Source organism: Podarcis filfolensis (genome assembly GCF_964270895.1).
Source record: "Podarcis filfolensis genome assembly, chromosome: 5".
Lineage (NCBI taxonomy): Eukaryota > Metazoa > Chordata > Lepidosauria > Squamata > Lacertidae > Podarcis > Podarcis filfolensis.
The window spans coordinates 5,541,192-6,659,881 of NC_139608.1; the positions used below are offsets into that span (position 1 = coordinate 5,541,192).

The 1,118,690-nt window shown below is 44.0% G+C and overlaps 27 protein-coding genes and 7 long non-coding RNA genes across 70 annotated transcripts; 18 read left to right on the forward strand and 16 right to left on the reverse strand.

Annotated features, from left to right (window-relative positions):
- Positions 1-14,853: 14,853 nt before the first annotated feature.
- On the reverse strand, positions 14,854-16,290 carry LOC310762307. Its single transcript, XR_014547947.1, has 2 exons — positions 15,826-16,290; positions 14,854-15,366 (listed from the first exon to the last, which is right to left on the reverse strand). It is a non-coding gene; the product is annotated as an uncharacterized lncRNA (long non-coding RNA).
- A 19,628-nt stretch (positions 16,291-35,918) lies between these two features.
- Positions 35,919-63,912, forward strand: LOC310762192 (cytochrome P450 2J2-like). 2 transcript variants are annotated; one of them, XM_083612868.1, is made up of 9 exons: positions 35,919-36,140; positions 40,008-40,170; positions 41,488-41,637; positions 43,907-44,067; positions 45,160-45,336; positions 46,108-46,249; positions 48,044-48,231; positions 48,937-49,078; positions 63,450-63,912. In XM_083612868.1, exons 1-9 carry the CDS (start codon positions 35,973-35,975, stop codon positions 63,740-63,742), a joined length of 1,584 nt encoding a protein of 527 aa, XP_083468994.1. In that variant the 5' UTR covers positions 35,919-35,972; the 3' UTR covers positions 63,743-63,912. The 2 variants fall into 2 exon arrangements, with proteins under 2 accessions (XP_083468994.1, XP_083468995.1); XM_083612869.1 differs by lacking the exon at positions 63,450-63,912 and adding an exon at positions 49,667-50,124 and having other exon boundaries at positions 35,920-36,140.
- A 5,643-nt stretch (positions 63,913-69,555) lies between these two features.
- On the reverse strand, positions 69,556-80,766 carry LOC310762210 (cytochrome P450 2J4-like). The gene is made up of 9 exons (XM_083612904.1): positions 80,489-80,766; positions 78,522-78,684; positions 77,539-77,688; positions 74,974-75,134; positions 73,462-73,638; positions 73,100-73,241; positions 72,719-72,906; positions 72,018-72,159; positions 69,556-70,118 (listed from the first exon to the last, which is right to left on the reverse strand). The coding sequence occupies exons 1-9, from the start codon at positions 80,666-80,668 to the stop codon at positions 69,940-69,942; spliced, it is 1,482 nt and encodes a 493-aa protein (XP_083469030.1). The 5' UTR covers positions 80,669-80,766; the 3' UTR covers positions 69,556-69,939.
- A 4,600-nt stretch (positions 80,767-85,366) lies between these two features.
- Positions 85,367-107,057, forward strand: LOC310762229 (cytochrome P450 2J4-like). 2 transcript variants are annotated; one of them, XM_083612930.1, is made up of 10 exons: positions 85,367-86,680; positions 91,009-91,122; positions 94,651-94,813; positions 96,203-96,352; positions 97,422-97,582; positions 97,936-98,115; positions 99,804-99,945; positions 104,557-104,744; positions 105,374-105,515; positions 106,218-107,057. In XM_083612930.1, the coding sequence occupies exons 3-10, from the start codon at positions 94,696-94,698 to the stop codon at positions 106,394-106,396; spliced, it is 1,260 nt and encodes a 419-aa protein (XP_083469056.1). In that variant the 5' UTR covers positions 85,367-86,680; positions 91,009-91,122; positions 94,651-94,695; the 3' UTR covers positions 106,397-107,057. The 2 variants fall into 2 exon arrangements, with proteins under 2 accessions (XP_083469056.1, XP_083469057.1); XM_083612931.1 differs by lacking the exon at positions 85,367-86,680 and adding an exon at positions 89,842-89,978.
- A 765-nt stretch (positions 107,058-107,822) lies between these two features.
- CAPN10 (calpain 10) lies at positions 107,823-133,975 on the reverse strand. 8 transcript variants are annotated; one of them, XM_083612836.1, is made up of 14 exons: positions 133,940-133,975; positions 130,374-130,462; positions 128,998-129,201; positions 126,017-126,148; positions 124,206-124,402; positions 123,359-123,576; positions 122,539-122,680; positions 120,571-120,737; positions 119,994-120,277; positions 118,500-118,702; positions 116,707-116,962; positions 115,950-116,155; positions 114,615-114,660; positions 107,823-109,633 (listed from the first exon to the last, which is right to left on the reverse strand). In XM_083612836.1, the coding sequence occupies exons 3-14, from the start codon at positions 129,139-129,141 to the stop codon at positions 109,604-109,606; spliced, it is 2,025 nt and encodes a 674-aa protein (XP_083468962.1). In that variant the 5' UTR covers positions 129,142-129,201; positions 130,374-130,462; positions 133,940-133,975; the 3' UTR covers positions 107,823-109,603. The 8 variants fall into 8 exon arrangements, with proteins under 8 accessions (XP_083468962.1, XP_083468955.1, XP_083468959.1 ...); XM_083612829.1 differs by having other exon boundaries at positions 128,998-129,144; positions 133,799-133,968; XM_083612833.1 differs by having other exon boundaries at positions 128,998-129,144; positions 133,940-133,960.
- Positions 133,976-135,243: 1,268 nt separating this feature from the next.
- On the reverse strand, positions 135,244-165,906 carry RNPEPL1 (arginyl aminopeptidase like 1). 2 transcript variants are annotated; one of them, XM_083612772.1, is made up of 11 exons: positions 164,613-165,906; positions 158,066-158,206; positions 156,214-156,365; positions 155,207-155,323; positions 153,493-153,728; positions 151,271-151,384; positions 148,409-148,521; positions 146,509-146,617; positions 141,791-142,018; positions 139,819-139,961; positions 135,244-138,395 (listed from the first exon to the last, which is right to left on the reverse strand). In XM_083612772.1, exons 1-11 carry the CDS (start codon positions 165,654-165,656, stop codon positions 138,123-138,125), a joined length of 2,670 nt encoding a protein of 889 aa, XP_083468898.1. In that variant the 5' UTR covers positions 165,657-165,906; the 3' UTR covers positions 135,244-138,122. The 2 variants fall into 2 exon arrangements, with proteins under 2 accessions (XP_083468898.1, XP_083468897.1); XM_083612771.1 differs by having other exon boundaries at positions 153,481-153,728; positions 164,613-165,892.
- A 2,755-nt stretch (positions 165,907-168,661) lies between these two features.
- ABCC5 (ATP binding cassette subfamily C member 5) lies at positions 168,662-214,577 on the reverse strand. Of its 6 annotated transcripts, none has more exons than XM_083612688.1 (30): positions 214,419-214,577; positions 210,498-210,680; positions 197,930-198,090; positions 197,520-197,675; positions 197,041-197,188; positions 192,556-192,789; positions 191,584-191,757; positions 190,639-190,786; positions 190,065-190,213; positions 189,490-189,597; positions 187,661-188,011; positions 186,702-186,773; positions 186,208-186,332; positions 185,817-185,889; positions 185,229-185,432; positions 183,711-183,854; positions 183,412-183,514; positions 182,682-182,866; positions 181,394-181,540; positions 180,179-180,308; positions 178,982-179,135; positions 178,739-178,867; positions 178,385-178,571; positions 177,135-177,224; positions 175,849-176,038; positions 174,539-174,698; positions 173,309-173,387; positions 172,239-172,352; positions 170,748-170,912; positions 168,662-170,289 (listed from the first exon to the last, which is right to left on the reverse strand). In XM_083612688.1, exons 2-30 carry the CDS (start codon positions 210,624-210,626, stop codon positions 170,188-170,190), a joined length of 4,311 nt encoding a protein of 1,436 aa, XP_083468814.1. In that variant the 5' UTR covers positions 210,627-210,680; positions 214,419-214,577; the 3' UTR covers positions 168,662-170,187. The 6 variants fall into 6 exon arrangements, with proteins under 6 accessions (XP_083468814.1, XP_083468815.1, XP_083468816.1 ...); XM_083612689.1 differs by lacking the exon at positions 214,419-214,577 and adding an exon at positions 213,452-213,474; XM_083612690.1 differs by lacking the exons at positions 197,041-197,188; positions 197,520-197,675; positions 197,930-198,090; positions 210,498-210,680; positions 214,419-214,577 and adding an exon at positions 193,237-196,929.
- Positions 214,578-237,643: 23,066 nt separating this feature from the next.
- EIF2B5 (eukaryotic translation initiation factor 2B subunit epsilon) lies at positions 237,644-266,578 on the forward strand. Its single transcript, XM_083612819.1, has 16 exons — positions 237,644-237,935; positions 243,845-243,969; positions 246,199-246,384; positions 246,505-246,682; positions 248,338-248,418; positions 248,986-249,063; positions 250,123-250,435; positions 251,126-251,271; positions 251,811-251,949; positions 252,919-253,020; positions 254,203-254,310; positions 254,532-254,622; positions 256,692-256,815; positions 261,487-261,612; positions 262,763-262,873; positions 263,357-266,578. Exons 1-16 carry the CDS (start codon positions 237,771-237,773, stop codon positions 263,420-263,422), a joined length of 2,139 nt encoding a protein of 712 aa, XP_083468945.1. The 5' UTR covers positions 237,644-237,770; the 3' UTR covers positions 263,423-266,578.
- A 4,287-nt stretch (positions 266,579-270,865) lies between these two features.
- Positions 270,866-330,133, forward strand: DVL3 (dishevelled segment polarity protein 3). Of its 3 annotated transcripts, XM_083612802.1 has the most exons (17): positions 270,866-271,263; positions 302,706-302,775; positions 309,951-310,072; positions 312,568-312,674; positions 313,782-313,917; positions 315,218-315,311; positions 315,506-315,575; positions 316,364-316,503; positions 318,610-318,686; positions 319,374-319,441; positions 320,376-320,426; positions 320,543-320,692; positions 322,707-322,838; positions 323,547-323,714; positions 324,327-324,539; positions 325,905-326,297; positions 326,730-330,133. In XM_083612802.1, the coding sequence occupies exons 1-17, from the start codon at positions 271,097-271,099 to the stop codon at positions 326,759-326,761; spliced, it is 2,190 nt and encodes a 729-aa protein (XP_083468928.1). In that variant the 5' UTR covers positions 270,866-271,096; the 3' UTR covers positions 326,762-330,133. The 3 variants fall into 3 exon arrangements, with proteins under 3 accessions (XP_083468928.1, XP_083468929.1, XP_083468930.1); XM_083612803.1 differs by lacking the exon at positions 320,376-320,426 and having other exon boundaries at positions 270,875-271,263; XM_083612804.1 differs by lacking the exon at positions 320,376-320,426 and having other exon boundaries at positions 270,875-271,263; positions 325,905-330,133.
- LOC310762276 lies at positions 280,130-746,495 on the reverse strand. Of its 2 annotated transcripts, none has more exons than XR_014547911.1 (3): positions 745,840-746,495; positions 578,642-580,277; positions 280,130-280,500 (listed from the first exon to the last, which is right to left on the reverse strand). It is a non-coding gene; the product is annotated as an uncharacterized lncRNA (long non-coding RNA). The 2 variants fall into 2 exon arrangements; XR_014547912.1 differs by lacking the exon at positions 280,130-280,500 and adding an exon at positions 561,254-561,613.
- Positions 334,426-362,812, forward strand: AP2M1 (adaptor related protein complex 2 subunit mu 1). Its single transcript, XM_083612928.1, has 11 exons — positions 334,426-334,694; positions 344,168-344,284; positions 350,810-351,075; positions 352,883-352,965; positions 356,366-356,501; positions 356,614-356,755; positions 358,888-359,007; positions 359,935-360,070; positions 360,524-360,621; positions 360,764-360,875; positions 361,693-362,812. The coding sequence occupies exons 2-11, from the start codon at positions 344,211-344,213 to the stop codon at positions 361,825-361,827; spliced, it is 1,302 nt and encodes a 433-aa protein (XP_083469054.1). The 5' UTR covers positions 334,426-334,694; positions 344,168-344,210; the 3' UTR covers positions 361,828-362,812.
- LOC310762232 (matrix metalloproteinase-23-like) lies at positions 368,652-389,731 on the forward strand. Of its 4 annotated transcripts, none has more exons than XM_083612939.1 (9): positions 368,652-370,943; positions 371,592-371,719; positions 373,856-373,992; positions 381,794-381,961; positions 382,633-382,797; positions 384,117-384,230; positions 384,403-384,535; positions 387,694-387,931; positions 389,147-389,731. In XM_083612939.1, exons 1-8 carry the CDS (start codon positions 370,791-370,793, stop codon positions 387,908-387,910), a joined length of 1,215 nt encoding a protein of 404 aa, XP_083469065.1. In that variant the 5' UTR covers positions 368,652-370,790; the 3' UTR covers positions 387,911-387,931; positions 389,147-389,731. The 4 variants fall into 4 exon arrangements, with proteins under 4 accessions (XP_083469065.1, XP_083469063.1, XP_083469064.1 ...); XM_083612937.1 differs by lacking the exon at positions 389,147-389,731 and adding an exon at positions 388,592-388,865; XM_083612938.1 differs by lacking the exon at positions 389,147-389,731 and adding an exon at positions 388,676-388,865.
- Positions 406,622-415,555, forward strand: LOC310762249 (cytochrome P450 2J5-like). The gene is made up of 5 exons (XM_083612980.1): positions 406,622-407,398; positions 409,256-409,432; positions 411,351-411,492; positions 412,343-412,530; positions 414,283-415,555. The coding sequence occupies exons 1-5, from the start codon at positions 407,267-407,269 to the stop codon at positions 414,478-414,480; spliced, it is 837 nt and encodes a 278-aa protein (XP_083469106.1). The 5' UTR covers positions 406,622-407,266; the 3' UTR covers positions 414,481-415,555.
- LOC310762199 (cytochrome P450 2J2-like) lies at positions 429,666-440,728 on the forward strand. Its single transcript, XM_083612881.1, has 9 exons — positions 429,666-429,911; positions 432,109-432,271; positions 433,493-433,642; positions 434,387-434,547; positions 435,303-435,479; positions 437,520-437,661; positions 438,047-438,234; positions 439,214-439,355; positions 440,380-440,728. Exons 1-9 carry the CDS (start codon positions 429,681-429,683, stop codon positions 440,574-440,576), a joined length of 1,551 nt encoding a protein of 516 aa, XP_083469007.1. The 5' UTR covers positions 429,666-429,680; the 3' UTR covers positions 440,577-440,728.
- Positions 441,071-485,745, reverse strand: LOC310762279. The gene is made up of 3 exons (XR_014547917.1): positions 485,506-485,745; positions 478,943-479,163; positions 441,071-441,206 (listed from the first exon to the last, which is right to left on the reverse strand). It is a non-coding gene; the product is annotated as an uncharacterized lncRNA (long non-coding RNA).
- LOC310762200 (cytochrome P450 2J2-like) lies at positions 459,539-479,219 on the forward strand. The gene is made up of 9 exons (XM_083612882.1): positions 459,539-459,877; positions 467,220-467,382; positions 468,333-468,482; positions 470,241-470,401; positions 472,668-472,844; positions 476,056-476,197; positions 476,582-476,769; positions 477,593-477,734; positions 478,767-479,219. The coding sequence occupies exons 1-9, from the start codon at positions 459,647-459,649 to the stop codon at positions 478,961-478,963; spliced, it is 1,551 nt and encodes a 516-aa protein (XP_083469008.1). The 5' UTR covers positions 459,539-459,646; the 3' UTR covers positions 478,964-479,219.
- On the forward strand, positions 487,818-517,756 carry LOC310762209 (cytochrome P450 2J2-like). Its single transcript, XM_083612903.1, has 9 exons — positions 487,818-488,239; positions 501,201-501,363; positions 504,624-504,773; positions 504,953-505,113; positions 509,491-509,667; positions 510,931-511,078; positions 514,154-514,341; positions 516,798-516,939; positions 517,552-517,756. Exons 1-9 carry the CDS (start codon positions 488,072-488,074, stop codon positions 517,737-517,739), a joined length of 1,485 nt encoding a protein of 494 aa, XP_083469029.1. The 5' UTR covers positions 487,818-488,071; the 3' UTR covers positions 517,740-517,756.
- Positions 524,869-547,356, reverse strand: LOC310762217 (cytochrome P450 2J2-like). Of its 2 annotated transcripts, XM_083612912.1 has the most exons (9): positions 546,998-547,356; positions 544,552-544,714; positions 537,959-538,108; positions 537,326-537,486; positions 534,017-534,193; positions 530,317-530,458; positions 526,926-527,113; positions 526,293-526,434; positions 524,869-525,569 (listed from the first exon to the last, which is right to left on the reverse strand). In XM_083612912.1, the coding sequence occupies exons 1-9, from the start codon at positions 547,163-547,165 to the stop codon at positions 525,382-525,384; spliced, it is 1,479 nt and encodes a 492-aa protein (XP_083469038.1). In that variant the 5' UTR covers positions 547,166-547,356; the 3' UTR covers positions 524,869-525,381. The 2 variants fall into 2 exon arrangements, with proteins under 2 accessions (XP_083469038.1, XP_083469039.1); XM_083612913.1 differs by lacking the exons at positions 544,552-544,714; positions 546,998-547,356 and adding an exon at positions 543,218-543,332.
- On the forward strand, positions 551,248-583,424 carry LOC310762206 (cytochrome P450 2J2-like). 5 transcript variants are annotated; one of them, XM_083612895.1, is made up of 9 exons: positions 551,248-551,352; positions 572,198-572,360; positions 574,173-574,322; positions 575,038-575,198; positions 575,925-576,101; positions 578,294-578,435; positions 580,675-580,862; positions 581,890-582,031; positions 583,202-583,424. In XM_083612895.1, exons 1-9 carry the CDS (start codon positions 551,263-551,265, stop codon positions 583,393-583,395), a joined length of 1,407 nt encoding a protein of 468 aa, XP_083469021.1. In that variant the 5' UTR covers positions 551,248-551,262; the 3' UTR covers positions 583,396-583,424. The 5 variants fall into 5 exon arrangements, with proteins under 5 accessions (XP_083469021.1, XP_083469020.1, XP_083469023.1 ...); XM_083612894.1 differs by lacking the exon at positions 551,248-551,352 and adding an exon at positions 569,259-569,522; XM_083612897.1 differs by lacking the exons at positions 551,248-551,352; positions 572,198-572,360 and adding an exon at positions 569,383-569,522.
- On the forward strand, positions 593,156-617,370 carry LOC310762208 (cytochrome P450 2J2-like). Of its 3 annotated transcripts, none has more exons than XM_083612900.1 (9): positions 593,178-593,964; positions 597,588-597,750; positions 600,300-600,449; positions 601,013-601,173; positions 604,411-604,587; positions 606,028-606,169; positions 615,064-615,251; positions 615,700-615,841; positions 617,148-617,370. In XM_083612900.1, exons 1-9 carry the CDS (start codon positions 593,797-593,799, stop codon positions 617,339-617,341), a joined length of 1,485 nt encoding a protein of 494 aa, XP_083469026.1. In that variant the 5' UTR covers positions 593,178-593,796; the 3' UTR covers positions 617,342-617,370. The 3 variants fall into 3 exon arrangements, with proteins under 3 accessions (XP_083469028.1, XP_083469026.1, XP_083469027.1); XM_083612901.1 differs by lacking the exon at positions 593,178-593,964 and adding an exon at positions 596,729-596,951; XM_083612902.1 differs by lacking the exon at positions 615,700-615,841 and having other exon boundaries at positions 593,156-593,964.
- LOC310762207 (cytochrome P450 2J2-like) lies at positions 618,133-647,653 on the forward strand. The gene is made up of 9 exons (XM_083612899.1): positions 618,133-618,946; positions 621,886-622,048; positions 622,591-622,740; positions 622,942-623,102; positions 633,769-633,945; positions 635,146-635,287; positions 645,219-645,406; positions 645,840-645,981; positions 647,431-647,653. The coding sequence occupies exons 1-9, from the start codon at positions 618,779-618,781 to the stop codon at positions 647,622-647,624; spliced, it is 1,485 nt and encodes a 494-aa protein (XP_083469025.1). The 5' UTR covers positions 618,133-618,778; the 3' UTR covers positions 647,625-647,653.
- LOC310762214 (cytochrome P450 2J2-like) lies at positions 660,544-866,302 on the forward strand. Of its 3 annotated transcripts, none has more exons than XR_014547897.1 (9): positions 660,544-660,822; positions 664,626-664,788; positions 665,223-665,372; positions 665,733-665,893; positions 671,701-671,874; positions 679,972-680,113; positions 691,004-691,191; positions 691,776-691,917; positions 865,540-865,648. XR_014547897.1 is itself a non-coding variant. In XM_083612908.1 (9 exons), exons 1-9 carry the CDS (start codon positions 834,345-834,347, stop codon positions 865,725-865,727), a joined length of 1,479 nt encoding a protein of 492 aa, XP_083469034.1. In that variant the 5' UTR covers positions 834,236-834,344; the 3' UTR covers positions 865,728-866,302. The 3 variants fall into 3 exon arrangements, 2 of the variants coding, with proteins under 2 accessions (XP_083469035.1, XP_083469034.1); XM_083612908.1 differs by lacking the exons at positions 660,544-660,822; positions 664,626-664,788; positions 665,223-665,372; ... (3 more) ...; positions 691,004-691,191; positions 691,776-691,917 and adding exons at positions 834,236-834,512; positions 836,561-836,723; positions 857,525-857,674; ... (3 more) ...; positions 863,577-863,764; positions 864,229-864,370 and having other exon boundaries at positions 865,540-866,302; XM_083612909.1 differs by lacking the exons at positions 660,544-660,822; positions 664,626-664,788; positions 665,223-665,372; ... (3 more) ...; positions 691,004-691,191; positions 691,776-691,917 and adding exons at positions 834,235-834,512; positions 836,561-836,723; positions 857,877-858,037; ... (2 more) ...; positions 863,577-863,764; positions 864,229-864,370 and having other exon boundaries at positions 865,540-866,302.
- On the forward strand, positions 730,586-812,280 carry LOC310762194 (cytochrome P450 2J2-like). 4 transcript variants are annotated; one of them, XM_083612871.1, is made up of 9 exons: positions 730,589-730,860; positions 737,440-737,596; positions 741,242-741,391; positions 741,734-741,894; positions 743,202-743,378; positions 745,115-745,256; positions 747,224-747,411; positions 748,635-748,776; positions 751,107-752,492. In XM_083612871.1, the coding sequence occupies exons 1-9, from the start codon at positions 730,591-730,593 to the stop codon at positions 751,292-751,294; spliced, it is 1,575 nt and encodes a 524-aa protein (XP_083468997.1). In that variant the 5' UTR covers positions 730,589-730,590; the 3' UTR covers positions 751,295-752,492. The 4 variants fall into 4 exon arrangements, with proteins under 4 accessions (XP_083468999.1, XP_083468998.1, XP_083469000.1 ...); XM_083612873.1 differs by lacking the exons at positions 745,115-745,256; positions 747,224-747,411; positions 748,635-748,776; positions 751,107-752,492 and adding exons at positions 798,421-798,562; positions 806,310-806,497; positions 812,118-812,280 and having other exon boundaries at positions 730,586-730,860; XM_083612872.1 differs by lacking the exons at positions 747,224-747,411; positions 748,635-748,776; positions 751,107-752,492 and adding exons at positions 806,310-806,497; positions 812,118-812,260 and having other exon boundaries at positions 730,587-730,860.
- LOC310762260 (lipocalin-15-like) lies at positions 759,216-765,992 on the reverse strand. Its single transcript, XM_083613000.1, has 7 exons — positions 765,638-765,992; positions 764,917-765,056; positions 763,347-763,417; positions 761,934-762,047; positions 760,775-760,876; positions 760,291-760,312; positions 759,216-759,413 (listed from the first exon to the last, which is right to left on the reverse strand). The coding sequence occupies exons 1-7, from the start codon at positions 765,731-765,733 to the stop codon at positions 759,407-759,409; spliced, it is 552 nt and encodes a 183-aa protein (XP_083469126.1). The 5' UTR covers positions 765,734-765,992; the 3' UTR covers positions 759,216-759,406.
- LOC310762259 (lipocalin-like) lies at positions 774,257-782,954 on the reverse strand. 2 transcript variants are annotated; one of them, XM_083612999.1, is made up of 7 exons: positions 782,742-782,954; positions 781,200-781,339; positions 779,250-779,326; positions 778,728-778,838; positions 778,310-778,411; positions 775,577-775,602; positions 774,257-774,436 (listed from the first exon to the last, which is right to left on the reverse strand). In XM_083612999.1, exons 1-6 carry the CDS (start codon positions 782,838-782,840, stop codon positions 775,577-775,579), a joined length of 555 nt encoding a protein of 184 aa, XP_083469125.1. In that variant the 5' UTR covers positions 782,841-782,954; the 3' UTR covers positions 774,257-774,436. The 2 variants fall into 2 exon arrangements, with proteins under 2 accessions (XP_083469125.1, XP_083469124.1); XM_083612998.1 differs by having other exon boundaries at positions 774,257-774,443; positions 782,742-782,948.
- A 5,246-nt stretch (positions 866,303-871,548) lies between the features above and the next one.
- On the forward strand, positions 871,549-896,711 carry LOC310762216 (cytochrome P450 2J2-like). Its single transcript, XM_083612911.1, has 9 exons — positions 871,549-871,830; positions 872,817-872,979; positions 881,801-881,950; positions 882,153-882,313; positions 883,827-884,003; positions 890,944-891,085; positions 892,801-892,988; positions 893,465-893,606; positions 896,519-896,711. Exons 1-9 carry the CDS (start codon positions 871,663-871,665, stop codon positions 896,704-896,706), a joined length of 1,479 nt encoding a protein of 492 aa, XP_083469037.1. The 5' UTR covers positions 871,549-871,662; the 3' UTR covers positions 896,707-896,711.
- An 11,014-nt stretch (positions 896,712-907,725) lies between these two features.
- On the reverse strand, positions 907,726-932,318 carry LOC310762211 (cytochrome P450 2J2-like). Its single transcript, XM_083612905.1, has 9 exons — positions 932,053-932,318; positions 930,364-930,526; positions 926,543-926,692; positions 926,180-926,340; positions 921,267-921,443; positions 918,924-919,065; positions 917,686-917,873; positions 917,096-917,237; positions 907,726-908,501 (listed from the first exon to the last, which is right to left on the reverse strand). Exons 1-9 carry the CDS (start codon positions 932,218-932,220, stop codon positions 908,314-908,316), a joined length of 1,479 nt encoding a protein of 492 aa, XP_083469031.1. The 5' UTR covers positions 932,221-932,318; the 3' UTR covers positions 907,726-908,313.
- Positions 932,319-957,600: 25,282 nt separating this feature from the next.
- Positions 957,601-998,591, reverse strand: LOC310762213 (cytochrome P450 2J2-like). The gene is made up of 9 exons (XM_083612907.1): positions 998,325-998,591; positions 982,453-982,615; positions 979,095-979,244; positions 970,408-970,568; positions 969,238-969,414; positions 966,431-966,572; positions 965,197-965,384; positions 964,583-964,724; positions 957,601-958,362 (listed from the first exon to the last, which is right to left on the reverse strand). Exons 1-9 carry the CDS (start codon positions 998,490-998,492, stop codon positions 958,175-958,177), a joined length of 1,479 nt encoding a protein of 492 aa, XP_083469033.1. The 5' UTR covers positions 998,493-998,591; the 3' UTR covers positions 957,601-958,174.
- On the reverse strand, positions 980,066-982,446 carry LOC310762289. Its single transcript, XR_014547929.1, has 2 exons — positions 981,855-982,446; positions 980,066-981,544 (listed from the first exon to the last, which is right to left on the reverse strand). It is a non-coding gene; the product is annotated as an uncharacterized lncRNA (long non-coding RNA).
- On the forward strand, positions 982,622-993,754 carry LOC310762294. The gene is made up of 3 exons (XR_014547934.1): positions 982,622-982,943; positions 983,795-983,947; positions 991,760-993,754. It is a non-coding gene; the product is annotated as an uncharacterized lncRNA (long non-coding RNA).
- A 12,566-nt stretch (positions 998,592-1,011,157) lies between the features above and the next one.
- On the reverse strand, positions 1,011,158-1,034,975 carry LOC310762212 (cytochrome P450 2J2-like). Its single transcript, XM_083612906.1, has 9 exons — positions 1,034,615-1,034,975; positions 1,029,109-1,029,271; positions 1,025,752-1,025,901; positions 1,017,736-1,017,896; positions 1,016,559-1,016,735; positions 1,014,476-1,014,617; positions 1,013,242-1,013,429; positions 1,012,628-1,012,769; positions 1,011,158-1,011,925 (listed from the first exon to the last, which is right to left on the reverse strand). Exons 1-9 carry the CDS (start codon positions 1,034,780-1,034,782, stop codon positions 1,011,738-1,011,740), a joined length of 1,479 nt encoding a protein of 492 aa, XP_083469032.1. The 5' UTR covers positions 1,034,783-1,034,975; the 3' UTR covers positions 1,011,158-1,011,737.
- Positions 1,034,976-1,038,973: 3,998 nt separating this feature from the next.
- LOC310762275 lies at positions 1,038,974-1,042,390 on the forward strand. The gene is made up of 2 exons (XR_014547910.1): positions 1,038,974-1,039,782; positions 1,040,428-1,042,390. It is a non-coding gene; the product is annotated as an uncharacterized lncRNA (long non-coding RNA).
- A 44,441-nt stretch (positions 1,042,391-1,086,831) lies between these two features.
- LOC310762221 (cytochrome P450 2J5-like) lies at positions 1,086,832-1,101,165 on the reverse strand. Of its 3 annotated transcripts, none has more exons than XM_083612917.1 (9): positions 1,100,899-1,101,165; positions 1,096,928-1,096,997; positions 1,095,388-1,095,537; positions 1,094,862-1,095,022; positions 1,092,477-1,092,653; positions 1,090,926-1,091,067; positions 1,089,739-1,089,926; positions 1,089,141-1,089,282; positions 1,086,832-1,088,446 (listed from the first exon to the last, which is right to left on the reverse strand). In XM_083612917.1, the coding sequence occupies exons 1-9, from the start codon at positions 1,101,070-1,101,072 to the stop codon at positions 1,088,256-1,088,258; spliced, it is 1,395 nt and encodes a 464-aa protein (XP_083469043.1). In that variant the 5' UTR covers positions 1,101,073-1,101,165; the 3' UTR covers positions 1,086,832-1,088,255. The 3 variants fall into 3 exon arrangements, with proteins under 3 accessions (XP_083469043.1, XP_083469044.1, XP_083469045.1); XM_083612918.1 differs by lacking the exon at positions 1,100,899-1,101,165 and adding an exon at positions 1,097,610-1,097,654; XM_083612919.1 differs by lacking the exon at positions 1,100,899-1,101,165 and adding an exon at positions 1,097,079-1,097,603.
- A 2,148-nt stretch (positions 1,101,166-1,103,313) lies between these two features.
- LOC310762306 lies at positions 1,103,314-1,111,004 on the reverse strand. The gene is made up of 2 exons (XR_014547946.1): positions 1,109,712-1,111,004; positions 1,103,314-1,104,803 (listed from the first exon to the last, which is right to left on the reverse strand). It is a non-coding gene; the product is annotated as an uncharacterized lncRNA (long non-coding RNA).
- Between the last annotated feature and the right edge of the window lie 7,686 nt (positions 1,111,005-1,118,690).

A 1,118,690-nucleotide genomic window follows, 5' to 3' on the forward strand; every position in this document is an offset into this window, starting at 1 on the left:
TATTGGAAGTTAATATTAACACTAAGGCAGTTTTAATATTTGTGGACGCGGAGAAGGCCTTTGACAACATTTCTTGGAATTTTATGAGAAAGAATCTTCAAGGGATGGGGGTAGGCCAAGGTTTTGAAAATGGTATAAGTGCAATTTATTCTGAACAAAAAGCAAAATTGATTGTAAATAATGTGGTTACAGAAGAGTTTGCTATTGAGAAAGGGACACGACAGGGATGCCCAATATCCCCACTACTTTTTATATCGGTCCTGGAGGTCTTATTAAACATGATTAGAGAGGATCAGCTGGTTAAAGGGATTCAGGTCGGAGCTAAACAGTATAAACTGAGAGCATTTGCAGATGACCTAGTTTTAACCTTGCAAGAGCCAGACACTAGTACGAAAAGAGTCTTAGAATTAATACAAATATTTGGTCAAGTAGCAGGTTTTAAGCTGAACAAACAGAAAACGAAAGTACTGGATAAAAACCTAACAGCTGTTGAAAGGGAGAAGTTTCAGAGTGAAACTGGTCTGACAGTAGCAAAGAAGGTGAAATACCTAGGGATTAATTTGACATCTAAGAATGTGAACCTAGTTAAAGACAATTATGAGAAATGTTGGTCAGAAGTTAAGAAAGACCTAGAAACATGGTCAAATTTGAGACTTTCCTTGTTGGGCCGAATTGCTGTTATTAAGATGAATGTCTTGCCGAGAATGCTGTTTTTGTTTCAAACATTGCAGATTTTGGACAAAATGGATTGTTTCAAGAGGTGGCAAAAAGATATATCTAGATTTGTCTGGCAGGGCAAAAAGCCCAGAATAAAATTTAAGATATTAACTGATGCGAAAGAAAGAGGGGGGTTTGCCCTGCCGGACTTAAAGTTGTATTATGAATCAGCGGCCTTTTGCTGGCTGAAAAACTGGCTGCTTCTTGAAAACACAGACATTTTGGATTTGGAAGGGTTCAATAACAGATTTGGCTGGCATGCATATTTATGGTACGACAAGGTAAAAATCCATCAAGGTTTCAAAAACCATATTGTCAGGAAAGCATTATATAATGTGTGGACCCGGTATAAAGATTTGTTAGAAAACAAAACCCCTAGGTGGTTGTCACCAATGGAAGCTAAGGAAGTGAAAAAACTTAATATGGAATCAAAATGGCCAAAATATTGGGAAATTATAGAATATGAGGAGGGAAAAGTGAAATTGCAGAGTTATGAGAAGTTGAAATTTAAAGTAAGAGACTGGCTACATTATTACCAGATAAATGAAGTTTTTAAACAGGACAGGAAAATTGGCTTCCAGGTGGAGAGGTCAAAATTAGAAACAGAGCTTTTGGAACCCAGTACTAAAAATTTGTCAAGAATGTATAACTTGCTGTTGAAATGGAATACACAGGATGAGACGGTTAAATCAGCTATGATTAAATGGGCACAAGATATTGGTCATGACATTATGTTTGCTGACTGGGAACAGTTATGGACCACCGGTATAAAGTTTACGGCATGTAATGCCTTAAGAGAAAACATTATGAAAATGATCTATAGGTGGTACATGACTCCAGTCAAGCTTGCAAAAATTTACCACACGCCCAATAATAAATGTTGGAAATGTAAGGAAACTGAAGGTACCTTTTACCACCTTTGGTGGACGTGCCCAAGGATTAAGGTCTTCTGGGAAATGATTTATAATGAAATGAAGAAGGTGCTTAAATGCACATTTGTGAAGAAACCAGAAGCCTTTCTCCTGGGCATGGTGGGCCAATTGGTATCAAGGAAAGATAGGACGTTTTTTATGTATGCTACAACAGCAGCACGAGTACTTCTAGCAAAGTACTGGAAGACACAAGAACTACCCACACTGGAAGAATGGCAGACCAAGGTGATTGACTACATGGGACTGGCGGAGATGACTGGCAGAATCCGCGACCAAGGGAGAGAGACGGTGGAAGAAGATTGGAAGAAATTTAAAGTTTATCTCAAGAACTGTTGCAAAATTAATGAGTGCTAATATGTTTTGGGTCAGGTAAAACAGAATTGCGGGGACAAATAATTGGATATGAGAAAAAGGATTCAAAGGGGGAAAAAAAAGTGTTATAGGTTGACATTGGGGCTTGCTGGAAAACTTTAAAACAGGGATGCAGAAAGGGGAGGTATGAGGAAGTCGATGAAAGAAGGTTTAAGAAAAAATGTGAAGAAATTATACATGTTTATATGTTTGTTTTTGTATTGTTTTGTATTGTCTATTATTATGTGTCAAAAAACCAATAAAAATTTTATTAAAAAAAGAGGGTGGTGCTAGGGAGGGAGTTGTCACCACAGCGCTCCTTGGTGTGTGGAGTCCCGCTGGGTGCAATCCTTTCCTGATGCTTTTTAATATCTTTATGCGCCCCCTTGCCCAGATTGTCCGGAGCTTTGGACTGGATTCTCATCAATATTCTGATGACACCCAGCTTTATCTGTTGATGGACGGCCACCCTGACTCGGCCCTGGACACACTGACCAGATGCTTGGAAGCTGTGGTTGGATGGCTGTGTGGGACCCGGTTGAAGTTAAATCCTTCGAAGACAGAGGTCCTCTGGTTGGGTCGGGACGACATGGGCTTGGGGGGCCAACTCCCCTCTTGCGGGGGCTCAATTAGTGCCAGCGCCTTCTGTCAAGAGCTTGGGTGTAACCTTCGACACCTCCCTTTCCATGGAGGCGCAGGTTGCAGCCACAGCAAAGGTGGCATTTTCCCATCTCCGCCGTATTAAGCAGTTGGTCCCTTACCTTTCTCGCCCTGATCTGGCCACAGTGATCCATGCGATGGTCACCTCCAGGTTTGATTATTGTAACTCACTCTACGCGGGGCTGCCCTTGAAGCTGATCCAGAAACTCCAGTGGGTGCAGAACGCCGCAGCGAGGCTCCTTACGGGGTCCTTGCCACGGGATCACATTCATCCAGTGCTTTACCAACTGCACTGGCTGCCGGTGGAGTACAGGGTCGGGTTTAAGGTGCTGGTTTTGACCTTTAAAGCCCTATGCGGCTTAGGACCCATGTACCTACGGGACCGCCTCTCCTGGTATGCCCCATGGAGGACCTTAAGGTCCACAAATGACAACATTTTGGAGGTCCCAGGTCGCAAGGTGTTTAGATTGGTCTCAACTAGGGCCAGGGCCTTTTCAGTACTGGCCCCAACTTGGTGGAAGGCTCTGTCACAAGATACTTGGCCCCTGCGGGACTTGACATCTTTCCGCAGGGCCTGCTAGACAGAGCTGTTCCGCCTGGCCTTTGGTTTGGACTCAGTCTGACCCTTATGTTTCCCTCCCCTTATGGTCTTGATTTATCGGCTACTTTTAAAATGAGGCTGCATTTTAAATTGTATTTTAACTTGTATTTTAAATTGGTGTTTTGTTTTGTTTTCCCCCCTTTTATGTTTTTACTGTGATTTTATTGGTGTTAGCCGCCCTGAGCCTAATAATTTATTATTATTAACAGATCTCTGTCTCTAATCTGTCCCAACACAAGATAGAAGATAGGGCTGTCAATGGCTGCCCTGGTGCCACGGCGGCTGTGCAACACTTCTAGCACTGAAGGCAATATGCCCCTGAATATCAGCTGCTGGGAAACACAACTGGAGGGGAGAGTGCAGTTGCACCTGTGTCCTGCTTGTTGGCTTCTGATAGGCCTCTGGTGAGAACAGGATGCTGGACTAGGTGAGCCTTTGACCTGATTCAGCAGGAGTCCATCTAGATGTCAGGGACTGGACTGAATAGGAATGGTGGAGGCTGCCCCCTACTCCTCCTGAATCTTCCCGAGAAGAGAAGGGCAGTATAGAATTACAACAGTGGTTTGCAGAACGTCATGACTCTGAGACAGAAGAAAGACAGAGCTGGGAGATAATGGAAGGGTAGGAGGGGGATGCAACAGAGCCAGAACAGCTGGCTGACACATTATCATTAGAAGCATTGCAGACCTCGCCTTCCCCCAGAACTAGGACAGCTGATAGAGTGGAAGAGCAGAAAGCAAACCCACAAAGGGCTTTACGTAGCCACGGTAAGGGGAGTGAAGCTGCTGCTGACGACAGAGAGGGAAAGGAGGGAGATTACTCGGAGCAATAACAGTGATGGATAGGGACTGCATTCCTTTGTCCCTCTCTGTAAATCCTGAATAAATTACATAGTAAGGACTCTTCTTGTTAGCTGTTTCTTCTTGCCGCTCATAATGCAAGCTCATGGGAGAGTTGTGTACTGCTATTAACCAAATGAAAAACAACAAAGCCAGTGGACCTGATGGGATACCTGCCAAAATCTTCAAAGTGGGTGAAATTGAACTTACACAACAACTTCACAAGCTCGTCCAAAAAATCTGGGAAAGAGAAGAGATCCCCGCAGACTTTAGGGATGCCTCAGAGAGAAATGTGGGATCTTTCTAGAGCACAGGTAAAGCCCAGCTGCCATAGAAACATATGGTTAGGAGTTTGAAGGTGTTCCATACCCCTCTAATCCTTGGTTCCAGTAAGTGTTAGGATTTAATTAAGGCTTCTAATTCTTGGACTAGCCAGGCCAGCCCCTGATAAGGAGTTAGGCTGGGTGAAGAGTCATTAAATGGCTTGGTGTGTGAACGAGGCCTCCTCTCTAAACAGACAAAGCCAGAGTTTGGAGCAGAGCTGAGCTCCAGTTATGGGACTGAGAGGCAAGAGAGAGAAAGTCATGCCAGGACCTCTGCTTGAACCCAAGGCTTTGGCTCTGGGAGAAACAAGACCCTCTTGAGGTGTTAATGCTGTGAAGCCCTCTAATGTTTTTAATATTTAATGCTGTATTGTTTTTAATACTTGATTGGAAGCCGCCCAGAGTAGCTGGGGAAACTCAGCCAGATGGGCGGGGTATAAATAATAAATTATTATTATTATTAATGTAGGCTCAGGTTTCATATATGTTTAAATATGGCATAGCTGAGCAAGAATAACTTCTTCACCAAGTTAATTTTATATCACAATTTCAGTGATCAAAAGGCTGGCTGATTTGAAGTGAATGTGTTTATCTTTGCCCACAGATTTAACTACTGTTCCTGGCAGAAAGAGAAAGGGTGCACTGATTTATATATTTGCATAGTGATTCCAGGAAAGGTTTTCAGGATGAAGCAGGTGAACAGAAGCATTTCCTCCTGATGACTAAGGGCAAAGGCTTAAAATAAGAAGGCAGATAAAATCCAAACCATGCAGTATAACAACTTTACGGCATAAAACTTGAAGTAGTTAACTGGACTTCCGGACAGACTCTATTTTTTTTTAATATATAAATTTTTATTAATTTTCCAACACATATTAAAAGCCAATACAAAACAGTACATAAACAAACAAACATATAAACACGTATAATTTCTTAACCTCTTTTTCTTAAACCTTGTTTCAACGACTTCCCCATAACTCCCTTTTCTGCATCCCTATTTTAAAGTTTCCCAGCAACCCCTAATTTCAATTACTTATAATTCACTTTCTTTAATCCTTTTTCTCTTATCCAATTGTTTGTCACTGCAATTCTATTTTGCATTACCCATGACATTTTAACACTCATTAATTACAGCAGTTCTTAAGATAAACTTTAAATTTCTTCCAATCTTCTTCCACCGTCTCTTTCCCTTGGTCGCGGATTCTGCCAGTCATCTCAGCCAGTCCCATATAGTCTCAGACTCTAAAAGACTACTTTGAATTAAATTTGCCAACAAATGTGGAAAAAAGAGTAATCTGGGATGCTAGTAAAGCCGTGATGAGAGGGTTTTTGATACAACAGAATGCATTAAAAAAAGAGAAGGCAAAATGAGAAAAAAGATAAAATTTTGGAGAAAATTAAAGAAGGTGAGAAAAAATTGAGAGCCAAGCCGAAGTCACAAGAGATTTTGAGAGAAATAAAGATCTATCAAACACAATATATGGAATTGATGAATCAGGAAATAGAATGGAAAATTAAACAAATGAGACAGAAGACATTTGAATCGGTGGACAAATGTGGGAAGTTACTGGCTTGGCAACTGAAAAAAAAGACAAAAATTAAATACAATTACAAACCTGGAAGTAGAAGGTAAAGACATAAATAATCCAAATGAGATTAGAAACTGCTTTCAGAAGTATTTTAAGCAACTATACACACAAGGGCCACAGAACGAAAGGGACATTGATGGATTTTTGAAAACAAATGGATTACAAAAAATTTCACAGGAAAGTAAAATATTGCTGAACTGTAAAATAACAGATCAGGAGATAGAAGGTGCCATTTCAAATATGCAATTGGGCAAATCTCCGGGACCGGATGGGTTGACTTCCAGATACTATAGATCTTTGAAGAACTGGTTAATCCAACCTCTGAAGGCAGTCTGCAACGAGATTTTAGAAGGGAAAAGGGCACCAGAATCGTGGAAAGAGGCCTACATTACACTTATACCGAAAACAGAGACTGAAAAGACCCAACTTAAAAACTACCGTCCCATATCCTTATTAAATGTGGATTACAAAATTTTTGCTGATATTTTGGCTAAGAGATTGAAAAGAGTATTGATTGAAGAGATACATAAGGACCAAGCGGGCTTTCTGCCGGGAAGACACATATCTGATAACTTGAGGAATGTAATTGACATTTTGGAAAAGTTAGATGTGAACATAAATACTAAAGCTGTTTTGATATTTGTGGACGCGGAGAAAGCCTTTGACAACATTTCTTGGAGTTTTATGAAAAAGAACTTACAGGGTATGGGGGTAGGCCAAGGTTTTGAAAATGGTATAAGTGCAATATATTCTGAACAAAAGGCTAAATTAATTGTGAATAATGTAGTTACGGAACAATTTAAGATTGAAAAAGGGACACGACAAGGGTGCCCAATCTCCCCTTTACTTTTTATATCGGTCCTGGAGGTTCTGCTGAATATGATTAGAAGGGACCGGTTGGTTAAAGGCATACAGGTCGGAGCCAAACAGTATAAACTGAGAGCATTTGCAGATGACCTAGTTTTGACGTTACAGGAGCCAGAATCTAGTACAAAAAGAGTTTTAGAATTAATTCAAGAATTTGGTCAGGTGGCAGGATTTAAACTGAATAAGTCCAAAACAAAGGTTTTAGAGAAAAATTTGACATGGTTTGAAAAAGAGAAATTTCAGAATGAAACAGGTTTGACTGTGGTGAAGAAAGTGAAATATCTGGGGATAAATATGACATCTAAAAATGGGAACTTATTTAAAAATAGCTATGAGAAATGCTGGTTAGAAGTGAAAAAAGATCTCGAAATATGGTCAAATTTGAAGCTTTCCTTGATGGGTCGAATAGCAGCTATAAAGATGAATGTATTGCCTAAAATGTTATTTTTGTTTCAAACATTACAAATTGTGGACAAGATGGATTGTTTTAAGAAGTGGCAGAAAGGCATTTCTAAATTTGTCTGGCAGGGCAAGAAGCCCAGGATAAAATATAAGATTTTAACTGATGCAAAAGAAAGGGGTGGTTTTGCCCTGCCAGACTTCAAACTTTACTATGAATCAGCAGCATTCTGCTGGTTGAAATACTGGCTGCTTCTCGAAAACACAGACATTTTGGATTTAGAAGGTTTTAATAACGTTTTTGGATGGCATGCATATTTGTGGTATGATAAGGTTAAAGCTCATAAAGCATTTAAAAATCACATTGTTAGGAGATCTTTGTTTAATGTTTGGATCAGATACAAGGATTTACTGGAAAATAAGACCCCAAGGTGGTTGTCACCAATGGAAGCGAAAGCCCAGAAGAAGCTTAATATGGAGGCCAAATGGCCAAAATATTGGGAAATTTTGGAACAAGAAGGAGATAGACTGAAATTGCAGAGCTTTGAGAAACTAAAAAATAAAGTGCGAGACTGGCTCCACTATTTTCAGATAATGGAGGCTTACAATTTGGACAAGAAAATTGGCTTCCAGGTGGAAAAATCTAAACTAGAAACAGAAGTGCTAGAACCTAAAACTAAGATTATGTCAAAAATGTATAACTTGCTGCTGAAATGGAATACACAGGATGAAACGGTCAAGTCAGCTATGATTAAATGGGCACAAGATGTTGGACATAACATTATGTTTGCTGACTGGGAACAGTTATGGGCCACAGGTATGAAATTTACGGCATGTAATGCCTTAAGAGAGAATATTATGAAAATGATATACAGGTGGTACATGACCCCAGTCAAGCTTGCAAAAATATATCATTTGCCCGATAATAAATGTTGGAAATGTAAGGAGGTTGAAGGTACATTCTTTCACCTTTGGTGGACGTGCCCAAAGATTAAGGCTTTCTGGGAAATGATTTATAATGAAATGAAAAAGGTATTTAAGTATACCTTCTTGAAAAAACCAGAGGCTTTTCTCTTGGGCATAGTCGGCCATTTGGTGCCAAAGAAGGACAGAATTTTTTTTATGTATGCTACAACGGCAGCAAGAATACTTATAGCAAAGCACTGGAAGACTCAAGATCTACCCACTCTGGAAGAATGGCAGATGAAGTTGATTGACTGTATGGGACTGGCAGAAATGACCGGCAGAATCCGCGACCAGGGAGAAGAGTCGGCAGAAGAAGATTGGAAGAAATTCAAGGACTATTTACAGAAATACTATAAAATTAATGAACTTTGAAAAGATGCTGGATTGAACTTATGTGGTCTCTAGCTGTTATGATAAAGATAACTGGGATTAAAATTGTTTAAGTCATAAAATTTAAAAAAGTTGATTGGAAAATATTAACATTAGTTAAAAGGAAGGTTAAGAGATTAGGATTTGCTGGATTAACAATTTGAACTAGAAAACAAGAAGGGGAGGTATGAGGAAGTCAAAGAAACATGTTACTGAAAAATTGTTATTGAAACTGATTTGTTTTTAATATTTTTCTTTTTCTTTTTCTTTTTGTGTTTGTATAAAATTGGAAAACTTAATAAATATTTATATAAAAAAAAACTTGAAGTAGTTAACTGTTGTTTGAGTTTCGGTGACGGAAATCCAGCCGTCATGAGATGGTGATTAGCATAGAAAAATGACACAGAGAAAGCCAGCTATATTTTCATGATGGTAAGGGCAGCTTTCTCTGCCCTTTTCCGATTTATTCTCCTTTGTTCTCTCCAGCCGCATGGCCGTTTGCCAATGTCTCATGTTACCTCATCCGGTCAAAGCTTTTATTACACACATCACCATATAGGGTCATCACTGCCCAGAGGAAACACAACTCCATTTAAGGTCAATACATTCCAATACATTGTAAAGCTTGGAGTGCTGGTCAGCCGAGGTCAGGGGGCACCCTGCAGTATTACAAGCCTCTGCCATGGCTTTATGACTCCCACATTTCGGGTAGTGATAAAGCGGGATATCAAATCCAAACTCTCTTCTTCTTTCACGGAATTCTCCCTCTTTCTGGATCATGACATTTTTTATCATGAGGGAGACAATTCTTACTGTCAGAAAATTCTTCCTGATGTTTAGCTGGAATCTCCTTTCTTGTAACTTGAAGCCACTGGATCGAATCCTACCCTCCAGAAAGGGTAGAGCTTGCAAAGTGGGAGTGCGTTCAGTGTCCAGAAAGTAAAATCTTTGCACAGGTTAATGGAACATTTTGACATAGGTAATAGTCATGCTTATTTTTGTATTTTTAGGTTGCCAGCAAAAGTCATTATTGTTGTTGTGATTTATCTTTAAAAAACAACTGTTCACCCTAAGGTCCCAGTAAAAACAATTCAAAATACAACATTAAAAAGAGTTTGAGACAAATAACAAGTCAGAAGAACAGAGTGGGTCCTAAAAGTATATAAACGTGTCGAAGGGCGGGATAAAGAGCTGTGTCTTCAGCAAGCAATGCAAACTGATTAATGAAGGTGCTGGATGTACCTTTGTGGGGAGACAATTGCACTGCGACAGAGCATGGCCTCTCTTCCATTATCTGTTGGGACTACCACCATTTTAGCACCTGAGAGGGTCTGTACTGAAGGATGTAGCCTTTCTGATATTTCAGGGCATCCTCCCCCTGACCTTGGCAGCTCTCCCATTTGTGCTGAAGCAATGGCTTTCTTGGGAACACTTAATTGACACTTTATCAGTTGGCACAATGGGTGTGTGGCCTAGATGGACAGATAAACAGCTGGGTGGCAATTGTTGTCAAGGCTCTGTCAAGACTTCAGGGAATTACAATCCCTCCCCCGGTGGCAGTCAAAAAGGCAGATAACTGAAAGAGTTCTCACCACATAATTTATTCGGTATTCACAAAGAGATACAAAAGAACGCTATCTCTACAATAATGGTGTTGCTCCAACTGAGCTCCTCCGCCCTCCCTTCCTAGCAGCAGCACTTCCCCTTACCGTGGGCGCCAGGGGCTAATTGTCTCTGAGTCCTTTGCTCTTCCACTTGCAATGCACATCGAGTTCTGGGAGAAGGGGTGTCAGAAATGCTCTCCAGTGATAACGTTCAGCTGGCTGCTCTCGCTCTGTCCCCTCCTTCTCTTCTCCTAACACCTCCCAAATCTCCTGTTCACCTCTCTGAGCTGTGATCTTCCTCAAACCACAGCTGTAATTCAATACTGTCTTCCTCTTCTTTGGATGCTTCAGGAGGTGCGGCCAGCAGTCTCAGCCATTCCTCCTCAGTCTCGTCCCCATCAATTGTCAGCCTTGCACATCTGCTTGACTCTTATGAGTGCAAGGTTCCACTCTCTGAACTGAACCTTATGAAGTGTCTGCAGAACCTGGGGCTGAGCTGTTTAAATATTTGACAGTGGAGATCTTCCCTTGGGAGACCTGAGGTCCGAGAGGTAGACACAAGGAGTTTAGAACCCTTTGAGGTCTTGCAAAGGGGGCTTGTTTCATAGAATCATAGAACTGGAAGGGACCACGAGGATCATCTAGTCCAGTGTTTCCCATACTTGGATCTCCAGCTGTTTTCAGACTACAGTTCCCATAAACCCTGACCACTGGTCTTGCTATTTAGGGATAATGGGAACTGTAGTCCAAAAACAGCTGGAGATCTAGTACAACCCCACAAATGCAGGAATCTTTCATCTAATGTAGGGCTCGAACTCACAGCCTCAACTGAGCTATCCCTGTACATGCATTCATTTTCAATGAGCCTTCAATTCTTCCCACTTCCTTCACTGAAATCAGTTTGGGAGACAGATTTGGGGTGAGACCATGGCAGCTGTCAATGGGCAAAACTATGGTCTACTTGCCCCTTTGGTTCTGTCTCCACAAATATTCAGGAGAACTTTCTAAAAGGAATCTGCCAGTGATTTCTGATTCTAGTGTACTTCACTCATATGACTAAATCTTGATCTTCCTTATGTTGGAGGGATTGCAAAGAGAGAGGGATGTATGGGTGGTCCTGTGAGCATGTGCACAAGTTTTGGGAGTGGATATCAAAGGAAGTTGCTGAAACTATTGGGAAACCTGTTGTTGTGGAACCTAAACTATGCTTGATATCTGTATTTCACAAGGTAAATGCAAACCTATGATGCAAACCCTCTTGTGTTTCTGCTCAACGAACAATAATCCAAATGTGGAAAGAAGCCTTCAACTCGCCTTAACATCTGGTTTAAGAAGGTCATGTGCATAGCTGGAATTGTTTCCAGTTCTGGGAACCACAGTTCAAGAAGGATGTTGACAAGATGGAATCTGTGCAGAGGAGGGTGATCGAGATGATCCAGGATCTGGGAACCAAGACAGGTGAGGGAGTTGGTTACGTTTAGCCTGGATAAGAGGAAAATGAGAGGAGATATGATAGCCATCTTCAAATATGTTGATCGGAAGGTCGACGGTTCAAATCCATGCAATGGGTTAAGCTCCCATTGCTCTGTCCCAGCTTCTGCCAACCTAGCAGCCCAAAAGCACACCAGTGCAAGCAGATAAATAGGTACCACTGTGCTGGGAAGGTGAACGGCATTTCCGTGCGTTCTGGTTTCCATCACGGTGTCCCATTGCACCAGAAGCGGTTTAGTCATGCTGGCCACATGACCCAGAAAATTATCTGTGGACAAACGCCGGCTCCCTCAGCCTGAAAGCGAGATGAGCACCGCAACCCCATAGTAGCCTTTGACTGAACTTAACCATCCAGTGGTCCTTTACCTTTACCTTTTTACCTTACACAGAGGATGGAGCAAGCTTGTTTTCTCCTGCTCTGGAGGGTAGGATCTGTACCAATGGATTCAAGTTACAAGAAATGAGTTTCTGACTAAACATCAGGAAGAACTTTCTGACAGTAAGAGCTGTTCAGCAGTGGAACAGACTCCCTCAGAAGGTGGTGGGCTTCCAGTGACCTGCTATCCTCAAGTGTGCTGCTGCCAGGAGTAAAGACACCAGGTCACATTGGATTACCTGTGCGTCAGCATAAGATGGGATCATTCGAAGTCATAAGGCTGAGTCGGGTGGGGTGATTTAATTCATGGTGGCTGAGGGGGCCACTAGGTGGTGCATCGGAAGATGGCTGACAATAACATCTCTCCGACCCACACAAGGTAATTTGGAGGCTACGATGGGGGTAATTAGCCTCCTTAACCCCCCCTCCGGATTGTGGGGGGGGAGGCCCTTGCCTGCTGTGCCCTATACCACCCCCGAATTTGTGGTGGTGGGGGCACTAGGCACAAAGCCCTCCTGTGGGATTCCGGCACTCCTGGACGCCATCCCTGATTCGCGCTGCTAGTTGCAAGCATCTTCAAAAGAAACATTTTGGGAGGCATCGTTGGAGCTCTTGGGTCTGGGGGGAGAAAGAGAGAAATAGAGTTGTTTACATATCGTGGATCAACTTCTCGGTGGGACTTAAGAGCGACAAAAGCCAAATTTATGATGGAAAGAGCGATGTTATCTACGAAGGAGATATATGGAAACCATCTGGACTTAGTGGAGGAACGGGAAATCCACACAGGATTATTATTTTGCTTATCGGCTTAAGGACACTAACAGAAGAGATCGTAAAGGAAAAATAGAAATTATATGAACAAGATATGATGTGGAAACACCAAGATAAGACTGGATAGAATTATGAATTTTGTTTGGACTGATTGGGACTGATTTGGACATTAACGCAGTAATAAGAAGATGATCTGAATCCCCCTTTGGATCTTGAAGTATGGGTTCCCCCAACAAAATTTAAAAATTTGGCTTTGTAATTTGGAATTTATGTGATGTGATTTAATTTGATGTGATTGGCCCAGACCCAAGAGCTCCAACAATGCCTCCCAAAATGGCGACGGCATTTTTAACTGCGTCATTCCAAAACTCTTAGCTTTCCAGCTTCATCTTGAAACATTGCTTTGGTTCAAAAGTTTATCTCCACACAGCCTTAAATCCACAGCTTAAGTCCTTAGTTTCTGACTCATTAGGGGAGGGGATTCTTGTTAAATCACATAAGAAAAAGGAAGGCAGGTTTTTCCCCCCCTCCCCCCTCAGTCATACCGTATCTTGACGTATCTTCTCATATTTTATTCTTGTCTTGTTATCAGAGATCTCTTCTGTCAGCAGTCTTTACTCCCCTTTTTCCTTGAAGCATGTGCAATTTATCTCGTCCAAATTGTTTCTTTTGAAGATGCTTGCAACTAGCGGCGCGAATCAGGGACGGCGTCCAGGAGTGCCGGAATCCCACAGGAGGGCTTTGTGCCTAGTGCCCCCACCCCCACAAATTCGGGGGTGGTATAGGGCACAGCAGGCAAGGGCCGTCCCCCCCCCCACAATCCTGGGGGGGTTAAGGAGGCTAATTACCCCCATCATAGCCTCCAAATTACCTCATGTGGGTCGGAGAGATGTTATTGTCAGCCATCTTCCGATGCGCCACCTAGTGGCCCCCCTTGCCATTGTTCCTTTGATGGTATTTCTCCAGTCTTCCAGTTCTGTGCTATCAGAATTCTTGCCGCTGTTGTTGCATACATAAATAATGTCTGTTTTTCTTTTGGCAGTTGTCCTAAAATTCCTATCAAAAAAGCTTCTGGTTTTTTTTTAGTAAATGTCATTTCAAGCATTTTTTTCAATTCATTATATATCATTTCCCCCCAAAATTGAATATTCTTACATTCCCACCACATATGGTAAAAGGTACCTTCCCCTTCTTTACACCTCCAACAATTCCTTTGTTCTGGTTTATACATTCTTGCCAATTTTATTGGTGTGACATACCACCTGTATATCATCTTCATATAATCTCTTTTAACAATATACAATCTGTAAACTTCAAATCAACTTTCCAAAGTTTTTTAAGCAGATTTATGATGCAGCGTAAGGCTTTTTTAATGTTGTAAACTGCCCTGTGATTGTCAGTGCGGTACATACATTTCATTAATGATAATAATAATTTATCCTATGAACTGCTCTGAGTCCTGTGGTTATAGGGTGGTATACAAATTTAATAAACACACAAACAAGCAAGCAAACAGTTCTTCCTATTTCTTCTTTGACTGTAACACAGAACATGCTTTTCATTCTGAATGAGTGCCGGGTGAAAGTAGCTTCTTAACATAGGCACAAAGAGAGAGGTAGCACAAGTTTCTTCGCACTTGGCAACCTGCAGGGATTCCTCGCTGCTTGCTGATAAGCATTGCATCAAATGGATTGAGTTACCAATGAACTATATATAGAATCTGGAGAAATAAAACCCTCTGACTCAGCCTTAGAAGACTGGAGGACTGGGCTCAGCCAATAGGGGTGAGATGTGCATGTGCCCGCCGGGGATGATGGGAGTTGTAGTTCAAAGCCCCTGAAAGGCGGCAGCTTGACGAAGTATGGAACAGCCAATTGCCAGCAGCACACAACTCACATAGTTCCACTTGTAGACTGAAATGAGCCTTTTTCTCTTTACTGCTCTGCTGAGTAGTTTGAGACAATAAAGTGATAGTGGCAACCCTCCAGATCCCCATACTTAAAAAATAATAATAATAATTCATTTTTATTAAATTTTCCACTTTAACTATCCAATCCAATCACATTAAATATTCCAGATTATACATATACATATCAAATAATCCGAATATTCTGCCAGATTATAAATAGGACTTCCCATGCTTCAAGTTTGGAGGGTTCTGATCATATCATATCTCTACTGCTTTTCATGGCCACTTCCGATGGTTCCTCTAGTTCTTCCTGTTGTTAACCTTCGTTCTTTCACGGCCTGTGAGTTGTTCCCACAAGCGACTTGAAACAAGCAATGATGTGTTTCTGTGTGGATTTTATGTCTATGATTCCCCTCTATAAGTTTGCAGCATCTCCTCACACGCTGGTGTTTCTGCTGAATCAATCCAAAGGTCTTTACGCTGCTGGCAGCTGTCATCTTCACTCAGTTCCAATGAAATCAAGTCTAAGTGTCTGCTCATTAATTTCCCCAGACCGGTTGCATCAAACATTAGCCTTTCCAGGGGAGATTTACCAAATCAAACTGGAAATACAAATATAACGACATATTAAAGGCTCACCTCCTCCTATGACTATTTGTAGTTCTGCAACTCCGTCTTGACTTCCATAATGGCGGATTTCCAAATTAAAATTGTGACACAGCACCCACATAGATTCTAGGAAACCGCCCAAGGTTTTTTAACACCTCTCCAGTGGCTAATGAGATTCTGCTTCTGTCTGATGTCCACACCCTGGAGAATCTTTTATCCTCTTCCAGGCAAATCAAAGATCAAAAGCCTTAATTATATAGTATTATTATTTCCACACAGTTTATAACTTTAGAGCCATATTATATAAACAAATACAAAACTTTCCAATCTCGCTTGTTATAGTTAATGTAAACAGCTCTTCTGGGCTTTTTTTCTTTTGCCAAATAATATAATAAAGCAAAGTACATTAATAAGAGAGGCTCCCCCCCCCTTTTCGTTCCATTCCAACATACCAACTTAGATGTTAGTCCTTCTTCCACTCAGTCTTTTTTGGCACTTCAGTGGCTGGGTTAATTGGCAGAGTAATTTCCCCCTCCTCGCTCGAAGCATGTCCAAACCTTAAATCCAATTTTTCATCTTAAGAAATGGAACTTGATTCGTTCGCAGAGACAGAGTCCAGGAGAGCCAGACTCTCTTGGGGGCTTTCCATCCAGTGCCCCCAGCCCCTCCTTCCTTCCGAATTTGGGGCTGGTTTGTTGGGCATCCGCGGATGAGACTGTGTCTTCCTGTACCCCCATGAAGATTTTGGAAGGCTGATTACTCCCATCTCAGCCTCTAATTACCCCGTGGGAGCCGGAGCGATGGAATTTTCAGCCATCTTCCATGGCGCCTCAAGCGGGAGTCCCAGATCCCCATACTTTAGAGGCTCTCAAAGTGTGTCAGGCTGGGGCTGGTGGTGATCTGCTGGAGGATCTCACTCCCATTGGCTTCTCCTCTGGCTGGGGCTGGTGGGACTTTCTGTAAACACCTGGAGGGCACCAGGTTGGATAAGGCTGTTTTGCATGATACTGGGATGCAAGACAAGGTTTCACAAGCCATTCCTTTGATTCCCATTTCAACATTGATTTGATTATACTTATATGTGCTCTTTTCTTATATTTTCTAACTAAACAAAAATAAACCAGAGTAGAATCAAATAAACTAAACTATGTTAACATAGACTTCCTGTCATTTCCCAATGTACTTTACATTTACAATATCGAATCAACTTAGACTTATTACCTTACTCTTAATATATTTTCTAATACTTTCTTAAAACACATCATAGCATTTTTCCTTATTTATTAATATTCAATTCATACAAGGGTCATTCAAATGCTGCCATAGATGTTACATTGTTATTATATTTTTGTAGGTATTTCTTGAACATATCCCATTTTTGAGTAAATGGTTGTTTTGTATTTCCCCTTAACCTATTTGTCAATTGAGCCATTTCTGCATAGTCTAGTAACTTCTTCCGCCATTCCCTTACTGTTTTCCCCTTTCCAATTCGATGCAATTAGTAACTGGGCAGCAGCTATCGCATATAAAAAGATTTCTCTTATATATCTCTTCTGCAATTTTTCAGTAACCAGCTTTAAATTCTTGCAAGAATTTAATGCTGTTACATTACAGAGTGTGCAAGACATTTGTTTTTCAACTTTCCGAGATTTCTCAACGAACATAACCTGCATGATTATTGTGCATTATAGATCTAATGGTTGTGGCTGCAGTTGCGAAACCTTCCACATACTGTCTAAGGCTGCGGTCGGGAAGGTTTTCCTCGCTTGGGCCAGTTCACTCCCGCGGAGATCACTCCGTGGATTGGATCGCGTCTGTGCAGATGCGATTTTCGGCATCTATGGAGAAGCAATTTCTGGCGCCACCGAAGCAAGTCCCCGCTCCGTGCTGCACCGGTTTAGCGCAACACGCGGGGACTCACCGAGCAGGCCGCTTGGTTCGGGGGTGGCTCGTGGGCCATTTAAACGACCCCCGTGGGCTGCTTGTGGCCCATGGGCCACAAGTTGCCAACCCCTGCTCTAAGGTGAACCAGCAGTAAATCACATCATTATTAGGCTAATTGAATTCTTTACTGTTTTTTTACTATACAGCTGTAGCCAGCAATTTGGAATTTTTATTACTTTGTTCAAAACATTCTCTTTTCAAGGAAATCAAATCTCTCTGCACTTTTTCCTTATCTTTATTTTCTAACTCCTTCCTTTTGTAATTGTGCATAACTTCTTTTATATTTATCATTAATATATTGATTTTGCAATGTCCTAATTTCTTCCTCTACCTTTTTCACTGCTTCTTGTTGTTGTTTTTTCAATTTACTGGATTCCCTAATACCAATTTCCCTCATCACCACTTTCATTGTATCCCATATTATTGCATGAGTACTTTGCCCCTTCTCATCAATCTCCCATATGTCAAATAATTCCTTTCCTATCTTATTTACTGTTTGACTATTATTGAAGATCCTTGTATCTAACCTCCATCTTCTGGCTGCCTTATAATCTTTATTTTTAATATCGTATTAACCAATGTGTGGTTGGTTACCTTTACAATATTATTCCAATTTCCATATTCATTGTTTTATATATTAAGTTTTTTGAAACGAAGATATAATCTATCCTGGAATTGGTCTTATGCATTGGTGAGAAAAAAGAAAATTTCTCTTCATACATGTTTCATATCTTTCCCTTTCACAATTTTGGCTAATCCTCTAGTGTTACTACATCTTTCCTCTGGAGTAGGATTTGACTTACCGGTTTGTTTATCAAATACCATATTGAAATCTCCTGCCATAATCATATAGCCCTTTTGAATATACCTTAAACACTTAATAACAAAATTCCATCTGACTTTCATTAGGACCATAAAAAAAAAATCATAGTGGGACTTCCGGTCGGCGCCAGCGTTCAATGGCGGTCTCCCGCTGAGCTCTGCTCAGGGAGACTGCTCCACGAGTTTGGGTCTGACCGCTACGGCGAAGCGGGGACCCCTAAAATCACAGGCGCGGAAGCCTGTGAACACGGAGGCTCGGTGGGCACCTTAAGCGCCCTCCCTTACTGCAAAGGAGCCTTTTTAAAGGCTCCGGAGCGGCATCGGGTGTGAGAGTCGCTACCCAGCCCGTGGAGTGAAGCCGCGTCGCCATGGACGGAGAGCGCCGATTCCTTCCTGATATTTGGAACTCAATTTGATTACCCGTGAGTAGGACTGAACAACAACTTTAAAATAACCCTTGAAATTCGGCTGAAAACGGGGAAGGTAAAAAGTAAGGAAGTCTGCCTTCTCCGGACTGCATGACAGCTAAAGCAACGAAATACAAAGCTGCAATTTGACAGGAAACAATTTTAAAACTGATTAACTCGGACATTGAATTTGAACCTCCCCCTTAGCAAGCAGGAGCCGGGGGGGGGGAGATTTAATTTGTATTACCTGCTTGAAAGAAGTAAAGAAGTGGAATTTTCTGCCATTTTAAATCCTTGGGAAGGACTGCCTGGAAAGTAAGTCACCGGGACTGAGAACTGCCATTAGAGATTTGCTATAAAGTTGGTGCTTTGCCTATTTACTATAAAGTGAGGACTTTATTTGTTATAAGTTTGGGACTTTGCAGAAGTTACTAATTGACAGCTCTACTATTGGAAACATATTGGAAAATTTGTTGCTACTTTTGAAGGGAATCCTTGTTTCTTTGTATTTTGGACTTTGGACTGCTCCCTCTAGAGGGTTGTAGGGAAACAGTTACAAATTAGATTGTAAAGAGCAAGCCAGCGGAGTTTTCCATCTAAAAGCAATTCCCGTGGGAAAGACCTTGGGACATGAGTGGCCCAGCAGAAGAGATAACAAGAAGAGCTAAAAGTAAAGCTGCACAAAAGAAAAGGGGCTCTATATCAGGTTCAACTCCAGCAGGCGCAGTTGGACAGGAAAAAGTGACAACTATACCTATGGAGCCAGTGACACAGGCATTAGTCAAAATAAATGAGGCCTTGGAAGCTCTGACTAAGCAGAGCACAGAAAATTCCAAACAGCTGACAGAACTGTCAACAAAATTAGATTTAAATACCAAAAGTGTCACGTCCAATACAGAGACAATAAATAAATTAATTGAAGAAAATGCTACAATTCGAAAGATTGCTGAAGAGGCAAAAAATTCTGCAGAAACTACACAGGAAAAGTTAGTACCAGTCTGCAAAAAGCTGGATGAGCATGAGGCGGCCCTGTCTTTACTGGAATTGCAGAGAAAAGAGAGGAATCTGAGACTGAGACTGGTTCCAGAAAGTGAAAATGATAATTTGATAGACTTTCTCACAAAAGAGTTTTCGGAATTTTGGCAGGGAAATTTGAAGGAGGAGGAATTCAAGATAGTAACTGCTTTTAGATTGGGCAGGAGACAAAATAGAAAGAGTCCAAGGGACTGTCTGATAACTTTAAGATCTAAGGAGGAGAGGGATAATATATTAAATCTACACTTTCAAAGAACTCTGGAGATTAAAGATTCCTATGTGCAGATATATAAAGACATCCCTAAATATATTTTGGAGGTGAGAGCTCATTACAAGGACTTGGTCACTCTGTTGAGAAAGAATAATATGCTATTTAGATGGGAGTTTCCACAAGGCTTGTCTTTTAATTACAAAGGAAAGAAAATTAAAATAAAAACAGTGCAAGACAAAGAACAATTTTTGGGAAGGAACAAGGAGGACTTCTTGAAGGAAGTGGTGGAACCTACAAATGCAAAGGAAGTAACAGATATTTTAAATTTAACATTTGGGCTCAAAACACCGACAGAGGAAGAACAACTGCTTGGGGCAGTTGGGGGAACAATTAAGTAAATAACAAGATGGCTCTGCAATTCCTAAGTTGGAATTGTAATGGACTGAATCTTCCCAGAAAAAGGCGTGAGGTTTTTCATATTTTAAAAAGAGAACAATTGGATCTGATTTGTTTGCAAGAAACCCACGTGACCAGAGTACACCGAAAATTACTTATTAATAAAAGATTAGGACAGGAATTTATTTCATCAGATAAAGTGAAGAAAAGAGGAGTGGTGATCTATGCAAAGGAAAAGTTGGCCCCTAAGTTAATTTTTAAAGATGAACAAGGAAGATATTTGGCAATTGAAATACAAGTCCAAGGAGAAAAATTATTGATAATAGGAATTTATGCTCCAAATGAAGGGAAGTCAGAATTTTTCAAGAAATTGCATGAGACATTAATGGACTATCTGGATTACAATGTAATTATGATGGGAGATATGAATGGAGTAGTCTCTACAAACATGGATAAAGTACAAAGACAGGTGGTTTCCAAGGATGGGAGACTACCAAAGGCTTTTTTTGAAATGACAGACAATATGGATCTGATTGACATTTGGAGAACAAGGAACCCTCTTGAGAGGGAGGGAACTTTCTTCTCTGAAGCAAAAATGACCTGGACTAGAATTGACCAAATTTGGGTAGCTAGTGGGATGGCACCAAAGATAAAAAAAGTGGAAATCTGCCCAAAGACTTGCTCCGACCATAATGCTGTAAAGATGGAGATGAACTTAACAACAGCTGGCTCCTTCAGATGGAGGATGAATGACTCCCTATTTAGAGATGAAGAGGTGTACAAAAAGGCCCAGAAAGTGGTGAAGGATTACTTTGAGATAAATCTGAGAACAGAGGTGGAGAAAAGAGTAATTTGGGGCGCAAGTAAAGCTGTCATGCGAGGATTTTTAATACAGCAGAATGCTATAAAAAGGAAGAGACAGAATGAGAAGAAGGACAAGATTCTGGAAAGGATAAAAGAAGGAGAAAAAAACTGAGATCAAAGCCAAAGTCACATGAAATTTTGAGAGAAATTAAGTTTTATCAGAGGCAATATATGGAACTGATGAATCAGGAGATAGAATGGAAGATAAAACAAATGAAACAAAGGACATTTGAATCGGCAGATAAATGTGGGAAACTTCTGGCATGGCAATTGAAGAAGAGACAAAAACTGAATATGGTTACAAGCCTAGAAGTTGAAGGAAGGAATATTTATAAACCAAATGAGATTAGAAACTGTTTTCAGAGTTATTTCAGGAGACTTTACGCACAAGGGCCGGTGAATGAAAAAGAGATAGAAGAATTTCTTAAAAAATATGGATTACAAAAAATTTCTGAACGAAGTAAACTGATTTTGAACCAGAAGATAACTGAGCAAGAAATAGAGGGAGCCATTCAAAATATGCAATTGGGAAAATCTCCAGGACCAGATGGATTGACTTCCAGATACTACAAAGTTCTGAAAGAATGGCTGGTACAACCGTTGAAGGAAGTCTGTAATGAAATTCTAGAGGGGAAGAAGGCACCCGAATCGTGGAAAGAAGCGTATATTACACTTATACCAAAATCTGAGACTGAGAAGAACCAGATTAAGAACTACCGCCCTATATCATTACTTAATGTGGATTACAAAATTTTTGCAGACATTTTGGCAAAAAGACTGAAGAGAGTTTTGGTGGGAGAGATTCACAAAGACCAGGCTGGCTTTCTTCCAGGAAGGCATTTATCTGACAATGTGAGAAACATAATAGATATTATGGAATTATTAGAAGCCAATATTAATACTAAGGCAGTACTAATATTTGTGGACGCGGAGAAAGCCTTTGACAATATCTCTTGGAGCTTTATGAAAAAGAATCTTGAAGGGATGGGGGTAGGCCAAGGTTTTGAGAATGGTATAGGTGCAATTTATTCTGAACAAAAAGCAAAATTAATTGTAAATAATGTGGTTACTGAAGAATTTGCTATTGAAAAAGGGACACGACAGGGGTGCCCAATATCCCCATTACTTTTTATATCTGTCTTGGAGGTTTTATTAAACATGATCAGAGGGGACCAGCTGGTCAAAGGGATTCAGGTCGGAGCTAAACAATATAAACTGAGAGCGTTTGCAGATGACCTAGTATTAACTTTACAAGAACCAGACACTAGTACGAAAAGAGTTTTAGAGCTAATACAAGTATTTGGTCAAGTAGCAGGTTTTAAGCTGAATAAACAGAAAACGAAAGTACTGGAGAAAAATCTAACAGTTGCTGAAAGAGAGAGGTTTCATAGTGAAACCGGATTAATGGTAGCAAAGAAAGTGAAATACCTGGGGATTAATTTGACATCTAAGAATGTGAACTTATTTAAAGACAATTATGAGAAATGTTGGACAGAAGTTAAGAAAGATTTAGAAATATGGTCAAATTTGAGACTTTCCTTGTTAGGCCGAATTGCTGTTATTAAGATGAATGTTTTGCCGAGAATGTTGTTTTTGTTTCAAACATTGCAGATTGTGGATAAAATGGACTGTTTCAAGAGGTGGCAGAAAGACATATCTAGATTTGTCTGGCAGGGCAAAAAGCCCAGAATAAAATTTAAGATATTAACTGATGCAAAAGAAAGAGGGGGGTTTGCCCTGCCAGACTTAAAACTGTATTATGAATCAGCGGCTTTTTGCTGGCTGAAAAACTGGCTACTTCTTGAGAACACAGACATTTTGGATCTGGAAGGGTTTAATAACAGGTTTGGTTGGCATGCATATATATGGTATGACAAGGTAAAAATTCACAAAGGTTTCAAAAACCATATTGTTAGGAAAGCACTATATAATGTTTGGATTCGGTATAAAGATCTGTTGGAAAACAAAACCCCTAGGTGGCTGTCACCAATGGAAGCTAAGGAAGTGAAAAAACTTAACATGGAATCTAAATGGCCAAAATACTGGGAAATTATAGAACAAGAGGAGGGAAAAGTGAAACTACAGAGTTATGAGAAATTGAAGTCTAAAGTAAGAGACTGGCTTCATTATTACCAGATAAGTGAAGTATTCAAACAGGACAGGAAAATTGGCTTTCAGGTGGAGAGATCAAAATTAGAAACAGAATTGTTGGAACCCAATACTAAGAATTTGTCAAGAATGTACAACTTGCTGTTGAAATGGAATACACAGGATGAGACGGTTAAATCAGCTATGATTAAATGGGCACAAGACATTGGTCATGACATCATGTTTGCTGACTGGGAACAGTTATGGACCACCGGTATAAAGTTTACGGCATGTAATGCCTTAAGAGAGAATATTATGAAAATGATTTATAGGTGGTACATGACCCCAGTCAAGCTTGCAAAAATCTATCATTTGCCCAATAATAAATGTTGGAAATGTAATGAAACTGAAGGTACTTTCTACCACCTTTGGTGGACGTGCCCAAGGATCAAGGTCTTCTGGGAAATGATCTATAATGAAATTAAGAAGGTCCTTAAGTGTACCTTTCATAAGAAACCAGAGGCCTTTCTCCTGGGCATGGTAGGCCAATTGGTGTCAAGGAAAGATAGGACGTTCTTTATGTATGCTACAACAGCAGCAAGAGTTCTTTTAGCAAAGTATTGGAAGACACAAGAACTACCCACGCTGGAAGAGTGGCAGACGAAGGTGATAGACTATATGGGACTGGCTGAGATGACTGGCAGAATCCGCGACCAAGGAAAAGAGACGGTGGAAGAAGATTGGAAGAAATTTAAAGTTTATCTTAAGAACTGTTGTAAAATCAATGAGTGCTAAAATGTCATGGGTAACGTAAAACAGAATTGCAGCGATAAATGATTGGGTAAGAGAAAAAGGATTAAAGAAAGTGAATCATAAGTAATTGAAATTAGGGGTTGCTGAAAACGTTTAAAACAGGGAGGCAGAAAAGGGAGTGTCAGGGAACTGTCATCGGAAGAACCGGTGGTGCAAGGGCTCCCAGAGGTTGAGAGAGACTTATCAGCGGAGGAGGGAACCAGCAGGGGGAGAGAAAGAGCTCCAAGGGAAAGCGAGTCGGAAGAATGGCTCAGAGACAATTCCAGCGAGAACAGCGGGGAGGTTTCAGGACCTCCTATAGGGACATCCACTCCTCGCCGGAAACTGTCACGTAGAGAGTCCAGAAGACGTGTTTCCGTTAAGGAGCTGTTATGCTGGAAGAAATTCCGTAAACGCCCACTGTCGGATTCTGCCAGCGACTGACGGAGCCATGCTTATGGAGCTCCGTTACAGACAGTGGTTTGTGGACTTAGCCAAACACTGAGGGACTAGGAACTTTACGCACAAGCAGCTCAACATCCCATCACAGGGAGGTATGGGGAAGTCGTTGAAATAAGGCTTAAGAAAAAGAGGTTATGAAATTATACGTGTTTATATGTTTGTTTGTCTATGTATTGTTAGTTGTAATGTGTTTTAATTCATGTTGGAAAATCAATAAAAATTTATTAAAAAAAAATAATAAAAATAAATCATAGTGTATTTCCCGTCCTGTTATTGTTCTCTGGATTATTATCATCATCATCAAACCTTTATTGGCATCACTTACAAACATTCATAATAAATAAGCCAGTGTAATCTTGTCGTCATTTCAACAGTACAGTCATTTGCCCAAGGGAAGAAGAGGCGAGCAATCTGTTTCATCTCTGTGGGTTTCCAGCAAGGGCAGGATCCTGCAGCATACTTCGGTGACAAAAAAATCAAATAGAGGAACTGGAGGTGGTTGGAGGGTGGATGGAGGTTAACAGATTGAGGTTGAATCCTGACAAGACAGAAGTACTGTTTTTGGGGGACAGGGGGCGGGTGGGTGTGGGGGATTCCCTGGTCCTGAATGGGGTAACTGTGCCCCTGAAGGACCAGGTGCACAGCCTGGGAGTCATTTTGGACTCACAGCTGTCCATGGAGGTGCAGGTTAATTCTGTGTCCAGGGCAGCTGTCTACCAGCTCCACCTGGTATGCAGGCTAAGACCCTATCTGCCTGCGGACTGTCTCACCAGAGTGGTGCATGCTCTAGTTATCTCCCGCTTGGACTACTGCAACGCGCTCTACGTGGGGCTACCTTTGAAGGTGACCCGGAAACTGCAATTAATCCAGAATGTGGCAGCTAGACTGGTGATTGGGAGTGGCCGCCGGGACCACATAACACCGGTTCTGAGAGATCTGCATTGGCTCCCAGTACATTTCCGAGCACAATTCAAAGTGTTGGTGCTGACCTTTAAAGCCCTAAACGGCCTTGGTCCTGTATACCTGAAGGAGCGTCTCCACCCCCATCGTTCAGCCCAGACACTGAGATCCAGCGCCGAGGGCCTTCTGGCGGTTCCCTCATTGTGAGAAGTAAGGTTACAGGGAACCAGACAGAGGGCCTTCTCGGTAGTGGCGCCCACCCTGTGGAACACCCTCCCTTCAGATGTGAAGGAAATAAGTAGCTATCCTATCTTTAAAAGACATCTGAAGGCAGCCCTATTCAGGGAAGTTTTTAATATTTAATGCTGTATTGTTTTTAATACTTGATTGGGAGCCGCCCAGAGTGGTTGGGGAAACTCAGCCAGATGGGCGGGGTATTAATAAATTATTATTATTATTATTATTATTATTATTATTATTATTATTATTATTGAGTTACCACCAGCCTAGCAAATATTCATTGTTCCTCATTCATTGCTTGCGCACAAATATCCGGGACCGATTTCTTGCAGTTCTCCTGTGTGTTTCAGAGACGGCAAGGGATTAGCTGAATAAACTATTTGGTCAGATCTATGTTCTGAGCTGTGAGTGTATTATTTGATAAAGGATGAGCTGTTATATGCCACCCCAGTCTCTGTGAGCGCTACAAGATTCTAAGGGTTGCAGGCACACTATAAACAGGAAATGAACGCATAGCCACTGTGGTTTTAAACTCGTTCATTTCCTGTTGATGGAAAAGCTGTTGATGTTACGGATGACCTGACCTGGTCCTATGGATCTGTCAGGGAACTGCCATCGGAGCTAGAGGCGGAGGCAAGGCTCCAAAGCGATGCTGGAGAAGGGCCCAGCAGGGAGAGAGGCAGCTCATCGGCTGGAGAAGGAAATCAGCATGACACCAGGGAGAAAGGGGGGCAGATGAGGGAATCGGCGAGAGGGCTCCAGGACTCCTCGCCGGAGACCAGGAGGGAGAGCACGGGTCCTTCGCTGTCCACACCCACCCTGCGCAGAAGACTTCCGTGCAGGGAGAGTAGGCGGAGACTTGGCGTCAAAGAACTTCTATGCTGGAAGAGGTTCAAGAAATGCCCACTGACGGATTCTGCTAGCGACTGAAGCAGCCACGAAGTGAAGGGCTGTCCAGACAGAAAAGGTTTAAGCAGGCAACCTAGCCAGGAGTGGCAGCAGCTTATGCACGAGCAACCCCTATAACCATTACAGCAATCCGTCAGTCACTGACGTTGCTTGTGCGCAGCGACAGGGAGGCAGCATAATGAGCCAAACCGGAGACGCCGGCGCAACGGAGCAAGCAGCTGGAGTGCAAAATCTGGTGGAGAGGAACCGAGATTTGGAACAGCATGTGGCTCTCCTGACGGCGCGGCTGGACGAAAGGCGGGCTCAGGATGCACAGGTCAGACCCACCCCCCGTCGCAAGGAAGGTACCGGGACTGGTACACAAGTTTGGGGGGAAGCCCCAGGACTACAACGCGTTCCGAATGGAAATAGAGTACGCTTTGGAACTGCAGCATAATGACTTTGCTGATGATGGGGAAAGGGTGGCCTATATTGTCGGGCATCTACAGGATGGGGCCCGGGAATGGATCAGGCCCCTAATGGCGATGCAAAATGCTGCCTTGAAGGACCTTAGGAAATTTTTCCAGGCGATGAATGCAATGTATTCCAGTGAGGTGGAGCAAAATGTGACTCGACGAGAATTGATGGGGTGCAAGCAGGGGAGCCAATCAGTTAGAGACTACTGGTTGCGCTTTGCGATGTTGATCCACCGGCTAGGGTGGGATCTGGACTCTGAACCCATTCAAATGTTGTTTGAGGAGGGGTTGTCCCCAACTGTGAAGGACGAGCTTTCCCGCGCACCCCGCCCGCAGTCGATGGATCAGCTGACCAAGGCTGTGCTTGCGATTGGAGTAAGACAGGAAGCGCGGGCTCAGGAGAAGCGCAAAGGGAGAGGGGAACGTTGCCATGACTACCGCATTCCTGAAATACCGAGGCAGCCTTCCCAGCCGGCTGAGCCAATGGAAATAGATGGCGTGCGAGAGAGAGAGGTTTCAAACTCCAGTGAAGGTCGCAAGAGGGAGGGAAAGGATTGGAAAACCACCAAGAAGTGTTTCCTCTGCCAACAGCCAGGACATTTTGCCAGGGTCTGCCCTCAAAGAAAGGCCTGGCAAGGGATGGTGGGAGCTGTTGGCTGTGAGGAGGAGGGGGGAAAGGGGCAGGCCCAGGGAAATGACAACGCTTGGCTGCCAATCAGCGGGGGCAGCAGCCAAGCCAGCAACCAATAGAAGTGCCCCAGCCAGACCCTCCCAGGGCAGCTATAGCCATAGAAGTGGTGCTAGAACTCCCGAATGGGCACCCAGTCAAGGTGGAGGGGCTACTGGATTCAGGCAGCTCCTGCAATTTCTTCAGCAAGGACTTCGCTCTAGAGCACCAACTCCACCTGCTGCCCCTGGATTTTCCCTTGCAAGTGACCACCATCGATGGCAGGGAACTTCTGGGAGGGGAAGTGACGCACCAGACCCCACCAATGAGAATGAGGGTTTCCAGACACACGGAGACCATCGCCTTTCACGTAGCCACACTGGCAGGACCCCCAATAATACTGGGGATGAGCTGGCTGGCAATGCATGACCCAGTAGTGGCATGGCATCAGCGGACGGTCACCTTTGGGTCAGCTTACTGCTTGGAACACTGTCTGGGGGGGAACACCCAAGGATGACAGTGGCCAGGGTGGCTGGGATGGCTGTGGAGCCAAAGGAGGAGGTGCCGCCACAATATGCTGACCTGAAGGAGGTTTTCAGCGAGAAGGAGGCGGATAGACTACCCCCCCCCATAGGCCCTTTGACTGCCAAATCAACTTACTCCCAGGGGCTCAGCTGCCGGTGGGTAAGCTGTACGCCATGTCCGACCGGGAAATGCAGGAGTTGCGGCAATTTATTGACAAGAACCTGAAGAGAGGTTTCATAAGAGAATCAAAGGCGGTGGGGGGCAGTCCGGTGTTCTTTGTGGACAAAAAGAATACTAATCAGCCCAGATTAGTCGTAGATTACCGGGCCCTGAACCTTGTATCAGAACCCGTGACCTTCCCAATGCCCAGGATTGATGACATTTTAACGTGGGTGAGGCAGGGGAAAATCTTTACCAAGCTGGACCTCAGGGGAGCGTACAATTTGATTAGGATGAGGGAGGGGGACGAATGGAAAACCACCATGTTCACCCCCCTGGGGGCCTTTGAGTACTTAGTTATGCCATTTGGATTATAGTCGGGCTCCGCCTGCTTTCAAGCATTCATGTGTTGGGGTCCTTGCTGTACAAGAACTGCGTGGCCTTTTTGGACGACGTCTTAATCTATTCTGACAATGAGAAGCAACATGTCAGAGACGTCAGGGAAGTGCTAAAGAGACTGCAGAAGCACCAGTTGTGGGTCAAGCTGGAAAAATGCCAATTTCACGCAAGGGAGGTCGAGTTTCTGGGGTACAAGTTGTCAGACAAGGGCCTAGCTATGGACCCCAGCAAGGTGCAGGCAGTGCTGGAATGGAAGGCCCCCAAAACCCGGAAGGACGTGCAGAGGTTCCTAGGGTTCAGCAACTTCTACAGGAAGTTCATCAAGAACTTCACCCACTTGACAGCGCCCATCACAGATTGTCTCAGTAGCAAAAAGAAGTTCGTCTGGACAGAAAGGGCCCAGCAATCCTTCGAAAGACTGAAGAGGGCGTTCGCTTCGGAAGAGCAGCTCCTGCACGTGGATCTGGAGAAGCCCATGAGGCTGGAGACCGACGCGTCAGACCGAGCCATCGGAGCGGTACTTTTGCAGCCAGGGGCCCAGCAGGGCTGGAGGCCGTGCGCCTTTTTCTCGAGGAAGCTGAGCAAGTCGGAGCAAAACTACACGGTGTATGACCACGAACTGCTTGCAATTTATGCAGCGTTTTGCCGATGGAGACATCTGTTGATGGGGCGCAGCACAAGATCCAGGTTTGTACAGATCACAAGAACTTGGAATACTGGAGGACTGCGCGAGTACTCAACCAGAGACAGATTCGATGGGCACAGGAGTTCTCCAAGTTTTCCTTCGAGATCCGGTATGTGCCGGGAGAGGAAAACGTTAGAGCAGATGCTCTCTCCCGGAAGCCGGAGTACATGGAAGGAGAGGGACCGCCAGAAGTCCGACACGTGTTCCCCGAGAACCGATGGGTGTGTGGGGGAGTGTTGATTGGGAAACAAGAACTGGCCGGGCTCACTAGAAACGACGAGTTCGCTCAAACTAAAATCAGGGAACTCCGGGAAGGAAGGGAAAACCATGGAGAGTTTGAGGAAAAGGAAGGGCTACTGTACTATAAGGGGGCGCTGTACGTACCGGGGGAGACCTTGAGGGGAAGGGTACTTAAACAACTCCACGACAACCCAACAGCGGGGCACTTTGGTCAGCACAAGACCATGCTGCTTGTGACCAGGGAGTTCTGGTGGCCAAGGGTAAGGGAAGATATACAGGAATATGTGCGGGGGTGCGACCGCTGCCAGAGGGCAAAGGGGGAGAGGGCTGCCCCCGCAGGGTTACTGGAACCCTTACCCACGCCGGGAAGACCCTGGGAGGTGGTGTCCATAGATTTTATGACAGATTTGCCCAAGTCAAGAGGGAAGACAGCAGTCATGGTAGTAGTCGATCTACTGACAAAAATGTGCCATTTCATAGCTTGCTTACATGCGGTGACGGCAGAGGAAACAGCCAGGTTGTTTGTGGATCACATCTTCAGGCTGCATGGGGATCCCTCGAGGGTCATCTCAGATCGCGGGAAACAATTTACTTCCCGGTTCTGGAGGAAGCTCATGAGCTTGCTGCAGGTCGAGGTGGGCTTCTCGACGGCGAGACACCTGGAAACCAACGGGCAAGCAGAAAGAGCGAACAGTATACTCCAGCAATACCTACGCTGCTACGTCAGCGAGAGACAGAACAATTGGATAGAGAAACTAGCGCTGGCTGAATTTGCATACAATAACGCTGAACATGTGTCCACGGGAATAAGCCCGTTCATGGCCAATTATGGATGTCACCCCAGGGCCTTCCCAGGGAGGGGGGAGGAAGGATGGAGTGTACCTGTGGCAGAGCAGTTTGTGGAAGAAATGGAGGCCTTGCACCAACAACTCAAGATGAACTTGGAGCGGGCCAAGGAAATTTACAAGAGGCAGGCAGACAAGCACCGTCGGGAAGGGGAGACAATACGGGTGGGAGACCGGGTGTGGTTGTCTACCCAAGGGTTACCCTTTATTTTTTTTATAATAATTTTTTATTGGTTTTACAACATATATTAACAGACAAAAACTAACAATTCACAACATAACACATTAACAAACAAACATATAAACACGTATAATTTCATAACCTTTTTTCCTTAAACCTTATTTCAACGACTTCCCCATACCTCCCTTTTCTGCATCCCTATTTTAAACTTTTTCAGCAACCCCTAATTTCAATTACTTATAATTCAATTTCTTTAATCCTTTTTCTCTTACCCAATCATTTATCATTGCAATTCTGTTTTACATTACCCATGACATTTTAGCACTCATTAATTTTACAACAGTTCTTAAGGTAAACTTTAAATTTCTTCCAATCTTCTTCCACCGTCTCTTTCCCTTGGTCACGGATTCTGCCAGTCATCTCGGCCAGTCCCATATAGTCAATCACCTTCGTCTGCCACTCTTCCAGCGTGGGTAGTTCTTGTGTCTTCCAATACTTTGCTAAAAGGACTCTTGCTGCTGTTGTAGCATACATAAAAAACGTCCTATCTTTCCTTGACACCAATTGGCCTACCATGCCCAGGAGGAAGGCCTCTGGTTTCTTGTGAAAAGTACACTTAAGTACCTTCTTAATTTCATTATAGATCATTTCCCAGAAGGCCTTGATCTTTGGGCACGTCCACCAAAGGTGGTAGAAAGTACCTTCAGTTTCCTTACATTTCCAGCATTTATTATTGGGCGTATGATAGATTTTTGCAAGCTTGACTGGGGTCATGTACCACCTGTAAATCATTTTCATAATGTTCTCTCTTAAGGCATTGCATGCCGTAAACTTTATACCGGTAGTCCATAACTGTTCCCAGTCAGCAAACATAATGTCATGACCAATGTCTTGTGCCCATTTAATCATAGCTGATTTAACCGTCTCATCCTGTGTATTCCATTTCAACAGCAAGTTATACATTCTTGACAAATTCTTAGTATTGGGTTCCAAGAGTTCTGTTTCTAATTTTGACCTCTCCACCTGGAAGCCAATTTTCCTGTCCTGCCAAGGGTTACCCTTTAAGGGAGGGTGCAAGAAGTTGCAGCCGAGGCGGCTGGGACCTTTTGAGGTAACACAGCAGGTGAACCCTGTGGCATTCAAGCTCAAGTTGCCTGACAGCATGAAGATACACCCGGTGTTCCATACCTCCCTACTCTCACCGTACAGGGAGGGGCGGGAATTCCAGGGGCGGGAGGGAGAAATCACCACACACCTGCAGGTAGAGGAGAGGGAACACCACAACCGAGCCACGGAAATACTCGATTCAAGGTGGCGAGGGCGCAAGGTGGAGTACTTGGTAGCTTGGGAGGGAGAACCCAGGTCAGAAAACACGTGGGTTCCCACAGAGGCAATCAATGACGGGTATCTTGTGGAGGAGTTCCACAGCCTGTTCCCAGATAAACCAAAACCACCAGCGAGATTCTGGGAGGAGCAGTTTGGAACCACAGATGACGAGGAGGACTTTGTGGGTTTTCCTGCCTCCGAAGAGGAGGGAGGAGAAGCCTCAGAGGGAGAAGAATCAGACTGGGAGGCCCGCCCCGCGGGAAGAGATCGGAGCGGGTGGGAAGCGGGTTTTGAATCCTCAGAGGATGGCGACAGCTCCTTCCAGGGATTCCCCGCATCGTCGGCCGATGAAAAGGACGAAGTTGGATCAAAAGGTCGGGCCGGGGGTGGAGGGGGTCCTGGGGGGGAGGTGGATGTCAGGGAACTGCCATCGGAGCTAGAGGCGGAGGCAAGGCTCCAAAGCGATGCTGGAGAAGGGCCCAGCAGGGAGAGAGGCAGCTCATCGGCTGGGGAAGGAAATCAGCATGACACCAGGGAGAAAGAGGGGCAGATGGGGGAATCGGCGAGAGGGCTCCAGGACTCCTCGCCGGAGACCAGCAGGGAGAGCACGGGTCCTCCGCTGCCCACACCCACCCTGCGCAGAAGACTTCCGCGCAGGGAGAGTAGGCGGAGACTTGGCGTCAAAGAACTTCTATGCTGGAAGAGGTTCAAGAAACGCCCACTGACGGATTCTGCTAGCGACTGAAGCAGCCACGAAGTGAAGGGCTGTCCAGACAGAAAAGGTTTAACCAGGCAACCTAGCCAGGAGTGGCGGCAACTTACGCACGAGCAACCCCTATAACCATTACAGGATCAGATAAGAAACTAAATAACTGATCAAGCTGGCCGTAATGAGGTCACCACAGGTGTCCTGTACTAGCCTACACATAAAATCTTCTTCACAATTTTCTATTTCCTTCTGGAAATAGTCCTTTTGAAAATAGCAGGAGTAGCAAGAAGGAGCAAATAATTTACTCGATGAATATTGAAGAAGGCAAGCTGCCACCTGGTGTATACAAAGTACAAAACTGGGTTTACTAACCACAAAAATGGGTTGTTCCACCGCCCTCAGAAGCTTGGGGTGGTGGCAGCCCAGGAAAGGCATTATTTGTAGCGGCCCCTAAGTTGTAGAACTCCCTCCCACCTCTTTACCCTGGTTTTTGATACGTGAGATGCGTATATTTTTAGAACCCACCTTATTTTTATAATGTAAAGTTGTTTTTCTGGGGAAACCCAGCCAGATGGGTTGGGTATAAATCTTCATCATCATCATCATCATTATCATCATTGTATAATATTGAACCAGGCAGAGGGCCTTCTCGGTAGTGGCGCCCTCCCTGTGGAATCTCCTCCCACCAGATGTCAAAGAGAACAACAACTACCAGACTTTTAGAAGACATCTGAAGGCAGCCCTGTTTAGGGAAGCTTTTAATGTTTGATGTATTACAGTATTTTAATATTTTTTGGGAAGCCGCCCAGAGTGGCTGGGGAAGCCCAGCCAGAGGGGCGGGGTATAAATGTTGTTGTTGTTGTTGTTGTTGTTGTTGTTGTTATTATTATTATTATTATTATTATTATTATCTTTAATAATCTAAATCCACATCTCTTTGAAATTATACAGTCATACCTCATGTTGCGTCGACTTCAGGTAACGTCTTTTCAAGTTGTGTCCCACGTCAACCCAGAAGTACCAGAATGGTTACTTCTGGGTTTCACCGCTTGCGCAGAAGCGCTAAATTGCACCACGCGCATGCGCAGACACGGCACTTCTGGATGCGAACACTTCAAGTTACGGACCTGCCTCCGGGAGAGATTACACCCGCAACTCGAGGTTCCACTGTAGTTGCTATCCCTCTGGATTTTGACATACCATATGCGTTGCGTGGCAAATCCCTTCCCCCCATGTGAAATGAAGACACCGGACACATTATTTAAGGTTAATGGGCATAAAAGGCCACAACTTTATTGATTACAGGAATTGAAAGGTATTGGCCTTAGGCATTGGCTCCTATCGACTACCCGGCATGGAGACCAGGAAGGGTTATCCACAAGCCGTGGGAGTCCTGTTGAAGTACGCCAACTAGGATCCCACGGGTGTCACCGCTCGGGGGCGTGCTGGAGGCCCTTACCTCCCTAGGTTTCGGACAAGGCAACGCCCCCCGGAGTCCTCTACCGGACTACCCTTTTCCTTGGGGGAAGGTGATGGCGCTTCCTTCCCCCCTTCATTTGCATAACAATTACCCCTGCCAATGCCTGACCGCCAATCGAGCAAAGCTCGCCGCCAATACCTTCAAACCTGTAACCAACTCCTAATCCCTGCTATGATGTCCCCCAACCAGATATCATTTCCAGCATCTGACAGATGCACGCCATCCAATCTGTAGAGGGCTTCGTTGCTGTACTGGATGCCTGGGTGGCCTATGACGCACCCACTCTACGTGCCACAGCCCGCTCCAAGACCTTTCTTGCTTTATTGATTCCAACCGGGCTCAAACTATCCCTCCATGTCCTCCTCTCAAGCAACGAGGACCACAAGATGGTAATGTTTGGATAAGCCGCCATCAGATCAGCAAAATCGTCAAAAATGTTCCATCTCAAGTCTATAGCTTTGCAGTACGCTAGGTCGTTCTCCCCCAGCTGGATAACCAGGGCATCAGGTGGGCCCTCAGAGGCTGCTCTTGCCATCACGGCTGGCTTGAATTCGTTCCAGCGCATCCCCCTTCGCGCTATCCATGCCAGCTCAACATTTGCAGGTAAGTTCACTTCAAGAAAGACTCTCCTCCCTGCAAGAGAGGGGAGTGGTTGTGGCCGGGAGCCGGACTCCGCCTCAAGCAGGGGGCGTTTGCCCCCTGCCTCCCACTCACCTGGCTGGCGCCCACGCCCTCAGCCAGGCACCCAACCAGGTGCCTTCAAGGGGGCGTGTACAGCAGCCTAAATTGCTGCGGTGCCAGCCTCCAGCCCTCACTTTTCGTCGTCTCGTCGCGAGTCACCCACCCTCCACTCCCTTAGAGCAGGGTTTCCAGTTTTCTTTTGGCCTTGCTATGGACCTTAGGTTGGTCGCCCTGGTTGTCCAGGGGGCCTGGTAGTAATTTTTCCATTTGGCATCAGGCTTTTTGGTTTTTTCGCCTACCTCGTAGCAATCGTCACAATTTTCGTGGTATTGGTGGGTAGGTTAGGCATTGGAATAATGTTTTGTGGTGTCGAAGGGCTAGGTGTGGCCATCGCCTGTGCCTTCAATTTTTGGGTATTCCGTTAAAGGAATCCGGCGGTTGTGTATTCTGTCCGATGCCTGCTTGGCGGGAGGCCATGGCACGACCCTCGGTGACATCAGGGGAGAGCTTATAGTTGGATTAGCATCAACAGGCTCCACCTACTGGTGAATAAACCCCCTTTGTTTTTTAGACTCACCCCTCTCCGAGTGGGTGGAGTCAGCTGACGTAATCCAATGCCTAAGCCAATACCTTTTCACTTGCTGTAATCAATAAAGTTGTGGCCTTTTCTTGCCCATTAACCTTATATCACGTGTCCTTGTGTTTCATTCCATGTGTCCTCGAACCACAACACTTCAAGTTGCGGATGTGCCTCCGGGAGAGATTACATTCGCAACTCGAGGTTCCACTGTAGTTGCTACCCCTCTGGATTTTGACATACCATATGCGTTCTCATAATTATTTAAACCTCTCAGTTTGAGTTCATTAACCACCTCTTTCATCTGATGCGTTTGCTGTAAAAGTATTATATCTGCTTTGTCATTATTCAGTAATGTTTCTGTCCTCCTTCTTTTCATGATCAGCACTTGGACCTGTTCCTGGAATGTTCCTGCAATGTACTTGATGCACTGGCACATGAAGTCCTTGTCTGAAACACCTTTGAGGTTTGGTAATTATCACTATTGACAAATACACAAATGCTGGAGGCAAACGCCTTCTTTGTGGGAAGAATATGAAAAGCAACCCAACCTGCCTCAGACATCCCAGAGCAGAGCTGAGGCTTAAACCTAAGGTGGCAATGGAGATCAGCAGCTGCCTTGCAGTTCTGGCGGTGTCTCTCCTGAGTCTGCAGTTCTTGAAGCTACAGTGGGCAAGGCGCCACTTCCCACCTGGACCACTTCCGCTACCTCTCCTGGGGACCCTGTGGTGCTTTGGCTCTGGATGGCATCAAGACACCCTCTCCAAGGTATCCTTTTTTGCATATTAAGGGTTGTCTCCTAATACCAGGGTGTAGCAGCAGGACTTCCCAGCATCTGCTCTACTGGGGAATGCAGGATCCCTTGGGTCACAGAGGAAGGGCCTCTATTTGTTGCTCCAGACACCGACCCAGTTTCCTGAAGGCTACTGGTGGCATGTGAGGTGGGGTCCTTCACCACCCCTGAAGGCCACAGGCTGACTTATGGGGCACAAGGCAAACTGCTTATTGCTGTGCCTTCCAATACCTCCCCCTCCTCTCTCTCTCCCTCTCCACTCTGCCTGACACAGGGGTGCCAACTTGAGTAAAACATTGAGGGGGCCCAGGTAAGCCACGTCCCGCATAATCAATCACAAGACGCACATCATTTAAATGGCAGTGTCCGTCAACTTTGGGGGGGGACCTGGCCCCCTCAAATATTTTATTGGGGAGGCTGAAGGGACCTCTACCCTTAGGAGTTGGCTCCTGTGGCCTGGCATGTGCACTCCAACTCATGTTTCAATGCATGTTATAATTCCGCCCACCCTCCACCAAATAAATAGTAGGGAATGGGTCAATCTGTCTGTTTCAGTTTCTAATTTTTTAATTCATTACAATCCCACCACGTATGGTAAAATGTCCCTTCCTTTTCCTTACACTTCCAACACATATTTGAGCTAGTTTTATACATTTTTCCTAGCTGCACTGGTGTCATATACCATCTACACATCATATTCATATAATTTTCTGTAAATTTTAAATCAATTTTTCATAACCTTTCGCAATCTTCCATCATGATGTTATGACCTATATCTTGTGCCCATTTGATCATGTCTGATTTTACCTCTTCATCTTTCATCTCCCATTCTAACAGTATGCTGTGTGCAGCCTTCATTAGTTTCACTTTCCCTTCAATCACATTCATTTGAAACCTAGACCTTGTATAATTGAATCCTTTCTTGCTGTCTTCCTTATATGTTTCATATACTGTAATTGTTGATAATGCAGCCAACTCTGAAAATGATCTTTAATCTCATCATAATCTCTTATTTTCCATTTTCCATCATGGTCCTTTATAAATCAACATATGTGAGCCACTTTCCTTTCTTTCCAAGTGGTTTGAGCAGTAATGCTTCATGTGGTGAACTCTCAATAAAGATTTCCTAATTATATGGTTAAGGAGCCAAAGTGTTAAGCTATAAAACCCTATGAAGCAACTGTGTTAAGGAACTGAAGTGAAGTAACTGGAAATAAGCTGAGCATTTGCCATCTAGTTGAGAAACTTTTGACATCTGCCTGAAGCATAATAACGGAACATAAACAACTGAAGTTTAACAAAACAAAAAAATTTTTTTCTTCCAGTAGCACCTTAAAGACCAACTAAGTTAGTTCTTGGTATGAGCTTTCGTGTGCATGCACACTTCTTCAGATACACTTCTTCAGATACAGGTATCTGAAGAAGTGTGCATGCACACGAAAGCTCATACCAAGAACTAACTTAGTTGGTCTTTAAGGTGCTACTGGAAGAAAAAAAAATTTTTGTTTTGACTATGGCAGACCAACACGGCTACCTATCTGTAACTGAAGTTTAACAGAAGCTGTGCTTGATTAGAAGCCTGTAACATCCATTAGATTTAGTATAATTAATAATAGGTTAACTGTTTCCTGAAAAGGCATTATCTCCCGATACATCCTTTTTTTATTCACATCATTCTGTTAAATTAATCTTTATTGCTTGTTCAACTTCTGCCTGAGTCTCCCAGTTTTTTCCCTCACAGAAGAACCAAAACACAACCTGTGGTGGTTGAAAAATACATATTATGGAGTGTGTACATGGGAGGGATCCGCTACATATTGGTATACAGCAGTGAGATCCACTACATTTTGGTGATAGCGGTGGGATCTGCTGCACTAGTACATGCACTAAATAAGTTAGTAATGAAGTAGAGAAGATGTTTACCCAACAATTGGCAGTTCGACTGGGTGGTCACAGAGAATCATAGAGCAGTTGAGTTGGAAACCAACCCCCTACAAGTTCGGTGTAATCAAGCAGAGTTCAATTCAGAATAAGAGGTAGCCTTGCCATATTCTGGTTTCCCCCACTTACTCCCTGCCACCAGATACAAGTGGATGTGGACTCAGCCAAATTCAAATGAGGGGACATGGATTTACAGCTAAATAATGATCAAATGTGGACAACAAAGGAATCCTTGGGCTGCAGAATCCTCCACAATCTGTCCTTTGTCTTGTGCGTGGACCTCCATTTCTGTATTGCTCAGTATATGTCTCCTTTTGTGTGTGTGTAAAGCTCAACACTTTAAAATGGCTTTTAAAAATGTCTGACGGGATGATTCCGGACAACCCTGTTAATGGGTCATTTACTCTCAGGTGGGTTAGACAATACCCCCGCCCTTTGGATAATTAAACAACCTGGAGTGGGATAATTAAATAACCTTTAAAAGAGAGGAGGGGTATTGTTTTTGTTTGCTATGTTATGTGTTTTTATGTTTTCATATTGTAAAGTGCTCTGTGATCCTCAGATAAAGGGTGTTATAGAAAATAATAAAATAAAATAAAATAAAAACTATCAGCTTATCCCAGGAGTTTGGAAATGTTGGGAAAGAGGAAATGTTGGGAAAGAGGAAAGAACTGGATGACATTGCAACAAAGATATAATTACCCTTTGTTGCAATTTGGCTGTGGAATTCCATGGAGTTGGTCCTGAGCACATGTCATCAAGGTGAATCATGCAGAGCAATGTAAAGGTAAAGGTACGACGCTCATCTCGCTTTATTGGCTGAGAGAACCGGCGTACAGCTTCTGGGTCATGTGGCCAGCATGACTAAGCCACTTCTGGCAAACCAGAGCAGCAAATGGAAACGCCGTTTATCTTCCGACCAGAGAGGTACCTACTTATCTATTTGCACTTTGACGTGCTTTCGAACTGCTAGGTGGGCAGGAGCTGGGACCAAACAACAGGAGCTCACCCCGTCGCGGGGATTCGAACCGCCGACCTTCTGATCGGCAAGTCCTAGGCTCTGTGGTTTAGACCACAGAGCCTACCGCGTCCCGCAATGCAATGTAGCATGCTGCAAACCCAGTTTGTTGCTTTAACTGCTCCTGATTCACAAATCACACCAGTCATGGACTTTTCTAAAGCGTGGGGTTAGTTGGGTCATGTTGCAGAGAAGGTTTTCAGCTGTGCACAACTGGAAGGGACTCCTTGCAGGTGGTTGGCTATGTTTATTTGAACCCAATGGCCTGCACTAATTATGCTCATACAGTTATGCTTTTTAATTTTATTGTTTAAAATACTGAATTTTGCACATAGTGTAGAAAACAATACAACAGAATAGGGGAGAAATGATGAATCACTTTTTGGTGGACAGTACATATAAATAGATGGGACGCGGGTGGCGCTGTGGGTTAAACCATCGATCCTAGGACTTGCCGATCAGAAGGTTGACAGTTCGAATCCCCATGACTGGGTGAGCTCCCGTTGCTCGGTCCCTGTTCCTGCCAACCTAGCAGTTCGAAAGCACGTCAAAGTGCAAGTAGATAAATAGGTACCGCTACAGCAGGAAGGTAAACAGTGTTTCCGTGCGCTGCTCTGGTTCGCCAGAAGTGGTTTAGTCATGCTGGCCACATGACCCGGAAGCTGTACGCCGGCTCTCTCGACCGATAAAGCGAGATGAGTGTCGCAACCCCAGAGTCGGCCACGACTGGACCTAATGGTCAGGGGTCCCTTTACCTTTACATATAAATAATATAGACGACTAGTGTCCCCGGTGCTATTTCTCTACAAAAAGAAGTGCCGGAACTCACCACGAATGCCTCTCTTGTTCTCATATATGCCTTTTTATTTTTAAAACGACACAGTTGTCCAAGGTTTACGGGAAGGTCTTCACCATCTGGGTTGGGCACAAGCCGATGATTGTTGTGAATGGCTTTCGTTTGGTGAAGCAAGTGCTCAGCAACTACTCGGAAGAAACCTCATGTCGTGTAGTAACTCCCTTTGTCAGAGACACAATGAAAGCAAAGGGTAAGTGTAACCCATAAAATCATTCCCACCCCAATAAAAAAGCACTATTCAGAACAGTTCTTTCCGCAACCCAATAAGAACGATATGAACACAATAAAATTCAATGAAAACTAGTTTAATTGATTCAATGAAATTGATCCAGTGATGCCAACTTCTCAAAGCCTGGTAGTCATTTACACCTCCAGTGCACAGCTGCTACCTCCTAGCCTCTTAGTATTCCAACTTTGGGAACTACTGGTCTAAGAAATTATTCTTCTTCTATTATGTTCTGGGTCAAGCCCCCACCCAGGAATCCTGCGACTCCCATTTGGATATCTGGGTAGCAGCCTTCCCATGATACACAGCTCTCTGTGGAACGTCCACCCATCAGATGTCAAGGAGATAAAGAACTGCACAACTTTTAGAGGACACCTGAAGGCAGCCCTGAAGTTTTTTTAATGCTTGACATTTTATTACATTTTTATACATGCTGGAAGCTGTCCAGAGGGGCTAGGGAAACCCAGCCAGATGATGATGATGATGATGATGATGATAACAATTCCTAAAGAAAATATGTGCAAGTAATGGTGTTCATTCAATAGCAATAGTGGGTCCACTTACAATATACTACATGAGAATCAGAAACTTTATTGTTAGTTAACCTTTGTTTTGCTTTGTATGTATGTGCTTAAACCTTGATTATTTTTTTTTAAAAAAAATGAATTTATTTTGTGTTTGTTAAATTGTTGGCTTTTGTCATTTTTGAATTTACTGACATGCTCTGTATTTTGTATATTTGTATTTCGGTGTTTTGAATGTTTGCCGCAAGCCACTTTTGACACAGCTTGTTGCAGAAAAGCGGCATATTAGTAAACTTACGGGGAGCAGTGCTGGCATCTGTCTATCTCGAGAGAAAATGGAGGAGTGCGCCTTGTCAAGCTGTTGGAAGGCTGCATCGCCTGCTGTGGCTGTAGAGACCGATGTGGGAGAGACATGTTTTGTTGCAGCTGGAGCAGATGAAGGTGTCGGGTTGTGCTGCTCCAGATGCAATGTCCTACCTTCTCCCAATATCCACCTATTCCAAAGGAAGTTTGTGCCCTTAGGCCTTACTCACAGTCAGTTCAGGGGTGCAACCAATGAGCAGGGTTCTCGTAGACTTAGAATTTCAGAGCTGGGGGTGCGTTGCAAGAGGGAACTCCAGCAGGTGGTAGCAGAGAGGGTGCGGATGGTGCATTGGAATAAAGCACAGCAGTCGAGTGGCTGTCTCTTGGTCATGTTTTATACAGATGTTTGGCTTGGAAAATTCATTTCTGAACAATAATATCTTGCTGCCCTTAGGTATCCTGTTTTCAAGTGGCCACACCTGGAAGGAGCAGCGGCGTTTTGGGATATCTGTGCTCCGATCGCTGGGCCTTGGAAGAAGAAGCATGGAGTTCTGTGTGCAAGAGGAGGCTGACCACATGGTGGAGTTCTTCGCAAGCAAGAGAGGTCAGGAATATCCTTGATTCTAAGGCACTTTTCCTAACACCGGGAATGAACCAGATCAGCCACCACCAACCAGGTGCCCTCCAGATGTTTTAATAATAATAATAAATTTTATTTATACCCCGCCCTCCTCAGCCAAGAGGCTCCTCAGGGCGGCTAACAACCAATAATAAAAACAAGTTGATTGAAATACAACTTAAAAAACAGGATTAAAATACAACATTAAAACATTAAAATGCAGCCTCATCACAGGAGGAGAAAGGAAAAAAGAAAGAGGGGGAAGGAATCAAATTGATTCCAAGCCAAAGGCCAGGCAGAACAACTCTGTCTTACAGGCCCTGTGGAAAGAAATCAGATCCCGCAGGGCCCTGGTCTCATGAGACAGAGCGTTCCACCAGGCCGGAGCCAGTGTTGAAAAGGCCCTGGCTCTGATTGAAGCCAATCTAACTTCCTTAGGGCCCAGGACCTCTAGGGTGTTGCTATTTATGGACCTTAAGGTCCTCCATGGGGCATACCAGGAGAGGTGGTCCCGTAGGTACGAGGGTCCTAGGCTGTGAAGAGCTTTAAAGGTCAAAACCATCACCTTAAATCTGACCCTGTACTCCACCGGGAGCCAGTGCAGCTGGAAAAGCACTGGGTGAATATGCTTCCATGGCAGAGACCCCGTGAGGAGCCTCGCCGCAGCATTCTGCACCCGCTGGAGTTTCTGGGTCAGCTTCAAGGGCAGCCCCATGTAGAGCGAATTACAGTAGTCAAGCCTGGAGGTGACTGTTGCATGGATCACTGTGGCCAGGGCGGGGCGGGAAAGGTAAGGGATCAACTGCTTGATGCGGCGAAGGTGGAAAAATGTCGCCTTGGCTGTTATAGTAACCTGTGCCTCCATGGAAAGGGAGGCGTCAAGGATTACACCCAAACTCTTAACGGAAGGCAATGGCACTAATTGGGCTCCCACAAGAGAAGGGATTTGGTCCTTCATTCCCATATCATCCTGGCCCAGCTAGAGGACCTCTGTCTTCGAAGGATTTAGATTTTGGACTGCAATGCCCATCATTCATAGAATCATAGACTTGTAGGGGATCTCAAGGGTCATCTAGTCCAGCCCCCTGCAGTGCAGGAATCACAGCTAAAGAATCCTTAACGTATGGCCATTTGTCATGGACTGGTGGGATGCAGAGGACTGATGGGAGGCACCAGCTGTGGAACTCCCAAGGAAAGAAGGCTCAGAGCCCAGGGAGTGGTGGTGGGATGGTGATGAGTGGTCAGTGGGAGAAGATTTGGAAGAGGAGGTGTCGGAAGCTGAAGAGGCAACAGGGTTTAGTGATCAGGAAGAGGCTGAGGCAGAGAGCAATCCAGAACCAGAGGCAGAAGCAGAAGCAGAGGCTGGCGAAGAGAGAGGGCAAGAGGCAGAGATGAGGCTGGCTGCTGCAGAAGTCAGGAGGACTCTCCTTCCTGCTGTGACCAGCTCCCCTCCCCGCTGGTATCCCAGAACATGAAGAGGGATGAGTGAAGACAGGCAAGATGATGGAGCCTCAGATTGCTTGGGAAGGAACCAGAGAAGGAGGAGACTTAGGGAGCTGTGGGAAACAGGGGACTTTTAGTCCTTGAAACTACCTCATAGCGACAAATCCTACCAGGAAAAGTTGCTGTGCTAGGCCTGGCCTCCTGAGCTGTCTGTGTTTTTTTGAATAAAGAGTTAACTTTGCTGGAGCCGTGTGAGTTATTGCTGACTCCAGCTGCATCCAACCACTGCGTAAAAACTCTGGTGAAGGAGAGTCTACCAGATTCCCAGGGAGTCTGCTCCACTGCCAAACAGCTCTTGTCTACACTTACATGGGCTGATGGGTATTGTTGTACAAAACATCTGGAGGGAACCAGGTTGAAGGCTGCATCAGGCTATGCATCCATGAGGACTGGTGTTAACCGGGGAATGTGAACAGTTTTGCTGGATCAGAATAAAGGCCCAGGAGTGGCTGCATGGAGAAGCAATCAGGTCACAGGGGTGTGTGCAGCCTGTTTCTATCTGCTGTGCGTTCACCTGGTGCCACAATGATGTCAGGTGATTGGCAGGTAGGTTGCCCTGCCCACTTGTCAAAGTTGGCCCCTTGGGGTGGATTCCTTTCCCCCTGTGATCAGAAGGCCTAAAGGAGCAATATGGTTAAAAGAAGAGCAAAACAAACAAGTTGTTCTTAGAAGGGAGCAGGAGCTGAACGATTATGCAGATAAACACTGCTCAGAGTGTTCATTGTGACAGAGGACACCTGTATTTTTCTAGGCCAATCTGTAGACCCTAGAACCCCCCTCTTCCATGCCTTCTGTAGTGTGATCTCCAACGTAATTTTTGGACACCCTTTCGACATTGAAGACAAAGTGTATCAGAAGCTGATAGAATGCATTGAGTATGAAGCACATTTTTTCCTCTCCACATTTCATTTGGTGAGCGACTTTGCTATTTTGCTATATTATATTATTGCAAGACAAAATGTCATCATCCTGCAGTTTGCACAGCAGCTGATAAGCTGTGAGGGGATGGGGGTTAGGATGATGTTTAAAGGGAGAGGGTTTCAGGTAAGTGTGGTTGGTGAGCAATGCAAGTGGCGGGGAGCAGCCCCTAGTGTGAAGAAGCGTCTCCACCCCCATCACCCAGCCCGGACACTGAGGTCCAGTGCCGAGGGCCTTCTGGCGGTTCCCTCACTGTGAGAAGTGAGGTTACAGGAAACCAGGCAGAGGGCCTTCTTGGTGGTGGCACCTGCCCTGTGGAATGCCCTCCCATAAGATGTCAAGGAAATAAGCAACTATCTGACTTTTAGAAGACATCTGTAGGCAGCCCTGTTTAGGGAAGTTTTTAATGTTTGATGTTTTATTCTGTTTTTAATCTGTTGGGAGCCACCCAGAGTGGCTGGGGGAACCCAGACAGATGGGCAGGGTATAATTATTATTATTATTAGTAGTAGTAGTAGTAGTCTCTGAGTATTTGTATATGCATATGTGTGTGTGTGCGCGCACACCACACACACAATCTTACCAGTTTTGCAAGGCACTTTCATGCCACCTCTTGCCTGGCCTGATCCTTCTTCCGTTTGAGGGAGGTATCAGCCACCAGTGAGAATGTGCAGGCGAAAAGTTGATTCCATTTGTGAAAGCTTGATGGGACACCTCAGGCCTACTTGGAGTCAGCAATCCAATGAAGAGACATAAGCAGTGGGACACCTGAGCCAATGTGGAGCCGTGCTTAGAGTGTCAGACTAAGACCGGGGAGACCTAGGTTCAAATCCCCACTTGGCCATGGAGCTCCTTGGGTGACCAAGGGCCAGTCACTGCCTCTCAGCCTAACCTACCTCACAGGGCTCTTGTAGGGATTACCGTAAATGAGGAGGGAACCATGTCCACTGCCTTGAGCTCCTTGAAGAAAAAGATGCCCATTGAGGCATCTGATTGGCCGCTGTGAGAACAGGATGCTGGACTGGACGGGCCATTGGCCTGATCAAGATTCAGGACTCTCCTTACGTTCTCTCTCTCCCCCTCCAGTTGTACGAAGTGTTTCCGTGGCTGATGTGCCGCCTCCCAGGACCCCACCAGAAGGCCTTCTCATGCTTGGAGTACATCCATTCATTTGGAAGGAGTGAGATCAGAAGGCACAAGGAGAAGAGGGAAACAGATGAACCGCAGGATTTCATTGACTTCTATCTGGATGAAATAAATAAAGTAAGTGGCTGTTTGAATGGGGGGCTGTTGGAATGGAGACGCCTCCAGGGCCCCAAAGGAACACCATTCTCTGTAGGTTGATGGGCTCTGTCCAAAGCGTGGATGTATGAGTCTGCCAGTTCAGTTTTCTCCTCTTCTTTCTTAGCCTCAAGTCCAGTTTGCCACGTTTCTGCATCAGCTTATGGGTTTATTTACTGTATGTTTCGCTCTCTAAGACGCACCAGACCATAAGACGCACCTAGTTTTTGGAGGAGGAAAACAAGAAAAAAAATATTCTGAATCCCAGAAGCCAGAACAGCAAGAGCAATCGCTGCGCAGCGAAAGCAGTGATCCCTCTTGCTGTTCTGGCTTCTGGGATAGCTGCGCAGCCTGCATTCGCTCCATAAGACGCACACACATTTCCCCTTACTTTTTAGGAGGGAAACAGTGAATCTTATAGAGCAAAAAATACGGTATTTCATAAGATTTATATACTGCTTGATAGTTTAAAAAAAAAAGAACTCCCCCCAAAAAACTCAAAGCAGTTTACAAAAGGAATAAAACAATGAATTTGTCTAGTGTTGGACTACTACCTGGGAGACCAGGATTCGAATCCCCACTCAGCTCACCCAGTGACCATGGCCCCTCACAGCCTAGCCTACCTCACAGGGGTGTTGTGGGGATTAAATGAGGGTGGGGGAGATCCATGTACACCACACCCCTTGAGCTGCTTGGAGAACAAAGATGGGATATCCGTGCAATAAATCTATATTTATTCATTGTCGACAACAGAAGAAGGATGACCCCGAATCGACCTTTGACGAAGCCAACTTGGTTCATGTCATTTACGACCTCTTCACAGCCGGGACAGATACTGGTTCATCCACTTTGTGCTGGGCTCTGCTCTTCATGGTGGTTTATCCAGACATCCAAGGTGAGAGCCGGGATGTCACTGCTCTTGAAATGTTTCGGTCCAGAGGGAGTTTGTGCAGCAGCTGGGCACCAGAAAAGCGGTAGAGGGCCGTGGCCCAAATCAAGTACAGTTTTTTAATGTGGTGTGTGTGAGAGAGAAAACCCACATATTCATTGTTGGTTTGAAAAGTTCCTAAGCATTTCTGTACACCCACACCAACATGTAACAGCTAGGGCAACTCATTGTATCTTCAGGTATAAATTCCTGTCCTGATGGCACCATCGGTTTTCAGTATGTCTTTCTGTCCCCGTGATTTGGAACTCAATATGGTGTCCATGAGGGACGCGGGTGGCGCTGTGGGTAAAACCTCAGTGCCTAGGACTTGCCGATAGTATGGTCGGCGGTTCGAATCCCCGCGGTGGGGTGAGCTCCCGTCTTTCGGTCCCAGCTCCTGCCCACCTAGCAGTTCGAAAGCACCCCTAAGTGCAAGTAGATAAATAGGTACCGCTTTATAGCAGGAGGTAAACGGCGTTTCCGTGTGCTGCGCTGGTGCTGGCTCGCCAGAGCAGCTTCATCACGCTGGCCACGTGACCCGGAAGTGTCTTCGGACAGTGCTGGCCCCCAGCCTCTTAAGCGAGATGGGCGCGCAACCCTAGAGTCGGACACGACTGGCCCGTACGGGCAGGGGTACCTTTACCTTTATGGTGCCATGGTCACCATATTATATTACTGTCAAAATGTGTATATTCGGAGAAATATACACAGTTTCTCTCTTTTTTCCAGTCTTCAGGTCTCTGTATTTCTTCACCAGTTTGCAAATTCCACTCCCTGCCCCACGCTGCTAGACCTCATGAAAATCTGTCAGCATTTAAAGTGCGTATTTCTTCCCCCAAAACCACATTTTTGTATCCAGTGTTTGCCTAATATAGATACTTTTGCAATATCTAAATAATATGAAGTATTTTCCCCTGTTATTTTAACTACGCCAGGCACACCTTTCCCTAATACACATATTTCTGTACACATTTTCTATTGGGGAATTGCATGGGCTGGCGCTCAGTGCCCTTTTCTGATATTCTGAATCACTCTGAGCTTGTGTTGGAATGCATTAATTGTTTGATGAATTTGTGTGTGTGTGTTTGTTTGTTTGTTTGTTTGTTTGCCTTATTTATACACTGTTGTGTTTTTTATATGATTATAGAGATTGTAATGTTTGTTAATTTTTAATGCTGTTGTTAGTTGTGAGACACTTTGCACTCAATACTGTTGGTGCAAATGTGGGATACAAATCATAGAATGATAGAATTGTAGAGATGGGAGGGACCCAAAGGCAGTGGCGTAGCGTGGGGGGTGCAGGGGGGGCGGGCCGCACCAGGCGCAACATCTGGGGGTTAGGGTTAGGGGGCGCAAATCCACGGGTTAGGGGGCGCAAATCCATGGGTTAGGGGGCGCAAATTACTTGCCTTGCCCCGGGTGCTGACAACCCACGCTACGCCACTGCCCAAAGGGTCTCTCTTCCAACCCTCTGTGATGCAGGAATCACTTTTATTATTAAATTAGGTCAAATCAAATGATTTGGAGAAGTGCACATTTTGAAGAGTAGTTGTGTTTTGGTACTTGTATTGTTTTGAAAGGGGCGAAATGGGAATTTGTATGCAAGTAAAGCAAAATTTCATCCCCACCCATAGCCTTAGGGATTCATTTCCACCTCAATTACAAATGTCTTTATGGACTGAGGATGCCGTAGGGTTTCTAGAGCTGCGCGGTCATCATAGTAAGATTGCTTTGGTTCTAAATGTGAACATGATTCCACAGAGAAAGTTCAGGCCGAGATTGATGCTGCCGTGACACGTTCCCAACGCATCTCCTATGAGGATCGGATGAACCTGCCCTACACCAATGCTGTCATTCATGAAATCCAGCGCTACAAATACGTTCTCTTGGTTGGAAATTTCAGGCAGTGTGCAAAGGATGCAACTATTTTTGGTTTTCCCATGAAAAAGGTACAGAACTCCCCCCCCCCCAACAACAAAATTAAAATTGAGTTCACATCCTGCCAATAGCTAGACTGATGAGAGTCTTCTAGATAATGGGCAGCATGTGCCCAGCAGATCAAGTCTCCCTGGTTTATTTATACTCCACACTTCCTCACAAATGAATCCCAAGGCTGCTAACAAATACATCATAATACAAAGTACAATCAGGGCTCTTTTTTTCCAGCCAGAACTTGCTGGAAATCAGTTCTGGCACCTCTCAGGTGGGTGCCATTGCCATTGTAAGAGAACAAGCGAGGTATTCATGGTGAGTTCCTTCACCTCTTTTTCTAGAAGAATAGCACTGAGTACAATGATAACAAAGCCCACCTAAAATACCGATTAAAGGCATACAAAACAATCATAATGAAAGAAATGGTGCGGTAGTCTGACTTCCTGCACTTCTATAATGTTTTCCTGAGCTGGGCTCAGAGAAGAATTTCAGGAGTCACAGATGCCCATATTAAATGAGAGCTGGATTCTTCACTGGCTTGGATCAAAATCTGAGCCTTGGGAGAATTACAGGATTCCTTCCATGTATGTCTACCAGCTGTCCCAGCCTACCAGAGCTCTCCTCCCTTTCTATTTATCTGGCAACTCAAGGTATCAAAAGCAGCATTATACAGCGGTCCGAAGGCCAGGTTAAACTCAGGCAGTTTGTGTCTCTCTTTGCAGGATACTGTAATTATTCCTGATATAGCATCTGCGCTATATGACCCTGAAGAGTGGGAGACGCCTCACCAGTTCAACCCAAACCACTTCCTGGATAAAGAAGGGAACTTCTTCGTCAGAGACGCCTTCATTCCATTTTCAATAGGTAAATGTGACTTGCCATTCAGTGCAGAGCACATTGGAATGGCTGGTTCTAGAGCAGAGTTTCCCAACCTTGGGTCTCCAGCTATTTTTGGACTACAATTCCCATCATCCCTGACCACTGGTCCTGCTAGCTGGGGATGATGGGAGTTGTAGTCCAAAGACAGCTGGAGACCCAACGCTGGGAAACACTGGGCTAGAGCAAGGAAGGGTGAGGCTACATTTTTTCAAACCAAGGACCACATTTCCTTTTGGACAAGATACTAATGTGGGCAGGGCAGCGAATACAGATGTTGCCTTGTGACAGTTTTCTACGCACACTCCCACTGTATCCCCAAATCCAGGCAAACACACCCAAGAAGGGTATGAAGGAGGGTTGATGAATGGTGCGACTCAGGAGGGCATGGGATCTGGGGGGAGCTCCAAGGGCCAGGTAGAGAGGTCTTAAGGGCCACATACCTTAGGCCTGAGGTATCCCAATCCCTAGACTAGAGACGTCAACACAACATGGGCTAAATCTCTTGGAAAACCTTATGTTGTTGGTCACCCTAAGCTGTCCAGTTATTACAGTGGGTAGTATCTCCTTCCTTAGGGAAGCGTCTCTGTCTCGGGGAGAATCTGGCGAGGATGGAGATTTTCCTCTTCTTCACTAACCTGCTGCAAGCGTTCACGTTACGGCTGCCTGATGGCGTGCGGGAGATCAACACAAACGCTGTGAGAGGAGGGTTAGCTGTGCAACCGTATCCTTACATGATCTGTGCTGTTCCTCGCAAGGCTACAGCTTGGAAGAGGGAACAAGAGGCTAGCCCAGAAAGCCTAGAAGCAGACGTCACCAAACCAAGCTGTTGTAGTTTAGTCGTTTAGTCGTGTCCGGCTCTTCGTGACCCCATGGACCAGAGCACGCCAGGCACTCCTGTCTTCCACTGCCTCCCGCAGTTTGGTCAAACTTATGTTCGTAGCTTCAAGAACACTGTCCAACCATCTCGTCCTCTGTCGTCCCCTTCTCCTTGTGCCCTCCACCTTTCCCAGCACCAGGGTCTTTTCCAGGGAGTCTTCTCTCATGAGGTAGGCAAAGTCTTGGAGCCTCAGATTCACGATCTGTCCTTCCAGTGCGCACTCAGGGCTGATTTCCTTAAGAATGGATAGGTTTGATCTTCTTGCAGTCCAGGGGACTCTCAAGAGTCTCCTCCAGCACCATAATTCAAAAGCATCAATTCTTTGGCGATCAGCCTTCTTTATGGTCCAGCTCTCACTTCCATACATCACTACTGGGAAAACCATAGCTTTAACTATACGGACCTTTGTCAGCAAGGTGATGTCTTTGCTTTTTAAGATGCTGTCTAGGTTTGTCATTGCTTTACTCCCAAGAAGCAGGTGTCTTTTAATTTTGTGATTGCTGTCACCATCTGCAGTGATCATGGAACCCAAGAAAGTAAAATCTCTCACTGCCTCCATTTCTTCCCCTTCTGTTTGCCAGGAGGTGATGGGTCCAGTGGCCATGATCTTAGTTTTTTTGATGTTGAGCATCAGAAGATATTTTGCGCTCTCCTCTTTCACCCTCATTAAAAGGTTATTTAATTCCTCCTCACTTTCTGCTATTAAGGTTGTGTCATCTGCATATATGAGGTTGTTGATATTTCTTCCGGCGATCTTAAATCCAGTTTGGGATTCATCCAATCTAGCCTTTCACATGATGAATTCTGCATATAAGTTAAATAAGCAGGGAGACAATATACAGCCTTGTTGTACTCCTTTCCCAATTTTGAATCAATCAGTTATTCCATATCCAGTTCTAACTGTAGCTTCCTGTCCCACATAGAAATTTCTCAGGAGACAGATGAGGTGATCAGGCACTCCCATTTCTTTAAGAACTTGCCGTAGTTTGCCAATGAAGCAGAATAGATGTTTTTCTGGAACTCTCTAGCTTTTTCCATAATCCAGCACATGTATGCAATTTGGTCTCTGGTTCCTCTGCCCCTTGGAAATCCAGCTTGCACTTCTGGGAGTTCTCGGTCCACATACTGCTTAAGCCTGCCTTGTAGAATTTTAAGCATAACCTTGCTAGCGTGTGAAATGAGTGCAATTGTGCAGTAGTTGGAGCATTCTTTGGCACTGTCCTTCTTTGGGATTGGGATGTAGACTGATCTTCTCCAATCCTTTGGCCACTGCTGAATTTTCCAAACTTGCTGGCACCTTAACAGCATCATCTTTTAAAATTTTAAATAGTTCAGCTGGAATATCATCACTTCCACTGGCCTTGTTATTAGCAATGCTTTCTAAGGTCCTTTTGACTTCACTCTCCAGGATGTCTGGCTCAAGGTCAACAGCCACACTACCGGGGGTGTACGAGACATCCATATCTTTCTGGTATAATTCCTCTGTGTATTCTTGCCACCTTTTTTAAAAAATATATTTTTATTAATTTTTACAATACAAAATTATAAAAAAAAAATCCACTTTATCACCAATACAATCTTTTTGGACTTCCATCAACTCCTCTGAGAATCCTCCGTCTTAATCACTTCTTGCGCATTCCCTGTTTAATATTGCATTACATTAATAACATATCCTATCTCTTTTTCATTTTTACAACATTTCAACTATTAATTCTTCACAGAGCTTCCTGTAAACCTGCAAACGTTGTCTGATCGTCACATATACTTTTCATGTACTCCGTAAATTTTCTCCAGTCCTCAGTGAACTTCTGGTCCCGTCGGTCCCGGATCCTTCCTGTTAATTTATCAAGTTCTGCATAGTCCATTAGTTTCATTCTCCACTCTTCCATTGTAGGTAATTCTTCTTGTTTCCATTTCTGGGCCAATAATATTCTTGCTGCTGTTACTGCATATAAAAACAACCTATATTCTTTCTTATTAATTTCATTTCCCATTATTCCGAAAAGAAATGCCTCTGGCTTCTTTATAAATGTATATTTCAACATTTTTTTATCTCATTATATATCATCTCCCAGAAGCATTTTACCTTTTTACACTCCCACCACATATGATAAAATGTTCCCTCTTTTTCCTTACATTTCCAACACATTACTTACTTTATACATTTTTGCTAACTTTACTGATGTGATATACCATCTATATATCATTTTCTTCACATTTTCTTTTAATGCAGTACAAGCAGTAAATTTTAATTCTTCATTCCACAATTTTGTCCAATCATTTAATTGTATGTTGTACCCAAAATCTTTGGCCCAATGAATCATAACCAATTTAACCTCCTCATCCTTTGTATACCATTCAAGCAGCAATTTATACATTTTAGACAAAAAAATTAAATCATTCTTCAATATTTCTTGTTGAAACTTTGATTCTTTTTCAGCAAAACCTTTTTCTCTAACATCTTTGGAGGAGGAACCAAGATGGCGACGGAGACAGCAGCCTAGTCAGACTCTTCTGCTTTTAGTTAAGCTTTTAAGTAGTTTTTAGCCACTTTTTGGTTTTAAACTCTCAGTTTTAACGTCTTACCAGCTGTTTTATCACCTCCTCGCTTCTCTTTGCTTTTAGTTTATTGTTTTATTGTTTTACTGCTCAATCTGTCCTATTGCAACAACGGATGTCTGATGAAGCCTGCAGATGTGAATGACTTGCTGTTTTCTCTGCTGGCTAAAAACTTGGATTAATACATTGGTGCGGAATTACTTCCCTACCTTGGAAGTAGTCTTGCGGAGAACCCTGCTGCGACCCCTGACGGTCTAATCTAACCAAGGTGAGATTTTTAACAACTTGACTTTTACAAGATAAATAATGGTGACGACCAGGAGCGGCTGTGGAACACCGGGCTTTTATCGGAGTGATCTAAGACCTCTCTCTAAAAGAGCTACCCTAAAGGGAGCACAAACAAAAAGCACTCGGCCCTTTAAGAATAGGGGTAAAGTCAAGCCCAGTGAGAACCAGCAGGAAACTGAAACTCCTCCCTCCTGCACTGAAGGGCCAGCTGTGCAGAGAGAGGTCTGTGTAGAAGAATGTCACAACAAAGGGCCAATAAAGCCCAAAGTAAATCCAAACATAATTGGTACAGTCACCGAAAGTACTCCCAAAACAGAGACTTAAATCTCAAGCTTCTTCTGAACCATCCCTAGTTCGTGAAGTGGAAGAACTAATGTTAAAACAAATTGCAGAGATGTCTTCGGGAAACCCTAAAACATCAAGAGACTCCTGCTTCCAACTTGAGACAAATGAGGATGAGGATTTATCAGTTATCAAATGGCTTGTGCTTTTAACTGAGGATGTTGAAAATATAAAATCTCATCTGGCCACCTGTGCAAAAATCCTCACTATAATGATAGACACCTGCAAAACTCTCTGTAGGGAACCCAGCGGGATGACTGTAGAATTGGAAAGTAATAACAACTTCCTTCCTTCCAGGAAATCTTCTAAGCAAGAACGTTCTGTAAACCCTTGTCCTGACGCTGCGATGGATTGCTTAGAACCCTTAACACCTACCCCAACACCTAACTCCAAGCAAGACATTTTGATCCAAGATCCATGGTCTTACATTCTATCTGTAGATGAAACCAATCCCTCTAGGAAGAGAAATCTGACAAATCTAACAAATAAAAACTGGAATCTGGTGCTGTACCGAAACAAACTCGTTTTATCAAATTATCCTAAACCCCCAGGACTCCTGTCACAAGAAGAGCGTAAAGCCCATCTATTCAACCTTTTAAAGATCTATATGCCAGGCATCTTTAATAACCCTACTGATTTGGCCCAAGTGGAATATCTATACTTCAACGGATTCCTTGCCAGAGCGGTGGTCTCATTCTATGAGGGGAGACTGGCAAAACTAGTGCATAAATGTAGAGAAAATCTGGAGTCAAGTTGAGTGGGATCAATTCCAATCTGTTACCTCCGAGGATGTGGACAGGCTGCTTGGACGTGTGAAACCAACCACCTGTCTCCTGGATCCTTGCCCATCCTGGCTTATAAAAGCTAGCCGGGAAGGACTGGGCGATGGGCTTCGTGGGGTGGTGAATGCTTCCCTCCGTGAGGGAGCCTTCCCGGACCCGCTGAAAGAGGCGGTTATTAAACCGCTTCTTAAAAAACCATCTTTAGATGCGGCCACGATGGCCAACTATCGCCCAGTCTCAAATCTTCCATTCTTGGGCAAGGTGATTGAGCGAGCGGTTGCCGAACAACTCCAGGCACGCCTGGAAGAAGCGGACCATTTGGATCCCTTCCAGTCGGGATTCAGGCCTCATCATGGGACTGAAACTGCCTTGGTCGCACTGGTTGATGATCTCCGGCGGGCTAGGGACAAAGGTGAGAGCTGTTTCCTAGTTCTGCTGGATCTCTCAGCGGCGTTTGATACCATCGACCATAACATCCTTCTGGACCGTCTTCAGGGGCTGGGAGCTGGAGGCACTGTCATACAGTGGTTCCGCTCCTTCCTCCTGGGCCGTGTTCAGAAAGTGGTAGTGGGGGATGAGTGTTCAGACCCCTGGGCTCTCACTTGTGGGGTGCCTCAGGGTTCTTTCCTCTCCCCCATGCTTTTCAACATTTACATGCAGCCGCTGGGAGAGATCATCAGGAGGTTTGGGCTGGGTGTTCATCAGTATGCGGATGATACCCAGCTCTACCTTTCTTTTAAATCAGAACCAGTGAGGGCGGTGAAGGTCCTGTGTGAGTGTCTGGAAGCGGTTGGAGGATGGATGGCGGCTAACAGATTGAGGTTGAATCCTGACAAGACAGAAGTACTGTTTTTGGGGGACAGGAGGCGGGCAGGTGTGGAGGATTCCCTGGTCCTGAATGGGGTAACTGTGCCCCTGAAGGACCAGGTGCGCAGCCTGGGAGTCATTTTGGACTCACAGCTGTCCATGGAGGCACAGGTCAAATCTGTGTCCAGGGCAGCTGTTTACCAGCTCCATCTGATACGTAGGCTGAGACCCTATCTGCCTGCGGACTGTCTCGCCAGAGTGGTGCATGCTCTGGTTATCTCCCGCTTGGACTACTGCAATGCACTCTACGTGGGGCTACCTTTGAAGGTGACCCGGAAACTACAACTAATCCAGAATGCGGCAGCTAGACTGGTGACTGGGGGCGGCCGCCGAGACCATATAACACCGGTCTTGAAAGACCTACATTGGCTCCCAGTACGTTTCCGAGCACAATTCAAAGTGTTGGTGCTGACCTTTAAAGCCCTAAACGGCCTCGGTCCAGTATACCTGAAGGAGCGTCTCCACCCCCATCATTCTGCCCGGACGCTGAGGTCCAGCGCCGAGGGCCTTCTGGCGGTTCCCTCATTGCGAGAAGCAAAGCTACAGGGAACCAGGCAGAGGGCCTTCTCGGTAGTGGCGCCCACCCTGTGGAACACCCTTCCAGCAGATGTCAAAGCGATAAACAACTACCTGACATTTAGAAGACATCTTAAGGCAGCCCTGTTCAGGGAAGTTTTTAACGTGTGATATTTTACTGTATTTTTGGTTTTTATGGAAGCCGCCCAGAGTGGCTGGGGAGGCCCAGCCAGATGGGTGGGGTATAAATAATAAATTATTATTAGTAGTAGTAGTATAAAAATCTCAAGGTACTTTAAAAATGAAGCCCCTCCAATTCCACTTATCCCCCATATTGTAAATTTGCCAAAATCTCAACATGAGATTGACCAACACGTTCTAATTGATATAAACCCTGCTGAGGACATCTCCAAACATCCTACTGGTCTGGCTGCCAAGGACTCTCAAAAGTTGGACTCCCTTGGGCCCAGGTATGTGGAGAATCAGGGAATCGTCCTTGATAGCTTTGATAATAACTTACTTCACTCTTATAGCGTTCTCCCGAAAGAAGTTCAGAAAGAAATACTTCACAAAGTTGATACCCTTTACTTCTGCCTGACAAAAGTGTCGGAGGAACAGCTGAGATTACCTAAACAAAATATGCCTGATAGAGACTGTTTTTCAGATTCTGTTCCATGCTTATACCATAAAGAACTGGACCTGTGGGTTAGGAAGGCACCCACCCCTACCAGCCAACAGGTTGTTGCGGAGATGAACCCACTCTTCCATATTCTGGAGGCGGAAACCCCATCACCAGACCCACCTACCATGCATCCCATCTCTGAGGCAAATATGGCTACAACATCTGCCTGGGACAAAATGAGGGAACTTAACGAATCTGAATTAGGCTCTCCATGTAAAGTGCCAAATATGGGTCCACTTGTAACTTTATTAACCCACTTTCTTCTAACGTGTGCAAGTTGAATAAATCCATAGATACCATCGAACAGGTAACAGAACCAGCTGAACCAGACCAACAAATGAGAGATGACCCCATTTTACTTTCAGCCCCAAAGAGTGATCTGGTTGAAGACCCGACAAAACTATCCAAACAATTAATGATCACTCAACTAGTGGCACGATTCCTGTTGACTTAATTTCGCTCTCTTTAAGTAATACCCCCCTAATTCTACCATCTGGCTCTGAAAAGTCGACTATCATAGGCCTAACATCTGCCTTTAGCAAGACGAGTGGCACGACTTCACAGCCAAACCACCCCAATAAATCTAAACAGTTGGGATGTATAGCACAATTGCCACCTTCTCAAAGGAAAATTACTGATTTTTTTGAAGCTGAAACTCCCTCAAATTTAGAATCCAATTCCCACATGATCTGACTACCTAATGACCAACCCAGCCACTCCTTGATGTCATTTTTATGCTGGAATATTGCGGGATGGAGGGGGAAGAAATCTGATCCAGACTTCTTAAAATTTGTTAATTTATTCCAAGTAATTCTCCTACAAGAAACTTGGGAAGAGGAGGTGATCGATATAAATGGATATGATACCATTTTGCTTCCAGCTAGCCCCTCTCTTAAAGGTGGACGCCCTAGGGGAGGTTTGGTAATAGCAATTTCCCTTAAATTGCAAGCAAAACTTACACTTGTTAAATCTTCCTCTCCTTATGCGATTACAGGATTGATTTCAGGAGGGAAATTTGAATTACTGGTAACAAATGTTTATTCCCCCCTGGGGGGCAGGTAGCGGACCTCCATTCCAAATGGGAAACACTAGAAGAACACCTAGCTTTCTGTTACACTAAGTTCCCAAACATTTCATCAGTCATGGGAGGTGATTTTAATGCTCGTATAGCTGCAAACTGGGAAGCGCTAGGTAAGGCCAAATGGTGGGTCATACCTGATCACCAGAACTTGGATTTCTCCCCCCATATACAGAGAAAATCGAAAGATAATAGGGTTAACGAAGTGGGAACCCTTCTTTATCAGCTGATTTTACGTTTGAATTTGATAATTTTAAACGGAAATTGTCCCCCGGATATTCCGGGTGAGTTTACTCATTTGAGCACACTTACAAATAGTGTTCTCGATTATTTTATCGTTTCCAGAGATTTATTCCCAAATTTTTCTTATTTTAAAATAGAAAACGTCCAAATGAGCGACCATCTCCCCTTGAGTGCCAAGCTTTCCCTAGACTGGCAGTCCATTAAGTCTAGACACCCCATATATATGGCAATAAATACTGCAGAACAAGTGAGAGGAATAAAATGGTCAGTAACTCAAGCCCAAAAATATATGGAATTTTTCCAACAAGAGATAATTCAAACCCATGTTGTCTTAGATTTAGACTTAGATCTGTATGGGCATGAACAAATTATTAATTCATTCTCTCTGCTTACAGAAGATCTTATGTCCTTTTTTACAGTACCAGCCATCCAACTAAATCGGGCCCATTTTAAGACCGGTGCCCCTTGGTTTAACTTAAAATGCAAACAAGCTAGACGACATCTCTGTGCCATTTACAATGAATATAAATCTTCTGGCGCTTTAGTATTACCTAGGAATTATCAACAAGCAAAAATAGCATATAAGCAAGCCCAGAGAATGGCTAAGCAAGAGTGGCAACAAAATCGCTGGCAGGCGCTTATAGTCGCCTCTAGCTCATCTAGCTTACGGCAATTTTGGCAATTGGTTAATAGAAGATCAAGGAGATACCCCTTAACAATAATTCCTGCCCCAGTCTGGGAATCCTTTTTAAGGAAATATTTTGTGTCACCAGATTTCAATACCAACGCTCTTGATGATGTATTTGATCATCTCCCCATCTGGTCTCCTACTGACCCTGATGAAATCTTGAATTTAATCTCTAATCTTAAAACCGGCAAAGCCCCTGGGCCAGATTTGGTTCCGGCGGAAGCCATAAAACTACATTCCGACTGGTGGGCAAAAATCCTGGCTGTTACTTTCGATGCTATTAATGCAACTGGAAGGGTCCCAAAAATATGGAAGGACGCTATTATAATTCCAATATATAAAAAAGGCTCCCCAGACGATCCGGGGAATTATAGGAATATTAGTCTATTGTCAATAGTTGGAAAGATATATGCACATTTTCTGCTGAATAGACTTACCCAATGGGCTGAAGAAAAGAAACTGATAGGCCCCGAGCAAGCAGGATTCAGACCGAACCAGTCAACTATTGACCATGTTTTAGTCTTGCACCATCTAGCCCGAAAATATTCATCTTCAAACCGAGGCCAACTTTGTGCGGCTTTTATCGACCTTAAGGCTGCATTTGATAGCATCCCCAGAAGGTTACTCTGGGAAAAGTTGGCCCAATGGGGAATTGATAGAAGACTCTTATGGTTAATAATCCAGCTGCATGAGGGGTCGGCTGCTAGGGTGAGAATAACCCCAGCCGGCGATCTCACAAACTCTGTGCCCATCAACAGAGGAGTCCGGCAAGGATGTATTCTAGCTCCTTTTCTTTTCAATTTATTCATTAGTGACATGAGGATACCATTGGCTGAATTTCAGGAAACCATCCATGCCCCCCGTCTCGCAAATTATCGTTGCCCATTATTACTCTATGCTGATGATGCTGTGATTTTATCCTTCTCAAGAATTGGCCTCAGGAGAGCATTAAAAATCTTTGTTTCATATTGTAAAACAAATTCCCTCACTATAAATCAATCTAAATCAAAAGTACTAATTTTCTCTAAAAGTCGGAAATCCTATAAGTGGCAATTAGATGGAAAACCTATCGAACAGGTCTATAAATTTCAATACCTGGGAGTTATTCTCCAATATAATCTGGGTTGGAAGGCGCATATTGCACATATTTTAAACAAGGCCAAGGCCCTATCCTTTGCGCCTTTGCGCTTTTGCACTTTTTCTTTTCGGACGGGGCTCTTCATGTTCCATCTGCCTTGAAAGTATTCAAAGCTATGTAATGCCTTGAAAGAAAATATTGTAATGCCTTGAAAGAAAATATTATGAAAATGATTTATAGGTGGTACATGACTCCAGTCAAGCTCGCAAAAATTTACCACTTGTCTGATAATAAGTGTTGGAAATGTAAAGAGACTGAAGGTACATTCTTTCACCTTTGGTGGACATGCCCAAGGATCAAGGCTTTCTGGGAAATGATTTACAATGAAATGAAAAAGGTATTTAAATATACCTTCCTGAAGAAACCAGAGGCCTTTCTACTGGGTATGGTCGGCCAATTGGTGCCAAAGAAGGACAGAACTTTTTTTATGTATGCTACAACAGCAGCAAGAATACTCATCGCAAAGTATTGGAAGACACAAGATCTACCCACCTTGGAAGAATGGCAGATGAAAGTGATAGACTATATGGGACTGGCAGAAATGACCGGCAGAATCCGAGACCAGGGAAAAGAGATGGTGGAAGAAGATTGGAAGAAATTTAAGGACTATCTTAAGAAACATTGCAAAATTATTGAAGGCTAGAACGATGTTGATTCAGAAATTAAGGAGTTAAAAGCTGTAATGATTATGTGATTAAGAAAAGAAAGGTTAAAAAGTACATAGAAATTAGGGAAAGGATTTGTTGAATTGACTTAATTAGAGAATGGAATACAGAAAGGGGAGGTATGAGGAGGTCGGGAAAGTAAGTTTTATGAATATAAGGGATGGAAATTATACTTGTTTTGTATGTGTGTTTCTTTTTCATATTTGGAGTGTATGTATTGTTATTGTTGTTATTGTTCTGTTTACTTTGTTTTATATAAATTCCTAAATTTTTAATAAATATATTATAAAAAAAGAAAGTATTCAAAGCTAAAGTAATTGCAACATTGGCATATGCTGTTCCTTTATGGGGGACCGCAGTAAACTTGATGCCCTTGAAGGTAATTCAAAATCAATTTCTAAGACGATTGCTAAAACTTCCTCAGTGCGTTAGCAACGCAGCTATTCGCTTAGAATTAAAAACTACATCCTTAGAAAATACTCTTTGGAGGTGCAGTCTTTGTTACTGGTTGTCCTTAAGGCATGGGCTCCCGAATCTGTATCTGATCCAATGCCTCTGGAGAGATGATTTTCCCGTCCTAGGGGCAAAAGAGATCCATTTTAAAGTAGTGACCTATGGATTGTCTCCATCAGAATTATTGGAATTGGACCTAGCCACAGCAAAAAAAACCCTCACTCAAAAACTTGAGGAGATTGACCTACAACAAAACATCACCTTGGGTAGTGGCACTTGCTCACCATTAAATCTTGGCATAGTGCCCTCACAGCAGATACCATCTTATTTGACTTCTTTGTCTGTAGCGGCCCACAGATATGCCTTTATTAAGGCAAGATTTAACGCCTTTCCTTCCAATGTCTTGAATAATAGATTTTCCAATGGTCAGATCTCAGCGGTGTGTGTATGTGATAATAGATCTATAGAATCTTTACAACATATACTATTCTGTTGTTCACTACATTCAGTTTCTCGGATCAGATTCTTGTCCCCTTTATTATCGGAAATCCTAGGTGACTCCTTGGAAACACAGCTAATATATTTATTGCAAGATTCTGATCCGAGTAGGTCCCTTTCTGTTGCCAAATTTCTGATAACAGTATTAGCTTACAAGAGGGAAAATGGATTACTCTATGATTATTGATTTTGCTCAAATAATATTGATATATATTGATAATTTGATATTTTAAGTGCTATATTGTTCTTATTTTAATGGAATTTAGAAACTTACGGTTTGAGATGTACCTGATTTTAACGTATTTTAATTTATTAATTTTATCTTGTTATACCTTTTTTGCTGTATGATGTATTGAATATGGGCCTATGGCCGTAATAAACTAAACTAACTAACATCTTTTTTAAACATTTCATTAATCTGAAAATAATGCAGCCAGTCATTAACATACTCTTTCACTTCATCATATGATTTTAATTTCCATTTACCCCCTTCTTTAATTATTAAGTTCCCATATGTTATCCACCTCCCACTCATATTGATTTTCTTCACGCTCATCACCTCCAATGGAGACAACCAATGTGGTATTTTTTGTTCCAATCGGTTTTTATACCTATCCCAAACTTCTATAAGAGATCTTCGAAAGATGTGGTTTTCAAATCCTTTATGAACTTTTTTCTTATCATACCATAAATATGCATGCCAGCCGAATCTGTTATCAAATCCTTCCAAATCCAACAATTCTGTATTTTCTAATTTCATCCATTCTTTCAACCAACAGAGGCATGATGCTTCATAATATAATTTCAAGTCCGGCAAGGCGAAGCCTCCTCTTTCTTTAGCATCTGTTAATAACTTAAATTGTATTCTCGGCTTCTTACCCTGCCAGATATACCTTGAAATTATCCTTTGCCATTCTTTAAATATCACAGCCCCTTTAATTATCGGAATTGTCTGAAATAAAAATAACATCTTCGGTAACACACTCATCTTAATCGTTGAAATTCTTCCCCAAAATGATAACTTCAGCCTCCCCCACACCTCTAAGTCTCTCTTAATTTTATTCCACATTGGTGTGTAATTATTTTGAAATAAATCAATATTTTGGGGGGTTAACCAAATTCCTAAATATTTCACTTTCTTAACCACTTCTATACCTGTTTGTTGCTGCATTCTTTCAATCAATTCCTGTTCCATATTCTTAGCAATTATCTTAGTTTTTTTCTTATTCAATTTAAAACCTGCAACTTGACCAAACTGTTCTATTTCTTCTAATACCTCTTTAACACTTGTTAGGGGTTCTTCCACTGTTATAACCAAGTCATCGGCAAAAGCCTTTACCTTATATTCATTTCGACCGACTGTTACCCCCTTTATTGACTCACTCTTATTGATCTTAAGTGGTGAGAGAGGACATCTTGCCACCTCTTCTTCATGTCTTCTGCTTCTGTTAGGTCCTTTCCACTTTTGTCCTTTATTATGGTAATCTTTCTACGAAATGCTCCTTTCATATCTCCAATTTTCTTGAACAGATCTCTGGTTTTTCCCATTCTGCTGTTTTCCTCTATTTCTTTGCATTGCTCATTTAAGAAGGCCCTCTTGTCTCTCCTTGCTATTTTTGGAAATCTGCATTCAATTTCCTGTATCTTTCACTATCTCCCTCGCATTTTGCTTGCCTTCTCTCCCCCGCTATTTATAAAGCCTCATGGGGCAGCCACTTTCTTACATTTCCTTTTCATTGAGATGGTTTTCGTTGCTGCCTCCTGTATAATGTTACGAGCCTCCATCCATAGTTCTTCAGGCATTTTGTCCACCAAATCTAAATCCTTAAACCTGTTCCTCACTTCCACTGTGTATTCATAAGGGATTTAATTTAGATTATATCTTACTGGCCCCGTGGTTTTTCCTACTTTCTTCAGTTTAAGCTGGAATTTTGCTATAAGAAGCTGATGATCTGAGCCACAGTCAGCTCCAGATCTTGTTTTTGCTGACTGTATAGAGCTTCTCCATCTTTGGCTGCAGAGAATATAATCAATCTGATTTCGATGCTGCCCATCTGGTGATGTCCATGTGTAGAGTCGTCTCTTGTGTTGTTGGAAAAGAGTGTTTGTGATGACCAGCTTGTTCTCTTGGCAGAACTCTATTAGCCTTTGCCCTGCTTCGTTTTGAACTCCAAGGCCAAACTTGCCAGTTGTTCATTTTATCTCTTGATTCCCTACTTTAGCATTCCAATCCCCTATAATGAGAAGAACATCCTTCTTTGGTGTCATTTCTAGAAGGTGTTGTAAGTCTTCATAGAATTGGTCAATTTCAGTTTCTTCAGCACCAGTAGTTGGTGCATAAACTTGGATTACTGTGATGTTAAAAGTTCTGCCTTGGATTCGTATCGAGATCATTCTGTCATTTTTGAGATTGCATCCCAGTACAGCTTTCACCACTCTTTTGTTGACTATGAGGGCAACTCCATTTCTTTTACCAGATTCTTGCCCACAGTAGATATGATGGTCATCTGAACATTCACCCATTCCCGTCCATTTTAGTTCACTGATGCCCAGGATGTCAATATTTATTCTTGCCATCTCATTTTTGACCACATCCAGCTTACCAAGGTTCATGGTTCTTACATTCCAGGTTCCTGTGGAATATTTTTCTTTACAGCATTGGATTTTCCTTTCACTCCAGGTATATCTGCAACTGAGCAACCTTTCGGCTTTGGCCCAGGCGCTTCATCAGCTCTGAATCTATCTGTACTTGTCCTCCGCTCTTCCTCAGTAGCATGTTGGATGCCTTCCGACCTGAGGGGCTCATATTCCAGCATCATAACTTTTATATGCCTGTTGTCCTTGTCCATGGAGTTTTCTTGGCAGGGATACTGGAGTGGCTTGCCAGTTCCTGCTCCAGGTGGATCACGTTTAGTCAAAACTCTCCACTATGACCTGTCCGTCTTGGGTGGCCCTGCACGGCATAGCTCATAGCTTCTCTGAGTTATTCAAGCCCCTTTGCCACAACAAGGCAGTGATCCATGAACCAAGCTACTTTCCCATGAATCCTGATGGAGAACACTCAACTGCATTGGTTAAGAAATCTGATGTTGCTGAACAGGAACTCCTCTGTGGGTACATGGCTTTCTAACCAAACTCAACAGTGACCTGGAGGCAGCCCTGTTTAGGGAAGCTTTTGATGTTTGATGTATTACAGTATTTTAATTTTTTTTTGGAAGCCGCCCAGAGTGGCTGGGGAAGCCCAGCCAGATGGGCGGGGTATAAATAATATATTATTATTATTATTATCATCATCATCATCATCATCATCATCATCATCATCATCATCATCATCATCTTCTAGATGTGAATGTCTTCCAGCTGCTAATTTATTTGCAATACGATTCAGCACTTGTTTTCAACTCCTGCACAGAATGGTATTAGCTGGATCAGACCAAAGGTCCTCCTCTTCTGGCCCGTTTTTCTCAAACACAGCCTGGGACCTTCTGCATGCAGAGCAGTTGATCTACCATGGCTCTTTTCCCTAATTTCCATAAGGAATAAACCAAGCCATTTCAAGCATGTGTCGGCCATGTATTTATGAAGAACCTGGCATATAATGAAACTGGTCCTTGCAGGCTACAGACAGATACAGCTCGCTCACATGAAGGACAAGCATGAGTGCAGCTTTCCCAGAAAGCAGCTCAGGTTTCGCACAAATTGTAGCCCCACGCATATCAATTTTCTGGCTCAAACTTCATCGTTCATGGGCTGGTTCATTTGCAAACCACCCTCTCAGCCTGAGCCCCTGTCTGTATTGTAGTAATAATACTGACCTGCTATGCAGGATTGCTTCCTTGCCAGGGTAGGTGCCTTGCCAGGATCATGTTCACCTAACTGCCTGCTTTCCCCAGATTTTCACATTGGGGCCATGAGTTTCATTCAACATCCTAGAGCCAAAAAGGGTAGCAAAAACCAGTTACATCTTACCATTGTGAAACTACTGCTTTACTTCATCAGGGGAGTCCCTCTTCATGGTCCCTATGCAGGATGAAGGATGTGGTATGGGGACCAGGAAGGGAGGGGCCTTTTCGGTGGTGGCTCCTCCCATTTGGAATTCCCTTCCTATGGAGGTGGGTTTATGGGTTTGGGCAGCTGGTTAAGACTCGCCTTTTTTCAGTGGGCATTAGGAGGAGAAAAGACGTGGTTGGAGAAATCAGCTGGTTGCTGCTGCTGCTGCTGTTGCTGCTGCTTTTAATAAATCACTGTTTTGTAAGTTGTTATACCTCGTTGTGTACTTCAGGGACTGTGTTATTTTATGCATTCTTTTTTCCATGTTTGACTTTTATAAACCGCCCTTTGTACAAGCCACAGGGTGGTTTGGAACAATCACCCAACTTGATAAATGAATGAAATGAAAGAAGTGGACTCACTAGCAGGGTTTGAGTAAACACTTGCAATTAAGAAAACAAGCAAAAAAAGTTAAGATGTAATAATGGGGAAATAACAAAGGGTAAGAAGTAATGTGGAAAATATGGTACAAAATTGGTAAGATTATAACAATATTTAATTAAAAGATTATAAAATGAAAGTAGAAGAAAACAGGCAGGAGAAGTAAATATATAATGAACCAGAAGAGGAGGTTGGGGGAAGTGGGGGGGGGAGGTAGGGATTTATATATCATTTTTTTAAAAAACACTGATTGTGATGAATATAAAATCTGCAGAACTCAATAAAAACTATTTTAAAAAATGAATGAAATGAAAACAAGGTGAGAACATTGATGCATGTTACATATGCATTATATAAGGGTCTGGTGACTTCTGTTTCAGTGCATCTGAAGAAGTGTGCATGCACACGAAAGCTTATGCCCAGAACAAACTTAGTTGGTCTCTAAGGTGCTACTGGGCAATTTTTTAATTTATTTCAACTGCGTCAGACCAACACGGCTACCTACTTGAACATATGCATTCTGTTGATTATAATTTATTTTATACAGTGGTACCTTGGGCTAAGTACTTAATTCGTTCCGGAGGTCCGTTCTTAACCTGAAGCACCACTTTATCTAATGGGGCCTCCTGCTGCTGCCGCGCACCTGCCGCATGATTTCTGTTCTCATCCTGAAGCAAAGTTCTTAACATGAAGCACCATTTCTGGGTTAGCGGAGTATGTAACCTGAAGCGTATGTAACCCGAGGCAGCACTGTATTGCTATATGAGGTCTCAGGAGAGAAAATGATCTACTATTTTATATGTAAGTTAATAGAGGTGTGTGTGGGTGTGCGTAATTTCTGTTGGGAAACCGTGTAATATTATAATAACCTCAGTGGAGGTCTTGCTCTGGCATTGGAGGGGACACTTTGAGCAGTATTCTACTAAATAGTTGTGCAACTTCCACTTGCAAAATGGGACTCCCTCTCATCTCCCCTCCCCCCATGTGAGACCCTGCACCACTCTCAGGTCTGTTCTGAAAGGTTGGGGTGGGAAAACTTGAGTATATTTAGGGGGCAGTGTATTTGGGAGAAGAGCAGGGAATCCCCATTGCACAGGTGGAGGTTGTTCTGCTCATGCAAGCAGTTACATATTGTGACAGCTGAATGCTTTGGGAAGCATCTCCAGGACTTAATGATAAAACAAAATGATTCAATACCTTATTGGACACCCTGGAACAGAGGCCAGTTGTTCACAGAGCTGAGAAGCCATGACGTCACCAAGAACTTTCATTTGCCATCTGGACATACAAAAATCTCTGGAGTACTTTTGCATTTGTACAAAAACAAAAGGTCCTTCTTGTAATCAACAGGAGAACAAAAGAACAAATGAACACAGTAAAGGAAGGCAGTTTAAAAAAAATAAAAGCCCAAGAATTAACCAGATGTCTGGGGGAAGGGGCAAGACCGAAACCTGAGCTAGTGTTCAGTTTGCTGTTATCTTATATTTTGGTTGTGAAGTTGGAACAAAAGCAGTTTCTGTAAGCTTAGAGGGGGGTTTTGCGGGGGGGGGGGGTTAGGCTATCTTCTATCTCTCAGTTTCTCAATTTTCCGGTCATAATGTCAGTCTGCCCCATTTCCACAGCCGTTTGCAATTTTTGTAAGAGTATGCATAAAAAAATCATATGCATGTTTGTTCTCATGCCTCTGTATGTACCCCCAAAATATCCATTTTCATGACTTCCGCCATCCCAAAATTTGCTTAAAAGCTTTGGTGAAAACTCCAGAACAGACTTAGGAGACACACAGGGCTTGAAGAAGGGGGAATGTTCCATTATGCAAGGAGAAATCCTTGCCCTGATGGAACCAGTGACTTAGGACTATGCTCAGTATAATCCCATGTAATAAAATAAAATAAAATAAAATAAAATAAAATAAAATAAAATAAAATAAAATAAAATAAAATAAAATAAAATAAAATAAAATACAATGACCTCTTAGAAACCAGGGGCTGAAAATCCAGCATTGTGGTTTCCTCTCCCATCCATCTCCCATCCATCCTCTAGATCAAGAGCATGGAGCCTATGGCATCCCAGATGTTTTGGGGGCCCAGCTTCCATCAGCCCCAGCCAGCATGAAGTGCCCAAAGCCTTATGGGAACAAAAAGTGCACGCATGAATGCATCTCAAAATCTTCTGCAACCTTGGGCTTCTCAGGATACAATTTCACCTGGAAAGTGTTCCCAGAAAGTAAAACCACTGACCTAATAACTTATGTACTTCTATGTCCCATGGCTTTCATTCTCTGATTTATCCAGTAACCTGACCTTCTTTTAAAAAAATCACATTCCATTCAAACACACATCACATGCTGCAATCCTCCCAAAAGCACGCCAGTTTTAATGGCAGACAAATTATTGTAAGCTGTACGGTGAATTACTTCATCATAGAAAGTGTTTGTCTGTGTGCACGCATCTGCATTTAGGAGATAATTTGAGATGAGGGGTATGGTGGCCATCCCAATGTTGCTGGACTTCAACTCCCATCAGCCTCAGCAAGCAGGGTCAATAATTAGGGACGATGGGAACTTTAGTCCAGTAATTTCAGGTTCCACTGCCTTGTGCTGAGCAGCAAGAGTTCAGCACCCTGGAGAGCTCCAATGTTCAGCTTCAGATGGGGCAAGGAACTGGGTGGGCTGGGGGGAAGGGCCAGGAACTTGGAACCAGTGGCACCTCTGAAATTGCTGGACTCCCAGCTCCCATCAGCTCCAGCCAGCTGGGCCAATGGTCAGGGGTGACGGGAGCAGGAGCCCAGTGTCCTCTGGGAGGGGGGGCAGCACAGGTTCCCCCGCCCTGTGCTGACATACACAGGCCTAAAGGTTCTAACTCTGGAATTCTTATTCAAGACTATTCTTCAAAAAAAGGGTGGGCGTGGTCAAAAGCACTTCTCTCCTTGGTGGGGAGAACTTAGTTCTTCATGTTTCAAGATGAAGAAGGTTAGAGAAAAACAAGGGGTTGCAATAAAATGAAAGTAAGGTAAACGTAAAGGGACCCCTGACCATTAGGTCCAGTCATGACCGACTCTGGGGTTGCGGCACTCATCTCGCTCTATAGGCCAAGGGAGCTGGTGTTTGTCTGCAGACAGCTTCCGGGTCATGTGGCCAGCATGACTAAGCCACTTCTGATGAACCAGAGCAGCACACGGAAACGCCGTTTACCTTCCTGCCGGAGCAGTACCTATTTATCTACTTGCACTTTAACGTGCTTTCAAACTGCTAGGTGGGCAGGAGCTGGGACCAAACAACGGGAGTTCACCCCGTCACGGGATTCAAACCGCCGACCTTCTAATCGGCAAGTCCTAGGCTCTGTGGTTTAACCCACAGCGCCACCCGCGTCCCTCAAAAATGAAAGTAACATAGTATTAATTTTAAGGGTGTGTTCCCTCCCTTGTGATTCCTAGCAACTGGTATACAGAGGCAATGCTTTTAACACACCCACACTAATATCAGCAAAAAATCATCTTGTGCCTAACTATGTGGAAGAAGAGGAAAATGGTTGTGAGCCATGACTTGGTGTTAATGAACTGGTGTTGCCAAGAGACCTCATCAGAGCATGAACAGAAATAAGTCTATCCCAGATACGACTGCTCTGCAGCATCCAGAACAGAGTCGGAAAATAATTGTGCAAAAAAGAAAGCAAAGCAGAAAACTAAGCGACACAGGAGGAAATTTTTAAGTGATTAATTTAAGATCTTCCATCTTTGTGGGTGTTTTCTGCACCTTTTTGAATCGAAGGCTGGAGCAGTGTTCATTGAGGCTGGACATGATGTCAGGTAAGGTCAAAAGAGAGAGACAACGGCCAGTTAGGGTGCCTATGGCCAAAAGACAAGAATAAGAAGAGCTGCGTAATGTTGAAGTCATACCTTAGACCAATAATTCCCCAAATGTTTCTGGACAGTGACACCCACCTTCTTGGTTCCATAAACTCATCCCCAGTGCCCTGGCTTGCCCTACCCTGTAAAAAGGATTATTCATTATAGCGGTTTGCACAAACCCGCTAAGGAAGATAATAACACGAAACAACTCAGAGGCCATGAACGAAGGAAAGGTAACAACAAGAAGAATTAAAGGAACTATTGGAAACTCAAGGCAGTAGAGATATAAGATGATCAGAGCCCCACCAAACCTGAAGCATGGGAAGCCCCAATAAAAATTTATAATTTGGTGGAATATTTGGACTATATGATATGTATTTTTTTAATTTGGAATATTTAATGTGATTTGATTGAATTGTTAAAATGGAAAATTTAATTAAAAAAATTTTTTTAAAGGAAGATAATAACACAATAAAATTCAAAATAGTAACAATTAACTTCACATTTATTCAAAATCCAGTTTAAAATGTTTCATCTAATTAATTCTACAAAACGGATGAACTTGACCCAGTGACCCCAGCTTTTCAAAGTCTCTTAGCTGCCCCCTCCAGTAATGCCCCTGCCCCTGTGGGGTGATATTGCCCACTTTGGGATCCACTGCACTCAGACCTTATTCACAGGTATTGTTGTGTATTTTCAGGCTTTTCCTTTGCAGTCAGGAGGTCTAGAAACTTATTCCTTGTCTCACGACAAAAGTTTTGATTCTCAGGACTCTGAAGAAGCTACGCAACCCCACACCAGAAGTTGGCGGCCTTGGGTTAACAGCACAGCATGTTTCCACCTTGCAACTTTTCCTAAGCAGATTTCCAAAGAGACATGAGACGCCGGGTCTATCGAGGGATAGCGCAGATCTCAAAGTAGTGAGGCTGCAAAGTGCCCCCCAAAATAGGTTCTGTGTTGACATCTTTTGACCCTTCCGCCAAGTGGAAAGTGAACGCTTGCAGGAGGTTGGAGAAGAAAAGAAACATCTCCGTCTTAGCCAGGTGATCTCCCAAGCACACTCGCTGCCCTGTAGGAGAAGGAGAGAGATGAAGTCAGGCTGTGCAGCGTAAGGACATAAGGAGAGCTCCGCTGTTGGATCAGGAAAATGGGAAACCCATCTAGTCTGTTCTCACAGTGGCCAACTAGGTGCCAATAAATTTACATCCATTGCCATTTGGAGAACTCTTAAGTTGAAAAGCAGGGCATACCTTTCTCAGAAAAATAGTACAGTGGTACCTCGGGTTAAGTACTTAATTCGTTCCGGAAGTCCGTTCTTAACCTGAAACTGTTCTTAACCTGAAGCACCACTTTAGCTAATAGGGCCTGCCACTGCCGCCGCACCGCCGGAGCACGATTTCTGTTCTCATCCTGAAGCAAAGTTCTTGACCCGAGGTACTATTTCTGGGTTAGCGGGGTCTGTAACCTGAAGCGTATGTAACCTGAAGCGTATGTAACCCACGGTACCACTGTATCTAGATCTTTCACAACCCTTTTGCTCAGTATTGACACAAAACCCCACCACCCTCTGCTGCTGAGGGCCTGAGGTTAAGTGCTCATTAATGTGGAGATTTCAGGCTCATCCCAGGGCACGAAGATGCATTGGGAGCCTAGAGGGGCAAACTGGATTCCCATGGGGAAATCTGCTGACCTGAGCCAGTGGTGGAACATCTCCAGGAATGGCTTAGAACAGGCATAGGCAAACTCGGCCCTCCAGATGTTTTGGGACTACAACTCCCAGCATCCCTGACCACTGGTCCTGTTAGCTAGGGATGATGGGAGTTGTAGTCGCAAAACATCTAGAGGGCCAAGTTTGCCTATGCCTGGCTTAGAAGATCCTCCTTCCCTTCCCCACATCTGAAACCCTGGAAAGACACTGCCAGGGTAGACAAGGCAGCCCCCTGTGTTTCTATGAAAATGAGCCCCTCCTAAGAAAATATGTATTCCTACTGGCCATGATAGCTTGTCTCCACAGCTGGAGAGGCAGCAATGCTTCTGAATACCAGTTGCTGGAAACTATGGAAGAGGACAGGGCTCTTGTGTTTGAATCCTGCTTTGTAGTGATCAGGTGGGATTGCTATGAGGAATTATAACAAATATAGAGTAAGCCATCTGTGTCAGCAATGAAAGCATTGCGTTGACTGGGTTTGAACTATTTTGATATGATTCTTGATCAATCCACATCTCTGCATCCCTGTTCCATTTCTCTTTCTTGACAAGTCACATACACAGCCCAGTTGCTTCGCCAGGCAGGCATCCTGGGACATCAAAGACAGTGGGAAGTTTCTTTTCTGATATGTTAATCTTAGGATGTTAATCTTAGGGCCAGGAAACAGGTTTCACATAAAGGTGATAATGATCGCTGTCCTCCTGGCCGGCCTTCTTATCATGTATATTGCTTGTTTATCACCTCCCGGGGTTGCCAAATGCACTCCTTTGTAGTTCTGTTTTGTTTACCCCAGAAACACGTGTGCTTAATTAGTTTTGGTAGTTTAACTTTGTTCCCACGTGGGGTTTGTTGAAATGCTCAGAAGAAATCTGATTGGTTCTTACGAACACTCTGTAAAAAGTTCTTTTGTGTATAAAACGACCTGGGCCGGAGGGTGGAGGGAGAGATTATTATACGCACCCTTCCCAGAGTCTTGCTGGTTCAAGCCTCTGTGTGTATTCTTATTAATCAGAGTTCAATCCTTCCTTTACTTTGAGAACGCCTCACTGCTTGAAGGCATCTCACAGGCGTCTGGTTGGCTACTGTGAGAACAGAATGCTGGACTAGATGGGCCATTGGCCTGATCAAGCAAAGCTCTTATGTTCTTCATATACTCCTTGGGCAGCCTTAGGTGTGCTACTATGTCTTTCAACTCCCAACAATGCAAAGCAAAACCCTCAAGGAAACCACCAAGATTTTGTCTCCAGCCTTTTCATCTACCTAAAGAAAATGGAATGAAGGCTTCTGGACAAACAAAATTTCCGTCCTTGTCAAGGAAGTGGTTGGGGTTGAAGCTTTCAGGCGTCGCCCATTCGTTGGGATCATACAAGGCAGAAGCCATGTTTGGAAAGATCATGGTGCCCTGGAAAGAAAGAGTCAGAGATTCAGTCCTGCCTTGCTCCAGGGAAGCAGATCATACTCTCAGCTCTCAGTTCAGTAAAGCCCCTCTCTCAAATAATTGCATGATTCGCTACCAAACTGGAGAAGCAGAGGGCTCTGGCAAAGAGAGACTCAATTGGCTTCTTGTTGGCCAGAGATAATGCTCTGAGCATCTTCACCTCTCAGGGATGGTGCAACATCTTCTGCAATGGGGAAAGACACAAAGGCTGTGTGGACACCATACTTGTACAGCACATTTAGAGAAGATGGCTTCCCCCACAGAATTCTGCGCACTGCAGTTTATTGAGGGTGCAGGGGGGGGCTGTAGCTTCATTGTGGGTAAACTACAGTTCCCTTGATTCTCTGGGGGAAAACATGTGATTTAGATGTACAGTGGGCAGAATGTCATTTCCTGCCCAAGAAGAAAACATGGCCAGCTTTCTTTCGATGGTAGAACTAAAAGTGGTATCTGATACACCTCTGCAACGTGTTCTTAGACATTTGAAGGAAGCAGGGGATGTGGGCAGTGGAGGTTCACTTACCCTCTTAATGGTAAACTGTCGAATCATGGTGTCCTTCACACATAACCTGGGCAACCCAACCGCGATGATGTTGCTGAAGCGCTGGACCTCATGGACCACGGCGTTGGTGTAGGGCAGCTTCTTGCGATCCTCGCCGCTGATCATTTGATCGGGAGCCACAATCGCGTCGATCTCCTTCTGGATGTTCGCTGAGTGGAATCCAAACACATTTATTTACACACAAAAAAAAGCGCATGCAAAACTTTTTAGCAAATTCATCTCAACACAACAGTTGGTTGGCATGAAAGACAACATTTTGCTTTCTTCCACATCATTCAGAAGACGCAGCAGTTGAACATCATTTGCACAATTCGAAAGTGGTGCAGCGTTACATCATCTCACCTTGGATGTCTGGATAAAGCACCATATACAGAACTCCCCAGTAGAGAGTGGTGCTGGATGTCTCTGTTCCACCCAAGAAGAGGTCAAATATACACTGGATCATGTTACTTTCATCGTAGGCTGGTTTGGGCTGGTCTTTCGTCTGCAGAAGAGAAGAAATAGAAAAATGGACACACCTAATGTCACCCTTGCAGCTGTAAATTTTCAAGGGCTTGCAGCTAAACATTCATAATGGAGCATTTCCCAGCAGGAAGAAAAATACAAATTCTAATTGGGGATGGAGCAATTGCCCAAATTATGGAGAAGAGGATGAGGACAGCACATCCTGAGCAGTTCTGGTCATGAACAAAGCAGCTACTTACTTTCTCTATCTGAGCAAGGTAACTATAAATGAAATCTTGAGGGTCATCTGGGAGTCCTGCAATCTGGTGCTTGTTGATCTCCTTCCTTATGAACGAACACACAAAGTCTCGGGCGGTCAAGGCCTTCTTGTGAGGCCCTGGGATACACTTCATAAGCCAGGGCATGACATTATAAATCTGGGGAAAGAGACATGAACAGATGGAGGTGCGGAGAAAGTCGCTGCTCAGTATTAGAGCACCTGTCCTGTGCACAGAAGGAGACAGGTTCAATCCTTGTCATCTCCAGGTAGGTCTGGCAATGTCTCCACATCTGCAACCCTGGAGAGTCGGTGTGGACAATACTAGCTGGAACCGAGGTCTGACTCAGTGTGAGGCAGCTTCTTCATGTCCAAGGCAACCATGGGATCGCTTATCTCTATAAGAACCTTCCCAAGCAATGTTCAGGTCATCTGGGAAAGCCCTGAAGAGGCTTAGGTGACAGCTACGAGGAGCTGAGCCTTCAGTGGAAATCCCTCCCTAGAGAGGCCTGCCACACTCTTTCAACTATAGGGCTGGTTGAGGCCTAGCTGCTTCAGAAGGCCTTTTAGGTAAAGGTAAAGGTACCCCTGGCCGTTAGGTCCAGTCGCGGACGACTCTGGGGTTGCGGCATTCATCTTGCTCTAAAGGCCGAGGGAGCCGGCGTTTGTCCGCAGACAGCTTCCAGGTCATGTGGCCAGCATGACTAAGCTGCTTCTGGCGAACCAGAGCAGCGCACGGAAACACCGTTTACCTTCCCACTGGAGCGGTACCTATTTATCTACTTGTACTTTGACGTGCTTTCGGACTGCTAGGTGGGCAGGAGCAGGAACCGAGCAACGGGAGCTCAACCCATCGCGGGGATTCGAACTGCCGACCTTCCGATCAGCAAGCCCAAGGCTCAGTGGTTTAGACCACAGTGCCACCCACATCCGCCTTTTAGGTAGTAGGCTGAAATAGGATACCCTCCAACACATTGAGGCGAAAAACCGGGTGCAGGTCTTCCAGGGGAAGTCATGTGACCCATGCGAGAGTGTGGCCCTGAGATTGCGGTGCCCACAATGGGCAGCATGCTCTCATGAGAAAAAGTGGGATGTCCCGATTTTATCAGGACACTTGAAGGGTATGAAATAGTTCAATAATTTCTGAACTGCACCAGAAAATACTTCCCATAATTGACGTGTGAACAGAACAGGAATCAAGTTTGGTTTGGGGTAGAACTTTGAAAGATTTCTAGCTCATCTTCAAGTTCACTTACATGCATTTTTTAAAAAAAAAAAAAACTTTTTTGACTCCTTGGGCCTTCCTTCAAACTTAATTATCATAATTGTTGGGGGATACTGTAATTGTTAAATATCATAATAAATATGATTGCATTTATTTTCTAAGGAAATTCTTCCCTCACCACAAACTGTCTAGCGAAAGTGAAACCTTTTACTGCTGTTCCTTTCGGGAAAGGAAATATTGAAAAGCAAAGCAAAATAGCAACTTGCTTACGTTATGACCGAGACTGCCTGCAAATTTGAATATGGCCTCCATTGCTTCCAGGAGCTCGTGAAATTTTTTGTCCTCAGTAGAGAAGCGATGCCCAAACACCACGGCGCAAATCACGTTGGAAACGGCGAGGGTCAGAGCGAAGGACGGATTCATGGGTTTCCCTGCAAATGGAATCATCAAGTGCCCATTTGTGAACCAACCCTGTCAATGTAGCAGAAGAAACGACAACCAACATTTGCCCCCCTGGTGTCCTCCAGATGTTTGGGACTACAATTCCCATGAGTCCCAGCGAGCTTCTGGATCCAGCTTGGTCACGGGAGGCTCAGATAGTTGTCGTGGCTAGAAATGCCTTTTACCAACTGAAATGAGTATGTCAGTTATGACTGTTCCTGGACTGGGAAAGCTTGGCCAAAGGCAGTTCATGCACTGGTTATTTCAACGCATGAATGCTGCAACACAATTGCTACCAGGAGCGAGGCCTTGTCAGCATATGACATCTGTGCTCAGAGACCTGCAATGGCTGCTGATTTGCTACCCAGCCAAGATCAAGTTGTTTCCGTTAATATATAAAGCCCTTAACAACTTGGCACCTGAAAGATTGCCTTGCCAAATATATGCCTAATTTGTAAGAACTCCATCTTTTAGTTTCTTCCTATTTCCACCACACTTTGCTTCCTGTTGTTGGATAAGTTGTTTTTTGTTTGGTTTTTGTCCAGGGCAGGGGGGGGGCTGCTTTAGGAAAATTTATTTGTTGTTATCCATTATTATTGTTGTTGTTGATTAAATTTCTATACAGCCTTTCATCCAAGCATCACAGAGCAGTTTACAAGATAAAAACACAAAAATCCATGACATAATTAATTAATTGAATTTGTATACCGACCTATACTTGCAGGTCTCAGGGTAGCTACACCACAAAATCACAATATACACAAAATACATAATAAAAACAAAAACAACTCAATAAGCCAGCCCAAAAGTTACAAAACAGTCAACCAGGAATGCAGGATCTGACCCCAAGATAATTCCTACACAGCTGGCTATTTTGTAATTTTTTTGGCTGGTCTTAATAAATATACTATTTTTGGGTGAGATGTAACCATAAACAAAAATAGCCAAAGTGTGTGTTGGCAACAGGTGGTGTGGGAGATGCTTCAGAAGAAAAGCCCCAGTGTGGGCCGTGGTGTGATTTCAGAACTGTAGAAAACTTAAATTCAGAAGTAAAAGAGAAGCGTTTCTTTCATGCTACAAGTCTGAGATATCAAGAAGTTCTTATCTCACCCATGCTTATTATTTCAATGTGAAGCAGCATCGTTTGATTCCTGGGATACCTTAATTGCCTTGCAAGACCAAAATATTTTGATGCTGAAATTCTCTCATTGAGTAAAGTGGCAACAGAGACATGGGGACACTTTTCTGGTTTAATCTGAGGAATCAGCCATGGCCTCTGCACTCAGCCAACCCAGGGTGCAGATCTGAAGAGCCAGCAAGGGGCAGCAGTTAGAGTATGAAACTAAGATTTAAAAGATCCAGACTCACACACCTTCTCAGCCTTGAAGCTCACTGGTTGACTTTCATATATCACTCTCTCTCACCCTAACCTACCTCACAGGGTTGTTGTGAAGGTAAAAATGGTTGGTGGTAAGGAAGATCAGTGTATCCTGCCTTGAGGTCCTTGGAAGGAAGCTTGGCTATAATTGCAATAAATGCAAGTATCCAGTGCTTTTTTTTCTGGGGGAATGCAGGGGTACGCATATCCCTAAACCAGGAGTAGGCAACCTAAGGCCCATGGGTCACAAGCAGCCCACGGGGGTTGTTTAACTGACCCATGAGCCACCCCCAAACCGAGCCACCCACTCAGCAAGTCTCCACGTGCTGTGCTAAACCGGCGCAGCGCAGCACGGGGACTCGTTTCCACAGTGCCAGAAATTGCATCTGCACAGACACAGATCCCAGAAATCGTGGCCACATGCGCGATCCGGCTCATGGAGGGATTTCTGCTGGAGTGAACCGGCCCAGGCAAGGTAAACCTTGCCAACCCCTGCCCTAAACATTTTGTGAATCTAAATTTGGCCTCATTGAGGGGCAGTATTTCAATATGAAAAGGAAAATGAGAGTGCCCCTAAACATTTTTTTTTAAGCACTGCAAGTATCTATTGCAGTTCTTCATACAAGGTTTGGAGAGAAAAAAAATCTTGGCTGCACGATTCCAAAAACCTGCTGGTTTTCCCTTGGTCTCCAGCCAAAGGTATTTTGTTTGGTGTTTTCATCTCCTCTTTGAGAACAGGAGAAGAAAGCAGGCTAAAACTGGAATCCAGTGCAATCAGTATTTATGGCTTGCAACCATTGGTCAAATCAGATGCCTATTAGCACAGACATAAAACGTGAATAAATGCATGTTCCATCTAAGATGCAATCAAAACTAAGAGGAACCTTAAAACTTCCTGAGGTTGCTCTTAGATTTAGCTTGCTGAAATTAATGAGAGCATAAGAAGAAAACAGGGTTCTGGACTGGAAAATAAATTAAAGGGCACATTCTCCCTCCAACCCTGAGCTGTGCCGTACCTTTAGTGCTCCTAAGGTTCTCCACCAGGTGATAAGCTTCATCTTGGATCTGGTACTCCAACGTCCTCTTCCCCAGCCCCAATGTCTTCAGAGTCATCAGCGAGAACTTCCTCTGGTGCTTCCATGTACTGCCCGTTGACAGCAAGATACCTGGAGGCATTGAAAGTCAGCTGTGGACTGCTGCAGTGACCCATTATTTGCATTCAGAGCACAGAATCCAAACCCTTCGAAATTATGCTAGGAGGTTGCCACCAAAGCCCTGTTTCCAATGCCAGGACTTTGACTAGCATAGACCCTGACTCCAGCTACAAAAGCTGAGGCTGCTAAAGAGGCCAAAGAGCATATTGGCTGTGAGCCCTGGAAGACATTCTTCCATCTGTGCTGGGAGGGCAGAGCCCTGAAGGACTGACAGATGGATGGATGGATGGACTGACTCCAGCTACAAAAACTGAAGCTGGTAAACAGACACTTGAGCTGGGATATTGCTTGGGTGTGGGAGGGCGGGTCGTTGCTCTTATTGATTTCTTTTTGTATCTTTGTTTTATATCTTATGATTTATGCAAAATACATTTTATTTATTGTTTATGGCTAATTCTGTCATGATCATACATGATATTTCATGCCATAAACTGCCTTGAGCATCAATTTGTAGGAGGGGATCAGAATTAAGTGCTTGTGAAAATTCATCAGTATTTGGGTGGAAATCTTTGCAAAACAGTTTCCCAAATATAATGCAAAAGGGATCTGGGAGGAGCTGCAAGCCCCTCTCTCTGGAAGCTGAGGAGCTTGTGGGGTCTTGCTAAGTCAAGATTTGAACCGTGTGAAGCAGCCAGTTGATTTCATAAGCAATAGGTTTTTGAGCTCTTTATAACCAAAGTCTACTAAAGAGGAACGCCACTAAAACCACAGAGCCACTCCTTCAATTGTGTTATGGGAACAACATGACCCTGTGATTCCTACGCAAGCGAGACAAACAGCCTTACCTTTATTGTTTGCCAGAGCTCTAAAAAACGGGACTACTGGCCGGCCAACTACATCTTCTGGGTGGGTGGTGAGACCGTCTTTCACAGCTTGGAACCCATCCAGAACTACCACAGGGTGAGGACCAAACCATACAGTATAGATGTCCCCGTAGGATTTTGCCACCTGTAGGAAAACACCAGGGAAGCTCAGGCAAATAAAAACCACACCCAACCTTTGAGCAATTCTGTTCTTAGTTTTGGGTTGGGCTAAGTTCATTAAATTCATGCATCGCTTCCCAATTTTAAAAGCTCCAAAGTTTTTTTGGGGGGGGGGTTGCAGCGAAGTGCCTAGTAATGCCATAACAAAACCATCTGAACACATTAAAAACAGCAATACAGTATTATATCGCTGGCCAGGAAAACAAAGAGGTCTTTGCTTGGTGACTAAACAATGGCAAGGTTGGTGCCTGGCAGGGCTCCCTGGGGAGAGTGAGGCCACTTTGCCCTCCTTGCAACCTTCTAAAGCCGTCAGAGCCACGTACAGTGGCTCACAAGGGGCTCGATAAACCTTGCTGATTGCTTCACATTGCAATCGGCTCCAAAGAGGAGATGGGCTGAATCTCAGTGGCAGACAGTGATGGGTGAATCTGAGAGTTTGGGCATCTCTCAGTTTCTCACTTTCTCAGTCTTAAATGCAACCCTCCACATTTCTGCAGCAATTTGAAATTTTGCTTTTGAATCCTCATGAAAAATCACTCAGCTTTTTAGAGGGAATTTCTCCTAATAACCCTATTTTTGCATGCAGTAGAATCATAGAATCTTAGAGCTGGAAGGGACCCAAGGGGTCATCTAGTCCAACCCCCTACAATGCAGGACTCTCAGCTAAGCCATCTATGACAGATGGCCATCCAACCTCTGTTCAAAAACCTCCAAGGAAGGAGAGCCCACCACCTCTTGTGGGAGACTGTTCCACTGCTGAACAGCGCTCACTGTCTGAAAGTTTTTTTCCAAACGTTTAGTCAGAATCTCCTTTCTTGTAACTTGAAGCCATTGGTTCAAGTCCTGCCCTCCAGAGCAGGAGAAAACAAGCTTCCTCCCTCCTCCGTGTGACAGCCCTTAATATATTTGAAGATAGCTATCATATCTCCTCTCACTGTCCTCTTTTCCAGGCTAAACATACTTTATGGACTTTATGGATAGAAAGAAAAGTCAAGGTAGCCTATATGTAAAATATAAATCTATGGCATGCACAATATAACTTTAAGATTCTAACTTAATAAAATCAGTATCCTAGCCTAATGGCCAACAGATTCATCTTCATATGCTATGCCACTGACAAACTGGAAATAACATGCAGAATCTCATGAAAACAAACATTGTGCAAAGCCAGTATCAGACATGTTTTGATTGATCAGCCTTCTTCTGACAGATAAAGAATACAGAATTCCAACTTGAGCATGAATCCAGAAGGTATAATTGGTTTTACGATGCGCTGCAGCAAGAATTCGTTTCTAAATTTCCAAATTTTAAAACGCAGAGACTTCTAACAGAGCACACTGGCCAACCAACCCACCCAAAGTAATAATCCTAGAGACAGCCAATACCCTAATTTGAAAATGAGGGGGCTGTGGCCACAGAGACCCCAGTATTAAAAAAAATCATTTGACAAACAAGACTTTAGTATATCCAAAGTTCCAAAGCCTAGAGCATCAGAAGAAGCCCTAAGATGAGTCAGACTATTGGTGCATCCAGTGACTTGTCCATAGTGGCCTGCAGGTGATTTTTAGGGTTTTGGAGAGAGAAGACTACCATCAGATGCTGGGGATTGAACCAAGGACCATCTGCATGAACAACGGATGCTTGACCACTGAGCTTGACCACCCTTCTCCTATCAATCTCCTCTTATCAACCCACTGGCCATTAAGCTCCCTTTGCTATTGCCCGTTCCTCTATCCTGTCGGCCAATCAAACTGCTGGGAAATAGATACCTTGGTCAGGCTCTCACGAGTGACGTTGAAAAACCTCAGCTGCCATAGGCATCCGATAAAGGGGAGAGGCGTTGGTCCTGGAGGGAATTGTCGTTTTCTCCATTGCAGCTTCACAAACTGGACAATCAGGAGGCAGAAGAGGAAGAGGAGGAAGATAGAACTTAGTGCCCGCATTTCCATGACTCTGAGTTGCAGAGAGGCACAAGTCGGGCGCCTTGCGCTCTGTCCCGTGGGTGTGAGTGACTCTCGTTTGCTGTGCCTGAATTTCAGGGCCTCCCCCCCCCCCCAATTTCAGATCCTGTCTCTGAACAGCTCCAGGCAGGCACTTTTACTGCGTCGTAACATGTTCGGAAACTTGTTTTATGGAAAGTTTATAAAAATCCTCCCTCGCCTGAATACGTCAGATAAGTCTAGGAGCGATTAAAGTTACAAATTAATTTAAAGATGACAGCTGACACATTTGGTTGATCTTTACCTGGTGCATCAACTGCAGCTGTAAAAAGTATGGTTGGATGAGCACTTCTTGGGTAAAAAAATCTGTCTTTTGTCATACTTTCTTGGTGCATTTGCTTTTAACAGCTTTTACGTTTTGTGTACTTTATGGACTCATTGGTCACTTTTCGTTTGGAAAGCAATGGAATAATAATAATAATAATAATAATAATAATAATAATAATATCTGATTTATCTAACCTACTCTACTGGAGAAGATAGAAGTGCCTGGCGTGCTTTGGTCCATGGGGTCACGAAGAGTCGGACACAATTAAACGACTAAACAACAACACTTTACTGGAAGACAAAGAAATACAGTGGTACCTCGGGTTAAGAACTTTATTCGTTCTGGAGGTCTGTTATTAACCTGAAGCACCACTTTAGCTAATAGGGCCTCCTGCTGCCGCCGCTGCAGGATTTCTGTTCTCATCCTGAAGCAAAGTTCTTAACCCGAGATACTATTTCTGGGTTAGAGGAGTCTGTAACCTGAAGCGTATGTAACCCAAGGTACCACTGTACATTACAGTCTCAGGAAACTGCAAATAATCACAGTATCCACCAACATCAGATGCAATTATTAAAACTGAGAACAGAAACAATGAAACTTTCACACAATTCAAACAAAATGCCCCCCCTTTCCTTTTTACAATAATCACTGAAACATCTACTACTTAAACAGGCAACCTACTTGAGTGACTTTTCCCTCATTTTTGTTTTGGGAACCTATCATTTAAATAGTCAAAAGAGATGTGCAAGTAACAACCTTGTTTCCCACTGAGAGCAGTATTTTAGGGCCAGGTGAGGTCTTTCCCTGTGGCAACTGGTTTTCACTGGGCTGGGTATTCCTGCCAGGGCTATGTTGTCCAGCCAGCCATGATATGAGGATGTAACATAGCATTCCTACAATAGTGCGTATATAGCAGACATAAGTCCTTTGGCATAAATTTGATTCATGGCAGGCAGTATAAGTTTTTACCAAGCTTATGGCACTGTCCTGAGCCTCTTTAAAAAACATTTTAACAAAAAGCCAAAGCTCTTCATGCATCTCTCTGCAACCCAGATCTGAGGGGTATATTCCACTGAGTAACTGAGCACAGGTCACAAATGACATCTATTTTATTGGTATCAAATAACTGAACCAAATAACTGTTTTGAAGTGCAGCTTTGTAGGGGCCCAGGGAAATGACAGACAGCTAGTGCCAGAGAAATAATATTAATAATGATGAATAGCAATGAGGATGATGAGAAAGAAGTTGTCAAACCTTATGCAAACTAAGGCATATCGGTCTGGAATCAAAGAGATAGATAGGTCAGTTCAAGAGGTTAAAGATACAGAGATAATCCGGGAGGCCCTATTATAGGGTGGATCTAGACACAGAAAAACCCCCCACTATAAATAAGTCAGAAATTAGATTGTTATAACAAAATTAAAAAAATCTCTATGGAAAATTGCATTTTAAAATTTCCTGCTCTCTGGCACCATCTGGTATTGCATGTTTATAGCACATTCAAATAGCTGTTTCTTTACAGCTGAGTCCACTGTCTGTTTTATCCCACGCAGAACCCCTCTTCTGCAAGCTGAGTTGCATTCAAACATTCAACATGAACAATCACACAAAAAACATTCAAACACCTAAACATTTAAAACCAGTCAGTTCTATGAACACATCAATTAGTGAGATTCAACAGTAAATTAATAGAAGCAAATTGAGTCATAAAACCAGCCTGTAGCCAATGGCACCTGACTACATGCATGCTGATATTATCAGTTGCCAACAAATTGCTTCTGTGGCCTGGGATTTATGCCTGTAGCTCAGGGGTCAGCAAACTTTTTCAGCAGGGGGCTGGTCCACTGTCCCTCAGACCTTGTGGGGGGACGGACGGACTATATTTTGAAAAAATAATGAACGAATTCCTATGCCCCACAAATAACCCAGAAAGGACACATTCTACTTATGTAAAAACATGCTGATTCCTGGACCGTCTGCGGGCTGGATTTAGAAGGCGATTGGGCCAGATCCGGCCCCTGGGCCTTAGTTTGCCTACGCATGCTGTAGCTTTTCCAGGGATGCATTTCGTTCTTCACACCTTCTAAAGATAAAACAAATGGTGATGAAACTCTGCCTCCAGCTCTTCCTTTCTGTATACCCAGTTCCCTTCTGCCTTGACCAAGTTCCTTCCACACAGGCCTTTCCCATCTCATACGCCCTTCTACTCCCAGAGATTAGACTGAGAACCAAAGCATAAATTTAGAAAATTGTTTTGGAATTATAACCAAAGGAATTGCAAATACAAGAAAAAGGTGTCTTATTATGGCACTTGGAAGACCAGCGGATTTATTGTGGCACTTGAGGCCACATGTTTCTGATGAAAAACTTTGTGCAGCAATTAATCTTCCTGCTGCAAGACTCCTTGTGTGTGTGCATGCGTCTGTTTGTGTACAATTGCTAAAACAGCTGCCAAGGCAATAGTAAGAATGCTCATTCAGTTGTCTTCAGCTGCTTCCGCACTGGGCAGACTAGGGAGATGTGGGAGAAATCTGATTCTGTTCACGTTTAAAAGCAGTGCTATGTAATTTGCAATTTCCAAAACAGGATGTGAAGCGAAGTACAACCATCCCTGGAAATTCACACCTCTCCAAATTTTGCAAAAATGCATATACTAAGGTGTAGTGGTTAGAGTGTTGGAGTAGGAGCTGGAGGTCCAGGGCTCAAATTCCAACTCAGTCATGAAGTTCACTGGGTGATCTGGGGCCAGTCACTGCCAATCAGCCCAACCTATCTCTCAGGGTTATTGGGGGGACTGAATGAGGCAGGGAGAACCAGGCACACTGCCTTGAGTTCCTTGAAAAAAGCTGGATATAAACACAATGAATAAATAAAACAAAGTATGCATAAAATTCAACGTAAGTGAAAATAGCATACCAGAAAGATTAGGCAGAATTGCATAGAAACACGTGTTTAACTGAGGACATTTGCTGGTGAGTTTTTACAAGGACTGTTTTAAAAAATCAAACCAATCCAGAAATGTGGAGAACTGAAACTTACAACTGGAAAAATAAGAAACAGAGAAACCAAAATGAGCAGATTTCCCCGTTTCCCTCCTATACGGTAGCCAACGCTTCCTTCACACTTTTTAGAAGGCATCTACATATCGTGATCAACAAAGAAGCTGAACAGGTCAACGTAGGAGTTGGACTAAGAAAATCACCATCCTCAACCTTTGCTCTCCATGCTCTTTGCATGGTGGCAAGAATAATACCATTGCTCACTTGTTCTTCTTCTCCTGCAGACTGGGGAGGAACAGGTTGTGGCAACCCGTTTGTGGGAGGTTTTAATGTGCCTTTAATCGAAGCATAATCAGTGGCTTGAGGTGGTTCCCAGAATTCACACCTTCAAAGTAAAGCTGGCCGGGGAGAGATCACATCACAACACCTGAACAGCAACTTTAGCTTGAGACTCATGTTAAGGACAGCGATGATTCATGGCTGTTGTCAGACCGGTTTCTCCAAACAAATCCATGAGGAGAGGCATGCAATTAGAACCGAAACCTTGAGATATCAATAATTGCACAAGCTTCAGACCAGAGCTGGTTAGATTTCTGAGTTGTCATCAGATCCTGAGTCTGAGATGAGCCAGGAGCCAAGAAATAAGACCCGTGAGAGCAGCCAGCGGTCAGGATCTGACAGTCAATGAAGAAACCAGAAGCTGTGAGCAAAGGCTCCGTTTTCAAGTTCTTGGTTTTTAGAAAGAATCCTCTTGTATGTGCTGTTTTTAATTGATGAAGTAAGCTGGCCTGGGAAAGGCCAGAGCTCAGTGGGAGAGTATTTGATATGCAGGCATGTATCCCAGTGTCACGGTCCGGTTTACAGGCAGTTGAAGTCCTGGCAGAGGACGTCGGGACCGGGGGCAAGACGGAGGGGTGGGAGCAGGAATGAGAGTCTGGAAGCTAGGAGTCAGGAAGCCAAGGGTCCGAGGGTCAGGAAGCAAGGAGTCAAGAAGCCCAAGGCAGGGAACGTAAAGGGAAATGCTTACCTTATATCCCTTCCCAGCTCTTGCCACCAAGTGCTGTGAGTTACCAATCAGCCTCACCTGTGTGGCCACACATTGCCTCTAGAGAACAAACTTAGGAAAGCTCCAGTCCTGCGAAGCCCTACCGGTCACAGGGCCTGGCTCTTGCACGCACTCCTGACACCGAGGCTCAATTCCTGGAATCCCCAGGTAGGGCTAGGAGAGACCTTCTGTCTGAAACCCTGGAGAGATGCTGCCAGGCAGAGACCTAGATCTAAAGAGAGAAAGTTGTGTTTCAACATTATGTAATAAATGTCTCCCACTGATTTCAATCTGACTAAAGTCTGGCTAAAGTTCTCTGGACTGGGGTCTTGTCGATGCTTGGCCGGCTGGCCGGCTGTTGAAAGTGTTTGCCACCATTCCACTATGCACCCAGGACCATAGCTGTCAACATTTCCCTTTTTTAAAGGGAAATTTCCTTATTCCGAATAGGATTCCTCTCAAGAAAAGGAAAAAGTTGACAGCTATGCCCAGGACCCCCGGGGCCTCTCCCACAATAACAGTGACGTGACATGAAGCGTCGTAAAATATCCCTGAGCCATAAAAGAGCTAACAAATTTTAGTAGAACAGGCTCCTCAGAAAACCCCAGCGGCAACTGCCTATTGTGGTAAGAATTAACAACACAAAGCATTGTAACATTGAACGTTGTAAAAGGTTCAAAGGTGGCAACACCCTAAAGACAACAAAGTGAAATCTCATTTCAGTGGGTGTCCAACGCTTTTATTGAATCAATGTGATTATTCCTCACATGTTTCACTGACAAGTTGTTACTTAGGAAGGGGGCCAGAGAGGGAGAGATGGTATAAACCCGGCATTTTGAAAAGCTTTGGGGCTGGCTGGCAATTTTCTGGGCCCATTTCCCTCTGCTTTCAGGTCCATTTATGGCACTACAACAGCCTTGATCCCCCTGGCTGATGACATTTGCTGACAGGAGGAGTGTGACTCTGCTCAATCACCTTGATCTCTCTGAAGGTTTTAAAACTATTGACCAGGGTGCTCTTCTGTAGTGGCTCTGGGCAGTGGTGGGGTTGGAGACCCTTGTATTACAGTCGTTCTGCTTCTACCTTCAGGTAACAACAACAACAACAGTTATTATGGCTATCAAATTCGTATGTTGTTGAGAAGATGTACAAGGCACAGAGCTGGCCCAAGACATTTTGCTGCCTGAGGCAAAGGACAAGATGGTGCCTCCCCTTCCATGTTCAGAAGGTGGCTGGTCTGCAAAATGACTCAAACGTCAACACTGGCAACAGGATAGCAGCACTCCCAGCACACCTGAGGGTTGCTGGCTAGTTCAGTGGGGGCAGAGCAGCCACAGAGGCAGTACTGCTGCCACCCATCAGCAACTTCGCCCTGAGGTAGTTGCTTCCCTCTGCCCAACGGTTGTGCCAGCCCTGACAAAGCAAACTTTCAAATTGCTTTGCAATGTGCGGTCGCAATCCTGCACTGGACCAAATGCTCATTGGCATTACAAATGCCTCTTCCACATTAGGAAGGATCGGAAAGCATTAGGTAGAGCACATTCTATAAGCAGAAGGTCTCCTGTTCCATCCCTGGCATCTCTAATTAAAAGGACCAGATGATTGGAAACACTTCTTGAACGTCTCAAGAAGCCAGATCTGGTCTTGGGTGAGTGTTACAACACAACGTGCAAGAAAGAGATCCAAAAGCTCAGGAATTTGGCACATGCTATAGGTACATGCTACAGATCCAAGCTTGGGGCATGATACTGTTAAGTTTGAACATGCAAAATGTGGGCTGATATGGCTTTGTCACTCTAATTAAGAGGTCTGATTTAATGAGACAAATGCCTAGATAATTAATACCACAATTTAGAAGATGTCTCAATATGTTTACTATTAAAACTTTACCATAATCTTGCTCAGCAAAATGTACATGAATCTATGCAAACTTCATCGCAACTCTGTGGTTGGTTTAGCGTAGCCTTGGCAGCCCAAGTGCTAGGAAATGTGTGGCTAGTCTTTCCCCCGGCAAATATTCAGTTTACTGATGATGCAACTATTCTTTACTGTTGCTGTGTTGCAATGCAGTATTTCTCTTAATTAAAAGCTGACAGACAGACAGGGTTTTATACTTTGGAAATGATCCCAAATTCAGGGGGTGGGAAGCCTCATATTTCGCTTATTTACAAGGGCTCTTGGGTCTGTAATAGTGTACAACGAGTCTTGAGCTCAGCTCACATCTGCAGGCAATCTCTATGGATGCAGTTTAAAAGGTGGTTTTAAAAATGTGGGCTTGGGGCTTCCTCAGTAGGAGTCTGTCAATGGGAAGATCAGTAATGTGTTCCCCTCCGCTCCCAGCTTCGTGAATTGTCTGTCTTTCATTACCGTGAATGGGATCTACTGCCGATGGGAGTATGAGATATGATAGAAGTATGTTAATGGGTTTTTTATAGCTGCGGATGGTCCTACGAATGGGCAGGAGTCGGGGTCTGAGCTGAGTGCTTGGCAGATTTATTCATTCATTTGGGGGGTTATAGGCCTCCTTTCTCCTCTGAGAAATGAAGTACTCCAACTGCAGCAAAATATTAGAAACAGGAGAAAGCCAAAAGTCAACAGAAAAACAACCTCTTAAATTACATATACCGTATTTTTTGCTCTATAAAACTCACTTTTTCCCTCCTAAAAAGTAAGGAGAAATGTGTGTGCGTCTTATGGAGCGAATGCAGGCTATGCAGCTATCCCAGAAGCCAGAACAGCAAGATCCCTGTTGCTGTTCTGCTTTCTGAGATTCAGATTTTTTTTTTCTTGTTTTCCTCCTCCAAAAACTAGGTGCGTCTTGTGGTCTGGTGCGTCTTATAGAGTGAAAAATACAGTATATAGGCGGGAGCAGTAAAACATGGAAACCCCCCAAAAGCTAGGACTAAACAAAAGAAATCTGTGCAACATATAATTCAAGAGAGAGTGGGAAAGTACAATAAAACCAGTAGAGGATGTTGTGATGCTCACCTGACTTCCTGATAGTTGTGTTGCTTCTGCTTATCGGGAAGAAGACGTGGAGGTTCAGGGGAGGTCAGCACAGTGTATATGCACTGGCAGGAACACCAGATTAGCCCTGATGGTGTAGATGCAGCACATCCACCTCAGACCTGCTCTTCTCTTTCCTGGTAAGCAGCAGCAATACAGCTGTTGGGAGGTCAGGTGAGCACTGCCACCCCACCAGGCCATCTGCTGCTTAATGGAACATGAGAGAGAGAGAGAGAGAATTTGACTGCCAAGTGCACAAAAAACTGCACATCCTGCACACTCCAGGGAAAAGGCCCTTCCCAGGCGTCCTGCCCACCACCTCAGAAAGCAAAGGCATGTATGAAAGGGCCGCCCCAGATTATCTCTGAGGGCAAGCAGATGCATGGCAACCGAAAAAGGCATCAAATTAAAAACATGCCAACTTTTTGGCACAAAGAAAATATTGGGAGCACACTAATGAGTGGTCGTAGTTAAGCCCTTCTGGGTCCAGGGAGCTTCACTTCCTTGATTTCCAGTAGTGTTGCCAAAGGAGGGAGGGAAACAGCCTACCTTGTTTCTGTGCTTTTAAAAGCACCTTGATTTGTAAAAATGATAGTGCCACCGATTGCTAATATCTGCAGATCAAGCTGCCTCTAGGTTCATAATTTCGCTTTTTAAAAAGCTGTTTCCCACACCGCTGACTTTGTTAATCAAGTGCACAAGTTTGGGTTTGTTTTTCAGATTAGAAACTAAAAAAGGTCACCCCAGTCCTCCGCTTCAGTTACTACGATGTTTCCCAGGTGCAGATCTCTTTCATGCATAGCTGTCAACTTTCAGATTTGAAAATAAGGGATCAGCAGCTTCACCTGTCCCCGGGGCTAGTCTACAGGATATCTAACAATCCGGGATAGCAGCGGGAAACGGCGCTGGAATAAGGGAATTTCCCACCAAAAAAGGGAAGGTTGACAGCTATGGTTTCATCGCTTGCATTTATTTTGAATACCTAGATAATTGTTTTGCTAGAAGAGAGAGAGAAACAAACACGCTGATAAGATGTTGGTTTCCCAACAAGAGAGTTTCCCATAAGCGACATCTTCCTGTTCCCCTCAAACAGAAAGCATGGTGTGGAAACCCATTCTGTGAGTCACCTGGCAGATGCCTTGGCATCAGAGAATACTCATAAATCACACCTTAATTAATGACAGATTAAGGGACGATCTCAACAGGATGGCAGTTGAATGGGGAGAAAAAAATGAGCTCAGGTTATGGAAAAAAAGCTCTGGGGCTGAACGATGGGGGTGAAGATGCTCCTTCAGGTCAGCAGCAACACTTTGAATTGTGTTCAGAAATGTTCTGGGAGCCACGGTGGATCTTTTAGGTCAGGGGTTGGCAAACTATGGCCCCCGGGCCGGATCAGGTCCACCGGGGTTCTAAATCTGGCTCGCCCGGCCATTTAAGAACCGCCATGAAGCCAAGATTCCCGACAATGGCGACGAGAGGAAGAGGCCGAGTGGCGGCGGCTCTGCCAATCAAACGCCGCACCTGGTTTACCTCAGTGCGGGGATGTCTCTGCCGATCAAACACCGTGCCATGCTGAGGTAAACCAGGCGCAGTGTTTGATTGGCAAAGACATCCCCGCACCATGCTGAGGTAAACCAAGCGCGGCGTTTGATTGGTGGAGCCGCCGCCACTCAGCCTCTTCCTCCCACTGCCGCCGCTGCCCTGGTCCTCCTGTGTCTGCTGCTGCTCTGCATCCCCATGACGGGGGCAGCAGCGGCGTTCCTGGAGGACAGCTGGCCCAGGCTAGGGCTTGGTGGGGCCACCGACATGCTCCCATTGGTGGCCAATGTGACAGTGGAGGATGATGAGGCTGGCAGCAAAGTGGCCCAGGCAGTGGCCTTCACCTCCGGGGAGCAGGAGGATGAAGGGGCGGAAACGCCCGCACGGGGTGGCAGCTGCTGGTGAGGCACCAGCTTGTCCTTGTCTTCGTCTCCATGCTCCTTGGAGAGGTGCACTGGGCAGTGGGCGCCACCCTCGACCAGCTCCTGCAGGCTCCCGGCTTCTGAGGTGCCCAGCTCCCACGAGTGCGCCAGCCCACTCTCCCAAACTTCCCGTCTGGCCCCCGACAGTCTGAGGGACAGTGAACTGGCCCCCCGTTTAAAAAGTTTGAGGACCCCTGTTTTAGGCGTTATGATAAATGCATTCTATCCTTTCTATCCTTAGAACAAAGGAAGGAAGTCAATATGTGTATATGTATGTCATGACTAGATTAGAATGATGATATGGTTTTATTTGTAGATGTGTGTTTTTGTTTTTTTGTGTGTGTGTTTTCTCTTGTGTGTGTGTTTTTTTTTTCTTCCCTTGTTTGCACTGTTTTATTTCGGATTCAATGTTTGTAAATTTTGTTGTGATTTTGCATTGAAAATAAAAAAATTAAATAAATAAATGCATTCTAAAAGCGTTTACTAAATGCATGCATCAGGATGAAGTGCAGGTGAATTTTCATGAGGAGTTAAGGAAATAAATAAATCACGAACTGTGAAGAACTAAATTTAAGATGGGGAGAATGAGAAGCTGGGAGAAAGCAACACTGACACAGAGTCATTCATCCCTACCTGAGATACACGGGGAGTCATCCCTCCTTTCTCCAGACCTGCCCAGCTGACCTCACCACCGGCCGCTGAGCCAGTGAGAGCTCAGAGTGCACAGTAGGTGTGGCTTAGTCAAATAGTGGGGGCCCCTACACTCATTAATACCATTTTAAAAATAATAATAATAATAATAAACCAAAGAAAAAGGAAGGGAGAGAAAGAGAGGCAATGAATGTGTCTGCAGGAGAGATGACTGCAGACACATCTCTTAGCAATAATTAGAACCAGGAGGTTTTCTGAAGGAGAGACCGAGGACAAAGGATGAAAAGGGACGTTTAGGGGGATGATTGGGCTAAGTGGACTTTCCCTACTCGCAGTCCTCTCTCTCTTCGTTATACAGTTTCTGAAGCTGCTATGGGCACGGACCCACTTCCCCCCAGGACCGACGCCTCTTCCCGTTATTGGCAATCTGTGGCTCCTGGATTTTTCCCTTAAGAAAGAGATTCTTGCTAAGGTAATTATTGGCAGCGGCTGGTGGGCAGGCGGGTGGAGGGGGGGCAAAGGCATGGTGCCCGGAGGCAGGATAACGTGGGTCATTTGCCCAGAGCATCGTTTTGATCACTACTATGATATTGGCTGAGCCCCCAGAGGACATCTGGGGAGAGATTAGAGACAGTCAAACCTGTCCATTTTGGTTTCTCTGTTTTCTGATATTAAGTTCAGATTTCCACATTTCTGCATCAGCATGCTATTTTTTAAAAGTCCTTGTGAAAGACCTCTCCAGCATTTTTCTGCAAAATTTTCCCAATAGACACACGTTTGCAAGCAATTTCCCCTAAAGTAATGTATTCTTGTATGTTATATCCGCTAATGTATGTAATGCATCTCGATGCACACTTTCCCCAAATATGCACATTTCTGGGTCACAATATTTGGCTGGGGAACCACATTGCAAAACTGAGAGAGGTGCAAATTTCAAAGGATAACTGTTTCGGTTCACGTCATGGTTTCATGAAGTGTGTGTTCAGGAGTTTCATATTAACGAGTGAAAAGAAGCAAATTTCTTTCCCATCTCAAGGAGGGTTGGACTAGATCAGGTCAGCAAAGTGTGTTTAGAATGAAGTTAGTGACCTTCAAACTGGGGAAAACAAAGATAATTAAGAAGAGGAAACAGAAAGAGAAGATTGCAAAACTGAGTCCTCTTACCTATTTTATTGGTGCCTCGTGTTTCTATCCAAATTCACTATTTTCTTTTAACCCAGCAAAGTTGAATTAGAAATCCTTCATCTCCCAAAAGAAAAGAAAAGAAATATCTGGGGTCGCTTGATTTTTATTTTCTGTAAAAAAATAAAAATAAAAAGTTACAGGGCCCCTGGAGAGCCACTGGCAGTCAGTGTAGACAATGCTGAGATAGATGGACCATTGGTCTGACTCAGTAGAAGGCAGTTTCCTATGCTCCTGCCCTAGTAGCTTCCCAGCTGACTGCTGCATGGCAGGGGGAGAGATCTTGTGCCCTCCCCAGAAGGCACCATGAGTCAGAAAGTTATTTAAAAAGCAACTTGTTTACCGAGACGCTCCCAAGTCTCTCCAAAGGCAAAGAAGTCTTCTGTCTGGAAGAAAAGAACTCCCCAGGAAGGAGAGATGGTAATCTCCACACTCGTTTTCTGGCTGCTGCTTTAGTGCCAGTCAGGCATACATATCATGGTCCAGTTTGGGTGCGATGCTAAACCATAGTTTTAGCGCTATGTACATGGTCAGCATTGCGCCTCAGGCTGGAGTGCTCCCCCTAGTGGTGGGTGGGCTGGGCCTACGTCAATTTGCATGCATTTGCATCTGTTCATTCGTAAGTCTGTATATTTGTGCACACAAAGAATACAAACAGGAGAAACTTCTCAGAAGTGCCAACCAAAAAAAAGAGGTTGATTACAGCTCAATACATTCCAGAACACTGGTTCCTTCTTTGGGAGCAATTCTAAACGTTCAAATTGTGCCTTTACCAACCTGGTGTTTTGGACTACGACTCACATCAGCCACAGGCAGCACAGTCGCCAAAGTCGCACTGCAGTTCACCAGGAGACTTTGCGAGGCAAGACTTTTGGGAAGCCCTATGCAAGGTGTCTCCCCGTATTGCCGGGCAGCAGCCTGTGGGCAGCCAGCCTGATCTGGTCTTCTGATTGCCAGCAGTCATGGAGAACCTGGCAGGGCAGATGCCAGCACCCAAGGCTCTCTCTAAAAGTACTGCAGTTCTTGAGGGAGAAGGCCCACCATTGGTGCTCCATGACTCAGCAAGGAGCCAGCTGTGGCACACCCAACCAAGCAGGATACTGGCTTGATCCTGGAGTGCCCAACCATAGAATCATAGAATCATAGAATCATAGAGTTGGAAGAGACCACAAGGGCCATCGAGTCCAACCCCCTGCCAAGCAGGAAACACCATCAGAGCACTCCTGACATATGGTTGTCAAGCCTCTGCTTAAAGACCTCCAAAGAAGGAGACTCCACCACACTCCTTGGCAGCAAATTCCACTGTCGAACAGCTCTTACTGTCAGGAAGTTCTTCCTAATGTTTAGGTGGAATCTTCTTTCTTGTAGTTTGGATCCATTGCTCCGTGTCCGCTTCTCTGGAGCAGCAGAAAACAACCTTTCTCCCTCCTCTATGTGACATCCTTTTATATATTTGAACATGGCTATCATATCACCCCTGAACCTCCTCTTCTCCAGGCTAAACATGCCCAGCTCCCTTAGCCGTTCCTCATAAGGCATCGTTTCCAGGCCTTTGACCATTTTGGTTGCCCTCCTCTGGACACGTTCCAGTTTGTCAGTGTCCTTCTTGAACTGTGGTGCCCAGAACTGGACAGAACCAGATAGCTGCCAGCATCAGGGACCAGAGCAGAAGTAGCAGCCAGGAAGGGCAGGCCTGCTCCAGGGTTGTGGTCATGTGGCAGCAGGGATGGGATATGCCCATTTCACAGAAGGCCAATATGCCTCATGGTAGGGCTGGCACCCCTTCCTCTAGCTGCGACTTCTCCACTCCACATTGTACATACTAGCTGCTCCCAATCTTGTTTACCACATTGCACTGCAGACAAGTAGAAGTTGTTATCACATATGTATAAGAATTTGTGTGAAAGGTTGTACATTTCTTGATTTGTCCCACTGCTGCCAACTTCCTTTTTGCTGTATAGCCCAGTTGGTTAGAGCGTGGTGCTGATAATGCCAAGGTCGCAGAGTTGATCCCCCTACAGGACAGCTGCATATTCCTGCATTGCAGGGGATTGCAGATGATCTTCAGGGTCCCTTCCAACTCTATGGTTCCAAGGCTCAACTATAGCAACCAACTAGACGACTGTACAGCTCAAATATTTGTGCACAAGGTACATAGATTGTACCTTCATTGAACATTGCATGTAAACAACCCTGCAGAGATTTGGGGTTAAAGGACTTCATGTTCCTGACCTCAGTAATCTTCATAACAGTCCTCTAAGGCAGGTCAGTGTCCATAAGAAAGTAGTCTCCTCATATTTTCATGGTCAAGGCAAAATCTGAACTCAGAGCTTTGTGGTTCACAGAACTGCATAATTCCCAGACCCCAATCCTTTATTGACCCCATGCTAAAAGAAAAATGCCAGAAAATCTCCTTTCAGCTCACTTCTTCAGCTGTGGTTTTAACCACAGCTGTGCATAGCTAAACTATGGAACTCCTTGCCACAGGAGGCAGTGATGGCCATCAACTTGGGTGGCTTTAAAAGAGGACTGGGCAAATTCATGGAGGAGGAGAGGGCTATCAATGGCTGCTAGCCAGGATGGATATGCTCTGCCTCCACATCTGGAGACTGTACTGTTTCTGAACAGCAGCCGCTGGAAACGGCAGGAGGGGAGAGTTGCTCTTGTGTTCAGAGCCTGCTTCTGGGTTTCCTGTGGACATCTGGTTGGCCATTGTGAGAACAGGACGCCGGACTAGATGTGCCATTGGCCTGATCCAGTAGGGACCGTCTTATATTCTTGCTTTTTAAAAAAATAAAAATGATAATGAACTTTCTAGTTGGCAAACATCTATGGAGACATCTACACCGTCTGGGCGGGAACCATGCCTTTTGTCGTGCTGAATGGATACAAGGCAGTGAAAGAGTGCCTTGTCACTCACTCAGAAGAGACTGCGGGAAGAGCGCTCTCACCTTTCTATAAGGATCTGATGGGCGAAAAAGGTAAACACCAATATTATTCTTTTCTTGGAAATTAGACTACAGCAGATCTTTGGTGTCCTTCTGATGCCTTGAACAAACAGGTGACAAGAAGAAATCTGGTAAACTGCTGGCACAGAGATACTGCAGAGCTGAAGCTCTTAAATTCTTCCTGCCAACTGAGGTCCAATTTCAGTTTTTGACCTCACCCCATCTCTTTCTTAGTATGCAAGAGGTAGATAGATAGATAGATGATAGATGATAGATAGATAGATGATAGATAGATATAGATAGATAGATAGATCGATCGATCGATAGATAGATAGATAGATAGATAGATAGATAGATAGATGATAGATAGATGATAGATAGATGATAGATAGATGATAGATAGATGATAGATAGATAGATACAGTGGTACCTCAGGTTACATACGCTTCAGGTTACAGACTCCGCTAACCCAGAAATAGTGCTTCCGGTTAAGAACTTTGCTTCAGGATGAGAACAGAAATCGTGCTCCGGCGGCGCAGTGGCAGCATGAGGCCCCATTAGCTAAAGTGGTCCCTCAGGTTAAGAACAGTTTCAGGTTAAGTACGGACCTCCGGAACAAATTAAGTACTTAACCCGAAGTACCACTGTAGATAGATAGAGATAGATAGATAGATAGATAGATAGATAGATAGATAGATAGATAGATAGATATAAACAACATGAGTCAGGAATATGGAATCCTGTTTCAGGGATATTAAAATAAACTGTTTTCTTTAATGCTTTTATGAATAGAATAGATGTTAACCTTTACAGGTTTGAGCACTATCTGTGTGGAGTATTTATTATAAACACACATACAATGCTATTTTTCTAGAAAAAAAGAAGTGCCAGAAATCACCATGAACACTTCCCTTGTTCTCTTAGAATGGCAATGGAGAGGTGCCAGAACTGAGTTGTCATGTAGCATTACAAAGAATCTGTTATTCACATTTCTTTGTGACTGCCTAATAACTTAATTGTCACAGTCTGTACCTTCTGCAATGCATTTCCCTCTGACCTCACTGCTTCCCATCCTGCCAGTAGCTGAGGATATCACTTTGTGCATCTTACAAAGTGGACTGTGGACTAGAAAGCTCACACCGGCCTTTGTCAACCTGGTTCTCCCCAGATGTTTTGGATGACAACTCCCACCAGCCCATCCAAGCCACCTGGAGAGCCCCAGGTTAGCAAAGACAGGCTTGTGCCATAGTTAATTTGCCAACCTTCAAGGCGCATCTTTATCTCTTTAGCTGCAATGGATAGACACAGTTGAAAGAATCTGTCCTTGCCAACATTATTGTGGAGGGCAAAAGATATTATCGCCCATCATATTACAGCTGCACTGCTTGACACAGAAAAAGGATTTTCTTTTGTGTCACACAGGCATTTATCCTACGAACAACCATAACTGGAAGCAGCAGAAATACTTTGCCATGATGGCACTAAGAAGCCTTGGGGTGGGGAAGAAGCACCTGGAACACAGAATTCACAACGAAGCCCACCAACTCCTAATGGCAGTGACAAGCAAGGAAGGTAAGCTTTTAGTTTTTGATTATGATAGCCTTCTCCACACGACACATGATCTGGGGTTCCTTGTTGCAATGGACCGATCTGCAAGGCACTCGGAAGACAACTGTGCAGAAATGGAAGGGTCCAGCCCCATCCCTCTGGAATTCATCTGACGGCTGATGCACTTGCCAAAATAACTGGTTATCTTGCAAAGTGGGGGACACAGTTTCCTTGCAGTGCTTGCCCTGCACAGCAGCTGTTTCCAAGCAATTCAATTGTCTTTTAATTTGAGATAAGTCCCTGCCCAATACCTTGAGCAGGTTTGTTTTGTGGCTGTGAACATCTTCTGCCAGTTCTGCAGCATATGAATGCAAAGCGGAGTGTGGACAAAATGAAACAAATGAGGTTCACTACAAGAGAGAGGGCCTTTTCAGTGGTGGCACCCCAGAGGGGTCTGCCTAGTGCCAACATGATGATCTTTTTAGGTGCCCAATGAAGGCGTTTCCGGTTGTAAATGTTTTTTACTGCTTTTAAAAAAGAAACTTTATTATTTAAAAAAAAATAAATGCAAAATACAAACAACATTGAACATATTGATACAAAGGGGGGGGGACTAGAATATATAAGTGGGAGGGGAAGAAAAAGGAAAAGAATACCCTACATTAATTCATTGACGATGGTGTGTGAGTGTGTGTAAAGGTAAAGGTAAAGGGACCCCTGGCCATTAGGTCCAGTCGTGACCGACTCTGGGGTTGCTGCGCTCATCTCGCTTTATTGACCGAGGGAGCCGGCGTACAGCTTCCGGATCATGTGGCCAGCATGACTAATCCACTTCTGGCAAACCAGAACAGCACATGGAAACACCGTTTACCTTCCCGCCGGAGCGGTACCTATTTATCTACTTGCACTTGACGTGCTTTCAAACTGCTAGGCTGGCAGGAGCAGGGACTGAGCAACGGGAGCTCACCCCGTCGTGGGGATTCAAACCGCCGACCTTCTGATCGGCAAGTCCTAGGCTCTGTGGTTTAACCCACAGTGCCACCCGCGCCCCTGAGTGTGTGTACCATGGCACTAATACTTCCTGCATTCACAGGTTTAGCCTTTGACCCCCAGACCCCCATAAACCACGCTGTGGCCAACGTCATCTGCTCTTTGCTGTTTGGGCATCGCTTCGCCAGTGAGGACGACTCTTTCAACCGATTGATAAAAGCCACCTATTTGATCGTCTTCATTCCGGCTTCTTTCAGGGGTGGGGTGAGCTTCCTTCTCTTCCTGCTCTTGTCCTCTTGAAAGCTGTTTTCCGTTACGCTTCCTCAAATTAAGTGAAAACAGGGACCTTTCCGCTCAGGGTCCTTGTGTTCTCACCCCACACAGTGCATGCTGCAAAACGCCACCTATTTTTTGGGTTTGGCACGACCAGCTGCTGCCTTCCTTTTTATTCTTTTGCAAGATCAGTCTGCATCCTTTGCAGAAACATTGCATTCTTCAGAAAAATGCCCGGCCTCCCCTTTCCAGAACATTAAGGTTCTCTCAGAGCCGTTTTTTGGCTCACTAGAAATTAATTTCACAACACCCCTCCTCACCTGCATTTTTCTTTGTTGCCACAGGTATATAATGTTTTCCCACGGATTATGCGCCGCCTACAAGGGTCGCATCAACAAGCATTTGAATACAACAACTTCCTCCATGCCCTTGTGAAGGATGAGGTCCAAAGCCACCAGGAAAGCTGGAAGGAAGGTCAAGAACCAGAGGATCTCATTGACCTCTACCTGGACCAAATGGCAAAGGTAAGAACATGGCTTCTGTCCAGCTTCATCACCATGCCTGTCCTCCTGAGGCAAAGGGCTCAGCATGGCTACTAAGAACAAGCCGGGCTCTGATGTTGCTTCACCCACAGCCAGCCAGCTTTAGGGCACATTCAGACCAAACATTTAAAGCACTATCTGAAGAAATGTGCATGCACACAAAAGCTTATACCCAGAACAAACTTACCGTAGTTGGTCTCTAAGGTGCTATTGGACAATTTTTTAATTTTTATTTATTTATTTAAAGCAATATGATACTGCTTTAAGCAGCCGCAGATTCCCCTGGGAGCTGTGGTTTGTTAAGGATCCTGACAGTCGCTCAGAGGCCCCCATTCCCTTCACAGAACCACAATTCCCAGAATTCCCTGGAAATTAGGGATGGAATCCCTACTACAGTGGTACCTCGGGTTAAGAACTTAATTTGTTCTGGAGGTCCGTTCTTAACCTGAAACTGTTCTTAACCTGAGACACCACTTTAGCTAATGGGGCCTCCTGCTGCTGCCGCGCCGCCAGAGCACGGTTTCTGTTCTCATCCTGAAGCAAAGTTCTTAACCTGAAGCACTATTTCTGGGTTAGTGGAGTCTGTAACCTTAAGCTTCTGTAACCAGTGGTACCAGTGTACTCTGGAAATCATGCTAGCAAGGCCCACGAGGACCTGACTGAGGTTGAATGGGCCCTAAATGTACCACCTCCGTATTGATGAATTGCATTTATATGCCACTCACAGAACATCAGAAGTCCTCTGGGCGGTTTAAAACTCAGTGCCAAATGCAGTCCAGAGTCCAAAACTAGTTAGCAACAATAGAAAGCAGCCAAAGTCAAACTATCTACAAACAGGGCTGGTCCATATGAGGCAAGATAAAGCAATTGCCTCAGGTGGGACGACCCACAGTGGCAGCAGATCCAGCCTTCAAGGGATGCCTCACTTGTAGCAACGGCTACGGGACACCCCTTGGAGGCCAGATCTGCCTTCCCCACAGCACACACACACACCCCACAATACCACCTCAACAGCAGCCTCTTGGTGAATAGGAGGGTCTGCTGGTCTCCTTCCTCCCCTAGGAAGGAAATGGCAGGGGCTGCCCTCAGGGGTCTCCTGGGGTCTGCATCCACCTGGCACAGGTGGGCCCCTTTCCCCCAGATTCCCAATTCAACCATCGGGTCAGGTTGATTTGATTCTGCCCTCTGTTTCTGATGTGGATCTTCACTCCCTGTTCTTTCCTGGTGGGGAAGCCCCGCCATTTTGTGGTTCACCACAGGTGCCAAAATGTCTTTGAGTTGGCCCTGTCTACAAACCAGCCTAAGCACAGCAGCATAAAATCAATTTTGAAGCAGCCAAGAGAGAAAAAAGTTGGCGCAAGAATCTGAAAATATCCGATAAATATAGCTTTGTGCTTAGCCTTCTGAATGTTGCTGCTCATTATTTGGAAAGTTTCCCCACAGGTTTCTGGGGGGCAGGGATAGGCTGGGAGTGGGGTATAAGTAGCTGCAGAGAAAAAGGAGCGTTTCGGGAGCCCTGGCTGCTCAGCAACTGAATTGCTGGCAACTGAATCTTTGACTCATGACCTAGCTCTGCCTCCAAGCCTGGCTGGCCAAAAAGGCCAAGGAAAGTTCATGAGCAGCTCTTGATGGATAGGGATCCACTAAGCTTTTGTGCATTCTGCCCACAGAGCAAAGATGAGCCAACGTCCACTTTCAATGAAGACAACTTGGTTCAAACTGTAGTTGACCTCTTGATTGGAGGGACCGTGAGCACCGCGACTATCCTGTACTGGGGATTGCTTTACTTGTTAAAATATCCAGATGTTCAAGGTGAGTCACTCATCATCATCTGCATCTGCATCATTTTATTTGCAGTCCGCCTTCCCTTACTTAAAACCATGCTCAAGTCGGCTTACAACAGGAAGAGGTTTACATCTGATGTGAGGAAAAGGCACCAAGAAGTGCGCAGCCCAACTGAACAATTTCCACATTAATCGTAACATGATCTAAAATAAAGATGTACAAAAAATTAATATCAATAACAACAACAACCCCCACTGAACTCCCAGGCCCAGCTTTTGTAGCTGGAGTCAATCCGTCAGGGGTCCACCCTCCCTGGCCAGGTGTAAAAAGGCTTGCAAGGCAGGCAGCTGGTCTTCCAGGACTCACAGCCGAAGCTGAGGCCATTGCAAAGTGTGTTGCTAATATTGATTCAAGAACCGTGTTGCCCAGTCCAGATGTAAGCAGGTGCAAGACTGTGGATGCAAGCCAGGAACATCAGCTGGGGATGAGCATCCACAACTGTGTTGCAATGGGAATGGGAATACCCATGCCGCGTACTCTGAATGGTATCAGAGGTCATTGTTCTATGGTCCACCTGGTATTTGCCAAATGCAGGGCAAAACGGAATACGGTGCCTTCTTACCAGTGGTGTGGTGTAGCCAGTGTGGTGTAGTGGTTAAGAGTGGTAGACTCGTAATCTGGTGAACTGGGTTTGATTTCCCGCTCCTCCACATGCAGCTGCTGGGCTGGGTGACCTTGGGCTAGTCACACTTCTCTGAAGTCTCTCAGCCCCACTCACCTCACAGAGTGTTTGTTGTGGGGGAGGAAGGGAAAGGAGAATGTTAGCCGCTTTGAGACTCCTTCGGGTAGTGATAAAGCGGGATATCAAATCCAAACTCTTCTTCTTACATCCCTAGCCAAAGCTGCACATTGCATGAAATGTGTGATCCCATTGAACGTGTCTGGATTTGGGGTTAAAACAGCACATGTTGTAGAGCAGGAGTTCCATAAACTCTTTTTCTCTGCCCCCAACCTGACCCTGTAAAAAGCATGATTCAGAATAGCGGTTTGCACAACACAGCAACATCCAAGCAGTAACAGTTCACTGCACATTTAGTCCAAATCCAATGAAAATTGTTTAGTTTAGTTCATTTGACAAAATTGATTAACTTGGTCCAGCACCCTTCTGTTGCCCCCTGGCCTCTTAATGCCCCCCTAGGTAACCCTGCCCACTCCCAGTGGGTGGTACCACCCACACTGGGTCCCTCTGATGCAGAGCATGATTAAGAGCAAGACTAAGTTTTCTCCCCCTGCGTTGCTGCCATAAACCACCCCTTCCCAAGCCACTGTTTGCATTGGAATGGGACTCAGCTACTGGGGTCAGCAGCAACTTCAAGGAGGCAGGTTTTTTCCAGGACCATGGGGAGAGGAGGAGGAAAATCAGCTTCCCACTGGCCAGAGTTTCAATCCTGACTAGGCCCACCCGGCTGCTGTTTAAAACAAAACAAGAAACACACCCAGGGACATTCAATACAATGTAAGGCCCCCATAGAGAAAGCACCCATAAGTAGAGGGTCGGTAATACTTTTATGATGCTGTGGCATTACAGTTAATATAGTTTTAAATGCTGTATTTTGCCATGGAAAGATTTTGTTTTTAACAGCAATTTTTTAAAAAAAATATTGAATGCATTCAACAAATAGACTAGCTAGTAATGACTGTAGAATAACAAAATTGCACGTTCAGTCGACTACATGCGTGAAACTCCTAAAATTACAAAGCAAGCTGACAATGGTGCAATCCCAGATTAAAGAGCAGTGAGAATTGAGTCAGACTTGCAAAGCATTTTGCAAAATATCAAGAGAGCTGGAGGAAGGGTGTGAATCTTCTGTAACAGGAGCCAAATGAACAGGTCTAGGCAGAACCTTGAAGAGCTGGGTCTCACTTCCTGCTGAACCGCCTCAGGCAGAAAGTCGACCAGTGTAGCTTCCCTGTCGATGTGTCTCCTTACCCAGAAAACTGCACCAGGGGAAATTCTGCCTGCCATGCGGCTGTGAAAGAAATAGGAGAGCTTGAGGGTAAAAAAGCGAGGTGACCACAGCATATTGGTATGGGAAGAAACATGAATCGTGTAGGCTGTTTATGCTGGCCAGATTTAACATGTTTCCCTCGGTGGTAGTGAGAGGAAGATACTTAGCTATCCCAGAATCAGAGCGTCTCTGCAAGTGCGGAAGGCGGGAACCTGATACTCTGGAGCATATATTCTTTTCCTGTGATTTTGGCAGTTATGCCAGAGGAAAATTGTTTGAGGCCCTAGAATTTAATAGACAGATTTTTACACAACCAACTGTTCAGGACCTGCTGGCGGACAGCGATGATCAGGTTACTATTGTGGTGGCTGAATTTTTGAGTGCTGTCCATGGAGAAAGAGTGGGCCATGATGAGACTTAGTGGTTCTTAATGGTAGGTGATGTTGCTGTGTTGTATTATATTATCTATGTACATCAATTTATTTTTGGAGTTAAGAATAGGACTGGGATAAATTGTGTTCGCTGAGCCCGTATTTTATACAGTTTGTATATGATGTTTGTTTGATATTGTGTGGTGTGCTATGCCTAATAAAGGATTTTGAATTGAATTGAATATTGGTATGGCCTAGGGCAGTGAGGCATTCACAAAGTAAAGGAAGGATTGAACTCTGATTAATAAGAATACACACAGAGGCTTGAACCAGCAAGACTCTGGGAAGGGTGCGTATAATAATCTCTGCTCCTCCGCCCCCTGGCCCAGGTCGTTTTATTCACAAAAGAACTTTTTACAGTGTTCGTAAGAACCAATCAGATTTCTTCTAAGCATTTCAACAAACCCCACGTGGGGACAAAGTTAAACTAGCAAAACTAATTAAGCATGGGGTAAATAAAACAGAACTACAAAGGAGTGCATTTGGCAACCCCTGAGGTCATAAACAAGCAATACACATGATAAGAAGGATGGCCAGGAGGACAGCGATCATTATCACCTTTATGTGAAACCTGTTTCCTGGCTCTAAGATTAACATCCTAGGATTAACATATCAGAAAGGCTACTTCAAAGAAACTTACCCACTGTCTTTGATGACCCAGGATGCCTGCCTGGCTGTGTACGTGACTTGTGAAGAAAGAGAAATGGAACAGAGATGCAGAGGTGTGGGTTGATCAAGAATCATATCAAAATAGTTTAAACCCATTCAACGCAATGCTTTCATTGCTGACACAGATGGCTTACTCTATATTTGTTATAATTCCTCATAGCAATCCCACCTGATCACTACAGGGCAGTATGTTCTACAGCCTTGCATTAACTTACAAGGCACATTAACAATTTAGGGTCAGGATACCCCAAGGACCACAAACTCACTATATCGCTCCCTGATCACTGAGGTCTGTGGCAGAGTGAGTGGCCCTCCATGGCTCACAGCTATCAGGAGCTGTACATTCAGTATTGTGGGCCCAATCCTGTGGAGCTCTCCAAAGGCTGAGGACAGAGAGGCCCCTCTCTGTTGAACCCCTCAGGCGTTTTTTATTCCAACAGGCACTTCTGGTTTTAGGGTGAATTTGAACTGGCTTCGTATTTTGTAATTCAGTTTGTGGAATTGAGTTTAGTGCTAAGATGCTCACATTGAGCAATGGAATGTTCTCCTCCCGCCAGGCACATTCCAGGGGTGTGTGAATCAATATATAACTTGTTGAAATAAAGAAATCAACCTTATGACCTTATGACTGCCTATTTTCCATATGCCTGAAATCCAAAGAGTCCAGGGCAGAAATGGGGAACCTGCGACCCCTCCAGATGTTACTGAACTACAATTCCTTTCAGCACCAGCCAGCAAGGCCAGTGGGCAGGAATCATGGGAGTTGTAGTCCAGGACCATCACGAGGTCCACAGGTCCTCCACCCTTAAAAATAAAATAAAATAAAAAATGTAAAATGAAAGACATGTGATGGACATGTGAAAAAATGTAAAAAAATTGGAATATAATTTATAATGAATTGACAAAACTGTTTCAATATACCTTCCCAAAAAAAACAGAAGCCTTTTTGCTGGGATTGATAGGAGATGAATTAAGAAAAGCAGATCGGAGACTGTTTATGTGTGCTACGACTGACGCCAGAATCTTAGTAGCCCAAAAAAGGAAAACTCAGGAAATGCCAACACTAGTGGAGTGGCAGACAAAAATGGTTGAATATGTAGAATTAGCAAAACTGACCCACAGGATCCGTAACCAAGAGGAAACAAAGTTCAAAAATGAATGGAGTAAATTTGTCGAATATATAGGTAATAACTGTAGAAGTTTAAAGACTGTAGTAGGATTAAAATAAATTTTGTGACATGTATAGAATGCTATTAAGAATCTGCAAAAAAAGAGAAAATTTAATATGAAAACCTGTTGAGGGGAGGGAGGGAAGTCCATGTGCGATAGAGCGTTTAGAAAATAAGTAGACATATGATTGTGGAATGTTAGAGTATTTATTTTGTTTGTGTTAAAGAAAACTCAATAAAAAGCATTTTAAAAATAAAAAAAAAAAAATAAAATAAATCCACGAGATGGTATGAGGAAATGAAGACTAACAAGTAAGAAGAATTCTGCTGGCATCCATTAAGGGAATTATTTATCTGCAGAGAAAATCCATGAGGAAATAGACGCCGTTCTGAGACCTTCCCACGTCATCACTTACGAGGACCGGATTAAAGTGCCCTACACCAATGCTGTACTTCATGAGGTGATGCGCCATTGCAATGTGTCCATCACTGGGCCTTTCCGGAAATGCTTGGAGGACATCACTTTGCTGGGCTTCCCCCTTAAAAAGGTACACGATGCTCCTTCCCCCAAAGGCAGCACAGGCAGAAAGGCGGGGTATGAATAAACAGAAAATAAATATAATAATCATTGTGACCATTATTGGCTCCAGTCAGGAGCTGGGATGCTTTGGGTTCCTCCAGGCAGCCTGTTTATTTGATTACATGGAGGGCAGACAAGGCCCCGTCTTGCAAAAAGGTTTGCCCATCAGTCGTTTCACACAATTTTGAATCATGTTTCTCATTTGTTTTTATTTTGCTTATTTATTTATTTCATAGAATTCATATGCTGTTCGATTTTTCTTATTTTCTAAAGGCAGTACAGTCGTACCTTGGAAGTCAAATGGAAACCATTCTGGAAGTCTGTTCGACTTCCAGAACATTCAGAAACCAAAGTGTGGCTTCTGATTGGCTGCAGGAACCTCCTTGCAGCCAGTCAAAAGCCGTGGAGCTACCAAAAATCGTTCAAAAACCGGAACACTCACTTCCGGATTTCAATTGTTCGGGAGCCAATTTGTTCAAGATCCAAAGTACAAAAGGGATAAAACAGTACAATTATTTCTAGAAAGAACAAGGATGTTCTGATGGTAACAATTAATTTGCAAACTCATCCGAAGTAATTCTCCCTCCTTTTGCGCAGGGGACCCTGGTGCTGCCCAACCTCCACTCGGCGCTGTATGATCCAGAGTACTGGGAGACCCCCTGGACCTTCAACCCAGGGCATTTCCTCGACTCGTTTGGCCGGTTTGCAAGCAATAAAGCCTTCTTGCCTTTTTCGACAGGTAAAGAACCTACTCCTTCTCCTTCCCAGGATGGAGATTTAATGGTGAAATCCCATTACCGTGATGGTGGTGGTGGTGGTGATAATAACAATAATAATAATATTAATAATAATAATAATAATAATTTATTTATGTCCCGCCCATCTGGCTGGGTTTCCCCAGCCACTCTGGGTGGCTCCCAACATAAAATTAAAAGCACAATAAAACTTCAAACATTAAAAACTTCCCTAAACAGGGCTGCGTTCAGATGTCTTCTAAAAGTCGGATGGTTGTTTATTTCCTTGACATCTGATGGGAGGGTGTTCCACAGGGCGGGTGCCACTACCGAGAAGGCCCTCTGCCTGGTTTCCTGTAACCTCGCTTCTCACAGTGAGGGAACCACCAGAAGGCCCTTGGCGCTGGACCTCAGCGTCTGGGCAGAACGATGGGGGTGGAGATGCTCCTTCAGGTATACTGGGCCGAGGCCGTTTAGGGCTTTCAAGGTCAGCACCAACACTTTGAATTGTGCTCAGAAACATACTGGGAGCCAATGTACGCCTTTCAGGACCGGTGTTATATGGTCTCAGCGGCTTCTGAGTTACACAGACCACATTTGATGATAATTGGGTAACAGCAAATGAGCATGACCAACACAGTAGGCGAGGGCTTGGAATTGTTTCTTTATTTCATGGAAGCAATTCTGTTGCTTCGATTCTCCTGCAGGGCGCCGGTCCTGCGTGGGAGAACCTTTGGCAAGGATCGAGCTTTTCATCTTCTTCGCTAACCTGCTGCGTGCCTTCAAGTTCCATCTTCCAGATGCAGAAAAGGAAGTCAACATGGAAGCCATTAATGTAGGTACCTGTCAGCCGCACCCGTACAGGATCCTCGCAATTCCACGCTAACCCAATCTGGCTGCGATTTCCTTCCAGGAGCAGCTGGGTGGGCCAGAAGGGGAGCTGTTGGAAGAGCCCATGTCATCCATTCTCGTTGCCAGCAGTGGCTCGCAAGCTTCTTAAAGCTGCCACCCTCAACCTTAGTTACCTGTTGCTCAGGTGAACTTCAGCTTGCACCAGGAGAAGGCTCCCGGAAAGAATCAATGAATGGCCATCTTCTCCCTCTCTCCAGGTGAGAGATGGAGAAGTGGCTGAGAGCGAAAACCCAGGTGGGAGCTGGGAGGAAAGGCAGCCACAGGTGACAGGTGTGGCTTCCACCCAAGGCTTGCGGGTTAATTGCAGCAAACTTTTTTGGAATGACAATTCTCGGGCTCCCCCAATTCTTATGCTGCCATTTTATTTCTTTGTTAGGCATTCTTCTCTCTCCTGTTCCATTTTTAAGTGACTAAATTAGGCTAGTTTATTTGTAGTGTTTTATACAACTCAGTAGAGATTGGTTCCTTTGCATTTACTTCTTGACAGTATTAAATCTAATTGTTCCTAGTATGTCTCTTGAAATGTTATCCTGACTCTTTGGGAACCGTTTTGTGGAGATCACACTTCGTGAACCCGACAGAAGTGGGCTGAGGTTCATAAAAGCTTGTGCCATAATAAATGTGTTTATTAAATGCTGCAAGACTCTTTGTTGCTTTATCACAGATGCCATGATAGCCCAGGTTTTGAACACCTGCCATACTTAATTCCATGCTGCTTCCTGTGTCATTTTGTAGACAGCAACCTGGAATGTAAGTGTTTGCATTTCTCTGTAGCTAAAGGGTTATAACCAGATCACACCAATGACTGCAGGAGGCACCAAATAAACCATGCAGGGCTGGGTACTGTGCATTTTGACAACCCTTGTTATCCATTTAGGAGAGATACCATCTCTTACCTCCAGGATCTTCCCACCCACCCTTTCCCACTAACAGGGAAGGAAAAGGAGATTGCATATACACACATACATATATACAAATACATACAGGCACTCCCTGGTCTCCAAGCTTGCTCTGCTTTTCCTAATTTTCCGTGGTAGCATCTTGGAGCAAAGCAACAAAAGGGATATAGAGAGTGATTGCCACTACAAAGAAAATCACTGCCTTTGCTTTTAGAAAAGCTGCTCTACAATCCCAGACAGGTAATATTTTTTTCAGATGCCTCATTCTGTTTCCTGTACAGGCCTGTCAATTTCCTTTATCCAAATGGGACAGACAAATTTAAAAAGCAGACAGTTGCAAAGTCTAGTGGGCAACACAGATGCCTGGAAGAGTTGTCTATAGCAGAGAAAATTGAGGCCATTTTCCATTTTCCTTACCGTTTTCAACACACACACACAACCGGCAAAGTATCACCATGAAAAAGCACCACAGTATAAAAGAACACAACTCACCAAAAAATCTCGTGTGAACGGAATGCCATTTAACATTTTAATATATTATTTTCAAAAGACGTTTCACCGACGACCTCATTTGTTAAAAAAAAATACAATATTTTAAAATCTCACTTAAGAAATGCTTTCCAAGGAAATCTGGAAAAAGATCAGTTTGAACTATAGAGGCATAACTCTCCCCAACTAATAATTTTAAAATTATAGCTCTTCTTAAATCCGTCATGTGCGATTTCCTCCCCGCAAACAGTTTCAAACCAATGCCTTATTACAAAGGGGATTATTCTCGCTTCTCCAGCTCACATTCTCCTGAAAGAAGCTCCTTAGAATCTCCCCAAGCAGATAAACACAACTGTTTAAATAACTTAAATAAATAAATAAGACGTTCTGGGCAACTGCAGCTCAGCTGCTGCAAGATCAGGCCCACCAAAAGGCTCACCTATGCGGCTAACTAAGGCAGGAAACTCCAGCCAGGATTATTGGGAGGTTTTTCCTTCATGCCTCACCAGATCCTGGCCAAGGTGGAGATGATCAAGTGGAGGGAATCACCGAAATCAGGAGGCGGAGGGCCTGAAAAAATGAACGTTGGAGTGCGGTGGAAGAGCGCAGTGGGAAATTGAGAAAAAGGAATGGGAATCCAATGAGGCAGGAACAGAAGCACGGGGTTGGGCTAGATGACCCTCGGGGTCCCTTGCAACTCTATTCTATGGAGCTGGGAGAGGAATCCAGTTTAGACAGAGCTGTTATACCTCCTGAGTCCGGTCCTCTTATTGCCTTCCACGCGATACTCATTTTTTGAGGGGGAGTCTTGACCGTGAAGGACTAAGCCACTAAGGGATAAGATGAGAGGTTTGCTAAGGGATGGTTTTCCCAAGCAGTTTTGAGCAAGTCTGCCCAACAGCCAACCTGCCTTCGTGGGCTGAAGACAAATAGATTTAGAAACGTATTTTTTTCACCCTTCGGTTAACTGTTCACAGGTGGAGACAGGCAGGCTGCTCACTCACTGGACCCGTTCACGGTTATTGTCTCGAGGCGATACTGGTTCCATATATTATTAATTATTATTATATAAATCTGGTTTTATTTTTTGTCTTGAGTGTTTTAATGGCGAGCAAGTTAGAAATGCCTCAAATAAAATAATGTGAGCCATCTCCTGCACTTACACCTCGTTTGGGGCAGCCAATACAGTGGGGGGGTGGGATTGTCAAGCACCTAAGACGCTGCACCCAGCTGCGAGTGGCGTCTTGCATATGTGGAAAGCATCACTGGCTGCAATCGCCATCTTTTTAAAAACTTCCTTCCTGAAAGGATGGTAGCATTTCCTGTCTGCTTCCTCCTGGCCTTCCTTTCCCTGCTATCTGTTTCCAAAGCTTACTTGGTTAACGGTTTTGTCTCCGAGAAACCGACTTCCACTATGAACACACACACATACACACACGCACAGAGGGAAAAGTCTCACCACCACAGAATCAGAACAGATTTGAACACAGCACATGCACAGCGGTGCCTTTCCGCCGATATTTAGAGGGCACTGAACGAATACACCGAGCAAAGTCCATGGATCTCGACACAGTTCATACGGGGGTATTTGAAACAAACAAACAGAAGAGGAATTGGAGGTGAGATTTCGTTCCGTTTGATTTTAAAGAGAGGGTGACTAAGAGGATCAGATGCGACTCTGCCTGGGGGAAAAACCCAGTTGAGCCCAACATCCGTCAGGTTAAAGCAAAAACAGCGTTGCCCTTCCCAAGGCGCCCGCCACTTCCTCCCTTGCTGGGTATGCCAATTCCAAATTACATTTTCATCACAGCTTTGAAGGAGACCTGCAGAATGAAAGAAAAACAAACATGCACCCTGTTAGAAACAAAAACAGAAAATTGCTGTTTTGTGGACTCCCCACCCCCCCACCCAAAGCCTTCAAGAAAGAGTCCGAAGGAGAAATCCACACAGTCAAGATGTCTGAGACGAATGGCATGGAATTCAGAGAAGCTGCGCTCTTATAAACAAGCAGAGCGCCTAGTCCTCCTGATATGTTCGGAGAGGGCTTTCAGTACATGGATACTAGTTAGAGAGAGGCGTGCTTCTAGGGTGGGAGTCTGAATTGGCTGCTAAGGGCCTTTTAAAGCAGATTTTAGCTTGTCTTTGAAGCAACACACCTGAGCTCACCGCTACCAGGGCTGCATCATTCAATAACATCCCAAACCTCTCTGGGAGGGGTAAGATGTGTGCCCACTGAGTTGACTTGATCATCCAAGTCATGTTATATGTCTTGGGGAAGACTTACATTGTTTGCTGATGCTAGATTTATAATGTTAGGAGTTGGGGAGTGCTTAATATTTATATTCCGCCCATCTGGCTCGGTTGCTCCAGCTACTCTGGGTGGCTTCCAACACATATAAAAGCATAAGAAAACACTTTTCAACACAGGGTTGTCTTCAAATGTTTTCTACAAGTTGCGTAGTTATTTATCTCCCATCTGATGGGAGGGCGCCACCACCGAGAAGGCCCTCTGCCTGTTTTCCTGTAACCTCACTTCTCCCAGTAAGGGAACCACCAGAAGGCCCTTGGCACTGGACCTCAGTGTTTGGGCTGGATGATGGAGGTGGAGACACTCCTTCAGATATACTAGGCCAAGGCCATTTAGGGCTTTCAAGGTCAGCACCAACAATTTGAATTGTGCTCAGAAATGTACTGGAAGCCAATGTAGGTCTTTCAGGACTGGTGTTATATGGTCCTGGCGCCCACTCCCAGTCACCAGTCTGGCAACCGCATTCTGGATTAGTTGTGATTTCTGAGGCACCTTCAAAGGTAGCCCCACATGGAGTCACATCGCAGTAGTCCAAGCGGGAGACAACCGTAGCATGTACGACTCTGGAGAAACAGTGTGTGGCATTAAAGAACTACTTCTGAATAAGTGTTGTGTCTAACTTGCACTCAACTGAACCCCACAAGAATTCTGGCCTGCACAAGCATGTTTGGAAAATTACGAAGATTGCTCTGTAGAAATAAACTTTAAAAGGGATATTCTAGGTCTGTGTTTCTTGGCTCTGCTAAGGCTTCTCCATGGTGATTTAAAAACAAGCCAAGTAAGAACTATCCACAGAGGAGTCGAGATTTGGCTGTCTGGCTCTGAGTATAATAACACTGACCTACCTCACAGAGTTGTTGTAAGACCAGCAAGGCTTTAAAAAGCCTCTCCGCCACCCACCCCCTTCGGATGTTATACCTGGCTACTCTCTGCCTTGCTCATCCAACTCATAAATCACAACCGCTGGCAACTTATTTAAATGGCTATTTTCAGGAGTGATTCTAAAAGCCTTTTTATTGCTCTGAGAAATCTATGCACGTAGGCAACAAAAGCTATAAGAGCACAACTGGAAGGGATGTTAATGCTTTTAAAGCAGGGATGAGGGATTTGTGGTTCTCCAGATGTTGCTGAATTGAAACTCCTACCGTCCCCAGCCTCTTGGCTCTGCTGGTTGCAAGGGCTGCTGGGAGCTGGAGTCCCTCAACATCTGGAGGGTCACGGGTTCCCCATCCCTTCGTTTTACAAATTCAGCTTAACATGACCAAAGCAGCTTAAGGGTAAAGGGACCCCTCACCATTAGGTCCAGTCGTGGCCGACTCTGGGCTTGCGGCGCTCATCTCGCTTTAATGGCCAAGGGAGCCGGCGTACAGCTTCCGGGTCATGTGGCCAGCATGACTAAGCCGCTTCTGGCGAACCAGAGCAGCGCACGGAAACACCGTTTACCTTCCCGCTGGAGTGGTACCTATTTATCTACTTGCACTTTGACGTGCTTTCGAACTGTTAGGTTGGCAGGAGCAGGGACCGAGCAACGGGAGCTCACCCCGTTGCGGGGATTTGAACCGCCGACCTTCTGATCGGCAAGCCCTAGGCTCTGTGGTTTAGACCACAGCGCCACCTGCGCCCCAAAGCAGCTCACAGACCAGCAAATCAGTACCAGGGTGGCTTGTAAATTCAGGACTCTCAAGAAGACATGCAGCAGGATCCCATTTGGAGATTGCATTCCCTTTTTTCTTAGGGTGGGAAGGTTGGGGGGGCCAGAACAAATATGGGGGTGCCTGGAGTGTTTTGCTATTAGATTTTCTCTGGGATTTTCGGTCAAATTAGCAACGCCAACCCAAAGGGCTCTTTCGGGCTCCTTATAACTTCCTTGGGAAATAGAAAGGATAGCTCAGTTGGTTAGAGCATGGTGCTGGTAACGCCAAGGTCACAGGTTTGATCCCCGTATGGGACTAGGCAAACCTCAGGGTCCCTTCCAAATATGCAATCCTATGATAAGATGAAAAGAGGTGGCAGTTTGGCCTGATCCAACCCCTGGGCAGGCTTGTTCATCATAATAATAATTTATTATTTATACCCTGCCCATCTGGCTGGGTTTCCCCAGCCACTCTGGGCGGCTTCCAAAAGAATATTAAAATACTGTGATACATCAAACATTAAAAACTTCCCTAAACAGGGCTGCCTTCAGATGTCTTCTAAAAGTCTGGTAGTTGTTTTTCTCTTTGACATCTGGTGGGAGGGAGTTCCAAAGGGCGGGTGCCACTACCGAGAAGGCCCTCTGCCTGGTTCCCTGTAACTAGGCTTCTCGCAGCGAGGGAACCGCCAGAAGGCCCTCAGTGCTGGATCACAGTGTCCGGGCAGAACGATGAGGGTGGAGATGCTCCTTCAGGTATACTGGACCGAGTCAGGCAGAAGGCATCACCTGCCACTGCATTTCTCCTTTCCTCTTGTTCATGTCGTCTTCTGAGCCACTCCAGTGGTCATTTCTCAGAGCACTTGAAAGGTCCAGAAGAGTCCGCTTTCAAGGTCTCTTCCAGACAGTCTGTCTGTACAGTATTCACCCCGGTTTGTTTGCCGGGAGACTAGGCAACACTGGCTTTTGAATGACATTGGCTACTGTTTGTGGGAAGGTTAGATGGTGTTGCCTCAAAGCAAGCAAGTTGGCCTGCACTCTCCTTTGCATTTCCCCCTCACTTTCCTTATCGCACAATGTTTCTCTTGGGGAAACTTGGGGACTGCACAGTCAACTACAGTTTCCCTGTGTGTGCTGGAATCCCACCCAAAAAGAACGACAATCTGGACGTGCCCAGGAAGTGCAAGGGCAGGGGAGAAGGGCACCCCTGGGAGCCACGTCTGCAGTAATAGGGTGCCCAGAGTCAGCTGAGGCAGAAAGTCCCCCCGGGTCATTCAGGGGGGGCACACGGAGGGCCCCAGAGGATGATCTCAGGGTCTGGGGTGGTTTACATGGGGGAAAGTGGTCCTTGAGGTATTGCAGTCCTGAGCCATTTAAGGCTTTGCAGGTCAAAACCAGCACTTTGAACTGGGCCCGGAAACTAATTGGCAGCCAGTGCAGTGCATTAAAAGAGAAAGGGATTATTATTATTATGATTACAGTCATACCTTTTGTTATGTTTGCTTCAGGTTATGTGTTTTCAGGTTGCATCCCGCGGCGACCCGGAAGTACCGGAAAGGGTTACAGACGCGCAAAATGACATCACGCGCATGCGCAGAAGCAGCGAATCGCAACCCGCGCGTGAGCAGACGTGGGTTGCGTTCCTTTCATGTTGCGAACGGGCCTCCGGAATGGATCCCGTTCGCAACCAGAGGTACCATTGTAGCATTATTATTATTATTATTATTATTATTATTATTATTATTATTTGAATTTATATACCTCCCTATACCCAGAGGTCTCAGGGTGGTTCACAGAATAAAATCAAAATACAAAACCACAAAATGCACAATCAAAATTAAGAAAACAACCCACTCGTAAACCGCTTTGATGTTTTGTTTTTTGTACAAATCAATCAGTGTATAAATTTTATGAAATAAATACATTTCTGGATGGCACCAGATTGGGGAAGGCTGAACTCCATTCTGATGGGTAACAGCTCTCTTTCCAAGAATCTGGATAGGAATCTTCCAGCACCACTGAGGATCACTGAGTCAGACCCTTGGTCCATGGATACCTCAGTATTGTCTACACGGACTGGCAGCCGCTCTGCTCTCCAGCCCAGGCCTACCTGGCAATGCCACTGGGGTTGGAACCTGGGGCCCTCTGCACATGCACAGCAGATGCTCTACACTGCGCTATGGCCCTCCCCTCCGCACGAGGCAGAGCCTGAAACTGATGGGAGGAGCCTTGAGGAGAGCCCAGACAAGCCTACAAGTCACATGTCCGCTCTTGGAATCAAGAGGAGAACCTGAGCTTACAGGGTTAAACAGCTCAGAGTGTACGCCCTGCGTCATTTCCGAGAGTCTCCAGCCTTTGTTCTCTCTCTCTACTTTCGCTTTTGAGGAGAATGGACGTGTTTTCACGATGCTGTTTGACAATGGATAGTTTCTGCTTAAATAAAACTGCTTTTAGCTGCTAAGATCCTGAGTGGACTTTATTTAAGCACACTGAAGGGAAAGCATCTGAGTTTGCAGCTTTCTCTGGCCGCTGCTTATCTCTGCGTGTTGCTCAGAGCCTTTGGAATGTGGCCTTTGAAGTCCGGAGGCCTGGCTGGTAACTGCGCAGCCGAAGCGGGCTGGACGCCAAGGCTTATCTGAGCAATAAATATTCTTCAGGCGTGCCCTAAGTCAGCCTCAGCCAACCTGATGCCCCCCGGCTAGGGCCGATGGGAGTTGTAGTCAAAAACAGCTGGAAGGCACCAGGACAGCCTGATGCTGCTCTAAGCGACTGCCTCCTGTGCCACGTTGAGAATTTCAGCGCTTTAAAAATGCAATTAAAAACACAATTAATTTAATATGAACTGATTTTTAAAAGTGCCACTTGCCTCTTGCAGCCTTTGCCCCAAGGTCTCCTTGCTCCGAATGCTCTTCCTGTGTAAAAGAAGATATTACTATTGCAAAATACAATGTAGGGCCACTCCTACATCACTAACCAACAGCTTCAGAGATATCCTGAAGGAGCCAATTTTTGCTGCTGCTGCTTCTTTTGCTTCACACCTTGCCAACACTCACCACCCGACTTTGCCATTAGAGGGGCTAATGAAAACATGAGCTACAAATGGCAATTTCTGTTGAGAATGGGAAATATCTATCTATTTTTTACATTGCTTACGCTGGCACCATTGACATCAATAAAATATTATCTTACAGATTTCAAAATAGGTAAGGTAAAGGTAAAGGAGCTCCGGACGGTTAAGTCCAGTCAAAGGCAACTATGGGGTGTGGCGCTCATCTTGCTTTCAGGCCGAGGGAGCCAGCATTTGTCCACAGCTTTCCAGGTCATGTGGCCAGCAGGACTTCTGGCACAATAGAACACCATGACGGAAGCCAGAGCGCACAGATTTCAAAATAAAACAATACAAAGGAGGACAACTACAAAATGTGGCAAAGTTAAATAGAAATATAAATAAGAATGAGAGAACACATTTCAAAAGAAGACATTACTTAAAGGAAATCAAATATACCGTATTTTTCCATGTATAAGACTAGGTTTTTTAACCAAAAAATTAGGTTTAAAATTGGGGCTCATCTTATACAAGGGTAGTGCTGAGGGGTGTTCTCTTAATTTGGAGTTCCCCAAAATAGGGGGCGTCTTATACACAGAAAAATACGGTATTATGTTTTTATTATTTATTACTATGGATTGTTCATTGGTGTACGTGATATTTTGTGCACTTTTAAAAACCTAGTAGTGAAAAATTGTTTTTGTAGTGTGGATCAGTTCCTAGAACAGGACTCTCAAAGAACAGGACTCCCCAGCCAAAATGGGGGGAGACAAGGCAAGGCAGGTGCCCAGTCCTGTTTTGCAAAGACATCCGTGTACAGTGGTACCTTGGTTCTCAAACTTAATCCATTCTGGGAGTCCGTTCGACTCCTGAAACCGTTCAAAAACCAAGGCACGGCTTCCAGTTGGCTGCAGGAGCTTCCTGCACTCAATTGGAAGCCACAGGAAGCCACAGAAAGGCGTCTGGGAGCTGATTTGTTTGACAACTAAGCCGTTCGAGAACCAAGGTACCACTGTATTCTGAACCTGGTGCTCTCCAGATATTTTGACACTCCAACTCTCATTGTGCTGGAGCTGATGGGAGTTGATCGTTCCAAACATCTGGGAGGCAACCGGTTCGGGAACACTGATCTAGCAGAAGCAAGCATGGCTTTACCTGTCTATTTTGGTAGCTACGATCACCGTGAAGCTGCCTTCTGTATCTGGCAAATATGTAGAAGGAACAATGGCGTAATTCCCTGAAGAGAGGCGGCACAGCTGGCTTACTTCCTGCGAGTAGCAATGTGGCACACAACTAACCACCGGCTCCAAGTGCAGGAAGGAAGACGAAGGCATTTTCACGTTGTTGTTGTCGCTGGGGACCTAAAAAGGATTGCAGGCTGTTAAGAAGTATGTGACCTTCAGGTATCGACTCCCTTAAGTCAATGGCTGGGGTCAATTGTAACACAAAACTGAAGCCTGTCCACAAACCATGGTTTGTTTCAGACCGAGAAACCAGCATCTGAAACCGGGGTTTGCAAGTCACAGCTTGCACTAACCACAGTTTGCTTTTATGCCCAAATTCAAAGATGGTGGATAAACCACATTTGAGGCTACCGGTCTGCCTCAGGAAGGAATTGAACTGATAAGGGACAGTCCCAAGAAGACAGGAGAGAGAGAGAAAGACAAACAAAGACAGAGACACAGAAGCAGAGAGAGAAGCAGTTCCAAACCATGGTTTATCGGTTGTACTTATGGAAGCTCCAACCATGGTGTGGGTTCTTAATCACGGTTAGCCACGGCAGAAAAGGCCTGTTATTGTGTTGCCACCATCTGGACCTCAGGTGAAGGAGGCACACGAAGAAGGGCCTCAGAAGATGAATGCAGGACCCGGACAGTTCATATGGGGAGAGTAGATCCTTGAGGTTTCCTACCTGGAAGATGTGAAACCCTATTGGGCGGCACTTGTTATCTGGGCAGTGCTGGCGGAGGGCAATCTTGATGCTGCTCTGCCCCACGCCTGTGGGGACGGAGAAAGGGAAGCAGGGGTTGGTGTGGAAGGAAGGGAAGTTGCGGCTGCCCCCGGCGTTCTGCCCTTTCCTCCAGCAACCCTCCAGCCGGGCTGTGTCCCACTCGCCCCCCGGGAGCTCTTCGCGGATGGCGTTGTCGGGCGACGGGAGTTTTATCTCACTACAAAGGCAAGGCGAGGAGGGCAAAGAGAAGAGATGGGGGAGAGAAGGGAGAGAGGTGGGGTTAACAAAGGGCACTTCTAGACCACAGTACCCATCATGGTGGTTCTGCGTTAAAAGGTCAACCCCCATTGGTCAGAAAATGGAAAGCGTAATGCTGGTGGTCAACAAAAGAGGTTTAAAGACTCTCTCAAGGCAAATCTAAAAAAATGTAGTATAAACACCGACAACTGGGAAACACTGGCCTGCTAGTGCTCCAGTTGGAGAACAGCCTTTACCAAAGGTATCATGGGCTTTGAAGATGCTCAAACTCAGGAAGAAAGGGAGAAACATGCTAAGAGGAAGGCATGCTTGGCAAACCGTCCCCATGATCAACTCCTCCCCAGAAACCTATGTCCCCACTGTGGAAGGACGTGTGGATCCAGAATTGGCCTCCACAGTCACTTATGGACTCACTGTTAAAAACCGTGTTAATGGAAGACAATCTTACTCAGCTACAAGGGATCACCAAAAGAAGAAGAACCTGGGTCACCAAACCCATATGTGATCCCTTAAATTGAGATTCATCTGGACATGTTATGCTTCTCTAAAATAAATTTATATCCTGCTCCTGCCCACTCCAACCTGGCTTAAGACCTGATTTTGGAGGGGGAACCGCACTGCTTGATGACCTGCAGTGGAGCATGGACCACCTCCTGGTTCTCTTGGAACCTCTTAGTGGCTTTTCATAGAACTGTAGAGTTAGAAGGAACCTCAAGAGCCTTTAGTTTAACCTCCTGCCAATGCAGGAATCACATGATGGATGGCCATCTAACCTCTAGTTTGAAAACCTCCAGTGAAGGAGAATCCACAAACTGCTGAGGGAGTCGGTTCCACTGTCGAACAGCTCCTACCAGCAGAAAGTTTGTCCTCTTGTTGGGGGAGTTGGACATGTTCAACCTGGGAAAGAGGAAACTGAGAGGAGATGTGATCGCCCTCTTCAAGTATCTGTCACACAGAAGATGGGGCAAGCTTGTTTTCTCCCGTCTTGGAGGGTAGGACTCGAACCAATGGATTCAAGTTACAGCAAAGGAGATTCCGACTAAACATCAGGAAGGACTTTCTGACATTAAGAGCTGCTTGACAGTGAAACAGTCTACCTTAAGTCATGGACTCTTCATCCCTGGAGGATTTTAAGCAGAGGTTGGATGGCCGCCTGTCATGTACGAACTAGTTGAGATTCCTGCATTGCTGGGGTTTGACTAGATGTCCCCTGGGGTCCCTTCCAACTCTACAATTCTATGATATAGCACTTGCAGTAACAGTGCCCACCATTCTTTAAATCACGGGGTGGGAAATCTCAAGATGCAGCTAAGTTTCACACCAACTGCCAAGCTCGGTGGCACAGGACCTGCTTCCCAACGCTCAGCATCTCCAGGACAGAACTTGTGCCTGAAACTGCGGAGAGATGCTGCCAGCCAGAGTTGGCAAAACTGAGCTAGATGGACTCATATACCACCCTCCCTCCCCACGTTGCATTTCCTTTCTTCTGGATGCACCTGAGGGAGATTCTTCCGCTGGAGAAGACCCGAAGCAGGAAGTTGCCCTCAGCATCGTTCAGGAAGGTGCTGGGGATGACCAGGTAATAGCCAGGAGGGAGGTCACAATGCAGGTGCACCTCTCGGTTGTAGGAGTGGCAAACGGTGCTGGAAACTGGAGGAGCAGAGAGCGTCTTTGGGAGGCTGAACTGTTTCTTTTCGACCTGGAGGGTGGAAAATCAATGGCAGTGCTGCATATCTGAATGGCATAGGTCTTACAAAGTGGTCAAGGCAGGTCATTGCAGACATAAAGCATTCACGTCCCCTGGACAGAGCTGTTCATGCTTTCCCCCAGGAACCCACCCCAATGTATACAAAGAAAGCCCCCATAATCTGACCTTAGAACCTGCTTTAATCTCAATAGTATTGCTATTTATTAAATTTGTATACCGCCCACCATCCATACATTTCAGGGCAGTTCACAAGATAAAACTACAGTCGTACCTTGGATCTCGAACGGCTTAGTTGCCGAACGTTTCGGCTCCCGAAGATCGAAAACCGGAAGTGAGTGTTCCAGTTTCCGAACATTTTTTTGGAAGCTGAATGTCCAATGTGGCTTCGGATTGGCTGCAGGAGCTTCCTAGCCTGGGCCTAGCCTACCTCACAGGGTTGTTGTGGGGTTAAACGAGGAGGCGGGCAAACGTGTGGCACCACCTTGAGCTCCTTGGAGAAAAAGGTGGCATCAAAATGCAATAAATAAATATAAATAAATAAGCTTGGCCAGTTCGCAGTCTGTTCCAAGGGCCTACTCACAGTGCTGGTTTGAGTCTTCAAGGCACCTGAAGGATTTCATTTAGCTATATTTTATTTATCATGTATGGTGGACATGTAAGGTAGTAAAAGAATTTTGGGAAATGATATATAACGAATTGAAAAAAATGTTTAAAATAACCTTTTCTATAAAAAAAACCCTGAAGACTTTCTTTTAGGAATTCCAGGTGCCAAAATCCCAATGGAGCAGAAAAGACTATTTATGTAGGCGACCACAGCTGCTCGGATGTTATAGGCCCAGAGATGGAAAGAGGATGAAGTCCCTACCAGAGAAGAATGGCAGATCAAGTTGATGGCTTATACCAAAATGGCAAAAATGACCAGAAGAATCAGAAATCAGGAAGACCAAAATTTTAACAAGGAATGGGGAAAATTTATAATTTATCTTAAAAACCATTGTAAACAGCTAAAATCATTAGTAGGATTGGAATAACAATTGTAGTTTAATGTTGAATTTTGGATATAATGGAGATGTAAAAGCTTTGGATTATTATAAAAGATACAGGAGGAAATGGTTAACAAAAGGACCCACAAAGGGGAAGAGGGAAGTTCAGGAGAATCTTGTCTTTCTGTTGGTTGTTGGATAATTGACTGTAAAACTGAAAAACTAAATAATTGTATTTTAAAAAAAGAAACATTCTGTATAACGAGGCGGCCCAGATCCCCACCCACCCTGCTCGTTACCTTCCATATGTGGAGTCCCACTGCGTGGTAATTTTTGCCTCGGATGCCATCGTTTAAAGCGGGATCCGCTTCCACTAAGCGGGGCCAGTTGCGGATCCTGCCCGCCCAATCGGTGCTGTGCTTGCGGTGTTTCTGCAGGAGGGCAATGCACACCTCGCTCTGCTCAAAGACCCTCAGCCAGAACTTGGGGTTCGTGGGGAAGGTGCTGTTGTTGCGGCAACCGCCTGCGGACTGGCCCCTCACCCAGGACCCGTACAGCTTCTGCGTGTGGCTCAGCACTCTGTCTGTGGGGAGAGATGGAAAAAATACCGTATTTTTCGCTCTATAAGACGCACTCGACCATAAGATGCATCTAGTTTTAGAGGAGGAGAAAGCGATCCCTCTTGCTCTCCTGGCTTCAGCGATAGCTGCGCAGCCTGCACTCACTCCATAAGACGCACACACATTTCCCCTTACTTTTTAGGAGGAGAAAAGTGCGTTTTATAGAGCGAAAATTACGGTATGCACACATCGCATCACTGGGCCAGAGCAGCATTTGGGGTCAAGGGGACACCACATCGCTTTCCTTGTGTCCTACCAGTGTAAAGGCTCTGAAGCTGTCCTTCTTCAGTAATCGGGTACCCGGTTATGATCTCATCAAATTCCGCAAAGAACTCCTCCTCTTCGACCCAAAATTCTCCTTCCTGGATCTGGGATAACAGCTCTGCAGCAACCACAGGGTCCAGTTGGCTCCATCCTGGACCACTGAAGAACAGGAGGCAACAAGGGGAAAAATGAATGTCAGTGTGGGGGATAGAGTGCCAGACAAGGACCTGGGAGACCAGGGTTCAAATCCCTGCCCGGCTCACTGGGTGACTTTGGGCTAGTCACTCAGTCTCAGCCTTATCTACCTGATAGGGTTGTTGTGAAGATAAAATGGAGAGGGGGAGAGGTATGCATGCTACCTTGAGCTCCTTGGAGGAAAGTTGGGGTATAAATGTAATAATAGATACATTTATTATTAGTAGTAGTACTATTATCATGATTCACAATGTTGTTCAGTGTTTCCCAAACTTGGGTCCTCCAGCTGTTTTTGGACTACAGCTCCCATCATCCCCAGCTAGCAAGACCAGTGGTCAGGGATGATGGGAATTGTACTCCCAAAACAGCTGGAGACCCAAACCTGGGAAACACTGGACACGGTACTTTAACAAAATACAAAAGGTTAAGTCCCTACAGCAAAATAGAAATTTCCCCTCAACTAGCCCTGCAATGTTACTCTGAGGCACAGTGGGAAATTAATATGGAAGCTGCCATTTTAATTTCCCACAATGCCCCAGGACCAATGCTACATCTAGGGCACTGGGGAAGGGAAATTAAAATGGCTCCTCCATGACACCCCACAAGAGAGAGGCCAGGGCAAGCACAGTGTTGGCTCCTGCCAGACCACTGGTCCCCAGGCATCTGCCCAAGGATGCTGAATGCCAACCGGGCTGGCAAGTTGGGCTCCCGGGTGAAACAGAGAACTACGGCTCCTGTGGTTTTAAGAGGTGCATAGAAGACAAGGTATGCCGTCTGAAAGTTTGTCTTGTCCACAAGTCCTTAAGGTGGAGGAAGCGGCTCTGTCTTCTTCCTCACCTGGACACCTTCCTGAGATCCAGTTACAGATAGGTAGCCGTGTTGGTCTGCCATAGTCAAAACAAAAATTTTTTTTTCCTTCCAGTAGCACCTTAAAGACCAACTAAGTTAGTTCTTGGTATGAGCTTTCGTGTGCATGCACATGAAGAAGTGTGCATGCACACGAAAGCTCATACCAAGAACTAACTTAGTTGGTCTTTAAGGTGCTACTGGAAGGAAAAAAACCTTCCTGAGAGGCAGCCTATCTGGGCATCTCCCACTCTATGTCTGGTTTGGCCTGACAGAAAGAGCAAAAAGTTGTCATGCTTCATTGGCGCAGAAGCAGGAAGACGAGAATGGTTGTCGGCACACAGGCCAGTAACAAGCAGTAAAGGTAGGTCTACATTTACTGTCTTCTCCTTGGCGAGCATGTTAGCAAAAATATAACCCTCTTCCCATTGGGACGCACTGCCCCACCAACCTCAGCCAGCCCCCACCTGCCTGCCTCCTTACTTCCAAGCAGTCCAGAAGGTGGCCCTGGTTGTCAGCTTCCTCCTCCTTAGCCTCCATGTTGCCCTTGTAGGGCTCAGAAGGGATGGGAGCGGAACTAGAATGAGCTGGTTCTGCCTGTCAATGGGCTCTAGCGCCACCTAGGGTTGGGCTCCCTGCATGCTGCCCTACCAGCCTCAACCAGTCGTCAATGTCCCCCTTTACAGCCCTTCAAAGAAGGGAACTGGCCTGTGAATGGGGCAATTAAGAGTTCTGCCACCACTGCCAATGTATGCAGAATCCTCCCAAACCGATATAAGCAACTCGCTTCCTGGTTTGAGGACAGACCTGAAGAAGCATTTATGGCCTTTGCAAATGGCATCCGATGCGGGCCCCCGCAGGGACAAAAGCACGGCACAGGGGCATCCTTAAGAAACTGGCATGTGGAACGCCCACTCACCCCTCCCTCCAGGGCCCTTTCCAGCAACGCCTCCCCCAGGGGTTACGGATCCGCAGCAGGATGATCTCCTTCCGGGACACTTTGGAGAGGTCTTGCATGTCGACAACGATGAAGGCGTGGAACTCCCCCAGTTCGCTGGTACCTGGGCATGCGGAGAAGGCAAGCGGTGGTTTAAAAAATGAGCAGCGTTCGTTTCACCCCCGGGGAGAGGGGAAGAAATGCCCCACAGACATGCAAACATCATCTCTTTGCAGTGGCAGCTCCCAGTTTATGGAACCCCCTTCCTATTATCTTTCTCCAGGCATCAATTCAAGGTCTATTTATTTGCAGAAAACTTCAGTGCAGCCAGAGTAACTATACTGGGATAACTGTATCGCTAATGGTTTTGGTTACGCTTTTGGTTACTGTACAGTGGTACCTTCAGGTTACATACGCTTCAGGTTACAGACTCTGCTAACCCAGAAATAGTACCTTGGGTTAAGAACTTTGCTTCAGGATGGGAACAGAAATGGTGCTCCGGCGGCAGTGGGAGGCCCCATTAGCTAAAGTGGTGCTTCAGGTTAAGAACAGTTTCAGGTTAAGAACGGACCTCCAGAATGAATTAAGTTCTTAACCCAAGGTACCACTGTACTGTGTTTTAGATTATGATTTTGAATGCTAACTGCACCTCAGCAATGAAATACAAGGGTGTGATTGTCAAAACCTTGAAAATGAAGACCGCTTACAACAGACACATTTCAGAAAGCAGCCTGGCCATCCGCAGGCTTCTTGCCCAGCTAAATTCTGAGACTGAACAGGCTTTAAAGAGCTCCATGTTTACCTTGCCGTGAGCTGAAGACGGAGCAGCTCATCACGCATTTCTCTTTTAAGTTCATCAGTCTCCTAAATACCGCCTTCTCCAAAACTTTGCCTGCCCTCTCCCTTTCTGTGCTCCGGCCTGGGTCTTTTAGGGACCACCTCTCCGCTAGGCCTCCTGTCAGATCCACGAGAGCGTCAGCAACCTGGCCTGCCCAGAGCTGTTCATAAGATCCATGCACCCTAGAGAGAGAAAACACAAAAAATCCAGGACATCATACCAGTACTTCACAAGAAAGCTTAAGTTGGTGAAAACATGCAAAGTCCCTGCCAATCCTTGGGAAATCCGCTAGTGCATCAGTTAGTGGCGAATGTATCAGAACTATTGAGGCGAGTCAAGCCTACTAAATATTTTGGGTGGCTAGAAGCTTTTGGATGTGTTTTGCAAGACCAGGCAACTCTGATACATTGGGCACCAGCAGCCAAAATTATCCACACAAATGGAAAATGCTATGTCATCCACACGTATTTTTGTAAGGAAGAAAAATAAGTGCACCGGATTTGGAAAGCATCTAGAATCCTGCTGAAAAGATCTTTATTTAGAAAAATCTGAAGAGGTAACTAACTTTCCCACAAATTCACAGTCCTCACTATGCAGAAAGCACAGCTAAGGGCAATTCTGGAAAAGAAAACAGGCAAGCTTTCAAATGTTTACGCCCTTCAGGGTTCTTCGGACCACTTCCATGTGTGGAAGATCACACACAAAAGGAACACTCAGCGCAACCAAGACTTGTTTGAAAATTGCTGTGTGAATCTGTGCAGCCGGGCACACAGTTTGCAATTCCCTCCAGGGCAAGTCCCTCCACACGTACTTGGCATAGGCCTTTTCCAGCAGAGGGAGCCAAAACACATCTTCTGTCTGGCACTGCGAGAAGCAGAGTTTGCCCCCCAGGCAAGGCAGGCGGTCGTCTATGGTCACCTCCACCCAGTGCCCAAATTGCCAGACCCGGCAAGTGAAACAGCCTCTGTATTTCTCATCTCTCCAGCTGGGCTGACCCGGAGGTATCACCTGCAAGAACAAAACAAAAGCAAGTCAGAGGCAACAGGAGCAGGCAAAGGCTTTTGCATTCTGCGTCTGTGGGCTTGCCGCTTGAGGGTGCAGGCGCCCGAAGACTCCTTTCCTTCCTGCCTTCTTAAAACATAGCAAGATTCTAGTCCTTATGGCTACAGAAAAAAATCTTAAAAGCATATGTGCAACCTGGGGAAATTGCACAATGAGCAGGGCAGTGCTTTGGTAACTTATGGCCCCTTCTCTACTCTTCCAAACACACCTTGGCCAGACATCCGTATCCATTCTTCCTCTCATTTCCTAAATAGAAACTTCTGCTTAATATGTGAAGTTTAATCTGACTGGGAATCAGCGGTGAGATTTGGAGTGATTTAAAGGACCTGTTTTGGTTCCAAGACAACAATGCCCATTTACACCACAAAGAACTCATAACCCACCTACTTTCAGCAGCCAGAAACACCATAACCAGACACTGGAGAGACCCGTCAGGAGTAAGCATGGACCAATGGTACCAAATAGTATGGGAAACAGCCCTACTAGAAAAATTAACTAATAAACTGAAACTGACACGGGGACAAACAGAAGAAGACACCTTCACCCCGGTATGGCTCCCCTTTATCACATACACAGCCCAACAGGACAACGACAATAATCCACCAACAGCATACAAATCAATATGGCTAACCTGATCCAAAACACCCACCCACCTCACTCACACATGAAAACAAAGATCACCACAGCCAATCACAAACAAACAATCACACCCTAGGCCAACCCCAACCTCTCTCACCACCAAAGGAACACAAGTGAACAACACAAGCACGCTGACACCAAACTCTACATACATTAAGCATAACAGAAACACCGCTACCCGACCCCACCCCCATCCATCTCCCCTCCCTCCACCCCCTTTCTTTTTTTTTCTTTTTTTTTTTCTTCTCTCCCTAATGCCTCATCAAATGAAACAGATTTGTAAAATTGTTACATGGAAGGAAAAAAAAATACGAGGCATTACACTTACACTGTAAAACAAGAAAACCCTTAATAAAATATTTAAAATAAAAAAGGACCTGTTTTGAATCAAGCAGGTAATAATAATGCAGTAAAAGTAGAAGTACCATCAATGAAAGTTTGGCAACATGATTTTTTTGAAATGATTGAATTAGCAAAAATGATGGCAACAATTAGAATGCTGTCTAATCAAAATCTCAAACAGGAATGGAAATGCGTAGAAGACTACATGACCAACAAGAATTTATTGATATGTATAGACTGATTTCACAAAGTTAAGTTAAACAGATATATAAGAATGTATGTTTAATTATTAAGATACAAAAATACAATCACAATAACAAAGTTATAAAATAATAACAAGGAAGTCACGCAGGGGTGGAGGGAAGACACAGGGCAAGAAATAAGAAGCCAAAACAGATAGTAAGTCAAACATCCGCAACCTGTTGTCCTCCAAGTGTTTTGGACTGAAACTCCCATCATTCCTGACCATTCATCATGTTGGCTGGGGCTGGTGGGAGTTGTAGTTCAAAACATCTGCAGAGAACCAGACCGTAAGAACATGGATCCTCTCCCAACCAAAAGAACAGCACTCTCCTGTACCTTGGCCAACAAGTATTTACTCTTCTGCAAAGCGGCACAGGCACACAGGAACCAGCAGTCTCCCAGCATCCCTTGCTTGACTTGCCACTCATATTGATTGTCGGAAAATAATCGAGGTGTAGAACAAATCTCCTGGTGGGGAGAAAGAAACAGTGCAAGTTTATCGCTAACTTTTTATAGAGCCAATTGTATTTCAGGATTAAACAGCAAGGCTCTGGGATTCTGCTTTGAGTGGTTTTACAGAACAGGTTGGTTCTATTCCTTGGAGGTTTTTAAGCAGAAGCTGGATGGCCATCTGTCACGAATGCTGTAGTGGAGATTCCTGCAACTGCCAGGGGTTGGACTAGATGACCCCCAGGGTCCCTTCGAACTCTACGATTCTATAATTCTATTGCATGTTCTGTACTTCATCATTTGTGATTAAGCCAGATCTCCCCGCCCGATTCACTTGCTACCTATTTTGAAAAGTTGCAGAATTAGTTAAAGCATGTAAGTAATTTTATTATTTTATTATTAATTTGGGCTGGTTTTTTTGTAGTTAAGGAACATGTTTTCCTCCAATTAAGCATGAGGCAACTGTGTAACAAGTCACTGCTCTGGAAAAATCTGGAATGCTGTGATCATACAGGTGCTCATTATCTATAAATGGGCAGCTGCTGTCATGGGTCATAAATCAACCCTCAGATGCTGTGCACAGAGGTGGAAAATAAACCTAAGGTTTTAAGAATGGAGAAGCAAGTTCTGGGGAGAGAAACAAATGGTACTGTAAGTTTCCACCAGCTAAGACAGGAGCCGATTGTTTCGCACCAACATAACCTCCACTTGCCCCATCCAACACAGACCTTCATTTCCTAGTACAGCTTCCCCACTGTTTTTCAAATGTGCATGAATTTTTTTTATAGTAAGGTATGTCTGCATAAAGACAGGGGTGCCCTGTTAAAAATAAAAGGTGGTTTTGCAAACTTTTCACTTGAAGTATGGGAGCAGGAATGAGGTTGATCTGGGATTCTATTTGCACAATTAGAATGGCATGAAGGAGGGGTGAGTGTGTTAACAACCCCCCCCCCAAAAAAAAAACAATTGGAGGAAAACACCAGCTGTACCCATGGAGGCTCCTCACATGATTTCTAAATCACCTGGGAAGCATCCTCCCCCCCCAGTTGGAAAGGCTCCCTGTTTCAGAAGCTGACCCTCCACACTGGCAAGGACAAACAGACTTGCATCCTTGTTCCCACTCCGCCTGACCACATGGAGTACTAAAATGCCTAGATTGGGTTGATGTGGCTCAGGCCAGCTGGGAAACCCAGTTCATTGCAGATTCTATGATTTTATGAAGTCAATAATCCACCACGGCTGCTCTTAAGAGCCTCACTCTTGTCCTCATCCTGGGATGATTTTTTTAATAAAACAAACAAACCAACAACTTATCATACTTTTCGTTCTATAAGACACACCAGACCACAAGATGCATCTAGTTTTTGGAGGAGGAAAACAAGAAAAAAAATATATTCTGAATCCCAGAAGCCAGAACAGCAGCGATCCCTCTTGCTGTTCTGGCTTCAGCGATAGCTGCACAGCCTGCATTCGCTCCATAAGACGCACACACATTTCCCCTTACTTTTTAGGAGGGGAAAACTGTGTCTTATAGAGCGAAAAATACGGTAAATTTGTTATTTGCTCGGCTACTCACTAGTGACTAGGATTTTGCTTTAAAAAAAACCCACAACAGTCAAAGGGTCTCTGTAGGCTGGTGGGTTTTGCATGTATTTTATTTAGTCATTTAATTAAAAAAAATACACACCACTTGACAGTAAAAAAACCCCAAAAACCCCTCAAAAATATAAAACAATAAAATTTGGGGGGGGGGGGAATCACAGCCACGGTTCAAAACATACAAAAGTTAAAATACTAAAACAGATTAAAATTGTCTCAACTTACTAAGCAAATGGGTAGGCTTGTCTAAACAAGAATGTTATTTGCAGGCACCAAAAAGAGTACAGTGAATGTACCGATCAGGTGGGATTGCTATGAGGAATTATAACAAATATAGAGTAAGCCATCTGTGTCAGCAATGAAAGCATTGCGTTGACTGGGTTTGAACTATTTTGATATGATTCTTGATCAACCCACACCACTGCATCTCTGTTCCATTTCTCTTTCTTCACAAGTCACGTACACAGCCAGGCAGGCATCCTGGGTCATCAAAGACAGTGGGTAAGTTTCTTTGAAGTAGCCTTTCTGATATGTTAATCCTAGGATGTTAATCTTAGAGCCAGGAAACAGGTTTCACATAAAGGTGATAATGATCGCTGTCCTCCTGGCCATCCTTCTTATCATGTGTATTGCTTGTTTATGACCTCAGGGGTTGCCAAATATACTTCTTTGTAGTTCTGTTCTTTGTTTACCCCGTGCTTAGACTACCAATTAGTTTTGGTAGTCTAACTTTTCCCCACGTGGGGTTTGTTGAAATGCTCAGAAGAAATCTGATTGGTTCTTACGAACACTCTGTAAAAAAGTTCTTTTGTGAATAAAACGACCTGGGCCAAGGGGGGCTGGAGACACAGAGAGAGACTATCATACGCACCCTTCCCAGAGTCTTGCTGGTTCAAGCCTCTGTGTGTATTCTTATTAATCAGAGTTCAATCCTTCCTTTACTTTGGGAACGCCTCAGTGAAGGAGCCTGCTTGCTTGATCTCAAGAGGCAGGGAGTTCCAATGTGCAGGCGTTGCCACACTAAACAATCGAGTGCTTAGAGATGCGGAATGGGTCAAAGGATAAACCAGGACATTTGTGGTATGAAAAGTTACTTGATTTCAGTGGGAAGTTACAGCACATGCACTAGTTGGAAGTGAAGCAGTTTGACTACTCCAAAACCTTGGCAGATGCAAACAGTATTGAAAGTGGGACTGCGTTTAACTGCCCTGAGCACAAATCATCACGAAAGCACAATAAATAGGGTGTGTGGAGGAGCCAAAACAAACCTGAGGTCTCAGCCAACAAATCTCCCCCCTGAAATGAGCCAGAGGAGTCGAGTAGTTAAAAAAGAGAGAGTCGTCGTTAGCCGGAAATGCGAGGTCCTTGTAAAGATCTCTATTGAGATCCGACGGCTCCCGGTCTCCCAGCATCTTCTATGAAACAGCAAATATTTGCATCAACGTCAGAGGCTGCAGGACTCCAATTTAAACCTGCAACCGTATTAGAAAGGAGGGAAAGGAACCACAGTTATAAAGATACACACTGTCAGAAAAGAAAGGGTGTGGGAGAGAAAGCAAAGAAGAAATAATAATAATAATAATGATAAAATTATTTATACCCCGCCCGCCCTAGCCAAGACTGGGCTCAGGGCGGCTAACACCAAGTGTAAAAGCAATTGATTAAAATACAACTTAAAAGCAAGATTAAAATAGAACATTAAAATGCAGCCTCATTTCAGTAGGAACTCAAATCAAAAACTTTTGGGGGATGAAAACGTCAAGTCTTCACCAAGGCCAACTATCCAGACTGGTCCTACGTGGGCCAGAAAAAAGCCAGGGAAGTCCCCGAATAGGAGTTCCATCACAGAAGGAAAAAGGAAAGAGGGGGAGGGGATCAAGTTGATTTCAAGCCAAAGGCCAGGTAGAAGAACTCTGTCTTACAGGCCCTGTGGAAAGAAATCAGATCCCGCGGGGCCCTGGTCTCATGAGACAGAGCGTTCCACCAGGCCGGAGCCAGTGCTGAAAAGGCCCTGGCTCTGGTTGAGGCTAATCTGACTTCCTTAAGGCCCGGGACCTCTAGGGTGTTGCTGTTTATGGACCTTAAGGTCCTCCGTGGGGCATACCGGGAGAGGCGATCCTGTAGGCCCCCAGAAAGAGGCTCCTTTCTAATACAAGAGCTTGGGATCACAGAATGGACTGGGCAGGAGGTTTTGAGTTGGATAAAAGGAAAGACTTCTTCATGCAAGGCATAGTTAACTTACAGAACTCACTGGGGATGGCCACTAGCTTTGAAACAGGACTGATCAGATCCCTGGGCTGGTTAGGCATGACAGCCAAAAGGAGCCTCCAGCTTCAAAGGCAGTATACCTTTGCACAGCAGATTCAAGAGGCAGAGAGCAAGAGAGGGCTGTTGCCCTCACAACTTACTTGTGGGCTTCCCAGAAGCACCTGGCAGGGACCATGAAACTTTTGGGAGTCCATTAGAGGAGGGATGTTAGAGAAGAGAACTGCAACGTCATTTGGGGATGACTTTGCGCTGTCTGTGGACCAAGTCCAGAGATGCTCTAAAATAGCAGAAGCGAATGCTCTCCTTACCCTATAGGTAGCCAAGAAAAATCAGACTCCTGCTCCCCCTGGCGTGAAATGAACGTTAAGTCACTTACCATGCCTGCTCTCTGTTTCCGTCCCTTTTACCTGCAATAGTCTTCATTCAGAAACCCCGGATACGTCCTAAAGAACCCACAAGCTGGGTCTATACAAATTGGGGAGGGGGGGAGGTACAGAGAAAGGAATCAGTTTGCATGGGGAAAACCAGACTCGATACTAGTGATTCCCAACTTTTTTTTGGCTGTGTCCCACCTGAGCATCTCTAAAATCCTGATGCCCTCCCCCCCCCCCCGTGACATATAATTATTATTATTCAAAAAGGGAACTCCTATTCACGAGGAGGAAGCCTAAAAGGCCATTAACTTGGTCTAAATTCATTCTCAAATTGCCTCACTTAAAAATCAAATTGCCCCCCTGTGGGGCGTGTGGGAACCACAGCTCTACACGGTGAGGAGCCGAGTGAGAAACAATGAGGTTTTCCGGGCCTTTCATGCAAAGCAAACAGAATCAAAATTCTGCAACCGGAAACTCAAAATTTCTGCCCCCGATATAAATATGATTCGCTGTTCTTATGAGGTTGGCCCTGGCTGAGGCGGCGATGGTGATGCCAGCATTGCCAGAACAGGATAGGGAGATATGGCAAAATAAATGAACATTTTCCCATTTATTTACAATGAGCCCCATCGGCACTATATGGCAGTATTGTGCTTTAAACCATCATAGCTTCCCCAAAAGAACCCTGGGAACTGTAGTTTGTTAAAGGTCCTGAGAGCTGCAAGGAGACCCTCCTCTCCTTGGGGGCGCTACGATTCCCAGAGTTCCCTGGCAAGAGGGGCTGGTTGTTAAACCACTCTGGAAACGGTAGTTCCATGAGGGGGAATAGGGGACTCCTAGCAGCACCATTAACAAACTACAGCTCCCAGAATTCTGTTTTTGCTGTTGCATGACTCGGCACAAATGTATCAGGTGTTCAAAAAGGAACGCTACCTTTTCATTTATCTAGGATTATTTTTAAACGGCAATGTTTATTTATATTTTATAATTTTATATTTAGACCTTTTATTCTTATTAAACAACTATCTGCCTTTTAGAGGACATCTGAAGGCAGGCCTGTATAGGGAAGTTTCTAATATTTGACGTTTTACTGTGGTTTTATTATTTGTCGGAAGCTGCCTAGAGTAGCCGGAGCAACCCCCCGTCAGATAATAATAATAACGATAATAATTGTATTTTAAATGAATATTTTGGATTGCTCTTTGCAAATCGCTTAGGGGCTTTCTGTCAGGTAAAGCGGTATATAAATGTTGTACAATAAGCAAAAACAAACAGTGTGCTGCCCTTCTCGTGTGGAGGCAGTTGGAAAAGGCCGCTCTCTTCATCACCAAGACAACCCTGCTCACACTTCTTCCCCACACAATGCCAGGAACGATGAAATGCTCACAGAAAACCCATTCAGGTCTCTTCACACCCACACCACATTTAAAGCACATGACTTGCCCATGCCAAAGATTCCTGGGAACCGTAGTTTGGAGAAGGCGCTGGCACTTGTGAGGGGGCAAACTACAGTTCCCAGGGTTCTTTTTGGGGGGAGAGGTGTTGCGCTTTAAATGTACGGTGTGTGGATGCGACCGCAGGCATCCTCGGACACAACTGACCCCCCAAAAGCAACCTCAGAAGCGCAGAAGAGCATCTTTGCCCTCAGCAACCCGACTCACCGCGACCAACATGGATGTTGCATCGCCAACCCCACGTTCCTTCATGCCATCAAAAGCCAGCAACACCTCATGTCCCTTGTGCCCCGCAAACGCACGCAGGGCCACACCGGTGGACGTGTCAGCCTACCGCCCTCAGGGCCGGATTGAGACCTTTAGAGGCCCTAAGCGCTTTAAAAGATTTTGATGCCTCTGTCTATGTCTAATTCAGCCGACGCAACCAACAAAAATGTCAGCTTCAATGGACCGAGTGGCACTTTGCCAGTTGACAGATTCTAATTTTGTTGTATTTTCAAAATTAATGTATATCATTAATATCTATTATTCAACTCATTCCTATTATTATTATTATTATTATTGTGTGTGTGTGTGTGTGTATGGAAACCCAGCCAGATGGGCGGGGTATAAAAAATAAAATTATTATTATCATCATGCAATTTTTGCATTTATGTAAAGGTAAAGCGACCCCTGACCATTAGGTCCAGTCGTGGCCGACTCTGGGGTTGCGGCGCTCATCTCGCTTTATTGACCGAGGGAGCCAGAGTACAGCTTCCGGGTCATGTGGCCAGCATGACTAAGCTGCTTCTGGCGAACCAGAACAGCGCATGGAAACGCCGTTTACCTTCCCGCCGGAGTGGTACCTATTTATCTGCTTGCACTTTGATGTGCTTTTGAACTGCTAGGTTGGCAGGAGCAGGGACCGAGCAACGGGAGCTCACCCCGTCGCGGGGATTCGAACTGCTGACTTTCTGATCGGCAAGCCCTAGGCTCTGTGGTTTAACCCACAGCGCCACCCGTGTCCCTTTCATTTATGTAGTAGGCTTTAAATTGCTGTGGTGGCCCCCTTCTCTTAACGCTTATTTTGCTTCACGGTTGATCTAGCCCCGATCCCCATCTTTCTCACCGCAGATCCAAGCTATTTCTTCATTACGTTCCTATCCTACCTTTCCTCCAGGGATCCCATGGCGGTCTACTTGATTCTCCCCTTCCCCATTTCACCCTCACAACAACCCTGCGAGGCAGGTTAGGTTGGGAGCCGTGACAGGTCACCCGGTGTGCTCCATGGCTTCCCAGGGACTGGTGGTGCAACACCGCAAGCCAGCATAATGCATCTATATGAATGCCACCCCCCACCCCCAGCCCCATCTTCTAAATCTGTGCTTTCAGCTGCTGTGCAACAGGCTGAACTTTAATCAGGAAAAAAAGAGAGAGGAAGGCAGCAATCCACTTCAGGGCAGGATGATATTTTCCACAACAACCAAAAAGCCCAGGCGCCTTGTTCTGTGTTGCACTGCATTGCCATCTAAGCAGAAACCCAGCACCCTGGACCACACCGAAGGCCTGTCCATCCCAGTCTTTCAGGATCTGCCCAGCAAGCCGGGCCTCCCCTGTTTTGCGCGCCCGGCACCTGTGAGTCACAGGTACAGTGCCTCGGAACATGGAGGCTCGCTAGGTGCCATGCCCGATCGCTGCCGATTGCGCACCCCCTTTTAGCGCCCTTCAAGCAAATGGCCACCTCCATTTCTGGATGGCAGTGAATTCTAGCACGCCAGGAATCCATCTCACCCCAGGAAAAGCCATGCCTGGGGCAGCCCTACCTTGGCCACACACCAGCTTCCGCTTCCTCCCCTTGCCCTAGCAAACAAAGCCCCTCTTGTTCTCTTCCCATGGCAAAGCAACTCTGCATGCAGGCGTGCATGGTGGTGCAAGCAAGCAACCCCTTTCGCCCCTTGCACAGCGCGCTCTGCATCCATCATCCCCGGTCCCACCTTTCAGCCAGATCGCAGCGGAGATCTCCTCTCTCCAGCCAACCCAAAGGAAGGTCCGAAGCACACGATGCAACCACGACCAATGGCAAAACCCCGTTGTTCCCGGTGCAAAAAAAACACACACAAACCCCCGTGCACTACCTTTGTAGCCTAGAAAACTACTATTCCCATCATGCATCTGCGTCGACGAACTGCAAGGCTCCCAGCATGCATTGCTGGCCGGAGGAACTACACGTCCCAGCATGCCCTTGGGTTATTTTCTCCCTCTCGCCTATGCAAAACTGTCCCGGGTCCCCCCCCCCCCCCACTTTTCAGATCTTTGAGCGTAGGCAAGCTATGCATTTTCTAAAAACAGTAATTCAAGCTCTGGCACAGAGTGCCAAATAAGAGGAATGGTTAGTAGCGCACGGAAATGGAACCTCCCGGTTATTAACCCGCATCTGTTCCGGCGCGTAACAAAATCTGGGACTTGAGCTGCCTTGAATTCAAAATCTGGGCTCCCTCGTCTTCTGCAATGTTTGCTGCCCTTGCAGTGCAGACCACAGCTTGTTAGGGTTTTAAAAAAATCTGCTGGCAAGATAAATCTTAGGAGCATTCCAGTTCTTTTTGTTTGCAACCGCCTCCCCTCTCACTTAATTGCACATGGAATTTGCCTTTTTCGCAGTTGCCACACACCGACCCCAGGATCTCTTTTTCTAACCGTTCGCCACCAGTTCAGATTCTATTAGCATATACGTGAAGTTAATGCTGGCTGGGGCTGATAAGAGTTGCAGCCCAAAACTTGTTAGGTGAAAGCTACCTTAAAACACCAACCAATTTATTTATTGTCTCCCCAACAAATATCCTGGCTATACCCATGGTCCATGTGATGCATACATTCCACCAGTGATCCTGCTCTGCATTGTTATGGATCCGTTGCTAATCCAGCTTTAAAGAGCAAGCAGACTCCTAGCTACTGGGTTGGCCTGTGATTGCTCAGTACTTGAATCTCATTACTACTGTATATAGAAATATCACAAAGAAGCAAACAACATTCAGCAAACAAAGAAATTCTTTAGGTTTGCTGAAAAATACTTGCTGAAGCGGCCTTACATCCTTCCCTGGGGAGGGAGTTTTGAACCTGGAGTCACCGGGTTAAGAACTGTTAATTTGCCCAGGCATTTTAGGGATGACTGCTGTTAGGTTTTGTGCTGGTGATCTTAACAGTGCTCAAATTGATTTAGTGTGCATAGTGTTGTTGTTTTAAAATTTTGTAACCCACCCTGAGATCTGGATGGCAAGTAGTCTAGAAATGCCCATAAATGAGTGTTCCTCTGGCAAAGTCTGTGAATCTTGCATCAACACTTTCGTGCCCTGGTGCGATATTTGTCTGGGGTGGGTGGGGGGTGAGGTTGAGACAAGCACAGATGGTGCAGTGGGGGGTGGGAAAACAGGCAAAACTGAGATTCAGAAAGTCACAAAGTTTAGTTTAATTCAACATTTATCAGTGATGTTATCATAAGGCATCAATGTACGTTTAAAAGGAATTTCCACCAGGGTTACATACATTCTCTCTGGGTGGGGGGAGGATTGCAATAAAACAGAGGCCTAAGGCAGCCCAGGGTGCAAGGTGGGTGGGGGCAAGACTCTGCCAGGCTGGAACTGCTGTCAAAGGGGGGGGGTGCATGCCAAGAGTGGCCAATTGTTTGCAATGTATCAGGTGGGTGTGTGGAAAGGGAGGGAAATCCCCACCATATCCCCCACTGATTTTAACTAAATTTAATCTCTGTTGTGAGGGAGAGACGAGCTTGCTGTGACTTCAAGGTACCACAAATTAGGTGAAACATCTTTCCGATGCTTGTAGTTTGTTATTGCTTTATCAAGCTTTGAGGCAAAACACCGACGCTGCCTGAAAATCAATTTAAAATCAAAGAATGGGTGGGGAGAACGGAAATGTAAATAGCAAGCACCCACTATTTTTCTATGTTCAGACTGCTGCCCGAGATGCCTCGCTCCTGCCTGCAATATGTGTCGAACGTGGCCTCTCTTTTTCCAGAACAGGCGACATTAACCAATGTTCTTGTTGAAATGTGGTGGCCACGAGCACAGGCAAAACCCATGGCTGCTCCACACTACTTTGTGCAACAGACAGGGAAACGAGGAGGGGAATTGTGTGTGTCCAAAAACTGCAGAGGAATCACCGACTGCAGGTCCCAAGGAAGAGTCCGCCACGTGTTCCCCAAGTGCACGCGGGCAAGACATCTACGGCAGGGGGGAGGAAAACTCTTCGGGCTGAGAAAAGCAGTGACGTTTCAGCAAAGGGAGGGCCAGATACACGAAGTCACACACCCTGATCAGACAAAAACACACACGCTGAACATAGAGCAGCCTCCCTCCCCCCACCTGCAATTTGCATTGCCAAAAAAAACCCCAGCCCAGTTCATTTCAACAGATCCTTTTTTGGTGATGCAAACTGTAGGTGCTGGGAGCCTGATACAGACTGGAGCCATGGTGTGGGAGGTCAAGGGCTTTTATCCCCCTTGGGTATGCTCCCCATCTGGACCAAGTCCCAATGCCTGTAGTTTGCCGCTTTCTCCCTCTCTCCTGCAGCCAGCACAGAACTCAAGTAGGAGGGGGGCCAAAGAGGAGACGTTCAGGGTGCCTGATGGGAAGCCTCTGAGGTTTGCATCCATCCAGCCCATGAATCAAAGGGTTCCCCATCTGTTCTTTACAGGATCACAGCAGCAAGCACCAGCATATTCTCGTCTACCACGAAGCGTTAAGCAGCCCTTCGGGCACACTCAACTCTCAAAAAGGCAAACAGTTAATTTAAAAACACACACACATTCCTATACTGCCTCCACCCCTGGAAGATATGGCAATTACCAGCACCCTGTTTGATTTTCGTTGGAAGCCTCTTTGTAGACCTATTTGTTCAATCCTCAGCTCTCTGCTTCTTGCAGAAAAAGGCGCTCAGAGAGAGATATGAAAAACACAGCCGCTCCCACAGCAGGAAAACGTGACGCTGCACCGTTTTGTCCACTTCCAGCCATCTTCTGAAAGATGCACCAATGCCTCTACATACGGTTGCCCTTCCATTCACTTTTGACAAACGGCAGTTCGGCTGGCTGGTCAGAAGGGCATTGCATAGTCAGTCTCTGTTTCTCTCTGCCTAATGGCCAGGAAGGAAAGGCTTTGCTGGTGGACAGCATGGCTCTGATCTCAAGAGACGGCTTTGGGAGAACTTGGCTTTCATATTCAACGGTTGCTTTCTCATCCAGAGAGAGAGAGAGAGAGACTTAAAAATGTCCTTAGCCAAGACACAGGCTGAACAGGACACAAAGCATATCATTCTGCCTGTTTGTCCATTCCTATGACCACTGGGAAGCACCAACAGACCAGAGAGACAATCCGACAGAATCTTCACCTCTTCTGGCCTCCTTTAAAATGAGCAGAATTTGCACATTTATAACAAATGTGGAAAGTTACTGGAGGATTGTGCCTGAGTTTGCCATTGCATCCCATTTGTTAATTTGCAAGATGAGTAGGGGATGCGAGTCATCCTTACCTGCTGTTTTCAGAGCTGCGTTCCAGACACTAATGAAGGATTTGCAGCGTAGTTTTAGGAAAACAGGCCCCCGGCCCCATTGCAGTTAGTTGAGTGGGTTTGGGTGTCAAACATCCCGCAGAGGAGAAAATCAGAAGTGAAATGAGGGAGGATTTCAAATCCACCCCGTCTCCTAGCCTTTAACGCTTGACCAGCTTGATGAAACCAAGGCATTGCTTGAAGGCATTGTTCTAAACCCTCCACCTCCTGAGTAACACAGTAAAAGAGCACAAAAACCGAACAGACTCCCCCATCACTCCTTTTCTGTTCTTTGCAGAACATTGCCAAACCTTCAAATCTCCATGATCCTGATCGTGTTCCCCACTCCCTTTACTTCCTTGTCAGTGCACAGCCAGTGGCGACTTTGCCTCTCTGAAGGCCTGGAGGACACAGACCCTCCCAAGTGCCCGAGAGAGAACTCTTCCCGCTTGCAGTGGGAGAACAAAAGTCGCCCTGGAATCCACATTCATGATGCATCAAGTCAACAGATCCATCCCATAACAGTTCCCGCTTGCAGCTAGAAGGGGAGACATCCCTGATATCTGGCTGTGCCAACGAATCGGGCACCGGAAGGCACATTTGTGTGTGTAATGGGGGCGGGGGTGGGTGGGAGCGACGGCAAGAGATCCACTCTCCCCCCCAAGCTGTGGCACAGAGGGTCAGGAGGCAGCACTTGGTTCACGTTGCCCCTCGCCTGGCTGCTCCTCCACTTTCAAAGGCCCGGTATGAGCTGGGGAGCTAAGCAGACACGTTTACGTCCCTGAGAGAAATGGCACTGTGTGCAGCTTCTGGGGGCTTGTCCTCTACCACAGCAGCCAGAGGGTCTGCCATAACAGCTGCCGCATCCATGGCAAGGAGCGGGTTCAGGCCCTGCGTCAAGATCTGCTGAATGGTCTTCCGCAAGTTGGGGTGCAACTGGTTCTGGGTCTGGTAGAAAATGTCCAAGGCAAACGACTTCAGGCTGCCGGTGCAGAGGTCCTCATACAATGGAATCGTGTACATCCGCGACATCTGCAATACAAATGGGACTCAGTGACTGCACAAAAATAAATATGCATTCTGGTTTAGAGCTAACAAGGAAAACGGATAGATCGGTGGTACTGCATAAGCCAGCCAAAGGACTGCCCTATTATTATTATTATTATTATTAATTGTATACCACCCTTCATCCAAAGATCACAGGGCAGTTCACAACATAAAAATACAAAATGGAACACAAAATACATAACGAAACAAAAACAAACCAATAACCCTCTCCCACAAAAACATTTTTATTATTGTGCAAACACATTATTCTTATACCCTAGTAAAAGGAAAAGTACTAGAGAGCACAGCAGCAGATATGTTCTATGCAAATGAGACTATTTTATTATTTTGCTAGTTTTGCTGTTTCAAATGTGCCTTTTATATTTGACTTCACAGTTTTCTTTTGAAATGTTTAAGATAATTTTTTTGTTAACTTTGCTCTGCTAAAGATGCATTCTGCAGTCGACCTCCTCTGCAGTGTTTTTAAAAAAAATGTTTAGGATAATATTTTAGTTTCCTGTGAATTGTGTTTGAATGTTAATTGTATTTGACTGTATACTTTATAGTCAACTTTCTTCAGTAATGTTTTAATCTGAATTGTTTTATTTGCTGTTTTAATGTAGGTTGTAAACTGCTTTGAGATTTCCCCCCCTTAAAAATATAAAGCAGTATAGAAATGAAATTAATAATAATAATAGAGATTCAAAAGTGAAGATATAAATAGATTGGCTTCTTAAAATCTACTGAAACACCATGAGTTGCATCCACGATACACTCAGACGTACTGAACTCTAAACAAAATTTAAAAAATCCTTCCATGCATGCACACTTCTTCAGATCTTCAGACCAAACTTAGTTGGTATCTAAGGTGCTATTGGAAGGAATTTTTTTATTTTGTTCCGACTATGGCAGACCAACACGGCTACCTACCTGTAACTGAAATCTAAGTTAGCGATGTCCATTAATTTCATTGAGTCCTCCTTGTTACACCCTCATCTCTTCTCATCTCTTATCCCTCCTCTCTCCTCCTGGGCGATGCTTCTTCGCACCTTTCCCACCCACATCCAAGCTTTTCCTCCACCTCTTGATTCCCTCCTCCGTGTAAAGCACCTGCTACGGATCAGGAAGTCTTGGTTTGGCTCCCAACCTTAAACTCGGCAGGCGGCCTTTGGCGAGCCACCCTCTCTCAGCATCAGTCCTCTGTCTGCGCTACAGGAAACATAATACTGACCTGCCTAACCTCACCCAGCCCACCAGTGAGTTCAGCCACCAGTTTCCACGTGCCGACAAACTGCACCACACACCTGATCCACACACTCGGTCCATCAGCAGGCGTTCCAGGGTTGTTTCATGCCCAAATATCATGCCCCTGAGACACGCAGGGTGTTTTTAATCTGGAAGTTAGTACCTGGTTTTCCAAGAAGCGCCGGACTTTGTGAAGATCGGGATGGTAGTCGTTGCGGACAATGATCTGCAGCCAGCGGATGCGAATCTCTGCGTTCATGCCGTCCAACTGAGCTGAGTAGCACTCAGAGAGCTTTGATATCACCTCTGAAGAGCATATACGGAAACGTTCAGAAATGGAACAAGGAGGCCTGGCAATTCTCCAACCCAGAAGGGCTTCAGATCCTTGAGAAGGCTGAATTTGCAAACCTAACCCAACCACACCTTAATGCGAAAAATGCCCCTAGATTTTGGTCTGCCTCTGGCTTGCTCTGAAGTTTGTATGAGCGAAGGCAGCTAACATTCACTGCCATTCACAGCATGGCCGCTTCAGCTCATATAGTGAGAAGCTGTGAATAATACTAAGGAGGAAATGAAACTCATAGGGACATAGGAAGCTGTGGTGGATCGTGCAGGTCCACTGCTCCATCTAACTTGATACTGTCTGCACTGGCTGGCAGTGGTTCTCCAGGGTTTCACACAGAGACCTTTCTCAGCTCTACCTGGAGATGCCAAAACCAGACCTGGAATTTTTTGCATGCAAAACATGGGCTACCCTTCCAAATTGCAGTCCTACCCCCAAACTGGCTACAGGCATCACCCCGGGGTGAGTGTAACAGTTAGACCGGATCTTTGTAGTTTATAAAAAGAGATGCTTTTGACGTCTCTAGAGAATCCACAGCTGTGAAACACTGGCCAATTTGTTTCTCCAAATGGATGTGGCGAGATGCAGCGTCTTGCGACCATCTCTTTTGCTTAGGAGTTTGCAGTGTTTCCTTACTGGCTAATAAGCCACCTGGCTGTCAGAGTCTATTACTGATAACTCTGGAAGACCTGAATATTTATTATTTGGTTATTGAATTTCTATACCGCTTAATATATTAAAAGTATCTCTAAGCGGTGTACGAAGAGCTTAAACAACAGCAGACGACTTAAATATTACACAAATACACAGTTACATATTAGAATGTTACATTAATACAAAGTTACGTGTGTGTGTGCGCATACCACATTTTTTGCTCTCTAAGATGCACCAGACCATAAGATGCACCTAGTTTTTGGAGGAGGAAAACAAATAAAAAAAATATTCTGAATCCCAGAAGCCAGAACAGCAAGAGGGATCTGGCTTCTGGGATAGCCTCTGGCTGTCCTGGCTTATGGGACAGCCGCGTGCAGCCTCTCCCGGGAAGCGGGATGAAGGCTCCCCCTGCCTGGAAGAGGCTGCACGCGGCTAAGGCAGAAGCCAGGACAGCAAGCAGGATCCCTGGCTTATGGGATAGCCGCGCGAAGCCTCTTCCGGGCAGCGGGAGGAAGGCTCCCCCAAGAGCCGCACTCCCTTTAAAAAGCCCCCAAGAGCTGAACACACGCTCCATGCGGCTCTTTAAAGGGAGCGCTGAGCAGAGCCTCCTGCCTGCATTCGCTCCATAAGACGCACACACCTCTCCCCTTACTTTTTAGGAGGTGGGAAGTGCGTCTTATAGAGCAAAAAATACAGTGTATATATATAATGATCAATTCATTTTCCTTCTGACACATCCGCCTCTTCAGCCTCTGGGTTCTCACCCAGGGCCCAAGCAAACACTCAGCAAGCCCACAAAAGTCTCAAGAGTTCCTGGAAACAGCAGATATCACCCTAGTCTCCCACTCTTTATGGGAAGGCACAAGGCATGTGATACGTCCTCAAGCTGCCCACAGCTGTGTCCCATTCAGCTGCACTTGCCACACCCAGTTTCAGGTACAGCAGGTTTGCCGAGTTTCCCAGGGGATCCTGTCCTCTCCTCCAGCTCCATACTACTGGCTGGTCACTCATGCTCCCGTTTTACACTTAGGGCCGCCTCCCGTACAAACCTTTTACTCGCAACCTTCAAATTTTTCTGGCTGAGCTATGTAGCTATGTAGGGACTCAGATGCTCACCTGCCAGCTCAACAAAACTCACCTTCAGGCAGCGGAGACCCGTCCAGCAGCCTGTCAAGGAAGAGCACAGTCTGGAACGTCCGCCATTCTGCGATATCAACGCTGCCAGCAGCAGCCACAGCATCCAGAGGCTCTGTAGTCCAGAGGCTGAAGAGCGTCTCCACGGGGCAGGTCAGACTGCATCCCTGAGATAAGTCTGGCTCAATTAAAGGAGGACCCGTCGCATTGAGCCAGCGTTCAAACTCTAGTCCTGCAAGAGACACACAAACCAGAATCAGACAGGGAGCGGTCTGCACTTCTTTTCAGCTTGGGAGCAGTCAGGTTTCTGTGAGCACTTGCAGCCACGTTATACTGGGTCAGGCTGATGGCAGAACACTATCTGTACTGGTTGGCAGTGGTCCTTCAGCATCTCAGGCACAAATATTTCTTCAGTCCTGTCCCTGGGGATGTTTTTCGCTCGCGATACCAGTGTACTGTTCAGCAGTGGATGGTACTCACTAGAAAGGCTGTGGACTCTTCTTCATTGGAGGTTTTTAAGCCAAGGTTGGGTGGCCATCTGTCTTGGACCCCTTAGTTGAGATTCTTGCATCGCAGGGGGTTGGACTAGATGTTCCTTGGGGTACCTTCCAACTCTACTGAAGGAATGATCACCAGGCGTGGAGCACACTTCCACCCGCAGACAAGCCACAGGCTGTCTGACCACGTGACCTTCGGGTGTGGAGCACACTTCCACCTGCAGACAAAGCCACAGCTGTCTGAACATCATGCCCTCTATCTAACCTTTGATCTCTTAGTGGTCTGCCGTGCCCTGTCTGTGACCTTTGTCTCCTTCGTCATACATTGTGCAAGGGGAAAATGACGCGGTGGAAACAGGTGCCAAAATAACTTTGTACCACCCCACAATCTCGGGACTGGAAGATGTGTAAAGGTCACAGTCCAAAATGTATCTGACTGGTTTTGCATATTGTGCTAATAAAAGGAGCCTCCACAGAGCTGGCCGGCAGCTTGTCTTAGAGCATGCTTGCCAGCGTGCTTTTGCACAGCTCACCTGCAATACCAACTCCCACCTCATGCCTTCACTTCACTCTACGATTCTGTGATTCTATGAAACTGGGACCTTCAGAATGCAAGACGTGTGCTCCACAACAAAGTAAAGCAAAGCAAAGCATGGGTCCCAAGTCTACGGACCAAGGCAATCTTAATCTCCAATATCACAAGACAATCATGCCTCTCCCTATCCCTATCCCCACTCCAAGCCCTACTCAGATAATCCCATGAAATAACACTATTATTCTTTACACTGCAGTCCTTGGATATGACACAGCTTAAGGTCAGGAATCCTGGCAGATCATCTGCCCCAGTACAGATCACGCCAAGCTTTTAAGATCTTCCAAGGAGACCCTGCAGGTCAGTTCATGACCATTATTATTATTATTATTAACATTTCTATACCACCCTTCCATCTGTAGGTTTCAGGACAGTTCACAACATGAAATGCAAGATAAAAAAATACAGAAAATATATAATAAAAACAAGAACAGACCAATAACCTACTTCCCTTCCCACAAAAACATTTAAAAGGGTATCATATGTTAATCTGCCCAAGGCCTGGTTGAAGAGGAATGTTTTTGCCTGGTGCCTAAAGGTGTATAACGAAGGCACCAGGTAAGGCTCCCTGGGGAAAGCATTCCACAAACGGGCAGCCACTACAGAAAATGGTTTGTCACCACATGGCACTGCAGAAGTGGGTCTTCTTGATGAGAGCAATACCCTGCGATATCCCCTTCCTTGAGTAACCGGTGAGGTGGAGACTGCAATGAACTTTAAATGCTGCTTGAAAACTCTTGTGTTTACCCAAGCTTCCCTGGACTCTGACTCTTAACTTTTTAATTTTCTATTTGTACAATGCTCAGTTTGTGACATGTTTGGCTGTATCCAACAAAGAAGGTCCAGTGAAATTAATGAACCTCAGTCAGTCACATCCATTATTTTCAATGGGTTTATTCGGAATAGGACTGACATTGATACAACTCCTTTTTCTCCCCCTTTTAATATAGATTTTAGCAATGGATCAGAATGGTAGATGGAATATATCTGGTAAGGCTTGGGCTGGATATAGAAGGTTTTTTAATATGACCCAGGGCTACGGTGATTCAATGAGCAGGTGACCTACAGGGAATATCTGGGGAGATGCACATGAAAGGATTGGACTTGCATGGTCTTATGCTGGACCACTTTGAAGAATTGCAGGCATCCTTGCCAAAACAAGCTAACAGTGGAGGCTGACATTCCAGTTAACCACATGTGCTTTGACGGGAAAAGTAGATGCACACCAGAAAAGCCTGATTTTCCACGCAATCTGCATGTGGGGTTCATATTGTTGCTCTGAGCAGTTTCTATTTCTCTGAGACACGACCCCACGGCTTTGCACAAATCTGTGGGTTGTTTAAAACACAACCCTAACAAGTAGCAGGGTGTCAGAGGCTGTTGAGCAGGGAGTGGCAGGCAGTTCCACAGGCTCAGGAGGGCCTTCAAGGAATTTTGCAGCAGTTTAACCTGCCTGCTCAGATGGAGGAGCCAAGTGCACCCTCGCTTGCATCTGGGATCACCTCCACCTTAGGAAGAGTACATACCCTAGAAGACAGGCTAGAAATCCACCACATAAAATCCACAAAACGTGAAGACAGGTGCAGTCTCTACCAAAGACCTTCACCATTCAACAAGCCTTTTAAGTGGAGTTTTTATTATTATTATCCTAATCTGTATCTGTATTGGATCTGAACTTTTTTTACACATGAAACTGTCTTATGCATGTCTTCATCGCTGATGTTTTCACTTAAATCGCTTCAAGGTGTTTCATAGGAAGCAATTCATAAATGGAATTAAATAAACCAGCGACATAATTCTGTCGAGCCTGGTTTCCTTTCTTTCTTCTCCTCAGCACCTTTGAGAGATGATATTCATGATGGAGCTTTCTTTCTGCTGGCAGGCACAACACCAACCAGTCAGAGAGGGGAAGGAGGACAGGGGCAAACTCTTGAAACTGCAGATGGTAGCCCATGGAAAACAGATAGCTTAAAAACGAGCAGCAACTAAATTAAATACAAATACAAGCCAGCTCTCCACATGTCTCTGCTGCAGGCCGCACCCTGTTAAATACTTCCATTTTCTCCTCCCAGCTCTAAGTGGTGTGAACTTAGAACAGCAACAGCATGAACTATATTCAGATTCCAGTATCAGTGATGAGTCAGCCATCAAAAGCAATTCACAGTTGTGACTTCCTTGAACCCAGCCCCTGCCTTCTCCTCCTTTGCTACGAATTGCAACCTACAGATTTAGCTTAAGCTGCAACAGTGCAAGAAACAGTTGAATCACCGGAAGGCCAGAGGGGACAGCTCTTTGCTGCTTCTCATAGAATCAGATAATTGGAAGAGACCTTCCATCGACCCCCTGCAATGCAGGAATCACAACTAAAGCACCCAGGACAGGTGGCTAGCCAAGTTTCCAATGAAGGAGAGTCCACCACCTTCCAAGGAAGTCTGCTCCACTGCTGAACAGCTCTTACCTACGGGACCCTCGTACCCACGGGACCACCTCTCCTGGTATGTCCCACGGAGGACCTTACGGTCTTCAAACAAAAACATCTTGGAGGTCCCGGGCCACAGGGAGGTTAGGCTGGCCTCAACCAGAGCCAGGGCTTTTTCGGCTATGGCCCTGATCTGGTGGAACGCTCTGTCACAAGAGACTAGGGCCCTGCGGGACTTGACATCTTTCCGCAGGGCCTGCAAGACAGAGCTGTTCCACCAGGCCTTTGGCCAAGGCACAGTCTGACCCCCTCCTTTGGTAATCCTCATAGAACTCTAGCCCAATGGTTGCCATTAATTTGATTTTGAATTGATTTTAGAATGAATTGATTTTAGAATGCTGTGTTACTTTTATTGTTGTTAGCCGCTCTGAGCCCGTCTTCGGCTGGGGAGGGTGGGATATAAATTATTATTATTATTATTATTACTACAGTGGTGCCTCACAAGACGAAATTAATTCGTTCCGCGAGTCTTTTCGTCTTGCGATGTTTTTCGTCTTGCGAAGCACGGTCTGTCGCAACTGCGCCTCTTCAAGCGGCTTTAAGAAAAAAGCGAACAAACTCGCAAGACGTTTTCGTCTTGCGAAGCAAGCCCATAGGGAAAATCGTCTAGCGAAGCGACGCAAAAACCGAAAAACCCTTTCATCTTGCGCGTTTTTCGTTTTGCGAGGCATTCGTCTTGCGGGGCACCACTGTATTATTATTATTACAGACAACAAGTTCTTCCTGATGTTCTTGTAACTTGAAGCCATTGGTTCAAGTCCTACCCTCTGGAACAACATTAAGCAAGTTTGCTGCATCTTCCATATGGCAGCCCTTCAGATATTTGAAGATGGCTATCACATATCCTCTCAGTCTCCTCTTTTCCAGGCTAAACATCCCCAGCTCCTTCAACTGTTCTTCATCAGGCTTGGTTTCCAGACTCTTGGTTTCTCCCATCCCATTCCAGCCTCTTTACCACCTGACTGCCAAAGAGGTCCACACAAAGCACCACGACTGTGGAGCCGTCCCCTCTCTCTGTCCCTGTCTGAATGGCACAACAGCTGCTGCACTGCACACCCACGGAATGAAGGTGATGCTAGCGCAGAAGCTCCCAGGGTCATTTATTCTCACCGCGCTTCAACAAAAGCAAAAGCAGCCAATGTGTTCTTCTCTACCTGTTCTGCTCTCAATGCATTGTTCTTTCAGTTCTGGAAAGAAAGCCAGGAAGGAATCCAAGAGATCTTGGGCCACAACACTAGTGAACTTGTACTTCTCGATGTAGGCCTGGAAGAGAGCCGGAAGAATGGGTCAAGGAGTTGGCAAGTTTCAGGGGAAAGAGAAAGACAGTTACGTAGCAAAATCATATATATAATGGGCAAGGAAGGGCAATAACGGAGAAGGCGAAGGGGAATGGAACAAGCATGCAGAGGAAAAAGTGAAATGCAACAGGTAAGGAAAGTCTATTTCCCACAGGAGACTGCACGGGGGGGGAGAGAGAGAGAGAGGGAGGGAGAGAGAGAAAGAAAGAAAGAAAGAAAGAAAGAAAGAAAGAAAGAGGAAGGAAGGAAGGAAGGAAGGAAGGACTTATGTAAACCCACATTACCACTAACACCCCAAATCATGAAACTCCTTCCTCCTAAAGATTCACTAAAGGAAGTTCATCTGTCACAAGAACTTCCTTTAAATTATTTGGCACTTCAGTCCTTTAGGAAGGCCAGGGTGAATGCAGAAATAAAATATATAATGCTCCAGAAAGTTGTTGGTAATTGGAGAGCAGGGATGCAACTGGCATGCAAGACAGGCAGCATCTCTTGGCGTACACGAACACAAGGCTCAGGCTAACCGCAGAACGAGCCAGAAGCCACGGCTGAGAAAACCAGTGGAGATTTATCTAGCATACATTGCCATGTCAGCTGCTTAGATCAGATTAGAACAGTATGCCCCGCTTTTCTATTAAAATATCACTCAGAGCAGCTTACAGTGAAAAACAAAAATACAATATAAGGATACTAAAATGAAACAATCAACGTATTAATATTAAGAACAACAGTAATATATATCCCCGTTCCTGCTCCTCTTGCTGCATCCAGCCCAGAAGTTTCTGGAGCTCTGACTCAGGACCCCTTAAGCATTGCCTCACTTTCCAGGCATCAGCTCTTCACCTGAAGACCACCAGCACCAGCCTCTATGTTCTAACTGCTGCTTACTTAATCTCTTCCTTAACACTTGTGGGGATGGGGGGACAAGCAGTGAAAGCGAGGTCTCTGGCAACATGTAGGCCACATTCCCAAGATGGGTGTTTGCCATGAAACCCCTTCTATCTTGTCTTCCTTCTCCACTACCTCCCAACTCATTGCTTTGACCGGTCTTGAAAGACCTACATAGGCTCCCAGTACGTTTCCGGGCACAATTCAAAGTGTTGGTGCTGACCTTTAAAGCCCTAAATGCCCCTCGGTCCTGTATACCTGAAGAAGCGTCTCCACCCTCATCGTTCTGCCCGGACACTGAGGTCCAGCTAAGAGGGCCTTCTGGGGGTTCCCTCGCTGTGAGAAGCCAAGTTACAGGAACAAGGCAGAGGGCCTTCTCGGTGGTGGCCTGTGGAATGCCTTGCCATCAGATGTCAAAGAGAAAAACAACTACCAGACCTTTAGAAGACATCTGAAGGCAGCCCTGTTTAGGGAAGCTTTTAATGTTTAATAGACTATTGTATTTTAATATTTTGTTGGAAGCCGCCCAGAGTGGCTGGGAAAACCCAGCCAGATGGGCAGTGTATAAATAAATTATTATTATTATTATTATTATTATTATTATTATTATTATTATTGACTGAGTTGTTTTAACTGGGACCCTTTGCTGATCTATTTCACCGAGCGGTCTCCTGCAGAGGTATCCTCATCTAACAAACAGCTATTTTCAAGCCCTTGCTTAAAGCATGCCATACTGCCTCTCCTCCTCCTTTTCTAAAATTGACATCCCTCTCTTTCTCATGGGTGCCTCAAAGGGAAATGCATACAGGCAAGAGTCTCACATACATGCACACGGACACACCCCACCTCTGAAACCCAAGTTACTAACTCGAAGGAAGGCATCAAAGCGTGCTGGGTCTCCACAGAGCTGAGACAGGTAGTAAACAAAGCAGTAACCTTTCTCGTACGTGAAGAGGTTCATCAGATTGCTAGGATTCACACCTGTAAGACCGAGGGATGGGGGATAGGCAAGGGGAGGGGAGGAGAGAGAGAGAGAGAACACAGTAGTATCTTGGTAAAGCTGCAAGCAAAAATGCCAGAAGCTTCCTCGGTCCACAGCTTTTTCCCCTCCTCCTCCAATTACGGCTTTTAATGACTTATTTATACAGCATCATCAGTGTCTATGGTGCTCCATAAAGTTTCAGAAGCAAAACATGAAACAGGCCCCTGCAACCCCACATGCCAAGAGTTTGCAATCTAGAGCAGGAAATGGAGAAGGCAAGAGAGAGAGGCATGAATCTGTGGTCACAACCACACTTCTTCAACCAGGCATTCAGTTGATTAAGATTCTATGGCTTTTAAAATCTGTTTGTGGGAAGGGGGGTGTTGGTTTGTTTGTGTTTTATTATGTATTTTATATTCTCATTTTGTGTTTTTCTGCTGTGAACCACCCTGGGATCTTGGAAAGGAAAGGAAATCAGGAAGACCAACATTTCAATAAGGAATGGGGAAAATTTATAATTTATCTTAAAAACCATTGTAAACAGTTAAAATTGTTAGTAGGATTGGAATAACACTTGTAGTTTAATGGTGAACTTTGGACACAATGGAGAGGTAAAAGATTTGGATTATTCTAAAAGATGCAGGAGGAAATCAACAATAGGACCCACAAAGGGGAGGAGGGAAATCCAGGAGATTCTTTGGAATCTTGTTTCTATGTTGTATGATGGATATGTGACTGTAAAATTTTAATCTGAAAACCCCCCACAAATAAATAAATTTATAAAAAGGAAAGGGAAGGAAAATAAAAATAAAATAGCACCCTTGTACCACTTTCATAGTTTCCTCTAAAGGATCTTGGGTACTGCAGTTTGTTAAGATTCTCCTAAGAATTCTCAGCACTCTTTACAAACTACAGTTTCCAGGGTCACCTGAGAGAAGCCAGAGCTGTGAAAGTGGCGTAAGAGTGCTTCCTGGAGGAAGCACACGAAGAAGGGGCTCGGATGGCGATCACAGGGTCTGGGTTGGTTCATATGGGGAGAGGCAGTCCTTGAGGTATTACCATCAAGTAATATAGCAGTCAGGCCTTATGTAATCACCTGGTGTTCTTACAGTGCAATCCTACAGAGTTCAGTGGGGCTTAGGCTTACTGTCAGGCAGTAAGCACAATTCAAAGTGTTGGTGTTGACCTTTAAGGCCCTAAACTGCCTCGGCCCAGCATACCTGAAGGAGCGTCTCCACCCCCATCGTTCTGCCCAGATGCTGAGGTCCAGTGCCGAGGGCCTTCTGGCGGTTCCCTCACTGTGAGAAACAAAGCTAGAGGGAACCAGGCGGAGGGCCTTCTCGGTAGTGGCACCTGCCCTGTGGAACGCCCTCCCATCAGATGTCAAAGAGATAAACAACTACCGTATTTTTCGCTCTATAAGACACACTTTTTCCCTCCTAAAAAGTAAGAGAAAATGTGTGTGCATCTTATGGCGCGAATATAGGCTGCACAGCTATCCCAGAAGCCAGAACAGCAAGAGGGATCGCTGTGCAGCGATCCCACTTGTTGTTCTAGCTTCTGGCTTAACCGCACGAAGCCTCTTCAGGGCAGGGGGAGCCTTCATCCCGCTAACCTGAAGAGGCTTCATGCGGCTATCCCAGAAGCCAGAACAGTGAGAGGGATCGCTGCGCAGCGACCCCTCTTGCTATTCTGGCTTCTGGGATTCAGAATATTTTTTTTCTTGTTTTCCTCTTCCAAAAACCAGGTGCGTCTTATGGTCTGGTGTGTCTTATGGAGCGAAAAATACGGTACCTGACATTTAGTAAAGGTAAAGGTACCCCTGCCCGTACAAGCCAGTCGTGACCGACTCTAGGGTTGCGCGCTCATCTCGCTCAAGAGGCCGGGAGCCGGCGCCGTCCGAAGACACTTCCGGGTCATGTGGCCAGCGTGACGAAGCTGCACTGGTGAGCCAGCACCAGCGCCGCACACGGAAACGCCGTTTACCTTCCCGCTATAGAGTAGTACCTATTTATCTACTTGCACTTAGGGGTGCTTTCGAACTGCTAGGTGGGCAGGAGCTGGGACCGAACGACGGGAGCTCACCCTGCCGCGGGGATTCGAACCGCCGATCTTACGATCAGCAAGTCCTAGGCACTGAGGTTTTACCCACAGCGCCACCCGCGTCCTGACATTTAGAAGACATCTGAAGGCAGCCCTGTTCAGGGAAGTTTTTAACGTGTGACATTTTGATGTATTTTTAATCCTTGTTGGAAGCCGCCCAGAGTGGCTGGGGAAATCCAGCCAGATGGGCAGGGGTACACATAATAAATTATTACGATTAGTAGCAAGGATTGCAGCCTTACAGACCCTTCTGTAGTCAAAGAATGTAAAGAAGCAGGGAGATGAGGGAAAGAAGGGAAGCCGGCAATGCAAGGGCGTGTTGTGGGACTGAAATCCAAAATAACCACCTCCATACTTTATCGTGAAAGCTCGTTGCCTGCCCCTAATTTACAGCAGCATTTTGATAACTTCCACTGTGCTGTGATATTTCATGCTTGGCCTCTCTCTGCGACACTGAATTTGCTTTGTGGAACTGACCCAAGATGCAGCCACCTATTTCAGGCTTCAAGGGGTGGAGGGGTGGGATGAGATTACAGTCAAGACAGCAGAAGCTCATGCATAACAGGAAGCCAGAGGTGGGCAGGGTGAGCCGGCCTGTTTTATAAAAGCCGAGACCCAGCCGGCTAATCTCAAAGCAGGACATACCTGGCTCCAGCTTCACCTGAAGCTTGCTAACAGGGTTGTCCTCCCCAAGGAGCTTCATCTGCCTGTGGAGGGCATCAAGGCGGAAGGCAGTCTCCAGGCACGTAAAGGCAGCACCTGCACACGAAAACAAAATGTATTGGTGCCTGAATCCTGCAGCCAAAAATCTGGCTGTGATTTCAAATATACATATGGACTTCAGCTTCCCTTCCCATTGCAGCTCCTAGCCACCTCTTTTCTCTGATCATTCTCTCTCCCAGTCCCCCCAGCCCTCTCACACACCTCTCGTGGCCTTCTGCTTTTGCCTTCCCTCCTCTGGACCGTTCCCAGTTCCAAACCCCATTTCTTAACCTCCCCATGACCCACCCTATAAGGCCTGCTCTCTTCACAGGACCTCACCATTCTGACCCAGTCCTTGCTACCATCTGAACAGCTCACCCACTGGCAGGCTGTCCCCACCCTTCTGTGACATCATGGAAGGCCACCCAAACACTACAAGAAGCTACATTGCCAAATTTCAAAACCCTTCAATCTTGGCATTATAATTAAGATTGAGGGAAAGAAATTAGTTCATTCAGCCTTACAACAATTTTACAGAGAAGGGGTGGGCACACTTCAGGTTTGTGGCAACTGCTTCCTCTGTTTTTCACTAAAACCCCAAGGGGACCCAACTGGAGCCAACTGCAAAAGAGTGGGTAGGAGTAGGATATAGACTTGGAATTGGTGCAAGGTGCCTCTGAGCACATGCTTAGCCCAGGAATTTATATCCAGAACCTCAACTGAGCTCATAGTCCTTCCACACAAAAATCCACTCCTGGTTTCCCCCCAAAGCTTTCTTTAGTTCAGCAGCTTAATTTAGAGATTTCTGATCTACTGCAGTTTGTCCAGACATCTACCAGTTGATTGCAATCAATCTTCTGCCCACAACTGCTGTGAAGTAGGTCACTGCTTCAGGAACTGGTGAAATGAAGGCCAAGAGCAAGCAGCTAATCTGAGATAAATGACCAGGTTGAAATCCTGGGCTTCCCAAGAAACGCCCAGTGTTCAGCAGAGGAGATGGCACAGGATCTCAAGGAAGCAGGTGATGGAATGGTGTAAACTTTAGGGGTGTCACCCTAAAGGCAATTTTAAATCAAGTTATGTGACAGCTGCTACCACATGTTGAGCTGTTCAAGTGCATCACATAAACTGGGACATTTTCTGCATGGAACTGGAAACCTTTTCGTGTATCAGTTAACCAAGAATCAAGCTGCAACCCACAATTCATCGACTCCAGAGTAGTCTCATTAAAATTCAGTTGTTTCCATTTCAGTGGTCCAATCTCTCCTCTGATTTCCTATCTTATTTGTCTTCAGAGGTCAAGGTTGGGTATGATTAAAAGACTGTGAGAGCAGGATTCTTGGTTCGGTACATATAAATAGATGGAGGGGGGATTTTGCTTGATGCTACTGTTACATGTGTGCTGATTAAACAGGGGGGGGGGGGAAGGTTAACAGCAATTGTGAGATGATACAGGATTGCAAGACTCTGAAACCTGACTACCCTTCTAGAATTAACGTACCAAGACAAAATACTGAAGCAACTTTTTTTAAAGCTAGTTCTGGACTAGTTAAGCTTCTCTCTTCTTGCCCTTGGGATACTGCTTAAACAGCCCTCGCGTTAACTGTAAGGTTGTTATTGCACTTCACCAGATCTTAACCTATTATAGTATTTTTAAGAATGGATTCCAAATGTCACTGAATTTGTCCATGACAAGTCTGCGTTTATATGCAAGTTGTTCATACGTTGCGAGTTTGTGTAAGTCTTCAATCCAGTCGTAGAAGGGAATTAGGGCTACTCTTGAGGCGGGATCTAAAACCCACTTCAAATAATGGTTTCAAATCTTGATTAAATAATGATGGCTTTCGCCAAAGGACTGACAAACAGCTTTACGGATGTCGGGAGATGAAGGGGAAATTTGCTCCCGGGAGGGGAGGAGCCGTGGGGAGGTATCTTGAGCCTGGTTTCCAATTTGTTGAGAACAGTTATTTGGGAAGTATCAGGAGCTCCAAGAGATCTAGAGCGTCAGGACTGCAGCTCCCTGATGCTTGGTTAGGAACTGTAGCTGCTATAAGAATGGCAGCTCTTGAGGGCCCCTGCTAACGGCACCCATGTTGCTGAAACAAGCTCTTCTTTTCAAACGATGTAAACAAGGTCACAGAAGCGCCACCTACCCTGCCGCTTACCATAGGTCTCAGTGGTGATCCGGCGCTGAGCGTAAGTGGCCAGCCCCTCGCTCAGCCACATCTCTTCCCACGTGGCATTGGTGACGGCGTTGCCAAACCAGCTGTGGGCCACTTCGTGGATGACATCGATGATGAGGAATTCGTCGCTCTCCAGGATGGAAGAGATTATGAAGGTGAGGCAGGGGTTCTCCATGGCGACAATGGGGAAAGAGGGAGGAAGGAAAACGATGTCGTACCTGGAAGGGACAAGGAGGGGGTGGGGAGGACGCAGGTCACTCTCAGGACCTTGGAGCCATGATTCTCACAATTGTGTGGAAATGCATAGAGGAGTCCTCCTTCCCAGCAGTGGAGGACTTTGGGCTCTCAAATTTCAGCAGTGCCCTGTGAGATGCTAAACTTTGGCGCCCCTCACCTCTCGAGCTCTGTTCTAAAGCATTGTTTTGGCGCCCCAGTGCGACCCCATCAATCACGCCACCCTAAAACTGCCTATCTCTCCCAGCCCATCTGTGCACTCTGGGTGCGGTGGGAGGAGCACTGCCATTTAAGCGGTATTTAAGCTGTATGTTACACATCCACCACTTCTCAGAGAAGCTGAGAGTGGCAAACCTGAGATTTTCCCATGTTATGGGGGTAGATTAAGACAGGGACTGGCTTTGTGCAGGGACTCAAGCCCTGTAACACACTGCACAAAATCAGTTCTGGAGTTCCTTTATAACGGCACACAATCCAATGGACTAGCCCCTTATTTATCACAGTCTTTCTACTTGCAGTAGGAGAATGAAAGAATAATGCAGCTCTCCACAGCTACGGCAATGCCTCCCCTCCCACATTCACCTGCCACAATTTAAGAAGGATGTTGACAAGCTGGAATGTGTGCAAAGGAGGGCAACCCAGATGATCAAAGGTCTGGAAACCAAGCCTGATGAGCAACAGTTGAGGGAATTGGGTATGTTTAGCTTGGTAAACAGGGGAGACTGGGAGGAGATAGGATAGCCATCTTCAAATAGCTGAACGGCTGTAGCATGGAAGATGGAGAAAACTTGTTTTCTGCTGCGCTGGATGGTAGGACCCGAACCAATGGATTCAAGTTACAAGTAAGGAGATTCCGACTAAACATCAGGAAGAAATTTCTGGCAGTAAGAGATTTTCAACAGTGGAATGGACTCCTTCAGAAAATGGTGAACTCTCCTTCTTCAGAGATTTTTAAGCAGAGATTGGATGGCCGTCTGTCATGGCTGCTTTCATTGAGATTCCTGCATTGCAGGGGGTTGGACTAGATGACCCTCAGGGTCCCTTCCACCTCTATAATTCTATTCTATGATTCTATGACTCCATGAAGAGCCTTGAACAATTGTTGTATTCTTGACTGAGGGAGGCTCATTATAACCCTTTGAAAGACCACCATTTAAAAGTCTAACATTTCACCCATTAGCTCTGGATTCTGATCCTTTTGCACTCTGTGTTAGAATGAGCCAGACTTTATATTATTCCAAGTTTTCTGTGCAAGGAAACAGCGTGCTCACAATTTGCCAAAGCACCCTTAACTTCAGAATAAAACCCTTCCGGATGAGGCACCCATTGGATGCCTGATACCATTCTTGGTACCCAAGAGGTGCGGGTGGCAGGCTAGAAAAGAGGCCCTTGGAACTCCTGAATCACTGCCTCTACAGATACCTTCAATTTTATTCCAAAAGCGTGAATGCACCAAACCTACCTTCCCCATATATAGGGCCCATAGAGGCTCTCTGCAGCACTGAGCCAGCGCTCAACCCGACCCGAGAGTTTGCTGATAGCTGTTGACAGCAGGCATGGTTCCGCCCACACTTTGCTCCTGTTACAAAGACAGCAACAGTCAACTCACTGACTTCACGCTGGTTCCGCCATTCATATCATTCACTACTGATTTTGGATCCCTGTTACAAAACCTAAAATACACATTTGCAGACAATTTCAAGGTCTAAGTCAGGAGTTGTCAACCTGGTCCCTACCGCCCAGTAGTGAGCATTTCAGGATTCTAGGTGGGCGGGAGGGGGTTCTACAGCACAAGCTGAATCCTCCTTCCATCGAGCACTGGTGGGCGGTAAGGAAATTTTATCAGCAAGAAAGATGCATTAGTGGGCGGTAGGATAAAAAGGTTGACTACCCCTGGTCTAAGTAAAGTTCCTGGTTGTGGCAAAAGCCACAAATATTTTCCTGGATATGGAGATGCCACACTGTGTGGCAGGTGTCTTGCGGCACAACCAGTCAGCAGTGTTCAAGCTGCACAGGTCTGATCTACAAGTGTGCAGTGTCCCATGTCACCAGGAGCAGCTTTTCCTGATCCATCTGGCTCGATGACTTCCAAGCACAAGCCTTGCATTTACGTATTAGCCTGGTGCAGGCGAGCAAGCGGGCTGGTGGAGGAGGCATAGATTGCTCCATCCTTCCTCGATCAGTCCACTTGTTTTCTGTGACAGAAACCAGGAGAAGGAAAGTCTATTCCTCCACCGCCAGCATGGAAATGCAACAGGCCAGAGGAAGGCACCTGGATCACTCTATCCCTTCTCCACCGCTCTGCTTAGTGGGAAGCAGTTTTCTACTCTTCCACCACCAGCACAAAAATGCGGGCTAGTAGACGAACAATGAAAACATACAGGCTAATGAACTTTGTGGGCACATTTGAAAGTCTGCTAAAGCAGCTCCTCACAACGAGCACAGCTCAGGCAGACAAAAGTAGCTTACCTAGGACCAATGTCTGCAGGTACAAGGTCCCCTGCCACCAGTGCCACAAGGTAAGCAGGAATTGGGTATTCCATGTAGAACTGATAGGTGCCCTCTTCTTCCTCATAGGTGCTTTGGGTAGCACTCATCAACACTTGCATACCTGCAGGAGCCTGGGAAACAAGCAACGGGCTGTCAGGATGCTCTATGGGCCAAGGAGACTAAGAGCTGGTTTGCACAACACACAGTCGCCTAGTCTGCACATCCCAGCAAGCTAAACTGTGGCTTACCAGGACTGTGTGCAAACATGCAGAGTCCTGGAGAGGAGCAAGCAGCCACTTTGCTCTTCCCTGGTCCTTTTTGTTTTTCTTGTGCTGCGCTGAGCTAAGCCAAGGTTTGACTTGGCATGACATCCAAGCACAAGAAGGGTTCTAACTCAGGGGTAGAGCATCTGTTTTGCCTGCACAAGATCCCAGGTTCAATCCTTGATGGCTCCAGGTAAGGCTGAGAGCCTGTTTAAACCCTGGAGAGTCACTGCCAGCCTGTGTTGACAATACTGAGCTAGATAAACAAGGCAGCTTCCCTTGTTCCTATGGGGTGAAGCTCGCTCCTCTCTAACCACAAACTGTAGCAAAGGTTTTTTTTCTTGACTAGTGCTTGCAGTTGGTAAGGAGAGAGTTTAACTACAAGTCTGGGTTTGGTCAACAGGCTAAGCCAAACCTGGTCTTAATTCAGCCCAGTGCAGGAGCAAAACTGAAAAAGGAGTGGGGAGTGGCTAAGAGTTCTTCTCTGGGAACTCACATATTCACCGCTGTTTGGTGACATACAAACCAGGCAAATGTGCACTAAAAAAATAGAAATTGCCCATGCAATCCAAATTCCTAAGATAAACGGAACTCTATATAAACTGTGAAAAATGAGATTTCCATAATTTCTCCAAGTCTGCATAACTTTTTGTTGCTCTGCTAGTCACTGGTAGGTCAAAAGAGCAGTAAAGGGCACTAAAGCCCCGGCTCGTACCATTGGGAAATCCTTCCTGCCAACCCTCTGGCATCTGACATAACAACAACAAGAGATTAGACAGCCGAACAGCTTTTTCTAGGAAGGATATTCAAGAGGTGTGAGCAGTATCAGTTGAAGCAAGATGTCTCTGCCCTAGCCTGGGGTGAGAAGAAGGGGAGATTGTGATCCACTAATATACCAACTAGCCAGTTTCTCATGGACCAGTATTGTCAGCCTTTCAAAAAGGATGCTGAATCAGACTTCAATTTGAATGTCAGGCAGCTAGATTTGTGAGCCAGCGATAATACTCAAAAGCATTTAACGCAAATTAGTTATGCCTTAAGAGAGCCTCAGTGTGTACTCTTGCTTTTTAAAATTTAAAGCACACCCGTGGAATGCAGGGGTTCTAGTAATAAACAAAACAAAAAAGCAATCCCGCACAAGTCTGAAGTCAGCTCAGCCTAATCCTCCAACCACTTGAGTGAACAAGGAGACACAGATCAAAGTCTCTTGTGCTGATCGAAATGAATCAAGAGGTATAAAAGACAGTGGCTCATGGATGCCCAATGATGTTTATTTCAGAGTCCAACTCCTGAAGAAAAAGAACCAGAGTTCTTTGGGAAGGGGGGGATGCTTAGAACCCGACTGCCTACCTGCACATGGCCTTCTGGCAATAGACCCAGCAGATAAAGAAAAAGTTGTTAGCCAAACACCCATCCCAAAAGTATTAATATGGTATAAGGGAAAGCACCAAACTTTTTCCCCGACCAGGTCTGTTCAGACAGATCCCGACATTTCACAGAGCACAGCAACCTGAACGACTGTTTCTCCTCCCTAAGGAAACGGTGGTTTGTTACAGGCTTCCTCCTACCTTGACGATGGCGGAGTAAGTACATTTCACAGCTGGCGTGTCAAAACAGGGGAAGAAGGAGCGGTTGCACACGGAATGGCCTTGCGTGAAGACAAATGGCTTGGCGTTGCCGTAGGTCAGCTCAGGATCCAGCCACCAGATCTAATGGAAGCAACAAGAAGGAATGTGTGAGAAATGACAGTAATAAAAGCAACGGCCGTAAGGGAGCAGAGAGTATTTTTTTAAAGAGTGAGACGAGTTTCATTTTATTAAACTGCACACATCACTCATGAGGGAAGAGGAGAGGGAGGCAGACAAGCTGGCAAATACCCCACCCTGTGCCTGTCCATGAGTAAGCCAGACTGTGTCCTTTTCCACCACCAACATTGGCACAACCGTAGTGGAGGACCAACCAAATGCCCTGTATGAAAGTGAACCGGGAGAGGCAGGCAAAGAAACCATCGCAGTTTATCCATGTTGAAAGCTGTCTGATTGTTAATTACTTAGCCAGTCCGTACCACTACTACTTAACACACCTTAAGGAATAGCTCCTCCCAGATGTACCTCACCACCACTTCAGATCACCAATTCTTTGCTCTACCAAACTCAACTGCCTTGAGGAAACATACCAAATGCCATCTCTGCATGCTTTTCGCCAGCAAGCTCAAGCATCAATTTTTGTCCAAGAAAGGTGTTTAAAATAACACTGACAAATGCCCAAGCTGGTGTCATTTCCACATTGCTGCTGCTAGTTTTGAAGTATTGTTCTGTTTGTAACAGGTATTTTGTTTTAATTGTTTGATTCATGACTTTAGGCATTCTATCAAAAAGCAAGCTTTATAAATAAAAATGAATATTCAGAGGGCATCAACAAGTCAAAGGCTGGCTGGTTTATTCCGAATAGGCTTCTTTATCCCACACTTTCCCTTCATGCGTGCTTGAAGGTTTTCCGTTTTATCTGCTATGCATCTGCTCTGATTTCACAAACCAGAATAATAACACGTCTCTCTATGCTTGATTTATAGCAAAGAAATAACTTCTCTGTGTAACTGCAGGCAAGGTTTCCCCCCATGTGATTGTTCTTTTCAGCAACCCTGGCTCACCTGACCTTACCATAACTGGAATCCACCGCACTAGACTAACTGCACTGGCAGCATCACAATGTGTACAAGTGCCATTAGAAACAGAATTAAAATGCAATGCCAAGAACAGCAGCAGGACTTACATATATGCCTAATTTCTACATAAACAGCAAGCCTTGCTCACAGTGAATCCAGATGGTCCTTAGCCACGTGGTAACTTAACCTTTGCTTCTGCCATCCAGATGTTTGGACTATTATTTTTTTATTTTTTTATTAAATTTGTATACTGCCCCACACCCATAGATCTCAGAGTGGTTCAACTATAACTCCCACCAGCACAAGAACATAGGAAAAGCTCTCTCATACTAATAATGGAAGCCCTTTTTAGACTATGTCGGAAATAATATAGTTTGATGAACTCGCAAGCAGGATCTGAAATGTGAGCAACAGAAGGAATTAGAGAATATAGTATTGATATATTGGTATAAGAAGGTATTGTGCAGCAAGCGGGGGATTGAAACACAAGGGCAAATGGGGCAGGAAGTTGAGAAAAGTTAACATTATTATGTATTGAAGTATATATGTCCAACTTTTGAAAATTCAATAAAAATTACTACAAAGGAAGCTACCTCATACTGAACCAGGCCACTGGTCCACCTTGCTCAGTGCTGCCCGCACTGACTGGCAGCAGCTATAAAGGGTTTCAAGCAGAGGATGTTCCAGGCCATACCTGGAGATGCCAGCGACTGAACCTGAGACCTTCAGCATGCAAAGCAGATAGCTAGGCTGGCTGGAGGTGCTGAGAATTGTAGTTCCAAACTTCCGGAGAGGACCAGGTTGGTAACTTTCCACAGTGTGCATGCAGTCAGCTGGCAGCCTGGTCATCAGTCCTACCCTGCCAATACTATACTCCTGCCCTTAATCAGAAACCCAGAGGAACAGTAAGAGTTTCCTCACTTATCCGCACACCACAGATCAGCAGAGGGAAAGTACTGAAAAGGCTGTTGCTACCCCTCAGCTTCCAGCACCAAGCCTGTTGGCAGCCACATCATGGACATGACATCAAAGGAATTATGCATGGTCAAAAACACACTACAGTTTACATTCTTTTACTGATTCAATGATTAATCTTTCCGTTGGAAGAAATAATCCAGGAGTCGTCCCAAACTAGGTTGCCCAGGCTCCAGATACAGACATACCCATACTAGACCAACCCTCTCTCTCTCTTGGCCCTCAATCAGAGTGGTATGTTGGGCCAGCTGTGACATCAGCAGCCAGCTGACCAATCCCCTCTCTTCGCCCTCTCCTATTTTTTAAAATTCCAAGCTCTAAACAGGACGGAGAGATTCAAGCATGCCATTCATTTAGTGGGCATCTAGCTAGTACCAAAACGTTTTGATCTCAAGGCTACGAGCCGATTTTATACATATATTTGGACAGTAAAGGCAGTTCAAGCCTTCCTACAAATCTGTGCTTTACGCCAAACAGTACAAGAAGAAATGAAATGCTCATAAAATGTGTGCCTTGTTCACTTGGAAAGAACAGCAAGGGAGGAGTGCAGAGAAACAGAAGGAAATTAATCCAGAGCTGTGTCAACATTTCGAACGAAATGGCACAGAGGTCTCCAGCTGTCTTGACCACGGGCAGCCTTCCAAGAGGCAGCACAGAGAAAAGGCCTTTCCACTGCCCTCTTTTTAGAACCTGGTGGACAAGCATGGCTTGTTCCATTGTCATGAAAAGCACACAACAGTAAAGATAAGAAGTTCAATTGTCCGATTATCACAAAGAGAGAGAAAAAGATTTAAGAGAAAAATACCAACCATTTATGGATAGCTGCTCCTAAGTGGGTTAAAGCCCTATTTTCTCGACCTCACCTATCAAGCAGGGTGAAGAGGGAATGGAAAGGCCATGAGGATTTGAAATAAGGATGGGGAAATCTAAGTAAATACTCTATTGTCCAGCAGTTGATTTCAAACAGATGGGAAGGAGCAAATAAATTCCAGCACAAAAAAGGATGATGGCCAAAGGCAACAGACTTTGTCATCCCAGGGAGGGGAGGGAACTGCCTCAAGAGTTAGCCTCGGCATTGTATAAGACCCAGTGCTTTGTTGTGGTGCACGATGCTATGGAGAGTGCTGGCCCTGTGCAACTAATCACCAAAGTATGTAAAAATAAAAAAGGGAATTATAGCTCTGCAACCCTCAAAGAGCCTTAGGCCACCCTACATCCACACGATCAGGAGACTGTTCCGTTTGAGACACTCTAGAACTGTGTCCAGCCCAATGTTTTGTTTGCCACATTGCTCTCATGGCAGTATATGCAGAAATTAATAAGGAACTGGGAGTGCACACCCCAAATTAAGCTTTGGGGCATCATATACCACACACCCACCTCCAGAAGAGTGGTATCTATGAGACACCAGAACACTGTGTCCACCTGGTGTCATTTCTGAGCAACTCACCGAAAAGTATGCTAGACCTCGAGAACTGCCTGATATATGTGGAAATGAGTAAGAAACTGGGATTGTGCACCCCACAAAACCAAGAGACTATCACTTTCGGACTGCCCTAGCATTATTTCCAACTCAACTCTTTCTTTTTGCAAAAGACACTGTTGGCCATGCTGCCCCATGCAAATTTTTGCAAATAAATATACAAGTATGGAACTGGAGCTGCACAGTCCACAATAGGCTTGGGGCCACCACAAATCATACTTACCCAACCAGAGGACTGTCACCTTCAGGGTGCCCTAGCACTGCACCCAGCCCAGCAGTCAAGAGCATAATTGCCAATGCATGCAGAAATGATCCAGGAACTGGGGTTGCACATCTGGCACTAAGCTTTGGGGGTTGAATTAGAGGACACTTCGAACTCTATAATTCTATGATATCAATAAGACTATTTCATTTTGGTGGAAGGGACTGTCAAGTTCTTTCTTCTTCTTTTTATTGGCTATTATTTATTATTATTTGCCTGCCTGATCGTCTCTTGTAGCAGATACAACGTTAGGATGACTCAAAGGCAATAGTCTCTTGCTTGCCTAGCTCCATATTTTCATATACGTTGGCCATTATTGGTGTGAGCACAGCCCAGCATGTGTGACGGTATCTTGCACCAAAATGAAGCATTGCTGTGGCGATTCAAAAGCAACAGTCTCCTGGTTGTACCAGTGTGTGATTTTGTGTGGTCCACATCTGTTGGGTCCACACCCCCAGCTCTTTATCCATTTCCCCTTATATACTGATAATAAATGGAATGGAGGAAATACACTTCTCAGTATCCTGAGCCAAATCAAAGCACTGGGTGGCTTTGATGTGTGTCTCACAGAAGATACTCCCCTGGAGCTGCAGGTATAAGACTTATTATGGTAGCCCAAAGCTTTGTTTGGAGTGCACAGCTCCAACGCCTTATTTGCAAGTAGGATTACCATGTGTTAAAAAGCACTGCACAAAATCAATGGCTTGATAGAGAAGAATTCTTGAGGGTCTTGAGGATCTAAAAGGGGAAAGTCACAGAGATATACAGCATACCCCAAAGCTTATTTTGGGGTGCAGTGGAACGTGAGCCAATTGCTTACTGAAACTGCTCATCTCGCATCGTTGCAAATTGTCTTGAGGAACTGGCAACTAGTTACCAACACCAGTCCTGTTTGCCCCTGGCAAACTTTTTAAAACTTTTTTAAAGAATCCTTTAAATTCTGGTTTCATGAGTGTGCTGAAAAGTCTGTGCAGGGAGATCTCTAAACTCCCCTCACAGTGTTTCCAGGATTCTCTGGGGAGAGGGAATGGCTCTTATTCCAAATCTCAGTCTCCTTGACTTAACCGACACATAGCTGTTTTCTTGACAGAAGCCTTGTGATGGTACCATCCAAGAGTGTCCTTGACAGCTATTCCCCAATTCTGACCCTACCTTCAAGAAAGAATGTGGCAAGAATCAAACTCTGAACATCTTCTGGAAGTGATATAATAGCCTATATAATAAAGAGGATAGAGAAATAGGGAGCGGAGGCAACATTTTTAAAAAATGTTATTCCATGAAGATGTTTTGTTATGCATGCAAGTTATTATCAGACATCTGTTAAGTCTTTGGGGTGGGGGGAGTTGAGTTCATTACAAATGCCATGTTCATTGGAAAGGATAAGGCAGTGTTAGCAGCTGTCACAAGGTGACCTGTAACAGATCAAGAGCAAACCATCGCTGGTTGGAGGGGGGGGGAATTCAAGTGGATCCCTGCCCCCACCTGTCCCACGTGCCTATTTGCAGATACTTTCCAATATCTTAAACCAGTTGCATATGGTATCCAAACTGGGAAACTGTGCATTAAGGGCTCATTGGTCCTGGTTTGATATTCTGATTTGAAGCGAGCCTTCAGACCAGTTTCCAGCTCAGATGTCACAGGAAACTGTGGTTAAGAAACCAGAAATCTCCAAGAGGACGAGGGAAGCAGAGAGGGGAAAGGAGCAATTGAACTTTATTAATCATTTGTTGTTGGGTCAGCCCCATTACATTTGATGCAGACCAATGTGGCATGACTGCTAACGTGATGGATTTGGAGGTAAACCTCAGAGAAGTCTTTTCACATATTTTTGCCTGCCACAAAACCCTTGCCTGTTGCGTAGGATGCTAGAATGCATTATAGGAAACACTCACCGCTTCCACAAGGGTCCAGGCAGCAGTGCTGGATCTCTTCAGGAGGGTATCCTCCTGAATTAAGAGGAGGAACCTTTATGGCTCTCCAAACTGTGTTGGCCTCCAACTCCCATCAGCCCCAACCAGAAGGCCAATGGCCAAGAATGGCAGAAGTCATAATCTAATTATATATGCTAGACCAGTTTCCTGTCCCTGCTCTGGAACATACATCAATTGTTCTGGTTTTCTACATCTAACTGGTTTTCCCCATCTAATGGTCTAGCTACCACTGTGGCAAAGTTCCCCACTTGTAATGTATTTAAATGCATTTATTTTTTATTCCTTTTAGCAACTTGTCGCTCAAGTTATTTTTCTGCATCCCTTACTGTCAGTTTGCATTTCTTTTGCAATAATCTGCTTTCTTTTTCTTGTTCCTGTCACCTGGATAAGGCTTCAGTTTCCTTAAACAAAGCTGGCCTTTATAACTTCCTTGACTCTGTTGTTTAACCACGCTGGTATCCTCTTAGACCAGGGGTCTGTAACCTTTAAGACAAAAAGAGCCACTTGGACCCGTTTCCGAAGAAAAAAAAACTGGGAGCTGCAGCGGGCGGGAAGGTGACGTCGGGACGGTGCGTGACTAACCCTCCGGAGCCGTGGGTTGCCGACCCCTGTCTTAGACCTTGCAGCAGCTTCCGTACTCCAGCCGAGCTGCTGTCAAAGGGCAATCAGCTCCAGATCTGCACAGCCTCCATGACCATCACCCCCACTGCAAGTTATCCCCTAAAATGACACCACAAGCACCACCCACCCACCCCCCAAAACACAATCTTTGGGGTTGCGCAGAGAAAGGGGCACTTACAGCGGGTGCATCAATGGTGGTGTAGCGGATGATGACCTGGAAGGGCTGGTGAGGCTCCAGGGAAGATGGTAAGGAGATGGTGAGGGCCGAACCGTAGTCCGTGAAGGGGTCCACCCTGAAGAAAAGCGGGCAAGGGGCCACCAAGGCCGGCGTGGGGTCGTCGGGGAAGGTGGGAATGGGTGGAGGGGGCACCCCAGGCACGAGAGGGAAGTCGGAAAAGGAGCATGAAAAATGGTTGATGGGGCTGGCCGGGGCAGCGAGGGGAGAGTGGGAGGCAGCCGCTGCACCCCTCAGGACACCCTCGGGGTCCGGCGGAGGGGTCCCATCCTGAGAGCCAGGGGCAAGGGGGCAGTCTGGTGAAACCAGGAAGTCGGGGGGCCCTGCTACTGGGCAGCTGTGGTGGCAGCGGTGGGCGGCCAGGGGGTCTGCCGGGGGCCCGGGGCCCGCCAGCTCGGGGGCCAGGGGCGGCCCCAAGGCCGAAAGTGCGCTGGGGGTGCTGAGCGGGCAGTGCGGGTGGGGGTCCGAGAGGGGCGTGGGAGAGGGGCACCCCGTGGGCGGGGAAGGGCAGCGGGTCAAGAGACGCCCGGGGGCCGGCTCGCTCCTCTCCGGGCCGGACAGCTCCGAGGAAGAGGAGGAGGAGGAGGAAGAAGAGGAGGCGGGAGCGGGGTCCCAGGCGGGGCACCTCGGGGCGCCATCCCCGCCGCCGCCAGCCCGGCTCTCCGCGCTGCCCGGCGAGGCGGCGTCGGGGAAGACGAAGCCGCAGCGTCCCCCGCCGCCGCCGCCGGCCGGGGAAGGCCGGAAGGCGACCGAGGCGACCCGCAAGGCCGGGTGCGAGTCCAGCACCAGGGCCTGCCGGCGGCTCTGGCTGCCGCTGCTGCCGCTGCCGGCTCGGCGTCCCCGCCGGGCGCACAGCTCCAGCACCGAGCAGCCGGCCAAGGCGCGGGCGTCGGGCCGCAAGTGCAGCCCCAGGCGGAGGTGCCGGAGGCGGAAGAGCGAGGAGCTGGAGGCCGAGGCCACGTCCGGGGGGCTCTCCGAGGCCGCCATGGGCGGAGGGCGCCGGGCGGAGAGAGGCGCGCGCGGCGGCGGCGGCGGCGGGCGGCCCAGACGGCGGCTATGTGAAATCCATGGGCGGGAGGCGGCGGCGCGGCAGCGGCGGGAGGCTCGCGCAGGCCGCTCGGCAGCGCCAGGAAGAGGCTCGGCCCGGCCCGGCCTGGCCCTGCCCAGCGCCGGGGCCTGGCTGGCTGACGGACGGGCTGACTGGCTGCCGGGCTCGCGTGCGGCGCCTCGCCGAGGGTGCGGGGCCGTCGGCCGCCGGGAGGCGCCCGAGGGAAGCGGGAGGCGGCTCGGGGCCAGGAGGAGGCCGGCAGCGGCCAGCAGGGGGGAAGGGGGAGCGGCGGAGGGAGAGGAGGAGGAGGAGGAGCGGAGGCCGAGGCCTCGCCGTGTGGACGGCCACGGAGAGGATTCGGGTCGACCCTTAATATATTTTCCCCAGGCTAATTCTTTCGTTTTCTCTTCTTTGGGTACTCGACACGTTGCACTGAAAAAGAAAGCCAAGCAGAAGAGACTCTGCACATGCTCTGGGGCATGGTGTGTTGGCAGGGCGTTTCAAACACACACACACGGAGGTTAATTTTAAGTTTGAAATCCATAAAATAGGATTTCCATTAAACACACACTTTGGGCAGAGCAGCTTTTCCCTTAGTACAGGGGTTCTCAAACTTTTTTCTCTGGGCAAGTGATGCAGGTGTATTTTTGTTTTGTAAACATGGGAGGAAATTCACACAGCTCTCCTGCCTTTCAGCTGATGGTGGTACTTAGGTACTTAAGCCCTGAGCCGTTTAGGCAAATCATTTTGCCTACTCAATCAGCATGCCTGCTTGTTAATAAGTTTTGTCTCCTTTATCTAATCTCAGGATGCTACAAATCAGAGTGTGTTGCATCCAGATTATAAAGAGTAGGCCTGAAATTACTGGTCCTGAATAAGTCATGGCCATTCATTTCAATGGGTCCACACTGGGTAGGGCTAATATTGGATACAAGCCAGTATAAAGATTTGTACCTACTAAAATCAAGAGCAAAAATGACCAAACATTCACAGAGCTGGATTTTTTTTTTTAGCGTTCAATTACAATAATGAATCATCTAATAAAGGAAACCAGCTTGAATGACTTTTTCCTTGTTTTTGTTTCAGGAGCCTATTATTTCAGTTGTCAAGAGATATTTGCCAAGAAGCAAGCTGGTGTTCTGCTAAAAGCAGTATTTATAAGAGCCCTGTGGTAAAAATTTCCCTGCGACAATTGGTTTAACACAGAGTGGGGGCAGGGCTGCTTGTGTGCTGGATCCATCCCCTGGCCAAATTTCACCTAGCTCATGGCATCAAGTGCACATTCTTGTCTTGCCCTTTCCAGCCTTCCCCTTGGGAAAGTTGAGGTGGTGCAGGAGTGTTGGGTGCTGCTCAAAGGTGCCCAACAGCATATGCCCCCAACCACCTGGCAGGCTATCATACCTTTGCCTCTCCTCAGCTCTGGATTGGAGGAGCTGATTCCCTAAATGACTTGTGGGTGAGTAGACCCCACTTAACTCAGTGAACTCTGCTCCTGACTAGACATGCATACAGCTGTTCGACTTCCTTACTCCTGTGATAATTTGCTTTCTCAAACCATGCTGTTAACCAGTTAGCATAGAAATAAAGCTTGATCCTTAACTGCAAGGGCACCTTCCATCCTGGCATGGAACAGATTATTACTTTTGCAGAGCCAACAGAAGCAACTGTCCTTCTTACCATATACAGTGGTACCTCTGGTTACGAACTTAATTCATTCTGGAGGTCCGTTCTTAACCTCAAACTGTTCTTAACCTGAGGTACTACTTTAGCTAATGGGGCCTCCCGATTTCTTTTCTCATCCTGGGGCAAAGTTCTTAACCTGAGGTACTACTTCCAGGTTAGCGGAGTCAGAACCCAAGGTGTTTGTAACCGGAGGTACCACTGTACAGTGATGTTACTTACCCCTGTCCCAGCATTGCTTTCTTTAAAACTACAAATGTGTTTGATGACATTTGTGCCCCGCCTTTGCTTAAGGAGTTCTGGGGTTCTCCCCTCCCCTCCAGCCTCGCAACCACCTTGTGAAGCAGATTAGGCTGAGAGACAAGGGACTGGCCCACTCTCCCGATGAGCTGCATGGTGCAGTTTGGAGCACGGAGTCCTTAAATCTGGGTCTCCCACTCCTAGAGTCAAATACTTTAGCCGCAAAGAGACACTGGCTCTTCCTTACACCTCTGCAGAAGGGATGTAGCTTTGTGTCCCCTTTACTGCTTTGCACTGCAGTTGGGATGCAGTCAGTGCTTCTGAAGAAAGAGCTTCAGGTTGATGTACTAGGGATGTTGATTTGCTCATGTAGCTGACACCCAGTGCTCCCCCCTCCCCCGAAAAATAGGTGCCAGTACTTACCATGAGGTTTTTAAGAGTAAGTGTCACACTTTTTAACAACAACAAAAAGAGGTGCCCGTACTGCATACCCTTGAATAAAGGTAAAAGTACCCCTGCCCGTACGGGCCAGTCTTGCCAGACTCTAAGGTTGTGCGCTCAATCTCACTCTATAGGCCGGGAGCCAGCGCTGTCCGCAGACACTTCCGGGTCACGTGGCCAGCGTGACAAGCTGCATCTGGCGAGCCAGCGCAGCACACGGAACGCCGTTTACCTTCCCGCTGGTAAGCGATCCCTATTTATCTACTTGCACCCGGGGGTGCTTTCGAATTGCTAGGTTGGCAGGCGCTGGGACCGAACGACGGGAGCGCACCCCGCCGCAGGGATTCGAACCGCCGACCATGCGATCGGCAAGTCCTAGGCGCTGAGGTTTTAACCACAGCGCCACCCGCGTCCCTATACCCTTGAATACCCCCTTTTAAAATACCCTTTTAAAATACCCTTGAATACCCCCTTTTAAAAAAACACGCTGCTGGCACCAAGTAGCAGCAGCAGGGTAAACTCCATGTACTTTATTGCTGGGAAGATATCCACCATGGCCCAAATAACAGAACGCACACAAGAGTTTTACAAAGCCCAAAATAGTTTTTATTCACTTTTTCAGATTTCTGTCTCAACAAGACAATTTGCAAACATGCTAAGGCTATAAAATGTCCAACTGGACCAAAGGAAAAAAAAGAGGAGGAAAAAAAAGACATGCAACGCTGACCAATTTTAAAATCACAGCTATTACAAGACTGACCATGCCCACCTGGGCTACTGGCCCCAGACAACAGGGATGGCGTACAGTAACCATGGTAACGTACCACACAGGACTCAGCACCTGAGGTAGGTCTCTTTACAGTAAGAAAATAAAATTTCCTACACCAGTGTTAAACCCTGATCAGCAGGAGCCTGCTAAAAATTGCAGTGGTGGTGGTGGTGGGAGGGTTAATTATAGTAACAAATATGCAGAAAATAAAAAGCTTGCACGCAGACAGAGTAGGGCAAAGAATTAATTGTTACAAACACCCAAGTATCTGAAAAGCTTCCCAAGTGAAGTATTAGCGTATTTAGATCACTAGATCTATAATTCAGCAGAGGCCACTTTGAGAACTTTTGCAGACAGCACCAGGGTATCAGTCTGATGGTGGTTAATTGCTGTAGTTCATTAATGATGGATAGATGTGCTCAGCAAAGCAGAAGCAGTTTGCATTTCCTTTCTATAAAATATAAACCGAACTCTGCTGATAGAGAATGTGTATTCACATTCCCTTTATTGCACTAGAGGAAGTGGCAATGAGTTTTTCTTTAAAGGTATCTAATGCTAATGTGTGGTTCTTCCTCTCTTGCTACCGACAAAGCTCATTTATGAATCTCACAAGAGACACAAAGAAACCTGACCCCCACTGCAGGCGTGTTATGGGAAACAGCTGCCACTACTTCCATGTGCCCTAGCAATGTGCCAAAGAGCATGATGGGTCTGATGAAACCAAGCCACATCAAGAGAACCCATCTCTCCTCTGTGAAGGACAGTGACAACAGGACACAGGAGGAGATAAGGGCAAAAGCCCACTTCCATCCAGAGATCTGGGAAATTCCAGCGCTAAGAGAAAACAGACTGCAGAAGACTAAACAGGGTCTAACGCAGCCTGGAAAAAGCCAGGTTCCCAGTACCGTAAAACTGTACAAAAATGATAGAAAAGAATATGCACTGGTATTAACACAGCGCTCATTTTAATATAAAATAAACAGCTTACATTTCCACTGTAAATATAGGCTATGTACAGAATTCTGTATAGATATAGCTACATGTATAAAGCTTCAATATAGGCCTCTTGATAAATTTATAATCATGGCTCCCTGAGCCATTTTGTAGAGTGCATTTAATAGCAAAAAACTAGTAACAAGAATATGGAATAAATACCATAATAAAAACCATAAAGAACCCTCCTTACAGTACTTTTTAGAAAAGAACTGAATCGTGACCCACAATGCTAAAAATTAAAAGATGAAAAGGCAATAATCTGCTTGGAGTACATGAAGACAGAGGAGTTCCTGCCACAGGCAGAAACTGTTACCCTCCCGATTAAAGTGACATTGCCCTGAATTTTAGCCCTTGACAGCAATCTTATTTTCTGCAGCAGCAAACATGGCATAGAAGCGAGAGTTCTCATTGGACAGGAGAACCGATGGAGTATCAAATTCCATCACCTAAAACAAAAATTAAGGGGGAGACCATTAGAGATACATGGAATGTATACCATTAAACCTTTCATTTACCAAAAGGAGTAACACTGAATAACACGACAACATTAAAGCAGTCCAGCCTTCCTCAACCTAGTGCCCTCCATATGTTTTGACTATAGCACCCATCAGCCCCACACGGAAGCTTTCAAAAACAAGTTTTAAAGCACCCCAACAAAGAACCTGTTCAGATTTTCCTTAAAAGTCTCCAATGAAGAATATCAAACCACCTCTTTAAGGCAGTGTGTTTCATTGCTGAATAGCTCAGAGGTTTTAACATTTAAACCAGACCTGAGATCTATCCTAATTATGTAAGCATTGCATAATTCTGTCCCGGGTTGAAGAGGGGCTCATTGCAACGGCTTGAGAACACTAGTTCTGTGTGATCTTCTGCATAGGGGGGGAAAGGTTCATTTCTTGCTCACCTGCCCTTGCATCAGAACCATGATCCGATCAGAGCCCAGAACCGTATGCAGGCGGTGAGCAATTGTCAGCATTGTGCAGTCTGCAAATGCCTCCCTGATAGTCTCCTGGATCAGCAAATCAGTCTCTGTGTCCATGGCAGCTGTTGCTTCATCCAGGATCAAGATCTGAATAGAAAGCGTAACATGAACGTTGTTAAAAATAGAGACATACACCTCTCACAGTGCTCCCAAGAAGGACCAAAAATGTAACAAAACAAAACAAAGCCCTAACAGAAGCTGCCAAGAAAACCAAAGTGCAAGTAGGAAAGTAAGTACAAATAGACAAATAAGCCAAGAGAATAAATAAAGTACTTTTCCTAGGTGAGGGAGGGAGACTAAACAGAGAGAGTAGTCACAGGGAGCTGCCTCTCATGGTGGGAATCCATAGACCTTAGTTGTCTGGAGTCCTCCTGCTCTGCCCCAGGGAACAGCTCACTATGAAAGGACTCAAAGGATCCACCAGGTTCACCAGGTGTTCCTGGACTGCAACTCTCATCATCTCTGAACATTGAACATGTTGGCTGATGGGGAGTTGGAAGTCCAACAGCATAAAGAAGGCACCATCTTGGTCACCCAACAGGGTCTTAACCCTAGGAGGCTGAATTCTGCTTTGCGCTGGCTCTCTTAACACAAAAAATAGCGCAAACTTGAACCACCACCTTAGTTGGGGGGATTAGGAGGGAGAAGCATATTAGGCTCTTGGGATACATTGGACCCCTTCTATTATTTACTATGACTCTAGTATTTCACCTATGCATTTAAAGTTTCTGTTTGCTCCCTCTTCTGCTTTTCGTCCAGGTCCTTCTAATAGCCCATAAATGACTGCCTAATTGGTGGCTTGGATCTTTTCCCTAGGCACAAGGCACAGGCCTGTTTGCCCCCCCAAAAAAACATTACAGAATGTTCTCTCTGTACGTTCTTCTTCACTACAAAAAATTAAGTTGATATTGTGGGGCCCAGTGTACCACAATACATTTTGTGTCCAGCTAGGAGTCTGCTGGACCCCAACAGCAGATTGATACTGTCAGAATAAATGGTGCCAAAAACTTCAAACATATGCTGGCTTTTATTGTTTCCTTCTTTTTAAATCCAACATGTGCATGCAATGTGCATCACAGTAGAAAATTGCCCTAGTAGCGTAACAGGAAAGGAGCTGAAACTGTATGCACTCTTCTGCCTGTGCAGATGAGGATAGACCAAGCAAGGAGGCAGAGGATACAAGGAGGCAGAGAGTAAAATGCAGAAAGCTAAACAGGTTTCACTTTTGGGATCAGAGGATGAAGCTGACATGTGTACTCTGAACAAAGACAGCATTCTGGAAAATTATCTACAGTAAAAGATGTGGTAGCCAGTTGACTATTGCTTTAATCCTGACATTGGAACAAGCTTTTCTTAGGGAAGAAGATAATATGCCAAATACATATGGTCTTTGTCTTCTACACACCAGCTCACCTTACAACGGCGCAGTAATGCCCTGGCAATACAAAGCAACTGCCTCTCCCCGACAGAGAAGTTCTCGCCATTTTCCATCACTTCGGATTCAAGTTTCATGGGCATCTGAGAAATCTGAACCAGAACAAGGGAATAGAGATAGATCAATGCTGTGATCTGGCACTGTTGCATCACAACAGTGTTTTCCAGGGGCACCACAACCGGTTATGAGAAAAACGAAGTGTGTCACAAGAGTCCAAGCACCTCTCACGCAAGGAACACGACACACAGATCCAAGATTAAAAGTAAGCATTCTCCTCTGATTTTTAGAAACCTCCAGCATGGTCCACACCAGATTCACACAGCATCACCAAAGAAGAGCCCAACCTCAGTCAACAGTGTGCACAAGAATTCATCTGACAAGGTCCTTTATTAATTTATAACATCTGAATCACTTTTACTCAAAAGTGAGTAATGATCTCTGACCCTGTAAGCGTGCAGGTCAGCAGTGATCTTGGAAACCATATACAAATTGTATGCATGTGTGTGTCTTAGAAGCTGTTATCCAGATGGGTTATGCTGACCCCCATTATGTGCATCACTGCACATCTGTGCAAGTCTCCTTAATCCTTCTTCCAATTTTCCAATTGTTTATATGAGCCAGGCCTCACTCTAAAAAACAGAGCCAGTAAGGGTATGTGACTGTGAGGAGAACCTGAGCTTACAGGGTCAATAAAGCACATTCAGCTTACAGGGTTATGTTAACATTTCAGTGAACAAATGTGCTTAACTTCAAGCCAGATAATTTGCACCTTATTAGCTTTCCCTGCATTTTTTTTCCTTTTACAAAAGAAGATAGAGGACTCGTTTCGGTCAATCCTATCCACTTGCTCTATGCCTGAAGGAATGACCAAGGGTACCCAGATGGGCGGGGTATAAATAATAAATTTATGATGATGATTGCTTGCTAGAAAAACTTTTTTCTCATGCAAATAGGGCCATGGTGACACTGGCAACCATCTTACATGGCCAAGGTGCTGCACTTGGGCTGCTAAAGAACCCCCAACCCTGTCACCAATCCCCTTACTTACACAGTCCTTCATGTGAGTCCTCTCCAAAGCATCCCAGATTTGCTCTTCACTGTATTGCGTGAAAGGATCCAAGTTATATCTAGAGAAGGGAAAGAGTGTAACAGGATAGGATCACCAATTCTCTTCTCGAAAGGCATGTACGCACCCACCAACACACAAGCACCATGGAAATCAGGTCATCTTCAAAAGACAACCTCAAGGAAGCCAAAATCAAAGATGAATTGCTCCAAACCAGCCACTTTGCCCAACGCTCTAATGCCATACTAAGCGGACATGTTTTTGTGACTTTCTGCAGCCAGCACCACAGGCTTAGAAGTCCATAAGACTGAAGCATCTTTGTTCACGCAGGTTAGGTAAAACTAAGGCACGCTCCCAATAACAAGTGTCTAGAGCAGAGGTGGGGAACCTGTATTGGCCTGAAGGCCAACCCTCCAGGGGCTGTAGAGCTAGAGTTGGAAGGGGCCCTGGGGGGTCAATCAAGTCCAATCCCTGCAATGGGTGGGCTGAAACCACCAACCTTCTGGTTAACAGCCTGACACACTGACCCATTGCGCCACAGAGGACAATTGTGGGTGTGGCCACCATATACAGTTACACACAGAGAGAGCCACACAACCCTCCCTCCCTCGGTTGAAATCACAGATTAACTGTGGAGTGGGGCTTATCAACTGGGTGACAGGAGAGAGGGAAATCTGTATCCCTCATAAGAGTGCTGTGCTCTGCCCAACCCACTGCTGGGTCTACGGTATTATTATCATCAGCTCCCACTCCCCAAATCAGTGATACCTGGGGGTGGGATGGGGAAGAAGCCCTTGACCTGGGGCTTAGTCGCAATGGCAACCATTTATCACAGAATACTTAAACCAACTTTTCCCAACCTGGTGTCCTCTGGCTGCTGCCAGACTACAGCTCCCATCATCCCTGACCATGAGCTATGCTACATGGGGCTGGTGGGATTTTGGAGTCCAACAACAACTAGAGGGCAACACATTGACGACAATCGAGTCAATATTTAAGCAGCACTAAGACCCTTAATTCAATTACCTTTTGCCGTACAAAAGGAACAAAATGGAGACAGTGGAAGTAGACAGCAGCAGTGAATCACTACTCCATGTCCCAAGGCAATGGAACTCCTTCTATTGTGGCTAAGGCAATTTCATTTGAAGGGTGGCAAGTGAGGGAGAGGAAGATGCAAGCTCTTTTCTACCTCTGGCTATGGGTGAAACTAACCTCACGGTACCACTGAACAACACAGGCTCTTGAGGAATTATGGACAACTTGCTCCGGAGATCTGCTAAGCCAATGTCATTGATTTTCACTCCATCAATTTTAATGCAGCCTCCTGACAGTTCAACCAAGCGGAAGAGAGCCATTCCTAGAGAGGACTTCCCTGGGGTGGAAAAGCAAGGAGGAATTAAGGGTTAACTGGTGACTTCTGTAACACACAGTCATGGTCCAAGTCCAGACAACAGACAGAAGCAAATACATTAAAAACTCACTCCATGAATGGTTAAAATTAGAGGTGCCATGTCAGCCTTTTAGCAGCCAGGGTTACTTTTTTAATTTGCCTAATAAATTTAGATTCCACCTTTCAAGCAGTTCACAGCTTAACATGATGGCTTATAATTCAGTGGACATAATATAAAAGTGAAATGGGACAAGGAGAGGAGAATAATAAAATGCAGGTTCTATAGCCACCTCTGACTGCAATTCTGAGAGTGAAGGAGCCAAAAGACTATAATAAAAACAACTCTGACCAGAGAAAAAGCCATATTCCTGGGAGGAACCCAGAAGACACTCAATTTGTTTATACAGTGGTACCTTGAGTTACATACTTAATCCATTCCGGAGGTCCATTCGCAACAGGAAACCGCTCGTAACATGAGGCACGCTTTCTCTAATGGCGCCTCCTGCTGCTGCAGCGCCACTGGAGCGCAACTTCCGCTCGCATCCCGGGGCAAAGGTTGCAACAAGGGGCATCTACTTCTGGGTTAGCAGAGCACGTAATCAGCAGCATTCGTAAGGGGGACGGTACGTAACACAAGGTACCACTGTATTTATTTATAAAAAAATATTTCTATACTGCTATATCTTAATATATATCCAAGTCATTTAAAACAATACAAACATACAATAAAAGCATTAGAAAGACAAAAAGAAACATCAGCAAACCATTTTGGAAGGATGTGCTCTTTACTGCCTGCATAGGCCTGGCAGAAATGAAAGGTTTTCAAAAGGCGTTTAGAAGTTGGCACAGAAGGTGCCTGCTGAATCTCTCCTGGCAGAGCATTCCGCAGGATTGGGCCAACGGGACGAAATGAAGCCAAACCATCAAGCTTTATTGTAGTGGGTGTGTCAATTGTGCAGGTGCATATAGTTGCCCATGTGCAGGGTGTTCTTCTTCAGAAATAACAAGTGCCAGACACATAAGCCACTAGGTGGCTCCAGTCAGCTTTCAGTGGTACTGATGGCAGCATTTTCACAAAGATACATGGGGCTGGATTTCAGCTTCCTGGAGTGTTGCCTAGATATGTCCTTACCTGACCCTGTCCTCCCCACAATGCCAATCTTTTCCTTGGGTTTGATGGTGAAGGACACTTTCTTGAGGACAAGCGGCAAGTTCTCCCGATATCGCATTTCTGCATTTTGGAAGATGACTTCTCCTTCCTGGGGCCAGTCTGGAGGGGGAGCCTTGTTCTTAATCCGAGCTGGAGCCTCCAGAGAAAGAGTCTTAGAAAGTTGCAGAGGATAAAAAAAAAGAGGTCAGGTGTCAGCTGAGAACAGTGGCCCCAGGAATACATTCTCATAAGAGACTACAGCTGGTAACTGACTCTTCAACGCAAGCAAGATTCAACAGAAACTGACACATCATGCATGGGAGAGGTGGTGCGGCTCCTGACCTCGAAGCATTTTTACTGAGATCAAGGCACTCTTTCCCTCAAATCCTCAGTCATGGAAGCAAAATACCCCATGATGATGGGACAGCTCCTCTTACATCCAGTTTGGGAACAAAAGTGTCAGAAGCTTCTGGAGCAAAGAGCTGTCTCAGTTACAGCTATTGCCCAAGGTATTGGTTTCTCAGAGAATTCTCTCTCACCCTCCTCATTGCATAAGCTGGATGGATTAGGACTACATAAACTTTTGGGGATAAATATTGGCAATGCGGGAAATAAATCTAGGACACAGAGGTGACCTTCTGTCAAACTCTTTTCTCAGCTCTCTGTTGAGTATTGCTGCTGTATTACCAAATTTTATTTTTGAGAGCAGATGAACTGATATTCAGCTCTGACAGCCCCCAAAACTGAGGGGGTGCCTCCCCCCAGTGGAGATTTCAGACACTTCCTGAAATGGATGGAAAAATCACCATCACAAGATCTCATCCCCTTCACGAACAGAAGGAACCTCACAACTCAGAACATTCCTTCTTTCTTTATTTTGACAAGTGTTCTTCCTGGAGTTCAGTTGCCAATATTGTACGAGAGTTACACTGTGCCAACACAGTGCAAAGTAAAGTGATTTCATTTAAACAACAATCCACATTTTTATGATCATGTGATCATGCCACCCACAAAGTTAAGCTCATGTCACAACGTGTCAAATTAAGCCAATTTTAAAAATATATTTTTCATTAATGCTTCTTAATGAAATTTCCTAAAAGAAATGAAAATTAATGCAGTCAAATGATACAGAATAAATCAAGACAAAGTGTTATATGCATACATGTAAAAATTAAGCCAGTATAGAGCACAGTTAAATGGCTGGAGGGACTTTTCTATAGAGAGGTCATCTAAGACCAGTAAAAGCAATAGAAAAATATTTTGAGTACCTTGATATAGTGGTCAATCCTCTCCACTGAGGTGAAGCGGGCCTCTGTCTCTGAAGCTAGCCTGACTGTGAACTGGAACAACCCTGTGAGCTGATGACAAAACAGACAAGGATGTTATCTTTAATAAATAAATATATGCATTTTAAAAGAGAATGCTTCTAAGGACTGGTGATAAACATTTTAAATTAGTCTGAGTAGTGATACGCAAGGAACCAATATGGAATCTGAACTATTGCCAGAACAGTAGAAGAAGAACATGAGAATTATAAGAGGCTCTTAGATTTAACCTAAAGAAAGTGATTTGAAACCTCAAAGATAGCAATTTCATTCTAGATTCCTACTCTTTCCTCCTGTTGTCCTATTAATCTGTAGGTAATAAGAGTCTGTGCTGGCAGCCTATTGAATTAATTGACCACAAAGGTGTGTTTTCTATCCAAATCTAAATGGCATTTTAAAATGAAAAACACTATTTACTTTTAAAAATTAAAAATAACAGCTTCTGAACACAGACTAGAGTGGTTATGATTTCTCATCTTAATTTAAATCTTCTTCCCCTGGAATTATTTGTGAATTTAGCTTTCCAAGTAAACATCAAACATTAATGATTTCCTTATATTGGGCTGCCTTCAGATGTCTTCTAAAAGTTGCAGTGTTATTTATCTCCTTGACATCTGACAGGACAGTGTTCCACAGGGCTGGTGCCACCACCAAGAAGGCCCTCTGCCTGGTTCCCTGTAACTTCACTTCTTACAGTGAGGGAACCACCAGAAGCCCCTCAGAGCTGGACCTCAGTGTCCGGGCTGAACGATGGGGTGGAGACCCTCCTTCAGGCATACTGGGCCAAGGTCGTTTAGGGCTTTAAAGGTCAGCGCCAGCACTTTGAATTGTGCTTGGAAACATACTGGGAGCCAATGTAGGTCTTTTAGGACCGGTGTTATATGGTCCCAGTGGCCACTCCCAGTCACCAGTCTTGCAGCCGAATTCTGAATTAATTGTGGTTTCTGAGTCACCCTTAACATAAATACAAAAAAAGAAAAAAAGCTCCATGGCATTATGTAATATCACAGCAATCCAGCCAACATCTGTGGGCTCAGACAGAGAGGCAAAGCAGGGTGGCCAGTTTTTAGCTTTTATTATAGATATGGTCAAACAATATATTTTTGCTACTGCACAAGAATGGCGTTTCTACTTACACCTGGAGTTCAAAGATTGAAATGCAATTTTGAAAACTTCAGAAGGGAAGCCATTACCTGAACAGCATAGGAGATGGCCAGCCCAGCATAGGCAGGCGAGATCTGGCCGTGCATGAGAACAATCATCAGGCCAGTGGTCGTAATGAGGGCAATGCTGACAATGTCCAGTCTGACAGCGAGCCAGCGCATTGCACAGCTGAACAAGTAGAAGGGTGATTGATTGTCATCCAGCAGTTCTTGATATCTAAAAGGAAAATGGTGAGAAATATTAGTAGGATTCTAGGTAGCTTACCTTTGTTTTAAATGCAGAGAAATTTCACCAAAAATTGACTGCAGTCAAATGACAGCAGTCAGTATATATAGAGTCCAGTAACGTGCAAATACTGTGTTTCAGAGAAGTAGAGCAATAACCTGCGCAGAAACTCCTGCCCTTTATTGTAGGCGTGGATCGTAGAGAGGCCTTGAATGCTTGATGTGATGTGTGAGAGGAACGGGGACTGTGTAATGTTGTCCAGACGCTTCAGCTCCCGAATGAAGACTCTGCAAAAAGAAAAGAATCAATTAGAAGGGCGAGATATCTGGCCCTGCAAACTACTTGTGTCACCTGTCTGGGGGAACATGACTGCAGAATCCCTGAACAACGGTTGCGTTTACCTCGATACAACATGCAGCACTATAAAAAGGACGACAAGGGGCCCAACTGCCATCAGGAACCATGGAAAGACACCAGAGATCACTCCCACACAGAAGAACACCAGGATGACGTTCTGTATGAACATTTCCGCTTGAAATGGCAGGCGAACATCAACTGGAAAAAAATAGACGGAGATGGCAGTCTTCACATAGGAGACTGAACACAAAAAGAGTTCTGATCTGGTAAAAGCTCTCCTTCAGAAATTCAGGTCTCACTTCTACCCAGGAAACATAAACTTACCACCATATTCTTCCAACCCAGGCCATATCTATCCAGAACTCTAATTCTGGCTGTCACCATATCTACAATTGGCTATCACCATATCTACAACCTGGCTTGTTCAGCTACAGAAATACCAACCTGCCACTTTAGGAAAAACCCTGACCCACATCTTCATTTGGAGCCATGCTCTCCCCTTTAATCTATATGCATTTGGGAAAAAAAACTTTGCTATATGTATGGAATATATAGAAAATAACTGTTTACAGCAGAAAACACTGGCAGCATTAAGATAAAATCAATAGAGTAAAAAAAATTGATGGATGTAAAAGTGGAAAACTGATTTGAATGGTTATAGTAAAATTTGCAGGGATGTATATGCAAAATGAACCATGGAAAGAGAAGAAGGGAAGTCACTGGATATTTTAACGTTTGTAAAACGTTTATTCGGAATTGCAAAATTGAAAATTTAATAAAAAATAATTTTAAAAACCTCACTAGTTTTCATACTAGAAAAAGTCAGTACGGACTTTCCCTGGGCTGCTTTGGGAGGCAGAGAGTGGGGTATAAATTTGACAAATAAATAAAAGAAATTACTTTGTCCCACCAGTCTTATTTTACATGCATTTTTTAAAGTTTCCATAACATCTGGCGGGGGGGCGGGATGTTTCAACATGCTAAAAAAAGGCATGTGGTACAGTCTTATTGGAACCACACCACTTCAAATTGGCAGTTATTCTTGTATATTTATTTTCCACATGGGTATGGGTTACATGCTTGAATGTCAGCCCATTTTTTTAAAAAAAGAATCTACACATAGAAAGCTTGCCACCAGAAGAGGTAGCCCTGGCAGAAACACATCCTTTCCACAGTTACCAGTTAGTCCGAACAGGTCACTTACAGAGACCAAGTATAGGTCATTAACAGAGACCAATTACCTTCATCCATGTCTTTGGAGAACCTATTAAGAATTCGCCCTGCAGGAGTTGTATCAAAAAATTTCATAGGGCTGCGAAGAATCCGCCGGAAGAGCTCATCATGGAGCCTGGAGGAGGCTCGCAATGTCCCCTGCAATGAAAATAAAGGAGGTTTATGGAATTAGACAAAGATATCTGGTATATGCACTTAAAACTAGGCTTAAGAAACTACAGCTCTTCAGATGTAGATGAACTCCCAGCATCCCTGACCTGCCTGGGGCTCATGGGAGTTGGTCCAACATCATCTGGAAGGGCAGGTACCTATCCCTGGCTGACAGGCTTCAAAATGGAGATTCACAGAACATCTCTCAATATCTTTCCCACCAGCTCCTTTTAAAAGAAGCACCTAGGCTATTGCAACCACAAGGAAGCACCCCTCCTTTCCTTCCTCACAATGCAAGAAGTGAAGGTTCCAAAAGAAAAAGCAGACTGTGCAGAGAGCCCTGGGAATGCTTTCTAAGTGATATCTGGGATGACTCAAACTAGGGTGGTGGCAACTGGACAGAGGGGGAGAGGGAGAATCTTCAGTCCATGGGTAAGCCAAACAGGGTTCCCATTTGGCTTGCAAGTCTATTTTCCCCAAGTCACCTGCTCCACACCTGACACTGTATGCAAAATCAGGTGCAGACGCAGCTGAAAATGAACAACTGGGAACCTTAAAGGATGCATCCAATGTTTCCTTGGAAAGTGGGGCTTGTATTCAGTACTCTTTAAATCTTCCACCAAATGTCACCCTTGCTGGGACTGCTTGCTGCACTCAAGAGCAGCTCCCAAGCGCAGGCAATCCTGGACAAAGTCAGGTTAGCAGTTGGTGCAGATTAATGGTGGCTACAAACCCTGCTGGAATCCCCTGGGCTCAGGAACTCCAGAGTGGAATGAAACCCAGCCGAAAGCAGATTTGGCAGCCCAGCACCAATCAGCTGTGGCTGCAAATCCCATTTTCAGCAGGGATCTCCATTTGTAGCCCAGTATGAGTGTGCTTCCAATTCTTTCCCTTGAATCTGGGTCACCTGACACATCACGGGTTGACAGGCAGGTACCAAAAGGAAATGAAGGAATATTCCTCTGCGATACGACACAAAGCTGGGTCACCTCAGTAAACCTGGCCATTGGGCTCTGCTGCACAAAACGAAAAAAGAAGCCATTCTGTTCCTGCCTCTGGAGACATACACATACCTTGACAAAGACGACGCCACGCACAACCTTCAGAATCAGCATGATACCCATTGAGAGCGCATAGATGCCAGCGTAGTAATGCATATGTGGGTTGTCCTTCATACTGCTGCTCAGAACCGTTTCATTTCCCAACATGAGAGTAGTGTTCTATTAAAAATCAAGAACATACACAGTATATAGATCTGCCCTGTTTCACAGTCAGTTGACCAAACTTTGTAGTAGCCTTGAATTTCTATATTTCTATGAATGAAACTCTGCTGGTGGAATTTTTAGAGTCTTTCTGGAAGTCTAGGATAATACGGCTAAATATGCACTTTAACGTCAAAGCAATTATTTAATGAAACCATCAAATCAGGCTCACAAGTTTATTCTTGCAACAATATAAGGCCACGTTCCCTCTGAGATAAAGTTATTTTGGCTGACAATTATCTTGGAAAAAAACTTTCCCTTGTATACATTATTGCACTTACAGATCTGTCATTCTCCATTCTTTATCCTAGCTCTTTCTAGATACTGGACCAACAGACGCTGTCTCTCAGCCACCTGGTTCTGCTCCAGTATCAAAGCCTCCCTAGAAATAGTTATTAACAATTTTGATTACTAGCTCTCTAAGCTCATTTTGCATATGATTGCTATAAGCTTTAACTACCCCATCTCCCAAAGAGCTTACTTTCTTCTTGTTGTAAATTTCAACAACCTACAAGGTCATGTGGTTATAATAATATTGACCTACCCTACAAGAGTTAAGTACAATCAAACCTCGGCTCCCGAACACCTCCATTTTGGAACGTTTTGGCTCTCAAACGCCAAAAACCCAGAAGTAAATGCTCCAGTTTTAGAACATTTTTTGGAAGCCGATTGTCCGACGCAGCTTCCACTTGAGTGAAGGAAGCTCTTGCAACCAATTGGAAGCCGCACTTCAGTTGTGAAACATTTCGGAAGCCGAACGGGATTATGGAACGGATTACATTCAACAACCGAGGTATGACTGTACTGCAACAAGACAATGTATGTAAAGCACTCAGAATGTCTGGAAACACTTTATAAACGACAGGTATTTGTGATCCACTGACTGACAGGATGGTGTTTTAGCAAAGCTGCTGTCTGGCTGGTTCTCACCCTTGTTATGGGAGGATTTGCAGGTGGGCCTGTAGTTCTGTGGGAGAGCACATGCCTTGCAGGATCTAGTCTGGCATTTACAGCTAAAAGGACTGCAGAGACCATGTGATCCCATGAAGACAATCTCTTCTTAATCCACTAGCAAATCAAATATATTGTTGGCTCTTACCCCACTGCCTTGCTTGATCCAGTAACTCAGCCACCAATTGCTGAATGCAGTGCTGCCCACATTCAATATAAAGAGAGCCATGATGATGATAAAAGCAATGGGGCCTCCAGCTGCTTGGATATAGACGCCGTAAACTGACCAAGGGACAGAACCTTTGCCTTTCTCTTCCAGCTGCATGAGTTGACCTAAAACACACACATACACAGAAGGAGGGTGGAGGGAGGGAGAGAGAGAGAGAGAGAAGCAAGAAATGAGCAGACTAACAAGGCAAGACCCAGAGACTGCTATCTGTACTGTGAACGTTTCAGCATCCTCCTTATACAGATTTTCCTATACGTGGCATATAGTTTTAGAAATCAAGTAGATTGAAATGATTAGTGGGTCAGAATTAAGTTCTGCTCTACGTTCTCTCATATAAAGACAACCCCTATCAGTATTCAGGCCCTCACATCACTCAATGCAAGTTTACAAGTGTAACACAAACTTCTCTGTCCTGATGCTGTGTTTTAATGATTAACCAACATCTCTGTGGTACACAATAAATTAAAGCTTCAAATGCCAAAGGGCAAGATGGGTCATCCACACCTAAACCAGGTTGTCAGCTGTATTGAAAACCATCTGGAATGTACTAAATCCAAACAGAATACACTCATGGACTAGATCACTTTAAGCCAGAGTTCCATTTGAGCAGAAGTTAAGTTTGCATGCATTTCTGGGTGGAAAAAGGTACCTTCTTCCTTCTTGACTGCTTTCTCTTTCTTCACAGATCCTGTTTTAGTGCCTTTATCTGGGTGCCTTTTCAATGAATTGTTTGTGGTTTTCTTTAAATTAATCTGGGAGAAAAACAAATGGGGGGAATTGGACACAACCTATTTTAACTCCGAAACAACACATTCAACAAAGATAATTACAGAGACGGTTCTCAGTAGAAACTTCCCCTATCCACAAGAAAAAAACCAAAGACTAGTCACTTTCCATGAGAGCTGCAACAAATGGCTTGCAAGCATAAGAAAAGGTAGTAACAGATACCTCAATGTGTGGAGTCTCTCCCAGTTGCAGGTTATTAAAAATGGTTGCATAGTCACCATTCAAATTCATCAGATCCTCATGGCTTCCCCTCTCAGTGACACAACCCTCTTTCATGAAGATCACTTCATCACAATCTACAAGATACTACAAGGCCAAAGACAGGGAGAGAATAATTACTGTGTGAGGCTGCTATGCCCAAATTCCTTTTTCATTTCCCCCTCCCCAATGTTAATGGGTTATCACAATACCATGAAGCAACTAGCCCCATAATATAGGTTTAATTACAATTACACCAAACAGTACTTCCATCTGTTTATTCTGAAACTGTGTCTAGTCAGCTTTACTGAAGAACCTCGTTCTTGTTTTTTTGAAAGCAGTTTATTTTCGTCTAAAATGCCCATCCCTGTTTTATGATCCACTAGATTTTTCCAAACTTGAAAACCCAACTGCTGCAGCCTCATTTCCTTATTCTGCACATTAACCACCAGGTGTACTGTGCGTGTGGCTGCAGTTATTTAATTCTGGATGCATTTCCTTGGTTTCTCTCTGCAGACTCCCTTGGCTGCCTTCCCCTCTATGCTTACACTTAAGACAGTGAAGATGCTTCTTACCTTTCCCCTCTGTAGAGCGATCAGCAGTTTGGGCTGTACAGATTAACAGCTACTCTCAACAGCGGCATCTACCCTCATCCAAACTTACCGTATTTTTCGCTCTATAGGACGCACTTTTCCCCCTCCAAAAATGAAGGGGAAATGTGTGTGCGTCCTATAGGGCGAAAGCAGGCTTTTGCTGAAGCCTGCAGAGTGAGAGGGGAGAGCCCCAGCACCAGCCCCACAAGGTCGGGGGATAGAGGGAGGCGGAACGCCGCCATCCCGCTGTCTCCCGAAGTGGTTTGGAAGCTGACGGCGGGGAGACCCCGCCGCCAGCCCCGCAAGCTCCGGGGACAGTGGGGAGGCGCAGCGCGTCTCCCCACTGTCCCCGGACCTGATCTGAAGGCGGGCGGCGGGGAGAAGAGCGCTTCTCCCCGCTGCCTGCCCCGCAAGCTCCGGGGACAGTGGGGAGGCGCAGCGCGTCTCCCCACTGTCCCCGGACCTGATCTGAAGGCGGGCGGCGGGGAGAAGAGCGCTTCTCCCCGCTGCCTGCCCCGCAAGCTCCGGGGACAGCTGGGAGGCACAGCGCGTCTCCCCGCTGTCCCCGGACCTGGTCTGAAGGCGGACGGCGGGGAGAAGAGCGCTTCTCCCCGCTGCCTGCCCCGCAAGCTCTGGGGACAGCTGGGAGGCGCAGCGCGTCTCCCCGCTGTCCCCGGACCTGGTCTGAAGGCAGGCGGCAGGGAGAAGAGCGCTTCTCCCCGCTGCCGGCACCACAAGCGCCTGGGGGGGAAATAAATTTTTTTTCCTTTATTTCCCCCCAAAAAAACTTGATGCGTCCTATGGGCCGGTGCGTCCTATGGGGCGAAAAATGCGGTACTTTTCCCATGTCAAACTGATGGAGAGGCTGAGGGTAGAACCACAAGTGTACCTGCAGCTGGTGGGTGATAAAGAGAACCGTTTTTGACTTCATGTGCTTCCGTATTGCACTGTTGAATATGTGGTTTCCAACATGGGCATCCAAGGCGCTGAGAGGGTCATCAAGGATGTAAATGTCCTTGTCGCTGTACAGAGCTCGAGCGAGGCTGATTCTCTGGCGCTGCCCCCCACTCAGGTTTGCGCCTCGTTCACCAATCTAAGTTAAAGATGCTTTGTTAAAGGATCTCCTTTTTTATCACTTAAGATGAAACAGAAAGACTTTATTTTTCCATTACATTTATATCCTGTCCTTCTTCCAAAGACCTTAGAGAAGTTGCACAATAGCCCAGCAAGATGGGAATCAGTTTATTGGCCCAAAAAACCTGAAGGCCTGCACTACATTTCCTCTACATTTCAGCCAAACCACCTAACTGCTATAGCTCACTGGGCTTGTGAATCCTGGGAAGTAAGTGCAGTCAAAGGCAGAAAGAGAACATGACATGGCCAACAGACCAGTACACCAAAGTGAGGTGTGTGAGAGTGCCTGGCCTCATAGTGAGCTGTTTGCCCTGGGAGAGTGGCTGCCTAACAAGATTCCTACCTCTGTCAAGTCTCCATTAGGTAGGATAGCCAGATCAGGTCTGAGACAGCAGTCATTCAGCACAGTGTTATACCTGGAAAAAACACGTTTTTAAAAAGCAGTGAACAGCAACATTTCCAGGTATGGTGTTAGCTGCAACAGAGGAAGGAAGGACTGAAAAGGAGCTATGAAAAATTAGAAAAGGAGCAAATATACCAAAGAAACCAAAGGCCAGAAATTGCAAACTTTTAATCAGACTAAGGTAGGCAGTACATATTACAAAACTGCTTCAGAAGGCATGCAATGATAGTACGGAAATAAAGGGACATATGGAGTATCTTTTTTAACTCGCACCAAGCTGGACCAGGCTGAGCATTTGCAATTTGTCGGTATATCACTACAGATTACAAACCTTTCTTCTTCAAACTCCTTCCCGAAGAGGATATTGTCTCTAAGTGTTGCATTGAGAATCCAGGCCTGCTGGGCTGCATAAGCAAATGTTCCATCCACAGAAATGCTGCCTTCCAGCAGAGTCATCTGAAACAAGCAGAAGGAAGTCTAGAAATGATACCATTCCACATCAGTATGGGAAAGTTTCTCCCTCCTTCCTTTCCCCTTATACTCCCCCCTGCCCCGCTCAACCTCTCGAGCACAAAAAAAGCATAGCTTGTTTCAAGTTCAGCATGCATAGCTATTTAAGACTTTTAAAGATCTTAAGCATGCCTCACTTGTTTATGATCCAAATCTGAGGTCTGATAAATTATTTATCCTGTGGACTAAAGGCACACTGAGCAAAATGCAACTGCTGGCGGCACAGATATCGTGCTCCTCTCACAGGCAGAATGCAAACAGAGCCAGCAAAACAGACAGTGTGAAAAAATAAGAAAACATGAGCTTGTTTCTCACCTGTCCTAAAATGGCTGAAATGAACGAGGTTTTCCCACTCCCCACGCTGCCACAAATGCCAACAAGTTTCCCCTAGATTAGACCATAAAAAAGAAATGTTATTGTAACAGAAATAGTATTTCATGCTAGGAAGCAATCTTATCCACCACATAAGCATTTAATTGAACAAGTGCAAGGGGTGGGGAGAGGAATCACTGACAATATTCGATTATACAATTGGGAGGGAGGGAAGGAGGAAGGGAGGCAAGAAATCTGCAGTACCGGAGAAGACTGCCCTCAGCATTAGTATTTTTAGTCTCACATCAGTTCCCTTGCCAGGAAGTTGCCAATATCTTCTGGACTTACTTGCCACAAAACAACTTCCACAAAATTCAAACTATAGTAAACTCAAAGCGACGACCAGCACAATTCTATGCACATTGGAGATTTCTCCCATGTAAGCATGCACAGGACTGCAGCATCAGTTTTTGCCTTTTAAATTTTTATTTAGATACACTTATATTCCACCTTTCCTCCAATAAGTTCAAGGTGGCATATCTAGTTCCCCTCCTCCCCATTTTATCCTCACAACAACCCCTGTGAGGTAGTGAGTGGCTGGCGTAAGGTCACCCAGTCAGCTTCATGGCCAAGTGAGGATTTGAACCCTGGTCACCCGGGTCCTAGGTCTAACACCTTAACCACTATGCCACTGGCTCCACACTGTGTTGAAGGAAGTCACTTTAGCCTTTTGCTTAATATACACAGCACTGGTGTTTATGTGTGAAAACCTATAGGAGCACTCACATGGACCCTTCCTGTGGGGCTATATAGTAGGTCACAGCTCTGTAGCATGCCTGACCCTCTTTTCAGGACTTAATACGTGTATTATTGCACTGATGTACTGAAACTGTATTTGCCGCAAACGCAAAACACAGCCTTTCAAGTTCTGATGCAAAGGAGAGAGACTTTTGATTCCTCACCTTCTCGATTTCCAGGTCAACATTGTAAAGAACCCTCTGCAGCCGGACATTTGCTAGATGGACATTTTTGTTCTCCTCCTCCGGGCTTGGCGGGTCGTCGCTGTCCACTAAGAGTTGACCCTTCTGCTCAGCTAGCATCGCCTGCTGTCCCTCGCGTTGCTGCAACTTCATCTTCTCTTTCTTGCCCTTCTCTTTCTTGTCTTTTTTCATTTTAGGAGTCATCTTTGGGGAGCTCTGGACACTGGCATGGGAGGATTCCCATGCCAAGGTGGCATTTTTCACCTCTATGGCGGTGTGTGGGTTGGCTGGTTTTTTTCTTACCATATGAACCTCTTCCATTAGAAACAAACTCTGATAGGAGTTGTGAGAGAGGTGCAAAGATGAGACACCTGGTCAAGACTGGAAGGGGACAAGCCTACGGCACACTCACGCAGCAACACACATCAGGCTATACAGTGGAAGGAAGCTGAAGAGCAAAAGGTAGCTCATTAGTGAAAACTAACTCCAGGTCCACAAAAGGGCCTGGCTAGCCATGAATGTGGCGGTTCTCAGACAGAGAGTCTTCTGCAGAGTCACCATTCTCTGGACACAAATATGGTTAGGTTCAATATCGTCCGTCCGTCCCCCCCATTCATCTTGCATTTCAGGGTTTGGAGGATGACATAGAGTGACAACAGGAAGCAGAGGAAAGGTTTCCTCATTAGAAATCCCACAAGACTTAGGGATGCAAAATGTTTCTTAGCCAGTGTTCAGGGGGCGGGGGCTGAATTCCCTGCACAAAATTCAGTTGCCTAAGAATTTGACAAGTTACAAGAAACTCTGAGGATAGTACAGAGGCTCTTTATCATGTTTTCCACCACATCCATATACTCATATATGCTTAGGTTCCACAATATCTGTCAAACAGTTTAACACAGAAAAATCAAATTAAAACTAAGCAGTTTCCAGTTAGTTAAACCACTGTTTCCAACCAAGATGCACCTTTCCCCCAGATACCAATTCCCAACCCAGAAATATTTATGGGAATTGCACTGGACTACTAAATTAGGTCTACTCTACTCGAAGTAAAACTTAGCTGATTCCTCTTTGTAATGATTCTGCTGCTGCTCTCTCAAATAATTAAAAATGATTAAAATGGGCTAAATTGCTAGCTTGCTTGAGGAATTTCTGAATGTTCAAGTGGCAGTAGCTTAAAGATCTAAGAGCCATTTATGCATATAAAATGTATATATACATACGTATGTAAAATGGCTTTGGCATTGGGGAAAGAGCTGGGCTTTAGCCAAAAACTCCTAGAAGCCCAGAGAAAAAGGGGAGGGTGTGACATATCTAAGCTGCAATGTGCATCCTGGTTGTGTTCTGATATGCACTCTCAACACACACAGGACAATGATGAGGTCTAGCAGCTCGGACGGCTCTCTACTGCAAAGGACTGAACATCCTAAAATAAGCCGCAGAATCTCCTGCATCTCACAGGGATTCCACAGAAGAAACAGATATGGTTTTCTGAAGATTGAAAGTCACTGTTCTAAGCAACCAACTGATACTATAAACTATTATGGTTACCTATATTCCTTACAGTAGCCTGAAATGCTCACATTTGCAAATGCATGTATGACATGCTGTCCATGTTTCTCTACAGGCTTATGCTTAAAAAGGATGCAATCCTACACTCACTTTTACATGGAGGTAAGTGCATACTTTAAGGTTTGAGTCAGTATGTTACAGTAAAATGGCCAATCTTGCAATTTCAAGAGAAGTCAATAATGTCTACATCACACCCTACTTGGGCTGAAAGGAGCTAAAGTAGCAAGGTTGCGACTGCTCACCTTAAATCTGTCGGCTGCAACAGATGCTTCAGAAAGAGACTTCACAGAAAAAGGTGTGACTTTCAGAGCAAAGGTCATTGAGTTGAATACTGTAACCACAGTAAAAGCCTGAAACACAAATGGAAGAATTTTTAGCACAATATTTAAAAGGATGCTTCCTCCTGTATCAGCCTGCTTGAGCATTAACATCAGCAAAAGAAACCCTGCTTGTAGCCCCAGCCCCTAATGAAGGGGGGGAAGAGAGAGAGAAGTGCGTGTGAGGGCCTTTTCTGTGGTGGCCCCGTCCCTGTGAAATAACCTCCCCTTTGAAGTGCTTTGTGCACCCGCACTGCTGACATTCCACTGACAGGTGGAGACAATTTTGTCAAGGCCCTTGAGGATAGGAGAAGTTGGATCCTAAAGTTGGTAATTATTGCTTTTATTTGTTCACCCCCGATTTTTCAACTACCAAGGTGGAGGAAAGCTCTCTCCACCCAATGTAATGGCAATGGGAAGAAGCGTCACAGACCAGAAGCAGGTAAAGGATGATTTCAGCCACCCAGCCTACCCATTCCCATGTCTGAAGTTAACATTACCTGAGCTGCTGTTAGATCATAGCCAAGGATCATATGAACAGAGAAGGTCACCACACTGGCAATGACTACAACTATGGGAGCCACTCCTACAGTGATGCTCTGGACATATCCAACACGTTCCAAGATTTTGCGTTCTTCCTCTCTGATTTCTGAGAATAGAGAACACAACCGCAAAACACATGAGACAAGCAGAACACGCAGCACATGCATGAAGCTCTCCATGTTAGTTAGAGAACTTTCAGTCATGACATCACAGATATGTTCCAGAACTAAACTTATCGTGGAACAAAATGATGATATAGATAAGTACTAATACCAAAGACAAATAATATGCCTATGTTTTAGGTTTTAAAATGCCCAGCACTGGAGCGCATCATTTTTAAGACTAGCAATCCCAAGCATGAGTGCAGATTGGCTCTCGCATTACAAGCAGCCATACAAGTTCAACAACTGTGAGAAAGAAGTTTCCAGTGTCATGACCAGGTTTCAGCCGAAGCAGAGTGCTAAAGGATCTAGCAAGGTCTCTTTCTTGCCAAATTGTTGGGAGGTGGAGAGAAAGGAAACTGACACTCACTTTGAACATTCTGAGAGAAGGCTTTGACCCAGGCATACATTTTAATGAACTTAATGTAATTGAGAACTTCATTCATTTTCTGGACACGCTCATCGGTTACAGACACACACTGCCTTCTGAAATAAGCTGTGAGGCGGGATGCAAACATCTGCAATGAAAAGAGGCACCATAAAACCCAAGAGCAGACACAGTAGGATCACCTTTGGCAACAAACAACACAGATTAATCGAAGTTCACCAGGGCTGTGCAAGGTGACTTAATGGTGGTTTTCTCATCTCTAGGGGTCTTGCTGCCCAAGAAGAAAGGAAGGCTATCTGAAAGCATCCAGAAACAGGATAAGTGGCAGGAAGCATTAAAAGGAAATAACAAAGTATGCCACGAACAAACCACATTTCATTTCTCTTGCTTAAAGCTACAACTTTCTAAATGCAGTAATATTATTCAGAAGACTAGTTTTTTTTAGCAAAAACAATTTTGGGTTACGTTTTTGTATGTCAGTCATTGTAGTAGTTTTAAACACTGTTTAGATATTGTATGTGATGTACTGTGTGCAATATGATTAACATTCTTTAGTGTGTATTTACTAAATATATTACATGGGGTATTTTTTAAAAAATGTATGTTTTTAGACTTCATGGTTTTTACAGACATTTCCCTAAATAGTTTCATCAAAAAGCATTGGGAGCCATATCTATTTGTGTGGTTGACTTCTTTGCAGATTTACCACAACTGTAATTGATCCTTATTTCTGTGTATCATCTAGCAAAGAAGATCAGTGTTTGACCTTCATATGCGACCACCAACATGCAGCTGACACGCTTTTTCCTTTACACAAAGGAAGTGCTACTCATATAAAAAAACGCATCACATTTGATTGAAGCAGACTTTCTGACCTTTCCTTCCTAAATACACCTTCAGCTCATAGGCAGATAGGCACCTACTCACCATCGCTGGGTAGAAGAGAATGAAGACTGCCGATCCCAAAAAACCTGTTGGTCCCAGTATGATGACGTTATAAACCATGCCAAGAATAGCAACGATAGGACCTCCAGCCAACAAGCTACCCACTGCTGTCGCCTCATACATTCTCTGTCCATCATTAGAACACATGTTTATGAGCTGAAACACAATGTAAATGTAAGATGGCCAGGGAGAAGAGATGAACATTATCCTCAGAAGATTTAACTCCTATTATTTACAGGTAGCTTTTCTGCACGTGTGCATTCAAAGCAGTGTACAACAACCATTTAATTCATTTTGTTTTAAAAAACAACTACTGTACCAGTCAATAAAATTGAACACTAAAAGGCAGCTATGGAGCAATATGGCAAGAAAGAAACTCCAAATGACTTCAAATCCAAAGGTGGGGAAAGAAAACTCCCCGGCAAGGAAATTCCACGTTTGAGTACCACTGCAGAAGAAGCCCTGCACTTGATATCCATCAATTGTATGGCCAGGAAGGGCCAACCGAATAGCTTGGAGAGATTCATATGGGTGATGCTGGCCTTTCAGGTAAGTCTGCCCCTACCCCACGCCAAGCCAATTAAGATGAAATGCAAGAGCAAAGGCACTTGCAGATAAACACTCCTTGAAGCAAGCACAGCAGACCATTTTTTGCTTCCCACCTTCAGAAGTCTTGTTATCCTTCCTGGCTTTACTTTAACCAGGACTAGTTCAGATAACGACTAAACAGCATGTTATCAGAAGGCACTTGGTACAGGTTAAGGCTGTGGGAGGGAACACACAGAGCCCTCTGCATCACCTGCTTGCCTGAGTTACCTGTCTAGCTGGGGGCAGTATCTGCTTGACTCGAACTGCAGGTTACTCTGAGTATGTGGGGGCATCCCCACACCACCCACCCCCACCTCCCAGGAATTTTTGTTTTTTGCAATGGCAAAAGGATGCATTTCAGCGTACCTCTCCCAAAGACTTTTCCTTGATATTTTTCAGCTTGAGTATTTTCTTAAAAGCCATGGTAAGGATAGCTCCGCGCAGTCTGACCCCAGTGCGGTAATTTAAAGCCCAGGTTAAAGCCAAGGACCAGGAGCGCACTATCTCTGTCATTAAGAGGCCAAAAACTAACAAGAGGCTGTACTGCAGGTTGGGCTCCGTTTGCTGCGTGTATTCAAGGAGGTGTTTCACAACAAAGGCCTACAGGGAGAAATGCAAACAAGCATGAACACCTCAATGTGCCAGAGGAACCATTTAATTGTTTTATGTTAAGTTAGAAATAAGGAGCTACTTCATTTCCAGTAAGAAACATGTATTGTTGATTGGAAGTCTTTGGAACCACAGCTATTAAATAATCCATGCTGAAAACAAGCAGTAAAGTCAAAATTCAGCAAGTGAAATAATTTGGAATTTTTCAATGGTTTATAAGAAAATCCTGCTCCTTGGGGTAATCTAACTTAACATAAATCTGTCAGTTAGCTGAAAGCAATCCATCATCATATACTTTATAGTAATCTGTACTTATGCAAAAACTGAGCACATCTTTTTTAAAAATAAAAAATAAAAGATATACACATGACATTAAGACCTGTTTTATTTCTTTGTTTCAAACGTGCTTATTTGATAAAAAGGAACAAATGTACCTACAGTTGGACTGGGGAAGAGTGTGAGAAGGACATTTTGCAAAACATTCCTGAAAATAAACATCAGCAGTTTAATAGTAAAGAAAAGGACAAGCAAGAAAATAAAAAAGGCGATAGCAACAATTAAAAAAAAAATGCAACCCTTCTCCCACTCCACCCCGGCCTCCCCCCTCAAAAGACAAAAACAATTTTACCTCGGCAATCACATTTCAAACACCACCTGCAAAGAGAGAGGGAAACAGCACCAAAGCACGAGTCCCCCATCGCGTGTGCTGACCAAGGGGCACAGTGCAGTACACAACTCACGTTCATCGCAATATTAAGTACTAATAAATGGAAGCAGTAACTTTATTATTATTTTGTAAAGTGCCACCATATTAAAATGGATAAAAACATCTCACAAACACTGTACAAAAGAAAAGAAAAGAAAGGTGCTGTGGAAAACATACAAATCTGCACACACAAGGAAAAGTTATACAAGGCCTGAATCCAACATACAGTCTGGCTTCCGACACAAAACCAAGTTAAAACTTCACATACACACAGAATTTAAATGATACATGAAAAAGCAGAGCCAGTATTTGTTCACAAAGTCCGAGGAAGAGCGAAACTTGTGCGGCTAGTCAGGAAGACTTCCAAGGCCAGGTGGGCTTTCGTGATTGGTTTAACAGAGCTCTACTACAATAAGGCTTCCCAGTCGGACTTTTTCAACGATGCCTACAGATGCTGGCGTTTAGGGTTCTTTAATCAGAGCTGAAGTACCTTTGTTAACCACAAAAATCTGAAACCAAGGCAGCGGTTTGGGAAGGCTTTCAGAGTCCGCAGGAAGTCCTCTTGACTAAACTAAGGTTTGCAAATCAGAGTTCTGTGCAACACAAGAATGGATGGGAAACGAACGCACACTGCTTCAAGCAAAGGTAATAGCTGCTAAAGCCCAGCATCAAGTGACAGATTAAAAAATGGAGGCAGAACAAGAACGTGAGTCCTGAGGTAGTCAACTCTGAATGTCATAATCGAGAACCCAACTGTATAGCATTTCTCCCATGCACTTCCATGTGCACGTTAAGAGCCAGGTGTCCATCATGTTCCCAAAGTGACCATTAAAAGCACAAAAAGAGAGCCTTATACAAATTCCTGATCAAAGTGCAACAGCTCATGTTTCAAGGTTATGTAAGCCAGCTTTCTCCTCCATTGGCCTTGCTTTACATCCTTCATGTTCAAGACATAGCAGGCTATGCAGCTGGCTTGGTGTTACTTAAGCAAGAAGGTATTTGGTTCTTTCCTAGCATTCAATCCTACAAAGGCAGCTGAGTCAGTGGAAGAGCCAATAACTTCTGAGCCAAAACTTACAACACACTGACAGGTGTGGTACAGGGGGAAAAGTCTCTAGCAGAGCATGTGCAACATCAGAAGGAATTCTCTTCTTCTCTAATTTAGAGTGTTCCTTTTTATTGCACACGAAATCAGAAACTCCAGTGTAGAATAAGAAATGTTGCTTACACTTTTTTAAGATTTGAAGAAAGTTGTTATAGCAATATTAAGAGGGGAAATGACAACATTTTCAATCTTATAACATTGTTTTTGGTTAAAGCAATGAAGAGAATACCATCATATAAAACTGTACAAAAATTATAGCTACCAAAACTAGCAGAGGTATGGGAAATTACTTCTGAAAACTATCATGGAAATAGCTGCCCTTAGCTGCCTGACTATCTTAAGCATTCCCATGAATAAACGTCACCTTACCTTTCATCTTGGCGTTGGATTCTGCCCAGCTTGACTGTCTCATTCTGATCGCAGAATACAGCCATCCTGGAAATTCTAAAGAACAGCTTCTGTCATTGGTTCCACTACAGAGAAAAATCCCCCCCAGCTGCATCCAGCTTTTACAGCACAAAGGAAGCTGTGGCTGGATTTGAACTGGAAGAGTTGGAGGCTTACCTCAAATAGCTCCCCCTTCCAACCAACCCCCCTCCCCACACCCCACAATACACCTTCTTCAAAAACTAAATGAGGAATCAAACTGCACTTCACTGCAACAGGAACTTTTGCTGTTCTTCCAAAGAGAAATAGCTGCTTCTGAGCATCATCCAAACCCAAATTTAATACCTTTGGCAGGACTGAGCAAACCTGAACATGAAATGCTTAGCAGCCCCCACAATAGAATATATTTTTAAAAGTTACATCTCATTCTGAGCTCTACAGGCATTAGACAAACCCATGTTGTCTCAACTGGATGAAGGGTTAACATGAGTCTGAAAACAGTGCCAGGAAAGAATTTTTTACAAAATATACTTTAAAGGAGGAGGGGGGCAGACTATTGCACATTTGGATATACAAGGAACTTATGGACAGTAACACCTCTATGTTTAAGAATTTTAAGAACTGCTGCTTCCCATTAGCATACCATGTTTACTCCTGAGAATGGCAATTTGCAAAAATGGCTCACTTTACTTAGCAATACAAAAGGGTAATTTGGGTGCTCTGTTTTCAAGCACCACTTTCACACGAAAATATTTGAAAACAAAAAACACTGATATTTCAGCATGAACAGCAATTAGGTTTCAAAGTAGTGAGGTAGTAAGGATTCCTCTCTTGTTCCAGACAACAAAGTCAATTAATAGAGTTCTTCATTCAGAGAACACAGGTTACTGAGTAATGGAGGATGTGCACAGATTAGGTACATCCTAATCCAGCACGGAGTATATTCTATTCAGTTCCTTCCTGTCTTGCAGTTTGGGTTTGATGGATTGGAATCATGTAGTCCAAAGACATAAGGGGCAACTCTGCTACTGACTCTATGCTAGAGGTAAGAGCATCCACAGGGCCCTGTAGTGAAACAATGACAGAAGCTCTTCTTGGGGGAAGCTTGTTCTGATTAAACCTCATTCTTACTGGCAATTAAAAGCATTATCAAATAAAGCCACTTGCAAGTGATTCAAAGTTCCACCACCAGCTATTAACAAACAAAACAGAACAAAGAAAACCAAGAAAAACTACTTACTTCCTTCTTAACAAGGAACGCAAGAAAACTTTCGAGATTTAAGAAAATGAGTGGGGTTTGGAAATTTTTAAAAAGAGAGAGACAAAAGACAAGACTATTTTTAACATTAACCTCAGCTGTACTTACCCAAGCATTGAACCATCCCGCTTAACAGCACACTGAAATGTGTACTACAAGCAATAACACTGCTCCTACTCCTCAAGGGAAATTTGTAGAGAATAGATTTAGTCAAGATGTTAAAGAGTAAATCTTGCACAGCACGTGCAACAAACAGGCGACAAAAAAAATGCTGTGAATGTCAAGTCCTACATGCTGCATCTTCATTACCACCTACAAGTAGCAGCTACAGTCTTCCAATCATGCCACCAGAAGGATAACCTATCCGACTGCCTTTTCAAAGAAGTCGAACAACACTAGCTCTGCAGAATCCTCTGAGCCCTGTTTCCTACAGATCTTAAGAAGTGATTTAGTACCAGCACTCCATTCCATTTCTTGCAGAGAGCACTCAAAGCAAGTGACCTAACAAAGGACTGCTTTGCTGATTTCCCCCAAAATTCATCACCCTCCCATATCCAGCCACCTGGTACAAACAATAAAAACCGCCACATACACACAGAACAGTTTGAAAGCTTTAAGATTCCCGCAGCATTCTGAAAAGACTTATTCATTTTCTGCAAACTGCAAGGCATATTTCTAACTAATCAAAACATTTCGAAGATCCTCTGCAAGAACTTGGAATACATTAGCACTGGCCATGGGATGGAGCCCACTCTGGATGTTAGACAAATGATGGATAGTACTTACTGGTCCACTGAAGCCAGCAAGTTGTGTGACCATCAAGCACACTATGGAAATGATGAGCCTGGTGCGACAGAAGACCCATACGACCCTTCGGAGAGAGGCATCATCTGGCCCACGTTCATGCAGTTCTCGCTGCCACAATCTTTCCAGCCTGGAACAACACAAAATACAGATGTAAGGAATCTCACCTCCATTTTCTTCAACATCAAATAACATGAACTAAATGGGACAAGAGTGGGAAATTTTTAATAAAGAAAGAAGGAGAAAGAAGAAGATCCAAAGGGGAGCCACTGGCATAGCCCTTAATTAGATGGTCTTCAGTTCATTTCTGACGGCAAGGGAAAAGACAAAGAAAACAGATAGGAGAAATTTCCAGAAAGAAGTAGCCAGAACAGCCTTCAATCATCACCTGACACAACATCTTACAGTAGGCTATCCCAAGGAAGGCAAATCTTTTTAGAGACAACATAGCAAAAACATACCTTCTGCAGTTAACCTCTGACGACTCATGGGTTGATAAGGACCATACATCTTCTGTGAACAGTTCTCCTTTCTTATAGGCTGTTCGTGCCAGAGGAGTAAGCCAAGAGAATGTCAAATAGGAGAAAAGTCCGGCATTGTCTATTGGATGTCGATGTCTATAATTAGAGTAAAAGAGATATTATAACAAAACCAAAAGCATAAAACACACTACAGCTTTCAGAAGTAAAATAAGACCTTTAATTATTCAAGATGGTGGCTGCCACTTTTTCTTAGCAAGCTTAGCTGTATGAGTGGGAACTCACTTTTTAAAATCAAAGTTGCTATTTTTCCAATAAGCATGCTTCTATCACCTCTAAACACTTCTATTTTCAGATCAGTTGTGTCTGTAGTTTAATACACAAAGTCTTACTTTGAAGTAGTCCGGATAGGTTTCATCAAGTTCAAGCCATGGTGATATTTTCCTCTGTGATGGCCCTTATCCAACACGCCCAAGTGAGAATTTGTTGGGACATCTAATGGAAGACCTTCTGCCCGAGCAGCTGTTTCCAGTGCATCTTGGAATTCAAACGGCTTGACAGGAAAAAACAGAATGCAAATAAATTGGATTAAAAAGCATTATTTCTGCCTCAGTCCATTTCATATCTTAAGGATCCTAGCAGAATGGCAGAGCACATACTTTGCATATCCCACTTCAATCTCTGACACCTCCAGGTAAAAGTGGGAAAGATTTCCATCTAGAAACCATGGCTAGGCACTGCCAGTCAGTGCTGACAATGCTGAACTAGATGGGCCAGAGGTTTGAACCTGTATCAGTCAGCTTCCTGTATTCCAAGCAATTCCACGGCCCTGCTTGATGGGGGCTAGTGCGTTCCCATCTACAACAGGAAAACCACAGGATTGCTCTTTGCTGGAGGGAATGGCATCAGATCATCTTTTATCTTCTCCTCTGACTGAATATCTGGTGACTGGCAGACTGCATCATATCCCTCAGAGAAACGCTCTGAAGACCACCAGTAGTTTGCATTTAAATTATAATCCCTCAAGCAATATAATCCCTCAAGTGACATTTCTCCTATGGGTCTGAGTCATGGGGCACCATATTGCCTGGGGAATTGAAATCTACATAGCTACAACACAGCCCTCCACCACCTAATCCAGTGGCATATGTAGAATCTACAGAATTCCAGCTTTCCAGGGGGAGATACCATAACTACTACTACTACTACTACTACTACTACTACTACTACTACTACTACTATTATTATTAGAGAATTTATAGAGCATTAAGAAAAGGCAATGTCAGTTCTAGGATAAGAAACTAACAAGGTCTTTTGTGGTGCTTCCAGCAAGCTGGAGCCAGGACTTCTATATGTCCTGCCAGGATTTTTCCTTGACCTTACTCACTCCTGTTGCATGCGTCTGAAAATTGAAGTTCCATTTTGCTGTTATGGTTAATAGCCACTGATATACCCATCCTTCCTTGCCTGTCTTTCCTGACTGATGAAAATAGTTCTCATCTGGTACATTGCTATATCTGATTTGTTTCTTTCTGGCATACACCCAGAACAGTTTTCACAAGATCCTGTTAACAACCAAAGTTAATAATTTCAAAACACTGGATGAAACAGGTGCGACACCATTTAGTTAAAGCTGCAAATTAATGTGGTTTCTCCACCCACCCCAGAGCAGCTTTTCAAAAATGAATTTCTTACTTGCTTGCTTTGGATAATTTGAAAAGGATATTCTGTGTCATGCAAACCCATTTCATTGATCTGTGCCAACCCCAATTCATCAGGGAGTTCAAAATAACAAAAAGCTTTCACTTCATTTCTCAAACAATTCCAAATCCTCCAATCAGGAGAAATTCTGATTGCTCATTAGGAGAGAGACATTTGCTATGTACACACCAAAGTTGCTATAACTTTATCAATTTGTCCTACAAAAGTCATAGCGGACATGACTCTTAAAGAAACAACAATTCCTTCCTACCTGCATGCAACTTGGAAAAAAGTATTTATTCTTCAAAAGGAAGAAGTTATTGCACATACTACCAAGCTCTGGAGCCCAGAAACAGTATCCTCTCTACATAAACAATCACAAACCAAGAGCTGCATTACATAGTCTATACTGTATTAGGGTAGTCAAGTTAGGCCTAGCAACAAAGGATGCCCTTAATAAGGCAGTTAAGTCCAGCTGTTATTGTTCCTTGGCCTAGAACACCACTCCTGAAATTAACTAGCAAGCACCAATTGTCAGGTTATTTTAGTTTATCAGAACTCACCTTTTCAAGCAGGGGAATCTGTAGATATCAAACGTGTGACAGAGAGAGGAGTGTTCAGTTAGGATGTAGGAAACCCAGCCCACTGATTCTTGAAGTGGGATTGGGCAAGTCACTAATTAACTTACAAGAATGCCACAAAGCTAAAATACCACATGAAGCTGCTAGCAGCAAGAATACCCAATACTTTACAGATTCTTTTTTAGATAATGTACTTTAAACATGTGCTTCATAATTTTACTTTCTTACAAGACAGATGACTTAATGACTTTTTACAGACAGGAGAATCTACCAGAATAATAGTATAATCTAATCTCCAATATATAATTAAACAATTGGTGGTGTATGACACAAGCTTTGACTAGTGCCTATGAAAGCCCATGTGGTACAGAATACAAACTGAGCTGAAGAGAGTTAAAGTGTCAGAACATGCCATTCTTTTCTTCAGAAGAATAACTCTGCCTCTTCGCTCAGTAACATGGCAAGTATTTGAAATTTTCCTGGCCACTGCTCTGCTCAAAGCACATAACGAAGATGTTATTTTGCATCTTCATCTTGTAGCCCAGTCGAGACACAAATGTGACTTGCAATAGCATAGCCTCAAGTGAATTACTCAAGCCCTGATTAACTTTTCAAAAACCTTCTCCAGTTTGCCTCAGAGCTCCCACGAGACACAGTAATTGAAAATCCTATCATCCTCTATAATCCCACACACGAAGCTATTACATGTGATTTGAAAATCACAAGGCCTTTATAGCTGTTCATTTTCTGAAACCATACTAAGAAGGTGGGGGAAAGAGAGAGAGAGAGAGAGAGAGAGAGAGAGCGCTCATGAAATAAAACAGCCAGTAACATACTATACCGTATACATGTAGCTCAGCATAAGAGAGAAGTGGAGGTGCAGGTGGTTAACCTTAGCTAACCTAAACAGGTATTGCTTCCGGAAAGAAAAAATACATTACAGTACATATTTCATTTCAATGACTGAAGCAGATAAGAGAAAGCTGCAAGCACCTCTAACTGGTTTACAGGGTTTTTTAGGACGGTTTTTTTTATTAAAAAAAAAATCCCTATGAAGGAACCCTAAGATGGTTGGATAGTGCCTTATACAGTCATACTTCAGGTTTAATGTGCTTCAGGTTGAGCGCTTTCAGGTTGCACTCCGCAGCAACCCAGAAGTAACGGAGTGTGTTACTTCTGGGTTTTGCCACTCGCGCATGTGCAGATGCTCAAAATGACATTACGTGCATGCGCGGAAGTGACAAAACGTGACCTGCACACACGCAGACGCACCATCGCGTCTTACGTTCTGTTCAGGATGCGAACGGGGCTCCAGAATGGATCCCGTTCGCATCCCGAGGTACCACTGTATGCCTTAAATGCAACTCCTGCAACCCAGCTGGTGTCAAACGTATTGCTCTACTTTCCTTTGGACCACATCAGCAAAGCCAAGAGAGGGGTCTTTTGTCTGGGCAGCCCAAACACACACTGCCCATGCCGTCGCCCTGGGGAGGTCAATATGGTGTTGCCAATGCAGCAGTCTGACTTCACCCCCAGAGGCACACTCCATTTTCTTTCAAGACAGACTGATGCCAACAACAAAGTAGTTAAGTTAATCCATGTATTGCCTGGTCTGGGATAATGGCTCACCAAATATGGGTCCTTTAAGGGAACATAGGGAGTGGCTCCATGCCAGAGAGCAAGTGCGTGGGCTTCTCTCCCTCAACTGTTTGTGAGTTAGAAACACAAAAGGCCAGAGTTGACTGTTGAATTATGTGAGCTATAATCTGGAAGCAAAAACTATAATCTGGAAAGGCACAGAGAGAGAGAGCACGCCATGTCTGACTTCTCCTGGAATCTAGGGCTGTGGTGATGGGAGAAGCAATATCCTCTTAGGGTGTTAATGCTGTGAACCCCTCAGTCATAGGATCAGCTTGTATTGTTGACAATCACCTGTCTCAAGAGACAATGGAGTGCGCCTCTGGGGCTGAAGCCAAACCAATGAAGAATCATAACGCTTGCTGTGGCTGCAGAGACTGGTGGCAGTAACAGTAGTAGCAGTAATAATAATTCATTATTTATATGCCACCCAGCTGACTGCGTTGCCCCAACCTCTCTGGGCAGCTTCCAACAAATTAAAATGGATCTGTGTAGGGTTTACTCCTTAGTTTTTTTTCTCCCAAAGATGTTCCACAAGGCAGTGGGTATGGATTTTCCCTTGGGGTATGTGTGCATGTACGTATATGCATATACATATGTACATATACGTGTGTGTATGTGTTGTATATATGTGTAAATAAACCATACATCATAAAGACTCCACTGTGTCTCATTCTGAAGAAAACATGAACTCTGGGTAAGCACCTGGAACCCCCTGGAATCTTACAATGCTTGGAGATTGGGGTGGCGTGAAACAATATTTTTATTGTATGCCTGTTTATTTTACTGTATTTTAATGTTAGTATATTTTCTTATCTTGTTCTAAACTGCCCTGAGATTCCCCAATAGGTGGTATGTAAATACAGTCGTACCTTGGTTCTCGAACAGCATGCGTTCCGGGAGTGTGTTCGACTTCCGGAACCATTTGAAAACCAAGGCGTGGCTTCCAATTGGCTGCAGGAGCATCCTGCAGCCAATCAGAAGCTGCTCTGGCCTTTCAGCTTCTGAAAATCATTCAAAAACCAGAACACTCACTTCCAGGTTTCGACCGTTTGGGAGCCGATTTCTTCAGGAGCCAAGGTGTTTGAGATCCAAGGTACAACTGTACAGTACTTTAATAAATAAAATAAATTAATTCCCCCAGTCATGTCACAAAGTCAACTAACAAAGAGCCTAAAATAATGTAAAGGAGCCCTTCTACCTGGAAGTACTACATCAATCCTTAAACATTTCTGGGCCACGACAGCATAATGCACAATTACTACACAGCTACAAGCGCATTTCTCATCCTTACTTCAAGGCGTCACAGGCCATTAATGCAGGTATGAATAGTGTTCCTTTGGTCTTCAAGCCACGGTGGAGCGGATGGGGGATCATACAGAAAAAGAGCATCTACTCCTGCAATTCTTCCATTTTAAAGTGTATAAATGGCATGCACCTCCTTAGCATGTATTTGCACTGTAAAAATATTCAGAACCTGCAACCCTGGACTCATATGCTCCTAGCCCTGCCCCCATCACCCTTTAAGATTACCCACATCTTGCCACCTAGAACCACATAAACTGTCGTTAACTTATGGTTTGCTGAAAGAAGAACTCCAAACCATTTAGTAACAGTCTTAGCAAACTTTGATTAAGATTAACAACAACTTAGTGTTTGGACGCAATGTTAAACTGTAGTTAAACTAAAATGGAACTAGAAGATTCTGATCTCTTCCTCACAGCCAGGGAGGGGGGAGTACACAAGGCTGAGGATCAGTGCAGCTCACAATATACATATATATTGCAATGTATAATCTCTGGGTGGTGGTGGAAAGAAACCACAATCTATCTTAAAAAAATTATTTTACAAGGATTTTGCATTATGGAAGGGTACAGCTGCAGCTAGCGCTTTAGTGCCCTCATAGTTGCTGACAAGACTGAATTATGCATTGTTTGTTTAATTATTACATTATTTCTACAATTAACTTAATACACTCTAAGAACAGAGTTTTGGCTGCCCACAAGAGCAACTTGCATTTCCTCCCTGAATTACTTAGCTGTGTAATCCAAAAGCTCTACTGATATTTTTTAATGAAATGCAACTCAAAGAGAACATTACAATCTTTTCTGAATATTTAGTTTTCATCAGCCATAGTACAGAGAATCCAGTCCATTTTACTCCTTGTTTGCAGAGAATTAGCAGGAGCTTCACCAAACTGGATTAAGTACCAACTTATTTGCACTTCTACAGTCACACAATTAAGTTTCTGGCTCACTATTTGTCCCTGCAGTTAAGAATAATGAAAAGAACAGCAATGCGTCTGCCAGAAGCACAGTGAAATTTAACAATCAATAATGTTATGCAGGGCTGTTCTTCGCAGATCAGGGGTTGGGGTCATAGTACGCAACGTATCACAACTCTAGGAGTATTTGGGTCCTCTAATTAATGAGAAGTCAAGACAGCAGCGAGCAACACATTCATGCAGCCTCCCACAACATCCTGCCCTCCAGATGCTTCGAACTACAGCTCCCTTCATGCCTAACCGCTGGCCATGCTGGCTGGAGCTGATAAGAGTTGTAGCCCAAAACATCTGATGGGCACCAGGTTGAGGAAGACTGCAGTAAAGAGACTGTCACATCGTTATGCAAAGCTCCATCATTTTAACCTAGTTTAAATATTTGCCTAACATAACCAAAACTTCTAGGGTTCTTCAGCAACATGCTCCCCTAAAACCACTGACGTAAAATATGAATACAACTCTCACAAATAGTTACTCAATTCAGCACATTTACATAATGTGTTCCTTGCACAGTCTCTCCTCACACTGTGTGATTTGTGGACTTCCTTGCCAAGCAAGGTGTTAAAAAGGCTTAGTTGCAATAAATTTCAAAAAACATGTAGCCTGGAGGAAAGAATAGCAAGAGTTTGATCACTTCAGCAACTTCGTTTCTACATGTCTTTTATCCTTCTAGCAAGGCCCTTCATTATTTCAAGTGACAATTTAATACTTTTGTTTTTCAACGAGGGCCACAGCCAAGTTTCGGGTTTGGTTTTTTAAAAAATAAAAAGAAAGAATGTGCAAGGCCGCCCTATTGCAACATTTCCCATGTCTACTCCATGGGATGCAGAAATGCCTTCTGTCCACCAAGGGCATCTGAAGGCTAGGCTGCAAGGACACAGGAGGGGCCTGAATTGCAATGACAGAAAACAACAAGACCCGCCTAGTGTCTGCCTGGCACAGCTGGGAGGAGAAAAGAGAAGGCAAGTACAGATCAAACACCCTCAAAAAGAAGAGGGCATGAGCAATAGTTCTGCAAGAAAAGAGGAACTTAGATATATATTGTTAAGGAGTTAACAGGATAGCTTTGAAGGGGAGGCTAGGCAGATGACAGAAATTGCAACGGTAAGAGCAATCCAGGAGTGCTATGAAGCAGAGGCAAGCCAGTGATTATATGACATTGCCATGTGGGGGGCATGAAGCTGCCTCTCACACTACAGTTTTATTTATCGAGAGTCTAACACAATAGAAAACTGAAAACAGAAGGTCAAGTGTTCTGTGAGGGTAGGAATAAAAATAATTCTATAAGAATAGCTTTGTAAGTTTTATATACCTGTTACGGAAAGGGGGGGGGCATGTCTTACTCACCTTCTTCTTCGCTACAATATATCAATTTATTTCCAATTGTCAATGTCAAAAGGGACTAAAATTTATAAAATTCATAGAAAATCAACGTGCCAATTTGCTCAATTTCTCTAGGACTCCATCACACCTCCCCTGTCCTCCATAATCCCTCAAGCAAGGTGTCAAGACCCTAATCCTGTCAAATCACTCTGCCAAGCCTTTCCTCCGGGCAATGCCAGGTGGCAGACTATGCATACATGGACCATTGTCTTCTCATCACCGGCACTCAGGATGTGCTTATCTGCGCATATCTCCAGCTCTGCATATTCCCCCCTCCCTCCTCCATATGTTAATCCGGTGTAACCCAACCTCTCCTTAATGTATTCATGATGTAATCTGTGTAACCCAACCTTTCCTTAATGTATTCATGATGTAACTGGGATGTGTTTTGCACTGTATTCTGGGACATGGGGGGAGTTTCAAAAGTTCATGTCACCCCTTTCTCGCTGTTCAATCTTGCCTTGAACCTGTTGCGCAATAAACTTGGATCTTCTGCAATTTGCTCCTGTCCGGCTGAGCTCATTTTCTTCCGCAGGGACCCACGGACTTAGTCCGATGAGCTGGGTGGCAGAGTAGCCCCGCACCCAGATTTTAGCCGTAACAATACCGAACTGCAAACATCATGGGGAAAGAAGATGGTAATAAGGTACCCCAATGGAAAATGGACAGGTGTGGGAAATACAGTATTTAGAACCAACATAATTAATTAGGACCATCAGAAGTATACACAGTATTCGAGAGACAGCATTCCCCAGATTTATAAGACAGCATTATGATACTGTGTTTTCAATCTCTTTTCTAATATTTCATTATGTGGATTAGCCTCTTTTTTCCTGTCGCTGCACAGACTTGGAGAGCTCAAATGAAAACTCCAGGATAACAGCAGGTCATAGCAAGACTGATTTCCTGTCTTGTTTCAGGCAAGAAAATGCTACTTGTGAATCATTCTGAACACAAGGAACATTAAGTGTGGGAGAGCATACTGTCATGGCCCAACATTTTTCCAAGCATGAATGATGACAAAAGGCTGTGTAGCCTACACTGTGAAGTGAAAACGACACAAGCAGACCAGCTAAATTTATAAATTTCATTGCTGATACCAGCTGATACCAAGAGGATATTTCCTCCCACTCCACTGGATAATCCTTTCACTTTTTAAACTTTAACAGGGCCACAAAACTCTCTGTTCTGGGTTGAGTGGCAAGGCAGTTAGTTGAAGGGGAGTAAAAAATAGCCCCAGATCAGTTTAAATCCAAAGAAACTCAGTCTCCTCTGATGCCCTCACACACCCGCAAAATTGGCTCCAAAATGCTGGGAGATGCTCTGGAGCAAATAGGGAGGAGGACACAGAAGAAAGAAGGGGAAGCCCTGTTGGATACAACCCCCTAATTCTGATTTTGAAAAATGTTTGGCTCAGCCCATTTTTGCAACACAATTGCAGCTCTCTTGATGTGTGTATCCAGAAATGGATATTGTATTATCCATGCTTTCGACACCTTCTTTTTAAACTCTTTCCTCCACAATTTCACAAACATTGTTCGCAGATACTTAACAGACCCACGTTCAATTGGCCAGATTATGATAAAGGAAGCCTTCAAGGAGAGCAGAGAACATTAAAAATATGCTACATTAGCTGCACAGTCCACAGGCAACTACCCCTAGCTGCTTCAAGCTTCTCTGCTGAGAATGTTACACAATGCATAAACCCAAGCTAGGACATAAACCAATCTGAGGAGCTATCAGACTACAGTGGCTGCAATGCTCTCAAATCCTTGTAGTTTAAAGAGAATGATGCCTGCCTATAGAAACACTGTTGTCACCAGAAATGTGCCAGTTAAGTGCTACTATTGGATTCTGGATTTCACCCGTGGAACCAGCTTAGTGAAAGGTCACCACCAGCATTTGAACACAGGCATTCTAACTTCCCCTAACAATGAGAGCAATATTCTGCTGAGTCACAAACAACAGCAGGAAGCCTATAGCATTAAGGAGAAGCTAAGAGCTGACACTGCACTTGAAACTATGACCCACAGCACAGTCTTTGAGGTTCCAAGCTCTTATGGGGCACCTGCTTAAAAAAACAATGGCAGGGGGAGTTTTCCATTAACTCACTTGAACACATTCCTTCATTTGGGGGCAGGAGCAGCAGCACAAAAGCACCAAATATATTGCAGCATAAGCTTTTATGGGACAGAGTGTGCATCTTCATCAGATGCAACAAAAAAGATGCAGCCCTGGCTCAGTTCACATCACAGTAAGAGTGTTATAGGGCTGGGCAATATTCAACATTTCAAACATATTCAGGATTTCAACATGGTGTGATAGGAATTTTATGGTCTTAGATATATGGAAATGTTCATAAATGTACTAACCAAGCATGTACATAGATTAGCACAGGAAGACCAATCTGGAACCATTTTGATTCCTAAACTGAGCAAATGTTTTCTCTGCAAGGTCAAAGTGGGAAACCTCCCCATTGTCTCTTTCCTCACAAATCCTGTCTTAAGGGCACATTTAAGATATGAATAGGGTGTGAGCCTGTGACATGGCCCAGGAACTAAGTATTTATCATTACAAAAGATTGGCCAGGCTACCCAGGCAATCCAATCAAGTAACCTGCCAGACAGGAGATAAACAACGACAGGAGAAAAACAACATTCAAATTTCTGTTTTAAGACCGACTTTTTGGTGATGTAGGTGTGATGTATCTGAGGGGTGGTCTTAGGTTACACCCCTTCTGTGATGTATGTATGATGTTTCTGGGGGGTGTTCTTGATCTAAAGGGTGGCAATTTCAAAAGTCTTTATAAGGCCTTGTGCGCCATTTTCTTGGGTTCCTCCTCTCTCCTGCGGGTGAGGGGAGCACCCTGTTGCAACAGATCAATAAAGATCAAGCTTACTAGCTGCTTTGCTTCTCAATATGCCTCTGTTATCTTCTCCTACCAATAGGGAACCTATGTAAGGACTCTACATGGGCTCTTGAATACCCCATAAGGGAAAAGGGCAATTTTTGTTTACAACAATGGCAGTGTATCACCAGCCAAACACTGGTCTGGTGATATACTGCAATGTTGAAAAAACAAGCTGCATTGGCCTCAGCCTGCGAGGCCCTTGGTGAAATTGCCGCAAGAGCTGAGGCGGTTTCACCCCAGCACCTAGCAGGCTGGGACAACACAGCCTTTTTCTATGGCTCAGCTGGGGCGCAGGAGGGATCCCACTAACAAGACTCAATGTGTTTGGGTATAGTATTTTCTATCATATAAAAATAGGAATTCTCATGCACAGAGCAGCCATAACTAGGTAAGGTAAAAGGTAAAAATTAGGTAAGCAACATGCCAATCATGTTATGCAATCATAAGCTGCTTTCTGTTAACATTAACCTTTTCCAAAGTTTCCCAGAGTATTGGTTTGTTGCTGTTGTTTATGCATCTGGTTGCAAAGCAAAGTATCCATCTCTGTCAAAATTACTAGGCCTCCCACACTTCCAAGAATAATTGGATTTTCCCCCCAATCTAGGCTGCACACATTGCAAGAACAGCAGTAGAGCAGCAGAATGACAGCAGACAATTTCCGGGGCAATTTTAGTATTTATGTAAAACCCTAATTAAGATGCAGATTTTTTTTAAGGCAAGGGCTAGAATTTCATAAAATGTGTACAATGAAGAGTCAGCACTAATACGATCTCTGAAATGCATGGCTGTTTGCATGAAATCTGATTCTTCTCATTTAGCCAAGAGTGTTCACTGGTTAAATTTGGTTTTCTTATGATTGCATCATGAACTTTTTTCTAATAAGTATTAATAATTTTAATAATAATTTTATTATTTATACCCTGCCTATCTGGCTGGGTTTCCCCAGGAAGAAGGAATTTCCATTTTACCAGCACTTTTCACAAAAGATCTCAAAAAAATCACCCATCCCTCAGTAGGTAAAAGTATCCCCTGGCTACATACAGCCTCCAGAAACCAGAAGGCCTATTAGAACTTCAACACTTCATGGCACACAAATGGATTCCAAACCCTTGCTATTACCATTATAATTATGAATATGAAAGGACAATCACACTCACTGAAATCCTCATGGTACTAAATAATATGCTCATCTCAAAGCAGCCTAGGTAAAGGTAAAGGGACCCCTGACCATTAGGTCCAGTCGTGACCGATTCTGGGGTTGCGGTGCTCATCTCGCTTTATTGGCCGAGGGAGCCGGCATACAGCTTCCGGGTCATGTGGCCAGCATGACTAATCCGCTTCTGGTGAACCTGAGCAGCGCACGGAAACGCTGTTTACCTTCCCGCCAGAGCGGTACCTATTTATCTACTTGCATTTTGATGTGCTTTTGAACTGCTAGGTTGGCAGGAGCAGGGTCCTAGGCTCTGTGGTTTAACCCACAGCGCCACCCACGTCCCCAAAGCAGCCTAACTACCTGCAATAAGCAGGGTGTCTATGAATTAACCCATACTACTTTGACTGCCACACATCAAGAGCAAACTGGTTGACATTCCACAGGTGCATGCATGATTCGAAGGGTGCATTGCTTTAAAAAAAGCAGGTGATGAAGCATCAGCACCAAGACATACAAGGTTCGATCTACAGCACCTCCATTTAAGATCTTGGGTAACAAGAGTTGGGAAAACTAATGAAAGCAGCTGCGACACAAATCTGACTCTACTAGGCAAATCCATCAGCAAGGATACACCAGTACCGATAATAATAGCATATAAATAAGCCAGTGACAACCAACAATTTCATTCAAGCAGACAACAGGGAAAGTTTCTACTATCCAAGAACTCTCCTTCCTTGGAAGTTTTTAACAATTATATAATTCTATGATCTGTGAGAGTGTATCCTCATCACAGGTCTCTTTACTGCATGACACATAATCTACTGGAATCTGGCACACAGTATTTTCTGTGACAGCAACTGTGAAATTCTGTTTGCTTGTTTGTTTTTATTAAATCAGTGGTTTAATAAAATCAGTGGTTTTTATACCACCCTTCATCTGAGGATCACATGGCAATTTAAAATATAAAAACACAAAGATACATAACATAGTAACAAAAATTACCAATAAACACAGCAGTTTAAAAGGCCACAGATGGGTTTAATTAGCCAAAGGCCCGAGAGAAGAGGAATGTTTTCGCCTGGCGCCTAAACATATGTAACAAAAGTGCCAAGTGAGCCTACCTGGGGAGAACAATCCACAAGTGGGAACCCACCACAGAGAAAGCCTGTTCTCATATTGCCACCCTCCGGACCTCTACAGGCTCTTCATATGTTCTCATTATAAATATGAAGCTGACGTAATAAAATTAAAGCTGCTAAACTAGGCAGTTCCAAAAGCTGCCACTCAAAAGACAAAAATCACAGCTCCTGACCTTGTGTTTGTCTTGCTGGTAATTCAGCCCGTCTTGTTCTTCATGTTGGCCTGGGCTGCCTCTCTCCCTCACATTTCTATACCCAGGACTGGGTATAACATATTCTTTTCCTAGATCGATATCTTTCATCTTCTCCTTCTGTTAACGCCAGGGTTAACAAATGTATCTGCCACACAGAAAACTCTGGAGGAAAAAGAGACAAAGCAATCTTGCATTAGAATCATCACGCCCTGTATCTTCTTAAAGGATGTTTTAAACAAGCTTGGATTGCAGTTTTTGAATCCTATAGCAAAATATGACCATGCTACTATCCTTCCGTTACCACCTGCAGATCCATGTCAGAAATTAGGCAAGCGCCAGGCACATTTTGTGACTGGTGCGGGTCCAACTGCTGTCACACAGAGATCTCTTAATGCCAGGTTGGTGATTGGGGAAAGCAAAATGTCACTTTGAGAAGGATCTGAAATATTTTATTTCAAGCTTGAATTTGATTTATTCTGGATTGTTTTATTTGACGTTTTAATGTGTTGTAAACCACTTTGAGATTTGTTCTTTACAATATAAAGTGGTATAGAAATGGAATTAATCATCGCCATCATGAATTTGGAGGGGGGCGGTGCCAAGACATTCCATTGTGGCAACTGTAACCTAGGTCTAAGGTGCCATTGGGTGATTAGATTATATACCTGAGTGTCTAACATTGCTGCAGATTATATGCCACATCCCATGCACTATCCTAGCAGTGATCTCAAAGAGAAACACACACACTACTCCCTAAAAAGTTTGTCATGCAAGTTTCAGAAGCAGCATTTGGAGTCCATGTGCCTGAAGATAGCTTTATCATCTGTTCTAAAACACTTCACAATTCTTAACATGCAGCAGGATATCTGCAAATGCAGAACCCAGCCATGATCTTGACAAGCACAGAAAGGTCATGAGGGACTACTGTATTTGACTGAACAGACCTATCAACACACTCCTGAATTTCACTACATGTTTCCGAAAGAAAAAAACACAAGATGTAGCAATATGAATAAAACTAAGCTTTTGTCGGACGGAACTATGCATTAGGAAGAATGGAAACCCAGCTATTCTAAGCAGCACAAGGCACAAAGTTGGCTACAACAAAACACATACTTTAAGTTCCTACAGACAGAAAGTGGCAAAAAAGGGATTATGCCTCATGGTAACATAAAAAACAAATTGCAGTTCTGTCCACAGCTGTAACATACTAGTCTATAAGGAGTTATGGTACTTTAAGGGACAGTGTCTATGGGTGCCAATCTCCACAACAATTGTTGCTATTTCAGACTGAATATCCATATCAGCAAAGAAGGTATAATTGCCATTGCACAAACATAGCAATAGCCGCTCTAAGCCTCCCAGTGGGAAGAACATATTCCTTTTAGAAATCTGTTGTTTCATCTTTATTCTTATAGGACCCCACTCAAACTATTTTATGTTACTCATAACTAAGAATCTATTTTCCACATAAATCTGTCAAAGAAACAGGTTTATTTTTAAGGCAAGGATAAGAAGATGCAGTCACTTTTGAAGAAATGCACATGCAGAAACAAGCTGTTATTCTCTGCAAGTTCATTTGAATGTTATCTTGCACTATGCAATAGTTACAGCCAATGCACTGTATTAATGCACCTCACACTGTGTCTCAAATACAGCAACAATGCAAGTTCAGTGTATTAGTCACTAAGGCTGCAGTCCTAATCTTATGTAATGGAGTAAACACCATAGAATTCAATTGGTCTTAGTTTCAAGTAGAAAATAGTTGGGATCACACTGTAAGCAACTATACCTTCCATAGGAACTCCTTCATGTTACTATGTTTTCATCCTCCCAATGACGTCCATATTCCTTTCCTCACCCTTTTTTAAGGTTATGGCAACAAATCAACTGTCTATAAAGCCATCCCTTGGGGTGGGGGTGGGGAGTCACCTTGATCTGGTGTCATTGCCTTTGATACCCCAAGGGCATTTAAAGCAGTCTTTACAAAAAAAATTAATACATCATCATAGCAGATCTATGAAACAGCCTCAGAGTGCATGAGTCTGCAAATCTTGCTATGTTGCCATGAAATAATCATTTTTGTCATTGGTAAAAACTGCACAAGTCGTCACATGAATTTAAAGATCTTTAGAAAAGCTATTTTCCAACTGTCCTTTTCATTTGCAGCTCATCAGGGTAGCTGCATTTAACTTGTTCCAAGGGATCTATACTGAACCCCCTCCCCCAAGAAAAAAAACATCCACAGAACACCACTCCCTTATAAAATTTCTGGGTAGTCAGGAGGATGATTCTGCATCCTCTCTCTGTGCTGCCAGATCTGATGCTTGGTCATCCATTACTTTGTTTGCAGCACCATCTGTGGGGCCAATTTATAAACAGCAGCAAGCAGTTCTTGTTTTAAACAACACTTTTAATGCATAATTTTAGAACTGTGGGGCGGCAGCGGTTTCTCAACCCTTACGTCTCTTGAAAGGTACCCAGCACTAGACAGCCTCCCTTCTGCCACTGAAAACAGCAGCAGCAACGTAAACAAGGGAGGGGTCCTCAACCTGTAAACTGCTCTGCATAGGCCATTTCACAATCCCATTCACTTCCATGCAGATACCTGAAGAGGGTGAGGGACCGCCTTTTAAAAAGCACAGCAAAGTGAAAGAGGGAGGACTTGGATGACTGAAAAATCATTATTCTGCATGAAAAGGGAGAACAGGAAAGTCCTTTGTCACTAGATTTGTAGAAAGATGTGCTGTTCTGCAGGAGTGTGCAAGGGAGGGAGCATCCTAAACCTCTGGTAGGGCAGAGGTTTCTGTATTCATTCATAGGCTCTCCCCCCCCCCGCCTCCCTAAAGAAGTTACAAACAAAAATTCAAGGAGTGCAATCCGAATCACACTTACTAGAGAGTAAGGTTGCGATCCTAATGCCAGCCACTTACCTGAGAGCAAGCCTATGTCACTATTGAGCACGGTTGGCCTTCCTTCCCAAGTAAACAGGCACAGAAGTGGTCAGCCAGCCCTTCAGAAGGACTCCCAATGCCCTCTCCCCCCAGTTGCCCTCCCCACTTAAGGAAAGCGGTGTCTGTTTCACTGCCCCCTTCAAGGCTCTACCCCAAAGGTCCCGATGAGGAAGAGCGTGGGTGGCACAAGGAACTGCCCAAGTTTGCAAAACGAAGAGGAAGAAACGAATCTAGGCTCCTGAATAAACTGGGAATGATGGGGAGGTGGAGGTTTTTTATTGTTGTTTTTTTGCTTGGGGGAGAAGAAAGAAAGGAGGAAATGAGATTCCACTTCTTACTGGAACCGAGGCTGCATCAGCAATTAGGGAAGGCCGTCCTTTTGGTACTGTTAATCTTCTGACTGCATATGCAAATCTATAGATAGATATGTATGTCCCCTTTCCAATCCTGCCCGTTCCTGGCCCCACCCCGCACGAAATGTCTCATGCATTCATAGGCCGCCGCCCCCTCCCATAAATAAATTACAAACAAAAAACCCCAGCCCAAAGTCAAAGGTATTGTGGGGGGGGGAGAGAGAAGGGCGCCTCCCCGGCGGATCTTTTTCAAAATGTCCTCCTTCTCTCCCCCCGCACCTTCCAAAACACCCCCCCCCAAAAAAAATACCAAACAGCCTCCACCTTTTCCTTACAAGGAACTCCGTTCAGAGTCCAGGGTGGAGAGAAGTCTTCAGGAGCAGCTCCCCTCAAAATATATATATAACCCCCCCCCTCACAAAAACGACCCCTGAGGTCCCCTTAACAACCCCTGACCCCCCCAAAAAAGGGCTTCTGAGGAGAACAAACCTCCTTTAAGCCGCCCCCCCCTCCTCAAGTGTCTTGTGAGGGGAGGGGGGCATTTCCCCAATTTAAATAATCGCCCCCCTCCATTTGAATAACCGCCCTCCTACCTGGCTTGAGCGACAGCGCCTCTACAGCCCTCAGCGGCCCCGGAGCCACAACTGGGGTCAATAGGCAGCCCGAGAACCTCAGAACGGCTCCTCAGTCGCACTGCGCCTGCGCGGGCACCCGCGGGCAGCCCAGTCCGCTACCACTTACCACCACCACCAGCAGAGTCTTCTTTTCCCCTCCTTCACGGGGTGCTTCGGGAGATGTAGTCCGGGTTCCCTGCCTGTGCCCCTGCTCTGGCCGCGGAGAGGGACTACGCATCCCACAAGGCAGCGCGCGGGGCGGCAAGCCGGCTCCTTTCCCCGCAGGCTCCTCCCATCTTTATCCTCTCCTCTCGCCTGCCGGGTCCTGAACATTCTGAGCGCCTCTCGGGTTCTTCTGGGCGCTCCACACGTGCGCTTCCCCCTCCCGAGGGCGGCGCACGTGTCCGGGGGGGGTGGAGGCTTCCCAGCTCTGATTTTGAGGTATATTGCAGTGGGAGCTGCAAATTGCACGAGCCGGTTTTGAGCTGTGCGGACCCGTGCGCGCTTTCCCTGGTAATGGGGTCCCATTGAACTGAATGGGGTGCTGTGGGACTCGCTTCTGTAGGCCTGTTGTCGCTGTTAATCTGTAGTCTTTGCGCGCGCGGAGGTTTTGGGGAAAGGGGAGCTTCTCCCCCCCACCTGGAATGAGCTCCGTTGGATTTTTCTTTGTAAAAACGCCCATAGGATTTTGCGCTGCCCCGGGTGCTGACAACCCACGCTACGCCACTGGCGCTGATGCTGAGCCGGCTTCATCGGATGCGCGGAGTGGATAGGAGTGGTTTAGTTTTATTTGACAAGGTTCATGTACCGCTTTAATCAACGAAAACCTCATAAGTAGTTCAGATAATCAATGTGAAACATTCACTGCTAATACCAGTAACTTTAACAACAAACTAGTCTCAGGGTCGTTGCTTCTACCCCCACGTTAGGAGAAAGCTTTCCTGCGTTACATCGGGGTGGTCTAGATGACGCTCTTGATCCCTTCCAACAAGTCTATGATTCTATGCTATGCACATCAAGTTTATCATAAATCATAGATTTGGAAGTGACCCCAAAGGTCATCTACTCCAACCCCTTGCAATGCAGGAATCTCAGCTAAAGCGCCCATGGCAGATGGCCATCCGACCTCTATTTAAAAACCTCCAAGGAAGGAGAGTCCACCACCTCTGGTGGGAGTCTGTTCCACTGCTGAAAAGCTTTTACTGTCAGAAAGTTTTCCCAAATGTTTAGTCAGAATCTCCTTTCTTGCAACTGGAAGCCATTAGTTTGAGTCCTACCCTCCAGAGCAGGAGAAAACAAGCATGCTCCCTCCTCCATGGGACAGTCCTTAAGATACTTGAAGATGGCTATCATATCTCCTCTCAGTCTCCTCTTTTCCAGGCTAAACATACCCAATTCCTTCAACCGTTCCTCATAAACCAAACCGCACTTGGTTTCCTGACGCTTGATCATCTTGGTCACCCTCCTCTGCACATGTTTCAGCTTGTCAACCTCCTTAAATTGTGGTGCCCAGAATTGGACACAGTATTCCAAGTGTGGTCTGACTAAGGCAGAATAGAGATACTATTACTTCCCTTGATCTGGACACTAGACTTCTGTTGATGCAAAGTAGAAGTAAAATCAGCAGCCTGACCCCCTCCTCTGGCAACCTGCACAGAATTTTGCTTAACGGTTGCCATCAATTTGATTTAAATTAATTTTTATAATGAAATGTTTTTAAAATGTTGGATTATTTGATTGTTTGATTATTTGATTGTTGTTAGCCGCCCTGAGCCCGGCTTCAGCTGGGGAGGACGGGATATAAATAAAATTTATTATTATTATTATATCAATGGGCAGGGAGTTCCAACAAGTAGCTTTTCTTGTGGCTGCCACACTGAAAGACTGATTGCTAGCAAGTGTGGCACAAACGTTAGTTGGCACTTGTAAAGGTGCCAGTTCCTCACACCAAAGCAGTCAAGTGGGCATGTATTGAGAGTAACGTGGTCTGTACGTTGTGCAATTCATTGCATTGTCCTCTGATAACCATTTGCAGTTCCATCCTGCCCACACTACGCTGCTGGGAGCAATGATGCAGTTGATGAAGTGCACTCTAGTCTACGAAAGCATACGCTGTGATGTCATGGAACGTAAAGCTATTGATAGCAACTGGCCTTAATGGCTATATTTACCGTCAGTATCAGAAGCAGCAAGTCATTTCTGAGAGGAGAGCAATGCAGTTGGGTTCATGTCCTGCCTGCAGACTTCCCACAGGCATCTGGCTGGCCATTATAAGAACAGGATGCTGGACTAGATGGGCCATTGGCCTGACCCAGCCCTAAGGCTGGATATCTAGGATATGGGGCAGGGAGAGTTAAAACATTGGGGCTAAAAGGCCATGAATGCCTTGGTTATGGCTTTGCTTCAAAGCTGCTTCTGTGTTTTATTTCTGTAGCATTTTACGAAGTTACTGTCTTAGTCTGCAATCAACACACTTGCCCGAGAGGAAGCTCCGTTGGCTTTAGTGTGGCTTACTTCTGAAGACGACATGTCTAAGATGGCACTGTTAATTATTTTCCTGTATACTCCCCTGAGAGTTTTAACTGAAGGGCAGCACTGACATTTTCTAAATAAATATATGAAATGCAAGCACTCCATTAGATCCTACAGGCCCAGAACTCATGCAAGAGAAGAACAAGGTGACCTACTTACAAGGATACTATAATTAGCAATGGCTTCCTACCTTACTGACCACCTCATTTGGGGCTAAATATGTAGCATCTATTGTAGGAAGGAAATCCTTGGGCCTTGATTCAAAACCCAACTCCTGCTGACAGGCAAAGCTAAGGCCAGGGAAAATAGAATAATAGTCATCTAGTCCAACTCCTGCAATGCAGAAATCACAGAATCCCTAACAGGTGCTTCCTCCAATCTTTGCTTAAAAACCTCCAGTGAATGAGAGTCCATCACCTTCCAAAGCCCACTGCACCCATTTAACAGCTCTTACTGTTGGAAAATTCTTCCTAATGTTTTCTCGGAATCTCTTCTCATTTGAATCAGTTGGTTTGGGTTTTACCCTCTGGAGCAACAAAAGACAAACTTGCTTCATCTTCCATGGGACAGCGCTTCAGACATTTGAATAAACGGCCTCGGGGTAGCTTGCAATAAAAGGCCAATCAAAATGTAATTTGGATATTTCTCCTGGAGCCAAGTATGGGGGAAGTGCTATAGTTAATTTGCATATGTAAGCTATTGCTATGGATGATTTCCATACACTCATTTTTACAGTCCACTCTCCTCATATGTAGAGCAGGGATGGCAACCTGTGGCCTTTTGGAAACTGTTGGAGGGCTCCCAACAGCCCCAGCCAGCAGAGTCAAAGGTCAGCGATAACAAGACGGGGGGGGGGGCAGTGTCCAGCTCTCAGAGGATGACCTCCAAACCATCCTAAATATCTTCACAGAAACTTACAGAAAGCTTGGCCTATCACTCAACATCCAAAAAAACCAAAGTGTTGCACTAACAAACACAAAAATTTCAGAAATAGACTGGAAAAAGAAATTGCTGAATTGCAAACTTAAAAGCATGGAGAGACCTGGTCTGAATAGAGAAATTGGATTCTTATCTCATTATACATGATAAAGCTATTTTTAGCCATCTCACCCCTTGCTTTTTCCTGTAAGACCAACTGCAGTCGTTAACAGTCATCAACAGGTTTACCCCTCCCCACCCTCTCATTACATATAAGGGTCTCATTACATATAAGGGTCAGGTTTACCCCTCCCCACCCTCTCATTACATATAAGGGTCTGGTGACTTCGGTTTCAGTGTATCTGAAGAAGTGTGTATGCACATGAAAGCTCATACCAATAACAAACTTACTTGGTCTCTAAGGTGCTACTTTATTTTGTTCAAACACAAAACAACCTCTCTGCAGCACCACAAATCCAACTCAATGGTACAACATTGGAAAGTGATGATCACTTCTCTTACCTGGGTGGTTATCTTTCCACAAGGGCCAATATTGATGCCAAAATCCAGCATTGCCTGCGCTCTGAGTGCAGCTTTCTCCCAATTGAAGTGCAGAGTGTTTAAGGACCGGGACATTTGCTGGGAAAGCAAAATGCTTGTTTACAGAGCTATTGTACTACCAACATTACTGCATGCTTGCGAAACATGGACCACTCATAAATGCCATTTGCAACTCCTCAAAAGATTCCATCAACGGTGTCTCCGAAAATTTTGTACACTTCACTTGGGAAGACAGGCAAACTAATGCCAGTGTACTGGAAGAAGCAAAGATCAGTGTTGAAGCAATGAGTCATCAACTTCATTGGACTGGTCATGTTATTTGGATGTCTGATTATAGTCTTCCAAAGCAACTACTCTATTCCGAACTTAAAAATGGAAAGCGTAATGCTGGTGGTCAACAAAAGAGGTTTAAAGACTGTCTCAAGGCAAATCTAAAAAAATGTAGTATAAACACTGACAACTGGGAAACACTGGCCTGCGAGCGCTCCAGTTGGAGAACAGCCTTTACCAAAAGTGTCATGACCTTTGAAGACGCTCGAATGCAAGATGAAAGGGAGAAATGTGCTAAGAGAAAGGCACACTTGGCAAACCCTCACCGTGATCAACTCCTGCCAGGAAACCTGTGTCCCCACTGTGGAAGGATGTGTGCATCAGAATTGACCTTCACAGTCAGTTTCGGACTCACTGTTAAGACCATGTTCATGGAAGACAATCTTGCTTGGCTATGAGTGATCCATCCCCAAAGAAGTAGAAGACTCCTCTCCCATTCGCTAAGGACAGGGAGGGTATGCCCTTTTGTCAGCTATTTGCTAGTCATTGTACACCATTTACCCATAATTTCCCTAACAAAGGAGATACTTGTCAGGACCATTTAAATCATGGCTTCTTAGGTTCCTTAAGACAAGAGGGTTGGTGGAACCAGCAGTGCAGCTGATTGTTATCAGCAGGGAGGCATTTGTTAAGTAAATGGCTCACAAGGCCCAATAAATATTTGGCAGAAATTCTCTCCCCTCCCCTCCCCTTTCACTCCTTAGGCATGAACCTGGTGACTCCAACATGCAAATGTTCCAAGTCTAATGTGAGCATAGTTGAAATCACCCATTGCTACAGCATTTCCTCTTTCAGATGCCTTTTGATTCCATTCTCCATCTCATGATCACCCTCAGCATTTTGGTCAGGAGACCAAGTGTTCAATTACTAAACCATCTTAATTTCAACTTCCCCTTTCCTCAATAAAACAGTGGACACTCAAATGGAGCAAAGGCTTATTTAATTCTTTTGCAGGTGTGGTTGCTCTCCAACTCCCATCAGCCCTAGCAAGCAAGGGATAAGAAACAGTTGTAGAGCAACATGGAGAGCGGCAGGTTCTGCACTCCTGTTTTAAATATACCTACCAGCCCAGGGGCCTGGGCCTTCAACAAAACCAAGTGGGTGGGACATAGTGTCTGTCAATCACCTGACATCATGATATCAGATGGCTGACAAGGATGTGGGACAACACAGCTGTCAAAGTTTTCATTGAAGCTGCTGCTAACACAAAGCTTTGTGCTATTGGACCAAGGTGGGCTCCCTACTTGGGTGTTGGGGAACATACCTTTCTCTCACAATTGGGAGCTCACATTAAGCTCCCAGTTGCTCCTTTTGTAACCAGGTGACATAGATTGTCAGGTATGGAGCAGGTGGGCGTGGCTTGCAAGGAACAGCCTAGCAGGCAGTATTGGGACCACTGCCTGGCCAAATTTGGTCCATCATCCAAAATTCCCCACCCACAACCAAAACATGGCAGTTGTGGAGCACTCCTGCCTTTTTTCAGGATACTCCATTCCTGTCCCACCCTTCATTGCAGGGGGTAGGGCTAGATGATCCTTGGGATCCCTTCCAATGTGATAATTCTGTGATTGTATGATTCACAGAGCGTTCTTTGGCCACTGAGCACATTCTGTCCTCATTGGGTTGTCTGTAGCCATTTTTGCCCTGTTAGGTTTGTTCCCTCCTAAATAAATATGTTTCTACTTCTCCAAACATTAGGGTTCACCAAACACAGGGGTACCTCTCTCGTACTGATACCTCACTCTTATTTCTCTTTGGCCCCATGTCACCAAGTTTGCTATTTGTTAGTATATGATGATGATGTCAAGGCTGAGCCTACAAAACATAGATATTTTTAATATTTAAAAAAGCATACCGCTCCAGGGTAAGAACCTAAAAAAGGGTGAGGGTGATTTAACACTTGGGAAAGTTGTTTCTTTGTGACTTGGGAGTTGGCCACAACCGTCTCCTGGCACCCGATGAGAAACAAGACACCAGGAAGGACAACATGAAGCCATAATTTCTGACAAACAATTGCAGGTTTTGTTCTGACATTGTGTTCCAGAGCTCCTTTTTAAATGTCCTAACCCAGCAAGGAAGAACAGTGCCTGTAAGAAGCCATCTGGGGCTGCCAGTTGTTAAATGCACATAGTTGCCCGTCAACAAGAGCCAGATAGACTCCAATAAAACTCTCTTCTTTTGCCTTCAAAAAAAGAGGAAAAGAGCCAGATAGGAACCGTTAACTGCAATATGCTTTATGGTCCTCATGTCATCTGTCTTCACCATAATTTGAATGGGACCAATCTATATCACCTATATTTAATGGATAGAATCAACCAGTGTTGCACAGGCTGTGTGTCACACCCACATATATTTAAGGCTCATGATGCTTCTCTGCAAACAGTCCTGGGAACTGTTTTTTGCCTCTTACAGGGCTGCATCTCCTAGCACCCTTGACAAACTACAATTCCCAGGATTCTTTGGGGGAAGTCATGGGCTTTAAATGTGTGGCGTGTTGTTGTCGTTTAGTCGTTTAGTCGTGTCCGGCTCTTTGTGACCCCATGGACCAGAGCACACCAGGCACTCGTGTCTTCCACTGCCTCCCGCAGTTTGGACAAACTCATGCTGGTAGCTTCTATGACACTGTCCAACCATCTCGTCCTCTGTTGTCCCCTTCTCCTTGTGCCCTCCATCTTTCCCAACATCAGGGTCTTTTCCAGGGAGTCTTCTCTTCTCATGAGGTGGCCAAAGTATTGGAGACTCAGCTTCAGGATCTGTCCTTCCAGTGAGCACTCAGGGCTGATTTCTGTCAGAATGGATAGGTTTGATCTTCTTGTAGTCCAATGGACTCTCAAGAGTCTCCTCCAGCACCATAATTCAAAAGCATCAATTCTTTGGCGATCAGCCTTTGCCTGGGATAATTCATATGTATAGATGTCTCTGGGAAAATTTTTGCAGTCTGCCAGGCTACTGTAATGGTCCAAACTTTAGCTTCATGGCTGAATGAGGGAACGTTTGACAATTGAAAAAGAAAGTAAAAAAAATGCCTAAGGGCCACACTCCCATCTAAGCAATTTTCTGGGGAGCACATGCCAATGGTGGATGGGGACAGAGGCAAATCAACAAATGTAAATATTAACTTGGTACAGTAGGCTAGTTTGAAGTAAGGTGTGAAGTAGGGCTGGTGGGGTGTGGGGCCAGGAGAGAGTTGTGAGGGCCAGATAGAGGGGTCTGGGGGCTGCATCTGGCATTCATGTCTGAGGTCTCCCAGACTCACTCTAAGTGCTACACCATCAAGAGTAGGTAATATGAGATGGGAGCCTTGGGGACAGTAAATGAGGTGAAGGGACAACAGCAACTGTTCTCTGAGTTACTCTCCTTCTCCTCCACAATTTCTCTTCCCTGGGGCGCGAGCCTGGGCAGTGTGTATGGGGCCCTGGGCTGCCCAGATGACAAGAACATCTCCTCTTAGCCTTGCTAATGTGATCCAAAGGAAGGGAAAGCAATATGTTTGGCACCAGCTTGGCTGCAGGAGTTGCTGGAAGGAGACAGTGTACAAGGCACCATCTAACCGCACTGAGGGCTCCACTCCAGATTTGCATCGGGTTTACTTTGCTTCTCCCAAAGATATCCCACAAGGCAGCAGGTATGGATTTTTCCTCTGGGATTTACTCTCAAAGCATTTATGACAAACGAGGTTTAGGACCAGAGTTTTTGTCCTCCTAGATGGGCTCCCTTCCCAGGCTGATTAGCCCCATCTGCCCCTCACTTCCCTCTACATCTCGTGCAGAAAGGATTACATTTCCATGGACAGAACTAGGACAGGAGATATATCTGATGCCATGATGTTGGGATGCTTCTGCCTGTTGCTGTGTGCCCCTTGCAGACTCGGGGGCAATTCACAGGAGCCTATTTTCCCCAGGGGACGCTCTTTACCAATCACTTTTCAAAGAGTTCCTGGTTTCATCAGAGGCTCTTATCTCTTGCAACTCACTTCACCTTCTGATTCATCCCTTTCTGGCAGGTGAAAAAAACCAGCTGTTGTAAGCAAGATGTTAGGTTTGAATTCCAGGGTAAATGAGGGTAAACACAAATTGTTACAGCTTATAGTTCAGTTTTCTTATTATTAAATGGAGTTCTTGTTTCCTTGGACACACATTTCAAGTCTATTTAATTAGTATATTGATTGTTAAATTCCATTCTGATTGGCTTTATCGTTTTTGTAACGAACTATGCAGAAACTCTGGTTTTATTATGCTGGCTGTTTGACCGTAATAATAAACATTCATTCATTCATTCATTCCTACTAACCAAGTGGTGACTGAGAAAAAGCCTCACCACTAGCGAAAGCTTCCAGTCTTTACACCACACATTAGAATAACAGGGGCAGGGCAGGGGATGCATGTATTTAATTGTTTAATTGCTCCTGCAGGTGGTAAATTGGTTCTTTGCATTGGGCCTGATCTGGAGAAGCAAAAGAGCTGGTACAATGTAAAGATCTGGTTGAAATGTAGCGGTCCATCCCTCATCTTGTTAATTTCTTGCCATGGTGGGGTATCTTTTTATTCATTATATTTTATTAAATTTCAAAAAATTCACATATACACTCCAAAACACAATAATTTTTTCTTTTTTCTTTTACTTCCTTTCCCGTTTTCCATGGTGTTTAATTTCTCCCCTTTGCTTATATCATAACCACCATACAATAACCCATGGGTAGGCAAAGTAAGGCCCGGGGGCCGGATCTGGCCCAATCGCCTTCTCAATCTGGCCCGCTTACGGTCCGGGAATCAGCGTGTTTTTACATGAGTAGAACGTGTTCTTTTATTTAAAATGCATCGCTGGGTTATTTGTGTGGCATAGGAATTCGTTCTCTCCCCCCCCCCCACAATAAAATATAGTCCGCCCCCCCCCAAGGTCTGAGGGACAGTGGACCAGCCCCCTGCTGAAAAAGTTGGCTGACCCCTGCAATAACCTCTAATTTCTTCTGTTGCTCATACTTCAAATCCTGCTCATGAATTCATCATACTATATTGCTTTAAATATTCTGAAAAAGGCTTCCATTCTTCCACAAAACAGTCCTCATTAGGTTCTCTTATTTTTGCTTTTGGCTCTACCAATTCCACCTAGTCCATCACTTTTCTTATCCATTACCCTGGTGGGGAATCTCTAGCTTATGGACAACCATTTACCTGCTCCTGCTGCCACAGCACTCACTACAAAAGACAATCAGCACCAATTTTGGGTGAGGTCTCGCCCCAAATAGACGCAGTCATGCCCAAAATCAGCACAGATGGCAGCACCACTTCTCCGTTGGTTGAGGTGGCAGGGCAGATGGGGCACCCACAGGCGTGCTGCTTGGGGAGCTTCTGCCGCCTGAGGAAATGCCTAATGGTTGGGCTGGGTCTGTGTGACCCGATCCAGCAGGCTCTTCTTAGGTACCCAGCCAGCCAGAACCCTGATACTGAGCAAATTGACCTCAGAGGTCCCATTGGCTCCAGTCCAACCAACTGCAAATTACCTGGGCTCAGATTGCAGCCTGATTACGGAGTACTTTTCCCACACCACAATGGCGCCCTGCAAAATCCTTTTGCAAGTGCTTAATAACAGGCTAAGAGGAAGGGTTGCAAAATGACCTGTAAGAAGAAAACCACAGAGGATGCATTATACAGTGGGAAACTTGTAATAAATAGCCTTAAGCATGGACTCGCCTGGTGTTTTTAACACACAGTTCAGCCAATATCTTATGTTTCTTTTTGAATTGTGTCTTAGCTCAAGAGCACATTTAATGGAGTGGCTGGGTTGGAAATAAATTCTTCTTCTCTCAGTTAACCATCACTGTCTTTTGCTTTCTTTAAGATGAAGAACAATAATTTTTGATATAGCAGGATGTGCTGCCCAGGGTTAAGTATTGTTATAATTTGGGGGGAGACCCCCCCAAACCCAACAAGACTCCCCTCTCAGCCTCGCTGATGTGGTCCTAAGCAGAGTAAGACATTTGGCACCAGCTTGGCTGCAGGAGTTGCTGGAAGGCAAGATTCCAGGCAAGTTGAAAAATACAGTTTAAGCTTCCTTTCTGAGGAATATAGCAGGTGAAATGGAGGAAAGTGGCTATAAAATAAAGGGTCATTTTTGTGGCAGAGAACCAAGTAGCAAAACAGTGGAACTGAAAATAAAACAAAAACCTATTTTAAAACAGTATCAACTACAAACATTTTAATAAACATTTTAATGCTGCTTTTTAAAGATTGATTTGTGGCAAGCAGCCCAGGGAATATTTGCTGAGAGACTGCTATATAAATGATAATAGTATCAACTTTTCTTCCTTCTTCTCTAAGGGCTTTGGTCTATTATTGCCCGCCCAAATCTTCAAAACTTTCTTGATGCAAAATCCTTTCTATCATGTCCTCTGCTTGTTCCTTTTCAACGCCACACATAATGAGCCATGCAAAGTGGTTTTTGTTTGATTGTGTCCGACTCTTCGTGACCCCCTGGACCAGAGCACGCCAGGCACTCCTGTCTTCCACTGCCTCCCGCAGTTTGGTCAGACTCATGTTTGTAGCTTCGAGAACACTGTCCAACCATCTCGTCCTCCATCATCCCCTTCTCCTTGTGACCTCCATCTTTCCCAGCATCAGGATCTTTTCCAGGAAGTCTTCTCTTCTCATGAGGTGGCCAAAGTATTGGAGCCTCAGCTTCAGGATCTGTCCTTCCAGTGAGCACTCAGGGCTGATTTCCTTAAGAATGGATATGTTTGATCTTCTTGCAGTCCATGGGACTCTCAAGAGTCTCCTCTAGCACCATAATTCAAAAGCATCAATTCTTCGGCGATCAGCCTTCTTTATGGCACAGGAAAGGAGAGACGTCCCATGAAGCTTCCTCACCTTTCCTGTTGGAGGAGAAGCAGGAGAAGACCACTCCCCGAATCTGAACCGGACAATTTGGATGCATGATTGTACTGTGCTGCTTGTACATATGTAAAATAAAGAACTGTAAATATCTCTCTGAGTGAGCAGAGGGTGCTTATTGCGAAGAGCATACACAAACCATCACACCTATTAAGCACAGTAAAACATCAAACATTAAAAACTTCCCTATACAGGGCTGCCTACAGATGTCTTCTAAAAGTCAGATACAGTGGTACCTCAGGTTACAGACGCTTCAGGTTACAGACTCCGCTAACCCAGAAATAGTACCTCGGGTTAAGAACTTTGCTTCAGGATGAGAATAGAAATTGTGCTCTGGTGGCATGGCGGCAGCAGGAGGCCCCATTAGCTAAAGTGGTGCTTCAGGTTAAGAACAGTTTCAGGTTAAGAACGGTCCTCCAGAACGAATTAAGTTCTTAACCCGAGGTACCACTGTAGTTGTTTATTTCCTTGACATCATAGGGAATCCAAAAAGCATAAAACAATGCAGCCACATAAGATCATGGCTGATTCCCAGAATACAATATTGATTGTCCTTGAATCTTCCTGCCACACTTGCCATCCTCTCCTGCTACACCAATGTGGCGTGCCACACCCTTTGAGAACCACTGCCTTCAGTTCTTGAAATGCTTTGGTTCGCAGTGGATCCTGTGGAACAGTTCTACATGACGATATTGAATCAGGCCGAATGAGAGGGGGCTGCATCTGTCCCCACCTCATACAGTGAGGTCACCAGGGGCGCCCAGTGACGTCTTCTTGGGTGCACACACATTTTTGCACGCAGAGACCCTGCAAAAGCACATGGCTACCACTTACTTCTGCGTGGAAAAGTATTGAGGACCATGGAGTTGTATGTGCCCACTATCAAAAGACCAGCACTGATCGCAGAGAAGATGCAAAAGATGCAATGCAAAAAATGCTAGGCTCATTGAGCACACATCTTCAGCGGGGTGGGGGTGGGGGCTGCAATACACTACCCTTTCATATGCAACTCGCCTATCAAAGTGACTCAGCATTTTGCTAATCCCAAGATTACGTAAATCTGAGTCTGTGCATTTGTTCTACTGACCTTCTACCTGCTTATACACCCACACTTACCTAATAAAATCCCAGGCTCAGCTACCATTGTAGGGTGTGTGCTGTTATTTTTCTGGCTTATGAAACACTTTTACATGCTAACATTGATGCCGTTTTGCCATCTCAGTATAGCTTTTCCCTCAACAACCTATGTCACTATGATTCCTTCTGTAAAGATGATGAACTGCAGTGAAGATTGTGACTTGCCATCGGCCATGCAATAATTGCGTGGAAGATTTAGGAATTGCTTGGACTCCCCTGGACCTATCACTCACAGAACCATGCTGGCTCCCAGTGCTGGGTTTCAAAATACAGGCTAAACAAATTCATTTGCATAAGAGAGCAATCTTTGCATACCGTAAGTTACAGAGCACAGGGTTAGTAGCTTGGGTGTCATTTCTCATCTCTGTCTAATTTGGGCTTTATGGAAATATCAGGCTTAGATTTCACACATCACTAACACCTAAGAGGCCTCATTTCTTTCTTTCCAGGAAAGGAAAAGTGACTTCTGTCATTTAGCACAGTACAATATGGTTCTATAACAATGGCTCTCCAGTGATGACATTTTGCATAAGAACATCAAGGGGGACTTTGTCAAAAGCCTTACTGAAATCCAGATATACTATGACCACAGCATTTCCCTGATCCACCAAGCTTGTAAAGGTAAAGGTAAAGGGACCCCTGACCGTTAGGGTTGCGGCGCTCATCTTGCTTTACTGGCTTCCGGGTCATGTGGCCAGCATGACTAAGCCGCTTCTGGCAAACCAGAGCAGCGCACGGAAACACCGTTTACCTTCCCGCCGGAGCGGTACCTATTTATCTACTTGCACTGGCATGCTTTTGAACTGCTAGGTTGGCAGGAGCAGGGACCAAGCAATGGGAGCTCACCGTTCAAACCATTTGCACCGACCTTCCGATCGGCAAGCTTGTAACTCCATAAAAAAAGAAATGATTCATCTGGCATGACTTGCTTATGAAAAACCCATGCTGGGTCTTAATAATCACAGTATCCTTTTCTAAGTGCTCACAGACTTCATTATATGCCTCCAGTCTGCAGGGACCTCACCTGTTCTCCAAGAATTCTCATAGATTAGAGACACAGGCTCTGAAATTACACCTGCAAGCTTCTTTGTTTTATTTTATTTTAAATTTATTTTTATTAAAGATTTTCTTGGTTTATAAAAGTACATGCCTTGTTTCTTTTTTCAGGTTGTACAGACTTTCTTACAAATCAATTACATTTGTTATGAGACATTAGTGTTGGGGAAGAAGGGGGGAGAGGAGGCATGGTGTGGTGAGGCTTATATTATTTTGTATAGTGTACATGTGGGGTTTTGTGTCAGTGTCAACTGGGTAGGCTCTCTTTTTATTCGTTTATTACATTTCCTTGGTAGTGAGAGGTATTGGGGGGCAGGTGTGGTTGGTTGGCTGCAGTGGGGTTTGTTTGCATTTGTGAGGGGGGGCTTGTTGGGTCAGGTAAATCAGATTGATTCGTATGCTGTTGGTGAGTTCTTGTCATTGTCTTGTTGGGCTGTGTATGTGATAATGGGGAGCCATACGGGGGTGAAGGCATCCTCTTCTATTTGTCCCCGTGTCAGTTTCAGTTTATTGCTTAGCTTTTATAGTAAGGCTGTTTCCCATACAATTTGATACTATTGGTCCATGTTTAGTCCTGATAGGTCTCTCCAGTGTCTGGCTATGAGGCTTCTGGCTGCTGAGAGTAGGTGGGTTATAAGCTCTGTATAATGTGAGTGGTCATTCTTAAAGATTTTCAGTAGGGCCAGTTCTGGGGTGAGTTCTAATACCTGTTTAGTTATTTTGCATATCACTTGTAGGACTGCTGTCCAGAATGGTTGGATTTTAGGGCATTCCCACCACATGTGGAGGTATGTGCCTGTGGAGGTGCAGCCTCTCCAACATCTTGGTGAGGTTCCTGGGCATATTGGTGCCAGTTTCCGTGGTGTTAAGTACCACCTGTAGGTGAGTTTCAGAGTGAGTTTCCTTCTTTTGGCCAATATGGACTTAAAGGGAGGTTTAGACCACATTTTAGTTCATTGGGTGGAGTTAATTTCATAGCCTATGTCGTGCTCCCATTGTTCTTTGATTGTGTCAAGGGGATTTGTAGGATGTTGGAGCAATATTTTGTATATTGTGGATGCCATCCCTTTGCCGCCGTGTCCCTCAGGAGAAGGTTTTCAAAGGTGGTCAAGGGCCTAGTGGCTGCTGATTTTACTGCTGGATTGTTTAAGAAGGCATGTAGTTGATGGCATGTTAGCCAAAGTATTTGGGTCTCCCCTAGTTTGTCTTGTATTTCTTGTGTTGGCATGGGTTTGTTGTTTTGTAGATATCTTTTAGACAGTGTAGGCTTCCAACGTCTTTCTGAAGGTGTGGAAGTCATTGCACTCTCTCTAAAGCACAGGGGATTTCCACTGGAAAACTAATAGGTCATATGAACTGGAAACCAGAATAAGGACATCACCATGCAATGTTCCTAGTGTTACGAAGGCAAGAGTAACAATTGAGACTCTCCAATAAAGTCAGCCTGGAGTGTGTGGGAGTGCTTTGCTCTCTCTGTGAAAATCTTGCCCAGGAATGAAGTGTTTGAGAAACTGCAGCTGTAAACCAAACAGCATTAAGTTGCACACATTATGTTGGAAATGTCAAATCTAACTTTAGATTTACCAAGCCACTGGTTTCCATCCACCACACAAATTCCTGTGAGGCGTTAGAGGCTGCCATAACTACATCTAGGTGTAATGTGCCTTGGGTGTGACTGATATGGGTGGTGATTAACTTACCTGCTCTGTTTGCAGCCCAATCCTGGAGGTCTGCTCTCCAGGCAACACACGGAGATGCTGGTACCTTCACAACAGGAGTCACCCAGTGAGCTTCATGGCCAAGTGGGGATCTGAACCCAGGTCTTCTAAGCCCTAGCCCAACACTCTGGTTTCCCAAGCCACTCTGGGCGGCTCCCAACAGAATATTGAAAGCATGATAAAGCATCAAACATTAAAAACTTCCCTAAACAGGGCTGCCTTCAGATGTCTTCTAAAAGTCAGATAGTTGTTTATTTCCTTGACATATGATGGGAGGGCGTTCCACAGGGCGGGTGCCACCACCAAGAAGACCCTCTGCCTGGTTCCCTGTAACTTCACTTCTTGCAGTGAGGGAACCGCCAGAAGGCCCTTGGAGTTGGACCTCAGTGTCTGGGCTGAACGATGGGGGTGGAGACGTTTCTTCACTACATGGGCTGTTGCTCACACTGGATACATAATAATAATAATAATAATAATAATAATAATAATAATTTTATTTCTACCCCTCCCTCCCTGGCCAGAGCCAGGCTCAGGGCAGCTAACACCAGTAAAATTACAGTAAAAACATAATAGGAGGGGAAAAACCAATTTAAAATACAGGTTAAAATGCAATTTAAAATGCAGCCTCATTTTAAAGTACCGGTAGCCCATACATCAAAATCATAAGGGGAGGGAAACATAAGGGTCAGACTGAGTCTAAACCAAAGGCCAGGTGGAACAGCTCTGTCTTGCAGGCCCTGCGGAAAGATGCATTCCATCAGCCAGATTCAGGCACAAAATTGTGGCTCAGGAGCCTTTATTCCTTTGATTTTGGAGGAAATCCAGGAGTGGAGTTTTGTGCAAACGGCTTGTGAGCTCAGTTCTGGTACTTGGGTGGCTCAGGAGAGGATTCCTTGAGCATGTCCTCAGAGGCACCCTGACTCTTCATTCCCAGTGTGTGAGTCAGGCTCCCGAGCCATTTGACTCTGGTTGGCCTAATCTGTGGGCGGGGAACTTTCTGTTCTTGCTGCTGTTAAACATTTAGGACATTTACCCCCTTCCTCCCGGCTTCCCCCAGAGGTGAAGACCCAGTGCCATTTAGAGGAGGGGGTGAATGTGTACAGTATTTGTGGTTTCTGAACTAAGTGCGTAAACAGCAAAGACTTCTCAACGTTGACACAATTCCCAGAACCCAGCCTTTCAAGATAAACATCTATGACCATGAGGCTAAGGATAACATTACAAAACATTTGTGGTGGAGCAATGGAGCAGGAAATGTTTCTTAAAGGCACAGTCCTACACAGGAGTTTTCCTGGATGAGGGGCTGTTATCTTCTGGAGCCGCACTACACCTGTAGAATGACCAAGAGATGCTGGTGGACCACTCCAACCCCTTCTGCAGGTGAAGTCATGCTTCCCCTCCAACACACAAGCTGATGAAAGCTTGCTCTCTAGCAGGGCACAGACAGCAGATAACACTCTGACCGTCCCCTTTCCCAGTTTCCCAAAGATTTTGCTGCACGCCACCCTATTCTCCAAGTGACATGAGTTTCCAGAGATTCCAAGCGTTTGCCCAAGATTCATATGCACCAGCAGAGACTGTGGTGTCTTTATGATATATGGTTTATTTACACATATATACAACCCGAGCCTACGATGAAGGGGTTCACAGCATGGACACTCCAAGAGGGTCTTGTTTCTCCCAGCCCTGGATTCAAACACCACTCTGTCTTCCTCTTTTCCCAGATTGCTGCTTTGCTTCCAGCTCACATCACTCCAAACTATCTGCTCTCAACTTTGCCTTTTCCTTTCTCACTACCCATGAGTTGAGGGAGGGGGCGCCACCCATTTGTCACCTTGCACAGAGCCACTTCCTTTGTTCCCCTTCATGACCCATCACATCACCAGGAAGCTAGCTAGCTATTTCATGAATTAGGTGGTCCAGGAACTCTCCCCCCCCCAATAACAGTGTTATGCCCATTTCTCTGAAGCATTATATCCATCCTGGGATTGACTGGTTGGAGCCACTCATCAATCAGAATCCCACCTGCGTCAAGCACCCCTTATAAATGGAATCTATCTGACGGCCCAGAGGGAACCAGAAGCCTATTTGTAGGTAGCTGTGTAGGGCAGAGATAGAAATGTCTGTTTCCTTTCCTTCACCCTTTTGTTCTCTTCATAATAGCTGCTGGAGTTTATGTGCATTTGTGACAGCTTGTGGGAGACTGTGTCCTTCCAACACTGCCTTGAACGTCTGGGCTCCTGCCACACATTTGTGTCTGGGGAGAATTGGAGGAAAGCAAGCAGTTCAGTTTCCTGGAGAGAAAAGAGAGGTGGGAGCTGGATGCCCCATCAACTTTCTAACTGATATTAATCGCTTGCAGCCTTAAGAACTGATTGCCCTTGTCTCAAGGTCGGAGGGGAGAACAAGGACTGTGCAAGAGCTCGCTGTAGCTTGACGTCTGTAGCAACTGTTTGTGCAAATAGCCTGAGAAATGAATCGATCTTCCTATGTTTTGTTTGGACGTCACGTCAGCGGCTTGTACCAAAGGAATATACATGTGCTGCTGTAGATAAAAGCTTGAGGTATGGAGGCATGCAAGCCAAGACCTGCGCGATCAGTTAAAGCACCAAGGGGAAACTTGTGCCTTTCTTCCTGTGCCAGGATCCACACGGCACGAGTCCCGAGTTGCCCTGAGCAGAGCAAAAAAAAAGGTTTCTCAAGTCTGTTTGCAACAAAACACTGACAAGAATAGACCAGGAAGGGGTTTTTTTGGGGGGTGGAAGGTGGGCTTCTGGTGGTGGTCGCAAGGTGTGAAAACATTTGGGTGAAAGGAAAACACCCATTCTTCTACTTCACCATCTTTATTAAATTCTTTGTCACTTTGTATGGAAGAAAAACTTTCAAAGTGGCTTGACAATATATTATGCTGATAGTATGCAGTGGTCTGACTTCACCCCGAGGCACACTCCATTGTCTCTTGAGACAGATGCCAACAACTGTGTTCCTCTCTTGATTTGCAAACAGGGACTGAAGCAGAGCAAGAGCTCCAGCTGGTGGCTACGAAGTGAACCATCTCTGGGGGAAGCCAGGGAATGCACTGGCTTTGGGAAAAGCTCCCACACCTTTTCAACAGCAGCCTGGAGACTGGAAAGGAATGCTTTTAGCACAGGGTTGGGGAACCTTATTTCAGCCAGAGGGCCACAATCCATTCTGGGTCACCTTCCAGGGGCCATGTGCCAATGCTAGGACAAAAGTGGGCAAAGCAATGAATACAAATTCAACCTTCCTACAAAAGGCTGGTTTCCACACACAGAGACACAGCTCTCTATCCAGGCAAGAAAGAGGGTGCAACATAGTGGAGCCCTGGGGAGGAGGTGTTGCCTGGGAAAAGTCTCAAGGGCCAGACAGAATCTATATCCATAGCAGTGACCAGGAGAAGAATGACAGCTGGGAGGAGCGCAGAGAGAAGAAATGCCATGGTGCATCTGCAGCAGCACAACTGGGCACCTTCATTTGCCCCAGCTGCAACAAAACATGTCTCTCCCGTATGGGTCTCTACAGCCACAGCAAATGCTGCAACAGGCCAACAGTTTGCTCTAACCCGCAAAGGCACATTCCTCCACTGTCTCCTGAGACAAACAGAAGGCAACCTCTGGTTATCTCTCTGTGTTAAGAGACTGCTATTAAAGGTTGGAGCTGGGCCAGTGAGCCGTCCTCCTGCTTCCAGATCCCTAAATCAGCCTTCCCTAACCTGGTGCCTAGAAATCACTTTTTTTTTTTTAACTGCAACTCCTTTCTGCCCCAAGCAGGATTCCCTCAGAAACCCTCATTCCCATTAACCAAGAGAGAGAGAACGTCGTGACTGTGTAATTTTGCTTCATTTAAGATTGCTGGACTTCTGATTTCAAACTGAACGTTTTACTATTTTTTATGAAGGTAAGGCATAAGACTATAAACTTAGGAACCACTTCCTTGCTTTGTCACCAAGATCTGCTGATTGGCCTCAGCCAGTTCTAACATTTGCTCCCCAGTTGTTGGAGGGATGGTGAAGTATTCCCACAACATCCAAAGTGACATTTCCCTAATCTCCATCTGACAGGAAACACCAGGAATAGATTCACAGCTATTGTCTTCACTGCTGTTGGCAAATGCTATCCCTCCTCCAACCCCCCAAATGATAGCACTTTGGGGTGTGATGTCCGCAAAGAACACCTGCTAAAAACATTCTTGTTTAGGCAAGGCTACCCAGATGCTGAGAAAGTCGAGGTAATTTTTATCTGCTTTAGCATCTGAACTTTTGTATGCTTTCAAGTAGGGTTATGAATTTTTCTTGATTTGCCTGTTTTACCTTTCGTAAAACGCTTTGAAGTTGTTGGGTTTTTGTTTTTTACAATCAAGTGGTGTGTAAATTTTATGAAACAAATAAGGAGAGTAGCTTCCCTTCATTTGTGAATCCTCTTCCAACCTGGCCGCCACCCCCCCGAACCTTCAGATACAAAACAAGTAAGGTTTCCAATGCTCTTGGAGTCTCCCTTGACACTTTTGATGTATTTGGTCTTTAAGTTTCACTTTCTATTACAGTGGTACCTCGCAAGACGAATGCCTCGGAAGACGAAAAACTCGCAAGACGAAAGAGTTTTTCGTTTTTTGAGTTGCTTCGCAAGACGATTTTCCCTATGGGCTTGCTTCGCAAGACGAAACGTCTTGCGAGTTTGTTTCCTTTTTCTTAAAACCGTTAATACCCAGGGAATCTGTGCTTCGCAAGACGAAAAATCCGCAAGACGAAGAAACTCGCAGAACGAATTAATTTCGTCTTGCGAAGTACCACTGTATGACCGATTAGCACAGAGAATGAGGGAAACAAGGAAGCAGATGCTGGATACATCTTTCCTTTTCTTTGATGGGGTTCCTACTTCACCCCAGCAGTTTAAATGGTAATACTTCCTTGCAAGATGATGATGATGATGATGATTAACATTTCTAATTAAAAGGTAAAGGTTGCATTTCAGATTACTGAATAAATTTGCCACTGGAGCTGCTGCCAGGGATTAAACCTGGGGATTTGTGCATGCAAATTAGATGTTCTACCACTGACCTACAGAAGGGTTAGAAGGAGTCAAGCAGCCGTTAAAGTCTCCTGGACCCAAGTCAATAAGGGCCTTGCACATTAATACAATGACCTTGAACTTGGCCCAGTAACTTATGATCAAACAGTGCAAGGTTTTTAAGCACAGGAGTTATGCGCTGGTGGTAGTTTGCCCCTACCAGCATCTAGCTGCAGCATTTTGCGCCAGCTGGAGCATCCACACCAGGCCCCCAAGGGTAGCCCCACATGGTGTGCGTTGCAGTAATCAAGCCTTGGGGTTACCAGAGCATGAATCATGGTGGCCAAACTATCCCTGCCCAAGACATCACTGACATAACAACAACAGCAATTTGACTGGTTTGCTTCCAACAAATATAAAAGCACAATAAAACATCAGGCATTAAAAACTTCCCTATAAAGGGCAGCCTTCAGATGCCTTCTAAAAGTTGTATAGTTATTTATTTCCTTGATATCTGATGGGAGGGCATTCCACGGGGCGGGCACCACTACCGAGAAGGCCCTCTGCCTGGTTCCCTGTAATCTCACTTCTTGCAGTGAGGAAACCGCCAGAAGGCCCTCGGAGCTGGACCTCAGTGTCCAGGCTAGATGATGGGGGCGGAGATGCTCCTTCAGGTCTACTGGGCCGAGGCCATTTAGGGCTTTAAAGGTCAGCACCAACACTTTGAATTGTGCTCAGAAACATATTGGGAGCCAGTGAAGATCCTTGAGGACCGGTGTTATATGCTCCCGTTGGCAGCTCCCAGTCACCAGTCTAGCTGCTGCATTCTGGACTAGCTGTAGTTTCTGAGTCACCTTCAAAGCATTCAGTGATAAAATTCCTAGCCACTGAGGCTGCCTGTGTCACAGTGGCAAAGATGGATCCCCAAACTATTAACCTGTTCTTTCAGAGGGAGTGTAACCCCATCCAGAATAGGCGGCTAACCAATCTAATCTCCTCAAGTGGTTTTCTGGTATCAAACAATCTGCAAGTGGCCTACCTGAACTCTTCTACTGCTCAGTGTCACGGTGTCAAGGCTAGTGTTGCCGGCAGCACCGTTTGTACAAAGAGGAGCTCCTTTGCTGACGCAGCGTCCTTTATCCCAGGCAGATGCTCTCTTGCGCTGACATGCCAACTAATCCTCTCCCACCATTTTGGGCTGCTTTATTTCCCCAGGGCAGCTGGTCTCTGATGCAGCATCTGTTTCTCAGCAGAAGTCTAATCTAGCTGTTTTATTCCTGCCAACCAGCACTGTTTCTCCTCTTCAAACACAGCCTTGCCTTCAGTGATGCCGCAAACTTTTAAAAATCCTTGCCAAGCCTATTATCCAAATAATACACTCATTAGTTTCCCCCCACCTTGAAAAAAAAGATAAATGGGTCAAGATCTTGTTTATATTTTGCATCAGGTTACAAATATGCTGTCTTTTCCTAGATTACTACAGATCCAGGGGTACTGGTATGGCCTTGGTCCAGTATACCTGAAGCAGCGTCTCCACCCGCACCGTTCAGCCCAGACACTGAGGTCCAGCTCCGAGGGCCTTCTGGCGGTTCCCTCCCTGCGAGAAGCGGGCTCAGGATTGTCCTACACCCTGAGAGAGGCATTGTTGTTGTTTAGTCGTTTAGTCGTGTCCGACTCTTCGTGACCTCCTGGACCAGAGCACGCCAGGCACTCCTGTCTTCCACTGCCTCCGGTAGTTTGGTCAAACTCATGCTGGTAGCTTCTATGACACTGTCCAGCCATCTCGTCCTCTGTTGTCCCCTTCTCCTTGTGCCTTCAATCTTTCCCAACATCAGGGTCTTTTCCAGGGAGTCTTCTCATCTCATGAGGTGGCCAAAGTATTGGACCCTCAGCTTCAGGATCTGTCCTTCCAGTGAGCACTCAGGGCTGATTTCCTTAAGGATGGATCGGTTTGATCTTCTTGCAGTCCATGGGACTCTCAAGAGTCTCCTCCAGCACCATAATCAAAAGCATCAATTCTTCGGTGATCAGCCTTCTTGATGGTCCAGCTCTCACTTCCATACATCACTACTGGGAAAACCATAGCTTTTACTATACGGACCTTTGTTGGCAACGTGATGTCTCTGCTTTTTAGGATGCTGTCTAGGTTTGTCATTGCTTTTCTCTCAAGAAGCAGGCGTCTTTTAATTTTGTGACTGCTGTCACCATCTGCAGTGATCATGGAACCCAAGAAAGTAAAATCCCTCACTGCCTCCATTTCTTCCCCTTCTATTTGCCAGGAGGTGATGGGTCCAGTGGCCATGATCTTCGTTTCTTCGATGTTGAGCTTCAGACCGTATTTTGCGCTCTCCTCTTTCACCCTCTTTAAAAGCTTCTTTAATTCCTCCTCACTTTCTGCCATCGAGGTTGTGTCATCTGCATATCTGAGGTTGTTGATATTTCTTCCGGCAATCTTAATTCCGGTTTGGGATTCATCCAGCCCAGCCTTTCGCATGGTGAATTCTGCATATAAGTTACAGCAAACCAAAGCACTCACGCAGGACCTGCTCCAAGTCTGAGGAGAGGCAAGCAGGCAAAATTGTATGCATTTATCCTTATTTAAAAGAATAAAAATAAAAATTGTGTGTGGTGTTCCCTGGGGAATGCCTTCCCATCAGATATCAAGGAGATAAAGAACTACTTAACTTTCGGAAGGCATCTGAAGGCAGCCCTGTGTCGGGACGTTTTTAAGGATTGATGCTTTATTATGTTTTTATATGTGTTGGAAGTCGCCCAGCGTGGTAGCCAGACAGGTGGGGAATAATAATAATAGTACTGTAATAATAATAAAAATTGTGAATAAAAATTATAACTTTTATTATTTTACTCTGAACTCAGCAACCATTTTATATGGGTGCAGGATCGCTTCCCAACTTCTGTGCATAGAACAAGCCGCTAAAGGAAAAAAGGCGCCGGAGCCACGCGCCGCCACACGAAGTCGAGCGTGCGCATGCGCCGCGCGGGTCCCTCACTCCTCGCCTCCCCCCCCTCCTCGCGCTGGTCTTTGCTCTCCGTCTTTTGTCCATTCTGATGCACCGTCCACCTACCCCTTTCCCCGCTCTTTCCGGAAGCGGAAGAGGCGGGCCGACGGAGGCCGCGAGCGAGAGCGAGTGAGAGCGAGGCGTGATGGCTGCCCGCGTCGGCGGCTCCTCCTCAGGGAAGCGTGGAGCCGGGTCCGGGGGCTCCCGGGGAGCTGAACCTCAAGAAGAGCCGCCGCCGCCTCTCCAGGCCGTGCTGGTCGCCGACAGCTTCAACCGCCGCTTCTGCCCCGTCTCCAAGGACCGGCCCCGGGTGAGGCGGCCAGGGGGGGCGGCGTGGCCTTGCCTCCCTCACGGAGGCGCCGGACCGAAGCGAAGCGCCCGGAGCTTCTGCCTCGCCTGAGGGCCGGTGGCGGGGGGGGGGCGTGTCCCAGGTTCGACCCTCAGAGGCATCTCCGGGCAGGTCTGGGAGAGACCCGCCAGCTGGTCAGCGATGATCATTCTGAGCTGAGTGGACCAGCCTTGGGTGCCCAGGTGTTTTAGAGCCGTAGAGTTGGAAGGGACCCGAGGGTCATCTACTCCAACCCCTTGCAAGGTACGGATCCTGGCTGAAGGATCCCTGACAGATGGCCCCCCGACCTCCACATTAAAACCTCCAAGGAAGGAGATCTCCGGACTACAGCTGCCGGCACTTCTAGCCAGCAGCCAGGGAGGTTGGGAAAGTGCTGCTGGCATCCGTCTCAGGAAGGTTGCAGCGGCCGCCGCGGCTGTAGAGACAGATGCGGGAGAGACATGTTTTGTTGCAGCTGGGGTGGATGAAGGCGTCTGGTTGTGCTGATGTAGGTGCACCATGGCATTTCTTCTCTCTGCGCTCCTCCTCCTCTTGTTCCTCCACTAGTCACTGCTGTGGATGCATTGCCTGACTGACAGTCTCCAGGCACTGCGACCATTTGCAAGGGACTCCCACACAGCGGGGTTGACGTTGCCAGCCTTCGTGTCACAAATTTAGACATCTTCGTAATGCAGAATTGGTCTGCCAGCGACCTTGGTCCCTGAAGCCGACTCAGCTCTGTGTTACAAAGATGTCTGCAAACGTTACGTGAAGGATGGCAACATCAGCCCTGCTGTGTGGGAATCCCTTGCAGATGATTGCAGTGCCTTGAGGTGTGGCTCGGCCTAAGGCAGCTTCCTGTGTTGTTTGTGGAAGGGCTGCAGCTTTCTTCTGCGTTGGCCTGGTTCAGTCTTCAGTGTCCTCTCCAGCTGAGTTGAGAGAGACTCCTGACTGAAATCCTGGAGAGCTGCTGCTAGCCAGTGTAGGCAGTATTGAGCTGGGTGGACCCCCGTTGTCTGGCTCATTTTGGGGAAGAGCCACAGCCCAGAGAGTTAAAGTGTCTGCCTTGCAAGCAGAAGGTCCCAGGTCTGATCACCGGTAGCATCTCCAGGTAGGGTTGGCAGAGGTTCCCTGTTTGAAACCCTAGAGATCCCCTGCCAGTCACTGCAGACAATACTGAGCTAGATGGACCAATAGTCTGACTTGGTATAAGGCAGCTTCCTGTGTGTACCCTATGAGTAAGCCCCATTGGATTCAATAGAGCTTCCCTGTGGTTGGTCACAGTTTGGATTGTGCTGTCATTCAGTGATTGAAATTCATTCCCCTTCCTCCCAACACTGATCTTTGTTCATCTTTGGAAAAAGCTTCACCTCTCCTGTTGCATGAGTTGGCTGTTAAAGCAGCAGAAATTATTTCTTTTCTTATAAAAAAGAATGGCTGACCTTCAACTAAACAATTGCACAAGCCGAATGAGCCCCTTGTGCAATGGACCTTTTGTTTTCTCCTTGCCCCCTGCCCCCATGCACACACCCCATTGTCCCCAAATGTGCTGCAGAAGGTTGGGGGAACTTCATAAAAGATTTAGGGGGTGCATGGAGAGAATGTTTTATTGTGCAAGGAGAAATCCTAGCACTGACACAACATTTCCTTTAGTGCTATGTTGAATTCCACCCTTTGTGTCTTCCATTCTTGGAGAGATGACTTCCACTGTATCTTTAGACTCCATTCATAGTACACTCCTTTCTTAACTGATAGTTCCAAGAATCTCGTCATAGGGACATATTTAAGATGTTCACCTTCAGCCTCTGAGCCCTGCACCCATCACTGCAAGCATTTTGTGTACACACAAATGCCAATGAAAAATCTCTGTATTGGGATGTTTTGGGGATGATTTCTGAGGGCTGGAAAGATGTTCTTTTTTCTGAAAGTGAGCCAGATTAAGTCATCTTTCCACCTGTCAGAACATTAGCATGTATCTTTTAAAGTAAGGGAAGTCATGATCCCTTATATTCAGTGCAATAGAAGGGTTAGTACTAAGACTTAAGCCTTTCTAGATATTGTCAGTTGATGGAGAAGCTAACTTCTCTGGGATAATTCATATGATCCATGAACAACAGCATGCCTTCCACTGAAATTACCAGCTGTTGTGGAAGATGTGTCATCCTTTGATCTTGCCTTTAAAAGGGGGGGGGAATCCAGTATTTAGGAAGCCCTTGTAATCTGTGTCATTGCTGGTTGTTAAGCGGGCTTTGCTGGATAGTTTTTGTAGCAGCCAGCTTGCCTGCACAGAGTTAATTACTGGTGAGATTTATTAGTTTACAGCTGGCAAAGCTTATTAAAAAGAGACACCTATTATTGTGAAAATAGCCAGCTCTTGAGCAGATTCCTTGGTAGGCTGGAGAATTCATCGTGTTTTCTTGCAAGAGGAGTCCACAGTGATTGCTACTGGTGGCTGATAAAAATATTATCCAATTTTGAGACACCTGCAGTCATCTGAGGAGTTATGTGCAGCATTTACTTGATTGCATGCTTGTTTTGGAATGAACACATGCAACAGTTTGCTAAAACTGAACACATACAACAGTTTCAGCAGAGTGCATGTTAAAGAACATACAAAGAGAACTTGGGACTCATTTCCAACAAGAAGAATACCATATGCAGCAAGCTGGAGTGAATTGATTAGACTGAAGTTTCTGCCAGGTTTTTGTGGCACGATGGGGGGGAAGAGAAATGAACTAATTTTTTTGCAAGGGCTGATGGAGACAATAGCATTGCTCTTAAGAAACTCTCGTAGATGAACTTGTAGGCTGTGAGCAGGAACAGACAGAAGGGTGCCACGACTGAGAAGGCCCAGTTAAATATAGTCACCTGTCTTAACTTGAGAAGCAGGAGAAGGATTCTCTCCCCCCCCCCCCCACAATTTTTGATTTAAAGGGAGAGTGTGTGGGCAGATGCATTTCTAAAAGTTACTGAGTCCAGACGATTAAGGCTTTTAACAATTAGCACTTTGAAGTTTTCCTGGAAGCTGCATGGTTCATTGAGTTAGCTGGCTTTCGGCAAAATGCACAAGCCAGACACCTAATGTATAGGCACTTGTGTACACCTCAGACATGCAGGTCCTCTTAGGTCTTAAAACTTTAATGTGGGAACTTCCCATCAGTCACTAGTTTACAGTGAAGAAAAATAAACTACAAATCCATGCTGTGGTAAATTAGGAAACAATCTGCACCAGCAGCCTGAATGATGTTTAACGTTCTGGCTGTTGGAGCTACTGTTGTCATGTGTGCCTGGAAACAATGTGTGCCATTGTGTAAGAAAGGAAAGATGGCTGATCAGTGTGATAAGAGAGCACTTTTATTCCCTGAAATTTGAGGATGTGGCCATATGTCAAGAACCCTCCCACCACAAGGTAAGAGCCAGGGGGAAAGGGAAATAGGAGGGATCAGGGATTATAACAGCCGAAGTATGGCTGTGCTATCTCGTTTCCTGTACTTCCTGTGAATGAAAGACTAAATTTGGGCTGAAACGAAATTACAGGCAGAGGTTTCTAGCAAAAGTTCTCTTGGTTCGCCTGTCTAGACTCTGTGGAATGAAGCCATGAGGCAGGGAATGTGTGAGAAGGCTGACTTGTGGGTTTTTTTGTTTTTGTTTTCTGGAAGGTTGACTTGTTAATTGGTTTATACGCAGAAATGATTCAAACAGGTTTTACGGTGAGGAAAAATAAAACACATACCTGGAGTGTGGTTAGTGAAAAAGGAACTCCAGCAAGTATTTTGGAGGCTGCTTTGCTTTTTACCTTGCTGACGTGGAAGCTGCTGTCGTAATGTGTCGCTTTGAGGGAGTTGTGGCTTTGCTGGAGGCTAAAGAGGCAAAACCACCACACAAAACTGCATTGCTTCCCTGCATTGAATGGGCCAGCCAGTCTTGGAAGAAGAGTACTTTTACTACCTAAAATTTAAGGTTGTCGCAGCCTGGGAGGATGTGTAGCTTTAGTGTTGTCCGATGAACAACTTGGGTCCTGGGTACCATAGGGATCGCCCAAGTCCTTATATCCCAGCTTGTTCACTGGGATAATCTGGAGGAACGCTGTTCATTCTACCCCCTACTACAGAGGCCTTACTGGCCTCAAACAGAAGTCAGACATTTAGTTTCAGTGGTCCCGTGCCTTGGAACACTTTTCCAGCAGAAATTCAGCAGGCACCCTCACTTTTGAAACTTTTGAAGACTTTCCCAGGCCAACAGGCCTATGTAGCAACTTGAAGGTTTTTTGTTTTTTGAGTGGCCAGTTGTTTTAATCATTGTTTTGCACGGCTGTTTCCCATTTTATCTTTGTATACCACCCTGATACTGTAGTAGATAAATGGCAGTATATAAATAAATGATTGGCAACTGGACATGCAATGTTTTTAACGTTTGATGTTTTATTGTTTTTTTAATATTCTATTGGGAGCTGCCGAGAGTGGCTGGAGCAACCCAAGTTAGATGGGCAGCATATAAATACAATCATCATCTTGCCACTTATTTTGGGAGACTGGTTGAGGACAGAACGGGAACAGTCCCTAAATTTATCACGAGCAGCTTGGTCTTAAGATTGACCAGGAGATAAAAGGATGTGATTTGCTGGCTGCTGCATCAGCAATAGGAGATAGGAGAGCATGACACAGCAGGAATTCATACCAGGCCGCGTATTATTGGCTGTTAGTATGCTTTGTTGAAGAGTCACGTTAAATGGAGCCTGTGTGCAGAGATAATAGCGTGTGGAACTTCAAAGTAGGAGAGCATACTTTGTGATGCAGTCCTTTGCATTTCTGCTTGGGTCCAATTCCCACCAAGTTACGTGGGAATGTGCCTAGATTTGCAGCCTAACAGAGCAATCCTAGGCATGCGTACTTGTGTTAATTGTCCCATTGTATTAATTGGGGCTTACTTCCAGGAAAATGTGCATAGGATTGCTGCCTTAATTTCTTTGATAGACCAACCAACTAAGGCGGGTTAAATTAGTGAAGCCAAGGCTGAAAAAGAATGGAAAATTAGAGGCAATGGGTGAAGATGTACCCCAGTGCCTGGTTCAATATAGCTGTTGCTATGCTGTGATGCGTGTCACCTTCCTTTTACATGAGATGGAAGATGTGCTCATTTGGATATCATGCTGGCTCTGTTGTATTGCTGGACTAAGGCATGAAAATATTAAGATGGCCTATTGATAAAAGCTGCAACTCATTGTTAACTTAGCTTGTCGTTTTAATATCTTCAGAAGGCTACTTGTGGTGAGATTTGGTAACATACACAATTTAAAAATTTAATTGGCTAATGCTAGAAGGAAGATGGAATGGCGTGCAGAACTAAGTCCCCGAAGAACATAAAACTTTGAAACTCGGCAGTGCTGTTAAAGAGGATCAAAACATTATTCTAACAAGTTTCAGGGGCATTAATTCTATAAACCCAGGGTATGGGGTTGTTAATTTCAAGGTCAAATTACACACTATGCTAAATGCATGATTACATTCAATATGTCTGGTTGGTTTTTTTTTTAAACCTAGTGGCTGTGGATTGGGACCATGCAGGGAGTATCTCTGTGCTGGACATCCCTGTCCAGATGAATATCACCCCTTGAAGTTTGCCATTGGGGAGAAGGCACTGTTAGCACCAGTAGCAGCTTGGGGGCTGATTTTTGTCAGGTGTGCTGTGGGAGGGCAGGACTTAACCCTCCTTGCTGTGGTCCTATTCCTATTTCCCCCCCCCCCATGGCTTCTATTTAAAAACAACAACACACAAACTGTTTCATTAAATACAATCACACATTGAACAAGACGTTAGGGTGTGTTCCTGCTAGCAGAATTATAGAATATAATACAATGTATTGGAGACACTGACTTTTCTTTATCCTGTAGGCTCTGATTCCACTGGCAAATGTAGCCATGATAGATTACACCCTGGAATTCCTAACTGCAACTGGAGTGGAGGAAACCTTCGTCTTCTGCTGCTGGAAGTCAGCAGAGATCAAGGAACATTTACTGTAAGAGCAGACACATTTTTGTTGCTTTTGGTCCTCCTTAGCTTAGGGCAGCTATTCCTGCTGATGGTGGGTGCATGGCTTTTATAGGCCGGAGGTGGTCTGTCCCCATAACCTCTTGCTTCAAGTGGCATATAGGTTTGTGGCATCCAAGGACAGATATGCTACAAGATGATGCTGTGCTTTGCTAGGAATTGGGCGCCATGTATGAGTGTGCTAAGTGGTGGAACTGAGGCAGAGAGAGATGTTTGGGGGGGGGGGAGGGATTTGTTAGCAAGAGAGAAAACGGGATTTTAAACCTGCCTCTGCTTTCCTCAAAGTCTGTAGTACACACTCTTAATACAAACACTAGGGTGACAGAATAGTTAAGATACAAAGATACCTAAAAATCAACTCATTCTTTCCAGCTTTCTTTTGTTAGGTGACACCCACATATGAGAGGTTTCCTACAGATGGTGCCTTTTATACTTCACACACAAGGCAATATCTCTGTTTTCCAGGATAATCTGGAATAGCTCCTGATCTCCAAATTTATAGCAGTGCTAATAAAGAATAATAAATGTGGGCTAAGCAGTCTTGTAGCTTTATGCTCTGCTCTGTTGGACTCATTTGGTTGTTTTGGTTTATAATGCTGGTTTGGGTTTTTTAAAAGTATGTATGTCTTTGGATTTACCGTATTTTTCGCCCTATAGGACGCACTTTTTCCCCTCCAAAAATGAAGGGGAAATGTGTGTGCGTCCTATGGGGCGAATGCAGGCTTTCACTGAAGCCTGGAGAGCGAGAGGCGTCGGTCCGCACCGACACCTCTCCCTCTCCAGGCTCCAGGAAGCTATCTGCAAGCCTTGCACGCCCGGGGGGAGTTCCCCCAGGCGCGCAAGGCTTGCGGGCGGCAGCCTGCAGTGCGGAGCACGGGGCGCCCTTTGGAGGACGCCCCGTGCTTTGCGCAGGTGTCGGCAAGCCTTGCGCACCGGAGGGAACTCCCCCTGGGCGCGCAAGACTTGCGGGCGGCAGCCTGCAGCGCGGAGCACGGTGCGCCCTTCGGAGGACGCCCCGTGCTTCGCGCAGGTGTTGGCAAGCCTTGCGCACCGGGGGGAACTCCCCCCGGGCGCGCAAGGCTTGCGGACGGCAGCCTGCAGCGCAGAGCACGGGGCGCCCTTTGGAGGACGCCCAGTGCTTCGCGCAGGTGTCCGCAAGCCTTGAGCGCCCGGGGGGAGATCCCCAAGGGTGCGCACGGCTTGCGGGCGGCAGCCTGCAGCGCGGAGCACGGGGCGCCCTTTGGAGGACGCCCCGAGCTTCGCGCAGGTGTCCGCAGCCTGCCGCCCGGCGCGTACGGCGCCATGAAGCAGAGCGCCCCTTGCGCCGGGCAGACATTGGCCAGCCCCACAAGCTCGGGGGACAGTGGGGAGGCGCAGCGCTGCCATCCCACTGTTCTCCGACCTGGTTTTGGGGGGGAAATAAAGGAAAAATTCTTTTCCTTTATTTCCCGCCCAAAAAAGTAGGTGCGTCCTATGGGACGGAGCGTCCTATAGGGCGAAAAATACGGTATATCACTCCTTATTCTGAATGCTTAGAATGACTAGAAGCATTTTAGTATTCTGTGTTTCTTTGAAAGCTCCCCCATGCATGGAGAAATCTTTTAGCCCGCCTCCGCATTTTTATTATTAATTAAATTTATTAGATGCCTTCTCTTGCCACATGCTGCTCAAGGCATCTTTACAGAAAACAAAAACAAAAGTGGCAAGAAAAAGATGCTTATTTTCATTAAAACCAATGGGGGAGGGGGTGTTAGGGTTACAGTGGTGCCTTGCAAGACGAAATTAATCCGTTCCGCGAGTCTCTTCGTCTTGCGGTTTTTTCGTCTTGCGAAGCACGGCTATTAGCGGCTTAGCGGCTATTAGCGGCTTAGCGGCTTTAAGAAAAAGGAAACAAACTCGCAAGAACTCACAAGACGTTTTGTCTTGCGAAGCAAGCCCATAGGGAAAATCGTCTAGCGAAGCGACGCAAAAACCGAAAAACCCTTTCGTCTTGCGAGTTTTTCGTTTTGCGAGGCATTTGTCTTGCGGGGCACCACTGTATTTCCTTGTTGCTCCCTGAAGACACTTCAAGCCATTTGATTTGTAATACGGTTTTTGTTTCTTCTAATGCCAGAAAAAAACATCATAGAGTCGTCATCTACTATACACAGTGTGCATATGTCCCCTTTAATTCCACTCTATCTGCCTTCTTTGCCAGGAAATCTAAGTGGTGCCGTCCAGCCTCTCCAAATACTGTACGGTTTGTGACTTCAGACCTCTACCGCTCACTTGGTGATGTGCTGAGGGATGTTGATGCCAAGTCACTCGTTCGCTCTGACTTCATCCTTGTCTCTGGAGATGTGGTGTCCAATATTAACATTTCCACAGCTTTGCAGGAGCACAGGTGGGTATCTGGGAGGAAGATGAAGCAGCCTTTCTTGAGTCTCTGACTGTTTTCTCCTGGTGTGTGTCACTGAAATTAAAATCTCTCTTCCTTCACCACACCCTGACCACCTCTTTACAGGCTACGGCGGAAGCTGGAGAAGAACGTGTCTGTGATGACAATGATTTTCAAGGAATCCACACCAGGCCACCGTTCCAGGTGCCAAGAGGATGACGTCATCCTTGCCATGGACAATGCGACGAAGCAAGTGCTGCACTACCAGAGAACTCAAGGGCTGAAACGCTTCCGGTTCCCTACGGTGTGTTAATAGGGGAGCAACTGTCAGGAACCTGAGGATCAGATTGGACTAAACAGTTGTGCGAGTGGGAGCCAGCGCAGCGAGTCCTGTTGGTGCAATAGGGGTCTCCCTTCCCAACTAGCTTTGAGGTGTTGGGAATTCATATGGGGGAGGAGAGGAGAGAATCGCTTGCAGTGATGGAACAGTCCTAATAATGTGACATTGAATTCCTCATCCAGTTATGTTCTTCTCTTGATAATCCATCACTGGTTCCCTTCCAAGACCTGGGGTTCGGCTTACTTTTGAGCACAGACAGTTCAGTGCACCTCCCATCTTATCTTGCAGGGTTGGTTGATGGTTGAATAAGAAAATGTTGTATGCATGCCTAAAACAGGAGTAGGGAACCTTGCGCCTGGCTGCAACCCACAGAGCTTTGGGTTTTCCCTCTCAAAGGAACAATGAGGCTTTGCCTCCATGGTCTGAGGCAGTGTGTCTTGGATTACCAGTTCAAACGGCTGGGAATCACGGTTGGGTAGAGTGCTGTTGCGTTCAGATAATGGGAGAAAGAAGGGGGGATGGAGAGGACAGAAGAGTGAGATAAGAGAAGGGGAAGTTTAGATTATTATTATTATTGTTATTGTTATTATTTATTGAATGATGGATGCTTGTGAATTGATGTTATTTTCGTTTCTGGCACAAGTGTAGACAGATATGCCAGTGACATTCAATAGTGCATCCTCTTCCTGAGTTCATTGTGGGGACATGAGTGAGGAAGTTGAGCATCTCCCCCTGTAGCAAAGGGCAACTTGCTGCACCCTAGTTTCAGTTCTACACTTCCTGCTGTGAAGGAATTCCACACATTGCCTTAAAAGTGTGGGAAGTCTTAAACTAGGTGCATGATCCTCACTTTCAGTTCAAATCCTAGGCAAGCTCATACAACCGGGGAAAATATGTTCGTCCCTAGCTTTGGTGGGACTCGTCCTAGACTGAGTCAGTGGTGTTTCAAGTCAAAGGATCTTGGGCTCTGATAAAATTTGAAAAAACACCTCTGCCTGAAACCTTCAGAGCTGCTGGCTCTTGGAGCAGAGAAAATTGGGCTCTCTTGGTGTGAAGCAATTTCATATGTTCATATAGAGGATGTGTTTTCCTTTGTGAGCACCTCCACCTAACGTTTGATACTGTCTGGAAGCTTATTGTTTTAAATCTCATTTCACCCTACCAATGGGGTCGCAGGGGAGTGTTGCAGAGCTCTCTAGATTCCCTGTGTAGTGTTGTGAACAACACACAGGCCATTCACGAACAGAAAACCACTGATTTTTAAAGAAATGTTAGCATTCTTTACCAGGAAACTTAGAAGAAAAGCAGGTAACGGTTATGCCATTAACATGCAAACATCCATTGATTAAAGTATTAAACGCTGAAAACGTATTGGAGTTTGCTCCTGATTTCAATTCTGTGTACTGTTTCTGCAGGCACTAAATGTTTCTGCTGCAGGTGGTTTAGCCTGACCTCGTTGTTGGGCTTGGTTCATGTGACACCATACACACGTGGTCCATTCAAGACACTCCTCCTGCCAGATTCTTGCTGTCGATTCTCTAGGTTAGCACGGAGAGATGTTGGTATCGAATTTGTTGTGTGAGGCTCACTAGGCCTTTGCTGTGTCCTTACCTTTTTAGAGCCTGTTCCAGGGCAACGTTGAAGAAGTACAAATACGACATGATTTGTTGGACTGCCACATCAGCATCTGCTCTCCACAGGTGGGTGTCAGAAGCAGACTCAGTGTTGCTGCTGGAGAGGCCTCCATCTCAAGTGTTGCTTTGTGTTTAGCAACGTTAAGGCACAATGTGTTAGCTGGATGCTGAGGGCTGGCTGGGGTCTGCTGCTTAGGGAAATAGTTTATGCAGAAGGACTTCTTCAGCCTAGAGGAACGACTGCTTTGCAGTGAAACAAACTGAATCTTCCATCCGTCATTGCATGGCCCTGAGTATTATGGGAGAGTGAGAAAAACATTTCTCTGCTCTTTCCACACAATGCATGATTTTATATGACTTTTGCCTGGCCACTCTTAGTTGCCTTCTCTCTAAAATGGAAATCCCCCAAGGGTTGTAATCATAAGGCTATGGAGGTTAAGGCTATCAGTGGCTACTTGGATGCATTAAATCTCTTTTGTGTTACACATAATGGTGTGTGTGTGTGTGAGAGAGAGAGAAATTCACTGCATTTTCTTCATCTTGATGCAAAGCTTTCTTAAGAGGATTATTTGGAACTGTGACTTCCTGTTCTGGCTTGTTTACCCTTATGTTGCGCATCTTCTCTTCTCACAGGTGGCAGAGTTATTCACGGATAACTTTGATTATCAAACTCGGGATGACTTGGTGCGTGGGCTTCTAGTGAACGAAGAAGTAAGTTTGTGCGATGGGAGGCTGCTCTGAGAGGATGAAGAGCCAGAGGCTGCACAGTGCTAACGTCAAGGACTGATGAAGGGGTTTGTGGGTGGAGGAAGTACAGGGAGCTGGGGCCTCAATGTTTAGTGTCGTATTTGAGCAATGTTTTGGCTTAATGTGGCAGATTGTTGTCCCAGGCTGGTTGCTGAGGCACATCCACTGCCTTTTGACATCAGGAACACACCTTCACTGTATTCTTTTCGGCAGCCACTTAAAACGTGTTTCTTTGCACAAGCCTATTCAGACATACATACATAATTTTATTTGTATGCCACCTTTTCATGTGCCACCATGCTGAAGGTGGCTTAACAACATGAGAAAAATATATATGCACATAGCAAAAGTAGTTCTAAACAATAAATAAAGCATTTAAAAATACAAAACCAAACTGAAATGTTTCCATATGAATCACAACAAAATCTAAAATAAAGATACAAAAAAGCCAACAGCAACCCCATCTTCCAAAAAAAATTCCCAACTACAGCCCAGCTCAGGATTCTGTTTGGCAGCTTCAGCTTTGTAGCTAGAGTCAGTTAGGGCCCTCCCAGGCTAAGTGGAAAAGGCCTGCAAGGCAGGGAGCAGGTCTTCCAGGGCTCACAGCCAAGACCATCTCTGACCTTTTCTTTATCTCTTTTTAACATACGTGTTGTCTTATGCTCAGCTTGGTATGTGGCCTAATTATTGAGTGACGACCTATGAAAGTAGCTTTGCAGGGGTGCCATAGCTGTGTGCAATGAAACCCCTGGAAGGGTAGAAATCCAACAAGCAGCTGAAGTCTTTGAGAATCCAAAATCCGAGTCAAATTCCAGCTTACTCACGGACAGGAGTCAAACTATCAGCCCCTTCGCTTGGGAATCGGGGACCATGGCCTGTCCTTGCTGTTTTTTGAATAGCATCTCTGAATAGTGCCTCTCTCCTGGACGCTTTAGTTGAGATTCCTGCATTGCAGTGGGTTGGATTAGATGACCTTTGGGCGCCCCTTCCAACTCTACAATTCTGTGATTCTCCCTTCTCCAGGTCCTGGGCAACCAGATCCATATGCATGTGACATCCGAAGAGTATGGCGCCCCTGTGTCCAACTTGCTGATGTACGAGTCCGTGTCCTTTGATGTCCTGCAGCGCTGGGTTTACCCGTTGACTCCGGAGATGAACTTCACCGACGACAAGACGCAGAGTTGCACGCATTCGCGGCACAACATCTACCGGGGGGCGGGGGTGAGCCTGGGCCATGGCAGCGTCTTGGAAGAGAACGTCCTCATCGGGCAGGGAACATCCGTTGGCAAGAAATGCTCCATAACCAACAGCGTTATTGGCCCCAACTGCAAAATAGGCAAGTTCTTCCCTAGGCGAGGGTGCATGGGTTGGTGGAGAAGTCCGCACCGTTTTGTGGTTGAAGGAGCAGGAGTTCTGATAGAAGAAATGATAAATAGCCACCAAGAGACAAATGGGGGAGGTGAAGTTACATCGGAAGGGGCAGAATTATCCATCTCTGTCTCAGGGAATTGGTTCTGCTACTCAGACAGTGTAGCATAGGCTTTGACAATCTGTTCTGGATTGCAAGCTGTCACAGCTGGGTTGGAGTGCATTGCATGACCTGGGTTGGTTCAGGCTCAGACTTCCTGGGGTTGACCCATTGAGTTAAGCTTGAGTCTTTCTTCTTTTGCTCCTTGAGTTTTCCCCACATAAAAGACCTGCTGCTACCTCTCGTTCTTGAGCGCCAGCTTCCCAACACTGGAGACTGGCTCAGAGCTGTCACAGCATGCTAGGTTCTGCTCAGAACATGGAAGGTGGCATATCTTACCATCTGCAAGAGAAGGATGGGTGAGGGGGAGAGGTAGGAAATTGGGGAAGCTGTGACAAAGGAGGGCTAGGATGAGTCAGGGTATATATTGGCCATCCCAGGTTCTTGCATGGAGCATCTGTAGGGTTAGCTAGCACATTGAGTGTTTCTGCTGCATAATGGGTAACTGTGTAGTGTAAGATGACAGTTCTGTTTCACGTCCTTTTGTTTGATTGGCAGGGGATGAGGTCATTTTGGACAGGGCGTTCCTGTGGAACGGCGTCCATGTAGGGGACCATGTACGAATCCAACAGTCTATAGTTTGTGATGAGGCCGAAGTGAAGAAGGGGGTAACCTTGAATCCTCGCTGCGTCCTCACTTCCCAGGTGAGTTTGAAGAGCTGTTGCTCTGCCCTTGGACTTGTGATAGGTCGGTGGACAAATTTCTGGCCCTTTGTCCCCAAGACGCCGTTTCAGAATTAAAATTCTGGCTGAAGACTTGCTCAGCAGCAACAACAACAACGTTTTATTATTTGTACCCTGCCCTTCTGACTAGGGTTGCCCCAGCCACATTGGGCGGCTTGATGAATGCCCTAGGCTAATCACTGACCCAGCCTCTGCTGCCAATCTGCGAAATGGGGATAATGATGACTTGCTCTAGGGGGGTCCTTGCGACGTAAAGATTGCAAGGCATGTTGAGCAGCTATCAGCTTTGCTTTAAAGCAAGAGTGTGATGGCCAAGATGAGAATTGCTGGCGGCTTTGACCACAGACCCTTCCGCAGGCGCTTGGATTTGTTGCTTGGACCATCTGCCTGCATGAACGCTCTGTAATTCTGGGACTGGGTTTTGCAGGTGCCTTTTTCTCCCGGAGGAGTCAAAGCACCAGGTATTCCTGGCATAGTTGGAAACATTGCTTCATTTCCAGGTGGTGGTGGGACCTGACATGGTCCTCAAAGAAGGCACCGTCATCTCTCTGCATCCCACGGATGAAGAGGAGGAGGATGACGACCAGTTCAGTGATGATTCGGGTGTGAACAAAGAAGAGATCAACGTGAAGCTAAAAGGTATGTGAGCAATTCTGTCTGGAATTGCTGGCAAACAAAGTGTGGGTGCCTTGTATTCATGGTGGCTTTTACAGAGCCTTGTGCTTGTTCAGTTTGGAAAATTAGATAATGTGCAAGTACTGGTGGTTAAGCAAGTGGCCTAGGGACCTGTCCCTAGGGGAGCAGTAGGGAGGAGATGCAGGAGAGGACAGAGACTTCAGCTCCTCCTGTTAGGTGGTGCATATCAAGCTGATCTTAGGTTCAAATCCAAGCTCAGCCATGGTTTTGCCAGCCTTAATTTCTGCATCTTGAAAATTGCAATTGGGGCTTAACTGCTGGAGAACATAAGAAGAACTGCTGGACCAAGCAGGACCCAAGCACAAGAGCTGTCTCCCCTCCTGTGGCTTCCAGCAACTGGTATTCAGAAGCGTTACTGCCTCTGACCATGGAGGCAGAGTGTGGCCATCATGGCTAGTAGCCACAGATAGCCTTATCCTTCATGAATGCACCTTATCTTTTAAATCCAACCAAGTTGGTAACCATCACTGCCTCCTGTGGGCTAGGTTCCATAGGTTTAACTGTGAGCTACATAAAGAAGCAATAGCTTGAACCTTCTTAAAAGGGAGAGCCCACTGTTAACTCTGCATTGTTGTTGTTGTTGTTGTTGGTTGGTTGGTTTTTGATAACATGGAAATAATCTGATGCTGTGTTTTAGAGAATGATTTGAAAAGAAAGATGACTGTCCAGGGAAGAGATACACACAGGGAAATACCATGTTAAACATGTATAAACATGCTAAACATGTTCAATATTGAACACAGGCTGCCAGCCTTGATCTACAGGTCATCACGCACTGTTTGGGCCACATCTATTCGGGGGGTGGGGGGGGTGTCATGCTGGCTGCCTCCTTTTCTTAACCCAGCCCGTTTTCTTGAGAAGTGGTTAGTGGTTGAAATCAAGCCAACGTTGCTTCCTTTCCCCCTACTCTAGGCTACAATATAGCGGACGTTGGCTCAGAGGGGAGAGGCTATCTCTGGAAAGCAGATGATGAGAATGACGTAGACCAAGTGGAGCAAAGGCAGAGTCTTTGGGGTAAGAACAAACGGCACTTGGACATAGTGGGTTTGAACAGGCGCCTGTTGGTGGAATGTCACAGCCACAGAAAAGTGGGCTGTTGATTGTGGGCCCTCCCCACCAGCTTCTTGTCCTGTACAGATGCCCTTGGAATGATCAGGGGCTGGGCAAGAAGGCAGAAGAGGCAGCAGCTTTCCTTAGCCTTGCATATGATTGACTTGTTCCGTGTTCAGGCTTCCTCCATATGGCACGGCCAGCAGCCAGATACAGGATTCTTATTCTTACTATTTTATTTATAGTTATATATATATTTATACACCTTTTCCCATGATGGGAATCAAGGCAGGAGTATCTTATTTTAGAGAGAAAAATAAGAACTGCTAAAAATATAGGGGGGGGACTATTATTAAGGAGCACCTAAACATTGATGCATTTAAAACTATATACACATATAAAATCTATTAAAACCATACAGATAATCACAATAAAACAGCATGGCACCAGCCCTTTAATTTAAAGCAGGCAGTCCCCAAAAGCCGGTGGGAACAAGAAAGTCTTCACCTGCCGGTGGAAGAACAACAAGGAGGAAGCCAATCTAGCTTCTCGAGGGAGGGAGTTCCAAAGGCTGGGGGCAGCCACCGAGAAGACCTCCTAGGAACATGTCCTACTTGGGAGGCCATGCCAGTGCCTTCCATAGGCAGGATCCTGCACTCCCGGGTGACAGTTTCCTTTCCTAATACTTGTTGTGGTGTCCAAAGTTCAGCTGAGAGCATCTTGCAGTACATAATCCTTGGAAGACTGAGCAAGGGTGGGGTGGGGTTCAGCACTGCGTTCTTCCAATTGTTCATCTCCACAGGCATTTCAGCTTGCCAGATGGAACGATCCCCCACATGCACTGTTCCTGAGGTTCTCCAGATGCCCCCAGAGCCAATTTCAGGGGTGTGGAGGGAGGCGAGGGAGGGGGGAACCTTGTTGTGCAAGTATAAGTCCTTGCTCAGGGTTTGTGCTCAAGGGGATGGTTAGGTGAACCCTGCCCTTTAAAAAGCCATTCTTGAGTGGCTTCATAGCTTTGCATAAACACCCAGCGGGTGGAATATCATCCTCTGGGCTGGGGCGTAGAAATGACGAAGGGGTGCTTGGCCAAATTGATTTTGGGGGTAACTTCCGCAGCCGGTCACACTCTCTTTCCATCTTCAATAGGTCCCATTTTAAATGCAGAAGAAGAAAGCGAGTCAGAAAGTGATATGAGTCTGGGGTCTGAAGGAGCAGACAGCCGGACAGCTTCTCCTCTGTTGGATGATATCAAAGGTAAGAGCCATTTGGCTTTCAAGGTAAGGAGTTAGCTCTGTGTGCATCCTCTTCCCTGTTGTGTACTGTGTAGAAAACCACTTGTGCAATAAAGAGAATCCAAGCTTGGCCACTGGACTTTGCAGATTTGGGAACTGATGCCTCCTGCTATTGGCTCTTTCGCAGAGAGTGCTGGTGTTTGTTGCTTCTGATCTAACAATCTGCTGTTTCCTTGGCTACAGTTTTCCAGAATGAGGTGCTGGGTACCCTGCAGAGGGGCGAAGAGGAAAACATATCCTGTGACAACCTGGTTCTGGAGATCAACTCTCTCAAGTATGACAATGTCCCCCAACCAAAAAAAATACGTTTTGAACTTGCAGGAGGTTGTTGTTTGAGGGTGGTCTTCTCAGTCCCTCAGTTCAGAGACAAGACAATTATGCAGAGCCACAATTGCACGTGTGAGGCCCACAGTTACATGTACAAAGCTCTATTTTGTGTCAATTTGATTTTTGAACAGCAGGAGATAAAGCAGAATTCAGGTCAATTCCCTGTTCTGTTCCTCTTGCATCTCAGGCTTATTTCTAGAGCCAGTCACGGAAGTGAGCAGGAGAAGGAAGAGGATGCTCTGACCAGGCGTGTCTGTATGTTCCCTGTCTCTCCACCTCTTCCACGATAGCGGAGACATTTTGAGTGGTCGCAGTGCTAAACCTCTAAGTTAGGAAACTTCTCTAGGCCTGGTTTTGGTGCTCCATATGTTGTTGGACTCTCTTTCCGGTCATCCCTGACCATTGACCATGCTGCCTGGGGCTAGTGGGGCTTGGAGTCCAACAACATCCACCCCTGCTCTAGGTCTGTCTGCTACAGGATCCTTCCCCACTCTGTAACCTTACGCCCACGGAGAACAAGGCTATGCTCTGCCTCCATGGTCAGAGGCAGGATGCCTTTGAGCACCAACTGCTGGGAACTGCAGGAAGGATGCAGAGATGGATGCTGGAGCAGGTGGATCATTGACCTGGTCCAGGCTCCTCTAACATCGATGTTCAAGAGCTGCCGCTGTTTGAGAACCACTGAAGCAAAGAATCTGACATATCTTCACGTTCTCCTCTGGGGTCTTCTGTGAACAAGCGCATGGGCTCTACTTCTGAGCTGCAGGGCCCAACTCCCAGATGCCTCTGCAATAGCTCAGTGGGTAGAGCAAGAGACTTTTAATCTTAGGGCCGTGGGTTCAAGCCCCACAGTGGGTGAAAGATTATTTCATTGCAGGGGTTGGACTGGATTCTATGATTATTAACACTTGTAGTGTGAGTTACATTATGAGTTTCTTTACTGCTAATAGTAGGCGTAGTAGTAGTAATAAATCAACTGAGAACATAATCTGTAAACTTCTTGTCAAATTGGCATGTTACTTTTCTCAGCATGCTATTTATATAAGATTTTTTTGTGGCAGTAAAGTTCTGGTCGTAGGCTTTGCTGGCACTCTTAAATTTTTAGGGCTGAGTCTGGACACTGGGGACTGTGGCTGAGCATGCAGTAGTACAGAGCAGATCAAGATTGTTAAAAACAAAGCAGTGAATAGAATGTTTTTTTCAAATGACAGCTATGTTAACACAGAATCTTAATATAAGCATGATAGCCGTAAAGTGAATCTCTAAACTAGATAAGTGCCTCTACCAAAGATAAGTGAGTTATGGGAGAAGTGCTGATAGTCTGCCCACCAAACACGAGGCATTTCATTTTCTGCTGATGAAAGTAAGTTGTTCAAGTCTCTCCAGTAGCTCTCTGACCTTGCTTCCACCCTCCAGTCATGGGAATTTCATTTTTGTCTGCTAATTTGTTTTTGTGAGGGGAAGGCAGGGATAGGCAGAGGCAGAAAGAAGCAGCCCTGAGAAGAGGGGAGGAGAAGAAAATACAAATTTTTCCAGTGTGCAGCTTTAACTTCAAAAACTACCATGAGTGCTGGCTGTAAGAAAAAGCCTATATGGCAATATTTCAAAGATGTTATCTTTGTAAGTAAAAAAAGGAAGCATGTAAAATATGCAGAGGTGCCAGGTCTGGTTGGAATGAAAAAGTGTAAACAAACAAAGAACAAAAAAACCACCCTACTTAGTTGTAAATGAAAACCACATGGTCAGACTTCCGCCATTGTTTTAAAAATGTCAGACAAAGGATCACAGCAGGAAACTCTTTCAAATTACTTAATTTATTTTGGATATTCTTCCTTACTCATTTGAGCCAACCCACCGTGCAATTCTACACTAGCAGTTACAGAGTGTTGTTGAAAGCACTGTGCGTTTTCTTTAAGCTGTGCATGTTGATAGTGGGTAGCAGATCAGATAGGGGAGATTGATGAGTTCCCCATCCATGTCCCATAATGCCTTGCTATCTCTCTCTTCCCCATTCAGATATGCCTATAATATTGGCCTGAAAGAGGTGATGGAGGTGCTCAGCAAAGTGGTTCTGGAGTTCCCACTGCAGCAGCTAAACGCGGAAAAGGACCCTCAACATTACTGCATGCTGGTAGTCCCTGTGAGTTTCCCTGCTCTCTCGCTGGATGCAGTGTCTGTCCTTAGTTCTTCAGCAACTCCCCTCTGTTGGGAGAAAGCGCAGTATTTGCTGTTCCAGAAACACAGGTCTGAACCAGCTGCCTCCGATGAGATACTGCTAGATTCTCCCTGGGCAATTGTTTCCTGTGTTGGATTTTGTGAACTGTAAAAGCATTATCTGCAGAGAAAGTGTTCGCTGTCTTTTCAATTTCCTGCTCATCTGTGGTCTGGAAAGCTTATTATCTATCATCTATCTATCTATCTTTTCTTTTCTTTTTAAAAAAATACTTCTTATGCACCCTTCACCAAAAAGGCAGCATACGAAAGTGTAAATAGGATCAATTCACGCAGCATATATTAAAAGCCAACAAAGCAAGCATAAGAAAACCCAACAAGTCAAAATTGTAGCTGCATCTTTTCGTTCTTGCTTCCCCCTCCCCTTTCCTCTGTCATGGTGCCACTGCCTCTTAAATGCTTTAATAGTTTTCTTTCGTAACTCCTCTTACCTGCAAGTATAAAATATTAAGAAGCTGTTAACAGGCTCTGGCCGAAGTGCTATACTTAGTGGGGCTGTCTTGCTGCTTCCAGAGTGCTAATTAAATGGTGCAGGAGAGGATTGGCCAGGAATGCAAAGGGCTTCCTGTCTTTCATCCTTTCTCCCGTTCCTGGCAGTCTGTGCTGATAATCCTTGCAGTGCCCTGACTTGTCTCGGGCGAGCGCAAACGGAGCTTCAGGAAGGCTTCTTAAGCGAGGGGTGCATTCGACAACTAGCCTCCCCCAGAGGATACATGGGGGGCTCCACTGGAGCCCAACTTAATTGCTCCTTTCTTCCACTCCTGCTGTTGTGTCAGAGGAACCTGCCTGGTGCATTCTTGCTCAGAATTGTCTACACCAGAAGTGGGAAACCTTTTAAGAAGAGGATTGGACAAATTCATGGAGGAGGGGGCTTTCGGTGGCTACTAGCCATAATGGCTGTGCTCTGCCTCCACATTTTTGAAGGCAGCAATGCTGCTGAGTACCAGCTGCTGGAAACCACAGGAGGGGAGAGGGCTGTTGTGCTCGCATCCTGCTCGCGGGTTTCCCACAGACATCTGGTTGGCCTGTGTGTGAGAACAGGATGCTGGACTAGATGGGCCATTGGCCTGATCCACCAAGGCCACCTGTCATGGAAGTTTTAGCTGAGATTCCTGCATTGCAGGGGGTTGGACCCCTAGGGTCCCTTCCAACTCTACAATTCTATGATTCCATGTTCTTAGTGGGCTTGTTTGTTTGTTTCTTATCGTGAGGGCCGTATTTGCTCATGGTCAACCTTCCTGGGGCCACCTGCACATTGCAGGTAGGGCAATGGATATGGTTCTTTGTGTAGGGGGCTATAGGTCATCCATGCAAAAATTGGTGTTTTCTGTAGAGGCATCTCTCTCCATCCAGGCATTAACACAGCTGAAGGGCATATAGCAGCCAGGCAAAAGAACTGGAAGAGTTCTTTTGATTGGAATCCCCTCTCCATTCTCCCCCACCCCATGTTGATATCTCTAAACCAGGCACCCCTACACTTTCCAGACCCAGGACCCACTTTTAATGCAGCAGAGACTCATTTCTTAACCTTTCACCATATGTTTGCATGGTGGCAGTGCTCCTGTTGAGACTCACCTTGGATCAGGCTGCAGCCCACCAGGTGAAGACCAGTGTTCTAGGCTGATACATTGCTTTGGGTTGGAATCTTGTCCCTTCCACTGAAGGCTCTCCTCTCCTCCTGCACCACCCTCCCTTTTCTCCAGTCCTCTGGAGCTAATCTGGGGAAGGTGTGTGGGTGGCTGCAAGAGGGAGGGGAAACTGGGCAGAAACTACCTTCTTCCAAGTCCCACGGACAGAAGCCTCTGCTGGATTAGAGAGCCTTCCGTCAGCAGACAGACCCTGCTGGATCCTATCCAGTGCTTTTCATAATGAATATTGCAGGTTTTTTTTTTCTTTCGGCTAAATGTTTTCCATATTTAACTGGTTTTGTTTTACTCCTTGTGTGTTGCCTTGGGTGCTTACAAAAGGTGAAACATGAGTAAATAAATTCTTTTTTTTTTAATGCCTTTTTCATGGCACATGCAAAACTTGCCGTTCATTCCTGTTATGCGGAGGGCTCTGCCAGGATGTCACTCATGTCCTCTTGAGTGTAAACAAAGCTAGCAAATTAATTCTGCGTTTCCATGTCATGCAAGCTGCCCCCAAAATTAACTCCACACACACACACACACACACACACACACACACACACACAAGCACAGAGTATATACAGTCCCCGCCCCTTGCATCTTTATTTTAATTTACGGAATAAATAATAATCCGCTACATGATCAAGATACTTTTTAAAAAATCAACCCAATTTCTAGAACAAATGGAAATTACTTTTTTTTTTACAAGCTCTCTGTTAATAAGCAAGCAACTCTGGTCCTTGTGAGAATGTGAGCTATTAGTGGGAATGTTGACTGCCTTTAGAGCAAGTTTTTGGCTCCCCAGCTCCCATATTCTCTGACCTTTGGCCATTCTGGCTGGGGCTGATGGGAGTTGTAGTCCAAGAACTTCTGGGTGGCCTTTGAAGGGTGCACAGATAACGCACATAGTTATACAGTAATAGATAATGTGAAAGGAGTTTAATTTATTTCGGCTTCGCCCAAATCTGCAACCTGTAACTGGTTGCTGTGGAGCAAAATCAACAGAAGCGCTAAGCCTCAAGTACAAGCGATTCTTGTTTAGTTGTAAGCTGTAATAAATTCCCACCATGCTGCAGTGTATGTGATGGAGCTGCGTTGTAAGGCCCTCATCCATCCTGAACTGCCAAGCAGGGACAACAACAACAACAACAACAACAACAACAATAATAATAATTATTATTTATACCCCGTCCTCTCCAGCCAAGGCTGGGCTCAGGGCGGCTTACAAGCAATAATAAAAACAAGTTGAATGATTACAACTTAAAAACAAAATTAAATGCAACATTAAAATATTGAAACATTAAAATATTAAAATGTAGCCTCATCGCAGGAGGAGAAGGAAAAGAAAAAAGAAAGAGAGGGAGGGAATCAAATTGGCTCCAAGCCAAAGGCTAGGTGGAACAACTCTGTCTTACAGGCCCTGCGGAAAGAAATCAGATCCTGCATGGCCCTGGTCTCATGAGGCAGAGCGTTCCACCAGGCCGGAGCCAGAGTTGAAAAGGCCCTGGCTCTGGTTGAAGCCAATCTAACTTCCTTAGGGCCCGGGACCTCTAGGGTGTTGCTATTTATGGACCTTGAGGCTCTCTGTGGGGCATACAGGGAGAGGCGGTCCCGTAGGTACGAGGGTCCTAGGCCGTGAAGGGCTTTAAAGGTCAAAACTAGCACCTTAAATCTGACCCTGTACTCCACCGGGAGCCAGTGCAGCTGGAAAAGCACTGGGTGAATATGCTCCCATGGCAGAGACCCTGTGAGGAGCCTCGCTGCAGCATTCTGCACCCGCTGGAGTTTCTGGGACAGCTTCAAGGGCAGCCCCGCGTAGAGTGAATTACAGTAGTCAAGCCTGGAGGTGACCGTCGCATGGATCACTGTGGCCAGGTCGGGGCGGGAAAGGTAAGGGACCAACTGCTTGATGCGGCGAAGGTGGAAAAATGTCGCCTTGGCTGTTGCTGTAACCTGCGCCTCCATGCAATGCACCATCTCCAATTGCCCGAGTTTTAATTAGTATCATAATCAGATGTTGCTACAGGTGCTAATAAAGCATCCTGTCGTTCTGTTGCCAACTCTTAAGGCCTTGTTTTCAAACATCAGGAAAGGGGGTTGCACTCAGTGACCCTTGGGGGCCCTTCCAGCTCTACAATTCTATCATTCTATGATTCCAGAAAGGAGCTAGCTCTAAATGTGTTTAATGCGATTGATGGCCAAAGTAATTTAGCCTTAAAGCAGACTTTGCCAACTCCGGGGAGTATCAACTTGGAGGGTACCAGGTGGTCAAAGGCTGCCTTATTGTTTTCCATTAATTTAGGCCATCTTTTCTCAAACTTCGGGCCCCCAGCTTTTATTGGACTACAACTCCCAACATCCCTGACCACTGGTTCTGGTAGTGAGGAATGATGGGAGCTGCAGTCCAGCAGCAACAGGGGACCCAAGGCTGAGAAAGGCTTATTTAGACAATGTCAGGGCTGTGAACTGCTGTCAGCATGTCAGGGTCAAATTCTCTAGTGATAAGATGATGAACAAAGGAAGCCTTCTACTGAATCAGGGCATTGGCCCATCCAGATCGGTACTGCCTGCATTGGCCGGTAGTGGCTGTCCAGGGTTTCTGGCTGAACTCCTTCCCATACCTACCTGGAGATGCTTGAGATTGACCCCAGGACCTTCTGCATGCTCTGCCTGTGCTCTGCCACTGAGTTACGGCCCTCCCTAGAGGGCCCTATATTTGTATAACGTAACACAATGTTTCTCAAAACTTCGCTCTCCAGCTGCTTTTGGACTACAATTCCCATCATCCCTTACTGGTCTTGCTAGCTAGGGATGATGGGAATTGTAGTAAAAAACAACATCAGCTGGAGACCCAAATTTGGGAAACACTGATGTAATGGCACGTCTGTATATGATACCTCTAAGTGGTCACCTCTTTGTCTCTCTTTTGCCCACTTTACCCCTCTTAACAGTTGCTGAAGAACTGGGCTCCAGTTTTCAAGAACTACATAAAGCGGGCGTCAGATCACTTGGATGCCTTGCACGCCATCGAGGAGTTCTTCCTGGAGCACGAAAACCTATGCATGTCCATGGCCAAAGTGAGTTTTTATGCCAGTGGGAAGGGTGTGTGTGTGAGAGAGAGAAAGAGCTCGTTCTTTCCAACGTGTCTGCTTGAATTATGCCTTGTTTTCTGCACCAGCACTCAGAGTTGTCCCTTATCAGGAAGGGAAGGGTTCATGTGCCTGTCAGCAGGAGTTGATTAAGAAGCTGCTTTCCGATCGTTGAAAGGGACTTGTTTGTGCAGCCAACACGGTTGGCGCAGAACACACTGCTGTGTGCCCCTTGTTAAAGGCAAATGTCCAAGACGCACAAACACCAAATGGCTGCTGTGTAGCAAGAAGACGCTAACCCTCAGATCAGATCCCAGTTTAGAAAGCAAGTTTTGCAAAGGCTCAGAAGCCTAAGCTACTCAAACCACAGGGGTCCACACAAAATCTTCTGTTTTTGGCAAAAGATGCCACATTTTCAGACTTTTCCTCTGTAGCATTGTTGAGTTTGAAGGAGGGGTGTTAAGTGAAAATGGAGACCTTTGAGATTCTGCTCCGGCAGAAGTCTTTCTTCTCCCCTGAGCTGGTGGAGACATACAAGTCTCTTGCATCACCTGCGCTGCTGAGACTGCCAGGGACCTTGGAGGGCGTGTGTGCCACTTTGCCAAACGTTCCTCTTCAACCAGGCCTTCTGCTGATTAATATTCCACAGCGTTTTAAATGTGTTTGTGGGAGGCGGGTGTTAATAGTTTTGGTGTCTTTGTTTTAACTATCTTGTATTTTATTCTGTGAGCCACCCTGAGAACTTGTGATGAAGGAACATTTTTGCCTGGTGCCTAAAGATATATAATGAAGGTGCCAGGCAGACATAACTGGGGTTTGGCAGTGTGGTGGGGCTGCATTGTACAGGTTTGACTTTTGTCACCGGCTGTTTTCCATGCAAGCCTCAGGAAGAGAAGGTTTTTATTTAAAAGTGCTGGCATTTCTATGAAGCCTCAGGAACTGAAAGAGGGCTGTGGGAGCCTTGCCTGCTCTGCACAGTTCCCTGTCCTCAGCCTCCTCCTCTTGCATCCCAGGGCCTCTCCTACCAACCAAGCAAGCTTCTGACATTGGTTTGCTGTGCCCTTCTGGCCCCCGAATAAGCACCTGATCCAGAATAAGCTGCCCACTTCATGTTAAGTGCCCAGGGCTCTTGTTGCAGGTGTTGATGACTTTCTACCAGCTGGAAATCTTGGCAGAAGAGATGATTCTCTCCTGGTTTTCTCAACGGGACACATCGGATAAAGGCAGGCAGCTTCGTAAAAACCAGCGGGTGAGTCTCCAGGGTGAGAGGAAGCCTTTATTGGCAGTTGTGTTGACGCTTTCTGTTGAGACCAGCAAGTGTACACATGGCACCTTTTGGCAGTCTCTCTCCAGGGTTTCAGGCAGAGGGAACTTCCAGCCCTACCTGGGGATGGGGGAATGAACCAAGGACCTTCTACGTACATTAGAGGTGCTCTACTGCTGAGCTCCAGCCTATTTAAGCGGGGTAACATTCAATAATGTGCCAACACACCCCTGCTGGAGCCTGAAATGGTACAGGCCATTCTGCCACCTCATTCTGTACCTGTAAGCCCCATGCAGTGTGTGGTAAACCAAGGATGAAGCGAGCAAACTTCTGTGTACGTGTGGATCAGCCTATACAAGTGAGCTCAGTTGTTGGTCGCAAAAATGTCTGAAGCTGTTGGTGTTCCACTGGGGAGTTGCCTTTGCGATTTCGTCACGTCCTGTTACAGCTTCTTCTTTGCTTCCTCAGCTTCAGAAGTTTATCCAGTGGCTAGAGGAGGCCGAAGAGGAGTCGTCCGAAGGGGAGCAGAACTGACCTGGCAGCCTCTCTCAGAAAGAGATGCCCCCTCTCCCTGCTTCCAAGAGGGAGAGGGCCGCAGTGCCAGACCTTGCCTGGCGAAGCGGCGGAGCGAGCAAGAGCGAGACCCGGTGCATGGCGTGTACGTGGGGGACCTGAAAATCAAAGCTGACTGACAATCCCATTGCTGTTTATGTACTTAGCATCTTCCCCTGAAAAGGCACCGCACGCAGGACAGTGAGAGAGCAGTCAGAAGGAAAAGCCAGAGACATGTGTAATGTTAAAAGATTTTTCTGAGACGTGTATGTGTGAGGGTGCGTGTATGTATGTGTGTATACAAACACACAAACATGTATGTGTATACACACAAACATCTATGGTGCTGTATAAGGAAGCTGTCCACTGGGACGGGGGCTTTGCTGCTGCTGGAGGTGGTGACAGAGGCAGATCCAGACCGATTTCCATGTCAGCCTTAACCCTTGGGAGATTTGAGCCACTTCAGATTTGTGTAGAAGACAGTCCCGTAAAACCAGATGCCCCAGGAGCCCCTGCCTTTCCTGTAGTGCTGCACGTGCAGTGGGTGTCCCCCCACTTTCCTTGAAGGGAACAGCTGGTAAAGCAACATGAGGCAGGAAAGAGAGTTCAGCAGCCCAAAGTCAGGGCTGATACCCAAAGCCTCTGCTGCAGATGGAGGTGGAGTTGTTCCTGGATCCGGAGAGATTCAGAAGGGAGGTGGCTTAGCTTCCGTTTTAGCTTGGAAGTCCACTTGGCAATGCAGCCTTTGCCAGAATCACAGAGCCTTTTCTGTTTCTACTTCTGTTCATACAAAACGGGGAAACGTTCACCTACCTCACCAGGAGTTCATTCATAAATGAAAAATCTGTAGCAAGCAAGTGTTGTTCTTACGCCCCTGATGGTGGGAGCCTTTTGTCTGCGTCAAGCCTGCTTACTGACCAATCTTAACCCTTTGGATCTGGAACAGCAGATCCACACCCAGCTGCAGCAGAACAGATGTTCTTTTTATCTTACCAAGATGCTGCTGGAGTCTGTCCTCTGCAGCATTTGACAGAGGTTGCTTCAGAACCCTTTGGGAGTTCTGTTTTGGCCCCTGGGGACACTCACACGGCATAGATTCAAGTTAGGTCAATCACACATGCTCCACATAATTCTAGAGATTTTCCAGCCATGCTTTATATAGGGCATAACCAAGATGGTTCCTTCTAGATGTTGTGGGACTAGAACTCCCATCAGCCCCAGCCACCGTGACCAGTGATCAAGGATGATGGGAGTTGTAGTCAAAGCAGCATCTGGAGAGGACTGCATTGGCTAGCCCTGTTTTATATAAGATACACTTACGTTTCCTCTTAAATACTGACATCAGAAGGCCTGTGGTTCTGGGTTTGGCACAGGAGTGTGTGGTAGCACGTTCTCCCTGCCCTGGCACCATTCTCATAATTCACAGATTCCTCAAGCAGCCGCCTTCTCTTGAGTTGCAGGTCAGCATCCATCCTTCTGCTAAAAGGGAACATGAGGCACAGCAGGCAGTTGCCTGTGTCTATCAGTCAGTCTGGCTTGTTGATCTTGTTCCTTCCGGGAAAGGGCTGCAGTCTGTCTAGAGGAAGGGAACCCGAGCTTTGCCAGTCTGGAGGTGGCTGTAACCATTGGTGCTGCTGTGCCATGCCGGCACATGTGGACTGCCAGAAGCCTCTGGGGGAGCATTGCCTGCTGGGATGGAAGCTCTTGAACATTGGTGGTGGTGTTGGGCTCTTCTTGTCGCCACATCCTCTTGTAAATGTCGGGAAAGACGATGTGCTTTTTCTGTGTCTGCCAATATTTAATTTGGGGAGTAATTAAACATCCCTTCCGCAAAGAATGGGCTTTCTGTTCTGTAATATGTCGGCATCTGAGCAAAAGTCTTGGGTAGGCCTCATTCGCCCAAGGCTCACAGATTACCCCACATACAAAGAGTCTCTTAAATCCCCTTTACATGTTGCTCAATTGGTGTGGTTGCCATAGCTCCTGCAGCAATATGTGTACCTGGAATGAGTTCTGCCCGTGTGGTTCACTTTCTTGTTATGTTTACAAACCGCACAAATGATGTCTGGACCCATGGGAGGCCTGCCACTAATGCATGGTTTGCAAATGTGTTAGGAAGCCAGACTAGGTGAGCGGAAGCCGTTCTGCCTCTCCATACCTGCATGGAGGGGAACGAACAACCACAGAGGTAGTGGCAAATGTAGCAATTAAAGGCATGTCGAATGGGGAGCTTAAGGTCCTTTCCTTGTTTTGTGTGCTGAAAAGGAGTTCCAAAAACCTTGTCGTGACTGGATTTCAGTGAGTGACTTAGTAGGGATTTTAAGTGGATTAATGGGACTGGTAACTTTTTCAATTAGGAGATACATGCCATTCTGAGAAATCAGAGAGAGAAATACTAGTAGCTGTCCTATTTTGGGTAACGTGACTGATGGGGTGGCTATAACGCAATCAGCAATGGAAAACGACTCTTGGGTGAGCTTCTGACCTGAACCACGGCAAGGTTGGCAGGATTGGGAAGTTGGTGGTGATAATGTATTTACGGTAACCAGTCACACACACACAGTTGAAAATGGGCACTCCAGCATTGGTAATCCAATTCACATGTGATTTAAAAAACAACACTTTTGTCCCAGTTCACAAGTGATAGGATTGCACTTCCCTGATGAACTGTAATCCAGTGATTTCACTACTTATTTCCTGAGATAGCAAATCGTAGCAGAACGTGTTTCTTTCAATCCTGGTGTCATGCGATGCACACATCTTACTTACTTTTGCTATGGGTAAAATTTACCTCTCCTTTTTAATATTAACCTGGTCCCTTGAGAAATGGAGGGTAATGTCTGGCAATTTTGAAGTCAGGGAAGAATTTGTTGTTGTTTTTTAATCTTCTCTCTTGGCTCTTGGAAATGTGTCTGGTTTTATGGAGCATTAAATTGAAAAGAGTTCCTATTTGAGTCTTTGTAAAAATTTTGCCCCTCCTGCAGCGATAAATTCTGTTTATGAAGCCTTTCTTAACTCCCCCCCCCTGCACACTATAACCGTTTATGGATGCAGATATAACACTCCACAAGCTCTAGCCTACTGTGAGCTCTCCAAGTGTTTACAAGCTGTATAAAATGCAGACATTTTAAAATCTCACTGGATGCCTGAGGTTTTCTCTTTTAACAGTTCAAAGGTGGCTTTAAAATGGGTTTACCTTGTAATTCCATATCTGATGGGGTTTTTTTTTTTACTAGAGGCAGAGAATACTTTGTGCCACGTAACAAATCTATGTTCTGCTCAAATCCTGTGCTCTGAAAGTACCAATTTTTATTGTGTGCATTGATTGCTAACATTCAGTCATACTGGAATTGGAGCATTCTCTAGATTTGTTGAACAAAATAATCCAGCAGTGCCATCCTATGCATGTCTGTTTGGAGGGGGGGAATTCCTACTAGGCTCACTAGGATTTACTCCCAAAGTGTGTTTTAGGCAGCAGGCTTGAGAGTATGAAAATGAAGCTGTTACAAATGATGTATCAGAAGCAACCATCTGAAAAACATTTGCACCGTCCAGACCAAGGTTTCCCAAACTTGGGTCTCCAGGTGTTTTTCGACTATAACTCCCATCATCCCTAGCTAGCAGGACCAGTGGTCAGGGATGATGGGAACTGTAGTCCAAAAACAGCTGGAGACCCAAAGTTTGGGAAACCTGTGTTCTGGACGATGTCCAGTGATGTTACTTTTAAGAACCTTTCTTTTGAAGAGTAGCCAAGCCTGAAAACCTAATTTCAAGGTAGACTCTCAATTGTAGCTGAACAACCCTTTATATATTCCTACTTGATAAGTGGAAAAGAAACAGCTTCCCCCAACCTGGGCCTGGCCTATATGCATGTGGTTTGTGTTCAGCAGTTACACGATTCCCTGAAATAATTATGTGCTGGGGCCTATCAAGCATTTTGCTGGTATAAAAATGAATAATGTTGGATGCGAATCTGTAGAATATATCACAATCTTTAAATGTGCATCAGCATAACCCTTTATATGAAATGGAGAGGATGTGCCTGCTTCTCTGATGCTGCTCATGCAGTTGCCAAGGTACAAACAGAAAGACAGTGTTGGGCTAGTTGCTGATAAATCTCTTTGGTCAACAATGGAATTTGGACTAGGGGGTAGAATCCTGCCTGTTTGGATTAGCAAGGTTCCACTTGAGAGGGTGGGAAACTAGCCTGAGTGCAGCAATGGGAATAACAAATCACAGTGCAAAACACAACCACCCCTGTGCTTGAGGCTATGTGCAAACTGCAATTCCACACAAGTTCGGAGAAGGAATTGTGAGAGTGGCATTGGGCACTGAATTCTGCATTCCTGAAAATCTTTGCTTTAAAATAATGTTTAGCCTTCATGGGTGTGAAGATATGCTTGAAAGCTCATGCAAAGGCTGAAGAAACCTTAGCCACAGGGATTGCTAAGTAAGATTTGTTCAAGGAAGAGGTGGGGCTTAAGACTTGCATATCTTTTTGGCCCTTTCCATGACTAATAGAAGCAGAATGAATAATTCAGAAGAAATTATGCAACTGTACCTAATTTGCATAATTAAAAAAGGCTCCAGAACTTGCCTTTTCTTGCTGCATCATTTTAATTTATTTTGTGTGTTTTTTTTATTTTAAATCTCTATAAATTCTGTATTAATAAATGCAAGACAGCTTAGAAAAAAGAAATGTCTTTAACACACATCACTTGAGAAGGGGAAATCAACAATAAAAATAAAAATAAAACATTTGGGGTTTTTTGTATGCTGCTTTTCCATGATAAACCAAGCAGTACATAGTGTTGTACACTGCATCTGTTTTGCCAGGTGATCTGTTTAAACTGCCTGGTGGCAATTTGATCCAATAAAATAAATATATTAAAAAGTGAAGGTGGCAATTTGATCCATTAAAATAAAATTCCAAAATCCGTAGTTAGATGATACCTCTTACTGGGACCAACCAAAATGTCACAAACTATTGCAAGCTTTCAAGTTATCCAGAATTCATCAGGTAAGAGGTTCTAAAAGGTAGAAACTGGAAGGAAGTGCAAAACTGTTTGTTGTAGCCAAACAGTCAGCATTTAGATTGCCCCATTTTCAAAAAGAGGGTGCAGCTATTGCTTCTTTATCCTTGCTTTGTAACCTCATATGTGTAACACCTAGCACAAACTTATTCTGTCTGCAACTTCCACCTTGGAATGAAGTCTAAAAACCAGCCTTATTTGCGTAACATCTTTCCCGATTAAGTGTTCTGGGTGGCTCAAGCATTTGCATATTTTGGTTGCTCAACAATGGATTTTGGAGTTCCTGTATAGATAGAAATCAGTTCACATTAAGATCCGATCACTAGGCAATCAGCAAGCCCCTAGCTGTTGGCAGGATCAGGTACAAGAGTAAGCCCTTCTGCAAACGAAAGGAGAAGCAGAAGCAGTCTGACAAGTCTTCATTTGAGAGAATTGGTCTCAGGCATTCCAGAGGGGCACCTAGGTAAGAGGCCTTTGCCACTTGAAAGATTAAGGCGGCAACCATGTACAAGCACTAGAGTATATCTTATTGAACATTGTGCTACCTACTTCAGAATAATCACCTACCTAATAGCTGACATAAGATTTAGCTTCCCAACTCACAAAAGGAGGGGAAATGTTATTAGGAAGTAGCATCTGCTACAGGGCCGGCCCACCCATAAGGCAAAGTGAGGGGATTGCTTCAGGCGGCAGGATCCACAGGGGCAGCAGATACTGATCTTCCTTGTTCTTGATGTAGATTTTCACTCACCCCTTCTTCTCTGGTGTGGGAGGCACCATTTTGCAGTTTGCTTCAGGTGCCAAAATGTTTTGGGCTGGCCCTGTTCTGCCGTTATTGCGTAAATATAAACAAGGTCAGGGTGAAAAAAATCAAATCAGGATAGTTGCAATCTACCATCTGGAAAAGAAGTGGCAAAGACTCAACAGTGTGCATGGACACCTAAGAGAGAAGGGACCACTGGTGTTCATTCAGAACTAGCTACTCCCAGTCTCTATTCAGCCCAACTCCAATAGGACCGACTCCATATAAATTCCGACCCAGCAGCTTGACGTCATGCTCTGCCCCCCACAAGAGCTATCTCCAAAATAAATGCGCTAGTTTCTAAGGTGCCTTAGGATTCCTTGTAGCTTCTGCTGCAGCAGAATAACGATTGGAATGTGGTTGCTTTAAAACTGCCTTTTTATCAGTTCTCAGACTGTATTTAAGCTCCAGAACCAACATGGCTATAACAGAAAAACATTAAGCGCCCTTCATTCACTGCATCACCAGTTAATTTAAAGCTTATCAGTGATCTAATGCTTACTTAAAGTAGCAGCAGCTTTATTGTCTGTAGCGACTTGAGCAACCACAATTTATTTTAAAGTCAACAGACGCTCTGCCTCCACTCATGTGCATATGGTACCTGCAAGAGAGATGGGAAACCACTAGCTCCAAGGAAGCAGGGCCTGCTGGCTAGTCCCAACAATGCATACTGAGCACCTGTCTTTGAAAACAACAAAACAAGCCTAAGTGAACATTTTTGCTTCTGAGCCAAAGAGAGATAGTAATAAACTGAATTTATATCTTCCCTTTTCCTGCTAGGAGATCAAAAGAATACTGTGCGGGGCGGACTTGTTTCCATTTGTTATTATGGCATGTATTTTTGTATTCCAAACTGCCCCGTGATCTTCGGATGAAAGGTGGGGCAGAAATTCAATAAAGAGGAACAGCTGCTCTCTTAAAGCCACCCAAGCTGGTGGCCGTCCCTGTCTCCTGTGGGAGGGAGTTCCATAGTTTAACTCTGCTTATCTGTCCTGAATCTTCCAATATTCAGCCTCGCTGGATGTCCATGACTTCCAGTTTTATGGAAGAGAAGCTTCTGTCTTTCAACTTCTCCGCAAGCTGTGCATAATGCCACGCGCATAAAAAAATACTAAAAAGCATTGGAAGTACTCATCTGAGGTTCTGTTCCCCGCCCCCCAAAATGACCTGTTTTTTGGTGGTGTGTGTGTACATACACATATATACACCCATGATTTCCCCAAAAAGGCTCAACATCTTTGGCTGCCCCCCCCCCCCATGATGTCATGAATTTCTATCATGGCAATATTTTAGTACCTGTTTTCTACTTCTATGTGGCGCGCTTAGGAGTCCTTAAAGCGGTCTGGGTACCACCTCCCTCGGGGCAAAATAAATAAATGAAGAAACCCCCCCCCCCCACCAATACCCGGCCTTCCCCTTGGCGACCCTCCCCCTGCGAAGAAGCTTCTCCCTGAGGCGCGGCTGCCCCTGGCCATGGAGGCTCCATTCTGCTGATATTCCCTGAAGGGCAGCCCCGAGGACGAGGCCGGCGTCCGCGTGAGGCGGGGCTGGCGAGGCGGCGCTGGCGAGGCCCGGCGGCCGCGGAGGGGAGGAGCCGCCGCCGCCACAGGAGGCGCGGAGGCGGAGGCGGGAGTTTGCGCGGTGAGGCGGCGGCCGAGGGGACCCGGCCCGGAGAGCGCGAGGCCTGCGTGGCCCGCCCAAGCCGCCCCCCTCCGGCTTCTGGAGAGGCCGCCGCGGCCGGCGGGACGCTGGGCTTGGGCTACTGCTAGGCCGCGCCTGGCTTTGCTCTAGAGGTCCCGGCGAGGAGGAGCGGCGGCGGCCATGGCGGCGGCGGAGACCAAGATCATCTACCACCTGGACGACCAGGAGACGCCGTACCTGGTGAAGCTGCCCATCCCGGCCGAGCGGGTGACGCTGGGCGACTTCAAGGCGCTGCTCAACCGGCCCAACTACAAGTTCTACTTCAAGTCTATGGACGATGATTTCGGGTGAGACGGAGGCCCCGCTCTCCTCCTCTCCCTCCCTCCCTCCCTCCTTCCTTTATCTTCTTCCCCCCCCCTTTCAAAATCAACGCCTCGCCACGGACACGTCTGCAGCAGCGGCGGCCGAAGCCCTCGGGATTCTGCCGCAGTGAATGGTCCCCTTGGCCCGTCCTGTGTTGCCGACCTCCTCTCCCTCTGCTCCTCGCGAGTAGTGCGGGGCGAGCACAGCCCCCTGCCCTGGCTCATCTCCAGTGGGACCCCCAACAGGCAGGCAAGAGCTTCTCCTTTCATAGGAGGGGACCCCATCCCCCCAGGGTCAGGTACTCCAACCCCCCCCCCCGCAGTGCAGGGATCTCAACACAAGCATCCATGGCAGATGGCCACCCGTGTTTTGCTTAAAAACCTCCAAAGAAGGGGGAGCCCACCACCTCCCGAGGTTGTCCCATTTCCTTCTCAAGCTGATAGATTCTCAAGCCTTTGCAGAAGAGCCGAGGGAAGGGGAAAGAAGGGGCTTGGGGAGACATAAACCCACCTGAGCAAAGCCCCGTTCACCCCAAAGAGGTTAAATGTGGAGTGAACCTTAAATGCTCTTCTCTGCTAGGAAGATCTTCCAATGGCCAACCAGTGCCAGAATCATAGAATAGAATCATAGAATCATAGAGTTGGAAGAGACCACAAGGGCCATCGAGTCCAACCCCCTGCCAAGCAGGAAACACAATCGAGGTCTGTGTCTCTTTCTGGCTGCCTCTCACACACAATTCTCATGTTGGGGGTTCTTTGCATTGGGGATGGAGGACTTGTGGCCCTCCAGATGTTGTTGGAAACCCCCCATCACACCCAGCTAACATAGCCAGGGAGGCTGGGAGCTGGGTTCCAGCATTGCCTGATTCCCCAGACCTCCCTTATAGGCTCTCTTCCCTCGAATGCATTAGAGCAAGGCACTTCATAAGTTCCCACTCCTGATAAATGTCATTCTTCCTTGAGGAAGGAGATCTGTTGTTTGTGGGAACGGAGGAGGATGGGTTCAATAGTTGCCCTTTCTTTCCCCAGCATCCTCTGCAGTGCACTTCTTAGCTTGTGCAGTGCAGACCCCTGAAAGGCCTTTTGTATACAGTTACTATCTAAAACTGTCCAGAAGAAGCAGCTACTGTAGAGTCCTGCTTTTTCACCCTGCAGCAATCCCCAACATCCAAATCTTTGGTGTGTTGGGGACACTGACATCCCAAGGGAAATTAACCATGGTCTCTCTCCTGTCACTGTGCTCCCCCTTCCCTGTTTTGATGCTTCCTTTTGCAGGACAAGGTGGTGTTTCTTGAGTAAAATGCAGGAGAGGTTGTTTTCTTTTGGGCTGGTTTAGCTTCCCAAAACCTATTCCTTGTAAAACCCTGCCCTCTGCTCTGATTGTGTTCTGCTCTGGTTTGTGAGCCTCTCCCACAATCCTCTGAAGGCCGTGTAATTTTCCAGACTCTGGTTGTATGTCCTAAGACACAAAGAAATTCCTCTTTAAGGAATTGGCTATGTACGGCGGCTGCTCCTTTCCTCCTCCTTATATTTCTGTGACACTCTCTTTCCTTCTTCCTAGGATCTTTCTGTCTCTTGCAAATACATGCACACACTTTTCACACCTTGCTGTCTTTAACATCCTATCTCTGTGAATCTTTCCTGGTTTCCTGCTGCTCCTAGGGCTCCTGTAGCATTCACAATATTGAAGTGTTCCTTTGGTGTTTGCTTGTGAGAACTGGACAGCAAGTTTTGTTAGAGCTTTGTAGTCCTACAAAGACATTCTGCTTGTAGCCACCTACCCTGGGGTTGTATCCTGCTCAGAGCTCTTGTTATAAAAGCTGATCTACAAGTGCATCACAAGTACATGGACCAGCTTTTGTGGTACTGTAGCAATTCACAGTAGAAATTGGTATTTGTGTGCATGCTCCCCCATACACAAAACATTTCAGCAAGAAAGCTAAGGTAGAATCTCTTTCCATGGGTAGTAAGCATTTAATGTGTGGCACATTTGATTCTTTGACTTTCCCCAACTGCATTCTGATATAGTACAGTCCCATAGCTCTCCCCACCCCCGTCCTCCTGAATTTGCAGATGACTGCAAAGGCTGGTTTTGACCTAACAATGCATGTTTGGCTCAGAAGCCTGCACAAAGCTTGTGGAAAATGTAGGGAGTAAATCAATAGGAGGCATTTCCCCCCCATATAAAGCACAGGCCATGATTTGCTGGTTTTCCTGGCATATGAAAAGTTCCAGGGATGTTGAGTTTTTTTGGCTCACGTATTTGCTGGCTCTGTGTTTGTCATTCTTGATTTCAGTATATTGTATCTTGGTCCCTAAGCCCTAATATTTTAGCTGAGTCTGCTGTGTGTTGCTAAACAGCTGTTGCCTCCCAGGCAGAGAGGGCCTGCCCTTTCCTTGGTGGAGGAAATGCTGTGGATATAATGTTTATAAACCAGCACATTAGGATCTTTGAAATCTTACACTGGAAAATAATTGGTGCAGGTCTGTTGCAATCTTGCCATATGGGCTGAAATTGTATAGTGGTAAATGAAACATATGGGAAAAGTCAGGCTATTCATATCCAGCACTATGGTAGGATAGTGACTAGTGGATCAGAACGTGACCATGGAGACTTGCGTATGAAGCTTTGCTTGGCCACTATCAATATCTCAGTTTAAGCTGCTTTATAGGGTTTTTGTGAGGATAAAACAAGAATACCCCGCACCCCCCTCTAAGTTCTCAGGATTGGTGGGATAAAAAATGTGACACAATGATAAAATACTTTATTTGGTGACAAAGATTCAAATTATTTATGCAGAAGAAACTCTTTAAATAAATAGGGTGAACTCCACAGTGCCTGTCCACCAGTCACATGGACATCACTGGCAAAATAGATTCTGCCTGCAACCCCACTTGATTTTTCCCCCAGGGGGTTGAAGGTTTTAGGGAGGAGACATTGGATGGGAAGGTCATCTCTCACAAGCAATGGTTGGGCAATGTTAGAAACTAAGATGTGGAAGCTAGGAACTAAATGGAGCATTAAACCTAGGTTATGGGTGCCACAACAGAGTGTCTAGGCGGTTTTTATAACAAGAATGCAAAGCTGCAAATGAATGAACTGCAGCTACAATCTTATGCTCATTTTTCACATGGTCTAGTTTTCATCTTGGTATGAGCTTTTGTGTCCATGCACACATCTTCAGATAAGGTATCTGAAGAAGTGTGCATGCACACGAAAGCTCATACCAAGAACAAACTTAGTTGGTCTCTAAGGTGCTACTGGACTATTTATTAATTTATTTTTATATATTTCTACTGCGTCAGACCAACACGGCTACCTACCTCAATCTAGTTTTCCTCTGAAGACTGAAAAACAACAACCCATACTTCCCCTGCCTTCCCTCCCTAATATTCTTATGAGGGCTCCTTCTCCAGTCTTAAGAGTGGCTGGAACTGGGGATGCAGAAAAAGGTCTTTATTTCTTTCCAGCAGTGGCAGTATTTATCTGAAATCTTAGGCGCCGTACTGTACCCAGAGCTCAGGAACTGCTCGCATTAATGAAAATTCCTGTCGCAAAATGCACCTAGAATAATGGGAGTTAAGAACACTGGTTTTCGGCAAGAGTATGTAAAGGTGTACATCAGCTCAGTTTGTGTATTGCACGTTTGCAAAACGTCTGCTTTTTTTTTTAAAGAGAAACAGTGTGGATAGCATGTTAAGCCAGGCCTTAGATCTGCATTTAAGTACTACCTTTGCAAGGATACATTGTGAGTAAAAGAGGAAAAAAGGGCTTCTAGCAAAATATTACTCAGTGGCCTGGTTTGCATGTTACACTAAAGTTTAAACATACTATGGTTAAATGCGTCCATGCTGCTCAAAAGTTCCTAGGGTGCTCCTTTCCTGTTCCTGCTGTTGCCATGCCAGAGACAAGAAAGCTGGACTCTGGCTTGTCACGTTATCTGAACCTGGGCTCCTCAAAACAAACCGCAATCAGGAACCAGGGTTTACTCTTGGCTTAGTGCTAGAGAAGCCAACCATGGGCCTGAGTTGGACAAAACACAGCGGAGACTCTGGCTTTTGTCATCTGCAGCACGGCAAAAGCGGGAGTTGGGGAAGTGCTTTGTGGGAAAATCTTGAGCAGTGTTCATGGACACACTGCTCAATCACATTAATTCATAGCTTGCTTTAAGCTATGGGTTAATGCAGGCGTGGGACACCTCTAGACCTCCAGAGATTATTGGATTACGGCTCCCATCATCCCTGACCATAGGTCATACTGGCTGGGACTGATGGGAGTTGAAGTTCAACAACACCTGGCAGGCTACAAGTTTCTACCCTTGGCTAACAGGATATGTGGACAGGGCCAGTTTTCTTTAATATGCAAAAAGGAGATAGGATGTTTAAGAGTAAACGAAAACAGAACTAGGAGATAAATAAGGACATTTATATCTATATAGCCAAGTCAAGTAACCTTTATTGGCATCACATAAGAACATTCAGAATACATTCAGAATAGATAGGCCAGTGCGATCTCGTTGCCACTCCAACGGCACAGTCACCCACCAAAGGGCAGAAGAGGCGAGCAATCTACCTCATCTCTGGGTTTCCAGCAAGGGCAGGATCCTGTAGCATACTTCGGCGACAAAAAATCAGATAGAGGAACTTAGCTACTGTCTTGGTGAGCTCCTGGTCTCTCCCTTGTAATAAGAAGTGCATGACCTCAGACTCTGGTTTCCATGTTGGAATACATAGATGGTCTAGAAACTGTTGGCGGAGATCATCATACATTTTGCATTTAAGGGCCCTGTGAATATATAGTAATGGAACAAAAGATTCCTCAAAATAACTTTAGAAGTGCATTCCTATATAAGCGTACTTGGAATTAAGTCCTGTTGAGTTCAGTGGGGCTTCCTAGTTAAATGGCCTAGGATTGCAGCCGAAAGTGGATTACACAGCTCCCAAATCCTTTGCCAGTGTACATTTTTACATAATGAAGATTTCCACTTCGCGTGAGCATGTTCTAAAATTTAAACAGTACTGGAGAAATATAACAAATATATCATTTAATAAATAAAACAGTTGAATGTTGGATATCATTTCCATTAATTTTGTTACTTTACTTGAAAGACTTCCATAGGAAACCATTATAGAAACCATTATCATTGTATCAACAACTGCTGGAATAGGCATGACAAAGAATTGTGTCTCTAAACTGTGAAAGCTCTAGAAAACAGTGGGGTTAACTTAGTAGACATAGTTAGTCAGCATGTGGGAACAGAGCCAACATCTGAATAGCTTCATTAAAAATGTGTACTGTAATTTGTGAAGTACTTCATGCCTTTTTTACCTTTTACTTTTGAAAACTGCTGTGAGCCTGTATTATTCCCAGATTTGCAGACTGAGGAGCTGAAGTGGAGAGGAGATGACTTGCTCAAGGCCTTGCCAGGAATCTGTGACAGATCTGTCTTTGGAGCCCAGCTCCCCCAGTTCCAAGGCCAACTCTCTTTCACAAGTTCTTGTTACACCTAACAAAGTGGGCTTGGGTCCACGAAAGCTCATGCTGTAATACATTTGTTAGCCTTTAAGGTGCCACAAGACTCTTTGCTGTTCTTGCTACAGATGTTTTTCTTTTAACGGTGGGAATATTGAGTTACATCAGTAAGCAAATCAAGGGTTTTTTTTGCGAATTTCCATATGTTTTGCTGTTCAGGTATCACTAATGTTATTTAAGCAAAGGTTCTAAGGTTCGAATGGAAAAGGTCCTATATAAATGGCAGACAGTAGTGAATTTTGGAGAGTGGTTTGTGTTAGGAGCAGTTGCCTTGGTTTCATAAATGGTTCCACAGAGAGAGAAGGGCAGGGTTTAATCTCGCAGGTCACAAATGGGATGTCTTTTAGATCCCAGCAAGGGCTGAAAGAACAAATGCGGAATGCTCAGGAATGGGCAGTAAACCTTGACTCACTTGGGCCCCAAAGCAGCTAAAACAGCTGTGGAGGAAATTCATCCTACACTCTCATCCTCTTGAGAACTGGGTTGCTTGCAAAGCAATGCAAATTTTACAAGATGTCAACTTAATAAAAGCCACTGTGTGTGTAATAATGGGCAGTTATGTAATGTGGCCCAGTCTGCCTGGGCCTGGGCCCCACTTCTATTCAGAAGAAAATCTCTTTCTCTGCAAGACAACAGGAACACCAGGCCTGGAATGTTGTTGTGCTCAGCCCTGGGCTTCTCAAACAAGAGGAATGAAGAACTGCTAATTTGGAGAAGAGCTTACTGATGTGTCTACTTGAGATTAGCATAAAGACAGCGGGCAGTTTGGGAGGGGGGAAGCTGCAACTCTGTAAATGCATTGAATTTCTCCAAAGGCTCAGGGGTGGGCAGCTGTTTTTCCTTCCCTCTTTTATAGTTGCATTAATCCTGCGAGTCAACAATATTCCTGTTTTACAAATGAAGATTCCTAGTCTTTGCAAGTATTATTTGCTCCTGTCACAAGAAGTGGAATGTGATGGTGGGGAGAGGCTAGAGCAGGGGTGGTTTGCCTGTGGTGCTCCGGGTGTTGTTGGACTCAAACTCCCATCTGCCCCAGACAGCATGGCCGGCAGTCAGGGAAGATGGGAATTGTAGTCCAACAACATCTGGAGGGCCACAGGTCAGCCACCTCTAACATATAGAATCCTGAGTTCCATGAGGGAAGGGTGTGACACTGATGTGATGGATGAGTGCAGAGATGGCAAGGAAGCCCCCTTGATGGAGAGAATAAAAAACAAACTACTGACCCCAAAGAACACCCACAGTTGGAAGCATGCATGCCAGACTGTGGGCAAGAGTGAACCATTTTGTATTGGATCCCTGAGTGATGGATCGGCTGCCGATCTTCTGTTAAGAGTTTTCCACCTCCTGTTTGTTCTAAGGTCCTGTTTGTTCAGCTACATGCATTTCGTTGTGAGCTGAAGTACTGTGTTTAACTGCCTTCTCACTGTTCCAGACAATTTGCCTTTTGCTACAGGTTGTGCGGTGTCTTGTAACTGCTGTGTGCTTGGGTTAAAGTGAATGGCAGTCACCTTTTTAATGGTTTTTTTAAAGCCCTTCCCACTACATTCCTCACTCACTCACACAGGGACATGAATGGCATGTTGGCATCTTGTTATCTTGCTATGATGACTGGCTTCTCCAGTTTATTATTATTATTATTATTATTATTATTATTATTATTAATGCTGATTAGTGCTTTGCACAGTTGTTAACCTTGCTTGTTCTTGTGGTTCTGCCCTGTTTTGCACAGCACTGTTGCTAGGAGTCAGAAGTCCAGCAGGTGTCTTCCTAACTGCTTTCTTCCTAACTGCACATAACAGCCTCTGTCGCACTGTTGGGGATGGGCACCCTGACACTTCTCATAAAAGCCAGATAAAACTATCAGTAAAGGTAAAACATACTAAACGCCTGGGCAGTGAGCCTTCCCCTGGTGCAGAAAATACAACAGTACTAGGCAAGCCTCCAGAAATAATATACTCCAATACATATTTTACCAGTCTGCGGATTCATACTGTGACAGTCTCCCAGTGTGTTGCTGATTTGATCTCAATCTCTTTGGTCAAGTTTGCATTCTCACTCTTTCCATCAAACAGATGTTTCTATTGTGGCCATTGATGAAGAGCATGATTACCAACAGAAGCTGATCCTTCTGGTCTTTCCTACATAACATTTCTGCGTTTGGCACTCTGGTTGCCTGTGCCAAGCATACAGTGCTTTACCACAGACTTTTGGGGCTAGTATGACATCCCCTCTTCATTACTAGGAAATTGTGGCAGTTTTCATAGAATCATAGAACTGTAGAGTTGGAAGGGACCACGAGGGTCATCTGGTCCAACCCCCTGCAGTGCAGGAATCTCTTGCCCAACATGGGGCTCGAACCCACAGCCATGAGATTAAGAGTCTCATGCTCTACCGACTGAGCATCCCCTATATAGAAGTTCAAGAAGCATGTTAACGTATCACAGCTCTAGGGTGATTGGCTAGTGGTGACAAGGTTGTGCCTGAAGTTCAGCAGTAGGTTAGTAGTAGTGCTGTGCCAAAACGGTTCCTCCAATTTCTCCGAAAGCTTTTCCTCTAGGTGTGAGAGAGGCTTTACAATTTCAGTTAGTGCAGGGTTGAGCTTAACTTGCCCTTGAGAGATGGCCGTGCGCGGTGTCAATTGGAAGGTATGTTGAGGTCCTGTAGGGTTAAAATATATAATTTTGCATCACAAGGGTGTGAAGACCTGCTCAAAACCTATCAATTTGGCGATTGGGGCAGAAGGTATGTGTTAATAGAGAGATAGTGACACTCCCTTAAGCTGTTGAAGGTCTCCAGGCAGGGGAACGTGTTCATTATCCTGACAGCTGGCAGGCGGTGCAAGGTCGGGACAGCTGTAGGCCTGTACTCAGCTGCTGCTAAGCAGGGGTTTTGGCATTGCCCTATCCTGTGAAAGCAAAAGGGTTTTTTCTTCCTAGGTGTTGGACTGCTTCCCCCAAGCCATCAGATTCCTGAATACCAAGCTTGCAATATCTTGCTCTGCTGACAATTGGTTGCATCTACAGTTAGACACTTCACACCCACACCAGAATTATGAAGTTTGATTGCTTTTGGCCATTTTTCTGGATAAATTTTGGAGTCTGTGGCAAGTGATGGGTGGAGAGTGGACAGATACTTTTGTGTGCAGTGGTGAGGAGACTACGAATGTGAGAGATACCTATCAGGATAATAAAGATAATTCAGATATCATCTTGGGTAGGTCAACTCACAGGCAGATTTGGATTCCTTGCTTATCCTGCCTTCTAGCTATGGCAGCCTGACTCGTTGCTGGAAATTTTTTTGATGGGAAGTACATAGTTAGAAGGGACGCGGGTGGCACTGTGGGTAAAACCTCAGTGCCTAGGACTTGCTGATCGTAAGGTCGGCGGTTCGAATCCCCGCGGCGGGGTGAGCTCCCGTCGTTCGGTCCCAGCTCCTGCCCACCTAGCAGTTCGAAAGCACCCCTAAGTGCAAGTAGATAAATAGGTACCGCTTTATAGCGGGAAGGTAAACGGCGTTTCCGTGTGCTGCTCTGGTGCCGGTTCGCCAGAGCAGCTTCGTCACACTGGCCACGTGACCCGGAAGTGTCTTCGGACAGCGCTGGCTCCCGGCCTCTAGAGTGAGATGAGCGCACAACCCTAGAGTCTGTCAAGACTGGCCCGTACGGGCAGGGGTACCTTTACCTTTACCTTTACATAGTTAGAAGTTAGAATTTTACCACTCCAATGTATGCCACTTCATTTATTTCTTGAATTTATTTATTAAAATTTATGCAGTATACCGCTTGATTACAAGAAAACACCTCAAAGTGTTTATAAATATAACCTGCCCCTCACTTTATGGTCCCAGAGAGGGTTACATAAGCAGTCACATTTTAAAAGAATGTTCAATTCATTGAAACCATACATTAAAACCACAATGCTAAAGAAAATCACAGCAACAGAAAAACAGGAGTTGCTTGTTATTATATTATGTATGTTTGTGGTTTTATACTGTAAACCACCCTGTGATCCTCGGATGAAGGATTGTATAGAAATACAATAAATAACAAATCACCATCATCTTCAAAGGGAAACATCCACTCAGCCCAAAGTCTTCCTGTTGATTTTCTTGATGTGCTGTTGCACATTCATCTAACCTGGAGACATCATCTTGGAATTCCAGTTCTCCAGGTAGCTGTGTGTGCTGAATGTGGCCCTCACTTATGAACACATTGCCTTGGGATGCCAGGTAAGGCATTGGGATGGAGACCATTTGTCTTCTCCATGAAAGTAAATGGTGTAGGATTCTTTCCATCGACTTGTATGAGGGGCCATAGTTGATACCCACTTCACCCCAGACTTGGTTATTCAGGGTCCATCTCCCTTACCGCCCAGCAGTAGTCCTCCAGTGTGGTGTAGAGCCAGTGTGGTGTAGTGGTTAAGAGCGGTGGACTCGTAATCTGGTGAACCAGGTTCGCTTCCCTGCTCCTCCACCTGCAGCTGCTGGGTGACCTTGGGCCAGTCACACTTCTTTGAAGTCTCTCAGCCCCACTCACCTCACAGAGTGTGGGGGAGAAAGGGAAAGGAGAATGTTAGCTGCTTTGAGACTCCTTCAGGTAGTGATAAAGTGGGATATCAAATCCAAACTCCATTGGGGCCCCCTCAGTCACCCTGCTCTCTCTGTCTGTGCTCTACTCCCATCATGATGCCCAGATCAAAAGAGATGAGGACTCGAGTTTGAAGAGGAACCTTGTGAATTAAGGATAGGAGTAGAGTGAGTTGTAACAGCCAGAGTATGAAATTTCAACCAGGAAGGCTTGGGTTTGTCTCCATTGAGCCCTGAGGCTCGCTGAACTCATTTGGGACCATCACTGTCTCTACCATAAAATGAGAATAAAATGTGGGAGCAGAGGGAACAATATGTGGCGGAAGGATGGGAAAAATGAAAGAACAACATTGTGCCACTGCTATTTTATAAAGTAAACATCAGCCCAGCAGCTGGCAGGCAGCCTGTGCCTCTGGGTCGCTAGGCCTGGTATAAATGCCAGGAGCCTGGTCTTCTTGCCCGTACCTGTTCAACAAAGCGGCACCTTCTAACTGCTGCACACCTGGCTCCAGTTTCAGCAAAGGACAACAGGAACCCTGTGTTGCAAGCTCACCATCTCAGGTCTAAAACAGGTATGGCCCTAACTGCCCCCCCTTACTCCTATTTGAGAATGCCTGGCTAGGGATTTACTTGCAAAGTAAACAGTCTACTGCTAGCTGCAACCCTTCCCTTAACAGAGAAGCAAGCGGTCTTTCTGTTAGTGTGACACAGCGATGAGATAGCTGCTTTCCCCTCCTGATTCTTGCATCTCTTTTTGCAGCTGGTGTTTCCAATTTTAAGTTCCGAGAGATTCCCTGGTCTCAGCTGGTGAGTGAAAATTAGTATCCCAAGTAATTGCTGGTCTGATGACTAAGCCAGGGCTGCTTAATTATCACCCATCTTTCACGGGATGGGTTCAAGGCTGAGCTTTGCGGGACTTCGCAGAGGAGAGAACAAAGAAAGCGCTGCTGGAATTCCCAGTGTGTCAGCCAGACGCTGCTGGTATTTGGCAGCCTCCTCTCGCACACATGTGCATGGGGGAAATGTGTTGACGTGGGCAGAGCAGCAAATTGATTGATTTTTATTGTATGTCCTGTTTGAAATCAGTGCCAGGAACCCCTGACCTCCTAGCAGAGACATTTTCCAAATAGAGGATGGATCTCCTAATAAATTGCAGTCCTCAAATGATGTTCCACCTTCCCCTGCCTTGTGAACTGCTAGCCATTTGTATCCCAAGTTGACATTTCTTGCTATTGTTGACAGTTTGCAGGAGCCCTTTGGCTGTGTCATGCCGCTGGCTGATGATGGCTGCCTCTGTCACTTGAAGTGGGTTTTGTGGAGGGCCAAGAGAGAATGTGAGGACACTGTTTCCAAGCTTTGGATGTGCTGTGTGGCTTGTTTGCTTTATTAATTTCCATTGTTGCTCATCTGGTTGAGTGGCAGGGCTGCCTTGCTTCTGAGCTCCAGGCACTGACTTGCTGGCTCCACCCAGATATTGTCGTCTGGCTCCTTAAAAGAGCCGGGAATGTTCTGCCCTTGAATTACCTTGGTTCACCTATTGTCCACTGAGGCGCATTTTGTCTGTTCTTTTGGTGCAGAATGATGTGATACCATGTTTTTTTCTCTCTCCTTTCAAAATATCCCCACAACTCCACTTTCTCCCTAAAACCATTTTGTCCTCCAACTGAATTTAAGCCTGAGTATTTGGCGCTGTGGGTTAAACCACAGAGCCTAGGACTTGCCGATCAGAAGGTCAGTGGTTCGAATCCCTGCGATGGGGTGAGCTCCCGTTGCTTGGTCCCAGCTCCTGCCAACCTAGCAGTTTGAAAGCACGTCAAAGTGCAAGTAGATAAATAGGTACCACTCCGGCAGGAACGTAAGCCAGAAGCGGCTTAGTCATGCTGGCCACATGACTCGGAAGCTGTAAGCTGGTTCCCTCAGCCAATAAAGTGAGATGAGCGCCGCAACCCCAGAGTCGGCCACGACTGCACCTAATGGTCAGGGGTCCCTTTACCTTTACCTAATGTGCACATTTGTCCATTGTTACCCTTGCCTCTCCCTTCTGTGGTCTCAACCCCTGCCCCCAACAAAATTAGTGTGTAGCTTCCTTGGAGCAAGGACCTGCTGTTTTGCTTATGAAATGGGGTGAACTTTGGCACTGTGTAAATAACTACTGATCCCCATCCCCACCCCGTGGGACTTGATGGCAAGTAATACCTGAAAGAATTCATCCACCTTTACTTGGGGGAAAGGAAGCCTATAGTTTGATTTGGGAAATTTTTGCAGCCATTGCAAATAAATAAATACAGTCACCAAATTTTCCTGGACCATTTTGTAGTACACTTCCTAGAGTTCCACTATCAAAAGCTCGTTCTCCTTCTTTTCATACCTATTTCAGCACCATAGGCTTATAACACACCTCTTGTTTAGATAGGTTTCTGTAAATTGGTAGATAGCTCGTTGTTGTTGCTGCTTTTATTATTATTTAAATGCATGGACTGTGCAACACTTGTAAAGCTCTTATGGAAGGGAGTAGTGGAAGGTTGTTTTAATGTTGTTTTTTTAATGCCGCTTTCAGTGCAACACTTAACACCACGTTAAAAAAACTAGTGAGCTGCAAAGTCGCTCAGAGGTCTCTGTGATGCAATGTAATGGCTGTTCCCTGAATAACGGACATTCACGTTTAACTTGAGGAGCACAGTGCTTTACTGTGTTTTATTGATGCAGGGCATTTTCCATTTCTGAAAAGAATGGCCTCAGATTCTGTACATTTTGGTGGTTTTTGAGGGAACCATCTAGACCAAATCTGCACAGTTGGCAGCATCTTAACCTATGAAGAATTGCCAGAAGACCCCGTGCCAGGTCAGGTCTTGTTAAAACAGTGAGTCATCCTCCCCCTCTGGCTACTTGGAGAAGAAGACTTGCGTGGTTTTCTGGTTTAGCCTGAACTCGCCTGTCTTAGGCTAACAACGAAGCTATAGCAGCAATTTGTTTGATCTGCTGATGCATCTTTTAAGATTTATTTCTTAGGACTTTGTTCAGATCCGGTTGCCATTTAGAATGCGAACACCTGCTGCAAATGGAGAGTAAATTTCAGCTTCCCAGAAGGACACATCCGGCACCTCTTTGAGGGCCTCTGTTATTCACTGCTGAGAGGGCTTCTCTCTCAGCATTATTGTGCCAAAGATAGGGTCACCAGATGTCCCCGTTTCCCGGGGACAGTCCCTGGATTTGCAAATTTGTCCCCGGACAAATTCCATCCCTGGAATGTCCCTGGATTTCATTGAATGTCCCCGGGAAACGTGGCAGCAGCAGTCTCAGTAGCCCGGACCAGCCTGGTAGCTCAGTTGGCTCTGGCTGGCTTCAGGAGCTGCCAGCTGCCTTGGCGTCCGCCATTTTGCCTTGCTGGAAGTCCCCATATGATGTGTTGCGTACAAGACACATCATATGGGGACTCGGTGTAGGGGCTGAAGATGCGGTGCTGGGCACCACCGGCGGGCAAGAGCTGCTCGGGGTTGTTGATCTAGGTGCGCCACTGTGACTTGGTCTCAGCTTGCTGTCAGTGCCACTGTCCAAGACTAGCAGCTCGGGCTCCGACTCGGCCTCTGGGTGGTGCTTGGGCAGCTGCGGCTGCTGCTCGGCTTCGCCATTGTGCTCCTCGACTTGCAAGCGGCGGCTCAGCTTGTTGGCCAGCTCATCTTTGGCCATTGCAGACGAGAGGCGGGCAGGCGACGAGCTGATCCGGCCCAAGCGCGCCTCCTTCCGCTCGCTCCTTGCTGGCTCTGCCCCGGACCCGCTAACTGGGCATGCTGTGGCGCAGGTAGGCGGTCGCCGGACGATTCCTGAGCAGGAGACGCCCAGACAGAGGGGCAGGGCAGCAGCAGGAGGAGGGGGTTTCCGCTTACGCTTACTCCTGAGTAAGCCTGTAGGGGATCGCAGTGCAAGGAGGGAGAGGGAGGGAGGGGGGAAGCATGGCTAGTTCTCCAAGAAAGGCCGGGACCCAGACGAAGGCCGTGCAACAGAGGAGACCACAGAAGAGATTACGTCTTTCTTTTTTTAATAACTTCTCCCCTCTTTTTTATTTTAAATAAATATTTATTTATAGTGTCCCCAGACTTACTGAAAAAAATCTGGTAACCTTAGTCAAAGAGCTTTATTGAAGTATAATACACAAGGCTTGGTTTTCTCATAATGAGACAATTGAGTTTAACTGCTGATAAGCCTTGTGATTGGCCAAGAAACCGAAACTAGGAATCATGGTTTAAAGTCTTCCTGTAAACTATGGGTTGGTGTGATGTCCGAGTTGACGAACAGTAGTTAGGGCAGTTGCCTCAAGTGCTGAGCTGATGGAAAAAGAAAGCATGCGAGCATCTCTGAACTATGGGATGTTCAAACCATGGTTTGGGTTGTAAATCCATCCTTTTGAGTTTTCTAATCAAACTTGTACATGGATGTACTCCTTTCTGGCAAGTCTTTCCTCTGCCACCTCTCTTCCTCAACATATCTTACCAAAGGTTTCCTTTTCCTGAAACCTATTATAGTACTCCTGCTTTTTCTCAGAATATTTCCGGTGCCTGGGCGATTGCTGACCAAAGACTAAAGTCCTGCAGCTGTGCAGCATCAAACTGTTTTCTCCTCAGCCAACAATATGTCTGCTGTGTCTTCCGCACAATGGACCCTGTGATTCAAGGCAGCTTCTGAGCTGCCCCATTGCTGTTCACGGCCTAATTCCCTCATAATTAAGGAAATAGCTGACAATGCGCAAAATGATGCAGCACACGGTGCTTCCTTTGTGCTGGGTGAGATCATCACTTGGACTGGGGTGGGGGCAGAAAAAGCATGTTGAATTGAGTGTTTGTCATTGTGTGTCAACTGACTCATCCTGCCTGTTGCTTACCTCTGGTAGCAGCATCTTCTCCCACAAGCAAGGGAAAAGCCTGGCTAGACTAGGTAACACCCCTTAGATTCCAGTGCTTAGCTCCCACAGTCTTCCAGGTGTGACTTTCCACGGCCCTCAGATCTTGCTAGCTGCTTGCAAGTCCTGTGTACTAGATAATCTAGTTGTGAGAACCATGGTCTGGCTACTTGGCCTCTGGCTCTGTTTGCAGATTGTCTTTTAGGGTAAGCATGCAGAGTGACCCCATATGCACAGAGCACTGTCTGCATGCTAAAGCATTCCCACATTTACCAGCTTCTGCCAACTTCCACTCACGTCTGATGCTTGGGATGATGCTACTCCAGGTAGTGCTATTTGCCCATCTCTGAAGCTTTCAATGGGGACGCGGGTAGCACTGTGGGTTAAGCCACAGAGCCTAGGACTTGCCGATCAGAAGGTTGGCGGTTTGAATCGCCACGACGGGGTGAGCTCCCGTTGTTTGGTCCCTGCTCCTGCCAACCTAGCAGTTCGAAAGCACATCAAAGTGCAAGTAGATAAATAGGTACCGCTCTGGCGGGAAGGTAAACGGTGTTTCTGTGCTCTGCTCTGGTTCACCAGAAGTGGCTTAGTCATGCTGGCAACATGACCCGGAAGCTGTGTGCTGGCTCCCTCGGCCAATAAAGCGAGATGAGCGCCGCAACTGGACCTGATGGTCAGGGGTCCCTTTACCTTTACCTTTAGAGCTTTCAATGGAGCCTGGACTTGCCTTCATTTTTAGGTATCTGTAGCACAGAGTACTTTACTCTCTACTGTGTCAATTTCTGGCCAAAAGTTCTTTTCAGATTTGTTTTCCCGAACTTACTCGTCTACTTCCTTCAAAACCCTGTTGTTGGCATATCATATGTTCTCTTTAAACCCCTACAGTCGTTACTCATTCCTGCAATTAAGAGTGAAGGGGGGGTCCCCTCACTCGCTGCCCCTGTTGTTGTGCCCCCTGGCAGCTCCACTGCCACACTGTCCACATGTCAGTGCGCCTGCAGTGCCCCAAATGCATGTAGGCTCAATACCAACTGCTGAACAAAAGGGAGGCATTGTAATAAATTAACAAGCAGAAGGCAAGTTTCTCTTGATGTGTGTGAAATGTTAGTTTTTTTATATATCATGGTTCTACAAGTCCATATACATGAGGGCCTAGATATTAACTTCCATTACTTCATGTATTCAGGCTATTGTGCCTACAGGAGATAGGATGAGTGCATTGCCCTTTTGACAATGATCTGTGCAAGCCTTAGCAGAGAAGCAACATGTTGGCCTTGCATTAAGCCACAGCTTTCCCCCTTAAATTGAGTCCAGATGTGTGATGGAGCTGTAGCAACATATGGAAAAACCCCACTGGCTGCTTGTGAGCAGCAAGTCACTTTGGCAATTGCAAGAGCTTGGCTTGAGGCCTTAAGACTAATTGCCAGTTGTCTTAAGCCACACGCCCCAGCCCAGGGAGCTAAGTAGCTGGGCAGGGGAGGGGTGTGGGATGATAACTAGCTTCTCAGAATTTACTTCTGACATTTTATCCTAGCCTTTGCTGCTGCAGGTCCCCTTTGAGCAGTGTAGATAGGGCTTGGCATCAAAATTAAGTGGGTCAGTCTAAAAAATAAATATTCTGTGTAGCCCCGGTGGGTCCTACCCACTTCATAGGCAAACTTCAACCACACTGCACTCGGCAATGAAATTTGAATGTCATGTGTGGGGCCTATATTTGGAGTGGCAAAGCCCCAAGCAATGTAGCACACCAGGGCACGCACATTTGGCAAAAGAGTTTTCACTCATAACTTGTTAGTTTTTACTCTCGAGCTGCAGTTACTATTTTGAGACGCCTGCAAATTCATTTCACATTCTTGATCTGGCACTATGCTGTCCTGTGGGGTTGGGAGCCTCCAAACTAGCAGCTGCTTATTGACTTTGTAAGAAACATCTACCCTTCTGAAAGCTGAAATGTGGCCAACTTCTTGTCCAAAAAAATCTTTAGAGGGAAGGAAGAGTCCAAGCGAAAGCTCTGTATGCTATGCTTTTGTCAGCTTGCATTTCTATGATTCAGGGTTGATTTCAACTTCTAGCCGGTTCAATATTTTGGAGAGGAAGAAGGGCAACACCCTATTTCTTGAGGGTGTGTGTGTGTCAGAAAAAGAGCTGGGAGCCTCTGATTATGAAGTTGGATGAGATGTAGTATGGAGGGAGATAATGAGGCTGTGTGTGTACTCAGTCCTCAGAGCCCTGTTCAGGAGCAGAAGGGAATGGCCGTATGCAACACGACCCTCTGCTATTAGCAGGCAGGATAAAGCATTCAGATTGGGCCGGAATGTGTATAAATGCTAGGATCCTTCTGTCCTGGTCCGGTCAACAGAGCAAGACCTTTCTCCAGCTGCACTTCAGGCTTCAAGTGAAGCCCCAGTTCAAGTAGAGAGGTAGCCCCCAAGAAAAGGAGAAAATTTAATATCTTTTATTGGGGAATTTCAGTAGCTCGTAGCTGTTGTCACTTTTCTAGTTGTAGCAGGGAGAGGGCTTATGTGGTCCTTGCAGGCTTTGGGATGAGCTTGATAAGCCAAGGTGCCACGCAAGAAAAATCCCGTTGCAGAGAGAGGATAGCTGCCAGAAGGCCATATTGCCTGTGCTGGGAAACTTCTCTGTCCTATTTTAGCTTGCCTTTGTTTCTTTGCTGAAACATACTTTGTTCTTCATGCGATGGTCATCTCCAGGCTTGACTACTGTAATTCGCTCTACGCGGGGCTGCCCTTGAAGCTGTCCCAGAAACTCCAGCGGGTGCAGAATGCTGCAGCGAGGCTCCTCACGGGGTCTCTGCCATGGGAGCATATTCACCCAGTGCTTTTCAAACTGCACTGGCTCCCGGTAGAGTACAGGGTCAGATTTAAGGTGCTGCTTTTGACCTTTAAAGCCCTTCACGGCCTAGGACCCTCGTACCTACGAGACCGCCTCTCCCGGTATGCCCCACGGAGAGCCTCAAGGTCCATAAATAGCAACACCCTAGTGGTCCCGGGCCCTAAGGAAGTTAGATTGGCTTCAACCAGAGCCAGGGCCTTTTCAACTGTGGCTCCGACCTGGTGGAACGCTCTGCCTCATGAGACCAGGGCCCTGCAGGATCTGATTTCTTTCTGCAGGGCCTGTAAGACAGAGTTGTTCCGCCTGGCCTTTGGCTTGGAGCCAATTTGATTCCCTCCCTCTCTTTCTTTTTTCTTTCCTTCTCCTCCTGCGTTGAGGCTACATTTTATTTTAATGTTGTAATATTTTAATATTGTATTTTAATTTTGTTTTTAAGTTGTAATCATTCAACTTGTTTTTATTATTGCTTGTAAGCCGCTCTGAGCCTGGCCTTGGCTGGGTATAAATAAAGTATTATTATTATTATTATTATTATTATCAGTAGTAGTAGTAGTAGTACAGCCCCCTGCAGTGCAGGAATCTCAACTAGATCTTACTTGACAGACGACCATCCATCTGTCCAATGAGCTTCTTGGCCTCATTGGCTTCTCCTACCTGTTGCTTCTTTTTTTTTTTAAAAAAATAAATTTTTATTAAAGTTTTACAAAAGAAAAAAGTAAAAATTTACAGAATAAAAAAGAAACCACAGATAAAAATAGACAATACAAAAAAGAAAACACAAAAAATACACAAAAAACATCTAATTAGGAAAAAAAAGGAAGTTAAAAAGCTAGACAAATCCATTTTTCTCAATATCCTCAAGTTCATATGCTTGTATCCTTGACCTCCTCACACCTCCCCCCTTTTGTGTTCCCATTTACATACTTGATTCAGCAAATTCTTACCCTTTTTCCAATATCTTAACTTTGTGTCATAACATATTATACCTTAATATTTTCAACCATTTATCAATACATTTTTTTACATAATCTTATTAACTTTTGTCGCTAGTTACCACTTATTACCAATCCAGGCATAATTTTAACATTCATTAATTTTACAATATTTCCGAAGATAGTCTTTAAATTTCTTCCAGTCTTCTTCCCTACCTGTTGCTTCTTTTTGTTGCTTTATAGTTGGCTTAGAAGATCCATTTAGAAGTGGATATGAGCAGTTTTGATCAAACTGCGGGAGGCAGTGGAGGACAGAAGTGCCTGGTCCATGGGGTCACGAAGAGTCGGACACGACTAAACGACTAAACAACAACAACAACAATGAGCAGTTTTGTAGAGGGGCATGCCTGTGTCACTGATTGCTTGCCCTGGCCTGAAAGAATTTAGATTTAGTAGGTGCCTAACAACTTGAGAGATGAGATTTGATACAGAAGATGTCACTTTCAGTTGATAGAACCTTTCACCTTCAGGTTTGATAACCATGTGCCTGTGAGCAGCAACACCACAGCGGTCTCTCAAGTACCATTGGTTGGCAACTGGCTAGAATACTTTTAACCAGCTGCCTTGTATTAAAAATTTCAATTATAAATACAATTACATTTGCATAGGTTAGCATAATAACAGAACTGTTTAAATTCATTGAAGTAATATATATATATTTCAGCATAACAGCCCTGCATTAGCTTGAATTGTGCTTTATATTACATATAGTGGTTGGCCTAGGTAGGGACATGCATCTCTTTGAATGGATCAGGGACACCCATCAAGCCAGATGTGTACTACAGTGTACATTTGCCTGCATATCCTGATAGGCTGCAAAGGGAGGTCTCCCTTGAAGGGTTGGGACACATGTCTCTGTGAGTTAAATATATATATGGACCTGTTTTTCTGTTGTATCATTCTATTGGCATCCTGTAACCAAGATGGCCAGTGCACAAGCTTTTGATGTTCTGTGGTCTGGCCCTGTGATGGGAGCTAAAGGGGAGTGGGGAATAGTTCGAGGATCACATGATGTGGCACACAGCTGTAGCCGCTTTTTGGGGGAGAGCATCCACTGAAAGATGCAACTGGTGTGGATGTCATTGCAATTTGTTGTTTCTGTTGATGGAGGCAAGGACGGTGCAGTCTGCCACAGCTGTTACTCATTGACCAGTGAAATAAATGACTTCGTAAGACAAAGAGGAAACAAAGCTGTAGCTGAATGGTCAAGGGAGATCTGGAGTGGAATTCTTTGGATGGAGCTGAAAACTGTTGATGTTGCTTCACAAAAACACTTGGCAAGATCCAGGAATGTGGCTTTGAAGCTGGTTGCAGCAGATAACCAAGGCCAGCCTACATCTTTCTGGCAAGTTGATAGAATTGTAGAGTTGGAAGGGACCACAATGGTCACCTATCTAGTCCACCCCCTGTAATGCAGAAACCTTACGCCCAATGTGGGGCTCAAACCCATGACCCTGAGATTAAGAGTCTCATGTTCTATCATTTGTTTTGTTTTATTTGTTAAAGTCATATCCTACCATTCCTCCCAAATCTGTGAAAGAACATTACCATTAAAAATAAAATCATGTTTGGAACATTTAAATACAATAAACATAGCAAAACATTAAACAAATGTTAAAAGAGATATGACTAAATCATGTGTCTGGATATGCCCACTGAATCAGAAAAGTTTCAGCAGGCGTCACAGTGTTACGATGTCATCTGCCTAGTGCTAGTGGATAGGAAATTCCAGAACGCTGGGGCTGCCACATTAAAGGAATTATTGTCTGTGCCGTTTTGCATGAAGAAAGTCTGAGTTTTGCGCTCTGGAGAAACAATGGAAATAAGCAAGTTGGTGGTATTCAAAGTTTTACTCAAAGTAGACTTACTGAAAATAATGAACCTAACTTAGCTATGTTTCGGTGAGTCTACTTTGAATAAAACTTAAAAACCACCCCATTTGTTGATAACCAGTTGAATGTTATTTCCAAACCAGGTGTTTCTATTTTTCCTTTTCTTCTTCTGAAATTACAGTATTGTTGGCATTCTGGGGCTAGTGGTTAGGCAGCTTTTTGTGATAATGCTTCTAGGTGTGGGGTTGAAGAAGCTCAACTCTGTTCTTTTCTTTTTTCTCTCTCCTCCCTCGGCCCTTCCTGCCCTCCTGCTGAGTTGAGGCTTTTCCAGGAATGAGCAGTTTTGCTCACAAAGCACATTCCACAGCCTCAGTTCCTTTTTGGCAAGAGCATTTGCCTGCTATTAAACCAGAGCCAGGCCCAACTTGTCAACCCTTTTTCTAAGGCTGGGGCTAGAGGGGTGCAAAGCAAATAGAGGGGTACAGAGGTGCTCTGTTTAGCTGCCTACTTGAGGAATGGTTCTGCCTTGATACCTGCTAAGTCCTTGGTGTCTGAGGAGCACACGGCTACTACCCCCCTGCCCACCCCCGCTCTGCATTCTGGCCAGACAAACTTGCATGGGACAGTCTGAAATCCATTTTACTACACTGTCTCCTGGGAATTAACTGAATTTTGTTGGCATACATGTGTCTCGAGAGACAATGGAGTACGCCTCTAGTGGTGAAGTCAAACCTGTGTTAGCAGCACTGAAGTGACTTCCCTAGGGTGCAGGCCTGGGCAGTGTATATGTAAATCCTGGGCTGCCCAGAAGACAAGACCCCTTCTCGGCCTCACTAGTGTGATCCAAAGGAAAGCAGAGCAATACCTTTGGCACCAGTTTCGCTGCAGGAGTTGCTGGAAGGAAGCGTACAAGGCGCCATCCCACCATCTTAGGGACTCTGGATTTGTGTACGGGTTTACACTTTAGACTTTTCTTCTCCCGAAAAGATCCTGCAAGGCAGCAGAGGTTTAGGATCAGAGTTTTCCTTCTTCTAGGTACACAAACCCCATCTGCCCCCATATCCCTCTAGACCACGTGTAGAAACTGCCTTCTTGACCGTTTGACCCACTACTGGTCTCATCTGTTCAATCCAACAGAGCCTATCTTTGCATGCAGGGGAAGTCCCTAATTCACTGAGGGTTTGAGACCCATTGGCTCCCCTCATCTGGTTTAGCCTGCGAGTCAGAGCTGTTCTAGAAGCTGTCAGCATTTACATGGAAGGAAACTGAGTGTGTGCAGGGCTTAGTTAAAGCACCAACACCCACCCACAGATTTGTTGCATTCCTGCATTACCCCTTTTCCCTTTATGGATCTCAGGGTAAAGGTGGTGAACTCCTGGTCTCCCACTCTGTTATTGGCCAGCCTCAGATCTGCTTAGCATCTGTGATGGAACGACAGCCAGCACCTTCAGGCCATTTTCTGGGGCTGGATTTGAACAAGAATTCACTTTGCAGGGGTAAGATACAGAGGGCGGTGAAAGGCTTATTGCAGCCACAATATAATCATGTCTAGTCACAACATTTTAACTGTCTTAATTACTACATGCAGAGGTAGAAAACATGTCACTAATGTGTTCCCTAATGGTCATTGTAGCCTCTTATTATCCTCAGAGCAATTTCAGTTTTTGGTGTGAGTAAAACACGCTTCTAGGCAGTCAAGCTTTACAAAAGGTCGTTCTCCTCCCCATTATTTGTTTTTTCTTACAGGCTACAAGTAATTAACATAGTTAGGTGTGTGTGCAGACAAGTAAGAATATTTGAAGGTTAGCCATTTCTGGTGACTTACTGCCAAGCTAGGATACAGCAAACAAAATAACAGACTTTTGTAGCTGGCAGCACAGCATCAAGTGACTTGCGTTGACAGTGATGTAGATTGTGTTATATGAACAGAGGACACATTGCTAGATTCAGTCAAAGTAGCCAATTCATCTTGTGCAATTTGCCGATCCTGTGAAAATTTGCTGTTGCTCATTTGGATGGTGTTCCTAGTGAGAAACCGCTTATGACAAACACAGGTTTGATAATCCTGGTGTGTGTTAAGTTGCCTGTCTTACTATGGGCACTGCTCTTGAAATATAATCAGTAATAATTTCTAATAGCTAACAACATTCAGGGTGGGGTGGGCACAGCATTTGGCTCAACAAGCGCCTAGAATCCCTTCCAGTATGCTGCCTGGTCAAGGTTTGTGTGCATTGCAGCCTCTGTGTCCTGGGTGTCAGAAGTGGAGTGGATGCCAGCCTTGGCATCAGATTTGCTCTCAGCTCCCTCCATTAAAGGGGGAGGGCTCCTGTGTAACAGGATGGTTCCTTGACTGGAGAAGATGAGAGAGACATATCTGGAAGGCAGGTGATGGGAAACACTTCTCAGAATTTTCCTGAACCTTCTTTGGGGGGTGGGTCTCCACCCCCCCACCTTCTGGGACGCTCCCTGGGATCAGACATCTTTTGGGGGGGTCGGCATCATTTACCCCGACCCCCTGGGACTCTCCTCCAGGTCTAACTCCCATTTTTCCTTGGGGTCTGACCACTCTTCCAGGGGACTCATGACAGATGGGAAGGGCTTCCAGCATTGATACATCTCTCTTGAAAAATGTAAGTTGCAGGCCATATGTATATTTAACCTTCAAGTAGATCCCATTGAACACAGTGAGGGTGATCTGAGTCTGGGTGCATGTGTATTGAACTTGATATAGCTTTATTTCTCTCAGAATCTCTTGTGACTTTGGTTTCGCTCTCAGTTTCTTCTCACCCTCTTTTATTTTTTTCCAAAATTTTGTCTTTTTTCTCATTTTGAATTCTCTTCTTTATTGCATTCTGTTGAATTAGAAACCCCCTCATAACTGCTTTGCTTGCGTCCAAGATTACTCTTTTTTCGATGGTGGTGTTCATATTTATCTCAAAATAGTCTCTCAAGGTTTTTTGGGCCTTCTTGGTAACCTCTTGATCTCTAAACAAGGTGTCATTCATCCTCCATCTGAAGGAACCGGTTGGTGTTAATTTCATCTCCATTTTCACAGCATTATGGTCGGAGCAAGTTTTAGGGCAAATTTCCACTTTTCAAGTCTTAGGTGCCAGTCCTCTAGTTATCCAGATTTGGTCAATTCTTGTCCATGTCATTTTGGCTTCAGAGAAGAAGGTTCCCTCTCTACCCAAGGGATTCTTTATTCTCCAAATGTCAATCAAGTCCATATTGTCAGTCATCTCAAAAAAGGTTTTTGGTAGTCTGCCATCTTTGGTAACTACCTGTCTCTGCGACTTATCCATGTTTGTAGATACCACTCCATTCATATCTCCCATCATGATAATGTTGTAATCCATATAGTCTAACAATGTCTCATGCAGCTTCTTAAAAAATTCAGATTTCCCCTCATTTGGTGCATATACTCCTACTATCAAAAATTTTTCTCCTTGTGTTTGGATTTCAATTGCCAAAAGTCTTCCTTGATCATCTTTAAAAATAAATTTCGATGATAGGCTCTCTTTTCAATAAATTACTACTCCTCTCTTTTTAACCTTGTCCGATGAAATAAACTCTTGACCCAATCTTTTATTAATCAATACTTTCCTATGTAGCCTTATCACATGGGTTTCCTGTAAACAAATCAAGTCCAATTGTTCCTTTTTCAATAAATGAAATACTTTTTTCCTTTTCTCGGGGGAATTAAATCCGTGAATGTTCCAGCTTAATAGTTGCAGAGACATGATGTCGTTATTATGCTTTTCCTCCAACTGCGCCAAGTAATTGTTCTTGTTCTGTCGGTGGTGTCACTTTCTCTAGTTTGTCTAGCCCCAAAGGTAGTGACACTAAGTCTAATATTCCTGGTTTTAGTGCTCTTGGCTCTTCTTCTTCAGCTTCTTTTTGTAGGTTTTCTCCGTGTTCTCTCAGAAATTTATCTTTATCTTCCACTGATCTTATTTTGATTTTTTTCCCTTTAAAGGTAAAAGAAAGGCCTTGGGGAAACTCCTACCTGAAAACAATTCTGTTTCCTCTCAGTAGGGCCACCAGCTCTCCGTAGTTAGCCCTAAGATCCAATAAATATTTCGGAATGTCCTTAAAAATCTCTACTCTTGACTCCTGTATCTCCAAAGTCTGCTGGAAATGCAGACTCAATATTTTGTCTCTCTCTTCTTTTGTTCGGAGGGTAATCAAACAGTCTCTCACCCTGTTCTTTCTCCCTCCTCTTCCAAGTCTAAAAGCACTTACTATCTTGAAGTCTTGCTTATCATCCAGGTTCCAAAAGCCTGCAAATTCCTGTGTAAGAAAGTCACTTAGGCTGTCTTTTTCAAGTTCAGGTACTGCCCTGATCCTCAAATTAGTCTGTTTCTCCTTCAGTTCAATCATAGACAAAAGTGACCGGTGGTTCTCAAGCTGCTTACATATCGGTGTTATCTTTTCCTCTACAGCCGATGCTTTTTCCTTTGCTTCCTCAGCTGTCTTTCGATTAGAAGTAGATTCTTGCAGCAGTTTTTCAATAGATTCTGTGTTTGAGTTCACCTTCTGCCCCAAGTTGTTGATGCTAGTAGTATTTTGGTCAATTTTAGTAGTTGCTTCAGTGACTTGTTTGCTTAATTTTTCCAAAGTTTCATAAATTTTACTTAATACCGAAGTAAATCCCTCTTCAGATGCCATTCCTTTTTACCCAGCTTGTGCAGGATCTTCCCCTTGTGGTGCAGAAGGGCCGGATGCAGATGCTCTGTGCTGCTGCAATGCTGCACTAGTCTGCTGCAGTCTAACCTTGCCCGATCTTGTTGTTTTTTCCTGAGGCAAGTTCTTATCCTGAGGCAAGTTTGCCATAACACTTTATCTGAGGAACAAGGTCAGTCCCACGGCCAAAGCTTGTTTTGCCAAAGCTTGTTTTGCAGTGGAAATTTCCCTGGCCAGTTAAAAGTGGAAAATTCCCCAACTAGTTGTAACAATTTCAGTGTTCCTCTAGGGGGACACAGTAACAGTCAATGATATTACAATAAAGTATCTTCTCCAACTTTCCCAAGTCCCCCTTCAACGCAATAAGCAACAGTTTCAAGTCCCAAGAACCCCTTCAGAAAAAAGTATCTCACTTGCAGAGTTAACTGTCAAAAAGTTACATTGTCCATAAACAGTGCGACTCTCAATACAGCAATACAGCAATTCTATTGATCCTGGCAGTCCGTTCCCAAGGATTAAGTGGTGGTCTTTATTCCCTTTTCTCTCCTTTTTTTCTCTTTTTTTGCAGGCAAAAGAAATACTTTCCCCTCTTCCCTCCCCTCTCCTGCAATTCAGGGATGGAGTTCTTTTAATTTGACGTTAGGATTTAAGTCCTTTTAACGCAACTCTCCAGGTCTTAGCTTAGACAGTCTTTGCTTTGATCTGTATACAGAAAATGGAGGGCGGACTTCCTGTTTACGCCTTCCCGCTTCAGTGCCAAACTTTTTTTTCTTAAATTCCCCGATCTTTAAACTTGATCTACTCACGGGTAGTTGTTTAGTAGCCGAATTGTCACAGGAAAAAGGTCAGCGCTCTCCGGCAACAGCTGTGCGGCTTCACTCCACGGAAGAAGCAATTGACTCTCAGCACCGCACCAGACTCCCCGTTTCGCTCCGGAGCCCTTTACAGGGTTCCCTCGCAGATTGGGGGGGCGCTAAAGGTGCCCGCCGAGTCCCACGGTCACAGGCTTCACCCGCCTGTGATTTCGAAGGGGTCCCCGCTTCGCCGTAGCGGCAAGACCCGATTTCCGCGGAGCTGCTCCCTCAGAACTAGAGGGAATCCGCCATTACCGATGGCGCCGCCTCCGGAAGTCTCTGGGTGCATGTGATCCAAGTGTGTGGGAGAAAGAAACGGAAAAAACCTGAGCATCCGGAATGCTTCCATGAATTGCAGTTAATGTAGAAGCAACATGTTCAGCATAATGAGACTAAAAATTAAGCAGTTCATGCATTGCAGTTTGACAGATATAACCCACATGTTTTTATTCCATTTCCCCCCCATCCATGAGGACTAGATCCTCCTGCAAATGAAAATGACAATCTTTGGGTTGCCAGCTTCTTCAATAGGTTCTGTTCTGACTCTGTTGTCACAGTGCCTGCCACCAAAATGTATATTGAGTCAGACTGTTAGTCTGTCTTGTTCAGTATTGACTTTATTGACTGGCAGCAGCCCTCTTGGGTGTCAGGCAGGGGGTCTTCCCAGCCCTACCTGGGGATGCTGGTGATTGCACCTGAGATGTTCTGCAGGTGCTGTACCACTGAGCTATGGCCCTTTCCACAAAAGGACCTGCATGCAGGTGATAAAATTAAAAAACCTGAGCATCCATAAGCCTCTTTCACCTAGAGTTATGATCCTGTGTCAAGGTGACCCCTTGGTGCTCTGCAGATTGCACTCCTGGTTTTGTGAGTAAGGGGTTGCCCACTGGCTTGCAGTTCAGTTTCTTGGCACAGAGCCTTCTGGAGCTCTTTGAACCTCTTCTGCCTGCATCTCAGTAAGACACAACTAGCTGGTTGGTTGATGCAGAAGATGTGGGAAATGGTGTCACTTTAAAAGACTCCATTCAGATTAAATGAGTGCATCTGAGCCTTCAGGGCTTCAAGGAGCAGGTTCCTTTGATGTATAAAGTAGGGACAGAAGGCGTCGTCTGGGTGGGGCAGAGTTAATTAGGATGGAAAACCCTATTTGCCTCCTGCAATTTTCTGTCCCATGTTTTGAAACGGGCAGAAAAATCCTGCCTGCAGAGGAGTTCCACAACTGGAAGAAGCACCAAGAGTTTCTGACTTCATCTTATTACCCCAGTTCCTAAGCGGATACAGGAGGCATGCAAGAGGAGTGCACCTCCAAAGCTAATCATAAAATGAGAAAAGATACTTAACATGCCCGCTGAAACAAACATGTCTTCACCAAGTGCCTGAAAGGGGCCTGTCTGATCTCAGCTGGGACTGAGTGACACTGAATTGAGCCCACAATATTGAACACTCCTGGTGGATCTGAGTCGTGTAAGACTACTCACAGTAATTCCTCTCAAGAGCTCTGTGATTGGGCAGGGATATAAGGCATCCATCAGCCCCTAAGGTATCCTTGAACCCAAGTCATTAAGGGCCTTGTAAATTAATACAAGAACCTTGAATTTGGCTCAGTAGGAACTAGTTGTTGTTGGCACCTGTCTACCTCGAGAGACAATGGAGTGTGCTTCTGGGGGTGAAGCCAAACGGCTGCACTGGGAGCACCGAAGTGACCTCCCTGGGATGCAAGCCTGGGCAGAGTGTATGGAGGCCCTAGGCTGCCAGAACGACAACACAAACACACACGGCATTGCTGATTTGGTCCAAAGGAAAGGAAAGCAATACGTTTGGCACCAGCTTGGCTGCAGGTGTTGCCAGAAGGAGACAGTGTATTAGGCGCCATTCAACCATCTTAGGGGCTCCACTTTGGATTTGTGTAGGGTTTACTCCTTGGCCTCATCTTCTTGCTTTTAAACACTATAGTTATATGATGGTAATAGCCTGTCCAGACTTACTCTGTGTCCCCGTGTAATTTCTAACCCTCCTTCCTTCCGGTGCTGTAGACTGATGGGCCTTTAAAGCTCAGCTTGCACATTTTCCAAACCCATTTTAATGTATGGTTCCTTGGAGCACCGGGAAAGTTGAAGATGAATAAGAGGTTCTCCATATAGGTGGCCATTTTTCAAATAATCTTTGTGCTGTACAGATTATCTTCATCTTGTGCATGAAGTTACTTGAGTCCGTTTTTTTACAGAACTCAAGGTCAGGCCAGAAAGCCAAGGATTCTTGTGTGACCAGAATAGCCAGTGGATTTATGAAGGGTGGGACTAGTCACCACCCCAGCTAGTAGAAGCCACATTGTGCCTCATTCAAGCTTCTCAGCTTTTTAGGCAACCGTGAGGACTAGAAACCCAACATTCAGAAAGCTGAGCTTCTGAGGATTTTGTTTGGAGTGAATACATTTTTCTCAGCAGAAGTGGGGTTAGTTGATCATGGCACATTCAGAGGTATTTTGCCTGAAGAACATAGGATTTCCAAATATGAAAGTGCTTGACTCCCCTTTTTAAAAAGATGGGGCCTCTCCTAACAGTAGCACAGCGTCTGAGCTGAACCCTGTGGGCTGCCTTCTCTGCACCCTCCATCCCGCCAAGGCGTTGACCCAAATGATTGTACTTTCTTGCATGGTTCCATCTGGTGAAGCGACTTCAAAGTCTGTCTCATTTTGGCAGGAACATATGGCCTTCCATAAGTGAGGAGGGTTTTGCGGTGGGGATATCTCAGCCTCTGTTCAGCCTGCACGCACAATTGCTTTCATTTATGGAGCTTATACTCTGTGTAAATTGAGGCGAAAAGGCCATATTTGTGTCTTGTCTTATGCCCCAGGATGCTCAAACATGTTGCTACATGTTCTTTGCTGGGATGGAAATAAAGCGATTTAAATAAGAGTCAGCTAAAGATTTCAATCTTAAGCTTTTAAAGGCCTTTTGTCAAATAGCTCTTGTTTTGCTGTGTGCCAGGGGAAGGTTAAGCCCATGTGCCTCTAAATCGTTTTCACCAGCCAAGGATGCCTGAGGCCAGTTGCTGGAGGACTAAAGGAGGGCAAGGGGGGCAGCAATCAGACAGCTCCGCTCTGTTGGCCAGGCAACAGCAGACGGTCAGGCTCCTTGTCTTTAAGTAATGCCTGGCCAGTCCAAAGACATTTTGCTGCCTGCCAGATTCAAGGCCAGATGTTGCTCACACCTGTTCCCTTCTGTCCTCAAAGGGGCCTTTGAGAGCTGAGTGCCCCAGAATCCCTGCCGCTCTGATCTGGAGGCATTGATACACTTGCGGAACAGAAGACAACAGTCCCTTCTTGTTCACAAATGTTGCATCTGTAGCATGGCTCGGAAAACTAAGGCCTGTGGGCTGGATCAGGCCCAATTGCCTTCTGGATCCGGCCTGCAAATGGTCCGGGAATCGCCATGTGGATCGCCAGCACGTGCGCATTCTTTCCCTCTCCCTCACATGGCGACTGCGCCTCCTCCCTCCCTCCTCCTGGCTTCTCCCCGCCCTGCCTAGAGGAGGAAGGGGGCTGGGCTTTGTTGGTGCCAGCAGCAGCAGCACTCGAGTGGCCGCCATTTTAAGCAGCCCCTCTCCGCAGCCCTTTTGCTCGCTGCTCATTGTCCCTCCACTGCTGCCACCAGCCCCTGCCGCTCGCAAGACACAGGTAAGCAGGGGCTCGTAGTGCTCTTGCATCATTCCCCCCCCCCGCCAAAATATAGTCGGGCCCCCCACAAGGTCTGAGAGACAGTGGACCAGCCCCCTGCTGAAAAACTTTACTGACCCCTAATCTATAGGTTCACTCCATTTAGCCAGCAACTATAGATTTTCTTTCATATCATTTGCTCCAAGTAGGCTTGCGTTCTAAGGAATCTCTGCTATTTTTTTTTTTTTTAAGGAAACATTAGTCTTGGCAATTCAATATAATATAGGCTCCCCATAGTTTATGCAGGTTACAGAACCCAGTTTTCCTTTCTACAGGATTGGGACCACCCCACCATGTCCCCTTTGACTTCCGTCTTCCGGATATGTTACGTTATAGTCTGCCTTTCATACCTTAAAATACCCTTGTGGTAAGATGTTGTGTGTAGTCTAGGAGCCAGCAATAGAAAGGGGATCAGTTCTCTTCCTCAGAATAAAACATCAATTGAAATATTGAGACCTGACAGGATAATGTGGCTTACTTTGATTTATCATTTTAAAGTGAACAATGTTTTCACCTGTCATTGTGCAAAACAGCCTTGCTCTCCCCCCATCTTTCTTTTAAGAAGGATTCCCATGCAAATTCTTGCTTAGTCATGTAGTTTTCCGGGCAGCCTAGACACGTCTCTACATCTCAATCTTGCTTTGCTTCACAGGGCTCTCTAAGGGACAAATGAACTGTTAAACACACACACTTCCTTTTATAGATGTAATGGTTATATGGGGTTGCTTGTGCGTAAGTTGCCGCCACTCCTGGCTAGGTTGCCTGGTTAAACCTTTTTCTGGCTGGACAGCCCTTCACTTCGTGGCTGTTTCAGTCGCTAGCAGAATCCGTCAGTGGGCGTTTCTTGAACTTCTTCCAGCAAAGAAGTTCTTTGACGCCAAGTCTACGCCTACTTTCCCTGCGCGGAAGTTTTCTGCGCAGGGTGGGTGTGGGTAGCGGAGGACCCGTGCTCTCCCCACTGGTCTCCGGCGAGGAGTCCTGGAGCCCCCTTGCCGATTCCCCCATCTGCCCCCCTTTATCCCTGGTGTTACGCTGATTTCCTTCCCCAGCCGATGAGCTCCCTCTCTCCCTGCTGGGCCCTTCTCCAGCATCGCTTTGGAGCCTTGTCTCCACCTCTGGCTCCGATGTCAGTTCCCTGACAATAGAAATCATAAATAAGAAGCAAAAATTTGAGAGGGCTTAGCTGCAAGTTGACAGATCCACAAATATGACCTGAGAAATAAGCAGATTAGGAAGTACAGATGTTTCTGGTTGGATTTGAGCTGTCTTGGTTGGGTAGGTAAGGCTTAGGATGTGGATTGAGATGCATTGATGTATCATGCCCAATCTCTGCCTCTTAAGAAACATCCTCAGGTTTTATTTTCGTGGCAATCCAAGTTCTTCTAGGGCTTTTTGCCCTAGAATCAGGCTGCCAGCTCTGTTATTTTTTGACCTCATGTGCTGGCCTGTACTTTGACATCTGTCTCTCTCTCTTCTTTTTGCAGCGTTGTGAAGGAAGAAATCTCAGACGACAATGCAAAGCTTCCCTGTTTCAACGGCCGCGTGGTGTCTTGGGTAAGCTGGATTCTTGACTGGGTCTTTTTCCAGGCATCTGTGTACAGGAGTGGCTTTACCATGTGGGCAGGTTAAGCAGCCGCTTCAAGTGACGTATTGGAATCCAATTAGCTGAAGTGCCCCTCCTCACAGGGCCTGTAACTGCAATGCCTAATTCTCAGGTTTACTGTGCCTATGTGGCCTCCTCATCTTTGGTTCTCTGGACTCTACCCACCCACCACCTTCTCCTTCTCCTTTTCCATTTAAAACTGAGCATGCTCTATTCCACCTTGCCTAACTGGTCGCAAGGGAGCAGCAGCTGCAGCAGCCTTGCCTTGCCTTGCCTAGGAAAAAGAAAGGCAAACTTGCCGGTCAGCTGGCAGGCTGGCCTGCCGGTTTGAGCACTTTATACCACACTGGGCTAGGAGTTCAGCTCAACCATTGGAGAGGAAGGCAGCAGAAGCCTTAAAACTTGGAAGGTGAAAGAATGTGAGAGTTAGCGGCTGTGTGCATGTGCAAGTCTTCCTGGTAGTCCTAAGCTGAAGCAATTCCCTGTTCTGTCTTCACTTGCCCTGCTTATACTTTGATGTGAGAGGAGCCAGGGCTTTGTACCCCCCCCCTTTATCCCTTAAAAGGTTTTTGCAAGGTAGTTCCTTCCAGTGAATGCCTTTATTTTGCACATGTTCAGCTGAAACCAGGTGGACCACCTCAGAGTAAGGAGGGTTGGGGATCACATTCTAGGCTCTGGAGCACTTCATCAAGCAGGACGCAATCCATAAAACCCATTTTTGGATTCCTTTGGACTCTTAACCCAGTGGGTAAGAACCTAGCAGTGTAAAACTTTCTTACGTATATCTACTCAAAGGTAAGTCCCCTTCTGTTGAGTGGAACATACACTGAAGCAAGGGCGCATGAGATGGCAGCCTTGGCATGAAAGACGAAGGAAGCAGGGACAGACTCATTGGCAAGTGACAACCTCTTCTTTTTCTTCCATGGCTGGATATTGGATAAGCTCCAGTGCATCCTCATGAACTGACTGATTGTTGCTGGAAGTAGATGGATCTTTGGTATTTAGTCATCAAAACAATTCAGTTGTATGCCACTGATAGAAAAGTTGGGCAAGTTATTGTGTTTGGGGACATGCTTCAATCAATTTGAATTAAAATTAATCAAGACCTTAGTAATATGTAAGTGCAGCATGGTTCAGACCAGTGTTTCCCAAACTTGGGTTTGCAGCTGTTGTTGGACTACAACTCCCATCATCCCTAGCTAGCAGGACTAGAATCATAGAATCATAGAATCATAGAATCATAGAGTTGGAAGAGACCACAAGGGCCATCGAGTCCAACCCCCTGCCAAGCAGGAAACACCATCAGAGCACTCCTGACATATGGTTGTCAAGCCTCTGCTTAAAGACCTCCAAAGAAGGAGACTCCACCACACTCCTTGGCAGCAAATTCCACTGTCGAACAGCTCTTACTGTCAGGAAGTTCTTCCTAATGTTTAGGTGGAATCTTCTTTCTTGTAGTTTGGATCCATTGCTCCGTGTCCGCTTCTCTGGAGCAGCAGAAAACAACCTTTCTCCCTCCTCTATGTGACATCCTTTTATATATTTGAACATGGCTATCATATCACCCCTTAACCTCCTCTTCTCCAGGCTAAACATGCCCAGCTCCCTTAGCCGTTCCTCATAAGGCATCGTTTCCAGGCCTTTGACCATTTTGGTTGCCCTCCTCTGGACACGTTCCAGTTTGTCAATGTCCTTCTTGAACTGTGGTGCCCAGAACTGGACACAGTACTCCAGGTGAGGTCTGACCAGAGCAGAATACAGTGGCACTATTACTTCCCTTGATCTAGATGCTATACTCCTATTGATGCAGCCCAGAATTGCATTGGCTTTTTTAGCTGCCGCGTCACACTGTTGGCTCATGTCAAGTTTGTGGTCAACCAAGACTCCTAGATCCTTTTCACATGTAGTGCTCTCAAGCCAGGTGTCACCCATCTTGTATTTGTGCCTCTCATTTTTTTTGCCCAAGTGCAATACTTTACATTTCTCCCTGTTAAAATTCATCTTGTTTGTTTTGGCCCAGTTCTCTAATCTGTCAAGGTCATTTTGAAGTGTGATCCTGTCCTCTGGGGTGTTAGCCACCCCTCCCAGTTTGGTGTCATCTGCAAATTTGATCAGGATGCCCTTGAGTCCATCATCCAAGTCGTTGATAAAGATGTTGAATAAGATAGGGCCCAAGACAGAACCCTGTGGCACCCCACTAGTCACTCTTCTCCAGGATGAAGAGGAACCATTGATGAGCACCCTTTGGGTTCGGTCAGTCAGCCAGTTACAAATCCACTGAGTGGTAGCATAGTCAAGACCGCATTTTACCAGCTTCTTTACAAGAATATCATGGGGCACCTTGTCAAATGCCTTGCTGAAATCAAGGTAGGCTACATCCACTGCATTCCCTTCATCTACCAGGCTTGTAATTCTGTCAAAAAACGAGATCAGGTTCGTCTGACATGACTTATTTTTCAGAAATCCATGCTGACTATTGGTGATCACAGCATTCCTTTCTAGGTGCTCACAGACTGTTTGCTTAATGATCTGCTCCAGAATCTTCCCTGGTATTGATGTCAGACTGACTGGGCGGTAATTATTTGGGTCCTCTCTTTTCCCCTTTTTGAAAATAGGGACAACATTTGCCCTCCTCCAGTCTGCCGGGACTTCGCCTGTTCTCCAGGAATTCTCAAAGATGACTGCCAGTGGTTCTGAAATCACATCTGCCAGTTCTTTTAATACTCTTGGATGCAGTTCATCTGGCCCTGGAGACTTGAATACATCTAGACTAGCCAAGTATTCTTGTACTATCTCCTTAGTTATTCTGGGCTGTGTTTCCTCTGCTGAATCATTTGCTCCAAATTCTTCAGGTCGGGCATTGTTTTCTTTATCGGAGAAGACTGAGGCAAAGAAGGCATTGAGGAGTTCAGCCCTTTCTGTGTCCCCTGTTTGCATTTCACCATCTTCTCCTCTGAGTGACCCCACTGTTTCTTTGTTCTTCCTTTTGCTACGAACATACCCATAAAAGCCTTTTTTGTTGCTTTTAACCTCTCTAGCAAGCCTGAGTTCATTCTGTGCTTTAGCTTTTCTGACTTTGTGTCTACACGTGCTGGCTATTTGTTTGAATTCCTCTTTGGTGGTTTCCCCCCTTTTCCATTTTTTGTACACATCCTTTTTTAATCTTAACATCCCTGACTAGTGCTCAGGGATGATGGGAACTGTAGTCCAAAAACAACTGCAGACCCAAGTTTGGGAAACCTTGGTTCAGACAATCATTCCTCATTTTATAAATCATTAGAAGAAAGGATCCTGGCTAATTTTCCTGGTTCGTTAACCAACACTAACGTAGATTAAAATGCTGAAACTAGGCCAGTACACGTTTTCGTAATGGGAAAGATCTCATACCACTGCTAAGCTCCCAGCACCTTTACATTCTCTTTCAGTGTTTGCCAGTGGAATGTAAACATCTACCCTAGTTAGGTCTAATGCTAAACTAGCAATCTGCTAAACAAATTAAGACATTCTAAATTTAAATGTCTAAAGTCACAGGCTGCTTGGTAGGTTCGATAGGAGTGAATGTGTAAAACTGATTTCTGACTGTTGGATACGCTGTAAACAGCTGCTGTGTAATGAAGCAGTGTCTTTAGCAGCTTCTTTTTGTATTTATTTTCAGACACATCCAGATATCTTCTGTGAGCTTGCTTTTACAGCAGCCATAGAATGGGCTGGGCTGGGCTGCCATAGTGTGTTTTGCTTCAGGAAGCAAATGTCTTAGCCCAGTACTGGCTGTGCAAGCCAGATGTCGTCTTCTAATACCACAGGTCCCAGTGGGGTGTTAGGTCTGGGAGCTTAGAGGCCCGGATTTAGGTTGCCGCTTATGCTAGATTTGGATTCTGAATGCTTTACCATCGGTTGCCCCTTTTATGACATGAATAATATCAAGACTGCTCTTGTCCTTATGATTTTAAGGAAATCCTGCACAAGTTGTGCCTTACCAGGTTGAGTAGACCTCATGTTTTGGGTGCCTGCCCGAGGCTGGAAAAACCAAGGGGTGGTTCACCACTGAAAGCCCACAACTCATGACTGGTGCAAGGTGTTGGTTTTATGGGTAACACATTGTGCTGGCCTGTTCTAGGGTGCAACAGTTTGCCCGGTCGCTTTACTGTGGAAAAAGTCCTCCTTAGCTTCTCTCTCTGGGCAGTCAGTCACAGAACTGCTGCTGCCATATTAATATTGCCAGATGCTCCAAAAATTGCTGCACTGGCTGGTGGTGATGGGAATTGTAGTCCAAGACATCTGGAAGGCACCAGTTGGGAAAGGCTGTTGTAAATGGTTGAACTTCCGCAATGCCTTCTTTGGGGCTCAGTCCTACTCCTGTAATGCAGGGACAGTGATAATGGATGTGTTCATACATCATGCATAGCCACTGCTCCCACCTTCTGTTGCACTCTGTCACCCACTTCTGGAAGGGGGCCACCCACCCACACGCAGGAGGAATCCAGAGGATGGAAGAGGAGGAGATATGTATACACTATGAGCAGACATCTGTCCTCCCTGCTGCCTCGCTGCCCCCCCCATCCCTACTCCACCACCCTCCATTACAGATTTTGGCCTGTCTTCTCTTTCTCATAGAAGCCAGTAGTCCTCATTGACCTGTAACGAAAAATGAATGAGGCTGCAGTAGGAAGATGTTTGATGGGGAGGACAACCTGTCTTGATTATCTGACACTGGTATCAGTTATCACTTACCTGGGATTTGGGAGGGGGTGGAGAGACACCGTATTTCCACAGCATCAGCTGCGTTTCTGTTTGGATAAAAGTTGAGGGGCAGTCAGAAACAGAAACTGAGGTTGGGGAGAAACAAGTCTCATAGATATAATCGGACCAAAAGTTAGTTGCAGCTGACACTGCAGCCCCTTCCCCCTCCCCTCTGATAGATGTCAGTGGCTGCCGTCAATCGCCATGGGAGACGTTGACAGAGCAGCAGCTGGGAAGGTTGGGGCAGCGGAGAGGTGAGGGGCAAAACCTGCCCCCTTTTAGAAATAGATGACCCCAGAAACAGCTATTTGCTGTAGAATATCCTGCTTATATAGATTACCAATTCTTAATAGCACTCAGTCCTAGAATAGTCATTATTACTACACAAATATGGCTTCTAGCACACAATCCTGAAAACTTCATTTTGAAGAATAAACGAAGCTTCTAGTCCATTTACCTGCAAATCAGGAAATACTCTAAACCTATTACTGTGTTAACAATCTGTGCTAGACAGAGTGTTGTAGGACTTTTGAATAGCCAGGTGTGAGACCTCTGCATTTATTCACCTGTCTCTTGGCAAGGTCCTGGCCCGCCTCCCTCCACTATCCTTTCCTTCCTTTTGCAATGATCCCACATTCTGCAACCCCTGAATATTATCCAATTAGAATAATCAGATTTCCTAACTGGCAGGGTTTATTCCGGGCACAGAATTTTGAGATTTCTAGGCACAGCCTTTTGGCTTTGTATGCCATCTGTTTCCTAGCAGGACAGCTGGGCCCTTTGAGTGAAGAGTGGCCTCTTCCTTTGTGCATTGTGCCTGTCGCCTCCTGCTCTCATATCCCCCATGACTTAGGGGTGGGGTGAGGGTGTGTGTGTGTTGCTGGGTCCAGACACTGAGGAGCTATTTCAGGAGTGTGACTCTAATTTTAGGAAGATGGGGTGGGGGAGTTCAGCCAGAGTCCGTCCAGACAGCTCAAGAGGCCAGGGATTAGGCAGGATTGTTCATCCAAGGAATCCTGTCTTCAGGCATGTTGGTAGACGGATTCCCAGCCTGTCGCTCCTGGGAGAAAGAATCCACCTACTTCCTGTAGCTGCCAAGTTGGCTCTCAGTGCTCTTCTCTACATAAAGGTAAAGGTACCCCTGACCGTTAGGTCCAGTCATGGACAACTCTGGGTTTGCGGGGCTCATCTCGCTCTATAGGCCAAGGGAGCCGGCGTTTGTCCGCAGACAGCTTCCGGATCATGTGGCCAGCATGACTAAGCTGCTGCTGGCGAACCAAAGCAGTGCACGAAAATGCCATTTACCTTTCCGCCGGAGCGGTACCTATTTATCTACTTGCGCTTTGACGTGCTTTTGAACTGCTAGGTAGGCAGGAGCAGGGACCGAGCAACGGGAGCTCACCCCGAACTTCCGATCGGCAAGCCCTAGGCTCTGTGGTTTAGACCACAGCACCACCCGCATCCTTCTTCTCTACATAGGTTTCCTTAAACATATGCATTGATTTTAGCAGAAGGAAGTTACTATTAAGTGATGGTTTAGTACTTTTAGGAAGTACTTGATGCAGGGAAAATGGTTGCAGCAGCACCAGCAACAATTAAAGAACAACAGATATTCAGTGGGCTATCCTTGCATCTCTGTTTTAATGTCAGTAAACTGTTAGGGACATGGGTGGTGCTGTGGTCTAAACCACTGAGCCTCTTGGGCTTGCCAATCGAAAGGTCGGCGGTTCAAATCCCCGCGACGGGGTGAGCTCCCATTGCTCTGTCCCAGCTCCTGCCAACCTAGCAATTCGAAAGCACACCAGTTCAAGTACATAAATAGGTACCACTCTGGTGGGAAGGTAAATGGCATTTCTGTGTGCTCTGGCTTCCGTCACGGTGTCCTGTTGTGCCAGAAGTGGTTTAGTCATGTTGGCTGCATGACCCGGAAAGCTGTCTGTGGATAAATGCCGGCTCCCTTGGCCTGAAAGCAAGATGAGTGCTGCAACCCCATAGTTGCCTTTGACTGGACTTAATTATCTGGGGTGCTTTTTTTACCTTAGGGTGTCCCCTCCCCATCTTTTGTAGCTTTGTTTGTTAGTATTATTATTTTTAGCCTGCAAAGCTGATTTTTAGTCTTCCTCTGAAGCCGCTTTTTGCAGGTGCCTCTGTAAGTGCTGTGATTTGTCCTTTATCCCTGCAGTTAGAAGTTAGATCTTGGCTCCCATCCCAGCTGCACAACCTCAGAGTGACATCATTATTTGTTATGGTGTCACTAAACAGATGTACGTAACGAGACCAACAAGCTGCTTTGTTATATTGCAATACTTTGAACCTACCCTTCAAAATGGAAGAAAATTTTTAGCTGCCTAGGCTGGCTTACCGTGAGCTTGTTTTTTCCTTTCAGCTGGTGTCTGCTGAGGGGTCTCATTCGGACGCCGGGTCTGTCTGCGCCGACAATCAGCCAGAGCTGCCGCCCTCCATTGAGCGTACTGGAGGGATAGGAGACTCCAGGCCTCCTTCTTTTCAGTAAGTTGTGTGTCTGTGTCTGTGTATAAGGAGCAGCCTTACCTTGAGCAGGGAGAAAGTTGAGCAGTTTCTCTGCAGGAAGCGCGTTCAAGATTCCATTCTCTTCTGGCGAAAGGGAGGCTTAGTCTCTGCCTGTTTCAAGTGGCAGGGATAAAAGTTAACACTAGAGAGACCCAATTCCGGAGCATGGTGGCCTCATGCCCAGCCTTGTGCCTGTAATGCTCTCAGCACGGGATCTGCAAAGGAAACTGAGACCACTATTGAACCTACTGGGCTTCTTTCCTCTTTTAACACGTAAACTTGACACGGTGGCTTATGGACACTGCTCTGACACCCACCCCTGCCGTATGTAGGAGTGTCCATAGCTGAGTGTTAATCCCCAGTAGCTCCTGTTGAAAAGGATCACAGATTGCTGGGAAATACCCTGACCTTGGAAAGACCTTGGAAAGTTGCTCTTGCTCAGAGTAAACAGTAGCAGGCCTGATGAATTGATGCTTGGCCTTGGGGTAAGGTGCCTTCACACACTGCTTTTGCTGTACATGGCTACCTTCACATTGGAAAAGCCTCAGAGCTTCCCTAGAGGAATAGGGGCACATTTGCAGTTGCCCCTCACAGCACTCCTACTACCAGAAAACAATTGTATTATTGATGGAGTATGTGAGGTTGGTGCAGCTGAGGAGTGTTTCTTTCTTGTGTCCTTGTTGAAGCGTTCTGATGGTCTGACAGGTAACTTTTATTTTAAAAATTCAGAAGCCTCGATCCCCCCCACATGGGCAGGTTGTTTGACAGCATTTTAACAGGGACGATGGTCCCAGGATCCTGGAAAGAGTCTAGAATAGTGGTAATAGTGAAACCAGGTAAAGATTCAGAGGCTTCAGAATCATATAGGCCCATTTCACTCATTGGGCAGGGTGCTAAAATATTTACTGGTATTTTAGCTAATAGATTGGCAAATATGTTGCCTAGTATAATCCATGCAGATCAAGTCGGTTTTGTTAAACATAGATATATTGCAGATTCTGTATGTAAGATGCTGAAAGCAGTATAAATTATGGGAAACTGTTGAGGAATCTGTGTGCAATTGCTTCATTAGATGCCCATGAAGCTGTTGATAAAATAGCTCCAGTTACAGATAGGTAGCCGTGTTGGTCTGCCATAGTCAAAACAAAAAAATTTTTTTCTTTCCAGTAGCACCTTAAAGACCAACTAAGTTAGTTCTTGGTATGGTATGAGCTTTCGTGTGCATGCACACGAAAGCTCATACCATACCAAGAACTAACTTAGTTGGTCTTTAAGGTGCTACTGGAAAGAAAAAAATTTTTTTGTTTTGATAAAATAGCTGTTGAAGTATTCTGGGGTGTGGGGAGCAAGTGGGATTCTTGGCAGCATCATGTAAGGTCTGTAGGTGCAGCCTGAGCACACTGGGAGCGTTGGCACTCCAGATAACTGCTGGCTTCCGCCCCTGACCAGAAAAAGTATCTAGTGAAGCCTTTTCTGGAGTGTACTACTTCAAGGAGCCATGTGTTTAGATGTTTTCCTGGCACATGTGAAACTAGCAGGAAGAAGAAGCCTGATCACATTTCTCTTTCATAGCATCATAGAATCATAGAGTTGGAAGAGACCACAAGGGCCATCGAGTCCAACCCCCTGCCAAGCAGGAAACACCATCAGAGCACTCCTGACATATGGTTGTCAAGCCTCTGCTTAAAGACCTCCAAAGAAAGAGACTCCACCACACTCTTTGGCAGCAAATTCCACTGTTGAACAGCTCTTACTGTCAGGAAGTTCTTCCTAATGTTTAGGTGGAATCTTCTTTCTTGTAGTTTGGAACCATTGCTCCGTGTCCGCTTCTCTGGAGCAGCAGAAAACAACCTTTCTCCCTCCTCTATGTGACATCCTTTTATATATTTGAACATGGCTATCATATCACCCCTTAACCTCCTCTTCTCCAGGCTAAACATGCCCAGCTCCCTTAGCCGTTCCTCATAAGGCATCGTTTCCAGGCCTTTGACCATTTTGGTTGCCCTCCTCTGGACACGTTCCAGTTTGTCAGTGTCCTTCTTGAACTGTGGTGCCCAGAACTGGACACAGTACTCCAGGTGAGGTCTGACCAGAGCAGAATACAGTGGCACTATTACTTCCCTTGATCTAGATACTATACTCCTATTGATGCAGCCCAGAATTGCATTGGCTTTTTTAGCTGCCGCGTCACACTCTTTGATATGCTAGGATTTTTTACATATAGAAAGAAGAGTGTGCATTTGTTTTTGTTTTTTAAAAATAATAATATAGGGAATGGCAAATATTCAGGCCCCCATCCTGCCATCTGACATGGTTCAGTCGAGAAAGGATTGCACAGCACACCTTCTGCATGTTTTAAGTTCTGCCCTCAGCCTTTTCTTTTAAGCCTCACACTTCTGTGAGCAAATTTGGAGGAGGTGCTTCTGCACAGTTTTTTACTATGTGTGTGTGTGTGTTTGTTTTTTACTCTGCAGCCCCAATACTGGAGGAAGTCGAGAGAACCTGGATAATGAGACGGAGACTGACTCAGTGGTATCGATACAGAGGGAAAGGCCGCGCAGGAAAGATGGACCTGAACATGGTGAAGTTTATTTCCTAGAGTTCAACTGGCTATAGTAGTAGTCCCCACCCCACCTCTATCAAAGTCTGCTCTGTAGGCTGTGCCCTTGACTCTGCTGCTGTGTGCATGGGTCATGTTCTTCCCCATCCTCGGGGCCTTGGGAGGTCCACCTTCTCTGCCGCCATCCCAAGCCAACAATTTTTGAAATTTCCGTGCAATTCAGGGCCCACAGCCCTGTACCCACTCAGGGGCTGGCTCCTCCACGGACCCAGCTGCCCATCTGACCAAATGGGCAGACTAACTTATGGAGAGAGTCAGAACTTACAGGGTTAAGAAGTTTTGAGTGACGTCTCACATTCTGAGGCGTGGTTAGAATACTGAGGGGAGTGTTCTACTCTGTCTCTCAGTCTGTGTGTTGCTCCGTGCCGGGAGAGGAGCAAGATGAGTGCTTTGTCACCGGGAAAGATCTGTTTGTTTTTGCTACGAGAATAAAGCTATTTGTAAGATAAGGAAGAAAGCGTGCGTCAAGCCTGATTTGTTACGCACACACGGCAACGGCGTCTGTTTCTACGCTGCGTATACACTCTGCTGAAGCAAGCTGTGAGGAGCCCTTTGGAGCAGAGAACCACAGCGGAAGCGTGTGGACTCCGGGGGCAAGCAAAGCTTCCAATAAATCACCCCATATAACTTTCCCTTTTAAAACAGAGAAGAAAAAATGATCTGACAAGTTGTGGGCAGAGGGAGCCCGCTCAAAGATTGCTTGGGACTCAGGAAGGCCTTCCTCTTCCCATACTGCTCCTTCTCACAACGTGAAAACTGGGTTCAGATTTTTAGTTTTCTGCTAATGGAAAGAGTTTGCCAACGAGGGCTGCTATGTTGATATAACCCTCTCCCACTCAACCCTGTCAACCTCCTTCAGGGTTGTTGTTCTGTAGGATTTCCTAGTTTGCGCAGTGTGTTACGAAGGTACTATTATTTGTAGGGCCCCTTATATTTTCGCTTCCCCATCACTAGAAAGGCAACTGGTGATCCTTTCCCAGATGGGATATATATTTGTTTGACTTTTTGAAGGCCTTCTCTTCTGAATGGTTCCCCTTGGCCACTGACCCTCTCCTCCTTTTACTCCAGCCCCCAGGGTGAACGGGACAGCCAAGGCAGAACGGCGGCGGGAACTAGGGGGCTATGAAAGCTCCTCTACCCTCATGAGCAGTGAACTTGAAACCACCAGCTTCTTCGACTCAGATGAAGATGATTCTACAAGCAGGTAAAGGAATATTCATGGCTTGGGAGAAAGTGACCTGCTGTGACTGGAGTCTGGTGAAGGATCCCAAATAAAAACTTCTCAGTTTCTTTTCCCCATCTAAAGCTTCTCCCTTGACTCGCCTCAGTTATTTCTTCCTCCAGATTCTAGTCTCCCTGGAACAATTGCAGAAGCAAAGAACTGATTTGAGTTCCAGAGATTTGGCCTTTCTTCACATTGTGGCAGCCAGCCAGGGTTTGCAAAAGTGTGTGGACTTGCCAGGGACCTGACCCTGACTCTCTTGACTGTATGCGTAGGAGACACTTTGTTGAACTGTGCTTGTCTTATTTGCACACACTGCAGTATTTACCTGTGCATCATTTTTCTTCTAAAGAAGAACCATCGCATCAGTATTCACCTGGAGTTTGGTAGACTGGGTGCAGGATATTTTTTATCTTCCAAATGCTCACATTGCCTAGCTGGTTTAGGCAGTTTTCCCTCTGTCCTGAACATTGTTCTGCCACAGTTAGGTACAGCTGCAAGTAGAAACAGACTGTTGAGTGATGTGAACACCTCCCCCGTCCCCGAAATGCTCTGTAGGTATGTTTTGTTCACCACCGGCTTTTGTTAGAAAGTCGCCCACCAAACATGTTCAAAGGAGGACAGTGTGTATTCCAGTTCCTCCCCAGTTCCCTTAACACCAGGAACGGAATACGTATGGTCCAGATGTTGTTGGGACTCCCAACGCCTGTCTGCCCCAGCCAGTGGTCAGGGAAGATGGGAGTTGTAGTCCAACAACACAGGCTCCCCCTCCCTGCTTTATGCAAGAAGCAATAAATGAAACTTTTTAATTGTTCGCCAGATTCCCCATGGAGTCATATTTCTCCCACAGTGTAAATTAGTCTTTGCCGAACTGGTGGCCCCCAGGTGTTTTGAATGACAACTTCCATCAGCCACAGCTGAACAGCTGTGCTTGCGGAGGCTGATGGGAGTTGTGGTCCAAATCTGAAGGGCAACATGTTGGCAAAGCCTGCTACAGAGCGCCTCTGCAGCATGTGGCCTAGCCTGTTCTAATCTCTTGGAAGACATTTTTGTGATGTGTCTGTTCATTTGCTGCTTTGTTTTTGTGTGTGCTTGGGGACAAGAAATGGATGGAAGAGGAGGTCCTCTGTTGTGCAAGAGATTGGCCAAGGTTGCTCCCTGTCCTCTTCTAATTACATTCTTAGTTACCCAGAGGTGGTGTTTTTTTTGCCTCCTCTCTACCTTTTTCTGTGCTTTTCCTGGTGGCCACCTTGTGAGCCTTGCCTTTGCCTCCATACTGTAGGTTCAGCAGCTCAACAGAGCAGAGTAGCGCCTCCCGGCTGATGAGAAGGCACAAGCGACGCAGGCGGAAGCAGAAAGTACCACGCATTGAACGGGTGAGATGCCTGGGGAGGGTGTCTGGGAGTAGGGAGAGTGCTGCAAGTGACCTCACGAGTGGTTGGGCACAATTTAAAAATTAAGGAAAAAGGGAGAGAACCTCTGAGGGCATTGTTACCCCACCCTCTCCACAGGTCTTGCAAGTGGCATCTAGGTTACGTTTTGGATCTCACCCTCTTCCTTTCTGTTGTAGTCCTCATCCTTCAGCAGCATCACAGATTCTACCATGTCGTTGAACATTATCACAGTTACCCTCAACATGGGTGAGTACAGCTGGTTGCTTGAAGCCATTTGGCCCACATAACCCAGATTGGGATGGCAGGGAGGAAGTGGGCAAACAGATATTTTGCATCTCAGGCCTGATTGCTGAAGAGCAAACTACAGTTGTACTTTGGATCCCAAACACCTTGCAAGTCGAACGTTTTGGCTCCTGAATGCCACAATCCTGGAAGTGAGTGTTCCAGTTTGCAAACGTTCTTTGGAATCCGAATGTCTGACACGGATTTCAATTGGCCGCAGGAGCTTCCTGTAGCCAATTGGAAGCTGCGCCTTGGTTTCTGAACGTTTTGAAAGTCGAAAAGACTTCTAGAACGGATTTCATTTGACTTCCGAGGTACCACTGTACTGGATTTTTTCTACCATAGACAAAATGTTATTTCATAATGTAATGCTAAATGGCCTGTGCCATTTATTTATTTTTTGCTAAGTGCTACATGTTTATATCGTTTTCCATTTGTCCACAGTCTCTAGTATGTGCTACCACACAGGTAATGCCTATCTCTGTGTGTGCCCCCCCTTTAAAAAAAGGCAGTTTCCTTTTTTGCTTACCAATAAAACAAGATGATTTAGATTTGGTCATCCAATCCCCCCCAAACATTTTCAGCCTGTCTCCATTTTCTGTTGTCTAAAAATACCTAACAGGCATTCCTTGTAGCTAGTTAATGGCCTGACTGAATTAATGAAATGCTGGCCATTGGTTGTGTGCTGTTCTAACTGCACAAATACCTCCCCTTCGGGTCCCTTCCAACTCTATGATTCTATGATTGTACAGAGAAGTACAACTTCCTGGGCATCTCCATCGTCGGGCAGAGCAACGAGCGTGGTGACGGCGGCATCTACATTGGCTCCATCATGAAGGGAGGGGCTGTGGCAGCCGATGGAAGAATTGAGCCCGGAGACATGCTGCTGCAGGTGCTTTTTAATTTTTTTAAAACTTTGAGAGCCAAATGTCCAAGAGGCCTTTGTTTCATGCTATACTCACAATACGCAAAGCTCAATGCGATGCGACACGCAAAGGGCTGGGGAGGAGCAAAGCAGCTGCAGGTTTCTGTCCAGGAGCCCACACAGTTGAACAGTGAGCCTAGGGTTTGGCTGAGCATGACGTGAGAACCAGGCCTCTTTCTACAGAAACTGTTATCCTGTGATCACGACAGAGATTTCAGTTATGGCTCAGTTGGAAGAGCATGAGACTCTTAATCTCAGGGTTGTGGGTTCAAGTCACACGTTGGGCAAAAGGGGGTTGGGCTTAGATGATCCTCCTGGTCCCTTCCAACTCTACAATTCTGTGATTCTATACCAGAGAGTGTACTTGCTATCTGTGGAAGGTGGAGTTCACATCTCCGTAGAGAAGCACAGCGACCCAGGACAGAGATAAAATCAGGGTGGCTATTTGGAATGTCTTGTTTGTGTAAATGATGTGGTTCTTATCTCAAGGGAACCCTGGGGCCATGATAAACCCTCTGGGCTGTGTACCTAAGGCTCTGAATGCTTAAAGCCTGCCTGTTACTAGGCAAGAACCGTCAGATCTAGGAAAGAGGCCATAGGTTGGGGCAGAGCACACACTTTGCGTGTACAAGCCCAAAGCTCAGTCCATAGCATTTGTTTAAAACATCTTTAGTCAGCCCTTCACTGACAAGGAACCCCAGGGCAGAGAACAAGAAAGCAATTAGTATTCCGCAGTACAAACACTAGAGCCGATAATATATCAACACAGCCATACCCCACAAATGCTTGGGTGAAAAATAGGTCTTCAGGTGGTGGCAGAAACTGCTAGGTGATTTCTGTTTCAGATAGTCTTCTATCTCAGAGGGATTGGCACCAGGGGACCACCACTGAGATAACTGCATAGCAGATCTCAAATGCCTGCAGCATAGCTGGGAAAGTCTGCCCTGCTGATCTTAATGCGGAGGCAGTTTCATATATATGAGCAGATTTTTCAAGTATCTAGGGCCCATATTCTATAGGGCTTCATAAATCACCCCTAGCTCCTTGAATTTTGCCCAAACAGCATATTCTGAAATCTTTCAGGGTAGGCGTTCCATGCCCCCAATGGGTTAAGCCACTTAGAAGCCTAGCTGTCACATTCTGCACTCGCTGCAGCTTCTGGATCTTCATCAAGGGTAGCGCCCCCCCCCCAGCACATTATAATAGTCCAGCTGGGAAGTCACCACTTCATTGGTCACTGTAATCAGGCACTCCCTGTCCAGGAACTGCTTTACCTGATGAACCAGCCATAGCTGACAGAAGGTGCTCCATGCTAGCCATCTCATTGTCCAAGGAAAGCGCAACCCCACTTGGAACAGGCCAGCAATCTACGTCCCGGATCTGATAACAGCCCATGCACAGCTCCTCTGTCTAGTTTGGTTTCAGTTTCGTGACCCTCCTCCAGTCCACCACTGTGTTTAGGCATTGTTCCAAGATGTGTACAGCCTCACCTGATTCAGATGGGAAGGAGAAACATGTCTGGGTGCCACTTTGCTCCGTGATGCTAAATAGCATGAGGGACACGATGGCGCTTTGCAAATCCCCGCAGCACAAAGTGTGCCACAAGGCTAAGCAATAGCTCCCTTCTGAAAGTGGCCCTGCAGGTAGTAGTGGAACTGCCAGATTACTATAGGCTTCCTAACCCACAGAGCTGTTCCAGAAAGATGCCTTGGTCAATGGCATCTAAAGCCACCAAGAGATGAGGAGGAGCAACAGTCAGACTCCTGCTGTCACGCTCCTGATAAAGGTCATCAGTCAGGGCAGCCAAGGCTGTTTCAGCCTCAAGCACAGGACTGAACCCAGACTGGAAAGGGTCAAGGCAATCAGTTTCTTAGAAGCCTATCTGATGTGGAGCAGCCACTGCCCTCTCCAGCACATCCCTACCTCGAAAAGGTTGCAGGGCTGGGAACTACTTCTATCTGATGGCGACCAGATTGAGCCATCTATCCCAATACTGCTATTGGGCATCTCCACATGTTCATTTAAGACCCATACACTTTTGTGGGACTCATACATTTTCATCTTTCTCTGCAGGTGAATGACATCAATTTTGAAAACATGAGCAACGACGACGCTGTGCGAGTGCTGAGGGAGATTGTGCACAAGCCAGGGTAGGTAGCCTTTTCTCCCCCTGCAGCTCCAGGGCAGATCACTCTCCAAACCTACAACTGTTCTTGGGAGTGTGGGCTTGGTGGCGTCTGGTAATGCAGGGCTGGCGCTCAGTTTCTAGCAGTGCCCCCTGGTGCCCTGCAGAAGACCCATGGCCATCTTGGACTGCTGACTGTTCCAAGTGGGCCTAGAGGACAGTTAAGTCCCGCAGATCAGTAAAAATAAAAATTTTCAAGGAAAGATAGCCCAAGGCTTACAGGTTCATTGTGTGTGAGCAAAAGACAAAAATATAGTGGCACCAGCCTTCATCTATTCTAGTTGCTGCATTTGGGTTTGGTGGCAGTGGAATTCTGTTTAGGCAAAAGGACAGCCTTTCTGGCCCCTGACACTTTGTTTTCCTCTTTCTATTATATTATGTTATTTACTTTGATATAGCAGAAAGAGGAAAACAAAGTGTCAAGGGGCCAGTGTTCAGAGCAAGCGAGAGCTTCTCACATGTTTCCCTGTCTTGTTCCATCATAATACCCCAGTACTGAGCTTTAGGGATGTAAAACTCACCCACTCAGTTTATAGGGGAAGATTTATTCTTGTTTCTTCTGCATGTCTAGACATGTGCATGTGGGTGGCTTTTCTGCAAACTGAGCTGACCAGATCTGGTAGCTGTGACAGCCATTGTGTTTCTTTTCCAGGCCCATCACTCTGACTGTTGCCAAGTGCTGGGATCCCAGCCCCAGGGGCTGCTTCTCGCTACCCAGGAGTAAGTGGTTTTTGCTTCATTTCTTGGTTTGCTTAGTAGTGTGCATGAGGAATGGTGTTCTATAGAACCAACAGTTAATAACGTGCCCCACCCCAATATTGCCTTGTTACACGATGCAAGTGGCCAAGGGAGTTGCATGGTTGAATGCTCCTTTACTGGGATGGAGTGGGGGCTCCTTGTACCCAGAAAAACAGTGTATGGGAGAGAAAGCTAGGCCAAAGCCCTTCACCCTGCTAGTTTTACTACACACAGGGAGATTTTACATATCTGAGATCCAGTGTGGTGTAGCGGTTAGAGTGCTGGACTGGGATTTGGAGGGCCGGGGTTCAAATCCCCACTCAGCCATGAAGCACCCTGGGAGACCTGGGGTGCCAGTCGCACTGGCTCTCAGCCTAACTTACAGCACATGGTTGTTGGGAGGGCAAAACGGGGTGGAGGGAGAAGCAAGTTTGCCACCTTGAGTACCTTGGAGAAAGGTGGCATAAAAATGTAACAACAAATATTTTGTAGGCGTGATCCCTCACCTGCACTAATAATAATAATGATGATGATGATGATGATGATGATGATGATGATGATGATGTATTACTTATACACAACCCATCTGGCTATCTTGGAAACACCTGACTGCTTCTTTCTGTTGAATGTATAAATTGGCCCTAAGGGTGTGACGGAGGTTTCAAACCCTTTTTTTCTGGCCCTCTGTGCTGCTCTCTCTCTATCTGCCTCTCTCTTGCCCCTCTCCATCACCCCATGCCTAATCAGTCCCCTATTCCACATCACACCCAAGACAAGCTACCAAGTTAGCAGGCCAATTCCATGCATGCAGCCCATGCCCCGCATACCCCCCTGTGCCCCCATGCCCGCCTCCGCCTAGGGGGATCTCCCCCCCGCACCCCTCATGTTGATCCTCCCTCTCTTCTTTCTCCCCCAGTTGCTCCCCAGCGGATCTGGGCTGGGCCAGACTCTCCATGCTCCGATCCGGGTGAGTCCCGGCTGATGCTGGGGGAGGACAGGGCTTGCCCAGAGGTTGCGGGTTTGGCGAGAGGGGATGTCTCTTGAGGAGGGGGCTTTCTCACGTGCCCTGTGTGTTCCCTTTAGGTGAGCCCATCAGGCCCATTGACCCAGCAGCCTGGGTTTCCCACACCGCAGCGATGACCGGCACCTACCCAGCGTACGGTATGAGCCCATCCATGAGCACAATCACTTCCACCAGCTCCTCCATCACCAGCTCCATCCCAGAAACCGAACGTAAGTCCTCGTGCCTGTGTGTCCCCCACCCCTGCTCGGCTTCTGGTCACCTGCACGACATAACCTGATAGGAGCAATACATGCACAGGGGCAAAACCCAGATTTGAGGCTTGGAAAGAGGATGGTTTCCCTCAATAGATCTTGAGCTGCATGGAAAGAGGTGTTTGCTCCATCTTTTGGGAGGTGTTTGCTCTTTTGTTAAAGCAACAGAGATGCTTTTAGAAGCTAAATATTTTAAACCAAAGATTGGAGGATGAGCAGGATGAGGGACCTGTGTGAGGCTAGGTGAAACAGAAGGCCACAGATTTCTTCACTTAGTTGCTTCTTCTAGGATAATGAACAGTTCCTGTTTGTTTGTGTGGTCGGTGGGAGAATCAAGAGGATTGCAAAAAGGAGGGAGGAGAACCCTGACAACTTTACAGGGCCATCTATTTTTATTTATTGTATGTATTGGTAGCATTTTTACATCCATGCCTCAAAGCGACTTACACGTTGAAAATAAAAATAACAAAAGACATCACATAAACAAGTAGCAGTGTGCAGTGATTTTTCTGGTGGAGCAATATCCTTCTCAGTGAAGCAGCGTTGACTGAATTGCTTGAGATAAATGGCTATGTTTGGCTGAAACACTGCAGAGTCCCTTGTAAATGGATTGAAGTTAAGCAGTCGCTGGCTGAAAACCCTGAACGGTCCCAGAACAACTTCAGGGAACATGGTTTATTCAGGTGGACGCAGTGCTGGCTTCCTGTTAGGCAAATGGTGAGGAAGTTGGAAGATGGGATGCTGAGCACAGGAGAACTTACCCTCTCTTCCAAAAGGGAGCTCAAGAGAGGAAAGGTGGATGTGTTAGGAATTGTGCAGCAAAGAGGTGTGTTTGGGACAGCTGCCTCATAGCGCTGGCCTCTGAGTGGGTTTTGGCCAGAGGCTATGAAGTTGGCCCGTTGAGAAGACTGGCAAGGCCTGGTGCTGCAGTGTTACTGAAACTAAGCAGATGTGTACCTGATCAGGTGTTTAAGCTGCTCTGAGCTTTCTAAAAAAAGCTGTTGTTGAAGGATAAAACAGTCTGGGTAGTAATAGAGGTTGCGTGCCAGGGACTGGCAGGGCTCTGCAGAGCAGATGGAAGGAGAAGCGGGCCAGAAGCTGACCTGGGGGAAGAGGGTCGCGATTTATGGGGTTTTGTGCCTCCTGCGAGGCAGCAGCCAGAGATGGGGGAGGAAGGACAGGATGTACTAGGAGAGGAGGGAGATGCGGTGGCTGAAGGAGGGAGGCTGGCAGAATACCCTCCCCACTGTCCCCCAGGACTAGGAGCAGCTTGAAGAGGCAGGCACAGATACAACTTCCGTGTTGAAGGACTCACAGGCTGTCAGATGAGAGTACTTAAGTTTGGGGCGGCCACCCATCGCGCCAGCAGTCCAGGTCGGAGCATAAGCCTGGGGAGCTGCGCTGGCTGCCTAGTCACCAGAAGTGTGTGTGTGTGTGTGTGTGTGTGTGTGTGTGTGTGTGTGTTTAGTGCACCTCTGGGGCAACTGTAAGTTTGTGCTTTGTCAGTAAGGGATTAAACCACCGGCCATTTGCCCTGCTTGGGCTGGGTGTGCTCAGGGCGTTGTGGTTAGACTGCAGTTGACTGTTTCTAGGAAAAAGGCAAAGAGCAGCCCAGTATGAGGCCTGCTGCTCTCTTTTTTTGCACCTTCAGTGGTTCTTAGGGGGAATCAGTGGCGTAGCGTGGGGGGTGCAGGGGGGGCCGGCCGCACCGGGCGCAACATCTGGGGGTTAGGGTTAGGGGGCGCAAATCCACGGGTTAGGGGGCGCAAATTACTTGCCTTGCCCTGGGTGCTGACAACCCTCGCTACGCCACTGGGGGGAATCCTGACCCAAGAAGGACTGCAGAAGCTTAGGGTGTGCCTGTGATGTATTGTTCCCTTGCCCTACCCTCCTGTGTGTGGCACCTTCATGTGCTCCTCTGCCTTTCCATCCCCTCTCATCTCTGCCTCCCTTCCCTCCGTCCAACCCGCAGGTCTCGATGACTTTCACCTGTCCATCCACAGCGACATGGCCACGATTGTCAAAGCCATGGCTTCACCAGAGTCGGGCTTGGAGGTGCGCGACCGCATGTGGCTGAAGATCACCATCCCCAATGCCTTCATTGGTAAGACGCAGGCCCTCCATAGGGCAAATGGGTGAAGGGCCACGGGAGAACCACTCGCTGTTTGCCTCTCCCAAGCAGATAACGGTCTCAAGCCCCTATTTGAGATAAGCGACAGTAACTTCATAAGGAGGACAGGTTAGATGTGTATCAGAGGGAAAACATACTAACCTGTTTGCAAGAGAAGTGTCTCTAAAAATAGGATTATACAGGGCATCTGCTGCAGAATTGGATTCCTTAGAGTCTCAGCTTTCACTCTCTAGCCCTCAAGATCAGCAGAATAAAGAGGATACTTAGCATTTACACAGTGCACTTAAGTGTTTTATGTATCCTGTAAGATGGGTCTTACTATACCTGTTTCAGAAGTGGGGCTGGGGTGTCCTTGAGGCTGAAAGCATAATAGCTTGCCTGGAATGAGTTCAGGTGTGAGAACAGATTTGGGTCAGAAACCTCTGGTTCACAACCTTCATTCTAAGCCACTGTGTTGCACCAGATCGAGCACAGAGGTTGGCAAGATGTTATTGAGCGTGTCAGGAGGAGCATCTAGGTACATTGTGACTCCATCACGACTTCTGAACATCATCTTCTGTATAGCTCAGTAAGCTGGACTAAGGCAGCAAAAGAACCAAGCACCTTCCTCTCCTCAGAGCAGAACAGGTGCTGTCTGCTTCCATCTTTGCTGAGTCCCTCTTTGCTGCTGTCTCTTGGCAGGATCCGATGTGGTAGATTGGCTCTACCACCATGTCGAAGGCTTCACAGACAGGCGAGAATCCCGCAAGTATGCCAGCAACCTCCTGAAGGCCGGTTACATCCGACACACTGTCAACAAGATCACCTTCTCGGAGCAGTGCTACTACATCTTTGGCGACCTCTGCGGCAGTAAGACTTCTTCTTTGCACTGTGCAGGGGATGGGGGAGCAAGAACAGGTAGTGGGTGGTTCTGGCAGGCTCTCAACGTGGCCATCTGTTTCCTGGGAGAGCAGAAGTAGGAGAGCACTCAAAGCAAGCCCTTGTGGCTTTGCAGAATCATAGAATTGTAGAGTTGGAAGGGAACCCGAGCTCATCTAGTCCAGCCTGCTACAATGCAGGAATCACAGCTGAAGGATCCACGACAGATGGCCACCCAAACTCTGCTTAAAAATCTGCAGTGAAGGAGAGTCCACCACCTCCCGAGGGAGTCTGCTCTACTGTCAAAACAGCTCTTATCATCAGAAAGTTCTTCCTAAAGTTCAGTTGGAGTCTCCTTTATTGCTGAACCTGACATTGTGCTTTCCCTTTTGTCCTGTATTTTGGAGTCAGACTAGTCACCTCCTCTGTGGGGATCTTTAGCTTTCAATCAAAAACTCCCCACCAGGAGATAAGCATCCTTCCATGCCGCTCTTTCCCTCTCTGCAATACAACCTGAATTTCATAGGTAAGAAATGAGGATAAGCTCACTTATGCCCTTGCTCCTGGTGTAACCTTTGCCCTTTCTCTGTCCCTATTTCACAGACATGGCCAGCCTGTCCTTGCATGACCACGATGGGTCCAGCGGCGCCTCCGATCAGGACACCTTGGCTCCTTTGCCTCACCCAGGAGCTGCCCCATGGCCCATGGCCTTCCCCTACCAGTTCCCGCCACCCCATCCATACAACCCCCACCCTGGATTTCCTGACCCAGGCTACAGCTATGGAGGCGGAAGCGCGGGCAGCCAGCACAGCGAAGGTAAATGTGAGCCGTGTGGGACATGGGCAGAATTCCTCCCATGCCATAAAGATCATATCACATGCAAGCACTTGGCTTGTTAAGTCTGAACAGCTGGGCTTCCTCTTGAGGAGCAACCTCGCTTCTGCCCAGAGATAAATGGGCCAAGTGGGTTTGGGGAGGGATTTGTTCCCTTTTATTGCAGGTATTTGTTAGGGTCAGGTTCTTGTGAGTGTGCCAGAGCCTGCATTTGCTCAGTTGTGAACCTCTTTTGGCATCTCTTTGTCAAAGCCAGAAGGTTTAGTGGCTGATCCCAAGGTTGTGAGATCTGCTTAGAGTCCCTGTGGTTCCCAACGTGGGGCACATGCCCCATGGGGTGGGGGGATTTGATTTTTAAGGGGGGCAATTCGGGAATGAGTTATTAACAGTGAATGGCCTTTTTAGGTTTCCTCCACGTGAATAGGAGTTCACTTTTTGAATAATAAGAATTATATGTCACGGCAGGGTGTGTGTGTGACATCAGGATTTTAGAGATGCTTAGGTGGGGCATGGCCAAAAAAAGATTAGGAACCACTGGCTTAGACCTTTGGGGGGAATTTCATTTAGGGCAGAGAGATCTGCTGAAAGTATTCAGAGCCTTCTCTGTAGCAGCACCCAAATGATACCCAAAGGCCCTTCTCGGTAGTGGCGCCCGCCCTGTGGAACGCCCTTCCATCAGATGTCAAGGAAATTAACAACTATCTGACTTTTAGAAGACATCTGAAGGAAGCCCTGTTTAGGGAAGTTTTTAATGTTTGATGTTTTATCGCTTTATTATTATTATTATTATTATTATTATTATTATTATTCTGTTGGGAGCTGCCCAGAGTGGCTGTGGAAACCCAGACAGATCAGCAGAGTATAAATATTATTATTATTATTATTATTATTATTATTATTATTATTATTATTAAATCCCGGGAGATCTGTTTGGCTTTTGCCCTGGCCGTGTTTTAATGTTGCCTGATGGCCTTTCTTTATTTCTGAAGGCAGCTGTGTATAGGGAAGTTTTGTAATGTTTGATGTCCTACTGTGTTTTCATTTACTGGAGGATGCCCAGAGCCTTTTGTTATATGATTGTCATTTTCCTTCTACTGGAGATCATATAACAACAACAACAACAAAATTAGTATAGCATCCCTGCTGCTTTGCTTCCTGCTCTCTCTCCCCCCCCCCCCCAGTTTGCTTGACTTCCCACTTTTGTGCTGTACTTCCATGGACTTTGGGCCAATCCAGCAAAGTGACAGTTGAAGGCTCCTGTGAGGTTATTCCTACCTATTCTGATGGGCCTGACCCAAATATTCTCTTGTCCTCTCCCTCCCCTCCCCCGCCCCATTTCTTGTGCAGGAAGCCGGAGCAGCGGCTCCAACCGCAGCGGCAGTGAGAGGAGGAAGGAGCGAGAGCCCAAGGCCGGGGAGTCCAAGTCAGGCGGCAGCGGCAGTGAGTCGGACCACACCAGCCGCAGCAGCATGCGGAGGGAGCGAGCGGCCAGCGAGCGCTCGGTGCCGGCCAGCCAGCGCAGCCACCACTCGATGGCTCACAGCATCCGCAGCCACCACAGCCAGCAGTCCTACGGGCCTCCTGGCCTGCCGCCTCTCTACAGCCCTCCCATGCTGCTGATGCCTCCGCCGCCTTCCGCCCTGGGACCCCCTGGGGCTCCCCCTGGCCGAGACCTGGCCTCTGTGCCCCCTGAACTGACGGCCAGTAGACAGTCATTCCGAATGGCCATGGGCAACCCCAGTGAGTTTTTTGTGGATGTAATGTGAAACACTGCCCCTCCCTCCGCCTGCCTGCCGCCCCCGTTGGTTTTGTCTCCTAGGAACAGCCCGGCCTGCGGGGGATTCCTTTTCTTTTCTTTTTTTGGTCTTGGCAATTATGAAAAGGGAAAACCCCCCGAAAATAAACTGAACTAAATGTTTTTGATTCTAATCCCTGCCTGCAAGAGGGCCCGGCAGCCTCGCCTGAACCACCCCTGGACTTGATTGCAGAGGCGCGTCCCCCCCCTTGCTTGTGCCAACCCCTCCCCCCATAACCCCTTCTCTAACCCATTAATCCGCATCTGCCTGGGGACTCTGCTGCTCGCCTGTGTTTTCCCTGCCGGCTCACTTCTCCTGCCCTAAACACATGCCCTCTTTCTTCTCGCCCCTTTTTGTGTCCCTCTCTGTCGAGCAGCCAAGAATTACGGGGTGTTTGACTTCCTCTGAGCTGGCCGCCCGTGCTGGGGAGAGCCGCAGCGTGCTGTGGTGGTTGGGCTCCCCCACAACCGAGGAAGATGCAGAGCCCTGCAGGCAGGCACTTGGCCATGTGGGGGCTGAAGATGGCTTCTTTCCATCCTGGTGGAAGGTGCCCCACCTTATCCATAACCCCGGGAAGGGAGCAGGGCTCAGATCCAGCTGTGCCTTCAGTCTTCCATCTGATAAGATGTAGCAGCTTGGTGGCCATTGGCATGAGGTTGAGAGGAGAGCTCCCACCTTGCCAGGCAGGTGAGAGTTCCCCTTGAGAGCTTCTCAGATGGTGATAAGAGCTGGAAGCCGCCAAAGAGGCTCACACCCTTCCTTGATTCTTTGCCTCCCATGTCTTGATTAGCGCCAATAGCAAGAGTGCCAACCCCCAGTATCCATAGTTCATGTTCCTGAAGGTACTACAGGTACATGTGCCCCCCTTTCTAATATGCTTTCTTTCTCTACCCGAGCACTCATGGTGAGCCATCTTCTTGCTGTATCTCTTCGACGTCCGGTGGCCTGTTTAGTAGAGCCTTTTTTACTGCCACCTTTTCACACCCAGGTCTCTCTTGTGCCCATCAGCCCGTTGTCTCTTAAGCCAATCTGTTTTTAGATGCTCTCCGTCCTCCTCAGCCTGCTCCACTGTTTCGTTTAAATGCCGAGCATCCACACTACATAACCCTGGCAGCAGTATCCCTTGGTATTTCCTCTGCCCACCTCCCCCTCTTCTTTGTCTCCTACCTCTCTTTCATCCTTCCTTTTCTTTTTAACAACCCCAAAACTGAAAAAGTGATGGGGGGGAGGGGATGAAGAGATTGGGGGTGGGGAGATAGACAAATATCATCAAAAAGATAATTTCATTAGCACAAATAGTATGAAATAAGTTCTGTGGGATACAGGTTTTTAAGCAGAGGTTGGAAGGCCACACGTCATGTATGATCTAGTTGCGATTCCTGCATTGCAGGGGCTTGGACTAGATGAACTTCCAGCTCTACAATTCTGTGAGGATTTTAACAAAGAAACTTTTGGGGTCGTCATGGTTGTGAACATGGGTGGATCTCCAAAATCAGAAGAGTTGCTGCACTAGGCTTATGTCCCAGGGGCCAGATGAGTTGCCCCAAGTGGACCCCTGCACCATGATTACCAGAAGCAAAATAAACAATAAACTTATGCGGTGCTCCTGTTCACTGTTCCTGTCACGCAGCATTGTTCTCCGCCATGATGCTGCAGTCCGTTTCCCTCCTCCCCCAAACATTCATTCATCTTTCCTTGGCCATTGAGAATACACTGAAATTTTTATTGGGTTGTTTTTAGGGTCTCCCCCCAAAAAAGTATTTTATGTACTCCAGCAAATATCAGATTGCTGAGCCTCCTCCCTCTTGGATGCAGAAGTCTAATAAATATTTTAACTGTATTTTTAACCATAACTATTCTCAACCATAGCTTCTACTAGAGGTGTGCTTAATTTACCCAAGTGCCAAATTGTTTTGCGGCAGCTCCATCACCCAGGCTAAGGATCAGTGAGGAGTGGCTGTCTGTCCATAGCTTTTTCCTCTGCTACTTTTTAAAGACTGCTGTGGTGATCTGTAATCCTGGACTCTTCCCTTTGATAGCTGAGGGACACGTAGTAATTTTACCAGTGAACTATGACCACCTTTATTCTGAACGTGCCCAAGGTTAGCTGAAGCCTCACCCTTAACTTAGACCAGCACATTTTATGGCGGCTGTCATGCCACTATCCATCCCAAACTGATGCTGAGCCATGCTTGGAAACGAGGCCTAACTTTTCACTGTTGTGCATGGAAGAGGGGGCTTTAAAAATGTACTCTCCAAGCTGAGTACTTGCTTCTGCTGTCCGCACCCTCTGAACGAGCACCAGCACACCAGTGAAAAGCAAGTGAGCAGGGCATGTGTAGAAAATAAGGGCTCCCTTTTGTCTCCCTTCCTGTCCTTTCCTTAGCAGCTGTTAGGTCTTTCTGGTTTCCCTTTTCTTCTTGGACACAAGTGCAGCAAGGTTTGGGCTTGAAGGTAGGGGAAAAGAGTCCCACAACCAAGCCCAGACTGCTCTGTGGGCACACTGTGCATTTCTTGTGTGTCTGGGATATAAGCAGGGCCTCTGGCTTATCTGCATTGCTTGCAGCTGTGCTGCCCCATAGACACTCCAGAATCGCACATGGGGGAATGTCAGTTTCCAAAACATTCCTAGCCCTCACACTTGCAGAGGGAGCACAGTGGCCATGTTTGCTAAATCATAGAAAATACAAATGGTTGAAGAAGGGATTTAGGAAGTCCAGAGACATCTTCACCCAGTGTAGCACTGTGTCCTTCCTTGTGGAATCTGTTTAATCCCCCTGCCTTTTCTATACTTGTCCTCTCCACTCCCTGCATTTCTCAGTGAATCCTAGCCCATCCTTCTCAGCCACCCATGTGCAGAATTTCTTACATCTGCAGGCAGGGAAGGCTTGCAATAGAGGAGTTATACTAAACTGCAAAGCACACAGACAGACACAGTCATGCGTGACTTTACACAATTTTCACGCAGTTTCCCGTACAGAAGTTCTTGTAGGAAACTCATCACATGTGAAGCAATACTTAACTCTGCTTGCTATGGCAGGGATTTGTTCAGTGGAGAATTCCAGAGCCCTTGCCCATCCCACTCCGATGCAAAAAATTCTACGATTTATCACAGCCCACTTTTAGCTAAACTGCTTTTGTGCTCTTGCCAAGGACCTGGTTGGGAGAAGCACCCTCTATTAGACGGTACATTCTAGTCCCCTTGCAGCCCATAACCACCTTTGGCCTTCCTGCCATGCAACAGTTGTCTTCTGCACCAAATATCAACCATTTTTGGAATGTCTTGTGGGGTTTGTTGTTTTTAAGATTGAAGTGTTCCTTCACTCCTGCTTTCCTCTCCAGTCCAGCATCGGCTCTCCCTTTTTTGCTAGTCCCCCTACGCCCACCACCGTGATGCCAGTTCTTCTACACCTTTGCCACTGCTCTGCTCATTTGGTCTATTGAACCATTTGCCCCCTTTCTGCCTACCATTAGTCTCTCTTTCAGGGCATTGCCCGTGATCTCAAGTGTCAAGTTGCCAGTCCTCCCTCTCTCCTCCTCTTGGTGCTATATTGCCATTCCATCTTCCCTCTTCCTCTTCCTCTTCCTCCTCCTTCTCTAGTCCCTTCCTCACCTGGTACTACGTCGCCATCTTGCTCTCTTTTCAACTCCTTTCCCCCCACTTTGGTGCTATTTTCTCTCGTCACACATATTGCCCCTTCCCTCACGCACCCTTCGGTTTTATATAAATTGAAACCACCCTACTTGTTTTTATTTATAAAATAGTTTTATTGGACTCCACCTTGCCTGTGTGTGGCTCATTTTTGTCAGTGTCCAAAAGATTTAACCTGCCCCTTGTACACATGACACCATCATAACCATATACAGTCGTACCTTGGATCCTGAACACCTTGGTACTCGGACGTTTTGGCTCCTGAACGCAGCAAATTCGAAAGTGAGTGTTCCGGTTTGTGAACTTTCTTCAGAACCCGAATGTCCAACGGGGCTTCTGCGGCTTCCAATCGGCTGCAGCCAATCAGAAGCCGCACTTTGGTTTCCGAACATTTTGGAAGTCAAACGGATTTCCAGAATGGATTCTGTTTGACTTCCAAGGTACAGCTGTATTTTTTATTATTAATTATTATTATGTATGTGCTACCCATGTGACTGGGTTGCTCCAGCCACTTTGGGCGGCTCCTGACAAAAAATAGTAAAAAACGCAATACTATAACACACACTAAAAACTTCCCTGAACAGAGCTGCCTTCAGATGTCTTTTGAAAAGCACACAATTGTTTTATCAGTTTGGCATCTGCTGGGAGGGCGTTCCACGGGGGGGGGTATGACTGCCAAAAAGCCCCTTTGCTGGGTTCCCTCTAACCTCCCCTCTTGTAATTCGGGAACCACCAGAAGACCCTTGGCGCTGGATCTCAGCGTCTCGGCTGAGTGAGATGCTCTGGCCCCATTCACATTTTCAGCTTTCATTTCGCTATAATGTCTACACACCCACATATTTTAATGCTTATGGAAATGCCCCTTTTGGCTCCCTCCTGCTTCTGGAGTAGAGCCCAAGCACTGGATGAGGTTTTGGAGCAGTGTCTTAGGAAGCTGTGGCTCAAATGTAAGCCTGGTTTCCAGGGAAGACCATTGTACAGAAAGGAGCAATGGGACAGATAGGAAGCAGGGGAAAGAGGGCCATGGCAGAGGTGAGAATGCAAAAGAAGAAAGCTGAAATGTTAAAAACAAAGGGGGAATGGAATAGAGAATAAAATACCGAGTGGACAAGAGAAGAATGGAAGAAAGGGATGTGTAAAATATAAGGAAAAGGTTGTGGAGAAAACAAGCAATGGTAAAATGGGGGGTGGCTCTTCTGAAAAGGCAGGTAAATGTGAAGGAGGAGGTGGAGCAACACCCTGCACAAAACGGCAGCAGCACCCAGAAGCCACTTTCTGCTGTTCACCAACACCTGTGTCAGCTCCCCGTCCCAGTGGTTGTCAGTGGTGTCTACAATTTTCCATCCCTCAGCAGAATGAACTGGAAGGAAGGGAAAGATGCAGCAGGCTCTACCGGCAAGTAGCAGATGAGTTGCATTTGTAACCTCACAATGTATTTTGACAGTACAGTGAACTTGGGAAATTGAGAATTTTCAGGCAATTATCTATGCAAACGGGACAAGATAACAAGGCACTGGTGCACTTCAAGTCAATGGGAATAAAATCACCAACCTATTCTGCCTTGCTCAGACCGCACCTGGAATACTGTGTCCGGTTCAGGGTGCTACCATTTAAAAAGGCTGTTGACAAGCTGGAACATGGGCAGACAAAGGTAAACAAGATAATCAGTGGTCTGAAAACCAAGCCTTATGAGGAATGGTTGAAGGAGCTGGGGATATTTAGCCTGGGAAAGAGGAGACTGAAAGAAGATCTAGCCAGTGTTGGTTTTTTCTGTGGGAACTCACATCTTCAGATATCTAAAGGGCTGCCACATGAAAGATGGAGCGAGCTTGTTTTCTCCTCTGGGTAATAGTACCTGTACCAATAGATTCAAGTTACAAGAAAGGGTGTATATATAGGTGTGGGGGTGTCGCATTCAACTAAGTTTTACTCAGAGCAGATCCACTGAAATTAATGGACTTAGCCATGTTCATTAAATTCAGCTAGTGTGCTTGGAATAATACCACCCGTCAACTACACACAAACAAATGTTGAGAAAAACATGTAGTACATGCTTCTGGAACTATATGGACCACTTCAGAATGCAGGCAGTGGCTCATTTTTCTTGAAGAGAGATTTTTCTTCTTCAGCCTGTCTGTTCATCTGCTATGCCATTGCTCTGTTGGCAAAAATAAGTCTTGTGGCTCCTTAAACACTATTTTGGGGGCAGAAACTTCACAATACTGCTACCCCTCTGTCAGCTTTTTTTTTTAAATGTACAAGTCTTTTTGAAGCGTAGGTGTCTATTTCTAAAAATAAAACGGACAGGACAAGCCTTTGTTTTGTGGGGGGAAACCCAAAAATGATCAGTGTTCTTTGGCTGCCTGTAATTCCCTTTGTTTAAGTTCAATTTACTTGAGTTGCTTGGTGCTATTTACAGTCAGACATGACAGTATGGCATGGCTATAAAATATCCATGAATTACAGTGGCCAGGTCTAAAATAGAACAGGTTATATAATGGGTATATAGAAGATGGAATTTATACATCTCTAACAGGTGTAACAGGGATGTGGGTGGCTTTGTGGGTTAAACCACAGAGCCTAGGACTTGCCAATCAGAAGGTTGGCGGTTTGAATCCCCGCGATGGGGTGAGCTCCTGTTGCTCAGTCCCTGCTCCTGCCAACCTATCAGTTCGAAAGCACATCAAAGTGCAAGTAGATAAATAGGTACCGCTCCAACGGGAAGGTAAACGGCGGTTCCCTGCGCTGCTCTGGTTCGCCAGAATTGGCTTAGTCATGCTGGCCACATGACCCGGAAGCTGTACGTCAGCTTCCTCGGCCAATAAAGTGAGATGAGCGCCGCAACCCCAGAGTCGGCCACGACTGGACCTAATGGTCAGGGGTCCCTTTACCTTTATAATAGGTGTAAAGAAGAGGGAATTTCAGCAAGTATAGCTTGTCATATAAGCTACTAGTAGTGGAGATAGGTAATTTAAGACTAGAGCCTGGGACTTCTCCTCCCCCTTCCCTTTAAGCATCCATGTGTATTACTTTACTACTGAATCACACAATTAACACTTTCCTTCTCCCACCTGCGGCCAATTACTGCTGCATTCCTAATAGGACAAAACCAATTTGTCATTCCTTTTTTTAAAAAACAATACTCTGAAGAACACAAATCATAACACCATCATTACAGGAAATAAAATGCGAGTTTTGCTTCTGCCAGCTTGATGCACAGGTCATTTCAAATGAGTAGTTTTGTTTTTAGAAATATATAATACATTTTAAAAAGTTAATTATAAAAATTACTGGAAGGAGCATCCATGAAAAGGCTCAGCCAGCCTCTCCCCTGTTAAATGTTTTGTATGGTTCAAAGTAGGGTTGCAAATTTTTCTTTTACTGTTTTGTATATGGCTTTGAGGGTTGGTTTTTATTTGCAGTCAAGTGGTGAATAAATTGTGTGCATGCCTGATGATCGTCTTCCAAAGCAACTACAGTGGTACCTCAGGTTACATACGCTTCAGGTTACAGACTCCGCTAACCCAGAAATAGTGCTTCAGGTTAAGAACTTTGCTTCAGGATGAGAACAGAAATCGTGCTCCGGCGGCGTGGCGACAGCAGGAGGCCCCATTAGCTAAAGTGGTGCTTCAGGTTCAGAACAGTTTTAGGTTAAGAGCGGACCTCCGGAACGAATCAAGTACTTAACCCAAGGTACCACTGTACTCTATTCCGAACTTAAAAATGGAAAGCGTAATGCTGGTGGTCAACAAAAGAGGTTTAAAGACTGTCTCAAGGCAAATCTAAAAAAATGTAGTATAAACACTGACAACTGGGAAACACTGGCCTGCGAGCGCTCCAGTTGGAGAACAGTCTTTACCAAAGGTGTCATGGGCTTTGAAGACACTCGAACTCAGGACGCAAGGGAGACACGTGCTAGGAGGAAGGCACGCTTGGCAAATCCACACCATGATCAACTCCCATCCGGAAATCTCTGTCCCCACTGCGGAAGAACGTGTGGATCCAGAATTGGCCTCCACAGTCACTTATGGACTCATTTATGGAAGACAATCTTACTTGGCTACGAGGGATCGCCAAAGAAGAAGAAATTGTACGAAATGTCACAGCTGGGTGGTGGTGGTGGGGAGATGTCTCTGCCTGCCCCAGTGCAACCTCCACCTGCTGAAAATCCCTCTGCAAAAATAAAAAAGGCAACCCTCAACTCAACCCTATTAAAAGTGCAGGAGCCTCGTCCACTTTTCCCACTTAATAAAAATAATACAAAATAAAATACGCCCCCCCCCGCCCAGTATGCAACGGCGGCAGCCTCATCATCCCGTAAGCAGTTTCTGTAATCGAACGGAGGGATATAAACTACACTTCCCATCGTGCCCTGCACGCCACCTCCGCCTCGAATGGAATCCGCGAACTTGCGCGTTGCATTCTGGGTTCAGCAGCAGCAATCGGCCCCGCCCCTCCTCCTCGGCACCCGCTCGTCCTTAACCACCATCCCGAACTCGCCCTCGCCCTCTCGAAGGAGGGCGGCAGCGCATGCGTCCTGAGGCCCGGGCGCGACCCGCGCGTGCGCAGTGGCGGCGGCTCTGCAGTGATAGGGGAGGGGGGAGTGGCCGCCATCTTGCCAGTCGGTGCCGGAGGGGGCGCAGCTGGAAGGACCGGCAGCGGCAGCCGCCTCAGCGACGGCGCCACTAGGTGAGTCCGGCCGGGCGGTGGTCGCCGCCGCCTTCTTCTTGCGGCCCATTTGCCGGCTCTTTCGTCGTTAGGGTGGTTGTCATTGTGGCTCCTTCTCCTCTTCTGAAAGGGGGCCTCGCCGACGCGGGCTGGGCTCGTCCTCCTCCTGAGGGGCTTCTTCTTCGCCCTTGAGGGCCGCTGTTCCTAAGCCTCTTCCAGCCTTCGAGGGATGCGGTCGGGCGCCCTTTCCCGGGAAGCTTTATAGTGTTTAAATACGTTTTTCTGTATGTTGGGGGCCTCCCAGAGTGGCTGGGGCAACCCAGTCAGATGGGCGGGGTACAAATAATTTTATTATTATTTATTCTCAATTAATTAATTAATGTGGCCTGCCGGAAGCGGGTTTCTGAGGGAGAGAATCGCCCTTCAGCAAACGGGGCGTGCGAATAACGGGCTGCCTTCTCCCTGTTCTGGCGTGAAGCTTCCCATGGCCGCTTCGGCTTTTCAGAGCAGAAACACCAGCGCACGTCCTCGGTAAGGATGTGTCTCCTCCGGGTGCTCGTGGCTGTTCTGGGTGGGATCGGGACGAGCCCGTTGCTCGTGAGGAGCCTCCCATTAGGCTTGGCACTCGCGGAGCGCAGGAAGCTGCCTCATGCCGAGGCCACCCAGCTCAGTGTTGGCGGCACTGGCTGGCAGCGGCTCTCCGGGTTTTCTGCTGGCCCTCCCTGGAGATGCGGTCAGGGGTCCTGACCTGGGACTTTCTGCTTCGCGAGGCAGGCTGTCTGCCAGTTAGTTTTGGCCCAGAGGCGGGGTGAGAAGGGAGGGATTCTGTACAGAGAGACCGTGTGGTGTAGTGGTTAGTTGGGCCTGGGAGACCAGAGTTCAAATCCGCGTTCGTTGGGTGAACCTGGCCTATTTACTGCTTCTCAGCCTAACCTACTTTACAGGGCTGTCTTGGGGATTAAATGAGGAGATCCATGTGTGATGCCTTGAGGTCCTTGGAGAAAAAGGTGCAAGAAATGATTAAATTTAAATAAATCAATCCTGCAGGGTGTGTGAGGCCTGTTGGTTTTGAACTTGGGTCAGGGGAAAGGCAGCGGGTCCGTCCTCATCACTGTCTTCATCCCTTATTTATAATGCTTCTGAAATTACTCAACTGGCATGCAGCGAATCCTCAGCGTGAGGTAGAAAGGCCTTGCATGGTTCCCCCATGAGTAAGTCCCTTTGCCTTTTGTCCTTTACCTTTTGAGCGCATTAAGTCAGAAATTGTATTTTGAGGGCAGTGCTGGCTGTCCCAATGTTTGAGGCTCTATGCAGCTTAATGCAGAATTGGAAAGCTACAAATGTTTGCCCCCCCCCCCAAACCTGGGGTCCTGTTGATGTAATAGCTCAGGAGTGTTGGGCTTCAAATTTGGCTAGCATTTGTGGGATCGGGGCAAAGTTAGTGTGACTCAATATTTGAGGGGGGGTGCTGTCGGCATGATCAAGCAAAGATGGTACTACTGGTATTCTTTATGGGGCAGGAGACTTTTGGCTTCTTGGTAGCTCTTCTCTTTTGTTCCCTGCCCCCACAACCTAGCCCAAAATTCCTGCGGTGTGGTGTCTTGCACACCCCGCTGTAAGAAGCTTTGAAGATGTAACTTTATCATTTGAATGAGGCATGTGGCAAGTGCAAGAATAAGGGAAGGTTTTTATTTGGAAGTGTATTCAGTTTAATTGGCTAGATGCCAGGAATAACAGACTTCATCCAGAGCTGGCTGCATGTTGTTGACCAAGCCAGTGAAAAGAGGCATTTCCTTGGGAAGGAAGTTGGAATTGCTGTTAGTCCTCTATCCAAAAGTTTTAAGTAATTTATGTCCAAAGGAAATACAGTGGTACCTCGGTTTAAGAACAGTCCGGTTTAAGAGCAATTCGGTTTACAAACTCTGCAAAACCAGAAATAGAACTTTACATTGGTCTAAGAACAGAATCCAAACGGTGGAAGGGCGCCGGTGGCGGAAGGCCTCATTAGGGAAAGCGTGCCTCGGTTTAAGAAAGGTTTTGGTTTAAGAATGGACTTCGAGAACAGATTAAGTTCGTAAACCGAGGTACCACTGTACCAGTAATGTCTCTGCAAGTGTGAAGCGGGGGTTGGGGTAGAGGGTGCAGGAGGTTATTGCCAACTTGCTTGAGTTAGCATAAAATTCAGCTCCCCCACCTTCCTCCCAACATTTGTTGGTAACATGTATGTTTCTTTCGGTTGTGGAGTGTTTCTGGGTGGAGAGCGGCATATAATAGGCTATAAGAACCAAGTGATGTATGCAGTCTGTGCACATTTATTTTGGAAAGCAGTAGAAATATCACATTGCTGAGAAGATGTGATTTTTTTGTAGTGTTCTAGACATGCTAATTAACTGTGTGCCTGGAACTATGCACTATGTGCCTGGAATACCAATCATACCAACCATGGTTGCACATAAGTATTGTGACTGAAAAAAATAGCTGGCTGAAATACACAATAAATCCTTTTCTCTTAAGCCAATTTCCAGTGTGCAGATGGCTACCTTATTTTTCTTTCCTCTAGAAAGGAAGGCAGGACTAGTAGCCGGCATAGCATTCTGCTGTGACTCTTCTTGCCTTAAAGTGCCAGTATCTCTTTTAAAAGTAGGTGGAAGAATGAATTATACAGGTTTCATAGTGCTTCATATTCCACAGGACCGTGATAACTGCATGGGTGGTACTATTCCTACTGCCGCTATAATAGTATAGCTGTAATCCTGACTATAATAGTAGTGTTGATATCTTGCTGCTTGAGGGTGATTGTGACTTGGCCAAAGGTCACCAGAACTCATTAAATTTTAAGGCTGCTTTATTGTTTCAGTGGTCTGGTAAACCTGGATGAAGGGACGTGGGTGGCTCTGTGGTCTAAACCACTGGGCCTCTTGGGCTTGCCGATTGGAAGGACAGTGGTTTGAATCCGTGCAACGGGGTGAGCTCCCGTTGCTCTGTCCCAGTTTCTGTCAACCTAGCAATTCGAAAGCATGCCAGTGCAAATAGATAAATAGGTACCACTGAGGCAGGGGAGGTAAGTGGTGTTTCCTTGCACTCTGGCTTCCACCACAGTGTCAGGTTGCACCAGAAGCGGTTTAATCATTCTGGCCACATGACCTGGAAAGCTGTCTGTGGACAAACACTGGTTCCCTCGTCCTGAAGTAAGATGAGCGCCACACCCCATAGTCGCCTTTGACTGGACTTAACAATCTAGGGGTCATTTACCATATTTTTCATTCCGTAAGGCGCACCTAGTTTTTAGAGGGGGAAATCAAGAAAAAAACACGTGTAGCCTGTCTGCTTCTCCCTGAGCTTCTCAGGGCTACTGTGGGAAGCCCGGCCCCCCCCCCCCCCAGCCCTAAAGAGCAAAGAAGCCAAGACAGCGAGCGGGATCCATCCCGCTGGCTGTCTTGACTTGTGTCTTGTCAGCTATCCCTGAAGCCTTTGGAGCGCAGCGGGACCTCCCGCTGTGTTCCGGAGGCTTCAGGCGGCTATCCCTGAAGCCTGGAGAGCGAGAGGGCTTGGTGCACACCGATGTGCACCAACCCCTCTTGCTCTCCAGGCTTCAGTGAAAGCAACGCGAAGCCTCAGGAGCGCTTCGGAGGCTTTGTGTTGCTATCGCTGAAGCCAAGGAGCCTGCATTCGCTCCATAGGACGCACACACATTTCCCCTTAATTTTTGGAGGGGAAAAGTGCGTCCTATAGAGTGAAAAATACGGTACCTTTTTAAACCTGGATTGCCCCAGCCACTCTGGGCGACACCCAACAAAATATTAAAAACACAAGAAAGCTTCAAACATTAAAAACATCCCTTCAGATGTCTTCTAAAAGTCATATAGTTGTTCAATTAAATTTTTGCTTTAATGCTCATGGACAAATCCAAAGGTTTCTGCTAAAGAACTGGCTATAGATGTATGTCAATTGCATAGATAGACTAGAAATGATTGATGGTAGCAGTACCACCTCACAGTCTTGCTAAAAGTTTACAAGGAGGCCTTCTGGGACTTGGGGTGTTTGTGTAATTGCCTGTTTCTGTTTGAATGTTCTAAAATTATATTGAGATCACTAGTAAAGATCAGCTATCCTTGCTGGAGGACAAGGTCCAAACTCTTCAAAGAGCATCCTCTTTCCTGGAATGGCTTTCACCTTACCCTCAGGTTTTTGCTAGTTAATAGGGAACCTAATGTAAATTGTCAGCAGCTGGGCTGAGAGGGGTGCCTTTAAGGTAAAGGTAGAGGGCTAATGGCAGAACTTGGTTGCACTGCCACTTGCTTTTGGCCTTTCTTTTTGAGGACAAGCTTCTTCTTTTTTTGCATAGTCACTGCTCTAGGCTTCCAAACAGGAGGCAGACTTGGAACAGTGTCAGTCAGAAATGCCAGTGGTGGACTCCTCCATAGTTGAGTAAATGCCTTGGCTCACAGAAACACACATTTCTTTTTGTCCAGTGGCTTCTCATTTTCAGTACTGAAAAGTGTGCCTTCAGTGTTCGAAACTCCCATTGTTCTAGGCACAATTTGCGACAGGGAATTTCATTAGTGCGAGCTGTTTCTGAGCTCTGGGCGCAGTACTGCACCCAAAATTTCAGGTTGAAACTGCAGAGTGGAAGAAAAGGAGAAGAGACCCTCTTAATAATATTAGGAGGGTGGGCAGGGGAAGGACTAGACCATGGAAAAATGAACATAATATTTTAGCTGCAGTTCATTCATTTTCAGCTTTGTATTGTTATATAAATAGTACGCCAAGGCATTCAATTGTTGCGCCCATAACCTAGGTTTAAGGTGCCATTTAACTCCCAGCTTTCATATCTCAAATACTGTGTGACTTCTCTGTTAAGAGGTTTGAGAAATGCTACTATAGTTACCTGGGTAAGGGGAACAGCATTCATTATAAGTGATGGTGACTTGAGCTGATTAATCTGTGTAGCAGATGGCTCTCAGAGATCAGAGAGCCATATACTGTCATACCTCATATTATGTTTGATTCATGATACGTTTTTTCAGGTTGTGTCCTGTGGCAACCCGGAAGTACCGGAAAGGGTTACTTCTGGGTTTCGCCGCATGTGCACAAGCGCCAAATTGCGCCATGCACACGCACAGATACGGCATTTCATGTTGCAGGCTTTTCATGTTGCGGACGGGCCTCCGGAATGGATCCTGTTCGCAACCAGAGGTACCACTGTAAATCTAGGATTTTCCAACTGGGGCTGGGTGTTATATTGGTACATTGTTCCAAACTGGTTTGAAGTCCATATCATGATACTGGTTTCATAATTTTTGACCTGCCAAAAACCCCTGAAGCCAGCCAATGCCTCTACATAACTCCATCCTTATTTCAGACATCACGATTCATCACGATGTTGAAACATTGTGATATATCACATTGTTGAAAACCAGCTATCACCCAACCCTACTTCCAACAAAGTGTTTCTTTGAGATTAGGATAAGGCTAACTCCCTTTTAAATTGGTGGCCATTTCTTGTTACAAATTCCATAGCTTTACTTCTCACTGTTATGAAGAAGCTCCTTTTGACTGTCCTTGGTGTTCTACCCCTCATTTTCATTGAATGATGATTGGCTTTAGTATTATGAGAGGTGGGGGGAAACCTTTCACTCCACTCTATGCATACTTTTGTAAATCTCTATCATATTTTCTCTTTCTGATGAGCCTGTTCATATTCTGCTCATTTGAGCTCTGACTACTTAGCTTGAGCTGAGCTGTGGAACTCCTTGTGACAAAGTTAGTCAGCAACATAAATTTCACTAATTTGTTGGGGTGTAAATAATATTTGATACATGGAATAGAAAGCGTTCCACTGTGTTGAGAGGAAGTCTTCCCAATAGGGTTGAGAAAAGCAGCAGTGCTCTAAGACAGTGTTCTTCAACCTTGGGTCTCCCCTCATGTTGTTGCACTATAGCTCCTGTCATACCTGACCATTGGCTATGTCAGCTCAGGATGATGGGGAAGCAAGGTTGAAGAATTGCGCTCTAAGGAGCATGAAGTTATTTGAGAGAGATACTAGTCTGTACTGATGCTATCTGCATTATTTGGAGAACGGAACAAAATATGCATGGCTGGCTGTGATCTGTAATTGCCATCAGCTCAAAATGGCTATGTGCAAGTCTGCTGTCTATAATCTCCCTTGCACAGTACTGTTAGGAAGCTAAGATAAGAGCCGTTGTTAAAATGGATGTGCTGATTTGTGTACAAGACGAATTTGTGCTACACCCTTCAAGCAACGATAAAGCCGCTTGCTTCTCTCAGAGCAGTTTGTGAAAGTGGTAATCCCAATTTGATGTCAACTTGGATGCCCACAATTCTCCTTGCCAGGGCAGACTATCTTTTCCCTCCGACTCGCAGCAGCCTCTAACAGGTGTTCGCTTGTGCAGTTTGGATAAGAAAAGAAAATGGCTGTCATTTCCTTGTCCTTGAACCAATGAAGCAAGACCCTGTTGTGTTTGCAGAATCAGTAGCCAAAAAGGTAGAGACTTGGCTAGTAGCCCAAGCTGATACTTGTGGATTATTGTATAAGAAGCTAGGAACAGTGGTACCTTGGGTTACAGACGCTTCAGGTTACAAACTCCGCTAACCCAGAAATAGTACCTTGGGTTAAGAAGTTTGCTTCAGGATGAGAACAGAAATTGTGCGGTGGCGGCAGCGGGAGGCCCCATTAGCTAAAGTGGTACCTTAGGTTAAGAACAGTTTCAGGTTAAGAACGGACCTCCAGAACGAATTAAGTTCTTAATCCGAGGTACCACTGTACAGTAGTGTCTTATTCCACCTAGTACTCTTATTCCACCTAGTACTCTTGGAGCATGACATTGAGGGGGGAAATGCAAATTTAGAGTCTAAGGTTATTGATTATGAAACAAGTTTTCTCTTTCATGTCACAACCCTTAAGATATTTGAAGATGGCTATTAGGCCTGGCCAGTGTATCGATGCATCTGAAAAGTTCTCACTCAATCCTCCCACTCATCCCAAAAAACTCTAAGCTGCACTGCTGGGAAACTACAGTGGTGCCCCGCAAGACGAATGTATCGCAAGACAGAAAACCCGCTCGATGAAAGGGTTTTCCGTTTTGGAGGTGCTTCGCAAAACGAATTTCCTATGGGCTTGCTTCGCAAGACGAAAATGTCTTGCGAGTTCCTGCGGGTTTTTTCCCCTCCCCCCACTTTTCCCCAAGCCGCTAAGCCGCTTATCAGCTGATCCGCTAAGCCGCTAATAGCGCTAATCCGCTAAGACGCTAATGGGCTTGCTTCGCAAGACGAAAAAACTGCAAGACGAAGAGACTCGCGGAACGGATTCTTTTCGTCTTGGTAGGCACCACTGTACACAGAATGTGACTGATTGTGACATCTGAATCTGGGCTCATAGTTTGTGTCTCTCCAAACAAACCATAAACACTAGCCAAGATTTTTGTAAGTCACGTTGAGGCTTTTTTCTTTTTAACGATCAGATGGTATATAAATTTTATGAAACAAATAATAAATTATTGGCTTACTGTTTGTGGTTTATTTGGAAATCAGCAAACTGTGTGCCTCTACCTTGGATGTCATGATAAACCAGATTGTGTCTTGTTTCCCAGCTGCATGGCAGCAGTAGGCACTGGGGAGGAGCAGAGTAAGAATTTGGCTGCTCATTCACATTAAACCATTTAAAAAAAAAAAAACAACTTCTGTGCTATTCCATAATTTGGTACAAATGGTGGATTCTGTACCCAAGCCTACTTTACATTGTTTAAAATATAAACTTTCTTGCTACATATCATGAGTTGTTGGTTCAAGGCAGAACTGAGAACAAAGCTTCCTCTTCTAATTCCAAAGAACAGCTATGGACAGTTACTTGGAACATGACTTTGTCTTTATGTGGAACAAATCTTGGCAACCTTCCACAATGAGTCATCCTGCTGTGTAATGTACTACAATCTAATGTTGCCAGTTCTGTGTCTTAGAAGACTGTTCTGTTTCTGGAGTTGCCAATCTGTTAATTAAGGAGCCACAGAATTCATTCAGAATACTCATAGCACTATCTATGACACTCCTGAGCTACTTCCTTTCTGTTATATAATTGAATGCACACAAGTTTTCTGGCCCAGTTGTTCCCAGAACTGTGGCGGTACATCCTTGAATTCTTATCTAAAAGCATCTTATCCTACCCCACTTTCCTTAAGATGTCTAGAGCTCCTGGTTTCTCTGGCTGGAGGTAGGCATCTGTCAGAGTTCCTCAAAGAGCTGAGGTGCATCCTGGCAAATAAGAATAAGGCTTGTGGAGAGGCAGCTGTTGCTACTAACAATATTTTCTTGCTTCTATCTCCTTGATGCTTTGCTCCTGGAAGGATGCTACCTTCCTGTTTTAAAAAGTTGAGTCAAGTGTACACATTTGTGTATCTGCTTAGGTGAACAATGTTAAACCCTAAGCTCACTGCCACACTAAGTGAAAATTGTAACATATTTTTGCTCTTATGCAGCTTCTGAAAATGGTTATGGCTGGCTGGCATGCCTTCTTAGCCCTTAGCAGGGCACTTTCATAGCTAACATTGCATCATCCAACCTATAAAGCATGCCACTTATCAACATAAAGAGTTGGTGAAACATGAGAATTGTGGACCCTATGAAATCAATACTTCTTATTCCTACTTGAGAATTCTCATCAGCTCTAAGTTTCCATGGAGAGCCTGGGGAAGCCCAGAACTTTAAAGCTTCAATTAGAAATCACCCAGCAGGTGGCTCTAGAAATCTCTCCTGCAGTGTTGGGACAGGCTGCATGCAGATTCATGTAACTAGGAGCCTATTGAGTGGTGAAGTAACTTGTACTGTTTGCAAGTGTGCTTTCAAGAGCTGCTTTTGCAAGGCTGATACTGAAGTTAGACCTATGCAGGTACAGACAAGCAGCTACTTAACTCTTCAGCTGCACCTTGCAAATAAGTCTAGCTTAGACTCTAAGGAACACAATATGAAGTTTGCCTTGACCAGAGATCATAACAAAATATCTTATTGGACTACCTCATGTAAATATTGCAGTTCCATGTGACTAATTAGGGGAATTGGACAAGCTTCCAAGCCAGTGTTTGCTTATTAGGCAAAGAGTAGTTTTGGGACTAGAAGTCCACTGATGTCAGTTGGTATTGGTATTCTACCAAAACCTGAAAGGACTCAGAACCTTGGTCTGGCAATTGGATTTATAAATTTGAGCACTGCATATTATGGAACTATCTGTGTAGTAGGGATTGTTGGTAAATGATGTAAGCATTAAGATGACAGCATGTTCTGTTAGGATGCATAAATACTGATTGTTTGGAATAGAAGTGCAAGGCATACGCTTCCTTGATGGGAACAAGCCAGTGTCCAAGAATAATCTTGATCTGGTGAAATGGGAGTCATTGAATTAGCCGACTTATCAAAGCTATTAAATTGTCCTAAGCCTATGCTCTGTACTGTAAGTCTCATAATCTCCTCTCTTGTATCTGTAGATATGATTTAAGCACCATGGAAAAGAAAGATTAAGATTTCAACATGATTGGAGGCCTATTCATTTATAATCATAAGGGAGAGGTTTTAATCTCTCGAGTCTACAGGGATGACATTGGGTAAGTACTTCAACAACATTTTCACCCTGCTTTCATTCTGCACCCGCATCCAAGTTCTTGTAGCTTCTGAGCTGCTGCTTTAACTGTGTATGCATGTAGAGATTGTGTGCTATGTGTTGCATCCAGTCTGTGTCTATTCTTCTACGTCTCTGGGTATATCATAGCTTGAATCATTCCCAGTCAAATGTCCATCATGATAGCGTAGTTGGGAATAGCTCTCCTTAAATGCCGTATTGATTCTAGTATGAGGAGAACTTCTTTAGGATGGTCTCTCATGGTTACAGGGCTACAGCCATCAATGTGACATTGATCATTGTCTGAACAGTTTCATAGGCTTTAATATGTTTAGGAAAGTACTTAAAGCCTATGAAACTGCTCAGATGCTGATCAGTGTCACTTTAATCATTGTACTCCTATGACCATCACAGACCTGTCTTGAATGCAGCACCTTGGTGTCTTAGTTCAGATTCCTGAGTGCTTCTCTGTTGGGTTTAGAGCATGGTTTAATTCTAGCTCCCTAGAAGTATAGATGGCTTCTGGATCAGGACTAGATTTTAGTATCTCTTTTGTCTCTTATCTTCCTTCAGCTTAAGAAACCGATGCATGCTTTGTAGAATCCTAGAACTTGACCCAATGAGTCAACCTTGCAAGCGTTTACTATAATTCTGCGCTTCAAGAGATATTTATTTATTTGGTCTATATACTACCCTTTATCCAAAGATCCCAGGGTGTGTACAACATTAAGAACATACCTTACACAGTATAATAATAAAAACATAATACAGTACATAATAGTACACAGCATAATAAAATAATCATAAAAAACAACAAGCCCAGCCTTCAAGCCTGCCTTGATGTTGTGCCACATACCTGGGTGGGCACAACTGGCTGAGAGCAACTCCACACTTTTCACCCACCAAGGGCTCAAAGACTTACAATTGCTGTAGAGTAGTGGCCTACTCTCTGTTCTGCTTGTCAGGGCTGCTTTGCCTTTCCTGTTACAGCCCTTGTTCCAGCAAAGGAGGAATCTGAAGCCCATGTTAAGCTCCTGATTGTTCGCTTGAAGACCCACCCTTACTTGCTGCACATCTGATGGCATGTATGATGCTCGGTGTAGTGCAGCTGAGTATGGCTTCCTCAGAATGGTCTCATGGGCCTACTTGGGAAGCATGGTGGGTCAGTTTTGGCCTACGGGCCTGAGTTCCCTCCCCTGAAGTACAAGTTTAGCATAGTTTCCAATTCAGACTTGGGCCTGCTATGGTGATTGGTGTCTAATCTTTTCTGTTATGCTTTAGGCAGCAGGACCTTGGATCCCTTTGGTGACCGTTGGTCTCATAACCTGTTACTGTTAAGCACTGTTCTGGCAGAAGCTGTAGCCTTTAAGTGCATAATTATAGTCTTAAAGATGAGTTTTTCCTCTTAAGGAAAGGTAAAATCAGGTTCTTAAAATCAAGAAAAAATCATAACCATACATTAAAACATACAAAAGATTGAAAAAAGGTAAATACCTATTTACTAATTGTAGTTTTGTGAAGTATAGCCACACTCCAGTAGCTGGCAGATGGGACATAATAGAAAACATTCTGCACACCAGATGAGGGAAAGTAAAAGTCAAGTTCTACAGCTACATAACTTCTCAGGGAGTTACTGTATTTTTTAATGAAAAGAGTGCAACTATAACTTACAGCCAAGGCCACACTTTCAAATGAGTTTTTTATTTTACCTGCAGTGTCTTATTCTGGATCTACTGCATGTTTAGCTACTGTACCTAGTCTCCAAAATATCACTCCTCATATCAGCTCAGTGTAATGCATAATGTGTGAATGTGTCTTAACTTTGTTTCTAGCCTTGGAAATTTGTGCTTTAAGGCTTGGAACATGGCTCCTGACACTTAAGCATGGCTCTACCCCAGGAGCTCATGCTAAACTGATTCTCATCTCTTTTTGAATAGATAATGTAAGCCTCACTATTCAGGTTTGTAAATAGCAACTTACCCATTACCTGCAGCTAGTTTATCCCTGCCAGGAGTCCTTACAAAAGTTGTTAAAGCAGAAAGTTATTGGTATATGTGGGATAAGAGGTCACCTACTTCTTGTGGACTGATAAAGCTGGATCAAATTTATTATGATGAGCCCAGCATTCACTATTACCTATTTGCCAGAAAGTTGGTGCATGGGGTGTTTTTTTTTTTTGGTCTTGTCAAAGTGCTTCTTCTGCCTCCTGAATGGTACATTAAACTATTGGTTTTGGGGAAGGAGAGGGGTTTGAAACCTGTACAATATGGACACACAGAATAAAGCTTCAAATGACACCTTTATCTGGTGCCTAGACATGATCAGGGTGACTAATGTAGATTGTGGATTGGTCACAGCTCAAATTTCTAAAGACAAAGAGGGCCAATAGTAGCATGCCTAGCTGCCTGCATGAGCTTGGAACTTCTGCACAGCTTATTACAGCTGATCTGTGCTGCCATCTTCTATCACAGGACTCTGTCAATCCTCTTCTCATAGGAGGGCTGTGATATGAAACTAGTTAACTATTTTGAAACATGTTTCCCTTTAACTATTTCTAAATGCACTTGGCTGCAAAGGATTGGGGCAGAGCTTTAAAAACCTGTAACACTTGTGGCCAGTCTCAAGTGGAGCTTCTGGCTTTCATTGAACAGCATGTGTCTGCCTAATATGTGAAAGTAAATTCCATGAACTTCGCATGGTTTAAACAGTGTAAAAATTAGTGAGTCAAATTAAGAGTTCTGGATTTTGTCTGAGAGCTTTGTACTGTACAGTGCCAAGAGATCACAGTTAACACTTAAAAAAAAACCCTTATGCATGTATAGAGAAGTGGGTTGTAGTATGGGTTGTAGTATGGGTTGTAGTATGGGAGATAAGCCCTACCTGATATTCTTGGGTGTATCCGGTGCATTATGGAAGTGCTACAAGTAGAAAATAGATGATTGAATCTTACTATTAAGCAGCCTGCTTGTCAAAGCGGAAGCTGCAAGGAAGCAGGGTTGCTGACTAAGCCACAATTGGGTCAAATGATAGTGAGATGGGAAGGAATGTGCATGCTTGCAATAGCACTTGTCCAGATAATGTTGTTATTTCCCAATAGATGCCACACTATTAATAACTCTGTCCAGGGCAGCAAAATAATGTAACAATGTTATAAACCTCATGTAATTCACTTGGCAACAGATTTGTTAGATAACTCCATCTCTTTGCTGAGATATAATTTTCATTCTTGGAACAGCAAGTCCCAAGTGACACTCCAGAAGCCACTGATGCAGAATGGGCTGCAGTTCTAAACAAAAGTGATGCCACTACTAAGTTTCTACTTGCAGATTTTAGTATTACAAGCAGGTGTGGGGAGCAGAATTTATCTGTGCTGGTGTCTTGCAGAGAACATGCAAGGATCTATTGCTGCTAGCCATGCCTTTCCTAGTTTCTACAGAAGGAAAGCTTTATTGGGCAAATCATAACTTCTGTTATCCATGAAATGTGTTTTCATGCATTGAGGACAAATTACCAGACCCATGTGGCTTTGGAATGTTGACCTAGTATGCCTATATAACAGTTCGATAAAGCAATGTCCTGAATTACTATACTGCTCATGCAAGACTTCTCTGGTCAGGTTTGTAGTATGCATGGAGCATGTTTGTCTAGTGTGCAGCAGTGATCTTCTAGCTGCATGTTGGCTTGGCAAAAAATAAAAAATATTGCGTACAGACAATCATATTAGGCAGCTATGAAGTTTGGGTACCGATCAGTCATTGTATTTCCTCATTAGCATTGCTGCCAGATACTGAATTTTGAGAACTTGCCCCTTCAGTAGCTTTCAAGAATCTGTTCCAAAACATAACTAGCATTTAGGTATTTGTATTTCTACCAGTTTATCTCAGTTAGAGCACACTTGTTCAGATTAGGATATATTTCAGTGCACTGACTAATTCAATGAAGTATTCTTTAGGAAAGGACATAGAAATATCAGATTGCAGCCACCACTTTTAGATGGACAAGTATGTGGCAAAGGATGTGTAGGCTAGATATAGGCTGCTCTGCCCACAACAGCACACTGTCTTCTTCTAAATGGTAATAACAGAATCTGAGCATATTCTAACTTGAACTTGCATATGTAAAGTTGCTGCCTTAAACATCAAAGGAAGTGAGGCTTTACAACTTGCTACTTGAATTCTTTTAAAATTTGTGTTTCTTCATATTGCATTTGCATAGCAGAGTCAGAATGGCTTGAAAAGTGGAACCATCCCTCTGAATCTTCAGTTGATGTAGAAATTGTCAACTGGGGCTAAGGGCAAAGAAAAGTGTTTGGCAGGGACTTTCAAAACTCGAAGTATTTGTTCCAAGAGTACTTGTTATCAATAGGATGAGGCTGCACTCATAGAAACAGAGTAATTTATTACAGTTGGTGGTTTTGTGCCTCAAAGGACTTTCGAGAACTGGCAGGCTGATGCTTCCCATCTCCTAAAGCAGCCGAGTTGGCCTCCAAAGTTGTAAGATGGACTTGAAAGCTAGCTAATAATGCGAATTCTAAAACATTCTGAGTTGTCACATTTACTCTTCAATATCTTTAGGGCATGAATGTTGGTATTCAAGTTTCTGCAGCTGAGGACTAGAAATAGTTAAAGCCAAAGCAAAGCAGGCTATTAAAAGTGTGGCCAAAGGCTAATTCAAGCTTTGGCTTCCTTGTCCCATATTTTATCAGTGGCATCAAGTGCCATGATCTGTAGCTGTCTCTTGACCTTGGGTTCTCCATGAACAGTGTTAAACCTGTATGTTTTGCTGCCCCTGTAAGAGCTTCAGCTGCCGCTGCCTAGGGAATTTAAGTACCACTTTGAAACTTTGGAGTGGGAGGGGGTTGCTGTCTGTCGTCTCTTCTTTCTTTTCTTTCTTTTTGTTCAGATTCATTGTGCTTTGTGTGTATGTGTGTGTTCTAACCTTTCTCTTGTTGCTGTCACTCCTCCTTTTTCTTCGCTGGCGCCATTTCTGTTCATCCCATCTCATTGGCTGCTGTAGCAATAGGTAAGAGATGTATGGCAGGATGTAATGGGCACTGCAGTATGGGGAAACTGATTTGATATACCAAATTTAATAGTATGGCCAAAGTCACTGTAGTATTACATCAAAAGCATATGTTAACATTAATGCAAATAGTCCGGCCCATTTCAAAGCAACTCATCACCCTCCCAGTTTAAGAGGTTGAAACCTACAGACTCTTAAGTCACTTGTATAACACATTGTCTGATCTCAAGGAAACTGGTGTATTGAGAAGCTATGTACACCTGAGTCTCCTCCCATTATTCTTAGAGCTAGTATTACTTGGGCAGATTCATCACGTAGTAACGTTGATGCAAAAGAAGCTTGCAAAGTGCACTCTCTTAAGAGTGAAACAGACACATATAACATCTGTCTGCAGCACTAAAGGCAGTTTGGCGCTCTGAGTAGAGCAGGCAGCTGAGCACCAAAGTTTCAACAAATCAGGTATTCTGTCTTTCTGGCTTCACCTCTCTTGGTTTTTCCTTCAGTATTCTTCCCTGTCAAAAGGCAGATCCGGGAGGCTTTGGAGAAGATAAACTTGTACATTTTATAGTTCTCTATCCTTGCCTTGCTTTATTTCTTACACCCTGCCCTTTCTCCAGTGTGCTCAACATAGCTTGGAAGGTCTCTCACCTCCCATTTTATCCTTGCAGTCCTGTGAGGTAGGCTAAGCCAAGCAGGAGTGACTGTCCCCAGGTCTCCCAGTAAGCTTGGTTGCTGAGTGGGAATTTGGGCCTCGATCTCCCTGGTCTTAGTTGCCACACAGACTTGATTTGAGTTTGGTGGAGCATGTATATTGCAACAGACTCTCACTCACTACTGCAACCAAATATTTAGTATGCATTGGCAGATGCATGGATGATGAGGAATGATGTGCTTTGGTACCTGAAAGCATTAAATGGTAAATAAAAGGTACTGCTTTGAAGTTTCTTACCATAGCCGAAAGGGACCCAGTAAGTTCCCAGGGAAGTTCCCTGTTGTTAACATTCCCATAGATGCTTGCAGAGCCTCCTGATTGACGATCTCCCCAGGGTGGAGATTCCTTGCCCTCCTGGGCAGCTTGTTCCACTGCTGAACTTGCTCTTACACCGGCAAGCAGTTGCTTCATGTGCAATATAATATACTGTTGTTCTGTCCATAGTGTTGCTTAGAGCAGCGCTTTTCAACTTGTGATACTTCACCATATGCCTGGCTGTTCAAGTGTCATTAGTTGAAAAGCGCTGATTAAGAGCTAAATTTTACATCTATTTAATAATAAACTTGGTATAGACTATACATGTAAACCAGATTAAATCCTTAAGAAGCATGCCTTCTGAAGTTGGAGGAATAGGTCAGCATGCCTATGTCTGTCAACACCACTTTGGTTTCTTCAGCAGAGATATAGGTAAACAACTTGGTGGGATAGTATGTATCCTGTCTGCCTGGTGCTTTTGGTCTCTTACTCTTGTCTTCCTGCCACATTCCAATTCTCCAGGCGGAATGCAGTGGATGCCTTCCGGGTCAATGTCATCCATGCACGGCAGCAAGTGCGCTCACCTGTTACCAACATTGCCCGCACCAGTTTCTTCCATGTCAAGCGTTCCAACATCTGGCTCGCTGCTGTCACCAAGCAAAATGTCAATGCTGCCATGGTCTTTGAGTTCCTCTACAAGATGTGTGATGTGATGACTGCCTATTTTGGAAAGATCAGTGAAGAGAACATAAAGAACAACTTCGTGCTCATCTATGAGCTACTGGATGGTGAGGATGAGCCGTTCTGACTCAATGCTGGGGGGTTTGTTTAGCAGTAGATGTCCAGAACTTGCATTGTAAACTTGGGGTTGCCAGTATGGGCTAGCAGGTGTTGGGCATGTTGTTGATGTAAACATTCAGGTCTCCCGAGTGCTTAGCCAGATGGGCGGGGTATAAATAATAAAATTATTATTGTTACTATTAGCCTTGCAATAACTTTCCATTTAATGCTAAATGCTAAAGTTACAATGAGCTGGTGCAGCTGGGAAAACTTTGAGTTGGGTGTAGCCCACCGCAAGCACTTCATTTTCTCTGTACAGTAGTTTGCTTCTGCTTTGTATTTAATTCTGCATAGAGTTTAAATTGGGAGGTTAACTTGTCTTCTTCCATCAAATGAATGAGACGACACAGTCATCCTAGCTTTGGAACCAAGATTTCAACTCGTAATGTGCTTTGTTTGTAGAATTAAGTTGCAGACTGAAGACTTTATTTAATGCAGGGTGTGTGTAGTACAAATACCACTTGTTTGGGAGGTAGAACTCTGCTGAACAGCCTTAGCTTACACTAACTCCATAATTGTCACTAGTGTACTTATAGAAATTCTGCTTTAATGAAAGTCTCATGACTTGACTAGTCCCTAATTTGCACCAAGGAGACAATTGGCTGTATCTGAATTTGCTGCTCTAACTGCAACCTTCCAGTTGGCACCCCTAATTCTGTTCCTGCTGCATTATTTGACTATTCTGATGCAGGGACTCTGCAGAACTACCTGCCCTCAGATTAGACACATCGTGGAACGTTTCACGTACAGAAAGATGTGATTAGGTTTGCGAGGGCAGGTAATTCTTCATATTACATGCTTTAAAAAGTGAACCATATGTTCAAAAAGCAAACCTTTTCAGGTGAAAAGTGAAGTGTGCTTGCAATTCTAATTCAAGAAAAAATATAGACCCTCATTTAACAGTCTGGTAAGCCTTGGTTTAAAGAGTCCTTCTTAACAGCTGCTGCTGAGAGATGATTCAGTTCAACTCTATTCCCACAGGCTATCTACTACTCAAAAGGTTTAGTACCTTTCATTTACAAGGTGGCAGATGTCCACTTTAGTTCTTAATGCTGGCCTTTCTGTGATCCAAAGAATATAATTAAGCTTCCTTAGTTCCCAAATTCTATAGTCATGGTTTAATTACTGCTGTATCAGTGTGACAAAGATAGTGGAATTCCAGGAATGGCACCAGTGTGCTGGAATTTATGAGCCTGGTTCTCTCTCTGGGAGAGAGAATAGGAAGGCTATATAGATCTTCAGCTTGCTGGAGTCTAGCAGGAAGCAGGTCCTCAAGCGCAGTGTCACTTCCTATTTGTGTTGCAGATCTGGATCCTGAGAGGCAGCTCAGAGGGGGGGCTGGGTGGGGGCAGCTAATGGCAGTTTTCTTTTTCCCAAGCCTGGCTGGTCGGCCTGCCCTGCGACACCTGCTACTCTGCTGTTATTTTTTTAGGTTTTGATTTTTATGGTATGCTCATGCGAAAATCAAAACCTAAAGAAAACGCTGCAAAGATAGATTATTCTGCTGCTGTTGGATAATCCTGCTTCAGAGCAGGTTCCCTTGGATGTCTGGATTCCATCCTGTTAAGTGGACTGTCTGTCTTACCTTTACTTCTGCAGACTATAGGGCAGCTCCGTGGGATCAATGTTGAACATGATTGCAGTTGGTGTGGGGAATTGGGTGGTTGCTTGTCAGTGTGAGCAAAGGCTGCAGTTGATGCTCCAAACTTTCCGGTGGTTGCCTTTTCTCTGATAACTCTTTACCCCCTTCTGTAGAAATCCTGGATTTTGGTTACCCTCAGAATTCCGAGACGGGGGCCCTGAAAACCTTCATAACTCAGCAAGGAATCAAGAGCCAGGTAAAAATGGGAAAGAGGGTAAGAAGAGTTGGGATATGGGGTGTGCACTTTTCTGTACATAATTAGTTAGAGTGACCACAGACTCTCAGTGACTGTGACAGAAAATGGCTATTTTTAAAACATCCTATGCCCTTTTAAAATGTGTTTTTTTGGGGGGAGGGTGTTATTTGGTTGCTGTTTTTATTTTGATTATATATATTATGGTTTTATGTTCTTGTTTTGTGAACTGCCCTGAGACCTCCGGGTATAGGGCGGTATATAAATTCAATAAATAAATAAATAAAACATTGAGCTCCTCCTATTGGGAGATAGATGGTTTTCTGGAGTCTCTCTTTTCTCATCGGGAAACAAGGTATATGAATCCCTGAAGTGTTCTTACTGTCTTGGCTTATATCCTCGGACTATTTTAAAAGAACAGCGTAATTAAAGGACCCTATTCAGCTTTGCCAGTTCTAGAATAACCTGCCTGCATCCAGTTCTCTAACATGGTCCGGGTAGGTGCTGGTATAGAATATCAAAGTTGGACACCTGTGTGTTTACTCAGAAACCTTTCAGTCAAATATTTCAGGTGTTGGCTTCTGCATTGTAATGACTCTGTGGCGTTAGCAATTGTATCAAAATAAGTTGAGATGCTGACTAAAGACTAACACTTTTGTAATAAACCTATGTGAGAAAGCGACAGATCTTCTGCCCTTGGTCTCTTAGTATAGGTGGAAAGATAAGAATGAGATATGGCTTCAAGTTACAAGAAAGGAGTTTCCGACTAAACATCAGGAAAAACTCTCTGACATTAAGAGCTGTTTGACAGTAGAAGGGACTCCCTTGGGAGGTGGTGGACTCTCCTTCATTGGTTTTTCAGCAGAGGTTGGATGGCCATCTGTCATGGATGCTTTAGTTGAGATTCCTGCATTGCAGGGGGTTGGACTAAATGACCCTTGGGAGTATCTTCCAACTTTACAATTCAATGATTCTGTTTTTGGAGTGGAGGGCAAGAGAAGGATGTTGGAAATGCTCTGAAGCAGAAGACTGGAGCAGAACTATAGCACTGTAATTCAAATGATGCTTCAGAAATTAGTTCTAGGTGGCATATGGAAGGAGTCATGAAAAGTGGCATGTTTTATGCTGTAAGTAATCTGGGACAGATTAAGTATAGATAAACAGGGCTTGTAAATTGGCCAAAAGATTTGACCTGCACTAATACTAGTGGTGCCTGTACAGCCTCCATGCAATGAGTCCTGGACAGTAAGTTGGCATGCTGTCATGAGGTAACAGGAATGTGGTTGATGTGTAGATAAAAGGCTGCCCTAGAACAGGGGGACTAGTGAAGAGTTGTCACTGTGGGCAGCTGTTATGGATGAACAGTCTGGTGCTGGGAAAGAGCAGTGGAGACCAGATTCATATTGCTGCTCGGCAGGTACCTTTGGGATAATCAGTGGCCAGTTTTGGATGTAGTATTAAGCCAGCGATGGGGAAACTCAGGCCTGGGGGCCAAACCCTGCTGGCCTCAGTCTGTTTCTAGGGACTCTGCCCCCCACAAACCCCCTTCTCAGGCACACCCCTCACCTGCCTTACTTTGCACCCACCTTCGATTTTTTTTACTTGGCTAGAATGTGTCCTTGAACTCTCTCGTAATGCCTCTTGCTAGCCTTCCTAGAGAATAAAGAGAGGTGTATGAGTCTCTCTAGAAACTAGCCTGCTGTTCAAAGGTAAATTTGACATTTGCTTTTCCGCCTTGTTTGCCCACCACTGGCATGTTACCCACCTCCTGGATACCAGATGTCAAAGACATGGGTGGCCAACATGCCAGCCAGTTTTGAGAGGTGGAGTGTGTTCTGGTATAGATATAGGCATGGAGTTGGGTCAGGATGTAGGTACTTGCCATGTCCACCCCCATCGTTTAGCCCGGACACTGAGGTGCAGCACCGAGGGCTTTCTGGCAGTTCCCTCACTGTGAGAAGTGAAGTTAGAGGAAACCAGGCAGAGGGCCTTCTCGGTAGTGGCACCCACCCTGTGGAACACCCTCCCATCAGATGTCAAGGCAATAAGCAACTATGTTACTTTTTAGAAGACATCTGAAGGCAGCCCTGCTTAGGGAAGTTTTTAATGTTTGAAGTTTTATTCTGTTTTTAATACTCTGATGGAAGCTGCCCAGAGTGGCTGGGGATACACAATCAGATAGGTGGGGTATAAATAATAAATTATTATTATTATTATTATTATTATTATTATTATTATTATTATTATTATGAAGAAGAAGCTAGCCTGTGGTCTGAATTGATCCATTGCCATGTGTCAAGTCACATGTGAATGGACAAATGGTCTCTCTCTCTCTCTATATATAGGTTGTAAATTTAAGAGGAAATCATCCTCTATTTCTGATGCTTCTCTCAAGGGGCAGATACTTAGCTTAGTACAGCATTTTCTGTCTCCAGCTCACCTGAGTTGCAGAGGCATCCAGGCAATCTGGCCTTGAGTCTCGCCCTGCAGTCCTGCCTGTTAGATTATTACTTCCCCATTGCTGGCATTCTCAGCCTAGTCTAGTCCAGCCTTTCTCAACCTGGTGCCCTCCACATGTTTCGGTCTGCAGCTCCTACCAGCTCTGCTCAAACCAAGTTGAGAAGGCAGGTCTACTAGAAGACTCCTCCCTCGGCCAGGCTTATTAACCGAATAGATGAGCAGCTTTGTAGAACCTGAGATTGTCCTGAGCATAACACTCTTCTCTCTTCCTCCTTCCCTCCCACTGACCTGCTTGGCTCCTAACCCTGTATGTGCTGCGCTTGCTGCTATGCATCTGTTTTTCTCACTCTGCGTGTGACTGGTGGACCTGCCTATAGCATCAGGTAGGAAAATTTGCAATTCCTCCCAGGTCCTTCCAAAGGGGCACCAGTTATGAGACGGTTCTGAAACGGGGACTGACCAGTGGCCTTGCACTGCGTGAATGATTGTAGAGTCTTTTTGGGATGAAAAACCAGTTGATTGGGCGGAATGGGCAGTGACCCTTTCTCTGGCATAACTACATCTTCAGCCTCCTTGTAGTATTCAAATTGTGTTTCCTTGTCGTACTCCTGGCTTGCAAGTGCCTGTTTCCACAGCACATACGAGGGCAGAGTGCACTTTCAATTGTAACATTTCCAAACCCAATGGGGGTGTAACTTTGAAATCTTGACCCTTAGAACAGATGCACCTAAGAACTTACCTCCTTTCCTAGTTGACGTGACTGATGTTCTCCACACTGATCTGCCCACTGGCCCCTTGGGTGTTCATAGAATAAATGGGTAGTGGTTGCAGGTATGTCTATTTGTAGCAAGTTTATTGTCATGCAGGGCAATCTTCTGTTGTTGGTAGAGTTTGCCTGTGACATATTGGGCTCCTAAAAGCATGTATGTTCTTTGTCCTTCAGACTAAGGAAGAGCAATCTCAGATTACTAGCCAGGTAACTGGTCAAATTGGCTGGAGGCGTGAAGGGATCAAATATCGTCGCAATGAACTCTTCTTGGATGTGCTGGAGAGTGTGAACTTGCTGATGTCACCACAAGGTAAGTGCTGCAAAGGGGCTCCTGTTCTAGTAAAATAAAGGAAGGAGGTTGAAGGTGATGACACTTTCTTCTCTCCTGCTTTAGCAGTTGTTCTTTCTGCATTTCTCTCCAGGTCAGGTATTGAGCGCCCATGTCTCTGGCAGGGTGGTGATGAAGAGCTACCTGAGCGGAATGCCAGAATGCAAGTTTGGCATGAATGACAAGATTGTAATTGAGAAACAAGGCAAAGGGACTGCGGATGAAACAGGGAAGAGGTAGGGGTGGGTGCTGACTGTGGGCCCCAGTTGGCACAGCTGAACTTTGTGTGTCTTTCTGCCCTGTCTTGCTCCCTTCTCATTTGGGAAGCCACTCTAGCTTTCTTGAGGGTGATTGTTCTTGTTTTACACCCTGCTGAGACCAGAACCACTTTTGTTTATAACCCATTTCCAGTAAGCTAGTCAATTGTTCTCTAGTCTTGCTGCTACTTCCAAATTGATGATGTTTTGAATGGGAGTGAGAACAGCAGAAGGTATAAATAGCGAATCTTGATTTAACGAGGTACCAAGCAAAGCTGATTTTTCATTCCACTCAACATTCCCCTATTGTTGGCTTGGCCAATTAGCAAACTATCCTAATCTAGTGTGTATTATATGTTATGAGCCTGTAAATTAAGAGCCATGAAATTGCGTCCCTTCCCACTGGGCTAGCTAGTCTGTGGAATGAATGGGAGTGGTGGGGTGGAATAATGCCGCAACCAGCATTGGTCTACTTCTCCCTCCATGTGTCAGCTTCAACTAAAGCATAGCTGTCTGTGGTCTTGTCAGTTTTCAAATGGACCACCTGGGGTGGTGCAGGCTGACTGGCTCTGAGGCCCTCCTTACTCCCTGATAACCACTTTTGTTAATGAATTCTTTTTTTTTTCCTTTTTGTGTTCTGCTGACTCCAGTGAAACAGGAAGGTAGATAACCTGCTTACTGCTGTGTGCACGCACTCCTCACCCCTTCCCCATCTTTTTGCTTTGTGTGACTTGTGCATGTGCCACCATCTTTAGACACTTCCACACAGGTCATGCCTGTGATTGAAGGCTGAGCTGCCACTTGCCTGTTCTAGGGAACAAAGCCCACTACAAAGTGTTGCTGTTCCATCAGGCTGGTCTGGGGACAGTCCTGCGCAAGCTGGGCGAGTTTCATAAGGCTTTATAGTAGGGGTTACTACTCCTGGCGAAGGCTGTGGTTGGCTTCTTGCATTTAGCAGAGTAGCCAGATGACGCAGGAACTCCTTCCTCCTCCCAGGTACGAAAGCAGGTGGGGAAACCCATGAGAGAAGTTTGAATAGGAAAATGAATCTAAATATGGTTTTATTGTGATAACAGTGGGCAGAGAAGTAAATTCATTGGGCTGTGGGAAAATTACTTTTCTTCAACACTGCATCATATGTGTGTGAGAGAGAGCCTGAATTTCAAAGAGATATTCCCAGTAGAATGCAAGAGACAAGTTGCTAAGTGAAGCCTTTACCAAACCCTTTCGGCAAAAGATACTGGCCAGGCTGTTCAGCCAGCTCCCTCTTGAAACAAAGCCTGAACCATATAAATATGAAGCAAGCTGTTTCCTATGCCCATTCCATGTCTTGGGCACCCCCTTCTGTACCCTGTGGCCCAGAAGCAACCCTTCTGTACTCTGGCACACCCTCCTTGAATGACGTCTGTGTCTCGAGTGTCATTCGCTTGCTCCCATTCAACACTTGCACTAGCCAAGAGTTGCAATGAGATCTTGGTGGTGTTGGATTGTTCCTGGAGTTTTTCTTCTACAAGTGGCTGCGGGGAGCCTCCCCTGCCTCTTTCAGCAAAAGGTGCAAAAAAGTGAGACCTCACTGGATGCTGTAAGTCAACACTAAACTCCAGTGACTTTGCTGATCTTTTAAGCCTGTGAGAGAGGAAATTTTCTGGCCCCCAAGTCCTTTCTGGTACATGGAAATGCAAAGGTTGGAGGGCAAAGAGCTCCTTCCGCCTTGTGCTGCCTAATGGTCTGAACAAAATCCCTCTTGTAGGGTTATGTTGCTTCTTCCACCCAAAGGGCTTGGGCAGGGCAGACTGGACTCCAGCCTGCCAGATGAAGTGTTATGGGCAGAGCAGGAGTGAGCCTTGTATAGGGATCACTGGTGGGCTGCTGGGGAAAAGCCTATTACTTGAGTCTTGATGGATAGCCAAACAGCCCTACTGCCTGTGAGGGAATCCGTTGGCTCCAGTTGCTCTCCTCTCTGCCTCGTTTACTTCATAATTCCTCCTGTGATGGCAAAGTGCTCCGTAGAGTAGTCTCATTGCAGCTGATAGCCTGAGTACTGCTGCAGCCTCAGATGCATGCCAGCAAGTGCTTCTGATTGTGACTCTCCTTGTGTTCTTGTGCCGTAGTGGGAAGCAGTCGATTGCTATTGATGACTGCACCTTCCACCAGTGCGTGAGGCTCAGCAAGTTTGACTCGGAGCGGAGCATCAGCTTCATACCCCCCGACGGCGAGTTTGAACTCATGAGGTATGGCTGGTGGGAATAGGCTGCTGCACAGGTTTGCCTCTGCCTTGGCTGCCATAGGGGAATCATTGGGGGGCTCCCTGCAAGTCACAGCTAAGTATTCTTCACTTGGCACTTGCATTTTTAGTACAGAACTGGCACAAGGGGTGGAGCTTATAACTATTGCATTGGTCGTGGGGTGGTGATGATTGACACTCTTCCGCTTGAGACATTGGAGGCCAAATGGTGCCTAAAGATATATAATGAAGGCGCCAGGTAAACCTCCCTAGGGAGAGCATTCCACAAACGGGGAGCCACTGCAGAAAAGGCTCGTTCTTGTGTTGCCGCCCTCTGGACCTGTTGTGGAGGAGGCACATGAAGAAGGGGCTCAGATGACAATTGCAGGGTCTGGGTTGGTTCATATGTGGAGAGGTAGTCTTTGAGGTATTGCGGTCCTGAGCGGGCTAAGGCTTTATAGATCAAAACCAGCACTTTGAATTGGGCCCAGAAACTAATTGGCAGCCGGTGCAGTTGGGCTTTGAAGGAAAACTCTGTTTCCCTCTCCCCAATAAATGTACATAAGCTCCACTGTTCTCAGCACCTTTTTGCCTGCTGGAAATAGATGTGGCTGCCTTTTCAGGTTTTTAAATTGCATTTTCATTTAATTGTTCTGCAAAGTAGACTGAGAGCAGTTTTTAACCTAACTGTACTTAACACCTGCTCTGTCCATTATGTCCTCTTTCCATTCAAAAGCTAACAAGTGGTTTAGCATCAGGCTGTCCTTTCAGATCAAGTGTCCTCTTAAGGCGAGGATTTGCAAACTGTGGCATGGCCAGCCTCTGTTTCTGTAAGCGAAAGCATATCGGTTTCTCTTCTTGTCACCATCCAGTGGTCAGACACTGGGATGCCTTCCCCTCCATCCACTAAAGGATATTAAATCTTGACTCTCAGGTATCGAACCACTAAGGACATTATCCTGCCCTTCCGTGTGATCCCCCTGGTGCGGGAGGTGGGCCGCACCAAGCTGGAGGTGAAGGTTGTGATCAAATCCAACTTTAAGCCTTCCCTCTTGGCTCAGAAGATAGAGGTAAGTGCAACAAGGGCATCAGGTTTGCACAAGATGCAGCAGTATGTTGTAGTGGTGGTGGGAGGGCGCTTCTGTGGAACTTCACTTCCAACTTGTTAGCCTATGAAAGATGGGGGCAGGGGCTGTTGTCCCTGCTTTTCCCTCTTGGTGCCTGAGTATAGATGCTGCCAGGCCTTTGCAAAGCCTTTGCTTTTTCTGAAGATCAGAGTGCCATAACTGTCTTTGGATATGATGCAGGTTTTGGCTGGATATGTTTGCACTGCAACAGAACCACACTGCTAGTAGCTGAGCATGGCTAGAGTCTTTTTGGCATACATTTCACTATCGATGGCAAAGCCAGCTGCTCCTTATGTGCCCTGGACTGTTTGTTGACAAACGGGAAAAGTTCTGTTGAAATGACCACAGAAATGACATTTCTGTTGAAATGGAATTCAAACTACTTCTGTCTTCCAGGTGCGAATCCCAACACCTCTTAATACAAGTGGCGTTCAAGTCATCTGCATGAAAGGGAAGGCAAAATACAAGGCCAGTGAGAATGCCATTGTCTGGAAGTAAGTCAGTCCTGTCACACTTCTTGCTCTAGGCAACTGTAGCCTAATAAGGGCTATTGGTACTGGCAGTTCTCATACTCCCCTCCAGGCTTACCTGACTTAGAGAGCAGCTTCCTCTTTATTCCCTTTTCTCGTTTCTTAGAATTAAGCGTATGGCTGGAATGAAGGAGTCTCAGATCAGCGCAGAGATAGAACTTCTTCCCACCAATGACAAGAAGAAATGGGCTCGGCCACCGATCTCCATGAACTTTGAGGTACGAGGGCAGAGTCTTTTCCTGGATGGCTGCTGAAGCTCCAGGAAGGGGCAGCATTACTGCAAAAACAAAGGTGCAGTGAGCACAGGCATTAATTTCTTGTATGCCCCTGTTTAACAGAAGTCATTTGTCAGTGAAGAATCTTTCACCATAGCTTTTGTGTGTGTGCCCCCAAAGGTTCTGCTTATCACTATAGGACTTTTCATTCTGATTCCCATTATGATGCAAGTTTAAGAAATCCCTTGCAAACCGAACTGCCATGCTTTTCTGTCTTCCTAAGAGTTTCTTCCTAAGAGTTGAAAAGCTGGAATGAGAGAGTCATTAGCTTTCAAAAGCCACGGTAATTGGCAAGGTAGTTTGCTTAACTGGCATTCCACAAGGACACTACAGGGTAACTCTGGAACATGGGACAGAAGTGGGAGGTTGAGGAAGATCTCAAGTTGTACTGAAAGCAAAATTTGCACATTCCTATCACAGTTCAAGGTGGTGGTTCAGCTAATCATTAGCTTCTTAATATATGTCCCTGCTGGGGAATGAACAGGATCCTGCAAGCCACCTGTGTATTTAAATCTGTCTCCCAGTTGTGTGCTTCTGGGTAACAGCTGCAGATTTCTTACTGGAATTATTAAAGAGTAGTCAGCCGTTTCGCTTTTGACTTAAGGAGATCTTCAGAACTGCTGAGGTGGTAGAGAACTAAAAAAGACTCCTGCTGTGAACAGTTTCTTTAGTGCTGTATGTTGGGGTGGGCAGCTTTTACCCACAGCATCCAGGCTGTAGACTTATTTCTGTTCTCCATCCTTACTCTCCTTTTGCACAGGTCCCATTTGCACCATCCGGGCTGAAGGTGCGCTACCTGAAAGTCTTTGAGCCAAAGCTGAACTACAGTGACCACGATGTGATCAAATGGGTGAGGTACATTGGCAGGAGTGGAATCTACGAGACAAGATGCTAGCCCTCAGCAGCCAGCTGGCTCCCTCTTCCCCAGCCTCCCTTGGTCTCAAAGTACAATTGAAGAGCATCTCTCTGGCCCCTCCTCCGTACAGAGGCTGGACGCTAGACTCCTGCAGCTTCTCTGGAAAAAGAACACTGGTGCCTGCTCTGGCTTCAGTCACTGTTGGAGTTTGCAGCTGGCGTTGGGCGGCTAGAGAGCCCCCCCGCCACAGCTCACCTCTTGCTTCTGTCCCAGGGTATAAAAGGGCCAGTCTAACCACCACCCCCTTGTGGTCATTCTAGGGAACATCCACCACCATGTGATAAGACCCTCCTCTTCTGTTGGTGTCACTACTTGCATCATATCCTAGTATTTTTGGAAGTTCTTGTGCATATGTACTTGTAGAATAGGCCTGAAAACCATAGGCTGGGCAAACCTTGAGTTGATTCTGGCTCCTGTGCTTGCTATTGCTGTTGTGATTGTTGCTGTGCTGCCAGAGTGGGGCTCACACTTCCTCTCCCTCTTTGTTGTGTAGAGTCCTTGATATGGAGCCCTGCTCTGGGAAGGTTTGTGACCAAAAAGGCAGAGGGTTGGCATCTGCTCCTTGTTGGGCTGGGGTGGGTGGGCATAGCACAACATTTCAAAGCCTTGGGGCCCTGCACCTTCCCCTTCCCCACCCCCAATCAGAACTACACCCTCCTCCAAAAAGTAAACCCAGCAGGCACATGAGGACAGGTCAGCTTGTCTTTAAAAATCTACAGGTTTTGTCCTCTTAATTTGGAATTGGCCAGTTATGTAATTCCTTGCCTCCATTCTCTTCTCTCTCCCTTGCCCCCACCCTTTTTTCTTTTTGCCCAATCAGTTTATGCTTTCATTTCCCAAAATGCTTTTGGGTCAATAGAAATGCTGCTGCAACCCACAGTCCTCTGCTTCTGATAGTGTGGTCTACCATTTTGTACACTTGTGATTTGTCCAGTTCTAAACCCAATAAAAGTATGTAGAACCAGCTTGTTTGTAAGTGGTGCTCTTATTAGGGGAGCCGCCCTGAGCCCAGCTTCGGCTGGGGAGGGCGGGATATAAATAAATAAAATTTATTGTTGTTGTTGTTGTTGTTATTATTATTATTATTATTATTATTATTATTATTATTATTGGTTGGACCCATCACCAGACTGTGGCTACCCTGTGCTCTAAAAACTGGGAAGGGACCAAAGCTGCATCCCTGTGCATTTGCCAGTTGTTGGCCTACTGCAGAGCTTTCCAAACTTCTCATGTTGGTGACACACTTTTTAGACATGTTTCATTTCACGACACAGTAATTCAGTTTTACTAGCAAGCAAGAGGTTAAACTAATCCCTTTCCAGCCCCTGGAGCGTGGAGAGCGTTAGCATGACACACCTACACACTGCAGCTGACACACCAATGTGTCGTGACACACAGTTTGGAAAGCTCTGTCCTATAGTGTCAGCAATCAAGCTGTATTTTTCAGCCTTGCAGTCATTGCCTACAATTGAGGAGGGAGAGCAAAGCCTTGACAGCATTGGCACTCGGGACCACCACCTCCTTGCTGCCACAGAACTGCCACAAAAGCACATTTCTGTTACTGATACACAACTCACATCTACAAAGGTCATTGTGTTAAAGTACTGAGGTTTCTCTGCTAAACAATCCCCACATGACTGCTGTGGAGTTCTTGCCTGGTGCAGATTTCTGGGAAGTGTTCTGCCATGCACTCTCAGTTCTGTTAGGGAACCAGCTGTGGCGTTTGCCCCTAGGAAGTGTCAAGGAAAGGGTTAAAATGGGTGTGATGTGATTGGCCAGTGAGAATGCAAGGGGGGACTAAAAGAATAGAATAGAATAGACTTTATTTGCATAGCCAACAGGCCATTGTGGGGGACTAAAAGATAGAATGGAAGGTTTTGAAAAGTCAGTTGAGGTCTGGGGGTTGACGGTTGGGAGTTGAGATTTGTCAGTTGGGAGTTGAGGCTTGGGTGTTGGAGAAGGAAGAGGGTGGAATACGCAGTGGGTTGGTTGAGTTGTATTGTGAGAGAGTGAGAGGAATTGTTAGGGAGTTAGATAGATAGTTGGGAATAATTCAGTTTGAAGTTGTAGGAACTAAGATTTAAGAAACTGACAAGAGAAAAATAAACTGAAACCATACGCTTATTCCTGCACTTAAAAATAAACTTGATTATTTGTTTATGTTAACAACTGTCTGGACTCCGTGTGTCCCCGTGAGAAGCGGGGTGGTGGCAGCGAAGAAAGCAACCGCAGTGGTGGCACAAGGTCAATAGACCGTGAAACGTCCGGGAGCCCTGTGTGATCGCCACACCAGCCAGAGCTGTTGGGCTTTATTGTAGCTCATAAGAACAGCATGAACGTCACACTGCAGCCTATCCCTCCCTTCAGGGCTGTGTCATAACAAGTGATTGGTCGAGGTGGAGAAGAGGTCTTTTGAGTAAAGTGTTTCAGTTATTATCACACTGACGGGAGTCATATCCAGCGCATGTTGAGGTTTTTCGGAGAGGATCAGCCTTGGAAGCATTAACTTATGCTCAAATGTTAGTTTTTGCTTCACTATGGAAATTGGTCAATAACTGTTGAGACAGTAGAAACTGCCTATAAAAATGATAAAAACCAGGCAGCCAGCAGGGAGATGGCCAGAGTGAATTCTACTGTGCCACATTGCAGTCCTGGACCCTACAAAAAACGAAACCTTGAAGAGGATTTTTAGTCAAAGCTCACTTTGCACTTGGAAAAGGGTTGTTCTCTTCATACAACTTTGCTTCTCCAACCTTTTGGGCTCTGATGCAGCTGCTTTAGTGCTTTATCAGCTCAACCTTCCTATTAGTATTTTTGGCTTTAGTGGCAGTTCACTGAGCCAGTCCACCTCCCCTGCTTTTCCAGGCAAGCCAGAAAGTGGATGCTATCACTCTGAACATTAGGCTGTGGTGTGGAGGTGTTCCTTATGTTGCTGTCGTGAATGGATTCTGGATTCTGCAGCGTCATAGAAGGCTCCAATTGAAAATGCTGTCTTGCTGCTGTGAAGGAACTTCACCACCAGAGGGATTTATTCTCTGTGAAGCCTGCCAGCACTCTTTGAGCAGTGGGTGGGTGCACATGCTTCTCTTAGTCTCTCATGGCAAATCTAGCCTGAAAGGTATATGACATAGGTGATTGGCAGATGACAAAGGGAATAAATATCAAGGGTATAGGGCCAGCTAGAGTGGACAGAAACATTGTGATTCATCTCACTGAATGCATCAGCCTGTTTATGGGGGGGGGGGAGCATAATAAGCCACTTGATTTTGCAGCCAGGCTTACCCTGGCTTACCCTGTCAAATTGCCTAGCAGGCTACAATCTATAGCTGCCTTTGGCTAGTTGTCAGAGGTGCCGGCTGAACGGCCAGACAGCTTGCAGATTGCAGTGGTCATGCTGGAAGGGGAAAGCTCAGTAGACTAGAGCCTGCTTATCTTTCGTTGCACAGCTGCCTCAGAGAGTTGGCCAGTTTTGCCTTTATCCACCTAGTAATAGCTGCCTCTACTTCCCTCTCAACTCCTAGCCCACCCAGATAGGAAGGAATACAGGGGAGCCGTAGGAAATACTAAAATCCTGAGACAATGCACCCTGCATTTCCCAGCCAAATCCCTCTCGCTATGCACAGAACCAGCCTACCGCACCCTGTCTTTCCCAGAGATCAGAGCACTTACTGTTTGTTTACACCTGCAATCTTACGCTCCTATATGAACCCAAGTGGCTTAGAATCATAGAATCATAGAGTTGGAAGAGACCACAAGGGCCATCGAGTCCAACCCCCTGCCAAGCAGGAAACACCATCAGAGCACTCCTGACATATGGTTGTCAAGCCTCTGCTTAAAGACCTCCAAAGAAGGAGACTCCACCACACTCCTTGGCAGCAAATTTCACTCGAACAGCTCTTACTGTCAGGAAGTTCTTCCTAATGTTTAGGTGGAATCTTCTTTCTTGTAGTTTGGATCCATTGCTCCGTGTCTGCTTCTCTGGAGCAGCAGAAAACAACCTTTCTCCCTCCTCTATGTGACATCCTTTTATATATTTGAACATGGCTATCATATCACCCCTTAACCTCCTCTTCTCCAGGCTAAACATGCCCAGCTCCCTTAGCCATTCCTCATAAGGCATCGTTTCCAGGCCTTTGACCATTTTGGTTGCCCTCCTCTGGACACGTTCCAGTTTGTCAGTGTCCTTGAACTGTGGTGCCCAGAACTGGACACAGTACTCCAGGTGAGGTCTGACCAGAGCAGAATACAGTGGCACTATTACTTCCCTTGATCTAGATGCTATACTCCTATTGATGCAGCCCAGAATTGCATTGGTTTTTTTAGCTGTCGCATCACACTGTTGGCTCATGTCAAGTTTGTGGTCAACCAAGACTCCTAGATCCTTTTCACATGTACTGCTCTCAAGCCAGGTGTCACCCATCTTGTATTTGTGCCTCTCATTTTTTTTGCCCAAGTGCAATACTTTACATTTCTCCCTGTTAAAATTCATCTTGTTTGTTTTGGCCCAGTTCTCTAATCTGTCAAGGTCGTTTTGAAGTGTGATCCTGTCCTCTGGGGTGTTAGCCACCCCTCCCAGTTTGGTGTCATCTGCAAATTTGATCAGGATGCCCTTGAGTCCATCATCCAAGTGGTTGATAAAGATGTTGAATAAGACCGGGCCCAAGACAGAACCCTGTGGCACCCCACTAGTCACTCTTCTCCAGGATGAAGAGGAACCATTGATGAGCACCCTTTGGGTTCGGTCAGTCAGCCAGTTACAAATCCACTGAGTGGTAGCATAGTCAAGACCGCATTTTACCAGCTTCTTTACAAGAATATCATGGGGCACCTTGTCAAATGCCTTGCTGAAATCAAGGTAGGCTACATCCACTGCGTTCCCTTCATCTACCAGGCTTGTAATTCTGTCAAAAAACGAGATCAGGTTAGTCTGACATGACTTATTTTTCAGAAATCCATGCTGACTATTGGTGATCACAGCATTCCTTTCTAGGTACTCACAGACTGTTTGCTTAATGATCTGCTCCAGAATCTTCCCTGGTTTCCCTTAAAGGGAGTGAAAGGCGGGATATCAAATCCAAACTCTTCTTCTTCTTCTTCTTCTTCTTCTTCTTCTTCTTCCACTTTCTGGACAATGAAGTTGTCTGCAAGGCCAGTGAGGAATCTGTTTGACCTTATGCTCTTGGCTGAGTTTGACATCCAACAAATATCCGGGTAATTGAAGTCCCCCATTACTACTATCTCCCTTCCTTTTGCATGCTTGGCCATCTGTTCCAGGAAGGCATCATCTATGTCCTCCGTTTGGCTTGGGGATCTATAGTAAACTCCCACAATGAGGTCACTGTTATTCTTCTCTCCCATAATTTTGACCCAAATGCTCTCACTTTGGCTTTGAGGTTCTAAATCTTGGATCTCTTCACAGGTATACACATCCCTGACATATAACGCCACTCCTCCTCCTTTCTTGTCTGGTCTGTTTCTCTGAAATAGATTGTATCCCTCCATTATTACATTCTAATCGTGGGACTTATCCCACCAGGTTTCAGTGATGCCTATTATGTCATATTTAGTTTGCTATTATGTCATATTTAGTTGGCTTATACATATGGGAGATCACTAGATTCCCAGATTTTGGCAAACACACACTGCAGACCCCAGTAGCCAAAGTACAAGAGGTTTTATGAATAATAGAAGGAAGGGAAGAAGGCAAAGGGATAAGGCAGGTGTTTTTTTTTTTTTTAAGGAGTGTTGTGGCTGAAAGCTACCTATTGTGACCTAATAACAACTCAGACTATTCACAAGCATTATAATGTAGATGGGCATGTTCTGATGGTTGAGGGCAGGTGATGAACCCCAGTAGTAGGGAGGGAATCAGCAGACCCTGATGCGAGGAGTAGGGAATAAGGCAACAACTCAGATTTAAAGGGCTTTTTTTCGCACACTGGTTTGAGTGGTCAAAAGGAGACAGGTGTCATTCACAGCCTGTGTCACAGTTGATATCTTCAGTGGGGAAGTGGGAAGGTGCTAGACACCTTGGGGCAGATGGAGCTGGTTAGTTTTCCAAATTTCCTGCCAGACAGCAATGGAAGGACAAGAGATCAGGCTCACAGTGGTTATTATAGAGCCTTATGCCGGGAGACCCAAATTCAACTCCCCACACTTCCATGAAACTCACAGGCTGAAATAGGCTAAGTTAGACTAAGAGTAACTAGCCCAATCTAGTGACCGTAAGTATAAAAGGGTAGGGGAGTATATTGATGTACTCTGGCTTGAGTTCCTTCCAGGAAAGGCAGGATATATAAATTAAATAAAAATGGAATCCAATGACTTCCTCACCAACAAACTCTGGCAATCTCACTTCCAGGCTCAAGTGACTTTATTTACATTTCCATGCTGATTAACTGTTAGCATTAGAAAGAAGTTGAACAAGTACAACTAACCACTTCAGACTCTGTCCCCTGCTTACAGTGAACCCTTAGTAATTTTCTTAAGTGCCAAACTAGGAATGGGCTAATTTCATCCATCAAAACCCTGTTTTTAATATTAAGCACCAGAAAGTTAATGTAGGGTTCCCATTATTTCAAGAAGTGAAAATCCAGACGCAAAAGTTGTTGAGCTTTTGGGAAGGTCCTTTTTGGGAAGATCCTGCCATGACTCAGCATCAGTATCACTAGCAAGATCTCGTGCTACTCGTGAGTGAGAGAACAACTTTTAGGCACTTTTGCAAGCTTGGAACTTTAAATTTGGCAGGGCTGGTGCACCAGATGGAGATGGGACTCCTTCCTTCCTTAAAAAAACAGAACATGTCAATTTATCACAGCTCCTCCATGGCTCCTATATTTTAGGTCTGGTCCTAACTACACCATGATGAGTTCTCAGTTACATAGGAGCCTGGAAGAAGAGGAGTTGGGGTTAAAACAGTGCAGGAAACGAGAGGAGCTTGAAAAAATAGCAAATAATGCCCTCCCCATCTCAGTGCAGATTGGAACCAGAGTTTTGCATGCAGGCCAAAGCAGCACAAGTCTTCGCTTGTCTGTAGTGTTGATTCTGGCCTGGGCAGCTATTCTGGGACAGTAAGAGGCAGTGTGCAAATTCGGAGTAGGAAACGGCAGGCCTTTGCTGAGCAAGAGGGGCTGCACCAAGAATATGCTGCACTCTCCAAAAGCTGCTGGCTGGGTACTCTGCTTGCAACTGCAGCCCACACAGAGGCCCTGAGGATGTCTGCATGTGGCAAGTGCTTGCACAGGCCAAAAATGTGAACATGGGACGCTGCCCTGTAGTGCACCAGGGAATTCATCCATCTGTCAGTGTCGTCTACACTGACTGGCAGTGCGGCTTTCTGAGTTTTCAGTTGGGAATCTTTCCAGTCCTGCCTAGAGGTGCCTTGCAATGCAATTGAGATCTTCTGCAAGCTTAACACTAAGCTCTACAATCCTTTCCTTCCACGCCACTGAGGTTTGCTGGAGGACAGCGCCCCCTTCTGTCCTGATCGCAGCAGTGTCGATACTTGCTAACTGCTTACAGTTGCTTCTCCCTCCCCTTCTAATGTTTTCTTTGGCATGCTTGAATCTCTACTGCTGGGTCTTCCAACAGTAACTCCATTTGGTTTAGCCCCAGACCTACGTCTGGAAAGGGAGAGTCTTGTGACAGTGGGAGCACTGCCAGTGGTGAAGACCTGGCAACATGGATGTGTGGATAGGCCTTGCCAGTCTCGCCCTTTCCCATCAGACAGAAACAGCAGCAGGTAAGATTAAGGAGGGCATCACCAGGGCTGCAGGACAAGATGCTTCTCATGCCTGGGAGGGTGGGGTAAGATGTACTCTTTGCATGAAGGATGGTGACCAAAACACTTAATTCAGAAGCAAAACAGAATTAAGGCTGTAAGCTGAGTTACATCTACTTCAGTTTTGGATATTGAATGTTCTGCTTTTTTGCAAACACTTTTTTCGGCGGTGCTCATGTTCCAGCCCTCTTGCACCTTAACCCTTCCAAAGCCTCAGTAGTAGTAGTAATAATAATTTATTATTTATACTCTGCCCACATGGCTGGGCTTCCCCAGCTACTCTGGGCAGCTTCCAACAAAATAGTCAAAATATAATAAACCCTTTCCCCCTTTCTGACCTTGCTGTACAGCTTTCTCCTCTTCATCCCTCTTCCTGTGTTTCAGCACCAAAAATATTGCAGCAACAGATGAGAAAGGCTGGCAGCTTTAAGGCTGTAGGGAGGCAATAAAGAGTTCTATGCTTGGTCCGCCAGAAGGTTTGTCAAGTTCTGCAACCTGCCACATGATGAATCTCACAAGTTCAGCTAACACAGCCAACAGCTTTCTGTTGTTTTGTTCCTGACAACTGGTATTCAAAAGCACCTTGTCTGCTGCAGAGGTTCCAAATGGCTTTTGCAGGTAGGCTCATCCTCTCTGAATTTGCCTGAATCTATCAAGGAAAGAACAAATACATCAGTGGCTGTCACCACACCAGCTGTGGCAAACTGCGGGGTGGCCCCAGCCTGGTGGTTGAGCATCTGCTTGGCATGCAGAAGGCCCCAGGGTCAACCCCCAACATCTCAAGGCAGGGCTGGCAAAGATTCCCTGTCTGCAACCACAGAGAGCCATCACCAGTCCGAGCAAACACTCCTGGGCTGGGTGGCAACTTCCTGTGTAATTTCATACATTCGTTGCGCCTTGTGGTTGCGGTGCCGAGGAACTGTGATGTCAGTGGTTCTCTCGATCGTAGGGAAGAGATGGGAGTCTGCATCTGGAAGTTCCAGCAGGCGCCTGCTTTTGTTCCTGTATATTTTGGACAGATGGATCCAATCTGGCGAGGCTGGGGGCTGGCCGTCTTGCGGCAGCAGCGGGGCTCCTTTTTGCAAAGCTGCACATCTTCATGGGGTAGGCAGCAGCGATGGGCGAATCCTAGAGGCCCAGGACGTTGGCAGGACTGGCCTCCATGCAGAGTCCTGGACTTCCTTCAGCTCCGAGGCCCCCTGTGTGCCCCAAAATGTCAAAGTGGGGCTGGGCAGCAGCAGTAGCCGCTGGAGCAGCAGTTGTATTCGTTCTGCTTCCTGCAGCTCCTTGGATTCTGCAAGATGTGGAGGCAGAGGTGAGTTGGGGGGGCTGTGCCTGGCAAGGGAAGCTGATGGAATGTGGTTGGCAGGAATTGAGGGGGGGAGGAATTTAGAGGGGGGTCTCTTCACTGTTAGATGGGAGCAGCTTTCAACAGAGAGGAAACATTTGTCCCTGGAAAGGGGATGCAAATTAAACAATACCAGTTCCGTTCAAGTTCATGGTGGAGGGAGGAGAGGTTGCAAAAGGGATTGGTCAAAGGTAAGACCTTTGCAGGGCAATCCTGGGCATGCCTGCGACTCAGAAGGAAGTCTCACTGAGTTCCGTGAGGCTTACTCCCAGGTGAGTGTGCACAGGGCTGCAGCTTCAAATTCCTTCTTCCACGCACACCTCCCTCCCCCTCTCCCTGGCAGCTTCTCACAAACCCCTTTTCCTTGACAGCCTCAATTTGCTGGAGGCTCCCAAAAGGTGGGTGAGGAATTTCTCCACATGGCAGCCAGCCAGGAAGACTAGCATTTGCATAGCTTGAGGTTAAGGGGAGTGGCATGTGTGTGTGAGAGTGTGTTTGTGTGTGTGTGGGGGGGAGAACATGGGATCCTCCAAGTTTAAGACTAGAATGGGGCTTTCAGCTGGAATGGCTCAAAAGATTTGCGGAATGGCCTCCCCTGCCCTTGCTTTTTTACAGGGGGACGAAGCAGCCCAATCTGTTGTGGCTTCTGCTACTTGGCAACCCAACAAAGGCTTGACCAGAAGGAGGCGCTATGCAATCAACCCTCTAGGCTACAAATGGGACCACGTGAATCTGACCTACAAGTGAGCATGTTTATTTGGGGTGGGGAACCAATAGCCTGGTTATTGCAGGCTTAGTAAATACAGTGTCACAGGGCAACTTATTGTTTTAAGAATTTTTTTTGGAGCTGTTGTGTTGCTCTGTACTACTAGATTTGATGCTTTCCATCTCTGCTTGACAACTGGACTACCTCCCGGTGGGTGTGCATGTTACCTCATGGGAGGTCCTCCAGACAATCTGTTTTTTGAGCATTCATCCTGATTTGCTTGTGCAAAGCATCCATGGGGGTTTAATGTTGTCCGCTGTTCACTAAGCATTTGTTCTGATTGGTTTTCAGGGAAGTTAAATGACAATGAACATTTGTTGTGATTTGTTTTTGCAGCAGTTATGCATCTTATCATCAAACTATTTCACCTCTTTTATTCCATTTCTCCATCACTTTCCTAACTGCAAAAATTCAATTTTTTAAAAGTGGATTTTTTTTGTGCCAGAGTGCGAGGGGAAAAAAAGTGAGCCAGGAAGGGCTGGGTGATGGGCTCCATGGTTTGGCGAATGTCTCCCTCTGTGAGGGAGTCTTCCCAGACCTGCTTAAAGAAGCTGCACCTGGCCAATATGGCCAACTATTGCCCTGTCTTAAATCTTCCATTCTTGGGCAAGGTGATTGAGTGGATGGTTGCTGAACAACTTCAGACACACTTGGAGGATGCGGACCACTTGGATCTCTTCCAGTTGGGATTCAGGCCTCATCATATGACTGAAACTGCCTTGGTTGCGCTGTTTGATGATCTCTGGTGGGCCAGAGACCAAGGTGAAAGCTGTTTCCTAGTTCTGTTGGATCTCTCAGCGGCCTTTGATACCATTGACCATGACATCCTTCTGGACCGTCCAGAGGAGTTGGGAGCTGGGGGCACTGTCATACAGTGGTTCTGTTCCTTCCTCCTGGGCCATGTCCAGAAAGCGGTGTTGGGGGATGAGTGTTCAGACCCTTGGGCGCTCACTTGTGGGGTGCCTCAGAGCTCCATCCTCTCCTCCATGCTTTTTAACATCTATGAAACTGCTGGGAGAGATCATCAGGGGGTTTGGGCGGGGTGTTCATCAGTATGCGGATGATACCCAGCTCTACCTCTCTTTTAAATCAGGACCAGTGAAGGCGGTGAAGGTCCTGTGTGAGTGTCTGGAGGCGATTGGAGGATGGATGGCGGCTAACAGATTCAGGTTGAATCCCGACAAGACAGAAGTACTGTTTTTGGGGGACAGGAGATGGGCAGGTGTGGAGGATTCCCTGGTCCTGAATGGGGTAACTGTGCCCCTGAAGGACCAGGTGCGCAGCCTGGGAGTCATTTTAGACTCACAGCTGTCCATGGAGGAGCAGGTCAATTCTGTGTCCAGGGCAGCTGTTTACCAGCTCCATCTGGTACGCAGGATGAGACCCTCCCTGCCCGTGGACTGTCTTGCCAGAGTGGTGCATGCTCTGGTTATCTCTCGCTTGGACTACTGCAATGCGCTCTACATGGGGCTAGCTTTGAAGGTGACCCGGAAACTACAACTAATCCAGAATGCGGTAGCTAGACTGGTGACTGGGAGTGGCTGCTGGGACCATATAACACCGACCCTAAAGGATTTCAATGGCTTACCCAGTGCGTTTCTGAGCACAATTCAAAGTGTTGGTGCTGACATTTAAAGCCCTAAATGGCCTCGGCCCAGTATACCTGAAGGAGTATCTCCACTCCAATTGTTCAACCCAGACACTGAGGTCCACCTCCAAGGGCCTTCTGGTGGTTCCCTCACTGCGAAAAATGAGGTTACAGGGAACCAGGCAGAGGCCTTCTTGGTAGTGGCACCCTCCCTGTGGATTTTGCCACTGGTATGTATGGCTAGACTCTTTTTTGCTTGTGGGGTGGTGGTAACGTGACAGTATTCATATTTCAATGAAAGTTCTGAGGTTGCCATCACGAAAGAGAGAGAAAGAGAGGTGAGTAGCATCACCAAAAAAATACTGGCTAGATTGACCATTTGAGGATTGTATCCTCCCTACAGCACCCCCTGTGGAAGAACCTGCCAGCACAATAGTTTGAAATCACCCCAGTCTTCCGCTGCTCATAATGTTCCTGGTTATGCTTTTCCCCTGGCTTGCTTTCTCTACCTCTTTCTGGCTGCAGGATTGTACAGTTCCCCAGCACCCTCAACAAGGTGGACACCGAGCGAGCCATAGCGAGCGCCTTTCGCATGTGGAGTGATGTTTCTCCCCTCAGCTTCCGGCGCTTGGCCCCTACCCAGCTGGCAGACATCACTATAGGTAGGAGCTGTATAATGAACCCATCCCTAATGCAATATTACTGTGTCAGGAATATGTTGCCCAAGGCACCTGCCATTGCACACCAGTCTGGAGGGGCCACTCCTCTAATTCTGCCCATCACCCCATTCCCTTACTGTCAGTCATTTCCCCACCAGCTCCTCTGTCACTGTAGAGAGCAGTTTCCTAGTCGCTTTTCATATTCCAAGTGGAAAGTGAAGCTGTTGCTTCCAGAAATGGTTTTGAAGAGCAGGTAAGAACCTCGGGCGCTCCCAGCTGTTGCATCAAGACAAAGGCCCATCTAGTTCAGCATCCCTGCTCTTGCAGTGGCTGAATTGCTCATAGAAATCACAGAACTGTAGAGTTGGAGGGGGGACCCTGAGGATCATCTAGTCCAACCCCCGGTAATGCAGGAATATGCAGCTGTCCCATACATGGATCAAACCTGCAACCTTGGCATTATCGGCACCACGCTGTAACCAAGTGAGCTATCTGGGCTGATGCCTATGTGAAGTCCCCAGGCAGGACCTGAGAGCAACTGGCATTCAGAGCCTTACTGCCTTTGATAGGGCAGGTATATCTTAGAAGGGGTTGTGATCTTCTTGTCTCCAAGATCTATTTCTGTATATCACATATGTGACTGTAGTGGTGCCATTTTGATTTTTATTCCATATGTGAAAACGCTCAAGGTTGGGACTGCCCTGGAAATATTAGAAAGTGCCTGTGATGGAGGACTTCCGGGTTAGCGCCTCCGGTAATGGCGGAATTCCTTTGATCGGGAGGATCCGCTCCGTGGAAATTAGGGTCTGGCCGCCACGGCGAAGGCGGAGACCCACTAAAAACCACAGGCAGGAGAAGCCTGTGGACCTGGGATTCGGCTGGCACCTTTTGCGCCTCCCCTACTCATGGGGAAATCCGGTTTCGGGGATCCGGAGCGACGTGGGGTGAGTGGCGCGATGCTTCGAATTGACTGCTTCTTTCACGGAGTGAAGCCGCATTGCTGTTGCCGGAGAGCGCTGACTTTTTCCTGTGGACAATTGGACTTTAAATAACTACCCGTGAGTAGAACGGAAAATTGGATCTTTAAACATTTTAATTTGGCACCGAAACAGGAAGGTTTCAAACAGGAAGTCCGCCTTCCTCTTTTGTAAATAGATTGAAGCAAAGGCGCTGTAAGCTAAAGTCTTGGAAAGCCTTTCGTAAAGGATTAAATTTCCATCGGTTAAAATCATTAACCCCCCCCTTGGAAGCAGGGGAAGAGGGGGGAAATTGTGGACCTAGTCACCCTGCAGGAGAGAGTGATGAAAATCAAATTACCACCGCTCTGAACCTGGAAACGGGCTGCCAGGAAGATTGACGTCTTGGGAGAGTTCATTGACTGTGAACAGAACGTATGTTGACAGCTAGCTAAATAAGAGAAATATATTGTTTCCATTGTCCTCTTCTGCGTTTAAAAAGGAGGAAAAGTAACTGAAAATTGAAACTAATTTTATTGCTTAAACTGTGCTTGAAAGGATTGATACAAGTGGAGACTGTTTCCCTCTAGAGGGAGCTTTTGAAATTGTTACAAGAGTGGAGCTGGGGAATCTCCAGCTGCAAGATAAGAAACTGTGAGAATCAGAGATTGACCTTGGACTATTTAAGAATGTCGACAGAAGAAGCCCTAGTGACTGCATTTTGTAAGATAAGCTATTCACTGGAACAGCTCCACAAGAGGATGGATGTTATGACTACTAAAATTGATAACTTGGGACAAAAAGTGAACATTAATACAGAAATTATTCAGGATTCGACACAGGAATCTACTTCGACAGGACAAATTGGGGAGAAGATGAAGGAGAAAGTTGTTGTTGAACCTAAAGTAATACAAGTGGGGCCCCCAGCCCTACAGAGGCAAATTGAGGACTATAAGTCGAGCCCTTTTATGATTGAATTTAGAAAAAGTCAGATTTTGAGGATCGGAGCCCTGCTTGGACTGGAGAAGGAAAGTTGGATAGATCCTTTAACACAGGGATTTACTGACCGTTGGGACCTGGATTTGGGTCAGGAGGTGATTGGAGTTGTGGGGGCCTTTGGATTTGGAGGAATTTTGAAACATGCCCTGAAATATTATATGGACCTTAGTTTTAACTATGGAAAGTTGGCTGCCCTGTCAAGAAGGAATAAAAGCATTGCTAGGTTGGAGTCTCCTCGAGATCTGCTTTTCAGCATCAAAGAATATGAAGAAGACCTGCAGAAGGGACTTGGAAAAGAGTTAAGAGCCTCGGATAGAAGATCTCCAGGTTGATGAACTATATGGAATTGACGGAAAGGACTGGCAGAATCCGAGACCAGGGAGAAGAGATGGTGGAAGAAGATTGGAAAAGTTTAAAGTTTATATATAGAAATACTGTAAAATTAATGAGTGTTAGAAAAATGTTGGAATGAAATTTTATGGCTTTAGTAGAAATGTTATAAGGAGTTAAGCATAAATAAGTATTTTAGCATTAATGGAAAATAAGGTTAAAAATATGTTAAGATATTTATATGACAAAAAATAGAGAAAAATGGAAAGGAATTGCTGAAACAATTAACAGAAGTGGAATACAAAAAGGGAGGTGAGAGGAGGTCGATGAAACAAGGGAATGAAAGATAGAGTATTGAAATGGCATGATGTATGTTTTTAAATTGTTGTTGTCTTGCTTTGTTTAGTTTAATGTGTTAAGGTTGCGTTTTGTATTGTTTATATATTGTATTGTATTGTTATCTTTTCTCTTTTTTGTTTTTTTTCTTTCTTGTCTTTTTTCTTCTTTTTTCTTGTAAGTTTTAAAAGTAATAAATACTATTAAAAAAAAAAAAGAAAGTGCCTGTGATGGTGCCCAGATGCCGTGGGTTGATCTGCCTTGTGCTCCCAGATGTGGATTTAGCTCAGCACAACTGGTTCCCCTGCCCTGGGCGTAGAGCTGAGGGAAGTGTCACAGGGCCTTGCAACTAAGACACAAGGCGTGTGCAGAATGGAAGGCGGGGGGCGGGGGACGACACGACGACCAAATTTTGACCTTGCACAGGGCACCGCTGAAATTTGAAAGACCAAAGTCCACCCCTGATGCTTCTCTACCTCCTTCCCCTCCCTTTTGCTACTGTTTTAACATCTCTTCCAAACTGCTTCTGGCGTAACCCAAAGAGCGGAAGAGAGACTTCCCCTGGCAGATTTATTACATCTGGGCTAGTTGGAGAAAGTTCAAAGGAGCTCAGCAGAGATGAAAAAGGCAGCAGAGGGAATGGAAGACACATGGAGAGAAGCAGCAGGAGTGGGATTTATTTCGCCTGGATGCAGGAGTGTGGGGGAGAACAAGAGAAAATGTTGGTCTAAATGGGTGATTGTTACTTAAACAGAGGGGCTGTAGGAGAACGACTTGTGTCTTGTGTTTCTGAAGGGAGATTTGGTAAGCGACAAATATCCGACATAAAATAAGTTGGGGACTCCTAGCCCTGCTTTAGTTTAACGAAATGGTTTGTAGAGGTTGCCAACATGTTGCCTTCCAGATGTTGTGGGCAACCATTCCCATGGCCACTGGCCACTGGTCATGCTGGCTGAAGCCGATGGGAGTCTGATACATAACGTTGGCTACCCCTGGTTGAGAGTCTGGTGATGCTACATCTTTGTCCCATCTATGATTGTGGGATTCACACCTTTTCTCAGATATTTTCTGTTGCATCAAGGCACCCGGGTCATAGGACAGGGGCTCAGAACCTATTCTCTTGACTACAATACAATGCTTCTTTCAATTCTGTGAGCTGCCCTAAGGGGTGGTTGATGAAGGGCGATGTGTAAATTTAATAAATAAACAAAATAATCCTAATTTCAGCAGGGGAGGGGAACCCCCGAGGGCATCAAGAATGGCCTCTGCATGGACCATGTTGGAACACCCCCTACTCTAAGATAAAGACCACATCTGTATTCATTTAGACTCTGCTTCTTGCACTTTTGCCAATCACTAGTAGGGAGGCTGGAGAAATTTATTTGCAACACACATACACCCCACGTGTTGTTAGACCCTTATTCAGAGCCTCAAAACTAAAAGGAGAAAAGGCTCTGGTGTTAATGGATATGAAAGCACCATTTTTGTTCTTTCTGCTGCTTTCTTCTCTCTCTTCCTGCATTCCGATTCTATAGTTCTAAAATTTCTCCCAGAGACCCCTAAATTATGGCTTAGTTCTCAGTGAGGCAGGGAAACCTGATTCTGGCCTGTACCACTTCAGTTTGCTGGTTGGGGGGGGGGTCACAGGACTGAACGCTCCTCCAGAAAAAGTTCCAGCACACAGAAAATAAATAATCTCAAGGAGATGGCTTTTCTGCCTGACATGCTAGCTTGCCAGGTGGAATGGAATTGTTTTTGTGTGGGCAAACATTCAGTCCAGAAATCTTCAATAAAAGGAGATTTCTGAATGTCTCATATTTGCTTGGCTCCTGGTCTGCAGAACAGGGAAGCAGGGCATTCTCTTACCCCACAAAAACAAAACCTAACACCTACCTCTGTGGTTCTCTTAAACTGGTTCTGCCCCCACCGTTCAGTCAAACTTATTCCCCCAGTAACCTGGCAGCTGTGAGGGACAGGAGTAATATTAAACCAGTCAGGTACAGATACAATATTTAACAAAGGTATTTGAATAAATAAATTGAATAAATGAAACACTTGCATTTATTTATTACAAGATTATTCTGTGCCCAAGCTTATCTGGTCCATTTAAAATAGCACTGGCTCTTTGGATGAGTCAACCCAAGAAGGTATAGGGTTAAAAAGGCCAGGACTAGCCGCCTGAGGAACAGTTTCTACGCTAATGCAATTCTGGTTCTAAACGCAGCATAAGGGGTCTCTGTAGTATAGTGTATTTTAAAATGGGGTTTTAGAGTTTTTAGGGGTTTTTGAATGTTTTATGTAGTTTTTATGTAGTTTTATGTAGTTTTGTGGTAGTTTTATGTAGTTTTATGTAGTTTTTCAATTTCATTGTTCCACAAGGGACAATGACAATAAAGATATCGTAATCGTAAAAACTTGTAACTATCACTTGAAATGGCAATTTCTTATTGTCCCAGGACAGCTTGAAGGAAGCAGTTCATCCCCCCTATTAAAAACCCTTTAGCCAAATTACCACTTTAATATCTCCACCCCCTGGTTAAACCTCACCAGCGGGATAACGGAGCCCTCCGCTGGAAAGCTCCTTTCCCAAGTGTTTACTGACCTATTGAAGCTCAGGTTTGCTTTGCTGCCCTGCCCTGGAAGTCTTCCCTCTGGTCCTCTTCCTACCAGTCACCAGAGGCTGACGTCCCACGCTGCTTCTCACGCCTCCCCTCAAGTGCTGCAGACAGGTACCCCCACCGTCTCTTCAGCCTCATGACGCAGCTCCATAGCTCATCTGGCAGAACACGAGACTCTTAATCTCAGGGTCCTGAGTTTGAGCCCCACATTAGGCAAAAGATTCCTGCATTGAAAGGGGTTGGACTAGATGGACCTTGGAGAACCCCTGTCTCACTCTACAATTCTATGATTCTAAGTCTTCTGCCACTAAGGCACTCCACCTGCCTCTCAGGTCTTCCTCTGCTTCCTTTGATTCTCTGCTGTTTTCTTCTGGCTGACTCCAGCTAACTAACTCCTTTCTCCCCAGCTCCTGGCTATATATACCATTCTTCTGGCCCCTCTTAGTCCAGCCCCAGCCAATCACACTGTCTAACTGAAAATTCAAAACCTGCACCCACCAATCGAAATATGAGTCCCTTCAAACCTTGTTTTGCATAATGAGAATTCTGACACCAACTGTCAGTTAAGGCCCCAAGTGACAGTTAAACGAACTTCTGCTGGACCAGAGAGAAGACTTCCCACACCAAATGCATTGCAATGCAGTTTACAATGCAGATGTCGGAAGACATGACACAATACCTGTTAAAGCTTATATCAAATGGATAGGATTTCGGCATGAAGGAAAAGGAAAAAGTTACAGAAGTCGGCCAAGTCCTCTTCAGATGTTCACACACCTTGGGTGGTAATCAACTGCATTTTACTCTGAGTAGACTCATTGGAAATAATGCCTCAATCTTAGACATGGTTGTTAATTTCAGTGGGTCTACTCTGAGTAAAAGTTAGTTGAACACCACCTGTTGGATTCCACGATACCAATCGCAGACTCACAACTAACTCAAGTCCAAGCAAAATCTGACTGACTGAGCAAATTTGGTCTCTTCCACCAAGGGCTCTCAACTGATGAACAGAGATTTGGCAGTGGGCTGTGGGAGAATCATGTAGTCCAACCTCCTGCGATGCTCTTGTGGTCCCTTCCTACTCTACAAATTCTATGTTTGTGGCAGTGGCCCAAAGGGCCACAATCAATGCAATAATGTGTACCCCTGTAAATCCTTGAGTATGCTTTTAATAGAGAAGTTATGGTAGCCTGTTACTTTAAGAAACTGCTGATTCTGCAAGTTGCCCCCTCCCCAAATTGGGACAGAAATACAGCTAATTTGTGAATCACAAAGATACAGCATAAAGCTAGAACATAAGTTGTTACATGATGCAAATGGCTACACGTAACACAGGTTCCCAACATGCACACTAACACAATGTATTCATGCAGGGTCATAGCAGAACACAGTGGGAATCAGAGTTTAGTCATCAGAAACAGCCAGTGCTTATGCATATGATTAGTCTAACAACTTAAATGAGGTAATGATGTATATGATTGGTGGAAATTGAAGTGCTTTGTTTGAAACTTTATAAATACCACTGCCTGAACCATTGGGCGGGATTGCACTCTTAGCGGAGCTATCCCATTGTAACCTATTGCTTTGCAGTAAACAGTGTTGGACTCCTAACTCCTCTCGTTTCTAAGTCTTATTAGCGTAAACTCAGGAGATAAGCTGTTTTCTGGCTTACCCCATGTTTAGTTGGAATCTCCTTTCTTGTAACTTGAATCTATGGGTTCGAGTCTTCACCTCTGCAGTTTACTGGATGGTATTAGATTGGCCTGATCACTGCAGATGGTGACAGCAGTCACGAAATTAAAAGATGCCTGCTTCTTGGGAGAAAAGCAATGACAAACCTAGACAACATCTTAAAAAGCAGAGACATCACCTTGCCAACAAAGGTCTGTATAGTTAAAGCTATGGCTTTCCCAGTAGTGATGTATGGAACTGAGAGCTGGGCCATAAAGAAGGCTGACTGCCGTAAAATTGATGCTTTTGAATTATGGTGCTGGAGGAGACTCTTGAGAGTCCCATGGACTGCAAGAAGATCAAACCTCTCCATTGTTAAGGAAATCAGCCCTGAGTGTTCACTGGAAGGACAGATCCTGAAGCTGAGACTGCAATACTTTGGCCACCTCCTGAGAAGAGAAGACTCCCTGGAAAAGACCCTGATGTTGGGAAAGATGGAGGGCACAAGGAGAAGGGGACGACAGAGGATGAGAAGGTTGGGCAGTGTTCTCAAAGCTACCAGCATGAGTTTGAAGAAACTGCGGGAGGCAGTGGAGGACAGAAGTGCCTGGCGTGCTCTGGTCCAGGGGGTCACGAAGAGGCAGACACGACTAAACGACTAAACAACAACATTACATTGGCCTAGGACTGCTGGGAGCTGCTGTCTAGAACACCAGGTTGGCAAATCCTCTGCCAGGTTCTCTCTCTCTCTCTCTCTCTCTCTCTCTCTCTCTCTCTCTCTCCTTATCTTACCTTGCTGGATTGTTGGGATAAATGACGGAAACTTTGTGCACTGCGTTATGGGAGCAAATGCTGGCAATAACCAAGCCCTCTGTCTTCTTGGCTGCCGCCAAGCAGGTTTCTACACGTTCAACCACACCGACTGCTGGTTCTCCCCGCTGCACCCTTGCTTCGATGGGCTCAATGGGGAGCTGGCCCATGCCTTCCTCCCTCCCCGCGGTGAGATCCACTTCGACAATCATGAATTTTGGATTCTGGGACGCTCCCGCTTCAGCTGGAAGCAAGGTACCATGCACAAAGTAGCGTCTACACGTTTTGGTGAGGGCAAGAGAGTGGATGGTTTTTGCTATGGGGTGGGGAGCCACATGTGGCCCCAGGGCCTCTCTAGCTGGCCCTTGGAGAGGAGGCCACGCCCCCTCTCTGCAGACCACAACTCTGCATGTGCCTCAAATGTCTTTGCCTATCTGAACTGTGATATTGCCTCTGACTTATCTGAATGGAAGGAGTCTCTGTGTGTAGAAACACTTGACTTTAGCGTGGCTTGAATGCACCTTGCTGTACAAAGCAGGGGCCACATTCACCCCATGTCAACTCTCCAGGGGCTGCATCCAGCAGTGAATGTGGCCACTGGCTCTTGCACAGACACTCAGATACGCAGCCCACCCGCTGCCCCCATGCAGATCTGTTGAGGAGAGGGTTGAGGGCTGGAGCCTAACAACACCACTATTTTGAAATATTAAGTGGTATATCAATGCTTTCCAATAAACACATTTGGAAGCCTAGAGGTTCTCCATCACTCTCAGAAGAGAGTGAGACTGGTGGGATGTTGTTCCAGAGGTTCCTATAACTTTCTGTGTGGGCTTCTCTTTGGAGCTGGCCTGCAGAGATGCCAGGCAATGGTGGCAGAGGAATTCCGGTCCTCTTCTTCTTTTTCTCTTGCCTTCTCTCTTTGGCAGGCGTCTGGCTGAATGACCTGGTACAAGTAGCAGCTCACGAGATCGGCCATGCCCTGGGGCTCTGGCACTCCCGGGACGCCCGTGCCCTCATGCACCCCAACGCCACCTACAGTAGGACGTGGCGCATTGGCCAGGATGACGTCTGGGCCATACAGCGGCTGTACGGTGAGGAGCACACCTGGCAGGCGGTTCCAAACCAGTAAGCTCCAACATCTGGTACCAGTAGACTTCCCTGTTCAGCTTGGGAGCACCTGCACTGCTACGGGGCAACTGTCCTGTGCGGAGATTGTCACTCCTTTGCTCATGCCTCACCTTTTCTCGGGTGCTGAAACAGGATGGGCTGCCCCTGGTTTCACAATATGTATCCTATACAATATGTAGGATAAGCACAGGGACAATTCACAACAGCTGTTATTGGTGGTAATAATATAACCTTCCTAGATTAGCTCTGTAGTGGATTTGTTAAATTGTACATGCAGGCAGCTGTAGGCCAGAGGCAGAGGGAGTCAGCAATCCATCTCACAGTCTTATGCAGCTGTTTCTGTTATCAGAATCCTTTTAGCAAACTTTCCCAGCCTACCTCCAAACTCCAGTTTTGATTTCTGCCCAAATGCAAACTTGTTTCATCCCTCTCAGCCCTTAATCTGAGACTGACTTTCAGCTCCAGTTGAGGCAGGAAGGGGCAATGCCTCTCCAGCTGGCTTGAGCAGGTTGATGGCCTGTTTTGGACTAGGTTCAAGAAGGCTTTGAATAGTATGTCTACAACTCCTGTTGGGCCAGAGCTAAAAGACGGCTCTTGTGAGTTTGGATGACCACAGAGGAGCAGTCATGCTAGTCTGCTGTAGCAAAAAATATTGTGGCACCTTACAGCCAAACAGGTTTTTTATGGTTTTATAGACAGTAGCCCACCTCATCCAATCCAGGATGGCTACATTCTCTCTCCACTGTCAGAGGCTCTGAGTACCCGTTGCTGGATATCTCAAGTCAGGAGTTGTTGCGCTCAGGTTTTTTGCATTGAGACATCTGGTTGGCCACTGTGAGAACAGGATGCAGGAGGACTTGATGGGCCTTTGGTCTGATCAAGCAGGGTTCATTTTCTTATCTTAAGCTGGCAGGTTTTATATACACACAGGTGTAGAGAAAAACAACTCAAACAGTGAAGGCAAGTGAAAATGAAATGTAAGGATTTCATCAAAGTTTAAATGTGTGCAAAATTAAGAACTGCGAGTTAATCAACATTTGTAGTGAGATGGAAAACTGTGATCACTATTTAAGCCAGAATTGACAGAAATGAATTTCTTCATATATTTTAATTCAGCTCATACATACACACACACACACACATGTATATACACATATATATATTCAGCTTCATATATTTTAATTCAACTTGAAACCGCCTCTGCTCCCTGAAGCCAGATCTATTTCAACCAAGGTATAGACACAGCTGCTTTATGTGTGATCCCCCCCTCCTCATTTTGCAGGCTGTGTGGATGAGAAGAGGCAGTGCCAGCTGTGGGCCAAAAAAGGCTTCTGCACACACCGACGGCGAGCCTTCATGAAGAAGCACTGCCCCAGGATCTGTAATGCCTGCTTTGGTGAGACCGGGAGCTCCTTGCTGCTCTTGCTCTGCAGTGGGCTCTCTGATTTTTTTGAAGGGGGGGGAGTGAGAGTTTGTTGTGCAAGAGCTCCAAATCAGCTTCAATTACGTAACCTGAATTTGAATCCCACCCCAAAATAGCAACAGTCATGTCTGTCTCTTTCTTACAGAGCACCCTGCGGCCACCACCGCCTCCTCCCTGCCTGTTCGGCCGTCGCATGTTCACACCAGATACATTTCCAAGGGCAAAGTCATCACCTTCCGCTGTGGACTGAACTCTTCCAGGTTGCACTTGCAAGCCAGGTGAGAACCCCTGTGTGTATTCTCAAGCAGACTCTGCAACACTGGCCAGTGCAGTAAATAATATTTGCCTCCTGACCTGAGCGCGGTGCATGTTTCTTTTAGAGCTCTGGAGAAGTAAGTGTGGCGATCACACAGGGCCCCCGGACGTTTCACGGTCTATTGACCCTGTGCCACCACTGCGGTTGCTTTCTTCGCTGCCACCACCCCGCTTCTCACGGGGACACACGGAGTCCAGACAGTTGTTAACATAAACAAATAATCAAGTTTATTTTTAAATGCAGGAATAAGCGTATGTTTTCGGTTTATTTTTCTCTTGTCAGTTTCTTAAATCTTAGTTCCTACAACTTCAAACTGAATTATTCCCAACTATCTATCTAACTCCCTAACAATTCCTCTCACTCCCTCACAATACAACTCAACCAACCCACTGCGTATTCCACCCTCTTCCTTCTCCAACACCCAAGCCTCAACTCCCAACTGCCAACCCTCAACCCTCAACTCCCAACTCCCAACTCCCAAACCTCAACTGCCAACTCCCAAACCTCAGCTGTCTTTTCAAAACCTCCCACTCTATCTTTTACTCCCCCCTTGCATTCTCACTGGCCAATCACATAACACCCATTTTTAACTCTTTCCTTGATGCATCCTAGGGGCAAACGCCACAGTAAGAAACCCTGTGATTTCTCTCCCACCCTGCCCAAAAGGCTGCAGCAATCCAGCCACCTGCCCACCTCCCTAACCCAACTTCTCTCTGTGGCCAGTGGGACAATATGGTGGGCATGAGGTTGGGGTGGTAGGCAAGATATAGGAGAGACATCTCCCTTCACTGCATGCTAAGAGCGCAGTCCAAAATATGTTCCAAAACATTTAAAGCAAGCATGGGAACCTTTTGTTATAAGAATTCTAAGGTCCCAAATATAAAATAAACGTTCATAAATGTACAAGGCAAGCACATACATAAGTATATAAACCACAGTGTCTGAAATAGTACAGGAGAGCAATTCTGAAGTCATTTTGACTCTCCCAAACCATTTTGATTACAGGTAGGTAGCCATGTTGGTCTGGCGTAGTCAGAACAAAATTTAAAAATTCCTTCCAGTAGCACCTTAGAGACCAACTAAGTTTGTCATTGGTATCTCCCAAATTGTCCTCAATATATTTCTCTGCAAGGAGGGAGGAAATGGGGAAAGCCTTCCCTTTGTCTTTTTGCTTACAAATCCTGTCTTAAGGGCATATTTGTGTATGAATAGGGTAAGCTTGTGACCTGTATTCAAAAACTAAAAGTATTAACCATCACAAAAGAATGGCCAGGCTGCCCAGGTAAAGCAATCAGTGACCATTATCAGGTATCCTGGCAGACAGGATTTCTGCTGTAGACTGCCTCCTTCTGTGATGTATGTATGATGTTTTAGAGGGTGGTGGTCTTGAGCTACAGGGTGAGCAATCTCAAAAGTCTATATAAGGGCTTGCACGCCAGTGTTCAGGGTTCTCTCCTCCCTCCTGTGTGTGTTGAGTGGGGACCCTGTTGCAACAGTTTAATAAAGTTCAGGCTTACTATCCTCTTTGCTTCTCAACATTCTCTTGTTGGCCTCTGTTATTTTCTCCCACCAAAAGGGAACCCACTTAAGGACTCTATATGGGCTCTTGGATACCCCATAAGAGAAAAGGAACAGTTTTTTCCTATAACACTTTGTTCCCAGGGCAGCAGGACTGAACCCCAAAGTGCAGGAGGCCAGACAGGAAGTGACCAGGGCACCCCCTTCCCCCTCTCTGCCATCCCCTTTCCCCCTCCCCCTCCCCCCCACTTGCCATTTCCATTAGGCCAAGGACCACATGGAATTTTGTCAATGGCCACGTGTGGTTCTTGGGTCACTGGTTGCCCACCCCTGATTTAAATTGATGGTACTCTCACACCCCTGCCAAACTTTATGTTGGGATTCATAGAATCAAAGAGTTGTAAGGAACCCCAAGGATCATCTTGTCGAACCCCCTGCAGTGCTGGAACATGAATCCATACAAAGATTGAATCTGCAACCTTGGCGTTATCAGCACCACACTCTAAACAACTAAGCCAGGGGTCAGCAAACGTTTTCAACAGAGGGCCGGTCCACTGTCCCTCAGACCTTGTGGGGGGCTGGACTATATTTTGGAGAAGAAAAATGAATGAATTCCTATGCCCCACAAATAACCTAGAGCTGCATTTGAAATAAAAGCACACATTCTACTCATGTAAAAACACGCTGATTCCCAAGACCGTCCGCGAGCTGAATTTAGAAGGTGATTGGGCCGGATTTGGCCCCCGGGCCTTAGTTTGCCTATGCATGAACTAAGCTAACTCGTCTTTGCTTGCTGTCACTTATGGCAAGTGTTAAGGTCTTATTGTTTAATAAGTTATTGGTTAATATAAGGCAAGGTTACTCACTTTGTAGGTCCAGAGCAGGAGGCTGTTAGCCTGCTCATCAATGTACACACAGCAATGTAGGAAAACGAGAGTAGCCACAAGCTAAAGGGTGGAGTGTTTGCTCCAACCCACAAGAACTGGAGACAATATTTAACTCGCAATTACCAGTTACTGCAGTGAGCACCCGACCTCAATGTTACCACATGTGGATAAGTCCCTAATGAAACAAGGCACTGTTAGGTGACAGAATACATATGGGAGGGTAATCCCACATTTCCCTAGCCTGAAGCAGGGAAGTTTGCCATACTAGCATGTGAAATGCAGAGGAGCAAATGGATGTTGAAATATACTCGGAGTCGAGAATGGATTTCATGCTCTTTATTCAGCTCATTTATTCAGCGAGGAATGGAAGTTCCCCCAAAACGTCTGCTTTATATACATTATTTACACAATGGGCCCCACGTGATTGGCTAATTCTGGGATTCTCCTGTAGGCCAATCAGGTTGCGGATTCACTTCCACCTGGAGCTGGATTGGGTGGCTCCTGCGGACCAATCAGACTGCTGCATTCTGGATCTTATTGTTCTAGGACCAATCAGACTGCTGCATTCTGGATCCTATTGTTCTAGGACCAATCAGACTGCTGCATTTTGGATCCTATTCAACTCAGTACATAACAGATGTGGTTTTGGTGAGGATGTGAATTGTGGGGCTGAGCTAGTCTCCTCCCTCTGACTCCTGCCTTTTCCCGCTTCCAGCTGGTATAAAGATGGGGAGCCTCTCTCTCACTCACTGCCAGGCTTTGAATTGCTGCCCAGCCAGGATCTGCGAGTCGTCGCCACTGAGTTCAGCGAAGGGAGGTACGCCTGTTTGATCCGCCACGGCAGCAGGACTCTCCGGGTTAATTCCTGGCAGATAAAGCTCAAGCCCAGAAGTCCTTTGCCTCCCACGATGGGCGCCCAGGGGAGAGCATGAACAGGAGCAGCATTGTGTGAGGTGTGTTTATAGCCCTAGCTGGCTTGGCACTACCCACATGGACCTGGCTTGGCATCAATCAGTCAGCCACTGCAGGCTCTGGTCTGGACTCACCTGCTCTGTTGCCAGATATCTTGATTTGGGAGGTCCTGTGGGGAGTAACATGTCCAGATTTTGGTACAGAACCTGGATGATGTGTTATTTGTCTTCTGAACCCACTGGGTTTTCACCTAATCACATCCAGAGGCAATAAGTTGAGTGTGTGTTGTCCCACTAATTTGGGGACAGGGTTAGAGTCACCTCAAGATTGTACCTAGGGCCTTCTGCATGCAGAGCAAATTCTCTGCTACTGAGTCTCACAACTCTTGCCACTTTAAAAAAAACCTGTTGAAGCCAACATTATTCCAAGACCTGCAGCAGAGGTGGGGAACTTGTGGTCTGCCTGATGTTGTTGGGCTCCAATTCCCATCAGCCCCAGCCAGCTTGCCTAATGGTCAGGGAAGATGGGAATTGGGAGTCCAACAACATATGGAAGGCCACTGGTTCTCCATGTGTGTGCTATCCCCGAGAAAAATTTCTTCATTTGAGTACACAGAGCAATCCTCAAGCCACCTAGGCTCATTTTGGAAAACCTTTCCCAATAGTTGTTTCACTCACAAATCCTTTAAATCCTGTTAATAGATAAACCTCTGCGAAACAGGTCTGGCAAGTATTTGTTAAAGCCAAAGCAGACCGACTGAAAGAGCATCTTCTGTCTATAAATAGGTATTTACCATTTCAAAGGAATGGACCAGACTAGCAAGGAAAGACAATCAGCAAATATTATCTTGACAGACAGGAGACAAGCTACACTCTCAAATTTCTGTTGTTGACCGCCTTTTTCTGTGATGCTTGTACGATGCTTTTGGGTGGTCTTTAGCTAAGGGGCTGGGCAATTTCTAAAGCCTTTAAAAGTTATTACCGTATTTTTTGCTCTATAAGACTCACTTTTCCCCTCCTAAAAAGTAAGGGGAAACGTGTGTGCATCTTATGGAGCGAATGCAGGCTGCGCAGCTATCCCAGAAGGCAGAACAGCAAGAGGGATTGCTGCTTTCACTGCGCAGCGATCCCTCTTGCTGTTCTGGCTTCTGACATTCAGAATATTTTTTTTCTTGTTTTCCTCCTCCAAAAACTAGGTGCGTCTTGTGGTCTGGTGTGTCCTATAGAGCGAAAAATACGGTACTCTCCTTTGTTCAGGTCCTCACATCCTTGCAAGGGGACTCTGTTGCAACAGAAAATTAAAGATCTTCCTTTTTGAATTTCTACTGGTTCCTGCCTCCACTCATGTTTCTCTGACAGACTTGGGGGACACTGAGTCCCTTGATGGAGAATTGGGCTGTAAATGCCAACCCCATTCCCCCCCCCATGCCATGAATCGGGGCCTTCTGCATGCCAAGCAGAGCTCCAGCTTTTGCCCTATGGAATCCTCCCATGAACACTGCCAATCTTCATTTGCCCTCTCTATGGGCTTGTCCATGGCAACTTCTGAAATTGGGCTGCCTCACACCTGTATTGCCTGAGGACAATCGTCATTTACCTCCAGTCCTTGAAAAACAGGTAGGCAGCTCAGGTCCCCATTTTGCATAGGAATTTATAGGCTTTGGGAAGCTTCTGAGTTCCTAGAGAAATTACACTGGCTTTTTCAGCTGGCAGATGAAGACTTATTTGTTCTTACAGGATCTGGGAACTGACTGTTTTTTAAGGAATGGGCTTTAAGGAATGGTGATGTTTTTATTGTAATGTTTTAATAAAGCACATACACACACTTCTGTTAATGTCCAACTGTTTTTTAATGATTGATTTCCCCCTGTGTTTTAGCTGTTTCTAGTTTATCAGCAAGCTTCATTGAATCCGTATGGGGGTGGGCAGGAAATGGGATACAGTGGTACCTCGGGTTAAGAACTTAATTTGTTCTGGAGGTCTGTTCTTAACCTGAAGCACCACTTTAGCTAATGGGGCCTCCTGCTGCTGCTGCACCGTCGAAACACGATTTCTGTTCTCATCCTGAAGCAAAGTTCTTAACCCGAGGTAATATTTCTGGGTTAGCAGAGTCTGTAACCTGAAGCGTATGTAACCCAGGTACCACTGCATAAATAAAAATAATGATAACAATAATCTCAACATTTTCGGTTAGAAGGAATTTCCCACCCACATTTTATCTTCTTTTTAATTTTAAAATATTTCCTCCCATTATTTCTTTTTAAAAAATTCTTTCAGCGTACAACACTATAAAGATAAATAGTGATATATCCCACTCATTAAACAAACTCATCTGATAGTGTGTGCGGTATAAATATGAGAATATATTCTTCTTTCTATAAGCGGAGGTATGGCATTTGCCTCATGTTGTTGCTTGACTAATGTTTCCTAGAGATCATTCACGACGCAGCACCTGACAGATTAAATTGCTTCAAGGTATGATGAAGTTATATTGAATACAGAAGTTCCTGGAATGCCAAACATAGCAGCCTTTGTGTGATGCAATTGTAATCTGAAGCAAACGGAAACTTCTCAAGTAATCACCGTGCTAAAAAGAGCTCAGTGCAAAGGTATCTAGCTTGCTTCCATCCTGTGCTAGTCTTTGAGTCTCTTTAGAATATGGTAATTTCTTTTTACTTTATTATTAATTTTATTGTGAAACAATAAGTACCACAAGCTAACAGGTAAGATGAATATATAACAAATATCAGAAAGCACATTTTGCAAAGAATTTGGGGAAATGACAAATTTGCAAATAATATTCAATTTCGGTGGATGTTTTGCTCTTCTAAAGGTCCCAACCGGGTACAGTGGTACCTTGGGTTAAGTACTTAATTCGTTCCGGAGGTCTGTACTTAACCTGAAACTGTTCTTAACCTGAAGCACCACTTTAGCTAATGGGGCCTCCTGCTGCTGCCGTGCCGCCGGAGCACGATTTCGGTTCTCATCCTGAAGCAAAGTTCTTAACCTGAAGCACTATTTCTGGGTTAGCGGAGTCTGTAACCTGAAATGTATGTAACCTGAATCATATGTAACCCGAGGTACCACTGTATGTGGTTCTGCATTTTTCTACGTTTTGCTTTTGTTGGCATCCATCTGTCTCGGGAGACAATGGAGGGGTGAAGTCAAACTGTTGGAGAGTTACAGCACCTGCTGTGGCTGCAGAGACCGATATGGGAGAGACATGTTTTGTTGCAGCTGGGGCAGATGGAGGCATCCGGTTCTGCTGCTGCAGATGCACCATGGCGTTTCTGTTGTGCCAGCACTGGAGGAGGAAAAAACTTAAACATGTAGTAGAGTGATAAAAAATAGACCAGAGGCAATTGTACTTCATCCAACAGAGCTTTTACTTTCTACTGAAGGCAAATGAGCATAAATGTTCACAAATCCAAAATGTTCAGGACTGGCACAGTCCATAAAAAAACCCAGTTGCAGCAAAAACAATAAAACTTACAAACTTTTGATAAGACTAAACTTTAACACCAAGCATACAGAACATTAGACTAGAACAAAGAGACAGAAAAGAGAAAGTGAGTGAGAGCCAGGCTCCTATTATAGTCAGCACGACCTTATAGAAAGATAACGGAACCAGTTTAAACCAGCTGTACACAGCTTCCCAGAAGGAAAACAACCCAAACAAAAACCTCCTTCCTGTGTCTCTCACATAGAAACAAACCTCCTTTCATACAGAAGAGAAACCTTCTAGAACCCTCTTGAACTAATCAGGATAGGAAAGATCTCTACACATCAGATCAATACATTCTGTACTAAGAAATGAAAACTGACAGTTTCTTCTCTCTGCGCTCTTCCCAGCGGTAATTTGTATTTAAGAACATAGGAACAGCCAAATGTGTGGGTATGAAGGTAAAGAGTCAAAATTCCAAGCGGAGGTATTGAATAATGAGTATAAAAATCTGTCCAAAATGTATAAAATGTTGCTGGAGTGGCATACAAAAGATGAAGAGGTAAAAGTAATGATACATTGGGCAAGAGATTTTGGTTATAATATACAGTATGATGACTGGATGAAATTATGGAATGAAAGGTTAAAATTTACGGCATGTACTGCATTGAAAGAAAATGGAATGAAAATGGTTTACAGATGGTATATAACGCCAGTTAAACTGGCTAAAATGTACAAAACATGCAATAAGTGTTGGAAATGTAAAGAAAAAGAAGGTACTTTCTATCATATGTGGTGGGAGTGTAAAAGGGTGAAAGGCTTCTGGGAAATGATATACAATGAATTGAAAAAGATGTTGAAATATACGTTTGTTAAAAAACCAGAGGCCTTCCTATTAGGAATGGTAGGAAATGAAATTAATAAGAGAGACTGTAAACTGTTTCAATACGCAGTGACTGCTGCAAGGATACTTCTGGCCCAAAAATGGAAGCAGGAAGAAATTCCAACAGTGGAAGAATGGAGAAGGAAATTGACTGAATATGCAGAATTGGATAAATTGACTGGGAAGATTCGATATCAGAAAGACCAAAAGTTTATCGAGGACTGGGGGAGATTTACAGAATAGCTGAAAAACATATGTGATGAGAACTTACAGGGTATGGGGGTAGGCCAAGGTTTTGAAAATGGTATAAGTGCAATATATTCTGAACAAAAGGCTAAATTAATTGTAAATAATGTAGTTACGGAACAATTTAAGATTGAAAAAGGGACACGACAAGGGTGCCCAATCTCCCCTTTACTTTTTATATCGGTCCTGGAGGTTCTGCTGAATATGATTAGAAGGGACCGGTTGGTTAAAGGCATACAGGTCGGAGCCAAACGGTATAAACTGAGAGCATTTGCAGATGACCTAGTTTTGACGTTACAGGAGCCAGAATCTAGTACTAAAAGAGTCTTAGAATTAATTCAAGAATTTGGTCAGGTGGCAGGATTTAAACTGAATAAGTCCAAAACAAAGGTTATAGAGAAAAATTTGACATTGTTTGAAAAAGAGAAATTTCAGAATGAAACAGGTTTGACTGTGGCGAAGAAAGTGAAATATCTGGGGATTAATATGACATCTAAAAATGGGAACTTATTTAAAAATAACTATGAGAAATGCTGGTCAGAAATGAAAAAAGATCTCGAAATATGGTCAAATTTGAAGCTTTCTTTGATGGGTCGAATAGCAGCTATAAAGATGAATGTATTGCCTAAAATGTTATTTTTGTTTCAAACATTACAAATTGTGGACAAGATGGATTGTTTTAAGAAGTGGCAGAAAGACATTTCTAAATTTGTCTGGCAGGGCAAGAAGCCCAGGATAAAATATAAGATCTTAACTGATGCAAAAGAAAGGGGTGGTTTTGCCCTGCCAGACTTCAGACTGTACTATGAATCAGCAGCATTCTGCTGGTTGAAAGACTGGCTGCTTCTTGAAAACACAGACATTTTGGATTTAGAAGGTTTTAACAACGTTTTTGGATGGCATGCATATTTGTGGTATGATAAGGTTAAAGCTCATAAAGCATTTAAAAATTGTTAGGAGATCTTTGTTTAATGTTTGGATCAGATACAAGGATTTACTGGAAAATAAGACCCCAAGCTGGCTGTCACCAATGGAAGCGAAAGCCCAGAAAAAGCTCAATATGGAGGCCAAATGGCCAAAATATTGGGAAATTTTGGAACAAGGAGATAGACTGAAATTGCAGAGCTTTGAGAAACTAAAAAATAAAGTGCGAGACTGGCTCCATTATTTTCAGATAATGGAGGCTTATAATTTGGACAAGAAAATTGGCTTCCAGGTGGAAAAATCTAAATTAGAAACAGAAGTGCTAGAACCTAAAACTAAGATTATGTCAAAAATGTATAACTTGCTGCTGAAATGGAATACACAGGATGAAACGGTTAAGTCAGCTATGATTAAATGGGCACAAGATGTTGGACATAACATTATGTTTGCTGACTGGGAACAGTTATGGACCACCGGCATGAAATTCATGGCATGTAATGCCTTAAGAGAGAATATTATGAAAATGATATACAGGTGGTACATGACACCAGTCAAGCTTGCAAAAATATATCATTTGCCCGATAATAAATGTTGGAAATGTAAGGAGGTTGAAGGTACATTCTTTCACCTTTGGTGGACGTGCCCAAAGATTAAGGCTTTCTGGGAAATGATTTATAATGAAATGAAAAAGGTATTTAAGTATACCTTCTTGAAGAAACCAGAGGCTTTTCTCTTGGGCATAGTCGGCCATTTGGTGCCAAAGAAGGACAGAATTTTTTTTATGTATGCTACAACGGCAGCAAGAATACTTATAGCAAAGCACTGGAAGACTCAAGATCTACCCACTCTGGAAGAATGGCAGATGAAGTTGATTGACTGTATGGGACTGGCAGAAATGACCGGCAGAATCCACGACCAGGGAGAAGAGTTGGCAGAAGAAGATTGGAAGAAATTTAAGGACTATTTACAGAAATACTACAAAATTAATGAACTCTGAAAAGATGCTGGATTGAATTCATGTGGTCTCTAGCTGTTATGATAAAGATAACTGGGATTAAAATTGTTTAAGTCATAAAATTTAAAAAGTTGATTGGAAAATAAGGTGTTAGTTAAAAGGAATGTTAAGAGATTAGGATTTGCTGGATTAACAATTTGAACTAGAAAACAAGAAGGGGAGGTATGAGGAAGTCAAAGAAACATGTTACTGAAAAATTGTTATTGAAATTGATTTGTTTTTAATATTTTTCTTTTTCTTTTTCTTTTTGTGTTTGCATAAAATTGGAAAACTTAATAAATATTTATAAAAAAAATAAAATGAAAAACATATGTGATGTACAGACAACGCTTGTTGGTTTTGAAGAGACTCTGTGAGATAGTAAGAAATAGTGCAAAAAAGAGAGTAAGAGGAAAAGGAGTTCTAAAAGGCAATATTATGTTTAGAAATGCGTTAACAAATAGAAATTCTACGAAAGATTGACAGTGAAACTGAGGGAAGTCAAAAACTGAAGAATGAGTGTTAAATTATCTGTTGACTGTATAAAATTGTTGGGAAAATGAATAATTTTTTTTTTAAAGAAAGAAAGAACATAGGAACAGCCTCCTGGATCAGGCCAATGGCCAGCATCTTGTTCTCACAGGGGCTAACCAGATGCTTGTGGGAAGAACGTGAACAGGAGCCCAGCACATTGTTCTCTTCCTCCTGCGGTTTCCAGTTCTCTCCATGCTGTGCAGAATTGTATAAACTTATATTGTGTCATCTCTTTTTTTTTTTACCTTCTCTGAACTAAAAAGTCCCCAAAGCTGCAACATTTCCTTGTAGGAGAGTTGATCCATCCCTTTGATCATGTTGACTGACCTTTTCTGAGCTTTTTCTATTTCTACAATATTATTTTTGGGTTACCTTTTTAATAATAATAATAATAATAATAATAATAATAATAATAATAATACAGTGTAAGGCTTATGGGGCACATAATTACTTGACTCGTCTACACTCACACAATTTTGCACCAAGCTCTGATGAGCGGCCTTTGGGTTTCTAATAAAAATTAAAGTACATTTCACAAGATTAAAGTCCTCCCTCTTCTGTATTATCCAATGACAAGAAGTCAGGAAATGTTGCAATCTACATTTGACAGGACAAAAAATTTTTTTCCTTCCAGTAGCACCTTAAAGACCAACTAAGTTAGTTCTTGGTATGAGCTTTCGTGTGCATGCACACTTCTTCAGATACACTGAAACAGAAGTTGCCAGATCCTTCTATATAGTGAGAAGGTGGGGAGGGGTATTACTCAGAAGGGTGGTGGGAATGGGTGATTGGCAGATAGCTGTGATGAGCCTGTTGACGACTCTTAACGACTGCAATAGGTCTTACAGGAAAAAGCAAGGGGTGAGAAGGTGAAAAAATGGCTTTGTCATGTATAATGAGATAAGAATCCAATGTCTTTGTTCAGACCAGGTCTCTCCATGGTTTTAAGTTTGGTAATGATTGCAATTCAGCAGCTTCTCTTTCCAGTCTATTTCTGAAATTCCTTTTTAGTAATACAGCTACTTTGAGATCTTGTATAGAATGTCCTGGGAGATTGAAGTGTTCTGCTGCTGGTTTCTCTGTCTTGTGATTCTTGATGTCCGATTTATGTCCGTTTATTCTTTGGCGTAAGGTTTGGCCTGTTTGTCCAATATAGAGAGCTGAAGGACACTGTTGGCATTTGATGGCATATACAATGTTAGACGATGAGCAATTAAATAGTCCCGAGATGGTGTGTGTGATGTTGTTGGGGCCAGTAATGGTGTTGTCCGGGTGTATGTGGCAGCAAAGTTGGCATCTGGGTTTATTGCAGGCTCTGGTGCCAGTGTCCGTGTTACGTCTGGTTGTAGTATTATTGTGGGTTAGGAGTTGTTTAAGATTGGGTGGCTGTCTGTAGGCAATGAAAGGTCTTCCTCCCAGAGCTTGAGAAAGAGAACTGTCATTGTCCAGGAGAGGTTGTAGATCTCTGATGATGCGTTGTACTGTTTTAACTTGGGAGCTGTATGTGATGACTAGAGGTGTTCTGTTATTTTCTTTTTTGGGTCTGTCTTGCAGCAAGTTCTCTCTGGGTATCTGTCTGGCTCTGTTGATCTGTTGTCTAACTTCATCTGCTGGGTATTTTAGTTCTAAAAAGGTTTGCTGTAGATCTCTTAGGTGAGAGTCTCTGTCTGTAGAATTGGAACAGATACGGCTGTAACGTAGTGCCTGGCTATATACAATGGACTGTTTGGTATGTTTGGGATGGTAGCTAGAGGCATGTAGATATGTTTGTCGGTCAGTTGGTTTACGGTATAAGGTGGTGTCTATGCGTCCATCCTGTATTTTTATAGTAGTGTCCAAAAAATGTATTTCTTGCATAGATTGATTCATTGTTAGGTTGATTGTGGGGTGAAAATCATTGAATTTCTGGTGGAAGGTGTCCAGGGTCTGTTGACCATGTGTCCAGATGATAAAAATATCGTCAATGTATCGCAGGTACAAGAGAGGTTTGAGTGGGTAGGAGTTTAGGAAACGTTGTTCTAAATCTGCCATGAAGATGTTGGCATACTGTGGGGTCATGCGGGTGCCCATTGCTGTGCCGCTGATCTGAAGGAACAGGTCATCACCGAATTTGAAGTTGTTGTGGGTAAGGACAAATTGGCAGAGTTTGGTGGCAAAGTCCGCTGTGGTTTTATCTGAAATGGTGTTCCTTATAGCTTGTAAACCATTGTTGTGTGGGATGTTGGTATACAGAGATTCCACATCCATAGTAGCTAGTATAGTGTTGTTGGGAAGATTATTTAAAGATTGTATTTTCCTCAGAAAATCTGTGGTGTCACGTACATAGCTGGGAGCACTGATGGCATATGGTTTCAGAACAGAGTCCATATAACCGGAGACACCCACTGTAATAGTGCCAATACCTGAAATGATGGGGCGTCCTGGATTTCCTGGTTTGTGTATTTTAGGTAGAAGATAGAAAGTTCCTGGTTGAGGTTCTGTTGGTGTGTTGGTGAGGATCTGTTCTTGGATGTGTGGGGGTAGCTCCTTAACAATCTTGTTCAGTTCTTTTTTGTATTGTTGTGTGGGGTCTGAGTCCAATTTTATGTAAAAGGCGGTATTGGAAAGTTGTCTGTGAGCCTCCTGAATGTAGTCAGTTTTGTTCATGATGACGACAGCTCCACCTTTGTCTGCTTCTTTAATTATAATGTCTGGGTTGTTTCTGAGATTATCTATGGCTCTCCTTTCAGCATGGTTTAGATTTTGTTGTAAGCGATGGTGTTTTCTGGTCACATCTGTTTGGATTCTGTGGCGGAAGCAGTCAATGTACAAGTCCAGTGTGGTATTGCGTCCATCAGAAGGGGTCCATGTGGAGTCCCTTTTTGTGTAACACTTTTTCGGTGGTAGTTGGTGGTCAGTGTTCTGTTGGGAGGGTGGTTGTTGTTCTCCAGTGGGTTGAGAGGTGTTGTGTTGTGGAGTTGTTGCTTGTTCTTCTTTGTCTTGTTGTTGTGTGTGTTGAAAATACTCCTTCAGGCGTAAACGGCGGAAAAATGCTTCCAAGTCCCCGCAGAACTGAATCATGTGTGGGGATTTGGCAGGGCAGAATGACAGTCCACGTGAAAGGACTGATTCCTCAGCTGGGCTGAGTGCTTGCTGTGAGAGATTGACAATATTGTTGATCTTGTTTTGATTAGTAGCCTGTAGGTTGGAAAGGTTAGAGAGTTTCTTGTTTTTCTGTTTTTTTCAGTAGCTCCAGTTGAGAGTGGTAAATGTTTTGTTTTTCCTTTTGGAACTCTTGCCAAGCTTGGTGGTTCCTGATAGAGTTGTCCAATACAAGGAGTTCCTCCTTTATTAGCTTCTGTTTAGAGTGGAGAACGCTGATCAGATGTTTGAGCAGCTTCTTAGAGAAAGTGTTGCATAGTTTTCTTGCATATTCAGTGGGATACGTGGATTGTAGAGGGTTCTTAATTCTAAGACCCTTGGGTATAATGTCCAGGTTCTTGCATTTAGTAAGAAAGAAGATATCAGTCTGTACCTGTGCAAGTTTCTTTGTGAGGTTGATGGACTTCCATTTCATGTGGCTCAATGTGGTGCCTTCCATAGTTCCAGTTACAGATAGGTAGCCGTGTTGGTCTGCCATAGTCAAAACAAAAAACATTTGAATCAGCTAATAAATGTGGGAAATTGCTGGCTTGGCAAATGAAAAAAAGACAAAAATTAAATACTATTACAAATTTAGAAGTGGAAGGAAAGAACATACATAACCCAACTGAGATTAGAAATTGTTTCCAGAGGTACTTTAAACAATTATATTCACAAGGGCCACAGAAAGAAATGGACATAGACTGATTTTTGGAAACAAATGGATTACAAAAAATCTCTCAAGAAAGTAAATTAATGTTGAACTATAAAATATCTGAACAGGAAGTAGAAGGTGTCATTCAAAATATGCAATTGGGCAAATCTCCAGGACCGGATGGGCTGACTTCTAGATATTATAGATCTTTGAAAGAGTGGTTAATACAACCTTTGAAGGAAGTCTGCAATGAAATTCTGGAAGGGAAGAGGGCACCAGAGTCGTGGAAAGAGACGTATATTACACTTATACCGAAAACAGAGACTGAAAAGACTCAGCTTAAGAACTACCTCCCTATATCGTTACTTAATGTGGATTACAAAATTTTTGCTGACATTTTGGCCAAGAGATTGAAAAAGGTATTGATGGAAGAGATCCATAAAGATCAAGCAGGCTTTCTCCCGGGAAGACATTTGTCTGATAATTTGAGGAACATAATTGATATTTTGGAAAAACTAGAAGTGAATATAAACACTAAAGCAGTTCTGATATTTGTGGGCACGGAGAAAGCTTTTGATAATATCTCTTGGAGTTTTATGAAAAAGAACCTACAGGGGATGGGGGTAGGCCAAGGTTTTGAAAATGGTATAGGTGCAATATATTCTGAACAAAAGGCTAAATTAATTGTAAATAATGTGGTGACGGAAGAATTTAAGATTGAAAAAGGGACACGACAGGGGTGCCCAATCTCCCCATTACTTTTTATATCGGTCCTGGAGGTTCTGCTGAATATGATTAGAAGGGACCGGTTGGTTAAAGGTATACAGGTCGGGGCTAAACAGTATAAATTGAGAGCATTTGCAGATGATTTAGTATTGACGTTACAGGAGCCAGAATCTAGTACTAAAAGGGTTTTAGAACTAATTCAAGAATTTGGTCAAGTGGCAGGATTCAAATTGAACAAGTCAAAAACTAAGGTTTTAGAGAAAAATTTAACACCGATGGAAAGAGAGAGGTTTCAGAATGAGACAGGTCTGAATGTGGTCAAGAAAGTGAAATACTTGGGGATTAACATGACAGCAAAGAACTTATTTAAAGATAATTATGAAAAATGTTGGACGGAAGTGAAAAAAGACTTAGAAATTTGGTCAAATTTGAAGCTTTCCTTGTTGGGTCGAATTGCAGCTATAAAGATGAATATATTGCCTAGAATGCTGTTTTTGTTTCAAACACTGCAAATTGTGGACAAGATGGACTGTTTCAAGAAGTGGCAGAAAGATATATCTAGATTTGTCTGGCAGGGCAAGAAGCCCAGAATAAAATTCAAGATATTAACTGATGCAAAGGAAAGGGGTGGATTTGCCCTGCCAGACTTTAAACTTTACTATGAATCAGCAGCATTCTGCTGGTTGAAAAACTGGCTGCTTCTTGAGAACACAGACATTTTGGATTTAGAAGGTTTTAACAATGTTTTCGGGTGGCATGCATACTTGTGGTATGACAAGGTTAAAGCACACAAAGCATTTAAGAACCATATTGTCAGGAAAGCTTTGTTCAGTGTTTGGATAAGATATAAGGATTTATTGGAAAATAAAACCCCAAGGTGGCTGTCACCAATGGAAGCAAAAGCCCAGAAAAAGCTCAATATGGAGGCCAAATGGCCAAAATATTGGGAAATTTTGGAACAAGAGGGAGATAGACTAAAACTGCAGAGTTTTGAGAAACTAAAAAACAAAGTGCGAGATTGGCTTCATTACTATCAGATCATGGAGGCATATAATTTGGACAAGAAAATTGGCTTCCAGGTGGAAAAATCAAAATTAGAAACATAGAATCATAGAATCATAGAGTTGGAAGAGACCACAAGGGCCATCGAGTCCAACCCCCTGCCAAGCAGGAAACACCATCAGAGCACTCCTGACATATGGTTGTCAAGCCTCTGCTTAAAGACCTCCAAAGAAGGAGACTCCACCACACTCCTTGGCAGCAAATTCCACTGTCGAACAGCTCTTACTGTCAGGAAGTTCTTCCTAATGTTTAGGTGGAATCTTCTTTCTTGTAGTTTGGATCCATTGCTCCGTGTCCGCTTCTCTGGAGCAGCAGAAAACAACCTTTCTCCCTCCTCTATGTGACATCCTTTTATATATTTGAACATGGCTATCATATCACCCCTTAACCTCCTCTTCTCCAGGCTAAACATGCCCAGCTCCCTTAGCCGTTCCTCATAAGGCATCGTTTCCAGGCCTTTGACCATTTTGGTTGCCCTCCTCTGGACACGTTCCAGTTTGTCAGTGTCCTTCTTGAACTGTGGTGCCCAGAACTGGACACAGTACTCCAGGTGAGGTCTGACCAGAGCAGAATACAGTGGCACTATTACTTCCCTTGATCTAGATGCTATACTCCTATTGATGCAGCCCAGAATTGCATTGGCTTTTTTAGCTGCCGCGTCACACTGTTGGCTCATGTCAAGTTTGTGGTCAACCAAGACTCCTAGATCCTTTTCACATGTAGTGCTCTCAAGCCAGGTGTCACCCATCTTGTATTTGTGCCTCTCATTTTTTTTGCCCAAGTGCAACAGAATTGTTAGAACCCAAAACTAAGATTTTGTCAAGGATGTATAACTTGCTGTTGAAATGGAACACACAGGATGAAACAGTGAAATCTGCTATGATTAAATGGGCACAAGATGTTGGACATAACATTATGTTTGCTGACTGGGAACAGTTGTTGTTTAGTCGTTTAGTCATGTCCGACTCTTCGTGACCCCATGGACCAGAGCACGCCAGGCACTTCTGTCTTCCACTGCCTCCCGCAGTTTGGTCAGACTCATGTTTGTAGCTTCGAGAACACCGTCCAACCATCTCGTCCTCTGTCGTCACCTTCTCCTTGTGCCCTCCATCTTTCCCAACATCAGGGTCTTTTCCAGGGAGTCTTCTCTTCTCATGAGGTGGCCAAAGTATTGGAGCCTCAGCTTCACGATCTGTCCTTCCAGTGAGCACTCAGGGCTAATTTCCTTAAGAATGGATGCATTTGATCTTCTTACAGTCCATGGGACTCTCAAGAGTCTCCTCCAGCACCATAATTCAAAAGCATCAATTCTTCGGCGATCAGCCTTCTTGATGGTCCAGCTCTCAATTCCATACATCACTACTGGGAAAACCATAGCTTTAACAATACAGACCTTTGTTGGCAAGGTGATGTCTCTGCTTTTTAAGATGCTGTCTAGGTTTGCCATCGCCTTTCTCCCAAGGAGCAGGCGTCTTTTAATTTCGTGACTGCTGTCATCATCTGCAGTGATCATGGAGCCCAAGAAAGTAAAATCTCTCACTGCCTCCATTTCTTCCCCTTCTATTTGCCAGGAGGTGATGGGACCAGTGGCCATGATCTTCGTTTTTTTGATGTTGAGCTTCAGACCATATTTTGCGCTCTCCTCTTTCACCCTCATTAAAAGGTTCTTTAATTCCTCCTCACTTTCTGCCATCTGCATCACTTTGTGTCATCTGCATATCTGAGGTTGTTGATATTTCTTCCGGCGATCTTAATTCCGGCTTGGGATTCATCCAGCCCAGCCTTTCGCATGATGAATTCTGCATATAAGTTAAATAAGCAGGGAGACAATATGCAGGCTTGCCGTACTCCTTTCCCAATTTTGAACCAATCAGTTGTTCCATATCCAGTTCTAACTGTAGCTTCTTGTCCCACATAGAGATTTCTCAGGAGACAGATGAGGTGATCAGGCACTCCCATTTCTTTAAGAACTTGCCATAGTTTGCTGTGGTCGACACAGTCAAAGGCTTTTGCGTAGTCAATGAAGCAGAAGTAGATGTCTTTCTGGAACTCTCTGGCTTTCTCCATAATCCAGCGCATGTTTGCAGTTTGGTCTCTGGTTCCTCTGCCTCTTCTAAATCCAGCTTGCACTTCTGGGAGTTCTCGGTCCACATACTGCTTGAGCCTTCCTTGAAGAATTTTAAGCATAACCTTGCTAGCGTGTGAAATGAGTGCAATTGTGCGGTAGTTGGAGCATTCTTTGGCACTGCCCTTCTTTGGAATTGGGATGTAGACTGATCTTCTCCAATCCTCTGGCCACTGCTGAGTTTTCCAAACTTGCTGGCATATTGAGTGTAGCACCTTAACAGCATCATCTTTTAAAATTTTAAATAGTTCAGCTGGAATACCATCACTTCCACTGGCCTTGTTATTTGCAGTGCTTTCTAAGGCCCATTTGACTTCACTCTCCAGGATGTCTGGCTCAAGGTCAGCAACCACACTACCTGGGGTGTACGAGCCATCCACATCTTTCTGGTATAATTTCTCTGTGTATTCTTGCCACCTCTTCTTGATGTCTTCTGCTTCTGTTAGGTCCTTACCACTTTTGTCCTTTATTATGGTAATCTTTGTATGAAATGTTCCTTTCATATCTCCAATTTTCTTGAACAGATCTCTGGTTCTTCCAATTCTGTTGTTTTCCTCTATTTCTTTGCATTGCTCGTTTAAGAAGGCCTTCTTGTCTCTCCTTGCTATTTTTTGGAAATCTGCATTCAATTTCCTGTATCTTTCACTATCTCCCTCGCATTTTGCTTGCCTTCTCTCCCCCGCTATTTGTAAGGCCTCGTTGGACAGCCACTTTGCTTTCTTGCATTCCCTTTTCATTGGGATGGTTTTAGTTGCTGCCTCCTGTGTAATGTTGCGAGCCTCCATCCATAGTTCTTCAGGCACTCTGTCCACCAAATCTAAATCCTTAAACCTGTTCCTCACTTCCACTGTGTATTCATAAGGGATTTCACTTAGATTGTATCTTACCAGCCCAGTGGTTTTTCCTACTTTCTTCAGTTTAAGCTTGAAATTTGCTATAAGAAGCTGATGATCTGAGCCACAGTCAGCTCCAGGTCTTGTTTTTGCTGACTGTATAGAGCTTCTCCATCTTTGGCTGCAGAGAATATAATCAATCTGATTTCGATGCTGCCCATCTGGTGATGTCCATGTGTAGAGTCGTCTCTTGTGTTGTTGGAAAAGAGTGTTTGTGATGACCAGCTTGTTCTCTTGGCAGAACTCTATTAGCCTTTGCCCTGCTTCGTTTTGAACTCCAAGGCCAAACTTGCCAGTTGTTCCTTTTATCTCTTGACTCCCTACTTTAGCATTCCAATCCCCTATAATGAGAAGAACATCCTTCTTTGGTGTCAATTCTATAAGGTGGTCAATTTCAGTTTCTTCAGCACCAGTGGTTGGTGCATAAACTTGGATTACTGTGATGTTAAAAGTTCTGCCTTGGATTCATATCAAGATCATTCTATCATTTTTGAGATTGCATCCCAATACAGCTTTTGCCACTCTTTTGTTGACTATGAGGGCCACTCCATTTCTTTTATGGGATTCTTGCCCACAGTAGTAGATATGATGGTCATCCGAACTGAATTCGCCCATTCCCGTCCATTTTAGTTCACTGATGCCCAGGATGTCAATATTTATTCTTGCCATCTCATTTTTGACCACATCCAACTTACATTCATGGTTCTTACATTCCAGGTTCCTATGCAATATTTTTCTTTACAGCATTGGACTTTCCTTTTGCTTCCAGGCATATCCGCAACTGAGTGTCCTTTCGGCTTTGGCCCAGCCGCTTCATCAGCTCTGAATCTACTTGTACTTGTCCTCAGCTCTTCCTCAGTAGCATGTTGGATGCCTTCCGACCTGAGGGGCTCATCTTCCAGCGTCATAACTTTTATATGCCTTTTGTCTTTGTCCATGGAGTTTTCTTGGCAGGGATACTGGAGTGGCTTGCCGGTTCCTCCTCCAGGTGGATCACGTTTGGTCAAAACTCTCCACTATGACCTGTCCATCTTGGGTGGCCCTGCTCGGCATAGTTCATAGCTTCTCTGAGTTATTCAAGCCCCTTCGCCACGGCAAGGCAGTGATCCATTAAGGGGATCCATGAAGGAGAGATGTATAGACAATATCTAAAAGAACCATGTCCCCATATAAAAGCTTTAGAATGCTTTGAATAACTCTCAAATGGAAATAAGGTAAAAAGAATACAAACAAGATTTAGTACACATCAAATTTGTTGGAATATCAGAGGCAAGGAATTGAGGAAACAAGGACCCATATCAAGGAGGTCGGAAGTTGAAAATTTTTTGTGTATTGGTGAAGCAGTGTTACAAATCTTTGCTTGTTTGTTTGTAAAAGATGTATTGTATACTTTTTCAATGCAAGTGTGTGCTTGTGACGAAAGAGAGAGAAGGGCTAACTGCCGTTGAATGCAATGAATTGTGGCCATTGCCTGAAGATTTGTTCTGCAGAAAGGGGAGGGACTCTCCCAGCACTCTTGCTTAAAGGCTGGGTTCGGAGGCTGGTCCAGTGTCTACGGCCATACTACCCTGAACACGCCTGATCTCGGAAGCTAAGCAGGGTCAGGCCTGGTTAGTACTTGGATGGGAGACCGCCTGGGAATACCGGGTGCCGTAGGCTTTTGCCTCCTTTTGCCGGTCAGCGGCCCCGCTTTCAACTCTGCCCCTCCACTTGCCGCCCATTTCATGCCAGGCGCTGCTGCCTGCTCTTTCCCTCTTTCCTTTCATTTGCTTTCCTTCTGACCTGCCCCTTTCAAACCTGCTTGCACGTGGAAAGCATCCAGGGCCCTAACTGAGCCAGCGCGCCGAGAATTGCTAGGCCAAAGGCTGACGGCCGACAAAGGTGCTTTCGCCGCTGGAGAGCGCCAGCTGCTGGACATCAAGTGCTCTACAGGAGAGCTGCAAGTGGAATGCATCTGCAGGCTGTTTCGTTGAATTGCATTCAAGGACAGCCACGAATGGACAGGAACCACGCATGGCGAAAGCTGCGTGTGGAAAGCATCCAGGGCCTCGGGGGAGGCGCTTTCCCTGCGCTCTTGCTTAAAGGCTGGGTTCGGAGGCTGGTACAGCGTCTACGGCCATACTACCCTGAACACGCCTGATCTCGGAAGCTAAGCAGGGTCAGGCCTGGTTAGTACTTGGATGGGAGACCGCCTGGGAATACCGGGTGCTGTAGGCTTTTGCCTCCTTTTGCCGGTCAGCTAGCCGCCCATTTCACACCAGGCGCTGCTGCCTGCTCTTCCGATCTTTATTTTAATTTCCTTTCCTTCTGACTCACACCTTTCGAACCTGCTTTTCCTTTGCAAGGCCCTGCCCCCTCCCCCTGCACCGCTCAGGGCGGCTTGCAAGCATTTAAAGTCACAGCTCAGCTGAAATCTATCAAGAGGCAGCAACTGCTGGACATGAAGTGCAGCACAGGAGAGCTGCAAGTGGAAAGCGTCCGCAGGACGGTCAGTTCAGTTGTATTCAAAGACAGCCACAAATGGACAGGAACTATGCAACGTGAAAGCCGCATGTGGAATCCTCCTTTCCTTTCTAACCTTTAAAAAGCAAATTTTGTATAATTTTGCTATTTCTTTGTCTGTTTTATTTTTGTTTTCTTCTTTGCTTTTTTCCTAAATGTTCTTTGTGTGTATGTGTTGATTTTATACCAGTAAAGATTAATATGTTTTAAAAAAGAGATGGTCGAGCATGAGATTCTTAATCTCAGGGTGGTGGGTCTGAGCCTCATGTTGGGCAAAATATTCCTGCATTCCCTTCAAACTATACAGTTCTTCTTCTTCTTCCTCCTCCTCCTCCTCTTCCCCCTTCCCCCTTCTTCTCCTTCCCATTAGGTATTTATTTATGGCCTGCCGTTCTCACCCTAAGGTCCCAAGGTGGGTTGCAACATTAAAAAAAACTATTATAAACAATTAAAAACAACTTAGAATCATAAAAATATGGCCAGTTGTTAATGAGTGTTCATTCTGATTTTTTTGCAGGGCAGTTATGTGACAATGATCATTCATCCTGATTTGCCTGTGGGTTGTTTATACACTTCTTGTTAATGATTTGTCCACCCCCCACTAAGTGTAAAAAAGTTGTTTTCTTCTTTTTTTAATTTAAAGAGTGGGGTTTATTGAAATAGGTTAACAGAGTATTTTAATTCACTTACCGCATAAACCTGAATCTCCAGTAAACCCTTGAATCATTTTTTGCAAAATAGTGACAGACTGGAGTGGAGGCACCTGAAATGTCTGGTTCTGAGGCCACAATACTCTGAAACATTCAGAGTGGGGTAGATCTGTGGTTTTCTCCCAATGTCTCTAAAGCAGGGGTTGGCAACCTAAGGCCCATGGGCCGGAAGTGGCCCACAGAGGCCATTTAACCAGTCCATGAGCCACCCCCGAACCAAACCGCCCGCTCGGCGAATCCCTGCGTGCTGCGCTAAACTAGCGCCGCGTGCCACAGGGACTCTCTTCCGCAGCTCTGGAGATCACTTCTGCACATGCCCAGACGCCGAAAATCACTTCTGTGCAGGCGCGATTTCCGGCATCTGAGCATGCGCAGACACGATTTCCGGCATTGCGCTGCACCGGCCCGGCCCACGGAGGATCTCCGCGGGAGTGATCTGGCCCATGCCTGGTAAGCCTTGCCGACCCCTGCTCCAAAGCCCTGGGCCAATGGAATGAATGCTGATGAGATTGTCTTGGCTGTTTGTCTGCAGGACGGCCTCTGGACCCTTCGCTGCCCATCATGCATTCAGTCTCCAAAGTGATTTGTTCTCTGGCATTTGGACATCCTGTTGCCGTGGACGAGAAGGCCTTACATGAGCTGACTGAACACATCAGCACTGTTACAAAATTTAGGGGCACCGCTGGAGAGATAGTGAGTAATGAATTATCCCCTGTTCCTTCTCGCTCTCCCAGCTCCGAGGAGGACAACGCTGTATCTGCACACAAACATGTCCAATGTTGAGTCAGAGCCAAGCCAGGTTTTCCTCATCCCTCCTCACTGAGGTCCTTTTTCAGTGGAAGTGATGGAGAAGGGACTTGCCACATTCTGCATGCAAATGGTGCATTCTGCCATTAAGCTATAGCTCTTCCCTAAGAGCTGCTGTATGATGATGATGATGATGATGATGATTACCCACCCTTTATCCTAAGGTCCCAGGGCAGGTCACAACATTAAAACGAAACATTAAAAACAATTTAAAACAGGTTACAACCACAAAAATAAGGTGGCTACTCAGTCCCAGTTTTGGGGCTTCCTGTAGGCATCCCGTTGAACACACTGAGAACAGGTTGCTGGACTAGATGGGCCATTGACCTGACTCTTCTGATGCCCTTATGTTCTCCCAAGTGACCTCTTTACAAGCTCAAGTCATATCAGTCATTTGGGGTGGTGGGAATTCTCTGTGGCAGCCCCTGAGCTGTGAGATTCCCTCTCCACAGAGGTGTTCCCGATGACTTCCTTGTATAGCCTCCATCGCTTCCTTCTGTTAAGTACAGTTGTTTAATTGACACTGAAATGGAAAATCCCTTTGGAGTCTCCTAAGCAAGAAGAGCTCTCTGAGATGCCTAGATAGGTTGCTAATTAACTATTATTGTTTTCTGGTAGCTCTGACATGGTGTTTTAACTTTAGATCACATGAGAGGTACTGAATTACAAATTCGCCTTCTTGGAAGGGTGGTGGCCGAGTCTTTGTTCTCAGGCTCTGTAAAAGTAAGATGCCTCTTCAGGAGCTGCATAGCCTAAGGAGCTGGAATGCAGGCTAATGGAGCCTGTGTGTTAGAGAGAGCTATGTTTGTCAGCTCTGGTTATAAGTTCATTTCATTTCTAAGATGCTGAGCCTGTGCTGGACTTGCACAAGATATTGTATGGAATTATTTGGATGTATCATTTACTGGCACTGTAGGGACGTGGGTGGCGCTGTGGTCTAAACCACAGAGCCTAGGGCTTGCCAATCAGAAGGTTGGCGGTTCAAATCCCCATGACGGGGTGAGCTCCTGTTGTTCGGTTCCAGCTCCCGCCCACCTAGCAGTTTGAAAGCACATCAAGTACAAGTAGATAAATAGGTACTGCTCCATCGGGAAGGTAAATGGCGTTTCCGTGTGCTGCTCTGGTTTGCCAGAAACAGCTTAGTCATGCTGACCACAGCTGGAAGCTGTCTGTGGACAAACACCAGCTCCCTCGGCCTATAGAGCGAGATGAGCATGCAATCCCAGAGTCATCTGTGACTGGACCTAACGGTCAGGGGTATTTTTACCTTTTTATTTGGATGTATCGGTTTTTGTTCAGCTTTTGAAGAAAGTTCTTCAAGTAAAGTTTTGAACAATCTAATGAGTCTGAACAATGCTTCATTCCCAAAGGAGTCGGTTTTTATCATCGAGTCGCTTCAAACTGCACAATATTCAGTACTATTTTTCTAGAAAAAGAGGTGCCAGAACTCACCATGTTCTCTTAGAATGGCAATGGGACCAACCTGAGAGGTGCTAGAACTGAGTTCTGGTGAGTTCTGGCTGGAAAAAAAAAGCCCTGGAAATACTGATATATGCAATATCTTCCAGTTCTGAACTTTTTGCCTTGCTCCTGAACAGCCACTCCCAAGCTTTCTGTCTGCTCCCAAGCCTGTCCCTTGACTTCCCTGAATCCAGGTCTCTTCCTTACAAGAACCCAAACAGGGGGATCAGGGATTACATTGCCAAAGCAACACTCACACATTTTCTTTTGCATTTCCTGCAGCTATACAACGCTTTCCCGTCACTGATGAGGCACATTCCCGGGCCTCACAAAAAGGTTTTCTCCTCCTGTGAATTCATGCGTTCTTTTATCAGGAAGGAGGTAGAAAAATGCCAGAAAGCTGGGGTTTCCCAGGAGCAAAAGGACTACACTCACCTCTATTTGGCTCAGATAGACAAGGTAAGTATCTGCTGGAGTGCCTGAATTTGGCACAGCTCATGAACCACTGAGCCAAAAGCCGCCCAAAAATGGCTGGGAAGCTGTGGCTTTGCAACAAGAAATTGTGTCTCACACAAGACTTTCTTTCCCTAACGGAGCATAGCCTGTTTATTTCCTGTTACGGTGAAAATATCTTGTTCAAGGTGCTCCTACCAGACCCTCCAAGTATCCCTATTTTCCAGGGACAGTCCTGGATTTACAGAAGCCATCCCGGTTTTTGATCTGATCCAGGAATGTCCCGCTTTTCCTTAGGATGTCCCTAGTTTCATCAGAGAAATGTTGGAAGGTATGCAGTTATGCAACGCCCCCGGCTAAGGAGATAAGTAATTATACAACCTTTAGAAGACATATGAAGGGAGCCCTGTATGGGGAACATTTTTAGTGTTTAATATTTTATTTATATATGTTGGAAGCCGCCCAGATTGGCTGGCGCAATCCAGTCAGATGGGCAGGGTATGATGATGATGATGAATAGAGTGTTCCTATTTTCATTGGAGAAAAGTTGGCAGGTATGTAGTACTGAACTATTAGAGCCCTATACAGTTCAGGACTAGGTTACTTGACAGGCTGCCTTATCTTGTCATCTAGCCAGTAGGTCACTGCAGTCTATTGGAGAGTATTTCCTAAAGGTTGCGAAGAGATCCGAGGCCCTCTCCATAGCAACTCAGAGCTTTTAGCATGGTTGCCCTAGTTCTGTGGAACTGCATTCCTATCAAGATCTGACAGGCAGCCGTTATCCGCACCTACTGGAAATAATTGTAGGCATTTTTGTTCCGACAAGCTTTTCCAGCTGGGCGAATAAGCCTCTGCCACGGAGTGCGGTGTGGTAAAGCAGCATTTAAATAAGCCAAACCAAATTAACACAATACAAATCTCTAAGCAGTTTACATAAAAGCAAGGATTGGTCCTGTGTGTCAGCACCAGCATCCATTCCAGGCCACATTGTTTAGTATTTTGAATAATATGGTACCGTTTTGGATAGAAGTCAATTAAGGCATTAAGGATCTGAACTGGGAGTGATGCACTGCTCCCTGACGGTTCAGTATTAGTGATAAATGGATTATTTAAATTGTGCATTTTTTCTGAAGATTGGATGTTCTGGATATGAACTCTCTCCACTGGCTGTTACTTGTTTTGTTTACAATTATGGCTTACTATGTTGATTTACAACAACAACAACAACAACAACATCCTCTACCTGCAGAAAGCTAGCCTGTCAGGGAGAAAGTTCTTAGTCTGGCTTCTCCCTTGACATGCTGCTTTTCTGTGTGCAGAGGTATTTTTGACGCAGGTGGCGCATACAGTCATGCAATTCTTTTGTTTGCTGTCTGCAGCCGCACAGTCCCATTATCAACATACCCATTCATTTGCCAGGCCACACTCATTTTTATTCCAGCCCCACCCACCACTGGCATGTGGTCCCCACTAAGTTGTCTACAAGCTAAGGTGGCCCTAGGCCTTGTTTCCCATCCTTGCCTTAACCGGCTCCCAAATCACAGGAATGGCTGGCGCAGTGGGGCAGGGCTGCGGATCTGACACCGAAATTGCTGCCGTTTACCTGGATGGGGCAGGACACAGGTGAGGTTGTGGGTACACAGGCCCAGCGACAGAGTGAATCTAGTGTTCCCGCTGGTGCACCTAAGTGGCAGGAGGGGGGCTTCATGGTGCAGCCTCACCATCCTGGCTGCTGCCACCAAATCACAAAACCCCAAGTGTTCTTGCAAGCTAGGAAGTGAGGCAAAGCTTCCATGGAGCCAACAAAGGAGGTAAAAATTAGTCTCAAGAACTGCACACAGGGCAAAGGCAACACAGTGGTTGCAACTGAGACAGCCAAGCTTTTGAGTACCTTGGGTTGAAATGTCATGCTTCTAATCCACAGGAGAAAATTGACTCCACAACTACGTTTGATGAAGACAACCTGGTACAGGTTATCTTTGACCTGTTTGCTGGAGGCACAGACACTCTAGCTGCCACTCTCTCCTGGGCTTTGCTTTTTATGGTGGCCCATCCCAATATTCAAGGTGAGAGGGGCTGTATGGCGCAAGTGAAGGATGCTTATTCTGTTCTATGTACAGAACAGCTTGGGAGTGGGGAAGGCTGTAGCTCGGTGGCTGAGCCTCTGCTTTGCATGCAAAAGGTCCCAGGTTCAGTCCTTGGCATCTCTAGCTAGGGCTGGGAATGTCTAGAACCAGAATTGTAGAGTTGGAAGGGACCGCAAGGGTCTAGTCCAACTCCCTGCAATGCAGGAATCTTGTGCCCAGTGTGGGGCTTGAACCCATAACCCCCTGGGCACAAGATTAAGAGTCTTATGCTGTACCAGCTGAGCTATCCCTGAAACCCTGGAGAGCTGTTCCCTGTTGGTGTGGACAATATTGTGCTGGGTTGCCAAATGACATTAAGCAGGCCCAGATGTTAAAACAAAATTGTGGGGTTGTAATTGAGGGAAGCCCTATATATTATTTGAGAGCATGGTTGATTGATTCTGCTTCAGTTTGTTCTCTGATGCTTCCCCAATAAGGGAAAAAGCAGGACAGAAAATCATGTCTTTCACATAGAAAGTGATGGGATTTCAGGAAGAAGTTAGAGGATATGCACTGATTGGAAATGAAGCAGCATGGCCACCCCAAAACATTTACAGGCACAGACATAATAGAAAGCATGATCATGTGTGACCGCCCCAATAGCAATGTGAGAACAAATCATCGTCAATGTGCAATAAAGGGCCAAGGGGCCATGGAGGGGCCAAGGGGTTCTCTTTCACAGCTCTTTAGTGGCTGGCACTCTGGTGACCCTTGAGACAAGAGTGCTTCCCAAATACAGCCTTCCCTCTGCCCACCTATGAATAGAAACACCTTTCCCCCCCGCCCTCAGAGCAAGTCCAGAAGGAGCTAGGAAGTGCTCTCAGTCCCTCCAAATTGGTCTGCTATGAGGATCGGAAGCGATTGCCCTATACCAGTGCTGTGATTAAGGAGACGCAGCGCTTCAGCAACGTCATACTATTTGGGGCACCCAGAGTTTGTGTAGACGATATGAATGTGCTTGGCAACTTCATTGAAAAGGTACAGAGCGACTTCTACCACCACCCTCCTCTTTCCCAGGTTGAACGATTGTTTGGCAACAAGTTTTAGCTAGTGCAATTGTTGCGTTGGATTCCTCTGTTGAGTGGCATTGAAACTCACCCATTCACTAGTGCAAGAGCCCTTTTGTGAGCAGACGGAAAATGTTGAATATATATATCCTTAAAGACCTACCTTGGCTCCCAGAATGTTTCGGAGCACAATTCAAAGTGTTGGTGCTGACCTTTAAAGCCCTAAATGGCCTTGGCCCAGTATACCTGAAGGAGCGTCTCCACCCCCATCGTTCAGCCCGGACACTGAGGTCCACCTCCAAGGGATTTCTGGCGGTTCCCTCCCTGTGAGGGAACCAGGCAGAGGGCCTTCTTGGTAGTGGCACCCACCCTGTGGAACACCCTCCCATCAGGTGTCAAGGAAATAAACAACTATCTGACTTTTAGAAGACATCTGAAGACAGCCCTGTTTAGGGAAGTTTTTAATGTTTGAAGTTTTATTCTGTTTTTAGTCCTCTACTGAGAGCCGCCCAGAGTGGCTGGGGAATAATAATAATAATAATAATAATAATAATAATAATAATAATAATTTGCTTGACTTACAGCATTCCTAGGAGTATAAATATTGATTTGGCTTTTATTGCAACATTAAGAATATATTTCTTTGTTCTGTGGAACAATTATGAAGTTGGCTTCCTTCTCTTACTCTAAAGAAACCTGTCAGTTTTATCGTATTTGCTATTTCAAAGGTTTTGATCATCCACCCTCAGGGTCCTTGTTGCGACAAATTGTTATACAGGTAGCTGTCAATAAATTTGTGACCATTTATCTATCCTGATCTTTAACACAGCCAAATAGAGGCGTCCATTGGAAGTGAATACCTGGTAATTAATAATAATAATTTTATTATTTATATCCTGCCCATCTGATTGAGTAGCCCCAGCCTCTCTGGGCAGCTCCCAACAAAAAATTAAGAACACCATAAAACATAGCACATTAAAAATTTTCCGATACAGGGCTGCCTTCAGATGCCTTCTAAATGTCAAATGCTTGTTTATCTCCTTGACATCTGATGGGACGGCGTTCCACAGGGCAATTAATAATAATGTTCTTATTTAATATTTTATTATATTATTATTTAATTCTTTCAATCCCTCTAACCACATTATCGCAGAACTTCTATATATGTGTGTGTTAGAACATGTACATTTCATTGTGGAGGGGAAATCATTTTAATTAAATTTAATTTTTTTAATGAAAGCCACACTGGTGAATCTGGCTGTGGACTCTATTGAAAATGGCTTCTCCATCCGAACCAGGAAGTGACCTCTCCAGACAACGGAGCGCCTCTTCTTTTCTTATCTCTGTGGCTGTGATCTCCTGGGTGATGCGGATGCCATTAGGCAGTTGAATAAGCCCTTCCACCCCCTGCCTTTGCGTGGCTCCGGGCACAGGCAACCCATGCTATGACACTGCTTCAGAGGTCCTAGCATTTGCCCTAATAGGCTATTTGCTGGCCTGGATGTAGGACAGGCTTCCTCAACCTCAGCCCTCCAGATGTTTTGAGACCACAATTCCCATCATCCCTGACCACTGGTCCTGCTAGCTAGGGATAATGGGAGTTGTAGGCCAAAACATCTGGAGGGCCAAGATTGAGGAAGCCTGATGTAGGAGTTCTCCATCTATACCTGTCTGACCAAGATATTAAGAAGTATAGCTAAACCCTCTTTTCTCTTCTTTGCAGAATACTCTGGTGATTCCTGATCTGTGCTCTATTAATCTTGATCCCAAGCTTTGGGAGACACCTCGCCAGTTCAACCCTAACCACTTCCTAGATAAGGAGGGGAAACTCATAGTGAGAGATGAATTCCTCCCATTTGGGACAGGTAAAAGCACAACTGCAAACTTGACCTGCGATATTGAACAGCAGTATTTGTTTTGAGGACAAAATCTTGAAGGAGGAGCTGAGAAAATGCAGAAAAGCCATAACAGGCTTTTGAAAGTAACCCTTTAAATTTTTGGACCTGCTAGCAGAGGACCAGTAAGGAACCAAGAAGCAATCAAATGCAAGCCTTTTAACTTTGTTCAGGCAACACTACGTGCCAAGCAATTTCGACAGAGGAGTCTTGGCAACAGTCTTCTAAGTACAGGCTTCCCCAATGTGGTGGGAAATAAAAGCCAGAGACCTAGCAGAAAATACATCTTTTTGCCTGGCATCTGAAGATATGTAATGGGGGTGCCAGGTGAGCCTCCCTGAGGAGTGAATCCCACAAGTGGGGAGTCACCACCAAAAAGGCCCATTCTTGTGTTGCCTCTTCTGGACCTCCCATGGAGGGGGAAACATGGAATAGAGCTTCAGATGACTATCATAGGGTTCAGGTCAGTTCATATGGGGAGAGGAAGTTTTTGAGGTACAGTGGTACCTCAGGTTAAGAACTTAATTCGTTCTGTAGGTCCGATCTTAACCTGAAACTGTTCTTAACCTGAAGCACCACTTTAGCTAATGGGGCCTCCCGCTGCTGCTGTGCCGCCGTTGCCCGATTTCTGTTCTCATCCTGAAGCAAAGTTCTTAACCCGAGGTACTATTTCTGGGTTAGCAGAGTCTGTAACCTGAAGCGCCTGTAACCTGAAGCATCTGTAACCCGAGGTACCACTGTATTAGTGGTACAGCTTTCTAGGTCCAGGAACGAATTGGTAGCCAGTGCAGTCAGGCCAGGATTAGTATTATATCTTCCAATTGTCTTGCTGCGGTGAGCTATCTGGCCTCTGAATTCTGTATCAGCTGCAGTTTCCAAACTATCTCCAAAGGCAGCACCAGGTATAATGCGTTTCAGTAATCTAACCTAGAGGATACCAGAGTGTGGGCAACAGAAATTAGGCTATCCCTTTCCACATCAATTAGGCTTGCCCACAAAAAAGAGGTGCAGGATTGCAGCTTGAGTGTCAACCATATGCACACTTCTTCTTTTCATTATTTACCACCCTTCATCTGAGGATCACAGAGAGGTTTACATTATAAGAACACAAAAATGCACAACATAATTGCAAACAAAACAATGTTTTTACCCCATGTTGGGTAAAAAGATTCCTTCATTGCAGGGAGTTGGACTAGATGACCCTCATGGTCCCTTCCAACTCTATAATTCTGTGATTCTGTAATACATGCATTGTGTCAGGAGAGAATTCAGGTAGAAATAAATGACAGAACTGGATGAAAGGATCTGAGAACAGTGGCAATGAGTGATCTGAACATATGCCATCATTCTAATACCCACATTCAGATTAGCCTGTTGAGTAGTAAAAGCACTGAGAAAAATGAAATCAATTTGCACCTGAGTGCAGATGGTCGCATTACATTTTATGTACTCTGGTTCATGATAAAAGGTAAAGGGACCCCTGACCATTAGGTCCAGTCGTGGCCGACTCTGGGGTTGCGGCGCTCATCTTGCTTTATTTTTTTTTAAAAAAAGATTTTTATTAAAGTTTTCCAAAAAAAGAAAAATAGAAATTCACAGAATAAAAAACCATAAATTACAGAAAAAAGAAACACACAAAAAAGAAAAAAAGGAAAAAAAATACAGAAAGAAAAGCACAACTAATTAAGAAAAATTACATTTAAACAAGGAAAAAATAAAACCATTCCATTTTTCCAATAGCCTCAATTTCATATGCTTATGTTCTTGACCTCCTCGCACCTTCCCCTTTTTGTATTCCCATTCAAATATTTAATTCAGCAAATTCTTACCCTTTGTCAAATGTTTAAACTTTGTACCATAACATATACTATATCCCTATTTTTCAACCAATTATCAATACCTTTTTTGCATAGTCTTAATAACTTTTATCACTAATTACCACTTATTACCCATCCAAGCACATTTTTAACACTCATTGATTTTATAATATTTCTGAAGATAGTCTTTGAATTTCTTCCAGTCTTCTTCCACCAACTCTTCTCCCAGGTCTCGGATTCTGTCAGTCATTTCCGCCAATTCCATATAGTCTATCAGCTTCATCTGCCATTCTTCCAGGGTGGGTAGCTCTTGTGTCTTCCAATACTTTGCGATGAGAATTCTTGCTGCTGTTGTTGCGTACATAAAGAATTTTCTATCTTTCTTTGGCACCAATTGGCCCACCATGCCCAAGAGAAAGGCCTCTGGCTTCTTAAGGAATGTATATCTGAAGATTTTTTTCATTTCATTATATATCATCTCCCAGAAAGCCTTAATCTTTGGGCATGTCCACCAAAGGTGAAAGAATGTTCCTTCACTTTCTTTACACTTCCAACATTTATTGTCAGGCAAATGGTAGATTTTTGCAAGCTTGACTGGTGTCATGTACCACCTGTATATCATTTTCATAATATTCTCTCTTAGGGCATTACATGCCGTAAATTTCATACCTGTGGTCCACAACCGTTCCCAGTCAGCAAACATGATGTTATGACCAACATCTTGTGCCCATTTAATCATAGCAGATTTAACTGTTTCATCCTGCGTATTCCATTTTAGCAGCAAGTTATACATTCTTGAAAGTATTTTAGTTTTGGGTTCTAACAACTCAGTTTCCAATTTTGATTTTTCCACCTGGAAGCCTATTTTTTTATCCATGTTATAGGCTTCTCTTATTTGAAAATAGTGCAGCCAATCTCGCACCTTATCTTTTAATTTCTCAAAACTCTGCAATTTCAATTTATCCCCTTCTTGTTCCAGTATTTCCCAATATTTCGGCCATTTGGCCTCCATATTGGACTTTTTAAGTGCCTTTGCCTCCATTGGTGACAGCCACCTTGGGGTTTTGTTCTCCAATAAGTCTTTATATCTTGACCAGACATTAAACAATGCTTTCCTGACAATATGATTTTTAAATGCTTTATGAGCTTTGACCTTGTCGTACCACAGATATGCATGCCACCCAAAGACATTATTAAAACCTTCTAAATCCAAAATGTCAGTGTTTTCAAGAAGCAGCCATTCTTTCAGCCAGCAAAATGCGGCCGAAAGAATAGAGTTTCAGGTCTGGCAGGGCGAAGCCACCTCTTTCTCTTACATCGGTTAGTATTTTAAATTTTATTCTAGGCTTCTTGCCCTGCCAGACAAATCTAGAAATATCCTTCTGCCACTTCTTGAAACAGTCCATCTTGTCCACAATTTGCAAAGATTGAAACAAAAATAACATCCTTGGCAATACATTCATCTTTATAGCCGCAATTCTTCCCAACAAGGAAAGCTTCAAGTTTGACCATATCTCTAGATCTTTCTTCACTTCTAGCCAACATTTCTCATAGTTATCTTTAAACAAGTTTAAATTCTTAGCAGTCATATTAACCCCCAAATATTTAACCTTCTTTACTATTGTTAGGCCTGTCTCCTTCTGAAACCTGTCTTTCTCAATCGGTGTTAAATTTTTCTCAAGAACTTTTGTTTTAGATTTATTCAGCTTAAAACCAGCCATCTGCCCAAATTCTTGGATCACTTCCAAAACTCTTTTCGAACTAGATTCTGGCTCCTGTAATGTTAAAACTAAGTCATCTGCAAAAGCTTTCAATTTATATTGCTTAGCTCCGACCTGAATGCCTTTTATCAAACGGTCCCTTCTAATCATGTTCAATAATACCTCCAGGACTGTGATGAATAACAATGGGGAAATTGGGCAGCCTTGTCGTGTACCTTTCTCTATCTTAAATCCCTCTGTCACCATATTATTCACAATTAATTTAGCCTTTTGTTCTGAGTAAATTGCACTTATACCATTTTCAAACCCTTGACCCACCCCCATCCCCTGAAGATTTTTCTTCATAAAGCTCCAAGAGATGTTGTCAAAGGCTTTCTCCACATCTATAAAGATTAAAACTGCTTTGGTGTTTATATTCACTTGCAACTTCTCCAAGATGTTGATTATGTTCCTTGTATTGTCCGACAAGTGTCTACCCGGGAGAAAGCCCGCTTGGTCCTTATGAATCTCTTCCAGTAGTACTTTCTTTAATCTATTTGCCAAAATGTCCGCAAATATTTTGTAATCCACATTAAGAAGGGATATGGGGCGGTAGTTCTTAAGTTGCGTCTTTTCAGACTCAGTTTTTGGTATAAGTGTAATATAAGCTTCCTGCCACGACTCCGGCGCCTTTTTCCCCTCTAGTATCTCATTGCATACCTCCATTAGTGGTCGAATTAACCAATCTTTCAAAACTCTATAGTATTTGGAGGTTAAACCGTCTGGTCCTGGAGATTTGCCCAACTGCATGTTCCGAATGGCACCCTCCACTTCCTGTTCTGTAATTTTGTCACTCAACATTATCCTCTTTTCTTGAGAGATTTTTTGTAATCCGTTTTTCCTCAGAAATTGGTCTAATTCGACCTCTTTCTGTGGCCCTTGTGTATAAAGTTGCTTAAAAAATCTCTGGAAGCAGTTTCTAATTTCCAATGGGTTCTGTATAATCTTTCCATTTACTTCCAAATTTGTTATGGTGTTTAGTTTCTGTCTTTTCTTCATCTGCCATGCAAGCAGTTTCCCACATTTATTAGCCGATTCAAAAGACTTTTGTCTCATCTGTTTGATTTTCCATTCCACTTCCTGATTTATCATTCTCATATATTGTACTTGATATAACTTAATTTCTCTCAGAATCTCTTGGGATTTTGGTTTCGCTCTTAATCTTTTCTCTCCTTCTTTTATTTTTTCCAAAATTTTATCTTTTTTCTCATTTTGAGTTCTCTTCTTTATTGCATTCTGTTGAATCAAAAACCCTTGCATGACCGCTTTGCTTGCGTCCCAGACTGTTCTTTTTTCCACCGTAGTGTTTAAATTTATCTCAAAGTAGTCTCTCAATGTTTTTTGGGCCTTCTTAATCACCTCCTGGTTTCTAAACAGGGCGTCATTCATCCTCCATCTGAAGGAGCCGATTGGCATTAGTTTCATCTCCATCTTTATTGCATTGTGGTCGGAGCAAGTTTTGGGGCAAATTTCCACTTTTCGAATCTTGGGTGCCAGTCCTCTAGTTATCCATATTTGATCAATTCTTGTCCATGTCATATTGGCTTCAGAGAAGAATGTTCCCTCTCTTCCAAGGGGGTTCTTAGTTCTCCAAGTGTCAATCAAATCCATATTGTCAGTCAATTCAAAGAAAGTTTTAGGTAGTCTTCCATCTTTAGTTACCACCTGTCTTTGTGACTTATCCATGTTAGTAGATACCACTCCATTCATGTCTCCCATCAAAATGATGTTATAGTCCATATAGTCCAACAATGTCTCGTGCAATTTCTTAAAAAATTCCGATTTCCCCTCATTTGGTGCATATACTCCTAAAATCAAATATTTTTCACCTTGTAGTTGAATCTCAATTGCAATAAACCTTCCTTGTTCATCTTTAAAAACAAATTTCGGTGATAGGCTCTCTTTAGCGTATATAACAACTCCTCTCTTTTTGACTTTGTCCGATGAAATAAATTCTTGACCCAGTCTTTTATTAATGAGAACTTTCCTGTGGAGCCTTACCACATGAGTTTCCTGCAAACAAATTAGATCCAATTGGTCCTTTTTCAATATATGAAATACTTTCCTCCTCTTCTCCGGCGAGTTAAAACCGTGAATGTTCCAGCTTAATAATTGCAGAGACATGGTGTGTTTATTTTAATTTCCTCCAGCCGCTCCCAAGAGCTCGTCAAGTTCTTGCGGTGGTATCTTCTTTTTTGATTTGTCAAATTCCAAAGGTGGTGGTGCTATGCCAGCTCCTGGTCTCAAGGCTTTTGGCAGATCTGTCGCTTCCTTTTGTAGATCTTCTTCAAAATCTCTCAGAAATTTTTCCTTATCTTCCACTGATCTGATTCTGAACTTTTTCCCCTTAAATGTAAAGGACAGTCCCTGGGGGAACTCCCATCTGAAAACAATAGTATTCTTTCTCAACAAGGCCACCAAGTCTCCGTAGTTAGTTCTCAAATCCAAAAGGTGTTTTGGAATATCTTTAAAAATCTCCGCTCTGGTCTCATTAATCTCTAGGGTCTTCTGGAAGTGAGCACTCAATATTTTGTCTCGTTCCTCTTTCGATCGGAGGGTCGCCAAACAGTCTCTCACCCTGTTTTTCCTCCCTCCTCTTCCAAGTCTGAAGGCGCTCACTATCTTAAAATCTTTATCCAGCTCCAAGTTCCAGAATTTCTGAAATTCCTGTGAAAGATAGTCATTCAAATTATCTCTCTCAAGTTCTGGCACCGCCCTGATCCTCAGGTTTGTCTGTCTCTCTCTCAATTCAACCATAGACAATAAGGCCTGGTGGTCCCCAATCTGTTTACGTATTGGTTTGATTTCTTCCTCCACAGCCACAGCTTTTTCTTTTGCCTCCTCGGCTATTTTCCTAGTAGTCGCAGATTCCTCCAACAGTTTTTCTATAGCTTTGGTATTTGAATTAATACTGGCTGTGTTCCCTTTAATTTCAGCTGACTGATCTGAGACCTGTTTACTTAGGCCTTCCAATTTTTCGTAAATTTTATTCAACACAGATGTAAATTCCCCTTCTGAGGCCATTCCTTTTGGCTCAATTTGCCCTGGGTCTTCCTCCTGAGTCACAGGGAGGCCAGGCACAGATGCCCTACGTTGCTGGGAGATTGAAGTAGATTGTTGGACTTTGACCTTGGATCTTGTTGCTCTTTGTTCAGTCATTCCCCTTTATCTTGAGTCAAGGTCAATTCCCACAGGCAAGCCTTGTAGTGGAAAGTCCCCAAAGTTGACAGTGGAAAATTCCTCCAGTCAGGTATTAACTTCAATAGTCCTCTAGGGGGATACAGTGGCTGCCATAAAATTCTCAATAGCCAGACAAACAAATCTTTTTGTAGCTTTCCGTATCCCCTCTTTAATTGAAACTAAGTATTCAGATCAGTAAAACTCAGAAATGTATCTTCTTGCAGAGTTAGATCAAATATTTACTGTATCCACAGTCAATGCGAGCTCAAATGTAGCAAACCTCATTAATCTGACAGACCGTTCCCATGAGAGTTCAAATAAAAAGTCTTTTAAAATTCCCAGAAGATCCCCAGAAGAAATACAGTCACTTTCTCAACTTCCCCTGCAGGGGAGTTCTCTCTTTTGGTGCTTAGAGTTAAAGTTGAACGATCCACATTAAAGTAATAGCACAGAAAGGTCTTTGCTTTGATCTTTTACAAAGCGGAAAGGCGGACTTCCTGTTTACACCTTTCCGCTTCGGAGCCCAAATTTAGTTCTTTTTGTTCTCAAATCCAAATTTCTTAAGTCCCCCTACTCACGGGTGTTCTCTTTTAGAGCCGAATTTCACAGGAAAAAGGTCAGCGCTCTCCGGCAACAGCTACGCGGCTTCGCTCTGTAGACGCAGCAATCGACCCGTAGCACCGCGCCGCTCCCGCTGCACACCGGAACCCCTTTCGGGGCTCCCTCGCAAAAACGGGGGGCGCAAAAGGTGCCTGCTGGGTCCCACGCTCGCAGGCTCTTTCTGCCTGCGATTTCAGATCGGGTCCCCGCTTCGCCGTAGCGGAACAGACCCACTTTCTACAGGGCTTCTCCTCCTACTCAGAAGGAGACCGCCATTGCCGTTGGCGCCGCCTCCGGAAGAAGCTCATCTTGCTTTATTGGCCAAGGGAGCCGGCGTACAGCTTCTGGGTCATGTGGCCAGCATGACTAAGCAGCTTCTGGAGAACCAGAACAGCGCACGGAAACGTCGTTTACCTACCCGCCGGAGCGGTACCTATTTATCTACTTGCACTTTGACATGCTTTTGAACTGCTAGGTTGGCAGGATTAGTTCATGATACCCAGGGACAAAATGCACACGCTTCTCACGTGTGGGGAGGGCGGGATATAAATAAAATTGCACACGTGTAAAATTTAGTATGTGGCTCTGTAAAATAAAGTGTATTTTTACAAAAGCATTTTTCAGTCATGACTTCTGAGTATTATTTTTAATATAATTTTTATTAAACTTTCACTTTAAAGAATAAACAATAATTTCCAATATACAACTACCAATCTCATTCCCTACCGCTCTACTGAGCTTATGACTTCCCTCCATCCCGCCAACAAGCTTTCCCTTTTCAAATCTATATCTCACAGTTTAATCTTATTTTATAAAGTCCACGTCGTAGGATTTATTTCAGTCCTGCTAGTGTCTTCAAACTTCTACAGTTATTATTTATATAGTCAATGAATTTACTCCAGTCTCTTTGGAATTTTAGTTCGTTGTGGTTTCAAATTCTGCAGGTCAGTTTTGCCAGCTCCGCATAGTCCATCATCTTTGTCTGCCACTCCTCCATCGTCAGTAATTCCTGTAACTTCCACTTTGGGGCTAATAAAGTTCTCGCCACAGTTGTGGCGTACATAAATAGTCTTTGATCTGCCTTTGCTGTTTCCTCTCCCATCAAGCCCAGCAAAAAGGCTTCTGGCTTTTTGGGAAAGGTATATTTGAGCATCTTTTTCAATGCCTTCTGAGTATTTTAAAGGACTGAATATGAATTCTGTAGCTTCACTGGTACATGCTCCCTGTCTTTTCATTCACCCATCCATTCCAATTTGTCCTCAGATTTTTACATTATAAGTTAGACCGGGGCTGATGTTGGAGTGGTGGCCCTGCGCCGCCTTGATCACCTTTGGCGTGGTGGGAGAAGCATGTGAGATAGGTTGAGTGGTGTGGGGTGTGGCCACTGGTGAGCCAGTGAGTCTGTTGCAGGTTGGCTGCATTGGGGAGAATGTCGCGAGGGGCAGGCAGGTGCAAGTGTGCGCTTGTGATGAAAGAGTGAAGGGCTAACTGCCATTGAATACTGTGAAAACAAAAAAAAAAATTCTTCCAGTAGCACCTTAAAGACCAACTAAGTTAGTTCTTGGTATGAGCTTTCGTGTGCATGCACACTTCTTCAGATACACTGTGCATGCACACGAAAGCTCATACCAAGAACTAACTTAGTTGGTCTTTAAGGTGCTACTGGAAGAAAATTTTTTTTTGTTTTGACTATGGCAGACCAACACGGCTACCTATCTGTAACTGAATACTGTGAGTTGTGGCTGTTGCCTGAAGATTTGTTCTGCAGAAAGGGGAGGGACTTTCCCTGCGCTCTTGCTTAAAGGCTGGGTTCGGAGGCTGGTACAGCGTCTACGGCCATACTACCCTGAACACGCCCGATCTCGTCTGATCTCGGAAGCTAAGCAGGGTCAGGCCTGGTTAGTACTTGGATGGGAGACCGCCTGGGAATACCGGGTGCTGTAGGCTTTTGCCTCCTTTTGCCGGTCAGCTAGCCGCCCATTTCACACCAGGCGCTGCTGCCTGCTCTTCCGATCTTTATTTTAATTTCCTTTCCTTCTGACTCACACCTTTTGAACCTGCTTTTCCTTTGCAAGGCCCTGCCCCCTCCCCCTGCACCGCTCAGGGCGGCTAGCAAGCATTTAAAGTCACAGCTCAGCTGAAATCTATCAAGAGGCAGCAACTGCTGGACATGAAGTGCAGCACAGGAGAGCTGCAAGTGGAAAGCGTCCGCAGGACGGTCAGTTCAGTTGTATTCAAAGACAGCCACAAATGGACAGGAACTATGCAACGTGAAAGCTGCATGTGGAATCGTGCCTTTCCTTTCTAACCTTTAAAAAACAAATTAGAAGAAAGATCGAAAGAGCAGACAGCAACACCTGGCATGAAATGGGCGGCAAGTGGAGGAGCAGAGTTCAAAGCGGCAAAAGCCTACAGCACCCAGTAGGTCTCCCATCTAAGTACTAACCAGGCCTGACCCTGCTTAGCTTCCGAGATCAGACGAGATCGGGCGTGTTCAGGGTAGTATGGCCGTAGACACTGTACCAGCCTCCGAACCCAGCCTTTAAGCAAGAGCGCAGAGAAAGCGCCTCCCCCAAGGCTCTGGATGCTTTCCCCACGCAGCTTTCGCCATGCGTGGTTCCTGTCCATTCGTGGCTGTCCTTGAATGCAATTCAACGGAGCAGCCTGCAGATGCATTCCACTTGCAGCTCTCCTGTAGAGCACTTGATGTCCAGCAGCTGGCGCTCTCCAGCGGCGAAAGCACCTTTGTCGGCCGTCAGCCTTTGGCCTAGCAATTCTCGGCGTGGTAGCTCAGTTCGGGCCCTGGATGCTTTCCACGTGCAAGCAGGTTTGAAAGGGGCAGGTCAGAAGGAAAGCAAATGAAAGGAAAGAGGGAAAGAGCAGGCAGCAGCGCCTGGCATGAAATGGGCGGCAAGTGGAGGGGCAGAGTTGAAAGCGGGGCCGCTGACCGGCAAAAGGAGGCAAAAGCCTGCGGCACCCGGTATTCCCAGGCGGTCTCCCATCCAAGTACTAACCAGGCCTGACCCTGCTTAGCTTCCGAGATCAGACGAGATCGGGCGTGTTCAGGGTAGTATGGCCGTAGACGCTGTACCAGCCTCCGAACCCAGCCTTTAAGCAAGAGCGCAGGGAAAGCGCCTCCCCCGAGGCCCTGCAGAACAAATCTTCAGGCAACGGCCACAACTCATTGCATTCAATGGCATCACAAGCACCCAGTGGCTTAAAGCAGGAGCCTAGAGCTCAAGCACCCATCCCCCTGGACCACAAACTCTGAAGAGGCACACCTGTCCCATTGCAACCCAGCCAGATGGGCAGGATAGAAATAATAAAATTATTAATATTATTATTATTCCATCCTACGTGGGGCATCCTTTCTGTTTCTTCAGGATTAGGCGTCTTTGTCTCCCTGACCCTCAGTGCACTCTCACGAAGACACCCGAGCCTCATTCAGAAGCAGCTGGTGCCCTCAAGCGCCCAAGACACACCTAAAGTGACCCCCCTTCCAGCCCTGAGGGGGAGGAGGTGGTGGCCGCAGTGTTTGGGGGTGGCTTGGAAAGGAAGGCATCGTGAAACAATATGTTTGAACCCTCACTAATTGGATTGGGATAACGTGGCCACTTTGTAGTCCTTTTTGTAAACTTGAGACTAGATTACTGCAATGTGCTTTCTGTGGTGCTGCCCTTGGCCTTGGGGCAGAAACTCCAGCTGGTACAGAATGCATCAGCAAGACGTACAGCTCAAATGATTTTCTTATGCAGTCCTCGCGCAGTGGGCCTGGAAAAGTAGAGCACCTCCTGCAGAAGATCTTGCACATTGATTACAATGTTTGAAAAGGAAGTATGTCATTCCTATATGTTATGCCAGTGTCTCTGGATTTGATGCTAATTGTACCTAATTGTTATTCAGCAGAACACCCAAGTTGTTTTATGATGTTAATGATGACTCTAAGAAAATGACGTCTTCCAGGAGGAATCTAAAACTGACTCAAGGGGCCTCAGAATCTGCTTGGTCACTACCCAGGGACCTAGTTATATGCTAATTGCTAGCTTCAGAAAGGACTGCTGGCTTAATTTGCAAATGACTAGGCTTGCAACAATTGTTTACAGAGACTACCTGGAGGTAATAGGAACCTATACACTGCCAAGCAATTTATTCTTAAATGGAAAAATGTGGATGTTGCATGACACATCTTTGCATATAGATTTAAAAGTGTATTTTTCTACATATGAGCTTAGCATTTGACCTTGCTTTGTTAGAGAGTGTTGGTGCATTTTGAAATACACCTCCACATAAGCCTACACTTCCATTCAACATTTGAAGCCTCTTAGTAGGCTAAAAAAACCTGTCCAGAAATCTGATGCAAGTAAGGTTGCCACCTTTGGTCGGGCAAAATATGGGAGAAGTCCAGGCGTGATGGTGAAATGGGGGGGCGGGGGGGAAGGCTAAAAATTACTTTCACTGGTGCAGAATGAAATGACTTCAAAGCAATCCAAAGCAATTCCAATGCTGGTCATACTGACTGAGTAGACCCAATGAAATTTATGGAACTAAGCTAGCAATGCACATTAATTGCAATGACTCACATCCTCCCCACCTGCTGAATTTCTGCCTATCAGAAGAATGGTAAATGTAGAAACCAGGCCAAAGAAAGAAAGAGCTGGAGATAGCAACAAATTAACAGAGCTTTGCCTCCAACATCCCTTTCCATATAGCTGTTAATGATAATTTATTCACACACACACACACACACACACACACACACACACAGACATGCATCATAGTCAGACAAGTTCATCCAACAACTAGGGTTACATCTTTTCTTGTCACAGATTTGAGGCTTTTTTAAAAAAGCCATTTGTTATCTATAGCATTCATAGAATCACAGAATTGTAGAGTTGGAAGGGACCCTGGGGGTCATCTAGTCCAACCCCCTGCAACGCAGGAATCTTAATTAAAGCATCATTTGAAGCACTCTTATACCACTTTAACAGTCACGGAGTCCCCCAAAGAATCCAAGTTTGTTTGGAGACCCCCTAGTCTTCTCCTAGAGATATAATCCCCAGAGTCTTGGGCCAGCCCAGTCCTGCCTCTTTAAACAGACTAGAAAGGCTTCCCTGAGCAGGTCACCATTTGTAGTTTCAGCCTTTGCCTAGAAGAAAGTCACGAAGTCCTGGTGATTCTGCCAGTCTCTGCTTCCTCCCCCTGCCTTTGTAATATAAGGGGTAACAAGGCTGGTCTGCAATAGAGGGATATAAGAAGTGCTGGGGGAAAAAAATACTAATTTTATTTTTTAAAAAAACACAACCAATTCTAACAATTGTAGGTGGCATGTGCCATCATAAAATATGCATTTAGTTGTGTGTGTGACAAGGGGGGAAGCATCTTTCCAAAAACTATTAATTGACAGGATTACTAGAGGACACCTCGTATTCACAGGCACCAGAGCTGCTGCTTCTGGGACAAAATGCTAATAATAGAAGTTCCCCTGGTGCGGGACTTGACATCTTTCCTCAGGGCCTGCAAGACAAAGCTGTTCCACCAGGCCTTTGGCCAGGGCACAGCCTGACTCCCTCCCTCGGCAATCTTCGCGGAGCTCTGGCCCAATGGTTGCCAGTGGCTTGATTTGAATTAATTTTATAATGAATGATTTTAGAGTGTTGTTTGTGCTGTACTTTTGTACTGTTTTATTGTTGTTAGCCGCCCTGAGCCCGGCTTCGGCTGGGGAGGGCGGGATATAAATAAAATTTATTATTATTATTATTATTATTATTATTATTCATTATACACCTTTAGGCTCCAAGCAAAAACATTCCTTTTTAACCAGGCCTTTGGTTGATTTGATTGACATCCTATGTCCTTTTAAAATGTGGTTTTATTTTTGGGGGGCAGGGTTACTGTTTTTGTGGTTTTATACTTTGATTTTGTTCTATGAACCGCTCTTAGACCTCCGGGTATAGGGTGGTACAGTGGTACCTCGGGTTAAGTACTTAATTCGTTCCGGAGGTCTGTTCTTAAGCTGAAACTGTTCTTAACCTGAAGCACCACTTTAGCTAATGGGGCCTCCTGCTGCCACTGCGCCGCCGGAACACAATTTCTGTTCTCATCCTGAAGCAACGTTCTTAACCTGAAGCACTATTTCTGGGTTAGCGGAGTCTGTAACCTGAAGCGTATGTAACACGAGGTACCACTGTATATTAATTAATTAATTAATTAATTAAGTAAAAAAATAGAAGGCAGTGGACCAAAACAAAGAAAGCCCCCTTCTCCAAATGCCTGGCCACGTGTTTCATCTTACAAACAAAACAAAACAAAACAAAACAAAACAAAACAAAACAAAACAAAACAAAACAAAACAAAACAAAACAAAACAAAACAAAACACACTCATTAGGCTGCTGCTCCACTATTGGCTATCCTGGAGCATCAATCAGCCAGCTATGAAGGGGAGGGTGGCCTCAACCTCCTAAGTACCTACCATGTTTAGTTGTGCATGAGACAAGCAAGCTGGAGTGAGCGCCCAAATGCCCACCTGGCCAACCCCTAGGTGTGGTCCTGCCAGCAGGGCTCTTATGGCGCCATTAAAAAGTTTTGGAAATAGGAAGTTAGCAGGCAAAATGAAATAACAACACAGCACTTAAAGGATCATGACATGCTGCTGAACCCCTGTTTCGTATTGCTCAACAGTGGATGGAAACAGGACAGTTTAGCTATAAAGATAATATCGTTAGTCTGTTACTTGCAGCTAAACTGTAGGTGGCTCAGAGTTGGAAGAAAACTCAGGCAAATACTTGAGTCGTAGCTCAGTGGCTGAGTAAAGTGTTTGGATATATACCAGCAATTCCAAAATCAGCAAAAGCTGCATGTGATCCAAAACAGGAAATTCATAGGGCCCCTTTCCTTGGTTAATCAAATGGCAAAACTGGATACATGTTAAACAATATATATGTTGCGATAAGGGATGAGGATGTTTCAGAAAGATGCATATGCTAGGGTGAAGCATGCATATATTAGTCAAAGTAACATACAGCGTGGGCAAAACTGCATGCAAAAAATATGCATATTAGGCAAAAATGACAAAGGTGTGGTAAATTGCAGGAAGGTGATGGTGAATGGATGGGGTATAAATAAATATTATTATTATTATTATTATTATTATTATTATTATTATTATTATTAGGATTTAATTTTTTCAAGAAAGAACAGAGGCAGAAATTTGGGGGACTGAACTGAAGAATGGAAAAATGAGAAAATGAAATGGATAATTTGCTCATCTTTGTGACAGCATGTTTATGCTGGGATAAACCTGCCTGAGCTATAGAGCTATTGGAGACAGGGAAGTGGACAGGAGAAACAATAATAATAATTGTCACAGAAACAATAATAATAATAACAAAAAATGCAAGACCTAGTTTAATATGGGACAAGCAGCTCACCCTACTTAAGAGTTAGTTAAATACAACCCTGATATCCCAGTTTTCTGTTTACAAGAAGAGAAGCGAAAACAAAATTCGTATAAAATGAACAAATACTATAAAAATAACTATTCCTATAGCAGAATCCGTAACAGAACAGTAGAGGAAAGGAGGCTAGCAAGAATCACTAGAAAACAAAACCAAGACCCAAAGGCTGTCACAGGGCAGAAACATTTTGATTCACTGCAATGGAAACCCAGACTATAATATAATGGGGATAAAACAATTAGCCATCTTGATAAGAGATACAGTCATGAAGGTGTGCTATAAATAGATAATTATAATAAATGCTAGTTAGTTAGAGAGTCAGATGAGTCCAGTTTGTCTTTCAAAAGTGGAGTACATAAATAGGTGCCGGCCAGGAAAATGAGAGAGGTGGCGATGTCTCTGATCAACGTAAAATGCCCTCAGAAAAAGGGGATTCCTCTCACCCGGCTCTGCCTGGAATAAAGGAAGACCGGACCATGGGACGAGCATCGGAATCTCTGATTACTCTGGTTCTGCGTAAGATTCTGAGCTTGATGAAACTGCCCTGGTCCCGCAAGCGCTACCCTCCTGGACCCCTTCGACTTCCCATCGTCGGAGGCCTGTGGCGGTTTGGGGTCATGCTCTCTCTGGATACTTTCATGAAGGTACTTCTTTCAAAATACTTCTTCAGCTGAAAAACAGGAAGAGCGAAAAGGCATTGCAAATTATTTCCTTTATTTGAGAACTGTGGATAATGATTCACCTGTGAAATCTAGGGCTTGAGCGTCTTGGCAGATTTTTCTGCCTGCTGTGGCAATTGCAATGTGCTGTGTTAGGTGCTGCATTGTTTAAATGGTTTTTCTTGCTGTTGCTTCTTTTATTTCTGACATATTGAATTTTAATGTATTACAATTTTAATTCCATAAGAGTAAAAATGTAATGCAATAAAATGCGCAGTATAAGAAATAAAAGAAGGAATACAAATACAATAAGAAATCAAAATGAATATTCAAATCCACAGACATGCTGTGGAGCATATTAATGCAGCTTGTGGACTCTTGGTGGCCATGGACCATATCTGGGAACGCTTGATCTATGGGTCTTTTAAGAATTTATGTGCAGAAGAAATCCTTGAAACAATATATTTTTGGTATTCTCTCCAACAAAAATACTGATCATATTAAAGGTTAGTGTGTATTCTATCAGAAATTTAGTTACAGAGTTCTCAATCCAATTAGTTTTTCAGGGTTTTTTCCAGTAATTCCAGCCAATTAGTCAAGAATTCTCTTCTGCTTGGTCACATTGCCAATGAAAATTATCTTTCTTTTTTTATAAAAATTAACCGATTGTGAAATAACTGGGTGAATGGCCATATTCATTATCTCATATAAAAGTTTGTGATATTCTACCCATCGATGGATGTGGAAACAAATAAAGAGACCTCAGTGGAACAAATAGCAGATCACCAACCTTTTGCCTTTGAGAGAGAGACCTGACTCTTTGGGAGTAGGTCAGATTCTTGTGGTTGAAGGGAAGCCTGTCTGAGCAGGTACAAAAAAGTTATTTAAGGCCATGTGCTAACTGCAGAAATACCTTTTATCATCTTAATTTGATATGTCACCTTCTTAGAAAGCTACTGTCTCAAGGCAGAGATCTATAGTGTTCTGTCCTCAAGGAGTGACAGCCACAATGTGCTTTACGTGAGACTGCAGCTAGACTGGTGACTGGCAGTGGCCGCTGACACCATATAACACCGGTCCTGAAAGATCTTCATTGGCTCCCCGTACGTTTCCGAGCGCATTTCAAAGTGTTGGTGCTGACCTTTAAAGCCCTAAACAGCCCTGTATCCCTGAAGGAGCATCTCCACCCCCATCATCCAGCCTGGACACTGAGGTCCAGCGCCGAGGGCCTTCTGGCGGTTCCCTCACTGTGAGAAGTGAGGTTACAGGGAACCAGGCAGAGGGCCTTCTCGGTAGTGGCACCCACCCTGTGGAACGCCCTCCCACTAGATGTCAAGGCAATAAACAACTATTTTACTTTTTAGAAGACAACTGAAGGCGGCCCTGTTTAGGGAAGTTTTTAATGTCTGATGCTGTATTGTGTTTGATATTTGGTTGGAAGCCACCCAGAGTGACTGGGGAAACTCAGCCAGATGGGCGGGGTATAAATAATAAATTATTATTATTATTATTATTATTATTATTATTATTATTATTATTATTAATGCTTCAAAAGCTTCAGCTAACCCTGCAGCACACCGGCCCCCCCAAGTATGGCTTCTTATATATCCAAAAATGGCACCACCCATGAACCGGACAGTGGTTCTGCGGCTCAAGAAAATCCTAGGGTTTGCAGAAGTGCACAAAAAACCCTTTAGAAAATGCATTAGGCTGTGTGGAGGACACACCCCAAAATGTCACATTGAGGGCTGCGAAGTTTTTTTGGGACACAGCCTGCTGGTGGGAGGAGGTGGACAACCAGCTAGGAGGTGGAATGTTATGAAGCACCCTGATAGTGGTCCTGGCTGACTGGCTAGAGCCCTGAATTGCGAGTGACACTTGCCCAGCCCAGTCGGCATACATTGCAAACTGAAACCACAAAAGATTCAAAAGAAACACAACCTGCAGCCAGCATAGTAGATCATGTTCTGTCCATTCCCGGTAACCTCCAGCTGGGTGGCCTTACATTATAAGTTCTAAGATTTCCCTGGGCTGCAGCATTCATCTCTCTCACACACCTTACGGCTCCAATGTTTCCTGAGGGATGATTCAAATCAAAATGCCCCTACGAGCCAGTACTTGAAGCTTCCAAAATATCCTGAATATAACTAATCTCTTTTCTCCTTTTTTATCTGAATGGCAGTTGGCAAAGCAATATGGGAACATTTGCACGGTATGGATTGGCCCTATACCTGCAGTCATACTGTCCGGCTACAAAGCAGTCAAGGAAGGCCTAATCAACCATTCGGATGATTTTGCTGACCGCCCAGAAACTCCGTTGGTGAAAAGTGCGGCGAAAAATAGGGGTAAGTTCTTGATTTGGGTAGGAGGTTTCACTAGCCTTTTCTCCAGTGAAGGCAACAAAGGACCCTTCCATATGGGACGTACCTTTTCCCCATGGGCTTCTTCTTCTGCAACATGTCATTGATGCAAGAATAGTGGTGGATTTATATTGGACAATCCACACCGCTTTATTAGTTGTTCTGCTTTCCCAGTGTTACTGCATTATCCAATCAAAGCTGGACAACCCTCCACCCGGAACATTTGCGGAATGGAAAGTTACAGGATTTCAGCAGGAAGTAACAGGACATGCACTGATGGGAAAGGGAGCAGCATGGGCCTGTGCATTCATGATGGTTTGTGCTGGTGTAGCGGTTAAGAGTGGTAGACTCGTAATCTGGTGAACCAGGTTCGCTTCCCTGCTCCTCCACATGCAGCTGCTGGGTGACCTTGGGCTAGTCACACTTCTCTGAAGTCTCTCAGCCCCACTCACCTCACAGAGTGTTTGTTGTGGGGGAGGAAGGGAAAGGAGAATGTTAGCCGCATTGAGACTCCTTGGGGTGGTGATAAAGCAGGATACCAAATCCAAACTCTTCTTCTTCTCTTCTTTCAGTGTTGTTTGTACCTGCAAAGTGTTGGGGCAGTGACTCACTCCCAGTCTGTGCATATCGATTAAAGAGCCGCAGTTCCATAATGGAACTGGTGTTGTTGTTGTTTAGTTGTTTAGTCGTTTAGTCGTATCCGACTCTTCGTGACCCCATGGACCAGAGCACGCCATGGAACTGGTACTGCAGTGTAAAAAAAGAAGAAGCTAGAAGTACTAACCAGTAAAACTAATGTAAAGACTTCTTTTAACAGTAGTTTTCGCATGCGCTAATTTTCTCTGAATCTTGATGGCCCCAGGTATTCTGCCAAGCTTAGGACCCCACTGGGCATGCTGATACCTCCCTGCTGTTGGCCTCATTTTGGCTCCAGTCCTGTTGGCACTCAGCGCTTGAGTTTGGTAACAGAGGGAGTGATGATGAAGGTCTTGTTTCTCATATGCATTTTCTGAAACATTCACTGGTGTCCCACATCAGAGATATAACACTCCACAACGAAAAAATTGATTCTGCACCAGTCGTCCTGTTCTTAGGTTCTTTAATGCCTAGGCATGGACTGCACTGGTGTTTTCTAGGCTGCTGATGTAATAGCTTTTATATGAATTTTGTAAGCAATAATTTCTCACTGGTCTGTGATGGTTTTAGGTATCGTACTTTCAAACGGTCACACCTGGAAGCAGCAGAGACGGTTCAGCGTGGTTACTATGCGGAAGCTGGGGCTGGGGAAGAAAGGCATGGAGCACCAAATAGAAGAGGCGGCCATTGAGCTTGTGGAGATCTTTGCACGTGCAAAGGGTATGTGATAGAAGAAAATGAGGCTAACTCAGGTTGGTTTGTTATCCACCTCTGCCTGAGACAATCTGCGGGTTGGGGCAACTTCCTGGGACCCACAGCAGAAGAGTGGTTCAGTTTTGGAAGCTGAGAGAGAAGAGCCCACTGGCATCCTGTAAACTGGGTAGGGATTGCTTGGGAACACAAATATTTAGCAGCCGCAGTGCAAAGAGCCAGTGCCTAGTTTGCATCCTGCTGGTGTAAAAAATAAATAAATAATAATTGATGGAAAATGATGGATTGCCGAGGTGACAGGACTTGCTGTTGTTTGAGACCATTACATTGTCTGTGAATTGTGCAATTGTCTCACCCTGATTTTATTAAGTAGGCAAAGTGTGTTAAACTGTTTTTTAAACTAAGGAACTTTCTTAATGGTTTCTTTCTTCTTTGGCGATCACTCATCGCTGAGTAAGATTGTCTTCCATAAACACGGTTTTAACAATGAGTCCGTAAGTGACAGTGGAGGCCAATTCTGGATCCACATGTCCTTCTACAATGGGAATATTGGTTTCCGGGCAGGAGCTGATCACGGTGTGGATTTGCCAAAAGAAAGGAGCAAGAAAGACTGATTTTGAAAAGCTGTTAACTAATCACAATTTCTCCTTTTGCATAGCAAAAGAATAATAAGTGTGTTTGTGTATGTGTGTATGTATGTGTGTGTGTATATATATATATGAGCATTGGATCTCATTAGGATTTCATCTGCAGGGCAGCCATTTGACCCATCCTTACACATCATCAATTCAGTCTGCAACGTGATATGCGCCATGTCCTTTGGATACCGATTTTCTGTTGAAGATAAAGAATTCCTGAGGCTGATAGAAGCCATTCGGATTAGCTTACAGTTTGGAGGCACCTTCTTTCATGGCGTGAGTAGGTTGAAGCTCAGGCTTGGTGATGGGCGAGTGGAGGAGAGCATGAGATGGGAGGCCCGTGAACTGTGGTTGCCTACAGTAGACATCAGTTCAAACTGGGATAGCCAGCAATGTCAACTCCAGATGCTGTGGACTACCACTCCCATCGGCCCCAGGCAGCATGGCCAATGATCACAAATGATGGGAGCTGTAGTCCAAATCATCTGGGCAACACCCTGTAACCTTATAAATGTGAACAATACTGAATTTCTCCTCCATCTCACCTTTCAGACACTCAGGGTGAAATTTCTAGCCCTCAAGAACAAGCCAAAGCATAATAATAATAATAATAATAATAATAATAATAATAATAATATATTATTTATACCCCGCCCATCTGGCTGTGCTTCCCCAGCCACTTTGGGCGGCTTCCAAAAAATATTATAATACTGTAGTACATCAAACATTAAAAGCTTCCCTAAACAGGGCTGCCTTCAGATGTCTTCTAAAAGTCTGGTGGTTGTTGTTCTCTTTGACATCTGGTGGGAGGGCGTTCCACAGGGAAGGCGCCACTACTGAGAAGGCCCTCTGCCTGGTTCCCTGTAACTTGGCTTCTTGCAGTGAGGGAACCGCCAGAAGGCCCTCGGTGCTGGACCTCAGTGTCCGGGTAGAACAATGGGGGTGGAGACGCTCCTTCAGATATAAGCATGAGGTTGGAGTTGACTTGTGGGTTGTGTTGCTGATAGGATTTGCCTTTTCTTTCCTTGTAGCTCTACGAAATTCTCCCGTTTGTCATGAAATTTCTCCCGGGGCCTCACAAAACCGCATTGTCCTCCATTGAGATGGTCGTTTCATTTGCAAAGAATGAGATAGTGAAGCACAAGGAAGACCAGACTGTGCATGAGCCAATAGACTTCATTGATTTCTATCTATCTCATATGGAGAGGGTAAGGAACTGCTTTGTGGGCGAATGCTTCTTCTTCAATGAATCGTTGCATTCTCTGTTATGATCGCACAATAACATCTGCGGGACCGCTGGGAATCCCCCCTGCCCTTATTAGTCATTTTATGTAAACTGTGTTACTTTTACTGTTGTTAGCCGCTCTGAGCCCGGCTTCGGCTGGGGAGGGTGGGATATAAATAAATTTTTATTATTATTATTTTATTATCATGGGAGTTGCAGGCCAAAAACATCTGGAGGGCCGAGGTTGAGGAAGTCTGGTATAGGAACATAATAAGAGCTGCTGTATCAGGCCAATGGCCCTTCTAGTCCAACATCCTGTTTTCACAGTGGCCAACAGGATGCCTGTGGGAAACTAGCAAGCAGGATTCAAGCACAAGAGAAACTCTCCCCTCCTGCGGTTTCCAGCAACTGCGATTCAGAAGCATTGCTGCCTCCGACCATGGAGGAACAGCATAGACATCCTGGCTAGTAGCTGTTCATAGCGCTCTTTTAAAGCCATCTAGGTTGTTTGTTGTTGTTGTTGTTGTTTTATTCATTAAAACACACCTCAAATTCTTAACATTTACAATATATTCCTCCCTCCCTCCCTCCCTCCCCTCCAAGGCTTCCCCCAACTTCCACTTCTGGTTTGTTTCTATTTTCACCCATTTTGATATCTCTTAACAGAAAAAGTTATTAATAACATAACTTCAAGCCTAAAGACATAAAAATAACAGTAAATACACCATCATCTTTCACTATTTTTCAAAACATTTTCTAATGCTAATAATGTGAATGTTTATTTAAATCCTGCCATCAAGTCTATTGACCTTCTTTGTTTCTGCAAATATAATATGAGTGGTTCCCAATCTTTTTCAAAGTCTTTTTCTCTTAGTCTATCTGTCATTTTTGCCAGTTCTGCATAGTTCATCAACTTCTCTTGCCGCTGTTCTTTAGTTGGTATTTTTCCAGTCTTCCAATTTTGTGCAATCAACATTCTTGCTGCTGCAGTGGCACACATAAATAAAGTCCTCATTTTCTTTGGTATGTCTTGACCTAAAATACCTAACAAAAAGGCTTCTGGTTTTTTTTGTTTTTTTAAAAAAGTTATTTTCAACATTTTCTTCAATTCATTATATATCATTTCCCAGTAGGATTGCAAAAAGGTAAAACGCTACTAAAGCCATCTAGGTTGATGGCAATTGCTCTCTCCTGTGAAAGGGAGTGCCATAGCTTACCTATGTGCAGAGATTCCTGCTTTGCAGGGGGTTGGACTAGATTCTCACAATAAGAATGGGGTTTTCCTTCCTGACTGTCATTGTTGTTTTTTTTGGATGGGATTCAATTGCAAACAAGCAAATTTAGGGTGCACGATTATCGAGGATTGTTGGAGGTTTTGAACAATGATCTACTCCCACCCCCCCGATACAGAAAGTGACAGGGAATTGCACTTGGAAGTGCGGGGTAACAATTGCTTCGATGCAACAGCATCTAACCTCCTCACAAACAAATCAGGATGAATGCTCAAGGAGCAGGTCACCTGGAAACAGCCTCACATTAAGGTCTGGTATCAAGAAGAGAAATAGCATGGTGTTCCGATAGTGGCAGGAATCAGATTACTCAGGTGGTAATTCCTCTACTCATCCTTGGTCTTCCTTGTGGCAGTCACTGTTTGACCTCTGCTCACTAGACAGCTGGAACTTCCTCAGTTCCTGATGGAGGTAAGTCTTAGTTGATTAACTGTATGCACTTATGTTGATTAATCAATAAAATTTACGTACAGAAATGCAAAAAACAATAGTTTTGAAGCAAAAAGTATACTTTTCTGATTTAGCACATCTGTGTCACAGCAGGCATAATCTCAGGAAAGGCACCCCCTCATTTAAAGAGGCACTTCGCTGCCTGCAATTTTTATTAATACTTGTATATTATATGGAAGGCCCATTTGCCATGGCTTATACTGGTGTAAGATCCACTGGTCTTAGTTTAGCTGACTGGGGCCTGTGAGTGAACTGAATCTAACCTCCGCTATTGCTTACAACAGAACAAGGATGACCCATACTCTACCTACAATGAGGACAACCTGGCTCAGTGTATTTTTGACCTCTTTATTGCTGGAACAGAGACAACTGCTACCACTCTGCAATGGGCGCTGCTACTCATGGCGACACATCCAGATATTCAAGGTGAGAGGGAACTGTGCAATGGCAGCAAGAGGCCATTTTGACCTCTTGATCTTGGACCTGAATTCCTCTCAGGTTGGCCCCCATCCAGCCCATTACTACTTCCGGGCAAACACCTTCAAAGCCTCTCTTGATTCAGATGGAATGGAGAGACAGAGTTGTGTGTCACCAGCATACTGACAGCACCATGCTCCAGATCTGTGGAAGATCCCGGTAGATCTTGCTGCAAGAGGCTACCCTTCTGAAAATCATTATTTAGGTTTTCCGCCCCAGCAGGTCTAGGTGGAATACTTTCCTGTGGAACAAATACCCCTTAATGATTGCTCAACTTGTTTAATTTGAGATGCTTTATCCGAAACAAAACTTAATTCTCGACCATTTTCCTCAGAGAAAGTCTACCAGGAGATGGAAGATGTTTTCGGTTCGTCTCACTCAATCCGCTATCAAGATCGGAAGAAGCTGCCCTACACCAATGCTGTGATTCACGAGATCCAGCGTTCAAGATATATCTTTTTAATTGGGGTTCCAAGGCAAACCGTGAAGGACGTGAACTTGCACGGTTTTCACATTCCAAAGGTACAGACGATTGTAACAGTTGCATTTCTATAGCCCAGGGGGAAGGCAGGTTCCCTTTCAGTGCAAATTCTGAAGAAAGTAACTATAGCTTCTTCCATTTCCAAAAAAAGGAGGGGAGTTCATGCAGGGACATCTTGCGCTTTGTCCTTCAGATGTGGTGGACCACAACTCACATTATCTGTGACCCCCATCACTGATCTATGTTGGCAGGGGCTGTTGGAAGTTGTAATCCGCAGCAGGAGCGGTTGGTGAGGAGAGGTGCAGCTGCACACCTAGCCTCCCAGCAGCAGAGTTGCTCCTGCTTCCTGGGAGGAAGAGGGATGAGATGACAGGGGAGACAGCATCTGCGCAGGCACATTGGTGGGAGTGCCCCAGAAATGCACAGGATCGCTTCTGCGGAGCTTCTTCACAATTTGCATCCTTCCATCAGCACTCAAGACTTTTAAATTCATGAAATGCAAATCTGAAAATTCATAATTTATTAAAGAAACAAAATGCAATTCTTCAGTTCCAGGAGAATGAAACTTGTATGTAAAGATTAGTGGATATAATAATAATAATAATAATAATAATAATAATAATAATAATAAAAAATTAATAATAATAATGTTTATACCCCGCCCATCTAGCTGGGTTTCCCCAGCCACTCTGGGTGGCTCCCAACAGATTAAAAACAGAATAAAACATCTAACATTAAAAACTTCCCTAAACAGGGTTGCCTTCTGATGTCTTCTAAAAGTCAGATAGTTGTTTATTTGCTTGACATCTGGTGGGAGGGCGTGCCACAGGACAGGTGCCACCACCAAGAAGGCCCTCTGCCTGGTTCCCTGTAACCTCACTTCTTGCAGTGAGGGAACTGCTAGAAGGCCCTCAGAGGTGGACCTCACTGAGAGATGCGGGTGGAAAATGGGGGAACTGAAGGGCAAAAGTGCAATGTTCTGTTTAGATGCATCCTGAGACAAGTCTTCTTTCCCTGCAGGGGGCTGTGATTGCTCCAGATCTCCGCTCTGTTCTTTTTGATCCTAAGGAATGGGCAACACCTAAAAAGTTCAACCCAAATCATTTTTTGGACGAGGACGGGCAGTTTGTGGACAGAGAAGCATTTCTGCCATTTGGTGCAGGTATGTGCAAGAAGCCCCAGCTGTCGCATTCAGGCAACACTTTATTCCATTTTCTTGATGTTTTCTTACCAGATGATTTTCACATTCTGTGTGATCTTCCACACAACATAAATGCCACTTCTGGAGATGTAGCAGAATCTAGTGGAAGTTTAGCGCTCATTTCAATTTGTTTCCAGAAAGCAACCTGTTCTCAGCTCTGTTAGCACGGAAAATAGAGCCACAAAATTTGGGGTGCTATTCCAACATACAGTTCTCTCCCACCATTTTCTTTGGTGCATCATGGCAGAACAGAAGCGCACATGCGCCCTCAGGACTAGCATTGGATACAACCCAATAAAAATAGTTATAATAAGTATTATTATTAGTAATAACTAGTATCATTCATAAAAACAATGGTAAGTATTAAATACTACTATTAGTACTACTAGCTAATGATAGAGATTTTAGCATACAGTTTTAACATGTAATTTTAGTACGTATAATTCTTTTTAAATTACTGGTTTGATTCTTTATATTGCCTTCATTATGAACCTTGTTTTCTGTGTTTGCTTTTACTGGTATTTTTAATGAACACTTTAGATTGTCTTTTGTAAGCCGCTTAGAGGTCTTTAGTTTGAGGAAGCAACTAAAACAACTTTTACTAGACTCAGGAATTTGGGGAGATCTCGCCTCCCGCAAACCCATAACAATACTTAAAAGGGAGATTTAAATAAACACATTACTGAAATAAAATAAGTAACCAGTCCTGATCTCATGCTGAGCCAGGTCTTGGCAGCCCCTGGAATAAAGCCCACTTTCTCAGTGACATCCCCACACCCCAAAGTTGAAAGGGAGGCATGGGGGACTCGGGAATCGTAGAAAGAGGAGTTGCTGCAGGATGCTTTCATAGACTGAATGAGGCCCAGAGACCCAGATTCTTTTCTCAGAGTCAAAGCAAATTGGTGCCCCGGGTAAATACTTTGGAGTATAGGTGGAATAGCAGATAATTCAGTTCCTGCTTTCCTCTTTTTTCATTTTCCTGCAGGTGCTCGGGTGTGTCCAGGGGAGCAAATGGCAAAGATTGAGCTCTTCATCTTTTTCACCAGCCTGCTGAGAGCATTTAGGTTCCAGCTGCCAAAAGGAGTGAGAGGAGTCCATAGGAAGCCTATAATAGGGCTGACGGTCCGTCCTCGCCCCTACAAAATCTGCGCTGTTCCCCGCTGCAGCCACATAAATAATTAGGGGGGCTGGTCAACTACTGCAATCTCCTCCTTTAATCACTTCCCGCCATCCTCACATTCTTTCTCGGCTTCCTCAGTTGAGATTCTCCAATCTGTGACGCCACTGTGATGCTGCTGCTGCTCTGCGTGAGTGCTGGGTAGACCGCTCCCTTTCCTGCCAACTCCATCGGGCCTAGGGGGCGGGGCCTGCACTCCCCGCCACAGTTTAGAGGCCTGAGCAGCTCCGTGCAGCAAGTGACAAAATGGTTTTAAATGTTTTAAGTGCTTTTAATTTGCTGCACCTTAAATGGTGGTTGTTGTTTTTTATAATTTTTTATAATTTTAATTCTGCTTGGGGTTGGATAAGTATTTAGTCAGGGTGGGGAGTAGTTTAATTTTAGCACTATTGTTTCTTGCTTTGCTTCTATTTTTATTATTCTGTTAAGTTATTATATAGTTTGTATTTTGCTTTTTAAGGGAAGGGTCAGGGCTGCCTGGGAGTAGGCCTCAGCCAATAGAATGGCTGGGGCAGGTTCCACAGGGGGGAATGTATTGGGACACCCGATCTCAGTGATCACGGGCAGGAGGAGGAGTTACGCTAAGACCAGACCACGTCATTACCGAGGAGGCAGGGTTAGTCGTTGTTTGAGGACTATCCCTGCCTCCAGGTCCGGTCCTGACTAGAAGGATACTGGAATCAGCAAGGGAAACCCACATGACCTGAAAGTGTTGCTGTGCAATGCCAGGTCAATGATGAATAAAACCACTGCCATAGAATCATAGAATCATAGAGCTGGAAGAGACCACAAGGGCCATCGAGTCCAACCCCCTGCCAAGCAGGAAACACCATCAGAGCACTCCTGACATATGGTTGTCAAGCCTCTGCTTAAAGACCTCCAAAGAAGGAGACTCCACCACACTCCTTGGCAGCAAATTCCACTGTCGAACAGCTCTTACTGTCAGGAAGTTCTTCCTAATGTTTAGATGGAATCTTCTTTCTTGTAGTTTGGATCCATTGCTCCATGTCCGCTTCTCTGGAGCAGCAGAAAACAATCTTTCTCCCTCCTCTATGTGACATCCTTTTATATATTTGAACATGGCTATCATATCACCCCTTAACCTCCTCTTCTCCAGGCTAAACATGCCCAGCTCCCTTAGCCGTTCCTCATAAGGCATCGTTTCCAGGCCTTTGACCATTTTGGTTGCCCTCCTCTGGACACGACCTGATTGTGGATGGAGGATTTGACCTGGCATGTGTGACAGAGAACTGGTTGGATGATGGGCCTGTCCTTGGCAGATGGGCCTGTCCTTGCCGCTGCTTGCCCACCAGGTTTCTTTTAAGCACAGCAACCCAGGTCATGTGGGTGGGGAGGGGGGGGGTTGCAGTGATTTTTAGGAAGTCATTAGTCTGTAGCAGGCACTTCTTAAAAAAAACATCTTTAGACCCGGCCAATATGGCCGAATATCGCCCAGTCTCAAATCTACCATTCTTAGGCAAGGTGATTGAGCGGGTGGTTGCTGAACAACTCCAAGCACGCCTGGAGGATGCGGACCATTTGGATCCCTTCCAATCGAGATTCAGGCCTCACCATGGGACTGAAACTGCCTTGGTCGCGCTGGTTGATGATCTCCGGCGGGCTAGGAACAAAGGTGAAAGCTGTTTCCTAGTTCTGCTGGATCTCTCAGCGGCCTTTGACACCATCGACCATAATACCCTTCTGGACCGTCTAGAGGGGCTGGGAGCTGGGGGCACTGTTATACAGTGGTTCCGCTCCTTTCTCCTGGGCCGTGTCCAGAAAGTGGTGTTGAGGGATGAGTGTTCAGACCTCTGGGCTCTCACTTGTGGGGTGCCTCAGGGTTCCGTCCTCTCCCCCATGATTTTTAACATCTATATGAAGCCGCTGGGAGAGATCATCAGGGGGTTTTGGCTGGATGTTCATCAGTATGCAGATGACACCCAGCTCTACCTCTCCTTTAAATCAGAACCAGTGAAGGTGGTGAAGGTCCTGGGTAAGTGCCTTAAGGCGGTTGGAGGATGGATGGCGGCTAACAGATTGAGGTTGAATCCTGACAAGACAGAAGTACTGTTTTTGGGTGACAGGGGGCGGGTGGGTGTGGGGGATTCCCTGGTCCTGAATGGGATAACTGTGCCCCTGAAGGACCAGGTGCGCAGCCTGGGAGTCATTTTGGACTCACAGCTGTCCATGGAGGTGCAGGTTAATTCTGTGTCCAGGGCAGCTGTCTACCAGCTCCACCTGGTACGCAGGCTAAGACTCTATCTGCCCGCGGACTGTCTCACCAGAGTGGTGCATGCGCTAGTTATCTCCCGCTTGGACTACTGCAACGCGCTGTACGTGGGGCTACCTTTGAAAGTGACCCAGAAGCTGCAATTAATCCGAAATGTGGCAGCTAGACTGGTGACTGGGAGTGGCCGCCGGGACCACATAACACCGGTTCTGAGAGATCTGCATTGGCTCCCAGTACATTTCCGAGCACAATTCAAAGTGTTGGTGCTGACCTTTAAAGCCCTAAATGGCCTCGGTTCTGTATACCTGAAGGAGCGTCTCCACCCCCATCGTTCAGCCCAGACACTGAGATCCAGCGCCGAGGGCCTTCTGGCGGTTCCCTCATTGTGAGAAGTAAGGTTACAGGGAACCAGACAGAGGGCTTTCTCGGTAGTGGCGCCCACCCTGTGGAACACCCTCCCTTCAGATGTGAAGGAAATAAGTAGCTATCCTATCTTTAAAAGACATCTGAAGGCAGCCCTGTTCAGGGAAGTTTTTAATATTTAATGCTGTATTGTTTTTAATACTTGATTGGGAGCTGCCCAGAGTGGTTGGGGAAACTCAGCCAGATGGGCGGGGTATTAATAAATTATTATTATTATTATTATTATTATTATTATTATTATTATTATTATTAATGAGTTACCACCAGCCTAGCAAATATTCATTGTTCCTCGTTCATTGCTTGTGCACAAGTATCCGGGACCGATTTCTTGCAGTTCTCCTGTGTGTTTCAGAGACGGCAAGGCGTTAGCTGAATAAACTATTTGGTCAGATCTATGTTCCGAGCTGTGAGTGTATTATTTGATAAAGGATGAGCTGTTATATGCCACCCCGGTCTCTGTGAGCGCTACAAGATTCTAAGGGTTGCAGGCACACTATAAACAGGAAATGAACGCATAGCCACTGTGGTTTTAAACTCGTTCATTCCCTGTTGATGGAAAAGCTGTTGATGTTACGCATGACCTGACCTGCTCCTATGGATCAGATAAGAAACTAAATAACTGATCAAGCTGGCCGTAATGAGGTCACCACAGGTGTCCTGTACTAGCCTACACATAAAATCTTCTTCACAATTTTCTATTTCCTTCTGGAAATAGTCCTTTTGAAAATAGCAGGAGTAGCAAGAAGGAGCAAATAATTTACTCGATGAATATTGAAGAAGGCAAGCTGCCACCTGGTGTATACAAAGTACAAAACTGGGTTTACTAACCACAAAAATGGGTTGTTCCACCGCCCTCAGAAGCTTGGGGTGGTGGCAGCCCAGGAAGGGCATTATTTGTAGCGGCCCCTAAGTTGTAGAACTCCCTCCCACCTCTTTACCCTAGTTTTTGATACGTGAGATGCGTATATTTTTAGAACCCACCTTATTTTTATAATGTAAAGTTGTTTTTCTGGGGAAACCCAGCCAGATGGGTGGGGTATAAATCATCATCATCATCATCATCATCATCATCATCATCATCATTGTGTAATATTGCATTTTAACATTAATATTGAGTTTTAATTGTTGTAACCCAACTTTGGAACTCAGGGTGAAGGGCAGGTAAAAGATTGTAATAAATAACAGTGACAACTTGAATGCTGCACTTCAGAACTTTCCTCAGCACAGAACTCTTATCTAGTTGTATGCTATAGCGCTTGGACTTACATGTATCAACCTCTGCTGTCCCCCCCATTTATTGAAGAACTTAATTACAGTGGTACCTTGGTTCTTGAACTTAATCTGTTCCGGTAGTCCGTTCGATTCCCGAAACTAAGAGCGTGGCTTCCGATTGGCTGCAGGAGATTCCTGCAGTCAAGCGGAAGCCATATCGGACGTTCGGCTTCTGAAAAACGTTTGTGAACCAGAACACTTACTTCCGGGTTTGCGGCATTCAGGAGTTGAAATATACGAGTACCAAGGCGTTCGAGAACCAAGGTATGACTGTAAAATTGTCTCACAGGGGATTTGTTCAAGTGGAATAAATTATCTCCAGTTTAATTGCTGGATCTATGAGACAATGGGCTGCTATCAACTTCTGCCTGCTGACAAGTTTGAACAGTGTGTGTGTGTCTCCTTTTGTTTCTTCAGGGTGAAACATTACATTGCATTTTGTTTTTCAATCACATAATGACAAGTATGACGGAGGGCTGTCAGTGATTGCTTACCACCCACATGGATGGAAGCTGGGCTTCTGCCTCAGTGGAGTCGACGTCAAGGCCAGCAAAGGGGGGGAGTGCTGCATCTTACACACAGTCACAGACACACACACACACAGAGAGAGAGAGCCCATGCCCCACTATCAACATGAGTAGAAATGGGCAAATCTGTCCATTTTGGATTATGCTTAGGATGGTGCTGTTAGTTACTATATGCTCTTTCACCACCTGTAAACGGTTTTAAAGGGAATTCTACAGGCTAGGTTGATTCTGCCATCTAGGGTTGAAACTCGGTTACTTAACTGAGCCCCAGTGCTAAACACAATTCCTAACAAGGTGAAGGTTTAATCCCATGTAAACTCACTTGGAGACCAGCTGCATTAAGGATGCACTTCTTATTTGTAATTGCCATCCTCACCACCCTCATACATGTGCCACCATTGCATAAGGCTATGTGGGCAGGAGTGATTTTATCCCACAGTAACTGCATGTTCTTACACTAGTCTACTTATAATCATAGTATTGTAGAGTTGGACAGGCCCCAATAAGTAGGTTTACTTCCTGATAAGTCTAGATACAGGTAGGTAGCTGTGTTGGTCTGCCGTAGTCGAAACAAAATAAAAAACTTCCTTCCAGTAGCACCTGAGAGACCAACTAAGTTTGTTATTGGTATGAGCTTTTGTGCACATGCACACTTCTTCAGATACACCAGGAGTGTGCATGCACACGAAAGCTCATACCAAGAACAAACTTAGCTGGTCTCTAAGGTGCTACTAGAAGGAATTTTTTTCCTGATAAGTGTGTAGGATTGCAGCCTAATTGGGTGTGTCTTAAACAGGACACAGAACAACAAAACAAAACCACCCATCCCTTTTTCAGCCAGCTCCCCCACCCCATTACAGTGGTCAGGCTGTCCTGGCCCAGCTGGTAAAAAGCACTCCTAGCCACTGAAGGAGCATATCCACCCACATTGTTCAGCCTGGACACTGAGGTCCAGCTCCAAGGGCCTTCTGGTGGTTCCCTCACTGTTGGAAGTGAAGCTACAGGGAAACAGGAAGAGGGTCTTCTCGGTAGTGGCGCCCGCCCTGTGGAATGCCCTGCTTTCAGATGTCAAGGAGATGAGTAACTATATAGTGGTACCTCGGGTTAAGAACTTAATTCGTTCTGGAGGTCTGTTCTTAACCTGAAGCACCACTTTAGCTAATGGGTCCTCCTGCTGCCACTGCTGCATGATTTCTGTTCTCATTCTGAAGCAAAGTTCTTAACCCGAGGTAAGATTTCTGGGTTAGCGGAATCTGTAACCTGAAGTGTATGTAACTTGAGGTACCACTGTATAACCTTTAGAAGACATCTGAAGGCAGTCCTGTATAGGACAGTTTTTTAATCTGTAATGTTTTATTGTGCTTTTATATATGTTTGAAGCTGCCCAGAGTGGATGGGGCAACCCAGTCATAACAACAACAACAACAACAACAACAACAACAACAACAACAACAACAACAGATGTAACCTGTGCATTTAGCAATGAAGATGGATCGAGGAGCACCTCTAGACTATGAACCTGCTATTTCAAGGGTAGTACAGCACCATGCAAAGAAAGCAATGGAGCAATTATCTGGACCACCTACTTTCAGGAAGCACGTGTTCACAGAGCCTCAGTTTTGCCAGGTTTCAGAGTCAGGGCTTATCCACACTTACCTTTCCTCTGTTCCTTCCAGGCACAGCCAGTGCTCTGTAGCTTTCCCTATCAAAATCCACTCCTTAAAGCTCAACCAGAGTGAACGGCAATCTGCAGAGAACCTAAATTGACATTTGCTCTGACCGAGCGCTAAAGAGCGGTCCCTGGCTGGGGAATTTAGATAATAATAATAATAAATTTTTATTTATACCCTGCCCTTCCCGGTTTAAAAACCAGGCTAACAGCAAATATAAAACATTGATTAAAATGCGACTTAAAAACAGCATAAAATACAGCATAAATGCAGCATCAATGTCAATAAAATTCAAAAATTCAGGGGTCATTTTGGGGAGAAAAAAACACCCCAGTCAGTAAATATCAAATGATACCAGGGCTAACTGGCCAGGTTGGTCCTACTAGGGCCAGGAAGGAGACCAGGAAAGAGTTTAAATGTGGGGTCACCTAAAGACAACTTGGTCAGGCCCTGATAGTCTTCCTTCACTCCATTCCAGTCTCTGTATCACCGCCCCATAGTCCCAAATAATTGTGTCTGTACCCTTAAGGTGTATGAGGTGTGAGGGGAGGGGGAGTACCTTTGGTGGGGAACACACATGCTCCTTCGGGGGTAGTTTTGATCCCCTGCAATCAGCTCTCACCTGTAGCTCCTAGAAGCTCCTAGAAGCTGTCAGCAGCCACACCTCTGGAAAGGGCTTTGACTGGATGGCACAACCAGGTGAGGGAGCTGATGAGTCTCAAGTTCTCAGTGAGTTAGGGACTTCCCCAGCATGCGAAGGCAAACTCTGGGAGATTGAGCAAATGAGACCAAGAGTGGGTCCAATGGTCCTGAAGGCAGTTTCTGCAGATGCTGTAGAGGGAAGTGAGAGGCAGATGGGGCTTGTCAACGAGGGAAGGTAGCCCACCTAGGAGAAAGAACTCTGACGCTAAACCTCCACTGCCTTGCGGGATATCTTCAGAAGAAAAGGCTAAGGAATCTTCTTCTTTTTTCTTTGGCGATCACTCATCGCTCAGTAAGATTGTCTTCCATAAACACGGTTTTAACAATGAGTCCGTAAGTGACTGTGGAGGCCAATTCTGGATCCACATGTCCTTCCACAGTGGGGACATTGGTTTCCGGGCAGGAGCTGATCTTGCCAAGCATGCCTTCCTCTAAGGCTAAGGAATTAAAGCTACACAAATCCAGAGTGGAGTCCCTAAGATGGTTGGATGGCACCTTGTACTCCTATCTCCGGCAACTCCTGCAGCCAAGCTGCTGCCAAATGTATGGTTCTGCTTTCCTTTGGACCACACCAGCAATGCTGTCATCTGGGCAGCCCAGGACCTCCATACACAATGCCCAGGTTTGCTACAGGCACTATAGTTTGCCTATAGTGAACTTTGATTTCAAATTTATCTCAATTATTTGAGTGACACATATCAGGATCAACCGTGTTGACTGCTATATAGTCAACCATGTTGACTGCTGTATAGTATCCATGCCTGGAGGACCACATTTCTGGGCTACTTGAATAAAGTGTCAGAAGGCATCTCTAAAGATATGGCCTTCATAAGTGGCATGTATAAAAGGGTGTTAGCAGGAAAACAGCAGGGGGCAGGTGGCAGCTTCTTTGAAGAAAGCAAAACAGCATTAGGGAGAGAACATTCAAGAAATATTCTAAGAGAGAGAAAGAGAAGGCCGGAGGAATGTTGTGGGAAATGGGATCTTTGATTACTCTGATTCTGCACTTTCAGAAATGGCTCTTTTCACATGAATTTTACCCTGCTGGGCCTTTCTGGCTTCCTATCGTCGGAGGCATACGGCAGTTGGGGGGTCATGCTTTCAGAATATACTTTCATGAAGGTACATCTTTTAAAACTGTTTATCGTCTGAATAAGCTGTCATCAAAACCAATTTGTTTTATTTATTTCTAAAAAAATATTTATATACCATTTGTCAGTTAAAAACAAAATGAAAAACCAGAGCAGTTTACAAAGATTATATATAAAATCATATAATAAAAAAGTTTTAAAAATGTTAAACCTAGAAATCAGGCAACTATTGTGGAAAGATGTGTTCGTAATTGTCTGCATAAGCCTTTTCAGCAGGTGATTAAACTGTGTTGCACAGCTGATGTTCTTTGGATGGTCATCTGTCCAGTCATTAATTAATTAATTAATTAATTAATTAATAATATTAATTCTGCTGGGTCTGCTCTGGGTAAGCATTCATGGAATACAACTTGTGGGTTCTGCATTTGAGCTGAGTGCACTGTGGAAACATTTTAGAGTATCCTTTCCCAACCTGGAGCCCTTGGTGCCCATTGAACTAAGGAGGCTGTACTAAAGCTAACTCAGGATGCCTGAAGAGCAAAAGGCTTACATTTTTTTTTTGTAAAAATACATAGACCCCCATTTCTAAATGAACTAAAATGAGCCCTCAGTGGATGCCTCAGAGACACACAAATGCATTCGTATTTCGTAGACCTGCTAGTTCCAGAAGTCCCTTGTGATTTCTTGAAGGAACTGTACTTTCCGTGTACAAATCATAACTGAATCCTAAACTGGAAAATGAAAATGAGGCTACAATTTTAAGTATGTTATACTTGAAAGCTAACTTCCACAAGATCAAGAGGAATCACATCAGAGAACATATGTTTACAATGTTAAAATACAGCTTTTAAACCCCTTAACCCTGCCTCCAAATTGCTTTGGTGGTGGATTTGGGCTGGGTGGCTCCCAGGGTGGCACAGGGTGATTCGCCGCTTCAATTGCAGCTACAGAAAACAGCAGCAAGAGACTCTTTCAGGTGGTTCGTAATCTATCGGAATCTTCGTCATCGGGGCCCGGTAAGGACCCCAAGATTGCCTGCAATGCTTTTGCAAAGTTTTTTTGCAGATAAAGTCGCTCAGATTCGGAAGGAGGTAGACTCCACCGTGGGAGCAGGGCCAGGGCGGCAGAGTGCTAGAGTCCTGTCTAGTCATGTTATATGGGATCAGTTTCAATCTGTTACCTCCAAGGATGTGGACAGGCTGCTTGGATGAGTGAAACCAACCACCTGTCTTCTTGATCCTTGTTCATCCTGGCTGATAAAAGCAAGCTGGGAAGGGCTGGGCAATGGGATCTGTGGGGTGGTGAATGCTTCCCTCTGTGAGGGAGCCTTCCCAGACCCGCTGAAAGAGGCGGTCATTAAACTGCGTCTTAAAAAAAACATCTTTAGACCCAGCCATTTTGGCCAACCATCGCCCAGTCTCAAATCTACCATTCTTGGGCAAGGTGATTGAGCGGGTGGTTGCTGAACAACTCCAGGCACGCCTGGAGGAAGCGGACCATTTGGATCCCTTCCAATCGGGATTCAGGCCTCATCATGGGACTGAAACTGCCTTGGTCGCACTGGTTGATGATCTCCAGCGGGCTAGGGACAAAGGTGAGAGCTGTTTCCTAGTTCTGCTGGATCTCTCAGTGGCCTTTGACACCATCGACCATAACATCCTTCTGGACTGTCCAGGGGGGCTGGGAGCTGGGGGCACTGTTATACAGTGGTTCTACTCCTTTCTCCTGGGCCCTGTCCAGAAAGTGGTGTTGGGGATTGAGTGTTCAGACCCCTGGGCTCTCACTTGTGGGGTGCCTCAGGGTTCCGTCCTCTCCCCCATGATTTTTAACATCTATATGAATGGTAAATTTGAGACTGGGCGATTGTTGGCCACCCCCTGCCTCCACATGCCCCCAGGCACTGGCAACCCACACTATGCCACTGCAGCTGTATGAGGCTTGCTTGACTGGCTAGTCATTTTAGCGGTTTGTACTGTTTTTAATGGTCTGCTTTTTTCTGCTTTACTCTGATATCACAGTATATAAATGGCAGTGCATAAATTATTTTATAGATTAAAAAAACTCATGCATACATAATGTGAAATATCAATGGTGCAGGCTGTCTCAGAAAGGTGTGCTTAATACATCAAAAACAATGTTTAATTTCATTCCTCTAGGGGGCGTTTGCAGCCTCTGTGTTTGCAAGCTGCTGAGAAACAGAGCTATGGAGGCCTTTTCCTAGCCCTATTTTATTTGTATACTGCTTATCTGTCAATAAAACCTCTAGGCAGTGCACAAAACCTGAGCTGACCACAAGACCTGAGACTTTTTGTCCTGCAAAACAAACCTTGGCCTGGCTGCGAGGTGGAGGTTTGGAGTGTGCAAGAGCTACAGTCAGCCCTGGGCCGGGGAGGAGTAAGTGGCCAGTTGGAATAATGGACCTAGATTTGAGAGACGGCGGCTTATTTTAATTTATGAATTAGCCTTATGGGCAGTTTTGTCTCCTGGTGCAGTTGCTAAAATAAGGTCTATAGTGTGTGGATAATATACAGTGGTGCCCCGTAAGACGAACGCCTCGCAAGACGAAAAACCCGCTAGACGAAAGGGTTTTCCGTTTTTCGATGCGCTTCGCAAAACGAATTTCCCTATGGGCTTCCTTCGCAAGACGAAAGCCCATAGGGAAATCTCCAGGACAGCGGGGAAGCACAGCGCGTCTTCCCCACTGTCCTCGGACCTCCTCCGAAGGCTGGCGGTGGGGCGGAGAGACCTCCTCCCACCGCCAGCCTTCGGAAGGCTCCTCCGAAGGCTGGCGGTGGGGCAGAGAGACCTTCTCCCCGCGCCAGCCTTCGGATGGCTGTCCTGAAGACTTGTGCTGGGAGGAGGGTTTTCCTTCCCACCGCCAACATTCAGAATGCTGTTCTGAATGTTGGCGGTGGGGAGGAAAAACCCTCCTCCCACCGCAAGCCCCGGGAACGGAGGAGAAGCGCTGCGCGCCTTCCCCTCTGTTCCTGGACCTGTCCTAAAGGCTTGCGGTGGGGAGAAAAGCCCTTCTCCGCACCGCCAGCCTGGCAAGCGGTCTCCATAGGAACGCATTAATTGATTTTCAATGCATTCCTATGGGAAACCGTGCTTCGCAAGACGAAAAACTCGCAAGAAGAAAAAACTTGCGGAACGAATTAATTTCGTCTTGCGAGGCACCACTGTAATTATATAGTTTAGCCACAAGGTGGCACCGGACTTAGTTGTATCTGGGTTACGTTTCTGTTGCTCTTCTGTTCTTGTGTGAGACACACAATGAACATTTCTGTCTGCCACCTCTACTGCCATGTCCTGTGAGCCGTTTGTGACACAGTACACAGTACACAATTTGGCCGTAGGTTAGGGAAGGGTGTGTGGATGGGTAGAATATTGTAGATACGGGTGGAGGTGGCTTTTTTAAATTTACAGGCCAACCCTACAGGGCAGTTTCCTTACCCACTCATTTCTCAGTAGGGCAGCTGGCCCAACCCATTGGGGTGCTGGTGTTGGTTTATAGCCAGAAGGTGTGTGTGTGTGTGTGAAGGAGAGGAGGTGCTGGCTTTGTTGCAATTTGTATTGGACAGGAAGTTTGGTGAGATTTCTGAGACCAAAAAGACATTCCCCAGCAGCCTTAGTTGTTCAGTGCAACATTTGCATCAACCATTTGGGGTGAAGTCTTTTTGGACTCAAAAATCTAAAGTGGGAGTAGGTGAAAAACATACAGGGGATGGGGAGAGCATAGCTAGCAAAGACTATGATAGTTTTTGTTCCAAAAGACTGGCCAGGCTCCCCAGGGTATCCAATCAAGTGAGCATTAACAGGCAACCCGCCAGACAGGAGATAAACAACGACAGGAGATAAACAACGCACTCAGATTTCTGCTGCCCATTTTGTGATGTAGGTATGATGTGTCTGGGGGGTGGTCTTGAGCTACACCCCTTCTGTGATGTATGTATGATGCTTCTGGGGCTGGTCTTGGACTCCAGGGCAGGCAATTTAAAATGTCTATATAAGGAGGGGCACACCTTGGTTCTGGGTTCCTCCTCCTTTCCTGCGTGTGAGGGGAGCACCCTGTTGCAACAGATCAATAAAGATCAGGCTTACTAGCTGCTTTGCTTCTCAATATTCTCTGGTTGGCCTCTGTTATTTTCTCCTACCAATAGGGAACCTACGTAAGGACTCTATATGGTCTCTTGGATACCCCATAAGGGAAAAAGGGCAGATTTTGCTTAATTTTGTTTAGAACACAAGTTATGCCAAAGTTGGTTATGCTTATGAAATACACTTTTCAGTTTGCTTTGTGTTAATCTAACCTAGAAGTTACTCAGAGCAAACTGTCTACACAGCGAGGGAGCCTTTATCTAAGGAGCTACCTCTTGTTGCACAAAGGACTATGAAATTGTGCCTTAAGTCTCTTTTGCTAAAACATTCTCTTCTTATGTTTGGATGAATAATTGGAGAGAGAGCTGGAATCTCCCCGATATTTAGCAATACTGTGCATATGTTAAAATGTCAGCATGCAATCAAGGCACTGTCCTTTCGCCTGCTCATCGGTGTTTGCTGTACAGCTCAAATGATTTTCTTACGCAGTCCTTGCCCAATGGGCCTGGAAAAGTGGAGCACCTCCTGCAGAAGATCTTGCACATTGATTACAATGTTTGAAAAGGAAGTATGTCATTCATATATGTTATGCCAGTGTCTCTGAATTTGATGCTAATTGTACCTAATTGTTATTCAGCAGAACACCCAAGTTGTTTTATGATGTTAACGATGACTCTAAGAAAATGACGTCTTCCAGGAGGAACCTAAAACTGACTCAAGGGGCCTCAGAATCTGCTCGGTCACTACCCAGGGACCTAGTCGTATGCTAATTGCTAGCTTCAGAAAGGACTGCTGGCTTAATTTTCAAATGACTAGGCTTGCAACAATTGTTTACAGAGACTACCTGGAGGTAATAGGAACCTATACACTGCCAAGCAATTTATTCTTAAATGGAAAAATGTGGATGTTGCATGACACATCTTTGCATATTGATTTAAAAGTGTATTTTTCTGCATATGAGCTTTGGATTTGACCTTGCTTTGTTAGAAAGTGTTGGTGCATTTTGAAATACTGTACACCTCCACAAAAGCCCGCATTTCCTTTTTTTTTTAATGCTTTTTATTAAGTTTTCCACAAACAACATATAAAACAATCTTTACAATCAACATTTTGTGTCATCTTATTTACACTGCGTATATTCACACCCCGACTTACTTCCTTCCCTGTTTTGGTTTTCTTAATATATGTCTTCTCTTGTAGTTTCTTATTCATATTCTATACACATCACAGGATTTATGTTAACCCTGCCATAGTTTTTAAGCTTCTACAGTTAGATCTTATATACACAAATTTACCCCATTCTTCTTCGAACTTTGTCTCTTTTTGGTCTTGAATTCTGTATGCCATTTTAGCTAATTCTGTATATTCAAAAAATTTGGTTTGCCATTCTATTAATGTTGGGGTCTCCTGTAATTTCCATTTTTGGGCCACAAGTATTCTAGCTGCTGCAGTAGCATATTGAAGTAATTTATGATCTTTTTTTACTTCCTTCCCTATTATCCCTAATAAAAAGATTTCAGGTTTTTTTGGAAATGTATACTTAAAAAGTTTTTTCAATTCATTATATATTAAGTCCCAAAACTTTTTCATCTTTTCGCACTCCAACCACATGTGGTAGAGATCCCCATCTTTTAATTTGCATTTCCAACAGGCTCTATTGTTCAATTTATACATTTTGGCCAATTTGTCCAGGGTAATATACCACCAGTACATCATTTCCCCTAAATTTTCTCTTAAGGTGGAGCATGCTGTAAATTTCACCCCTTCATTCCATAATTTGACCCATTTGTCATAATCGATGTTGTAGCCAAAATCAACTGCCCACTTTATCATAACTTCTTTGACCATCTCATCCTTAGTGTCCTTAGTGTTTTACCTTCTTTTAATAAACCATTAACCTGATGATATTGTAACCATCCTGTAAGCCCATCTTTTATTTCCTCATATGGTTTAATTCTCCACCCATACTCTGTTTTCACTAATATATCTTCATAAGTTATTCTCTTTCCCTCCATATTTAATTTTTTTGTTATTAACATATCTGTCGGAGATAGCCACCAGGGTGTGGTTCTTTCTAACAGGGTTTTGTTCTTGTCCCATACATCATATAGGGCGCCCCTGAAAATATGATTGGTAAAACCTTATGTATTTTCACCTTGTTTTGCCACAGATAGGAGTGCCATCCGTATCTATTATTATATCCTTCTAGATCCAGCAAGTCCGTGTTTTTTAAAATTATCCCTTCTTTTATCCAGCACAAACAAGATGCCTCATAATATACCGTATTTTTCGCTCTATAGGACACACTTTTTCCCCTCCAAAAATGAAGAGGAAATGTATGTGTGTCCTATGGAGCGAATGCAGGCTTTTGCTGAAACCTGGAGAGCGAGAGGGGTCAGTGCGCACTGACCCCTCTCGCTCTCCAGGCTTCAGGAAGCTATCTGCAAGCCTTCGGAGCGCGGCAGGAGTGCCTGCCGCGCTCCGAAGGCTTGCGGATAGCAGCCTGCAGCCCGAAGCCCAGGGAGCGCTGCACAGCATGCCCTGGGCTTCGGGCAGATATCCGCAAGCCTTGGGAGCTCGGTGGGAGTTGCGGGAAAATCTTATAGTCGTTATTTAACAATGAAATTGGCCTGTAATTCTTAATGTTTAGTCTATCTGTATCTTGTTTAGGGATTAAAGTTATATATGCTTCCTTCCATGTGTTTGGTGTATTCCCTCCTTGTAAAATATTATTCATGACCTTATAGAGTACCGGAGTTAATTGTTCAAGAATTTTGTAGTATTTAGTAGAAAGGCCATCCAGACTCGGAGCTTTGCCTATTTTCATCTTTTTTATCACATTTTGTAACTCTTCTGTTGTTATTGGTTTATTTAATTGTTCTCTTTCTTTCACTGTTATTTGTTTCCCTTTATAATCTTCTCGATATTTTTCTATTTTACTTACTTCCTTATTCTCTTTCTTATATAAGTCTTTATAAGATTCCTGTAAGGCCTTCTTTATTTCTCTCTGATCTTCTAGTTGATGTTCTCCAACTTTAATTTTACTTATCACATTCTGCTTTTGTCTTTTTCTTAATTGCCAAGTGAGAAGTTTCCCTACTTTATCAGCCGATTCAAAAAATCTCTGCTTCATGTATTTAATTTTCCATTCCACTTCCTGATTTACCAATATTGCAAAATTGTGTTTGTAGCATTTTCATTACTTGTTTAGTCTGTTCATCTTTAGGTTTTATAATTAATTTCCTTTCACACTCTTCTAATTGAGCCAAGATCTCTTCTTTTTTCTTTTCTCTCAGCTTTTTCCTGTAATTATTTTGTTGAATCAAGAAGCCTCTCATAAGCCCGCATTTCCATTTGACATTTGAAGCCTCTTAGCAGGCTAAAAAACCTGTCCAGAAATCTGATGCAAGTAGGGTCGACACCTTTGGTCGGGCAAAATATGGGAGAAGTCCAGGCGTGGTGGTGAAATGGGGGGGGGGAGGGCTTAAAATCACTTTAACTGGTGCAGAATGAAATGACTTCAAAGCAATCCAAAGCAATTCCAATGCTGGTCATACTCATAGAGTAAAGTAAAGGTAAAGGGACCCCTGACCACTAGGTCCAGTCGTGACTGACTCTGGGGTTGCGACGCTCATCTCGCTTTATTGGCCAAGGGAGCCAGCATACAGCTTCTGGGTCATGTTGCCAGCATGACTAAGCCGCTTCTGGTGAACCAGAGCAGTGCATGGAAACGCCGTTTACCTTCCTGCCAGAGTGGTACCTATTTATCTACTTGCACTTTGTTGTGCTTTCAAACTGCTAGGTTGGCAGGAGCAGGGACACAGCAACGAGAGCTCACCCCGTGATGGGGATTCGATCCGCCGACCTTCTGATCGGCAAGTCCTAGGCTCTGTGGTTTAACCCACAGCACCCTGCTCATAGAGTAGACCCAATGAAATTTATGGAACTAAGCTAGCAATGCACATTAATTGCAATGACTCACATCCTCGCCACCTGCTGAATTTCTGCCTATCAGAAGGATGGTAAATGTAGAAATCCGGCCAAAGAAAGAAAGAGCTGGAGATAGCAGCAACTTCTGTTTCTCTCCCTAACAGAGCTTTGCCTCCAACATCCCTTTCCATATAGCTGCTAATGCTAATTCATTCACACACACACGCACACACACACACACACACACACACACACAGACATGCATCATAGTCAGACAAGTTCATCCAACAACTAGGGTTACATCTTTTCTTGTCACAGATTTGAGGCTTTTTTAAAAAAGCCATTTGTTATCTATAGCATTCATAGAACCACAGAATTGTAGAGTTGGAAGGGACCAGTGGCGTAGCGTGGGTTGTCAGCACCCGGGGCAAGGCAAGTAATTTGCGCCCCCTAACCCGTGGATTTGCGCCCCCTAACCCGTGGATTTGCCCTAACCCCAGATGTTGCGCCCGGTGCGGCCGGCCCCCCCTGCACCCCCCACGCTACGCCACTGGAAGGGACCCTGGGGGTCATCTAGTCCAACCCCCTGCAACGCAGGAATCTTAATTAAAGCATCATTTAAAGCACTCTTATACCACTTTAACAGTCACGGAGTCCCTCAAAGAATCCAAGTTTGTTTGGAGACCCCCTAGTCTTCTCCTAGAGATATAATCCCCAGAGTCTTGGGCCAACCCAGTATTGCCTCTTTAAACAGACTAGAATGGCTTCCCTGAGCAGGTCACCATTTGTAGTTTCAGCCTTTGCCTAGAAGAAAGTCACGAAGTCCTGGTGATTCTGCCAGTCTCTGCTTCCTCCCCCTGCCTTTGTAATATAAGGGGTAACAAGGCTGGTCTGCAATAGAGGGATATAAGAAGTGCTGGGGGAAAAAATACTAATTTTATTTTTTTAAAAAACACAACCAATTCTAACAATTGTAGGTGGCATGTGCCATCATAAAATATGCATTTAGTTCTGTGTGTGACAAGGGGGGGGGGAGAGCATCTTTCCCAAAACTATTAATTGGCAGGATTAATAGAGGACACCTCGTATTCACAGGCACCAGAGCTGCTGCTTCTGGGACAAAATGCTAATAACAGAAGTTCGCCTGATGCCTTCATTATACACCTTTAGGCACCAAGCAAAAACATTCCTTTTTAACCAGGCCTCTGGTTGATTTGATTATCATCTTATGTCCTTTTAAAATGTGGTTTTATTTTTTTGGGGGGGCAGGGTTATTGGTTTTGTGGTTTTATACTTTGATGTTGTTCTATGAACCGCTCTTAGACCTCCGGGTATAGCATGGTACATAACTTAATTAATTAATTAAGTAAAAAAATAAAAGGCAGTGGACCAAAACAAAGAAAGCCCCCTTCCCCAAATGCCTGGCCACGTGTTTCATCTTACAAACAAAACAAAACAAAACAAAACAAAACAAAACAAAACAAAACAAAACAAAACACACTCATTACTCAAACTCAGTGGTGGGACCCTGCTCTTTTTCTCTCTGCCCTTTGAAAAGGCTGCTGCTCCACTATTGGCTATCCTGGAGCATCAATCAGCCAGCTATGAAGGGGAGGGTGGCCTCAACTTCCTAAGTACCTACCATGTTTAGTTGTGCATGAGACAAGCAAGTTGGAGTGAGCGCCCAAATGCCCACCTGGCCAACCCCTAGGTATGGTTCTGCCAGCAGGGCTCTTATGGCCCCATTAAAAAGTTTTGGAAATAGGAAGGTAGCCTGCAAAATGAAAACATTAAAATAAAACAAAAACATTGAAATGAAAACATTAAAAAGTTTTGGAAATAGGAAGGAAATAGGAAGCATGCAAAAATAGGAAGGTAGCCTGCAAAATGAAATAACAACACAGCACTTAAAGGATCATGACATGCTGCTGAACCCCTGTTTCGTATTGCTCAACAGTGGATGGAAACAGGTAAGACAGTTTAGCTATAAAGATAATATCGTTAGTCTGTTACTTGCAGCAAAACTGTAGGTGGCTCAGAGTTGGAAGAAAACTCAGGCAAATACTTAGTCGTAACTCAGTGTTTGGATATATACCAGCAATTCCAAAATTAGCAAATGCTGCATGTGACCCGAGGCACTTCCGAAACAGGAAATTCATAGGGTCCCTTTCCTCGGTTAATCAAATGGCAAAACTGGATACATGTCAAACGATATATATGTTGCGATAAGGGATGAGGATGTTTCCGAAAGATGCATATGCTAGGGTGAAGCATGCATAAGCATGCATATGTTAGTCAAAGTAACTAACTAACTAACAGCGTGTGCAAAATTGCATGCAAAATTACAAAGGTGTGGGAGAAATTTGCAGGAAAGTGCTGGTGAATTTTCATGAGGATTTAATTTTTTTCAAGAAAGAACAGAGGCAGAAATCTGGGGGACTGAACTGAAGAATGGAAAAATGAGAAAATGAAATAGATAATTTGCTCATCTTTGGGACAGCATGTTTATGCTGGGATAAACTTGCCTGAGCCATAGAACTATTGGAGACAGGGAAGTAGACAGGAGGAGAAAACCCCCAGGAATTGTTTTGGTTCTTTATATTGAAATTAATCTAATAAATGTTGCAGAAACAACAATAATAATAATAACAAAAAATGCAAGACCTAGTTTAATATGGGACAAGCAGCTCACCCCACTTAAGAGTTAGTTAAATACAAGCCTGATATCTCAGTTTTCTGTTTACAAGAAGAGGCGCAAAAACAAAATTCGTATAAAATGAACAAATACTATAAAAATAACTATTGCTGTAACAGAATCTGTAACAGAACAGTAGAGGAAAGGAGGCTAGCAAGAATCACTAGAAAACAAAACCAAGACCCAAAGGCTGTCACAGGACAGAAACATTTTGATTCACTGCAATGGAAACCCAGACTATAATATAATGGGGATAAAACAATTAGCCATCTTGCTAACAGTTACAGTCATGAGGGTGTGCTATAAATGGATAATTATAATAAATGCTAGTTAGTTAGAGAGTCAGATGAGTCCACTTTGTCTTTAAAAAGTGGAGTACATAAATAGGTGCCGGCCAGGAAAATGAGAGAGGTGGCGATATCTCTGATGAACGCAAAATGCCCTCAGAAAAAGGGGATTCCTCTCACCCGGCTCTGCCTGGAATAAAGGAAGACCGGACCATGGGGCGAGCATCAGAATCTCTGATTACTCTGGTTCCGCGTAAGATTCTGCGCTTGATGAAACTGCCCTGGTCCCGCAAGCGCTACCCTCCTGGACCCCTTCGACTTCCCATCGTCGGAGGCATGTGGCGGTTTGGGGTCATGCTCTCCCTGGATACATTAATGAAGGTACTTCTTTCAAAATACTTCTTCAGCTGAAAAACAGGAAGAGCGAAAAGGCATTGCAATTTATTTCCTTTATTTGAGAACTGTGGATAATGATTCACCTGTGAAATCTAGGGCTTGAGCGTCTTGGCAGATTTTTCTGCCTGCTGTGGCAATTGCAATGTGCTGTGTTAGGTGCTGCATTGTTTAAATTGTTTTTCTTGTTGTTGCTTCTTTTATTTCTTACATATTGAATTTTAATGTAATTCCATAAGATTAAAATTGTAATGCAAAAAATGCACAGTGTAAGAAATAAAAGAAGGAATACAAATACAATAAGAAATCAAAATGAATATTCAAATCCACAGACATGCTGTGGAGCATATTAATGCAGCTTGTGGACTCTTGGTGGCCATGGATTATATCTGGGAACACTTGATCTATGGGCCTTTTAAGAATTTATGTGCAGAAGAAATCCTTGAAACAATATATTTTTGGTCATCTCTCCAACAAAACTACTGATCATATTAAAGGTTAGTGTGTATCCTATCAGAAATTTAGTTACACAGTTCTCAATCCAATTAGTTTTTCAGGGTTTTTTCCAGTAATTCCAGCCAATTAGTCAAGAATTCTCTTCTGCTTGGTCACATTGCCAATGAAAATTATCTTTCTTTTTTAATAAAAATTAACCGATTGTGAAATAACTGGGTGAATGGCCATATTCATTATCTCATATAAAAGTTTGTGATATTCTACCCATCGATGGATGTGGAAACAAATAAAGAGACCTCAGCGGAACAAATAGCAGATCATCAACCTTTTGCCTTTGAGAGAGAGACCTGACTCTTTGGGAGTAGGTGAGATTCTTGTGGTTGAAGGGAAGCCTGTCTGAGCAGGTGCAAAAAAGTTATTTAAGGCCATGTGCTAACTGCAGAAATACCTTTTATCATCTTAATTTGATATGTCACCTTCTTAGAAAGCTACTGTCTCAAGGCAGAGATCTATAGTGTTCTGTCCTCAAGGAGTGACAGCCACAATCTTGACGGAAATCCAGCCGTCATGAGATGGTGATTAGCATAGAAAAATGACACAGAGAAAGCCAGCTATATTTTCATGATGGTAAGGGCAGCTCCTTTCTCTGCCCTTTCCCGATTTATTCTCCTTTGTTCTCTCCAGCTGCATGGCCGTTTGCCAATGTCTCACGTTACCTCATCCGGTCAAAGCTTTTATTACACACATCACCCTATAGGGTCATCACTGCCCAGAGGAAACACAACTCCATTTAAGGTCAATACATTCCAATACATTGTAAAGCTCAGAGTGCTGGTCAGCCGAGGTCAGGGGGCACCCTGCAGTATTTACAAGCCTCTGCCATGGCTTTATGACTCCTACATGCCCTCTTTCTTTATTTTATTAATCAGAGTCATATATGTCATTACCAATACGGTTATATCGAGTGCGATAAGCGACTCTTGTGAGACCGGAAGCGGGCCACGGACTGGAGACCCATGCAGTACATACAGAGATTAAAGAAGGAATACATTGTATACAGCAACACAAAATAACGCAAATAACTACTATAAGGATCACTAAAATCAATAAATGTCGAAGCCAACTTCCATCCGGAAGCCAAGAATATAAGAATTCTGATTCCAAGCTGCATGGTAGGCTTCCTTTCTAGTTTATTAGCCATGCACTGGTGTCACTCCTATAGCACTGAGATTGGTCACTGTATGTTCCTGTAAGAGAACAAGAGCTATTAAAAGTGAAATTCAATGTATATTGACAGTTTGGATATATGCCCCATGATTCTTTTCCCTCTTTAATTTGAAAAAAAATGGGGGCAGGCTTACACAACCAACATTTAGAAGCATGCAATAAACTGGCAAACATAATCATATCTTGTACAAAAATATTATCCCTCCATATGTTATGATAATTTTCTCCCCTTAAAATCTTATTCAACAACACTGTTCTTATAGTTCGAGAGTGGCTGAGCCGTGGATGCTGCCAGCCAGAGTAGGATTCTGATGACAGCGGCTTGCCAGCTGATAAGGTGAAATATGGTGGTTTCCACTGGACTGGGTCGTCTGCTTCTCTTCCTTGTATAACGGTGCAGCAAAGGATGGCAAGGCAAATGGTGAGGAAGGCAAACACTGCCAGATGCAGTTCGTGTGCAGCACCTCTAGGTGGCGCATGCGGAAAGGTTTCAATGCTTCATCCACAAAATGTTGACAAAGTGTAGGGGAGTTCCGCATGCTCTGAGGCAGGACAACCCACTGATATCGCTGGGTGGGCTGCGAATTGTTATATACTGGCAATGTAAAAGCAAACCGTTCCCTGTCTGCAGGAGCCAGTGGGATAGAAAAAAATCAGTCCTTTAAATCAATCACAGCCAACTGATATTCTCGTGGGAGCATATTTGGATTTGGCATGCCAGGTTGTAAAGTTCCCATTGGCTGTATTTGGTTATTAATTTTCCTCATATCCTGCAAAAGACGCCATTTGCCTGATTTTTTTCTTAATAATGAAAATTGGGGAGTTCCAGGGAGATGAGGACGGTTCAATGTGGCCAAGGGTCAATTGTTCAGAAATGAGCTGGGCCGCCGCTGCTAGTTTTTCTTTTGGTAAAGGCCACTGTTCTACCCATAATGGGGTAGTGGTGATCCATCGTAACGGCAGTGCAGTGCATGGAAGTGCAGGGGTGGCCCTTAGAATAAATTTGACTCCAATTTGGTGTCTGCAATAGACAAAATATCGCGCCCCCATAAGGAGATTGGAATGTCCATTATTAACGGATAGAGGGTGATCTGAACCCCGCTATCGCTTTGGATGAGTATTGAGTGGAGACTGCGCCGTGCCTGTGATTCACCTCCTACACCAATAACTTGTGTGGCTGGACAGGTGGGCCAACTGGATGGCCAAGCAGATTTTGCCACGACTGTTACATCCGCCCCTGTGCCCAGAACTCCCTCAATGCGTCGACCTCCCACTGTCAGAGACACAGAAGGGCGTGAGGCTGTAATGCTCATGGCTGCTGCAATTAGGGGTAGTTGTTCGGATGGGGGAAAATGATAATCTTCGCCACTGAAGTATTTGACTGTATTCTGCATGGACGATCCGCATATAGCGTGATCTCAGGGAAATTCACATATGGTCCGTGTGTTAGCATCGGTACCGCATGAATTCCTGCTGTTTGTGCAGATAATAAGGGCAATACCAGACAAGTGGCATGGTTGTCTAACCCTGCTTCAGTGAGGACATGAGTCTTTAAAGGGCAGAAAGGCAAATGGAATTCCACGTCCTGAGTTAGGCGAAGCTGTGGTGCTGTTTCCCTGGACTCCGGGGGGTCCCCTATTGATTTATCTGGGCCCGGGAAGGGCCTGGCTGCCAGTTTCCCTGCTGTTGTCCTTGCTGATTTCGGGCAGTGTACTGACCCTGCTGTTGGTTTTGAGGAAGCAATCTGCATTGATTGGCCCAATGAAAGCCTTTTTTGCAGATTGGACATTTGGTAGAAGGACGCCTAGGCTGTTGCATCTTAAAGTGCGCCTTAAAGTGTCCTACATTGCGCCTTAAAGTGTCCTGGTTTGCCACACTGGAAACATGTTTTATCGGTGGCTACAGGCTGGTTTTTATTTAACACTGCCGCCAATAAATGTGCTTTATGAGTGGCTGTACCAACAGACTGACAAATGCAAAGCATAGCTGCTGTGTCTGTGGTAGGATTGTGTATTATCGGGAGCAATGCAAGTTTACAATCCTCGCTGGCATTTTCAAAGGCCACTTGTTTGATAATTATTTCTTTGGCTTCAGGATTTTCAATTTGGCAACTCACTGCTGTAAGCAGCCTGTCCATGAAGGAGGAATATGATTCTCTTGCCTCTTGCCTGATCGACCCCCATCTAGACTGAACACTGGTGGGCTCTGGGATTTTTCTCATTACTTGTTTAGCAGCAAGAGCGGTGTCCCTCAATAAGATTTGCAGCAGTGTGGCTTGTACTGAAGCCTGAAGAAAGGGACCATGCCCCATCATGGCGTCTAGGACGTCTGCGAGGGTAATATGTGGATTATTCCCTCTGATTTGTTGTAACAAAGCCGGGGCATAAACACGGCAGGCAGTTTCCCATTCATGGGCAAACAATACACCTGCTGATGGGGGTAACACTGTACGTGCCAAAAGCTTGATGTCATCTGGAACCAAAAGCTGGGCTAATGTGGCTTCCAAAAGAGCCTGTGTAAATGGGGCTTGAAGTCCATTTGTCCTTACTGACAATTGCAGCTCTTTCAAGATTTTAAAGTCAAACGGTTGGTGCTGGGCTTGAGTTCCTGCTGGAGCACCAGCAGGGGGCACAATGACGGGAAATGCCACAGTATCCTGAATTAAGGAACAGGCAAGTACTGCACGTTGAAAAGGGGTGGCTGGTTCTGTCGATGAGAGAGTAGGATCATTGCCAGCCAAACCATGCTATTTTTGCAGGATTGGGTCCTCTGGTGAGGAACTGTAGTCCGGAGGCTTGGGGTCTGGGGGTGCTGGCAAGGCGAGTGCTGGAACAGGCGGCATCACAGCAGGCTGGACTAAAGAAGCCGGGGGTGATGTTGGCAATACAGCCATGGAGATATTTTTTGGAGTTAAAGAGCCCATGGCGTAACGAACCTTGCACCATGCATTTAGAATCCGAACACCAATGCTGGGGTGTCCATGAAAATGTGTTCCAATCTTATCCCAATGTTTTAATTCCCAAGTCCCATCTGCAGGAAACCAGGGGCAATGCTCATCGATGGCCAGAATGAGCTGTATCAAATCACCCTCAGGAACTTCCAATTTGTTGGAGGAGAGGAGAAATTTTAAGTCTTTTAAAAATTTCTGTTGGGGAATAGACAGAGAGCTGCCCATTTTTCTAAAATCAATATAAAAGGGATCGACTCACCGGGATCCGAAGATGATTCAGCGCTGTGTAACCCTTGCCAGGCGTAGTGAGTCGATGATCAAGAAGCCTCACACGGTTTCCTTTGAAGTCAGCCTCACACTGTCTTCTTTAGTTAGCCTCTTCTTTTAAGTTAGCCTCACACGGGGCACCACTTGACGGAAATCCAGCCGTCATGAGATGGTGATTAGCATAGAAAAATGACACAGAGAAAGCCAGCTATATTTTCATGATGGTAAGGGCAGCTCCTTTCTCTGCCCTTTTCCGATTTATTCTCCTTTGTTCTCTCCAGCCGCATGGCCGTTTGCCAATGTCTCACGTTACCTCATCCGGTCAAAGCTTTTATTACACACATCACCATATAGGGTCATCACTGCCGAGAGGAAACACAACTCCATTTAAGGTCAATACATTCCAATACATTGTAAAGCTCAGAGTGCTGGTCAGCCGAGGTCAGGGGGCACCCTGTAGTATTTACAAGCCTCTGCCATGGCTTTATGACTCCCACACAATGTGCTTTACGTGAGACTGCAGCTAGACTGGTGACAGGCAGTGGCTGCTGACACCATATAACACCGGTCCTGAAAGATCTTCAGTGGCTCCCAGTACGTTTCCGAGCGCATTCCGAGTGTTGGTGCTGACCTTTAAAGCCCTAAACAGCCCTGTATCCCTGAAGGCGCGTCTCCACCCCCATCATCCAGCCTGGACACTGAGGTCCAGCGCCGAGGGCCTTCTGGCGGTTCCCTCACTGTGAGAAGTGAGGTTACAGGGAACCAGGCAGAGGGCCTTCTCGGTAGTGGCACCCACCCTGTGGAACGCCCTCCCACCAGATGTCAAGGCAGTAAACAACTATTTTACTTTTCAGAAGACAACTGAAGGTGGCCCTGTTTAGGGAAGTTTTTAATGTCTGATGCTGTATTGTTTTTAATATTCGGTTGGAAGCTGCCCAGAGTGGCTGGGGAAACTCAGCCAGATGGGCAGGGTATAAATAATAAATAATAAATTATTATTATTATTATTATTATTATTATTATTATTATTATTATTATTATTGCTTCAAAAGCTTCAGCTAACACTGCAGCACATCCCCCCCCCCAAGTATGGTTTCTTATATATCCAAAAATGGCACCACCCATGAACTGGACAGTGGTTCTGTGGCTCAAGAAAATCCTAGGGTTTGCAGAAGTGCACAAAAAACCCTTTAGAAAATGCATTAGGCTGTGTGGAGGACACACCCCAAAATGTCACATTGAGGGCTGCGAAGTTTTTTTGGGACACAGCCTGCTGGTGGGAGGAGGTGGACAACCAGTTAGGAGGTGGAATGTTATGAAGCGCCCTGATAGTGGTCCTGGCTGACTGGCTAGAGCCCTGAATTGCGAGTGACACTTGCCCAGCCCAGACGGCTTACACTGCAAAACTGAAACCACAAAAGATTCAAAAGAAACACAACCTGCAGCCAGCATAGTAGATCATGTTCTGTCCATTCCCAGTAACATCCAGCTGGGTGGCCTTACATTATAAGTTCTAAGACTTCCCTTGATGGAAACCAGCCATCAAAAAGTTGTGCACAGCATAGAAAAAAGACACAGAGAGACAGCAGTATTTTCAGGGTGGAGGGCAGCTCATTTGAACTTCTCTCCTCTCCGGTAATTTTATTATCCTTTGTCTAACCGCCTGCATGGCCGTCTGCCAATGTCTCACGTTACATCGCCCGATCATGGCTTTACAACACCCATCACCATATAAGGTAATTATGGAGAGAGTCAGAACTTATAGGGTTAAGAAGTTCTGAGTGACGTCTCACATTCTGAGGCGTGGTTTAGAATACTGAGGGGAGTGTTCAACTCTGTCTCTCAGAGTGTGTGTTGCTCCGTTGCGGGAGAGGAGCAGAAATGAGTGCTGTGTCACCAGGAGAGTTATGATCTGTTGTTTCTGCTACGAGAATAAAGCTATTTGTAAGATAAGGAGGACACCGTGCGTCCAGCCTGATTTATTACGCACACACGGCAACAGCTTCTGTTTCTACGCTGCGTATGCACTCTGCTGAAGCTGTGAGGAGCCCTTTGGAGCAGAGCACCGCAGGGGAAGCGTGTGGACTCCGGGAGCAAGCAAAGCTTCTAATCAATCATCCCATAGTAATTACTGCCCAGAGGGAACACAACTCCATATAAGGTCAATACACTCAATACACTGCAAGGCACAGACATGCCGGTCACCGAGGTCAGCAAGGCACCAGGCGGCACTTACAAGCCTCTGCCATGGCTTTATGACTCCCACATGCCCTGGGCTGCAGCATTCATCTCTCTCACACACCTTACGGCTCCAATGTTTCCTGAGGGATGATTCAAATCAAAATGCCCCTACGAGCCAGTACTTGAAGCTTCCAAAATAACCTGAATATAACTAATCTCTTCTCTCTCCTTTTTTTATCTGAATGGCAGTTGGCAAAGCAATATGGGAACATTTGCACTGTATGGATTGGGCCTATACCTGCAGTCATACTGTCCGGCTACAAAGCAGTCAAGGAAGGCCTAATTAACCATTCGGATGATTTTGCTGACCGCCCAGAAACTCCTTTCCTTAAAAGTGCAGCCAAAAATAGGGGTAAGTTCTTGGTTTGAGTAGGAGGTTTCACTAGCCTTTTCTCCAGTGAAGGCAACAAAGGACCCTTCCATATGGGACGTACCTTTTCCCCATGGGCGTCATCTTCTGCAACATGTCATTGATGCAAGAATAGTGGTGGATTTATATTGGACAATCCACACCGCTTTATTAGTTGTTCTGCTTTCCCAGTGTTACTGCATTATCCAATCAAAGCTGGACAACCCTCCGCCCGGAACATTTGCGGAATGGAAAGTTACAGGATTTCAGCAGGAAGTAACAGGACATGCACTGATGGGAAAGGGAGCAGCTTGGGCCCCTCTAAACATCCTTTCTTTGTGCATTCAATGATGGTTTGCGCTCTTGATGCTTTTGGAGTAGCCACAAAGAAGCTCTTCTTTCAGTGTTGTTTGTACCTGCAAAGTTTTGGGGCAGTGACTCACTCCCAGTCTGTACATATTGATTAAAGAGCCGCAGTTCCATAATGGAACTGGTAATGCAGTGTAAAAAAAGAAGAAGCTAGAAGTACTAACCAGTAAAACTAATGTAAAGAATTCTTTTAACAGTAGTTTTCGCATGCGCTAATTTTCTCTGAATCTTGATGGCCCCAGGTATTCTGCCAAGCTTAGGACCCCACTGGGCATGCTGATACCTCCCTGCTGTTGGCCTCATTTTGGCTCCAATCCTGTTGGCACTCAGTGCTTGAGTTTGGTAATAGAGGGAGTGATGATGAAAGTCTTGTTTCTCATATGCATTTTCTGAAAGTTACTGGTGTCCCACATCAGAGATATAACACTCCACAACAAAAAAATTGATTCTGCACCAGTCTTCCTGTTCTTAGGTTCTTTAATGCCTAGGCATGGACTGCACTGGTGTTTTCTAGGCTGCTGATGTAATAGCTTTTATATGAATTTTGTAAGCAATAATTTCTCACTGGTCTGTGATGGTTTTAGGTATCGTACTTTCAAACGGTCACACCTGGAAGCAGCAGAGACGGTTCAGCGTGGTTACTATGCGGAAGCTGGGGCTGGGGAAGAAAGGCATGGAGCACCAAATAGAAGAGGAGGCCATTGAGCTTGTGGAGATCTTTGCACGTGCAAAGGGTATGTGATAGAAGAAAATGAGGCTAACTCAGGCTGGTTTGTTATCCACCTCTGCCTGAGACAATCTGCGGGTTGGGGCAACTTCCTGGGACTCACAGCAGAAGAGTGGTTCAGTTTTGGAAGCTGAGAGAGAAGAGCCCACTGGCATCCTGTAAACTGGGTAGGGATTGCTTGGGTATACAAATATTTAGCAGCCGCAGTGCAAAGAGTCAGTGCCTAGTTTGCATCCTGCTGGTGTAAAAAATAAATAAATAATAATTGATGGAAAATGATGGATTGCAGAGGTGACAGGACTTGCTGTTTATTGAGACCATTACATTGTCTGTGAATTGTGCAATTGTCTCACCCTGATTTTATTAAATAGGCAAAGTGTGTTAAACTGTTTTTTAAACTAAGGAACTTTCTTAATGGTTTATAATGACAATGGCAAGGGAAGGCTGCAATTAGCACAGTAAATTCAAAATGTTTAATTGAGTGTTAATTTAGTTTATAATGAAAGGAAGTTGAAATTAATGAACAGGGTTGGGCTTGGGTCACTATACAATATATTCTCACGCTCTGGTAATAATTTGCAGTTGACAGCAACTAATTAGAGTGATGCATACAATGAACTTTTGGCTGGATCCAGGAGTGACTTGTATGAGCAGAAAGGCACTTGTGCTTGAGCTTGGTGCTCTCATCCCCAGATTCTGCAGATTCTCCCTGCTGCTGCAACCTGGCCGTGCTCCATCACTCACCATTAAGGAGAGTTCCCTGATCCTGAAGAGCAAATTGTTGAGAAAGCAAGAAATGCACTGGAGTGTGTGTGTGTGTGTGTGTGTGGAGTGAACTGGCAGTAAATCACACAGTAGAATTTGGAGTTAGCTCTTTATTAGCAAAAACATGATCTGCATGGACTTGACGGAGTGTCAGGTTTAATGAGCACAGCCACCCATCCCCGGCAGATCTTGTCTGCATGGAGCAGTTCCTGAGACTGAAGGTCCCTGCGTTCCCACTGCTGCCTAAGTCCCCTCCAGGGTTTTCCCCCAAGCAATCGGAGACTATGCCTACATGCAGCCAATCTCTCCTCTGCCCTTTTCATGCCTCTTCTGGTTCTGGGAGAGCAGGGGGGAGGGGCAGACACCAGTGACTCTTCACCAGCCTGACTCATCTCTGTCTCTTGGCCTCTTTCTTCCCACCCTCCTGCTTCAGCTTCTGCCTCTGATTCTGGACTTCTCTGTGCCACAGACACTGCCAGCTCACTAAACCCAGTTATCGCCTCATTCTTCTGTCCCATTCTTCTGTAAAATGGATGCCTAATTGATTCCAATTTGGAAACAAACAAACAAACAAACAAGAACATATATTGGAATAACAATGGAGATAAGGAGCAAGAAAGACTGATTTTGAAAAGCTGTCAACCAATCACAATTTCTCCTTTTGCATAGCAAAAGAATAATAAGTGTGTTTGTGTATGTGTGTATGTATGTGTGTATATGTAGATACATATGTGTGTGTGTGTTTATATATATATATATATATATATATACACACACACACACACACACACAATATTTTTTGCACCATAACACTCACTTTTTTCCTCCTAGAAAGTAAGGGGAAATGTCTGTGCGTGTTATGGAGGGAATGCCTACGGGTGGCATGCCTACGGATTTTCCTCCTCTAAAAACTACGTGCGTGTTATGGTCGGGTGCGTGTTATAGAGTGAAAAATACGGGTATATATGAGCATTGGATCTCATTAGGATTTCATTTGCAGGGCAGCCATTTGACCCATCCTTACACATCATCAATTCAGTCTGCAACGTGATATGCGCCGTGTCCTTTGGATACCGATTTTCTGTTGAAGATAAAGAATTCCTGAGGCTGATGGAAGCCATTCGGATTAGCTTACAGTTCGGAGGCAGCTTCTTTCATGGCGTGAGTAGGTTGCAGCTTAGGCTTGGTGATGGGCGAGTGGAGGAGAGCATGAGATGGCAGGCCCGTGAACTGTGGTTGCCTACAGTAGACATCAGTTCAAACTGGGATAGCCAGCAATGTCAACTCCAGATGCTGTGGACTACCACTCCCATCAGTCCCAGGCATGGCCAATGATCAGGAATGATAGGAGCTGTAGTCCAAATCATCTGGGCAACACCACATGGGCTACCCCTGCTGCAAGGGATATGTCAGTATACTCTCTCTCTCTCTCTCTCTTTTAAAAAAAGATATGTTGGTTGAGTTTTCAAAAGCAGCAACCTGCAAACAAGACAAGCAACATGGGAGCAAAGGACAAGAACTGTGTGGAGCACATTATTGCAGTCAGAATAAAATAAATAAAGGTTCAGTACACTCTTGCAAATGCCATAATAAAATAGATTCCACGAAGGGACATTTTGGAAGGAAGCCTCACCATACAGACATGGTCAGAGGCAGCAAATGCCTCTGAAGACCAGTTGCTAGAAACCACAGGAGCTCTTGGGGGGCCACTAGGTGGCGCATTGGAAGATGGCTGACAATAACATCTCTCCGACCCACACGAGGTAATTTGGAGGCTATGATGGGGGTAATTAGCCTCCTTAACCCCCCCAGGATGGTGGGGGGGGCGGCCCTTGCCTGCTGTGCCCTATACCACCCCCGAATTTGTGGGGGTGGGGGCACTAGGCACAAAGCCCTCCTGTGGGATTTCGGCACTCCTGGACGCCGTCCCTGATTCGCGCTGCTAGTTGCAGGCATCTTCAAAAGAAACAATTTGGACGAGATAAATTGCACATGCTTCAAGGAAAAAGGGGAGTAAAGACTGCTGACAGAAGAGATCTCTGATAACAAGAGAAGAATAAAATATGAGAAGATACGTCAAGATACGGCATGACTGAGGGGGGAGGGGGAAAAAAACCTGCCTTCCTTTTTCTTATGTGATTTAACAAGAATCCCCTCCCCTAATGAGTCAGAAACTAAGGACTTAAGCTGTGGATTTAAGGCTGTGTGGAGATAAACTTTCGAACCAAAGCAATGTTTCAAGATGAAGTTGGAAAGCTAAGAGTTTTGGAATGACGCAATTAAAAATGCCGTCGCCATTTTGGGAGGCATTGTTGGAGCTCTTGGGTCTGGGAGGAGAAAGAGAGAAATAGAGTTGTTTACATATCGTGGATCAACTTCTCGGTGGGACTTAAGAGCGACAAATGCCAAATTTATGATGGAAAGAGCGATGTTATCCACGAAGGAGATATATGGAAACCATCTGGACTTAGTGGAGGAACGGGAAATCCACACAGGATTATTATTTTGCTTATCGGCTTAAGGAGACTAACAGAAGAGATCGTAAAGGAAAAACAGAAATTATATGAACAAGATATGATGTGGAAACACCAAGATAAGACTGGATAGAATTATGAATTTTGTTTGGACTGATTGGGACTGATTTGGACATTAACGCAGTAATAAGAAGATAATCTGAATCCCCCTTTGGATCTTGAAGTATGGGTTCCCCCAACAAAATTTAAAAATTTGGCTTTGTAATTTGGAATTTATGTGATGTGATTTAATTTGATGTGATTGGCCAGTTAATAAAAAATATATTTTTTTTTAAAAAAATAGAAACCACAGGAGCTCTTGTGCTCTTGTGCTCAGATTGGTTGGCCACTGTGAGAACAGGATGCTAGACTAGATGCAACCTGATCATGGATTCATAGAACTGTAGAGCTGGAAGGGATAATGGGGATCATGTAATCCAACCCCTTGAAATGCAGGAATCTTTTGCCCAATGTGGGGCTTGAATCCCATGACCCTGAGATTAAGCATGTCATGCTGTACCATACGAACCATCCCAGATACAGCAGGTTCTTCTTTATGCTCCAATACATCTTTGCAAAGCAAATTTTACACTGTTTTCACTAATATATATGCTTCTTATGTGCCCTTTACCCTAGCATATGCATTTTTACACATTGCTTGCCTGGAGAGCTGCACTATAAAGATCAGAGGAGTGCAGATTTCAAAATGTGGCTGTTTCTGTTCCTGTATTGTTCCAGAAAGTTCAGGCCAGAAAGTTCACTTATAAATGTGAACAATACTGAATTTCTCCTCCATCTCACCTTTCAGACACTCAGGGTGAAATTTCTAGTCCTCAAGAACAAGCCAAAGCATGAGGTTGGAGTTGACTTGTGGGTTGTGTTGCTGATAGGATGTGCCTTTTCTTTCCTTGTAGCTCTATGAAATTCTCCCGTCTGTCATGAAATTTCTCCCGGGGCCTCACAAAACTGCATTGTCCTCCATGGAGATGGTCTTTTCATTTGCGAAGAACGAGATAGCAAAGCACAAGGAAGACCAAACTGTGCACGAGCCAATAGACTTCATTGATTTCTATCTAACTCAGATGGAGAGGGTAAGGAACTGCTTTGTGGGCGAATGCTTCTTCTTCAATGAATCGTTGCATTCTCTGTTACGATCAAACAATAACATCAGCTGGGAATCCCCCCTGCCCTTATTAGTCAGCCGCCGTGCAGTGAAATGGTTGGGGAAAGTAGATCTTTTCATATCCTTGACAGTCTAGGACAGGCTTCCTCAACCTCAGCCCTCCAGATATTTTGAGACTACAATTCCCATCATCCTTACCTTACTTTACCTTTCTCGTCCTGATCTGGCCACAGTGATCCATGCGACGGTCACCTCCAGGCTTGATTATTGTAACTCGCTCTGCACGGGGCTTCCCTTGAAGCTGACCCTGAAACTCCAGCGGGAGCAGAATGCCGCGGGGAGGCTCCTTATGGGGTCCTTGCCGCGGGGTCACATTCACCCAGTGCTTTACCAACTGCACTGACTCCCGGTGGAGTACAGGGTCAGGTTTAAGGAGCTGGTTTTGACCTTTAAAGCCCTAAGTGGCCGAGGACCCACGTACCTATGGGACCGCCTCTCCTGGTGTGCCCCGCGGAGGACTTTAAGGTCCACAAATGAGAACATTTTGGAGGTCCCAAGTCGCAAGGTGGTTAGGTTGGTCTCAACTAGGGCCAGGGCCTTTTCAGTACTGGCCCTGACTTGGTGGAACGCTCTGTCACAAGAGACTAGGGCCCTGTGGGACTTGACATCTTTTCGCAGGGCCTGCAAGACAGAGCTGTTCCGCCTGGCCTTTGGTTTGGACTCAGTCTGACCCTTATGTTTCCATCCCCTTACAGTTTTGATCTATGGGATCCTTTTAAAATGAGGCTGCATTTTAAATTGCATTTTAACCTGTATTTTAAATTGTTTCCCCCCCCCTATTATGATTTTACTGTAATTCTACTGGTGTTATTCGCCCTGAGCCTGGCTCTGGCTGGGGAGGGCGAGGTATTATTATTATTAATAATAATAATAATAATAATAATAATAATAATAATAATAATTATCATCATCTCTGACCTACAATTCCTGCTAGCTAGGGATCATGGGAGTTGTAGGCCAAAAACACCTGGAGGGCTGAGTTTGAGGAAGTCTGGTATAGGAACATAATAAGAGCTGCTGGATCAGGCCAATGGCTTCTCTAGTCCAACACCCTGCTTTCACAGTGGCCAACAGGACGCCTGTGGGAAACTAGCAAGCAGGATTCAAGCACAAGAGAAACTCTCCCCTCCTGCGATTTCCAGCAACTAGGATTCAGAAGCGTTGCTGCCTCCAACCATGGAGGCACAGCATAGACATCCTGGCTAGCAGCTATTCATTAAAAGGTAAAGGGACCCCTGACCGTTAGGTCCAGTCATGACCGACTCTGGAGTTGCAGCGCTCATCTTGCTTTATTGGCCGAGGGAGCCGGCGTACAGCTTCTGGGTCATGTGGCCAGCATGACTAAGCTGCTTCTGGCAAACCAGAGCAGTGCACGGAAACACCGTTTACCTTCCTGCCAGAGCGGTACCTATTTATCTACTTGCACTTTGATGTGCTTTCGAACTGCTAGGTGGGCAGGAGCAGGGACCGAGCAACGGGAGTTCACCCCGTCGCGGGGATTCGAACCGCCGACCTTCTGATCAGCAAGTCCTAGGCTCTGTGGTTTAACCCACAGCGCCACCCGCGTCCCTTAGCAGCTGTTCATAGTGCTCTTTTAAAGCCATCCAGGTTAGTAGCTGTCAGAGCTACCCTAGGTCCCAGCTCACAAAGGACCAACGCTGCTTCGTTGTTAAGTATAAAAGTCTTTATTGAAGTTCAGTTTCACTTCCAGAGCCGCAGCGCGCAGCTCTACGTCTCAAGTGTCAGACCGCTGATGCTCCGTCTGAGTCTCCTTCCCCTTGACACCAATTTAAGATTCTAGCCTTGCTCCACCTTCTCCGCTGCTCCTTCCTCCTCTGGGTCCGCCTGCCCGCCGGGGTTCCGCCCTTTCTAGCCTCTTCTCCCGCTGATTCCCCTGAGCCTTCTCCCTCCCTCCGGCGGGCTTTAGGAGCTGGTTCCCCATCCGGGTCTCCTGCTGTTCCGCGCGCCTGCACATTTGAACTTGGCACGCGCGCCCAGCCAGCAGCTTTCCTCCTGACCGTTTCACTGCTGCTGTCACTGCTTCCCCCTTCGGGGGGGCTAGCTGCGACTGACCTCCCCTCCGTTGGAGGCGTGGTCAGCCCTGACTCCCTCTCTGGAGGAGACACGGCCCCTGACACATGTGACTCTTCCCCCCCACTACGCTCTGGTGGGGAAACTGGTCCCGATCCTCCACTGCTACTTTGGGGTTCCCCTCTGGCTCCTTGTTTCTGGTGCGTCCCCCCTGGGACCCCCCTTGCCCTGACCATCGGCGCCCCCTTCTGGGAATCTTCTGATTCGCTGGAGAAGCTCATGGAATCTCTCGGGCCACTGTCATACTCCCCTACGCTGCCCTCGGATTCTTCCCCTTCGCTCTCCCAATCCTCTCTCCCCAGTGCTCCTGCTCCTGATTCCCTGACAGTAGCAATTGCTTTCTCCCGTGAGATGGAGTTCCATAGCTTACCTGTGTGCAGAGGCTGGAAGGCCACCTGCCATAAATGATCTCATTGAGATTCCCTCATTGCAGGGGGTTGGACTAGATTCTCACAATAAGAATGGGGTTTTCCTTCCAGACTGTCATTGTTGTTTTTTTTGGATGGGATTCAATTGCATACAAGCAAATTTAGGGTGCACGATTATAGAGGATTGTTGGAGGTTTTGAACAATGATCTACTCCCCCCCCCCTAAGATACGGAAAGTGACAGGGAATTGTACTTGGAAGAGCGGGGTAACAATTCCTTGGATGCAACAGCATCTAACCTCCTCACAAACAAATCAGGATGAATGCTCAAGGAGCAGGTCATCTGGAAACTGATGGAGGTAAGTCTTAGTTGATTAACTGTATGCACTTATGTTGATTAATCAATAAAATTTACGTACGTAAATGCAAAAAGTATACTTTTCTGATTTAGCACATCTGTGTCACAGCAGGCATAATCTCAGGAAAGGCACCCCCTCATTCAAAGAGGCACTTCGCTGCCTGCAATTTTTATTAATACTTGTATATTATATGGAAGGCCCATTTTCCAGGTCTTATACTGGTGTAAGATCCACTGGTCTTAGTTTAGCTGACTGGGGCCTGTGAGTGAACTGAATCTAACCTCCACTATTGCTTACAACAGAACAAGGATGACCCCTACTCTACCTACAATGAGGACAACCTGGCTCAGTGTATTTTTGACCTCTTTATCGCTGGAACAGAGACAACTGCTACCTCTCTGCAATGGGCGCTGCTCCTCATGGCGACACATCCAGATATTCAAGGTGAGAAGGAACTGTGCAATGCCAGCAAGACGCCATTTTGACCTCTTGATCCTGGACCTGAATTTCTCTCAGGTTGGCTCCCATCCAGCCCATTACTACTTCCGGGCAAACACCTTCAAAGCCTCTCTTGATTCAGATGGAATGGAGAGACAGAGCTGTGTGTCACCAGCATACTGACAGCACCATGCTCCAGATCTCTGGAAGATCCCTGCAGATCTTGCTGCAAGAGGCTACCTTTCTGAAAATCATTATTCAGGTCCCCCCCACAGGAGGTCTAGGTGGAATACTTTCCTGTGGAACAAATACCCCTTAATGATTGCTCAACTTGTTTAACTTGAGATGCTTCATCCGAAACAAAGCTTAATTCTCCACCATTTTCCTCAGAGAAAGTCTACCAGGAGATGGAAGATGTTTTCGGTTCGTCTCACTCAATCCGCTATCAAGATCGGAAGAAGCTGCCCTACACCAATGCTGTGATTCACGAGATCCAGCGTTCAAGATACATTTTGTTATTTGGGGTTCCAAGGCAAACCGTGAAGGACGTGAACTTGCACGGTTTTCACATTCCAAAGGTACAGACGATTGTAACAGTTGCATTTCTTTAGCCCAGGGGGAAGGGAGATTCCCTTGTAGTGCAAATTCTGAAGAAAGTAACTATAGCTTCTTCCATTTCCAAAAAAAAGGAGGGGAGTTCATGCAGGGACATCTTGTGCTGTGTCCTTCAGATGTGGTGGACCACAACTCACATTATCTGTGACCCCCATCATTGATCTATGTTGGCAGGGGCTGTTGGAAGTTGTAATCCGCAGCAGGAGCGGTTGGTGAGGAGAGGTGCAGCTGCACACCTAGCCTCCCAGCAGCAGAGTTGCTCCTGCTTCCTGGGAGGAAGAGGGATGAGATGACAGGGGAGACAGCATCTGCGCAGGCACATTGGTGGGAGTGCCCCAGAAATGCATAGGATCGCTTCTGCGGAGCTTCTTCACAATTTGCATCCTTCCATCAGCACTCAAGACTTTTAAATTCATGAAATGCAAATCTGAAAATTCATCATTTATAAAGAAAGAAAATGAAATTCTTCAGTTCCAGGAGAATGAAGCTTGTATGTAAAGATTAGTGGAAATAATAATAATAATAATAATAATAATAATAATAATAATAAAAAATTGTTTATTTGCTTGACATCTGGTGGGAGGGCGTGCCACAGGACAGGTGCCACCACCAAGAAGGCCCTCTGCCTGGTTCCCTGTAACCTCACTTCTTGCAGTGAGGGAACTGCTAGAAGGCCCTCGGAGGTGGACCTCACTGAGTGATGTGGGTGGAAAATGGGGGAACGGAAGGGCAAAAGTGCAATGTTCTGTTTAGATGCATCCTGAGACAAGTCTTCCTTCCCTGCAGGGGGCTGTGATTACTCCGGATCTCCGCTCTGTTCTTTTTGATCCTAAGGAATGGGCAACACCTAAAAAGTTCAACCCAAATCATTTTTTGGACGAGGACGGGCAGTTTGTGGACAGAGAAGCATTTCTGCCATTTGGTGCAGGTATGTGCAAGAAGCCCCAGCTGTCGCATTCAGGCAACACTTTATTCCATTTTCTTGATGTTTTCTTAACAGATGATTTTCACATTCTGTGTGATCTTCCACACAACATAAATGCCACTTCTGGAGATGTAGCAGAATCTAGTGGAAGTTTAGCGCTCGTTTCAATTTGTTTCCAGAAAGCAACCTGTTCTCAGCTCTGTTAGCACGGAAAATAGAGCCACAAAATTTGGGGTGCTATTCCAACATACAGTTCTCTCCCACCATTTTCTTTGGTGCATCATGGCAGAATAGAAGCGCACATGCGCCCTCAGGACTAGCATTGGATACAACACAATAAATATAGTTATAATAAGTATTATTATTAGTAATAACTAGTATCATTCATAAAAACAATGGTAAGTATTAAATACTACTATTAGTACTACTAGCTAATGATAGAGATTTTAGCATACAGTTTAAATATGTAAACATGTAATTTTAGTACGTATAATTCTTTTTAAATTACTGGCTTGATTCTTTATATTGCCTTCATTATGAACCTTGTTTTCCGTGTTTGCTATTACTGGTATTTTTAATGAACACTTTAGATTGTCTTTTGTAAGCCACTTAGAGGTCTTTAGTTTGAGGAAGCAACTAAAGCAACTTTTACTAGACTCAGGAATTAGGGAAGATCTGCCCTCCCGCAAACCCATAACAATACTTAAAAGGGAGATTTAAATAAACACATTACTGAAATAAAATAAGCAACTAGTCCTGATCTCATGCTGAGCCAGGTCTTGGCAGCCCCTGAAATAAAGCCCACTTTCTCAGTGACATCCCCACACCCCAAAGTTTAAAGGGAGGCATGGGGGACTCGGGAATCGTAGAAAGAGGAGTTGCTGCAGGATGCTTTCATAGACTGAATGAGGCCCAGAGACCCAGATTCTTTTCTCAGAGTCAAAGCAAATTGGTGCCCCGGGTAAATACTCTGGAGTATAGGTGGAATAGCAGATAATTCAGTTCCTGCTTTCCTCTTTTTTTATTTTCCTGCAGGTGCTCGGGTGTGTCCAGGGGAGCAACTGGCAAAGATTGAGCTCTTCATCTTTTTCACCAGCCTGCTGAGAGCATTCAGGTTCCAGCTGCCAAAAGGAGTGAGAGGAGTCCATACGAAGCCTATAATAGGGCTGACGGTCCGTCCTCGCCCCTACAAACTCTGCGCTGTTCCCCACTGCAGCCACATAAACAATTAGGGGGGCTGGTCAACTACTGCAATCTCCTCCTTTAATCATTACCCGCCATCCTCACATTTTTTCTTGGCTTGCTCAGTTGAGATTCTCCAATCTGTGATGCCACTGGTTGATAAATGAGTTACCACCAGCCTAGCAAATATTCGTTGTTCCTCCTTCATTGCTTGTGCACAAGTATCCGGGACCGATTTCTTGCAGTTCTCCTGTGTGTTTCAGAGACGGCAAGGGGTTAGCTGAATAAACTATTTGGTCACATCTATGTTCTGTGAGTGTATTATTTGAAAAAGGATGAACTGTTACATGCCACCCGAATTTCTGTGAGCGCTACAAGATTCCAAGGGTTGCAGGCACACTTATCAGAGTCTGTGTTCCCTTTTGGGACAACAAGGCACAATAGAAACTGTGGTGTCTTTATGATAGATGGTTTATTTTCATGTACCGTATTTTTCGCTCTATAACACGCATCTGACCATAACACGCATGTAGTTTTTAGAGGAGGAAAACAAGGAAAAAATATTCTAAACGAAACAGTGGATGTATGATTTTTATGGTTCATGCTGTGGCCACAGACATGTGATCTGACAGTGAGTTTGGGGTAGCCCAATGCAAAAATCCTGAGGATCCATGTGGATCCATGCTTTGTAACGTTTTTGCGCCATTGCGGCCCCATGAAACAGTGGGTGCGTGTGTGTTTTTTGGTGCAGGCTATAGCCATGGAAATGCTATGTGATCTGATGGTGAATTTGGGGTGACCCAGTGCAAAAATCCTGAGGATCCATGTGGATCCATGCTTTGTAACCACGTTTTAAGTGGGGAGGGAAGGAAAAGAACTCAAGGGACAAGGAGCACGCGTGGGGTGTGTGGAGAAGGAGCTTTTCTGCGAGCTGAGCGGGGGGGGGGGAAGAGCACTGTTGCTTTAAAGGTATACTTAAGGTATTTGCCCTGTGCCTGGGTTTTTTTTCCATTTAACAGTTTGCAGCCTTTTCCTTCCGCTCCTTGTTTTGAGGCAGAATAGATTTGAGCAAGTGAGGAGGACTTGGATTGCAGGGGATTCGCCATTAGCTGTGTAAAAGCGCTCCTCCTTGCAGCCTGAATGATAAGCAGCCACCAGCAGCAATAGAATGGAGCACAAAAAAGCGGTAGGGGCACTAGGACCCAGACAATGCTCAAATCTATCCTGCCTGAAAATAAGCTGCTCCGTCCCCGCGGATCAGCTGAGACGCGGGGGGGGGGGGATTTGCGAAGTTTCCCCCTCTCCCTCATGCCCTCCCCAGCCTTTTTTTTTACTTCCTGGTTTTCACTGCGCTGGCTCAGAGCTCGAGGTTGGTTTTATTTTGCTGCTGGTTGCTTAAATTTTATCTTTCCTGCCATCCCTCTGCAGCCTCACTGCTCTGTTTAGAGAGCGCACGGACTTTTGCTAGCTCCGTCCCTCCTCCCGTGTAAGCGGCTGCTGCCGGCTTTGCTGCCATGACTCTCCTTCCCTCCCTCCTCCCCGGCTCCAGGTCGCTTTAAAGCAAGCAAAGCGAGAGCCTCGTAGAGTGTGTAAGCGGCTCCCGCTTTGCTTGACTGATGGCAGCCATGGCTCCGATCCGTGCATTCGCTCCATAACACGCACAGGCATTTTCCCTTACTTTCTAGGAGCAAAAAAGTGCGTGTTTTGGAGCGAAAATTACGGTATGTACAACCTGAGCCAACGGTGGATAGGTTCCCAGCATTACACACTCCAAGAGGATCTCTTGCTTCTCTCATAGGTGCAGCAGCCAATCTCCTGCTTTCCTATTGGCTGTCAAGTTGGTTGCACCCATTGGTAGCTTTGCCCCCCCCCCTGCTTGCCAAACTGCTTGCAAAATGCAACTATTTTCCTTTAGCTTATATCACTGCCCACCAGGGAATTCCCCTTCCCTTGCTTGTAGCTGCAAACAGACCCAGAGGGGTTTTCTTTTTGCCCACATCAGGCCAACACCATTCCTGAAACTTAACTCTGCTTTTGTCTCTGCTAACCACCCCCTGAGTAAGCAGGTGTTCTTCTCTAGAAGATCTCCAGAACTCATCTCTATGGAGGCCACCTAACAGCCTGATGTGCAATTAGAGCTACATCACCAGTTCTAATCATTTATGTCCCTAAACAACTCATAGCCACTGTGGTTTTAAACTTGTTCATTTCCTGTTGATGGAAAAGCTGTTGATGTTACGGATGACCTGACCTGCTCCTATGGATCAGATAAGAAACTAAATAACTGATCAAGCTGGCCGTAATGAGGTCACCACAGGTGTCCTGTACTAGCCTACACATAAAATCTTCTTCACAATTTTCTATTTCCTTCTGGAAATAGTCCTTTTGAAAATAGCAGGAGTAGCAAGAAGGAGCAAATAATTTACTCAATGAATATTGAAGAAGGCAAGCTGCCACCTGGTGTATACAAAGTACAAAACTGGGTTTACTAACCACAAAAATGGGTTGTTCCACCGCCCTCAGAAGCTTGGGGTGGTGGCAGCCCAGGAAAGGCATTATTTGTAGCGGCCCCTAAGTTGTAGAACTCCCTCCCACCTCTTTACCCTGGTTTTTGATACGTGAGATGCGTATATTTTTAGAACCCACCTTATTTTTATAATGTAAAGTTGTTTTTCTGGGGAAACCCAGCCAGATGGGTGGGGTGAATAACAACAACAACAACAACAACAACTTTGTGTAATATTGCATTTTAACCTTAATATTGAGTTTTAATTGTTGTAACCCAACCTTGGAATTCAGGGTGAATGGCAGGTAAAAGATTGTAATAAATAACAGTGAAAACTTGAACGCTGCACTTCAGAACTTTCCTCAGCACAGAACTCTTATCTAGTTGTATGCTATAGCGCTTGGACTTACATGCATCAACCTCTTCTGTCCCCCCTCCCCCATTTACTGAAGAACGTAATTACAGTGATACCTTGGTTCTTGAACTTAATCTGTTCCGGTAGTCTGTTCGACTCCTGAAACCAAGGCACGGCTTCCGATTGGCTGCAGGAGATTCCTGCACTCAAGCGGAAGCCGCGTTGGACGTTCGGCTTCCGAAAAATGTTCGCAAACCAGAACACTTATTTCCGGGTTTGCAGCGTTCAGGAGTCAAAATATACGAGTACCAAGGCATTCGAGAACCAAGGTATGACTGTAAAATAGTCTCACAGGGGATTTGTTCAGGTGGAATAAATTATCTCCAGTTTAATTGCTGGATCTATGAGAGAATGGGCTGCTATCAACTTCTGCCTGCTGACAAGTTTGAACAGTGTGTGTGTGTCTCCGTTTGTTTCTTCAGGGTGAAACATTACATTGCATTTTGTTTTTCAATCACATAATGACAAGTATGACGGAGGGCTGTCAGTGATTGCTTACCACTCACATGGATGGAAGCTGGGCTTCTGCCTCAGTGGAGTCGACGTCAAGGCCAGCAAAGGGGGGGAGTGCTGCATCTTACACACACTCACAGACACAGAGAGAGAGCCCATGCCCCACTATCAACATGAGTAGAAATGGGCAAATCTGTCCATTTTGGCTTATGCTTAGGATGGTGCTGTTAGTTACTATATGCTCTTTCACCACCTGTAAACGGTTTTAAAGGGAATTCTACAGGCTAGGTTGATTCTGCCATCTAGGGTTGAAACTCGGTTACTTAACTGAGCCCCAGTGCTAAACACAATTCCTAACAAGGTGAAGGTTTAATCCCATGTAAACTCACTTGGAGACCAGCTGCATTAAGGATGCGCTTCTTATTTGTAATTGCCATTCTCACCACCCTCATACATGTGCCACCACTGCATAAGGTTATGTGGGCAGGAGTGATTTTATCTCACAGTAACTGCATGTTCTTACACAAGTCTACTTATAATCATAGTATTGTAGAGTTGGACAGGCCCCAATAAGTAGGTTTACTTCCTGATAAGTCTAGATACAGGTAGGTAGCTGTGTTGGTCTGCCGTAGTCGAAACAAAATAAAAAAATTCCTTCCAGTAGCACCTGAGAGACCAACTAAGTTTGTTATTGGTATGAGCTTTTGTGCACATGCACACTTCTTCAGATACACCAGGAGTGTGCATGCACACGAAAGCTCATACCAAGAACAAACTTAGCTGGTCTCTAAGGTGCTACTAGAAGGAATTTTTTTCCTGATAAGTGTGTAGGATTGCAGCCTAATTGGGTGTGTCTTAAACAGGACACAGAACAACAAAACAAAACCACCCATCCCTTTTTCAGCCAGCTCCCCCACCCCATTACAGTGGTCAGGCTGTCCTGGCCCAGCTGGTAAAAAGCACTCCTAGCCACTGAAGGAGCATATCCACCCACATTGTTCAGCCTGGACACTGAGGTCCAGCTCCAAGGGCCTTCTGGTGGTTCCCTCACTGTTGGAAGTGAAGCTACAGGGAAACAGGAAGAGGGTCTTCTCGGTAGTGGCGCCCGCCCTGTGGAATGCCCTGCCTTCAGATGTCAAGGAGATGAGTAACTATACAGTGGTACCTCGGGTTAAGAACTTAATTCGTTCTGGAGGTCTGTTCTTAACCTGAAGCACCACTTTAGCTAATGGGTCCTCCTGCTGCCACTGCGCCGCCGCTGCACAATTTCTGTTCTCATCCTGAAAAAAGTTCTTCACCTCTAGACTATGAACCTGCTATTTCAAGGGTAGTACAACACCATGCAAAGAAAGCAATGGAGCAATTATCTGGACCACCTACTTTCAGGAAGCACCTGCTCACAGAGCCTCAGTCTTGCCAGGTTTCAGAGTCAGGGCTTATCCACACTTTCCTCTGTTCCTTCCAGGCACAGCCAGTGCTCTGTAGCTTTAAGGCATCTGATCAAGATCTGTATTTTACAATGAGCTTAAAAAATATATTTGCAAATGTTTGTATCTCTCATGCCAGGCATAAAGCAGGTGGCTGAATACTCTGGCAGCTGTTTATCTTCCTGTTCAAGGGCCCCATTGATCTATAGCAGTATTTCAGGGTTGTAAAAGGAAATTACAGGCTGGGAGCAAAAGGTCACACTGACCATACAAATTATAGAATACAATCAAGCTACAAAAACACAATTAAGAATTGGTAAATAGTAATAATTATTGTGCCTCCCATTAAACTTGAGCCACATCTTCCTAAGGTTAAAAGGGAAAGAGCTAATAGAAACAGCAGCTGGCTTGAAAGGGGGGGGTGTAGATCTAAGGGGTTGCTTTCAAAACTGTTTTTATTAAGTTCCTTTTTTACTTTGAAAAGGCCTTTCCTTTCCTTCTAAAAAGCTATATATGTTAATGTATGAAATATATTGGCTTAAATGTAATTATGCAAAAGATTTAGAAAGTAAGAAATGTTAGATTCTTATTTCATAGAATCATAGAATCATGGAGTTGGAAGAGACCACAAGGGCCATCGAGTCCAACCCCCTGCCAAACAGGAAACACCATCAGAGCACTCCTGACATATGGTTGTCAAGCCTCTGCTTAAAGACCTCCAAAGAAGGAGATCTTTCATTGATAATGTGTGAGAGGAGAACCCAAGATCCTTTTAAGATAAAAATTAAAAAACCATGCACCATCTGTTTTAGCCATCTGTTTTGCAGTGAATAGGGCAAAAGGGCAAAAGGTGAAATGTTAATTAAGGTATAATAATTAAGGTATAATAATGTTAATCTAAGATATATGACTACTTATTTGCCATTTATAGATAGAAGGAAATATAGCTCTTTGTCTCCCATAAAAGGCAATAGGAAATGGGTGTATCTTTTATGATTGGTTCGAGCAAACAGCCAATAGGAATTTCAACCAGGCTGATGGACAGAGGCAGCCAAAGGAGGAGCAAGGGGGCTGAGCTGAGGAAATATAAGTGCTGACCATCAGGGCTGGAGTGGGCAGAGCTTTGGTAACCATATACCACTGTGTCTCTCATTTATTTGTCTGACAAATAAATTATTATTTTAATTTCTCTATTGCTGCGTTGAATATTTCATTCCAGCTAAGCGTTAACCACAAGCAGGGTGCTACAGCTTTCCCTATCAAAATCCACTCCTTAAAGCTCAATCAGAGTGAACGGCAATCTGCAGAGAACCTAAATTGACATTTCCTCTGACCGAGCACTAAAGAGCGGTCCCTGGCTGGTGAATATTGATAATAAAAATAATAAATTTTTATTTATACCCTGCCCTTCCTGGTTTAAAAACCAGGCTCAGGGCGGCTAACAGCAAATATAAAGCATTGATTAAAATGCAACTTAAAAACAGCATAAAATGCAACATAAATTCAGGGGTAATTTTGAGGAGAGAAAAAAACCCCCGTCAGTAAATATCAAACAATACCAGGGCTAACTGGCCAAGTTGGTCCTACTAGGGCCAGCAAGGAGACCAGGGAAGAGTTTAAATGTGGGGTCACCTAAAGACATCTTGGTCAGGCCCTGATAGTCTTCCTTCACTCCATTTCAGTCTCTGTATCACCGCCCCATAGTCCCAAATAATTGCATCTATACCCTTAAGGTGTATGAGGTGTGAGGGGAGGGGGAGTACCTTTGGTGGGCAACACACATGCTCTCACCTGTAGCTCCTAGAAGCTCCTAGAAGCTGTCAGCAGCCACACCTCTGGAAACGGCTTTGACTGGATGGCACAACTGTTGAGTGATTTATTGCCCAGATAAGCCTGGCATCCGGCCCACTTCCAAAGCTGCGCCAGGCCTCTGCATCGCAGTCTGCATTCCAAAGCTCTGAGCAATAGCAGAGTCCGGCAGCGTTCAGAGAAATCAGCTTCTGTGCGTCAGTGTGCATAAACAGAGTCACACACAGACTTCCGGTCAGCGCCAGCGACCGTAATGGCGGATTTCCTCTGATCTCCGGAGGAAATCGGCTTCGTGGAGCTAGGGTTCTACCGCTACGGCGAAGCGGGGACCCGAAAAAAATCACAGGTGGGGAAGCCTGTGAGCTGAAGGCTCGGCAGGCTCCATTTGTGCCCCCCCGCTGCAAAGGAGCCTTTTTAAAGGCTCCGGAACGGACCGGGGGTGAGCGGCACGGAGCTGAGAGCTGTTTACCCGTCTCTGCGGAGTGAAGCCGCATGCCATGGTTGGAGAGCGCTGACTTCTTCCTTTGAACATTTGGACTAAAAGTAACAACCCGTGAGTAATACGGAAATTGGACTTAAAATTTCTTTTTTGGATTTGGCATGAGTGGGGAAGGCGCAAAGAGGAAGTCCGTCTCCCCATTTTGTAAACATTTTAAAGCAAGGACTAGATAACTAAGGTTGAGAGAACACCTTCTTCTTGAGAGGATAAAAGTAATTAATTTCACGTTTTGGCAGTATAAGTGACTTTGCTGGAGGATAAGAGATAATTTTGAGAGTGGAACTGTCACCCCCCCCCCCAGGACCCGGGAGCGATCTGTGAGAGATCCTGTTGAAGAGACATAGAAGATTTTGACAGCTGTCAAATTAGCTGTCAAAGCTGGGGGAAAAAAGAGACTTTGTTTCTGTTGCCTCGGCTGGTTATATTTGTTACATTCAGGTAATAAATTGTTGAAAATAAAGAGAAAAAAGTTATTTTGACTTTTGGATTGGAACTGAAAGGAATACTAAGTAACCAGAACTCCTCTAGAGGGGGCTCTGGGACAGTACAAGAATGGCTGTAAGTGGAAAAATACCGATTGAACTGGAAAAGACTTTTCTTCTTCTGGGAAAACTTCAAGAACAATGCATTGTTTTGGCTATAAATGTTACAACATTGAATGAAACAGTAAATAAACTTGCTGAAACTGGAAGGGACTTGACTCAAGTCTTTGTATCAGAACAAAAAGATTTTGTATCTGAGCTAAAAAAATCTGCAGCTGAACAAGAAAAGAAATCCGAGAAATTTGAGAAAGTAGGGAAAGAGATACATGACAATTTAGAGGGAAAGGAAGGAGGAGCTATAATGCCGCAGATGATTAAGGAGAGCCAGAGGCCTGCTAAGATGGATATAAAGGAAAAGAAGAATGAGATTATGAAAATCTGGTTTGAATGGAAGAATGAGGAATGGAGAGATCTCCTCATGTGGAGATCTGAAGACTTATGGATTACAAACCTGACTAAAGTGGAAGCTGGAGTTTCTGGGACATTTGGACTTAAAAGAAGTAAGAAACAAGATTTGGACTACAATTTTAAATGTGGAGGTCTGGCTGGAAGAAACATGGACCTTATTGGGACAGAGCTTCTCCGAGATTTGGTGTTTAATATAAAGGACTACCAAAAAAACCGGCAGAGAGGAAATGAGAGAGACTTAAGAGCCTTGGATGTGAGGTCACCAGGCTGACACAAGATAGACTGATGGACATTTGTTGGAGCTTGAAACCGGGAAAGGTGGGGAGTGGGGTTTTGGGTATCCAAAGGCTGTACAATTATACTTTGCTTTTATATATTTTTGTTTTGTTACTTATATCAAAATGGGGAACTCGTGAAAGGGAATTGGGGTCGATCTTAGAAAAAGATATTAAGAATAAGTATTGATGCATAAAGAATGAGGTTTATGTTAAAATTGGTTAATCAAAAGGATTTAAATATAATAAGGTAAAATTTGGGGATAAGAACTTGCTGAACTAAAAATTGAATTGGAATACAAGAAGGGGAGGTGTGGGGAAGTCAAGGAAATATGTTATTGAAAGAAAGGAATGTAATGATATGTGTGTTTTTTTATTTTTGTTTTTATTTTATTTTTTCTTTATTTTTTGAAAATTTCAATAAATATCTTTAAAAAAAACAACAGAGTCACACACAGAGGTACTAAAAACTAAAAGCAGTTTATTTACACATTCAGGATCAGGCCCACGCACATGATATGCGGGAAGCATTACGTCGCATTCATAGTCTATTAAACGTTAAAAGCTTTCGTGAACTTTGTTCAATTTAATATGATTGATGCATATAATAATGATTACAGTGTATGACTGTAGTGCGTGCCTTGACACATGCAAAGTCACATAAGATGCCAGAAAACCTGTTTGTCTTTTATAACAATATATATAAGCAGGAAAGAGAGAGACAGGTGCGGTTGTCTCTGAGGAAGGCAAAAAGCCTTTAGAGAGAGTTGAACCCAATCAGGCATCGTAGGAAGAAACAAGGTGAAAGAGAAGGCAAGAGAAGGATGGAGATACGGGCAGTTTTGATTGCTCTGCTGGTGGCTCTTCTGATTCTGCACTACCTGAAACAGCTCTGGTCATCTAGGCACTATCCTCCAGGACCTCTCCAGCTTCCTCTCATTGGAAGTATATGGCGGGTTGGGTTGAAGCTTAGTAAAGATACTTTCATTATGGTACGTATTTCTTACTATAACATTGTCTAATGTGAAGAATTGTTTTGTTTATGTTCTCCAACCATTTTGATATTTAAGCTTAAACAGTAGCATCAATTTCAGTTAGGTTAAAATGGTAAATGCAATGGCCACAATCTAAAACAAAAGTGTTCATTCGAACTAGAAACTACTTCAAAGAACAACTCAAAGACTAGAAAATAACAAATTATTCTAAACAGTGCTATTTTTCAGGGGGGGGGGCGGATTGTGCTGGAACTCACCATGAATGCCTCCCTTGCTCTCTTATAATGGCAGGGGTGCACACCTGAGCAGTGCCAGGACTGAGTTCTGGCAAGTTTTGACTGAAAAAAACCCCTACTTCTAAATGCATCTCTGCAGTTAATACTATTCTCTAGTAGGCTTGCTATATTTTAAAGAGCAAAACAGAGGGAGCATTTGCCAACTTCTACTTTCTTGCACTGCTCTAAGTTTGGGGTGGTATGCAATAATATAAATTCTGTACCGCAGAAAATATTAGGCATTCATCTCATAAAAACGTATGTTTACATGTTGTTACTAGAGCAGGTTGTTAGTATGCATACCAATCAATAAGCTACTTGATTTTATTAGCCCTATTCTTGGCTGTTTAAATCATCTCCACCATCCTCCTAGAAGGTCACAAACCATTATGGGATTCAGGAAGGGTAGCCTAGGATATTGTTAGAAGATGGTTGGCTAAGATCCCTGCAATAATTTTGCTGGCCGCAGCTAATAAACAAATGCCTCTATAGTTTCCACAATGAGTTCTATCACCTTCTTCAAAGAGATTGGTAATTCTAGCATCCCTAAAGTCTGCTGTGATCTCCTCTCTCCCCCAGATTTTTTCAATGAGCTTGTGAAATTGTTGTGTAAGTTCAATTCCGCCCACTTTGAAGATTTTGGCAGGTATCACATCAGGTTCGCTGGCTTTGTTGTTTTTCATTTGGTTAACAGCTGTACACAACTCTCCCATGAGCTTGCAGTATGAGTGGCAAGAAGAAACAGCTAACAAGAAGAGTCCTTACTATGTAATTTATTCAGGTTTTATAGAGAGGAACAAAGGAATGCAGTCTCTATCCATCACTGTCATTGCTCTGAGTAATCCCCCTTTCCCTCTCTCTCGTCAGCAGCAGCTTCACCCCCCTTACGGTGGCTACATAAAGCCCTTTGTGGGTTTGCTTTCTGCTCTTCCACTCTATCAGCTGTCCTAGTTCTGGGGGAAGGCGAGGTCTGCAATGCTTCTAATGATAATGAGTCAGCCAGCTTTGTTGTTTTTAATTTTGTTAATAGATGTCCACAGCTCTCCCAGATTGGGAGATACTCCAAGCTCATCTCTAATTTGCTTTTGCGGAATGTGTGAGAGGAGGAATTTGTAATTGTCTTGGAATCAGGTACCTAACTCTTTATGAAACCCTCGATGGAGCAATGTTAAATGTGTCTTGGTGGCACTGCAATAATGACAGCATCTTCATAAAGTTTTCTTTTAGTGTGTAACACTCTGTAAATTTTAAATCTCTGATCCATAATTGTTCCCAGGCATCCATTTGTATGGTATGCCCAAAATCTTTTGCCCATTTAATCATAACTTCTTTCACTTCTTCATCTTTTACTTCCCAATCAAGTCTATACATTTTAGATAACACTTTGCTTCTGCTTTGTATTAATTCTTTTTCCAGCCTCAAAATTTCTGTTGCAAACCTATTTTTCTTTTTTTCTTTTTCAGATGATCTTTATTAATTTTTTAGTTACATACTGTACATACACATACATTATATTTCACATTTGTTCTTGCTCTCCTGAGCTGACTTCCCTCCTTCCTTCTTCTGGCTTTTTTATGTCCTCTTTGACTTTTTGCATTGTCTTTGTCCATTTTCAATAAGATTGTTCTTCATTTTTTCCATTAAATGTCCATAAACAAATAAATCTTTCTATATATACAAGTTCTTGTTGTCTGTCTATATTCATTTACAAATATTGTTCAATAATAGTCTTAATATACATTTTTAATTCATTTTGATATTATAATCCAGTAAATTTCTTGTATTTTCTCGTTATGAGATATTATTTTAACTCTGCTGGTTTCCCTATTTCACATCATCTTCTCTATATATAACATAAATTTTCCCCATTCTTTTTGATATGTTTCATCCCCTTGATGTTGAATTTTTACTGTTAATTTGGCTATTTCTGCATACTCCATAACCTTGTACTGCCATTCTTCTATTGTAGGCAATTTTTGCTGTTTCCATACCTGAGCCAGCAGTAACCTCGCTGCCGTTGTTGTGTATAAGAACAGTTTCTGGTCATTCTTGTCAATGTCTTCTCCCACCATTCCCAACAGGAATGATTCTGGTTTTTTAAAAAACGTATACCTAAAAATCTTTAATTCGTTATATATATTTTCCCAATATGTTTTCACTATGTCACAAGTCCACCACATGTGGAATAAACTGCCTTCTTTCACCCCACACTTCCAACAATTTTTATTTCCTGTTTTATACATCTTTGACAATTTAATTGGCGTGAGGTACCATCTGTACATCATTTTTAACAGATTTTCTTTTAACAATGTACATGCTACATATTTTAGGCCGGTATTCCATAATTTTATCCACTTTTCATACTCAATGTTGTGGCCTACATCTATTGCCCACTTAATCATGATGCTTTTGATTTCTTCATCTTTTGTGTGCCATTCTAATAAATACTCATAGACCTTAGACAGTGCTTTTTTGTTATTTTGTAGTACTACAGTTTCTAATATTGATTTTGTTTGTTCAAACCCTCTTGTTTTCTTATCCTTTGAGAAGATATCACCCATTTGATGGTACTCCATCCAACTTTGCAGTTTATCTTTCAATTCCTCATATGGCTTAATCTTAATTATATTGTTCTCTTCCAATAACATGTCTCTATAGGTCAACCATTTTCCTTTCATATTTAGACTTTTCAGTGAAAAAGCCTCTTGGGGTGACAGCCACCATGGCATCTTTCTTTCGAACCACTCTTTATATCTTTTCCAGACTTCAAATAGTGGTCTTTTTATGATGTGATTTAAAAAGTCCCAATGTACTCTGACCTTGTCATACCAAAGGTATGCGTGCCACCCATATCTGTTTCCAAAACCTTCCAGATCTAATATATCCGTATTTTCCAAACTAAACCACTCTTTTAACCATATTATAGATGCAGCTTTGTAATATATTTTGAGGTCCGGTAGTGAAAAGCCTCCTCTTTCTTTTTTGTCCCTTAAAAGTTTGAATTTTATTCTAGGCTTTCCTCCTTGCCATACAAACCTGGAGACCAGTTTTTGCCACTCATTAAATTGGCCTTGTCCTGTTATAATTGGAATGGTTTGAAATAAAAAGAGCATTTTTGGTAGGACATTCATCTTAATAGCTGCTATCCTTCCACAGAAGGATAGCTTCAGTCTGTCCCATATTTCCAATTTCGTTTTTACTTCTTTCCATATTGTTTTATAATTATCCTTGAACAGGTTTGTATTTTTCGGGGAGAGCCAAACACCCAAATATTTTATTTTCTTTACTGTTTTTATTTCTGTTTTGCTTTGTAGTTGGTCTAGTTGTTCCTCATTCACGTTTTTTACCATCATTTTTGATTTACGTGTTATGTGTGTTTCTTGTACACAAGTTATGTCTGGTTTTTTTAATAACACATATTCAATTTTATGTCTTTTGTCTTTATTGTTCATGCCATTAACATTCAATGATATAATTTTAATTGTCATTTTGATTTATTTATATAAATACAATTTTATTTTATTGTTTACATTTAAATATCTCCCTCTTCTCCCTCTTGTTCTTGTTTATCCTCTTCACTGTCCTGTTCCCCTCCCTCCATCTTCCCCAACTCCTTATATCTTCTCCCAAATTTCTGCATTTCTTGTAATGTCTTAATTTTGAATTTCTTGTCTTTATAATAAAATGACACACCCTTTGGATACTCCCATCGAAACCTTATTTTGTTAGCTGTTAAGAATAGAATATCATTTATTACGGCCATAGGCCCATACAGGTAAAAACAACACATAAATAACAGCTTGTGCCGTAAGGAGAAAAAAAAGCAATCGCTAAAACACTACTATAACAATAAAATACTATAAAATGGAAAGGCATACTACGCCTTAATTAGCTTGTAGAGCTCCTTGGCGTCGCTTTTGGGAAAGGACAGCAACTAGGAACCTAGCCACCTTCAGGGTCGTGTGGGTATCCTTGTCCTGCAAGATTTGGGCAAGGTGGAATTTTGGTGGGGTACCCTCTAGTTTCTGTATGATTGATCCCAACAAATTTGCCCGTAGCACATTAAACAAGGGGCAAGTGAACATAATGTGCTGGAGCGACTCCGGCGACACCTTATCACATTCGCACACGGCGGGGGCTTGACCCTTTGAGAACCTATGTCTCAGGACATTGGAGGGAAAAACGTTAAACCTCGCTTTGGTGAAGGCCAGTCTATGTGCAACAGTCGAAAGGGAGGAGAGGTATGATGGAACGCAGTAAGTTAAAGTGATACCAATGTTCTGGGGCGAACAAACACCTCCCCCCAGCGTATAATTTCGCTGTAAATCGATGTCATCCAGTCTTTGGCGGATCAGTCTCTGAGCAGTGATTTGGTCTAGTTTTAGGGAATCTGAGGGAGAGATTCCATAACTCAGGAGTTTGGCATGAATTCTGCTAGTCCAAAGGCTGGAGAATTCATCTCGCCATAAGCATTGGGCAAGGTAATGGTTTGGTAATCTATGCCACAATGATAACCAGTAATTGAAGACTTGCTTCCACAGGCAAGTTTCTAGGGATGCGACCTTCAATTCTAGTCGCATGGCTGCGTTGCTTACGCACAGGGGGAGCATTAGGAGCCGACGTAGGAATTGGCTTTGCAGAGTCTCAAGGGGAGCAAGATCTGTCATCACGGCCCAGAGCGGGGCAGCATAAGCAAGCACGGCAACCACTTTTGCCTTGAACACCTTTAGGGCCGAGGGAACATGCAAAGCTCCGTCCGAAAAGAAGAATCGGAGGAGCGCATATGACAAGGTTTTGGCCTTATTAAGTAGGTGTTGAATGTGAGCTTTCCACCCCAAATTGTATTGAAAAATGACTCCTAGGTATTGAAATTTTAGGACTTGCTCTATTTTTGCCCCACCAAGCTTCCATTTGTATAATCTCCGGCTTCTGGAGAAGATCAGGATCTTGGACTTGGCATGGTTGATGGTTAATTGATTGAGTTGACAATACGTGGCAAAGATCTTCAGAGCTCTGGTTAGTCCAACACGTGTATAGGATAGAATTACCGCGTCGTCCGCATATAAAAGGAGTGGGCAGCGGTAATCCGCTAGTCTAGGCGCGTGTGTACTTGGAGATGAGTTGACTAGGGGTGCTCGCATGTCGCTGATGAATAGGTTGAATAGGCAGGGAGCCAATATACATCCTTGGCGCACTCCCTTGTTTATTGGTATCGAGTTTGTAAGGTCGCCCGCTGGAGTGAATCTCACTCTGGCAAGGGTACCTTCGTGGAGCTGGCTTATGAGCCATAAGAGTCTTCTATCAATGCCCTGTTTCACAAGTTTCTCCCAAAGAATATTTCTAGGAACGCTGTCAAAGGCTGCCTTTAGATCTAAGAAGGCAGCACAGAGGTAGCCCCGGGGGGGGGGGGGAGGAGTACTTCCGTGCCAGATGATAAAGAACTATCGCATGATCGGTTGTAGAGCGTTTAGTTCTGAACCCTGCTTGTTCATGGCCAATCTGGTTAGTCTCATCTACCCATCGCAATAATTTAGTCATCAAAAAGCTGGCATAAATTTTCCCTATAATCGAAAGGAGGCTGATGTTACGGTAGTTTTTCGGCTCCGTTGGAGAACCTTTTTTATGAATTGGTACAATAATGGCCTCCTTCCATGTTTTGGGGATGAGACCGGAAGCGTTGATTGCATCGAAGGTTTTGGCCAAGATGCCGGCCCACCATTGTGGGTGTAGTTTGATGGCTTCAGCAGGGATCAGGTCGGGCCCAGGGGCTTTGCCCGGTTTCAGCTGAGCTATTAACTTGGCTATTTCATCAGGATCGGGGGGAGGCCAAATAGGTAGGTGGGTAAACAGGTGCATCAGATGGTCGGAGGGAGCATCTGCCTGTGAGAAGCATTTCTTCAGGAACCGTTCCCATGTCGGTGCAGAGATGACTGTCCTTGGGGAATTCCTCCCCCTTCTGTTAATCAAAGACCAGAATTCCCTGGATCTGTGTGGTTTTGAAGCAGTAATCAGAGCCTGCCAACGATTATGTTGCCACTCACGCTTGGCAATTATCTGCGTGCGTTTGTAAACTTGCTTGGCTTGTGCATAGCTAGCTGGCAGAGTAGATGCATCAGAGGTCTTGTATGCATTATATATAGCACGGAGGCGCTGTCTTGCTTGTTTGCACTGAGAATTATACCAGGGAGCACCGTGAGTATACTCGTTTCGATTTAAATTTTTGGGTGGTAACCTGAAGAAGGACGTAAGATCAGTCATATGATGGTAGAAGCGCTTCAATACTATGCTATGCTCGTCTGAGGCAGAGCCTATGTTGGGATAGGGCCCGAGGATTTCTTTTTGAAAGAATTCCAGGTACTTTTGAGCCTGTGTCTCCGACCATTTGATTCCTCTTACTTGGAAAGATTCGTTGGTTACCATCTGAGTCGCATGTCTATGAGCCTCCGGCTGCCAGTTCAGGGAAAGCTTAGCAACAAGGGGAAGGTGATCACTAAATTGTACATTCTCGATCTTAAAAGTGGAAATACACTTAAATAGATCCCTAGAGACCAACAGGTAATCGAGGACGCTGTTTGATTTAACGCTCAGGTGGGTGAAATCCCCTGGAATATCGGGGAGGCATGTGCCATTTAAGGGGACCAAATTCAAACGGATGGCCATTTGATAGAGGAGTACTCCAGCCTCGTTTACTCTGTGGTCCTTAGAAGTTCTCTTCATGATGTGTTCCAGGTCATAATTATCAAGGTTTGGGGTAACCCACCATTTGGCTTTGGTCAACGAGTCCCAATTTGCTGCCGTACGGGCATTAAAATCACCACCAATTATGGCCGGGGTGTTAGGAAACTTAACATAGCATGAAAGCAAATGCTCTTCTAGCGAGCCCCATTTAGAGCCCAGTTCAAGGGAAGAACCCCCAGGTGGCAAGTAAACATTTGTAACTAGGAGCGAGATCTTTTCCCCCGCAATCAGCCCGGTAAGGGCGTAGGGAGGCAAGGCCTGTACTAGAGTAAATTTGGAATGTAGGTTGAGGGAGATGCCTATTATTAGGCCCCCTTTAGGGCGGCCTCCTTTCAGGGAGGGGCAGGCAGGGAGTTCTAGAAGCTCAAAGCCATTTAGCACAATTTTTTCTACTTCCCACGATTCTTGGAACAAAATGATATGAAACCGATTGATATACTCCAAGAATTCTGGCTCATGTTTTTTTCCCCTCCAGCCCGCAATGTTCCAGCTGAGGACTGATAGGGGGGAGTTCCTGTTGTGTTCAATTCGCTGTCATTTCGGGGAGAGAAGTGGGTCCTTTGGAGGCAGGGCAGACCCCACAAAAAAGTCAGTTATTTTACTTTGCATGGCAGGCACCTGCTGGAGGTACCTAATCTTGGAGTTGGTAGTGGGGTGTTCAGACTGGGACAACAGAGCGGGTCTCCCGCTGGCTAACCCAAGGGTGGCCACTTCATTAGGAGGCTCCACAGGATTTGCAGAGACTGCCCCACCGCGAGGTCTGAAGGTCGCCAATGAAACCATTTGATTTATATGTCCGGCCGGGTCTTCAGTCAAATCCGGATCATTTTTTGATGTAGGTGGAACGCTCCCCTGACCTGATGCTAGCGAAGGTACTGGGGGTGCTCGACGTACAGATACCATTTGTATGTCGTGTCTGTGCCGCTCAGGAGAATATGAGGACTCCAATTCCGGCATTGATGGATTAGATGGTAAGGAATTGTTTTGGTGGAGGGGACTCTGAATTACACTCTTCAGCGGGGGACTCTTGGAGGGCGAGTCAAAATTTATCAGGAGTTGAGATGAAAGGCCAACTTGTGAGGCAAAACCTGGGTCTGCCAAGCGTTGATGGGCTTTGCCCACAGGTGGGGGAGGCATGGGTTTAGGAGCTGGACTGAGGTGTGGAAGTCTTCCTGCTTCCTTAGAACACGACTCCGAAAAGCTGGCATGGTTATCCTGAGAAGTGGGCAGGACTTTTCCGTTCTTCTGGACATATATGAGCTGATGGTTAAGTACTTCTAATCTATCAATTATTTCTTGTTGTTCCCTCGGTGGAAGGTTGCCAAAGGTGGCTAAAAGCTCTCTTTCCTCCGGCGGGGTCAGAGAATTACATGCGCCAGTGGATTCCTTTAGAGCTCGTGGGGACGTAGGGTAAGTCCAGTTTCGGTACGGATGGGTATCCTCCGGAAAAGGAGGCTCAATATCCCGAGATGCTCCCGACCTCTCCGACAGGGTCCGCTCCGTGCCGTAGTCGGCAAGTAGAAGGGGATGGATCATGCTATCCATAAAAACTCTTGTTGGGATGATATCGTACCTAGCCAAGAGTGATTTCTGCCTGATGATAGCTGAAGGGATCCTTGGAGAGTAAAACGCAAGCATCACTCTCTGTTGCCTGAGGTGCTGGTTCAAAGGTAATACTGCAATGAGATCGCATTGTGTGATTTCTATGTTTAGGAGGTTGCTTAGTTGCTTTTTAACCCCACCCAAGGTGAGCCACCTTGCTGACCCTACCCCGATATTTAGGCAGATTTTCTTAGGTTGCAGGGACAATGCTTGATGTTTCAGTGCAGTATTTGGTTTATATTTAGGGATCTCACTTCCTTTTTTGGTTGAGTGTAAGGTCCTCTGGCACTTCATTTCCCCCGTATCTACAGTTGGTTTAGACATTGACCCGAGGTTGTCAATTTTCTGTTCAAGGCTAGATAGCTGGGAGGATAGGACATCAATCTTCTTGAATATGCAATTAAGGGTTCTGACCACAAGATGGAGATGTTCATGTTGTTCTAGTCTAGCGCAGTCCTCGGCTCTGGCGTCCTGCACCACCCCCAGTGGGGGGCTCCCTCTTCCTCCGAGCTTGCCGTCCGCAGTTTTAGTCTGGGGTAAAAATAATTCCTCTGGAGTTGACGTTGTTTCAGGAGACGGTAGAGGATAGAAACGGTTCTGAGTTTTCACCCTATAGCAGTGATCAGTGGGGATACTCCATTTGCCAGACACGGGGGGGTCGGTTTTTGATTGTTTAGTTCTTGGGGAGGGCGAAACCTCGTCACAATCCCTTCGGCGTTTGCCTTGGCCCATCGTTGTGAGTCTTTTAAAATAGCAGTGCTTAGAAGGTAATAAAAGTGGTAAAAATAGAAATACAGCCGGGTGTGGGCCGGCGCAAAGCCAGAGAGACAAAGGTTGCTTCCAAGACTGCCGGAGAACACAGTTATCTGCTCGTTAAAGCTAATTTACGATGCAGGCTTACAGTTATCAGTTATCAGTAATGTGAGCTCCTGGCATGGGCTCCAACACCCTGGTACAATCTTCAGCAAGAGCTTGAAGGGCTGGGAGCCGCAGCACAAAGTTTAGGCAAAATGCGTCTTACCTCGTCGCCTCCTTGCTTCTGCCTCACCACTTTCTTTCAGTCTTGAGTGGTCGTGAGACTGTGGAGAGACCCGGCGAGCGAGTGACGGAGGGGCAGAGCAGCGTCAAGGTTGCTGCTGCTCTAGGCAAGTAATTAAAACCAATTGCTGAGCTCCTTCGCCGTGGGAGTCACAGGCTTTCAAGATTAATGGTGTCGTCTATTGTTCCTTATCTTCAAGACGCTGACTCATCCGGCACTTTCTCTGCTCACAGCTCTACAATCTTCTGCTCTCAAGCTCCGGCTAAGGGAAACAGTTGTAATTAAGAAAAATAAAAGAAAAGAAAAATAAAATACTGGTCTAAAACGAGTTAAAACGAGATAAAATCAATTAAAACTCAGTTAAAATTTGTGGAGCTCTGGGGCTGACTGCTTAGCCTGCCGCCATCTTAACTCCTCCCCCCAACATGCATGGGAACTAGCTAGCTGTTAAGTTTTTTGTCAATTCTTTGTAGACATTTCTCTTGTGTAAAAAATGATTGGGAATACCCTTGAACACCACATTTGTTTTCCCATCTATGATCAATTGTTTTTCTCGACTCTTCCTCAGAATAGTATTCCTCACTTCTGCTGAATTAAAAATTGCTAAACAGTCTCCAGGGTATTTTTTTTGTCTTGCCTAGACTGAGGTGACTTTTATTCTAAAAACATTAGTCACCATGTAATCTAAATCCTCTTCCCTCATTTCTAATAGTTTAGCAATTTCTTTAATGAGTCTTTAATGAGGTTGTTTATTTTTGGTCCTAATTCCTGAGAGGTTTATCGCTCATTAGCTCAGGATTGGATTAGCTCTGAGCTTGAGGTGTCGCACAGCTGAGAAGACAATATATCCAGTGCTGAGGTTCTCCCTTCCTCTGTCACTTTGCACAGTGCTGGAGCATTCGGGAAACCCCTTTTTGCACCGCTTGGATCAGCTGCTTAGACAGTGCTTAAGACCCCCTCTTAAGCCTTTTAAGAGGTTTGCGTCCCTTGCTTGCCCCTTATTCCCTTTTATGAGTTTGGGTTTGCTCCAGTGTGCAAACGTGCCCCCCGATGCTAAGTGTGATAAACCATTGTGTAAGTTCAATTCCCCCCACTTTGAAGACTTTGGCAGGTATTACATCAGGTCCTCTGGCTTTGTTGTTTTTAATTTTGTTAATGGCTGTTCACAGCTCTCCCAGATTTGGAGTTACTGCAAGCTCATCTCTAATTTGTTTTTGTGGAATTTGTGAGAGGATCTCAGCATGTACAGGGGAGCTGCAGTTAAGGAGATGTTCTTTCCAGTGCAGTGCAATAGCTTCTTTATCTTTTAGAAGTGTGGTACTGTCTTTGAGCTCAGGGGGCATATGCCATGATTTAGTGGCTTTAAAGGAACTCTGTGCATCATGAGTTTTGGCTAAGTGCTGGATCTCTTGAGCTTTTTTTATCCACCAGGTGCGCTTTAGTTATCTGGTTCTTAGCGTTGGCATAGGTTTTTTTTTCTTAGTAGCACAGTTTCTATCTCTTTGCCACAGTTTCTAACTCTATGAAAGGCCTTCCTTTTCTTGCCAATAATGTGTTCAATCTCAGTGTCATTCTCATCAAACCAGTCCTTGGTTTGGTATCCAACAGTTTGTTCATAGGCTGCAATAATTGATGTTTTTAGCTTGGTCCAGTGTTCCTTGATGTTATTAGGGAACTCTGAAAGCAGATGGTCCTTAAGAGTTGTTTGGAAGCAATCCCACTTAATAGGATCTTGAAGGGTTTGAGTATTCATTTTGCACCCTGGTTTCCTTCCTTGAAGCCTGTGTTGAGGTATAAACTTGATAGCCATAGTGGAATGTATTAATCAGTGCTCTGTCAAGCAGTTGTCGGCACTCGCCATAGCTCTGGTAAGGAGCACATTACAGCAATCTTCAGCTTGAACAATTACATAGTCTAAGAGATGCCATTGGTTCGACTAAGGGTGCCTCCATGATGTTTTAAATTTATTTTGTTGTTGAAAGAGTGTGTTGGTAATAACAAGGTTGTGCACTGCACCGATAGTCAAAAAGATTCCGTTCTGGTTGCTGTTGCCAATTCCTTCTTTCCCAATAGTCCCAGGCCACAGATCGAAATCTCACTCTACTCTTGCATTAAAATTCCCCAGGAGGATAATTTTATCCTCCTTAGGCATCTCTGATAGGATGCTGTCTCCCCCCCAACTGTATTACCTGGGTTATGAAGGCGCCCAAAAGGTTTTAAAGCAAAGATTATGGGACAATGCACACAGTGACTTGTGATCTCGATCACACGCAGTCTGTAGTCCGCTGGCAGCAGGAGTTCAATATGGGTATGTCTTTGAGTTAACATCTTACATCAAAAACCTGACAGTACCTAACTATCGAAGGCTTTTCACCAAAGCCAGACTAAATGTCCTCCCCTCTGCAGTGCTGGATGGTAGGTTGAGAGGAGTTCCCTACCAAGACAGACTTTGCTCGTGTGCTCAAGACATTGATTCCATAAATCATATTTTGTTGCATTGTGCGAAGTATGAGCAGGCCAGGGCTGAACTGATACTACCCTTGCTGGTGGCTTTCCCGGGAAAATCAGAGGCTCACTATGTCAGGTTCCTACTGGAAGACCGGACAAAAGCTAGAACGTTGGCAGTGGCAAAGTTTTTATCGGTGGTTGCAAGAACAAACGAGCCCTATATTCTAAACAAAGTGCTTGATTAACCTGGAGGTAGGCTGTATGAACTCTGTATTGATTTGTAATGTTTTGTTGGGTCTCTGGACCGTAATAAAGATTGTTGTTGATAGGATGCTATCCAGCTGAGAGTAAAAAATTTCTTTAATGTCGTCATTGGCATCCAGTGTTGCCGCATAAGTGCTTAGAGTAGTAGCCTGTTGGTTTTTTTGTGAATTTTATTCAAAGGGTTGAAAGTCACTCATTAATGCCGGTAGGGAATTCTGAAAAGAGCTTCACAATATTGTTTTTGATAGCAAAGCCTACTCCATGTATTTGACATTCTTGTTGAGGTAAAGCTTTCCAGAAGAATGTGTAGCCTCCTTTTTCTTTCTTCAGTTGTCCCTCACCTGCTCTTCGAGTTTCTTGAAGCGCTGCAATATCAATGTTAAAACATTGCAACTCTCTTGCAAGAAAAGGAAAGGAAAGGGGGAAGGGGGAAGGGGAAAGTAAAGCTGGGGGGAGGGGGAAAATCTGCAGAGAGGAGATGCACACTTGGCCAGAAACTGCAGAGGTGAGGAAGGCTGAAGTTCATGTTGAAATAATCATCTGCTTACTTTGAACCTAATATCTCTCTCCTCCCTTATGACCCAAACGGTAGATGGCAAAGCAATATGGAAACATTTATACCTTATGGGGAGGACCACTAGCTGTGGTAGTACTGTCTGGATATGAAGCAGTGAAAGAAGCACTCATTGACCGCTCTGAAGAATTCTCTGAGAGATTAGAGTCGGCTTTCCTTAATGATATAATAAAAGGAAGGGGTAAGTAGTCAAGAACGAGAAGTCCTACTGCTATTTCCCCAGGTAAAACATTTAAAGAGGGTATCTGGAAAAAGAGAACAAAGGATCTCTCTTAATGTTGCAATCAACAGAAAATGGGTTGTATCCAATGTTAGCTCTACTCACAGTAGACCCATTACAGTTAATGGACACAGCTAACTTAGGTCTTAGGTTTGACCAAACTGCAGGAGGCAGTGGAAGACAGAAGTGCCTGGCGTGCTCTGGTCCATGGGGTCACAAAGAGTCGGACACGACTAAACGACTAAACAACAACAACAACTTAGGTCTGTTAATTTCAATGGGTCTACTCTGAGTACAACTTAGCAGGCTCAAGTGAGCTCTAATAGTAACAAATGGTGTTGTTTTTGTTTAGTCATTTAGTCGTGTCTGACTCTTCATGACCCCATGGACTAGAGCACTGTACTTAACAGCTGGAAGGAGCTGTCGACGGACAGTAACAGAAGCATCCTTTTGCTTTGTTCTTCCCACCACCTTGCTGTTTTCTTCTCACTGCCTGAATGCAAACTTGTCCTGCAATCTGCTGAACCCCAAACTGACAAATGCCTAAAAGTCTCACATTGGAGTGAAAATTCAACTGCCTGCTCCAAACAGAGAGCAAATTGTACTTATTGTAAACCAGCACCAATGAAGAAGAAGAAGAAGAGTTTGGATTTGATATCCCGCCTTTCACTCCCTTTAAGGAGTCTCAAAGCGGCTAACATTCTCCTTTCCCTTCCTCCCCCACAACAAACACTCTGTGAGGTGAGTGGGGCTGAGAGACTTCAAAGAAGTGTGACTGGCCCAAGGTCACCCAGCAGCTGCATGTGGAGGAGCAGAGCCGCAAACCCAGTTCCCCAGATTACGAGACTACCGCTCTTAACCATTACACCACACTGGCTCTTATGACCTTGAGCCTTAGACATAACAATAGGTGCAACAATAGGAGCCAAGTATTTCAATTAGCTGTTGCTGAATGTGGAAATTACTGATGGGAACTTCCATTTGTGCTGTGCTTTGTAGGCAAAGGTTCAGGATTTGTTGAGATGCTATTCCAGGCTGTATCAACAGACGTATAGTATCTAGATCAAGGGAAATAATAGTACCTCTCTATTCTGCCGTGATCAGATCCCACCTGGAATACTGTGTCCAGTTCTGGGCGCCACTATTTAAGAAGGATGTTGAGAAGCTGGAATGTGTGCAGAGGAGGGCAACTAGGATGATCAACAGTCTCGATACCAAGCCCTATGAGGAATGGTTGAAGGAGCTGGGTATGTTTAGTCTGGGAAAGAAGAGACTAAGAGGAGATATCTAAAGGACTGTCACTTGGAAGATGGAGCAAACTCGTTTTCTCCTGCTTTGGAATGTAGAACTTGAACCAATGGCTTCAAGTTACAAGAACGGAGAATCTGACTAAACATATGGAAAAACTTTCTGACAGTAAGAGCTGTTTGACTGTGGAACAGTCTGCCTCAGGAGGTTGTGGACTCTCCTTCCTTGGAGGTTTTTAAGCAGAGGTTGGATGGCCATCTCTCTTGGAGATTCCTGCATTGCAGGTGGTTGGACTAGATGACCCTTGGGTCCCTTCTAACTCTAAGATTATATTATTCTATGATTCTATGATCAATCAGCAGAATTGGCACTACTACAGGTGCCACATAATAAGTGTTCCGTATTTGTAAGAACTTGGAAGTTTAGTGCATCAGGGCCCACAGTTTGGAACTCCCTGCCTGTTGAGATTAGGTAGGCCCTTTACTCTTTTTGGTGTATAAAAAACATCCTTGTTTAGACATGCCTACCCAGATGCTTAGAAAGTTGAGGCAAATTTAATCTGTTTAAGTATTTTAGCTTTTGTATATTTTAAGGTAGGGTTGGAATTTTTTCTGGATTTGATTGCCTAATCTTTTTGTGAACTGCTTAGAAGCTTTTTACTATAAAGCAGTGTATGAAATAAATAAATACATACGCAAAAGCTATAAAGGGCTAAGTGCAAGGTAAGACATAGATTGAACCATAGGAGCCAACTCCTAGGGACTGAGAGGGCTTCCGCCTCACAAATAAAATATTAGAGGGGGCTGCCCCCCAAGTTGATGGGCATTGCCATTCAAATGGTGAGTGTGCACCATGTCATGTGATCGATTATGTGGGATAGGGCATACCTGAGCCCCCACAATATTTTGTTCAAGTTGGCACTCCTGGATCAAACAAGTGACATGTTCCTTACACCTAACTATGTTGAATAAAACACAAGTGTGGTGGACCCAACAGAAATAAGCTGCAGTTTAAGTTTTTCTGCAGAAAGTATCACTGTATTAAATACCAATTCACTCCCCCCAGCCCAAAATCATAATTTGTTGTTGTTGTTTAGTCGTTTAGTTGTGTCCGCCTCTTCGTGACCCCCTGGACCAGAGCACGCCAGGCACTCCTGTCTTCCACTGCCTCCTGCAGTTTGGTCAAACTCATGTTGGTAGCTTTGAGAACACTGTCCAACCACCTCGTCCTCTGTCGTCCCCTTCTCCTTGTGCCCTCCATCTTTCCCAACATCAGGGTCTTTTCCAGGGAGTCTTCTCTTCTCATGAGGTGGCCAAAGTACTGGAGCCTCAGCTTCAGGATCTGTCCTTCCAGTGAGCACTTAGGGCTGATTTCCTTAAGAATGGATAGGTTTGATCTTCTTGCAGTCCATGGGACTCTCAAGAGTCTCCTCCAGCGCCATAATTCAAAAGCATCATAATTTGTAGAACTGCCCAAAGATGACCCAGAAGCTGTTTGCGGACAAACGCCGGCTCCCTCAGCCAGTAAAGCAAGATGAGTGCACAACCCCAGAGTCGTCCATGATTGGACCTAATGGTCAGGGGTACCTTTACCTTTACTGTAAATTGCCGGAACTTCTGGAACCATCTGATTTGTCTTCTGTTGTCTTACAAACTGAGAAAGCCAAGACATTTGGGTGAATCCCTTGTAAGTGTCTGAGTGCTCAAATAGGTTCTCTCAGGCACTGTATTCATTTCATTTTCATTCCATAAATTTTATATAAAGCTTGGCTGCACAAAAGAAACTCAGAGTTGTTGTACAAAGCTTGCAGTGCTGGCCTATATTGTAGAGATGTCCATGTAACACACAGATGTCACCTTTGCTTCAGAGAGACAGAGCAGCTCTTGAGTGCTAAACATAGATTCTTCTGGTTTAGCTGTTTAATTTTCAACATCAGTTTATGTAAGTAATAATTTCTCATTGATTTTCCATAGGTATTATATTATCAAATGGTCACACCTGGAGGCAACAGAGACGCTTTGGTGTGGTTACTATGCGGAAGCTGGGGTTGGGGAAGAAAGGCATGGAGCACCAAATAGCAGAGGAGGCCCATCAGCTCGTGGAGGTGTTTGCACGTTCAAAGGGTATGTGATGCTAGGTGATGGTGCTGAGCTGGCATATATTCCAGTTGAAGAAATCTTTGTGTACCACTGCTGTACATTTTGGAAAGGAATGTTGATAGTTTTGCTTAAATCTAACATAAATATGTTCTCAGTATTAACAGGAGCGGCTAAACTAACATTGGTATAATTTTATTTTGCAGGACAACCACTTGACCCCACCTTTCACATCACTAATTCAGTCTCCAATGTGATATGTGCTGTGGCTTTTGGGCACCGATTTGCTGTTGAAGATGAACAGTTTCAGAAACTGATAGAAGCCATTAATTATTTACTAAAATTTCTGGTTTCCCCCCCTCATATTGTGAGTAGTTATTTTCATTTCTACTGATCCAGACAGGTCTCCCAGAGACGATAAGTCCCCCTATCAGCATTCTGGAATCCATTATGATAGAGGTTAGAGTGTTGGCCTCAGACAACTGAGACCAGGGTTTAAAACTAGTCATAGGCCATTTACTAGCTCGCAGTTTAATCTATTTCTCAAGATTATTGTGCAGATTAAAAGATGTGAAGCAACTATGTACACCACCTTTAACTCTTTGGAGGAAAGATGAGATGAAAATGGAACAATGACATACAGGTCATCTAGAGCCCATCTAAATGCAGAAAGAGAATGAGGCCAAAATATCTTCACAGTATGGGCATTCCATAGTTTTGGTACCATTATGGAAAATTGAATGTGTCTACTGTCTGATACAATGTGTCTACTGTCTGAGAAGGATGTTCTTCTCATTATAGGGAAGTCAAGAGTTAAAGTAGGGAGTCAAGAGTTAAAAGGAACAACAGGCAAGTTTGGCCTTGGAATTCAAAACGAAGCAGGGCAAAGGCTAATAGAGTTCTGTCAAGAGAACAAGCTGGTCATCACAAACACTCTTTTCCAACAACAAAAGAGATGTCTCTATCTGAAACGATTTATTGCTCAGAGAGATAACAGTTCAGCGCACTTTGGCTGCAGCAGGCCTCTGCTTCGGAGCACACATTCCGAAGGCATTCCAAAGCTCTGAGCAAAACAGCAGAGTCTAGCAGCGGTCAGAAAATAAGCCTTCTGCCTTCTGTGCTTTGGTGTGCATAAATCAGGCTCTCACACAGAGTTATTAAAACTAAAAGCACTTTCATACAGCAAAATTACCCACAATCACGGAACATTGTGCAAGCATGTCTGTTCCAGACAAAAACGAAAGCAGAATAGAACAAAAAACTGAGACTCTCGGAAGTGATGCAGAGTTTCTCCGCCCCACAGTAGGCAGGACACACACTCTGAGCTGTTTAACCCTGTAAGCTCAGGTTCTCCTCACACTCTACACATGGACATCACCAGATGGGCAGCATCGAAATTAGATTGATTATATTCTCTGCAGCCAAAGATGGAGAAGCTCTATACAGTCAGCCAAAACAAGACCTGGAGCTGACTGTGGCTCAGATCATCAGCTTCTTATAGCAAAATTCAAGCTTAAACTGAAGAAAGTAGGAAAAAACCACTGGGCTGGTAAGATACAATCTAAATCAAATCCCTTATGAATACACAGGGGAAGTGAGGAACAGGTTTAAGGATTTAGATTTGGTGGACAGAGTGCCTGAAGAATTATGGATGGAAGCTCATAAGATTATACAGGAGGCAGCAACGAAAACCATCCCAATGCAAAGGAAATGCAAGAAAGCAAAGTGGCTGTCCAATGAGGCCTTACAAATAGTGGGGGAGAGAAGGCAAGCAAAATGTGAGGGAGATAGTGAAAGATACAGGAAATTGAGTGCAGATTTCCAAAAAATATCAAGGAGAGACAAGAGGGCCTTCTTAAACGAGCAATGCAAAGAAATAGAGGAAAACAACAGAATGGGAAAAACCAGAGATCTGTTCAAGAAAATTGGAGATATGAAAGGAACATTTTTCAGAAAGATGGACATGATAAAGGACAAAAGTGGTAAGGACCTAACAGAAGCAGAAGACATCAAGAAGAGGTGGCAAGAATACACAGAGAAATTATACCAGAAAGATATGGATGTCCCAGACACCCCAAATTGTGTGGCTGCTGACCTTGAGCCTGAAATCCTGGAGAATGAAGTCAAATGGGCCTTAGAAAGCGCTGCTAATAACAAGGCCAGTGGAAGTGATGGTATTCCAGCTGAACTATTTAAAATTTTAAAAGATGATGCTGTTAAGGTGCTACACTCAATATGCCACCAAGTCTGGAAAACTCAGTAGTGGCCAAAGGATTGGAGAAGATCAATCTACATCCCAATCCCAAAGAAGGGCAGTGCCAAAGAATGCTTCAACTACCTCACAATTTCGCTCATTTCACACGCTAGCAAGGTTATGCTCAAAATTCTACAAGGCAGGCTAAAGCAGTTTGTGGACTGAGAACTCCCAGAAGTGCAAGCTGGATTTCGAAGGGGCAGAGGAACCAGAGACCAAATTGCAAACATGCGCTGGATTATGGAGAAAGCCAGAGAGTTCCAGAAAGGCATCTACTTCTGCTTCATTGACTACGCAAAAGCCTTTGACTGTGTCGACCACAGCAAACTTTGGCAAGTTCTTAAAGAAATGGGAGTGCCTGATTACCTCATGTGTCTCCTGAGAAATCTCTGTGTGGGACAAGAAGCTACAGTTAGAACTGGATATGGAACAGCTGATTGGTTCAAAATTGGGAAAGGAGTACGGCAAGCCTGCATATTGTCTCCCTGCTTATTTAACTTATATGCAGAATTCATCATGTGAAAGGCTGGGCTGGATGAATCCCAAGCCGGAATTAAGATCGCTGGAAGAAATATCAACAACCTCAGATATGCAGATGACACAACCTTGATGGCAGAAAGTGAGAAGGAATTAAAGAACCTTTTAATGAGGGTGAAAGAGGAGTGTGCAAAATATGGTCTGAAGCTGAACATCAAAAAATCTAAGATCATGGCCACTGGTCCCATCACCTCCTGGCAAATAGAAGGGGAAGAAATGGAGGCAGTGAGAGATTTTACTTTCTTGGGCTCCATGATCACTGCAGATGGCGACAGCAGTCACGAAATTAAAAGATGCCTGCTTCTTGGGAGAAAAGCGATGATAAACCTAGATGTCAAAAAGCAGTGACATCACCTTGCCAACAAAGATCCTTATAGTTAAAGCTATGGTTTTCCCAGTAGTGATGTATGGAAGTGAGAGCTGGACAACAAAGAAGGCTGATCACCGGAGAATTGATGTTTTTGAATTGTGGTGCTGAAGGAGACTCTTGAGAGTCCCATGGACTGCAAAAAGATCAAACCTATCCATTCTAAAGGAAATCAACCCTGAGTGCTCACTGGAAGGACAGATCCTGAAACTGAGGCCACAATACTTTGGCCACCTCATGAGAAGAGAAGACTCTCTGGAAAAAAACTCTGATGTTGGGTAAGATTGATGGCACAAGGGGATGACAGAGGATGAGATGGCTGGACACTGTTATAGAAGCTACCAACATGAATCTGACAAGACTGTGGGTGGCACTAGAAGACAGGAGTGCCTGGCGTGCTCTGGTCCATGGGGTCACGAAGAGTCGGACATGACTAAATGACTAAACAACAACTGTCTGATCACCGTATCTAATGGCAACGGTACATAGGACTCAGGGACACAGATACCTTCACATGGGAGAAATCAGTTCTTATGGTATTCTGGCTGTGGACCAGGTGTGGGGAACTTCTGGCCCCCCAGCTGTTGCTCATCTACAATTGGTCATCCTTGGCCTTTGGCTATGCTGGCTGATTCTGATGGGATTGTGGTTCAGTAACATATAGATGGCCAAGGTTTCCCTCACCTGCTCTAGACTGTTAAGATATTCAAAGGTCAACATGTTTAAATTGATTTACCCCGCCAAGGTTGAAAAAGGAACTAGAAAAAAAGGTATCCTGGTTGTTGGCTCTTAACGTCATAGAATCATAGAATTTTAAGGTTGGAAGGGACCCCAAGGGTTGTCTAGTCCAACCCTCTGTTATGCAGGAATCTCAGATAAAGCATCTAAGACAGATGGCCATCCAACCTCTGCCTAAATACCTCCAACGAAGGAGGGTCCGTATCTTCCACCCCCATTCCTGGGGATCAAATTGATTTGAATGGTTATAGTAAAACACACAGGAAATTATGATATGTATATGATCCATGGAAGGAGAAGAAAGGCAATCATTGGATTTTTCAAAGTTTGTGACACGTTTAATTTGATATGTAGAAAAATGAACTCCTATCTATATCTATATATCTATACCTATACCTATATCTATACATACATATACACACACACATATGCATATACATACGTGTGTGTGTGTGTGTATGTATAAACAACAAGCTATGTATTTGGTTCTTAGCGGGGAGTGAAACTTGAGCAAAATTGAATTTCTCTGCTATCCATATTCTCCATCCCCATTCCTGGTCTGGAATAGTGCAGTTTTAGAATGAAGCCTGAAAGCTGGCAATATATTTCAAGCTCTAGTTTTCATTCCACTTTTCAGCCAAGCTTAATTATCATAATCCAGTCATTGTGGAATTCTGAAGATGCTGTTGACACCCACCTTCTTCTCCATGAGAGTCAAGCTAATATACTATCCATGAGGAATAACCCAGATCATGTTCTTTAAGCACCAGCCCACAGGAGTTGATTCATGAACAGTGTGACCAAGCTTCTTCATGGTAATGGCAACGTTTTTGCTATCTTTACTTTAGCTGTATGAAATATTCCCATGGATTATGAGATATCTCCCAGGGCCCCACAAGCAGGCATTTTCCAGCCTGGATACGGTGATTTCATTTGCAAAGGATGAGATAGAGAAGCATAAGGAGACTTCATCACTGCATGAGCCACAGGATTTCATTGATTTCTATCTACTTCAGATGGAGAAAGTAAGTACTGAATACCAGGACTATAAAACAGGAGGGCTTCATTAATCAATGCAGAGTTCAGAGTACATGTGGGGCACACTGTATCAAAATATATCACACCATGCACCCCATAGTTAAATGGTAATGCAAACCTGAAATTACTTACCAGTAGCCACAAATGCTGTATGCTGAGAGTCAAATGCTCTGTGTGTTTCTGTACACATTGCTTGGCTAGATAGCAGCTCTGCAAAATTCAGAGAAATGAGAATTTTGAAGGTTGGCTGCATTTTCACTACTGGTATTGCTTTGAAAAGTAAACAACTCTGTATGTGGTTTGCAAAAATTCCTTAACAATATACAACATGCTTATAAGAATATCCTTATAAGATTATAAGCATGTTATGTATGATCTAGAACTCCTTTTTGGGCCAACCAGAAGAAGACTCAAGAAACAGAGATTGAAATCCTGGGTATCCCATTGTTGAGTTCCATCGGGATTGCACCAGAACAAGTATACACACAGAGAGTCATTCTGATTCACTTATTTCAGGAATATTTGGACACTTTGGCTTTGAGATACTGAGTTGCGTATGTCATTATTATTTTGACATTGTAGATATTATTTAAGATTCCATGTATTAGAAGGTTTTGAAATGTTGTACATTATTGTTAAGGAATTTTTGCAAACCATATACAGAGTTGTTTAGTTTGTGATTTATCTCTCTGTATTCATTGGGCATGGTGTTATTTCAAAAAGTACAAATTAAGCAATAATAATTTTAATAACTTTATTATTTATACCCCACCCATCTGGCTGGGTTTCCCCAGCCACTCTGCCTTTAAATGTGACCTGAATCATATCTATCCCACATTCCTAAATGGTACACAGCTGCATTCCGAAGAGAAATAATGCACACTTTTAGAGCCTTGTGACAATAATCTACAACAGAACTTCTTAAACTTTTCATGTTGATCACACACTTTTTAGATATGCGTCATTTTACGACAGAGTAATTCAGTTTTACTAGCAAACCGGAGGTTAAACGAACCCCTTTCCAGCCCCAGGAGGAACCCAAGGAGAATTCACACGACACAACTACACACTGTAGTTGACACACTAACCTGTCGTGACACACAGTTTGGAAAGCACTGATCTACTCAATGAAAGAGACTCAAATATATTCAAATGCACAGAGGGCAAAAAGTTGGCAAAAGAAGCTAAAGTAAGTGATGGAGAACAGACTATAAGGCATATAAATGACATGTCACCTTTCTTATTTTCAGCACCAGAAGAGGAATGATCCAGAGTCTACGTTTAATGAAGACAACCTGGCCCAATGCATTTTTGACTTCTTTGTAGCAGGGACAGAAACAACCGCCATTTCTCTGAAATGGGCACTTCTCCTCTTGGCAAATCATCCAGATATCCAAGGTGAGAGAGGGAGACATGCGCAATGGGAGCCAAAAGACAAGAGCATATTGAAATAAGCTAAATGTTTTTGACTTACATCTCATGGAAGATCATTCTTCTTCACAAATGTTTCCTTATACAGATTCTGGAACTTATAATCAAACTCAACAGTGTGGTAGAAGTAAAAAACTAATTTGCCCTGAATACCCCATGCCCATAGAATACTTCCAGTCTATGATTACTGGGACAATAAGAGATGGAGGGTCTCAATTTATAATTAAATTCATAGGAGAGGGTAAGGGACAAGAATGTGCCCCTGTTGTTAGACTAAAGTGAATTCATCAAAGTTTTTCTGAAGGAGAGAAGAGTGGCTTTGCAAATAGAGGGAAGACAATTTGAAGACTGGGATGGTCAAAGGAAGGGAGAAAAAGAGATGAATGTTTTTGCCAGTGATGTCATGGTGAATCCAGAAATCCAGGCTCCCTTCATGACAACCCCCAAGCCATGCTCCTTCTAAAACTCTGCAACCAAAATGAAATGTTGACCAATGCACAGATTATGACTTAATGAAGTCATGTTTTTTCTTACTCCCTGCCCTTCCAGCTTGGAAGAATTCTGGTAGACCTGCTCAATCCCTTGTGACATTTTCGTAGGCCATGATACCTTTCCAAATATAAGTAGCAGCTGAGATTAGGGAATTTTCCAACTTTCCAGACCTAGGAACTCACCTTTAGCTGAAAAATGGTTTTTTTTTGCTTTTTTGTTTGTTTTTTTAAAAGATATTTATTGAAGTTTTACAAAAACATAAGTTTACAAAATGAAAAAAGGTCATATAAAAAGAAAAAGATACAAAAAAAGAACATAGAAAAATACATGAAAAAGAAAAAAAGGAATAAAAATACAAAATACAAAAGACAAATAGCTAAAAAAGAATTAAAAACAAATCCGTTTTTTGTAACTTTGAACTCATTAACTTATTTCCTTGGCCTCCTCACACCTCCCCTTTTTGTATTCCCATTTAAATAATCAAATCAGCAAATCCTTACCCTCTTTCGTTTATCTTAACTCTATATCTTAACATATTATAACTCTATATTTTCATCCATTATCAATTCATTTTTACATACTCTTATTAACTTTGTTGCTAATGCCACTTATTTTCAATCCAACATCATTTTAACATTCATTAATTTTACAGTATTTCTGAAGATAGTCTTTAAATTTCTTCCACTCTTCTTCCACCAACTCTTCTCCCAGGTCTCGGATTCTGCCAGTCATTTCCGCCAATTCCATATAATCCGTCACCTTCATCTGCCACTCTTCCAGGGTGGGTAGCTCTTGTGTCTTCCAATACTTTGCAATAAGTATTCTTGCTGCTGTTGTTGCATACATAAAGAAAGTTCTATCCTTCTTTGACACCAATTGGCCAACTATGCCCAGGAGAAAGGCCTCTGGTTTCTTCAGGAAGGTATATTTAAATACCTTTTTCATTTCATTATAGATCATCTCCCAGAAAGCCTTAATCTTTGGGCACATCCACCAAAGGTGAAAGAATGTACCTTCATTTTCTTTACATTTCCAACATTTATTATCGGGCAAATGATAAATTTTTGCAAGCTTGACTGGTGTCATGTACCACCTGTACATCATTTTCATAATATTCTCTCTTAAGGCATTACATGCCATAAATTTCATACCGGTGGTCCACAACTGTTCCCAGTCAGCAAACATAATGTTATAACCAATATCTTGTGCCCATTTAATCATAGCAGATTTAACCGTTTCATCCTGAGTATTCCATTTTAACAGCAAGTTATACATTCTTGAAAGTATCTTAGTTTTGGGATCTAACAGTTCTGTTTCCAATTTTGATTTTTCCACCTGGAAGCCATTTTTTTTGTCCAAATTATAAGCCTCTCTTATTTGATAATAATGAAGCCAGTCTCGCACTTTATCTTTTAATTTCTCAAAACTCTGTAATTTCAGTTTGTCTCCTTCTTGTTCCAATATTTCCCAATATTTCGGCCATTTGATCTCCATATTGAGCTTTTTCTGAGCCTTCGCTTCCATTGGTGGCAACCACCTTGGGGTTTTATTTTCCAGTAAATCTTTGTATCTTATCCAGACATTGAACAATGCTTTCCTGACAATATGGTTTTTAAATGCTTTATGTGCTTTAACCTTGTCGTACCACAAATATGCATGCCAACAAAAAACGTTGTTAAATCCTTCTAGATCCAAAATGTCTGTGTTCTCAAGAAGCAGCCAGTCTTTCAACCAGCAAAATGCTGCTGATTCATAGTAAAGTTTAAGGTCTGGCAGGGCAAATCCACCTCTTTCCTTTGCATCAGTTAATATTTTAAATTTTATTCTAGGCTTCTTGCCCTGCCAGACAAATCTGGAAATGTCTCTCTGCCACTTCTTGAAACAGTCCATCCTGTCCAATATTTGCAATGATTGAAACAGAAATAACATTTTTGGCAATACATTCATCTTTATAGCTGCAATTCGACCCAACAGGGAAAGCTTCAAATTTGACCATATTTCCAAATCTTTTTTCACTTCTATCCAACATTTCTCATAGTTATCTTTAAATAAATTTAAATTCTTAGCAGTCATATTAACCCCCAATGTTTTTGGAGGAGCACTCCTTAATTTTTTTACCAGATATTTATATGGTGGCAGTGCTGGTGTTGCAACCCACTTTAGGTCAGGGAAAATCCTGGTAGTGCAGCCACCTTGACCCACCAGTGGAAGTAGCAGTTAGAATGTCAAACTAGGATTGAGAAAACCCAGGTTCAAATTCTAATACAGCTATGAAACCCTCTGGGTGGCCTTAGACTAGTCCGTATTTTTCAGATTAACCTATTCTCCCAGGTTACTAATGAGGTTTAAAAAGAGTGGAAGAACCATGTATATTGAAGTCCTTGGAGGAAAATATGGGCTATAAATGCAATATATAATATGATAATATAAATGGGCTATAAACTGAGATTCATTCATATATCTTCTTAGAATGATTTCATGGTAAATAAATATGCTGGGGAAAAAATGTTCTTGTCAAAATAAACAATACATTTCCATCATTTTCTTCAGATAAAGTCCACAAGGAGATAAAAAATGTTATAGGTTCTTCTCAGTCAATCTGCTATCAAGATAAGAAGAAACTGCCCTACACCAATGCTGTGATTCATGAAATGCAGCGCTTTAAATATGCCTTTGGAGGTGGAATTCCCAGGCAAACGACAAAGGATGTGAAGATACATGGTTTTCTTATTCCCAAGGTAACAGCTGCATTCTTGTATATCAAGTGCATATAGGGCTGGATCATAAGTGGCATAAATCTCACTTATGAGCTGCCGAAGCACATGTCCTGGCTTGTAATAGGGCCTACAATGTGGTGGCAAGGGCAGCGGTTTTATCCTACTTTGCTGCCTCCATTACATCCTCGGGGAACCATTGAGCAGAGTTATTCTGTGTCATCCAGAGGTTGGTAACTTCTGACTGGCGGGGTGGATCTCCTGAACACATGGTGACTAGCTGTAACCGGATAGCTAAACATTTCAAGGATAAAGTTGCTTGGCTCTGCAGCAATTTAGATGCTGCTATTGAGACTGTGCCAACTGAGATGAACGCCTTTCCCACCAACCACCACACTTTAAAAAATCCTCAAATCTTTATTCACCTTTTCATTCCTTGCTCCTTCCATCTCCTGGCCAGGGAAAGAGAGAAATAGCAACTTACTTCAGGTTCTCATTTGCACACTCTTCTGAGCTGTTCAGCAACATTACACACAACAAAGAGAGTTTGCTCTGCATCCAAACCTCTTAGGTCCCTGGCCAATTTCTTTGCATTGCTGCCTCGTCTTTCATTTCCAGTTTCATTTGAGAACCTGAAGTATCACAGAGCATTCTGGATTAGTTGTAGTTTCCAGGTCACCTTCAAAGGTAGCCCCACATAGAGCGCATTGCAGTAGTCCAAGTGAGAGATAACTAGAGCATGCACCACTCTGGTGAGACAGTCCACGGGCAGGTAGGGTCTCAGCCTGTGTACCAGATGGAGCTGGTAAACAGCTGCCCTGGACACAGAACTAACCTGCACCTCCATGGACAGCTGTGGGTCCAAAATAACTCCCAGGCTGCGCAACTGGGAGTCCTCCACACCTGCCCGTGGACTGTCCCCCCCAAAACAGTACTTCTGTCTTGTCCGGATTCAACCTCAATCTGTTAGCTGCCATCCATCCTCCAACCACCTCCAGACACTCACACAGGACCTTCACCGCCTTCACTGATTCTAATTTGAAAGAGAGGTAGAGCTGGGTATCATCCGCATACTGATGAACACCCAGCCCCAACCCCCTGATGATCTCTCCCAGCGGCTGCATGTAGATGTTAAAAAGCATGGGGGAAAGGACAGAACCCTGAGGCACCCCACAAGAGAGAGCCCAGGGGTCTGAACACTCATCCCCCAACACCACTTTCTGAACACAGCCCAGGAGAAAGGAGCGGAACCACTGTATAACAGTGCCCCCAGCTCCCAGCCCCTCTAGACAGTCCAGAAGGATGTTATGGTTGATGGTGTCAAAAGCCGCTGACAGATCCAGCAGAACTAACTAGGAAACAGCTCTCACCTTTGTCCCTAGCCCACCGGAGTTCATCGACCAGTGCGACCAAGGCGTGCCTGGAAATGCTTGTAAAATGAAACCATTATGCATTTTATAGCCTGCTCAGGTGTTATGTACTGAGTTGAATAGGATCCAAACTGCAGCAGTCTGATTGGTCCTAGAACAATAGGATCCAAAAGGCAGCAGTCTGATTGGTCCTAGAACAATGCAGCAGTATGATTGGTTGGCAGGAACCACCCAATCATGCTCCAGATAGAAGTGAATCCACAACCTGATTGACTTACAGTAGAATTCCGGAATTAGCCAATCATGTGCAGCCCATTGTGTAAATAATGTATATAAAGCAGATACTTTGAGGGGACATTCATTCATTCCTCCTCACCACTATGAGCTGAATAAAGAGCATGAAATCACTTTGCGACTCTGAGTATATTTCATCAAGTAAACAACTTACTTGACTGGTCTTTCTTGTTTCCATGAATGTTTTATTGCCTTTCGTATGCAACCAGCCCTTCAAATGTGTTTCCAAGGAGGCTTCACTGACTGATCACTCTTCTGATTTTAAGACAGGCACATGTGGAAGTCTTGCTGGACCCAGAGATTTATGAGGATACCCCATATCATACACCTGCACAATCACAACAACAATAATTGTTCAAAGTTATCATGTTTCCAAAATGCTCATAAATGCATGACATCACATAGTCTCCACACACACAAACACATAGTTGTATTTATTGATTTGAGGTTTTCTTTTTCCCCCAGGCTTCCCTAAATGCAATACATAAATTCAAATATTTATATGCTTAAAATACTGCAATTTTGTGTTTCCTCTAATAACGTTGGTACTTGACCAGGAGGAAATACACAGTGATACTGAGTTCAGAAGAAGTTTCAGAACTGAATCAGCCTTGCTTGCCCTGATGGATGGCCGTTATTGGCCAGAGGTCTCAGTCTGGATGAAGGGTGGGGAGAAGGAGGTAGGTTTTAATAGGGAGAAAAGCTGAGGATGAATCTGGCCACTGGTAAATGACTTCCCTCCCCTGGCATATTGAGGGACAGTTCAGAAATGTGTTGATCTTAGTGTATTCAATGACAATGGTTTCTTCTTTACAGACGACTGGTATCTTTCCTGACCTGCGCTCTGTTCTCCTTGATCCCACACGATGGGAGACACCTGCAGAGTTCAACCCAAATCATTTCTTGGACAAGGATGATCAATATGTGGCTCGAGAAGAATACCTGCCATTTGGTGCAGGTAATTGCAGAAGACCAAGCTATGTTTTGATGTATAGACGTGCATATTGGGCTACTCACAGGAAATGACATCATAATCAGCACATGCAAGAGAAAGTAGATAGCACTCTGGCAGGAGCAGTGGCCCTGCGACTCACCAGAACAGGAATGAGAAAGGAAGTGGCAACTTTGGGGAAGCTCTGGGTTGGTGATGGTGACTCTGCAGATGCACATACACTTTCAGGGTCTTCACCACCACCAGCCTGAAGCATCTCAGACTTTGCCACCACCCTGCCCTATCCCTTCTTTGAGCTCTAAAGGAGACAGGAGTCCTGATTATTTCCTTGACCCAACTCCTTCCAACTCTACGATTCTATGAATCTGCGACTAGTAGTTGGGCTTGGTTTTACAAAATATTAAGTGGAGTATTTCAAAGTTATAAAATAATATCTGGAGACAGTGTAATTTTTCTAGAAAAGGAGGTGCCAGAACTCACTGTGAACCTCCCTCGTTCTCTTAGAATGGCCCACCTGAGAGATGCTGGAACTGAGATCCAGTGAGTTCCGGCTGAAACCCCCCCGACTGGAAAGTAAGTTATTATTCACCTGCTGCCTTTCATTTGTCCCATCCTCAGGGTCTCGCATATGTTTGGGAATGCAGCTGGCAAAGATCGAAATCTTCATCTTCCTGACCAGCCTGCTGAGGACATTCAGCTTCCAGCTGCCAGAAGGAGTGAAAGAACTTAATCAAGACCCTGTACCAAGGGTTACAATGAACCCTCATCCTTATAAAATCTGTGCTATTCCCCACTCCAGAACATAATAAAACAGGGACTGGCACATTTCTCTCTCCTTCCTTTCCACTGAATATGATGTTCTGCCCTGACTTGCTCATTTTATCTGAAATTAACATAAGAACATAAGAGTTTTCTGGATCAAATTTAGGGTAGTTGTATACCAGGCAAAGGGCCCTTTTCGGTAGTGGCGCCTGCCCTGTGGAACGCCCTCCCATCAGATGTCAAATAAATAAAAAACTGACTTTTAGAAGACATCTGAAGGCAGCCCTGTTTAGGGACATTTTTAATGTTTGATGTTTTATTGTGTTTTTATTGTGTTGGGAGCCACCCAGATGGGTATGTATGTATGTATGTATGATGATGATGATGATAATAATAATAATAATAATAATTTATTATTTATACCCCGCCCATCTGGCTGAGCCTCCCCAGCCACTCTGGGCGGCCTCCAATCAAGTGTTAAAAACAATACAGCATTAAATATTAACAGAAATTAGAAGAACATGGATTTAATAAATTAAAAGATCTGTTAGATGAAGACGGGAAGTTAAGGACAAAAAATAGCATTTTGGAGAAAGTAGGAAAACAATATTGGTTGAAAGTGCAAGGGCTATATAAATGAATAGAAGCAGAAAAAATAGAGGATATGATGAGTTCAGGATCAGTAATTGATGAAATACGTAACAAAAGACAAATAACAGAGAAAGGGATAGCAGGCATGATATATAAATTAATGGTAAGAAATAAGGAAAGGATGATAAGGGTAATTCAGAATAAATGGGAGCAGGAAGGGCTGTTTCATTTGAATACGGTCCAAGAGATGATGAAGAGTATAGATAAAATAAAAATGGATAAATATAAAGAATTAAATAGGAAATTCCTATTGAAATGGTATAGAACCCCGGCGCAACTGGCATATATAGTTAAAGGATTGAGTCCTAAGTGTTGGCATTGTTGTCAAGAGTTAGGGGTATATGCACATATGTGGTGGGAGTGTATTTGTGTAAAGGAATATTGACAAAAGATTATAAAGATTATTTCTGAAGTATTTCAGGTTAAGATAGAAGGCAATAGAGAAATGTATTTCAGGAATACTGGGGAATAGTAAAATAGAAAGAAAAGAGCAAGATTGGTATAAAGTTATGATCTTAGCTGGTATGCTTGTTATTGCATTAGGATGGAAAGAAAAGGATAAATGGAAAATGGAAAAATGGAATGACTATGTTTTTGACTATATACAATCTGACATATTTGAGCAGGTAATGACGGAAGATACATGGGAAAACAAATGTCAAAAGATTTTGAATAAATGGACAAGCTATAGGAATTGGATAGCACTGGGGGAAGCCAACCCAAGCATCCAAATTAGAATGAATAATCTGTGCACATGGTTAAAGATCTGAAGAGAGAACAAGTGTTGGGGGGAGGGGTTAAAGGGGAGGGAGGAAGGGAAAAAAAATAGGATAAATGAATAGGGACAAAAGTATATACTGTTATGTATAACTAATAGGAGGAGGATTTTGATGCATGTTATTGTTAGTTTTTCGACTGAATGATTTTTTTTGTAAGTTATTCGACATCCCTGGATGAAAGTGTGATTATAAAGAATGGAAAATAAAACAAATTAAAAATTAAAAAAAGAAAGAAAAAGAAAGAAATCAGATTGGTCTGGCATGACTTATTTCTGAGAAACCCATGCCTGTTCTTAGTAATCACAGCATCCTTTTCTAAGTCCTCACAGACTGACCGTATAATTATCTTGTTATGTACTGAAGTTCTCACCCTGGGCCAGCAGGGGGATACTGTAGATAGTTATACAAATGAAGGATCGAAAGTGACATTCAGTGATTGGATAGTTTTAGAAAGTTGTTACAGTAACGTTGTTCTGAAGCTCTATATAAGCAGGCTGACTGAACCCTTCAGTTCAGTTCTGTTCTGGCCTGTGAGTAAACAAGAGCTGTTTGAAGAATCGCTGTGTCGTCTGATATGTCCACCCACAACTTAACATATCTGTTCTAGGATCTTTCCTGGTATTGATATCAAGCTCACTGGTTGGTCGTTAGGTAGGTCTTCTCCCCCCCCCCCATTGAAGATGGGTCTGCAGGGACCTCAAAGATAATAAACAATGTTTCTGAGATTATATCCACAAGCTCCGTTACTCTTTTACTCTTGGGTGCAGCTCACCAGTCCCTGGAAGATTGAAGCAGCTTAGGAGAGAGGGGAACCATAATGTACAAAACCCTTTATTGTCATGGAAATGGTGTCCCACGCTTACAGATGCCATGATACAGTGGTACCTCGGGTTACATATGCTTCAGGTTACATACGCTTCAGGTTACACACTCCGCTAACCCAGAAATAGTGCTTCAGGTTAAGAACTTTGCTTCAGGATAAGAACAGAAATTGAGCTCCGGCGGCGCGGCAGCAGCAGGAGGCCCCATTAGCTAAAGTGGTGCTTCAGGTTAAGAACAGTTTCAGGTTAAGAACGGACCTCCGGAATGAATTAAGTACTTAACCTGAGGTACCACTGTACAAAATATAATATTGTTCCCATTAAAAATAATACTGTTCTCCCAATATTTTTAAGCAACTGCCCTTACAAGAATCACAGAATTGTACAGTTAGAAGGGTCACGACCTGAGGGTCATGTGCTAGCAGTTTGGGATGCACCACCTTTCGGATTAAGTATAATGAGTATATACAATAATAATAAGCATATACAATATAAGTATATACAATAATCATTGTTTGCAATTGTTTGCTGTGCCATCTCATTTGCAGCATAAGGCGGGATGGGGGATGAGAGAGAGAGAGAGAGAGACAGACAGACAGACAGATTTGTTGCCAGATTTATTTCCCATATTCTTTTTCTTCCTCTCAATTCCTGGTGGTCACTCTCACTTGCTTTGCCTCCAATCCATTTATCAGCTGCTCCTTGTCCTTTGGCCCTCGTTCTGTATCCAGATCCAGGAGCACCAGGGCAGAGGCTGAGGATGGTCAGAAAAGGAGCCTCTGAGCATGGGCAGAGTGCAGCCACTCACCTGTCAGAGGAAGAGACTGGTCCCATCAGGAAACAGCAGGAGGGAAGGCCAACACGTGAGGAGGAAGCAGTGGCGTAGCGTGGGTTGTCAGCACCCGGGGCAAGGCAAGTAATTTGCGCCCCCTAACCCGTGGATTTGCGCCCCCTAACCCGTGGATTTGCGCCCCCTAACCCATGGATTTGCCCTAACCCCAGATGTTGCGCCCGGTGCGGCCCGCCCCCCCTGCACCCCCCACGCTACGCCACTGGGAGGAAGAACCACTTCCATCTCCAGGCCCTACTGGAGAAAGCAGCCTGCCACACTCCCCTCTTGAAGCTTTTAGTCAATGAACCAAGTCACAGCTATGAATGGCGTTTGGGGTGGAGAGAGGAGAAATGTGAACCCTGCAGATGATAAATACAGGGAAGCATGCTGCTGCAGTGGGAGGGAGAAGTCAGACAGGACTATAGCACACTAGCTCCGGTAGTTCTTTTACTTTCATTCTCCTTTTAAACCAAACCAAAGATATTTAGGGAGCTTACAAATGTGTTTCAATAAAGGCATCCTAGACTTCCATAAACTGAACCCCCCCAACCCCCCCAACTAAGGGCCTCTCTCACCCTACTCAGGCTCTCTCACCCTACTCAGCCGTTTACTCAGGCTTCAGTTTGTTCAGCCTGGTCAAAAATGAGCTTCAAGGACACACAAAGAGAGAGAACTTGACAGCAGCTGGTTGTGTCATTGCTGCTCTTAGCAGCAGCTTTGGCAGGTGGAGAGAAGGTGGCAGGGGAGGTTGTGGCAGCTCGTCGCAAGGTGATGCTGGTGGGGGTCCATAGTGCAAGACCATTTTTTTGGTCATGTTAGGGAAACCACCACTTCACCCCTTGCCCCTTCTCCCCAACCGCCTGGAGTAAAAAGTAGCTGGGGAGTAATGGTTGGCGGCCAGCATTTGGCACCAGTGGACGGTGCCTGACGCTACTCCGGACAAGCTTCCACTAAAGCAAACTGCTTCATGCTATGGCCAGCCATGGCTTTGAAGATTGCCTGCTAAAGTATTTGGCTTGTGCGCCATTGGGAGCGAAGCAAAGCAGACAAATGAATCAGAAGCAGCAGACAGCCTTAGAAGGAGACGTGCCCAAGGAAATACAGCTCTAGGTCCCACTGGAAGTGTATTGTGGGTCCCATCAGAAAAGCCTTGATGTTCTACGTTCTCTTTCCCCATTGCAAACACACACACACACACACACACACACACACACACAAACAACAAAAAAATCAGTCCACAGTATGCTGGGGAGAACCATGGATGTGTTCCCTTAGGCAGCAGTTCTCAACCTGTGGGCCCCTAGATGTTGTTGGACTACAACTGCCACTATCCCTAGCTAGCAAGGCCAGAGCTCAGGGGTGATGGGAGTTGTAGTCCAACAACATCTGGGGACACAGGTTGAGAACTGCTGCCTTAGAGTGACGCTCCCACATGATGGAGGATGAGCTTGGTATAGCTTGGTGTAGCTGGAGACTTTTAATCTCAGGGGCGCGGGTTCAAGCCCCACGTTGGGCAAAAGATTCCTGCATTGCAGGGAGCTGGACTGGGTGACCCTCATGGCAACTTCCAAGTCTACAATTCTATCATTCTATGTGGGTACTGCAGGCCCTGTCAATTCTCCTGCCTCAAGGACACAAAGTGCCCACACAGACAAGGTCTGTTAATTCCCTCCTACATAAATGAAAGGAGGAGGAAGGAGAAAAGAAAAAAGCCCTACAGGAATACACACACACACACACAACCCCAAGCCTCAGTCAACTTCAGCAGACAAGAAACACATGGAAGAGGCAAAAACAGGGTTGCCATATCTATGGAATTTCCCGGACATAGCCTGGATTTGGCCGTCGGAAACAATGGGCAGAAATTGCTGTATGTCTGGGAAAATCTGGACATATGGCAACCCATGTCAGAAGCTCAACAACTTTGCCCTGCCCCCAAAAGTTCAAGAACTCTTGTGTCTGGATTTTTGAAATATAGGAACCCTAGCCAAAAAAGGAAGGCAAAAGAGAAATCACAATGACAGTGGTACAGAGTAAGGAAAAAGTTTTCCTCACTCAAAAAAGGAACCTGCCAACCTGACCAGAGGCAGGGCAGAACTGGAGGAAAGGATAGCTTCTCCCTCTGGAAGAAGAGGCAAAAGACTTGAAGGGCCCTGCCTCTCCATTCCAGCAGGAGGAGTCATCCTGTTCACTGGACTTTCTCTAGTGTGCTCCGGCAAAGATAAGTGCTGACGTCCCTGAGAAAAGCAAAGGAAGAAAATGGAACCTAACCAGGCATCCTAGAAAGAATCAAGGAGAAATAGAAGGCAGGAGGGGTATGGAGATATCGGCATTTTTGATTGCTGTGCTGGTGGTTCTTCTGATTCTGGACTTCCTGAAACAGCTCTGGTCACGCAGGCACTAACCTCCTGGACTTCCTCAGCTTCTTCTCATTGGTGGTGCATGGCAGATTGGGTTGAAGATTTGTGAAGATACTTTCATTATGGTACTTACTTCTTACTATAACTTTGTCTAATGTGGTGGATTCATGAAGACATTCTTGCTAAGGTATTTATTTCTCAGTAATAGCTCAGACTCATGTGAACAATGGTTTCTATTTATTTCCCCCCAAAGTAAGAAACTTTATAAACAATAACATCATTTTCAGGTAGGTTTAAATGGTAAATGCAACGGCTAAATCAAACACAAACTAGGGTGTGATGAAACTCCTACATTCATAAATTATGGAATTAAAATGAAAATTTAATTAAATGAATTAGTTAATCAGGATTATTTCATTCTGAGCATGGTACCTTTGGCCACACACAGGTAGATCTAGCAGTTGCTATGCGGCATATTTTGCTACAAAAAAACCGATAGAAGAAATAATCTGCTTGCAACATAGTGCAGTGCAGGTGGGCAAAGCCTCTGGCCTTCCAGGTGATGCCGAACTGCAACTCCTAACAGTGCTGGTCACTGGCTGTACTTCCTGGGGCTGGTGGGAGTTGTAGTTCTGCAACATGTGGCGGGCCAAGGTTTTCCACACCAGATCAAGGTGCACATTGCGAGCAAGAAGAGCAGGAAAGCACCAAGGTCAGTGAAACAGAAGGGAGACAAGCTCTGGTGCTACCATGCCCCAAACATTCTAATGCTGTAGTCAACATGGGTTTGTGCTTTTCAGTATTAATAAGAGCTTGTCATATTTATATTTAAATATTGTGTTATGTGTGTTGGTTATGTTGTTGTTTAGTCATTTAGCCTCTTCCGCAAAAAGTTGCTCTTTGTCAGTCCATACTATTTATTTGTTTATTTGATACATTTATAAGCCACTTTCTCAGAAAATACTCTTCAAAAAGTACGAAATTAACCAGCCACCACATATTAGCATAATTAAAACTTTTATACCATCCAAAATTGGTAACAATCCTAAAAGCTAGAACAAAGTGAGATAAGAGAGCTTTGTTATTTTTAAGCTTCCAAGTTGCCGTACTTTACTTTGCGCTGCTACCAGAAATCTCTCTTTTTTAAAACCCTGTAGCCTTCTTTTAATAAAACTTTATTATATTTTTATAAAGAAGTTTGTTCTTTGAGTTACTGGACCGACCCAGCTTGGGTAGGTTCCAGAGATGGGTCAGTCTCTGCACATTGGGGTGTGGGGTGGGAAGTGGCAGTTTAAAATAAGGTTTGAATACAGCCTGAAGGGAGTTAGAAAGTCTATGTTGTGTTGGTGTTTTAGTGTACACCTCTATGTACTACCCATCTCTGCTGTTTCTCCTTGTTAAAACAGTTTTTAAAAATAAATGAATAACAATTGCTCAGGATCCCTCCATCCTTGCTTTACTCAAACCTCTGCTGTTGTTTCAAACTACAGTGGTCTTGGTGTCCCTCCACCTCCATATTACTCTTAACTTCTGTGGTTGAAGGAAAGAATAGCGGAAGTTGGAGGAATGGCTGCTCTAAAATTCTCCCTCTTCCGTTTCTTAGCAGCCGCATGGGAGAGTGATAAAGGATGTGAAGTCATCAAATATCCCACAGTGCCTCCACACAACGTATTTCACTCCTGATCCCACGTGTCCCCCCCAAAAAAAATGAATTTCCAGATTCAGTGTAGTGATTTGGAAGAGATATTTTATTAAAAAGCAGATGGCTACAAATGTGCAGGACCCATAAACAGAACTTAACCTTCTCCAGCTGGGCAAGCCTTGCTCTTGGGATTCTACTCATCTTAAAGATATGGTCACATATATTGTCATGGGGGGTGTGCTGAAAGGAGGCTGTTCATTATATAGGTGTTGAGGAAAAAGGGGGAAGGGGGAAAAGTAGTGAGGGTAGGAATGGGGATGCAAAGGAGCTGAAAAGAAATGAGGGATTAGGAGGCATGGATAGGGTGGAAGATGAAAGCAGGGGCATGAAAGGCCTTGAAGAATAGGAGGAGATGGGGTGATGGTGAAAATGGGCGCAAAGCAGAGCTGAAGAAAAGAAGAGAGAAGAAGCCTCAGAAATGGAGCTGGGAAGGTGAAGAAAGACCACAGTAGTTGCATGAGATGGGAAGGGGAAACTCTATGTGTCAGGAGTTGGTAAGCAGAGGAAGCAGACGTGCAGCCCCATGTACTTTCATATTTTATTATGCGTTGCAGCGGGGAACGGCACAGAGTTTATAAGGATGGGGATGTGCTGTAGCCCCCAGTAAAGCCTCTTTATTGAGTTCTTTCACTCCTTCTGGCAGCTGGAAGCGAAATGCCCTCAGCAGGCTTGTCAGGAAGATGAAAATTTCAGTATTTGCCAGCAGCATACCCAAACACATGCGAGACCCTGAGGATGAGACAAGGGAAATGCAGCAAGTGAATAATAGCTTACTTTCTAGGGTTCATTACTTTGTAGCTATAAAACACTCTACATAATATGACATAATAAGGGCAGGAAATTACAAGAAGGAAAGGGCTCATGGTTTTGGTTATCTCTATACTAACACACAGAACATGGAAAACGAAAACAAATTTGAACCATTAATACAGGATGGCAAATATGACCCAATAGCCACTACTGAAACCTAGTGGAATCAGACTCATGACTGGTATGTAGAAGACTGCTCTGCCCCTCATGCTACTGTTGCCATTTTCTGGAAGCAGACCAATAAGCATGCCTACAGATGCCTACAGGGGCGCGGATGGCTTGCCGATCAGAAGGTCGGCGGTTCGAATCCCTACAACGGGGTGAGCTCCCGTTGCTCGGTCCCAGCTCCTGCCAACCTAGAAGTTCGAAAGCACGTCAAAGTGCAAGTAGATAAATAGGTACCGCTCCAGCGGGAAGGTAAAAGGCGTTTTCGTGCGCTGCTCTGGTTTCGCCAGAAACGGCTTAGTCATGCTGGCCGCATGACCCAGAAAAACTGTCTGCGGACAAACGTCAGCTCCCTCGGTCAGTAAAGTGAGATGAGCGCCGCAACCCCAGAGTCGTTTGCGACTGGACTTAACTGTCAGGGGTCCTTTACCTTTATCTTTTTACAGATCACAACATAGCTTGAACTTTTGGATTTACCTGCACCAAAAGCCAGAAACTCTTCTCTAGCCACATATTGTCCATCCTTGTTCAAGAAATGGTTTGGGTTGAACACTGCAGGTGTCTCCCATCTTGTGGGATCAACAAGAACAGAGCGGAAATCAGGAATAATATAAGTTCCCTGCAAAGAAGAAACAAATGATTGGCACTCAGATCAATACATTTCTGGATTGTTCCTCACTGTTCCACAACTAATCTTTGAAGAATTCAAACTGAATTCAAACTGACTGGGGTTTTGTGTGTGTGGGGGGGGGGATGCACATTTACCAAAGGCCAGATTCATTCCCAATCCCCCCCCCCATTAATAAGATACTTGTACAGGCAGAAACACAGGGTGACCTCCTTCTCCCTATCCCTCTTTTAAAAGGAACCCAGAAGATGACCTCTAGCCACTGCGTGTTCCTCCCCTGCCTCACATTCCCAATAGAACAGCACTAGCCAGTGGTGAAACATGTCTACAGATGGAGCTCCTGCTCTTGCATCCTTTTCCTGCCCTTCAAGTTTTTGACTACACAGGAAGTTCCTCTATGGCTTTATGCATCTCTCAATATATTACCCTAGGATTCTCTTTGCTCTTGAGATACAGGAGTGCAGTTTGCCACACTTCTTTACCTTGGGAATGAGAAAACCACACAGCTTCACATCCTTTGTACATTTCCTGGTGATCCCGAAAAATAAGGCATATTTAAAGCGCTGTATTTCATGAATAACAGCATTGGTGTAGGGCAGTTTCTTCTTATCTTGATAGCAGATTGTGTGAGAAGAACCTAAAGCATCTTCTATCTCCTTGTGGACTTTATCTGAAGAAAATGATGGAAACAGAAGGTTTATTTTGAATACTGCATTTTATTTCAGATGGACATTTATTTTCCAAAAGGGTCTGGGAACGAGCTTCAGTTTCTTATCTTTATAGCCCATCTTTTACTCCAAGGAACTCAAGTCAGTGTACATGGTTCTTCCCCACTCTAGATCCCAGGTGTGAAAAGGTTGAACGCAAACCTCATCTCAGCTGTTTCTGGTTACCAGAGCTGCCTGGATTTGCTGAAGGTCTGTGATCCAAGGCTGTCTGTTTTACACATTTTTTTTTTTTAAATCCTCCACTCCTCAGCCCTCAATATTTCCTACTCTGTTTCACCAATCCTCCTTTTCCAGCTTGATCTTTGGCTAACATCAGTCATGTAATGGAGCAAGGAGAGGCAGGGATGAGGCTCAGGTACTTATTTCACAGCAGAGGCAATGATGGCACCCCCTGGAGACCTCTTGGCCAGCCCTCTGCATGCTGAATAAATAAGAATTTATCAAAGAGAAAATCACCCACTAAGCCAAGCAGAGGAAAAGGTGGCTTCCATTAACTGCGTGTTAAGCTACCATTTATATTTGGAAAGATTCTTTTATCACAGCCAAAGAAAATTTTAGGAGTGAATGAGCCCACCAGAACTCTTCTAGGCTGAATGCTGAGCAAGGTGTAATGTATGTGTGCAACAGTGGGGCAATAATGCAGGAGCGGGTGGCGCTGCGGTTTAAACCACTATGCCGCTTGGGCATGCTGATCGGAAGGTCGGCGGTTTGAGGCCCCACAACGGGGTGAGCTCCCGTTCTTCGGTCCTGGCTCCTGCCCACCTAGCAGTTTGAAAGCATGCAGTGCAAGTAGATAAATAGGTACCACTCCGGCTGGAAGGTAAATGGAGTCTCCATTCGCTGCTCTTGTTTTGCCAGAAGCGGCTTAGTTATGCTGGCCACATGACCCGGAAAACTGTCTGTGGAAGTGGACAAACGCCGGCTCCCATGATCTGTAAAGCGAGATGAGTGCTGCAACCCCAGAGTCGTCCACGATTGGACTAAATTGTCAGGGGTCCCTTTACCTTTTAATGCAGGAGCAAGGAGGAGGTCTGAGGAAAGGAGAGGAAACGTGCCCCCAATGCCACATGCTTATCTGCTGCCATCCTTGTGCACGGCACACACTACTCTGCAGTGAGGGGGTGGCAGCTTGCATTTATGTATTTATTCAACTAATTTGGAAGTATGCTTGATGTTTTAAGCATCTCCTGGCACTGTACATTATGTACAATATAAAAACGATATCCACCAAAACAAAAAGAAAAATGCTTCAGGAAAGGCAGAGGGAAGGGCATTCCACAACACAAGAGCAACATTAGAAAATTCCTATTTTGGGGTCACCACCCTACTGCATTCTGTAGGGTGTTGTGCTACCAGCAGAATTTCCTCAGGTGGCCAAATGAACTTACAGACCTTGTTGTTGTTTAGTCATTTAGTTGTGTCCGACTCTTCGTAACCCCGTAGACCAGAGCACGCCATGTACTCCTGTCTTCTAGTGCCACCCACAGTTTTGTCAGATTCATGTTGGTAGCTTCTATAACAGTGTCCAGCCATCTCATCCTCTGTCATCCCCTTGTGCCCTCAATCTTACCCAGCATCAGAGTTTTTTCCAGAGAGTCTTTTCTTCTCATGAGGTGGCCAAAGTATTGTGGCCTCAGTTTCAGGATCTGTCCTTCCAGTGAGCACTCAGGGTTGATTTCCTTTAGAATGGATAGGTTTGATCTTTTTGCAGTCCATGGGACTCTCAAGAGTCTCCTCCAGCACCAGAATTCAAAAGCATCAATTCTTTGGCGATCAGCCTTCTTTATGGTCCAGCTCTCACTTCCATACATCACTACTGGGAAAACCATAGCTTTAACTATACAAACCTTTGTCGACAAGGTGATGTCTCTGCTTTTAAATATGCTGTCTAGGTTTGTCATTGCTTTTCTCCCAAGAAGCAGGCGCCTTTTAATTTTGTGACTGCTCTCACCATCTGCAGTAATCATGGAGCCAAGAAAGTAAAATCTCTCACTGCCTCCATTTCTTCCCCTTCTATTTGCCAGGAGGTGATGGGACCAGTGGCCGTGATCTTAGATTTTTTGATGTTCAGCTTCAGACCATATTTTGCACACTCCTCTTTCACCCTCATTAAAAGGTTCTTTAATTCCTCCTCACTTTCTGCCATCAAGGTTGTGTCATCTGTCATCTGAGATTGTTGATATTTCTTCCGGTGATCTTAATTCCGGCTTGGGATTCATCCAGTCCAGCCTTTCACATGATGAATTCTGCATATAAGTTAAATAAGCAGGGAGACAATATACATCCTTGTTGTACTCCTTTTCCAGTTTTGAACTAATCAGTTGTTCCATATCCAGTTCTAACTATAGCTTCTTGTCCCACATAGAGATTTCTCAGGAGACAGATGAGGTGATCAGGCACTCCCATTTCTTTAAGAACTTGCCATAGTTTGCTGTGGTTCATGCAGTCAAAGGCTTTTGCATAGTCAATGAAGCAGAAGTAGATGTTTTTCTGGAACTCTCTAGCTTTCTCCATAATCCAGCGCATGTTTGCAATTTGGTCCCTGGTTCCTCCAGCTTGCACTTCTGGGAGTTCTCGGTGCACATACTGCTTAAGCCTGCCCTGTAGAATTTTAAGCATAACCATGCTAGTGTGTGAAATGATCGCAATTGTGCGGTAGTTGGAGCATTCTTTGGCACTGCATGACATAGCTCATAGCTTCTCTGAGTTATTCAAGCCCCTTTGCCATGACAAGGCAGTGATCGCTTCTCGGCCTTTTGGCTAAGATCAAGTGTAGACAAGGCAGTGATCCATGAAGGAGTTACAGACCTTACAGGGGCTGTTTCAGGTAACCTGGTCCCAAGTTTCTCAAGGCCTCATACAATAATGTGTGATGAAAACATCCAACATGCGATGTAAAGGGTTAATGCTCACAAGGGCTGTAGAACTCTGTGATTCCATACATGTATGTCAAAAGCATTCAGCTTGTTTCAATAACCCTTTGTCTCCCCAAACTTCCATCATAAGCTCACTTACTTTTAACTCTTTCTGATGTTTTATGTTCTTTGTTTTATCATCTCATTAGATTATTAATGAAACCGTTAAATAATTACGGCCCACTCTAGAGATCAAGAGAAGCCCAGGCTCCCACTGTCCCCTCTCTCACCTTGGATATCTGGATGACTTGCCAGGAGGAGAAGCGCCCATTTCAGAGAACTGACGGTTGTGTCTGACCCTGCTACAAAGAAGTCAAAAATACACCAAGCCATGTTTTCTTCATCATAGGTGGACTCTGGGTCATTCCTGCTCTGATGTTGAAAATGAGGAAGGTGACAAGTCATTCACATGCATTACAATCTGTCCTTCAGCACTTACTTTATCTTCTTTTACCCAGTTACTACAATGCCACCAACATATGCTTGATGAAGGGCAGGGCATCCCATTACACTGCTTGCTGCAAAATGGGAAGATGCCACCACCACCGCCCTGCTGCCACTGCTGCCCCCCTTACATGAATCGCACAACAGTGCCGACAAAGTGGGCTGGATAGAAAGATCCCGCTTCTTGCCATTCCACCACCCAAGGCAGCTGCCTCAGCCCGCCTAATGGGCTGGCGGGTTCTGTGCTTCATAGTTGGTTGTGGCAAGAGATCTATGCACACCTTCCTGTGACCACAGTTGTAGCTGCTGGTGCTGCATTTGAGGATCTGTGGGTTGGGGTAAAAATCCAGCACTGGCAGGAGGAGAAGGATCCAATGGAATCTCTCTGGCAGCACACATTCAAAATGTGCACTAAAGGTAAAGGTAAAGGGACCCCTGACCATTAGGTCCAGTCGTGACCGACTCTGGGGTTGCGGTGCTCATCTCGCTTTACTGGCCGAGGGAGCCAGCGTACAGCTGGTCATGTGGCCAGCATGACTAAGCCGCTTCTGGCGAACCAGAGCAGTGCACGGAAATGCCGTTTACCTTCCCTCCGGAGCGGTACCTATTTATCTACTTGCACTTTGACGTGCTTTCGAACTGCTAGGTTGGCAGGAGCAGGGACTGAGCAACGGGAGCTCACCCTGTCATGGGGATTCGAACCGCTGACCTTCTGATTGGCAAGTCCTAGGCTCTGTGGTTTAACCCACAGCGCCACTCGCGTCCCGAAAATGTGCACTACTTAACACTAAATATAATTATTTATTCTTTTGTCACCATAATGAAATTATGTTAAAGTTTGTTGGGTTGTATATCTTTGACCCACTGAGTCTGCTGCAATGGCCCTGCAGTAAATTTGATTTATTGCCACTCCGACAAACTTCCAATGGCACCCACACGCTTCCACTCCGTGCGCTGCCACTCTCCTCAGTTGCCGGATAATAGCAGAGTTCACACGCAGCATCAAATGGCTTGTCTGTGCCGACGTGGTGTCCTCAATAACGCAGCTTGACACCAGTGCTTCTAATCCAAAACTCTTTATTTAGTAGCACTCAAAACAGAAAAGAAAATCTGCAGAATCTAGCTGCATGTTTGCAGCTTTCTGCCTCTTAACAAAAACCGAAACAACCTTGTTAACGTTCCCAGACAGACTGCTCCCCAGAGAGAGCTCAGCCCCCATAGAGCACACATCAAAGGAACAAAGCACGGATCATGTGAGCAGTGCACCCAGTTGATGAGAATGCTCCTGGAGTGTTAACACCTGACAGTCCAGAACCACAACAAATTATATTTTCTTCTAGTGTATGAATATAGATGAATATAGATGAGTCAGGGGTTTGAATTCTGACTCCCCTCCCCCTGTGTGTGGCATGTAATAAGACATCTGCCGCTATCCACTTGGATTGTGCCCAGACTGAGGTTTCATATTCTTCACCCTCACAACAGTCATGTAGGGTGGGACATTTGCTGTTCCTGTTTTCCTGTTTTCCTGTGGGGAATAGAGACTGATCCTATTCAGCCCTTGGTAATGTGGGGACTTGAACTGCGGCTACTCCTAAGCCTAAACAGATTTTAATAGCACCTGGGGTGGGTAACACTGAGGGTTATATTGATATCCTCACAGTTTTTTTTAGATCTCCCAAGAATACCCACTCCCTCTTGAGAGCCAAGTTTGAACAGGAAGGCATTTAAAGAGGTATTTCCAGTCACTGCCTTAACTTCTGTGGAGACTCCCTTCCCCATGCGGTATGCTCAAACCTGAGCCACTTTGGCTTGTATTGTGCCATATTTTTCTTTAACATTGTTATAGATTTAAGGGGGACCCTTCCTTAAACCCTACAAATTAATAAATGCTAGGATTTTCGTTATTTGGGGAGTGAAGGGAGAATGCAAGCTGCAGAGGAATTCCTGTGGCTGAGCTATGTCCATCAAAGAACAATAGATGGCAATTGAGGGACATTCATAATACAAGAGGACTCCTTTCCCTTGCCTGGAGGTGTGAATTAGGGAATCAGAAGGTTGCTGGGGTAACTGGCCCGGTAGCAAGAAGGAGGAAGAAGAGCTGAGATCCATCTTGGGCAGGCTGGCTGAAGGCTAGCTGTGCTGCTGTGGGGTACAAACTCCTCTTGAAAGGACCATGCTGTAAGATCTGGACTCCCTCCATGCAGACTGAAGGTGTAATGAATATTTCTTAAAGCCACAACAGTCTCCGCCATGTCTTCAATTCTCCAAAGAAACACAGACCCTGGGTGGGTGCCTGCTGCTGCTACCGCTTGGCAGAGAAAGAGGGGCAGGGACTCAACCTAAGACATTTCAAGTGTCCCAAGGTGCTTTTGAGTTGGCTTTTGGTGACCATGGTTAAGCTCTGAATTTTTGGTAGAGATGAGGTTTCAATCTGTGGCTTATTTGCCTGCTTTTCAACTAGTTTTAAATGTTTTAATCTGTCCTGAATGTGAGGGGTGTGAAAGGGTTAGCAATTCAAATAAAGTCTTATTTCACGCTAATGGATCTGCCCAGTGGTGGAGGAAGGGGGGCAGCGGGGGCGGCGGTCCGCTTAGGGTACCATCTCTGAGGGGGATGACAAGAAGGCACCCCGCAGGGGGCTCACCCTGCCACCCCCGAGCATGGTGGTGTGAGCCGCCGCCATCGCACCACCACCATGTGCGGAGGATCCCTCTGCTGTCCGTATGGCGCACACGCGGCACCGCTGTATGTAGTGGCGCTGCGCATGTGCCATACCTAGTGGCGCTGCACATGCTCAGCTGGGCGGTTTGCCCTGCCCCTGTGGGTGGTTTGCCCCGCCCCTTGACACCCCACACCGGGTGCCAGACAGCCTTTCTTCACCCCTGGATCTGCCCTCAGGAGCGGTATAATTTGATCGCTGTTATCTGGAGGTGCCTGGGGTGGCATACAGAAAATTGGCCAGATGTGTAAGCCACAGATTGTGTCCACTGGGTAGATTGGTGGCATTGTGTACAGTCCTGCAAAGGATAGCATGGGTTAGAACTATGTACCAACAAATCCTTCACTGAAGAAAAGTGGGGTGAAAATGAAATCATTGAACCAACAAGCAGTGCTTTTCTGTTTTCTCAGTCCATGTCTGAATGTGAGATGAACAACAATACAAAATAATTTATGTACAGAAACAATGCTCCATAGGGAAGACCCCTCAACACACATGAACTCCCACTCATTCAAACTCATATTTGGGGTTATGAAAATATCTGCCTTTTCCTAGCCATTTCAATAGATGCTTCAATAGATGGATGTTCACCCACTTTAGCAACTAAAAAACTGTGAAAGAAATTTGGGGAAAGCTCAAGGTGATTTCCAGCTGAGATTCAGAAAAAAATGTTGGTTTCCTGGCAACAGATTAGTATTCACATGTAACAGGGAATATAATGACTCCTGGGATGAGCAGCATTCAGTTGCAAAATAGATACTTACTTTCTCCATCTGAAGTAGATAGAAATCAATGAAATCTCGTGGCTCATGCAGAGACAGATTCTCCTTATGCTTCTCTATCTCCTCCTTTGCAAATGAAAGCATTGCCTTCAGGCAGTACAATGCCTTCTTGTGAGGCCCTGGGACATGTTTCATAAGCCATGGGAACATTTCATATAGCTAAAGGAAAGATAGAGAAAATTTGGTCACATGGTTCATGCTTTGGATTAGCGATGTTCAAGGGACATCTCCGCTCTCAGTATTTCTCCTGCGTAGGGGAGCACAGAGAGAAAATCATGTTGACTGTTGACCTCTGAGCTCTAAAGCCACATTGCAGTTGGGGATAGACCCTGTCAGTGAGTCACTGTAATTGGTTGAGAACCACAGGGTGATTCCATGATAGCTCCATGATAAACAGGTCACACCTGTCTTGTGGCATGGATTATTTCCTCCAACACTGCAAGACGAACCCATGAAAGTGCATCATGGGGGCTAACAGATTGAGGTTGAATCCTGACAAGACAGAAGTACTGTTCTTGGGGGACAGGGGGTGGCTGGTGTGGAGGACTCCCTGGTCCTGAATGGGGTAACTGTGCCCCTGAAGGACCAGGTGTGCAGCCTGGGAGTCATTTTGGACTCACAGCTGTCCATGGAAGTGCAGGTCAATTCTGTGTCCAGGGCAGCTGTCTACCAGCTCCATCTGGTATGCAGGCTGAGATCCTACCTGCCCACGGAGTGTCTCGCAAGAGTGGTGGATGGACTACTGCAATGCATTCTACATGGGGTTACCTTTGAAGGTGATTTGAAACTGCAATTAATCCAGAATGTGGCACCTAGACTGGTGACTGGGACTGGCCACTGGGACAATATAACACTGGTCCTGAAAGACCTGCATTGGCTCCCAGTATGTTTCCAACCACAATTCAAAGTGTTGGTGCTGACCTTTAAAGCCCTAAACGGCCTCAGTACTGTATACCTGAAGAAGCATCTCCACCCCCATTGTTCAGCCTGGACACTGAGATCCAGCACCGAGGGCGAGAAGTGAGGTTACAGGGAACCAGGCAGAGGGCCTTCTCGGTAGTGGCGCCCGCCCTGTGGAACACCCTCCCATCAGATGTCAAAGCAAATAAGCAACTATCCTACTTTTAAAGGACATCTGAAGGCAGCCCTGTTTAGGGAAATGTTTAATGCTGTAATGTGTTTTTAATATTTGATTGGGAGCTGCCCAGAGTGGCTGGGGAAACCCAGCCAGATGGGCTGGGTATAAATAATAAATTATTATTATTATTATCATGAGGGAGGAATTGAGACGAGCTTTCAGCACTTCCGTTGGGATTCCATCCTGTCCTGGGGTTGTACCACATGCTTGAGAGCTGAAGGCGTTATTCAGCTTGTCAAGGGAGAGAGGGACATTCAGCACTTCAAAGAGAGGCAAAGACTGGATACTGTCGATGTGTTTGAGACCATGTTTTCCCATAAGCACAATTCATGATAATGATCTGCCCATCACTTCATCTGCTTGCTGCTGTGTCCCCAGTCAAGGTTTTCAGTGGTGCAGTTTTCCTGGCTGTTGGTCCAAAGGTTGTCTTCATGCCTTCATACATTTTTCACTGTCATCAGTGAGTTAAATGTTTGACATAGCTTTAGCCAGTAGTCATTGACACATCATCTGATCCTTGCCTTTCTCAGTGCAGGAAACATCATCTCATAAGGCACAAATTTGTAGTTCACAAATGTGAACCTCACCCTTTGCAGCAATAGCAAGCTCCCTCTCCTGACAGCCTGCACTAGTTCTTCATAGAACATGTCCTTGGTCTGTATGTCAGAGCACATAGTGGGACTGCAGATGCTTAAGATGCTATAATAACATTCAAACCTGCAATTTGCAACTTTGCAAAAATGTGTATTTTAGGCAAAATCGCATACAAATGTGTGCATTAGGAGAAATTAGCACCAAAAGGCTGATGAAATTTCATGAGAATTTTTTTTTAAAAAACGTATCAGAAATTGATGTAGAAATGTGGAGAACCAAATTTAAGACATGAAAAATGAGAAACTAAGAGAAACTGAAATTGTCAGGTCCACCCCCCCCAGGTCAAAAGGGTTTAGCTGAGGTCATATAGAAGGGGGCTGCTTTCCTTAGCAGTGCAGGGAATGCTTGAGTTGCAGACCTCTGTTTCATTAAAAAAAAATCCAGCAAAGGAGCCACACCATAGGCGCCATAATGACTGCCACTGCTAAGTTGCAGCTCCCCCGCTTGCAATACAAATCAGGAGATTGATTTGCCCCTCCCCCTTGGGAAAATCAATGCATCTCTGTTGGGTTTAGAGTTGAACTCTTCAACAGTTATGGTAGCACTATTCAAACATGGGCATTTATGGCTCTCCTGAAACTTACTAGTGATGTTCCCAAAATTTAGGTAAAGGTAAAGGGACCCCTGACCATTAGGTCCAGTTGTGGCCGACTCTGGGGTTGCAGCTTTATTGGCCGAGGGAGCCGGCGTACAGCTTCCGGGTCATGTGGCCGGAAATTTAGAGATGCATGAACTCCAAAATTTAGAGATGCATAAATATTTATGGCACAAAGGTTCAAATACTGCCATTGTATATTCCAGGCAGACAACCCTCACACCCCCAGCAAAATGTAGCCATGTGGAGTTTATGGATCTAGCAAGCCAGCCGTGCTGTCCTTGCATTTCCAAATTATATCACCAACATGCCCTGGTCTGTGGTCTGTGTATGCTCAGTGCTCATTTGGATGTTTGGCAAGTCAATGTGCCATAGTAGGTCCCTGCCCCCAATAATATTTTGTCTTTCTTAAAACTTGAAGATAGCCCGGGATCTTAAATTGGTCCAAAATATGGCTGCCAAGACATATGCTCATCAATCAAGTCCTATAAGCCTTGATATACAGTGAGCAAAGAATAGACACATTTATTTTTCCATAATGACAATAAAATTGTAGAATTCTCTTCTTGAGAAGATTATTTTGTTCACTGCTGTTTACTTAAGGTGGGCTCTAGACAACTTGTTCCGAAAGGTTATTGTTCCATTTTTATCCAATTTTTTCTCCGAAGAGTCCCTTGTGGTTGGACATAGTCTCCTTATTCTTTCTTTCAATTTTTATAATAATCTTGAGAGATTATTTATGCTATGAGATCGTAAATGGCCCTTATCTCAGATTAGATTTAAACCTGAACTCAGTTTTCTAACACTCTAACCTCTATCGTAATGGATTCCAGAATGCTGATTGGGGGATTTAAGGCGCTTGGGAGACCTGTCAGGCTCAGTAAGAATGAAAATGACAACTCACAAAATGAGCAAAGCTACATAGATATTTTAGGAGAAAATTCATGGCTTCTATCAGCTTCTGGAACCTTTTATCTTCAAGAGCAAACAGGTGCCCAAAAGCCACAGCACATATCACGTTGGAGGCTGAATTAGTGATGGGCACGGAGGGGTCAAGTGGTTGACCTGCAAAATAAAGTTATACTAATGTGAGTTCAGCCACTCCTGTTCATACGGAGAATGGTATTTTATGGTGGACAAGAGAAACTGCTGGGATCTCCAGCAATTTGTTTATTAACATCAATTAATTAATTAATTGATTGGTTGGTTGGTTTATATACCACCCTTCATCACAAGATTCTAGGGTGTTTCACAGAGTAAAAATACAAGATAAAAACCTAGGTAAATAGTTAAAACAAAATAACAAAACATTCCATAAGCACATTTAAAAGGCTGTAGAATATTAATCAGCCAAACACCTGTTTGAAGAGGAACATTTTTTCCTGGCACTTAAAGATATATAATGATAGCATTCCATTTAAGGCTCATTAGGAATCAAACAAAACATATCACATTCCTTTCCAAAATGTACAGAGGTTATACACAAACGTTTCTTCAGACATATGCCAACCCAGCACCATCACCTATCATCACATACCCTTTGAACGTGCAAAGACTTCCACGAGCTGATGGGCTTCCTCTTCTATCTGGTGCTCCATGCCTTTCCTCCCCAGTCCTAGCTTCCGCATAGTAACAATACCAAACCGTCTCTGTTGCCTCCAGGTGTGTCCATTTGATAATATAATACCTATGCAAAACCAGTGACAATAGTGGAAGAAGGGAGAACTTTAGATAATCCCAAGGAAGTTAAAAAGGAGTTCATAACCAATTATTGACCAATATCATTACTTAATAATGACTACAATATTTATGCACAAATATTGGCAACAAGATTAAAAGATTAAAAGTTTTGCAGGATTGTATAAACAAAGAGCAGGTAGGGTTCTTGCCAGGCAGAAAAATGAGTGATAATATAAGAACAGTGATTGATATGATCGAGTATTTAGACATGAAACCGAATAAGAAGGTAGCCTTTGTATTTGTGGATGCGGAAAAGGCGTTTGATAAAGTTTCATGGAAATTGCTAAAAATAATATTAGACCGGATGGACATGGGAGACCAAATTACAAGAGGGTTAAAAGCAATCTATGAACAACAAGAAGCAAATATAATAATAATAATAATGACATGACTGATTATTTTAAAATACAGAAGGGCACCAGACAAGGGTGCCCGCTCTCACCATTATTATTCATTTTGGTTTTGGAAATACTAAATCAAGAAATCAGACTAGACCAAGAAATAAATGGAATATCCTTAGGGGAGAAAACATATAAAATAAGGGCATTTGCTGATGATTTAGTGTTAATGGTGGAAAGCCCAAAGGAAAGCATAGCAAAGGCTCTAGAAAAAAATGGAAAACTTCAGAAAGGTTTCAGGCTTTGCTTTGAATAAAGAAAAAACGAAACTAATGGTAAAAAACATGGGAGACCAAGAGAAAAAGGAACTGGTAGAAAAAATTGGATTACAAGTTTTTAAAAATGTGAAATATTTAGGAATTCAAATAACAATGAAAAATATAAATTTGTTTGAAGATAATTATTTAAAAAATGGGAAGAAATAAAAAGAGAAATGCAAATTTGGACAAGATTGAACTTAACACTCTGGGATAGAATTTCGGCTATTAAAATGAATATCTTACCAAAATTCCTGTTGCTTTTTCAAATGATTCCCATAATAGGTAAAGATGATTGTTTTTAAAAATGGAAAACGGATCTAACAAATTTTATAAGGCAAGGCAAAAGCCACGGATCAAACATAAATTATTAACTGACATAAAAGAGCGGGGTGGCTTTGGACTCCCAGACCTGAGAATATACTATGATGTGGCATGCTTTAGTTGGATCAGAGACTGGATTACATTAGATAATAATGACATTTTAGATTTGGAGGGATGGAACAACAGATACGGTTGGTATGCCTATCTAATTTACAACAAGGTGGCGGTGCATAAAGACTTTATAAGTCATGTAATTAGAAATTCATTATATAAGGTCTGGGTGAGACATAGAATGTTGTTAGAACCGAAAACCCCATGGTGGGTTTCACTGTTAGAAGTAATATCCGTTAAAAAGAAAAATACGATAGGAAGATTGGCGACATACCAGCAGCTCCTAAAGGAGGAACAGGGCCAATTAAAATTAAGACCATATGAAGAGGTGACCCAATACTGCACCACATGGTTACAATATCATCAAATTGCTCAAATATTTAATCAGGATAAAGCAACAGGATTTGAAAAAGAAGAATCAAAATTACAAAAAGTACTATTACAAAACTCGAAAAAGAGTATATCCAAAATGTATAATTTATTATTAGAATGGGAGTTAAAGGATGAAGAAGTAAAAGAAGTTATGACTAAATGGGCATGCGATATAGGTTACGCAATTCGGCTGGACCAATGGGAGAAATTATGGAAATGTGATATTAAATTTACGGCATGTTACACAATCAGAGAAAATTTGATGAAAATGGTATACCAATGGTACTTAACTCCAGTAAAATTGGCTAAAATTTACAAATTAAAATCAAATACCTGTTGGAGATGCAAGAAAGAAATAGGAACAATGTTTCACATGTAGTGGGAATGCCGGCCTATTAAACAATTTTGGAATGAAACATATGAAGAACTCAAAAATATCTTTTAGTAAAAAACCAGAGGCATTCCTTTTGGGTATAATCACAAATGATATTCCTAACAATCAAAGGAAAGTATTCCTTTATGCAACGACAGCTGCCAGGATGCTTATAGCAAAAAATTCAAAAGGGAGAAAAATTCCATCAATGAAAGAATGGCAAATTAAATTTTGTGAATATATAAATCTGGCAAGACTCACAGCATTCATAAGGGGAAAATCGGACCAGAAATTATTAAAAGAATGGGGATGTGCTAACGAGTATATGAAAAAACATTGTTCTGGAGTAAGCATATCGGCATGTAATGAATGATGCTTTGCAGGGTTAAAGAAAAAGAAAAGTGGTGTAAAAAGTATAAAGATAGAAGTAATCTACATTAGGCACAGCAATTTAGAAAGAGTAAAACTTTTGAGGTCTTAGAACAAAGGAAGGAAGTCAATATGTGTATATGTATGTAATGACTAGATTAGAATGAAGATATGGTTTTATTTGTAAATGTGTGCTTTTTTTATTTTATTCTCTTTTTCATTTCTTTTGTGTTCTTTCTTTTCTTGTTTGTATAGTTTCATTTTGGATTCAATGTTTGTAATTTTTGTTGTAATTTTGCATTGAAAATAAAATTTATTTTAAAAAAAGAAAAAGAAAAAAAGAAAAACCAGTGACAAATGATTGCTCTCAGAAATTAGTGTTAAAAATTAAGTTCCTAGCCCAGAACTGAAGTTCATGCCTTTGCATGTAAGATCTGCTTAGTCTCTGTAATGCAAAGAATTACTAGTTGATTCTGACTCCGTCTCAATTTAATGCATGAATATCTCTACAATATAGAACAGAATTGCTTACTTTACACAATTCCCACCAGAACATCACTTTCCATTGCCTTTCATCATTTAGAAGTTCATCATTGGTTCACCCCCAAGTTTTAGCTGTCTCAATTTGTGTGCTAGTTTGATTGTTTCAGAAGTTCCTCCACTTTGCAGTACCAGCAAAAAGTGAGATCTCTGGACGTCTCTATCAATTTTGACTCTTGTGGGGAAAACTGGTACCTAATATGCTGGTAATTTCTGCAACAAAGACTGAACATGCAAGTACCGTATCACATGAGCTTTCTCACAACTTTAAACCCCAGCAGATACCCCCCACAGTTTTTAAGGATATAATTTAACTGATGTGTAATGTTGACAAGTTTCCATCTTTCCCTGGAAGGAAAAATTGCACTTCTCATTTGGGAGACGAATGGATGCCAAGTGTTGCAGAGTTCTCTTGCTCCTAGTCACCCTGATCTGACAGGTCAGTTTCTTGGCCAAAGCAATAGACCACACCTGAGCACACCATGAGTCTATTGACAGCCCTGTTGTCTAGTGCCAACCTTCAGCCTTTTCTAAGCAAACATTTACCAGCAAATATGTCAGCATCTCCCAATGAGATAAATTTGATTTGATTCACCTATTATTCCTAGCATGGCTATCAAAGGAGTTGGATGTGATAATCAAACAGAAATCTGATTGTCTCAGAAGTTCCTGCACTAATGTGTCAGCAAAAAGCGAGATCTCTGGAAAGCACTTCAAAATTTGACTTTTGTAGGGAAAACTGGTATCTGATACACTGGTAATTGTGGGCCCAGCCAGAGTGCCACCCACTTCTGGGTCAATGTCTACATGTAATATATGATTAATAACTCAGACAAACAACGATCTGGATTAAAAATGCCCACAACTTTTTTGATTACAGATGTAACGTTTTTGATTACTTTTTTGATTACAGATGTAATCTGTAATCCATGCCAGGATTATGGCCTCTCCAAGATGTTGATCATCCTAAAGCCACCGCTGGAAGCCCTATGGCTCATCTTCCCCATGCTTGGCTTCAGGACAGAGACATCCACCAAGACCACTTTAACAGGGTAGGCTGAAAATGGTGCAGGATCACTACTGGGTGATGCACCCCACACTTGAAGACCAGGATTCCACCCAATACCTTAACTGTTGCTATGGGGAAGGCAAAACCTCTACACCAGCCAAAGTGTTGGTGCTGACCTTTAAAGCCCTAAACGGCCTCGGTCCAGTATACCTGAAGGAGCGTCTCCACCCCCATCGTTCTGCCCGGACACTGAGGTGAGGTCCAGCGCCGAGGGCCTTCTGGCGGTTCCCTCATTGCGAGAAGCAAAGCTACAGGGAACCAGGCAGAAGGCCTTCTCGGTAGTGGCACCCGCCCTGTGGAACGCCTTTCCAGCAGATGTCAAAACGATAAACAACTACCTGACATTCAGAAGACATCTTAAGGCAGCCCTGTTCAGGGAAGTTTTTAACGTGTGATATTTTACTGTATTTTTGGTTTCTATGGAAGCCGCCCAGAGTGGCTGGGGAGGCCCAGCCAGATGGGCGGGGTATAAATAATAAATAATAAATTATTATTATTATTATTATTATTATTATTATTATTATTATTATTATTTGTTTACAGGGAAATTCCTTCCCAGCCCTTAATATGGCATTTGCAACCATTTGCAACCGTAGTAAGGTCAGGAGATATACAGGAAGCAAAACAAGGTTAAACTGTGAATGAAGGGAATAGAACATTGTTAAAGCAGCAACATGAAAAGCAGAAAACATTTTAAAACCCAAAAAATGACCTGAAAAATAAGAAAGGTTAATGACAAGGGAGGCGGGGAGAGTTTTGCTCCTTCTCTGACTGTGCTGAGGCAGGATGGCGCTGAAAGCTTTTCTGCCTCGCTAGCTGTGAGGCCACAGCCAATGCCATTTCAGCCAGCGAGGCGCATCCCCCCAAAAGAGGCCACTAACTGGCCAATTTGAAGTGCAGCAGCTGGTGGGAACTTGAGCCAGCTGCTCAAGGAGGCCAATGAGAATTCCCCCAACAGCCGCCCGGCCATGTGCACTCCATCCTCACTGCCCAGGGATGGCAACCGAGTGAGAGAGGGCACAACAGCCGCCCACCTGCAGGAAGAGCTAAGTGTCAGGGATGCATATGGTTGCTCAGGAGTAAACAGCCAGGACTCTGACCTGCCTTTTTACAGGTTTTATTAGGTGCATGGGCCACATGACCCCAGAAGCTGTACGCCGGCTTCCTTGGCCAATAAAGCGAGATGAGCGTCGCAACCGCAGAATCGGTCACGACTGGACCTAATGGTCAGGGGTCCCTTTACCTTTATATACAGTGCAGAAGCCCAAAGTTCATGTCTGCCTCAGTCACTAGCAGATTCCGAGAGTGGGTTCTTCCTGTCCCCTCCCCAGCTTAAGAACCTCCACACCCCCAGTTTCCTCCTCCTTTCCTTACGTTTGACTCCCTTGCGAAAACTAGGCGACGGAAGCTGCATGTCTGTTTCCCTATCAGCCTGCCTGGCAGTGGTGCTAGGGCTCGCAGTAACCTCTGTGAGCCTTTGCCTCACTTCCCCCCTCCTTTCCTCCTCCGTTTCGCTGGACGCTTCGCTCTCACCAGTCTCTGACAAGGTGTTACTACTCAGCAAAGTCGGAGGCTCCCTGTGCGTTTCTGCCTCCCTCCCCGCTTTCGATGGCAGTCCCCTGACACTAAGCAACAAATTTCTGCAATGAACACTGAACATGAAGGTATCACTTGAGCTTTCATAGAATGTTAAACACCAGCAGTAAACTTCAGTCAAAAACCCATTTCAGCTAAGTTTTCTACACTGTTTTTAAGGATATAATTTCACTGGTGTGTGATGTCAATAAGTTATTTTTCTACTGGCCCAACCGGACTGGTGTTTTATTGAAGGTGTGTATTCTGCAACATATTCTGGACACAACAAAAGCCAGTTGGGCAGTTCCCTCATCCTGGCAAAGAGACTGAGAGTGAATTGGGTGCCAAACTGGCACCAACACTGCCTCCATCTCCAAGGGCACAGAGATGCCATTTATGAACTAACCTTGCAAGTCCAACATGCTCAGAGGAGTGCTGGCTTGCTCACCAACCTTGGAACTCTGCTCACTTACTGCAATAAAGGCTGTGTGGGATGTTAGATCAATATCTTAGCTAGCACTTAGCCATGTGTCTTTACCTCTTATATACCTGCTACACCTTGTAACCTGTGCCTTGGCAATGCATCAGTCTGGCGTAGGCATCAAAGCCTTGGGTAGAAAGAGCTAGGAATTCAAGTTCTTCATCCAGCACTGAGATCCAGGCCAGTAAATGCATTAAAATGGCAACAGGTAACAAACTTCTGCCTGCAGCTGACTTTTACCACAGTGCACTACAATTGCTACTTCCAGAGAGCACTTGCTAGAGGCATTGGGTTGTATCTAACAACGTTAGAGCAGACCCACTGAAATTAATAAACCTAAATTGGTCATTCCAATTAATTTCCGTGGGTGTACTTTGAATAGAACTGCTATTGTCTACAACCCATTTCCTGTTGAGTGCAACATTAATAGAGAAGCTCTGTTGTTCTGTTTTTCCAGACAGCCCTTTAAATGTTTTCCCTGGGGAAAATATCAGTGGAAATTCTCACATTTCACTACTTACCCTTTCCTTTTCCTACAGTCATAAGGAAAGGAGTACGTGGTCGGTCTTCAAAATATTCAGAGTGGTCAACGAGTGCTTCTTCCACTGCTCGGAATCCAGACAGCACTACAAAGGGCAGATGTCCTACCCAAAGGGTGTAAATGTTTCCATATTGCTTTGCCATCTACCATTTGGGTCAAAAGAGAGGAGAAGATTATTATAGTCAAAGGAAGAAGATACTAATTTGAACCTAAAACATGAGCTTCATCCTTCCTCCATGGGTGTAGCCAGGATTTTTGTTAGGGGGGAAGGCCTTTTGTTAGGGGAGGCAGAACCTCAGTTAGCTATGTATTTTTTATTGATTTTTATTGATTTAGGGGGGGTAGTATGAGCTCCTTTGACAGTGGAGCGGTCTCCCTTGGGAGGTTGTGGACTCTCCTTCCTTGGAGGATTTTAAGCAGAAGTTGGATGGTCATCTGTCATGGATGATCTAGTTGAGATTCCTGCAGAGGGTTGAAATAGATGACCCTTGGGATCCTGTCCAACTCTACAGTTCTTTGATTTTATAATCTGCCTCTCTCTAATGGATCTGGTCTGATAACTTGGAGCTAAATGGTACCTTTGGGGATACCAGAACTGAGCCCAGGGACCACATATTGCACAGAAAGAAAGGCAAGACTGCACTCCTGACCATTGCATTTGAAGACACTAATTCATTTCTTAATGTATGCACATTTAAATTTGACCCTTAACTTCTGAAAATGCTGAAGTGGGAAAAGGAAAACATCTGAAGAGGAACAGGCATAGGCTGGGCTAGAGCACTGATGCAGGTTTCTGACCCAGTGGGTCACAGCAGGAAAATTGCCACCATACAAATATATGGGTAAGAAATTAAGATATGCTCCCCCAAATGCATGTTTGGGTTAGGAATTATTAGCAATTTCAGATGTTTTAAAAGTTAATACATTCATATCTGATGATGTAGAAGAAGAGTTTGGATTTGATATCCCGCCTTTCACTCCCTTTAAGGAGTCTCAAAGCGGCTAACATTCTCCTTTCCCTTCCTCCCCCACAACAAACACTCTGTGAGGTGAGTGGGGCTGAGAGACTTCAAAGAAGTGTGACTAGCCCAAGGTCACCCAGCCACGAACAACTTGGGAGGAGGTTACGTGAAAGATCCCCAGTAAGACCTGTAAGTTCTTTTATTTCATTTTTGGAAATTCTGCTTGTGGAAAAAGCCCAAGAGAATATGAACGCTGGACGCTCCTGGACGCTGTCTCTGCGAGCAAATCAAGTTCCATTTCTTAAGATGAAAAATTGGATTTAAGTTTTGGACATGCTTTGAGCGAGGAGGGAGGGATTACTCTGCTAATTAACCCAGCCACTGAAGTGCCAAAAAAGGACTAACATCTAAGTTGGTATGTTGGAATGGAACGAAAAGGGGGGGGGGGCATCTCTTATTAATGTACTTTGCTTTATTATATTATTTGGCAAAAGAAAAAAAAAACCAGAAGAACTGTTTACATTAACTATAACAAGCAAGATTGGAAAGTTTTGTATTTGTTTATATAATATGGCTCCAAAATTATAAACTGTTTGGAAATAATAATACTATATAATTAAGGCTTTTGATCTTTGATTTGCTTGGAAGAGGATAAAAGATTCTCCAAGGTGTGGACATCAGACAGAAGCAGAATCTCATTAGCCGCTGGAGAGATGTTAAAAAACTTTGGACAGTTTCCTAGAATCTATGTGGGAGCTGTGTTGCACTTTTATTTTGGAAACCCGCCATGATTGGAAGTCAACACCGGGTTGCAGGATTACAAATAGCCATAGAGGGAGGTGAGCCTTTAATATGTCATTATATTTGTGTTTATGGTTTGATTTGGTAAATCTCCCCTAGAAAGGCTAATGTTTGATGCAATCGGTCTGGGAAAAGCAGACACTTAGACCTGATTTTATCGGTACTGAGTGAAGATGGTGGCTGCCAGCAGCGAAAAGACCTTTGGATTGATTTGGCAGAAACACCAGCATGTGAGGAAATGCTACGAACTTACAGAGGGGAATCATAGACATAAAATCCACACAGAAACACATCATTGTTTGTTTTAACTCGCTTGTGGGAACAATTCAGAGGCTGTGAAAGAATGAAGGTCAACAACAGAAAGAATTAGAGGAACCATCGGAAATGACTATGAAAAGCAGTAGAAGTATGAGATGATCAGAACCCTCCGAACTTGAAGCATGGGAAGCCCTTTTAAAAATATATAATTTGGCAGAATATTCACACTATTTGATATGTATATGTATAATTTGGAATATTTAATGTGATTTGATTGGATTGTTAAAGTGGAAAACTTAATAAAAATGAATTTAAAAAGGAAAATTCTAAACCATCATAATGTCTGGGGAAAACAAACAAAACAACTGTTAATATTACATTAAGTTATTGCTAAGAAATACATACCTTGCTGAAAGTATCTTCACGAAACTTTACCCCAGTCCTCCACATGCTTCCAATGAGAGGAAGCTGGAGAGGTCCTGGAGGATAGTGCCTATTTGACCAGAGCTGTTTCAGGAAGTCCAGAATCAGAAGAGCCACCAGGAGAGCAATAAAAAATGCCCATATCTCCATCCTTGCTATCTCTTTCTCCTTAATTCTTCCTAGGATGTCTGATGAGGTTCACTTCTCTTTCTCTAAGGGCTTCTTCCTTTCTGCAGGGACCTCAGCACTGCACTGGAGAACATTTATAATTGATAGGTTGGGAAGTGGTTAGCTTGTTTGGTTTTGTTGAGGAGGGTTAGGTACTGCTGGTACTGCTTGTTCAAGATTTTGGGCTTGTCCACTCTGCAGTAATAATAATAATAATAATAATAATAATAATAATAATAATAATAAATTTTATTTATTTCCCGCCCTCCCCAGCCGAAGCCGGGCTCAGAGCGGCTAACAACAGTAAAACGATAAAACATTCTAAAATCATTACATTATAAAATTAATTCCAATCAAATTAATGGCAACCATTGGGCTAGAGGTTCTGTGAGGATTGCCAAAGGAGGGAGTGCCCTGAAAAAAGCCCTGCTTTTCTATTTCATAGAATCATGGGAGTCAACAATTACCTAAAGGTATAGAATGAAATCAAAAGAAAAATGGAAGTGTGGGGGAGGATGAACTTGTCATTGTGGGGAAGAATTTCGGTGATAAAAATGAATGTATTGCCAAGAACGTTGTTTTTGTTCCAATCAACACCTGTAGTCAGAGGAGTAGTTCACATCAAACAATGGCAGAAGGATATTTCAAAATTTATCTGGCAAGAGAAAAAGCCTAGAATTAAATATAAATTATTAACAGATGTAAAACGAGTCTCCTTGCTGGACATGAAATTATACCATGAGGTGTCCTGTCTCTGCTGGCTACAGGAATGGATATTATTAAATAATACAGAAGTATTAGATTTGGAAGGACATGAAAATAGATACGGTTGGCATGCTTATTTATGGTATGCCAAGGTTATGGTACACAAGGGATTCCAGAACCGCATCATAAGAAAATTGATTTACCAAGTATGGGAAAAGTATAAAAGTCTGTTAAGAGGCCAAGACAGCATGGTGGCTTTACCCACTTGAAGCAATATCTGTGAAAAAAATTAACATGAAAGGAGAGTGGGTAACCGATAAAGATCTGTTAACAGTCAGAAAATCAATTAAAGGTTAAATATTATAATGATATAAATCATTGGTTGACAGATTGGTTACAATACCACCAGTTAATTGACATATTTAGAGGAGATAAACAAAGTGGGCTTTGGGAGAGAACTCTCAAGGTTCAAAAAAGAATTACTGGGAAATAATGATAAACTGTTATTGAGAATGTATAAGTTCCTATTGGAATGAGAGATGAACGATGAAGAAGTGAAGGCATTTATGATTCATTGGGCAAACGATATAGATTATAATATACCACTAAATTTATGGGAGAAGTTGTGGAAAGAAGATCTAAAATTTACAGCTTGTAGTGCTTTAAAATAAAATTATATGAAAGTGATGTACCGTTGGTATTTATCTCCAGTAAAGTTAGCAAAAATGTACAGTGGTACCTCGCAAGACGAATGCCTCGTAAGATGAAAAACTCGCAAGACGAAAGAGTTTTTCATTTTTTGAGTTGCTTCGCAAGACAAATTTCCCTATGGGCTTGCTTCGCAAGACGAAAACGTCTTGCGAGTTTGTTTCCTTTTTCTTAAAACCGTTAATACCCAGGGAATCCGTGCTTCGCAAGACGAAAAATTCGCAAGACGAAAAAACTCGCAGAACGAATTAATTTCGTCTTGCGAGGTACCACTGTATAAGAATTTATCTAACGTATGCTGGAAGTGCAAAGATAAAGTGGGTACATTTTATGATATGTGGTGGTAGCGCAAAAAAGTAACAGGTTTCTGTGAAATGATTTACAATGAATTGAAGAAAATGTTTAAGATAACTTTTGTTAAAAAACCAGAGGCCTTTTTATTAGGAATAACAGGCGAAGACATACCAAGAAATGTTAAAAGACTATTTATGCATGCAACTACAGTCATACCTTGGGTTACAGACGCTTGCGGTTTTTTGGGTTACGGACCGCTGAAACCCAGAAGTACCCAAACGGGTTACTTCTGGGTTTCGGCAGTTGCGCATGTGCAGAAGCGTTAAATCGCGCTTTGCGCATGCGTAGAAGGCCCGAATCGCAACCCGTGCGTGTGCAGATGCGCAGATGCGGGTTGCGAACATTGCGGGTTGCGAACGTTGGGGGTGGCAAACGTGCCTCCTGCACGGATCACGTTTGCAACCCGAGCATCCACTGTACAGCCGCCAGGATGCTACTTGCCCAGAAATGGAAAGAAGAGAAAGTACCAATGAAGGAGGAGTAGATAACTAAGATAATAGACTATGCTGAAATGGCAAATATGACAGTGAAAATCCGGGATCAAGATGACAAAAAGTTTATACAAGACTGGATTAAATTTATAGAATATCTTAAGGTCCAGTGTAAAGACTTAAAACATTAGCAGGATTGATATAGTATCTATGAATTAATGTGAATTAGGATTATCAATGCACTTGCAACTGAAAGCAAAACTAAAGATGTGTAAGGTAACAAGGGAGAAATTGGAAACCAGGGGGTGGGGGGAAGTTTAGAAGGGATGAATAAGTAATTAATTTGGATGTTAAATTGTTAAATTATTGAAAATTGAAAATAAAATATGGGGGGGGGGGAGAATCACGGGAGTCTGTTCTACTGCTGAACAGCTCTTACTGTCAGAAGGTATTTCCAAATGTTTAGTCAGAATCTCCTTTCTTGCAACTGGAAGCCATTAGTTTGAGTCCTACCCTCCAGAGCAGGAGAAAACAAGCATGTTCCCTCCTCCAGGTGACAGCCCTTAAGATATTTGAAGATGGCTATCATATCTCCTTTCAGTCCCCTCTGTTCCAGATTAAACATACCCAGCTCCTTCAAGTATCAGAGTTTTTAGGGGGCTAACCAGGCTGGGATAGCTGGGATAGCAGGCTTGTTGGTTTTTGAATGTGTGATTTTTTCAATTTCATTGTTCTGTATGGGACAATGACAATAAAGATTATCGTATCATATCAGCAATCATAGTCACAATCAGAATTATATTGTTTCCTCACTTAAACTTAATGAAAAGGCACAAGTCACACACATATGTTATAGACACAAGTCCCTATGCCAGAGATCAATGAGGGTTTTATTGGCATAGCTAGATACGTCAGTCAGGCAATTATGAGTACAGGCTAGACTTATGGAAGTAACAAAAGATTACACTTATGGTTACATGTACACCTAAGATTACACTAAGGTTACCTCTACCCACGTGACCTACCTCTAGCACTAACACTGGTAAGCTTTTATCACTTGTATTGCTGGTTTTATCATTTGTATAGATTTCATTTTACAATATCCTTATTATATTTGTTCACTTGCTTCATTTTAAACATTTTGATGGCAAGTGTAATGACTTTAGGGGTTGCTTGTGCGTAAATAGCTGCCGCTCTGGGCTAGGTTGGCTGGTTAAACCATTTCTCGCTGGACAGCCATCCACTCCGTGGCTGTTCAGTTGCTGGCAGAATCCGTCAGTGGGTGTTTTCTTAAACCTTTTCCAACATAAAAGTTGTTTGACGCCCAGTCTCCTCCTACTCTCCCTGCGCGGAAGTCTTCTGCGCAGGGAGGGCATGGGTAGCGGAGGACCTGTGCTCTCCCCGCTGGTGTCCAGTGAAGAGTCCTGGAGCCTGCTCTCTGCTTCCCCCATTGGCCCCCCTCTATCCCTGGTGTAGCGCTGATTTTCTTCCCCAACAGGAGACTTGCCTCTCTCCCTGCTTGGCCCCTCTCCAGCATCGTTGTGGGGCCTCGCCTCCTCCTCTAGTTCCGATGGCAGTTCCCTGACAGCAAGTTGCCTTGTGATGGCTTGCAAACCTTTCTGCAAAAACTCTACTTTATCAAGCTTGTGGATCAGATGATAGGAAGTCCAAGAGCTGGGTGCAGTCAGCATACTAAAGCCACCACTTCCTAGATACTCTAGATGACTATGTCCAATGGCTTCAGGTAGATATGAATTAGCATGGCAGATAGCCCTGTTCCTTCTTGAACAGTCCTATATCATCATCATCATCAAAGCCTCTTTCAAACACAGAATAAAAGCTCTTCTGATTCTGCACTTCCTGAAATAGCTATGGTCAAATATGCAGTACCCTCCAGGACCTCTTCAGCTTTCTCTCATTGGAGGCATGCAGCAGACTGGGTTGAAGGTTCATGAAGATACTTTCATTAAGGTACTTATTTCTCAGTCTAATGTCAACAATTGTTTTATCTATTTTCCACAGCCATTATTATGTTTAAGCTTAAACAGTAGCATGGGTTAAAATGGTAAATCAACCGGAGCGGGGACCCTTAAAAATCACAGGCGCGTTGCCTGTGAACCGGAGACTCGGCGGGCACCTTTGCGCCCCCCCGACGCTGTGAAATAGCCTTTTTAAAGGCTGCGGATCAGCGGAGGGGGTGAGAAGCGGTGCTGAGAGTCGTTCTTACCCAGCCTGCGAGGAGAAGCCGCGTCGCCATTAGCGGAGAGCGCTGATTTCTTCCGGCGAAATTGGACTAAAAAACAACTAGCCGTGAGTAGGATTGACCGCTAAAATATAATTGGATATCAAAATTAAAGAAATTGGGCACCGAGACGGACAAGCACTAAAAAGGAAGTCTGCTTTCCGTTCTGTAGCAAGATCAAAGCGAAAGGCATTCCAGCTGTAACTGCTTGAGAGGAAATTTGTGGGAGCTAAGAAATTCATCACCAAAGCAAAGAACTCCCTCCCCGAAGGGCAGAAGGGGGGGAAGAAGATTTTAAAGTGTTTTTCTGCCAATTTTAAAGAATTGAGTCAAATACCGCTGTTCTTATACCTGGGATCGGACGCTCGGAGGAAAGGAACCGGCTAAAGATTGTTGCTATAAGAAGGTTAAAAAGTATCTTTAATTGACTTGGGTTACTCTCAACTTGAAATATTTACTTTGTTGCACTGCAAAGCTACTTACAGGACACTATTGATTTTAGACCCCACAGAAAGAGAAAATAACAATTGGAAGGGATTAGGAAAGTTTTGTTTACTTTTAGGAGAGTGTGGGTTTACTTGGAGAAGTAAAAATTGACTCTGCGCCCTCTGGTGGATCTACAAATTGTTACAGCAACGAGTGAAATCTATGAGAACTTTTGTTTGACGGCTCAAGAGTCTGGGAATGACCTTGACTAAAAGACTTTGTTATGGCAGATGGTAAAGAGAAAGAGGATTTACAGGAAACAACTTTGAGATCTGGCAAACAATATAAAATTGACTCTTTTATGCAGAGAAGGGCTTCAGTATCAGGAGCCTCTGGAATTACAGCTGTTCCAAAGGCAAGAGTGAAAACAATGTCTACAGAAGAATCATTTGCCAAGGTATTGGAGAAGATAAATGACTCTCTGGAGGAACTTAAAAAACAAGGTGCAGAAACTAAAGCACAAGTTGCTGAAACTAAAGTACAAGTTGCTGAAACAAATAAGAAAATTGAAGAAATCTCTGGGAAAATTGACTCAAATACAAAAAGTATAACTGACCTTGGGAATAAAGTGAATTCAAATACAGAAGCAATTGGGCAAATATTGCAAGAATCATCTACAACAAGAAAAATAGCTGAGGAAGCCAAAGAAATTGCAACTGCTGCGGAGGCAAAGTTTCCACCAGTGTTTAAGAAACTAGATGAATATGAACTGGCACTTTCTATGCAGGACATGCAACGCAAGGAGAGAAATCTAAGGATCAGACTTGTGCCGGAAAAGGAAGAAGATAACCTGGTGGACTATTTGACTAAAGAATTTTCTGACTTTTGGAAGCAGGAGCTGGGCAAAGAAGAATTTAAGATAGAAAGTGCTTTCAGATTGGGAGCAAGGCAGAGGAAGAATCGACCCAGAGATTGTCTTATAACTTTAAGATCAAAGGAGGAGCGAGATAAAATATTGAACCTGCATTATCAAACAACCCTTCGAATCGAAGATTTTTATATCGAGATCTTCAAAGACATCCCTAAGAGTATCTTGGACGCAAGAGGACATTACAAGGACCTGGTGATACTGCTGAGAAAGAACTACATACCATTCAGGTGGGAGTTCCCCCAAGGCCTGTCTTTTAAATACAAGGGAAAGAAGAGAAGAATAAAGACCGTGAGTGATAAAGACAAGTTTATGGGAGAACACGAAGAAGACCTACAGAAAGAGACTTATCCAGGACAAGGGCATCCTTCATTAGATACGGAAAAGGAATTACCGACAAACGAGGAACAAAAATTGGGAGCTGTAGGAGGAAAGAGCAAGTAACCCCATCATGGCCCTGCAACTTCTAACTTGGAATTGCAACGGTTTGAACATCCCTAGAAGGAGAAAAAATATATTTCATGCTTTGAAGAAAGATCAATTAGACTTAATTTGTTTACAAGAGACCCATGTGACAAGAGCTCATAGAAAGTTACTAGTAAATAAGAAATTGGGACAAGAATTTATATCTTCAGACAGAGTAAAAAAGAGAGGAGTGGTGATTTATGCAAAGGAGAAGCTCCAACCGAAACAAATCTTTAAAGATGACCAAGGAAGATATTTGGCAATTGAAATTCAATTTCAAGGAGAGAAGTATTTGATAGTGGGAATTTATGCACCAAATGAAGGGAAAGCTGAATTTTTTAAGAAGTTGCATGAGATTTTGATGGACTACATGGATTGTAAACTAATCATGATGGGAGACATGAATGGAGTAGTTTCAACAAATATGGACAAAGCACAAAGACAGGTAGTAACAAAAGATGGAAGACTACCAAAGACTTTTTTTGAAATGACTGACAATATGGACTTGATTGACATATGGAGAACAAAACACCCACTAGAAAGAGAGGGAACCTTCTTTTCTGAAGCCAAAATGACATGGACAAGGATTGACCAAATTTGGGTAACTAGCAGTATGGCGCAAAACATAAAGAGAGTGGAAATCTGCCCAAAAACTTTCTCCGACCACAATGCAGTGAAGATGGTGATGAGGCAAACAACAACTGGCTCCTTCAGATGGAGAATGAATGACACCTTATTTAGAGATGAGGAGATTTGTAAGAAGGCCCAAAAAACCTTGACAGACTATTTTGAAATTAATCTAAGGACTAAAGTAGAAAAAAGAATAATATGGGACGCAAGCAAAGCCGTGATGAGAGGGTTCTTGATACAACAAAATACATTAAAGAAAAGGAAACAAAATGAGAGGAAGGAAAAAATTCTGGAAAAAATAAAAGAAGGGGAAAGGAAACTAAGATCGAAGCCAAAATCACAAGAGATCTTAAGAGAAATCAAACTATATCAAACACAATATATGGAACTGACGAATCAAGAACTAGAGTGGAAAATTAAGCAAATGAGACAAAAGACTTTTGAATCGGCTGATAAATGTGGCAAGCTACTGGCTTGGCAAATAAAGAAGAGACAAAAACTCAACACGGTAACAAATTTAGAAGTGGAAGGAAAGAACATAAGTAACCCAGCGGAAATTAGGAATTGTTTTCAGAACTACTTTAGACAACTCTACACACAAGGGCCGCAAAAACAAACAGATATACAACAATTCCTCGAGAAAAATGGGCTGAAAGAGATCTCACAGGAAAGTAAGACAATTTTGAATCAGGAAATATCAGCACAGGAAATAGAAGATGCCATTCAAAACATGACGTTGGGCAAATCACCTGGACCGGATGGACTGACTTCCAAATATTATAAAGTTTTAAAGGCAGGGCTTATACAACCTTTGAAGGAAGTCTGCAATGAGATCATGGAGGGGAGGAAGGCACCCGATACGTGGAGAGAGGCTTATATTACACTTATACCAAAGACAGAGACTGAAAAGACTCAACTTAAGAACTACCGACCCATCTCGTTACTAAATGTGGATTACAAAATCTTTGCTGATGTTTTAGCAAGGAGATTGAAAAGAGTTTTGATGGAGGAGATTCATGGGGACCAAGCGGGCTTTCTCCCGAAAAGGCACTTGTCGGATAATGTAAGGAATATAATTGACATTCTGGAGAAGTTGGAAGTGAACATAAACACTAAGGCAGTTTTGATATTTGTGGACGCCGAGAAAGCCTTTGACAACATTTCTTGGAGTTTTATGTTGAAGAACCTCCGGGGGATGGGGGTAGGCCAAGGGTTTGAGAATGGTACACGCCAGGGGTGCCCTATCTCCCCATTACTTTTTATATCGGTCCTGGAGGTTTTGCTTAATATGATCAGGAGGGACCAGTTGGTTAAGGGGATCCAGGTCGGAGCTAAACAATACAAACTGAGAGCATTTGCAGATGACCTAGTACTTACATTGCAAGAGCCAGAAGCTAGTACGAAAAGAGTTTTGGAAATAATCCAAGAGTTTGGTCAATTGGCAGGATTTAGATTGAATAAGTTAAAAACAAAGGTATTGGAGAAAAATCTAACACAGGTGGAAAAAGAAAGGTTTCAGAATGAGACAGGGTTGACTGTGGTTAAAAAAGTGAAATATTTGGGTATAAACATGACAGCTAAGAATGTGAATTTATTTAAAGATAACTATGAAAAAACTTGGACAGAAGTGAAAAAAGACTTGGAGATTTGGTCAAATTTAAAGCTTTCCTTGTTAGGTCGAATTGCAGTCATAAAGATGAATGTATTGCCAAGAATGTTGTTTTTGTTTCAAGCACTGCAAATAATGGACAAAATGGATTGTTTCAAGAAGTGGCAGAAAGATATATCTAAATTTGTCTGGCAGGGCAAAAAGCCCAGAATTAAATTTAAGATATTAACGGACTCAAAGGAAAGAGGAGGGTTTGCCCTGCCAGACTTTAAACTTTACTATGAAGCGGCAGCTTTCTGCTGGCTGAAAGAATGGCTGCTTCTTGAAAACACAGACATTTTGGATTTGGAAGGTTTTAATAACATTTTTGGGTGGCATGCATACTTGTGGTATGACAAGGTTAAAGCACATAAAAGTTTTAAAAATCATATTGTCAGAAAAGCACTATTAAATGTTTGGGTCAGATACAAAGATTTGCTGGAAAATAAAACTCCAAGGTGGCTGTCGCCAATGGAGGCTAAGGCAGTTAAAAAGTTAAATATGGAGTCCAAGTGGCCAAGATATTGGGAAATTTTGGAAAAGGAGGGGGACAAAATGAGATTGCAGAGTTTTGAGAAACTAAAAGGGAAGGTGAGAGACTGGCTGCATTATCATCAAATAAATGAAGCGTTCAAATTGGATAGCAAAATTGGCTTCCAGGTGGAAAAATCAAAATTGGAGACAGAATTGCTAGAACCCAGTACTAAGAATTTGTCAAAAATGTACAACTTGCTGCTGAAATGGAATACAGAAGATGAAACGGTTAAATCAGCTATGATTAAATGGGCTCAGGACATTGGTCATAATATTTTGTTTGCTGACTGGGAAAAGTTGTGGACCACCGGGATGAAATTTACGGCATGTAATGCCTTAAGAGAAAATATTATGAAAATGATCTATAGGTGGTACATAACCCCAGTCAAGCTTGCAAAGATTTACCATTTGCCTGACAATAAATGTTGGAAATGTAAAGAAAAGGAAGGTACATTCTTTCACCTTTGGTGGACGTGCCCAAAGATTAAGGCATTCTGGGAAATGATCTATAATGAACTTAAAAAGGTATTTAAATATACTTTCACCAAGAAACCAGAGGCCTTTCTCTTGGGTATTGTCGGCCAAGGGGTGTTAAAGAAGGATATAACTTTTTTCATGTATGCTACAACAGCAGCTAGAATACTCATCGCGAAGTACTGGAAGACGCAAGATCTACCCACACTGGAAGAATGGCAGATGAAGGTGATAGACTACATGGGTTTGGCAGAAATGACGAGCAGAATCCGAAACCAGGGAAGAGAAGCAGCGCAAGAAGAGTGGAAAAAATTCAAGGACTATTTAAAGAAACATTATAAAGTTAATGAAAGTTAGAATGATGTTGGATTAGAAAGTAAATGGTTACTATTAGTAATGGTTAAGACAAGGAGAATAAGGAAGATTAGTCTAAACTTTAACTAAAATAAGGGAAGATTTGCTGAACAATTGATAAAAATTTGGAATACAGAAATGGGAGGTATGAGGAAGTCGGGGAAGGAAGGTATAAGAAATTAGGATACGAAATGGTACATGTTTTTTGTTTCGTTTTGTTTTTGTATGTCTATGTATGTCGTGTTTACATGGAAAAACTTTTGAATAAAAATATTAAAAAAAAAAAAATAAAATGGTAAATCAACAAAATCAACTCTGATGTAACCCATAGATTTATAAATGTGGCTGAAGAAGTCTGGTGCCAAGTCTGGTGCTTGTCTGGTGCCAAGTCTGGTGTCTGGTGCCAAGAAGTATATAATAAAGGCACTAACCAAACCGCCCTGTGGAGAGCATTTCACATTCTCGTGTTGCCTCCTCCACAAGGAATCCGGAAGGTGGCACCTTCCTGAATTCTTGTGGAGGAGGCACGCCAAGAAGGGCTTCAGAAAATGATCTCAGAGTTTAGATACGTGCATATGGAGACAGGCGGTCCTTGAGGCATTGCAGTCCTGAGCTGTTCTGGAGCTTGTGTTCCTTCTGTTCGAGTGCTTGCAACATTTATATTCCAACATGGCCTTGAATGCTGTATACCTCTTCCCTCCCAACAGATTTATGGGCACCAAGTTCCCTTGGCAGTGAAAATGGAGATCATAATCTCTTCCCAGGACAAGGGAGGGGAGCTTCCAGCTCACTTGTTGTTGTTTAGTCATTTAGTTGTTTAGTCTTTTAGTCTCTTCGTGACCCCATGGACCAGAGCACACCAGGCACTCCTGTCTTCCACTGCCTCCCGCAGTTTGGTCAAACTCATGTTTGTAGCTTCGAGAACACTGTCCAACCATCTCGTCCTCTGTCATCCCCTTCTCCTTGTGTCCTCCATCTTTCCCAACATCAGGGTCTTTTCCAGGGAGTCTTCTCTTCTCATGAGGTGGCCAAAGTATTGGAGCCTCAGCTTCAGGATCTGTCCTTCCAGTGAGCACTCAGGGCTGATTTCCTTGAGAATGGATAGGTTTGATCTTCTTGCAGTCCATGGGACTCTCAAGAGTCTCCTCCAGCACCATAATTCAAAGGCATCAATTCTTTGGCGATCAGCCTTCTTTATGGTCCAGCTCTCACTTCCATACATCACTACTGGGAAAACCATAGCTTTAACTATATGGGCTGACACGACTAAGTTAAGCTCATTAGTTTCAATGGGTCTACTGTGAGTGCAACTTATCTGAATACCACCCTAAGATCCCAATTTTTGTTTGACACTTCTGTGACTGAAATCATAATAGGCTGAGAGTCCTGCAAGTGGCTCCGGGTGTCTATTCCTCAGTCATCACCAGAAATGTGTTGAAAACCTTTTGAAATTATGATTTAATCATAGAAGTGTGTTGCAGAACAATTGCCAGGAATTAAAATGGCAATATCAGCACCAATCATTCCGTGGAACTTCGAAGAGCAAGAAGTTATAGCAGAAAGGTTGGGGAGCCAGTGTAGCAACTTAATGAAAGAAACAACAGTGGTTCCTTTTCCAATAGAATTTTCCCACTGGATATCAATTTCATTCAAAGTGGCTAGTCCACATGCCATCAAATGACTCATTTGTTTGGGTGTATGAAGACTTGGTTTCAGCAACTGTGAAGATTTGGTTGAATATGACATCTCTACGATGCACTGCTTCTCTTGGCAAGCTCTTCCAACATGTTTTGGGCATGGACTCATGTAGCAATTATAACATGTGAACTTTGCAATCATAGATATAGTGGGCAGTTACCATCATCACCATTCATTCTTTAATTTATGATTGTTGTCCATTCACAAAAAATAATAGCAGATTTGGATTCCTCATACCCCAAACTGTATTTTTAAGACATCCTTACTGAAGAAATTTGGCAGAATCAAATTTGGTACATTAGAAACATTTTGACATCATACATCAGTCAAACACTTCAGCGCATGCGTGTGATGTCAATTTGAGCGTCTGCGCATGCGCAAGCAGCGAAACCCGGAAGTAATGCACTCCGTTACTTCCAGGTTGCCGCGGAGTGCAACTCAAACACGCTCAACCCGAAGCGCATTCAACCCGAGGTATGACTGTACAAGTTATGTGCCTTTGTTCTATACACATATTTTTGAATAAGTGCTTTGGTTGACACAGCTGTCAATCACATGGCCCAGATGCAGAGAAGCTTAAGCTTGCCAGCTTGGCATCATCTTCAAAGCATGAACCTTGGCTCATGCTGAGAATGTGCTTTATCACAGCATGTTTTAGCACAACTAAGTAATGGAAGAGGGAGAAGTTTAAAACAGCCATTTCCTCCCACACTTCCTTTTTTAAATTTAATTATTTTTATTCAGTTTCCAATACAAGATTTAAACATACATTTTCAATATTATCACAGATACATAATTTTGACTTCCTTCAGCTCATCCACGAATCTTCCGTTTTCTAATCTTCTATCCGCAATTCTAAATTTAACATTGCCTTTTGTTTTGAATAAACCTGTTCCCTCGTTCCCTTTTTTACAGTGTTTCTAATATTATTTCTTCACAAAGCTTCCTGTAAACCCACAAACATTATTTGCGTATCACAAATGCTTTTCATATAATCCACAAATTTGCTCCAGTCCTTGGTGAACTTGTGATCTCGTCAGTTTCGGACCCTTCCTGTTAATTTATCTAATTCTGCGTAGTCCATTAATTTCATTCTCCATTGTTCTATCGATGGTAATTCTTCCTGCTTCCATTTTTGGGCCAGTAGTATTCTTGCTGCTGATACTGCATATAAAAATAATTTATGGTCCTTTCTATTTATTTCATTCCTCCCACACTTCCATTATCCTTTTCTTAAACAGCAGATGTTTGAGTAAAATGGAGGGGCAGGGAGACAACTGTGGTTTTAAGCAAGAGCAGAGGCTAGAGTAAAGCAGGGATGCAGGAATGCTGAGCAATTTGTTTGAAGACAAAAAACAAACAAAAAAACACACACCAAAAATACCAGTTTTGACAAGGAGAAACTGCAGAGATGGGTAAAAAGGTAAAGGTACCCCTGACCGTTAGGTCCAGTAGCGGATGACTCTGGGGCTGTAGTGCTCATCTTGCTTTACTGGCCGAGGGAGCCAGCGTTTGTCTGCAGACAGCTTCCAGGTTATGTGGCCAGCATGACTAAGCCGCTTCTGGCTAACCAGAGCAACACACGTAAATGCCGTTTACCTTCCTACTGGAGCAGTACCTATTTATCTACTTGCACTTTGACGTGCTTTCACACTGCTAGGCTGGCTGGAGCTGGGACCGAGCAACAGGAGCTCACCCCATCATGGGGATTCAAACCGCCGACCTTCCCATTGGCAAGCCCTAGGCTCAGTGGTTTAGACCACAGCGCCACCCGCTGGTGCACAAACACCAAAAAGCCAGCACAGCAGAGCCTTTCAAACTCCCTTCTCACTGTATTCAAACTTTGTTTTAAACTGCCACTCCCCAAGCCTCTCCCATGGTTGAAAACAGCCCCTTTCCTCCTCTCAGTATTACTCCACCCAGGTTTTACCCAAACCTCAGATGTTGCTTCAAAGTGCCATTTCCCTCTCAGTGTTATTCCACCCCTAATTTACTCAAACTTCTGTCATTGCTTAGAACAGCCACTCCCCCCCCTTTCAGTGTATCTCCCTTCTCACTGAACTCAAACTTCTTTCTCTTCCATTCCTGAGCTTGTTCATGTGTGTGAGACAAAGGATGCAAAACCATCACAGCGGAGGTAGAACATAGCCCTTGTGGCTTGTAGCAATTATTAATAGCTTTACCCTCCATGAACCTGTCTGATTCTCTTTCCAAGCCATCCAAGTTGACCGGAATCACTACATCTTCTGAGAGCAAATGCAAGTGTTGTGTGAAAAAATACTTTGTTGGCTGAAATGTTAGCCACTCCCAAGTATCGGCTGCATAGCTAAAATGAAATCTCATGAATCATGCCTTCGCTACCTATAAGTGTGTGATTGTAGGGCAAACCCAAGTTTTAGACAAGCCAGATTTGAGAGTGAGTACTAGAGCACTCTCGGGTGCTCTAGTACGTGGACGCGGGTGGACGTGGGACGCGGGACGCGGGTGGCGCTGTGGGTAAAACCTCAGCGCCTAGGACTTGCCGATCGCATGGTCGGCGGTTCGAATCCCCGCGGTGGGGTGCGCTCCCGTCGTTCGGTCCCAGCGCCTGCCAACCTAGCAGTTTGAAAGCACCCCTGGGTGCAAGTAGATAAATAGGGACCGCTTACCAGTGGGAAGGTAAACGGCGTTCCGTGTGCTGCGCTGGCTCACCAGATGCAGCGTGTCACGCTGGCCACGTGACCCGGAAGTGTCTGCGGACAGCGCTGGCTCCCGGCCTATAAAGTGAGATGAGCGCACAACCCTAGAGTCTGGCAAGACTGGCCCGTACGGGCAGGGGTTCCTTTACCTTTACCTTACTAGAGCATACACAGAATGACCAGTGCAACAATGGTGATTTCAATTCCCTTTTCACTCAGTGCACTCTGGCTATGCTCAGAGCCTGTGCTGTCCTTAATTTAGTGTTGTCTAGATGGCAGCCACTGCAAAGAATTGTGATCTTGTACATTTCCCCCAAGGAATTTGGATTTCCCTCATCTGGGGATAATCTAATAAATGGTGGAAAAAATCTCCCTCAGATTGCTGCATTTAGGACAGTGGATGCTTTTAATCTGAGTTTTTCCGGCAGGTGAATCAGTCTTTTACTTTAACTACCATTACAAAAGTTGGGTGCCAGGTGCTCACCCAGAGATTGTGCTCCTTTGGACAATTGAAGAAGAAGAAGAAGAGGAGGAGGAGGAGTTTGGATTTGATATCCCGCTTTATCACTACCCAAAGGAGTCTCAAAGCGGCTAACATTCTCCTTTCCCTTCCTCCCCCACAACAAACAATCTGTGAGGTGAGTGAGGCTGAGAGACTTCAAAGAAGTGTGACTAGCCCAAGGTCACCCAGCAGCTGCATGTGGAGGAGCGGAGACATGAACCTGGTTCACCAGATTATGAGTCTACCACTCTTAACCACTACACCACACTGGCTCTTGAAGACATGCCAGAGACGGTTGTAGCTTGTTCCCCACAGCAGTATACCTCTGGAGTCTAAGACATCTTTCTCTGCCAGACTTCAGCCTGCCGAAAATGATCTCTGTCTTTGTTCTCCCGCATGTTCTTCTTTTCAGCACAGTTTGTTCTTTTCCTGTCACTTCACACCCAGTTAACCTGGCAACCTCTATCCTTTCTGGGCTCTGAGAAAGGACCAAGGGAAATCCTTCATCCCAGTATGCTGGCCAAGGTGGCTTGCAAAATGAGGGTGCCAATACTGCAGCTTGTGGGGCTGGCTAGAAAGGCCTTTTCAAACAGATTTATTTTAAAACCTTAAAAGAGAAAGTGCTTCAGTAATGGAGCCATTTCCCCAGCCAACCCACACAAAATGGCTGACTCCAAAGAAAGATACCTCTTTGACCCTGTCTCAGAACCTGGAGGTGGTGGAGAAGCTGCTAGAGCTGATGCCACTATTGTGACAGTGAATAATAAGAAGGGGAAAGAGGCAGGGATGCCACTACCAAGAAAAGAATGACAGGGGTGGGGTGTCTATTAGCTGTGGGAGTTGTGACAGCAGGGACACTGAAGAGGAGGGCACCTGCCAGAGTGTGCAAAGGGCTCCCTGATGTCAGAGGCAGAGGAGGATTATGATGAGGGTGTGGAACTGGAGAAATTGGACTCTGAGGAGGGGCCCACCCAGATCCAGAAGAGGGGCCAGGTGGACTGTCAGGGAAGAAGCCCATCTTCGTGCCACTGGGCACACTGAGCACCGCATCAAAACAGGCTGACATGACTCCCACCAGTGAATAATCTTCCTTGGCTCACAAAATCACAAAGGGCACTTTTCCTTTGCTTGGTGCCCTAAAATGCACATTCTAGGCAGCGCGCCAACCCGAAATTGCACGAGGTTGTCGAGGCCATTTTGATCACTCTCCTCTCGTGAAAAAAAATGGGTTGTCCCTTTTTTCTGGGGCAGTTGATGGGCAGGGAATCTGCAAATCAGAATGGGATCTATAATATACAAGATCATGGACGCGGTTTAATAGCATAATCAAAGCCTTTTCAAATGGCTAAGAAAACCCCACCCCACAGTAAAGCAGTAATCCTAGGCATAATTAGAAGTATATAGTTTCCTCATTTGAACTTAATGAGCCAGAAAGGGCGTGAGTCATGCACATGTGTTATGGTCAGAAGTCCCTTGGCCAGGGATCAATGAGGGTTTTGATAGCATAGTTAGATATATCAGCCAGACACTCAGAAGTACAGGCCTTGGAAAAGCTACATCTATGTGAAGTGCTGCTAGTAAGCTTTTCTCATTTGTATTACTGGCTTAACAATAACAATAACAATAACAATAACAATAACAATAACAATAACAATAACAATAACAATAACAATAACAAAACAATAACAACAACAACAACAACAACAACAATAACAATAACAATAACAATAACAATAACAATTTATTACTTATACCCTGCCCATCTGGCTGGGCCTCCCCAGCCACTCTGGGCGGCTTCCAACAATATATTAAAAACGCAATAAAAGGTCAAACATTAAAAACTTCCCTAGACAGGGCAGGGCTGCTTTCAGATGTCTTCTAAAAGTCAGATAGCTGTTTATTTCCTTGACATCCGGTGGGAGGCTGTTTCATAGGGCAGGTGCCACTGCCAAGAAGGCCCTCTGCCTGGTTCCCTGTAACCTCACTTCTCACAGTGAGGGAACTGTCAGGGCAGAATGATGGGGGTGGAGACACTCCTTCAGGTATACTGGGCCGAGGCCGTTGAGGGCTTTCAAGGTCAGCACCAACACTTTGAATTGTGCTCGGAAAAGTACTGCGAGCCAATGTAGGTCTTTCAGGACCGGTGTTATGTTGTTTTGGCAGCCACTCCCATTCACCAGTCTAGCTGCTGCACTCTGGATTAATTCTAGTTTCCGGATCACTTTCAAAGGATTTTATGGATTTTGTTTGACAATTTGTTCACTTGCTTCATTTTAAGCATGTTGATGCTATGTTACCTTGTGATGGCTTATAATCCTTTCCATAAACTGGAACCCTATGTTCTCACGCATGTTTTCAAGCTACTTTCAGACCTTCCTGTCCAACATGTGGATGAGATGATAAGGAACCAAAGAACTGGGTGTTGTTGGCATACCAAAGGGATTACTTCCCAAAGATGACAATGTCCCATGGTTTTGGATAGATATGAATTAGCATAGCAGGCAGCTCTGATAATTCTTGAACAATCCTATATGGCAGGATCAATGGTCTTCCAATACCAAGTTATGGAGCCCACCTATAAGACAGAAGGGGATTCAGTTCATTCACTCACACAGGGTATCATGGCTGATAATATTGAAGACCACTTGGAGGCCTACAGGTGGCAAAAGGGCATGATTGCCCTTGTTGTCCTGCAGCTAGTAATCTAAAATGGGGTCAGAGGCACTTTCAGTCCACAACCCATCCCAAGAACCAGATTTACAAGGTTTAAGAGGACCTGTGCCATTCCAGAAGGTCTGTAGCTGACAAAATATACCAAATTAGAATCTTATCTACAATAGGGAAGACCAAACAGATGAGGTGTAATAATAATAAGCAAAGACTTTTTCAAACGCAGAAGGAAAGCTCCACCCCAGAATGAATCAGTAATCATAGTCACAATCAGAATTATGAACTTAGTGAACTTAATGAACTTGCTCCAACTCCTCGCTTGAACTTGATGAACAAGAAACGGCACATATGTAATGGGTACAAATTCCTGTGCCAAGGATCATTGAGGGTTTTGATGGCATGGCTAGGTGTGTCAGCCAGGCACTCATGAATACAGTGGTACCTTGGTTCTCAAACTTAATCCGTTCCGGAAGTCTGTTCCAAAACCAAAGTGTTCCAAAACCAAGGCGCGCTTTCCCATAGAAAGTAATGCAAAACGGATTAATCCATTCCAGACTTTTATAAACAACCCCTAAAACAGCAGTTTAACATGAATTTTACTATCTAACGAACCATTGACCCATAAAACAAAAGCAATAATCGGTGTACTGTACTATAAAATAAATAAGACAGTATTGTAGATGATAAAAATTAAAATTATTTTTTTCCCCTTACCTGCACTGATGATAGTCATTGTTTGGATGGGGGGCTTTTATCCATTTCCGCAGCCACACAATCAATTGAACTGGGTTCCACACAGTCACAAAAACAAATTAACCGAAAAAGCCTCAAAAATAAAAATGCAAAAACAAAAGCGCCAAATTTAATCTGTTCCAGAAGTCCGTTTGACTTCTGATATGTTTGAAAACCAAGGCACAGCTTCTGATCGGTGCAGGTGCCCTGGAAACAATAGCCAACAGCCGCACTGGACATTCGGCTTCCGAAAAATGTTCAAAAATCGGAACACTTACTTCTGGGTTTTCGGCATTTGAGAACCAAGGCATTTGAGAACCAAGGTACAGTGGTACCTCGCAAGACGAAATTAATTCGTTCTGCGAGTTTTTTCGTCTTGTGAATTTTTCGTCTTGCGAAGCACGGAACTGCACCTCTTCAAGCAATGCACCCGGTTTTAAGAAAAAGGAAACAAACTCGCAAGACGTTTTCGTCTTGCAAAGCAAGCCCATAGGGAAATTCGTTTTGCGAAGCAACTCAAAAAACGTAAAACTCTTTCGTCTTGCGAGTTTTTTGTCTTACGAGGCATTCGTCTTGCGAGGTACCACTGTACCACTGTACAGGCCTTGGAAAGGCTACTTACACCCACATAAACCAACCTGGGCCTGAAGGTGGCCTTATAACCTCCAAGGCTTAGATGTTCTGCTCTCTGGTGTACACCACTAAGGTCATCTAGGCTGATGAGTACCAGTGACAAATGACATTTAACATCTGACAACTGAACTTTTGACAACTGCTTGAACCATTTTCTTGCCACCCTTAAGCAACCCCTAAAACTGTTTTATCTCAGTGAGCTTTTGTCAGTTTCATTCCCTTTATATGATGTTATTTGATGCTGCTCTTATGATGATTGTTCACTTGTCTTATTTTCAACATGGTCATGGTCAGTTAACTTGTAATGGCTTAGCAGCTGTCCCACAATCAAGGTTCCTGGGTGCAAGTGTTAAGTTAGGTCCTTTTTGGGGGGGTTTTGGGTGTGTGTGTGTGATGAAATGGAGAAGATCCACTTATTGTATGATTCAGTGTTTGATTAATGGAAGCCATGGTGACAAGAATTCCTAGGCTGAAGAATTGAGTTTAAGAAAAAACATGCTGCCTAAGCATATTGGAATACATGGATCATTCCACACATACCCCCAAACAAACATTGAAATAAGCACAATGGGACCTATATCTTCTTTTGAAGATGGGTATCTGAATGGCAGAGAGTTCTCTGATGGCAGCACAAAAGAGAGCCAAGATGAGAAGATTCTTGGTACTGTATATTCTAATTAAAAAAAGGGGGAGGGGGAGGGAATGGTTGTGCTGAGTGTGAGGTCTTCCACTATCTTCCACTAACTGCCCAGTTGTGCACTTTGAGAATATAGGCAGAGTGTGATGCCCATCTAGCCCAACGTCATCCAACATGCAGCTTCCTTTGCTGTCCACAAGTTCTACTGCTATGAGAGAAGGAGAAAAACTTTCTTATCTATTCACGGCCTCCACATCATGCATAAGCTTATAAACTTCTATCATGTCACCACTTAGTTTCTCTAAACTAAAAAGTCCCAAGTGCTGCAATTGTTCCACAAAAGGGGAGTCACTCCATCTCCTTGATCCTCTTGGTTATTTTATCTTTAACAATGCTTCCCACCGACTTTGCATTCATATTATAGGTTTGCTACATAAGAAGATTGCTTTTATATTAACCAGCACTGTCTTCCCTGATAGAAGCCTTCATTTCGGATAGTTAGTTTGAGAAAGAGGGGTACAATCTCATGGAGCCAGAAACCAAATGGTGTGCAGATGCTCTTTCTTGGCTTTGGCAGAATTTATGAATTGGTTTTGACAACAGAAGTGGAAGGATTCTGGGACCATTAAAGGAAGAAGAATAAAGAAGATTGAGAATCTTGGTGTAAGTCATGAACAAAAAGAGAAGTAATTTTTATAAGGAATAAAATTATTCAGGGGTGTTTCCAGAGAAAACCAATAAGTATGACTGCAGACTCCGAATTAGCAGGATTTTTCTATTAGTGAAACAGACAGAGAAGTGGGAATGTTTGGCATTACCTTTTCTCTTTGCTCTGACTAATCTAGAAAATAATTTGGTACATTTATCACCGAATTCAAATTTCTTTTACCCCAAATTGGTTAAAATTTATTAGATTTATGGTTATTTATCAACTCTAATGGTTTCCCTAATCCTTACAGCTTCTCATAGACCTTCACTGATCCATTTTTCTTTCTGTTCACACTAACAATTTCCCCAGTTAGCAGCTGTTTTTTCCCTTTTGATTAGCAATATCTTTTTCAAAAATATCACACTTACACATCAGATATCACACTATAATATTCCCTGGTTTCTTGTCTATCTTTTGCTACCAACTCATTACTCTTCAACTATACACTGCTCAGTTCCCATTGTATGGAAGGAAATGCTTCTTTATTTATCCAGGGGAAAGAAATTGGGTCATGAGCTGCATAAAGTACAGGTTCAATTCTAGACACCATCTGTACTATTCATTTGAAGATGTATCATACCACTTTCAACAGTCATGGCTTCCCCCAAAGCATCCTGGGAAGTGTAGTTTGTTAAAGATGTTAAGAGTTGTTAGGGGTCCCCTATTCCCCTCACAGGAATGTGGGTGGCGCTGTGGTCTAAACCACTGAGCCTAGAGCTTGCCGATCTGAAGGTTGGTGGTTTGAATACCCGCGATGGGGTGAGCTCCCGTTGCTCAGTCCCAGTTCGAAAGCACATCAAAGTGCAAGTAGATCAATAGGTCTCCGGCGGGAAGGTAAACGGCGTTTCCGTGTGCCGCTCTGGTTTGCCAGAAGCGGCTTAGTCATGCTGGCCACATGACCCGGAACCTGTACGCCGGCTCCCTCGGCCAGTAAAGCGAGATGAGCGCCGCAACCCCAGAGTCGGTCACGACTGGACCTAATGGTCAGGGGTCCCTTTACCCTTTACCTTTACCTTAAGAAAAGAGAACAAATTATCGTCTGATCTATAATATTCAAGGCCAGGTGGATCAGGTGTGATAACAAAGGCTGTTTCAAAAGGGTAAGAAAACCCAACCGAAGGAAGGAGTAAACACAGTCATAAATCAGAATAATTGCTTCTCTGGATTTGAACTTTATGAACCAGCAAAGGCATGAGGGTTTTGATGAGATAGCTAGATATGTCAGCCAGGAGAACATGAGAACACGCCTTTGAGCACAGGTTGGTGTCCTTCATAGAGATATTTTATGTATATATGTGTACATATATGTATATATGTACACACACACACACACAGACAGACACAGACAGACACTTGAGGACCCCTGAGAAATGACACTCATTCAATCATTCCTACGGTTTTGATCTATTTTTCAACATGTAAAACAGAGAATAAATAATAATAACAAAAGCAAAAACCACCCAGCGTTTTCTCCTGGCATCAAAAAGTGTATAATGAAGGTCCTAGCAGGACCTTCCTGGGGAGAACATTGCATATACACATTTTTATTCCTTGAAGTTTATTATTATTTATGATAAATATTATTTTGCTCCATAAAATGTACTCTAAATGTTGTACACCACCCTGGGATCTTTTGTTAAAGGGTGGTATGTAAATTGAATAAATAATAAATAATAAAAATAATAACTTATGGTACGCATATTTCCAAAGTCCATCTTGCAGTAAACTTCCCTGGATACTTGTTGCAATTCATATTAAACACACCTCCTCTTATCTGAGTGACACACATAAGAATTATTATAGTGTTTAGCTTTGGAATTACATATCGAGGCTAATTGGATATGGTGTCAGAATGCTTACTGCTTTTTTTTTAAATAATAATAATGATGGAGCATATAAAAAGAGAGAGAAATGCTAATGTCTCTGAGGAAAGCAAAAAGTCCTTAGAGAAAGAGGATTGAACCTAAGAAGGCGTCCTAGAAAGAAACAAGGATAAAGGGAAGGCAAAGAAAGATGGAGATACAGGCATTTTTTATTGTTCTGCTGCTGGTTCTTCTGATTCTTCACTTCCTGAAACAACTCTGGTCAAACAGGCACTATCCTCCTGGACCTCTCCAGCTTCCTCTCATTGGAGGCGTGTGGCGGATTGGAGTGAAGCCTCGTGAGGATACTTTGATTAAGGTACTTATTCCTTCGTTATAACTGAATCTAATGTCAACAATTGATTAATCGGTTTTCCCCAACAGTTATTTAAGCTTAAACAGTAGCAGTGGTTTAAATGTTAAATGCAACGGCCCCAATTAAAAACAGAATTGAATCCAACAAATCCCCTACATTTATAAATTAGTGAATTAAACTTAGAACTGAATTTAATTAAAAATCACCCAAGGCTCCATTGCCAAAGAAAGTTAATTCATGTTCAGATCACCTAGAATTTTTATAAACTGTTCTCAGATGTAACAAGAGCAAGAAAAAGCAACTAAGAAATTTTTAAAAAATACAAAATAAGATAAACAATTCAGATATTATTTTTGAAACTATTCAGTGATTTTGTTGCTTGGAATTAGTCCATTCCAGGCACTGCCCCTGTGTATTATTTAAGGGTATTATTATTAATACTTAAAAGCATAAAACGATATAAAAGCTGAAAATGTGCACTCAGAAATTAGCGATCAAAAAGATAACTTGTTCTATACCATTGCATTGAGGAAGCACATAACATGCATTTTTTATAAGCAACCAGAGATTTAACATGGAGAAGTCTTTACCTTTATTCTTCCCAATTTTCTAAAGGCATTACTTCTGGTGTGCATGAGCACCCTATCTGAAGCCCCACAGCAGGAACCACACACACACAAGACACAAGAAAATGCATTAAAAATGGACTGAGCACATAGGTTCTCAACATGAGTCCAGGGCAGTGCTTCATCCAATACAAACAGGCATATGCTATTCAAGTTGTTTAGGCTTGAAAAGTCTTCATTTTGTTCACTCAAATTAGAAACTCTTTATAAATTTTAATTAAAGAGTTTTGGAATAATATTTATGATGAGATGAAAAAAATATCTTTAAAGTAACATTCCTAAAGAAACCAGAAGCTTTTCTGTTCGGAATCTTGGGCAGAGATATTCCGAAAAATACAAGAGATATCTTTCTATATGCAACAGCTGCCACTCGTCTATTAATAGCATCTAATTGGAAGAGGGGGAAAGATAGCAACATTAATGGAATGGCAAAATAAATTATTAGACTATGTGGAAATGGCTCAGTTAACAAATAGGTTAAGAAGTAACACAAAGCAATCATTTTTTCAAAAGTGGGAAATGTTTAAGAGATACGTACAGAAAAAATAAAATAACAGTGACATACTATCTATGGCAGTGTTTGAATGACCCTTGTGTAAGTAAAATATTAAGAAACAAAGAAAAATTGGTATGATATGTTGTAAGAAAGTATTCAAAGGTACGTTAAAAGTAAGGCAATATTTATAAGTGCATTCAAAATTGTAAATGTCAACTATACCGGGAAATGATGGGAAGTCCACAATTATTTTATCATTTTATTTTACTTTGATATATGTTATTTTTATTTTATGTAGGTAATATTATTTGATCTTAGCTTAGTGAAAATCTAAGCGGAATTTGAAGTTTAAATCAACATCTTATAGTAATTCAAATTTAAAAAAAAATTCTCTTTGTATGCATGTGTATGTGTATTTGTGAAGTTAAATTTGTAATGATATTAATGAATTTCAATAAAGTGAAGAGAGAGAAAAAAAGAAACTATAAAAATGCAGTTCAAAGACTAATATAGCCCTTTCATCTTAACGGATCTCTGCAGTAAATACTAATCTCCAAGTACTGCTCCCATGAAGAAGGCAGCACCAACTGCAGCTGTGAAACGAATGGCACTGAGACAGGGAGTCCACAAGGTGATTCTGCTACCACCTACGAGTCGACACATGCCATATAGAAACTGCAACCTTTTGGCATGTGTATTTTCCTGATTCCACATAATGACCCATGCCCCAATTCTGTGGTTTTGTGCTTTGCAGTATTTATCATAATCTTGTATTTTTAGTTTTACATTATTTTTAACCAGTGCTATTTTTCTAGAAAAAGAGGTGCCAGAATTCACTATGAAAGCTGTGCTTGTTCTCTTAGAAGGGCAGTGGCACCCACCTAAGAGCTTCCAGAACCCACCTGAGAAGTGCTGGAACTGTGTTCTGCTGAGTTCTGGCTGAGAAAAACCCTGGTTTTAATATTATTATGGGTGTTGCATACAGCTGCTGGTTGAAGAAGGCATATCTCTAAAACACATTTTGCAAAACAAGAAGCTCAGTTGATTAAGCAGCCCTGGAGCTTGTCTTCCTTCTCTTCTATTTTATGTTGCAGCTGCATGTCCTAAAATGATGTGTACTTTCCCCATTGCAACTGATTAATGGGCATCAAGTTCTCTTGGCAGTGAAGATGGAGCTCACAATCGCTTTTTTTCCGGGAATGCCAGAGGGGAACTTGCAGATTGAGAAGACAACAGGAAACAGCAGACAAACAGAACAGGCCTTTTTCAAGGGCTCTTCCACACTCTTTGTTAGTCCACATTTGCTTTATGTATTTGTTTATTGAATACATTTATAAGCCTTTCCTCTCAGGCAGGGAAAACACAGGCAGAAGGGAATAAAACAAATGGGCTGGAAGGAAAGAATAAGGAAGGAAGGAAAAGCAGGTGCTGGCAAAGAACTGCACATAGCAAGAAGCTGCAGAAGTGAGGAAGGCTGAAGCCACACATTAAGTTGAAATAGCCATCTGCTTTCTTTGAACATAACATTCCTCTCCTCTATTTTACCCAAATGTTAGCTGGCAAAGCAATATGGAAATATTTACACCATATGGTTAGGACATCTACCCTTTGTAGTGCTGTCTGGATTCCAAGCAGTGAAAGAAGCGCTCATTGACCACTCTGAAGAATTAGATGAGCGACCAGAGACTCCTTTCTTTATGGATTTAGCAAAAGGAAAGGGTAAGTAGTGAAGAACAAGAATTCCATAGTAACAATTGCTCTGCATGGTGATTAGAGATTCAATTGCAGGTAGCAGTTTGTTGCTTGTTGCAATTGTAATTCATTGACTGTCCTGGCTCTCAGTGCTGGAAAAAGAACTTGAATTCCTAGCTCTTTCTACCAAAGGCTTTAATGTCTACATCAGATTGGTACATTGCCAAGACACAGGTTACAAGATGTAGCAAGTACATAAGAGGTATAGGAACATGGATAAATATACTACCAGCTAAGGTGTTGATCCAAGTAGCAATACGTCTCCCACATCTTTCTCTGCAGTAGGCAGAGCTCTTAGTGCAGTAGGTGAGCAGAGCTCAGGGCTGGGAAGCAAGTGGGTGCTCATTTGAGCATGCTGGGCTTGCAAAGTTTGCTCACACCTGGTGTCTCTCTGCCTTTAAAGAAGGAGGCAGTTGTTGGCGAGTGGCCCATCAGAATCATCACATGATGTAAACAATATGCTGCTATCACGCAGCTGGTGAGTACACAAATCCCAACAGCAGTGTTGGTGCCAGCTTGGCATCCAATTCACTCTCAGTCCCTTCATCAGAATGAGGAGGCTGCTCACTGGCAATTCTATTTTGCACTGCGGTTTTTATCCTCTAGCCAGGTCAGTTTCATTGTCTTTTATTGTCTTTTAACCCTCTGGCTCTGAATTCTATGTATTTGTTTGGGTTTTTTGTAGTTATAATATTACTGTATTTACTGCATTGCACCAGGTACAAGTTTTCTAGCACGTGTGGGAGGATTATAGAGAACAATGAGCCTTAGGGTGATAAAAAAGACCCAATGAAATTGGCAGATATTACTAACTTAGGCTCATTAGTTTCAATGAGTCTACTGCTGAAAACTACAAATGCATAAACTTAATTCTGTCCCTCATTTGTTGCGGCATAGTTGCCCTAGACAGCAAGTTTACACCTGATCTCATGATAAAGAACTACAAAACTTTTTTAAGACCTCTGAAAGCAGCCCTGTATTGGGAAGTTTCTAATGGTTGATGTTTTATAATGTTTTTATATTCTGCTGTGGAAACCTAGTGAGATGGGTGGTATGCAGATGTTGATGACGATGACGATGATAATAACTACTACTACTACTACTGGTGGGACGTGGGTGGCGCTGTGGTCTAAACCACAGAGCCTAGGGCTTGCTGATCAGAAGGTCGGCAGTTCAAATCCCCGCGATGGGGTGAGCTCCTGTTACTTGATCCCAGCTCTTGCCAACCTAGCAGTTTGAAAACATGCCATTGCAAGTAGATAAATAGGTACCGCTCTGGTGGGAAGGTAAATGGCGTTTCTGTGCACTGCTCTGGTTTCACCATAAGCGGCTTAGTCATGCTGGCCACATGGCCCGGAAGCTGTACGCTGACTCCCTTGGCCAGTAAAGCGAGATGGGAGCCGCAACACCAGAGTCCGCGACTGGACCTAATGGTGTCAGGGGTCCCTTTACCTTTACTACTACTACTACTACTACTACTACTAGATACTTGCAAGTTCAGTCTTTGTTGCAGAAATTACTAGTGTATCAGGTACCAGTTTTCCCTACAAAAGTCAAAGTTCATAGAGCTGTACATAAATCTCACATTTTGCCAATATTGTAAATTGCAGGAATTTCTGGGACCACTTAAATTCTGTTATATTATCACACAAATTGGGATAGCCAAAACCTTTGTGTAAATCAATAATGAATGTCAGTAAACAAAGTTTCTTCTTGGCTGGTAACTTAATGTTTAACATTAATTTCGGAAAGAAATAATTTCTCATTGCTTTTCCATAGGTATTGTATTATCAAATGGTCACACCTGGAGGCAACAGAGACGGTTTGGTGTAGTTTCTATGCGGAAGCTGGGGCTGGGGAAGAAAGGCATGGAGCACCAAGTAGCAGAGGAGGCCCATCAGCTCGTGGAGGTTTTTGCACGTTCAAAGGGTATGTGATGCTAGGTGATGGCGCTACGTATCAATACATCGTCCAGGACTGGTTTGAGGGCCAGAGCACAATGACACCTTCACCTGGTGGTATATTGCTAGTGAAACTACCACCAATTATCAGCGCCCCCCGCCACCCCCCCCCATGCGCAAAGGGGGGAACAGGTAGCATCGGGCCCAGCCTCATGAGGTACGAGGGTAAAACCAACTCCACTCCCACTGAGGATGCTGAGGCGGTTTCACCCCAACACCTCATGGGGGTTGGGGCCAATGCAGCTTCTTCCTCCTCTGCTTTTCACCATTGTGATGTATCACTATATCACAATGTTTGGCTGGTGATACATCACAATGTTGAAAAGTTGATATCACCCAGACCTAGTAGTTCGAGCCTAGCATATGTTGTAGTATGAAGAAATCTCTGCGTATGGCCTCTGTACATTCTATAATTTCAAAATATATCATATTCCAAGGAATATGATATATTTTGAAATTATAGAATTGCAGAGTTGGAAGGGATCTTGGTCCAACCTCTAGCAACCAGCTGTCCCTGGGTGGACATGAACCACCAGCCTTCTGGTTAACAGTGAGACCCACTGACCCTCTGTGCTTGATCCCTAATGTGGAAACAAATTGCTGTTTCTGTTGATCGCCATAAAATACCACTCTTGGTATGAACAAGAGTGGCTGAATTCACATTAGTATAACTTCTTTTGCAGGACAACCACTTGACCCCTCCATGCCCATCACTAATTCAGTCTCCAACGTGATATGTGCTGTGGCTTTTGGGCACCGGTTTGCTCTTGAAGATGAAAGGTTCCAGAAGTTGATGAATGCCATTGAAATTGTCCTAAAATTTCTAGGTAGCATCTTACATGTTGTGAGTAGACATTTTCATTCCTACTGGGGTCTTAAGTCCCCCAATCAGCATTCTGCAATCCATTATGATAGAGGTTAGAGTGTTGAAGAAGTAAAATCAGAATTTAATTTAATCTGATGTAAGGTCCACTTACTGTCTAAGAGCCTAATCAATTTCTCAAGATCAACAGAAATATAGTGTCCAGATCAAGGGAAGTAACAGTACCACTCTATTTTGCCTTGGTCAGACAACACCTGGAATACTGTGTCCAATTCTGGGCACTAACTGATCTTTAAGGAGAAAACGAGGGAAAAGGAAAAGCTCCCTTCTTAAAGGTTTGATTATTTTTTAAAAGGGGAGTCATGGGTATTACTTAACTGGGGGTCTGGGGAATTCAATACATAAACAAATTCTCCCCATCTCTATTTTCCACCCACACCCATCTCCTGTAAAAAGGCCAGTCTCTTGTTCCATTAGGAGTCCTGGGATTGTGCCCAGTTTTGGAATGAAGCCTGTCAGCTGGAAAAATCTTTTGAGCCCTAGTTTTATTTCACATTTTCAGCCAGGGATAATTCCCAGTATCCAGTTATTGTGGGATTCAGGAGAAGTTGCAGACACCTTCCTTCTTCTCAATGAGACTCAAACTAATAAACTACCCCTGAAGAATAATCTACGGTAAATCAGTTTTTTAAAGTGCTAATCCAAAGCACGAACCATGTGACCAATTTTTCTCTATCTTTCCTTTAGCTTTATGAAATGTTCCCGTGGCTCATGAAACGTGTCCCAGGGCCCCACAAGAAGGCCTTGTCCTGCCTGGAGATGGTGCGTTCATTTGCAAAGGAGGAGATAGAGAAGCATAAGGAGAATATGTCTCTGCATGAGCCACAGGATCTCATAGATTTCTATCTACTTCAGATGGAGAAAGTAAGTATCTGTTTTGCAACTGAATACTGCTCATCCCAGGAGTCATTATATTCCTTGTTATAAGTGAATGCTAATCTCTTCCAAGGACACCAATATTTTTTCCCAAATCTCAGCTGAAAATCACATTGAGGTTCTCCCCCACAATTTTCCCCAAAGTAATCTTAGTTGCTGAAGTGGTTGTACATCTGTGAAATGTGTGCATACTTCCATGAAAATGCTGATAGTTTAATATCCCCAAATCTAAGTGTGAATGAAAGGCTTATGTTTAGAGTCTTGCCTATGGAGCATTGCCTGTAACTAAATTATTTTGGATTAGAATTAATCTCACATTCAAACACAGACTGAGACAATAAAAAAAACTTTACTGGTTCCATAATTTCATTTTTAACTCACTATTTCTCAGAAGAGGATATATTTGTACTGTGGTAAGCATTTACTTCTAAACCACTGGTTCTTTCCCAGTTGAGGGAACAAAACCATAAATAAAAACACAACCAAGATTGATATGCAAGTGTCTGATAGCGACCCAGTTTATTGGCAACAAAGTATTGCAATCGCGATAGTTCCTCTAAACCATTTATCCAGCGAACCACAAGTTAGGAGAACTTCCCCGAAGGCACATTTTAACAAGGCTTTTACAGGGTTTTCACATATAATCATACATCATAATGCATCATTATCTCATAGAATGCATACATCAAGAGAGGTCAAAGGTCAAGGGGCAAAAAGTGCCCTCCCTGCTTTGTTATCTTCTTCACTTCATTTATCTTGGGCACCCCCAGAGTCTGAACCCTCAAAATCACACTTCACTTATCATCTGTCTTCCTTGACAACCAGACCTCCAAATTAAACCATTCATTGATACATAACCTCTATATAGAAAATAAATGCATTTTCTATAAGAAATATAATTCTACTGAAAGGCTAAAGTGGTTTTTAACCCCCCCCCTTGATTATAGCCTATCCTATGACTAATCAGTACATAGTTCTTACTCATGCTATCCTTTGTAGGACAGTATACAATTTCCCCATTTTGCCCTGTGGCCCCAACCTGTGTTTCAGAGCACAAACTGAACTGTTAAAATCTGAAAACCAGAGAGAAAAAATAGTGAGCACAAGCCCTTTCTTTATAGACAATGTTAACTGTAAGATTCTATGGCTCAGTGGTTCCTAAAGTGGGTGGCACTGCCTCCTGGGAGGGAGGGCTGGAGGTGTAAATGACTATCAGACTTTGAAAAGCTAGTATCACTTGATCAAGTTAATCACTTTTGCTTAATTAATTAAACTGAATAGTTTTAACTGGATTTTGAATAAATGTCCAATTAATTGTAACTTATTTTTATTAGGGTAGAGGACACTGGGGATGAGTTGATGGAATCAAGGGGGCAGCAGTTGGACAAAGTTTTGAGAATCACTGCTGTAGCTCATAAGCATATCTTCACCACTCAAATGTTGCCTGTGATGCCTGAATAGTATGAATGGCCAACTCACCAAGTAGATTGTGGCAGGTGTCTTAATGCACATTACAATGCAAGGCAGGAATAATAATAATAATAAAATCACTCCTCATTTTCATCAACAGCACCAAACAAATCCTAAACAAAATATTCCTAAACATAACTTCAAACCTCTGCCTCATCTATATTCATACATATTCTTTCCTTCTTTCAACAATCCTTATTATGGTGATGAAAGAATGGTTAAGTATGTTTAGTGGTAAGTAATGCACATTTTGAATATCTGCTGCCAGAGAGATTCCATTGGCTCCTTTGCAACATGCCAGTGTTGGATTATTACCGCACAGATCCTCAAATGCAGCATGGCAGCTACTGTTGTGTACACATGTCATCTCTAGTCCTGTGAATACCCCACCTAGCCCACCACTGATGGAGAAGCGATGATGGCAGTGGTGGCAGATTCCAGAGAGATTTCCCTGAAACCTCACAAGATCTCAACTGGGCCTCCTGTTTTCATTGCCACTTTGTGGGCACTGCCATGAAACCCAGGTATTGAAGGCAGTAGTGGTGGCATTGTCCCATTTTGCAGCAGGCAGTGTAATGGGATGCCCTGCCCCACAACAAGCATGTGTGCGTGGTATGGTAATAAGTGGAGTAAAGAAGATAAAGTAAGTGCTGAAGGATAGATTGTAGTGCATGTAAATGATATGTCACCTTCCCCGCTTTCTATATCAGAGCAAAAACATCCCAGAGTCCACCTATGATGAAGAAAACTTGATTCAGTGTATTTCTGAGCTCTTCGTAGCAGGGTCGGACACAACCAGCTGTTCTCTGAAATGGGCACTTCTTCTCCTGGCAAGTCATCCAGATATCCAAGGTGAGAGAGAGAGACCGGTGCAATGGGAGCGAGGGCTTCTCTTGATCACTAGGGTGGACTGTAATTCTTTACAGGTTTCATACGCATCTAAGGAAATAATAATAATAATAATAATAATAATAATAATAATAATAATAATTTATTTATATCCCGCCCTCCCCGGCCAGAACCGGGCTCAGGGCGGTTAACATCAAAATATATAATACATTAAAACATAAATTCAGCAATCAACTGAAATAAAGCTTAAAATCGGATTAAAATAAAAATAAACTCAGATGGCTACCCACAAATTATAACTATAGGGTTGGGAACCTTAAGTACTCACCAGGCCCAGCTATTTGTATAAGCCGGTGAGAAGAGATAGAGAGGGCACTTATATGCAGAGTCTTGTAAAAGGAGGGGGGTCAGGTCAGACTGTGCCCCGACCAAAGGTCCTGCGGAACAGCTCTGTCTTGCAGGCCCTGCGGAAAGATGTCAAGTTCCGCAGGGCCCTGGTCTCTTGTGACAGTGCATTCCACCAGACTGGGGCCAGGGCCGAAAAGGCCCTGGCTCTGGTCGATAGGCCCTTTCCACACTGTCCGTAGGCAAACATTAAGCAAGCAACTTTGTTATATGGTTTTAGATGCTGGTTAAAACGTTTCATTTCAGCAACCTATATGGGCACATAATTCAGTTACATAATCTTGTCTCTGAATCCTGTTGAATTAATCTCTATATTATTAATAATTATGTCATGTTCGATGCATACATTTTAGAGATTTTATTTTTGATTCAGCAGTTTATAAAGGGCAATATTCAATGCACTTGTTCCATCAGCATAAGGACTTTTTGTTGCACAGTTAAAGTGCTTCCCCTGGGACTGGTCTGGAATATGCAGCTGGTGCAGAATGCTTTGGCCAGGTTGTTGAATGAATAACATACACCTCTGCTGAGGTAGCTGATGAGCTACCAGGCCATGTTCAAGGTCTTATTCTTAAGCTATTAAGCCGTGAACAACTTGGGACTAGGTTAACAGAATGAGATTCTGTAAGGTCACTTACACTTATTACAGAATGCAATCAAGTGGTGTCCCAAAAATGAACATTTCAATTCTTGTTCCTGGGTTGTGGAATGCTCTTCCCTCTGCCATATGTGAATCATATGTGTGGTTTTGTTCTGTTTCTGTATTTCGCATAACGTACACTGCTAAAAGATGTTTAAATTATTAAGCATTTTAGAAATACATTTTAAATAAATACATACATGCAAGCAAGGCCTCCTTAAAACCAATGTTCATGCTGTGTACAGTGGTACCTCTGGTTACGTACTTAATTCGTTCCGGAGGTCCGTTCTTAATCTGAAGCACCACTTTAGCTAATGGGGCCTCCTGCTACCACTGCACCACCACTGCACAATTTCTGATCTCATCCTGAAGCAAAGTTCTTAACCCGAGGTAATATTTCTGGGTTAGCGGAGTCTGTAACCTGAAGCGTATGTAACCTGAAGCGTATGTAACCCGAGCTACCACTGTACAAGGATTTCAAGGGAAGAGCATGGGACATTGGTGTCAGGTCTCCTCTCCTTTCCTCAGACTTGCTCCTTGCTCCTTTGTTTCTGCCCCACGTTTACACACATACATTACTGGCTTCCGGGTCCTCGCTTTCCAATTTTATACCATTTTATTCCGTGAGGAGGGATTTGAATGAGGAGAGAGAGGAAAGGAGTAGAAAAAGGAGTAGGGAAGGCAATTTGAAGCTTGGCAAGCAGCATGGTCAAAGGAAGGAAGGAAGGAAGAGAAAGATACATAAACAGGTTAATTGCTTTTGCCAGGGGTATAGTGGTCAATCCAAAAGTCCAGGCTCCCTTCATCTCCGCCTCTTCATGCTCCACTGCATGACTGAGATCAGGCGAGGAAAGGAGATTTAGTGAGACAAAGTAGGAAATATTGTGGGGTGGAGGATATGTTTGTTTGTTTTTAAGTGTAAAACAGACAGCCTTGGATCATAGCCCTTCAGCCAGCTCTAGTAACTGGAAACAGCTGAGAGGAGATTCACTTTCCCCTTTTTCACCCCTGGGATCTAGAGTGGGGAAGAACCATGTACATTGACATGAGCTCCTTGGAGGAATAGTTGGGCTATAAATGTAAGAAACGGGGACTCATTCACAAAATCTATGCAATAAATTCGTGGGAAATAAATGTCCATCTTTTAAAAAAATGCAATATTCAAAATAAATCTTATGTTTCCATCATTCTCTTCAGATAAAGTCCACAAGGAGATAGAAGATGTCATAGGTTCTGCTCACTCAATCAGCTATCAAGATAAGAAGAAACTGCCCTACACCAATGCTGTGATTCATGAAATGCAGCGCTTTAAATATGCCTTTCTTTTTGGGGTTAACAGGCAATGCACAAAGGATGTGAAGATTCATGGTTTTCTCATTCCCAAGGTACAGAAGATTGAGATGACTGCACTTACGTATCCCAAGAGCAAAGAGCAGCAGAAGGTTGCATACTGAGAGATGCAGGCAGCCATGCAGAAACTTTCTGTGTAGTCTAAAACTTGAAGGGCAAGAAAGACAAACAAGAGCAGGAGCTCCACCTGCAGACATCGGGCATGTGTTGCAGGGAAGGAACATGCAGTAGCCAGAAGTCTCAGTCTGGCTGTGAGCTTTCATTTTAAAAGGGGGGCACCCTGTGTTCCTGTCTGTACAGAAATATTTTTTAAGGGGGGAAGGTGGAGTGAATATGGCTACTGGTAAATGTGTACAGAGACACACAGACACACACACACACACAAATAAAGCCCCAAGTTTGGATTCAGTCTGAACTCTGAAAAATTTAGTTCTAGGATTTGTTGTTGTTGTTTAGTCCTTTAGTCATGTCTGACTCTTAGTGACCCCATGGACCAGAGCACTCCTGTTTTCCACTGCCTCCTGCAGTTTCGTCAAATTCATGTTGGTAGCTTCTATAACACTGTCCAACCATCTCGTCCTCTGTCGTCCCCTTCTCCTTGTGCCCTCCATCTTTCCCAGCATCAGGGTCTTTTCCAAGGAGTCTTCTCTTCTCATGAGGTGGCCAAAGTACTGGAGCCTCAGCTTCAGGATCTGTCCTTCCAGTGAGCACTCAGGACTGATTTACTTAAGAATGGATAGGTTTGATCTTTTTGCAGTCCATTGAGTCTCCTCCAGCACCAGAATTCAAAAGTATCCATTCTTCAGCGATCAGCCTTCTTTATGGTCCAGCTCTCACTTCCATACATCACTACTGGGAAAACCATAGCTTTAACTATACAGACCTTTGTTGGCAAGGTGATGTCTCTGCTTTTTAAGATGCTGTCTAGGTTTGTCATTGCTTTTCTCCCAAGAAGCAGGCATCTTTTAATTTTGTGACTCCTGTCACCATCTGCAGTAATCATGGAGCCCAAGAAATGTATTTATCTGAGTGCATTCTGATTCAATTGTTTCTTCTTTTCAGGGGACTGGTATTTTTCCTGATCTGCGCTCTGTTCTTCTTGATCCGACACGATGGGATACACCTGCAGAGTTCAACCCAAATCATTTTTTGAACAAAAATGGACAATTTGTGGACAGAGAAGAATATCTGCCATTTGGTGCAGGTAAATGCAGAAGTTCAAGCTATGTTGTGAATTGTAGCTGTGCTTGTTCAGCACTTCCAGGAAATGATATCAACAGCAGCAAGGGGCTAGAGGAGAAGTAGTGTACTTCTGGGAGGAGTGGCTCTGATGGTCGGCAGGATGGGGGAAGGCAATGAAAAGTTTAGGGGATATCTTGGGTAGGCAGATATTCACCTATGGGGCCTCCATCACTGACAGTCTGGACCTCTGCAAACTTGCTACTCCCTTGCCCTGTCGCTGAGAGAGGCAACACTGCCAGGACCAGGATGCTGCTGCTCCCTGTCATGTTTCAATTTTTAAAGAACAAATGAATATTTTTGTCCCCTATGTGTCAGAATCTGGGCATTTTGTAAGGTGAGGTAAGCCTGGCAAGACAACTTACTCAATACTCGTATTCACGTCATGCTTTGATTAGACTTAACCAGCCTCATATAACCAACATGCTTATCCCACACTTATGTCCTATTGTATTTGTAGATAGTGTTGTACACCACCTTTATTTTATGAGTGGGTGGTATAGATTTTTTTTATAAAAAATAAAATTTTAGAAAGTTTAGACAGCATTCCTATGTGCACTTCTCAGAGAACTCCCTCCTGAAATAATGGGGATTTACTTCTGGGTCGATATACATTGGATCTAATTGTTAGTGTTGAATTTCATAGTATAATCATTCTCATACTACACATGGAATCATTTAGTATTCTAAGACTTCTTTGATGAAACAGTTGAAAAGCAAATTAACATGGCTAATATAGGCACCTTAGAGGTAGTGAGTTTCTCCCCCTTTTTCTGAAAGAAAACAAGTGTTCTTATACTGAGGACTCAACAACACAGCTGCAAATATAACATTTTAATTGCTTTTCAAGTGCATTATACAAATGTGAACTCTATGGTGCTGATGAGCTAATGGCAAATTCCATATATATATTAAAACATTTTAAAGCATTTTTACAGCACACACACACATACACACACTTGGCCTGAGTTGTGTGGTTTCTCCTCTGACTGCCAGGGGTTCTGCAAGGTCTCAGGCAGAGGCTGTGTCTCAGTCCTTGCAACTGAAGGCTCTAGGAGTTTTATAGCTGCGAAGTAATTTACACTGATAAGTAAATTATTACTCAGTTGCTGACTTTCCCATGTCTCCTCTTCAGGGTCTCGCATATGTTTGGGAATGCAGCTGGCAAAGATCGAAATCTTCATCTTCCTGACCAGCTTGCTGAGAACATTCAGCTTCCAGCTGCCAGAAGGAGTGAAAGAACTCAATCAAGAGCCTTTACTAGGGGCTACAACACATCCCCATCCTTATAAACTCTGTGCTATTCCCCGTGGCAATGCAAACCTCTGATTTTGTTTAAAAGCACCATTTTCCTCTCAGTGTCCCTCTAGTCCTACTTTACTCAAACTTCTGTCATTGCTTAAAATAGACACCTTTTTCCTTTTAGTGTAAAACCCATCTCATAATATTCAAACCGGATGGCAGCATGCTGTTGGCCATGTGAAGGTGTCAGTTGCTTGCACATTTATTTTTGCCGTTGCTTAATAAGAGTAGAAAAGCATAAGAGGAACTCTGCTGGACCAGGCAAGATAGGACCTGTCTAGTCCTCCAGATGCCTATGGGAAGCCTCCAAACAGGAAACTGAATGCAATAGCACTCTCCTCACTTACAATTTCCAGAAAGTAATATCCATAGCCACAGCGTAGGCAGAACACAGCCCTTGTGGTTTGTACCCATTGATAGCTTTACCCTCCATGAACCTATCTGATTCTCTTTCTGAGCTATCCAAGTTGATTGGAATCACTACATCTTCTGGGAGCAAATTCCATAGTTTAATGCTGCAGAAATGATGTATTGGTCCGAAGGGAAGCCATTCCCAAATTTTGTCTGCACACCTAAAATGAGATCTCTGTAACCATGACTCCTCTACCTACAGGTGTGTGATTGTAAGGCACAACCAAGTTTTATGCAAGCCAGATTTGAGGGTGGGCACTAGAGCATACATAGAATGCCCAGGGCAAACATGGTGTTTTCAATTCCATTTTCACTCAGTGCACTCTGTCTATGCTCAGAGATTTAGATAAACCTTTTAAAATGATTGTTTGGGAAGCAATTGGGTTGCTTGGTTTTTTGGGGGGAGGGTTAGGGTAAAAGATCATGCTGGTTCTGCTTGAGCAAGATTTTGGGCTTCTCTACCCTGGAGTATAATATGAATTTGAAGTTGTCAGTGCTGACATCCGCTGCAAAGAACTGTGATATTGTGTCATTAACTCCAATACCAAAACACTTTCTAAGGCCTACTGACTCCTCCTTGACTGGGAAGTCAAGGAGGAGGAGGTTAAATTGGCCATGATTAAGTGGGGTCAAGACCATGGCCATACCACTGAGATGTTCCAATGGGAGAATCTTTGGCAGGTAAATTGGAAGTTTACTGCCTGCTGTTCCGTAAGAGAAAACCTGAAAAAAATGCTGTATTGCTGGTACTTGACGCTGCGTAAGCTTTCCAAAATGTACAGGAATTTGTTGTTGTTGTTTAGTCGTTTAGTCGTGTCCTACACTTCGTGACCCCCTGGACCAGAGCACGCCAGGCACTCCTGTCTTCCACTGCCTCCCGCAGTTTGGTCAGACTCATGTTTGTAGCTTCGAGAACACTGTCCAACCATCTCGTCCTCTGTCGTCCCCTTCTTCTTGTGCCCTCCATCTTTCCCAACATCAGGGTCTTTTCCAGGGAGTCTTCTCTTCTCATGAGGTGGCCAAAGTACTGGAGCCTCAGCTTCAGGATCTGTCCTTCCAGTGAGCACTCAGGGCTGATTTCCTTAAGAATGGATACGTTTGATCTTCTTGCAGTCCATGGGACTCTCAAGAGTCTCCTCCAGCACCATAATTCAGGAATACCTCAGATATTTGTTGGAGATGTGGGAAAGCAGGTGGCACTATGTTTCATATATGGTGGACTTGCAGGAATGTTAAAGGGTTCTGGAATGATATTCATCTAGAACTTAAAAAAATGTTCAATGTAAATTTCCCTAAAAAACCAGAATCATTCCTACTGGGCCTCACTGGTACTGATATTCCTAAGGATACAGTGGTACCTCAGGTTACATACGCTTCAGGTTACATATGCTTCAGGATACAGACTCCGCTAACCCAGAAATATTACCTCAGGTTAAGTACTTTGCTTCAGGATGAGAACAGAAATCGTGCTCCGGCGGCGCGACAGCAGCAGGAGGCCCCATTAGCTAAAGTGGTACTTCAGGTTAAGAACAGTTTCAGGTTAAGTACAGACCTCTGGAACGAATTAAGTACTTAACCTGAGGTACCACTGTATAAGAAAAAGTTTTTTGTATGCAACCGTTGCCGCGAGAGTGCTTATTGCGACATATTGGAAAAACGACAAAATCCCTACTAGAACTGAATTGCTTTTGAAACTGAGAGAATATGCAGAGTTAGCTTCCCTCTCTGAAAGAATTAGAGATAAGCCCAGACAGAAGTTCATACTAGAATGGGATAATTTTAAGAAATATCTGAAAAGTAGCTGCTATAGTGTAAACATGGTGATAGCCTTTGAATGGTTTCTGTAATCAATGCTGGTTAAGGAAAAAGACTTTAATATAGCAACGATTGTGTTATGTTAACACATGAGAGTGCTGGAGGTGAAATAGTTAAACAGGTTAAACAGGTTACCCAATCAGAACCCAGGAGGGTGGAGTCAGAGGGACTATAACACCAGCTCTGGGAGGGGCAAAGAGGGGGAGTTCGTTGGGAGTTGGGTGGTTGGTTGGAGTGGGAGTGAATTGGGATAGAGTCTGTGGGGAGGTTGAATTAGTGTAGCGAAATAAGTTGAGTCAGGAACAGTTAGGAGCTAGGAAGACAAGTAAATATCTGAGAGGTGGTTTAGTGAGTGAGAGCAGGTAGTGGAAGTTGTAGGTCTGGATAGGCACCCCATGATTGTAACTGACTGAGACTGTTTATGAAAACATACGCTTGTTAAACTGCAGTAAATAAACAGAAGTTTATGTTCCAATTTAACCTTGACTGGACTCAGTATTTTACCCGGTAGGGCCTGGGTGGTGGCAGCGAGAAATAAAGTGGTGGCACAGGGATCAATAGACGGTGAAACGTCCGGGGACCCTGTGTGATCACCACAGAAAAGTGGCGGCAGTGGTAGGATACGATTAGTCTAAGAGCCTGTGAGGGGAAGCAATACACTTGGAGAGGGGAAGGGTAAAATCAGTGAAGTGTTTACCTGACCCGAGGGTGTGATTGAGGTAAACCCCAGATTGCCACGAGGCCAAGATCACAATAAGAGCAAGAGATCTCAAAAGACTGTTCTGGCAGAGACTTAGGCTCAGGGTCAGTGGATGTAAGCTTGAAAGGTTAGTGTGATGGCCTGGGATTCGGACTCGGATGCTGAACCTGAGGGATCCCAGCCTGTACAGGATTCTCCGCTTTCCAGAACCAGCTGAGCTGGGGCTGGGGCATGAGCCTGAAGGGTCCTCACCTGTGCTGGATCCTCAGGTGCAGGCATCAGCTGAGTCTGCTCTGGCTCCTGAGGTGATGGAGGACCCATTGCCTGCAGGTGCTCCACTCTCAGCCCCGTCAGAGGAAGCTGAGGTTGCCTCTGGGTCCAGTAACCCTCCAGCGATCTTGAGCTGCAGAGGCTCAGGGCAGAGAGGCGGAGGGAACTAAGTTTCTGCAGGAGGAGGGCTCGCCTCCAGGCCAGGAGATGCGAGTCACCAGAGGATCGGGGCCGCCCTATGCCTTGGGGCCGCCCTATGCCTCAGGGCAGATAAAAGCTGGCCAGCCCTAGTCCCAAGTTGTAGGAGCAACATTGTTGGTTGCCAGTTCCTGCCTGAACCCTGTCCTGCCTTCCTGCCTAAGCTCTGACTTCACTCGGCTCCCTGCCCTGCACCCAGCTTCTGCTACTACGGATTGCCTTCCCATTGCACCTTTGACTACAGACCGGACTTGGACCTCACCTCTCGGGTAACCCACGGGACCAACACAGTTAGAGGCAAAAACCTAAAGCTATACTTTGGGGACCAGGGTCTTGAAAAGCCAAGCCAGGAGGAACAGGGTTGAGAGTAAAATTCTCTTATTTAATTAATTAATGAGAATACTGACTCACACATAATGCCCCCCAAGAAGACCAAGCACCCCGTGAGAGAAAACCCATACGAAATCTCTGGAGAAGAAAATGGGAATCTCCAGGGGGAGGAAATGAGAATAGAAGAGATGACTAAAACCCCACCTGAAGTAGAAGTTCCACAGTTCTCAGAGCATTTTGAAAAGTGGAAATTAGTACAAGAATATAACTTGAAATTGGAGATTGAGAAAAATAGAACTGAACAAGAACTGAAAAAAGAAAAATTGAGGGCTGAGCAGGAAAGGAACAGCAGCGGTTTCAGTTAGAGATGAGACGGTTGGAATTAACGGTTTTGGAAAATCGAAATAATAGTAACACCGATGGGCAGAATCAAATGAAGATAGATTTAAAATGCTTTCCTGAGTTTAGAGATAAGGATAGCCCAGAAGCATTTTTAGTATCCTTCGAGAGAGCATGTCACGACTTTCAAGTGAGAGAGGAAGATAAAATGATGATCTTGAGACCTAGAATAAGTGGCCCTCTAGCCGAAATATACACACAAATGACTTGTACAAGCAGTTAATATACACCCACTTTGGGATTACCTCAGAGCAGTTGAGAAAAAAATTTAGAAGTGTGACAAAGGTGAGGGAGGAAACCTTGGTGCAAAGATGAAAACTTACCTCACGAGATGGTTAGAGCAAGAGAATGCAGACATGGTACCTAAGATTAGGGAAGTGATAGCATTGGAGCGATTTTACAATGGCCAATTGAAATACCTGATAAAAGAAAGGAACCCCAAGACAATAGAGGAAGCAGCTGGTTTAGCCGATAAAATAAATGAAATCAGAGACCACGGATTTGATGGGCCAAAATTTGGTGGGAGATATTGGGAAGCAAATGAGAATAAATTTCAGCAAACCAAAGGAAATATTACCTCAGAAACCGATAAGAGAAGTAGCCCCTCATCAAAAAGCCAACATGAGAAGGCACACACCCATACAAAGTTTACTGAGGGAAAAGTCAATAAAACAAGTTAGGCAGGACCCAAAGACGTTTCATGCTGGAGATGTGGAAAATTAGGTCATAAAAGTTTTGATTGTAAAACAGGAAAAGAAACGCCCATTTGTAGCACCACACAAAAACAAACATATTGTATCCAGCCTGTGGAGCAGGGCCAGACTAGTCAGGTTGTCAAGGGAACCAACATGCCAGCTAGGCCCGAGCCTGCTGAGGTAGTAGATGCCAAAGTCCTGCACTGTTATGTGATTCAGCAAGTTAATCTCTTGTTAAAGAAAGCTGGAGAGTATATCTGGATAGACGGAAAAAGATATCTCGGGTTAAAGGACATGGGTTCACAAGTCACTATAGTCCACCCGGAGATAATCAGGGCTGAAGCCATAATTCCAGGAAAATTAATAAAATTAAAAGGCATTTTGAAACAAGCAGAGATCCTAAAGGTGGCAGAAATAGATGTCAGATTCAAAAACTGGGCAGGGAAGTGGCAGGTAGCCCTTTCAGAAGAAATTCCCACCACTGTGCTCATTGGTTGGGACATTTTAGAACATGTGCAGAGTACTTTCATAGTTACCAGAGCAAAAGGGAGCCTACAGTCACCTAATCCTGAGGGGGTGGATACAGTAGCAGAGGCAAACAATGCTGAATGACAGCAAGGGGATAATCTGTGTGAGGAAAGAAAAGAGACCTTTTTGTTTACTTTGACTAAAAGTTAAACCCCAACTTTTGCCAAAAAGCAAAAAGAAGATACTGAGTTACAAATGTACTTTGAGGCAGCAGATTCGGAGAGGCCGTTAACTCTTGAGTGTCCAGAACGTTTTTGTTTGAGCAAGCACCTTTTATATCGAGAAGTTCTTCCCCACCATCTGGGGTGTGTGTGTGTGTGTGTGTGTGTGTGTGTGTGTGTGAAGAAGTGAGAAGACAGTAATCCCACATGAATACCGGGGCAAAATCCTGCAGCACGCTCACAATAGTGTATTTGGAGCGCATATGGGGATCACACATACAAAACGGAGAGTTGCTCAAAATTTTTACTGGCCAGGCATGGGGAAACAAATAAAATAATACTGTCAAGCCTGTGACATATGTCAGAGAAGAGGCAAGGCAAATATGTCAGAGAAGAGTCAAGGCAAAACAAAAGCCAAATTGTGCCCCTTGCTTATCATATCAACCCCTTTTCAATGGTTAGGGCTGGACCTGATAGGGCCATTGCCTAGAGCCAGCAGGCAGGGAAACAGATACATCCTCACCGTAGTGGATTACGCAACCAAATATCCAGAAGCCATTCCGTTGTGAAACATTGAAACAGAAATGGTGGCAAGCGCTTTAATTAACTATATGGGTAGATTGGGCTTTGCCAGCGAAATAGTCACTGACTTGGCTTCTTCTTTCACATCAAGACTAATGAAAAGGCTATGGGAAGTGTGTGGTATTAAGCATTTAACATCAACACCTTACCACCCTGAAACTAATGGATTAGTTGAAAGATTTAATGGAACCCTAATGAGAATGATTAAAACCTATATCGCAGAAAATCCCGATTGGGATGACAAGATACAACCACTACTGTATGCATATAGGGATGTACCCCAAGAAAGCACCGGGTTAAGCCCATTTGAATTATTGCTGGGACGTAAAGTAAAAGGGCCCCTGGACTTACTTTGCATGAATTGGGAAGAACAGCGAGATCAAGATCCAGAGTCCGTAGTGGAGTATTTATTTAATTTGCAGAATACCTTAAAGGGATCCCTAGAGTTAGCGGGGGGGGGATTTAAAAAGTGCCCAAACCAAGCAAAAAAACTGGTATGACAAGAAGGCCAGGGTAAGGTCATTTGCACCTGAGAGTGAAGTGTTGCTGCTGAGACCAATTAAAGGGAACAAACTACAATTAGCTTGGGAAGGACCATATAAAATAACAGCCAAAATGAATGAAGTAAATTATGTGATCCAGCAAGGAGAGGAAGGGCGGAAAGTGGTGCATGTAAATATGATCAAACCTTATTTTAGAACAGAAAACTGGGCACTGTATGCCCTACGAGAGGATCCAGGTGAACCAGACATACCATGCCGGGGGCACAAGAGAGAGTCCCAGAGTAGTTTAAAGGGCATAAAATTGGCTCCAACTTTAACCCTTAAACAGATCTTGCAGGAATATGAATCCTTATTCTGTAATATTCCAGGAGTGGCCAAGGGTGTGGAACATCAGATAGACACAGGGGAAGCCAAACCCATTGCTGTGAACCCCTACCATATAACAGCAGGGTATGTGGAGAAGGTTGGCAATGAGGTGCGGGACATGTTAAAAGCGGGAATTATTGCACCTTCAGAAAGCCCTTGGGCAGCCCCTATAGTGCTATTGGACAAGACCGATGGATTGGTATGCTTTTGTTTGGATTTCAGAAAACTGAACCATGTCACCAAAGCAGATGCGTATCCCATGCCATGATTGGATAATCTGATAGAGACCATTGGGTGATGTCATTACATCACGTATTTAGATTTAACCAAAGGATATTATCAGGTCAAAATGAATCCGAGGGACCAAGAGAAGACAGCATTTAGAAGTCCCTTAGGGCTCTATGAGTTCAAAGTTATGGCATTTGGGTTAAAAAATGTGCCCACGTTCCAAAGATTAGTGGACAAGATTCTAAATGGACTGAGCAGATGCACAGTCGCCTATTTAAATGATATTGCAGTGTTCAGTGTGACCTGGGAGGAGCATAAAGTACATTTAAGACTAGTTTTACAACGACTTAAGGAGGCAGGGTTGACTATCACAGCGAACAAATGCCAGATAGGTGGTGCGACTATACAGTATCTAGGACATATGGTCGGAGGAGGGGTAATTAAACCAGTAGAGGCAAAGGTTGAGGCCATTTCCACCTGGCCTACCCCTGCTTCCAAACGGAAGGTACGCACTTTCTTAGGACTAGCAGGGTACTATAGGAAGTTCATTCCAAACTTCAGTGAACTAGCAGTGCCGTTATCTGACCTTACGCGCAAGAAGGAGCCAGACCAAGTCAAGTGGACATCAGCCTGTCAGCAGTTCTTCAGCGCATTGAAAGGAGCCTTGATGTCAGGACCCGTTCTTGCAGTGCCAGACTACAATCAAGAATTCACTGTGTTCACAGACGCTTCAAACGCCGGAATTTGGGCTGTATTATGCCAGCCAGGACCAGAGGGAGACCTGCATCGAATTGCCTACATCAGCAAAAAGTTACTGCCTAGAGAAAAGCACCTCTCGATGATTGAGAAAGAATGCTTGGCAATTGTGTGGGCCCTTCAAAGATTGAAGCCATATATCTGGGGACGAGGCTTTGTGTTATGTACAGACCACTCACTGTTGATATGGCTGCGATCGATGAAGAGTAATAGTAAGTTGCTGTGGTGGGTCCTATTACTACAAGACTTCAATTTTACCATCAAAAGTGTGAAAGGATCCTTGAACATTGTAGCAGATGCCTTATCACGAAAACCAGAGAGTGAAGGATGAACAGAGACAATCAACAATTTACTTGTTTATGTATGTATATATATAGGAAAAAAACAAAACAAAACTGTTTGATGAGGAGTGTAACTTTAAGAAGTTAACTCTCCTGAATCGAAACTTCTTAAGGGGGGAGGTATGTGACATTAACATATGAGAGTGCTGGAGGTGAAATAGTTAAACAGGTTACCCAATCAGAACCCAGGGGGGTGGAGTCAGAAGGACTATAAAACCAGCTCTGGGAGGGGCAAAGAGGGGGAGTTCGTTGGGAGTTGGGTGGTTGGTTGGAGTGGGAGTGAATTGGGATAGAGTCTGTGGGTAGGTTGAGTTAGTGTAGCGAAATAAGCTGAGTCAGGAACAGTTAGGAGCTAGGAAGACAAGTAAATATCTGAGAGGTGGTTTAGTGAGTGAGAGCAGGTAGTGGAAGTTATGGGTCTGGACAGGCACCCCATGATTGTAATTGACTGAGACCGTTTATGAAAACACATGCTTGTTAAACTGTAATGAATAAACAGAATGGTTTATTAAGTAACAATGACAAAATTATGTAATATATGTTATTAAAAGGATAGCTGTATGGAGAGGATGGGAAGTTATATGTTCATGAAGAAAATACATAGCCAAAATTTAATGTAACTTTGTTAATCAATGATATGTTTATTTGACTGAAGAAGATTATGATTTCATGCTGTATATAGGTATAAATGAACAATAAAGCAAAATTTTAAAACAAAGAGGGGGAAAAGAACAGTGATCTTGTACATTTCCTCCAATGAATTTGGATTTTGCTGGCCTGAGGATAATCCAGTAAATGGTGAAAAAACCTCCCCCAAATTACTGCATTTTGAACAGCAGATGCTTTGCACTGGCGGTGGGAGGTTTTCTGGAAGATGAACCAGACTTTCACTACTACACTCCTTTTGACTGTGTGCCCCCTGGTTCCCACTGTGCCCATTTGTGTTCCAGAGAAACTTGTGGCAAAATTTGTGCTCTTTTCTTCTTCTTATTTGGATGGGATTTCCATGTTCTGAAGGAATACTACTTGCTTCTGATAATTTCTTCGATGTTGCTTGTTAAGCATGCTGGGATCTTCTTAGCCCTGGTGGTAGCTTTGCTGATCTGTGGTATACATTCTACCTGAACACCTAATATTGCAGTTTAAAAATAACTCCCTAGCATTCTGAACATATGCCAAATCAGACCATTGTTCCATCTAGCTCAGTCTTATCTACATTGACTTGGCTGTGGCTATCCAGAACTTCAGACGAGACTGTCTCCTAGTTGTACCCGGAGATGCCATGGATAGGGGACAGTACTATTTTTCTAGAAAAACAGGTGCCAGAACTCACCGCAAACTCCTCCTCCCTCCACCTCCTCCTTTCTTCTTTAGAGAACATGTCGAGCCCAACCTTGAGATGCTGGGTCTTTTTCATGTACAATTCACGTCCTACCACTGCGCAACAGCCATTTCTCTTTCTTGGGCAGCAGCTGCTACTTTTTAAAAAATAATTTTATTTTCGATTTTGACAAAGTGATAATAAATAAGAATAAAAATGTGCACCCTACCCCCGAGACCATTCCATTATAACTATCCAACCTCCCCAAATTTCAACACCTCTTGTGATAGTTTGACCCCTTTCTGTTTTAGCAGCACAAATTCTGCAAACACGTTCCGTATCTCCTGTATATTCCCCATTTTACCTTAATAGCATGTGTTAATTTATCATTAATAGCTATATTAAGGGCTATTGCCATGAGGTCCTGGCTGAGGGCTTCCCATGGGCATTTGCATCGGGCCTTTTCCATATGCAATTTTATTTCATGAATGTATGGTACATCTTTTCCCAATGTTTCTAGCACAAATCAGTCGTACACTGGCCAAAATTCTAATTGCAATTCATATTAATCAGACTTCCTGTCATCTGAGTGACACATGTAAGAATGTTTATAGTGTTTCTAGCACATGACTTGGGATCATAGTCCAAGGTTACTTGGATATGATGTCAGAACATTTGTTGCTTATTCCTTTTTAATAAGAGAGTATATAAAGCGAGAGAAATGTTGATTTCTCTGAGGAAATCAAGATCTCCTTAGAGAAAGAGTGTTGAACTTAACCAGGCATCCTAGAAAGTATCCAGGAGAAAGAGAAAGCAAGAGAAGGATGGAAATAGGGGTATTTTTTATTGTTCTGCTGGTGGTTCTTTTGATTCTGCACTTCCTGAAACAGCTCTGGTCAAACAGGCACTATCCTCCTGGACCTCTCCAGCTTCCTCTCATTGGAGGCGTGTGGCGGATTGGGGTGAAGCTTTGTGATGATACTTTTATTAAGGTACTTATTTTTAACTCAGTCTAATATGAACAATTGTTTTACCCATTTCCCTTAACAACTATGATATTTAATAAATTCAGTGAACTAGGTACTCTGAAGTTGTTCATTCCAGGCACTGCTGCTGTGTTACGTACAAGGGCATTAAAACCATATGAAAGTTGAAAATGTGCATTCAGAAATTACCAATTGTTCTAAGGTCTAAAAAACATAATAAATATTGATAATTAAACAAGGTAAACACACTTGTTGTTGTTGTTTAGTCGTTTAGTCGTGACCGACCCCATGGACCAGAGCACGCCAGGCACTCCTGTCTTCCACTGCCTCCCGCAGTTTGGTCAAACTCATGCTGGTAGCTTCGAGAACACTGTCCAACCATCTCGTCCTCTGTCGTCCCCTTCTCCTTGTGCCCTCCATCTTTCCCAACATTTGGGTCTTTTCCAGGGAGTCTTCTCTTCTCATGAGGTGGCCAAAGTGTTGGAGCCTCAGTGTTATGTACTGAGTTGAATTGACTCTGAGTATATTTCACTCAGCTTCAGGATCTGTCCTTCCAGTGAGCACTCAGGGCTGATTTCCTTGAGAATGGATAGGTTTGATCTTCTTGCAGTCCAAAGGACTCTCAAGAGTCTCCTCCAGCACCATAATTCAAAAGCATCAATTCTTCGGCGATCAGCCTTCTTTATGGTCCAGCTCTCACTTCCATACATCACTACAGGGAAAACCATAGCTTGAACTATACGGACCTTTGTTGGCAAGGTGATGTCTCTGGTTTTTAAGATGCTGTCTAGGTTTGTCATTGCTTCTCTCCCAAGAAGCAGGCGTCTTTTAATTTTGTGACTGCTGTCACCATCTGCAGTGATCATAGAGCCCAAGAAAGTAAAATCTCTCACTGCCTCCATTTCTTCCCCTTCTATTTGCCAGGAGGTGATGGGACCAGTGGCCATGATCTTCGTTTTTTTGAAGTTGAGCTTCAGACCATATTTTGCGCTCTCCTCTTTCACCCTCATTAAAAGATTCTTTAATTCCTTCTCACTTTCTGCCATTAAGGCTGTGTCATCTGCATATCTGAGGTTGTTGATATTTCTTCTGGCAATCTTAATTCCAGCTTGGGATTCATCCAGCCCAGCCTTTCTCATGATGAATTCTGCATATAAGTTAAATAAGCAGGGAGACAATATACAGCCTTGTTGTACTCCTTTCCCAATTTTGAACCAACCAGTTGTTCCATATCCAGTTCTAACTGTAGCTTCTTGTCCCACATAGAGATTTCTCAGGAGACAGATGAGGTGATCAGGCGCTCCTATTTCTTTAAGAACTTGCCATAGTTTGCTGTGGTCGACACAGTCAAAGGCTTTTGCATAGTCAATGAAGCAGAAGTAGATGTCTTTCTGGAACTCTCTAGTATGCCAGCTGGTCTTCTCCAATCCTCTGGCCACTGCTGAATTTTCCAGACTTGCAGGCATATTGAGTATAGCACCTTAACAGCACCATATTTTAAAGCACACATACGTAAGTATATAAACCACATGTCTAAAATAGTACAGGAGAGCAATCCAAAAGTCATTTTGGCTCTCCTAAAGATTCCCAGTATTTCCTCTGCCTCCTTAATCCCCCTTGTCTGAGAACACGTAGGCAAATAGCAGTCAAGGGAAGTTCCTGAAGGGATTCCTGTCCTAGATCAATGAATTTCCTTGGTATTAATTGTCATTGTTTGCCCAGATGCTCTGCATTGAGGGATGTCTGATGGGCATCTTGATTGTCTTATCAAATACTAATACTAATAGGGATGCCATGCGTGAGTGGCAGCTCGTACGGATGCCGCAAGAAGCGCCCATACTGACTGCTTGCGTGCCCTTCGCCGAGCCCCAGCTGGGGGGAGGCAGTGGCCCATCTTGACACCCTCCCAGGGTGGCACCCAGGGCCACCTGCCCCCTCTGCCCCCCTCTTCATACGCCACTGTGTATACTGTTACATGTTATGTGCTTCCTTGGCGTATGTTTATAACCAACCAAAGAATTAACATGAAAAATCTTTACCTCCATTCTTTCAAATCTTCTAGAGCCATCACTTCTGGTGTATATGAACATTATATATAAAAAGAAACCCCACAGCACTGACCACAGACACATAAGAAAATGCATTTTAAAAAGAGTGAGCACAAAGATCACTCTGCATTCATTCATGGCAGCACTTATCTGTATCTGTTGCAGACCTGCATATGCTATTCAAGATTTTAAGCTTGGAAAAGTCTTCATCTTGTTCATTGGAAATACAAACACTTTTTTAAAAAAGCAATTCAAAGACTAATACAGCAAAATGCATCTCTGCTGTAAATGCTAATCTCCAGGTAATACTCCCAGCAAGAGCAAAAGGCCAGGTCTGTGAAATCAGCATCAGAGAGTCATTTAAAAGCACCAGCTGCAGCTGTGAGACTAATGGCACTGAGACAGGAAGGGTGCACAGGCTGATCCTGCTACCACTTACTAGTCAACACTTCTCATAGAGAAAATGCAACAACATTTTGGCATGTGTATTTTCCTGATCTCACCTAGCTCCCCATGCTGTAATTATCCTACTTTATGTTTTTGTGCTTTTCATTATTAATCAGATTCTTGTCCTTTTATATTAGTTTCTAGATTATTATTATGTGTGTTGTTTGTATCTGCAGGATGAAGGATGCTTAAATGTGAAAGACACCACACAAAACAAGCAGCTGAGCTAATGAAATAGTTTATTGCAATATACTCTGGAGCTTGTCCTCCCACTCTTCCCATGTGTGATGCAACATGGCCCAGAATGCTATGCACTTCTCCTCTTCTCCTCTTGGATGGACACCAAGTTCACTTGGCAGTGTAGCAGGATATCATTATCTATTTCCAGGAAAGCCATGGGACTTTTGTAGCTCGTATGTAGCCAGGGAAGACACGAGACAATATTTAATTTGTTTGTTTGTTTGTTTAATACATTTATAAGCCAAATTACTCAGACAGGTATTTCTTAATTCCTTCCCACTTAATTCTATCCTCTTCTTAATTCCTTACCACAACTTTGGGTAACCTTCCCCAAAAATTTCAATGTGCGGGGGTGACAAAAGAAATTCTGCACCAGGTAACACCTGACCTTGCTACGCCTCTGCTGTTGTGACCCACCATGGGTCATAAACCTGACCCAGTGCTCTAGCCAAGCTTATACGAACTCGATGCCCTCCAGACTACAATGCCCATCTGCCCCAACCAGCGTGGCCAATGGTCAGGGATGATGGGAGTTGCAGTCCAACACTATCTGGTGGGCTCCAGTTTCCACATCCCTGCACAAAATGTTGTTATGGTGATGATGAAGAAACCTCTGGCAATGGCTGGCTCATCTACTTGCCTGTCACCAGATGGCTGGAGACTATGAAGTGTCTCTCTGCTGCTCTGATCCCATGCAGGGAAAACACGAGCAGGAGGGAGTAAAACAAATGGGTTGGAATGAAGGAAGGAACGAAAGAAAGAAAAGGAGATGCTGGCAAGAGAAGAAAATATAGTAAGATGCTTAAGAGGCGAGGAAGGCTGAAGCTCACATATTAGGTTGAAATAACTATCTGAACGTAGCATTCCTCTTCTCTCTTTTGACCCAAATGGTAGATGGCAAAGCAATATGGAAACATTTACACCCTTTGGGCAGGATATCAACCCTTCATAATACTGTCTGGATTCCAAGCAGTGAAAGAAGCGCTCATTGACCACTCTGAAGAATTTGAAGACCGACCACAGACTCCTTTCCTTATGACTATAGCAAACGGAAAGGGTAAGTAGTGAAGAATGAGAATTTCTGCTGGTACTTTCCCTGAAGAAAACATTTAAGTGGCTGTCTGGAAAAAGAGAACAAAGGTTTTCTATTAATGTTGTACTGAACAGGAAATAGGGGTTCTATGCAGTGCCAGTTCTTATCAGAGAAGACCCACTGAAATTAATGGGCATGGCTAATGTGGGTCTATTAATTTCCATTAGTCTACTCTAACAAGTGCTTTATGGAAGTCAGAATTGTACTGCACTGTGGTTAGACTGAACTGCAGGTAGAAGCTTGTTTCCTGTTGCAGTTGCAATGCATTGACCGTCCTGGCCCTCAGCGCTGGATGAAGGGCTTGAACTCTCTGCTTTTTCTGCTGAAGGCTTTGATGCCTACATCAGATCAGAACATCAGATCAGAACATTGCCAAGACACAGCTTACAAGGTGGAATCGGTACATAAGAATAGGTAATAGACACACAGCTAAATGCTAGCTAAGATGCTAAGTGATACATCCCCCACACCTTCCTTTTGGAGATTGAGGTGGGTGACTGGCACCCAAGGACTGGGAAGCAAGTGGGCACTCCTTCAAATGGGTTGGGCCTGCAAGGTTTGTTCATACCTGGCACCTCTATGTCCTTAATGAAGGAGACAGTGTTGGTGCCAGCTTGGCACCTAATTTAGTCTTAGTCACTTCCTCAGAACGGAGAGGCTGCTCACTGGCAATTCTATTTTGCACAGTGGTTCTGATCCTCTCTCCAGGTCAGTTTCATAGAATAGAACTGGGTGCTTTTATTTCAATCCCTTGGCAGTTATGCTCTGGTTTGTCACAGTTTACCCTTTGGTCCCCAATTCAGTTTAACTTCTGCATGAAGCTTTTGGCAGCAGTGATTAGCAGATTTGGGGCAAGATGTCGTTAACACCCTGATGATGCTCAACTCTATTGCTTTGTAACATTTGAATCGAGAGAACCCATGCAAGCTCTGGATGGGCTGGATAAGGTGGTGGGTTAAATGAGGACCAATAAAGTGAGTCTGGATCCTGGTAAGATGGAGGCATGTTAGGTGGGTGGTTCTTGAGTCTAGATAATTGGTCAGTTGCCTGCTATGGATAAGTCTGTACTTCACCTGAGAGAACCAGCACATAGTCTAGAAGTGCTTCTGGATCCATCTTTGTTGCTCCAGGCCACCTCACGGCCTTCTACCACCTTCATCAGGCAAGGCAGCTTTGGCTAGTAAGACAGCTAAGGTGGTTTCTGGACCAGGTTTGGCAACCTCCAGGCTAGATTATTGCAATGTGCTGTATTTGGGGCTGCCCTTGAGGTTAGTCAGGGTGAAAAATGAAGTGGATCAATTGTTCATGTGGGCAGGATATAGCCAACATTTTAGCCACTGTTGAAAGAATTCCACTGGCTGCCAATTAGCTACTGGGATAAGTTCAAGGAGGTGGTTTTGGTGTAGAAAGGCCTATACAACTTGGGTTCAAGATGCCTGCAAGATCATCTCATTCCCTTTATACATCGTCAATCACTGTACTCCGCAGGTGACAGTCTTCTGAAGATACCGTCTTATTAAGAATCTAGGGTTGCCATATTTGGAAGAGCCAAAAAGAGGACACATTTGCCAACTTCTACTTTTAACTATGGATCAGACTTTTAACCCAACATATGGCAAGCCTAGCTTAGGCATCCTCCAGTAAACTTTGTATTGATCATTCATAATGATTTGTGCTCAATTCTTTCAAGGGTGTTATATCCAACTCCATTTTCAATTTTGCCTGCAAATAATTTGAGGTTGTCATACTGGTTAATTTCCATTCAGTCATATCGCTTACCTTCCTGCTGAAAACCACAAATGCACAAACTTATTATGGTATTGTCCTGCTTTCCCTGTTATATAGCTTCCCCACACAGTAATAATGTGGTAGCATTCAGGAAGCATCACAGAACTAACAAAGCAGAATAAATTGACCATCAATGCACTACTGTCATGTCAAGAATATGCTGCAGAATACATCCTCAATAAAATACCAGTCTGGCTTGGCCAGTAGAAAAATAACTTGTTGACATCACACATCAGCCAAATTATATCTTTGAAAATAGTGTGGAAAACTTAGCTGAATTGGGGTTGTGACTGAAAATAACAGCAGGTGTTTCCCGCTATGTGATATCTGCAGGTTCAGTCTTTATGGCAGAAATTGGCAGAGCTGTCCAGAGATCTCTCGTTTTATGCAGGACCTTCTGGGACCACCTGATTTCTGTTCTATTATCCAACAAATAACCAAAACATTTGGGTGAATCACTAATAATTTTCTGAATGATGACAGGAAATAGAAAGTGAGATTCTGTTAGGCATTGTGTGAAGCAAATAGTGCTGGCCTATATTGCAGAGATACCTGCAAAATACACTGAGACAGACTTCCCATCGTCTTGTAATTGTAATCTTAAGATACTGAATAGCTTGCACATTCAAGGGCATGAACTTCAGTAAACAAAGTTTCTTCTTGGCTGGTAACTTAATTGTATCATTAATTTCTGTAAGGAAGAATTTCTCATTGATTTTCCATAGGTATTCCATTTTCCAATGGTCACACCTGGAGGCAACAGAGACGCTTTGGTGTAGTTACTATGCGGAAGCTGGGACTGGGGAAGAAAGGCATGGAGCAGCAAATAGCAGAGGAGGCCCATCAGCTCGTGGAGATTTTTGCACGTTCAAAGGGTATGTAATGAGGGGTGATGGTGCTGAGCTGGCATATGAAGATATATTTGTGTACTACCTCTGTCCATTTTAGAAAGAAATGTGATATGTTTTTCTTGGTTCCTAATGGAGATCACGGGTGGTGCTGTGGGTTAAACCACAGAGCCTAGGACTTGCTGATCAGAAGGTTGGCAGTTCGAATCCCCGCAGAGGGGTGAGCTCCTGTTGCTCGGTCCCAGCTCCTGTCAACCTAGCAGTTCAAAAGCACGTCAAAGTGCAAATAGATAAATAGGTACCGCTCCGGCGGGAAGGCAAACGGCATTTCCGTGTGCTGCTCTGGTTCACCAGAAGCGGCTTAGTCATGCTGGCAACATGACTCGGAAGCTGTATGCCGGCACCCTCGGACAATAAAGCGAGATGAGCGCCGCTATCCCAGAGTCGGCCACGACTGGACCTAATGGTCAGGGGTCCCTTTACCTTTACCTTTACTGGAGATCCCAGCAATTCTCTTGGCCACCATGAAATCCCACTCTCAGTATGAACAGGAGCAGCTGAACTAACATTAGTATGACTTTATTTTGCAGGACAACCACTTGACCCCTCCTTGCCCATCACTAATTCAGTCTCCAACGTGATATGTGCTGTGGCTTTTGGGCACCGGTTTGCTCTTGAAGATGAAAGGTTCCAGAAGCTGATAGAAGCCATGAATTTCTCCCTAAAATTTATAGGAAGCTTCGTTCATGCTGTGAGTAGTCATTTTCATTCCTGCTGATTCAGAGAAGTCACCCAGGGGCCATATATTTCCCACTCAGCATTCTGGATTCCATTATGATAGAGGATAGACTGTTGGAGAAGTGAGATGAGGTTTAAATCTAATCTGAGATAAGGGCTATTTTACAGCCTAATCAATTTCTTACCATGAATATAAAAGAGAGAGTAATGAAACTAGGTCCACAAGTTGGGACTCTTTGGAGGAAAGGCAGGCTAGAAATGGAACAATGGCCTTCAGAACAAGTCATCTACAGCCCACATAAATGAGCAGAAGTGAACAAAATAATTTTCTCAGGAAGGGAATTACACTATGGCATAGCGTGGGTGGAGCCAGGCAGCCTGTGGCCCTGGATGTGACCAGATGCTCCTATGACAGGCTCCCGCATGATGTTGGAGCCATGGGGAGGTAAGACATCAGATGATTTCCCCTCTTTCCTTTCTCTTTCTTAACTGTAATGTATTTCTCTGTCCCCTTTTCTTCTGCTGGCTGCAATGAGCCACCAAATGGCAAACTTTAACACTTTTCCTTCCCATCCTGCTGTGCTCCACATCCCTCCCTCACCGGCTTCTGTTAAAATAAGAATTTTTTTTACCTGCCAAAGAAAATCTCAAGTGGAACTGTGTTGAGAGGCACGCTTTGCCTCCCTCCTCCTGATCAATTTCACCCAGAGCCTTGTCAAATTCACCACATTCTGCTTTAAATGTCCCATTCAAACCTCGGTATGCAGAAATGAATTAGCCATTGCCTCCCCCTTCTCTCTCTCCTGCCTCTTCCTTGCCTCCTCCTTCTCATTATTCTGAGATCTCTTGGCTAGCATTTATTTATAGGGGGATCGGCTCTTTTCTCCACCCTCTCACCTCAGATTGCCATGATGCAAACCCAGGATATGTATTTGTCTTATTTAATATTCTTTGTTATTGGGAACAAAGTTCTTGTAAGGAAAGGCAATGGAAGAGACCCAACCTCCGAAGTGTTTGCTAGAGAGGTTTATTCAGAAAATGCAATTTATCTTTCATGAGAAAACTAGGAAAGAGGAAAAGCTCCCTTGTTAAAGGTTTAATAATAATAATAATAATTTATTATTTATACCCCGCCCATCTGGCTCAGTTTCCCCAGCCACTCTGGGCGGCTTCCACAAAGACAAAAAATACACTAAGATGTTTCCCTAAACAGGACTGCCTTCAGATGTCTTTTAAAGATAAGATAGCTGCTTATTTCCTTCACATCTGAAGGGAGGGCATTCCACAGGGCAGGTGCCACTACTTAGAAGGCCCCCTGTCTGGTTCCCTGTAACCTCACTTCTCCCAGCAAGGGAACCGCTAGAAAGCCCTTGGCACTGGACCTCAGTGTCTGGGCTGAATGATGGAGGTGGAGACGCTCCTTCAGGTATACTGGACCAAGGCAGTATAGGGTTTTAAAGGTCAGCACCAACACTTTGAGGGACGCAGGTGGCACTGTGGGTTAAACCACAGAGCCTAGGACTTGCTGATCAGAAGGTCGGCAGTTCGAATCCCTGCGACGGGGTGAGCTCCCATTGTTCGGTCCCAGCTCCTGCCAACCTAGCAGTTCAAAAGCACAAAGTGCAAGTAGATAAATAGGTACCGCTCCAGCGGGAAGGTAAACGGCGTTTCCGTATGCTGCTCTGGTTCGCCAGAAGCGGCTTAGTCATGCTGGCCACATGACCCGGAAGCTGTCTGCAGATAAGCGCCAGCTCCCTCGGCCAATAAAGCGAGATGAGCGCCGCAACCCCAGAGTCGGCCACGACTGGACCTAATGGTCAGGGGTCCCTTTACCTTTACCTTTACCAACACTTTGAATTGTGCTTGGAAACGTACTGGGAGCCACTGCAGAATTCTCAGGACCGGTGTTATGTGGTCCCGGTGGCTACTCCTAGTCACCAGTCTAGCTGCCACATTCTGGATTAATTGCAATTTCTGGGTCACCTTCAAAGGTAGCCCCACGTAGAGCGCATTGCAGTAGACCAAGCAGGAGATAACTAGAGCACGCACCACTCTGGCGAGACAGTCCGCAGGCAGGTAGGGTCTCAGCCTGCGTACCAGGTGGAGCTGGTAGACCACTGCCCTGGACGCAAAATTAACCTGTGCCTCCACGGACAGCTGTGAGTTCAAAATGACTCCCAGGCTGTGCACCTGATCCTTCAGGGGCGCAGTTGCCCCATTAAGGCCCAGGAAGTCCCCCCCCACACCCACCCCCTGTCCCCCAAAAACAGTACTTCTGTCTTGTCACGATTCAACCTCAATCTGTTAGCTGCCATCTATCCTCCAACCTCCTCCAGGCACTCACACAGGACCTTCACCACCTTCACTGGTTCTGGTTTAAAAGAGAGTTAGAGCTGGGTGTGATCGGCATACTGCCCAAACCCCCTGATGATCTCTCCCAGCTGCTTCATATAGATATTAAAAAGCATGGGGGAGAGGACGGAACCCTGAAGCACCCCACAAGTGAGAGCCCAGGGGTCTGAACACTCACCCCCCACCACTTTCTTGACACAGCCCAGGAGAAGGGAGCGGAACCACTGTATAACAGTGCCTCCAGCTCCCAGCCCCTCTAGACGGTCCAGAAGGATGTTATGATCAATGGTGTCCAAGGCCGCTGAGAGATCCAGCAGAACTAGGAAACAGTTCTCACCTTTGTTTGAATTTTTGAAGGAAGAGATGGGCATTTCTTGACTGGGGAACTGGGGAATTTAATAAATAAAATAAAATAAAATAAAATAAAATAAAATAAAATAAAATTAAGAAAGATAAATTATAAAACCGCATTGTAAGATTTGTAGAACTGCACATTTCAAAGGATGGCTGTGTTTCAATTTGCATATTTGGCAAATTCACTCTTAAATGTGAACTGACTTGAATGTCTCCCCATCTATATTCTCCAGCCACCCCCACCTCCTAACAAATAGCCTGGGATTGTGCCCAGTTTTGAATGAAGCCTGGGAGCTAGAAAAATACTTTGACTCTAATTTTCTTTCACATATTCGGCTAGAGATATTTCCCAGAACCAGTCATTGTGAGATCCAAGAGAAGCTGCAGACTCCTACCTTCTTCTCAGGAAGACTCAAACCAATGTGCTAGCTCTGAAGAATAATTTTGGTCATGTTTTAAGTACTAATTCAAATGAATTGACTCATGAACTGCATGACTAAGTTTCCTCATGGTAATGGCAATATTTCTGCTATCTTTCCTTTAGCTTTATGAAATTCTCCCATGGCTCATGAAACATCTCCCAGGACCCCACAAGAAGGCCCTGTCCTGCACAGAGATGGTGCTTTCATTTGCAAAGGAGGAGATAGAGAAGCATAAGGAGAATCAGTCTCTGCATGATCCACAGGATTTCATTGATTTCTATCTACTTCAGATGGAGAAAGTAAGTATCTGCTTTGAAACTGAATGCTGCTCAGCCAAGGAATCATTATATTCCCTGTTATAAGTGAATGCTAATCTCTTCCAAGGACACCAATATTTTTTTTCCTGAATCTCAGTTGAAAATGACATTGAGTTACTTTCCCCCAGATTTATTGGATTATTATTTTTCTTATTGAGTTGTGCAAACCACTATTCTGAATAATTTTTTTATTATTAGGGTTGTGGGCACTGGAGATCAGTTGATGGATCCAACAGGGCAGTGGGCAAAAACGTTTGAAAACCCCTGTAAAACTCATGGGAACATACTCACCACTGAAATGTTGCCTGTGGTGCCCAGTGAGAATGAAGAGTTTGGTTTTGATATCCCGCTTTATCACTCCCCGAAGGAGTCTCAAAGAGGCTAACAATCTCCTTTCCCTTCCTCCCCCACAAAAAGCACTCTGTGAGGTGAGTGAGGCTGAGAGACTTCAAAGACGTGTGACTAGCCCAAGGTCACCCAGCAGCTGCATGTGGAGGAGCGGAGACGCGAACCCGGTTCCCCAGATTACGAGTCTATCGCTCTTAACCACTACACCACACTGGCTCTCAAAGAATGCCCAAATAGTATGAATGGCCAACTCACCTAGCGGATTGTGGCAGCTGTTTCATTACACATTACAATTCATAGCAAGATGATGCACTTTCACTTTCATCAGCAGGGGACCAAACAAATTCTAAAGAAAATGTTCCTAAACTAAATATGACTTCAAACTCCTACCTCATTTATTCCTACACTAGAAAGGTCAAAATATTTTTTCATCTTGCCTCCTTGGAACAATCTTTGAATACTCTATGGTGACTAAAGAATGGTTAAATATGTTTAGTGATAAGTAATGCACATTTTGAATATCTGCTGCCAGAGAAATTCTTTTGGATCCCTCATCACCTGCCAGTGTTGGATTATTACCCCAACCCACAGATTCTCAAATGCAGCACCAGCAGCTACCACTGTGTACACAGGAATGTGTGCATGGATCTTTTGTCACAACCAGCTACGAAGCACAGGGCCAGCCCACCCATGAGGCAGGCTGAGGCAGCTGCCTTGGGCAGTGGAATGCCAACAGGAGGCATCCTAGCCAGCCACTAGTGGAGAAGTGGAGCGGTGGCAGCTTCCTGCAAGATTTCACCAAACGCTTGCAAGACCTCACTGTCCTCACTGTTGTTGCTACCACATTGTGGCACTGCTGTGTGACCAAAGTAAGGGGGGTGGCAGTGACAGCAGGGCAGTTGAGGTGGCACCTTCCTATGTCACCTCAGGCAGTGTAAGAGGACATCTCACCCCTCATGAAGCATGTGTTGGTGGTATGCTAACAGGAGCAGGGGGAGTAAGATAAAATAAGTGCTGATGGACAGATTGTAATGCATGTAAATGGCATGTCACTTTCCCCATTTTTGAAATCAGAGCAAAAACGACCCAGAGTCCACCTATGATGAAGAAAACATGGCTTTTAATATTTCCGGGCTCTTTGTAGCAGGGACATCCACAACCACCAGTTCTCTGAAATGGGCACTTCTCCTCCTGGCAAGTCATCCAGATATCCAAGGTGAGAGAGGGAGACCTGTGCAGGGCTTCCTTTGATTTCTAGAGTGGGCTGTAATTCTTGTGTCAATTAATTGTTATTGATTTTCCAAAAAATTTAGGAAATTGACGGTAAATTAATTCAAATTTACAACAAATTTAAAAGTTGATTATCTCCCACTCCTCGTTCAAGGTGTTAACAGCAAAGGAACGAGAGAAAAGAAACAATAACATACTTTCCCCATCCTTTCCTCAATTTCCACCGGCTGTGCAAATTCCTGCTTAGATTTTCATTTAACTATAACATTTCTCCAGTTATTTAATGTCAGGTGGTGGTTGCTCGTGAGTAACCCGGCAGGACTCCATCCTGTCTTTTACAGGTTTTATTGTGCAAACTATTTACAGTGCAGATCTAAAAAGTTCATGTCCATCTTAGTCACTTGCAGAATCCTGGAGTGGCCCCTTCCAGCTTCTCCCCCAGCATAAGAACTTTGGCATCCCAAGCCTCCTCCTCCCCTCCTTGCGTTTCACCCCTCTGCGCAAGCTGGGCGATGGAAGTAGCGTGTGTGCCTCCTGGCCAGCCGGGCTAAGTGAGGCGCTTGGGCTCTCAGCAGCATCCTCGAGCCCTTTCCTCTCTTGGCTGGCCCCTTCCCTCTCTTCTCCACGGAAGGTGTGGCTTTCCCCACTACTGGATGTGGAACTGCTCCTCTGAAGTTTTGACGGCTCCCTGTATCCCAATGGTGCCTCTGCTTCCCTCCCCTGTTCCGATGGCAGTCCCCTGACATCCAACCCCCTTCAAAAAAAAGCCCCATCGGTGGGGTCTAGAGCTGTTTCCCACTCACTGGCGTTGGCAGGAGAGGGTGGGAACCCAAGGAATGAATCGTCGTCCTCCTCTGTGGAGTAAAAAACTGCTCCCCTCCGACCATCCCGGCCCTGGCGGGAAATCCCAGGAAGTTTCCTCCTCATCAGAGACCTCGGCAACTTCGTCCCCTATTCCCTTCCCCTCCCCTGAGGTTGGGAATCCCTCGTAGTCCCCCTTGTCCTCTGTGGGTCCAAACACTTCCCCAAAAAACAACTTCGGAGGTTTGGGGTTGTGCAGGAAAAGAGTGAGGAACTTCTCTTCTCAGTCACGTTCCCTGCTGGGATCCATGCATTTTCTGAACTGGGAGCCCCCTCCCAGGCAACTAGGTACTCTACTTGGTGTCCGTTCCACCTAGAGTCAAGTATCTCAGTTACTTCATTACATAGTTCCCTTTCTTCTATGCTTGGTGGGGTGGGAACCCCCTGCTCCCTCTCCAGGAAGCTATGCCCCTCCCTGTAAGGCGACAGCAAAGACCTGTGAAACACTGGATGTATCCTCATGTTATCCGGCAACTTCAGCCTGAACGCTACTGGGTTGGCCTGCTGTGTCACCTCAAAGGGACCCATGCTCCTAGGCTGCAGTTTCTTGCACACCCCCTCAGGGGCAGCCCCTGAGATGACAACCACACCTTGTCCTTCACCCGGATAACCTCCCCCGGTCTCCTGTTTGTCCGCCACCTTCTTGTACACTTCCTTGGCTCTTTCCAGAGTCATCTTGAGCTGTTGGTGCATGGCCTCCATCTCTTGTGCGAATTGTTCTGCAGCTGGTACACTCAATTCATCCTCCTCCCGCCCTGGAAAGGTCCTGGGATGACACCCATAACTGGCAAGAAAGGGACTCCTCCCTGTGGACACATGTTCAACATTATTGTACATGAACTCTACCAGTGCTAGCTTCTCCACCCAATCGTTCTGCCGCTAATTAATGTAACAGCGCAAGTACTGCTGCAAAATGGCATTTGCTCTTTCCGCCTGTCCATTAGTCTGTGGGTGTCTGGCTGTGGAAAAGCTCACCTCTACCTGCAACAAACCCATGAACTTGTGCCAGAAATGTGAGGTGAACTGTCTTCCAGGGTCAGAAATTACCCTAGAAGGGATCCCATGCAGCCAAAAGATGTGGTCCAGGAACAACTTGGCGGTTTCCTCATCTGACACCGCATGGGAGCACGCCACAAGGTGGCACATCTTGGTCAGCAGGTCCACCACCACCAGGACTGCTGTCTTAGCTCGGGACATGGGCAGGTCTGTCATGAAGTCTATGGACACCACCTCCCAAGGTCTCCCCGGTGTTGGTAAGGGCTCCAGCAGCCCAGCTGGGGCCGCCCTTTCCCTCTTTGCTCTTTGACACATGTTGCACGCTCGGACATACTCCCGCACATCCTCCCTTACCTTGGGCCACCAGAAATCCCGTGTAACTAACAACATGGTCTTGTGTTGCCCAAAGTGCCCAGCTGTAGGGTTGTCATGGAGCTGCTTGAGGACTCTGACCCGCAAGGGTTCTCCCGGTACATACAGTGCCCCTTTGTAGAACAACAACCCCCCTTTCTCCTCAAAGCCCTCATCTGCTCCCATCCCTCCTTGAGCTCCCTAAATTTCCCTTGAGCAAAATCATCATCTCTGGTGAGTCTAACCAGTTCTGCCTCCCCTGCCAGTGTTCCCTCACAGGTCCATTTGTTCCGCTGGAACATTTGTTTGGCCATGGGGGGCCCTTCATCTTCCATGTACTCTGGCTTCCTGGATAATGCGTCTGCCCTCACGTTCTGCTCTCCAGGAACGTAGTGGATCTTAAAGTCAAAATTGGCAAAAAAACTCCGCCCATCGAATCTGCCTCTGACAGAGCACATGCGCGGTGCCAATGTTCCAAGTTATTGTGGTCTGTCCACACCTGGATCTGCTGCTGCACCACAATTAGAAAGTGTCTCCACTGTTTAAAAGCCGCATAAATGGCCAGCAATTCTTTGTCATAAATGGTGTAATTTTGCTCCGAATTGTTCTGCACAAGATCTCCAATCTCCCCCTGCGTCTTGTTGTAACAGGACTGCCCCGATGGCCTTGTCAGAAGCGTCTGTCTTCACCCACAAGGATCCACATGCAACAGCTGCTCCTCTGACACAAAGACCTTCTTTAAGCTTTCAAAGGCCTGCTGCGCCTCCTTAGTCCACAGAAACTTTTTCTTCCCACAATCAGTTATAGGCACCGACAAATGTGCAAAGTTCTTGATAAACTTTCAGTAGAAATTGCTGAAGCCTAGGAATCTTTGCACATCCTTCTTCATCTTGGGGCTTGTCCAGTCTAACACAGCCTTCACCTTCTCCTGATCCATGGCAAGTCCCCTATCCAACAGCCAGTACCCCAGGAACTCGACCTCACGAGCATGAAACTGGCATGCCACCCTATCCTCATCATTGGCAAATTCCTTCTTTTGCAAGTCCAGGGAATATTTAATCTCAGTCTTAAAAGCAAGGTACTCTTGGGGGTTCCCGCCAAATATACTCACCAGTGCTGGAATCCTTCTCCCCACCAGAGTTGCCTTGCTTTGCTGCTCCTGCAGTCTGCGCTCCTCCAGCCTGGCTGTGAGGTCAGCGATGTGCGTTTCCAGCTCCGCGTTCCTCTGCATCAGGGCCGCTACATTCCATGCCACAATTTCCTCAGCGCCTCCGCCTGCAGCTCCTTGCTCCTCCAGCTTCCCTTCTCTAGACTCATTGGGCTGCTCTTCCCTGCTACAAGCAAGCAACTGCAATGACTTCCAGATTGCTGTCAGGTACTGGTGGTGGTTGCTTGTGAGTAAGCTGGCAGGACTCCGACCTGTCTTTTACAGGTTTTATTGTGCAAACTATTTACAATGCAGATCTAAAAAGTTCATGTCCATCTTAGTCACTTGCAGAATCCGGGAGTGGCCCCTTCCAGCTTCTCCCCCAACATAAGAACTTTGGCACCCCAAGCCGCCTCCTCCCCTCCTTGCGTTTCACCCTCTGTGCAAGCTGGGCTAAGTGAGGCGCTTGGGCTCTCAGCAGCATCCTTGAGCCCTTTCCTCTCTTGGCTGGCCCCTTCCCTCTCTTCACCACTGGAGGTGTGGCTTTCCCCACCGCTGGACGAGGAACTGCTCCTCAGAAGTTTGGTGGCTCCCTCTATCCCAGCGGCGCCCCTGCCTCCCTCCCTTGTTCCGATGGCAGTCCCCTGACATTTAAGTTGAGTTATTCTTCCGCCATCTAACCATATAATCATCAATCATAGTTTCAAATCATATTTCCTCCAATACAACTTATTTGTCTTATTTGTCTTCAGAGCGTTCTCAACACTCTGAATAATAATGGTAATTATATAATCTTCTTTAACCCCAGCATTCTCTTCAAACTGCACAATCCTCAGAATCATTCATGAAGACTCTTTGTCTTCCTTGTTATGCTGCTCCTTTAAGGAAAAAAAAAGAAAAAAAGAAAGAAAGCTTGACAATATCCATTTTCCCAGACTGAATCTTCCTGCTACTGCTCTGTCCCCCTTAACACTATCCCTACTAAGTACTGGAGGAGGGTGAACCTTATACCTGTGAAACTTTAAGATGTTATCCTTAATATACCCCCTCCCAATATTCAGCCAGGACCACACATATCCCCTTCTGTCCTTCACGTTACCAGATTCATTCTTCCTTACGAAGCACATTCAGTTTTTATAATGTATCTACAACATGAAATTCAGGGTTACTTCTTCCTTTCTCTCTGAATGCTTTGGATGTTGAGAGAACATTCTCTTGCCATACCAAGAACCAGAGGCATAGCAAGGTCAGGAGGTACCCGGTGCACAATTTTTTTTGTCAACCCCCCCAACATTGAAATTGAAATCTGTCAATGAGAGCCACCACCCCCAAGAAAGCCGGACACCCCTAGGCATGAGGCAGCTCCCTATGTTACCAAAAGCAATGCCTCAGCCACAGACTAGACCATAGTGTCATCTAGTCCAACCCCCTGCAATGCAAGAATCTCAACTAAAGCATCCATGACAGATGGACAGCCAACCTCTGCTCAAAAACCTCCAAGGAAGAAGAGCCCACCAACTCCTGAGGAAGACTGTTCCACTGTCTAACAGCTCTTGCTGTCAGAAAGTTCTTCCTGATGTTTAGTGGAATCTCTTTTCTTGTAACTTGAAACCATGGGTTCGAGTCCTACCCTCCGGAGCAGGAGAAAACAAGCTTGCTCCGTCTTCCATGTGATGGCCCTTAAAGTACAGTGGTACCTTGGGATAAGAACTTAATTCTTCTGGAGGTCCGTTCTTAACCTGAAACTGTTCTTAACCTGAGGTACCACTTTAGCTAATGGGGCCTCCAGCTGCCGCCGCGTTGCCACCACCACCCGATTTCTGTTCTCATCCTGAAGCAAAGTTCTTAACCTGAGGTACTATTTCTGGGTTAGCAGAATCTGTAACCTGAAGTGGCTGTAACCTGAAGCATCTGTAACCCGAGGTACCACTGTATTTGAAGATGGCTATCATCTCTCCTCTCCTCTTTTCTAGGCTAAACATCCCTTGCTCCCCCAACTGTTCCTTATAAGGCTTGGTTTCTAGACCCTTCATCTTGGTTGCCTTCCTCTGCACACGTTCCAATGTGTAAATTTCCTTTTTAAACTGGGGTGCCCAGAACTGGACACAGGACTCCAAGTGTGGTCTGATCTAGGCAGAAGAGAGTAGGACTATGACTTCCCTATACTTCTTATTCCGTGAACTACCCTGAGACACCCAGGTATAGGGCGGTTTATAAATTCAATTAACAAAAACAACAACAACAACACTTCTGCTGATGCAGCCTAGAATAACATTTGCCTTTTTTGCTGTTGCATCATACTGTTGACACATGTTGAACTTGTCATCAGCTTACGTCCATCAGCTGCTGAAGAAGCCAATCTTTCAAAGTCTTATAATACTTTGCTGACAAACCATCTGGGCCTGGGGCTTTGCCAAGCTGCATCTGATTTATTGCCTTCTCAACCTCTTCTCTTGTAATTTACTTCATTACAATCCATTTACTTTTATAAATTGCTCATTTTTTTCTTTATCTTCTTTTCCATTTTTGCACAGCTGTTTATAATATTTCTGAAAATATCTTCTTATCTCTGCAGGGTTCTCCACAGACTTTCCCTCTGATACAATATTAGTGATGGTACTTTGTTTCTGTCTCTTTTTTAGCTGCCAAGCAAGCAATTTTCCACATTTATTTGCAGATTCAAAATTCCTTTGTCTCATCATCCTTATTTTCCATTCTATTTCCTGGTTTATAATCTGAGAGTATTGCATCTGTAAAGCTTTAATTTCCTTTTGGATCTGCTGATTCTTGGGGTTGGATCTCAAATTCTTCTCTTTATCTTTTAATTGAGACAGGATATTATCTTTTTTCTCCGTCTGTATCTTTTTCTTAATCAAATTTTGTTGTATGAGGAATCCTCTCATCACCACTTTACTTGCATCCCAAACGACTCTTGTTTCCACCTCAGAATTCATATCTGTCTCAAAGTAATCCTTTAGAGTCTTTTGGACCTTCCCAATCATCTGTTCATTCCTCAACAAATCATCATTCATTCTCCATCTGTAGGATCCCTGCAGAAATATTTTCATTTCCAAAAACACTGCATTATGATCAGAGCAAGTCTTTGGACATATTTCAGTTTTACTTACTCTGGGAACAAAGTCTCTGGATATCCATAAATAATCACTTTGTGAAAAGAATGATTTCCATCTGACTAGAATGTGAAGTCTTTTTCTGTTGTATTTCTCACTCTCCATATGTCTGACAGATCAAATTTATCCACCATTCAAAAAAAAAGCCTTTGGTAATCTGATAGCATTCATTACGTTCTGTCTCTGTGTTCTAGCCATAAGTGTTGGTGTCACTCCATTCAGGTCCCCCATCAGAACCAATTTGTAATCCAGATAGTCCAGAAGTCTTGTTTCCAGGTTCTTACAAAATTCTGCTTTACCATCATTTGGTGCATAAATTCCCAACAACAGATATTTTTTACCTTGTGCATTAATTTCTACTGCAATATATCTTCCCTCCTCATCTTTAAATATCATTTTAGGATTCCATTTTTCTTTTACATAGAAAACCACTCCTCTTTTCTTCACTTTGTCAGATGAATTAAATTCCTGACCAAGTCTCTTATTCTGGAGGACTTTTCTATGCAGTCTAGTAACATGAGTTTCTTGCAGACAAATTATGCCCAAATTCTGTTTTGCTAACACATGATAAACTTGGTTTCTTTTTGGACGTCAGTTCAAACCATTAACATGACAGGAGTAAATTCTGAGTGCCATCTTGTACTATTAGGGAGCTCCTGCACCTGGCCCTGGAGCCTGTGAGCTTTCCAATCCGAGATCCTTATTGTTTTTTTCCAAAAACCTTGTTTTTTCTTCGACGGTCCTAATTCTTTGTTTCCTTCTTTGAAATCTGAAGAAGAGGCCCACCAGGACGCCTAGAACCTTTTCACATGTGCTACTGGCTTTAAAATGATTTTTGTGTATCTGGGGGGGGCACTGCCCCCCCGGCTATGCCCATGCTCAGAGCGATGGACAGGAGCCCTGGACCACCGTCTTCTCTCTCTCTCAGCAATCTATAGTATCACATCAGATCCAAGAGGGGCCAAATCCACTGTCCATAAAGCGTTTCTGGAGTCACAGTGAAAAGCTTTCTGAAAAGTGTCCTTCTCATCTGGCAATGGAAAAAAGCGCCATTCAACCTTAGTTTGAAAGGCATGCATGAATGAAACAGCAGGAAGCGTAATGTGTGAATGTAGCATGGAAACATGTACAATGCTCTTCTTGTCACATGCACACATGCCATCACAGAAATAGAGAATTAACTCAAAAAGGGCAACTCAGTGATGAAGGGAGTGCACCGTGTTCCAGAAGACAAGTGGTTGGTGCTTAAAAAAATAAGCAGAAGAAGACAACAGGAGAGGATGAGCCTAGAGACACAACAGAAACTGCTAAAACTGCATTTTGGGGGAATATCTATTTTCCTCTCCTATTAGCAAAACTTACTGGGTTGTATCCAAAGTAAAGGCAGGAAATCATTGGGACGCACTTCCAGAAGGAAAAAAGCAAAACAAAATTGGGTGGCAAACCGCACTCCTCCTAGAGTTGAAAAACCCAAAGAACAGAACAATGCGATTCTCCTCTCAGCAATTCATTTCCTTCACCATCTCTTGAGTACTGGAGGGCAAAGACAAAAGAAGAAGTAACTCCTGGGGTTTCCCCCCCAGTTTGCCAAGTAAAACTCAAGGGATAATTTACAGCTCATTGAATCCCCCAACAAAAGCAGCAAAGACTTTGGACTGTGCGCGGCAGGCTTTTAAATGAGGGCTGCGGGGAAACCAAAAGCAACATGCTCCGGCAAGCCCTGCAAAGACGCTCTGGATGTGATGGTGGGGGGGGGGAGGGGAGCCACAGCTACACCTCTGCAGGAGCCTTTAAGGACGGGACATAGACAAGCAGGGATAGCAGGACCTGGCCCACCTTGCAATGAGCCGGGGAGGCAGGCAGGGGGACAGTGCTTGCCGATACTGTACCACTTGTGTTAGCGTTGGCTTGGGAGTCACGTGGGTGAGGGGCCCAGTGCCAAATATCGCCCCCTTCAGGATGGTACCCAGAGCGCTGTGCCCCCTCTCCCTTCCTATGTCACTGCCAAGAACTCAGCTACATTAGACAGAAAAGTTTTCAATGCATTATAAATATGCAACACCAGATGGCGCCAGAGACTAAAAGAAATTTCTATGCAATTTTTACGTAGCTTTTTCTTTTGTTTTGCTATAACAATTTAATTACTGACTTATTTATAGTGGTCCCAGTCCACCCCCTGTGTGTAGATCCACCCCAACAATTGGTGAGGCTCCTAATCTTCCTTGTTATGCAGTTCCCTTTAAACAAAACAAACTTTGGATTATCTGTTTTCCATTTGAGCTTCTGGCTACCGCTCTAGCCCTTTAAGACTGTCCATGCCAAGTACTGGGGGGGGGGGGGGGAATGAAGTTTATATATTCAAAATAAAACTTTTGTTTTCGTAATTTTCTTCAGATAAAGTCCACAAGGAAATAGAAGATGCTTTAGGTTCTTCTCACACAATCTGCTATCAAGATAAGAAGAAACTGCCCTACACCAATGCTGTGATTCATGAAATGCAGCGCTTTAAATATGCCTTATTTATGGGGGTTCCTAGGCAATGTACAAAGGATGTGAAGATGCGTGGTTTTCTCTTTCCCAAGGTAAAGAAGAGTGATACAACTGCACGCCTGTATCCAAAGAGTCTATGAGTAGGTTGGATATTCAGAGATGCCCCCAGCCATGCAGGAACTTCCTGTGTAGTCTAAAACAGGAGTTCCAGCTGCAGACATGTTTCACTAGTGCTATTCCTGGGGCCATGTGGCACCTCAGAGGAGCATGCAGTGGCCAAAGGTCTCAGCGAGGCCTTTTTGAAACAGGTGTTGGGGGAGGCCCTGCTGTGTTTCTGCTTGTATAGAAATATTTTTTTAAATAGAAAAAAGTTGAGGATGAATATGACCACTGTTAAATACCCACCTGTCCCCCCAAAACCCTGAGTTTCAATTCAGTTTGAACTCTGCAAAGATTTGTCCTGGGAGAGTGAGGGAGAATCCTCTGTTGGTCTGAATGCTGATCTGAATGCATTCCAAGTTAATTCTTTCTTCTTTGCAGGGGACTGCCGTTCTTTTTGATCTGCGCTCTGTTCTTCTTGATCCAACACGATGGGAGACTCCTGCAGAGTTCAACCCAAATCATTTCTTGGACAAGAATGGACAATTTGTGGACAGAGAAGAATATCTGCCATTTGGTGCAGGTGAATGCAAAAGTCCAAGCTGAGTTGTGGTCTATAGACATGCTTATTGGTTGGCTTCCAGGAAATGACATCAGCAGCAGCAAGAGAGTAGGCCAGAATGGATGCAATATCCCCTTGGCAGGAGTGGCACTGCTGGTCAGCAGGATGGGGCAAGGCTCTTGATAATTTAGGGAATTTCTGGGTGGGTGATTTTGGACTCACAGGTACCCAAACCCTTATGGGATTCACACTTCACACTTGCCACCCCATTGCCCTGTCCCTGAGAGAGGTAACACTGCCAGCACCAGGGTTGCTCCCTGTCACACGTCACTGCTGGATGCCATCCAACTTCTTTTCAGGTGACAAGGCTAAAGCTCCCCCACCTCTTTTCATGGAATATAATTTAGCCTGCTATGAAACTATACTCAGAATTGAGTCTGCAGTTAAACTATCCCACTTCCGATTGAGGTTGAACTGTGACAAGACAGGAGTACTGTTCTTGGGGGACAGGGGGCGGGTGGGTGTGGAGGACTCCCTGGACCCTACCAGCCCACAGACTGTCTCACCAGAGTGGTGCATGCTCTAGTTAAATCCCCCTTGGACTACTGCAATGCGCTCTACATGGGGCTACATTTGAAGGTGACTCGGAAACTGCAATTAATCCAGAATGCGGCAGCCAGACTGCTGACTGGGAGTGGCCGCCGAGACCATATAACACTGGTCCTGAAAGACCTACATTGGCTCCCACTCTGTTTCCGAGTTTTGGTGCTGACCTTTAAAGCCCTAAAGGGTCTTGGCCCAGTATACCTGAAGGAGCGTCCTCACCCCCATCCTTCAGTCCGAACACTGAGGTACAGCTCCAAGGGCCTTCTTGCAGTTCCCACACTGCAAGATGTGAGGTTACAGGGAAGCAGGCAGAGGGCCTTCTCGGCAGTGATGCCTGCCCTGTGGAACGCCCTTCCAGCAGATGTCAAGGAAATAAACAACTATAATACTTTTAGGAGACATCTGAAGGAAGCCCTTTTTGGGGAGGTTTTTAATGTTTAATGCTATATCATGTTTTTAATATTCGGTTGGAAGCTGCCCAGAGTGGCTGGGGAAACCCAGCCAGATGAGCGGGGTATAAATAACAAATTCTTCTTCTTCTTCTTCTTCTTCTTCTTCTTCTTCTTCTTCTTCTTCTTCTTCTTCTTCTTCATGATTTCACTTTCCTATGTCTAGTTCTCCAAAGTATTATACAGTATAGCATGTTTTATAGCTGCGAAGTAATTGACACTGAAAAGTAAATTATTACTCAGTTGCTGACTTTCCCATGTCTCCTCTTCAGGGTCTCGCATATGTTTGGGAATGCAGCTGGCAAAGATCGAAATCTTCATCTTCCTGACCAGCCTGCTGAGAACATTCAGCTTCCAGCTGCCAGAAGGAGTGAAAGAACTCAATCAAGAGCCTTTACTAGGGGCTACAACACATCCCCATCCTTATAAACTCTGTGCTATTCCCCGTGGCAATGCAAACCTCTGATTTTGTTTAAAAGCACCATTTTCCTCTCAGTGTCCCTCTAGTCCTACTTTACTCAAACTTCTGTCATTGCTTAAAATAGACACTTTTTCCCTTTTAGTGTAAAACCCATCTCACAATATTCAAACCGGATGGCAGCATGCTGTTGGCCATGTGAAGGTGTCAGTTGCTTGCACATTTATTTTTGCTGTTTCTTAATAAAAGTACAAAGGCATAAGAGGAACTCTGCTGGACCAGGCAAGAAAGGCCCCGTCTAGTCCTCCAGATGTCTGTGGGAAGCCTCCAAACAGGAAACTGAATGCAACAGCACTCTCCTCACTTACAATTTCCAGAAAGTGATATCCATAGCCACAGTGTAGGCAGAACACAGCCCTTGTGGTTTGTACCCATTGATAGCTTTACCCTCCATGAACCTATCTGATTCTCTTTCTGAGCTATCCAAGTTGATTAGAATCACTACCTCTTCTGGGAGCAAATTCCATAGTTTAATGCTGCAGAAATGTTGTATTGGTCCTCACTTGAACTTAATGAACCAGAAAGGGCGTGAGTCAAGCATATGCGTTATGGTCAGAAGTCCCTTTGCCAGGGATCAATGAAGGTTTTGATAGCATAGTTAGATATATCAGCCAGACACTCAGAAGTAAAGGCCTTGGAAAAGCTACCTCCATCTATGTGAAGTGCTGCTAGTAAGCTTTTCTCATTTGTACTACTGACTACTTCTTCTTCTTCTTCTTCTTCTTCTTCTTCTTCTTCTTCTTCTTCTTCTTCTTCTTGCTATTACTGTTATTAATAATAATTTATTTTGACAAAGTGATAATAAATAAATAAGAATAAAAATGTGCACCCTACCCCCAAGACCATTCCATTGTAACTATCCAACCTCCCCAAATTTCAACACCTCTTGTGATAGTTTGACCCCTTTCTGTTTTAGCAGCACAAATTCTGCAAACACCTTCCGTATCTCCTGTATATTCCCCATTTTACCTTAATAGCATGTGTTAATTTATCATTAATAGCTATATTAAGGGCTATTGCCATGAGGTCCTGGCTGAGGGCTTCACATGGGCATTCGCACCAGGCCTTTTCCATATGCAATTTTATTTCATGAATGTATGGTACATATTTTCCCAATGTTTCTGGCACAAATCAGTCTTACACTAGCCAAAATTCTAATTGCAATTCATATTAATCAGACTTCCAATCATCTGAGTGACACATGAAAAATGATTATAGTTTTCGACTGTAGCACTTGACTTGGGATCACATTCCAAGGCTGCTTGGACATGGTGTCAGAACACTTATTCCTTTTTAATAAGGGAGTATATAAAGAGAGAGAAATGTTGATTTCTCTGAGTAAAGCAAGATCTCCTTAGAGAAAGAGTGTTGAACTTAACCAGGCATCCTAGAAAGTATCCAGGAGAAAGAGAAAGCAAGAGAAGGATGGAAATAGGGGCATTTTTTATTGTTCTGCTCGTGGTTCTTCTGATTCTGCACTTCCTGAAACAGCTCTGGTCAAACAGGCACTATCCTCCAGGACCTCTCCAGCTTCCTCTCATTGGTGGCGTGTGGCGGATTGGGGTGAAGCTTCGTGATGATACTTTCATTAAGGTACTTATTTCTAACTCAGTCTAATATGAACAATTGTTTTACCTATTTCCCTTAACAACTATGATATTTAAGCTTAAACAATAGTAAGGGTTAAAACAGTAAATGTCATGGCCACAACCAAGCACAGAATAAAATGTGATGAAACCCCTGCATTTACTGAAACTGAATTTAATTAAAAATCCCCCAATGTTCCATTGCGAGAGAAGCGTCATTCATATTCAGGTCACACAGAATTTTTATAAACTACTTTCATGTGTAGTAAGGTCAAGAAAAAGTGGCTAAATAAAAATTTAATAAATGAAAAATTATACAAAATAAACATATATTTTTTAATAAATTCAGTGTACTAGGTAATCTGAATTTGTTCATTCCAGGCACTGCTGCTGTGTTACGTACAAGGGCATTAGTATAAAACCACACAAAATTTGAAAATGTGCATTCAGAAATTACCAATTGTTATAGGAATTCTAAGGTCTAAAAAATAGAATAAATGTTGATAATTGAACAAGGTAAACACACAGTGGCGTAGCGTGGGGGGTGCAGGGGGGTGCCGGACGCACCAGGCGCAACATCTGGGGGTTACGGTTAGGGGGCGCAAATCCACGGGTTAGGGGGCGCAAATTACTTGCCTTGCCCCGGGTGCTGACAACCCACGCTACGCCACTGTAAACACACATACGTAAGTATATAAACCACATGTCTAAAATAGTACAGGAGAGCAATCCAAAAGTCATCTTGGCTCTCCTAAAGATTCTAAGTATTTCCTCTACCACCTTAATTCCCCTTGCCTGAGAACACGTAGGCAGATAGCAGTCAAGGGAAGTTCCTGAAGGGATTCCTCTCCTATAGCAAGGCCTCTCCTCCGTCCGGAGGGGAGGTGGTGTGGGCAGGATGCGATTCCAGCGTCACGCAGGGGGCGTTATGCTCCCTGCCTCTCTCACCTGGCTGGTGCACCACGCCCCCCGGGAGTTGGGAAGCAAAAACCAACCACCTCTATTTTTTCTGTATCACAGTTGAAAAGGTAAGTTGTTGTATACTCAGTGGTGGAGGAACCCTCTTCGTCACCTGGGGTGGTACGCCAAGGTGTGGGGTGAACCGCCCGGCAGCCCGATCAGACTACGCATGCACGGCAGCTCGTATGGACACCATGCGCGAGCGGCAGCTCATATGGATGCTGCAAGTGGCGCCCATACTGACTGTTTGCGTGCCCTTCACTGCTCCACAGCTGGGGGGAGGGAGTGGCCCATCTTGACACCCCCCCCAGGGTGGCACCCGGGGTGAACTGCCCCCTCTGCCCCCCTCTTCATACGGCACAGTGTATACTGTTACATGTTATGTGCTTCCTTGGCGTATGTTTATAACCAACCAAAGAATTAACATGAAAATTTTTTACCTCCATTCTTTCAAATCTTCTAGAGCCATCACTTCTGGTGTATATGAACATTATATATAAAAAGAAACCCCACAGCACTGACAACAAACACATAAGAAAATACATTTTAAAAAGAGTGAGCACAAAGATCACTCTGCATTCATTTGTGCCAACACTTCAACAGATACAGACCTGCATATGCTATTCAAGATGTAAAGCGTGCAAAAGTCTTCATCTTGTTCACTGGAAATTGAATTGCTTTTTTAAAAAAGCAATTCAAAGACTAATACAGCAAATTGCACCTCTGCAGTAAATGCTAATCTCCAGGTAATACTCCCAGCAAGAGCAAAAGGCCAGGTCTGTGAAATCAGCATCAGAGAGTCATTTAAAAGAACCAGCTGCAGCTGTGAGACTAATGGCACTGAGACAGGAAGGGTGCACAGGCTGATCCTGCTACCACTTACTAGTCAACACTTCTCATAGAGAAAATGCAACAACATTTTGGCATGTGTATTTTCCTGATTTCACCTAGCTCCCCATGCTGTAATTCTCCTACTTTATATGTTTTTGTGCTTTTCATTATTAATCAGATTCTTGTCCTTTTATATTAGTTTCTAGATTATTATTATGTGTGTTGTTTGTATCTGCAGGATGAAGGATGCTTAAATCTGAAAGACACCACACAAACCAAGCAGCTGAGCTAATGAAATAGTTTATTGCAATATACTCTGGAGCTTGTCCTCCCACTCTTCCCATGTGTGATGCAACATGGCCCAGAATGCTATGCACTTCTCAGGAGATCATTATCTATTCCCAGGGAAGACATGAGACAATATATAATTTGTTTCTTTGTTTAATACATTTATAAGCCAAATTACTCAGACAGGTATTTCTTAATTCCTTACCACTTCATTCCATCTTCTTCTTAATTCCTTACCACATATTTGTATGGTGGCTCAACAACTTTGGACTACCCTGCCTAAAAAAAGGCTTCTCCAAAAATTTCAATGTGCGGGGATGACAAAAGAAATTCTGCACCAGGTACCACCTGACCTTGCTACACCTCTGCTGCTGTGACCCACCATGGGTCATAAACCTGACCCAGTGCTCTAGCCAAGCTTATACCAACTTGATGCCCTCCAAACTACAATGCCCATCTGCCCCAACCAGCATGGCCAATGGTCAGGGATGATGGGAGTTGCAGTCCAACACTATCTGGTGGGCTCCAGTTTCCACATCCCTGCACAAAATGTTTTTATGGTGATGATGAAGAAGCCTCTGGCAATGGCTGGCTCATCTACTTGCCTGTCACCAGATGGCTGGAGACTATGAAGTGCCTCTCTGCTGTTCTGACCCCACGCAGGGAAAACACGGGCAGGAGGGAGTAAAACAAATGGGTTGGAATGAAGGAAGGAATGAAAGAAAGAAAGAAAGAAAAGGAGACACTGGCAAGAGAAGAGAATATAGTGAGATGCTTAAGAGGTGAGGAAGGCTGAAGCTCACATATTAGGTTGAAATAACTATCTGAACATAGCATTCCTCTTCTCTCTTTTGACCCAAATGGTAGATGGCAAAGCAATATGGAAACATTTACACCCTTTGGGCAGGATATCAACCCTTCATAATACTCTCTGGATTCCAAGCAGTGAAAGAAGCGCTCATTGACCACTCTGAAGAATTTGAAGACCGACCACAGACTCCTTTCCTTATGGCTATAGCAAAAGGAAAAGGTAAGTAGTGAAGAATGAGAATTTCTGCTGGTACTTTCCCTGAAGAAAACATTTAAGTGGCTGTCTGGAAAAAGAGAACAAAGGTTTTCTATTACTGTTGTACTGAACAGGAAATAGGGGTTCTATGCAGTGCCAGTTCTTATCAGAGAAGACCCACTGAAATTAATGGGCATGGCTAATGTGGGTCTATTAATTTCCATTAGTCTACTCTAACAAGTGCTTTATGGAAGTCAGAATTGTACTACACTGTGGTTAGATTGAACTGCAGGTAGAAGCTTGTTTCCTGTTGCAGTTGCAATGCATTGACTGCCCTGGCCCTCAGCGCTGGATGAAGGGCTTGAACCCTCCGCTCTTTCTGCTGAGATACCCGCAAAATACACTGAGGCACACTTTGCATCGTCTTGTAATTGTTTGCCTGAGATATACTGAATAGCTTGCACATTCAAGGGCATGAACTTCAGTAAACAAAGTTTTTTCTTGGCTGGTAACTTAATTGTAACATTAATTTCTGTAAGGAAGAATTTCTCACTGATTTTCCATAGGTAATATGTTTTCAAATGGTCACACCTGGAGGCAACAGAGACGCTTTGGTGTAGTTACTATGCGGAAGCTGGGACTGGGGAAGAAAGGCATGGAGCAGCAAATAGCAGAGGAGGCCCATCAACTCGTGGAGGTTTTTGCACGTTCAAATGGTATGTGATGAGGGGTGATGGTGCTGAGCTGGCGTATGAAGATATATTTGTGTACTACCTCTGTCCATTTTAGAAAGGAATGTGATATGTTTTCTTGGTTCCTAATGGAGATTCCAGCAGTTTCCCTTGGCCACCATGAAATCCCACTCTCAGTATGAACAGGAGCAGCTGAACCCACATTAGTATGATGTTATTTTGCAGGACAACCACTTGACCCCTCCTTGCCCATCGCTAATTCAGTCTCCAACGTGATATGTGCTGTGGCTTTTGGGCACCGGTTTGCTCTTGAGGATGAACAGTTCCAGAAGCTGATAAAAGCCATGGATTTCTCCCTAAAATTTATAGGAAGCTTCGTTCATGCTGTGAGTAGTCATTTTCATTCCTGCTGATTTAGAGAAGTCACCCAGGGGCCTTACATTCCCCACTCAGCATTCTGGATTCCATTATGATAGAGGATAGACTGTTGGAGAAGTGAGATGAAGTTTAAATCGAATCTGAGATAAGGGCTATTTTACAGCCTAATCAATTTCTTACCATGAATATAAAAGAGAGAGTAATGAAACTGGGTCCACAAGTTGGGACTCTGGAGGAAAGACAGGCTAGAAATGGAACAATGGCCTTCAGAACAAGTCATCTATAGCCCACATAAATGAGCAGAGGTGAACAAAATAATTTTCTTAGGAAGAGAATTACACTATGGCATAGCGTGGGTGGAGCCAGGCAGCCTGTGGCCCTGGACGTGACCAGATGCTACTATGACAGGCTCCCTCATGATGTTGGAGCCGTGGGGAGGTAAGACATCAGATGACCCCCCTTTTCTTTCTCTGTAATGCAGGGGTCAGCAAACTTTATCAGCAGGGTCTGGTCCACCTTCCCTCAGAGCTTGTTGGGGGTTGAACTATATTTTGGGGGAAAGGGGGGAAAAGAACGAATTCCTATGCCCCAGAAATAACCCAGAGATGCATTTTAAATAAAAAGACACATTCTACTCATGTAAAAACACGCTGATTCCCAGACCGTCCGCGGGCCAGATTTAGAAGGCAATTGGGCCGGATCCAGCCCCTGGGCCTTAGTTTGCCTACCCATGCTGTAATTTGTTTCTCTGTCCCCTTTTCTTCTGCTGGCTGCAACGAGCCACCAAAAGGCAAACTTTCTGGTTCCGCAGATTTCGAATCCTTCCTGTTAATTTATCTAGTTCTGCATAGTCCATTAATTTCATCCTCCATTCTTCTTTCGTCAGTAATTCTTCTGGCTTCCATTTTTGTGCCAATAATATTCTTGCTGCCGTCGTTGCATATAAAAACAGCTTACATTCTTTTCTATTTATATCACTTCCTACAATGCCCAGTAAAAATGCTTCTGGTTTCTTTATAAATGTATATTTCAACATTTTTTTCATCTCATTATATATCATTTCCCAGAAGCTTTTAACTTTTTTACATTCCCACCACATGTGATAAAATGTTCCTTCTTTTTCTTTACATTTCCAACATTTATTGCTAACTTTATACATTTTAGCTAATTTAACGGGTGTAATATGCCATCTATACATCCATTTCCCACTCATATTGATCTTTTTCACACTCATTGCTTCTAGTAGAGATAACCAATGCGGTGTTTTACGTTCCAGTAAGTTTTAGTACCTATCCCTATTTTCTAATAACATCCATTCCTTTAACCAACAGAGGCAAGATGCTTCATAATACAATTTCAGATCTGGCAGAGCGAAGCCTCCTCTTTCTTTAACATCTGTTAACAACTTATACTGTATTCTCAGCTTCTTTCCCTGCCAGGTATATCTTGAAATTGTTTTTTGTCAATCTTTAAAAATTGTTGCCCCTTTGATTATTGAAATTGTCTGAAACAAAAATAACATCTTTGGTAGCACATTCATTTTAATAGCCGAAATCCTTCCCCAAAATGACAATTTAATCCTTTCCCATATTTCTAGATCTCTTTTAATACCATTCCACACCAGTGTATAATTATTTTGAAATAGATCAATATTTTTGGAGGTTAACCAAATTCCCAAATATTTAACTCTTTTAACTGCTTCTATACCTATTTGTTGTTGCAACCCTTCCACCAGCTCCTGTTTCATATTTTTAACTATCATTTTAGTTTTCTTTTTGTTCAATTGAAAGCCTGCCACTTGCCCAAACTGTTCTATCTCCTCTAGTATTTTTCACACTTGTAACTGGCTCTTCTATTGTTAATACCAAGTCATCGGCAAAGGCTTTCACTTTATACTCATTTCAACCGACTGAAATTCCCTTTATTTTTTCATTTCTCCTTATTTACCTTAAAAAAGACTTCCAGTACTGATATGAATAATAATGGTGATAATGGACACCCTTGTCTTGTACCTTTAGTAATTTCAATACTTTCTGTTACTATATTGTTTACAATCAATTTTGCTCTCTGTTCTCTATGGCTTTTATTCCTTTTAGAAAGAATTGACCAGGGTCCATTAATTCTAAATTCTTTAACATAAATTCCCAGGATATATTATCAAAGGCCTTTTCTGCATCCACAAAAATTAACATCGCTTGCTTTTCATTTCTGGCAGTCAGATATTCAATTATATTAACTATATTTCCTATGTTATCTTTCATCTGTCTACCAGGTAAAAAACCTGCTTGGTACTTATCAACAGTCTCATTCAATATTTTTTTAGAGTATGCGAGAGAGATTTGGGAGATGCTGCCTTTTGAGAAACTGTTCCATAGAAAACCTTCTGTTGCCCATTTCAAGGTTTTTGGGTCTCATGTGAGGACAGAAGCTCCAGGTGGAGTAAAGAATGCCAGAGGCATTTTTATGGGATATGAAAAGGGTCTCTACAGAGTAATTTTGTCTGAATCTGGTCAGGTGATTCTCACAAAATTTCTAGAGAGTGCTCCTGAACAGGAGAGAGTGATAGTACACACATTTCCCACTGAGGACGATTCAGATGATGATGATGATTTTACAGATTACAGTGGTACTGAGAGCGACAGTGATAGCTCAAAGAGCTCAGTTGTCACAGTCATTGAGAGGAAATCTCACACAATGGATAGACCTTCGCAAGTGAAGGATGAACCACTGTTTACTATTGGAACTGGTTCTCCTAAGAGTCCTGAGACTGGACCAGTGAGCAGAGAGGATCAGCACCTCATACGTAGGTCTGAGAGAGTTACAAAGGGTGAACCACCCATAAGGTACTCAAAAGAGTTTGCTAACTTAGCTGTTGCATGTGTTGCTGTTATACACAACCGAGGACAGGTTGGAGCTGTGTCTGAGTCAGAGACAAAGACACAACAAAGAGTTGCTAGCCAAGGTAATGCAGATGCACTCATTCCTTGGAAGCCAGACAACCAGAGAGGTACACTGGGGAAACCAGTGGCGAGGAGTTCCAAGGGTGGAACTGAAACAACAGGGGAGTGTTATGTGTATAACAACTGTTTGTTTTCTTCTCTGGATCACGCTTTGCTTGCCGCAACACGCATTGTTTCTTTTGGGGGAGGATGTTACGAAAAAGGAGCAATGCTGAGTGCTCCAGATGGCTGGAAAACCAAACAGGATGTTGATGTTTTGGGACTGTACCGTGGGAACAAGGGACAGTCTATTCTGTGCACTGAGCACCGGATGTTAGCTCAGAGTGTCACATGACCCTGTACTGGAAGTACATGGGAGGAGTTATTTTCTCTCTCTGCTGTTGATGTAAAGAGAGTGCAGACACGTTTTCTCTGTACTGCTGGAAAGACAGAAATAAAGGCATGTAAATACATTTCTGTCTGTCTCTCTCCCCTCCCTGGGGATGGCAGGGGAGGGATGGTGTGTTCTTCTCACGTTTGAGGAGGATCGCCGATAGAGATCTTGCCTTGTCTTGCCGGGAGTTGCTGACGGGGGAGATCAACAAGGAATCCAAGCCGGGCACCTGGAGAGTGGCCAATTCCTCTGACTAAGGCTTGAATTCCGACACTTATCAATAGTCTCATTCAATATTTTTTTCAATCTATTTGCTAGCACACGTGAATAATTTATAGTCGTTATTTAACAGTGAAATCGGCCTATAGTTCTTTACTTGTGTTAAATCCGAATCTTGTTTTGGTATAAATGTAATATATGCTTCTTTCCACATTTCTGGTAATTCTCCCTTTCTTAGTATATTATTCATAACCTCTTTCAGCGGCACAAGTAGGGCGTGTTTCATTTCTTTATAATATTTTGCTGTAAAGCCATCCGGTCCCAGTGTATTTCCACTTTTCAATTCCTTTATAGCAACTTTAATTTCCTCTGTTTCAATTAGGTCATTCAGTTTGTCTTTCTTTTCTGTCTGAATTTTTTTGCACTCCTTTCTGTCTCAATAATATTTTTTTTAATCATTTTTCCCATCTCTTTTATATAAGTGTCTATAGAAATCCACAAATCCTTTTCTAATTTCTTTTGGATTATCTATTTCTTTTTCTTCCACTGTGATCTTCTTAATTGTATTCTGTTCCTTTCTCTTTTAAATCTGTCAGCCATGCCAACCACTTTCCAGATTTATTAGCATATTCAAAGTTCTTTTGCGGCATTCTTTTAATATTCCATACTACTTCTCGATTTATTATCTTTTTTAAAAAAATAATTTTTATTAAATTTCCAATTAACAAACCAATCATATCACATTAATTCCAAATTATACCAATACATAACAAACCAAATATTTAGCAGAATTTTAAATTTTTGTTGGGGGTACCCATGCTTCGAGCTCAGAAAGGGTCCAATTATCTCATATTTCTGCTGCTTTGATGTTCACAAGTCCCATCTTTCCATCTCTTTGTTGTTATCCTTTACAAACCCCGTCTTCCAATCTTCTTGTTGTTATCATTTTTCTTCTTAATAACCTCTGAGTTATCTCCACAAGCGAGTTGAAGCAAACATTATTATAGTCCTGTGTGGGTTTTCACGCTGATCCAAAAGTCCTATTCAAACAGCAGGCGCGATTTTGACAGTTCCCATAAAATACAGTACAAGCGTCTGCTCATTAACTTTCCCAGACCACTTGCTCCATAAATCAGCCTTTCCAGGGGAGTTGTTGCCAATTCAGCCATGGAATTCAGATATGATAACAAAACCATAGCACCTCTCCCCCTTTGACTGTAAATCTTGCAACCAAGTCTGTCTCATAATGACGGTTCCCAATTAGAACTGCGTCACACCAAAAGCCTTTCGTTTCCTTTCCAGATCTTCCGCAAAACAAAGTCTTTGGTTAATAATTTTGTTTCCACACAGTTTATTTTCCCATCTCACTTGCTATCAATCATGTGGCAGTTCTTCTGGGGGGGGGGTTGTTAGGTAAATCATATTGAAAAAGAGAAAAGTCCCCCCCTTCCGATCCATTTCAACATACCGACATAGCTGTGATTCTTTGATGTAGTCTTCTATTCAGTCCAACCCGTCACTCAGCTTCTCAGTGGTTGATTTAATTAGCAATCAGTACAGCCTTTCCTTCGCTCGAAACATGTGCATTTACTCTTCTCCAATTGTTTTTCTTGAGCAATGCAACCAGGATCGCCATTAGAAGTAGTGTCCAGGAGATCCAAAAACTCACTCGAGGGCTTTCCGTCCAGTGCCCCCACCCCGTCCTTCGTTCGAACTTGGGGGTGATTTATTGGCAACCGCGGACGAGGCAGCATTTTCCCATCCCCTGGGGAAATTTGGGAGGCTAATTTACTCCCATCATTAGCCTCTTAATTACCTCGTGTGAGCCGGAGAGATGGTATTGTCGGCCATCTTCCAAAGCGCCCCTAGCGCCCACCCTACTTCTTGATTTATTATCATTGCAAATTGACTTTGCAGTATTTTAATATTCTGTTTTATTTTCACATTATTTGGGTTTTTAACTAATTTCTTCTCATTTTCCATTATTTGTTTTAATATTTCTTTTCCCCCTTTTCTCTAAATTTATTTCTGATAGTGTTCTACTGTATAAAAAACCCTCGCATTACTGCTTTGCTAGCATCCCATACTACACTCATTTCTGTTCCTTTGTTACAATTATTCACAAAATAATCAGTTAAGTTTTTCTGTGCTTTCTCATTTATTTTTTGATCATCCAATAGGTTCTCATTTAATCTCCATCGAAAGGTTTTTTCCTCCATTTCTTTTATTTCACATTTTATTGCATTATGATCCGAAAGTATTTTTGGTTGTATTTCTATTTTTGTCACTCTTGGTGTTAACTAGCTGGATATCTACACATAATCTATTCTTGACATTTATTGATTTGGTTCTGAGAAATAAGTAAATTGTTTTTCTAATGGGTGTCTTAAAATCTCCAAACATCTACCAAATTACAGTTCTCAATCATTGAAAAAAAAAGTCTAAGGTAGTTTTCCTTCCTCCGATTTTTCTCTTGGCCTCAACCTATCCATTTCCATTGAAACCACTCCATTCATATCACCCATTATTATAATTTTCTGATCCACAAATTCAAAAAGTTTTTCTTCTAAATCTTTATAAAATTCTGTTTTACTTCCATTTGGTGCATACACTCCGACTATTATCAATTTTTCGCCTTGCCATGTGACTTGTACCACAGTTATCCTACCTTTTTCATCTTTAAATATTTGCTGAGCCTCAAATTTATTTTTTATATACAAAACCACTCCTCTCTTCCTGCTTCTGTCTGATGAAACAAATTCATTTCCCAATTTTTTATTAATCAGTACTCTTCTATGCTTTCTCGCCACATGAGTTTCTTGTAGACAAATAATATCCAAGTTCTTTTTTTTAAAGGAAATGTTCAATTTTCTTTCTTTTCCTTTTGTCATTAATTCCATTAACATTCCATGACCATAATTTCAGTGCCATTTTGTGTCCCCTTTACCAGTAAAAGTATTAAAGTCTTAAACCTGTCCTTCTTCCTCTTCCTCTTCTTCTTTTTCTTCTTCTTCTTTACTATCCTTTTCTTCTTCTTCCAATCCTACCGGACCTGCTGTTCCTGCCACTGTTGCTTCCTTCCCTTTTCCCAGCTCTTTGTATCTTCTCAGAAATTTATGTGTTTCATCAACGCTTGTAAATTTAAACTTTTTCCCTTTGTAGTAAAAGGAGATCCCTTCTGGAAATTTCCACTTAAATTCAATTTCATTCTTCCTTAATGTCTGTGTCAATGGTTTGTAATGATCACGTTTTTTCAGCAGACGAAGTGGGACGTCTTTAAAAGTAATTATAAAAGCTTCATCAATGCACAGCCTTTTTTCACTGTTTTTCTGTAAAATCAAATTCTTCATTTCTCTATCTTTAAATATAATCAAACAGTCTCCTGGAAATTTCTTTGCTTTGACAGTCCTTGTTTTAATTCTAAAAGCATTCTGAATTGTCTTTCTGACGTCTTCCACTTCCATACTTTTCCATTGTGCAATCTCCGTTGTTAGTTTCTCCAAAATATTCTCTCCTTGTACTTCAGGCACAGATCTCAATCTCAAATTGAATTCTCTTTGCCTCAATTCATTCATAGCAATCGCATCCCACAATTCTTCTTGTGTTTTATTAATTTCTGAAATTTCTCCCTTAACCTTTTCTTCCTCTTTCTTTATTTCCCTTACTTCTTGTTTTTTCATTTTTGTTTGTTTGTTTGTTTCATTCCTTCTTCCAGGCTTTGCGTTCTTTTTGTTATTTCCTTCATCTGTCCCTTCAATTCATTAACTGCCATATCAATTTTTTTATCCATCGATTCTAGTCTCGTCTCCAAATTCTTCTTGCTTTGTTTAATGTCTTTTTTTAATTTCTGTGAACATTTTTAAAATGTCTCACTTAAATTCAGTTTCCTGTTTTGATCCTCATCTTTCCAAAGTTGTCCCACTTTCTCCTGTTTTTTTTCCTGTGTCTGAGACATTGTTTCTCTTCTTCCTGCCACTAGGTGTATATTAAGAATCTTTGGAAGGCGAAATTTCTTTAAAATAAACAATTAAAGGAGAAAGAAGAAAGTTTTCTGCCTCTTGTTTGGCTAATCCAACGTAATGTCTTAATAAATAATCAGAATAAGCAAATAATAATAATAATATTGAAAAGAAGAACAATGAAGGAGACAATCAGAAGAAAAAAAATAGTGACCACCAAAGGAACAACAAAAAATAATAAAAATATTCTTTCGCCACTTGCCTGGCCAATCCAATCCTTTAATCAAAATTCCAACAAAACCATACCAGCCAAAATTTAATCCAGTAATCCCAAGAAAAGAAATCAGAGAATAACAAAAAAGAGAAGCAAAAAAAAGGAGAAAAGGAGAAAAAATTAGAAAAAAGTAAAAAATAAAAATAAAAAAGAACAAAAAGGAAAAAAGAAAATTCTCTTCACCAAAGCAGCAGAGCCAGAGATTTTCAAAAGCAAACCCAAAATTAATCCATCCCCGAGAGCACAGTCTGGCACCATAAAATGTAAAAATAGTCAGCCAAAGTCCTTCTACTCCAATGTCCATGTCAGCTAAGTCAGAAGCTGGAAGGGGAGAGTGGGTAAACAATTTCTTCTCCTTACTCAGCTTTCCTCCGAATAAAATAAAACAAAACAAAATAAAGAACCAGATAATAGCAAATATTTCTATTTTGTTTTGGGCTTGACAGTTTCTCAAAATGCTGCTTTGGCATGTAAAAAATAAAGAAGAAAAAATTCCACCACGAGGCTTCTTAACAGTTAACTATGCAGTTCTCTAAAAACGAAAGTAATAAGTTTCCAGGAAGACTCTCCTCCTGCAGTCCCAGAAACCCACAAAAAAGACCCCCCAAAACCCCTTAATAAGGGCTTTCAGCCCCTTCCTTTGTTTAATACAGAGTCTTAAGTAAAGTGTTTATATTAAATTAAATATTCCGCTGCAGGACAACTCACTGTTTTTTGTTCTGTGGGTACTTCTTGCATATAAATAAGATCCCAGTCGGGGCTGACCTCCTTTTTACCACCCTGCTGCTTCTGAATCATTGTTAATCCTTTCTTTTCAACTATTTCCATCAATTAAATCCGGATTTTTTTACTGTTTCTGAATCTACCGCTGTGCCAGGTAAGTTTGAGGCTGCGCTTCTCGAGGGTAGAAAATGGCCTCAATCTCACTGCTCTTTTTGCTCCTAAAAGGGGCTTTTCAGGCAGGAGAGAGACCGCTCCTCGGCTAGCTGAGAACCTGCCCTCAGGATCTTCCTCTTCCTTTGGGGGGCTTGTGGCGCCCTTGCAAAGCCCCCGTTTCCCCCTGAAAAGCTGGATTCTCCCCAGAGGGCTAAATCCTGCTTTCGCTTGGCTCCGTGGTAAACCGGAAGTCTCATTACTCTGAGACCTCTTGGCTAGCATTTATTTATATGGGGATCAGTTCTTTTCTCCACCCTCTCACCTCAGATTGCCATGATGCAAACCCAGGATATGTATTTGTCTTATTTAATATTCTTTGTTATTGGGAACAAAGTTCTTGTAAGGAAAGGCAATGGAAGAGACCCAACCTCTGAAGTGTTTGCTAGAGAGGTTTATTCAGAAAATATAAGTAATTTATCTTTCATGAGAAAACTAGGAAAGAGGAAAACTCCCTTCTTAAAGGTTTAATAATAATAATAATAATAATAATAATAATAATAATAATAATTTATTATTTATACCCCGCCCATCTGGCTGAGTTTCCCCAGCCACTCTGGGCGGCTTCCAATCAAGTGTTAAAACAATACAGAATTAAATATTAAAAACTTCCCTAAATAGGGCTGCCTTCAGATGTCTTTTAAAGATAAGATAGCTGCTTATTCCCTTCACATCTGAAGGGAGGGCATTCCACAGGGCAGGTGCCACTACCGAGAAGGCCCTCTGGTTCCCTGTAACCTCACTTCTCACAATGAGGGAACCGCCAGAAGGCCCTCGGTGCTGGATCTCAGTGTCCGGGCTGAACAATGGGGATGGAGATGCTCCTTCAGGTATACAGGACCAAGGCTGTTTAGGGTTTTAAAAGTCAGCACCAACACTTTGAATTGTGCTCGGAAATGTAATGGGAGCCAATGCAGATCTCTCAGAACTAGTGTTATGTGGTCCCGGCAGCCACTCCTAGTCACCAGTCTAGCTGCCACATTCTGGATTAATTGCAGTTTCCGGGTCACCTTAAAAGGTAGCCCCACTTAGAGCGCATTGCAGTAGTCCAAGCAGGAGATAACTGGAGCATGCACCACCCTGGCAAGACAGTCCGCAGGCAGGTAGAGTCTCAGCCTGCTTACCAGATGGAGCTGGTAGACAGCCGCCCTGGAAACAGAATTAACCTGCGCCTCCATGGACAGCTGTGGGCTCAAAATGACGCCCAGGCTGCACACCTGGTCCTTCAGGGGCACAGTTTCCCCATTCAGACCCAGGGAGTCCTCCACACCTGCTCTCCCTCTGTCCCCCCCAAAAAGTACTTCTGGCTTGTCAGGATTCAACCTCAATCTGTTAACCCTCTAGAAGGATATTATGGACAATGGTGTCAAAGGCCGCTGAGAGATCCAGCAGAACTAGCAAGCAGCTCTCACCTTTGTTTGATTTTTTGAAGGAAGAGATGGGCATTACTTGACTGGGGAACTGGGGAATTTAATAAATAAAATAAAATAAAATAAAGAAAGATAAATTTTAAAACTGCATTGCCAGATTTGGAGGACTGCACATTTCAAAGGCTGGCTGTGTTTCAATTTGCATATTAGGAAAATTCACTCTTAAATGTGAACTGACTTGAATGTCTCCCCATCTGTATTCTCCAGCCACCCCCCACCTCCCAACAAATGGCCTGGGATTGTGCCCAGTTTTGAATGAAGCCTGGGAGCTAGAAAAATACTTTGACCCCTAGTTTTCTTTCACATATTCGGCTAGAGATATTTCTCAGAACCAGTCATTGTGAGATTCAAGAGAAGCTGCAGACTCCTACCTTCTTCTCATGGAGACTCAAACTAATGTGCTAGCTCTGAAGAATAACCTGGGTCATGTTTTAAGTACTACTGGTAATTCAAATGAATTGACTCATGAACTGCATGACTAAGTTTCCTCATGGTAATGGCAATATTTCTGCTATCTTTCCTTTAGCTTTATGAAATTCTCCCATGGCTCATGAAACATCTCCCAGGACCCCACAAGAAGGCCCTGTCCTGCTCAGAGATGGTGTTTTCATTTGCAAAGGAGGAGATAGAGAAGCATAAGGAGAATCAGTCTCTGCATGATCCACAGGATTTCATTGATTTCTATCTACTTCAGATGGAGAAAGTAAGTATCTGCTTTGAAACTGAATGCTGCTCAGCCAAGGAATCATTATATTCCCTGTTATAAGTGAATACTAATCTCTTGCCTGGAAACCAATATTTTTTTCCTGAATCTCAGTTGAAAATGACATTGAGTTACTTTTCCCCAGATTTATTGGATTATTATTTTTCTTAGTGAGTTGTGCAAACCACTATTCTGAATATTTTTTTTATTATTATTAGGGTAGTGGGCACTGGAGATCAGTTGATTGATCCAACAGAGCAGTGGGCAAAAACGTTTGAAAACCCCTGTAAAACTCATGGGAACATACTCACCACTGAAATGTTGCTTGTGGTGCCCAAACAGTAAGAATGCCCAAATAGTATGAACGGCCAACTCACCAAGTGTATTGTGGCAGATGTTTCATTATACATTACAATGCATAGCAAGAGGAAAAATCACTCCTCACTTTCATCAGCAGGGGGCGACACAAATCCTAAAGAAAATGTTCCTAAACTAAATATGACTTCAAAGTCCTGCCTCATTTATTCCTACACTAGAAAGGTGAAAATATTTTTTTCTTCTTGCATTACTGGAACAATCTTTGAACACTCAAATTTGACTAAAGAATGGTTAAATATGTTTAGTGATAAATAATGCACATTTTGAATATCTGCTGCCAGAGAGATTCTTTTGGATCCCTCATCCCCTGCCAGTGTTGGATTATTACTCTAACCCACAGATTCTCAAATGCAGCACCAGCAGCTACCACTGTGTACACAGGAATGTGTGCATGGGTCTCTTGTCACAACCAGCTACGAAGCACAGGGCCGGCCCACCCATGAGGCAGGCTGAGGCAGATGCCTTGGGCAGTGGAATGCCAACAGGAGGCATCCTAGCCAGCCACTAGTGGAGAAGTGGAGCGGTGGCAGCTTCCTGCAAGATTTCACCAAACGCTTGCAAGACCTCACTGTCCTCACTGTTGTTGTTACCACATTGTGGCACTGCTGTGTGACCAAAGTAAGGGGGGTGGCAGTGACAGCAGGCAGTGCAGGTGGCACCTTCCTATGTCACCTCAGGTAGTGTAAGAGGACACCTCACACCTCATGAAGCATGTGTTGGTGGTATGCTAACAGGAGCAGGGGGAGTAAGATAAAATAAGTGCTGATGGACAGATTGTAATGCATGTAAATGACACGACACTTTCCCCATTTTCAAAATCAGAGCAAAAACGACCCAGAGTCCACCTATGATGAAGAAAACATGGCTTTTAGTATTTCCGGGCTCTTTGTAGCAGGGACAGACACAGCCACCAGTTCTCTGAAATGGGCGCTTCTCCTCCTGGCAAGTCATCCAGATATCCAAGGTGAGAGAGGGAGACCTGTGCAGGGCTTCCTTTGATCTCTAGAGTGGACTGTAATTCTTGTGTCAATTAAATGTTATGGATTTTCCAAAAATTTGTAAGAAACTGATAGCAAATTAATGCAAATTTACAACAAATTTAAAAGTTGATTATCTCCCACTCCCCGTTCAAAATGTTAGCAGCAAAGGAACGAGAGAAAAGAAACTATAATATACTTTTTCCTCATTTCTGTTACTTTTCCATCCTTTCCTCAATTTCCACCGGTTGTGCATATTTAAATTCCTGCTTAGATTTTTATCTAACTACAACATTTATCCATTTATTTAATGTCAGGTGCTGCTGGTGGTTGCTCATCAGTAACCAGGCAGGACTCCAACATGTCTTTTACAGGTTTTATTGTGCAAACTATTTACAGTGCACATCTAAAAAGTTTATGTCCATCTTATTCACTTGCAGAAACTGGGAGTGGCCCCTTCCAGCTTCTCCCCCAGCATAAGAACTTTGGCACCCCAAGCCTCCTCCTCCCCTCCTTGTGTTTCACCCCTCTGTGCAAGCTGGGCAACGGTGAGGTGCTTGGGCTCTCAGCAGCATCCTCGAGCCCTTTCCTCTCTTGGCTGGCCCCTTCCCTCTCTTCACCACTGGAGGTGTGGCTTTCCCCACCGCTGGACGAGGAACTGCTCCTCAGAAGTTTGGTGGCTCCCTCTATCCCAGCGGCGCCCCTGCCTCCCTCCCTTGTTCCGATGGCAGTCCCCTGACATTTAAGTTGAGTTATTCTTCCGCCATCTAACCATATAATCATCAAACATAGTTTCAAATCATATTTCCTCCAATACAACTGATTTGTCTTCCTTTATGCGTTCTCAACATTCTGAATAATAATGGTAATTATATAATCTTCTTTAACCCCAGCATTCTCTCCAAACTTCACAATCCTCAGAATCATTCAAGAAGACTCTTTGTCTTCTTTGTTATGCTGTTCCTTTAAGAAAAAAAAAAGAAAGAAAAGGAAAGGAAAGGAAAAAGAAAGAAAAGACAAGAAAAGCTTGACAATATCCATTTTCCCAGACTGCTCTGCCCCCCTTAACACTATCCCTACTAAGTACTGGAGGAAGAGTGAACCTTATGCCTGTGAAACTTTAAAATGTTATCCTTAATATACCCCCTCCCAATATTCAGCCAGGACCATACATATCCCCTTCTGTCTTTCACGTTACCAGATTCATTCTTCTTTACAAAGCACATTCAGTTTTTATAATGTATCAACAACATGAAATTCAGGGTTACTTCTTCCTTTCTCTCTGAATGCTTTGGACATTGAGAGAACATTCTCATGCCTTACCAAGAACCAGAGGCGTAGCAAGGTCAGGAGGTACCAGGTGCAGAAATTTTTTTGTCAACCCCCCCCAACATTGAAATTGAAATCTGTCAATGAGAGTCAAACCCCCCCCCCCCAGAAAGCTGGACACCCCTAGGCATGAGGCAGCTCCCTATGTTACCAAAAGCAATGCCTCAGCCACAGACTAGACCATAGGGTCATCTAGTCCAACCCCCTGCAATGCAAGAATCTCAACTAAAGCATCCATGACAGATATCCATAAATAATCCCTTCGTGAAAATGATTGACATCCAGCCTCTGCTCAAAAACCTCCAAGGAAAGAGAGCCCACCAACTCCTGAGGAAGACTGTTCCACTGTCTAACATCTCTTGCTGTCAGAAAGTTCTTCCTGATGTTTAGTGGAATCTCTTTTCTTGTAACTTGAAACCATGGGTTCGAGTCCTACCCTCCGGAGCAGGAGAAAACAAGCTTGCTCCATCTTCCATGTGATGGCCCTTAAAGTACAGTGGTACCTTGGGTTAAGAACTTAATTCATTCTGGAGGTCCGTTCTTAACCTGAAACTGTTATTAACCTGAGGTACCACTTTAGCTAATGGGGCCTCCAGCTGCCGCCGCGCTGCCACTGCCACCCCCCAATTTCTGTTCTCATCCTGAAGCAAAGTTCTTAACCCGAGGTACTATTTCTGGGTTAGTGGAGTCTGTAACCTGAAGCGTCTCTAACCTGAGGTACCACTTTATTTGAAGATGGCTACCATCTCTCCTCTTCTCTTCTCTAGGCTAAACTTACCCTGCTCCCTCAACTGGCAAGAGGCAGCTCCCCATGTTACCAAAAGCAATGCCTCAGCCACAGACCGTAGGGTCATCTAGTCCAACCCCCTGCAATGCAAGAATCTCAACTAAAGCATCCATGACAGATGGCCATCCAGCCTCTGCTCAAAAACCTCCAAGGAAGGAGAGACCACCATTTCCTGAGGGAGACTGTTCCACTGTCTAACATCTCTTGCTGTCAGAAAGTCCTTCCTGATGTTTAGTGGAATCTCTTTTCTTGTAACTTGAAACCATGAGTTCAAGCCCTACCCTCTGAAGCAGGAGAAAACAAGCTTGCTCCATCGTCCATGTGATGGCCCTTAAAGTATTTGAAGATGGCTACCATCTCTCCTCTCCTCTTTTCTAGACTAAACATCCCTAGCTCCCTCAACTGTTTCTTGGTTTCTAGACCCTTGATCATCTTGGTTGCATTCCTCTGCACACGTTTCAATTTGTCAATTTCCTTTTTAAATTGGGGTACCTAGAACTGCACACAGAACTCCAAGTGTGGTCTCACCAAGGCAGAAGAGAGTAGGACTATGACTTCCCTATACTTCTTATTCTGTGAACTACCCTGAGACACCCAGGTATAAGGTAAAGGTAAAGGTACCCCTGCCCGTACGGGCCAGTCGTGTCCGACTCTAGGGTTGTGCGCCCATCTCACTTAAGAGGCCGGGGGCCAGCGCTGTCCGGAGACACTTCCGGGTCACGTGGCCAGCGTGACGAAGCTGCTCTGGTGGGCCAGCACCAGCGCAGCACACGTAAACGACGTTTACCTTCCCACTATAAAGCGTGCACTTAGATAAAGCGTGCACTTTATCTACTTGCACTTAGGGGTGCTTTCGAACTGCTAGGTGGGCAGGAGCTGGGACCGAAAGATGGGAGCTCACCCCGCCACGGGGATTCAAACCGCCGACCATACGATAGGCAAGCCCTAGGCACTGAGGTTTTACCCACAGTGCTGCCAGGTATAGGGCGGTATATAAATGCAATTAACAACAACAACAACAATACTTCTGCTGATGCAGCCTAGAATAGCATTGGTCTTTTTTGCTGCTGCATCGTACTGTTGACTCATGTTGAACTTGTGCTACTGGCTTTAAAAAATTTTTTGTGTATCTAGGGGGGTATGGACAGGAGCCCTGGACCACTGTCTTCTCTCTCTCTCTCTCTCAGCAATCTATAATATCACATCAGATCCAATAGGGGCCAAATCCACTGCCCATAAAGGGTTACTGGAGTCACAGTGAAAAGCTTTCTGAAAAGTGTCCTTCTCATCTGGCAATGGAAAAAAGCACCATTCAATCTTAGTTTGAACGGCATGCATGAATGAAACAGCACGATGTGTAATGTGTGAATGTAGCATGGAAACATGTACAATGCTCTTCTTGTCACATGCACACATGCCATCACAGAACTAGAGAATTAACTCAAAAGGGCAACTCAGTGATGAAGGGAGTGCAGCGTGTTCAGAAGACAAGTGGTTGGTGCTTAAAAAAATAAGCAGAAGACAACAGGAGACGACGAGTCTAGAGACACAATAGAAACTGCTAAAACTGCATTGTGGGGGAATATGTATTTTCCTCTCCTATTAGCAAAACTTACTGGGTTGTATCTAAAGTTTGCTTACTCAGGAGTAAATGCAGGAAATCACTGGGACACACTTCCAGAGGGAAAAGAGGAAGACAAAATTGGGTGGCAAACCGCATTCCTCCCAGAGTTTAAAAAAAAATCAAAGAACAGAATAATGTGATTCTCCTCTCAGCAATTCATTTCCACCACCACCCCTTGAGTACTGGAGCGCAAAGACAAAAGAAGAATTTGGATTATCTGTTTTCCATTTGATCTTCTGGCTATCGCTCTAGCCCTTTAACACTGTCCACGCCGAGTACTGGGGGGAGAATGAAGTATATATATTGTCAGGGATGATTGGTGAATGCTAGCAGAGATAAGAGTCTGGGAATTCAGCCATATTTACAAGATTTATTGGTTTCTTCTTGCTATGTACAAAGAGCTCTGAGAGTCAGCCTGCATCATGGTGAGTCAGTTGCAGAGACTGAATCAGCTTTTGTTTTCTTCCAGCAAATCCACTTCCTGAACCCAACCCCCTTCCTTCCTCTGTTACGAGAGCCCAGAAGTGGCTCCCCCCTCTCTGATTCATTGCTTCCTGACAGCCCTTCGTCACCCTCCTCGTCCAAGGAAGTACAGCTGCTAAGCAACAGAGCCAGTGTGGTGTAGTGGTTAAGAGCAGTAGATTCGTAATCTGGGGAACTGGGTTCATGTCCCCGCTCCTCCACATGCAGCTGCTGGGTGACCTTGGGCTAGTCACACTTCTCTGAAGTCTCTCAGCCCCACTCACCTCACAGTGTTTGTTGTGGGGGAGGGAGGGAAAGGAGAATGTTAGCCGCTTTGAGACTCCTTAAAGGGAGTGAAAGGCGGGATATCAAATCCAAACTCTTCTTCTTCTCTTCTTCTGTAAGTCCCCATTCTCTCCCCCTTCTCAGCCTCCAATTCCCTGACATCCACCCCCTCCCCAAAGGCCCCCCCTCCTCCTCAGGAGAGACGGCTGCTCCTGTTTCACCCATATCAGGAGTCGCAGGAGGGAAATCTAGGAAAATGTCATCCTCATCTTCTGTATCCTCAAAAATGTCCCTCCAGCCCTCCCACAAACCTGCAGTTTCTCAGCGATCCTTGAGATGTCCTTTTCCCCAGCCGTTTCCACCAACTTCTTCCGCCCCCCCCATCGTCCGATGGTGGGAAACCCTTGAAGTCCCCTTCATCATCCATCCAAACACCTGTTTAAAGAACTTACCTGGGGGTTTTGGTTTTTTGGGAAATAAATCGTGGAACTCCTCCACCAGATACTCCTCAGTGATGCAACCTTCTGGAACCCACGTGTTTTCTGAACTGGGCGCCCCTTCCCAAGCCACTAGATACTCTAGTTGCTCCCCGTTCCAACGAGAGTCCAGTATTTCAGTCACCTCATTGCATTGCTCCCTTTCCTCTATTTCGGGCAATGGAACCGCCCCTTCCCCTCTACCCTGCCGGATGCACACTGTGTCCCCAACCCGGATGACCTCCCCTGGTCTCCTATGCTTGTCTGCCTCCCTTTTGTATACTACTTTGGCCCTTTCCAAATTCAACTGGAGCTGCTGGTGAATCGCCTCCATTTCCTCCGCAAACTGTTCTGCGGCAGGCACACTCCATGACTCCTCCCCCCCTTCCTGGGAAAGCCCTAGGGTGACACCCGTGATTGGCGAAGAAAGGAGTCATCCCTGTGGATACGTTCTCCGCGTTATTGTAAGCAAACTCCACCAGTGCGAATTTGTCCACCCAGCCGTTCTGTCTCTGACTGACATAACACCGCAAATACTGTTGCAAGACAGCATTTGCTCTCTCCGCCTGCCCATTGGTTTCAGGGTGCCTCGCTGTCGTGAAGCTCACCTCTACTTACAGCAAACTCATGAGCCTGCGCCAAAACCATGAGGTGAATTGGGTCCCCCTATCCGAAATCACCTTAGAAGGGACTCCATGCAACCTAAACACATGAACAGCTATGTGTCTATGAACAGCTTGGCTGTTTCCTCCGCCGTCACTGCATGTGAGCACGCCACAAAATGACACATCTTGGTTAGGAGATCCACCACCACCATGACTGCTGTTTTCTCCTTGGACCTGGGCAGGTCAGTGATGAAATCTACTGATACCACCTCCCATGGCCTCCCTGGTGTGGGCAAAGACTCCAATAACCCTGCTGGAGCAGCCCCTTTGGCCCTCTGGCAGGTGTCACACCCTCTTACATATTCCCTCACGTCCTCCCTCACTTTAGGCCACCAAAATTCCCTAGTAACCAACAACATGGTTTTGTGTTGCCCAAAATGTCCTGCTGTGGAGCTGTCGTGAAGTTGCTTGAGGACTCTGGCCCTTAGGGATTCACCTGGAATATACAATGCCCCCTGATAGAACAGAAGCCCCCCTTTTCCCTCAAAACCTCCCTCAGCTCCCCCCTTTCCCCTTAGCTCGTCCATCTTCTGCCGTGCAAAGGCATCGTCTCTGATCAATTGCATCAGTTCATCGTCCTTTACCAATGCCCTCCCCCCACAAGTCCACCTTTTCTCGGGAAACATGAGCCTGGTTACAGGAGGTCCTTCTTCCGCCAGGTACTCTGGTTTGCGAGATAGCGCATCCGCCCTCACGTTCTCTTCCCCTGGCACGTACTGAATCCTAAAATTGAAGTTGGCAAAAAACTCCGCCCAGCGTATCTGCCTTTGGCACAGCACACGTACTCCAGGTTCTTGTGATCCGTGCACACCTGTATCTGGTGCCTCGCACCAATCAGGAAGTGTCTCCATTGCTTGAACGCAGCCACAATAGCAAGCAATTCTTTGTCGTAAATACTGTAGTTTAGCTCCGACTTCTTCAGCTTCTGGGAGAAAAAGGCACACAGCCGCCAATCCCCCTTGTCATCTTGCTGCATCAGTACCGCTCCGATGGCCTGGTCAGACACATCAGTTTCCACCCGCAGCGGCAGGTCGGGGTTGATGTGCAGTAGCTGCTCCTCTGATGCAAAAACCTTCTTAAGCCTCTCAAATCCCTCTTGCACCACTTCAGTTCACATAAACTTCTTCTTCCCACCAAGGCAGTCCGTTATGGGCACCGTCAACTGCGCAAAGTTTTTGATGAACATCCTGTAGAAGTTGCTGAAACCCAGGAATCATTGAACATCCTTCCTGGTCTTCGGGCTTTTCCATTCCACCACAGCCTTCACCTTCTCAGGATCCATCGCCAGGCCTTTATCTGACAACCTGTAGCCCAGGAACTCAACCTCCTTCGTGTAGAACTGGCACTTCTCCAGCTTCACCCACAGGCAATGCTCCTTTAGCTTGCTCAGGACTTCCCACACGTCCTTCACATGCTGCCTTTCGTTGTCAGAAAACACTAGGATATCATCCAAAAAACAAACGCAGTTACGATACAGCAGCGGCCCCAGCACGTGGTGCATGAAAGCCTGGAAGCACGGGCTTCCACATTGCAAGCCAAAAGGCATGACGAGATATTCGAACTCCTCCAGTGGGGTAAACATGGTGGTTTTCCACTCGTTGCCCTCTCGCACCCTGATGAGATTGTACTGTCAGTTAAATTCAGCTCCGATCCTCCGAGCTGTTATGGCTCATCTTGGCTTGAGCCCAGCAGAGTATTCCCAGAGTCCACAATGAAAGGATGAGGCAGGTATGGTGCTACATTGCTATGCTTTATTACTAAGCTATGCTGAGAGCATACAAATATACATCTTGTCTCTGTGAGAAGCAGAGAGCAACTCTGACAAAGAAACGACAGAACAGAGGAAACAGGAAACCAGTGAACGTCACATCCCGTCTCCCTTTCCCGTGGGAATCCAACTGTATCTGCACTGTGGAATGAAAACATAGTCTTGTGACTACAAGCAGCTGCTCAGTGAGAGAAACAGAAACTAACATGTACGCCCCCCAAAGGTCCAGCTTAGTAAAAATTTTCCCTTTCCGCACTCTCGCCAAAACGTTGTCGATTCTCGGCATGGGGAAGGCCACGGGTTCCGTCAAGGAGTTGAGCATTCTGAAATCCACTACAAGTCTCTTCTCGCTCGTAGCTTTATTGTCCACAAAGAACACCGGGCACCCACCCACAGCTTTGGATTCCCTGATGAATCCCCTTTTTAATTTTTTGTCAATTAAGACTTTCAACTCCCGCATCTCTTGATCAGACATGGAATACAGCTTCCCCACCGGCAGCTTGGCCCCCGGGACCAGGTTAATCTGGCAATTGTATGGCCTGTGCGGCGGTAACGTGTTGGCCTCCCTCTCACTGAACACTTCCTCCAAGTGTCAGTATTGCGGAGGGATTCTGCCTTTCCTTCCCATGCATGTTGCCGCCATCTTGGCCCCCCTGACTCGAGGTTCCCCTACCCCCAGGCAATTCTCCAAACAGTGTGCCGACCTGAAAGTCAGGGACCGCTGGTGCCAGGAAACCACCGGATCGTGTAAGGCTAACCAACTCATACCCAGAATAATGGGCGGACCAGCCAACGGGGCTACGTGGAAAGCGATGGTCTCGGAGTGCGTGGAAATCTGCATCCTCATGGGAGGAGTCTGATGGGTCACCTCCCCTCCCAAAAGTTCCCCTCCATCAATAGTGGTCACTTGCAGAGGAAAATCCAAAGGCCGAAGGTGCAATTGGTGCTGCGCAGCAAAGTCCCTGCTAAAAAAATTGGCACTGGCTCCTGAGCGTGGACCTCCATCGCGTGGCCATTTGGGAGCTCCAGCAACACCCTCACCACTATGCCCAGTTTGGGGTGCCCTGGTCAAGGCTCTTCGCTGCCCCGGTTCCCAACCAGCCAGGCCCTCCCGTTTCTCTGCACCTGGGGCACTTCCTCTTCTCCCTGTGTCGTAGCCCCCACCATTCCCTGCCAGTTACGATGCTCCGGACACACTCTGGCAAAGTGTCCTGGCTTCTGGCATAAAAAACATTTCTTGGCCGCCTGCCAGTCCTTTCCCTCCTTCTTGCTTGGCAGTTGGGCCTTTGAATGTTCCCGCGCACGGGCTGAGTCAATTTCCATGGGCTCTGGCTGACTCTGACCTTCAGTAGCCTCTGCCGGCATCTCAAGAATGCGATCTCCATGGAAGCGCCGCCCTCTGCTCTCTTTTCTCTCTAGCAAACGAGCCTCCTGTCTGAGACCCTCTGCTAAAGCAGCCTTGGTTAGTGCGTCCATATCTTGGGGTCGAGGCCCTCTGGCAAGCTTATCTTTCACTTCAGAATTCAGCGCAGCCTTAAACAGAGCCTGCACTGGTTCTGAACTCAAATCCCACCCCAGCTTGTGGACCAGCATGGCGAACTGGGACCAGTAACTGCGCACAGTCAAACTCCCTTGCTTCAAAGCCAAGAGCTCCTGCTGAGTCATATCAACTTGACTCTCATGTGTAAACATAACATCCATTGCCTCAAAGAACTTTGCCAAGTCCCGAAGAGCATTGTTATTAGCTGCTATCAGTGGCCTGACCCAATTTCTAGCCGGGCCCGATAAGTGGCTAATTAAAAAAGCAATTTTCTGCGCATCGTTAGCAAAATCAGCCCCCTGCAGTTCTAGGGCATATTTCATCTCCGTTTTAAATCCCAAATATTCTTGAGGGTCCCCGTTAAATTTACTCACCAGCATAGGCATTCTTCTTCCCAGCAGGTCCCCTCTCGCTTCTCTGATGCGCTCGACTCTCTTCCAATCTGATACGCAGTTCCTCCGCCCGAGCCTCCAGACTGGCATTGCGTTGCTGTAAATCAGCCAGTTGCTCCTCCATTGCTCTTATCCTCTCTCTCCTGCTAGCACCTGGCAACTGAGTCTCTGCAAGCTGTCAGGGATGATTGGTGAGTGCTAGCAGAGATAAGAGTCCGGGAATCCAGCCATATTTACAAGATTTATTGGTTTCTTCTTGCTATGTACAAAGAGCTCTGAAAGTCAGCCTGCATCATGGTGAGTCGGGTTGCAGAGACTGAATCAGCTTTCATTTTCTTCCAGCAAATCCACTTCCTGAAGCCAACTCCCTTCCTTCCTCTGTTACGAGAGTGGCTGGGCCCCGGAAGTGGCTCCCCCCTCTCTGATTCATTGCTTCCTGACAGCCCTTTGTCACCCTCCTCGTCCGAGGAAGTACAGCTGCTAAGCAGCAGAGGCTTATCTCTGTAAGTCCCCATTCTCCCCCCCTTCTCAGCCTCCAATTCCCTGACATATATTCAAAATAAACCTTCTGTTTCTGTAATTTTCTTCAGATAAAGTCCACAAGGAGATAGAAGATGTTTTAGGTTCTTCTAACACAATCTGCTATCAAGATAAGAAGAAACTGCCCTACACCAATGCTGTGATTCATGAAATGCAGCGCTTTAAATATGCCTTATTTATGGGGGTTCCTAGGCAATGTACAAAGGATGTGAAGATTCGTGGTTTTCTCTTTCCCAAGGTAAAGAAGAGTGATACAACTGCACGCCTGTATCCCAAGAGTCTATGAGTAGGTTGGATATTCAGAGATGCCCCCAGCCATGCAGGAACTTCCTGTGTAGTCTAAAACAGGAGTTCCAGCTGCAGACATGTTTCACTAGTGCTATTCCTGGGGCCATGTGGCACCTCAGAGGAGCATGCAGTGGCCAAAGGTCTCAGCGAGGCCTTTTTGAAACAGGTGTTGGGGGAGGCCCTGCTGTATTTCTGCTTGTATAGAAATATTTTTTTAAATAGAAAGAAGTTGAGGATGAATATGACCACTGTTAAATACCCACCTGTCCCCCCAAAACTCCATTCAGTTTGAACTCTGCAAAGATTCGTCCTGGGACAGTGAGGGAGAATCCTGGAATGTGTTGATATGAATGCATTCCAAGTTAATTCTTTCTTCTTTGCAGGGGACTGCCGTTCTTTTTGATCTGCGCTCTGTTCTTCTTGATCCAACACGATGGGAGACTCCTGCAGAGTTCAACCCGAATCATTTCTTGGACAAGAATGGACAATTTGTGGACAGAGAAGAATATCTGCCATTTGGTGCAGGTGAATGCAAAAGTCCAAGCTGAGTTGTGGTCTATAGACATGCTTATTGGTTGGCTTCCAGGAAATGACATCAGCAGAAGCAAGAGAGTAGGGCAGAATGGATGCAATATCCCCTTGGCAGGAGTGGCACTGCTGGTCAGCAGGATGGGGCAAGGCTGTTGATAATTTAGGGAATTTCTGGGTGAGTGATTTTGGACTCACAGGTACCCAAACCCTTATGGGGTTCACACTTCACACTTGCCACCCCATTGCCCTGTCCCTGAGAGAGGTAACACTGCCAGCACCAGGGTTGCTCCCTGTCACACGTCACTGCTGGATGCCATCCAACTTCTTTTCAGGTGACAAGGCTAAAGCTCCCCCACCTCTTTTCATGGAATATAATTTAGCCTGCTATGAAACTATACTCAGAACTGAGTCTGCAGTTAAACTATCCCACTTCCGTACTTCTCGCACTCTGAACTGTAAAGGAGGCTGCTGTATGTTCAGGTTTCAATTTTCAAAGAACAAAGGAATATTTTTGCACCCTCTGTGTCAGGAGCCAGGCATTGCTGTCTGCGCCATGCCTGCAAGTATTCAGCAGACATCCTCACTGCTAACTTAAAGGCTCCTGTTGACTTTTTAATACAAAGAATTATGCCTATTCAATTGTTGACGAGAATGTTATAAATTAAAAAAAGGACTGGTTCATCTTTAAACGATTATACAGTATTGTTTAACATGTTCTTGTTGGTGTCAAGGCAAAAATAGGTGTATAGAAAGGAGAATTCCTTGGCTGCCAAGATCCAGGTTTGGGGCAAGTACTATTTGGTGAGAGAACCTCAACAAAGATTTAAAATTACAAAAATGTAGGAAAGTAAAGCATGGAAACATATGCTTTAAAATAGGCCCTTGTGGGTTCCTTCCAAAATTTCCCTCTTCCCCTACCATAGTAAAAACCCACACATTTGCTTCCCCACCCCCATCCTTCAGTCCGGACACTGAGGTCCAGCTCCAAGGGCCTTCTTGCAGTTCCCACACTGCAAGATGTGAGGTTACAGGGAACCAGGCAGAGGGCCTTCTCGGCAGTGATGCCTGCCCTGTGGAACGCCCTCCCAGCAGATGTCAAGGAAATAAGCAACTATAATGCTTTTAGGAGACATCTGAAGGAAGCCCTTTTTGGGGAGGTTTTTAATGTTTAATGCTATATCATGTTTTTAATATTCGGTTGGAAGCTGCCCAGTGTGGCTGGGGAAACCCAGCCAGATGAGCGGGGTATAAATAACAAATTCTTCTTCCTCTTCTTCTTCTTCTTCTTCTTCTTCTTCTTCTTCTTCTTCTTCATGATTTCACTTTCCTATGTCTAGTTCTCCAAAGTATTATACAGTATAGCATGTTTTATAGTTGCGAAGTAATTGACACTGAAATGTAATTTATTACTCAGTTGCTGACTTTCCCATGTCTCCTCTTCAGGGGCTCGCATATGTTTGGGAATGCAGCTGGCAAAGATCGAAATCTTCATCTTCCTGACCAGCTTGCTGAGAACATTCAGCTTCCAGCTGCCAGAAGGAGTGAAAGAACTCAATCAAGAGCCTTTACTAGGGGCTACAACACATCCCCATCCTTATAAACTCTGTGCTATTCCCCGTGGCAATGCAAACCTCTGATTTTGTTTAAAAGCACCATTTTCCTCTCAGTGTCCCTCTAGTCCTACTTTACTCAAACTTCTGTCATTGCTTAAAACAGACACTTTTTCCCTTTTATTGTAAAACCCATCTCATAATATTCAAACCGGATGGCAGCATGCTGTTGGCCATGTGAAGGTGTCAGTTGCTTGCACATTTATTTTTGCTGTTTCTTAATAAAAGTATTATTGTTTTGCTGGTGGTTCTTCTGATTCTGCAGTTCCTGAAACAGCTCTGGTCAAACAGGCACTATCCTCCTGGACCTCTCCAGCTTCCTCTCATTGGAGGCGTGTGGTGGATTGGGGTGAAGCTTCGTGATGATACTTTCATTAAGGTACTTATTTCTAACTCAGTCAGTTTCTAACATTTCTAACATTCAGTCAGTTTCTAACATTTCTAACACTTATTTCTAACATTCAGTTTCCAGTATACCTGAAGGCGCTTCTCCACCACCATCATTCTGCCCGGACACCGAGGTCCAGTGCTGAGGGCCTTCTGGCAGTTCCCTCGCTGTGAGAAGCCAAGTTACAGGGAACCAGGCAGAGTGCCTTCTCGGTAATGGCACCCACCCTGTGGAACGCCCTCCCACCAGATGTCAAAGAGAAAAACAGCTACCAGAAGACATCTGAAGGCAGCCCTGTTTAGGGAAGCTTTTAATGTTGAACAGACTATTGTATTTTAATATTTTGTTGAAAGCCGCCCAGAGTAGCTGGGGTATAAATAATAATAATAATAATAATAATAATAAATAATAATAATAATAATAATAATAATAATAATAATAATAATAATTGTTATTATTATTCCAGCTGCCAGAAGGAGTGAAATAACTCAATAAAGAGGCTGTACCAGGGGCTACAGCACATCCTAATCCTTATAAACTCGGTGCTATTCCCCACTGCAATACATAATAAAACAGAAAAATTTTAGGGGCTGCACATCTACTTCCTTCACTCAGCAACCCCTTTGCCACTCTTAACACATGAACCCCCTAGAATTTCCCCTTCCCTTCTCATCTCATCCCATGCAACTACTGAGGTCTCTTTTCACCTTTGCAGCTTCATTTCTGAAGCCACTCCTCTCTTATTTCCTGCAGCTCTGCATTGCACCCATTTTCAACTTCACCCCATCTCCTCCTGTTCTTTTGCCTCTGCTTTCATCTTCATCCCTTTCCCCATGCCTCCTACTCCCTCCTTTTGGGCAACTTCCTTTGCATCCCCCCTTTTTACTCTCAGTCCCTTTTTTCCTCCGCCCTCTCCTTACTTTTCTCTCCCTTACACACAGATCATTCCTATTCCCTCAGGTTCTCCTCTCTCCCTCTTCTGCAGTTCCCCTTTCAACACATACTCCATGTTGGTATATGCATCTCTGGGGCATTGAAGGTTAAACCACAGAGCCTAGGACTTGCCGATCAGATAGTCGGTGGTTCGAATGATCCGGAAGCTGTACGCCGGCTCCCTCGGCCAATAAAGTGAGATGAGTGCTGCAACCCCAGAGTCGGTCACGATTGGACCTAATGGTCAGGGGTCCCTTTACCTTTACCTTTAAGCTAACACAACAAAGCCTTTCTAATTCCCTTCTCACTGCATTCAAACCTTGTTGTTTTTTACAATAATTTTCATTAATTTTTCAATTATACATCTCAAAATAAACATTTTACATACTGTTAGATATCCAATGATTTCCCTCCTCCTTCTTCCAAGGTTTATTCTGTTTATCATTCATTCCTGAACATTTTACTATGATCATTTTGATCAGTTCTCCATTTTTACATCACTCAAAATTAATCATTAATCACACTGCTGATTTCATATTAATGCTGCCAGCATTTTCAGCTGTGAACAATTATTTTCCATACAATTATCTCTTATATACACCAAATATTTACTCCAACTTTCATGAAACTTCTTTTCATCCTGGTCTCGTATTTTTCCCGACAATCTGGCCAGTTCTGCATAATTCATCATTTTAACCTGCCATTCCATAATAGTAGGTATTACATCAGTTTTCCAGTTCTGGGCCAACATAGTTCTTGCTGCTGTCGTGGTGTACAGAAAAAGGTTTTTATCCTTCTTTTTAATTTCCCTCCCTGTCAATCCCAATAGAAAGGCTTCGGGGTTTTTTTTTAGAAAGGTGTACTTAATTTTTTTTAAAAGTTCATTATAGATAGATTTCCAGAAGCCCTTCACATTGCCGCAGGTCCACCACATGTGGTAGAGGTCTCTCTCCGCCTCTCCACATTTCCAACACTTCCTATTTTTCATTCTGTACATCTTTGCCAATTTTACCAGCGTGAGATGCCATCTATATCATTTTCCATATGTTTTCCTGCAATGCCATACACGCCGTAAACTTCATATTTACATTCCATAATTCATGCCACACTTCTAATTCAATATTGTATCCGAAGTCAATGGCTCACTTAATCATGGCTTCTTTTATCTCCTCATCTTTATTAACATATTCTTAATGTTGTAGATGTAGTGCTAAGAGTTCCTTAAATCAGTTAAAAACCAAAAAACCAAAACCAAAACAACAAACTCTTTCAGTCGTCCAGCTTTGCAGCCTTCCCCCCCCCCCCTTGATTCCGATGGCAGTCTTATATTATTTACCTTGGTTTCTTCAAACAGCTTGTTTTCATGCAGGACAGCAGCTAATTCCGGAGAAGACTCCCCCCCCCCAGTGCACCAGTCAAATTATTTCCAATAAATAAAAACTAATCCATAATTTGTTTGGTTGAACTGCAGGAAATTTGTCTGCTGTAGGAGCACGTTTGAGCCCAGCGACTGTGGCTCGACCTTCGGGGCCACCTGGCTCCTAATGGAACCTAATGGACAGACCCTTTGGGAGCACGCTTTAGGTCGCAGCAGGACCCCTTGACTTACTGGCTGTACCCAGGATCTATTTTGGAGCATCCGTTGCCCCCGAACCTCTCCAAAACTCCAAAAGAGCTGCTGAAAAGACTGCGTTCGAGCTATGAAGGCATTTGAATGATTTTTTTTAACTAGCGCAAAAATCCTTGCAGCAGTCGGAACAGAAGGGGGAGGCCAGGCAATGTTTGCAATTATGTGATTCCCAAATGATCTTTTCTTTCTTGACCTCCCCTGCAAAATGAAAGAATCGCGTGCATTGTGATGTTATTCTGTCTGATACTGGGGAAAGAAAGGGGAGCCAATGATTTATGCTCAACAAAGGGCTTTACATTGTTTTTGTATAACCTCCCCTCTCGACCAAGGTTAATGGATGTTAATTTAATCATTTTTGGACTGGACCAGGAGTTGAGGAGAGAGAAAATTGGCAAGAAGAAGGACTGCTAATTGCATCTGGCAGGAGTTTTGTTTTTGTGACTTTGTTTTTTAACTGTGAATGAAGGAAAATAATTCCCAGAATTTGAATGAAGGAGTAAGTGGAAGTCATCTTGTCAGGGAGTTATTTATAGCCCAGCAAGTTCTTGTACAATGGAAGGAATGTTTTCAAAGGAGTGGAATATGAATGGACAAAGGACGTTGACAATAAATTATCTCTACACTCCAGGTCAAGGGACGCGGGTGGCGCTGTGGGTTAAACCACAGAGCCTAGGACTTGCCGATCAGAAGGTCGGCGGTTCAAATCCCAGCAATGGGGTGAGCTCCCTGCTCCTGCCAAACTAGCAGTTCGAAAGAACATCAAAGAAGAAGAAGAAGAGTTTGGATTTGATATCCCACTTTATCACTACCCGAAGGAGTCTCAAAGCGGCTAACATTCTCCTTTCCCTTCCTCCCCCACAACAAACACTCTGTGAGGTGAGTGGGGCTGAGAGACTTCAGAGAAGTGTGACTAGCCCAAGGTCACCCAGCAGCTGCATGTGGAGGAGTGGAGACGCGAACCCGGTTCCCCAGATTACGAGACTACCGCTCTTAACCACTACACCACACTGCAAGTAGATAAATAGGTACTACTCTGACAGGAAGGTATACGGCGTTTCTGTGCTCTGCTCTGGTTCGCCAGAAGCGGCTTAGTCATGCTGGCCACATGACCCGGAAGCTCTACGTTGGCTCCCTTGGCCAATAAACCGAGATGAGTGCCGCAACCTCAGAGTCTGTCACGACTTGACCTAATGGTCAGGGGTCCCTTTACCTTTTACACTCCAGGTCTGGAAACAGAGTGCTGGAAGGGCTGCACATGTGAAATAGATATTTACATCTTTGGGAATTGCAAGTAAACAACAAAGGCTAGCCATGAAAATGGATTAAAATTAATAGAAGGATGAAAAGATGATTAAAGAAGAAGAATGAAGGAGCAACATCAGGAAGCAATGGGCATATGTTTGTAAGAGGAGCAGCAAACTTTTTTAAAAAATTGCATTAAGATTTAAATAATTTGGATGGATTTGCTAAACTTTGGAAAACACACACACACAGAAATGCATATGCATAGAACTAGCACCCTCCCCATGTACACGCAGGTCCCTCAGAAATCAAGAGCAAAGGACTCAAAGACATTTGACTGCTGAGGCTTCCTGTAGAGCAGGGGTCCTCAAACTTTTTTAGCAGGGGGCCAGTCCACTGTCCCTCATACCTTGTGGGGGGGGCCGGACTATACTGTGGAAGAAAAAAATGAACGAATTTCTATGCGCCACAAATAACCCAGAGATGCTTTTTAAATAAAAGCACACATTCTACTCATGTAATAACACGCTGATTCTTGGACCATCCGTGGGCCAGGTTGAGAAGGCGATTGGGCCGCATCCTGCCCCCGGGTCTTAGTTTGCCTACCCATGCTGTAGAGCCACAGGCTGTTGCTGGGGAAGGGAGGGGAGGGGCTCAGAGTGAGCAACATCACCATGGAGAGAAGTACTGGATTCCTGCCTTGCTCCACTATTATTGAATGAAACCATAAATACAAACTTTCTTTGATCCTTGATGCTACCGGGGGAGGAGAGGATCCCTCGAGTCTGATGCATGCTGATGAATTTGTCTGTTTCAAAATATTACTGCATCAGCATTACTCAAGCAGTTAGCATCAGTTGGCTCCAAACCTTCTACTAGTTAGTGTTCAGGCATTCCCATCTAAAATGTACTGCACAGCTAGCTGATAGCACCTATTATGCCATCAAAGTAGGTGGAACAAAACAAAGAGCACAGGTTGCTCTGGATGCAGTCCTGCTGTTTGCAAGACTGTTGGGTTGAAATAACGACAGACAGGTAGCGAGTGTCATCTGGGAGGCATCTCTTGAGCAAGTCTCAAGGAGCCTCTTTTATTGAATATTACAGCATTGCCACATATGTGCTTATTGCTGATTGGTTAACACAAGTACAAAGCAAAAGGTTGCATATAGGCATTAATCACCGATAGATTAAGGGCTGGGAAAGGGAGCACAGAACTAGACAGGCATGAAAACCTCCTAATTAAAATATAACTAATGATTGATAATGCAAGACTTAAACAATTACGTTCCAATAGATGTGGTCAACTATGCATTAAGGACAGGTCAGGGTACGGTGTTTCATGAACTCAATGTGAACTGAACATTCTGGGGTGGTGAGGGAATGTCTTAGTATTGGGACGGTTTGTGCAGCATTATGTGCAGGAGCGAAGCGTGAGAGCAAGACTTCCCATCAGGCCACAGTCGTGTATTAGGATCATAGCATCCAGCATCCCATCACAAGACCACTCTTTGTGTGGTGAAATATACCCCAGGTGCTGTTAAACCATCAAAGCAAGTATTCCCACTTCTCCTTCCAACAGATACTCTGGCACACCTCAAAAGCCCGTCCTAATGAAGAAGGAAGAAATGTGTGGACAAGAGATAAACAGAACAGGGCTCTTTCCAATCTCTCCCTTCTCATGGCCCTATCAGACTATAGATAATTTTTGTACATAAATGCATCTACATTTGTGCCAATAAGTGCATTCGTTTGTGAAAATAACCTACAAAAATGCATTAAATAAGAAGAAATAGCTTGAAAATATATGGGTATTAGTCAATACCAGGAAGGGAAGAATACCCAGCCAGTTTTGCAGCCCACTAGCAGTGACACCCCATTGCAGAGTTTTCTTATGCAAAATAGGCGTATTTCACTATTTCAAGTAGCGTGATTGGTCTGCATATAAGTCTAGCACTTTCACTCATTCAGGGTACTGTCTTACCACAAACCCTGTTATTTTCTCATATATATGTGTGTGTGTGTGTGTGTGTGTGTGTGTGTGTGTGTGTGTAAAAAGCAGAATACAGTGGTACCTCATGTTACAGACAGGATCCGTTCTGGAGGCCTGTCCGTAACATGAAATGCCCGCAACTCGAAGTGCTGTGTCTGTGCATGCGCACAGCGTGATCTGGTGCTTCTGCACATGCGTGATCGGCGGAACCTGGAAGTAACCCGTTCCGGTACTTCCGGGTTGCCGCAGAACGTAACGCAAAAAGACGTAACATGACTGTATAAGCCTTGTTTGTTACTACATGAACCAGGAAGCTAATCAATAAATAATCCCATTTCAGAGTCCTCCCACTCAGCATAGTTTTTTTCAGCATACTACATGATTCATTGGGATGTGTGTTTATAAATACACAGGCAGTTTTGTAATACTATGAAAAATGTACGACTTTAGTAAAAAGGCTGCAATCCTATACAATGGGAGCAGGTAAAATTTCTGTTTATATCAGATGGAGGAGGATGATAGTCTTCTTAGGGATATAACAGAGCACCGACAGAACAGAACACCGACCAGAAGCAGCACCTCAACACCTTCCACATACACTGTGTCAGGAAGATTTAGGGCATCATATGACAGCACAGAGTCTCAAGCAAAGATGTTCTCTTCCAAGCCCATAAAATTACAAGCTTTACTCTCTTCCCTTGGATGTGGAAGATTGCTGGAGGGGAGAGAAGCTGTGATATCTTCCATATTATCATAATCCCGAATTAATCCAGAGTAAATGGATTAGGTTCTCCGTATGTTCACTAGACATCCATGAAGATATGCTGGGTTGCTGATGGTACTGCCCAAAGGCAATGGGAATCCTGTAGAGATAATTGCTTTTATATGTTATTAATAAATATAATTTGCATGTTTTGGGAGAGCCATGTTCCCACAAATACTATAGAACCAGTAATATGGGAGAGAGTGATTTGTTCAGCTGTCAAATTTTCATTTACAGCTTCTACTAGAATAAACTAATGGATATGGGAATCAGAAACAGATGCTTCACTCACTGAGCTCCAAGATACCGGGATGCCAGCAGGTTAGGAAAGGCTGATCTCAACCATGATACCAAACAGGCATCCAAAAGAAGTTGGGTCATGGAACATGTTTCTGGGCTTCTTCATGGTAATTACTGGTTTTTGTTTTTACTTCCCTTGAAGCGCTATGAAATGTTCCCTTGAGTCATGAAGCATCTTCCAGGGCCACACAAGAAGGCGCTGTCCTCTAGGGAGTCTGTGCTTTTATGTGCAAAGGAGGAGATAAAGAAGCATAAAGAACATCATCTGCTACGTGAACCACAGGATTTCACTGATTTCTATCTACTTCAGATGGAGAAACTAAGTATTTGTCTTGTATGTGAACATGGTTAATTCAAAGAGTCATCACATTCCCTGCAAGGATTTGAGGGCCACCATCAGGATTTTGTGGGTTGCTGATAATATTTGCATTCAGTGCCCCCTCAACAGCACTTCCCAGAGATTATTGTTAACTAGTAAAGTTGATTACAAAACCCACATGTGCCTGCATTGAAAATAATGAAAAAACAAATGTTTTCATAAATTTGATGGCAAATATGATTGAATGGTTCAAAATGGTGCCTAATGTGTGTTAAAGGATATTCTTGGTGTAATTATTAGTGTAAGGTTTAATCTCTGTTCCAAACTGAAACATCTTACACTACTCAGTGGTGGAGGAAGGGGGCAAGGGGGTGGTCTGCCCTGGGCGCCATCTCTGAGGAGGGGTGACAAGAAGGCACCCTGTGGGTGGTTTGCCCCATCGCTTCTAGGCGTGGTAGCACAAGCCGCCGCCATTGCGCTGCCGCAGCTGCATGCAAAAGATCCTCCACTCATGCCTGCATCCTCCTCTACCGTCCATACAGCGCTCGAGCGGCGCCACTGGCAAACCAACCAGTGGCGCATGTGCAGCACTGCTCAAGTGCCGTACGGCATACCTTAACCCCCCGCCTCCGCTGCAGTCACGAGTGAAGGATCCCTCCGATGATGATGCCGCTGCAGCTGCAAGCAGAGGATCCCACCATCATACATACAGCATGCGTGCATGCGTGATACATAGCGGTGCACGCGCTTGTGCTGGCAGGCGATTTGCCCCACCCCGGGTGCTGGTTATCCTTCCTTTGCCACTGACACTACTTGTAATCTATCTAGCTCAGGAAGCCAGGAATTTATCCAGAGAGCCTTAGATGAGCAGAAGGAGCTGCTCACTTTTTAAACTTACATCCAAAGACTTACCTGGAGGATGTAGACCCCCCTGCCCCTGGATGGAGAATACATAAGCTTACTTATCCCAAGCGTGAAGAGTGCAGTTGAGCTCATGGTCTTCTTGTGGGCTTGCCCTAGACATCTGCTTGGCCTAATCCAGTGGGGCTCTTCTTATTTTACTCTATTTAGCAAGTGTGTCTGGGTGATGTGATATTAAACTGTATGTTTTGATAATATTCCAGTGTTGCAGCATCTCTTGCTCAGTTTCTAACTGATACACAAAGAGAGGTTATTAGTAGTCCCTGCAATAGAATGACCTGTTCACACCATATATATTTTAAATTAGTCCCTGCAATAGAGTACATATCTGTTTTCTCTACAATATGGATCTCAGTGAATAAGTTGTTCCATCTTTTCCCTCATTGGTTTCATCAGTATTCAAAGACCAAAATTCTCACTGTCATCAGTTGAAGGCGTTTGAATTAAACAGAAGCCTGAACATTTAACCTTCTCCTTGGGTAACTAACCTCTCTCCTGCCCATTATTTATTGCTTAGAAATTTTTTTCCCTGGAACTAAATGCCAGAAACGTTAATCATTCACCAGGGAGAAACAATTATCACAGAAAACGTCTTCTCCTCTACCTTTTGCTGTATGATAAGTAGGCATGGTTATTTATCAAATGCTAAATATGTAAATAAAATTATTATTGTTCAAATCACAAAATATTTAAATTCTTTAAATGATATAAAGGTTTACTAAGTTTATGCTTTTATACAGAAACTTCAAAAGAAGCACTTAAGACTTATTTCTTAAAATCAAATGTGGTGATGTGGGCTTTTGCTTTGTTCTTAGAAAAAAAAAGAGTACAGTTTTCTCCTGAAATTACCTATCCTAGTGCTAATGAAGGATAGGCTTGTTTAGTCTGACTTCAAAAAGTTTGTTTTCTTTCCTCATGGGAAGGATGGACATATGCCCTCACGTTACAGTCCTCTGAAAGGCTCTCCGGATGAAATCCAGTTTGTAGATAAAGAACCTGAGGAAGGGATAATAATAATAATAATAATAATAATAATAATAATAATAATATACCTTTATTGTCATTGTACACAGGTTGTACAATAATAAAGGTATTATAATATTATTATTCTTACAGTGGTACCTCAGGTTAAGTACTTAATTTGTTCCGGAGGTCCGTACTTAACCTGAAACTGTTCTTAACCTGAAGCACCACTTCAGCTAATGGGGCCTCCTGCTGCTGCTGCGCCGCCGGAGCACAATTTCTGTTCTCATCCTGAAGCAAAGTTCTTAACCCGAGGTAATATTTCTGGGTTAGCGAAGTCTGTAACCTGAAGCGTATATAACCTGAGGTACCACTGTATTATTTCTAATAATAATTAAATGAGCTCCCCCCGCCCAACACTCAATCTCTTATCGAGCAACACACCACCTCACAAGTCAATTTCGCTATGTTAGAGAGCAATCACTTCATCAGCAGCTAGCTCCTGACAGCAGACCAAAACAGGCACACAGGTCACAGTCTTCTTCACTTGATTGAGATGTATTATATTCAAATTATAGTAATTATTTCTAAACTTCAATCAAATTTTCCTCCATCCTACTCACAACAGTCTTGTGAAATAGCTTATGCTGAGGGATGGTGACTGGCCTAAAGCCACCTAGTGAGCTTTCATGGCTGAGGATTCATCCACATGGTACAGTGGTATCTTGGTTCTTGAACTTAATCCGTTCCGGAAGTCCATTCCAAAACCAAAGCGTTCCAAAACCAAGGTGCGCTTTCCCAAAGAAATTAATGCAAAATGGATTAATCCATTCCAGACTTTTAAAAACAACCCCTAAAACAGCAATTTAACATGAATTTTACTATCAAATGAGACCATTGATCCATAAAATGAAAGCAATAAACAATGTACTGCAGTCACACAATCAATCAATCAATAGCTGAACTGGGTTTCACACAGTCACAAAAACAAAACAAAAAGAGTTTTAAAAAGAAAAACGCAAAATAAATAGCAAAAACAGACAGAATTCAGCAGAACACTCAAAACGGAAGTGTGGCACTCAAAACGGAGCACGTTCAGCTTCTGAATAAAGTTCGTAAACTGGAACACTTCCGGGTTTGCAGTGTTTGGCTTCCAAGTTATCTGAATGCCAAGGCGTTTGAGAACCAAGGTACCACTGTATATCCACAAGATACACTGGCTAAAGGGCTATAAAAGATGACGTGTTGGTTGAAAGCCATTGCCATGAAACACAGGTGCTGCTTCAATATTATTCTAATTCTTATTATTAATTAGATTTATATACCGCCCTTCATCATAAGATCTCAGGGCGGTTCACAGAATATGCTGGTGGGAAAGTCTGCAGGGCTATCCATTCCAGTGGAGCAGCTCCACTGTGGGAGTGGTTTGTGTTCAGGGAGGGTGGTGCACAAAAGGTCAAGGCATGGGCAGGGGACATGAAGGTGAAAAGTGGGGTGCAAAACAAAGCTGCAGAACAGAAGAGACAAGCGGCCTCAGTAATGAGGTTGGGACAGGCATCCAATCCTATATGTAGCATGCAGTTTTTCCTCAGCAAAAATCCCTGGGGCAATCTGCCAAATTAACTTTTTTGTGATAAATACATGTTAGGTATGTGAAATGGAGGAGGGCAAATGTTGTCCCTATTTTCAAAAAGGGGAAAAGAGAGGACCCAAATAATTACCGCCCAGTCAGTCTGACATCAATACCAGGGAAGATTCTGGAGCAGATCATTCAGCAAACAGTCTGTGAGCACCTAGAAAGGAATGCTGTGATCACCAATAGTCAGCATGGATTTCTGAAAAATAAGTCATGTCAGACGAACCTGATCTCGTTTTTTGACAGAATTACAAGCCTGGTAGATGAAGGGAACGCAGTGGATGTAGCCTACCTTGATTTCAGCAAGGCATTTGACAAGGTGCCCCATGATATTCTTGTAAAGAAGCTGGTAAAATGCGGTCTTGACTATGCTACCACTCAGTGGATTTGTAACTGGCTGACTGACCGAACCCAAAGGGTGCTCATCAATGGTTCCTCTTCATCCTGGAGAAGAGTGACTAGTGGGGTGCCACAGGGTTCTGTCTTGGGCCCGGTCTTATTCAACATCTTTATCAACGACTTGGATGATGGACTCAAGGGCATCCTGATCAAATTTGCAGATGACACCAAACTGGGAGGGGTGGCTAACACCCCAGAGGACAGGATCACACTTCAAAACGACCTTGACAGATTAGAGAACTGGGCCAAAACAAACAAGATGAATTTTAACAGGGAGAAATGTAAAGTATTGCACTTGGGCAAAAAAAATGAGAGGCACAAATACAAGATGGGTGACACCTGGCTTGAGAGCAGTACATGTGAAAAGGATCTAGGAGTCTTGGTTGACCACAAACTTGACATGAGCCAACAGTGTGACGCGGCAGCTAAAAAAGCCAATGCAATTCTGGGCTGCATCAATAGGAGTATAGCATCTAGATCAAGGGAAGTAATAGTGCCACTGTATTCTGCTCTGGTCAGACCTCACCTGGAGTACTGTGTCCAGTTCTGGGCACCACAGTTCAAGAAGGACACTGACAAACTGGAACGTGTCCAGAGGAGGGCAACCAAAATGGTCAAAGGCCTGGAAACGATGCCTTATGAGGAACGGCTAAGGGAGCTGGGCATGTTTAGCCTGGAGAAGAGGAGGTTAAGGGGTGATATGATAGCCATGTTCAAATATATAAAAGGATGTCACATAGAGGAGGGAGAAAGGTTGTTTTCTGCTGCTCCAGAGAAGCGGACACGGAGCAATGGATTCAAACTACAAGAAAGAAGATTCCACCTAAACATTAGGAAGAACTTCCTGACAGTAAGAGCTGTTCGACAGTGGAATTTGCTGCCAAGGAGTGTGGTGGAGTCTCCTTCTTTGGAGGTCTTTAAGCAGAGGCTTGACAACCATATGTCAGGAGTGCTCTGATGGTGTTTCCTGCTTGGCAGGGGGTTGGACTCGATGGCCCTTGTGGTCTCTTCCAACTATGATTCTATGATTCTATGATTCTATGAAATGCACAAGCAGGTTTTTGTAACAGTGGCTGGGGAACTTGCTGAGTGGAAGAGTTGCAATAAGCGATGTCACTATCCGTGTAACAACCTGTAAAAGGCAGACACTGCTTGTGTTTCCATGGATGCTGGGGTTTTTGCTTTCTAGCATGCTTTCCCCCATCTTTTCCAGGACTGGGCAAGTTCACCTTAACCCTCAAGTAACTTGAGAGTAGATTGCTTATTCCCTTGGGGACGAGGTGGGGACAAATCCAGTTCTTTCAGCTGCTGGATTGAAACAGTATATTTAACATTCTCAAGGCCCGCAAGTATTATTGCAATCCTTACAAAGTGAAATACATCCCGAGAACTAATTAAATTCTGTTTGGGGCAATAAATTTTGTCACACCTATCTTCAGTGTGGACTATATAAAAGGCTGTTGGTGAATGAACAGAGAAGGGAAACAACATTCTATTGGGAAAACTACGTTCCAGTGCATGCAGCTGTACTAGCAAAATAAATTGGCAGAGAAAAGATAACAACAGGAGAATGGCTGGGATCTTGCAAATTTTGGTTTTTGTGCTGGTGTCTTTTCTGGTTCTGCACTTTCTGAGACAGCTCTGGTCACACAGACACTACCCTCCTGGACCTTTCCCACTTCCTGTCATTGGAGGATTGTGGCAGATTGGGAGAATACTTTCACAAGACATTTTCCTGAAGGTACATCCACTAGTTGAGTAAGAAGCTGGTTTAACAGAACTGCAGATTATTTTATTTTTAGAGCAATTGAGGAGTAAAGTGTTGTGTTGGTAAAACCTCCTGGAAAATGGAAGTGTGACATTTAGTGCAATTTGACAATTGGCTTAATGGAAATTGTTAGTTAAATATTTGTTCCTCTGTTCATCAAAACTGCAGTTTGTTCTACAGATATTCTGCATACTAAAGGTAAAAGTAAAAGGTAAAGGACCCCTGGACAGTTAAGTCCAGTTGAATTCAACTATGGGGTGTGGCACTCATCTCCGCTTTCAGGCTGAGGGAGCCAGCATTTGTTCACAGACAGTTTTCTTGGTCATGTGGCCAGCATGACTAAACCGCTTCTGGCACAATGGGACACCATGATGGAAGCCAGAACGCACAGAAATGCCATTTACCTTCCTGCCACAGTGGTACCTATATATCTACTTGTGCTGGTATGGTTTCAAACTGCAAGGTTGGCAGGAGCTGGGGCAAAGCAATGGGAGATAACCCCATTGTGTGGATTCGAACTGCTGACCTTCGATCAGCAAGAGTCTCGGTGGTTTAGACTATAGCGCCACCTTTGTCCCTACTCTGCCTACTATAGCAACTTTAAATGTACACATAATAAGTTCAATTAAGCGTTTCAATTTTCTCATCATAACAAATCTTATCTGGCTTGTTTTCATCACCAGTAATCATTTTTACATATAATACCAAATTGATTGGCTGTATGATTAGCCCTGTATTTAATGTCTCCTATAATCTTGTAGGACAAACATATATACATTATTCAGGGATACATAAGAAAAGAAAAGAAAAGAAAAACTATATGTATACTTTATCTTGGCTGCAATTTCCTACATATATATATTTTGAATGAGTTTTGTTCTTTTTTTACATATGGAATGCCTTTATATTTGTCTATACAATGTGATATTCTATATATGTATTTGGGGCAAAATGTCTCCCATAAAACAAACTGATCCATATTAAGTAATATATAAAGAATTATAAGGGCTATAAGCACTGGCGGAGGAAGAGGAGTGCGGGGGTAGCGCACTGCCCCCAGCAGCGTGATCCCAGTGGGGTGCCATCCTGGCTGCTCCCCCGCCTGCTCTGGGCACCATGCCCCCAGGACGCGCACCACCCCCACCCCCGCCTGCTCTCCGCTCCCTGGTGCCGGAGCATGAAGCTCTGCCACTGGCTATAACAAACCCTCCCTGGATTCAGAAAATCTAATTACCAGACAGCTGCTAATCTCCCTTTCTTGGGCGAGGTTCTTCTTCTTTTTAAATAATTGGGCAAGATTCTTGAACAGATGCTTGTGGATCAGATCCGGGCTCTCCCGGAAAAAAAACCAATTTTCTAGATCATTTCAATCAGTGTTGTTTCAGGCCCAGTTTTGGCACAGAAACAGCTTTAGTTATCCAGTATGATAACCTCTGTCAGGAGAGAGACAGGGGTAATGTGTCCATATTAATTCTGCTTAACCTCTCAGCAGCTATTGATACCATTGACCATGGTATCCTTTGGGAGCGGCTGTCCGAATTAGGGATGCGTTGCACTGATTTATGATAGTCCCAGTCCTACTTCAATGGTCACTTCCAGAGGGTTATGCTTGGAGAGTGCTGTTTGAGCCCATGGAGACTTTAATGTGGGGGTTCCTTAGAGTTTTATTTTATCCCCTGCTTTATTTAATATCTGCATGACACCACTGAATGGGTTCATATGGAGTTTTGGAATACATTGTCAGCAATATGCTGATGATGCACAGCTCCTTTACATGTGAAGCTGTGGCAGTGGATGTGCTGGACTGGTGTCTTGCCTTGATAATGGATGAGAGTTCAATCCAGATAAGGCTGAGACTCTGTAAGTGGGTTGTTCCCTAGATCAGATGGATGGGAGGTTGCCTGCTCTTGATAGAATTACATTCCTTCTGAAGGAGTGGAGATGCAGTTTGCAGGTACTTCTGGGTCCATTGCTGTCCTGTGAGGCTCAGGTGGCCTTGATGGCATGGAGTGTCTTTCGTCAGCTTTGGCTGGTGGCTCAGCTGTACTCCTTTCAGGTCTGGTAATCTCTAGGTTAGATAACTGCAATGCATTAATGTTGGGCTGCCTCTGAAGATGGTTTGGAAACTTCAGCTGGCCAGGTTGCTCACTGGTCTAAGGAAGTTTGAGCAGATAACACCAATCCCGGCCTGATTGCACGGGCTGCCAATTAATTTATGGGCCCAATTCAATGTGCTGGTTGTGACCTATAAGGCGTTAAACAGCTCAGGACCACAATACCTCAAGGACCGCCTCTCCCATATGAACCAACTTGAATCCCTGAAGCCATTCTTCATGTGCTCCCTCCATGAGAGGTCCAGAAGGCACCCCCCTGTTTGTGGAATGTAATCCCCAGGGGTGCTCTCTTGATCCCTTCATTACACATACAGTGGTACCTCTGGTTACAGTACTTAATTCATTCTGGAGGTCTGTTCTTAACCTGAAGCACCACTTTAGGTAATGGGGCCTCCTCCTGCTGTTATGCCGCCACTGCACGGTTTCTGTGTTGGGAATCATTCTGTAAAGAAACAGTAAGGATGTTTGTACCTTTAAGAACAGTTTCTGTGAGCTCTGGGCTGATTGGGTACAGCTGGCCATGACTACAAAAGGAAAAAAGCTGCAGTTTGAACTCTGCCCGCAGGGAAAACACCCACAAGCTTTGCTGTTAGCTGTTTTGTAATAAAACCTTTATTTGATTTGGTTTTACACCGGTCTCATGGTGTCATAGTCTCTGTCATCTGCCACCAGAGGGAAAAAACCCCCTCTAACATTCTGTTCTCATCCTGAAGCAACGTTCTTAACCCGAGGTAATATTTCTGGGTTAGTGGAGTCTGTAACCTGAAGCGTATGTAACCTGAGGTACCATTGTATTTAAGTGCCAGGCGAAAATGTGGCTGCATAAGGAACTTACACGTGAGCTGAGAGGTAAGAAGGGCATGTGTGGTGATGTTATCAGTGGGTGTTCTCAGTTGCTACATGCCCTGCTTCTAATTGCTCCTTGTCTGACCTAGCCCACTTAAATGCATGTCTCCAAAAAGACAGAAGAACTATGCAACAAGAAAAGATAAAGGCAGTGAAATTTCAGGGGTTTAAAGATTCCCACAACCACTTCTTGCAACAATTGTGCTCCCTTGAAATATACTCTCTGGTGGAAGAATGAGGAAATCCCGATGAAAAAACAGTGGCAAGAAAAATTGATGAGCTACGCATCAATTTTTTGCTAAATTGACATACAAATTGCGGGACAAGGACAACTGTGACTTTAAGGAAGAATGGGAGCTTTTTACAATTTATCTAAAAAGACAACAAAATGAATCAGACTCCTTGGCAGCTTTTGAATAAACATACACAAATTTATTAGTTGATAACATGGTAGATAGATAATGTAAGGATATATATAATTTTATAACATGCAGAGAATAATATGTGGTGAGAAATCAGAGAGAGGAGCTGAGGGAAGTTGCTGGGAGGGGGAAGGGGGGGTTTAAGGGGGTGGGGAAAAAGGGGGAAAATAATGAATATGATATGTTTTGATCATTTGTTATGTTGAAATTGTTAATAAAAACATTTTTTAAAAGAATAAGTATATATTCTCTGGTAGTGAGGAAGAAGGCTTTGCCACTAACTAGCTCCCAGAATGCCTGTCACGGTGGCAATGGGCTGTAGTCACAAAAGCTTGTAATAATCTGCTATGTTTTAACATGACAATTCTCTTTTCTACTTTGATGCTAATGGCAGCTGGCTAAGCAATATGGAAACATTTACACTGTATGGATCGGACATCGACCTATGGTAGTACTGTCTGGATTCCAAATGGTGAAAGAAGGCCTTACAAACCCACCAGAAGTCTTGTCTAAACGACCAGTGACCTCTTTTGTGGAAGCTGCACTTTTAAAAAAGGGTAAATTGTTGAGAAGGCTGATGGGCTTTGCTGGCCCTATCTCCAGAGAAGAGTATGAAGTTGAAATCTGAATATGCCCATCATATCCATGTGACCACTTCAATAACATTATGAACACAAATAATCATGAATGCACAATTAAAAGGATATCTGGAAGGATCCTGTGTGTTATATTGAAATAAGTTCCAGTGCTTGAAGACAAGATAGAGTGATGGCCTCATAGGCATTTTCTGAAGCGTACAGTGCTGGTGAATATCACTTTACTAGACAGATTCTGTTCCAGTCTTGCAGTTCTTAAGCTGTGAAAGAATGGCATCTCTGAAATGCACAGGTATTATCTGCACTAAATTTGGTCTCATCTTGGTTGACTGACAATTTTAAAAATATGGCATTTTTGTGAGTAATGTTTTCTCATTGATTCCTTCCTGTTTTAGGTTTGGTCTTTTCAAATGGTCACACCTGGAAGCAGCAGAGACGGTTCAGTGTCATTACTATGCAGAAGCTGGGTCTGGGGAAGAAAGGCATGGAGTTCCAAATACAAGAGGAAGCCCATCGTCTTGTGGAGGTCTTTGCACATGCAAAAGGTATGTGATATTACTGTATTTACATGAATCAAATCACCCTCCAATCTAATGAACACCTCAGTTTTCAAAACCTTGAAACCAACAAAGTATTTGCTGGTGAATGCAAATGCACCATCAAATCTAATGTGCACCCTAATTTTCACAATGTAATTTGGCCAAAAAAAGGTGCACATTACATTCACGTAAATATGGTAAGTAATGATGCTGATACATATCCCAGTTTGCAGAGATCTTTATGCACAATCTCTGCACATTTTGGAATGGAATTTCATACATTTTCACTTTTATTCAAATATTTTTAAAATAGCAATTGATCTTAGCAGCTTTCTGAGATATAAATGTAAATGATTTCATTTGCAGGGCAGCCACATGATTTTTCACTCCCCATCACTAATGCAGTGTCCAGCTTGATGTGTGTTTTGGCTTTTGGATACCGATTTTCTCTTGAAGATGAAAAATTCCAAAAATTGATCGATGCCATTGATTGCATCTTGAAAGATTCAAATAACGTACTTCACATGGTGAGTAGACTTTTGATTCCCAGAGGCCCTAACTCAAATAAGCATTCGCAGAACATTATGGCAGTACTCCTAAATCTTAGGGCTCATCTACACTTCCATTTGTCCTGCTGTTCACCACTGAATTGGAACAAATGTCAGTTGCTTTTTCTGTGAGTTGATGTTCCAATTCAGTGATAAACAGTGGGTTTTCCTGGGGAAAGTGGCAGGAAAATCGTTTGGATCCGTGTCTAGAAAGCAGGGCACAAGCAGAAGTGTGCTTGAGCCCTCAGAGTACTCGATTCATTGGAGGGATGTGTGGATTTAAATCCGGGTTGGATGGCCCGTCTTGTATGCCTCCTTCCAGCAACTTCTGCAGCCAAGCTGATACCAAGGAAGGAAAGTCCACAACCTCCTGATGGCATCCATTCCACTGTCAAACAGCTCTTGCTGTCAGAAAGTTCTTCCTGATGTTCAGTCAGAATCTCCTTTCTTGAAAATTGAAGCCATTGATTCAAGTCCTACCCTATTATTATACCCAGCAGGGTATAATAATAATGATTGCTAATGATAATGATAATAATTAGCACTATTTTTCTAGAAAAAAAGGTGCCACAACTCACCATTAACGCCTCCCTTGTTCTCTTATAATGGTAATGGTGCCAAGCTGAGAGGTGCCGGAACTGAGTTCCGGTGAGTTTCAGCTGAAAAAGAAGCTCTGATGATGATGATGATGATTTTATAGGAGAAAACAAGCTAGCTCCATTTTCTATGTGACAGCTACAAATCCACCTGTTACCTCATTCAACTCATATTTTATGAGTTTTGTCGCAAGAATATCACGGGTGACTTTGTCAAAAGCCTTACTGAAATCAAGATACACTATAACCACAACATTCCCCTGATTCACCAAGCTTGTAATTCCATCAAAAAGAGAAATGAGATTCATTTGGCATGGCTTACTTTTGAGAAACCCATGCTGGGTCTTAGTAATCACAGCATCCTTTACTAAGTGCTCACAGACTGACCGCTGAATGAATGAATGAATGTTGCACTAAACTCTTTGCAACAAAAATGAGCCAAAATGTGAGAATAATTCACGTTAGCACTGTGTCCTTAAGCTTTGACAGTTCACATAAATTCAATACATATCTACCTCACTTTTCTCTGAAGTATTCAAAGAGGCTAAAGAGAAACCAGGAATGAACAAAAAAAAACCCCACAAAGCTTCAGAAGCAATATAATCATAACTGCAACACCTATTAAAAACTTATTAAAATAATATGTAGCAGAATCAGAACAGACAGGTTAGTTGAGTTCAGAATACAGCAGCATCTAGGACAGGAATTTATTTCATCAGATAAAGTGAAGAAAAGAGGAGTGGTGATCTATGCAAAGGAAAAGTTGGCCCCTAAGTTAATTTTTAATGATGAACAAGGAAGATATTTGGCAATTGAAATACAAGTCCAAGGAGAAAAATTATTGATAATAGGAATTTATGCTCCAAATGAAGGGAAGTCAGAATTTTTCAAGAAATTGCATGAGATATTAATGGACTATCTGGATTACAATGTAATTATGATGGGAGACATGAATGGAGTGGTCTCTACAAATATGGATAAAGCACAAAGACAGGTGGTTTCCAAGGATGGGAGACTACCAAAGACTTTTTTTGAAATGACAGATAATATGGACCTGATTGACATTTGGAGAACAAGGAACCCTCTTGAGAGGGAGGGAACTTTCTTCTCTGAAGCAAAAATGACCTGGACTAGAATTGACCAAATCTGGGTAACTAGTGGGATGGCACCAAAGATTAAAAAAGTGGAAATCTGCCCAAAGACTTGCTCCGACCATAATGCTGTAAAGATGGAGATGAACTTAACAACAGCTGGCTCCTTCAGATGGAGGATGAATGACTCCCTATTTAGAGATGAAGAGGTGTACAAAAAGGCCCAGAAAGCGGTGAAGGATTACTTTGAGATAAATCTGAGAACAGAGGTGGAGAAAAGAGTAATTTGGGACGCAAGTAAAGCCGTCATGCGAGGATTTTTGATTCAGCAGAATGCTATAAAAAGGAAGAGACAGAATGAGAAGAAGGACAAGATTCTGGAAAGGATAAAAGAAGGAGAAAGGAGAAGGAGAAAGGATAAAAGAAGGAGAAAAAAAAACTGAGATCAAAGCCAAAGTCACATGAAATTTTGAGAGAAATTAAGTTTTATCAGAGGCAATACATGGAACTGATGAATCAGGAGATAGAATGGAAGATAAAACAAATGAGAGAAAGGACATTTGAATCGGCAGATAAATGTGGGAAACTTCTGGCATGGCAATTGAAGAAGAGACAAAAACTGAATATGGTTACAAGCCTAGAAGTTGAAGGAAGGAATATTTATAAACCAAATGAGATTAGAAACTGTTTTCAGAGTTATTTCAGGAGACTTTACGCACAAGGGCCGGTGAATGAAAAAGAGATAGAAGAATTTCTTAAAAAATATGTATTACAAAAAATTTCTGAACAAAGTAAAGTGATTTTGAACCAGAAGATAACTGAGCAAGAAATAGAGGGAGCCATTCAAAATATGCAATTGGGAAAATCTCCAGGACCAGATGGATTGACTTCCAGATACTACAAAGCTTTGAAAGAATGGCTTGTACAACCGCTGAAGGAAGTCTGTAATGAAATTTTAGAGGGGAAGAAGGCACCCGAATCATGGAAAGAAGCGTATATTACACTTATACCAAAATCGGAGACTGAGAAGAACCAGATTAAGAACTACCGCCCTATATCATTACTTAATGTGGATTACAAAATTTTTGCAGACATTTTGGCAAAAAGACTGAAGAGAGTTTTGATGGGAGAGATTCATAAAGACCAGGCGGGCTTTCTTCCAGGAAGACATTTATCTGACAATGTGAGAAACATAATAGATATTATGGAATTATTAGAAGCTAATATTAATACTAAGGCAGTATTAATATTTGTGGATGCGGAGAAAGCCTTTGACAATATCTCTTGGAGCTTTATGAAAAAGAATCTTGAAGGGATGGGGGTAGGCCAAGGTTTTGAGAATGGTATAGGTGCAATTTATTCTGAACAAAAAGCTAAACTAATTGTAAATAATGTGGTTACTGAAGAATTTGCTATTGAAAAAGGGACACGACAGGGGTGCCCAATATCCCCATTACTTTTTATATCTGTCTTGGAGGTTTTATTAAACATGATCAGAGGGGACCAGCTGGTTAAAGGGATTCAGGTCGGAGCTAAACAATACAAACTGAGAGCGTTTGCAGATGACCTAGTATTAACTTTACAAGTACAGACACTAGTACGAAAAGTGTTTTAGAGCTAATACAAGTATTTGGTCAAGTAGCAGGTTTTAAGCTGAATAAACAGAAAACGAAAGTACTAGAGAAAAATCTAACAGTTGCTGAAAGAGAGAGGTTTCATAGTGAAACCGGATTAATGGTAGCAAAGAAAGTGAAATACCTGGGGATTAATTTGACATCTAAGAATGCGAACTTATTTAAAGACAATTATGAGAAATGTTGGACAGAAGTTAAGAAAGATTTAGAAATATGGTCAAATTTGAGACTTTCCTTGTTAGGCCGAATTGCTGTTATTAAGATGAATGTTTTGCCGAGAATGTTGTTTCTGTTTCAAACATTGCAGATTGTGGATAAAATGGACTGTTTCAAGAGGTGGCAGAAAGACATATCTAGATTTGTCTGGCAGGGCAAAAAGCCCAGAATAAAATTTAAGATATTAACTGATGCAAAAGAAAGAGGGGGGTTTGCCCTGCCAGACTTAAAACTATATTATGAATCAGCGGCTTTTTGCTGGCTGAAAAACTGGCTACTTCTTGAGAACACAGACATTTTGGATTTGGAAGGGTTTAATAACAGGTTTGGTTGGCATGCATATATATGGTATGACAAAGTAAAAATTCACAAAGGTTTCAAAAACCATATTGTTAGGAAAGCATTATATAATGTTTGGATTCGGTATAAAGATCTGTTGGAAAACAAAACCCCTAGGTGGCTGTCACCAATGGAAGCTAAGGAAGTGAAAAAACTTAATATGGAATCTAAATGGCCAAAATACTGGGAAATTATAGAACAAGAAGAGGGAAAAGTGAGATTGCAGAGCTATGAGAAATTGAAGTCTAAAGTAAGAGACTGGCTTCATTATTATCAGATAAATGAAGTATTCAAACAGGACAGGAAAATTGGCTTTCAGGTGGAGAGATCAAAATTAGAAACAGAATTGTTGGAACCCAATACTAAGAATTTGTCAAGAATGTATAACTTGCTGTTGAAATGGAATACACAGGATGAGACGGTTAAATCAGCTATGATTAAATGGGCACAAGACATTGGTCATGACATCATGTTTGCTGACTGGGAACAGTTATGGACCACCAGTATAAAGTTTACGGCATGTAATGCCTTAAGAGAGAACATTATGAAAATGATTTATAGGTGGTACATGACCCCAGTCAAGCTTGCAAAAATCTATCATTTGCCCAATAATAAATGCTGGAAATGTAATGAAACTGAAGGTACTTTCTACCACCTTTGGTGGACGTGCCGAAGGATCAAGGTCTTCTGGGAAATGATCTATAATGAAATTAAGAAGGTCCTTAAGTGTACCTTTCATAAGAAACCAGAGGCTTTTCTCCTGGGCATGGTAGGCCAATTGGTGTCAAGGAAAGATAGGACGTTCTTTATGTATGCTACAACAGCAGCAAGAGTTCTTTTAGCAAAGTATTGAAAGACACAAGAACTACCCACGCTGGAAGAGTGGCAGACGAAGGTGATAAACTATATGGGACTGGCCGAGATGACTGGCAGAATCCGCGACCAAGGAAAAGAGACGGTGGAAGAAGATTGGAAGAAATTTAAAATTTATCTTAAGAACTGTTGTAAAATTAATGAGTGCTAAAATGTCATGGGTAATGTAAAACAGAATTGCAGCGATAAATGATTGGGTAAGAGAAAAAGGATCAAAGAAATTGAATCATAAGTAATTGAAATTAGGGGTTGCTGAAAAAGTTTAAAATAGGGATGCAGGAAAGGGAGGTATGGGGAAGTCGTTGAAATAAGGCTTAAGAAAAAAAGGTTATGAAATTACCGGTATATGTGTTTATATGTTTGTTTGTCTATGTATTGTTAGTTGTGAAGTGTCTCAATTCATGTTGGAAAATCAATAAAAATTTATTAAAAAAACCAACAGAATACAGCAGCATCTATCCATCAACAGATCCTCTTCAGACCCATGTTTATTCACTTAAACAGAAAAGTTTGGAGGAACTACCTAGAAAGGGTATTTCATGTTTTTGCTGCCACTATGGGAAATTCTCCAAGAATTCTGCCAGCTGCTCTATTTCTGATGGTGATGGGACCCAGAGCAGGGCTCAGAGATGGAAGTTGTGGTTCTGAAAGGAGAATACAGCTTTAGGGACCCTGGTCCTGGGTCATGAAGGGCTTAAAAATACGTAACAGTAAGAATGGTGTAAAATGAATGTTATATGAACTGACTGCTGGCAGCTGCAGTTTTGTACTGGTTAAACATCCCAACCTGTCTTCTAATGCTGTCCTATTTAGTATGCCCAATTCACTGCCAGCTGAAGTGATGTAAAAGCACTCTGCCACCTGCCACCCGGAAGTAACTCTGGGTCAAAGAGCGCCCACAGACATTTAGCCACAGCCTCAATAATAATCCAGGCCATGATGCTGAAGTGCCAGTCCAAATGAGTTTGTTGATAGACCTTGTTACCAAACCATTTTGTGGTAGTGACTTGTGGTTTTTGCTTTCTCCTCCTCTGCAGCTGTATGAAGTCTTCCCATGGCTCATGAAACATTTCCCAGGGCCTCATAGGAAGTTATTTGCCTCCGCAGACTTGATACTTTCATTTGCAAAGGAGGAGTTAGAAAGACATAAAGAGCAACGAAAGGATGAGTCACAGGATTTCATTGATTTCTATCTACTTCAGATGGAGAAAGTAAGCATCCACTGTCAACTCCTGGCACTTGGGGCCTGGCCACACTACAATGTGTGTTTGTGTCTGAGTTCCCACTTACTTTGTGTAGTCCAGATGAAGTTACCCTCAAACATCACCTGTCTTGATTCTTTCCCTCTGTAACTTTGGGTGTACCTGATACAGGGATAATTTGATGATTTAGCTAATTTAGCTAAATGGCTTAGGGCCTTCGTATTTACGGGACCGCCTCTCCTGGTACGCCCCGCAGAGGACCTTAAGGTCCATTAATAATCATAGTTTAGAGGTCCCGAGCCCTAAGGAAGTCAGATTATCCTCCACCAGGGCCAGAGCCTTCTCAGTAATGGCTCTGACCTGTCCCATGAGACCAGGGCCCTGCAGGATTTAACTTCCTTCCGCAAGGCCTGTAAGACAGAGCTATTCCGCTTGGCTTTCAATTTGAACTTAGCCTGATCTTTTATTCCCCTTCCTTACCTCCCACTCCCCTTTTTATGCAGATTACCCGCTCTGGGATCCCACAGCTAATTCTCCCCGGTCTCCTTGCTGGCCCAAATAGGACTAATTTGCCAGGTAGCCCTGGTGATCATCTAATGTTTATTGGATGGATTTCCCCCCTAAACTGATTTTTGAATTCTGAATTTATTGTTATTCACTTTTTATACTGTATTTATGCTGTTTTTTGTTGCATCAATTAAGTGTTTTAAATTTGTTGTTAGCTGCCCTGAGTCCGGTTTTCTGAACCAGGAAGGGTAGGGTATAAATAAATTATTATTATTATTATTATTATTATTATTATTATTATTATTATTATTTTATTTTTATTATTATTATTATTTATTAAAATTTAGCTAATGCTGCAGAAGACAGAATTAGAAATCAAATGAGTTTAACAGACAACTTGGCTGAAATTAGCAACATGAATTTCAATAGGGACAAATGTATGGTTCTGCACGTAGGCAGGACTAACCAGATGAACAAATATAAGATGGGAGACGCATGTGAAAAGGATGTGGGGGTCTTAGTAAACCACAAACTTAACATGAGTCAATAGTGTGATACAGCAGCAAAAAAACCTAATGTTATTCTAGGCTGCAGCAACAGAGGTATAGTGTCCAGATTAAAGGAAGGAGTAGTACTGCTCTACAACAGTAGATTCTTTTATAAATTGGGGAAAATTGGGCTCCCAACATCTGGGGTTACAGATTATTTATTTTGGTTGGTTTGGCTGGGTGGATCAATAATCACTTTCTACTACTCCCACATCCACGCCCACTACTTCCTGAATGCTTTACTGTAACTTCTTTTCTGGCTGTGCTCATAAATATTTCCAATGGACTTCTGAACAGAGGAATGTATGTCTCTTTTGATTCCTCAGATTTGCACAAAGCCAGAAAAATGAGCAAATTTACAATTTCCTGACACTGCTTTTGCACACATCTTGTGTGGGCTTTTTTAAAGGGTGTGCACGTCGCTATCTGGAAACATACACTCATGGTACTTAATCACTGAGATGAATGAAAAAGCCACATTGTTCCTATATATATCCAAATATGTGCAGGTGTGAACTGCTCTGCTCTACTATCAATGTGGGGGATGAATGGATTAATAGCTAAAAAATGCTCAAATATGGCAAGTCCTTTCTTGCCTAAAAGTGAAGCCACCCCTGCTAGGTCCAACAATATAAACAGTCTTGCTGCACCATTCAGACACATTCTTGTCCTCATCCATGTCCTTTTTATGGTGCAACATAAAGCAGGCACAGCTGGCAGTTTAAGTATCTACCTTGTTTGCTAATATTGCTCACCCAAGGAATCACTGAATTCACTGCTAGCATTGAGCATTGATATCTGCAGGGTTACTAAGAGAAATTTCTGGGCCTCTGATATTAAAGTCAGCTACTAACATAAATTGTGGTTGCATACACACCACACATTTAAAGAATCCTGAGACCTGTAGTTTACCATCAAAGAGCTACAATTCTCAGCTTGCATAACAGATCATAGCTGTTAACCGTCCCTTATTTGGTGGGAAACTCCCTTATCCCAGTGCCGTGTCCTGCTGCTGTCCCTTATTGATGATGTCCCTTAAATTTCCCGGGTTTCAAAGGAAGCAGCTCCTCTCCCTCCCTCCCTGCCGGCCAGGGAGGAGGGAGGCTCCAACTGGGTTGCTTGGCTATGTTGCTCACCCAGTAAGGAGTCTAAGAACGACTGGGGGGTGGAGCTTGCATGCCTTGTGCTGATCAAATCGGCCGTGTTGCCTGGGGACTCGCCTTTGCTTAGTGCTTCCCAGCGGAGAGGTGACAGTGGTTTTCCTTGCTGCATCCCCTTTGCCGGGTTGCTGCGCTGTGGGAACCACCACTTGAGGCTTCGTTTGGCTGCTGACTGGGCTTTCTGCTTTTGGCTTGGAGGGGCTCAGAAGTTGAACATACCTGTGCCCGGAAAACCCCTTATTTTGGCTGCTGATTCCTTATTTTCGAGGCTGCTGGTCCCTTATTTTCAAATCTGTAAGTTGACAGCTATGTAACAGATTCTTCAGGAAAGTCTCAAGCTGTGGGTTCATCCCCTGTCAGCTTGATTTGTTTTGGGTGGTGGGGAGTGGGGGCCAGACAGATGTGCGTTTTTGGATAACCAAGCCACAAGGCCATTCAGAAGTGTAGGAAGTCTGTGATCTACTTTGAGATGCCTTGCTTATGGCGTGATCTGATTCAGAAACATGATAACCAGTGCTTTTTTAAAAAGGGGGTACTCAAGGGTCCGCAGTACTGGCACCTCTTTTTTGTTGGTAAAAAGTGTGGCACTTACTGTAACAACTTCACGGTTGTGAAGGGAATTGGGGTTGCTCGTGCGTTAGGGGGCTGCTGCTCTAGGCAACGTTGTCTGGCTAAACCTTTCCCTGGCTGGACAGCCCTTTCTCCGTGGCTGTGTCAGTCACTGGCAGAATCCGTCAGTGGGTGTTTCCTGAACTTCTTCCAATATAAAAGCTGCTTGACGCCAAGTCTCCGCCTAGCCTCCCTGCGTGGAAGTCTTCTGCGCAGAGTGGGCATGGCCAGCGGAGGTCCTGGGCTCTCCCCGCTGGCCTCTGTGGAAGAGTCTTGGAGCCATGTCTCCGAAGTCCTTCCCTGCTCCCCTTTCTTCCTGGTGTCACGCCGATTTCCTTCCCCAAAGGAAGTGTTCTCTCTCTCCCTGCTGGTCCCTTCTCCTGCATCGTTGGGGAGCCTTACCTCCACTCTTGGCTCCGATGGCAGTTCCCTGACAACGGTGAGCACCTCTTTTTCTAGAAAAAAGGACAGATGTTAATGTTTCCAGGATCACCCCAGTTCAAATTGTAATTTGGGGTACACAAACTGCCAATGCAAACCACTATTAATGCACTTGGATTTGTGCAGATGAAGCCACTATCTTTGCACTATCATTCCAAAATTACATGGGAAGAAGCTGACTTGGAAAGGGGTGTGGTTTCCTTTTATTACATTTCATTGTACACGACTTTTGAAGAGTATTGGAGAGATCCTTTCTTCTTCTTCTTTGGTGATCACTTGTAGCAGAGTAAGACTGTCTTTCATTAACACGGTTTTAACAGTGAGTCTGGAAGTGACTGTGGAGGCCAATTCTGGATCAACACATGGGGGGGCCACTAGGTGGCGCATCGGAAGATGGCTGACAATAACATCTCTCCGACCCACACGAGGTAATTTGGAGGCTATGATGGGGGTAATTAGCCTCCTTATCCCCCCCCAGAATGGTGGGGGGGGGGAACGGCCCTTGCCTGCTGTGCCCTATACCACCCCCGAATTTGTGGGGGTGGGGGCACTAGGCACAAAGCCCTCCTGTGGGATTTCGGCACTCCTGGACGCCGTCCCTGATTCGCGCTGCTAGTTGCAAGCATCTTCAAAAGAAACAATTTGGACGAGATAAATTGCACATGCTTCAAGGAAAAAGGGGAGTAAAGACTGCTGACAGAAGAGATCTCTGATAACAAGACAAGAATAAAATATGAGAAGATACGCCAAGATACGGTATGACTTGAGGGGGGAGGGGGGGAAAAACCTGCCTTTCATTATGTGATTTAACAAGAATCCCCTCCCCAAATGAGTCAGGAACTAAGGACTTAAGCTGTGGATTTAAGGCTGTGTGGAGATAAACTTTCGAACCAAAGCAATGTTTCAAGATGAAGCTGGAAAGCTAAGAGTTTTGGAATGACGCAGTTAAAAATGCCATCGCCATTTTGGGAGGCATTGTTGGAGCTCTTGGGTCTGGGAGGAGAAAGAGAGAAATAGAGTTGTTTACATACATCTCGGTGGGACTTAAGAGCGACAAATGCCAAATTTATGATGGGAAGAGCGATGTTATCTACCAAGGAGATATATGGAAACCATCTGGACTTAGTGGAGGAACGGGAAATCCACACAGGATTATTATTTTGCTTATCGGCTTAAGAGACTAACAGAAGAGATCGTAAAGGAAAAATAGAAATTATATGAACAAGATATGATGTGGAAACACCAAGATAAGACTGAATAGAATTATGAATTTTCTTTGGACTGATTGGGACTGATTTGGACATTAACGCAGTAATAAGAAGATGATCTGAATCCCCCTTTGGACCTTGAAGTATGGGTTCCCCCAACAAAATTTAAAAATTTGGCTTTGTAATTTGGAATTTATGTGATGTGATTTAATTTGATGTGATTGGCCAGTTAATAAAAATTATTTTAAAAAAAATAATTCTGGATCAACACATGCTTCCACAGTGGGGACATGGGTTTCTGGGTGGGAATCTATTCAAAGATAATTACATAAAAACCTGGAAAGGAATAAAAAGAGATTTAGAAATCTGGAATAAGTTAAGATTATCACTTGTTGGCAGAATATCGGTGGTTAAAATGAACGTCTTGCCAAAAATGATGTATCTATTCCAAATGATACTGATAATTGGAGGAATGGGAGTATAACATGTTTTTGCGGAATTTGTGGGAGGATCCCAGCAGCTACAGGGGAGTTGCGGTTAAGGAGAAGTTGGTAATATTCTTTCCAGCGCAGTGCAATAGCTTCTTTATCTTTTAGAAGTGTGGTACCGTCTGCTGAGTCTAGGGGGCATATGCCATGATTTATTAGAGAGATGTCTTGATAGTTTCCACAATCATGTCTCTCACCTTTTTTAAAAAGTTTGATAATCTTGGCATCCCTAAAGTCTGCTGGGATCTCTTCTCTCTTCCAGACTTTTTCAATAAGCTTGTGAAGTTGTTGTGTAAGTTCAATTCCACCCACTTTGAAGACTTTGGCAGGCATCCAATCAGGTCTGCTGCTTTGTTGTTTTTCATTTGATTTATAGCTGTACACAATTCTCCCAGATATGGAGATACTGCAAGCTCATCTCTAACTTGGTTTTGCGGAATTTTTGAGAGGCCCTCAGCAGCTACGGGGGAGTTGTTGGTAATATTCTTTCCAGTGTAATGCAATAGCTTCTTTATCTTTTAGAAGTATGGTACCGTCTGCTGAGTGTAGGGGGCATATGCCATGATTTATTGGCCCATAGATGGTCTTTGTGGCTTTAAAGAAACTCTGTGCATCATGAGTGTCAGCTAAGTGCTGGATCTCTTGAGCTTTTTTAATCCACCAGGTGTTTTTTAGTTCTCTGGTTCTTCTTTGACCCTCAGCCTTAGTGTTGGCATTGGGGGTTTTTCTTAGTAGCAGTTTTTATCTCTTTGCCATATCTGAAAGGCCTTCCTTTTTTTTTTTTTTTTTTTGTTAATAACGCGTTCAATTTCACTGTCATTTTCATCAAACCAGTCCTGGTGTTTCTTGGTTTGGTATCTAATAGTTTGTTTACAGGCTACAATAATGGATGTTTATAGCTTGGTCCAGTGTTCCTCAATGTTATCAGGGAATTCCAAAAGCAGATGGTCCTTAAGAATCGTTTGGAAGCAGTCCCACCTGATAGGCTCTTGAAGGGCTTGAGTGTTCATTTTGTGCCTTCATTTCCTTCCTTGAAGCCTGCGATGAGATATAAGCTTGATAGCCATCATGAAAAGTATTAATCAGTGCTCTGTCAAGCAGTTGTCGGCACTTGTCATACCTCTGGTATGGAGCACATTATGGTGATCTTCAGCTCAGAGAATTACATAGTCTAAGAGGTGCCAGTGGTTTGACGGAGGATGCCTCCATGACGTTTTCAAGTTATTTATCTGTCGAAAGGGTGTGTTGGTAATAACAAGGTTGTGTACTGCACATATCATTAAAAGTAAGATTCCGTTCTGGTTGCTGTTACCAATTCCTTCTTTCCCATTAGTCCCAGGCCACAGATCGAAATCTTGCCCAATTCTAGCATTAAAATCACCCTCCTTAGGCATCTCTGATAATGTCTTCATCGGCATCCAGTGTTGGTGCATAAGCACTTAGAATAGTAGCCTGTTGGTTTTGGGCAAGTTTTATTTGAAGGGTTGAAAGTCACTCATTAATACCAGTAGGTATTAAGATAAGAGCTTCACAAAATCCTTCTTGATAGCAAAGCCTACTCCATGTATTCAGCGTTCTTGTTCAGGTAGACGTTTCCAGAAGAATGTGTAGCCTCCTTTTTCTTCCTTCAGTTGTCCCTCACCTGCTCTTTGAGTTTCTTGAAGCGCTGCAATATCAATGTTAAAACGTCAAATCTCTCTTGCAATGATGGCACTTCTGCGTTTGGGACGCTCCTTATCTGTACTATCTGTCTGTATATTCCAAGTTCCAAAGTTCAGTTGTCTTTTACGACCGCTGCGTGGTGACCCCACTGGGCGTGGTAACCCAGTCATGGAAAAAGGGAGGCAGACTATGTTTAGGGCACTTTTTCTAGCCCCTCCCTCTTTTCAGGGTGAACAGAGTGGATCCTAAGTAGGGCTGCTTAGTCATACAGTTGCCGAGCTGCTCAGCTGCCTCATTTCTTGTGTCAGAACGAATTAATCTGTATCCACTGCTCATGTTCATGACTAGGGGCTTCCTGCCCCCGTTACCATTTGCCGGCCATGGAACTTTTTTGGGTTTGGGTTTGGGATGGGTTTTTGGGAAGACACCTGTGCATGAATTTGTTTTATGTGTATAGATCAGTGCACGCTGACCAATGCACAGTCTTCACAGTAAGGCTCTGTTCCGATGGCATGAGTAGTCACGACTAGAGGTAGATTCTTATCTGCTGCAGCCTTCACCCCCCTTCACAGCCATTGTGACATACTGCTTGTTATCATCCACCTGTTCTGCCATTGAGGACTTCTTGGATCATTTTTTGTCTAGCTCCTCCCCTTTGAACTTACCGCCTTGGGTGACCCTGCTGGAAGTACGAGACTCCCGACGGCTTCACTCACAAGGGTCATAGGACTGCGCAAGCCCACTGACCATGACAAGGTGATGATCCAACGAGTGAGGATCCTTTCCTATACCCTTTACAATGCCATGTTACGAGTTTGAGGGGGAGTAGACTGAATGCCGATACCCTTCTAATGCCTCGGCCCTGCTTCTAATTCTTGGAATAGCCAGCCAGCTTCCTGGTGAAAAAATGGGTGGTTAAGGTAACATAGGAAGTGGGTCTGTGCAAGATGGGAAATGGGTGGGGGCCCTCCTCCAACCCACAGGTAGTTAGAAAGACAAAGGCAGGATTGGGAGCGGAAAGTGAAGTGATGAGCTTGAATGCTAGAAGCAGCAAGCTGGGAAGCGAGAGAAACAACAATGTTTGATTTGAATCCAAGGCTGTGGCTATGAGGGAAACAAGGCCATATTGGGGTGCTGGCTGTGAATTCTTCCATTGTAGGCTCAGGCTGTATATATGTGTAAGTAAAACATATATCATAAAGACACCACAGTCTCTGTTGTGCCTCATTCCAAAGGAAACACGAACCCTGGGTAAATGCCTGGAACTCTTGGAATCTTGAACCACTTGGAGACTGGGGTGGTGAGCAACAGGCATTTTAGATGACTACTTCAGTCCATGACTGTGTGCAAGTATCTTCCTACAAATTTACCTGTAAAACAAAGTATTAGGTGTTGCGCTAGGAAGCCCCCCCCCTAAGTCAGATAGATTTTGTGTGGCCTGCAATTAATTCCAACATTTCACCTTTTCCATTATCATCAACAGAGCAAGGATGACCCCAACTCTACCTTTAATGAAGACAACCTGGCAGAGTGTGTTCTTGACCTCTTTATCGCAGGGACAGAGACGACTGCTGCTACTCTGCAATGGGCACTGCTCCTCATGGTGTCTTATCCAGATGTTCAAGGTGAGGGAGAACTTTGCAATGGAAGCAAGCACCTCCCTGGATCCCTATAGAGAAGAGCTTAGATTTATTTGCTTTTTAGTAGCTGATTGTAATTCTTCCAAGGTTTCATAATGGGTGGGTGACAGATGTTTGTTCACAGTTACACCCAAATGGTACAACCTTTCCTCATGGGGTGTTACTCCAGCCCCATAATCATTGTGTGTTGCCTTTTTCTGAACCTTTTTTTATAAAAGTAGTTAGTAGTTAGTATGATGGAAATATGCAACTCACCCAAAACCAGTTTCTCTGTTGTGAATGTGTTTTCTTGTCTTTGTGGTGACTGTATTGTTTTGTTTTAAGATTGCTGGACTTCTGATTCCAAACAAAATGTTTTACTATTTCTTATAAAGGTAAAATGCTGCTAGGCATAATACTGCAAACTTAGGTGTTGTTTACTTCTGCTTAGTCACCAAGATCTGCTGACTTGTTTCATCTAGTTTTGACTAACATTTGCTCTCCAGTCCTTAGAACAAACAGTGACCTATTTCCACAGTAATCAAGAGATCATTTCCAGAAAACTGGGAACGTTATTTGATTCCAGATTTTCTAGTAACACTAGGATTTCCTCACAGAGAAGTATAGAGTGTGCCATTTCCGAGTTCTATGTGGAAAAAAATGCGTAAAAATGCTTTTATTTTGGGATTTTGTTTGGCATTTAACTTCTAGGCCCCTCTATATCCCAGCAGACTCCAGAAGAGAGGCCTGTCTTCAGGGAAAGGGGATTCTGGCCAATCTTGCTGACAGGCTGATGATACACAAAACCCCTATAAAAAGAACCCCTTCAGAAACTTGGGAAGGGGATGTCAATGACTTGAATTCATTTCAGGTTTGGTCTGCTTCCTAGATATGCTTCAGCTCCTGGGCAGCATCTGCTTCGCTCTCAGAAATGGGAGGATAGGCAGCTTTGCCAAGAGGGGAAGCCCCCATTTTGTCCTTGCCTCAAGGGATAGCCGCTAAGGATAGGAGGAACACAGAGCTGCCCTTCCTTTCCCTTCTGTGGTCGCCTCAGTGCTTGGTCTTTTGTCAGCCACTAACTCTTCTCCTCAGGAGGGAAGGGAAGAGGCAGCTGTTCTCTCAGGAGAATAGGGAGCCAGAGCTCTCTAGAATCCCCTCATTATACTTAATTCCTAACAACCATTTTAAGTACCACCACAAGGAGATGCTGGTTTCCCCCCTCACACTCCATCCACTGGGAAGCACCCCCCCCCATATGAACCCCCAATTAACCAAGAGTGCTACTAATTTTCACTCAGTCCTGCTGTTAGGCTGTTAGCCATCCTTTCCCCCTTTCCTGCACTGTCTCTCTGAGGCACTGAGAGGAAAAGGCAGGCCAGAGTGACCAGGCTGCTGCTGGTTACATTCCTGAGGTAAAAAAAAGTGAGGAGAGGCCCCAGGGGACTCTGTGGGGCACCTTCACTCCTCCTTTAGTATCTGTGGGCTCTAGTTGTAGCCAAATGCCATTTTGCTGTGGTGGCAAGCTGCTTAATCCCTGCTACTCCTGCCACCTCCATGGCTTTTTTTTACATTGCATCCAAAGATGGCAGCAGCAGGAGGGTTGGTTGGCCCTCAATCCGACTCAGGAGCATCATCGCCAGCTCTCCTCCTCTGCATCATGCTTGTGCCTGCTTTGCAGATTTCACCACAGAGGTATTTGCCTTGGGGTATGGCTGAGCAGGGCACAGTGTGGGTCGCCACCGTGGCCAAGCAACCACTTTGCCAGGAGGAAGAGAGGGGGAAATGGGCAGCCATAGAATTGTGCTAACTGGCCTCCATGCACTGGCTGCAATCCTGTTCTGTGTGGGATAGAAGCCAGGCACTGAGTTTCAGTAAGGGCAGAACTGAGTGTGTGAAAGAAACATTTGATCTGGCTCCTGGTCTTCCCAGAGAGTAAGGAACTCCCCTCTGAATTTGTGGAAACATGAGAAACTGGCTGCTGCTGAGTCAGGGCCAGGGTCCATCCAGCTCAGTATTGCCTACACTGGCTGCCATCAGCTCTCCGGGATTTCAGGGAAGGAACATTCCCAGCCCTACCTGGAGATTCTGGGAATTGAATCACGGACCTTCTGCATGCAAAGCAGATGTTCTACTGAAGCCTTAATTATTTGGGATCCATTTGCCCGCTTACCCAGGACGTAGAGGAGCCAAAGAAAGCACCAGGGATTCAGTTCCTTCGGAGAAAAAAGTTTATTGTGATCTGCGCAGAGGCAACCAGCGGAATTGCTTCCAAAGGCTGGCGGGCCCTAATACACGTAAGCAAGCAATATTTATACCCCTGCAGCACCTCCCGACCACCCCCCCACCAGTAACTCATCATATCATATTCCCCAATTTGCCCAATTTGGGTGTTGCTAAAACATTTCGCCAGTGCACACCTTTCGCTTATCAGCCAAGCCTGCATATCTTGTTTGCTCCAGATGCATTCCTCCTTCTCTCCGGGCGTTGCCTTCCAGCTGTTAATACACTCCCTGCCTACTCCCTTCATTCCCTCCTCTTCTTATGAACAACCTAGTCCATAGGTTCGTTCGCAGGGATGGGCCTATACTCTCGCATGAGGGCAATCACACGGGGTCCCATCATTCGGGACATCATTTTTTGCATCATATTTTGCAAGCATTGCACCAAGCAGGGCATACAAAAGCAGAGCGAAAGCAAAATTAGCAAAGGTCCCATAAGCATAGCAAAGAGCCCCCGGAGCCACCCTGTTGGGAGGAAATTTTCTAGCCAGGACATATCCCATCCTTCCCAAGTTTGTACAGGAACATGGGCTACTTTTTCAATGCTAACCGCCAAATTACGGATGGCTTCGCCATGATCTGAAATGTTAAAACAACATGCTCCACCAGTCAGGTTGAGGGCCGCACAAAATCCTCCTTGCTTGGCCAAAATAAAGTCCATTCCCAACCGTAATTGGAAAACGGCGGTGTGGGTTTCATCTAACTGGGTGGCCACGAGGCGGAGGGCAGTGGCCGTGGCATTGGCTATGATTTCCACCACTGCCTGGAGCCGGATGATGCGATTGAGATTATAAATGGGTTCTCGGGCTCCTGCCACCCACTCATCGGAATTCCAGGAGGCAGGGTCATAGTGGGCAATTATGCGTTCGGGTGGCCATTCGTCCTTTCCCCAGGTTTGTTTACTACCCCCCGCGATGTTGGAGATATCAACAGAGCGGCGGTTACGATGAAATGGGGAAGAGGGTATCCACATTGGAGGTACAAGAAATGCTGGAAAGCAAACACCATATCCGTTCCGTGGATAGAGGTGATAAGCTTTTGTCCCACAAATCCAATAAATGTTACTGCCATGCTGAGAAGAGGTCCACCTGGCTCGAGAATTTGCCTCCAGGAGTGCAAGGTTGGTACAAGCCCCACCACATTCAGAGATGTCCAAAGGACCACATGTACAATTACATGATGATCGGCCTAAAAACCTCGTATGGTTGAAAACGGCATTTCGGGTTCGATTAGTACAGAACCATCCAGAGACCCTATAAACTCGTAAAGGAGTTGAATGGTTCCAATAAGGAGTTGGGCTGGACAGACTATACGTATATTGGATCTGAGAACGATTGAGGGGTACGGGGAGCATGGGCATTCCGCCTCCTCCATCTAAGGGTCCGAGGGTACAAACAAAACAAGCAGTTTTATTTGCTTCATGGGCTACTATTTCTGCCAATTGAAGCCACTTGTTATAGAGACTCTGAGCCCCCTGTCTTCTCATTTCCTGTGTGAGGAGAATGCTATTACGATTTAAGGCCTGGAAGCATTCGGCCTTGGGAGTGGATTCTCCCACCATAAATAGGAGAAGGATCATCAAGGGGAGGGAGGGGGATCGCTTCCTTCCACAAAACCTATGGCGTTCGTGCCAACAGAAATAAAAGACCATCCAGATGATCAGGGCGGTACATATTACTCCTACCTACCATGCCCATTGGTTCCATGGTTCCTCCCACCAATAATCAGACATTATGAGGGCAGTTCTAGGACTGAGAGTTGGGGCCTAGAATATAGCAGTATCGACCTTCAATATTGGTGGGGTGCATGTGGCTATGGTGGGTGGGTGATAGTCTCAGCCCTCCGGGGATGGGTTGAGAGGAAAAATACACTGCCACACACCCACAAGAATAAACAGCTGCCTGCACAGAGCAAGAGCACGGGGACAAAATTCCTACAGGGGTGTTGGCACACCAAATAATACTTAATCTGGGACCCTGCCCTTGCCTGGGCCACGGGATTTTCAGGGGGTTTTGTTTTAATATCTGGAACGTTGGGGGCGCTGCCGGCGGGCGTCCCTCCCATCCACTTATTCAGCCGTCAGCGTCAGCGTCCGGAGTGATGCTAGCAGGGCGGTTGTCCACTGGGCACCTGGATATGGTCAGCCGGAGGGGGTCCTCGGGATGTGGGGACACAGTCCAATCAGAGACTACTTTCTTCACTCGAGTGTGGTGGACCCAAGGGGTAACGCCACCGACCTTCACAGCAGTGGGTGTAGAGAGGAGAACAGTGTAGGGTCCCTTCCAGCACGGTTACAGCGGGATTTGGGCCCAGTCTTTCACCCACACTTCGTCACCTGGCTTGAACTGGTGCAAAGACTCAACTAAAATGCAAGGAGTCCGAGCTTGGGCCCACCTATTGAGAGAGAGAAAAACTTGGGAGAGTGACTGCACATAATTATTCAACTCCACATCTTGAATAGGGATAGGTGAAAGCATGCGCACATAAGGAACCGGTCTCCCAAACATCACTTCAAAGGGTGACAAGTGAGTACGTTTCGATGGGAGACTACGGACTCTAAGCAAAGCCAAGGGCAACATGGACACCCAATTAGACCCTGTTTCTTGGGTCAATTTGGACAGTTGATTTTTCAAAGTCCTATTCATTCTTTCCACCTTCCCAGAACTTTGGGGTCTATATGCAGTATGTAATTTCCAGTTTATTTGTATTATTTTTGCTAATTCCTGTAAAACTGAATGCACGAACGCTGGGCCATTATCTGATCCTATAGAGCGGGGCAAACCATAGCGGGGAATGATTTCCCGCAGCAGACATCTAGTAACTTCAGATGACCGCTCAGTCTTAGTGGGCCATACCTCAACCCACCCCGTGTACGTACATACTGCCACAAGCAAATAATGATACAATCCGCACCGAGGTAATTCAGTAAAGTCCACAACGAGGTCCTCCATGGGTGCCATCCCACTGTGCTGAACTCCTGGTGGAGCCAAGTGTCCAGTTCTAGGGTTGTTCCTTTGGCACAACATGCATTTCCTGGAAGCTTGGGCAGCCAGTTGGTAAAGGTTGGCCACAAAAAAACACTTTTCCAACTGCTTGGTCGTGGCATCAGGTCCCACATGGGTGGACTCATGGTACCGCTGAATTACTTGCCGGGACAATGATCCTGGGATCCATATCCGGTCATCAGGGGTGAGATACCATCCTTCTTTAGAGAGCCTTAGCTCCTCAGCGTCTGCGGTAGCCACCTCATGGGCAGAGTACCTTGGTTTCAAGGTGCTATCCAGAATTTCTTCTGGTACCAGGGCCCCAATGAAAGGTGTTGGGGATGAATCCCGGGCTGTTTCCTTTGCTACCCGGTCAGCCAGGCGGTTTCCCCTGGCCTCTTCACTAGGTCCAGTTTTGTGTCCATAACAGTGTATCACTGCCACTGCTTCAGGTTCCCAGACAGCGTCCAGAAGGTCCAAGAGTGCCTGAGGGTGCGCCACTTGACCCCCTCTGGAGGTGAGCAGACCTCTTTCCTTCCACAGTGCCCCGTGGGCATGCAGGGTGAGGAAAGCGTACTTTGAGTCAGTATAGATATTGATCTTTTTCCCTTTTGCTAGGCACAGGGCCCTGGTAAGTGCCGTTAGTTAGCCAGTTGGGCTGAGGTTCCCTGTGGGAGTGAGCTGGCCTCGACCACGTTATTTTCCAGGGCTACCACTGCATATCCTGCCTTTCGCTGTCCAGCTTCAACAAAGCTGCTTCCATCCACAAACCATGAAGGCCAATGTGGGTTCGCCTCATCTTTAAGGTCAGGCCTGCTGGAATACACTTCATCCATGACCTCTACACAATCATGGGTCGGTCCCTCACCTTCTCCTACCGGTAATAAGGTAGCTGGGTTAAGGGCTGTGGTAACCTGAAACTTCAGGCGTGGATGTAATAACAGCATCTGGCACTTTCTCATTTTTGCTTGTGATAGGAAATAGGTGCCTTTCATGTCAAGTAAGGCTGGGACTGCGTGTGGAGTCACACAGGTGGTGTCCTGTCCAAACGTGAATTTATCTGCCTTTGTGAGTAGGGTGGCCACTGCCACAACCGCTCTCATACAGGGGGGCAAGCCTTGTTCTGTTGAGGTTAGCCTCTCTGACAAGTATGCAACGGGTTGCTGCCAATTTCCCAGTTTCTGGCATAAAACTCCCTTGGCTACCCCCTGGTCTTCATCTATGAACAGGGTAAAAGGCTTCTCGGGGTTTGGGATGCCAAGCGCTGGGGCTTGTTGTAATGCCACTTTGAGATCCTGAAAAGCCTGCTGCTGTTCCCTGCCCCATATAAAAGGATCCTTCTCTGTTCCCCTAGTTGACTCATGCAGGGGCCGAGCAATGCTGCTGTAGTTAGGTATCCATATCCTACAGAACCCTGCGGAACCCAGAAAACCACGGAGCTCCCTGCGGTTCTTTGGCTCTGGTATCTGGATAATAGCCTGTTTTCTTTCCTCCCTTAGATTTCGCTGTTGGTGAGAGATGTCAAAACCAAGGTATTTTACAGTTGGTTGACATATCTGCGCCTTCTTCTTGGATACCCGGTATCCAGCCTCGGCCAGGTGGTTTAACAAGTCCTTGGTGGCTTTCATGCATGTTGTTTTGTCCAAACATGCTAGTAAAAGGTCATCTACATACCTCAATAGAACCCTAGTTGGGGAGGTGGGGAAGCTAGCCAAATCTGAGGCCAATGCCACCCCAAAAAGGGTTGGGGAATTCTTGAACCCCTGTGGGAGCCTAGTCCAGGTGTATTGAACCTTGGTGCCAGTCCCTGGGTCAGTCCATTGAAATGCGAATAAAGGCTGACTTTCTTCTGCTAATCTGCAGCAGAAAAATGCATCTTTTAAATCCAGCACTGTGAAGCACCGAGCTGTTGGTGGAATAAGGCTCAATAATGTGTATGGGTTTGACACATTTGGGTGGAGTGTTTCCACGGCCTGGTTCACCAGCCTCAAGTCCTGGATTGGTCTGTATCCTCCTCCCTCCTTCTTTACAGGGAGTAAGGGGGTGTTCCACTGTGACTGGCATGGTTTCAGAATGCCATACTGAAGAAGCCGACTTAGATGGGTCCATACTCCCTCTGCTGCCACCCTCGGGATAGGATATTGGTTCACAGCTACTGGGTTGGCGAATGGCTTTGGCTTTACAATTATTGGAGGTATATTTTTGGCCATGCCGGGGGGGGGTTGTCCTCTGCCCACACTTCAGGGTTTACCTCATTGAGGAGTTCATCAGGGACAATTCCCTCCTCTTCTTCTACCATCATGAGGCGCCAATGTTCCCTCAATGGTACCTCTAGGGCCCACTCTCCGACGGGCCCAGTGGACATGGCAACTTCCCCAGATGGGTTGAAGAAAATTTGAGCTTGTAGTTTTGCCAATAAGTCTCGGCCCAACAATGGGATGGGGCATTCCGGAATATACAAGAATTTATGTTGTACTACCTGGCCTCCTAATTTACAAGTTACAGGCTGTAGAAAGGGGGCTTTTGTGATTTCCCAGTTGCCCCAATTATGCTGATTGTTTTGGTGGTAGGCTTAGTCACGGGGATTGGGACGACAGAATGAGCCGCTCCAGTGTCCACTAGAAAAGGCATCATTTGGTTCCCTGCTTGTATCTTGACCATGGGCTCACGGGAACCTATATCAGCTGGGCCCGGTCTGTCCTAATAAGTCTCTTCATCTTCCCTCAGGCTCATGGCTCCCGGCTGCCGCTGCAGTGGTGGCATCCATGGAGGCCCTTGGCCTCTTCCTCTACCCCTCCCTTGATTCCCAGGAGCCCAGGGTCTTGGACCCGGGCCTGGTGTAGCCTGGGCGGGTTCGGACATCCTAGCTCCTCGTCCCCTGGCTTCTTGTTGTGCTTGCGGGCACTCCCGTTTCCAGTGCCCTTCCTGCCGGCAGATCGCGCATTGGTTCCGTCCCAAGCGATTTCGCCCTCCTCCCCGGGTGGCTTCTCCTCCCAAAGGGCCACTAGTCCATAGCGCCATTAACTTCTTAGCTTGGTATTTCTCTTTCTTTTTCTGAGCTTCCTCCTCTCTCTGGTTATAAGTAGTCTGCGCTATTTCTAGCATCCACTCCAAGGAATGTCCCATGAACCCTTCATTCTTCTGGATTTTTCGGCGAATATTGGGAGCTGCCTGGGCTACGAAGGCGGCCTTCACAATGGGGGCATTTGCTCCGTCATCTGGGTCCAGGGGAGTATACTGTCTATATGCCTCTTTTAGTCTTTCTAAAAACGCTCCGGGTGGCTCTTCAGGCTTCTGAACCACTTCCCTAACTTTCATCAAATTAGTAGGCTTCCGGGAGGCCCGCCTCATCCCAGTCAATACATGTTGGCGGTACGTATTTAAAGAATTTTGGCCTCCCACTTCTTGGTAATCCCAGTTAGGGGTTTCTCGGGGGTAGGCGATATTTATAGCCGCCTCACCCAGGTTTAGAGCCCGCAAATGCGCTCTTGCCTCACTGTGGACTCTCCTAGTTTCTTCTGTAGTTAGTAGTGAGTCCAGGAGGTATTGTACATCATCATAAGTGGGATTATAGGTTTTAAAAATCCCTTCAAACAATTTTATAATTTTCGCTGGGTTCTCCTCAAAAGAGGGGTTCTGATTGCGCCAATTACATACATCTGCACTTGAGAAAGGCACATGTTGGACGGTATATGTTCGTGGTGCTGGCGCCCCGTTCGCCCCCGGGGGTCCCAGTGGGTCATAAACCCGGCGCAGGGGGGCTATCTTCTCCGCTCTCTCCTTTTGTTCCTTGGCTGCCTTATGCAGGGCGACTCTATCCCAAGCCTGTTCCCAATGTCTCTGTTTCTTCTTCCATTGGTCCCTTCTACACTCCGCGGCACTCACTAAGTGCCCACTAACGTCTATTTCTTTCTCAAAGCCCTCTACAAAATCTCTAACTCTTTTCCTTTGTTCTTCAGTCCACCTCTTTCCACCCTTTGTCAACTTTCCAATAGTCTGTCTAAACTCCTCATCCTCTTCCTTTTCCTCATCTAATTCATCATCATTGGCCGCCCCTGGCGCTGGCGGTGCCGTTGGTGGGGCATATGGGGGAGGAGGTCTCAATACACCTCCTTCTTCTTCTTCGGGGTCCTGTAAGACCGGGGGTTTTGGCTTCGTTCTGACCGCACACAGGCGGGCACCCTGGTCTATTCTACTGCGGCAGGATTCCAGCCACGAGGGATTTTTTTCCACATTAGTTTTCCAAGTGGAAATATAAGGAATCTGGTCCAGGTGAACATTAACTATATTTCGCCACAGGGGGTCTATTAACTGCAGGTCGAGAGTGCCCTCTGATGGCCAGCCAGTTCCTTGCGTGGGCCAATCTACTTCACATAAAGTTCTGAGTCTCTTTTTCTTCAACTTAAAACCCCAATCGTCATCTTTTGTAGCTGTTCTCCAGTTATCCAGGAAACACTGCAAGGGGGTACATTTACTGCCTCCAGACCCCATGTCTAACAGAATACTCTGCTCCTATATGGGACTTCTCTTCAAACACACCGGTTTCGCTACAGACCGTGGCTTGGACGAGCTCGCACTGCCAAGAAACTCACGGTCCTACACACGCTTGACCAAGGGGACGCTAAGCCCCGGCCACTCATACATTCATCCTTTCAATGGAGTATTCTTTACACCACACACAACACAGGCTCCCCTCTGTCCTACCCTACTGGTGGCAGTTTATTGCCACGGCCAGTTTCCTTCCTGGCGGCACTTTATTGCCACGGCCAGGCGAGGTTGATCAAGCCTCTAGCCCCTTTCCCTTAGGGCTTACCTTTTTCCCTTTGTGGGTCCCTTTCCTCGGCCGTCCTTTTTTCTCCCTCGACCGGGTGTCTCCACTTCGGGACGGTGTGGCTGGCTCCCCCTACAAACTGGCAGGGTGCGCGCTGGAGCTGCGAGCGCCAGTCCAAGCTGTTCACCGCGGTCGAGCCTGGCCTCTGGTCCAATGGGTTGGGGCAAATCCCGGAACGAGCCCCCAAATCTGAAGCCTTAATTACTTGGGATCCATTTGCCCGCTTATCCAGGACGTAGAGGAGCCAAAGAAAGCACCAGGGATTCAGTTCCTTTGGAGAAAAAAGTTTATTGTGATCTGCGCAGAGGCAACCAGCGGAATTGCTTCCAAAGGCTGGCAGCCCCTAATACACGTAAGCAAGCAATATTTATACCCCTGCAGCACCTCCCGACCACCCCCCCACCAGTAACTCATCATATCATATTCCCCAATTTGCCCAATTTGGGTGTTGCTAAAACATTTCGCCAGTGCACACCTTTCGCTTATCAGCCAAGCCTGCATATCTTGTTTGCTCCAGATGCATTCCTCCTCCTTCTCTCCGGGCGTTGCCTTCCAGCTGTTAATACACTCCCTGCCTACTCCCTTCACTACCACAGAGCAATAGACCTTTTCCACATGCAGCTGCATTCAAGGTATTTAATTGTTAACTTCTTTTCAGGGTGCTGCCAGCATATACCAATGAGCCTCACTTAATATACCAGGGTCTTTTCACCCCACCCTATACAGCTTGATTGTCAGAAGTTTCTCAGATTTAAACCAGGGTATTTTAAAATAAAGCTTCATTTCCCACTTTTCACTGCAGATAAAATCTACAAGGAGATGGAAGATATTTTATGTTCCTCCCTTCCCATTTGCTATGAAGATCAAAAGAAACTGCCTTACACCAACGCGGTGATGCATGAAATTTTGCATGCAAAATATCCCTTATTAGTTGGGATTCCCAGACTAAATGCAAAGGATTTGGAAATGCATGATTTTCATGTTCCAAAGGTACAGGATATAGATAAGGCAGCAGTTGTATATTTTGAGAGCAAAGAGCACTTGAGAGTGGCACTTTAAAAGCACATATGCAGCACAAAATCTGAGGGAGAAGGATCTCCCCTCTCTCGAAAAGAAATCTGAAGATTAATAATCTGAAAGTTAATAAATTCTATTATGAGAAATACATGCTATCTTCTGATGCACCAAATCAGGATTTGAATGAAATATTGTGCTTATTGACTTTATCTCTATACAGTGGAATCTTGGGTTGCTAACGTGATCCGTGCGGGAGGCACATTCGCAACCCGCAGCGCTGCGCTTGCGCACATGCGGGTTGCGATTTGGCACTTCTGTGCATGCACAAAGCGCGATTTAGCATTTCTGTGCATGCTCGAGCGCCGAAACCCAGAAGTAACCTGTTCCAGTATTTCCAGGTTCGCCGCAGTGCGCAACCCGAAAACGCATAACCTGAAGCATCTGTAACCCAAGGTACCACTGTATGTGAGAAATGTGTTAAGATTTGGGGCAGTGTATGGCAAAACTGTTTTCTGCTGTTCCAGATGCATTCTGAGACAGCTGTTTCTTCTTTTCAGGGGGCATTTGTTGTTCCAGATCTGAGCTCTGTTCTTGTTGATCCCACGTGATGGGAAAAACCTGAAGAGTTCAACCCAAGCCACTTTTTGGACAAGGATGGAAATTTTAGGTCTAGAGAAGAATTTTTGCCATTTGGAGCAGGTAAACGTAGAAATAATTTATGGTCAAGTTTAGCAGCTTGTTTCAAACAAACTGTTGGTCAATGTTGTTTCAGCAGAGTGAGGGGCATGAATGGATCCCCTGTGGTTTAAAAAATCAGGTTGGGGTCATCATAGGTGCCTTCTCACACTGAAGATAGTAGGTGCCTGCAAAGAAGGGCTTCAGCTTTGCCCATTGACTTTGTGGGGGCATCAGATGACTGACCCAAGAGGCTGAGGTCCCGGTGCCCAACACACCAAGGCAACTCGACGGAGATCATGGACTGCCAAGTATACCAGTTGCCCCATTCCAACACAGAGAAAATTTATGTAGAGTTACAGATAGAGGGGGCCCTGTGCTGCATGGAGCTTGACACGGGTTCAACGCTATCCATAATCTCGGCAAGAACCTTAAAGGAACTGTGCCCTAGCAGGGGTCCCAAACTCAAGCCGGCCCCATTCACCTTCCAGGACTTCCAGAAACGTAAGGTCCCCACAATGGGGGTGGGGACCTTCAGAGTGCAATATTGAGGACTTTCTTGTGGCCCCTACATTAGCTTGCTGGGATTGGCATGGTTTGGACCGCTGGGGCAAGCCGTCACTGGGGTGACCCGCACGAGCTTACAAGTGGACGTGGACGCCATACGCAAAGTGTTTCTGGGAGTTTTTGACGGGGCATTGGGACAATATACCCCCCCAATGCCCTACAGCTAGACCCCACCGTATGACCCATCAGGCTCAAGGCCCACTGGGTCCTATTCGCCCTGAAACCCCGTATAGACAAGGAATTGGACCGGCTTATGGAGCAAGGAGTGCTGGACCCGGTGCCTAATGCCCCCTGGGAAACACCGATACACCTGTCAAGCCTAATGGTTGGGTCCGCATCTGCGCAGACTACGAATGTACCATAAACAAGGCCCTCATGGCCCATGCATACCTAGTGCCAGTAGTCAGCCATGTCCTCACCAACCTGGCTGGGTGAAATTTTTTGGCAAGCTGGGTCATTTTTTTTTTGGCAAGCCTATCAACAGTTGCTGGTGGACGAGGCCACAGCAGAGGCACAGACGATTGTGACGCACAGAGGAGCATTCAGGGTAAGACGACTGCAATTTGGCGTCAGTGTGGTGCCAGACATATTCCAGAATGTAATGGACTCTCACCTTAAAGGGACTCCTGGTGCCACCCCCTTCTTTGATGATTTGTTGATCGCCGGGCCCATGCCAGAGGAGCTCGGGGACTGCCTCCGCACCGTCCTGCACCGTTTCCGGATGACAGGCCTCAAGGTGAAGCAGGAAAAGTGTCTACTAGGAGTGACCCAGGTGGACTTTCTGGGATTTGCGGTGGATGCAGAAGGGATCCACCTAACCAGTGACAAGGTATGGGCCATTTGTGATGTCCCAGCGCCCAAGGGCAAGACTGAACTTCAGGCCTTCTTGGGACTATTGAACTTTTACCTCACCTTCCTTCCTCATAAGGCGGCAGTTGCGGAGCCCCTACACAGAGTCCTAGACAAGCGGGCCCCTTGGGTGTGGGGCTAGTGCCAGGAGGCCGTTTTCCAGGCAGTCAAGGACTTGCTCGTATTGAATTCAGTCTTGGCACACTTCAACGAGAGGCTGCCGGTGGTGCTAGCATGTGGCACCTCACCCTATGGCATCAGTGCTGTCCTGGGACACCAACTCCCGGACGGAAGAGAGGTGTTTTCCCCAGATGCTCACCAGATGCTCACCGCAGCCGAGCAGAACTACTCACAAATCAACAAGGTGGGTCTGGCAATCGTGGAGTAAAAAAATTACATGATTTCTTTCTTGTATGGGCGACCCTTTACCATGGTGACTGACCAGGACTGACCTTTACCATGGTGACTAACCATGGTAATGAGCCAGTGTGGTGTAGTGGTTAAGAGCAGTGGACTCGTAATCTGGTGTACCGGGTTCGCGTCCCCGTTCCTCCACATGCAGCTGCTGGGTGACCTTGGGCTAGTCCCACTTCTCTGAAGTCTCTCAGCCCCACTCACCTCACAGAGTGTTTGTTGTGGGGGAGGAAGGGAAAGGAGAATGTTGGCCGCTTTAAGACTCCTTAAGGGGAGTGAAAGATGGGATATCAAATCCAAACTCTTCTTCTCTTCTTCACAAGCTATTGCTTGGCTTGTTTGCCCCCAAGAAGCAGACCCCCCCAAGTGCTGTCTCCCCGCATCCTCAGGTGGTCAATTTTCCTCACCAGATACCAGTATGCCCTGATCCACCACCCTGGGAAGGGATTGGTCACGCAGACGCCCTCAGCAGCCTACCACTACCAGAAACAGGCCCTGACCCAGCGCCCGCGCAAGAGGTTATGAGCCTGGAGCTGCTTCCTGACCGCCCCATTCAGGCACAAGAAGTTGCAGACCATTCCATGAAAGATAGGGTCATCTCCTGGGTCCTGGGCTGTGTGTGGAGGGGATGGCCCAGCAGCAGCCCCAGGGCAGAATTCACTGGCTACACAACCTGCAAACATGAACTATCAGCCCACAAGGGGTTCCTGTTATGGGGAAGCAGGATTGTCATTCCCCAGCCCCTCACAGCCCTACACGAGACACACCCAGGGGTAGTGAGAATGAAGGCCTGTGCCAGGAATTATGTGTGGTGGCCGGGGATCGATGGAGAGATACAGGCCTGGGTCAAACACTGCCAGACCTGCCAAGAATCCCAACTGGATTCCCCAAGGGCCCCAGCCCAGTCCTGGGAGTCCCCCCAAGCACTATGGCCATGCCTGCACGTGGACTTCGCTGGCCCCTTCCAGGGAAAAACATTCTTCATAGTGGTGGACTCCTACACCAGATGGTTGGAGGTTGCACTGGTACTGTCCACTTCCACGTCTGCTGTGCACCTCTCTTTGTATTCAGTAGCTCTTAGAAGTAATGCTTACACCCAGGTTTACACACCGTTTTCAGAACAAACGTAGGAATGTGTTGTATTTTTTAAGTATTCCAAGGATCTTTGTTGATGCTGCAAGATTAACAGGGCAACGTCTCTGGAAATAAATGACGTACTATAGTACCTTATTGCTCATTGAAGCATGGATTTAAGATACTACAAAACCAAAAGGAAGACGATTTTCCTTGATTTTTATTAATCTCCTCTTTGCTTTCCTCTTTGCAAAGGGCTTGGAGGACTTTTAACATGCCTCCAGAATAAGGCCATTGCTGACTTTTCACGCACAGCATTGCCTGCCAAAACGAAGCAGAAGCAGAGAGAGGAAGAATGCAAACTGCCATAAGTCTCACCTTTCCCCAGGGATGCCATTTCCGTGAGAATTGGGCCCTCCCATCCCTGTGAATAGTTAGGGAAAACATGAGATGGAGCTGCCTGCTGCCATGTCTAGTTTGGTCCTGGCATTGGCTCTTGGTGACAAGGCCAGTTCTGGTGCCACTTCTCAGTGGATTCCACGTGACCTGTGTATCATGTGGATGAGAATGGTTATCTCCTTCCAGGATGTAAGGGCAGTCTGTCAGCCAGGCTTCTCTTCCTCCTGAGCCGCTTTACCTGTGTAGGTGGGGGAAATGCCACTGTAAAGCAGTGAAGAGGAAAAGGAAATATTGGGGCGACCTGTCACCTGGAAAAGAGCTTCCTAGATGCTTCTCCCCAGTCCCTAGCAACAACTTTACTTCTGCTTTAACCTACAAGTTTCCCTATCTCCCTGCCTGACCAGTGCATTTTCTATACTTAGTATGCATAGAAATTGGGCTTTTAGTACCGCAGCTCCAACTGTCTGGAATAAGTTGCCAGCCGAAATCAGAAAAGCACCTAGTATTTTGATATTTAGGCACCTTATTTAAAAAAGGCTAACGCATGTAACCCTATCATTTTACTCAGTAACAACTGTATGATTTTAGAAATGGTTTTATGGGGTGGTATACAAGCAAGTTTTACTCAGAAATGGCCCATTCAAATTAAGGGCCCCAAGTCAGTCATGACTATTAATTTCAATGGTTCTACTCTGAGTAAAACTTACTTGAACATCCAGGGCCAACTCCAGAGGGTGGCAAGTTGGGGAAATTTGCCAGGGACCCGAGGTCAAGAGAAGACCCAGAGGTCTAACAATGTTTTATTTAAACTTTATTAATTTAATATTTCCCCCCTCAATCCAGAATTCTTCATGCTTGTCCTCAACACACTGCTTTCTGATTCTAGATCCTGCCGTCCACAAGCCTAGGGGTGGCTACTTAATATGTGAAAACCCTCCTCATGATTTTGTTTTTCATGCTTTTTCTTCTGTGCACATGCCCCAAATGAACATCAAGAAGGAAATGGTGATTGTGATCATGCTATACACACTTCCACAATGCCACTGGTCAGGTGTAGATACTTCCTGCACCACCAGTGCTGAGATAGTCTGTATCTGTTGTCAAATGGACACACTGTAGGGTAACTCAAGGTAGGGCTGGGAAAGATTCCCTCTTTGAAAGCTGCAGAGCTGCAGAGAACAAAATTACAGCAATACAACAAAATGGCTGCAGGAGAGCAGCATGGCAGCAAAAGATAGAACAAGACAACTTCAAGACAAAAGCACAAGTGAGAAAATGGCTGCGTGACTTGGCTCTTTTGTGGAGTCAGCCAGAGCCACGTCCATCTCCCAGGTCACATGCAGGGGGAGGATAATCCAGTCAGTGGAACAGAAAGTTACTTTCTGACTGGATATTCCCCTGCCTGTACCCACTCTAGGGAAATAGGGAATGTTGCATTTGACTGTACCAATGGATACATCCAACAGGTTGCCCTGTATGATGACCACTGGCAGTAGAGAGACAGGAAAAATGAGTCCCTGTTAATTTTCTTCGATCTCTCAGTGGCTTTTGATACCATTGATCATGGTATCCTTCTAGAGCAGCTGTCTAAGTTAGGTCTGGGTGGCACCGCTATGTGGTTTTTCCAGTCCTACTTGGATGGTTGTTCTCAGAGGGTGTTGCTTGGAGAGTGATTCAGTCCCATGGGGCCTTCACTGTGGGGTTCCATAGGGTTCAATTATATCCCCTATGCTTTTAAACCCCACTGCTGAGTGAAGTCCTTACCGGCATTAATGAGCGACTCTCAACCCTTCCAATAAAACTCACTAAAAACCAACAGGCTACGATTATAAGCACTTATGCACCAACACTGGATGCCGATGAAGACATTAAAGAATTTTTTTACTCTCAGCTGGAAACCATCCTATCAGAGAAACCTAAGGAAGATAAAGTTATCCTCCTGCATGATTTTAATGCAAGAGTTGGGCGAGATTTCAATCTGTGGCCAGGTACTACTGGGAAAGAAGGAATTGGCAACAGCAACCAGAACTGAATCTTACTTTTGATGATATGTGCAGCACACAATCTTGTTATTACCAACACACTCTTTCGACAGAAAAAATAACTTGAAAACTTCATGGAGGCTTCCTCAGACAAACCACTGGCACCTCTTAGACTATGTTATTGTCCATGCTAAAGATCACCATGATGTGCTCCTTATCAGAGCTATGATGAGATAGAAACTGTGCCACTAAGAAAAAGACCTATGCCAACGCTAAGGCTGAGGTTCAAAGAAGAACCAGAGAACTAAAAAACACATGGTAGATTAAAAAAGCTCAAGAGATCCAGCACTTAGCTGACACTCATGATGCACAGAGTTTCTTTAAAGCCACAAAGACCATCTATGGGCCAATAAATCATGGCATATGCCCCCTACGCTCAGCAGACGGTACCATACTTCTAAAAGATAAAGAAGCTATTGCATTACACTGGAAAGAATATTACCAACAACTCCCCCGTAGCTGCTGAGGTCCTCTCACAAATTCTGCAAAACCAAGTTAGAGATGAGCTTGCAGTGGGGGGCCACTAGGTGGCGCATCGGAAGATGGCTGACAATAACATCTCTCCGACCCACACGAGGTAATTTGGAGGCTATGATGGGGGTAATTAGCCTCCTTAACCCCCCCCAGGATTGTGGGGGACGGACGGCCCTTGCCTGCTGTGCCCTATACCACCCCCGAATTTGTGGGGGTGGGGGCACTAGGCACAAAGCCCTCCTGTGGGATTCCGGCACTCCTGGACGCCGTCCCTGATTCGCGCCGCTAGTTGCAAGCATCTTCAAAAGAAACAATTTGGACGAGATAAATTGCACATGCTTCAAGGAAAAAGGGGAGTAAAGACTGCTGACAGAAGAGATCTCTGATAACAAGACAAGAATAAAATATGAGAAGATACGTCAAGATACGGTATGACTGAGGGGGGAGAGGGGAAAAAAACCTGCCTTCCTTTTTCTTATGTGATTTAACAAGAATCCCCTCCCCTAATGAGTCAGAAACTAAGGACTTAAGCTGTGGATTTAAGGCTGTGTGGAGATAAACTTTCGAACCAAAGCAATGTTTCAAGATGAAGCTGGAAAGCTAAGAGTTTTGGAATGACGCAGTTAAAAATGCCGTCGCCATTTTGGGAGGCATTGTTGGAGCTCTTGGGTCTGGGAGGAGAAAGAGAGAAATAGAGTTGTTTACATATCGTGGATCAACTTCTCGGTGGGACTTAAGAGCGACAAATGCCAAATTTATGATGGAAAGAGCGATGTTATCTACGAAGGAGATATATGGAAACCATCTGGACTTAATGGAGGAACGGAAAATCCACACAGGATTATTATTTTGCTTATCGGCTTAAGGAGACTAACAGAAGAGATCGTAAAGGAAAAATAGAAATTATATGAACAAGATATGATGTGGAAACACCAAGATAAGACTGGATAGAATTATGAATTTTGTTTGGACTGATTGGGACTGATTTGGACATCTTAATAACTTTTATCACTAATTACCACTTATTACCCATCCAAGCACAATTTTAACACTCATTAATTTTATAATATTTCTGAAGATAGTCTTTGAATTTCTTCCAGTCTTCTTCCACCAACTCTTCTCCCAGGTCTCGGATTCTGTCAGTCATTTCCGCCAATTCCATATAGTCTATCAGCTTCATCTGCCATTCTTCCAGGGTGGGTAGCTCTTGTGTCTTCCAATACTTTGCGATGAGAATTCTTGCTGCTGTTGTTGCGTACATAAAAAAATTTCTATCTTTCTTTGGCACCAATTGGCCCACCATGCCCAAGAGAAAGGCCTCTGGCTTCTTAAGGAATGTATATCTAAAATTTTTTTTCATTTCGTTATATATCATCTCCCAGAAAGCCTTAATCTTTGGGCATGTCCACCAAAGGTGAAAGAATGTTCCTTCACTTTCTTTACACTTCCAACATTTATTGTCAGGCAAATGGTAGATTTTTGCAAGCTTGACTGGTGTCATGTACCACCTGTATATCATTTTCATAATATTCTCTCTTAGGGCATTACATGCCGTAAATTTCATACCTGTGGTCCAGAACCGTTCCCAGTCAGCAAACATGATGTTATGACCAACATCTTGTGCCCATTTAATCATGGCAGATTTAACTGTTTCATCCTGCGTATTCCATTTTAGCAGCAAGTTATACATTCTTGAAAGTATTTTAGTTTTGGGTTCTAACAACTCAGTTTCCAATTTTGATTTTTCCACCTGGAAACCTATTTTTTTATCCATGTTATAGGCTTCTCTTATTTGAAAATAGTGCAGCCAATCTCGCACCTTATCTTTTAATTTCTCAAAACTCTGCAATTTCAATTTATCTCCTTCTTGTTCCAATATTTCCCAATATTTCGGCCATTTGGCCTCCATATTGGACTTTTTAAGTGCCTTTGCCTCCATTGGTGACAACCACCTTTGGGTTTTGTTCTCCAATAAGTCTTTATATCTTAACCAGACGTTAAACAATGCTTTCCTGACAATATGGTTTTTAAATGCTTTATGAGCTTTGACCTTGTCGTACCACAGATATGCATGCCACCCAAAAACGTTATTAAAACCTTCTAAATCCAAAATGTCTGTGTTTTCAAGAAGCAGCCATTCTTTCAGCCAGCAAAATGCGGCCGATTCATAATAGAGTTTCAGGTCTGGCAGGGCGAAACCACCTCTTTCTCTTACATCGGTTAGTATTTTAAATTTTATTCTAGGCTTCTTGCCCTGCCAGGCAAATCTAGAAATATCCTTCTGCCACTTCTTGAAACAGTCCATCTTGTCCACAATTTGCAAAGATTGAAACAAAAATAACATCCTTGGCAGTACATTCATCTTTATAGCCGCAATTCTTCCCAACAAGGAAAGCTTCAGGTTTGACCATATCTCTAGATCTTTCTTCACTTCTAGCCAACATTTCTCATAGTTATCTTTAAACAAGTTTAGGTTCTTAGCAGTCATATTAACCCCCAAATATTTAACCTTCTTTACTATTGTTAGGCCTGTCCCCTTCTGAAACCTGTCTTTCTCAATCGGTGTTAAATTTTTCTCAAGAACTTTAGTTTTAGATTTATTCAGCTTAAAACCAGCCATCTGCCCAAATTCTTGAATCACTTCCAAAACTCTTTTCGAACTAGATTCTGGCTCCTGTAATGTTAAAACTAAGTCATCTGCAAAAGCTTTCAATTTATATTGCTTAGCTCCGACCTGAATGCCTTTTATCAGACGGTCCCTTCTAATCATATTCAATAATACCTCCAGGACTGTGATGAATAACAATGGGGAAATTGGGCAGCCTTGTCGTGTGCCTTTCTCTATCTTAAATCCCTCTGTCACCATATTATTCACAATTAATTTGGCCTTTTGTTCTGAGTAAATTGCACTTATACCATTTTCAAACCCTTGACCCACCCCCATCCCCTGAAGATTTTTCTTCATAAAACTCCAAGAAATGTTGTCAAAGGCTTTCTCCGCATCTATAAAGATTAAGACTGCTTTGGTGTTTATATTCACTTGCAACTTCTCCAAAATGTTAATTATGTTCCTCGTATTGTCCGACAAGTGTCTACCCGGGAGAAAGCCGGCTTGGTCCTTATGAATCTCTTCCAATAGTACTTTCTTTAATCTATTTGCCAAAATGTCCGCAAATATTTTGTAATCCACATTAAGAAGGGATATGGGGCGGTAGTTCTTAAGTTGCGTCTTTTCAGACTCAGTTTTTGGTATAAGTGTAATATAAGCTTCCTGCCACGACTCCGGCGCCTTTTTCCCCTCTAGTATCTCATTGCATACCTCCATTAGTGGTCGAATTAACCAATCTTTCAAAACTCTATAGTATTTGGAGGTTAAGCCGTCTGGTCCTGGAGATTTGCCCAACTGCATGTTCCGAATGGCACCCTCCACTTCCTGTTCTGTAATTTTGTCACTCAACATTATCCTCTTTTCTTGAGAGATTTTTTGTAATCCGTTTTTCCTCAGAAATTGGTCTAATTCGACCTCTTTCTGTGGCCCTTGTGTATAAAGTTGTTTGAAAAATCTCTGGAAGCAGTTTCTAATTTCCAATGGGTTCTGTATAATCTTTCCATTTACTTCCAAATTTGTTATGGTATTTAGTTTCTGTCTTTTCTTCATCTGCCATGCAAGCAGTTTCCCACATTTGTTAGCCGATTCAAAAGACTTTTGTCTCATCTGTTTAATTTTCCATTCCACTTCCTGATTTATCATTCTCATATATTGTACTTGATATAACTTAATTTCTCTCAGAATCTCTTGGGATTTTGGTTTCGCTCTTAATCTCTTCTCTCCTTCTTTTATTTTTTCCAAAATTTTATCTTTTTTCTCATTTTGAGTTCTCTTCTTTATTGCATTCTGTTGAATCAAAAACCCTCTCATGACCGCTTTGCCTGCGTCCCAGATTGTTCTTTTTTCCACCGTAGTGTTTAAATTTATCTCAAAATAGTCTCTCAATGTTTTTTGGGCCTTCTTAATCACCTCCTGATTTCTAAACAGGGCGTCATTCATCCTCCATCTGAAGGAGCCGATTGGCATTAGTTTCATCTCCATCTTTATTGCATTGTGGTCGGAGCAAGTTTTGGGGCAGATTTCCACTTTTCGAATCTTAGGTGCCAGTCCTCTAGTTATCCATATTTGATCAATTCTTGTCCATGTCATATTGGCTTCAGAGAAGAATGTTCCCTCTCTTCCAAGGGGGTTCTTAGTTCTCCAAGTGTCAATCAAATCCATATTGTCAGTCAATTCAAAGAAAGTTTTGGGTAGTCTTCCATCTTTAGTTACCACCTGTCTTTGCGACTTATCCATGTTAGTAGATACCACTCCATTCATATCTCCCATCAAAATGATGTTATAGTCCATATAGTCCAACAATGTCTCGTGCAATTTCTTAAAAAATTCAGATTTCCCCTCATTTGGTGCATATACTCCTAAAATCAAATATTTTTCACCTTGTAGTTGAATCTCAATTGCAATAAACCTTCCTTGTTCATCTTTAAAAACAAATTTCGGTGATAGGCTCTCTTTAGCGTATATAACAACTCCTCTCTTTTTAACTTTGTCCAATGAAATAAATTCTTGACCCAATCTTTTATTAATAAGAACTTTCCTATGGAGCCTTACCACATGAGTTTCCTGCAAGCAAATTAGGTCCAATTGGTCCTTTTTCAATATATGAAATACTTTCCTCCTCTTCTCCGGCGAGTTAAAACCGTGAATGTTCCAACTTAGTAATTGCAGAGACATGGTGTGATTATTTTAATGTCCTCCAGCCGCTCCCAAGAGCTCGTCAAGTTCTTGCGGTGGTATCTTCTTTTTTGATTTGTCAAATTCCAAAGGTGGTGGTGCTGTGTCAACTCCTGGTCTCAAGGCTTTTGGCAGATCTGTCGCTTCCTTTTGTAGATCTTCTTCAAAGTCTCTCAGAAATTTTTCCTTATCTTCCACTGATCTGATTCTGAACTTTTCCCCCTTAAATGTAAAGGACAGTCCCTGGGGGAACTCCCATCTGAAAACAATAGTATTCTTTCTCAACAAGGCCACCAAGTCTCCGTAGTTAGTTCTCAAATCCAAAAGGTGTTTCGGAATATCTTTAAAAATCTCCGCTCTGGTCTCATTAATCTCTAGGGTCTTCTGGAAGTGAGCACTCAATATTTTGTCTCGTTCCTCTTTCGATCGGAGGGTCACCAAACAGTCTCTCACCCTGTTTTTCCTCCCTCCTCTTCCAAGTCTGAAGGCGCTCACTATCTTAAAATCTTTATCCAGCTCCAAGTTCCAGAATTTCTGAAATTCCTGTGAAAGATAGTCATTCAAATTATCTCTCTCAAGTTCTGGCACCGCCCTGATCCTCAGGTTTGTCTGCCTCTCTCTCAATTCAACCATAGACAATAAGGCCTGGTGGTCCCCAATCTGTTTACGTATTGGTTTGATTTCTTCCTCCACAGCCACAGCTTTTTCTTTTGCCTCCTCAGCTATTTTCCTAGTAGTCGCAGATTCCTCCAACAGTTTTTCAATAGCTTTGGTATTTGAGTTAATGCTGGCTGTGTTCCCTTTAATTTCAGCTGACTGATCTGAGACCTGTTTACTTAGGCCTTCCAATTTTTCGTAAATTTTATTCAACACAGATGTAAATTCCCCTTCTGAGGCCATTCCTTTTGGCTCAATTTGCCCTGGGTCTCCCTCCTGAGTCACAGGGAGGCCAGGCACAGATGCCCTACGTTGCTGGGAGATTGAAGTAGATTGTTGGACTTTGACCTTGGATCTTGTTGTTCTTTGGTCAGTCATTCCCCTTTATCTTCAGTCAAGGTCAATTCCCACAGGCAAGCCTTGTAGTGGAAAGTCCCCAAAGTTAGCAGTGGAAAATTCCTCCAGTCAAGTACTAACTTCAATAGTCCTCTAGGGGGACACAGTAGCTACCATAAAATTTTCAATAGCCAAAACAAGCAAGTCTTTTTGTAACTTTCCGTGTCCCCTCTTTAATTGAAACTAAGTATTCAGATCAGTAAAACTCAGAATGTATCTTCTTGCAGAGTTAGATCAAATATTTACTGTATCCACAGTCAATGCGAGCTCAAATGTAGCAAACCTCGTTAATCTGACAGTCCGTTCCCATGAGAGTTCAAATAAAAAGTCTTTTTAAATTCCCAGAAGATCCCCAGAAGAAATACAGTCACTTTCTTAACTTCCCCTGCAGGGGAGTTCTCTCTTTTGGTGCTTAGAGTTAAAGTTGAACGATCCACATTAAAGTAATAGCACAAAAAGGTCTTTGCTTTGATCTTTTACAAAGCGGAAAGGCGGACTTCCTGTTTACACCTTTCCGCTTCGGAGCCCAAATTCACTCCTTTTTGTTCTCAAATCCAAATTTCTTAAGTCCCCCTACTCACGGGTGTTCTCTTTTAGAGCCGAATTTCACAGGAAAAAGGTCAGCGCTCTCCGGCAACAGCTACGCGGCTTCGCTCTGTAGACGCAGCAATCGACCCGTAGCACCGCGCCGCTCCCGCTGCACACCGGAACCCCTTTCGGGGCTCCCTCGCAAAAACGGGGGGCGCAAAAGGTGCCTGCTGGGTCCCACGCTCGCAGGCTCTTTCTGCCTGCGATTTCAGAACGGGTCCCCGCTTCGCCGTAGCGGAACAGACCCACTTTCTACAGGGCTTCTCCTCCTACTCAGAAGGAGACCGCCATTGCCGTTGGCACCGCCTCCGGAAGTCCATAAGCATATGAATTTGAGGTCATTGGGAATAATGGATTTGTTTTTATCTTTTGTTTTTTGTTTAAATTTAATTTTTCTTAATTAGTTGTGACTTTTTTTCTTGTATCTCTGTGTATTTCTTTTTTCTGTAACTTATGGTTTTTTTATTTTGAGAATCTTTATTTTTCTTTTCTGTAAAACTTTAATAAAAATTTATTAAAAAAACAAAAACAAACTAAAGCTCAATCCATATAAGAACTGAGGCACTGTTAGTGGGTAGTTCTCTAGACCTGATGGCGGGGAGGTTGCCTGCTCTTGATGGGGTCACACTCCCTTTGAAGAAGCAGGCACATAGCTTTGGGGTACTCCTGGATCCTTTGCTGTCACTCAAAGCTCAGGTGGTCTTAGTGGCATGGAGTGCCTTCCATTAACTTTGGCTGGTGGCCCAGCTGCACTCTTATCTGAGCCGGGACAGTCTAACTCCTGTTGTCTATGCTTTGGTAGCCTCTAGGTTAGATTATTGCAATGTGTTATACATAGGGCTGCCTCTGAAGACGGTTTGGAAACTTCAGCTAGTGCAAATTTAAGTGATCGGGTTCTTCATCGGGGCAAGATGGTTTGAGCATATTACACGGATCCTTGTCAGACTGCATTGGCTGCCAGTTAGTTTCCAGGCCCAATTTGAAGTGCTGGTTTCAACCTATAAAGCCTTAAACGGCTGAGGACCACAGTGTCCCAAGGACTGCCTCTCTCCATAATAAGAAGAGACAGGCCTTATAGCTGCCTCTGCACCTCCATACATTCCTTAGAGAAAGGGAAGGTGGATGAGTCATGCTCCGGATATTTAGTCTTGGACTGTTTCTGAGCCACCCAGTGCAGCTGGCATGCTAACTCTAGCTCTAAGCAGAATCCAGACATGGAGGATGGGCTATTCAAAACATGCCCCAAGCACTTAGCACAATTTCACCCATTTTTCCAAATTACACCAACAGTCTCTTTCAATTCTAAGGGAATTGCGTGGCTTTGGAAGGAACTTACAATGGGACATTTTAAAGCTCTAACAGCCTATATTTCCACACTTTACTATGCTGCATGTCTTGTGATTTTATGTCTCTGCCGGTGCTGTCTCATCATATAGTATGTGAGTAATGATAATTTTGCTTTTTTACAAGAAGCCAAAATGCTTCAACTGTTAGATAACCGCAGTAGATAGGGCAGCCTGCAGCTGGAATACGATTTCTTTGTACTCTTCAGCAAGAATAGAACTCGTTTACACCTGTTAGTGGTCAGGATGTGGTTGTAATAAGTAGACAAGTGTCAGCAGTCCAGAGCGACTCACACTTGTCAGCTGGAGATATTTAGAGTTTGTGGCCAGGATGTGGTTGTAATAAGTACGCATTTGTCAGCAGTCCAGATCGATTCACACTTGTTAACTGGAGATGTTAGAGCTTGATATCAGGAGGTGCCATTTTTGCTTGGCTTAGCAAGTAATTGCATAGGAATACCGACCAAATAAGGGAAATAATAAATAATGTTAGTAGGGAAATTAGGCGGTCTTGATAGGTTGTAAACCTTGTAGTATCCAGCCAATGGGGAGACAAGGGAGGGGACCTGCACTTTAGGTATAGGGGAGATAAGCTTATGCTTTCCAAAGCCTGGGTGTGCCTACTTAATACACCTGGTCTTGCAAGAACGTTTGGTAATCAATAAACTCTTTGCTGCTTCACCAATTTTGTTCAGATTTTATTTTGAGGGTCTCAAGACCCACTTCTAACATAGTACTTGCCCTAAACTTGGATCTAGGCATCCAGGGAATTCTCATTTTATTTTACTATATCCAGTATTTTTTCCCCCTTTCAACCAAATGACAAATATTAAAAACCAACACACACACTTTCATTCTATAGACTAAAAGAATCCCTAGCTACACAAAAGCCCAGAGAGTGAGTTCAGCAGTTTGCTACAGACTCACACTAAAGGAAAAGCGGGGGTGAAGAAGGAAGGAAGGAAGGAAGGAAGGAAGGTGGGTATACCTGATCTTGAAGCAAGAGGAGCACAAAGTCAGGGACCAGCAATCTGTGCCTTGAGCAGTAAGTTAAGTTGTCCCCTTTAAAATCCTGTGCCAGCAAGGCAGCAGAAGTCTCGCCTGTTCCTTTGGTACATGTGCCAGTGAAGTCTAGGGTTGTTCCTTGAGACTGATGTGTAGCCAGAAGGAGGCTGTGTTGGAGTTGTTAGCTAGCTAACTATGGCTAAGCTAATTTGAATACACTTGGAAGTTGGTATCTAACTAACTTCTATGTGTAAAGGGGGAGGTCTTGCTTAGTGAGTGAATAACCACAACACCAAGTCTTTTGGACTATGGTTGTTCCTTTCAGTTTACTTACTGTGTTCCATCTACCCACCCTTAACCAAGCATGTGTGGAGGGACCTTCCTTTGTTTTCTTTCCCCCTGTGGATCACAAGGGGGCTGGGTGCACTGCAAATCTCATCTCCAGTGAAACCATAGCCACCTGTCATCTTAACTTGTCAAGAGTGACTCTGGGAAAAGTACGACAATGTACAGCTGGGATCACACCTACCCTGAACTTTGAGTTTTTTGTTTGTTTGTTTGTTTTGTTTATGCATTTTACAACTTATATATAATTCATCATTCATAATTCATAATAATTCATCATTATCTTTTCCCTGGACTTCCCAGTCATTCTCTCCATGGCATTCTAGGTAGTCTTTCGTTGGCTGCATAATCTCTTATTCCACTCATTTTCATCTCAAATCTTCCTTTACTTAATGTTTTCTGCTGTTCATATGTACATTCCTACTTGTAGGTTAAATTGACTATTATACCCTCTAAGATACTCTTTGAAACTTCTCCTACCTGGGCAATTATCTTTCCACAAGGGCCGACATTGATGCCAAAATCCAGCATCACCTGAACTCTGTGAGTGCAGCTTTCTCCCGATTGAAGTGTAGAGTGTTTGAGGACTGGAACATTCACAGGGAAACCAAAATGCCTGTTTACAAAGCTATTGTACTACTAGCCTTACTGTATGCTTGTGAAACATGGTCCACTTATAAACGCCATCTTCAGCTCCTTGACAGATTCAATCAACAGTGTCTCTGAAAAATTGTACACATCACTTGGGAAGACAGGCAAACTAAGGCTGTATATTGGAAGAAGCAAAGATCACCATTCTTCAACATCAAGTTCGTTGGACTGATCATGTTGTGCAGATGCCTGATTATCGTCTTCCAAAGTGACTACTCTATTCTGAACTAAAAAATGGAAAGCGTAATGCCGGTGGTCAACAAAAGAGGTTTAAAGACTCTCTCAAGGCAAATCTAAAAAAATGTAGTATAAACACTGACAACTGAGAAACACTGGCCTGTGAGCGCTCCAGTTGGAGAACAGCCTTTACCAAAGATGTCATGGGCTTTGAAGACACTCAAACTCAGGACAAAAGGGAGAAACGTGCTAAGAGAAAGGCATGCTTGGTAAACCCTTACCGTGATCAAGTCCCACCCAGAAACCTACCGTACTTTTCTGTCTATAAGATGCCCCCTTGTGTAAGATCCCCCCATTTTGGGGGACTAAATTTTAAGAAAATGAGGGAAGATGGCCCAAAGTTGTTGAGTCTCTCTCCTCACGCAGTTGCGGGAAGGAAACAATCCCTAGATCGTTTCCTGCGCACAGCAGCATCGGATGAATTTGCCCTTCCTCCAGTCATCCGATTTGCAGGAGTGTAACCTCCCCTGATGCCGCCACACATGGGAAACGATCCAGGGAGTGCTTCCTGTGCACAGTGGCATCGAGTGAATTTGTGCTCCAGCCAAAGAGCTGGCTTACGGTACGCAGCTTCTCCCCCCCCCCCAGCTGTGGGCAGGAAGGGCCCCCCAGATCACTCCCTGCTTGCTGCGGCATCTGGGGAAGCCGTGCTCCCACCAGCTGAATGGCTGGCGGCGCGGCACTTCTCTCCTCGCCCCCCGCCATGCTACTATTTGTGTATTGGACAACCCCAGTTTTTTGACGTGATTTTTGAGTCAGTGTGGATCCAGAATAGGCCTCCACAGTCACTTACAGACTCACTGTTTTTTGTTGTTTTTTTAAAAAATATATTTTTGTTAAATTTTAAGGATCACTTTCAGTTCTGACAGTTTTCGAGGAAGTTCAAGTCTCCTGTGACTACTTTATCTGTCCTTTTTGAGTGTTTAGCAATCTGCTCTAGGAGGACATCATCCAAGCCTTCAGTCTGACTCCACAGTCTATAGCAGACACCCACAATAAGGTCACTGTTATTTCTCTCTTCTACAATTTTTGCCTAGATTGATCTTTGATTGATCCTTCCTTGTTCAATCTATCACTCATGTCATGTCATGGTTACAGAATCCCTGCTGCCTGCGGATTAAATGAAAAGGAGGTTTGCAGCTACGACAGCATACTAAAGACATGGTATTTACTGTAAGATCCTCTGGGTGACTATGTACGAAGGCTTCATGTGAATATGAATCAGCATGGCAAACAATCCTGCTGAATAGTATAGGAAAGTCCTTTGCAATAAGTTAATTGTCTACCAGAACCAACTTCTGGCACCTACCCATAACGTAGGTAGGGAGTCACTTCATCTCCGTGTCAGCCAGCGTAAACCTACACAGAGAGATGAAAAGGAAATATGGTTGATAGTACTGATAGCCATGGAAAGGCCCTAAGAAGATAGCTGTTGTTTTTTTTAAGGAATATTTATTAAGATTTCACAAAAACAAACATACAAAAACACATAATAACAAAAGAGAAAAAATAAAAAATAAAAAGATAAATAAAACATACAGAAACAACAAGAAAAATTAAAAACAATTGTTTTTCATAACATAAAACTCATTTGCTTGTTTCTTTGACTTCCTCACACCTCCACCTCCCCTTCTTGTATTCCCATTTAAATAATCAAATCAGCAAATCCTTACCCTCTTTCATTTATCTTATCTCTATAACTTAACATTTTATAACTCAGTATTTTCATACATTATCAATTCATTTTTGCATATTCTTATTAACTTTGTTACCAGTACCACTTATCTCCAATCCAACACCATTTTAGTTTTTTTTTTTTTACCTAATTAACCCTTCTTCCATATTCTTAAAGCATTACAGCTGGAAACCACTTAATTTCTATCCAACATCATTCTAACATTCATTAATTTTGCAATATTTCTGTAAATAGTCTTTAAATTTCTTCCAATCTTCTTCCACCGCCTCTTCTCCCTGGTCCCGGATTCTGCCAGTCATTTCTGCCAGTCCCATATAGTCCATCATCTTCATCTGCCATTCTTCCAGAGTGGGTAAATCTTGTGTCTTCCAATACTTTGCAATAAGTATTCTTGCTGCTGTTGTAGCGTACATAAAAAAGTTCTGTCCTTCTTTGGCACCAATTGGCCGACAATGCCCAGAAGAAAGGCCTCTGGTTTCTTCAGGAAGGTATATTTAAATACCTTTTTCATTTCATTATAAATCATTTCCCAGAAAGCCTTAATCCTTGGGCACGTCCACCAAAGGTGAAAGAATGTACCTTCAATTTCTTTACATTTCCAACATTTATTACCGGGCAGGTGATATATTTTTGCAAGCTTGACTGGGGTCATGTACCACCTGTATATCATTTTCATAATATTCTCTCTTAAGGCATTACATGCCGTAAATTTCATACCGGTGGTCCACAACTGTTCCCAGTCCGCAAACATAATGTTATGTCCAACATCTTGTGCCCATTTAATCATAGCAGATTTCACCGTTTCATCCAGAGTGTTCCATTTCAACAGCAAGTTATACATCCTTGACAAAATCTTAGTTTTGGGTTCTAACAATTCTGTTTCTAATTTTGATTTTTCCACCTGGAAGCCAATTTTCTTGTCCAAATTATATGCCTCCATTATCTGATAGTAATGAAGCCAATCTCACACTTTGTTTTTTAGTTTCTCAAAACTCTGCAATTTTAGTCTATCTCCCTCTTGTTCCAAGATTTCCCAATATTTCGGCCATTTGGCCTCCATATTGAGCTTTTTCTGAGTTTTTGCTTCCATTGGTGACTCTGGTTTCTCTTCAGATCGTATAAATCTTTCGCCTTTTACTAAGAAGATAGCTGGGCCTCCCTACCTTTGTCCTTCTCCCAGTGCTAGTAATTCAACCAGGAGGAAGAGGCACTTTAAATCCACAAAGCAACCCAGAAACCAGATTTAGAAGGATAAAAGAAACCTGTGCCATCCCGAGAAGGCCTATAGCTGGTGCGCACTACCTTAAATCAATATAGCAAATTGTAATCTGATCTATAATATGTGAGGTCAGATGAAAGAGGTGTAATAACATAATAAAAGCCTCTTTCAATTGCGGAAGTGCCACTTCACAGTAAAGCAGTAATCATAGGCAAATCAAAATAATCTTATTGACACTGACTGAACCATGAAGGGGAATGAGTCAAGCACATATGATGGGCACGAGTCCCTATGCCAGAGATTAATGAGGGTTTCAATGGCATAGCTGAATACGTCAGCCAGGCACTTACAAGGGCAGGTCTTAGCTACCCATACCCATGTAAATCAGCTTGGGCTTGAAGATGGCCTTAGAAGCTCCAAGGCTTAGATGTTCTGCTCTCTAGTCTACACCACTAAGGTCAATCAGATTCATGAGTTTCAGTGACAAATGACCTTTTCAGTGGTGGCCCTCCACTTGAACGCTGCTTAACTTACTTTCTTGCTACCCTTAAACAATCCTTGAAAACTGTTTTATCCCAGTAAACTTTAATAATAATAATAATAATTTATTTGTACCCTGCCCATCTGGCTGGGTTTCCCCAGCCACTCTGGGGGGCTTCCAACGAAGATTAAAAATACATTAAAATGCCAGACATTAAAAGCTTCCCTAAACAGGGCTGCCTTCAGATGTCTTCAGGTCTCTGTGGAAGTCGCCCAGAGTGGCTGGGGAAACCCAGCCAGATGGGCGGGGTACAAATAATAAATTATTATTATTATTATTATTATTATTATTATTATTATTATTATCAGGTAGTTGTTTATCTCTTTGACATCTGATGGGAGGACGTCCCACAGGGCGGGCGCCACTACTGAGAAGGCCCTCTGCCTGGTTCCCTGTAACTTCACTTCTCACAGTGAGGGAACCGCCAGAACGCCCTCGGTGCTGGACCTCAGTGTCCAGGCAGAACGATGAGGGTGGAGATGCTCCTTCAGGTATAATCAGTTTCATTTCCTTTATGTGGTTTTATTCTGATGCTGCTCTTCCATTTGTGTTTCTTCACTTGTTTTATTTTCAACGTTTTTAGATGCTGCCCAGAATCAGAAACTCTATCAAGGTTCCTGATTGCAAGTGTTAGGACATTTTTCTGGGTGCTGAAACAGAGCAGATCCACTTATTGTGTGGAAATTACATACAAGTTAATGAAGGCATTAGAACACACATAATTAAAACAGAAGATAAAAGACAATTACACTTTTAACAATTACAGTTATAGCTTATTTCTTTCAAGAAAATTCCAGTCCTTCAGGTTTTCTTCAAGCCTTCATCTTTCTCCTTGTTGCACACCCCCAGTCACAGTTCTGCATTCCAGCAACTTACCCAGTCCCCACCCATTGTAGGATGCAAGTTGGCGAATTTCCAACATATTTGCACCAGAGGGCAATCCTCAGTACCAGAGCTGCATAACACAAAGGCCTGGCTCATTATTTTCTTTGTGCTTTCAAACACAGACTCAGTTATCAGAACAATTCCTAAAAATGTCATTAAGAAAGGACAAATCAACAGCATTTCAAGAAGCAATGACAAAACTTTCAAGAAGGATCTGTACACAGGCCCAAATCAGCACACAATATAACCATTAACTGCCCTGTTTCTTCCTTGGCAGCCACAGAAACTGCTTAGCAAACATGCTTTCACACTGCGTCCCACCAAAACCCAATTTTTCCAAGCAGGGCAACGTGATGTTATTGAAGACAAGACCTTCCTCTCTGTCTTTCCAATGCCAATAAAACACAATGGGTGGAAGGGTGAAAAAAGTTTATTTGATCCTGCAGAATACAGACTTGATAGGATGTTTCCCAAAGACTGAGTGCTGACCTTTAAAGCCCTAAACAGCTTCTGTCCTGTATACCTGAAGGCGCGTCTCCACTCCCACCGTTCTACCCGGACACTGAGGTTCAGCACTGAGGGCCTTCTGGCAGTTCCTTCACTGCGAGAAGTGAAGTTACAGGGAACCAAGCAGAGGGCCTTCTCAGTAGTGGTGCCCACCCTGTGGAACACCCTCCCATCAGATGTCAAAGAAATAAACAACTATATGACATTTAGAAGACACCTGAATGCAGCCCTGTTTAGAGAAGCTTTTAATGACTGATGTTTTAATGTAATTTTAACCTTCTGTTGGAAGCCCCCCAGAGTGGCTGGGGAAACCCAGCCAGATGGGTGGGGTAGAAATAATAAATGATTATATTATTATTATGAACACACAAAATACAAAAGCATTTATACTATCCTAGCAAGTACACAAAAGCATCGTTTTTTCTGTTGGAACAGTGTTGAAGCAATGATTCTTCGACATCAACTTTGTTGGACTGGTCATGTTGTGCGGATGCTAAAACCCTGTTTTGGAAGACAATCTTACTCGGCTACGAGTGATTGCCAAAGAAGAAGAAGATTGGCTGAGAATATGCATGGACAAAGCATGCCTAAGCCAGTCATTCTCACAATTGGCTATAGAGGGGTTTTCCAAGCAGGGCAACGTGATGTTATTGAAGACAAGACCTTCCTCTCTGTCTTTCCAAGGAATTGAGAGAGAATTAAGAGCCTCGGATGTGAGGTCTCCAGGCTGATAGTAGATTAAGACTGATGGACATCTGTTGGGGATCGAAACCGGGAAAGGGGGTGTTGGGGTTTGGGAATCCAAAGGGTGTATAATTATAATCTGTTTTTTTATTTTGTTTTGTTATTAGTAAGAAAATTGGGGAATTTGTGGAAGGGAATTTGGGTCGACTTTAGAAAAAGGTTTTAAGAATGAGTACTGATGTATAAATATGGATGTTTATAAGTGAAAATTGGTTTTTTCTTTAAAATGAAATATAAAAAGGTTAAAAATTGGGGATAAGAACTTGTTGAACTAACAATTTGAATTGGAATATAAGAACGGGAGGTGTGGGGAAGTCAGGGAAATATGTCATTTAAAATACGGATTGTAAACTGTATGTGTTTTTTAATTTTTTTTTCTATTTTTTTTATTTTTTTACTAAGATGGAAAATTTTAATAAACATTTATTAAAAAAAAATAGAGTGGTTGCTATATTTTAGCTCAAGATATGTCCCCGGACTTCCCTTATCTTGAGCTTAGGCTGGGAATAACCTGCCTTGCGGTTGAGACTGTCAGAAAATGATTGCTCAGGCTCAGCAGCCCAGCAGGCTGTGTGTGATGTGTTTGCTTCAGGGTTATGGTGCTCAGATATCAGTGGCAAAGGCACGTAGCTTCTGGGGCTGCCCAACAAGTGCCACCACTATTTTGTGCAATGGACGGCAAAAACAGAGAGAAGCTGGATTTTGGCGTTACAGTGCGCCACTGAAATTTGTGCTTATGCAACTCAAAAGGACTGAAAGGGAAAGGGACTGGCAAGGAAAGCAGTCAGGCTCACTGCTGGCTGAAGTGAACCTCTGACAAGGAGTAGGAGGAAAGCGGCGGCAGCTGGACAGGGAATTACAGGAGCTTATCCTGACTGCAGTCCATCCCTCCTTCTCTCACCTCATATGGCCCCGGCTACTCTCGCTGAGCTGCTTCTCTCATCGCTGCTGTGCACCTCCCTCTGTATTCAGTAGCTCTTGCAAGTAACGCTTACACCCAGGTATCAATGGAACGTTTTCAGAACAAATGTAGGAATGTGTTGTGTGTGTTTTTTGTTTTGTTTTTTCAGATCAGAAGGGTACTGTGCCCTGTTGTAATAATTTGGGACTGCACATCTCATGCAGGTGCATGATGACTCACTTTTAAAGTATCCCAAGGCTCTTTGATGATGCTACAAAAAGATTAACAGGGCAACATCTCTGGAAATCAATGACGTAGTACCTAATTGCTCACTTAAGTGTGGGTTTAAGATACACTGGGACCTCGGTTTTCAAACGTTTTGAAACTTGAATGCTGTAAACCCAGGTAAACCCGGAAATAAATGCTTCCGTTTCTGAATGTGCCTCTGACGTCGAACTTCCAAGGAGGCTTCTGTATTGAGCTTTCTGTATTAATTTTTCTTTTTGAGGCTTCCGTATTGAGTTTTTGGTTTTGGAATGTTTTGGAAGTTGAACGGTCTTCTGGAACAGATTATGCTGGAAAACCGAGGTTCCACTGTACTAGAAAGCACAATGGAAGACGATTTTCCTTGATTTTTATTAACCTCCTCTTTGCTTTCCTTTTTGCAAAGGGCTTGGAGAACTTTTAACATGCCTCCAGAATAAGGCCATTGCTGACTTTTCACGCACAGCATTGCCTGCCAAAACGAAGCAGAAGCAGAGAGAGGAAGAATGCAAACTGCCATAAGTCTCACCTTTCCCCAGGGATGCCATTTCCGTGAGAATTGGGCCCTCCCATCCCTGTGAATAGTTAGGGAAAACATGAGATGGAGCTGCCTGCTGCCATGTCTAGTTTGGTCCTGGCATTGGCTCTTGGTGGCAAGACCAGTTCTGGTGCCACTTCTCAGAGGTCCAACAATGTTTTATTTAAACTTTATTTATTTAATATTTCCCCCCTCAAACCAGAATTCTTCATGCTTGTCCTCAACACACTGCTTTCAAAGTAGGCTGATTCTAGATCCTGTCCTCCACAAGCCAAGGGGTGGCTACTTAATATGTATAAACTCTCCTCATGATTATGTTTTATTTGAGAAAAATATTTAAGAAAAATATTTGAACAACGGTATTCATAAAAGTGAGTTTACAGCAAACATCCACATATACAGTAAGAACTATGTAAAAATGTAACATTGGAGATCAATTTTAAAAAGCCCCCTCCCCAGCAGTGATACAGACGTAGAATAAAATGTCCCTATTTTTATCTGAGGAATGTTGGAGGATATGGTACACAGTCCCCCAAAGCTCCACCACCGCACCATGCAGTTGTCCACATAGCTTTGTCTTGTGGTTCCACTAAGTTTTAGCTCAAGAAGATCAACAGCTACTTTGGGGCTCAAATCAGTAATTCGGTCTTTGTGGAACCCTTAATTTCCTCTTTGATCTCCCTCCTCCTGATGATGTGAGGTTCGCAGAAACCCTGCTGCATGTGGATTAAATGAGAAGAAGAGAAAATAAAAAAAGAGAGATGAGGGGGAAGGGAAAAAAGAAATAAAGGAAAAGAAGAGCAATGCATTTAACAGAGTAAATAAAACTCTCACAGCATTCCCAGCAAAACATATAGATTCAGATTTTCTTGCACTTCATTATAGCAATACTGTACATAATTAAAAAGGTCAATTTTTCAACAAAACAATCATATTCTTACAATGCCCCACTACCCTGAATCATATTTGTCATTTTAGCATTAATGCTATACAGTGGTACCTCGGGATGCCACCCAATCTTAAACAACTCCTAACCCACAATAAATACTACAACCAGACGTAACACGGACACTGGCACCAGAGCCTGCAATAAACCCAGATGCCAACTTTGCTGCCACATACACCCGGACAACACCATTACTGGCCCCAACAACATCACACATACCATCTCGGGACTATTTAATTGCTCATCGTCTAACATTGTATATGCCATCAAATGCCAACAGTGTCCCTCAGCTCTCTATATTGGACAAACAGGCCAAACCTTACGCCAAAGAATAAACGGACATAAATTGGACATCAAGAATCACAAGACAGAGAAACCAGTAGGAGAACACTTCAATCTCCCAGGACATTCTATACAAGATCTCAAAGTAGCTGTATTACTACAAAGGAATTTCAGAAATAGACTGGAAAGAGAAGCTGCTGAATTGCAACTCATTACCAAACTTAAAACCATGGAGAGACCTGGTCTGAACAAAGACATTGGATTCTTATCTCATTATACATGACAAAGCCATTTTTCACCTTCTCACCCCTTGCTTTTTCCTGTAAGACCTATTGCAGTCGTTAAGAGTCGTCAACAGGCTCATCACAGCTATCTGCCAACCACCCATTCCCACTACCCTTCTGAGTAATACCCCTCCCCACCTTCTCACTATATAGAAGGATCTGGCAACTTCTGTTTCAGTGTATCTGAAGAAGTGTGCATGCACACGAAAGCTCATACCAAGAACTAACTTAGTTGGTCTTTAAGGTGCTACTGGAAGGGGGGAAAAAATATTTTTTTTTTACTATGGCAGACCAACACGGCTACCTATCTGTAACCAGTTTTCCGAGTGCATGTTCTGGAAGTTGGGCAATAGGGGCAGTACAGGATTCCTTTTGGTGTACCGACCTCCCCGCTGCACCAAGGATTCCCTGCCCGAGCTGCTTCAGGTCGTGGCGGATGTTCTCCTGGAGACACCTAGCTTGGTCGTCCTAGGGGATTTTAACATCCATGCCGACACGACTTTACAAGGGGCCGCTCGGGACTTCGTGGAAAGCATGGCCTCCATGGGGCTGTCCCTGAATAAGTCTGGCCCAACCCATAGCCGCGGACATGCCTTGGACCTGGTGTTTACCTCTATGTATGTTGGTGATCTGACACTAAGTAAAAGCGAAACGAAAGAAGTGCCATGGTCAGATCACTTCCTGGTGCAACTGGACTTCTCTGTGACCCATCCCCTCTGCAGGGAGGTGGGACCAATTCGGATGGTCCGCCCCCGCCACTTAATGGATCCAAATGGTTTCCAGAGAGTGGTAGGGGATGCTTTATCCCATGTTGATGGCCTTTCAGCTGATTCCCTGGTGGCCCGCTGGAATGTGGAGTTAACCAGGGCTATTGACTGGCTCCGAAGCGCCCTCTCCGATTGCATGGAGCTCGGACAGCCCCGTGGTTTTCCACGGATCTGAGGGCAATGAAACAATCGTTGAGACGGCTAGAGCACCGGTGGCGGATAACTCATTCCGAATCTGACTGGACACAGGTTAGAGCTCAACGTCGAGCCTACCAAGTGGCGATAGCGACGGCGAAGAAGAATTTCTTCGCCGCCTCCATTGCATCTGCAGAAAACAGCAGCAGGAGACTTTTTCAGGTGGTTCACAATTTAGCGGAACCACCTGCAACATCGGGGCCCAGTACGGGCCACATGATCTCCTTCAATGATTTTGCAAAGTTTTTTGCAGATAAAATCACTCAGATTCGGGAAGAAGTAGACTCCACCGTGGGAGCAGGGCCGGGGCGGGAGAGTGCTAGAGTTCTGTCTAGTCAAGTTGAGTGGGATCAATTCCAATCTGTTACCTCCGAGGATGTGGACAGGCTGCTTGGACGAGTGAAACCAACCACCTGTCTCCTGGATCCTTGCCCATCCTGGCTTATAAAAGCTAGCCGGGAAGGACTGGGCGATGGGCTTCGTGGGGTGGTGAATGCTTCCCTCCGTGAGGGAGCCTTCCCAGACCCGCTGAAAGAGGCAGTTATTAAACCGCTTCTTAAAAAACCATCCTTAGAAGCGGCCACGATGGCCAACTATCGCCCAGTCTCAAATCTTCCATTCTTGGACAAGGTGATTGAGCGAGCGGTTGCCGAACAACTCCAGGCACGCCTGGAAGAAGCGGACCATTTGGATCCCTTCCAGTCGGGATTCAGGCCTCATCATGGGACTGAAACTGCCTTGGTCGCACTGGTTGATGATCTCCGGCGGGCTAGGGACAAAGGTGAGAGCTGTTTCCTAGTTCTGCTGGATCTCTCAGCGGCGTTTGATACCATCGACCATAACATCCTTCTGGACCGTCTTCAGGGGCTGGGAGCTGGAGGCACTGTCATACAGTGGTTCCGCTCCTTCCTCCTGGGCCGTGTTCAGAAAGTGGTGGTGGGGGATGAGTGTTCAGACCCCTGGGCTCTCACTTGTGGGGTGCCTCAGGGTTCTGTCCTCTCCCCCATGCTTTTCAACATTTACATGCAGCCGCTGGGAGAGATCATCAGGAGGTTTGGGCTGGGTGTTCATCAGTATGCGGATGATACCCAGCTCTACCTCTCTTTTAAATCAGAACCAGTGAGGGCAGTGAAGGTCCTGTGTGAGTGTCTGGAAGCGGTTGGAGGATGGATGGCGGCTAACAGATTGAGGTTGAATCCTGACAAGATAGAAGTACTGTTTTGGGGGGACAGGAGGCAGGCAGGTGTGGAGGATTCCCTGGTCCTGAATGGGGTAACTGTGCCCCTGAAGGACCAGGTGCGCAGCCTGGGAGTCATTTTGGACTCACAGCTGTCCATGGAGGCACAGGTCAAATCTGTGTCCAGGGCAGCTGTTTACCAGCTCCATCTGGTACGTAGGCTGAGACCCTATCTGCCTGCAGACTGTCTCGCCAGAGGGGTGCATGCTCTGGTTATCTCCCGCTTGGACTACTGCAATGCACTCTACGTGGGGCTACCTTTGAAGGTGACTCGGAAACTACAACTAATCCAGAATGCGGCAGCTAGACTGGTGACTGGGGGCGGCCGCCGAGACCATATAACACCGGTCTTGAAAGACCTACATTGGCTCCCAGTACGTTTCTGAGCACAATTCAAAGTGTTGGTGCTGACCTTTAAAGCCCTAAACGGCCTCGGTCCAGTATACCTGAAGGAGCGTCTCCACCCCCATCATTCTGCCCGGACACTGAGGTCCAGCGCCGAGGGCCTTCTGGCTGTTCCCTCATTGCGAGAAGCAAAGCTACAGGGAACCAGGCAGAGGGCCTTCTCGGTAGTGGCGCCCGCCCTGTGGAACGCCCTTCCAGCAGATGTCAAAGCGATAAACAACTACCTGACATTCAGAAGACATCTTAAGGCAGCCCTGTTCAGGGAAGTTTTTAACGTGTGATATTTTACTGTATTATTGGTTTTTATGGAAGCCGCCCAGAGTGGCTGGGGAGGCCCAGCCAGATGGGCGGGGTATAAATAATAAATTATTATTATTATTATTATTATTATTATAGGTACCTGTTATGTACTGAGTTGAATAGGATCCAAACTGCAGCAGTCTGATTGGTCCTAGAACAATAGGATCCAAAAGGCAGCAGTCTGATTGGTCCTAGAACAATAGGATTCAGAATGCAGCAGTCTGGACTTCCGGTCGGCGCCAGCGTTTAATGGTGGTCTCCCGCTGAGCTCCGCTCAGGGAGACTGCTCCACGAGTTCGGGTCTGACCGCTACGGCGAAGCGGGGACCCCTAAAATCACAGGCGCGGAAGCCTGTGAGCACGGAGACTCGGCGGGCACCTGAAGCGCCCCCCTTACTGCAAAGGAGCCTTTTTAAAGGCTCCGGAGCGGCATCGGGAGAGCGCGGTGCTGAGAGTCGCTACCCAGCCCGTGGAGTGAAGCCGCATCGCCATAGACGGAGAGCGCCGATTCCTTCCTGACATTTGGAACTTAATTGGATTACCCGTGAGTAAGATTGAACAACAATTTCAAAATAATTCCTGAAATTTGACTGAAAACGGGGAAGGTAAAAAGTAAGGAAGTCTGCCTTCCCCGGACTGCATGACAGCTAAAGCAACGAAATACAAAGCTGCAATTTGACAGAAAATAGCTTTAAAACTGACTGACTCGGACATTGGATCTGGACCTCCCCCTTAGCAAGCAGGAGCGGGGGGGGGGGGAGACTTTGATTTGTATTACCTGCATGAAAGAAGTAAAGAAGTGGAGTTTTCTACCGTTTTAAATCCTTGGGAAGGACTGCCTGGAAAGTAAGTCACCGGGACTGAGAACTGCCATTAGAGACTTGTTACAAAGTTGGTGCTTTGCCTATTCAGTATAAAGTGGGGACTTTATTTGTAATAAGTTTGGGACTCTGGAGAAGTTACTAATTGACAGTTCTACTATTGGAAACATATTGGAAAATTTGTTGCTATTTTTGAAGGGAATCCTTGCTTCTTTGTATTCTGAACTTTGGACTGCTCCCTCTAGAGGGTTGTAGAGAAACAGTTACTAATTACACTGTAAAGAGCAAGCTGGTGGAGTTTTCCATCTGAAAGTAATTCCCGTGGGAAAGACCTTGGGACATGAGTGGCACAGCAGAAGAGATAACAACAAGAGCTAAAAGTAAAGCTGCACAGAGGAAAAGGAGCTCAATATCAGGTTCAGCTGCAGCAGGCGTAGTTACAACTTTACCTATGGAGCCAGTGACACAGGCATTAGTTAAAATAAATGAGGCATTGGAAGCTCTGACAAAGCAGAGCACAGAGAACTCTAAACAACTGACAGAACTGTCAACAAAATTAGATTTAAATACTAAAAGTGTCACATCCAATACAGAGACAATAAATAAATTAATTGAAGAAAATGCTGTAACCCGAAAGATTGCTGAGGAGGCAAAAATTTCTGCAGAAACTACACAGGAAAAGTTAGTACCAGTCTGCAAAAAGCTGGATGAGCACGAGGCGGCCCTGTCTTTATTGGAACTACAGAGAAAAGATAGGAATTTGTGACTGAGATTGGTTCCAGAAAGTGAAAAGGATAATTTGATAGACTTTCTTACAAAAGAGTTTTTGGAATTTTGGCAGGAAAATTTGAAAGAGGAGGAATTCAAGATAGTAACCGCCTTTAGACTGGGCAGAAGACAAAATAGAAAGAGCCCAAGGGACTGTTTGATAACTTTAAGATCTAAGGAGGAGAGGGATAAAATATTAAATTTACATTTTCAAAGAACTCTGGAGATTGAAGATTCCTATGTGCAGATATACAAAGACATCCCTAAATATATTTTGGAAGTGAGAGCTCATTACAAGGACTTGGTCACTCTGCTGAGAAAGAATAATATACTATTTAGATGGGAGTTTCCACAAGGCTTGTCTTTTAACTACAAAGGAAAGAAAATTAAAATAAAAACAGTGCAAGATAAAGAACAATTTCTGGAAAGGAACGAGGAGGACCTTTTGAAGGAAGTGGTGGAACTTACAAATGTAAAGGGAGTAACAGATATTTCAAATTTATCTTTCAGGCTTAAAACACCAACAGAAGAAGAACTGCTTGGAGCAGTAGGGGGAACAATCACACTGGAAGAGTGGCAGACGAAGGTGATAGACTATATGGGACTGGCCGAGATGACTGGCAGAATCCGCGACCAAGGAAAAGAGACGGTGGAAGAAGATTGGAAGAAATTTAAAGTTTATCTTAAGAACTGTTGTAAAATTAATGAGTGCTAAAATGTCATGGGTAATGTAAAACAGAATTGCAGCGATAAATAATTGGGTAAGAGAAAAAGGATTAAAGAAAGTGAATTATAAGTAACTGAAATTAGGGGTTGCTGGAAAAATTTAAAACAGGGATGCAGAAAAGGGAGGTATGGGGAAGTCGTTGAAACAAGGTTAAGGAAAAGAGGTTACGAAATTATACGTGTTTTTATGTTTGTTTGTTTATGTATTGTCACTTGTATTGTGTTTTAATATATGTTGGAAAATTAATAAAAATTTATATATATATATTAAAAAAACAGAATGCAGCAGTCTGATTGGTTCTAGAACAATGCAGAAGTATGATTGGTTGGCAGGAACCACCCAATCATGCTCCAGATAGAAGTGAATCCACAACCTGATTGGCTTACAGTAGAATTCCGGAATTAGCCAATCATGTGCAGCCCATTGTGTAAATAATGTATATAAAGCAGATACCTTGAGGGGTATTTCATTCATTCCTCCTCACCACTATGAGCTGAATAAAGAGCATGAAATCACTTTGCGACTCTGAGTATATTTCAGTACCCCTGTGACTAAGGGTGCAACCCAATGCCTTTTTTTGCCAAAGTTGTGAAAACCTACAAGCTGGTCAATTTGCTTGCAGGATTAAATTCCTCCCTGGCCCCAAATATGCTGACCAAATAAACCATAGCAAGGTCCATAGGTAACGTGCCCGCTTCCCCCTCAGGCAGGCCCCTAAGGACTGGGTGGGTGGGGAAATCCCAGAATGATTGGCTAACAGGGCGGCCAACCCCTGGCCACCCCCTTAAATGCTTGCAGCCCCCAAGCCCCAGCCCTCAATTGGCTGAGCAGGCAATGCCTGCCCTTACCTGAGGGCCCGATGCAGCCAGAGGTGAGCAGTGCCAGCCATTCCCTCCCCTGGCTGCGCCAGAAGATGGCAGCCTTCCTGAACCCACCACGGCCATGTGACAGTGGCCGCCCATCCGGAGTCTCAGGTGAGTGGATAGAACGGAGACTTGGAGACTCATAAGTCAGTTTTTTATTCAAGAAAATAGTATACAAGCAGAATGCCCACAGGCATGGCTGACCTCAATGGCGATGTTGCCAAGACTTGGCCCCTCCTGCTTCCTCCTAAAACCCCTCCTCTGGATGTTTCCCAAGCAGGCGTAAACTCTAGTGGGACGGGTCCCCCTTGGGCTTTCTGAGCCTTCTGTTCAGCTACATGCAAAGACCTGCATGACATTGGAGTCAAGGGAGGAGGTGGGACCAGGTAGCTGCTGAGAAGCTGTTTCTGCTTTTCGGTTGCAGCTTCTTCCTCTTCTCTTTGAGGTCCGGGACCTGAGGTGCCTTCCTCTGCACCCTGCCCTGCCTTTGAAGGATTTTCTTCCTCTGGCTCTTCTCTTTCCCTTGAGCCTGTTGCTTCTTCTGCCTCCCAAACTCCCTCCTCCTCTGACATGTCTTCAGAGTCCCACCACCACAATCCTGGCTCTGAGTCTTCCTCCTCTGCTGCTTCCCTAAGATGTTCCCCAGCTGGAGCCTCCAACCACTCCTCTTCATCCAGAAAGTCCCTGGCACACAACCATGAGAAATTATTATTGGCTGTTAAAAATGAATTACATCAGTAGTCACGGGTAAACAATTGCGGAAAAATATCTGCTTCAAAAACAATTGTGTTCTCAAATGAATTCTTCGCTGGGGGTTTACTATAAAACCCTTGATGATTGTGAAAATATTTTTGTAGACTTTACTTGACAATAGAAAAGACTTGAAACAGAATCCAAGACTCTGTGTAATAAAACAAAAGGGTGGACTATTTTTTCCTTCAGTTACTAGATATTACAAGACTCACTTCAAAAAATGGTTTCACTTGGCCCCTTTAATTCTTGAGCAGATTAAGGCCTTGTTTTGTAAAAAACCACCACAAAAAAACCACAACCCTTTCTGGTACTGTATGATATCTGAGAAGGAAATACTTAAGTCATGAGTTAAAAAATAAATAAATTGAGATATATACATACACCCGTACAACTGAGATTTGGGCTACCATAAAAAATTGACCCTGAGGCGCCCCAAAGGGCTACGTCAGCATTTCCCTAGTAAACTATTTTATTCTAGGGAATAAATTCTGGGCGTAGAATCTGGCTACCAACCAGGACGTCTTGTGATCTTTACCTAAGAGGAGAGAATTAAGTTGTCTGAGAAACTGGCGAACCTCTTCTTTAAGGTCTTTAAGGTGCTACTGGAAGAAAAGAAAAAAAAATATTTTTTTTTGGAAAACTGGGTCTTCCCAATAGGACGCCTGGTGCAAACTAATGACTTCCTAAAAATCACTGCAACCCCCCCTCCCCGCCCACATGACCTGGGTTGCTGTGTGTAAGAGAAACCTGGTGGACAAGCAGCGGCAAGGACAGGCCCATCTGCTTCATCCAACCAAGTCTCTGTTACACATGCCAGGTCAAGTCCTCCATCCATGATCAAGTCATGGATGGCAGTGGTCTTATGAATCATTGACCTGGCATTGCACAGCAGCACCTTCAGGTCATGTGGGTATCCCTTGCTGATTCTAGTATCCATCCGGTCAAGACCAGACCCGGAGGCAGGAATAGTCCTCAGACAACGACTAAACCTGCCTCCTCTGTAATGACATGGTCTAGTCTTAGCGTAACTCCTCCTCCTACCCGTGATCACTGAGATCGGTTGCCCCAGTGCATCCCCCCCTGCGGGACATGCCCCAGCCATTTTGTGGGCTGGGGCCCACTCCCCGGCAGCCCTGACCCCTCCCATTAAGAACAAAATAACACCTTAAACAAACAAACAAACAAAACCAATAAAACAATACAAACAAAAAACTGTAAAAATTACAAAAGCAACAAAATAAAAAATAATTCCACAAACCCAACCAAACATCCATCCCACCCCCACCCCTCACATACAAAAAATCCAAAATAATTTTTTTAAAAAAACATTTAAAAAACACTCTGTGCCCCTCCGGCAGTAACAACTGTCCTAGTGAGGCTTGTCAGGCCCCGCCCTGGGCCAGGTGGTAAGTGGCAAGAGCAGGGCCCTCAGGCACTCACTCAGGGGAGTCCTCCTGGGCAGCAAGCAGCAAGCAGCAAGCAGTCCTTGTGAGGCTTCAGGCCCCGCCCCAGGCCAGATGGTAGTGGCAAGAGCAGGGCCCTCAAGCACTCACTCAGGGGAGTCCTCCTGGGCAGCAAGCAGCAAGCAGTCCTTGTGAGGCTTCAGGCCCCGCCCCGGCCAGATGGTAGTGGCAAGAGCAGGGCCCTCAAGCACTCACTCAGGGGAGTCCTCCTGGGCAGCAGGCAGCAAGCAGCAAGCAGTTCTTGTGAGGCTTCAGGCCCCGCCCCAGGCCAGATGGTAGTGGCAAGAGCAGGGCCCTCAGGCACTCACTCAGGGGAGTCCTCCTGGGCAGCAGGCAGCAAGCAGCAAGCAGTCCTTGTGAGGCTTCAGGCCCCGCCCCAGGCCAGATGGTAGTGGCAAGAGCAGGGCCCTCAAGCACTCACTCAGGGGAGTCCTCCTGGGCAGCAAGCAGCAAGCAGTCCTTGTGAGGCTTCAGGCCCCGCCCCGGCCAGATGGTAGTGGCAAGAGCAGGGCCCTCAAGCACTCACTCAGGGGAGTCCTCCCGGGCAGCAGGCAGCAAGCAGCAAGCAGTTCTTGTGAGGCTTCAGGCCCCGCCCCAGGCCAGATGGTAGTGGCAAGAGCAGGGCCCTCAGGCACTCACTCAGGGGAGTCCTCCTGGGCAGCAGGCAGCAAGCAGCAAGCAGTCCTTGTGAGGCTTCAGGCCCCGCCCCAGGCCAGATGGTAAGTGGCAAGAGCAGGGCCCTCAAGCACTCACTCAGGGGAGTCCTCCTGGGACCTAGGTAGGGGGGTCCAGGAGGGGTGACTCTGGGAGACCAATGGACCAAAACACCTCTCCCAATGGCAGCCTGTGTGGGATTGTGCCATTCAATTCACGTTGGGGGTGATTCCCCAACACAAGTTACTATCAGATAGCAGGCGGGCTGCCTGATGCAGGACATGTGCCCAATGCCTTAGCCAAACCTACTCTTTCCTGCAATCAATCACGTTGTGGCCTAATACAACCCAATACCTGTCTCCTGTGTCATTATTGTGGCCCTCCCTTCACCTGCCACTGCCATTATGCACCTGCCAATGACCCTGCTCTGGCATTGTGTTTGGAGAGGTTTGCTAGGCCTTGAGTCATCCATATTGCATTAATCAACAAGCTTTACCTGTGTGCCATATTTGTAGGCTAATTCACATCAGATATCATAGTATAATTATTATATCCCCAGGTTTCTTATCTATCTGATGCTAGCAAGTTATTATTCTTCAAGTGCACACTGTTTGGTTTCCGCTGCATAGAAGGAAATGCTTCCTTATTTATCCATGTGAAGGATGTTGGTTCAGGAGCTGCATAAGTGCAAGTTCAGTACCAGGCATCACCTGCACCAACAGTCATGGATTCCCCCAGAGAATAATAGGAAGTGTAGTTTCTTCAGGGTGTTGAGTTGTTTAAAAGGTAAGGGTAAAGGACCCCTGACAGTTAAGTCCAGTTGCAAACGACTCTGGGGTTGCGGCGCTCATCTCGCTTTACTGGCCGAGGGAGCTGACGTTTGTCCGCAAACAGTTTTCCGGGTCATGTGACCAGCATGACTAAACCGCTTCTGGCGAAACCAGAGCAGCGCACAGAAATGCCGTTTACCTTCCTGCTGGAGCGGTACCTATTTATCCAGTGGCGTAGCGTGGGTTGTCAGCACCCGGGGCAAGGCAAGTAATTTGCGCCCCCTAACCCGTGGATTTTAGCACTCGAGTCTCTTCCACTAGATTAGCGTGCCCCCCCTCAGATGTTGCGCCCAGTGTGGCTGGCCCCCCCGCACCCCCACGCTACGCCACTGTATTTATCTACTTGCACTTTGATGTGCTTTCTAATTGCTAGGTTGGACCGAGCAACGGGAGCTCACTCCATCACGGGGATTTGAACTGCGACCTTCTGATCGGCAAGCCCTAGGCTCAGTGGTTTAGACCACAGCGCCAACCACGGGCCTTTGAGTTGTTAGAGGTTCCCTATTCTCCTCACAGTTACAATTCCCAGAGAGTTTTAACAATCTATCATTTTCCCCAGGGAACCCTAGAAATTAAAAGTTAAGGGGGGAAACTATAATTAAATGTTTAAAAGCAGAAAAGATGCACTTATTTATTTACTCCTCCTTCACAAAGATGTAGTATATATGTTGCTACAAAGGTTGGGTGCCAAGTCCCCCAATCTCTGGTGAGCAAAGGCAAGATTCCAGCATGTCAGAGCTGGTTCTGTTGCAGGTCAGCACAGAGACTCGGAGATGAGCAGTGAAGTTGATTCTTTATTCAAGGAAACAGAATACAAGCAGAAAACCTACAGGCAAGACTAGCCCCAGTAAACCAGTTGACAATCTGTGCCTCCTATTTTCCCCTAAATCTCCCCTATGGCTGGATGTTTTCCCAGCAGTCTTAAACTCTGTCAGGAAGGGGACCCCCTGTGCTCTCTGTGCTATTGGCCCTGCTACATGCAAGGCCCTCCATGTCCTTGGAGAAAACGGAGGAAGGGAATGGAATACAGTAGGATCGGCAGGCTCCTGTGAAGCTGTCACAGCCTTTGTCCCCTCATCGTCCTCCTCAGCTTCCTGACCTATGTCTGCAGTGCTTTCTGCCTCTTCTTCCTCTCTCTCACTCAAGCCTGTTGCTTGTTCAGCATCCAACTATTCTGCTGCCCTTTCATCCTCTGACCTGTCCCACCACCACTCCCTTGACTCTAAGCCTGCCTCTTCTGAGGCTTCCCTAGGGGGTTCTCCAGCTAGATCCTCCCACCACTCCTCATCATCCAGCCACAAGGGTTCCAGACACCCACCCAGGGTCATGTTTCTGTTGGGAGTTGAGACATGGCAGAGGCTATAGTGTTTTAAGATTATGGCTTATTTTACACATATATACAACCTTTAGTATTCAGTGGAGGGGCACACAGCAGCAGCAGCCCAGAACGCGCCTCCTTTTTGCTCTGCTGCCTATCTTGGTCTCCAGGGCACATGAAATCAAGATTCCTTCTCCGCTTCCTGAAACCATCCCTCCTCATTCTGCTGTTCCTAAATAACTAATACCCAGTTCTTTTGAAGAACAGTCGTACCTTAGTTCTTGAATGCCTTGGTACTCATACGTTTTGGCTCCCGAATGCCACAAACCCGGGAGTAAGTGTTCTGGTTTGCGAATGTTTTTTGGAAGCTGATCATCCAACACAGCTTCTGCTTGACTGCAGGAAGCTCCTGCAGCCAACTGGAAGCTGTTTCTTGGTTTTTGAATGGTTTCAGGAGTCGAATAGACTCCCGGAATGGATTAAGTTCGAGAACCAAGGTACCACTGTACTAATGGTTAATTGCCAACACACCCAAGAAGACTCAAGACCAGAAAGGTGGCTAACTGGTTATATTTATTAAAATATAACAACTATAGAATTTGCAATCGGAATAATTCAGCCAAATTAACCAAAACCAATGAGGTCCAGGAGGTGAATGGATTGAAGGAAGGATTTAATCTCTCCCATCTTTCTGAGCTAGCTGCCAGCTGCTCAAAGCCCTTGGAAACTCCTCTCTGTTTATTGCATGCTTCCTGTTTATTTGGTATCTGAACCTGTCTTGCACAACGTAGCCCCATTGGCGAGCATTGACCCAGATGCGCCTGAGAGGCCTGAACACCACTCTGGCTCCAATATTAGTCAGATATTATCCAAAATCCACTCACCCACCTGGAGCTAAATTCTAACAAAACACCACTCCAGTCACACAGATGACACTCAATGATGTGAAGTAGGCAAAAAAGATGTGACACAGGCCAATTAGTGTCACCCCCTATATATATATATATATATATACTCAGTCCCCTCAAAGAAGTCAACAGCAGAGCCCACACTAGAAAATGAGAAGAGGTGAGTGTGCAGTATGGTACGAAGTGGGCTTAAATAGTCTGATCTCCATTTCTCCCCTATAGGGCAAATCACCCCATTTGGTTGCCCACATTACCCATGTGGGAGAGGCCGTCTCTCCTCTTCTTGCAGGAGATGAGGGTGTGGCAAATGTTGCAGCAAGAAGGAGAGACCCCCTGGCTTCTTCAGCAGCCTCCTTCATCTCTGACCCTCCTCTTTCCAGCCTCTGATTCTGGACTGTTCCCTGCCACAGACCCCTTCTGTTGTCTCTTCAGCTGCTGATACCTCCTCCTCCCCGTCTGCTCCCTTTTCTTCCTCTGCCCACTCATTGTCACCCTACCACCAATCCCCTGACTCTCAGCCTTCTTTCCATGGGGGTTCCCTCAGGGGTTCCCCAGCTGGTGCCTCCCACCAGTACTCTGCTTCCAGCCAGTCCATGACAGGAAAGATCTCAGCGATTTATGCTGAGATCTCAGTCAAAAATCACCTAGATCTCAATGAAGATCTTATCCAAAATCATTGTCTATGCCAGCATGACTTCTCTGCCACTGGCATGGGGACACCAACAACAGAGGCTTCCACCATCTGAGGAAATGGCTTCACCCCACTTAAAGGCTGTGCCAGACCTGCCTGTATGCATGGTTTGGAAAAGCAAGGCTATATGACAGATACCTCAGACTTGCCTAAGCATTTGAGAGATGAAGCAGAGAAATTAAAAAGAAAGAAAGAAAACATTCACACAACCATGATGCTACCAATTTAAATGACTTGAAAGGGATATTAGACAAGTTTGTGAAGGATACACTACTAATGGACATCATTCATGATGATTCTCTTCCATTTCCAGGAGGGATCACAAACCTTTTTAGGCCCATGGACACCTTGGGAATTTGGGATTAATCGCGGGGGTCAGCAACCTTTTCCAGCCGTGGGCCGGTCCACCGTCCCTCAGACCATGTGGTGGGCCAGACTATATTTTTTTTGGGGGGGATGAATGAATTCCTATGCCCCACAAATAACTCCAGAGATGCATTTTAAATAAAAGCACACATTCTACTCATGTAAAAACACCAGGCAGGCCCCACAAATAACCCAGAGATGCATTTTAAATAAAAGGACACTTTCTACTCATGTAAAAACATGCTGATTCCCGGACCATCCGCAGGCCGGATTGGGAAGACGATTGGGACGCATCCAGCCCCCGGGCCTTAGGTTGCCTACCCCTGCCTATGAGCACCATGCACTTGGCTCCCAGATGAGCCCCACCACCACCAAAGGAGAAGGAGAGAAGGAGAATGTGCCCATACACACTTTGCTTTTCCAAAGTTGGATCCAGCACACGTGGAGCAGAAAGAAGATGTGGGAAAGCCTGCCCGTGCCCCAGCTTCCTCCTTTAGCTCTATGTACTTTCCAAGGGAGAAAAATAGGGAACCACCTCGTGAACAAGGAGGCAGCAAGTGGGTGGGTGGGGGGCTCAGGCTTCCCATTGCACCCTTGGACAATGCCAGATTTCCAGGATCAGATGCTGCAAATACTGGAGAACAATAGTGGGTGAGGGATATTGCCTTCATGTCGTGCCTGAGGGCTTCCCATGGGCACTTGCACTCAATAGGACTTTGGTCTGACCCAGCAGGCCTTTTCTCACATACTTTTTTAATTTCATGAATGTCTGGTATGCATTTCCCCGACTGTGGCACAAATCAGTCTTACACTACCTAGAATTCTAATTGCAATTCATATTAAAAACCCAACCTGACATTTGAGTGACACACATAAGAATGATTATAGAGTCCGACTGTGGTGCGTGCCTCGAGGTCTCATTACAGGGCTATTTGGATGGGCTGTCAGAACCTTTGATGCTTAATTGCTTTTAGTAATGGAGTATATAAAGAGAGAGAGAAATGCCAAGGTCTCTGAGGAATCAAAAAGCTCTTGAAGAAGGAGAGTTGAACCTAACCAGGCATCCTAGAAAGAAACAAGGTGAAAGAGACAGCAAGAGAAGGATGGAGATAAGGGCATTTTTGATTGCTGTGCTGGTGGTTCTTCTGATTCTGCACTTCCTGAAACAACTCTGGTCACGCAGGCAATATCCTCCAGGACCTTTTCCGCTTCCTCTCATTGGAGGTTTGTGGAAATCCGGGGCGAAGCTTCGTGAAGATACTTTCATTAAGGTACTTCTTAGTAATAACTCAGTCTAATGTCAATAATTGTTTTATCAATTTTCCCCAACCATTCTGGTATTTAAGCTTAAACAGTACCATGGGTTTAAATGCTAACTGCAAGGGCCACAATTTAATACACAATTAAATGCGATGAAACTCCTACACTTAAAAATCATTGAATTAAAATTAAAACTGAATTTAATTAAAAATCATCCAAGGTTCCATTGCAAAAGTAACTTAATTCCTTTTCAAGTCACCCAGAATTTTTACAAACTACTTTCAGGTGTAATAAGGGCAAGTAAAAGTAACTAACAAATTTAATAAACAAACAAACAAAACAAAACAAAAACAATTCAGAGATTTTGGAATTAATTCTGTGAATCTGTTAATCTGAATTAGTTCATTCCTGCCACTGCTGCTGTGTTATATAGGCCATACACAGGCAGACCTAGAAGCTGCCATGCAGATAAAAGTTTGATAGAACGATGATGGAAGAAGAGGAGGATTTGGGGCTCTTGAATTTCAGTGGCTCCCTGTGCAGCACTAAAATTTGGCGCTGCCCACTCACCACTTGCTCTCCATTATACAGTGGTACCTCAGGTTAAGTACTTAATTCTTTCCGGAGGTCCATTCTTAACCTGAAACTGTTCTTAACCTGAAGCACCACTTTAGCTAATGGGGCCTCCTGCTGCCACTGCGCCACCGGAGCACGATTTCTGTTCTCATCCTGAAGCAAAGTTCTTAACCCGAGATACTATTTCTGGGTTAGCGAAGTCTGTAGCCTAAAGTGTATGTAACCTGAAGCGTATGTAACCAGAGGTACCATTGTACATCATTGTTGTGGTGCCACCTGAGGCACTGGCACCCAGTGTGGCCGAACCGGTCATGCTACCCTAAAACCACCTCTGATGGTTCCTCTGCATGTCTATCCCCTCTGCCTGTAAATAATCCAGGGTAGTTGTGCAGAATCTTTGGCCCTCCAGCCACTGCAGAACACAACTCCCATCTTCCATGGCCACCAGCCGTGCTTGCCGGGGCTGATGGAAATTGTACTTTATCAACTTCTGGGGGAGGGGGAGTGCACACTTAATGTAGTGGGTGTTGTAAGCAAGAAGAGGGGCAAAGCACCAAGGACAATTGAACACAGCCAAGACAAGCTCTGGTGGTTCTTGTAATGAACTGTTTATTTAGCCCAACTGTATGTTTAGCTGGATGCATTTTAGAGATAACCTTCCTTTGTTTCCTAGAGCAAATCATTCCTTTGTCAGAAGCTATCTGCAATACAAATAATAGTAATAATATAAAAGGTCATTTTTAATAATGCTGAAAACCACAAAACCGTATAAAAGATGAAAATGTCCATTCAAAAATCACAAATCAAAAATGTAAGTTGTATACTGTTACACTGAGGAAGCGCATAACACTTATGATTATAACCAACCAGAGATTTAACATGAAAATCTTTGCCCCCATTTTTCAAGCCTTTTGGAGCTATCACTTCTGGTGCATATGCACATCATATCTAAACCCCACAGCACCAAACAGATACATGTAAGAGAAGGCATTAAAAAAATGACAGGGAACGTAGGTCCGCAGCATTCATTCATGGCAACCTTTCAACAGATACTAACCTGCATATGCTATTCAATTTCTTAAGCCTTGGAAAATCTTCATATTGGTCACTCAAACTAGAAACACTTTTAATAAAATAGCAAATCATTCTTAATGGATCTCGGCAGTAAACACTAATCTCCAGGTAATAATCTCACCAAGAGCAACTCCTCCTCCTTCTTCTTCCATCACCTGTAGCCAAGTAAGTTTGTCTTCCATGAACATAGACTTAACAGTGAGTCTGTAAGTGACTGTGGAGGCCTATTCTGGATCCATGTAACCTTCCACAATGGGGACCTAGGTTTCTGGGTGTGAGTTGATCATGGCGAGGGTTTGCCAAGTGTGCCTTCCTCTTAGCAAGTTTCTCCCTTTTGTCTTGAGTTTGAGTGTCTTCAAAGCCCATGACACCTTTGGTAAAGGCTGTTCTCCAACTGGAGTGCTCGCAGGCCACTGTTTCCCAGTTGTCAGTGTTTATACTACGTTTTTAAGATTTGCCTTGAGAGAGTCTTTAAGGCTCTTCTGTTGACCACTGGCATTACACTTTCCATTTTTTAGTTCAGAATAGAGTAGTCGCTTTGGAAGATGATAATCAGGCATCTGCACAACATGACCAGTCCAATGAAGTTGATGTTGAAGAATCATTGCTTCGACAATGGTGATCTTTGCTTCTTCCGGCACACTGGCATTAGTTTGCCTGTCTTCCCAAGTGATGTGTAAAAACATTTTGAGACACTGTTGATGGAATCTTTCAAGGAATTGGAGATGGTATTTATAAGTGGTCCATGTTTCACAAGCATGCTGTAAGGTTGGTAGTACAATAGCTTTGTAAACAAGCATTTTGATATCCCTGCGAATGTCCTGGTCCTTAAACACTCTACACTTCAGCTGGGAGAAAGCTGCACTCACAGAGCTCAGGCGATGGTGGATTTTGGCATCAATGTCAGCCCTTGTGGAAAGATAATTGCCCAGGTAGGAGAAATGATCAACATTTTCCAACATTGCACCATTGAGTTGGACTTGTGGTGCTGCAGAGGGGTTGTTTTTTACTTGTTGGTGCAGCACTTTGGTTTTTTTTGTTTTTGGATGTTGAGCGATAGGCCAAGATTTTCGTAAGCTTCTGTGAAGATATTTAAGATGGTTTGGAGGTCATCCTCTGTGTGTGTGCACACTACGTTGTCATCAGCATACTGAAGCTCTATGACAGAAGTTACAGTAACCTTACTCTTTGCTTTCAGCCTACTCAGATTGGTTGGAGGTTGGATGCAGCTAACAGATTGAGGCTAAATCCTGACAAGACAGAAGTACTGTTTTTGGAGGGCAGGGGGCGAGCAGATGTGGGGGATTCCCTGGTCCTGAATGGGGTAACTGTGCCCCTGAAAGACCAGGTGCGCAGCCTGGGAGTCATTTTGGACTAACAGCTTTCCATGGAGGTGCAGGTCAATTCTGTGTCCAGGGCAGCTGTTTCCTATCTCCACCTGGTACGCAGGTTGAGACCCTACCTGCCTGCAGACTGTCTCACCAGAGTGGTGCATGCTCTAGTTATCTCCTGCTTGGATTACTGCAATGCACTCTACGTAGGGCTACCTTTGAAGGTGACCCAGAAACTATAACCAATCCAGAATGCAGCAGCCAGACTGGTGACTCGGAGTGGCAGCTGAGACCATATTGCACCAGACCTTAAAGACCTACATTGGTTCCCAGTACATTTCCAAGCACAATTCAAAGTGTTGGTGCTGACCTTTAAAGCCCTAAATGGCGTCGGCCCAGTATACCTGAAGGAGCGCCTCCGCCCCCATCATTCAGCCTCCACTGAGGTCCAGCACTGAGGGCACTGAGGTTGTGTGTGCAAAACTGAGAAGATCCTTAACTGAGAAGGTCTATTTGGGGGTGCCAAATTTTGTTCTCGCCCAGAGCATCGTATTACAAACTTTGCCCTTGACTGCCACTGTGAAAGAAATGGCACTGGGACAGGAAGTTCACAGGCTGATCTTGCTACCATTTACAATTCAACACTTGCCATATAGAAAATGCAGCAACTTTTTGGCATGTTGCTGATTTCACTTAGCTACCCATGCCCTAATTATTCTAATATAACTGACCTTGTTTACATGGTTTTGTGCCATTCAATATTAATAAGAACCTTGTCCTTTTACATTAGTTTTAATATTATTACTGTGTACCTTGCTTGTAGCTGCTGGATTAAGGAGGCTTATCTCTGAAACACATCTTGCAAAACAAAAGCTGAGCTAATCAAACAGCTTATTAGAATAAGCTCTGGAATTTGTCTTCCTTCTCATCCATTGTATTCTGCCTATGACCTAGAATGCTGGGAACCTCCCGCCTTCCAACAGATTAATGGGCACAACGTTCCCTTGGCAATGAAGTAGAAGCTCATCATCTCTTTCCAAGAAAATGAAGGAGCTTGTCGCTCACATGTAGCTATTATTAGTCATTAAATTTATAAATATCACCCTTAATCCACAGCTCAGGGCAGTTCACAACCTAATAACAATAATAACAATAATTAATAATAATTTTATTATTTATACCCCCACCCATCTGCCTAGGTATCCCCAGCCACGCTGGGTGGCTTCCAGCAGAATATAAAAACAAATCAAATCAAATTTTATCTGACGAAGTGTGCATGCACACGAAAGCTCATACCAAGAACTAACTTAGTTGGTCTTTAAGGTGCTACTGGAAAGAAAAAATTTTTTTTTGTTTTGACTATGGCAGACCAACACGGCTACCTATCTGTAACTCAAATTTTATTAAACGGTCACAGACCAGATTAACTCGTACAGCTAGTCAGCAAAGCATAACACCGGAAAAAACAAAGGACAATTTCAATACAGATTAGGCCATAACAGCAATTTAAAATTAGACAGCATAAATAAAATTAAGTATTTGCCTTCGCCTGCATATTGGCATTGGAAAGCTCTTGTTTCCTGCGCCTAATAGCGGCTACACAGAATTTGGCAACATTGATCGTAATTTCAGGAACCTTATCTTCTACCAAGGCTCTCATACGTTGGAGTTCTGGTTCATTTTTAAGCTTTTGTAGAACTGGGGCAATAAAGGTCAGGCGTAGATCCTCGTAGTAACTACAGTGCAGCAATACATGCAGACTTGTTTCCACTTCCGATGAGCCACATGGGCAAACACGTGACTCATATGGTTTGCCCTCATATCTGCCTAGCAGCAGGGCAGAGGGCAGAACGTTAAATCTGGCCAGGGTAAAGGAGTGTCTGTACTTAGGTATTTGTAAATCAGCCAGATAATTTGCGGGTGAGAACCCTCTCCCAAAGTCTCTAATTGTGGCGTGTTTATCCATTTTGCCCATATGACATTGCAGCTCTATGTCCCTAATGCGTTGAAGCACTTGACTTCTGGCTCTCTCATATCCTGCCGCTATCAAGATCTGCGGGGAGAAAACATAAAACATAAAAACATAAAAAACATAAAAACATAATACAACGTCAAATGTTAAAGACTTCCCAATACAAGGCTGCCTTCAGGGGTTTTCTATAAGTTAGAATGCAACATGCCTGTTGTCTTTGTCCATGGAGTTTTCTTGGCAGGGATACTGGAGTGGCTTGCCGATTCCTGCTCCATATTGAGGGCACAAGGAGAAGGGGATGGCAGAGGACGAGATGGTTGGACAGTGTTCTTGAAGCTACCAGCATGAGTTTGACCAAACTGCAGGAGGCAGTGGAAGACAGGAGTGCCTGGCGTGCTCTGGTCCATGGGGTCACGAAGAGTCGGACATGACTAAATGACTAAACAACAATAACAGAATACAACATACATAAAACACATGATAAAAACAAGAACAAAAAACTAACAAACCAGTAACCCTTCCCACAAACAAATTTTGAAAAGGTATAAGATGTTAATCAGCAAGAGGTCTGGTTGAAGAGCAACAGTTTCATCTTAAACACCTAAAAGTGTTTAAGCTGAACCTCCCTTGGGAGAACATTCCACAAAAAGGAGAGACTACAGAAAATGCCAGTTTTTGTGTTGCCATCCCCTGGACCTCTTGTAGAGGAAGCACACAAAGATGAGCCCCAGATGATGATTGCAGGGTCCTGATCAGATGATATGGGGAGAGGCAGTCCTTGAGGTATTGAGATCCTAAGGCTTTGTAGATCAAAACCAATACTTTTAATTGGGCCCAGAAACTAATTGGCAGCCAATGCAGTCAGAGCAGAATCAGTGTAATATGCTCAAACAGTCTTCTCCTGATGAGCAACCTGACCACTGAATTCTGCACTATCTGAAATTTCTGAACCATTGTTAGATGCAGCCCTATGTATAACACATTGCAGCAATCTAAGCAATAGAAAATCAAAACAGGTAGTTTTCCATTGCCTTCTCCGCAAGAATTCACTCCTTGTCAGTCCATATTTTCTTTTATTTATTTGTTTATTTAATCCATTTATAAGCCATTTTTTTCCCAGAGAAAACAATTCAAAGAATACAAGACTACTCAGCCATCAGATAAGAACATAACTTTTAAAACATCTGAAATTGGTAATAATCTCTAGCCCAGAGATATATTTGGGAGACCTCTTTTTAATTCCTTACCATATATTTGTCTGGTGGCGATGCTCCTGCTGTGACCCACTGTGGGTCAGAAACCTGACCCAATGCTCTAGCCCAGTTTATGCCAACCTGGTGCCCTCCAGACCATCTGCTCCAACCATCATGGCCAATGGGCAGGGAGTTGCAGTTCTACAATCACTGGTGGGCTCCAGTTTCCACATCCCTGCACAAAATGTTCAAGAGAGAGTAAAACAAATGGGTTGGGAAGGAAGGAAGGGGGGGAGGGAGGGAGGGAGGGAGGGAGATGTTGGCAAAAGAAGCTGTGAGAAGCTGTAGAAGTAAGGAAGGCTGGAGCTCATGTGTTAAGTTGAAATACTTACCTGTTTACTTTGAACATAACGTTCCTCTCCTCTCTTTTGACCCAAATGGTAGATGGCAAAGCAATATGGAAACGTTTACACCATGTGGACGGGACATATACCCTTTGTAGTCCTGTCTGGATTCCAAGCAGTGAAAGAAGCTCTCATTGACCACTCTGAACAATTTGATGAGCGACCAGTGCCGTCTTTCTTTAACACAAAAGGAAAGGGTGAGTAGTGAAGAATGAGACAATCTACTGGTATTTGCCCCAGAGAAAAATTTAAATGACTGTCTGGATAAACAGAACAAAGCTTCTCTATTAACTGCAGGAAATGGGTTGTTGGAGCCAATGCTAGTCCTACAGTAGACCCATTGTAATTAATGTGCATGGCTAATGAAGGTCTATTAATTTCCATGAGTCTTCTGTGAGTAAAACTTACCTAGATGCAACCCAATCCTCTAGCAAGTGTTTTATGGATAGCCTAACTACTGCCATTCATGCACTAGTAACCTTCAGGTTGGATTACTGCAATGTTTGTTTTTTGGGACTGCCCTTGCGATTAGTCCAGAAGCTGCAGCTGATGAATAATGCAATGGGTCAACTGCTCATGGGGGCAGGAACAGCCAACATGTTACGCCACTGTTGAAAGAATTCCACTGGCTGCCAATTAGCTACTGGGTTTATTTTATTTTATTTATTAAATTTATACACCGCCCTTCATCACAAAATATTGGGGTGGCTCACAGAATAATTTCATGATGTTGGTTTTGGTGTATAAAGGCATATACAACTTGGGATCAAGATGCTTAAAAGATTATCTCATTCCTTATATACCTAGTCAATAACCAGACTCTGTGGGTGAGGGCCTCCTGCAGATACCATCAAAAGCATCAATTCTTCTTCGATCAGCCTTCTTTATGGTCCAGCTCTCACTTCCATACATTACTACTGGGAAAACCATAGCTTTTACTATACGGACCTTTGTTGGCAAGTTTGGTGGTACTGAACAATAATCCTACTTAGGGTAGACCCAGTGGGCAGTCACCATCATCCTCACTTATTAATTTATCAATTGCCTTCTGCTTGAATGTCTCACAGCAACATATAGACATATAAAAACAGCTAAAATGGTTTTAAAACAGTGCAGAAACAACAACTAAATATGAGTGAAAAACAATACAAAGTATACACCTGTTGAAGAGACCTTGAGCAAGGAAAGTAGATTGAGACCATATGGGTAAAAACTGTATATGAGGGAAACATCAGTGACCTTACTGTGGGACTCTGCTATAGACTGCCAAACCAGACTGAAGACTTACCGTATTTTTCGCTCGATAACACGCACCTGACCATAACACGCACATCGTTTTTAGAGGAGGAAAACAAGGGAAAAAACATTCTGAATGAAACAGTGGATGTATCATTTTTGTGCTTCATGCTGTGGCCACAGACATGTGATCTGATGGTGAATTTGGGGTGACCCAATGCAAAAATCCTGAGAATCCCTGTGGATCCATGCTTTGTAACCACGTTTTTGCACCATTGCAGCCCCAGGCAACAGTGGGTGTGTGATTTTGGGGGGGGCAGGCTGTAGCCATGGACATGCTATGTGCTCTGATGGTGAATTTGGGGTGACCCAATGCAAAGATCCTGAGGATCCATGTTTTGTAACCACGTTTTTGCACCATTGCAGCCCCAGGCAACAGTGGGTGCGTGATTTGGGGGGGGCAGGCTGTAGCCATGGACATGCTATGTGATCTGATGGTGAATTTGGGGTGACCCAATGCAAAGATCCTGAGGATCCATGTGGATCCATGCTTTTTAACCACATTTTTGCACCATTGCAGCCCCAGGCAACAGTGCGTGTGTGATTTTTGGGGGGCAGGCTGTAGCCATGGACATGCTATGTGCTCTGATGGTGAATTTGGGGTGACCCAATGCAAAGATCCTGAGGATCCATGTTTTGTAACCACGTTTTTGCACCATTGCAGCCCCAGGCAACAGTGGGTGCGTGATTTGGGGGGGGCAGGCTGTAGCCATGGACATGCTATGTGATCTGATGGTGAATTTGGGGTGACCCAATGCAAAGATCCTGAGGATCCATGTGGATCCATGCTTTTTAACCACATTTTTGCACCATTGCAGCCCCAGGCAACAGTGCGTGTGTGATTTTTGGGGGGCAGGCTGTAGCCATGGACATGCTATGTGATCTGATGGTGAATTTGGGGTGACCCAATGCAAAGATCCTGAGGATCCATGTGGATCCATGCTTTTTAACCACATTTTTGCACCATTGCAGCCCCAGGCAACAGTGCGTGTGTGATTTTTGGGGGGCAGGCTGTAGCCATGGACATGCTATGTGATCTGATGGTGAATTTGGGGTGACCCAATGCAAAGATCCTGAGGATCCATGTGGATCCATGCTTTTTAACCACATTTTAAGTGGGGAAGGAAGGAAAAATACAGAATGGACAAGGAGCACGAGAGGGGTGTGCAGAGAAGCAGCTGGCTAAGAATGCAGGAGAGGGGTATAACGGGAGGGAGGAAAGGAAGGCAAAAGTTTTCCCTCACCTACCCACCCAAGCCACCCAGCTCTCTCTCTCTCTCTCTCTCTCTCTCTCTCTCTCCCTCTCTCCCTCCCTCCCTCCCCCCTCTGCATGTTTTCAGCAGCACCGGAGCACAGAGACTTCCCCTCTGCTTGCCTGGAGGGGAGGGGCTTTCCCTGCTCTTTGTTCCGTTTGAGCAAACACAGCAAGGAAACAGAGGAGGGGGGCAGTAAGACCCTGAGGCAGAATGCAGGAAAGCAGCCACTTCCTCTTTTCAGATTTCCCTTCTCCGAGACGCGCGATTTGATTTTTGCCTGATTTTTTTTGCCATTTGGCTCCAGGGACCACACATTCGCTCAATAACACGCACAGACATTTCCCCTTCCTTTTTAGGAGAAAAAATCTGCGTGTTATAGAGGGAAAAATACGGTAGATGCTGCCTCCCTAGAACAGAATACCAAACATTCAAAAAAGGAGAGTCATGGGAGACTTCAATTTCCCTGATATCTGTTGGAACTCAAACTCTGCCAAGAATGTAAGGTCCGGCAAATTCCTCCATTGCCTCACTGGCAATTTCATTTCCCAGAAGTCAAAGACAAAACCCCCCATTATATTATTGCAAGGAAGTTGCAAAAATATGGGATGAATGAGGTACTTGTTAGGTGGATTTGTAGCTGGATGACTGACAGAACCCAAATTCATTAATAGTTCCTCATCATTTTGGAAAGGAGGACAAGGGGGTGCTGCAAGGTTCTTACCTGGGCATGTTGTTGTTCAATGTCTTTATAAATGACTTGGATGGAGGAATTGAAAGGATGCTCATCAAATTTGCAGATGACACCAAATTGGGAGGGATAGCTAATGCCACAAAAGGAGTTCAGTTTATCTTTATCAACACTGGTTGTTTGTGCAACAAAGACTGAACTTGCAGGTATCACCTGAGTTTTCCATAATTTTAAACGCTAGACAAAATCCCCCATCGTAGATATCACATATCTGGAGATCTCACATTTTTCTGATACTGTAAAGTGCAGGGACTACTGGGACCACCTGATTTCTGTTCTGTTATCACACAATAATGAATAATGAATTTCTGAATGACAAAAGGCAATAGAAAGTGAGGTTCTGTTACGCCAATATCGTAGAGATTCCCATATAATACTCTGAGACGGATTCTGCATCATCTTCTAATTCTTTGCTTCAGAGAGACCAAGTAGTTATTAAATTCAAGGACATGAACTTCAGTGAACATAGTTTCTTCCAGGCTGGCAACTTAGTTATTTACATTAATTTCTGTAAATAATAATTTCTCAATAATTTCCCATAGGTATTATATTCTCAAATGATCACGTCTGGAAGCAACAGAGACGGCTTGGAGTGGTTACTATGCGGAAGCTGGGACTGGGGAAGAAAGGCATGGAGCACCAAATAGCAGAGGAGGCCCATCAGCTTGTGGAGGTCATTGCAAGTTCAAAGGGTACATGATCCTAGGTGATGGTGATGGGTTTTCTTATTTTCCAGTCTGCAGAAATCTATGTGTACTGCCTCTGTCCATTTTGGAAAGGAATGTAATATGCTTTAGAATCACAGAATGGTAGACTTGGAAGGGACCCAGAGAGTCATCTAGTCAAATCCCCTGCAATACAGGAATCCTGACCACAGCTGTCCCTGGGTTGGACTTGAACCACCAAACCTTCTGTGAGACACACTGCCCCATTGTGCTGGAGATCACAGCAGGTTTCTCTTGACCATCATAAAATCCCACTCTCAGCATGAACAGGAGCAGCTGAACTCACATTGGTATAACTTTATTTTGCAGGACAACCACTTGACCCCTCCATGCCCATCACTAATTCAGTCTCCAACGTGATATGTTCTGTAGTTTTTGGGTACCGGTTTGCTCTTGAAGATGAAAAGTTCCGGAAGCTGATAGAAGCCATAGATTTTGTCCTAAAATTTCAAGGCAGCATCCAGCTTTCTGTGAGTAGACATTTTCATTCCTACTGAGCCAGAGAGGTCTCCCAAGGATCTTAGGGCCCCCATTCAGCCTTCTGGAATCCATTATGATAGAGGATAGAGTGTTGGAGAAGATAGATTAGGTTTAAATCTAATTATATGCCACTGTCGCCACGAGAATCCTAATGGCGACTAACTGGAAGAGTGATAAAATCCCTTTCAGGTCAGAATGGTTACAAAAATTAGTTGAATATGCTAGCCAAATTAACCGAAAAATGAAAGATAATTCAAAACAAGTATTTACAGTGGTAACTCTGGTTATGAATGCTCCTGGTTACGCACGCTTCGGGTTATGAACTCCTCTAACCCGGAAGTAGTTGCTCCTGGTTGTGAACTTTGCCCCAGGATGCAAGTGGAAGTCGTGCGTCAGAGGCGTGCGCACAGTGGGAGGTGCCATTAGCAAAAGTGCACCTCAGGATAAGAACGGTTTCAGCTTAAGAATGGACCTCCGGAACGGGTTACGTTCGTAACCAGAGGTACCATTGTATTGCAAACTGGGAAGTTTTTAAAACATATCTTAAGAACAGTTGTTGTCAGAATATATGAGTTTTGGGGGTTTTTTGTTTTGTTGTTGTTGTGAACTTTGTTTCCCTTGTCACAAACAAGATAAATGTACAACTTTTTTGTTGTTGTTTAAGTATATATATATATATATATATATATATATATATATATATATATGGTATTCAGAAAAGGTATGCAATTGATCTTTAATGCAGAAAATAGGAAAAAAGGAAAAGTTTTCTTTTTAAAAGATGTTTTGTAGAGGAAAGGTGGGCATTATTTGACAGGGCAACTGGGGAATTTAATAAATAAAATAAGTAATAATAAAAATTGCAGAAGTGCACATTTCAAAGGATGGCTGTGTTTGAATTTGCGTATTAGACAAATTCATGTTTAAATGTCAACTGACTTGAAAGTCCCCCATCCCCCCGCCATATTCTCCACCCATCCCCACCTCCTGCAAAAAGACCACTCACTTGTTCCAGGAGGAGTCCTGGGATTATTCCCAGTTTTGGAATGAAGTCTGGGAGCTGGAAAATATATTGAGCAATGTTTTTCTTTCACATTTTCAGCTAGGGATAATTCCCAGAAGCAGTTGTTGTGAGATTCAGGAGAAGCTGCAAACACCTTCCTTCTTCTCAGTTAGACTCAAAGTAATATGCTAGCCCTGAAGGATTATGCAGATTATTAAAGTGCTAATCAAAACATGAAACATGTGACCAAGCTTCCTCATGGTAATGACAGCATTTTTGCTATCTTTCCTTTAGTTGTATGAAGCACTCCCATGGCTCATGAAACATCTCCCAGGGCCCCACAAGAAGGCCTTCTCCTGCATGGAGATGGTAGTTTCATTTGCAAAGGAGGAGATAGCGAAGCATAAAGAGAATCTGGCTCTGCATGAACCACAGGATTTCATTGATTTCTATCTACTTGAGATGGAAAAAGTAAGTACCTGCTTTGAAACTGAATCCTGCTCATCCAAAGAATCGTTATATTCCGTCCTACATGTGAATACTAACGTCTTGCCAAAACACCAATGTTTTTATTCTGAATCTCAGCTGAAAAGCACATTGAGTTTCACCAAATTTCCCTCATAGTCATTTTAGTTGCTAAAGTAGGTTGACTTCCATCCATAAACATCTATTGAAATAGGTAGGAAATGCCAGGTATTTCCATAACCCCTAATGTGAGTGTGAATGAGTAGAAATTTGTGTGTGTCAAGTAAGGGGTCTTCCCTTTGGAGCATTGCTTCTGTGCATAAATTATTCTGGATTGGTGTTCATCTCGCATTCAAACATGGGCAGAGACAACAGGAAAGCTCTACTGGTTCAATGGTTTCATTTTTTATCTCACTTTTCTTCAGTGGAGGATATGTTGGTTCTATAGTTCTAACTCATGCTATCTTTTGCAGGAATGTATACAACCCCCCCTGTGTGCCTTGTGGCCTCAATCTGTGGCTCTCAATTCAGGCCAATTTTCTGTAGGCCACCCCGGGGACCAGCTGTTCCGGACACATCTATGAAGCAATTTAGTGGGTGGGGCTAAGGCTTTTAAAATGTTTATTTTAAAACAACAACAACAACAGTATTATAACAAACTGTTCGAATGAGGTTTAAAAAGAAGGTTGGGAGGGGTGAAATTGCTAACAGCCTTGGGCAGTGGAGTGTGAACAGGAGACATCCCTGTTGATGCACCACCTACTGTATTTTTCGCTCTATAAGACGCACCCGACCATAAGATGCACCTAAGGAAAACAAGAAAAAATATATTCCGAATCAGATGTTGTTGAAGAGCCTTTGCGCGGCTATCCCTCTTGCTGTTCTGGCTTCAGCGAAAGCAACGCAAAGCCTCCCAAAGCTTCCTGGGGCTGCAGGGGGAAGTGGAGGCTGCCGGCAGAGCAGCGCGGTCCCCCCCCCCGCCAAAGAGCAGCCCAGGAGCATGCTGCACTCTGGCAATTTGGCTCCAGGGACCACACATCCGCTCCCTAAGATGCACAGACATTCCCCCTTACTTTTTAAGAGGAAAAAAGTGTGTCTTATGGAGCGAAAAATACGGTAGTCCACCACTGATGAAGAAGCAGTGGTGGCAGTGGTGGCAGCTTCGGTGAGATTTCATCAAAATCTCACAGGATCTTACTGGATACCACTGTTGCTGCTGTCACTTTGCAGGCACTGCTGTGCAATGCAGGTAAGGGAGGAAGCATCATCATCAGGGCAGTGGTGGTGGCAGCTTCCCATGTCACTTCAGGTGGTGTGATGGGTCCCTTGACCCCTTATTAAGCATTTCCTGGTGGTATGGTGCTCACTGGAAGGACAGATCGTGAAGCTGAAGCTCAGGCTCCAATACTTTGGCCACCTCATGAGAAGAGACGACTCCCTGGAAAAGACCCTGATGTTGGGAAAGATGGAGGGCACAAGAAGGGGACGACAGAGGACGAGATGGTTGGAGAGTGTTCTCGAAGCTACGAACATGAGTCTGACCAAACTGCGGGAGGCAGTGGAAGACAGGAATACCTGGCGTGCTCTGGTCCATGGGGTCACGAAGAGTCGGACACGACTAAACGACTAAACAACAACAAGGTGGTATGGTAATAAGTGGGTGAAAGTAGATAAAGTAAGTGCTGAAGGACAGGTTGTAATGCATGTAAATGACATGTCACCTTCCCTATTTTCAACATCAGAACAGGAATGACCCAGAGTCTAACTATAATGAAGAAAACATGGCTCAGTGTATCTTTGACCTCTTTGTAGCAGGGTCAGACACAACCAACGTTTCTCTGAAATGGGCGCTTCTCCTCCTGGCAAGTCATCCAGATATCCAAGGTGAGAGAGGGAGCTATGGGAGCCTGGGCTTCTCTTGACCTCTTGACAGTGGACTGTAATTCTTTAAAGGTTTCATTCATATCTAATGTGGTGCTAAAATAAGGAACTTAAAGGAATGGAAATAGTTAAAAGTAAGTGAGTTTATTATATAAGTTTTGGAAGACAAAGGGTTATCAAAATAAGTTAAATACTTTTGACTTACTCATCTAGAAAGAACCCTTTTCCCCACCAACATTTTCCTACATAGTTTCTGGAACCTAAAATCAAGGTCAACAGAAGCAGAAATGTAAAGTGCCCTAAATGCCCTGTCCCCATAGGAAGCTTCCAATCTATTATTACTGGGACAGGAAGAGATGGAGGGTCTGAATGTGTAAGAAAGTTGGAACAGGAGACGGTTGTGGGTAGTGGATGAAGCTAAGTGAGTCAATGAAAGTTTTTCTGAAGGAGAGGAATGGCTGTGCAAATAGAGGGAAGACAATTTGAAGATTGGGAAACGGCATGGCCAAAGGAAGGGAGAGAAAGATGCATAAAGAGGTCATTGTTTTTGCCAGGGGTATAATGATGAATCCTGAAGTCCAGGTACCTTCATGACAGCCCGCAAGCCATACCCCTTCTAAACCTCTGCAACAAATATGAAATGTTAACCAATGCACAGATTATGACTTCAGTAACAAGCCTCCTGTTTTCTTATTTTCTCTCTTCCCCTTTGCTCAACATTCAGCCTGGAAGAGTTCTGCTGGGCTCCCTCCCTCCCTCTTTGCATTTTCTTTGGCCATGATAAAAGGACTTTGGAATCTTTTGAAATATAAATGGCAGTTTAACACATAGCCAATGAAGCCACCTTTTCCTCTGCACAGCTTAGCGGGTGATTTTCTCTTTGAGAGAAGCTCATTTATTTGATATAAAGAGGCAGGGGTGCCAAATCAAATAAATTATTGGGGGGCAGGTAAGCCCCAGTCCACATTTGGATGGTAACATCCATCAACTTTGGGTTGGTCCGGGCCCCTCAAATATTTTAGGGGGGAGAGCAAAGGGACCTCAACCTCTAACAGTTGGATCCCATGCAGAGGACTGGCCAAGAGGTCCCCAGCAGATGCCATCATTGCCTCTGCTGTGAAATAAGTGCCTGAGCCCTTTCCCTGATTGATGTTTGCCAAGATCAAGTAAGGAAAAGAGGATTAGTGAAACAAAGTAGGAAATATTGTGGGGTGGAGGATATGTTTGTTTGTTTTTAAGTGTAAAACATGTCGGAATCAAGCCTTCAGTCAGAGGAATTGGCCACTCTCCAGGTGCCCGGCTTGAGTTCCTTGTTGACCTCCCCCGTCAGCGACTCTTGGCAAGACAAGGCGAGATCTCTATCGGCGATCTTCCTCAAACGTGAGAAGAACACACCACTCCTCCCCTGCCATCCCCAGGGAGGGGAGAGAGACAGACAGAAATGTATTTACATGCCTTTATTTCTGTCTTTCCAGCAGTACAGAGAAAACGTGTCTGCACTCTCTTAACATCAACAGCAGAGAGAGAATAACTCCTCCCATGTACTTCCAGTACAAGTCAGGTGACACTCTGAGCTAACATCTGGTGCTCAGTGGTGTGAATAGACTGTTCCTTTGCTCCCATGGTACAGTCCCATAACGTCAACATCCTGTTTGGCTTTCCAGCCATCTGGAGCACTCAGCATTGCTCCTTTTTCGTAACAGCCTTGGATCATAGCCCTTCAGCCAGCTCTAGTAACCGGAAACAGCTGAGAGGAGATTCACTTTCCCCTTTTTCACCCCTGGGATCTAGAGTAGAGAAGAACCATGTACATTGACATGAGCTCCTTGGAGGAATAGTTGGGCTATAAATGTAAGGAACAGGGACTCATTCACAGAATCTTATGGAATAAGTTCATGGGAAATAAATGTCCATCTGAAAAAAAAATGCAATATTCAAAATAAACCATATGTTTTTATTATTCTCTTCAGATAAAGCCTACAAGGAGATAGAAGATGTCATAGGTTCTGCTCACTCAATCAGCTATCAAGATAAGAAGAAATTGCCCTACATCAATGCTGTGATTCATGAAACACAGCGCTTTAAATATGCCTTACTTTTTGGGGTTATCAGGCAATGTACAGAGGATGTGAAGATTTGTGGTTTCCTCATTCCCAAGGTATAGAAGCATGATACAACTGCACTCCTGTATCCCAAGACCAAACAGAATCACTGGGCTGCAGCAGTGTTGCAGGCAGCCATTCAGGAGCTTGTGTTGTCTAAAACCCGAAGAGCAAGAAAACCACACAAGAGCAGGATTTCCATCTGCAGACTTGTTTCACCATTGGCTAGTGCTTTTTTTTTGTCAGGAGTATAGTGTCAACAGTGTGATGCAGCACAGTGGCGTAGCGTGGGGGGTGCAGGGGGGGCCGGCCGCACCGGGCGCAACATCTGGGGCTAGGGCAAATCCACGGGTTAGGGGGCGCAAATTACTTGCCTTGCCCCGGGTGCTCACAACCCACGCTACGCCACTGATGCAGCATAATAATAATAATAATAATAATAATAATAATAATAATAATAAAAGCTAATGCTATACAAGGCTGCACCAACAGAAGTATAGTGTCCAGAGCAAGGGAAGTAATAGTACTGCTCTATTCTACTTTGGTCACACCACATGTGGAGTCCTGTGTCCAGTTCTGGGTACCACAGTTTAAGAAGGATATTGACAAGCTGGAACGTGTGCAGAGGAGGGTGAGCAAGAGTATAAAGGGTATGGAAATTAAGCTTATGAGGAATGATTGAGGAAGCTAGTTATGCTAAAGCCTGGGGGAAAGGGAGACTGAGAGGAGATATGATAGTCATCTTCAACTATCTGAAGGACTATCACATGGAAAATAGAGAAAGCATGTTTTCTCCTGCTCTAGAGGGCAGGACCTAAACCAATGGCTTCAAGTTCTGACAGAGCTGTTGTGGACTTTCCTTCATTGGAGATTTCAAAGCAGAGGTTGGATGGTCTTCTGTAATTTAAGCTTTAGTTGAGATTCCTGTATCGCAGGTGATTGGACTTGATGTCCTTTGGAGTCCTTCCAGCTCTAGAATTCTATTATTCATGAATCAAGGAGGGGAAAATATGGTGACCAGCAGTCTTCCTCTGGTTTTGGGTCTTCCCTTTTAAAAGACGGATGGAGAGAACGAGACCGTCCTTTCCCCTGCCCATACAGGCAGCTTTTAAATGGAAAAAAGTTGGAGATGAATCTGGCCACTGGTAAATGCCACTCCCCCCACAAAAACCCCACCCAGTTTAAATTCAGTTTGAATTTCACAAATATTAGCCCTAGGGTAGTGAAGGACAATCCAGTGTTCTGAGTGCATTCCCTTTCAATTGTTTCTTCTTTGCAGGGGACTACTATTATTCCCGATCTGCGTTCTGTTCTTCTTGATCCAACACGATGGGAGAAGCCAACAGAGTTCAACCCAAATCATTTTTTGGACAAGAATGGACAATATGTGGCTAGAGAAGAATACCTGCCATTTGGTGCAGGTAAATGCCAATGTCCAAGCTATGTTGTGATTTGTAGGCATGCTTATTGGGGAGATTCCAGGAAATGACAACAGCAGCAGCAAGGGAGGCAGAGCAGAAATAACATCCTTCTGGCAGGAGTAGCACTGCTGGGCATGTTTAGGCTAAAGCTACCCTACATCTTTTCCTGGGATGTAATTTAGCCTGGTCTGAAACCACACTCAGAACTGAGTCTGCAATGAAATTACCCTGCTTTCTACTTCTTTCATCCTGACCTCTATAGGAGATTGGGGTATGTGTCAGTTTTCCGTTTTCAAAGAACAAAGGAGTATTTTTGTCCCGTATCTGTCAGGAGCTGGGTGTTTAATATCATCTGCCACGTGCTGTAAAGTATTGTTCCTGCAGAAATTCAGCAGACATCCTCATTGCTAACTTCCAAACATCTCTTAACCTTTTTATACAAATAATTACAGTGGTACCTCGGGTTACATACGCTTCAGGTTACAGACTCCGCTAACCCAGAAATAGTGCTTCAGGTTAAGAACTTTGCTTCAGGATAAGAACAGAAATCGGGCTCTGGCGGCGCGGCGGCAGCAGGAGGCCCCATTAGCTAAAGTGGTGCTTCAGGTTAAGAACAGTTTCAGGTTAAGAACTGACCTCCAGAACGAATTAAGTACTTAACCCGAGGTACCACTGTATGCCTATTCAATTGTTGTAGATGATGTTTTAAAGTAAAGATGAGCCAGCCATTTTTGTATGATAATACAGCATGGTTTTACAGGTTCTTCTGGTTGGTTGTCAGGCGAAAAAATAGGTATATAGAAATTCCAAGATCCAGGTTTGGGGCAAGTACTCTTTTGGTGAGAGCACCCCAGCAAAGATTTTAAATCAAAAAATATGCAGCAAAGTAAAGTGTGGAAATATAGGCTGCTAGACCTTTAATATATGCCCTTGTGAGTTCTTTTCAAAATTTCCCTCTTCCAAAGAAGAGGGAAAAGACCACACATTTGGTAAGTTTATAATGGTTCACATACAAACTCTCCAAAGGTCAGAGTCCTTTGCTTTTCCACACAGCATTCAGAAAACATTGCACAGGCAGTAAAACTTGACTTACAGTGCTGAAAGTTCCTAAATTATTGGTATGAGCAGGGCTTTTTCCCAGCTGGAACTCACAGGAACTCAGTTCCAGCACCTGTCAGGTGGTCAGGTGGGCATCATTGCCATTATAAAAGGTATTTGTGGTAAGTTTTAGCACCTCTTTTTCTAGGAAAATAGCACTGGGTATAAAGACTTAAAAATGGCTTGTAAGAGCCATGCAGTTTGAGCCTAGAGCACCAGCTCAGACCTCTTTTGCAATGAACTTCTCAGGTGGGCTGGCGGAGAACAATAGGCCTGATTACCTGGGTTGATGTATACTGTACACTGAACTGCATTGTTAATGCTGGGTTTTGTTGAGCCATAATTCTCATATTACACTTAGAATCTCGTCGTATTCTAAGACTATGATGATGAAACAGTTGAAAGGCAAATTAAAGTCCCTAATTCATCTTAGAGATAATGAGTTTTCTACTTTTCCAAAAGACATCAAAGAGTTTTTTTACTGAGTCTTATAGTGTCCCCTCTGGCTGACAGCAGCTCTCAGGCAGACACTTTGTCTCAGCCCGGTTAGCTGTGACCCTACAACTAGACATTCTATGAGCTGCCCTTGGAATATTAAACTTGCAAATATTATATGGCGCTTTCCTTATTGTCCCTGCCCACCAGCAATATACCCTTCCAAACATTTTATGTTGTTGGGTGGGAGGGAGGGAAGAGCGAATTCAGAGTACTATGATTTCTTTTTTAAAATAAAAAAAAAATGATTAGCCCTGTGCTGGACCTTCTTGCACAATGCTATACTATAGAAGAAGACTATTAAGCTCATAGAACATCACCCTTGGGGATTGTGCAAAGGCAGTTGAGTATTTTTTTAAAAAGCCTTGCAGCTCTCTTTCTGTTGAGCACCAAATAAACAAAGAAACCCAGAAACCTTGACACCGAAACCAGGGGTGCAAGCACAAGGTAATCAGCTTCTACAGCCTCTACTCCCTCTCTTCCCATCTCTTTCAGTTTTTTTCAATCTGGGTTTGTGACTTATCCCGCTATTGCTCAGGGCAGTTGACCAAAGTTTGCCTCTCATAATCAACTATGAAATGTTGGCACTCAGCAGGCTAGGGAATTGACAACAGCCTTGATTATTTCCCTGTCCTAACTATGTCTAGTTCACCATAGTATTGTGTAGAGTACAAAGAAATGGACACTGGAAAGTAAATTATTGCTCACTTGCTGCTTTCCCCTTGTCTCCTCCACAGGGTCTCGCATGTGTTTGGGAATGCAGCTGGCAAAGACCGAAATTTTCATCCTACTGACCAGCCTGCTGAGAATGTTCCGCTTCCAGCTGCCAGAAGGAGTTAAAGAAGTCAATTTGGAATCTATACCAGGGGGTACAACACATCCCCATCCTTATAAACTCTGTGCTGCTCCCCGCTGCAAGGCGTAATAAAATAGGAAAGTTACAGGAGGCTGCACTCATGCTTCCTCCACTTGCCAAACTCTTTGCCATTCCCGACACATTAACCCCCTAGAGCTTCCCCTTCCCATCTCATGCAACTGCTGAGGTCTCTTCTTTTTGCAGCTCTGCTTTGCACCCATTATCACCTTCATCCCATCTCCTGTTTTTCAGGTTCCTGCTTTCATCTTCAACCCTATCCCCAAGCCTCCTACTCCCTCCTTTTTGCAACTTACTTTGCATCCCCATTCTTGCTCTTACTTCCTTTTGTCCTCCACCCTCCTCATCACTTTCCTCAACTCTCTCCTACACACAGATCACTCCTCTTTCTGCACTTCCTTTTCCCTCCTGATTTGGCCACCCCCTTTCAACCCCCTCCATACTGATCATAGAACCAAAGAACTGTAGTCCTGGAAGGGACCCTGAGGGTCATCTGGTCCAACCCCCTACAATGCAGGAATCTCAGCTAAAGCATCCATGACAGGTGGCCATCCAACCTCTGCTTTAAAGCTTCCAATGAATGAGAGTCCACAACCTCCTGAGGGAGTCCATTCCACTAACAAACAGATCTTTCTGTCAGAAAGTTCTTCCTGATGTTTACAGCATGTTATGGTCTTAGAGAAAATTATATGAAAATGATATATCGATGGAATCTGACAACAAGTAAATTGGCAAAAATGTATAAATCTAAATCAAATAAGTGTTGGAAGAGAAAGAAGGTTCTTTTCATCATATGTGGTGGTCTTGTAGTAAGGTTAAAACTTACTGGGAAATGATATATAATGAATTGAAAAAGATGTTTGTGATAACATTTGTAAAAACAACAACCCCCAGAAGCTTTTGGGAATTAGAAGGACATAACTTCCCAAATTGTACAGAAACTTATTAATGTATGCTACTACAGCAGCAAGAATGCCCCCAAATGGAAAGAAGCAGAAGTTCCAGCAGAAGAAGAATGGATTCAAAAGCTTATAAAATATGCAGAAATGGCAAAACTTACCAGAAAAATAAGAAATCAAGATAACAGACTTTTTATAAAAGAATGGAAATGGTTTATTGAATATTTACAGACAAATTGTAAACAGATCAGAACATTGTAATAACCTGCAGTTTCATAAGAGTATATATTTAAAGTAGATGAATAAATTAACAAAAACAATAGTTAATAAACTATTCTACCTCTCTTGCACCTGCGATACATTGACAATATTTTTATTATCTGGACAGCAGACCCTGGACACCTTCCACCAGTCATTCAATAACTTTCACCCCACCATCAACCTAACAACGAACCAATCTATGCAATCTATGCATTTTCTAGACACTACTGTAAAAATACAGGATGGACGCATAGACACCACCTTATGCCGAAAACCAACTGACCAACAAGCATATCTACATGCTTTCAGCTACCATACCAAACAATCAATTGTACATAGCCAGGTTCTATGTTACAGCCACGTCTGTTCCAACTCTACAGACAGGGTTTCTCACCTAAGAGATCTACAGCAAACCTTTTTGGAACTATAATACCTGCCTGATGAAGTTAAACAACAGATCAACAAACAGACTAATACTCAGAGAGAATTTGCTGCAAGTCAGACCCAAAAGAGAATATAACAGAACACCACTAGTAATCACATACAGCGCCCAAGTTAAAACAGTTCAATGCATCATCAGAGATTTACAGCCTCTCCTAGACAACAACAGTTCTCTTTCTCAAGCTCTGGGAGGAAGACCTTTCATTGCCTACAGACAGCCACCCAATCTTAAACAACTCCTCACCCACAATAATACAGCAACCAGACTTAACATGGACACTGGTACCAGAGCCTGCAATAAACCCAGATGCCAACTTTGCTGCCACATATACCCAGACAACACCATCACTGGACCCAACAACATCAAACATACCATCTCAGGCTTATTTAATTCCTCATCTTCTAACATTGTGTATGCCATTAAATGCCAGCAGTGCCCTCTAGCTCTCTATATTGAACAAACAGGCCAAACCCTACACCAAAGGATAAACGGTCATAAATCTGACATCAGGAATCACAAGATAGAGAAGCCAGTAGGAGAACATTTCAGTCTCCCAGGACATTCAATACAGAATCTCCAAGCAGCTGTCTTATTGCAAAAGAATGACAACTTATTACTAAACTGAAAACTATGGAGAGACCTGGTCTGAATAGAGATATTGGATTCTTGTCTCATTACACATGCTAAAGCTATTTTTGGTCATCTGCATACTATCCCATGCTTTTTCCTGTAGGACTAATTGCAGTCGTTAACAGTCATCAACAGGTTTACCATACCCATTGAGTCAATCACCCATCTCTTACTACCCTTCTGAGAAAACCCCCACCCTCCCACTATATATAAGGGTCTGATGACTTCTGTTTCAGTGTATCTGAAGAAGTGTGCATGCACATGAAAGCTTATACCCAGAAAAAACTTAGTTGGTCACTAAGGTGCTACTGGACAATATTTATTTATTTATTTATTTCGACTGCGTCAACTATTCTAGGCACTCAAAGAGAGCTGTTTCTAACTTGGTATTGTCAGGAAGCTGTTAGTGGCTCCCAGTAGGTTGCCCAGGAAAGTATAAAGACAAGGAAAGGTCTCTTAGCGTTCTTCTTGATTTCAGTCTTTACAGAGAGAGGCTATAGAACCCAGCCTCTTGGATAATGACATTGTCCCAAGTGAATCTCCACCCCCTCTCCCTGTCTCGCCCACTCCCTCATTCGTCATTCTCATTGTCTCCTCTACATGTGCTGCTCCATGCCCTCTGTCTTTGACATCTTTGCTCTTCTACTTTTAAGGCTCATCGGGTTCTGGGAGATGGAGGGTCTGGAATGCATTCTAATGACAACGTATCAGCTGGGTGTTGTTCTGGCTCTCCCATGAGTTCCCAGCTTTCCCCCTCATCTGCCTCTGAGCTGCGACCTCCCTCAACCCCCTGTTGTAAATCTATACTGTCTTCCTCTTCCTCCTCCCTGGAAGGGTCAGCATGGGGAGGCGGTCTCCACCATTCCTCCTCTGCCCAGTCCCTACAGGTATACTCCAGTGAAATATCCCCCATGTCCGTTTCAATTACACACAGGCATTCCCCATTTTAGTGTCAATTAAATAATTATGCTTAACAGTGATGTTGCAAACAGACAGGACAGCACCCAGAGATGCATGTGCTCTTGGTTTTGTGTAGGAGTGCAAATATCCAGAGATGTAGTGATCAGGTGGGATTGCTATGAGGAATTCTAACAAATATAGAGTAAGCCATCTGTGTCAGCAATGAAAGCATTGCGTTGACTGGGTTTAAACTATTTTGATATGATTCTTGATCATTCTACACCTCTGCATCTCTGGCCATTTTCTCTACTGTCCATTTCTCTTGTCACGTACACAGCAGTTGCTTCGCCAGGCAGGCATCCTGGGCCATAAAGATAGTGGCCAAGTTTCTTTGATGTAGGATGTTAATCTTAGGGCCAGGAAACAGATCTCACATTAAGGGGATAATGGTCACTGTCCTCCTGGCCATCCTTCTTATCATATGTATTGCTTGTTTATTACCTCCGGGGTTGCCAGATGCTCTTATTTGTAGTTCTGTTCTTTGTTTACCCCAGAAATATTTGTGCTTAATTAGTTTTAGTAGTTTAACTTTGTCCCCACGTGGATTTGTGGAAATGCTCAGAGGAAATCTGATTGGTTCTTACAAACACTCTGTAAAAAGCTCTTTTGTGAATAAAAACTACCTGGGCCAGGGGGCTGCACTCGGACAAGCACAGAGAGACACGATTATACGCACCCTTCCCAGAGTCTTGCTGGTTCAAGCCTCTGTGTGTATTCTTATTAATCAGAGTTCACTCCTTCCTTTACTTTGCGAACGCAACAGTTTTGTTCCACTTACTTTGAAGCATATTACTTATGGAGCATATTAAATGCTTCAGCTAGCCGTGTGGTATGTTTTAGATGTGGTGCCTGATAACTTCACTAACTTGTAGTCCATCCACCTTTGGAGCCAACTGCTATTAACTGCTTGAGGAATGCTGGTGCAACAACATTTTAAAACAGATAAATGAATCAGCACCTGTGTTTATGAGCCTATAAGCCTCCTAGTGGGAAGTTACAGGGAACACATCATTGCAAAGAGTGTAAGTTGTGGCTCCACTGGATGTTATGCTTCTGAACTGAAACAGACACACTGATCACTAGCTCCTGATAAATTGCTTAGCTTTTTTCTTCCCTCTTCTGTAAAGTTTTCGGAGCCACTCTCATTGTGCAACCTCATGTTTCAATCCTGGCATGCCTCCATGGCTAACCTTTCCTGTCCCTTTAACTTTTTTGAGCAAGATGGGGGTTGCCCATTTGGCAGTGGTCATTCATACTGTGAATCGGATTTTAAAGTATTTGCGCATTTCACTTTTTATCTGGGCAGCTGAAAAAAGAAGAAGCCTATTTATTCTCCAGTCTGAACTAAGCTATCAGATTTTCTGTCCCTGAATCTTCATTCTGCCCACGTGTGTGAGAGTGCACTGGCCTCTGAGGACATTTCAGAGATCTTTCTGTAACCCAGAGATGCTAACAAGAAGTTAGTTCCAGAGTGGACCACCGATATACTTGTGAGAGATACTAGGATATTTGTTCCCTGGGTTGGGCACTTTCAAAATGTATTTCAAATTAGAACTATTAGAATACCCAGGCCTGGCGAGATGCTTTTCTTTGATGACTTTCCAATGGTCAGGAGTGTTGGACTGGGATTGGGGAGAAGCAGGTACAAAGCACAATTCTGCCCCAGAGCTCACTGAGTGACCTTGGGCTAGTCTCTAGCTCTCAGCCCAACCACAGGGTTGGTGTGAAAATAACATGAGTGCTTAAACTGCCTTTCAACACCCCCACCTCCCAGGAGATTGCACCCTAAGTCTCCTAGATATCACATACTGATTTCTCCTATAAAACTCATGCCAGAAGGTTTCACAAAGACCATAGTTATCCACAGTTACCACGAGAAGAAAATAATTCATGCTTCGCTGCATGAATTCTCCTTCCCAGCCAGTTATTTAGAAAGAAGTACCTTAGTGAATGTCTCTTGATAGAGCCTGATCACAGTCCGCCACATGCTTCCAATGGCAGGAAGTGGAAGGGGCCCTGGAGGGATGATGACCTGATTAGTCCCTGTGGAAGGGGCCCTGGAGGGTCTGTGTGACCACCAGAGCTGTTTCAGGAAGTACAGAATCAAAAGACCCACCAGCAGAGCAATCAAAAATAATCGTATGCCCAACATTTCCCTGCCTTCTCTCTCTTACTCTGGCTCTCTGTCTAGCACTTCTGGCTGTGTAGGATGCTCCTTCTCTGTCCACATACTTACAACACCCTTTTATACAGGGCAATTAGGCTAATGGTCTGAGACCATATAATAACAGTTTTGGAACAAAACCTTCTAGGCATTGATGCTAATGCTAACCATTCAATTTTACTGCGCCACCAGTATAGTTAATTGTAGTATGTGGAACTGTAATAATTGAAAGAAAGAGAATAACATGGAAGGCTGGTGTCAGTCCACTGTAGGCTATAGGAGGCAGGGACATAGCATGGTAGGGGCCATCGGGGCAGTTGCCCTGGGTGCAAAAAAATTAAGGGGGCAAGTTGGGTGAGGGATGCTTCCCCACTTCTGAGCCTTGGCTACAGCTGGAGTGACCCACCCTCCAGCCCAGACTGCTGAGGAAGGAGAAGCCAGAATCTTCCTTTCAGCCCCACAAAAGAGGCAGCTGTGAATGCAGCCCACTGAGCGAAGTGGTCTGGCTGCCTCCCCAAAGGCACCAGCTGAATGGTGGTGGTGACAGCAGCAACTCTTTCCTCCCCTCCCTGTTGCGGGGAGCATCTCCCAAGTGCACAGCTCCATCCCAGAGAGAAGAGGAGAGGAGAGGAATGTGGGAAGGAGGAATCATGCTGCAGAGGAATTATTATTGTCTCCCCCACTCCAGCCCCAAAGTCCTTTCCATGGCTTTGCATCACAAATAAATTCAACAAGTCTTATCCTGCCAGGCTCCTGGCTGGCTTTTTTCCCTCCTGAGCGCTGCACGCTAACACCTTCTCGAATCTGCTGAGCACCTAGCCCAGTCTTTGTGCATTTGGGCGAAGTGGGAGTCCTCAGAGCTGCAGGGGACGGTGTATAGGAGGATCTGCAAGGCAGGAAAGTGAGGAAGGGGCTAGGAGACAGGGGGTGAGAGATCAATCTCCGTGCATTTGGGTGAATGAAAGTCCCAGGGTTGTGGAGTGTGTGGTGTCCATAACAAGATCAGCACCTACCAGGGTTGCAGAACTGAGGTCTCCCTGAGGGGAAAATCACCTTCAGCTCACAATGAATGAGAAACATACCACATCCATCCTTCCCGAAAAAGTACAGGAACAGAGAGACAGCCATCCTTTGAATCCTTACTATTCTATGACTACCTCAGCATGGGTATTTTTTAGAGAAAACTTCTTAGCACCTATCTTATGATGGGTAGCTTTGGAAAAAAGGAAATACCACCTTATCCCACCTACAATTTTAGCAACTGCAAAGACATGGCATGTATTGTCTCATCAGTTATAATTTGGCCCATATGCTCATGGCAGATTAATTTGATGGGGCAATACAGATTTGAAGATGGAAAGTCAGCCTCTGTTCTGGAAAAAGTGGGTTGATATGTGGGATCTAGGTATATATTAGATCAGCAGATAGGTTCAGGTGGAGAATTTTGGTCATTTCCTACATTGAGGTTTAAATATCATTTACCAGCGAATGCTGAATGGCAATATCTACAAAGGCAACATCTGCTGGTGTCTGCTTTGAGCACTTTGGCATCTCCTAAATTGTTGGAGGGACTTTCCAGAACTTCTCAGAAAGCTACATCTATAACTGCTGTTTATAAATGCTCTTTGGATTTCTGTAAAGCAGATGTTTAAAAATGTAGAGAGTTGTGGAATAGGAAATTAAAATGTTCTATACAACCTTAACAATGGGAAATCACTTGAGGATCTATACAGAAAGGATTTGAAATGCAGATTGGTCCACCCAAATGGGTGTACAGGAAGCCATCATCTCAGGCAGGTAGATGCTGGATTTGTGATGCTGCAAGGGCCTCATTGAAGCATGTAGTACATGTATGTCCACTGATATATTCCTTTTGGTCTGAAGTTGTTGTCCAAATTAATATTTTTGATATTTTCAGATGTTCTGGTACGTTTAAACTATATTCCCATAGTATGGGGGTTAGTAGCAGGACAATACAAATGGATGGTATGCTCCCTCATGGCTGCCAGAAGACATACTTTGAGTCTGGAAAGTTAAATGCCCACTGTCTGTTACACAATGGTCTAGGGACCTTGTTAGTATAATTGTTTAATTGACACTGAAATGGCTAAATGGCTAAATGCGTTTTGCTGAAAAAGTTTAACATGGAGAAATTCCACTGCAGTATTCTAAGGGAGACTGAGTTTTAACTGAGTTGATCATTAACTATTGTTGTTTTCTGCTAGCTAACACGTGAGTGTTTAACCTTAGCTCACATGAGAAGGGAGCAGCCATTGTGTTTTTTTGTTCGCAGGCTCTGTGGAAGTAAGAAGGCTTATAGGTCTGTTTGGGGGATTTCATATTTTCTAAAATGCTGAGCCTATGCTTTGGACTGGCACATGTCTTGTGGAACTGTTTGGATGTATCATTTTCTGCTTTTTGTCATGTTTTGAAGAAAGTTCTGCAAGTAAAGTTTTAATTAAAGTTATTGACCTTGACAATGTTTTATTTCCAAAAAGGAGTCGGTTTTCATGCATCCAGTCGCTTCAAACTGTGCAATATTAATATCTGCAATAGACCTCACCATCCTTGCTAAAAACAGCCTATCTCAAAGAAACACATTGCTAAAAAAGAATCCACCTTCTAAAGCTGTTTATTCAGCAGGAAAGGGTGGGGTGTGGATGAAGCAGAGATCAGATTGCAGTGGGGAACGCTTGTAGTGGGAGAAGGGAGTGAGAGATCTGATCAGCAGCAACAATTTCTGAATCAGCCGGACTTCTGCAGTGGGGTGGAGGTTAAGCCTTGGCCGCTGATGAATTGGGTCCTCTTCAGGCACTGCAAAACAAAAGGCAGGATGGTATGTGGAAAAAGTATTGAACTGTGCAACTGGCACTGTATTAAAATTTTGTCCCAACTACTACCTCTTCCTCTTTTTCTTCTTGGGTTCTCCATTCACAAACCTTCTTCACAGCAACCAACAGATGGCAGATCTGCTCAGAAAAGCCCTGCAGCAGGGCTGGTCAATGTTTGGACTTCCAGATGCAGCTCCTGAACCACAACACCCATCAGCCCCAGCCAGCATGGCCAAGGTTTCCCCACACTTGCCCTGGTGTGATGCCAGCAAAATTCAGGGCCCTGTTTCCTTGGGGCAGCTGTTGGCAGGCCCTTCTTGTGGGGCTTGGTTTGCCATTGCTCCCACACAAAGATGCACACCTCACCTCCCTCCCCTTGACAACCTTGGAAGGGAAAAGCCCACATCTGCCTGTAAACAAGATTCCGGACTTGTCTGAGGATTACTTGGGCTTCCAAATGACTGTTGAATGACAGTCACTTTGTGCCCAGGAAAAAGGATTGGCTGCAAACAGGAGTGGGAAACTCTCCTGAGGTTTCTGGGTCTTTGATGCTCGTTGCCATCATCCCTGGCCACTGACCATGTTTGCTGAGGCTGATGGGAGTTGTAGCCCAACTGCTTCTAGGCAGCTGCTGATGTTTCCCATCCCCTCAACAGACCACGAGAGCCTCCAGTGCCTGGTATCTGAGTGTTGTCCTGTCTCTCTGCACCCAGATAGCTTGATTCCAGGTAGTCTAAACCACCATTGGACACTGGCTGCACATTGCTGCATTACCAACGGGGGGAGTAACTCTCTACCCTCCAGCTTCCAGTTTTCCAGATGTAGCAAACACCCCCTCTTTAGCCAGACTTATCACTCACCTGAGGAGCTTGTAGCAAACATCTGCAATGCAAAAAAGGGAAAGAAGTTCATGAGTATTAGAACACAGAGGTGTGACTTTAGGAAATCCAGTTGTCAAGCAAGCATGGGAGGCCTTAATGGTCAGGATTGACTCCCACTAGGCAAAACAAGTAGGTTGTCTTTTTGTTTTTGCTTTTTTAAAAAATATGTCTGGTGGCATGGCTTATACCCAATGGATATGCTAGCTTGGAAAATCTCACCTGGCCCATTCCTTTGCTGCCATTTCACTCACAACCCAACCTCTGGATCAATTTGTGGGAATCAGTGTTATCCTCGCAATGAGCAATTTTTTTTTCTGGGGGCACTCAAAGGTATGCAGCACTGGTACCTTTTTCTTTCAAATGTTAAAAGTGTGAGATTACTGTAGCAACTTCATGGTGAGTACCAGCACCATGCTAAACCAGACAGGCTGAAAGGAAAACAAATCACAAATGCTATACTCACCAGACTTGGGGAGGATTACCATCAGGTCGTCTGTGAGCCCCACCTTGTGGTAATGCTCCTTGAACTTCTCCAGCACTTCATTGCTGATGTCTTGAGTGCGGGCTGCATCCAGAGGAGGTCAGAATTAGACTCTGTTTGAGGTGGTGAGCAATAACTTCACCAGCCTCCAGTTTGTGGGCAGGGCAGGGTAGAGTCTTGAGAGGCTGCCATGTGGAGGGAACACCCTAAGGGGGTTCCAGTCTGTGGGCTGAGGCTGGAGGTAGGGAGGAGGAGGAGCTTTCAGAAGTGGTTTGAATGAGGGGTTGCACCTCATGGCCTGGACACTTGCCCCACTTTCGCATGACATGCTCTGGGCCCCCTCAGTCTTGGGAGCAACTTGGCACCTCTGTTTTCATGGCCTTCCCTCCAGCAACTTTTAGACTGTAAACTTATTGGGGCAAAGGCCTGGCCTCTTAAGCTTTATAAAGTGCCTCTTGCCGGCTGATGCTGCTGTACATATAACAAAACATCTGTCTCGTCCCGCCTTAAAAGTAGTGGTCCAGTCAAACCATTTAACAACCTTCTCCCTCCTTGCAAGGAATGCTGGGACTTTTGTTCTATGGAAGGCATCGAGTCCTCTGCATCCTCCACCAATTCCCAGGATTCCAGATAATTTAGAGTGTCATAAAATGAATGCTACTTTTTATTTTGGCAATGGAGCCTGCCCTATGGTATTATGAAGTGTGAGGCAGCTGGAGGGGAGGAGGGTAGCAGCAGCAGCAGCGTGGTATCAGAGGGGAGAGCTGTGCCACATAGCCTGCCCTGAAATTCTGCTGTCCCCATCACCAGTGCTAAAATAAGATTCAGCTGCCAGTATATGCGGGGAAGACGTGCCATCTTACCTTTCACTTCAGGCAACAAATTGCCTTGTGTTGGCCCTGTTTAGTACTGTACTGTACTGTACTGTACTGTATTGTACTGTACTGTACTGTACTGTACTGTACTGTACTGTACTGTACTGTATTATAATCTATTGTAGGGCAATGAGGGTTTGCCCCAACTTAGCAGCCCCAACTTAGCAACTCTGCTCTGCCATCAATGGCTCAGGAAGTAAGATGGCGGCTCTTGCCACCTCCACCCTCCTCTCTCTTGCTCAAGGATGGCTCATTGGAGCACATACTGTACAACTGGACGGTGGTGCTGCTGGGCTCATCTTCGATCTCCTTGAAGGTGTAGAGGAGGGCAAAGTTGGTGTAGTCGGTTTCCAGCACCCGCATATCTCTCTTGGCATTCTCTGAATGAAGGAGGAGACAGAACCCCGATTAGTTCTGGCCATGGAAGGAGGGTCGGAATCTGTTCTTCTGGCCTTTCAACTTTTCCTTCCTCCCATCCTTCCAGAGCCAGATCATATTGATAATCACCCACTAAGCCACACTCTGAAGTTATCCCATGCCACCCTAAATACATTCTGTCTTTCCCTCGTGTGGCATTATATAGCATCACAAAGATTGCCACCTCAAGGATTCTTGACTTCTTCTAGAGTGTCCGCGCCAATTTTCCTAGATGGGAGAGGAGGAAATGATCCAAGAACCACTAACGTGAATGGCAAGCTCTTTTGCCAGCTAGGCTGCAGAGAAACCAGAATTTATTTGGCAATTGCTAGGAATTTTGAAAAATGTGTGTTCAGTGTTCTTGCACTTAGCAGGCAAGGGAATATATATAACAAAACATGTGTGTTTCAACCTGCATTAAGAAGTACCCTGTACATGCTCAGGATCACTCTGTCTCAAGCCTTTTTATCAAAACCTTGGTTCTCTTAGAGAGCAAAAAAAGCACTCTGCACAGACTCAGGGGCACACAGCATTTTTTAAACACATAACCATTTGGCAGGCCAGTTTTGCAGAGTCCCACTGTCCCTGTTGCCACATTACTCATGTGTAGTTACCCACACAGGTAGCCCCTACTCAGAAAGAGGTCACGTGCCAGGCTTTCCTCTCACACAAGATGTAGTTGTGTCCTGGCTCTGGACCAAAATCCTGCAGAGGCAAAGTCCTCAGGCAACTGCAGCTCTGAGAAGGAGATTGCTCCATGCCCTTGTCCATCTCATGGCGGTCCACTGACACTTTCCCCTCTCTCCCTGAGTAGACACCTTGGCCACCAGACTCTGATGGCTGGTCCACAAACTCCATGAGAAATCAAGAGAGTCCTCAGGAGATATCCCTGCAGCTGAAAATCCTATTCCACAAAGGAACCAAGGGTTGCAGCAGAAAGCTACAGTTCTTTCACTCACCCTCAAGGAGCAAGGCCTCTAGTCAATGACTAGCTAGTCCTGCTCGAAAAGTCTGTGGCCCTAAGACCTTGCTGAGGCAACGTGGCTGTTTGACCTCAGGAGAAGGGGATCTCTCCATAGTCCTGACTTCCCTCCAAGATGCAGACTTTTGCCTGCCCTGGCCGTGCCTGGGAACCCCCTTGCTTGGTCCATCCCCTCATCTGAATCATGGCAGGCTGGGGCAGGAAAATGCAATTCCGGGGGCAAACCTTAATGCACAGCCCTGCTCCCCTCTCTCTACACCCTAAAGCACTTGTGCCGTACCGTCGTTTGTGAAGTGTGCAGGCTGGTCTGTCTTCTTAAAATACATCTCTACCTTCTTGCACTCCTCAGGGCTGAAAAGAGAAATGAGGGAAAGGCACATACTGGGTTTAGAAATCATAGAATTATATACAGTTGGAAGGGACCACAAGGGTCATCTAGTCCAACCCCCTGCAATGCAGGAATGTTTTGCCCAATGTGGGGCTCAGACCGACAACCCTGAGGTTAAGAGTCTCATGCTCTATCTACTAAGCTATCATTTGATTCTGAGTAGCTTTAAAGCCTCCACAAACTTTACAAAACAGTAAGTATACAGAGCTACTCTTACAAGGACCTATTTAATGTGACTAAGCAACTGGGCCCAGATAGTAAAATCTGCCTGTTTTTTTATTTTTAATATTAGCAAGAGGCTGAGCCCTGCCCCCCCCCAAATATATATAAAATCATAGAGTTGGAAGGGACCTTGAGAAACTCACGACCCTGAGATCAAAAGTCTCATGCTCTACCAACTGAGCTATTAGACTACAGAGGCTGCTTCCCCGTGGGGCATTTTCAGCAGAGGTGCTTTGTCTCATCCGCCCATATTTTAATGCGGATGAGGGGCACACTTGACATCGCAATCCCTTTCTCAGAGGGGAGAACAGGGAAAGGAGCATGATTGCCGTTGCTGACAATCTGTTGAGCTGGGTCTCTTCCTTCATATTGACCTGGGGAAGATTTAGCTGCCCAACATATTCACAGGCGTTTGGGGGCTACATGTTGCATCTGCCCCAGCCAGCAAGACCAATGGTCAGGGATGGTGGGAACTGGAGTCAGAAAGCCCTACACGGAGGAAAACTGCATTATGAGAGCCAGTGATAGTGTAGTAGTTGGTGCAACCACAAAGACCTCAGAGACCAGGGCTCTCACTGGGGGCCACTTGTTGCCTCTCACTCTAACCTACCTCACAGGTTGATTTAGAGGATTAGAGGAGGAGGCAGAAGCATATACACCCCCATGAGCTCATTTTAGAAAAAGGTGGAATAGAAATTCAATGAAATAAACAAATAAATTATAACATTTGCAGCAGGTTTCATTTTATCATCCCACTTGCGTATTTTAATTAGCATCAGGTCACTTTTCCAGTATGTATAATATTAGGAAAGTACTGATTAAATTAGTATTGGAACACTATAACACTTCAGTGTTGATTTGCAGGAGGAGTAGGGTGGCCGGGGGGTGGGGGGTGGAGCATTAAATAACTTCTTATAGGGAAATGGTCCAAATCCATCCCAGCAAATTTTGATGAGAATTTGGCACATCTGTTCTGAAAGAGGGTGCTTCTCCTTGCTGGCTCTATAATCCAGCCACCAGGGATCACCAATCCATTGTAGTCTACATGGCAACACCCCCAAGGGAAACCAGAGTGCTTGGTCTAATGAAGAGGGAACATTTTCATCCTACCCCCAGCGTTTTCAAAGGGTTTCACAGGGAGGGGCATATTTCCCCCTTGCAAAATGTGCCCTCCTTCCCCCATTCTTAATCATGTAAAGTGCTCCCAAGGGCAGCTAAGGGACTAGCAGTAGTTACTTACAAAGGGTAGCCAGTAAGTATTTTCATGTCGCCGTTTGGAAGGGGTTTGACTAGAGCAGCAGATGTTGTCATGAGGCTCTTCATGCCCTGGAATACGGGGCAGTTTGATGATCCGGCCATGATGTGCCACATCCCTGAAAACTGGAGGAAACCATTCCAGTCAGACCAGAGGTCTCACCCCTCCACTCCACCATCCAGACGAGGCCAAATCTGGCATTTCCCACATTTCTCTGCATTTCAGTTAACCTGCATTATTTGTGCCAAGGCTCGGAGTGGAGCACAGGAACCCCTCTAAGGAAAAGAAGCCCATAATAAAAAGGAGAATAAATGCACACCCAGATTAAATCTCAGGAGCTGGACTGAAGTGTAGGTCAGCAATAAACCAACAACTGTGTCAGGGAAGCTGACTCTGGCAAGTGCATGAGGTGATGACAAGGCTTTCAAATTTGGCAACCAGACAGCATTATAAAATCAAAAGACAACAGAGAAAATGGCCAGGAACAAATCGAGTATACATTTAGATGGTACTTGGTGGACTCCTGCTCCCATCATCCCCTTGCCACTGGCCTCTGGCTAGCTGGGACTGGTGGGAGTTCCTTCAGCACCAACTCCTGGAGGGCACTTGGTTGCAGAAGTGTGAGCAATTGGCTAGCTCTGGAACCAAAGAAAGGGGTGCAACTTCCACACAGCAGTGACCGCACCCTTTCTCTACAGCTCAGTACCTTCTGAAGATCGAAGTCTGGTTGCATGGCAATGTCTGCCCGAACGCAGAATGAGCAAAGCAGGAGCATCAAAAGGCTGTGCATGGTGGACCTCATCCTGCGGGTGCCTCCTCTTGCTCCTTGCGTGCTGTCAAGAGAAAAGCAGCTGGGCAGAGAAAGATGCTGTCTCCTTCGAAGGCGCCCAACTTTATACCTCTCCCCTTGGGTGTCACAGCAGCCAGGGCGCTCTGCAGCGTCTCCTCCCACGTCTTATGTAACACTTTGGCCAAGTGTGGATCTGCTATCTTGGATAGGTGGTATTGGGTAACACCCTATTAAGTGATAATTGCTGGGCTGCAACTGGATAGCAACCAGGGGCAAAACCAGGCTTTATTTCACCCGAGTCAAAGACCCAGTTTGGCACACTCCCCATCCATACTTGTGTACAGATGGGGTGGGGAGAGAGAGACTGGGAGCCTCAATGGCACCCCACTGGAGGCTTCAACTGGGCAAAAACCCTTGCTAGCTCCCCCGTAGCTACAGCTCTGAGTAAGCCCCTTCGCCTGACCCAACAACAACAAGAAAAGAGAACAGGCAGGTTGGATGAAGGGGCGCTTCAAAATGACTCCCCATGATCCAAATCGCAGTATACAAATATTCTGCCCTCGAGGGTATTCCCAACCAAGACCCCTTTTCCTGACTCTGCATGAGAGAATGTGCACTTTTGGTCCATTTGTTTGCACGGGCAGAAATGGGGAGCAATCCCCCCCCCAAAGACAAAGGAAGGAATGCATAAGGAGTTGCTTCATACTGAATCAGACCATTAAGGTCCCTTTGAATCAGTGCTGTCTGCAATGACTGGCAGTAGGTCTCCATGGTTTCAGGCAAGGGAGATAGATGCCTAGCCTCACCTGGGACCTTCTGCATGCAAAGCAGGTGCTCTGACCACTGAGCTGTGACCCCCAAACTAAGATCCCCCTGAAGAAGAAAAGCACTAGCATCCCTCACATTGCTGACTTTGCTGCCCCAAAGCCTGTGAGACTCCCCTGTGATATTTCCCAATCTACTAGCGCTCAGGAAGAGCAAATAATAATAATAATAATAATAATAATAATAATAATAATAATAATAATAATTTATTATTTATACCCCGCCCATCTGGCTGGGCCTCCCCAGCCACTCTGGGCGGCTTCCATAGAAACCAAAAATACAGTAAAATATCACACGTTAAAAACTTCCCTGAACAGGGCTGCCTTAAGATGTCTTCCGAATGTCAGGTAGTTGTTTATCGCTTTGACATCTGCTGGAAGGGCGTTCCACAGGGCGGGCGCCACTACCGAGAAGGCCCTCTGCCTGGTTCCCTGTAGCTTTGCTTCTCGCAATGAGGGAACCGCCAGAAGGCCCTCGGCGCTGGACCACAGCGTCCGGGCAGAATGATGGGGGTGGAGACTCTCCTTCAGGTATACTGGACCGAGGCCGTTTAGGGCTTTAAAGGTCAGCACCAACACTTTGAATTGTGCTCAGAAACGTACTGGGAGCCAATGTAGGTCTTTCAAGACCGGTGTTATATGGTCTCGGCGGCCGCCCCCAGTCACCAGTCTAGCTGCCGCATTCTGGATTAGTTGTAGTTTCCGAGTCACCTTCAAAGGTAGCCCCACGTAGAGTGCATTGCAGTAGTCCAAGCGGGAGATAACCAGAGCATGCACCACTCTGGCGAGACAGTCCGCAGGCAGATAGGGTCTCAGCCTACGTACCAGATGGAGCTGGTAAACAGCTGCCCTGGACACAGATTTGACCTGTGCCTCTATGGACAAATCTGTCCCTGTTAGTTTCTCTCTTTTTCTCATTTTCCCATTCTTAAATTTATTATTTCCATACCAGTTGAACATTTTTTTCAAGTCCTTATGAAAATTTGCCAGCATTTCAGTGCAAATTTCTTCTGAAATGCACATTTTGTATGCACTTTTGCCTAATAAGTGCAATCCGTTAGTTAGACAAGCGTTCACATAATGAGTCAACATTCTCAATTGGTTCCTATGGGGAAATTTCTAAGCATTCCTGACTGTGGAACTTTGACCTCAAAAAGGGGGGTGGGGGTGGGACAGAAAAACCCTCTGGAACCTTGTCCAAATTCTACCGCTCCCACCCAACACTGTTTCTGATGAAACGGCTTATGAGGACCAGTAAAGCAGTTAAAAAAAGAAGGCTTGTTTAAGGCTGCTTATCTGTTTATAGTACTTTATGCAGGCCTGGCTGCTTGGATATCTGAACTTGCGGTGTGTATAGCAATGTTTCAGTACTAATTCCTTGTGTTTAGATAAAGACTCTCCTCCCTGGAAGAGAGGGGAGTGGTTGTGGGCGGGAGCCCAAGCTCCGCCCCTAGCAGGGGGCATTAGCCCCCTGCCTCCTCCTCTCACCTGGCTGGCGCCCACGCCCCTCGGCAGGCACCCAACCAGGTGCCTCTGAGGGGGCGTGTACAGCAGCCTTTTGCTGCAGCGCCAGCCTCTCCTCGGCCTCATTCTTCTCCGTCGTCCCTTCGCGAGTCACCCACCCTCCACTCCCTTTGAGCTCAGGGTCTTAGTTCATTGGCCTTGCTATGGACCTTAGGTTGGTCGCCCTGGTTGTCCAGGGGGCCTGGTAGGAATTTTTCCATTTGGCATTAGGCTTTTTGGTTTTTTCGCCTACCTCGTAGCAATCGTCACAACTTTGGTGGTATTGGTGGGTAGGTTAGGCATTGGAATAATGTGTTGTGGTGTGTCGAAGGGCTAGGTGTGGCCATCGCCTATGCCTTCAATTTTTGGGTATTCCGTTAAAGGAATCTGGCAGTCGTGTATTCTGTCCGATGCCTGCTTGGCGGGAGGCCATGGCACGACCCTCGGTGACATCAGGGGAGAGCCTATAGTTGAATTATCATCAACAGGCTCCACCTACTGGTGAATAAACCCCATTGTTTTAGACATCCAATGCCTAAGCCAATACCTTTTCACTGCTGTAATCAATAAAGTTGTGGCCTTTTCTTGCCCATTAACCTTATATCACGTGTCCTTGCGTATTCATTTCACATTGCGGGGGTCGGGCCCTCGAACCACAAGTGAACTTTCATAGAACGAATTTTTGGATCACAAGACCTGCATGCATTCACATTCTTGCAAAGCATTTTTTTCCTAATACAATACATTTTTGTATATTGTTTTCAGAAGCATATGCATTCCATGCACACTTTGTACTAGCATGTGCATTTTTGGACATATTCCTTGACTTACGCTATCTGCGAAATTTAGAGAATTTCGAAGGGCAGCTGTGTTTCAGTTGGCACATTGCTCCAGAAAGTAAAAATTTGGAAGGTTTACCTTGAAAATGTGAACTGAATCAAAACTCTCCCCTGTTGTTAGCTGGAGCCCCTGGCTGTCTATTCGGTTGGGCCAGACCAGATTGGCAGGTGACCTGGGCAATTCACATTTGTGTTTTCGTGGCCAAAAGGCTTCATTGCATCCATGCACAAGTTAGGAACCTAGGAAGCAGCTTTATACAGAGTTAGACCATTGGCCTATCTCCTTCTGTATTGTCTACACTGATTGGCAGCAACTCTCAATGGGTTTTGGCAAGGGACACTCTCAGCCCTACCTAGAAATGTTAAAAATTCCAATTTTTAACACACACAAAGATACACACAGAGCAGGAGAAAGCAAGCTTGCTCCATCTTCCATGTGACAGCCCCTAAAATATTTGAAGATGGCTATCCTGTCTCCTTTCAGTCTCCTCTTTTCCAGGCTCAACATACTCAACTCCCTCAATCATTCCTCATAAGGCTTGGTTTCCAGACCCTTGATCATCTTGGTCACCCTCCTCTGCACATGTTCTAGCTTGTCAATATCTTTCTCAAATTGTGGTTCCCTGAATTAGACACAGTACCCCAGGTGTGGTGTGACCAAGGCAGAATAGAGTGGTACTATGACTTCCCTTGATCGGGACACTATATACATCTGTTGACACAGCCTAGAATAGCATTAACCTTATTTGCTGCTGCATCGCACTGTTGACTCATGTTAAGCTTGTGGTTCACTAAGCTTGTGGTGAACAAACTAAAGATCGATCCAAACTAGGTGGTGATAGTCTTTGGTTGATAATAATAGTGATCTAGGTGGAACCTATTTTAGACAGGAACCTATTTTAGACAGGAATGCACTCCCCGGCCCTAGAGCAACAGACTCACAAAGGGGTCTAGCTTTATCCAGGGATATGCTGGTGACCTCAATGCCCACAAGTGCCTTCCTCCATATTTACTGCCCTATACTGGGGGTGGGAATCAGACCCAGCCTTAGCTGTTTAGTCCAGGGGAAACCAATGTGGTGTCTTCTAGATGTGTCATTTGGTTGACAGATGGAGCTGGCTTGAAACCTGTGCCAAGAGCCATTGCTTTCTTGCCAGTGGGCAGACACTCCCAGCCAGCCGCAATCAAGAGAGAGAGGAAGTGGCCTGCAAACTACCGTAATTTTCGCTCCAAAACACGCACTTTTTTGCTCCTAGAAAGTAAGGGAAAATGCCTGTGCGTGTTATGGAGCGAATGCACGGATCGGAGCCATGGCTGCCATCAGTCAAGCAAAGCGGGAGCCGCTTACACACTCTACGAGGCTCTCGCTTTGCTTGCTTTAAAGCGACCTGGAGCCGGGGAGGAGGGAGGGAAGGAGAGTCATGCAGCAAAGCCGGCAGCAGCCGCTTACACGGGAGGAGGGACGGAGCTAGCAAAAGTCCGTGCGCTCTCTAAACAGAGCAGTGAGGCTGCAGAGGGATGGCAGGAAAGATAAAATTTAAGCAACCAGCAGCAAAATAAAACCAACCTCGAGCTCTGAGCCAGCGCAGTGAAAACCAGGAAGTAAAAAAAAAGGCTGGGGAGGGCATGAGGGAGAGGGGGAAACTTCGCAAATCCGCCCCCGCGTCTCAGCTGATCCGCGGGGACGGAGCAGCTTATTTTCAGGCAGGATAGATTTGAGCATTGTCTGGGTCCTAGTGCCCCTACCGCTTTTTTGTGCTCCATTCTATTGCTGCTGGTGGCTGCTTATCATTCAGGCTGCAAGGAGGAGCGCTTTTACACAGCTAATGGCGAATCCCCTGCAATCCAAGTCCTCCTCACTTGCTCAAATCTATTCTGCCTCAAAACAAGGAGCGGAAGGAAAAGGCTGCAAACTGTTAAATGGAAAAAAAACCCAGGCACAGGGCAAATACCTTAAGTATACCTTTAAAGCAACAGTGCTCTTCCCCCCCCCCCCCGCTCAGCTCGCAGAAAAGCTCCTTCTCCACACACCCCACGCGTGCTCCTTGTCCCTTGAGTTCTTTTCCTTCCCTCCCCACTTAAAACGTGGTTACAAAGCATGGATCCACATGGATCCTCAGGATTTTTGCACTGGGTCACCCCAAATTCACCATCAGATCACATAGCATTTCCATGGCTATAGCCTGCACCAAAAAACACACACGCACCCACTGTTTCATGGGGCCGCAATGGCGCAAAAACGTTACAAAGCATGGATCCACATGGATCCTCAGGATTTTTGCATTGGGCTACCCCAAACTCACTGTCAGATCACATGTCTGTGGCCACAGCATGAACCATAAAAATCATACATCCACTGTTTCGTTTAGAATATTTTTTCCTTGTTTTCCTCCTCTAAAAACTACATGCGTGTTATGGTCAGATGCGTGTTATAGAGCGAAAAATACGGTAATCCTGCCTTTATCTAAATCCTCCTGAAGCTTTCCTAAATCCCCTTGTGCAAAGGCCTTCCAGCTGAGCCAAGCTGCCTTAAGAGAAAATGTACACAATACGCCCCCTTCAAATTACTGGCTTCTTAAAACAAACAGCAAAACCTGAAGGACCTCAACTGCCTCCCAGTTGGTGTGCGCCCAGAGCAAGAAAAGTGGTAGAGGTTGATTCATAGATTCATAGAATTGTAAAGGGACCCTGAGGACCACCTAGTCCATGGGTAGGCAAACTAAGGCCCGGGGGCCGGATGCGGCCCAATCGCCTTCTAAATCTGGCCTGCTGATAGTCTGGGAATCAGCGTGTTTTTGCATAAGTAGAATGTGTCCTTTTATTTAAAATGCATCTCTGGGTTATGTGTGGGGCATAGGAATTCGTTCATTTTTATAATAATTTAATAATAATAATTTATTATTTATACCCCGCCCACCCCATTAGGGGAAATAGGAAGCCCCGAAAAAATATTTTTTAGATGTCCTTTTTATGTTGAGATTCGTAGAGACACCATTGATCCTTTGCTGAAGAGGCCCGCCAATCGTTCAGACAAGTCTAAACTTAATTCTCTCCTCTTAGGCAAAGATAATGAGATGACCTGGCTGGTAGCCAGATTCTGCGCCCAGATTTGTAGGCACAGATCATCCTCTAGAATAAAATAGCTCACTAGGGAAATGCTGAAGTCGCCTCAGGGTCAATTTTTATGGTAGCCGAAATCTCAGTTGTATGTGTATATGTATATATATTCATTTTAACTCATGAGCTATTGCTGCAATCTGCTCTGTTTGCATATTTTATCTTTATGAACACTGTTTTACCGTGTTATGTTATGTGAGCTGGTCTTTGACTGTAATAAATTATCTATCTAACCATCCCACCAATCTGGCTGGGTTTCCCCAGCTACTCTGGGTGGCTTCTAACAGAATATTAAAATACAAAATAATAATAATAAAAAATAATCCAGCCCCCCACAAGGTCTGAGGGACAGTGGACCAGCCCCCTGCTGAAAAAGTTTGCTGACCCCTGAATTAGTCCAACCCCCTGCAATGCAGGAATATGCAGCTGTCCCATTCAGGGATCGAACCTGCAACCTTAGGGTTGTCACTGCTATGCTTTAATCAACTGAAAGGCATGGGAACCTTGCTCAGGAAAGGAGCTGAGCATCCTATTTGGAAGGGGCGGGGAGCAACAATATTGAAATAATGGGAGACTATGGGCGGCATTTACACAGTTAGACCCACTGAATATAGCCAGGAAAAAGCTCGGACTGGGAAAAGTTGGCCACGGCAGTTCATGCACTGGTAACTTCAAGACTGCATTACTGCAATGCGCTTGAACAGGGAGCAGCAGTTAGTGCACAGTGCTGCAGCACAATTGCTATTAGGAGTGAGGCCTTCTCAGCATAGAACACCAGTGCTCAGGAATCTGCACTGGTTGTCAGTCTGCTACAAGGCTAGGTTCAAGGTGTTACTGTTAGAATATAAAGCCCTTAACAACTTGGGGCCAGTTTGCCTGTGAGTTGGAAGGAAGGTCTCATTTCCGGAGCTGCTGATCTCTTCTTTCTGCAGCTCTGCTTTGCACCCATTTTCAGCTTCATTCCATCTCCTGTTTTTCAGGCCCTTTCAGGCCCCTGCTTTCATCTTCAACCCTATCCCCAAGCCTCCTACACTCTCCTTTTTGCAACTTACTTTGAAGAAGAAGAGTTTGGATTTGGAGGTGAGTGGGGCTGAGAGACTTCAGAGAAATGTGACCAGCCCAAGGTCACCTGCTGCAGCTGCATGTGGAGGAGCGGGGAAGTGAACCCGGTTCACCAGATTACAAGTCTACCACTCTTAACCACTACACCACACTGGCTTTGCATCCCCATTCTTACTCTTACTCCCTTTTTTCCTCTACCCTCCTTGTCAGTTTTCTCAACTCTCCCCTACACGCACTTTTTCCACACTTCCTTTTCTCTCCTGATTCGGCCACCCCCATTCAACACCCCCCCAAAAAAACTGATAAGAGAACCAAAGAATTGTAGTGTTGGAAGGACCCCAAGAGTCATCTGGTCCAATGCCCTGCAATGCAGGAATCACAACTAAAGCATCCATGACTGATCGCCACCCAACCCCAACCTCTGCTTAAAAACCTCCAAGGAAGGAGAGTCCATAACCTCCCAACTGAGACAGTTCCACTGTCAAACAACTCTTTAGCTGAGATTTCTGCATTGCTGGGGGTTGAACTAGATGACCCTGGGTGTCCCTTCCAACTCTTGTTGTTGTTTAGTCGTTTAGTCGTGTCCGACTCTTTGTGACCCCCTGGACCAGAGCACGCCAGGCACTCCTGTCTTCCACTGCCTCCCACAGTTTGGTCAAACTTCCAACTCTACAATTCTATTATTCTAGCATCTGTGCCAGACAGTCACCCATACCCTCTAGCTATGCATGCAGAAGAGCTTGACACTCCCCCTGCTAAAAGGACCAGAGACCTGGGGGAGTGCCAAGCTCTTTTTGCTTGAGACAACCCTAGAATGCTGCTGCCAGCCAGTGTAGGCAGCAGTGGGCTACATGGATAAACAGGTTGAAGGATTAAGACAGCCTTCCTAATGCATTTGATAGACTCTTCAAGCGCCTTTGAGTAATAATAATAATAATAATAATAATAATAATAATAATAATAAAATTTAAAAATCTGGGGGGGGGGGGTATCAATAAAGGCAACTCTGGGAAGAAATGCAGCATTTCCTGATGGCAGGAACTGATACTTTTTGTAGGAAGAAATATTACCATATTATGACATTATAATAGTAGTAACAAATAATAATTAATGTACCTGTGGGCTGAGGATTAAGGGAGTGTGTTCCTGGAGATTCCCCCAATGACAAAACCAAAACATCAACACTACCATTTTGTGTGACATTTTTTATTTTTAATCAAGGATCAGCTTTTACAGGGGTGGGTTAGAGGTGAAAGATGCTCATGGCTGAACAGGGAACAGGTGCTACGTCAGTGCTGGAGAAGTCAAGGATTGGCAGACGGGTCAGAAAATGGGGCTTCCTTGCTCAAAGCAAAACCTGGATTTTCAACCTAGGAGCTTGAAAAGGAAAGGGGGTGTGTATACCACATATTTCTGCATTCTGGATATAATCCCAACCACCAACCACCAGATTTAGAAGTCTCAATTCCCCTTGGTGGTATCCAAGCAAGCTCAGCCCTCTTCTGGGTGCAAACTACACACAACTGTATTTGTTGACACACCATGACCACGGAACTCCCTGCCACCAGATGTGGCTCTATTAGCTTTAAAAGGAGACAAGACAAATTCAGATTCAGATCTATCAAGAGAGCATCCATGTTCAGAAACATCCATGTTCTGAGCAGCCCCTGCTGAGGACAAGCAGCTGAGCGCAACTATCACATCCATGCCCAGCTCGTGAGAAAACAGGAGACTGGGCCCTTGGCCTGAATCAGCAGCAGGGCAGTCATTGCGTCCTGAAGAACTACCATGGCTGATCATCAGGCCAACCTTCTGTGGGCCTTCCAGAAGCTAACCTGCAGCCCCACAGATGCTCCCAAACAATGAAGGCCTCTCTTGTTCCTTTGAAATCTCTTCCATGCCTCTTCTCTCCCTCCCTCCCTCCCTCTCTTTATCATCTAAGAAAGCACAGAGTTAAACTATGGAGGCACTGATGGCCACCAACGTTGAGAGATTTAGAAGAGGATTGGACAAACTCATGGAGGAGAGAACTATCGCTGGCTACCAGACATGATGGCTATGATCCGCCTCTGCGGACGGAGGCAGCCATGCTTCTGAATACCAGTGGCTGGAAACCCAGAAGACGAGAGGGCTATTGTGCTCAAATCCTACTTGCGGGTTTCCTACAATATGCATCCAACCAGCCACTGTGAGAACAGCATGCTGGACTAGATGGGCCATTGGTCTGATCCATCAGGCTTTTCTTATGTTCTTAAGCAAGCAGCCCTCGGCACTTGTTGCTCAAGACAGTGGCCTAGCTCATACATAACACACATATTATGTCTGACAAACCATGCTTTGGAGAGCCCTGTACACTCCTTCCCCAGCAATTGACACACATGCGCTGTCAGGGTTTATGAGGAAAGGCCTCGGGACAGACACGTATGAGCCCCAACCTTTTGATTTCTAGAAATGTAACACTGCCCCACCGCTTGCCTCTCCCACGAGCCACAGAGTAAAAGGCAACTCACCTACACATCGTCCGTCATGCAAAGATCTGTCCGGAGAGAAGGCAAGGAGAGGGATCAGGGAGTGATCTAAAGGCATTCGAGGGTGGCAAGGGTGTGTGTGCTGCATGCTGGTGAGCAAAGGGTTGTTTTGCTACCCAGGGCACAGTCCTGTGTAGCCACCAAATCACAGCTCTGGAACAAGGGCACCCAGAGGTCTTCTAGTCCAACCTTGGCCACACACGTACCACTAGGCAAACCCATCGCACACTTGCATTCCCTACTCACTAACCCCCCCCCGCCCCACAATGCAATTCAGAGTGTCCGGCTGCAAGAGACCAAAAGTGGCTTATTAACCATTAATCTATGTCTAGATGCAAACTCCCCTCTGTTGCTCACACTGGGAATATGGGATGCATGACACATAAGGCCAGATATCCTTAATTTTTAATTTCAGCAGGAAACTTGTTTATGCCTGTTTCTCCTCTCTACTCAGCTTTTCTCCTCCTCTTTCTTCATATACCCCCTGCTAAAAATCTAGAAACAGGACCAGCAGGCAGATCAATGGTCAGTGTGCTGTGGATCCTGACCCTACATCAGCTGAAAAGAAAGGATATAATCTGTTTTTTATGATATACATGGGCTATAGCATGACAATGGTGATGGGTTTTAACTGTGAGCTGCTTTGGGAACCAGTCCTGGTGAGGATACAGGTGGTGTGTCCCCGCATGGATCTGTGGAACTCAATTCCTTGTGAAATCAGGCAAGCTCCACCTGACTGGTATTTTCAGATGTTCTTATCTGATTCATCTCCTCTTTGTCATTTTCAAGAGTCCAATTTAAATTGGGGCTTTTCAAAAAATCAGTTGTGCACTTTGATTTGTTGTAGCATAGGTTGGCATGGAGCCCCATCATTCATTGATTTTTTGCCAGCTCTAAGACTGCTGCACATTTCTGATGTTTCTAAAAAGCTGTGTTCAAATGGCGTTTCGTATTTTGGGGGAGATTTTTCTGAGTTCCGTATTTGTACACGTCATGGAGATCTTTTTCTTTAAAAGGCATGTGATCAATGTATTAAATCAATGGGAAGGGAAAGAAAACAAAGCAAACTGCTGAGATTCTATGTTTTGGCAGCCAGAGCTTAAGAGTGAAGGAATATTTTGGGTTTCAGAATTCAAATCACAGACAGACCAGGCAGGGACTAGACCTGTCAGGGGACTGCCATCGGAAGGGAAGCTGAGGGGCAGCTGGGTTACAGGGAACCTCCGAAAATCTTGCGAAGCAGTTCCTCTTCCCAGTGGCATAGCGTGGGTTGTCAGCACCCAGGGCAAGGCAAGTAATTTGCGCCCCCTAACCCGTGGATTTTAGTAGGGGCAGAGAGCTGCGAGTGCGAGCGGCCCCCCCCAGATGTTGCGCCCGGTGCGGCCGGCCCCCCCTGCACCCCCCACGCTACGCCACTGCCTCTTCCTGTGGTGGGGAAAGCCACACCTCCGGTGGGGAAGAGGGGAAGGGACCAGAGGATGCTGCTGGGAGCCTCAGCACCACTCCTTGCCAAGCTGGCCAAGAGGGAAGCACGCCTCTTCCGTCTTCCACCCTGCGCAGTGGTGTAAAACGCAAAGAAGGAAGGAAAAGGCTGGGGGTGACTAAGCTATTATGTTGGGGGAGGACCTGGAAACGACCACTCCCAGATTCTGCTAGCAATTGAAGCAGACATGAATTTGTGGTTCTGCACTGTAAATAGTTTTGCACCAAAATAAAACCTGTAAAAGACAGGTTGGAGTCCTGACTGGTTACTCACGAGCAATCACCATTGCCATCTGACAGGACCCCTTTAAACCAAGGATGGGGAACCACATTGCCCTCAAGAAAACTTCTTTGGGGCCGGGTGCCATTGGTGAGGCAAAACTAAGTGCTGCAATGGACTAGACTTTACCTACGTCCTAGCCTAGTGGCTGCTCAAGTGGGCAGTGCAAACTTCTGGTGAGTGATTACCTAAGGTGGGGTGCTAAGATTCTCAGGGGCACCAGGGGGTGCTGGAGGTGTAAATGACCTTCAGGCTTTGAAACAGGTGCTATCGCTGGATCAAACATCATTTCAATTGCATTAATTAAACTAAATAGTCTTAAGTGGATTTTGAATCAATGCACAATCAATGGCTACTGCTCTAAATGTCATGGCCCTACTATCTTGCTTAGCGTACCTCCTCCACGAGAGGCGGCAACATGAGAACGGGGCCTTTTCTGCAGTGGCTCCCCATTTGTGGAATATTCTCCCCAGGGAGGCTCACCTGGAGCCTTCATTATACACCTTTAGGTGCCAAGTGAAAAAGTTCCTTTTCAACAAGGCCTTGGGCTGATTAACGCTCTATTTACATTTAAATGTGTTTGGGGGGGTTGTTGTTCCGTTGTTAGCGTTTTAATTATTTACTTGTGCTTTTACTTTGTATTTTTATCTTGTGAACCACCCAGAGATCTTGTGCTGAATGCCGGTATATAAATCTAATAGATAAATGAAAATGAAAAATAGTGTGTTGTACAAAGCACTATTCCAAATAATGCCTTGTCTTGGGATCGGGTGGGGGCACTGGGATGGGTTTTTATGGTACCAAGGGGAAGGGGCCTGAAAACTGTTTATGAATTGCTGCCCTCTGTCCAAGCAAGCAGGAGGCAGGTGAACCCATGATAAACCCCACATGGCAATCCCTAGAGGAAGAAACCTGAGCCCTGTCCGGCTCCCGCTCCCAGTTCTCCCACTTACCAGTGCTGGGCAAGAAGAGGATGTCCTCATTACCAAGTCCCTCTGCCAAGGCCAGCTGGGTGAACTTCTCCCGCAGTTCGGGACTCAGCTCCTTGCTTCTACCTGCCACCAGAAACACAAAGCGCTGTTGAGCAAGGAGAGTTGGTTAGAGCACGAGACTCTTCATCTCAGGGTGTGGGTTCGAGTCCCATGTTGGGCAAAAGGATTCCTGCCCTGCAGGGGTTGCACTAGATGATCCTCACGGTCCCTTCCAACTCTCCAGCTCTCCTGCCACCCAATCTATCTGGTGCAATAAAACCCAGGCCCCCCAGTCCTCTGTCCCCAAGGGGAACAGCGCAAGCCAGAAGGGCGGGGGTGGTGGAGCAGAAGGGAGGAAGGCTGCCCCCTGGTGGCAGAGCAGTGGGAGGAACAGACGTACCATACAGTGTTACCATTGTCAACTTCTTCATGTTTTGCTCCTTGGCATACAGCAAGGCGTACTCATCGTAGTTGGTCTCCACCACACGGACGTCATGGCGGTTTCCAGAGCCTGGCATCGAAGGAGGCAAGAGAAGAATTGAAATGGAGCCAGCAAGGAGACACAGTCACACACCCACACCCCATCACTGCCAGACACTGGCTTTGCACACCACGCAAATGATTCCTGGATTACAGGGGGTTGGACAAGATGAATCTCGGGGTCCCTTCCGACTCTACAATTCTATGATATAAATGGTGCTAGCCACTGGCAGGTTGCTTTGGTTTGGCACCCACCCAACCCCCAGCTGCTAGAACCAGTTTCCCTCTCCGTCTGGCAAGGGATGGCTCTTCCTTGCCCTGCTTGGAAACAACCAGGAGGGATTAAGTCAGAAAGGTGCCAATCTCTTTCCCAACCCATCCCAGACTGAGGGTTGCCTGGCTGCTGCCCAGCCAGATGGGAGATGATGTGGCTCTCACTTACGTGGGCTGGTGTATAGGAATCGGCCAGGCTGCTCAGTCCGGACAAAAAGGCTTTTCCTCGTCTCGCACTCGTTGAGCCTAGAGCAGAGAGAGAGCAGGACAGTGATGAAAGAAGGAGAAGCACTGGCAGCCAATTCAGGAAGCCTGCTGGCTTACGGGAACAACCTTCAGGGTTTTGAGTTTGAGGAATCTCAGCTAAAGCATCCCTGACAGATGGCCATCCAACCTCTGCTTAAAAACCTCCAAGGAAGGAGAGTCCATCTCCTCCCAAGGGAGACCGTTCCACTGTCAAACAGCTCTTACTATCAGAAAATTCTTCCAAATGTTCAGCTCAAATCCTCTGGAGGGCACCAGGTTGGCAGAGTCTCGCTTATGCAATGCTCTTGGGTCATATTTATAAACAAGTACATACTGTAAATCTAGGGATGCAGGTAGCACTGTGGGTTAAACCACAGAGCCTAGGGCTTGCCGATCAGAAGGACGGTGGTTCGAATCCCCATGACAGGGTGAGCTCCTGTTGCTCCTGCCAACCTAGCAATTCGAAAACACGTCAAAGTGCAAGTAGGTAAATAGGTACCGCTCTGGCAGGGAGATAAAAAACATTTCCATGCACTGCTCTGGTTCGCCAGAAGTGGCTTAGTCATGCTGGCCACATGACCAGCTCCCTCAGCCAGTACGCCAGCTCCCTTGGCCAGTAAAGCGAGATGAGCACCGCAACCCCAGAGTTGTCCGTAACTGGACCTAACTGTCAGGGGTCCCTTTACCTTTACTGTAAATCTACAACTGGGTTCCTATAGATGAAGGATTTGAACACAGACCCACAGAGCTGCATGAAAGGCAACCCATGAATATCCCCATTTTACAGGTGGGGAACACAGAGGCTGAAAGATGAGAAGCCAGTGCAAGGCCAGCCGTGGCAGAGGATTTATTTTATTTTCCTGCTATTGTTGAAATATTGGGAGTGAGAACTCTCCACGGATCAACTGCAAATCAGCCTCCTGGGAGATGCCAGCTTGCTTCTGTCCACATCTGCCCAACATCTGTCTATTGCAGAATCTCTATGGGCTGTCTAAAACAATAATAGCAGCTTCAAGCGGTGCATCATTAACCTGTGGAACTCCCAGTCACAAGGTTTGTGGCCATGGGGTTGGATGGTTTTTCTTTTTAAAGGGTTCTATGGATGCAAGAAGAAGGGTCCATTGCTGCCAACAGTGATCAGTGTTGAAAGCACTATGGAACCTCCATGTCCAAAAGCAGTGTACCCTTAGAGGTCAGTTGCTGGGAGCATGCAACAGGCAAGGGTCATTGCCTCATGCCCTGCTTGGGGACTTCCCCAGGTCATCTGTCTGTCCATATTTGGAAGCAGGAAACTGGGCTGGGTGGATCTTTTGCCTGATCCAGCCTGGCTCTTCTCATCTTGCCCAGCATCCTGACTCCAGGATCAGTTCAGCATGGAGCGCTTCCAAGCAAGGCAGCCGCAGTCTCCCATCATATCTGGGCATCAGTGTTCCCGTGCTCCAGTGTGGTGTAGTGGTTAAGAGCGGTGGACTTGTAATCTGGTGAACCGGGTTCGCTACCCCGCTCCTCCACATGCAGCTGCTGGGTGACCTTGGGCCAGTCACATTTCTCTGAAGTCTGTCACCCCCACTCACCTCACAGAGTGTTTGTTGGGGGGGGGGAGGGAAAGGAGAATGTTAGCCACTTTGAGACTCCTTTGGGTAGTGATAAAGTGGGATATCAAATCCAAACCCTTCTTCTTCTGAACATGGAGGTTCTGCTCCTAGCCTTCTGTGCTGACAAAAGACCCACCCCTCCATTAATCTTGCTCATCCCTGATTTTTGATGCCATTGTGACCAGAGGCCTGTGCAACATCCCACAATATTAATTCCATCTGTCGGGTGGGGGGGGGCACGCCAGCCAAGGCTTGGCAGCCCACCTGTGCCTCCTTACTTGGGGTAAGTGGAGGTGACATCCAGGTCCCCGTCCTCCGTGGTCATGACCACCGTGGTACACATCTTCATCACCTGCTTCTTGTCCTTGAACCAGCGGGCGTTGGAGCCCAGGGCGATGCTGTACCATTTCCCTGTGAACTACAAACACAGGGACCGCTTTAGCACAAACGTTTTGCTCTGGAATCTGCTGCCTGGCCAAATGGGTGGGGTGGGGTGGGACGCAATGCCTCGTGGGCTGATGGGAGACCCCAGTTCCCTGATTTATAAACCTTTCCTTATTGCTTGCCAGCCCACTGCGCTGCCCTTGGCTCTTCCTCCCTCACACTTGTGCTAAAAACAGTGCAAGCTTCAGAGTAACACAGGGATCTTCCTTGGCCTGGGCATTAAAGATGCAGGGAGAGGAGAGGCATACTGGCACCTCTCATTGGAGTAGCTTTGCCTAAAGAAGAAGCCTCTTCAGATTTCCCCTCCAACCACCGTAAATTAAGACACTTTGGTGGAAAACTCTCTCTTGGAGTTGGGAGCACATAAGCCACACAATTAACAAGGCTAAGTCAGAATTAGCCCTCTTCGTCTCTTTGTTGTGCCCCTTGCTGAACATATTTTGGTGGGGAGTGGGTGGGGCACAAACAAACAGATTATTTCCAGAATTTCAAAACACCTTCCCTATTTATTCCCAGCTTCTGAGATATGAAAAGCTCTAGCTTCCTGGGTAGAGCAGCTGTTTTGCAATCCCCACTGGCAGCATCTCCAGCTGGGGCTGGGAGACGCCTCCACTTGAAATCCTGGCTGCTGCCAGCCAGTGTTGACATTACTGGGCTTGCTAGATCAAGGGTCTGACTTGGTCTAAGGCAGCTTCCAAAATTCCTGTACATGCAGATCGTTGGCACAGGCATTGTGTAAAGAGGTAGCGAGTGAGTTTCCTTCTCATTCCTTTTGCACAGCCACTAGCCAGACAATGAGAACATTCTCACGTCGGTCATCCTCTCTTCTCGTCCTTCACAGGACTTGGCTTGGAGTTGAAGCATACGTTTTTCAATGCCTGGAACATTCCAGCGGAGACACTGAATGACAGGCAGAACGACAAGTCTCTCTCCCATGGGGGTCCCTTTGCAAGATCTTAGATCTGAGCTTCTCAGGGTCTAACTGAAAGACAGCCACTGTGGCATAATGGCTAGAGCACCAGACTAGGACCTGGGAGACCAGGATTCAGTTCCCGCCCTCAGTCGTGAAGCTCCCTGAGAGTGTAGCCTTGCGCCAGCAGCTGCCTCTCTCAGACTATCCTCCCTCACAGGGTTGCTGTTTGGATTAAATGAGGAGGTGCGTGGGTCATGCATGCCACCTTGACCTCCTGGAGGGAAAGCAGGATGGAAATGCAATAAATGAAATGAAATAAGTCATTTCATTTCAGATTCTGCAAGGGTCCCGGGCAGATGATCCAGGGACGGGGCTTGCTAGGTTTAAGCCAAGCTCCACGCAGACAAGTGAACCCAGCTCTTTGGCCCCTGAGCTGGGGGCAGGGGGGGGGAGGCGCGGTTACCTGATCCTGCTGGAAGTCAGGCTGCACAGCCACTTCAGCCTGTACCTGGGACAGGCAGCCCAGGGTCAGGGCAAGGACGCTGAAGAATTGTGTCCGCATTGTGCCTAATGCTCTCCTGGATCTGCTGCTGGCCTCTCTCTGCACAGCCTGTCCAGAAACCCAGGCCAGCCGGCTATTTATTGGCCAGTTGAGCAATGCTTCAGAGTGGGATCATGCTGACCTCTCTTCCCCCCACCCCCACTGATATAGTCTGTTACACAAAGCAGAAAGAGAGAGAACAGGGAAAGAACATGAGAGGGCGGAACAGCTGCTGCAATTTCCCACCCGCTATTCCCCCTCCAAAATGCTGACTCCCTACTGCGGCCTGGAGCAGGGAAGGGTTTTGAAGTATTGGGGTCTGGTGCACTCTGCTGGCATGCTGCTTGTGCATCACCACAGGAATGATAGAGATAAAGGAGAGCAGGCTATAGTTTCTAGCAAAGCAACAATGACCAGGTCGTCTGCAACAGGCGTCAGAAGAGGTGAAAAGCATCTATTTTTTCCATGTCAACAACAATAGATCACTTGACAGCATGGGAGCAACAAGTTCAGCCAGGGACAGCGTAGGAGGACAGAAAGCATGTCCTATTCGGAGTTGGCCTGTGCCATTACCAAGGGCAGAGCCATCAGTAAAAAAGAATAAATCAGTGTTGTGAAAAGGCTGATAAGCAACTTGGATCCATTTGGATGTAGGCATGAGCAGAGTTGCCAAGAAACTCACACTCATAAGTTGATACGTGTTGCACAGGGAAAATGTTGGGTTTGCAAGCACGGAGGAGTCTAAACAGCATGCAGAGCTTCAAGGATTAAGGATGGTTAATAATGATGTCAGCCACTTTCTCCACTAACAGAGCAACTGCAGCTACGACATGCAAACAATGGGAAATTGAGCAACCCAAAAGACTGAGTTAAAAAACCTGAAGCAACACCTGATTCTTAGGGCCTTCCTGGAGGCAAGAGCTTGTTTGAGCAAGGCAAAGGCTGCATGCGTACGCCTTCAAGAAAACTGCTACAAGGCGAGAGCAGCTGGAGAAAAAGGGGAAAGACTTTAGTCTCTAGTCCCTGTTTACCAGCTTTCACAAGAGCATAATGTAAAAGCAACAGATAACAGCAAGTTCATACATAAACCTTTAAACAATTGCTTTACTGTGAGTCTAGAGTTGATCAAGCTCAATTCCGAGTGTGCCATAGGGCTGACCTCAGTGTTGCAAAAAGGGCAGGTTTCACCCTCAGATGTTCCTGCAACAACTTGTTCTTCCAAACAGTTTCAAGATCCATTGCCAGTTGCAAGGCCTCCTGGTTGGCGAGGCTCTCCACCTTCTATCCTGGCAAACTGAACTAAAACTGAGTGTGCACATTGAACTTTGGCATCTTTTCAGCCAGCACACCCAATCTGTTCCTTGGGACAAAGGCGGGGGGCAAGGGAAACTGTGATGGGAAACTACTTCTGTCAGCAGACCTTGCAACTTGGGTGAATTAGATTGAAGGAATCGCTTATAGTTTTTGTAATTCAGAGGCTTTATTCATGCAGGAATTACTTACAGGATGAGTGGGGGTGAGAGAAAGAAAGCAGCAGATATATTGTCTAGAGAATAGCAAAACAAAATGGCTCAGCTTTTAGGGGCAGAGTTAACTTAGACCAGGCATCCCCAAACTTGGCCCTCCAGGTGTTTTGGGACTACAATTCCCATCACCCCTGACCACTGGTCCTTTTAGCTAGGGATGATGGGAGTTGTAGTCCCAAACAGCTGGAGGGCCAAGTTTGGGGGTGCCTGACTTAGACAAACAGCTGGATAGATTGTTGCACTACCAGTGCCCTCATGTGGTTTGAAGCAACACATGCATTAGCTAGAAGTTCAGTGAGAATGAAATACATTTGCTCTTCTCCTACAGCTTCTTCTCTCTGTAATACCTTCCATGTCCTTGGTCGTACCCAGTTGTTCACAACAACCTTGGCCTCACTCCTCCTCCGGAGCAGGTCTCTGTTGCTGCTCTTTCCACTTCCACTCTTCCAGTGTCCATCTTCCTCTGAGCTGCTCCTTCTCATTGGCTGCTAGGAAAGCCTGTCTCTGCAGCTGAGCACCCTTTGCATCCCTCTTTATGTTTAACTGAAAGACTTTTTAAAGATGTGACTTGTTTCGGTGGGCATTTTGAGTGATTTGGGGGGTTTACAGTTAATTTTATCAGATTTTAAGGTGCATCCTTTTGGTATCCTTCTGAACATCACTTAAACTATGGTATTAATTACAGGTAGGTAGCCATGTTGGTCTGCCGTAGTCGAAACAAAATAGAAAAATTCCTTCCAGTAGCACCTTAGAGACCAACTAAGTTTGTTATTGGTATAAAGTGGTATTAAGTGGAAGTAAATGAATCAAATAAGTAAGAAAGTGTCATTGAAATGAAGGCAAAAAGAGCCTCGGACCTGGGTCAGACCAGCCGCACATCTACTCCTTTTAGAGACAGTGGGGTGTTTTAATGTATTCCACCCCCTTGGTTTTGATGGATGGATGGATGGATGGATGGATGGATGGATGTTTTGATGGATGGATGTTTTGATGGATGGATGGATGTTTTGAGTTGCCATAGCAAAAAAAAAAAAAAAATCACCTAAGAAATTTAATAATAATAATAAGAAGAAGAAGAAGAAGAAGAAGTACAAAGATACAGCACCACTCCAAAGGTTAACTCACACAAATATTCCCTTTACAAAGTATATATCCACACTTTCTTTTGCTCTGTGCTTTCTAGACATAGGTCTTACATTCCCAGGTCCAGGTCTCAGTGGGTTTTGTTTTGTTTTTTTTTTGTCCTGGCAGACAAAAGCGGTCCAAAAGTGGTCCAGGCACTTTCCTGGGAAAACATGCATTTTACTGCTGAATCAGAGCAAACAGCAAAAAACAAAAACAAAACATACGATAGCTGTTTGCTCCCACTCAGTGGTAAAAAACCAGGGTTTCCCTGGGAAAGTGCCTGGACCAACCCCCCCCCCCAAAAAAACCCCTCACACTCAAGCACAGCTTTAAAACCCAGACTTGTGTCTAGAAACGCTGCACAAAAGGAAGTGCAGATGACCCCTTAAACAAGGCAGACACTTGCATATATACATATATACCCCCATCATTCAGCCCGGACACTGAGATCCAGCGCTGAGGGCCTTCTGGCGGTTCCCTCATTGCGAGAAGTGAGGCTACAGGGAACCAGGCAGAGGGCCTTCTCGGAAGTGGCGCCCATCCTGTGGAACGCCCTCCCATCAGATGTCAAAGAGATAAACAACTACCTGACATTCAGAAGACATCTTAAGACAGCCCTGTTCAGGGAAGTTTTTAAATATGTAACGTTGTACTGTTTTAAACACTTGATTGGGAGCCGCCCAGAGTGGCTGGGGAAACTCAGCCAGATGGGCGGGGTATAAATAATAAATTATTATTATTATTATTATTATTATTATTATTATTATTATTACATGGGTGACCATGTGCTTCGATATTTGTATAAAAAATTAAAAATTCTGGGGCCCTGCGCCTTCAGTTCTTCATTCCTTTGAACCCCCCCCTCCCAAATGTGAAAATGCAATAACTGAGAGGATGCCTGTCTGCTTGGCAAATGCCTTTAACAAGGCTGGAATGAGATTTTAAACACACACACATACAGTCCCACGGCATCCACTGCTGTGAGCTACTCAGAGGACAGTGATGTGGAAACACAAATGTCATGAGGCCAGTGTTTTCCATTTCCCTACTGCTAAGCCGGCATTGTGTAACAGTCTGCCTCCAGGCGGGATATGATCCTTAATTGCCACCCCTTCAAGTATCCCTCGCCACACTTAAAACTCCCAGTTGTTCTGCTTAGCCCTGCCAAAGCAACATTTTACGTAAGAGCGGCTGTTTACAATAGGGATTTTCGCCTCCTCAACCAATTCCAGTACCTGTTTTGCAGAGTGAATGAGGGCACATTCTTCCGCCCCAGCTTTAACCCACACACTGTCAGGGTAGTTCAGTTGCTTAGAGGTGCTGATAACATCAAGCTTGCGTCCACAGGGAGTTGGAAGAGACGATCCTCAGGATCGCTTCCAACTCTATGATTCTACAACACACACAACACACACGGCAACTGCGGGAAACTCAGTGCAAGCAGCAAGAAGTGGGAGGGAAAGGCATCAGTGCCTTTATTTGACCTGCAAATTCCTTCAGTCCTGGAACGCCGCAAGGGAGAAGTGCAGAGCCAAGAATTCTCTCCCTTCTATACAACTGCAAAGAATATACACAGAGACACACACCCCTATTTGCAAAGGGGGGGAGAGAGATGGATATTGCCCTTTTACTCATACATTGGTACCTCGGCTGTCAAACGTAATCCGTTCTGGAACGCCGTTCGACTTCCGAAATATTCAACAACTGAGGCGCAAAGGGCAGTCTGCAAAGTCAATGGAGAAAATTGTGAGGGGGGAAGCAGCAGAAGTTGTTTGGCTTCCAAGACGCTTGAAAACCAAGATACCAATGTATAAAGGAAGGGCTGGTGGTCTCCCTTGCCCCATTCACTGCCCATTGGTGCTGTGCTGAAAACGTCATTTTTATTATTATTTATTAGATTTATATACCACCCTTCATCACAAGCTCTACCCTGAAAACCAACCTTGATCAGTTAATGAGAAAATTATTTGTTTGTTATTTTATTACTACCCACCCATCTCCCTAAGGTTCCAAAGGCAGAGTACAAGAATGTAAAATACAGTTTGAAAACTCGCAATAAAAAAATTCAATCTCTCACATCCAAAAAGGGTCGATCTTTATTGCATATAGATAAAGGAGAGAAAAACTTTCAATGAATTAACCAGAAGCCAAGGAGGCTGATCCTTGTCCATAATAAAAATATTCATCATCATTAGCCAGTTTCCCACACTACAATGGAAGGTTTCCTGGGGGTTTTATTGTATGATTTTATGCTCAGTTGCAAACTGTTCTGGGGTTGTTGTTTTTAGAAATAGAAGTACTGTGTACAGAGCCAGCCCATCCATGAGGCAAGGGGAGGCAGGCAACCTCCTCAGGTGGCAGGATCCATAAGGGAAGCAGATCCTGATGTCAGTCTTTATTCCCCGCCCACCTTGTTTCTGATATAGATCGTCACTCCCCAGTTCTTCCCTGGAGGGGAGAGGGGGCACTATTTTGTGGTTCGCTTCAGGGGCCAAAGTGTCTTGGACCAGCCCAGGCAGTATATATATCCTGTTACAGAAGTTGGGTGCAGCCCCCGCTCCCTGCCAAGCAGTAGCAAGATTCCAGGGGGTTCCGGGTGCTCACCCATGTTTCGTGCTTCTTTGGAGAATTGAAGATGCTGCTGAGATTGTCATAGTTTTAAGAAATATGGTTTATTCACATATTTACACCTTCCGTCTCCGTGGAGGGAGTTAGGATCTTTGTTTCTTTTTTGTGTGAATAATTTTTATTCATTTTCCAATTAAAAAAAAATCATATTAGTAACAAATCAAACCACATCTTTCCACATTCTCTCACATTCAAAAACAAAAAACAATATAGCCAACTATATAATCCAAATGAATTAATTTCAACGGGTCTTCCCGTGTTCTGGATTTCAAAAGCCAAATATCCATCCTTTATCTTTCTGCTATCTTCTCCATTACTTCACAATTTTCTAATCCTGATATTAACTATCTCCTCTGTCAGTCAGTCGCTGGTATAACTCACTATCTTGTTGTATTTGACCATTCCTTATTTCTGTAATCACGCAGGGGGCTTTTTCCACGTTCTTAGTTTTAATATTTTGAAGCACAGTCCTCTTCGATGGCCCCTCCTTTTTCTGATGATTGTTGTTCTAGTAGGTTCTGGGCTTCCATCCAAGGCTGGAATTAATTAGTGACTTCTCACTGTCTTTGATGTTTCAAATACAGTGGAACCTCGGGTTAAGAACTTAATTCGTTCTGGAGGTCCATTCTTAACTGAAACTGTACTTAACCTGAGGTACCACTTTAGCTAATGGGGCCTCCCGCTGCCACTGCGCCACCACGCGATTTCTGTTCTCATTCTGAAGCAAAGTTCTTAACCTGAGGTACTATTTCTGGGTTAGCGGAGTCTGTAACCTGAAGCGTCTGTAACCCGAGGTACCACTGTATACTGTAGTGGTGTACTTGGCAATCAGTAAGTCACACAAAGATTGTTTCTGTTTCCTCATAAAAACCCACGCCAGCTCTCTGGGGCCCTTGGAGAGCTGGCAGGCATACAGAGTTCACCACCACTCTTTTCTCAAACTGTAATCTTCCATGGAAGCAAATGCATCCTCTGTAAAGTACACCCCTTTTGCAATTCCAATAAAAAAATATCTCCAATATCCCCCCCCCCCCCGATTGAAGGAGGCCTTTTCTGGTCATATCCTTTTTCTTACTGCATTAGAGCTTTTACTGTCACCATCTTCCTCCTCAGCCTGAGCTGTTCTGATCATATCTTATCTTGCTCTGCCAATTTTGATCAGGGCTCTACACCAAGGACTGCAATTGGGGTTCGCCAAATCATGAAATAGCAAATATAACCAATACAAAAGTATGGCAGCTTTTCACCTCATTCATCAAAACGACAAGAAATAAGTCTTTTTGAAGTCCGAAACTTGGCCTCCAATGACTGTGTAGTTTAGCAGATTTTTCTTTTAACTCTCTCCGTCCAGAACATGCCTGCCCCCCCAATCTTTTAATTTTTAGGAAACAGGGACTCCTGGCTGATGAGACTGACTTTGGAGAGTTGTCAAATTCGTGCCTTGGACATCACCCAGAGTCCCTGCCTTTGCATCTTGTTACGGAGCACAGATAACAGACTGTCTGGGGGTAGCACAGGCCCCCCCTTCCTGGGGGGGTCAGGGTTAATTACCCTCATTTAACCCTGATGGGAGCCAATGTAGATGTTTTAAGACCAGTATTATATGGTCCCGGCAGCTGCTCCCAGTCACCAGTCTGGCAGCCACATTCTGGATTAGTTGTCATTTCCGAGTCACCTTCAAAGGTAGCCCCATGTAGAGCGCATTGCAGTAGTCCAAGTGGGAGATTACTAGTACAAAGCTTATTCCTGCGATCGTTGATCATGGCACATTCTCATAGAATGGTAGAGTTGGAAGGGGTCCTTGGGGTCATCTAGTCCAACCTTCTGCCACACAGGAATCTCAACTAGATCAGACATGACAGGTGGCCATCGAACCTCTGCTTTGAAACCTCCAAGGAAGGACATCCACAATCTCCTGAGGGCATCCATTCTACTCTTGAGCATTTCTTGCCTCCAGAAAGGTCCTGCTGATCTTTAGTCGGGATCTCCTTTCTTGTAACTTCGATCCATTGTTTTGGGTCCTGTTCTTCTATGCCTGTGAAAGGCTACCTGGGATTCTGCCTCTTGCCCTGGATTTCCTCCATCTCCAATGGCAGTGCATGACCCCCCCCCCAAAGAGAAGAGCAGCCACTTCCACAAAACCCTCCCTCCCTCCAAGCCCCAGTACTGAAGAGAAGTAGGAGGTGATGCTGCTTTCACAGCTCATGGAGGAGGTGGACCAACTGTGCCGAGTGTGGGGATAGGTGAGTGCTCTCTGCCACCTGCCTCAGGATCCAAGGAGGAAGCTGGCCAAACGACGACCAACAAGTTAACACCCAGTAAGACATCAGACTCCACCAGTTCACAGGGGGCCTTTGACCAGCCGTGAGGAGCAATCTTCCAGCACATCCATGCGTTTCCACGTCCTATTTTTCAACAGAACTGCTTTATCAGCCTCTACTTCTTTGAAAACATCTAGCATCTAGCATGGCCTTGGGGGCAAAATCTCAATACATAAAGCCTTTGACTTCTCCCTCCAGCTTCAAGTAACACTCCATAGCGTAAAAAAGGAAACAGCCTCTAGCACCCGTTCCCTGCCCCCAGCTTTTAAAGGATTCTTTTTCCTGGCAAACTCCCAAGGTCACTCATGGTAGTCATGATGGGTATCAATCAAAAGGTGGGCTGTTTCCCCTTTATCACATACACAGCCCAACAAGGTAATGTCAAAAATCCACCAACAGCATACAAATCAATATGGCTAACCTGATCCAAAATACCCACCCACCCCACTCACACATGAAAACAAAGACCACCACAGCCAACCACAAATGAACAGCCACACCCTTGGCCAACCCCAACCTCTCTCACCACCAAAGGAACACAAGTGAACAGCAGAGAACCTGCACAAGCAACGCTGACACAAAACCCCACATATATTAAGTAAAATAGAAACATCGCCAACTGACCTCACTCCCACTCATCTCCCCCCTCCACCTCTTCCCCCTTTTCTTCCTAATGTCTCAACAAATGGAACCGATTTTTAAAAAAATATTACATGGGGAGGGGAAATACGAGAGAGACACATTGCACATACCTTTGTAAATCAAGAAAATCTTTAATAAAAATACATTAAAATAAACAGGTGGGCTGTTTGAATGGGTGCTGGTCCTTACTCCCAATGCTGCGCTCACCCAGCTTATCTTGTGCTCAGATCAGGAGGAAATTCAACAGGTGCTGCTTAAGTGACACATTTTAAAGGTTGCATCGGTGAATTTGGGGACGGGTTGAGCGGAGAGTGGGAAAGAAAGCCCTCCTGCTCTCCAGAGGCCGGCAGAGTTCCCAGCTCAGCACTCCACAAAAACAGGGTGGTACTGGAAGTGCAGCATACACTTACATGGGTAAACAACATGTGCTAGCCATTTGAACAGGAATAAAAAGGTGGGGAGGAATAAAAGAAAAAGGACAAAGCCCTCCATGCTTTGTTTGCTCACGTGCTCTGCAGGGAAGGCTCTTTGCTGCTCAAAATCTGCCTTTTCTGCAGAATCATTCCAGCCCCAGAGCTGATTCCAGCAGGAGCACCTGACAGGGTTGAAACTCCACAGACGGGAGATGAAGCCACCTTTTAAAAAACATAATTTCCGGCAGAGAGATTCCAAAAACAAAAACAACTCAGAGGTCGCTCGTACTCAACCTCAGCCGCTGTGCACAGTGAGAAGAGGCCAGCTGCCTGGGCTTTGCACTCCATCACAAGGCAGAGTGCAGGGGCCGATGTTTATGAGGGGGTTGTGTGTTTTCCTACACATACACTAGAGGGCTGTGTGCATGGTGAGCTTGACATCGATACCAGAGAAGGTCTTAGAACAGATAATTCAACAGTTGGTCTGTGAGCATTTGGAAAAAGTTGCTGTGATTACTAAGACCCAACATGGTTTCTAAAAAATAAGTCATGCCAGCCCAACCTGTTTTATTTTTTTGATGGAACTTGATGGATCAGGTAAATGCTGTGGACATAGTGTATCTTGATTTCACTAAGGCTTTTGACAAAGTCCAATGTGATATTCTCATGAGGCAGCTGGTAAAATGTGGGTTGAACAAGGTAACTGTTAGGTGGATTTGTAGCTGGTTGATTTACTGAACCCAAAGAGTAGTCATTAATGGTTCCTCATCATCCTGGAAAAAAGTGACAAGTGGGGTGCTGCAAGGTTCTGTCCTGGGCCCTTTATTTGTTTAATGTCTTTATAAACGAATGTAGGAATTGAGTGGATACTCATCAAATTTACAGATGACACCAAACTGGGGTAGCTAATGCCACAGAAGACAGAATCAGAATTCAAAATGATTGGAGAACTGGGCGCAATCTAACAAAATGAATTTCAATAGGGACAAATGTACATCCTTGTGCAAATTAATTGTAACAAAGCATATTTTCTATCTTACTCATAATCCTGTACTCAAAGCAAAAGTCATTTTGATCATTTTTTATGTTTTAATGATACAATCATTATGTCAGCAGCTACTGTATTGCACCAGATTGTAGAATCCTGTCCGAGTGCCGTAGTGTATGATGCAATCATTATATCAGCAGCTACAGCATTTCATCAGCTTTTGATTCGACCGCCGTTCAAGATGGTTGTGACACCTAGGAAACGTATGAAGATCATAACTCTGCATGAACACACAGCTAAGCCACATCGAGAGATTGCTTCAGTGGTTGGTGTGAGTTTAGCAACTGTCAGCCATGTCATCAAGTTGAAGCAGGAAACGGATTGGTTTCTCCTAAACCTAAAGGAAAGTGTGGTCATGAGAAGAAAACAACTTCTTACAGGAGATGATGCTTCCACAAAGCAAAAAGGATCCCCGCAAGATGAGTGACGCATTGAATATGGATTTGAAGGAGAAAGGAATCCAAATTGGTTCTTCTACATTTCGCAGGTGCCTTATTGCGGTTGGACGGAAAGGCAGAAGACCTGTCAATCAACAGCTTTTAACCAAAAAATGAAAGAAAAGCGGTATAAATGGGCAAAAAAGTACAAGGAATGGACGAAAGACTAGTAGAGAAAAGAATTTGTGGGCTATATGCAAAAGTCGCCTCCATGCTGTAGACTGTATGACTATGGAGAAGATAGTTCAGGTGCTGATTCAAGTGTGGTAAAGGGATTCAAAAATCAACAGTGAATGTTCAAAACTAGAAGACTCCATGCCAAACCATGTTCAAATGCTGCTTAAAAATAGCAGAGGTCATATCCATTACTAATGTACGTATATGTGAGTTTTGTACATGTACATGTGAATTTTGTACAATAAACTACTAAATTCATTGTTTGTTTCAATTAATTCGCACAAGGCTGTAAGGTTCTGCATTTAGGAAGGAAGAACCAGATACACAAATATAGGATGGGGGACACCTGGCTTACTAGCAGTACATGTGAAAGGGATCTAAGGACTTTGGTGGATCACAAACTTAACATGAGTCAACAGTGTGATGCAGCAGCAAAAAAAGCTAATGCTATTCTAGGCTGCATCAACAGAAGTAGAGTGGCCAGATCAAGGGAAGTAATAGTACTAATCAAGGGAACTAATAGTATCACTCTATTCTGCCTTAGTCAGACCACACCTGGAGTGCTGTGTCCAATTCTGGGCACCACGATTTAAGAAGGATGTTGGCAAGCTGGAAGGTGTGCAGAGGAGAGTGACCAATATGATCAAGGGTTTGGAAACCAAGCCTTATGAGGAACCCTTGAAGGAGTTGGGTATGTTTAGCCTGGAAAAGAGAAAACAGAGAAGAGATATGTTAGCCATCTTCAAATATCTTAAGTGCTGTCACATGGAGGAGGGAGCATGTTTGTTTTCTCCTGCTTTGGAGGGTAGGACTCAAACCAATGGCTTCAAGTTGCAAGACAGGAGATTCTGACTAAACATTTGGAAAACCTTTCTGACAGTAAGAGCTGTTCAGCAAGTGGAACAGACTCCCATGAGAGGAGATGGACTGTCCTTCCTTGGAGGTTTTTAAACAGAGGTTGGAAGGCCATCTGTCATGGATGCTTTAGCTGAGATTAATAATAATGATGATGATGATGATGATGATGATGATAATAATAATAATAATAATAATAATAATAATAATAATAATTTATTTATTTATACCCCACCCATCTGGCTGGGTTTCCCCAGCCACTCTGGGCGGCTTCCAACAAAATATTAAAATACAGTAGTCTGTTAAACATTCAAACTTCCAATAATAATAATAAACTAAATGACCCTTGGGGTCCCTTCCCAGATTCTATGATTCCATGTGCTTGGATCACTCCCCACTCTCCCAGATGACCCCCCCAAAAAAGAATCAGAAAGTGAGAATGTGCACCTTGCTTTCCCAAAGGGTCTGGGTAAAAGTTGGATACAGTACACGTAGAGCAGAAAGAAGTGGGAAAGACTGTCACTCTTCAAACTTTCTCCTTCAGTTCTATGTACTTTTCAAGGGAGAACAGAGTTAATCACCTCACCGCCTCACGACCAAGGAGGCTGCAAGAGGGGGGAGGGGTGGAAGGGCTCAGGCTTTTCATTGCACCCATGGACAACGCTGCACTTCCAGGATAAGAGGCTTAATGTTTTTCAGCACTAAATACTGGGGAGGAATAGTGGATGAGGTCTTTAGTCCTGCCTGAGAGTTTTCAATGGACATTTGCAGTAGATAGGATTTTGGTCTGATCTAGCAAGACTGTTCTCTCATACATGTTTATTTCATGAATGTACAATACACATTTGTGGCACAAAATCAGTCTCATACTAGCATAATTCTAATTCATATTAAACACAATTCCTCTCATTTGAATGACCTATTTAAAAAAGTTTACAGTGATGGACTCATCACACGGCTAATTGGATAGGGTGTCACAACACTTGTTGCTTGATTGTTGCTGAGTCACTTGTTGCTTGATTCTTTCTGTTCTACGTGTACTTTATATTTGTTGTTGTTGTTGTTTAGTCGTTTAGTTGTGTCCGAGTCTTCGTGACCCCATGGATCAGAGCACGCCAGGCACTCTTGTCTTCCACTGCCTCCCGCAGTTTGGTCAGACTCATGTTTGTAGCTTCGAGAACACTGTCCAACCATCTCATCCTCTGTCGTCCCCTTCTTATTGTGCCCTCCATCTTTCCCAACATCAGGGTCTTTTCCAGGGAGTCTTCTCTTCTCATGAGGTGGCCAAAGTAATGGAGTCTCAGCTTCACGATCTGTCCTTCCAGTAAGCACTCAGGGCTGATTTCCTTCAGAATGGATCGGTTTGATCTTCCATGGGACTCTCAAGATTCTCCTCCAGCACCAGAATTCAAAAGCATCAATTCTTCGGTGATCAGCCTTCTTTATGGTCCAGGTCTCACTTCTATACATCACTACTGGGAAAACCATAGCTTTAACTATACGGACCTTTGTTGGCAAGGTGATGTCTCTGTTTTTTAAGATGCTGACTAGGTTTGTCATTGCTTTTCTCCCAAGAAGCAGACGTCTTTTATTTTCATGGCTGCTGTCACCATCTGCAGTGATCATGGAGCCCAAGAAAGTAAAATCACTCACTACCTCCATTTCTTCCCCTTCTATTTGCCAGGAGGTGATGGGACCAGTGGCCATGATCTTCGTTTTTTTGATACTGCTCATTAAAGGAATCATTGCATTCCCTCTTATGAGTGAATGCTAATCTCTTGCCAGAACACCAATATCTTTTTTTCTGAACCTAAGTTGAATATGACGTTGAGTTCCCTCCCAAATTTCCCTCATATTCATTTCAGTAATTTTGTTGCTAAAGTGCATTGACAACCATTGAGATAGGTAGAAAAAGGTAGGTATTTTCATAAGTGAATGGTCAATAAGTGGAAACTTCCATATGTTAAGGGGTCTTCCCTATGAGGCATTGCTTATGCACATAAATTATTTTGCATTGGTGTTCATCTCACATTCAAACATGGACTGAGACAATAGAAAAGCTCTACTGGTTCCATGGTTTCATTTTTATCTCATTTTTTCCTCAGTGGAGGATATGTTGGTACATAGTTCTAACTCATGCTATCCTTCCCAGGACTGAATACAATGACCCCAATCTGCCCCATGGTCCCAATCTGTGGCTCTCAGATCAGGCCAGTTTTCTGCAAGGGGAGCCACCTGTTCCAGATCCATTTTGCTCAGTGGGGCTTTTAATTTTTTTTTAAACAACAACATTATTTTAACAAACTTTTTGCAGTAAGGCTTAGAAATAAGGCTGGGAGGGGTTGTGCTAGCACTGCAGATTACCAAAGCTTCCAATTTAACACCTGTTAAGCAGGGGATTTGATCCTGTGCCATACTGCTTCAGGGGGTAGGAAGGAGAGGCTTGGTGGGAAAGGCAATCTCCTACCTTCCCTACAAATATGCAGACACTTCATTGGTCCCCTTTATCCTTATGTTTTCCTTCTAGCTTGCGCTTGTTTCTCCTTCCTGCCTGACACCCTGCCCCTTGAAAACCCCTGATGGTTGTGGGCTCTGCAACGCAACCTGTAGCCATCTGGGGCTCTTTTGATCCAACTTGACAGCCTCTGAGTGGAGCTAAACAGGGTCAGGTTCAGGGTCAGGCCTCAGCAGAATCTGGTTCACAGCTCTAATTCTTACAACAACTATGTAACTTGGTCATCAGTCAGAGAGAGTCTCCAGTGAAGTCCAAGGCTCAGTCAGGGATGGCATCTCTGTTGCCTAAGCCTAAGGCTGTCACAATGTTTTTGCCAAATAAAAGGGCAAACTGTGAACTATACATATTTGTAACCAAAAGAAAAACATGCAGAGAGGAAAGAAAAAGAACAATCAACCAGACAAAAGGAAGAGTTGCGGCGGGAGAGTCAGAATAAGAAAGGAGGCTGGGCAGCTGAGAGACAGTGTTATGCCTGATTTTTGCAAGGATCCATGGCTGGGGCTATGGGAGAAGCAAGAACCTACTGGGGTGTTAATGCTAGGAGTCCCCCCCCCCATGGTAGGCTCAGGCTGTATATATGTGTAAATAAACCAAGACAGCACAGTCTCTTCTGTCCCTCAGTCCATGGAAACCAAACCCTGGGTAAACACCTGGAACCCCTTGAATCTCATGTTGCTCAAAGATTGGGGTGGCATGCAACAGTATGTTTTATTCATGTATTAAATATTTTTCTATCAAAACACACCAAATTTTATTGAATATTTTTTAAAAAATGTATCTCACTCAAATTGTGAATATTTAAATATTTCAAAAATACAAACAACAGAGATTAGAAATCTGAAATGTTAGAATCTGAAAACCATAGAGAAAAACCTGAGAATGCAAACTGTTCCCTTGTAGACAATGCTGACTATGAGATTCTATATCTCAGTTGTTCCCTAGGGATGGGTGGGATTACCTAGGAGCACTGAAGGTGTAAATGACTATCAGACTTTGAAAAGTCACTGGATCAAGGTTGTCAGTTTTGTTGACTTAATTAAACAAATAATCTTAATTGGATTTTCAAGAAATGTGGAAATAATTGTTATTTTTTCCAATTTTATTGAGTTATTATCTTCCTTAGTGAGTTGTGCAAACCACTACACTGACTAAAACTTTTATTAGGGTGGCAGGCATGGGGGTGAGTTAATGGAGTTAATGGGGCTGTGTCCAAAAAAGTTTGAAAAACACTGCTATAATGGCCAACTCACCAAGTGGATAGTGGCAGATGTTTTATTACATGTTACAATGCACGGCAGGAAAAAAATCATTCCTACCATCAACAGGGAACCAACAAATCCTAAACAAAATGCTCCTAAACTAGACTAAGACTTCAAACCCCTGCCTCAACCACATTCCTACACTAGAAAGTTTAAAATATATTTTCATCTTGCCTTCTTTGAGCAATCCTTGGACATTCTATGGTGACAAAAGAATGGTTAAATATGTTTAGGGATAAGTAATGCAAATTTTGAATATCTGCTGCCAGTGAGATTCCATTGGATCCTTCTCCTCCTTGCCAGTGTTGGATTATTACCCTAACACACAAATCCTCAAATGCAGCACCAACAGCTACTGCTGTGTACACAGGAATGTGTGCATGGATCTCTTGTCACAACCAGCTATGAAGCACAGGGCCGGCCCACCCATGAGGCAGCTGCCTTGGGCAGTAGAATGCCAACAGGAGGCATCCTTGTGGGTGCACCATCTAGCCCACCACTGATGAAAAAGTGGTGGTGATAGTAAGAGGATGCCCATCATCAAGCATGTGTTGGTGGTATGGTAATAAATGAGGGAAGGAAGATAAAGTAAATGAGGAAGGACAGATTGCAACGCATGTAAATGACATACCACCTTCCTCATTTTCAACATCAGAGCAGGAATGACCCAGAGTCCACCTATGATGAAGAAAACATGGTCTGGTGTATTTTTGACCTCCTTATTGCTGGGATAGACACAACCAGCTGTTCTCTGAAATCGGCACTTCTCCTCCTGGCAAGTCACCCAGATATTCAAGGTGAGAGAGAGAGACCTGTTCAATGGGAGTGAGGGCTTCACTTGGTTTCATACACAGCTAATGAGATGATAAAACAATTGACTTAAAGCATCAGAAAGTGTTAAAGGTAAAAACAAAAAAAATTTTTCCCTTCCAGTAGCACCTTAAAGACCAACTAAGTTAGTTCTTGGTATGAGCTTTCGTGTGCATGCACACTTCTTCAGATACCATTTTTTTTGTTTTGACTATGGCAGACCAACACGGCTACCTATCTGTAACTGTTAAAGGTAAGTGAGTTTATGATGGACGTTTTGGAAGATTCAGAGTTATTGAAATAAGCTAAATGTTTTTGACTTCCATGTCTAGAAAGATCACTTTTCCCCACCAACATTTTCTTACATATTTTCTGGAATCTATATTCAAGATCGACAGATGTAAAAATGGAAAATGCCCAGAATACCTTGTCCACACAGGAAGCTTCCAAACTATGGATACTGGAACAGAAAGAGATGGAAGATCTGAACATGTAATGAAATTGGGATTGGAGAAGGTTGGGGGTAGTGGATGTGCCTCTATGAAGGAGAGAGGAGAGGTAAAGAGGAGTGGCTTTGTAAATAGAATGAAGTCAATTTGAAGATTAGGAAGCAGCATGGTCAAAAGAAGGAAGAAAAAGATGCATAGAGAGGTCAATGTTTTGCCAGAGGTGTAGTGGTGAATCCAGAAATCCAGGTGCCCTTCATGACAACCCCCAAGCCATGCCCCTTCTAAAACTCTGCAACAAATATGAAATGTTGACCAATGCACAGATTATGACTTCATTAACAACCCACCTTTTTTCTTACTCTCTCTTTCTTCCCATCACCCTCCTTTGCTCAGCATTTAGACTGGAAAAATTCTGGAGGTGTCCCTCCCTCCTCATATTTTAGTTGGCCATAATAAAGGGACTTTGGAATATTTCAGAATATAAATGGCAGTCCAACACATAGCCAATGTAAGCCACCCTTTCCTCTGCTTAGATTAGGGGGTGATTTTCTCTTTGAGAAATTATTATTTATTCAGCATGCAAAGGACTGGTCAAGTTCTCCCCAGGGAGCACCATCATTGCCACTGCTGTGAAAGAAGTAGCTGAGTTGCATCCTGCCTCTCTCCTTGCTCCACTACATGACGGATGTTAGCCAAAGATTAGGCGAGAAAATAAGGACTTGTGAAACAGAATAGAAAATGCTGAGGGCTGAGGGGTGGAGGATATTAAAAATAAAAAGTGTGTAAAACAGACAGCCTTGGCTCACAGACCTTCAGCAAATCCAGTCAGCTCTGGTTATTGTTACTGTTGTTATACTCTGGGCGGCTTACAGCACATATAAAAACATAGTAAAACAGAAACATCTGAGATGAGGTTCACTTTCAGCCTTTTCACACATGGGATCTAGAGTGGGGAAGAACCATGCACACTGACTTGAGCTCATTGGAGGGCCAGGTGAGCTAAAAATGCAAGAAACTGGGACTCATTCACAGAGATTTATGGAATATGTTCAAGGGAAATAAATGTCCATCTGAATTAAAATGCAGTATTCATTTTTTTTTAATAAATTTTTATTAAAGTTTTACAGAAAAGAAAAGTAGAAATTCTCAGAATAAAAAAAAACCATAAGTTACAGAAAAAAGAAACACACACAGATACAAGAAAAAAAAATCACAACTAATTAAGAAAATTTAAATTTAAACAAAGAACAAAAAATAAAAACAGATCCATTATTCCCAATAACCTCGAATTCATATGCTTATGTTCTTGACCTCCTCACGCCTCCCCCCTTTTGTATTCCCGTTCAGATATTTAATTCAGCAAATTCTTACCCTTTTTCAAATATTTAAACTTTATACCATAACACATTCTATATCAATGTTTTCAGCCAATCATCAATGCCTTTTTTTGCATAATCTTATTAACTTTTATCACTAATTACCACTTATTACCAATCCAAGCACAGTTTTAGCATTCATTAATTTTATAGTATTTCTGAAGATAGTCTTTAAATTTCTTCCAGTCTTCTTCCACCAACTCTTCTCCCAGGTCTCGGATTCTGCCAGTCATTTCTGCCAACTCCATATAGTCCATCACCTTCATCTGCCACTCTTCCAAGGTGGGTAGCTCTTGTGTCTTCCAATACTTTGCGATAAGAATTCTTGCTGCTGTTGTTGCATACATAAAGAAAATTCTGTCCTTCTTTGGCACCAATTGGCCCACCATGCCCAGGAGAAAAGCCTCTGGCTTCTTAAGAAATGTATATTTAAATATTTTTTTCATTTCGTTGTATATCATCTCCCAGAAAGCCTTAATCTTTGGGCATGTCCACCAAAGGTGAAAGAATGTTCCTTCATTTTCTTTACACTTCCAACATTTATTGTCGGGCAAATGGTAGATTTTTGCAAGCTTGACTGGGGTCATGTACCACCTGTATATCATTTTCATAATATTCTCTCTTAAGGCATTACATGCCGTAAATTTCATACCTGTGGTCCACAACTGTTCCCAGTCAGCAAACATAATGTTATGACCAACATCTTGAGCCCATTTAATCATAGCAGATTTAACCGTTTCATCCTGCGTATTCCATTTTAGCAGCAAGTTATACATTCTTGAAAGTATTTTAGTTTTGGGTTCTAACAACTCAGTTTCCAATTTTGATTTTTCCACCTGGAAACCTATTTTTTTATCCATGTTGTAGGCTTCTCTTATTTGAAAATAGTGCAGCCAATCTCGCACCTTATCTTTTAATTTTTCAAAGCTCTGCAATTTCAATTTATCTCCTTCTTGTTCCAATATTTCCCAATATTTCGGCCATTTGGCCTCCATATTGGACTTTTTGAGTGCCTTTGCCTCCATTGGTGACAACCACCTTGGGGTTTTATTCTCCAATAAGTCTTTATATCTTAACCAGACGTTAAACAATGCTTTCCTGACAATATGGTTTTTAAATGCTTTATGAGCTTTGGCCTTGTCGTACCACAAATATGCATGCCACCCAAAAATGTTATTAAAACCTTCTAAATCCAAAATGTCTGTGTTTTCAAGAAGCAGCCATTCTTTCAGCCAACAAAATGCGGCCGATTCATAATAAAGTTTCAGGTCTGGCAGGGCAAATCCACCTCTTTCTTTAGCATCAGTTAGTATTTTAAATTTTATTCTGGGCTTCTTGCCCTGCCAGACAAATCTAGAGATATCTCTCTGCCACTTCTTGAAACAGTCCATTTTGTCTAAAATTTGCAAGGATTGAAACAGAAATAACATCCTTGGCAATACATTCATTTTTATAGCCGCAATTCTGCCCAACAAGGAAAGCTTCAGGTTTGACCATATCTCTAAATCTTTCTTCACTTCTGACCAACATTTCTCATAGTTATCTTTAAATAAGTTTAAGTTCTTAGCAGTCATGTTGACCCCCAAATATTTGACCTTCTTTACTATTGTTAGGCCTGTCTCCTTCTGAAACCTTTCTTTCTCGATCGGTGTTAGATTTTTCTCAAGAACTTTAGTTTTTGACTTGTTCAACTTAAAACCAGCCATCTGCCCAAATTCTCGAATCACTTCCAAAACTCTTTTCGAACTAGATTCTGGCTCCTGTAATGTTAAAACTAAGTCATCTGCAAATGCTTTCAATTTATATTGCTTAGCTCCGATCTGAATGCCTTTAATCAGACGGTCCCTTCTAATCATGTTCAATAGTACCTCCAGGACTGATATAAACAACAATGGGGAAATTGGGCAGCCTTGTCGTGTACCTTTCTCTATCTTAAATCCCTCTGTCACCACATTATTAACAATTAATTTAGCCTTTTGTTCTGAGTAAATTGCACTTATACCATTTTCAAACCCTTGACCCACCCCCATCCCCTGAAGATTTTTCTTCATAAAACTCCAAGAAATGTTGTCAAAGGCTTTCTCCGCGTCTATGAAGATTAGAACTGCTTTAGTATTTATATTCACTTGCAACTTCTCCAAAATGTTAATTATGTTCCTTGTATTGTCCGACAAGTGTCTACCCGGGAGAAAGCCAGCTTGATCCTTATGGATCTCTTCCAATAGTACTTTTTTTAACCTATTAGCCAAAATGTCAGCAAATATTTTGTAATCCACATTAAGAAGGGATATGGGGCGGTAGTTCTTAAGTTGCGTCTTTTCAGACTCAGTTTTCGGTATAAGTGTAATGTAAGCTTCCTGCCACGACTCCGGTGCCTTTTTCCCCTCTAATATCTCATTGCACACCTCCATTAGTGGCCGAATTAACCAATCTTTCAAAACTCTATAATATTTGGAGGTTAAACCGTCTGGTCCTGGAGATTTACCCAACTGCATATTTTGAATGGCACCCGCCACTTCCTGTTCTGTAATTTTGTCACTCAACAATGTCTTTTTTTCTTGAGAAATTTTTTGTAATCCATTTTTCCTCAGGAATTGGTCTAACTCGGCCTCTTTCTGTGGCCCTTGTGTATAGAGTTGTTTAAAGTATCTCTGGAAGCAGTTTCTAATTTCCAATGGATTCTGTATGATCTTTCCATTTACCTCCAAATTTGTAATAGTATTTAATTTCTGTCTTTTCTTCATCTGCCATGCTAGCAGTTTCCCACATTTATTAGCCGATTCAAAGGACTTTTGTCTCATCTGCTTAATTTTCCATTCCACTTCCTGATTTATCATTTTCATATATTGTACTTGATATAACTTAATTTCTCTCAGAATCTCTTGAGATTTTGGTTTCGCTCTTAGTCTTTTCTCTCCTTCTTTTATTTTTTCCAGAATTTTATCTTTTTTCTCATTCTGGGTTCTCTTCTTTATTGCATTCTGTTGAATCAGAAACCCTCTCATGACCGCTTTGCCTGCGTCCCAGATTGTTCTTTTTTCCACCGTAGTGTTCAAATTTATCTCGAAGTAGTCTCTCAAAGTTTTTTGGGCCTTCTTAGTCACCTCCTGATCTCTAAACAGGGTGTCATTCATTCTCCATCTAAAAGAACCGATTGGCATTAGTTTCATCTCCATCTTCACTGCATTGTGGTCGGAGCAAGTTTTTGGGCAAATTTCCACTTTTCGTGTCTTAGGTGCCAGTCCTCTAGTTATCCATATTTGATCAATTCTTGTCCAGGTCATGTTGGCTTCAGAGAAGAATGTTCCCTCTCTTCCAAGGGGGTTCTTAGTTCTCCAAATATCAGTAAGGTCCATATTGTCAACTAGTTCAAAAAAGGTTTTTGGTAGTCTGCCGTCTTTAGTTACCACCTGTCTTTGCGACTTATCCATGTTAGTAGATACCACTCCATTCATATCTCCCATCAAAATGATGTTATAGTCCATATATTCCAACAATGTCTCATGCAGTTTCTTGAAAAATTCAGATTTCCCCTCATTTGGTGCATATACTCCTACAATCAAATATTTTTCACCTTGTAGTTGCATCTCAATTGCGACAAATCTTCCTTGCTCTTCTTTAAAAGCAAATTTCGGTGATAGGCTCTCTTTTGCATAAATAACAACTCCTCTCTTTTTAACTTTGTCCAATGAGATAAATTCTTGACCCAATCTTTTATTAATAAGAACTTTTCTGTGGAGCCTTACCACGTGGGTTTCCTGTAAACAAATTAAGTCTAATTGTTCCTTTTTCAATATGTGAAAGACTTTTCTCCTTTTCTCCGGAGAGTTAAAGCCGTGAATGTTCCAACTTAATAATTGCAGAGACATGGTGTAGTTATTTTAGTTTCCTCCAGTCGCTCCCAAAAGCTTGTCAAGTTCTTGCGGTGGTATCTTCCTTTTCGATTTGTCAAATTCCAAAGGTGGTAGTGCTGTGTCTACTCCTGGTCTCAAGGCTTTTAGCACATCTGTCGCTTCCTTTTGTAGATCTTCTTCAAAGTCTCTCAGAAATTTTTCCTTATCTTCCACTGATCTAATTCTGAACTTTTTCCCTTTAAATGTAAAAGACAGTCCCTGGGGGAACTCCCATCTGAAAGCAATAGAGTTCCTTCTCAGCAAGGCCACCAAGTCTCCGTAATTAACTCTCAAATCCAGAAGATGTTTCGGAATATCTTTAAAAATCTCCACTCTGGACTCATTAATCTCTAAAGTCTTCTGAAAGTGAGCACCCAGTATTTTATCCCGTTCCTCTTTCGAACGGAGGGTCACCAAACAGTCTCTCACCCTGTTTTTCCTCCCTCCTCTTCCAAGTCTAAAGGCGCTCACTATCTTAAAATCTTTGTCCAGCTCCAAGTTCCAAAATTTCTCAAATTCCTGTGAAAGATAGTCGTTCAAATTATCTTTCTCAAGTTCTGGCACTGCTCTGATCCTCAAGTTTGTCTGCCTCTCTCTCAATTCAACCATAGACAATAAGGCCTGGTGGTCCCCAATCTGTTTACGTATTGGTTTTATTTCTCCCTCTACAGCCACAGCTTTTTCTTTTGCCTCCTCAGCTTTTTCTTTTGCCTCCTCGGCTATTTTCCTGGTGGTCGCAGATTCCTCCAACAGTTTTTCTATAGCTTTAGTGTTTGAGTTGATGCTAGCTGTGTTCCCTTTAATTTCAGCTGACTGATCTGAGACCTGCTTACTTAGGCCTTCCAATTTTTCATAAATTTTGTTCAACACAGATGTAAATTCCCCTTCTGAGGCCATTCGTTTTAACTCAGATTGCCCTGCGTCTTCCTCCTGAGTCGCAGGGGGGCCAGGCACAGATGCTCTGCGTTGCTGGGAAGCTAAGGTGGACTGTTGCACTTTGACCTTAGCTCTTGTTGCTCTTTGTTCAGTCATTCCCCCTTATCTTCCGTCAAGGTCAATTCCCAGAGTCAAGCCTTGCAATGGAAAGTCCCCAAAGTTAGTAATGGAAAATTCCCCCAGTCAGATACTGACTTCAGTAGTCCTCTAGGGGGACACAGTAACCGCCATTGGATTCTCAGTAACCAAATAACAAAGTCTTTTTGTAACTTTCCGTGTCCCCTCTTTAGTTAAAACTAAGTATCCAGTTAAAGGGAGACTCTGAATGTATCACCTTGCAGAGTTAGAGCGATATTTACAGTATCCAAGTCAAGTCAATGCGAGCTCAAATGTAGCAGTCCTCGTTAATCTGACAGACCGTTCCCAGGGAGTCCGAAAGGAAAAACTATTAAGTTCCCAGAAGATCCCCAGAAGAAATACAGTCACTTTCTTAACTTCCCCCCTCTCCTCTAAAGGGGGAGTTCCTTCTTTTAATGCTTGGAATTCAAATTTTGTAATCCACTTTGAAGTACTAGCGTAGAAAGGTCTTTGCTTTGATCTTTTACAAAACGGAAAGGCGGACTTCCTGTTTGCACCTTTCCGCTTCGGAGCCCAAATTCACTTATTTTTTCTCTTCAAATCCGAAATTCTTAAAATTCCCCTACTCACGGATGTTCTCTTTAGAGCCGAATTTCACAGGAAAAAGGTCAGCGCTCTCCGGCAACAGCTACGTGGCTTCGCTCCATAGACGCAGCAATCGACCCGTAGCACCGCGCCGCTCCCGCTGCACACCGGAACCCCTTACGGGGCTCCCTTGCTAAAGCGGGGGGCGCAAAAGGTGCCTGCTGGATCCCACGCTCGCAGGCTCTTTCTGCCTGCGATTTCTAATCGGGTCTCCGCTTCGCCGTAGCGGAACAGACCCACTTTCTATGGAGCTTCTCCTCCTACTCAGAAGGAGACCGCCATTGCCGTTGGCGCCGCCTCCGGAAGTCTAAAATGCAGTATTCAAAATAAACCTTCTGTTTCCATCATTTTCTTCAGATAAAATGCACAAGGAAATAGGAGATGTCATAGGTTCTGCTCACTCAATCTGCTATCAAGATAAGAAGAAACTGTCCTACACCAATGCTGTGATTCATGAAATGCAGCGCTTTAAATATGTCTTTCTTTTTGGGGTCATCAGGCAATCTTCAAAGGATGTGAAGATGCGTGGTTTTCTCATTCCCAAGGTAAAGATGAGCTAAGAGCATCCCAAGGTAGCATTCAGGAGCTTCTGTTGTCTAAAACCCAAAGGGCAACAAAACCACACAAGGGTTATATTGTTAACAGTGTGATGTAGCAGCAAAAGAAGCTAATGTTACTCTAGACTGCATCAGAGCACTACAAGTAATAGTACCACTCTATTTTGCCTTGGTCAGACACTATCAGAAGTCGTGTGTTCAATTCTGGGCACCACAATTAAAGAAGGATATTGACAAGCTGGAATGTGTGCAGAGGAGGGCAATCAAGATGATCAAGGGCCTGGAAACCAAGGCTTATGAGGAACGGTTGAAGGAGCTGGGGGTGTTTAGCCTGGAGAAGAGAGGACTGATAGCCATCTTTAAATATTTAAAGGGCTGTGGCATGGAAGATGGAACAATCTTGTTTTCTCCTGCCCCAGAGGGTAGACCCAAGCCAATGGCTTCAAGTTACAAGAAAGGCAATTCTGACTAAACACCAGGAAGAACTTTTTGACAATAAGAGCTATTCAACAGTGGAAAGGACTCTCTCGGTTTGTTGTGGACCCCCCTTCACTGGAGATTTTAAAGCAGAGGTTGGATGTCCACCTGTCATGGATGCTTTAGCTGATATTTCTGCATTGCAGGGGGTTGGACTACATGACCCTTGGTGTCCCTTCCAACTCTACAGTTCTATGATTCTATAAAGGAGAGGAGGAAAATGTGGTGGCCAGAATTCTTGCTCTGGCTTTTGGGCCTTCTTCTTAAGAGAGGGATAGAGAGAAGTCTGCCTTCCTGTCTTCCTGCCTCTACAGGCAGCATCTACAGGGGAAAATGTTGGGGATGAATATAGCCACACCTGTCAAAAAACCAAAGAAATGATTTTTGAATTCAGTCTGAATTCTGCAAAGTTTAGTTTTGGAACAGTGAGGGACAATCCAGAAATGTTTTAATCTGAGTTCATTCCAAGTCTTTTGCTTCTTTTGTGCAGGGGACCAGGATTTTTCCTGATTTGCGCTCTATTCTTATTGATCCCACGTGTTAGGAGACACCTGCAGAGTTCAACCCAAATCATTTTTTGGACAAGGATGGACAATTTGTGGCCAGAGAAGAATATCTACCATTTGGTGCAGGTAAATGCATAAGTCCAAGCTGTGTTGTGATCTGCAGATAATGCTTGTTCAGCTGCTTCCAGGAAATGACATCAGCAGCAGCAAGAGGACATAGCAGAAGTAGCGTCCTCGTAGCAGCAGTGGCACTGGCAGTGGCGTCGCAACGGGGGGGGGGGGAGGTGAGTCCTGGGTTCCATGACTGTGGGGGTGAGAAGAAGTCACCCCGTGGGGGCTCACGGCGGTGCAAGCAGCCATTGTGGCACTGCAGCTGGATGTGGAGGATCCGCCGTTCACGACTGCAGCTGCAAGTAGAGGATCCCGGCACTGGCTGCAAACCACTATGTACAGCACATGTGTGGTGTTGCATGCATGCACTGTATGTAGCAACGCTGCACATGCGCTGTACTTAGCGGTTTGCCAGTGCCGCCGCTCCAGCACTGTACAGATGGTGCGGGGATCCCTCTGTTGCTCTGTTGGATCCCAGCACCTCCGTACGGCACTGGAGCAGCAGCACCGGCAAACCGCTATACAGCGCATGTGTGGCTTCACTATGTATGGCGCATGCAACGTAAGTAGCAACGCCACACATGCACCCTATGTAGTGACGCCCGCTCCAGGGGTCACGCCGCCTTCCTTTGCCTCTGGGCACTTCTGGTCAGCAGGTCATGGCACTGGCAAGTTTTGGGGATATCTGGGTTGGCTGTTTGGACCCACAGGTACACAAACACTTACGGGGCCTCCATCACTGACATCCTGGACCTCTCCATATTTAATAATAATATAATAATAATAATAATAATAATAATAATAATAATAATAATATCTTTATTGTCATTGCCCCCTCTCAGGGACAACGAAATTACTTGACTGCTCCATAAAAACACTAATTAAAACAATACAGTATAGTACAGCAAGGAAGATTAGATGACTTTCAAAGTCCAGGCTTCCCATTCAGGGCTGAGATCGCTCTGGAGAAGAAGCTGTTCTTAAGACGGCTCGTTCTTGTCTTCATCGTCCTGTATCTCCGTCCCGACGGCAGGAGCTCGAAGAGACAGTGACCAGGATGCGATGGATCTTTTACTATGTCCAGTGCCTTCCTATGGCACCTTGTGGCAGAAATCTGCTCTAAGCTGGAAAGTGGGCAGCCAACAATGCTCTCTGCTGCCTTAACAACTCTGCACAACCCCATCCTGTCCTGGGTAGTACAGCTTCCATACCACACACATAAGCCATAAGTGAGCATGCTCTCAATGGCACAGTGATAGAAGGCAAGCAGCAGTTTCTGCGGAAGATGGTTTTTCCTTAGAATTCTCAAAAAGTACAGTCTCTGCTGCGCCTTCTTCACAAGCCCCCTTGTGTTGACACTCCAGGACAGATCCTCTTGTAATTCAATGCCCAAAAATCTGAACGTTGTTACCCTCTCCACACAGACCCCATCAATCAAAAGTGGCTGGATATTGCTCTTCTGTCTCCTGAAGTCCACCACAAGCTCCTTTGTCTTCCTTGTATTTATGAGCAAGTTGTTAGCTCTGCACCACTCTGTCAGCCGCTCCACCTCATCTCTGTAGTCCGTTTCACCCTCCCTTTCAGGGATGAGCCCAATCACGGTTGTGTCATCTGCAAATTTGACAACCCTATTACTAGGGTGAGCAGCGACACAATCGTACGTGTAGAGAATATAAAGGAGCGGACTGAGTACGCATCCCTGTGGTGTTCCTATGTTAGTCTTAAGCATTTTAGAGGTATAAGGGCCCAACCGAACCCTCTGGGAGCGGTCTGACAAAAAATCCAGTATCCACCCACAAAGTGATAACGGAAGCCCCAGATCTTCCAGTTTAGACATCAGACATTGTGGTAGAATGGTATTAAATGCCGAGCTGAAATCTAAAAAAAGCAGTCTGGCATAACCCTCCCCCCCCCCCCGCTGCTCCAAATGTGCAAGGACGGCATGGAGGGCAATCGCCACAGCGTCCTCTGTCGATCTTTTCGTTTTATAAGCAAATTGGAATGTGTCCAGTCCCTCTGGTAGGCAGGCAATGACATGATTTCGTACCAGCTTTTCAAAGCACTTCATGATTATAGGTGTGAGTGCTACTGGACGAAAGTCATTCAGATCTTCCGGGTTAGGTTTTTTTGCTATTGGAACAATAATAGAGGACTTTAGGCAGGATGGAACAATAGCCTGGGCTAGGGATCGATTTAAAATCCCAGTGAAAACTCCTGCTAGTTGATCTGCACAGTCTCTCAATACCCTTCCAGCTGCCCCATCTGGCCCTGTGGCCTTCCTTGGGTTGATTCTCTTCAACACCTTCCTCATCTCTTCTTTTTCCACAGAGACTGCTACATTCCTTTGTACTGATGATGGTGATGGTAGTGATGATGGCAAAGCCTTCCCAGGGAGTGGTGGTGGTGGTGGTAAAGCCTCAGCAGGTGTTGCTGCAGATGTTACTTCAAAACGGGCAAAAAAGGCATTCAAATCCTCTGCGAGGGATGCCCCTCCCTTGTCTGCCAGGGAATCCTTGGATATTTGCCACCCATTTCATTTTTCCGAAGAGAGACAACACTGCCAGCACTAGAATGCTGCTGCTCCCTGTCACTCATACCTGCTGGATGTCATTCCACTTCTTTTCAGGCAGCAGGGCTAAAGCTACCCCACATCTTTTTCATGGGATTTAAATTTTGGGTCTGAAACCACACTCAGAACTGAATGAAACCATTCCACTTCCTTACTTATTTTCCCCTTTCTGACCTGTAAAGGAGACTGGGGTATGTGCCAGGTTTTAGTTTTAAAGAACAAAGGAATATTTACTCTATTTATGTCCCCTATGTGCCAGGAGTCAGGCATTTAGTGTTGTTTGCCTCCTGCTGTAGAAAATTACGCCAGCAGAAAGTCAGCAGACATTATCACGGCTTGCTTACAAATTTTCCAAAGGTCAGATTCATGTACTTTTGCATACAGCATTCAGAAGACAATGCACAGGCAGTAGAACTTGGCTTAGTTACAGACAGTGGGAAAAGTTCCTAAATAATTGGTATAGGAACAGAATAGTGTCTTGTAAGAGCCATGTGGTCTGAGCTTGGAGCAACTAGTTTAGACCTCTATACACATTGAGATTCTTGGGTGGGCTGGGGGAGAACAATAGGCCTGATTACCCAGTTCCTTCCAAGGTGAGGGAAGCCTGGCAGGACAGCTTACTCTATGGTCTTAACCGCTTCATGCATTAATTAGACTTAAGCATGTTGGTTATATGAGGCTTGTTATCCCACACGTGTTTTATTGTATTTGTATATTGTGTTGTCTACAGCGGGTGGCACTGTTGGTTAAACCACAGAGCCTAGGGCTTGCTAATCAGAAGGTCGGCAGTTCAAATCCCCGCGAAGGGGCGAGCTCCCGTTGCTCGGTCCCTACTCCTGCCAACCTAGCAGTTTGAAAGCACAAAGTGCAAGTAGATAAATAGGTACTGCTCCGGCGGGAAGGTAAACGGCGTTTCCATGCTCTGCTCTAGTTTACCAGAAGCGGCTTAGTCATGCTGGCCAGATGACCCGGAAGCTGTACCCTGGCTCCCTCAGTCAATAAAGCGAGATGAGCGCCGCAACCCTAGAGTCATCCGCTACTGGACCTAATGGTCAGGGGTCCCTTTACCTTTCTATAGTATTGTACACCACCTTTATTTTGTGAGTGGGTGGTATAGAAATGCCTTTGTTAATAAATTGTTAGAATGTTCAGACTGCATTCCTTATCTGAGAACTCCCTCCTTGAAATCAAGCGGGCTTACTTCTGTGGGGATATATAACGTACACTCAGTTGCATTGTTAGTTCTGGTCTTTGGAGAGTCATTATTCTCAAATTACAATTTAGAGATTATGAGTTTTCATCTTTTTTCCATAAGAGAACAGAGACTTATTGTACTCCGGCTGACAGCATCTCTGCAAAGTCTGTGGGAGACCCTGCAGCTGGAGGTTCTAGGAGCTGTCCTTGGAATATTAAGTCTGCAAAAATTATATAGCTCTTTCCTTATTATTCCCACCCCACCAAAATGTATATCTGATGAGCAGCCCAACCTGAACACCCTTGCCCTATGCTGGTGCTAGAAACTACATTCCCCCTCAAAGGCAGATTCTATGGCTCATTCCACCACCACCCTTGAGAACCTTGCAGAGCAGCTGAAAATTAAAAGAAATCCCGCAGCGCTCAGTTTCAGTCAAACACCAAATAAACAAGTAAACCCAGAAACATTCACACAGGAACCAGGGGTGAGGGGAATCTGAGGTAATCAGCTGCTCCAGCCTCTGCTTCCTGCCTTCCCATCCTTTTTGTCCTCTTTTTCCAGGGCACCTCCTCATTTTCATGGATATGTAAAATGGGAGTCATCATAGAGATCCATAGTTAAAAGTCGGCAAATGTGTCCTCTTATCTGCTCTTCAGCTATTAGATGTTGGCACTATTCTAGTTAGGAAATGGACATCAACCTTGATTATTTCGCCATCTTAACAATGCCTTTGCCTTGTCTCCTCCTCAGGGTCTCGCATGTGTTTGGGAACGCAGCTGGGAAAGATTGAAATTTTCAACTTCCTGACCAGCCTGCTGAGGGCATTCAGCTTCCAGCTGCCAGAAGGAGTGAAAGAACTCAATAAAGAGCCTTTACCAGGGGCTACAACACATCCCCATCCTTATAAACTCTGTGCTATTCCCCGCTGCAGAGCATAATAAAATATGACAGTGCTAGGGGGCTTCATCTCTGCTTCCTCCACTCACCAACCCCTTTCCACTCCTGACGCATTTGTTAGTATTTGTATTGTAATTGCATTACACATGTATTTCACAAAGAATAAATGGTATCAGGGAAAGGAGGTGGCAATTGCAGCTGGGTGTTGGTTGGTTTCTTCTGTTAAATCTCTCGTCTGTGAACATGCCAACACTGTCCAGAGGTGCTGTGAGAACAAGCAACTATGGATCAAGGGAGAGAAACATATTGCATTCATTAATTTATATGTAAATAATGCTTGTTGTTTAACTGCTGCCAGCCTCACAAGTAAAGATTTATCTTCAACTATTTGTGTAAGACTGTTTAATTATTAAGATCACAAATAGCTAACAAATGTTATGGGCCCAGTCGTAGCCAGCAGGTGGCTCTAGAGTAGCAACAAGAAGATTTTGAAGTCAATCCCAGAAATCAGCAACTTAAACTCAGCACAGTAAAGGATATTTTTGCAGATTTCCCCCTTGATCCATGTCTGTTGAACTTCCTGGCACAACTTTGTCTCAAAGTTCAGTTCATTAAATTTTTCTTTTTACAGTTCATTAAATGTTTACTTTTTCCCTTAGAAATTCATTTCCCCAAAACCCTGAGGCATTTCTTTTAGGGATTACCGGGGTGGGGCGGGGGAGATCCCAAGAAATTTAAAGAAAGTTTTATGTACACCACCACAGCAGCAAGAGTTTTGACTGCACAACATTGGAAAAGCGAGACGATAGCATCAAAGAAAGATTGGCTGGTTAAACTGAGATGGATAAACTGACAGGACAGATAAGAGATCAAGCGAAACAAAAATTTAGTAAAGATTGGAATATATTTAAACAATACCTAGAAGATGACTGTGGAGAATTAAAATTTTTGACTGGTTTAGAATAGCTCTTGTAATGAGAAAATTAAAAAAATAGCGAAAAATTTGGTTACCAACAATCTAGATTTATTATGCTATGCATTCAACCAAGAACTCTAAAAGACCCAAGTAAGAAGGGGAGGGGAAGTCAGAGGTAATTAGAACATGAATGAGTTGAATGATTAAGAATATATTCTTGGTTTTTATTATGATTTTGAATATATGTACATCAACAAGAAATTGAAACTCTACATTGGGATTTTATGTTAAGAAAACATTTCTATTGTAAAAAAACAAAAGCAATGAAGGTGCAAAAGAAGAAGTGTCCAGCTCTTGGAAGGCAGGAAAGTCGAAAAACTGCATGGCAAAACACACTAAGTGGTGTCTCAGTGCTTTTTGCAAGGAGAGCAGTAACTGCTGCTCTTTTAATTCTTTAGTCACAGGAGTCAGTCTTTCAAGAGGTAGGTTGTTGGCCTCCTCTAACTATTCAGTTTCTGGATCAGTACTCCAGAACTCTGGCTTTCCCCCTTCTATATGCACATACACAGTTACAGTTCAAATATCTTCAGAGAATGTCTTCAAGGAGAAGGGGAATTCTGAGTGCTTGCTTGGGGCATCTTATCAGCTTTTCTAAACAAAGTTCTGGGCTCTGAAACCTATCCCCCTCCCCCCATCCCTTTGATGCTTCTCATGGAGAACAGGGCCGTCTTAACAATATGAGCCGCCAGGGTTCAAAGATCCACACACCCCCCGTTTGCCCAGAGTTGTCGACCTTTTTTTAGAGAGCTGACACCACGCTTGTCTCTGTTCAGGCAAGGAGTGTACACAACACACACACACACATATATATCGGTGGGGAGCACAGGGGGATCCAGCCAGGCACGGAAGCAGGTACGCAGCTTCCCTCCCAAGCCTACGCGGGAGGAGAGCGATCCCCGCAGAGGCTTGGGAGGGAAGCCGCGCAGCTCCCACACTCACGGGGCACCCCTGAGAGGCCAGTGCCCTGGCACGATGCACCACTAAGCCCTATGGGAAAGATGGCTCTGATGGAGAGAAAGCTAAGGGTGTAACAAAATGCTGGCTACCAAAAAACTTACACAGCTGTTTCGCCAATGCAACTTCCCTGTATGATGTTTACAATGTGTTTAACTGAAACACTTCTTTGATATGTATTGATCCAGCCCTGCTCTGGAGGGTAGGACTCAAACCAATGGCTTCATGTTACAAGAAAGAAGATTCAGAAATAAACATATGGAAAAAGTAAGAGCTGTTTGACAGTGGAATGGTCTCCTTCGGGAGGTTGTGGAATCTCCTCCTTGGAGGCATTTAAGCAGAAGTTGGATGGCCATGTGTCATGGATGCTTTAGCTGAGATTCCTGCATTGCAGGGGGTGGGACATGGTGGCCAAGACCCTCAGCATTCATTCATGGCAGCCTCTCAACAGGTACTAACCTGCATGTGCTGTTCAATTTCTGAAGCCTGGGGAAGTTTTCATCTTGTTTACTCCAACTAGAAGCACTTCTAAAGAACAATTCAAAGACTAATATACCAAATTCTTCTTAATGGATCTGTGCAGGGTTCCCATATGGAAACTAGGGTTCCATTTTTTAGGAAATTGTTGAGCTTTTTCCATTGGGTTGCCATAGATCTGGGTGTTTCCTGACATTTTGCCGATTCCTGTTAGGACATGTCAGGAATTTTCCTGATGTATAGCAAGCTAAGTGCTAATCTCCAGGTAATACTCCCACCAAGATTACAAGGCCAGGGCTGTGAAATCAGCTTCAAAGAGTCATTTAGAAAGCACCAACTGCAGGTGTGAAACTAATGGCACTGAGAAAGGAAGTCCTGCTACCACTTACAAGTTGACCTATAGAAAATACAACAACATTTTATGTTGCCTTGTGTATCTCCCTGATTTCATATAGCTACCGATGCTGTCATTCTCCTATTTTAGTGACGGAGCCTCAAGAACATCTTATAGGACGCTTATGAAAGCCTATGAGATGGCTATGAAAGCTGCTAAGAAATCTTACTTCGCAGCTTCCATTGCATCCGCTAGCTCTCGCCCGGCACAACTTTTTAGAATAATTAGGTCAATAACGTCCTTAGGAGGACAACCAAATTTAAGCACAAATTCGACCCATAGCTGTGAGGCATTCGTGAGCTTTTTTGTGGAGAAAGTCCTGTTTGCGGAGAAAGTGACCTCCCTGCCAATTTAGATACAGTGACTGAACTGGAGGCCCCTCAACTGACTTCAGGTCCAGTGTTGGACCATTTCAAACAGATACTCCCTGCTGATGTGGATAGATTCCTTCAAGTTGGTAGGCCCACCACCTGCCTCCCTGATCCGTGCCCGTCTTGGCTGATTAGGGAGTGTCCAGATGTCACGCGGACCCCCCTGGTTGAAATTATCAATTTGTCCCTTGACACAGGGACATTCCCAGGGGAACTGAAGGAAGCAGTGGTGTGTCCACTCTTAAAGAAAACTTCATTAGATCCCTTAGACCTATCCAATTACTGCCCAGTTTCAAATCTTCCATATCTGGGTAAGGTAATTGAGAGAGCGGTTACTGAACAGCTTGGTAGGTTTCTGGAGGAAACATCGGCTTTAGATCCATTTCAGTCTGGTTTCCGTCCTGGTTTTGGGACCGAGACGGCTCTGGTTGCCCTAACAGATGATCTCCGTAGACAACTGGATCGAGGCGGGTCAGGACTGCTGATCCTTTTAGATTTGTCAGCAGCCTTTGACATGGTCGATCATGATCTTCTGGACCACCGCCTCGCAGACATGGGGATACAGGGCATAGCCCGTAACTGGCTGTGCTCTTTTATCTCTGATCGGGGACAGAGGGTGGCACTAGGGAGGGAAATGTCGTCGTGCCACTCCTTAGTGTGTGGAGTGCCGCAGGGCGCAATTCTCTCCCCGATGCTTTTTAACATCTTTATGCGCCCCCTTGCCCAGATTATCCGGAGCTTTGGGCTAGGCTGTCACCAATATGCTGATGACACTCAGCGCTAACTGCTGGTGGATGGCCACACCGACTTGGCCCCGAACACACTGACCAGATGCTTGGAAGCTGTGGCTGGATGGTTTCGTGGGAGCCGTTTGAAACTAAATCCTTCGAAGACAGAGGTCCTATGGCTAGGTCGGGATGGCATGGGGATGAGGGACCAACTCCCTTCTCTTGCAGGGGCCCAATTAGTGGCATTGCCTTCCGTTAAGAGTTTGGGTGTAATCCTTGATGCCTCCCTTTCCATGGAGGCGCAAGTTACAGCAACAGCCAAGGTGACATTTTTCCACCTTCACCACATCAAGCGGTTGGTCCCTTACCTTTCGTGCCCCGACCTGGCCACAGTGATCCATGCGACGGTCATCTCCAGGCTTGATTACTGTAATTCGCTCTACGCGGGGCTGCCCTTGAAGCTGTCCCAGAACCTCCAGCGGGTGCAGAATGCTGCAGCGAGGCTCCTCACGAGGTCTCTGCCATGGGAGCATATTCATCCAGTGCTTTTCAAGCTGCACTGGCTCCCGGTGGAGTACAGGGTCAGATTTAAGGTGCTGCTTTTGACCTTTAAAGCCCTTCACGGCCTAGGACCCTCATATCTACGAGACCGCCTCTCCTGTTATGCCCCACGGAGAGCCTCAAGGTCCATAAATAGCAACACCCTAGTGGTCCCGGGCCCTAAGGAAATTAGATTGGCTTCAACCAGAGCCAGGGCCTTTTCAACACTGGCTCTGGCCTGGTGGAACGCTCTGCCTCATGAGACCAGGGCCCTGCAGGATCTGATTTCTTTCTGCAGGGACTGTAAGACAGAGTTGTTCCGCCTGGCCTTTGGCATGGAGCCAATTTGATTCCCTCCCTCTCTCTCTTTTTTCTTTTCCTTCTCCTCCTGCGAGGAGGCTACATTTTAATATTTTAATGTTTCAATATTTTAATTTTGTATTTTAATTTTGTTTTTAAGTTGTAATCATTCAACTTGTTTTTATTATTGCTTGTAAGCCGCTCTGAGCCCAGCCTTGGCTGGGGAGGGCGGGGTATAAATAAAAATTATTATTATTACTTTATATAGTTTTGTGCTTTTCAGTATTAATCAGAATCTTGCCTTTTTATACCAGCTTTAATGTCATTATGTGTGTTGTTTATAGCTGCTAGCTGAAGGGAATTTATTTTCAAAACACATTGTGTAACACAAGAAGCTAAATGAATAAAACAGCTTATTACAATATGCTCTTGATCTTTTCTTCCTTCTGTTCTATTGCATATTGCCACATGGCCTAGAACAGGCATATCCAACTTTCAAGAGACTGAGATCTACTCCCACTATAAAAAAAACACAAAACTGGCGGTGATCTACCAAATTTATCGAGCTTTTTTTAGGAAGCCAAAGTTCTTGAGCTTTCATGGGGGTTTGGGGACCCCAAGATCTACCACAGAAACACCGCGATCTACCAGTAGATCACGATCTACCTGTTGGACATCCCTGGTCTAGAATGCTGTGTACTTCTCCCCTTCCAACAGACGGAAGGGGAACAAGTTCAACTGGCAATGAAGCAGGAGCACATCAGCCTTTCTCAACAGCAGCTCACGTGTAACTAGAGAAGACAAGAGACAAACAGAACAGGCACCTTTCCATTGCCTCCTCCGCAAGCATTTACTTTTTGTCAGGCCATAGTTTATTTTATTTGTTTCTTAAATATAATTATGAGCCTTTTTTCAGCAAAAACTCTTCAAAACATACAAAATTACTCAATCATCAGATATGAACATATTAACTTTTAAAACATTGGAATTGGTAATATTCTCTAGCCCAGACATGTAGCATCTGAATTCCTTGCCATATATTTGCATGGTGGTGATGCTCCTGCTGTGACCCACCATGGGTCTGAAACCTGACCCAGGATTCTAGCCCAGCCTGTGCAAACCTGGTACCCTCCAGATGTTTTGGACTACAATGCCCATCTGCCCCAACCACCGTGGCCAATAGTCAGGGATGGTGGGAGTTCTAGTTCAAAAGCATCTGGTGGGCTACAGGTTCCACATCCCTGCACACACAAAGATTGTGGCAAGATCATTTTCTGGCAAAGATTTGTGCATCTTCTTGTCTGTCGCAGGAGGGCTGGTTACTATGAAGTTTCTCTGCTGCTCTGATCCTAGGCAGAGGCAACCTGGCTAGGAGGGAGTAATTATGGTTGGAATTATGGGAGGGAGGAAGGAAGGAAGGAAGGAAGGGGAGGAGGAGGAGGGGGGAAGATGGTAGCAAGAGAACTGCACATAGTGAGAAGCTACAGAGGTGAGGGATACTGAAGCTCGCTTCAGTTGAGATATGCAACTGTGTTTTTTGAACACATCATTCCTCTCCTCTCCTTTGACCCAAATGGTAGCTGGCAAAGCAACATGGAAATATTTTCACCCTATGGATAGGACATCTACCCATTGTAGTACTGTCTGGATTCCAAGCAGTGAAAGAAATGCTCACTGACCACTCTGAAGAGTTAGACAAGCGACCAGAGACTCCTTTCCTTAGGGCTATGGCAGAAGGAAAGGGTAAGTAGTGAAGAATAAGAATTTCTCCTGGTATTTTCCCAAGAGAAAACATTTAAAGGGCTGTCCAGAACAAAGGTTCTCTATTATTGTTGCACTCAACAGGGAATGGGTTACCTAGGAGCGAACAACTAGGGGTGAGGTCCCTTCAGAGCTTCCCCCTAAAATATTTGACGGGACCACCAGGCTCCCCCTAAGTTCATGGCAGTTGCCACTCTAATGGTTGGGCATGAGCCACAACATGTGATTGATTATGTGAGGTGGGGCTCACTTGCCCCCTTCCCCATATTTTATTCAAGTTGGCACCCCTGATGGATTGCAACTCTGTGGAAATAGCAATTGTACTGCACTGTGGTGAGATTCAACTGCAGGTAGAAGTTTGTTGCCTGTTGCAATTGTAATGCATATACTATCCTGGCCCTCAGTGCTGAATGAAGAGCTTGAACTCAGAGTTCTTTCTGTTGAAGGCTGTGACGCATACATCAGAGCTTGCAGGGCAGCAGCAAAAAGGGTTTTCTTGTGTGTGTTTCTTGTGGCTGATTAGCAGTTTGATTCATCTTTTAGATTTAGGGGAGCAAGTCTCAAACGTTTGTTGGGGGAGACCTAGGTTTTTTTGGGGGGGAGTTATTTGTCCTGTCTTCACGCTTTTTATGATGGAGGACCGCTGTAGTCACCCCCAACGACACGTTCTCAAGATGGAGGGTGAGGGAACAGCTGCAGTCGCCTGCGGTTCCTGCGCAATGTTTGCCATCTTGCCAAAGGTTGCAGGCAGCTTTACCTGCAGCAATTGCATGTTGATTGCCCTCTTACAAGACAAAGTCCAGCAACTGGAGGAACGTGTAGCTACGCTCCAAAGAATTAGAGAGCTGGAGCTCTTCTTGGAAGCAACAGAGCACACCGTCTCCACCAATCTGGAAACAGGGGACTCCCCTGAGAAGGAGGCTAGTTCACCAACACAGGAGCCAGATATATGGAGAAACGTGACTCAAAGAAGTAGGAGGCCCAGGGTTCGCTCTGATTTTTTAGAAATACACAATCGCTTTGAGGTCCTCTCCCCTAGCATGGAAGACGAAGAGCAGACTCCATTTGAGGATCTCTCCCTCATTACAGTTGATCAGGTATATGAAGACAAGCAGCAAAGTCAGTCCTCAGGGAATGTGCAGGTGACCTTGGAACGGACAGTTCACGGAAGAACCCCGACCAGACCTAAGAGGAGGCGTGTAGTGGTGATAGGGGATTCTCTACTGAGGGGAACAGAAGCAGTGATCTGTGGGCCTGACAAGATGTCTCGGGAAGTGTGCTGTCTCCCCGGGGCTAAGATCCAAGATGTAACTGAACGACTGCAAGGAATCATAAAACCCACTGACAAATACCCCTTCCTCTTGGTTCATGTGGGAACCAATGACACTGCAAGCAATAGCCTCCAGAAGATCAAAAGAGACTACGAGGCTCTGGGCAGGAAATTGAAGCAATTAAATGCACAAATTGTCATCTCATCTGTCCTCCCAGTTGAACGACGTGGCCCAGGGAGAGAGGGAAAAATAGAGGAAGTGAACAACTGGCTTCGCAAATGGTGTAAACAGGAACAGTTTGGATTCTTAGATCACGGACTGCAGTTTCTTAAAGATGGACTTCTGGCAAGCGATGGGCTGCACCTCACAACGGTTGGGAGGAATGTTTTTGCCAAAAATCTCAGAAACCTCATCAGGAGGGCTTTAAACTGACTAATGTGGGGGAGGGAGACAGTGCTCCTGAAGGTAGGAGTCTATCAATTGATGAAGATGATCATCCAAATGTCATAGACCAAATGGAGCAAACAGCATGCAGACCTAGGGGTGGGAGGAAAAAATCCTTAAATAAGAGACACGGGGGAATGATTAATGGACTTCAGTGTCTGTACACTAATGCGCAAAGCATGGGAAATAAACAAGATGAGCTTGAGCTCTTGGTACAGCAAACTAAATATGACATAATAGGCATCACTGAAACCTGGTGGGATAAGTCCCACGATTGGAATGTAATAATGGAGGGATACAATCTATTTCAGAGAAACAGACCAGACAAGAAAGGAGGAGGAGTGGCGTTATATGTCAGGGATGTGTATACTTGTGAAGAGATCCAAGATTTAGAACCTCAAAGCCAAAGTGAGAGCATTTGGGTCAAAATTAAGGGAGAGAAGAATAACAGTGACCTCATTGTGGGAGTTTACTATTGATCCCCAAGCCAAACGGAGGACATAGATGATGCCTTCCTGGAACAGATGGCCAAGCATGCAAAAGGAAGGGAGATAGTAGTAATGGGGGACTTCAATTACCCGGATATTTGCTGGATGCCAAACTCAGCCAAGAGCATAAGGTCAAACAGATTCCTCACTGGCCTTGCAGACAACTTCATTGTCCAGAAAGTGGGAGAAGCAACAAGAGGAACAGCCATTTTAGATCTGGTCCTAACCAATGTTGATGACCTGGTTAGTGGGGTAGAAGTGGAAGGATCATTAGGCGCGAGTGATCATGCTCTTCTGAAGTTTACTATACAGCGGAAAGGAGCAGCCAAGCATACTAGGACTCAATTTCTTGACTTTAAGAAAGCCGACTTCATAAAACTTAGGGAAGTGCTGGGTGAGATCCCATGGACAGTAATACTAAAAGGAAAGGGAGTTCATGATGGCTGGGAGTTTGTTAAGAGGGAGATAGTAAAAGCACAACTTCAGGCAATACCAATGAGACGGAAACATGGAAGGTACCTAAAGAAGCCAGGGTGGCTATCTAAAGAACTTTTAACTGAGTTAAGATTAAAAAAGGATGTGTACAAAAAATGGAAAAGGGGGAAAACCACCAAAGAGGAATTCAAACAAATAGCCAGCACGTGTAGACACAAAGTCAGAAAAGCTAAAGCACAGAATGAACTCAGGCTTGCTAGAGAGGTTAAAAGCAACAAAAAAGGCTTTTATGGGTATGTTTGTAGCAAAAGGAAGAACAAAGAAACAGTGGGGTCATTCAGAGGAGAGGATGGTGAAATGCAAACAGGGGACACAGAAAGGGCTGAACTCCTCAATGCCTTCTTTGCCTCAGTCTTCTCCGATAAAGAAAACAATGCCCGACCTGAAGAATTTGGAGCAAATGATTCAGCAGAGGAAACACAGCCCAGAATAACTAAGGAGATAGTACAAGAATACTTGGCTAGTTTAGATGTATTCAAGTCTCCAGGGCCAGATGAACTGCATCCAAGAGTATCAAAAGAACTGGCAGATGTGATCTCAGAACCACTGGCAGTCATCTTTGAGAATTCCTGGAGAACAGGCGAAGTCCCGGCAGACTGGAGGAGGGCAAATGTTGTCCCTATTTTCAAAAAGGGGGAAAGAGAGGACCCAAATAATTACCGCCCAGTCAGTCTGACATCAATACCAGGAAAGATTCTGGAGCAGATCATTAAGCAAACAGTCTGTGAGCACCTAGAAAGGAATGCTGTGATCACCAATAGTCAGCATGGATTTCTGAAAAATAAGTCATGGCAGACTAACCTGATCTCGTTTTTTGACAGAATTACAAGCCTGGTAGATGAAGGGAACGCAGTGGATGTAGCCTACCTTGATTTCAGCAAGGTATTTGACAAGGTGCCCCATGATATTCTTGTAAAGAAGCTGGTAAAATGCGGTCTTGACTATGCTACCACTCAGTGGATTTGTAACTGGCTGACTGACCGAACCCAAAGGGTGCTCATCAATGGTTCCTCTTCATCCTGGAGAAGAGTGACTAGTGGGGTGCCACAGGGTTCTGTCTTGGGCCCGGTCTTATTCAACATCTTTATCAACGACTTGGATGCTGGACTCAAGGGCATCCTGATCAAATTTGCAGATGACACCAAACTGGGAGGGGTGGCTAACACCCCAGAGGACAGGATCACACTTCAAAACGACCTTGACAGATTAGAGAACTGGGCCAAAACAAACAAGATGAATTTTAACAGGGAGAAATGTAAAGTATTGCACTTGGGCAAAAAAAATGAGAGGCACAAATACAAGATGGGTGACACCTGGCTTGAGAGCAGTACATGTGAAAAGGATCTAGGAGTCTTGGTTGACCACAAACTTGACATGAGCCAACAGTGTGACGCGGCAGCTAAAAAAGCCAATGCAATTCTGGACTGCATCAATAGGAGTATAGCATCTAGATCAAGGGAAGTAATAGTGCCACTGTATTCTGCTCTGGTCAGACCTCACCTGGAGTACTGTGTCCAGTTCTGGGCACCACAGTTCAAGAAGGACACTGACAAACTGGAACGTGTCCAGAGGAGGGCAACCAAAATGGTCAAAGGCCTGGAAACGATGCCTTATGAGGAACGGCTAAGGGAGCTGGGCATGTTTAGCCTGGAGAAGAGGAGGTTAAGGGGTGATATGATAGCCATGTTCAAATATATAAAAGGATGTCACATAGAGGAGGGAGAAAGGTTGTTTTCTGCTGCTCCAGAGAAGCGGACAAGGAGCAATGGTTCCAAACTACAAGAAAGAAGATTCCACCTAAACATTAGGAAGAACTTCCTGACAGTAAGAGCTGTTCGACAGTGGAATTTGCTGCCAAGGAGTGTGGTGGAGTCTCCTTCTTTGGAGGTCTTTAAGCAGAGGCTTGACAACCATATGTCAGGAGTGCTCTGATGGTGTTTCCTGCTTGGCAGGGGGTTGGACTCGATGGCCCTTGTGGTCTCTTCCAACTCTATGATTCTATGATTCTATGATTCTATGGTACTTTGTCAAGGCACAGGTTAAAAGACGTGGCAATTCCATAAGAGGCAAAGATACACACCTCAATACCAGATGACTCTCGGGGTCCCTTGTAACTCTGCAGTTCTATGATTCTATTATTCTGTTGCTCTATTGCATTTGAATCTGGAGAGCCCATGCAAGCCCTGGACTGGTACCTGCATGGGCTGCATGAGGTGGTGGGCTGGATGAGGGCCAATAAGGTGAGTCTGAATCCTGGTAAGATGGAGGCATGTTGTGTGGACTCTAGACAATTGTTCAGTTTACTGCTATGGATGGGTTGAACTCCCCCTGAGAGAATAGGTTCATAGGCTAGGGGTGCTCCTGGATCCATCTTGGCTGCTAGAGGCAGGTGACCTCAGTGCCTTCTACCAGCTTCAGCTAGCAAGGCAGCTTTGGATAGTAAGACAGCGAAAGTAGTTTCTGGATCAGGATAGCTTGGCTACTGTCATCCATGTGCTGGTTTTCTCCAGGCTGGATTATACAATGTGCTGCATTTCAGGCTGCCCTTGAAGAAGCATCTGGCAAAAAATGCAGTGGCTTGACTGCACATGGGGGCAGGACATAGCCAGCATGTTATACCACTGGCTGGCAATTAGCTAAGTTCAAGGTGCTGGTTGAACAAAGAGCCTAAACAACTTGAGATCAATATATCCTCTTCCAATAAGCTTTTCAGTTGAAACCTTTCTCAGTTTTGCTTCTTTTCAGTCCTCAGCCCGAATATAGACTGCACCTTTAAAATTCAAGGGGGGGGGGAGAGAAAGACAATACTTGAATATAAGCCGCTCCTTTAAAATTAGGTTACAGGCTGAAAATCGCTGCGATTGGTAGAATTGTAACTCCAAGCCAATTTAAGCCTTTGATCTTGCAAGCCTGAAAAAGTTACCGTACAATAGCAAAAATCACTAATCGTTATTCAATTGCTACAATTCCACAAGCACTCACACCTGTAAATGACAAATGAACAGTCTCAAACTCTCAAATTTGGCAAGAAAACATTTTTTTCTTCCGTTTTACCACATGTCTGTTTCAGCAACAATATCATAAAAGCTAATTTTTGTAAGGTTGTGAATTTAAGCTGCACTTTAACTTTTCATGGGCGGAATTTTTTTGGGGGGGGGAGGGAGGGAAAGTGTGGTTTATATTCGGGCCAATGTGGTAATTGGTAATTACATTTATTATGATGATGGGTTTCAAGAGTAACTCTCACTGGCTTGAAATCAACAGGGGGGCAGAAGACAGGTGCAGGATTTGGAAACTAATCGGAGGCCAGAGCAGGGAAACTGAGGGGAGTAGAAAAGAGGCACGTAGGTATTTGTGTACAGCATAGTAACAGCTAACTGATATTGCACCATGTGCAAGTCTTTAAGTACATGTGGGAGGATAATAGAGAGCATAATCCTGCTTAAGGGGAGACATGACGAAATTGTCTGACATGACTAATTTAGGTTCATTAATTCCAATGAATGTACTGTGAGCATGATCTTGTGGTTCGAGGACCCAACCCCCGCAAAGTGAAATGAATACGCAAGGACACGTGATATAAGGTTAATGGGCAAGAAAAGGCCACAACTTTATTGATTACAGCAGTGAAAAGGTATTGGCTTAGGCATTGGATGTCTAAAACAAGGGGGTTTATTCACCAGTAGGTGGAGCCTGGTGATGCTAATCCAACTATAGGCTCTCCCCTGATGTCACCGAGGGTCGTGCCATGGCCTCCCGCCAAGCAGGCATCGGACAGAGTACACGACCGCCAGATACCCAAAAATTGAAGGCATAGGCGATGGCCACACCTAGCCCTTCGACACACCACAACACATTATTCCAATGCCTAACCGCCACCCGAGCCGAAAAAGGCTCGCCGCCAATACCCTCACAGCTGTAACCAATCCCAAATGCTGTTGATGACACTATCTAGCCAAATGTCGTTCCGGTATAAGGCCTGGTCGCCGATCCAGATACGGTCATGATAAATGACTCGGCCGTTCATGAAGTGCACCCAACGGGCCACTGCCCGATTTACGAGTTTCCTGGTTTTTTCAATGGCCATACAGTTCTGCGCACCGCGCCAAAAAATTCTCTTCAGGAAGGAGGACCAGAACACCGTCGTTCTGGGACACAAGGCAGCAAACGCATCCAAGTCTCTTTTTATGTTCCACAACAAGTCCGCACTCCTTCTGTTAGCAAGGTCATTTTCCCCTAATTGAATGACAAGGATGTCGGGAGGGCCGAACGTGGCTACTTTCTCCAACAGAAATGGCATAAGCTCTTCCCAACGCATGCCTCTTCTCGAAAACCAGGAAACTCGAACTCCAGGTGGCAAACCAAGATTAGGCGCGAGGCGACGAGACGACGAAGAGAAGAATGAGGCCGAGGAGGAGCTGGCGCCATAGCAAAAGGCTGCTGTAAACACCCCCTCGGAGGCACCCTAACCCAGCTACAAATCCACCTAACAGTTACCTTGTTCAACCCACATTTTACCAGCTGCCTCATGAGAATATCACATTGGACTTTGTCAAAAGCCTTAGTGAAATCAAGATACACTATGTCCACAGCATTTACCTGATCCATCAAGTTCCATCAAAAAAATAAAACAGGTTGGGCTGGCATGACTTATTTTTTAGAAACCATGTTGGGTCTTAGTAATCACAGCAACTTTTTCCAAATGCTCACAGACCAACTGCTAGGGGCGGAGCTCGGGCTCCCGCCCACAACCACTCCCCTCTCTTCCAGGGAGGAAAGTCTTTATTTAAATAAGCCCCCAAAATCCCAAATTTTGTTGTTAGACTTGCTGCTTCTGTCACTCCTGTGATTGAATCACAATAGGCTGAGAATCCCCCAACTGTCTCAGGATGTCTATTCCTCATCAACAGAAGCATGTAGAAACCTTTTTGAAATTATGATTTAATCATAGACGTGCATTACAACTCAGTTGCCAGTAATGGAAATAATAATATCAGCACCAATCACTCTGTGTAACTTCAAAGAGCAAGAAGGCATGGCAGAAAGCCTGAGGAGCAAGTGCAGGATGATAATTGTTTCTTACCCATGAGAAATGTTTACAAAGAATTGACTAAACATTTAACTGCTAACAAAATAAGGTTTTGATGGGAGTACCCAGAAGAAGATGTGTCATTTTACTACAAAGGCAAGAAATTTAAAATTAAGAGAGTACAAAAAATGCAGAAATTTGGGAGAAGATACAAGGAGTTGGGGAAGATGGAGAGAGGGGAACAGGAAAGTGAAGAGGACAAACAAGAACAAGAGGGAGAAGAGGGAGATATTTAAGCGTAAATAATAAAATAAAATTGTATTTAATTAAATAAATCAAAATGACAATAAAAATTATATCATGGAATGTTAATGGCATGAATAATAAAGCCAAAAGAAATAAAATCGAACATGAGTTAATTTTAAAAATGTAGAAATAATCTGTTTGCAAGAAACACACGTAACATGGAAACATAATCGAGTCTTAAGGAATAAAAAAATTGGGGAATGAATTTATTTCTTCAGATGTACAAAAGAAGAGAGGAGTTGTTATATATGGCAAGGTTGTCAGGCACAAAGCCAGATTGGTCACCAGAAGTTTTTCACAGGTACCAGGACAGAATTACCATGAAACCTACTTACCCACCATCAAGTATGAGAGCATTAGGCTTCTGCTCAAGATTGCTGCAGAGGAGAAACTGCACGTTTCTCATCATGATGTTGTCATGGAACTGCAGGCAGCGAGGGAGGAAAGGATTAGAGGATACAGGGAACGATCTCCACTGCTCAGTACTGAGTCCTCCTCAGAAGACAGAGGAGAGGATAGTGAGTCTGGGGAGGAAGGGGTGCTTCAGAGAGAGGGGGATCTACGTCACAGGGAAAAACGGAAGGGACTGAGCCGTTGGTTGTGTTGGTCTCGAGGGAGAGGGAAAAGAGAAACTAGTCAGAGCAACGCGTCATGAGAGACGGATCACTTTGTTTATTCTGCATGTAATCTTGTCAGAAGGAAATAAAGAAAGGAATTTATGGCTGGCTGCCGGGAGTGTTTTCTCTGCTAAGTGCAGCAACGCGTGCTGCTGGCTAGCTGACAGTTTGCTCTGACTCACACACCCAGCTAATGAGCACTTGAGAGGAGAGGCTCGGCAAGGAGAAAAGCAGGATGGAAGCTCGCCTTGCACAGCTGGAAAAAGAGAGGACTGATTTATTGGCCACATCACAGGAATTAAGAATTCGTTTGCAAGAAGCCAGGGCCAGATCTGAAGGGGCTTCTGGAGGGGGCTTACTGAACCGGTCTTTGACGCTGGTAAGCAAATTCAATGGGGACCCCAGACTGTACATGGGCTTCAAATTCGACATGCAGTACGCTCTTGAACTGCAAGGAGCTGCTTTTGCTGGGGATGCTGACAAGGTGGGGTACCTTATAGGCCATTTGACTGGGGCAGCATGAGACTGGGTACGCCCACTGCTTGCTAGCCATAATGCTGCGCTCAGCGATCTCAAACAATTCTGGGAAGCATTGGACGCTATGTTTTCATTTGGATCTGAGGAGAATGTAACTCAGCAGCAGCTATTGGATCTACGGCAGGGGAACTCGACTGTGAGGGAGTACTGGTCCCAATTTGCTATGCTGGTGCACAAGCTTGATTGGAGCTTAGACTCAAAGCCTGTGCAAGCTCTATTTAAGGCTGGACTGAATTCTCAGGTGAAAGATGAGCTTGCCAGGGGCCCCCGACACCAGGACTTGGATTCCCTCGTTAAGGCTGCTCTGGCAGTGGGCAGCAGGCAAGAGCTGAGGCAGCTAGAGAAGGCTGAGAGCAGAGGCCGGCGTTCCCATGGTGATCGCATTCCTGGCATACCAAGTGAGGGAGAGCAAGGTCAATCTCGCTCGGAGCTGATGGAAATTGACTCTGCCCGTGCGCGGGAAGATTCAAAGGCTCAACGGCCAACTCACAAGGCGGCAAAAGACGGGCAAGCTGCCAAGAAATGTTTTATCTGCCAGAAACCAGAGCACTTTGCCAGAGTGTGTCCTGAACGTCGCAACTGGCAGGGAATGGTGGGGGCTTCCTCCCAGATGGGAGAGGGGGGAGTCCAAAAGCAGGGAAACGCCAGTGCCTGGCTGGGAATGGGGTGGGGCAGCAGCCAGGCAGGAATGGAACAGAACCAGAGCCCCGACCAGGACGTCCCCAACCAGGCATAATTGTGAGGGTTTTGCTGGACCTCCCCAATGGACAGGCTATGGAGGTCCATGCCCTGTTGGACTCAGGAGCGAGTGCCAATTTCTTCAGCAGGGACTTCGCTGCACAGCACCAATTGCATTTACTACCTTTGGACTTTCCGCTACAAGTGACCACCATTGATGGGCGGGAACTTTTGGGAGGGGAAGTGACCCATCAGACCCCCCCATGAGCATGAGGATTTCAACGCATTCCGAAACGATTGCTTTCCATGTGGCCACGCTGGCGGACCCACCCATCATTTTGGGCATGAGTTGGTTGGCCCTGCACGATCTGGTGGTCTCCTGGCATCAGCGTAACCTGACGTTTGGATCGGCGCATTGCTTGGAGAACTGTTCGGGAGTAAAGGAGCCGCGAGTTGGTAGTGCCAGAGTGGCGGCTACGTGTGCGGGAGAGAAAGGCAGCATTCCTCCAGAATATATGGACTTGGCAGAGGGTTTCAGCGAAAGAGAGGTGGACACGCTGCCACCGCACAGGACTTACGATTTTCAGATCAACTTGGTCCCGGGGGCCAAGTTACTGGCAGGAAAACTGTACTCTATGTCCGATCAGGAGATGGAGGACTTAAGAGCTTTTATAGACAAGAACTTAAGGAGAGGTTTCATTAGGGAGTCCAGGCCAGTAGGCGGAAGCCCCGTGTTCTTTGTGGACAAAAAGGCCACGCGAGAGAAACGTCTCGTCGTAGACTTCCGGCGAATCAACGCCCAGATGCTCCCCATGGCTTTCCTGATGCCAAGGATTGATGACGTATTGGCGAGGGTGCGAAAGGGGAAAATTTTCACCAAACTGGATTTGAGAGGAGCCTACAATCTCATCAGGGTGCGAGAGTGGAGAAGGATTATTTTGAATTTAACATGAATCAAGGAACGGAAATAAGGGTGATTTGGGAGGCCAGCAAAGCAGTAATGAGAGGGTTTCTGATACAACAAAATGCAATTAGGAGAAAGTCACAGAATGAGACAAAAGATAAAATTATGGAACAACTGAAAGATAAAGAGAAGAAGCTTAGAGGAAACCCAAAGAATTTGCAGATCCAAAAAGAAATTAAAGCCCTACAGGTTCAATATTCACAGTTAGTAAATCAAGAAATTGAATGGAAGATAAGAAGGATGAGACAAAGAAATTTTGAATCTGCAAATAAATGTGGGAAATTATTAGCCTGGCAACTAAAGAAGAGACAAAAACAAAGTACTATGGCAAACATTGTTACAGAAGGAAAATCTGTAGAGAACCCTGCAGACATTAGAAAATGCTTTTATAAATATTATAAACAACTGTATAAAAAGGATAAAGAAGATATAGGGGAAATCGAGCAATTTATAAAGATTAATGGGATGCAACAGATTCTGAAGGACGAAAAGAATCTACTAAAAGGTTTAATTACAAACCAGGAAGTGGAACAGGCAATAAATTCAATGCAAGTTGGCAAGACACCAGGACCCTATGGTCTATCAGCGAAATATTATAAGACATTGAAAGAATGGCTCATTCAACCTCTGGTAGAAGTATCTAATTCGATTTTGCGAGGGGGCAAAGCACCTGAAACCTGGAAGCAAGCTTATATTACTCTGATTCCTAAACAGGGTCAGGATAGATCCAACATTAAAAACTACAGACCAATCTCCCTACTCAATGTGGATTATAAAAAGTTTGCAAATATACTGGCCAACAGGCTAAAGAAGGTTTTATCTGAGTATATTCATAAAGACCAGGCAGGATTTCTGCTGGGAAGACATATGAAAGACTACATTAGAAATGCTGTGGATATTTTGGAAAAGTTAGAAGCAAGAAAGAGCTGTGAAGCAATGTTAATGTTTATTGATGTGAGAGAAAGCCTTTGACAATGTTTCTTGGAGTTTTATGTTACATAATTTAGAGAGTATGGGTTTTTTAAATGGTATTAAAGCGATCTATCTAGAACAAAAAGCTAAAATTATTGTAAATAATGTGGTTTCAGGGGAAATTAGAATTGAGAAGGGAACCAGGCAAGGGTGCCCCACTTTCCCCTCTGCTGTTTATTTCAGTACTGGAGGTCTTGCTAAGTATGATTAGAAAAGATGAACAAGTTAAAGGTATTACAGTAGGTTCGAAACAATATAAATTAAAAGTCTTTGCTGGTGATCTAGTTCTGACATTACAAGATCCAGACTCCAGTGCAGTCAAAGCACTGGAGCTGATACAAGAGTTTGGTCAGGTAGCAGGATTTAAATTAAACAAGAGCAATACCAAAGTAATTGAGAAAAATCTGGATAATGAAGAAAGGAAACTATTACAAGAAAAAACGGGCCTAGACTTTGTGAAAAAAGTTAAATATTTGGGGGTGAACCTGTCTGGGGGAAAAATTGAACTTATATAAAGACAATTATGAGAAATTATGGAATGAAATTAAAAGAGATTTAGAGGTATGGTCAAACCTAAAATTGTCATCAATGGGCCGGATTTCTGTGATTAAGATGAAGATGCTTTTCCTGTTTCAAGCCCTCCCAATTATAGATAATGCAAAATGCTTTAAAGAATGGCAGAAAGCACTCTCTAGATTTATCTGGCAGGGGAGGAAACCCAGAATTAAATATAAATTACTAACGGATTCTAAAGAAAGAGATGGATTTTCCCAGCCAGATTTAAAAATCTATTTTGAAGCTGCTGCACTTTGTTGGATTAAATAATGGATGCAATTAGAAGATACAGATCTATTAGATTTGGAGGGATTTGACAATGTGTTTGGTTGGCATGCATATTTATGGTATGACAAGGTAAAGGCCCATAATGCATTTAAAAACCACGTAATTAGGAAATTGTTGTATAATGTTTGGATAAAATATAAATATCTCTTAGAAAGAAAGACGCCCAGGTGGCTTTCACAAATGGAGGCAAAGGCCCAGAAAAAATTAAATATGGATACCAAATGGTTGAGATATTATGATTTATTAATGGAAGAGGAAGGTTACAAATTAAAACCATTTGATCAAGTTAAAGATAAGCTAAATTGGTTACATTACCACCAGATCAATGAATTGTATAAATTGGATAAGAAAAATGATTTTGCTTTTGAAAAATCTAAGTTGGAGACAGAGTTGTTGGATACTAAAGGTAAAAATTTATCTAAAATGTACAAGCTATTGTTGGAGTGGCATACAAAAGATGAACAAGTTAAATCTGTGATGATAGATTGGGCAAGAAATGTAGGACATAATATAATGTTTGAGGATTGGGAAAGATTGTGGAAGAAAGAGGTCAAGTTCACCGCATGTACTTTGTTAAAGAAAAATATAATGAAAATGATGTATAGATGGTATTTGACTCATGTAAATTTAGCAAAGATATATCACAATTGTGACAATATATGTTGGAAATGTACAGAAAAGGAAGGAACCTTTTATCATATGTGGTGGACCTGTCCCAAGGTGAAAGACTTCTGGGAAAAGATTTATAATGAATTGAAAAAAAATGTTGAAATATACATTTATAAAGAAACCAGAGGCCTTCTTGGAATAACAGGTTTGGAATTGCCCAGGAAAGATGTTAAATTATTTTTGTATGCCACAACTGCTGCTCGTATTTTGTTGGCTAAAAAGTGGAAAACCCAAGAATTACCAACAATAGAAGAATGGCAGATGAAGATGATGGATTTTTCAGAGCTAGCCAACCTAACCGGAACAGTCCGCGACCAGAAGGAGGAGGAGTGTCAGGAAGAATGGAATAAATTTAATGATGATTTAGTTAAATTTGTTAAGTTAAACTAACTGAAAATAGCTTGCAGATACTTAATGGGCTTAGGATTTTATTTATGTTGAGTGATGAATTAATATGTTTAATTCTATAAGGTGAAGATCTAAGGATGTTAATGTTTAAGTTAAATTTCATAAAAATTGGGATTTGGAAAACCGTTAAAAGGACATGCAATGAAATTCAACCAAGGGGAAGCGAGGAAATCACTTAACAAAGTTAATAACGGTAATTTTCAATAAGGCTATGATTTATGTTTGTCTTGTGTGTTTGTTTGTTTGTTTATAATATTGTGAAAACTAATAACATTTTTGAGGAAAAAAAGAGAGGCAGAGATGAGTCAGGCTAGTGAAGGAGCCAGGGTGTCTCCCTCTCCTGCTGCAACAAGCTCCCCTCTCCTGGTGTCTCCCAGGACCAGAAGAGGGATGAAGAGGGAGGAGCAAAGAAGGGTGATTCAGTGGAGTTTCATTCCTTTTTTATGGTCTTATCTGATGCTGTTCTGATATTATGTTAGTTCACTTGGCGCTCTTGGAGGAAACAGATTTTCTAGATCCATTTCTAATCCAAATTTAGGCCCAGTTTTGGCACACCAACTGCTTGGGTCGCCCTGTATGATGATCTCTGTCGGGAGACAGACAGTGGAAATGTGTCTCTGTTAATTCTCCTTGACCACTCCTTGACTTTCTAGGTCATCAAGATTGCTTCCTCCACCCTTCCCCTCCACTGCAGGAGGAGGAAGAGTCTCTCAGCCTTCTGCACCCACAATTGTTGTCATCATCATCATCATCATAATGATTATTATTATTAAATTTCTATACGACCCTACACCCAAAGGTCTCAGGGCAGTTCACATAAAATATCAAATACATTAAATGAAAACAAAACCAACAACCCAATAACCCCCCCACCAAAAAAAAAAAGATCCAGCATTTTTCAAAAGGGTTTAATATATAGATCAAGTCAGGCAAAGGCCTGGTTGAAAAGGAAAGTTTTTGCCTGGCGCCTAAAGGTGTATACTGAACATGGGTGGGGAAGGTCCCCCCAAATATTTTATTTGGGGGTCCAATAGAAGTTGGCACCTACACTTCTTACCTATTGTTTCCCTAAACTATTTTAATATCAGCAAACATTTTCTTCTATTTTGAGACAGAAGCCTTGACAAATAAAGAATATTCAGAATCTTGGTGTAAATCATGAAATTCTATAAGGAGTTAAATTATTCAGGGGTGTTACTCTTTCACTTACAAGCAGGCACCATACATTTGCGTGAGTCCTCACTCTCCCAGATGAGCCCCCTGAGAGAGGGGGGAGGGAGGGAGAGAGAGAGAATGTACACATGCACACTTGGCTTTTCCTAAGAGTCTGGGTAAAAGTTGGATCCAGTACATATAGATCATAAAGAGGAAGCAGGAAAGACTATCACTCTTTCAAATTCCTCCTCCAGCTCTATGCACTATTCAAGGGAGAAAAGAGGTAATCCCTCTATTTGCACAAGAGAGGATTTCGGTGTGATCCAGCGGGGCTTTTCTCATATTCATTTTTTATTTTATGAATATTTGGTACAAAATTCTTTCCCAAACATTTGTGTCACAAAATCGGTCTTAAGATAGCTTGGATTCTAATTACAATTCATCAAACACCCTCTCATTTGCATGACCCATATAAGTATGATTATAGTGTTCAGTTGTATTACATGACTTGCAATCACATTCCAAGGCTATTAGCACATGGTATCACACCCCTTGTTGCTTATTTGTTTTTAATAACTGAGCATATATAAGCAGAGAGTACTGCTGATGTCTCTGAGGAAAGCAAAAAGCCCTTAGAGAAAGAGAGTTGAACCTGACCAGGCAACCTAGAAAGAATTAAGGAGAAAGAGACAGCAAGAGAAGGATGGAGATATGGGCACTTTTGATTGCTCTGCTGGTGGTTCTTCTGATTCTGAACTTCAAGAAACTGCTCTGGTCAAACAGGCATTACCCTCCAGGCCCTCTTAAGCTTCCTCTCATTGGAACCTTGTGGGTCCTTGGATTGAAGCTTCATGAAGATACTCTCATTAAGGTACTTACATCTTAGTTATAATTCAGTCTGATTTCAGCAATTGCTTTATCTATTTCAGCTTAAACAATAGCATCAAATGGTAAATGGTAAATGGCATAAGCCTCCTTTGTAAGAAACAGTAAGATATACAAATAATAGGGATAATAGAAAGAATATTATTATTAATACTGAAAAGGACCTTCAAAGAAAGAATGGTTTATGAAAATCTTGGAACACCTCATGAGGTGACCCAATACTGTACCACATGGTTACAATATCACCAAATTGCACAAATATTCAACCAGGATAAAGTAATAGGATTTGAAAAAGAAGAATCAAAATTACAAAAAGTATTATTACAAAACTCAAAAAAATATATATCCAAAATGTATAATTTATTATTAGAATGGGAATTAAAGGATGAAGAAATAAAAGAAGTTATGATTAAATGGGCATGTGATATAGGATATGTAATTCGGCTGGACCAATGGGAGAAATTATGGAAATATGATATTAAATTCACGGCATGTTATACAATAAGAGAAAATTTTATGAAAATGGTGTACCAATGGTACTTAACTCCAGTAAAAATGGCTAAAATTTACAAATTAAAATCGAATACCTGTTGGAGATGTAAAAAAGAAATAGGAACAATGTTTCACATGTGGTGGGAATGCCGACCTATTAAACAATTCTGGAACGAAATCTATGAAGAACTCAAAAAGATGTTTAAAATATCTTTCAGAAAAAAACCGGAGGCATTCCTTTTAGGTTTAATTACAAATGATATCCCCGAAAATCAAAGGAAAGTATTCCTTTATGCAACAACAGCTGCCAGGATGCTTATAGCTAAAAACTGGAAAGGCAGAAAAATTCCATCAGTGAAAGATTGGCAAATTAAATTTTGTGAATACATAAATCTGGCAAGACTCACAGCTTACATAAGGGGACAATCGGACCAGAAATTATTAAAAGAATGGGGTTGTGCTAAAGAGTATATGAAAAAACATTGTTCTGGAGTTAGTATATTGGTATGTAATGAATGATGCTTTACAGGGTTAAAGGGGAAAAAAAATGGTGTAAAAAAAAAAAAGTACCAAGGTGGAAGTAATCTAATTAGACACAACAACACAGTAAGAGTAATTTTTTTGAGGTCTTAGAACAAAGAAAGGAAGTCAATTTGTGTTTATGTACGTAATGATATGGTTTTTTTTCTGTAGATGTGTGCTTTTTCATTTTTGTTTAGTTTAGTCTTGTTTTCTTGCTTTTTTTCCCCTATATGTTCCGGGGATTTTTGTTTGTATAGTATTATTTTGGATTCAATGTTTGTAATTTTTGTTATGATTCTGCATTGAAAATTAAAAAAAAAATTCAAAAAAAAAAGAAAAGAAAATCTTGGAACATGCAGAGATGGCAAAAATTGATAAAAGATACTAATTTAGAATATTTTAAAGAAGACTGGAAAACATTTGCAGCCTATATAAAAAGTTATTTCCCATATGTAAAGACCACAGTGTGGTTTTAAGTGTAAGAAAGCAGCAGAATATATTAAGAAACATGTTGGAGAGGATGAAATTAGATAAGATGGAACTTTAAAATGCAATTGTATGTAATTCAAGTTATAAACAATGATGTTGGGTGAGTGGGAAGTCACTTGTTTTGTTGAATTGGAATATAATTGTTGCATAACAAATATAACTTTCTAAATGGAAAAAAGAATAAAATATTATTATATTAAAAAATAGACTGACCACATAGGTCCTCAGCATTCATTCATGACAGCCTCTCAACATGGAATTAACCTGCAGGTGCTATTCAATTTCTTAAGCCTGGTGTCAGCGATGTTGCTTCACTGATAGGGAATGAGAATGCAGGCATAGAGAGCAAACATATAAGAGTGGTATGCAGAGGGAAGGGAGAAGCAGCAGGGAGCAGCCATAACTTGAGCTCTGAACATACGGAAGAAGCTGCAGAGGGGAGGGAGACTGAAGCTCTTGTATTAAGTTGAAATATCCAACTGCAGTTTTTGAACACATCTTTCCTCTCCTCTCTTTTGACCCTAATGGTAGCTGGGAAAGCAACATGGAAATATTTTCACCCTATGGATGGGACATCAACCCATGGTAGTATTGTCTGGATTCCAAGCAGTGAAAGAAGCGCTCACTGACCACTCTGAAGAATTAGACGAGCGACCAGAGACTCCTTTCCTTAGGACTATGGCAAAAGGAAAGGGTAAGTAGTGAAGAATAAGAATTTCTCCTGGTATTTTCCCAAGAGAAAATGTTTAAAGGGCTGTCCAGAGCAAAGGTTCTCTATTATTGTTGCACTCAAGAGGAAATGGGTTACCTAGGAGTGAACAACTAGGGGTGAGGTCCTTTCAGTGTCCCCCTAAAATATTTGAGAGGACCACCAGGCTCTCTCTAAGTTCATGACAATTGCCATTCTATTTTTTTCCCAAAATTTTTTATTGGTTTTTACAATATCAACAACAAACAAAAACATGAGACAAACAAAACATAAGAAACATAAATCATAACCTTATTGAAAATAACAGTTATTTACTTTGTAGGATGACTTCCTCATTTCCCCTTAGTTGAATTTCATTGCATACTTGCGATTCTAGTGGTGGGTGTCAGCCGCATAAAAATAATAATAAATTTTATTTATACCCCACCCTCCCCAGCTAACTCCAGATATAAAATAATTGATTGAAATACAACTTAAAAAAACAAGATTAAAATACAACATTAAAATCCAGCCTCATTTCAGCAGAAACTCAAAAACTATTTTGGGGATGAAAATGTCAAGTCTGATTGGAAAAAAAAAAAATCCAGACTGATCCTATGTGGGCCAGAAAAAGCCAGGGAAGTCCCCAAGTAGGAGTTCCATCACAGAAGGAGACAGGGGGAAAGAAAGAGGGGGAGGGGATCAAGTTAATTCCAAGCCAAAAGCCAGGCAGAACAACTCTGTCTTATAGTCCCTGCAGAAAGAAATCAGATCCTGCAGGGCCCTGGTCTCATGAGACAGAGTGTTCCACCAGGCCAGAGCTAGTGTTGAAAAGGCCCTGGCTCTGGTTGAAGCCAATCTAACTTCCTTAGGGCCCAGGACCACTAGGGTGTTGCTATTTATGGACCTTAAGTTTCTCCATGGGGCATACCGAGAGAGGTGGTCCCATAGGTACGAGGTTCCTAGGCCGTGAAGAGCTTTAAAGGTCAAAACCAGCAGTTTAACCTAAGTCCATCGGGAGCCAGTGCAGCTGGAAAAGCACTGGGTGAATACGCTCCCACAGCAGGGACCCCGTGAGGAGCCTCGCTGCAGCATTCTGCACCTGCTGGAGTTTCTGGGACAGCTTCAAGGCCAGCCCAATGTAGAGCGAATTACAGTAGTAAAGCCTGGAGGTGACCGTCACATGGATCACTGTGGCCAGGTCGGGGCGGGAAAAGTAAGGGACTGCTTGATGTGGTGAAGGTAGAAAAATGTCACCTTGGCTGTTGCTGTAACCTGCACCTTCATGGAAAGGGAGGCATCAAGGATTACACCCAAACTCTTAACGGAAGGCAATGGCACTAATTGGTCCCCCACAAGAGAAGGCAGTTGGTCCCTCATCCCCATGCCATCCTGACCCAGCCATAGGACCTCTTTATTCGAAGGATTTAGTCTCAAACGGCTCCCACGAAACCATCCAGCCACAGCTTCCAAGCATCTGGTCAATGTGTCCAGGGCCAAGTCGGTGTGGCCATCCATCAGCAGATAGCGCTGAGTGTCATCAGCATATTGGTGACAACCCAGCCCAAAGCTCCGGACAATCTGGGCAAGGGGGCGCATAAAGATGTTAAAAAGCATCGGGGAGAGGATTGCGCCCTGTGGCACTCCACACCAAGGAGTGGCGTGACAACATCTCCTCCCTGGTGCCACCCTCTGTCCCTGACCAGAGATAAAAGAGCACACTATGCCCTGTATCCCCACGTGGGTGAGGCGGTGGTCCAGAAGATCATGATCAACCTTGTTGAAAGCTGCTGACAAATCTAAGAGAATCAGTGGTCCCGACCCGCCTCAATCCAGTTTTCTATGGAGATCATCTGTTAGGGCAACCAGAGCCGTCTTGGTCCCAAAACCAGGACGGAACCCGGACTGAAATGGATCTAAAGCCGATGTTTCCTCCAGAAACTTATCAAGCTGTTCAGCAACCGCTATCTCAATTAGATATGGAAGATTTGAAACTGGGCAGTAATTGGATAAATCTAAAGGATCTAGTGAAGTTTTCTTTAAGAGCGGACACACCACTGCTTCCTTCAGCTCCCCTGGGAATGTCCCCGTGCCAAGGGACAAGATGATAATTTCAACAAGGGGGATCCGTGCAACAACTGGGCACACTCTAATCAGCCAAGACAGGCATGGATCAAGGAGGCAAGTGGTGGGCCTACCAGCTCAGAGGAATCTATCCACATCAGCAGGGAGTATCCGATGGAAATGATCGAACACTGGACCCGAAGACAGTCGAGGGGCCTCCAGTTCTGTCACTGTATCTAAATTGGCAGGGAGGTCATGGCGGAGCAACAGGACTTTCTCTGCAAAAAAGTTCACGAACGCCTCATAGCTGTGAGTCGAATTTATGCTTAAATTTGGTTGTCCTCCTAAGGATGTTATTGACCTAATTATTCTAAAAAGTTTTGCCGGGCGAGAGCTACCGGATGCAATGGAAGCTGCGAAGTAAGATTTCTTAGCAGCTTTCATAGCCATCTCATAGGCTTTCATATGCGTCCTATAAGATGTTCTTGAGGCTCCGTCACGAGTCCGTCGCCATACTCGCTCTAGCCGTCTGAGGTCCCGCTTCATTTTCCGGAACTCCTAGGTAAACCAAGGTTTTGGCGGGGTTGCAGAGGACGCTTATGCACGATCTTATTGATGGCCGCCAAGAATCGGTTATTCCAGTCCTCGTCAACGTCATGTAATGAGTCATCAGGAGAAGCAGAGTCCCGCAAGACCTGACGGAATCTATCAGGTTCCATCTGTGGTTCGATTCAAACTGCAGGTAGAAGTTTGTTGCCTGTTGCAATTGTAATGCATTTACGATCCTGGCCCTCAGTGCTGGATGAAGAGCTTGAACTCAAAGTTCTTTCTGCTGAAGACTTTGATGCCTACATCAGTCTGAATCCTGGTAAGATGAGGACATGGTGGTTGGAGTCTAGTCAATTGTTCAGTTTATTGCTATGAAAGGGGTTCATAGAATCATAGAATCATAGAAAAGGGGAAAAGAGAGGACCCAAATAATTACCGCCCAGTCAGTCTGACATCAATACCAGGGAAGATTCTGGAGCAGATCATTAAGCAAACAGTCTGTGAGCACCTAGAAAGGAATGCTGTGTTGGAGAAAATAAAAGAAAGTGAGAAGAAATTGAGGGTAAAACCAAAGTCGCAGGAGATCTTGAGAGAAATAAAATTATATCAAGTACAATATATGGAAATGATGAATCAGGAAATAGAATGGAAAATTAAACAAATGAGACAAATAACATTTGAATCAGCTAATAAATGTGGGAAATTGTTGGCTTGGCAAATGAAAAAAAGACAAAAATTAAATATTATTACAAATTTAGAAGTGGAGGGAAAGAACATACATAACCCAAATGAGATTAGAAATTGTTTCCAGAGGTATTTTAAACAATTATACTCACAAGGGCCACAGAAAGAAATGGACATAGACCGATTTTTGAAGACAAATGGATTACAAAAAATCTCTCAAGAAAGTAAATCAATGTTGAACTATAAAATATCTGAACAGGAAGTAGAAGGTGCCATTCAAAATATGCAATTGGGCAAATCTCCAGGACCGGATGGGCTGACTTCTAGATATTATAGATCTTTGAAAGAGTGGTTATTACAACCTTTGAAGGAAGTCTGCAATGAAATTCTGGAAGGGAAGAGGGCACCAGAGTAGTGGAAAGAGGCGTATATTACACTTATACCGAAAACAGAGACTGAAAAGACTCAGCTTAAGAACTACCGCCCTATATCGTTACTTAATGTGGATTACAAAATTTTTGCTGACATTTTGGCCAAGAGATTGAAAAAAGTATTGATGGAAGAGATTCATAAAGACCAAGCGGGCTTTCTCCCGGGAAGACATTTGACTGATAATTTGAGGAACATAATTGATATTCTGGAAAAATTAGAAGTGAATATAAACACTAAAGCAGTTCTGATATTTGTGGACGCGGAGAAAGCTTTTGACAATATCTCTTGGAGTTTTATGAAAAAGAACCTACAGGGGATGGGGGTAGGCCAAGGTTTTGAAAATGGTATAGGTGCAATATATTCTGAACAAAAGGCTAAATTAATTGTAAATAATGTGGTGACGGAAGAATTTAAGATAGAAAAAGGGACACGACAGGGGTGCCCAATCTCCCCATTGCTTTTTATATCGGTCCTGGAGGTTCTGCTGAATATGATTAGAAGGGACCGGTTGGTTAAAGGTATACAGGTCGAAGCCAAACAGTACAAATTGAGAGCATTTGCAGATGATTTAGTATTGACGTTACAGGAGCCAGAATCTAGTACTAAAAGGGTTTTAGAACTAATTCAAGAATTTGGTCAAGTGGCAGGATTCAAACTGAATAAGTCAAAAACTAAGGTTTTAGAGAAAAATTTAACACCGATTGAAAGAGAGAGGTTTCAGAATGAGACAGGTTTGACTGTGGTCAAGAAAGTGAAATACTTGGGGATTAACATGACAGCAAAAAATGGGAACTTATTTAAAGATAATTATGAAAAATGTTGGACGGAAGTGAAAAAAGACTTAGAAATTTGGTCAAATTTGAAGCTTTCCTTGTTGGGTCGAATTGCAGCTATAAAGATGAATGTATTGCCTAGAATGCTGTTTTTGTTTCAAACACTGCAAATTGTGGACAAGATGGATTGTTTCAAGAAGTGGCAGAAAGATATCTCTAAATTTGTCTGGCAGGGCAAGAAGCCCAGAATAAAATTTAAGATATTAACTGATGCAAAGGAAAGGGGTGGATTTGCCCTGCCAGACTTTAAACTTTACTATGAATCAGCAGCATTCTGCTGGTTGAAAGACTGGCTGCTTCTTGAGAACACAGACATTTTGGATTTAGAAGGTTTTAACAATGTCTTCGGGTGGCATGCATATTTGTGGTACGACAAGGTTAAAGCACATAAAGCATTTAAGAACCATATTGTCAGGAAAGCTTTGTTCAATGTTTGGATAAGATATAAGGATTTATTCGAAAATAAAACCCCAAGGTGGCTGTCACCAATGGAAGCAAAAGCCCAGAAAAAGTTCAATATGGAGGCCAAATGGCCGAAATATTGGGAAATTTTGGAACAAGAGGGAGATAGACTAAAACTGCAGAGTTTTGAGAAACTAAAAAACAAAGTGTGAGATTGGCTTCATTATGATCAGATAATGGAGGCATATAATTTGGACAAGAAAATTGGCTTCCAGGTGGAAAAATCAAAATTAGAAACAGAACTGTTAGAACCCAAAACTAAGATTTTGTCAAGGATGTATAACTTGCTGTTGAAATGGAACACACAGGATGAAACGGTGAAATCTGCTATGATTAAATGGGCACAAGATGTTGGACATAACATTATGTTTGCTGACTGGGAACAGTTGTGGACCACAGGTATGAAATTTACGGCATGTAATGCCTTAAGAGAGAATATTATGAAAATGATATACAGGTGGTACATGACCCCAGTCAAGCTTGCAAAAATATATCATTTGCCCAATAATAAATGTTGGAAATGTAAAGAAACTGAAGGTACATTCTTCCACCTTTGGTGGACGTGCCCAAGAATCAAGGCTTTCTGGGAGATGATTTATAATGAAATGAAAAAGGTATTTAAATATACCTTCCTGAAGAAACCAGAGGCCTTTCTCCTGGGCATAGTCGGCCAATTGGTGCCAAAGAAGGACAGAACTTTTTTTATGTACGCAACAACAGCAGCAAGAATACTTATTGCAAAGTATTGGAAGACACAAGATTTACCCACTTTGGAAGAATGGCAGATGAAGGTGATGGACTATATGGGATTGGCAGAAATGACTGGCAGAATCCGAGACCAGGGAGAAGAGTCGGTGGAAGAAGATTGGAAGAAATTTAAAGACTATCTACAGAAATATTGAATCCTGGTAAGATGAGGGCATGGTGGTTGGAGTCTAGTCAATTGTTCAGTTTATTGCTATGAAAGGGGTTCAACTCCCCCTGAGAGAACAGGTTCATAGACTAGAGGTGCTCCTGGATCCATCTTAGCTGCTAGAGGCCCAGGTGACCTTAGTGACTTCTACCAGCTTCAGCTAGCAAGGCAGCTTTGGCTAATAAGACAGCTAAAGTAGTTTCTGGATCAGGATAGCTTAACTACTGTCATCCATGTGCTGGTTACCTCCAGGCTGATTATAGCAATGTGCTGCATTTCGGGCTGCCCTTGAAACAGTGTCTGGCAAAAAAAATGCAGTGGCTTGACTGCTCATGGGGGCAGGACATAGCCAGCATGTTATGCCACTGGCTGACAATTAGCTAAGTTCAAGGTGCTGGTTGAAGAAACAGCCTATACAACTTGAGATCAATATATCCCCTTCCAATAAGCTTTTCAGTTTAGATCTTTTTTTAAAAAAAATATTTTTTATTCAATTTCCATTACAAGATTTAAACCTACATTTTCAATATTATCACAAATACATAATTTTGACTTCCTTCAGCTCATCCGCGAATCTTCCGTTTTCTAATCTTCTATCCGCAATTCTAAATTTAACATTGCCTTTTATTTTAAATAAACCTATTCCTTTATTCCCTTTTTTACAGTGCTTCTAATATTATTTCTTCACAAAGCTTCCTGTAAACCCACAAACGTTATTTGTGTATCACAAATGCTTTTCATATAGTCCACAAATTTGCTCCAGTCCTTGGTAAACTTGTGATCTCGTCGGTTTCGGATCCTTCCTGTTAGTTTATCTAATTCTGCGTAGTCCATTAATTTCATTCTCCATTCTTCTATCGATGGTAATTCTTCCTGATTCCATTTTTGGGCCAGTAGTATTCTTGCTGCTGATACTGCATATAAAAATAATTTATGGTCCTTTCTATTTATTTCATTTCCAACCATTCCTAACAAAAAAGCTGCTGGTTTTTTAACAAATGTATATTTCAACATTTTTTTTAATTCATTATATATCAGTTCCCAGAAGACTCTCACCTTTTTACACTCCCACCACATATGATAAAATGTTCCCTCTTTTTCTTTACATTTCCAACACTTATTACATACTTTATACATTTTTGCTAATTTCACTGGAGTGATATACCATCTATAAACCATCTTCATCATATTTTCTTTTAATGCAGTACAGGCTGTGAATTTTATCCTTTCATTCCACAATTTAATCCACTCATCTAATTGTATATTATGCCCAAAGTCTCTGGCCCAATGGTTCATAACCGATTTTACCTCTTCGTCTTTCGTATACCATTCTAGCAGCAGTTTATACATTTTAGACAAATTTTTAAATTCATTACTCAATATCTCACTTTGAAACTTTGATTCTTTTTCTGAAAAACCCCTCTCCTTTATCTCCATGTTAAACCTTTCATTAATCTGATAGTAATGCAACCAATCATTTACATGTTCTTGAACTTCCTCATATGGCTTTAACTTCTCATATTGATTTTCTTCACACTCATCACTTCTAATGGAGATAACCAATCAGTATTTTTGGTTCTAATAGGTTTTTATACTGATCCCAGACTTCCAAAAGAGATCTTCGAATGATGTGGTTTTCAAAACCTTTATGTACTTTTTTCTTATCTTACCATAAATAAGCGTGCCAACCGAATCTATTATCAAATCCTTCCAAATCCAACAATTCCTTATTCCAGTGTGGTGTAGTGGTTATGAGCGGTGAACTCGTAATCTGGTGAACCGGGTTCGCGTCTCCGCTCCTCCACATGCAGCTGCTGGGTGACCTTGGGCTAGTCACACTTTTCTGAAGACTCTCAGCCCCACTCACCTCACAGAGTGTTTGTTGTGGGGGAGGAAGGGAAAGAAGAATGTTAGCTGCTTTGAGATTCCTTAGGGTAGTGATAAAGCGGGATATCAAATCCAAACTCCTCTTCTTCTTCTCCTCCTCCAATTTCATCCACTCCTTCAACCAACAGAGGCAAGATGCTTCATAGTATAGTTTCAGGTGCGGCAGGGCGAAGCCTCCTCTTTCTTTCGCATCAGTTAACAATTTAAATTATATTCTTGGCTTCTTTCCCTGCCATATATACCTTGGAATTGTTTTTTGCCATTCCTTAAATATCATTGCCCTTTTGACTACTGGAATTGTCTGAAAATAAAATAACATCTTCGGCAAAACACTCATCTTTATCGTCGAAATTCTTCCCCAAAAAGATAATTTCATCCTTCCCCACACCTCTAGATCTCTTTTTATTCCATTCCACATTGGTATATAATTATTTTGAAATAAATCAATATTTTTGGGGGTCACCCAAATTCCCAAGTATTTAACTCTTCTCACCACCTCTATCTCTGTCTGTTGTTGCATTCCATTTATCATATCTTGGTCCATATTTTTAGCAATCATTTTAGTTTTCTTCCTATTCAAAATAAATCCTGCCATTTGTCCAAATTGTTCTATTTCCTCCAGTACCTCCTTGACACTTTTTACCGGTTCTTCTACTGTTAATACCAGATCATCGGCAAAGGCTTTAACCTTATATTCATTTCGACCAACTGTTACCCCCTTAATTAACTCATTTTTCCGTACTGAACTCAGGAGTATTTCCAGTACCATGATGAAAAGTAACGGTGAAAGTGGACATCCTTATCTTGTGCCTTTAGCTATTTTAATATTTTATGTTAACACATTATTTACTATCAATTTTGCTGTTTGTTCTGTCTAAATTGCTTTAATTTCATTGAAAAACCCTTGACCCACCTCCATCATTTCTAAATTTTTTAACATAAATTCCCATGATATATTATCAAAGGCCTTTTCTGCGTCTACAAATGTTAGCATAGGTTGTTTATCATTCCTGGCATTCAGATATTTTCAGTTTAGATCTTTCTTAGTTTTGCTTCTTTTCAGCCCTCGGTTCCTCTGGGAGGATGAGTGGAATATAAATGTAATAATAAATACAGTCAAACCTCAGATCTCGAATGCCTCCATTTTGGAATGTTTTGGCTCCCAAATGCTAAAAAACACAGAAGTAAATTCTCTGGTTTTTTTAATGTTTTCTGGAAGCGAATGTCCAATGCAGCCTCCAATTTAGTGCAGGAAGCACCTGCAACCAATCGGAAGCCATGCCTCAGTTGAATAGATTATGTTCGACAACCAAGATTTGAAATAATAATAATAATAATACCATCCCCCTTCATGGATAACTGCCTTGCTGTGGGGAAGGGGTTTGAAGTGGAGAGTCATAGTGGAGAGTTTTGACCAAACGTGATCCACCTGGAGCAGGAACCAGCAAGCCACTCCAGTACACCGCCAAGAAAACTCCATGGGCAAAGACAACAGGCACATAAGAGTTATGATGCTGGGAGATGAGCCCCTCAGGTCGGAAGGCGTCCAACATGCTACTGAAGAAGAGCGGAGGACAAGTGCAAACCAAAAGGTCGCTCAGTTGCGGATATGCCTGGAAGTGAAAGGAAAGTCCAATGCTGTAAAGAAAAATATTGCATAGGAACCTGGAATGTAAGAACCATGAACCTGGGTAAGTTGGATGTGGTCAAAAATGAGCTGGCAAGAATAAATATTGACACCCTGAGCATCAGTGAACTAAAATGGACGGGAATCGGCAAATTCAGTTTGGATGACCATCATATCTACTATTGTGGGAAAGAATCCCGTAAAAGAAATGGAGTGGTCCTCATAGTCAACAAAAGAGTGGCGAAAGCTGTACTGGGATGCAATCTCAAAAATGATAGAATGATCTCTATATGAATCCAAGGCAGACCTTTTAACATCACAGTGATCCAAGTTTATGCACCAACTACTGGTGCTGAAGAAACTGAAATTGACCAATTCTATGAAGACTTACAACACCTTCTAGAAATGACACAAAATAAGGATGATCTTCTCATTATAGGGGATTGGAATGCTAAAGTAGGGAATCAAGAGGAACAAGTGGCAAGTTTGGACTTGGAGATCAAAACGAAGCAGGGCAAAGGCTAATAGAATTCTGTCAAGAGAACAAGCTGGTCATCACAAACACACTTTCCCAACAACACAAAAGAAGACTCTACACATGGACATCACCAGATGGGCAGCATCGAAATCAGATTGATTATATTCTCGGCAGCCAAAGATGGAGAAGCTCTATACAGTCAGCAAAAACAAGACCTGGAGCTCACTGTGGCTCAGATCATCAGCTTCTTATAGCAAAATTCAAGCTTAAACTGAAGAAAGTAGGAAAAACCACTGGGCCGGTAAGATACAATCTAAATCAAATCCCTTATGAATACACAGTGGAAGTGAGGAACAGGTTTAAGGACTTAGATTTGGTGGACAGAGTGCCTGAAGAACTATGGATGGAGGCTCACAACATTATACAGGAGGCAGCAACGAAAACCATCCCAATGAAAAGGAAATGCAAGAAAGCAAAGTGGGTGTCCAACGAGGCCTTACAAATAGCGGGAGACAGAAGGCAAGCAAAATGCGAGGGAGATAGTGAAACATACAGGAAATTGAATGCAGATTTCAAAAAAAACAGCAAGGAGAGACAAGAAGGACTTCTTAAACGAGCAATGCAAAGAAATAGAGGAAAACAACAGTAAGGGAAGAACCAGAGATCTGTTCAAGAAAATTGGAGATATGAAAGGAACATTTCGTACAAAGATTACCATAATAAAAGACAAAAGTGGAAAGGACCTAACAGAAGCAGAAGACATCAAGAAGAGGTGGCAAGAATACACAGAGGAATTATACCAGAAAGATATGGATGGCTCGTAGTGTGGTTGCTGACCTTGAGCCAGACATCCTGGAGAGTGAAGTCAAATGGGCCTTAGAAAGCACTGCTAATAACAAGGCCAGTGGAAGTGATGGTATTCCAGCTGAACTATTCAAAATTTTAAAAGATGATGCTGTTAAGGTGCTACACTCAATACGCCAACAAGTTTGGAAAACTCAGCAGTGGCCAGAAGATTGGAGAAGATCAGTCTACATCCCAAACCCAAAGAAAGGCAGTGCCAAAGAATGCTCCAACTACCGCACAATTGCACTCATTTCACACGCTAGCAAGGTTATTCTTAAAATTCTACAAGGAAGGCTCAAGCAGTATGTGTACCGAGAACTCCCAGAAGTGCAAGCTGGATTTAGAAGAGGCAGAGGAACCAGAGACCAAATTGCAAACATGCGCTGGATTATGGAGAAAGCTAGAGAGTTCCAGAAATACATCTACTTCTGCTTCATTGACTATGCAAAAGCCTTTGTGTCGACCACAGCAAACTATGGTAAGTTCTTAAAGAAATGGGAGTGCCTGATCACCTCATCTGTCTCCTGAGAAATCTCTATGTGGGACAAAAAGCCACAGTTAGAACTGGATATGGAACAACTGATTGGTTCAAAATTGGGAAAGGAGTACAACAAGGCTGTATATTGTCTTCCTGCTTATTTAACTTATATGCAGAATTCATCATGCGAAAGGCTGGGCTGGATGAATCCCAAGCCGGAATTAAGATTGCCGGAAGAAATATCAACAACCTCAGATAGGCAGATGACACAATAGTGATGGCAGAAAGTGAGGAGGAATTAAAGAACTTTTTAATGAGGGTGAAAGAGGAGAGCGCAAAATATGGTCTGAAGCTCAACATCAAAAAAACGAAGATCATGTCCACTGGTCCCATCACTTCCTGGTAAATAGAAGGGGAAGAAATGGGGTGCAGTGAGAGATTTTACTTTCTTGGGCTCCATGATCACTTCAGATGGTGACAGCAGCCACGGAATTAAAAGACTCCTGGTTCTTGGGAGAAAAGCAATGACAAACCTAGACAGCATCTTAAAAAGCAGAGACATCACCTTGCCAACAAAGGTCCATATAGTAAACGCTATGGTTTTCCCAGTAGTGATGTATGGAAGTGAGAGCTGGACCATAAAGAAGGCTGTTCACAGAAGAATTGATGCTTTTAAATTCTGGTGCTGGAGGAGACTCTTGAGAGTCCCATGGACTGCAAGAAGATCAAACCGATCCATTCTTAAGGAAATCAGTCCTGAGTGCTCACTGGAAGGACAGATCGTGAAGCTGAGGCTCCAATACTTTGGCCACCTCATTAGAAGAGAAGACTCCCTGGAAAAGACCCTGATGTTGGGAAATTTGAAGGGCACAAGGAGAAGGGGACGACAGAGGACGGGATGGTTGGATAGTGTTCTTGAAGCTACCAGCATGAGTTTGACCAAACTGTGGGAGGCAGTGGAAGACAGGAGTGCCTGGCGTGCTCCGGTCCATGGGGTCACGAAGAGTCTGACACGACTAAATGACTAAACAACAACAACAACAAAACTGTCAGAGCCTGCTTCTTGTGTGGGAGAGCCTACCAACCTGACAGCTTGCCAAATCTCTCTTCTCTCACACACCGAGGGACGATAGAGAGCAGAATGCAAGGGCAAGTACCTGAGGGTGTGGACACAGTGGGGGCTGGAGCAGCGGGAGTGGGGGCAGGAGAGCCCAGGGGTGCCATAAATGAACTGCTGCAGTACAGCTGACAGCTGAAATCACAGCTAGATACCCTCACCAGGCCCTCGGCGAACAAAGACTGCATTTAGAGGCAGAAAGGACTCTCAGAGCCTGTAAAATGCCTGTTTCCAACCCCTCTAAATACGCAGGTTACCTGGCGGACTATCTTGCCTTTAAAACGAAGCTCTCTATTTTCTGGACATGAGAGCAGTGGATTTTAAATCTGATAAGGAGAGAGTGTTAGGATATTTCCGTTCCACCTTAAAAAGGGAGCAGGTTGTTGTGTCACAGCCTGCGTATTTCCTGTTCACAGGATGTTTTCTGTTTTGTTCTCTCTCTCTGTGCCTGAGACATCGAAGCAGGCAGTCATGTTTTTTCTTTGTTCTGACCAACGCTGAATAAAGTTGTAGATAATGCTCTCCTGAGTGCATCTTTTGTTGTGCGAACTCTGCTGAAAGAGCATGCACTAGCCTTGGAATGTGGCATGTTATTTCTGAGGCTCGTGTCGCTAATTGACTGATACTGTATCTACGGGAGATCGATGGATCGTCCGGAGACGAAGTGGGGGCATGATGGCCTTTGTCTCCCTGGCAGTATCCCAACAACAGGTTTCGGGCCCAGATTCACGGCACTTACAGGAGAGTAAGACTGCGACAGACTGCTGTGAGGTATGTGGGAAAAGCGAAAGTAAGGCTTTTCTGTTGCCACGGCAGAGAGACTTTGATGTCCGGCCGGCTAATTGGCCTGGGAGTCGAGCCAAGCAGGCTTCATGATTTATGAGCTGCCGAGATAAGGTGTTTTTGAAGGCATAAAGGCTCATGGCTCAAGTAAAACCCTGGAATAGAGTTTTTCCAAGCCTCAGATGATGGCACTCAGTGCCCTAAGTTAAATGGCCAAAATTATAAGGCCTGGGCAAGCTGGTGTGAGAGCCTGCTTCGACAGTTTGGAGTGTGGCATACTGTGTGTGAAGCCCCTCCAGTTCCTCTGACAGATAGATGGAAGGCCCAAGATTCAAGGGCCATAGACGTAATAGTCTTATCCGTCTCTCTGGAGGATATATCAACACTGGCTGGCAACACGACAGCACGTCAGATGTGGAATGCTTTGAAGGTAGCCCATCTGCCGGTCATCCCAGCCCAGAGTGTGACTGCGTCGTAGGTCCTGGCTGTTTCCCAAATTGAGAGTGATTGCAGGGATGCCGAGGGCACCGGTTGCAAGCTGCAGGGGGAGCTGACTGTGATGTCATCCCAGGCAGCATTCCAGCCTCCAGGGGGAGCCAAGGAGTTGGCAGCTGAGAGCTCTGTTTCTCATGATAGCCAAGGTCATCCTCACAGATACCGGAAGGCCAGAAGTAAACAGAGACAGAAGCCAGCAGATGGCCCAAAGCAAAAGGGGGGAGGAAAGCCCACGCCAGAGAAAAACAAGGCTTTGTTAGCTGGCACTGCTTCACTGAAGGCCAAAGGCAAATTTGATGGCCAGGAGCAGGGGGGCAAGCAGCAGCAGCCCAAGCTAGTGGAAAACAAGGTTCTGTTTGCTGGCACTGCGTCCCCAAAAGCCAAAGTAAGATTTATTGTTGACTCTGGTGCTACCCGCCATCTATCAAAGGATCGGCACCTGTTTATCTCCTTCACGCCTCACGATGGAGAGATCCACCAGGCTGATGGAAAGACGTTGTGAATTGCAGGAGTCGGGAATGTGAGACTGGCAAGTCTGCACGCTACCATCAGAGATGTACTTTATGTTCCAGATTCTGCAGACAATTTGCTCAGTGCCCCACAGCTGACTGGGCATGGCTTTGAGATTTCCTTCAAGAGGAGCATCTGTGTCATCAGGAAAGGCAAAGAGGACATTTTGCATGCAAAGTTTATGGATGGCTTATTCTGCATAACTTATGATGACAATGCTGTTGCTGTGCCTAATGTTGATTCTTGTTGTGTTGCACAAACTAACAAAGTTCTTCATGCAGGATGTATTCACGAGGCGCACAGAAGATTTGGACACATGTCTTGGCAGGCACTGGTGAAGATGCCTGAGTTGGTTCAGGGTTTGAACATCAAGCCCTGTAAGTTTCACATGAAATGTGTATCTTGTGCAGAGAACAAGGTGAAGGTTGCTCCAAAAGGCAAGGAGTCTAGCAGGCAGGCTTCCAAACCCTACCAGCTAGTCCACGCAGACCTGGTTGGTCCACTTGAGCCCTCTTTGGGTGGAGCAAGGTAATTCATGGTTTTAATTGATTCTTTTTCCAGGTACATTCATGTGTTTATGCTCGAGCAGAAATCGCAAGCGTTTCCTAGGTTCAAGGCATTCTGTGCAAGGTTGGAGAATGCTCACCGTAAACGTATCGGCTGTCCCTTTACTGATTGGGGCGGGGAGTTCACTTCTCAGCAGTTTGAAGCTTTCCTGACTGAGAAGGGAATCCAGCATGACCTCTCAACACCTAGATCGCCATGGATAAATGGACTTACTGAGCGAGAAAACCAAACTTTGCTTCAAGGCCTAAAAACCTTGTTGCATGATGCCAATCTCCCTGAGAAGTTTTGGGGGAGGCTTTGTCCACATTCGTTTATTCCTATAACAGGAGACTGTCATCACCTATTGGTTGTACTCCCTATGAGAAGATGCTTGGTAAGAAACCTTACGTCAAGCACATGAGAATCTTTGGTTCTGACATGTGGGTACACACCCCACAGAGCAACAAGCTTGGGAAGCGTGGGGCACATGGTTTGTTCATGGGGTACGAAAAAGGTGCATACAGGGTATGGATGACTGATTCTAAGTCCATTAAGTTCACAAAGAGTGTTGAGTACAATCCTAAGTGGGGGGAAAATGTGGGAATTTTCCAGAGTTACCCAGAGGAAGATGAAGGTGATGTGAAAAAAGCAGATGATGTTCAGGGAGAAGAGGAAGCTGAGGATGATGATGATGATGATCAGAGTTCGGATTCCAGCTCAGTGGGCGGCGGTGCTGCTGATGTCAGCTACAGTGATGACACAGCAGACTACAAGAGCGCAAAGGCCTCAGTCAGACCATCTGATGCGTCTGACAATGAACTGGAAGAACCACTGTTCACCATTGGTCACTTTTCTCCTAAGAAGGAGGAGATGAGTGAAGAAGACTTGCGTCTAGTACGCAGATCTGAAAGGGCGACAAAAGACAAACCTCCAAAGAGATTTGCTGATGAGTTTGCTAAGATGGCAACTGCTGTTCTTAGTAGCTCAGAGAAGGTGTGGGAACCTTCAAGCTTCAAAGAGGTTCAGGAGTTAACCTCTAAAGATGCTGAGCCTTGGCTTAATGCCACGAAGGCTGAAGTTGATTCCTTGAACAGGAACCAAACTTGGGAGCTGGTACCGGTAGTCCCAGGAATGAGACTGGTTGGCAGCAAATGGGTCTTCAAGGCCAAGACAGACCAGAATGGCAAGGTTGTCAGACACAAAGCCAGATTGGTTGCCAGAGGTTTTTCACGGGTACCAGGACAGGATTACCACGAGACCTGCTCACCCACCGTCAAGTATGAGAGCATTCGGCTAATGCTCAAGATTGCTGCAGAGGAGAAACTGCATGTTTCCCATCACAACATTAATACAGCTTTTTTGTACGGGATTTTGGGGGAGGAGCTGTATGTGCTTCCACCTGATGGAATGCAGATACAGAAGGGAATGGTCTGTAAACTGCGGAAATCCTTATATGGTCTCAAGCAGAGTGCCAGATGTTGGAACACAAAAGTCACTTAGACATTGCTTTCTCTAGGTTTTCACCAAGGCAAAGCTGATCCATGTGTGTTTGTCAAGGAGGAGGGGCAAAACAAACTGTATTGTTTATGTTTTGTTGATGATCTTCTGATGTTTTGGAAGAATCAGGCTTTGTACCAAAGCACCCTAGCTTAGCTGAAGGAGCACTTTGACATGAAGGATCTTGGTGAGGTATCCAACTATCTTTCTCTGCAGGTGGAGAGGGACCAAGCAGGTAATTTTCTGGTACACCAAACACAGAAAATTGCTGATGTATTAACCAGGTTGAATTTGGTTGATGCAAACCCAGCAGACACACCGATGGTGACAGGTTACCAGGTAGATAGTACTGCTGAAGCGTTTTCTGACACTACGCTGTACAGATGCATTCTAGGCAAGTTGAATTTCATTGCTAGATGCTCAAGACCTGACATAGCTGTAAGCACTAACCTGCTTAGCAGACATGCTAACAATCCTACTGTTCAGGATTGGAAAGCTCTGAAGTGCATAGCCCGCTATTTGAAAGGGACTTTGCACTACAGGCTGAGGTTCACCAGTCAGAAGACTGGAGGTCTTGAAATCTTTGCAGATGCTAGTTTTGGAAGTGACACCACGGATGGTACAAGCACTTCTGGAGTATGCTACATGTACAACCACTGGTTGTGCAAAAAGCAGACGACAGTAAGCCTAAGTTCCTGTGAAGCAGAACTCAATGCTATGTCATTTTCACTCATGGATTGTGAATGGTTGATGCAATTGTTTAAGGACATCAGAGTTTCTGTGAAATGTCCTATACAAGTGTATCAAGACAATAGATCCTGTTTGGCTTTGCTGTACTCAGGGAGTTGCAAGCAAAGAACCAAGTACTTGCAGATTAAGCTACATTGTGCAAGAGAGTGTATTCAGAAAGGACTCATTCGGGTGTCCTACATGCCAGGAAATGAAATTCCTGCTGATCTGTTGTCTAAGGTTGTTAACAGAGAACAACTTAAGGTTTATGTACAGAGGTTGCAATTGGGTTGGACCACAGGTACTACAGGTTACACGGAAAGGGGGAGGATGTTAGGATATTTCCGTTCCACCTTAAAAAGGGAGCAGGTTGTTGTGTCACAGCCTGCGTATTTCCTGTTCACAGGATGTTTTCTGTTTTGTTCTCTCTCTCTGTGCCTGAGACATCGAAGCAGGTAGTCATGTTTTTTCTTTGTTCTGACCAACGCTGAATAAAGTTGTAAATAATGCTCTCCTGAGTGCATCTTTCGCTGTGCGAACTCTGCTGAAAGAGTGTGCACCAGCCTTGGAATGTGGCATGTTATTTCTGAGGCTCGTGTCGCTAATTGACTGATACTGTATCTACGGGAGATCGATGGATCGTCCGGAGACGAAGTGGGGGCATGATGGCCTTTGCCTCCCTGGCAGTATCCCAACAGAGAGTGCCATATTTAATTGGCATGTTAGAAGGCAATGCTAAAGGATGGACAATTCCTCTAATGGCAGCCAAGCACCGCACCCTCTCAAACCTGGGGGAGTTTCTGGAAACTATGGATGGAATTTTTATTGATCCCCTGCAGAATGTTACCTCTGCACAACAACCGTTAAACCTCCACCAGGGGAGTGATTCTGTCTCCACGTTATGGACTGCATTCAACTTGTTAGTTCAAAAGCTTGGGTGGCAAGCAAACAGTCAGCTTTTGGCAGCCATGTTCTTGGTGGGGTGGAATGAATTGATATTAGATGAACTGGCGAGAATGCTGCCCATGGACTCTTTGGATGATGTGGTCCGAGCTTCACTGAAGCTTGGACTGAGGCAGTAGCAGTGGAAGTTGGAGAAGAGGGGGCAAGTATGACCCATGTTTGTGAAAAGCCACATTCCTAACATGCCTGAGCAGAGAGTTGGCAGCATGCCCAGACAGGGAGACTTTCCAGAGCAGATGCAACTGGGCTCAGCAGGGAGGGGGAACCCTGGAACAGCTGGAATGGCGGGGGGCCAACGTCACAAACGTTGCTTTGCAGGTGGGCGATCTGGACATTTGGCAAGACAGTGTCCAAGCAAGAAGAATGGGGGTTTTCTGTCTGGGGCTTGTGTCGAGGGAGGTCCAAAAACTAAGGAAGCACTGGCGGGAAACGGGAAGCCCCAGTCCATGAAGGAGGCTGGCAGCTGGGAAGGAAGTCAGTAAAGAGCCCTCTCATTGAAACGGCGGTTCCTGGGATCGCGGTGCCAGTGACACTACAACTCCCAGACAGCTGCAGGGTGCAGGTCCAGGGACTCATAGACTCAGGGGCTTCCCTGGACTTTTTAGACTCAGACTTCGTAGAGCAGCAGAAGCTGGGCTCGCAGCGACAAGAAGCCCCATTGGAAGTGCAACCAATTGATGGCAGGCCGTTGGTGGGGAGGCAAGTTGCCTATGGCACATGGCCCATGGGGGTGGAGTTGTCAGGCCGCAAGGAGACAATGATGTTAGCTCACAAAACATGATCCAGTAATAGCATGGGGGCAGCGTTCTTTAACGTTTGATTCAGCTTACTGCCAAGAACACTGCCTAGGGTTCGAAGCGCGAATAGAGGTAGGAGCCAAGGGGGCATAGGTAGGGGGGGAAACTCATGGGGGAGGAGAGCTCCATACCCCCACAGTATAAGGCCTATAGGGATGTGTTCTGTGAAAAATGAGGCAGATAAGTTACCCACCCCACAGACCTCATGACTGCAAAATAGACTTGGTGCCTGGTGCCAGGATACCCACCTATACCCATCTATATTCCATGTTGGAAGCAGAATTAGCCAACTTGCGGGAGTTTCTGAAGAAGAACTTGGAACGTGAGTTTATTAGGCTGTCTTGAGCACCTGGTGGGTCACCAGTGTTCTTTGTGAACAAGAAAGACACCCCAGAAAGATGTCTCGTGGTGATCTACAGAAAAACCAACAGCCTCATGATTCCTAGTCAATACCCCTTGCCACATATTGGTGACCTGCTGGAGAGGTTACAGTCGGTGAAATTTTTTACCAAGCTGGACCTGAGGGGGGCATACAATTTGATACATGTGAGACAAGGAGACAAGTGGAAAATGGCTTATAATACCAGATTTGGAAGCTTTGAATACTTAGTTATGCCTTTGGGGCTACAATTGGGCACGGCCACATGCCAGGTGTTCATCAATCATGTACTGGCAGATTTATTGGACAATACAGTTTTGTGTTACCTAGATGACGTGCTGATCTACTCTGAGAGCCCAGAAGAGCACGTGCGACACGTGACGGAGGTGCTGCATAGACTAAGGACACACCACCTCTATGCGAAATTGGAAAAGTGCCAGTTTCATGTCAAGGGGGTGGAATTTGGGGTTATCACATCTCTCCTGAAGGGGTGTACATGGACCTAGCCAAGGTGCAGGCAGTGTTAGATTGGCAGAAGCCAAAGACTAAGAAAGACGCACAGAGATTCTTAAGCTTTGCTAATTATTACCACAAGTTTGTGCCCAATTATTCTTGGCTCATGGCTTTCCTTACAGACTTGCTTGAGGAGCAAGAAGCCGTTCTTCTGGACAGAGGAGGCACAAGATGCGTTTGAGAAGCTCAAGATGCGTTTGAGAAGCAGCGGAGGAGTACCTGCACCACACAGATCCACATCGGCCGATGGTGGTGGAGAGGGGTGCGTCAGAAAGTGCCATAGGAGCTGTGTTGCTACAAGAAGACCGTAACGGAGATTTGAGGCTGTGTGCCTTCTACTCCCAAAAGTTGAACGCTTCAGAACGGAATTACACCATTTGGGAGAGAGAATTGCTCACCATAAAAGAAGTGCTGGGGGTGTGGAGACATTTCCTCAAAGGAGCCCAACACCAAGTGGAGGTACACGGACCACAAGAACTTAGAACACTGGCTAATGGTGAGGCATCTGAACCAGAGGCAAATTAGATTGGCACAGTTCTTTTGCTCTTTTCAACTTCCGAATCTGATACATGCCGGGGCACCAGAACCAGAGGGCGGATGTCCTGTCCCGGAAGCTGGAGTATCTGGAGGGGGAGTCAGCCACCGGGCTGAGGCATATTCTGAAACCAGAACAGTTACAGCTGGTGGCAGCTCCCATAGTTGAAACTGCAGACTTCAAGATACAGATGGAAGTGGATCGAATAGTACTCTTCCAATCCTGTATGATGACCTTATCCCCCCCCCCCAAAAAAATTCCAACCATTCTTCCATGTTTAAAAACAATAAATCCTTCATTTTTATTTTAACAGAAAACTCTCCTCTGTAGTCTTTTATTTTAAAATAATCCATAGTTATTTACTTGTATATTCATTATTTTACACCCAGTTGTATATCTTGCGATGGCATTTCCTGTAGGGAAATTTAGCAAGAGAAAAAGAAAGGAACTTCCATTTCTACCACTTCCATTCTTTTCCCAATAGCATCACCAGAAGCTTGATAGATTTCCCCTCTAAATTCCCTCCAATTTGTACCCAGAATCCTTTCTGCATCATCTTGTAATTCTTTGCTTTAGAGAGACTAAGCGGCTCTTACATGCAAGGGTATGAACTTCAGTAAACATTGTTCTGAGATGGCAACTTTTTACATTGATTTCTGCAAGTAATAATTTCTCATTGATTTTCCATAGGTATTGTATTATCAAATGGTCACACCTGGAGGCAACAAAGACAGTTTGGTGTAGTTACTATGCGGAAGTTGGGGTTGGGGAAGAAAGGCATGGAGCACCGAATAGCAGAGGAGGCTCATCAGCTCGTGGAGGTTTTTGCACGTTCAAATGGTATGTGATGAGGGGTGATGGTGCTGAGCTGGCGTATGAAGATTTATTTGTGTACTACTTATGTCCATTTTAGAAAGGAATGTGATATGTTTTTCTTGGTTCCTAAAGGAGATCCCAGCAGTTTCTCTTGGCCACCATAAAATCCTACTCTCAGTATGAACAGGAGCAGCTGAACTAACATTAGTTTAATTTTATTTTGCAGGACAGCCACTTGATCCCTCCATGCCCATCACTAATTCAGTCTCCAACGTGATATGTGCTGTGGCTTTTGGGCACCGGTTTGCTCTTGAAGATGAACAGTTCCAGAAGCTGATAGAAGCCATTGATTTTATCCTACAATTTGTATGTAGCTTTGTTCATGGTGTGAGTAGTCATTTTCATTTCTACTATGCCCTAAATACCACAAATCAGTATTTTGAAATTGATCTGAGATAAGGGCCACTTACTGTCTCACAGCCTGATCAATTTCTCATGATTACCATTGAGATTTTTTTTAAAAAGGAGTAGGAAGAATTTGTCCACTACAGAAGACTCTTTGGAGGAAAGATGGGATAAAAATGGAACAATGGCCTTCAGAACAGGTCATCAAGAGCCCACCAAAGGGGACAGAGGTGAACAAAATAATCTTCCCAAGAAGGGAATTACATAGTTTTGTTGCCATCATTGAAAACTAAATGTATCTACTCTCTAGCCACTTAGCAATGACAATGATGATGGCGTCCATGGTGAGGCCCCTGCAGCCAGCCTTGGCTGGAATTTTTTAAAAGTAAGAGAGACCTGCAACTCAAGCACTGTCCCTACTGCTAAGGAAAGCAGCTCCCTTCTGCATGACCCAACTAAACCCTTTTTCCAAACTTAAGTTCGGTTCTCCACATTTCTACATACATTCCGGATCTTTAAAAAAAAAAGGACTCATGAAACTTCATCAGCATTTTTCTGCTAATTTATCCTAATGCACACATTTGTTTGCAATTTTGCCCGATATACACATTTCTGCAAAGCAGTATATTGTAGGACTGTATGTTATTTTCACTATTATATGCATTTTAAGGCACACAAAACCATATCATTGCATTTCCATTTTTGTAAGCATCACTTGACTGGGAAACTACAGGCAAATTTATATCAGCATTCAAGCCACATTTTGCAAAAAGGAATTTTATTACTGTGAGCAGTTTCTGAGCTCTGGGCACAGTACTAAGCCTAAATTTTCCGATTAAAACTGCAGAATGGAAGGAAAGGAGGACCTTTTTCTGCCTCCTCACTTCCAGCTTTCATATCTCAGTTTTTAACATTGCTTTATATTAGTCCAATTTTTATTTTCTAGCTCCTTATGTATTCAGAAAATATAAGTAATTGATCTTTAATGAGAAAACAAGGAACGAGAAAAAACATCCTTCTTCAAGGTTTAGTTTTTTGTAATGAAAGATCAGAATTACTTGACTGGCAAACTGGAAGATTTAATAAATACAACTAAAAAATTAAAAAATTGGAGAAGTGTACTGTCAGAGCTGCCCGAGATCCCAGCTCACAAAGGACCAATGCCGCTTCGTTGTTAGGTACGAAAGTCTTTATTGAAGTTCAGTTTCACTTCCACAGCCGCAGCGTGCAGCTCTGCGTCTCAAACCCTAGACCACTGAAGCTCCGTCTGAATCTCCTCCCCCCAGACACCAGTTTAAGACTCAAGCCTTGCTCCACCTCTTCCTCTGCTCTTTCCTCCTCTGGTTCCGCCTGTCCGTCGGGGTCTCGCCCTTTCTAGACTCTTCTGACGCTGAATCCCCTGAGTCTTCCCCCTCCCTCCGGCGGGCTTTAGGAGCTGGTTCCCAATCCGGGTCTCCTGCTGTCCCTCGCGCCCGTACATTTGAACTTGGCGCGCGCGCCCAGCCGGCAACTTTCCTCCTGACCGTTTCACTGCTGCTGTCACTGCTTCCCCCTTCGGGGAGGCTAGCTGCAACTGACCTCCCCTCCGTTCCCCCACTCTCCGATGGAGGCGTGGTCAGCCCTGACTCATCTTCTCTCCCCGCTGGAGGAGACGCTGGTCCTGACACATGTGACTCTTCCCCCCCACTACCCTCTGGTGGGGAAACTGGTCCTGATCCCCCGCTGCTGCTTTGGGGGTCCCCGCTGGCTCCTTGTTTCTGGTGCGTCCCCCCCTGGGACCCCCCTTGCCCTGATCATCGGCGCCCCCTTCTGGGAATCTTCTGATTCGCTGGAGAAGCTCATGGAATCTCTCGGGTCACTGTCATACTCCCCTACGCTGCCCTCGGATTCTTCCCCTTCGCTCTCCATTTCCTCTCTCCCCTGTGCTCCTGCTCCTGTTTTTTTGTTTTTTTCCCAAAATAAATTTTTATTGGTTTATCATTATATATACATATAAACAAATACAAAATATAATACATAAATTACATGTGTCATATCCAGTCCATGAATCATACATATATTACATAGTTGTTTTAAGCTTTAGGCAAATTTGCTTTTAAATGTGAACTTACCTGAATTCCCCCCACACCCTGTTCTCCACCCACACTCACCTACCATAAAAGGCCACTAACTTGTTCCAGGAGGGGTCCCCTGATTGTGCCCAGTTTTGGAATGATGCCTGGGAGCTGGAAAAATATTTTGAGCCATAGTTTTCTTTCACATTATCAGCTAGGGATAATTCATAGACTCCAATCATTGGGAGATTCCAGAAAAGTGATAGACACCCTTCCTTCTTCTTAGTGAGAAACTAATATGCTAGCCTTGAAGAATAATGCAGATCATGTTTTTTAAAGTGCAATTCCAAAGCACAAACGGTGTGACCAAGCTTCCTCATGGTAATGGCAGCATTTCTGCTATCTTTCCTTTAGCTTTGTGAAATTCTCCCATGGCTCATGAAACATCTCCCAGGGCCCCACAAGAAGGCCTTGTCCTGCATGGAGATGGTGCTTTCATTTGCAAAGGAGGAGATAGAGAAGCATAAGGAGAATCAGTCTCTGCATGATCCACAGGATCTCATTGATTTCTATCTATTTCAGATGGAAAAAGTAAGTATCAGCTTTGAAGCTGAATACTGCTCATCCAAGGAATCATTACATTCCCTGTTATAAGTGAATACTAATCTCTTGCCTGGAAACCAGCATCTTTTTTCCTGAATCTCAGTTGAAAATGGCATAGAATTCCCACCAAATATTTCTCATAGTCAATTTAGTTGCTAAAGTGAGTTGATACCCATCCATTAGCATTGTTAAAAATGTGAGTGGAAAGAGGTGGAAACCTAAGTGTGTTAAGGGGTCTTGCCTATGGAGCATTCCCTCGGTACATAAATTTATTTGGATTGATGTTCATCTGACATTCAAATGTGGACTGAGAAAACAGAAAATCCTAAACAAAATGCTCTTAAACTAGAGTATGACTTCAAATCCCCATCTCATCCATCTTCACATACTAGAAAGGACAAATGTAAATTCATCTTTCACTCTCTGAACAATGCTTATCATGATGACAAATGAATGGTGAAATATGTTTAGTGTTAAATACCATATTTCACCATAATTTTCACATTTTTATGCCAATTATTCCTTTCAAAAAAAGGGGGGGTGCGACGATTATTTGGTGAAAAACCAAGGCACGACCCTTATGTGAGGAAACTGTTTTTTTTAACAAACATAATTATGTTTCTATTGCTTATTACTTGTTACTAACTGTTTTTGGTGTGATTAGGATTCATGGAATACGCATGAACAGGTAAAGGTAAAAGGTAATTCAAATTGGGGCAAGGCAAATGCATGCACAGGGCCGGCCCATCCATGTGGCAGGCTGTGAGAGCTGCCTTGGGCAGTGGAATGCCAACAGGAGGCATCTCTGGGGATGTGCTGCCTAGCCAGCTGCTAGTGGAGAAGCAAAGGGGGCAGCTTCTGGCAAGATTTCACCAATATCTTTCAAGATCTCACCCAGCCCCCAGTTGCTGTTGCCACTTTGTGGGAACTGCTGTGCAACCCAGGTAAGCAGGCAGCAGCAACAGTACAGCGGTGGTGACAACATATTCTCATTTCACCTCAGGCGGTGTAAGAGGACACCCCACCCCTCATGAAGCATGTGTGGGTGGTATGGTAATAAGTGTGTGTGGGGGGGGGAAATAAAGTAAGTGCTGAAGGACAAATTGTAAGGCATGTAAATGACATGTCACTTTCCCCATTTTCAACACCAGAGCAAGAATGACCCAGAGTCCACCTATGATGAAGAAAACTTGGCTCAGTGCATTTTTGACCTCTTTGTAGCAGGGACAGAGACAACCACCGGTTCTCTGAAATGGGCACTTCTCCTCCTGGCAAGTCATCCAGATGTCCAAGGTGAGAGAGGAGAGCCAGGACTTCTCTTGATCACTAGGGTGGAGCATAGTTCTTTAAAGGTTTCATATTGAAAAGAGTTAAAAGTGAGTTTATGATATAAGTTTTGGAAGCCAAATGTTATTGAAATAAGCTAAAAGTTTTGACTTACATATCTGGAAAGATCATTCTCTCCCCCCCTCCACTTTTATGGAACCTATAATTGTAGGGTTGGAAAGGACCCCAAGGGTCTCCTGCCTCTCCGTGCTCCACTACATGAGGGACACGGGTGGCGCTGTGGTCTAAACCAGTGAGCCCCTTGTGCTTGCTAATTACAAGGTTGGCAGTTCAAATCCATGTGACAGGATGGGCTCCCGTTGCTCTGTCCCAGCTTCTGCCAACCTAGCAGTTTGAATGCATGCCAGTGCAAGTAGATAAATAGGTACTGCTGCGTCGGGAAGGTAAACACCGTTTACTCTGGCACTCATCATGGTGTCCAGTTGCACCAGATGTAATATATATATATATACATACACACACACCCCGCCCTCTCCAGCCAAGACCGGGCTCAGGATGGCTAACAACCAATAATAAAAACAAGTTGATTAAAATACAATTTGAAAGATTAAGATACAACATTAAAACAATTAGGGAGCAAAATCCTCCTTCATAGGAGTAGAAAGGAAAAAGAAAGAGGGGGAGGGAATCAAACTGATTCTGAGCCAAAGACTCTGTCTTACAGGCCCTGCAGAAAGAAATCAGAACCTGCAGGGCCCTGGTCTCATGAGACAGAGCGTTCCACCAGGCTGGAGCCAGTGTTGAGAAGTGTTGAGAAGCCCCTGGCTCTGGTTGACGCTCATCTAACTTCCTTAGGGCCCGGGACCTCCAGGGTGTTGCTATATATGGACCTTAAGGTCCTCCATGGGGCATACCAGGAGAGGCGGTCCCGTAGGTACAAGAGTCCTAGGCCATGAAGGGCTTTAAAAGTGAAAACCAGCACCTTAAATCTGACCCTGTACTCCACTGGGAGCCAATGCAGTTGGAAAAGTATATATAACTCCCGCTGGGCTCCGAAGGCTTGCGGATAGCTTCCTGAAGCCTGGAGAGTGAGAGGGGTCGGTGCGCACCAACCCCTCTCGCTCTCCAGGCTTCAGCAAAAGCCTGCATTCGCCCCATAGGACGCACACGCATTTCCCCTTTATTTTTGGAGGGGGGAAGTGCATCCTATAGAGCGAAAAATATGGTAAGTAGGAAATATTGAGAGCCAGGGATGGAGAATACACACACACACACACACACACACACACACACACACACACACTACAGACAGCCTTTGATCCCAGCCCTTCAGCAAATCCAGCCACCAGAAACATCTGAGATTAGCTTCACTTTCAAAAATTTCACACCTGGGAACTAGAATGGGGACGAACCATGGACACAGACTTGAGCTCTTTGAAGGACCAGGTGAGCTGAAAATGCAAGAAACTGGGAGTCATTCACAGAGATTTATGGAATGTGTTCAAGGGAATTAAATGTCCATCTGAAATAAAATGCAGTATTCACAATAAACCTTCTGTTTCCATCATTCTCTTCAGATAAAATGCACAAGGAAATAGAAGATGTCATAGGTTCTGCTCACTCAATCTGCTATCAAGATAAGAAGAAACTGCCCTACACTAATGCTGTGATTCATGAAATGCAGCGCTTTAAATATGTCCTTTTTTTTGGGTTACCTAGGCAATGTACAAAGGATTTGAAGCTGCGTGGTTTTCTCATTCCCAAGGTATAACAGTGTGCTACAACTGCACTCCTGTAGCCCAAGAGCAAAGAGCAGCAGAAGGTTGCATATTGAGAGATGCTGCCAGGCATACAGGAACTTCCTGTCTAGTCAAAAATCTGAAGGGCAAGAGCAGGAGCTCCATCTGCAGACATGTTTCACCATTGGCAAGTGCCATTCCATTGGGCATTTGTGGCAGGGGAGGAGCCTGAAGTATCCAGAGGTATCAGCCTGGTTGTGAGCTTTCATTTTAAAAGAGGTGGGGGAAAGTCCTCTTGTGTTCCTGCCTATTCAGAAAGTATTTTAAGGTGAAGAATACAACCCCCCTATATATATATATATATATATATATATATATATATATATGTAATCACACATGTCTCTGTAATGATTAGTCTTGGAATAGTGTGGGACAATACAGAAATGTTTTGATCTGAATGCATTCCAAATCACTTGTTTCTTATTTGCAGGGGACTGTTATTGTTCCTGATCTACGCTCTGTTCTTCTTGATCCCACACGATGGGAGACACCTGCAGAGTTCAACCCAAATCATTTTTTGGACCAGGATGGACAATATGTGGCTCGAGAAGAATATCTCCCATTTGGTGCAGGTAAATGCAGAAGACCAAGCTACGTTGTGGTCTGTAGATGGGCTTACTAGTCTGCTTCCAGGAAATGACATCAGCAGCAGCACATGAGGGAGTGGGCCGGAGCAGAGGCAGCGTCTTTCTGGCTGGAGTGGCAGCGCTGGTCAGCAGAATGGGGCAGGGCAGTGGCAAGTTAAGGGGATCTCTGGTTTGGTGGCTTGGGACCCATACATGCACATACACTTATGTGGCCTCCATCTGGACCTCCCTACATTTGCCACCCCTGCCCTGTCCCTGAGAGAGGCAGCACTGCCAGGACCAGGATACTGCTGTTCCCCATCTCACATCACACTGCAAGCCATCCAACTTCTTTTCAGGCAGCAAGGCTAAGGCTATCTTTTCATGGGGTACTATTTAGCCTGGTTTGAAAGCACACTCAGAACTGATGAAAACATGCCACTTCCTTACTTCTCCTACTCTGAAATCAAAAGAATATTATTCCTGCAGAAATTCAGCAGACATCATCACTGCTAAGTTACAAATTCTCCAAAGGTCAGATTCATGTGCTTTTCCATACAACATTCAGAAACCTAGTTCCTACCAATGTGAGATAAGTCTGACAGGAAGATTACTTTATGCTCTTAACCCCTTTCTTCATTGCAGATTTGGACAGTTGACAAAAGTTTTCCTTTCATTTTTTTAAGTCAAGTTTTAGTGAAAGTTTTATACATAAGACACAATAAACATCATGCCAATCTAAAAAGGAAAATAGAAAAAAGATGAGGAAAGGAAGAAAAGAAAGAAAAGAAGAAAAGCAAATCACCTCTGTCTAAATTAAATATTCACCCTTATTCTACACACAGAAAAGTGAGCCCTCCCAGCTCCCACTTGGGACCTAGACCCTCTTCCCCCAGTTTCTAGCCCTTCATTTTCAATCCATCCCCTTCCTCAGTGTATCTTCCTTGATATGAGATAGGGAACTTCAAATTACAGAACAAAACATAAGTATAACAAGAGGAAAGAAAGGTTAGCACTGACCAGGCTGGGAAATTGATAGGAGCCTTGATGATTTTGCTATCCTATCTATGTCTAGTTTTCCAAAGTATTAAGGAGAATGTTTATAACTACAAAGCAATGAACACGGGAAAGTAAATTATTGCTCACTTGCTGTCTTTCACTTGTCCCATCATCAGGGTCTCGCATATGTTTGGGAATGCAGCTGGCAAAGATCGAAATATTCATCTTCCTGACCAGCCTGCTGAGGGCATTCAGCTTCCAGCTGCCAGAAGGAGTCAAAGAGCTCAATCAAGAGCCTTTACTAGGGGCTACAACACATCCCCATCCTTATAAACTCTGTGCTGTTCCCCGTTGCAACACATAAGAAAATAGGAAAATATTAGCAGCTGCACCCCTGCTTCCTCCACTCGGTGACCCCTTGGCCACTCCTGACACATGAACCCCCTAGCATTTCCCCTTCCCTTCCCATCTCATCCCATGCAACTACTGAGGTCTCTTTTCACCTTTGCAGCTCCATTTCTGAAGCCACTTCTCTCTTATCTTCTGCAGCTCTGCTTTGCATCCATTTTCCCCTTCACCCCATCTCCTCCTTTTCTTCGGGCCTTTCATGCCCCTGTTTTCATCTTCATCCCTCTCCTAATGCCTCCTTACTCCCTCCTTTTTGACAACTTTCCTTTGCATCCCCATTCTTACTCTCACACCCTTTCCCCCTCCCCTCTACTTTCCTCAAATCTCCCTTACACACACATTCCCACACCTCCTTCTCTCTCCTGCTTCTGTAGCCCCCTTTCAACCCACACTCCATGCTATGTTATTGTATCTTTAAGATGAGCAGACTACTAAGAGCAGGACTGTCTGTTTGTCCAGTTGAAGAAGGTTAAGTTCCTTTGATGGATACTGTACATGTATGCTTGTTAATAAAATATCTCTTCTAAATCAGTACATTGAATCCAGAACTTCATGTTGAAGACAAGACATGGTATCAGGAGTGTGATACATTGTGTGGAGGCACTATGGAATATTTGAAGGCTTCACATGCTTTATCACAGCTAAGAAATGAAAGAGGGAGAAGCTTAAAACAGACGTTCCCCTGACTTTCACTATCCTTTTTTCTTTTTCTTTTAAAAATAATTTTTATTTGGTTTTACCAATATAAAATTATAGTATAATACTGCAACACACATCCACAATTAAGATTCCTCCAAATCTCTGAACTTTCCACCTTCCCCTCCATGGGTTCTGTTATTACACCTTCACTTGGGGTCTTGGTTGACAACAAGCTTAACGTGAGTCAGCAGTGTGATGCAACAGCAAAAATGCTAATGCTGTTCAAGGCTGCATCAACAGAAATATAGTGTCCAGATCAAGGGAGGTAACAGTTTTCTCATGGGACTCGGCTACATTTGTAAAGATAAAGCTCCTTATATGCATTATAACACTATGGCACCAGATCCCGGAATGGAGTCCCATTTTTCTCCAAAGGAACTTCCCTGTATGAAGTTTACAATGCATTTAACTGGGGAAGGATATCAATAATAAAAATGAAAAAAATTGAGGATATAAGACATTTAGTAACTGATTGTTTACAGCATCACCAATTAAATGATATATTCAAAATGGATAAAAGAAATGGATTTAATATTATATGATGCAGTTGAAAATGATTAACAATTGAACCCATGGGGAGGTGGGGGAAAGTCCAAGGATTCAGAGAATTCTATATGTTTATGATTACAACTATTATTTGAATGTAAATGTTAATTGTAATATTGAATAATAATTTTAAAAATACAATGTGTTTAACTGAATTGCTTCTGTGACATGTATTGATCCAGCCCTGCTCTGGAGGGTAGGACTCAAATCAATGGCTTCATGTTACAAAAAAGAAGATTCAGAAATAAACATATGGAAAAACTTACTGACAGTAATTTGGAGAACTTTTCTGGCAGCTTCCTTGCCCCATTTGGAGCCCACACGTTTCCGTGGCGTGTCTCTGCTCCCTCCGGGCTTCCAGCTCCAGTTAGCAGAGCTTAGCACAGCGTCAGAAGCAAGAGTCAATGATTGCCTTGTGTGTAGCAATAAATCAGGCAGACGCTCGGTGTCTTCCTTATCTTACAAGTAGCTTTAATCTCGTACAAAAACAACAGATCGTATCTTTCCCGGTGACACGCAACTCATCTTGATCCTCTCCCGGATCTGGCTAGACTCACACTGCGTGTGTCTCTCTCTCTCTCTCTCAGAGATACTGACCACTCCCACTTCCGTGTTCTAAACACACCTCCAAGAATGTGAGGCGTCACTCAGAACTTCTTAACCCTGTAAGTTCTGACTCTCTCAATAAGTAAGAGCTGTTTGACAGTGGAATGGTCTCCCTTGGGAGATTGTGGACTCTCCTTCCTTGGAGGTATTTAAGCAGAAGTTGGATGGCTGTCTGTCATGGATGCTTTAGCTGAGATTCCTGCATTGCAGGGGGTTGGACTAGATGACCCTCAAGGTCCCTTCCAACTCTACAATTCTACAATTCACTGTGACCCAGGTGAATGGCATGACCTAGAACCAAATGTAGACACCCACTGGGGTCAGCACAGCATGTAGGCAGTTCGGATCATACATTGCTTTCAGAGAGTGATTATAGTATGAATATTTCTCCTCTAAGTCGGTTTCTAAGAAGCACTGTCCTTGTCCTTCTCCACTGATGGAACTCTAATGTGGAGTCAGAAGTACTTTCCACCCACAACCCATCCCAAGAACCAGATTTACAAGGATTAAGAAGACCTGTGTCATTCAAGAAGGCCTGTAGCTGGCCACACTACCAAATCAACATGGCAAATTACAGTAGAATCTGATCTATAATATGCAAGGCCAAAATGGAGGAGGTGCAATAATAATAATCAAAATATCTTTCAAACAAGGATGTCCCGCCCCACAATGAAGTAGTAACCATAGCCTGTTTCTCATTGGAACATAATGAACCAGCACATATGTTATAGCCACAAGTCCATATGCCAGGGACCATTGCAGGTTTTGAGGCATGATGGCATGCACTGGTTGAACACCAAGGAATGGTGGGAAGTACGACCTGGGGAATTTCCAAGGGATGAAGACTGAGAGCCCAGGGATTGGTGATCAGACAGGGACAGTGTGTGGCAGAGAGAAGTCCAGAAGCAGAAGCAGAGGCAGAAGTAGGAGATAGGAGAGGCCAAGAGGCAGAGATGAGTCAGGCTAGTGAAGGAGCCAGGGTGTCCCCCCTCCTGCTGCAACAAGCTCCCCTCTCCCGGTGTCTCCCAGGACCAGAAGAGGGATGAAGAGGGAGGAGCAGAGAAGGGCAATTCAGTGGAGTTTCATTCCTTTTTTATGGTCTTATCTGATGCTGTTCTTATACTATGTATGTTCACTTGGCGCTTGGCCCTATACCCAAAGGTCTCAGGGCAGTTCACATAAAATATCAAATACATTAAATGAAAACAAAACCAACAACCCAATAACCCCCCCCCCCAAAAAAAAGATCCAGCATTTTTCAAAAGGGTATAAGATGTAGATCAAGTCAGGCAAAGGCCAGGTTGAAAAGGAACATTTTTGCCTGGCGCCTAAAGGTGTATACTGAACATGGGTGGGGAAGGTCCCCCAAAATATTTTATTAGGGGGTCCAAAAGAAGTTGGCACCTACACCTCTTACCTATTGTTTCCCTAAACTATTTTAATATTGTAGCCTTATTAGACTTTACCGATTGGTGGGCTCTGCGTTGCTCCCGGACAGGAGGAAGGAAGTCAAATGACACCGAGGGTTGGTTCAGAGAAAGAGTTCTTTTATTCTGCTCTCCGGATAGCAGAAGGCACTTGCGTGGTCAGTCCACAGCAAGTCCAAAGAAATGAGAGATTTCATGCAGTATATATATCCTCCAGGCACCCTCTCCCCCTTCCCCAGGAATCCAAGCACGTCAGCTTGTACATGCAGGTTGACATCACAGATGTTCCTCCTCCAGCACTCTTAACCATAAAAGGGTATTCCTTCCTGTACATCTGACCATAAAAGAGTATTCCTTCTTGTACTTCTGACCATAAAAGGGTATTCCTGTTCTTATACTCTTATCTTGGAGCAAGAGGTCACCAACTTCAAGAACACACTCTGGCACTGTTCCCGGACTAGGTCTGTGCGTCTTTGTGGTCTTTGTGGTCAGGATGTAAGATAAGGCCCAGAGTGTCATCCCTGTTCCACTTTGGAGTGGTCAAGGCCATCCGTCATTACCAGCCTTCATGGACTGATAAGGGAGAGAGCTTTGAGCCCTAGTTTATAAAGCTGGGTTTTGGCTCAAGAGCTCAAGTTAAAGCATATTAGAAACGCTCCCTTGGAAAAGGAAAAAAGTGGATTTTAGGTCCCGTTTCAAACTGACTGCACAGAAACCCATTCCTTCAATATCAGCAAACATTTTCTTCTATTTTGAGACAGAAGCCTTGACAAATAAAGAATATTCAGAATCTTGGTGTAAATCACGAATTTTTATAAGGAGTTAAATTATTCAGGGGTGTTATTCTTTCACTTACAAGCAGGCACCATACATTTGCGTGAGTCCTCACTCTCCCAGATGAGCCCCCTGAGAGAGGGGGGAGGGAGGGAGGGAGAGAGAATGTACACATGCACACTTGGCTTTTCCTAAGAGTCTGGGTAAAAGTTGGATCCAGTACATATAGATCATAAAGAGGAAGCAGGAAAGACTATCACTCTTTCTTTCTTTTTTTTAAAGAAATATTTATTAAGGTTTTACAAAAAACAGAAGTTTACAAAATAAAAAGAAAGCATAAAAAAAGATAAGAAAAAATACAAAAAATACAAAAATACATAGAGAAGAAAAAATATACAAGATACAAAAAGCAAATAGGTAAAAAAATAAAATAAAATAAAATGTCCCCTCAAAGTATCTGCTTTATATACATTATTTACACAATGGGCTGCACATGATTGGCTAATTCCGGAATTCTACTGTAAGCCAATCAGGTTGTGGATTCACTTCTATCTGGAGCATGATTGGGTGGTTCCTGCCAACCAATCATACTGCTGCATTGTTCTAGGACCAATCAGACTGCTGCTTCTGAATCCTATTGTTCTAGGACCAATCAGACTGCTGCCTTTTGGATCCTATTGTTCTAGGACCAATCAGACTGCTGCAGTTTGGATCCTATTCAACTCAGTACATAACACCGTTGTTAAACTTCGCAGGTCTGTCACTCCTTTTCTCAAACTTCTGAGGAGGTTCTGCCAGGAATCCAGTATAATAACAAATACTTAACTTCCTCCTCAGCCATCAGTTTTTCGATATAACCTGCCAACATGGCGACTCTCTTTTTATTGCTGCGTCACTCCAAAAGCCCCCACTCTTCTAGATCTCCATGAGCCAAGCCTTTGGTTATTAATTCATTTTCACACAGTTTTTACTCATCCCGCTAATGTCAATTATGCAACGGTTCTTTCTTGGGGAGGGGTTATTAGGTAATCACATAAAAGAGCAAAAGAAAAGTTCCCCCCCATCCAGTCCCGTTCTGACATACCGACCCTTTGATGTTTTCTTCTTGATAGATTCCTGTTAAATCCAACCCATCGCTCTACTTCACAGAGGTCACTTCAATTAGCAGTCTTAACTCCCGTTCTTCACTTGAAATATGTGCATTTGCTTCTCCTAATTGTTTATATCGAACTCCTGCAACCAGTTCGCGCAATCAGAGACAGCGTCCGGGAGAGCCAATCCACGCGGGGGCTATGTGCCTAGTGCCTTCACCCCCTTCTTATGAACTCGGGGGTGATTTATGGCAACAGCAGGCAAGGCAGTGTTTCCCCATTCCCTGGGGTAAACAAGGGAGGCAGCATACTCCCATATCAGCCTCTTAATTGTCCCGTGTGAGCTGGAGAGATGGTATTGTCGGCCATCTTCCAATGTGCCCCTGGCGGCCCCCTATTCATTTTTTATTTTATGAATATTTGATACAAAATTCTTTCTCAAATATTTGTGTCACAAAATCGGTCTTAAGATAGCTTGGATTCTAATTACAATTAATCAAACACCCTCTCATTTGCGTGACCCATATAAGAATGATTATAGGGTTCAGTTGTGTTGGAATCACATTCCAAGGCTATTAGCACATGGTATCACACCCCTTGTTGCTTATTTGTTTTTAATAACTGAGCATATATAAGCAGAGAGTACTGCTGATGTCTCTGAGGAAAGCAAAAAGCCCTTAGAGAAAGAGAGTTGAACCTGACCAGGCAACCTAGAAAGAATTAAGGAGAAAGAGACAGCAAGAGAAGGATGGAGATATGGGCACTTTTGATTGCTCTGCTGGTGGTTCTTCTGATTCTGAACTTCAAGAAACTGCTCTGGTCAAACAGGCATTACCCTCCAGGCCCTCCTAAGGTTCCTCTCATTGTAGTCTTGTGGAAATTTGGATTGAAGCTTCATGAAGATACTCTCATTAAGGTACTTACATCTTAGTTATAATTCAGTCTGATTTCAGCAATTGCTTTATCTATTTCCCTCAACAATTGTGATATTTCAGCTTAAACAATAGCATCAAATGGTAAATGCCATAAGCCTCCTTTGTAAGAAACAGTAAGATATACAAATAATAGGGATAATACAAAGAATATTATTATTAATACTGAAAAGCACAAAATCATATAAAAGTTGAAAATATGCATTAAAAACTACTGATCAAAAATATTTAATGTATACTGTTAAACTGAGGAAGGAGGAGAGAACACCCTCAAAGAAAGAATGGTTTATGAAAATCTTGGAATATGCAGAGAAGGCAAAAATTGATAAAAGATACTGATCTAGAATCTTTTAAAGAAGATTGGAAAACATTTGCAGCCTATATAAAAAGTTATTTCCCATATGTAAAGACCACAGCGTGGTTTGAAGTGTAAGAAAACAGCAGAATATATTATGAAACATGTTGGAGAGGATGAAATTAGATACGATGGAACTTTAAAATGCAATTGTATGTAATTCAAGTTATAAACAATGATGCAGGGTGAGTGGGAAGTCACTTGTTTTGTTGAATTGGAATATAAGTGTTGTAAACAAATATAACTTTCTAAATGGAAAAAAGAATAAAATATTATTATATTAAAAAATAGACTGACCACATACGTCCTCAGCATTCATTCATGACAGCCTCTCAACATGGAATTAACCTGCAGGTGCTATTCAATTTCTTAAGCCTGGTGTCAGCGATGTTGCTTCACTGACAGGGAATGAGAATGCAGGCATAGAGAGCAAACATATAAGAGTGGTATGCAGAGGGAAGGGAGAAGCAGCAGGGAGCAGCCATAACTTGAGCTCTGAACATACGGAAGAAGCTGCAGAGGGGAGGGAGACTGAAGCTCTTGTATTAAGTTGAAATATCCAACTGCAGTTTTTGAACACATCTTTCCTCTCCTCTCTTTTGACCCTAATGGTAGCTGGCAAAGCAACATGGGAATATTTTCAGCCTATGGACAATACATCTACCCGTTGTAGTACTGTCTGGATTCCAAGCAGTGAAAGAAGCGCTCACTGACCACTCTGAAGAATTAGACGAGCGACCACAGACTCCTTTCTTTAGGACTATGATAAAAGGAAAAGGTAAGTAGTGAAGAATAAGAGTTTCTCCTGATATTTTCCCAAACGTTTAAGAGAAAACGTTTAAAGGGCTGTCCAGAGCAAAGGTTCTCTATTATTGTTGCACTCAAGAGGAAATGGGTTACCTAGGAGTGAACAACTAGGGGCTGAGGTCCTTTCAGTGTCCCCCTAAAATATTTGAGGGGACCACCAGTCTCCCCCTAAGTTCATGACAATTGCCATTCTAATGGTGGGCATGAGCCGCATAATAATAATAATAATAATAATAATAATAATAATAAATTTTATTTATACCCCACCCTCCCCAGCCAACACCAGATATAAAATAATTGATTGAAATACAACTTAAAAAACAACATTAAAATACAACATCAAAATGCAGCCTTGTTTCAGCAGAAATTCAAAAACTTTTTGGGGATGAAAATGTCAAGTTTGGTTGGGGGAAAAAATCCAGACTGGTCCTATGTGGGCCAGAAAAAAACCAGGGAAGTCCCCAAGTAGGAGTTCCATCACAGAAGGAAAAAGGGGGAAAGAAAGAGGGGGAGGGAATCAAGTTAATTCAGAGCCAAAAGCCAGGCGGAACAACTCTGTCTTACAGGCCCTGCAGAAAGAAATCAGATCCTGCAGGGCCCTGGTCTCATGAGACAGAGTGTTCCACCAGGCCAGAGCCAGCGTTGAAAAGGCCCTGGCTCTGGTTGAGGCTAATCTGACTTCCTTAGGGCCCGGGACCTCTAGGGTGTTGCTATTTATGGACCTTAAGGTTCTCCGTGGGGCATACCGGGAGAGGTGGTTCCGTAGGTATGAAGGTCCAAGCATCTGGTCAGTGTGTCCGGGGCCGAGTCAGTGTGGCCATCCATCAGCAGATAGCGCTGAGTGTCATCAGCATATTGGTGACAACCCAGCCCAAAGCTCCGGACAATCTGGGCAAGGGGCCGCATAAAGATGTTAAAAAGCATTGGGGAGAGGATTGCGCCCTGTGGCACTCCACACACCAAGGAGTGGCGTGAGAACATCTCCCTCCCTGGCGCCACCCTCTGTCCCTGACCAGAGATAAAAGAGCACAGCCATTTACGGGCTATGCTCTTTATCCCCACGTGGGTCAGGCGGTGGTCCAGAAGATCATGATCAACCATGTTGAAAGCTGCTGACAAATCTAAGAGAATCAGCAGTCCCGACCCGCCTCCATCCAGTTGTTTACGGAGATAATCTGTTAGGGCGACCAGAGCCGTCTCGGTCCCAAAACCAGGACGGATCCCGGACTGAAATAGATCTAAAGCTGATGTTTCCTCCAGAAACCTACCAAGAAGTTCAGCAACCGCTCTCTCAATTACCTTATTCAGATATGGAAGATTTGAAACTGGGCAGTAATTGGATAAATCTAAAGGATCTAGTGAAGTTTTCTTTAAGAGCGGACACACCACTGCTTCCTTCAGCTCCCCTGGGAATGTCCCCGTGCCAAGGGACAAATTGATAATTTCAACCAGGGGGATCCGTGCAACATCTGGGCACACTCTAATCAGCCAAGACGGGCATGGATCAAGGAGGCAAATGGTGGGCCTACCAGCTCAGAGGAATCTATCCACATCAGCAGGGAGTATGCGATCGAAATGATCCAACACTGGACCCGAAAACTGTCGAGGGGCCTCCAGTTCAGTCATTGTATCTAAATTGGCAGGGAGGTCATGGCGGAGCAACAGGACTTTCTCTGCAAAAAAGTTCGCGAATGCCTCACAGCTGTGAGTCGAATTTATGCTTAAATTTGGTTGTCCTTCTAATGACGTTATTGACCTAATTATTCTAAAAAGTTGTGCCGGGCGAGAGCTAGCGGATGCAATGGAAGCTGCAAAGTAAGATTTCTTAGCAGCTTTCATAGCCATCTCATAGGCTTTCATAAGCATCCTATAAGATGTTCTTGAAGCTCCATCATGAGTCCGTCGCCATACTCGCTCTAGCCGTCTGAGATCCCGCTCCATTTTCCGGAGCTTCTAGGTAAACCAAGGGGCCCGGTTTCAGTGGGGTTGCAGAGGGCGCTTGGGCGTGATCTTATTGATGGCCGCCAAGAACCGGTTATTCCAGTCCTCGACAAGGTCATGTAATGAGTCATCAGGAGGAGCAGAGTCCTGCAAGGCCTGACGGAATCTATCAGGACCCATCAGCCTTCGTGGGTGAGCCCAAATAGGCTCGCCACCTGAGCAGGGGAGGAGTGGGAAGTCAATCTTGGCTTTCAGAGTGCAGTGATCAGATCATGTCACTTCCACAGGGGGGAGTATGATCACATCTATGCCAGCACCAAAGATCAAATGCAGCGTGTGGGCTGCTTGATGAGTGGGGCCAAAACAAACTGGGAGAGCCCTAGTGTTGCCATGGAAGTCATTAGGGCCAGAGCCTGTGAGGAGGGGGCAGCATTGGCATGGACGTTGAAGTCTCCCAAAACCAATAGGCTTGGGAATTCCAAGGCCTAGCCTGCCGCCACCTCCAGCAGGTTTGACAGGGTGGCTGCCGGTGTGCTGGGTGGTCAGTACACCAGCCAGACAGCCAAGCTCTCCTTGGTGCCCCACACGAGACCAACACATTAAATGCCAGAGATCGCCAGTGCTGGCAGAGCTCTGAAAGAGCAATCCTCATCACTGATTATGTGAGGTGGGGCTCACTTGCCCCCTTCCTCATATTTTATTCAAGTGGCACCCCTGATGGATTGCAACTAGCAAGTGTTTTGTGGAATTAGCAATTGCACTGCACTGTGGTTCGATTCAACTGCAGGTAGAAGTTTGTTGCCTGTTGCAATTGTAATGCATTTACTATCCTGGCCCTCAGTGCTGGATGAAGAGCTTGAACTCAAAGTTCTTTCTGCTGAAGGCTTTGATGCCTACATCAGTCTGAATCCTGGTAAGATGGGGGCATGGTGGTTGGAGTCTAGTCAATTGTTCAGTTTATTGCTATGAAAGGGGTTCAACTCCCCCTGAGAAAACAGGTTCATAGACTAGAGGTGCTCCTGGATCCATCTTAGCTGCTAGAAGCCCAGGTGACCTTAGTGCCTTCTGCCAGCTTCAGCTAGCAAGGCAGCTTTGGCTAATAAGACAGCTAAAGTAGTTTCTGGATCAGGATAGATTAACTACTGCTATCCATGTGCTGGTTACCTCCAGGCTGATTATAGCAATGTGCAGCATTTCGGGCTGCCCTTGAAACAGTGTCTGGCAAAAAAATGCAGTGGCTTGACTGCTCATGGGGGCAGGACATAGCCAGCATGTTATGCCACTGGCTGACAATTAGCTAAGTTCGAGGTGCTGGTTGAACAAACAGCCTATACAACTTGAGATCAATATATCCCCTTCCAATAAGCTTTCCAGTTTAGATCTTTCTTAGTTTTGCTTCTTTTCAGCCCTCGGTTCCTCTGGGAGGATGAGTGGAATGTAAATGTAATAATAAATACAGTCAAACCTCAGATCTCAAATGCCTCCATTTTGGAATGTTTTGGCTCCCAAATGCTAAAAAACCCAGAAGTAAATGCTCTGTTTTTTTAATGTTTTCTGGAAGCGAATGTCCAACGCAGCCTCCAATTTAGTGCAGGAAGCACCTGCAACCAAACGGAAGTCGTGCCTCAGCTGAACAGATTATGTTCGACAACCAAGATTTGAAATAATAATAATAATACCATCCCCCTTCATGTATCACTGCCTTGCCATGCTGAAGGGGCTTGAATAACTCAGAGAAGATATGAGCTACGCCGTGCAGGGCCACCCAAGATGGACAGATTATAGTGGAGAGTTTTGACCAAACGTAATCCACCTGGAGCAGGAACCAGCAAGCCACTCCAGTATCCCCGCCAAGAAAACTCCATGGGCAAAGACAACAGGCACATAAAAGTTATGACACTGGAAGATGAGCCCCTCAGGTCAGAAGGCGTACAACATGCTACTGAGGAAGAGCAGAGGACAAGTACAAGTCAAAAGGTCGCTCAGTTGCGGATATGCCTGGAAGCAAAAGGAAAGTCCAATGCTTAAAAAAAAAAATTGCATAGGGATCTGGAATGTAAGAACCATGAACCTGGGTAAGTTGGGTGTGGTCAAAAATGAGATGGCAAGAATAAATATTGACATCCTGGGCATCAGTGAACTAAAATGGACGGGAATGGGCGAATTCAGTTTGGATGACCATCATATCTACTACTGTGGGAAAGAATCCCGTAAAAGAAATGGAGTGGCCCTCATAGTCAACAAAAGAGTGGCGAAAGCTGTACTGAGATGCAATCTCAAAAATGATAGAATGATCTTGATACGAATCCAAGGCAGACCTTTTAACATCACAGTGATCCAAGTTTATGCACCAACTACTGGTGCTGAAGAAACTGAAATTGACCAATTCTGTGAAGACTTACAACACCTTCTAGAAGTGACACCAAAGAAGAAAGTTCTTCTCATTATAAGGGATTGGAATGCTAAAGTAGGGAATCAGGAAAAAAAAGGAATAAGTGGCAAGTTTGGACTTGGAGATCAAAACGAAGCAGGGCAAAGCCTAATAGAGTTCTGTCAAGAGAACAAGCTGGTCATCACAAAAACGCTTTTCCAACAACACAAAAGATGACTCTACACATGGACATCACCAGATGGGCAGCATCGAAATCAGATTGATTATATTCTCGGCAGCCAAAGATGGAGAAACTCTATACAGTCAGCAAAAACAAGACCTGGAGCTGACTGTGGCTCAGATCATCAGCTTCTTATAGCAAAATTCAAGCTTAAACTGAAGAAAGTAGGAAAAACCACTGGACCGGTAAGATACAATCCAAATCAAATCCCTTAGGAATACACAGTAGAAGTGAGGAACAGGTTTAAGGACTTAGATTTGGTGGACAGAGTGCCTGAAGAACTATGGATGGAGGCTCACAACATTATACAGGAGGCAGCAACGAAAACCATCCCAATGAAAAGGAAATGCAAGAAAGCAAAGTGGCTGTCCAACGAGGCCTTACAAATAGCGGGGGAGAGAAGGCAAGCAAAATGCAAGGGAGATAGTGAAAGATACAGGAAATTGAATGCAGATTTTAAAAAAACAGCAGGGAGAGACAAGAAGGCCTTCTTAAACGAGCAATGCAAAGAAATAGAGGAAAGCAACAGAATGGGAAGAACCAGAGATCTGTTCAAGAAAATTGGAGATATGAAAGGAATATTTCGTACAAAGATTACCATAATAAAGGACAAAAGTGGTAAGGACCTAACAGAAGCAGAAGACATCAAGAAGAGGTGGCAAGAATACACAGAGGAATTATACCAGAAAGATACGGATGGCTCGTAGTGTGGTTGCTGACCTTGAGCCAGACATCCTGGAGAGTGAAGTCAAATGGGCCTTAGAAAGCACTGCTAACAACAAGGACAGTGGAAGTGATGGTATTCCAGCTGAACTATTCAAAATTTTAAAAGATGATGCTGTTAAGGTGCTACACTCAATATGCTAGCAAGTTTGGAAAACTCAGCAGTGGCCAGAGTATTGGAGAAGATCAGTCTACATCCCAATCCCAAAGAAGGGCAGTGCCAAAGAATGCTCCAGCTACCGCACAATTGCACTCATTTAACACGCTAGCAAAGTTATGCTTAAAATTCTACAAGGAAGGCTCAAGCAGTATGTGGACCAAGAAATCCCAGAAATGCAAGCTGGATTTAGAAGAGGCAGAGGAACCAGAGACCAAATTGCAAACATGCGCTGGATTATGGAGAAAGCTAAAGAATCCCAGAAAGACATCTACTTCTGCTTCATTGACTATGCAAAAGCCTTTGACTGTGTCGATCACAGCAAACTATGGCAAGTTCTTAAAGAAATGGGAGTGCCTGATCACCTCATCTGTCTCCTGAGAAATCTCTATGTGGGACAAGAAGCTACAGTTAGAACTGGATATGGAACTACTGATTGGTTCAAAATTGGGAAAGGAGTACGGCAAGCCTGCATATTGTCTTATTTAACTTATATGCAGAATTCATCATGCGAAAGGCTGGGCTGGATGAATCCCAAGCCGGAATTAAGATTGCCGGAAGAAATATCAACAACCCCAGATATGCAGATGACACAGCCTTAATGGCAGAAAGTGAGGAGGAATTAAAGAACCTTTTAAAGAGGGTTAAAAAGAGGAGAGCGCAAAATATGGTCTGAAGCTCAACATCAAAAAAAAGAAGATCATGGCCACTGGGCCCATCACCTCCTGGCAAATTGAAGGGGAAGAAATGGGGTGCAGTGAGAGATTTTACTTTCTTGGGCTCCATGATCACTGCAGATGGTGACAGCAGCCACGAAATTAAAAGACTCCTGCTTTTTGGGAGAAAAGCAATGACAAACCTAGACAGCATCCTAAAAAGCAGAGACATCACCTTGCCAGCAAAGGTCCGTATAGTAAAAGCTATGGTTTTCCCACTAGTGATGTATGGAAGTGAGAGCTGGACCATAAAGAAGGCTGATCGCCGAAGAATTGATGCTTTTAAATTATGGTGCTGGAGGAGACTCTTGAGAGTCCCATGGACTGCAAGCAGATCAAACCTCTCCATTCCGAAGGAAATCAGTCCTGAGTGCTCACTGGAAGGACAGATCGTGAAGCTGAGGCTCCAGTACTTTGGCCACCTCATGAGAAGAGAAGACTCCCTGGAAAAGACCCTGATGTTGGGAAAGATGGAGGGTACAAGGAGACAATGATGTTTCACATCACCAAGTTAGCTCACAAAGCATGATCAAGTAATAGCATGGGCGCAGCATTCTTTAACGTTTGATTCAGCTTACTGCCAAGCACATTGCCTAGGGTTCGAAGTGCCAATAGAGGTAGGAGCCAAGGGGAGAGAGGTAGGGGGGGGACTCATGGGGAGGAGAGCTCCATACCCCCCACAGTATAAGGCCTATAGGGATGTGTTCTGTGAAAAGGAGGCAAATAGGTTACCCACCCCACAGACCTTATGATTGCAAAACAGACTTGGTGCTTGGTGCCAACCAGTCATCTATATTCCATGTCAGAAGCAGAATTAGCCAACTTGCGGGAGTTTCTGAAGAAGAACTTGGAACGCGAGTTTATTAGGCTGTCATGAGCACCTGGTGGGTCACCAGTGTTCTTTGTGAACAAGAAAGACACCCCAGAAAGACGTCTCATGGTGGACTACAGAAAAACCAACAGCCTCATGATTCCTAGTCAATACCCCTTGCCACATATTGGTGACCTGCTGGAGAGGTTACAGTCGGTGAAATTTTTTACCAAGCTGGACCTGAGGGGGGCATACAATTTGATACATGTGAGACAAGGAGACAAGTGGAAAATGGCTTATAATACCAGATTTGGAAGCTTTGAATACTTAGTTATGCCTTTGGGGCTACAATTGGGCACGGCCACATGCCAGGTGTTCATCAATCATGTACTGGCAGATTTATTGGACAATACAGTTTTGTGTTACCTAGATGACGTGCTGATCTACTCTGAGAGCCCAGAAGAGCACGTGCGACACGTGACGGAGGTGCTGCATAGACTAAGGACACACCACCTCTATGCGAAATTGGAAAAGTGCCAGTTTCATGTCAAGGGGGTGGAATTTGGGGTTATCACATCTCTCCTGAAGGGGTGTACATGGACCTAGCCAAGGTGCAGGCGGTGTTAGATTGGCAGAAGCCAAAGACTAAGAAAGACGCACAGAGATTCTTAAGCTTTGCTAATTATTACCACAAGTTTGTGCCCAATTATTCTTGGCTCATGGCTTTCCTTACAGACTGCTTGAGGAGCAAGAAGCCGTTCTTCTGGACAGAGGAGGCACAAGATGCGTTTGAGAAGCTCAAGATGCGTTTGAGAAGCAGCAGAGGAGTACCTGCACCACACAGATCCACATCGGCCAATGGTGGTGGAGACGAGCGCGTCAAAAAATGCCATAGGAGCTGTGTTGCTACAAGAATACTGTAACAGAGATTTGAGGCTGTGTGCCTTCTACTCCCAAAAGTTGAACGCTTCAGAATGGAATTACACCATTTAGGAGAGAGAATTGCTCACCATAAAAGAAGCGCTGGGGGTGTGGAGACATTTCCTCAAAGGAGCACAACACCAGTGGAGGTACACGGACCACAAGAACTTAGAACACTGGCTAATGGTGAGGCATCTGAACCAGAGGCAAATTAGATTGGCACAGTTTTTTTGCTCTTTTTGACTTCCGAATCTGATACATGCCGGGGCACCAGAACCAGAGGGCGGACGTCCTGTCCCGGAAGCTGGAGTATCTGGAGGGGGAATGAGCCACCGGGCTGAGACATATTCTGAAACCGGAACAGTTACAGCTGGTGGCAGCACCCGTAGTTGAAACCGCAGACTTCAAGAGACAGATGGAAGTGGATCGAATAGTACTCTTCCAATCCTGTATGATGACCTTATCTCCCCCCAAAAAATTCCAACCATTCTTCCATGTTTAAAAACAATAAATCCATCATTTTTATTTTAAAAGGAAACTCTCCTCTGTAGTCTTTTATTTTAAAATAATCCATAGTTATTTATTTGTATATTCATTATTTTACACCCAGTTGTATATCTTGCGATGGCATTTCCTGTAGGGAAATTTAGCAAGAGAAAAAGAAAGGAACTTCCATTTCTACCACTTCCATTCTTTTCCCAATAGCATTACCAGAAGCTTGATAGATTTTCCCTTTAAATTCCCTCCAATTTGTACCCAGAATCCTTTATGCATCATCTTGTAATTCTTTGCTTTAGAGAGACTAAACAGCTCTTACATGCAAGGATATGAACTTCAGTAAACATTGTTCTGAGATGGCAACTTTTTACATTGATTTCTGCAAGTAATAATTTCTCATTGATTTTCCATAGGTGTTGTATTATCAAATGGTCACACCTGGAGGCAACAGAGACAGTTTGGTGTAGTTACTATGCGGAAGTTGGGGTTGGGGAAGAAAGGCATGGAGCACCAAATAGCAGAGGAGGCTCATCAGCTCGTGGAGGTTTTTGCACGTTCAAAGGGTATGTGATGCTAGGTGATGGTGCTGAGCTGGCGTATGAAGATTTATTTGTGTACTACTTATGTCCATTTTAGAAAGGAATGTGATATGTTTTTCTTGGTTCCTAAAGGAGATCCCAGCAGTTTCTCTTGGCCATCATAAAATCCCACTCTCAGTATGAACAGGAGCCGCTGAACTAACATTAGTTTCATTTTATTTTGCAGGACAGCCACTTGATCCCTCCTTGCCCATCGCTAATTCAATCTCCAACGTGATATGTGCTGTGGCTTTTGGGCACCGGTTTGCTCTTGAAGATGAACAGTTCCAGAAGCTGATGGAAGCAATGGATTTTGTCCTAACATTTGAATTTAGCATTGTTCACTGTGTGAGTAGTCATTTTCATTTCTACTATGCCAAAGAGGTCTCCCTAAATACCACAAATCAGTACTTTGAAATTGATCTGAGATAAGGGCGACTTACTGTCTCACAGCCTGATCAATTTCTCATGATTACCATTGAGATTTTTTAAAAAAAGGAGTAGGAAGAATTTGTCCACTACAGAAGACTCTTTGGAGGAAAGATGGGATAAAAATGGAACAATGGCCTTCAGAACAGGTCATCAAGAACCCACCAAAGGGGACAGAGGTGAACAAAATAATCTTCCCAAGAAGGGAATTACATAGTTTTGTTGCCACCATTGAAAACTAAATGTATCTACTCTCTAGCCACTTAGCAATGACAATGATGACGGCGTCCATGGTGAGGCCCCTGCAGCCAGCCTTGGCTGGAATTTTTTAAAAGTAAGAGAGACCTGCAACTCAAGCACTGTCCCTACTGCTAATGAAAGCAGCTCCCTTCTGTATGACCCAACTAAACCGTTTTTCCAAACTTAAGTTCGGTTCTCCACATTTCTACATACATTCCAGATCTTTTAAAAAAAAGGGCTCATGAAACTTCATCAGCATTTTTCTGCTAATTTATCCTAATGCACACATTTATTTGCAATTTTGCCCGATATATACATTTCTGCAAAGCAGTATATTGTAGGACTGTATTATATCATTTGCATTTCCATTTTTGGAAGCATCACTTGACTGGGAAACTACAGGCAAATTTATATCAGCATTCAAGCCACATTTTGCAAAAAGGAATTTTATTACTGTGAGCAGTTTCTGCACTCTGGGCACAGTACTAAGCCTAAAATTTCAGATTAAAACTGCAGAATGGAAGGAAAGGAGGACCTTTTTCTGCCTCCTCACTTCCAGTTTCATATCTCAGTTTTTAACATTGCTTTATATTAGTCCAGTTTTTATTTTCTTGCTCCTTATGTATTCAGAAAATGTAAGTAATTGATCTTTAATGAGAAAACAAGGAAGGAGAAAAAACATCCTTCTTCAAGGTTTCGTTTTTGTAATGAAAGATCAGAATTACTTGACTGGTAAACTGGAAGATTTAATAAATACAACTAAAAATTAAAAAAATGGAGAAGTGTACATTTTGAACGATGGCTGTCTTTCCATTTGTGTATTAGGCAAATTTGCTTTTAAATGTTAACTTACTTGAATTCCCCCCACACTCACCTACCACAAAAGGCCACTAACTTGTTCCAGGAGGGGTCCCCTGATTGTGCCCAGTTTTGGAATGATGCCTGGGATCTGGGAAAATATTTTGAGCCATAGTTTTCTTTCACATTATCAGCTAGGGATAATTCACAGAATCTAATCATTGGGAGATTCCAGAAAAGCAATAGACACCCTTCCTTCTTCCTAGTGAGAAACTAATATGCTAGCCTTGAAGAATAATGCAGATCATGTTTTTTAAAGTGCAATTCCAAAGCACAAACGGTGTGACCAAGCTTCTTCATGGTAATGGCAGCATTTCTGCTATCTTTCCTTTAGCTTTATGAAATTCTCCCATGGCTCATGAAACATCTCCCAGGACCCCACAAGAAGGCCCTGTCCTGCACAGAGATGGTGCTTTCATTTGCAAAGGAGGAGATAGAGAAGCATAAGGAGAATCAGTCTCTGCATGATCCACAGGATCTCATTGATTTCTATCTATTTCAGATGGAAAAAGTAAGTATCAGCTTTGAAGCTGAATACTGCTCATCCAAGGAATCATTACATTCCCTGTTATAAGTGAATACTAATCTCTTGCCTGGAAACCAGCATCTTTCTTCCTGAATCTCAGTTGAAAATGGCATAGAATTCCCACCAAATATTTCTCATATTCAATTTAGTTGCTAAAGTGAGTTGATACCCATCCATTAGCATTGTTAAAAATGTGAGTGGAAAGAGGTGGAAACCTAAGTGTGTTAAGGGGTCCTGCTGTCAGGGAACTGCCATCGGAAGAACAGGAGGTGAAAGGGCTCAAGAGGTTGGGAGAGACTTATCAGCTGAGGAGGGAACCAGCAGGGGGAGAGAAGGAGCTCCAAGGGAAAGTGAGTCGGAGGGATGGCTCAGAGACACTTCCAGCGAAAACAGTGGGGAGGTTTCAGGACCTCCTATAGGGACACCCACTCCTCGCCGGAAACTGTCACGCCGAGAGTCCAGAAGGCGCGTTTCCGTTAAGGAGCTTTTATGCTGGAAGAAATTCCGTAAACGCCCACTGTCGGATTCTACCAGCGACTGACGGAGCCATGCTTAAGGAGCTCCGTTACAGACAGAGGTTTGTGGACTTAGCCAAACTCTGAGGGACTAGGAATTTCACGCACAAGCAGCTCATCATCCAATCACAGCAATCCGACAGTCCCTGAAAGCAGCTTGTGCAGAGAGGCATCATGAGCAACCCAGCCGGAACCGGAGAAGCGGGAGGAGCTGGAGCGGGTCCAAGCCTGGAAGAAAGGTACCGGGTGTTGGAGGTCCAGCTAGCGCTGCAAACGGCGAGGCTCGAGGAGAGGAGGGCGCAGGATGCAGAAAAGGCAAAAGGCTCCCCACTGGCAAGAAAGATGCCAGGATTGGTGCAGAAGTTTGGGGGGGATCCCAGGAACTATCAAGCCTTTAGGACAGAGATGCAGTATGCTCTCAATCTGCAGTTTGACGACTTTCCCGACGAGGAATCGCGAGTGGCGTTTGTGGTTGGCCATCTCGAAGGGGGGGCGAGAGACTGGGTTAGACCCCTGATGGCAGGGAATAATGACGTCCTGAAGGACACGAGGAAGTTTTTTCGCGCCATGGACCTGATGTTTTCCAGCGACATTGAGCAGGGAGTGGTGCGCAGACAGTTGATGGCTTGTAAACAGGGGAGCCGATCTGTCCGTGAGTACTGGACTGAGTTTACCATGTTGATACATAAATTGGGGTGGGATCTATCGGCGGAACCCATTCAAATGCTTTTCGAAGAGGGGCTTTCTTCGGCGGTGAAAGACGAACTTTCCCGGGCGCCCAGGGCGGAGTCTATGGACCAGCTGACCAAATCAGCGCTGACCATTGGAGCGCGCCAGGAGGCGAGAGCCTTGGAGAAGCGGGAAGGGAAAGGGGAGCGTTGGAGGGATTTCCGCATTCCAGAGATTCCGGAGCCAACTTTCCCGCCACGAGAGCCGATGGAAATTGGAACAGCGCGCACGCGCGCAGTTTCAAATCCCAGTGAAGGGCGGAAGAAGGAGGGGAAGAGCGCCAAGAAATGTTATCTCTGCCAGCAGCCAGGTCACTTTGCCAGAGTCTGTCCACAAAGAAAGGAATGGCCAGGGATGGCGGGAGCTGTTGGGGGAAAGGAGGAGGAAGTCCAGGAGCAAGTAAAAGCCAGCGCCTGGCTGCCACCATCAGGGCACAGCAGCCAGGCCAAGGAGCAGTAAAAGTGCCCACGCCGGAACCTCCAAGACCAGCCCTAGTGATAGAGGTGTTGCTAGAGCTGCCAAACGGACACCCACTAAAGATAAAGGCGCTATTGGACTCAGGCAGCTCCTGTAATTTTATGAGTAAGGAGTTTGCAGCTGAACACCAGATACAGACAATCCCTTTAAGTAACCCCTTGCAGGTGACCACGATCGATGGGAGGGAGCTGTTGGGAGGAGAAGTTAGCCTACAGACCGTCCCAATGGTAATGAGGGTGGCCAGGCACACCGAAAGAATAGCGTTCAATGTGGCCACCTTGGAAGGGGCTCCCATTATTTTGGGAATGAGCTGGCTAGCGTTGCATGATCCGCTAGTGGGCTGGCATCAGAGAGTGGTCTCCTTTGGGTCAGCACATTGCCTAGAACACTGCAAAGAGGGGAAGGCTCCGGAAGGGGCAAAGGCCTTTCTAGCAGGGACGGATGTAACGGACAAACGGAAGGTGCCCAAACAATACGCTGACCTGAGCAATGTCTTCAGCGAAAGGGAAGCAGACAAACTACCACCGCATAGAGCCTTTGACTGCCAAATCAATCTAGTCCCTGGGGCCCAGCTCCCAGTGGGCAAGCTGTACGCCATGTCAGACAGGGAAATGCAGGAGTAAAGGGAGTTTATTGATAAAAACCTGAAGCGAGGTTTCATCAGAGAGTCCAGAGCGGTGGGGGGCAGCCCAGTGTTTTTTGTGGACAAAAAAAACACGGATAAACCGAGACTTGTAGTGGACTACCGGGCCCTAAATGCAGTGTCGGAACCAGTGGCTTTCCCCATGCCCAGAATTGATGACATTTTGACCAGGGTGAGGAAGGGAAAGATTTTTACTAAACTGGACCTGAGGGGGGCATACAACCTGATACGGATAAGGAAGGGGGATGAATGGAAAACCACCATGTTCACCCATTTGGGGGCTTTTGAATATCTCGTTATGCCCTTTGGATTACAAGCAGGCTCAGCATGTTTTCAATCGTTCATGAACCACGTCCTGGGACCTCTGCTCTACAAGAATTGCGTGGCCTTCCTGGATGACGTGTTAGTATATTCAGAGAATGAGGAGCAGCATGTAAAGGACGTCAGGGAAGTGTTGAGCCAACTGCAAGCAAACCAGCTGTGGGTGAAATTGGAGAAGTGTCAGTTTCACACCAAGGAGGTGGAATTCCTGGGGTACCGCTTGTCAGACAAGGGATTAGCCATGGATCCAGGCAAGGTCCAGGCGGTGCTGGAATGGAAGACACCGAAAACGAAAAGGGATGTGCAAAGATTCTTAGGGTTTGGGAACTTTTATCGTAAGTTCATCAAGAACTTTGCCCACTTAACGGCTCCCATTACGGACTGTCTCAGCAGCAAGAAGAAATTTGTTTGGACGGCGGAGGCGGAGCAAGCATTTGAAGAATTGAAAAAGGCATTCGCTTCGGAAGAACAGCTCCTGCATGTGGATTTACAAAAACTAATGAGAGTGGAAACTGATGCATCAGACCGGGCGGTGGGGGCGGTGCTTCTTCAGCCGGGGAAGAGTAAGTCGGAGTGGAGACCGTGTGCCTTCTTCTCGCGTAAGCTAAACAAATCCGAGAGGAACTACACAGTATATGACCGAGAACAACTCGCCATTCACGAAGCGTTCCGGAGATGGAGACACTTACTAATTGGTGCACAACATAAGGTGCAAGTGTGCACGGACCACAAGAATTTAGAGTATTGGAGAACGGCACGAGTGCTCAACCAACGACAAGTGAGATGGGCCCAGGAGTTCTCCAAATTTCATTTTGAAATTTGCTATGTGCCAGGTCCAGAAAACGTCAGGGCGGACGCTCTCTCACGCAAACCTGAATATTTGGAGGGGGAGGGAGCACCCGAAGAGAGACATATCATCCCAGAGGACTGCTGGGTGTGTGGGGCGGCATTGGTGGGGCAAAGGGAACTGGTAGAGGGGACGGAGAATGATGAATACGCCCAGAATAAGCTCAGATGTCTAAGGAGAGAGGGAGAAAACCCCGGAGGTTTTGAAGAAAGAAACGGGGCATTGTATTACAAAGGGGCACTATATATACCCGAAGGGGAATTGAGAGGGAGAGTACTCAAACAGCTGCACAACAGCCCCACAGCGGGGCATTTTGGGCAACACAAGACCATGTGGTTGGTTACCAGGGAATTTTGGTGGCCCAAGGTGAGGGAAGATGTACGGGAGTATGTAAGAGGGTGTGACCAATGCCAGCGAGCCAAAGGAGAAAGGCGGGCGCCGGCGGGGTTATTAGAACCGTTACCCACACCAGAACGACCATGGGAGGCGGTATCGATAGATTTTATGACTGATCTGCCGAAATCCAAGGGGAAAACCGCCATCCTGGTCGTAGTAGACCTGTTAACTAAGATGTGCCACTTTGTAGCTTGCTCACATGCAGTCACGGCGGAAGAGACAGCGAAATTGTTTGTAGAATATATTTTTAGGCTGCATGGCGCCCCCTTGAGTGTGGTCTCAGACAGAGGCAAACAATTCACGTCCAGGTTCTGGAGGAAGCTCATGAGCTTACTGCACGTAGAGGTCAATTTTTCGACTGCCAGGCACCCTGAAACCAACGGGCAGGCAGAAAGAGCAAACAGTATCCTCCAACAATACCTGAGGTGTTATGTCAATGACAGAGAGAACGATTAGGTCGAAAAGTTGGCGCTGGCGGAATTTGCCTACAATAATGCTGAGAATGTGTCCACCGGGATGAGCCCCTTTTTGGCTAATTATGGGTGCCACCCCAGGGCATTTCCAGGGGGAGGAGGGGAGAGATGGAGCGTCCCGGCCGCCGAACATTTTGTAGAAGAAATGGAAGCGATCCATCGTCAACTCCAACTCAACTTAGAAAGGGCCAAAGAAGAATATAAGAGTCAGGCAGACAAGAACAGAAGGGAAGGTGAAACCATAAGGGTGGGGAATCAGGTGTGGCTGTCAACCCAAGGGTTGCCGTTCAAGGGGGGTTGAAAGAAATTGAGACCCAAAAGATTGGGACCATTTGAGGTCATTCAACAGGTCAACCCAGTGGCTTTCAGACTCCGGTTACCGAACCACATGAAACTGCACCCAGTATTCCACAGGTCATTACTGTCACCATATAGGGGGGGAAGTGAAGGGGTTTCCACACGGGGACCAGTCTTAGAAGAGAGGGAAAGCAGCAACCATGTGGCGGAAATCATCGACTCCAGGTGGAAGGGTAATCAGGTGGAGTATTTGGTAGCGTGGGAAGGGGAACCGGAGTCAGAAAACACCTGGGTGACGGCAGAGGAGGTCAATGACGAGATCTTGATCGAAACGTTCCATCAAAGGTTCCCCAGGAAACCTCAGTCAGTAGCGAGGTTCCGGAGGGAGTACTTTGGCACCACCGACGAGGAGGAGGAACTGGAAGGATTCACGGAATCGGAGTTGGAAGAAGGAATAGACTCCGATGAGGAGGAGTACTTAGAAACCAGAAACAGCAACCGGTGGAGGGAAATGTTCGAGACTTCGGAAGATGAGGGAAGTTCTTTCAGGGGTTTTGCTCCCTCGCCGCCCGCAGAGGAGGGGAGGGGAGGGGGTGAAGGGGGCCCTGGAGGGGAGGTGAATGTCAGGGAACTGCCATCGGAAGAATAGGAGGTGAAAGGGCTCACAGAGGTTGGGAGAGACTTATCAGCTGAGGAGGGAACCAGCAGGGGGAGAGAAGGAGCTCCAAGGGAAAGTGAGTCGGAGGGATGGCTCAGAGACACTTCCAGCGAAAACAGTGGGGAGGTTTCAGGACCTCCTATAGGGACACCCACTCCTCGCCGGAAACTGTCACGCCGAGAGTCCAGAAGGCGCGTTTCCATTAAGGAGCTTTTATGCTGGAAGAAATTCCGTAAACGCCCACTGTCGGATTCTACCAGCGACTGACGGAGCCATGCTTAAGGAGCTCCGTTACAGACAGAGGTTTGTGGACTTAGCCAAACTCTGAGGGACTAGGAATTTCACGCACAAGCAGCTCATCATCCCATCACACCTGCCTATAGAGCATTCCCTCTGTACATAAATTTCTTTGGATTGATGTTCATCTGACATTCAAATGTGGACTGATAAAACAGAAAATCCTTAAAAAAATGCTCTTAAACTAGAGTATGACTTCAAATTCCTGTCTCATCTATCTTCATGTACTAGAAAGGACAAATGGAAATTCATTTTTCACTCTCTGAACAATGCTTATCATGATGACAAACGAATGGTGAAATATGTTTAGTGTTAAATACCATATTTCACCATAATTGTCACATTTTTATGCCAATTATTCCTTTCAAAAAAGGGAGGTGCGCGACGATTATTTGGTGAAAAACCAAGCCACGACCCTTATGTGAGGAAACTGTTTTTATTAACAAACATAATTAAGTTCATATTGCTTATTACTCGTTACTAACTGTTTTTGGTGTGATTAGGATTCATGGAATACGCATGAACAGGTAAAGGTAAAAGGTAATTCAAATTGGGGTAAGGCAAATTCATGCACGCTTAGAATGCCCGGTGACTGTTATGTGGTGAATGCTTTGGGACTGATTTTAGGGCTTGAAAAAAGGAGCTTGACTATTATGTGGTGGTGACCATTAGGCAGTGAAATATGGTAGAACACATTTTGAACATCTGCTGCCAGAGTGTCCATTGGAGCCTTCTCTTCATGCCAGCAATGGGTTATTATGCCCACCCACAGATCCTGAAATCTAGCACCAGCAGCTACTGCTATATACAGAGGAGAGTGTGGGGGGGTTTCTTATCAAAACCAGCTATGAAGCAGAGGGCCAGCCCACCCACGAGGCAGGCTGTGGCAGCTGCCTTGGGCAGTGGAATGCCAACAGGAGGCATCTCTGGGGATGTGCTGCCTAGCCAGCTGCTAGTGGAGAAGCAAAGGGGGCAGCTTCTGGCAAGATTTCACCAATATCTTTCAAGATCTCACCCAGCCCCCAGTTGCTGTTGCCACTTTGTGGGTACTGCTGTGCAACCCAGGTAAGCAGGCAGCAGCAACAGTACAGCGGTGGTGACAACATATTCTCATTTCACCTCAGGCGGTGTAAGAGGACACCCCACCCCTCATGAAGCATGTGTGGGTGGTGTGGTAATAAATATGTGGGGGGGGGGGAAATAAAGTAAGTGCTGAAGGACAAATTGTAAGGCATGTAAATGACATGTCACTTTCCCCATTTTCAACACCAGAGCAAGAATGACCCAGAGTCCACCTATGATGAAGAAAACTTGGCTCAGTGCATTTTTGACCTCTTTGTAGCAGGGACAGAGACAACCAGCTGTTCTCTGAAATGGGCACTTCTCCTCCTGGCAAGTCATCCAGATGTCCAAGGTGAGAGAGGAGAGCCAGGACTTCTCTTGATCACTAGGGTGGAGCCTAGTTCTTTAAAGGTTTCATATTGAAAAGAGTTAAAAGTGAGTTTATGATGTAAGTTTTGGAAGCCAAATGTTATTGAAATAAGCTAAAAGTTTTGACTTACATATCTGGAAAGATCATTCTCTCCCCCCGCTCCACTTTTATGGAACCTATAATTGTAGGGTTGGAAAGGACCCCAAGGGTCTCCTGCCTCTCCCTGCTCCACTACATGAGGGACACGGGTGGCGCTGTGGTCTAAACCAGTGAGCCCCTTGTGGTTGCTGATTACAAGGTTGGCAGTTCAAATCCGTGTGACAGGATGGGCTCCTGTTGCTCTGTCCCAGCTTCTGCCAACCTAGCAGTTTGAATGCATGCCAGTGCAAGTAGATAAATAGGTACTGCTGCGTCGGGAAGGTAAACACCGTTTCCATGCACTCTGGCACTCATCATGGTGTCCAGTTGCACCAGATGTAATATGTGTGTGTGTGTGTGTGTGTGTGTGTGTGTGTGTATAATAAATTTCTATTTGTACCCTGCCCTCCCCAGCCGAGACCGGGCTCAGGGCGGCTAACAACCAATAATAAAAACAAGCTGATTAAAATACAATTTAAAAGATTAAGATACAACATTAAAACAATTAGGGAGCAATCTCTTCATAGGAGGAGAAAGGAAAAAGAAAGAGGGGGAGGGAATCAAACTGATTCTGAGCCAAAGGCCAGGTGGAACAACTCTGTCTTACAGGCTCTGCAGAAAGAAATCAGATCCTGCAGGGCCCTGGTCTCAAGAGACAGAGCATTCCACCAGGCCGGAGCCAGTGTTGAGAAGGCCCTGGCTCTGGTTGAGGCTAATCTAACTTCCTTAGGGCCCGGGACCTCTAGGGTGTTGCTATATATGGACCTTAAGGTCCTCCGTGGGGCATACCAGGAGAGGCAGTCCCGTAGGTACAAGGGTCCTACGCCGTGAAGGGCTTTAAAAGTCAAAACCAGCACCTTAAATCTGACCCTGTACTCCCCTGGGAGCCAATGCAGCTGGAAAAGCATTGTTTTCTGGGTCATGTGTCCAGTAGCACCTTATAGGCCAACTAAGTTTGTTCTTGGTGTGAGCTTTCGTGTGCATGCACACTTCTTCAGATACACACAGAAGCTAATACCAAGAACAAACTTAGTTGGTCTCTAAGGTGCTACTGGACACATGACCCAGAAAACTATCTGTGGACAAACACTGTCTCCTTCATCTCCTTCCTTTGACTGGACTTAACCGTCCAGAGGTCCTTTACTTTTACCTTTACATGTGTAACATTAGCCAAAGACCAGGTGAGGAAATGAGGATTAATGAAACTAAGTAGGAAATATTGAGAGCCAGGGATGGAGAATACACACACACACACACACACACACACACACACACACACACACATTATAGACAGCCTTTGATCCCGGCCCTTCAGCAAATCCAGCCAGCAGAAACATCTGAGATAAGCTTCACTTCCAAAGATTTCACACCTGGGATCTAGAGTGGGGAAGAACCATGTACACAGACTTGAGCTCTTTGGAGGACCAGGTGAGCTGAAAATGCAAGAAACTGGGACTCATTCACAGAGATTTATGGAATGTGTTCAAGGGAATTAAATGTCCATCTGAAATAAAATGCAGTATTCACAATAAACCTTCTGTTTCCATCATTCTCTTCAGATAAAATGCACAAGGAAATAGAAGATGTCATAGGTTCTGCTCACTCAATCTGCTATCAAGATAAGAAGAAACTGCCCTACATCAATGCTGTGATTCATGAGATGCAGCGCTTTAAATATGCCCTTTTTTTTGGGATACCTAGGCAATGTACAAAGGATTTGAAGCTGCGTGGTTTTCTCATTCCCAAGGTATAACAGTGTGCTACAACTGCACTCCTGTAGCCCAAGAGCAAAGAGCAGCAGAAGGTTGCATATTGAGAGATGCTGCCAGGCATACAGGAACTTCCTGTCTAGTCAAAAATCTGAAGGGCAAGAGCAGGAGCTCCATCTGCAGACATGTTTCACCATTGGCAAGTGCCATTCCATTGGGCATTTGAGGCAGGGGAGGAGCCTGAAGTATCCAGAGGTCTCAGCCTGGTTGTGAGCTTTCATTTTAAAAGAGGTGGGGGAAAGTCCTCTTGTGTTCCTGCCTTTTCAGAAAGTATTTTAAGGTGAAGAATACAAAACCACCGCCCCATATATATATATATATATATATATATATATATATATATATATATATATATCACACATGTCTCTGCAAAGATTAGTCTTGGAATAGTGTGGGACAATCCAGAAATGTGTTGATCTGAATGCATTCCAAGTCACTTGTTTCTTATTTGCAGGGGACTATTATTGTTCCTGATCTACGCTCTGTTCTTCTTGATCCCACACGATGGGAGACACCTGCAGAGTTCAACCCAAATCATTTTTTGGATAAGGATGGACAATTTGTGAACAGAGAAGAATATCTCCCATTTGGTGCAGGTAAATGCAGAAGTCCAAGCTATGTTGTGATCTGTAGATGTGCTTACTGGTCTGCTTCCAGGAAATGACATCAGCAGCAGCACATGAGGGAGTGGGCCGGAGCAGAAGCAGCGTCTTTCTGGCTGGAGTGGCAGCACTGGTCAGCAGAATGGGGCAGGGAGTGGCAAGTTAAGGGGATCCACACATGCACATACAGTTATGTGGCCTCCATCTGGACCTCCCTACATTTGCCACCCCCTTCATGAATCACTGCCTTGCCACGGCAAATGGGCTTAAATAACTCAGAGAAGCTATGAGCTATGCCGTGCAGGGCCACCCCAGATGGACAGGTCATAGTGGAGAGTTTTGACCAAACGTGATCCACCTGGAGCAGGAACCAGCAAGCCACTCCAGTATCCCTGCCAAGAAAAATCCATGGACAAAGGCAACAGGCATATAAAAGTTATGATGCTGGAAGATGAGCCCCTCAGGTCGGAAGGCGTCCAACATGCTACTGAGGAAGAGCAGAGGACAAGTACAAGTGTACGAGCCGTCCGTATCTTTCTGGTATAATTCCTCTGGGTATTCTTGCTACCTCTTCTTGATGTCTTCTGCTTCTGTTAGGCCCTTACCACTTTTGTCCTTTATTGTGGTAATCATTATACAAAATGTTCCTTTCATATCTCCAATTTTCTTGAACAGATCTCTGTTTCTTCCCTTACTGTTGTTTTCCTCTATTTCTTTGCATTGGTCGTTTAAGAAGTCCTTCTTGTCTCTCCTTGCTATTTTTTGGAAATCTGCATTCAATTTCCTGTATCTTTCACTATCTCCCTCGCATTTTGCATGCCTTCTCTCCCCCACTATTTGTAAGGCCTCGTTGGACAGCCACTTTGCATTCTTGTATTTCCTTTTCATTGGGATGGTTTTCGTTGCTGCCTCCTGTATAATGTTGTGAGCCTCCATCCATAGTTTCTTCAGGCACTCTGTCCACCAATTCTAAGTCGTTAAACCTGTTCCTCACTTCCACTGTGTATTCATAAGGGATTTGATTTAGATTGTATCTTACCAGCCCAGTGGTTTTTCCTACTTTCTTCAGTTTAAGCTTGACTTTTGCTATAAGAAGCTGATGATCTGAGCCACAGTCAGCTCCAGGTCTTGTTTCTGCTGACTGTATAGCGCTTCTCCATCTTTGGCTGCAGAGAATATAATCAATCTGATTTCAATGCTGCCCATCTGGTGATGTCCATGTGTAGAGTCGTTTCTTGTGTTGTTGGAAAAGCGTGTTTGTGATGACCAGCTTGTTCTCTTGACAGAACTCTATTAGCCTTTGCCCTGCTTCGTTTTGATCTCCAAGGCCAAACTTGCCAGTTGTTCCTTTTATCTCTTGATTCCCTACTTTAGCATTCCAATCCCCTATAATGAGAAGAACATCCTTCTTTGGTGTCACTTCTATAAGGTGTTGTAAGTCTTCATAGAATTGGTCAATTTCAGTTTCTTCAGCACCAGTGGTTGGTGCATAAACTTGGATTACTGTGATGTTAAAAGGTCTGCCTTGGATTCGTATCGAGATCATTCTATCATTTTTGAGATTGCATCTCAGTACAGCTTTCGCCACTCTTTTGTTGACTATGAGGGCCACTCCATTTCTTTTACGGGATTTTTGCCCACAGTAGTAGATATGATGGTCATCCAAACTGAATTCGCCCATTCCCGTCCATTTTAGTTCACTGATGCCCAGGATGTCAATATTTATTCTTGCCATCTCATTTTTGACCACATCCAACTTACCCAGGTTCATGGTTCTTACATTCCGGGTTCCTATGCAATTTTTTTTTTAAAGCATTGGACTTTCCTTTCGCTTCCAGGCATATCCGCAACTGAGCGACCTTTCGGCTTTAGCCCAGCCGCTTCATCAGCTCTGAATCTATCTGTACTTGTCCTCCGCTCTTCCTCAGTAGCATGTTGGACGCCTTTTGACCTGAGGGGCTCATCTTCCAGCGTCATAACTTTTATATGCCTGTTGCCTTTGTTCATGGAGTTTTCTTGGCAGGGATACTGGAGTGGCTTGCCGTTTCCTGCTCCAGGTGGATCACGTTTGGTCAAAACTCTCCACTATGACCTGTCCATCTTGGGTGCCCTGCTCAGCATAGTTCATAGCTTGTTTGAGTTATTCAAGCCCCTTCGCCACGGCAAGGCAGTGATCCATGAAGGGGTTACTTCTCCTACTCCTACTCAAAAGAATATTGTTCCTGCAGAAATTCAGCAGACATCATCACTGCTAACTTACAAATTCTCCAAAGTTCAGATTCATGTGCTTTTCCATACAGCATTCAGAAATCTAGTTCCTACTAATGTGAGGTAAGTCTGACAGCAAAATTACTTTATGCTCTTTACCCCTTTCTGCATTGCTGATTTGGACAGTTGAGAAAAGTTTTCCTTTCATTTTTTTAAGTCAAGTTTTATTGAAAGTTTTATATATAAGACACAATAAACATCATACCAATCTAAAAAGGAAAATAGAAAAAAGATGAGGAAAGGAAGAAAAGAAAGAAAAGAAGAAAAGCAAATTACCTCTATCAAAATTAAATATCCACCCTTATTCTACACACAGAAAAGTGAGCCCTCCCAGCTCCCACTTGGGACCTAGACCCTCTTCCCTCGGTTTCTAGCCCTTCATTTTCAGTCCATCCCCTTCCTCAGTGTATCTTCTTTGATATGAGATAGGGAACTTCAAACAAAACATAAGTATAACAAGAAGAAAGAAAGGTTAGCACTGACCAGGCTGGGAAATTGACAGCAGCCTTGATGATTTCGCTATCCTATCTATGTCTAGTTTTCCAAAGTATTACGGAGAATGTTTAGAAGTACAAAGCAATGAACATGGGAAAGTAAATTATTGCTCACTTGCTGTCTTTCACTTGTCCCATCCTCAGGGTCTCGCATATGTTTGGGAATGCAGCTGGCAAAGATCGAAATCTTCATTTTCCTCACCAGCCTGCTGAGGGCATTCAGCTTCCAGCTACCAGAAGGAGTCAAAGAGCTCAATCAAGAGGCTATAATAGGGACTACAGCACATCCCCATCCTTATAAACTCTGTGCTGTTCCCCGTTGCAACACATAAGAAAATAGGAAAATATTAGCAGCTGCACCCCTGCTTCCTCCACTCGGTGACCCCTTGGCCACTCCTGACACATGAACCCCCTAGCATTTCCCCTTCCCTTCCCATCTCATCCCATGCAACTACTGAGGTCTCTTTTCACCTTTGCAGCTCCATTTCTGAAGCCACTTCTCTCTTATCTTCTGCAGCTCTGCTTTGCATCCATTTTCCCCTTCACCCCATTTCCTCCTTTTCTTCAGGTCTTTCATGCCCCTGTTTTCATCTTCATCCCTCTCCCAATGCCTCCTTACTCCCTCCTTTTTGACAACTTTCCTTTGCATCCCCATTCTTTCTCTCACACCCTTTCCCTTTCCCCCTTCTTTCCTCAAATCTCCCTTACACACACATTCCCACACCTCCTTCTCTCTCCTGCTTCTGTAGCCCCCTTTCAACACACACTCCATGCTATGTTATTGTATCTTTAAGATGAGTAGACTACTAAGAGCAGGACTGTCAGTTTGTCCAGTTGAAGAAGGTTAAGTTCTTTTGATGGATACTGAATGTATCTTTTGATGGATACTTCAGGCCCTGTGAGGGCCTGAAGCCTCACAGGGACTGCTGCACTCTGCTGCCCAGGAGGACTCTCCTGTGTGAGTGTCTGAGGGCCCTGCTCTTGCCGCTTGCCACCTACCTGGCCCAGGGCGGGGCCTGAAGCCTCATAAGGACTGCTGCGCTCCGCTGCCCAGGAGGACTCTCCTGTGTGAGTGTCTGAGGGCCCTTCTCCTTCCCTCCACTCACCATCTGGCCTGGGGCGGGGCCTGAAGCCTCACAGGGACTGCTGTGCTCTGCTGCCCAGGAGGTCTCTCCTGTGTGAGTGTCTGAGGGCCCTGCTCCTTCCTGCCACTTACCACCTGGCCCAGGGCGGGGCCTGAAGCCTCACAGGGACTGCTGCGCTCTGCTGCCCAGGAGGACTCTCCTGTGTGAGTGTCTGAGGGCCCTGCTCTTGCCGCTTACCATCTACCTGGCCCAGGGTGGGGCTTGAAGCCTCACAGGGACTGCTGTGCTCTGCTGCCCAGGAGGACTCTCCTGTGTGAGTGTCTGGGGGCCCTGCTCCTTCCTGCCACTTACCACCTGGCCCAGGGCAGGGCCTGACGGGCCTCACTAGGACAGTTGCTATTACTGCTGGAGGGGTGCAGAGTGCTTTTAAAATGTTTTAAAATTTTTCTTTTGAATTTTTTGTATGTGGGGGTGGGGTGGGGGTGGGGTGGATGTTTATTGGGCCTGGGAATTTGTTTGATTTTATGTTTTTGTAATCTTTACTGTTTTTTGTTTGTATTGTTTTCTTGGTTTTTTTTAAGGTGTTATTTTGTTCTTAAGGGGAGGGGTCAGGGCTGCCGGGGAGTAGGTCCCAGCCAACAAAATGGCTGGGGCATGTTCCACAGGGGGGGATGCACTGGGAAAACCGATCTCAGTGATCATGGGTAGGAGGAGGAGTTACGCTAAGACCAGACCATGTCATTACAGAGGAGGCAGGTTTAGTCGTTGTCTGAGGACTATCCCTACCTCCGGGTCTGGTCCTGACCGGATGGATACTAGAATCAGCAAGGGATACCCACATGACCTGAAGGTGCTGCTGTGCAATGCCAGGTCAATGATTCATAAGACCACTGCCATCCATGACTTGATCATGGATGGAGGACTTGACCTGGCATGTGTAACAGAGACTTGGTTGGATGAAGCAGATGGGCCTGTCCTTGCCGCTGCTTGTCCACCAGGTTTCTCTTACGCACAGCAACCCAGGTCATGTATTGCAGTGATTTTTAGGAAGTCATTAGTTTGCACCAGGCGTCCTATTGGGAAGACCCAATTTTCCGAGTGCATGTTCTGGAAGTTGGGCAATAGGGGCAGTACAGGATTCCTTTTGGTGTACCGACCTCCCCGCTGCACCAAGGATTCCCTGCCCGAGCTGCTTCAGGTTGTGGCGGATGTTCTCCTGGAGACACCTAGCTTGGTTGTCCTAGGGAATTTTAACATCCATGCCGACACAACCTTACAAGGGGCTGCTCGGGACTTCATGGAAAGCATGGCCTCCATGGGGCTGTCCCTGAATAAGTCTGGCCCAACCCATAGCCGCGGACATGCCTTGGACCTGGTGTTTACCTCTATGGATGTTGGTGATCTGACACTAAGTAAAAGCGAAACGAAAGAAGTGCCATGGTCAGATCACTTCCTGGTGCAACTGGACTTCTCTGCGACCCATCCCCTCTGCAGGGAGGTGGGACCAATTCGGATGGTCCGCCCCCGCCACTTAATGGATCCAAATGGTTTCCAGAGAGTGGTAGGGGAGCTTTATCCCATGTTGATGGCCTTTCAGCCGATTCCCTGGTGGCCCGCTGGAATGTGGAGTTAACCAGGGCTATTGACTGTTTGGCTCCGAAGCGCCCTCTCCGATTGCATGGAGCCCGGGCAGCCCCATGGTTTTCCATGGATCTGAGGGCAATGAATATAATAATAATAATAATAATAATAATAATAATAATAATAATAATAATAATAATATCTTTATTGTCATTGCCCCCTCTCGGGGACAACAAAATTACTTGGCTGCTCCATAAAAACACTAATTAAACAATACAGTATAGTACAGCAAGGAAGATTAGATGACTTTCAAAGTCCAGGCTTCCCATTCAGGGCCGAGATCGCTCTGGAGAAGAAGCTGTTCTTAAGACGGCTCGTTCTTGTCTTCATCGTCCTGTATCTCCGTCCCGACGGCAGGAGCTCGAAGAGACAGTGACCAGGATGCGATGGATCTTTTACTATGTCCAGTGCCTTCCTATGGCACCTTGTAGCATAGATCTGCTCTAAGGTGGAGAGTGGGCAGCCAACAATGCTCTCTGCTGCCTTAACAACTCTGCACAACCTCATCCTGTCCTGGGTAGTACAGCTTCCGTACCACACACATAAGCCATAAGTGAGCACGCTCTCAATGGCACAGTGATAGAAGGCAAGCAGCAGTTTCTGCGGAAGATGGTTTTTCCTTAAAATTCTCAAAAAGTACAGTCTCTGCTGCACCTTCTTCACAAGCCCCCTTGTGTTGACACTCCAGGACAGATCCTCTTGTAATTCAATGCCCAAAAATCTGAACGTTGTTACCCTCTCCACACAGACCCCATCAATCAAAAGTGGCTGGACATTGCTCTTCTGTCTCCTGAAGTCCACCACAAGCTCCTTTGTCTTCCTTGTATTTATGAGCAAGTTGTTAGTTCTGCACCACTCTGTCAGCCGCTCCACCTCATCTCTATAATCCGTTTCGCCCTCCCTTTCAGAGATGAGCCCAATCACGGTTGTGTCATCTGCAAATTTGACAACCCTATTACTAGGGTGAGTAGCGACACAGTCGTACGTGTAGAGAATATCAAGGAGCGGACTGAGTACGCATCCCTGTGGTGTTCCTGTGTTAGTCTTAAGCATATTAGAGGTATAAGGGCCCAACCGAACCCTCTGGGGGCGGTCTGACAAAAAGTCCAATATCCACCCACAAAGTGATAATGGAAGCCCCAGATCTTCCAGTTTAGACATCAGTCGCTGTGGTAGAATGGTATTAAATGCCGAGCTGAAATCTAAAAAAAGCAGTCTGGCATAACCCCCCCCCCTGCTGCTCCAAATGTGCAAGGACGGCATGGAGGGCAATCGCCACAGCGTCCTCTGTCAATCTTTTCGTTTTATAATCGTTGAGACAGCTAAAGCGCCAGTGGCGGATAACTCATTCCGAATCTGACAGGACACAGGTTAGAGCTCAACGTCGAGCCTACCAAGTGGCGATAGCGACAGCGAAGAAGACTTTCTTCGCCGCCTCTATTGCATCTGCAGAAAACAGCAGCAGGAGACTTTTTCAGGTGGTTCATAATTTAGCGGAACCACCTGCGACATTGGGGCCCAGTACGGGCCACATGATCTCCTGTAATTATTTCGCAAAGTTTTTTGCAGATAAAATCGCTCAGATTCGGGAAGAAGTAGACTCCACCGTGGGAGCAGGGCCAGGGCGGGAGAGTGCTAGAGTCCTGTCCAGTCAAGTTGTGTGGGATCAATTCCAATCTGTTACCTCCGAGGATGTGGACAGGCTGCTTGGACGAGTGAAGCCAACCACCTGTCTCCTGGATCCTTGCCCATCCTGGCTTATAAAAGCTAGCCGGGAAGGACTGGGCGATGGGCTTCGTGGGGTGGTGAATGATTCCCTCCATGAGGGAGCCTTCCCAGACCCGCTGAAAGAGGCGGTTATTAAACCGCTTCTTAAAAAACCATCTTTAGATGCGGCCACGATGGCCAACTATCGCCTAGTCTCAAATCTTCCATTCTTGGGCAAGGTGATTGAGCGAGCGGTTGCCAAACAACTCCAGGCACGCCTGGAAGAAGCGGACCATTTGGATCCCTTCCAGTCGGGATTCAGGCCTCATCATGGGACTGAAACTGCCTTGGTCACACTGGTTGATGATCTCTGGCGGGCTAGGGACAAAGGTGAGAGCTGTTTCCTAGTTCTGCTGGATCTCTCAGCGGCGTTTGATACCATTGACCATAACATCCTTCTGGACCGTCTTGAGGGGCTGGGAGCTGGGGGCACTGTCATACAGTGGTTCCGCTCCTTCCTCCTGGGCTGTGTTCAGAAAGTGGTGTGGGGGATGAGTGTTCAGACCCCTGGGCTCTCACTTGTGGGGTGCCTCAGGGTTCTGTCCTCTCCCCCATGCTTTTCAACATTTACATGCAGCCACTGGGAGAGATCATCAGGAGGTTTGGGCTGGGTGTTCATCAGTATGCGGATGATACCCAGCTCTACCTCTGTTTTAAATCAGAACCAGTGAAGGCGGTGAAGGTCCTGTGTGAGTGTCTGGAGGCGGTTGGAGGATGGATGGCGGCTAACAGATTGAGGTTGAATCCTGACAAGACAGAAGTACTGTTTTTGGGGGACAGGAGGCGGGCAGGTGTGGAGGATTCCCTGGTCCTGAATGGGGTAACTGTGCCCCTGAAGGACCAGGTGCGCAGCCTGGGAGTCATCTTGGACTCACAGCTGTCCATGGAGGCACAGGTCAAATCTGTATCCAGGGCAGCTGTTTACCAGCTCCATCTGGTACGTAGGCTGAGACCCTATCTGCCTGCAGACTGTCTCACCAGAGTGGTGCATGCTCTGGTTATCTCCCGCTTGGACTACTGCAATGCGCTCTACGTGGGGCTACCTTTGAAGGTGACCCGGAAACTACAACTAATCCAGAATACGGCAGCTAGACTGGTGACTGGGAGCGGCCGCCGAGACCATATAACACTGGTCTTGAAAGACCTACATTGGCTCCCAGTACGTTTCCGAGCACAATTCAAAGTGTTGGTGCTGACCTTTAAAGCCCTAAACGGCCTCGGTCCAGTATATCTGAAGGAGCGTCTCCTCCCCCATCGTTCTGCCCGGACACTGAGGTCCAGCTTTGAGGGCCTTCTGGCGGTTCCCTCACTGTGAGAGGCCAAGTTACAGGCGGAGGGCCTTCTCGGTAGTGGCGCCCGGCCTGTGGAACGCCCTCCCATCAGATGTCAAAGCAATAAACAACTACTTGACATTCAGAACACATCTGAAGGCAGCCCTGTTCAGGGAAGTTTTTAAGATGTGACCTTTTAGTGTATTTTTCATCTTTGTTGGAAGCCACCCAGAGTGGCTGGGGAAACCCAGCCAGATGGGCGGGGTACAAATAATATATTATTATTATTATTATTATTATTATATTATTATTATTATTACATGTATGCTTGTTAATGAAATATCTCTTCTAAATCAGTACATTGAACCCAGAACTTCATGCTGAGGACAAGACATGGTATCAGGAGTGAAATACATTGTGTGGAGGCACTATGGAATATTTGAAGGCTTCACATCCTTTATCACAGCTAAGAATGACCGCTCCCCGCTTAAAACGGGGGGTGCCCTTTGTGTGGACGCACGGAACCCCTGCATCTGGAGTGGCTCCATCAGCATAGGCTTGGCTTTGCCTTCCCTCAGGTGGGATACCTGGAGGTCTCCACCTACCTCAGTCAGTTGTCCAATCCCACCTGGGGGAGGCGTTGCCAAGGAGACCAGGCCAGGTAGGGGAGGGATAACCTGCCCACACAATAGAGGGAGGATCTTACCTGGGAATCCTCACTTGGCTCCAGAGTTTCTCCCACCCTACCCACCCACAGTTAATGTCTTATTTTGCAGGTTGACTTTTCTTACAGGTTTTGCAGGTTAACTTTTCTTCACAGGTATGCGGGCGCTGCTACGTTAAGGTCGCTGTTAAAGGGCCAGAAAGGAATTTCCCTGCATTGGCAGGTTTCGCCTTTCCCGTAGCAAAACATCACAACTTTGGCGCTATCAGGCCTTGGGCGGAATCCTTTAGTCCATCTTCCTCTTTGCGGCGGCGATACCAGGGTTCCCCATTAAAGGGGTTTCTGAAGGGAGGCTTTGACCGTACGTCGTCATTGCTCTCCCCTGCGGCGGCGTCGTAACGAGGGCGGCTATCTCTGCTTGAACATATGTTCTCCAGAGCCGGCCCATCCCCCCACACACACTGGATAACCCTGATGCTCCCTAGGTCCCCGGCTGGGGACTGGGGAGGGAGAACGCCCAATGCCTGAGCCAAGGTCTACCTACATTTGAAATTTTACATAGTTGTGGCCAATTTAATCCCATAGCACGTTGCCTTGAGTCGTTATTCCACATGACGGGGGGTGGGGGGGCCGCTCAGGATCTGGGGACTCCGCCTGTCCACGCAAATGAAAGAGGGAGAAGCTTAAAACAGACATTCCCCTGACTTTAACTATCCTTTTTTCTTTTTCTTTTTAAAATAATTTTTATTTGGTTTTACCAATATAAAATTATAGTAATACCACAACACACATCCACAATTAAGATTCCTCCAAATCTCTGGACTTTGCACCTTTCCCTCCATGGGTTCTGTTATTAAACCTTTTCTACTGCATCTTTATCTGTAATCCATGTTTTTTATAACTCCGTTGTCTCCATAGTTCTCGTTACATTACAAGTGTTATTGCAATCCTGCTAATGTTTTTAACTACTTACAGTAGTCTCCAAGATAAATTATACATTTTTCCAATTCCTTATTGAAGTTTTGGTCTTCTTGGTTGCTGAGCTTTGCAGTCAATTTTCCCATTTCAGCATAGTCCAACAGTTTAATTTGGCATTCTTCTCTATTAGGGACTTTATCTTCTTTCTAACTCTGGGCTAACAGCATTTGTGCAGCTGTTGTTGCATACATTAAAAAAAGTTTAAAATAACTTTTATTTAAAAAACCAGAGGCTTTTCTATAAAAATCCAGTGTAAAAACAGCTTCATGGTTTTTTTTGGAAGTAGCCAGCTTTTGGGGAGACCATTCCAAGGGAGATTGTTCCACTGTCAAACAGCTCTTGCTGTCAGAAAGTTTTTCTGTGTGTTTATTTCAGAATCTTCTTGTTAGGATATAGTTTCCGTTCCACCTTAAAAGAGTCAGGCCTGATTGTTGTGTGTCACATGCCTGTTTACTCCCAGCACTGTGCTCACTGGGAGTTTCCTTTTTGTATATAGCTTTTTTTCTTGCTGTTTCCTGCTGCAAGCAGTCATGTTTTTCCTTTGTTCTGACCGACGTTGAATAAAGCTGTAAATATGCTCTTCTGGGTGAATCTTCCATTGCGGAGACTGCTGAAAAGGGCGTGCATGAGTCTTGGAATGTGTCTGAGGCTCGTGTCACTAATTGACTCACACCGTTCCAACGGGAGACCGGGAGATCGTCCGGAGACGATGTGGAAGGCTGCCTGATGCCTCTGTCTCCTTGGCAGTATTCCAACACTTCTTTCTTGTAACATGAAGCCATTGGTTTGAGTCCTACCCTGCAAAGCAGGGTTAGATCAATACACATCAAATAAGTGTTTCAGTTCAACGCGTTGTAAACTTTGTACAGGGAAGTTCCATTGTCAAAACAGCTGTGTTTGAGTCTTTTTGGAAGTAGCCAGCTTTTTGTTACACCCTTAGCTTTCTCTCCATGAGAAGCATCAAAGGGATGGAGGGAGGGGAGGGAGGTTTCTGAGCCCAGAATTGTGTTTAGAAAAGCTCACAAGATGCCCTAAGCAAGCAGTCAGAACTCCCCCTCCCCTGAAGACATTTGAACTGTAACTATGTACAGTGGTACCTCGGGAACTTAATTCATTCTGGAGGGCCACTCTTAACCTGAAACTGTTCTTAACCTGAAGAACCACTTTAGCTAATGCTGCCAGAGCATGATTTCTGTTCTCATCCTGAAACAAAGTTCTTAACCCGAGGTACTATTTCTGGGTTGCTTATAAACCCATCTCTGCTGTTTCTCTATGTTACTACACACACACACAAAACTCTGCAAGAAGTGAGGTTACAGGGAACCAGGCAGAGGGCCTTCTCGGTAGTGGTGCCTGCCCTGTGGAATACCCTCCCATCAGATGTCAAGGAAATAAACAACTATCCAACTTTTAGAAGAAATCTGAAGGCAGTCCTGTTTAGGCAAGTTTTTAATGTTTGAAGCTTTATGTTTTTAAGGTTCTGTTGAAAGCCACCCAGAGTGGCTTGGGAAACACAGCCAGATGGGCGGGGTAGAAATATTAAATTATTATTTTTTTCCTCGGGGGATGCCGGGGGATGCATACTCCTAATCATTTTCTGAATCTTTGTACTTTTGCCCATTTACTGTATTGATTTTTCCCAATTTTCTTGAGTCAAAATGAGAGTACGCCTAAACATTTTTTTTTTTTTAAGAAAATAAGCACTGCTTATTTTGCTCAGTATGGGACGTGGGTGGTGCTGTGGGTTAAACCACAGAGCCTAGGACTTGCCGATCAGAAGGTCGGCGGTTCGAATCCCCGTGATGGGGTGAGCTCCCGTTGCTCGGTCCCAGCTCCTGCCAGCCTACCAGTTCAAAGCACATCAAAGTGCAAATAGATAAGTAGCTACTGCTCAGGAAGGTAAATGGCATTTTCGTGCGCTGCTCTGGTTCGCCAGAAGTGGCTTAGTCCTGATGGCCACATAACCCGGAAGCTGTACGCCGGCTTCCTCGGCCAATAAAACGAGATGAGTGCCGCAACCCCAGAGTCGGTCACGACTGGACCTAATGGTCAGGGGCCCCTTTACCCTTTACTATTTTGCTCAGTATTCTTCCATCCCTCCATTATTCTAGGGTCTGCTACATTTTAAAGCCACAGTTATCTCAGCTTTCCTCCATCTCCATTTTATTCAAACTTCTGCCATTGAAGGAAAGGAGAGTGGAAGTCAGGGGAACATCTGTTTTAAACTTCTCCCATTCTTTAACTGTGATAAAGGATGTGAAGATATTTCCAGATTTGTTTGGCAGGGCAAGAAGCCTCGAATAAAATTTAAGATATTAACTGATGCTAAAGAAAGAGGTGGATTTGCCCTGCCAGACCTTAAACTTTATTATGAATCAGCTGCTTTTTCCTGGCTGAGAGGAGGGTTGCTTCTTGAAAACACTGACGTGCTGGATTTAGAAGGCTTCAATAATGCATTTGGCTGGCATGCATATCTGTGGTATGATAGCGTAAAGGCACATAAAGCGTTCAAAAATCATATTGTTAGAAAAGCATTGTTAATGTTTGGATAAGATATAAGGATTTGTTAGAAAAGAAAACCCCAAGATGGTTGTCACCAATGGAAGCGAAGGCACAGAAAAAACTCAATATGGAGGCGAAATGGCCGAAATATTGGGAAATTTTGGAACAAGATGGAGACAGAATAAAACTGCAGAGTTTTGAAAAACTGAAAAACAAAGTGCGAGATTGGCTCCATTATTACCAAATAATGGAGGCATACAATTTGGACAAAAAAGTTGGCTTCCAGGTGGATAAATCAAAATTGGAAACAGAATTGTTAGATTCAAAAATTAAGAATTTGTCAAGAATCTATAACTTGCTGTTGAAATGGAACACTAAGGATGAAACGGTAAAATCAGTTATGATCAAATGGGCACAAGACGTTGGACATAACATAATGATGGCTGACTGGGAACAGTTATGGACCACTGGTATGAAATTCACGGCATGTAATGCCCTAAAAGAAAATTTAATGAAAATGATTTATAGGTGGTACATGACACCAGTCAAGCTTGCAAAAATTTACCATCTGCCCGATAATAAATGTTGGAAATGTAATGAGACTGAAGGTACATTCTTTCACCTTTGGTGGACATGCCCAAGGATTAAGACATTCTGGGAGATAATTTATAATGAAATGAAAAAGGTATTTAAATATACCTTCCTGAAGAAACCAGAGGCCTTTCTCCTGGGTATGGTCGGCCAATTGGTGCCAAAGAAGGATAGAACTTTTTTTATGTATGCAACAACAGCAGCAAGAATACTTATCGCGAAGTATTGGAAGACACAAGATCTACCCACCCGGGAAGAATGGCAGATGAAGTTGATGGACTATATGGAACTGGCGGAAATGACTGGCAGAATCCGAGACCAGGGAGAAGAGTCGGTGGAAGAAGATTGGAAAAAGTTTAAAGATTATTTACAGAAATATTGTAAAATTAATGAATGTTAGAAAAATGTGGAAATGAAGTTATATGGCTTTAGTAGAAATGCTATAAGGAATTAAGTATAAATAGATTATTAGAGTATTAAAGGAAAAAATAAGGTTAGAATATGTTAAGATAATTATAGGATAGAAAACAGAGGAAGATGGAAAGGAATTGCTGAAACAATTAACAGAAGTGGAATACAAAAAGGGAGGTGTGAGGAGCTCGCTGAAATAAGTGAATGAAAGATAAGATATTGAAATTGTTTGGTGTGTTTTAAATTGTTTTTATTTTGTTTTGTTAGTTTAATTGTATTGTTCATTTTGTTTTGTAGTGTTTAAATTGTTGGAAAAGTAATAAATATTATTTTAAAAAAAAGGATGTGAAGCCTTCAAATATTCCATAGTGCCTCCACACAATGTATTTCACTCCTGATACCTTGTGTGGTCCTCAACATGAAGTTCCGGGTTCAACTTACTGATTTAGAAGAGATATTTTATTAACAAGCACACATGTACAGTATCCATCAAAGAAACTTAGTCTTCTTCAACTGGAGAAGCTGACAGTCTTGCTCTTAGGAGTCTACTCATCTTAAAGATACAATAAAATTTCTCAGCATGGGGAGTGTTGTTGTAAGGAGGCTGCAGAAGAGGGAGAGAGGAGGAGGTGTGGGAATGTGTATGTTAGGGAGATTTGATAAAAGTAAGGGGGAGGGGGAGGAGAAAAGGGAGCAAGAGCAAGAATGGGGATGCAAAGGAAGTTGTCAAAAAGGAGGGAGTAAGGAGGCATTGGGAGAGGGATGAAGATGAAAGCAGGGACATGAAAGGACCTGAAGAAATGGAGGAGATGGGGTGAAGGGGAAAACGGATGCAAAGCAGAGCTGCAGAAAATAAGAGAGAATTGGCTTCAGAAATGGAGCTGCGAAGGTGAAAAGAGACCTCAGTAGTTGCATGGGATGAGATGGGAAGGGAAGGGGAAATGCTAGGGGGTTCATGTGTCAGGAGTGGCCAAGGGGTCACCGAGTGGAGGAAGCAGGGGGTGCAGCTGCTAATATTTTCCTATTTTCTTATGTGTTGCAACGGGGAACTGCACAGAGTTTATAAGGATGGGGATGTGTTGTAACCCCTATTATAGCCTCTTGATTGAGCTCTTTGACTCCTTCTGGCAGCTGAAAACTGAATGCCCTCAGCAGGCTGGTCAGGAAGATGAAGATTTCGATCTTTACCAGCTGCATTCCCAAACAAATGCGAGCCCCTAAAGAGGAGATATGAAGAAGGCAGTAAGTGAGCAATAATTTACTTTCCAGCACTGCAACCTGGCTCCCTCCCTCTCTCTCTTTTTTAAAAGATATTTATTGGAATTTTCAAAAAATAGAGAAAAACACACAAAAAAACAAAAAAACACACACATAGAATTTGCATTCCTTACTTTCAATAACATATTTCCCTGACTTCCCCACACTTCCCCTTCTTGTATTCCAGTTCAATTTTTAGTTCAGCAAGTTCTTATCCCCAAATTTTACCTTATTATATTTAATTCATTTTAGTTAACCAATTTTAACATAAACCTCAGTCTTTATACGTCAGTACTTATTCTTAATATCTTTTTCTAAGGTCAACCCCAATTCCCTTTCACGAGTTCCCCATTTTTATATAAGTAGCAAAACAAAATACAAAGAAACAAAGTATAATTGTACACCCTTTGGATTCCCAAAGCCCCACTCCCCGCCTTTCCCGGTTTCGAACCCCAACAAATGTCCATCAGTCTATCTGCTGTCAGCCTGGTGACCTCACGTCCGAGGCTCTTAATTCTCTCTCAATTCCTCTCTGCCGGTTTTTTTGATAGTCCTTTGTATTAGACACCAAATCTCGGAGAAGCTCTGTCCCAATAAGGTCCATGTTACTTCCAGCCAGACCTCTATATTTAAAAGTGTAGCCCAAATCTTGTTTCTTACTTCTTTTAAGTCCAAATGTCCCAAAAACTCCAGCTTCCACTTTAGTTAAGTTTGTAATCCATAGGTCTTCAGATCTCCACATGAGGAGATCTCTCCATTCCTCATTCTTCAATTCAAACCAGATTTTCATGATCCCATTCTTATTTTCCTTTATATCCATCTTAACAGGCCTCTGGCTCTCCTTAATCATCTGCGGCATTGTAGCTCCTCCTTCCTTTCCCTCCAAATCATCATATATCTCTTTCCCCACTTTCTCAAATTTCTCAGATTTCTTTTCTTGTTCAGCTGCAAAGATTTTTAGTTCAGCTACAAAAACTTTTTGTTCAGATGCAGAGACTTGAGTCAAGTCCCTTCCAGATTCAGTAAGTTTATTTACTGTTTCATTCAATGTTGTGACATTTGTAGCCAAAACATTACTTTGTTCTTGTAACTTTCCCAAGAGAAAGAAAACCCTCTCCAGTTCAGTCAGTATTTTTCCACTTGCAGCCATTCTTGTAATGTCCCAGAGCCCCCTCTAGAGGAGTTCTGGTTACTTAGTATTCCTTCCAGTTCCAATCCAAAAGTCAAATTAGCTTTTTCTCTTTGTTTTCAACAATTTATTACCTGAATGTAACAAATATAACCAGCAAAGACAACAGAAACAAAGTTCTCTTTTTTCCCCCCAGCTTTGACAGCTAGTTTGACAGCTGTCAAAATCTTCTATGTCTCTTCAACAGGCTCTCTCACGGATCGCTCCCGGGTCCTGGGGGGGGGTGACAGTTCCACTCTCAAAGTTAACTCTTATCCTCCAGCAAAATCGCTTATACTGTCAAAACGTGAAATTAATTACTTTTATCCACTAAAGAAGAAGGTGTTCTCTCAACCTTAGTTATCTAGTCCTTGCTTTAAGATGTTTACAAGGCGGGGAGACGGACTTCCTCTTTGCACCTTCCCTGATCGTGCCTAATCCAAAAGAAAAATTTTAAGTCCAATTTCCGTATTACTCACGGGTTGTTACTTTTAGTCCAAATGTTCAAAGGAAGAAGTCAGCGCTCTCCGACCATGGCATGTGGCTTCACTCCGTAGGGGAAGCAGTCGACTCACAGCACCGCACCGCTCCCTGTCCCCCGTTCCGAAGCCTTTAAAAAGGCTCCTTCGCGGGTCGGGGGGCGCAAATGGTGCCCGCCGAGTCACCAGGTCCACAGGCTTCAGCGCCTGTGGTTTCTGAGGGTCCCCGCGTCGCCGCCACGGCAGGACCCGTCCCCTACTGAGCCGATTCCCTCCGGAGCTCGGAGGGAATCCGCCATTAGCCGATCACGCTAACCCGGAAGTCCTGGCTCCCTCTCTCTCTAGCATCAGACAACAAAGAGAATGAACAAAGGACAATAGTCCCACTTCACAGAGCACAGTAACACAAACATCCTGTCTCCGTCACTTCCCACTCTGGAGTCAAAACATACACCGTCATGTGAAAGACAACAATCACATGACTGCAATCATGGATCAGGAATTCTAACATCCTCCCCCAATTCACGCACTGTGTTGCAGTCATCAGTGTAACTGCAGCAACCTTACAGATGTCATACACACAGTATACCCCTGTATCACCTGTTCCACCCTTGGAACTACCTGCAACTGGATTGGCCTTGGCCCTTACCATCTTGCACTTCTGACTAGTCTTGGCGTCATAGCCCTTCTGACTATCAGGAAGTCTCACACCTGGCTTTGTTGGGACTAGAACCCTAGCCACGTTCCTCTCTGAGGAATCAGTGTTGGCACACACGGCCTCTGGACGTGGTCCAGCTTCCTTCTCCAAGGAAACAGTGTCTACCCTTACAGCCTTTGGGCATGGTTTCCCGTCCCTTGAGGACAAACCCTGTGGCCCCTTTCAAGACTTCAGATTCCTAGACCTGCGTCGAGCCACTAACCACAGCTAAATCTGCAACAGCTGTGTTAGCAAACTCCTGAGCATACCTGGTGGGCATTTCACACTTTGTAGCTCTTCCTGATCTGCGCACCTGGCGCATCTCCCCCACTGTATCAGTGGAACTTACTTCAGTGTTAGCATCAGCAGCAGACTCTGTATCAGAGCCTTCCACAGTGGGGTAGCCTTGGAAAATACCCTTATTTTCCTCCCATTCTGCACTGCACTCAACGTCCCCAGTGAGTAAAATGAGCTTGGCATCAGGCCTCAGTACTATGTACAAGCCTTGCCCCAAGAAGAATCTTGGCTTCCTGCCTCATGTCAGACCCATCCATTTGGCATCCTGGCTTTTTCCGGGTTTATCTTGTCACAGTTCCCGTCAGAAACTCTGTCTGAATCCAGGGAAAGGCCTCGCAAACGATGCTTGCCAAGCGTATTGCTCTGTGACTTTGGAACCCACATGTCAAATCCATCCATTGGCATCTTGGCTTTTTCCGGGTTTGCCTTGTCATTGTCATCATCACCAATAGGGTGCCTTTGCAAGATATCCATATTGCCTCCCCCTTTTGCTTTTTCCTGAGCACTGGTACACCTGACCATCTTCGTGTCAGGTACTGGGAGACCCATGCACACATCCTGCATGAAAAGAATGGTTATCAGATATAACATCACATGTCTCTCCAAACTTCCCACCACCACCTATGTTAACATAACAACCTAGTAAGAACAAGCCATTTATAATGTCATTTTCGTTCTTCTGGATGGTTGCGTTCTGTTTGTTGCCATAAACAGAACAGCCACACTGCATCAGCTGGGCTTCTCAACCTGGAATGAAAAACACGTTAGACATCACAACGTTACAGCTTTTCAGTTCCACGGTCCAGGTGCTGTGCACCTCCAAGGAATCTCCACTCAACTGGTGGATCGGATCCTTCTGTGGCATACACGTGGTGAACCAGTTCCATCTTCCACAAAGGTGTGCCTCCACCTCAGAATCTAGCACAAAAGATTCTTGCACCTCTGCACTGGAACAGCCAGTCACCAAATCTGTGCTGAAGTTCTGCATCTCTGGCCTTGCTTCATGTCGCCTGTCAGAAATGCTGCAAGCCTTCCTGACTTCTGGAAGCTGTCCAAACTTCTCACATGAACCACTTTCCACTGCTTCGACCTTAGCAGTGCCACCTGCTGGTTGCAGTGATGGTTGGGATGACGTTGTAGCCAGATCCCCTTCTTCTCCTTCCGTTCTGGACAGTCCTCCCCCGGAACAGGAAACACCCCCCCTCATGCATTCAAGAAAACAGCTCTGCGTCTTCTCATCCATGATGCCTCCCTGAGATACTGCATCAGCTTTCCCTCAGGGCGTGACTTCTGGCAGTCTGCTGAGCCATTGCCTCCCACTGCATGTGGGTGTCAGAAACAGCAAATCTAACCCTCTGAACCTTTCTGGCATCCCGATCAGCCACCTCCGCCATCTTGAAGTGTCCATCGTGTGACACAGCTTCAATTCCTGCTGAACGTACACACTGTCTAACATCAGACATAGATTGTGTCTCAAACTGCTGGTACAGCTTTGGGAACAAAACACTGCTCCCCCACATTTCCAAACTCACAGGGAATGAATCAGAAGAATCCTATCTTCTTAAAGTCCATGTCTGCTACTTCTACGCAGCATCAGGGGAAATTGCTCCCTGCCCCATAGCTGAAGTTTCACATACAGCTATTGTTTTGGCAAAGTCTTGCCGCAGCAGGAATCCAACTTTTGCCTTCTACCACTCCCATTCTCCTCTCAGGAAAATGCTTCAGAAGCATCGGGATATGTCCTCCCTTTGTAACACATAAATCATGGCTACATTCTTGCCAAAGTCCTGCCGCATCAGGCCACATTTCCCTTCCCTCTATTTAACTTAAGGACTTGATTTTTACCCTTCCAAAAGGTCTGTTCCGCAGCTTAGTTCAAGATGGAACAAATTTTACTGTCCTTATCAGACGGCTATAAATCAAGCCTTCTTGTGCCGGCCTTAATTGCCTGGCAAGAACTTCAAAGGCTCCTTGCCTTCTTCTGTGCACGAGCCGCTGGCTTTGGCACAAAACAGTCCGGCCTGCCTTTACTTTCATTTTCAAGCACAGGCTTTACTCACAGTCTGTCTCCTCACAGCTTTTTTCCCTTCTGTCTCGGACGGTGCTTGCCTCACACTGCCAGTTCCAGGAGATTCCAACCGAGATAAAAACAGCCCCCGATTCTTCTTCTGCTGGCACTGGGTCTGTGGCCCCGATCCGTGGGCCCATAACCGTTGTCAGGACAACAATCCCATGACTGCAATCACGGAGCAGGAATTCTTTTTTTTTTTAATAGAATATTTATTGAAATTTTCAAAAAATAAAAAGAAAAGAAAAAACAAAAGAAAAAAGAAAAAAACACACACATATAATTACAGTCCTTTCTTTCAATAACATATTTCCTTGACTTCCCCACATCTCCCCTTCTTGTATTCCAGTTCAATTTTTAGTTCAGCAAGTTCCTATCCCCAAATTTTACCTTATTATATTTAAATCCTTTTGATTAACCAATTTTAACATAAACCTCAATCTTTATGCATCAATACTTATTCTTAATATCTTTTTCTAAAGTCGACCCCAATTCCCTTTCACGAGTTCCCCATTTTAATATAAGTAGCAAAACAGAATATATGCAAGAAAAAACAAAGTATATTTGTACAGCCTTTGGATACCCAAAACCCCACTCCCCACCTTTCCCGGTTTCAATCCAACAGATGTCCATCAGTCTATCTGGTGTCAGCCTGGTGACCTCACATCCGAGGCTCTTAAATCTCTCTCCTTTCCTCTCTGCCGGTTTTTTTGATAGTCCTTTATAATAAACACCCAATCTCGGAGAAGCTCTGTCCCAATAAGGTCCATGTTTCTTCCAGCCAGACCTCCATATTTAGAATTGTGATCCAAATCTTGTTTCTTACTTCTTTTAAGTCCAAGTGTCCCAGAGACTCCAGCTTCCACTTTAGTCAGGTTTGTAATCCATAATTCTTCAGATCTCCACATGAGGAGATCTCTCCATTCCTCATTCTTCCATTCAAACCAGATTTTCATAATCTCATTCTTTTTTTCCTTTATATCCATCTTTACAGGCCTCTGGCTCTCCTTAATCCTCTGCGGCATTATAGCTCCTCCTTCCTTTCCCTCTAAATTGTCATGTATCCCTTTTCCCACTTTCTCAAATTTCTTTTCTTGTTCAGCTGCAAGAGTTTTTAGCTCAGATACAAAGTCTTTTTGTTCTGGTACAGAGGCTTGAGTCAAGTCCCTTCCAGTTTCAGCAAGTTTATTTACTTTTTCATTCAATGTTGTAACATTTCTAGCCAAAACATTGCTTTGTTCTTGAAATTTTCCCAGACGAAGAAAAATCTTTTCCAGTTCAATCTGTATTTTTCCACTTACAGCCATTCTGTAATGTCCCAGAGCCCCCTCTAGGGGAGTTCTGGTTACTTAGTATTCCTTCCAGTTCTAATCCAAAAGTCAAAATAACTTTTTCTCTTTATTTTCAACAATTTGTTACCTGAATGTAACAAATATAACCAGCCGAGGCAATAAAAACAAAGTTCTCTTTTTTTCCCCAGCTTTGACAGCTAGTTTGACAGCTGTCAAAGTCTTCTATAGCTCTTCAACAGGCTCCCTCACGGATCGCTCCCGGGTCCTGGGGGGGTAGCAATTCCCCTCTCAAAATTAGCTCTTATCCTCCAGCACATTCACTTATACTGCCAAAACGTGAAATTAATTACTTTTAACCTCTCACGAAGAAGATGTTCTTTCAACCTTAGTTATCTAGTCCTTGCTTTAAGATGTTTACAAAACGGGGAGACGGACTTCCTCTTTGCGCCTTCCCCGCTCGTGCCAAATCAAAGAAGAAATTTTGATATCCAATTTCCGTATTACTCACGGGTTGTTACTTTTAGTCCAAATGTTCAAAGGAAGAAGTCAGCGCTCTCTGACCATGGCATGGGGCTTCACTTCGCGGAGACGGGTAAACAGCTCTCAGCTCCACGCCGCTCACCCCCGATCTGTTCCGGAGCCTTTAAAAAGGCTCCTTTGCAGCGGGGGGGGGGGACCGCAAATGGAGCCCGCCGAGCCTTCAGCTCACAGGCTTCCCCGCCTGTGATTTTTTTCGGGTCCCCGCTTCGCCGTAGCGGTAGAACCCTAGCTCCACGAAGTCGATTTCCTCCGGAGATCGGAGGAAATCCGCCATTACAGTCGCTGGCGCTGACCGGAAGTCCACGGAGCAGGAATTCTAACAGGGCCTTGTGTGAGCGGAAGGGCAGAGAGGATTGCCCAGGGCTAGAAGCTGGGGCAAGAGGGTCTAGCTCCCAAGTGAGAACTGGGAGGACTCACTTTTCTGTGTGCAGAATAAGGGTGAAGATTTACTCTTGATAGAGGACTTTGTAATTTACTTTTCTTCTTTTCTTTCTTTACTTCCTTTCCTCATCTTTTTTCTATTTTCCCTTTTAGTTTAGTATGATTTTTATTGTGACTAATGTATAAAATTTCAATAAAACTTGATTTTAAAGAATGAAAGGAAAACATTGGTCAACTGCCCAAATCAGTAATGCAGAAAGGGGTTAAGACCATGGAGTAACCTGTCCTGCCAGGTTTACTTCAGACCTATTGTTCTCCCTCAGGCCAACTGAGGAGCTCACTGGGTAGAGAGGTCTGATGTAGTTACTCCAAGCTCAGACCACATGGTTCTTACAAGACACTCTCATGTTCCTATACCAATTATTTAGCTTTTACCACTGTTTGTAACTAAGCCAAGTTTTACTACCTGTGCGATGCTTTCTGACACTTCAGGTGATTTACAAGAATACTTTAGAAGAAGAAGAGTTTGGATTTGGTATCCCGCTTTATCACTACCCGAAGGAGTCTCAAAGCGGCTAACATTCTCTTTTCCCTTCCTCCCCCACAACAAACACTCCGTGAGGTGAGTGGGGCTGAGAGACTTCAAAGAAGTGTGACTAGAAAGGTGACAATCCACACACAGAGAGAGAGATAATCATACAGTTGGAAGAGATCCCAAGGGTCTTCGAGCTCTATGCCCTGCAATGCAGGGATCTTTTGCCCAACGTGGCACTCGAACCCATGAACCTGAGGTTAAGAGTCTCCTGCTCTACCGACTGAGCCATCTCGTACTTTGGGCTGCTTTGTTATGTGAAGTATTATTGAGTACTCAAAAAGAGCTGGGTACTGTCAGAAATTATCTAGGTAAATGTTTTATCCGTGTTAGCAACAGTTCTTTTCCTTTGAAGAGTTGGAAGTATGTCTACAATAGTGTCGTGCAATTCATTTTTAACAGACATTTTGTAAGCTCTCTGTTAGAGTTGCTTTTTAGCCCAACATTTTTGTCACACCTCTCATAAGCATGCTTCAAACCAGTGGCATGGAAGATATTGTGAAAGTATAATGTAAAGTTATCATTGTGGAACAAATCAGTATGGTATTTTTGTAAGCTTCATTTAGACCTATCTGTGTATTGTTTTACCATTAATTACATAAAAAAACTGTCAACTTCCATCATAATGTCATTTTCTTTGATGAAACCTTTTATTAAGAAATAATAAATTAAATATTGTATTTTCTGTGAAAGAATTCAATACAAGGTGAAGTGTGTGAGGAATTGAACGGGGGCGGGGCATGGAGGAGAGGAGGAAAGAAGAGCTAATTTGTCTGTGGCTAGGGTGCGTAATCTGGACAGTTCTGTCAGAGGCACAAGATCACCTAGCTATGGCTCTGGCCCCAAGCCACCAACCCAGAGATCCCCTTAACTTGCCACTGCCTTGCCCCATTCTGCTGACCAGCACTGCCACTCCAGCCAGAAAGACGCTGCTACTGCTCTGGCCCACTCCCTCATGTGCTGCTGCTGATGTCATTTTCTGAAAGCAGACAGATAAGCACATCTACAGATCACAACATAGCTTGGTCTTCTGTATTTACCTGCACCAAACGGCAGATATTCTTCTCTGTTCACAAATTGTCCATCCTTGTCCAAGAAATGATTTGGGTTGAACTCTGCAGGTGTCTCCCATCGTGTGGGATCAAGAAGAACAGAGCGTAGATCAGGAACAATAATAGTCCCCTGCAAGTGATTTGAAACAAGTGATTTGGAATGCATTCAGATCAACACATTTCTGGATTGTCCCACACTATCCCAAGACTAATCATTGCAGAGACCTGTGTGATTTATTATTATTTTTTGGGGGGGGTTGGTTTTGTATTCTTCACCTTAACAAAATTTCTGTACAGGCAGGAACACAAGAGGGCTTTCCGCCACCTCTTTTAAAATGAAAGCTCACAACCCAGGTGAGACCTCTGGATACTTCAGGCTCCTCCCCTGCCACAATTGCCCCATGGAATGGCACTTGCTGATGGTGAAACATGTCTGCAGATGGAGCTCCTGCTCTTGCCCTTCAGATTTTTGACTAGACAGGAAGTTCCTGTATGGCTGGCTGCATCTCTCAGTATGAAACCTTCTGCTGCTCTTTGCTCTTGGGCTACAGGAGTGCAGCTGTATCACACTTTTATACCTTGGGAATGAGAAAACCACACAGCTTGAAATCCTTTGTACATTGCCTAGGGAACCCCAAAAAACTGACGTATTTAAAGCGCAGTATTTCATGAATCACAGCATTGGTGTAGGGCAGTTTCTTCTTATCTTGATAGCAGATTGAGTGAGCAGAACCTATGACATCTTCTATTTCCTTGTGCATTTTATCTGAAGAGAATGATGGAAACAGAAGTTTTATTGTGAATATTGCTTTTTATTTCAGATGGACATTTATTTCCCTTGAACATATTCCATAATCCTCTGTGAATGAGTCCAGGTTTCTTGCATTTTTAGGTCACCTGGTCCTCCAAAGAGCTCGTCTGTGTACATGGTTCTTCCCCACTCTAGATCCCAGGTGTGAAAAGGCTGAAAGTGAAGCTCATCGCAGTTGTTTCTGGTTACCAGAGCTGGCTGGATTTGCTGAAGGGCTGAGATCAAAGGCTTCCTGTGTGTGTGTGCGTGTGTGTGTTCTAAATCCCCTGCCCTCAATATTTCCTACTTAGTTTCATTAATCCTCATTTCCTCATTTCCTCTTTGGCTAGCATCACTCATATAAAGGTAAAGGTAAAGGACCCCTGGATGGTTAAGTCCAATCAAAGGCGACTATGGGGTGTGGTGCTCATTACACTTTCAGGCCTAGGGAGCTGGTGTTTATCCACAGACAGCATTCAGGGTCATGTGGCCAGCATGACTAAACCACTTCTGGCACAACTGGACAGCATGATGAGTGCCAGAGCACACAGAAATGCTGATTACCTTCCCACCGCAGCACTACCTGTTTACTTACACTGGCATGCTTTCAAACTATTACTTTGGCAGAAGCTGGGACAGAGCAATGGGAGCTCACCTGTCATGCAGATTCGAACTGCCAACCTTAGTTTCACAATGGAGGCCCATCCACTGCACCAACCCTCTCCTATCCCAATTCCATTACACATTCAGACCCTCCATCTCTACCTGTCCCAGTAATCATAGACTGGAAATGTCCTGTGGGAAGAGGGCATTTTTATTTCTGAAATTTATATGTTACAGAAACTATGTAGGAAAATATTGGTGAGGGAAACTGATCTTTCCAGACATGAAAGTCATGAAAGTCAATAAAATTTGCCTTCCATAATTTCCATCATAAACTCACATTTAACTCTTTCCAATATGAAACCTTTAAAGAATTATGGTCCACCCTAGTGATCAAGAGAAGCCCTGGCTCTCCTCTCTCACCTTGGACATCTGGATGACTTGTCAGGAGGAGAAGTGCCCATTTCAGAGAAGCCGTTGTTGTGTCTGACCCTGCTATGAAGAGCTCAGAAATACACCGAGCCAAGTTTTCTTCATCATAGGTGGACTCCGGGTCATTCTTGCTCTTGTGTTGAAAATGGGGGAAGTGACAAGTCATTTACACACATTACAGTTTGTCCTTCAGCACTTACTTTATTTTATTTCCCCCATGTGATGGGATGGTGAGCTGCTTGTGCGTAAAATCCTGATCCCTCAGAGTTTGGCTAAGTTCCCAAACCTCTGTCTGTGATGGAGCTCCTTAAGCATGGCTCCATCAATCGCTCGTTGAATCGGACAGTGGGCGTTTACGGAACTTCTTCCAGCATAAAAGCTCCTTAACGGAAACGCGTCTTCTGGACTCTCGGCGTGACAGTTTCCGCCGAGGAGTGGGTGTCCCTACGGGAGGTCCTGAAACCTCCCCACTGTTCTCGCTTGAAGTGTCTCTGAGCCCTCCCTCCGACTCACTTTCCCTTGGAACTCCACTTCTCCCCCTGCTGGTCCCCTCCTCCGCTGAGTGGTCTCTCTCACCCTCCATGAGCCCTTTCACCTCCTTCGTCTCAGATGACAGTTCCCTGACACCCCACTTATTACCATACCACCCACACATGCTTCATGAGGGGTGGGGTGTCCTCTTACACTGCCTGAGGTGAAATGGGAAGGCATTGCCACCATCGCCGTACTGTTGCTGAAACCTGTCTAACTAGGTTGCACAACAGTGCCCACAAAGTGACAACAACAAAAGGGAGCTTGGTAAGATATTGAAAGATTTTGGTGAAATCTTGCCAGAAGCTGCCCCCTTTGCTTCTCCACTAGCAGCTGGCTAGGCAGCACATCCCCAGAGATGCCTCCTGTTGGCATTTCACTGCCCAAAGCAGCTCTCATAGCCTGCCTCATGGGTGGACCGGCCCTCCGCTTCATAGCTGGTTATGAAATGAAACCCACGCACACTCTCCTCTGTATATCGCAGTAGCTGCTGGTGCTAGATTTCAGGATCTGTGAGTTGGCATAATAACCCAATACTGGCATGAAGAGAGGGATCCAACGGAAACTCTGCCAGCAGATATTCAAAATGTGTGCTACATATTTCACTGCCTAATGGTCACCACCATATAATAGTTGAGCTCCTTTTTTCAAATCAGTCCCAAAGCATTTCCCAAAGTTTCCTGCTTGGCAGGGGGTTGGACTCGATGGCCCTTGTGGTCTCTTCCAACTCTATGATTCTATGATTTTATGATTCATTCACCACATAATAGTCACAGGGCATTGTAAGCGTGCATGAGAATGCCTTGCCCCAATTCGGACTACCTATTATCCTTACTGTACCTGTTCACACGCATTCTGTGCATCCTAATCACACCAAAAACAGTTAGTAACAAGTAATAAGCATTATAAACATAATTATGTTTCTTCATAAAGACTGTTTCCTTAATTAAGGGTTGTTCCTTGGTTTTTCACCAAATAATCTTGCACCCCCCTTTTTAAAAAAGAATAATTAGCATAAAAATGTGACAATTATGTGGTGAAATATGGTACTTACCGCTAAACATATTTAACCATTCGTTTGTCATTATGATAAACATTGTTCACAGAAGGAAAGATGAATATATATTTGTCCTTTCTAGTATATTCGTTTGTCATTATGATAAACATTGTTGAAGCAATAGAATAATAAGCAATAGAAACATAATTGTGTTTGTTATGTCCTCGCATAAGGGTCGTGCCTTTGTTTTTCACCAAATAATCGTCGCATAATTGGCATAAAAAGATGAATATTTTGTTGAAATATGGCACTTACCACTAAACATATTTAACCATTTGTTTGTCATTATGATAAACATTGTTCACAGAGGGAAAGATGAATATATTATATATAAATATATGAAGATAGATGAAGATGAGATACATGAGACAGGGATTTGAAGTCATACTCTAGTTTATGAGCATTTTGTTTAGGATTTTCTATTTTTTCAGTCCACATTTGAATGTCAGATGAACATCAATCCAAAGAAATTTATGTACAGAGGGAATGCTCCATAGGCAAGACCCCTTAACACACTTAGGTTTCCAATTCTTTCCACTCACATTTTTAACAATGCTAATGGATGTAAACTCACTTTAGCAACTAAATTGACTATGAGAAATATTTGGGGGGAACTCAATGCCATTTTCAACTGAGATTCAGGAAAAAAGATACTGGTTTCCAGGCAAGAGATTAGTATTCACTTATAACAGGGAATATAATGATTCATTGGATGAGCAGTATTCAGCTTCAAAGCTGATACTTACTTTCTCCATCTGAAGCAGATAGAAATCAATGAGATCTTGTGGATCATGCAGAGACTGATTCTCCTTATGCTTCTCTATCTCCTCCTTTGCATATGAAATCATCATCTCTGAGCAGGACAAGGCCTTCTTGTGGGGCCCTGGGAGATGTTTCATGAGCCATGGGAGAATTTCATAAACCTAAAGGAAAGATAGCAGAAATATTGCCATTACCATGATGAAGCTTGATCACACCGTTTGTGCTTTGGATTAACACTTTAAAAAACATAATCTGCATTATTCTTCAGGGCTAGCATATTAATTTCTCACTAAGAAGGAAGGTGTCTGTCGCTTTTCTGGACTCTCACAATGATTGGGTTCTGTGAATTATCCCTAGCTGAAAATGTGAAAGAAAACTATGGCTCAAAATATTTTCCCAGCTCCCAGGCATCATTCCAAAACTGGGCACAATCAGGGGACCCCTCCTGGAACAAGTTAGTGGCCTTTTGTGGTAGGTGGGGGTCGGTGGAGAATAGGGTGCGGGAGGAATTCAAGTAAGCTCGCATTTAAAACCAAATTTGCCTAATACACAAATGGAAAGAAAGCCATCATTCAAAATGTGCATTTCTCCAATTTATAATTTTATTTCTTAAATCCCCCTGTTCACCAGTCAAGTAATACTGATCTTTCATCTCAAAAAATTAAACCTTGAAGAAGGGTGTTTTTCTTCCTTCCTTTTTTGTCTCCTTCCTTGTTTTTTCATTAATGATCAATTACTTACATTTTCTGAATATATAAGGAGCTAGAAAATAAAACTTGGACTAATATAAAACAGTGTTAGAAACTGAGATATGAAAGCTCCAAGCTAAATAGCACCTTAAACCTAGATTATGGGTGCAGCAATTGAATGTTTAATTGTGCCTATTTAATAAAAAGAATACAAAGCTGAAAATGAATGAACCGCAGCTAAAATCTTATATTCATTTTTCACATGGTCTAGTCCTCATCTGAAAACTGCAGAAAACAAAGCCATGCTTCCCCTACCTGACCCCCTAATATTCTTAAGAGAGTCTCTTTTCCAGTCTTCAGAGAGAGGTTGGAAGTGAGGAGTCCTCCTTTCCTTCCATTCTGCAGTTTTAATCTGAAATCTTAGGCTTAGTACTGTACCCAGAGCTCAGAAACTGCTCACACTAATGAAATTCCTTGTTCCAAATGCACCTAGTATGCTGATATAAAGTTGCCTGTAGTTTCCCAGTCAAGTGGTGTGTACGAAAATGAAAAATGGGTTATACAGAAGGAAGCTGCTTTCCTTAGCAGTAGGAATAGTGCTTGAGTTGCTGGTCTCTCTTTCATTAAAAAAAATTCCAGCCAAGTGGTGGCTGCAGGGGCCTCACCCTGGACACCATCATCATTGACACTGCTAAGTGGGCAGAGAGTAGACACATTTAGTTTTCCATGACGGCAACAAAACTAAGTAATTCCCTTCTTGAGAAGATTATTTGGTTCCCCTCTCTTCCCCTTGGTGGGCTCTAGATGACCTATTCTGAAGGTCATTGTTCCATTTTTAACCAACTTTCTTCCAAAGAGTCTCCTGCGGTGGACAAAGTTTTCTTACTCACGTTTTTTATCTCAATGATAATCATGAGAAATTGCTCAGGCTGTGAGATTGTAAGTGGCCTTTATCTCAGATCAATTTAAACCTGATCTCACTTCTCCAACCTTCTATCCTCTATCATAATGGATTCCAAAATACTGATTTGTGGTATTAAGCCCCTGATTTGTGGTATTAAGGGACACCTGTTTGGCTTAGTAGGAACGAAAATGACTACTCATGGGACTTCCAGTTGGTCGCGAAGCCGGGAGCAAGCAGGATTCAGCCCTTAGGGGAGAATCCAGCTTTTCAGAGGGGGGAAAGGGGGTATTGCAAGGGCCCCGCAAGCTCCCAAAAACCTCAGAAGGCAGGTTCCCAGCAAGCCGAGAAGCGGTCTCTCCGCTGCCTGAAACGCTCCCTTTGGGAGCCGAAAGATCGGCAAGATCAAGACACTGGCGCGGGATGCCATTTTCTACTCTCGAGAAGCGCAGCCTCAAGCTTACCCGGCACAGTGATCGATTCTTAAAAAATTAAAAATCCGGATTTAATTGGTTTAAAGAAGATAAAAATTAAAAGAATTAGAGCAATTCAGAAGCAGCGGGGTGGAAAAAAGGAGGTCAGCCCAGACTGGGATTCAACTTATATGCAAGAAGTTCCTATGGAACAACAAAGCAGTGAGTCTTCCTACAGTGGAGCTTTTTAAATTTATATAAACACTTTGCTTAACTTAAGACTATATATAATAATAATAAAAATGGGGTAAAAAACCCTTACCATTGGGGTGGTTTGTCTGTCTGAGGATCTCTGAGACGGCAGGAGGAGAAACTACTTTCACTTTTGGGAAACTGTGTAATTATAATTAAGAAGCCTCTTTTTTAACTTTTAAGTTTCTATCTGTGTGCCAGACAGCAGCATTTCTGGGGAACTGCTAAGCCTGAACAAAAGAGAGAGATATTTTTAATGGTAATTTTCATTTTATCTTATTTTGTTGGAGAAGAGCAGAGAAGAGAAAGAGGATTACTTTACCCACCCCACACCCCCACCCCAGTTTCCTGTCTTCTATTTTTTTACTTTTTGTGACAGTCTGAGATTGGATTGTGGGACTGAGAAGGTTTTAACTCCTTTTTCCTTTTTTTGTGGTGACAGACTTGGGTTTTCTTTTATATATATATTATTGATACTCTTCTTCTCTCCTGGTTATTTTTATTTTTTATGGACTGGTTGTTCTGCGAACTGGACTAAGTTATTTTTGTTTTGGTACTCTTTCCTTCCTCTATTTATGTTTGGCAACCCTGTTGCTGTATTTCAGTCGTAAAACTTTACAGTGGATTGGCTAAGCAAGTGGCAGAAGAACTATTTATTGTTTTTCCTGTTTCATCATTTTGTTATTTGGATCTAAATTGGATTATAATTTCCCTGCTTTGACACTGTGGTGGATTGGCCAAACAAGTGGCAGAAGAATAAAATTTTGTTAATTTTTTTATTACTTTTTTATTAAAAATTGCATATATCTGTGGATTATAATTTTCTCTCTCTCGTTGTTGTTTACCTGCTACATTGCATTGGCCAAACAAGAGGCAGAAAGGATATAATTGGTGTCCATTCTTAGTATTGGTGGGTCACATCTAGTGGTGAGGAATAAAATAACATCTAAAATAATAGAAGTATAATGGAGAAGACACAGAAAAATGTTGGAGAAGGGGGAACACCATTGGAGAGGAGGGGATCGAAACAAGAAAGTGAATATATAGGAGTTATTTTTAGAATGTTTGCAGAAATTAAAAAAGACATCAAACAAAGTGAAAAAAATGGAGACTAGATTGGAATAGATGGATAAAATTTTTGATATCACTGTCAATGAATTGAAAGGTCAGATGAGGGAGATAACTAAAAGAACACAGAGTTTAGAAGAAGGAATGAAGCGAACGAAACAGGAAGTAAGAGATATGAAAAAGGAGGAAGAGAAAGTCAAAGGAGAAGTTTCAGAAATTAATAATATTCAGGAAGAACTGTGGGATGTGATTGCTATGAATGAACTGAGGCAAAGAGAAATGAACTTGAGGTTTAGATCAGTCCCAGAAGTACAAGGAGAAAACATCTTGGAGAAATTAACAACAGAAATTGCATAACGGTTAAGTATGGAAGTGGAGGAGGTTAAGAAGATGATACAGAATGCATTTAGGATTAGAACAAAGACTACTAAAGCAAATAAATTTCCAGGAGATTGATTGATTATATTCAAAGATAGAGAGATGAGAAATTTAATTCTGCAGAAAAATAGAGAAAAAAGATTATGCATTGATGGAGTATTTACGATCATTTTTAAAGACGTCCCACTTCGGTTGTTGAAAAAATGTGACCAATATAAACCACTGACACAGATGCTAAGGAAAAATGGAATTGAATTTAAATGGGAATTTCCAGAAGGAATTTTGTTTTATTACAAAAAAAGAAATTTAAATTTAAAAATGTAGGTGAAACGCACAAATTCCTGAGGATATACAAAGAGTTGGGAAAAGGAGATGAAGCAGCAGCAGCAGGACCAGCAGGTCCGGAAGAGGAAGATAAAGATAGTATTGAAGGAGTATTGTATTGAAGGAAGAAGAAGGAGGAGGACAAGTTTAAAGACTTTTAAAGAGAACTTAAAATGGCAATGAAATTATGGACTTGGAATGTTAATGGCATAAATGACAAAAAGAAAAGGAACAAAATTGAACATTCCCTAAAGAAAAAAATTTGGATATTATTTGTTTACAAGAGACACATGTGGCTAGGAAACATAGAAGAGTACTGATTAATAAAAAACTGGGAAATGAATTTAGACAAGAGCAAGAAGAGGGGAGTGGTTTTGTATATAAAAAATAAATTTGAAGCTCAGCAAATCTTCAAATATGAAGAAGGCAGGATAATAGCGGTACAAGTCAGGTGGCAAGGCGAGAAACTGATAATTGTCAGGTAGCAAGGCGAGAAACTGATAACATCAAAGAATATGGACCTTTTTCAGAATGGAATAAAAAAGATCTGGAAGGATGAAATTATCATTTTGGGGAAAGATTTCTGCTATTAAAATGAATGTGCTACCAAAGATGTTATTTTTGTTTCAATCAACTCCAATAATCAAGGGGGCAGCAATTTTAAAGAGTGGCAAAATGTAGGTAATATAGAAATTAAGAAATGCAGAATAAGTGATAAAGAATGGAAAATCATCAGAGGTGTTGACGGAAGTCTACAATATTGTATAAAATGAGAAGATATGTTGTATGACTGTTGAAACAAATATATTTAAAAAATCAATAATAATGTGTGTGTGTGTGTGTGTGTGTGTGTGTGTATGAAAATTACTCACAATATGACAAACAGTACTGAAAATTTTTAGGACAGACTCCATGGCTTCTATCAGCTTCTGGAACTGTTCATCTTCAAGAGCAAACCGGTGCCCAAAAGCCACAGCACATATCACGTTGGAGACTGAATTAGCGATGGGCATGGAGGGGTCAAGTGGTTGTCCTGCAAAATAAGGTTATTGTAATGTTAGTTCAGCTGCTCCTGTTCATATTGAGAGTGGGATTTCATCGTGGCCATGAGAAACTGCCGGGATGTCCATTAGGAACCAAGAAAAACATATCACATTCCTTTCTAAAATGAACAGAGGTAGTACACAAATATATCTCCATATGCCAGCTCAGCACCATCACCTAGCATCACATACCCTTTGAACGTGCAAAAACCTCCACAAGCTGATGGGCCTCCTCTGCTACTTGGTGCTCCATGCCTTTCTTCCCCAGCCCCAGCTTCCGCATAGTAACTACACCAAAGTGTCTCTGTTGCCTCCAGGTGTGACCATTTGATAATACAATACCTATGGAAAATCAATAAGAAATTATTACTTACAGAAATCAATGTAAAAAGTTGCCATCTCAGAACAATGCTTACTGAAGTTCATATCCTTGCTTGTAAGAGCTGCTTAGTCTCTCTAAAGCAAAGAATTACAAGATGATGCAGAAAGGATTCTGGGTACAAATTGGAGGGAATTTAAAGGGAAAAACTATCAAGCTTCTGGTAATGCTATTGGGAAAAGAATGGAAGTGGTAGAAATGGAAGTTCTTTTCCTTTTCTCTTGCTAAATTTCCCTACAGGAAATGCGATCACAAGATATACAACTGGGTGTAAAATAATGAATATACAAGTAAATAATTATGGATTATGATATATACTCAGAGTCGAGAGTGAATTTCATGCTCTTTATTCAGCTCATAGTGGTGAGGAGGAATGAAAGTTCCCCCAAAATATCTGCTTTATATACATTATTTACACAATGGGCTGCACGTGATTGGCTAATTCCAGGATTCTCCTGTAGGCCAATCAGGTTGTGGATTCACTTCCACCTAGAGCTGGATTGGGTGGCTCCTGCGGACCAATCATACTGCTGCATTGTTCTAGGACCAATCAGACTGCTGCATTCTGAATCCTATTTTGGATCCTATTCAACTCAGTACATAACAGATTATTTTTTAAATATATGACTATAGCGGAAAGTTTCGTGTTTAAATAAAAATGAATGATTTATTGTTTTTAAACATGGAGTAATGGTTCGAATTGGGGGGGGAGAGAGATAAAGTCATCATACTGAGGCATCTGATCAAGATCTGTATTATGAGGCATCTGATCAAGATCTGTATTTAAAAATGAGCTTAATATATATATATATATATTTGCAGATGCTTGTGTGTTTTAAATGCCAGGCAGAAGACCAGCTGTCTAAAAGACTGGCAGGTGTTTATCTTCCTGTTCAAAGGCCCCACTGATCTATAGCAATATTTCAGGGTTGTAAAAGGAAATTACAGGCTGGGAGCAAAAGGTCACACTGACCATACAAATTACAGAATACAATCAAGCTGCAAAAACAATTACAATTAAGAATTGGTAAATAGTAAGAATTATTGTGCCTCCCATTAAACTTGAGCCACATTTTCATAAGGTTAAAAGGGCAGAGCTTTGGTAACCATATACCACTGTGTCTCTCATTTATTTGTCTGACAAATAAATTATTATTTTAATTTCTCTATTGCTGCGTTGAATATTTCATTCCAGCTAAGCGTTAACCACAAGCAGGGTGCTACAATACAAGATTGGAAGAGGACTATTCTTGACACTTAGCGATGTCTGGGGCTGACGATGTTCACCTAGCAGAACAAGGAACAGCTGGATATTATCCTGGAAAACAGTTGGATATCACACTGGAATGAACACCTAAAATATTATGAATAAATATAATTTACAGACGAAGAATCAGAAGTTGTCTTTATTTATTTCTCTCTTTCACTCTTCACGTTTTAATTATTATTTTCGTCTTCTTTTAGCTATTTTGCTTTTGCTTATGTTTTGTTTTGTTTTGCGATGTCCTCTGCCCTGGGTTAATGAGGGTACACACATGAAGGTGATAGCTGGCCTGTGTGAGAGGCAGAGAAGGAAATATCTCCCAGGGTGGGAGACTGGGGGAAGAAAGGGAAGCACCCAGGTAAGAGTTGGGAGGGTCCACTCCCTTCTGTGTGAGACAAGAGTTAAGACCTACCTTTGAGAGAGAGAGCTTGGCATTCCTCTATCTCTCTCTCTTTTTTGTTTTTGTTATTTATTTAGATTAGTTAGTATGCTGAAAAGCTTCAACAAACAAACAAACTCAATTCAACCAATTTTCCCACACTCTTTTTAAGGATATAATGTGTGATGTCAACCAGTTACTACTTCTACTGGCCCGCCAGACGGGGCTTTTATTGAGGGTGCATTCTGCACCATATTCTTGACAAGACTGTAGTGCATCAATGGTGGGTGCGGGTTATATTCAGGCCAATACCATATTATTATTATTGTAATTGTCAAACCTGTGTTGTTGAACGTAATCCGTTCAACCAAGTGGTGGCTTCCGATTGGTTGCAGGAGCTTCCTGCACTCAAGTGGAGGCTGTGTTGGACGTTCGGCTACCAAAAAACATTTAAAAAAAATGAGCATTTACTTCCGAGGTTTTTGACTTTTGGGAGCCGAAAAGTTCCAAAATGGAGGCGTTCGAGATCTGAGGTTTGACTGTATTTATTATTACAGTTATATCCCATTCATCCTCCCAGAGGAACCGAGCGCTGAAAAGAAGCAAAACTGAGAAAGATTTCAACAGAAAAGTGTAGTGATCAGGTAGGATTGCTCTGAGGAATTATAACAAATATAGAGTAAGCCATCTGTGTCAGCAATGAAAGCATTGCGTTGACTGGGTTTAAACTATTTTGATATGATTCTTGATCAATCCACACCTCTGCATCCCTGTTCCATTTCTCTTTCTTGAAAAGTCACGTACACAGCCCAGTTGCTTAGACAGGCAGGTATCCTGGGTCATCAAAGATAGTGGGCAGCTTCTTTTGATGTAGCTTTTCTGATATGTTAATCTTAGGATGTTAATCTTAGGGCCAGGAAACAGGTCTCACATAAAGGTGATAATGATCGCTGGATATATTGATCTCAAGTTTTATAGGCTCTTTGTTCAACCAGCCCCTTGAACTTAGCTAATTGTCAGCCAGTGGCATAACATGATGGCTATGTCCTGCCCCCATGAGCAGTCAAGCCACTGCATTTTTTGCCAGACGCTGCTACAAGGGCAGCCCCAAATGCAGCACATTGTGTAATCCAGCCTAGAGATAACCAGCACATGGATGACAGTAGTTAGGCTATCCTGATCCAGAAACTACTTTCACTGTTTTACTAGCCAAAGCTGCCTTGCTGGCTGAAGCTGGTAGAAGGCATTAAGGTCACTGGGCCTCTAGCAGCCAAGATTTATGCAGGAGCACCCCTAGTCTATGAACCTGTTCTCTCAGGGGGAGTTCAACCCCATCCATAGCAGTAAACTGAACAATTGTCTAGACTCCACCCACCCTACCTCCATCTTACCAGGATACAGACTCACTTTTTGGCCCTCATCCAGTCCACCACCTCATCCAGCCAATGCAGGCACCAGTCTCCGAAAGTCATCTGGTATTTAATGTGGGTATCTTTCCCTCTTATGGAATTGCAACTTCTTTTAACCTGTGGCTTGGCAAGGTACCAATCTGATGTAGGCATCAAAGGCTTCAGCAGAAAGAACTCAGAGTTCAAGCTCTTCCTCCAGCATAGAGGGCCAAGACAGTAAATGCATTACAACAGGCAACAAACTTCTACCTGCAGTTGAATCTGGCTAGTTGCAATCTATCAGGGGTGCCAACTTGAATAAAATATCAGGAAGGGGGCAAGTGAGCCCCACCTCACATAATCAATTACATGATGTGGCTCACACCCACCATTAGAATGGCAATTGCCATGAACTTTGGCGGAGCCAGGCCCCTTCACATATTTTAGCGGGGCACTGAAGGGACCTCAGCCCCTAGTTGTTAGCTCCTAGGTAACCCATTCCTTTTGAGAGCAACAATAATAGAGAATCTTTGTTCTGGACAACCCTTTAAATGTTTCATCTTCGGAAAATACCTGTAGAAATTCTTATTCTTCACTACTTACCCTTTCCTTTTGCCACGGTCCTAAGAAAAGGAGTTTCTGGTCGCTCGTCTAATTCTTCAGAGTGATCAATGAGCGCTTCTTTCACTACTAGGAATCCAGACAGTACTACAATGGGTAGATGTCCCATCCATAGGGTGAAAATATTTCCATATTGCTTCCCCAGCTACCATTTGGGTCAAAAGAGAGGAGAGGAATTCAAAAAACATAGTTGGATATTTCAACTTAATACGAGAGCTTCAGTCTCCCTCACCTCTGCAGCTTCTCACTATGTGCAGTTCTCTTCCTATCATCTCTCCCCCTCCCTCCTCCCTCCCTCCATTTCAACCCTCACAGAACTCTAGCCCAATGGTTGCCATTAATTAGATTTTGAATTGATTTTAGAATGAATTGATTTTAGAATGCTGTGTTACTTTTATTGTTGTTAGCCGCCCTGAGCCCGGCTTCAGCTGGGTAGGGCGGGATATAAATAAAATTCTATTTATTTATTTTACTCTCTGCCGTCTATGTTGCCTCGGCCTAGGATCAGAGCAGCAGAGGCACTTCATAGTGACTAGCCCTTCTGTACCAGAATAGGACCTTGTCACAATTATTTTGTGTGCAAGGATGTGGAAACTGTAGCCCACCAGATGCTTTTGAACTGCAACTCCCATCATTGTTGACTGTTGGCCATGGTCGTTGGGGCAGATGGGCATCATAGTCAAAAACATCTGGTGGGTACCAGGTTGCCATAGGCTGCGCTAGAGCACTTGGTCAGGTTTCAGGCAAAATGTCAGGTAGCACCCGGATGTATAGCAACACAATGGAAAAAGCTCAACAATTTTTGTGGTTTCCTAAAATATGGAAACCCTAGTTTACTGCGGAGAAACGTTAAGTATTTGGTATTTACGGTAAATTGTTTTTTTATAAGTGCTTCTAGTTGGAGTAAACAAGATGAAAATGTCCCCAGGCTTCAGAAATTGAATAGCAAATGAAGGTTAGTACCTGTTGAGAGGCTGCCATGAATGAATGCTGAGGACCTATGTGGTCAGTCTTTTTTTTGTAATAATATTTTATTCTTTTTTTCCATATAGAAAGTTACATTTGTTACTCAACAATTATATTCCAATTCAACAAAACAAGTGACTTCCCACTCACCCAACATCATTGTTTATAACTCAAATTACATACGATTGCATTTTAAAGTTCCATCTTATCTAATTTCATCCTCTCCAACATGTTTCTTAATATATTCTGCTGTTTTCTTACACTTCAAACCCCGCTGTGGTCTTTGCATATGGGAAATAACTTTTTATATAGACCGCTAAGGTTTTCCAATCTTCTTTAAAAGATTCTAAATTTGTATCTTTTATCAATATTTGCCATCTCTGCATATTCCAAGATTTTCATAAACCATTCTTCCTTTGAGGGTGTTCTCTCCTCCTTCCTCAGTTTAATAGTATACAATAAATATTTTTGATCAGTTGTTTTTAAAGCACATTTTCAACTTTTATATGGTTTTGTGCTTTTCATATTAATAATAATATCCTTTATATTATTACTATTATTTGTATTGCTTACAGTTTCTGACAACAGAGGCTTATGGCATTTACCATTTTAACCCATGCTATTATTTAAGTTTAAATATCACAATTGTTGGGGGAAATAGATAATTGCTGACATCAGACTGAGTTATTACTAAACAATAAGTACCTGAACAAGAGTATTTTCATGAATCTTCAATCCAAACCTCCATATGGCTCCAACGAGAGGAAGCTTAAGAGGGCCTGGAGGATAATGCCTGTTTGACCAGAGCTGTTTCAGGTAGTGCAGAATCAGAAGAGCCACCAGCAGAGCAATCAAAAGTGCCCGTATCTCCATCCTTCTCTTGCTGTCTCTTTCTCCTTAATTCTTTCTAGGTTGCCTGGTCAGGTTCAACTCTCTTTCTCTAAGGAGTTTTTGCTTTCGTCAAAGACATCAGCAGTACTCTCTGTTTTTATATGCTCAGTTCTTGAAAACAAATAATCAAAAAGGGGTGTGACACCATTTGCAAGTAGCCTTGGAACGTGACTGCAAGTCATGTAATACAATTGAACACTATAATCAGTCTTACATGGGTCACGCAAATGAGAGGGTGTTTGATCAATATAAATTGTAATTAGAATCCAAGCTATCTTAAGACCATTTTTGTGACACAAATATTTGGGAAAGAATTTTGTACCAAATGTTCATTAAATAAAAAATGAATATGAAACCCAGACCCTTAGGAAAAGCAAAGTGTGCATGCGGACATTCTCTCTTTCTGATTCCTTTTTGGTTCTCTCTCTCTCTCTTGGAGGGAGTTCATCTGGGAGAGTGCAACCAACTCAAATGCATGGTTGCCACCACACTAAATTAACTAATTCATATATTCCCTCCTTATTCAAAATTCCAAATGTGCTCATTGGCTTTAAAAAGTTGGTGATTCACTGCTTGAAGTGGAAGAGTAACACCCCTGAATAATTTCACTCCTTATAAATATTCGTTCTCCCTTTATTCCTGATTTACACAAAGATTCTGAATCTTCTTTATTTGTCAAGGTTTCTATCTCTAAACAGGGAAGAAAATTAGAGATAGAAGCCTAGAGAAACAATGGGTAAGAGCATAAGTGCCAACTTATATTCGATCCCCCTTCTCCGCCCATGTTGACAACAGTTGGGTGTGTTGAGGCTCTTCCTCCTCCTGCAGTGGAGGGGAAGGGTGGAAGAAGCAGTCTTGATGACCTAGAAAGCCAAGGAGTGGTCAAGGAGAATTAACAGAGACACATTCCTGTGCTTCTTAGATACTGCCCTAGAGCAGAAATATTCGTACTGTAATCACTCTGTGAAAGCAATGTATGATCCAAACTGCCTACATGCTGTGCTGACCCCAGTGGGTCTCTACTTTTGGTTCTAGGTCATGGCATTCACCTGGGTCCCAGTGAATTGCAGAATTGTAGAATTGGAGGGGACCCTGAGGGCCACCACGTCCCGCCCCATGCAATGCAGAAATCTCAGCTAAAGCATCCATGACAGATGGCCATCCAACTTCTGCTTAAATACCTCCAAGGAAGGAGAGTCCACAATCTTCCGAGGGAGACCATTCCACTGTCAAACAGCTCTTACTGTCAGAAAATTTTTCATATGTTTATTTCTGAATCTTCTTTTTTGTAACATGAAACCGCTGATTTGAGTCCTACCCTCCAAAGTAGTGCTGGATCTAGACACATCAAAGACGCAATTCAGTTAAACACATTTTTATTATCATTCAATTTTACAATTAACATTTACATTCAAATAAAAGTCATAAACATATAGGATTCTCTGAATCCTTGGACTTCCCTCCACCTGTAATGGTTGGGTCTCTCCCACAGAAGCGATACAACTCCGGCAGCAATTAACTCAGGTTTATTGCTCAAAACACACAAATCACTCTGGAGCTCAGTCATTCAGTGTCTGCTTCCAAATTAGCTGTTGCTGAGTCTGAGTTCCGCCCCTTCCTCTTCCTCCACTTAAAGCCCCACTTTTGCTTCCTTTCCTGTTCATGCCTCTCATTAATTCTTGCTCACCTGTGCATCATGGGATGGGCTATTTCCAGTGGCTCTCCCTCTGAGTCCTAGCTTAAACTGTCAGTCTGTGTCTTCCCCCTTGAACTCCTCCCTTCCTTCTCCTTGTTCTCGGAGCTCAGGCTTTTACTGCAACTAGGCTGCTCCTCCCTCAGTCCACATTATTGCCTAATTACCTCCTCCTCTAAAGCTCTAATGGCTTTAGCCCAAACGTAGCAGAGTTTTCCTGCACAGCGAAGAAGCTAGTTGAGGTGGAAATGACTAGTCAGCTAGACTCAGAATAACTATTTACAGGATTTATTAAAAGGAAAAATAAAACCAGCAGAGTTTCTGCATACAAAACAAAGCAAAATAAATCCTTTCTTTCTCTCTCTCTCTTAACCATACACAGCACTCCTACTCCTAACACACCTAACACCAAACTGTGCTAGCATTCCTAGATAACAGAGTTGAGTGCTGGTCGTTAACCAATCAGAGTAAGTAGTTTCTAGGTCAAGCAGACCTTGGCTTTCTGCCAAGAGTAAATTGACACTGCCTTGAGTTAATTGTGTGAAGCCAGAATCTGTAAGTTTTCATGAGAATCAATTAACAGAAACTGAACAGTCTCTCCACGCTCTCCCTCTCTGCCAGCAATGGGAGGCAGCTGACATCACCCCCTCCTCTAAGCTCCCCTTCCTCCTTGACGCAGCCTCGCTGCCTGCTACGGAGACACAACAAGAAGTATAGAGAGACAAGCAGGTATTAAGAGAGGGGGGAAGAGATTGGAAAAAACAATATCAAAATTCACAAACTTCTGAGTTTTCCTTTCTTTTTCTTTTTTTTATTTACTCAATGAAACCATTGTAGATAACAAATAAATTTAAAAATTATATCTTGGAATGTTAACGGTTTAAATGATAAGAGAAAGAGAAATAGAATGGAATATGAATTGAGGAAAGGACAATATCATATGCTTGCAGGAGACCCAGGTGACTAGAAATTATAGAAGGGTTTTAGTAAACAAGAGATTGGGTCAAGAATTTATATCCTCAGATGTAAAAAAGAAAAGGGGAATTGTGATCTATGCAAACCCTAAACTAGATGCAAAGAAAATCTTTAAGGATGATGAGGCTAGATTATTAGGGGTAAAAATAACAAATGGTAAAGAACATTTAATTATAGTAGGAATTTACGCACCGAATGGTAACAAAACAGAATTTTTCAGAAAAGTAGAAGCTAATTTACTGGAATTTATAGAAGAGGAAATTATTCTGATGGGAGACCTAAATTGTGTTACATCAATAGAAATAGATAGGACAGAGAGAGAAAGAAAATCAAAAAAAGGTAGACTCCCAGACACCTTCTTTCAGAGGGTAGAAAACCTAAATTTGATTGACGCATGGAGATATAAAAACCCAGGATAAAGACAGTATACACATTCCTTGGAAGCAAAAAAAAAAAAAAAAAAAAAAAAAAACAGCCGGCAGAATTGATGGAATATGGCTAACAAATAACTTAACAACTAAAATTAAAAAAGCAGAAATACAGACCAAAATTATTACAGATCATAACCCAGTCACATTAGAATTAAAGGAACATAAGAAAATTAATAAAAGATGGAGACTTAATGAAATAATATTAAACGATGAAAAGACTATGAAAAAAGTGCAAGAATTAATGTAAGAATTTTTTGAATTAAATAAAGAACAGGATACAGACATCAGAACAATATGGGATGCAAGTAAAGCTTTCATAAGAGGCTTTTACATACAACAAAGTGCAATAAGGAAAAGAAATAGAGAGCAAAAACTAGAACAAATAAGGAAAGAAATAGGAATAAATGAAAAATTATTAACAAAACAACCAAAAAATGAATTAGTAAGCCAAAAATTAAAAATACTACAAACAGGCATCAGCAATATTAAATAGCGAAATCGAGGATAATATAAAATGGATGAAACAAAGGTTGTTTGAATTTGCAAATAAACCCGGAAAGATGCTAGCCTTGCAATTGAAAAAGAGACAAAAGGAAAAACTAATTGATAAAGTAGTGGAAGAAGGAAGAACTTTAGATAATCCCGAGGAAGTTAAAAAGTTATAAAATATTATAACAAGCTATATAAAGTAGGAACTGAGACAGAGGATGAAATAAAAGAGTATTTATGTTGAAAGGACATACCCAAAATTAAGAAAGAAAAGCTCCAAGACCTAAACTCCCCCAAAACCATGACAGAGCTACATCAAACGATAAGATGAAATTGGGAAAATCCCCGGGCCCGGACGGTCTTACCGCAATACATTACAAAAAATTAGAGGAATCACTATTATCACCTATGACGATACTCTTAAATAGAATACAAGAAGACGAGAAGATTCCCAATACCTGGAAGAAGGCTCATATAGTAGTAATCCCGAAACAAGTACGAAATTGAGTTCATAACCAGTTATAGATCAATATCACTACTCAATAATGACTACAAGATTTATGCCCAAATATTGGCAACAAGATTAAAGACAGTTTTGCAGGATTGTATAAACAAAGAGCAGGCAGGATTCTTGCCGGGCAGGAAAAACTGAATAAGAAGGTAGCTTTTGTATTTGTGGATGCAGAAAAGGTGTTTGATAAAGTTTCACAGAAATTTCTCAAAATAATATTAGACCAGATGGACATGGGAGACCAAATTGCAAGAGGGTTAAAAGCAATCTATGAACAAGAAGCAAATATAATAATAAATAAATAAATAATGACATGACTGATTATTTTAAAATACAGAAGGGCAACAGACAAGGGTGCCTGCTTTCACCATTATTATTCATTTTGATTTTAAAAATACTAAATCAAGAAAGACCAAGAAATAAATGGAATATCCTTAGGGGAGAAAATATATAAAATAAGGGCATTTGCAGATGACTTAGTGCTAATGGTGGAAAACCCAAAGGAAAGCATAGCAAAGGCTGTAGAAAAAATGGAAAACTTTGGAAAGGTGTCAGGTTTTGCTTTGAATAAAGAAAAACGAAATTAATGGTAAAAAACATGGGAGAACAAGAGAAAAAGGAACTGGTAGAAAAATTTGGATTACAAATTGTAAAAAAAAAAAGTGAAATATTTAGGAATTCAAATAACAATGAAAAATATAAATTTGTTTGAAGACAGTTATAAATTTTTTGGGGAAGAAATAAAAAGAGAAATGGAAATTTGGACAAGATTGAATTTAACACTCTGGGGGTAGAATTTTGGCTTTTAAAATGAATATCTTACCAAAATTCCTGTTCCTTTTTCAAATGATTCCCATAATAGGTAAAGATGATTGTTTTAAAAAATGGAAAACAGACCTAACAAAATTTATATGGCATGGCAAAAAGCCACAGATCAAACATAAATTATTAACTGACATAAAAGAGCAGGGTGGCTTTGAACTCCCAGATCTGAGAATATACTATGATGTGGCATGCTTTAGTTGGGTGAGAGACTGGATTACATTAGATAACAATGACATTTTAGACTTGGAGGGATGGAACAACAGATACGGTTGGCATGCCTATCTAATTTACAACAAAGTGGCGGTGCACAAAGAATTTCTAAGTCATGCAATTAGAAATTCGTTATATAAGGTCTGGGTGAGACATAGAATGTTGTTAGAACTGAAAACCCCATGGTGGATTTCACTGCTAGAAGTAATATCAGTTAAAAAGAAAAATATGATAGGAAGATGGGTGACATACCAGCAGCTCCTAAAGGAGGAACAGGGCCAATTAAAATTAAGACCATATGAAGAGGTGACCCAATACTGCACCACATGGTTACAATATCATCAAATTGCCCAAATATTTAATCAGGATAAAGCAATAGGATTTGAAAAAGAAGAATCAAAATTACAAAAAGCATTACATTGTTGTTGTTTAGTCGTTTAGTCGTGTCCGACTCTTTGTGACCCCATGGACCAGAGCACGCCAGGCACTTCTGTCTTCCACTGCCTCCCGCAGTTTGGACAAACTCATGCTGGTAGCTTTGAGAACACTATCCAACAAAACTCAAAAAAGAGTATATCCAAAATGTATAATTTTTTATTAGAATGGGAGTTAAAGGATGAAGAAATAAAAGAAGCTATGACTAAATGGGCATGCGATATAGGTTACGCAATTCGGCTTGAACAATGGGAGAAATTATGGAAATGTGATATTAAATTTACGGCATGTTACACAATCAGAGAAAATTTGATGCAAATGGTGTACCAATGGTACTTAACTCTGGTAAAATTGGCTAAAATTTACAAATTAAAATCAAATACCTGTTGGAGATGCAAGAAAGAAATAGGAACAATGTTTCATCTGTGGTGGGAATGCTGACCTATTAAACAATTTTGGAATGAAATATATGAAGAAATCAAAAAGATGTTTAAAATATCTTTCAGTAAGAAATCAGAGGCATTCCTTTTAGGTATAATCACAAACGATATACTTGACAATCAAAGGAAAGTATTTCTTTATGCAACGACAGCTGCCAGGATGCTTATAGCAAAAAATTGGAAAGGGGGGAAAATCCATCAATGAAAGAAGGGCAAATTAAATTTTGTGAATATATAAATCTGGCAAGACTCACAGCATTCATAAGAGGACAATTGGACCAGAAATTATTAAAAGAATGGGAATGTGTCACAGCATATGAAAAAACATTGTTCTGGAGTAAGCATATCGGTATGTAATGAATGATGCTTTGTAGGGTTAAAGAAAAAGCAAAATGATGTAAAAAGTATAACGATAGAGGTAATCACAACAATTTAGAAAGAGTAAAATTTTTGAGGTCTTAGAACAAAGGAAGGAAGTCAATATGTGTATATGTATGTAATGACTAGATTAGAATGTAGATACAGTTTTATTTGTAGATGTGTGCTTTCCCCCTTTTTCTGTTTTTTCCCCTTGTTTGCATAGTTTTATTTTGGATTCAGTGTTTGTAATTTTTGTTGTAATTTGATTTTTTTTTTTAAAGGAAAGATAGCAGAAATGCTGACATTACCATGAGGAAGCGTGTTCAAACTGTTTGTGCTTTGGATTAGCACTTTAAAAATATGATCTGCATTATTCTTCAGGGCTAGCATATTAGTTTGAGTCTCACAAAAAAAAAGGTGTCTATAGCTTCTCTGGAATTCCACAATGATTGGATTCTGTGAATTGTCCCTCGCTGAAAATGTGAAAGAAAACTATGGCTCAAAATATATTCCCAGCTCCCAGGCATCATTCCAAAACTGGGCACAATCAGAGGACCCCTCCTGGAACAAGTTAGTGGCCTTTTGTGGTAGGTGGGGGGTGGGTGGAGAATAGGGATGCGGGGAAATTCAATTCAGTTCACATTTTAAAGCAAATTTGCCTAATACACAAATGGAGAGCCATCGTTCAAAATGTATACTTCTCCATTTTTTAAATTTTTAGTTGTATTTATTAAATCCTCCAGCTCAACAGTCATTTAATGCCAATCTTTCCTCTCCAAAAATTAAACCTTGAAGAAAGATGTTTCTTCTCCTTCCCTGTTTTTTCATTAAAGATCATTTACTTACATTTTCTGAATACATAAGGAGCTAGAAAAGAAAAGTTGACTAATATAAATCAGTGTTAGAAACTGAAATATGAAAGCTCTGAGCTAAATGGCACCTTAAACCTAGGTTATGGGTGCAGAAACAGAATTTTAGGTGTGCTTTTTTAATAACATGAATGCAAAGCTGAAAATGAATGAACTGCAGCTAAAATCTTATATTCATTTTTCACATGGTCTAGTCCTCACCTGAAGACTGCAGAAAACAAAGCCATGCTTCCCCTACCTGACCCCCTAATATTCTTAAGAGTGTCTCTTCTCCATTCTTCAGAGAGTGGCTGGAAGTGGGGAGGCAGAAAAAAGTCATCCTTTCCTTTCACTCTGCAGTTTTAATCTGAAATTTTAGGCTTAGAAGTGCACCCAGGGGCCACACCTGGGGTTATTTATTCACGTTTGGTCCCTTTGGTGGGCTCTCGAGACCGGTTCTGAATGTCATTGTTCCATCTTTATCCCATCGTTCCTCCAAAGAGTCTCCTGCTGTGGACAAAGTCTTCTTACTCATGTTTTTTGTCAGGTTTACAATGTCTCTCTCACAGGAAGACACAGCAAGCTTGCAGCTTCATTACTCTTAGATTTATTGAGTATTTACACAGTAGCTCAGTCTGAACCCTCCCGGCTCAGTTCTCTCGCTATGAGATAGTTGGACCCACTGGATGAAGCTGTTGACACCAGCAGGATATCCTCCACTGGTTGCTCCACCTCCTGCTGGGCTACCATTGCACCCGTACTCTACTATTATGCCTGCTCTGAGGAGATTCTGGGGCAGCCTACCCCTCCTCCTCCTCTTGAGCCAATGTTTGCCCTGTGCTGTCTTGGGAATTTATAGTCTGCATTCCAGGACGGGGGAGGCTTGCATCACTCTCAGTGTGGGCAGGAATCAATCAGACACACTTCCACCTCCAACAGCTGCATCAGCCTCCTCCAGAATTGCGAGGTAAATTGTTTCCCTTTCTCTGAAATCACTTGCAATGGCAACCCATGCAGCTTGACCACATGGTTGACAAACAACTGCGCCATTTCCTGTGCTGATGGCAACTTTGTTTTTTTTATATAAAATATTTATTGAGATTTTACAAAAAACAAAGGTTTACAAAATAGAAAGAAAACATATTTAAAAAGATAAATAAAAAGAAAACATACAAAAATATATAAAATAGAAAAAAGAAAAAAGAAAAAATAAACATACAAAATACAAAAGACGAATAAGTCAGAAAAAATTAAAAACAAATCCATTTTTTGTATCTTTAAACTCATTAGCTTGTTTCCTTGACCTCCTCGCACCTCCCCTTTTTGTGTTCCCATTTACATAATCAAGTCAGCAAATCCTTACCCTCTTTCCTTTATCTTAACTCTATATCTTAACATATTATAACTCTATATTTTCATCCATTATCAATCCATTTTAGCATATTCTTATTAACTTTGTTGCTAATACCACTTATTTTCAATCCAACCTCATTTTAACATTCATTAATTTTACAGTGTTTCTGTAAATAGTCTTTAAATTTCTTCCAATCTTCTTCCACCAACTCTTCTCCCAGGTCTCGGATTCTGCCAGTCATTTCCGCCAATTCCATATAGTCCATCACCTTCATCTGCCACTCTTCCAGGGTGGGTAAATCTTGTGTCTTCCAATACTTTGCAATAAGTATTCTTGCTGCTGTTGTTGCATACATAAAGAAAGTTCTGTCCTTCTTTGGCACCAATTGGCAGACTATGCCCAAGAGAAAGGCCTCTGGTTTCTTCAGGAAGGTATATTTAAGGTATATTTAAATACCTTTTTCATTTCATTATAGATCATCTCCCAGAAAGCCTTAATCTTTGGGCACGTCCACCAAAGGTGAAAGAATGTACCTTCATTTTCTTTACATTTCCAACATTTATTATCGGGCAAATGATAGATTTTTGCAAGCTTGACTGGTGTCATGTACCACCTATATATCATTTTCATAATATTCTCTCTTAAGGCATTACATGCCGTAAATTTCATACCGGTGGTCCACAACTGTTCCCAGTCAGCCAACATAATGTTATGTCGAACATGTTGTGCCCATTTAATCATAGCAGATTTAACCGTTTCATCCTGCGTATTCCATTGCTGATGGCAACTTTGAACACGGCACAAAGTGCGCCATTTTCATGAACAAGTCCACCACCAGCCAGACTACTGTTTTTTTCTGAGAGGGTGGCAAGTCCGTGATAAAGTCCATTGCAACCGCCTCCCAAGAGTCTTCGCTGTCACTCTGGGAAAGGCCATTCCTAACATTTTTTATCTCAGTGATAATCATGAGAAATTGATGAGGCTGTGAGATAGTTGTTGTTGTTGTTTTGTTGTTTAGTCGTTTAGTCATGTCTGATTCTTCGTGACCCCATGGACCAGAGCACGCCAGGCACTCCTGTCTTCCACTGCCTCCCGCAGTTTGGTCAGACTCATGTTTTTAGCTTCGAGAACACTGTCCAACCATCTCATCCTCTGTCGTCCCCTTCTCCTTGTGCCCTCCATCTTTCCCAACATCAGGGTCTTTTCCAGGGAGTCTTCTCTTCTCATGAGGTGGCCAAAGTATTGGAGCCTCAGCTTCACGATCTGTCCTTCCAGTGAGCACTCAGGGCTCATTTCCTTAAGAATGGATACATTTGATCTTCTTGCAGTCCATGGGACTCTCAAGAGTCTCCTCCAGCACCATAACTCAAAATCATCAATTCTGTGAGATAGTAAGTGGCCCTTATCTCAGATCAATTTAAACCTCATCTCATTTCTCCAACCCTCTATCCTCTATCAGAATGCATTCCAGAATACTGATTTGTGGTATTAAGGCCCTTGGAAGACCTGTTTGGCTTAGTAAGAATAAAAATGACCACTCACAGCATGAACAAAGCTACTCATAAATTTTAGGAGAAAATCGATGGCTTCTATCAGCTTCTGGAACCTTTCACCTTCAAGAGCAAATCGATGCCCAAAAGCCACCTCACATATCACGTTGGAGACTGAATTAGTGATGGGCATGGAAGGGTCAAGTGGGTGCCCTGCAAAATAAAATTATTCTAATGTTAGTTCAGCTGCTCCTGTTCATACTGACAGTGGGTTTTCATGGTGGCCAAGAGAAACTGCTGGGATCTCCATTAGGAACCAAGAAAAACATATCACATTCCTTTCTAAAATGGACAGAGGTAGTACACAAATATATCTTCATACGCCAGCTCAGCACCATCTCCTAGCATCACATACCCTTTGAACGTGCAAAAACCTCCATGAGCTGATGAGCCTCCTCTGCTATTTGGTGCTATTTCTTCCCCAGCCCCAGCTTCTGCATAGTAACTACACCAAAGCGTCTCTATTGCCTCCAGGTGTGACCATTTGATAATGCAGTACCTCCAAAAGGGGGAACAGAGGAACTATTGTGGTAAATAGAGATCTTTGATGGATCAGAGGACTTACAGAGAGCCAAGTTCTTTGTTTTCCCACTTTCGCTTTTAAGGATAAAGAAAGGAGAAGCGTCCGACCCCATTGTTAATAGTAAAATAGAAGGGAATTTGAAAAGGCTGCAGTTGCAACGTACAGGATTTAATATTTATTATGTACCTTCAATCTCCTCATTAATTGGCTTTATAATTCCGGTATATAAAAACAGAAGCTGGAATTTGTTTATCTGGACTATTAATTTATTCACCTCGGATTTGGGCACGGACACCTAGTGGATGGATTAAGTTACTACAACTTGTTTTTCTGTGCTTCTTCCAATGTTAGTGGAATTTTTTTCTTCTTTTTTGAAGTGACCTTGGCTCCATTTCCTCCTTGTGCTGTTTTTCCTTTCTCAGTGGAGCTTTCCTTTTCGGTTATTTGTTGCTATTTTCTGCAGACACTAAACACCATTCCTTTGGAATATTAAACAGATAATCCAGACATTAAATTTAAGGTTTAATCGGTTCTCCGTATTGATACTGTGAAAGGACCATCCCATCTTAAGTGGAAGATATAATTTATATTTGGAGTTAAGTTCTTCATTTTTTCTTTTTAAAATTTTGATCTTTTGTATTTATACTCTATTTGGATTACAATTTGGATTACAATTTTATTTGGATTACCATTGAGGCAAGTACAAATACAGAAGGAAGAACCCAATCAGGATTAGCCCAAGTGGGGGCAAGAAGATTGTCTTCAACTTTGGTTAACTTTGGTCAGGATTGTGACTTCCTCTTTAACTTTCCCTATTAAAGGGGGACTAATTAATCTTAAATTAATTTTTTTGCTTTAGGAAATTATAAGATATTTTTATTTGTAAAAAAGTTTGTGGGTTTTCCATCATAGCTATTTTTTAAATTTAAAATTAGTAATTCGGTCATATTTGCTGTGACTTGAACAGGTGGGGAACGTAATAAAGGATATCTTGGGTAAAATGCCACATCAACAAAAGAAAGGGATGGAGGGGGGGACACCAACTGACAGGAGACCGTCAAAACAAGAATCTGATTTTAGAGCAGAAATATTGAAAATGTTTGCAGAAATTAAACAAAGTGAAAAGAATTTAGAAACAAAATTAGAACAAGTAGATAATAAAATGGAACAAGTGGATAATAAAATTGGGAAAATGGATTAAAAAATTGATGAGACAGTTAATGAACTGAAAGGGCAAATAAAAGAGGTTTCTAAAAGAACACAATCACTAGAAGAGGGGTTGAAAAAGACAAAATTGGAGATGAGGGAAGTGAAACGAGAGGAAGAAAGAATGAAGGTGGAGATGATAGAAATAAATAAATCGCAGGAGGAAATTAAAGACGCAATTGCTATGAATGTACTGAGACAGAGGGAAGTCAACCTAAGGCTGAGATCTGTACCGGAAATTCAGAACGAGAATGTTAAAGAGAGACCGGTTACAGAACTGGCACAGTGGCTGGAGATCCCTGTAGAAGAAGTAACAAAAACAGTGCAAAATGCATTCAGGATGAGAGTAAGAACAACCAAGGCAAGGAAATTTCCAGGTGACTGTTTAATTATGTTTAAAGATCGAGAGATGAGAAATTTGATACTACAGAAGAATAGACAGAAAAGACTATATATAGATGGGAACTACACAATCATCTTCAAAGATATTCCGATAAGGCTGTTGAAACGAAGGGACCCTTATAAGCCACTGGTGCAGATTCTCAAGAAGAATAAGATTGACTTCAGATGGGAATTCCCAGAAGGAATTTCCTTTTTTTATAAAACTAAGAAACGTAAGTTGACAAGCCCTGAAGAAATAGGGAAGTTTACGAGAAGATACAAAGAATTGCAAGTGGAAGAAGAAGAGGTCAAAGGTGCAGAGGGAGGAGTAGGACCCAGGGACGAGTCAGAATCGGCGGAAGAGAGTTCCAAAAAAGAAGAAAAAGAAGCAGAAGAAAAGGAAGACAGGTTATAGTAAATTAACATAAATTTATTTAATTGGCTTCTATCATGGCTCTAAAACTATGGAATTGGAATATTAATGGGATGAATGACAAAAAGAAACGAAATAAAATTGAACAATTTTTAAAAAAGAAAAATTTGGACATTATATGTTTACAAGAAACACATGTGGCAAGGAGACACAGAAAAATTTTGATCAATAAAAGACTAGGGAATGAATTTATATCTTCGGATAAAGAGAAAAAAGGAGGGGTTGTTTTATATATCAAAAACAAAATTGAAGCTCAACAAATATTTAAAGATGAAGAAGGAAGAATTATAGCAGTTCAGATCAAATGGCAAGGCGAAAATCTAATAATTGTCGGGATCTATGCACCTAATGGAAATAAGACTGAATTCTATAAAGCTTTGGAAGAAAAACTTTTTGAATATATGGACCAGAAAATCATAATAATGGGAGATATGAATGGAGTGGTTTCATTGGAAATGGATAGATTAAGAGAAGGAATAAATAAAGAAGGGAAACTACCCAGGACATTTTTTACAATGACCAGGAACTGTAACTTGATTGATATCTGGAGACTTAGACACCCACTGGAGAAGCAATTTACTTACTATTCAGAACCGAATCAGTCAATGTCAAGAATCGATCAAATATGGGTATCGAATGAATTGACTCCAAGAATCCAACAAATTGAAATACAACCTAAAGTAATTTCAGATCACAGTCCAATAAAAATGGAACTTAAAGGTTTTGAAGAAAGAACGTTTAGATGGCGAATTAACGACTATTTGTTGGATGATCAGAAGATTATAGAAAAAGCACAAAATAAATTAACGGAATATTTTATAGACAATTCTAACAAAGGTACAAAGATGAACATTGTTTGGGACGCAAGCAAAGCAGTTATGAGAGGATTCTTTATTCAGCGGAACTCACTGAAGAACAAACAGGGAAAAAGGGAAAAAAGAAATTTTAAAGCAGATCATGGACAATGAGCAAAAATTAATCAAAAAACCAAATAATTTAAAAATCAAGCAAGAAATCAAGACACTCCAAACTCAATTTGCAATGATAATAAATAAAGAAGTGGAATGGAATGTTAAAAGGTTACGACAGAAAAACTTTGAGTTCTCTAACAAATCAGGTAAATGGCTTGTGTGGCAAATTCAAAAGAGAAAAGAACAGAATACAATCAACAAAATTATTATGAACGGTGAAGAGACAGCTAACCCGAAAGAAATTAGGAAAGGATTCTTGGACTTTATAGGCAATTATATAGAAATAAGGAAAGGAACAATATGAATAAAATAGAAAGATTTTTAAAAGATAAAAAGGTGCAGAAGATCCCGACAGAACAAAGAGACCAGCTGAACACCCCAATAGAAGTTGAAGAGATCAAAGAGGTTATAAAAGAACTGAAGAGGGGAAAGGCCCCCGGACCAGATGGATTTACATCAGGATATTATAAAGAAATGAGAAATGTTTTGATGATACCATTGAAAGAAGTTATGAATAATATTCTAAAAGCAAGAGAGATCCCAGAAACGTGGAAAGAAGCATTTATTACTTTGATTCCAAAACAAGATGTGGATTTATCTCAAGTTAAAAACTACAGACCATATTCTCTGTTAAATACGGACTATAAAATATTTGCGGGGATTTTAGCAAAGAGAATGAAAAAAATATTGATAAGAACTATCCACAAAGACCAAGCAGGGTTTCTGCCAGGCAGACAAATGAAATATAATGTAAGGAATATAATTAATATTTTGGAATTTCTGACTGCCAGGAATGAGAAACAAGTGATATTAATGTTTGTGGATGCTGAAAAGGCATTTGATAATGTACTATGGGATTTTATGCTGAAAAATTTAGAATATATGGAAGTGGGGAAAGAGTTTTTCAATGGAATCAAGGCAATATATACAGAGCAGAGAGCTAAGCTGATAGTTAATAATGTAGTTACGGAAGATATAAAGATATCTAAAAGAACAAGACAGGGTTGTCTGCTCTCGCCATTGTTATTTATAACGGTCCTTGAGGTCTTTTTAAATGTGATTGGACAAAATAGTTCAATTAAAGGGGTGACAGTAGGTCAGAATGAATAGAAAGTTAAAGCCTTTGCCGATGATCTGGTTATAACGATGGAAGAACCAATGGAAAGTGTTAAAGAAGTATTGAAGGAGATTGAACAATTTGGAAATGTAGCCAGTTTTAGATTGAATAAGAAAAAGACTAAAATAATGGCTAAAAATATGGAGCAAAATACGATAGAAATAATGCAACAACAGACAGAGATAGAGGTGGTGAAGAAAGTAAAATACTTGGGAATTTGGTTAACTCCTAAAAATATTGACCTGTTCCAGAACAATTATATACAGGTTTGGAAGGCAATAAGGAACGACCTGGAGGTGTGGGGTAGAATGAAACTGTCTTTTTGGGGCAGAATTTCTACGATAAAGATGAGCGTGCTTCCAAAGATGTTATTTTTATTCCAGACTATCCCCATTATTAAGGGGATAGGGATCTTTAAGGACTGGCAAAGAGTGATTTCAAGGTATATATGGCAGGGCAAGAAGCCAAGAATAAAATTTAAACTATTAACAGATGTAAAAGAAAGAGGAGGCTTCGCCCTGCCAGATATGAAATTATACTACAAAGCAGCATGTTTATGTTGGTTAAAGGAATGGATTAAACTAGAAAATATGGAATTGCTAGACCTTGAAGGTTTTGACAACAGATTTGGTTGGCATGCTTACCTATGGTGTGATAAGAAGAAAGTACATAAAGGTTTTGTAAACCACATTTTCAGGAGTTCGCTAATAGAAGTATGGGACAGGTATAAGAGTCTTTTGGAACCAAGAGTTCCACATTGGTTATCCCCGTTGGAGGTTATGTGTGTAAAGAAAATTAATATGAGAGGTAAATGGGCTACATATGGGGAAATGGTGATTAAAGAAGGAGGGAAATGGAAATTAAAACCATATGAACAAGTTAAAGATTATGTGTATGATTGGTTGCATTATTTCCAGGTAAACGAAATGTTTAAAAAAGATATAAAGGAAAGTGGTTATGTAGAAAAAGATTCCAAGTTCCAAATAGATATAATAAATAATGAATATAAAACTTTGTCAAAAATGTATAAGATATTGTTGGAATGGTACACGAAAGATGAAGAGGTTAAATCGGTAATGATACACTGGGCCAAAGACTTTGGTTATAATATTCAATTTGAGGATTGGGAAAAACTGTGGAAAGAAAATTTAAAATTTACTGCATGCACGGCGCTGAAAGAAAATGTTATGAAAATGTTTTATAGATGGTACATTACATAGGTAAAACTTGCAAAAATGTATAAAACATGTAATAAGTGTTGGAAATGTAAAGAAAAAGAGGGAATGTTTTACCATATGTGGTGGGAATGTAAGAAAGTGAGGAGCTTTTGGGAAATAATATATAATGAATTGAAAAAGATGCTAAAATACACCTTTGTTAAGAAACCAGAAGCTTTTTTCTTAGGGATTACAGGAAATGAAATAAGAAGAAAAGACTGTAAACTTTTCCAGTATGCAGTTACAGCCGTAAGAATTTTATTGGCCCAGAAATGGAAACAAGAGGAAGTACTGACGATACAAGAATGGAGATCGAAATTAACGGACTATGCGAAACTGGATAGACTGACTGGGAAAATAAGATATGTTCGAAACAAAAAGTTCATCAAAGATTGGGGAAAGTTTGTAGATTATCTGAAAAATGTATGTGATATGCAAACAACGCTAGTGGGGTTTCAAGAAGCACTGTAAAAGTATGAGATGTATTGTCAATAAGAAATAGAAAGGGGAGAGAAGACAAATGGCAATACAATGAAGGGAATGCGTAATTGAAGAGTAAATATGGATGATTACCAGAGAAGCGGGAGGAAGTCAAAAAGTTTAAATTGTTAAAATATGGAGAAAAATGTATAATTGTGTTGGAAAATTAATAAAAATGATATAGAAAAAAAAGTAAATGCAGTACCTATGGAAAATCAAGGAGAAATTATTACTTACAGAAATCAATGTGAAAAGTTGCCATCTCAGAACAAACAATGTTTACTGAAGTTCATGCCTTTGCATGTAAAAGCTACTTAGTCTCTCTAAAGCAGAGAATTACAAGATGATGCCAAAAGGATTCTGGGTATAATTTAGAGGGAATTTAGAGGAAAAACCTGTCAAGCTTCTGGTGATGCTATTGGGAAAAGAATGGAAGTGGTAGAAATGGAAGTGCTTTTCTTTTTCTCTTGATAAATTTCCCTACATGAAATGGGATCGTAAGATATAAATATGGGTGTAAAATAATGAATATACAAGTAAATAACTATGGGTTTGTTTTTTTAAATTAAATGACTACAGTGGAGAGTTTCCTGTTTAAATAAAAATGAAGGATTTATTGTTTTCAAACATGGAGGAATGGTTGGAATTTTTTTTGGGGGGGGGGAGATAAAGTCATCATCCTGGATTGGAAGAGGACTATTATTGACTCATAGCAATGTCTGGGGCTGAAGATGGGAGAAAATATCACCTAGCAGAACAAGGAACAGCTGGATATTATCTCGGAATACAATTGGACAGCATACTGGAATGAACATTTAGAATATTTTGAATACACACATGAAGTTGATATCTGGCCAGTGAAAGACCCTGTGTGAGAGGCAGAGAAGGAAAGATCTCCCAGGGTGGGAGACTGGGGGAAGAAAGGGAAGCACCCAGGTGAGAGCTGGGAGGGTCCACTCCCTTCTGTGAGACAAGAGTTAAGATCTACCTTTGAGAGAGGGCTTGGCATTTCTCTCTCTTTGTTTTTGTTTTTGTTATTTATTTGTTTGTTTAGATTAGCCAGTATGCTGAAAAGTTTCAGCAAACAAACCCAATTCAGCCAATTTTTCCCACACCGTTTTTAAGGATATAATGTGTAATGTCTACCAGTTACTAGTTCTACTGGTTCCACCAGGCGGGATTTTTATTGAGGGTGAATTCTGCACCATATTCTTGACAAGAATATTCTGCTTTCTTAGTTCTTCTACAATGCTTCCTGAACACTCCCGCATTATTGCTGTCTGGGGAAACTATATATATTGCAAAAGTGCAACAAAAATAAGTGTGCATGTGTAGTTTTCAGTAGAAAGTTAAAGGATGTGATGGAATGGAAATGAAACTGTGTGACCACCTCAAAATCTTTGCAGGAATAAAAAGTATTGAAAATGGACTTGGATGTAACCACCTTGAAATTATTATGAGCACAAATCATGATGAATGTGTAATCAAAAAGTTTTCTGGAGGAGTCCTTTGCTACATGAGTCTGTGCCCAAAAGATGCTGGAAGAGCTTGCCGAGAGAAGCAGTGTTTTGTGCTTCTTAGAGATGCCATAATCAACCAAATCTCCACATGTGCTGAAGCCAGGTTTTCATACACCCCAACTAATGTGTCATATGATGGCATGAGGACTAGCCACACTTAATTTAAAAAGATATCCAGCGGGAAAATCCGGCTGGGAAAGGAGTCAGTGCTTTATCTCTCATTAACATTCTGCACTTGTTCCTCAGGCTTCCTGCCATGCCTTCTTGCTCTTTGAAGTTACACAGAACGATTGGTGCTGATATTATTCTTTTAATTCCTGGCAATTGAGCTGTAACGTATGTCTATGATTAATAATAATAATAATAATTTATTATTTGTACCCCGCCAATCTGGCTGGGTTTCCCCAGCCACTCTGGGCGGCTTCCACAAAGACCAAAAATACACTAAGATGTCACGCATTTAAAACTTCCCTGAACAGGGCTGCCTTAAGATGTCTTCTGAATGTCACGTAGTTGTTTATCTCTTTGACATCTGATGGGAGGGCGTTCCACAGGGAATTAATTCATTGGAATTAATGAAGCTAAATTAGTCATGTCAGACAATTTCATCATGTCTACTCTTAAACAGGATTATGCTCTCTATAATCCTCCCACATGTACTTAAAGACTTGTACATGGTGCAATATTAGTTAGCTGTTACTATGCTGTACACAAACACCTTCGCACCTTTTTTAAAAAAAAAAAAAATATTAATTTTAAAACATAATAATTATCATACATTCCACAAAATTTCACCTCTTATACAATCTTTTTGGACTTCCATCAGCACCTCTGGTGCTCTCCTATTTTTATAATTTCTTCTGCATTTCTTAAATTCATATTGCCTTTAATTATCATAACTAACAGCATCCTTTTCGTTCAATAATGTGATAATTCAAATTATTCCCCTTACAAAACTTCTTGCAAACTTACAAATGTAATCTGGTCATCACAATTACTTTTCAAATAGTCCGTAAATTTACATCAATCTTCTGTGAATCTCTGGTCCCGCTGGTTTCGAATTCTTCCCATTAGTTTGTCTAATTCTGCATAGTCTATCAATTTCATCCTCCAATCTTCTTTTGTCAGTAATTCTTCTTGCTTCCATTTTTGTGCCAATAATATTCTTGCCGCCGTCATTGCATACAAAAACAGCTTACAATCATTTCTATTTATATCATCCCCTACAATGCCTAGTAAAAATGCTACTAGTTTTTTAATGAACGTATATTTCAACATTTTTTTCATCTCATTATATATCATTTCCCATCCCTTGGAAATTCCCCCAGGTCGTACTTCCCACCATTCCTTGGTGTTCACCCAGTGCATGCCATCATGCCTCAAAACCTGCAATGGTCCCTGGCATATGGACTTGTGGCTATAACATATGTGCTGGTTCATTATGTTCCAATGAGAAACAGGCTATGGTTACTACTTCATTGTGGGGCGGGACATCCCTGTTTGAAAGATATTTTGATTATTATTATTGCACCTCCTCCATTTTGGCCTTGCATCTTATAGATGAGATGCTACTGTAATTTGCCATGTTGATTTGGTAGTGTGGGCCAGCTACAGGCCTTCTTGAATGACACAGGTCTTCTTAATCCTTGTAAATCTGGTTCTTGGGATGGGTTGTGGGTGGAAAGTGCTTCTGACTCCACGTTAGAGTTCCATCAGTGGAGAAGGACAAGGACAGTGCTTCTTAGAAACCGACTTAGAGCAGAAATATTCGTACTGTAATCACTCTCTGAAAGCAATGTATGATCCGAATTGCCTACCTGTTGTGCTTACCCCAGTGGGTGTCTACATTTGGTTCTAGGTCATGGCATTCCCCCGGGTCCCAGTGAATTGTAGAGTTGGAAGGGACCCTGAGGGCCATCTAGTCCAACTCCCTCCAATGCTGGAATCTCAGCTAAAGACATCCACGACACATGGCCATCCAACTTCTGCTTAAATACCTCCAAGGAGGAGAGTCCACAATCTCCCAAGGGAGACCATTCCACTGTCAAAAAGCTCTTACTGTCAGTAAGTTTTTCCATATGTTTATTTCTGAATCTTCTTTTTTGTAACATAAAGCCATTGATTTGAGTCCTACCCTCCAGAGCAGGGCTGGATCAAGACACATCAAAGAAGCGATTCAGTTAAACACATTGTATTTTTTAAACTATTGTTCAATTTTACAATTAACATTCACATTCAAATAAAAGTCATAATCATAAACATATACGATTCTCTGAATCCTTGGACTTCCCTGAGCTGAGATTCCATGGATTCCATTCAACTGCATCATATAATGTTCTCCATTTTTTCCTAAAATTCCATTCTTACCATAGTTCTTGTTACATTACAAGTGTTGTTACAATGCTGCCAATGTTTTTAATTGTGTACAGTGTTCTCCAAGGGAACTTACAAATTTTCCCCATTCCTTATTAAAGTTATTCTTCTTGGTTTCTAATCTTTCCGGTCATTTTTGCCATTTTGGCATAGTCCATCATTTTTATCAACCATTCCACTCTGGTAAGGACTTTATCTTTTTTCCTTCTCAGAGCCAAAAGTATCGGCGCTGCTGTCGTCGCATACATAGTCGTTTCTGCTCCTTTGGTATTTCTGCACCTTCGATTCCTAGTAAAAACGCTTCTGAGTTTTTCCACAAAGGTTATTTTAAATATTTTTTTCAACTCATTATATATCATTTCCCAAAATGCTTTTGTTATCTTGCAGGTCACCATGTATGGTGGAAGGTGCCTTCTTTATCTTTACATATCCAACAAATATTTGTAGCAGTTCTTTACATTTTTGCTAATTTAGTAGGTGTTAGATACCATGATACATCATTCTCACAAAGTTTTCCATGTACAGCATGATGTGAATTTTAAATCTTCCCTCCATAACTTTTCCCAAGATGAGAATGGTATATTATGCCCAATATATCTTGTCTATTGTATCATCACTGATTTAACTTATTCATCTTTAGCATACCATTCTAGCAACAGTTTATACATTTTGGAAAGTAACTTCACATTCATTTTTATTACTGATATCCTACCCCACTTAAATGCATTGTAAACTTCATACAGGGAAGTTCCTTTGGCAAAAAATGGGACTCCACTTCGCCATCTGGTGTCATAGTGTTATAATGCATAGAAAGACCTTTTCTTTACAAATGTAGCCTAGTCCCAGGAGAAAACTATTACTTCCCTTAATCTGGACACTATATATCTGCAGATGCAGCCTAGAACAGCATTAGCTTTTTTTGTAATTACATCACACTGCTGGCTCCTATTAAGCTTGTTGTCCACAGAAGACCTCAAGTGAAGGAGACAGTGTTGTTGCAGAGAGTTTCAGAAAAGCAAACTGTTTTACACCTTTATATTTTTTTTCCAGCCCCAAAATTGTGAAACAGGAGACATGACAATGTCTTGCCAGCTTTCTGTACATGATAACGTGTTCAGGAGGAAGTTGCTTTGCAAATGTGCTTTGCAAACTGCAAGCAGCAAGTTTCATTCAGCCCAGGGACCCTGAGGGCCATCTAGTCCAACTCCCTCCAATGCTGGAATCTCAGCTAAAGACATCCACGACACATGGCCATCCAACTTCTGCTTAAATACCTCCAAGGAGGAGAGTCCACAATCTCCCAAGGGAGATCATTCCACTGCCAAAAAGCTCTTACTGTCAGTAAGTTTTTCTGCGGAGATCATCTGTTAGGGTGACCAGAGCTGCCTCAGTCCCATGATGAGCACGGAAGCCGGATAGGAATGGATCCAGAGCTGATGTTTCATCCAGAAACCCATCAAGCTGTTCAGCAACTGCTCTCTCAATCACCTTACCCAGGAATGGAAGATTCGAAACCGGGCGGTAATTGGATAGATCTAAAGGATCTAATGATATTTTCTTTAAGAGCGGGCACAACCCTGCCTCCTTCAGTTCCCCTGGGAATGTCCCGGTGTCAAGGGACAAACTGATGATATCCGCTAGGGGCCCCCGCACCTCGTCTGGACACGCTCTAATCTGCCAGGACTGGTATGGGTCAAGAGGACAGGTGGTGGGATTTCCAGCTCGGAGGAGTGTGTCCACATTGGTTGGGGATATCCGGTCAAAGTGGTCCAATACTGGACCCGAGGACAGTCAAGGAGGCTCCAGTTCCGTTATTGTATCCAAATTGGCAAGGGGGTCACGACGGAGCAACAGGACCTTCTCCGCAAAAAAGCTGGCAAATGCCTCACGACTGTGTGTCAAATTGTTATTTAAATTTGGCTGTCCCTCGAGGGATGTTAAAGACCTAATTATACTAAATAATTGTGCCAGGCGAGAGCTAGCAGAGGCAATGGAGGCCGAGAAGTAAGACTTCTTAGCGGCCTTCACTGCCATCTTGTAGGTTTTCATAAAAACCCTGTAAGATGTTCTTGAGGCTCTGTCGCGGGCACCCTGCCATACTCGCTCTAGCCGCCTGAGGTCCCGCTTCATTTTCCGGAGCTCCTCGGTAAACCAGGGAGCCCGGTTTTGATGGGGTTGCAGAGGGAGCATAGGTGCAATCTCATCAATGGCTGCCAGGAGCTGGATATTCAAGCCCTCAACAAGCTCAGTCAATGAGTCACCAGGGGGAGCAAGGTCCCTCAAGGCTTGGCGGAATCTATCAGGGTCCATCAGCCTCTGCGGGCGAGCCCAGATCAGCTCGCCACCTAAGCAGGGTGGGGGTGGAAAGTCAATCCTGGCTTTCAGAGCGTAGTGATCAGACCATTGCACCTTCATCGAAGGAGACATGATCACATCTATACCTACGCCAAAGATCAAATCTGGCATGTGGCCTGCTTGATGTGTGGGGCCCGAAACAAACTGGGAGAGCCCTAGTGTTGCCATGGAAGACACCAGGTCCAGAGCCTATGAGGAGGGAGTGGCATCAGCATGGATGTTGAAGTCCCCCAATACCAATAGGTTAGGGAACTCCATGGCCCAGCTGGCCACTGCCTCCAGTATGCCTGATAGGTTGGCTGCTGGTGCGCTAGGTGGCCGGTACACCAGCCAGACAGCCAAGCTCTCCTCGGAGCCCCACACTAAGCCAACACATTCAATGCCGGGGATCGATGGCGATGGTAGAGCCCTGAAAGAACAATCTTCCTGGATTAATAATGCCACCCCCCCGGCCCACAGTCCGCGACTGGTGGAGGACGAAGAAACCTGGGGACACCATCTCTCGTAAGGTAACTGTTTCCCCTTCGTGCACCCAGGTCTCCAATACACAAGCCAGGTCAACCCCCTGCGAGGTAAAGAAGTCTCGCAGGGTGGCAGTCTTGTTTCCTATAGACCTGGCATTGCACAGCACCAGTGACGGAGGTGAGTAATCCTTGCTCACCCTACCCTCGTCCCTCGGGATGGGGCGCAGATTGGAAGGGGTACGAGCATATCCGTATCTCGATCCCCTTCGCCTATAACATCTGCCCCCACCGCCATACCTCCCTCGCCCCTCCACGGTAGCAATCCCAAGCCTCATACTAGCATCCAATAGATGACAATTGATGTTACTCTTTCCCAGCCTAGTTATTCTGTTTATAGTATCAACAACTCAATAACTCCAATTAGTTGAGTAGAACAAACCAGCTAAACATCAGCTACCTCTCTGATTGTATGAAACTATTATATTCTTTGTCAGCCTACTATTAAATATTAAACAAACCAATTAATTAAATTAAAATATAAACCCCAAAACATTCCACAGCTAAACAGAACTACCATATAACGGACATTAAGGGAAGAAAAAACACCTAAATAGCAGGAGAACAAAAATCAAACATCTAACAGTAAGCAAGCAAAACTTAAATATTATCATGGAACAAAGAACTATAAAAAACTAAAACAAATGGCAAAGGAAGGGGGGAGGGGCGAAAGGAAAGAAAAGAAAAGAAAAAAGGTTCTTGTAGCAGACGAAGTTCTTGTAGCATCACGAGCCAGCTCGAGTCTACTCAAATGATCTCTGAATGATCTCTGAATCTGCCAACCTGAACAACCAGGCGACCTCAGGGGATGGGCAAAGGAAGGCGGGGCAGTCTCAGTAAATGCCCTGTTTGATGTCAATGCCATGCCCGATGGTCTCAGGGGGCCCTCCCCTTGCTGTTGCGCTAGCACTTGTAGTGGCAGAGAAAGTGTTCCTCTTGGCATCAGCTGGTGTTCTCAGGGCCACAGGATGATACCTCTCCTCTGCTACAACCAGCTGCCAGCCCTGTGGCTTAAGAGTCTCTGGCGTCTTGAGGGTGTAACCCCCCTCTCTGGCTTCCCTAGGTGCCTTTCAATTGAGTCATCTGCAGAGTAATATATCTTGACCCAGGCTCCATGCCGAGCGCTCAACCAGTCTGTCTCAGTCCAGGAGCACCGCTGGCATGCAGGACAGCCGGACCCACAACTGGGAAGACAGAGCAGGCACACAGCACAGTTGGGCCCACAAGCCAAGAGGGCAGAGGCAAGCACAAGCGGAACACTCCTGCAACACAGCTTCACCTCCCTTAGCTCATTTAAAACGCCGAGTCAAAGCCTGAGTCAGAGTCAGTTCGGAAAAAGTTCAGAAGATTAATTAAATTGTTTAGAGTTATGAGTCCTTGAAATAGGCTGGGCAGCAGCTGTTAAGCTGTTCAACTTCGTTAGATCTAATTTACAGTGCCAACTTCACAAGTTGTCTGATATAAAACCCCAGGTTGCCAAACTTTTGATAAGAAGAGGGTTAAAAGATTAAAAAGAAGTTAAAAAGAGTAGGAGCCCCCAACATCTAATTGATGTCTCTTCATCTCTTCATCTGTGGCTTCCTTCCACTCCTCCAACATCACAACACTGCCATTTGGCTGTTTCAGTCCTCTAGTCACCTTTTGTGAAGGACTTCTTCATGACACCATCTGTTGCCTCCAGCTCCACCATTTCATCCTTCTGTTCCGGCAATCCTTCAGCCATATTGTTTTCCAGTCTCTTTGTCCTCTTTAATTCCACTTTCCATTTCATTCTTCTGTTTTCTTAGCTTTTGGGTGGTTGCTTCTGTACCCATCTCTGCTGTTTCTCCTTGTTAAAATGTTATATATACAAACACACATACACATACAAACACACCAATTGCTCAGTGTTCCTCCATCCCTCCATTATTCCTAAAGCCACAGTTATCTCAGTTTTCCACCATCTCCATTTTACTCAAACTTCTGCCATTGAAGGAAAGGCTAGTGGAAGTCAGGGGAACGTCTGTTTCAAACTTCTCCCCCTTCCATTCCTTAACTGTGACAAAGGATGTGAAGACTTCAAATATTGCATAGTGCCTCCACACAACCTATTTCACTCCTGATACCTTGTGTGGTCCGCGTTCCGGGTTCCGGGTTCAATGTCGTGATTTAGAAGAGATATTTTATTAACAAGCACACATGTACAGTATCCATCAAAGAAACTTAACATTCTTCAACTGGAGAAGCTGATAGCCTTGCTCTTAGGAGTCTACTCATCTTAAAGATACAATAACATAGCATGGGGGGTGTTAGAAGGGGGCTGCAGAAGAGGGAGAGAGGAGGAGGTATGGGAATGTGTGTGTAAGGGAGATTTGAGAAAAGGAAGGGGAGGGGGAGGAGAAAAGAGAGCAAGAGTAAGAATGGGGATGCAAAGGAAGTTGTCAAAAAGGAGGGAGTAAGGAGGCATTAGGAGAGGGATGAAGATGAAAGCTGGGGCATGAAAAGGACCTAAAGAAAAGGAGGAGATGGGGTGAAGGGGAAAACGGATGCAAAGCAGAGCTGCAGAAAATAAGAGAGAATTGGCTTCAGAAATGGAGCTGCGAAGGTGAAAAGAGACCTCAGTAGCTGCATGGGATGGGAAGGGAAGGGGAAATGCTAGGGGGTTCATGTGTCAGGAGTGGCCAAGGGGTCACCGAGTGGAGGAAGCAGGGGTGCAGCTGCTAATATTTTCCTATTTTCTTATGTGTTGCAACGGGGAACAGCACAGAGTTTATAAGGATGGGGATGTGCTGTAGTCCCTATTATAGCCTCTTGATTGAGCTCTTTGACTCCTTCTGGTAGCTGGAAGCTGAATGCCCTCAGCAGGCTGGTGAGGAAGATGAATATTTCGATCTTTGCCAGCTGCATTCCCAAACATATGCGAGCCCCTGAAGAGGAGATATGAAGAAGGCAGCAAGTGAGCAATAATTTACTTTCCAGTGTTCATTGCTTTGTAGCTATAAGCATTCTGCATAACACTTTGGCAAAATAGACATAGTTAGGATAGGGAAAACATCAAGGTTGCTGTCAGTTTTCTAGCCTGGTCAGTGCTAACCTTCCTTTCTTCTTGTTATACTTATGTTTTGTTCTGTAATTTGAAGTTCCCAATCTCATATCAAGGAAGATACATTCAGGAAGAGGATGGATTGAAGATGAAGGGTCCTGTGGGAGGGGCAGGGCAGAGAGCATCTCCCAGGGCTAGAAGCCAGTGTAAGAGGGTCTAGCTCCCAGTGAGAACTGGGAGGGCTCACTTTTCTGTGTGCAGAATAAGGGTGAAGATTTAATTTTGATAGAGGACTCTGTAATTTCCTTTATTTCTTTTCTATTTTTTCTTTCCTAATCTTTTTTCTATTCTCCCTTTTAGATTAGTATGATTTTTATTGTGTCTTATGTATAAAGCTTTTTAATAAAACTTGATTTTAAAAAATGAAAGGAAAACTTTGGTCAACTGCCCAAATCAGCAATGCAGAAAGTGGTTAAGACTGTTGGGATACTGCCAGGGAGATAAGGTCCATCTGAGGCCCCAAGCTCAGTGCCGGACGATCCATCGACCTCCCGTAGTCACGCAGTATCAGCAATTTAGCGACACTAAGCCTCTGGCTTAGTGCACACTCTAAACAGCAGAATTCACACAGCAAGAAGTTGCACAGCATGAGAGCAGAACATGCATATTTACAGTTTATTTGGCGTTGGTCAGAACAAAGAAAACATGACCGTCTGCTCCGACTGCTCAGGCAAAACAGACAGAAAACGAAAGGAACATATAACATAAACATCCTGTGAACAGGAAATACGCAGGCTGTTATACAAAACATCCTGCTCCCTTTTAAGGTGGAACGGAAATATCCTAACATCCTCCCCCTTTCCGTGTAACCTGTAGTACCTGTGGTTCAACCCAATTGCAACCTTTGTACGTAAACCTTAAGTTGTTCTCTGTTAACAACCTTAGACAACAGATCAGCAGGAATTTCATTTCCTGGCATGTAGGACACCTGAATGAGTCCTTTCTGAATACACTCTCTTGCACGATGTAGCTTAATCTGCAAGTACTTGGTCCTTTGCTTGCAACTCTCCGAGTTCAGCAAAGCCAAACAAGATCTATTGTCTTGATACACTTGTATAGGACATTTCACAGAAACCCCAATGTCCTTAAACAGTTGCATCAACCATTCACAATCCATGAGTGAAAATGACAGAGCATTGAGTTCTGCTTCACAGGAACTTAGGCTAACTGTCGTCTGCTTTTTGCACAACCAGTCAAACAGGCAGTGGTTGTACATGTAGCATACTCCAGAAGTGCTTGTACCATCCGTGGTGTCACTTCCAAAACTTGCATCTGCAAAGATTTCAAGACTTCCAGTCTTCTGACTGGTGAACCTCAGCCTGTAGTGCATAGTCCCTTTCAAATACCGGGCTATGCGCTTCAGAGCTTTCCAATCCTGAACAGTAGGATTGTTAGCATGTCTGCTAAGCAGGTTAGTGCTTACAGCAATGTCAGGTCTTGAACATCTAGCAATGAAATTCAACTTGCCTAGAATGCATCTGTACAGCGTTGTGTCAGAAAATGCTTCAGCAGTACTGTCTACCTGGTAACCTGTCACCATCGGTGTGTCTGCTGGGTTTGCATCAACCAAATTCAACCTGGTTAATACATCAGTAATTTTCTGTGTTTGGTGTACCAGAAAATTTCCTGCTTGGTCCCTCTCCACCTGCAGAGAAAGATAGTTGGATACCTCACCAAGATCCTTCATGTCAAAATGCTCCTTCAGCTGAGCTAGGGTGCTTTGGTAGAAAGCCTGATTCTTCCAAAACATCAGAAGATCATCAACAAAACATAAACAATACAGTTTGTTTTGCCCCTCCTCCTTGACAAACACACACGGATCAGCTTTGCCCTGGTGAAAACCTAGAGAAAGCAACGTTTCAGTGAGTTTTGTGTTCCAACACCTGGCACTCTGCTTGAGACCATATAAGGATTTCCGCAGTTTACAGACCATTCCCTTCTGTATCTGCATCCCGTCAGGTGGAAGCATGTACAGCTCCTCCGCCAAAATCCCGTACAAAAAAGCTGTATTTATGTCATGATGGGAAACATGCAGTTTCTCCTCCGCAGCGATCTTGAGCATCAGCCGAATGCTCTCATATTTGACCGTGGGTGAGTAGGTCTCGTGGTAATCCTGCCCTGGTACCTGTGAAAAACCTCTGGCAACCAATCTGGCTTTGTGTCTGACAACCTTGCCATTTTGGTCTGTCTTGGCCTTGAAGACCCATTTGCTGCCAACCAGTCCCATCCCTGGGACTACCGGTACCAGCTCCCAAGTCTGGTTCCTGTTCAAGGAATCAACTTCAGCCTTCATGGCATTAAGCCAAGGCTCAGCATCTTTAGAGGTTAACTCCTGGACCTCTTTGAAGCTTGAAGGTTCCCACACCTTCTCTGAGCTACTAAGAACAGCAGTTGCCGTCTTAGCAAACTCATCAGCAAATCTCTTTGGAGGTTTGTCTTTGGTCGCCCTTTCAGATCTGCAAACCAGACGCAAGTCTTCTGGACTCATCTCCTCCTTCTTGGGAGAAAAGTGACCAATGGTGAACAGTGGTTCTTCCAGTTCATTGTCAGACGCATCAGATGGTCTGACTGAGGCCTTTGCGCTCTTGTAGTCTGCTGTGTCATCACTGTCACTGACAGCAGCAGCAGCGCCGCCCACTGAACTGGAATCCGAACTCTGATCATCATCATCATCATCATCATCATCATCCTCAGTTTCCTCAGCTTTCTCAGCATGATCTGCTTTCTTCGCATCACCTTCATCCTCCTCTGGGTAACTCTGGAAAATTTCCACATTTTCCCCCCACTTAGGATTGTACTCAACACTCCTTGTGAACTTTATGGATTTTGAGTTAGTCATCCATACTCTGTATGCACCTTTATCGTACCCCATGAACAAACCATGTGCCCCACGCTTCCCAAGCTTGTTGCTTTGTGGGGTGTGTACCCACATGTCAGAACCAAAGATTCTCAAGTGCTTGGTGTTAGGTTTCTTACCAAACATTTTCTCATAGGGAGTGCAGCCAATAGGTGATGACAGTCTGCGATTAAAACTGTAAACAAAATTCGAGAGAGCCTCCCCCCAAAACTTCTCAGGGAGGTTGGCATCATGCAACAAGGTTTTTATCCCTTGCAGCAACGTTTGATTTGCTCTCTCCGCAAGCCCATTCATCCATGGCGATCTAGGCGTTGACAAGTCATGCTGGATTCCCTTCTCAGTCAGGAAAGCTTCAAACTGCTGAGAAGTGAACTCCCCGCCCCGATCAGTAAACAGACAGCCAATACGTTTACCATGAGCATTCTCCAACCAAGCACAGAATGCCTTGAACCTAGGAAATGCTTGCGATTTCTGCTCGAGCATAAACACATGAATGTACCTGGAAAAAGAATCAATTAGAACCATGAAGTACCTTGCCCCTCCCAAAGAGGGCGCTAGAGGACCTACCAGGTCTGCGTGAACTAGCTGGTAGGGTTTGGAAGCCTGCCTGCTAGACTCCTTGCCTTTTGGAGCAACCTTCACCTTGTTCTCTGCACAAGATACACACTTCATGTGAAATTTTCAAGGTTTGATGTCCAAACCTTCAACCAACCCAGGCATCTTGGCTAGCGCTTGCCAAGAGAGGTGACAAAATCTTCGATGTGCATCATGAATGCATCCTGCATGAAGAACCTTGTTAGTTTGTGCAACACAACAAGTATCAGCATTAGATATAACAGCATTGTCCTCATAAGTTAGACAGAACAAACCATCCAACAACTTTGCATGCAAAAAGTCCTCTTTGCCTTTTCTGATGATACAGACAGTCCTCTTGAAGGAAACCTCAAAACCACGCCCAGTCAGCTGTGGTACACTAATCAAATTGTCCACAGCTCCTGGAACAAAAAGAACATTACTAATGGTAGTATGCAGACTTTCAAGTTTCACAGTCCCAACTCCTGTAGCTTGCAAAGTCCTTCCATCAGCCAGCTGGACCTCTCCATCTTGAGGTGTGAAGGAGACAAACAGATGGCGGTCTTTGGTGAGATGGCGTGTGGCCGCAGAGTCAACAATAAACCTGGCCTTCCCCTTCGAAGCAGATTTGCTGGCAAACAAAACCTTGTTTTCCACCAGCGTGGGCTTTTGCAGCTTGCCCCCCTGCTCCTGGCCATCAGACTTGCCTTTAGCCTTTGGCGAAGCTGTGCCAGCAAACAAAGCCTTGTTTTCCACCTGCGTGGGCCTTTCACCCCCCTTTTGCTTCGGGCCATCTGCAGGCATCCGTCTCTGTTTACTTCTGGCCTTCCGGCCTCTGCAAAGTTGACCTTGGCTCCCATGGGAAACAGAGCTCTCAGCTGCCGACTCCTTGGCTCCCCCTGGAGGCTGGAATGCTGCCTGGGATGACATCACAGTCAGCTCCCCCTGCAGCTTGCAACCGGTGCCCTCGGCATTCCTGCATTCACTCGCATTCTGGGAAACAGCCTGGACCTCTGATGCAGTCAAACTCTGGGCTGGGATTGTTGGCTGGTGGGCCTTTTTCAAAGCATCCCACATATCACGTGCCGTGAGATTTCCAGCAAGCGTCTTTATTTCCTCCAGAGAGACGGACAAGACTATTATGTCTATGGCTCTTGAATTCTGAGCCTCCCATCTCCCTGTCAGAGGAACTGGAGGGGCTTCACAGACAGTATGCCAGACTCCAAACTGACGCAGCAAACTCTCACACCATTTTGCCCAGGTCTCATAATTGTCCCGATTTAACTTTGGGTACTCAGCAGCTTCAGAGGCTTGGAAAAACTCCATTCCACCTCTTAACGCCAGCCGTGAGTCTTCTTCACTTCAGAGACTCCTTATCTTGGCACCCATAAATCACGAGGCCTGCTTGGCTCGGCTCCCAGGCCAATTAGGCCAGCCGGACATCAAAGAGCTCTTGCCACGGCAAACAGAAAAGCCTTTACTTTCGCTTTTCCCACACATACCTCAGCAGTCTGTCGTCGCAGTCTTACTCTCCTGCAAGTGCCGTGAATCTGGGCCCGAAACCTGTTGTTGGGATACTGCCAGGGAGATAAGGTCCATCTGAGGCCCCAAGCTCAGTGCCGGACGATCCATCGACCTCCCGTAGTCACGCAGTATCAGCAATTTAGCGACACTAAGCCTCTGGCTTAGTGCACACTCTAAACAGCAGAATTCACACAGCAAGAAGTTGCACAGCATGAGAGCAGAACATGCATATTTACAGTTTATTTGGCGTTGGTCAGAACAAAGAAAACATGACCGTCTGCTCCGACTGCTCAGGCAAAACAGACAGAAAACGAAAGGAACATATAACATAAACATCCTGTGAACAGGAAATACGCAGGCTGTTATACAAAACATCCTGCTCCCTTTTAAGGTGGAACGGAAATATCCTAACAAAGACCATGGAGCAAACTCTCCTGCCAGGTTTACTTCACCTTGGTAGGAACTAGCATTGCTGCCTGAAGAGAAGTTGGGTGGCTTGCAGTGGTGATGTGTGACAGGGAACAGCACTATCCTGGTGCTGGCAGTGCTGCCTCTCTCAGGGACAGGGCAGGGGTGGTGTTATGTACTGAGTTGAATAGGATCCAAACTGCAACAGTCTGATTGGTCCTAGAACAATGCAGCAGTATGATTGGTTGGCAGGAACCACCCAATCATGCTCCAGATAGAAGTGAATCCACAACCTGGTTGGCTTACAGTAGAATTCCGGAATTAGCCAATCATGTGCAGCCCATTGTGTAAATAATGTATATAAAGCAGATACTTTGAGGGGACTTTCATTCATTCCTCCTCACCACTATGAGCTGAATAAAGAGCATGAAATCACTTTGCGACTCTGAGTATATTTCAGGTGGCAAATGTAGGGAGGTGCAGATGGAGACCACATAAGTGTATGTGCATGTGTGGGTCCCAAGCCACCAACCTAGAGATCCCCTTAACTTGCCAGTGCTTTGCCCCATTCTGCTGACCAGCAGTGCCCACTCCCTCCTGTGCTGCTGCTGATGTCATTTCCTGGAAGCAGACCAGTAAGCACATCTACAGATCACAACGTAGCTTGGTCTTCTGTGTTTACCTGCACCAAATGGGAGATATTCTTCTCTGTTCACGAATTGTCCATCCTTGTCCAAAAAATGATTTGGGTTGAACTTTGCAGGTGTCTCCCATCGTGTTGGATCAAGAAGAACAGAGCGCAGATCGGGAACAATAATAGTCCCCTGCAAATAAGAAACAAGTGACTTGGAATGCATTCACATCAATACTTTTTTTTTATTGTCCCACACTATCCCAAGACTAATCATTGCAGAGACTGATCTGAATTATTATTATTATTATTATTATTATTATTATTATTATTATTATTATTATTTTGGTGAGTGGCTTTGTATTCATCACTATAAAAACTTTCTATACAGGCAGGAACACAAGAGGACTTTCCGTCACCTCTTTTAAAATGAAAGCTCACAAGCAGGCTGAGACCTCTGGCCACTACATGCTCCTCCCCTGCCACAATTGCCCCGTGGAATGGCACTTGCTGATGGTGAAACATGTCTGCAGAAGGAGCTCCAGCTCTTGCCCTTCAGATTTTTGACTAGACAGGAAGTTCCTGTACGGCTGGCTGCATCTCTCAATATGAAACCTTCTGCTGCTCTTGGGCTACAGGAGTGCAGCTATATCACACTGTTATACCTTGGGAATGAGAAAACCACACAGCTTGAAATCCTTTGTACATTGCCTAGGGAACCCCAAAAAACCGGCAGGTTTAAAGCGCTGCATCTCATGAATCACAGCATTGGTGTAGGGCAGTTTCTTCTTGTCTTGATAGCAGATTGAGTGAGCAGAACCTATGACACCTTCTATTTCCTTGTGCATTTTATCTGAAGAGAATGATGGAAACAGAAGGTTCATTGTGAATACTGCATTTTATTTCAGATGGACATTTAATTCCCTTGAACACATTCCATAAATCTCTGTGAATGAGTCCCAGTTTCTTGCATTTTTAGGTCACCTGGTCCTCCAAAGAGCTTGTCTGTGTACATGGTTCTTCCCCACTCTAGATCCCATGTGTGAAAAGGCTGAAAGTGAAGCTCATCGCAGTTGTTTCTAGTTACCAGAGCTGGCTGGATTTGCTGAAGGGCTGGGATCAAAGGCTGTCATATATTCATTCTCCACCCCCAGCCCTCAATATTTCCTACTTAGTTTCACTAATACTCATTTCCTCATCTGATCTTTGGCTAGCATCACTCATATAAAGATAAAGGTAAAGGACCCCTAGACGGTTAAATCCAATCAAAGGAGACTATGGGGTGCTTCGCTCATCTCGCTTTCAGGCCTAAGGAGCTGGTGTTTATCCACAGACAGCATTCCGGCTCCTGTGGCCAGCATGACTAAACCACTTCTGGCACAACTGGACACCATGATGAGTGCCAGAGCACACAGAAATACTGATTACCTTCCCACCGCAGCACTACCTGTTTACTTACACTGGCATGCTTTCGAACTGCTACGTTGGCAGAAGTTGGGACAGAGCAATAGGAGCTCACCTGTCTTATGGATTTGAACTGCCAACCTTCTAATCAGCAATCCTTAGAGGCTCACGGCTTTAGACCACAGTGCCACCCGCATCCCTCATGTAATGGAGCACGGAGAGGCAGGAATGAGGCTCAGTCACTTATCTCACAGCAGTGGCATTCTTGTACATTTGCTGCATAAAGAAACTGCTAGCAGATTTGCAAAACAAAACAGGTTGTGGAATGGAATCAAACTGGAGGGGGGAATGCATTGATTCCTGCATTGCAGGGGGTTGTATTAGAAGACCCTTAGGGTCCCTTCCAACCCTACTATTGTAGGCTTCCTTATGAAACCTTTAAAGGACTATGCTCCACCCTAGTGGTCAAGAGAAGCCCTGGCTCTCCTCTCTCACCTTGGACATCTGGATGACTTGCCAGGAAGAGAAGTGCCCATTTCAGAGAACACGTAGTTATGTCCGACCCTCCGACAAAGAGGTCAAAAATGCACTGGGCCAAGTTTTCTTCATCATAGGTGGACTCTGGGTCATTCCTGCTCTGCTGTTGAAAATGGGGAAAGTGACATGTCATTTACATGCATTACATTCTGTCCTTCAGCACTTTATCTTCCTTCCCCCACTTATTACCATACCAGGGTGGCCACACATGCTTCATGAGAGGTGGGGTGTCCTCTTATAGTGCCTAAGGTGAAATGGGAAGCTGCTGCCACCCCCCCTTACTGTTGCTTCCCTCACTCGCTGGATCATCACCTTTTCGTGGTGAGTGGGCTTGCACATTCCTATGACCCTTGTGAGTGAAGCCATTGGGAATCTCGTACTCCCAGCTGGGTCACCCAAGGCAGTAAGGTCAAAGGGGAGGAGCTAGACAAAGAATGACCCAAGAAGTCATCAACGGCAGAACAGGTGGGTGATAACAAGTGGTATGTTACAACGGCTGTAAAGGTGGATGAAAGCTGCAGCAGATAAGAATTAATTTACCGGTTGCCATGACAACTCATGCCATCAGAACAGAGCCTTACTGTGAAGACTGTTCATTGGTCAGTGTGCACTGATCTACAGACATAAAACAAATTCACGTACAGGCATCTTCCAAAAAACTCATCCCAAACCCAAACCAAAAGTTCCATGGTGATCAGCATATGGTAACAGGGGCAGGATTGTGAAATCTGGAAGCCCTTAGTCATGAAACAGCACATGGGCGGTGGATACAGATTCAGTCATTCTGACTCAAGGAACAAGGCAGTTGAGCAGCCTGGCAGCTGTATCCGTGACTGAGCAGCCCTTGTTAGGATCTACTCTGCTCACTCCAAAATGGGGGAGGGGCTAGAAAAGGTGCCCTAAACATAGTCTGCCTCTCTTTTTCCCTGACTGGATTACCACGCCCAGTGGGGTCACCACCCAGCGGTGGTAAAAGACAATTGAACTTTGGAACATGGAATATATGGACAGATATAACACAGATAATGAGCATCCTGAACACAGAACTGCCATCATTGCAAGAGAGATGTGACGTTTTAACATCAATATTGCAGTGCTTCAAGAGACTCAAAGAGCAGGCAAGGGACAACTGAAGGAAGAAAAAGGAGGCTACACATTCCTCTGGAAAGGTCTATCTGAACAAGAATGTCAAATATATGAGGTAGGCTTCGCTATCAAAAACAATCTTGTAAAGCTCCTGTCAGAAGTCCCTACCAGACTTCTGGTAAACTCACCAAAAACCAACAGGCTACTATTACCAACACACTTGTTTGACAGAAAAATAAATTTAAAACTTCATGGAGGCATCCTCAGTTTAGTTTAAGAATATTTTGTTTTGGATTTTCTGTTTTCCCAGTCCACATTTGAATGTCAAATAAACATCAAGCCAAAAAATGGTCCAAAGGAAGACCCCATAATACACTTAAGTTTCCACTCCTTTGCACTCACATTTCCTAGACATTTCTATATTTGCTTATGGATGGATATCAACCCACTTGAGCAACTAAATTGACTATGAGAAATATTTGGAGGGAACTCAATGCGATTTTCAACTGAGATTCAGAAAAATAGATACAGTGGTGCCTTGGTTTTCGAACAGCTTAGTTCCCAAACAACTTGGAACTTGAATGCTGCAAACCTGGAAGTCAATGTTTCGGTTTACGAACTTTGCTTCGGAAGCTGAATGTGCTCCTGAGCTTCCATTTTCACTGTTGTGCTGCGAATTTGTGCCCCCCCCCATTGTAATCAAAGCCTTCCATTTCTGATTGAAGTGTCATGAGGTGATATTTGGAGCTTATATTTGGTGCTTTTGTTTTTGCTTTTTTTTTTGCATTTTTGTTTGTGTGGCTTTTTCATTTTTGTGACTGTAGCTTTTTCTTCATTTTATGATTGATTGATTGATTGATTGATTGTGTGACTACGGAAATTGATAAAAACCCACCATCCAAACAATGACTATCATCAGTGCAGGTAAGAAAGAATTTTAATTTTAATTTTTATCATCCACAATACTGTTTTATTTATTTTATAGTACAGTACAGTGATTACTGCTTTCATTTTATGGATCAATGGCCTCATTAGATAGAAAAAAATCACGTTAAATTGCTGTTTTAGGGGTTGTTTATAAAAGTCTGGAATGGATTCATTTTCCATTACTTTCTATGGGAAAGCATGCCTCAGTTTTGGAACACTTTGATTTTGGAACAGACTTCTGGAACGGATTAAGTTTGAGAACCAAGGTACCACTGTACTGGTTTCCAGGCAAGGGATTAGTATTCACATATAACAGGGAATATAATGATTCCTTGAATGAGCTGCCTACAGTTTTGAAGCAGATACTCATTTGCATTCACATTTGTACATGAAAATATCTATCCTTTCCTAGCTATTTTAGTAGATGCCTATGGAAGGATGTCAACTCACTTTAGCAATTAAAACGACTATGAGGGAATTGGGGGGGGGGCAGAGAGAGATATTGGTGTCCTGGCAAGAGATTAGTATTCACTTATATTTATTTATTTATTTTTTATTAAAGATTTCAACATAACAATTAATCAAAAACATATCATCCTCATTCCCCCCCTATTTTCCCCTCCCCGAAAAGAAAACCAGCCCTCCCACCCCCACCCCCCCAGACTTCCCTCAGCTCCTCTCTCTGTTCACTCATAACATGGAATATAATGACTCCTGGGATGAGCGGCATTCGGTTTCAAGCAGATACTTACTTTCTCCATCTGAAGTAGATAGAAATCAATGAAATCCTGTGGATCATGCAGAGACTGATTCTCCTTATGCTTCTCTATCTCCTCCTTTGCAAATGAACGCACCATCTCTGTGCAGGACAGGGCCTTCTTGTGGGGTCCTGGGAGATGTTTCATGAGCCATGGGAGAATTTCATAAAGCTAAAGGAAAGATAGCAGAAATGCTGCCATTACCATGAGGAAGCTTGTTCAAACCATTTGTGCTTTGGAATTGCACTTATAAAACATGATCTGCATTATTCTTCAGGGCTAGCATATTAGTTTGAGTCTCACTAAGAAGAAGGAAGGTGTCTATAGCTTCTCTGGAATCCCACAATGATTGGATTCTGTGAATTATCCCTAGCTGAAAATGTGAAAGAAAAGTATGGCTCAAAATATTTTTCCAGCTCCCCGGCGTAATTTCAAAACTGGGCACAATCACGGGACCCCTCCTGGAACAAGTTAGCGCCTGTTTGTGGTAGGTGGAGGTGGGTGGAGAATAGGGATGGGGGGAAATTCAAGTACGGTAAGTTTCATGAGTACTTGTTTTTTTTTTTACAGATTAGGAATGGATGTAGAAATGTGGAGAACTGAACTTAAATTTGAGGAAAGGGTTTAGCTGATCATCCAGAAGGGGGCTGCTTTCCTCAGCAATAGCGATAGTGCTTGAGTTGCTGGTCTCTCTTTCATTAAAAAAAAATTCCAGCCAAGTGGTGGCTGCAGGGGCCTCACCATGGACGCCATCATCATTGACACTGCTAGGTGGGTGTAGAGTAGACACATTTAGTTTTCTATGATGGCAACAAAACTATGTAATTCCCTTCTTGAGAAGATTCTCTGTTCCCTTTGGTGGGCTCTAGATGACCTGTTCTGAAGGTCATTTTTCCATTTTTGTCCCATCTTCCCTCTAAAGAGTCTCCTGTGGTGGACAAAGTCTTCTTTTGTTGTTTTTTTATGAGGGGTTTTGGTGTGTTTTTTTATCTCAATGATAATCATGAGCAATGGATCAGGCTGTGAGATAGTAAGTGGCCCTTATCTCAGATCAATTTAAACCTGATCTCACTTCTCCAACCCTCTATCAGAATATTGATTTGTGGTATTAAAGCCCTTGGGAGGTATTAAAGCCCTTTGGCAGGAATGGAAATGACTACTCACAGCATAACCAAAGCTACATATAAATTGTAGGATAAATCCTATGGCTTCCATCAGCTTCTGGAACCGTTCATCGTCAAGAGCAAACCGGTGCCCAAAAGCCACAGCACATATCACGTTGGAGACTGAAGTAGCGATGGGCATGGAGGGGTCAAGTGGCTGTCCTGCAAAATAAAGTTATACTAATGTTAGCTCAGCTGGTCCAGTTCATACTGAGAGTGGGATTTCATGGTGGCCAAGAGAAACCGCTGGACTCTCCATTAGGAACCAAGAAAAGCATATCACATTCCTTTCTAAAATGGACAGAGGTAGACTTCCGGTTTGGAATCGCAAGCAGCAGGAAGCGCGGAGAAGCCGCTGAGAGCTTTTCCGAGCTTCACGGGGGCTTGGGGGCAACGCAAAGGCACTGCGACCCCCAAAATCTCAAGGGGGACACCCTTGAGGGATAAGCAATCCAGCAGCGTTGGAGTGGTTCCGATGTTTTTTCGGGTTGTTTTTTTTAAGGACTCGAGAACGACAGGACTGAGAAATGCGAATGGTAAGCTCTGCGGACCCCGTGTTGCGATGCCTCTAGCTCCTACTGGAAAAGCAACAAACCTCCGTAACTTTAAGAGCAGAACCCTTAGTGTTTTTGGAGTAATTTTGCGCTAAAATTTTTGATTATACACTAAGTGAGATCTGGATGTAAAAGGATTCAACTGAGGAACCCGACCCGTTTTTCGGAGTGAAAATGGCGCAGGATACATAGTTGTAAGAGTGGAGAAAGGAGGTGGCTATTCACCCGCTGTAGAAACAGAAAAGTGAAAGTCCTCAGCAATCTTTAAGCGAGGCGAAGGAAACTAAGTAACATAAAAGTAACGAAAAAGACCTTTAGAGACTTTGTATCTTTTTTGGGGGGAAGACACTAAAAACAAGAGAATGAACTGAACAGAGTGGTTACAAAGAGACAAATACTCTGAAGCCTTAAACTCCAATACGGAAGCACAAGGGGGAAGGAGGGGAGAAGAGAAAGGACGAAATAAAACAAAGGCTTTAAAGCAAAATAATAACTTCCACTCATTGCCCTTTTTGTCTTAAATACTGAACTCTCTATAGTACAGCTTGGGCAATTGATTAAGCAAGAGTGTAAATTTTTGTTTCCCTTTTCTTAAACTTTAACTCTGGATACTAACCCCCTCCCCCCCAAAGAACTTGGATTTTTGATTTCTTTTTTACTTCTTTTCTCTGAGTTGTTGGGGATTCTTCATGAACTGAGCTCACAGGGATATAGACGAATTTTTATTTGAACAACTACTTCCTCCTTTTGACTGATTGGATTAAAATTTGAATACCCCGGACTCTTAAAGGTTTGGAGATTTGGATCTTTCTGGAACTGAACTATACTTGAACCATATGCCAAAGAATAAACGGACATAAATCGGACATCAAGAATCACAAGACAGAGAAACCAGTAGGAGAACACTTCAATCTCCCAGGACATTCTATACAAGATCTCAAAGTAGCTGTATTACTACAAAGGAATTTCAGAAATAGACTGGAAAGAGAAGCTGCTGAATTGCAACTCATTACCAAACTTAAAACCATGGAGAGACCTGGTCTGAACAAAGACATTGGATTCTTATCTCATTATACATGACAAAGCCATTTTTCACCTTCTCACCCCTTGCTTTTTCCTGTAAGACCTATTGCAGTCGTTAAGAGTCGTCAACAGGCTTATCACAGCTATCTGCCCACCACCCATTCCCACCACCCTTCTGAGTAATACCCCTCCCCACCTTCTCACTATATAGAAGGATCTGGCAACTTCTGTTTCAGTGTATCTGAAGAAGTGTGCATGCACACGAAAGCTCATACCAAGAACTAACTTAGTTGGTCTTTAAGGTGCTACTGGAAGAAAAAAAATTTTTTGTTTATACTTGAACTGAGTCAGAGAGGGGTGTACTTAAGATTAAAGGTAAAGGTAAAGGTACCCCTGCCCGTACGGGCCAGTCTTGCCAGACTCTAGGGTTGTGCGCTCATCTCACTCTATAGGCCAGGAGCCAGTGCTGTCCGCAGACACTTCCGGGTCACGTGGCCAGCTGCATCTGGCGAGCCAGCGCAGCACACGGAACGCCGTTTACCTTCCCGCTGGTAAGCGGTCCCTATTTATCTACTTGCACCCAGGGGTGCTTTCAAACTGCTAGGTTGGCAGGCGCTGGGACCGAACGACGGGAGCGCACCCCACCACAGGGATTCAAACCGCCGACCATGCAATCGGCAAGTCCTAGGCGCTGAGGTTTTACCCACAGCGCCACCCGCGTCCCTGGGGGATATATTCCTCCTCATCTGATGGACTGGATTTGATTTTTGGATTTTTGGACCTCTGGATCTTCTTTAATTACAGCCCAATATTGGATTAAGCCAGCAAGTGGCTGAAGAGCATAGAACTTAGAAGTTAAGTAAATAACTCTCTCCCCCTCTTTTTCCTATTTGTGGAGGCCTAACTGTGTGGAGCCCATCAGACTGTATACTAGAGATTGTGTTTATTTCTTATTTTTTATCTATCCATATTTTTTCTCTCTACGAACTGCTTTGATGCTCTTTGCCCTCTCTTTGGCCTCAGAGATTTATCTATTTAGACCAATCTTTAAATACTGACGCACTCTCCTGGCGAAATATTGGAATCGGACTAAGCTGACCAAGTGGCTGAAGTTCAAATAGAAGAAAGAACAGGGAGCCTCTATATAAAACAAAAATCAGATATACGTTAAATTTATGTTGCTGTTTTTATTGTTTGTTTGTTTTTGTTGTTGTTGTTGTTGTTTTTTGCTCTTTCCTTCATTATAAAGGCTTCCCTGTAAGATTAATGTTATCAACGGTCTTCTTATAAGGCCTTTATCTCTACATAATTAACAATCTCCTAATAAGTTTATTATTGAATTAATTTGGATTAACTTGTATTAATTGTGAAGTTATGTTGGATCCTATCCAAATTTGGAGTTTATAGACTGTAAGTTTACCAATTGGGTCTTTAGTTTGGGAAATTAACTGATATCTGGGATCTTAGAATTGGAGTTGGAAATTTTATAAGTTAATTTTGTATGAATAACATCTTAGTGTATTTGTAGGAACCTAAAGGGACTGAGGATAATTTGATTTATTACACTTACAGAATCATTCTATACGTATCCTTTTTGACTCTAAATGGTTAAAATTTGCAATTTGAGTGTTTAAGAAAGTGCCTTTGAACATACTGTTTGATAATTAATTAGAATTGGTTTAGACTGTGCGCCCTCTAGGGGGGAGAACAAATATTGCAAGAGATTTAATTAAAAAGCTGGAGAAGGAGAAAATGTCTGGGGAAAACGGAAAAAAGATAGGAGGAACACCATCGGATAGGAAAACATCCCGACAAGAAGAAATTAAGGACCTAGATATTCTATGGTTAAAAATAAAGGAGGAATTCAAACAGAGTGAAATACATATGGAGAAAAAACTAGGAGAGATGCATGAGTTGATAGATAAGAAAATAGAGGGAGCAGTAGGAGAACTGTCAAGTAAAATTAAAGACTTGACAGTTCGGTCAAAGACTATGGAAGAAACAAATAAAAAAATACAAAAAGAAATGAAAGAACAAAGAAAGGAGACAGATAGGATAAAGGATGAGATAGGAGAACTGAATAGAAATCAAGATCAAGTTTTGGACAATTTAGCGATGACTGAAATGAAACAAAAACAGTTAAATTTGAAATTTAGTGGAGTAGGAGAAGAAATAAATGAAAATATTAAAGAAAAAATGACTAAAGAATTAGCGAAATGGTTAGAACTGAAAGAAGAAGAGGTTGCATATACAATGGAAAACGCTTTTAGAATAAAAACAAGGACCAAACAAGTAAAATCAAAAAAGTCGCAGGAGACTGCCTAGTTATATTCAATTCGATAGAGATGAAAAATATGATATTAAGAATAAGCTATCAAAAGAAATTAATAATTGATGGCAGACCAATCATCATCTTTAAAGAGATACCAACCAGACTCCTGCGCAAAAGGGAAGGTTATAAACAGCTGGCAAGTGTTCTAAAAAAGAATGGCATACAATACAGATGGGAGTTCCCTGAAGGGATTTCCTTTTTTTACAAAGATAAAAGATTTAGGATTACTGAGACCCAAGAAGTGAAGAAATTTTTGCGTAGATATGAGAAAGACCTTGGAAAAGTAGAAGAGAGATATGAAGGAAGAAATGGAGATCCAGAGGAGAGAAGAAGGAAAAAAGAGAAAGGAAAAGAACAAGAAGATAAAGGAAGGGAAGAAGGAGTAGACGAAGAAGAAGAGGAAGAGGTAGCAGTGGAAGAGGAAGAAGAAGAAGAGGAAGAGAATATAGAAAACAAAACCACTTGAATTTAAATTATTAGTTGTCTGTAAATTAGAAGCCTTCCATAGTTCCAGTTACAGATAGGTAGCCGTGTTGGTCTGCCATAGTCAAAACAAAATTTTTTTTTCTGAAGAAGTGTGCATGCACACGAAAGCTCATACCAAGAACTAACTTAGTTGGTCTTTAAGGTGCTACTGGAAGGAAAAATTTTTTTTTGTAAATTGGAAAGTAGTCATAATAATGAATTTGAAAGTTTTGTCGTGGAATGTGAACGGTTTGAATGAAAAAACCAAAAGGAATAAAATTGTGAACGTTCTGAAAGGAAAGAATCTTGATTTAATTTGCATACAGGAGACACACGTGACTAAAAAGCATAAACATATTTTGATACACAAAAAGCTGGGGGTCGAGTTTATAAACTCTATTGCGGAAAAGAAAAGAGGGGTAGCGATATACGTCAAAGAAAAATGGGAACCCAAAGTGATCTGTAAAGATGATGAAGGAAGGATTTTGGGGGTACAAATTAACTTCCAGGGTGAAAAACTTAATGTGATAAACATATATGCCCCGAATCTGAATAAACCGGAATTTTTTAGGAAACTGGAACAAATTTTACTGGAGTTAGAGTGTAACAAGACGATATTATTGGGAGAATTCAATAGAGTGCCGAAACCAGAAATAGACAGACAATCAGAAAAGAAAAAACGTAACCAAGGGAAACTGCCAAGATCCTTTAATAATTTGGAGGAAAACTTAGATTTAATAGACATCTGGAGATACAAACACCCAATAGAGAAGCAATTCACTTTCTTTTCAGAGCCACATAAGAGCTGGGGCAGAAGTGATCAAATCTGGGTCTCAAGGGAACTTACATTAAGAACTATAAAGTGTGAAATCAAACCTAGAACCCTCTCTGATCATAACCCGATAGTTTTCGAAATAAAAGGCATATCACAGGGCGGGTTCAGATGGAGAATGAATGAATATCTATTGGAGAGTGAAGATGTTGTTGAAAAAGCCAAAGCCACCTTAAAAGATTATTTCAGCCTGAATCTTAATAAAGAAACAAGTATGGACATAGTCTGGGACGCCAGTAAGGCGGTTTTAAGAGGGTTTTTTATTCAGCAAAACAGCTATAAGAGGAAAGTAAGAGAACAAAAGAAAGAGGAAATTCTTAGCCAGCTAAGAGAATGTGAGAAAAAATTAACAACAAATCCGAAAGATGAACAAAACATACAAATAATAAAAATGTTACAAAAACAGTATTCAATGTTAACAAGTCAAGAAATTGAATGGAAAATTAAATTAATGAAACAAAAATATTTCGAGTCAGCTAACAAAACAGGTAAACTATTAGCTTGGCAATTGCGAAGAAGGCAAAAACAAAATGTGATAAACAAGATAAAAATAGAGGAGCAATTGATAGAAGACCCAAAAGAAATAAAGGAAAATTTCCTCAAGTTCTATGAGAAGTTGTACAAAAAAGAAGATGAAGAAACAACCCGAATAGAAAAATATCTAGAAGATTACTGCGGGAAGACCATAACAGAGGAAGAAAGAATTCAATTAAATAACCCCATAAAAGCAGAAGAGATCCAAGAAGCGATAAGGAAGATGAAAGCAGGGAAAGCCCCAGGACCAGATGGATTATCAGCCAAATATTATAAAGTATTAGAAAACCAACTAACGCCAGTGCTATGTGACATCATGAGCAACATATTAAGAGGAGGAAGGGCACCAGAGACATGGAAAGAGGCTCACATTACGATGATCCCTAAACCAGACATGGATAAATTAAATATTATAAACTGCAGACCCATATCACTATTAAATAACGATTACAAAATCTTCGCGGAGGTGATGGCAAGTAGACTTAAAAAATGTCTAGCAAATCTAATACATAAAGATCAAGCAGGATTCCTTCCAAATAAGTTACTTAAAGATAATGTAAGGCATACCATAAACATCATTGAATATTTGGAATGTAAGAATGAAGTACCTGCGGCGCTGATTTTCATCGATGCCAAAAAGGCATTCGACAATGTTTCATGGCAGTTCCTACTAAAAAGTATGGAGAAAGCAGGGCTAGAGGGCGAGTTTATGGAAGGAATAAAGGCAATCTATTCGAATCAATCTGCTAAACTGATTATAAACAACAATCTAACAAATTCATTTAAAATTGAAAAAGGAACAAGACAGGGATGCCCTCTATCCCCGCTTTTATTCATTATGGTACTAGAGGTAATCACGAATAAAATAAGAGTAACACCAGAGATTCGAGGGATCAAAATAGGAACGAAAGAATATAAACTAAAAGCGTATGCAGATGATTTGATGTTATCCTTAGAAAATCCGCAAAAAAGTGTTAGTAAGGCCTTGGAGGTGTTAGAAGAATTTGGCAAGCTATCCGGTTTCAAATTAAATAAATTAAAGACAAAAATGCTGACTAAAAATTTGGGAAAAGATGAAAGAGAAAAATTGGAGATACAGAATGGAATTAAGGTGGCAAAAAAAATAAAGTATCTGGGAATTTGGCTAACTACAAAAAACATAAATTTAATTCAGGATAATTATCTTACAACATGGACGGAGATTAAAAAAGATCTAGATACATGGAACAGAGTGAAACTTTCGTGGACGGGAAGGATGGCGGCAATAAAAATGAACATACTCCCAAGAATGTTATTTTTGTTTCAAAATATCCCAGTGATTAGAGGCTCCAAAATGTTTACAGATTGGCAAAAAACTCTTTCGAAATTTATATGGCAAGGGAAAAGACCGAGAATTAGATTTAAACTTCATACAGATCGGAAAGAAAGAGGGGGATTCTCAGTACCTAATCTGAAATTATATTTCGAGGCCTCCTGCCTCTGTTGGATCAAAGATTGGATTAATTTGGAAAACACTGACCTGCTAGACCTAGAAGGCTTCAACAATAGATTCGGTTGGCATGCCTATTTGTGGCTAAATAAAGAAAAGGTACACAAAGGTTTTTCAAACCATATTATTAGAGGGCCACTATATGAAGTTTGGGAGAAAAATAAAAAAACTTTTAGAATGGAAAACACCCTGGTGGTTATCGCCAATCGACATTTTAACTACCAAAAAAGCAAATATGGAAGGAGAAAGATTGACCTATGAAGACCTATTGATAAGATCAGAAAGCGGATGGAAGATGAGAACATATGAGGAGTTGAAAGACAAATTAACAGGCTGGCTGCAATTCCATCAAATAAATGCAGCATGGAAGGAAGATAAAAAAGTATGGATGAACGAGAAAAAATCTAAATTTCAGATAGAAATAATTGAAGGTAAATCCAAGTTATTATCCAAAATGTATAACATATTATTAGAATGGGACACCAAAGATGAAGAAATAAAGGAGGTCATGACAAAATGGGCAATGGATTTGGGATACAATCTAGAATATGATAAGTGGTTGAAATTATGGACTAGTGGAATGAAATTCACGGCATGTGTCACACTCCGGGAAAATTTGGAAAAGATGATGTATAGGTGGTACATCACACCGGCAAAATTAGGGAAAATGTATAAAACAGGAAATAAGGCCTGCTGGAAGTGTAAAATCAAAGAAGGCAATTTCTACCATATGTGGTGGACATGCGAAGAAATGAAGAAATTTTGGGAACTTATTTATAATGAGTTAAAAAAAAATATTTAAATACACTTTCCCCAAAAGACCAGAGGCCTTCCTACTAGCAATAATTGGGGATGAAATTAAAAAAGAAGATAAGACATTATTCCAGTATGCTACAGTTGCAGCTAGAATATTAATTGCACAAAATTTGAAAAGTCCAAACACCCCAGCGATTAGAGATTGGCAAATAAAATTATTTGAATTTGTTGAATTAGCAAAAATGACACAAAAAATCAGAAACCAAAAAAATACACAGTTTATTAGTGACTGGAATAAATTTATGGTATACATTGAAGGGAATTATAGAAACTTAAAAACTATAGCAGGTTTGATATAGATCTTACGATGTGTAAACCATTAACAATTATCAGCTGCAGGAAAAAGAAAGTATTTTTATTAAGAAGCCTGAAATTGGGAGGGATGGAGGTCAATAGGTGTGTAGAGGAAAGATTTAAATATTTAAAGATATAAAGATTTAAGTGTGAAGACAAAGAACTGTAACGGAAACTGATGTTATTTTAATGTTGTGTTTGGATATCCCTTTTGAAATTGTTGATTTGTTTTCTCTTTTGGTTATCTAAGTGAAATTCAATAAAAAGAAATGGGGAAAAAAATGGACAAAGGTAGGACACAAATATATCTCCAAATGCCAGCTCAGCACCATCACTTAGCATCACATACCCTTTGAACGTGCAAAAGCCTCCACGAGCTGATGGGCCTCCTCTGCTATTTGGTGCTCCATGCCTTTCTTTTCCCGCCACAGCTTCTGCAGAGTGACTATAACAAAGCGTCTCTGTTGCCTCCAGGTGTGACCATTTGCTAATGCAATACCTATGGAAAATCAGTGAGAAATAACAACAATCATACCTCGGGTTAAAGTCGCTTCGGGTTAAATCTTAAATCTTTTCAGGTTGCCTCCCACGGCGACCCGGAAGTAACGGAACAGGTTACTTCAGGGTTTTGCTGCTCACACATGCGCAGACGCTCATAATGACGTCACAGGCATGCTCACTTTACAGTATCAGCAAAAAGTGAGATTTCTCGACAGCTCTACCGTTTTGATTTTTGAAGAGAAAACTGGTATCTGATACAGTGTGATGTCGACAAGTTTAGATCTTTCCATGGAAGGCCATCACAATCAAATTTCACTTCTATCTATCAAGCTTCTGGTGATGCTATTGGGAAAAGAATGGAAGTGGTGGAAATGGAAGGAGGTTTTTTCTTTCTCTCTTGCTAAATTAGGATGGAAAATCACTGCCTACAGGAAATGGGATCACAAGATATAAAACCGGGTGTAAAATAATGAATATACAACAAGTAAATAACTATGGGTTATTTTTTAATATTGTACAGTGGTACCTCAGGTTACATACACTTCAGGTTACATACGCTTCAGGTTACAGTCTCCGCTAGCCCAAAAATAGTGCTTCAGGTTAAGAACTTTGCTTCAGGATGAGAACAGAAATCGGGCTCTGGCAGCGCAGCAGCAGCAGGAGGCCCCATTAGCTAAAGTGGTGCTTCAGGTTAAGAACAGTTTCAGGTTAAGTACGGACCTCCGGAATGAATTAAATACTTAACCTGAGGTACCACTGTATATGACTACAGTGCAGAGATTCCTGTTTAAATAGAAATGAAGAATTTGTTTTTTATAAAAAAAAAACATGGAGGAACGGTTGGAATTTTGGGGGAGATAAAGTCACCATACTGGAATGGAGGAGGACTATTGGGTACACACTTGAAGGTGATAGCCGGCTGGTGAAAGACCCTGTGTGAGAGGCAGAGAAGGAAAGATCTCCCAGGGTGGGGGACTGGGGGAAGAAAGGGAAGCACCCAGGTGAGAGCTGGGAGGGTCCACTCCCTTCTATGTGAGACAAGAGTTAAGATCTACCTTTGAGACAGGGCTTGGCGTTTCTTTCTCTCTTTTACTTTTTTTGTTTGTTTGCTTAGTTAGTGTTTCTGAAAAGTTTCAATAAAAAGTATGGAAAACCAAACAAACCCAATTCAGCCAATTTTTCGACACTGTTTTTAAGGATATAATGTGTGGTGTCAACCAGTTACTACTTCTACTGGTCCAGCTAGACAGGTTTGGGTTTTTTAACTGAGGGTGAATTCTGCACCATATTTTTGACAAGACGTAATGCATCAATGGTGGATATATTCTGCTTTGTTAATTCTTCTGCAACGCTGCCTGAACACTACTGCATTATTTCTGTCTGGGGAAAGTATATTGCAACAAAAGTGGGACAAAAATAAGTTTGTGCATTTGTAGTTTTCAGCAGAAAGTTAAAGGATGTGACAGAATGGAAATGAAACTGTATGATCACCTCAAAATCTTTGCAGGCATAAATAGTATTGACAATGGAGTTGGATATAACCACCTTGAAAGTATTATGAGCACAAATCATTATGAATGTGCAATTAAAAAACGTTTTCTGGAGGAGCCCTTAGCACCAGTAATAAACTGTGGAGTTAGTGATAGGAATTATTGGGCAGGCCAGCCCCACAGTAACTCACATTGTGTCTTTCAGAGTGAATGTCCCTGTTCTTTGGAACTGCATTCAGAATATGACTCTGCACTTTCCCCCAAAAAAGGAAGACATTTTCCCCCCAACAAGCTTTCCCAGTCATGTACAAAGGTCACTTCAATAGGTGTATACCTTTTATTGTTTTAACCCATATTTAGTTGTTGTTGGTTTTTGTACTGTTTTAAAACCTTTTATAATAAATAATAATAATAATAATAATAATAATAATAATAATAATAATAATAATTTTTTTATTTATACCCCACCCTTCCCAGTTCAGAAAACTGGGCTCAGGGCGCTTAACAACAAATTTAAAACACTTAATTGATGCAACAAAAAACAGCATAAAATACAGTATAAAACGTGAATAACAATAAATTCAGAATTCAAAAATCAATTTAGGGGGGAAATCCAGCCAATAAACATTAGATGATCACCAGGGCTAGCTGGCTAAATTAGTCCTATTTGGGCCAGAGAGGAGACCAGGGGAGAATTAGCTGTGGGATCCCAGAGCGGGTAGTCTTCATAAAAAGAGGAGGGGAGGGGAGGAATGGGAATAAAAGACCAGGCTAAATTCAAATTGAAAGCCAGGCAGAATAGCTCTGTCTTACAGGCATTCTTAAGGAAATCAGCCCTGAGTGCTCACTGGAAGGACAGATCGTGAAGCTGAGGCTCCAATACTTTGGCCACCTTATGAGAACAGAAGACTCCCTGGAAAAGACCCTGATGTTGGGGAAATGGAGGGCACAAGGAGAAGGGGACGACAGAGGACGAGATGGTTGGACAGTGTTCTTGAAGCTACCAGCATGAGTTTGACCAAACTGCGGGAGGCAGTGGAAGACAGGAGTGCCTGGCGTGCTCTGGTCCATGGGGTCACGAAGAGTCGGACACGACTAAACGACTAAACAACAACTACAACACAGGCCCTGCGGAAGGAAGTTAAATCCTGCAGGGCCCTGGTCTCATGGGACAGAGCATTCCACCAGGTCGGAGCCATCACTGAGAAGGCCCTGGTCCTGTTAGAGGATAATCTGACTTACTTAGGACCCGGGACTTCTAAACTATGATTATTCATAGTTTAAACTGTTTTTATATCTCTGTAAGTTGCCTTGAGACATACATGCAAGAAGCAATTCATAATGTATAATGATGATAGTAACTATGTGATTGCAAAGTTCACATGTTATATTTGCCACATGAGTCCATGCCCAAAACATGTTGGAAGAGCTTGTTGAGAGAAGCAGTGTGTTGTGTTTCTTAGAGATGTCATAATCAATCAAATCTTCACATGTGCTGAAGCCAGGTTTTCAAGGACCCAAACAAATGTGTCATTTGATAGCATGAGAACTAGCCACTCTGAATGACCTCAGCCCCTAGGTGTTGGCTCCTAGGTAATGCATTTCCGGCTGTGTTGCAGCAGTAATAGAGAACCTTTGTTCTGTTTTTCTGGACAGCCCTTTAAAAGTTTCATCTTCAGAAAATACCAGTAGAAATTCTTATTCTTCACTACTTACCCTTTCCTTTTATCAGAGTCCTAAGGAAAGGAGTCTCTGGTCGCTCGTCTAATTCTTCAGTGTGGTCAATGAGCGCTTCTTTCACTGCTTGGAATCCAGACACTACTACAATGGGTAGATGTCCTATCCATAGGGTGAAAATATTTCCATGTTGCTTTCCTAGCTACCATTTGGGTCAAAAGAGAAGAGAGGAATGATGTGTTCAAAAAATGCAGTTGGATATTTCAACTTAATACGAGAACGTCATCCTCCCTCACCTCTGCAGTTTCTCACTATGTGCAGTTCTCTTGCTATCATCCTTTCCCCTCCTCCTCCTCCCCCCTCCCCTTCCTTCCTTCCTTCCTTCCTCCCTCCCTCCCTTCCATAATTCCAACCCATTTGTTTTACTCCCTCCTACCCATGTTGCCTCTGCCTAGGATCAGAGCAGCAGAGACACTTCATAGTAACCAGCCCTCCTGCGACAGACAAGAAGATGCACAAACAGAAGTACTGTTTTGGGGGGACAGGAGGCGGGCAGGTGTGGAACATTCCCTGGTCCTGAATGGGGTAACTGTGCCCCTGAAGGACCAGGTGCGCAGCCTGGGAGTCATTTTGGACTCACAGCTGTCCATGGAGGCACAGGTCAAATCTGTATCCAGGGCAGCTGTTTACCAGCTCCATCTGGTACATAGGCTGAGACCCTATCTGCCTGCAGACTGTCTCGCCAGAGTGGTACATGCTCTGGTTATCTCCCGCTTGGACTACTGCAATGCGCTCTACGTGGGGCTACCTTTGAAGGTGACCCGGAAACTACAACTAATCCAGAATGTGGCAGCTAGACTGGTGACTGGGAGCGGCCGCCGAGACCATATAATACTGGTCTTGAAAGACCTACATTAGCTCCCAGTACGTTTCCGAGCACAATTCAAAGTGTTGGTGCTGACCTTTAAAGCCCTAAACGGCCTTGGTCCAGTATATCTGAAGGAGCGTCTCCTCCCCCATCGTTCTGCCCGGACACTGAGGTACAGCTCCGAGGACCTTCTGGCGGTTCCCTCACTGTGAGAGGCCAAGTTACAGGGAACCAGGCAGAGGGCCTTCTCGGTAGTGGCGCCCGCCCTGTGGAATGCCCTCCCATCAGATGTCAAAGCGATAAACATCTACCTGACATTCAGAAGACATCTGAAGGCAGCCCTGTTCAGGGAAGTTTTTAATATGTGACATTTTAGTGTATCTTTCATCTTTGTTGGAAGCCGCCCAGAGTGGCTGGGGAAACCCAGCCAGATGGGCGGGGTACAAATAATAAATTATCATTATTATTATTATTATTATTATTATTATTATTATTATTATAAATCTTTGCCAGAAAATGATCTTGCCACAATCTTTGTATGTGCAGGGATGTGGAACCTGTAGCTCACCAGATGCTTTTGAACTAGCACTCCCACCATCCCTGACTATTGGCCATGGTGGTTGGGGCAGATGGGCATTGTAGTCCAAAATATCTGGAGGGTACCAGGTTGGCATAGGCTGAAGCGGAGACCCGGCTGGAAATCGCAGGCAGAAGGAGCCTGCGAGCGTGGGACTCGGCGGGCACCCTCAGCGCCCCCCGATTTAGCAAGGGAGCCCCATAAGGGGTTCCGGAGCGCAACGGGAGCGGCGCGGTGCTGTGAGTCGACTGCTTCTTCTGTGGGGTGAAGCCGCGTAGCTGTTGCCGGAGAGCGCTGACCTTTTTCCTGTGAAAATTTGGCTGCTAAACGACTATCCGTGAGTAGGTGATTTTAAAAGACTGGATTTGAAGGGGGGGGAAAGCGTCAATTGGCACTGAAGCGGAAAGGTGTAAACAGGAAGTCCGCCTTTCCGTTTTGTAATAGATCAAAGCAAAGACGTTTTATGCTAGTACTTTGAAAGCGGAGCCGCTAAAGCTTTAAATCCAAGCATTAAAGTTAATGAACTCCCCCCCCCCCCAGATTAGGAGAGGGGGGGAAGCAAGGAAAGTGACTTTATTTCTTCTGGGAAAATTAAAAAAAATCTTTCTTTTGGATTCCCTGGGAACGGACTGCCAGGCTTATGAGAATTGTTACATTGGAACTCGCACTGCCTATGGACACTGTAACCTTTAAGGTTTAACCCTGCAAGGAGATACATTTTGAGAGTCTTCTTTGGACTGGAAATTGTTGCATGTTTTTATTGAAGGGGACACGGAAAGTTAGAAAAGACTTTGTTACTGTGAACTTTATGGCTGACACAGTGTCCCCCTAGAGGACTATTGAAGTGTGCATCCAGCTGGGGGAATTTTCCATTGCTGACATTAGGGAATTTCCACAGTAAGGCTTGACCGTGGGACTGACCTTGACTGAAGATAAAAGGGGATGACTGATCAAAGAGCAACAAGATCCAAGGGCAGAGCACAACAGTCTAGTACAGTCTCCCAGCAACGTAGAGCATCCGTACCCGGCCTCCCTGTGACTCAGGAGGAAGACTCGGGGCAAGCCGAGACAAAAGGAATGGCCTCAGAAGGGGAATTTACATCTGTATTGAATAAAATTTTTGAGAAATTGGAAGGCCTAAGCAAACAGGTTTCAGACCAATCAACCAAAATTGAAGGGAACACAGCCAGTATTAATTCAAACACAAAAGCTATTGAAAAACTGTTGGAGGAATCTGCGTCTACTAGAAAAATAGCTGAGGAAGCAAAAGAAAAAGTTGTGGCTGTGGAGGAAGAAATTAAACCTATGCGCAAACAGATTGGGGATCATCAGGCTTTATTGTCTATGATCGAATTGAAGGAGAAACAGACAAACCTGAGGATCAGAGCTGTGCCGGAACTTGAAAAGGAAAATCTGAGTGACTATCTTACACAGGAATTTGGGAAATTTTGGAATTTGGAGCTGGAAAAAGATTTTAAGATAGTGAGCGCCTTCAGACTTGGAAGAGGGGGGAGGAAAAACAGGGTGAGAGACTGTTTGGTGACCCTCCGTACGAAGGAAGAGAGGGATAAAATATTGAGTGCACACTTTCAGAAGACCTTAGAGATCAACGATTCCAGAGTTGAGATTTTTAAGGATATACCGAAATATCTTTTGGACTTGAGAACCAACTACGGAGACTTGGTGGCCTTACTGAGAAGGAATTGCATTGCTTTTAGATGGGAATTCCCCCAGGGACTATCTTTTACCTTTAAAGGGAAAAAGTTCAAAATCAGATCAGTGGAAGACAAGGAAAAATTTCTGAGAGACTACGAAGAAGACCTACAAAAAGAAGCGACAGAAGAGCCAAGAGCCTTGAGACCAGGAGTTTTAGACATAGCACTACCACCTTTGGGACTTGACAAATCGAAAAAAAAGATACCACCGCAAGAATTAGACGAGCTTTTGGGAGCAGTTGGAGGAAAATAGAATAAACACATCATGTCTCTGCAACTATTAAGCTGGAATATTCACGGTTTTAACTCCCCGGAGAAGAGGAGGAAAGTATTTCATTTATTGAAAAAGGAACAATTGGACTTAATTTGTTTACAGGAAACCCATGTGATTAGGCTCCATAGGAAAGTTTTGATTAATAAAAGATTGGGCCAAGAATTTATTTCATCGGACAAAGTTAAAAAGAGAGGAGTTGCTATTTATGCCAAAGAGAGCCTATCACCGAAATTTGTCTTTAAAGATGAACAAGGAAGATTTGTTGCAATTGAGATTCAATCACAAGGAGAAAAATATTTGATCGTAGGAGTGTATGCACCAAATGAGGGGAAGTCTGAATTTTTTAAGAAATTGCATGAGACATTGTTGGACTATATGGACTATAACATCATTTTGATGGGAGATATGAATGGAGTGGTATCTACAAACATGGATAAGTCGCAGAGACAGGTGGTAACTAAAGATGGCAGACTACCAAAAACCTTTTTTGAATTGACTGACAATATGGACTTGATTGATATTTGGAGAACCAAGAACCCCCTTGGAAGAGAGGGAACATTCTTTTCTGAAGCCAATATGACCTGGACAAGAATTGACCAAATATGGATAACTAGAGGACTGGCACCTAAGACTCGAAAAGTGGAAATTTGCCCAAAAACTTGCTCCGACCATAATGCAGTGAAGATGGAGATGAAATTAACACCAATCGGTTCCTTCAGATGGAGGATGAATGACACCTTGTTTAGAGATCAAGAGGTGATTAAGAATGCCCAAAAAACATTGAGAGACTATTTTGAGATAAATTTGAATACCACGGTTGAAAAAAGGATAATCTGGGACGCAAGCAAAGCGGTCATGAGAGGGTTTCTGATTCAACAGAATGCAATAAAGAAGAGAGTCCAAAATGAGAAAAAAGATAAAATTTTGGAAAAAATAAAGGAAGGAGAGAAGAAACTAAGAGCGAAACCAAAATCGCAAGAGATTCTGAGAGAAATTAAGTTATGTCAAGTACAATATATGAAAATGATAAACCAGGAAGTGGAATGGAAAATTAAGCAAATGAGACAAAAGACATTCGAATCGGCTAATAAATGTGGGAAACTGCTAGTTTGGCAGATGAAGAAAAGACAAAAATTAAATACCATTACAAATTTGGATGTAGATGGAAAGAACATACAGAATCCATTGGAAATTAGAAAGTGTTTCCAGAGATATTTTAAACAACTATATACACAAGGGCCGCAGAAAGAGACTGATTTAGACCAATTTTTGAGGAAAAATGGACTACAAAAAATCTCTCAAGAAAATAAGATAATGTTGAGCCACAAAATTACAGAACAGGAGGTGGAAGGTGCCATTCAGAATATGCAGTTGGGCAAATCTCCAGGGCCAGATGGTTTAACCTCCAAATACTATAGATCTTTGAAAGATTGGTTAATTCGGCCACTAAAGGAGGTCTGCAATGAAATTTTAGAGGGGAAAAAGGCACCGGAGTCGTGGCAGGAAGCCTATATTACACTTATACCGAAAACTGAGTCTGAAAAGACGCAACTTAAGAACTACCGCCCCATATCCCTGCTCAATGTGGATTACAAAATATTTGCTGATATTTTGGCTAACAGGTTAAAAAAAGGTTTAGTAGAAGAGATTCATAAGGACCAAGCTGGCTTTCTCCCAGGTAGACACCTGTCTGACAATACGAGGAATATAATTAACATTTTGGAGAAGCTGCAAGTGAACATAAATACTAAAGCAGTTTTAATTTTTATAGATGCGGAGAAAGCCTTTGACAACATTTCTTGGAGTTTTATGAAGAAAAATCTTCAGGGGATGGGGGTGGGCCAAGGGTTTGAAAATGGTATAAGTGCAATTTACCCAGAACAAAAGGCTAAACTAATTGTTAACAACGTGGTGACAGAGGAATTTAAGATAGAGAAAGGTACACGACAAGGTTGCCCAATTTCCCCATTGCTTTTTATTTCAGTCCTGGAGGTTTTATTAGATATGATTAGAAGGGACCGTCTGATTAAAGGTATTCAGGTCGGAGCTAAACAATACAAATTGAAGGCTTTTGCAGATGACCTAGTTTTAACGTTACAGGAGCCAGAATCTAGTATGAAAAGAGTATTAGAACTGATTCAAGAATTTGGTCAGGTGGCAGGATTTACCGTATTTTTCGCTCTATAGGACGCACTTTTTCCCCTCCAAAAATGAAGGGGAAATGTGTGTGCATCCTATGGAGCGAATGCAGGCTCCCTGGCTTCAGCGATAGCAAGGCAAAGCCTCCGAAGCCTGCGCTCCGGAGGCTTTGCGTTGCTTCCGCTGAAGCCAGGAGAGTCTGCTCTTTGAGGCTGGCGGTGGGGAAAGCAGCGCTTCCCCCATCGCCAGCCCCAGAGATTGGGGGGCAGCGGGAAGGCGTGCGACGCCTTCCCGCTACTCTCCAACCCGGGTTTGAGGCTGGCGGTGGGGAAAGCAGCGCTTCCCCCATCGCCAGCCCCAGAGATTGGGGGGCAGCGGGAAGGCAGCGATGCCTTCCCGCTACTCTCCAACCCGGGTTTGAGGCTGGCGGTGGCGAAAGCAGCGCTTCCCCCATCACCAGCCCCAGAGATTGGGGGGCAGCGGGAAGGCAGCGATGCCTTCCCGCTACTCTCCAACCCGGGTTTGAGGCTGGCGGTGGGGAAAGCAGCGCTTTCCCCATCGCCAGCCCCAGAGATTGGGGGGCAGCGGGAAGGCAGCGATGCCTTCCCGCTACTCTCCAACCCGGGTTTGAGGCTGGCGGTGGGGAAAGCAGCGCTTCCCCCATCGCCAGCCCCAGAGATTGGGGGGCAGCGGGAAGGCAGCGATGCCTTCCCGCTACTCTCCAACCCGGGTTTGAGGCTGGCGGTGGGGAAAGCAGCGCTTTCCCCATCGCCAGCCCCAGAGATTGGGGGGCAGCGGGAAGGCGAGCGATGCCTTCCCGCTACTCTCCAACCCGGGTTTGAGGCTGGCGGTGGGGAAAGCAGCGCTTTCCCCATCGCCAGCCCCAGAGATTGGGGGGCAGCAGGAAGGCGTGCGACGCCTTCCCGCTACTCTCCAACCCGGGTTTTAGGCTGGCGGTGGGGAAAGCAGCGCTTCCCCCATCGCCAGCCCCAGGGATTGGGGGGCAGCGGGAAGGCAGCGATGCCTTCCCGCTACTCTCCAACCCAGGTTTGAGGCTGGCGGTGGGGAAAGCAGCGCTTCCCCCATCGCCAGCCCCAGAGATTGGGGGGCAGCGGGAAGGCGTGCGACACCTTCCCGCTACTCTCCAACCCTCCTGTGGGCTTTTGGGGGAGATGGGGGAATTCCCCCACCTCCCGCAAAAGCAGGCAAAAGCTGTGCGCTCTTTAAAGGGGCTCCGTGGCTTCTGCTGGCTTTTCTAGGAGGTGGGGGAATTCCCCCACCTCGCAGAAAAGCCTGCAAGAGCCGTGCAGCCTTTAAAGAGTGCACAGCTCTTGGGGGCTTTTCCCCAAGGAGGGAGAAGGGACTGACTGGCCGAGTCCGTCCCTTCTCCCTCCTGTGGGCTTTTGCGGGAGATGGGGGAATTCCCCCACCTCCCGCAAAAGCAGGCAAAAGCCGTGTGCTCTTTAAAGGAGCTCCACGGCTTTGCTGGCTTTTCTAGGAATTCCCCCACCTCCTAGAAAAGCCCGCAGGAGCCGCGCAGCCTTTAAAGAGCGAGCGGTTCTTGGGGGCTTTTCCCCAAGGAGGGAGAAGGGACTGACGGGCCGTTTCAGTCCCTTCTCCCTCCTGGTCGAAAAGCCCGCAGGAGTCACGCGGGGCTCCTGTGGGCTTTTGCGGGAGGTGGGGGAATTCTGCCACCTCCCGCAAAAGCAGGGAGAAGGTCTTGGAGTAGCGCACAGGCTGCGTGCAGCCTGTCCACTGCTCCCAGAGCTGCGGGGGGGGGGATCATATTTTTCCCTTGATTTCCCCCCCCCCCCTGAAAACTAGGTGCGTCCTATGGTCCGGTGCGTCCAATCGTGCGAAAAATACGGTAAGCTGAACAAGTCAAAAACCAAAGTCCTTTAGAAAAACTTAACACCGATTGAGAAAGAGAGGTTTCAGAAGGAGACAGGTTTAACATTAGTGAAGAAAGTTAAATATTTGGGGGTTAACATGACTGCGAAGAACTTAAATTTATTTAAAGATAATTATGAGAAATGTTGGACAGAAGTGAAAAAAGACTTAGAAATATGGTCAAATTTGAAGCTTTCCTTGTTGGGCCGAATTGCAGCTATAAAGATGAATGTACTGCCAAAAATGTTATTTTTGTTTCAATCTCTGCAAATTTTGGACAAGATGGACTGTTTCAAGAAGTGGCAGAGAGACATTTCTAGATTTGTCTGGCAGGGCAAGAAGCCCAGAATAAAATTTAAAATACTAACCGATGCAAAAGAAAGAGGTGGATTTGCCCTGCCAGACCTTAAACTTTATTATGAATCGGCCGCATTTTGCTGGCTGAAAGAATGGCTGCTTCTTGAGAACACAGACATTTTGGATTTAGAAGGTTTTAACAATGTTTTTGGGTGGCATGCATATTTGTGGTACGACAAGGTTAAAGCACACAAAGCATTCAAAAACCATATTGTCAGGAAAGCATTGTTTAATGTTTGGATAAGATACAAAGACTTACTGGAGAATAAAACCCCAAGGTGGTTGTCACCAATGGAAGCAAAGGCTCTGACAAAGTCCAATATAGAGGCCAAATGGCCGAAATATTGGGAAATATTGGAACAAGAAGGAGACAAATTGAAATTGCAGAGTTTCGAGAAATTAAAAGATAAGGTGCGAGACTGGCTTCATTATTATCAAATAAGAGAGGCCTATAATTCGGACAAAAAAATTGGCTTCCAGGTGGAAAAATCAAAATTGGAAACTGAACTGTTAGAACCCAAAACTAAAACACTTTCAAGAATGTATAACTTGCTGCTAAAATGGAACACGCAGGATGAAACAGTTAAATCCGATTAAATGGGCACAAGATATTGGTCATAACATTATGTTTGCTGACTGGGAACAGTTGTGGACCACAGGTATGAAATTTACGGCATGTAATGCCTTAAGAGAGAATATTATGAAAATGATATACAGGTGGTACATGACCCCAGTCAAGCTTGCAAAAATATATCATTTGCCCGATAATAAATGTTGGAAATGTAAAGAAAACGAAGGTACATTTTTTCACCTTTGGTGGACGTGCCCAAAGATTAAGGCTTTCTGGGAGATGATATATAATGAAATGAAAAAAGTATTTAAATATACCTTCCTGAAGAAGCCAGAGGCCTTTCTCTTGGGCATAGTCGGCCAATTGGTACCAAAGAAGGATAGAACTTTCTTTATGTATGCAACAACAGCAGCAAGAATACTTATCGCAAAGTATTGGAAGACACAAGAGCTACCCACCCTGGAAGAGTGGCAGATGAAGATGATGGACTATATGGAACTGGCGGAAATGACTGGCAGAATCCGAGACTTGGGAGAAGAGGTGGTGGAAGAAGACTGGAAGAAATTTAAAGACTATCTTCAGAAATATTGTAAAATTAATGAATGTTAAAACTATGTTTGGATTGGCAATAAGTGGTATTTAGCAACAAAAGTTAACAAGAATATGCAAAAATTAATTGATAAATGGAGGGAAATATAGGGTTATAATATGTTATGATATAGAGCTAAGATAAATGAAAGAGGGTAAGGATTTGCTGAATTGATTATGTGAATGGGAATACAAAAAGGGAAGGTGTGAGGAGGTCAAAGAAACTAGCAAATGAGCTTAAGGATACCAAAAAACGGACTTGTGTTTTTAATTTTTTCTTGTCTATTTGCTTTTTTCTGTTTTCTTTTTATTCTGTAAATCTTTGTTTTTTGTAAAAGCCTAATAAATATCTTTAAAAAAAAAAAAGGTTGGCATAAGCTGGGTTAGAGCCCTGGGTCAGGTTTCAGACCCACGGTGGGTCACAGCAGGAGCATCACCACCATGCAAATATATGGCAAGGAATTCAGATGATACATGTCTGGGCTAGAGAATATTACCAATTCCAATGTTTTAAAAGTTAATATGTTCATATCCGATGGTTGAGTAATTTTGTATTTTTTGAAGAGTTTTTGCTGAAAAAAGGCTCATAATTGTATTTAAGAAACAAACAAATAAACTAAACTATGGTCTGACAAAGAGTTAATGCTTGCGGAGGAGGCAATGGAAAGGTGCCTGTTCTGTTTGTCTCTTGTCTTCTCTGGTTACACGTGAGCTGCTGTTGAGAAAGGCTGATGTGCTCCTGCTTCATTGCCAGTTGAACTTGTTCCCCTTCCGTCTGTTGGAAGGGAATAAGTACACAGCATTCTAGGCCAGGGATGTCCAACAGGTAGATCGTGATCTACTAGAAGTTCGCGGTGTGTCTGTGGTAGATCTTGGGGGCCCCCCGAACCCTCCGGAAAGCTCAAGAACATTGGCTCCCTAAAAAAGCTCAACAAATTTGGTAGATCACCACCAGTTTTTTTATAGTGGGAGTAGATCTCAGTCTCTTGAAAGTTGGACATACGTGTTCTAGGCCATGTTGCAACATGCAGTAGAACAGAAGGAAGACAAGACCAAGAGCATACTGTAATAAGCTGTTTTATTAATTCAGCTTTTTGTGTTACACAATGTGTTTTGGAGATAAGTGCCCTTCAACAAGCAGCTATGAACGACACACATTAAAACTAGTATAAAGGGGCAAGATTCTGATTAATACTGAAAAGCACAAAACCATACAAAGTAGGATAATGGCAGCATCGGTAGCTATGTGAAATCAGGGGAAAACACAAGGCAACATAAAACGTTGTATTTTCTATGGGTCAACTTGTAAGTGGTAGCAAGACTTCATTTCCAAGTGAAATTAGTTTCACGGCTTTCTAAATGACTCTCTGAAGCTGATTTCACAGCCCTGCCCTTGTAATCTTGGAGAGAGTATTACCTGGAGATTAGCACTTACTGTAAGCTTGCCATACATCTGGAAAATTCCTGACATGTCCTGCCAGGAATCGGCAAAATGTCAGGAACACTGAGATGTATGGCAACCCAATGGAAAAAGCGCAACAATTTCCTAAAAAATGGCAACCCTAGTTTACCGTAGAGATCCTTTAAGAAGATTTTGGTATTTTAGTTTATAATTTGTTTTTTATAAGTGCTTCTGGTTTGAGTGAAAAAGATTGAATAGGGCATGGAGGTTAATACCTGCTGAGAGGCTGCTGTGAATGAATGCTGTGGTCTGTCTTTTTTCTGTAATAATATTTTATTCTTTTTTCATATAGAAAGTTACATTTCTTAACCTTGGTAACCTCAAGGTAAGATTACTTGCAATGTGTTATACATAGGGCTGCCTCTGAAGACAGTTCGGAAACTTCAGCTAGTGCAGAATTCAGCGGCCAGGTTGCTCACCGGAACAAGAGCATATTACATCGCTCCTGGTCCGGCTGCACCAGCTACCAATTAGTTTCTGGACCCAATTCAAAGTGCTGGTTTTGACCTAGAAAGCCTTAAATGGCTCAGAACCACAATACTTCAAGGACCGCCTCTTTCGATATGATCTTACCCAGACCCTGAAATCATCTTCTGAGGCCCTTCCTTGTGTTCCTCCTCCATAAGAGGTCCAGAGGGTGGCAACACAAGAATGGACCTGCTCTGCAGTGACTCCCCATCTGTGGAATTCTCTCGCCAGGGAAGTTCACCTGGCAAAATCTTCCTTTTTAACTAGGCCTTTGGTTGATTTCATTGACATCCTATGCCCTTTTAAAACCTGATTTTTTTCTGTGGGCGCGTCTTATTGGGTGGTTAATAATAATAATAATAATAATAATAATAATAATGTTCCAATTAACAAAACAATTGGAATATAGAAATTTTCCATACAGAAAGTTATATTTGTTACTCAACAATTATACAGTGGTACCTCGGGTTACACACACTTCAGGTTACATACTGTCAGAGGCTCAGGAGCAGAAGAGCAGGGGAGAGAGCAAATAGAGAGCGGAGGAGAGGAATCAGAGGGGAGCGTAGGGGAATATGACAGTGGACCGAGAGATTCCATGAGCTTCTCCAGCGAATCTGAAGATTCCCAGGAGGGGGCGCCTATGGTAAGGGCGAGGCGAATCCCAGAGGGGACGATCCATAAACAAGGAACCAGAGGGGAGTCCCAAGGGAGTAGCGGAGCAGTAGGGCCAGTTCCCCCACCAGAGCACAGTGGGGGGGAAGAGTCACGTGAGTCAGGACCAGCTTCTCCTCCATCGGGGAGTGGGGAGACGGAGGGAAGGCCAGGTCCAGTTAGCCTCCCCGAAAGGGGGAGCAGTGACACAAGTGTAACGGTCAGAAGGAAAGTGGGAGGCTGCGCGCGCGCGCCAAGTTCAAATGTGGAGGAGCGCGGGACAGCAGAAAACCCGGATTGGGAGCCAGGTCCTAAAGCCCGAAAGAGGGGGGGGAGGAGTCGGGAGAATCAGCGTCAGAAGAATCTCGGAGGGCTGAGACTCCGACTAGCAGAAGGACCCAGAGAAAGAAGGAACAGAGGAAGAGGTGGAGTAAGGCTAGAATCGTAAGCTGGTGTCAGGGGGGAGGAGATTCAGATGGGAGTTCTACGGTCTGACGGACAGATGTAGCGTTGCGCGCTGCGCGTCTAGAAATGAGACTGAACTTCAATAAAGACTTTTAAACTTGGGCAAGGAGCAGCGTTGGTCTTGTGTGAGCTTGGACCTTGGGCAGCGCTGACACATACGCTTCAGGTTACAGACTCTGCTAACCTAGAAATAGTACCTCGGGTTAAGAACTTTGCTTCAGGATGAGAACAGAAATCATGCTCTGGCGGCGTTGCAGCAGCAGGAGGCCCCATTAGCTAAAGTGGTGCTTCAGGTTAAGAACAGTTTCAGGGTAAGAACGGACAGGTTAAGAGGCTAATGATGGGAGTAAATTAGCCTCCCGAGTTTTCCCAGGGGATGGGAAAATGCTGCCTCGTCCGCAGTTGCCAATAAATCACCCCCGAGTTCGAAAGAGGGGTGGGGTGGGGGCACTGGACGGAAAGCCCTCGAGCGAGTTTTTGGATCTCCTGGACGCTACTTCTGATTGTGATCCTAGTTGCATTGCTCAAGATAAATAATTGGAGAAGAGTAAATGCACATGTTTCGAGCGAAGGAAAGGGTGTACTGATTGCTAATTAAATCGACCACTGAGAAGCTGAGTGACGGGTTGGACTGAACAGAAGACTACATCAAAGAATCACAACTATGTCGGTATGTTGAAACGGATCGGAAAGGGGGGGAACTTTTCACTTTTTCAATATGATTTACCTAACAACCCCTCCCCAAGAAGAACCGCCACAAGACTGATAGCAAGTGAGATGGGAAAATAAACTGTGTGGAAATAAAATTATCAACTAAAGGCTCTGTTTTGCGGAAGATCTGGAAAGGTAACAAAAGGCTTTTGGATGACGCAGTTCTAATTGGGAACCACCATTATGAGACTGACTTTGTTGCAAGATTTACAGTCAAAGGGGGAAGGAGCCACTGTTCTGTTATCATATCTGAATTCTACGTTTGATTTGGCAAGAACTCCCCTGGAAAGGCTGATTTATGGAGCAACTGGTCTGGGAAAGTTAATGTGCAGACGCTTAGACTGTATTTTATGGGAACTGCTGAAATGGCGCCTGCCGTTTGAATAGGACTTTTGGATCAGCGTGAAAATCCACACAGGACTATAATAATGTTTGCTTCAACTCGCTTGTGGAGATAACTCAGAGGTTATTAAGAAGAAAAATGATAACAGCAAGAAGATTGGAAGACGGGATTTGTAAAGGATAACAACAAAGAGATGGAAAGATGGGACTTGTGAACATCAAAGCAGCAGAAATATGAGATGATTGGACCCTTTCTGAACTCGAAGCATGGGTACCCCCCCAAAAAATTTAAAATTCGGCTAAATATTTGGAGTTTATTATGTATTGGTATAATTTGGAATTAATGTGATATGATTGGTTTGTTAACTGGAAATTTAATAAAAATTATTTTAAAAAAAAAAAGAAGAACGGACCTCCAGAACAAATTAAGTACTTAACCCAAGGTACCACTATATTCCAATTCAACAAAACAAGTGATTTCCCATTCACCCAATATCAATGTTTATAACTCGAATTACATACTATTGCATTTTAAAGTTCCATCTTATCTAATTTGATCCTCTCTAACATGTTTCTTAATATATTCTGCTGTTTTCTTACAGTTTAAACCCCGCTGTGGTCTTTGCATATGGGAAATAACTTTTTATATAGACCGGAAAGGTTTTCTAATCTTCTTTAAAAGATTCTAAATTTCCCATTTAAATTTATTTATTAAAATTTATTTATTGGGAATTTATTTAAAGATAATTATGAAAAATGTTGGACGGAAGTGAAAAAAGATTTAGAAATTTGGTCAAACTTGGAGCTTTCCTTGTTGGGTCGAATTGCAGCTATAAAGATGAATGTTTTGCCTAGAATGTTGTTTTTGTTTGAAACACTGCAGATTGTGGACAAAATGGATTGTTTCAAAAAGTGGCAGAAAGATATATCTAGATTTGTCTGGCAGGGCAAGAAGCCCAGAATAAAATTCAAGATATTAACTGATGCAAAGGAAAGGGGTGGATTTGCCCTGCCAGACTTTAAACTTTACTATGAATCAGCAGCATTCTGCTGGCTGAAAGACTGGCTGCTTCTTGAGAACACAGACATTTTGGATCTAGAAGGTTTCAATAATGTTTTTGGGTGGCATGCATACTTGTGGTACGACAAGGTTAAAGCACATAAAGCATTTAAGAACCATATTGTCAGGAAAGCTTTGTTCAACGTTTGGATAAGATATAAGGATTTAGTGGAAAATAAAACCCCAAGGTGGTTGTCACCAATGGAAGCAAAAGCCCAGAAGAAGCTCAATATGGAGGCCAAATGGCCGAAATATTGGGAAATTTTGGAACAAGAGGGAGATAGACTAAAACTGCAGAGCTTTGAGAAACTAAAAAACAAAGTGTGAGATTGGCTTCATTATTATCAGATAATGGAGGTATATAATTTGGACAAGAAAATTGGCTTCCAGGTGGAAAAATCAAAATTAGAAACAGAACTGTTAGAACCCAAAACTAAGATTTTGTCAAGGATGTATAACTTGCTGTTGAAATGGAACACACAGGATGAAACGGTGAAATCTGCTATGATTAAATGGGCACAAGATGTTGGACATAACATTATGTTTGCTGACTGGGAACAGTTGTGGACCACAGGTATGAAATTCACGGCATGTAATGCCTTAAGAGAGAATATTATGAAAATGATATACAGGAGGTACATGACCCCAGTCAAGCTTGCAAAAATATATCATTTGCCCGATAATAAATGTTGGAAATGCAAAGAAACTGAAGGTACATTCTTTCACCTTTGGTGGACATGCCCAAGAATTAAGGCTTTCTGGGAAATGATCTATAATGAAATGAAAAAGGTATTTAAATATACCTTCCTGAAGAAACCAGAGGCCTTTCTTCTGGGCATTGTCGGCCAATTGGTGCCAAAGAAGGACAGAACTTTTTTTATGTACGCTACAACAGCAGCAAGAATATTTATTGCAAAGTATTGGAAGACACAAGATCTACCCACTTTGGAAGAATGGCAGATGAAGGTGATGGACTATATGGGATTGGCAGAAATGACTGGCAGAATCCGAGACCAGGGAGAAGAGTCGATGGAAGAAGATTGGAAGAAATTTAAAGACTATCTACAGAAATATTGTAAAATTAATGAATGTTAGAATGATGTTGGATTGAAATTAAGTGGTTTCCAACTGTAATGCTCTAAGAGAATATGAAAAAAGGACTATAAATAGGTAATAATATAATGGTAAGGATTTGCTGAACTAACAATTTGTGGTGGAATACAAAAAAGGGAGGTATGAGGAGGTCCGGGAAACAAGTTATAGGAAAATAAGCAATTGAACATCTATGTGTTTTTAAATTTTCTTTATTCTGTATTTTTGTTATTTATCTGTTTTTTCTCTTTTTTATTTTATTGTAATACTTTAAAAAATCTTAATAAATATCTTATAAAAAAAATAAAAGATTCTAAATTTGTATCTTTTATCAATTTTTGCCATCTCTGCATATTCCAAGATTTTCATAAAGCATTCTTCCTTTGAAGGTGTTCTCTCCTCCTTCCTCAGTTTAACAGTATACAATAAATATTTTTGATCTGTAGGTTTTAATGCGTATTTTCAACTTTTATGTGGTTTTGTGCTTTTCAATATTAATAATAATACTATTTACATTATTACTATTATTTGTATTGCTTACAGCTTCTGACAACGGAGGCTTATGGCATTTACCATTTTAACCCATGCCATTGTTGAAGCTGAAATATCACAATTGTTGGGGGAAATAGATAAAACAATTGCTGGCATCAGACTGAGTTATTACTAAGCAATAAGTACCTGGATGAGAGTATTTTCTTCAATCTTGTATCCAAACCTCCATATGGCTCCAATGAGAGGAAGCTGGAGAAGTCCTGGAGGATAATGCCTGTGTGACCAGAGCTGTTTCAGGTAGTGCAGAATCAGAACAGCCACCAGCAGAGCAATCAAAAGTGCCCATACCTCCATCCTTCTCTTGCTGTCTCTTTCTCCTTAAATTTTTCTAGGTTGCCTGGTCAGGTTCAACTCTCTTTCTCTAAGGAGTTTTTGCTTTCATCAAAGACATCAGCAGTACTCTCTGTTTTTATATGCTCAGTTATTAAAAACAATAAGCAAAAATGGGTGCGACACCATTTGTAAGTAGCCTTGGAATGTGATACAATCAAACACTAGTACAATCACACAGATGTGACGAAGTGTGCTTTATATCAGGCACATTGAACTCCCAAGAGACTGTGATCTACTTCCAGTACCCCGAAAGTCATCTGGTATTTAATATGGTTATCTTTTCCTCTTGTGAAATTGCTGCTCCTTGTAACCTGTGCCTTGGGAAGGTACCAATCTGATGTAGGCGTCAAAGCCTTCAGAAAGAACTCTGAGTTCAAGCTCTTATTAATCCAGCAATGAGGGCCAGGAATAGTAAATGCATTACAATTGCAAAAGCCAACAAACTTCTACCTGCAGTTGAATCGAACCACAGTGCAGTACAATTGCTACTTCCACAGAGCACTTGCTAGCTGCAATCCATCAGGGGTGCCAACTTGAATAAAATATGAGGAAGGGGGCAAGTGAGCCCCAACTCGCATAATCAATCACATAATGTGGCTCACGTCCACCATTAGAATTGCAATTGCCATGAACTTTGGTGGAGCCAGGCCCCTTCACATATTTTAGAGGGGCACTGAAGGGACCTCAGCCCCTAGTTCTTCGCTCCTAGGTAATCCATTTCCTGTTGAGTGCAACAATAATAGAGAACCTTTCTTCTGGACAGCCCTTTAAATGTTTTCTCATAGTCATAAGCAAAGAAGTCTGTGGTTGCTCGTCTAATTCTTCAGATGGCTAGGCAGCACACCCCCAGAGATGCCTCCTGTTGGCATTCCACTGCCCAAGGCAGTTGTCACAGCCTGCCTTGTGGGTGGACCGGCTCTCTGCTTCATAGCTTGTTATGATAAGAATCCCACACACACTTTCCTGTATTTACAGCGGTAGCTGCTGGTGCTAGATTTCAGGATCTGTTGGTTGGCATAATAACCCAATACTGGCATGAAGAGAGGGATCCAACGGAAACTCTGGCAGCAGATATTCAAAATGTGTGATACATATTTCACTGCCTAATGGTCACCACCATATAATAGTCGAGCTCCTTTTTTCAAATCAGTCCCAAAGCATTCACCACATAATGGTCACAGGGCATTGTAAGCATGCATGAGAATGCCTTGCCCCAATTCGGACTACCTATTATCCTTACTGTACCAGTTCACACGCATTCTGTGCATCCTAATCACACCAAAAAGAGTTAGTAATAAGTAATAAGCAATATAAACATAATTATGTTTCTTCATAAACACTGTTTCCTCGATTAAGGGTCATGCTTTGGTTTTTCTTTTCTTTTTTAAAATAATATTTATTCAAAATTTCATGAATACATAAGTATGAAAAAAGAAAAAACCAAAAAAGAAGAAAAATACAAATCTCAAATTACATCTTTTCATTTGCTTATTTCTTGAACCTCCTCACACCTCCCTTTTTGTATTCTAATTTAATTCATTATTCCAGCAAATTCTTCCCATATTTCTCAATTTTAATTTAAATAATTTATCTTAACAATTTATCTTATTTATTAATTCAACATATCTTCTCCTTCTTTTAATATATTCTGTTATTCAATTTACCTTAATTTCTTTAACCTTATCTTATCTTAAAAACCTTAAAATTTCAAAATTTAAACCATATTCATACATAACTCCTTAAATCTTTTTTACTAAAGCCAATTTAGATCCTTTCCAGCATGTTCCCTGGTATTTCATTAATGTTGCACTAATTCAAAAAATAAAGAGAAATTTTTCTTCATATCTCTAATTTTTATCCAACGTCCCTTCTTCCTGGTCTCGGGTTATATCAGTCCTTTCTGACCTTTACATCCAGTCCATCAATCTGGTGATCTTATGTCCGAGGCCCTTAAGTCTCTTCTAGGCCCCTTCTGCAGATTTTCATGTTCTTGTTTGTGCTTACGCACTTCTTTGTCTTTTGTTGGTTTCTTTCGTAGTTTCTCCCCTTTTTCCTTGGGGGGTGGGTCTCCGGAGGATTCCATCCGGTAATAATTTCCATTTTCCTTCATCAGACTAGCCCATTCCCCACAGTCCCACTCCCCGTCATCATCTTTGTAATCCAAAAAATAGTTATCCAAAAGATAGTTGTCCACCTGTTTCATAGTCCCACTAGAGTTAAGAGCTTCCTTGACTCCAAAAACTTCCAGACACTCTCCAAGTTCAATCTTCCAATGCAGTGGCTTTTGCTCCTGCAGGACTTTGGATCTCTCCATTTGTGTTGTTTGAGGTGTAATCGCAGCCTCTTCCTTCCTCATCTGCCCTTGGACTTGCCCTGTCAAACCAGATTCCTGAATTGGTCGCTGTATAGCTTCTTTATCCTTATTTCCTGTTAAATCATATTCACTGGCTACAGCATTCATCAAGTCCAACTTTTCATTCATCAAGTTCATTTTCTCATGCAGCTGCTCCAGCAAAGCATTTGTCATGCCAAGGGCAGACACCAAACCTTCCTTCCAACACATTTCTGTTCAAGGTCAAACGGCTGGTCCCATGATCCCAATCTCGCAGCTGTAAGGTCTCCAAGTAAGCTGCAACAACAAACTGACAGGCTCCCTCTAGGGGACACAATTTCTATTTGTATCCATTTTTAAAATGTATCCAACAACAGAGATTACTTTCGGTTTTCAAATACTTTGTTTCTTTAAGATGCAGAAATGCAGAAAGTAGCGTTGAAGTTAATTTGTTTCATGCTTTGGTTTTTCACCAATAATCGTCGCACCCCCCCCTTTTTTGAAAAGAATAATTAGCATAAAAATGTGACAATTATGGTGAAATATGGTATTTAACAATAAACATATTTAACCATTCGTTTGTCATCATGATAAGCATTGTTCAAAGAGGGAAGGATGAAAATATATTTTGGCCTTTCTAGTATGTGAAGATGGATGAGATGGGGATTTGAAGTCATACTCTAGTTTAAGAGCATTTTGTTTAGGATTATCTGATTTCTCTTTTTTTTTTTTTAACATAATTTTTATTAACAGGCCAATAACAGGCCAAGAAAGAAAAGTTTTTCCTCCACCCCACCTTCTTAGCTCCAAACATACCCATCTCTTAATGGCACTTCGTCTCTTGATTTATTTGTCTTTCGCCCGTCGCTCCAATCCCAGAAATCGATTAATCAGCAGTCTTATCTCCCGACCTTTGCTTGACATATGTGCTTCAACATCTCCAATTATATATTTCCAATTATATTTTCATGTTAAAGCAAGCCAGCACACGCGAATTGGAGACGGCGTCCGGGAAGAGCCGAACACACCGAGGGCTTAGCCAAGTGACCAGCGCACCCCCTTCTCGCGAGTCTGGGGGTGCATTGTGGCCACCGCTGGCAAGGCAGTCCCCCCATATCCTTGGGGGGGGGGGAGACTGCATACTTCCCATAGCAGCCTCTTAATTACCTCATATGGGTCAGAGTGATGTTATTGTCGGCCATCTTCCAATGTGCCACCTGGTGGCCCCCCCGATTATCTGTTTTCTCAGTCCACATTTGAATGTCAGATGAACATCAATCCAAAATAATTTATGTACAGAAGGAATGCTCCAAAGCAAGACCCCTTAACACACTTCAGTTTCCAGTCCTTTAAGCTCACATTTCCTAGCCATTTCTATAGATGCTTATGGATGGATGTCAACCCACTTTAGCAACTAAATTGACTATGAGAAATATTTGGGGGGAACTCAATGCCATTTTCAACTGAGATTCAGGAAAAAAGATGCTGGTTTCCAGGCAAGAGATTAGTATTCACTTATAACAGGGAATATAAAGATTCATTGGATGAGCAGTATTCAGCTTCAAAGCAGATACTTACTTTCTCCATCTGAAGTAGATAGAAATCAATGAGATCCTGTGGATCATGCAGAGACTGATTCTCCTTATGCTCCTCTATCTCCTCCTTTGCAAATGAAAGCACCATCTCCATGCAGGACAAGGCCTTCTTGTGGGGCCCTGGGAGATGTTTCATGAGTCATGGAAGAATTTCACAAAGCTATAGGAAAGATAGCAGAAATGCTGCCATTACCATGAGGAAGCTTGGTCACACCGTTTGTGCTTTGGATTAGCACTTTAAAAACAGGATCTGCATTATTCTTCAGGGCTAGCATATTAGTTTCTCACTAAGAAGAAGGAAGGTGTCTATCACTTTTCTGGAATCTCACAATGATTGGGTTCTATGAATTATCCCTAGCTGAAAATGTGAAAGAAAACTATGGCTCAAAATATTTTTCCAGCTCCCAGGCATCATTCCAAAACTGGGCACAATCAGGGGACCCCTCCTGGAACAAGTTAGTGGCCTTTTATGGTAGGTGGGTGTGGGGGGAATTGAAGTAAGTTCACATTTAAAACCAAATTTGCCTAATACACAAATGGAAAGACAGCCATCATTCAAAATGTACACTTCTTCATTTTTTTTAAATTTTTAATGGCATTTATTAAATCTTCCAGTTTGTTAGTCAAGTACCGGTGATTCTGATCTTTCATCACAAAAAACTAAACCTTGAAGAAGGATGTTTTTTCTCCTTCCTTGTTTTCTCATTAAAGATCAATTACTTACATTTTCTGAATACATAAGCAGCTAGAAAATTAAAGTTGGACTGATATAAAGCAGTGTTAGAAACTGAGATATGAAAGCTCTGAGCTAAATGGCACCTTAAACCTAGATTATGGGTGGAGCAACGGAATGTTTAGGTGTGCCTTTTTAATAACAAGAATACAAAGCTGAAAATGAATGAACTGCAGCTAAAATCTTATATTCATTTTTCACATGGTCTAGTCCTCATCTGAATACTGTAAAAAACAAAGCCATACTTGCCCTACCTGACCCCCTAAAATTCTTAAGAGAGTCTCTTCTCCAGTCTTCAAAGAGTGGCTGGAAGTGAGGAGGCAGAAAAAGGTCCTCCTTTCCTTCCACTCTGCAGTTTTAATCGGAAATTTTAGGCTTAGAACTTTGCCCAGAAGTCAGAAACTGCTCACACTAATGAAATTCCTTGTTTCAAATGTGCCTAGAACACTGATATAAAGTTGTCTGTAGTTTCCCAGTCAAGTGATCCGTACAAAAATGGAAATGCAAATAATACGGTCATGTGTGCCTAAAAATGCATACAATAGTGAAAATAACACACAGGCCTTGCTTCGGGCAAAACTGCACACATGTGTGTGCATTAGGAGAAATTAGCACTAAAATGCTGATGAAGTTTCATGAGTACTTTTTTAAAAAAGATCCGGAAGGGATGTAGAAATGTGGAGAACTGAACTTAAGTTTGGAAGAAGAGTTTAGTTGGGTCATACAGGAGGGAGCTGCTTTCCTTAGCAGTAGGGACAGTGCTTAAGTTGCAAGTCTCTCTTTCATTAAAAAAATTCCAGCCAAGGTTTTGGCTGCAGGGGCCTCACTATAGGCACCATCATCATTGCCACTGCTAAGTCAGTAGAGAGTAGACACATTTAGTTTTCCATGATGGCAGCAAAAGTATGTAATTCCCTTAGTGAAAAGATTATTTTGCTCACCTCTGTCCCCTTTGGTGGGCTCTAGATGACCTGTTCTGAAGGTCATTGTTCCATTTTTATCCCATCGTTCCTCCAAAGAGTCTTCTGTGGTGGACAAAGTCTTCTTACTCATGCTTTTTATTTTATTTTATCTCAATGATAATCATAAGAAATTGAGCAGGCGGAGAGATAGTAAGTGGCCCTTATCTCAGATCAATTTAAACCTGATGTCACTTCTTCAACCCTCTATCCTCTATCATAATGGATTCCAAAATATTGATTTGTGGTATTAAGGCCCTGATTTGTGGTATTCAGGGGGACCTGTTTGGCTTAGGAGAAATGAAAACAACTACTCACGATATGCCAAAAGCTACTTAATTTTTTTATGACAAAATCCATGGCTTCCATCAGCTTCTGGAACCGTTCATCTTCAAGAGCAAACCAGTGCCCAAAAGCCACAGGACATATCACGTTGGAGACTGAATTAGTGATGGGCATGGAGGGGTCAAGTGGTTGTCCTGCAAAATAAAGCTATACTAATGTTAGCTCAGCTGCTCCTGTTTGTACTGAGAGTGGGAGTTCATGGTGGTGATGAGAAACTGCTGGGATCTCCATTAGGAACCAAGAGAAGCATATCACATTCCTTATTCATCTTTAGCATACCATTCTAGCAACAGTTTATACATTTTGGAAAGTAACTTCTCATTCATTTTTATTACTGATATCCTTCCCCACTTAAATGCATTGTAAACTTCACACAGGGAAGTTCCTTTGGCAAAAAAATGGGACTCCACTGCGCCATCTGCTGTCTTAGTGTTATAATGCATAGAAAGAGCTTTATCTTTACAAATGTAGCCTAGTCCCAGGAGAAAACTATTACTTCCCTTAATCTGGACACTATATATCTGCAGATGCAGCCTAGAACAGCATTAGCTTTTTTGTAATTACATCACACTGCTGACTCCTATTAAGCTTGTTGTCCACAGAAGACCTCAAGTGAAGGAGACAGTGTTGTTGCAGAGAGTTTCAGAAAAGCAAACTGTTTTACACCTTTATATTTTTTTTCCAGCCCCAAAATTGTGAAACAGGAGACATGACAATGTCTTGCCAGCTTTCTGTACATGATAACGTGTTCAGGAGGAAGTTGCTTTGCAAATGTGCTTTGCAAACTGCAAGCAGCAAGTTTCATTCAGCCCAGGGCAAATTCATTTGCTCCATATCTTCACCGTTCCCTGGTCAAGAATCCAAGGAGTTTTCTTGGAACATCCCCAACCTTGAAATTTCTATCCCAGAGATTGAACAGGTAGTAATCACCAGTGATAGGAGCTGAAAGAATAGCATTCTGGTAAAAGTTAAATGATCCACTTTTGCTGAAACACTTAACCAGATTGTGGACTCTTGTTCATTGAAGGCTTTCAGCAGGGATTGTTTGAGGAAGAAATGGGAATTTGCCTTCAACTATTATACTACTACTATTATACTACTACTACTATGCTTTGGTTGGCATTCCCTGCATTACAGAGGGATGGCTTGGGCGACCCTCGGGGTCTCTTTGTGCTCTGCAGTTATTTTTATTGTAGGGTGACAAGCAGAAGAAAGAAATTTGTCTGGATAAAAATCCAGTGTAAAAACAGTTGTGTGAGGTTTTTTGGAAGCATCAAAGTGGTGGAGGTAGGGGGTAGGTTTCTGAGCCCAGAAACTTGTTTAGAAAAGCTCATAAGATGCTGTAAGCAAGCAGTCAGAACTCCCCATCCCCGGGAGACATTTGAACTGCAACCGTGTATGTGCAAACAGAAGGGGAAACGACAGGCCGCCAGAGTTCCGGAGTACTGACCCAGAAACTGAATAGCTAGAGGAGGCCAACAACCTACCTCTTGAAAGACTGACTCCTGTGACTAAAGGATTAAAAGAGCAGCAGTTACTGCTCTCCTTGCGAAAAGCACTGAGACACCACTTAGTGTGCTTTGGCATGCAGTTTTTAGACTTCCCTGTCTTCAAGAGCAGGGAACGTTTGGCTTACTAACGAAAGGCTTATCAAGAGTGAAGGTGTTGTAAGTGAAAATTCACAGGTGTAAAATGGAAACAAGCCACATATTCAGAATTGGACTGGAAAATATCACCAATGAAAGTCCTTTGGGGGGGGGAGTAAACATTTAATGAACTGTAAAAAAAAAAAGAGTAAAATTTAACGAACTAAACTTTGAGACTAAGTTGTGCCAGGAAGTTCAACAGACATGGATCAAGGGGCAAATCTGCAAAAAATATCTTTTACTGTGCTGAGTTGCTGGTTTCTGGGATTGACTTCAAAATCTTCTTGCCATTCTCTATCACCACCTGCTGGCCATGACTGAGCCCATAAGCTTTGTTAGCTATTTGTGATTTTAAAAAATGTCTTACAGAAATAGGTGAAGATAAATCTTTACTTGTCAGGCTGGCAACAGTTAAACAACAAGCATTATTTACATATAAATTCATGAGTGCAATATGTTTCTCTCCCTTGAGCCCAAGAGAGGGTTCTGACATGACAACTTATACTCTAAATTCCCTCTTCCCTCTGACCCATCCAACTGAAGACCTTCAAAATGATAGACTGATTCTGGGCAGGGCATGAGGAAAGATGCAAAGAGTCTTTCCATGCTTAAAATTCCAGGGTCAATTTCTAGCATTTCTGCTTAAAGGGTTGCAGGCCAAGATAGAAATATCTGCCCATCCTTATACTGGAGAAGAGGAGTCTGAGAGGAGATATGAGAGCCACCTTCAAATATCTCCAGGGCTGTCACTTGGAAGAGGGAGCAAGCTTGATTTCTCCTGCTCTGAAGGACACAACCTGAACCCGTTGGCCTTGCATCTTATAGATCAGGTGCCACTGTAATTTGCCATGTTGATTTGGTAGTGTGGGCCAGCTACAGGCCTTCTTGAATGGCACAGGTCTTCTTAATCCTTGTAAATCTGGTTCTTGGGATGGGTTGTGGGTGGAAAGTGCATCTGACTCCACGTTAGAGTTCCATCAGTGGAGAAGGACAAGGACAGTGCTTCTTAGAAACCGACTTAGAGCAGAAATATTCATACTATAATCACTCTCTGAAAGCAATGTATGATCCGAATTGCCTACCTGCTGTGCTTACCCCAGTGGGTGTCTACATTTGGTTCTAGGTCATGGCATTCCCCCGGGTCCCAGTGAATTGTAGAGTTGGAAGGGACCCTGAGGGCCATCTAGTCCAGCTCCCTCCAATGCTGGAATCTCAGCTAAAGACATCCACGACACATGGCCATCCAACTTCTGCTTAAATACCTCCAAGGAGGAGAGTCCACAATCTCCCAAGGGAGACCATTCCACTGTCAAAAAGCTCTTACTGTCAGTAAGTTTTTCTGCGGAGATCATCTGTTAGGGCGACAAGAGCTGCCTCGGTCCCATGATGAGCACGGAAGCCAGATTGGAATGGATCCAGAGCTGATGTTTCATTCAGAAACCCATCAAGCTGTTCAGCAACCGCTCTCTCAATCACCTTACCCAGGAATGGAAGATTGGAAACCGGGCGGTAATCGGACAGATCTAAAGGATCTAATGATATTTTCTTTAAGAGCGGACGCACCCCTGCCTCCTTCAGTTCCCCTGGGAATGTCCCGGTGTCAAGGGACAAACTGATGATATCCCCTAGGGGCCCCCGCACCTCGTCTGGACACGCTCTAATCTGCCAGGACTGGTATGGGTCAAGAGGACAGGTGGTGGGATTTCCAGCTCGGAGGAGTCTGTCCACATTGGTTGGGGATATCCGGTCAAAGTGGTCCAATACTGGACCCGAGGACAGTCAAGGAGGCTCCAGTTCCGTTATTGTATCCAAATTTGCAGGGGGGTCACGACGGAGCAACAGGACCTTCTCCGCAAAAAAGCTCGCAAATGCCTCACAACTGTGTGTCAAATTGTTATTTAAATTTGGCTGTCCCTTGAGGGATGTTAAAGACCTAATTATACTAAATAATTGTGCCAGGCGAGAGCTAGCAGAGGCAATGGAGGCCGAGAAGTAAGACTTCTTAGCGGCCTTCACTGCCATCTTGTAGGTTTTCATAAAAACCCTATAAGATGTTCTTGAGGCTCTGTCGCGGGCACCCTGCCATACTCGCTCTAGCCGCCTGAGGTCCCGCTTCATTTTCCGGAGCTCCTCGGTAAACCAGGGAGCCCGGTTTTGATGGGGTCGCAGAGGGTGCTTAGGTGCGATTTCATCAATGGCTGCCAGGAGCTGGATATTCCAGCCCTCAACAAGCTCAGTCAATGAGTCACCAGGGGGAGCAAGGTCCCTCAAGGCTTGGCGGAATCTTTCAGGGTCCATCAGCCTCTGCGGGTGAGCCCAGATCAGCTCGCCACCTAAGCAGGGTGGGGGTGGAAAGTCAATCCTGGCTTTCAGAGCGTAGTGATCAGACCATGGCACCTTCATCGAAGGAGACATGATCACATCTATACCTACGCCAAAGATCAAATCTGGCGTGTGGCCTGCTTGGTGTGTGGGGCCCGAAACAAACTGGGAGAGCCCTAGTGTCGCCATGGAAGATACCAGGTCCAGAGCCTATGAGGAGGGAGTGGCATCAGCATGGATGTTGAAGTCCCCCAATACCAATAGGTTAGGGAACTCCATGGCCCAGCCGGCCACTGCCTCCAGCAGGCCTGACAGGTTGGCTGCTGGTGCGCTAGGTGGCCGGTACACCAGCCAGACAGCCAAGCTCTCCTCGGAGCCCCACACTAAGGCAACACATTCAATGCCGGGGATCGATGGCGATGGTAGAGCCCTGAAAGAACAATCTTCCCGGATTAATAATGCCACACACACCCCGGCCCACAGTCCGCGACTGGTGGAGGACGAAGAAACCCGGGGGCACCATCTCTCGTAAGGTAACTGTTTCCCCTTCGTGCACCCAGGTCTCCGATACACAAGCCAGGTCGACCCCCTGCGAGGTAAAGAAGTCTCGCAGGGTGGCGGTCTTGTTGCCTATAGACCTGGCATTGCACAGCACCAGTGACGGAGGTGAGTAATCCTTGCTCACCCTACCCTCGTCCCTCGGGATGGGGCGCAGATTGGAAGGGGTACGAGCATATCCGTATCTCGATCCCCTTCGCCTATAACATCTGGCCCCACCGCCATACCTCCCTCGCCCCTCCACGGTAGCAATCCCAAGCCTCATACTAGCCTCCAATAGATGGCAATTGATGTTATTCTTTCCCAGCCTAGTTATTCTGTTTATAGTATCAACAACTCAATAACTCTAATTAGTTGAGTAGAACAAACCAGCTAAACATCAGCTACCTCTCTGATTGTATGAAACTATTATATTCTTTGTCAGCCTACTATTATAATATTAATCAAACCAATTAATTAAATTAAAAAATAAACCCTAAAACATTCCACAGCTAAACAGAACTACCATATAGCGTACATTAAGGGAAGAAAAAACACCTAAATAGCAGGAGAACAAAAATCAAACATCTAACAGTAAGCAAGCAAAACTTAAATATTATCATGGAACAATGAACTATAAAAAACTAAAACAAATGGCAAAGGAAGGGGGGAGGGGCGAAAGGAAAGAAAAGAAAAGAAAAAAGGTTCTTGTAGCAGACGAAGTTCTTGTAGCATCACGCGCCAGCTCGAGTCTACTCGAATGATCTCTGAATGATCTCTGAATCTGCCAACCTGAACAACCAGGCGACCTCAGGGGATGGGCAAAGGAAGGCGGGGCAGGCTCAGTAAATGCCCTGTTTGATGTCAATGCCATGCCCGATGGTCTCAGGGGGCCCTCCTCTTGCTGTTGCGCTAGCACTTGTAGTGGCAGAGAAAGTGTTCCTCTTGGCATCAGCTGGTGTTCTCAGGGCCACAGGATGATACCTCTCCTCTGCTACAACCAGCTGCCAGCCCTGTGGCTTAAGAGTCTCTGGCGTCTTGAGGGTGGAACCCCCCTCTCTGGCTTCCCTAGGTGCCTTTCAATTGAGTCATCTGCAGAGTAATATATCTTGACCCTGGCTCCATGCCGAGCACTCAACCAGTCTGTCTCAGTCCAGGAGCACCGCTGGCATGCAGGACAGCCGGACCCACAACTGGGAAGACAGAGCAGGCACACAGCACAGTTGGGCCCACAAGCCAAGAGGGCAGAGGCAAGCACAAGCGGAACACTCCTGCAACACAGCTTCACCTCCCTTAGCTCATTTAAAACGCCGAGTCAAAGCCTGAGTCAGAGTCAGTTCGGAAAAAGTTCAGAAGATTAATTAAATTGTTTAGAGTTATGAGTCCTTGAAATAGGCTGGGCAGCGGCTGTTAAGCTGTTCAACTTCGTTAGATCTAATTTACAGCGCCAACTTCACAAGTTGTCTGATATAAAACCCCAGGTTGCCAAACTTTTGATAAGAAGAGGGTTAAAAGATTAAAAAGAAGTTAAAAGGAGTAGGAGGCCCCAACTTCTAATTGATGTCTCTTCATCTCTTCATCTGTGGCTTCCTTCCACTCCTCCAACATCACAACACCGCCATTTGGCTGTTTCAGTCCTCTAGTCACCTTTTGTGAAGGACTTCTTCATGACACCATCTGTTGCCTCCAGCTCCACCATTTCATCCTTCTGTTCTGGCCATATTGTTCAGCCATATTGTTTTCCAAAGTCTCTTTGTCCTCTTCAATTCCACTTTCCATTTCATTCTTCTGTTTTCTTAGCTTTTGGGTGGTTGCTTCTGTACCCATCTCTGCTGTTTCTCCTTGTTAAAATGTTATATATACAAACACACATACACATACAAACACACCAATTGCTCAGTGTTCCTCCATCCCTCCATTATTCCTAAAGCCACAGTTATCTCAGTTTTCCACCATCTCCATTTTACTCAAACTTCTGCCATTGAAGGAAAGGCTAGTGGAAGTCAGGGGAACGTCTGTTTCAAACTTCTCCCCCTTCCATTCCTTAACTGTGATAAAGGATGTGAAGACTTCAAATATTGCATAGTGCCTCCACACAACCTATTTCACTCCTGATACCTTGTGTGGTCCGCGTTCCGGGTTCCGGGTTCAATGTCGTGATTTAGAAGAGATATTTTATTAACAAGCACACATGTACAGTATCCATCAAAGAAACTTAACATTCTTCAACTGGAGAAGCTGATAGCCTTGCTCTTAGGAGTCTACTCATCTTAAAGATACAATAACATAGCATGGGGGGTGTTAGAAGGGGGCTGCAGAAGAGGGAGAGAGGAGGAGGTGTGGGAATGTGTGTGTAAGGGAGATTTGAGAAAAGGAAGGGGAGGGGGAGGAGAAAAGGGAGCAAGAGTAAGAATGGGGATGCAAAGGAAGTTGTCAAAAAGGAGGGAGTAAGGAGGCATTAGGAGAGGGATGAAGATGAAAGCTGGGGCATGAAAAGGACCTAAAGAAGAGGAGGAGATGGGGTGAAGGGGAAAACAGATGCAAAGCAGAGCTGCAGAAAATAAGAGAGAATTGGCTTCAGAAATGGAGCTGCGAAGGTGAAAAGAGACCTCAGTAGCTGCATAGGATGAGATGGGAAGAGAAGGGGAAATGCTAGGGGGTTCATGTGTCAGGAGTGGCCAAGGGGTCGCTAAGTGGAGGAAGCAGGGGGTGCAGCCCCTAATATTTTCCTATTTTCTTATGTGTTGCAATGGGGAACTGCACAGAGTTTATAAGGCTGGGGATGTGCTATAACCCCTATTATAGCCTCTTGATTGAGCTCTTTGACTCCTTCTGGTAGCTGGAAGCTGAATGCCCTCAGCAGGCTGGTCAGGAAGATGAAGATTTCGATCTTTGCCAGCTGCATTCCCAAACAAATGCGAGCCCCTGAGGATGGGACAAGAAGAAGGCAGCAATAATTTACTTTCCCATGTTCATTGCTTTGTAGCTATAAGCATTCTGCATAACACTTTGGCAAAATAGACACAGTTAGGATAGGGAAAACATCAAGGCTGCTGTCAGTTTTCTAGCCTGGTCAGTGCTAACCTTCCTTTCTTCTTGTTATACTTATGTAGTCTGATTGGTCCTAGAACAATAGGATTCAGAATGCAGCAGTCTGATTGGTCCTAGAACAATGCAGCAGTATGATTGGTTGGCAGGAACCACCCAATCATGCTCCAGATAGAAGTGAATCCACAACCTGGTTGGCTTACAGTAGAATTCCGGAATTAGCCAATCATGTGCAGCCCATTGTGTAAATAATGTATATAAAGCAGATACTTTGAGGGGACTTTCATTCATTCCTCCTCACCACTATGAGCTGAATAAAGAGCATGAAATCACTTTGCGACTCTGAGTATATTTCAGGTGGCAAATGTAGGGAGGTGCAGATGGAGACCACATAAGTGTATGTGCATGTGTGGGTCCCAAGCCACCAACCTAGAGATCCCCTTAACTTGCCAGTGCTTTGCCCCATTCTGCTGACCAGCAGTGCCCACTCCCTCCTGTGCTGCTGATGATGTCATTTCCTGGAAGCAGACCAGTAAGCACATCTACAGATCACAACGTAGCTTGGTCTTCTGTGTTTACCTGCACCAAATGGGAGATATTCTTCTCTGTTCACGAATTGTCCATCCTTGTCCAAAAAATGATTTGGGTTGAACTTTGCAGGTGTCTCCCATCGTGTTGGATCAAGAAGAACAGAGCGCAGATCGGGAACAATAACAGTCCCCTGCAAATAAGAAACAAGTGACTTGGAATGCATTCACATCAATACTTTTTTTTTATTGTCCCACACTATCCCAAGACTAATCATTGCAGAGACTGATCTGAATTATTATTATTATTATTATTATTATTATTATTATTATTATTATTATTATTTTGGTGAGTGGCTTTGTATTCATCACTGTAAAAACTTTCTATAAAGGCAGGAACACAAGAGGAATTTCCCCCACCTCTTTTAAAATGATAGCTCACAAGCAGGCTGAGACCTCTGGCCACTACATGCTTCTCCCCTGCCACAATTGCCCCATGGAATGGCACTTGCTGATGGTGAAACATGTCTGCAGATGGAGCTCCTGCTCTTGCCCTTCAGATTTTTGACTAGACAGGAAGTTCCTGTACGGCTGGCTGCATCTCTCAATATGAAACCTTCTGCTGCTCTTGGGCTACAGGAGTGCAGCTATATCACACTGTTATACCTTGGGAATGAGAAAACCACACAGCTTGAAATCCTTTGCACATTGCCTAGGGAACCCAAAAAAACCGACAAGTTTAAAGCGCTGAATCTCATGAATCACAGCATTAGTGTAGGGCAGTTTCTTCTTGTCTTGATAGCAGATTGAGTGAGCAGAACCTATGACATCTTCTATTTCCTTGTGCATTTTATCTGAAGAGAATGATGGAAACAGAAGTTTTATTGTGAATACTGCATTTTATTTCAGATGGACATTTAATTCCCTTGAACATATTCCATAAATCTCTGTGAATGAGTCCCAGTTTCTTGTATTTTTAGGTCACCTGGTCCTCCAAAGAGCTTGTCTGTGTACATGGTTCTTCCCCACTCTAGATCCCAGGTGTGAAAAGGCTGAAAGTGAAGCTCATCGCAGTTGTTTCTGGTTACCAGAGCTGGCTGGATTTGCTGAAGGGCTGGGATCAAAGGCTGTCATATATTCATTCTCCACCCCCAGCCCTCAATATTTCCTACTTAGTTTCACTAATACTCATTTCCTCGTCTGATCTTTGGCTAGCATCACTCATATAAAGATAAAGGTAAAGGACCCCTAGACGGTTAAGTCCAATCAAAGGAGACTATGGGGTGCTTCGCTCATCTCGCTTTCAGGCCTAGGGAGCTGGTGTTTATCCACAGACAGCATTCGGGGTCATGTGGCCAGCATGACTAAACCACTTCTGGCACAACTGGACACCATGATGAGTGCCAGAGCACACAGAAATACTGATTACCTTCCCACCGCAGCACTACCTGTTTACTTACACTGGCATGCTTTCGAACTGCTACGTTGGCAGAAGTTGGGACAGAGCAATAGGAGCTCACCTGTCTTATGGATTTGAACTGCCAACCTTCTAATCAGCAATCCTTAGAGGCTCACGGCTTTAGACCACAGTGCCACCCGCATCCCTCATGTAATGGAGCACGGAGAGGCAGGAATGAGGCTCAGTCACTTATCTCACAGCAGTGGCATTCTTGTACATTTGCTGCATAAAGAAACTGCTAGCAGATTTGCAAAACAAAACAGGTTGTGGAATGGAATCAAACTGGAGGGGGGAATGCATTGATTCCTGCATTGCAGGGGGTTGTATTAGAAGACCCTTAGGGTCCCTTCCAACCCTACTATTGTAGGCTTCCTTATGAAACCTTTAAAGAACTATGCTCCACCCTAGTGGTCAAGAGAAGCCCTGGCTCTCCTCTCTCACCTTGGATATCTGGATGACTTGCCAGGAGGAGAAGTGCCCATTTCAGAGAACACGTAGTTGTGTCCGACCCTCCTACAAAGAGGTCAAAAATGCACTGGGCCAAGTTTTCTTCATCATAGGTGGACTCTGGGTCATTCCTGCTCTGCTGTTGAAAATGGGGAAAGTGACATGTCATTTACATGCATTACATTCTGTCCTTCAGCACTTTATCTTCCTTCCCCCACTTATTACCATACCAGGGTGGCCACACATACTTCATGAGAGGTGGGGTGTCCTCTTATAGTGCCTAAGGTGAAATGGGAAGCTGCTGCCACCCCCCCTTACTGTTGCTGCCCTCACTCGCTGGATCATCACCTTTTCGTGGTGAGTGGGCTTGCACATTCCTATGACCCTTGTGAGTGAAGCCATTGGGAATCTCGTACTCCCAGCTGGGTCACCCAAGGCAGTAAGGTCAAAGGGGAGGAGCTAGACAAAGAATGACCCAAGAAGTCATCAACGGCAAAACAGGTGGGTGATAACAAGCGGTATGTTACAACGGCTGTAAAGGTGGATGAAAGCTGCAGCAGATAAGAATTAATTTACCGGTTGCCATGACAACTCATGCCATCAGAACAGAGCCTTACTGTGAAGACTGTTCATTGGTCAGTGTGCACTGATCTACAGACATAAAACAAATTCACGTACAGGCATCTTCCAAAAAACTCATCCGTTTTCTCAGTCCACATTTGAATGTCAGATAAACATCAAGCTATAAAATGCTCCAAAGGAAGACCCCATAATACACTTAAGTTTCCACTCCTTTGCACTCACATTTCCTAGACATTTCTATATTTGCTTATGGATGGATATCAACCCACTTGAGCAACTAAATTGACTATGAGAAATATTTGGAGGGAACTCAATGCGATTTTCAACTGAGATTCAGAAAAAAAGATACAGTGGTGCCTTGGTTTTCGAACAGCTTAGTTCCCAAACAACTTGGAACTTGAATGCTGCAAACCTGGAAGTCAATGTTTCGGTTTACGAACTTTGCTTCGGAAGCTGAATGTGCTCCTGAGCTTCCATTTTCACTGTTGTGCTGCGAATTTGTGCCCCCCCCAATTGTAATCAAAGCCTTCCATTTCCAATTGAAGTGTCATGAGGTGATATTTGGAGCTTATATTTGGTCCTTTTGTTTTTGCTATTTTTTTGCATTTTTGTTTGTGTGGCTTTTTCATTTTTGTGACTGTAGCTTGTTCTTCATTTTATGATTGATTGATTGATTGATTGTGTGACTACAGAAATTGATAAAAACCCACCATCCAAACAATGACTATCATCAGTGCAGGTAAGAAAGAATTTTAATTTTAATTTTTATCATCCACAATACTGTTTTATTTATTTTATAGTACAGTACAGTGATTACTGCTTTCATTTTATGGATCAGTGGCCTCATTAGATAGAAAAAATCTCGTTAAATTGCTGTTTTAGGGGTTGTTTATAAAAGTCTGGAATGGATTCGTTTTCCATTACTTTCTATGGGAAAGCATGCCTCAGTTTTGGAACACTTTGATTTTGGAACAGACTTCTGGAACGGATTAAGTTTGAGAACCAAGGTACCACTGTACTGGTTTCCAGGCAAGGGATTAGTATTCACATATAACAGGGAATATAATGATTCCTTGAATGAGCTGCCTACAGTTTTGAAGCAGATACTCATTTGCATTCACATTTGTACATGAAAATATCTATCCTTTCCTAGCTATTTTAGTAGATGCCTATGGAAGGATGTCAACTCACTTTAGCAATTAAAATGACTATGAGGGAATTGGGGGGGGGGGCAGAGAGAGATATTGGTGTCCTGGCAAGAGATTAGTATTCACTTATATTTATTTATTTATTTTTTATTAAAGATTTCAACATAACAATTAATCAAAAACATATCATCCTCATTCCCCCCCTATTTTCCCCTCCCCGAAAAGAAAACCAGCCCTCCCACCCCCACCCCCCCCAGACTTCCCTCAGCTCCTCTCTCTGTTCACTCATAACATGGAATATAATGACTCCTGGGATGAGCAGCATTCGGTTTCAAGCAGATACTTACTTTCTCCATCTGAAGTAGATAGAAATCAATGAAATCCTGTGGATCATGCAGAGACTGATTCTCCTTATGCTTCTCTATCTCCTCCTTTGCAAATGAACGCACCATCTCTGTGCAGGACAGGGCCTTCTTGTGGGGTCCTGGGAGATGTTTCATGAGCCATGGGAGAATTTCATAAAGCTAAAGGAAAGATAGCAGAAATGCTGCCATTACCATGAGGAAGCTTGTTCAAACCATTTGTGCTTTGGAATTGCACTTATAAAACATGATCTGCATTATTCTTCAGGGCTAGCATATTAGTTTGAGTCTCACTAAGAAGAAGGAAGGTGTCTATAGCTTCTCTGGAATCCCACAATGATTGGATTCTGTGAATTATCCCTAGCTGAAAATGTGAAAGAAAAGTATGGCTCAAAATATTTTTCCAGCTCCCCGGCGTAATTTCAAAACTGGGCACAATCACGGGACCCCTCCTGGAACAAGTTAGCGCCCGTTTGTGGTAGGTGGAGGTGGGTGGAGAATAGCGATGGGGGGAAATTCAAGTACGGTAAGTTTCATGAGTACTTTTTTTTTTTTACAGATTAGGAATGGATGTAGAAATGTGGAGAACTGAACTTAAATTTGAGGAAAGGGTTTAGCTGATCATCCAGAAGGGGGCTGCTTTCCTCAGCAATAGCGATAGTGCTTGAGTTGCTGGTCTCTCTTTCATTAAAAAAAAATTCCAGCCAAGTGGTGGCTGCAGGGGCCTCACCATGGACGCCATCATGATTGCCACTGCTAGGTGGGTGTAGAGTAGACACATTTAGTTTTCTATGATGGCAACAAAACTATGTAATTCCCTTCTTGAGAAGATTATTTTGTTCACCTCTGTTCCCTTTGGTGGGCTCTAGATGACCTGTTCTGAAGGTCATTTTTCCATTTTTGTCCCATCTTCCCTCTAAAGAGTCTCCTGTGGTGGACAAAGTCTTCTTTTGTTGTTTTTTTATGGGGGGTTTTGGTGTGTTTTTTATCTCAATGATAATCATGAGCAATGGATCAGGCTGTGAGATAGTAAGTGGCCCTTATCTCAGATCAATTTAACCTGATCTCACTTCTCCAACCCTCTATCAGAATATTGATTTGTGGTATTAAAGCCCTTGGGAGGTATTAAAGCCCTTTGGCAGGAATGGAAATGACTACTCACAGCATAACCAAAGCTACATATAAATTGTAGGATAAATTCTATGGCTTCTATCAGCTTCTGGAACCGTTCATCGTCAAGAGCAAACCGGTGCCCAAAAGCCACAGCACATATCACGTTGGAGACTGAAGTAGCGATGGGCATGGAGGGGTCAAGTGGCTGCCCTGCAAAATAAAGTTATACTAATGTTAGCTCAGCTGGTCCAGTTCATACTGAGAGTGGGATTTCATGGTGGCCAAGAGAAACCGCTGGAATCTCCATTAGGAACCAAGAAAAGCATATCACATTCCTTTCTAAAATGGACAGAGGTAGACTTCCGGTTTGGAATCGCAAGCAGCAGGAAGCGCGGAGAAGCCGCTGAGAGCTTTTCCGAGCTTCACGGGGGCTTGGGGGCAACGCAAAGGCACTGCGACCCCCAAAATCTCAAGGGGGACACCCTTGAGGGATAAGCAATCCAGCAGCGTTGGAGTGGTTCCGATGTTTTTTCGGGTTTTTTTTTTTAAGGACTCGAGAACGACGGGACTGAGAAATGCGAATGGTAAGCTCTGCGGACCCCGTGTTGCGATGCCTCTAGCTCCTACTGGAAAAGCAACAAACCTCCGTAACTTTAAGAGCAGAACCCTTAGTGTTTTTGGAGTAATTTTGCGCTAAAATTTTTGATTATACACTAAGTGAGATCTGGATGTAAAAGGATTCAACTGAGGAACCCGACCCGTTTTTCGGAGTGAAAATGGCGCAGGATACATAGTTGTAAGAGTGGAGAAAGGAGGTGGCTATTCACCCGCTGTAGAAACAGAAAAGTGAAAGTCCTCAGCAATCTTTAAGCGAGGCGAAGGAAACTAAGTAACATAAAAGTAACGAAAAAGACCTTTAGAGACTTTGTATCTTTTTGGGGGGGGAGACACTAAAAACAAGAGAATGAACTGAACAGAGTGGTTACAAAGAGACAAATACTCTGAAGCCTTAAACTCCAATACGGAAGCACAAGGGGGAAGGAGGGGAGAAGAGAAAGGACGAAATAAAACAAAGGCTTTAAAGCAAAATAATAACTTCCACTCATTGCCCTTTTTGTCTTAAATACTGAACTCTGTATAGTACAGCTTGGGCAATTGATTAAGCAAGAGTGTAAATTTTTGTTTCCCTTTTCTTAAACTTTAACTCTGGATACTAACCCCCTCCTCCCCCCTCAAAGAACTTGGATTTTTGATTTCTTTTTTACTTCTTTTCTCTGAGTTGTTGGGAATTCTTCATGAACTGAGCTCACAGGGATATAGACAAATTTTTATTTGAACACCTACTTCCTCCTTTTGACTGATTGGATTAAAATTTGAATACCCCGGACTCTTAAAGGTTTGGAGATTTGGATCTTTCTGGAACTGAACTATACTTGAACTGAGTCAGAGAGGGGTGTACTTAAGATTAAAGGTAAAGGTAAAGGTACCCCTGCCCGTACGGGCCAGTCTTGCCAGACTCTAGGGTTGTGCGCTCATCTCACTATATAGGCCGGGAGCCAGAGCTGTCCGCAGACACTTCCGGGTCACGTGGCCAGCGTGACAAGCTGCATCTGGCGAGCCAGCGCAGCACACGGAACGCCGTTTACCTTCCCGCTGGTAAGCGGTCCCTATTTATCTACTTGCACCCAGGGGTGCTTTCAAACTGCTAGGTTGGCAGGCGCTGGGACCGAACGACGGGAGTGCACCCCGCCACAGGGATTCAAACCGCCGACCATGCGATCGGCAAGTCCTAGGCGCTGAGGTTTTACCCACAGCGCCACCCGCGTCCCTGGGGGATATATTCCTCCTCATCTGATGGACTGCATTTGATTTTTGGATTTTTGGACCTCTGGATCTTCTTTAATTACAGCCCAATATTGGATTAAGCCAGCAAGTGGCTGAAGAGCATAGAACTTAGAAGTTAAGTAAATAACTCTCTCCCCCTCTTTTTCCTATTTGTGGAGGCCTAACTGTGTGGAGCCCATCAGACTGTATATTAGAGATTGTGTTTATTTCTTATTTTTTATCTATCCATATTTTTTCTCTCTACGAACTGCTTTGATGCTCTTTGCCCTCTCTTTGGCCTCAGAGATTTATCTATTTAGACCAATCTTTAAATACTGACGCACTCTCCTGGCGAAATATTGGAATCGGACTAAGCTGACCAAGTGGCTGAAGTTCAAATAGAAGAAAGAACAGGGAGCCTCTATATAAAACAAAAATCAGATATACGTTAAATTTATGTTGCTGTTTTTATTGTTTGTTTGTTGTTGTTGTTGTTGTTGTTGTTGTTGTTGTTGTTGTTGTTTTTTGCTCTTTCCTTCATTATAAAGGCTTCCCTGTAAGATTAATATGTTATCAACGGTCTTCTTATAAGGCCTTTATCTCTACATAATTAACAATCTCCTAATAAGTTTATTATTGAATTAATTTGGTTTAACTTGTATTAATTGTGAAGTTATGTTGGATCCTATCCAAATTTGGAGTTTATAGACTGTAAGTTTACCAACTGGGTCTTTAATTTGGGAAATTAACTGATATCTGGGATCTTAGAATTGGAGTTGGAAATTTTATAAGTTAATTTTGTATGAATAACATCTTAGTGTATTTGTAGGAACCTAAAGGGACTGAGAATAATTTGATTTATTACACTTACAGAATCATTCTATACGTATCCTTTTTGACTCTAAATGGTTAAAATTTGCAATTTGAGTGTTTAAGAAAGTGCCTTTGAACATACTGTTTGATAATTAATTAGAATTGGTTTAGACTGTGCGCCCTCTAGGGGAGAGAACAAATATTGCAAGAGATTTAATTAAAAAACTGGAGAAGGAGAAAATGTCTGGGGAAAACGGAAAAAAGATAGAAGGAACACCATCGGATAGGAAAACATCCTGACAAGAAGAAATTAAGGACCTAGATATTCTATGGTTAAAAATAAAGGAGGAATTCAAACAGAGTGAAATACATATGGAGAAAAAACTAGGAAAGATGCATGAGTTGATAGATAAGAAAATAGAGGGAGCAGTAGGAGAACTGTCAAGTAAAATTAAAGACTTGACAGTTCGGTCAAAGACTATGGAAGAAACAAATAAAAAAATACAAAAAGAAATGAAAGAACAAAGAAAGGAGACAGATAGGATAAAGGATGAGATAGGAGAACTGAATAGAAATCAAGATCAAGTTTTGGACAATTTAGCGATGATTGAAATGAAACAAAAACAGTTAAATTTGAAATTTAGAGGAGTAGGAGAAGAAATAAATGAAAATATTAAAGAAAAAATGACTAAAGAATTAGCGAAATGGTTAGAACTGAAAGAAGAAGAGGTTGCATATACGATGGAAAACGCTTTTAGAATAAAAACAAGGACCAAACAAGTAAAATCAAAAAAGTCGCAGGAGACTGCCTAGTTATATTCAATTCGATAGAGATGAAAAATATGATATTAAGAATAAGCTATCAAAAGAAATTAATAATTGATGGCAGACCAATCATCATCTTTAAAGAGATACCAACCAGACTCCTGCGCAAAAGGGAAGGTTATAAACAGCTGGCAAGTGTTCTAAAAAAGAATGGCATACAATACAGATGGGAGTTCCCTGAAGGGATTTCCTTTTTTTACAAAGATAAAAGATTTAGGATTACTGAGACCCAAGAAGTGAAGAAATTTTTGCGTAGATATGAGAAAGACCTTGGAAAAGTAGAAGAGAGATATGAAGGAAGAAATGGAGATCCAGAGGAGAGAAGAAGGAAAAAAGAGGAAGGAAAAGAACAAGAAGATAAAGGAAGGGAAGAAGGAGTAGACGAAGAAGAAGAGGAAGAGGTAGCAGTGGAAGAGGAAGAAGAAGAAGAGGAAGAGAATATAGAAAACAAAACCACTCGAATTTAAATTATTAGTTGTCTGTAAATTGGAAAGTAGTCATAATAATGAATTTGAAAGTTTTGTCGTGGAATGTGAACGGTTTGAATGAAAAAACCAAAAGGAATAAAATTGTGAATGTTCGGAAAGGAAAGAATCTTGATTTAATTTGCATACAGGAGACACACGTGACTAAAAAGCATAAACATATTTTGATACACAAAAAGCTGGGGGTCGAGTTTATAAACTCTATTGCGGAAAAGAAAAGAGGGGTAGCGATATACGTCAAAGAAAAATGGGAACCCAAAGTGATCTGTAAAGATGATGAAGGAAGGATTTTGGGGGTACAAATTAACTTCCAGGGTGAAAAACTTAATGTGATAAACATATATGCCCCGAATCTGAATAAACCGGAATTTTTTAGGAAACTGGAACAAATTTTACTGGAGTTAGAGTGTAACAAGATGATATTAGTGGGAGAATTCAATGGAGTGCCGAAACCAGAAATAGACAGACAATCAGAAAAGAAAAAACGTAACCAAGGGAAACTGCCAAGATCCTTTAATAATTTGGAGGAAAACTTAGATTTAATAGACATCTGGAGATACAAACACCCAATAGAGAAGCAATTCACTTTCTTTTCAGAGCCACATAAGAGCTGGGGCAGAAGTGATCAAATCTGGGTCTCAAGGGAACTTACATTAAGAACTATAAAGTGTGAAATCCAACCTAGAACCCTCTCTGATCATAACCCGATAGTTTTCGAAATAAAAGGCATATCACAGGGCGGGTTCAGATGGAGAATGAATGAATATCTATTGGAGAGTGAAGATGTTGTTGAAAAAGCCAAAGCCACCTTAAAAGATTATTTCAGCCTGAATCTTAATAAAGAAACAAGTATGGACATAGTCTGGGACGCCAGTAAGGCGGTTTTAAGAGGGTTTTTTATTCAGCAAAACAGCTATAAGAGGAAAGTAAGAGAACAAAAGAAAGAGGAAATTCTTAGCCAGCTAAGAGAATGTGAGAAAAAATTAACAACAAATCCGAAAGATGAACAAAACATACAAATAATAAAAATGTTACAAACACAGTATTCAATGTTAACAAGTCAAGAAATTGAATGGAAAATTAAATTAATGAAACAAAAATATTTCGAGTCAGCTAACAAAACAGGTAAACTATTAGCTTGGCAATTGCGAAGAAGGCAAAAACAAAACGTGATAAACAAGATAAAAATAGAGGAGCAATTGATAGAAGACCCAAAAGAAATAAAGGAAAATTTCCTCAAGTTCTATGAGAAGTTGTACAAAAAAGAAGATGAAGAAACAACCCGAATAGAAAAATATCTAGAAGATTACTGCGGGAAGACCATAACAGAGGAAGAAAGAATTCAATTAAATAACCCCATAAAAGCAGAAGAGATCCAAGAAGCGATAAGGAAGATGAAACCAGGGAAAGCCCCAGGACCGGACGGATTATCAGCCAAATATTATAAAGTATTAGAAAACCAACTAACGCCAGTGCTATGTGACATCATGAACAACATATTAAGAGGAGGAAGGGCACCAGAGACATGGAAAGAGGCTCACATTACGATGATCCCTAAACCAGACATGGATAAATTAAATATTATAAACTACAGACCCATATCACTATTAAATAACGATTACAAAATCTTCGCGGAGGTGATGGCAAGTAGACTTAAAAAATGTCTAGCAAATCTAATACATAAAGATCAAGCAGGATTCCTTCCAAATAGGTTACTTAAAAATAATGTAAGGCATACCATAAACATCATTGAATATTTGGAATGTAAGAATGAAGTACCTGCGGCGCTGATTTTCATCGATGCCAAAAAGGCATTCGACAATGTTTCATGGCAGTTCCTACTAAAAAGTATGGAGAAAGCAGGGCTAGAGGGCGAGTTTATGGAAGGAAGAAAGGCAATCTATTCGAATCAATCTGCTAAACTGATTATAAACAACAATCTAACAAATTCATTTAAAATTGAAAAAGGAACAAGACAGGGATGCCCTCTATCCCCGCTTTTATTCATTATGGTACTAGAGGTAATCACGAATAAAATAAGAGTAACACCAGAGATTCGAGGGATCAAAATACGAACGAAAGAATATAAACTAAAAGCGTATGCAGATGATTTGATGTTATCCTTAGAAAATCCGCAAAAAAGTGTTAGTAAGGCCTTGGAGATGTTAGAAGAATTTGGCAAGCTATCCGGTTTCAAATTAAATAAATTAAAGACAAAAATGCTGACTAAAAATTTGGGAAAAGATGAAAGAGAAAAATTGGAGATACAGAATGGAATTAAGGTGGCAAAAAAATAAAGTATCTGGGAATTTGGCTAACTACAAAAAACATAAATTTAATTCAGGATAATTATCTTACAACATGGAAGGAGATTAAAAAAGATCTAGATACGTGGAACAGAGTGAAACTTTCGTGGACGGGAAGGATGGCGGCAATAAAAATGAACATACTCCCAAGAATGTTATTTTTGTTTCAAAATATCCCAGTGATTAGAGGCTCCAAAATGTTTACAGATTGGCAAAAAACTCTTTCAAAATTTATATGGCAAGGGAAAAGACCGAGAATTAGATTTAAACTTCATACAGATCAGAAAGAAAGAGGGGGATTCTCAGTACCTAATCTGAAATTATATTTCGAGGCCTCCTGCCTCTGTTGGATCAAAGATTGGATTAATTTGGAAAACACTGACCTGCTAGACCTAGAAGGCTTCAACAATAGATTCGGTTGGCATGCCTATTTGTGGCTAAATAAAGAAAAGGTACACAAAGGTTTTTCAAACCATATTATTAGAGGGCCACTATATGAAGTTTGGGAGAAAAATAAAAAAACTTTTAGAATGGAAAACACCCTGGTGGTTATCGCCAATCGACATTTTAACTACCAAAAAAGCAAATATGGAAGGAGAAAGATTGACCTATGAAGACCTACTGATAAGATCAGAAAGCGGATGGAAGATGAGAACATATGAGGAGTTGAAAGACAAATTAACAGGCTGGCTGCAATTCCATCAAATAAATGCAGCATGGAAGGAAGATAAAAAAAGTATGGATGAACGAGAAAAAATCTAAATTTCAGATAGAAATAATTGAAGGTAAATCCAAGTTATTATCCAAAATGTATAACATATTATTAGAATGGGACACCAAAGATGAAGAAATAAAGGAGGTCATGACAAAATGGGCAATGGATTTGGGATACAATCTAGAATATGATAAGTGGTTGAAATTATGGACTAGTGGAATGAAATTCACGGCATGTGTCACACTCCGGGAAAATTTGGAAAAGATGATGTATAGGTGGTACATCACACCGGCAAAATTAGGGAAAATGTATAGAACAGGAAATAAGGCCTGCTGGAAGTGTAAAATCAAAGAAGGCAATTTCTACCATATGTGGTGGACATGCGAAGAAATGAAGAAATTTTGGGAACTTATTTATAATGAGTTAAAAAAAATATTTAAATACACTTTCCCCAAAAGACCAGAGGCCTTCCTACTAGGAATAATTGGGGATGAAATTAAAAAAGAAGATAAGACATTATTCCAGTATGCTACAGTTGCAGCTAGAATATTAATTGCACAAAATTTGAAAAGTCCAAACACCCCAGCGATTAGAGATTGGCAAATAAAATTATTTGAATTTGTTGAATTAGCAAAAATGACACAAAAAATCAGAAACCAAAAAAATACAAAGTTTATTAGTGACTGGAATAAATTTATGGTATACATTGAAGGGAATTATAGAAACTTAAAAACTATAGCAGGTTTGATATAGATCTTACGATGTGTAAACCATTAACAATTATCAGCTGCAGGAAAAAGAAAGTATTTTTATTAAGAAGCCTGAAATCGGGAGGGATGGAGGTCAATAGGTGTGTAGAGGAAAGATTTAAATATTTAAAGATATAAAGATTTAAGTGTGAAGACAAAGAACTGTAACGGAAACTGATGTTATTTTTATGTTATGTTTGGATATCCCTTTTGAAATTGTTGATTTGTTTTCTCTTTTGGTTATCTAAGTGAAATTCAATAAAAAGAAATGGGGAAAAAAATGGACAAAGGTAGGACACAAATATATCTCCAAATGCCAGCTCAGCACCATCACTTAGCATCACATACCCTTTGAACGTGCAAAAGCCTCCACGAGCTGATGGGCCTCCTCTGCTATTTGGTGCTCCATGCCTTTCTTTTCCCGCCACAGCTTCTGCAGAGTGACTACAACAAAGCGTCTCTGTTGCCTCCAGGTGTGACCATTTGCTAATGCAATACCTATGGAAAATCAGTGAGAAATAACAACAATCATACCTCGGGTTAAAGTCGCTTCGGGTTAAATCTTAAATCTTTTCAGGTTGCCTCCCACGGCGACCCGGAAGTAACGGAACAGGTTACTTCAGGGTTTTGCTGCTCACACATGCACAGACGCTCAGAATGACGTCACAGGCATGCTCACATTACAGTATCAGCAAAAAGTGAGATTTCTTGACAGCTCTACCGTTTTGATTTTTGAAGAGAAAACTGGTATCTGATACAGTGTGATGTCGACAAGTTTAGATCTTTCCATGGAAGGCCATCACGATCAAATTTCACTTCTATCTATCAAGCTTCTGGTGATGCTATTGGGAAAAGAATGGAAGTGGTGGAAATGGAAGGAGGTTTTTTCTTTCTCTCTTGCTAAATTAGGATGGAAAATCACTGCCTACAGGAAATGGGATCACAAGATATAAAACTGGGTGTAAAATAATGAATATACAACAAGTAAATAACTATGGGTTATTTTTTAATATTGTACAGTGGTACCTCAGGTTACATACACTTCAGGTTACATACGCTTCAGGTTACAGACTCCGCTAACCCAAAAATAGTGCTTCAGGTTAAGAACTTTGCTTCAGGATGAGAACAGAAATCGGGCTCTGGCAGCGCAGCAGCAGCAGGAGGCCCCATTAGCTAAAGTGGTGCTTCAGGTTACGAACAGTTTCAGGTTAAGTACGGACCTCCGGAATGAATTAAATACTTAACCTGAGGTACCACTGTATATGACTACAGTGCAGAGATTCCTGTTTAAATAGAAATGAAGAATTTGTTTTTTATAAAAAAAAACATGGAGGAACGGTTGGAATTTTTGGGGAGAGAAAGTCACCATACTGGAATGGAGGAGGACTATTGGGTGCACACTTGAAGGTGATAGCCGGCTGGTGAAAGACCCTGTGTGAGAGGCAGAGAAGGAAAGATCTCCCAGGGTGGGGGACTGGGGGAAGAAAGGGAAGCACCCAGGTGAGAGCTGGGAGGCTCCACTCCCTTCTATGTGAGACAAGAGTTAAGATCTACCTTTGAGACAGGGCTTGGCGTTTCTTTCTCTCTTTTACTTTTTTTGTTTGTTTGCTTAGTTAGTGTTTCTGAAAAGTTTCAATAAAAAGTATGGAAAACCAAACAAACCCAATTCAGCCAATTTTTCGACACTGTTTTTAAGGATATAATGTGTGGTGTCAACCAGTTACTACTTCTACTGGTCCAGCTAGACAGGTTTGGGTTTTTTAACTGAGGGTGAATTCTGCACCATATTTTTGACAAGACGTAATGCATCAATGGTGGATATATTCTGCTTTGTTAATTCTTCTGCAACGCTGCCTGAACACTACTGCATTATTTCTGTCTGGGGAAAGTATATTGCAACAAAAGTGGGACAAAAATAAGTTTGTGCATTTGTAGTTTTCAGCAGAAAGTTAAAGGATGTGACAGAATGGAAATGAAACTGTATGATCACCTCAAAATCTTTGCAGGCATAAATAGTATTGACAATGGAGTTGGATATAACCACCTTGAAAGTATTATGAGCACAAATCATTATGAATGTGCAATTAAAAAACGTTTTCTGGAGGAGCCCTTAGCACCAGTAATAAACTGCGGAGTTAGTGATAGGAATTATTGGGCAGGCCAGCCCCACAGTAGCTCACATTGTGTCTTTCAGAGTGAATGTCCCTGTTCTTTGGAACTGCATTCAGAATATGACTCTGCACTTTCCCCCAAAAAAGGAAGACATTTTCCCCCCAACAAGCTTTCCCAGTCATGTACAAAGGTCACTTCAATAGGTGTATACCTTTTATTGTTTTAACCCATATTTAGTTGTTGTTGGTTTTTGTACTGTTTTAAAACCTTTTATAATAAATAATAATAATAATAATAATAATAATAATAATAATAATAATAATATTTTTTTTATTTATACCCCACCCTTCCCAGTTCAGAAAACTGGGCTCAGGGCGCTTAACAACAAATTTAAAACACTTAATTGATGCAACAAAAAACAGCATAAAATACAGTATAAAACGTGAATAACAAGAAATTCAGAATTCAAAAATCAATTTAGGGGGGAAATCCAGCCAATAAACATTAGATGATCACCAGGGCTAGCTGGCTAAATTAGTCCTATTTGGGCCAGAGAGGAGACCAGGGGAGAATTAGCTGTGGGATCCCAGAGCGGGTAGTCTTCATAAAAAGAGGAGGGGAGGGGAGGAATGGGAATAAAAGACCAGGCTAAATTCAAATTGAAAGCCAGGCAGAATAGCTCTGTCTTACAGGCATTCTTAAGGAAATCAGCCCTGAGTGCTCACTGGAAGGACAGATCGTGAAGCTGAGGCTCCAATACTTTGGCCACCTTATGAGAACAGAAGACTCCCTGGAAAAGACCCTGATGTTGGGAAAATGGAGGGCACAAGGAGAAGGGGACGACAGAGGACGAGATGGTTGGACAGTGTTCTTGAAGCTACCAGCATGAGTTTGACCAAACTGCGGGAGGCAGTGGAAGACAGGAGTGCCTGGCGTGCTCTGGTCCATGGGGTCACGAAGAGTCGGACACGACTAAACGACTAAACAACAACTACAACACAGGCCCTGCGGAAGGAAGTTAAATCCTGCAGGGCCCTGGTCTCATGGGACAGAGCATTCCACCAGGTCGGAGCCATCACTGAGAAGGCCCTGGTCCTGTTAGAGGATAATCTGACTTACTTAGGACCCGGGACTTCTAAACTATGATTATTCATAGTTTAAACTGTTTTTATATCTCTGTAAGTTGCCTTGAGATATACATGCAAGAAGCAATTCATAATGTATAATGATGATAGTAACTATGTGATTGCAAAGTTCACATGTTATATTTGCCACATGAGTCCATGCCCAAAACATGTTGGAAGAGCTTGTTGAGAGAAGCAGTGTGTTGTGTTTCTTAGAGATGTCATAATCAATCAAATCTTCACATGTGCTGAAGCCAGGTTTTCAAGGACCCAAACAAATGTGTCATTTGATAGCATGAGAACTAGCCACTCTGAATGACCTCAGCCCCTAGGTGTTGGCTCCTAGGTAATGCATTTCCGGCTGTGTTGCAGCAGTAATAGAGAACCTTTGTTCTGTTTTTCTGGACAGCCCTTTAAAAGTTTCATCTTCAGAAAATACCAGTAGAAATTCTTATTCTTCACTACTTACCCTTTCCTTTTATCAGAGTCCTAAGGAAAGGAGTCTCTGGTCGCTCGTCTAATTCTTCAGAGTGGTCAATGAGCGCTTCTTTCACTGCTTGGAATCCAGACACTACTACAATGGGTAGATGTCCTATCCATAGGGTGAAAATATTTCCATGTTGCTTTCCCAGCTACCATTTGGGTCAAAAGAGAAGAGAGGAATGATGTGTTCAAAAAATGCAGTTGGATATTTCAACTTAATACGAGAACGTCATCCTCCCTCACCTCTGCAGTTTCTCACTATGTGCAGTTCTCTTGCTATCATCCTTTCCCCTCCTCCTCCTCCCCCTCCCCTTCCTTCCTTCCTTCCTTCCTTCCTTCCTTCCTCCCTCCCTTCCATAATTCCAACCCATTTGTTTTACTCCCTCCTACCCATGTTGCCTCTGCCTAGGATCAGAGCAGCAGAGACACTTCATAGTAACCAGCCCTCCTGCGACAGACAAGAAGATGCACAAACAGAAGTACTGTTTTGGGGGGACAGGAGGCGGGCAGGTGTGGAACATTCCCTGGTCCTGAATGGGGTAACTGTGCCCCTGAAGGACCAGGTGCGCAGCCTGGGAGTCATTTTGGACTCACAGCTGTCCATGGAGGCACAGGTCAAATCTGTATCCAGGGCAGCTGTTTACCAGCTCCATCTGGTACATAGGCTGAGACCCTATCTGCCTGCAGACTGTCTCGCCAGAGTGGTACATGTTCTGGTTATCTCCCACTTGGACTACTGCAATGCGCTCTACGTGGGGCTACCTTTGAAGGTGACCCGGAAACTACAACTAATCCAGAATGTGGCAGCTAGACTGGTGACTGGGAGCGGCCGCCGAGACCATATAATACTGGTCTTGAAAGACCTACATTAGCTCCCAGTACGTTTCCGAGCACAATTCAAAGTGTTGGTGCTGACCTTTAAAGCCCTAAACGGCCTCGGTCCAGTATATCTGAAGGAGCGTCTCCTCCCCCATCGTTCTGCCCGGACACTGAGGTACAGCTCCGAGGACCTTCTGGCGGTTCCCTCACTGTGAGAGGCCAAGTTACAGGGAACCAGGCAGAGGGCCTTCTCGGTAGTGGCGCCCGCCCTGTGGAACGCCCTCCCATCAGATGTCAAAGCGATAAACATCTACCTGACATTCAGAAGACATCTGAAGGCAGCCCTGTTCAGGGAAGTTTTTAATATGTGACATTTTAGTGTATCTTTCATCTTTGTTGGAAGCCGCTCAGAGTGGCTGGGGAAACCCAGCCAGATGGGCGGGGTACAAATAAATTATTATTATTATTATTATTATTATTATTATTATTATTATTATTATAAATCTTTGCCAGAAAATGATCTTGCCACAATCTTTGTATGTGCAGGGATGTGGAACCTGTAGCCCACCAGATGCTTTTGAACTAGCACTCCCACCATCCCTGACTATTGGCCATGGTGGTTGGGGCAGATGGGCATTGTAGTCCAAAATATCTGGAGGGTACCAGGTTGGCATAGGCTGGGTTAGAGCCCTGGGTCAGGTTTCAGACCCACGTTGGGTCACAGCAGGAGCATCACCACCATGCAAATATATGGCAAGGAATTCAGATGATACATGTCTGGGCTAGAGAATATTACCAATTCCAATGTTTTAAAAGTTAATATGTTCATATCCGATGGTTGAGTAATTTTGTATTTTTTGAAGAGTTTTTGCTGAAAAAAGGCTCATAATTGTATTTAAGAAACAAACAAATAAACTAAACTATGGTCTGACAAAGCGTTAATGCTTGCGGAGGAGGCAATGGAAAGGTGCCTGTTCTGTTTGTCTCTTGTCTTCTCTGGTTACACGTGAGCTGCTGTTGAGAAAGGCTGATGTGCTCCTGCTTCTTTGCAATTGAACTTGTTCCCCTTCTGTCTGTTGGAAGGGGAGAAGTACACAGCATTCTAGGCCAGGGATGTCCAACAGGTAGATCGTGATCTACTAGAAGTTTGCGGTGTGTCTGTGGTAGATCTTGGGGGCCCCCCGAACCCTCCGCAAAGCTCAAGAACTTTGGCTCCCTAAAAAAGCTCAACAAATTTGGTAGATCACCACCAGTTTTTTTTATAGTGGGAGTAGATCTCAGTCTCTTGAAAGTTGGGCATACGTGTTCTAGGCCATGTTGCATCATGCAATAGAACAAAAGGAGGACAAGATCAAGAGCATACTGTAATAAGCTGTTTTATTAATTCAGCTTTTTGTGTTACACAATGTGTTTTGGAGATAAGTGTCCTTCAACAAGCAGCTATGGAACGACACACATTAAAACTAGTATAAAGGGGCAAGATTCTGATTAATACTGAAAAGCACAAAACCATACAAAGTAGGATAATGGCAGCATCGGTAGCTATGTGAAATCAGGGGAAAACACAAGGCAACATAAAACGTTGTATTTTCTATGGGTCAACTTGTAAGTGGTAGCAAGACTTCATTTCCAAGTGAAATTAGTTTCACGGCTTTCTAAATGACTCTCTGAAGCAGATTTCACAGCCCTGCCCTTGTAATCTTGGAGAGAGTATTACCTGGAGATTAGCACTTACTGTAAGCTTGCCATACATCTGGAAAATTCCTGACATGTCCTGACAGGAATCGGCAAAATGTCAGGGAACACACAGATGTATGGCAACCCAATGGAAAAAGCTCAACAATTTCCTAAAAAATGGCAACCCTAGTTTACCGTAGAGATCCTTTAAGAAGATTTTGGTATTTTAGTTTATAATTTGTTTTTTATAAGTGCTTCTGGTTTGAGTGAAAAAGATTGAATAGGGCATGGAGGTTAGTACCTGTTGAGAGGCTGCTGTGAATGAATGCTGTGGTCTGTCTTTTTTCTGTAATAATATTTTATTCTTTTTTCATATAGAAAGTTACATTTCTTAACCTTGGTAACCTCAAGGTAAGATTACTTGCAATGTGTTATACATAGGGCTGCCTCTGAAGACAGTTCGGAAACTTCAGCTAGTGCAGAATTCAGCGGCCAGGTTGCTCACCGGAACAAGAGCATATTACATCGCTCCTGGTCCGGCTGCACCAGCTACCAATTAGTTTCTGAACCCAATTCAAAGTGCTGGTTTTGACCTAGAAAGCCTTAAATGGCTCAGAACCACAATACTTCAAGGACCGCCTCTTTCGATATGATCTTACCCAGACCCTGAAATCATCTTCTGAGGCCCTTCCTTGTGTTCCTCCTCCATAAGAGGTCCAGAGGGTGGCAACACAAGAATGGACCTGCTCTGCAGTGACTCCCCATCTGTGGAATTCTCTCGCCAGGGAAGTTCACCTGGCAAAATCTTCCTTTTTAACTAGGCCTTTGGTTGATTTCATTGACATCCTATGCCCTTTTAAAACCTGATTTTTTTCTGTGGGCGCGTCTTATTGGGTGGTTAATAATAATAATAATAATAATAATAATAATAATAATAATGTTCCAATTAACAAAACAATTGGAATATAGAAATTTTCCATATAGAAAGTTACATTTGTTACTCAACAATTATACAGTGGTACCTCGGGTTACACACACTTCAGGTTACATACGCTTCAGGTTACAGACTCTGCTAACCTAGAAATAGTACCTCGGGTTAAGAACTTTGCTTCAGGATGAGAACAGAAATCATGCTCTGGCGGCGTTGCAGCAGCAAGAGGCCCCATTAGCTAAAGTGGTGCTTCAGGTTAAGAACAGTTTCAGGGTAAGAACGGACAGGTTAAGAGGCTAATGATGGGAGTAAATTAGCCTCCCGAGTTTTCCCAGGGGATGGGAAAATGCTGCCTCGTCCGCAGTTGCCAATAAATCACCCCCGAGTTCGAAAGAAGGGTGGGGTGGGGGCACTGGACGGAAAGTCCTCGAGTGAGTTTTTGGATCTCCTGGACGCTACTTCTGATTGTGATCCTAGTTGCATTGCTCAAGATAAATAATTGGAGAAGAGTAAATGCACATGTTTCGAGCGAAGGAAAGGGTGTACTGATTGCTAATTAAATCGACCACTGAGAAGCTGAGTGACGGGTTGGACTGAACAGAAGACTACATCAAAGAATCACAACTATGTTGGTATGTTGAAACGGATCGGAAAGGGGGGGAAAACTTTTCACTTTTTCAATATGATTTACCTAACAATCCCTCCCCAAGAAGAACCGCCACATGACTGATAGCAAGTGAGATGGGAAAATAAACTGTGGAAATAAAATTATCAACTAAAGGCTCTGTTTTGCGGAAGATCTGAAAAGGTAACAAAAGGCTTTTGGATGACGCAGTTCTAATTGGGAACCACCATTATGAGACTGACTTTGTTGCAAGATTTAAAGTCAAAGGGGGAAGGAGCCACTGTTCTGTTATCATATCTGAATTCTACATTTGATTTGGCAAGAACTCCCCTGGAAAGGCTGATTTATGGAGCAACTGGTCTGGGAAAGTTAATGTGCAGACGCTTAGACTGTATTTTATGGGAACTGCTGAAATGGCGCCTGCCATTTGAATAAGACTTTTGGATCAGCGTGAAAATCCACACAGGACTATAATAATGTTTGCTTCAACTCGCTTGTGGAGATAACTCAGAGGTTATTAAGAAGAAAAATGATAACAGCAAGAAGATTGGAAGACGGGATTTGTAAAGGATAACAACAAAGAGATGGAAAGATGGGACTTGTGAACATCAAAGCAGCAGAAATATGAGATGATTGGACCCTTTCTGAACTCGAAGCATGGGTACCCCCCAAAAAAATTTAAAATTCGGCTAAATATTTGGAGTTTATTATGTATTGGTATAATTTGGAATTAATGTGATATGATTGGTTTGTTAACTGGAAATTTAATAAAAATTATTTTTTTAAAAAAAAGAAGAACGGACCTCTGGAACAAATTAAGTACTTAACCCAAGGTACCACTATATTCCAATTCAACAAAACAAGTGATTTCCCACTCACCCAATATCAATGTTTATAACTCGAATTACATACTATTGCATTTTAAAGTTCCATCTTATCTAATTTGATCCTCTCTAACATGTTTCTTAATATATTCTGCTGTTTTCTTACAGTTTAAACCCCGCTGTGGTCGTTGCATATGGGAAATAACTTTTTATATAGACCGGAAAGGTTTTCTAATCTTCTTTAAAAGATTCTAAATTTGTATCTTTTATCAATTTTTGCCATCTCTGCATATTCCAAGATTTTTATAAAGCATTCTTCCTTTGAAGGTGTTCTCTCCTCCTTCCTCAGTTTAACAGTATACAATAAATATTTTTGATCTGTAGGTTTTAATGCGTATTTTCAACTTTTATATGGTTTTGTGCTTTTCAATATTAATAATAATACTATTTACATTATTACTATTATTTGTATTGCTTACAGCTTCTGACAACGGAGGCTTATGGCATTTACCATTTTAACCCATGCCATTGTTGAAGCTGAAATATCACAATTGTTGGGGGAAATAGATAAAACAATTGCTGGCATCAGACTGAGTTATTACTAAGCAATAAGTACCTGGATGAGAGTATTTTCATCAATCTTGAATCCAAACCTCCATATGGCTCCAATGAGAGGAAGCTGGAGAAGTCCTGGAGGATAATGCCTGTGTGACCAGAGCTGTTTCAGGTAGTGCAGAATCAGAACAGCCACCAGCAGAGCAATCAAAAGTGCCCATACCTCCATCCTTCTCTTGCTGTCTCTTTCTCCTTAATTTTTTCTAGGTTGCCTGGTCAGGTTCAACTCTCTTTCTCTAAGGAGTTTTTGCTTTCATCAAAGACATCAGCAGTACTCTCTGTTTTTATATGCTCGGTTATTAAAAACAAATAAGCAACAATGGGTGCGACACCATTTGTAAGTAGCCTTGGAATGTGATACAATCAAACACTAGTGCAATCACACAGATGTGATGAAGTGTGCTTTATATCAGGCACATTGAACTCCCAAGAGATTGTGATCTACTTCCAGTACCCCGAAAGTCATCTGGTATTTAATATGGGTATCTTTCCCTCTTGTGGAATTGCTACTCCTTGTAACCTGTGCCTTGGGAAGGTACCAATCTGATGTAGGCGTCAAAGCCTTCAGAAAGAACTCTGAGTTCAAGCTCTTATTAATCCAGCAATGAGGGCCAGGATAGTAAATGCATTACAATTGCAAAAGCCAACAAACTTCTACCTGCAGTTGAATCGAACCACAGTGCAGTACAATTGCTACTTCCACAGAGCACTTGTGTAGGGAAATGGTTGCTTATGCATAAGCACATGGGCGAAAGTTTATTACAGGGTTCAAGCAAGAGACGTTGCTTGGAGCATGAACAGCGCGTGGACAGTTCATGCGATCTCAATGATTGGTCCACGTAGCATAGCCTGATGGTGGTGTGATGCCCATGTATGGTATTGTCTTTATCTGCCGACTGATACAATGTTGTATGTTTTTTACTGTTCTTAATAAATGTTGAGCTGCAGCAGCTCCTGAGGCTGTTGTTGGCTGTTAGGCTCTCTAAAACCATCTTGGCGTGAGACTGATTATTGCTGATGACGAGCGGGCTCTCGTCGTTTGGTGCCCCGTGTGTTTGATTCCGGACTTCGTGACGCTGCGAACCTCTCAGCACTCACCTCGCCCAGCAAGGGCTTCAGGCGCCTCTCATCCTCTGTGGATCCCGGTGAGTGCTCGCCTTCTTTTTTTCCGCTTCTCTCGCTATCATGGGGCAATCTCTTTCTGCACCGCAGAAGAAATTTTTTGATGAACTTAAATTTCTCCTGGCCAGTAACAACCTTGTGGTTCTGGATGCCGATCTTAAGGCACTTATAGAAGCTCTGGACACTCACTGCCCCTGGTACCCCCAGGATGGCACATGGGACCTAAAAGACTGGGGAAAAATAGGACATTTTTTCCACAACCATCCTCAAATTGATGTCAAAGTTTTGCATGCCTGGTGTAAAGTCTACAAAGCTATGTCAAGCTTAACTCCTGCAAATATCCTCCTGGCTGCCACATCGGCTGTTTTACCTATCCTCCCGGCTCCTCCTTCGTCTTTGTATCCCACGTTGCCTTCTTCGGAACCACCGATTTACGTACCTCCTAAACCGCCGGATTTCTCTCCTTCGGCTCCTCCTGTCCCACCACCTCCTTCGCTTTCTACACCACCCACTACCACTCCTCTTCAAGAATCTCTCCGTGCCGCTGCTCCGTTGCTGGCTTTTGATTCTGCCACCCCAAATCTTTTTCCTGTCCTTGTTCCTGCCGCTCCGGCAGGTGGGCCACCTCGGCACGAACAGTTTGATTTGAGATTTATAAAGGAACTGTATTCCTCTGTCCGGGACAATGGCTTGCATTCCCCTTATACCCTGGGACTTTTCGGTACCCTTTTCCAACAAAATCTAATACCAGAAGACATTAAGTTGTTGGCCCGCACTGTACTGCAGCCTCATCAAATGATTTTGTTTGTACAAGCCTGGCACTGGGCTTGTCAACGTTGCGTTGACGGTATTCGCAATAATCTCAACAACGCTGCGCAGGCTGCTCACCAAGCCGCGATTGCCGCCGCTGGCGCTGGCGCTGCACCCCCAGCCCCTGTTATGTTGACCCAAACTGATGTTCTTGATGGGTTAACGGGTGGAGGCAATTTTCTTACTATTGCCCAACAGTTGGCCCTTGATCCTATGTATTGGGCAGCCACCGCCGCCGCCGCCCAAGAGGCTTTGTCCTCTGTTCCTGATGACAAAAACGAGCGTGGTGGCCGTTGGGGCAGCGTCCGACAGGGCCCTACAGAGCCTTATGGACAATTTGTCGATCGCTTGTATAACACCCTTAAGCGGCAAGTTCGGGATGTGGCAGCCCAAGAAGTGATTGTCCGCCAGCTTGCGTTTGATAATGCCAATGAGGACTGTAAACAAGCGCTGCGCCCTTTGATGACAACTCCCAATATGGCCATTGCAGATATGCTTAAAGCCTGCCAGTCGGTGGGGACTGAGACACATAAAGCCCGCCTGCTAGCCACGGCTTTGTCCTCCACCGTGTCCCAGAATCCTGCCAAGGATAAAACCTGTTTTGGATGTGGCAAAGTGGGCCATTTTCGTGCGCAGTGCAGATCCACCACACAGCAACGTCGCCCTAGCACAAAGTGCCCCATTTGTAAGAAGGGTTTCCACTGGGCCAACCAGTGCCACTCCGCCGCATCTCAGCAGGGTCAGCAAAATCAGCACAATCAGCACAATCAGCAAAATCAGCAGGACCAGCAAAACCAGCAAAACCAGCCGACGGGAAACCGGCAGTCAGGCCCACCCCGGGCCCAGGCTCAACAATAGGGGATCCAGCGCATTCTCCGGTCATCCCACCTCCGGCTTTACCTCGTCTCTTTTTAACTCAGGACTTATGCCTGCCAGTCCCCTATGTGCCACAACAAGTTCGAGTGTCAGTAGGGGCTGGTTTTTCTTCTTCAGCACAGTGCCTTGTTTTTCCATTGTCAGAGGTCTTGCGGCAAGGGGTCCACCTTGTTCCAGATGTTTTACATGGGTTACAACAAAATGACCCCTATGTGACTGTATTCTCTGATCGTCCGGCGCTTCTGCGATCTGGCTCTCCTGTACCAAAAATCATATGCGTCCCAGGGTCAGCCCAGCACCATGACCCTCTCGTCGCCGCTACCTTCTTAGTCATGGAGGAGCGTCCAAAGATCCAGATGATTCTTGGGGGCCGCACAATTGCCGGCGTGCTGGACATGGGGGCGGACTGTTCCGTGATTGCCACCAAGGATTGGCCCGCCGCCTGGCCCACCGAACCAGCTTCTTCTGTTGTCGGCGTTGGAGGCTCTGCCTCGGCCCGCCACAGCAGGAATCCTATTTTGATCCAAGGCTTACAAGGCTTTGAGATGACCATCTTGCCACTGGTTTTGGACATTCCTGTCTCCCTTTGGGGGCGAGATCTGCTTGCTGCAGCAGATACCACTATTTCTACAAATTTATGTTGAGGGCTGCCCCTGCCATGCCCCGGACTGCGCTTTCTCTTTGCTGGACCACTGACACCCCCGTGTGGGTAGATCAATGGCCCTTGTCTAAAGAAAAGCTTGCTGTGGCAGCCCAGTTAATTTCGGAACAACTCGAACTGGGGCACATTGAACCTTCCACCAGCCCGTGGAATACGCCCATTTTTGTCATCAAAAAGAAAGCCTCGGAAAGATGGCGCCTCCTTCAGGATCTCCGAAGGGTTAATGAGCAAATGCAACCAATGGGGACCTTGCAACCTGACATTCCAAATCCCAACATGTTGCCACAAGACCATCAGCTTGCAGTCATCGATCTCAAGGACTGCTTTTTCTCTATCCCTCTGGCACCACAAAACAGACAGGGTTTTGCTTTTACCCTGCCTGTCCTGAACAATTCCCAACCTACCCAGCGTTTTCACTGGGTTGTTCTCCCGCAGGGAATGCGGAATTCTCCAACTTTGTGCCAATATTTTGTGGACAAGGCGCTTCAGCCGTTCCGCGAGCGCCACCCAGCGGTCATTTGCTATCATTACATGGATGATATTTTGCTCTCAGCACCACATGTTTCTGACGAGCTTCTCAAGGATTTAACCCATGCTATGATGAAGACGGGGTTGACAGTGGCTAAAGAAAAAATCCAACGGACCCTGCCTATTATGTATTTGGGACACAAGTTGACCGCAGCTGCTGCCATTCCAGTTGCGCCTCAATTACAGTTCCCTGATCATCTTAAATTGGTGGACTTGCAACAACTCCTTGGACAGTTAAATTGGATCAAGAGTTATTTGGACTTGCCTACCTCTACCTTGTCTCCATTGTTTTCTGCCCTGAAGGGACACAAGGATCCAGCAGACAAGGTCACAGTTACCCCTGCAATGGAAGAGGCTCTAACAACCGTGAACAACCATCTCCGCATATGTATGGTGGACAGGATCCCTTCTCTTTCCATGGAACAGTTATCACTTGCAGTGTTTGCCACCCCACTCCTTCCGACAGCCATATTGTACACCACTGGCCAGAAGCCTGGGACTGTGTCTATTGTGGAATGGCTTCATTTGCCTCATACTCCCCCGCGTAATGTATATGCTACACCCAATAGCGTCATGGATCTTGTTGCCAGGGGCAGACATCGAGCCCTGGCTCTCTCCGGACTGGACTTATTATCAGTCTATCTGCCCTTCTCCCAGGAAGAATTTATGCATTTGATGATGACAGCCGTTTGTACTCAAATAACTTTTGCTGATTTTTTGGGAAAAATTGTTCACAATCCTCCCAGAGACCCTCGTCTATCTTTCCTTACAGGGCTGAGATATGTCCTCCGAACTGCTTTATCCCCCTTGCCCCTGCCCTCCGCCCTCACGGTTTTTACTGATGGCACTAAGTCCAGGGGGGGGGTGGGAAGAGGAGGGGGAATGGAGAAGTTTGTATACTACTGAGCAGTCCTCAGCACAACGTGCTGAATTGGCAGCTGTGATTTTAGCATTCCAACAGTTTGCTGATATCCCTTTCAATCTCATTGTGGATACTCAGTATGTATATAATCTGTTGAATGTGTTACCGTTGTCGTATATTACTCCTGCTATTGATGATAATTTGTTTACATTGTTCTCCACTTTGCAGAGCTTGGTAGAAGCCAGAATTTGTCAGTTTTATGTAGCACATCTTAGATCACATACTGGTCACCCTGGCTATTTGGCAGAAGGTAATGACCGGGCAGATCAAGCTTTGAAGAATGGCATCTTTTCTTTATTTTCTGACCCATTTGAGAGTCATTCAGTATTTCATCAAAATGCTAAGGTGTTAGCTAAATCCTTTTCATTACCTATTTCTCAAGCTCGAGACATTGTGTCACAGTGCGCTGTGTGCTCTAAATCACCCACAGTCATCCCTTATGATGCAGTCAACCCTAGAGGTCTGCATCCCCTGGCAATTTGGCAAATGGATGTCACCCACACGCCATCTTTGGCTCCATTTTCTAAAGTACATCTCACTGTGGACACTGCCTCTGGCTTTATTTGGGCCACTCCCCTAAAAGGAGAGACCACTCGTCATGTTATTCAACATTTGATGCGTTGTTTTGCTGTTATGGGAAAACCCCATACTTTAAAGACTGATAATGGTCCTGCATATGTTTCTCAGGCCTTTTCCGCATTTTGCTCTCTGTGGGATTGATTCATGGTATCCCTTTTAATTCTACAGGACAAGCAATCGTTGAGCGTGCCCACTTGACTTTTAAGACCCTTCTCAACAAGCAATTGGGAGGCCGCTCGGCTACTGTTTCTGAAATACCTAATATTGTACATCAAGTGTTGTTTACCTTAAATCATCTGTTGTACCCTCACAATAGGAATTTTACACCTGCTGAACTTCACTTTAGGAAGGAAGAAGTGTTGCAGCGCCCTTTAGTGTCTTACAGGTTGCTTCCAGATCCACAGTAGAAGGGTCCAACTTCCTTGATTTCCTAGGGTCGCAGATTCGCTGCCATTGACGTGGACGGAGAAACACGATGGGTCCCAGCCCGGTGCGTTCGACCTTGGCACTCTTCTGTTGTCTCGTCTTCGCCCAAGGAGACACCAGCACCTTGAAACCGTATTTTACGCTGTCTGCCAGTGATGACCTCCCACCTGACCTCAACCCGCATTGCAGTTGGAGACATCGCCATGTTGATGCACCCTGGATAGAGTCACCTTCCACAGCTGTTCCAGTGTTTCCCGGCACGTTGAAATGCCATCTCCGTCCCTACCACATTGGCCCCCCTTCCCCCTGGGAAGCCACCGTGACTACCAATTATCATTATAGTTTTGCCGCCTCTTGTTTGGGAAATGAGCCTGGCTTTGAAGGATGCCCTCACCGGACTGGCATCGCTTGGGTTTTGCCCCCCAATAGCGGTCATCCCATCTGCGCCATCACATTTCGTTGGGTTTGGACTTTTGGCTCAGCAGTACAAGGAGCAGTAAATGAGGCCTATTTACAGCAAATGGGCTCCTGTGTCTGCAAAAATGGTTGTGTGGCTTCTTCTGGATTGTGGTTTTTACATGCCAATAATCGAGCCACGAAATATCACGCAGGTTGCTCGGAAGCGGCCATTGGAGTGATTTACCATTCTCATCCTTATTGCCCCCCCCCCAAGCAACCAGTATGGCATCGTCCCGATTGGCCACACAATTCTACTTCACACGGGTGGAGCCCTTCTGTGGACACTGTGAAGCACTGCCTTCGTCGTGCTGCTCCCTTGCAGAAGACCCGGAAGCCTGAACTTTATCATCAGATTTGGAGTAATAATACTTATGTTAGGGACATAAATCATTTTGCTTCTATACTTAATCTTTCTGAATGTTGGGTGTGTATACATATCCCTCCTCAATCAAAGAGGTCTGGCATATTATTGCATGGTATTCCAGTAAATGCTTCATATAAGATTAGTAATAATATGAAGGACAATCGTATAAGTTCACCCCCTGTGTTTTTGTCGCTTGTAGAAATAGCGTCTCATTGTTTTCGCTTCAATCATAATAATAGTAAATTTTTAGGTTATTATCCATATTGTAATTGGACCTATGAGTATGTTAATGGATCTTCTTGTTTTCTTAATGTTACCACTATGAGTGGCAGGCCAAAAGTTTTAGTTAATAATGTCACGACTGACATGACTTAGGAACAACAGGCTGCGTGTAGAGACTTTTATGTTTGATTGGACTGCATGAAGAAGAGCAGCAAATCTACATGTTTGCTTCAATCTGATTTATGGTTATTCTGTGGCACAAGAGCCTACAAAGAAATCCCCTTTGCCTTTTCTGGAACCTGCACTTTAGGAGTAGTCATACCCCTGGTGTATAAAATGGACAAGCTCCCAGCGGTCCATTTGCGTAACAGAAGGGAAGTACAATCACCTGTTTCTCGATATATAGGGACAGCCATCTCTAGGTCCCTTATGCCCTCTTTAGGTGTAGCCATGAATTACCGTGATCTGCATAGATTGGCAAACTGGACCGAGGCTTTGTTTAATTCTACCATCTTGGCTTTAAACACAATTAACAAAGAAATGTCAGAAATAAGAGATGTAGCTCTTCAAAATCGTTATGCTTTAGATGTAATCCTTGCCTCCAAAGGTGGAGTTTGTGCCTTGATTCATTCTCATTGTTGTATGTATATATCTGATCAATCGGCCAATATTTCTGCTACTATTGATTATATGGAACAAATGATAGCCCATAATCCTTTGAATCCACCCGAAGGTTTTGATCCATGGGACTGGTTGTCTTCTTGGTTACCTAATAGAGCATGGTTAAGAAAAATTTTACTAATTGTAATTTTGCTTGTTGTAGGATTCATTGTGTTGTGCTGCTGCATTCAATGCCTGCCCTCTTTGTTTGCCCAATGCACTACGTGGTGGTACAAACCACGACCCGCCACAGGGATGACAAGAGGAATTTATGTTGCAAAATATAAGCGTTTAGGCAATGAGATAAATGATTCTGATTAGGTTTTGTTAAAATTTTACTTTTCATAAAACAAATAAGAAAAGAGGGCATGTAGGGAAATGGTTGCTTATGCATAAGCACATGGGCAAAAGTTTATTACAGGGTTCAAGCAAGAAACGTTGCTTGGAGCGCGTGGACAGCTCATGCGATCTCAATGATTGGTCCACGTAGCATAGCCTGATGGTGGTGTGATGCCCATGTATGGTATTGTCTTTATCTGCCGGCTGATACAATGTTGTATGTTTTTTACTGTTCTTAATAAATGTTGAGCTGCAGCAGCTCCTGAGGCTGTTGTTGGCTGTTAGGCTCTCTAAAACCATCTTGGCATGAGACTGATTATTGCTGATGACGAGCGGGCTCTCGTCACACTTACTAGTTGCAATCCATCAGGGGTGCCAACTTGAATAAAATATGAGGAAGGGGGCAAGTGAGCCCCAACTCGCATAATCAATCACATAATGTGGCTCACGTCCACCATTAGAATTGCAATTGCCATGAACTTTGGTGGAGCCAGGCCCCTTCACATATTTTAGAGGGGCACTGAAGGGACCTCAGCCCCTAGTTCTTCGCTCCTAGGTAACCCATTTCCTGTTGAGTGCAACAATAATAGAGAACCTTTCTTCTGGACAGCCCTTTAAATGTTTTCTCATAGTCATAAGCAAAGAAGTCTGTGGTTGCTCGTCTAATTCTTCAGATGGCTAGGCAGCACACCCCCAGAGATGCCTCCTGTTGGCATTCCACTGCCCAAGGCAGTTGTCACAGCCTGCCTTGTGGGTGGACCGGCCCTCTGCTTCATAGCTGGTTATGATAAGAATCCCACACACACTTTCCTGTATTTACAGCGGTAGCTGCTGGTGCTAGATTTCAGGATCTGTTGGTTGGCATAATAACCCAATACTGGCATGAAGATAGGGATCCAACAGAAACTCTGACAGCAGATATTCAAAATGTGTGCTACATATTTCACTGCCTAATGGTCACCACCATATAATAGTCAAGCTCCTTTTTTTCAAATCAGTCCCAAAGCATTCACCACATAATGGTCACAGGGCATTGTAAGCATGCATGAGAATGCCTTGCCCCAATTCGGACTACCTATTATCCTTACTGTACCAGTTCACACACATTCTGTGCATCCTAATCACACCAAAAAGAGTTAGTAATAAGTAATAAGCAATATAAACATAATTATGTTTCTTCATAAACACTGTTTCCTCGATTAAGGGTCATGCTTTGGTTTTGCTTTTTTTAAAAAAAATAATATTTATTCAAAATTTCATGAATACATAAGTATGAAAAAAGAAAAAAACGGAAAAATACAGCAAAAAAATAAAATAAAAAGAAAAAACAAAAAAAGAAGAAAAATACAAATCTCAAATTACTTCTTTTCATTTGCTTATTTCTTGAACCTCCTCACACCTCCCTTTTTGTATTCTAATTTAATTCATTATTCCAGCAAATTCTTCCCATATTTCTCAATTTTAATTTAAATAATTTATCTTAACTATCTTATTTATTAATTCAACATATCTTTTCCATCTTTTAATATATTCTGTTATTCAATTTACCTTAATTTCTTTAACCTTATCTTATCTTAAAAACCTTAAAATTTCAAAATTTAAACCATATTCATACATAACTCCTTAAATCTTTTTTACTAAAGCCAATTTAGATCCTTTCCAGCATGTTCCCTGGTATTTCATTAATGTTGCACTAATTCCAAAAATAAAAAGAAATTTTTCTTGATATCTCTAATTTTTATCCAATGTCGCTTCTTCCTGGTCTCGGTTTATATCAGTCCTTTCTGACCTTTACATCCAGTCCATCAATCTGGTGATCTTATGTCCGAGGCCCTTAAGTCTCTTCTAGGCCCCTTCTGCAGATTTTCTTGTTCTTGTTTGTGCTTACGCACTTCTTTGTCTTTTGTTGGTTTCTTTTGTAGTTTCTCCCCTTTCTCCTTGGAGAGAGGGTCTCCGGAGGATTCCATCCGGTAATAATTTCCATTTTCCTTCATCAGACTAGCCCATTCCCCACAGTCCCACTCCCCGTCATCATCTTTGTAATCCAAAAAATAGTTATCCAAAAGATAGTTGTCCACCTGTTTCATAGTCCCACTAGAGTTAAGAGCTTCCTTAACTCCAAAAACTTCCAGACACTCTCCAAGTTCAATCTTCCAATGCAGTGGCTTTTGCTCCTGCAGGACTTTGGATCTCTCCATTTGTGTTGTTTGAGGTGTAATCGCAGCCTCTTCCTTCCTCATCTGCCCTTGGACTTGCCCTGTCAAACCAGATTCCTGAATTGGTCGCTGTATAGCTTCTTTATCCTTATTTCCTGTTAAATCATATTCACTGGCTACAGCATTCATCAAGTCCAACTTTTCATTCATCAAGTTCATTTTCTCATGCAGCTGCTCCAGCAAAGCATTTGTCATGCCAAGGGCAGACACCAAACCTTCCTTCCAACACATTTCTGTTCAAGGTCAAACGGCTGGTCCCACAATCCCAATCTCGCAGCTGTAAGGTCTCCAAGTAAGCTGCAACAACAAACTGACAGGCTCCCTCTAGGGGACACAATTTCTATTTGTATCCATTTTTAAAATGTATCTAACAAAGGAGATTACTTTCGGTTTTCAAATACTTTGTTTCTTTAAGATGCAGAAATGCAGAAAGTAGCGTTGAAGTTAATTTGTTTCATGCTTTGGTTTTTCACCAATAATCGTCGCACCCCCCCTTTTTTTGAAAAGAATAATTAGCATAAAAATGTGACAGTTATGGTGAAATATGGTATTTAACAATAAACACATTTAACCATTCGTTTGTCATCATGATAAGCATTGTTCAAAGAGGGAAGGATGAAAATATATTTTGGCCTTTCTAGTATGTGAAGATGGATGAGATGGGGATTTGAAGTCATACTCTAGTTTAAGAGCATTTTGTTTAGGATTATCTGTTTTCTCTTTTTTTTTAACATAACTTTTATTAACAGGCCAATCATATCACATTATTTCAAATCACATTAATTCCAAATTATACAGCCGAATTTTTCAATTTTGTTGGGGGTACCCATACCTCAAGCTCCGGACGAGAATCCAAACATCACTTCTATTACTGCATTAATTAAACAGTTCTATCCAGTTCTATCCAGATAGTCTCTTTTTAACTTTCTTCATTCTTGTTGTTGTCATATATTCCTTTCTTTGCGATCTCTGATAATCTTCACAGGCAGGTTAAGAACAAACATCGTCTGCGTGGGTTTTACACACTCCATAAGTCATATTTCATAGGGACAGCCGCCATTCCACTCCTACTTCGAAAATTTATCTTCGGTCTGCCCATTAGTTGTCCCAGGCTTGTAAAATATCTCCTAGAGGTCTCTGCCAGGTTAAAGATCAAATTCCAAACATTGTTCACTTTCTAACAGTCCTGGTTCTCCTCCCCCCGTCTTTCTTAAACAAGCCTGTCTTGCGAGACGCCATTTTAAAACTGCGTCATAAAATGTTCCATTCTCCGATCTTTACCAATCCTCTCTTCATTCATCATTAATTCATCCCACACAGTTTTTAGATTCCTGCTTGTGTGGTAAAATACGCCGGTTCTTTTTTCTTTGGGGTGGAGGGTTATTTATGCTCATATAATATAAAGAAAGAAAAGTTTTTCCTCCACCCCACCTTCTTAGCTCCAAACATACCCATCTCTTAATGGCGCTTCGTCTCTTGATTTATTTGTCTTTCGCCCATCGCTCCGATCCCAGAAATCCATTAATCAGCAGTCTTATCTCCCAGACTTTGCTTGACATATGTGCTTCAACATCTCCAATTATATATTTCCAATTATATTTTCGTGTTAAAGCAAGCCAGCACGCGTGAATTGGAGACGGCATCCGGGAAGAGCTGAACACACCGAGGGCTTAGCCAAGTGACCAGCGCACCCCCTTCTCTCGAGTCTGGGGGTGCATTGTGGCCACCGCTGGCAAGGCAGTCCCCCCATATCCTTTGGGGGGGAAGACTGCATACTTCCCATAGCAGCCTCTTAATTACCTCGTATGGGTCAGAGTGATGTTATTGTCAGCCATCTTCCAATGCGCCACCTGGTGGCCCCCCGGATTATCTGTTTTCTCAGTCCACATTTGAATGTCAGATGAACATCAATCCAAAATAATTTATGTACAGAAGGAATGCTCCAAAGCAAGACCCCTTAACACACTTCAGTTTCCAGTCCTTTAAGCTCACATTTCCTAGCCATTTCTATAGATGCTTATGGATGGATGTCAACCCACTTTAGCAACTAAATTGACTATGAGAAATATTTGGGGGGAACTCAATGCCATTTTCAACTGAGATTCAGGAAAAAAGATGCTGGTTTCCAGGCAAGAGATTAGTATTCACTTATAAAAGGGAATATAAAGATTCATTGGATGAGCAGTATTCAGCTTCAAAGCAGATACTTACTTTCTCCATCTGAAGTAGATAGAAATCAATGAGATCCTGTGGATCATGCAGAGACTGATTCTCCTTATGCTCCTCTATCTCCTCCTTTGCAAATGAAAGCACCATCTCCATGCAGGACAAGGCCTTCTTGTGGGGCCCTGGGAGATGTTTCATGAGCCATGGGAGAATTTCACAAAGCTAAAGGAAAGATAGCAGAAATGCTGCCATTACCATGAGGAAGCTTGTTCAAACCATTTGTGCTTTGGAATTGCACTTATAAAACATGATCTGCATTATTCTTCAGGGCTAGCATATTAGTTTCTCACTAAGAAGAAGGAAGGTGTCTATCACTTTTCTGGAATCTCACAATGATTGGGTTCTATGAATTACCCCTAGCTGAAAATGTGAAATAAAACTATGGCTCAAAATATTTTTCCAGCTCCCAGGCATCATTCCAAAACTGGGCACAATCAGGGGACCCCTCCTGGAACAAGTTAGTGGCCTTTTATGGTAGGTGGGTGTGGGGGGAATTGAAGTAAGTTCACATTTAAAACCAAATTTGCCTAATACACAAATGGAAAGACAGCCATCATTCAAAATGTACACTGCTTCATTTTTTAAAAATTTTTAATGGTATTTATTAAATCTTCCAGTTTGTTAGTCAAGTACCGGTGATTCTGATCTTTCATCACAAAAAACTAAACCTTGAAGAAGGATGTTTTTTCTCCTTCCTTGTTTTCTCATTAAAGATCAATTACTTACATTTTCTGAATACATAAGCAGCTAGAAAATTAAAGTTTGACTAATATAAAGCAGTGTTAGAAACTGAGATATGAAAGCTCTGAGCTAAATGGCACCTTAAACCTAGATTATGGGTGGAGCAACAGAATGTTTAGGTGTGCCTTTTTAATAACAAGAATACAAAGCTGAAAATGAATGAACTGCAGCTAAAATCTTATATTCATTTTTCACATGGTCTAGTCCTCATCTGAATACTGTAAAAAACAAAGCCATGCTTGCCCTACCTGACCCCCTAAAATTCTTAAGAGAGTCTCTTCTCCAGTCTTCAAAGAGTGGCTGGAAGTGAGGAGGCAGAAAAAGGTCCTCCTTTCCTTCCATTCTGCAGTTTTAATCGGAAATTTTAGGCTTAGAACTTTGCCCAGAAGTCAGAAACTGCTCACACTAATGAAATTCCTTGTTTCAAATGTGCCTAGAACACTGATATAAAGTTGTCTGTAGTTTCCCAGTCAAGTGATCCGCACAAAAATGGAAATGCAAATAATATGGTCATGTGTGCCTAAAAATGCATACAATAGTGAAAATAACACACAGGCCTTGCTTCGGGCAAAACTGCACACATGTGTGTGCATTAGGAGAAATTAGCACTAAAATGCTGATGAAGTTTCATGAGTACTTTTTTAAAAAAGATCCGGAAGGGATGTAGAAATGTGGAGAACTGAACTTAAGTTTGGAAAAAGAGTTTAGTTGGGTCATACAGGAGGGAGCTGCTTTCCTTAGCAGTAGGGACAGTGCTTAAGTTGCAAGTCTCTCTTTCATTAAAAAAATTCCAGCCAAGGTTTTGGCTGCAGGGGCCTCACTATAGGCACCATCATCATTGCCACTGCTAAGTCAGTAGAGAGTAGACACATTTAGTTTTCCATGATGGCAGCAAAAGTATGTAATTCCCTTAGTGAAAAGATTATTTTGCTCACCTCTGTCCCCTTTGGTGGGCTCTAGATGACCTGTTCTGAAGGTCATTGTTCCATTTTTATCCCATCGTTCCTCCAAAGAGTCTTCTGTGGTGGACAAAGTCTTCTTACTCATGCTTTTTATTTTATTTTATCTCAATGATAATCATAAGAAATTGAGCAGGCGGAGAGATAGTAAGTGGCCCTTATCTCAGATCAATTTAAACCCGATGTCACTTCTTCAACCCTCTATCCTCTATCATAATGGATTCCAAAATATTGATTTGTGGTATTAAGGCCCTGATTTGTGGTATTCAGGGGGACCTGTTTGGCTTAGGAGAAAGGAAAACAACTACTCACGGTATGCCAAAAGCTACTTAATTTTTTTATGACAAAATCCATGGCTTCCATCAGCTTCTGGAACCGTTCATCTTCAAGAGCAAACCAGTGCCCAAAAGCCACAGGACATATCACGTTGGAGACTGAATTAGTGATGGGCATGGAGGGGTCAAGTGGTTGTCCTGCAAAATAAAGCTATACTAACGTTAGCTCAGCTGCTCCTGTTCGTACTGAGAGTGGGAGTTCATGGTGGTGATGAGAAACTGCTGGGATCTCCATTAGGAACCAAGAGAAGCATATCACATTCCTTTCTAAAATGGACAGAGGTAGTACACAAATAAATCTTCATATGCCAGCTCAGCACCATCACTTAGCATCACATACCCTTTGAACGTGCAAAAACCTCCACGAGCTGATGGGCCTCCTCTGCTACTTGCTGCTCCATGCCCTTCTTTGCCCGCCCCAGCTTCCGCATAGTAACTACACCAATCTGTCTTTGTTGCCTCCAGGTGTGACCATTTGAAAATAAAATACCTACGAAAAATCAGTGAGAAATAATTACTTACAGAAATCAATGTGAAAAGTTGCCATCTCAGAACAAACAATGTTTACTGAAGTTCATGCCTTTGCATGTAAGAGCTGCTTAGTCTCTCTAAAGGATAGAATTACAAGATGATGCAGAAAGGATTCTGGGTATAATTTGGAGGGAATTTAGAGGGAAAACCTATCAAGCTTCTGGTGACCCTATTGGGAAAAGAATGGAAGTGATAGAAATGGAAGTTCTTTTCTTTTTCTCTTGATAAATTTCCCTACAGGAAATGGGATCACAAGATATCAACACAGGTGTAAAATAATGAATATACAAGTAAATAACTACAGATTTTTTTAAATAAATGACTACAGTGGAGAGTTTCCTTTTTAAATAAAAATTAAGGATTTATTGTTTTCAAACATGGAGGAAAGGTTGGAATTTTTTTTTGGGGGGGGGAGAGAGAGATAAAGTCATCATCCTGGATTGGAAGAGGACTATTCTTGACTCATAGCAATGTCTGGGGCTGAATATGGGGGAAAATATCACCTAGCAGAACAAGGAGCAGCTGGATATTATCTCGGAATACAATTGGATATCATACTGGAACGAACATTTAGAATATTTTGAATACACACATGAAGTTGATATCTGGCCAGTGAAAGACCCTGTGTGAGAGGCAGGGTGGGAGACTGGGGGAAGAAAGGGAAGCACCCAGGTGAGAGCTGGGAGCCACTCCCTTCTGTGTGAGACAAGAGTTAAGACGTACCTTTGAGAGAGGGCTTGGCATTTCTCTCTCTCTCTCTCATTTCCTTTCTTTGTTTTTATTTTGGTTATTTATTTGTTTGTTTGTTTTAGTCAGTATGCTGAAAAGTTTCAGCAAACTAACCCAATTCAGCCAATTTTTCCCACACCGTTTTTAAGGATAGAATGTGTAATGTCGACTTCCGGAGGCGGCGCGACCGGTAATGGCTGCCTTCTCCGAGTAAGGAGAAGGGAGCTCCGCTGTAAACGGGTCGTCCGCTACGGCGAAGCGGAGACCCATTCAGGAAAACCACAGGTGGCAGAAGCCTGTGGTCTCGGGACCCGGCGGGCGCCAGAAGCAGCCCCCAAAACGCTGAAGGGACCCCGTAAGGGGCTCCGGATCGCGGAGGGGGTAGCGGCGCTGTGGGTCGTTGCGCAAACAGCGAAGTGAAGCCGCGTTGCTGTTGCCGGTCAGCGCTGTCCTTTCTTCCTGCAACTTTTCTGAACTTTGGAAACTACAACCCGTGAGTAAATTTGGACATTGAAAACTTTCTGAAACTTTTGTCAACTTTCTGAAACTTTTTGAGAACTTTATGAAACTTTTAAAACTTTTTTAAAAAGTTGAAATCTGGCTGAAAACGGAGTGAGGATAAGCAGGAAGCCCATCTCCCGCTATACTGAACTTTAAGCAAAGAGCAGGAGGAGTGGAGACAAAAAGTTATGCGTTAACTAAATGCTGGCACCCTGTTAAAGCAGTTTTCTGAGTGAAAGACTTTGAGCTATTGACTTTTGCTGGTCATATTCGGGGTGCATTGATATCCTTCTTCGGTGGCACCAGTGGATTATAAAATAAATAAGAATCTCTGGTGCTGGAGCTGCCTGGATGAGCACCAGTTTGCAACTTTGGATACATTGAATTCAGGTTTTGAAACATTCTGAGTTGGAACTGGATACTTTGAAACTGTTGCAGTCAAGGCACTGTAAGAAACACTGTTTTGCTTTAAGTTTTACTCTGCTAAAAATAATACATTGTGGAGGCGATAGACATGGATTTAAATTTATAAGTTTAACTTGGATTTGATCTTTTCCCTGAAGACGTATTAAGCTCCCTCTAGAGGATTTTGGACTTACAGCAGTGACTTTGTTTTACTTTCCCTTTCCCGGCCTCTGTTTGACTATTGTATCTGGGACTCTGTTTTCTCATGGGAACAACTTGGATTGACCTTGGATTACAGATAACTTTGGAATGAGTGGCGCAAGGAGAAGAGGAAGGACTAAACAAACAACTCTAACTTTATCTGCAGCCTCACAGCGTAGATCTTCTGTGCCGGCCTTGCCTTCCACTTTGCCTCCAGACATAGAGGCGGCCTCCCTAATACAGGCAGGGGAGGGTGAGACAGAGGAGCTGCACCTGGGAGATATGGCTTCAGGGACAAGTAGCTCTGTCTTGGAGAAAATTTTGGAGAAACTGGAGGCTCTGGACAAGAAGGCTGATTTGCATACAGCTAAAATTGAACAGAACACAGAAAGCTTGAATAAGCTGACTGGACAAGTTGCACAGAATGCCCAGTCTATTGGAGAATTAAAGGAGGCTGTAGGTGAAAATCGTAAACTGGCTGAAGATACTAGTCAAAGATTGGAAGAACTTGAGAAAGAAGTAAGACCACTCAGCAAACAAGTTGGAGAACATCAGATTTACTTTTTGATGACAGAACTGCGAAACAGGGAGACCAACTTGAGGATACGGTCAATACCAGAGGTGGAAGAAGATAATTTTATTGAATTTCTAACTAAGGAATTTGCCAAGTTTTGGAAGTTAGAGGAAAAAGACTTTAAAATTGTATCTGCTTTCAGGCTTGGCAGAGTCAGAAGGACAGAGAAGCCCAGAGATTGTTTGATAACACTGAGATCAAAGGAGGAAAGGGACAAGATTTTGGGCCTGCACTACGAAAAGTCACTAGACATTTTGGGCAAGAGAATTGAAATCTACAAGGACATTCCTAAGCAGTTGCTGGACCTTAGATCTAACTACACGGAATTGGCAAGACTGTTGAGAAGCAACGCAATTATCTTCAGGTGGGAGTTTCCACAAGGATTATCCTTTACCTACAGAGGGAGAAAGATCAAAATCAAAACAGTGGAAGATAGAGACAAGTTTTTGGGAGCACACGGAGAAGACCTCCACAAAGGACTTGGATTGCCAGCGCCAGAACTTCCAGGGGAGCCCGCCCCCTCGGATCCTCAAGGACCGGAGAACAAGGTACCACCCCAGAAAGAATAACCAGACCTATCCAGGATGTCTCTGCAGCTTTTGAGCTGGAACATAAATGGCTGTAACAGTCCCGAAAAAAGGTCTAAAATTTTTCATATTTTAAAAAAGGAACAATTGGACATTATATGCTTACAAGAAACACATGTGATTAGGCTCCATAGAAAGGTGTTAATAAATAAAAGGCTTGGTCAAGAATTTATATCATCGGATACAGTTAAAAAGAGAGGTGTAGTGATCTATGCAAAAGAGAGCCTTTCACCAAAATTTCTCTTTAAAGATGAAAGTGGAAGAATCCTCGCAATAGAAGTACAGTATCAAGGAGAAAAAATTTTGATATTAGGAATTTATGCTCCAAATGAAGGAAAATCGGATTTTTATAAGAAGTTGCACGAGACCATGCTGGATTATCTGGATTACAACAACGTCATCATGATGGGGGACATGAACGGGGTCGTATCAACAAATATGGATAAGTCACAGAACCAGAACATTACTAAAGAGGGAAGACTACCTAAGACCTTTTTTGAAATGACTGACAATATGGACTGGGTTGACATCTGGAGAGTTAGAAACCCCCTGGGAAGAGAAGGAACATTCTTTTCTGAAGCTCAACTGACTTGGACACGAATCGACCAAATATGGATAACTAGAAGTCTGGCACCTAAGGTGAGGAAGGTGGAAATCTGCCCCAAAACATGCTCCGACCATAACGCCTTGAGAATGGATATGACATTGATCCCAATCGGCTCCTTTAGATGGAAGATGAATGATGGCCTGTTTAGAGACCAAAGAATTGTAAAGAAGGCCCAAAAAACCTTAAAGGACTATTTTGAGATTAATTTGAACACTACGGTGGAAAAAAGAACTATCTGGGATGCAAGTAAAGCTGTGATGAGAGGGTTCTTGATTCAACAGAATTCCTTAAAGAAAAGACTGCAAAATGAAAAGAAAGATAAAATTCTGGAAAGTATCAAAGAGTTGGAGAAGAAGTTAAGATCTAACCCGAAGTCCCAACCGATTCTGAGAGAAATTAAACTTTATCAGGCGCAATATTCCAAGCTGATAAATCAGGAAATAGAATGGAAGATTAAAACAATGAAACAAAAAACTTTTGAATCGGCAAATAAATGTGGGAAACTGCTAGCTTGGCAGTTGAAAAGGAGACAAAGATTAAATACAGTAACAAACTTAGAGGTTGAAGGAAGGAACATTCAGAACCCGGGAGAGATTAGAAAGTGCTTCCAGAGGTATTTTAAAAAGTTATATACTCAAGGGCCACAAGATGAAATAGAGATTACACAATTTTTGGAGAGAAATGGATTAGCAAAGCTGTCAGAAGAAAATAGAACAATTTTAAATGGCAAAATAACACGACAAGAGATTGAACAGGCCATCCTGAGTCTGAAACAGGGCAAATCACCAGGGCCAGATGGACTGACCTCTAACTACTATAAGACATTGAAGGATTATTTGATACAACCTTTGTTGGAGGTCAGTAATGAAATAATGGAGGGGAAGAAGGCGCCTGAATCGTGGAAAGAAGCATTTATCACATTGATTCCAAAGTCAGAAACTGAAAAGACACAACTCAAGAATTACCGTCCCATCTCCCTTTTAAATGTGGATTACAAAATATTTGCAGATGTTTTGGCACGAAGATTTAAGAAAGTTTTAAGTGAGATAATCCATAAAGACCAGGCAGGCTTTCTCCCGGGCAGACATATGTTTACTAACACAAGGAACATCATAGACATATTGGAACTTTTACAAACAAACATAAACACTAAAGCAGTTTTAATTTTTATAGACGCGGAGAAAGCCTTTGACAACATATCTTGGAAATTTATGAAGGGGAATTTAAAAGAAATGGGAGTGGGACGGGGGTTTGAGAACGGGATTGAGGCAATATATTCAGAACAAAAGGCTAAACTGATAGTTAACAATGTGGTTACAGAAGAGTTTAAAATTGAAAAAGGTACACGACAAGGCTGCCCGATTTCCCCATTACTGTTTATTTCGGTTCTGGAAGTGCTCCTGAATATGATTAGGGGGGACCGGTTGGTGGAAGGGATTCAGGTCGGAGCGAAACAATATAAACTTAAAGCTTTTGCAGATGACCTAGTTCTGACATTACAGGAGCCGGAGTCTAGTTTGAAAAGAGTACTACAACTGATTCAAAACTTTGGTCGAGTGGCAGGATTTAAGTTAAATAAGCAAAAAACTAAAGTTTTGGGGAAAAACGTGACAGATATTGAGTTGGAACAGCTTCAGAAAGAGACAGAACTAAATGTGGTTAAAAAAGTTAAATACCTAGGGGTAAACATAACAGCAAAAAATCTGAGTTTATTTAAAGATAATTATGAAAAATGTTGGTCAGAGATTAAGAGAGACTTGGATAGTTGGTCAAGACTAAAACTTTCTTTGTTAGGCCGAATAGCTGCCATCAAGATGAATGTATTGCCAAAAATGTTATTTTTGTTTCAGACACTGCAGATTGTAGACAATACAGAGTGTTTCCGGAAGTGGCAGAAAGATATTTCTAAATTTGTCTGGCAGGGCAAAAAGCCCAGAATCAAATTTAAAATATTAACAGATGCGAAAGAAAGAGGGGGCTTTGCCCTGCCAGATTTAAAGTTGTATTATGAAGCTGCAGCTTTCTGCTGGTTAAAAGATTGGTTACTTCTTGAAGATACGGATGTCTTGGATTTGGAAGGTTTTAATAATGCGTTTGGATGGCATGCATATTTATGGTATGATAAAGCTAAGATAAATAAGGCCTTCAAGAACCATATTGTCAGAAAATCAGTTTTTAATGTCTGGACAAAATATAAAGACTTACTGGAGAATAAAACTCCGAGGTGGCTGTCACCCCTGGAGGCTAAGGCTCGGAAAAGAGCCAATATGGAGGCCAACTGGCCAAAATATTGGGAGATAATAGAAAAGGATGGTGACAACTGGAAATTGCAGAGTTTAGAAAAGATGAGAGACAAAGTGCGAGACTGGTTACACTATGCTCAGATTAAAGAAGTGTTTAAAAATGACAAAAAGCTAGGATTCCAAGTGGAAAAGTCAAAGTTAGAAACTGAACTGTTAGAACCTAAGACTAAGGTACTTTCAAGAATGTATAACTTGCTGCTGAAATGGAACACACATGACGAAATGGTAAAATCAACAATGATAAAATGGGCGCAGGATATTGGGTATAATATTATGTTTGAAGATTGGGAAAGGTTGTGGACCTCTGGGCTGAACTTCACTGCATGTAATGCGTTGAAGGAAAATGTGATGAAAATGATGTATAGATGGTACATGACCCCTGTTAAACTGGCTAAAATATACCATTCGTCTGATAGCAAATGTTGGAAATGTAAGGAAAATGAAGGAACATTTTTTCACCTCTGGTGGACTTGCCCTAGAGTGAAGGCCTTTTGGGAGAAGATATATAATGAATTAAAAAAGGTGTTTAAATACACCTTTACTAAGAAATCAGAGGCCTTTCTCCTGGGTATTGTCGGCCAGAGTGTGTTAAAAAAGGACAGAACATTCTTTTTGTACGCAACAACAGCAGCAAGAATATTAATTGCCAAGAATTGGAAAACTCAGGAGCTACCCACTGTGGAAGAATGGCAGATGCAACTGATGGACTATATGCAATTAGCCGAGATGACCGGCAGAATTCGAGACCAGGGAGAAGAAAGGATGGAAGAAGACTGGAGGAAATTTAAGATTTATTTACAAAAATATTGTAATTTGGCTGAGCGCTGAATTGGATGCCAGTGCAGACAATTGTCTACCATTAAATTAGATTTAAGGCTGAATTATATGTCAAACCAAATTAAGATTATTAATTAAGATGAGTTAAATGATAATTTGTTTGAAATTAATTTAATAATGATGTAAGTGTATGCGGGAGGTGTGGGGGAGTCCCATGTAACAATTGAGAGATGTTAAATGGACAATGATAAGTGGTGCTTATCTAATATATGCTTTATTTGAAAACTTCAATAAATATATTATAAAAAAAAAAAAAGAATGTGTAATGTCAACCAGTCACTAGTTCTACTGGTTCCACCAGGCGGGATTTTTATTGAGGGTGAATTCTGCACCATATTCTTGACAAGAATATTCTGCTTTCTTAGTTCTTCTGCAATGCTTCCTGAACACTCCCGTATTATTGCTGTCTGGGGAAACTATATATATTGCAAAAGTGCAACAAAAATAAGTGTGCATGTGTAGTTTTCAGTAGAAAGTTTAAGGATGTGATGGAATAGAAATGAAACTGTGTGACCACCTCAAAATCTTTGCAGGAATAAAAAGTATTGAAAATGGACTTGGATGTAACCACCTTGAAATTATTATGAGCACAAATCATGATGAATGTGTAATCAAAAAGTTTTCTGGAGGAGTCCTTTGCTACATGAGTCTGTGCCCAAAAGATGCTGGAAGAGCTTGCCGAGAGAAGCAGTGTTTTGTGCTTCTTAGAGATGCCATAATCAACCAAATCTCCACATGTGCTGAAGCCAGGTTTTCATACACCCCAACTAATGTGTCATATGATGGCATGAGGACTAGCCACACTTAATTTAAAAAGATATCCAGCGGGAAAATCCGGCTGGGAAAGGAGTCAGTGCTTTATCTCTCATTAACATTCTGCACTTGCTCCTCAGGCTTCCTGCCATGCCTTCTTGCTCTTTGAAGTTACACAGAATGATTGGTGCTGATATTATTCTTTTAATTCCTGGCAATTGAGCTGTAACGTATGTCTATGATTAAATTATAATTTCAAAAAGGTTTCTACACGCTTCTGCTGATGAGGAATAGACATCCTGATCCACTTGGGGGATTCTGAACCTATTGTGATTCGTTCATACGAGTGACAGAAGCAGCAAGTCCTGCATCAAAATTTGGGATCTTTGGGGCTTATTTATGTAAGATCATGCTCACAGTACACTCATTAGTCATGTCAGGCAATTTCATCATGTCTACTCTTAAGTGGGATTATGCTCTCTATAATCGTCCCACATGTACTTAAAGGCTTGTACATGGTGCAATATTAGTTAGCTGTTACAATGCTGTACACAAACACCTACGTGCCTCTTTTCTACTCTCCTCAGTTTCCCTGCTCTGGCCTCCCATTAGTTTACAAATTCTGCTCCCCTGTTGATTTCAAGCCAGTGAGAGTTACTCTTGAAACTCATCATCACAATAAATATAAATTACCAATTACCGTATATTGTCTCCCTGCTTATTTAACTTATATGCAGAATTCATCATGCGAAAGGCTGGGCTGGAGGAATCCCAAGCCGGAATTAAGATTGCCAGAAGAAATATCAACAACTTCAGATAGGCAGATGACACAAAGGCCTCAGTCAGACCATCTGATGCGTCTGACGATGAACTGGAAGAACCACTGTTCACCATTGGTCACTTTTCTCCTAAGAAGTAGGAGATGAGTGAAGAAGACTTGCGTCTAGTACGCAGATCTGAAAGGGCGACAAAAGACAAACCTCCAAAGAGATTTGCTGATGAGTTTGCTAAGACGGCAACTGCTGTTCTTAGTAGCTCAGAGAAGGTGTGGGAACCTTCAAGCTTCAAAGAGGTTCAGGAGTTAACCTCTAAAGATGCTGAGCCTTGGCTTAATGCCACGAAGGCTGAAGTTGATTCCTTGAACAGGAACCAAACTTGGGAGCTGGTACCGGTAGTCCCAGGAATGAGACTGGTTGGCAGCAAATGGGTCTTCAAGGCCAAGACAGACCAGAATGGCAAGGTTGTCAGACACAAAGCCAGATTGGTTGCCAGAGGTTTTTCACAGGTACCAGGACAGGATTATCACGAGACCTGCTCACCCACCGTCAAGTATGAGAGCATTCGGCTGATGCTCAAGATTGCTGCAGAGGAGAAACTGCACGTTTCCCATCACGGCATTAATATAGTTTTTTCGTACGGGGTTTTGGGGGAGGAGCTGTATATGCTTCCACCTGATGGAATGCAGATACAGAAGGGAATGGTCTGTAAACTTCGGAAATCCTTATAGGGTCTCAAGCAGAGTGCCAGGTGTTGGAACACAAAACTCACTGAGACATTGCTTTCTCTAGGTTTTCACCAGGGCAAAGCTGATCCATGTGTGTTTGTCAAAGAGGAGGGGCAAAACAAACTGTATTGTTTATGTTTTGTTGATGATCTTCTGATGTTTTGGAAGAATCAAGCTTTGTACCAAAGCACCCTAGCTCAGCTGAAGGAGCACTTTGACATGAAGGATCTTGTGAAGTATCCAACTATCTTTCTCTGCAGGTGGAGAGGGACCGAGCAGGTAATTTTCTGGTACACCAAACACAGAAAATTGCTGATGTATTAACCAGGTTTAATTTGGTTGATGCAAACCCAGCAGACACACCAATGGTGACAGGTTACCAGGTAGATAGTACTGCTGAAGCGTTTTCTGACACTACGCTGTACAGATGCATTCTAGGCAAGCTGAATTTCATTGCTAGATGCTCAAGACCTGACATAGCTGTAAGCACTAACCTGCTTAGCAGACATGCTAACAATCCTACTGTTCAGGATTGGAAAGCTCTGAAGCGCATAGACTGCTACTTGAAAGGGACTTTGCACTACAGGCTGAGGTTCACCAGTCAGAAGACTGGAGGTCTTGAAATCTTTGCAGATGCTAGTTTTGGAAGTGACACCACGGATGGTACAAGCACTTCTGGAGTATGCTACATGTACAACCACTGTCTGTTTGACTGGTTGTGCAAGAAGCAGACGACAGTAAGCCTAAGTTCCTGTGAAGCAGAACTCAATGCTCTGTCATTTTCACTCATGGATTGTGAATGGTTGATGCAACTGTTTAAGGACATCAGAGTTTCTGTGAAATGTCCTATACAAGTGTATCAAGACAATAGATCCTTTTTGGCTTTGCTGAACTCAGAGAGTTGCAAGCAAAGAACCAAGTACTTGCAGATTAAGCTACATCGTGCAAGAGAGTGTCTTCAGAAAGGACTCATTCAGGTGTCCTACATGGCAGGAAATGAAATTCCTGCTGATCTGTTGTCTAAGGTTGTTAACAGAGAACAACTTAAGGTTTATGTACAGAGGTTGCAATTGGGTTGAACCACAGGTACTACAGGTTACACGGAAAGGGGGAGGATGTTAGGATATTTCCGTTCCACCTTAAAAAGGGAGCAGGTTGTTGTGTCACAGCCTGCTTATTTCCTGTTTACAGGAAGTATATGCTTTCGTTTTCTCTCTGTGCCTGAACATCGCAGACAGGCAGTCATGTTTTTTCTTTGTTCTGATCAACGCTGAATAAAGTTGTAAATAATGCTCTCCTGAGTGCACCTTTCGTTGTGTGAACTCTGCTGAAAGAGCGTGCACCAGCCTTGGAATGTGGCATGTTATTTCTGAGGCTTGTGTCGCTAATTGACTGATACTGTGTTACTACCAGAGGTCGATGGATCGCAATGGAGACGGCGTGGGGGCATGATGGCCTTTGTCTCCCTGGCAGTATCCCAACAGACACAACCTTGATGGCAGAAAGTGAGGAGGAATTAAAGAACCTTTTAATGAGGGTGAAAGAGGAGAGCGCAAAATATGGTCTGAAGCTCAACATCAAAAAAACGAAGATCATGGCCACTGGGCCCATCACCTCCTGGCAAATAGAAGGGGAAGAAATGGAGGCAGTGAGAGATTTTACTTTCTTGGGCTCCATGATCACTGCAGATGGTGACAGCACTCACGAAATTAAAAGACGCCTGCTCCTTGGGAGAAAGGCGATGGCAAACCTAGACAGCATCTTAAAAAGCAGAGACATCACCGTACCAACAAAGTTCCGTATAGTTAAAGCTACTGTTTTTCCAGTAGAGATGTATGGAAGTGAGAGCTGGACCATCAAGAAGGCTGATCGCCGAAGAATTGATGCTTTTGAATTATGGTGCTGGAGAGCTCTTGAGAGTCCCATGGACTGCAAGAAGATCAAACCTCTCCATTCTTAAGGAAATCAGCCCTGAGTGCTCACTGGAAGGACAGATCGTGAAGCTGAGGCTCCAATACTTTGGCCACCTCATGAGAAGAGAAGACTCCCTGGAAAAGACCCTGATGTTGAGAAAGATGGAGGGCACAAGGAGAAGGGGACGACAGAGGACGAGATGGTTGGACAGTGTTCTCGAAGAGATGAACATGAGTTTGACCAAACTGCGGGAGGCAATGGAAGAGAGGAGTGCCTGGCGTGCTCTGGTCCATGGGGTCACGAAGAGTTGGATACGACTAAATGACTAAACAACAACAAGAAGAAGAAGATAACTCTTATTAGAATAATTAGAATATTAGAAGAAGCAAGGCCTGCTCACAGGTGCCAGGCCACAGCAACTCTTTGCAGTAGGTCTTGCCCCCATGAGGCAGTTGTGGAGGGTGAACATCCCCTCCTTCCCACAGCTGTTTAGCTCTCCTCCTTCCCCAGGTCCTTTCCATGCTATCTAAGACTCCACTAATGCACCCTTCTCTGCTCCTCCCTCTTCATCCCTCTTCTGGTCCTGGGAGACACCGGGAGAGGGGAGCTTGTTGCAGCAGGAGGGGGGACACCCTGGCTCCTTCACTAGCCTGACTCATCTCTGCCTCTTGGCCTCTCCTATCTCCTACTTCTGCCTCTGCTTCTGCTTCTGGACTTTTCTCTGCCACACACTGTCCCTGTCTGATCACCAATCCCTTGGCTCACATTCTTCATCCCTTGGAAATTCCCCAGGTCGTATTTCCCACCATTCCTTGGTGTTCAGCCAGTGCATGCCATCATGCCTCAAAATCCTCAATGATCCCTGGCATATGGACTTGTGGCAATAACATATGTGCTTGACTCATGGTTCATTATGTTCCAATGAGAAACAGGTAAAGGTAAAGGTAAAGGTACCCCTGCCCGTACGGGCCAGTCATGACCAACTCTGAGGTTGCGTGCTCATCTCACTTAAGAGGCCGGGAGCCAGCGGTGTCCGGAGACACGTGGTCACGTGGCCAGCGTGACGAAGCTGCTCTGGCGAGCCAGCACCAGCGCAGCGCACGGAAACGCCGTTACCTTCCCACTATAGAGCGGTACCTATTTATCTACTTGCACTTAGGGGTGCTTTCGAACTGCTAGGTGGGCAGGAGCTGGGACCGAACGACGGGAGCTCACCCCGCCGTGGGGATTCGAACCGCTGACCATACGATCGGCAAGTCCTAGGCACTGAGGTTTTACCCACAGCGCCACCCGCATCCCAATGAGAAACAGAGATTGTACTAATGATGACTATGGTTACTACTTCATTGTGGGGCGGGACATCCGCGTTTGAAAGATATTTTGATTATTATTATTGCACCTCCTCCATTTTGGCCTTGCATCTTATAGATCAGATTCTACTGTAATTTGCCATGTTGATTTGGTAGTGTGGTCCAGCTACAGGCCTTCTTGAATGGCACAGGTCTTCTGAATCCTTGTAAATCTGGTTCTTGGGATGGGTTGTGGGTGGAAAGTGCATCTGACTCCACGTTAGAGTTCCATCAGTGGAGAAGGACAAGGACAGTGCTTCTTAGAAACCGACTTATAATCATAATCATAAACATATACGATTCTCTGAATCCTTGGACTTCCCTGAGCTGAGACTCCATGGATTCCATTCAACTGCATCATATAATGTTCTCCATTTTTTCCTAAAATTCCATTCTTACCATAGTTCTTGTTACATTACAAGTGTTGTTACAATGCTGCCAATGTTTTTAATTGTGTACAGTGTTCTCCAAGGGAACTTACAAATTTTCCCCATTCCTTATTAAAGTTATTCTTCTTGGTTTCTAATCTTTCTGGTCATTTTTGCCATTTTGGCGTAGTCCATCATTTTTATCAACCATTCCTCTCTGGTAAGGACTTTATCTTTTTTCCTTCTCAGAGCCAAAAGTATCGGCGCTGCTGTCGTAGCATACATAGTCGTTTCTGCTCCTTTGGTATTTCTGCACCTTCGATTCCTAGTAAAAATGCTTCTGGGATTTTCCACAAAGGTTATTTTAAATATTTTATTCAACTCATTATATATCATTTCCCAAAATGCTTTTGTCATCTTGCAGGTCACCATGTATGGTGGAGGGTGCCTTCTTTATCTTTACTGTAATGGTTGTAGGGGTTGCTCGTTCGTAAATCGGCGCCACACCTGGCTGGGTTACCTGGGTGAACTCTTTCTGTCCGGACAGCCACTCACCCGTGGCTGTCTCAATCGCTGGCAGAATCCGTCAGTGGGCGTTTCTTGAACTTCTTCCAGCAAAGAAGCTCTTTGATGCCTAGTCGCCGCCTACTCTCCCTGCGCGGAAGCCTTCTGCGCAGGGAGGGTGTGGGCAGCGGAGGACCCATGCTCTCCCCGCTGGTCTCCGGCGAGGAGTCATGGAGCCACCTCGCCGATTCCCCCATCTGCCCCCCTTCTCCACTGGTGCTACGCTGATTTCCTTCCCCAGAAGATGGGCTGCTCCTCTCCCTCCCAGGACACTCTCCGGAATCCCTCTGGAGCCCTCCCTCTCCCTCTGGCTCCGATGGCAGTTCCCTGACATCCACCTCCTCCCCAAGACCCCCTCCACCCCCGGCGCGATTTTCCGATTCAACCTCGTCTCTTTCCTCGGCCGACGATGCGGGGAATCCCCTGAAGGAGCTGTCATCATCCTCTGAGGATTCAAAAGTAGCTTCCCACCCGCTCCGATCTCTTCCCACCGGGTGGACCTCCAAGTCTGATTCTTCTCCCTCTGACACCTCCCCCCTCCCCTTCGGAGGCAGGAAAACCCACAAAGTCCCCTTCATCTGTGGTTCCAAATTCTTCCTCCCAGAATCTCGCTAGTGGTTTTGGTTTATCCGGGAACAAACTGTGGAATTCTCCCACCAGATAGCCGTCATTGATTGATTCAGCGGGGACCCACGTGTTTTCTGACCTGGATTCTCCCTCCCAAGCAACCAAGTACTCCACCTGGTGCCCTCGCCACCTTGAATCGAATATTTCTGTGGCTTGGTTGCGGTGTTCCCTCTCCTCTACCAGCGGGTGGGTGGTGACTCCTCCCTCCCGCCCCAGAAATTCCTACTCCCTGTAAGGTGAAAGTAGGGACCTATGGAACACCGGATGTATCTTCATGCTGTCAGGCAACTTGAGCTTGAATGCCACAGGGTTCACCTGCTGTGTTACCTCAAAAGGCCCCAGCCGCCTCGGCTGCAACTTCTTGCACCCTCCCTTTCCAAAACTGGGCACTATCTCAGGACCTCTCCTGGAACAAGTTAGTGCCCGTTTGTGGTAGGTGGGGGTGGGTGGAGAATAGGGATGGGGGGAAATTCAAGTAAGTTTCATGAGTACTTTTTTTTTTTTACAGATTAGGAATGGATGTAGAAATGTGGAGAACTGAACTTAAATTTGAGGAAAGGGTTTAGTTGATCATACAGAAGGGGGCTGCTTTCCTCAGCAATAGCAATAGTGCTTGAGTTGCTGGTCTCTCTTTCATTAAAAAAAAATTCCAGCCAAGTGGTGGCTGCAGGGGCCTCACCATGGACGCCATCATGATTGCCACTGCTAGGTGGGTATAGAGTAGACACATTTAGTTTTTCATGATGGCAACAAAACTATGTAATTCTCTTCTTGAGAAGATTATTTTGTTCACCTCTGTTCCCTTTGGTGGGCTCTAGATGACCTATTCTGAAGGTCATTGTTCCATTTTTGTCCCATCTTCCCTCTAAAGTGTCTCCTGTGGTGGACAAAGTCTTCTTTTGTTGCTGTTTATGGGGGGTTTGTGCGTGTTTTTTATCTCAGTGATAATCATGAGCAATGGATCAGGCTGTGAGATAGTAAGTGGCCCTTATCTCAGATCAATTTAAACCTGATCTCACTTCTCCAACCCTCTATCAGAATACTGATTTGTGGTATTAAGGCCCTTGGGAGACCTGTTTGGCAGGAATGGAAATGACTACTCACAGCATAACCAAAGCTACATGCAAATTGTAGGGAAAAATCTATGGCTTCTATCAGCTTCTGGAGCCTTTCATCTTCAAGAGCAAACCGGTGCCCAAAAGCCACAGCACTTATCATGTTGGAGACTGAAGTAGCGATGGGCATGGAGGGGTCAAGTGGCTGTCCTGCAAAATAAAGTTATACTAATGTTAGCTCAGCTGGTCCAGTTCATACTGAGAGTGGGGTTTCATGGTGGCCAAGAGAAACTGCTGGGATCTCCATTAGGAACCAAGAAAAGCATATCACATTCCTTTCTAAAATGGACAGAGGTAGGACACAAATATATTTCCATATGCCAGCTCAGCACCATCACTTAGCATCACATACCCTTTGAACGTGCGAAAACCTCCACGAGCTGATGGGCCTCCTCTGCTACTTGCTGCTCCATGCCTTTCTTTTCCCGCCACAGCTTCCGCAGAGTGACTACAAAAAAGCGTCTCTGTTGCATCCAGGTGTGACCATTTGATAATGCAATACCTATGGAAAATCAGTGAGAAAAAACAACAATCATACCTCGGGTTAAAGTCGCTTCGGGTTAAATCTTTTCAGGTTGCCTCCCATGACGACCCGGAAGTAACAGAATAGGTTACTTCAGGGTTTTGCCGCTCACACATGTGCAGACGCTCAGAATGACGTCACACGCATGTGCACTTTACAGTATCAGCAAAAAGTGAGATTTCTCGACAGCTCTACCATTTTGATTTTTGAAGAGAAAACTGGTATCTGATACAGTGTGATGTCGACAAGTTTAGATTTTTCCATGGAAGGCCGTTACGATCAAATTTCACTTCTCATTTGGGAGACAAATGGATGGCAGGTGTTGTAGAAGGATAAAGGACTTAACTTGCTTCTGGCCACCCTAGTCAGTTTCTCCTGGTCAGTTTCTCAGCCAGAGCAACAGACCACACCAGAGCATATCATGAGTATACTGAAAGCCCTGCTGTACAGTGTCAACATTTAGCTTTTTGTAAGCAAGCATTTATCAGCAAAATAGATGCTTTGATTCACCAATTATTCCTAGCAAAGCTAAGAAGGGAGTTGGGTTTATCTATGTAAACAGCCCCTAGGTGTTGGCTCCTAGGTAATGCATTTCCCGTTGTGTGCAGCAGTAATAGAGAACCTTTGTTCTGTTTTTCTGGACAGCCCTTTAAATGTTTCATCTTCAGAAAATACCAGTAGAAATTCTTATTCTTCACTACTTACCCTTTCCTTTTATCAGAGTCCTAAGTAAAGGAGTCTCTGGTCGCTCGTCTAATTCTTCAGAGTGGTCAATGAGCGCTTCTTTCACTGCTTGGAATCCAGACAGTACTACAATGGGTAGATGTCCAAACCATATGGTGAAAATATTTCCATGTTGCTTTCCCAGCTACCATTTGGGTCAAAAGAGAAGAGAGGAATGATGTGTTCAAAAAACGCAGTTGGATATTTCAACTTAATACGAGAACGTCATCTTCCCTCACCTCTGCAGTTTCTCACTATGTGCAGTTCTCTTGCTATCATCTTTTCCCCTCCTCCTCCTCCTCCCCTTCCTTCCTTCCTTCCTCCCTCCCTCCCTCCCATAATTCCAACCCATTTGTTTTACTCCCTCCTACCTCCTCCCTCGTTTTGCAGGAGATGATCCACCGCAACCGAGGGATAGCAGGTTGATGCTCCGAGGGGAGTCCAATCCTAGGGGTTTTCTTTTGCTGAGGTTTCCTTTTAGCTGTGCCTCAACTGCTGAGGTTTTCTTACAAGCCTCACACAGTTCCCTTTTAGCTTTGCCTCACACGTTTCCTTTAGGTAGCCTCACATGGTTTCCTTTTTAAGTCAGCTTCACACGGGGCACCACTATGTTGCGTTTGCAAAGTAAAGGAAGGATTGAACTCTGGTTAATAACAATACACACAGAGACTTGAACCAGCAAGACTCTTGGAAGGGTGCGTATAATTGTGTCTCTCTGTGCTTGTCTGATGTGCAGCCCCTGGCCCAGGCCGTTTTTATTCACAAAAAGCTTTTTACAGAGTGTTCGTAAGAACCAATCAGGTTTCTTCTGAGCATTTCAAACAAACCTCAAGTGGGGACAAAGTTAAACTATAAACACTAGTTATCCATGCATACTTTTGGGGTAAATGAATGAATACTGCAAAGGAGCGAATACAGCAACCCCGGAGGTCATAAACAATCAGTACACATGATAAGGAGGATGGCCAGGAGGACAACAATCACTATCACCTTCATGTGAGATCTGTTTCCTGGCCCTAAGGAACATCCTAAGATTAACATCCTAAGATTACCTATTAGAAACTACAAAGACGAAACTGCCCAGTCTTTGAGGACACAGGACGCCTGCCTGTCTAAGTGTGTACGTGATTTGTGGAGAGCAAGGAGAAATGGGCAGCAGAGGCAAAAGGGCATGGAAAGGACATGAATGTAGGATCTTATGGGATTTAATCAGAAATTATCGTCAATATATCAAACCCAGTCAACACAATGCTTTCATCGTGGACACGATGGCTTGATGTATATTTTATAATTCCTCATGGTAATCCCATCTGACCCCTACAGTAGGCTTGCCATACATAGGGAAAATTCCTGACGGGGGGGGGGGGGGACTTCCGGAGGCGGCGCCAACGGCAATGGCGGTCTCCTTCTAGTCTGGAGGGAGAAGCTCCGCGGAAATCGGGTCTGTCCGCTACGGCGAAGCGGAGACCCTTTCGAAAATCACAGGCAGGAGAAGCCTGTGAACGTGGGACTCGGTGGGCACCTTTAACGCCCCCCGGATTTGCAAAGGAACCCCACAAGGGGCTCCAGAGCGTAACGGGAGTTTGGCGTGGTGCTGAGAGTCAATTGCTCTTTCCGTGGGGTGAAGCCGCACAGCTGTTGCCAGAGAGCGCTGACCTTTTTCCTGTGACAATTCGGCTGCTAAACAACTACCCGTGAGTAGGTGAAGCTTAAGATCTGGGACTAAAAGGAGAAAAAAGGGATTGATTTGGCACTGAAGCGGGAAGGTGTAAACAGGAAGTCTGCCTTCCTTTCTGTATACAGATCAAAGCAAAGACTCTCTGAGCTAAGACCTGGAGAGCGGTGCTTCAAAGCTCCAAATCTGAACATCAAAGTAAAAGAACTCCCTCCCCAGGTTGCGGGGGGGGAGGAGGGGAAACTGACTTTTTTGCCTGCAAAAGAAAGGAAAAGGGAATAGAGACCACCACCTAATTCCTGGGAACGGACTGCAAGGATCGTTAGAATTGTTGCACTGACAAGTCGCACTACTTATGGACAATGTAACTTTTTAATGGTTAACTCTGCAAAGGAGATATTTGTTAAAGGTCTTCTCTGGATTTGAAACTGTTACCTGCTTTGCTGAGGGGGACTTTGGAAAGTTGGAAAAGACATTTTATTGTAACATTAATGACTGCTACAGTGTCCCCCTAGAGGAACATTGAAACTATACACCCAGCTGGGGGATTTTTCCACTCTTAACTTTTAACTCTGGGGAATTTCCATTGCAAGCTTTTACCATGGGATTGACCTTGACTCATAGACAAAGTGTGATGAATGAAAAAACAACAAGATCCGGCAAGGTTAGAGTGCAGCAGCCTAGCACAGCATCCCAGCAGCGTAGACCATCTGTTCCTGGCCCTCCTGTGACACAGGGGGAAGATACTGCACAAGCTGGGTTAAAAGGAATGGCCTCAGAAGAGGGATTCACTTCGGTACTAAGCAAAATTTATGAAAAATTGGAAAGCCTAAGTAAACAAGTTACTGAACAAACAACTAAAATTGACCAGAATACTGTTAGCATTAATAGCTTGGGACAGAAGGTGAATTCCAATACAGAATCTATTGAAAAATTGTTGCAAGAATCTGCCTCTAATCGAAAGACAGCTGAGGAAGCAAAAGAAAAAGCAGCGGCAGTAGAGGAAGAAATAAAACCGATGCGCAAACAGCTCGGGGACCATCAGTCGCTTCTGTCTATGATTGAACTGAGGGAGAAACAGACTAATTTGAGGATCAGGGCGGTACCGGAACTTGAAAAAGATAACCTATGTGACTACCTTGAGCAGGAATTTGCAAAATTTTGGAATTTGGATGCTAATCAAGACTTCAAGATAGTGAGTGCTTTCAGACTTGGAAGAGGAGGGAGAAAGAATAGGGTGAGAGACTGTTTGGTCACCCTCCGAACGAAAGAAGAGAGAGATAAAATACTGAGTCTGCACTACCAGAAAAGCTTGGAAATAAATGATTCAAGAGTGGAGATTTTTAAGGATATTCCGAAATATTTACTGGATCTTAGAACTAACTACGGAGATTTGGTGGCCCTGCTGAGAAGAAACAGAATTGTTTTTAGGTGGGAATTCCCCCAGGGCCTATCCTTTACATTTAAAGGGAAAAAATTTAAAATAAGATCAGTGGAAGACAAGGAAAAATTTCTGAGAGACCATGAAGAAGACCTGCAGAAAGAAGCTTTAGAAGAGTTAAGAGCCTTAAAACCAGGAGTATTAGACATAGCACCACCATCTTTGGGATTGGACAAACCAGCAAAAGTGATACCACCGTCAGAACAAGAGGAATTACTGGGAGCAGTTGGAGGAAAGTTTCCCTTTGACGGTTGGAATTTATTTCTGTTAGTCCCCCACACTTTCCCGCCAAAACTTGGTTCATCAAACCTATGGTCCCTTATTTCATTTATTTGGTCAGCTAAGTTAGCGGCTTCTTGAAGCGTTTGAGGGTGTCTTTCCTTTATATGATATTTTAATTGGCCGTTTATCGTTTCAAAAAATTGTTCCAGAGCAAACACTTCTCTGATTTTTGGAACAGAGTCTGCCCTCTCCTGTTCTAACCATTTTGTGAGGTAGTTTGAGATTTTAGCCCCAAGCTGAGCATATGTCTCCTGCCTCACTTTGGTCACACTTCTAAATTTCTTTCTCAGTTGTTCTGAGGTAATCCCAAACCTGGTGTATATTAGTTGCTTAAATTTGCATGTCGAGCTGCCCAGGGCCACCCCAATAACTCACACATCACACCAAAATGTTAGTTTAAGGTTTTTGGCATAATTTTGGCCACAACTTTATTAAAATACAAACATGTGAGTGGTTGCTTAGGCATTGGTTGCGACTAGCTGCCCCCAGCATGGGGGACAGTCTGACATTCCGCACGCCTGTGAAAGTCAGAAAAGGGGAATGCAGTTGGGGCTAGCGACAGAGCAGGGAACCTGCCCTCAGCCCAACCCAAATGCAGCCAGGAGCTCTTGCAGTGGCCCGAGCCCCCTTGACAGGGTGGACAAGCAATAGTTAGCCCCCGATTCTTTTAACGGAATCCCTTGCAGCAGCAGCATTAGAGGGGCAGGCACAGCCAATCCATGCCCCTCAACCAACCAAATCATAAACCAATGCCTAACCGCAACCTTACAAGTTGTGACGATTTGCTACGCAGTAGGCAAAAACCAAATGGCACCAGCCAGTCAGCCAGATGGACAAAATTCCTACCAGGCCCCTGCCCCAAGAGCAGACGACCCCATGACAGGCATAGCAAGGTCAAGCAAACAACCCTAATTCTAGGGAGGGAGGACGGGCAATCCGATGCATGGGCAAAAAGAGGAAGCCCTAGCCTCGTGCAAGGAGTTTTAGCATTTCTGGCTGTAAATCAACAAATGGCAACATTAACTTCTTCCCAACGACAAGGGAAGCCCAATCGCATCAGTGGCCAACGGTCAATTAGCCTGCCCCACAACTTTGGAGTGTCCTGGCGGCCCCCACCGCAACACGTGCCCTCCATGAAGGAGAACACGTTATATCAAAGTTTTTGGATTCGTCCTCAGCCATTTGAGCATAGATTTCAGCTAATGCCCCACTTATCCTGGCTCTAAGTATCTATGGAGAGAGTCAGAACTTACAGGGTTAAGAAGTTCTGAGTGACGTCTCACATTCAGAGGCGTGTTTAGAACACTGAAGTGGGAGTGTCTGTCTACTCTGTAACACAGAGTGAGCTTTGTCCGCTCAAGGAGCGCATCGAAGATGGGTCCTCTGTCGCCGGGAAAGTTATGATTTGTTGTTTTTGTACGAGAATAAAGCTATTTGTAAGATAAGGAAGAAACTGAGCGTCGACCTGATTTATTACTGCACACACGGCAATCATCGCATTGCTTCTACCGCTGTGTACTTCACTCTGCTAACTGCAGCTGGGGGCCCGGAGGGAGCAGAGACACGCAGGGAAGCGTGTGGGCTCCAGGGGCAAGCGAAGTTGCCAGTCAATTCCACCAAAGGTTATGGCCAAAGGTTATGGAAGGTCAGCTGACGCTGTGAAGCAAGCCAAGTCCGTGCCGGTGTGTGCTGAAAGCCAAGACGCTGGAGAGCTGAAGCCAGCTGGGAGCTGTGCCTTGGTCGGGGGGCAAGGAGCTCGCTGGAGGAGCTGTGCTGTACCGGGTGCATGAGAAGCTACTACTGTTCGTAAGTAAGCTGGGCCCCGGGGGAGAAGATGGCAGACAGCCATGAATCGTGTGCAGTCCCTTTTGAAGAGGTGGACGGGAAGGAGCCCTGGGTCGCGTGGCAGGCACTGAAGGTCGCAGTGGGAGCCAGGCCAGAGGGGGCCAGTTGCTGCACAGAAGCTGCAAGTCCAGCAGGGGCTGGGGGACGCCCAGAGAGTCCAGCAGGGGCTGAGGAATGCCCAGGAAGCCCAGTGGGGGCTGGAGCAGTGTTTGGAAGCCGATGCAATGCTTCGACATGCCAGAGCAATGGGCCGTGTGCTGGAAAGCGGCTGAGAGCTGGGAAGAGGAAGGCAGGAGCAGTCCGTTCCTCTGGAAGCTGTGCACCCAGTAGTGTTGGGGGTGCAGGCCAGAAAGGCCAGTCCAAGGGTCTTAAGAGTGCCCAGGCTGTTTGGCAGGAGCTGGAGAAGGTTTGCAGAGAAACCACCAAGCTGGAAGCCAAAGGCCATGTCCCCAGTTGCAGAAAAGCCTCAAGGAGTGCTGCTGGCAAGAGTGGGGGGGCACAGAAGTCCAAAGGCCACTTTGTAAAGTTTCCCACTCATCGTTGTTATGTTTGCTATTCCCCTGACCATCTGCGCAGCTGCTGCCCACAGAGAGCGATGGAGAAAGGGCAGGATGCTGCCAAGGACATTTCCCATGGGAACCAGCCAGGTTTCCATGGCAGCCAGCCCGGCAGGAGAGGCCAGCGTGGGAAGGCGCAGGGACGGCCAGAGGGGGAAGGAGATGCTTATCAGCTGTCTGCTTCGATGGCTGTTTTGGAGAGCAGCGGGGGCAGAGGGAAGTCTGTTGCTAAGGCAACGAAGGACAGAGTGCTGTGTTGGGTAGTTGATTCTGCTGCCAACAGACATCTCATGCCTGAGACACCTGGTGTCCAGATAAAGAACTGCAGAGCTGTTTCAGCTGGGAAATCAGTGTGTTTTGCTGATGGGTCACAGAGGCTTGTAACAAAAGCTGGGAATGTTTTTGTTTCTCTTTTGCAGGCGCAGCTGGAAGTCTACGTGGCGCCGGGAATGAAACATTGTCTTTTATCTGTACCATGTCTTTTACAGGAGGGGTATATGGTTTGTTTTGAGAACAATGTCTGTACAATTTCCAGAGGGGGGAAGCAACTGGTACGTGTTGAGAAAAATCAGAACAACCTCTTTGTTCTAGAAACACCTCTGGAGGAAGTGGGAGTGAGGAATGCTGGGAAAGCTAACATTCACACTCATGTTTCATGTGCGTGCGTGTGGCACAAGAGGATTGCACATGGGTCTTGTGAGGACATGCAGATGTTATCAGAATGCACCAAAGGGTGCAAGGTAAGAGAATGTGGTGAAACTCTAAATTGCAGGGCTTGCAGGAAAGCCAAGAATAAGGGATACAGTTATCCCAGGGTGGAGAGAGTAACCACAAAGCCTTTTGAGCTTGTGCACGCAGACCTGTTTGGGCCTATGCCTCAGCCAAGTCTGGGCAAAGCCAGGTTTCTGCTGACACTGATAGATGATTTCACTCAGAACTCTTGGGCTTTTTCGCTGAAAACGCAGGAGGAAGCAACGCAACTGATCAGGGATTGGGTTGCAGAGGTGGAACAGAGGTTCTCCACCAAGGTGCAGGGATTCAAGTGTGACCGTGGTTCAGAGGTCACTGGGTCTGCTCTAAAGAGTTTCTTTCGCCAGAGGGGGATACGTCACAAGGTGACTTCGCCTCAGGAGAGTGGCGTGGCAGAGCTGAGGAGTAAAGCTCTGGTTCAAGTATCAGAGGTCCTATTGTGTGACTCTGGGTTGCCTCAAAGTTTCTGGGGTGAGGCAGTAAAAACGGCCAATTTCACGATGAATAGGTGCTATAATTCAGTGGTAGGTGACACCCCATATTTCTTGCTCAACGGACAGAGGCCGCAGGTGCATTTCTTCCGTTCGTTTGGTTGCAGAGCCTTGGTGCCTGTACCAAAGTGTCTGCAGCAAGAGGGTGGTCCAAGGTACCAGGAAATGATCTTCTGTGGGTATGAGCCTACGACAAAGGGGTGGAGGTTTGCTTACCCAGAAGGTGATCAGACCAAGCTTCTGGTCAGTAAACATGCTGAGTTCTATGAGCAGCAGGAAAGTAGGGCAAGGCGCAAGGTGAGCCCTGACATTGTCTCAGATTGTTTGCCCGAATCTGAGGAGGAGGGAGAGCCAGGTGATGGTGACCTGATCGATGATCAGGATCAGCACCAGGGTAAGGCGTCTCCACAGGTTGTGAAAGGAGTGTGCAAGAGTGAGCCCTCATCTCCTGGTTAGAGTGATGGAGAAAGCTCACAGACGGGTCAAGTCAGAGGGGGAGTCGTCTGCTGAGAAAGACGCACTTGCTGGCCCCAGTGGGTCAGAAGAAGCACCCCAGTTTGTGCCCAGGCGGTCATCTCGGGCAACAAAGGGAATTCCACCTGAGAGGTTTCGAGTCACAAATGCGTGCGTTGGTCTCGCACAGTGCGAACCAGAGATTTGTGAGGAGACTCACCAGGCAGGTGGGAAGGTGTGGAACACACAGAGGTCTGTAAAGGTGTGTTCACAAGTCCTCTCAGAATGTGATACGAGAGGGGGTATGGAGAGAGTCAGAACTTACAGGGTTAAGAAGTTCTGAGTGACGTCTCACATTCAGAGGCGTGTTTAGAACACTGAAGTGGGAGTGTCTGTCTACTCTGTAACACAGAGTGAGCTTTGTCCGCTCAAGGAGCGCATCGAAGATGGGTCCTCTGTCGCCGGGAAAGTTATGATTTGTTGTTTTTGTACGAGAATAAAGCTATTTGTAAGATAAGGAAGAAACTGAGCGTCGACCTGATTTATTACTGCACACACGGCAATCATCGCATTGCTTCTACCGCTGTGTACTTCACTCTGCTAACTGCAGCTGGGGGCCCGGAGGGAGCAGAGACACGCAGGGAAGCGTGTGGGCTCCAGGGGCAAGCGAAGCTGCCAGTCAATTCCACCAAAGTATCTTCATCTTAACTTCATCTTTCACTTGAAAATCTTGACAAGCTCTTTCAAATGATATAATAAAAGCCTCAGGGCTATCTTTTTCCTTAAACTCAGGAAAACGCTTTAAATCTACCTTCACTTGAGTTTGACTACTGGTGTTATTACTATTATTTTGATTCTCCATAGCTGCTAATTTCAGTTTCCTCATCTCCAGCTGAAATTGCATTCTTTCGCTCTCACTTTCCCTCTCCTGCTCAGCCCTAATTCTTTTGCTCTCCTGCTCAGCCTTAATTTTTTCACTCTCAGCTTTAATTCTTTCTATTTCTTGTGCAGATCTAATATTTTCTAATTCCAATTTATATTCTTGTTCTAACTTCCACTTTACAAATTCTTCAGAGAATTTTGGATCTCTTGCCTCAGGTTGAATATTAGTTACATTTTCTAAACTCTGCTCTTCCCTCTGAGGATTTCCATTCTCCTCTCCTTCAGAGCTTTCATAAGTTGTTTCCCTCACAGGGTTTCTTAACTTTTTGGGTGGCATATTGTGTGAGTGAGAATTATCAGTAAATTAACAAAATAAGAGAAATTTCCTCTCAGTACTGTTCCTTCTGGTTAGGCTTCTCTCAAGACTCTGGTCCCAAAGTTCTGCTATAGGTTTTCTCCCTAACCCTTCAAGCTTCACTTCCTCTGACCACGAGCCTAAACCCTCTACCAGAACAGACTTTGAGCTCTCTTTCTCTTTGTTATCTTGGCTTTGCGGCTTATCTTGGGTATTTACAACTACACACTTGGGCTAGGTAATCACTTCACTGATTTACCCTTCCCCCTCCAGGTGTATTGTTTTCCCCAACACAGGCGTCTCTATATGATCCCGCCTCAAGCGTTTGATTTGGATCCCGCTGCTGCTGTCACTTTTGTGATGGCTAGGCGCAACAACCTAAATATCCCACCATAGGGTATTGATTGGATCCCACCGGCATATAGATGTTATCTCAACACTTGCCTACCACTTTCGTGGTCGCAGGTATTGATGTTATCCCACCGCTGTACCACCACTTCTGTGGCGATCACACAGGGTCCCCGGACGTTTGACGGTCTATTGACCCTGTGCCACCACTGCGATTGCTTTCTTCGCTGCCACCAACCCGTTTCCCTGTTGGTTTCTGTTTCCCTCACTGTGCAGCAAAATGCTTGTCACAAGACAATTGTTTACATTCCACAGTCAGAGTTACTGTTGGGTTCCCACGGGAATGGGAGACTGGATGTGAAGTACACTGGTTTCCTGCATTTCAGTGCTCTCTCGGTTCTTTGTTTCGAGAGGAGTTGCTTCTCTGCTCTCACAGAGGCAAGATGTCTGTTTGTGTGTTCTCGGTATAGTTGAGAAATAAACTTCAGTATGTAGCACAAATACCTGCTTATCCTTTCGTTGCCGGAACGCTCTGCTTGGGCTCAAGATAAGGACGAGCCTGTGCCAGCTTCAGATGGGCCGAAGCTGGTCGAAATCTAACACACGGAGTCCAGACAGTTGTTAACATCAACTAATAATCAAGTTTATTTATAGGCATGAACAAGCTTATGGTTTCAGTTAATTTTTCTTGGCAGTTTCTTAATCTTAGTTCCTTAACTGTCCTATGCGTTCCTAACAACTTCAAACTGATTATTCCAACTATCTATCTGACTCCACCTAACAATTCCTCTCATTCTCTCACCACACAACTCAACCAACCCACAGACTATTCTCCCTCCTCCTTCTTCAACTCCCAACTCTCAACTGACTTTCACACAACTCCCACTCTAACTCTAACCCCTCCTATCAGTTTCTCTCTGGCCAATCACATCACACTCATTTAACCCTTTCCTTATGACCCACCTAGGAGGCAAACGCCACAGGTGCAAACCTATTACACTCACTTGGTTATTGCTCCTGCTCCAGCAATTCCAGGAACTGTATTCATCTGGTTATGAGAGTTTATGGTTTCTACTGCAGCCTCGTTGGCATTTTATGGAACCTTTTGCCCCAGAGAATTGATGGCAAGCTGCAAGTCTGATGTCTTTGGCACTGCTTTTTGGAGATGTGATCACCTGTCAGACTCAAAGGGTTCTCTCCTCCCCCGGCAGCATCAAGGATCAAAGCAGAAACAAGAAAGTTCGTATTTTGTGGGCGTTTTATTCAGCAATTGTAGAGCTAGACAAACAGCTCCGTCTTAACTCCACAGTAACGTTGCTCACTCTGAGCCCACCCCTTCCTTCCCCAGCAACAGCCTGTGGCTCTATATGAGGCTTCAGGAGTCCATTGTCCTTGGGCCCTTTGCTCTTGAATTCTGAGTCAGCGACGAGTGCAAGCTTCTATGCTGTCCAAGGAACTCTCTGTTGGCAGTTCTCCAACTCCCCCTCCTTTGCCTAAGACAGGGGTCAGCAAACTTTTTCAGCAAGGGGCCATTCCACAGTTCCTCAGACCTTGTGGGGGACCGGAATATATTTTGGGGGGGAAATGAATGAATTCCTATGCCCCACAAATAATAATAATAATAATAATAATAATAATAATAATAATAATAATAATAATTTATTATTTATACCCCGCCCATCTGGCTGGGCTTCCCCAGCCACTCTGGACAGCTTCCAACAAAATATTAAAATACAGTAATGCATCAAACATTAAAAGCTTCCCTAAACAGGGCTGCCTTCAGATGTTTTCTAAAAGTCTGGTAGTTGTTGTTCGCTTTGACATCTGGTGGGAGGGCATTCCACAGGGTGGGTGCCACTACCGAGAAGGCCCTCTGCATGGTTCCCTGTAACCTCACTTCTCGCAGTGAGGGAACCGCCAGAAGGCCCTCGGCGCTGGATCTCAGTGTCCGGGCTGAACGATGGGAGTGGAGATGCTCCTTCAGATATACTGGACCGAGGCCCAGAGATGCATTTTAAATAAAAGGACACATTCTACTCATGTAAAAACACGCTGATTCCCGAACCATCTGCGGGCCGGATTTAGAAGGTGATTGGGCCGGATCCAGCCCCTGGGCCTTAGTTTGCCTACCCACACCCTAAGATCTCAAAACTTGGCAGCTCAGCATTCTGCTGTAAAACAATCCTGTCTCCCTCTTCTCTGGAAACTACATGGGAAGGGGGGCTGATCCCCCCACTCCCACTCCTCCTCCAAAGGAAGCAGAGGAGAAGGAGGGGCCGGTTCCCAAGCCTCTTCTGCAGTCCAGTCCCTGGCATCAGCCCACAGGGGGGTGCTACTGCATTGGAGGCAGTCTAAGACCAACCAAAGGGGTTTGGGGGCTACTGTTGAGTTAGCCAGTTTCCCACACCCTGTCTTTATAGAGTGGCAACCATTAAGGGATGCTTGTTAACTCAGCCTGCAGGCAACTTAATTCATGTTTATCAGTCCCCACTTCTGATGTATCCTTTGCTGTCTCCTGTTACATGTGCAAAGAATGTTGTTGCTGGTCTTTATGCTTTTAGCATTGCTTATTGTGGAGCTTGCATTTATTTTGCCAAAGTTTGTGTCCTTTCCTCTTCTCCTCATTTGGATGGGGCTTCCATGTTCTGAAGGAAGACTTCTTTCTTCTGATAGCTTCTTTGAATCACAGAATCATAGAATTGTAGAGTTGGAAGGGATCCAGGGGTCATTAACCCCCTGCAGTGCAGGAATCTCAGCTAAAGCATACACTTTGATGTCGCTTGTTAAGCATGCTGGCAACTTCTTTGCCCTGGTGGTACCTTTCCTGATCTCTCGTATACATTCTAGCCGAGTGTCTAATATTGTGGTTTGGGGGGGGACGACTCCCCAGCATTCTGAACATAGTATTTGGCCTTATGCCAGATCAGACCATTGGTCCAGCCAGCTCAGTTTACATGGACTGGGGGTAGATCTACACTCATGGTTTTTAACACTAAAAAAGAGAGTTGAGGAATGGTTCTGATAACCATATGGCCATATGATGTTCTTTTTGAAACGATAATAATGCATTATTAACATGTGACACCAGAGGGCGCTGCAAGGCAACCCTGTCCAGAAGCTCAGTAGACCTTGTGGAAATGAAGTGAAAGGAAACCATAGGTTTTATAATAGGTTGTTGAGACTTGTCTGTTTTTTGTTTGTTTGTGCTTGTGCTATAACCTGCATTTGGTTGACCAATAAAATATGGCGATGGTAATTATGAGCTTCTGCATGTCATGGAGAAAAAGGATAGAGAATTTGCCCTTTTCACAGCTGCAGCACACTGGGTCAACATCTTCACTGAGCTATCTACTGAGACCCTAAGGTCTTGACCCTGATCAGCCATCACCATTTCAAACCCCATGAGTGTATGTGTGAAATTAAGACTGTTTTACCCCAGCATGCATCACTTTTACACTTGTTTGCACTGAATCCCATTTCCCATTTTACCACCCATTCACTCACTTTGGAGAGGTCCTTTTGGAGCCACTCACAATCTATTTTTCTTTTAACTACATTTTGAACAATTTATATAAATCTGGAGTGGAGTTCGTAAGGTGGTTGGATAGTGTCTTGTATGCCTCCTTCTGGCAACTCCTGCTGCAAGGCTGGTGCTAAATGTATTGGTTTGGTCATTTTAAAACCACGTCAGTGAGGCCGAGAGGGAGGTCTTGTCGTCTGGGGAGCCCAGGACCTCCATACACACTACCCAGGCTTGAACAATTTAGCAGCATCAGCTAAGCTTACTCCACCCCAGATAGTTTTTTGTTCTATTCCTAGTTTTCTCAAGTTTGTTATTAAACCTTTTTTTAAAAAAAAGTATTACTATGCTTTGAAATAATTTGTAAATAACCTTCCCATTGATTCTGTCTCTATTCTGTTACATGTTCACTCAAACATGCCCATTACATATTAATTCATAATAGGCTTATTTCATCCTAATCTAATCCAAATATGGTGCTGGAGGAGACTCTTGAGAGTCCCATGGACTGCAAGAAGATCAAACCTCTCCATTCTGAAGGAAATCAGCCCTGAGTGCTCACTGGAAGGACAGATCCTGAAGCTGAGGCTCCAAGACTTTGGCCACCTCATGAAAAGAGAAGACTCCCTGGAAAAGACCCTGATGTTGGAAAAGATGGAGGGCACAAAGAGAAGGGGACAGCAGAGGACGAGATGGTTGGATAGTGTTTTCGAAGCTACCAGCATGAGTTTGACCAAACTGCGGGAGGCAGTGGAAGACAGGAGTGCCTGGCGTGCTCTGGTCCATGGGGTCACGAAGAGTCGGACACGACTAAATGACTAAACAACAACAACAATCCAAATATAAATAGTCTCTTAGAATTGACAAGGGCTTGAATATATTGCAGAAACCTCTAAAAACTAACACCCTATAGACACCTACACTGTGCAAGTATTTTAGCCTTATAAATGCACAGGCATCTTAAATATACAATTGCTCATAACTCGCTATCTAAGCACTTTTTTAGAAAACCTGCATAACATTAATTCCACACACCTTCCCATAATTTGTTGAAACTAAAATAAATTGTGTAATCCTATAACTACTCAAAGTCCTTAATTGCATATTATAATTGCAACACACACTTAGTAACACTTCTGAGCCATGACACATTACACAATCTTATAATTATACTAGACAATTCCAGAAGCTCCTTGTTCATATTTTGTTTAATATTATAACCCACACATTACATGTGATTAAATAAAATTCCAGAAACTCCTTTTTTTATTTTAACCCTCCTATTACATTAAAATTCAAATCGGAGTCCATATTATCATGGTAATCCAAATATACTGCTGATCTCCTAGTTTAACTGTATCCTGGTTTAGCTCTCCTAGTTTATCTGCATTATTCAAGCTTTCATAGAGAATCATGGAGATGGAAGAGACTTGAAGGCAGAGCTGACTCTGCCATTAGGCAGACTGAAGTGGTGGCCTTGGGCAGCAGAAGGCCACAAGGGGGCAGTCAGTGCCCCACCACTAGTGCAGAAACTGTGCTGGTATTGGTGTCAATTTCAACCAAAATTGGATGAGATCTTGCAGAGCACACAAGATCTTGTATGATTTTGGTGAGATCTCACCCAAATTAAGCAAACTTTCGCCTGAAATTCGTACTTATGTCAGTGCCATTTTTTTGCCAGTGGCAGAGGCAGCAGGACTGGCAGAGAAGTGGCACCATAATCAGCAGGTATTGGCAGCAGGGCAGGACTTGCTGTTTTGCCTCAAGCAGCGAAATGGGATGCACCACTCCTGCTTGGAGGTCGTTAAGTTCAACATCATTTGGAGAGAGAACAGGTCTGAAAATTAACAAAGATAAAACCAAGCTCCTGGTAAAAAACATGAATGATGAGAGTAAAAATAAATGACAAAATATATCAGGTCTAAAGATCGAAAAGCAGGTTAAGTATTTCGGTGTATGGTTAACAGTGAAAAATACAAATCTATATAAAGATAACTATTTGAAAACCTGGGAGGCTATGGGGTAGAATAAAACTTTCGTTGCTGGGAGGAGAGTCGACCATAAAGATGAATGTATTACCAAGAATGTTTGGGGGGTTTTTCAATCAGTACCAGTGATCGGCAAGACAGATTGCTTCAAAAAATGGCAAAAAGGTATTTCTAAATATATCTGGCAAGGGAAAAAAACAAGAATAAAATATAAAATACTGATAGACACAAAAGATGGAGGAGGTTTTTCCTTGCAGGATATGAGATTATATTAGGAAGCATCTTGTCTGTGCTGGTTGAAGAAATGGTTGCTATTGAAGAATCTGCATATTTTAGATTTGGAAGGTCATGATAATATTTTTGGTTGGCATGTTTATCTGTGGTATGAAAAAGTGAAAGTACGTAAAGGTTTTACAAACCATATACAGTGGTACCTCGGGTTACATGTGCTTCAGGTTACATATGCTTCAGGTTACAGACTCTGCTAACCCAGAAATAGTACCTCGGGTTAAGAACTTTGCTTCAGGATGAGAACAGAAATTGTGCTTCAGCGGCGCAGCAGCAGGAGGAGGCCCCATTAGCTAAAGTGGTGCTTCAGATTAAGAACAGTTTCAGGTTAAGAACGGACCTCCGGAACGAATTAAGTACTTAATCCGAGGTACCGCTGTAATTAGGAAAAAATGTATAGAATATGGGACAGATATAAAAATTTATTGGAAACTAAAACACCACTTTGACTTTCACCTTTGAAAGCCATAGCAATGGGTGGGGGGGACATGATGGAAAGTTGGGTGACTTATAGAAATTTAGTAAGAGAGGAGGGTGGAGAATTTAAATTAAAAGAGTTTAAGGATTTACCAGGAATGTTAACAACATGGTTACAATAGCATCATGAAATATTTAAAAATGATATGAAGTGGGGGTTTGGGGGACAATTATCACAATTAGAGAGAGACCTGTTAAATTGTAATGTTAAAGTAATGTCTAAAATGTATAAGATGTTATTGGAATGGGAGACAAAGGATGAACAAGTGAAATCTTCAATGATGTACTGGGCAAGAGATGTTGGTCATAATATAGAAATGGAAGCATGGGAATGATTCTGGAATACGGATATAAAATTTACAGCATGTTATGGTTTAAAAGAAAAGTATATGAAAATGCTATATAGACGGTACCTAACACCTAGTAGGTTGGCAAAAAAAATGTATAAATCAAAGTCAAATAAGTGTTGGAAATGTAAAGAGAAAGAAGGCACCTTTTTCACATGTGATGGTATTGTAATAAGTTTAAAGCTTACTGGGAAATGATATACAGTTGTAGACTGGTTCTCGAACGTAATCCATTCTGGAAGTCCATTTGACTTCTGAAAACATTCAAAAACCAAGGCGTGGCCTCCGATTGGCTGCAGGAGCTTCCTGCACTCAAGCAGAAGCCAAATTGGACGTTCAGCTTCCAAAAAACGTTCGAAAACCAGAACACTTACTTCCATTTTTTTGTGTGTTCAGGAGCCAAAACGTACGAGTACCAAGGTGTTTGAGAACCAAGGAACGACTGTATAATTAATTAAAAAACATGTTTAAGTTAACATTCATAAAGAAACAACAACAACAAAAAGAAGCTTTTCTCTTGGGAATTAGAGGATTAGAACTACCCAAGCAGTATAGAAATTGATTTATGCATGCGACTACAGTTGCAAGAATGTTATTTGCCCCAAAGCAGAAGGATAAAGAGGTCCCGATGAAAGAAAATTTGAAACAGAAAAGAATGGCGCATACAGAAATTGTGAAACTTACAGGAAGAATAAGAAATCAAGACAACAAATTTTTTAGAAAGGAATGGTAGTTGTTTATTGAATATTTATAAACAAACTGTAAACAGATCAAGACATTGACAGCACTATTTTAAAAACCTGCAGCTTTAAAAATATATATGAGATATATACTAGAATAGACATATAAAAGAATAAGTTAAGACAATTTGGTGCATGCAGGAAAGGACCGAAATAAATGAAAGGAACTGCAGAGGGGGAGGGAGTCGGAATTGAAAATGTTTAAACTTGGCAAAATATGATGTATATAAATGAAAATTATAAACTTCTTAGCATCATACATTCACCCCAAAGGCACATTCCTTCAAGCTGCAGTGGCACAAGGGAAAGAATGAGCAAGGCCTTTGGGGTAATGCAGCTTTGGTACTGAGATTTGCATCTTGGCTTGAACATGTAGGAAACTCATCTTGGGCATGCCAAAGTTGGGGACAGGTTAAACTGCTTAGATGCAGAACTGGGAGTGTGCAGGAGGAGAAAGAGGAAGGCCTGAAGAGTTCTAATAGGCAGGAAACTTGATTGAAGTCTGGGTGAGCCCCAGCTGGCAACCCAGTTAGACTAAAATACCAGTTTGGTGTAGTGATCAGATGAAGCATTTAAGAGCGTGTTTCCATGGTGAAAGTGCCACTGGCAGACAGAACTTCCGGGTTGGTGCCACTGTTTAATGGCGGATTCCCTCCGAGCTCCGGAGGGAATCGGCTCCGTAGCGTCTGGGTCTGGCCGCTGCGGCGAAGCGGGGACCCTTAAAATCACAGGCGCGGATGCCTGTGAACACAGAGACTCGGCGGGCACCATTTGCGCCCCCCCAATCCGCGACGGAGCCTTTTTAAAGGCTTCGGAACGGAGGCAGGGTAAGGCGTGGTGCTGAGAGTACTCCCTCGTCTACGGAGTGAAGCCGCAAGCCATTGACAGAGAGCGCCAACTTCTTCTAAGAGTGATTGGATCCTAAAACATCAACCCGTGAGTAATACGGAGATTGGAACTTTAAAAAATTTCTTATCTTGGATTTGGAACGAGCGGGAAGGGGCTAAAAAGGAAGTCCACCCCCCCCCCTTTGTAAACAACTTAAAGCAAAGGACTGGGCAGCTAAGGTCGAGAGAATCTGTTTCTTGCTTTTTTTTTAACTAAAGATCCTGACCTCACGGTTTGGACATTATAAGAGGATATTCTGGAGGATAAAAAGAATTTTGGGAGCTGAAACTACACCCCCCCCTAGACCCGGGAACGTCCGATGAGAAAGCCTGTTGCATGGAAGATTTTGACAGCTGTCAAGTGAGCTGCTAGTCAGCTAGTTGTCAGCTGGAAAAAGAGAACATTGTTTCTGCTGTTTTTGCTGGTTTATTCGGGATAACTTGTTGAAAATAAGGTTGATACAAAATAATTGGGCTTTTGGTTTTTGAGCTGAAAGGAAGATCAAGGAATCAAATCCCCCTAGAGGGGTAACAAGGATACTACATTACAAAAATGGCTGAAGTGTCTAAATTCCAAGCAGAATTGGACAGAGCACTGGTTCTCTTGGGAAACTTACAAGATGAGTATGATGCTTTGTCTACAGAGGTAGCGCTATTACACTGGACAGTAAACAACAGCTTGGAGTCTGATAAGGATTTGAAACAGGAAGCCTATTCAACTGAACAAATAAATGAAACCGAAAGCGTAGACACGATGGAGCAATATGTTCTTTTTGAAGAAAACGAAGGAGGAGATGGAGGTTTGCAGGAGTCAAAGGAGAGCTACAATATGAGGCCTGACATGATGATAAAAAAGGACAATAAAAACTGGATGCGGAAAGCCTGGTTTGATTGGGAATTTGGAAAATGGAGAGATCCTCTTTTGAGGAGATCTGAAGACCTGAGGATTATAAATTTGTTGAAGGTGGAAGCTGGAGCTGTGGGGACATTTGGATTAGAAAGAAATTTGAAACAAGAGTTGGAATACCCCATAGGCTTTGCTTTTGCTTTTAAGTATGGAGGACTGGCTAGAAGCAACACCGATTCTGTTGGGCCGGAGCCCCTCCGAGACCTGGGGCTTAACATCAAGGTCTATCAAAGAGACCGGCAGAAAGGAACTGAGAGAGACATAAGGGCCTCGGACCTGAGATCTCCAGGCTAAATAAATAATATAAAGACTGATGGATATTGGTTGGGGACTGGAACCGGGAGAAGGGTGGGTGGAGGTTGGGAATCTAAAGGGTACATAAGGATAATTTGCATTGCTTTGTTTGTTTTATATTTTGTTAGTGGTAAGGAAATTGGGTAAACCGTGGAAGGGAAATTTTGGTCGACCTTAGGAAAAAGGTTCAAGAATAAATTAATGAGGTATAAGTATTGATGTGTAATTTTAATAAGGTGAAATTGGTTTTTTTTTTTTCTTTTTTTTTAAACTAAGTGAGAATAAGGCTGTTAAAAATAAATGGAGGAAATGGAAAAAAGAAGTAAAGTAAAATAACAGTATGTTAGAATAAATGTTTAAGTTAAGGTGAAGAAATAAGTTAAGGACTTGCTGAATTGACAATTTAAATTGGAATACAAGAAGGGGAGGTGTGAGGAGGTCTGAGAAACAAGGTTGAGGAAAATAAATATCAGAAATTGGATGTGTTTTTTCTATCTTTTTTGTTTAGTTTCGAATATTTTGTTTATTTTTTTTGTTTTTGTTTGTTGTGTGTTTTTTGAAAATACCAATAAATATTTAATAAAAAAAAAAAAAAAAAGAAAGTGCCACTGGCAGAGTTTAAAGCCCCGACCCATGTCTAGAAAGCACAGGGCAAAAGCTAAGTGTGGATGAGCCCTCAACCATGAAAGATCACTGGGTGACTTTAGAGCAGACACTCTCAGCATAACCTATTTTGTAAAATAGCGGTCAATTGCAAAGGTGATTTGGATATTTAAGCTGGCACTTCCTACCTGAGAACCCCTTGCTATTCTATCGTATGCAACAAATAATTTTTAGGAGACGTGATCGTGGTTTATTGTATCTGCAGTGCCTGATGTTTTTATGGTTTTTATTGCTTTTCTATTTGTTCCCTTTGTGAATGATGCCATGGCCTTTGGCTAGGGCAATAAAGTTTATGATGATGATAACCTATTTTGCAAGGTTGTTGCGAGAGTAGGGTTGGAGGAGATATTTGATTCAAATTAATGCAAATTTAGAAATAATTTAAATACAAAACATCTCACTCTCCTGAAGGCATCTGTACTCTGTGGCATGTGTGCCCATTTAGTGTGCTGTCACCTGCTAGTTGCTGATGAGCAACTTCAGCTCCCTGCCCTCAGTTCCTCAGGTTATCTTTATCTGTTTAGGGAAGTTGTTAATTTTTTATTGTGTTTTTAATATTTTGTTGGGAGCCGCCCTCAAAGTGGCTGGGGAAACCCAGCCAGATGGGCGGGGTATAAATAATAAGTTATTGTTGTTGTTGTTGTTAACTGGATTTGGTTTGGAGAGCCCTTCAGAGGACTGTAAAGTAAGAGCATATGTCCACCCTGCCCTTGCTTCTTTTGCAGTTTCTGTATAAGCATGAACTTTTATCCAATTCAAAGAAAAATCCATTTTTGTGCTTTAAAAAAATATATCATTTATTTATTTATTTAGCCTTTGCTAAATAACCATGTCTACTTATCATATAGCAAAAGGTAGGGGATAATACATTTTCTATGATAATTTTTCCTCCCTAGAGAGATTGAAATTTAGTTTTGTAGGAAAGTTTTTCTAAGCAAGAAACAATGAGCAGGGGAGACATTAGTCACCAAAGAAGAAGGTAAAGTGTTCAGGCTACTATTAAGCTCCCTCAGCTGGCAACAGTGACAATTTTGGTGAGAAGAGATGTAACATCCTAGTCACTGAGATCCAAAACGTAGATAAAACAGGCGTCTACAGCCCATTCTGTTGCGAGGACTAATAATAAACTCTCTACTCATGGAGCTCTAGAACATAGATAAAATGGGTGTGAACAAGTCATTCTATTGCTGTGACTACTAACACCTCCTCAGATGTATCAGTTGGAAGCTGTTGGAGCCAGCCGTCACAAATGGCGCTGTTTAGCATAAAATAAAGACACAGAGAGCCAGCAATATTTTCATGGATGGAGGGCAGCTCATTCGAACTCCTTCTCTCCTCTCCGGTATCTTTTATTATCCTTTGTTCTCTCCTCTCTCCTGTCGCATGGCCGTTTGCCAATGTCTCACGTTACCTACATCTGGTCATGGCTTTTACCCACCCATCGCCATATAGGGTCATCACAGCCCAGAGGAAACACAACTCCATTTAAAGTCAATACATTCCAATACATTGTAAAGCTTGGAGTGCTGGTCACGAGGTCAGGGGGTCCCTGCAATTTTACAAGCCTCTGCTAAGGCTTTATGACTCCCACAGGAAGCGGAGCAAGAAAGATGATGCAACACTGGAGCATTAACGAAACGTAGGTTTCACTCTCACATCACCCAGACACAATTGCTGACTAAAGCAAAATAGGAAGAGAAGAAGAGCCCCACTGGATCAGACCAACCAGATGTCTAGGGGGCGCCCACAAGCAGGACATGAGCACAACTGCACTCTTTACACTTGGGATACATAAGCTTGGGTCGCCATTATTCCGTCCTGAGACTTCTCTCTCGATCTGGATAGTATTCAGCAAAAGTCCACAAAGCTCTCATTCATAGATTTATTGAAGAGAATCAAGGCACAAATAGAAATATTAATCATATTCCAATAGGATGAAGTTCTCTTTGGAGTTCATGGGGTTATGTAAGAACAAATGAGTTCACCCTTCTTTCTAGGTATGCAAGCAGTAGACCAGGGGTGTCCAAACTTTTTTCAAAGGGGGCCAGATTTGATGAAGTGAACATGCATGAGGGCTGACCAAAGTTGCTGAGCTTTTTTAGGATTGAAGAGATTTTTCTTGGGATTTTACACCAAAGTTCTTGAACTTTTTTAGGATTGAAGTTGTTGACCTTATTTCACGACCCCCCCCCCCAGGAAATTAACTGCCACAGGGGCTGGATTAAACCGACCAGCGGGCTGGATTAAGCCACCAGGCCAGACTTTGGACATGCCTGCACTAGACTGAAACAAAGGAAGAAGGGAGGTATTTTACCGCTCTGAGAGGCAGACCCAATAGGAACTAGAATATTGCTGTGCCTACATTTCTCAACCTGCCTTGAAGGCAGTGGGGAAGTGGGGAAAGGCACTATCTTTTCTAAAAGGGGCAGTGTTGTTATTCCTTCTACCTAATACTAATACACAGATTAATAACTGATCCTTGTGGGGCGCAGAACAGGCATAATGTTGCTGTTGTGACAGATCTGATGAACTGTGCAGTGCACCATATTACCCAGTTTCATGGAAATGGTTTTAGCTTTAATGGCCCGAGGATGTGGACAAGACTCTTGCAGCAGTTCAGCCAACTCCATGCTCTGTTGACCCTTGCCCATCATGGCTTATTCTGGCTAGCCAACAGGGGTTGGCTGGGTGGCTGAGAGTGTGGTTAATGCATCATTAGACAAGAAAGGTAATGGTGTGACTACTTAAAAGGGGGGTCTACAAGAACTACTGCCTAGTCACTACTACCCCTTTTGGAGGCAACGTGCTTGATTCTGATGCCAAACCATTCACATCGATAATCAACAAAGTTGTGTCCTGTTTGATCCCGATATATACTTATTGTCCCGTCCAGTTATTTGTTGCTACTGCAACAATGGGGTCACAGGGCTTTGGCCTGCAAACTCTACTACTGATATCTTTTAGGATGTAATTCATCACCTAAGAGAGCATATGCAATCTCCTACGAGCTGATAAAATAAACCATAGCAGCAATTTTATTCAATAAATAAGCATTCCTTATGTTCTTTGAAAAGCACAAACTGATAAACATCTGGTTTTAAACATCACAAGAAATCTGTACTGAGTACTTGTGTATGAACAGCAAACAAAGAAGAACTGTATTCGGCAACAGAAATTGATTTAGCGATGTATTATATTGTAGGTCTAATGCAACTTTTGATAGAAGTTCCACCTCAGAGCAGAACCGATAAATTTATGGGAATAAATAGGCTGCTCAAACTGTGTTGATAGTTTATGATGCCCTGCTGCGAGGAATGGCAACGAGTTTATAAGAATGGGGATAGGTTGTCAGTCCCACTTTGTGCTGTTCACTGGATTTTTTCACACCACTTGGCAGCTGGAAGATGAACACCCTCAACAAATTGCTGAAGAAAATGAAGAGCTCAATTCTTGCAAGCTGCTCCTCCAAGCACACAGAATCCACTGTGGAAGAAAGAAAGGAAAGGCAAGAAATGAGTATTACCTATGGAGCCTTATTCTCCAGGTACATCTACCATAGACAACAACTAGTTTTGACTCTGGGTAGGGAACACAGGTTGGGAGGTGAAGCTCCTTTGCCACTACCCAAAGTGTTCCATCAGCAGCTCCCCTTGTTGTTATAACTCCTGCTATCTCCACACCTCCTTTTTCAACTTTGGGCTGCAATGGCGGGGGGGAGAGGCTTGCTTTGGCCCACAAACTCATAGAATCATAGACTTGGAAGGGACCACGAGGATCGTCTAATCCAACCTTCATGCAATGCAGGAATCTTTTGCCCAACACGTGGCTCAAACAAATGACCCTAAGATTAAGAATCTCACGATCTACAGACTGAGCTTTCAACCAGTAACTAACGAACCCCTAGTGTATAGAAATGTGAAAGCAAATCTATATTGATAAGCTGGTAAACTTGAGGCCTGAAAGCACTATGAGTAAAGACTCATAAGAGTAATTCAGTGCCCAACGATCATGAGCAGTATGACCCCAACACTATGAGCAGCAAATAATCATGTATTCTTTGGAAATAAAAACCTTACAGAAGCATCTGCCTCTCTGAAACAACCCAGCAACTATAATAATAATAATAATAATAATAATAATAATAATAATAATAATAATAAATCACTGCTACATTTACCTGAACCAAATAGCAGAAATTCTCCCCTGGCCACAAAATTCCCATCCTTGTCCAAAAAATGATTTGGGTTGAATTCTTCAGGGGTCTTCCATTGCTTATTATCAAGAACAGCAGAGTTCAGATCTGGGTTAATAAAAGTTCCCTGAAATGAATGAAAATTGACTTAGAATGCATCCAGACCAGCGCTATTCAGGTTGTCCCTCGTTCCCAGTACAAATCTTTGCGCACTTCTTATATGCCCAAGCTTCATCTGAGTGGTAATAAAAAGCATATTCAGAATAAACTGAAAACACATTATTCGCTGTTCTGTTTCAAATCCTCATTCTTGAATCTGGCACAGATGCTATGGCCATCAGTGGAACCAAATGAAGAGAGTTCGGTGTTAAGGCACTGTTCATGCAGTTATTCTTTTGAAGAATATGGGGCAGGGCAGGGAGAGAGTTATTTTAAAAAGAATATTAACCCTGGGTCACTGCAATACCTTTTTCAGGGGAAGGGATATTGAATTGCTTGCCCTTCAGTCTATGCTCTACACAGAAGCTTCTGCATTGCTCCTTACTCATGGAATATGGAGTACAACCGTATCAATTTTCCTTACCCTGGGCATGAGAAATCCAAAGATGTTCACATCCTTTGCACATTGCCTGATGATCTTGAATAAGGAGGCATATTTTAAGCGTTGGATCTCGTGAATCACAGCACTGGTGAATGGCATTTTCTTCCAATCTTGATAGCAGACTGACCGAGAGGAACCCAAAACACCTTCCACCTCCTTGTGGACTTTCTCTGATGAAAATGGTGGGAATGGAAGCTTTATTCTGGATGCTTTGCTAATATTGCCTGAAATTGTGCTCTCTTTTTTGTATTGCTTCTAACAATTACATTAAAGAAACCTGAAAGGCAGTTGAGCTACGGGGTGAAGTGGAAAATCCAGGCATTTTAAAGGAAACTCAGTGGTGCTGAAATACACTTCAAAATATGGTTGTGTTCCTATGGACATCAGTTCCCTGTAGATGCAGTTGGATTCCACTTGGACAGAACTGACTATAGATAAAACAGGGTTTTTTTTACATACAGTCCAAAGCTTGGAGAAACTGGAACCATCTCATTTTCACAATTCCTTTAGTCAGAAATAGAAATGGAAGTTGGAAACTAGTGGGAGATTCTGCTACAGGGTGTGGGGTTGAAGGGGGAGAGAGAGAGAGCTTGAGTCAGGAAAACAGAAGAGTAAACTATCCTGAGTAAAGTGGAGAGAGTTTTTTTCCCCATTATCCCAAATCAATGGGCATAGGAGCTGGTCTGTCTGTGTTATGTACTAAGCTTGGATCCTAGAACAATAGGCAGGTAGGATCCTAGAATGCAACAACTGATTGGCCTGCAGGAGAAGACCAATCAGGCTCCAGGAGGGAAGCAGAATCAGTCAATCAGATGGGACTCATTGTGTAATTAATGTATATAAAAGCCTGAGATTTGGGGGGAAACTCGGTCACCGTTTTACAAGCTGCAATAAAGAGCATGAAATCACTGCAGGACTCCAAATATATTTCAGTCTGGAAACTCCAGAACCAGGGAAATTGCAGGGGACCTGGCAAAAAGGAAATCTGAGCTATCCCTCTTGTTTGTACCTGTTGGCCTGTTGGTTCACTGTTAAGATTCTTAACTCAGCTGTTTCTCCATACAGACGGTTGAAAGTAGATAGAATCTTGTCATTTTTCTTCATATTTCATAAGGCCTCACACCCTTAACCAAAACATTGCTGCATGAAAGGCATCGCACAGGACTCACCTTGGATATCTGGATGAGTTGCCATGAGGAGCAGTGCCCACTGCAGAGTAGTAGCGGTTGTCTCTGTCCCTGCTATAAAGAGGTCAAGTATACACTGGGCCAGGTTCTCTGCATTATAGACAGAGTTGGGGTCACCTTGGCTCTGTTGATGGCAGTAGAAAGATGAAAGATTATTTGTAACAAATTGCATCCTGGCCATCCCAGCATGACAGGTGAGCATGAAGAAATCCTTGCATGCAGTTCTGTACCTTCATTAGTAATCCTACACTGACATTGAAGGGGTGGGTGGGTTAAAAAAAGGACATCTCGGGCATCCTTCTAAAACAGCAGACAGCAAAGCAGCAGTTCTTCCCAAACATTTTGAGATTATGAGGTAGTAAGTGTGTAGTAGATTCATGCATATCAAATCTGGGTTGCTGAGGATCTTTATGCACACAACCCCCCCCCCCCCAGTGTGCTGGGGAAACAGGGTCTTCTTTTTGCAGAGCCATGGAACAGAATGGAAGCAGGAAAAATGAAATTTCTTGTGTTTTAGATTAGTTCCTTGTAAGGTTAAGACATCAGTGTTTTATTCTCAAACCCTTTTCTCTGGTTTTGCCTGAACAAACTTTCGATTTGGATCCCCCTGGACCCTATAAAGTGGATTCTGGGATCTATTTTTCTCAACTTTCCCACTGAGCCCACAGAAACCTGTACCTATGGAGCTCTGCTTAAAGATCTTTCCTCCCTTTAAATTTTTTAGAACTGGTGGGAGTTCTAAGTGGAATTTGAGTTAAATAATAGTTAAATTTGCCACTGTTTCTCATTTTCTCAACCTTAAGTTTGGTTCTCCACATTTCCTTACTAGTTTGCAAATTTCTTTTTTAAAAAAAGTTCACATGAAATTCCATCAGCATCTTAGTGCTAATTTCTCTTAATAAATAAGTGTAATTTTGCCTAATGTGCACTTTTCTGACATTCCCCCCCCGCACACACACTAATATATACATTTATATGCTCACTATCCTACTACATGCATTTTTGTACACATTATTTTGCTGAAGAACTGCACTGTAAGATTCAGAGAAGTGTTGATTTTGAAGTAGGCTGCATTTCAGTTCGCTTAAACCAAGCATAAAAGCCATGCTTTTATGCAAACGGAATCAAATTTCACCCCCATCCCTAAAGGGAAAGTCAAAATTGTAAGAAATAAATTCACATAATCAGGGTGAATAAAAAACATTATCTTTTCTGCAATCTCAGAACATGTTTTAATTTGGAAAGGAGACTAATCTTTAGTCATTTAAATAGCATAATTACACAAAGTATGTATTTGAATGCCCTTGACCATTCAAGCATATTTGCCATCAAACATACAAAAATATTTCTTTTCCCATTATTTTCAGTGCATGCACATGTGGGGTTTGTAATCCACTTTACTAGCTAACAATAATCTCTGGGAAGTGCCATTGAGGGGGGACTGAATGCAAATATTATCAGCAACCCAGAAAATCCTGGTGGTTGCCTTACAATCCTTGCAGGGAATTGTTCACATATAAAACAGATACTTACTTTCTCCATTTGAAGTAGATAGAAATCAGTGAAATCCTGTGGCTCACGTAGGAGATGATGTTCTTCATGCTTCTTCATCTCCTCCTTTGCAAATAAAAGCACAAACTCCCTAGAGGACAGAGCCTTCTTGTGTGGCCCTGGAAGACGCTTCAGGATCCAAGGGAACATTTCATAGAGCTTCAAGGGAAGTAAAAACAAAAGCCAGTAATTACCATGAAGAAGCCCAGTAACATGTCCCATGACCCAACTTCTTTTGGATGCCTATTTGGTATCATGGTTGAGATCAGCCTTTCCTAACCTGCTGGCATCCTGGTATCTTGGAGCTCAGTGAGTGAAACACCTTTTTCTGATTCCCATATCCACTAGTTTACTCTAGTAGAAGTTGTAAATGAAAATTTGACATCGTAACAAATCACCCTATCCCATATTTCTGGTACAATAGTAGTTGTGGGAACACTGGTATTTGTGGCTTTCCCAAAACATGCAAATTATATTTATTAATAATATATAAGAGCAGAATTTTATTCTACACGATTCCCATTGCATTTGGGCAGTACCAGCACTAACCCATAATATCTTTATGGCTGTCTAACGAACATACAGAGAACCTAATCCATTTACTCTGGATTAATCAGGATTATGAGGATGTAGGGCTGCCTAATATGGAAGGTATCACAGCTTCCCTCCCTACCAGCAATCTTGATGCCCATCTTCCACCTCCAAGGGAAGAGAGTCAATGGAGTACTATCCATTTCCTAATCTCTGGGTGAGGAACACACTGCAGAATGTGATGTTATCCTTCTCCTTTTATCACTTTCCCAGAAGTTCACCTGCAGTATTGCAAAGCAATAAACTTGGTTTAGCAGATGGAGGAGGATGACATTACTTTTGGGGATGTCTCCTCCGCACTAAAGACAGGCGAGGCCTCTGGATGCACCATGGCATTTCTTGTCTCTGAGCTCCTCCCATCAGTCATTCTTCCTCTGGTCACTGCTGTGGATACATGACCTGACGGTCTCCAAGCACTGTGGTCATCTGCAAGGGATTCCTACAAAGGGTGTGTGTGAGACTGATGTTGCTAGCCTTCATGTCTGATGTTTGAAAATATCTTTGTAGCACAAAGTTGGTCTGCCAGATGGCCTGGTGCCTGAAGCCAGCTCCCCACAGAGCACGTCCCTAGGGATTCTGCCATCTACGTACATGACCAAGCCAGTATAGACATCACCAAGACAGGAGTGCAAGCATGCTGGGAATGTGGTCTTCAGATGCAGAGTATGTGTTGTTGTTGTTTAGTCGTTTAGTCGTTTAGTCGTATCCAGCTCTTCATGACCCCATGGACCAAAGCACGCCAGGCACTCCTGTCTTCCACTGCCTCCCACAGTTTGGTCAAACTCATGTTCGTAGCTTCGAGAACACTGTCCAACCATCTCGTCCTCTGTCGTCCCCTTCTCCTTGTGCCCTCAATCTTTCTCAACATCAGGGTCTTTTCCAGGGAGTCTTCTCTTCTCATGAGGTGAAGTATTGGAGCCTCAGCTTCAGGATCTGTCCTTCCAGTGAGCACTATTCAATATTTATTAAATATTTAATATTAAATATGTATTTAAAATATTTATTATATATTTATATTAAAATATTTATTAATCAATATTTATTCTTGCCATCTCATTTTTGACCACATCCAGCTAACCAAGGTTCATGGTTCTTACATTCTAGGTTCCTATGCAATATTTTTCTTTAAAGCATTGGACTTTCCTTTCACTTCCAGACCTATCCGCAACTGAGCGTCCTTTCGGCTTTGGCCCAGCCGCTTCATCAGCTCTGAATCTACTTGTAGTCCTCTGCTCTTCCTCAGTAGCATGTTGGATGCCTTCTGACCTGAGGGGCTCATCTTCCAGCGTCATAACTTTTATACGCCTGTTGTCTTTGTCCATTGAGTTTTCTTGGCAGGAATACTGGAGTGGCTTGCCGGTTCCTACTACAGGTGGATCACGTTTGGTCAAAACTTTCCACTATGACCTGTCCATCTTGGGTGCCCTGCTCGGCATAGCTCATAGCTTCTTTGTGTTGTTCAAGCCCCTTCGCCACGGCAAGGCAGTGATCCATGAAGGAGAAAATGGAATGCGTATGTAGCCTAAGAATGATCATTAGTTAAAATTAACCCCATCTTTCCTTGAAAGAACCTAGTGTATGGCTCTCCACTTTTTTCATAATATCTCTGTGAAATGGGTTAGACTGATGAATAGTGTTTGCCCCAAGGCTGAAGGGGCATTTCAGGTCAGGTTCCCTTCATCTGTGACCAACCACAGTGTCTCTCTGAATGCTAGCAGGAGGCTAGGGCTCTGGGGACACCTGTGTGACTCAGCTGGAAAGAAAAAGTCTACTTACAGCATAAATGAAGCTACCTCCACATTTTAAGGCAAGATCAATAGCTTCAGTGAGCTTCTGGAAATTTTCATCTTCAGCACAATACCGATGTCCAAAAGCCATAGCGCATACCACATTGCACACTGAATTAGTGATGGGTAACAAAGGGTCGAATGGCTGCCCTGAAAGTGAAGATTTTTGCAGCTATATGAAGTGAAGACATCAATCTTGTTCTCATGATAATACTAAGAGTAAAATTTCATAGTGGGACTAAAGAAGCAATTTTCTTAACATATTAAAAAGCAACTAAAATGCATCTCATTCTGCTCCAAAATATGCATAGATTGCAAAGGAAACAAAGCAAAACCTGGAGACTAAGATATCTGCAAGCATTGTCATTTTTATGATTATTATAATCATGCTAGTCATTTTAATGGTTCTTTTAATGGTTTTATATTGCTGTACACTGCCCTGACACTTTTTGTGAGGGTGGTATTAATATAAATATTCATATGAACAAATAAAATCATCTAGTAGTATCACATACCTTTTACATGGGCAAAGGTACCCACAAGCTGATGGGCCTCCTCTTTTATATAGTGCTCCAACCCTTGCTTCCTCATCGCCAGCTTCTTCATAACAGACTGCCCAATCTGTCTCTGTTGCTTCCAGATGCGTTCATTGGAAAATACAAGATCTGAACCATTAAAAGTATTGTATGAAATGCCTCTTAGAGATACTATATTCAAGCCAACTATTCACGGAATACAAAGACCCAAAACTCTCTGTCATTTGTGGAGACTATGGTTAGCAAAGTTTATGGCATAAGGACTAGCTGTTCTAAACAAAGTAGATACAGTACTCAGCTGCACCTTTGAACACTTGGTTTCTGCTGTCAATGTCTACCATCAAGGCTGTAACATTCACCTGTGGGGATTCACCTGGCTTTCGTTTTGAAATTATAATTTGGAAAGCATGCATCTGGTGATGACTGTAGCGTCACTTGCAGGATTCTCACCCTAGCTGCACTTGACTTGCAAGTTACGAAAGTAACTATTGGACCTTGTCTCGTCACTGGAAACCCAAGGATCTTAGGGGGCACTGTGTCTTCCCCCAGCCCTGGTTTCTTTGGCAGCTATAGATGTTCCTCAAACAAGACTAGCCACAGAAATGCATGCTCTGATAACCTCCTGTTTGGATCACTGCAGTGAGATCTGCTTGGGAACTGCAGCTAGTGAAATAGGCAGCTTGGCTAGGAGTCACTATATTAATAATTTTTTATAAATTATAATAAATTATATAAATTATAATAAACTAGTCAGAGCCATGTTACATCTGTTGTGAAAGAATTGCATCAGCTACCGAAACATATCTGATCCAAAAGCCAGGTGTTACGAATAATCTAGAAAGCATTGAATAATCTAGAGACCTTTCTCTGTATAGTCCTGCCCTTGAATTAAGACCTCCTGGGGAGCCATCCTCAGTATTCCACCCAAAGGTACGATACCTTTGGAAATAAGGCATGGGTGGGCTTTCTGTGTGTTGGCGCTCGAGATCCTCAGCTCCCTAGCCCATGAAATTCAACTCCCTTTTGTGTTGCTCTCATTCAGATGCCAGTAGAAAACATGGCTTTTTGTGAAGGCTTTTGGTAACTAATATTCAGCTGAGAGATGTTCGAGATTTTGGGCTGTGGGTTATTATTTTTGTTGTTTAATTGATATTGTAGCTGATTATGACCTGCCCTGAGATCTTCTGATTATAGGTGGAATATAAACAAAAAAACAACCCTTCAGTTGTTAGGGATTCTATCACAGGACTGGCTTAAGGAAGCATTTCCCAACTTGTAGGTCATGACCCACTTTTGTATTTGGGTCATGCCTTTACAAATGAACCCCAAATAATTACTTTTAATATTTAACAGGTATAATGACTACTACTTATACCTTGCAATTAAACCTCTTACGACCTTCAACAGAACACTGGAAAGGCTCAGGTCTTACATTTTAACACTTGGGAACTGCTCTCTTAAGATGTCTCTGGAGAGAAGACCAGTAGAAAAAGAACCCTTCTTCCTTGGAACAACTTACCCTTTTCATTTGCTACAGCTCTAAGGAAAGGCATCACAGGTCGCTCCGTGTTTCCATTTTGTTTTGTCCGCTGCCATTTGGATCAAAAGAGAGGAGAGACATTAGTCACACAGTTCTTTCAGGTTAATTTGTGAACTTCAGGTTCTCTCACCTAGTCTGTGTCTTCTGGTTATATCCAGTTCTCTTTATTCATGGCACCAAAGTAGGATACATAATGGTAATCTGATTTTTGATACAGTGCATATCCATGCATGCTTGTAGGCCTGTTCCATCATACTCTTGCAAGGTTATTGTCAGTTTCTGCATGGCTTTATTCAAAAAGCAAAGGCTCTTCCATGGACAACTGCCCCAAGTTTTCATATCCTTATTGTGTCTGCTAACCAGCTAGTCTGTTAATGTGGGCTGGGTGTTTTTAACTGGAAGGCAGAATAAGATGAAACGGTGGGAAAATTCATGTTTGGTGGTGGTTGTTTTTAACAAATTCAGATCATACCTTTCTAAAGCAGATTTGCCGCAAAGGTCAAAATATATGGCAATGATTTGTATTTGTTTAATTTGCACAAGTAGGCAAATAGTAGATTGGGAAGTGGAAATCAAATCAAATCAAACTGTGATCCAATCTAAATCTGGCACACTCCTATTAGTTATAACAACAACAACAACAACAACAACAACAACACACTGATGATTCCAGTTCTGGATGTCCTGCCATCTCATCCAATGGAAATGGAAATAAAACCAGAAGGAAGAATGATTGCAGCAACATTCAGGGTTACAGCAAATTACAAGTTGTTCCAGTTGGAGCTGCTCACAAAGAATGTAGTTGCTCCCATAGCATTAAAAGACACAGCAAAATGAAGGGATATACCAGTAATCAATTAGCTTCAGTTGTGCCCGGGCTTGAAATCTAACTTGGAATATGAGCATTGTCTCACTTGGCATGGAGTATCACCTCCAACTTCTCAATTCAGCTTCAGTCTGTTTGACCTCATCCCTTCACCCAGGGCTTCCAGAGATTGTTTGAGAACGAGGCAGCCACACCTAAGTGCTTCAAATCTGGAGGCGACGTAGACAGCCACTCTTCTTTTTGCCTGGCCCCACTGGCCCCACTTTTGCCTGATCCATCCAGCCACTCCTATCTATCACCACCTGTATACCTGGACTGCTAGTAAGTCGTGAAGTTGTCTGGCTGCTCTTTAAATAATTTGAATTTCCCCTCCATCCCTAATCATCACATTCCCCTTCTTTTGATAACAAGACATTCCTCTGTGGGCTGCTGGCCATTTCCCCACATTTCCCCCTTCAAACCACTGTTTTGTACAAGCCTGGTATATCAGAAAACTATCTCAGGGGGTGGAAAACTGTCTGTGTACACACAGGTGAACAAATCCATGTGCGCATGCCCACAATGGACCTCAGGTTTCCAGAACTGAAGGAGGGTGGGCTACTGGTGGGGTCAAGCGAGACACACACTGCTTTTTAGCATACTGTTTTGCGCAAGTCTGATATATCAGAAAACTTGCATCTCCTGCCCCCCCCCCTTCATAAAAAAGGTCTGTGCACAGGTAATCAGCTACCTGCATACATGCCTAAAAGGGAACTCAGGTTTCTAGAATTCAGGGAGGGTGGGGAAGTACTAACTGAGGGGAGGGAACAACAACATACAGTGTGAATATATTCATTAAGAAGAGCTTGTGAGCTGTGCCAGAGGATCTGCTGAAAGGAGAAGTATGAAGACTTGGTTTGATGGCATAGCAGCATCTAGGGTATACTTTATCATGCATAAAGTGATGTTGCAAACAGATGGGACAGCACCCAGAGATGCCTCTGCCATCTACTTTGGTAACACATTTGATGTTTCAGCCAGCTGTGTGGTAGGTTTCTAATGGGTGTGCCTGGTAACATCACTAACTGGTAATCCATCTCCCTTTGGGGCCAACTGCTAGCAGCTGCTTGAGTAATCTGGTGCAGCAACATTTTGAAACAGATAAATGCATCAGCACATGTGGTTATGAGCTAATATGCCTCCTAGCTGGAAGTTAAATGGAACACATTGTTGTGGCTCCACTGGATATGCTTCTGAGCTGAAACAAACACACTGATCACTCGCTGCCGATAAATTGCTTAGCTTTTTTCTTCCCTCTTCTGAGTTTTCTGAGCCACTCTCATTGTACAACCTCATGTGACTGACCGAACCCAAAGGGTGCTCATCAATGGTTCCTCTTCATCCTGGAGAAGAGTGACTAGTGGGGTGCCACAGGGTTCTGTCTTGGGCCCGGTCTTATTCAACATCTTTATCAACGACTTGGATGATGGACTCAAGGGCATCCTGATCAAATTTGCAGATGACACCAAACTGGGAGGGGTGGCTAACACCCCAGAGGACAGGATCACACTTCAAAACGACCTTGACAGATTAGAGAACTGGGCCAAAACAAACAAGATGAATTTTAACAGGGAGAAATGTAAAGTATTGCACTTGGGCAAAAAAAATGAGAGGCACAAATACAAGATGGGTGACACCTGGCTTGAGAGCAGTACATGTGAAAAGGATCTAGGAGTCTTGGTTGACCACAAACTTGACATGAGCCAACAGTGTGACGCGGCAGCTAAAAAAGCCAATGCAATTCTGGGCTGCATCAATAGGAGTATAGCATCTAGATCAAGGGAAGTAATAGTGCCACTGTATTCTGCTCTGGTCAGACCTCACCTGGAGTACTGTGTCCAGTTCTGGGCACCACAGTTCAAGAAGGACACTGACAAACTGGAACGTGTCCAGAGGAGGGCAACCAAAATGGTCAAAGGCCTGGAAACGATGCCTTATGAGGAACGGCTAAGGGAGCTGGGCATGTTTAGCCTGGAGAAGAGGTGGTTAAGGGGTGATATGATAGCCATGTTCAAATATATAAAAGGATGTCACATAGAGGAGGGAGAAAGGTTGTTTTCTGCTGCTCCAGAGAAGCGGACACGGAGCAATGGATCCAAACTAGAAGAAAGAAGATTCCACCTAAACATTAGGAAGAACTTCCTGACAGTAAGAGCTGTTCGACAGTGGAATTTGCTGCCAAGGAGTGTGGTGGAGTCTCCTTCTTTGGAGGTCTTTAAGCAGAGGCTTGACAACCATATGTCAGGAGTGCTCTGATGGTGTTTCCTGCTTGGCAGGGGGTTGGACTCGATGGCCATTGTGGTCTCTTCCAACTCTATGATTCTATGATTCTATGATTCTATGTTTCAATCCTAGCATGCCTACATAGCTAACCTTTCCTGTACCTTTAAATTTTTTGAGCAAGAGGGGGTTTGCCCATTTGGCATTGGTCATTCATACTGTGAATCGGATTTTAAAGTACCAGTATTTGCGCATTTCACTTTTTATCTGGGCAGCTGAAAAAAGAAGAAGCCTATTTATTCTCCAGTCTGAACTAAGCTATCAGATTTTCTGTCCCTGAATCTACCCACAAGTGTGTGAGAGTGCACTGGCCTCTGAAGACACTTCAGAGGTCTTTCTGTAACTCAAAGATGCTAACAAGAAGTCAGTTCTTGAGTGTGCCAGACACTTTCAAAATGCCTTTCAGGTTAAATTCGTTAGAGTACCCAGCCCTGGCGAGATGCTTTTCTTTGATGACTTTCCAATGGGCAGAGTGCTGGACTGGGATTGGGAAGAAGCAGGTAGAAAGCACAATTCTGCCCCAGAGCTCACTGAGTAACCTTGGGCTAGTCTCTAGCTCTCAGCCCAACCACAGGGTTGGTGTGAAAATAACATGAGTGCTTAAACTAACTGCCTTTGAACATCCGCCACGTCCCGGAAGACTGCACCCTTAGTCTCCTAGATATTACATACTGATTTCCCATGTACAATTCATGCCAGAAGATTTCACAAAGACCATAGTTAACCACAGTTACCACGAGAAGAAAATAATTCATGCTTCGCTTCATGAATTCTCCTTCTCAGCCAATTATTTAGAAAGAAGTACCTTAGTGAATGTCTCTTGATAGAGCCTGATCGCAGTCCGCCACATGCTTCCAATGGCAGGAAGTGGAAGGGGCCCTGGAGGGAAGTGTCTGCGTGACCACCAGAGCTGTTTCAGGAAGTACAGAATCAAAAGACCCACCAGCAGAGCAATCAAAAATAATCGTATGCCAAACATTTTCCTGCCTTCTCTCTCTCACTCTGTCACTTGTCTCCGTCTAGCACTTCTGGCTGTGTAGGATGCTCCTTCTCTGTTGGCTTTTAATTTACACAGACATATACTTGCAACACCCTTTTATATAGGACAATAAGGCTAATGGTCTGAGACCATATAATAATAGTTTTGGAATGAAGCCTTCCAGGGATTAATTCAATGTGAACCATTTATTTTTATTGCACCACCAGTATGATTAATTATAGTATGTGGAACTGTAATAATTGAAGGGAAGAGAATAACATGAAAGGTTGTCATCAGCCAACTGTGGGCTACCACGGGGCCAAATTTGTGCAGGAATATTCTGAAATTTTTATTATGTTTATAAAGTATATATGATGTTTCTATAAAGTATATATGAGGTCTTTGCATTCAACGTTATAAACTATATTCCAACTCACAGATGTAAATTTCGGGGGGGGGGGAGGCTGCAAATCCACCCTTGAATTTCTCTCAGGGAGCTCAGCCCCACCCCCAGGCAGCAGCTACTAAGAAGCATACTACTAAGTGTGCACGAAAGCTCATACCAATAACAAACTTAGTTGGTTTCTAAGGTGCTACTGGAAGGAATTTTTTTATTTTGTTAAGAAGCATATTGTTAGACTAGCATAATGAACTTGGTTAGAACAGCGGCTGCAGCAGCACAGTACTACCCCATCTCTCTGTTGTGTCATACTACAATTTCCATGGTCATCCAGGGGCACTGATCCTGCTTTCCAGTATTTGTTTATCTGCTTGTTTATTAAGAATTTATACTCTGCCTCACAAGATGGCTTGGCCCTTAAACTTGGCTCCAGGCCTGGCCCACCAATGAGGCAGAGTGGTGACACCATCTTGGGTGTTGGAAGTCCCAGAGGCAAGGCAGGGTCCCCCTTCCTGCCGCCTCAATCACTGGTGAAGTGGCGGCAGCATCGGTGCTGATTTCTGGTGAGATCTCACGAGATTTTGTCAAGATGTCGCTGGAAATCTGCACCAATGCTGGCACTGCAGGTGGTAAAGTGGCGGCAGGGTGGGGCAGCTCGATCCGTTATGCCTCAAGCGGCAAAACCAGGTGTACCAGCTCTGCCTGACTCCATCCCCTTTATGTGGAGAAACAGACTGCAAGGCCTCAGTAGGGCCCAACAGACTGAAAACTGAAAAGCAGTCTGAACTAGGTAAGTCAAGAGCCTCCATAATATTATGGAATCTTAGAATTGGAAGGGACTCAAGGGCCACCCAGTCCAATCTCCTGTAATGCAGGAATGTCAACTACAGCATCCATGACAGATGGCCACCCAACCTCTGCTTAAAAACCTCCAAGGAAGGAGAGTCCACAACCTCCCAAGGGAGTCTGTTCCACTGTCAAACAACTCTTACTATCAGAAACTTCTTAGTCAGATTCTCCTTTCTTGTAACTTGAATACATTAGTTTGAGTCCTACCCTCCAGAGCAGGAGAGAAAAAAGCTTGTTCCCTTGTGGTGTAGTGGTTAAGAGCGGTAGACTCGTAATCTGGTGAACCGGGTTCGCTTCCCCGCTCCTCCACATGCAGCTGCTGGGTGACCTTGGGCCAGTCACACTTCTTTGAAGTCTCTCAGCCCCACTCACCTCACAGAGTGTTTGTTGGGGGGGGGGGAAGGGAAAGGAGAATGTTAGCCGCTTTGAGACTCCTGAAGGGGAGTGAAAGGCGTGATATCAAATCCAAACTCTTCTTCTTCTTCTTCTTCTTCTTCTTCTTCTTCTTCTTCTTCTTCTTCTTCTTCTTCTTCTTCTTCCATGTGGCAGCCCTCAAGATATTTGAAGATAGCTATCATATCTGTTCTCACATTTTAAATATAAACAAAATATTTAACTTATTTCACAGGGACGATAACAATTTTATTACAGTTGAGGGGGTGGGTGTGTCTCAATCACCATGAAAAAAGCAGAGACTCTGTGGGTGTGTCTCAATCACCATGAAAAAAGCAGAGACTCTATATTACTGTAAGCTTTTGTAGATCAGAGCCTACCTCCAGAGAGAGAGAGGGAGAGAGTTCCAAAAGATGACAACAGATTTCTCAATAAAAAGAAACAGACCATCATAAACAAACTATTTTTGGAACAAACAAACAAAATTCCTTCCAGTAGCACCTTAGAGACCAACTAAGTTTGTTATTGGTATGAGCTTTCGTGTGCATGCACACTTCTTCAGATACACTGAAACAGAAGTCACCAGACCCTTATATATAGTGAGAGGGTGGGGAGGGGTATTACTCAGAAGGGTGGTGGGAATGGGTGATTAGCTGATAGGTGTGGCAAACCCGTTGACCACTGTTAACGACTGCAATTTGGTCTAACAAGAAAAAGCAAGGGGTGAGATGGCTAAAAATAGCTTTATCATGTATAATGAGATAAGAATCCAATGTCACTATTCAGACTAGGTCTCTCCATGGTTTTAAGTTTGGTAATACAGTAAGCTGCAATTCAGCAACTTCTCTTTCCAGTCTATTTCTATTTTTGGGTTATTCTTTTTAGTCATACGCCATGTTGAAGCTAAGCTCTTTTGAGCTTGTTCTTAGTGGCTTTAAGCTCTGTAATTGAACCTGACTCATGCATCTGAGGAAGTAGGTTCTGGCTTATGAAAACTTTTACTTTAAAAAAAGAAAAAAAGAAAAAATACAGTTTGCCTTTAGAAGTGACACAGATTCCTTGTTTGTTTGTTTTCCTGATACCATGGACTAGGAATAAGATTTGTTAGACTGATGCTTTCACTGGTGAAAGTACACCCACAACATCCTGCAGCAGAGACCTGAATGCAGACCTGAATGCAGCGCTAGGAGAAATCTGCTCACCTTATCTGGTAGGCAGTGTTGTGGCCCAACCACGGGCCCAGCAGTGATCCAGCGAATGGCAAGGGCTGCATGGCCTGCCTGCTTGCGACTGGACAGTGCCAGCAGGTTTTGGGTGGGCTATCCCAAGGGTGGGCCCAGGCAGCCAATCAGCACCATCTGGGGGGTTAAATTGCAGCCCAGCCTGGCTCTCCTCATTCTGCCTTCTTTCACCAGATCTCCTACCCTTTAATTTTGCTTCAGTTTACACTTTGACCTTGCTATGGACCACATCGGCTGCCATATTCAGGGCCAGGCAGGAATTTTTCCACTTGGCAAATTGGCACTGGCCATTTGGTTTTCGCCTACCTCATAGCAATAATCACAACTTTGTGAGGTTAGGCATTGGGTAAGCCTTGGTCTTGGGTGGAGGGGAGATTGTAGCCTCTGCCTGCCCCAACATGGTTAAAGGTATCCTCTTAAAGGGATCTGTGAGCTGGAGCTTCTATCTGACATCCAGGTGGGGGCTAGGGCCATACCATTCCTTCAGTGAGGACCCTTTGGGGGGTACCTCTATTTGATGTAGGTCATAGGGGGCCCCTGTGGTGGTTTACCCTTAGATGTGTGGGATGTAAAACTTACAGCAGTCAAGTACAACATTCCTGCAGTGGACATGTTAGGAGATGCTTTGTACCTCTCAGGAGAAAACTTCCTGTTTCCTCCTGAGCTGGGACAGACTTCCACTACATATGACTTGAAGAGGGAGTGGTCTGTTGTACTAGCATGGAGGAGCACACAGCCTCCATGTTCTGATCAGTGTGTGTTCTCCATTTTGTATGTTGCTGTGTGTTTGGAGAAGTGACTGCTTAGCTGCAGTCACTTGGGACTAACTTCTTTATGGAATAGTTCTACTTGTTATGTGTTGTGACGTGGGGTTTGTGATTTCAGCTCTCTTGACATAATATGCTGGAGACAGTTCTGTAGTAACACTTCTTTATTAAAGCAAACAAGACTGAGGACTAAGGAGGGGAGAGCTACATTTATACGGACAGGGAACTAGCTAGAAAGGATACATTTTGGAGGGAACAATATCAGGCAATCACAGTCCTGCCTTTTGGAGGAAACCAATAAGACAGAGGATACAAATACAGCAGCTTAAATGAACCAATAGTAGCTGTACCCTCTGGAACCAAAAGGCAGTTACTTTACCCTAATGCAAATACAGACAATAATAATACAGATATAAAATCCTTTGACTCAATACACAACACCCCTCCCCCCCTAGTGAGCACCGCAGACGTAATCTCTCAGGTACTGTGGGGTCCTACAACTTCTACTTAATCTCCTGACAACAGGTGTTGCCGGTTCTGGATTGGATGTTACCTGTGGTAGGGGGGGTGCTATAGGGGTTTCGTCAGTAACAGATGGAGTCCCAGACATCGCAGGGTCCCCTACCTGTACCTCGTCATCCTGAGGACTAGCAGACCCTGGTTCATTTGCTGAAGCCCCTGGTGACTGCACCTCTGGGCCATTTTCACTCTGGTCTTGCAGCTCTGCGTCGTTAGCCAGGGATGAATTATCTGACCCCTCCCTGCTGAGCGCCCGAAGCCTCAGCTGATCTATATGTCTCTTCCAAACTTGCCCATTTTCCAAGGTCACATAGTAGGACACAGGTCCACTAGTCCGGGTGACCACACCAGCCACCCACCGCGAACCTCGTGAATAGTTCCTCACCCAGACCAGATCTTCAGGGGCAAGATACCTTGTTGTGTCAGCCTCAGCCTGGGGGGTTGCTCTTGAATTACGGTTTGGCATTTTATCGGGGTGGACATAATCCAGCACCATTACCAGTCTTCTACCCAAGAGCAGCTCAGCTGGCAACTTGCCCGTCGCAGTACACGGCGTCGCATGCTGCAAAAATAACATTCGCACGATGCGAGCTGACCAGTTACCCTCCATTAAGCGCGCAATGGATTCTTTGGCTGTTCTTACCATGCGCTCAGCCTGCCCATTGGAGGATGGGTGAAAGGGCGCGGATGTGACCCCTCTTATGAAGTTATCAGCCAAGAATGCCCTGAATTCTTGGGATACAAAAGCTGCCCCATTATCTGATACAATGGTCTCAGGTAACCCGTGGGTTGCAAACAGCTGCCTCAACACCTTGATTACGGCAGCTGATGCCATGCTAGGGACCATCGCCACTTCTAACCATTTGGAATATGCATCGACGATAACCAAAAAGACCTTCCCCTGGAATGGCCCAGCAAAATCTAAGTGCAGCCGGCTCCAGGGAGATCTGGACTACTCCCACCAGTGAACTGGTGCTCTGGCCGCACCTCTTGGCATGCCTTGCATGTTCGTACCCATTGTTCTATGTTCTGGTCCATTCCAGGCCACCACACATAACATCGGGCCAGCGACTTCATCCTGACCATTCCCGGGTGTCCCATGTGAAGCGTCTCAAGAACCCTGTTTCTCAGTGGTGCTGGGATGATCACCCTATCTCCCCACAGGAGACAACCCTTATGCATGGACAACTCGTGCTGCCTTGTCGCATAAGGCCTGAATTTGTCTTCATGCGGACCACCTGGCCACCCCCTCCCCACCCAAGTGAGCACACGGGAGAGAACAGCATCTTTCCTCGTTTTCTCAGCTATATCAGTAGCCGTTACAGGAGCCCCCGGAAGTGTTTCCAGCATCATTATGTGCTCCGCTGGAGCAGGATCCACATTGCTCCCGCCAGGAAGAGGCAATCGACTCAGCGCATCAGAGTGGCACAACCGTTTCCCCGGCACATGGGTCAAGGTGTACTGGAACCCGTTCAGGAATATAGACCAACGCAACATTCTGGGGGAGAGAATTTGTGGCGTTTGTTTGTTCGGGTTGAACAACCCTAACAGTGGTCTGTGGTCGTTTCAATGGAGAAATGGCGACCATACACATAATCATGGAACTTTTTGATTCCTGCCACAATTGCAAGCGCCTCTTTGTCAATTTGAGCATAGTTGCGCTCCGTGGGCGACAACGTATGGGAATAGAAAGAGATGGGCTTTTCCGACCCATCCGGTTCCCTATGACTCAGCACCGCCCGCAGGCCGTATTGAGAGGCATCACATGCCAGGACCAGGGGCTTCAACTCATCATAATGAGCAAGGACGCTCCTGCTACTCAGCATTCCTCGCAAGGAGTCAAAAGCCTTCTGCTGCCCCTGCCCCCATCGCCACACATTCTTTTTCTGCAACAGTCGATGTAATGGTTCAGCTACCAAAGCTTTCTGGGGTAAGAACGAATGATAAAAGTTAATAAGTCCCAGGAATGACTGCAACTGCGTCTTGTTCTGTGGTTGTGGTGCCCCGATGATGGCCTTAATCTTAGCATCTGTGGGGTGGATGCCTGATGCATCAATTTTAAACCCCAAGAAATCCACAGTTGGCACCCCAAAACTGCATTTTTCCTTTTTCAGTTGCAACCCCACCTCCTGGAACTTGAGCAACACTGCACGGACACGCGCAACCAGTTCCTGTGGGTCTTTTCCAGCAATCAAAACGTCATCAAAAAATGGCAAGACCCCCGGCAGACCTCTTAACAGGCGTTCCATGAGCCCTTGAAAAATCCCTGGGGCCACACAAACTCCAAATTGTAATCTGTTAACTCTGAACGCCCCTTTATGTGTGACAATAGTCTGTGCTTCCGCTGATTGTGGGGTTACTGGCAGCTGTTGGTAAGCTTGTGCCAGGTCAATTTTGGTGAACACCTTGCCCCCAGCCAGTTTAGCCAACAGATGTGATACGACTGGAATGGGGTATGAGTTTCCCCTGAGTGCCTTATTGATAGTACATTTGTAATCTGCACAGATCCTGACTTCCCCATTTGCTTTAAGGGGCGTGACAATTGGAGTCTCCCACTTAGCAGAGTCCACGGGTGAGAGAACTCCCTGCTTGACCAATTTATCCAGCTCTGCTTTGATCTTGGGTTGCAGTGCAAATGGCACTCGCCTTGGTTTGAGTCGGATTGGGGCCACCCCAGGGTCCAATTCGAAGTCAACTGGGGGCCCTTTATAACAACCCAGTTTTCCATTAAAGAGACCAGCAAATTCTTTGCATAATGCCTCACTCATCTCAGGGCAGGTTTGGATTGAATTAAGCCCTGATATACTCAGTCCCAGGGCGGGGAACCAGTCAGTGCCCAGGAGACTGAGGCGACTGCCCTTCGCAATCACCAGTTTGAGTACCGCCTGTTTGTCCCGGAACTGTACTCTCACGGCACACATTCCCATGACATGGATGCGGCCCGCTGAGTATGACTGCAAGGTTGCCGGGAAGGGCTCCAGAGGGGGCAACTTACCCCTGGGGAAGAATGTCCTCGCGGTCTGGTCCGACACGATAGTGAATCCAGATCTGGAGTCCACCTCCATGTCGCACAGCTGACCCTCAATCTTCACCTTGACGTGTGCCTTGCCTTGCGCTGGAAACTGCACGACCCTCCCGTTGATCTCCGTTACGTAGTGGCAGTCCTTTAGAACATGGTTTGCCGTGGACAGTCTGCGATGCTCCAGTCTAGTTGCTCCTGTCGCTCCCAACGCCGCCGATCTACAGACCCTGGCAATGTGACCTGTCTTCCCGCACGTCCGGCACATAGCATCCCGGAAACAACAACTCTTCCGCTCATGGTTTCCGCCACAACCAGGGCACCTGCCTCGGTGATCTTTGTGCACTGTGGAGGCCTGACGCACTGACTCGACCCCACGGACTGGGCTTTGGCTCGGAGTAGCCTCTAGCTCGTCCATGGCATGCGCAACTTCTATCTGTGGCTTAGGGGCCTTGCGACTGGCATCAAGCTCCTCTCTTTCATAATTCTCCGTGGCGGTGGCCTCCTTCAAGGCTGAAGCAAGGGTAACCTCTTCTTTAGCCACGATGCATCTTCTGGCTTTCTTGCTGCTCAGACCACCGATAAACCGATCCAGGAGAGTCTCTTCCAGATCTTGGAAGTCGCAGTGCTGAGCGAGCTTCCGCAGTTCAGCTAGGAATGCAGATACAGACTCCCCAGCACGCTGCTGCCTCTTATGAAACTCCAACCGCCGGGCCATCTTGGTCTCAGTAGGCGCCAAATGGCTTGTCAGGCAGGCAAGAATATCTTTGAGAGGTGTCTCACTTAGCTTCGCTGGAGCAAGCAATGCCTTGGCCAGCTTGAAGGTCTCAAGCCCACAGTAGCTCAGGAATGTGGCCCTTCTTTTGCTGGCATCGGTGATCCCTTGAGCCACTGCAAAGAACTCGAAGCGTTCGACGTAGTCTTCCCACGTGTGGGGCTCTGATGGCTGGAAGGGCTCCAATACCCTTGGACTCTTCATTGTCCTGTGGGCAGGGTCGTCTTCTCAGCAGGCCAGTGAGTCTTGTTCTTAGCTACAATCCGGACTCTGAGGCAGGGCTGCATTTAACCGCTCCTCAGCATTCCGGATCCCATCCTCGTCGCCAGTTGTTGTGACGTGGGGTTTGTGATTTCAGCTCTCTTGACATAATATGCTGGAGACAGTTCTGTAGTAACACTTCTTTATTAAAGCAAACAAGACTGAGGACTGAGGAGGGGAGAGCTACATTTATAGGGACAGGGAACTAGCTAGAAAGGATACATTTTGGAGGGAACAATATCAGGCAATCACAGTCCTGCCTTTTGGAGGAAACCAATAAGACAGAGGATCCAAATACAGCAGCTTAAATGAACCAATAGTAGCTGTACCCTCTGGAATCAAAAGGCAGTTACTTTACCCTAATGCAAATGCAGACAATAATAATACAGATATAAAATCCTTTGACTCAATACACAACATTATGTAACCTAAGCCTGCCTTCAGGGATATGTCTGTGAACCTGAATGAATCTGTGAGTAAGCTACTTTTATATTAACGTTAATCAGATTCTTGTGTTTATTCTTTTGAAGAGGGATTAGAAGGGGTTTTACCAGGAAGGAATCTTTAATAATAAGCCTAAGATGAGTCAGCAACAAGCTGATCGCTGCATAATTTTAAAAGGGGGGGTGTTTGGAACTCTGCTAGAATATGGAACTTGCTAGCACAAGTTAGGAAGGATATCATTAAATATATCCTCTCCTGCCTCCCTAATCATCCCCACAAGATGCGGTGAAATCCCCACAAGCAGATGTGGTGAAATAATTTGGCTGCACCCAGTGCCTATGCCAAACCATTCACATCTGTAACCAATAAAAGTTGTGGCCTATTCAAACCCATAAACCTATAGTTCATGCTGCGTGTCTTGTGTAATTAATTATTCACTCCATAGGGAACTGCTGGGTCATGGGTTCTTGGCATGCAAATCTCTACTACTTATTCCATGGCAGGAAACTTAGCAAAGGGAGAGGGGGAGTCTTCAAAAACTATGGCTCCTGATGTGAAGGGAAAACCAGGACAACAGTACCAAGATATTTGTGGGGAAAGCTGTAAGTGGATCTTTAGTAATTTGGTAACAAAACATACTGTGACATCTTTTGCTCTGCAGCAAATAGCATGAATGTTTATCTTCAAAACACATCAAGAGACAAGGATGCATGCAAAAAAATTGTTCAAAATAGACATAAACAGATTTCTCAGGAAATTGATCTTAATGTTATAGCTAATGACCTTATTCAGAGAGCACCAATGAGAAAAAAAATCATTCAATGCAGAAGAAGTATATAAATATCTGTAAACTGGAAACATACTGGGTTTTGCAAACCCCGTGTGGCTTGTTTGCATTGTTACATTATACAGCGATCATGCATAACACAAGGTGAGTCAATGTAGTGAAATTACAGGTTTGCCACTAATCATGCAAATGAATGCTGCCTCTGGTGGGGGTGAGGTTAAGGGAAATCGGGAGGGATATCGGGGCGGGGCGGATACAGATTTTTTTCTGGATATGAGCGAGGAGGTGCTTGCAGGAGGAGAGGAAGGGGAAAGATAGGCTTGTTTGACGGTTTTTTGAGAATTTTCAAAAAAATTGTTAGTGTTAATTAAAAGTGAACAGTTGTATTTCAGCTGTCTGTGTTTCATTCATTAAAGCCAAATGTGTTTTACAGTTGAATGTACACAGCAGAAACAAACACCACTGAGTTTGATTGTATTTACTTCCAGGTAACCATAAATGCCCATTCATGGTTGGGGAGCCCTAAGCGCAGAAGCAAAACATGTCTCTCCCCAAGCTCTCTCAGCATTTCTCCCTTCTGGCTGACAGCCCACCTTGTCACCTGGATGGAGCTAATTGCAACCTACCTCATCCCTTTGAAGTGACACAACACAGCAAAGTGGCCATCTGATCATCATCAAGAACTCATCTGACTGGTGCCCCAACCTACCCCAAACTCATAACTGTGGAATGGGTTTTAATAGGCAAGAGAGAATAATTGCAATTTATCCCTCCAGGCACCCACCTGTGTGAGTTGAACAGAGTTTCAAAATCCCATTCTTGGCAGCAAATTTTGAAGCATAGTCTGTGAGCCTTTGTTTTGAGCAGCTCCAGCTATGAAGTAAGTTGGCTCCGCTTTCTTACCCCACTTATTATTATTTTTTTAATTTCTTTTTTATTGATCTTAATTAGACAAACCAAAAACAAAAACAAACATAAATAAACAACATAAAATAATATAAATTTCCATTACAATCCTTCTTTAGTTACATCATCTTGTTGATATCACCCCTATATATGCATATTGACCTCCCTCCCTCCCGGTTTCGGGCTTCTTGATATATCTTCCTTTTTGCAGTTTCGTTGTTAATAATCTACACGTCGCAAGATTTATGTTAAACCTACTGTGGTTCTTAAACTTCTAAAATTTCCTTCAATATATGTTATAAATTTACTCCAATCACTAATAAACTTTGTACCTTTTTGGTATCTAATTTTTTGTGTCATTTTTGCTAGTTCCACATATTCAAAAATTTTTATTTGCCAGTCTTTAACAGTTGGAATGTCTGGAGTCTTCCATTTTTGTGCTATCAATACCCTGGCAGCCGCTGTCGCGTATTGAAATACTGTCTGATCCTCTTTTTTAATTTCATCTCCAATTATTCCCAGTAAGAAGGCTTCCGGTTTTTTAGAAAAAGTATAAGTTCCCAGAACTTTTTGATTTCCTCACAAGTCCACCACATATGGTAGAAATTCCCTTCCTTGGTCTTACATTTCCAGCAAGCTTTATTTCCAGTTTTATACTTTTTTTCCAATTTCACCGGTGTGATGTACCATCGGTACATCATTTTTTCCAAATTTTCTCTAAGTGTAACAAAGGCCGTGAATTTCATTCCTTTGTTCCATAGCTTCACCCAATTGTCGTATTCTATTTTATATCCGAAATCCATTGCCCATTTTACCATTACCTCTTTTATCTCTTCATCTTTGGTATCCCATTCTAACAAAAGATTATACATTTTAGATAGGAGTTTAGTTTTACCTTCTAATATTTCTGTCTGATATTTAGACTTTTTTTCATTCATCCCTATCTTTTTATCTTCGTTCCATAATGCGTTTATTTGGTGAAATTGCAACCAGCCTGTTAATCTATCTTTTAGTTCTTCATATGTTCTAATTTTCCATCCTTTTTCTGTTCTTAACAGTAGATCTTCATAAGTCATTCTTTTCCCTTCCATATTTTTTTTAGTTGTTAAAATATCGATCGGTGATAACCACCAGGGGGTGTTTCGTTCCAAAAGTTTTTAATTTTTCTCCCAAACCTCGTATAATGGTCCTCTGATAATATGGTTCGAAAAACCTTTATGCACCTTTTCTTTGTTGAGCCACAGGTATGCGTGTCATCCAAATCTATTGTTAAAGCCTTATAAATCCAGCAAGTCCGTGTTCTTTAAATTAATCCACTCCTTAATCCAACAAAGACAAAAGGCTTCAAAATATAATCTCAGATTTGGCACAGAGAATCCTCCTCTTTCTTTCCGGTCCGTAAGTAGTTTAAATTTGATTCTCGGCCTTTTCCCCTGCCAAATAAATTTTGAAAGAATTTTTTGCCACTCCTTGAATATCGAGGTTCCCCTAATCACTGGAATATTTTGAAACAAGAACAACATTTTTGGGAGTATATTCATCTTAATTGCCACCATTCTTCCCGACCATGAAAGTTTTACCCTATTCCACGTTTCTAAATCCTTTTTTATCTCTTTCCAAGTTGTAATATAGTTATCACCAATTAAATTTATATTTTTCATAGTTAACTAAATTCCCAGATATTTTACTTTTTTTACCACTTTAATTCCATTTTGTAACTCTAATTGCTCTCTTATATTTTTCCCCAGATTTTTAGTCATCATTTTGGTCTTTATTTTAACTTGAAACCAGATACTTTACCAAATTCCTCTAATAGTTCCAGGGCTTTACCAACACTTTTTTGCGGTTCTTCTAGCGATAACACCAAGTCTTCTGCGTACGCTTTCAGTTTGTATTCCTTAATACCAATTTTAATTCCTCGTATCTCTGATGTTGTTCTTATTTTATTCGCAATTACCTCCAACACCATTATAAATAGAAGAGAAGATAGAGGGCACCCCTGTCTCGTTCCCTTCAATATTTTAAATGAGTCCGTTAAATTATTGTTGATAATCAATTTGGCTGTTTGGTTCAAGTAAATCGCTCTTATTCCCTCCATAAATGTGCCCTCTAGCCCCGCCATCTCCATACATTTTAATAAAAACTGCCATGATACATTATCGAATGCTTTTTCAGCATCGATAAAAATTAGCGCCGCAGGTATTTCATTCTTAAGTTCCAGATACTCAATAATATTTATAATATGCCTTACGTTATCCTTAAGTTGTCTATTCGGGAGAAATCCTGCTTGATCGCTGTGTATAAGATTTGTTAAATATTTTTTAAGTCTATTTGCCAATACTTCTGCAAAAATTTTGTAATCATTGTTTAGTAATGATATGGGTCTGTAATTTTTTATATTCAATCTATCAGTGTCGGGTTTGGGAATCATCGTAATATGTGCCTCCTTCCAAGTGTCTGGTATCTTCCCTCCTCACAGAATGCTGTTCATAACCTCGCACAACACCGGAGTTAGTTGATCTTCTAAAATTTTATAATACTTGGCCAATAATCCGTCTGGTCCTGGGGCTTTCCCTGGTTTCATCTTCTTTATCGCCTCCTGAATCACTTCTATCCTTATAGGTTTATTTAATTGGGTTCTTTCTTCCTCTGTTATGTGTTTCCCTCTGCAGTCTTCTAGATATTTTTCTATTTTAATTGTCTCTTCATTTTCTTTTTTGTATAATTTTTCATAAAATTTGAGAAAATTTTTCTTTATTTCTTTCGGGTCTTCTATCAGCCACTCTTCTATTTTTATCTTATTAATCACATTTTGTTTTTGTCTTCTTCGTAATTGCCACGCCAGTAATTTTCCTGTTTTGTTGGGTGATTTAAAAAATTTTTGTTTCATTGACTTGATTCGCCATTCCACTTCTTGATTTACTAATATTGAATGCTGTGTTTGTAGCATTTTGGTTACTTGTTTGTTCTGTTCATCTTTAGGATTTGTCATTGATTTTTTTCTCACATTCTCTTAATTGAGTAAGAATTTCCTCTTTCTTCTGTTCTCTCACTTTTTTCCTGTAACTATTTTGCTGAATTAAAAAACCTCTTAGAACCACCTTGCTGGCATCCCAAACTATATCAATACTTGTTTCTTTATTAAAGTTCAAACTAAAATAATCTTTCACAGTGACTTTAGCCTTTTCAATAACCTCTGCATTCTCAAATAAATATTCATTCATTCTCCATCTGTACACACCTTGTAATTCACATTTTATTTCAAAAACTATCGAGTTATGATCAGAGACGGTTCTGGGTTGTATTTCACACTTTGAAGCTCTTGTGGTTAATTCTCTTGAAACCCAGATTTGATCTGTCCTCCCCCAGCTCTGGTGTGGTTCCGAGAAAAAAGTGAATTGTTTCGTCATTGGGTATTTATGTCTCCAAATATCTATTAAATCTAAATTTTCCTCCAGGTTATTAAAAGATCTTGGTAATTTCCCTTGGTTAAGTTTCCTCTTTTTTGCATATCCATCTACTTCTGGTACCGGCACTCCATTAAAATCTCCCAATAGTATCATCTTGTGGTTCTCTAAATCTAACAATCTTTGTTCCAGTTTCTTGAAAAACTCTGCTTTATTTGTGTTTGGGGCATAGATAGTTACCACGTTAAATTTTCCCCCTGGTAGTTGATTTGTACCCCCAATATTCTTCCTTCATCATCTTTACAGATTAGTTTGGGTTCCCATTTAGTTTGGGTTCCCATTGGGTTCTTACCCCACTTATTAAAGTAGCAGACAACAACTTGGAAAGTAAGATTTAAAGTATAATTCACGTATAATCTTGCATTGGTTCACAGCAATTGAGAACAGGCGGGGGTGGGGCTGGCGCGCACTCTGGGGGCATGGTGCGCCGCCCACAGGGTGTGGCATGAGTCCTGGGGGCATGGTGCACCACCTGTGGGGGTGTGGCGCCCAGCGCGGGGGGGTGAGGCCACCATGGCACCCCACCGGGATCACGCTGCCAGGGGCAGCGCGCTCCCCCTGCACTCCCCTTCCTCCACTGGGTCTTCCAGTGGACCCAGGGCAGGGCTTGGCAGATTTTATAAGGACTGCTGCTGCTGTGGTTTTTTAAATTCTTTTTTTAGTGTTTCAACTGTTTTTAACTGGGTTGTAAGGGCATTTGGTGGTATGTGCCTGGGAGGAGAGGAGTGGGGGAGAGCCGGGGGAGGCCTAATTACAGTGGTTCTGGGTAGGGGGAGGGATGGCGTGGGAGGAGGGGCAGGCTGGGTAAGGGGCACACGGCACAGGCAGTTAGTGACTGTGCCATGTGCCAGCCCTTCCTCCAACCTGGGGAATTGTAGTTGTCATACCAGCCAGACCTCGGGTTTGGGGCTGTTGCTGTTGAATGCCAGGTCGGCCCAGAATGAAATCTCCCTCATCCATGACCTGATTATGAATGAGGGGGGTGATCTGGGTGAACAGGGTGGAGTTGGTCTCACCCACCTGGGTACGCAGTGCAACATCAGACCAGACTCAAGAGTCGGGGAGGGGGAGTTGCTGTGGTCTATAGAGATTTACTATCTCCAGGCTCTCTGTTCCGTTGGGGTGTGTGTTAGAAATTGGTCTTGATACCCTCAAAATAAAATCTGAACAAAATTGGTGAAGTAGCAAAGAGTTTATTGGTTACAAAATGTTCTTGCAAGACCAGGTGTATTAAGTAGGCACACCCAAAATTGACAAAGCATAACTTTATATTCCCTGTAACCGGAGCACAGGTTCCCCCCTTTGTCTCCCCATTGGCTGGGTACTACAAGGTTTACAGCCTATCACGACTGCCTAATTACTCGACTAACATTCCTGCCTCTGTTGACATCTCCCAGTACTCTGATTTTGATGCCCACCCCTCTTGTTTACCTTCGTCCTTATTTGGTCTATGTTCCTATGCATTTACATACTGAAGCAAGTGACAGAGCCACATCCTGACCACTAGTTGTCTCAGTTACAGGTGTAAACAAGTTCTATACCTGCTGAAGCCTATGAATAATCCATATTCCAGCTGCAAGCTGTCTTATTTATGAGCATCCTAACCACAAGCTGTTCTTACTGTGAGTGTAAGCAAGTCTAGACTGCAGCATTATTGCTTATGTGAAAAAGCAACATTATAATTTCTCACAGGAGGGAATCTAGAGTGTGTGTTCCTGGTGTGGCGTTCCCAAAGCAAAGGAAGCATTAGACTCTGATAATGAAAATACACACACAGGCTTGAACCACTGTATGACAGTGCCCCCGGCTCCCAGCCCCTCAAGATGGTCCAGAAGGATGTTATGGTCAATGGTATCAAACGCCGCTGAGAGATCCAGCAGAACTAGGAAACAGCCCTCACCTTTGTCCCTAGCCCGCCGGAGATCATCAACCAGTGCGACCAAGGCAGTTTCAGTCCCATGATGAGGCCTGAATCCCGACTGGAAGGGATCCAAATGGTCCGCTTCTTCCAGGCGTGCCTGGAGTTGTTCGGCAACCGCTCGCTCAGTCACCTTGCCCAAGAATGGAAGATTTGAGACTGGGCGATAGTTGGCCATCGTGGCCGCATCTAAAGATGGTTTTTTAAGAAGCGGTTTAATAACCGCCTCTTTCAGCGGGTCTGGGAAGGCTCCCTCACGGAGTGAAGCATTCACCACCCCACGAAACCCATCGCCCAGTCCTTCCTGGCTAGCTTTTATAAGCCAGGATGGGCAAGGATCAAGGAGACAGGTGGTTGGTTTCACCCGTCCAAACAGCCTGTCCACATCCTCAGAGGTAACAGATTGGAATTGATCCCACGCAATTTGACTAGACAGAACTCTAGCACTCCCCCGCCCCGGCCCTGCTCCCATGGTGGCATCTACCTCTTCCCTAATCTGAACAACTTTATCTGCAAAAAAACTTTGCAAAATCATTGCAGGAGATCATGTGGCCCATACTGGGCCCCGATGAAGCAGGTGGTTTGCTAAATTGCGGACCACCTGAAAAAGTCTCCTGCTGCTGTTTTCTGCAGATGCAATAGAGGCGGTGAAGAAAGTCTTCTTCGCCGTCGCTACCGCCACTTGGTAGGCTCGACATTGAGCTCTAACCTGTGTCCAGTCAGCATCAGAATGGGTCATCCGCCACCGGCGCTCTAGCCGTCTCAACGATTGTTTCATTGCCCTCAGATCTGTGGAAAACCATGGGGCTGTCCGGGCTCCATGCAATCGGAGAGGGCGCTTCGGAGCCAAACAGTCAATAGCCCTGGTTAACTCCACATTCCAGCGGGCCACCAGGGAATCGGCTGAAAGGCCATCAACATGGGATAAAGCATCCCCTACCACTCTCTGGAAACCATTTGGATCCATTAAGTGGCGGGGGCGGACCATCTGAATCGGTCCCACCTCCCTGCAGAGGGGAAGGGTCGCGGAGAAGTCAAGTTGCACCAGGAAGTGGTCTGACCATGGCACTTCTTTCGTTTCGCTTTTACTTAGTGTCAGATCACCAACATCCATAGAGGTAAACACCAAGTCCAAGGCATGTCCGCGGCTATGGGTTGGGCCAAACTTATTCAGGGACAGCCCCATGGAGGCCATGCTTTCCACGAAGTCCCGAGCGGCTCCTTGTAAGGTCGTGTCGGCATGGATATTAAAATCCCCTAGGACAACCAAACTAGGTGTCTCCAGGAGAACATCCGCCATGACCTGAAGCAGCTCGGGCAGGGAATCCTTGGTGCAGCGAGGAGGTCAGTACACCAAAAGGAATCCTGTACTGCCCCTATTGCCCAACTTCCAGAACATGCACTCAGAGAACTGGGTCTTCCCAATAGGACGCCTGGTGCAAACTAATGACTTCCTAAAAATCACTGCAACCCCCCCTCCCCGCCCACAAGGCCTGGGTTGCTGTGCGTAAGAGAAACCTGGTGGACAAGCAGCGGCAAGAACAGGCCCATCTGCTTCATCCAACCAAGTCTCTGTTACACATGCCAGGTCAAATCCTCCATCCATGATCAAGTCATGGATGGCAGTGGTCTTATGAATCATTGACCTGGCATTGCACAGCAGCACCTTCAGGTCATGTGGGTATCCCTTGCTGATTCTAGTATCCGTCCGGTCAGGACCAGACCCAGAGGCAGGGATAGTCCTCAGACAACGACTAAACCTCCCTCCTCTTTAATGACATGGTCTGGTTTTAGCGTAACTCCTCCTTCTACCTGTGATCACTGAGATCGGTTGTCCCAGTGCATCCCCCTCTGTGGAACATGCCCCAGCCA

Bases quoted from the DNA above. Each gene is read 5' to 3' on its own strand.
- LOC310762206 (XM_083612894.1), top strand. From the start codon at position 569,355: ATGGAGATACAGGCATTTTTTATTGTTCTGCTGCTGGTTCTTCTGATT. The intron at 574,323-575,037 runs GTATGTGATGCT...CTTCTTTTGCAG, and splicing joins GGTTTTTGCACGTTCAAAGG to GACAACCACTTGACCCCTCC. The intron at 575,199-575,924 runs GTGAGTAGACAT...TCTTTCCTTTAG, and splicing joins TAGGTAGCATCTTACATGTT to CTTTATGAAATGTTCCCGTG.
- LOC310762192 (XM_083612868.1), top strand. From the start codon at position 35,973: ATGGAGATCAGCAGCTGCCTTGCAGTTCTGGCGGTGTCTCTCCTGAGT. The intron at 36,141-40,007 runs GTATCCTTTTTT...AAAACGACACAG, and splicing joins ATCAAGACACCCTCTCCAAG to TTGTCCAAGGTTTACGGGAA. The intron at 44,068-45,159 runs GTGAGCGACTTT...CTCCCCCTCCAG, and splicing joins TCCTCTCCACATTTCATTTG to TTGTACGAAGTGTTTCCGTG.
- LOC310762208 (XM_083612900.1), top strand. From the start codon at position 593,797: ATGGAAATAGGGGTATTTTTTATTGTTCTGCTGGTGGTTCTTTTGATT. The intron at 597,751-600,299 runs GTAAGTAGTGAA...GATTTTCCATAG, and splicing joins GACTATAGCAAACGGAAAGG to GTATTCCATTTTCCAATGGT. The intron at 615,842-617,147 runs GTGAATGCAAAA...TCTCCTCTTCAG, and splicing joins ATATCTGCCATTTGGTGCAG to GGTCTCGCATATGTTTGGGA.
- EIF2B5 (XM_083612819.1), top strand. From the start codon at position 237,771: ATGGCTGCCCGCGTCGGCGGCTCCTCCTCAGGGAAGCGTGGAGCCGGG. The intron at 246,683-248,337 runs GTGTGTTAATAG...TTACCTTTTTAG, and splicing joins AACGCTTCCGGTTCCCTACG to AGCCTGTTCCAGGGCAACGT. The intron at 250,436-251,125 runs GCAAGTTCTTCC...TTTGATTGGCAG, and splicing joins TGGCCCCAACTGCAAAATAG to GGGATGAGGTCATTTTGGAC.
- LOC310762209 (XM_083612903.1), top strand. From the start codon at position 488,072: ATGGAGATACGGGCAGTTTTGATTGCTCTGCTGGTGGCTCTTCTGATT. The intron at 511,079-514,153 runs GTGAGAGAGGGA...CATTTTCTTCAG, and splicing joins AAATCATCCAGATATCCAAG to ATAAAGTCCACAAGGAGATA. The intron at 516,940-517,551 runs GTAATTGCAGAA...TCCCATCCTCAG, and splicing joins ATACCTGCCATTTGGTGCAG to GGTCTCGCATATGTTTGGGA.
- LOC310762213 (XM_083612907.1), bottom strand. From the start codon at position 998,492: ATGGAGGTATGGGCACTTTTGATTGCTCTGCTGGTGGCTGTTCTGATT. The intron at 982,616-998,324 runs GTACTTATTGCT...CCCAAATGGTAG, and splicing joins AAGAAAATACTCTCATCCAG to CTAGGAAAGCAACATGGAAA. The intron at 964,725-965,196 runs GTATAACAGTGT...TCTTATTTGCAG, and splicing joins GTGGTTTTCTCATTCCCAAG to GGGACTATTATTGTTCCCGA.
- LOC310762214 (XM_083612908.1), top strand. From the start codon at position 834,345: ATGGAGATATGGGCACTTTTGATTGCTCTGCTGGTGGTTCTTCTGATT. The intron at 834,513-836,560 runs GTACTTACATCT...CCCTAATGGTAG, and splicing joins ATGAAGATACTCTCATTAAG to CTGGGAAAGCAACATGGAAA. The intron at 864,371-865,539 runs GTAAATGCAGAA...TCCCATCATCAG, and splicing joins ATATCTCCCATTTGGTGCAG to GGTCTCGCATATGTTTGGGA.
- LOC310762260 (XM_083613000.1), bottom strand. From the start codon at position 765,733: ATGAGGTCCACCATGCACAGCCTTTTGATGCTCCTGCTTTGCTCATTC. The intron at 765,057-765,637 runs GTACTGAGCTGT...GGTTTCCTCCAG, and splicing joins CAGACTTCGATCTTCAGAAG to TTTTCAGGGATGTGGCACAT. The intron at 763,418-764,916 runs GTAAGTAACTAC...TTCTCTTTTCAG, and splicing joins ATACTTACTGGCTACCCTTT to CCCTGAGGAGTGCAAGAAGG.
- RNPEPL1 (XM_083612771.1), bottom strand. From the start codon at position 165,656: ATGGCGGCCTCGGAGAGCCCCCCGGACGTGGCCTCGGCCTCCAGCTCC. The intron at 156,366-158,065 runs GTAGGAGGAAGC...CTTGTTTCCCAG, and splicing joins CTTACTCCGCCATCGTCAAG to GCTCCTGCAGGTATGCAAGT. The intron at 139,962-141,790 runs GTGAGTTTTGTT...TATGCTCTTCAG, and splicing joins CGGGTCTCCGCTGCCTGAAG to AGGTGATATCAAAGCTCTCT.
- LOC310762229 (XM_083612930.1), top strand. From the start codon at position 94,696: ATGCCTTTTGTCGTGCTGAATGGATACAAGGCAGTGAAAGAGTGCCTT. The intron at 94,814-96,202 runs GTAAACACCAAT...TGTGTCACACAG, and splicing joins GGATCTGATGGGCGAAAAAG to GCATTTATCCTACGAACAAC. The intron at 97,583-97,935 runs GTGAGCTTCCTT...TTGTTGCCACAG, and splicing joins CGGCTTCTTTCAGGGGTGGG to GTATATAATGTTTTCCCACG.
- AP2M1 (XM_083612928.1), top strand. From the start codon at position 344,211: ATGATTGGAGGCCTATTCATTTATAATCATAAGGGAGAGGTTTTAATC. The intron at 356,756-358,887 runs GTAGGGGTGGGT...CTTGTGCCGTAG, and splicing joins GCGGATGAAACAGGGAAGAG to TGGGAAGCAGTCGATTGCTA. The intron at 360,071-360,523 runs GTAAGTGCAACA...TCTGTCTTCCAG, and splicing joins TCTTGGCTCAGAAGATAGAG to GTGCGAATCCCAACACCTCT.
- LOC310762259 (XM_083612999.1), bottom strand. From the start codon at position 782,840: ATGCGGACACAATTCTTCAGCGTCCTTGCCCTGACCCTGGGCTGCCTG. The intron at 778,839-779,249 runs GTAAGTGAGAGC...CTTCGATGCCAG, and splicing joins ATTCCTATACACCAGCCCAC to GCTCTGGAAACCGCCATGAC. The intron at 775,603-778,309 runs GTAAGTGGGAGA...CTCTCCGGACAG, and splicing joins CCTCTTCTTGCCCAGCACTG to ATCTTTGCATGACGGACGAT.
- DVL3 (XM_083612802.1), top strand. From the start codon at position 271,097: ATGGCGGCGGCGGAGACCAAGATCATCTACCACCTGGACGACCAGGAG. The intron at 302,776-309,950 runs GTAAGCTGGATT...TTTTCCTTTCAG, and splicing joins ACGGCCGCGTGGTGTCTTGG to CTGGTGTCTGCTGAGGGGTC. The intron at 313,918-315,217 runs GTAAAGGAATAT...TCCATACTGTAG, and splicing joins GAAGATGATTCTACAAGCAG to GTTCAGCAGCTCAACAGAGC.
- LOC310762211 (XM_083612905.1), bottom strand. From the start codon at position 932,220: ATGGAGATACGGGCACTTTTGATTGCTCTGCTGGTGGCTCTTCTGATT. The intron at 926,693-930,363 runs GTAAGTAGTGAA...GATTTTCCATAG, and splicing joins GACCGTGGCAAAAGGAAAGG to GTATTGTATTATCAAATGGT. The intron at 917,874-918,923 runs GTGAGAGAGGAG...CATTCTCTTCAG, and splicing joins AAGTCATCCAGATGTCCAAG to ATAAAATGCACAAGGAAATA.
- LOC310762194 (XM_083612871.1), top strand. From the start codon at position 730,591: ATGCCAAGGTCTCTGAGGAATCAAAAAGCTCTTGAAGAAGGAGAGTTG. The intron at 741,895-743,201 runs GTGAGTAGACAT...TCTTTCCTTTAG, and splicing joins AAGGCAGCATCCAGCTTTCT to TTGTATGAAGCACTCCCATG. The intron at 743,379-745,114 runs GTAAGTACCTGC...TTTCAACATCAG, and splicing joins ATCTACTTGAGATGGAAAAA to AACAGGAATGACCCAGAGTC.
- LOC310762232 (XM_083612939.1), top strand. From the start codon at position 370,791: ATGCAGAGTCCTGGACTTCCTTCAGCTCCGAGGCCCCCTGTGTGCCCC. The intron at 370,944-371,591 runs GTGAGTTGGGGG...GCTTTTTTACAG, and splicing joins TGCAAGATGTGGAGGCAGAG to GGGGACGAAGCAGCCCAATC. The intron at 371,720-373,855 runs GTGAGCATGTTT...TTCTGGCTGCAG, and splicing joins CACGTGAATCTGACCTACAA to GATTGTACAGTTCCCCAGCA.
- LOC310762207 (XM_083612899.1), top strand. From the start codon at position 618,779: ATGGAAATAGGGGCATTTTTTATTGTTCTGCTCGTGGTTCTTCTGATT. The intron at 633,946-635,145 runs GTAAGTATCTGC...TTTCAAAATCAG, and splicing joins ATCTACTTCAGATGGAGAAA to AGCAAAAACGACCCAGAGTC. The intron at 635,288-645,218 runs GTGAGAGAGGGA...AATTTTCTTCAG, and splicing joins AAGTCATCCAGATATCCAAG to ATAAAGTCCACAAGGAGATA.
- LOC310762216 (XM_083612911.1), top strand. From the start codon at position 871,663: ATGGAGATATGGGCACTTTTGATTGCTCTGCTGGTGGTTCTTCTGATT. The intron at 871,831-872,816 runs GTACTTACATCT...CCCTAATGGTAG, and splicing joins ATGAAGATACTCTCATTAAG to CTGGCAAAGCAACATGGGAA. The intron at 893,607-896,518 runs GTAAATGCAGAA...TCCCATCCTCAG, and splicing joins ATATCTCCCATTTGGTGCAG to GGTCTCGCATATGTTTGGGA.
- LOC310762221 (XM_083612917.1), bottom strand. From the start codon at position 1,101,072: ATGTTTGGCATACGATTATTTTTGATTGCTCTGCTGGTGGGTCTTTTG. The intron at 1,095,538-1,096,927 runs GTAAGTTGTTCC...TTAATGGTTCAG, and splicing joins AGCTGTAGCAAATGAAAAGG to ATCTTGTATTTTCCAATGAA. The intron at 1,095,023-1,095,387 runs GTATGTGATACT...CTTCACTTTCAG, and splicing joins TACCTTTGCCCATGTAAAAG to GGCAGCCATTCGACCCTTTG.
- LOC310762249 (XM_083612980.1), top strand. From the start codon at position 407,267: ATGCATTCAGTCTCCAAAGTGATTTGTTCTCTGGCATTTGGACATCCT. The intron at 411,493-412,342 runs GTGAGAGGGGCT...CCCCGCCCTCAG, and splicing joins GGCCCATCCCAATATTCAAG to AGCAAGTCCAGAAGGAGCTA. The intron at 412,531-414,282 runs GTACAGAGCGAC...TCTTCTTTGCAG, and splicing joins TTGGCAACTTCATTGAAAAG to AATACTCTGGTGATTCCTGA.
- ABCC5 (XM_083612688.1), bottom strand. From the start codon at position 210,626: ATGAAAGATATCGATCTAGGAAAAGAATATGTTATACCCAGTCCTGGG. The intron at 179,136-180,178 runs GTAATTGGTCTC...ATTTTTTTCCAG, and splicing joins CTCCAAAGACATGGATGAAG to TTGATGTTCGCCTGCCATTT. The intron at 172,353-173,308 runs GTAAGTAAGGGG...GTTCTGGTTCAG, and splicing joins GGACTCACATGAAGGACTGT to ATTTCTCAGATGCCCATGAA.
- LOC310762212 (XM_083612906.1), bottom strand. From the start codon at position 1,034,782: ATGGAGGTATGGGCACTTTTGATTGCTCTGCTGGTGGCTGTTCTGATT. The intron at 1,013,430-1,014,475 runs GTGAGAGAGGAG...CATTCTCTTCAG, and splicing joins AAGTCATCCAGATATCCAAG to ATAAAATGCACAAGGAAATA. The intron at 1,012,770-1,013,241 runs GTATAACAGTGT...TCTTATTTGCAG, and splicing joins GTGGTTTTCTCATTCCCAAG to GGGACTGTTATTGTTCCCGA.
- CAPN10 (XM_083612829.1), bottom strand. The intron at 124,403-126,016 runs GTACAGGAGAGT...TTGTTCTTGCAG, and splicing joins GTAAATACTTGTTGGCCAAG to GTGATACCTCCGGGTCAGCC. The intron at 116,963-118,499 runs GTGCATCCAGAA...TTGCCTTTGTAG, and splicing joins AGCGGAAGAATCTCCCTCAG to TGAGATAAAACTCCCGTCGC.
- LOC310762210 (XM_083612904.1), bottom strand. From the start codon at position 80,668: ATGGAAATGCGGGCACTAAGTTCTATCTTCCTCCTCTTCCTCTTCTGC. The intron at 73,639-74,973 runs GTAAGCAAGTTG...CTCTTTCCCCAG, and splicing joins CAGGCAGTCTCGGTCATAAC to ATTTATAATGTCATGCCCTG. The intron at 72,160-72,718 runs GTAAGTGAACCT...CTTTCTTTCCAG, and splicing joins GACAGTTTACCATTAAGAGG to GGCACCATGATCTTTCCAAA.
- LOC310762200 (XM_083612882.1), top strand. From the start codon at position 459,647: ATGCCCTCAGAAAAAGGGGATTCCTCTCACCCGGCTCTGCCTGGAATA. The intron at 468,483-470,240 runs GTATGTGATAGA...TTTCATTTGCAG, and splicing joins GATCTTTGCACGTGCAAAGG to GGCAGCCATTTGACCCATCC. The intron at 477,735-478,766 runs GTATGTGCAAGA...ATTTTCCTGCAG, and splicing joins ATTTCTGCCATTTGGTGCAG to GTGCTCGGGTGTGTCCAGGG.
- LOC310762199 (XM_083612881.1), top strand. From the start codon at position 429,681: ATGCCCTCAGAAAAAGGGGATTCCTCTCACCCGGCTCTGCCTGGAATA. The intron at 429,912-432,108 runs GTACTTCTTTCA...TCTGAATGGCAG, and splicing joins CTCTGGATACTTTCATGAAG to TTGGCAAAGCAATATGGGAA. The intron at 438,235-439,213 runs GTACAGACGATT...CTTTCCCTGCAG, and splicing joins ACGGTTTTCACATTCCAAAG to GGGGCTGTGATTGCTCCAGA.
- LOC310762217 (XM_083612912.1), bottom strand. From the start codon at position 547,165: ATGGAGATATGGGCATTTTTTATTGCTCTCCTGGTGGCTCTTCTGATT. The intron at 544,715-546,997 runs GTATGTATTTCT...CCCAAATGGTAG, and splicing joins GTGAAGATACTTTCAGCAAG to ATGGCAAAGCAATATGGAAA. The intron at 525,570-526,292 runs GTAAATCCAAAA...TCTCATCCTCAG, and splicing joins GTTTCTGGCTTTTGGTGCAG to GGTCTCGCATGTGTTTGGGT.